General features: G+C 44.0%; 2 protein-coding genes, 1 long non-coding RNA gene, 2 other non-coding genes and 2 pseudogenes across 5 annotated transcripts; 5 read left to right on the top strand and 2 right to left on the bottom strand.

The window, feature by feature from the left end:
- Positions 1-165,195: 165,195 nt before the first annotated feature.
- Positions 165,196-165,717, top strand: LOC121491990 (annotated as a pseudogene).
- A 47,864-nt stretch (positions 165,718-213,581) lies between these two features.
- On the top strand, positions 213,582-213,687 carry LOC121492252. Its single transcript, XR_005988162.1, has one exon. It is a non-coding gene; the product is annotated as a U6 spliceosomal RNA (small nuclear RNA).
- Positions 213,688-356,785: 143,098 nt separating this feature from the next.
- On the bottom strand, positions 356,786-357,271 carry LOC121491900 (vegetative cell wall protein gp1-like). Its single transcript, XM_041757026.1, has one exon. It carries the CDS (start codon positions 357,269-357,271, stop codon positions 356,786-356,788), a length of 486 nt encoding a protein of 161 aa, XP_041612960.1.
- A 49,521-nt stretch (positions 357,272-406,792) lies between these two features.
- SOX11 (SRY-box transcription factor 11) lies at positions 406,793-408,509 on the top strand. Its single transcript, XM_041757078.1, has 2 exons — positions 406,793-407,982; positions 408,031-408,509. The coding sequence occupies exons 1-2, from the start codon at positions 406,847-406,849 to the stop codon at positions 408,320-408,322; spliced, it is 1,428 nt and encodes a 475-aa protein (XP_041613012.1). The 5' UTR covers positions 406,793-406,846; the 3' UTR covers positions 408,323-408,509.
- Positions 408,510-740,594: 332,085 nt separating this feature from the next.
- LOC121491899 lies at positions 740,595-741,099 on the top strand (annotated as a pseudogene).
- Positions 741,100-823,234: 82,135 nt separating this feature from the next.
- On the top strand, positions 823,235-823,307 carry TRNAK-CUU. The gene has a single exon. It is a non-coding gene; the product is annotated as a tRNA-Lys (tRNA).
- Positions 823,308-1,044,855: 221,548 nt separating this feature from the next.
- On the bottom strand, positions 1,044,856-1,046,741 carry LOC121490453. The gene is made up of 3 exons (XR_005987684.1): positions 1,046,694-1,046,741; positions 1,045,232-1,045,366; positions 1,044,856-1,044,959 (listed from the first exon to the last, which is right to left on the bottom strand). It is a non-coding gene; the product is annotated as an uncharacterized LOC121490453 (long non-coding RNA).
- Between the last annotated feature and the right edge of the window lie 106,692 nt (positions 1,046,742-1,153,433).

Genomic DNA, 1,153,433 nt, shown 5'->3' with positions numbered 1-1,153,433 from the left:
ATTACTCTGGCCCAAAGAATTTGGCAGAAGTGATGCTATGTGAGTCCTAAGACAAAGTTATAAAAAACAACACAGTTTCTGCCTGGCCCCCTTTTCTCCTAAGTCTTGTGCAATGACAGCCCTCAGTGAAGATGGAGAAAACCGATTCTATAACCCTCAACGCCGGAAAGATGGTGTGAAGAGCGGGTACCACATGGAGATACAAAGAGACACCATTGAGCTCCATGTGTTCCAATGCGAGTCTGGCCAAGTCACCTGATATATGAATGTAGAAGTTTTAAGATGACCTCTTCCCTAGCTTCCTTCTAATTGCAGGACCATGAGATGTTGCCCCTGAAGTCATGACTCACAGGACTTTGGAATGACACTGCATGATATTTGTTGTCTCAGGTCACCAAGTTTGGAAGTGATTTATTATGCAGTAATAGGAAACCAGAACAGATTCTAAGACCAGCTATGGGGTTTTGCCATAACACAAATCCAAAAATGTGGTTATTTCTTGAGGACCAAATGGTAGTCAGAAGTGAGAGGGCTTTGCAGAGACCATCAGGGCAAGGGTGCTATTCCTCAGCAGTGCTGTTGGTGATGGTTTAAAAGAAAATGAAAGAACTTACTGGGAGCTGGAAGAGAGGCATCCTTGTTACATAGTAGTGGAAAGTGGAGTAGCAGTATCACCTGTGTTTATAGGAAAAGTAGAAAATATGCAGAGCGTATTCTTACATGTCAGTGTATGTGTATATGCTTTCCTAAATGTTACCTCAATTAATTCTAATAATAACTATAAAAGTAAATTTTGCTGCCATTTAGAAAGGATTATACAAAACAAACACTAGTATAAAAATGAGTGCCTGCCACTATACAAGGATGAGGAGTTCGTCCCACAGTGTAGTGGAGCCAAGCTGTCAACACAGATACTTCAGACTTCAATGATTCTCTGTTGAACATTATGATAGTGATTCCATAGGAGTCTGAAATAGTTCTACAAACTTAAAACATTGAAAACATAAAAGATGAACTAAATACTAATGCTTCGTAAGCATATGAACACACACATTTCTTAAGATCTCTTGGAGACACTGGCCATGCTCTGCATTCAGCAAATACATACATTCTACAAGATAGGCAAAGGAATCTCTCATCCTACCAGACTCAGAATCCAAAGCAAGTAAGAGCCTACCTAATAAACGTCTAGAAAACAGCCCAGTGCTCTGAGGCACTGCATGGCCTGAGGCAAAGAAAAAATAGTGAAATTAAATTGCTCTGAAACATTGGTGTCAAGAAAATCATGCATAAATAAAATGCATTAAGAAAACCAGCAGTTTCTACAAGGCTCATTCGTGCCTTCCAAAAGGACTCACTAGTTTTTCTCTCATTATGTTTCATTTCTGTTTACATTTCCTCAAATGTTTTTATCACCAAACCTGTTCAACAAAGAGAAATGAAATAGATATAATTTTTTCTCTCTCTCTCTTTTTTTTCCCTTTTTCTTTCTCCAGGCTCTGCACCTTGGTGTTTTAGTAGACCCTCCTTCCAGACCCTCCTTGCCAAACATCAGAATATTGCTGTATTCTCACAGCAAGACTACTTTAAATCAGGACATGGCAGGAGGTTTGGGGAATAAAGTGGCATGAAGAGGAAGTAGCCGTGGAGAAAATGGGGCAGATGCATCATTGGTCTGAGTTCGTGGTCTGGGGGAGCTTGGCTGCCTGGCTTTAGAGAAATGAAATGCAGCTCAACACTCCTGTTGACCCAGTGGGACTGAGGGCCCTGTGAGGCATGAGGCACCTGTTCTCCACTCGCCACTGTCTCCTTTTCCTTTCCTTTCCATTTGTCTGTTCCCCGCAAATGAGAGATGTCAACATACTGCTGCAGTTTATTATCAGCAGATCTGAGAAAAGCAACTGTTTAGCGAGCAATGAAAATAGCTTTCAAATATCTCACGGGTTGGCAAAACTCTTCAAGCATTGTGTAAAACCACTGTTCTCTCGATTTAAAAAACCATCTGTATTTTAAGGAAAATGTAATGTTTCTGATTGATTTACCTTTAAAACATTAAATAGTATTTTGTAAGGGCTACTTGATCTATTGAACCTTTTATTTCCTATAAGACTTTTTTTTTTTTTTTAAATCTTTCAGCATTGTTTACTGCCTGGAATGAAAAGGAAGCAATACTGTGAATTTTAGCAGATATGCCAACACTGAAGAGTAGGAATCAGCTATAAGCTAGGCAGTGTCTGCTTTAAACCTTGATAGATTTATTTAGGCAGTAGGAGAAGGCAAGATGTAGAGCATAATAACTTTAAAAAAATGAAGAATATTTTAATCCCAAATAGTTTCTACTATTTAAAAGTATACATTAGCAGAAAGCTGTCTATACCAGTCACACTCTTTAATTAGCCACGGTTACAACCGGGAGGATTTAAAAAGCTGCTTCTGAATTCAGTTAAGCACCATGAAGCACTCATCCTCTCCACACCCACCCACAGAATTCACCACCAGTCTGATAGAAGAGGCTTGTTGCACTAAACAGGGAAGCGGACACACATGTTCTCTCATGTCTTGTCCCCAGCCAGTCGAGGATAGTTTCAAAGTTGAACACAATTTTTTTCATTATTATTTTCTAAGATGAGCAGAGAATATTCCATCTCAGGTAGAAGTCTAAGAGGAGGTCCCAAAATTCCAAAAGAGCACTTCCAGCCAGCAAAGCAGAGTATACTCCATCTCAGGCAAGTCGCACCCACTTGGGAGCCCAGCACATATCAAACCCGTGAGTAGATTCTCATATTGACCTTGACTCAAACATCTATACACATCATAAAACCTATTCTAAAATACAAACCTTACTCTTCTAAGTAATAGTGAAAAAAATAAATATAAAGAGGATCGTATTGACACTGCAAATCAAAAGGCAGGAGATGGAGGTTGTCATATCTGTTCAGACAAGTGGAAGAAGTGTAGGTGGAGTGACCTTGAGACCATGTGATACACTGTGCCCAGAATGAGGGGGACACACCTGGCCCATAGTCCTGGCCCCTTGAATCCTCCCACCTGTGGTCAAATGTAACGTGGTTCAATATTAGTAAGGTTTTTTCAGAACCCAACTTTTCTGGCTTCTAATACAGTGTATCATCCACCACTTCATTCCAATCCTTCATAAGGGACACCCTAATGTTGAAAAATAATGTAAGCTTGTTGGAGAGTAAGCCTTTAGCTAATTCTTGAGCAAAGTTTTATAGACTCTAAATAGGATGTTTTACAGACATAAGTAGCAGGTGAAAGACTTTGGAGGGAGAGAAAAGCTTAGTTCAAAAAGCGTTGTCTCAATAATATTTCTGAAAGACTTCCTGTGTCACCAGAAATTTAATTTTTTCATCCATATAATCTGGACTGCCTAAACCAATAGCACTGAATTAAGAAAGTGATGTTTTACCTATCAGCATCATTTTCTTTAATTGCTATGTCTCTTTATATATGACCTCACTCTGGATATCACAACTTTCTCCTGTAAATTTTATATATAATATTATATATGCTATATTTAATTGTGAATGTGTTACATTTTGAATCTTGAAGAATTTTCTTTGGCAAACTTTATATGGGGAGAAAAAGGAGGGTACACTAAAAATGCAGTGAACTTTCAGCTCCCCACCAAAACAAAGAAAACAAAGCAAACACTGCATATATTTTATAATATATTTTATTTTATAATTATTGTATTATATTTATGGTTATTATATTATTTTATTTATCTTGTAATTACAGATTTATAAGATAACTACCCAAATAAAACATAAGTATAACATATTAATTAAGAAGACATCAGTGATATTTAGACAATTTCTGGTATATGGGGGATCAGATCCATCGATTTCCATGTACAATCTCCAATTCATCCACAGCATTTAGGGCTCTTGTTTGTTTATCAACAATGGAGTGTTTATGGCATTTGTAAGCATATACACTTGATTAGGATTACAGGCTCTGGATCAGACCAAGTTTGAGATCCACAGATCTGTCATTTACTACATAGAAAACTGAGGGCAACTCTAAGCCTTAGTTTTATCATCATGTGGTTTGGGGAGAAATGGATTATGGGTACCATGGAGGGAGGGAGCCCAGGTTGTGGAGAAGGGGGAGAGAGACACAGAGAGAGGAGTGCACAGGGGATCTTGCACAAGGAAAACACTTCCCCAAAGCTATTGGCTGGAAAAACAAGAGGGGCTGATTTCCATGAGTATTTGCAACCAGCAAGATTTAAAGACTAGAGTTTCAGTGTTCTGTGGCATGACTGGTATAGAGCCCTGAGGGTGCTGCCTTAGTGCTGTAGAGAAGGCAAGTGGGTCACCCAGAGGGCACAGTCTGTGGATCACCACCAGAGATGCACTGAGAAAAATGACTCCCCCTTCTTGGAGTGCATCTGAAAGAGGTGGCATTGCCCCTGTGGGGACAAAGGAGCTGGAGTGGGCCATTTCCTTCCCCTGCCCCTCAGCATAGACACAGAGATGTCCACTGAGGGCAGTTAACCTAGACACTGGCTCTTTAGTGTGCTTTGCTCCAAACCCCTCATTCCTGCACTCTGGTGTGACTGCCCTTTTGGGTGAAACCTGCATCAGTTCCAGTGTGGTGAGACACTTCCCCAGAGGATCAATCACAGGTCCCTGCCACACCAGGTACCTAAAGTTTGGAGTTTTAAAACTCAGACAACCCTGCTGGGATAGAGCCCAAAGTGCACCGTGCTGCTCCAGGTAGGCAAGCCACACAGACATAGACAGTGTGAAAACAACGATCTGAGTAACACATATGATGCACAAGGGGAAATCATTTGCTCTTCTGGGAGGGTTTCCTCAACAGTAGCAGGCAAGACCTCCTATCTCTGGGAATAAAGGATCTGGCTGGTGCCATTTTCTCCCCCATCCATCAGCATAAACTAATTAGTGAGCCCAAAATAAAAAAAATAAAAAAATTCAATAACCAAGTTTCAAACCAACTTTATGTAATGACCACAAGGATGGAAGAAGTAGAGAAACAAATAAAATGATATAGAATTATGTAAAATGATGTAGAATTATGTAAAATGATGAAGCTGATAAGAGAAAAAGAAAAATCTTGGATCATGCAAGTAGACGAAGAGAACTCAGTGACTCAATCAGACATAATAACATTTGTGTGATAAGAGTCCCATAAACAGAAGAAAGGAGAGGCAGAAGCTTTATTTGAGGAAATTATGAACAGAAACCTTTCTAATTTGGAGAAGGAAACAGACAACCAAATCCAGGAAGCACATAGAACTCCCATCAAAATCAACAGAAACAGGCCAATACCAAGACATGTTGTACCTAATTTGCAAACTATAGAGATAAAGTTTCTAAAAGCAGCAAGACAAAAGAAGTCCCTAACTCACAAGGGAAGACAAAGAAGTTTCACAGCAAATCTTTCCAAAGAAACTTAGCAGGTCAGAAGACAGTGGCATGATATATTCAAAGTGCTGAATGGGAAAAAAACAAAAAACAAAAAACAAAAAAACAAACAAACAAACAAAAAAACACTTTATCCAGCAAAGCTACCATTCAGAATAGAAGGGAAAATAAAGAGTTTCCCAGACAAAGAAAAACTAAAGAGTTCATGTCCACTAAACCAGCCCTGGAAGAAATATTAAAAGAGGACTCTGAGTGAGAAAAAGACTAGAAAGGAGCAGAGAAAAACTACAGAAACACTGACAAAACAAGCAATAAAATAGCATTAAATACATATCTATCAATAATTACCCTGAATGTAAATAGACTAAATGCTCCAATCAAAAGACATAGGGTGTCAGAATGGATTAAAAAAACAAAACAAAACAAAACAAAAAACAAGACCCATCTGTGTGCTGCCTCTAAGAGACTCATTTTAGACCTAAAGACACCTGCAGATTGAAAATGAGGGGATGGAGAAATATTTTTCATTCAAATGGATGTCAACAGAAAGTCATAATAGCAATACTTAGATCAGACAAGCCAGATTTTAAACCAAAGATGGTAACAAGAGATGAAGAAGGTTACTACATTGTAAAAAAGGGGTCTATCTAACAAGAAGACCTAACAGCTGTAAATATTTATGCCCCCAACTTTGGAGCACTCAAATATATTAAAAACAAACATAAAAGGCCTCATTTATAAAAATACAATAATAGCAGGGGATTTTAACACCCCACATACAGCAATGAACAGATGATCCAAGCAGAAGATCAACAAGGAAACAATGGCTTTGAATGGCACACTGGACTAGATGGACATAACAAATATATTCAGAATATTTCATCTAAAGCAGCAGAATATACATTCTATTCAAGTGCACATTGAACGTTCTCCAGAATAGATCAGTATTAGGTCGCAAATGAAAAAGTTCAAAAAGTCTAAGATCATACCATGCATATGTTCCAGCCACACTCTATGAAACTTGAAATCAACCACAAGTAAAAATTCCGAAAGATCAAAAATACATGGAAGCTAAAGAACATTCTACTAAAGAATGAATGGGTCAACCAGGAAAGTAAAGAAGAAACAGAAACTGCATGGAAACAAATGAAAGAGGGAAGTATATAGCTATACAGGCCCACCTCAAGAAGCAAGAAAAATCTCAAATACACAACCTAACCTTACACCTAAAAGAGCTGGAACAAGAACAACAAATGAAGCCTAAAGCTAGATGAAGAGAAGTCATAAATAGTAGAACAGAAATAAATGACATGTAGAACAGGGAGGCCTGGGTGGCTCAGCAGTTGAGCGTCTGCCTTTGGCTCAGGGTAAGATCCTAGAGTCCCAGGATTGAGTCCCACATTGGGCTCCCTATATGAAGCCTGCTTCTTCCTCTGCCTGTGTCTCTGCCTCTCTCTCTCCCTGTGTCTCTCATGAATAAATAAATAAAAGCTTAAAAACAAAACAAAACAAAACAAAAAATAGAACAGATCAATGAAACCAGGAGCTGATTCTTCGAAAAGATTAATAAAATTGATAACCCCTAACCAGACTTGCCAAAAAAAAAAAAAAGGACCCAAATAAATAAAATCATGAATGAGGGAGAAGGAATAACAACCAACAGCCCAGAAATATAATTATTTTTTTTTTAAATTTTTTTTTTATTTATTATAGTCACAGAGAGAGAGAGAGAGAGGCAGAGACACAGGCAGAGGGAGAAGCAGGCTCCATGCACCGGGAGCCCGACGTGGGATTCGATCCGGGGTCTCCGGGATCGCGCCCTGGGCCAAAGGCAGGCGCCAAACCGCTGCGCCACCCAGGGATCCCCAGAAATATAATTATAAGATAATATTATGAAAAATTATATGCCTACAAATTGAGCAATTTGGAAAAAATAGATAAATTCTTAGAAACATATAGACTACCAAAACTGAAACAGGAAGAAATAGAAAACTTGAACAGGCTGATAACCAGCAAATAAGTTAAACCAGTAGTCAAAAACCTCCCAATAAATAAAAATCCAGGCCAGTTGGCTTTCCAGGGGAATTATACCAAATGTTTGACTAAGAATTAATACCTATTCTTCTCAAATTATTCCAAAAAATAGAAATAAAAGGGAAACTTCCAAACTCATTCTATGAGGCCAGCATTACCCTTATTCCAAGACCAGACAAAAACTCCACTAAAAAGGAGAACTATAGGCCAATATCCCTGATGACTATGGATGCAAAAATCCTCCAAAAAATACTAGCAAATTGAATCCAACAGTACATTAAAAGAATCATTCACCACCATGACCAACTGGGATTTATTACTGAGCTGTAAAGGTGGTTCAATATTTGCAAATCAATCAATGTGATACACTACATTAATAACAGAAAGGATAAGGACCATATGATCCTCTCAATCGATGAAGAAAAAAGAATTTGAAGAAGTACAACATTCATTCTTGATAAAAACCCTAAATAAAGTAGGGATAGATGGAACATATCTCAACATCATAAAGGCCATTTACAAAAAACCCACAGCTAATATCATCCTCAATGGGGAAAAACTGAGAGCTTTTCCTCTGTGGTCAGGAATAAGACAGGGGTGTCCACTATCAGTACTGTTATTTGATCTCATTTACAATTGCACCCAAGACCATAAAATACCTAGGAATAAACCTAACCAAAGAGGTAGAAGATCTTTACTCTGAAAACCATAAAATACACATGAAAGAAATTGAAGATGACACAAAGAAATGGGAAAACATTCCACGCTCCTGGGTTGGAAAAACAAATATTGTTAAAGTGTCTATACCGCCCAAAGCAATCTACAGATTTAATGTAATCCCCATCATAATACCAATAGCATTTTTTCCAGTGCTAGAAAAAACAATCCTAAAATTTGTATGGAACCACAAAAGATTTTGACCAGCCAAAGCAATCTTGAAAAAGAACATCGAAACTGGACATCACAATTCCGAACTTCAAGTTATATTATAGATCAAGACAGTATGGTATTGGGGCATCTGGATGGCTCAGTCGATTGAGCAACAAACTCCTGATTTTGGTTCAGATCATGATCTCCAGGTCCTGGGATTGAGCGTTATGCCAGGCTCTGTGTTCAGCAGGGAGTCTGGTCTGCTTGAGGATCCTTCTTTCCCTCTCACTCTGCTGCTCCCCCTGCTTGTGTGCATGCTCTCTCTCACTCTAAAATAAATAAATAAATAAATAAATAAATAAATAAATAAATAAATAAATAAATCTTTAAAAAAAGTATGGTACTGGCACAAAAAGCAAATAATTTTTGACAAAGGAGGGAAGAATATTCAATGGAAAAAAGACAGTCTCTTCAACAAATGTTATTGGGAGAATTGGACAGCCACATGGAAAATAATGAAACTGAACCATTTTCTTACAGCATACACAAAAAAAACTCAAAATGTATGAAAAATCTAATTGTAAGACAGAAAATCATCAAAATCGTAGAGAGGAATACAGATGGTAAACTCCTTACCATTGGCCATAGTGACTTCTTACTAGATATGTCTCTTGAGGCAAGGGAAACAAAAATAAAAATGAACCATTAAGATTTCATCAAGATGAAAATCTTCTGCAGAGGGAAGGAAGAAATCAGCAAGACTAAATGGCAACCTACTAATGACATAACTGATAATTAGTTAGTATCCAAAACATTTAAAGAAATTATCGAACTCAATACCCCCAAAAAACTAATCCAGTTAAAGAATGGACAAAAGACATGAATTGACAGGTTTTCAAAGGAATCACATAGATGGCCAAAAGGCACATGAAAAGATGCTTAACATCACTCATTCATCAGGGAAATGCAAATCAAAACTACAATGAGATATCACCTCACACCTGTCAGAACGGCTAAAATCAACACCATAAGAAACAGTTGTTGGTGAGGATGCAGAGAAACGGGAACCTCTTATGCTGTTGATGAGAATGCAAACTGGTGCAGCCACTCTGGAAAACAGTATGGAGCTTCCTCAAAAAGTTAAAAACAGAGCTACCCTATGACCCAGCAATTGCACCACTAAGTATTTATCCAAACGATACAAAAATAGTCATTCAAAGGGGCACATACACCCCAATATTTATCGCTTTATCAACACTAGCCAAATTATGGAAAGATCCCAAGTGTCCATTGACTGATGAATGAATAAAGAAGATGTGGCATATACATGGGAATATTACTCATCCATAAAAAAGGAATGAACTCTTGCCATTTGCAACCATGTGAATGGAGCTCGAGGGTATTATGCTAAGCAAAATAAGTCAGAGAAAGACAAATACCATATGATTTCACTCACATGTGGAATTTAAGAAACAAAATAAATGAACAGAGGGGAAGAAACAGAAAGAGACAAACCATAAAAAAAGACTCTTAACCATAGAGAACAAACAGGGTTTTTTTAAAAATTTTTATTTATTTATGATAGTCACACAGAGAGAGAGAGAGGCAGAGACACAGGCAGAGAGAGAAGCAGGCTCCATGCACCGGGAGCCCGACGTGGGACTCCATCCCGGGTCTCCAGGATCGCGCCCTGGGCCAAAGGCAGGAGCCAAACTGCTCGCCAACCCAGGGATCCCCTAGAACAAACAGGGTTGATGGAGGAGAGGTGGGCAGGGAGTGGGCTAGATGGATGATGGGTATTAAGAAGAACACTTGTTTTGATGAGCATTGGGTATTGTAGGTAAGCAATGAGTTACTAAATTCTACTCCTGAAACTAATATTACACTATATGTTAACTAATGGGAATTTTACTAAAAATTTGAAACTTAAAAAAGGGGGGGAAAGCATAGCAATTACAATCCCATAATAACAGAGTTTGTAACTAGAAGTGATTCACAATTTACAAATACTAATGTATTATATTACAAGTTCTGTGAGAGAAGTGACAGTGTCTGTTGTGTTCACTGAATACCTTTTTTTTAGAGTAGATACTCAAAAAATATTTTTAAATAAATTACTGGACCCACACTTGAATCAAGGGTGCTCTCAATAGAAAGATGTTAGGTTTGATTAGGGTTTACTTAGTTATGACACCAATCTAGTAACCAATTACTAGTGTTTATAGTCTGTCTTCTTTTGTGTAGGCACAGATTAAATATGATGATATATGAAGATTGAAGGCAAGAAGAATTAAAGCTTATATCATGCAAACTTTAATCAAAAGAAAGCTGATATAGCTAGAGTAATAGATTTGACTTTAAGGTAAGAAATGCTTCATAGTGATAAAAATATATAGTTAGTATTAAATCTACAGGTATAATACATCTGAATTATAGGTGACTAATCAACAGCTTCAGAATGTATAAGCAAAAATTTAAACAGCTAAAATCGGGATCCCTGGGCGGCGCAGCGGTTTGGCGCCTGCCTTTGGCCCAGGGCGCAATCCTGAGACCCAGGATCGAATCCCATATCGGGCTCCAGTGCATGGAACCTGCTTCTCCCTCTGCTTGTGTCTCTGCCCTTCCCTCTCTCTCTCTGTGTGACTATCATAAATAAATAAATTTAAAAAAAAAATAAAATAAAATAAACAGCTAAAATCGATTCAGACAAATCCACAAAATGTTATGGAGAGATTATACCATGCTCCCTCAAGAAATGATTGAATAATTATTCAAAATAATTATTAAGGTTGTGAAAGATTTAAATACTATGATTCATAAACTTGGTCTGGTTTACATATAGAGGACATTGCACACAGCAACAGTATTGGTAATTAACATTATTAATATTAATAATTTAATAATTATTAACTTGCAAAACTATTAGAACTCAAAGTGGTGAATCTTCATGGCCTTGGATTTGACACTTGAGTCTTAGATGTAATACCAAAAGTATGAGCAACAACAACAAAAATAGATGAATTTGGCTTAATAAAAATTTAAGGCTTGTGCTCAAAGGACACTATCAATCTGGTGAAAGACATCCCACAGAATAGGAGAAAATATCTTAAAATCGCATGTCTGATAAGGGAATTGTATGTAGAAGATATTAAAGAAGCAAAGAATGCATAGAACTCAATGATAAAGACAATCCAATTTTAAAAAGGACAAAATATTTTAATAAGTGTTTTTCCAAAGACAAGTGAAGGGCTAATAAGCACATGAAAGGATACTCAACATAGCCCAACACTGTCAGTCATCAGGACAGTGCAAATCAAGACCACAATGAGGTGCCATGTCATGTAATCTAAATTTGCTGTAAGCAAAAATAGGTGGTAGTGAGGATGTGGGGAAGTTAAAACCCTCACATACTGTTCCATGGTGCAGAGACTTGGGAAATCAGTGTGGTGCTTCTTCAAAATGCTAAACAGAGGCTCGAGTGAGCCAGCAATTCCACTGCCCAGAGAAACATAAACATATGTTCACCAACAAGTATGTACACAATTGATCATGGTGTTATTACTCAGAAGCCCCCAAATGAAAACAATCCAAATATCTGTCACTTGATGAGTGAGTAAAGGAAATGTGACGTAGCTGTACAATAACTATTACTTGACAATATAAAAGGATGAGTTACCGTGCATCCTACTACAGGGATGAACCTTGAAAATGTTATAGTATGTATAGAAGCCAGTCATAAAAGCCCACATATTGTATTATTCTTTATGTGAAGTATCAGGAGTAGGCAAATCTCTGGGGTAAGTAATAGGTTAATAGCTATCTAGGGCTTGGGGGGTGGGAATGGGAAGTGAGTTGATGGAATTGTTCTAAAATTAGATTATCAGGATTAGATTTAAATTTATAAATAAATGTTATAAAATAACAAAGTGTAAAAAGTTTTGTAGAATATACTTTATAGAAATTAACTTTATAAATACACCAAACCCATCGAATTATAAACTTTAAATGGGTGAACTTTATGATATGCAAATTATATCTTTGTAAAATCACTTTTTAGAAAAAGGAATGCAAAAGTATGCAAAAATACACCTTCAAAATTTACGAAGCAAAAAAAGACAGATGAACAAAGAGAAATTGGAAAATCCATCCTACTGGAGGTTTTCACACATTCTCCACGTGAGAGAATCTATTATGGAGAATATTAAGAGACGGAAGATTTGAAACAACACAATACACCATTCTCCTGTCATAATTGTGACATTCACACATCCAGTGATGGCGGAGGACACATTCTTTAGAAGCACCCGAGTAGCATTTATGAAAAGGAACTAAAGCAATATGCCAGTTAGGCACAAAGCAACTTGAAAACATCACTATCCTTCAGAATATATCTTCTGCCTTCAAACAACTACTTTTAAAATAAATAATATGATTGTTTTATGAACATCAGATCCTTAAGGGGGATTTTATTTTATTTTTTGTTTTGTTAATCGTTTACTGTTTTTATTTTGTTTTATTTTCTTCAGCTATAGTGTTCAATAATTTATCAGTCAGGGAGGACTTTTTAAAACTCACGTTTCTGGGACCTCTGCTCTAGTTTCTGATTCAGTCAGTGGAGAGAGAGGGGCCCACGGCTTGCATTCTTAGCAAGTTCCCGGGTGATACTTATGTTGCTGGTCAGGGAAGCATATTTTGAGAATCACAGCTTTAAAATATATATTTAGAAACTTCACAGCATACTCCTAAACAACATAGATCAGATGTAAAGTAATAATTGAAATTATAAGATACTTTTAATAAATAAAAATAGAAGTCCTACATACCATACCAAAAACAGCAGGGCAGAGCGAGGGATAGAGCTCAAGAGGGTCTTGAAAGGCTATTTAAAGCACACATACTTGTGCTGGGAAGTAAGACAGGCTGGGAATGAATGGGTCAAGCATTCAGGACAGGAAGTAAGGAAAATAGCAATAGAATAACTCAAAGATGTAGGAAAAAGGAAGTAATAACTATAAAAGCAGATATTCATAAAACAGAAAACAAAGATGCCATTCAGAGGATTCACAATGCCAGATTTGTTGTTTTGAAAGTGTAATAAAATTGACAAACCTCTGGCAGTGCTGGCCAAGAAAAAAAAAAAAAGGGAAAATGTGCAAATAACCAATGTTACCAATGGACATTGACAATTATTCCCACATGTAATAAAGACCGAAAAAAATTAGAGAATATTATGAAGAACATATGCCCATGCATTTTAATACCTGGGCTATGTGGACAATTTCCTTGAAAAGCATAAATTTCCAAATTCAAGTAATGGAAAACAACACATAATAAAATCTCATGGCAAAACCAGGAGCAGAAAAGTACCCTTGTAACCTGATTAAGGAATTATAGGAAACATACAATATGATACGACCAAACACAAAAACACAAAATGTTTAATACGGCCAGAAACAGTACAAATGTTCCCATTCCCCATTTATTGTTAAACAAATATGGGTATTCTAGCAAGCAAAAAGTTTATATATATATATATATATATATATATATATATATATATTTAAATTTTCTCTCTCAGCTCAACAATTATTAATGTGTGAGCTGAGAGAGAAAATTTAAAAATTGCCATTATTTACAGATTATCATTGTCCTTTTAGAGGTCCCCCAAAATGCTGTATACAGATCTCCAGAATGAATATGGGAGTTGTGCTAGGTTATTCAATACAAGGTGATTATTAAAAGGTAATTGGATTTTTATGTCCAAGTAGCAAATAGATTGAAAGTTTTATACTTACTCTAGAAAAACATATTTGTGACAAAGTATTTTAAAAATACATGTATATGTCAAATTTGGAAAAGCATGAAGTTTATAGTTAAAATGTTAAGGAAAGCTTGTACAAATTAAAAAGATAAAACATGTCCATGCAGGAGACAACATGGTGGCAATGCTGGTTTTCCCCAAATTGATCTATGTACTCAATAGCATTCCACAAATACTCGGATTATTTTTTTTTTTTCATGGTATCAGGTAACCTGATTCTACAATAAACCAACAAAAAGAGAGACTAAGCAAGACATTTTTTCACTCTGGGTTTCTAGCTCTTGAGTCTGAATTTCAAGTGTTTGCCTCTTCTAAACCCAACCCCCATCTCCTGGGGGTATTTTCCTGGGGGTGGGGGAAGCTTCTGGTCCCAACTGATTCCACCTTCTCTGTATTGACAATGACCTTCACAATATTCACTATGCAGTACTTTGTAGGGTAACTGCCTGCTTTCTACCATTCCCATTTAATCATAAATGCTTTGCAAGAACATAATTAAATCATTTAATTTAATCATAAATTGCTTTGCAATTGTCTCTGAATCTTGTATGGATTCCTTGCACCCACTCATTCTTGAGTCAGGAAAAGCCAACTGTGTTTCTGGTCTTCTTCTGAGTCCCTTGGACACAGAAGTTCATAAATTTGCAAGGTTTCTCTAATGTGCTTATATTCTAGAGGTGCTTACAAGGAGAATTTAATTAATGAAAAGATACAGGTAGTTAGTCTCTAAGTGGTGATGATCATTTTGTTCCAGAAGACATTAGATTAGTATATTTCTATAGTATGAAAACTATATTTCCTAGAAAATATTAATACAAAATATAGCTAGAATTATATGATCTTATAGCTGGAGGTTAACTTACATATTATCTAATAAAATAACTTCCATTTTCAGATGAGGAAACGAGTAAAGCACCCAGAGATCAGAAGATTTTCTTCTAGGTTTTGGAGTATTTGACTCTGGATATTTCCTATTCTGGCTAAGTCTATTTGTGTGTGTGTGTGTGTGTGTGTGTGTGTGTGTGTGTGTGTGTATGAACTAAAGAATCAATTTAGTTAGATAGCCAAATCTTTCACAGATGTGACCAAAGGATGGATTTAATTATTGATGAACTTGGAACACTCGATCTATTTCTGTGTGAGGCTATGGTGTCCATGTGGTTCTTGACTGAGAGAATATTATTAATGTGCTCATAAGGAGGAGCTAACATTGTGCTATAGTAGCAACCTCAGAAAAACAAGAACGCTATAACTTCTTTGGAACAAATCAAGAGACAGCAAAAATGAGGATTTTCAATGAAACAAATCTCTCGAGAGAGGGTGTAAGAAGAAAGGGGCTTAAAATGATCTAATTCAAATGGAATCTGCAAGCTCTTCTCAGATTCTAAGCAGGCAGTGACAGGCTAGGTGTGAGCTGGTAGCTAGAGTGGAACCTAAGGCACTTACAGATGGATGCGTCGTTCCAACTTCGTGGATATTTAGACAACTACATGTTCACTGTGAGAGTGAAAACAGTTCTGACTGCTTTAGAGAATTTATCCTCAACTGCATGCATTTATTTTCTTGAAAAATCCTGAAGTTTGTGCTCAGGTTCCTAATGCAAATGGAAAACACACACACACACACACACACACACGCACACACACACATCAGGGATGGTTGGATGGCTCAGTTGGTTAAGTATTCTACTCTTGGTTTTGGCTCAGATCATAATCTCAGGGTTGTGAGTCCTCCCTCCTTTGTGAACTCTGCACTCAGCAGGAATTCTGTTTGAGATTCTCTCTCTCCCTGGCCCCTCTTGCTCCTGCTTTCTTCCTCTCTCTCTCTCAAGTAAATAAATAAATCTTTAAAAGAAGAAGAAAAAAAAAACACATGAAATCTTCATCTGGACAGAAAAAAAACCTTGCAGTTTCTCAAATCAGGTATAATAGTAGTCAGTGCTTAACCAAATTGCTACTAAAAAAGCTTAGCTAAAAGTTTCCCACAATGAGCCCAATCGTTTTTACGACCATCATTTATCTCTGAGCATCATATATTAAAACACGATCCTCAGCACCAAATGCGACTAGGCTTAATTTAAAAATATCTCATTAATTTGCAGTAATGAGGTGTAATGAATATTTATGGAAGGTTTTATCTGTACCTATTAATTTGCTGTGATGTGTCACTGATAAACCACCCCTCTAAACTGAAACCAAGAGACGACAGTGAAAAGCGTATAAAATGATGTTCTTCTAACCACCGCTTGAGATCCCAACACTTGGTGTAAAAGATAATATGTTTCCTGCAAATGAAAGTTTACTGTATAATTCACTGAATACACCACAGGGAGCTAAGTCATTTTCTCTGCACACACAGTTTATTACTTTTAAATATCAACTCTCCCTTCACCAATAAGGCAGAAAAACAATGTTTTTCTACAGCAGAAGCCAATTGTCTTCCCTTCTGGATATTGGCATAAAGATCACTTGGATTGAAGAAAATGGCATGTGTACAAATCATCGGAATGTTTTGCTGAAGGGTCTGAGAAGTGTTTTAGGTCTATGGCATGGTGGTTGCTCATTTTGTCTGCAAGTATCCTGTGGAAGTGGCCACGGTGACACCACTCATGGTCACTGGGCAGTCTTCTGGTGTCTTCACTGTCTTCGGAGAAGCACCTTATCAGGATTATTTACTCCCACTACTTTACTACCAAGGAGTAAATTTTAAAATGCTGGACATCTGCAAATGTTCCTGATTGATGAGCCATGAAGACCATTCCTTCTCCAATGCTGGGGTCTTAAACCCATCTTCAATATAAAAGGCTGTGATTTCAGCTCTCGTCAACGTCATCACACCTATAAATGCAGTTTTTATGCTCAAAACAATAATCAAGGTCAAGGTCAGAACACTCCAAAATTTACAAGACAGAGCTGTAAAATTGTGGTCTTTGAGACACAGTTTTTGTTATAATGGGGACATTTTCACATATGTCACAAAGACCTGGACTACTGATTGTGAAATAGGTGTATTTTTAAATCATCAATTTTGAAAATTAAAGGATCTATATGCTAATTTATTTTTATTTAGGATCAGAAAAGTTAAATGTTCAGTGTTACAATCAATACAAATGGACTATTTCCTACTGTTAGAAGTTTGGGAGGCATCCATACATATAAAGAAAAGGAAAAGCTAGATGGGAGTTGCAAACCATAAGACAACTGACAAAACCCCAAGTGAAATAGCTCTTTTGTTAACTTTTTATTTTTATTAATTCCAATGTAGCTAACAGACAGTGTTGTATTAGTTTCAGGTGTACAACATAGTGATTCAACAATTCTGTACCTCACTCAGTGCTCATATGATGAGTATCCTCTCAATCCCCTTCACTTGTTTCTCACATACCCCCACCGACCTCCCCCCTGGTGACCACTAATGTGTTCTCTTAGTTAGCCTGTTTCTTGGTTTCTCTCTCTCTTTTTTCCTTTTTGTTTGTTTCATTTCTTGAATTCCACTTCAGAATGAAATCATATGGTATTTGTCTTTCTCTGACTGACTTATTTCACTTAGCATAATACTCTCTAGCTCTATCCATGTCCTTGCAAAAGGCAAGAGTTCATCCTTTTTGATGGCTGAGTAATATTCCATTGTACGTACACCACATCTTCTTTTTTTTTTTTTTTACACCACATCTTCTTTATTCATTCATCAGTCAATGGACACTTGGGCTGTTTCTGTAATTTGGCTGTTGTCAATAATGCTGCGATGAACATGGTGTGCAGGTACCCCTTCAAATTAGTCTTTTCATATTCTTTGGGTAAATACCCAGTAGTACAATTCCTGGATTGCAAGGCAGTTTGATTTTTACCCTTTGAGGTTAGAAGGTTATTGTCTTCCACAGTGGCTGCACCAGTTTGCACTTCAACCCATTTTCTTACACCATGCACATAAATAAACTCAAAATACATTAAGGGCCTAAAGCTGAGACCTGAAACCATGAAATGGCTCTTTAACAGCAAGGACATTGGACTTGGCCATGGAAAAACAGAGTGCAGATAAATAGGAACGTTTCCTAAGGATAAATGTTTCAATAAAACTGGAAGATACACCAATAACAAGCTTGTGGACACTCTTAAAATATATCTTCTTATGACATGGTGGGAAATACAAGACACCATTTATAACAGCCATAAAACAAGGTTAAAAAAATAAGAATAAACTTAAATATTCAAAGGGTTTGTGATGGAAATATCAAAATACGTCTGAAGGAATAGCAAAAATAAGCTAGAACAAATGGCAGCTTATCTCATAGAATATATAAGAATCTTTATTCAAGTTCTGAGGAGCTGAAATTTCCAGCGTCAGAGAGAAAAATTGATATAGATAGAACAACAAAGGGCAGAAAATATCCTGACCTGTTAAGCTGGAATAGGAAATAGGACTGTGAGCTCAGGATCTTTTGTGAAAGGAAACTTTACCAGCTCTCTCAACCAAAAGTTTCTAAAAGAAAAGATCCTTAGAAGCTGTGGGAGGGACCCAGTGGGATCAAAATTCTTGTTTCTAGGGAACTAAGCTGGGGAAAATCTAGGACAGGGAATGACTTACTTACCTTTATTTTGCCAGAAAGTGACCAGGTCTTCAAGGCCAAGCGAGGTACATAAGGAGGGCAGACAAGCCAGGTTGAAGTTGCTCCTGCTGGCCACAGACAGGACAATTATTGTGACAAAAGTGGGTGCTCACAGTCCCTTCCCACACCCCGCTGCACCAATGGCCCTTGTGTACCAGAGGCGTGAAGGCAGGAGTGGGAGAGCATAACACTTGGCATCATTATTGGCGACACCTAAATGTTTCTCCTGCTCTTTTAGGCAGAACCACAGTAGCTCATTCTCAGTTCATAAGGGAGAGTTTATCCTTCCAGAAACCACAATTCAATGAATGTGGGAGGGATAAGAAAACACCTTGTTTCAACCCCAGAGAAAATAATTGATTCAGTTAAGGATCATCAATCATTAACGGACACTAAAGTCATACATCGAAGATTTGCTGGGAAGGATATTTCCGAAGGGCCAAAGGTTAGTCCCCGTAATCACTTGTTAATTGGAAAGGAAAAACGAAAAAGAAGAAAGAAAGAAAGAAAGAAAGAAAGAAAGAAAGAAAGAAAGAAAGAAAGAAAGAAAGAAAGAAAGAAAGAAAGAAAGAAAGAAGAAGAAGAAGAAGAAGAAGAAGAAGAAGAAGAAGAAGAAGAAGAAGAAGAAGAAAGGAAGGAAGGAAGGAAGGAAGGAAGGAAGGAAGGAAGGAAGGAAAGAAAGAAAGAAAGAAAGAAAGAAAGAAAGAAAGAAAGAAAAAGAAAGAGTGAGTCCTTACAATGGAGCAGTGCAACCCTAACCAATTTATCAAACATAGCATCATAAGTAGTGAGACATCTGAAACCTTACGCCCGGAATGTGGAGCAGTTTTACATAGGCAGCACAATCTATAGTGTTGGTTTCCTAGGCCTGTCCTAAGAAAGGACCATAAATGAGGCAGTTTAAATGTCTGGAACCAAGGTGTCAGCAGGGCCAAGCTCTCTCTGAAACCTATAGGATAATCCTTCCTGCCTCTCCCATGCTCTTGCCGCTGGCAGCCCTCACATTCCCTGGTTTGCAGCTGCACACTCCAATCTCTGCCTTGTCATCACATGGCCTCCCCCTGTGTGGCTTTGTCTTCACATGGCTGTCTTTCTAGAAGGACACCCGTCCTGTTGGATTAGGGCCCACCCTCCTCCAGGATGACCTCATCTTAACGAAAGACATCTGCAAGGACCCAATTTCCATATAAGGTCACACTGTGATGTCCTGAAGTTTAGGATTTCAACATATCTTTTTCCTGGGGGAAGACAGTTCAACCTCCACCACCAACGTGGCTCATCCCCACGGGACCACAGGCAGTAGAGGCCTGAGGAATGTCTCCTGAAGACCTCACAGGCAGACTCTCCTGCCCCAGGCCCAGCACAAAAATAGCCCCTTGAAGAGTGGGCTTTTCAGACTTTATGTGACAGAGACTCAATTCCTAGTTTTACAGCATTGGTCTGATGGACAGGAACCTGCTGGCGCTCTCCAGGAATGCAGGCGGGCAGATACCATCTTCTGGCTCTCCCTCTGCCCTGCAAAATCTGGTGGGAACAACCCCCCTACCCTTATTTTTTCTTTGTTTTTCTATTTCTTGGTTTTCCTTTTATCCTGTTCTCACAGGTGCCATCTTTGTGCTCCTCCCCCCCAAACTCCCCAAGCACCAGTGTCTCCCACAGGGGAGCATCTACACACATCTGGAGCTCTGACCTGGTTTTCATGGCTGCCACCCTGGGGATCCCCCTTGATTGCCCAGCTCTGGAGGCCAGGGGGGCTTGTGTGCCTGGGTCCCACAGGCTGTAACAATATGAGAGGCAGTTCATGGAAGACCCCTCTTCCCAGGGCATGGTTGCCCAATAGACATACACCCCAGTCTTTCTGAGGAAAATGACTATTTGCTTGTTCAGGAGCTTTGGCCTAGGAGGCAGGCTTCCAATCTGGCATACTTATTGAAGTTTACAGAGGGGCTTTCACGTGACATCGGCCAGTGGACTCAGTCTTTGTGCTTTCTGGTGGTCTCACTACTGCCCACTATTGTCTTCTAAAAAGGATCTTATTCCCTTGTCCAGTGTCTTGGCTTTTGTGGCTGCTATTCAGGGAATAGTACTATATTACCTGGTTCTAATGGCCAGCATGGCCTCACAGGATGTGACCAATGGAGAAATTATTCTTAAACAGCTACCACCCTCAGGACAAGCAAGAGACAACAGTCCTAGTTGCTCCATCTTTCTGGAAAGAGGCCTGTTGGCTTATTCTCATAGCTATAGCCTGAGGGGCAAGCTTATAATTAAATGCAATTAAATTAAATAATTGTAATGAAATCTAAAGGCTGACTGTAAACCTTTCCTGAGACCTCAGAGGGTGAGCACTGTCTGTGTGCTTTCACTCTGCCATGCTCCAGAATGCCAGCATCTCTTAAGGGAGTGCTCCAGGTCTCACATCTGGTGCCCTGGTTTCTGTGGCTGCTGCCAGAAGGGAACAGCATTGGGATTGATTCTAGGGATACAAGGACGATCCAATATCCACAAATCAATCAACATGATACAGCACATTAGTTAAAATGAAAAATAAAGGTCACGTGATTATTTCAATAGATGCAGAAAAACATTTGACTAAATTAAAAATCCATTTATTACATAGAGGCATAGAGGGAATGTACCTCAACATCGTAAAGGCTGGATATGACAAGACCACGGCTAACATCATGCTCTTAGAGGAAAAGCTTTCAGGGTGCCTATTTTTGCCACTTTTATTCAGCACAGAATTGGAAGTCCTAGCCAGAACAATGAGAAAAAGAAAGAAGAATAAAGGACACCCAAATTAGAAAGAAGGAAGTAAAACTTACTATTTGCAGAGACATAATTCTATTTATGTATCTATCCATCCATCTATCTCCTTAAAGCCTAAAGAATCCACCAAAAAGCTGTTACAGTTAATAAATGAATTTAGTAATATTGCAAGATACAAAATCTATATACAGAAATATGTTATATTTCCAAACACTAATAATACACTACCTGAAAGAGAAATTAAGAAAAAAATCCCATTTATAATTTCACCAAAAAGAATACAATAACTAGGAATACATTTAGCCAAGGAGGTAAAAGATCTGTACACTGAAAAACCATAAAACATTGATGAGAGAAATTGAAGACATGAATAAATGAAAAGATATTTCATGTTCATGGATTGGAGAAAATAATATTGTTAAAATGTCCATAATACCCAAAGCAATCTACAGATTCAATGCATGGCAAAATTGCATTGACATTTTTCTAATATCCAAATTCGAATAGTATTTGCTGGAACAACCCTGATCCCGGCTTCTAGTCTCAGGCTGCGGGTCATATTCCCTGCAGCAAGTGTCCACCTACAGCATCACGGCTTCCCTGTGAGCGCTCACCTCTGCCCATCACCAACCCCGTAAGTCATGTGCTGACCCAGTGGCCACATAAGCCCCAGGTTGCAGGTGCATAGAAACCCCGAGAACACATGTTTGTTGTAGCAGGTGGCCAGCACGCCTCTGTCCGCAGGACTGGTGCTGATGTGCCAGATCTCACCCACCTGATGGAGGAGAACATTTTTGTTGATAATGTTATTTTCATCATCAAAGTCTATGATGAGGATCCACAAATTCAATGAAAGAACATATCAGGACTTCACTTCCCGTGTGCCTGAGTTGAACAGTGTAATTACAAAGAAAAAAAAAAATTCTAATAGCATTTTTCACAGAACCAGAATAAACTATTCTAAAACTTGTAGAGACCCACAAAGCACCCTGAATAGCCAAAGCAATCTTGAAAGAAAAGAACAGAGCTAGAGGTATCACACTCTGCTCTCAAGCTTTATTACAAAACTATCCTAGTCAAAATGGTATGGTATTGGCATAAAAACAGACACAGAGATCAATGGAACATAATAAAAAGCCCGGAAATAAACCCATGCATATATGGTCAGCTAATTTATAATCAGGAAGCCAAGAATAAACAACCAGGAAAGGACAGTGTCTTTAATAAACAGTGTTAGGAAAACTGGAAAGAAATTGAAGCACTACCTTACTTACACCATGTACAAAAATCAACTGGAATGGGTGAAAGACTTGAATGGAAGACCAGAAGCCATAAAACTCCTAGAAGAAAACATAGGAGGTAAACGTCTTGACATTCTTTTTGGTAATTTTTTTTGGACTTGACACCAACAGTGAAAGCAACAAAAGCAAAGAATAAACAAATAGAACTACATGAAACTAAAAAGCTTTTGAACAACAAAGGAACCCATCAACAAATGAAAAGACAAAGTACTGAATTGTAGAAAATATTCACAAATCATATCTTTGGTAAGGGATTAATATCTAAAATACATAAAGAACTCCTACAACTTAATAGCTAAAACACAAATAATCCAATTACAATATGGGCAGGGCATCTGCATAGATATTTTCCTAAAGAAGATGCACAGATGGCCTACAGATACGTGATAATGCTGCACTTTGCTCAACATTGGGGAGATGCAGATCAGAACCACAATTAGATACCACCTCACACCTGTCAGAATGGACCCAGAGGTCTTTATTCTAAGTGAAATGAGTCAAACAGTGAAAGACAAATATCATATAATCTCACATGTAATAGAGAATAAAAAAAAAAAAAAGCTCATAGATACAGAGAAGAGATTGGTGATTGCCAGAGACAAGGGTAGGAGTGGACAAAATGGTGAAAAGGATCCAAGGCACAAAATTCTGGTCACAAAATAAGTCAATCCTGGGGCCATGATGTACACCATCGTGACTATTGTTAATAATACTGTACTGCATATTTGAAAGTTGCTAAGAGAGTAAATTTTAAAAGTTATCATTCCAAGGGGAAAAAAAAACCCTCTGTACCTATGTGTGGTGACAGGTGTTAACAAGACTCATCTCATAATACATGCAAATATCAAATCATTATGTTCTCCCACTGAAATTGATATGATGTGTGCCAATTATACCTCAATAGAGAAAGAAAAGAACAGGAATAACAGTATTACTTATGTCATACAGTTGTCAGGAAGATAACATGACATACTGCATGTAGAGCATGTGGCAAGATGCCCGGCTCACCATGAGCATTCAGCTGATAGCTCAGGAGACAGCAGGGAAGAAATGGTGATGATTATGGGAGTAGTAGGAGGAGAGGTGAAAATGAGAACAGAGTCTAGACAGTGTTCCCTTCAATGAGGGTCTCGTAGTACAATGACAACAGTGATAGACAAGTACGGCAGGTTTGCTGAGACAGAAGGAAGAAGAGGCTACTATGGGACCAAATTCAAAATGGTGCCCGAATCCAATGTAGTCAGGAAAGGCTTCCCAGAGGAAGTGACACTCGAGCTAAATTTTCAAGAAGGGGTATAAAACAGTGGAGGTGAGCCTAGGTCCAGGAAAGGTGCTTGGGCTGAAGGCTTGTGTCCTTGAAAAGCTTATACGTGGAAGCCCTAAACCCCAGTGTGGAGGTATTTGGGGTTGGAGCCTTGAGGATGGTTTTGGTGGCATGTTAGACACGGGATTAGTGGCCTCGTAAGTCAAAACAAAAGACAGCTCGCTTCCTCTGCCAGGCGACGCAGCTAACACTGTTGTGAAATCTGACAGTAAAGGGAATACACATGTCAAGAATGAAAAGTCACAGAAAGCTTATTTTTTATTTATTTTTGTGTCTTCCCCTCATCTCGGATAATTTGCGTCAGATACATTATCGCTCCTGTACTTGAGCTAGTCTGTGAGCTTGACGCATCTTATCATTGTCTTATCCCTGTCTATTTTCATGGACATGAAGCTCTATAGTCGTGGGACCCTCTGAACATCCCATCGGAATAGATGGCAACGCTGACTGTAGAAATGGAAGTAACCTCACTTCCGTAGCTCCACGTACCTGGGCGATGGGAACAACGAGTGATGGGATAAGGGACTGTAAACCAAGGGACTTCTCCAAAAGGCAGCACCCGGTGCTTGGGCAGAGAGTGGCTAATGTAAAGGGTGCAGAGGATGGTCCTGGTTGACCAGTCCTATGACAAAAGACGCTTGTTGGCTTTTCAATTCATTTTGTAATCAAGAATCTTAAGGTGAGTCACGTCTTTGGTTTCAAAATACCAAGGTCTTCTTTGGCTTACAAGCCACCTGCACTGTCGTAATAAGGTAAGAGACCCTCTCAGGGTGGACAGTCGCTGAAAGGTGAAGTGAATGCTATTGGTGACAAGGGAAGCTCATCACCTCCAATTAAGTCTGAGCCACCAACAGCTCTAGGAATTCCATTAAGATCTCGCGTGAAAACCACTTCCCGAAGTAAAAAGGAAGGCTGCTTCTTTGCAAACGTGGCAAAGGTTGAAATAATGGGTTGACACCTAAAGTGTCACACCGCGAACAACGTCACGGGATATTGTTAGTAAGATGCTCAGGGGTGTGGATCCTTTGATTTGGTTGCATTTCCATCCTCCTATTTTCTGTGTACTGACGTCTCATTTGAAGTCACAGTATTTGCTCGGCTAAAAAACGAAAATGAAACAAAATTACAGGGGTGAGTGAATTTATTTTTTACCAAGAAGAAACATTTTAAGAAGTGCGTGTGTTATGATTAACCCTGTTTTACCTGTGAACCACCTGGTCTGTTTGAGGAAGTTGGCTCATGTTCCATCCAAGATGCATTTATGTGCACACACATTCTCAGAAGCTGCGTAAGGCTTATTGTGCTCGGGGGAGTGACGATGGTTTTCTTCCTTCATGAAGGTAAGAGGTTGGAAGAAAAGGATCACAGCTCAATGGCTTCTGCAACTTTAGGAGACAATCAGAGTCCTCACTTAAATACAGATGAAACCACACACAGTGGGTGATTTTTGTGTCAATTTGACTGGGCCATTGTACTCAGATATTTGGCCAAATATTATTTTGGATGTTTCTTTGAAAGTGTTTTTTAGATGGGATTAACATTTAAACCAGTAGATGTTGAATAAACCAGATTACTTTCCCAGTGCAGGTGGGCCTCAATCAATCAGGTGAAGGCCTCCAACAGAACTACGACTCTTCTCCCCCACAGAAGAGGGAATTATACTGCCTTTGGACTCAAAACTGTCACACTAACTCTTCTCCAGGTCTCCAGGCCCCACAATCATGTGAGCTGATATATCTATCCTTCTCTATCTATCCATCTATAGATCTCTTTCGATAGATGATAGATAGATAGATGATAGATAGATAGATGATAGATAGATAGATAGATAGATAGATAGATAGATAGATGATAGATAGATACATATGTATCCAATTGATTTTATTTCTCTGGAGAACTCTACTACATCACACATCATATTTGCTAAAGGAGTGGAAAGGGAAGGATTTTGACAAATAGATTTAGATGGAGGTCTCTCCTGCTGGAGCTAATGGCCAGAGCTTGTTCTGTGTCACTCCTTGACTCCTTGAGCATGAGAAATGCTCCCTGGAGCTGGATGCTGTTAGGGGTATCCTTCTCTGCAGCACCCACATTTCCATCTGCAGGCAACCGCCTTGTCTGGTGCCCCCTTCCCCAGTGTCCTCAGGCAGGTGAACTATTTGGGCTTAAGCTTTAGGGGAAATAGGAAGAAAGCAAGACCAGCAGCTGGAGATGCTCGGCATCCTTTGGGGGAGCCCTTTGAAGTAGGTGCTGCCTGTTGGAAGCAAATCTCTGTAGCCTGAAGTCAGCAAGGATTTCTTTTTAAACCCAAAGCTCCTGAACCACCTCATAGCCCCCGGGGAAGCTGGCCCTGGGGACAAAACCAAGAGTTTTGTTTTCAAAACATCAGCCTCTCGCCAGTCAGCCCCACAGCCACCTCCTTGAAAGGGTCCCCACCTGAGGCAAGCGTGCTGGAGGCAGATTGCTAATTCCACAAATTCCTGCAAAATTCTACAGACCTGCAGTCTCCAACCTCTGAGACGAGGAGACCAGCTCATTCATTTCAAGAGACTAAACAAGGAAATCTATGTTTTTTTGGTATATTTTTTTATTGGCATTTGATTTGCCAACATACAGTATTAGTATAACACCCAGTGGAAATCTACATTTTAAAGCGTGCTTAAAAACAGCCAGGAAGCTCCGTATTCTCATTTCTTAGGAGTTTTTAGTGAAGGGCACATTGGCATTTCGAAAGATGGCTCCAGATTGGGCTGGACAAGGAGGGTGTGGGTCAGCGTCCGAATGGGGCCGCACCGTCTCGGCCACTTCACGTCGGCCTGAGTCTGTCCTGCCTTGGAAGCAGCATGGCTTGGAGGAGGGCACATCTGCTTGTGGTCCGGTGGCCCTGGGTTCCGTTCCTTAACTGCCATCACAGCTATATGACTATGTATAATTTTTTTTTCTTTACCCATTCATCTTTTATTTCATTTTATTTTACATTTTATTTAAATTCAATTAATTAACATATAAGGTATGCTTGGTTTCAGAGGTAGGAGTCAGGGGTTCATCAGCTGCACGCGACACCCAGTGCTCATCCCATCATGTGGGCTCCTTCATGCCCATGGCCCGGTGACCCTGACCCCCACCCCTTTCCCCTCCAGAGACCCTCAATTTGTTTCCTATAATTAAGAGTCTCTTCTGGTTTGTCTCCCTCTCTGATTTCATCTTGTTTTATTAGCTGGGTGACCAATTAAAACGAGGCATCTGGAACCCTAGAGCCACAGACTTCTCCTTGGTAAATCGAGGATGGTCATCCCCACGTCTGCGGGCGGTGTGTAAGAACTAAATGACAATGTGTGCTTGTGACATAAAAGAAGTTGTCAGGGGGTACTCAGGAATCTTTCCAGTTTATTACCTGGATAATAATAATTGTCCTTAATAATGGACACAGCCCGATCAATAGTAACTTCCTGTTTATCAGGAAAACTGTATTTACACAATGATCTGGGGAAGGAGGTAAGACAGATGCATCACCACTGGCGGAGGCAGACGGGTGTCCTGAGCCAGGGAGGTCAGGAAGCTGCTTAGCTACAAGGAGCCACGTGATCCCGATTCTCTTGGGCCCTCAACACCCAGTAGGGGATAAATGAGCACACCTGATTCCTCACACTTCTGGAGGCTGGAGGTCCCAGCTCGGAGTGCATCTGGTCACTTCAGGGGCCTCTTGCACATCTCAGACTTGGGTCCTCACCTGCTGGGAGGGGTTAGCAGTGCTCCGTAGGTCCCTTCTCTGAGGGCACTAACCCCAATCCTCAGGGTTCCCCCCCATGACCTAATCACCTCCCAAAGGCCTCACCTCTGTCACATTAGGGGTTAAGTTTCAACTTAGGAATGGTCGGGGGCGGGGCATAGAAGACTATTCTCTGTGTTCAAATACAATTTAATACATTCCAGGGGACTCCATCTGTTAATAAGTCATAATTACAGATCTCGCTACCATTTCAGGGCTTTGCACTGTGACTCAAGAGAAATAGATGACAGATTTTTTTTTTCCTTTTCGTAATTCACATTTCTCCTTTTTTTCTTATAAAATCCATCTGTAATTTAATTATGCAAAGTAGCGAAATAAGTTCACATGTCTCATTAAAGTCACTTGCTCATTTCATGCCAATTCATCTATTAATTCTCATTGCTATTACCAACTATGAACCTAAAAGCTCAGCCAACATGTTTAAATAAACCTCATCTGAGCACCTACCTCCATGCGTGTGCCCCTCGGGTGTCACTGTGCACACTGCGTGTTCCCAGGTGTTACCCTCAAGCGCCCACGGGCAGCGTCTTCACGGGCAGATGGTGTTCTTAGAGGTCCAGGTAGTACTTCCTACGTTTTCAGACACCCGATAGTGCCTGGCCCAGTGTCTATAGTGAAAATGGTTTACGTTAACATTTGCTGGAAGATTCTAAAGTGATAACTTACTATTGATCTTTAGGGGACCTACTATAATTCAGAGTTTCATTAAGAGAATTAAATGGGACCTTTTCAGGAACAGTGAGGAGGGGTAGGAATCCCCCTCTCAGGCCGGTCTGGTTGCACAGCACTTGTCACGTCTGAGTATCGGGACTTCGGACAGGTTTCTGAGCAGACACTTTTCTATCTTTTTGTTATTTCTTCATTTAGCATTGACTCAGATTAATGCTCAAGTGCCTTAAGTATATTCTAACTCTGCCCATGCCGTGCCCTTCATATCCCCAGTTCAGGTGGTGATGCCCTTCTTGGGTGGGAGGGAGAGATGGGCATCGGGAGAGTCTGGCCCAACGCACCCTCCAACCTGTGATGGGAGGAAGGAAGGATTTGGGAATTAGAATGCATTGTGATTCTGTTACTGTGTCCGTGTTCTAAATTATTGAAAAGGACATCTAACACTTTGGTAAATTATATTTAAATAAATAAATGGATTTAACAAAAGGAGCGATTAAACATGTTTGACGTATGAAGCAGGCAACACAGAACCACCTCCGGAGCCTCTGAGTTTGTGTCCTTCCTCCTGTGGCCCCAGGGCTGCTACCTGTGCTGGTACAACCGTGGGGAGTCCTCCCTCATGCTGGCCTACCTGCAATGCCACCCTTCTGGACAGATGTTTCTGGGCCGGCCGGCAGGAGGAATGGCCCTCTTACCTGGGCTCCCTTAGACCCTTGCCTACATGTCCAAGAAGGCATGTACCACATTGCAGTGTTCTCTGTATTTGCTCACCATCGTGCCCACTCTCCAGTGAATGACCCCAAAGACCGGAGCCCTGGCACCCACACCACGCCTGGAACCATCCTGTGTGTCAGCAGGTGCTTAGAGGGTAAGCACACAGGTTACTTCCTTGAGGAAGCTCCTGAAGGCTCACTTCTATTTCTACCCTGAAGTTCCTCCCTTCTCGGAAGCTGTAAAGTGTTTTTAGGGAGATGGAGGCTTGATGTTTAAGTACTTTAACAGTTCAGGATACACGTTTCACCAGAGGATGGGGGGCGGGGTCCACAAATCAAACCACATTCACGTCTGTTCTTCATCCACAACACACCTTATGCAAACCCAGTCAGCTCCCACACTATTTTGCCTACACTCAGAAAAGCCACAAACGTGTTTCTGGAAGCTTTCCCAGGTAACCACGGGTGCAGAACATCCTAGCATCCTCTTTAAATGTGATGTCCGTAGACACAAAGAAGACAATTCATAATTCTCTCTTTACATGTCATTGAGGATGAGGTTTTTCAGCTTTATAAGATGACCAAAGCAGAGTGTCACTTCCATAATTAAGCATTGAAAACTCAAGAAGTCCTTAAGTGAAATTCAACAATCCTTTTGTATAAATTTAAGGAGGAAATGAGGTATGTTAGAAAGAATACAGCAGGACTGGAAATCAGGAATGTGGATCCTTGGTGTAATTATTTTCATAACTCTGAGATCTTGGTCAAAGCTTTCGAAGTTAAGTGAATTTTGACATTTTCATCTACATAGCCGACTTGTTGTGGAGTCTGTGTCATATATACTTTCTGAATGTCCTTTCTTCACCAGGCACATGGCCTTGTGCCCCAGCGGATTTGGTGTGAATCAACCAGAGATCCCCAAGACTGACAGGTGGATGGGTGTGTAGGTAAACCTGTAGGTCAGTTAGTATGTTAACTGCTCTGAAAGTCACTCCCTGCACGGTGGTGGTAGTAAGTGCCATGGACCCTTGCCCATAACATGTCGGATGGGTTCAGAGAGGACCTCCTCCTTCTTATAACAGAGGGGGACAGACTGTGCACATGGGCATTTGAGAAGTGAGAATGTTAGACTAGGTCATCTCAAAAGTTCATCCCAACTCAAAGATCCGTTTCTGCAGACTCCCGGGATTCTTAAACCCAGGTTACCCAGTGGGCAGATCTGAGGGGATGTGTCTACACTGCGACGGTTGGTCTTTGAAAAATGACACCCATTCCTCAATGGTCAACACCTCTCACTTTGGGAAAGCATCTTGTCTGTCCACAGCAGGAACCATCGTCACCAGAACAGAGTCGCCTGTTTACAGTCCTCGAGCATAAAGGCAGAGAAGTACGTTTCTGTCTTTGCAGATGGCACAATAGAACCCACAAGCAAGACTGAAGAAGCATCCTCTACCCTGGTCGCACAACGCTCCCATGTCACTGCGTTCATGCAGATGGAATTAGCAACTAATTTGCGAGAGCATATGGGAAATACCTCCCCGCAGTCTTACTCTTCAGGAGAGCCTTACTCAAGCCTTATTTCAGGGGAGCTCATGCACAAATTCCTGCCTTTCCACATGAAACTGCACGCTCTACTTTTGCCCATGCCTAACGAAGATTATCTTCCACATTAGCAACGTGGATTTGGTGTTCTGGGTAATCTTCCACGTCATACTCACACCTAAAGGGTCATAAGTACTTAAAATAAGTTAAAAAGTGAGGGGATGGAAAAAGAAGTCCGAAAGGTTGGTGGTGAACTAACAGGCTACAGAAGTCTGGAGAGACCTGAGCGGAGCAGGATTTGTTGCACGCGGCAAGGGGATGTTGCGCAACAAGTGATCATAAGAATCTGGTCAAGGCACAGGTCGAAAATTAAAACTACATTTTATTAAAGGCTAATGAATTATTAATAATAAAACACAAATATAAGCTTTAGCATTGAACTATGAGGTTTTTTTCTCCCTTAAAGTTGTTTTAATTGTTAACTGTTATACCTAACAAAGACTTTACAAAAAGGACACGAGGAAACAGACACACAGGAATAAAATCTGATTTGTCAACTCACGGGGTTAAGGCAGCTTAAGCTAGAAATTGAAAAGCAGCTACTCCCCCCACCCCCGAGCGCTGTTTATTTTAGCAACGTGGTATTTAGATGTGCTGCACATGTGCAAAAACCTGTTTTTCTATGAGAAGTCTTTCTCATTCTTAAGGAAGAGTGAGTTTTTATTCTATTGATTCCTCACCACCAGCACCACCATTCTGTTCTTGCAGACTAATCTCTCTGGGGAAAAGTTGATGTCTGGGGCTGCAGACTCCTGATCCTGTTCCACACGGCGTCGCCCTACCCTTGGGTGCACTGGGGAGAGGGTCCCCATGCACTCTGCCCAACGCCATGCCTTCTGTAAGCCCCTCAGGCTCTTCAGCCTGTGGGCGCCTTGAGACCTTGACTCTGTTCCTCCCCGGGTAATGCTCTCCACCTTCTCCGTGCTTGCCAGGGGGTCTCCTGGCTTCCTCCACTGAGAAGACTCACCTGCTAGACCCTTTCCCACCGCTTCCACCTTCCCGTCATAAAGGGTTTCACAAGAGTCTATCTTGTTCTTCCTTCTCTTTTCTCACGTTCGTCTTCATTCTCTTCCTAGCTCTCAGCCAGGAGCCTCAGTATTGTTCTTCTGAACTATTATTGCAATAGCTTCCTTGTGGGAAAAAAAATGCAGAGACATAGAAAAACCACATGTGGACCACAAACACTCCCCCCTGGGCAAGGAGCCGAGGATAACTGAAAGACCTGTTTATCTCCATTCTCTCATTCAGCCATTCATTGCACGGGCTTGTAGTAAGTGTGCCTACCAAGTGGAATGAGGAAAGCCAGCTCGCTTTCACCCTGTCATCCAAACGAATATGGGTGACGGAGGAAGCTGGACGGTCCTCAGCCACAGCCACGTCCAGCTGTTCACACCCAGGACAGGATGATGCAGATCTGTGGAGGGAGAGGAGAGAGAGGTGCTTCCTCAGCCTCGGACTCTTTCTCTTCAACATTGTTTGGTTTTGTTTGGTTTCTAATTCCAAACTGCCATTACATTTTCAAAAAGAGAGAGAGAGAGAATGTTGAAACAAGCCAGAGGGAAATAATATCTTTTTTTTTTTTTTAATCTAAAAGGTAACTGTTTAAAGTCACAAGAGTGACAGTGTACTGGGTGATTACCGTATATGTAAAAGAGAAATAAATGACAGCAGTGTTATAAGGTGTAGGAGGGAGTAATTGGGGAATAATCTGTTTTGAAATAGATGTACCACCTATGAAGCAAATGGTGTTACTTGAAGATAAATCTACATTGTAAGATATAAGTTGCAAACTCTAGAGCAGTCATTAAAATATTTTTAAAAGTAGTGCAGTTGACCTGCTAAGAGAGAAGACAAAAGAGCATCTCATAAAATGTTCAATCAAAACCAGAGAAGGCAGGGACGTCTGGGTGACTCAGCGGTTGAGCATCTGCCTTTGGCTCAGGTCATGATCCCCGGGGTCCCAGGATCGAGTCCCACGTCAGGCTCCCTGCGTGGAGCCTGCTTCTCCCTCTGCCTGTGTCTCTGCCTCTCTCTCTGTGTCTCCCATGAATAAATAAGTAAAATCTTTTTTAAAAAATTAGAGAAGGCAGAAAATGAGGGATATGGAAAAACTAAGCAGATCACATAGAAAACGGTGCAAACAAATATGCCAATAATCACTTTAAATATGAATGGTCTAAATAAATTGATGATAAGACAGAGGTTTTTCAGAGTGGACAAAAACAACAAGCCCCAGCTACATGTTGTCTATAACAAATCTCCTATAAATATGAAAACGGATACTTTAGAACTAAAGGAAAAGAAAAATCCATAGCACACTAGCACTACTTCTACTGGAGAATTATATTAATCTTTGGCAAAACAGACTTCAGATGAGGGGGATTATCAGAGATAAACAGGACATTATGTAAGGTGTTTGAAGAGATGGGAAGATCCCAGGAGAGAAGAATCAGTTCCAGGGAAGATGGAGAGGCAACTGAGCCAGGCCTGCAGGGCTAAGGAAGCTTGCTCCAGCTCAGGAAGCCCCAGGACCACACCCAGTGATGGTTAGATTTGGAAAAGGTGCTGCTGGCTGTGTGGGGAAGGGGCCTCGATCCACGTGGAGCTGGGGTCTGGTAGCCATGTGACAATGAGGGGACAGGAAGGGGACACATACCCTCTGGCATGTGCATCCTCAGCTCAGAGGGTATGTTAACGGCAGTTCTCAAAGGGTACATGATTTATGCAGACTCATTACACTAGTTCATGGGAAATTGTCAAAATACGATTTTAAAATTATGGCTGCTTAAAATGCTCAGTTAAAAAAGTCTGAAATCCCTACTAGAAATTCAAAAACACTTGCAGGAGCCTGGAAGCACTCTTCATTTCATCTGCTTTCTGATAAAATGAGGAAGAGAGATTTCCAGAACTACAGCCTTCTCTCCAGCCCGATGGCGCCAGGGTGATGACTTCATTTTCTGTCCCCATAAGCTCATTGCATCTCTACAGTTTCTTGATGCTTGTGGGAACATAGCTTTAAGGCATTTGTAAATAAGCCCTATTCTAAAAAGCTCGGTAGTTTAGAAAGTAGCTGATTTTATTTTTCTTGTATTACAAAGTGATGCTAATGCTATTTAATGTTTCGATGTACTTTCATAGTAAAGTAATAAAAATATTACCAATTATCTGTGCTTTCAGAAACAAAGGAAGTCTGAAGACTTTTAAAATCTGTGATTCCAGTGTGCCTGTAAAGTCTTCAAGCATGGATCACACATTAAAAAGCTATTTTTATGTAAAGGACTAAGGTAAAAAAAATATATATATGGATTATAATTCTAGGAAAATGAGAATTATGACCAGAAGCAATTAGAAATTTAAAACAAACCTTGTTAGTTTCAGCACATAAAGATTCTACATTATGTATTTTGATCAAATAATGCTTATTCATTTTATTAAATAATGAATTGTGATTTTGAGAAAGTAATTCTGTATAACAGATCATGGTTTCTTTTGAAGGATATTAAGAAAAATACAGATACATTTTTTACTGATGTCATTCTGCAGTCCTGTGTGTGTTACCTTAAATACTGCATGAAGCTGGCAATTTAAGCGTTAAGTATAGATTTTTTTTTTTTCTCTTGATTTTTCCTTGGCTTCATGGCGTTAGAGCAGATGATTTAGTTAGCATCACAATACTGACTGAAGAAACATCTCACCACACCGGCTACAGAAAGCCAGTCACGAAGCATATTACTTTTGGTGGCGCCCATTTTGATCAGGAGAAATCATAAACAGAACCTAGATAATCATGAAAGATTAAACAGGGGCCTCCTATAACTTACATCTGCTTTATTCTTAGGTGAAGTTGAAGTAAAATAATATGGTAGCTTTTCTCTACAGCAGAGTAAAGGCTATAAAGCTGACCATGAAAGAAGAAACTTATCCTTGTATAAAACAAGGTTATACACAAAGGGGGCAATGGTCCATTAATCATCAATTTCTTTATTTAATTTGATTTGTCTGGACTCTGCAAAACATCAGTGGATATGAAATATCTATGTATACACACATACACATGCATATATAGACACCCAGGTGCATACACACACATTTACATATGCACATGCACACATTCCTATATCACAAATTTGCATACACATGTATATATGCACTTGTGCACACATGCATATGCATGTATATACATGTCATACACACATACATGCACATGTATACACAAATACACATGTACATATGCACATGCACATATACACACCTGTACACATCATACAGACACACTTGTATATATGTGCCAGGAAGATGGCCCAGGGTGGGTTGGGGAGAAAGCAAAGCAGAGCATGGTTTGTCACAAGGCTGCCAGGTTAAGGGTAAGGGAGGCCAGACGGCCCCACTGAGTTCATGTGAAGGGTTGGAACTTTCTCCTAGGCTCCAGTGGGTGCATTTAAACAATGCTTACAGACATCAGCATGGTTGTCTGATGGTTCAGACCAAGATTTGCCTTTGGAGCTGCTCCAGAGCCACCCCACAGCTGCTCGAGAGCCCCGGCACCAAAAGGCAGAGCGATGCTCAAAGTGCATGAAAGCGAACGCTCACTCCTTTGTTTTCTTTACTATTTTTCATATTCTGCTGAAGTTGCTCTTCTCTGTATCTGCTTTGCTAAGGTAAAAGATGGAACTAATTCATCATAAAATAAATTTGTAAACCATATGGAAATCATTCTCTTCTCTTTAGTAATCAAGGAAAAGATGTTATAATAATATCAGCCACAGGTTAATGAGACATTTTCCTTTAGAATAAAGCATAAAGCATGTAAGTGCAGCAGATTTTATGTGAACTCTGTTTTCAAACATGCACAAAGTCCTAAAAATTAAACTTGAGAAGCAATTGCTCCTTGTTGGACTCTGTTTCCTCACTGACACCTTAAAATACATAATTCTGTTTATGATGGAGAAGTGTGACCTCAGGAGGTAACTCAGTCATGTTTCATAAGGTTGGTGAAGGGAGTGGAAACACTGTCACTTAGGTCCCCAGAGAGTCGAATGTGGTCAGTCAGCGGCACTGAGAGGCCTCAGTGCAAAGTGTCCCTACCTCATGAGAGGTCAGTTGCCCTGTTTCCTACCTGGTTATATTGGCCCTGTGTCCATGTTTGGGCCATGGACAGTCTCTGGACTGCCCCTATGAGCACCTTGCCCTGGATGTCGCTGCTCAGTCCTGATCTGAGCCTCTCAGCAGACAGTCTGAACACTTCAGGGGACTGAGCCTCCTCATGCAGAGAGGGGGTGGGAAGAAGATATCAGGAGGTTGTTGGAGCCAAGCACAGCACACAGGCAGTAGACAGGAGCTGCAGAAGCAGAGCTAGAGGCAGTCATGAGAAGTGATTCATATGGGAGTGCCCAGAGATCCCCAGTGTGTTCACAAAGAGTGATGGACATCACTCACATGGCAAAATCAGCAGCCAGCATAGCTTGGACAGCAAACACATGTTCATGAGGCCGGGCCACCTCACCCCTGTGTGCTTTTACTTGCCTTTGTAAACCCAATCTCCGTTATTTGTGATAGACAGAGTATGTCTTTGTATTTCCAAATAAACCAGACAAAACAACTCAAATCTAACACTCAAAATAGCAAAAAGGTGACATCAAAGAAAGAAAAAAATAATGGGTTTTAAGTTTGATTCAGTATCTAGAAGGGTCTTATAAGAAAATAGCCATTACAAAATAATAGAGTAGATGCATCAGAACAAGGCCTCAGCCTGGAAGGAAGGGAGAACCACACGCATAGTGAAGCCCTGGGGGAGAGCACACCAGTAAATCAAAGGGATGGCCATAAAGTGTGTGTGGGCACGATGAGGTGGGATGTCAGAGCAGCGCCGGAGGCTGTGTCATGTAGCTTCTGAAACTGACCCTGGTAGCCACCGAGGAGACGCTCCAGAATACATAGGGGAATGTATGCACTGGGACGCATACCCTGATGCTATTAACAGCGTTTCCAGACTGGAAAAAAGTATCTATATTAAAAAGAGCTAGCATCCACTAGCTGTGAGGTCAGCCAGATAATTTTTGAGCACACTGAAGTATGACATATTTTGTGCTCATATCAATCTTTTGGGGTAAGTACTATTGTTATTTCTATTTTGTAGATGGGAAAACAGAGGCAAAAAACAGTTGACTAACTTACTCAAAATGGACAGCTATATTATTCAGGGCTCCCCAGAGAAATAGGAGAAAGAGAACATAGATAAGTAGATCATTGACAGATAGATGATAGATGATGATGATGATAGATAGATAGATAGATAGATAGATAGATAGATAGATTATTTTAAGAAATGGGTTTGTGAGATTGTGAGTGTTGGCAAGTCCAAAATGTACATAGCAGGCCAGCAGGCTGGGACCCCGGAGGAAGAACCTCCTCTTCCTCCCGGGCCCTACATGCTTCTCTCTTCAGGCCTCCAGTTGGTTGTAAAAGGCCCACCCACACTACGAAGGCATATCTATTTACTCAGTCCATTGATTAGTAAGTATTCATCACATCTTAAAAATTCTTCATAGTAGCATCTAGATTGGCATTTGATCCCCAAAATGCCACCCTAATCTAGCCAAGTTAATGCTTAAAGTTAACCATTGCAAGAATAAACCACAACAAGTCAAGAATTGACTTCAAAGTACAAGCAGACTCCTGCAGTCTGTGAGCCGGTTACTATGTCACTCGGCCTCCCAAATACGCAGTAGCAGGACCTGCTTTCTGAACAAAGCAATCCCAAATATGCAACGTGTCGCCTTATAGAATGGTGCGTAATATTTAGTCATGTGGAAAGGACTTAAGGAAAATGTGAAATGAAAAAATCAGGGTGTGCAATTACAAAAAAAAATGACAAAATCTACCCTACATTATATGATAATCTACAAATTGTAAAGATTTTAGAAGAAATTATTCAAAATACTGATAATGGCTGGTGAGCTTTAAAATGTTATTATAGATGTGTTCCCCCAAGTTTTTGTACGTGCAAAAATGACTTGTTTTCAAACTATACCCACGCAATGTGCATGCATGGACACATGTAAACACATACTTACGTGCAAAGACAGCTTCTCTTTGTTATTTGGGGCTCGAACCTTTGGAAATAATTGTGTACTTATGGAAAAGTTGCAAGAATAGAAGAACACAGAAACAGCCCTTCTGAGAACTCATATACACATACATACATACACATCACATGCTTACACACGTGTACGTGCAAGTGCACTTACATGATTTTTCTGAGCTAGTTGAGAGTAGTTTTAAGCCAAGTGATCCCTCATACTGTAGTGTGTTTGCTCTAACAAGGGCCCTGTCATCCATAACCCCAAAAATAGCTTATTACCAAACCCAGCAATTGAATATTGATACAATAACATCACATAATCTGCAGTCTATTTTTAAATCCCACCAGTTGTCTCTGTGATGTCCCTTTTCATCTCTTTCTCCTGGTCCAGGATCCAGTGGTCATGCCTATTTGTTTTTCTCAAACCAGGAGCTCCAGCTCATAGAAGCAGCTTCTAGATAAACATGGACACACATGTGGGTTTATGTGAATTTTCTTTTTCCGAGTAATCAACCGGAGAAATGATACCCCTTTCCAATGATGTTGCCTTTTCTTTAGAAGTTCTGGAATTTCTCTTAGAAAACCTCTGCTGCAGTCAGCTTATTAGCTACACAAGACAACCAGGCACCACTGCTCTTAAAACCCAAAGCCATTCCTTCAGCTGTCATCGTACACCTGTCCAGCAGATTTCACTCAGTGACTTTTGCTGTTCTCAGAAATTATACTCATCCCTAATAACAAAAATAATTTTAAAATGTGATTTCCTTCAAACGCAGAAGTCATGCATTCTGATTGGAATCCCAGAAGGGGTGAGAACTGTCCCCCCAAATCAGAGCAGACACATCGTGCTAAGAAGCTATTCCCTATATTTTTAAAACTAACATATGAATCTCTATAGAACAGATTGTGAGAGACATAACAACCAAGCTATGAAACTTAAGATGATAAGAAAAAGGGGCCCCTGGGTGGCTCAGTTGGTTAAGCATCTGCCTTTGGCTCAGGTCATGATCTCGGGATCCTAGGATGGAGCCCCATGTCGGGCTCCCTGCTTAAGGAGGAGTCTGCTCCTCCCTCTCCCTCTTCCCCCTGTATCCCCCACCTGCTTATGCTCTCTCTCTCTCTCTCATATAAATAAGTAAAATCTTAAAAAAAAATAGATGGTAAGAAAAAAATGCCAAGGAAACATTTCTCAGAATTTCAAATAACATTCAAAATGGTAACTTTCATTTTATTAATATTCTCCAGTAATTCATAAATTACACTTCCACATAATATTTTAGTTTTTAGAGATTATTTTCCTATCTTCTCCTTTTGCCTTATCTTCTTATTTATTGTTAATTAATTTTCTCTTTCATGTAGTGTATGATGCTTTGCCAATTAAAATGTTTTTGGATAAAATATCATATAACTAAATGATTACCTTGCAGTAAAAGACGTGTCTTTTTTCTAGATTGCGCACTGAATGCATTCAATATTAATTTAATTTCCACATCTGCAATGTGTATTGTTGATCAGTTGCAGGCATCGTTCTGAGGAGATCTCCTTCAATACTCTATCTGGAAGCTGTCACATTATAACGAGGCTTTGCTAAATATCTAGGCACATCTATCGTCTGTTATACAAATAAATTATATAATGTTGGAGCGATTTTACCGGGAAATATCTACCCTTATATTTTTTATGCTCTCTGTAGGTTAGAAATCTACTAATTTTCCAGACACAGAAAAAAATAATTTAAACCATATGTTCAACAAATGTTTTCCGGTCTCATAATCCTTGAGTTGAGACTGAGTTTTATTGTTACTGAAAACTGTCCAGGGGCTATGACAGGTGATGCCAAAATATTTGAAAAATATGACGAGTGCATGGCTAATCTAAGAGCGTCCAAGAAGGTAGAGAAACACGATGTTGGGTGTGGCTGAGCTGCAGATAATTTTCCCTTGGTCAGGTTCGTGGTTCTGGAAGTCATTTCAGAACAATAAAAGGCTTTGGCAGGTTCTAAATAAGTTTGCTTTTATCCCCTGCTCTGGCCACTCACGATCTATTCTTTCTTTCACTGAATAGTCTTACCATCCTTTCTAGAGTGGACCAGTCTAGCATTTCTGGTGTTCCTTCTCTCTCAGATGTACCCCTCAGAGTCCAGGCAGCAGAGGGCAATGCCTTCACTGTCGCAAAGGAAAGGAAGGCAGTCCCTCCACGCTCTGTCCCCACTTTCCCTTCTGGCCCATGTCAGGTGCTTATTTGAGATCTGTGACTATAAATTTCAGGAAGAAGCACTAAAATGTCTGTGAGAGTCTTGTCCAGTGATGTTCAGCTATTTGGTGTAAGAAGATAATGAAGCAGATTCTGTATTGGCAGGAAAATACAATAATCAAGGGAATGTGCAAGGAAGTTAAAGATGTTTGCAAGGAATTGGATTATGTTTAAACCCTGTGGCCTCCGTGGGGCCAGGCAAGGTGCAAGGATTGTGACAAAGTGGAGGACCACAGCCCTGGGGACTGACTGGCGAGCGGCAGGAGCATAACCCAGTGAGAAGGACGGGGCACGAGGATTAGGATGCCAGTTTCCCCAAGTGGACATTTCAGAAAGGGTCCAGCTGTTGGTAACTGCCAAGTTTGTCAGACCTGAGACCAGGGGCTGAGCCTGAAAAGGAAGAACGATGGAGCAGAGAAGATGCAGAGACACGATGCCTGGTGTGGGGTGCTTCCGGGTGCAATGCTGGGGTCCCTGGGTGAATGGGGTGTAGCCTTTGTCCCATGCTGCTGTAGCTGGTGCACGATACAGGGATGCAGGCCTGGCTCCACTCCCCACTAGTGCATAGGCGGTGCTTTCTGCCCAGAGGGAGAAAGCCTCTCAGGAGGAGAGGACGCTCTCAGCCATCTGGCCCAGAGGTGCATTTTCTACCTTGCACGAAGGATATTGGTTGTACTTTGGTTTGCTTATTTCATCTCGTTTACATTTTATCTTGTTTCCTGAGAAATATAATGCACAAAAGTGCAAGATGACCTAAATTCAAGGACAGCCTTCACTCTCATAGAGCCGTTGCACATCTCACATGAGACCACGACATCTGTGATCACAATTTTGGTTTTAGCCAGTTTAAATACATCTTGCTATTCCTTATTATTATTGTTATTGTTGCTATTGTGGTTAGTAGACTTAATTTTGAAAGCAGTGCTAAGCTCACAGCAAAATTGAGCAGAAAGTACATGGTGTTTCCACGTACATGCATAGCCTTGGACTTTATCAACATCTTGCAAGAGTGATACATCTGTTATAATCAATGAGCCAATATTGGTTAGTTATTATTAACCAAGGCTCACGGCTTACATTAGAGTTTGCTCTTGGCGTTGTCCATCCTGTGGGTTTGGACAAATGTACAATGACATGTGTTCACCATTACGGTGTTATACAGAGAAGTTCACTGCCCTAAAAGTCCTTTGTATTCTGCCTATTTATCAGGCAAAGAACTTTCATGTTACCTCATTCTTATGATGGAGGAACAAGAGATGTGCCTCCCCGATCGCCTTCAAAGGTGGGCTCACCGTTCAGCTATAGGCTCCTTCAGCACTTCCTCTGCCAACAGGTGTCTCACCCAAGGGCACAGGTTCATGAGTAGCTGCTTGCAGAGGGCGATGAGCACCCACACCTTCCAACCACAACCATACTCAGTCATTCGGCTCCAGCACTCCCTGGCAGGGTGGCTAAGCATCTGTCTTGCCAATAAAGAGGTTCAACTTCCAACTTCTCTGTCTGCCCAATCCTGCTTCCCCCCCACATCCTCCCAAGAGGTTCACTTGATCAGTAGTATTGGAAGCATCAGTGGACACAAGAATCAATGCTCCCTGAATATACTCCCAGGACCCTCACTGGAGATCTCAGAGCTGAACAGCAACAGCAATAGGCTGACCTCTCTTACCCCTTTCTTATCTCCATTAGGAATAAGAGAGCTTGAGAACACCACAAGATCGGGAGGGGGAGAGAAAAGGAACAATGAAGGAGGTTGAAGACTTTGCATCTTGGTGACGCTGAGTCCCAAAGACTAAAAAGCTGGTCTGTGCTCACCTTTCTTTTACGTCCCATGATTTGTGCGCTCTTGACTTTTCAAGACAACCCAAGAGAAAAACAAACAAACAAACATCTATCAGAACTTCTGCTGTTTCTCATACTGATAACTAATCCCCCAAAGAAGTTCTTTTCCAACTTAAATAAATATTGTGTCCAACCAGGCTTGGGAATACAATGTTTTATAGCTGGCACCGCCCACCTTGGACATTGGGTGTACGTCTAGTTACAAAACTGAATCAGCGGCCTCACTAAACCACTCTCACATTCCGCCATGAGGCTTACCGAAGGTGCCGTGGGGTAGACAGAAAGGTGAACGGGCCCCATGTGCACGGATCACAGGTGGCCACGGGGATCCGATGATGTTTCACAAGCAGGATGGTGCACACCATCTCCTCCTCGGGTGACTATGGCTCCAAGGCTCTTCCTCAGGACAAAGAAACCCTGGTTTCCAGAAAAACAACATTAAGCAAGTGCTGTCTCACTTGAAACAAGTAGCACAAATCTACAAAGAGTTATGGTCACAAAATAATGATAACTATATGAAATAAAGTCTCCTGTGCACAGAAGGCATTACAGTTTGTGAAGCAGTTGCAGTAATCACAAGTCTGGCCGGGAGGAAGGCCCTGTGAAAACAGACTTGGCATAGGCCAAGGCAGATAGGTAGGCACATGCCCAAGGTAGGTGACTGATAGGGCACAACCAGGGTAGCCTGCCTGAAAACCCAAATTCTGGCATTACCAGACTGTGTAGGCTTACAGGCTCTCAGTTTTCTGGGAATCCTTATTGAGATGCCAATACAAGCTCACAGTCACTAATTATATTAGCACATGCGGAGAGCATATCACGGCACAATAGACTGAAGCCACACACACACACACACATGCACACACACATTTGGTAGAAAGACCAAAAAAAAAAAAAAAGTCTAGATGAGGGAAAAGTCTAACATCAATTCAGCAGTGCTGTCAAGAATCTAGATAGGAAGATTTGGCATCAAAAACTTTGGCTTCCAGATCAGGAATGCGGCCAGCTCAAACCTGAGTCTCAAGACACAAAAGTATTCAAGAAGGTAAGAGCGGAAGAACGAAAAAGGCGACGCAAGGCGTGGGTAAGAGCACCAGTCCCCAACGGTTTATGGAAACATTGTTATTTTCTCAGACATGGAAAAAACAGCCAGTCTGTAAACATGTTTAATGAAAATTATAAAAACCGTGTTCATGAGGCTATTGTGCAGGCGGGTGAGCCAGTGGCACAGCCAGCAGGGCGGGAAGGCAGGCTACGCCTCGGGTCCCCGCTTCCTTAGTTCCGCTCTTGCAAACAGCGGAACAGCAGAGGTGGAAATCATCCCCGGCCCCCTGGTTAAGTTGAAAAGAACTCTGATATTTTTTTTTTCCCTTTCTAGTCTCAGGCAGTTATCATTTCTAAGTCTTACACAACATGAAAGAAGGAAAAAAAAAAAAGAGCCTAACCTTATTTTTACATGTGTAAACACTTCAGTGGTGATGTTCTCTCAATGTCTACTAAGGGTGATAAGCATCACGATGATGGCCGTGATGATACTAGAAGATGAGCCATGCCCGCTGGTGATGCTTCTTCAGGTTTTAACTTGCAATGTGCCCCTCCCCTTGCAGTGGGGACGTGTTATCCGAGGGATCTGTAGGGACACGCTTCACCATCGCTGAGCATCTGGGCAGCTCTCACGACAAGAGCCGCGTAAACTCTTTTTCATAACAGGCGCTTGTACATCTATCACATCACTCTTCTGGGCGTGCTCCGTGGGCATGATGGAAGGGTGAAGGACAATCGATCCATATGCTTTCAAAGGATGCTTTTCTTCGGATGCCTGCACTTTTCAAAACATTGTGTCTGCAGGAAGCAAAGTTTCATGTGTACGGGAGAACATTAGCTGCCATGCAGAGGGAGCTCAGAAGCCTGGAGCAAAGTCTTCCGTATCCGCGAGAATTGATGGCTTTATTTTAACTTCCACTGATCCCAAACCAGACATAAAAGAGCCGTCAGGATTCATACGCCAGAGCCTGGACCTGCGCCCACGGGGTTGGCCAAAGTGGCTGCAGGTGTGACTCTGGAGTCTGGAGACTCCCCGTTGCCACCTGCTGCCCCCACGCACTCTGGTTTCAAACAGCATGTCCAGCAGTGCTTGTGTGCCCGCCTCTTTCTTACCTGCATGAGGTGAGAGGAAGGATAAGCTGCTTTCCAGAAGCTCTACAGAAGCCGGTTAGGGAGTCTTTTTTTCGTCCCCCTTCCCAGAAGCGGTGATTTGCTCACCTGGCCAGAAGCAAAGTAGAGTTTCAGCCACACCTATTCACATGTGTGGCAGGTGGCGCACAGGTGATAAACGTACCCAGATGCCATCGTGCTGGAGAGGGAGAGCTTCTTCTCTGGGGCCCACAGGTTACTGGTGGCTGTGTTTCCAGAACCTGATTCTCTCTTCACTCCCTGGCCCTCTTCTTGGGAGGAAACAAAATCACTGGGTGAAGAAGATCTGGGGAGCAGGGAAATTAAAACTAACAGAAAAATGAACTCTTGGCATCGTGATGTCGAAGGGGGTGAACTAGGTTATACCTTAACAGCCTTTTGGTAGAAGCAAAAGAAACGACACATTTTAAGATGAAAATCAAGCCAAACTTTAGCAACATCATAGACATAAAAGAGTGACAGACGGATTGGTAAATTTGGAGGAAGGCTGCGTAGTTCACAGGCTCCTTCCACCCCGGGAGCTTGAGTGGTCCTCTCATCAGTACGTACAGTGTTGACTGATCCTTCCAGGGGGTGATTTGTCCCCAGGTCACTGGTGAGGCCGGTTCTACACCGTGTTCTTAGGAAAGTAAGCTTAAGTATTCTCCAATACAACCCAATTTCAGGCATCGTGTGTTCGAATGTCTCAGGGTTAGGAGCCCCCTGTGCAATATTAAACTAGCTGGGTCTCCTTTGCAGCATCAACTATTAGAAAGGTCTTCTCCAGGGTACCTTCCACCAGAGCCAGAGTCAGCTGTGGGGCTAGAACAAGCTTCAGAGGTAGAGCCAGTTCCTGGACCAGCTCTAGCATCAGCTGCAGGGCCACATCCAGCTGTAGCTCCAGCTCCAGCACCGGTTACAAAGGTAGAGCCAGTGCCAGCTCCACAGCTAGGAGCAGCTGCAGCACCAAATCCAGCACTAAAGTTCATCTTTGGATGTCACACTGCCAAGAGGAGTCAGAGAAAGGTCCAAGGTAAAATGGCATTTCGATGCCTTGGCGTTTTCATGGCCCACTATTCCCTATGGAGTAAGATACTTTTAGGCGTGAAATAGGCCTTGGGCATCTATCTCCTCCATAGGGTCCTCCTACAGTCTTGGAAACTCGAGCTCGAGCACACGAAGTGGCGTTCTCAAGCACGTGCAGTGTGTGCGGCGGGGGCGGGGGGGGGGGAACAGTCCCATCTGGAATTTCCTACAGCAACTGTGTCCTCCCTGCATGGTTTCGGAAGGTCATTTGATGGGGCCCTCCCAGCAGAAAGAGCAACCCCATGATCCTCTTCCCCATTATGTAACTCACCCTCTACACAGAGGATAGAAAGCATTCTCTAAGCATCTAAGGTAGCTGATGGTATAAATCTTCAGTCAAAATTTAATATGCATTTTTTTAAGATTTTATTTATTCATTCATGAGAGATACACAGAGAGAGAAAGGCAGAGACACAGGCAGAGGGAGAAGCAGACTCCTTGCAGGGTGCCCCATGTGGGACTCGATCCCGGGTCTCCAGGATCACGCCCTGGGTTGAAGGCAGGCACTAAACTGCTGAGCCACCCAGGGATCCCCTAATATGCATTTTGATTTTAGTAATTAAACATATTAATGAGTGACTGAAGGAAGGAAAGATTTTTTTAATGACAATGTTAGTTTAAGATCCTAAATATATTTTAAAATAAGTTTTAAAAAAACCCTTAACTCTAGGAGCACCATAAGTGTATTTTTATGAGAAAAGAATGACAAATTTAAGCCAAGTCTATGTGTTACCTGATGAGACAACAGTATCACGAAAGCGATCGATATGAACAAGAAGAAGCAGAGACAGCAGGTACGCTGGCAACGATTGTGCCAAATCTTGCCATACTGGCAAACATATCCAAAAACAGAGAAAATTCATGTATCCCAAAGGGGAAAATGTGTGAAAGTGTAAAAAAAAAAGACATAAAAATAAATGATACATTTAATAAAAGCATTACGGGTCATTTACGATACTATTTTAGATGGGTATCACATATGCTGACTTGTGATCATTATTGATTAGACAATGCACTAATGAATGCATGAAATATGGTGCTCTCACCTGCCACCAATGCCCCCCTGTGTGTTTTCTAAAACCAAAACCCGTTTGGAGGCCATAATAAATGAATTTATTTACTCAGTAATTTATAACCCTTGAGTTGTCACTTTCAAGCACTATTTTTGCCTCTAAAAAAAAAAGGATCAGGATCTAAAGTCTTGGAAACACAGTTATTATAATGTGTTCCCAGGTCTCTGTGGTAGGTCATGGAGAAAATTTGGGAGGAGGATTATCTAATAGGAATAATACGGATTCCTTCCAGAAGCAAAGTTCTAGTCTGCTTATTTCTAAGACGCTCTTCTGGCTCTGAGGTCCTGTGCTCACACTTGCGTAAACAGAGAAGACAAAGTATTTCACATACGTGGATGTTGTTGCATCACTGATTCACGCATCTCCACATCACCACGTCCTGGACGTGCCGGTAGGTGCTGGCTGCCGTCAGAGACATGCTCCCCTATGATCTTCCAGTCCACGTCCACTGTTAGAGCGAATCGGCTGCTCACCCAAGGTCCCATGGACGGGATGTTTTCTTGTGAGATTTGCTCATCTTTTCTGACTCTGTCCGATGGGCCCAGATGTAGTTTGTGTGTGTGCTCTTCCTGCTTCACTTCCTGAGCTTCGTGGATATCTGCACGGATGCCTTTAATTAGAAAATACATAAAATCATTATTTAGAGACACCCTTGTTGTTTATTTAGAAAATTCAATAAATCTAGACTCAACGGATAGAATTAATAAATGAATTGACTATGGATCCAGGATACAATGCCAAATACTGGCAGTAACTTTATTTCTATAAGCAGCAACAAAAGATTGGAAATAATTCTTTTTAAATATAAAAAAAAAATCAAAGAATATGAAATGCCTGCTCCCTCTTCTTTCTCTTTTTAAAATCTCATCAACCATTTGATGAGCATTACATAGGCCTACTTATTTAATAGATTTACAAAGTGGTGATATTTTACTTCTACTTAGGTGTTTATTAGCTGCAAGCTTTCCATAAAGACACATTTCCCCTCATCAGCTATTTGCTTACCCTGAGCTAGTGTTTATATAGGAAAAGCAGCATAAATGCTTACTCTACTTATTCTTTTGCTCTATTTTTTAAATTATTAGTTATAAACAATAAGTTGATTCCGTAGCATCTGCTAGAGGTTTATAAGTGAGTTTAGGTAATTATTATTTATGCATTCATTGATATAACACTATAACTTATAATGACTTAAAGTGTTTTTTGTTGTTGTTGTTTATTTTATTTATTTATTTTAAGACAGTAAATGTGTCTTTGGCAAGTCATGGGAGGACATTTTGTGGAGATTGATCTAAAATTCGATAGGTCCCTGGGGTGGCTCAGTTGGTTAAGCATCTGACTCTTGATTTCAGTTCTGGTCATAATCTCAGGTGGTGAGATCAATCCCTCGATGGGCTCTATGCTGGGCGTGGAGTTTACTTGAGATTCCTCTCTTTCCTTTTCCCCTCCCTCTCTGATTCACTTGTATGCTCCTTCTCCCTAAAAAATAAATAAATAAAATAAAATAAAACAAATAAATAAAATAAATAAAATAAAATAAAATAAAATAATTAGCATAAAATTTGAGGATAACACTTAAAAATCCTGTCTGAAAGATGGACTTTAGAACACACCCATCCTATACATTTGCACTTTGGCTTCTGGTTCCTGCCACTGCCTCTTTGCAGTGCATCTTGTCTACTCTATACTAACCCTCCTCACCTCTCGCCCTGTCTCCAAGGTGTCTGTCACTGCAGTCAGAGCCTAGAGGAGGGCACACTGGGTGGATTGTGTTTAGATCTATTGGAAAAGAGCATATGTAATCCTAAGTAAAGGTGAAAATCAAAGCTAACAAGAGAGCCTACACCAGCACCCAGAAGGTACAGAGGGCACTACCTGAGAGGTAACACACTGGACCCTGCGTCTCAGTCGGGGGCCACCATCCCCCAAGGGGTGCATGCAGTCTTAGAGATGTTGTGGTTGTCACAGATGGGGGTGGGTGACACTGACGCCCAGTTAGGGGGCCGAGGGACCCTGCTAATGACCCTGCAATGCACAGAACAGCCCACATGGCACAGAAGAGCCTGCACCACACAGAACTGCCCAGCCCAAAAGTCAGGAGCTGAGAATCCTTCATGAGGATAGATGCTAACTGTGAGCTGAAGAGCCGTGCTGAGTGGCATCTACTGAAAGATGGAAAGTGCCTGCAGACAGAACAAGTGGGCTAAGACCCCATTCCTGTGTGAGGTGGGTTTGCAGGTGGACAGAGACAGAGTGGCGGGTCATACACTTGTTCCCCCACCTGGCATTTTACCCTCCCTTCCCTGTCCCCAGACATCTGGGATTAATGCTTCCTGTAAGAAATGAGAGGAAAGTGGAGACGACCCTGTATTATTCAGAGTTCTGTGGCTAAGGATCCTCCAAAGCCTGGGATAGTCTCAGGCCCTCCATACGCAATGGCACAGAGCGCTGGGTTCACCGCCTTCTGGTATGTTGTGGTTCACAGTTTTTTGTAAAAGCCAAAAGAAATTGGTTCTTTTGAATTGATTAATGGCAATGGCATTGATTTTAATGGTAATATATTTTATGAAATAAATACAAATCATAAGACAGAGACAAACAGATGTGTTTCTTTTTGCTGGAGAGAAATAAGGCATCAATAACGGAATCTATCCTTATGATTTTTCACAATGAGCAAGAATTACATTTAATGTTTGTTGCTACTATTTTACAGCTAATTGACATATTGTGTCAATTTGATGCTGTCCTCATATAAGGGGTTTAGGCATTTTTGAAGAAAAGCCAAGAAAAAAAGTACATATGATTTATTATGTGTCTGAAATATATTTTATTATATTCATCCTTTCATTTTTTACAAAAATGAATTTATCCTGACCTTATCAAAAGTTCCAAGTTAGATTTCTAATATGTCTAATGTTCATGTATAATAGAATTTTCACCTCTACTTTTTAGACTATATTGTAGAGATCATAGCTGCTCATGTACTTCATGAGGAGTTTCAGAGGGAAAATGAAAGAAAACAAAACAAAACACCTTTGTAAGAAACAGTGGAGCTCCCTGGGTACAATTTGATTGGTTAGGTCAGATATTTCTCTGTGTTTGATTTACGTGTTAGTGGTGTCCCATAAGTAGGATTAAGTAGCATATGAATTTAATTTAATTTAAAGTAGTATATGAACATGCTGCTTAATTTTAGTCGTATGGAATGATACATAGTAGAAAAACCTATTTATCACCTCAAACTTATGATTTTTATGATGATATAAAAATTTCCTTTCACAGTGAAGACTTTAAAGTACAAAAAGCAAGTTCTAATTAAAAAGACATACTAAACAGGTGACGTTGCTCTGTGCCCTGTAACATGGCACCACTAGTCACATGTGCTTAATGAACCACTGAAATGTGGACAGTGGAATCTGTTGAAATGGAACGTTTGCTATACTGGATAATGGAAAGTTCCTAATGAAAATGAATCATGTTTTTGTTTGACATTTTTAATGTGTCTATGAGAAAATTTAAAATTGCATGTGCCACTTGTATTACATCTCTTTTTTTGAGATATTACTCATTTATTTCAGAGAGAGAAAGAGAGAACACAAGCAGCGGAGGAGCAGAGGGAGAGAGAGAAATAGACTCTCTGCTGATGTGGGAACTCAATCCCAGGACCCCAGGGTCACGACCTGAGATGAAGGCAGACGCTTCACCAACTGAGCCTCCCAGGCCTCCCTTGGGTTATATTTCTAAGGAACAGCCCTGCTCTTGATCTCAACAAAGCACAAACCATGGAGGCAGCAAACCAGACCTAATGCTGGGGAGATAATGGTCTAAGTTAAAGAATGTTCCAATTTACAGACTTAGAAAAATCCATACTCAAGGATAGGCCAAGGGACATCAGTGGTGCCCATCAACTCACCCATTAATCCAGAGTCACATGGGTTGCATCTGGATCCTGTCTGGAAATAAATCACTGCAGATGATATGATACTTGTTCCTGGATTACTTCATAATTCTGCTCCTTACCCTCCTGGAGCTTTCCTGTCACTGCAGCTTGAGAGGTTCGCCTCCAACCCATCACGCACCATGGATTTTCCTGCCACCACCCAAGAACCTCACCAGGACACAGCCGGTGCCATCTAAACTCTAGCTCAGGAACACTACAGAAAACACCTTCAAATTGCCTCAAACATTTGCTTTTATTGGCCCTTTCTGCCCCTTGAGAGGATGGCATCACGTCTTTGTCTCTAGCTATTTGGGATTTGGAGGGTTTTCCCTTTAGCCACGTGGTGATGTAGCCATCTTGCGGTTTGTGGCTGGCTCCCTCCCTGGCCCTGTTCCCTCAGACTCTTGGTTCCCTGACATGTAGCAATGAGTGGGACTAGGTGGTAGCTCGTCTTTAACTCTAAGAGGGATAGTAGATGTCATGGTGAGCAGTGCCATGGTGGGACAATGGGGAACACATTGGAAAAGTCCAGTAAACATCTGCCAAAGCATCAGATTGAGAAGGGTTTTTTCCATGCACACAATGGATGGTCACGCCTTTTCTTGGTTTCCTTTCTGAAAAAAAAAAAAATCTATGATGTTAAAAAAAAAATATGTCCATAGAACCATTCACTGAAATAAGGAACTTCTAAAGGTTTTCCTCTGCATGGTGGTGATAAAATAGCTTCGTTGCTTTAAAAGGAATTTGAAGAGTTGGAGAGTGAAGGATCATTACGAATGGGATCTGTTTGTTTTGTAACAAAACCCAACCAACATGACAGCTGGCACTCCTATTACTTAGAATTCATCAAATCCTTTGTGGACCTACCCCATGTCCCCTCTCCAAACACTCAAATGTCAGGTTCCAAACTCGATGCCAAGTTTGGAGTCTCCAAAAAAAAACTTTCAAGGGGTTATCTGGTCCAAGTGACTGATTTCTTGCATGCCTCACAGACACGATGGAGCTCGAGCTGTATACATTATGGAAAGGAGCACGTTAAAGAACAACCAGATAAGAAGCTTCTCAGGAAATCTAGAAATGTGCTGCTCAAAGATGAGCATCAATAAAACAAATAATTATTTACATGGAAAGAATTACGAACTGAGCACGAAAGAGAAATGAACCTTTCCCCATGTATAGTAACCACGCAGTGTGTGCTCGGGACGGCACTTCTATGTTTACCCCAAATGCCCCATCCCGGTCCCATCTTCACCCACTACTAGATGCGCTTTTTAGAAATTTAATGTTTCTATCCCCAACATGCCTGGTCTGGATTTAGGGAAGGAGAATTGCCAAATACTCAGGGTGTCGCTTGTTACTACTCTGCGATGTGTGCATCCTCGATGCCTCATGTTGCAACAAGACGTTGATTTTGCCTCCAGCGTCACCTAGCCCTGCCACACAGGTGTAAATAAATATTTCATGTAACGTTTAGTGTGGAAGAGAGTGGGGTCCTTACTAGCTACCTACCTACCTAAAAAGCTAAATAACTACCCTCTTTTAAGGCTAATTAATTCAAGAGTCCCCCGTAAATCTTACCAAATGCTTTGAGTGACCCTGAAGAACACTCTTTCACTGTGAAAGGCGAGACTCTAACGATGGTTACTTTTATACCTGGAAACGTTTTTCTCTCCTTTTCTCAGGGGAAGTGTGTTCAAATAAAGACTATTAGTATTTATTTTAGTTTAGAAGTTGTTGGATGTTTTTCCCAGATAAATATTTTCCGTAATAATTTTAGACTCCTATTTACACAGCTGTAGTTTCCCATGTCTACTCCCTTTGGCCTCTGAGGGCGCCCCCACCCCCACCCCCGGCTCATGGTTTGCATCACCAGTGCGCCCGCAGACCTGTCAGCACCCGGTGGGACCAGCGCCCCGCACCCCTGCTTTCCCCACGGTCGTGCACAGAAAGCCAGCTTCAGAGATCCTGTATGGCAGCCGTAGTTCATTCAGCTTTTCATTGTGTTTCTTCCTTTGGGGAAGGACCTGCTTCTGTTTCATTCTGTGGATATTATCGGCCTCAACAAATAATTGCACTGAAAATGCACAGTAAACACACAGTCCACCACGGACGACCACACCTGAAAGCCAAAGGAAGCCTTAGGATGCATTTCAGCGCCAACGGATCAACAGACGCCCCATCTTCCCATAGTTTGATGAATCCGCTCTGTTCTCCTGCACCCCGTCTTTGCACTTCGCATGGCCAGGAGCCGAGCGCGTCTCCCCAGTGCACCCCTCTCTGTTACCCAGAGAGCTTGCCTGGGGCAGCCCCGTGTTTCTGATCCAAGCATAATGAGGCATGAAGCTGCCAATCGCAGGAGCCTCCAGTGTGTCAGGGACTGATGGGCATTTCATTTGCTAGCTCCCAGGGGCCCCCCCTGCATCTCTGGGTTCATGTAGTATTTATTTTAGGCGCTCGTGTTTCTCATCTGTGATCTTCACACCATATGTACAATGGGAAACACAATCCCTGCAAGCAAAAGCTCTCCAGGTCGTCTCAACGTGAGTCGGGGAGGAGAGCTTAGGCTGGGCGGGCAGTGGGCAGGCCTCTCACGAGATGCATGACTCTGGGAATCAGGAGAGAATGCATGTCGCCAGGGCAGCTGCTCCAGCCTCCCTCTATTCAAGATGAGAGCTGCCTTCTTTTTGCCTCAGAAAGGCCTGGCTTTTGCTTAACGTCCTTCTTCTCTGCCTGTCTTCTCACCACGGGCTTGGATGCTGCCATAAGTGCGCACCCTCGGAAAACAGGCGCTCAAGAGGCTTCCGCAGGGTGCAGGCCAGCCGGGGAAACCAAATGGTGTAACAGGTTGAAAACTCAAGAGTGTGAGTCTTTAAATTACTGAAGGGCATATGTCAACGAGTTTAATGATTTTCAAAATCTGCCTCGTGACAGTAGGACAATGCACCTTTATTCACATGCATTCAAGGTCGAAACCCGCCATGTCCGATGCTCAATAGACAATTTTCCTAATTCTTCCTTCTAATGTTTCTAATTATTGAAAATGCACACACACACACACACACACACACACACACACACACACATACAAAACGTATCTTATAATCCAAGGGAGACGAGGGAATCAGTTCATTATCAGGAGTGCACACAGGCCTTTGAGAGTGTTTCTTTCCTCTGATACCTTTGACAATAAAACAGGGGAGTGGATAAAGCAATGTTCCAGTTTGGCTTTAGGTGCTTCCCATAATTATAGCGATGAAGCATAAACATGCATTTCTGGGTGGAACCAACTCCAAAATCCTTCCAGGAAAGTCACAGAACACCAAGTAGAATTGGATAACACAATGAAAGCAGGCCCTAGGCTGTCACATTGCGGTTATGCACTCAGTGCATACATATGCGTGTGCAGGTATGTATGAACGCACACACCCAGAGCATCTTAAAGCATTTAGACATCACCTTCTGTAAATTGCAGCCATCGGTATTGCACATTGGCTGCAGGGAAAAATACTAAAGGCCAAAGTTCTCTTTGGATTCAGATACCAGGTGCAGTGCATCTGCCTGGGAGGCAGTGTCTTGATGTTTTCAGGCCTGTATGCAACACGGGACCACCTGCTCATGGGTGGGGGTGGGGTAAGGAACACAACCTTTTGGAGTCTTGGCCTCATTTAAACACTGACTTTTCACTCTGCCTTTCCCATCAAGGACCACAACTGGCCATTTCACCTGAAGCCCAGCTTTGCCATTCAGCGTGCTGACTGCGGAAAGCCATCTCCTAGTATCTGGGGCAAAACTCAAAGTTGAAAGCAGTGCCAAAGCTTTATGTGAGCCGAGGTTTACCCTATGCTCAAAATAACAGCTTTCCTTTTTTCCCTGATGTGAATCACTGGAACACAAGCCCAGGATCTTTTATGAATATTTCAACAACGAAAGCGTTGCTGGCAGCAAAACATGCAATTCATAACCAGAAGATCGAGTCTCTCTTGAAGAGAAGGAAGGAAACATTTCATCTCAGTCCAAAAAAGAGAAGAAATACAATCTCTTACTCCAGAAAGTTGACTTGAATATCATAAGAATGTTGTGAATAGAAGTAGCTCTTAATCTGAGAGATGGTTCTCCTTGGGATGAGTCACTCCCCAAGATAAAGGAGAGAATTTTTTCTTTACAATAGAAATCACTTTAATGCATTCTCGATTAATCCTTAGTCAAAAATGACACTGCCTTGTATCTCAAGCACTAGAGAAATGGTAGAGATCATCCCTCAAATGCAAGCTTGGAATTTGTGTTATAGAAAATGTATGTATGGCCGAAGCTGGGCTCCCTAATTTCCTCAGTAATTAGATGTAGAGACATGTAATCATTTATCCAGTCAATAGATAGCAATTCCATTACTCAGAGACAACGTGGACATCAGTAAAACCCAAGCCTTCATGACTTACCTCATGAATTTAACTCATTTTCCCCTCAATTTGTTGGTTTATGATGAATTAGCCTACTGAAAAAGTATTTAAGCAAACTGGCTGGGTATTTCTAAATTGCTACAAATTCTATTAAAGGTGATTTGTTTCCACAGTTTTAAGAAATGAAGGAAAGGAAATGAAAGGAAATATGGTCACCTTCTTAAGTATTTATTAAGTGAGAGGATATTAAGAAAAACTGTCCAAGTATCAAGTTCCTACTATGTGCCAGATTCCATATAACGTTCTCTCGGGTACATTTACATTTAGACCTTCTTTAATCTTTACAACAGACCGAGCTAAGATTCACATTTAAGTATGCCTCTAAATGTGAGATCCTGGGGAGAATTACTCCTTGGCTTTCCACGAATATATTTATTAAGTGCCTCTACTAGACACTCCTTGGTAATGTGGAAACAATGTTGAATAAGATGAAAAGTTTCTTAACCGTTACACAAAAAACTCAAGAACCTTACTACGGAGCCTGTTAAAATTCCTAAATCTTTATCCATGTATAGCAGATTTTAGAAAAATGCCAGAAATGCCCAAGAGCATAACATAATTTTAAAAAGTCAAGAGGAGTGTACTCTGTGTTTATGGTGGATGCTGGGGTCAGGGACAAGCTCCCACAGACTTCAAAATATATATTATAAAAACATTCTTTGAATACTCATTTGGTACTAGAATATAAACAGCAAAACACATTAATGATCTAAGATAGAATGTTCAGAGAGGATTTCACAGACAAAGTGGGACTTTGTAGATGTTTCAATGGAAAGATGAAAATACATATTATTTACTAAGTGGTATTGGATTCCAGAGAATCCTACATGAATAGTAACAAGTCTTAATCACTGTCTCAGCTGCTGGCCTCAAAACAAGTGTTAGCTAGACCAATGGTTTTATTGTATTTATTTATTTTTTAAAATATTTATTTATGATAGACAGAGAGAGAGAGAGAGAGAGAGAGACAGGAGGAGGGAGAAGCAGGCTCCTGGCCAGGAGCCTGACATGGGACTCAATCCCGGGACTCCAGGATCGTGCCCTGGGCCAAAGGCAGGCGCTAAACCGCTGAGCCACCCAGGGATCCCTGACCGATGGTTTTAACTGTAAAATGTAAAACCTTAACAGTATCCCAGAAAAAGATGTATGTAAATCTGTACATCATCTTAGGGTAGGGAATGTCTTTCTAAATAAGACCAAAGGACCAAGGCACAAAAATTAATGACAAGCCTGATGATATAAAAATAATGTCAACAGAACCACAAACAAGTAACATCATGAAGAGATGACCTAATTTTCACAACGTAGAAGGGAGTACAGAAATTAGGAAACCGATCCCTCTTCTGTAGCTGAGTAGGAGTGGCTACTGTGGGTGGGGTCCCTTGCTGGGAAGCAGGGCCCCTGATGGAAGGATGATAGCACTTTTCCCAAACTGTGAGCTTATTGAGCTGTAGATCTGTGCGTGACCAGCCTACTATGAGCTCCAGAAGAATGTGTGGCCGGGGAGTTGTCAGGAAATCTTAAGTGTTTTCCAGGGTGTGCAGGGGCATGTGTGATCTCAGAAACTGGTACCTTGCTCTTGCTTGAGCATTTCTAAAAGCGTGATCTGTGATGAAGAGACACAAGCCAGTAGTGTGAGTAGAAACTGTGGTTAGTGTAGGCTAGGAATGAGGGAGTCTACATTCCTGTTCTCCCTGGATCTTGGAGAACATGGGAAAACTTGGGGACCCCATGGCCCCATACAGTACCTCATGGTGGAGAAAGGCAGCGGGAGAAGTGGTAGGGCTTCCTCAAGGGGATTTGGGTGCCTAGACTCCTGGCAAAACTCAAGGGAGTATGGATCCCTTTTAAAGGAGTCCTTGATAATAAAAGCCAAAGGGTAAATTGAACACATTCCCCCAGACCCACATGCACCATTAATGCAAAGCATCGTTTCCACAGAGGCCAGCTGTGGCAACAGCAGTGAGAAGCGGCCCAAGGACCATGACTGGCTTCTGCAAAGATGGTGCGTGTTGCACCCTCAGGACATTCACCGGGGAGTATTATCTGGCCACAAGGGAGAACTGTGTCCTCTCTTCTCTTCCATCCTCTGAGCCCCAGCTCTTGAAGGCTGGAATCAGAAGAGGAAGGCAAAAAGATCACATATATAAAGGAGTTGCTCTTTCTTTTGGCTGAGATGAGAGAAGCATGAGAGGACCCTGTGGCTTTTCCTGTATGGACCCCTGACCCAAAAGTTAGTCATGACCTAAGAGGTTGAGAGAAGACAAGCTGGAGACTAATTTGGCTCATGACGGGACATTTTAATGCTGGGAAGGTCATAGGCTTTGCCCAAGGGAGAGGGAAATTTGACAACCGGTGTAAGTGGATGAGAAAAATCCTGATTGTACACTGCCAGGTTCCAACTGTTAAATTAACAAGAGTCTCTCTGTGTGAACATGCAGATCCCTTCTTGTTTAAATACAAATCCTTCTAAAAATTATAAAAATAGAATTACCGTATGATCTAACAATTCCTCTATTGGGTATTTATCCAAGGAATACAAAAATGCTAATTTGAAAAGATACAGGCACTCCTATGTTAATTGTCGCATCATTTACAGTAGCCAGGATATGGAAGCAGCCCAAGTGTCCATCCATAGATGAATGGATAAGTAGATGTGGTGTATATATACTATTGAATATTACCAGACAAAAAAAAAAAAAGAAAAATAAATCTTTCTATTTGCCACATCATAAATGGATCCAGAAAGTATAATTATACTAAGTGAAATAAGTCAGTCAAGAGAAAGACAAATATACTACACAATTTCACTCATATGTGGAATTTAAGAAACAAGACAAATGAACAAAGGAAAAAAAAGAGACAAACAACAGCAAAATTGTTGACTCTTTATGACAGAGAGCACACTGAGGTCACCAGAGGGGAGGTGGGTGTGGGGGGGAGGGTGAGTGAAATAGAGGATTAAGAGTACGTGTATCACGATGAGCACTGAATAATGTACAGAATGGCCAAATGATCATATTGTACATATGAAATTAATATAACATTGCATGTCAGTTATACTAAAATGTTTAAAAAATCAGAAATAAAATAAAATAATTAAAAAGAAGTAAACATAAAGACTCCTAACTCTGGGAAACGAACTAGGGGTGGTGGAAGGGGAGGAGGGCAGAGGGTGGGAGGGAATGGGTGACGGGCACTGAGGGGGACACTTGACGGGATGAGCACTGGGTGTTTTTCTGTATGTTGGTAAATTGAACACCAATAAAAATTAATGTATTTAAAAAAAAATAAAAAGAAATAAAAAGAAATGAATCAGGAACAAGCAAACGCAAGTGGACATTAACACCTTAAGCTATGAGTCAGGAAGTGTTTCCTCTAAAGGCCCAGTTAGTAAATATTCTGGTTCTGCAGGCCACTTAAGGTCTCTGTCACACATTTTTCTTTGCATCTTTCCAAGCAATCTTCTAAAATCATGATAGTCACATTTAGTTCAAGGGTCAAGCAGAAGCAGGCTTCAGGCTAAATTTGGCAGGTGGGAAGTCTGCTAGAGGGGGATTCCGAGACACAAGAGCAGTGTTTGGGAAAAATTTCAACTCCATAATATTGAATGTAGCCTTTTTAAATATGTGTCCTTTAAAAAAAAAGTAATAAGTAAATGCTGACATGTCAAGGGAGAGAGAGCTCTCTGATGCTGACGCCCAGTGATAGTACAGCCTGGAGTGAGAATCTGCAAGGTTTGAGCAGACTTTTAAAGATGTTTTTAACAGTTTTGTCGAGGTATAATTGATACACAAAACAAACAGACAACTCTACACATTAAATATTGTAAAAATTCCACATACCCAAAGCAATCCACCAGTTCAGTGCAATTCCTATCAAAACCGCAAAGGCATTTTTTCAACAGAAATAGAAAAAGCGATTCTAAAATGCTCATGGAACTACAAAAAACGCCAACCCTGAATAGCCAAAGTCATCTTTAGAAAGGAAACTAACCCTGTAGGCACCACATGTCCTGATTTCAAAATACATCAGAGAGCTACAGGAATCGAACAGTATGGTACCGCCCTGAAGGCCAACTTAGAGACGCAGGGAGGGAACAGAAGCACTTTCTGGGTCTTACTCTAGTGGTTTGGAATATGCAAGCGGCTGTGGTGAGACAAAGGGGAGCATCCCCCCAGTTTGGGGGGCCTTTTACAAACTACTTCTCAAATGTTCCTTGTGCTACAAAACTGGCACCAAATAAAATCTACAATCTTGCAAATAAAACTTCTCTCTGTCACTACTTTTTTTTTGCCTTCAGTAAACAAGCAAACACCATCCACCATGCCCAAGGAAAGCAGAATATATCATTAGCACGAACGCCGTGTTCTGGTGGCCACCCCCCCCGCCCGGCCCACCTCCCGGGGCCCCGAGGGACGCCCGCTTCCAGCAGCCGTAGCCATCCCTGCTTCCTGCGCTGCCTGCTGCTGCTGGGCCGCAGGCACACTTGTCCTGGGGTGGAGGCAGAGACACTATCCGCCCAAGACCTGCTGTACCACCTGTGCCCGTAGCCGGTGACCCTCAGAGGAGACGCACCAAGCAGAAAAGCAGCTGCCTCCAAGTTGTCCGTGTTTCTGGAAGGCTGACTCGGATCCGACCACGGGCTCGCAGGCCAGTGTCCATGTGTGTCTCGGGATTGTCCTGCTCGGCCAGGCTGCTCCTCCCACAACACAGCAGGTCTTTGAGAAATAAGAAGAACCACCTGTGAATGCCCAGGGACATTCTGGGGACTTTCATATGGGCAGGACAGAGATACGTGTCAGAGTCTCAGGATGTGATGTTTTAATTGGACTCCTTGTTGAAGCTTTGCATCGGGGCTTCTATATATTTCTAGTTTGTGAAGCACTTTGGTTCAAGTAGCAGGCTCTGGAAGGCTTTCTGGAGGCCACCTCCCCTTGGACATCCTCATTCCTCCCTAGCAGATTCGACTTCCCACGATAGACCCCCAACAAGACCATACACGTGTTCTCAGCCTTCCTTGGGCAAAAAAGTCTGAAAGGTGGAAACTGGAAGGATGCTGGTGAGAGGAGTTTGGCCTTTGGGCATGCTTTGAAAGGAGAGAGAGAGAGAAAGAGCGAGAAAGAGAGAAGGCCCTGTCTGCTTTGGGGAACAGTTGCATAGGGTGGAGGGTCTGGAGAATGTGGTCACGTTGCAGTCTGAGAACCATCGCAGAAGAAGGTGAGGGTGAAAGTCATCCTGCTGGGAAAGACAGAGGAAACATTAGGAAATCAGGGGTCATTGCAGAAACCTGTAAGCAGTGCACTCATTATCACCTCAACACCCCTGCCTCTAGATGGCTTCGGAGTTTGCAGTTTTTTTAGGGTTAAGCCACTTGTATTCACATATTCTGTTCCGTACGACTCTATTAAAGAAAAAGTTAAAACTTGTGTGTCAAAACCCTCAATCCCATTCCCCTAAAGAAACTGACATTTTACCTTACTCCGTACAATTCAATAGTCAGACAACTCTATTCCTTCAAACACATTCATTCATAAGTACGTGAATATGTGGATTGATCTTTCATTTATTTTTACAAAAACAGTTTCTTACTATACACAACATTTCATAATTTGCTTTCTAAGTTTATAACAGCTGTGCCTAGAGATCAATAGATACAGAGATGATCCATTTTATGGTATTTCTGGAAAAAAAAAGATGTTAAAAGAAACAATAGAAAGATCATTTTATCCCAAGTGGTTATCCATACCTGCAATGAGAGATTATAGAAAGTGCCTGCAAATTGAATCTTGAAATAGTCTTTCTTATCTTATTCATTTTTTTAAATTTTAAATCTCATTTAAATTCAGTTAATTAACATATAGTGTATTATTAGCTTCAGAGGCAGAGGTCAGTGATTCACCAGTTGCAGAGAACACCCAGTGCACATCCCATCACGTGTCCTCCTTCATGTGCATCACCCAATGACCCCATCCCCCTGCCCACCTCCCCTCCAGTGACTCTCAGTTTATTTCTTATGGTTAAGAATCTTTTATGGCTTGTTTCCCTCTCTGATTTTGTCTGGTTTTATTTTTTTCCCCTCTCTTACCCTATGGTCCTCTGTTTGGTTTCTTAAATTCCACATACGAATGAGATCATATGATTGTCTTTCTCTGATTGACTTATTTCACTTAGCATCATATCTTCTAGTTCCACTTTAATTCCCCACATACACTTTTACAGTATGAATTTAATAAGGATGAACATGTGTCTGTTCAACCCTTTCCCTACTGACAGGTAGTAGTACTTCAACAAACATCCTTGCACGCACATTCTCACACCCTGTTACACTAATGTCTGTGAGTGAGTCTCCCAGAATGGCATTGCAGGGTTCAAAAATATGTGTATTTTCCACTTCAAAATAATTACTGACTTTAAGGACATCATGCTCAGAAAATAAAGAGGAACCTCATGATCTTCCTGGATTTTTGTTTTGTTTCTCCATATATTTATGAGAATCACGGGCAGTATCAATCTTTTCTTAATATTGTTTTCACTGTCGCCTTGCAAACACCAGCGTGCAGGAACTATTAGAAATGCAATCCAATGCCTACTACACTACCGTCGACCTCATCATCATTATCCTCTCTAGGTCAACCACTGAAATAAGCATACTTTCAACATTTGCAATCATCCTGTTGATATTTCCAAATTTTCAAATGTCAAGTGTTACACAGCTCACCCCAATATCAAAACCCATTCTTCCTTGAGGATCTATGGCCGCTCATGTACAAATGGATCCTCATGGAAATGAGCCATCATGTTGTCCATCCCTTGAAAAAAGCTCGGCACACACCAAATATATAATTTGGGAAATGTAGGTAAGTATACTTTCCTGACTCCATCATGAGGTTGATAGGAGGAAAAACTGAGACGCTATGTTTAAAAGCATATTGTAAATCACAAGCCCAAATTGAAAAAGGATGGACTGTTTTTAATATTTTCTCCTAAATCAATATATTGTTATATTGAGTACATGGAAATAGCCCCTTAACAAATTAGAAATATTTTAAGTCTGAGATACTAATACTGATATGATACTACTAGGCTATCATCTTACTATGTTATTACATATGTGCTGAGTTTTAATCAATCATAAGCCTCTTTCTCAGATTTCTCTCAAAAAGTTTGTTCCACTGAACTTGATAGAGGACTTGAGGGGTATGTTTGACTTTGTCTTCCCAATGCTATTTCAGAGAATGCAAGAGTGAGGGACGCCTGGGTGGCTCAGCGATTGAGTGTCTGCCTTTGGCTCAGGTTGTTACCCTGGGGTCCTGGGATCAAGTCCCACATCGGGCTCCCCACAGGGAGTCTGCTTCTCCCTCTGCCTGTGTCTCTGCCTCTCTCTGTGTCTCTCATGAATAAACACAAATCTTAAAAGAAAAAAGAAAAAAGAACGCAAGAGAAGGGAATGTCAAATGGCCGACGCTCAAAACAATCTTCCAAAACAGAATTCAGCAAAGGCACTTTCTGAAGGAGGAAGCTAATGGTAGCAAAGTGTGTAACATCCTGGTGGGTGGGTCTGATGCAAGAGTATCCCAGACACTTGGAAAGGTAGAGGGGAGCTGCCTCCAGAAATACCATTAATACTTTCAGAAACCACGTGTCTACAGTGTGACAGAGTCAGGGGTTTTCAAGGAGCCGCTTGTCTCAGGCAGGTATCTGATACAGGGTAAACGGTAAGGCAAGGTTGTAATCCCCCTAAATATCAATGTTCTCTGAACTCTGCTATAAAAGAGCTATCTCAGGCCTAGTGGGGAGGACAGACAGGAGATGACTTATTTTTGTTATTACTGTTTCAGCTGCTGTCAGAGGAGGTACTCAGTAACACCATCCCCATCTCCTTAGCTTCTCTGCATGATGCACGATTCATAAACCATTGTTTATTGCTTGCTGTCAGCATGACACGTTTTCAATCCACAACCTAGGAAAACTTTATAAGAACTGAACACCGTGTTTCTGGTTGGGGACTGAAGTTTGAACAAATGGTCTAGTTAATCTTTTTTTTTTTTTTTTTTAATTTCTGATTTAGTCAAATAATTAGCTTCATTTTAAGATTAAATTTAAGAAAAAATCCACAACGGGGAAGTCTGGCCAATTTGGACTTAGGTAATAGAAAAAACAAAAAACAAAAAACCCAGGAAATCTGACACTCAACTCCAATGTTCTTACATTGGAAAAAATATATATTGCAAGGTTTGAGAAAGAAATTCAGATACTAACTGATGTAAACCTTTTGAATAAGCTGACAAGAAGCTGGATGTTTTGATTTTGCTTATTGGCCTTTTCCAAAAGGTTTCAGTGGTTTGTTCCTATTTATCAGGTTAAGTATATTGTTTTCTCATGGAACCGCTATCAAATGAATTGATCTGCATACATTTAAAATGACCTAGAGTTCGCCAACACGACTTTAACTGACTCGTAGTCAAAATTGTTCATGTGAAATAAAAATATCTCCTAAAAATGAAACACAAGAAAGAACTCAAAGCCAAAGCAGTTAGTTGGCCTCAGTGTGAGGAAAAATTTCACCTCCGATGTTCCTTCATTGTGTCCACTCCCATGATTCTTATTCCATTCCTTTATTCCTCACTGCTCTTTTCCTTTTTTCACTCAAATGCTAAAAATTGATGAAAGAATTTTATCAAAAATAATTAGCACATTTTTGCAAACTTGGCTCAGGCAGCGACCAAATTAACTCAAATGTAGCCGGTCACGTGAATGATTCTATGAGGGGAAGAATCAAATTAAAATTTTTTTCAGTGAAATCATTTTTCGAAGAAGTTTATGCAAAATATCAAAAACTTGGATGCGGTAAACAGGCATGGGAACACGATTCGACAGTTAGCTTGAGAATGAGCAGCCGGGTCCTATTTCTCTATGACTTTCCATATGACTTTCCAAATGCTCTGAAGGCTTGGTTCCTCGATATCACAATGATTATTACCTACTGAAGAAAAAGCACTTGGAATTTAATGGAGCTGATATTGTCATTTCTGGTGTTAAGCATGGAAGCCAACCACTGAGAAGCCTCAGACTGAAAATTATCCTCGATTTAAAAAAAACAAAAACAAAACCAAAACCCCAAAATAAAAGCAAACAAAAAAAACTTTCTTCTGGAGTCCAAGACCCTGGTCAAAAAACCACTTTGAAATAGAATAATTTGGGCACCGGTGTTTATTTTGGAAGCCTGCTGGCCTCTTGGTTGAATTCTTTTACTTGGATAGAACAATTCTAAATTTCATTGTTCTTCTAGCTACGTAACAGTCAGTTAAAATGTGCCATTAATATATTTAATCAAATTACTGGAGTATCACAATTTAGTAAACATCTCGTGATTTCAGATTCCTATTTGGCTTTCCTCCTGCTTCCTTCACTCTACCCTTCCTTCTTTTCTCCTCTATCTGCCTCCAAGTCGCCGAAGCTACAGCAGTGACCCACGTACACATCCTGCCCCATGAACAAGCATGTTATGATTCAAACTACACTGGTGTTAAGGGCCCTGGGCACAGGGAGGAGATGTAAGCTAGACTGGGGCACCTGAGAAGAGTTCAAGTTCCCCAGAATGATGAGTGACACCTGAGCATCCTGGGCTGAAGAAAGCAGATGTGAGAAGCCCTGAGCCTGGTGGGGGGCAGGCTGGTCCTTCCCAGGCAGAGGCAGAAGGTCTCTACAGTGTGACCATAGGGCATGAGGGTGAGCAGGAGTCAAGAGAGAGAAGGTAAACTGGGATCAGACTGGATTCTGTAGATGCTGGTGAGATTTTAAAAATTCATCATGGAGGAAATAGAAGACATTGATAGCCATTGGGCCATGCTGTGGTGTGAGGGAAACTGAATTTCAAGACTAGGTTGTTGTCTGGAGAGGGAGGCAGGGAAGACCAGGGTCTGAAGACCAGAGTGCATCGCGGAGGTTTCAGGGTCACACCAGAGGTCCTGTGATGATCCTGGGGACAGATCCAGGGGACCTCTGGATGTGGGGCTGGTGTCCAGAAGAGATATCTGGCTCCATCAGCACCTACTTCCCGACTGAGACCTTTGCAGAGATGTAGTCATGAAGAACAGGACCAGGGAGCAGGAGGGAGGACTGAGTTCTGAAGCAGAAGTTGACAGTGTTATCAGGAAGGGAGGGAAGAGGATTGAGACAAAAGCCAACACAGACATGAAATTTGGGAAAGAGTCACACTCCTGAGCTGGCCTCTCTGGTCCATGGGAAGGGAATATGTTTCTCCCTCCCTTCCCAGCAAACTCTCACTCTTCCAGGGAGTCCTGCAAATCAGTTCTGTGGAAGGCTCCCTGATCCCACTCAAAGCAAGTCACACCCCTACTGGGATCATGCCCCGCCGGGCACTGCATCTCCTTGGGATGGGTCTGTTTCTACTGCTGACTGTGAGTTCCCTGAGGCCAGGCTAGATTGTCCTCCTCATCCCTTGGATCCAGTACCTAAGTCAGTCGATAACTTTGTAATGATGTGACACTTATTCAATTTCACATCCATGCCATATCTCCTTGCCTGATACATTTTTCCCGAAACCTGAGTTCCATGATTTCCTACCTTCTCATGATGAATGGCTTGCAGCATGAAATCATAATACAGCGTGCTGCACAGGCTCACTTCTGTCTGAACCTTATGTCCTTGTACTTGACTTCTCTCAGGTAAATTTAGCCATGTTCTTGCCTTTTTTCCCCTCTAAGCCTGTGTGAAGCTCAGTGTAGATTTTGTCCTCTATATACAGTGAGACACATCCAAGAATTTCTCAGGAGGCAATAGGAGTTGAAAGAATTTCCATGGATCGTTTTCAAGAAATGAGCCAAACAACTGTCCATTAGCTTTAATGGGCAATATAAAGCCAGAAAAATTATAAAGCTAAAATGGCTTTGTAAAAATATATATAAAAATAAATCAGAATCAGGGAGAAATTTCCAAAGAGTAAAAACTGTTTAACTATGAAAACACTTCCCTAATAGCAGGTGAAAGATACCATTTTTGAAAAAAAAAAAATTAGGTACTTTAAAATGTGCTTGTGAAAACCTGGGCTGGTGAACCACCCCACCCATTCATGTGCAAGGGAGGGAACAGAGGCCACCGTGTGTCTCCTTCAGCATCTGCTTGGTTGGCTGGCTCCCTGTGCACGCTCTCATCAAAGCAGATAGATGGTAAGGGTGATATTGGCTTCCTCTGTGTTCATTATGTGAGCAGAAGGAAGGGTGCAGTGTGTGAGCGGGGCAAGGTGGTCATTACAGGGAGTGAGAAAAGAAGCCCATGTGACCATCAGGACAATCCATGGAGTGAAAGTTACTCTCAATTCTCCAACAGAATTTCTGACTTAAAAACCAAAAAAAAAAAAAAAAAACTGCAAAACCTCAATTCCTTGGTTTTAGGGTAGCAACTGTAAAGGGTATGAGTGGACAGATTGCAAAATACCATCAGAACTTATAACTTGACAGATGTCCACTATTTGACAAAGCTATGGTGCCCAAATTATATTCAGATTACCCAGCACATCACAAGTAATAAAACAGAGTAATGACTCAAGCTCTGTTATTTATTCATCTTACACTGAGTCTAAAAAGCCATAAACCTTGCACTGATGGATGTAAATCGTCTCAGACAATTAGTTCCAATTGTACGATAGCAAATTTCAACTCTCTGCAGTTTAATAATCAGAAAGCCTTGGAACTCGGGTGGAAGTGAAGTCAGGGGAAGAAACGATGGTGCTGCTTGAGAGGCAGATGTATAATGACCAGACCATGCCAGGAGAAATCTCACCACAAACAAATGTGACAATTCAAAGAGAAGCATCCAGCTCTTATGTGCACCATTGGGTGATAATAGAATCATTGCTTTAAGTAAGCATAAATGTTATTTATTCCTCGAATACCTCACCCAAGTTTCCTCCAAGAAGTAGAGGATGCTGCTTGGAGAATAAGCAGCTCCCGCTTCTCTTAAGGGTCTGTAAAATGTATTCAATCAAAGGGTCCATGTCTACCTGTGACAATCCTTTGGGTGTGATGTTGCATCATGATCCTTAGTGCTGATGTTTCTCTGCAGTGCTTTTGCACTGGCCAAAGCTAATGAATATATAAAATGGCTCATTTTATATAGGCTCATTTATGAGTAGCATATATAGTCGTAGCCTTTAGATAAGAAAGAATTATAGATCTGGGTTGTCCTAAGATTGTATTTTATAAATGCAGATAATAATGGCCTAAAGAAGTTTTAGAGTTGCCAGAGGTCGCACCTCTAAACTCCAGACTGGCCTCTTTCCACCCCTATGCACTCACTGGTTGTTAAATAAATATAAATAAATAAATAAATAAATAAATAAATAAATAAATAAATCCATAGATGCTCTGGATTGGATGTACCAGATAAATTAAAAAGGAGGAAGTGGAGAAATAATCTGCCTGTGACAATTATTATAGCCACCTAAGCTCACAAGGACCCTAAGAGGTCATCCACTCCGACCCTCATTTTCTGTACAACCCACACCCATAAACACACACATATATATTCTCAAACAGACATGTGATACTCAACCCTCCACCTTGTATCTCTCTGTCATATGTGAATCAGCTTATTCTGAGCATCTGAAATGAAAGGAGATTTATCTTCTCCTGAGAGACTGGTCCCATTTGAGAAGCTCTTACTACTGAAAAACTCATTCCATGGAGACAAAATCCTCCTGCCACTGGTCAGGGTACCAACTTCCAGGATCTGTGAAAACATAGCCACTCCCATGCCTGCATCAGCCTTCATCAATCTGAAGACAGCTCTTGTGGATCTTTGAATCTTCCATTCTTCAAGGTAAACTTCTAGCTCTTCTTCTTAGAGCACGTTAGCTCTTCTGTGGACCTATGCCAGTTCCCTGTGCAGCCGGGAAGGAGGACAAAACTCCAGGGGAGCATGACCACTAGAAGGATGATTCCCTCCATCCAGTTGGCCTCTAGATTGTCAGAGTTTGCTTGCTTCAATGTGACTGCCTCAAATAGATATCTAGTTATATAGAATTATTTAAAAAATCTTTCTTGATTATGCAGGGATGATATATTGATTATATATTTTATTATATTACATAGCCATATATTATAAAATATTATGTAATTTGATTATACTTCATATTATATAAATATACATAATGGAAATATGCAAAGGTGTATGTGTATTACATGTATGTAGGTAGATAGATAGAGTTATGGACTTTTCCTTCCTTATTAAATTCTCCAAATCACGTTGTCCCTATAAGTTTCTCTGTAAAGTTTTATTCTAAGTTCATATTGATTCATTGAAAGCCTAACTTAAGCATTTAAAAATTGGGGTGGCTCAGTCCGTTAAGCATCCAACTCTTGATTTCAGAGTTCTCTCAGTTGTGAGATTGAACTCCAAGTCAGATTCTGTGCTTAGTGGGGAGTCTGCTTGAGGATACTCTCTCCCTCTCCCTCTGCCCCTTCCCCACTGCCCCTGCTCATGCACCCACTCTCTCTCTTTCAAAAAAAAAAAGTTAAAAAAAGCAGGCATTTTTCTTCTATGTGTATTATATTTAATAATGAATTGTTGTAAAGTCTCATTTTTCTTTTGCTTTGGCAACTGACACACAGTGAAGGTTGCAAATGATGAGCTGTTTCTCTGTACCTTTCCAGGAGAAATGGGTGACCATAAACTTAATTTTGATTGCAGGGCTTCCCTTTGACTGAGAAGAACTTGCCAGGAGAATTTTTGAGTTGAATAGTAGAATCCAGCACAGGAGGCTCCTTTGAGATCCCATCTATCTTTCCTTTGACGTGTTTGTCTTTCTTACCCCAACAATCATGCGGAGTCAGAGCAGACAGTCTCTGGGGAGCTGTCCATCAGACTCAAGTCAAGCGAAGGCCGGGTGGTTGCGGAGCAGTTGGGATGATATAAGGAAGATATGGTCAGCAAGAACTTTCACTCTGTGACTAGTGTTACAGATTAAGAAGAAACTCCAAGATCATCATCAGAAGAAAAAGAGCCCTGGAAATAATGATTGCTGAGCTCATGGGCTGGGCGCCTGAACAACAGAGCAACAAAAGAGAAATGAGTGAACAGAATCCAGTAAGAACAGCCATAGCAGAAGAGGCTGAGTCAACTGCTGTTAGTAATGTACATGGTGAGGTCAACGTGTGAGTGTGCACGGATGTGTATGTGCAACTGCATGTGTGTGTGTGTGTGTGTGTGTGTGTGTGTGTGTGTGTGTGTGTGTGTGTGTGTGTGTGTGTGTGAAGGAAGAGAGCAAGCCACCATGTGCCAGATCAGGAGCACGACATGAATATATGAGATCTGGACACCTGTGTCTACCGAGATAGCTGGAATTAGTGAAAATGCCTAAAGTAAACTACTTAGTGAAATGTAAAGTTGCTTCACTCATGCTGTGATTTAATTATTCTTTGATAATTGCTTTGTCTCTGAAATGCCAATCTGGGAACTCTACTTAGTAATTATCTAAAGTAATAATACCTGAACCCAGGCGAGTCTCACTGGCCATTCCATCACGCCGGCAAATGCCAATCAGAGGCTGGCGCAGCGCGGGCACTCTGGGCATGCCTAAGGAAGTGCCAGTTCACATTGTGAATTTTCTGAACAAGCCACAAAACAGGGAAGTGAGTGTACACATTATACCTCAACAGATAGCTGGCTGTCTATCATGCTATTGGCATTGCAACACATCAATGACAGAATTAGCCAACAGTAGATCTCACTTTCAAAACAACATTGTATGCTGTAACTGTGAAATAGATACCAGTTGTATGAACGCACAGAACATCAACACGCCCAAAAAAGTACCAACCAAATACTTCTGAAATTATTCATCATCATGTGATTGTTTTAACTTTCCTCTCTGTCCAGATGCCAATATCAAAAAAGTATTTTTCATGTGAAGAAGACAAGAGCCAATGAAATAATCCAATTTTGTCCTATAGGCTTGACCTTTTATTTAATATTTAAAAAAATCATTCTTGTTCATATCTAATTAAATTTCCTCACCTATTTCAAGTATGATAGTTAATATATTCTCTCTGTCAAATGAACTAGCTGCTGAATGAATAAATCACATTCCAATGTTTCTGGAAATGATTATTCTTTACTGATCACGATGACTTTTATAAAACAAAAACAAAAGCAAAAGCAAAAAAGCCCAGAAGGTATCAATATACCACACATTTAGACTATTAGTTTCTTGAAGGAGGGGTTGCACTTTTTCAATTCTGTTGTCTCAGTAACTGGTACATAATAGAATCAATAAGTACTTTTGAATGGATGGATGGATGGATGGATGGATGGATGGATGGGAAAACTGGAAAGACTTGCATTCAGTGTATCTTGTCTAGACTTAGCCATTGTAAACTACAAGTGCCATTCAAATATTTTATTAACCAAAAAGATAAATGTCATAATGTTCATAAGATAATGTGAAGGAATTTAAAAGTTAAGTAATGTACAAGAAACAACAAGTGTTGGTGAAAATGTGGAGAAAAAACCCTTGTGCACTGTTGGTGGGAAGGCAAACCAGTGCAGCCACCGTGAAAGTCAGTATGGAGGCCCCTCAAAAAGTTAAAAATAGAACTACTTGACAATCCAGGAATTGCACTGTTGGGTCTTTACCTAAAGAATGCAAAACTAGTAATTTGAAAGGATACACGCAGCATTATGTACCGTAGCTGAACTATGGAAACAGCCCCAGTATCCATCCATAGATGAACGGTTAAAGGAGATGTGGTAGGTATATACTATTGAATATCACTCCGTCATAGAAAAGAATGAAATCTTACCATTTACAACAACACGGATGGAACTAGAGGGTATTATGCTAAGTAAAATAAGTCAGAGAAAGACAAATATCATATAATTTCACTCATTATATGAGGAATTTAAGAAACAAATGAACAAAAGAAATAGACACACACACACACACACACACACACACACACACACACACACACACACACACCAAGAAACAGACTCTCAACTAACACTGGTGATCATCATCACCACAAAGGAGGTGGCAGGGGTGGGCTGATGGAATAGGTGAAGGGGATTGAGAGTACACTTCTCTGGATGAGCATGGAGTGATGTTACAAGTGTTGAATCACTACAGGGTACAACGGAAACTAATACAACACTGTATGTTACCTATCCTGGAATTGAAATTAAAAAAACTTAATAAATAAAATAAAAAGTTGAAGAATGATTATAACTTGCCCATCTGTGTGTAGTTGTAGATAAACTTGTAAATATAGGGACACTTGAGAATGTGTAGATTACAGATTATTTATTTTGAAAAAGGGTTTGAGGCATCTTATGTTCATATCAATGAGAACAAAGAGGCCCAGATCTGCTATGTTCTCCATCCCCTAAGCCGTTTGGTGACAAATACAGGACCAGACGCATAACTGATTTGGTTTCCTCAATATTTTCTAAGGAATTAGAAGTTTCCTCTAATTCATTTTCCTCCAGAAGTTTAACCAAGACCATTTTCTTGCCTTTATTTCCTCATTTGTCTGAAAAAAAAAAAAAAAAGTAGAGTATCTATTTACAAATCCTGGCAGCACAGTGACGATAGATGAGCAAATGACTCTAGGCTTCCAAAGCCACCTCCTTTCTACGCTGCTGGAAACACTCTGGGATGCAGCCCAATGATACCTGAGCTTCGGCTCAGGCTTTCAGAACAAAATGTGCGTGATGTCAGACCCGTAACTACAGCCACGCTCATCTATAAAATAGGCACAGTGCACCTTGCTTCGAAGAGTTTTGAGGAATGATCAAACGACATGACGATCGTAAAAGTATTTCGTACATAGTTAAGGTATGGATGAGGATTAAGTGCTGTTTTTATATCCCACCAAGGACTGAATGTAGGCACCTAAGTTTAATTTCAAGCATCTACCCCGACCTTCTTCGGGAACGTCCCCGACCTTGAAGAGAGCAGTTTATAAAGACTCTATTTCCCACAGTGTTTCCAAAGCAGGTCCCGCTATGTGTCACAAATGCGGATAACATTCCCTAGTGTCCTGTCTAGAGAATTCAGAGTGAACACTATGTGGTGTCAGAGTAGTAATTAAATACAGCAAAAAAGCAAATTTGTCCTCTGAATGTTAATCTCATTACCGCCTTCCCAGAGCTACTTGCCAAAAAGTTAACAGCCGTTAAAGCTCTACTGCTTGTCCAATCCGAATATTAAATTAATTGGTGTGGCTCTGACACAAATATTACCAGTGGAATTAATCCTTTGCTCTGTACATGTCTAAAAGGATACACGAAGGCTTTGGGGAAACTCGTGATGCATTTTTTCGCCATTTAATATTGCGTATCTTTTTAGAAGGTATGTAACGTGATGCTGCTCTAGCCCCTCACTCACCCTATTTCTTTACTCAAGAATCATGGATAGATTCCATTTTTTTAAACCGACCTTTTCCCTCACAGATGGAGATGTCGTTTCACAGATTTTGATGCAAAGTTGAGAACAGTGAAGGTTACAGTGTTACCCCGAAGCAACAAGTGCCCATTCAGGAAATGGCTCCTTCTTGCAAAAAAAATTTTTAAATAAATAAATAAATAAATAAATAAATAAATAAATAAATAAATACCATGTTGGATGAATGTGGCCTTTGAAACAAAATGAATGTCATCCAAAATGTGTCTGTTTTTCCCTGCGTCTGCCTGTTGCAGCCATCGCGATGAGGAGGTACATCTCTGCTGGAGGAAGTAATTATCCTGTCTTCTATCTTTTTGCTAATGAAACACATTGTATTCCTAGAAAGAAGGAAATGCCCAAGTGAACACATACCCTCTGACAGAGCCCTTGCCCCGGCTCAGTTATTACAGTGGCAGTGATGTCAGGATCCTGCCACTACCGATTAGCCTGAAGGATGGGATGTGGGCGCTCCCACCCTGGGCGGTGGCCTGCGCACTTAGCTCCATTTCCTTATCTGGCACAATCCCCGTGCACTTACTGTCAATTAGAGTAGAATGTGCAGCAGTTTAGCAAGCTGTGGGACCTTAAAATGAATGAATATCTTCCTTTCACAAATACTTGCTTTCCTGGGAGTCTTGTACCTCACTGTCCATGAACTAACAATTTAAGACCAGATGGACAAATTGCTGTTGCTTCCAATCCGTCATAGGGTCTGGAAAAAAAAAAAAAAAAGCATAAAATAAAATCAGATTCACAACTCTTCTAGTTTCACTCTTTCTCATTGGCTAAATGTGCATATTTTCTGTTAATTGTGATTCTGAAGATAGGGCTTCTTTGAGGTGACAGACAAACAGCAGGATATCATGAATATGTATGGTGTGTCTGAGAAAATAAATTAACAGGGGCCAGCCACTCCGGTGACCCACTTATGTTGTCAGCGATGAGTGTGACAGTGAGGGTCTGTATTGCATGAATTTGCATGACAGAATTTTCTCCTGATCAACTAATTTACTTTGTGCATTTGGATTATTTTAAGCACTACACAGCAGTCAGATAATTAATCACTAAATCACCAATACTGACATTAGGGAACAAGCAATACATTATTGCTGATTACCGCTTAAAACCAGAGTCTATACGGCTACATCTCACGGGGTGGGGGAGAGGGAACGTGTTTAACACGTGAATTTCTTGGCGCGCATTGATCGGGGTGCTGTCGAGAGGATGACAGGTTGGCAAAATTCCTCGCACCCTGAGCTGTCTGACTTCAGATCTGAACCTCATCGGATTTTTTTCGATGTAATCCGTAAACGGGACACATTAACTAAGTCTGAGGCAAAAAAAGGCAAGTTGGTCCCAGTAACCGAGTTAAAGATGCCATTAGCAAATACCTAGTTGTTTATGATGAACACACTTCCTGGCCTGAATCATCTGGATAATTTGTATAAATGCTACCAAGGGTAATATTTCAAGGGTTGAATGGCACAAACTCTTTTGTCACCAAATTTCTAAAATAACAAAATTGACAGACTATTTATGACACACATTTTTGGTGTATGACTTTGTCTTTATTAGTCGATGCTGGGGAACATGTGAGCTGCTGAGGGCAGAAAAGGGTCCTCACGTGTCTGCCTGTAGCACCCGATGCGGCTCCCGGCACATCGTAAGCATTTAGCAAATATCACTTCTATCAACTTTTTAGAACCAAGAGAAATGGGGATGAAGCATCGTATCCAAACCAAATGCAAAGTACTTGACTATTTGACCACAAAAAGTGTAGAGACAGAACCAAAAGCCCATGTAGACTTTGAGGTCCATCAGCTTTACAAATCACAACCCCCCCGCCCCCAAACACGTTATATAACATCTCGTAGCCTGAGTTTTCTCATCCTCCAGATCTCTGAGACTGCCTTCTCCTCTGCAGCGTATAGAAATCAATACTTGCCTCAGAAGGCAAAGATGGTGTGACAAGCCAAGGGCTGGCCTGGTGATTGGCTTGTAGAAAGTAACACACGGTAGCTGCTATTAGCAGAGCCCTGGGTACAGGAGAGGATTTGGGAGAAAAGTATTGGGCAGATAAAGCCGTAGAGACTCGGTGATTGATGGGATGCAGGGCAATAAGGTAGCGCAGGGCCAGCAGGGACTGCGCGAGCTTCAGGCGGAGACCATATAAATGGCCAGGATAAAGACTTAAGGACGAAAGGAGTGTCTATGGAGAGATGATGACATTTAGTTTGGGGCAGACTCTGAAGTGCCTGGAAGGAATTCAGCCTGCAATGCCTCGTGGGATGCAGGCCGGGGAGAAGCCGTAGCTGAGAGATGCAGGTTAGAGACGCAGCAGCTGGGAGAGCAGGGCAGGAGACCCGGCCACCGATCACAGAAGGACGGATGGGGCGCAGACCAGTGGGCTCTGCTCCGAGGCTCTGATGGACACACAGTCTCAGAAAGAACTCTGGAGGGGGGGGGGTGTCCAGCAAAGGAGACAGAGTAGGGGGCTGCCAGCGGACAGGGGGACCAGGGGATGCGGCTTTCCGCCAGAAGTGAGCTGAGCATTTCCAAGCCGAGGGGATGCTTAATATATCAGCTAAATCTTAGCCATTTCACAACATAAAGCTGGAGAACCACGTGCTGGAGCCAATGATAGAAAAAAACCTTTGATGTTGGTGACCTGAATGAGAACAGTTTCAGTAAGGGCGTCCAGGAGGAGGGAGAAAGTCAGACCATAGTGGATGGAGTGAGGGACAGTGAATGGACGGGGTGAGACGAGCCAGTTAAAATATTTGGACGAGTTGAGTGAGATGCATGGGTCAAAACCCCGGGGGGGGGTGGGTCAGAAAGTACATTAGGCACCGCCTTTGTGACCAGTTGTGTTGGAGTTTATTTGACCTCAGAGGAAATCAGAGCAGAGGGAAGAAACGCAGGGAACCAGAAAACTTGCTTTATAACCCTGATGACTTCTTAGCAAAAGTGCAATGAACAGTGACGTAGAATCGATTCCGTAGCGACCAATATATGATAATCAGAGACTGTGTCACACATGGATTAATAAATGTGGTTGTAACGGGAGGGGGTTTGTAACCGTAGCAAAGAAAAGTCCGGGGACGTTTGTACAGGCTCCGTTTTTGGTTGACTGGATTAATGCGCTTAGGAAATCTCGCTGCTGTGTCACCTTGACCACGCTGCATCGGCAGAGCATGTTCTCTCCACCCTGACGCTGGGCTGTGACTCACGCAGTCTTAGCAGATTTTTTTTTTTTTTTGAATGGAAGCTTCAAACATGCACCTGTGCTCTGCCATTAAAGGGAGGTGCCCCTTACATCAGCCAGATCAAGGGAAACGTGGCGATGTACAGCAGACCTGAGCACCATCCAGAGCCGGGAACCAAGACCAGTTCATCCCAGGGCGGACCAGGAGACGTTCTGGGGACCTCCAGAGCCTAGAGCAGATGCGGAATATTTGTCATGATCAACCATAAAGGTCTGGAGGTTTGACGCTATGCCATAAAAAAACTTGCCAGTATTAATGAACATAAAGTAGGCAACGTACTGATGACTAAGTACTATGGGAAGGAGGCACATCTAAATGGCACTTACGTAAACTTCTTGGCAAAGCAGGTTGTGATGACAAAATCATTGATGAGAAAGGCAGATCATGCTGCTCAATTTTTAAATGTAGGATATAACTCACATTTCATCTTAAAGGAGAGAGGAGGGAATAACTCACATGCACAAATATTCTCCCCTTCCTGGAATCTTTGATTTATATATCATTTCTTTTTTGACATAAAAATTAAATATCACAAAGAGTTTCAGTCGGAGATATCAGTTGTGCGATTGTCACAGTCTATTTTCGTTTTCTTTGTTGTTTTTCCTCAAACTTTCCAAAGAGTTTCTTTTTTTAGTGTCGTTACTTGACTTATCAGAAGTTCTATAAATTCCCTATTGAGCATAAAAATGCTCATTTAGGGCTAAAATGGAGATGAAGGGAGAGATTTATTTATTTATTTATTTATTTATTTATTTATTTATTTTTTTAGAGCTTTTATTTATTTATTCATGAGAGACAGAGAGAGAGAGAGGCAGAGACAAAGGCAGAAGGAGAAGCAGGCTCCATGCAGGGAACCCGACGTGGGACTCGATCCCAGGACCCCGGGGTCATGACGTGAGCCAAAGGCAGACGTTGACCCATGGAGCCACCCAGGTGCCCTGAGAGTTTTAGTTCTTTAATAGACTTTATTTCTTAGAGCAGCTAAGTTCACAGCAACGTCAAGGAGAAGGTACAGAGTTCCAATGCACCCCCTGCCCCACAGACGCAGCCTCTTCTGCGAGCAGCATCTCACTCCAGAGCACACGCTTGTCACAACTGGTGAACCCATGTTGACACATCATCACCACGTAAAAACCACTGCTTATGTAAGGGTTTCGTTTGGGTGTTGTACATCTTATGGATTTGAACAAATGTTAAATGACACGTATCCACCATTATAATATCATATGGAGTATTTTCACCGACTAAAAATTCTCTGGACTCTGCCTATTTCACCACTCCCAACCAACCCCTGGCAAACACCAATCTTTTACTGAGCCAGTAGTTTTGACTCTTCTAGAATATCATATAGTTGAAAGGACACAGCATATAGCCTTTTCCAATTGGGTTATCTCACTTAGGAATATTCACGTAATTTTCCTCCATCTCTTTTCATGGCTTGTAGTTCATTGCTCTTTAGTGCCGAATAATATTCCATTGTCTGGATGTTTCAGTTTATTTATTTATTCTACTATTGAAGAACCTCTTGGCTGCTTTGAGTTGTCAACTATGAATAAAGCTGCCGTATGCATCATGTGTAGGTTTTGCATGGATGTAAGTTTTTACTTCCTTTGAGTAAATACCAAAGAGCATGACTGCTGACTTATGTGACAAGAATATGGTTAGTTTTATAAGCAATTACCAAATTTTTCTCCAAAATGATTGTACAGAGCTTTTAATTGTTATTATTAATTAGTTTTAGAGGAGTTTCCTGTGTGAGCTTCCTTCTTCTCCAAAGGTTGCTTGTCATTCTGATTGTATTGTGCAGTGACATTTATTTAAGCCTTGTCAGATGGATCAGATTTCTTCCCTGTCATTCATCTTCCACTATAATAATCAAAGAAAAAAATTCCAGGCAAATGTAAAGCAATATTTTAAGAGAGAGAGAGAGAGAGAGAGAGAGAGAGAGAGAAACATTATTTTTTAGCTCTGAAGATTAATTCAATTTAAATTTAAAATAACTTATTTTTAAGTGGATTTTCTTTTTCTTTTATTTTTTAATATTTTTATTTATTCAATCATGAGAGACACAGGCAGAGGGAGAAGCAGGCTCCATGCAGGAAGCCCAAAGTGAGATTTGATCCCGGGACTCCAGGATCACGCTCTAGGCTAAAGTCTGCACTAAACCGCTGAGCCACCCGGCTGCCCAATAACTTATTTTTATAGCAGTTTACTTGACAATGCCCTTGAGTCCTTGGCCAGGAACATCCCTACCTCTCCCCTCTCCCACTCACCACATATACCCCATGAGTCACCCATGGGCTGTCGGCAAGGAGTCCTCACTGTCAGGAGGACTTCCCTGTACACTTCCAGCCCTCACCACTGCTGAATTGTGTCCTTCCTAGTCCTTCCATAGGAACCAACATGTACCCCTTTCTTGTGCTAAATATAACATGTTGAAACAACCTATTCATATATTTCTGTTTGATTAAGCAGTATGTAAAGTGAGGTAAAAGTTTTGAGGTTATTCATTTTCAGGATGTAGAGGCCACCTTTCTCAGCTGTGAGATGCCCTGTTCCTACAGTACATTCTGGGAGTGGATAATCTAACAAGGAAAAAAGTCATCTTGTTTGTAGGTAAAAAATAAAACAACAACAGAAAAACACCTTCTTCTAAGGAAAATATTGGATACAACCCCAATATAAAAACCGATTAAAACAAAGAAGCTTAAAGGAAAAAAGCAGGGCAGGCCTGGAAGAGAGCATGAGTGCAAATCCAGCCCCTGTCTTCCAGGCCACATTGGTACGAAATGTGCACTTGAGTTGCTTTGATGGAATCCAAGAAGCAACAGCAACCATATGGCCTCAAATACAGCCTCATGGTTAAGTAGACCAATTTCTCAAGAAATGAAGAGTGTACTGTAGACCTGTTCCACCAATTTGTGCGGCCAAGACGGGGAAGTTATTTTTTAACTCTTCAGGAATTTCACAAGCCAGTTCTTAAACAGTTGGTGGGTTGAAATCCATGGTGGGAGTCTTTCCACCACAGATCATGGCAGATGCAACCACTCAGGGCTTTTTTTTCTCCCGTAGAGAATCAGTTTGCTAACCTACTAGCTGTTGAATACAGCTTTCAAAAATTATAAACATCACCTCTCTCCACTAAAGAATCCAGCCTAGTGCCCCAGGCGTCCTCTGTGGTAATGAACTGATTTATCTCCCATGCACTAGAATGTTACTACGTACACACCATCTTTGGAAGAACAGAGAAGATAATCAATCAAATCACTTTCTGTAGGGCTTAATTCTTTCGTAGAACCATGTTGAGAAAAGCTGACGGAGGCATCGGAGACTGTAAGCCAGGGGTTCTTAACATTGATGTGCATTAGAGTCTCCTGGAAAACCCAAACAGAACAAAACAAAACAAAACAAAAAACAGTTGTCCAGGCCATGCCTCAGACAAAAAAAAAAAAAAAGAAAGAAAAAAGAATCTCTGGTTTGAGCATCAAAATCTCACAGTAGTTTTGAGAACCACTGCTGAAAACGCTTTGAAAGGGATGGCAAACCTGGATATTTCCACAGAAGATATATTGGTCCAGGTGGATGGTGACCAAACGCACGCTGAGTAAGCACTGACCTGGTGACAAGCTCCACGCAATGAGTGTCTGCCATAGGTGTCTGACGTCAAGATTTCACCCTTCTGGTCACCCAGCTGGCCTCAGATTAAGAGTGTTGATAGAACTTGTCTTTTCATTGTCAGCAAGGGCAGTGGCAGGGGGCCACCTCCACCTCCCTGCAGACATCTCCCGGTTACCCCATCAGCCCCCCTGTGGAGCATGGGGAGCCTTGGGACACATTAATCCCTCTTAATTTCCCCTGATTCGGGTCACCCTCCAGTGTCACCTTCCAAGGAGCTGCATGGTTGGTCTCTTGTCTTCTGACTCAGGAAAATGTCACATGGCTCTCAGAGAACCCTGTGAATACCTCTCTCCTAGATGGCTCTGTGTGGCCTTATTAACATTTTTGAGGGTCAGAACTACATCGCAACTGTAGATCTTCAGAACAGCACCTGGGTGGGCCCAGAGCATGGGCTCAGGGCTGATGCAGACTAAGCATTTGTACAGGATAAATACATGCACACACATACTTACATACATTTTGTGTATATGTGAAACCCATGCACCAAAATGTATAACTCTAAAGGATTTGCTACAAGCTCTTACTACAGCAACATTTGAAGGATGAAAAATAAAAATTGATCCTGCAAGGGACTCAGTGACGTGAGAAAAAAATATGAGCAAAAAACCTGGTAAACGTGTGTGAACATAAGCAAGCTCTAACTTTACAACATTAGAATAATAATAAGTAGTAAATTTATGGATAAAGATGATGGAGTTAAAATGCTAGACAACAGGAACATTTAAGATAGGCACATCAATGCCATATGAATAAATCACCTGAAAAAAGAAGTAATTAAATTAAAAACCAGTAATAGAAAGTGAACTCTGAAAAACATACCATTGCAAATCAGAAAACACATTTCTTAATAATTCATAGGTCAAAGAAGAAACAACGGGAAAAGGTAAAATATCGCAAACGTGATGATGACAATCCTGCGTACCAGACTTCTGGGATGTAGCTGAAGAGGCTCATGGTAGGAGGTTTGTAATTATGAATGTTTTCATTATAAATGGCCTGATGATTGATGAGCAGAGGCTATAATTTGAGAGGTTGGAATAAGAACAGGAGGTTAAACCCAAATGTAATTCTTAAATAAAGAAAGAAAGAAATAACAAACACGGGCACCGTATTTGAAGATCCATATTCATCAACCTCACGCCACGCACATAACAAGCGGAATCCTTCCCACAGGTCCTTCTGCATTTTTATCCGGCCGGTCCTTCCCACCTGACGTCAGTTTGGATCTATATCATCTGTAGGTATATCTGCATCTGCATCTATATCTGTGTCTACCTCAACTACATCTGAAAGTGTGTCTATACCTGATGTTGAAAATAAATATTATTTTAGAGCGATGTCAAATATGCATATACCTAGGAGTGTATGTGCGCATAAGGGAGCCTCATTCTGTAGCACTTAAGATGCTTGGAGAGAATTAAAGCCCAGGAGCCCCTTACAGACGAGGCTTCTGGAATCAGTTGGATAGAAGGAACAGTGTTCGCTCATCGCGGGACACGGCTTTCCCGCCGGCCTCCCCACTCCGACCTCAGCTGGAACAGGGAAACCTCCCGTGAGAGGAAGGTCTTGATGAGAGGAAGCTTTGAGAAGAGGAAATTGAGACGGGGTGAAGGATTGACTGTCTTGCCGTCAGCTGGGAGACGATGCTCCTGGAGTTAGCGAGGAAGGCACAGCCTTCAGGTGAAGCTCAGAGCTGCCCTAGACATGCAGAAGTTGGAGGAAGGTTAGAGATTCTGTACGGCTTCTGAGTCACAACTGGAGCTAATGACAAAGGTGACAGCGGTATTATTGCAAAAAGTGAAGAGAATGGACTCGCTTGGAGGTACACTCAGTAATTGGAAAAATTACTTAAACGAAGCCTTTGCTGGGAGGATTGCATGAGATTGTATGTGAAGTGCTGAGCGCAGACCCGGGCACAGAACAATGTTGCACACATCTTCCCTGAGTCTCAATAAAAACAACTGTATAAATCTAGTTTCCACCTGTCCAGCCATGTGGAATGAGCCCTGAAAGCTAGTACAGTCCCTACAGCTAACCAGGCTCAAGATGCCTCCATGTCCAGCCTGTTTTGGAAGAAACTTATAACCTTATAAAAACACAAACAAAACAAAGCAAACCCTAAATGCCCAGGTTTTACAGCAAAACTTTTGGGGCAGGGGCACCTGGGTGGCTCAGTTGGTGAAGTGTCTGTCTTGGGCTCAGGTCGTGAGCCCAGTGTCCGGGGATCGATTCTCGCGTTGGGCTCCCTGCTCAGCAAGGAGCCTGCTTCTCCCTCTGCCTCTGCCCCTCCCCCTGCTGGTGCACGCTCTCTCTCTCTCTCTCTCTCTCTCTCAAATAAATTAATAAAATATATATTTTTAAAAAACCCAGAGGAATATATTCACACGACAAAGGTTTGTATTCTTACATCTTGGAATTCACTTTCCTCTTCGGTGACTCCTGAGTGCTGTTAACCCAACTGAGCTACTTTCGCCAACCTCGCCTTCCAGGTAACGCTCCAGGCCCAGCTTCTCCGTCCTGGTGCTCTTGGTGTGGCGGGCTGGGTACATTTCTGTTGTGAGGGCTTGTCCTAGTGGTCACCCCACCCTCTACCCGCTAGATGCCAGTTGCCTCCTTGTTCCCTGAGTGAGAAGAAAACGATGACTCCCGACATTGTCTGCGGCCCCTCTTCCCCACGTGAGGGCCGTGGCCCTCCACCAGCAGGAGCTCATACCTTTTCCCTTTCTGCCCACAAGGTCCTGGGTTGGGGAATACTGCACTTTTACTATAGGTTTGGAGACAACGGATGCCAGCTGATATCAACAGTGACACAAAACTGCGTCAAGACGTGAACATGTGTGTGGTTTACTCAACTGTACCTTGGATTTCCCTGCAAGTCCAGGGAGAGAGATTTCCTCGGAAATTCCCAGGCTGATCTTTGGAGAAAAGGCCACATGGCCCCAGAGGAGCAACCTCAAAAACACCTAGACTGCTCCCCAAGCACTTGATCAGGAACCAGCACGAGAGAGTGTTTCCTACCCACGAAGGTCCATTTCAGATTGTCATTTTTGGTAAAGAACTTTCATATTCACCATTGATCGATGCCAGGAAATGTTACCTTTCTAGGAGAAACGTCACCTTCCTCGGGCTTTTTCTCTGGGACTCCACTGGGACCAGTACAATGGATATGATGGGACAAGACCCTGACTCCTCCAAAAAACAGTGACCGGATGAGGAGGGAGATTCTCTCCCTAGAAGCCCTGCCACCCTGTGCTGCGTCCTGGCAAAAGACGTTGTAAATGCTGGGTCACCTTCTTGGACCTTCCAGAAGAAACCGGGGAGCCAGTCCCCGGTAGGCAGAGCACTGCCGCTACACGAATGGAGCAGAGCCTTGTTTCCAAATGTCTTCTGGTTTGCATCAAAGTTTTGTTCACTGTCCAGATGCAAGTGTTTACCGCCGTTACATACGCCAGCAGAGTGGGTTAGCACTTGAATTATCACCAAATACCCCAAATCCTATGAAGATAAAGTTTATGAAGATAGGACTGTCCCGATCCGGAGTATCTTGAGTCTCTGGCATTACGAGGCCTCCAATTATTTCCATTTATCATTACACTGATACATAGAAAACGACCTGCTAACTTTAGAAAACATAAATTCCAAATTCTCCCTCTTTTTTTTTTTTTTTTTGCTTCCAAATAGGGTTAATCGCTTTCAGACACACAGTCCTGCTGCCTTGATGCTTGTGTTCTTTGATTTGGTTCCTTAGCTGATGCAGGAAATGGGCATTGTTTAACGGAAAGACCGATATGGACATTATTTTTCCCTTTCTTTCATTTTTAAAATAATATATTTCATGTTTGAAATAGCCAACATGCTGAAGCCATTAGGAGCTAAATTACTCAAATGCTTTTCAAATAAACTGCTCAAGGGGCTTTGATCCTGTTAGCGAACAGCTCAAAGACAGGGAGGGCGCTTAGCCGCCTCTGACCTCCCCGAGGCAGCTTGTGCCAGAGCGTCACATGTACGGTTGCCTTGAGCCAGGCTGGGAGCACAAGACAATTAAGAAGCTCAGGAAGAAATCCTCAGGCTGCTTCATAAGCCTGACGTTGAGGGAGGAAGACAAGGCTGCCCAGCTCCCATTTTGGATGCTGCTGCTGATTTAGTTTGCTTGCTTAACAAAGTTCTATTCATCAAGGTGAAATAATCTCATTTTTGAAGTGCACTCGGAGCAACCTCGAAACCTGGGTCCAACAGCAGTCTCGAGAAGCAGAGCCCAACGCACCTGCTGCCCTCCGTCCTCAGGTCCCTCTGCTCCGTGTCCCCTCTGCCCTCCGTCCTCGGGTCCCTCTGCTCCGTGTCCCCTCTGCCCTCCGTCCTCGGGTCCCTCTGCTCCGTGTCCCCTCTGCCCTCCGTCCTCGGGTCCCTCTGCTCCGTGTCCCTTCTGCCCTCCGTCCTCGGGTCCCTCTGCTCCGTGTCCCCTCTGCCCTCCGTCCCCGGGTCCCTCTGCTCCGTGTCCCTTCTGCCCTCCGTCCTCAGGTCCCTCTGCTCCGTGTCCCCTCTGCCCTCCGTCCTCGGGTCCCTCTGCTCCGTGTCCCCTCTGCCCTCCGTCCTCGGGTCCCTCTGCTCCGTGTCCCCTCTGCCCTCCGTCCCCGGGTCCCTCTGCTCCGTGTCCCTTCTGCCCTCCGTCCTCGGGTCCCTCTGCTCCGTGTCCCCTCTGCCCTCCGTCCTCGGGTCCCTCTGCTCCGTGTCCCCTCTGCCCTCCGTCCTCGGGTCCCTCTGCTCCGTGTCCCTTCTGCCCTCCGTCCCCGGGTCCCTCTGCTCCGTGTCCCTTCTGCCCTCCGTCCTCGGGTCCCTCTGCTCCGTGTCCCCTCTGCCCTCATGCTGCCCAGCGCCCCTGCATACTGCCTTTGTCCTGAACCCCATCCTGGGCAGCACCCTGATCCTTCACGCCCTCTGCATCCCCTTGCTCTCATCCACATCGAGGAGCAGTGGGCCCATTTCTGAGGCTCTCCAAGTATTTTACCCTATACACAGTCTCTGAAAATCCTCAATTAAAGTTGAGAGCACTCCCCGTCCCCATGCAAGGGAGCCTCAAACCAACACAGCAGTGGGGTGAACGGGTTGTGGTCACAGGTGCTGTCATCTGCGTCCTCTACCTTGGCATGAAATGCTCGGTGCCGTCCCGGAGAGGGGACAGCGCCGTCCTCACATGGTGCCCCTCCCCACAGGCACTGTGTCCCCCTGAGGGTATTTGGTCACCTGTCTCTTATGAAGCGAACGTGAAACTGTGTTGGGGGAGAGTGACAGGGACCGTGTAACTCAGCCATCTGCTGTTTTATCTCAGCTCCCAGCAGCTCTGTAATGAATATTTCTGTATGCATGTTTCTGACTGATAATCAAACTCAGAACAAGTCCTAATTGGGTTTTCCAGTGCATAGAGAAGTGTCTATATTAGCTTGGCAGATGTCCCACTAATGTTAAATTAAAAGTACAAATATAGCAAGCTTTAAAAACAAAAGCCTACTTTGGTTGGGTCTTAAACGTATACAGAGAACGGAATTCATGGGTGCTCACATGTTCAGAGGGTATTTAAATGTGGTCTGTCCAAAAAAAAAAAAAAAAAAAAAGGAAAAGTCAGCAAAATGCCTGCAAGGTGGTATCATATCTGATGACTAAAGGAAGATGTTAACTGGGGTATTTTAACTTGTACCCAGAGAGCTGGGAAGATGAAAAGTAATCAGAAATTCGAGGGGAAAAAAAAAATCACTGGTTACCTGGAACCGAACTATTTCCTCACTGTGTCTGTCACTGTTCTTTAATCATTAATGTGATTCATCAACCTCTTGCTTTGTCTTCCACGGCAAGAAGGTTTTCTTAGGGAACACTGTTTCAGGAGTCTAGGGTCATCACAAGAAAAGGACATAAAAATCACCGTTCCCCTTTTGCAGAACCTCACTATAACACCTGTGATGCTCGACTACGTCAAGCTGTCGGCACCCTCGTCTCCGACACCAGAAAAGCAAGAAATACTGTAAATTGTGTTACGTGCCGTGCCTAGCGCACTGCCTGGCTGGTGGTGGTATGTCCTCGAAACAGGTTTGCTGAAAATCAAGTGATTAGGTGGGGCCCAGAGCATTTTTAGGGCAGCGAAACCGCTCTGTATATTACAATGGTAAATGCATGTGTTAGACGTTTGTCCAAACCCACAGAATGAGCAGCACCGGGAGGCAGGGCTGAAGCAAACCACTAACTCTGGGGTGTTTACAGGGCGTGGATGCAGGTCTATCGCCTATGACGGGTGTTGACCCTGGGGGAGGCTGCACACGTGGTGGGGGGGGGGCAGCGGGCGCATGAGAAATCTGTGCCTTCCCTCCCTTTGCTGTGAGCCGAGATATCCTCTGAAAAAAATCTTCATAAAAAATACAGCGCTGAAAACATTTGAATTAACAAATTAAAACAGATAAATTCATTTCCATAATTTATTAAATTTTGAAAAGTCTGAAACAGCAGGTGTTTTTTTTTTTTAATGTATTTATTTATTCATGAGAGACACACAGACAGAGGCAGAGACACAGGCAGAGGGAGAAGCAGGCTCCATGCAGGGAGCCCGATGTGGGACTCGATCCCGGGTCTCCAGGATCATGCCCTGGGCCAAAGGCAGACGCTCAACCTCTGAGCCCCCCAGGTGCCCCAGCAAGTCTGGTTTTTTTAATGAACAAGGTGAATTATCAGGCCTCATGGAATCTTCGATGGCACATAGATGGTCTATTGTTCTCCTTTTGGGAGCGTGGACGTGGAGGCCCCAGAGCATCGGAGGTCAGTCCCCGGTCTCCCAGCGCGGCACAAAACCCCTCTGCTTGACCCCCAGCCCAGGGCTGCTTCTCACATCTGTGTCTTCCCTGGGCTACATCGGGCTGCACAGGGACATGTCCCTAGATGCCTGCCAGTCTTGCCCCCCAGCTTCCCTCTCCAGGGCAGGTCAGTCCTAAAGAGAAGAGAGTCGTCCTTTGTCTTTTCTGCATCTTGAGCTCAAAATACTTCTGTGTCATCAGCTCCCTGAATCTTCTACCAACAAGAACCATTGTCTCATTTTCACCCCAAATGGTCAGAAAACAGAAACAGATGCCCGTCAGCAAGGCGCCCAGGCCATAGTGCCTCTGCCCCACTGGCCCCCGCAACCCCCTCGCACACCCCAAGATGGGCCTGGGCTCAGCACCTCGAGGGGAGGGGGCACCTGGCTCTTTGGTGCCTTAATAAGTCCTTCGCTGATAAACCTAAACTTATTGATCTTCAGGTGGGCCCGAGGAAAGTAATGACAGAGGAATGAAGGAGAAGGAGGTTATAAGGGGGTCAGCACGGGATTGGGGGACAGCCCCCGGCATAGGGCAGCTCACTGAGCGCTGCTGCGGCCGGTTTGGGTCACACGGACTAGACTTTGGTTTTCGGTTTCTATAACTGCAAATGGACGTATCTAGACGCTCTCCTTGAAAGCCTTCTTTCTGATGACAGATTTAATGTGATGAGATGATTTTCATCATTGCTTCCACCGGAAACCGACCGATGCCTTGTCTTTATTCTGCAGACTTTTAGGACACTTTAAGAGCACGTGTACGATTCTCCCGCCTTTTATGAAGTCTCTGTATGTGATTGCTGAGCAAACGTTCTAGAATCTAATAGTATCGATATGAAAATGAGCTTAAACCTCTTTTTTATCACAAAGGACAGACGACTTCCTGGGGGTTGTTATAAAAGAATCCCAAATGGCGTCCCAAACCACCCCCACGAGGAACAGGAGTCGTTAGGAAGAGCTCACAGAACTGCTCAAATTAACGGCGTGTACAGGGCCCGGCTACAGCCCGCATGGGGGGGCGCAGACTGAAGACCCGGGCAGCTCTGCAGCGATGCCTTCTCCGTCCTCAGAGGGTGCACGGAAGCCCCTCTGTCACCGTCCTCTCCCTCGGGACCAACGATTCATTCCCAGTGCGGGCCTCCAACGCCCGTCGTTGGATCCCCCGCACGGCTGCACTCCTGGACTCAGAGGCCTTGGCGGGGAGCAGAGGCGGTGCTGACGCAGAGCTGCTGCTGGAGGCCACTTAGCACCCCGGCTCCCCCGCTGGGAGCTTTTCCTTATCAGCGTCTCCCACCCACATCTAACTCAGACCCATCCTTTTCAGAAGATAAACCTTGCCCAGATCAGCTCTGTGAATGGGATTCCTAGATGAAAGCTCACTGGAATTTTCTGACATTTAGAGGCAAAGGAGGTCGACCTGCGGAGAAGTTGGCTCAAGGAGGCCCGGAAGCCTCTCAACCGGCAGAGATAAATGACATATTGTTGGAGAAACCGCGGAGGACAGGGATCATTTTGTGACAGGCTGGTCCATGGGGGAAGCGCCAGCTATTGGGCGGCGGCAAAGGCGACGAGCCCGTCTCTGTGTCCCGTGGCCGCAGCCGGGGCCCAGCGAGGCCTGCGTCCCCCAAGCTGCTCTGCTGGCCTCAAACCCTCCACATCCCGGGACCCGCGGGGAAATCACCGGCTTCGCCTGGAGCGCCGGGTGGCCGGGGACCCGCTGCCCTGAGGATGGAGGGAGCATGAGCCCAGGTCTCCCGCGCCCCAAGCCGCGACCGCAAGGAGCCCGCCCTGTGTGTTCGGGACAAGCCAGTGCACCCCTGCGAAGCGCCAGGCCAGCGAAGCCCTTGGGGGCTGGGCCCGTGAGGTTTTGTCTACGTCGGGGCTGGTGTTTGTGCAGCCTGAGCCTGTGGACAGCCGTCCACCCCCGGGCTGTGCCGATGGACAAGCTCGGCATCTGGGGACCTCCACCCCTGCCCTCGGCATCTCCCCGGTCCCTGATCCCCGCCCGATGCTACTCCAGGGCTTCGTCCTTACGGCTGCCACACTTGCGGCACATGGCACATACGTGAACTTCAAAGCTGCTGTGGCCTTTCCACCCCCAGAACACCCAAGTAGGGACAGCTCCCTGGCACAGACATGCAGGTGCCACCTGGACACACTCATGGGGTCAGCTCCCTGGCATGGGGACGCAGGTGCCACCTGGACACACTCAGGCTTAGGGGGTGGACGTCGGGAGGACGCAGAGCCTCAGCCCTCTTTCTGCTCCCAACCCGCGACGCTGATGCGCCTTCTTCCACTGTCTCACTGGGGCCCCTGCCTAGACCGGTCTCGCCGCCTACCTGCCTGCGTCATCACTGTCCCACAAACCAGCATCCTCTTCTGAGCCACGCAGGTGGGGGGGTGAGGTGAGCAAGGTCAGGGCAGAGAGCGCCCTACTTGGTCCTTGGAGAAATTCCGCAGGATTCCCCGGGGCTCAGCGCAGCGAGGAGAGGGCTGGCCAGCGGGACCCCGCTGTTGACTGGGTTGGAGAAAGACGCCCAGTCATACCAGAAATAGGGAAACGTCGCCATTGCTGATCTTCCAAGAATTAGTGTGCAATTGTTCAAGAACCATTCAACGGGGATCCTATGTCACCAACAATGTGCTCTCAAAAATGTGCTCATTCAGAAACCATTCAACAGGGAACCTACGTCATCAACAATTACTCATTGACTCCTGACTATCACCCTAAAAAACAAAGTACTGTGCCTCGGTTCGCTCTCAGAAGTTCGTGCTGTCAGGCTGATGAGGTCCGTCCGTCCGGGTGGAGACGGGTACAGAGCATGGCATATGCCTGAGGTGGACAGACCAGTTGGAAGGCCAGGGGACCTTCTACGAGTACTTTTTAAAAATTGCATTGGCCTCAAAGACCTCACATAACAAGCACGTATCACATCCACCCACAGAGATTCTAGGGAGTGTCCATAAATACCCCAAATCCCAGTATTTCTCAATCTTACTTTTCACTGGATTCTTTAAAAGCTTCTCAGTATAAGTGCACATTCTCATAAGAAAAGGACAGAACATTGAGACCCAAAGCCTTATCGTTTCCCCGAAAGAAAGTGCTCCCTTCCAGAAAGTGCTGGGACAGTGAGCATTAACTGGGGTCGTAGGCCGTGGAGGGAGCCCTGAGCATAGGCAAGGGAGAGAGAGAGGGAGGGGTGGCCGAGCATCCCATCTCCTTGGACATTTGCTCCCCACTGGGTGCCAGGCTGAGGTCGACCCCCGGGGACCCCCACTTTCAGGTTGTCCTGACCACAGCGAGCACACTTGATGGCAAACGCTTACAGCCTGTCAAAGGTGACCTTCAGAACCCTGGGCCTGGCTCCGGACCCCTGGCACCGCCTGTGAAGGTGTGCAAGTGCCCCTGCTGTTTCACTCCCTGGTTTCGTCCTGGTTTCAGGGCACTCAGGGTCTCCAGGTCTCTGTTCAGTCCCGAGTCTCTGGCACTTCGGCAGATGCCCCTCATGACTTACATGGGATAAACCAAACTTTTTTTTTTCTCTCTCTCTCTTCCAAAGCACTGGTTCAAAACCCACGTGCATTTCCATGTAGTCAGAGTCCATATTTAGAAATTATTTTACATATGGAGTTCTGGAGTGGCGTTGTTCGGGGGTTAGAAGGAGATGCCAAAAACCAGGGCTCAGATTCAAGTGTGTGCTTCAGAAAATCCCCGCCCCACGGGTCCTGGCGGGCCGCATGCAAAGGTGCTCGCTGCCCGTTACCAACACGAGACGATTCCCACTCAGGATGTGCTTCCTGGAGCCGTTTCTGGTCGGTGGTCACATTCAGCGTCCGTCCTGTCCCCAGCCGGGGTAAACCCCAGCAGCGGACAGCCCTCCAGCCCCAGGCCTTCAGACACAGAGACCACAAACTCAAGTCCATGCTTGCGAAAGGAAATCCCCTCGCCTTCCCCAATGTGGCAGTTTTTTATATTTTCACTACAATCTGTGAAGTGTTATTTGAGCAAGGAAATATGCTCCTTGCCTAGTCTTCCATGCTTCTTGAAGCTTGGTTTCAGGCCACACTGTCGTGAAGCTGAGGGTCCTTCCACGTGAGACAAAGTGAGCTTAGCTCCAGCCTGACTGGGCTCATCTCTGCAGCAGCAGATGGGAGGCCCATATTGCCCGGACGCCAGCATTGGGCTTTTGTTTTTGTTTTTTTTTTTTTGCTTTTTTTTTTTTTTTTTTTCATTTTAAAGAATGAATCACTTAATTAAAGACAGATCTTACTTTATTGTGGGTATTTTGCTTAATGTATCTTATTTTGTTAATTTAAATTCAATTAGCCAACATATAGTGTATCCTTAGTTTCACAGATGGAGCTCAGCGATTCACCAGTTCGGTATAACACCCAGTGCTCATCCCGTCACGCACCCTCCTTCACGTCCATCACCCAGTGACCCCGTCCCCCACCCCTCTCCTCAGCGACCCTCAGTTTGTTTCCTAGAGCTAACAGTCTCTTATGGTTTGTCTCCCTCTCTGATTTTTTCCCAGTTTTCCCTCTCTTCTGCTATGATCCTCTGTTCTGTTTCTTATGTTCCACATATGAGTGAAACCATATAATTGTTTTTCTCTCATCAACTTATTTCTCTCGGCATAATACCCTCCAGTTCCTTGCATGTTGATATCTTAAAATGTATTTCAAGGTTATCTCGTGTCTGTCATTTAATTAGCAAATTCTATAACATCGCACAGCTCCTGACTTGAATCCCAGAGGATAGGACAGTGAAGGAAATCTGTATTTATTGAAAATGAGATAACACACCCATCCTTGACCTGTTTTTGACCAGAGTCATGGAGTTTTAGGATTTCAGAACCAGATGGGATGTCCGAGATGGCACTGTCCTCAACTCTGAGATTCTCTGCTGCTCCCCAGTATCTAGAATCCCGTGGTGAGGGATCCCTGGGTGGTGCAGCGGCTTGGCGCCTGCCTTTGGCCCAGGGCGCGATCCTGGAGACCCGGGATCGAATCCCACGTCGGGCTCCCGGTGCATGGAGCCTGCTTCTCCCTCTGCCTGTCTCTCTCTCTCTTTCTCTCTCTGTGTGACTATCATAAAAAAAAAAAGAAAATAGAATCCTGTGGTGGCACGATAGCATTGATCTACTAAGTAAGCAAATATTTGTTTGGCTTTACAATTTTTGTAAGAAGAAAACATGGGCAGTCAAAGCCCTTTGTGGTCCAGAGACAACTGTGGTGGGTGCAGGGGTAGAGGCTCAGGAGGCCGGGCCTCGCTGAGTGAGTGCTGGCCCAGAGTCCTCACCCTGTACCCTGCTCACCTGTAGGGTCAGGCACTGTGCTAGGCGGCGACCCAAGTGCTTTCCTTTGCCTTTCTAGGCCTAACCTCCCTCTCTGTAAAATGGTGACTCCCATGAGAATTCAATTCAATTTTTGTAAAAAAAAAAAAAGAAAAGAAAGAAAAGAAAAGAAGAGAAGAGAAGAGAAGAAAAGAAAGAAAAGAAAAAGAAAAGAAAAGAAAAAAGAAAAGAACAGAAAAGAAAAGAAAAAAGAAAATAAAAGAAAGAAAAGAAAAGAAAGAAAAGAAAAGAAAAGAAAAGAAAAGAAAAGAAAAGAAAAGAAAAGAAAAGAAAAAATAAAAGTGCCTGAAAGATAGCAGACACCTGAAACGTTGGGTCCTCATCACACTGGGCGAAGACAATTCCAGGCAAAACCAAACACGAGCTAGTTGACTTCTCTTTGCCATCTTATTCCATGTGGGATCTTTCTTAGGCCTGAAATGCCTTGCACAGTGTGAGGACATCAGAGTCCCAGGTTGGGACCAGGCCTGTTCTAACCTGGGTTTGTCCATGAGGCCCAGGCAGCACAGAGAAGCTCAGAGAAGTCAGATGGGTCCCCTGGACCGTGCAGCACCCAGATACAGCAAACAGGAGCAGCGCCCGGGTGTCCTGGCCCCCAGGCGACAACCCGCCTATACCAGGACAGCAGCAAGTACTCTCATTTTCATTTTCAAATTAGGAATCATACACCCTTAATGCTCTTAAAGGTAACAGGGAAGAGTAAGATGGACACGTTCACTATGGAAGCACGTATTAAGCACATTTAGCATTTAACTGGGGTATAGCACCTTAGATCTGTTTTTTTTTTTAAGATTTTATTTATTTATTCATGAGAGACACACACAGAGAGAGAGGCAGAGACATGGACAGAGAAGCAGGCTTCATGCAGGGAGCCTGACATGGGACTCGATCCTGGGACTCTGGGATCACGCCCTGGACTGAAGGCAGACACTTAACCACTGAGCCACCCTGGCAGCCCTGGAACATTAGATCTTAAGACAGGAGTAGCCCACGGCCCTGGAAGTAGCAGGCATTCCTGCGAGACTGTTTCAGGCTTATTTTCCTTCTCTGCTGTTGTCCTACTTCTGAAGCCCGCTGTGGTCGGAGGGTGCTTTCCCCCAGGTGGGGGGTCTCTCCCCAGCCCATTGAAAGATTCCGCCCCAGCCATCACTCTGTCCTCAGGCCCAGAAACACGGGCAGCTGACTCCCAGCGGTCCCACAGGTGGACGTTTCTCCCTGGCCCTCCTCTGATTCATCGGCCTAGGCCTGCCTCCTTGCCCTGCTGTTTCTTACGCAGTATTGAATATTTAGGGCTCACATCAGTGTTTGGGTTGAGTTTTTGTTTCTGTGTGTGTGTAGCTTGCTTTCTCTTCAGTTGGTCTTCTCCATGATGTTGTAGGATCAATGGTGAGGGTGGAAGTTACTCGTGAGAAGCCAGAATTTGATAGAACTTATTGGACGTAAGCACAGAGTGTCATAAGCTGGAGGGTTTCTTGGCTGCTAGTTAGTTTCCTGAGAGACAAGAGGCAGCGAGAGGTACCAGCCACCACCCCATGCAAGATCCATCGCTGAGGTAAAATGTAATTGAGAGCTTCTACCTCAGAAGACGTGTTTCATTCTTTCTTTACTACCTCATTCCAGAAACGGAGTTGGCATAATGATATATACATTGGCTCAAAAAACAACAAAATCCACAAACAGGCCAAGAGTCAGAGCTACTGACGTTAAAGGAATGACATTTGACAATCTAGGGAAAAGGTGTCAAGCTCTAGTCCCCTTCGTAAAAATTAATTGCAGCCAACATTAGCTGGAGAATGAGCCACCCTTCTGGTCGGCACCCGGAGACAGCAGAGGCCATAGGCTGCAGATGCCTGGACGTGGCATGGTGGCCACAGGGATGGATGGACAAGTGGTTGGGTCTTCCCAGCAGGTGATGACTCCCAGGCTGAGCTCCGCCATGACCCCCGCAAGGTCCCTAAGGGGCTTGTCCAATGGAGAAACAGGATCTTCAGAGGCCAGTGGAAACCATTCCCATAAATGCACTGATCAATAGAAGTGCCAAAAATCTGGAATCTAGAGTCAAATGTTGAGAATGACCTGGAACGTTGTCCCTCATCCTCACATGGGCTACATTGGAGGAATTGTGATGAAAGGAATCAGATTATGATCCAACCGTCCTGGGAGACCTAGACTGATAGAAAAATAAAAATCACAAAGCAGACACTCCATTAAAAAGCTGCATTTGCAGAGCACATTACAAATCCAATGGCAGTTGGTTTACCTCGAGCTGTGCAGTTGGTTGGACAGGTAGTGTCCAGCCGCTGAGAACCATGGTGCAGAGGGTGAACTGCAAGCCCCACACCTGGTGGCTCCGAGGCCACACGGCTCTGTGTAGTGCACTCAGACCCCAGCACCGGGCATTCGCATGGGCTCCCAGGGCTCCCAGGGCTCTCATGCGACTGCATGACTGCCACCCGCCACCCGGGGTTTCAGAGATTCAGTTCTCTCAGGGCAATATAATATCTACACTGTGATGTCATCTTGAGAATGAAGACAACGTACATAAAGCACCTTTCACACTATTTGCATTTGATAAAGTGATGTTGCTGTCATCATGTTTATTTATGCCCCCCCGGAACTATATCTGAACCTCCAGACTCCCAGCTTCACAGTTTTCCTAATTACTCTGCCTCTACCTGTTAAACCGTACTGTGTCTCGGTCACACATCCTGAGCAGACCCATATCTGGATCCTGGCACTTTGCACACAAAAGGCTGCTCAGTCCTCACACCATCTCCCACTCCCGACGTGGACATTGTGCCTATAATCACTGATCTGCTGGAAGAGGTGCCACGGTTTTGCCAGTAAGAATCTAAGTCCATAAGTCGAGGACCATGCTGCCCTGTTCAGACCCCATCTTCAGAGTCCCTCCCACGCATACCTGTCGTTTGTGCAAGAAATGATGAGCTGAGCCTGGGATCCTCATCTGGAGGACTCATCCCACTGCCATTATGACTTGCTGCCTCTCCCAGTAAATGCCGGCTTTGGGTCTCAGCCTGGGGGCGAGTCCTCATCCCTTGTGAGGCTTTCCTACAGGGCTGTGGGGTCCCGCCCAGACCCACTGCATGTGGAGTGAGGCATGTGCACGTTTCCCCACCAGAGAGATGATGCACGGCTGTGGGGACACCCACCAGGCGGCCACAAAGACACAACTTCCTCCATAACCGTATCCAAGAGGACCCACACAAGATTCAGGGCCTCCCACCAAGTAGTCCACCTTCTGGGGTGTCATTGCCCTTTTATTTTCAATCATGAGAACTGGGTTTTTTCAGTGTCATTTGGATCCTGATCAAACAACTTTCTTAGAGAGCCTTCCTAAGAAGTAGCATTTCTCCTTAAGTTTCTAAAAATTTATTATTTGTCTTATGGGATGGCGATGGAGCTGCCCCTGTCTGGTTCCTGAGTTTCATTCCTCATTATTTTCTCCCCTTTAGAATCTCTGAAAAAATAATAAGCAAAACAAGAATGTACCTGTCTGTGATTTATTCAAGGCAGTAAGACTTCTCCACATCCAGAATGAGGCCTCCTTTGCCCCAGGGAAGCGGGCCACATCCAAGTGCACGGACCAGTTCAAGGACAAATGCTCTGAAAAGATGTCTCTGCGGGTTTTCGAGATGGCAGCCTAGCGCAGGTCCCCGAATTCGGGTATAAAACCTCTGCCCTGGTGTTCTCACCTCTAAGCAGCTGTCTGGACCCCAGGATCTCCTGAGGAAAGAGGCACCACCTGTCCTGAAATTTGAGGACGCTTCTAAAGTCATCCAAGACTTCACCTAGACAGGGGACAAAGGCAACAAGGGCAAGGTTTTTAGCCCCAACTTTTTTGTTGTTTTCAAAAGCGTGAGGCTTTTTTGAAAATAGATCTTAAAAACTACACTAAGAAACCAGAAACTCTGACGTGTGATAAAAGCAATCCTTTTTTTTTTTTTTTTTTTTTTTTTTTTGCAAATCCTACGATCTGTTATTACCAGTTTGAGTATTTTTCCACCACTGGAATCCCCTTGTGTGTCCAGAGTGAAATGGAGACAGAGAGAACACCACGGGAGCCTCATCTAAGTCACGTGGCCCAGCATTAAAATGCAGACTGTCGTTCTGGTTCTAAGAAGTTAGTGCATCATGTGACCTTGGGTAAGTCACGATTTCTTATAAATCAAGGATGAAATCCCTCTACACCATCAGTGACCTACCACTTGTAAACTATAGTAGTGTCATCGTGTAAGCAGAAGAAATCACAAATGCTACGGGAATTTAAATAACAGAAAATTTAAAAAAAAAACATATATACACACACACACATATTAAAAGTGAGGCAACCTAGCTCAAAATGAGAGTGAAAGTCAAATCTCAATTGGACTTCTTTCCCAGAAATTCTTTAACTTGAGAGATACCGCAGGTTTCTTGTGAATACAGCATTCACAAGATACGTAGTTTAAGGATGAATTTTTTTCTTCCCCTAGGCAGTCTATTGTAAAAGGCATTTTATTATTTCAAATGCACATTTTGTCATTGCAATAGCTTTTTTAGAAAAATCAGAGATTTTCAGTAGGCAGTGTGGGAAGCATGTAGCTCCCTTCCTCCGGTGGAGTAAAGAATATTCCAAAATTGGCTTCTCTATAGATGCAATACGAAAAGTGGCAAAAATTGTCAATATCGACTCTCTCAGATCTCGGGGCGTTAACAGGAGGCTTGTAACAATCCAAGGGAGTTTTATTGAAGAAAAATGATGTATGTGCTTCTTCAAACATCCTTCCTGCCTCATTCACTCGCCTCTTTCCGGGACTCCTGTTGTGTGTGTTCGTTGAGTTTAGAGCCGTTTTGGTTGAGAGTATTTTACTTCCCGTACTTTAAAGATTTGGCTCCACCGTATCCCCTTCATTATTTCTAACAAGAAATTTGCCATCATCTGTACTTTCTTCTCTGCTTGAATGGAATGCATATGTATTTTTTTTTTCCCTCTGACTGCTTTTTAAGATACTGCTTTTCTCACTGGTCTTTGAGCAATTTGATCATAACCTCTCTCAGCTTGGTTTTCTTTATGTATCTTGTCCTGGGGTTCATTGGATTTCTTGGATCTACACATATATAGTTTTCACCAATTCCAGAAAGTTCGGTCTTTAATTATTCATATAGTTTTGTCTGTCCTCCCCCTCTTGCCTCTCCTTTGGTGTCACCAACCCTTCGCCCATTGGGCCATTTAGCATTTGCCCTCTGCTCCCTGGAGCTAATCCCATGTTTTCAACTTTCCTTTTTTTCTTTTGTTGCTTAACTTTGAATAGTGGCTTTGCTATGTCTTCAAGGTCAATATTTATTTTGCCTGATTTGCTGGTAATCCCATCTGGTGTATTTTTGTCTCAAACATCATGGTTTTCTGTCTCAAGGATCAATATGGTTCTCCTTCATACCTACCATGTCTCCACTGAAAAGGCACTGAAGCTCAGACCCTAGAGTTGGGAGCACTTGGCGAAGACGGTCGTTCAGGGCTTATTTTGTACCGTGTATACGGATACAGACATCCATACCCAACGGGCTTTCAACAGTGGTGGTCTGAGGACTCGACACTCCTGCTGAGGGGTTGGGCAGGATCGGGCTGCAGACACACATGAGGAGCTCAGATGGCTGCCGCCGCAGCTCATGCCCTCGTTTCCAGGGAAGGATTGGATGGCCGTGACTTCTGGGCAAACCCAGGTCCTGTCTCCTGGCTGCCCACTCTCTCATTCTTCCTTGCTGAGCCAAGTCCTTGGGCCCGGGTGGTGGTTAGACGTGACTTTCAGCACAGGTAGGCATGGAGGGGTCTGGAGGAATGAGTGACACATGGTGACTGTGCTGAAATCATGCCTTGAAATTACTGGGTGTCTGTGGCCTTGTCTCTCCCTGTATGCTCTCCTTCTTTTTTTTTTTTTTTTTTTTTTCTTCCCAGAAATCCAGCATCTAATTATTAAAGTAAGGCCATAAAAAGCTTCAGTGGTCCTTGGCATTGGTTTCAAAGTATGGGATATTGTGTTCGGTTGCCATTTCTTTTTTTGCTTATTCCTTGGTGATTTTCCTTAGTCCATCCGATGGAATTTTCTGTGTTGGCACCAGAATCATTAAGAATGAGTTGTTGCCTCTGACACGCAGGGTGAGTTGAGTTGGTGGGAGTGGTCCATGTGCTCAAAGCTGGCCTTGTCAGTGATGCAACAGGTAGCGAGAGGGCTGTCAGCCCTGCTGCCGTGTTCTCCACCCGTGTGGCACAGAGGTCCCCCTGCCGGGCTGTGTCCAGGACTGGAGCAGAAGCTGCTGGAGCCTCCAACTGCTAGGAACACTCAAATCACTGTCACCACCAAATCGTCAGACTGGGAAGGGGCCAGCAAGACAGTGAGTATCCCCTGGGGTCCCCGCGTGGGGGCACAACACCCTGGTGGGCCACATCCTCAGGAACCCCTCCAGGCTCTCATAGCACAGAGCTCAGAGGGGTCTACATATTTGGTTTTAAATAAAAAATGTCATTTCCTTCCAATATGTGTGTGGAGACTTCTTTTGTCCTTAAATTTTGCTGTGCTCTTTAAACCTTCCATGGGATCCCTGGGTGGCGCAACGGTTTAGCGCCTGCCTTGGGCCCAGGGCGCGATCCTGGAGACCCGGGATCAAATCCCACATCGGGCTCCCGGTGCATGGAGCCTGATTCTCCCTCTGCCTGTGTCTCTGCCTCTCTCTCTCTCTCTCTCTGTGACTATCATGAATAAATAAAAATTTAAAAAATAAAAAATTAAATTAAATTAAATTTAAAAAATAAATAAATAAACCTTCCGTAATGTTATATGTGAATTTAGCAATGGGAAAAGTGAAACTATGTTATATATAATATCTGTTTTCTTAACTCAGATTCCACAGATTGATTACGCCTTCCTTAAATAGAAAGAAAATAGTTTTGCCCCCAAATTGCTTTATTTGGAAATGAAACCACTAATTTATTTGGATTTCTTGCCTTTTGACTAATTATTTTGTCTTTGTCTCCAACTCTTATCCTGGATATGCCTTTTTAAGATTATTTATTTATTTATTTATTTATTTATTTGAGAGGGAGAGAGCGAGTGTGCACATGTGCCTGGAGGGGAGGGGCAGAGGGGAAAAAAGTCCCAAGCAGACTCCCTGCTGAGTGTGGAGCCTGATGCAGGGCTTGATCCCATGACCCTGGAATCATGACCTGAGCCAAAACCATGAGTCAGAAGTTTAACCAACTAAACCACCCAGGTGTCCCTGTCCCAGACATTTTTTAGAAAATCTTATTTATTTATTCATGAGAAACACACACAGAGAGAAGCAGAGACACAGGCAGAGGGAGAAGCAGGCTCCATGCAGGAAGCCCAATGTGGGACTCGATCCCGGATCCCAGAATCACGACCCTAGCTGAAGGCAGGTGCCAACCGCTGAGCCACCCAGGCGTCCCAAATCCCAGACATTTTTAAGGATTCTTGTTGGTACAAGTCAAATGGGACCATACCCTAGAAATGCGTGTCCTGGTACACTGGTGTCATGGAGAAATGGTGGGGGGAGACCATGAGAACAGGCAGTCTCCTTGCTCACCCGCTGCCAGAGCCACAGGACTCCCCACCTGCACATCCAAAGCCAAGGGTCATGAGCAGGTTAACATTAGAGAAAACGAAAACTCCATGGCCTTGCCTTCCGAGAGTTCTGCTTCTGTAGGGAAAACAGCCACTGGTCCACTATGAACACGCCAGTTTGTCATGACATTGTGACACGGCTACATCCCTGCCACGGCGAGAGGAGGACCCCTACCCGGCCCCCGACCCAGCAGGCCAACCCGCGTCGGACTTGCGCGCACCCTCCTTAGACCTTGCGGTTTGCTTCTGTTCAATGGCTCTTTTTATGGATGCGTATTAGCCAGATTCCCTGGGCTGGATTTTATTTGGGGTGAGCCCCTCCATGCAGATGCAGCCCTTTCGTGTTTTGATCCCACGCGCTATGTAAATAGAAGAATGGCCTCCGAATTCCAGCCAGAAAAAGGAGTTGGCCAATTAAAATGCTAACCACTTGATTGAAATGGTGCCATTATGGGAAGACCATATTGCGAGTTCACACGGAACAAAGATTCGGCACAAAATGTCTTCTAGGTTGAACATTCCACTAAAACATGTTTGAAGTAAGCAATAAATAAACAAAATCTCTCCTTCAAAAAGCTAGAAGCGGGGATTAGAAGGAAACAGATAAATGACCCCTTTGTAGGAACGATGCTTTCTCCCCTTTTACATTGACTAATTGACAACTATGTGGGTCTTTTTTTTTTTTTTTTCCTTTCCAGAGGGAAGAAAAGATGTGAGTTGGCTCTGATCCCATTAGCACAACTAGCTGGAGACAAGCCATCTGTCACAGCTGCTGCTTGCTTTAACTGCCACTCTAATTGACAATGAACTCAGAGACCTGTAATAATTGTGGCTGCTCAGTGACTCCGGCAGGTAATGCTTCCTTTTAGGATCCATCAAGCCCCATCTGTGCCTGCGCAGCGCCTTTCTCCCGGGACTCTGCCCTCGGCGAGGCTGCACAGCTCCGCTCAGACCGAGGGTTCGCCTCATTAGGGAGGCTCCGTGGGGCCGGGGGGACAGCCGGCCCGGGATGAAATTGAAAACCTCCTCCAACTTGTCCTAAGATTTTAATCCCATCGCCAGGCATTCGCAACATCTGCCATTCCGCCTAAGCTGTTTTGGGGAGGTTTGCACCAACTGCTTTTGCTCCTACTTGTTCTGCGAGAAATGCTCATTTCCTTTCACCAGTTTTCTTTGACTACAGGATGTTTTGGTAAATCTTCCTTACCTTCCCCCTTTTGCTGTCTGTCGTGCTCTGAGGCGGGGAGTAGCGCGCAGGCCCGAGAGCGGCGCAGATGTCGCGGCAAGGTCAGCAAGGTCGGGGTGGCCTGCCGCGTGCTCCCGCAGCTGGGGTCCCCGCCGACTCGCAGCGTGGGCAGTGTCCCGGGACACGATCTGAGCCCCGTGTGCTGGCCTGGATTTCCATAGACATTGCCCTCACAGTCCATTTCGGAGATGCTCATTTTCTTGCCAACCATCCCCGCTGTCCCTTGGGCTCACAGACTGTGGTCCTGCTGAGGTTACTTCCCTGGCTTCTCGGTGGAGCTGCAGTGACCCGGGTGACGGCCCCAGCCGATGCCACCCTCGACCCTCCTGGTCTGTGGCCAAAGGAAGACATCCGTGCCTACCGAAAGGCTGGCCATGCTGGACGTCTCTGCTTCCCGATCCAGGCTGAGGAGAACACAGCGATGTCTTCCATCAGCTCAGCTGATAACTGCTACCTGCTTCTGAAAAAAAAAACACACACAAAAAAAACAAGAAACCGATTACCTGTAATATCCCTTCAAACTCTGCTTTGCTCTGGGTGCCGGAAGCTCTTATTAAACAAGCATCCAGAGTGCAGGTTCTCTGCTTGTCTCACTGGGGAAAGAAATGCAAGGCAGGGATGTCTCCGGGGCCCCCCAGGCTGGCAGGCCCTATGAGATACGTGCATGAAAACAGCAAAACCAGCCCTGGCTGTGAGGCCATGGTTCTCCCCTACTGCCCTGACACACACCTGGAAAGCCAGGTGAAAAGCAAAGTCTCAGCTTCCCTGGTCCTGCTCATCACGCCTCCAGGAGGCAGCAGCAAGGATCAAGCTATCCTTCACCAGCTCTTCGGATGAGCCCCATGCAGCCACCCGGCTTGCTTCTGCCAGGGAATGTTCCGGAATCACAACCAGAAGGCTCCAGAGAAGACGCAAGCCACCCAGAGCCTATGGGCAGGACATGTCAGGCCTGGCAGCAGGGTCGCACACCCTGAATGTATGAAGGGCGTTGAGCTTTCCAGCACGGTTTTAATTGATTGAAATTGGGGTTAAGATGGCATTCTAGGGACAGGACCTTCTGAGCAGGTGACTTTATAGGGATGAGCCTTGTGGATGGAGGGGACTCAGGAAAGGCATGTGGCTGGAGCTGCAGGAACAGGTGGAAGAAAAGTAGGGTTTGAGCCCTTAGTCAGGCCTGGACCCTATAAGGTGTTGTGGACCCTGGAAAGATTTTGTCATCTTGCTGGATTCTATCTGCATATAGTAGATTCCTCTGTTATTACAAAGAGTCCCTTGGGGAAGTGTCTGCCTTTGGCTGCGTTGTGATATCAGGGTCCTGGGATCGAGTCCTGCATCGGGCTCCCTGCTCAGCGGGGAGTCTGCTTCCCCCTCTCCTTCTGCCCCTCCCACTCTTCGTGTTCTCTCTCAAATAAATAGTCTTTTTTAAAAGTCCCTCTTCTTCAAGATCTCAAAATTTAGCAAAACCGTACAAATAAAGAAAAAAAAAAAGCTCATGTATAAGCTGGAGAGAACTATTAGAGCAAATGTCATATGAACATGAGAAAAGTACGGCTCACTTCTGATTAAAGGGGAGTGTGGGGGATCCCTGGGTGGCGCAGCGGTTTGGCGCCTGCCTTTGGCCCAGGGCGCGATCCTGGAGACCCGGGATCGAGTCCCACATCGGGCTCCTGGTGCATGGAGCCTGCTTCTCCCTCTGCCTGTGTCTCTGCCTCTCTCTCTCTCTGTGACTATCATAAGTAAATAAAAATTAAAAAAAATAAAAAATAAAAAATAAAGGGGAGTGTGGGCTTTAGCTGTTTTTTATTTTATTTTTCAGACAGTATAAGCAGGAGAAGTAAAATTTTTAGACCTAGGAAGGCTCTTTGAGACTATAGGGTAGAGTTCTTAGAAAATGTCCTTGTTCTGGGATCAGAAAAGGAATGTGAGACGCCTGAGTGGCTGAGCAGTTGAGAGTCTGCCTTTGGCCCAGGGTGTGATCCCAGGGTCCTGGGATCGAATCCCACATCGGGGTCCCTGCATGGAGCCTGCTTCTGCCTCTGCTTGGGTCTCTGCCTCTCTCTGTGTGTCTCTCATGAATAAATAAATAAATCTTCAAAAAACAAAAAACAAAAAAAAAGGAAAAGGGATGTGAGGTAGCCAAGATCATGAGCACGGTTGAGCTTGTCCTGAATCCACCCTGCCAGGCGGGGAGGCCTCTTTCCAGCCAAGCCCACTCTTCTGGCTCTTCTAGCCCAAACCACTTGAAGACTAAATTCACAACCGCAGTCTTTGTGTGAACAAAAGCCCCGGATCTAGTGTCATCCAGTCCTTTTGGAGCATGAAGCTCAGACGCCCATCTTCTGGCCTCAAGGGTGGGCTTCTGGCATCAAGAAGCGAAGGACAATCCCGAGGACTCCCTCTGTCCACCTGACCACCTTTCTCCAAACTCAGGATTTCTCGGTCTTTGGTGAGTCTGCCAATACGGTAGAGCTGTCGGCACCCTTTCTGAGCATTTTGGGGTATTTTCCTCCTTATTCCAAGAGTTTTAGGTTATCCCCTTCTATTTCATGCTGATGAGCTCTTCTCACACCAGGGAATTCCCAGCCCCGCTCTATGTTGTGTCAGAGGCGACCTCTCCCTCCCTCCGCGGGACCCGAGCCACCTTAGCCACAGGTTGTCCTGTCCCCCGGCCCCCACCCCGGTCCCTCCACCTCCTTGACCAGTATCCTTACCATTTGCATCCCTTCTAATCCGTCTACACCTTCGGGAGCTGAGAAGAAACCCCTCATGCTCGAAAAACAAACAGGGTTTTGTGTCCCTTGGGCTTCGTGACCATGGGCATGACTCAGAATTGGTCGCTCTGCAGCTCAGTCTTCTGTTCCGTCCGCCGCCTGCCCTTCCTTGGACCTCCTGCCTCTTCACTAACAGGCAGACATAATTTTAAATGTGTCTGTGCCTAGAACAGAAAACCTTGAGAGAGGAGACCGAAGAGACTGCTTCTCAGGACAGTGCGTCAGGAGGGGAAAGAGCGCAGATTTCCCCACTGGCTGCGGCCTGGCGTGGGTGCCAAGGCCAGGCAGGACATGCGGCACCTGAGCCCAGCACCGGGGAGCCGGGCCAGCCCATGGGGCTCAGGTGCAGTAGGAGCCTCTGACGCAGGCCCACGGTGGCCTCACGGGGGGACAGGAAGGTCTAGTGCCCATGCTGAGTTCCTAGGTGCGGAGGCTCCAAGACGGCTCGGGAAACCCAAAGGGACACCAAGTTCAGTCTCGAGGACTCGAGGACTCGTCCCCAGCTAGGGCGACACCTGCATGCACGAGCCTGTGTGTGTGACACCTACGTGCACGAGCCTGTGCCTGTGACACCTACGTGCATGAGCCTGCATGTGTGACACCTACATGCATGAGCCTGTGCCTGTGACACCTACGTGCACGAGCCTGTGCGTGTGACACCTACGTGCACGAGCCTGTGCATGTGACACCTACATGTACCAGCTTGCGCGTGTGACAGGGAGACAACCAAAGAGAACTTTGCAGCCTGCCTGGGAGGGAGCAGCGAGCGCGGGGCCCGAGGGCGAGAGACCCGGGCACGCTCGGGGAGCTTTTGCACACTTTGCAGATCTTCACAGTATTAATAACAGAAAAAGCAGATGGGTCAAGTCAATTGTCTTTTTTTCTGGTGCTCGAGTCTCACTCTACCTCATTTCGGATGCCAGCTCTTATTAAACTGGCGAGTATCACGGGAGTGAACATTTTTCTTAATATATTTAGACCCTGAGCACAAAAGTATAATTAATGGCTCTTCCTTGCGCTTCCGTCTCCTCAGTGAGAACACGAAGAATCGCCCATTTGTGAGAGGCGGGGCTGCTTGCAGGCCGAGAAGCTCAGCTCGGTCTGCCTCTCCGTCCCGCAGGGGCCCTCATCCATCAGGCAGGCTCGGCCTCCAGGAGGAAGGGGAGGGAGCACCTGGCGGCGCCCCCAACCCCCTTTACTGAGTTTGCTCCTGCTTCCCTGAAGCATTTGCCCCTGTGCCCCCACTTCGTGTAACCGCCTTTGGTCAGATCAGGTTATTAGCCATTAAACCGTATGGTGAAGGCATTCAAACTCACATTTCTTTCTTTTAGCAACAATTTTGGGCACCAGTAAAAAGCCGGAGGGGTCTCTGTCCCTCCCGTTCATCCCGGGTGACTGCCTAGAGCACCACACTTGGGGCCAACAGCATGGAAACATGAAAACAGGGTGTGATGTTGGGATCCATGATTGACATGAAAAAGTTCTACATTTGTCTTCTTAATTTAGGGTTTTTTGTTTTGTTTTGTTTTCTACATTTATTCATTTGCAAAGACCTCTTCTAAATCAAGCACTCGACCGATAACCTTTATTTCTCAGCACTGGTTGACTTAGTACACTGACATCTTGAGATGCAGTGAAGTCAAGGATGAGTGTGTTGCTTTGGGCACAGCCACCGGGTTGTTTCCTCTCCGGGAGCAATTTGCCTTTCACTCCAAATGAATTGTGAGTTACCTCACTGGACACTTTAAATTTGTACGTAAATGTACAAATTTGGCCTCATGTTGCGTTTACTGTACTACGACTCTCTCAAGTTAAAAATTAATCATAAAGATGTCCCCATGTTTTCCAAACCCTTTCTCATGATCTTAATGACTGCGTGATAGTCCATACCCCATCCTGTGCCTACGTCGTCATTTCTTCAAACAATTTCCTATTGTGCTTCGTCCCACGTAGTTGGTCTCCCGTGCTTCATTGGTGCCCTGGACATCTGAGCGCGTAGATCTCCCCCTCTGAGTCTGAATATTTCGTTATACAAACAGTTTGATTTAGAATTAGTGTCAAGGATTACTGTTTGATACATAGTTCCTAGAGTGAGTCATCCGTAAAACTGTTCAGAGGGATTTTCACTAACATGGGATTTATTGCACATCTGTGATTTGCAGAGCCCTGCACTGAGAAACAAACAAAATGTGAGACACAAACTTTCCTTCCATAATTTATGACCTAATCAGGGAAACGTACACATCTCTCTATATGCTACAAATACCTACCTATATATGATGGTATTTTCTCCTTCATGTCATATATATTCATATGCATATATATATACATATATATACATATATGCTTTTTCTTTAAGCTAAAAAAAAATTAGATCAGTGATGACCAAAAAAACACATCACTGATGACAGGAAAAAACACATCACTGATGACTCATATTCTTATTTGGGCTTCCGTCCCTTATTTATTTCTAACTATCACTAATAAGGGCCTCCATCCCTTACTTAGCACCTCATTTCTTTTGTAAGTCATATGTCAACAATGCACTGTCACACGAATGTGCTCGACTGACCCTGTTCTTTCAGCTGTGTCGAATGACCTGCACTCCTCTGTCCACCGGGGCGGCTATTACTCATCTCCGTCCGTGGACTCTGGCTGAAGATGCTGTTCACCTGGTGGTTCCCAGGTGGAGGGTTTTTAATCTTAGGAAGTCCTTGTACACACTTCAGGAGGGATCTATAAATTTAAATAGAAAATAGTGCTTTTTTATGTACATTGGCCTCCGGCGGAAATTTACATCCAGTGAATACAGTCAACAGAACACAGGCATTTACAAGTTCTTGTGACTCTGTCTACAGGTTGGAAAATAAATATTTTCATACCATATTACAACTGTTGCAGATCTTAAAATATTACCTCCGTCTTCAAACCTATGGTAGTTATTAGAGACAATGCCACATCTTATTAGTTAATTATTTAACGCATTAAGGAAGAAGTCTATAGATTTATTTGTTATCACAAATTTCTGAAAATATTTTTATACCTGTATTTTAATATAACATATTTGGTTTCTTTTGAAATTCTATTATATGTATGTATTTGTGTGTGTGTTTGTGTGTGTATATTCTAAAAAGGGATACTTGAGTTAAAACAAATAATCCAAGCAGATCTAAGACACACAAAAATGCAAGAACTGTGTGCTGCTCCTTCCACAGACATTCTTCCAGCATGGCCCATGGCATGCGAATGCCTTCCTGCCGGTGGGGCTGTCTTCCTGCTGGACTAGCCTCCATCTCACATCTCTGGCCCACAGTTCAGACTTAAACATGAATTAAGCATATAATAAATGTTTATTGAACTAAACCACATGGAAACAAATCTTCAGGAAAGTATTTAAAGTGAGATAGAATTTATCATGGAATAGAACAGAAAGGATTTAGGGTAACAAGGAGCACAGGAAGGAAGATGCAAATGGAAAATATTATGTAAAGACAATTGTTATAGTTTACATGCAAGGTCGAGGAGGGTATAGGCTAGGGAAACAATAGCATCCCCTGATCCTGCAATTGTGACTGAAGGTGACAAAAGGAAATTAGCCCATTGTGAATTTGCATTAATATAATATATTTATATATATATGACAATGGTCCACAGTTTTCACCTCTAAGAGCATTATTTTTTGAGCAGAGAGCCTGGTGCAGAGGTCGCTCCGGGGACTCCAGGACCAAGACCTCAGGCAAAGGCTGAAACTTAACTGACTGAGCCACCCAGGCATCCCTAAAACCATTATTTAAAAGATGCTCCATGGAAGAGCCATTGTGATGAAAATTGTTCATCTTAAGCAATTATTGGGGAGATGTTGGGTTAAGATAGCGAAACAGGATTCTTTGGATTGCAAGCCGTTAAGCCTTCTTCACACTAAAGTTTACCGTAAGTCTCTAAGAGAAGGATAATACACACAGCCTTACTCAAATTCACATGGGTCGGGAAGATTTTATCCCCAGGCATCTCTCCAGGCTAGAGTTTCTTAGAATATATTTTGGGTAATGCCTGCCTATACTTACCTTCTTCCTATTTCAACACGCTAAATACAGAAGTGTGTATTTATTTATAGGAAGGTGATGTTTGTTGAGGCTTGGAAAATGCGAACAGCTTACAGGGACTTCTCAGCTGTCTCTACTCAACTTAAATTGTGCAAGTGTAGTTCTTGCTCGCTTCTCCCATCAATTTTTCCTGAGGTGTCTGGTGGAAATTTTCAAATCAAATCTTACTAATCAAATCTTAAACGGCTCATAATGGGGAAATCGCAGTACCCGCGTCATTCAGAAGAGCGCGTGAGTTTGGTTATCAGCGGGTCACTGAGAGAAGACTGCTCCTCAAATCACCAGAGGTAGCAGCTGGGTTTTCTATGGAAACCTCCCATCAGGGTTACTTGATCTTTAGAGAGACGCCAATGGGAAGGAAAACGCGAGCACCCAGCACCAGGAACAGGGATCTGATTACTGGTTATGGAGAACAGTATCTTCTAATTCCATTTTTCCTGCAATATAATTACAGGCTAGTTACCAAGTCTTTGTCATCCTTGTTGTTGTTATTTTAATCTGGAGGTGATGTTGTAAGAACTCTTTGAAAGAGCATGCTTTGATTTCTGTGAGAATACGTTGTCCCACCATGACACTGTGCTTGCTGGTGAGAAATGACTTACCCTCTTACTTAGAAGGAAACATCAGAAGCAGAAGCACATCCGAATATAATTATATGTAACCTCCATCCAAACCTTTATCAATGAAGATATATATAGATATAGATATAGACATAGATGATATAGATATAGATATACACAGTAACACCCAATAAAATAAAAAACTTAGTTTATAAGCTCTTAGCTAGGAACAGTCCAGCAGGCAATAATCAGAATGGCTATCTAACACAATCACAGTAACCCAACTATTTATGGAAAAGTGACAGTAAGCTTGGATCAAGAGATCTCAAGAGAGAAGGAAATTCAGAAGATTTTAGTAGCCTTAATTTATTTTTTAAAAATCCAGATTTTCCTACAAATCAGTAACATTTTTCCCCCTTGGGCCTGTATTTCTTTCTATTAAGAAAAACAAAAACAAGTAAGAGAAACAGACGTAGAGCTCAGATGTTACCTGTGTGGTTTAGCCTTGATTCCTCTGGGAATCTCTCACACCCACATGAGGATATATAAAGGCCCAGGATTCACACAGTTAATCTTAAATTTGTTAGACATACTCTGCACCTCCCTCTCTTCTACTTCCTCTGTTCCCTTTTCACCTTCTATACTTTCACACAAATCCTTCTAAGCAAATGCGTGACTACATCTCCCCCAGGCCTGCGCTCTGTTCTGACCTGAGCCTCGGCACTGGGTGTCTGGGTCTGGATTCTCCAATAGGGAGCCACGTGACAGTGAGCAGTCGCCAATTTCATGACCCCTAGAATTGGGACAGTAATTACATCAGAGACTGTTGTGGAATTGAGTTAGATAATACTTAAATGACTGGTGAATGGTACCTATTACATCATTTCTCTCCTGCCCTGCCCATGGCTGTGCTTTGTTATCTTCTGCACAGAATATGTCCATTGCCTTCATGCCGTTGACCACTTTCCCCTGCCTGGACATCCTTCACACCCCTGACATCTTCATGTATTTACATCCTACTCTTCATCAGACCTCGGCCTACTCAATGCCCAGGAAGCCTTCTCCAGCTTCCCAACAATTTATATCCTGCCTTGCTCTCTCAGATGCCCATGTGCTTCTTGCAGGCCTGCTTACAGTTGTACTTTAATCCCATGAGGCTACAGGCTCTGTGACAGGAAATTCTGTGTTCCCTTGTCCCCTCTGGCTAGCGCAGGGCCTGCTAGACAGTAAGCACAGATCATTGGGAGTGACAGATTCAGAATCTTCAGCTTGATGAAGGTCATTACAGAAACAAAGTTATTGAGAAAAGTGGCACAAATCACAAACAATTTTATTTTATTATTTTATTTTATTTTATTAATTTTAATTTAATTTTATTTTATTTAGCAGCTCTGAGGTCACACTGTGCTTTTGATGATGGTGGATCAGGAGAAGCCATCTAAAAACCAGGGGAGCTCAACCTGAGGATAGATCAAAGGCTGACATGTTGAGGGAGTCATCGGACAAAATAGATTCAGAAATCAAAATTGGCTTTGAATCAACAGAAGCCAAAGCAGTTAGAGATCAAAGAAAAATTAGGCCAGCGTCCACAGTCATGGTGTACTAGGAGAAAAGAAATTCTGTGAAACTTAGACAAAGGTATTTTGTCAAGACTTCTTATTCTCTTGCAAACCCACATGTATCCTTTCCCAGAATGGTCCTCCTCAAGCCTGGAGACAGTAGGTGGGTGCTGGGGTTGCAACTGCCTACTGAAATAAGTTTCAGATGCTATGGCCAAATACCAGCCATTTCTGTAATTTCTCAAATTACTACATTTATATTTGTTTGGCCTCAACACTTCTCACAGGTGAGAAACCTGAGGCTCAGAGAGGGAATCTGGTTTGCCTTAGTCATTCATTAATATCTCCAGCAAAGATGGTCTTTATTGAGTGCAGGCTATATGTCGGAGACTCTCCAGTCTACGAGATGCAGTGATACACAAGGCAAATTCAAGCACGGACCTCAGTTATTTGGGCTACTCCTCAGAGCTAATCAGCAGTAGGGTCAACTTCAGCCGCAGCGTTTTTGGTGCCAACACTTAGGGGCACTTCCTATGCATGCTATCACCCCAACCACTGCATTTTATATTCTTTTGTATTCATTAAACAAATAATGCTTTTAATATTAGTTTTCATGAATCTTGATTTTCCTGCAGGTATTTTAGAGGACTCAAATGGTAAAAAATATTTATTTTCTCCACATGAAATTGTCAAGATTATTGTTGGAATGGTTTATACATTTTGGATCTCCTTCCCCTTCCCTGTCCCCGTGGCACATTTTGCTCTGTATATTTGAAATACACATTAGCAGTAATCTGAGACAAATGGGATTGCCCAGAGAAAAGGGCCTCCATGGCTGTGTCCAGATGTTATAATAGCAAGAGTCTATCTCAGTATTTTCAGAATGTCTTATGCATGTAAAATAATAGTTTGCGTGATGGATATTCAAGATAGCTGAAATTTATATTAAGGAGACTCTCAGTTCTGCTGGAAGAAAAAAGTCCATTTGATTCTTTTCAATATTAAAAAAAAAACTTGAAGCAAAGATTAATTTTTCAAATTGCAAACCAATTACAACTATCAGTTGTTTCTATCACTCAAATGCTGACTCAAAAGTGAGATCATTATCTTGTTGAGATTAGCTGCACATTTAAATGATTATTGATTGAGCATTTGAACCAGGCCTTAGGTAAAAATGGGCCTTTGAAAATGCAGCTTGAAAATTGAATCCATGCCATTGATTAAAGAACCCACTAGAAATAAAATTAAGGTTTCGCTTGGTCTACTGATTTTTGACCTTAGCTCTGTGAGCCACTGATACTTCTGTCCTGAAGTTTTAGCAGGGAAATGGATACTCTCCTGCATGCTATCCCTTGTTTACACAAGAACTTACAATAAAATGTACTCTTTTCCCATAGTAGGACTGGAAACGATTTTCATGTGTTTATGCCAAAACATTATAGATATTGATATGTAAAACTAGGCAAAATTCGTCAAAACCAGGTGATTTAAAAGAGTAAATCTAACTTCAGGCTGTTGCTTAATAAAAGTTATTATAGACAGCTGGCAAGATTAATATTGTGTCTGAAATGACCCTAAAGTTGAAATTGGAATAAAAAAATACGTAGCACTTTCATAACTTAAGTGACCTTGACTGTTGCCTGATGGTAAAGAGAAGTCAGCTTACATTCTGGAACTCCAACAGCATGTCCTTTAGTACAGACCTGAGGGTCGGTTATTTGGGCATCAGTGTAAAGAAGCAACTGAAACTGGGAAAGTGCTTTTTTATGTCTCAAGATTTCTTTAATCCTAGGACATAAATTATTTAACACAGTTTTGAACCCATGGAAGCTTAGATTTATTCATTTGCGAGCCTGAGAAACAAGGGTTATCATTGAATACATTCATTGTGTAACATATTGAGGTCTTTTTAACATTAAAAAAAAAAAGGTAAAAAAAAAAAAAAAAGGTAAAGATTTGTAGCTCAGAGTCGAGTTGGACCCTAATTTGATCTATTTTTATATAACTGCTTCATAGTAGAGTGAAGTTATTTTTTTCCCCAGACTATCGTAGCTCATGATAGAACTAGATTTGGAACCCAGGAATGTAAGACAGAAATGACAGCACAGGATAAGATGATCCAGGCAACTTTCTGATAGGATGTTTTCCATATATTCTGTGGCACTCTGCTAGCTGGGAGCGAGCTGGGGGCGCAGAGAAGTCAGAGGATGCCAGAGCAGGATGGCGACCCACTCTCCCCTCGGCGGCTCCAGGGACGAGCCTGGATGCCTGAAATTCAAGGTCAGGGAGCAGCCCTGCAGGTGCTCTCCAGAGGAAAAGACCTGAAATCACTCAATCTGGAAGCTGAAGACAGCATTTAATTTTTGTCACAGGCCATTGATCTCAGTCAGGAAGAGGGATGGATTTGGCAACTAAGAATGAATGGTCAGCAGCAGATGGACTGGAGAATACCTCTTGCTGTGTTCACTTCAGAAACCAGGTTGGTTCTCCCTCAAAAAAAATGGCCTGAAAGTGGCCAGAATTACCCACTTCCTCAGACTGGTTATGGAGTGTGTATGCGTGTGCAGGCATGTGGATGTGTTTGCATTCGTGTGAGGAGCTTTACGAAAAGAGGTAGGGGAAAGTTCATTTCTTTTAGAGAAAGGATTTTTTTCCCCATAAGTTTTAAACATGTATTCCCTATTGCCTTCTGTTTTGAATGAATATTTTCTGTGAATTTATTAGACTCAATAATGTGATACATTGCTAAGAGCGTATCTCTGGGTGAATGTGTTTTCTTATGCATAGCAAAGAAAAAAAAACTTTTTTATCTTTTTATCAGGTTTGGTGGTTGTGACATTTGTTCCTCAAATGATACCATATGTGAGTACATGCTTTAAATCTAGAATGGGTTCCAGTGTTCCCAGACACCAACGTGTGTCTGTTGAGTACAAAATAAAAGCAAAGCAACTCCCTTCTAAGATGAACCAGTATACTAACTATCATATATTTCGATGCATATGCATTTCCAAAGACATGGCAATGATATTTAGAGAATGCTCCTAAATGAGTGATCTATCCTTAGAAACGTCTACTGACTGTATCAATTAATTCATTCACTCAATGATTCATTCATTCTACTCCGCACCAGCATTGGTGGACAGAGACAAGTAGAAAAGTTCTTGCCTGTAGAAGGAAGTTCTACTGGGTCAGACGTGTACATAAATACTTAGGAATAACATGGAAGGACAACAGAAGAAGCGCATGTTCTAGGAGACCTGGGGAGAGAAAAGACTTTCTAGAAGAAGCGAGATCCAAGCCAACTTCTCGTGCTGCCTGTGAGTTGACTGTTTTTAAGAGAGAGAATGGGAGTGCATTCCTGGCAGGGACTTGGAGATGAGAAATCCCAGAGTGTGTGAAAAGAAATCAAACGTACTCCGTGTTCCTGGATCATAAAAAGTGAGGGGGAGGAGCACACCACGACTCGGGGGGAGCCAAACAGAGACCAGATAACCCAAAGTTGGACAGAGCACTCTGACAACAAAGTGCTACTGAGGCCCTGTTTCCAGACTTTCTTCTCTATTTTGCTAAAGTCACCGGGTGTTGAGGGCACCGTGCAAGCCCAGACCCCGAGGGGGCCTGTACCCTGCCTGTGAAATGCAGACTCTGATTTGGTCTGACCACCACCAGGAACTGTGTCCAGTCTGCAGATTTCTGGCCAAAGAAAATGTTGCTGTCATGGGAATAACTTCCAGATTTCCAAAACCTCCTTCAGCATGTGGGAGCCAATTCCGCCTGGAGAAGCTGACTCTGGGAGGCGTATTATTACAGTGCAAGCCAGAGATGAATATTTAACCTTTCTGATGCTGAATGATTTAACAGGTGCCTCCGCACTGTCTGAGAAAATGTGTTCCTTCAGGGTCTAATGAAAATAAGCATTGTTTCCACATTCGTATGCAATAATAGCAGAAATAAGGACTTCTATTCATACTGCCTCGTGTCTCCTGCATCCTGCATAGGTCCCGGCAGGATCTGGAGGTGGATGGGAAATTACTACCACACACACCCAGCCAGTTAGCACCCCGAGTGTTAAGGCTTGAGCTGAGGCAGCTAATGCACCTCCTACCTTCTGGTTCACGGCCCAGATGTTCCTGAGGGCCAATTACAGGGTTTCCTTTAGTGCATGGCATACTGGCATCCCACTGTAACGAATTCCATAAATAAAAGATGATGAAATGTCCCTGTTTTGCAAACTGTTTAAGATCGGTTTTATCTCACAATCTGGCTATAAGATTTCGGTTGCCGTTATTGCTTTTGTTTTGTTTTGTTTTCCCCTTCCTTGGCTTTAATTTTCTGAGATGATGTTCTTGTGTTTATTCATATAAGGCCAGAGTGTCCCTTTCAGTATGTAAGAAAAAAAAGTTAGTTCAGAATCCATTCTTTCACATGGCCTAAGTTCCACCTGTCACCCTGGAGAAAATGATCTGCTGAGGTAATGAGAAGTTGCCTGGTGTCTGTAGCTTGTAATACCGTTTCCTTCGTATATTTAGTTGTTCTCTAGGTAACTAATCCTAGAAAACTGCCTACGCAAAGATCAACTCTAGGGACAAACAAAAAACAAAACAAAAAATTTTATTTATAGCTTTCTGGGGAAGCATTCAATTAAGTGATTTTTATTATAGATAGATACTTGGTCATGTTAATTTGCATATTCAAAATTCCTTAGAAATAGAAATTCAATTATGCAAATAACTGGTTATTCCTACCTCTAGGAATTTCATAAACCTGCCGCATGAATCATTTGTCCAGCAGAAGAGCCCTAGCTTTATTTTATTTTTTTTTTAAGATTTTATTTATTTATTCATCAGAGACACACAGAGATAGGCAGAGACACAGGCAGAGGGAGAAGCAGGCTCCATGCAGGGAACCCGATGTGGGACTCGATCCTGGGCCTCCAGGATCACACCCTGGGCTGAAGGCAGTGCTAAACCACTGAGCCACTGGGGCTGCTGGAACCCTAGCTTTAAACTGCCTCCAATAGGTGGGATTTTGTGGCAGGGCAGCTGCTGAAAGTACCTGAAGATCTTCACTGCCGGGGCTCACATCTCTCCTCGAGTGTGATCGCCAGTGACCAGATGATGGCAAGAGTGGCAAGAAGCCCTTGCTTAGCCAAGTGAGACTTGTGTCTTGTCTCTCCCACTGCATGAGAACTGAGGCCAGTTCTCAAGGAGAGGGAGCTGCTCCCTGGAGAAGCCCACATGGCAAGGTGTTGAAGCCTCTGTCCAGTGATCCTCCAGGGCCTGAATCCTGCCAACAACAACTGGTGAAGCTTAGAAGCTGAGCCCACCCTCGTGAATGCTGAGACTCTTATTGGAGACCCTGAGGCCTGAAATCCAACCAAGACTGGCTGCATTTCCTCACCATAGAAGCTGTAAGATAATAAATGTGCATTGTTTTGAGTCTCTGTTTTGTTGCAGATAATAGAAGATAAAGTTATTAACAAATCGCTCTAATGAACTTCCAATATACCATGTAAAGATCATCCTAAAAAGAAATAGTTCATTAGTAATACACAGAACTGGGGTGGAAATAGCTTAGCATTAGCTAGATGAAAGTGGAAAAGCTCACTGTAATATCCACGACCCTAAGTCAGAGGTATGCAAACTGGTCAAATGCAGCCCATATCCTGTTTTTGTAAATGAAACTTTATTGGAACACAGCCATGATCAATTATTTACATGTTGTGTATGGCTGCTTTTGCACAAAACCTGCAAAGGTGAGTAGTTGCACAGAGATTTATGCATTGCAAAACCTAGAGCTTTCCTTCAAATATTTACTGTCTGGCATCTCTCTCACTCTCTAGCTCTCTCTCTCTTTCTCTTTTACACACACACACACACACACACACACACACACACACACAAATAGCCAACTCCTCCCCTAACGTAAACTTGCTTGTTTGAAAGAAACTACATGCATTCCAAATGAAGAATGTCATCCTATGTGCAAGAATAAAAGAAGGCAAGCTATGGGAACATATAGAAACTGAAACATGAGACTACAAAATGCTGTTCGCATGTACAAGTCACCATTGTGATGTGGTTGTAGGAGCCAGAGGGCTCTTATGTTTATAATAAATGGTGCCCCACCAGCTGGTGAAACCAGTTCTGTTCTGATCATATCTTCATTTAGGAATTCTAAACGTCTTAACAGAGTATTGCTTTCTTTCATCTTACATTTCCAGTTGAAATGCCAGCTCCTAGAAAGGAGGATTTTAAAGTGAAAATGGACCCTACAACCCATTAAATCCAATATCATCTCTTTACTGATGAGAAAATGGAATGCCCAAAGCATCATGTGGCCCACCTAACAAGCCCACTGCTTAATGGCAGAGACTGAGACATAAGGTCTACCTTCTTCTCTTTAAAGTTGTATCTTGCTCCCACTAGAATCTAGTATTATCTATCCCAGCCTACAATACACATGCTTAATAATTTCTTCCTAAAGGAATCCACAACGCCTTAGTGTGGTGTTACTGTTGGTGCTCACTAAAGCCATGTGCTCTTGGCTCTCTGGGACCCTGTCATTTAGGCTGGATCCATGGAACGAGAGGCAGGCCAATGGGAAGTTAGCAAAACCTATTAGTCACTCACAGATTTGGCCTGGGCTTTTATCCTCTGGAGCCAAGTGTTCCAGTGGTTTTGCTGCAAACAGAATCACCTTCGGATCCTTATGCTCAGAGGACTCACAGGAGAGTCACTGATCTTCCTCAGACCGTGATGTGAACGAGAAATAAAACTTTTCTGTGTCGAGGTACTGATGTCACGGACTTCATTTGCTATCGTAACAAGCCCGCGATCCCTGTGATTATGTGGAGATCAGCAAGTCGACAACCTTTGCCAACCAGGATAAAAAAGAGAATGAAGAAATAAGCCGAACGAGAACTCTGAGCAGGAAAAATAAATATTACAAGGTCACTCAAGGTCATTGACTTTGCCCATAAAGCATTTTGCTCCTTCTCCAAAGCCAAGTCAAACATTCTCAATCCACAAACCTCTGACGTCCTGTAAGCACCAGGAAGGAATGCCTCGTAATATTTTTTGTTCGCACATTTATCCTCAATAGTATAAATAGACACCGAAGAAATATTTGTAATAATTGAAAATGAACTTGATAGTCTGACCTCCTAGCCACTACATGAAAAGATAAAAAGTGATAAAAGATGGGAGAATAATACCAGGAAGCAGGGAATGCAATTATATAAGAGGGCTCCAGGGACACAGCCGGTGGGGTCCGTTCCTCATGCCTCCCCTACCCTGCCTATAGGATTTTGTTCTACACTCGTGCAGCAACACATCTGTGGAAATCACTGTGGATTGTTCATTCGTCAGCTCTCTCAGTGTTCTGTGTATGTTTTTGCATGACGTCTGCTCAGTTCAGGAGAGAAAAAAAAAGAAAAAAAAAATTGTCCTCACCATCCAGGAGCTCACCACGTAAGTAAGAGAGAGTAGTGTTTGCCAGGTAGATTTTGAGGTGAGGAAAGGCAAGGAGGGCACAGAGAAAAGAGAACCCGAGTCTTACCTCGCAGGATATGTGTGTTTTCATCTGGAAGCTGAAGAACAAACAGAGCTGCCTGGTCTGAACTGAGAGCAAAGGCCCCATGAAGGAAGGGCCAGCCGTGGGGGACACATGGACAGATGGAACCAGGGGAGTGGTCCTTACACCATGCTGAAGACCTCAGATCTTCATGGGGTGGCTGAGAACAAATGGAGAGTCTGCAAACGTGAGAGAGGATAGAACTTGAATTTTGGAGTCTTGAACTGTGAGAGCAGCTCTACTGGATCTGGGGTGGTCACACCGAAGGTTGGAAATAACTCAAGAGGCTGGCAACATAACACAGGTTGGTGACACCTGAGAGCGTTCTCTAGAGGCTGGGCAGTAGAGGACATGGATAGGGAAAGACTGGGTAAGCCAGTGGCACAGAGGAGTGTCCCACATGGTGGCGGACAGACAAGGTCACTTGCTGGGCATTGAGTTTCACTTACACCGAGAAAGGAAGGCTGCTCTGTTCAAATCCTCGCATTGACATGTGGGCAAGGGGTGTCATCACCAGCAGTCAGACACTGGACCCGAGACCAAAATAAGGCACAGGGTGTGAAGTGGTCACAAGGAGTAGAGCCTGAAGCCGTCCAACCCCAAGCATACAGAGCTCTGAAAAGCCACCCACCTCTAAGGAGTCATTCTTCAAAGGCTTTGCATCCAAGTCCAGACACTCCCCAAAAGTCTGTTTAAAACAAAGGTGGGAAATCCTGCTTTAAAAATGGTAATAAAGTTGTTACCAAATGCAGTGGTTCTAAACGGTTTCCATTCCATTATCATCCTCTGCTTACATCTGAAATACTCTCAGGTGATGGTTCCTTCCCCCAGCGGAGAATAACTAGTCTGTGGTTATAGGGCAGCCATCCATCCTGATTTGCTCATGATGGCCTGGTGCATCCTGAAGTTCATATAAATATGACTATTGTCTCTGTGATCCTGTAAGTGTCCCAATATGGGTGACAAATCAGTCGCCACAAATCCCCAACTCACAACTCGCTAAGCTACAGCTTTGCCCCTCTACCGTAACTGCTTTGAGGGCCCCCATGGCCAGTGAGCCCTAGAACGTTTTTGATTCTCAAGAAACTCACAATAAAATTAGAAAAAAAAAACAAAACAAAAACAAAACAAAACAAAAACATGCAGCAACATGAGCGACAACATGAGCTCTTGCAGGGGAAGTAACAGCTGTCTCCAGAGGTCAGGCCCCAGAACCAGACAGTGTGCTCTATCAGCCACCCCATCACTCCGTCCACATCTGCTCTGAGAGCTGATGCAGAAACATCTCGAGTTCCAGCGGATGGAAATACAGGGCAGTGGACAATAATGAGCGTCCTCTATCAATTGCAAGAGAGGTATGGCTAATGGTCCTATGCTGGAGGATCTCCTGTTGGTCTCATTAGAACCTGAATTTTCACATCTACATTTGTAGAAATAGACTCCCGTGTAATAGAGGACGTGGCCAAAGTGCTCGGAAAGCTAATATGAGGAGGAACTTTTTTCCTTAATATAAAGAAGCAGCAGTCACACGTCCAATCTGTGGTTTGGCTCAGGCTCTGGCTGTGCCTCTCTGCCTCTGCTCAGCCCCCTGTGCTGCTAGCATGCTTGTGTCAACACAGACTTTTACACAACTTTTTTATTTTTACTGTTCTGCCTTCTTCCTAATGTATAAAAATAAAAATCTCTTTCCCAAACAGAGAAGTGATGCCATATGAGCCGATGAGGCCTAAGATTGTCCAAGGTGAGGTTGTTCTTGTGGTTGGTCAAAGCTGCTGGAGCCTGGCTCCCTTTTCTAGCAACCCCCACACCTGTCAGCAGGCAGGGGTCACTGCAGGGATCAGAGGACAGTCTGGGCCTATGATGAGCAACCAGGGAGAAGCTGATCAACCCCTCAGCTCCTTCCAGGATAAGGTCTGAGGAAAGCGCAGGTTGAAACATCTCCTGTGAGTCTCAGATCTTAGGATGTGGCTTGGAGCACAAATTGCAAATTAATGGAGAATAATGCTGCTGATCTAGTATATATAAGGTCTTGAACTCAGAGGCCAAGGAAGTGAGGAGGCATGAGTGTCAGGCATTTAATTTCAAAGGCAGATACCAAGGGACATCTGGGAGATTCTCTCTAGGCCCCAAGACCCTGCAAGCGAAGGCATCCCAAACCCTACCCCAGTCTTGAATTCATGTAGTCATAACAAATATTTATCAGGTACCTACTCTGTACCAGGTGCTACTGTGGACATTAGCCAGAAGCAGCGCACTCAGGGCAGGGATGAAGCATCCAGGAAATAAGTGAACAAGAGAGTTTCAGCTGAGCCCTCATGAGAAAACACGTCCTGAGGTGGAGTGGTGGGTTGGTGGCAACAAGCTTATTTAAGTGGTTAGGGAGAGAGAAGAAACTGCAGAGACGGAGAGGGGCCGGGTCCTGCAGACCCTCTGAGGCCATAAGAAGAGGTGAAGACTCTGGTCTCAGTCAATGGGAGCCACTCTGAGCAGCAGAGGGAAGAAGCTGGAAAGGAGTAATGGGAGCACTTGCTATGTTAAGATCACCCTGCGTGGCAGAGGGCACATGAGAAATAGGGCGAGCAGTTGGGACGTGTGTATAATGGAACACCCTAGGTGGCGCTGCGGCTTATCAGCCACGGAAATGTATTCTCAGCACTCTGGAGGCTGCCCCTCCAAAAATTGAAAATAACTAATTGGTATTTTTTTCCCTCCAGAGTACATCTGGCGTGATAACGAGATGACATTCTAAGGAGACACTGGAGTCAGAACGATATGGAGATGAGGCTGAGCAAAGAGTGAGTCAAAACAAAACTTTGTTCAGGGAACAGATCCTTCACTGATTATTGAAAGATTTCTCAACAAGGTGCTGCTACTGTCTTCTCCCTGTCAAGCTCCAGCCTGCATAACTCTGGGAAAGGAAAGCCAAAGCCTCGTCATTAATCAGATCCCAAAGGATTCTTGAATCCTTAGCATGCACTTCCGAATAATTTGGGGGAAGCTGCTCAGCTGACACTTTTTCTGGTGAATAAGCAGAGCTTTGGTGACAATGTCAGGCATCCATGGAAACAGTCTTTGGAAGGGTCTATGGAGCACTCAGAGGGTGGAGGAAAGACACTGCTCACAGGTATCTCAAGAGATGGGTGGCCTTAGGACAGTACTGATCCCTCATCGGCAGGTCCTGAGTCCTCCAGAAGACCAGGAGGTAAGAAGGCTCAGAATACATTGGGTTTCATAAATAAACAAGGGTAGATATGCATGATTTGATTCTCCAAGTAAATCATGTCCAACACCTCTCAGAAAGTGGTTTCTGACTTATTTATTTTATTCCATATGAGGAAGAAAAAGCCCCAAATATTCCATCTTCTCAGTAGGGTCATGAAAGTAGACTGAATGTCTACCCAGTGGCAGTCCCCTCATTAAAATGAGCAGTCTGGAGCTATTATCTTCACAGCAATGTATTAATACAACCCCATTAAATAAACTGGGTGTTCTTTGTAAATGGTTGATGAGGCTCATTTCAGATTGTGAATATCATATTTATTGCTGTTTTATGTATAATACTCAAATTGATGGCTAATTCTTCCTGCAGCAACTCATAGTGAGAGCCATTAAAAAGGGTTTTCTTTTCTCTTTTCCTCTAAAATAGGTGATATGTGACCTAATTTTTATGGGCATTACAAATAAAATACTTATCTTTTTAATAAATACTGAAAAGTTAGTGGGTATCTAGCACAATTTGCCGTGTCTGACATTGTATTCAGAGTTGTTGCGATTAAAACCCTAATATTACTTCCATATGTGTCATGTTTGGGACTTTTAGTACCGATGTAGCTGTCAGATTAAATAGCAGGGCTGGTGGGTGTGCAGGAGGTTTATTCAAAGCACGAAAAGTGGCTGCTCTTATCAACTGACAGGTCCAGAGATACCCCGCATGAGAGGGAGGAAGAATATACCAGGAGGGTCCTGGAAAATCAAGACAGGAGCCTGTGAACCAAAAGGTGGTCAAGCTGGACAGGTTGAACAGAGAGGAGAAGTGAGGAATCAGTCAAGCCTGAGAGACAAAACAGAGACAAGTGAGGAGAACAAGGCCAGGACCAATGTCCTGGAGATTGGAGGAGTCCTTAAAAATTCATGAAAATTAGGGCAGCCCGGGTGGCTCAGCTGTTTAGCGCTGCCTTCAGCCCAGGGCCTGATCCTGGAGACCTGGGATCGAGTCCCGCGTCGGGCTCCCGGTGCATGGAGCCTGCTTCTCCCTCTGCCTGTGTCTCTGCCTCTCTCTCTCTTTCATGAATAAATAAATAAAACCTGTAAGAAAAAAAAAAAGAAAATCAGGGCACCTGGTGGCTCAGTCAGGTACTCAAGCATCTGACTCTTGATTTTAGCTCAAGATCTTGGGGTGAGCTCAAGCCCCACATCAGGCTCTGCACTGGGCATGGGGTCTGCCCTTCCCACTTCTGACTGAGTGCTCTCTCTCTCTCTCTAAAAAAAAAAAGATTCATGAAAAATCAAAAGTAAGATGAGTTATCATTTCACACCCATTGTGATGAATGTTATCAAAGCCAACAAACCAAAAAATGATGTGAAGGGATTGGAAGGCTTATGCGTTCCTGGTAGGAATATGACATGATACAGCTACTGCAGGAAACAATATGGCAGTTCCTCCAAAATTCAACCACAGAACTATCTTATGATCTAGCAATTCGACTTTAGGATAGATGCCCAAAAGCACTAAAAGCAGGGACCTGAACAGGTATCCGTACACCCACGCTCACAGTAGCCAGACATGATAGCAACAGTGGCAGATGAATGGATAAACAAAATGTGGTAGATCCATGCAATGAAATCTTGCTCAGCCTTAAGAAGGAAGGGCAGTCTTGGGCGCCTGGGCGGCTCAGTTGGTGGAGTGTCTGACTCATGACTTCAGCTCAGGTCATGATCTCAGGGTGGTGAGAGGAAGCCCCAAATTGGACTCCACGCTCAGTAGGGCGTCTGCTTTGGATTCTCTCTTTCTCTCTGCCCCTCCCCTTGCTTACTCTTTCTCTCCCTCTAAAATAAATACATAATTTAAAAGAAGAAGAAGAAGAAGAAGAAGAAGAAGAAGAAGAGAAGGAGAAGGAGGAGGAGGAGGAGGAGGAGGAGGAGGAGGAGGAGGAGGAGGAGGAAGGGCGTTCTGACACAGGCTACCACACGGATGTACCTTGACATATGCTGAGTGAAGCAAGTCATTTGCAAAAAAGGACAAAGACTGTGAGTCCATATTAGGAGCTCACCAGAGGAATCAGATACACTGAGATGCAGACAAGGAGACTGGCGATTGCCAAGGGCTGGGCAAAGAGTGGGGGGCAGGGAGATGTTTAGGGGGACAGTTTGAGTTCTGCAAGATGAAGCTCTGGAGAAGGGCGGGTGAGGGTACTTTCCACCACAGAACCACACCCTCTTGAATGGTCATGAGGGTAAACGTTATGTCTATTTTACCACAGTGAGAAAAACACTCTTGGAAAAAGGAAACCAAACTTCCTTGCAGGGCAATGGGAAGCTGATAAGGACAGACAAATGATCAAATTCTTGAAACACATCCCTCCAAACCCGGATCTACTAGCATTTACGAACCCCTTTGTGTAACCCTTCTTATTCTCGTGACCTCACCAAACCTCAGTGTATTTGTCGGTGAGGTGGTGAAGCAATGCTTTGTCCCAGCAGGGTCACCAGGAGGCGGGGCGATGAAGCAGAGACCGGCGTTCCCTCCTGCTCCCCGCAGAGCCAGGTCCACAGAGGCTTTGGCTTCTTCCTCTCTCGGCTCCTGAGCCTATTTCTGCTCCCAGCCTCCCCTCCCGGTGCCCTGCCTCCTTTCCCCCACTTCCTGCCTGCTCTGGCTGCACTGTCCTTTACCTCCTTCGATGCGCTCCTTGGTGAGCACCCCTGCTCACATCTGCAAGGATGCCCGGGGCTCACAGAGTCCGTGCGCTCACACAAGCGTCCTTGTGGGTTTGGTGCTTGGTTATGGGCGCCCTAAGTCAGGAAGGAGGCCGAGAGGGTGTAAGGGACCTATTGGGAGAGTGGACAGGGAAGTAGGAGAAGGTGGTGGGGTGAGCTAGGGGACAGGGGAAGGCTCCCCATCTCCTCTGAGCCTAGAAATCCAGGGAGCCACCCACATATCCAAACTTACAGAACCAGTCGATGGGAGGTTAAGCAAAACTTACAAGGAATATATATCCCTAAAAAATTAGTTTTTTTTAATACCCTTTAGCTTAATTTTGGCTTCTTTAACATTTATATATATATATATATATATATATATATATATATATATATATAAAGAAAAAAACATTTATATATATATAAACATTTATATATAAATGAAAAAGAAAAAAACATTTATATATATAAATGAAAAGAAAAAGAAAAATATATATATATATATATTTTTTAACTGAGGAGAGACTTGATGGGTGAGAGAAACTTAAAAAGAGAACATTGCAGGGCAGCCTCAGTGGCTCAGCGGTTTAGCGCTGCCTTTAGCCCGGGGTATGATCCTAGAGACCCAGGATCGAGTCCCATGTCGGGCTCCCGGCATGGAGCCTGCTTCTCCCTCTGCCTGTGTCCCTGCCTCTTTCTCCCTGTGTCTGTCATAAATAAATAAAATCTTAAAAAAAAAAAAAAAGAGAGAGAGAACCTTGCGAATTATGTCAGAGCCATTCCCACCAAGTGCTCAGACATAAACCAATAGAAGCCGTGACACGAGAGATTCCTGAACGTGGTTTAACTTACTGAGTATGAACTGATGTAAGCAGAGTAAAAACCATCTCTGCGACTTGGGTTCAAAGAATGACACACCGACCGGCCCGTGTTTCAGCCCCTTAGCCGTGCCCACCACCAAGACCAGGGCGCCAACGCAGAGACGGGCCTTGGGAGGCGCTTCCCGCCGCCGCAGAGCATGATGCCGGGGAGGAGGCTGCCGCTGCGGTCCGACTCCCTCAGACCAGTGGCTTTGGGGACAGCGCAGTGGACCCCAAAGGTCCCTACTAAGGGAAGCAGATAAGACACTGTACAGGGAACGCCTCTTAAACGCCGAATGTTTGTATGAATAAACGCTCTTTGACCAGTGGTCTGAGCTTCTCGCCGGAGCCTCAGGAACAGTCGAGTTCCCGTAAGCGACCCCAAGCCAGAGCCACGTTGCAGGACAAGCTTGTGCGTGATCACATTCCGGATGACCACGGATAAGGCTGTTTGCAATTGAGACTGTGTGAATGATTTGAACCGGCGAGTTGCAGCCTTTATCTCCGATGTCCTTCGACATCAACGCCGTGAAGGCAAACGACTTTCCGTAAAAATGCGTTAAGGCTCAGAGCCACAGACCACTCGGAAGGAAGAAGAGATCGTATCAGCGAAGTCGTTTGAAGAAGAGAACGCTGCGTTAGGTGCTGCCGAGGTGGAGAAAACCAGGGACTCCCCGTCCTCAGGGGAAGCAGCGGCGGGGCTGTTCCCACATGGGGCTGCCAGCAAGGCGACACAACGGCGACCCTAGGACGTGCGGCAGCGATGGGCATGTTCTCTCTCCCTGCCGGCGACCCGGAGACCCCAGGCTGTGAGCACCTGAAATTCCACTCGTGGGCCCAAGGGACTGAAGTATTATTTTTATGTCCACTTGATTAAAATTTTAAAAGCCCTCAGCGGCTCGGGCAAACCGTACCGGCCAGCACGGGACCAGGGTCACAAAGGCATCAAGAGACAGAGAGTAACCCCGTTGAGCTGGAGAGCCATCCATTCACTAACTCAACAAAGTAAAATTCACGGCACACGCCAGCCACTCGGTGAGGTCCCGGGATGCAGAGATAAAAGACAGAGAAGCTACTGGTCTTTGATGTTTGAAGTCTAGTGGGGAAGAAATCAAATATGACACCTTGTATCCAGAGGAAATGTAGAGAAGGGATTAAAGGTCTGCACAGGTCTCTGGAGGCAAAGAGGTGAGTGGGTGGCAGGTGTCACAGCAGGTTTGCAGACGAAGTGCCGGTTGTCCGAGCCTTGAGGACCGGGTAGGGGTTTGGCAAACGAAGAAGGTGAGATGGAGCAATCCAGGTGAAGGAAATGCCTGAAGACAAGGGGCAGAAAGTGCATCCTGGGAACCCCAGGTGCCATGCAAGCCGTGACGTGAACTGCCTTCAAGCGATGCGCCAGTGGACTAGGATCCCAGCACCTGTGCCAGATGGTCCTGACGCCCCTAGCACGCGGCCCGGCGACTCTCGAGCACCCACCTGCGTTTCTGCCCTCACCGCTTCAGTGACCGGCTTACCCAAAGGCAGTTCTTGGTAACCCCACGCCTGCCTGCATGAGGGGTTCCTGCTATCCTGTAATGCAATCGAATATCAAGAAAACTAGCCAAAGATGACGATGACACGAGGCTTGTAAGTTAAAAGTGAGCCAAACGCCTGTAAAAGCTTAGGCGAAGTCAATGAACCTGAAAGAATTACGCGCTCAGATTGCTCTGCGTTCCGTTTTAAAGAATCAAATCTGGAGATGATGCAGAAGGCGTTCCTGGTAGCGGTTTATGTAAGAAAGGCGGTGCCCAGCTTCAGCCAGCAGGTCCAAGTGCAAAGACAATTTCTTGGCCCTACATCAGAATTTTGGTAAATAAGCATAAATGTATACCTTTTATGTAATAATAAAATACCGAAGACATACCGTATCAGTTTTCTGGCTCCCTGTTTATTTCAATTTTTCAGGTAACTAGTGGCCGCGCTGGCCTGCGTCCTGTTGCGTCCCCAGCATGGTAAGGGTCTACGCTGGGGGGAGTCAGGAACGGAGAGGCACTGAGAGTCTTCACGAGGGCCCGACACGCTCAGCTGAGACCAAAGGTGGGAGAGACTTGCGGGAGGAGGTGACAAAGGGCAGGGTCTCTAAGCAATGACTACACGGTCTTGTAAGGAGGTGAGATCACAGCCGAGTGAACGAAATACACGGTTTAAGGATATCGTAGAAAGGTGGGCCTCAAGTAATATCCTGGTAAGAATGGGAAAGAGTGGAATGATTTTGTTATTCAGAGATGCAGGCCAGGTGGTGGCATGTTCTAGAAGGATGTACAGGGACGCCTGGGTGGCTCAGTGGTTTGGCGCCTGCCTTTGGCCCAGGGCATGATCCTGGAGTCCTGGGATCGAGTCCCACGTCCCACGTCGGGCTCCCTGCATGGAGCCTGCTTCTCCCTCTGCCTGTGCCTCTGCCTCTCTTTCTGGGTCTCTCATGAATAAATAAATAAAATCTTTTTTAAAAAAACATAGAAGGATGTACAGAAGGATGGACTTCACAGCCTTTCATGGGGACAGGATTTCTGTCTCTCAGTCCCGTGGGGTCTAGAGATGACACGCAGCAGAGGCCCTGGCTGAGCTGGTAAGAAGCCTGGACGATCCGGGCTCACAGCCATCTCGCCCAGGAGTCAGGGAAAGGTGGGAGGATGGGAGAGTGGCAGGTGGCTGACCTGCTAACTGTAGGGTGTGCCTTTCTATATCATGAACGTGTCACCTTCGTATCCTATGGTGTCATGGGATCTGAGCATGGGAGTGGGACATTTAAACGTGATAGTACACATTTGGTATTTAAATAGGGTGGACTCCTGTGGGCAAAGGACCTTCCCAGGACAGCGGGGCTCTCCCGTGGACTAGAGGCATCAGCAGGACCCCCAGTGCTCAGGAGTGGAGTCCAGCGTGGGTCAGGGAGGCAGGGCTGGGCCTGGAGGGGTGGCTGTTTCTGACACCTTTCAAGGGGGGTGACCCTCAGAACTGTTGGGAAATAACCAGCCGTTTGGAAGCTCGATTTCCATTTACCAGGCCCCTGAGTTTTAAGTTGTGATGATTCGATCCTTAACTCGAGCGCTGCCATGTTTTGTAATCCAGGCTGGTGAGACGTGCGACGTCTCGGGCACGCCGGGCCTGGCTCTGGCTTAGCAGAGGAAGACTCTCCGCATACTGACGGGCCCCACCTGAATGCCAAGACAGGGAAGGGTCCAGCCTGTCTGCGCACTGTCTCTAAAGTCTGAACGCAAGTCCAAAACATGCCCATCAAGAAAACCAGCCTACTGCCTCTGTCCCGAAGTTGGTGCCTGGGCAATTAAATCATCAAAGACAGAATTTCCTGTTAGCATGCTGAGCGCATTTGAGGTAAGCCTCGTGCCTCCGGGTCAGAAGTTAATGACAGTTAATCTATTTTTATACAAATACAGACATGGCTAAATTTTTCCAACATCTATGTGCAATATTTACAAAAAGAGCCAAAAAATGAACCCGCACAGCATCTCTAAGCACGATGTGTATTTTTTCCAATAATATTTTATACAGAGCAAAAGCATATATATTATGACGGGGGATAAAATAAAGTCATGGCTACGGTTGTATGTAAAGGATGCAAAGGAGGGAGCTGGGGAGGGACTGATTGGAGAATGGACGCGTAAGTCAGAATGCCCTTTCTCCATTCATAAAACACCATCAAGATACCTGACATCGTAGTTGGCCAGGGATGTAAACGATGAGTGCATACATCCAGAGTTCTTGTATATTATTTCCTATAATGATCGTGATAATTTGCAGAGCTATAATTTTGCATGTTAGGAAATGCTTTGTTATATGACAAAATAAGGGGGGAAAAAAAGATTATTTTCATTCGCATCAAGTCCCTCGTTGGCTATCAGTGATGAGTTCGGTGTGATGCCCAGGACCTTGGCATCACAAGGCAGATGCTTCACCGACGGAACCTCCAAGGTGCCCAGCATTATTGTTATATTGAATCAAATATGTCTAAGATAAAAAAAACACAAATTAGGAGCACCTGGGTGGCTCTGTCGGTGAAGCATCTGCCTTCAGCTTCGGATTGTGATCCCGGGGTCCTGGGATCCAGCCCCAGGTCAGGCTTCCTATTCAGCAGGAGCCTGCTTCTCCCTCTCCTCCGTCTGCTCCTCCCCTTGCTCATGCTCTGTCTCTGTCAAATAAGTAAAGCATTTTATAAAGCACAACGCACACATTAAAGATAACAGTGAAGGCCAGATCTGAGTCCTCGCTTCCAAACATTTGATATGTCAGAGCAGAACATGAGGTTTTGATTTGCATAATGTGGAGAACCACATTACTCATGTGAACAGCAACAATTTTTTACATGTTTTTATTATGTAAACTTCAGAATATGGTCAGTTGAGCTCTCGAGTTACTCATGCATTAAGCAATGAGCTTTCCAATCACCCAGCCATTAGTAAAGCGTGTTCTGGAAAGGGTTACCATTGCAAAGAGAACATGAGCCACACAGGACCTCACCCTGAAACGGTGGGCGGCTGTGAGAGAGGCATTCGCCGTAGCCGTAGATGGAGTCACGCAAACCTTCTCGGTCTCCGTGCTTGAGAACTGGACAGCCGTCCCTTCCATAACAGGGGACGCACATTTGCAAGAAAAAGCTCATCTCTTGCACCCCTTCCACGAGCTACGGTCGCTAAGAGCAGGCTCTCTGAGATTGGCTTCAGGGATCCCGACCACTTGGCGGCAGGGCCGGGTGGGGACGGGGCAGCAGCGGGTCATGGGCAGCAGCGGAGAGTGACAGCTGCTGCTGGTGGGCAGATGGCAGCTGTGAGGGCCAGGCCCGGGCCCAGGGCAGCCAGGGAACGGAGAGGGAGAGGCGAGCCCTAATAACCACCGTGGACGGCGCCTGTGTGTCATCACGTCAGGAAAAAGTACAGGGAAATAAAAGGCATGTCCATCTACATTAAAACATCGGTGGAACATAAGAAAGCCACTCACCTGGGACCCAAGAAATGATCTGGACACGGGAGAAAATGAGGAATCTCATTGAAGATTTCTTTCGTGTTCTAAAACATATCTCGCTGCCCGCGGACCACATACCGTGGAGGTACAGGTACGGCCACCCTGTAAGTGACTTTACAATAGAGTTGCACGGTGTTGGCAATATTGATATTTTAGGTTCCCAGATGATTATTTGTTATGGGGGCTGGGCGGGCCCCTGTAGGATATTTGACAGCATCCCCAGCCCCTAATTAGGAGCGTCCCAACCCCATCCAGATATGACAAACAAAAATGTCTCCAGACATTGCAAGATGTCCCCGGGTGCACGGCAGTGGGGAGGGGTTGCAGAGTAACCCCAGCTCAGAGCCACTGCTGCTCAGAGGCAATAGTCCACCTTTGGTGGGGGGATTTGTTAAGGCAGCCCAGGGACTCTGGCAAAACTGCTGAGGACCTGTGATTAACTCTCACTCTGAGAAATCCCTCTTCCAGATATTGAGGAACCAGGCGAAGGCAGCTTTTCATATCCCAACAGCAGCAACGCACACTTTAAAAGTTATTAATTTACTTGCCATTCCCCTCAAACGCTACATCGCTACCTGAAACCCGCTGCACGGTGATTATTGGCCTGAGTGTCTTTCTTCACCAGCTGGTGGGTTCCACAAAGGCAGGACTGTCGTATTCATATTACATCCCCGCAGCCCAGCGGAGCGCCCGGCGAAGTCTATTTTCTCAATAAGTATTTATTTGTTGATCGACTAAAATAACAAGTGAGGGAGGGAAGTGGGCCTGAAAGTACGCATATTCTCTACCCAATATGAGAGAATTCACGCAACTGGCAGGGGTGCATGAAGAATGCTACCACAGGGCTGCCTCGGTGCCTCAGTCGGTTATGTGTCCGCCTCTTGGGTTTGGCTCAGGCCGTGGTCCCAGGTCCCGGGATGGAGCTCCTCACCATCGGGCTCTGTGCTCAGCGTGGAGTCTGCTTGAGGTTCCCTCTACCTTCTCCCTCTGCCCCTGTTGCCTTGCACGTGCTTGCACATGCTCTCTCTCCCTCTCAAATAAGTAAATAAGTCCCAAAACAAAAAAACAAAAAACAAAAAACAAAAAACAAAAAACAAAAAAAAAACAAACCCTCAGAGTGAATTCAGCTGAAAGCCACAAGTTTAGAACAATAAAACAATGCAGCCAACACCTACTGAAGCTGAAGGTAGTAGGAAGGGCAGAGAGGCCGAAAGACTTTTGTCCAAAATATGAGTCGATGCCCCACTCCGTGAGCCATGGGCGTGCAAGCTCAGGAGCTCACCTTCGGTACTTGTACGCACTGACCTGCACGTCTCCTGTCCTTGCCGTAGCCAGGACGGCGCATCCCTGCGCTCTGGTGCCATGCGGTACGCTGCTCTGCAGTGGATGTCATCCTGATGGATGCTGCCTCTGTGCAGCTGGATCGCGCTGGAGCCAAAAGGTTGCCTTCCCCTTGAAAAATGAACAGGGCCTTCTCGGGTATTGTTGTAGATTATCAGATCAGTCTCCGTGTGCTGTGAAAATACACCGAATTCCAGGGAGAGCATGGGCCGCCCAGACCAACATGCGATCATTCTCCAGAAGCCACCAAACACGGCAAGAATGGCTTCGAAAGTGCTCCGGAAAAATTCAGCCAAGGGGGGCAAAATCGAACCTGTCTCAATTGACCGTCAGACAGATACACACGGGCCACGTAAAACGAGGTTATTTGTGTCGTTCCTCGGAGGAGGGGCAGCAGGTTATCACCCCACTTTGAGTCATGGGCCTGGATCCTCGTTTTATGAATAAATGCGGGCGTGCCCTCGAATTCTGCAGTAAATGTCAGCGGGGTTATTTTAAAACGCACTTTAATTCAGCTGACATTTGTGGATTTTATCTTATTTTTACACAGCACAAACATGAAAATGCAGTGATGTCACCCCTTGCCTCGAGTTCCTTAGCGGTTTGCTCCGCAGTGAAATCCACAATCCGGCTTGCTGCTGGCAGTTTTAGACACTGGCTCAGAGGTCAGCATCCTTAGTGCCCTGGCTCTGGAATCCAACCGAACGGTCCCACAGGCCGTCCTCTGGCCTGTCACTTTGCCCTTGCCTCTGGGACCTTCTGCCTCAGTTATCCCTTCTTGGGTGTCCTGCTGAGAAATCCCCATCATCCCCTCCAACTTAGTCCAAACTTCCTTTCTGATGCTCCTAAGTCTCCCGTCTCCCCCGCCCCGGGCCCTCCCCTTCCCTGTATGATCTCCACTGTGGCTGATAGCAGAGTATCACGACTATCTGATCCCACCTGTTCCCCAGTTTTTAGGAAGCCCTTTGAGAGTCGGAGACATGAACTGCAGAACAGGTGCATCTGGCACTTGACTCTGCACCTGACAAAGTAGAGACCCTCAGGCAGGTGAGGAAGAAATAAAGATTTATCACATCCCGTTTTAAAAAAATCATATATAATAAATCAATACAATTTAGGCAAACAGGAATGGAAAGTAAAGTCACAGAAGAGGGATCCCTGGGTGGCGCAGCGGTTTGGCGCCTGCCTTTGGCCCAGGGCGCGATCCTGGAGACCCGGGATTGAATCCCATATCAGGCTCCCGGTGCATGGAGCTTGCTTCTCCCTCTGCCTGTGTCTCTGCCTCTCTCTCTCTCTCTATTTATTATAAATAAATAAATAAATAAATAAATAAATAAATAAATAAATAATTAAATAAATAAATAAATAAATAAAAAAAGTCACAGAAGAGAACGAGTCAGGAGACGCCTGGGTGGCTCAGCAGTTGAACGTCTGCTTCTGGCTCAGGCCGTGACCCCAGGGTCCTGGGATCGAGTCTCGCATCGGGCTCCCTGCAGGGAGCCTGCTTCTCCCTCTGCCTGTGTCTCTGCCTCTCTCTCTGTGTCTCTCATGAATAAATAAATAAAATATTTTTTTAAAAAACAACAGAAATGCAGCCCTGGAGGGACACTGCATTTGGTGTAGTGGAGCTCGTCACTTGATAATAACCTGCTTGTGGCCAATATTCAGCTTCTCACTCATAATTCTTACTTGTCAGAGAGAAGGGAAAAGATCTCTTTCTGGGAAGAAGCTGGACCTTTTACAGAATCAAGGACCAAAGGAAATTTCTCCTAGATGGCTTCCTGGGGGAGGGACGTAACCTGCAGCAGAGAGCTCCTTCAGGCCAAACCGGTCCTACTACAAGTCACACACCACCAATTCCATCACACCGAAGTGCCCGCCTCCTGAGAGGAGGGGCACCAAACAATTGCAGGGGCAAAACCCTTGTCTTGGAGCCCAGGGAGCTTTGGCCAGCAGCCCCAGTGCAAGCTGGTCCCTGCGAAAGCCCTGCACGTCCATTCAGGGAGGTCCAGAAACCATGACGCTAAAGCACGTGGGCTCCCACCTGCCTATGTATCTGTAGGGTTGTGCGTGAAGCCGTGGTGAGTGAACAAAGCCCTGAAAGGTCTTTAAGTAACGGAGACCATCCCACAAAACAAGCCTATTTTACCCACCTACCTACCCACCTACCTACCTACCTATCAGAGTCTATTTGGAATTTACATGAGAGACGCCTGGGTGGCTCAGGGGATGAGCATCTGCCTTTGGCTCAGGGCACGACCCCGGAGACCTGGGATCGAGTCCTGCATCAGGCTCCCTGCAAGGAGCCTGCTTTCCTCTCTGCCTGTGTCTCTGCCTCCCTCTCTGTGTCTATCATGAATAAATAAATAAAATCTTTAAAAAATAATAATAATTGATATCACGAAAGCCCCTAGCTTACCCACAATGCAAAATCCAGCTTAATTTCTGCCACGTAATCTCATTTTTTTCTGGTACTCAATCTCTGTATTGAATTATTTTATCTCATCTTTTAAAGTCCCCCCTGCTCAACCAGACAGTTGTTTTAAGTTTAGGTATTGATAGCAGAGGTATTGATGGTCCACCCAGGAGTCCACACTTCTTGATACATCTTTCACTCGCATGGAGGACAAGGCCATCCATCCAGGCCCACAAAAAAGAGCAAGGGGAAGAGGAAGAAGAGGGGACAGGGTAAACAGAAAATATGGAAAATAAGAGGCAGTAGAAGAAAACAGGAGGAAGAACCTAGAAAAAGCAGTCACTGGACAATGATTGTTTTAAATTGTTCTATTCAAAGGCTGAAAAGTCATCTGAGAAGCCTTATCTCTGGTGAGTCCTCAAGCTGCCCTCAGAACGAGAGCCAGATTGGCATATGACTTTTCAACTCTGCACTTATTTGCAATGAAGCGGCTCCCTTGTCAAGCGGACTGCGATTACGATTGCAAATGCGGAAGAAGTGTGTAGACAGGTAGCAGAGCGTGATTTCATTGTCCCCGTGATATATTAAGGAAGGTACCTTGCAAGATAAGATGAAAAGGAAAACCATGCATAATAACCCAGCGCATGCAGAGTGTTCATTACAGCAGCAGAGGAATAGATTTGTTAGATTGTAATTGTTTTTATATTTACAATTTCTCCAATAAATTAAGGTTTAGTACACTAATTAGATTGTATATTACAGTACCTGCACATGCTACTTTCCCTCACTCCACAGCTGGCAGATGGTGTGGAGCAGATGATTCCGCGATTAGGCACCCCCGAATGTTAAAGGGACGAGAATAATTGTCTCCACTGCTTTTGGGTTGCTCCCCTGGCCCTCTTTGTGATCCTGGTCCACTTACAGACCACATGGCTCCAATATTACCACCGTGCTTTCATTCTGAAAACTACTCATGTGGTTTTTTTTTTTTCCATAAAAATCTACGTTATTCCTCATTTCAAATTTTTAGAAGAAATTTTATTGTATAGACAGACACAGTCACGTTGCCATAAACCATTTAAAGATGTTTCCCATGAAACGATGAAGGCTGACTTTCTTCTGGACCTACTAAAGGCTCTGTATGTTCCAACTTAGTGGAGACACAGTTTCCAAATTAACAAACATTTCCTGAATGACTGAATGAATGACCGACCGAACAGAACACAGTGAACAGATCCTGTGGAAGGACAGGTGGATTACGCGACTGTAGCTAATAAAGAGTGTGGAGGTCATTAAAACCTGAGAGGAGAAGGGTGGATTGAGGTAGCGAACACTGGTGCACCCCGGGTGTTTTCAAAGTCTATCGCAAACTCGAATCCTCCTGGGCGAAAATTCATCCTCCTTAGATGGAATTTTTTGCCAACATCTGCCCAGACGTGTGAAACTCTCCCAAGGGCAAAGAAGCCTGAAGGTAAAAAGCCCTGCTCGGCCCTCACATCCCCCAGTGGCCCCAGATGGTTGAGAGTCTTTTAAAATTGTAGGATTAGTGATTTCAGGCGAATCATGATTCCCAAGGCTTTCAATTTCATCCTTGACCAAATCGACGCACTCCGTCATATTTTTCACCAGCACCAAACAATCCAGCAATGCTAACAGACCTGTGTGTCTCCCTGCCTGACCCTCGCCGAAGTTCGCACGGCCACTGCGCTTTTGCTCATGAGTGGAAACCCACTGGACAAGATATCAAGGGGTCCAGCTGGCATAGCTTTGCCTTCCCGGCAGCCTTTCCTGATCTCTCTGTGCTGTGACTAGCAATTCCATTTTGAAAAAAAAAATAATAATAATTAAAATTATCAGTGATATATAGCAAAACTTTTTAAAAAACAGTCTGGTGAAAACAGGACTCTTTGAAATAATGTTCTCCTCTAGAGAATCTTTTATAAAGGTTAATATGCTGTAGCTAAAAATCATTCTCTCGAAAGTTTCAATTCACACATGCCTAAATCATGATCTCTATCAATAGTCAATGTTGGGTAGAGTGTCTTTTTAACAAGTGAATAAATAAATCTAAAAAAGTCACAAAAAATAAATGTATATGAATGCATATTTATTTATATTTTCTATTGTGTTTATTTTCTTTTTATTTAAAGATTTTACTTATTTATTTATTTTTATTTCATTTATTTATTTATTTATTCATTTATTTATAGAGAGAGTGAGCATAAACAGAGGGAGAGGGAGAAGCAGATTCCCCGCTGAGCAGGGAGCTGGATGCGGGGCTCAATCCCAGGATTCCAGGATCATGAGCTGAGCCGAAGGCAGACACTTAACTTACTGAGTCACCCAGGAGCCCCTACTATATGTGTTTTCTTACGTACGTATATTTTTCTATTGTAAAATATCTCATTTACTACGTTTTCCATTATAGACTAAAACTTATTAGTTATCTGAGAATATTAGCAATGCCGCCCCAATGGCAATCTAAATGAGGGAGCTCAGCAGAAGCATAAAATACATCTCCATTATACCTCTAAGAAGCTTCGAGAAGAGGCGCCCTATATATAAATCCAAAATAAGTGGCAAGTGGTGTCTACCTTTTTGACAAAAGTTGAGACCTATGTGAATCTAAATGTTTCTCTCTGAATGACATTGCAAGCCTTTTATACCATGAATAGAGTCAAAGTTTACATAATTTTTACATGTGGGCAGAATGGTGGGCCAAACTTTTTTTTTTTAAAGGACATGTTTTTAAAAACAGTTAAATATAACAATCTAAACTCTGGGTATGGTTCACTGAAAAAAAAAAAAAGATTGTGGTTAAGTTTGTGTGTCCTTACACACAAAGGATGGTGACATTTTTAACAAGACCATCTAGGAGCATGGACCTTTGTCTTACTAGGAGCTGAGTCTCAAAGACCTCTGAACAAAGCTGTGACCTGCCCCAAAGGGTGAGGAAGTACACACTGTGAGGGCAGAGAGAGTGTGTCCAGTGAGAGGAGGCTGATTTATGTCCTGCCCCTGACTCCATCCCCTCCTTTTAGAAAGAACATAAATTGGGCATGGACTGAGAAGGTCAAAATTCGACCTTCAGCTCCACAGTTTACTGCATACACCTCACCAAGACCATTAGCCTCCTACTTTATCCACCTGAAGTGAAAATAGTATCAGTGGCCTCATCATGTTATCTGAAGACTCAAGACCACCTTCAGGAAACGGGCTCTGCGTTTGTTAACGTTTCAGGCAAATGCTAGCGATTGTAGTTCTTTACATCGTTATCCTTCTTATCTATCCTGGATAAGATGCCAAGAATTAACTTCACTTAAACTAATTTCCAGTAAGTGCTAATCTAATTAAAGCCACTGCCATAAAGTTGGAGAATGATTTGTATTCTTCGAGAAAGCTCGTTAACTCAAATAATGTCAGTTGGTAGGTGAGCAAGGGAAGTTATTTTTGCGGCAAACTCTCAGGGTTCCCACCGTGTGGTAGGAAACCCTCATGAAGGCCCATTCCTCTCTCACACTCTCACTCTCTTATTCCCAAGCATTGGCACCGCTTCTAAAAATAACCAACAGAAAATCAGCCCCCAAGTCAAGGTAAAATGCAGAAATCTCCATGCAAACAGGGCCACTGTCCCATTCTGTCCATATGTCTCTATGTTTACACTTAGCTGCCTGAGGGAGTTTTTACTGGTGAAATCAGTAGGTTCGGTGAGAGTTGAATAGATTACCTGACATGCCAATTATTTAACATTCTTAATTCTTGCTATTCTAATGTGTGTGTGTGTGTGTGTGTGTGTGTGTGTGTGCGCGCGCGTGTACTCACTCAATGGTAGAGCAACAGCTTGCCGTGGTTCTTAGGGTTATGGTTTCTTTCTCCTCTAGCTGGTCAGATTAAATAGTACATTTCTTGGCAGCAAGAGACATATTTTATTATTTTTCCTCTTAATATTAATTTAATTAGCTAACAAATGGTTATATTTACTTTTAACGTAAGAGGAGGAAAGAATCCCAGTATAGGAGGAAAGGGATTTGTCAACTATCACAAATGCTTGTAGGATTACGAGCAAAACCTCAGCTTCCCCAAGCAGATCCCCTTGAAATCACATACACTACCTGTAGTATGTAACACCCTAGTTGAAAACATGGCAAGAATCGTGAGCAGAACAGCTAAGGGGTACAGACCGTGGGCTTCATGTAATAAGTGCCTCATGAAAAAGCTACCCTGCACCCCAAAACTAAAGGAACAAGACTGTTTTGAAAAAGAACAGTTAACTACACCCCACCCCCTTCCTCCGCGAGAGTCAAGTGAACTGAAGCCTGAGCGTGAACTATGGGACTTAGTAACGTGGAGGTCCCCGGTGACCTTGTCAAGATCTGTTTGATGGAGCCGTGGAGAAGAAAGCCTGCCTCCAGTGGGTTCAAAGGAGAAGGAGCAGAAGCTTGGAGACAGCGCATGAGAATAAATGTTGAAGGGATTTGTGATACAGGGAGGCAGCAAAACGGGGCAGCTTCCAGAGGCAAACGTGAGATGAAGGAACGCTGATTTGATTAAGGCAGATGCTACTCTATTGATTTTATTCCGATAGGAATTAATCAGTACACAACGTATGACAGACAGTTCAGGACAAGGGGAGGCAAGAGCTGCAGGGATATGCTAGAGTGGGCAAGGACGGAGGCCCAAAGGAGGGACAGGTCTTAGGCAGGAAGCTAGACAATCTATCCACTGGGAAAGCACATGGAGTCAGTGCAGGTAGGCTAGGAAACGTGGTGGGCCCGGGGTACAGGTGGGGGGTGTTTGCAGATTGCTTCTGAACTTACAGTGGAACCAAATTACCAGACAAGGATGAGGAGAGAGGAGGTATGTGAGGCTTACGGAGAGTCAAGAAGGTGTAAAATAGTTTCTAAGAGCCCAGAAGGTGAAGGACCCAGCCAGCAGTTCTTTGGTCGTTGGACCCTGGGGTGCCTGAGATATCTGCAGGATATCAGAGAGCTCAAAACTGGTGTTTTTTTTTTTTTTTAAATGGAACTACGATATGATTTGCTTTTTTTCGCCTTGCTGATGTTCTCACTGAAGTTGTAAGCACTGATGGGTAAAATGTCTGGTCCAAGCAGAAGTCGAGGCAGCAGCACCAAAATGGACTACTGGCTGTTGGGGTCTTTAGGCTCCACCCTTGCAGTTCAAGTGCCTGCATGAGTGTGTGCACGTGTGTGAGCGAGTTTCACTGAAGAGTCCCCTTGATGAAGCTGTATCTATTATTAATGTCACTAAACTTCAAATCTTACGTAACGTGGCCTTGCTCTTCTGTGCCTACAGCACTGCGGTTGCCTCTAGTTGTACGATTCTTGCCATACTCACGTCAAGGAAAGAACCTGTCAAGCATCTGAGCTGCTCGCTGAATCAGCTGCTTTTTCGCAGGACACCTTTTTACAAAAAAGAGAGACGGAGGGACAAACTGGTTACTCAGACTCGGGTGTTTGGCAGATATTTTCTGGAAAAGGAACAAAGTAAGCCTGTCACCACAAGAAAAACAACTGACTGTATTTGTCGCCAGTGATAACATTGGAATTCTCAAGTGGAAACCAGAAATAGGGAAAACTTGTATCCATTATGCTAACTTGACAGCTTCTCAATACTTAGAGGTATTTCTAATAGGATGGGTGGTGATAATAACAGATGTGATTTTTTTTCGCTATTATATAGTGAAATGTGTTGACATGTAGAAAATCTGGGTAGCTCTGTGAACCAGTATTTTCCCAACAAGCGGTACATGGTGTTGCAAAACCGTGCATGAGCGAAAAGTTCCTTCGAAGTACAGGTAGATCAATGCAGTGGAATTCACGGGTGTCTGCCCAGAATTCACACTGTCATTAACCTCTAAGAAACAAACACCGTTCGGGGCACCTGGGTGACTCAGTGGTTGGACATCTGCCTTCGGCTCAAGACGTGACCCCAGAGTCCTGGGGTCGAATCCCACATCGGGCTCCCGGCAGGGAGCCTGCTTCTCTTTCTGCCTGTGTCTCTGCCTCTCTTTCTGTGTCTCTTATGAATACATAAATAAAATAAATTAAAATAAAGAAACACTGTTCAAGTTTCAATGTCTTATCATAGGAGAACATGCACAATTTTATGAAAAGGCTGTTAGAATATTCTTCATGTGCGTTCGAACCTATGTTAACCTCCCAACTTATTGCAACAAGTTGGTGCAGAGGAGAAGTGGGGATCCAGCTCTCTTCTATCTGGCCTGACACTGAAGAGATTTGGAGAAACAACTTACACTACACTCACTGATTTTTTAGGAACATATGCTAGTTGTGCTAACGTGCCATGAAATTGTATCGTTATTTGTAAGCAAGTGAACATATATACTCTAATTTCTCAGTTTTAATTACTAATAAGTTTAAATAAGTACAAGCCACATAAGAAAGCATTTTTTGCTGTCCTGAATAATATCGAAGGGCATAGAGGGGTTTTGGAATGAAATAGTTGTGAAGTGATGGATTACGGAAATGTCCAGTTGGGGGTCGGGGACTGGTGCTCTGTTCCCAAACATGCTCTTCTGGTGTAGGCAGGATGTAAGCAGAATCTGCTTCTCTGAGGGACCCCATCATTAACATCTGTCTTCATCATGGCATTTAGTCACGAGCCACACAATTAACATTAGCTAACTTGAGTCTGAAAGGAATTTGGTCAGGTCACAGAATGACCTGGAGTTACTGTAGAGCCAGGCATGGGTCCTGAGAGCACAAGGGATGGGAAGTAAGGCATCCAGGAGCACAGGCAGGAGCCCGGGCCCGGAATGAGCAGAGGAGGGCATCACTACCCCTGCCATGGGCTGTTGCTGCTGATGTCTTTGCCAACCTCCCCTGGTCATTCCTGCATCTCACTTGCTCTGCATTAGAAATCCTAGATCGGAGCATGAGATCCCCTAAGCAGACGTCATATACCCGATACCTGTTGACAGGAGAGTCACAAAAATGGTTATTCTGCTTTTTTTTCTACTATCGTAAGAAATGGGCTCCTCTTCCTACCAAAGAAGGGACGCCTGAGTGTAGTAAGGGATGCCCGGGTGGCTCAATGATTGAGTGTCTGCCTTCCGCTCTGGGTGTGATCCTGGGGTCCTGGGATCAAGTCCCACATCGGGCTCCTTGCAGAGAGCCTGCTTCTTCTCTGTGTGTATGTGTCATGAACAAATACATAAAATCTTTAAAAAAAAAAAAAAAGAAAGAAAGAAAGAAAAGAAAAAGACTCATGTAGAAAGACCTCTTCAGAGATCCCTGGGTGGCGCAGCGGTTTGGCGCCTGCCTTTGGCCCAGGGCGCGATCCTGGAGACCCGGGATCGAATCCCACATCAGGCTCCCAGTGCATGGAGCCTGCTTCTCCCTCTGCCTGTGTCTCTGCCTCTCTCTCTCTCTCTCTCTGTGACTATCATAAATAAATAAAAATTAAAAAAAAAAAAGAAAGACCTCTTCAACACAGGGAAGGGTTTCAGACTTTATATGAAATAATATCTCCCCAGGTACCCACAAATCCCTTTCTCCGTTGTTCACCTCTTTTCCCAAACTCTCTACTTCATCTCTCTAAGTCTCGGGACTTGGGAATAACCACCCAAAAAGTCTCCCAGTATCTGCACTGTTTATTCTGATGTCATAACATTCAGAATCAACTTCCTGGTTAAATGATGGAAGAAAATCTAAAGTAGAGAGAAAATAAAGGGCGGTATTCAAGAAGAAAAAATTGATGCGCTAAGCTGGCCTTTATTATTCCTTTAGGACTCTTTCTGTTCTTGTGGCCCCTGTCACTGACACAGCCTTGTGATCATTGGCTCAGACCCTCGCCCTTGGATCTAATATATGTGGAGTAGGTCATTGGCTTTCTTGAATTTCCAAGTTCTGAAAGAATCAGGATAATCTGTTTTCTTTCTTTTTTTGTTCCTATGTAATAACCTGTAAGCACAAGGGAGACCAATGAACGTTGCTTATGAGGCTGGCTTCTGTTGAGTTTTCAGTGTTCCTGTACAGAAAGATAACAATATGGCACACTGTGGGGTTTTCAATGGCCAAATTTATGGGAAGTGTCTTCTTTTCCCTCCTCACCTACTTCCCCTTCCCCTTCTTCCTCTCCTCCTCCTCCTCCTCCTCCTCCTCCTCCTCCTCCTCCTCCTCCTCCTCTCTTCTTCTTCTTCTTCTTCTTCTTCTTCTTCTTCTTCTTCTTCTTCTTCTTCTTCTTGTTAAGGGCAAGACTACATCTGAATGAGTTTTAAAACATATTAATGTATGGTGTGTGTCCTGTGGCTTGAGTTATTTAAATGCTATTCCAAAGAATGACAAAATTAGTAAGTTATTTAATTTAACAAATTTAACAAAATTTAAATTTAACAAATTTAAGTTAACATTTGGCATCTGATGTTTATATAATCTTTCTACTGCAGGAGAGTCTCTGCACAGCACAGATATAATCGGAAAATAATCTATTCATCTTTAGGCCCATATTTGATCTGTTTTTTAAAAGAATGTTTTGAAAATACATTCCTTTTAAGGAAATAATGGTGCTGTTTTAGCACCAAATCTCTCCCGAAGGACTGACTCTGTCTTGGTCAGTATTATCGTTGAGGGAGGAGTAGGACCATTACTATATTGTTTGGGAGATTTGAGGCCTCCGGAGACTCATGAAGGTTCACACAATAAGTCATATCAGTTTTTCTCCAGCATCTTCCAGATTCTAAATCAAGCATTGTATTCATTGACCTGTGCTGCTTTCTGTCAATATCCTATCAGACCAAACACTTGATTTTAACATACATATAAGGTGTTGGGGGAACTTATGCTGGAGGAAAGCAAGAATTATCAAAATTTAAGCTCTCCCACGGAACAGATGAATCAAGAGGAAAATACTTGTTATTTTCTTGAGGGTGATGATGATGGTGGTGGTGGTGGTGATGGAGAAGTAGAAGAGGAAGAGGGAGAAGAAAGATGATAGACATAGTTTGGGTACATAGATGGATAGACACATAGATGCTGAATGGTAAATAGATAACACTCAGATAAATAGATCACTAGATGATAGATAGGTAGACACGTAGATACATAGAAGATGATAGAAAACTTACTAGGCAGCGTCTATGCACTGGAAGCTAGACTAGCACTGCTGCGTCACCCTACAATACCTCCAAGGGAACGGAAAGGAAGTCATGCAATTATGCAACAACATTGACTTTCACAGATCCAAAGGGTTTGGGCTTTGGAAGAAATACTACAAAATATCTGGCCCTATTTTCTATTGAGAATATAAAGATTAAAAAATTTTTAAGTCAGAACCAACAATAAATGCAGCTCTTCTTTTTTTATTTTTTTGCCATGTGATCTGTTCCTGTGTCTCAACCCCTCACTCCAGACACACACACCCTGCGGCCTCACACACTAAGTGCATAGGCAGCTAAAAAGGCAAAAGCAAAGGTATCTCAGGCAATTGTCTGTCAGGGTAAGATGTCTGAATCACAGAAATTGGAGAACAAAACAATGAAAGGAAACCAACTTAAAAGTTTCATCGTGTTTGTTTGTTTTTTTATCACTTTCAGAAGTGGTGTCTTCATTTCCTATCAATTGGACACTAAAACTAAAAAAAATAAAAATAAAAAATAGAAAATTAATTGCCACGCATCCAAATCTAAACTTTCTGGAGTAAGTTCTGTGTAGTTTCCTGATAAACCAAAGTTTAGGTTTTCTATCAAATTCTTTTAACCACGAACCATGCTTAAGACTTTCCATCAAGGGCAGGGATACAGAGTGCAGATAATTGCTGGAAAAACTAACATTTTAAAGTAACAAACTGGATCTTCTCCTGAGAGTGATGAGGTGTTTATCTGAACTGTGTATAGTATTTACTGAGAGGGAAACCATGTATATATTCTTTAACTCAGGACAATTTTTGTAAGTAAGGGATATATTGCTCATTTATACGCTTTCAAAAGTTGTCTCCTGTCTCAGCCATTTCACATCAAAACGTGCTGATTATCGCAGCCCACAAGCCATGTAGATTATTCATTTTTATTTGCATCATAGAAATCTTTTATCATAAATGAAAATTATGGAAAAATCACAGTTTTTTATGATTCCAAATTTAGAATCTGCAGACTTGGGAGTGACATCAGGTTTGCCTATGCGCTCTCATATCACCCTGACCAAATGTTATCATTAAAAAGATTTAAAAGGCCGGGATCATTATGTACTGTCCACCAGCATGTGTTAACCTGATGGACTTCCCTAGAAAAATAGCTGACAAGAAATATTCAAGATCAACATCTTTTTTCTTTTTCTTTTTTTTTTTAATTTTTTAGCCATGGTTCTCTTCTCCACTTTCCAGACTTGGTACCATTGATGAAGCTTAATATAAGCACATCTGAAATGATATTATGGGGAATCCGGCTCTACTGCTATTTTTATAGCTATGAAAAATCATGCATGGATAAGTTACCATGTTTAAATCAAAATGTTGTGTTTGCAAAGTGTATTTGTGTTCTTCAAAAAATGTCATTCTCCTGACGCAAGCAGAACAATGACACGTTAGAAAGACCGGTGTGGGTTAAGGCAGACGTCTTCCATTGGGCTGCTCTCAGTCAAGTGGTTCAGAGCCTGCCGCCCTGCGTTCAGTGGGGCTGAGCACCCCCTGGTGGACGCGGGGACGCAGGCTTGACCAGTCTGGTTTTAAGGACCACAAAGGCAAGAAGGCAGCTCTCTCCCACCCTGCATCTGGTGGACGTCTCTAAGTAGCCTCCGTCTTTACACTTAGGTTGGCAGATGTGAGTCGTAGGACAGAACCAAATAGAAATTCTCATAAATCTGAAACCACTAGTCTCCAACATGAAAACTACAGACTGTTAATTGGGATTCAATTCGATCTATGTTGTTGGCTCACAGGTGTGAAAATATTCATCTCCTTGGGTGGGAGAAAGCCTCCGCCTTCCTCCTTGAAACCTTTGGACTCTCCCTTTTCATCCTTTCTCAAATGGCCCAAGTCACAAAGCCTCCCCCGTGTGCCAAAGAGCAACCTCAAGGGGGAAGCCAGCTGTGGGCTTGGAGACACAGTTTGGAGGAAAGATGAGGAGAGGCCATCCTGACCTCCCACGGTGCAGAGGTGCATCCCTGATGCCCACGTGGGTCCCACCTGGAAAGCGTGTGCCACCTTCGCACGAGGGTGTGCAGAATGGCCTGTCACTGCTGGTCTCCATCACAGCAGAGAGCTTAATATTTTTTCAAAGAACAGTTTTTTCCACCTGCAGACTGTGAAATTATTTAGGAGCTTATATTTTACCTCATCTAGTCTATTTTATAGGTGAGAAAAATCAAGGCCCAGAGAGGATATATTTCTGGTTTAGACAATAAAACAGAGCATGGAAAAAGTACCCATCGCCCCAGAAGTGACAACATGATTATGGGTTTCCTGTTGGATCTATGCTGATTTCATTTCCTTTAAAAAAAAAAAAAAATCCACAGAGTTTCTTTGTGAATCTATAACCCACATTTTTCGCTTCTCTCCAGAGAAGGATGTTGATGAGTCCGTGTCCTCTGCGGTAGAGAGAAAAAGTCTGCTTGGCTTTGCCATTTGGAGAAGAGTAAATGAAACATTTAAATAAGCTTATTGAAACGGTGTAGTTCTCCCCAAAAGACTGTATCTCAAAAACATAAAATCAGGACACACGGCTCACCGAGAGAGCACTGCTCTTGGAATCAAAGTGTCCTTTGGAATCGAAGGTCATTCCACCCCTGGTCCTCAGAGCCGGGGACCCCTGTCCGGGGGAGGCACTTCCTGTGGCGGGGGGGGGGGTGCTCCCTCCTGGGCAGACCCGGGGAGGCTTTGTGACTTGTGCCATTTGAGAACGGATTAAAAGGGAGAGTCCAAAAGCTTCAGGAGGAATGTGCAGGGCTCCTCCTCTCCAAGGAAACAATCAACCGAATTCTAAGAAAGCCTGAGGCCAGGATTTGAGAGAGGGCAAGGGCCCCAGTCTGCCATTTCGCATGGAATGTGTTTCCAAGTTAGCTTGCTTTGCTTCTGCTTCTCTTTGGACAGGTTTCATTTTACCCCCTGCTCCCCCCCCCCATCCCCCAAAGCAAAGAAGTCTGTGTTGAGCAAAGACATAGACTCCGCTATCAGAGCCTGTATCCCAAATCATCAGGCCCGAAAGGAAGTTGTGCATCTGAAAATACAGTGTCCCTCCCGTTCCCTCTCAAAAGGGATTGAACGGCTGATAGAGCGGCCTGGGAGCAGCGCTGAATCCCCAGGAGACCGAGGCACTGGAAGAAATCCGTAATTTCATTCTATCCCTTGGACCTAGTCTTGGAGAAATTAAGCACACGGCTCATTGCAAAATGCTGCTTAGGTGGACTTCCCGAGGGAATCGGGTGAGGGCGGGAGACCGCGTGGGAGACAGGAGGACAGGAGGCTGGCAGGCTTCGCAGCGTGTCAGCTGTGCCGCCCGCGCACAAGGGCCCCAAAAGCCACCCACTGGGCCACCTGCTGCCCTTGACTGCACAGTCAGCCGGAGCCACGGGGCACCTGGGCGTCCGGCGGGGGCTCCTCCCATTGGCCCAGCGCTCCCTGGCCCGTTTGCTCTCTACCGAGTTCCCCTCACAGACACTTTGGAGACTTCTGGAAAACCTGCTGCTGGCCTCCTCCTCAGGTCCCGAGGCTTCTGTTTCCCCAGGGAGCCGCACGCCTCTGCCCGGAAAGCATTCCAATTTGCATTCCTCCATCCTCAGCCAGGACCGGTGACTTGTCCCCACCTGCTCAGGTAGCCTTTCAGGGGAGGGGAAGACGCGTCTTCGCGCACCTGAAGGGGCAGCCTGGAGAAGGATCTGTCATAAAGCAGTGCAAAGCCCTCTCTCACTTGCCAGTCAAGGCCCGAAGTCTCGGCTGAAGTAGTGACCGGAGGGCAAGCAGCGTGGAATTGGGCGTCGCATCTCAAGAGCAAAGCCGCAGCCTGCACAGGTTTTGGGGAGATCCTCTCTCTTGCCCGCCTGGTCTTGCAGCCCGGACAGCCAAGCCCATTTCCAGTCGCTCTTCACAAAGGACGTCAGGTCCAGGGTGAATGAGGCCTTGGTTAGTAGATCTCTCTTCTCTGTGTCTCTCTGTCTCTCTGTATCTCTCTTATTCTTTGTCTCTCTGTTGGTCTGTCTCTCTCACCGGCAGCGCCTTGGGATGTGACACAGTAGGGACAGTCTGATGAGCGTGACGGGCCCGTGAGGCTCTGGCTGTTGGATGAGGGAGGCTCATACAGTTCACAGCGTTAACCCATGAGAATCATAAGAATCAGAGGAATCATTCTGGAAAGCATTTCCCTGCTCAGCCTAAGACACAGAGGCTCTGCTGAAAGTGGATCCTCTCAGGGTCCTGACAGGCTGGACACGCTGGCATCCAGGAATGTGTGGGGCCCGAGGCAGGGCCAGATGGGCGTCTGCAGGGATGGGAGAGAGCGGGAGAGAGCGTGCAGATGCAGGTGCGGGGCGCAGGGGCAGGGCTGCACCCACAGGGCGAGCAGCACCGAGAGGGCACCCTGATGCACACGGAGCCCAGGCTGATGGTGGTGCTGTATCCCGGTGTGTCACGGTGTGTGACTAAGGATGATAGCCAATGTCCCACCCAGTGGGGCCCGTGGCAGTGAGGAGGGTGTCCACGTGGGCAACGGTGGGGAGGTGTGAAACTTCTGTACCTTCCTCCTCATTCTTCTGGAGCCTAAAACATGAAATTTAAGACGTGAAATCTTAGAGAAGAAAGCAAGAATGACAGAAGAAAGAAAAAGAGAAAGAAAAGAAAGAAAGAAAGAAAGAAAGAAAGACAAGAAAGAAAGAGAAAAGGGAAGACCAGATATAAAGAGGCAAAGGGAGAAGGCCAAGAGAGAAACAGCAGAAAGAAAATCCAAAAAGGATGTAAATGAAGGTGGCGAGGATACAGGTGTCTTAGCTCCAAAACAACCCCTGAGTAGAAGCCGGTGGTCCTCCCTCATCCTTCCTCCGTTACTGATGAAGACATGAAGCAGCGCCCACTTGACCTTGGGTGGGTGACGTGCTCTGCAAACAAGACCTCAGGCCCCAGCAGCCCGGCTCCTCGGAACGTCACTCCTGAGCCCCGTGCTCTCCTGCACACCCCGCAGCCCCCCCCGCCCACGGTCCTGCTCCAGGCAGGTCACAGGTCCGTACTGGCCAGGGAGTGGACACGCACGTGCTCCGGGTGGGAAGGAGTGGTCGACTGTCGTGGGCTACCGCGCCCTCCAGAGCTCCAGCACGGACACCCGCTGGCTTATTTTCATGGCATGTCCCCCTTCTTTGGCGGGGGGCAGAGATCCAATGGTGGAATAGCTTAATATGTCATACTGGAATAGAACAGGCATTAATATAAAATACAGTCTGCATAGCATCTAATCATATTACAATAAAAACATAATATGTGGCAAGGAGACAGGGAGAGAGGCAGGGAGCACAAGGCGCGCTCTCAGGACACATGGATCTGGTCAAGTCACCAACCATAGGGGCCCCTGGCAAGGGGGTGCCTCCGACCCCCGCAGTCCCGGCTTGCCCGCTGCACAGCCGCAGTTCGGGGCTGGGATGGGGATGCTCGGTGGGCACGGCGGGGAGAGTGACGGTGTGCATTCGCGTGACTGTCGGGGGTGTTACAACCAAAACGGCGTGGTGCCAAGCTCAGTGGGGAGAAATCGAAGCCTCTGGGGTGTCAAAGGTCTGTCCATGCAGGAACCTGAATCCTCCTGATGCGCAGAGGCAAATTTGGAGCCATCCCAATTCTCATTCTGTCCACAGAAGGTTGGAACTCATCCTGTGTGTCAGACATGCCCCTTTTGATCTGTTGCCATACAGTGTGTCACCCTGGAGCTGGAAGGAATGTTGATGAGCTGGACTTCTCTGCTTGCTCGTTAGCACAGCTCCAGCGAGGATATGCAAACCACAGTGGGTCCTCCTCCCTGTCCCCGGCCCCCTCAGGTGTGCCGCCTCTGCCCAGGGCATGGGGTCCCGTCTGCTGTATTTGGACAGGGAGCAGCTTCACTCGTAGGCCAAGAAGGCACACGGGTCGCCGTCGTCAGGTGGGACATCCCATCCAGTGCAGAAAGCTCTCCGACGGCATCCCCGAACCCAACGCTTTCTTGTTTTTCAAACCTCAAACATGCCAAATCTTTGGCTTCACCAGGAAGCTCACTTGACTTTCATAAAATTTCGTAAAATCCAAGAAAAGCCTTCTTTGTATTAAGCTGAAATTTGCCTCTCCATACCTGTGCCCAGCGCTGGAGGCTGTGTGAGGTAAGGTTTCTAAATCATTCTCCCTCAAAATTTTAGAAATGTTCTAACTCTTGTGTTTGCTAGAGTTCGAGTTTAGTCGGCACGCTCGGTCTCGCAAGAGTTTATAGACGTTACAGAGACACACGATGATCCAGCTCCACCAGGCCAGCCCAGAACCGAATCGGGTCTCCGAGCCTCCTGCTGGACACCATTCTTGTTCTAGCCCATGAAATGGGGATTGATGATCCCTACGAGGCAGTAATTGTCATAAATTCCTACTGTAGAGAGCAGCTCTGGTGCTGCACACTCGCACACACTCACGCACACACACACTTCCACAACCGCATTGGAAACCCAGCACTATCACGTCTTAGAGAAGAACCACAGAGCTGTAGGGTATTGTCCTCCTGAAGACTAGTTGGACTGTGCGTGTTATCAGAATGACAAGGGGCTCTTTTTTAGAAAAAAAAAAAAATCTCCCTTTTTCATTTAGCCCTCTACCATCTTATTGCGGTTTACATTCTAGAATCTCGGGGAAACATTCATGAAATCAAAAGATTTCTATGGACAGAAATCCCCAGAGGAAAAATATACATTAGACATAGTACTGATTAGGACAAAGTCCTGATTAATAGAAAGACGTGTAATGGGGAAAGCACTGGCTTTGCCAATCATTTACTTCGTGAACCTCAAAGTCCGTTCATTTCTCAGGGTCCCCGTTTCCTCTTCACGAAATCCGAAAGTTGGACCCATGAACTCTGCATTTTTCCTCCAAGTTCTTAAATACTCCATGCTTATAATGTTGGCCAACATTTCAGTGGGAAAGATAAGGAGTCACAGAAGAAAAAAATAGCATGCATAAATGCTCAACAAATGTGCTGGCTGAGGGATCCAGAACCCAATATGCTGCAAGTTCCTTTAGTTACAGGCCCTGAAGTAATCCAATCCCTCATAGGAAGAATTCTGTGCATTCCTAAAATGTCCTTCCTTTAATACTAATTACCCATTGCTTAATCACTTTTGAAATTTCCTTTTATGTCTTACTCATAGTTTTATAAATACCCTCTCTGATAGCAGCCTGTTATCCTACTCGGATTCGACTGGGCTGCGAAGAGAATCTATTTAGAATGAGATTAAGGATATAAATTTCTCTTTTCTTGACTCCCAATTCTTTAATCACGTCTAAATAAATTTTTTAAAATTGTTTCAAGTATGGCAGGAGAGTAGAAACGAGCGGTCCGCTCCTTGATGACAGGGCCCACATCCAAAGCTGCACCTCCCTGAGCATCTCAGGAGCCTTCACACACGGCGTAGGGGCTCAGGGCATGTTTCCAAAGTTGGACTCAATCTCTTAGGCATTTCAATTAATGCCAATTTGTGAAGAAGTCGATTATATTAAAGAAAGCAATTGATAATACAGATTGTGACAACATTCCCTTAACTAAAAGTTAGGAACACCTCGACAATCACAAGCGAGAGCATTCACATGGAAAATTTGAACCTGGGGCACTTGGGTGGCTCAGCAGCTGAGTGTCTGCCTTGGGCTCAGCACGTGACCCCGGGGTCCTGGGATCAAGTCCTGCATCGGGGTCTTCACAGGAAGCCTGCTTCTCCCTCTGCCTGTGTCTCTGCCTCTCTCTCTCTCTCTGTCTCTCATGAATAAATAAATAAAATCTTAAAAAAAAAAAAAAAGAAAAAAATTTGAACCTGAGCTCTCTGGAATATAGGATCATTGTAACTGGGAGATTATTAGAATCTCATATACTGAGGATTATGGATGCATCTGAAGTTTCTGCTAATGATTTTATAAACTATGTGAGAAGGGGCAAGTATTAGGGAGAGAATTTGAGGCCAGAGTTGGCAGATTTTGTATCTTATGACCCTTTCTGTAACCGGTTAATATGTATGCAATGAACGGCAACTTTGTACATCGGATCAACAGTTAACAAGTATATGAGACTATTTTAAATACAACAATGTACATAGTCAATAAAATTTAAGATGATTTTTTTTAAGATTTTATTTATTTATTCATGAGAGACCCAGAGAGAGAGAGGCAGAGACACAGGCAGAGGGAGAAGCAGGCTCCATGCAGGGAGCCGGATGTGGGACTCGATCCCGGGACTCCAGGATCACGCCCTGGGCTGAAGGCAGTGCCTTCAGAGCCATCGGGCTGCCCTAAGGTGATATTTTCTGCATAAAATTGTGAAATAGTTATTCAGATAAAATCAAAAGAAAAAGAAAAAGCTCCCCCCACCCAATAAAAGAAAGGAAACCCCACAAGTTAAATCTCAAATCTCTAGGAATCTCAAATCTCCGTGCAATGGAGTCTGCCGTGGGGGAATCAGCAGATGCTGCAAAGCAAAGACATTAAAATTCCAACATCAAAAACAAAAACTCTTGTCTAGGATAGAGAGCCCTTTGAGAGGGCTGTTTGTGTGCCTGTGTTTGTCGGGAGAAAAGAGGCTCTGGAAACACCACATTTCCCCTCCCTCCAAAGGCCATCGCAGCATGAGGCTCCTGAATGGGACACACATTACAAGCCTCTAATGATTATTTTTGAAAAATTCACTTTACACATTCTCCCAACATCCTCAGGCTGGGCTAAAAAGATGCCCCCTTTGCCAGCCAGCGACAGGTATGGGACTCTGCTCCCCTCCCAGAGCGGAGGAGAGAACCACTGCTCAGCTCCTCCCCACACCTTGCTGGGGACCCCAGCCCCAGCCTCCAGCCTCCCAGGGACAAACCTCCTTCTGGGTGGGCCCGGTGCCCGCCAAATCCCGGCGTGGATTCCATGTGGCAAGATTGGAGCTCACTCTGAAGGTTAGTTTCGGAAACTTTACCTACTATTTCCAAGCACTGGCCCAAAAGGCTGCCCTGCCATTCTGTAGGTAGCCCAAGTTACAGAAAGACATGCTAACCTCAGACAAGAAACAGAAATTCATCAAACAGAATTCAAATTCATGGGACTCAATTGTGGGAAGGACATCCCATATACTTATGGGATGCATGAAAGGGAGGGCCTGGGGTGCTTCTTTTAGTTGAGGCAAAAATAAAGTAATTAGTGAAAAAACAAATGCTACTGAGACCCCCTTGTTTTCAACATATTTTAAAGAAGATAGTACTTCCATAGTTTCATAAAAATTACACCAGGGATTTTAAAGATCAGGACAGTTCTATATTACTCCCTAAATATGGGAAAACTTGCATGAGATTCAGACTTCCAAATCCTATCGTACCAAAAAGAATTATTACATTGCAGCAGAAAGATAAGTGCGCATTAAAGAAAAAGGTTAGACGAGTTCTCATTTAGTGATTTTTAAAAATATGTATAATCATGTATACTTTCTTTGAAATCATTACAAGATCCCTAACTTTCTAAGGTAATATTCTTCTTCAGCTATCTGTTCTGCAAATATTCTTTCAAAAAAAAAAAATTGGCTCAGCCTTTTAAAATAATAGGATACCCTTTCATCTCAAGGTCTGCTAAGATTTAGTGCAAGGGCCACCACATATCTTAAATCAGTAAAGATTAAAAATTAGCGACCTCAGATATCACCAACTTCAGAGAATAATGGGGACTGAAATGGCAACACTCGTTACCTTCTAAAAATCCTTTCTGGAAAAAAGTCTGACTTTCCAAGTGTTTCTCATGAGAAAGTTGTGGGTCATAAGCCTGTTCTTAAGGAATTAGAGGAACATCCTGGGGGACGAACACGTGACCTTCTAACAGGTGTTGGGCCCGGGCTGGTGCTGCCTCTGCTCATTGCTCCAGCGCACACCTGCTGGGAAGACACCGGACGAGGGGTCAGTCCCCCCACATCACACGTCGCCAAATATAAGGGGCAGAAATACACACAGGGAAGCACACCCCGAGTCAGAGGTCATAGAGCGTTGTTTTTAAACGATGCATAAACATTTTAGAGCCTGTGGTCTTAGAGAACCCCTCCCCAGCCCGCTGCGCAGGGCTCCCTGGAGGAAGGAGCAAGAAGGGCACACACTTCAAAATGCGCACAGATGGGGACACTGAGGCAGGGCCACGGTCCGCCTGCAGCCGCAGAAGAAACTCGCTGCACGTGGGGTGCAGACTCGGCCTCAGTTACGTGCTCCTTCCACAGCACGGGCTGCCTTCCAGAAGCCGAGGGGAAGGCGCCCGGCGTCCCAAGGCGAGGTGGCCCTTTCCTCTGCGGGGTCCTGCCCCCCTCCCCGCCGAGCCCGCCGCCCCAGCACCCTGGACAGCTCCAGCCCCCGCAGGTCAGGCCAACCTGCCCTGGCCGCCTGCTCCCGCCCCAGGCCCCGCGGAGCACCCGTGGGCTCCCGTGCTCCGCCCGCCCTGCGCCCTTCCCCGCTGCCCTGGCACACCTGCGTGTGCACGAGTGTGACGGTGGCGGCGCGTGGGCACGCGTGTGTGTAGACATGTGTGGGCGGTGGCGCGTGGGCACGCATATGGGGGGTGGGGCGTGGCCACGTCTATGTGGGTGGTGGCATGTGTGCACGTGTGGGGGGGTGGCACGTGGGCACGTGTGTATGGGTGGTGGCGAGTGTGCATGTGTGGGTGGTAGCGCGTGTGCACGCATGTGTAGGTGTGTGTGAGTACACCTGTGTGGGTGGTGGCAGGTGTGCATATGTGTGGGGGTGGGCCGAGCATGTGTGCACGCGTGTGGGGGGTGGCGCGTGGGCATGAGTGCAGGGGTGGTGGCGCGTGTGCACGCGTGTGTGGTTGGTGGTGCCCGTGCCTGTGTCTGGGGGTGGCGCGTGCGCACACACAGGTGTGTGACCGCCCCCGCGCCCTCCAGGCCCCTCCTTCCCCTCCCCTCGTGGGAGGGGGATTCCGGCACCAGCAGGAAGCCCCCCGCAGCCGCGCCGCCCGGACAGCGCCTTGTCATCTCCCCCAGCTGTGCTGGAGCCCGGAGCCTGTGAGCCACCGCCACTTCCAGAATAGACAGTGTCCCTCAGGCCCCGGAATGAAAGGCGGGGCAGCCAAAAGGTGGGATTATCCGAGTAACAAAGTGCAAAAGTCTCGGATTCAGATGTGTGTGCGCACCTGTGTGTAATGTTTATATATATGATATATAAGTTGTGCATAATAAAACGTCTATCAAGGATACTGCATTATATTATATTGTCCTATTATCAAAATATAATAATAAATAATATATAAATGTATTATTTTAATACAGATAATACATAAATGCATATAATATATAATGTAGGTACATAATACATGGCATATATAATTACATATAATGTATATTATAGTTATAGCTATATAATATACAATATTATGTATGTTACATATACAGACATTTTGTTTGTTTGTTTATTTATTTATTTATTTAGTTTAAAGATTTCATTTATTTATTCATGAGAGACACAGAGAGAGAGGCAGAGACACAGACAGGGGGAGAAGCAGGCTCCATGCAGGGAGCCGGATGTGGGACTGGATCCCAGGACCCCGGGGTCACGCCCCGGGCCGAAGGCAGGAGCTCCACCGCTGAGCCATCCAGGCGTCCCCACATGTACAGACACTTTACATAGATGTAAAGATGAGACGTCAGTTGCACAGGAGAAGGGCCCCATCTCTAGGGTTTCCACAGCTCACTGGGTGATCAAGATGGTGCTTGGTCATTCTTGGCCACTTTCCGAGGAATGAATTGAAAATAACTGAATCATGAGAAATTGCCTGGTTTAAAAAAAAAAAGAAAATCATGTATCAGGTACACTGGGAAGAAATCAACCTGTTTAAGGGATTGTACACAATTTGGGAATACCTGCCTCTCCGCCCGGTACCTGCGTGCGAGACGGTCTACCCATCAGGTTTAGTTGATTCGATGATCTGTTGTTATTCCTTCAGCAGATGCTTAGTGGCCGCCTGCTGTATCTCATCGATTTTGCCACTTGCTGGAGATACCAGGGTGGCACTCAGCACCTGCCTCCAGCCGCTCACCATCCAGGAGCAAGGCAAAAAAAACAGATTATTTTAACACAGTGAAAAAGTGCTAAAATAGCTCCATCAATGTTGTACTATAAGATGTTACATTAAAGGGGCACCTGAGTGCTCAGTGGTTGAGCATCTGCCTTTAGCTCAGGTCATGATCTCGGGGTCCCAGGATCAAGTCCCACATTGGGCTCCCCACACGGAGCCTGCTTCCCCCTCTGCCTGTGTCTTTGCCTTTCTCTCTGTGAGTCTCATGAATAAATAGATAAAATCTTTTTAAAAAATCAATCATCTTGGTGATTGAACATATTTAAATATAAATGCACTTAAAAATCAGAAATCTTCAGTTAAGATAGCGCGTGTTTCAGATTATCTTGCAGAGCGTTTTGCAAAGAGTCTCTTCCCATGTACCCAGCTAATAACATCAGTGCCTTACCTGTAACATTGAACTGTGACTACACTAAATAGGTGTGGCTTCAACACAATCTTCTGAGAGCTGATAAAGTCCACCCCACCCACCAGATCAGTTGCTAAGTGGTAAGAAACCAGGACAAGGCCCAGCCTCTGCTGGAACCTAGACGGGGATGACACAACAAATCATTAAATAAACAATTATAATAAAGTATTCTAAATGCTCTCATGCCAGGATCCTGGGCCCGTGAGAGAAAAGAAGGCCTAGATGGCAGGCACTTGCAACTGTCCCCCCTTTCTTTTTGATATTTTCCCTTTTAGAAGAATGAACTCCCTTGTTTCCACTGGCAGGTGCTGCCCAACTACTGACTGCATTGCTAGGGCTCCCTAAAGGCAGGTGAAGTCAAGGGGTGGTGTTTTGGTCCACTGGGGGAAGGCATGTGTGCAGTTTCCATATCAGCTCCTTGAGGTAATTTCCCCGACTGTCACCCCCCTTTTGCGCAGGAGCCAGCAAAGCAGAAGCTCCTGCCAAAGCCCACTCCCAGGATGTTACCCTACAGCTCTGAACCTAAGCTTCTGGATCTTTGGATTTCTTTGTTACAATAGCCCAGCCTGTATCCTGACAAACACGAAGGATACTTCCCCAACAAACAGGAAACTGAGATACGTGGCACCGGTTTACTAGTTGGAAGGTAGGCAGCCCAGGAATCACAGGTGCCCTGTGATGCTGTGGCAAACTATTTACCGAATATCAAAGTATTCAATTTATCCAGTATCAAAAAACTATCAAACTTCCATCTGAAGTCACTCAGAAGACTGAGAAGTTTGCTCTCAGAGAAAGTTGGCAAAACTCAGACTGTTGGTCGATGTTCACCATTATTCACCCTTTTGTGTAACATAGTAAAAGAGAGAGATGTGTTTGGGTTAAAATCAGGCAATGTTCAAGCAGTCATGAAAGGAAATAGAGCTCTCTTTGCTGATATTTCTTTGCCTGTGTCCAGCAGCCTAAATTGATCGAGATTTCAGAAATCGAGGTTCTCAGACAGTGTAAAAACAGCACATTTACAATAGTCTAACACCAATTAATGTCTCGGATGCTGTTTGAGGCTGTGTAAATACACATTTAACCTTACAATTCATCTTCTTTCCCATTTGCTCCCCCTTGGTGATCAGGACAGTGATGTTTTATTACAGAATTATTATTAAGTTTAATAGCATGCAAACCCTTGCATGGTCCTTGGAAGGTAGGCAAGGAGGAGGAGGAGGAGGAGGAGGAGGAGGAGAAGGAGAAGGAGAAGGAGAAGGAAGAAGAAGAGGAAGAGGAAGAAGAAGAAGAAAGAAGAAGAAGAAGAAGAAGAAGAAGAAGAAGAAGAAGAAGAAGAAGAAGAAGAAGAAGAAGAAGAAGAAGAAGAAGAAGAAGAAGAAGAAGAAGAAGAAGAAGGAGAAGGAGGAGGAGGAGGAGGAGGGAGGATGAAGGGGATGGAGGAGGAGGAAGGGGAGGAGGAGGGAGGGAGGAAGAGGAGAAGAAGAAGAGAAAGAGAAGAAGAAAGAAGAAAGAAAAAAGAAAAGAGTTTCCTTTGTCCCCTGGCTTGGAGTCCAGGCTGTTCCTTGTTTTTGTCACTTCCAGTGAACATGGGTCCCAACCCTGAAACCAGATGTCATAGCTGAGTTCCTACTTCTGCTTCTAGAAATATTTAACGCAAACCACAGGCCTCTGTGCATTGACAGCATGGCATGTATGTGCACTTCCCTGTGACATCCTCAAATCCCTGTGCTCGTCCCCTGTCCTTGGGATGGACCAATATTCTACTACTGTTTTCAACCCCCAGCCCTTGTGATCCGTCCCACGTGGCCACATTCTCTATATTATGCGTGTGGCTGTGTGCTGTGAGCAACTTTGATCATTTATGGAAAGAAGCACCTGTTCCTCCCTTTGGGATCAGCCTGATTTCAGTGTCCTGGACTCCCCTGGCCAGGCTGACCCCATTTCTGCAGAGTGCCTTTCTGAGACATAAGCCTCAGCTCCTTATAAGGTTGCTTTTTTTTTTTTCTTTTTTCTGCATAAAGGATATTGGGTCAGGTCCATCTGGTAACATTGCATATTCAAGGTTCTGTGTTATTTGGATGAAAAATGAAACAGAATAAATTCATTCCCTGCCTAAAAACATCTGGTCCCTCTTAATAAAAACCTACCACTTGGCTGTCTGGAAACAAGTCTATTTGTATCCAACATATATCCCGAGAGTTCTTTTAATTTTTTTTTTCCTCTCCAGCTGCAAAGCCACATGAGAAGTAAACATGCTCTTTCATGTAATTCTCCATTAAAAACGATCTGAAACTATTTCCCAGCTTGTCTGAATAGATTCTGAGTGTTCAAGGGACATTTCACAGACTTGTACCAAAACCCTATAGTACATGAAATTTGTGACTGCCTTTGACAAGTGTCAAGGAGAGCACACTCAGCGCAGACTGAGCCCTTGACTTATCTCTACACTTTTCCAGCTCACTGCCTGGTGCCCTCAGCACCCACATTGCATCTTCTTAGGTAAGAGGCTGTTACCACCCCTCGCATGTGACATTTCCAGCCTTCAGTGATGGATACAAGTCAACACAGAGGACTTCCAATGCAACTTCTTAACATTTTTTCATAAATGCTACAGTTTTCAAAGCATGTTTGGATACCTCCTCCCATATGACAGTCTTGACAAACTCCTGAGCTAAGCAGGGGCCGGGTGTTATCATTTCTGCTCCCGAGAACAGTGAAGGGACAAAGGTGGAGTCCCTGTGCCTTCTAGGGGAGGTGGCTTAGGGGTTCACCTCCCGACCAGCTGCTCTGCTTCTGGCATGTTGACAGGTGAAATATTTTCAGACAGTAACAGCAAGGCGAGCTTTAAAACAGGGTCTTACTTTTTTTTTTTTTTTTTTTTTTTTTTTTTTTTTTGTGAGCCCGATTTAACATTCCAAAAAGGCAAATGGGGCTGGAGCTTGACATCCACGAGGTTTGTGGAGCAGCCCCAAAGTGGTGTAAAAGGAAATAGAGCATTTCCTTGAGGCTTGCCCCTCAGTGCCAGATGCTAGATAAAGTATTTGCTTATCTTAAAAGGGACCTGAAAACCAAAAGCAGTTGTTAATTTCACCTTCCCCAATGGCTTTAAAAAAAAAAAAAAAGATATATTTATTTCAGGGAGAGAGAGAGAAAAGAAGAGAGAGTGTGAGAGCAGGGGAGGTCAGAGGAAGAGAATCGCAGGCAGACACCTCCCTTAGCGGAGCCTGATGCCGGGCTGGATCTCAGGACCCTGAGATTACGACCTCAGCTGAAATCAGGAGGTGGGTGCTTCACCGACTGAGCCACCCAGGCGCTGCCCAATGGCTTATTGAAATTGTGTCTAGAGAAGGAGGGGACATAGGACAGCCCTTAGACATGGGGCTGAGCCAAAATTCCCACAGGCTTATTATAAGTGGATCCGTGACATCCCCAAACGGCACTGAGACCAAGCCCCCAACTGACGGTCCTAAGGTGAGATTCTGCACCGGGCAGCACAGAGGGCAGGTGGAAGCAATGCAAGCTCCAGAGACAGGAAAGGATAGTCACCAATGGACAGAGAAGGAGAGAAGAATTAAAATATACTCTAAATGACGACAAACCAAATAACCCAAACATATTAACAGTAATTTAATGTTGAGAAACACAAAGGAAACGACCAGAAGAGGACTTCTCTCTAGATGGAGTTAATTCTGTAGAAGACTATGACCTAGAGGTAAATATGGGGGGGGGGGGTAATTCAAAGGACAGAAACTCAACTTTTGATAGAAAAACTTTTGTCTTTATATCACTATCAAAAGAGTGTTTCAACAAACCTCTTAAGTGAAACAGGTCTAAATTACCACCAGTCTGAGTGTTGCTGGTACTAGTACCCAATTACTACTAAAAGAGTCCATTACAAATTTGAGGAAGGAGAATATAGACATTGATTTTTTTATTTTTATTTTTATTTTTAGTGTAGGAGATGAAGTACCAGTTTTTCCACTACTGTGTTAATAAATTACTACAAATTTAGATGCTTAAAGAACACCTCTTTAATCTCATGTGAGAGGCCCGGCGGGCTCTCCTGGCTATCCACCGAAGCTATCACAAGGAGAAATCACTGCACCTGGGAAAGACTCCATTTTCAATGTATTGGGGTTGTTGGCAGAGTCCAGCTCCCTGTCACCAGCAGTTGGAGGTCCCACAGGTCTAGGTTTACTCGCTGGTCGACAGGGGCAGCTCTGTCCTGGTCTCGGCCGCCAGCATTCCTTCCCACAGGGCAGCCTCCCTCTTGTGAGCCAGTGACGGTGCACCAGCTTCCTCTGTGCTCTGAATCTCTCAGACTTCTTCGGCTAATAACCAGAAGAACCTCTCTGCGTTTAAGGGACAGAAGTGATTGGATTGTGCCCATTCAGAGACTCTCCCCTTAGCCGTATAAGCCCTCATTTACAATCCAGGTGAGCCGTGCCGTTGCATCCACGGTCTCTACCTGCACTCAACGCGGGAAGGCTTTCACAGCTGTGGGCCACTCTTGGGATTCTGCTTACCACGCACAGGGCATTGTGAAGGCTGGAGAGCTTACGAGAATTTGTGAAATGGAAAGAAGACTAACAGCCCGTTCAAGACACTCACACAGAGAAACACAGAGTTTATTATTCCTTTGATGAGCACTGCCGTGGGAAACAGAAGAATAGGTTTCCTTCCCAACTATTTCTCTAACCACTGAAGGATGTCTCCAACATCCCTTTATTTTTAATATTTTTTTACATTTTTTATTTAAATTCAATTTGCCAACATCTAGTATAACACCCAGTGCTCATCCCATCATATGCCCTCCTCAGTGCCCATCCCCAATCCCCCATCTCCCCACCCATCTCCCCTTCCACAACTCTTTGTTCATTTCCCAGAGTGAGGAGTCTCTCATGATTTGTCTCCCTCTCTAATTTTTCCCACTCAGTTCCCCTCCTTTCCCTTATAATCCCTTTCACTATTTCTTATATTCCACTATGAGTGAAACCCAACATTTGCTTCAACATGGATGGAACTGGAGCGTATTATGCTGAATGAAATAAGTCAATCGGAGAAGAACAATCATCATAGGGCTCCAACATTCCTTTAATAAAAATCCCACCAGAGGGTAAAGTGGGTACCAGAGAAAGAATAAGAAATAATTACTAATTTGTTAAAATATTCAAGATAGATCTAATTTTTATTTAGAAAGGGCACCCAAGCACAATAAATAAAAATAAACTACCTCCAACTAACTTCAATTAGACGAATAGCATACCTCTCACTAGAAATAGTGGATCCCAGTTAAGTAAGAAATGGGGACGTGTCCTCACGCAGCTGAAGACCCATCAGCCTAGAGCTGTGTGTACAGTTACGGGCATGCAAGAGGAAGGGCATCTGGAAGTGTCTAATGAAGGTGAAAGCCAAGGAACCAAGAAAGGAATACAAATAACACAAAGGAGGGGAAACTATCATCAAAGAGTTGCTGCTGAGGAGACATGAAGCTATTTAAACATAGAACCCAAACTATGCATGTTCACATCACAGACACTTCGACATTATAAACTTGGAACATTTCAAAGTAATATCACTAATACCAATCTTAGGGAAGGCGGTTACACATCAAGCAAGATTTTTAACTATTTGAATTTTCCATTAACATCTAAAATTCAAGCATGGAGTTTTTTTTTTATAAAAGTGGTAGTGCGAAATAAAGATATTTTTGAGCAGACCCTAATGATGGTAGTTTGCTCCCCACACACACCCACACCAGAGAAACTAGGACAGAGTCTATGTTAGTGTGTGGGAGGGCCAGCAAAAGAAGAAGGTGCAGTTTAAAGAATAATCATAAGCCCACAAATTGAATATGCTTGGGATCATTCATTGTTCACAGAAAACAATTTCTTACTATAAAGAACTGAAAATAAACCTCTAAGCAGCAATAGCATGGTAGGAAGGAATAGTCAATGAGTAGTTAGAGTCAGGAGGAAGGTAGAAATACCAAATAACCATAATCAGAAGTCAAACAATATAGTTATGTCTGTCAATAATATACAAGTCCCTCTAAAAGAATAGAAGCAAAACCCTCCAAGGGGATAAAGTATTATAGAAAACTATCCATCCAGAAGAACGCAGTGACAAAGAAAAAGGTAAAAATAGAAAAACACTTAAGACAGTAGAAATAATTCCAAATATATCAATCAGTTGTAACAGTAAACGTAACCATCTTACACTAAGTAATTAGAAAACTATCTGATTCGGTGTGTAAACAACTAGCTTAAGATAAAATTAAAACACGTAAAACACTGAATGATAAGTTATGCCTTATAAATATTAAGCAAATGTAAAGTGGTGTAAAATGATAATGTCGGGGAGATTAGAATAAAAATGAATCTTATGCAATACTAAAATGAACATTTCGCTGCCAAGAAGTTGTGAAATCAGGTTTTTTATGCCCCTGACCATCGAATGTCAAAATAAATGAAGTCTAAAAAAAAAATGATAAAATTATAAGGAATTAAATTCTAGTCATAGGAGATTTTAACGTGTCTACATCTGAAAGTATAAAGCAGGCTAGCCAAACAAAATTTGTCAGGCCTAAAACCTTCACTCTTGTGTTCGTTTCTAACAGACAAAGAGACACGTGGGGCAGCCGATAGACCGTTAATTGGTGGCCATAAAGATGGCAACACAAACACACAGAGGATATTACTGAAAGGAAAGGGGGCACAGAGATGTGCGGGATGACCAGCCCATGTGCAGTGCTCTACAGAGTGGACCCGATCTTCCTGGGGCGCAGGTGCGGCACCTTGTTTGGTAGAGAAGCCACATGGAGCGAGGGTCGGGCCGAGTACAAGAAGCCATGCCTCTTCTCTCCAATCTTAACATCTGCTCTATTTAACTTTTAAGTTTTCATATATTCTTTTCCCCGTTGCAGATATTTGATATCCAATGACTCTCTGTGTCCCTCCTCAAGGCATTTGGTGGTGACAAAACATACGAAGAGGGACCAGAGACTAGGCCTTCTTGATGAATCTTGAATAATCCAGACCACACAATGGACCACAAGACAATCTTATCAGAAACAAGGATAAAAGAGCTGACGGTGACACCACCATTGGTGAGTACAAACACCCAGCACATGCGGTGTGCGTGGCGCTCAAGCCGTGCTATGGGACAGGTGTCATTATGTTGCTGCTTCACTGAGAACTAAACCCAAGGGAAAGAGGTCAGCTCACTAGTGACTCACAGCCCAGAAGTGTAGCCTGGCAGCCGGACTCAACAGGCCTGCTCACACCCCTCATGTACCCCCTGCTCCCTAGAGATGGGCCCTGAAGAGTGGGATGAGGCCTAGAGCCCAGAAGGCACCAGCGCTGGGGGTTTCAGGGTCTGCTGGTGGTGTCTTGAGATTCTTAATAATTATACACATGAAGTTGTGTTTTTGAAGTGCTATTGGATGGTGCAATGGAGCACACACAGAGGGTTTGGGCCTTGACTCAGGGGTATCCCACAACTAGCCACTTCATTGGGAGGGGTGGTTGGCTGCGTGATCCCTACCTCCTGACTCACTGGGCCCCACCCAACCTTCTCCCAGCCCCTGTGTGGCCTGCATTGCTACACTCAACCCTGGCAGAGGCCTGGACCAAGCCTAGTGGTGGCTGTCCCCCGCCCTGGGTTGGCATCCACAGAGCCCTTGGAAGACAGCTTGGCAGGTCAGCCTCTCACCCACCCCGACCTAGTACAGAGTGTGTCCCAGCACAGGGCTTACAGTTTCTTGAGGGACACTCACCTGGGTGGGGACGGGGATCCACGGGAAGGCAGATACCTGGCTCAGCTTCCCCAACCCCGACATGGGCACAGCGTCAGTCCACAGACAGCGGGAGGGAACATGAGGAGGACCTATGGCCATGCAGGCACACCAAGTGGCAGAGCTGGGGGCGCCTAGGGCACCCCTAGGGGTCTGTACTTGCCCCACTGGATTCCTATTCCCAAGGAGTATGCCATTAAATAAGAAATGGAACCTTCAGGACAGGGCAACAGAGAAGGGGGGGGGCGGAGTAGAAAAAAATGAAATAAAATTATATTTTAGCATCTTTGATTACATTTTTTCTTATTTTAAGCAGCACCTCCATTTTCACATTGCACTGGGATTTGCAAATCCCATACCCCGTATTATAAGAGACCTTAAAAGTCGCTGAGTTTATCCCTTCTTCCAGATTTTGAACACAGTTCTGTGATCCAGAGCCACACTGCATGAGTCCAGTTATGCTCTCATACACCAGTAAGCATTTGTAACCTGAGCGCTCTCTTCTCTAGATAAAACATCTTCGCTTCCTAAAGCTGTATCATCTTTACGCTGCAAGACTGCCCATGATCAACTCCCTGTAGATGCGGTTTCTCAACCAGTTTGGGTCACACCAAATTATTTTAAGATCTATCAACAAAAGAGCTCAAGGTGAAAAAAAAAAAAGTTTGCAGATGATGAGGAAGCGTACAGGTAACTCTTCTTAGGAGTGGAAGTCACCGACACCAGGATTTTAGGAGCTGTCTTCATGTCGCATTCTGCCCCTGGGGAGGACCAGGCTGCGTGCAGAGGTGAAGAGCTGGGGGCAGTCCTGGAGACTAGCCTGTCATTGGATGTGAACTCGGGGGTCGTGAGCATCTCTTGTGGTTCTGAGATCAGGAGATGTAAGAAATTACGGTTAAGCTACATCTGAGTGAGTGGAAACCTTAAACTAGACTGAAGTGCATCAACCTGCCTTGTAATCACTCACATGCTCAATACTTGGGAAGTGCTGTGTCTATAACCCCTACTTGTTCAAGGACATCTGTGAAAGATGGGAAAAGGCACTCTTTAAGACCTCTTCAGATCTGAGGGAGGGAGGGAGAAGGGCGTGTGGGTAGTTATGAGCAGGAGCCGAGGAAAGATCACCAAGAAAAGTTGGAGGCATAACCCTTTGTCGCCATGAAGTACTTGGTCAATTCTACTAAAATGTCGACATCCGTATCGTATTCCCTGGTTGGTACATTTTGGAAATAACAACTTGTCCTCTGCCCTCTCCCCTGGCAACAGAAATATCCATCTTATTCTCAAACTTAGAGTTTCTTAGCAAGAAGCCAAGACTGAATGATCCAAGAGCGACGGTTTTTCTGGCAATGTGTGTTTGCAATAAAGTTAGAAGTCTGCATCCTTAACATTGCTAAAAATATGGTTAATGTTGATTAATGCAGAGAAATTATCCAAGATCAGTTCACTAGGGACCATGTGTCATAGAGCCAAGGGAAGTGAGATTATTCAGGACCTACTGGATGCCAAGTACAGTAGTTATCCCTTATCTGCATTTTTGTTGTTTATGGGTTTTGTTTCCCAAGGTCAACCATGGCCCAGAAGCAGATGACCTTCCTTCTGAATTATAGGCAGTAGGTCAACAGTAGCCTAACACTAGGTCACAATGCTTATGTCAGTCACCTCGCTTCATCTTATCATGTGGGGATTTTGTCATCGTACATCATCCCAAGAAGGGTGAGCGCAGGGCGATGAGATATTTGGAGAGAGAGACCACATTCATATGACTTTTTCTACAGTATTTTGTTCTAATTGTTTTCATTTTATTATGAGTTATTGTTAACCTCTTACTGCACCTACTTTAGAAATTAGCCCTTGTCATAGGTATGTGTGTTCAGGAAAAACGCATAGTGCATATAGGGTATATAGGTTTTGTACCATCCATGGTTTGGGCATCTACTGGAAGGCGTAGAGTGGGTAAGAGGAGGCTACCATACACAAAATAAAAATGTTAGAGGATTCAATGATGCCAGAAATATTTTCCTCTTTAATTCTTCAAAAAGTTGCTTTGGGAAAAAAATATATAAAATTTTGATAACAGGGGCTCTTCCTTCTGGAGTCACATCGTTTGCCATTTCATAACCTCAATGTCTCCCCAGGTAGGTCCCAAGTTTTGATCCAATAATGACTGTGTGTCAACCATCATACAATCCCACGAGCTGAAATGCTCGCAGCAGCAGCAGCAGCAAGAGCCACGCGAAGCTCTCTGTGCCAAAAGGTTTGAATAAAATGCTCAGTATCATTAGCACAGTCTCTCCCTCTTCCCCATCAATTCCCAGAACCTTGATTTCTTTTAAATCTTCCTTTTAAAATGATCTCATCCTGGCCTAATGATGCTGAATCACAGACACGGTGAGGCAATGCACTTAAGATAATGCATCATCTCGATGGCTCACACAAGTGTAAATATTAAGCAGGATTTCAGTACAGCATTAACTTTTACTGTAACAAGAACCTGCAAAGTAATACTCAGTGCAGCCCACAGCACTGCCACGCTCATTAGATGGCATGAGGAAAATACAAGATAGGATGCGTTCTCCTCTCTGCTATAGGATTCCAGCCAGTTTTGCAGTTTTCTCATCAAGGAGAAGGGGAAAAGCAACATTTTTAGGTAGTGATTTAAACTTTATATATATATAAAGCCATGTGTAAATCTCATGACCCACGGGCAAACATTTTTTTTCCCCTTGCTAGTCCATCATTCTTATGAGCACAGAGTTTGAGCTTGTGAATAAATATATATTAAAAATAATTTTGAAACATGTGACTATAGAATTAAATCTGTCCTGACCCTGGTAATTGAAGCCAGATGCTCAGACAAGGATTCACACTTCACACTTGTGTCCAGATTTTGTGTGTGTTTGTCTAGCAAATCACTATTTCAATTCCAGTTTTGTATGTGTGATCATTATTCACCATGTGCTTTCTCAAAATGCATGGACATGGATTAGGATGGGAAGAACGGAGAGTCTGGGAAAAGATGAGATCATGAAACTTTAGGCATCAGGGCTGGAATGGGTCTTTGGGGGTCTTCTTCCCCAGGAGCCTCGTCTCACAGGCGGTCAAGCCGAGGCCAGTGATAACTGGAGGGCAGAGCCATTCCTGTGTTCAGTGCCCCCACAGACACTAATGGTTGGGGTACAACTGGTGACAGGATGGATGGCCCTGACAAACATGCTTCAGTCTCGTCCTCAAGTGGCTTCCAGCCCCCACGCAGCCTGAGGTGACCTCCAAAAATGGTTCACTAGTTGCTGGACCCAGTTGAAACCCTACAGAATCATGCAAATCGAGAGGTTCAAATCTTCATGTTCACTTTAAGAGCACGCGTGATACTCCCCAGGCCATCAAGGGTATGCATATCCAATAAGCCACCAAGTATCTGAAAGATGTCACTTTGCAGAAGCAGTGTGTGTCATTCTATCGCTACAATGGTGGAGTTGGTAGGTGTGCGCAGGCCAAACAGTGGGGCTGGACATAGGGTAGGTGGCCCAAGGAGAGTGCTGAATTTTTACTGCACATGCTTAAAAATGCACAGAGCAATGCTGAACGTAAGGGTCTAGATGTAGATTCTCAGATTGTTGAGCACATCCAGGTGAACAAAGCTCCCAAGATGCGACGTAGAACTTACAGGGCTCATGGCTGGAATAATCCATACATGAGCTCTCCCTGCCACATCAAGATGATTCTTACTGAAAAAGAGCAGATCGTTCCTAAGCCAGAAGAGGAGGTTGCACGAAAGAAAAAGATAACCCAGAAGAAATTGAAGAAACAAAAACTTATGGCCTGGGAGTAAATTCTGCATAGAATAAATGCAAATATATATATATATTTTTAAAAGTGGCTTCCGGTATAGTAGCAAACACAAATATGTGAACAATCAACTGGAAGAAAGATATATAGTAAGTAAAGTGTGAAGAAAAGAGCAATTCACTCCAAGTGGGGAAAGACAGAAAGTAGAGGCCAGGCTGTGACTTGGGTCCTGGGTGGAATGGCGACACAGGAAGGAAGCATGAGCTGGGGTGATGACATAAGCTAGGCGCAGGAAGATGCTGGGTTGGGCACACATGGGTGTTTAGGTGGAGGGGCTATGGAGGGCAGGTGAAGGGGCTACTTTTGACGGGCGGGAAGACACCAACCAGACCACAGAAGTCTTGCCAACCTGTCCAATGAGGAGAAATTTTAGGAATGGAGCAATGCAGTCTTCGATGTATTTGGAAACCACTCACTGGTCAAGTGAGAATGAAAACAGAGATCTTCTGACCCTGAACCTTCCTTCACCATGTCACAGCCTCCCATGAATTTCTGCACGATAAGATGGTTTTGTTGTCAGTAAAACAAAAGAAGCAACATGCGCTGAGCCCAGCCCAGTATCAGAGAAAGACCTAGTGACGAGGATAGTTGGTAGCTCACAGCACTTCCCAGCTGCAAAGAAGTTTCACTTGGCTCCTGTTTCCTCTAGGAGCACAACAAGCATCACCTTAATTTTACAGGTGGTCATGGAGCTGGGCTCACACCCGGGTCTTCTAGACCATCCAACGGTCTTTACAATATATTGTATTGCTTCTCAAAATTGGTCTTGGTTTTCTTTTCTTCCTTCTCCTTCTCCTCTCCTCTCCTCTCCTCTCCTCTCCTCTCCTCTCCTCTCCTCTCCTCTCCTCTCCTCTCCTCTCCTCTCCTCTTCTCTCCTTCTCCTTTCTCCCCCCTCCTCCTCTTTCTTCTCCTTCTCCTTCTTTCTCCTTCTTCTTTCTTCTTTCTTCTTCTTCTTCTTCTTCTTCTTCTTCTTCTTCTTCTTCTTCTTCTTCTTCTTCTTCTTCTTCTTCTTCTTCTTCTTCTTCTTCTTCTTCTTCTTCTTCTTCTCTTCTCCTTCTCCTCCTCCTCCTTCTCCTCCTCCATCTTCATCTTTGTCTTCCATAAAGATGCATCTAAAAGAGTGCATTATACTTTGAACTCAAGCCTGGAATCCTTTCCTGTGGACAAGACCTGCCCTCTGTGACGGGCTCCCAATCCCCAGCCTATTGATAGTGCTCCACTAATCAGATCCAGGGGCCCTTTTCCTGTTTCCTTTGATCTCTCTAGCTTTCAAATCTGTTCTCCACTTGCCCTTTCTTGAACCTCACTCAGTCCCTTTGGTCTCCTTGTTGGCAACACCAGCCTTTGCTGGTGCTCTCCTAGGTGTTGCACCCTCCCAAGGATGAGAACTTAGTTCTCTCTTATTTGAAACTTCTCTCTGGTGAACTCATCATTTCATTCATTCACTCATTAGTTCATTTAGTACCAGCTCATTCCCATGCAAATAGTTTCTCTGTGAATTTCTGGATTGCATAGGAATAAAGGGGGGACGTAGCACCATTTTTGTTCAAGAATGAGCTTCCCTCTGTAACCACTAAAAATAAACATGGAAATAAACACAAAAACCCCTCCATGCGAAACTTTCCAAATATATTAAAATCTCGTGTAAAAATATTTATAAAATTTTAATTTATACATATATGCTTTCAGACATCCTATTCAACACTGCCATCCTGCCCCACACCCCACATTCCCTGACTGTCTTCTCTGCTCTAGTTTCCTCCATTGAGCTGACATTGAGCACTTGATATACTCCTTCTTCTTGCTCTTTGTCATTTGTCTCTCTGCCTTGGGATATAAACTTCCCCAGGGCAGGGGCTTGGTCTGTTTTGTGCACTGTTCTATATCTAATACCTTGAGTGATAAGTAGCATAATTTGGAACCTCAAGAAGTATCAGTGGGATAAGAGGACATATAGACACTAGGAGTACCCATCCCATAGAATGTTCCACTGTCGTGGGAAGGATCAGTTTCAGGAAGTAATCTGTGCTGAGCTCACCTGTCCTGCAGTGAGTCTGATGTAATGGAAGTTTGTGGAAATAGATCTCAGGGCAGACAGTAGGCAATTGCTGTGGTTACACTTCTCTGTAATGTTGAGGTAGAAAAGGCACAATGAAATCTGGGAATCTCTGACATGTTCAATATCATTCTCTGAAATGATAAAAGCCGAGCCAACCAAATTGTGATTGGTTTTCCCCTAATTCTAATTCTCGTCTGGGCACATTGTGATGATTTCTTGGAAGAGTGCTTCATTAGGTATCCAAGGTACATAAATGTCAAGGAGCGTTTGCTTCACTCAGTTTCTGCCCCTGGGTTGGGTCTTCAGATAACCATGGAAGGACAATAGTCACGTGCAGTTTTTTTCTGTGGGGAAGGATCCCCATGCTTGTGTGTGTAGACAAAAGAACTTAAGAATGCACAAAACTGCCTGTCAGAGTCACTGAGTTGTAGAAAACAAAAATTCCTCCCAACTCTACAGGGAACTAGCCTGCAGAATGAAGCAGAGTGGCGTCTCTGTAGAGATAAAATATCTGTGTAAGAGATTTCTGAATGATGCCCATTTGGCATTGGGGTACATAGAAAGAAATGTCTGGCTCAATCATAGAGTTGCACATAAATGCAATTCTTGATAAGCTATTGCCTTTTTAAAAAAATCAGGTTTCAAATCAGATACGATAGCACCTTTATCATAAAAGCTCTCAGTGTAAAACAGCTGGTCTTCTGTTCCTGTCCTGGTGCCAGTGAACTGTCAGAGCAAGGACTGAATGGTGGCCAAGGTTCCCTGGGTCAGGAAGAAGAAGAAGATACATGAGGGATACTGGCAGCCAGCCAGATGTCATTTTCCCTCGCTCGTCAGATGAAGGATTCTGCGTGTTTTATAAGGCTGCTCCTGATGCAACTAACCCTAAGACCGAAGGACACGGCTGCTATGTCCTCCACATCAACTCTGAACGTTCGTTGAAGGAAACAACCCTCCACAGGATGCTAAACCCTCCCTATGAGATTTCATACACGTGATGTCTGGTTCACCCACAAGTTCCAGTACATTCTTGATGTCACTGGAAGATGAAAACAAATGACCACAGCATGGCAGGCAGAGGCTAGGGACCACGGCACTGCAGGCGGGGTTAGGGAGACGCGAGGGAGCACATCTCCATGCACGTGCAGAAGAGAATCATGGCAACCATGTTTCCAAGAAAAAGCCAAAAAGATGATTGTAGCTTAGTTAAAAACCAAATTATACTCAATAATTTTCAAATGGATGAATATGTGCATTTTTCTTAAGCTTTATTTCAGAGAAACTATGACTTAAATCACAGACATAGATAATAGCAAAAAAAAAAAAAAAAGAAAAAAAGATGACAAAGAACCAATTCCTGTATTTGCTTCTTTGTGGACTTGCTGACATAGAATATTACAGATCCTTGAATTCTGGTTGGAAAGACCTGTCCTGGTAGTCACTCCATCCACCTGAAGAAAGAACAAAACGGAAGCTTCTCTAAGGCACTGACAAGGACCAGGTCCAGGACCACTGTCTTCCTTCTCCTATCTATTTATTTGTGTAGAAAGATGAAAAGTTCTGCCAGAGAAGTAGTGAGGGGTGTAAGAAGGGTGAGTGAGGGGGACACAGTGTACAGTTCATGCCTTCCCATCAGACACCAGGGATAAAGTTTCGTTCTACAGGGGGAGTGGTAGGGTCAAGACCCACAAGTGACTGAATCCAGTCCTCCCTCTCACCAAGACTCTCAAGTGACACGGAAGAAATTAGAACCTCTTTCCCTGGTGCTGGATGCATGTGATTGGTCTGGACCAAGAGTCACAGAAGACAACTTTGCTTCTCTAACCAAGCATCAGAGAAGGGGAAGGAAGCAGCACCATCCTAGTCCATCCTAGGGGCATGTTTGCAGAAAGGGATGGGCAGGGAGGGGGAACAGCTTCGACCCAACTCCCCTCACATGCTATATTCAGTTCTCCACTACATGTGCATCAGAGGGGATCGCAAAGGATGCCCCAAGGCTGGCCGCATAGGCAAGAAGGGGGAGTGCTAGAAGAGGTCAGAAAGTGGGAGTAGAGCTCGATGAGAGCAGGAGCTCCTGCTCTTTGCTTGGAGCGAGGGAGCCTTTGGAGGAAGCAGAGGGGCATGTCCCCACTTACGTTTCCAAAGAGTCCCTTTAGCTACTGTGTTGAGACTCAATGTGAGGTTTATAAGGACAGAAGTAGGGGGTCCATTTAGGAGGCTAGTCAGTGATCCAGGTGAGGGCAGCTGTGGCTTGGAACCAGAGTTCCATTTCCATTCTTTTCCAGCTCATCTATGGCGATGTTGGTGGCTTCCTACATTTGGAATGTAGGAATGTAAAATGTAAAATGCAAAAAAAAATTACATTTTTACAATGTAAAAACATTTTACATAGTGTTTGCCCCTCACTCAATCCTTTTTCCCAATATCTGCTGTTTTAATTTATTCCCTTGGTCACTGCCACCAATCCACATCTATGGTAAAACTTTCCTCTTGCCCTTCTTAACTAGATATTTTCTAGGTGTGTGTGTGTGGGGGGGGTGTGATCACTTTCTAGAGAAGAGGCTGCCCCTATGAGGAGAAACACAGTTCAAAAAGACACAAATTCTGCTTTTATATATAAATATCCACATGCATGTGACAAGATGAGCCTTTAATAATATTATTTTTTTTATCAGTGGAAGAGTTAAAAAGCCTTGCCAATCTGAAAACTGCATTTCTTGTGTTTACATAAATTACTTCTCAGCTATACCTCCAAGCCACTCAGCTTATGCTGAATCTGTCTTTCTTAGTTCATTCTTTCATCCTCTTATTTAATGAGCACATTTAGCATGGATTGTGATGAAGATATTATGCTAAATTTGAGGGGAAAATATGAACAGATTCATCCTATGGCCTCAAGCAGCTCACAGATAAATGGGGGAAGAAGACACTTAAAAATTGCAAACCTTTGTAGAAGTGTGGAAACGTAGGAAGAAACACACACATGGTGTGTTTGAACAGGTGTGGTCAGGCAACTTCTCCACCAAAAATAAATGGCCAAGATTACCTATAGATCCCCAAACTAGGCAGTCTATAGAATGCATCTAGACGGGGCAGGTTAAAGTTGAAGTTACCAAATTACATATATCACGGTCCTAACAAAATAAACCCACAATGGTTCACTGAGGTCTTCAGATTACTTTCTTCCTATGCATAGAATTTCTGAACCTCTAGAAGCTGAACGTGGCCTGGCTTACATTACTGACTATGCAACGTAGGTTAGTGGAAATGATGTTTTTCATCAAGCAATAAATTACTTACTTCTTTTACCTCATCTTGATGTTATTTCCAAGCCTACAGAGTTCCTGCCAAAAGGGAAGAGGATACCAATTCATTTGCATCCCAAACAAGCGCATGGGTTACTCTCAGAGTGTCAGCTTGGCTCCTTTTAAGCCCTATCCCTTCTATCGAGGAAACAAACAAAGATCCTTCTTCATATTTTAAAAGACTGTAAAAGTAAAATGTGAGAAGGGGTAAAGTTAGTCCAGGTTGTGAATATAGCTTCATGACTGAGGTTTTGGCTTATAATTCCCTAAAGCTTGGGATTCAAACATCACAAGGATGCTCTGTTGGAAAGTGAGAGAGGGGGCAGGTTGGCTCCAGTGTCAGAATTATAGCAACGGAGCCACCACTGTGGGAATGGTCTTCCTGACTCCTCACACCACTCCTTCATGACTCCCTCACTCCGTTCTCTGAGAAGAAGACCTGCCAAGGAGCACTAGCCCCATTTTCAGAAGCCTTAAGGTCGGAGGGGTGGGGGGTGTCCAGGCTTCACTATTTACCCACCTCTTGTTTATTATCTGCCCCAGCCTTCCTCAAGCCTTGTGAGTTCATGGATCCTAAGCAAGGTCAGTTTACCGGCTTACCTCTGTCTCCCCTGGAGAGAACCTTCATCTGCCCAGTGGCAGGTTATTAATCCTGCCCCCATCTGCCAGTCTCTGACACCCCAGGCTCATGATGGCAGGGAGGACTCACTTACAGTTTGAGTCAATGCTGTCTTTTCTGCTCTCTCCTGCTCTGGTTGCAGAACCAGACTGTTCTCTTCTGGGTAACAAGTTGTTCATTGTTCCACTTTGGGTGTCTAGTCCAGAGTACCATCAACCATCAGCATCTTTACCCTCCCAGGCCCCTAGTCCGCTGCATTCAGGGTCATCAGTACTGCAGATCCTATACTGGTCACATAGAAGATGTCCCTAGAGCTCCCTTGATCAAGGTTGTCTCTGGAGCCCTACCATCACCTGAGTAGAAGTGTCTGTGGTGGAATCAAGGGTAGAGGCTGAGGGTGGACACTGTCAAGTAATTTCTATCCCTGAGCTCTACAGTTCCTATACCAGTGACCTTCGCACAGATTCTTTGGGTGAAGAGTGAGACAGGGACTCTTTTGCAGATGGTTTATTGAGGACACCCTCTCAGGAAAGGGCGAGTGAGGAAAGCATCAAAGGAAAATAAAGAATGACGCCATCTCTGATAAGTCAAGAGAGCCTGGATCTGTGCTTCCTTTTCAACCAATGATGGTCCTTTTCAATCAACCTGGGCATGGTAGAAGTCTCCAGGGATCCCTGGGCTAGGTTGACAATACTCTTACCTGCTGAGAGATGTGTAAGGCAGTTGGTAGAAGACAAATGGGCAGAGCACCAATGATTCCTACAACATTGCTTCCTACCACCACCGGTGCCCCGAGGGGAATATATGGGGCACAGCTCTCACTCTACTACGCAGAAATACCATTTAATTTCCACTCTAATGTGGCTGTTAAGTTAGGATCTCTCTCATTAAAGATTTTTTTCTTAGAAGATTCATTTTATATTTGTGCAATGACATTCTTTATTCCTCTGCCAGTCCATTGGACTTGTCTTTTTTTGATTAACTAGCATTTTCAGATTGATTTCAATGTCTGTCCTGTGGGAGACCCATAGCCTTGTACAAATTAGGTTTAGATTTAAAGTGAGGAGATCATGAAATGCAAAGAAGGAATTGAAAAACGTATTCAGATATCCCATCCTCTTTGCTCAGGTAGAAAGACCTGACTTCTAATATGATTTCTATTCCAGCACAAAATGGGCAAATTATGTGGTGAGAACTGGAGGTAGCTTCTGGATACCAGAGGTTTTACCTGATTTTATGCACCCTGAGATAGCAGAGGCTCACCTGATTTGGGTCCCTACCCCTGACTTACTAATAGGGATCAGCCAAAAGTGACCCTTTGCTCCCAATTCAGGGTCAGTGTCTATGGCAGAAACCGCTGGCTTCTCACCGACCTCTACTTCCTCTCTTTCCTGTGCACATGGCTAGGTAACGTTTCCCACCCCACTCGACACAGTTCGCCAAATTGAGAGAAGCCATATGACCAAGTCCTAGGCAGGGAATATGAGTATGAGGCGTACCATTTCCAGATGCGGCTCACAGAGGGCACCCATATGCACTTCTTTATATTTTATTTCCCCTTCCCCACTGAAGGCCGCACCCTAGGGCACACTTGTGTTGAAGATAAACAGCCCACGTCCAGGCTTCTGAAATGGCAAGTGCACCCACCTTGAACTCTTCTGTGAGTGAAAAATAGAGTCTGACTGTGCTTGAGCCAGTATCCACTTGTCACTCAGCATGCTGACAGAAATCAGGGAGCACACTCAAATTAGGATAATTTGAGGAACGCTTATTTGCAAAGGGACCAATTATACAGGTATGGGCAGGTCGTAGGGGACCCACAGGAGACATGCAGTGACCTAGGTGTACCAGCCGCCTGAAGGGACAAGGGGACAAAGGGTTACTGGGAGCCAAAAAGAGGGGCATTGAGCAGGTTCTCATCAAGGAGAAGTATGTTTTGTCAAGGACACAGCCACCCCAAGATGACCTCCCAAGAGGGAACCGGACTATAATACCTGGTCCTCATTCTACTGCTCCCCTCCAATCTCAGCAGGATCTCCCTGTTGGAGAAATCCAAAGGGAAGCCACAAGGGCATGAGGTTGATAGAACCCACACAGGGCAACCTCCTGGGGCAAAAAGTAGGGCTGAGTCAGGGGGACCCCGTGGGCAAATAGAATATGTCACCAAATGCACTCTGGGCTCTATTTGTTATGTCAATCCGAGTGCCCTGATACAGTGTCTAAGGAATGGGGTGAGGAAGCAGTCCAACACATCCCAGGTGCTAAAAGGGGTCAGCTCACATGAATATTCCATGAGAGGAAGCTAATGATCTCATGGAAGACATTTTTTATTGGTAGAAATTCTATCTAATGCTGTGTCAGATCTAATTTCCCACATCTTCCATCTACTGGGCATCTATCTTCCTCGTGAGGTTACATAAAATAAATCTAAACGCTCTGGCATATTAGAGTCCTGCAAATATTTGAGGACAACGATCAAATTCCTCCCTCACGCTGTTTTTATTTTTTTATTTTTTTCTCCTCTGCAGGAACTCGAGACCCCTCAGCACCTTGTCCTCGGTGGTTTCTCATTCCTCCTGCGTGTTGGCCGTCTTCCCCTGTGTGATCGCAAACTGGAGGTTGTCCCTCATCTCATGAACTGCCAAGGAAATACTTCTGAGGATGATCCACTTATTTTATGAAGAACCTATTTGTAGAACTGTCCTTTAAATACATAAAGTAGAACTTAACTTCCATGTTTAAAGTTATGTCATAGAGCAAAGCATCTTGACTTTGATTATCTTCTCTGGTCAGAGGTCAGCAATCTTTCTCTGTAAAGAGCCAGATTGTAAATATTTTGGGCTTTGGGGCCTGGCACTCTCTGAGATGACTACTCAGCATTGTGTTCTAGCAGGAAAGTGGACACAGACAATGTGTAATAAAGTGGGTGAGACTGACTTCCAACAGCAATTTATTCATAAGAACCAGCCGGCCCATTGCACAGATTTGACTCACAGACCACTGTCTGCTGACACCTGTTCTAGGTCAGTGGTTCCCAAACTTTGCCTCATGCTACAATCTCTGGGGGAGATTTAAAATCCCGATCCCCAGGTCACACTTAATGACAATCAACCCACAGTATCTGGGCGGGTGAGGGCAGGCTGGGGACTGAGGTGCAGCCTTCCAAGGGGTCTCCACTACCACAGTGGGGGTGATACCCTGGTTCCCCACCCTACCCTTTCTGACACCCCAGCAGCACAGCTGGGCCTCCTTGTCCAGACCTGGCCGTCGGGGTTTGCTGGCACTGTGAGTAGGGCTGCACTGGTTCCCACTGTGCTGTCCAGAGTAGAGCAGATGTTCTAAAGGTTCTCCACCTTGTGAGGCTGCTCCTTTTCAGGGAGGGCTAGAGAGGAAGGCTAGAGAGAGAAGGCTTTTGCTGGGATGTTTACACCTTGCCCCTAGGGTATTTCCAGGTGGCCTACCTCTTCTGCTGGGATACATGAGGCCATACATCTTCCCCGGGGCACCCACCATTGTGTCATTCCTCAGTTCCTAGTTCCCTCACTGGCCTGCCTTCCCCATTCAGTGCAGTCTGTCTTTCCTGCTCAAAAGGAAACATGTCTCAGAATTTCTTACTGTTGCTTTTTAGAACCTCCAGAGTTTTAGACGTGCCTGGTGGGAGGAACAGGGAAACCTCCTCCATCATCTCGGTAGTGAGATCCCCTAGGTCTTTCCTAACCTTCAATGCCCGTTGGCTGGTTTCCTTCTGTCTTCCACCTGAGCCATTTAATTTCTCCATTTAATTTCTTCCACCTGAGCCATTTAATTTCTGACTCTTAGGTCAGGCAGCGTGCCTCCCAGCTAGGCAAATTTCCCTAGGAAGCAGTCAGGAACCATGTTATTTTGGTTGTCTCCACAGGAGACTTGGAGAAGAGTTGGTTGGACTGGCAAGGTCCATCCTGGAGACCAGAGGTTCGGTGGAGCTGGGGACTGAAGTTCTAAGCTCATCTTATGTATGGAGACCTATGAAGACCAGGAAGCTGGCCACATGTGTGCCAGCGCAGTGTCTTCACAGCGGCCCCTTCTCAAATCCCAGAGGTCTCTGAATGTGGCCTCTAGACTAGCAGCTCCTGAAAGTGGGTCAGAAATGCAGTTCTTCAGCACCATCAACATGTACAGACTCAGAAACCCTGCTTGAGGACCATTCTGTCATCCATCCAAACCTGTTCACGTAATTTTGGTTCATCATGATTTCTGGGTATCTCTATTCAGAGATTCTCAGTTTTCTTATTTGAAATCACAGTTTTCCTGTCCATTGGAATCACAAGGTTCAGAGCAAGTAGAGCTATCTCCCTCCCTCCTTCCTTCCTCCTTTCATCCTCCCTCCCTCACTCTCTCTTTCCATTATCCTTGCTCTCTCTCTCTCTCTTTCTTTTTTTCCTATAAACTCGGGTTGACATTTGACAGTGAATTAATTGTATGACACTGGGCTATCAACAAGCTAAGATGTGTCACCAAAATAATAACCTAGTGTGGCTTTATTTAAACAAGAATGGCTTACTTTCATACTGTAACGCAGTCAGGATGCAACTGTACTTTGAAAACATGCTATTCCCTTCAAGTTTGTGCAGCCACACCAGTGCTCCTACTGTTCTTGCTCTTTCTCTCTACTTTTGGACTATCACTCCCAGCATCAAGATTTCTACTCCAGGAATAAGAAGAGAGAGAGAGAGAGAGAGAGAGAGAGAGAGAGAGAGAGAGAGAGAAGGCATGCCTGGTGCCAAGATTTCAGAGAATACAAGGCAAGTAGAAGTCAGGCCATGGTAGGAGGACAGCTGAGCATGGTGGGGTCAGAGCTTCATGCTCCTGCTGCGCCGAGGCCAGCCCTGCAGACAGAGCTCACTGCTGTGTGGCCCCGAAGGCTTGTCATCGCTAAAGTTGTAGAAAACAGAAGGTTATTTCTACCTCATTGGAAAAGTGTTGGGAGACCCATGCTGTCTCCATGAGCCCTGGAAACGAATACTAGAGTTAAGTTAGGCAGTAATAAATGATCATTTAAATTCGATTACTGAAGCTGTCATATAATAGCTACTGATAGAGTTATTTGCACATTTGCTCAATTTTGTATCTTGACTTATGATAGCAATATAGAGTAGACATCATATGTGCTAGTGGCTATGAGTCAGTTGACCATATTTGTTATCTGATCCAATGTCCTTTGAGGGCGAAAGAAGGTCCTCCTCGTAGTTACGGCGGGGCCACAGAAATAAACCAGGGCTATCTTGGGAGAAAGGTAACTTATGGCCACCTTTTTGGTAAAGAGTATGATTGTTAAAGAAAGCCCAATTGGCTGAGTTGTGTTCTAACTGCCCCAAGACTGGCATGGCCATGGCTGAGGAAAATCCTAAAACTTTCCCTTACTTGGTAATTAACCTCTGTTCTTTCAATCCTACTGCATCAAGGAGAAGAGATGGGCACTGATCCACACCGCTATGGGGCAATCATGAGGAGCACGGCTGGAGAGCTAGAGTCAGCCTTCTGGAGGGTCTGGTTTCTTCCATCCAGTTCCCAGTGGGGAGATGTGGTTTAACAAAACCTGCTTCCAGTTAGCTGGACTCTTTCTCCACAGATGCTGAACGGTGTCCTCAGCAAATCCCAACCCATCGGGCAGAGAGAAATTCAAAATCACAGACAAAAAAATGAGGCAAGCATTCATCATTTTGACCATAAGCCAGTTTTGAACTCAAACGAATTACTCTTCTTCACTGAGCCTCTGTGGCTTCATTTATAAATTAAAGGAGATGTGTGGGATTCGAAGGAGATAATCAATGTGTTCTTGACACATAGCCCATGTTTAATACATGCAAGTAACACACTATTGTAAATAATAATACTTTTCTTAAGGCGAAGATAATGTATTGATTTAATCATAAACATTTATTTGTGAGATAGAAGCAGAAGTCACTCTGGCTCAGTGTGTTATGTCTATTCCTCTTTCCCATGAATGACTGCATCTCTTCTGGATTCACTATTTCTTCCATAGTGAATATCGTATTGTCAGAGCAAAGACTTTTTAGAAACCCAACAATGACTCTTATGCAGTTCTTTTTCTTTTTCTTTTCTTTTCTTTCTTTCTTTTTTTTTAAGATTTTATTTATTTCGAGGACATGGAAGCAGAGGGAAGGACAGAGGTAGAGAGACAATCCCAAGTAGATTCCATGGTCAGCATTGAGTCTGACTAAGGGCTCAATCCACAACCCTAAGACCATGACCTAAACCAAAACCAAGAGCTGGATGCCGAACCAACTGAGCCACCCAGGATCCCTTCTTATCCAGCTATTGCAATTGTGAACATCGGGCTGTCATTTTTCTGTTACTTAATTGTCAAAAATTAAACCATCATTCTATTAGCATGATCCACAGTATACTCACTAGAATTAAAAATGATAAGATGAAAAAAAAATACATGTTTCTAAGCACTAACTTGCCTTGATAGAGTTGAAAAATGGAAGCCCCCAGAGTTAAATTCAGAAATAAAGGACCACGAGACTCCACAAACCATGTTAGAAGACCAGAACCATGAAAGGATGTTAAGGGGAATGAAAAAACAAGATCAATTTCCTATTTCAAATCACTCTACAGGTTGTATTTTGTCTAGTTGACAATAATTGTCAATCAGGCTGATTGATAGGGACCAAATGAGATTCATAAATAAGGGAATGAAGGCATACATTATGGTTTTAATCTCTTCTCTGATGCAAAATAGTGACTTCGGAAAATTTCCAAATATATTTTTCATCTGACTTTCAGATATCTCTGTTGGTGTGTGAGGCAGATTATCGGTGGAGATTATGTTTCATAAATATAGGTTATATAAAATAAGGAGCTGTTATTATTTATTTTTTATTTCTAAAATCTCCCAGAGAGCATCTCTGATCTTTCAACATATTAACTGCACACTTACTTTTCCTAAGCAGATTCCCAGAAGTCAGGCAAGGTTGTGGGTCTGTTTTCATCTTTTGGTCCACACTCTGTGGGTGTCCTGGGAAGAGGGGGTTTTCTTTTGCTCAAGGAGGATGGGAGAGCAGGGACATTATTCCCCCAGGCTGCAGATTCGGAGGCAGGCATGCAGAGACACCTGCCTGAGATGCCACAGGATTTGGTGGCACGCCTTTCTTTATGACCTACTCTCACCTCACACCCCCCACGCATTCTGCTAAACCAGTGATTTTTCACACTGTGTTCCTCATTGTCGGGATTCTTCACATTAGGACAGGAGCTCAGGGAACGTGTGGGAGGCCGGCCTGCTGGGGGGTGAAGCCGGTACCCTACTTCTACCAAGCTTCCTATTCTAAAATCTGATCTATAGATTGCATTTCTTAGAATAGTAGGTGATAAAATGCTCTGCTGCTTAAGAACTATTTGAAAACTAGCATCTCCAGCCCAGCTGTCTCCACATCCTGCCTGCGGACATACGGGGGTGCGCACTGTCCCCTGTACAGAGCGTGTAGGAAGGCGGGCAGGGGGTATAGCAGGAGTAACACCAGCTCCGTCTCTCTGAAGTAGAACAGGTGTCAGCAGACTGTGATCCGTGAGTCAAAAGTTGAGCTGCCTGGACCACCTGTGCTGTCCAGCTCGTGGGCAGGGGAGGGCATTTCCACGGAAGAGGAAAGATCGGTGTGTCTCGCTGAATGCACTGAGCTCAGGTCAACACCTCACAACCCACGGCGCACACTCAGGCTCTCAGCAAGTGGAGGTGTGTCAGGTGGAGGTGTTTTGCAGAAAACAGCCCCTGCTGTGTGGAGGCCAGCCCTCTCTCCCTCAGAAAAGAGCTCAACTTTTCCTTGGCGACTGCAGGGGACTGAGCAGATTTGCTCAGGAGGGAGCCCAGGGTCCTGGAGTGGAGGCTGCAACATGGCAGGAAGGAGGGAGGGAGGTGTAGGAGCCCAGGCTGGTCTGCTCTGACCACGGGAGGCTGTGGACCGTCTCGGCCGTTCCCGGTCTGGCCTCCTGACCTGTCGGATCCTGGAAGGGTGTTGGCTCCTGTCCTGAGAGGCCAGGCCACGTCAGAAGCAGCTTTGTGGCATCTGCAGGCTGAGGGTAACGTTTCAGGCTGCATAAGGAGGGAGCCCCCTGCTCTGAGTGGGGGGCTCCACTTGACCTTTGTTGTCCATAAGGCACCACGGCCTCATCAGCTGGCAGGCGCCCCATGGTGTTCATTCTAATCTTTCACAAAGAACCAGTATACAAAAACCCCCAAACTAACATGACTGTGGAACGACGTTGTCTCCTTTATGACAGAAAGAGAATATCACAACTTTGGGACTTAGGCCAGTGTTCCAAAAATGGCATGAATAGGTACCATGAGCCACATAGAGGGCGTGTGGTGAAGAGAGGGGCACTGCAGCGATGCTTCTAAACTGGGAGATTCGGGGTCGCGAGTCTTGTGTGTGGCCGTCGTACCTGTTGATACGTGGTGTACTGGTCAACCTTCTGACACGTGGGCCAGTAGGGATCGGTGGTTAAGTGTTGGGTGCCTCTCCCAGCAGACACATGGGTCGGCAGGGAGGACAAGCCTGGGGGGTCATGCAGGGCTGGTGACAGAGACCGTGTCCCTGTTCCCCAGCTTCAGCAGCAGATAGCAAGACACTGCTCTCACACTCCCCAGCACCCATTCCAAATCCTATGTCACCAGGGACTCTCTCCTAGGAGGTCTTCCTGTTTTCACTGGAACACTCCCAATTTGTGCATTTTTAATGCATGTCTAATAAATATAAACAAACAAAACCTAAGCTCACTTATCACACATGCTCAGCTTCTGTTAATCCGTGTCACAGCAGAGATGGTCAAAAAGCCCTAGTATGGGCAGAAATGATGAAGTCACACAAAAGAGGAATTAGACAAGTATGTAAATATATACATGTGCATGTCTATTTATCTGCAGATCTGCTTATCACAAATGTTTTCTATTGATGACTCTTTTGAAAATTATTTTATTTTTAAGGATTTTATTTATGTATTTGACAGAAAGAGAGAAAGCACACAAGCAGCGGAAGGGGTAGAGAGAGAGGGAGAAGCAGACTCCCCACTGAGCAGGGAACCTGACAGTGTGGGGCTCCATCCCAGGACGCTGGGGTCATGACCTGAGCCAAAACCAGATGTTTTACCACCTGAGCCACTCAAGTCCCCCACCAAAAGTTATTTTAAATAAGCTACAGAAAATTCACGTAGGTAATTCTTATTAGACCATTTAGGAGAATTGGTTGAAAGATGTGGCCTCACGAGCATTACTGCACTCAGTGAAGGGGCTCTTTGGAACTAATTGATTGTCAAACTTCCACAGTTTAATCTTCACAGTTGACAATATGCTTTTGACTTTAAGTGTCGGGGTGCTGTATAAGACCTAGTCAGTGAATTAGGGCTCTGCTAGAAATCCATCCTTTCAAATTACTTTTACAATCATTAATTATACATTTAAATTATTATTCTGCAAGTATTTAGCGTGTATTTGGAAACTTACAAAAAAAAAACCCTTTGAAGATATTAAAAATATATATATAAGTAGCAGTTTTGTTTAGAAAAACTTTCTTATGGCCAAGATTACACATTCACGATCTTTTCTAGAGGCAATAAATAATGTTACCTTTAATTATGACATTTTAAGTGTAATATATATCTGCCTAGGGCATATTTATACATGAATAGTTTTAAAGAATTAATTTAAAGAATTAATGGGAAAAATGCACCATTTTTCCTTCATTTTGTCAAAAAATTAAAATACATATTTAGAGCTTGCAGTATCATTTGCATGGATGTTCTCAGCCTGCTTATTTGTGACATTTTTACGGAAAAAAATAAAACTACTCATTAAGTGCCATCTCTCAGGAAAATAAAAGAGAACTCGTGTAAAATAGTTGTGATGATAATATATTAAAGCTGCTGCTTATGCATGAGCACAGAGACACGGAATTCAAATGGATATTGCTTTTCATCCATTTGAAACAAACAACTCCCCCACCCTAGTACAAGACATTCATATAAAACGGATATATATATATATAATCAATCAGATGCTCCAGATTACCGTGCCTGTACTTTTTATTCAGGTGTTCAATTTTTTATGACAGTATCATGCTTTAGTTTCAATATAATGTCAGTGTTCTGGTGACAATTTCCACATTCTTAAATACAAATTCATATTTTAAGTCCTTTACCTATTTATGGATAGCCTATAATAGGCCTTGGAAAATAACAAACAGGTATCTATCAATTGTTAATATTTTTCTGTGCATCTGATTCCCCGAATGTCAATAATAGATCCCAGGAAGCTTTTAAATGTGCAATATTGACCCAATTTCAAGACTTCTAAAAAGCAACCTTCTTCTGGGCCGCAGATATGGATAGTGCTGGCTTTGGAGACTCCCCTGTCTCGCAGACCTTACTAAAATACTTCATAGTCTGCTAAGCATTAACATGAGAAAGGGTAATGGGTTTTTTGGAGCCGTGATAATGTATTGGGTCAACGCATGTTTCATTGATAAGACAATTTTGCTCATCCTGCAGTCGTGGAAGCCTGCCAAACCAGGCGAGACACCCAGAGCCTTATGAAATATTTAAAAAGGGCCTTCCTCCGTGCACACGTAAACAAGTCTTCCAAACCAAAGGGCTCAGGCAGTTTTAAGTGTCGAGGTTGGGAAGGTAAAGAAAAAGAATAAAAGGGATAACAAAAATCGAGCAGAGAGAGGATTTCAGAGGGAAGAAAGAGACGGGTCGAATGTCTGTCGACGGAGAATGCTCCAGGAAATGCATAGCGTTTCCAGGGGTATTAATAGGTCAGCCTCATGGATGGTCATGGGACGTGGTGGCCTGAGAGGGACGGGAGCGTGTCATTCAAGCCCGATCACGAGCCTTCGTGCTTTGGTTGTGAAGCATTCGTATGGACCCTGAGACCTCGGGAGCTGGATATTCTGTTCAAAAACATGCCTTTCTGAAGCATCACGTTAGCACAGTGGTTTCTAAAAAAGAGAGAGAGAGAGAGAGAGAGGAAGAAAAAAAAAGATCATTTAACAAGTCCGTTTTTGTGAAAATCACACCAAAGCAGGAGCTGCTGGGATGGTTTCTCGCTAATTCATACTCACCGCGCTTTGTGAAGAGAGAGAAGCCAGCCAAGGCGGGGACCGTCTCTCTCTGGTCACTGCTGCCCCGACACTCACCCTGCCGCTCTGACCTGGCGGGGCTGGAATTGTCTCAGTGACAGGCACAGAGATAACCGAGACACCCCTCACCTAGGGGACAGAGGCAGCGCGAGCTCTCTACAAGGACGAGGGGGTCCTGCTTAGGAGTCCTGGGCTTTGAAAAAGCAGCCCCCCCGGATTTCTCCAAGGCACAGATCACCACACTACTGGGTCTCTTTCTTCTTGGAAAATGGGGATGGGAGATAGTCCAGTTCCAGGGTCTGGTTTTCAAAAGGGCGCTCTTGGCCACCCTCCCCTCCCCCGAGCCCCCACCCCCGGCCCCGCACCCACCTCCTCTACCCTCACCCGGCATTCATTCTAGGCCAGCCGTCTTATGATAAAAGAAAGATGCCATGCAGTGTAAATTCAGTCAGATTGTCAATGTATCCACACACAGTCTCAGTCTCTGTTCAATGTTCCATGACAACAAGGTGAGACGGCAGAGGTTATCCGAACAGCTGCTGCCTAAGCTGGAAATTCCAGGCATTGAGCACCATCTGTCTATACATTCACAAATGTATATAAGGGCCATCTATCAGACTGTAGGACTGCAGCTGCCTCCCCATCAGGCCCGCTTCCTTCCTCGGTGTGGAACAATGAGAGCTAGTTCTTCACTTTGTGTCACACAGAATGGCTGATTTGATTAAGTCCCCAACTCTCATTATGCTAGGTAGGGGTGTAGAATTTCAATGATAATCCATAATGCATGACCAGTTTGTCACCATGGCAACATAAATTCAAGGTTACTAGCTCAGACGCATAATTGGGTGTGCATTGAGCGCTGAAGACGGGCTGTTAAAATTCTTGTCATAGAAAAGTAGCATCCATCATACTGTCTGAAATTGCAAAGTACTCATAATCAGACAGAAAAATCCTTGGAGAAAAATGTTAATAAAATAACTATTACCGTCTAATAAAATTATTAAGTTTCACCACTTTGGTTTTTAGAGCATCTCAGTTAGGAAGGATGAAACAGACACCTCATTAAACACTGGAGATTTAGACTGAACTCCCCCACCAGTATTTGCAGTGAAATATGGACCTAAAGAATCTGTGGTCTCAGTATGATTGATTGATCAAAATAAGCCCCACGTAATAAAATATACCACCGCGCACACGTTGGTTTCACTTTTGTATTTCATATTGGATTTTTCTTTGCTGTGAGAATATTTCCTTAATAAAACGCTCTGGGGAAAACTAAATCCACTCCTTTGCCTTAAAATGCTGAAAATTAAATTATGCATGTTATTTGTTGTATCTCCCAAAGTAGAGACATAAAAACTAAAGTGGTGACAAGAAAATGAAAAAGAGTCAAAAAGAGATAAGAATATGTTAAATTACCAGCCCACCCGCCCATGAAGTCACTGTGCTGTTTGTAAATGCTTCCGGAGAGAAATTTCACTCAAACGTATATGGCTAAGAACAATCCCATACAAAACAAAACGTGTACTCTGCGAAAGGATTTCATCTTGGACCAAAATAATTATGGTAATTACTCGTTTTGGTGTCTGGCTTTGCCAATGAAGTAGAACCAGGCACAGAGTTATAAATGAGCCCCACACAAATGGGCGAAAATTAAGCTCAGGGTGTTCTTAGGGGGGGCCACATCACGGCTCATTGAAGATTCCCTGCCCCTTCCCCACCCCACACCCCACACCCCACACCCAGTTTCTCTGATTGAGTATAACCAGGGTTTCTCCATGGCTCTGCTTCTTTGGATTTTTAAATATGTGATGCTCTGCTCCTGATATTATTTATTATGGTTTTTCCTACAATCAAAACGACAACCCTTAAACATATATATATATTTTTTAACCACATAGCACAGGGAGGCACGTTCTTGAAAAGCCTGGTCTGCCCTTTGTTACCGAGATTCAGCTTTTATTTCATTCCGTTGAAAAAAAACTTAGGATTCACTGACTTAAACGATAAGAGAATTCTTGCCAGATGAAAGCAGACGCAGCCACATGACCATGGAAACAGCGCTGTGCTTTCGCACGGACCTTGCAGGAAGTGAGGTTTAATTGCTTCTGCGTTTCTTTTTACAGTGGGCTCTCTCAGACTGTCTCGGTCCTGTTTTTTTCTCCGTCCACCCTCCGGGATATGCACAAAAGCGGTTATTTCCTTGGTATCATATCTGCCGTCATTAGAAAATAACCAAAATATTAGGTAAGGGCACAAATAAAACTCATTTTCAGGCAGCTGACATCATTTTAAATGCATCGTTTACCTTATAGGATTTCTAGTACTGCCCTCAATTTTCCACAAAGCCAAGTGGGATCAGATGAATTTTTTTTTAAAAGGGAATAACAGAGATTTATTATTTTTTTTAAAACATCACATCCCCAGGACCTTTGCAAATTCCAAAGTAGAAAATAAGAAAAAAAGCAAGAATCAAAATCAGATGACCTAATTCGGAATATAGATGTAATTTTACATTTTTTTTTTAACATTGTGTTTAATCATACTAATGGCTGTGTCCTTTGGAACTTTTTTTTTTTTTTTTTTTTTTTTTTATAAATGAAGGTACTTTGTGTGGTGCATGCAGTTTCATTTGAAATATGAAGGGGTTTCTGTCTGAAAGGCCTTGCTTACAAAAGTCACATCTGGAAGTACATTCAGATCCAACTGCACACATGTAACTCCAATTAACATTACGAATGCTAAGGAAAATATACCGCCAGCCGGCGGAGGGGGAAGGGCGAGAAACCAAAGAAAGAGGTTTGTGTCTCTGATTTAAATACAAGTGACTTTATGGAGAACACCAGCATGTGGTCAAATGGACTCCTATTGTGGAAATGCATTGGCTCTCAAGATAGAATAACATTTCTGATTTGATGTTTAGTGAAGCGCATCCATAATCAGGAGCAAATACTGAGAACATACTAGAATGAAATCCCTACAAGCTATGAAGGTGTGAGTCTGATTTAGTTAGGAGAGTCTTTATGATCATTTAAAATTGTGAAGTTTGAGGTGTTAGGCTTTTGTATATTTAAACATACGTATCTGTATTGATTAGCACTAATATATATGGACTCAGAACACGCTGTTGACTATTATTAAAAACTCTTTATATTCTATATAGTTGTAAGAATGACAAGAGCAAAAATCCCTCCCCAGTTTTAATTAGCACAAGAGCTTAAGCATCAGTAACATGGGTTTCATTAAAACCCCAAATTGCAATATTTTCCAGTATTCTTTAAGAAAGTCGACGGCAATCATGTTTTCTGTCTATAGAACCAGAGACAATGAACATATTACAAGATGTACGTTTTCTGTCCCTTGTGCCTCAATATCTTCATTAAAATCCCAAATCTGTGATTTGAAAATATGTTCCAGTTACTTTTCATCTTCAACAAACAATTTGATAGTAGTCGATCATTCCACGTCTGAAATGATTGTGAAATGAGTACATGATAAATGTCTACGAATAATAATGTATCAGACCTCTAAATTAATTGTGAGACAGCGAGATAAAAATTCTCCCCGTGCAGAAATGAGGGGAGGCTTCTAGCCATCTCCACACCGGTTACGCAAAAGGCACATGTCAGCTGAAAGAGTGAGCAAGTGAATGCACTGCTCCCCTGATCAATTTTATCTACACGCCAGTTGGGTCTTCTTCCCATCATTTTTCTCTGCAAATTGATTTTTATTTGTAATCACTTCATATTCTGATGCCTTTCCCTTCATTAGCTAGCTTTAGAAACTTCAGGAAAAAAATAACACCCATTATAGTGGATGTATTTGGTTTTGAAAACCTGTGTAATGTGTGTTTTATATTTTTATACATGTGATAAACACTGGTACCTATCTGATTTCTGTGAAGTGTATTTTAGTGATATGATTTTTTAAAAACTTTCTGAAGTCCAGTCATGGTGTACAGCAATTCCAGACAATGTGTTCTATTCAAATTAACAAGAAATGTGGATCTCAATGATATATGCGTATGTAATATGTATGTGTAATGTACGCATGTTTGGCAAATTTAAGAACATAGTTATTTTTTCGTTCTTGCTGTGATGTGCATTTATAATTGCGTCTGCCTTTTATTAATTCTCTGGTAATTTGTTTTTTTTTATTTTTTTTTATTTTTTTTTATTTATTTATGATAGTCACACACAGAGAGAGAGAGAGAGAGAGAGGTAAAGACATAGGCAGAGGAAGAAGCAGGCCCCATGCACCGGGAGCCCGACGTGGGATTCGATCCCGGGTCTCCAGGATCGCGCCCTGGGCCAAAGGCAGGGGCCGAACCACTGCGCCACCCAGGGATCCCAATTCTCTGGTAATTTGGTACAAGGTTAAATGCAACAATCTGAGGGCTAGTTTTGATTCATAGGTATCCCCACTTCTTTCCAGTTATGATTGAACACAGGTGTGACTAGTCCCTGATCTTTCATTTCTCGTGGACTTTCAGAATGATCTCTCCTGCATGGGAGCTGGCCATGCTGCACGGGACAAGAATCCCCATCACCATCCACAGGGCAGCCGTGGTGATAAACCCTGGGTGAATACACCCTAGTAACTAAAAAACGTGCCTGTTTGACTCTGAAAAAACTATGATGGACACACACAAAGATGATCATCAACTGTACCTCTGATTTTGTACTTGAGCTTTTAGAAGTCATCAAAAGACTATAAATATATGTGATAATCTTGCCAGACCTAATATGGAAATATATTGAAATTGATAATTAATATATATCCCACAAGAGCCAATTAGATCTGTGAGTGCCATAAACTTGTGATCGAAAGGAAATGGCCAACCAGGACAAAGATCTAACTCTGTGTTTTCAGAGCATTACTGTACAATAAAATTAACATTTAAAACCATTCTGAAAATAGTTGAATCAACAAAGTGGAAAGATACCAAGAAAATCTGGCTCACAGAACTTTTGGTCAAGAATGGACTCTAAAAGGTCATCCGCACGAGGTGCCTGGGCGGCTCAGTGTGTTTAACATCCTATTCTTGGTTTCAGCTCATGTCATGATCTCAGCGTTGTGAGATTGAGTCCTGTGTCAGGCTCTGTGCTGGGCGTGGAGCCTGCTTGGGGTTCTGTCTCTCCCTCTCCCTCTTCCATCATCCTTCTGCTCATTCTATTCTTTCTAAAAAACAAAAACAAAACAAAAGTCTTCTATACATGGCACATGTCAATTATTTGAACCTATCATTTAAGACCTTCCAAAAACTGACTCTCTAATTTGTATATGAACATGTCTAGTGTTGAAGAACTTATTATTTCTTAAAAAAAATCCATAATTGTCTTCATACTAAGCTGAAATCTGGAATCTGTCTCCCGAACCTTCTGTTAATCAATCCAACTTCTCCCTCTTACCACCATACAAAATAAAACTAACATATGTCATATTCCACTATCATTCTCACATTTGAGGAAAACACTATTCTCTCTTACTGAAATGAAAAAATTCAATGTGTTCAAACGTTCCTGTTTGACGTGGAAGTCCTATGGAAACATTCTTAGGATCACCACATTAAAAACAGCAATGGAACACCACTGTATGTGGAGATGCATAATGTCAGATTCGATCTGTTTTGATTTTTTTCACCAACCAAATTGGTTCTACTACAAAATAAATACGTCCTATTAGACTGTTTACTTCTTAACAACATAGGAATATGAGTTTTAGACCAAATAATGAGGATTTCTGATGAACATAATAACATCAGCTACATCGTGTAAATATATTTTTCAATTCTTCCACCTACCATCTCCACTCTCGGCTTCTTACCTGCTGTCCCACAGCTCCCCCCCCCACCCCAGGGATTCTGGGGCCTCGAATGCAACCACAGACATTCTTCCTGTTTGAAAAGAAGAAAGGGTGTGTCCAAAAATTGATGGCATTAGGAGTATTTTTTTATGAATTTATCTTATGGCCTGTCCTTCACAAAATTATTTGCCAGTGGCTGAGCCTTTGGGAGAAATATTCAAAGCATGGTGGACAACATGTGGAACAGTGTAGACTCTTTATAAGATGTGATCTCTGTGTTTACAAGAAAGTTAAGTGTTTGGTTAGGTCTATGACATCCTCCAGAAAGCCTTAATATTGTTTCCTTCAACATTCAATATATCATATATAGGCACTGTACAACCTGCCCCCAAATTTTGAGTCTATTATAAATACAATTTCTGTCATGACTGCTCAGCAAAGTCTTACACTTAAATTCACAGGCATGTGACCTTTTCTATGACCTTAAACACCAAATCTTCTACACCTTACTCCCATCAAGTTCCCATAACACTATAGGGAATTCAGTTCCTCTCTCCTACCTTGCTCACTCGGGGAGGATGAAGATGGTCTTTGGATCACCATGGGATACTTGGCACAGATCACAGTGCCTACAATATACCAGCATTTGGTAGATGTTAGTAAATAAAGGAAAAGTGATTGAAATTATGCGGGTTCTTCTAGCATCACAATTCCACAACTGAAAATGTCTACAAACTATGAGTCTTCCATTGTTTCTCGTGTGTGTGTGTGTGTGTGTGTGTGTGTGTTTCTTCCCTGTCTCTCTGTAGGGTCTTCCCACAACACCGTCTGAACAAGTTGCCACGGACACTCCTACAGTAATGCCATGTGCCATGGCCCGCCTCCCACCACCACTCACTCTGGTGCAAAAGTGAAGCTAGAATATGCACCTGAGTGGAACAATGTGAATGGTCAGCATTTCCAAAGAAAGAGGCAGAGAGCAGGAGAGAAGGTTTCCAGCACGATGAGAGGAGGTGGCTTGCCTACGAAGGTGTTCTGCAGTTGGTGGAATGTGAACAATTGCTGTTCAGACCAAGCCCTGTGGGGTAGCCCGGTGCACCGGGCTCAGGTGCTCTACCTGAAGTAGCCTCTTTCTGCTGGGTTGCATCCAGCAGAACGATGAGGTAACTGAAGGCCAAGGTTTACCTTCCACATCCTCCCCTGAACCCCATCCCGTGTCAACTGGGGCTCTGATTCCAGCTAGGTTATGAGAGAATCAGCGGTGAATCAGGGATTGAAGGTGTAAATGGGCGATTAGTGGGTAAGTGCTGCCGTGCGGTAAGTACCAGGCGCCGTAGCAGAATCACCCTGGATATGGGAGAAGGGCGCAGTGGGAGCACCCGAGCCACGGGTGGAGGAGCAGGGGGCGAGCACGTGAGGTGCAGAGATCGCCCTGCCCTTGGAAATGACTAACCGTGAGCCCATTCCAACTGGAGAGCAGGATGGACAGGAGAGCATGTGTCAGTGGGGAGGACTGGCCTGGGGTCAGAATGGGAGATGTCTCGGGGCCGCAGGCCCAGCAGGGAGGACCTGGGGATGCCGTTAGGATGCCGTTTGCTAGCCATCGAGGCAGGATCCAGAGGTCCTCTGCTGCATTTCCAGCAGGGCTGCTGAGCTGCGCAGGTGGAGCAACCAACACTGGCTGTTCACACCGGAGGAAGAGCGACAGTCGTGTTCCCTGGTGAGGCAGCAGCTAGCTCCAAGATCCTCTCACTTCAGACACACTTATGCAAATGTTTTCACCAGGGAAATCTTGGAGGGTTTGAAGCCTTGAAAAAAGATGGTGTTGACCAAATGACCTCTAAATTCCCTTCCAGTTTCAACAAAATCCAAGTCCTACTGACCAGCCCGTAAATAGAACAGCAGGGACTTCCCAGCATGCTGGCTGCCTCACCGTCCTGTCTACACATTGTTCATTCTGCTGTACGTTTGAATCTGGACGCCTTATTCTCAGAACTACTAAAGGCTGCAGCCTTCAAAAATGTTCACTGTGATTGAGGAACTGAATCTTCATAATGAAATAGTTCCCTCCTTTTATTTTGCTTATGAAAGCATGTGCAGCTAACCTTTGGTAGTAATAGAAAAATATGCATACTCCCAGAATTCGACATTTGGGTTGCTCTCGTTTACCTGTGAATTAATGGGTTTTGGTCTACCAAATATCTGGTTGGAATGATTTTCTATTCAGTGAAATCCCTAGAAGCATGTGGTGTCCTGCAAACAATTTTGCTACAGGGATTAAGAAAATAACATTCTTTTTATTCTGACGCACGGTTGTTTTCAGCTCGTGGTCCAGTGAATTGGCATGAAGTTAAATTCAGGTTTTCTTTATGGGTTATTAATAATAGCCTACAAAATTAATAACCGTACCTTGTACTAATCTGGCACCTCTCAAAGCATATGATCTCGGCTTTATTATCTCATTTTCCCTCCTGGCATCCCTGTGCGAAATGGCTATCACAGATCGGGAAGCTAGAGGAAGAGAGTCACGAGACCCGGTTGGTCAGCACCAAAGATGTGCTTACCTTAATGCCCAGGTCCTAGCAAATGATTCCTTTCCCTGAAGAGCATGCCACACAGGAAAGATATAGTCTTTGTTTGCACATTTCTTTTTCTTTTTAAATTTTATTTATTTATTCATGAGAGACACAGAGAGAAGCAGAGACATAGACAAAGGGAGAAGTAGGCTCCTCGCAGGGAGCCCGATGTGGGACTCCATCCCCAGACTGAGATCACACCCTGAACCAAAGGCCGGCACTTAACCACTGAGCAACCCAGGTGGCCCTGTTCACACATTTCTTGACACATTTTGGCCTCTGTGAGCAATTTTCCAGTTCTAAGGTGACTTATCCTGAGACCACCTAATTGATGTCACGTATGAACCTCACATGAACTGCTTACAGAAGAAATCACAATGTTTACATGGCTATGTCCCAATTAAGCAATCTTTGCTCCCTGTCTTCTACAGGACAACTGTCATTTCCTATAGAAGGCTCAAGGACTAAATACTATAATTAGAGATCAATTACTCAGTCAATAGTCACTGAGTGCCCATGAGCTTGTGGAGGGTGCTTCAGTACAGCTTCTTAGTACTGAAGGAGGGCTCCTCTTCTAGTGTAGGTACCCGGGGCATCAGAATCCTGGCCACAGTGGTCAGCTAGTTATTTCTCTCTGTAACTATTCTTGAAGTGATTCCATTTTTTTACTAAGGTATAAAATGTATATAAAAAGTCTCAGTTGAGAAGTGAAATTCTACAATGTCCTAAATAACTAAAGCATAAAAACATAAACAACGATTAAAAAATATGAATCTAGGGGCTCCTGGGTGGCTCTGTTGGTTGAGTGTCTAGCTCTTGGTTTCGGCTCAGGTTATGATCTCAGGGTCTTGGGATTGAGCTCTGCGTGGGGCTCCACGCTCAGCAGGGAGTCTGCTTGGGATTCTTTCTTCCTCTCCCTTTGCCCCTCCTCTCTTCTCTCTCTCTCTCTCTCAAAAATAATAAATAAGTAAATCTTTAAAAAATATGCATCTAGAAACTTGAGCATGACTCTAGCATTAGTGTAACCTGAAGTATTGGTATTGCTGTTAACCATGGGGCCCAAAATAAATATTTCAGCCTGTTCCTGGCTGAGTCTTACTGTTCTTCTATTAAACTATTCTGAGCAGTTTAGTGATTTTCTCCACTATAATCTGGTCCCTATTCACTGGCAATATCTTTATGTGAGGGCAAGTACAAATTGCACAATCTTTGTATGCAATTGCTACAAGTAGATTTTAGAGTGCAAAATCTTTATTGTGTTTTGACAGAATTACCTGTATGTCATTTCTTGAGTGAGGGCTGCTGTGGAGGATTGAGGAGTGGGATTCTCCTTAGGTCCGGAGATTTACTAATCATAGAAACCACCGAGGCTCCAAGAATTCTAGTCTCTTTTTATAAACCAGAAGGATGTATTTTATATGTTTTTTGAGGAAATAAAAGAAAAAAATTCCAGGTTGACTTTTTGGTGAAAATCTAGAAAGTGAATCAGATAAAGGTTTGAATATCATCCTGTGAGAAGGTGGGCTATAATTATTGAGAAGGGAGAAACTTCTTAAATAAGTAACAAAATCCTTGACTAATAAAGAAATTGACCCAGTTGACTAAAATTAAAATAAAAAGTGACAGGTTGGGAGATAATATTTAAAGCATATAGAACAGATGGCACTTAATATCCGATGCATTTAAAGCCATTTATGTACAAAGACCAACAAAGAATAATTGTGCAAATGATAAACACAGGAAGTTTAGAGCAAAAAAGCATAGAAGAAAAAGTATAAGCATATAAAATCATACTCTCTCATCAGTAGTTAGGGAAATTGCCAATTAAAAGAAATAATAGGACACAATTTATTTTCCCACCATTTTTATAAAAATTAGCATCTTTGGCAATAAACTGTATTGGGAAGAGTGAGGAAAAATCAGTGCTGTTAGGGAAGCTAATTTAGTGCTGCCTTTCTAGAAGCCAGTTTGGGATCATTGATTAAAAAACATAAACATCCTCATTTTTGAACAATAATTGTTCTTTTTAGTACCTATTCTACAAAAATATTTGCAATTACGTACATACGAGAACTTTTGCAAGGATATTTAGCATAACATTTTTTTTTGTAAAAGCAGAAAGCAGTAAACAACAAAACTCATTAAAAGAGAAGGTACTCAAAAAAAAAGGAATATTTCTGTTATGAAATACCATAAGACACTTAAAAAGCTTGAAATATACTAAAAACAAAGTTTTTCTGAGCTATACCTTTATGGAAATAAAAACAAACACGTTGCAGAATATTTTATAGAGTATTATCCACTTGATATTGTATACAATAGAATCATGGAAAAAAAGGAAGAAAGTGTGTGTCTACATTAATACATAAAAGTTAAAGGGAATATTGCTAAGCTCTACCCACAATTGTTAAAACTAAACTTTTTAGAGAAGGTGGGTAGGAACAGCAATGGAAGGGTTAGGAGGAGTTGGAAGAAAGACCATCAATTCTTCTTCTATACACTCCTGTACCGATTGCATTACTTTACAACTAAAAGACAGTGGTAGCATTTTCTGTGAGGGTTGTGCTGTTTTTACTTTCGTGACCCAATGGTTCGGAATATTTGTAAGTCAGATGGGAAAGCATCAGGCCGGGAGCAAGAGGCTCCCAGACTCTAGAAAGCAGTTAACAGCTTCTGAAGCATTTGGGGCAGAGTCAAACACCACCCTTGTCCACCGAGCATGGGCCAAATTCAATCTGTACAATCTTCTGATAGCTGTTGTGTTTGGGTGTATCTGTTTCTGTCCATGAATAAAGACATAGGAGGAGGAGGGAGTAAACATGAATCAAAGTTCTCAACAGCAATGATTTAAAATTGGAGTGACCACAAACCTCAGAAAAACTCAGAAGAATCTACTTTAGAGGAGGAAGATTATTCACCATGAGAGTTTTCAACAACCCTGTTTTCCATGGTGCAGAACAAGAAGTTAGTGGTAGATGTTTGAAAAGCATATAAAGCCCTAAGAATTAAATGAGAACAAAAAGGTAAGGAGGAAATGAGTGTCATAAAGGAAAACTGCACAGGACAGAAGATGTGGCAGGACGAGTGAGTGGTACACTTCACACAAATTCATGTTGAAAGCAGCAAAGAGACAAACTGATACTCATAAAAATTGGTGATGGAGAAGCTAAATTTGATGAGCCATCATAGAGTCCAGAAAGGACACACATTCACAAATCTTTTAAAGAAAAAGAACAAGGTACACATGAAAAACAGAACACAGACTTAATATCTAGATGATTGGCTCTCACAAAGAAAAATGTCTGGACAAATGAAATGGAAAGGTTAACAGAAAATATAACAGAAGAAAAGTATTGAAGATGAAAGCATCATTAGCCCTACATGCACTAAAACTTCTATTTCAAAATAATTTAGCAGAATTTTATCTCGATTTTGCCACATCCTATAAAACACTCTTAATATCCCCAGTAATAGCCGCCTTAGCAGAAAGATTCTTCTCAAAATTAAATATCATTAAAATTTATTTAAGATCTTTCAGTAGATTGATCTCTCTTTCAGTTATCAGCTGAAAGTGAAGTGGCTAACATATAAATTTTGATAGTCCAATAAATAAATTTGTAAGAAAGTCAACCAGAAAAATCTTTGTGATCAAGTTCTCACATTAATGAGAACTATAATTATACATTAATTAACATTAACATATAATTAACATATAATTATAATTAATTAACATTAATTATACTATATTATATGTATATGCTCAAAGCAGTAAAAAAAATCATTTCTGCAGTTTATAAATTTTGTTACTCATGCATTACCACCACATCTATCATGTTTATAGGTAATAATGTTTTTCAACCATTTTTCAAAGGAAAAAGCTTTGGGGTACCTGGGTGGTGCAGTCCGTAAAACAATGGACTCTTGGTTTGGCCTCAGGTCAAAGGCCTGAGGGATCTCAAGGCCCTGAGATGAAGCCCCACTTTCAGCTCCACAGTCAGCTGAGAGTCTGCTTGAGATTCTCTCTCTCTCCCTCTGCTTTTGCCCCTCCCCCTCTAAAATCAGTTTTAAAAAATTGAAAAAAAAAAGAGTAGAAAGCTTTATATCACAGTACCTGTCATGTCTCTTCCTTCTGGTTTTTGAACAATGGCCCTACATTTTTATTTTGTACTGGGACCCACAAATTATGTAGCTAGCCTTGGGGAAATGGTTTTATAAGACTCAAAGCACATCAATATCTTTACGAATTAGATACAAACACCAGAGTAGATCATAAAAATGTCATATACTCTACAGTGTAAAGACACACACACACACACACACACACACACACACACAAGGAGCTTAAAATGCATTTATTACTAAGTAAAATCTCCACAATTGAACTCATCTCTATTCTCACAATCTAATGAAACACACAAAAAACTGAGTGGTAACAATTTTTATCAAAAGGTTAGTGACCAAAGTACAAGAGTGATAGCCCCGGTTCCCCCCAGCGGGAGTGGTGCCTGAGTGAGATCATCTGTCACCCTGTTTGAGGTATAGATGCCTCTTGCCATTAGACATTCAGATACATTTTCCCACTCAATCCTCAAGATAATTCCATCTTAATTCTTTCGAATTTAGAGAAGACAAATGGTTTCCTTGAGGTCAAACAGCCAGTCAATCAGAGAGTGGGGGCTCAAGCCAGGTTTTGTGACCTTAAATCTAGAGCACAGGCTGTGGTGCCTGACAGCAAAATGAGGGCTGACATGCCGACCACCTCTCTCAACATTCCACCAGGGTTGGTGTCATGCCTGAGGCATAAAACCATTTCAGAATATTCTCTCAAAATATTTTCAGGTGAGGTGGGACCAAATTCTTACACATTCGCAAATTACCATGCACGTCTCTTTAGGTAGAGGGTCGGCTTGGAGGCAAAAGGGTGATGTTCAACTTGGGGCAGGTTTAGGAGTGATCGCTCCAGTACCGGTCCTGTCTGGCAAAAGGACTAACCAGACAAAATTGAAAAAGGAGTGCAGACTGACTGGCATTGTTGACATTTTCCATTGTGAAGCAGGCTGAATTTGCAAGCTACACACCCTGGAGGTAAATATTCTCTCCCAAAAGCAGGAAGTAGCTCAGACCCAAGTGGTAGACACAGTCCAGGTGAGCTTTATTATTGGCAGAGAACCTTTGCTTCTCCATAACCCGTTAAGATGTTTCTACCAAAATGTGGAGCTCTTTAGTCAAATCAGATGCTCGTTATTGAGTAAACTTACAATTACTTTCACTCACATTCTGAGTGCAATTTTCTTAGTGGTAAAAGTGCAGCTTTAGCAGCTTTCTGAATGTAAACACTTTCCATTCTTCTCATAATATCAGATGCTGATCAATATGGCCAGGAACTCTGCATTAAAGGGCAGGCTTTACTTTTCACTTTCTTGCTTTATTTTTTTTTTATTTTTTATTTTTTATTATTTTTTTAAAAAGTTTTATTTATTTATTATTTATGATTGTTACAGAGAGAGAGAGAGAGGCAGAGAAACAGGCAGAGGGAGAAGCAGGCTCCATGCACCGGGAGCCTGACGTGGGATTCGATCCCGGGTCTCCAGGATCGCGCCCTGGGCCAAAGACAGGCGCTAAACCGCTGCGCCACCCAGGGATCCCCACTTTCTTGCTTTAAATGAGCTCTCCCACACCAACTAATGATTGATAATCTCAAAAAGAATAGAGTCTCATGCATACGATATTAAAAGAACAAACGTCTCCTCCATTAATTTAATAGCCTTTACCACTGCGCAGTGCAAAACAACACAACTAAGCGGGCTTGCTCCATTTTGCCAGGAGGCCAAGTCCTCAGAAGTCAAGGCAAATTGGCAGACTCCATCGTCCATGCAGTGGATCGCACCCTAAGGCCACGGGCTCGTAACCAGAAGACACTGCTAAGTCTGAATATCCTAGGCTCTTAGATTCACCCCTGCATGATCTAGTGGAACGCAGTCTTCCATTTCCATGAGAAAGACACCTTTTGTTTCAAAATAAAACTGAACTTGAGTGCTTCAAAAATGCTCTCTCTTAGTCAGTAGTAAAGCAGCACAAAGAAAGGAGCCTATAAACTTCTTGAACATTTGTCTGAGGCTGACGCACTTACCTACCTCATCCATATCCAGTTCCATATTCCAAGAACCTTGGCAGAGTTGAAAACAAGGTGTCCAAACATCAGAATGATGTTAAGTGTGCTATTTCCACATGCAGCTCAATGACAACTAATCTTCAGACATTCAAATGAGCATGGTGAAAATTCACATTTATTAATTTTATGGGATGGCTGGAAAATGTAGAGTGAATCACTGGGTTCACAAGGAATGAGGATTTAGCAACTCAGTGCTATAAGTCCCCTCACACTGCTTCCATCTCCCTCCCCTACGTTGGTAACCACACAGAGGCTTGACCAAGGACAGTAGTGTGGAACACGCTGCCTATAAGCGACAAGTAAAATTGGCATTTTAAGGTCATGAAATGTAGATCTGGGCTCATAATTCTTGCCATTAGTACCAGGTTCAATTAGAATGTAAAATACAGGTTTTTGAAAAAGGTTTGTATTAGGTACTTTTTACACTTTCTAATATTTTTTTTTATTTTTTAATAAATTAATTTTTATTGGTGTTCAATTTACCAACATACAGAAAAACACCCAGTGCTCATCCCGTCAAGTGTCCCCCTCAGTGCCCGTCCCCCATTCCCCCCCACCCCCCACCCTCCTCCCTTTCTACCACCCCTTGTTCGTTTCCCAGAGTTAGGAGTCTCATGTTCTGTCTCCCTTTCTGGTATTTCCCACTAATTTTTTCTCCTTTCCCCTTTATTCCCTTTCACTATTTTTATATTCCCCAAATAAATGAGGCCATATAATGTTTGTCCTTCTCTGATTGACTTACTTCACTCAGCATAATACCCTCCAGTTCCATCCACGTCGAAGCAAATGGTGGGTATTTGTCGTTTCTAATGGCTGAGGAATATTCCATTGTATACATAAGCCACAGCTTCTTTATCCATCATCTTTTGATGGACACCAAGGCTCCTTCCACAGTTTGGCTATTGTGGACATTGCTGCTAGAGACATCGGGGCGCAGGTGTCCCGGCGTTCCATTGCATCTGAATCTTTGGGGTAAATCCCCAACAGTGCAATTGCTGGGTCGTAGGGCAGGTCTATTTTTAACTCTTTGAGGAACCTCCACAGTTTTCCAGAGTGGCTGCACCAGTTCACATTCCCACCAACAGTGCAAGAGGGTTCCCTTTTCTCCGCATCCTCTCCAACATTTGTGGTTTCCTGCCTTGTTAATTTTCCCCATTCTCACTGGTGTGAGGTGGGATCTCATTGTGGTTTTGATTTGTATTTCCCTGATGGCAAGTGATGCAGAGCATTTTCTCATGTGCATGTTGGCCATGTCTATGTCTTCCTCTGTGAGATTTCTGTTCATGTCTTTTGCCCATTTCATGATTGGATTGTTTGTTTCTTTGGTGTTGAATTTCGTAAGTTCTTTACAGATCTCGGAAACTAGCCCTTTATCTGATGCATCATTTGCAAATATCTTCTCCCATTCTGTAGGTTGTCTTTTAGTTTTGTTGACTATTTCTTTTGCTGTGCAAAAGCTTCTTATTTTGATGAAGTCCCAATAGTTCATTTTTGCTTTTGTTTCTTTTGCCTTTGTGGATATATCTTGCAAGAAGTTACTGTGGCCAAGTTCAAAAAGGGTGTTGCCTGTGTTCTCCTCTAGGATTTGGATGGAATCTTCTCTCCCATTTAGATCTCTCATCCATTTTGAGTTTATCTTTGTGTATGGTGAAAGAGTGGTCCAGTTTCATTCTTCTGCATGTGGATGTCCAATTTTCCCAACACCATTTATTGAAGAGACTGTCTTTCTTCCAATGGATAGTCTTTCCTCCTTTATCAAATATTAAAATGAGCACATCACTTTTTGGTTTTCAAGATTGAAGGAAATAACAGATTTTTTTTAATAGGACATATACAAGCACATTTTACTTGACCTGGCATTATTTTATACACATTCAGAAAACACAAGTTGTAGCATTTTATAAGAGGATTTCCCCCTACCTTAATAGACATCAATATCCTTTAGTTTAACAATATATTTATTTGAGTTTATAATGAATAAATTTAAGATGATAACTGTGCAGTGAATACTAATTTTTGTTAACACAGTGGTTGTTGAAAATATAGTGAGAAGGATTTACCCCGAAGACTATAGTGAGAGATGAAGAGGGACACTATCTCATACTCAAAGGATCTATCCAACAAGAGGACTTAACAATCCTCAATATATATGCCCCGAATGTAGGAGCTGCCAAATATTTAAACCAATTAATAACCAAACTGAAGAAATACTTTGATAATAATACACTTATACTTGGTGACTTCAATCTAGCTCTTTCTACCCTGGATAGGTCTTCTAAGCACAACATCTCCAAAGAAACGAGAGCTTTAAATGATACACTGGACCAGATGGATTTCACAGATATCTACAGAACTTTACATCTAAACTCAACTGAATACATATTCTTCTCAAGTGCACATGGAACTTTCTCCAGAATAGACCACATACTGGGTCACAAATCGGGTCTGAACCGATACCAAAAGATCGGGATAGTCCCCTGTATATTCTCAGACCATAATGCCTTGAAATTAGAACTAAACCACAACAAGAAGTTTGGAAGGACCTCAAACACATGGAGGTTAAGGACCATCCTGCTAAAAGATGAAAAGGTCAACCAGGAAATTAAGGAAGAATTAAAAAGATTCATGGAAACTAATGAGAATGAAGATACAACCGTTCAAAATCTTTGGGATGCAGCAAAAGCAGTCCTGAGGGGGAAATACATCGCAATACAAGCATCCATTCAAAAACTGGAAAGAACTCAAATACAAAAGCTCACCTTACACATAAAGGAACTAGAGAAAAAGCAACAAATAGCAGACCCCCACCCCCAGCAGAAAAAGACAGTTAATTAAAATTCAAGCAGAACTAAATGAAATCGAGACCAAAAGAACTGTGGAACAGATCAACAGAACCAGGAGTTGGTTCTTTGAAAGAATTAATAAGATAGATAAACCATTAGCCAACCTTATTAAAAAGAAGAGAGAGAAGACTCAAATTAATAAAATCATGAATGAGAAAGGAGAGATCACTACCAACACCAAGGAAATACAAACGATTTTAAAAACATATTATGAACAGCTCTACGCCAATAAATTAGGCAATCTAGAAGAATGGACGCATTCCTGGAAAGCCACAAAGTACCAAAACTGGAGCAGGAAGAAATAGAAAACCTGAACAGGCCAATAATCAGGGAGGAAATTGAAGCAGTCATCAAAAACCTCCCAAGACACAAGAGTCCAGGGCCAGATGGCTTCCCAGGGGAATTCTATCAAACGTTTAAAGAAGAAATCATACCTATTCTACTAAAGCTGTTTGGAAAGATAGAAAGAGATGGAGTACTTCCAAATTCGTTCTATGAGGCCAGCATCACCTTAATTCCGAAACCAGACAAAGACCCCACCAAAAAGGAGAATTACAGACCAATATCCCTGATGAACATGGATGTAAAAATTCTCAACAAGATACTAGCCAATAGGATCCAACAACACATTAAGAAAATTATTCACCATGACCAAGTAGGATTTATCCCCAGGGACACAAGGCTGGTTCAACACTCGTAAAACCATCAATGTGATTCATCATATCAGCAAGAGAAAAACCAAGAACCATATGATCCTCTCATTAGATGCAGAGAAAGCATTTGACAAAATACAGCATCCATTCCTGATCAAAACACTTCAGAGTGTTGGGATAGAGGGAACTTTCCTCGACATCTTAAAAGCTGTCTACAAAAAGCCCACAGCAAATATCATTCTCCATGGGGAAGCACTGGGAGCCTTTCTCCTAAGATCAGGAACAAGACAGGGATGTCCACTCTCACCACTGCTATTCAACATAGTTCTGGAAGTCCTCGTCTCATCAATCAGACAACAAAAAGACATCAAAGGCATTCAAATTGGCAAAGAAGAAGTCAAACTCTCCCTCTTCGCCAATGACATGATACTCTACATAGAAAACCCAAAAGCCTCCACCCCAAGATTGCTAGAACCCATACAGCAATTTGGCCGTGTGGCAGGATACAAAATCAATGCCCAGAAGTCAGTGGCATTTCTATACACTAACAATGAGACTGAAGAAAGAGAAATTAAGGAGTTAATCCCATTTACAATTGCACCCAAAAGCATAAGATACCTAGGAATAAACCTAACCAAAGAGGTAAAGGATCTGTACCCTAAAAACTATAGAACACTTCTGAAAGAAATCGAGGAAGACACAAAGAGATGGAAAAATATTCCATGCTCATGGATTGGCAGAATTAATATTGTGAAAATGTCAATGTTACCCAGGGCAATGTACACGTTTAATGCAATCCCTATCAAAATACCATGGACTTTCTTCAGAGAGTTGGAACAAATTATTTTAAGATTTGTGTGGAATCAGAAAAGACCCCGAATAGCCAGGGGAATTTTAAAAAAGAAAACCTTAGCTGGGGGCATCACAATGCCAGATTTCAGGTTGTACTACAAAGCTGTGGTCATCAAGACAGTGTGGTACTGGCACAAAAACAGACACGTAGGTCAATGGAACAGAATAGAGAATCTAGAAGTGGACCCTGAACTGTATGGTCAACTAATTTTTTTAAAAAAATTATGATAGTCACACAGAGAGAGAGAGAGAGGCAGAGACACAGGCAGAGGGAGAAGCAGGCTCCATGCACCGGGAGCCCGATGTGGGACTCGATCCCAGGTCCCCAGGATCGCGCCCTGGGCCAAAGGCAGGCACTAAACTACTGCGCCACCCAGGGATCCCCTTTTTACACTTTTTATTGTGAGTTAATACGCATTCAGGAAAATCCACAAAGTATAAGTACACAGTTTAACAAATCACTGGGAACACCCATGTAACCGTTACCACAGCAAAAATCGGGGCATTGCCAGACCCCAGGGGTCTCCCCAACTCCTGACCTCACTTCTGCTTCATAGGCTTTCCAGCAATACAGCCACGACTGGACTCATAAAATAATCCTTTCTTTTCTTCGTTTATAGTCTCATGACCACATGCATGTCCTGAGATATTCCAGTTTTGCATATTTTTGAACTGTACAGAAACGGAATTGTATAGCATGTGTTGTTTTGCTCCTTGCCTCTTTTAGTCAACAATAGATTTTTTAAAAATTAATTGTAAGGGTTGTAGTCTTTGCATTCCTGTGTAGTATGCCATTGTCTGAAAATTTCTCTCTCTTTTTTTTTTCTCTCTCTCTTTTTAAAAAATATTTTATTCATTTATTTGACAGAGAGATAGAGTCAGAGAGCACAATCAGGGGTGGGGAATGGCAGAGGGAAAGAGAGAAGCTGAGCAGGGAGCCCGATGTGGGGGGCAGGGGGATCCCAGGACCCTGAGATTATGCTCTGAGCCCAAAGCAGATGCTTCACCGTCGGAGCCTGCCAGGTGCCCCCCTTGTCTGAATATTTCACCAGGCATTTGCCCATTTGACCAACGATGCTTATTTGGATTATTTCCAGTCGTTAGGTCTTTGTGGACGGTGCTGCAGTGAACTTCCCTGTACCTTTATCTGGTTGCACCCATATCTGCTGCCTACATGTATTTTCAGAAATGGAATTGCTGGTTCACGTGTGTGTTTAACTCTACAGGGACAAGGGTTCAGGCACCTGCAGAGCAGGAATTCCTGTCGCTCTAAGTACTCCACAGCACTGGGTTTTGGGACTCACTTTATATTTTCAGGGCTGCGGGTGTGTACCATTTCGCGAGGATTTCAATTTCCACTTTCTCAATTTCTATTAACAGTGAACACCTTTTCACATATTCTTCAGACATGTATCTGCTCCTCTGTGAGGTATCTGTTTATATGTTTTGCTCATTTTTCTGGGTTACTTGTCTTCTAATAATGATTATGATAATAATAAATTGTGGGAGCTCATTAGCTATAAGTCATCTGCAGATCAATGGGTCACAGGTGTAATCATCCCGTCAGTGGCTGCCCTGATGTCACTCTCTTTTTAGTGCTTCCAACAGGGGCGCCTGAGTGACTCAGGGGTTGAGCATCTGCCTTTGGCTCAGGTCGTGATCCTGGGGTCCTGGGATCAAGTCCTGGTATTCAGTCCCACATTGGGCTCCCCACAGGGAACCTGCTTCTCCCTCTGCCTCTCTCTCTGTGTCTTTCATGATAAACAAATAAAATCTTTAAAAAACATACTTCCAGTAAATATAGTTGTTTACTTTTACCTTAGTCCAATATTTCAGTCTTTTATAAACTTTTGTGCTCTTGTATCTTTTCAAAAATATCTTACTCTATCTGAGGTAACGAAATTGTCCTATGCTAACGTTTCTAATTTTATATCACTTTGTAGCTCACTTTTTTATTTTATTTTATTTTATTTTATTTTATTTTATTTTATTTTATCTTATCTTATCTTATTATTTTATTTTATTTTATTTTATTTTATTTTATTTTATTTTTATTTATTTTGTTTTTCCCTTTACATTTAGGCTAACAACTCATCTAGAGTAAAATTGTATTTGTGATAGAAGCTCAAGCTCATTTTGCTTTGTGCATGGATCCCTTATTGACTGAGTCCCACGTATCTAAATGACCCACTTCCAGTTGATTAATAAAGTGTCTCTCATCATGAGTCCTGATCAGATGTCTGAGAGTCTATTCCTGAGTTCTTTCTTCTTGCTCATTGGTCTCTCTCTGGGCCAGATACCACATTGTACTCATCACGACACCTTTATAAAAAGCCTTGATAGCAGACATATAAAGATCTCCCAGATTATTCTTCTTTTGAGTGTCAAAACTATTTTGATTATATGAATTTTCATAATTGTTTTAGAATAATTTCCTCAAGCTACCCTATATATTTGTTTTAAATTCTTTTGGGGTTTTGTTTAGGATTGCACTGAATACATGCATTTCAATATGGAAAGAAATGACATCTTTATAACATCACACTGTGAAGTTTTCCAGTGCAGAAACACGATGTATCTCTCCATTAGTCCTTTAATATCACTCAAAAAGGCTTATATTTTTTCACTAAGAGATCTTGTACTATTGTTCTTCTTGTTATAATTATATCTCATCTTACACATGAGAGGATCTTATACAGAGTATATTTTCCTCAAATTTATTTGTTACTGGTATAGAGAAATACAGTGTTGTTGTTGTTTTTAATTGATTTTATCTCCCCCAATTCTGGTAAACTCTCATGAGTGCTTTCAGCTTTTCTACAGATACTTTTGGAGTCTTTCCATCAGAGCACCTACCCACAATTACAGTTTTGTTTCTTCCTTCAGAATTATTTCTTCTCTTCCAATTCGTAGACCTTTCATTTTATTATTTCTTTAAAATACTGGATAGTATTAATTTATCATGCTTAATACACTGGATAAGAACTGCATAGTAAACCAAAAAAGACGTGGTGACCGAGGAAGTATCCCCCTTCTGATAGAACCTAAGGGAAACCATCCAGCACTTCAATGTTAAGCAAAGTATATGCTGCTGCTTTGATAAACACCTTTTATCAGTATAGGGAGTTCCTTTCTATTTTTAAATTACTGAGTGACTTTATTGGGAATGGAGTTTTAACCTCATTTAATGCGGATAGAATCTCCTGAAATGACTATATTATGACAATCCTTTAGGAACTGATTTTGAGTTGAAATACTTTGATTGGTTTTCTAATAATAAACCAATCTTGCATTTGGCTATAAACTCAGTGAAATCATGATTTATAGTTAGTCAGAAAATATTTTGTTTAAGATTTTTTTATTTCTATTCACTAGAAAGGTGACCTATGATTTGCTCTTCTTTATCTTCTTTAAAGATCAATCAGTTTGTGAAATGAATTCTGGAAGAGATCCTGTACAATTAGAATTATATCTTTATTAAATATTTGGGAAAAATGTGGAAGGTAAAACCATCTGAACCTAGGGTTCTCTTAGTGGAAAGGGTTTTTGTTTTAGAAATCAATGTTTTATAGAAGAACTACTCACATATTCTATGCTGTGGGGAGGGTAGTTTGGGTGAGTTATATTTTTCTATGATACTTTGTCCATTTAATAAATTGTTCTATTGGCTTAAGGTTGTCTGTTAATATCATTTTATTATCTTTTTTATATCTGCCTATCTCCAGAGACTGATCCTTTTCATCCATGAAATTAGTCCTTTGGGCCTTCTCTCTTCTTTTCTGGACCAGTCTCAACAGAGTTTACCAGTTTGAGTTATTCTGAAGAACCACTATTTGGATTTATCTTCTCTGTATTGGTTTTCTACTGTAATAACTTCTGACTGTTATCATTATTATTAGTATTATTATTATCATTATTATTATTTTGCTTCTCCTTTCTTACTTCCTTGGGTTTATTTTGTTAATTTCTTTTTCTCTTAAGCTTTTGAGATAGATTCTTGGTTCATTAATTTGTATATCTTTATACATGTATATATTTAATTGTATTCTTTAAGTACTCCTGCAGTGATATCACACAAGTTCAGATATATCGTAGTTTTGTTGTAGTTCAGTTCAAAATATTTTATTTCCATTATACTTTCTGCTTTGATTGACAGGTTGCTTAGAAATATATTTCTTAATTTCCAATCATTAGTGTATTTTGTTGTATCTTTTTTGTTTGTTTGTTTGTTATTTCCAACTTAATGGCACAGTTGTCAGAAAATATGCTCTGTGTAACTGGAACCTTTAGAAATGTGTTGAGAGTTGCTTTCTGGACCAGGATATGTTCAATTTTGGAAAAATATGAAAGTATGCTAGCAAAAAATCCATTCTGCCGTGGATTTCTTTTTCTTCCTCTCTTTTTGTTTCTCTTTCCTTTGTTCCTTCTTCTCTCCCTCTCTCCCTCCCTCTCTTATCCTTCCTTCCTTCCTTCCTTCCTTCCTTCCTTCCTTCCTTCCTTCCTTCCTTCCCTCCCTCCCTCCCTCCCTCCTTCTTCCTTCCTTCCTTCCTTCCTTCCTTCCTTCCTTCCTTCCTTCCTTCCTTCCTTCCTTCCCTTCTCCCCCACCTCTCTCTCTCCTTTTCTCTTTGCACTAGGTTACATTTGTTAATCTCTTTGTTTAAAGCTTCATACCATTAACAATTTATCTGTTTGTGTTTTTCTTTATTATAGAGGATGACATTGCAAAATTTCCACAATGATTGTGAGTTATTTTACATTTCCTCCTGTAATTGTATAAGTTTCTTCTTTTCGTGTTTTGAGGTCATAAAATTATATGAGATTCATAAATTGTTGTATCTTCCCAATAAATTGAACTTTTTATCTTTTGGACCTCTCATTACTCACTCTTTATGTCTAGTAACCCCCTCTGCCCAAAAGTCAGTATCGCCAATGATAATATAGTTACCTAGGTTGCTTTTGATTGATAATTCCTTGCTATACCTTTTTATCATTACTTTTATTTTAACCTTGTGTTTGGGATATGCCTTATGTTTTAGATGTGTTTCTCATAAGTTACAGACATTTGGAATCTTGTAGTCAGTCCCTGTGCTTTTTTTTTTTATTTTTATTTATTTATGATAGGCACACAGTGAGAGAAAGAGAGAGAGAGAGAGAGGCAGAGACACAGGCAGAGGGAGAAGCAGGCTCCATGCACCGGGAGCCCGACGTGGGATTCGATCCCGGATCTCCAGGACCACGCTCTGGGCCAAAGGCAGGTGCCAAACCGCTGCGCCACCCAGGGATCCCCAGTCCCTGTGCTTTTAACTGGAGCTTCTACCTTTTGATTCTTGCTTTAACTGATTCTTGCTTTTAACTGGAGCTTCTACCTTTTGATTCTTGCTTTAACTGGAACATTTAGTTTGTAACTATATTAATGAACTTATTAGATATGGTTCATTTCATGGAAGAACTCTAGTGATGAGAAATTCTGAATTCCACATTAAAAATTAATTATAAAAAATAATTAATATAAAAAATTATAATTCTGTATAGGATTTTCCCAATATTCACTCACTATTTGATCTCTATTTGAAAACCTGGAAAAATAAACTGAGATGGGTGAAGAAAATAGAGTCTGTAGTGGAAAACCACTATTAACCTTAGTTGACCCAGGCTAAGTGTCACTGCTGACAGAAACCACTTTCATGCTATGGATACTATGAGCATTTCACTTCCTCAGCCATTTACATATATGAGGTAATAGAGGAATGAAATTGAATATATGCATTGTGGAATTTGGAAACTAAATTATGTCGAAAACAATAAATATTGTAATCCAAACACCAACAATTGTAGAAAGGGCAAGATTAGCACTTTCTACTCATGTAGAGAAGTAAACCCCCAAAATAAATAAAATATGTATTTATAACTATTCCTAATAAATGTTTCATTGCTATATCGCTAAGTGGGAGAGTTTTGAGAGTGGAAAATAATGTAGCACAGGTTCCATCTTTCCAAGCAAGTTCACAAATACACAACTGACTATTGGCCTGAAAGCTTCCAAGTTGTTGTATACCTGGGCATTCGGAATCATTAGCATGCTCACATTAATTTCCACTCCAGCTGCAAAAAATAAAAATAAAAATGAGATTGTCTGTGTTTTGTAAATTAAATGATAGAAGCTGATAGAGATTGAATTTCACCCAATATGTGATCAATTTTAATACTGGGAATATTTTAGGATGCAATGATGATCTAAACTATGCAGTATTCACTAGAATTTTTATAAACATTGTTCAAGCCTTGGTGGGGGAGTAAGTGTGGCATAGTCTGAGAATAGAAGTAGGTAAGAGTAAGGCAGATGGTTTGCTCCCTTCTTCTTCATGCTGTTATGACATTCCTTTTCTTCACAGAAGCAGTTGTCCTGTGTTCACGTAATTACTTTCCTGCTGGCATTACCGTGGAAGTCTTATAAACAGTTTCATTATTTCATAGGAGATGCTAAATGGACATGATATTAGATATTCCTCAATTGGTAATACTACTGATAATCCAATACACAATCTTCTTTTACAGGCCAGTACTTCAGGATCTATATAAATGCTCTCTTCATGCCTAAAGCCTAACCAGACCACAAAAGGAAATTTAAAAAATTGGAAAGCCCAAGTTATATCTCTTTGGAAAAGTGAACTAAGCTTAACTGTTCCACACTCAATATTCAATTTATTTTTTGAGCGTATTCTCAATATGTATACTTAGTTGTATTTCCTAATTATTAAAAAGACTAATATAACACATTTGTCTAAGTGACAGACATTCATTTGAATCTTTTAAGGCTAAAAATGTTCATAGATATCCTTCCAGACAGGAAATGATGACATATTGAGTTTATAATTTAAAAATTCTAATAACATGATTGCAACTTTTTTTTTTTTTTTAGGAAAATAACCATAGTTCAACTTAGGAGAGAATAGTAAAATCTAGTGAACCCAAGCTATGTCAAAAAGATGTTAGATTGACTTTATGCTGCCATCAGTTGAATTTTGCAGGTGTTATCAATATGCAGTTTGATTTTGGTCAGTATCTGTATGAAGAGAATTTTTTTTCTTTTTTTTCCCCAAAGATTTATTTAGAGAGAAAGAGCAAACAGGGGGAGAAGAAGGAGGAAGGAACCTTCAAGGAGACTCGACACTGGGCAAGAAGCCAATGCAGGGGCTCAATCTCACCATGAGATCACAACCTGAGCCAAAACCAAGACTTGGTCTCTTAACCAACTGAGCCTCTCTGGTGTGCTAAGAGGAGAACTTCTAAAGGCACATTCCCACTGGGGAAAATTCTTAAGATGCCACTTTCAAATATAAAAATTATACTTCTTGGTAAGCTTTTGTAGGCATGTGTGTGTTTTTTGTGTTGTGTATGCTCACAAACACTCATATATGTTTAAGATTCTCTCAACCCCCTGAAGGGTTGGAAACACTCACAATAGTACAAATGCCAGATTCACATCTAAAGATATACTTTTAATTTAAAGATAATAAATAAAAGCTCCAAAAAGAATTCATGCCAGATTTGTTTAACTTTATGTCCTACAAATATTGAAAGTAAAGTAATACTCCCATCTTCCTATTCTAGTATAATATAATCTGGCCTAGTTCTTTCAAATTCTTATTTCTAGAAATGTTATCAGTTTCCTATACTATACATCAAGCATTATGAAAAGCACTTATTGTGTTTTGTAGATTTTCCAGTAGTGACCATACATCTCTCATTTTGCCAAGAATGTTGCCAATTGGTTGGATGAGATGATTTCTGTTGCTTTCAATAGGAAATACAACTCACCTGAGTTTAAGGACAAGCCAAAAAGAGTCCTGGGGAGACCTCTGACCCTAGTCTCAAACAGTGTTAACCGAGCAAAGTTCCCCTCGCATCTCAGCTCTGCTGCCTCGGGGTTGAACCTGTTTGCAGCACTCTTTCTTCCTGAGGTAGCTACAGCCATTCTAATATATCCACATTTTGTGTGCTTCAGAGAGGGCAAGAGTTCATTTTCCATGGAACAGAAACAACATTTTGGAATTGAGTCTCACCGGCCCTGATCAGCTTGATCTGGGTCATTTGTTTCTGTCTGAACTCTGCTTGATTGGGAAACTGAAATAAGTCACTTAAGCAGTGTAGAGCAAATCCTCTGCCTTTGTAACTTTACATTTTCATTGATTAGACACAGGAGAGGAGACATATTTCCTCCAGACTTTGGGACATTGTTATTTGAAGGAGGATGGACTGATGCTAGGAGGCAAAAGTAACAGCCACTGATTACAGCCCCCCACGTTTTGCAACCGCCTCTTCCCAAGGACACACATCTACAAAAATGTCCTTTCTCTCAGTTCTAGGTTAGGATTAAGAATTCTTGGTTGACATCCAGTTCTTTGATCGGTCTTCCTCTACTCCCTCGTGGTGTGGTGGTCTATAGCCAAATGACAAATTAAACAATTGCTAATGCACCCAGTATACACAAATAGAGAACCAGACTCATTAGGGTGGGAGTGATGGGGACGACCTCTCTTTGAAGAATGGAAAACAATGCTCAGTGGTCAGCATTCCACAGCACATTTCACATCCTGCCAGGAGTAGTTGTGAGGATCCCGTAGCTGGTTGTACAGGTTCTTAATCATTAGTCTGGTTGCTCGGATTTTTGTTCTCTGGGAAAACTGCCTTTGTCTGTCTTCCAGGGGGATACTGGAGATGGCTTTGGGAAGATGTCCTTTCTGGGACTGGTCATCTTTGACATCATATCTTATTTTTCCATAGGATCAGAGGTTTATGGATTATCTCAAAGTTGAACAATCCCAGACCATATTTAGCCACCCTAGGAATTATTCCAATTATACAATTCTTTAAAACACAGGTATTTTTATTCACTTATATTCATTAAACTCTATGGTTCATACCAAAGCACGGATCATATTGAGATAGCAGGTATGTTGATGTTGAATATGTAAATTAAGATTGGAACCCGGGAGAACCTTAATCTCACAGGCCACTCACAGCCACATTATGTCATATTCTTTCTCCCTCAGAAAAGAATTGTTTCCATTTAAAATAGCCATTCTCTGAGATGTAGCATGAGGGCAAAGATCATGTGGGCGGCATCTCCTCAATGCAGATCACTGGGTGAAACACTCCAAGATAAAGGTCACGATGGAAGCTCTCAGCCTGAGTACTAGAGTGGAGAGCAGGGCATCTGGTCATAGCCAGCTTCTGAAAACCATATTCAGCATCTTCCCACAGACTAGACTACATGCAGTGTGGACTTGCTACATCCCAGAGACTCAGATTTCTCTGACAGTGGCCAGTTCAAGTCTCCCTCCCATCACTTTCAACCAGTATCTGGGAAACCCTTTGTGTTGAGTATTTTTCTCTTCCATTCCAGGATTTCTTGTAGGATTTTAGCTCCACCACTTACTAAGCATGTGGCATTAGGCAAGTTATTTATGTTCTCTTACTCTTTGTTTTCCAACCTGTAAAATAATAAAATAATGCTCACCTTGTATTACAAGGTCCTCAGAATAAGAGATTGGGTGTAGAAAGTATCAACACAGAGCTTAGCCTAGAGTAGGTGCTCAGTATTGTTATCAGTGATAGCATTAATCATTGGAGTAGGGGTCATAGGAATAGAAGATCGAAAGAATTAGAAATGTTTATGGGAAACTTTTTAAGGATATAATCTCTGAATGAAAAGCAATCCATATGCAATTCAAAGCTTAAAAAATGACTGGAGGAGGAAAAGAGCTACAGAAGTGCAGAATAATGTCAATGAGGTCATGCAATGAAACAAAAACAAAAACAGGACATTGCTACGTGGTATCAAACCATATATGAAAATGTTGAGAGATTAGTGATCTGGGCTTATAAAGAATTTGGAAGTAAATACAAAATAAAAATCCAAAACAACACCGTGCAGAAAATGACAAACCTATTATTGCTTCCTCTCCAACCAGATGCTGGCACCACCTTGCCCTCCTCCCCTACTAAGTCCCTAGGTCCCCTCATTCAGAGGTGTCTATGATATCACCATCCCATGAGGGATTGCTTGTCATTTGTTTACTCACTGTGCTGCAGCTTGTCACAACACAGCATGATGTCACAACAGGTCAGATAAACACACTCTGGCCCCTTTCTTTCAAAAGGCACAATGGTTGTGAAAAAAAATAACATCTTTCCTCTGTTTGTTGCTTAAAAAGCTGCTCTGAAATCTGACATGTCCACACATTGTAGGAACTACCTTTGAGCTCCGGTAGAGCATCTTCCCAGGCAAAAGTGCTTCAAGGAGCCTGGATTTTTGCTCACAGGCACTGTGTTCTCACTTGTCAGGCTGCCAGCTGGTTTTCTAAATACTAGTTGCAGCTATAATTTCCCAAGTTAGATTAAGGTAACCACTCTAAGCAGGTGGATTTTTTTTTTTTACATGAAATGATGAAAAGCCTAAGCTAAGCAGTTGAATTGAGGCTGAAAGCCCTTGATGAGGGCTCGTGGTCTTAGCACCAGGTAGGGCCTGTTTCACACAGATGCATCTCAGCTCTGTTACCTTTAGTGAAGTCAGGGACAGTCAGGTGTGTCTGGTTGGCAACAGGCAATCTGGGTCGCCTCCCTCTGCCTCCCTCTCTCTCCCACTTGTCTTCTCACCCTTATTTATTTATTTATTTATTTATTTATTTATTTATTTATGAGAAAGAACATGGGGGAAGGGGCAGAGGGAAATGGAGACAATCTCAAGCAGACCCCCCACTGGGTGTGGAGCATGGCCTGAGGCAAAATCAAGGGTTGGACTCAACCAACTCAGCCACTTGGATTCCCCCATCATCCTCTCTCATTTTCTTATAGTATCTTCAATAACTTCCTTCCCACTATCCTTCCTCCCCACTCCCACCTCAAGATTTGCAGGTAATAGATGTAAAGTTTACACAATCTCATTGAAATGTCTCAGTGTGGCATGTCATTGCACTGTGCACGAAGCCCGACATCCATCATGACAAGGGGTATTCTCATGGGTTGCCTGTAGGTTACTGTTTCTGCTGTCCCTTTTTTTTTGTGGGCCACAGTCTGTGAGTGAGGTGGACGGCTGAAAAGGCTCTTCATACAGGTGCTGAATTTCATTATCATTCACAGTGAAAATGGGCTACTTGGGAGTCCTTCCCTGTGGACATACAGACATGCGTTGGTTTGATCGTCCTTTGGATTTTTCTAACCCAAGGTTCTGGAGTTTGTATGAGCAATAAGGAAGATGACACACAATTTTAAACAGCATTTTTAAATTTAGCAGTTTGGAACACAGAGTCCCTTTTTATAAGGAAAAAAATTTTTGAGATGTATCGTGACATTCTGGTTGATGTTTTTCTCCGTCGCTTGCCATGACTGTCAAAGTAAGAAGGAATAACAGCACAGACGCAAAACAAAGAAGTGTGTGCCCACAGTAGAAAAGATTGCATGACATGAATCTAATTGATCTGCAGCTGGATTGGCTGTGGGAAGATCAAACATGTTGGAATCAGAAATATTGCACATTTTTGGCAAATTACGCAGATTATCATGATGTGAGATCTGTAAAATGGAGACAATGTGTCCTATCTTGCAGGATTGTAAAAACCAGCAATCAAGTCATCTAGATTTCCTAAGAACTGGTCCGGTTTGCACAACTTTTTGGTAGAACCGATGACTGTGAGTAGCACACAGGTAAACTGTAAAAAAAAGTCCTGCATCTATTTAGTGATGCCTGCATTTCTTCAAATTGCACTTACGACAAATGAGACCAGTTTCCTCATTTTTTGTTTTGGAGTTAAAGATTTCCTTTTTAAGGCTCGCTTCGGTAGGCCATATCCTAGAATTGGAACGATACAGAGGGAATTAGCATGGTCCTCACACAAGGATGACATGCAAATTCATGAAATGTTCGTATTAAAAAAAAAAAAAAAAAGAAAGAAAGAAAGAAAGAAAAGTGAAAGATTTCCTTTTTAAATCCCACATTTTAATGAAACAGTGAGGCTATCACACCCCGATACAAGGGTATGAAGAGAAAGCACACCCCCTTATCGAGGTCCTGTGGGCAATGCCGGAGTTTGGAAAACACTTGACACTGTGGCACTATAACCCTGATGTTTGGCATATGATGACCGGCTTTACCATCATGATGATAATTAGAGTCGAAATACCGCGGGTCTGTCTTTGACTGTGAGGTACTGAAGGTCCTATCCCCTTTGCAAGGGCCAGGGGGGCGCAGAGGGCAAAGTGCGTCCAAGGTGCCCCTACCCACGCCCCCCCTCACAGCCTGGGTTCAGGGGTCACACTGGCATCTACCCAGAGCTGCGGCAGGGGTCACACTGGCATCTACCCAGAGCTGCGGCAGCAGGTACGAGTTTCTGGGCTCAAATCCTGGCTTGGGTCACACTGTTCCTGAGAGTCAGAGATGATCAGAGTTTAGAAGTGAGTTGACCACACTGAAGAAGCAGAATATTTCTCACAATGGGAGATTTTAGGGATCTCAGATGAGATCCACATGCAGGTGGGATTTTAGGAGGAGGTGTGCCACAATGGCTAAGACCCTGAGTTTTGACGGACTGGGGTTGTTTTCATCTTCCCTCTGTGGGGCAAGGCTTCTCATCTGGGAGGCTCAGTTTTCTCTTCTGAAGCATCGGGTGGAAGGGACCCATCCATCATACGGGACATTGAAAGAATTCAATGGAAAGATGCCTGAGAGGTGTCTAGCAAGGCATCTGATAGAGTTACTCAGTAACAGGTTCTCTAGCATGTTAATGAATAATGCTCATGGACAATTCACACCATGCCCCAAACTGTAGATTTCAGCTCTGAAAAAGAGGAGTCACTGTGTAAGGATGGACTTGACCTCTTTTGACACGTTGCTCAGCTTGTTTGCACACACAGCATGAACATGCAACACGAGTGCACGGTCAAGGAACTTCTGAGTGCCACGACCTCCAAGACCTGAGGGGCCACGACTTCTAAGACCCTAGATTCTAAGGGATCATCTTGTCCAAGCCCCTCACATCACACACAGGGAGCCAAGACGTGGAACTAAAGGGACTTCCCAGGGTCCTATTACTAACCAGTGTTTGACTATTTTCTAACATCACCTACCTACTCCAGGCTTGTGGAAATTATACCCTAAGTTTTGAAAATGTTAGCTGTATATTTATTAAACTCATGAAATTCATTGTTTGCATCTATTCTCTCACAGATGCTCTTTTCTGGAGCACCAAAGGCTGAAGAGAGAGAGCTCAGACACCGCCCTGGAGAGCTGGGCAGCCTCAGGTCATGGGTGACTATGTAAGCCATATGAAGGAAGCTGACTTTATCTTGGGGACTTTGGGGTGGCACCAAAGGGTTTGAAACAGGAGATGATCATGTTTATTTTTGTTTTGAGAAGGCAGGCCTGGCTGAGGAAGGGACATTCTATTAGAATGAAGCAAGCCTGAGGCGAGAGGCCAGACGGGTTGGTTTCCATATTTCAGATGACAAGTGATGGTGAATTAGAGAAGTTTCTATGGAGCAGAACAGAAGAGGACACACTGGAAGGACCCTTCCAAGAAGAATCACTGAGGCCTGGTGTTGATTCATTGGGGGAAGAGGGAGGAAAACAGGAGAGTGGATCATGGTGTTGAAGCCTCATGAGAGCTCTTTGTAAGATCCCACTGAATCCTCTCAATCACCCTGTAGGGTTGATGACCCCATTTTAGTGGATGGTTTGGATTCTGTATGGTTTCAAGGAACCATTTAAAGGACCCAGCTTCCATAGTCTAGGTGTACAAACTCTACACACTAATTTAATCCCATTCAGAATGAACACAAACCAGAGAGAGAAATACTGAGACAAGAAAGCATTTTTTTCCCCATAGAGTCAGTGATCTGATAAACACAACACGGCCTGTGGGACTCTGAGAAGCTTAGCTAGTCTTAGACCCACTATAAATTTCTCAGAACATTCTTCAACTCTTTGTAAGAATAAATTCAGATCTATAAGTGACAATGTGCTTCTAAAAACTGGTGTGAAATCACAGTAATAATAAGAAAATCTAAGTAAATTCCTCAGAATGTGAATCCAGATGCTGGAGATTTCTGTTTTCCCTCCATCCACAAACACACATGCAAAATAGACATGAACTTTTTACCTACCCTTTTCAAAAATAACATATCATGCTATGTTCAATAAGAAACCTCAACATAGTTATCTCTATGAGCTCCAAGTCCTAAAACAATGACTTTTTCATTGCTTTGAAGTGACCTAATGGATTAAATATCACTTATAGTGCAAGTGAGAGCCACCAACAAACCAATAGCTAAACGAATTATTACATGAATGCCTAGTAAGCTGAACTACCGGAACTTTTTTTTTTTCTTTTTCAAGTGGAAGATAAAACCTTTATCATAAACAGGAACATCCTCAGGAATTTTTATTCTTTCTGTATTGTAGAATACTTTCATATTTATTCACCCATAAGTCACTATTACTCTGTTTCATAATCTCCATTATGAGCAATAGGGACAGTTGGGTATTTGCAGATTTTTATTGATCTTGTTTTATATATATATTGTACATTTGAGTCTAGATAGGTCTTATTGGCACTTCAAGCTCATTTAGATGAGACCAAAGTCACTAGTACGGTCTGTATTTGCTACAGCACTTTTTAATTCAAAGAAGAGGGGATCCTGTATTCTGATCATAACTCTAAACAACAGAATGAGGCACAGAGGCTTAGTATTGAAATGAAGTTAAGGCATCACATCCACTGTGCTTCAACAATAGGAGATATTATTGATCTTTTCCAGGTGTTAGATAAATCGTAGCACCTGCTTACAGTATCAGCAGAGAGATTGCTCTCCAGATTCACACTTCACATGTGATGCCCTTTTACCTGAAGCATGGATGCCCTGGCTTAAATCTGGAATCATTCAAGCCTTCCATTTGAATGTGGAAGTGGACAAATATGAATGAGGGGCAACATAGAGCCGACATCAGGCTTTTCCAAATGGACCTTAGCTCTGTCCTTGTTATATTGACTTCATCGCGAATTGCCTCCTGCCGATGGGTCTGAGGCCACAGATACAAATGCAAACCTAACAGGCCGGTTTAGAAATATCTCAGTACCCATACATGGTCTGTGTAATTCTGGCTCAATAATGTTGAAAGTCCCTCTGCACTCTACTTTCAATCGCAACTCCCAGTAAAACCCTCTGATGAGTTCCTTGGCTGATTTCCTTTCCTTTTGTCTTACTTTGATTTCAAACTCAGAAAGATAGACTTTGTCGGCTTGCAAGGACTTTGCTCCAGCTTTTCTACATTTGTGTTTAGTGTTGGACTACCAGCCGTCCCGTGTCGGAGGCCGTGAAATCTTACAGGACCTGCAGGATGCTGTGTTAGGTCACACACGTATTTCATTTGCCTTCTTTTCTGCCCTTCTTGCTTGACTCAAAATAAGATCATCATTACTTACCCATGATTCGACACTCTTCAGAAGCTAAAAGGACAAGATAATGTGTGCAAATCATCTGAACCCTTCTGAAGGAAATCACTGTCTGAACTGTACTTAACACTATATTTAGTACTTCCTGGCATGAGAAGTAATTTTTCTGAAAATAATCTTTATAGATTTTATATCAAGTCTTTAATGAAAGAGATTTTTTTTCTCTTATGTCCCATCAGTACCCATAGGTATTAAGCTATCCAAGTGTATTTTATATTGACATTTTCCCTTAGTTTCAGCATCATAGTTGTTAATTTGTTCCAAAATTTAAAAACCTGAAAAATCACAGAGATAGTACCATGCATAATGGCTCGAAATCAAGATGACTATTAAGTAGCAGTGAAATTTGTATTTAAGTGGTGTATATATATATATAGTTATAAAGGTGGAAAGAGAGATAGACGAAAGTAGAGAGAATACAGGTGTGCGTACGGATGTGTGTATTGTGCGGCTAAGAGAATATGCATAGCGTATATGTAAGTTCACAGCGAAACACAGAGCTTACTGAAGCATTCATGTAGAATTAATACTCAGAAAGCAATTGGTCTTGAATTCTTAAAATTATTAGAAGATAATGAAAATAAATGGGCAAGCTAAATTATAGTGTGTAGTGGAGCACACTGGAGAGATGAAGGTAGAAGGGAAAATAAGAAGGTGACTTCCATGAAAGAGGGGGCTGATATGTCACTCGCACTCAGGGGCCCACAGTTCCATCCCCTAACCTGGGTGGTCATGACAAGGGTGTCGGCCTCACTCAATTCTTTATGTTATATACGTTAATATTTTATGTGCCTTTCTGCGTCTGTGCTATATCTAACATAAAATCATGTTTTTCCAAAACCCTTTGTTGCAAGAAAAATCCCGCAATATGTAGGGAGTGAGGAACCCCATGAAAATGTCCCAAGTACGCATTAGGTGTGATTTTACTGCCTTGGGCTGCTCTCTTGTTTAAGGCAGCAGCACAGCAGTGCAGGAGTGTGAACCACTTAAGCAGAGGCAGGGAGCTTGCACGTCTGGCTTGCAGAAGCCAATGACATCTTTGCCAAAAGGAGAAGCTAACGTGGTGACAATTGCAGGCTGACCGGGACCAGGAGGGTATTGGGAATGACCTCAGGGCCATAAAGACCGTTGTAATTAGGTAACCAGGCAATGAAAAACACAACAAAATGTGGTTCTGGGAGAGATGGCTAATTAAAAGTCTTTACGAGGCATCCATTGTGCACCAACTAAATTGCTAGATGGCGTGAGGTAGGTCGAAGAATCACAGAAGCTCTTGAGGGAAGTTATAGTTTATTGGGAGGAAAACATTCACCCAGAAGAGTAATTTGTGAAATAGCAGGCTGGTGGCAAATGCAAAATATATGTCAGAATAAAGAACACATAAGAATTGAAGGGACATAGTAAAAGAAGGATTGGCAGGGGATGCTTTGAGAATAGTGGTGTGTGTGTATGTGTGTGTGCGTGCATGTGGATGCATGTATGTGTCTCTGTGCATGTGTGCATGTGTGTGGTGTGTGTTCTGAGGGAGGAGGAACACCGATTAGCAGGAAGGATGGTTATGAGCTTCAGGGCCAGCAGGAGGGTCGGGAAGGGACAGCTGAAGCCATGAGCGCAGGCCTGCGGGAGGGACAGAGGACTCAGCCACTGCAACCAGAATTTTCAGTATTTTCATCCAAAAGAAAGTCCCCTGTCAACACGGAGGCCTGACCTTGGCTGTAAAGCCACATTGTGGTCATGGTGAAAAATAACTGGAATCGAAGACACTTTAGAAAAACAATTTAAGTCACTTATTTACGCCAACCAGTGATAGTGAATGGCGATGCTTGGAGTTGATTTTCTCAAGAATATCTGAGAAAATAAACAGGGCACCTTCAAAATCACTTATTCTCCTCACAAAGCAAAAACACCTGAAGAGCATAGCATTTAGGCAGCTGCTAATAAGCGATTCTGTTAATTATTACTGGCTTAGTAACAGCCTTAATAATTCAATTTTTATTTAATGACTAGATAAGAGTTTACCCAACCGTATGACTGTTTAATACTTCAAGCTCTGTTTTATTATCAAATTTGCATAGATATCTGTAAAAAAAATAATAAAACAAGGAATAGGAGCTAGAACATTTCTATGTGCCTTCCTGGAATAAATTGCAATTTCTGTGTTTGCGACATGAGGAAATACGCTGGAATCACTTCGAAATTAGCCAAAGCCGTAATCGTGAAAATCCTCAAACGTAAGAGGAATTAAAAACAACAGCCCAGCCCTTCTTGTTTATATATGCAGGTTCCCAGCTGTGTCCATTGTGAAGGGAAAAAAGGAACATGAAAGGATATTGGGTTTCTGCCAGAGAAGTAAATGGGATCTCCATATTCCATTTATTGCCATGGCCAGCTTGACTTCTTTTCATAATATATTTAGTTAATGCAAATAGAATGACTTAGTCCTGGTTGGAATGAATAATCGTATTAATGATCAGACTCGGGATGTCAAAATTGTCAGCCTCGCCAGCTAGATGGCAGATGCTTAGCTTTTTCAGGACGACTTCTGTGAGATATTCTTCAATTTGGGGCATACCAAGTCCCACCTCTCTCCTGGTTCAGTATGTGGCTTGTTTCTCAATGATCCCTATAAAGGAAATACCCAGGGACACATTTTCCCCACTTCCTACTCCTGCTTTCCAGCTGGAATCCTGAATCCAATTATAAATCCATTAAAATGTATATAAATGACTGAAACCGTAGCAGGCCTCTTCAGAGCTTTCCCTTGCTTCTAGAAGAGGGCCCTCGCAGTGGGTTGTGTGGCCTGAATGCTGAGACAAACCATCATTTTAGAATCTGGTTTCTATGTAATTGATGATACTTTTTAATGGCGACCTACCTTCCCTTCCAGTTTTATTTAAAATAGAGGTTCTTAAATTTCAAACTCATATATTTTCAGCCACATGGGAGACCAGTCAAGCTGCTCTCATTTTTAAAGCAAGCATGATGTAATGACAAGTTTGTCAGAGCAGATCAGGGCATTGATATAATGGTGCGTTTGAAGAGATAGTTAGTTATGCAGGCAGACATGCCAATTTACAGAAACTCCTCCAAGGCTTTCAGGCCAAGGGAAATAGAGCTGTTTACAAAATGCTTTGCCCAAGATGAATTGTTTCTCAAATATCTTCTCTAGACACTTCATTAATGCCAATTTTCTTCTATCTGTTCAAAATCATATCTTCTTTTCCAGTTTCAGACTGTCTAGACAAATATTTTTCCAGTTCTTAATTAAGGAAGACGATTACCTCCTTCTTCAAATTTAAAGGCATATTTTTTTTTCTTTCATAACTGGCTCTGCTCCAAATGAGAGACCATTTGATAAGTTTCAGCTTACAGGTGCATGCCTAGGCAGAGAGGGACTGTTCATTCGGGAGACCCAGGGCAGCCCACTCACCTGGGATGACGTGCTAAGCCTCGGTGATGTAATTAGCCGTGTCAAACAGAAACATTTAAAGCACTCCACAAACACGTGCGGTCGGTGAAATAGCAGGATTGAATGGGGCACGCCAGAAAATTATAGTTTCTGTACAAAGAATCATTTTGTTCTAAACCATCAGAGATTTACTGGTGTCTGGAGGGTATATTCCAAATTCCTCAGCCTGTTGTTTCAAGCTCTCTGAAGCTCCCTTCAAGCTCTGCGTAGCCAACCTTTCCTACATTCTCCTCCCAAACCTCTTTTTGGACATCACTCCATTCGGATCATCCTCTGCGAGTGCTGCATGCATCTCCATAAACACAGCAGAGCTCTGCTTGCCCACGCCCCTTCCGATTACTGGTTCCTACTCATTTTTACAGATGCATTCCAGCTCCTGTCCACCAGGAAGTCTTCTCTGACCATCCTATTTGAGGAAAATGTTTATCTTTTCTAAGAGCCATAAGACGCCACGTATAACTATTGTGTGATACCATTAATCCCCGGAACTTATACTATAGATATTAATACAGATGTCTTATTTTACCAGTTAATTAAAACTATTAAAATCATAGACTATAATTTGGTCTTCAGTTCACACTCGATGCATAGACTCTGGCACATAGTAGACGCTAAGTAGATATTTCTTTTTTTTATTTATTTTTATTTTTATTTTTTTATTTATTTATGATAGTCACAGAGAGAGAGAGAGAGAGAGAGAGAGGCAGAGACATAGGCAGAGGAAGAAGCAGGCTCCATGCACCGGGAGCGCGACATGGGATTCGATCCCGGGTCTCCAGGATCACGCTCTGGGCCAACGGCAGGCGCCAAACCGCTGCGCCACCCAGGGATCCCTAAGTAGATATTTCTTTATACGAATGCTTCATCTTAAAGTGCCTTTCCACCCTCACTGTCCCTCTGCAATGGAAATCTAATGCATTCTTCAATATCATCTCCTCCAGGGGCCCCTTTCTTGAGTGTCCAAAATGAGAAGTAAACTTAAAAATATGATCCAAGACATTGAGAATAATCCTATCTCAGAAATATTATGTTTATGATTAGAAATCCACAGGTCAACAGAAGAGTGAAGTAGAAGCAAAATTTCGAGGAAAATTGAGTAGGAGATGAAAACATGAAGTGCAGGCTGATTCATAAAAGAGAAAGAAGAAAGACAAGACTGGATGTTGAGGTGGATTGATGAGGCAGGGAACCGCTGTGTTAGAGTATATTTACGCAGGACGTGACAAGGTGTACCAAAGAGGCAGGCAAGAGAGACCGATCAGTCCAAGATACCCAGGACATCCAAATGAGCTTTGCGTTTCAAATCCTTTGTGATGGTTGGCAACATGTAAAGAATGAATAACTGGTCTAGAAGAGGTGGGTGCATGGTTGCAAGAACCATGATCAGGGTCGTGTAGTGTTGCGTGAAATATCCCGACGTAACATGCACTCCTTGTACTTCAGCTGAAAATTTTGCAGAATTCAGGACTCTTCCATGCAGAAGGTACAGCACTGCGGAAGCTCATAGCAAGCTCGTTTGAAGCAGGGAGCTTGAGTCCTACATTCTAGAGTCCATGTTTCCAGGTCCTTTGGAGGCCTCTGATGCAGCCAAGAAGAAGAACGTGTTCTCAGTCTTGCAAGTCTGGGGCACGCTGATGGTGGAAACCATTCCTAGTGCTGCGATAGTCATCTTAGAAGAAATCCATGGGCTGGACAGCACTCTTACTACCATCTAGCTTCCAAGCTGATACCAAAGTATTTAAATCAGGAAGTCTGAAAATAAAACTTGGATAAGAGTTTTCCAAACTGTGGTGTACTGCTCTATTGTGTTTTTGGAAAATGCTCTGGCATGAGTAAGTGGGTGAGTGAATGACCAACCAACAAACTTCAGTGAGTAACGCTGTGGTCCATTAGCTACTTCCTCAGAACCTTTCGCCAGACTCTGAGAACCATACTGGCCTATCGAGAGAACAAGAATGAGCAATGCTGTCTTTTTTTTTTTGTCAATGATGTGGTTTCAAAGTGCGACTCTGATGAAGGGCTTTCAGCGTTTGGTCATTTCTACTTTCCCCTCGGTCTTGCCAAGTTCTCACTTGTACCCGAAGCAACAGTGACAAGCAGGACTATCTGGGCCGTGACAGTGGAGAAGGTGGCCTCCAATGCCTCATAAATTAAAACTATATATATTTATAAAAATTCTATGAAATTTAAATCTTGGGACTCATCGAACACAAGCATTCAGAGGATACTTTTTACTTTCATTCAACATTTCAGATGTTATTAATATCTCTGAACAAAATAGAGACCTTTTAAGGTAGAGCCCGTTGACCTGAAAGTAGGGTATTTCCATTAGATGTCCACTGTATTTCAGTCCTGAACGACCACAGTGACTTCACTCCAGGGAAGACTTGCAGGGGAGGTTGGAGGCTGGAGACACGGTGGGGGGGGGCGGGCCTTCCTCCGCAGCCCTGCCCCCCCTTCCTCTGACACTCGCCCTTCTATGGGAGGGGGCATCGTCAAAACTATTTTTAGAAAATTCTATCTGATGTGGAACAGCATGCATCCTGTTACTTACTCTTCAACAAGCTCTCCCCTCTGGTTTTTAAATATATACATTTGTTAGTGTAGGCAAATATTTACACTGACCTCTAACACATTTACTCCTCCCCCTTTCTCTGGCTCACTTAAAGCATCTATATAAACCTTTCTGTGCCCACAAACATAATGGATTGATTGATTCAGTGGAGCACTTTGTTAGGTTGGTATCTTAAATGTCTTATTTACATTCTGTGTGGGGGGCTGATTTGTAGCAGGGGATTATGGTGTTTGACACAGGAATGCACCGGAGCGAGCTCTGGGGCTTGGTTTTGTTTGGGGGCTTCTCTGGGGTTTGGGGTAGGAGGACCTGCCTTTTGCTCTTCCCACATCTGCCCCCCGGGCAATCGGTGGTGTTTTTATGTGGCTGAGAAGGCCAGGCTTGCAAACTCAGGGCCTTTAGCTTTGCCTGTCCAGACCTCTCCCTGACACCCTGTGCCTCACACTGCCCGGGCTGAGCTGTGCAAACACTAGTCTCTCGGAACGGCAGCTACCACTGGTGCAAGGCAAGCTGCTTTTTGTCTCTGGTTTTATCTCTTTTGCTGGGGAGTTCTGCTATTCATAGTCATGTCTAACGGTCACAGTGATTTTCTTTTCCTGCCTTTCCTCCGACCTGGCAATTATTAGCTACATCCTGTCCTTGGGGAACAGGCTGCTGCTGCTGCTACTGGCAGTGAATTAGAAAAGCATCCCTCAGCCTCTGGGGGTCACTCAATTTTACAAAACCAGACTCTTCAGGAAGGGTTCTTCGTGGCAAGAAAGCAGTAGAACTACCCCTCCTCTGCTTATGATGTTTCCCCTCCTGACATAAGTCAGAACCTAGCAGCCTTTCACTAGCAGGCTGCAGTGTGCTTCCAACAGCAAACGTGGCCTAGCGTCGACCTGAAGGAGCTTCTGAAATTCAGTTTTGCATCCCGACATTTCTGGCTTCCCCAAGTGTATGGCCGTCACAGAGGGCCAGCGTGGACCAGGAACGCCCAGAGTCACGGGCAAAGCCACAGGCTGCCCACAAAGCCTCTTCCTGATGAGAAAGAAAGGAGAGAGGAGGCTTTCACCTGCACCAGCAGTGAACTTCCTAGGGCTGGCCGGGCTTTGAGCAGGATGCTGTTCAATCTCAGGAAGAAGCAGATTTACCCAAGCACACATGGCTGGGCCTCGCCTCGTTCCTGCGGGCTTGGGTGTGCGTGTGTGCAGCACACATCCTGCTGAGCTGATGGGAGTTCCTCATTCAGCCACAGTGATGCTGGACCCGACCGCCTCCCACCAGAGTGGTGGTCATTTGGGTCACCTCCAGGAAGCCGCTCTGCTCTCTGCCACAAACCCCCCTCCCCCACCTTGAAAAACTAGAGTTACTTGAGGGTTTCTACGAGAAAGATAAAGGTCTCAATATTACATTATAATATTATCAGGCTCAGAACATAGAAGTGTGTTGTTTTCGTTTTTGTTTTTTCTCCTACTTCCAAGCACATTCAGGAAAGTAATTTGGAACTTTGAAGTCTTCTGGATTAACTCTTAACCAGGTCACACCCTTTATGCAGAGTTAATTTGAATAACGATGCTGGATCCTAAAATTCTATTTTTAAAATGATCCATTGAAGATCAGAGCTCACAATGAAGTCAAGAGGCTATTTCAGCCTCTCCAATTGGCCAACATTCTCTAAAGTGTCCACGCTGGTGTCGATAGGATAGAACAGGAACTCGCACCCATTCCTGGTGATGGAAGTTGTCACTCATTTCTTTCTGAGATCGTACTGAAAATCTGTGTTGGGACGCCTGGGTGGCCCAGGTGTTGAGCGTCTGCTTTGGCTCAGGGCGTGATCCTGGGGTCCTGGATAGAGTCCCACATCAGGTTCCCCACATGGAGCCTGCTACTCCCTCTGCCTGTGTCTCTGCCTCTTTCTCTCTCTGTGTCTCTCATGAATAAATAAATAAATAAATAAAATATTAAAAAAAGAAAAGAAAATATGTGTCAAGAGCCTTTAAAGTATTGATATGGGGTTAATTTAAAGAATTAATCTTGAAAGAAATAACATGAAAGGTATCAAGGAGGAAATAAGCCAAGTGCATTATTGTACATCCACATGATGAAATCCCATGCAATCATGTAAAGCAGGGCTCAAAATTGTGCATTTGGTGTGCAAGTGGGTCAATGGAAACATCACAGGCTGATACAGATATATATGGAAATTTAGTGTGTGACAAACGTAGAATTTTATATCAGGAATGAAGATGAACAATGTTACTATAATTTGTTATGTGAATGGAAATCATAAATTCTCTTACATCATACTTTTCCCAGATGGATTATATACACACACTCACACACATATATTTCTGTGTTTATTTAAACTGTGTGTATATATATATATATACACACATACACATCAACTCCTGATTCTAAATACACCACAAATATATTTATCCAAATAATATATTTACATACATAAATGTATATGCATGCATATATATTTATATCTTTGCATTAATTACAAGAAAATATAAACTTTTCTTGTAATATCGTGGCTTTACAAAGAAGACAGTAATACTTATTTGTCATAAAATAACAGAACAGGGCAGCCTAGGTGGCTCAGTGGTTTAGCGCTGCATTCAGCCCAGGGCCTGATCCTGGAGAACTGGGATCGAGTCCCGCACTGGGCTCCCTGCCTGGAGCCTGCTTCTCCCTCTGCCTGTGTCTCTGCCTCTCTCTCATGAATAAATAAATAAAATATTTAATAAAAAAATAAAATAATAGAACAATATGTCCATATAAATTTAAAATATAGTTGCCTTGTATGACAAAATGTATTATGAGTAAGATTAAGCCAAGAGACAATATTTTCAAGATAACCAAGAGACAAAAGCACAATATTCCTAATATGTAAAGTTTCTTCACTAGAAAAAAAATTAAAAATTAACAATCCACTGAAACAAATCTTACAGAAAACACATGAAAAACTAATACACATAAGAAAATATAAACAGCTTTTAAGGATATGTGAAAGGAAAAGAAACCTAGTGTCACCTGTAGCAAATAAGTAAAACAAAAAAAGAAGAAAAAAAAAAGTTAGTTTGTTTCCTGTCATGATGACAAACAGTGAAATGATTGCTGATATACATGATTGAAAAAAGTATCAAAAAGATGCTTGCATGTATTATCTGGAGAAGTCTAAGGTGGCACACATTTCCTAAGGGCGATCTGTTAGCTCCCATCCAATTAAGCTGACATTTAAAATCCTCAATACACTTGGACTACAAATCTCCACTTACAAAAATATATGTATTCCCGTAACTATTTCTTCAAGTAGGCAAAGATATTTCTTCAAGGATATTTATTATAGTATTGTCTCTAATAAGTAAATGTCAACGAAGCAAAATGTCTAAATGTAAGGAGGTGGTTAAATAAGTTGCGATTATGACTGTATATGTTATAGACAGATACTTGAGAGATGCGTTTTTTAAGATAATTCTAGCTACGTAACAAACACGCTGGAATCACAGTGGTTCTACACATGGAACTCTCTCTCTCTCTGTGTCTCTCTTTCTCTCTCTCTCTCGACCTTCTAGGGTGGCATGTGTTTCTGGTAGGCAGGAGATTCTCCTCTATTTGCTGACTGAGAAGGAGGCCCCTCTTGCTTTGTGGGTCTGTCTTCCATTTAGGGTCTCAGAGCCGGGGCACCCAGCCAATGGAAGGGAGCACGGGCCAGCCCAGGAGGGGCCCTCCTCACCTCTGCTCACATCCTCTGGTCTCCGTCACGCGCCCACACCCGCAAGGGCAGGTGGGAGCTCCTGTCTCACTGCATGTCCAGGGTGGCTGAGCAATTTCTAGCACAAGATGTCAATCCCTGCCGTGTTCTGGGTCCTCTATGAGGGGGAGGAGGAGGGAAGGGACAGGTGCTCCTCCCGCAGTCTCCGGTAAATATTACCCTACTTCTGGGCCCTGGGCTTCCTCACACCAGGGAATCAACTGTTTCTTTGGGTTTCAAGAGGCTTCCGGAAGCACACGGCCAGAGGTATTAGATTGCATAAGCCGAGGATTTTCGTGTGAGCTCAAGGGAACAGATGGAAAACCCCAAACTGAGATTCGACTTTCAGCCAAGCCAGGTAGGTGGCAGCCAAATCAAGTTTAACTTAAAAACAATGCCCAATATAAAGAAATTGTTGTTTCTCAATTTTAGGAAACATGTTATCAGAATTTAATGTCTCAATAAGGAGTGACAAGATAAGCTTATATCAGCTTTGGATGGAAATCTAAAAGAACTGGCCAGGGGAGGCCAGGCAGGCACCCATGCATATGCACCCCGCTGGTGGGCTAACGAAACACGGGAAGGAGGCAGACAGGAACAGAATTGCCTCCAAAGCTGATTTTATATATATAATATGTATATTATATATATTCCAAATCAAATGTACCATCTTTGATAAAAATATTTTGTTGGACTTTCTTTCTTTTAGAATTTTGTTTCCTTCCATCCACCTGAGGGTGTAGGGTGATCCTGAGCACACCTTACATGTTGCTTTGTGTTGAGCTTCTATACGGCTTAGAGGGCAACAGATGATCTTCGAAAGACACATGCAGACGGCTCTGCGGCAGGAAGGGCCGCTCTGTGTACACGTTGGGGAAGGGAGGACATTCATTGCTTTTACATGGAGATTCCCAGAGAGACCTGGGAGGTGGGTAATGCAGGCAGCATGCAGCCATGTAGGGCAGAGCTCAATTTATTGCCCCGCGGATGCTTCACAGAGTCATGTCCTTGAGACTGGATACATTGGGGTCATGCAGGATCTGTGTTTACTTGTCTTTGATTCTCATATCTAACCCTTATCGTTTTTAAAATGCAATGCATCTAAAAAATAAAATGTGATGCAATCTTACAAACCATGTAAACGTTGAATAAGGTGGTGCCTATGTCCTTTCCAATTCCTTTTCCCCCCGAAATCCCTCTTGTAATAACGCATCTTATAATCTATGCAATCTTAGAGCTAAGGAAATATGATGTTAAACATCTTAAAAGAAAGACTGGAAAATAATGGATGAAAATATGAATCTTGGTTATCTGTAGGTGATGGGATTGTGAGTGATTTCATCTTTCTTTACACTGTCTCAATTTTATAAATTTCAATAGAGCAAAGAAAAAGTAATAAATGTTATTAAAAGTCTGCAGAGTGTTCAAAACAACGGATCTGGCCAGAAATTAAACAAGATTGCAGATTACAAACAGCTGACAGTCACTAAATTCAATTCACGTCATGGCCACGCTCTGGCTAGACATTTCCCCGGGGAAGTGACAGAAAGAGCCACACTAATTGTGCCACCGAGGAGCAGGCCTCTAATGCCCTGCCCGAATTATGCTCCAGCTCATCTTAGCTGTGTCTACGTCTCTGAGTGGGGCAAGGTGCCCAGAGCCGTGAAAAGTAACAGCTACGTGCGTTAGCTGGAGAAAAGACGCATCATGCAGCAAGAAGACGGAAACCTATCAGCCCATTGGACACTCAGCGCTGCTAGGCTGCTGGGTCAGGCACGTCTTCTGCTTCATTAATTTCAAAGAACACAAGTGATCTCATGGGGTTTCCAGAAGTTTAAAAAAAAAAATCCAGAAGGGAGGCACCTGGGTGCCTCAGTCAGTTAAACATCCGACTCTTGATTTCAGCTCAGGTGATGATCTCAGGGTCATGAGATTGAACCCTGTGTTGGGCTCTGAGCTGGACCTGGAGTCTGCTTAAGATTCTTTCTCTCCCTCTCCTTCTGTCCCTCCCTCCACCAACTTCCCTCTCTCTGAAAAATTAAAAATAAATTAATAAATAAAAGTAAAACAAAAACTACAAAAGAAATTATAAAATGGAAAAAAAAAACACAAAGTAATATGGAGCATCATATAGTCTCCTAGGTATGCCACATGCTTATCTGCTTAATCCTACCAATAGCTCTATGCATTGACATTTTTTTTTTAGATTTGTTTATTTATTTTAGAGGGAGAGTGTGGGGGCCGGGACAGAGGGAAAACATCTCAAGCACACTCCCTGCTGAGCACAGAGCCCCCACGCAGGGCTCGATCCCAGGACCCTGAGATCATGACCTGAGCCAAAATCAAGAGTCAGACGCTTCACCGACTGAGCCACCCAGGTGCCCCTTAGCATTATTATCCTCATTACAAATGAGTAAATTTCCACAAAGATTTTGTTAAGATGATACAGTTGGGGAGTAGAAGACCTAGCATTAGTCAAAGAGTCTGACTCTAACTCCCAAGCACTTCCTATCACACGTTGCTGTTTCCTGGGGCACGGCTGGTCCTCACGCTCCCCGCCGCACTCCCATCGTAGGGGCCGCAGGTCCTGCTCACTCTGGGCTCATGTCCGTGCAGTGAGCTGACTTAGACTTCAGAGAAGTCCATCTGAGTAAGTTCAGTTTCCTTCCCCCAACGTTGCCTCAGGCCCCATGTGCAATTCTCACTGAAGTCCGCGAGAGCTCTGTCTGGAGACCAAGCCACACAACACACAATGCCCACCCACACAACACATGAAAGAACTCTCTAGAGGGAGATGGTACAGGAAGCCCAGAGAAACAATGGTGGGCCCAGTTCAAAACCAAAGAGAAAAGACCAACAGCAGGAAAGAAGTCAGAGCTTGTACTCAGAGAACACAGGGAAGCAAAAACAATGAGACTCTCCGGTAGACCAGATAACTGGGGAATGGTTTCCACCCTCCTAGCACTGGGAATTGACCTAGATGGGACTTTGGGGGATGGAGAGAAGGAATTTTCTTCAAAAAAACAAACAAATGAAATTAAAAGGCTGCTAATAGGTTTGTATGTTAAGAAAATCAGATTTTTTTAAATAGACTAAGAATGACTTTTCATAATGATCCTTTAACTTTAAACCCATCCCTTCTGCAATCATAAAGTTCTTTCTAACAATATTGTCTACAAGGTACAACATCAAAACATTACAGGAGCCCTTGAAACGGTCTTCTCATTGGTTAGAAACTTCTTTCACCTGTGGCATAAAACACAGTAGAGTTATTATAAAAAAAAAAAAAAGTTTTCCGTAGGAAGATGACTGGACAGAAGAAAAGAAATAGGATAGGAAATGTGGGTAAATGATTGAAGGAGAGTAAAGCAAAGACATGTCTGTTTTGAACAAGGTTTGGAGAGGGCGGGGCACATCCCAGATCCTGGGAGACAGTGATTGCCTGGCCCTTGGGAGAGAGAGAGAACACACAACCCTTGCGAGGGAATGGTTTAGGGAAAGGCAGCAAATACAATTTATCTAACACCCCAGCTCCTATTGAGTATTTGCAGCTCTTAATGCTGCGTCCAGGAGGACGGAGGCTGCTGTTGGCTCCGAAGGATGAGAAATGGTGCAGGGATGGCACCAGGGCAGGGGAGACGGCGGGAGGCCACCGTACAGTGCATCTGGAGCAGATTCTGGGAACATCTAGGAAAGGTGTACACGGTGTCGGGCTCCAAGGGTATCTGTCCACCGTGCATGTGATGCACAGAATGAGACCAAACAGGCTGTTCCCGGGGACATCCGAGGTTCACTTGGAGGGAACACCTGCTTAGCTGTCCCCCTGTCCAGGAGACAAGCAGAAAAGTGGTTGTCGGGAGCTCGGAGAGCATCACACCCAAGACTCAGTGGAAGGTGCCTGACAGACTGTTGCCGTGTCACCCTACTGTGGACCCCAAGAGCCCGAACCAGGATATAGCGGTGGATGCCATGCGAGCCTCACTCTTGAGGGGCCCCGGGGGAGGGCTCTGAGGGAGATGCACATGCAGGGAAAGGTTGACGTTGAAGAGGTGGTTTCAGGCTCAAGGGTAAAGCAAGGGGCCCAGAGTGAGCAGAAGATGGGCAAGAGGGAGTTGCAGGGTTGTGAAGGATCGGTGTATGGTCCAGAGCTGTGAGCACCCTGGAGGGGCGGACACAGGCCCTCTTCCTTGCATACATGTCCCTGGGCCATGAGCAGAGGCCGGGCAGTCACAGGAGGGGTTCACTGCTGCTAGGGTGACAGCAGATGATGCTTTGATGCTTTTGCCCTGCAAAGAGCTCAAGAATGCAGTCCGTAAACTGGGACGTGTTCCCAGCTGAAGGCTTTGGTAGAAGGGGTGGGTCTGTGGGGTCCTCTGGGGACTCACCTCTCCTCTGTTCTGCACTGTCCAAAGCTTGCTCCACGCTGAGTGTTCACTCCCCACCACTGGACCTAGAATTGTCTTCTCTTGGACCGTTTTGCCTTTGGTACCCCCTTCCTGGGCTGCAGAACCAGCTCATCTCATCAAACTTTACCTCCTCTTACTGATAACTCCCATCTAATCCCAGAACCAATCTGTCCTCGTGGGGCACCCACTGGTTACCTTTCCCCTGTAACACATCTGTGATTTAACAGAAAGAAGAGACCACCACCCCCCAAGACAGAAACCACAGCTTTGGGAGCGTTTGCTGGAAAAGACACAGAAGGGGGGATTTTTTGGGTCTCCTGCTCCCCCTGTGGTCCCCAAACTACCCTGAGCAGTCAGCTCCTCACAATGAGGTCAAAGGCACGGGGGCAAACCTGTGGACGGGTGATTTTAGCACTGAAAGCCTGATTTGCTCTCACAATAAAATTTTGAAGTGTGACCTAAGGAAGCTTTTAGGTATTTCTTCTCTGTATATACAAGTGTTAGCTTCTGAAATAATTTTCTAGATAATTATGTATTATTTTTTATACTCCCTTTGCATCACATATATCCTTCTAAGAAAAACTACAAAAAATAAGAACATATGTAAAATGTCAATTCCCACCACGAATAATCAAACTGATACTCGTATGCTTTGGAGTGTTCAGAGCTCAGAGCTGTGATGTGTTTGTTTTTCTTCTGATTTTTGTGGGGTTTTTTTGTTTTGTTTTGTTTTTGTGGTCCACCTCAACACTGGATGTTCAGTCAATCCTTTTTTTTTTTTTTTTTTTTTTTTTTGATTTTTGAACAAATTGATTGGAAGCCAGGATTCCTGTCTTAAGATGACGATTTAGTTGAGGAGATGGGAATTGTGCATGAAAAGCAAGCTAGCCATCGAAGTAGCACACAATCAACGCCAGACACTGGACACCAAAGAGGAAGTAAGGGCCCAGAGGGAGGTGGTGAAAACCTGGTAGGTGGTCTGACGAGGGTCCAGGGAGCAGAGGGACCAGAGAGGGGTACGGAAGTTTGGAAAGGGTATAGAACGACACGGAGAAAGGTACCACTGGTTCTGCTTGAAATAATCAGAAGACAAGGAAATGTGACATCGGGAAGGAAAAAAAGTGCCAAGTTATTTAGCGAGTATAGGCCAGAGAGTTCTTTTTCAATGATACTTACTAATTGTACTAGAAACTGGCACATCTGAGGACCTCATCACCAAGGCAATATGAAGTTCTTAGGTTTTAAGAATTAAGGAATAGGGATAAACCATTGTTGTGGCTTCAGAGTAATAGATGAGTCCAGAAGAAGGGAGAGAATCAAGATGCTCTGTGGCAATCTTGGCCTAAGGGGATGAAGGCCTGGTGATCATGAGGAAGGAAGAAAGAACAGTTACTGACACATCCAGGAAAAAAAAAAATTTGACAAGACTTCCAGGCACCTGCAAGAGTAGAAACCAAGCTCTCGTATCTCCTTCACTCCCGCCCTTTATGAGGCTGAAGAGTTTCACAGATCTCTCCTCACTCACCCCTGGGTGAGCATCTCCAGGGCTTCAGTGCTTCTAGCAGGGGCTACAACATTTAGGGTGTTCGGGGTCTCAGCTGGGCGAGGAAGACCAGACAGGGTGAGCATCCACAGACAGGAGTCTGCAATTATATATGGATGTATGATACGGGAAAGGTTAATAGGGAATCGAGATCTTTCCTTAAATTTTGCATGACTCGATGAGTTAGCATGGCCTCCAAGTGAGCGCAGTACCAAAGAAGCAAGGATTTTAAAGCCCTTTTGACCACGTTGTGCAACGGGCTCAAGCAATCATCCAGAAGAATCTCTTTGGTTCCATCTTAGCTGAGAAGAAGGACTTTAGTGATGCCACAACCTCGTCTTTTCCTTACATGGCATTTGGTACAGGGAAGGCGGCTTCCATTTTTTTATTATTCCTTGCATAGTTGTAGGCTGCTATCTATGAAATGATCATCTTGAAATATTCTCGACTTGTGCATCTTTACATTTTCAAGTCTCATTCTTTCCCAGTGAATATGTTGCTAGTTAACTCCAAGCACAAAAATGCTGGAAGCACTTGCTTCTGTGGCAAAGAGAAGTCGGTAATGATGTCGTGCTCAGTCTTACTGCGGAAACGCGAGCTTCCCACTGAAAGCCAAGATCTTCACTCCGGAACGTGGAACACGATAGGACTTTTAAAAGAATGTCCATTACTTCCATTTTAGGAACTGCGAGATGCCCGATTTAGAAAATCATCTGGGCTAGTACTAGCTTGTTTAAACCCTCACTATTCAAAATTTACCCTGTCTTGAGGGTGGGGGCCTGTGATCAAAGGGATGCTTAGGGAAGACCACTGCCTTCACCACCTGTTGGCAGCTGAGAACTCTCCTGGGATCATGAACAAAATCCGTGCACTCTGTTCCCCCTGCACTAAGGTGAGTGGTTCTCATAGCCTCGGAGCCCTCTCTTCTCAAAAGTGAAGATTTCCTTCCTTTTATCCAGTTGTGTGTCTTCATTTTGCCTAGAATCGCTCTGTCCCCAGGGTTCCCTGGCATGCATAGTATCGGGCGATTCCTGTTACCTCTTCTTGTGATATTGGGTTGTGGGCAATGCTCTTATATTGGGAAGCCAACAATCGTTATGTTAAGAAATGGCTGCAGCCTGGCCTCTCACTAGGTCAGAGCATTTTACTTGGGGAGAGAACTGCTTCTTTAATTGTCTAAAGCACTGTGAGGAGCCAGGAAGGGAGCCATACCGTTCTGCGTGCTAACAGAACTGGCTTTGGGAGCCATCCTCAGGCCTTTCAAGAGGGTGATTTGGGGGGTCCCTGAGACACCTGTGGGGGGTAGACACCTGTGGAAGGTCTGGAGAGAGAGAGTGCCACACCGATGGAAGGTCATATGTATAAGACCAGACCTGTGTCAGGGATGAGAAATGTAGGCCTCAAGGCTATCTAGTGGAACCAGTATAATTCACGGTCTGGATTCGGCGTGGGACGAAAGGAAATTGCTTTATTTTTCTCCAAACCCTGCCTTCACATCTCTCCATAATATCTACTATTTCCTACCACTTGACAACCTCTTGGAAGGTCCCACAGCTTTCCAATCACTTTCCATTAGAACTACGGTCTCGTGTTGGGAGCTGAGACTTCTTTCAGTTCTCAAAAAGCTCACTTCAGGATGACTTAAACCCGGTGTCCTGTCCAAGTCCCTGGCCGGCTCCAGCCCTTTGCTGAGACGGTGGGTGGGCCCTGAGTTCCTTCGCTCATTCTGTTTCCACCCCTCCCCTCTCCCAGGTCTCCCAGACAGGGGCTGGGGAAAGTGGTTTGTTTTGAAACGTGCAAAATCCCTTTTCCTTAACTGCCCTGCTCCCAGTTCTCCAGCAGCTAGCCCTGCTGGGTCTGGACTTTCCTTCACGAATGAAGAATGAGGTGGGGGGAGGACACTGGGGGGGGCGGGTTCAGGGCAGCAGGAGGGGCTGGAGGAGACATCACCTAAAAAGGTACTGCACCTGCCAGCCAAGTGCTCCTGATGTTCCCAGTTCCTGCTTCTGACCGCCCGTCCTAGGTTACTTCTAGAATCTTCTCACACTAGTACCTCTTACTTATAGGACCCCTCTTCCCTGCCCAGGTCCTGGAAAAATGGAAAAGTTGACCAAGAAATAAGAGGCAGGCACAAAGCGACCAAGATGAAGAACAGGACCAGGCGGGAGCCCACAGGTCCTAGCAGCTGTGACTGGTGACAGGCCTCCCACAGGGCAGATGGTTGAGAACTGGTGGGGAGGAGTAGAGCCTGCACCCCGTGCACCCCTGCTTCCCCATGAAGGTGGAGGGCGGGTACAGCACAACCGTTTATTCTTCTGCATTCACTTATCGGGAAAGTCACTCCATTTGCTGTAGGAAGACAAAGATAAAGGATCTGAGAAAAGCCAGGAGCATGGCCCCCACAGAACACGGGATGTGGAAGTGTTCCCAGTCCCCTCCACTGAGCCCAAAACAAATCCTGCATCCGCGCCCTGACAAACGACAAACGGTGTGAGTGTATACTGTCCAGCACACCCCTGAGCAGCCTCCTGTAAACGTTCCCCAGCTCAGAAGCGTCTACCAGTGTCCATGCTCCAGTGAGCCAGCAAATTCCAAGGAAGCACGGCCTTGCCTTCCAAGGGCCCTCTTTTAGTTATCAGCTCTGCAGTCCTGCTGTTAACAAGCCATCCCCATCTCAGTGGCTAAAAAAAAAAAAAAAAAAAAAAAAGACATTTATTAAAGGCATTAGTTTAAGAGTCATGAACTGTTGGGGCTGGGTTGGGAGGGTCCTCTGCTCTCGGCTGGGCCCAAGTGTCCGTCTGCTAAGGCCGTGGGGACACTGTGCTTCCTGTCCCTCACCCTCTCATGAGTGTGTCCCATGGTGGAGGCAGAGATACAAGCACTTCTGCTTACTTTCACGCCTGCCGTTGCCCTGGCCAGAGCAAGTCACACGGCCCCACTCAGAGTGCAAAAAGAGACAGAGAAGTTCAAGGAGATGGAACTCAAGGGTCCTTAATAAATGAATAGAATTTTCCTGCATGAAGGAGGAAGAGAAACATCAGTATGAACAAGGGGAAAAGGGTAGGAGAGAAGCTTGCTGTGCTTAAGAAATGACGGGTACCACCGTGAGTGTAGACAGTACTCCGGGAGCCAGGGGTTGCATGACAGTGCGTAGCACATGGATCTAGAAAGGTAGATGGGACCCAAAGTCAGAATCATTTTTAATGCCACACTGGAGTTTGCATGTCCCCAGTGGGAGGTGATGAAAATCTAAACTTACCATTGCTTATATCGGACTTGGCTTGTTCAACTTTTTTGGATTAGTGCTTTAATAGTCGCAATTGTTTTTCTTTATAATTTTGGGGTTTTGCATCATGATTAGAAAATTATTTCCTATACCAAGATTTTATAAATATTTGCTTTTTTGTTGTTGTTCCACTACTTTGTTATTTCTATTATTTAAAGCTGAACCCTATTCCATCTTTAATAAGTTGTAATGTATGATTATGTTGAGAACACTACTTTCTTGCCACAAATGGTTCTTCATTCATCACCTTTTATTGTTTGAACCAGCAGTTTGGAAGGTGCCTTTCTTCCCCTGAGCCAGTTTATGGACCTACAACCGCTTCAGTTAGGAGCAGGCTGGGTCCCCTTGAGGACACAGCTACCATGCCCCAAATTTATACTGTTAATCTTACTCTCAGCCTCCACCAAAGGGATCTCTGGCCTTTACTGGGGTGGCTGTATGTTGGAGAAAAGGAAACACTCGTATTTGGGAGGATTCCTGACAATGGTACTGAACTGACATTAGTTTCAGGAAACCCAGTTGTCCCTGGGGCTCATTAGTTAGAGTTGGGGCCGACAGGGGCCAGCTCAGGTCCACGCTTCAGACTGGGTCCAGTGGGTCTCCAGCCCACCTGCAGTTATTTCCACAGTCCACAATACACAATCAGAACGGACACTCTCAGCAACTGCCAGCATCAGCATATGTATGGACTATACCGTAAATATAATTATAGATTTACATAATATATAATCACTTCATAGAATCATAGTGTGTACTATAATCCACTTATATGAATATGTATCTAAAACATATGCTCATATATAATTATTTATATACACATATGTATAATTTTATATTATATATAACCACGTGTAATTATGTGATTCTGAAAGTTCTATTCTATTTCCAGAATAGGTAAATACATATAGTCAAAAGGTAAATAAGGAGTTGCCAAAGGCTAGGGCAAGACCAAGATAGGAGGACTATTGAATGGGGCTGGATTTTCTTTTGGGCAATGAAAATATTTTGGAATTGTACAGTGATGATGATTGTACAACGTTGTGAATGCACTAAAACCACTGAATTGCACACTTCTAAATAGTTTTGTGTTATATAAATATCAGCTCAATAGCAAAAAAAAATGCACTCTTCTAAAAAAAAAAAACTTACACGAGTATGGTACAAATTAAATACGTAAGTCGAGGGAAAGGAATCAATTAGGTTGTTGAAGATAAAGGAGACACGGATGAAGCAGGGGGAGAGACAGAGATTGAGCAGGATTTTTCCAGGAGATAATATTTTTTTGGTTATTAGAACACTTATCTTTCAAATAATTGGTACAGGAAGTCATGGATGGATTTGGGGTAAAAATATTTGTCTTCTTTAACAGTTGCTATGGTGAAAATGAAGTTGAAATCTTTCTGGGAGAGATCATAAAATAACTTATTTTTTGCTCAAATTCACACTAAGTACTTCAGGGTTATTTTCAAAAGTGACGTGTGTTTATGAATCTGGAGATAAGATCTGGTACGCAGATATTAGGACTGAAGACCTACGAAAGAATTATTAACTGCCATCTAAAAATTCCCAAGCAGACATCATCGTGAGGAAAGGAAGTACATCAAAACGAAGTGATTATTTGATCACCTAAAAGAGACATCTCCTTATTCGGGGTTTGGGTTAAGTCAGAAGAATCTAAGGTGGCTAAGGTGGCGCTGTCCCGTAGAAAGACCACGAGCCATCCACATATCTGAGTTTTCTAGTAACCACACTGAAGAAAGTAAAGAGGTCTCATTCATTATAGCATTACCTTTTACGTAGCCAAATGTACCTAAAATATCATCCTTTCTATGTATAACTAATATAAAAACATCGATGGTGTATTGTACTTCTCTGTGATAAGTATTTAAAATTTAGTGCGCATTTCCCCCAAACTGCACCTTGCAATTCAGACCAGCCACGTTTCGAGGGCTCTATAGTCGGGTGTGGGGAATGGCTGGCTGCCTAGTGGGCGGTGTGGATAAGGTTTCCCATAAAATCATGGCTGTATTTCAAAATGGCCAGACTGGGGCTACTTTTTGCTAAGTGCAGGCTTGGTGAAAATGAAGGCTGATTGATTCTGTGGGGAAGAGGAGGGAGTCCACAGGCCCAGTTACTCTCCACAGTCAATCTGGCCTTTCACAAAAGACCATTCGATTCTCAGCCCTCCCAGAACATGCTGGTTTTTTTTTTTTTTCCAGGTGTCTCTTGTATCTATATCTTCCTTGTTAATAAACCTGCAAACCAGAGAAAAACCCCACCACTGGACTCGAATTCATTATCTTCAACTCACACATTTGACAAGCTGTTAAAGTCTGCGCACACCCTCTCTTGTTATGAATTCACACCTTGGCGCGGGTCAGAAAGCCCTTCCATGCACCCCAGCACAGTGCCTACGGGACACACTACCCGCTGTGGCACATGCACGTCTCATCCGTCAGCTGATGGCAACTGGCAGGTCCGCTCGAGGTCCTACAAACGTGTGAGGAGGAGACCCCATTTGAATAGAGCCACTTTGGTGGCACTGGGGATCAAGGAGCATATTTTCAGCTGAGAGAGCAGGATTTAGAATAGAACCGTGATTGCTAGGGAGCAGTGTGTGCTGGAGGGTGGAAGCTTTGGTGTGTGGAGACTATGCCCAGCTACTCCCTGGAGCTGTTCACCTGCAAGTCCAGTGGCGGGCTGTGGGCCTGGTGCAGCCCAGGTCCGTGAGACCTGGGCACACGGGACCTGTGCCTTTACTCAGCGCTGTTAAATTAAGTTAGGTTTTAAGAGCTCCTTGGAATGGCAGGAAATGGGCTCTGTGGCTTGATCTGTTAATGGAAATGTCTGAACAGAAGAATGGAAGAGACCAGAAGACGCGAAGTACGCCACATTAGGCTGTTGGGCCACAGATTGTTTGGTCCATCGGCCCAGCGAGGCTATAGTGCTGCACCAGCCCTGGCATCGACCTCTTCACAATGCTTCCTTTGAGGACTTTTAAGGCTTCATTACTTATTGCAGGGCCTGAGGGAGAGAAGGAGGATTTCTACAAAAGCAATCGCAACACTTCAGTTGGGTTGTTTTTATAGGCACTGAGGTTGCAGAGCTTTGACACCAAGGATTTGTCTGAAGCAGGAAAATGTGATGAATTTTCACATCAGATTTATAGGGCTGGAAGCAAATTCTTCCAGTCGAAAGCAGTCTTTCCAAATCACGCATTATAGACTAGATGGGAGATTCCTATAGGACCACAGAGAGGAAAATGCAGTCCGTAAGGTAATAACGTCTTGGCTAAAATAACATGGAGCATCTATATGATAATTTGAGTATGCGAGTGTGCTTTCTTCTAGATTTTTATATAATTTGCCTTCAAATTATGTGCATTCTGAAAGTGGAAAATCTAAGTCAGGCGAAATTTCACCTGGTGAACTACTTTTCAACTATGTCATAGAGCTGTATACCATAAGATCATGTAATTTCTTTTCAAGATGTGAAAGTTCAGTTTCAGAAACAGGACTCTTAACTCATAGATGGTTTCCTACTGATTAGTATCTCTGGGGGACCATTTACTGCTAAACACACCCTTCCCATTGCCCTCTTGCTTACCTATAAAAATGTCATGGTGGGAATTGAAAAGTCAAAATCAGTGAATTAAAATACAATTACACATATCTGCCTAAGAATATAAAAGTTTTGTAGCCATTGACCAAGGTTGATGTCATTGAGTGCTTTGGAATGTCCTGTGAGGAAAGGTTCTTAAATGTAATCTTATGTAATCCTTTCCCTCTTTCTTGCCAGATGACCAAACTGAGACCCCCAAAAGGTGATTTCTCCAAGGTTCTGTAGTGCTAGAGACGGGCAGAGGATGAGCGTGACAGTTCTCCTGACCACGAAGCTACTGCCCTTTCTAGTTCAACCTGAAAAGTGCAAACAGACATGTACAGTTTTGAGCCTAGGTTAATGAGGACTTTTTCATCCCAGGCAGCTAAATCAGCATGCTCCTACTCTGGCTTTGATCTGAGCCAATTTTCTCTAGACATTTGTTCTCAATCTTGGCAGTGAATGAAAATTATCCAGAGAGCTTGCTGGAAATGCAGATCCCTAAGCTTTCCTCTTAAAGATTATTAATTATTTGATCTACAGTAGGGCCAGGGAATCTGTCCTTTCAACAAGCACGCTGGTTATTCTGATGTAACTGGCGTGCAGATGGAGTTTGGGCAAGTGCCATGTAAGATATTACTTTACAAACTTTGAAATTGGTAGCATATCTACGAACTTGCCCTGGAAACATCAGGATAAAATTCACCCTTTCATTCAGCTACTGCCACTCAAAATATATCAAGAGAAGTGAGAAGAGGCCCAGGACCCAAAAATGTAAATGACACTTTCACAACACACTACAGTAGAACTAATGTGGTCAGATAGCTTGGATATTTTTCTGTTGCATTCACTGCCATTCACCAGCCTAATCTCCTACTCAAAACCAGCTTTTAAAAAATAAGGAGATATATTGACTCATGTAAGACGATGCCTTACAAGTTGGGTTCAGGGAAAGGTTGATTTAATGGACCTATAATGTCATTATTAACCCAATTTCTTTCCATGGGCTTCTTCTTCCATGGCTGAACTAACTACATCCATGATCTGAATGCACTGGCCAACATCAAGAAGTGATGATGAATCTTCTAACACCACTTCTTGGGACCAGAGAGCCACTTGGTCACAGGTTGACTACATATGACTCTGCCTTAGACCAGCAGAAGTGATTTTATGGGCAAACAATGTGAGTCTGTAGAGATGTGACCACAGGTTTTACCATGAACCCTGTCACACAGAAGAAACATCTGGCTTGATAGAATGGGACAGTGGCTGGTTATAGGCTGAGTTTGGTGGTGGACTTTAGGTGGCATTGGGAACTCAATATGATGCCAAACCAATAGCTGAGCTACAGGTTATGTGTCCTTCAAAGCTAGAATATGTGAGCATGTGGTCCAGAAGATGGAGGTATAATTGGCAGCTCTCACCATTATCTCATTGACCTACTGATGGGGGGTATGCTTCTTGATCCTATCACCTCTAGTTCAGCTTGTCAGCCCTACTATCCAAATGGGGATCATTTTTATTGGGATCACCCACTGAACTTGAAGTTCTGTCTACCTTCTCTACCTTCACTTTAGTCTCTTTGGGACAAGAGATCAAAACACCAGAAAGCATTATCAGTGTCCCTGAGCCTGAATGAGTGTCTAAGATAACTATCGAGGTGTTTCCATGCCCAGTGAAAAGCAGGTGAGCTGGTATGATGTGTATCAAGGGCAGGACAACTAAGGGATCATATCCTTCCTTCCATTCAAACCAAGGAAGCAAACCAAATCCCTCAAGAAAACTAAACCCTATCCATCTAGATAAATCCAGAACTGTAAGGGAATTCTTAACAGATCTAAGATCTAATAAGTGGTGAAGAGGATTGCATCTTTACCAGTTGTTGTCTTGAGATCAGTTGTGACAGTAGAAGATTCTCTTCTTCTTGATCTCATCTTGTCAGAAATATGGCCAGCCATCACCTTGAACAGAATTCCATGGACTGTTGGACTTTTGCCTCCTCCCTCAAGGAAGAAATGAGGGAATTTCTTATGACAAAAACCCTGTGGGACCTGGATACAATAGGAGGCCCTGAGTTCAGAGTAGTACAAGTATGGGTTCCTTCATAGGTACCTCCTAGCCCTTGGCCCTTTGCTTCCTCAATGGAGTGGCATCAAGCACAACCCCACAACCTCTTGCTCTGTGCCCATCTATGCATCTGTCCCATCAGAGGAGAGGTTCCTTGCTGCAGTGGAGTATAAACCCATGGGACCCACTCAGGACCCATACATGTGCAGTCTGGATGGACAGGGATTTGCTGCCCCATAGAGTGAGCTTTAGTCAGTGGAAGATAGGACCTGGTGGGCATGTCCTCCCCTGCTCCTCCGCAGATGGAGCTCCCAAGAATCAGTGATCTATCTATGTCTGGAGATGGTTCCTTGAGAAGAGCAGGTGGTTTTTCAAATACTCACCAGCTCAGCGATGCACCCCCTATCTTTCATTTCCTTCTTCCCTGTCTCATCCTCTTTATCCTCAGGCTTGCTGCCATGCAATTGTTCCAGGATTATACAGATTTGCTCTGAAACTGAGGGAAACAGAGACAGTCTGTGTTATAAAAGTTAAAGAAAGTTCTGTGCCTGAACAGTGAACATCAGGAAATCACAGGAAGATGAGTATCAGGAATTGATAGAGATGTTGCAGGGCACAGAAATGATCCATCCGACTCAGGCCTGTGTGGTTCCCGGTTGGCAGAGGACCCCACAGACCAGGGCCCAACACAGGACCACAGGTCACATCTGGTCTGCCACCTGCTTTTGTAAACATAGTATTATCGGAAGGAGCCATGCTCATTGGTTTGTGCTTTGTCTGTGGCTGCATTCAGCTCCGCCAGCAGAGCTGAGAAGTTACAACACAGAGTGTATGACCGGAACAGCCTCATCTATTTACTATGTGACCATTTCTGTAGAGTTTGCCAAGAGCTGCAGTGGGAATCGGGCATCAGACCAGATGGAAAAGGAAAATCATTTGAGCAGGATCAGGACACAAATGTTTCCCTCATACGTGTTGAGTGAGGGTTTCAGCAAGACCTTAGCTGAAGGATTGTAAGTAATGATACAAGCACTCTGTCGATCACCTGTTGGTGGTGATGTATGCACGCAGCTGTTTGGTCTTGCACAGATACAGGCTCCGGTTAGTTCTAAGCGTTCAGCACCTAACCCGAGGCGTTACTGTCTCCATTCTTGAAATTGTCTTTCTCATCTTTGCATCCCTGATACCTGGCATTCGTTAGCCAGAGGCCTAGAAGATAAGTATAATGTTGTGAGCCATTTAAAACCTCCTCAGAGAAGGCAGGCAGGTGACTTTCGCTCTTCTCAAAGGAGCATTTGAGAAAGGTTTCATCTGTCTTCTGAAGATTCCTGGACCAGCTATGCTAGAGGACCAGATTGAGGGGAATATTCGTTCACAATTTTGTTTTAAAAAGTTAACAATGACTTTGTTTTCCTCCCAGAAGTGTGCTGAATCCTGACATTGATGACAAAGGGGTGCAGGAGGAAAGCACCCAGAACACGAAGCCTTATAACAAGGGACACAGGCTGACATTCAAGTAGTGAGCCACGAGACCTGGGACAGAGACATCTGCTGCTTCCAGGATGCCTAAAATAGACTGACTTGTACACCTATCAGAATGCTCCAAGGTGGCTCCTAAAAAGAGAGCTGCCAGGAGGGGGACAGATAAATACCAGGTGCCACAATGGGAGGGGAAGTCCTAGAGTGGCAGCCGGCTGCAGATGCAGAAGGAAGACCAGAAAATCTTCCCACCCAGAGCAGACACTGATTTGTTATATCTTAGTTTTGCATTTTGAAATGAAAACGTGTGTGTGCAGGTGTGTGTGTGTGTGTGTGTGTGTGTGTGAGAGATATGTGTATTATGTGTGTACATATACGTCTGAGTTTGGGGTAGGCATATGCCTGCGTGTACATGTATGCCCATGTGTACACGTGTGATGTAAATGTACTGTACATGTGTGTGCAATGCAAATGCAAAGTGCAAATCCCAAAGGTGGGCTGGCCTGGGAATCAGTGTTTGTTTGAGTAGAGGTCACAGATTTAGATTCTCCGTGTGTTCAGTAACCACGGATTGAGCCTCTTCCATGACTGAATGGCTTGAGATGAGACTCCTCTTGGGAACAAAAGCTCCAGTTAAAATATATTTACATCATTTTCTGGTGAAAAGTGAGAATAAGCAGTTCATAAAAGAAACTTCCAATGTATTCAGCAAGATCATCAGTTTAATTTCCTGGGGGGAAATACCAACTTTGAAACAAGGCAGAGCTCAGGTCTAACCCGTGGCAGAGTCTGTTTTGTCACTGTGGTTAATCATCCGGGACACAAAAAGGTGTCACACGGATTAGCAAAGTGTCTTGCAGGGCATCTCAGCTGCTGTCGCCTTGGTAGAAACCAAGCTACAGAGATGCAACTGGACTCCTGTTAGGAATCCAATCATTTGAAAATGGCATCACCTTGAAAGGATCTCAGGATGGACCTGGCTTAACAGCATGCTGCAGGGTGCTGCTTTTCTTTGTGCCAAGACTCTATAGCTGGGCATCAAGAACGGGGTGCTGTGTTTATTCAAACACCAGAGAGAGGACACAGAGGGTGGCTGGAGACATGAGGCCTGGATCCCAGCAGGAGGGCAGACTTTCTCACTTTCAGGGAGCTCCTACCATCTGCAAGAAGCAGACTCAAACTCCATATGGGGTATCACTGGGGCACGGGAGCTGATACCAATGGATTGACTCAATGTTTGACTTGGGGAGAGGGATTTCTCCAAGCAGCATCAGAAAAGTCAACTCAAGCAGAATAGTATTCGTATTCTATGGGTAATATGCATAACAGGCCCAACCGTGCAGCCCCATCAATGCATTCTGAGCAGGGCTCTACAGCTTGTTAGTTACAATAGTTATTGCTCTACTCTATATTGCTCAAAAGAAAATGGACTTAAATTTCACCAGAAATATAATTATGACTATTTTATATTGAAACCTTATTTCCTGCTGATAGGATAGATAGTGTAGGTTCTAGGAAAAAATACAGGATTGGGTGCCAGGAGACATGAATCAAATTCTGGCCCAACCGTTAACCATTTGCTCCTGTACAAGTTACTAAGACTCTCTGGGCGATCGACTACACTTGTAAAATATATTCATGTCATCTGCCCAGAAGGTTGTAATGATCAAATGAGCTACGTTACAAAATCTGTACAAATGAAGGACTTTAGGTGTGTCAAAAGTGAATCTTACATTTATTTATTTATTTATTTATTTATTTATTTATTTATTTATTTTTATTTTTACGAAAAATAAAGTTATCCTCATCCCTGTCCACCATCATTGAAATGGATTTCCAGCTTGGAAATCACATATTTGGGGCTACGCTCACCACCTTCTGTTATCCTGAATAAGTCATATTTGACTTCTCTAAACACAGACTTCTCATGTACAATCAGGATAATTTCACACACCCCACGTTAAAAAGTGTGCAATTCCATGAAGCACCTAGTAAAAACTCACGAATGTGAGCTTCATTTCTGATCCAAGTGTGGTCATGGCATCATCTGTGGGGAGAAGAGTTGAAGCATGTTCTGTCGGAGGCTCTTTTGGGTAGAATTGTCAGCTTTTGAACGAATGAAATTATAGTCAGGGATGGGTAGCTATGATTGACTTTTGGTTTACTCGCCCCAGAAGCCCCATGTGGTTCATATCAATGGGTTCCTCACTTGCTGTGTCCAGTCACAATCCATGTGTATTTCTGCTTGGCAAGGGCGGTTACCTGCAGCATTTCGTCTGAGCCCTCGATGTGTATCTCCTCCAAGCATCTAGTTCCTCCCAGACCAGTGGAATGCTTTAAGTACATCAAGCAAATAAATCAAATAATCCTCACAGGGCATCTCAAGGACTGAGTGACGATATGCCTGATTCACTGCGAATTCAGAAAGATTTGTTGGATTTGTGAAAAAGCATGGAACTCCTCTTGTCTTGTCCCTACAGAGCAGGGGTGGAGAGCTTTCTGCAGTCACTTCCACCCTCACGACAATTTTTTCCATGGTATTTACCTGGATTCTGTTTTTCTTTCTAAATTTTGTTTCCCGGAATGGGAAAGCTCAAAACGATGCTCATCCAGAGATTTTTAGAAGCACTCATGGAAGAGCGGGACCTAAGTGTCCTATGAGATGCTGGAGGTTACTTGGTACAACCTTGCTGTTTCTCCATAGAAGATGGAGTTGGAAGAGGTGGGCTTTTCTCGGGTCACAAAGCCAGCTGGCAGCAGTGGTTTGGCTGGTTCTTCTGATGCTCACCTACTGTTCTTTTAGTAACTCTACACAGGTGTTTCAGATGCTGCTCTCGCTTTATAGACAGATACATACATTGGATTTTCCTCCCTGTGTTTTATCTTAGGAGAGAATCGCTATTGAATGACCAGTTTACATCTAGTTTGGTTTTATTTTTACCGTGTTGGTTCCAACCCAGCTCCACCCCATGAGCCCTTTCATGCAGTTCACACCTGCTTTCCAAACCCAGATGCAGGAGGGCAACCACTGTCCTCAGCTGAGCTGTCTCGGTGCTTATTCGCTTTGGTCTTGGCCCCTAAAATACCTCTGAGGTCTGCTGGCTTCATCTCTGTCTTTTGTCTTTTTGTTTGCTTGTTTGTTTGTTTGTTTTGGTTGGTTGGTTGTTAATTGTTTTGTTTTGAGAGAGAGGCAGAGGGAAGGGCATACAGAGAACCCAAGCAGGCTCTGCACAGACCCGGGGCCCGATGCTGGGCTCCATCCCAGGACCCTGAGATCATGACCTGAGCCCAAACCAACAGTCAGATGCTTAATCTACTGAGCCACCCAGGTGCCCCTATCTTTGCTCCTAATTTGACTCAGTCCCAACCTATAGTCTTCTCTCTTACTCAAGATCTAATTTATAAATTCTACATAGTCATCCAACTTCTAAAACCTTTGACATAAACTCTCCAGACTGCAGTGAGACTTCTTTCTCTTGAGATGTCATCAGAGGCCAGTGGAAGGAGCATGGGCTCAGGGGTCTGGCCAGTGTGTGTTGTCTTGGGGAGTCCACTTAGTCTCTGAAACCTTTTTGAGAATCATCACCCACTCCCACATAGGTGGTCTTGGCAATCTATCACTAGCTGACCCTAGTGATCCCACCCTTCAGCCCAGATGGGGCCTTAGAGTTGGACTCTGTACCCAATTCATGACAAAGAGATCCTATCTCCTGGAAACTCAGAATGGGGATTCACCGATGTCAGCTGGCCTCTGCTTTCTGCTTAAACACTGGAGGTGTGGGAATGTGGTGAGCACCCTGGGAGGGAAAGCAGGTGAGGGGAGGAAAGAGAAAGAGAAGAGAGAGAGAGAGAGAGAGAGAGAGAGAGAGAGAAGGGTGGAGGGAGGGAGGGAAAGGGAGAGAAAGAGAGAAGAGAGGTGGGAAGGCCATAGTTCCTTCAGTTTGTGGCTTTTATAACTTGCCCTTGCTTCTCTGGGATTCCCCCTAATAAACTCTAGAATAAATCTTTTAAAAAATTACTTAATCATGTTTGAGTGAACCATAATAATTCTGAGTAAGATACCCAGCCTTCTGGCTCCCTCCCTCCCTCCCTCCCTCCCTCCCTCCCTCCCTCCCTCTTCCTCCCTCCCTCCCTTCTTCCCCCATCCCAGCAGTGGATGATTCTTCTTTCCCCCACACACACCTTATATCCTCACCTCCACCTGTCCCAGCAGGTAGTCCTCCAACGTGAGTGAGGACCAGGATCCTGGGGGCTTGTGGCAAACACAGACTGTGGGATCAGGCGCTCAGAGCAGATTCAGCATGTCAGGGGTGGAGTTAAGATAACTTTTACTTCTTTTTTTTTTTTAAGATTTTATTTATTTGTTTGACAGAGAGAGAGAAATAGAGAACACACACAAGCAGAGGGAGTGGGAGAGAGAGAAGTAAACTCCCCAATGAGCAGGGACCATAACACGGGGCTCAGTCCCAGGACCCCCGGATCATGACCTGAGCTGAAGCCAGACGCTTAACCAACTGAGCCACTCAGATGCCCTCAACTTTCACTTCTAACAAGATGCTTGGTGTTTTTGGTTGGATGGTGTCCCACAAAAGATCATCGGTATCCTGAGCCCTGGAACCTGTGGATAAGCTTCTACTGGAAATAGGGTCTTTGCAGATAGAATCAAGCTCAGACAACATCCTCCTGGACTAGAGTGGGCCCAATCTAATGACTGGCATCCTTATACGAAGAGGAAAATTTGAACACAGAGACACTCAGGGAGAGTTCCATGTGACGACAGATTGAAGTGGTGTGTCTACCAGCCAAGGAACACCAGAGATTGCCAGCAAAGCACCAGGAGCTGAGAAGAACAAGGAGCAGATTCTCCCACTGAGCCTTGGAAGGAACCAACATTGAGACCCCTAGACTTTGGATGGAGTCTCCAGGACTGTGAGAGAATACATTTCTGTTGTTTTAAGCCACCCAGGTTGGGACACTTTATGGCAGGTCGAGGGCATTGATCATCTAGGGAGGCAGCTGCTCACCAGGTACCTCACTTTGAGAACTCGCTGACCTACACTTGGTCTCCAGGTGGGCTCTTCCCTGCATTAGACCTTCCCTGTCTCTTCCCACTCCTGCAGACACAAGCCACTTGAAATCTAGATCAGTAGTGTCATTGTCTTGGCCAGAAATAGAGTCCCTTAGCAAAGCATGGAAAATTTTCTGTGATGTAGTCACATTTTAGATGCGGTGTGCACATCCCCTTGGCCTTTGGGCTGCCATCCACATACAGGCTCGCCACCTGGGAGCTGACCAAGCTCCACGCACAACCGTCTGAACTTTAGCATCCCTAAGAGTGGCCGTTCAGCCTCGATCATCTGTCTTCTGGTCCTCTAGAAACCGTTATTCTTCTTCTTCCTCCTCCGCTGCTGCTTCTCTTAAGCTGGGCTAAAGGTTGACTTTCTCTAGGGATCCGTGGGTGTAGGTACATTACCCGAATTTGTATATTTTCTACACAATGTTTTGACAGCTTTGATCATTCCATCTTTATGCCATTCCTGTGAAGGATAGCACAAATATCATTTCATTTCTGGGAAGAAAATTCAGTTTACTTAGTTCATACAGGAAGTGGGCAGCAGAGATGAGATTTGAACCCAGAACTTCTGATTCCAAATTCTGTGCAATGCTACCCTTTGTTTTATACCATCACGCTAAAAATGTTTGTGCATCTATGCAGGCATCCACTTCAAGCTCTTTGTACTATCGTCAGTTGTTTACACTATAGACTCCATGAGAACAGTTGTTTTTGATCTCCTGATATATACCTGGCTCTGTGTCTGGCACGTATTAGATAATTGGTGTTGGAAGGAGGGAGGGAGCAAGGGAGGAAGGAAGGAAAAAAGGAAGATGGAAGGAAGGAAGATGGAAAGAAGGAATCTCAACATTCTATCAGATTGTATAGGGACATCTTAGTTGGCACAATTACCCACTTTAGGAAGTAAAATGCGAATATATCTGTGTGCATATATGCGAAACTTCATATGCACATGGTGGCATCTATGGGCTTATCCGCCACATAAGTTTACACTGTGCCTGTTGAATTCTTAGCTTATCCACGAAGGTACTGGTTTGGGATACTGTCCTCATATCAGTATTTTTTAATAAAAAAATAAATTTCACAGCCCTAGGCCTTTGTAATATATACACTATTATTCATGTGTTTTTACATTACTATTTAATCTAGTTTTTAATATCTTGCAGCCATATGCTGCTCTTGATCTGCATAAGAAACTCTCCCAATGGGACTTAGACAAATCCAGAATAGTAATCAGCATTCATTCCATATTTTGTTTTTTGTTTTTGGGGGTTTTGTTTTGTTTTGGTTTGTTTGTTTGTCTGTTGAGAAACTGGCACTTTAATGATAAAGAAAGAAACAAGAAACTGGTAAATGCACGTATTACAATCCTCTACTGAAAATGGAAGATTTTATTTTCCCAAATCCTGACTCTTTAGAGCACCAGTGGATAGACCCCCTTCTATAGTAGACCTTGGGAGTTGTTTTGATTCTTATCGGATGGAATCCTGGAGGAGGGACTAGGTGCGTCTTGCGTGAGCCACGTGATAGAGACTCAGCTTCTTCAGGACTGATACCTGATGTCCTCTGAAATTTTGCCAGGTCCCTTCCTGCTTTCTGGTTCAGAGAATGCTTTTTCTGAGACAGTTTAACATGCTTCATAAATCCTACGGTCAGGGCTTACCAATAGTTGGTGGACCAGCAGCTGTAGAGAGTCAGGGTCCCGCTTGGTTTCCTGCATGGGTCTGGCTGGGTGACTGCCCTGAGCAGCCAGCACAGCCCAGGGATCCAGCGGGTGCCGTAGGCGGTGCTGGTTTCTGCCCCTGAGTCCCAAACCACAAAATCCCAATGTCCTGCTGGGCTCTTTCACCTCCAAGGGGAAGGAAGATTTTCATGCATATTGTCCGTGACCATCTCCCCCACCCAGAACTAGGCAGACAATTAAGGACAGTTATTAAAAATCCAAGCAAGGCCTGCCTTGACGGGTGCCATTTGCAGAAGCTTGTGGGCACATTTCCCTTTAAGACCTGACTTGGGGGACGGTGTTGTCTGAGATTTGAAACTCCCTCCCCTGAGGGCTGGATGTCGACATCATTGTTCTCTCCACACCAGCAGCTCAGCTTAATTAGTGGTGTGTCATTGGGGTGGGCCAAATTTTATATCCTGCCATTGGGGGAGGTGTAAAGTTGCAGCCACAATTGTCTGGAGATGCCGATCAGGTCCAGATTACGTGAGCCTGGCGCTCACTGGGGGGTGGATTTCAGTGACAAACGTAGGTTCATAAATAAGTAAATAAGACAGGAGATGTTCTCATGGATATGTGTTTATAGGATTCCCTCGGTTCTTGTTTTGTTTTGTTTTAGTGAAACTAGATCATTTGTGATTTTTTTTTAGGCTTGAGTCTGCAGAGTGATTTTTTTTCTTTCCTCTCTATTTGCATATTTCCTAGGAGACGGGCTCCTATCTAATCAGGGATTAGGATTTGGAAGATCACTGACTGTTATGCTTGCAGAATATCATTTTCTCCCTGAAAATTGAAGCGCTAGTAGCTAGCTACTCCTTGTTGTAACCGCCATGCTTTCCGTTCCCAGTGTAAACCACAGCATATTAAGTACTACATGAGAGAGATATATTTATTAGATTCTAAAATGTAGAGTACTTTCTTTAAATGTTGAAATACACAGCTTGTGATACATTTTTCTTGCAATATCTGCATCAAAATTCCTCGAAGCAGGAGAGACTATACATGTGTATATAAGCGTTCATATATGACAGAGCATATATAGTCAACATAAAATAACCTGTTCTTTATCTTATCTGTGTTAAGCAATTCCAATCATATTGTATTTTAGATGTAATTTAAATGTACTTATATATTTAATATATAATAGATCATGTGTAAGTATCTTATGCATGTACATATATGTGTGTGTGTGTGTGTGTGTGTGTGTGTGTGTGTGTGTGTGTGTGTATGCAGAGGTGTGTGTAAATGCATTTTTGGTAGAAAAGAGGTTTCTAAGTGCCCAGAAAGGGATATCTCATGCAGAAAATGACAGGACAGGCCCCGCTGTCACGGGCTGTCAGTGGGCCCCACCCTGCCTGCAAGAAGTACATCCAGAACTTGCAGGACAGCCAGTACTTGCATGACATCAGGCAAACACTGTTCATCCTCTGCAGACAGATGGGGCCGGCCGGACTGTCCCTTGGCAAGCCCTTCCAGCCCTGTTCCGGGATGCCAGTCCTCGGATGGACCATTTGCTGATGCCATGCCTTTAAATGCTACCATCAAATTAGAAATGCTGGACACAGAAAAAAAAAAAAAAGGCGAGGTCCCTGATGTGCCAGGTGGTTTTTAGAGCATCTATTTAGCCCAGCACCACACCCAAAGCCACCCACAAACTGCTTCTTCCTTCTTGCAATTTGAGATGGGGATCCCTGGCCACCAGTTAATTTGTTCGTAAATCGGGAATGCACAAGATCTAGATCTTATTGTGCTTTAATTGGGCCTTAATTAACCTGGGTGCTCTGCAGCGAAAAGAATAACAAATATTGGGAAAACATACACACAGTCCCAGCTCCCGGGGGATCTCTGGGGTTTGCACGGGTGTCTGAGGCCAGGCGGTCGCTTCTGACAGCCAGCAACACCTCCCTCACTGAGGCACCTGCCTGTCGGCAGGGAGGAACTGGGGACATCTGGTCCTGTGTCAGTTTGGGAGGTCGGGGCCTGGGCCGGCAGGGGTGCTCGGCCTTCCTCTGAGGCAGGAGCAGGAGAGGCTGGATGAAAGTCACCGCTCAGCTGCAGCTGTGCCAGGAGGCTGTGTGCTGGCCTTGGGGACACGGCACGGGCACCCTTCCTACGGCCTTGCTTGGGCAGCTGCTTGCTCGCTGTGGGGCCGAGACCCTTGGGCTTGCTCGCCGGGGTGTCGTCTGGCCCCTCTTGCGGTGTGGAACATTGACGCTGCAGCCCCGGCTCTACCACGACCCCCTTTGGTGAGCCTGCTGTGTCCCCAGCACACAGGTTGGGGGGCAGCCGCTGAGGGCATCTTGCCCAGCAAGAGGTATCCGCGTTTCGACTGTGATGCAATCCTTGCAGGAACCCACAGCTTACCAAGCAGGACGAGGTTGCAGTGCGAGGACAGTGGGGGACATGGGAGCGCAGTGGAAATTCAGAGCATCACTTGGGATGCGGCGGGGCAGCGGGTTTGCGGGTTTGTAGGTCACAGTGGAGAGATGCGGCCAGGAGAAAACACAGGAGAATCTTTCCAAAGATTCTGGTTTGGCCAGTTTAAAAAACTCGGGCTTTGACTTGACATTTTTAGACATTTCTAGAGATGTTTTCTCATTAAGAAAAGAATTTTTTTCCTTGCAGGACAGCGAGCTGGCTCTGTTTCCCAGAGCACATCACTATAGGACCGGTCTGCCCCCAATTTTCTCATTATCCCTTCTCCTTCACCTCCTTCCTCTGGGAGCCCTGCCTTGGCCCAGCACCACCTGCCTGGAACAGCCCAGCCTCACAGTGGTGCCTGTGACCGCCAGTGTCAGCTCCCTGAGGACAGGGCAGCCTGTGCTCGGTGGGGGAGACACATCTTGGACAGACCTGCAGCCTGGCAGGGGGGTGGCTCGAGAATCTAGGCCTCAAAACTGTCTCTGGGGAAGTAAGAGGGGTGAGCACAGTCATTCTGGTCTCTCGGCCTCTGGCTGCCTGGACACATCAGAGATCCAGACAGACCTCTCGGGCCCTGCTCTCCCAGGTCATGAGAGCAGTCGTGTGAGCAAGAAGGTGACACATGTCTAAAATACCAGCGCAGGCCGGGCAAGGTTCGACGGACTCCACATGGCCCAGGCGTGTAGAAATGCCAGCAGCTGAGGAGCCTGCCGGACACCCAGTAGGTGTTGAACATGAGCCACCTGCCCTGCACCAACACACCTGAGGACACCTGTGCAACTAGATCCCCACACCTGCCAGCGTCGAAGCCCATCCTGTCTGCAGAGAAAACTGTGTGTCACTGCCTACAGCAGCACCTCCACAGAGGCCCCGGCTCAGACTCCCCCAGCCAGGGAGGCAGGGGTGCAGCTGAGCAGCAAGGACATTTTAATCTGCAAGTGTGAAATCTGACCCCGAGGGGAAGCACGGGCAAGGGGGGGGTGGTGGGGTGGTGGGAGGGGAGATGCAAAGTTGCTTTACTTGGAAGCTTTAGCCACAGTATTGTCCCTGTTGCTAGAAAATGATTTTTCAATCACTTTATTCCAGCACACTGCAGGCTCCATTCCACTGGCCAGACGAGCGTCTGTGGTAACTCTTGGGAAATAAAAACTTTGCAGCTCGCAGCCAAAGTCACTGTGCATTTCCTGTGGGGCAGACAGAGAGCGAGGGAGCATGGAGATGAGAAGACCATTTGTTTCTGCTTCCTCAGAGATGAAAGGCATCTACTTAGGGACCCTCTTCAGGTCTGCGCCCCCATTCATCACTCCACCCTGCCTAGGTCAGCGCGGAGGGCCCAAAACACAGCAGGAAATGGAGTAACATGACCGCAGCATGAAAATCACAGCATCGAAACCTGAATATGGCATTCAAGAGTGCTCAGTGTTACGGGATGATGTATCTTGGGAAATCATTCTCACTTCCTGCCTGACAGTATAGGGGGGGTGCGTGTGTGCGCGAGCACCGTGGGTAAGTTGTTCAAGTATTTAAGAAGCGCTTCCTGAATCACCAAAGGAATACTGCTTCCCAATGTGAGTATGAATGCCAGGTGCTAAAAACTGCAATAAAACTCTTGGTTGAGATATAGCATTGGGTGATAGGTAGGTAGATAAAAGATAGAGGGAGAGAGAATAGATAGATTTAAGGAGCTTTAGAAATTCCAATGTCACTGGTGGCTTATAACAAGGAAGTTGGAGATTAGGTGTCTATCAGATACTCCAAGGTCAGTGTTAGGAAATGTGAACTCACTGGATTATTTTCCCCCTTGGTTGCGTGCATCCTTCTCTTAGAAACTTGGCTTTCCATCTGTCAGTAACAGTGGCAGATTACATAGCCGCTAATCTTTCCTGCTTTAAAGTTCTGTTGAGATTTTGAAATTATTAAGAAGTAAGATGGAAAAAAAAAAAGGAGTTTAGAGAAACAGAAGGTCGGAGTGTTTTCATTGACACACATTAGATTCTCAAAGGAAGGTAGCATGGCCGGCTGGAACAGGATCAAAGGTTGATTACATATATATATTTAAAAAAAAAAGAAACATTTTTTCCATGTGGAAGGAAAATACAAATAATATGAAAATCACCAAGAAAAAGTGATAATGTGTTTGACTTGTGTCTAAGTGTGAATTAAGCTGAAAGCAAGGTTGTGTAGCTGGTCTATTTACTTGAACTTCAGGTGTGGGATAGACTGCATTTCCCTGAAAGACCTACAAAGGTGTTTCCAGCCCCCTGTCCTTCCAGAGCCTTGAGATGCCCCAACAAGAGTTGGTTGAAGTCCATGTCCTTTCTCATTGAAATTGGCAGGCCTGGGACGCACGGGTGGCTCAGTGGTTGAGCATCTGCCTTCAGCTCAGGGTGTGATCCCAGGGTCCTGGGATCGAGTCCCCCATCATGTTCCCCACAGGGAGCCTGCTTCTCCCTCTGCCTGTGTCATTGCCTCTGTGTGTGTCTCATGAATGAATAAATAAAATATCATAAAAGAAAAAAGAAATTGGCAGGCCTCTGTGACCCACCAATCATTTATACAAATAAATAAAACGCCAGGCCTCTGGACTGCTGAAGCTAGGTTATGGAAGGCGATGGGCCCCTGCCATGCTCTCTCTCTCCCAGCACGTTCACCCCAGGAGCCTGGCCGCCATGCTGGGAGGAGGCATGCAGAGAGGTCACATGAAGGTGACCTGGCCTACAGCCCCACTAATGTGTCAGCCACAGTCAGCATCACCCCTGGCATGAGAATGAGGGGTCTTCAGACCTCCCTGCTGACACCACGGTGAGCTGTCCCACCTGAGTCCCAGCCACACTGCAGATTTGTATTTACCAGCAAAGTGAGGCTGTGAACTCTTGGGGAGGTTTGTCACACAGCCATGGGGGCTGGGACAAGGACCTAATTCCTGAACCTACAGAGGAGAAGAGGTTTTCTCCTCTTGGGCTGAAACCACCAAATCCATAAATGTTTCACTATTATGTCAAAACTAAGTTAAAACTGGGTCCAACGGATAATTCGTATCTCTGTGACTTTCGCCAGGCGTGGGGTTGACCCAGCAATGTTTCCTCATCCAGCAAAGGAGGTGCTTAGAATCGTGTCTGCCTAGTGCACTAGATGTATTCCACACATAAGATGAAAATAAATGTGTTCTTTATGCTTAATTAAGGGAAATGAGAACATGTCCCAAAGTCAAGGAAATGTTGTGAAAGTTGCTATCGGTAAGTTCTTGCTAGGATGGTCATAAATGTCATTGTCAAGGATTCTACTCCAAGGCTCTGGAATTGCAAAGCCGAGGCCCCTGACCTGACAGCGTCCACTTCAAATCGGTTCCAAATCCTCTGGTTTGGATTGTATTGCTCTAACGACACGTTAAGATTTCATAGGTGTATTGAAAGACGAAGCTCTTGGTTGAGCCCCCGGATCCAAGGCTCTTAAGGAAACAAAGGTCACCCTGTTAATATCCAGAATGAAGATAAGATAGTCCTAACTGGCACGAATGCCAAAAATATCATATAGTTCTCCACCTCTATCTTTTAGGCCTAATGGTGCCAAGGAAGCAGCAGCTCTGTTAGGTATGTACGAGCCAGCCTCAGCCCCCAAGTGAGAGTACGAATACCTAGGGAACTCTGAGGGGCCTACTAAAAAGTTCCCATCCCACCAAAATGTTTGCAGTGAGGCATAATAACTGGGGACAAATTGTGTGGCAGTGTCTTTGATGTTTTTTTAAGTTACTTTTAAGCACATCGGCATTGGGCTCCACGCTCATGGTGGGCACCATGAAATTGGCCAGTTCTAAACTCTTTATTTATCGAGCACCCAGCATATAGCAAGCTTGGTAGAAAGTGCTAATGCACAAAACCAAGGAAGGAGCAATTTTCCCCTTCAGGAGATGACAGAGAGAGATAGACAGGTCAATGATAAGGGCAATAAGGGATTAAGAAAGAGAGGCTAGGCCATTAGTCCCATGCTCGTTTCAGGCAATTTTGAGCAAATCCTAATTTTTTATATTCTCTGCGTAGTACCGAAAGCAAGTGAGACTCCATGCATCTTAGTTTCCCTCTACCCGAAATTAGACATTCCTGAAGTTTGTCTATATTGAACTTATATCTGGTATCTGTGGGTCTGAGTCTTATAAGCATATCTTGTTGTTACAGGCTAAGCTATGTTCTCCAAAAGGTGATATGTTGTGGTCCTGACCACCATTCAGAACGTGAGACTATTTAGAAATAGAGTTGTTGCAGGTGTAATTAGTTAAGATTATATCATGTTAGAGTTGGGGGGGGATACTCCCATGGGCCTGGTGTCCTTGCCAGAAAGTGACCAGATGAAGTCAGAGATGCAGAGAGAAGCCCATGTGAGAATGAAGGTGCAGATTGTAGCTATGAGCCAAGGAAGGCCAAGGGCGGCCGGAGCCAACCACCAGAAACTCGGAAAAGTCTAGAAAAGATCATCTCTACAGGGTTCAGAGGGAGCATGGCCCTGAAGACTCTTCAGTTTTATGGCCTCCAGATCGTGAGACAATACGTTTGGTTGTTTGAGGCCACCCAGTCATGGCCGTTTGTCCCAGGAGTGCCAAGTGTGAAAGAACCTAATGTGGCATCTGGCATCACGACAGCCCTGCTTAATTAAGCATCTCTTGACCTACCACAAGGTGGGTCTCTGGCAACAACTGATTCATCCCTGCACCCAAGTGAATCCCCTTCTCTGTAGCCCACAGTGGGGGTAACAAGGGTCGGCAGCCACTAGTAGTCTTCCGAGCATGAAAGTGCTGTGTACGGAGAGCACTTGGCGCAGAGCCTGGAGGATAGGAAGCCAGTGGGAGGCTCTTGGTCTCCTTTTGGAGACGTTGGCTTTTCCACCATCCCTCAGATCCTTCTCTGCCACCGTGAGAACACTGCCAGGCGCAGTGCCCACACCCAACCCTGCATTCTGTGTGCAAGAACACATTGCGGTTTAATACAAGAGCGGAGTAATATTTTCCTGTCTCCTTGCGATACAAAAGGTCATGCAAATCCTTTGCTTCTTATCACTGTTTAAAATAAGTCCTGCCACTCAACGCCTGTTTGATAAGGCATCATGTTGCAAACCATGCGCTTCTCAGTGAGACACAGCTGGGGTCCAGCCCTAGGGCCTAATGACGGCGTGTGTTGTACAACCGGGTGGCTGTTTTCTCTCTACAGTTGCATTTTTCTTGAAGTTGACTCCAAGAAATGAGTGGTGTAGAGAAGGTGCCTAACGCTAGGCCACATGGACAGGTCACCCCTGCATGTTTTGTATCTGGTACGTTCAGTGATGAGACCCATGCTTTGTCCTTCTAATATGTTAAGTTGACAGTGATTTCACGACGGCTCATTTGTCCCTGGAAGAGAGCAGGGTTGGCAAAGCCCCCCCACCCCAGCTGATAGGAACAAAAAGGGAGGTTCTGGAGGGCAGACCCCGAGTCCTAGGAGGTACCTGGGGCAGTCACAGCGCCAACATCAGCCTGCAGAGGCCACGTCCCCACTGCCCCTCATGGAGGCATTTCGCATCCCTTGTTCTGTGTTTTTGAGCTGCTATGCAAAAGCTAGATTAATATGTTAGGATAATTGTATAAACTGACAGAAATCCAATTACCTACCTTCAAATTAAGCCACCCCCTGGGCTGTGTTTGTTTGCTCTGTATGTGTGTGTGTGTGTGTGTCCGAGTGTGAGCGAGGGCATGTCTGTGTGTGTGTGTGAGTGCGTGTGTGCCATTTAAAATCAGGCAGATGATAGTCAATCTTGAGTATAGGTGGTGGTTCCGGATTGTTTGGGTGCCAAAACCTGCAAATTCAAACCCTATGACTCCATGAGGATGAAAATTTAATTTTAAAAAATTGTAAATATTCTCTCTTTTTTTTAAAGATTTTATTTATTTATTCATCAGAGACACAGAGAGAGAAGCAGAGACACAGGCAGAGGGAGAAGCAGCCTCCCTGGGGGGATCCTGATGGGGGACTCGATCCCAGGACCCTGGGGTCATGCACTGAGCCAACCAGGGGCTCCTAAAAATCATGAATACTCTTTAAAAAAAGATTGTTATTCATCGATTGGGGGATAAAAAGGTACATTCAACTTACTAGGGCCTCTGTTCTCCAAACATTTCCTGCTGCCCTTCATTTGTTTATGTTTCTGCTTCCTTAAAACACTGCTGCTCACACGCAGGTTGGCTTGGCAGGATCCCACGCGGCCGTCGGAGCACGTCCCCAGGCCATGCTCTGTGGCCTTGTCGGGATTTGTGGCCCTCAGCGCCCAGCCCGGCGGAGCTTGCCTGTGTCCGCCTCCCCCCAGGGGTGGCCTGGGCCACACTCTGCCCCTGACCCGGGGGGCCTGCCAGCCAGGCCACGGCGGAGCAAAGACGGGCGACCAAGTAACGTCAGCGTTCACATTCACCGAGTGCTTCCAAGTTAGTGACCTCCGAGTTTGTCGGGTCCCTCCCTGGAGGCCGCCAGTTGCTCAAAGAACAGGCCTCAGGTTCCCTCGTGGAGCCTCCGGGGTGGAGGGCCCAGCGGCCAGCGCCATCGGGGCACCGGGAGCACCAGGCCTGGCTCCCAGCAGATGGTGCAGAGGTGGCGTCCCGGGGCCCAGGATGTCAGGAGCCCTCAAATGCCGGGGCGCCCAGGACTGAAAGACCCGGAGAGGGCGGAGGAGGCCAGGGGGGAGCACCGGCGGGCAGGGCCAGGCGACCCCGTCAGATGAACTTCTCCCGTCCTTGGGGCGTGCAATTCGTGTTTTAAAAATCCCTCTGACTTCAACTTTTTCTTCCCGCCACCAGAAATGACATGTAGCTCAGAGACACTCGGACGTTCAACGGGTGGACACGCTGTGAGGCCTCGCCCGGGACACACAGGCAGCTCTGCGGAGGAGCCGGAGCTCACCCTGGGCCCGGGCTGCGCTCCCAGCACCCCCAGCTCTGGCCTTGCCTTTGTCCTTCTCTGAAAATAATTGTTCCTCTCCAGTCTCTTCAGACGCGGCCCAGGGGGTGGCTGCAGGCCGCTCACATCAGCACTTAAAACTGGATGGAAGGGACACCCGGGGGCTCAGCGGTTGAGCGTCTGCCTTTGGCTCAGGATGTGACCCCCGAGGTCCTGGAATCGAGTCCCCATCGGGGTCCCTGCAGGGAGACTGCTCCTCCCTCTGCCTGTGTCTCTGCCTCTCTCTGTGTCTCAGGGATAAATAAATAAAATCTTTAAAAATAAAAATAAAAATAAATAAAATAAATAAAAATAAAAATAAAAATAAAAATAAAAATAAAAATAAAAATAAAAATAAAAAAAAACCTGAAGGGAGGGACCCAAGGGTGGCTGGCCGCGCCAGACAGAAAACAAGCGAGGCCGAGGGGACTCCCGAGGGGGGCATCTGAAGCTCTCCGGGACCCAAGCCCCGGGCTCCGACTGCTGTTCTCGGAGCCCTGCCCCAGGTGGGGGATCACTGAGCCGCTGGGGCCCATGTGCCCAGTCCTGCCACAGGCGCTGGCCCAGCCGTCCGTGGTCCCCGCAGCGGAGGGCCCGGGTGGCCCAGACGTGAGGCCACCAGTGACCCTGCTCACTGGGCCTTCCCACCTGCCAGGGCCCCGGCTCCTCCGGCTTCTGGCCTGTCCCGTCCCGGGCGGGGAGACGGTGCCCACATTCCATTCTGTGGCAGCTGCCCGCAGCGTCCCCTCAGCCGGGCTCCAACCCCTCCACCCAACACCGCCTTAGCTTTTGAGGGCACCTCTCAGCCGTCCCCTTCGCTGCAGCATCAACAGCCCGGCTCGCAGGCCAGGAAAGCGAGAGGCCGTGGCGGGGCCCCCAGAGGGGGACAGTCTCAGGTTCAGACTGGGAGCTCGAGGGGGCACCAATAGGCCCAGCTCTTTCCCAGCGACTCTGGGCAATGGCAAAGGGGGGCACCAGCGGAGGTGAAGGAGGCAGGCTGGAGGCAGACGGGCCCGCGTGGGACCCGCTGGCTGGGGGCGCAGGTGTGCGGCACCCACTCGCCTGGAGAGGGCCAGGGTGGCAGGACACCACCCCCGGGCACCCCCTTCCCTCCGCCTCTTCTGCAAACCCGTTCACGGAGCCAAACCAGCTAACACAAGCGCGGCCTGGGCTCCGTGGAGATCCTAATGCCCTGATAATCACAGGCCCATCCTCCCTACACTTGTCTCTCATTTCACATCTTCCTGTTTCCCCCTCAACACCCGCTGCTCCCACGAATTTCTCTCCTCCATCTCTTCAGACGCCCGCGCCTCGTTGACTCGATGATAAGATAGGCCTGGACCGCCTTCGAGGAAAAATGCACAGATATTATTTGCAAAGGCTAAAAAGCAGGTGTTCTCCAGCTTATCTGAATATTTTGAGTAAATCCCTGTTTTGAAATGTAAATGCTTCTGCAGTCTGTTTAGTTTGAGATAAAGCAGCGAACAATGAGTTAATCCTTGTTTTATGCAGTTCATTATCAGAAGCCTGTGACCAGGCCAGCCACCTTTTCAAGCATAATAGAGGTCACGCGCAGGTAGGTAACTCCCTGCCCCCCGTAAATCACATTTATCAGATAGATTATGTTGGATATAAACAGACCAGGGTATAAATGTTTTATATGTGCTTACATATGCAATACAGAAAGATGATTGCTTTAAATATTTATTCAATATTAAACATCTCGGTAGTTTATAAAATTGTTTCGTTATTGTTCATGCAAAAAGCTGATTTTTTTTTTCTTCCCAGGGTGAAATTGAATGTATTCATCTCTGAGAAACATGATTTAATCTTGCAGAGTAGCAGTGGGAAGGAGTGTGGAATCTCTTTGATTTTTTTTTTTTTTTTACTATTATCTTTCAATAGTTGCAAAGGGGAAAAAAAAATTGAAAACGCAATAATCTACCCAGGCCCGTTAAATTAAATCCTCTCAACATTCTCCTTTCTTCTCTCATGTCTGTCCAAAAACAAACAAGAACGCAAGCAGACCACTGTCCCCCCCACCGAATGCCAGCGCTACCTCGGAGAGCAGAGGTAGGCCAGGAACCTTGGGAAAAACGCACGGCTTGATTTTAGAGAGCATTCCCACTGTTGCTGCCAGAGCACGTCGTTTAGCACCGAAGCAATTATTAAAAATTTTCTAATCCGGAATTCTTTCTTTGCACGAGTGCGCCAGGATAAGATCTCCACAAACGCTCCTTCATCATCGATTCGCACTCGTTTCTTTTCTGTCCTCGTGGCTTGTTTGAAAGCTTCCTTTCTCTTCATTCTTGCCCTTCCTTTTCTTCTCTCTCCCCCCAGCTTCCTATTTCTGTCTTTATTTTCCCCGTTTTATGAACACTTCAGCCCCTGTCTGCTGTTCTCTGGCTTTCTATGTCAATGACACCCTTGGGCCTGGAGCTTTCCCTTCGCCGGTGCAGAACTGGCCGTCTCCCTGCTCTATTTATTATGCTTCTGGATTCCAGCGGATTCTCCTGGCACCGCCTGGACCTCCAGCATTCCGCCCTTCTGCAAGCTGGAGCTTCAGCTAGAGAGCCTTCGCCTGTTCCGTATCCTCCGTGGGGAAGGAACACTTCAAAGAGAGAGAGACTTGGCAGACACGCACCTAGTCGTGACCTTGTAAGGTTGGCCTTGAAGGCAATTTTTGGTGGGATCCAAAGACTACCCTCTTCCCCTGTGTCCCTCAGGGGCCCGGACAGCAGCACCTCCCTGCGTTGTCGGCTGAAGCCTGGGGCCAGCCAGGAGGACGGAGCTGCTGACGTGTGTGCATCTAGAATGTTCACGCCGGCGTACATGTTTGCTTAGCTTATTACCGGGGCGTCACGTTGGCTCTCAGACACGGCTTAAGAGATATGTCAATTTGTTTTTTTATTGATTCTATTTTTAATCAGGAGTAATGCAATAGTGGCATTCTGCTTCAGCTTCTATTGACTCTTTTCTGATGGCTTTAAAATGTGCAAATCCATATTTTATTTATAACCAGAGCAGTGCCATTAAACTTAAGCTAGGACCCCGGGGCTACGTCTCTCAGACACATGCCCATCACAAGTGGATGTCAACATGAATGCGGGGTCCTGATACCGCCTCATTCTCAGCTCTCAGAGTAAATCCACCTGCAGATATCCGATGGCAGTCAAGGTCACGGCAGTGGGGGAAAACAAATGAAGACATCAAGGACGCATTCTCTAAGACCGATGGCACCTACACGCCACCCAGCTCACTCCCCGGGACTGGGTGGGCTGCTTTCAGGGCAACAAGGCCGGATTTTTAGGTTATATTGACTGCTTTGATTTATTAGGTCACTTTCCTCTGACTAGTTAAACTGTTTTCGTCCATGAGACCTTAAGAATTCTGGCGGAAAGGCTACCTATTTAGTGGGTATTCCTAAGGGAAGAGAGCGCAGAACAAATTGTAGCCCCTCGGATGTCATCCGGAGCAAAGAGTTTGCTTGATGTGAAGGCAAGTCAACAGAAACGGATTCTTATCGAGCAGTTGCTATGTTCTGATCCTGGGCCCTTTACACAAAAATGGGTTTATGGTGAAGCCCGTAGAGCCTGAGCCTGTGGCAGTGGCTGTCTCCCTGACCTGGGGGAGAAGCGAGCAGTTCCAATGTATTCACGGTGTTGTACCCGTTTCCTTAAATAAGCCCCATCCCCCAAATTTTATTAGCTTCAGGCCTTACAAAAGCTGGATCCACCCTGATTTATATATTTCACAACAATCTCACAGTTGTGTGGATATGACAATGACTTAAATAGACCCCATCACTCCAGAAATTAAAAGAATAAATTAAACGACAAGAGAATTATCAAAACGTACTATTTCTATGAAACCCCAGGGTGGTACTTTTATTTCAGCAAAACATGACTTTTGATTGGGTTTGCTGATCTGAGCTGCATTGGCTTTATTCCTTTCTTGTATTTAACATGTAAATGTTCCGTAGTTTGATAATACTACAGCGGTAGAGCTACCTAGATGAGCGCAGGTGTGTTACTAGATAGACTATATGCTAAGAGATTTGTTGGAGTTAGCGAGAAGCCCATGAGAATTTCTCCCCCTAAAAAGAAAGTTAGAAAATCCGGAGGATTGAAATAAGCCACGGTAGCCTCAGTCCGTGCTCAAGGAGAGGAACTGGAACCAGATGGACAGCCTTGGCTTTGTCATGAACTAAGATGTGGGCCCAACGATGAAGGACTCCTCCTGGTCACAGGGCATAGGTGGGTGATCACATGGGCATAGGTCACATGGGTGATCATTCCCTCCTGGCTCTTATCTTATTGATTAATCCATTAATTGATCGCCTGTGGTTGATCCCTGGAGGGTGCCTGTGGTCTGTGTCTGAGCTGCTTGGCAGTGACAGCATGAAGCCTTGACAAAGATAGGACTTGCTCAAGATCTGTAGCTCTTTGTACCTTTGATGGCTCCTGACCCCCCGCAGACAGAAGTCCAGGTTCCTTGGCAGGACGCACAGCCATCCATGACTCCCTTTCTGTCTCCTCTTGTGTCCAGTCTAACTGGCTGCTATCATCCCACGGCAGGTGTCCCCTGCTCCACCCGCTTTCCAGTGCTCTGGACAAACCCACCTCTTGTGTGTTGTCTGCCTACATGGGACCTCCACAGTCTCCGCTCTGCTCCCGCTAACCCCCTGCAGCCCGCCACCAGGGGAGAGTGAGCCACTCTTCTTCCAGACACCCGCTCCAGAATCATATCCCCGAGGACACCTTTTCTGTTCACACTGTCCCTTGTTGCATGACACAAATCTCCTTTGAGAGCAGCTCAAATGGCTCCCTCCCCAACATCTGTAGTTTCTAGAATATTCATTGCACTACTACTTGAATAAAGGACCATCTTCCCCTCTTTAATTATCCATTCCTCTAGTTGCTCATCAATGGCGTTCACTAGTCAAAGTGTTCCTGGAACATATTTCTACATCCTGCAACTTCTGCTTGAGAAGCTGATTGTGTAAACGCCTTTAACTTCTGACTTGTTCTGAAACGTGAATCCATAGTGTTGCAGGTTGTCAAGAGAGGTACTTGCCATGAGGTAGGACTTCAAAAGGTTTCCATTGAATAAATGAGACCATGAACTTCCCCGTATTTCTCATGGACACACAGGCCACAACACAACATTTAAAAAAAGAAGAAGAAGAAGAAGAAGAAGAAGAAGAAGAAGAAGAAGAAGAAGAAGAAGAAGAAGAAGAAGAAGGTGGGATCAATCTTGTTTAATACAATTGCTTTTCTATAAGCCAATGCAAATGCAACCATATATTTTTCTCTTCCCAGAAAGAAATTTCTAGAGTGTGATTTTAGTGGGAGGCCATTTTCATTTCAAACCAAGTGTTTGCAAAAGTAAAAATTTCCTTCTTTTCCTTCTTCCCTTTTTCTGAGTTAAGTGGCTGTGCCTTGTCTAGGGAGGAACGCGACTCAGTTGTTGGTGCTACTGCTGCTTTCGTTTCACAGATGTTTCCCTGCAGGATTCCCATGGCCATAGAATGAGTGGCCAATCTGTAGTATTTTATAACTAGAGCCAGGGACAAACATAAAGAGAAGTACCCTGAGGAGTTTTTAACTAATTCAAGGAATTATTAATTCATTCTGCTAACAATCTTCTCTTTTGTTCAATCTTCACCAGGGAGAGGGTAGAGGACAATGATGATAAGCCAGATGCCTGACTCTGAACTAAAACTCTCGTGGGTGCTGACTGGTCCTCATCATCCTCATCGGTAAAGTTGAGATAAAAATAGAACTGCATCATAGAGCTGTTGAGAGCATCCAGTGAGAGCTCACTAAGTGTTAGGAGTGATTTAGACCTGGCTACACCCAGACACTCTTCCCATTTGATTGTTCGTGAATGTAGAGTACAGAAAAATCACCTGGGAAGCTTATTAAAAAGTACAATTCCTGGGGGCACCTCAGTGGCTCAGTCGCTTAAGTGTCTTGACTCTTGGTTTAGGCTCCAGTCATGATCTCAGGGCCCTGAGATCAAGCACCACGTTGGGCTCCTCATTCGGCAGGGAGTCTGCTTGAGATTCTCTCCCCCTTCCTCTCCCTCTTCCTCTGCTCCTCCCTTCCCCACTCTCACTCTCTTATGCTATCTAAAATAAATAGGGATCCCTGGATGGCGCAGCAGTTTGGTGCCTGCCTTTGGCCCAGGGTGCGATCCTGGAGACCCGGGATCGAATCCCACGTCGGGCTCCCGGTGCATGGAGCCCGCTTCTCCCTCTGCCTGTGTCTCTGCCCGTCTCTCTCTCTCTCTCCGTGTGTGACTATCATAAATAAACAAAAATTTAAAAAAACACCCAAAAATAAATTAAAATAAAATAAATAAATAAAATAAAAAAATAAATAAAATAATGCACAATTCCTGGATGTTCTCTGGATTTGGTCCACTGGGTCCAGTGTGGGTCCCAGAATCAGCGTCTGGGACAGGTCTTCACACCACTTCTGACGAACAGTCTGTGAGACCTGAACCTGCATTGTGAGCAATGCAGAGCCACCATGTAACTTTCAAAGCCACTTTGAAAGCCAAATGCAATAATCTTTCTTCCTACTCCCAGATTATGTGCTATCAAATGCTGTAAGCTGGTGCACAGAGTTTCTGCTCTCTGGAGCCCACGACATTGTTGGAGGTTACAGGGCATGGGCAGGACTTCTTAGACTTGCCCATTGTCATCAGCATTCATCCTGAATCTTTAAACTTCCGCCAGACTTGGGCACTCATGTCACAACCTCAGAAAGATGCCCTGTAGACACACGACGGACAGTGAAGGAAAGCCCTCGGGCTGGGAAGGTGGACAGATGAAGGTTTGGGCCTGCTTCCGTCATTCATTTTCTCTGTGTGGGAAGGGAGTGAGGAAGGCAGGGGCTGGGGAGAGAGGAAGAGCAGAGCCTTCCATAAAAAAATATGAGTAGCAACTTGTGCCTCAAATGTTTTTTTGTTTTGCTTTTTGTTTTGTTTGTTTTTTTGTTCTGCGAGGTTTAAACGAGATGTGTAAAACATGCAGTGGACACTCCTTCCTGTGGCTGCTCCCAGCCGTGACCTGCCCATCTTCAGCTAAGCACCACGGCGGGTTCTTCACCACCCACTTAACACTTGATGATGTATGTGGTTATTTATTGCCATTTAATTGTTGTACATGCCACAGTTTTGTCTTTGCACTAGATTATAAGCATCCTGAGATCAAGGACTGTGAGCCAAGCCTGTTCTGTCTTCCACTACTCATTCTTCCCCTTCCCCCCCGGCCGCTGAGCTCCCACCTCCGTTCTCTGTCCCTGCAAATTCTCAGCCGTCCCAAGTGATAAAAGAGGAAGCAATAAACAGACCACAGATCTAGTTCCTGACCTAAAAGGCGGGATTATTGAGCAAACCAGAGCCCAGTAATTCAGGTTCACTGGGAAATATCATGCAGTGACTGCTTGGTTGCCAGGAAAAGCAGACAAAGCACCTTCTAGAAGTGATCGGGGCTGCAGGGAGTTACAAGCATTGCTTGGCATTTTCTGGATTTGGTACGTGGACCTCACTTTACTTACACAATGTGTCCATCAAGGCCTTGGTCACCTCCTTCTGTTAACTAGATCACATCACAGCTGGGCAGGCCGTCTGCAGCCCCGAAGTGAGACTCAATTTGGGCGTCTCTGTCTTGGAAGAACGAGATGATAATACACACCATCCTAGACATCGAAGACACTCAGCCATGTGTTGAGCGAAGAACAAGTAGCCTAATGGTTCAAGGCTCTACCTTAAAAAGAAGAGATGACACATAGGAAGAACCAGAGCATTTCTGTACAAACAAATCATGCATATGTTGCAGCAAGGCTTGCAAAATATTCTTTGGTAATTTAAGAGCTGTGATCCTGAAGGGAAGAGGTCTGACGCCTCACTTTATGGGTTTTGCTTTGTTGGAACCTTCTCAAGCTGTCTGGGGACACAGGCCATGGTCCTTCCAAGCCCTGAGCTCTGGAGCACCACTGCAGCCCTTCCCCATCAGGACTCACCACGCGGTGGGATTCTCCTGCGCCTCGCCCTCCTGTCTCTCAGAACTTCCACCCCTGCCTGTTAGCTGACATCTTAGAGGAAATATGGGCCCATAAACTAGAGGAAGGCCTTCTCCCCGGGCAGGCAGGGAGCTCCCTCTGACCGCTGAACGCGGAGTGCCATTTGCGTCCTCCACCCCCGAACATTTGATTTATATTAAGTGAAACAGACTATCTTTACAAAAACATATGAAAGGCTTTTTTTCATAATCAAAACTCCATGCGGGTGAAATGTAGCTCGTTTCTTTAAAGTTTCCCACATAGATCACAATCGCAGGCGTGCCCAGCCTTAGCGGCCCGTCCCCTTTCCCTGCCGGTCCGGCCCTGGACTTGTCTCACGCAGGGTGCGGCGGCTTTAGTTTGCGTTGGAAGCTAACCCTCCACCAAAGACAAGAAGGCAATATTGTGTGCTGTCCCGTGACCCGAGGTGAGGTCTCCAGGCTCTTTTTAGGGTCCAACTAAAACGACCCTTTCTCAAGCCCCCAGACAGAGGCGGTTCCCTCGTATTGTAATTGATAACAACAGTACCGATGACAACAGCCTATATATCACGTTTGGAGCAGCCCCGCAGGGTCTCATTAACTTCATCTCCATTGCCCTCCTTGGTCAGTTTGATGTGGGAAACAAAGCAGAAGAAAAATTATTAAATTTCCTTACTACCTACACCCCATTGACCAGTGCTTGAAACAAAAAGAGCGACCTTCCTCTGGGGACGCAGCTGCCTCAATGTTACATGTTACGTTGCTCAGGCCAAGAGGCACTCTTAGTCCAACCCCCTGGGATCCTGCAATTCTACTTTAACATATAAAAATCCCTTTAGAAATTCCCTTTATCTCTAAATTCCCCAAGATACATGTTGGCAATCATCCCCCGAGCATATGACCCACCGATGTGCATCTGAAGAGTCTCAGGACTCAGGTTTTATTAGATGGTAATGAATGACCTTCTCCCAACAACAGGCAGCCCCCCTCAAGGTCCTGGAAACCTTGCTTTCAAATTCCTTAGAGACTTAGGGTCTCCCTGACCCCCTCCCAACTTGAAAGGATATAATGGGCCACTCCTCATGACCCCAGGGCAGCTCTTTCTGCCCAAGAGTCCTGTCCTCCTGGTTTAATAAAAACCACCTAAAAAAAGAAAAAGAAAAAAAATAATAAACATCACCTTTTTGCACCAAAGACGTCTCAAGAACTCTTTCTTGGCCGTTGGCTTTGAACCCTAACGTCTTTTCCTACATCGAGTTGAGTACAGACAACACAGATTGTAAAACTTTCTTCTAAGTCAGAAACCCCTCTTTTCCTTACACTGGCTTACATCACTTACCTAGTCTTCCCTATGGCAGAAATGCTTATTGTTTTATTTGTATTGTGCTACCCTTCTCGCCTAACGAGATCTGCCCAGACAGCGCATCTGGGTTGGGACGTGATGGATACCCTGGTCCGACCCTCTCCTCACCAGGCCCTTCTCCTCCCTACCTTATAGGGCAGTAGCTGGGCTCCTGAGGCAGACTTGCCCCTAAACCTTATATGTCTAAATAAATAAATAAATAAATAAACCTTATATCTCTCTCCAAATATCTAATATCCACTTTCTTATCCCAGATCTTTTTGACTCCTAACTGGAAGAAGCTTCTTTTTATCAGACCCACCTTTTCCCCCTAGACCATGTAATAAAGAAAAGCTTATACTGGATAGACCAAACGCTAAAGACGAACCGGAGGCCTCAGGCTTCAGGACCCGAGTCCACGCACTGGAATCATTAGAGAAGCACCGTCCACGGTTACCATTGTTAACAGTGCAAGCTAATGGAAACCAGACCTGATCCGAAGCCAGAGTCTATTCAAAGGGATCTGTTTGCAAGAGGCAGCTAAGTGGCAGCAGGTCACAGTTTAGGCGATTTTGCTCTGTCCTGGTATCACTGGCTACTCACTTGACCTATCTTTAGCTTCTACAGAAAAAGAGAGAGAGAGAGAGAGAGAGAGAGAGAGAGACAGAGAATGTCCAGGCTGCTTTTCAAATCTAAGAATCTATGAAATCCCCTCAATATAAGCACAGAGGAGGATTAACCCCAAATACAAAGTTATTGCTGCTTTTGCCATGACACGTGTTATTTCTCCTGCTTTTAAAAGCAACGTTTTCGTGGAGGGCTCCACTGGGCAGCTCTCTGCTGAGCCCAGAACGTGTTCAGGCGCAGGAGCTAAGAGACTGGGAGGGCAGAGGTCTCTGGAATATGAAAGCCACGTAAACAGGTATAAATTAGATAGATTTCCTCCACAAAGAGTTGTTCTACTGAATTTAAAGTTTAAAAGCAGAAGATAAAAGAGACCCGAGCTCCCTCCCGAAGCAAGGCTTTCTAAATAGTTTTCCTTCTCATTCTTATGCGCTGACCCAGAGCCTCTTTTATATGCCTGAGCCTGGGGAGCGGCCCTGGCGGGAAGGGGGGGCTTTCATCGCGGCAAATAGGGAGAGGAAAGCTTTATTGTCGGTGAGCTCAAAAGATGCTGCCCACAGGATGAGCAGAGCTTCTGGGATATTTTCAAAATATTTTGGTTTTCTCTGGAATTTCAAATGCTAATGTCACCCTGAGTGAGGGGTCTTCGTTTACTGATGTCTCAGGGCTGATTTTGTAAGGCTTCACGTGGAAATTCAAATAAATGTAGTTGGAGATCTTGGCCACCACAGACTTAGCAATATTTTAATTGAGCCACTGTCTTCTCTTCAGGCTCGGTAACGACCGTGGCTTGTACTCTCAGCCCCCAATTTATGAAAGCGCAGCTGCCACCTTCCTTAGGAGCCAATTTTCTTTTTTTAAATTGACATGCATTTTTTTAGGGTATGGGCTGTAACTTTGCATAAAACCTCAAGTTAAAGGTACGAAACGTCTATTAAGAATGACGGTTTCACTTGGAAGAGAGAGACATCTATAATTTATGTATTTTATATATATAGTTTTGAATTATATGGCTATGTGATAGATATTATTTACATATTGTATTATTTACTATGTTATATAAATTATGCCTGTTAAGTAGCAGCATATATCCGATTCACTTTTATTTATATAGTTATGTAAATGTTCACGTAACATTCAATAAATTGAATCGTGATATACTATATACCCCCAGCTAGATTTGACTCAGTGGCATAAAAATACACTTCACTTAAAAGAAAATTTCCTTAGGGATCCTTGCGAGCACCTCCCGTGGAGCAAACAGCTTGAAGGAGCGCCCTGAGTGGGTAGCAAGCAACACCTCCTCGCATTTTCCTAGGCTTCTAGACTTTTCACACACACATCACGCTGCCACGGTAAGTCATCCCTTCACTTTTTTTTCTACTCTGCTGAGATTTTTCCACAGGGAAGGAGGAAGGGCAGAAAATAGCCTCTCGGTTAAGAAACACAAAGAGGCTTTATCAATTCGGTGAGAAGTTGTTAATCCAATCTAAGGCTTTGGAATATTTTAATGTCCACTTATGATGTTAATGGAGGTTAATTGGCATCTGTCCCCCAGACTTTCTTCCTTTCATCACTTTTTAGTTCAGGTGGGGGAGGCGCGCTCTGCATTTGCTATTCAGGTTAGGATCTTGGGATCCTTCAGCTCCCCTTCCCTGGAAGGCCTCATTGTCATTCTAATGGCAAAGCTTACCTGGAAACAAAAGTGCAGGCTTCTCCACCTGGAGTTCCTTCTTAGCAGCCCCGAGTCCTAATTCGGAATGGTATCTTAAGCTCTAAACCAAATCTTCTGCTTCAGGCTCCGAGGCAATCTCTCCGCCCCTTTGTCCCTAGAGAGTCAGAGCAAGAAGCCTACGGTAGTAAACCGTACCCAGGCCCAGCATCACAGTAGCATACACAGGGCCAAACACTGAAGAAAAAATATGCGTATGCAGACCACTCGCCACCCAGAAAATCACTGCCGAAATCTTAGCTGATATCCAGACAGTATTAGCTAAATACAGACGGTATTTCTGTCTTTATTCTTTTCTTCTGCCTCTTTCTAGAAATACACTTAGTGGCGTGGCCTACGTCCTGACCCACAAGCCAACACATGGAAAACTTACTTGGACGGAGGCAGGATATTTGGAAGTACTATTCAGCAGAGGGAAAGGACATGAACATTACGGGCCGCCCCCACCCCTGCCCCCCAGCCGGCCTTCCTTTTGGGGCTTCTCTATGTACCCCATATGTCCGCGTACTGCTTTTGCCCATGGTTCTCCTATAAAGTGTTGAGCTAAATGAGGTCATACTACATGCAGAATTTTGTCGCTTGCCTTTTTTCACTTAGTGGTACCAGAAGCTCCTAAGAGGTGGCTGGTCCAGAACACAAGGCTGAGTTACCATCATGGTTTGGGGCCTCCTGGAGCAGCTGCGCTTTGGAGAAGGGGTTTCTGAATGGCCGTTAAAATTCAGGCCAACGCCCCCCCCCCAAAAAAAAAAATTCAGGCCAACCATGCCACCTCCAGGCTCTGGCCCCCGCCTTCCCTGTGGCAGGAGGGCTGAGGAAAACCATCTGAAGCTGAGGAAAACCATCATTTTACCATCTCAGAAGGAAAAACAAGACAGTAGGTTCGCACTGCTTGGGCTCCAAACCCCGCTAGATATTAGGGGGGCACCTTAGATCCTAGCAGGAGCAGGACATGGCAGAGGGAACAGGGAGAGAAAGGGAGCAGGGGGAGAGGGAAAGAGGAGGGAGAGGGGCGAGAGAGGTGCAGAAACCCCAACAACCTGGGTTTGCTCAAGCACAGAAGCTTTCTTTCAAAGTGGTTCCAGAGGCCGGGCCTACTGTGGGAGCTGCTAGGCCTCAGCCCCCAGGCCTCTCTGAAGGCCCAGGCGTCCTGGGGGTCCTGGGAGTCCTGGGGGTGTGTGCTAGCTTTCCCTGTCCCACACTGAAATCCTGAAATGTGACCCCTCTGAGGCCACAGGCCCTGGTCTCCCAGAGACGGGCTCCTGGGCTGCGCACCCAAGGAGGGGCACACAGGAACACTCCTCAGCAGGAAGGCTCCAGAAAATCCCTGGGTTTCTGCTGTTCCTGGGGTGGGGGGGGGGTGTGCCCCGACCTCGGGGCTCTCCTGGTGCTCTCCTGGCGCGCCTGGCGGGACCTCTGAACATCTGCTCTGGGATGCTGTGGGGTCCCTGCCCCCAGCATTGCCCGCGTCCTTTGGAGCAGCGTCCCCGACTTTCCGTGGACACACAGGCACCTTTAATGATACAGAATATTGTCCTGCGCCACTATAATGCCGAACTTGGGGCCGTGTTCTTTCTTCTAACATTAAGAGCACCGCCAGTCAACGTCTCTAAGATGTGTGATTGAAAAGAGCAAAAACAAAAGAGTGGTTTCTGTACCCTTAAACGTGGAACACAGTTTGGGTCACTTGAGGCTCACTTATGCTGATGCCAACATTACTAAGGTAAGATGTAGTTTTAAGAATTTTTTTCTAGTAACATCGAATATTTTAATGCACAAAACAACATAAGAACTATTATAATATCCAAAACACAATAAATTAGTTGAATAAAGATCTACTTTCAAAGGAAACATTGACCTCAGTTTTATTGTTGTTTTTATTTTCACTTTGCTAGTTTCAAGATAGTTTCTTTGACTTCTGCGGGGAAAAAGTACAATTTAATATGATGAACTGTTCATATTTAACTAAATCAATGTCTCTTTTCCATTTTTGTTATTCTATCTTTTATTTAACTTGTTTTTAAATCCCCCTAGGAGGACTTCCAGTGTGAAAAGGAAATGTAATTTCCATACCAGCGGATCAAAAAGTTCTGGTACTTTCTTAGAAATAGTCTTAACATAACTTGCATTTATTTGTTCAGGAACATGACACCACTACATATATGTGCTTGTGTGATGTAACGTGTGTGTGCATTGCTGTGTGTGGTGCAGTATGTGTGTGTGATACTGTGTGTGATACAGCGTGTATGTGTGGTGCCGTGTGTGTGTTGCTGTGTGTGTGTGTGTTGCGGTGCATGCCCATTGCACATGTGTGGTGCTGCGCATGCCCTGGGGACAGACCCTCCCCCTAGCTCATCTGCAGCCCCCACCCTGGGACAGGCTGCTGTGGGGATGGAGCTGCACCCACGTTCAGGTGCACCTGCCAGCGCGCCCCATCTCCTGGGCCTCCAGGTCCAGACGCCCCCGTGCACCACCCGCACCGAGGCCACGTTCCCGCCACAAAGGAAGCTGCCCCGTCCGCCCCCCAGAAGGCTGGAGCCCTGCAGCACCAAGGCCCATCTGGTCCAGGCCAAGGCCCCCTGGGAAGGTGACTGCTGGTGCGTAGGGGTGGCATGTCCAGGGGCTCATCATGCCGCCACACTCGTTTTCCTAACTTGTCACCACCTGTGTCACTCCCAGCACACTGAGAGGCTCCCTATGAGCTGCACCCGGGCCGCACCTTCTCCACACCTGCCCTGGGGGCCTCTGCTGCCGGGGGAAAGGCCCTGCCTGTTGCCTCCACGGAACGGAGTCCAGACCTCTCAGCCAGCAGCTTGAGTCCTTTCAACTGTTCTCAGTAAAGGACTTTTACTGCTTCCTAAAGGTGACCCCTCATCCCCTGCTCCAGCCAGCCTGGCAGGGCAAGAGGAAACCTTAAAATAACGCCCCCTTCGTTTTCCCTCTACCCTGTGCCCCGACCGTATGCCACCCTCCCACCGGGTGCCCCCAGCACAGCCTGAGCAGGCTCCCCACCGTGTTTCCTTTTCTCTGAAAGTTCCACTGGACCCTCCCCACCCCAACCTTCTCCTGGGCCTGGGCCAGCCCTGAGCAGGTCCTACTGCCTCAACCAGAGCACCCATTCTGCGTCTCCCCAGCCAAGCCCGGTGCTCCCTGAGGGCACGAGACTGTGGCCTCCTGTAGTCCGCGGGTCACCAGGATGACCGCTAAGGACAACGAGCATGGTCTTGTGCAAGGCACATAAAGTTGCATCACAAGCAGACATACGGGGGAAGAAAGTGCTTCAGATGGGACTGAAGAGTGGACCACACCAAAAGCTGCTGATTCACCAAATAAGAAAAAGATGGGGGATTGATCACGGATTTTAACGATAAAGAGAACATCGATGACCTCAAGAAGAGCAATTTCCTTTGTTTGATGCATGCAGGCAAGAGCCTGGTTTCAGTGACAGGAGGTAGAACAAATGAGGGGCACGGGACGCAAAGGGTATAGACAATAGCTGAGGGTTTCGCACATAAAGAGCGGAGAAAGGAATGGAGTGGCAGCTGGAAGGGATGTGGAGTCTGAAGAGACTCTTTTTCTAAGATGAGAGAAATTACAGCATGTTTGCATACGGGCGGGGCGATAGGGGGAGAGAAAGACCCCATGAGTTAGTCAAAATACAATGACAAGCACACAAAGGAGTATGGGATCTAATTCCTACAGGGCTTGCCTAAGACAGGAGCACGGAAAGGCCATCAGGGATGGAACGAAGGCAAGTATGTGGTTCCCTAGAAGTGTGTGGTAAGAACATGGAAATTCTCCTGATTGCTACACTTTGCCTCGGGATGTAGCCGGCAAAGGCTCGGGCTGAGAATGAGGATGGGGAGGGGCATGTCTTGCGGATTTAGGGAAGGAGGATTGAGTTACTCATCTAGGAAGAACACAAACTAAGGAATCAGGAGCAGCATGGGTTGTTGGACACCATGGAGATCTCTCAGTCAAGAAGATGGTCATGAATTTAAGGAGGGATCTGTCAGTGAGGGTAAGGGGTTCCCCTCATCCATGCCCCTCGTCCTGGGTACACACCCGATGGGCAGATAATTCAGTATTACCGGGGTTTTCATGAGCAAGTCAAACACTGAGAGAGAAGCAAGAGTGGGCTTGTGTAGACGGCTCACGGGACCTCAGCTGGGCGGGGAAAGGAACAGGGTGGCTGAGGGTAGCGAGGGATCGGGGCGGTCAGGTCAGCTGCTCCTGTGTTCCCTGTGACCTGGGCACCTCCCAAAGGCCCCACTTCCCACTACTATCATCTCTAAGGGTAAGGATTTCAACCTTCGGTTTTACGGGGATGATCTTGTTCCCGTATTTTCTGATTGAAAAATTTAAAAAAGGATCAGAAGACACTCTGCACGCCACCACCCAACATCAGCCAAACCTTGGTCAGCACCACATCCTGACACCCCTCCATGGGGATGACAGGCCCGTCCCTGCTGCCGCGTGCGACCAGCAACTTCTTCTGGGCACTTGTCACCTGCTTTTTTTAAACACAAAGATGTGCTATAGCACGTGTGTGCTCTTCGCCCCTCTGTGTCTCCTCTACCACCACGTTCTCTCTATTTTTCCATCCCCATCAAAATAGAAACATGCTGGAATCTTCCCTATTGCAAAACAAACAAAACAAACAAATAAAAACAATAAAAAACAAACCTTGCACCTGTTTCTCCAAGTATCACTGTTCCATCCATTTCTTTTTTTTTTTTCCATCCATTTCTTTTTTTTTTTTCCATCCATTTCCCTTCACAGCAAACCCTACAAAAAATGTTCGTACCCACTGTTTGTCCTCACTGTCTCCAGCCCTCTCGTCTGTTCTGTCTTGATTCACTCCAATTAACCTTTCACCCCGACTGCCCCACTGAAACCGCACACTGATCGTGGAGACACCTGCTGCTGGTGTCACCTGCAGTTGGCGGGAGTTGGCAGCAGCTGATGATCCTGGTGGACCAAGCCTCCCCTTGTTCCAGGGTCACACTCTTCTGGGTTGTCTCTTTCCTTAGCATCCAGGGTTTGGAGGTCCCTCCCCCGCTTCCTTGGAGAGCTGGCTCGGGGACCCTGATGTGGTGACACATGTTGCAGGTGCGCCCTCCCGCCCCTCCGTCCCTCGCCCTGCGTTTCTGGTGGTGTCCTTATCACAGGCGCCACCCCCAGATGCACGCCAGCCTCCTGTCCGTTGTGCCCTGCCTGTGTTCCCCGCTGGAACCAAAGCTCCAGGGAGGAAAGGTCATCGCCTGGCTTCACAGAGAACAAGGCCGGGCAGGGAGCTGCGCTCTCCGAGTTCCTGTGCAGTGAACGTAGGAACATTCAGGGACTTCTCAAACCCGTTTCCTCCGGCTCGCTTCGGGGTTCGTAGGCTAAGCATTAATCATCCCCACCCAGGCCCTAGCCGAGGAGCACACCGGCCGCTTCAAACTGCGGTCACTGTAAGCCCCCATCGGCACGACTTCTGGGGGTCTCAGAGGAGAAGTCGAAGAGTGACTAGTCTCGGAATCAGGCTCTCCCGTGATTGTTTCCAGCACACAGACTCAGCCCCCTGGAGAGCTGGTGTTCGAAGCTCGGAGCCGCCAGCCTGAGAGCAACTGCGACATACATTTAAACTAAAGATGGTTTATGTGCTGGAAAGGCAGCTTGTAAGAAGATGATCTATTATAGATCATTAACTACGCCGTAACATTCTTCATGTTAAAAGTCAGCAGAATTTTCAAAGCAATTTCCTTAATTATTTTCTCATGTTCGTTGGAGCCCAAATTGCAAAATTCGGAATTCTGAGATGATCCCAGCCATATTTATATTTCCTCATGTCTCCAAAAGGACGGATGGCCAAGAGAAGAACGTTTTGGATTCTGAACGTTCTAGAGTGATTTTTTTTTATTTTATTTTTTTTCATTTATTTATTTTTTTTCTAGAGTGATTTTTAAAGGCAATTGTATCATAACCCATCCTAGCAGCGCATCCTGTGTAATGGTTTTTCAAAGCACTTCCTTTCCTCTGTTTATTTATTTATTTTTAGATTCCCCTCAACATTTGATAATGCTCGAACAGATAATACCATACAGATGTTTGCATTTTTTCCCCCCTTGAAGGGTAGTGAGACTGTTTGTGCTCAAAATAACTGTGATTTTGGTCTTGTTGTCATTTCAATGTTGTGTATGAATGAAAACAGGCTTAGCCTTACCATTCCCGGGAAGGGGACACAGAGGGGAATATGGTGAGGACGGCACTGGGATTCCCGTCACAGGCTTCGTGAGCCACCATCATTGCGTAACTGTGGCAATTTCTATCTCCTTGGCTTCTCTCCGGGAGCCAGCTCATTACTGCCCACCCAGAGCAGCCGCTGGCCCATTCGGGCAGTGAGGGATTGTGGCAGATGTTCTTGAGTGTTAGAGGTGACCCATGGGCCCAGCAACACAGAATCTAATTGAAAACGCATTGCCTCCTGGACAGGCCCGCTTCATTACTGCTTCTTAACTAACCAGGAAGGGTGAAGCCCCCAAATCTGTTGTTTTATGGCTAGAGTGGCTCCCTGGGTCCCCAGCTTCCCACAGTTTTATTAATTTGCATCTTTTCCCAAAAATAAATGATTTTGGAGCCAGGCTCGTTATTCACATTTAAAAGAGCATAAGGAATCAGACTGTAATGTCATCAAGGCAAAGGATAAAGGCTACAAAAGGGGCTCATATTTGTTATCTTTATTTTTACGTCATCGGCATGTCATTAACGGTCATTTATAATTAAGGCGAATTTGTCATCACTGATACCTTTATTTTTTTTTTTTTCACTGATACCTTTATTTTTTTTTTTTTCACTGATACCTTTATAACAACAGGAGCAGGAGCTGGAGTTAATGCAGGACATAAATATTTATTCAACTTACTTCTGGTCAAGAATGTGGAAGATAAGGTTCTGATTAAATCCAGTAAGTCACATGGATGGTACCGAAGTGCACATACCATATCATCAAAATTATTACTTCTTAAAATACGCAGGCGGCTATCTCATCTTCTGACTTCTGGCAAGATAGTTGCTAGTATCCCAATCTAATTCCTTGCAAATATTTCTTTGGACCCCTTTAAAATGCCAGTCAATTCGCATTGAAAGTGGACATGAAGTTTTGATTTATGGCACGTGGGTTCCCATATGTGAAGCGTGGTACCAGCAAGCACTGGGTGTACCCTGAGTTCTCAAATCCACGGGCACAGATTGCTGATGAAACTACTGTCGAATTTCCTCCAGCTTTGACCAAAGTCATGTCGTAGATTTACTCAGGGTTTATTCCAGAGGAAAGATTTTCTGTTCCAGGAGAAGAAACATTCCCTATGCCACTTTTCACTTGGTTTATCTGGTGAAAACCGAAACCTCACTTGATCTACCTGACGTGGTCGGTCTATGGCAAAAGCTCAAGAGCTTCTGGCGTGAGCTTCCAAGAACAAAGGTTGAGTATGACGAAAAATGTACACCGATAATTACACTGTCTCCACAATTTTCACAAAACAGGAGGATCTCCCACCTATGAAAATCCCGAGATGTCACTAATCTCTCCAGAGATACAGTTATAAATTTGCATATCACATGAGACAAAGAGGAAACGTAGGTGCTGAAGGGGAAAGAAAGAGCAGGTGATGATGGACCTTCTCATTCACACTAAGTGGACAGTGTCTCTTCCAGAAGGGACCCGAAGGCTTCCATCCATCAACTAATCAGAATGTGTTTGAGTGGGACCATGATTAATTTAATGCTCTGTGGGATCAGGAGATTAATCGAAACTTTACTGATGTAAAATCTCTCGCTAAAAGTTCACTTGTAGGGCAGCCCGGGTGGTTCAGCGGTTGAGCACCTGCCTTCAGCCCATGGACCGAGACCCACGTCAGGCTCCTTACATGGAGCCTGCTTCTCCCTCTGCCTGTGACTCTGACTCCTCTGTCATTCTCTCTCTCTCTCTCTCTCTCTGTGTGTCTCTCATGAATAAATAAATAAAATCTAAAAAAAAATAAAAAAATAAAAGTTCACTTGTAAAGTGCACTTCACGTCTCAACTAAGAGAAGCTTCCATTCTGAACACCACTGCATCTTTCTCCAAAGACCAAAGACTATTCAGATCGTCAGGTTTCTCGTTCTGAAACTCAGATGTTGTTACTCAGGACTGGATATTTCACTGTCGAAAGGATAAAACAGTGCTATAAAAATATGACTTCGACTTTTCTCCCTTTTTTTCTTTTCTTTTCTTCTTCAAATGAGATGATTTTATTGTTGGTTTTAATCATGAAAAGAAATCCCCTTCCTCTCCTCCTCCTTCTTCTTCCTCCCAGTCAAGCAGAAAAGTTTGATTGGTAAAAACTATCTCTCAATTTCCTCACCTGAGTTAACCAATGTTGAAAATGTTGTGTATATTTGAATACCTCCCATGATGCCCCCAGTAAATCAGTGGTCGTGCATGGTCTCAATTTCCAAATTACGTCCTTATGTTTTCTTGAGTTTACCCTTGTTTGTTTTGTCTATATTACCACCACCTTTAATCATCTGCTATATGGTCTTGTGTTTTGTCTTCTGTTTCTTGCTCCCATTTAATTTGAGGGAATAATCTTTTTCTTTTAATTTTTACTATTGACAAACCAATATTAAACAAAGGATGATTTATTCTTTCCACAAAAGAGAATAGCATCAGGGCATCTATCTACACTCTTGCCTACTTCACATTCCAGGCCTGGCAAAGAAGTTTTCAGATCTTTTCTTTAGTCTATTATAGCTGAATAATTTTTTGCAGAATCATGTCTTCTGTGGGATTTACTCTTCCTTGCAGCTATTCCAAATCTCATGGATGAGCCAAAAAATCATGTCTCATCAAAATTAGCTTTGAAAATTCCCCAGGAGTGTGCATTATTGGAAGCTGATAAAGACTTTCACTATGTTGAGCTAATTCAGTCTCTCCTTCAAAATGTTGAAAATCACAGTTTTGTTTTGTTTTGTTTTGTTAGTCAAGCATCAGGTAAAGTGGCTTGGTTTCAGGGGCCCCAGTGTACCAAGTAGCTATCTCAAATGCTGGAACCAAAGTGCAGGAAGGTGCTGATGGTCTGGGAATCACAGGAGACCTGGGGCTTCCTAAGGAGACCTCAGAAATGTCCCTCGTTTCGCCTCCCCGGGGCCCACGCCTGGAGCTGTATGGCAGGCAAAATTAATGCCACTAGTTAAGTTCCCCAGGCCCCAGTCCTCTTATGGGGGGTTGGACGTCAAGCACATACAGCTGCATTCACTCAACGCACCCCTGTTGCAATACTCACATTACTGAAGCTTTCTTCATGAAGGATGATAGTGACATATTTTAAGAAACCATAATCTCTAATTCATCAGACTTAGTTTCATGTATAAATGGCTTGAACCTCATTGCCAGATCTTCCCATCATGGGCTCCCATTTGTGGATTATATATTCCTATTATGCCTTCACGTAGACACCTAGGGAAGGAAGGAAGGAAGAGAAAACAAATGCCACCTATCCCCACAGATTTGGGGATATTTTTTCATTCACTTCACTTGCAATAACAACTTGGGTGTTTTAAATTTTCACTTAATGCTGTAATAATATTTCCTGTCTCCCGAGTTTAATTTTTTAGCTACAAAAACCTCTCTTTATGTCTCAGGATGTTGTCATCAAATAATGTTTTATTTCAGAGAATCTTTTTTTTTAATTTTGTTGAACATATGCTATAATTCATAAAGCATTTGTTTCCTGATGTAAATCTCCCAAAATATACATACCTTTAATGCGTTCTGCTTATTATGTGTATTCTTCTCTACTTCTGTCCCGAGCTCTTTGTTTGCAGAAGGAGGCAATTCTTCTTTGCCCCCACCCCATTCCAAAATCATGTGGGTCAATGTGTGCCCCTCCTCTCCTGCCCCGCCACCTGACACCACCTGTACTAACCCTTTGCCAGGAGGTCAGGGCGCTGAGTGACGGGGTTCATGTTATCTGTTCAGTAACTCAGGGCTTCAGGGAGGTTCAGGAGCTGCTGGGACCCTCCTGATTCAGGCCACAATCCCTGAACTACAAGAGCATAACCTAATCTCTCATGTGCATTGTCTTTGGCTGTGGCCTATTTCTTCCATTCTGGCTTAGAAGCCACTTGATAAATACAGGTCCTGTGTCTTGAGGGCTCTTTGTCTGGTTGACAGCATGAATTTTCCATTTGGTTTTTAGTTTTGAAAACGTTCTTCAGAAAATATATTGTATTTTCCCTGTCTAAAGTGCTGCCTTCCATCCTCAACATCCCTCTTCCCAGGTTCCCCGGACGTCAGGATACACTCTCTACTTCAAATGGTCAACCATGGCTTTCTTTTTAAATTTTCATTAACTGCAGGTGGAATGCGATGTCCTACTGGCTTCATGGTATCTCCAGGCTCTTCTCTGGCCCCTCAGAGCCCCCGCTTCCCCCATCAAAAGTGAGCTTTATAGAATGTCATTCATTTCTTTCCTATTTCACAACACCACCCTCTTGGGAAGCAGGATTGTGTCTACATTTCTCATGACATCTATATTTTATAGCTTTTGGTGAATACTCCTCAAAACGAGTGGTGTGATACCAGAGAGATCCCCTAGAGTTGCCTTAGCAATCTTTCTTAACCATTTCTATGTTTTGTCTGTTTGTTCATTTGATTTTTAGTTGAGTGTGGTTTGGTGAGAGGTATATTAGAAATCCATGTTGAAAACCCCAACATTCCTGGAATTTTATTGCTTCTTCTTCATAGTCTGATCATGCTTTCAGGCTCTAGAGTACTTGTTCTGAATCCACTTGGCCCTTGTGAAATGTTATACATCCTTGTTCTCTCAGACTCTGGGAGTACAAGCCCCCGCCCCTGCTGCTCCCCCAAGGGAGCCCCACCAGACACTCACCTTCACCTTCTCCAGCTGGGACTCGGGCAGCCATCCCTCTGTCCCCAGATTCCAACTGTCCTATCCTCTTGAGAACCCTCTCATGCTCAACTCTGAGTGGTTTATGAGTTTCTGCACCCCAGAAACCACTGAGGTGGGGATGGGTTTCCCTTCGGGCTGACAACTCCAATCTTCATTGGTGGATGTCCCAGAGTTTCCTCACCTCTCATGAGGAGAAGCAACCAGATACAAAATAGTCACTCCACTCATACAAATTATTTTAAAATATTGTGTCCTTGGTCATTTTTAAGGGTTTTCTTAAATGGGCTAGAGGTAGGGACTATGGGGACAGATGGTTTTGAACACCCACTCAGAGGCCTGTACATACGAATCTAGCTTTTCTGCATAGGCACAATTACCGGGGTTATAACTCGGTTGAAATTCCAGAACAGCAGGACGAGTGCCCTTTCATACCCTGACACCCCGGGCTTCCCCTTATCTGGGCTTTGCCTAGACTGTCACTGATTGTTCCTCACCATTTTTCCAGGCACCAAGTTCTGCCCACCTGGAAGGCCACCGTGTAGCGCCAGAGCAATGTAACTCACAGTCCTATCATGAGGCATTTAAGAGAATATGGATGTTCAACGTAAAAGACTGTACGGTATGCGGTGTTGCTGAGCTTGTTCACCTGATCCCAGCTCCCATGTCCATAGGCATGAATTTACACTCCATCACCGAAGGACGGACAGACAAGATGGGCAGGAAGCCAGTCCTCTTCCCCTCCCCGTGCTGGCCTAGAAGCTGTCTGGAGGAGGAATGAATGAGCAAAGGGGGCATTGTGAACACCCGTCTGGAAGGAAGGGTGAGAGGTGGGGAAAAATGGGCGTGGGTAGCCAGAGGTAAGCTTGACAGCACTGTCAACAAAGTGTGTAGCTTCTAGGACACCTACCATCCAGCATGCATGCTCTGAAAGATCCTGAGCATTTTTACTTTCTTTTAAATATACTTGTGTCCATTTAACAGAACCTCTCCCTAGTTCTAGTATATTCCTTCCCCGCCCCACCCCAATCCAGTCACAGGGCTTCCCCCCTCACTCTCCCTGGGAAGGCTTTCCAAAACTGGCAACAGCTCATGAGACTTTGCCCGGATGCTTCTGCAATGAACCAACCCAGGAAAACCCACCGTGTGTTCCAAAATATCCCCCAGTGAGAATCTCTTATGGATCTAAACTTGGAACAAAATGCTCACTGATAGAATTCAAGAGCCAATTACGATTTGGAGCAGAACTACGAAAGATCCCTGCAACTCCAGCGTTTCAAGGCTTTGATCAGAGAAACCAATCAATTTAAAGGTTTGGAAGCATTCCGGGGCCTGGCCAGAGAGGCCCTGCTGGGTGAGAAGGCCCAGGAGCCCAGCCCGGCCTGCAGTTCTGAGGTATCCGACCTTGGGCCTCGTAAATTCCCGGAGCCACGCTTCCTGCCGCGACCTCTCCCAGCAGCCGGGTCTTCCCACTAATGCCTTTTCAATGTGGGCCAGGCGGAAATCACCCTCCGTGGGGGGAGAAATCCATCTATCAGCTCATTTTCAACTGCATATCTGGGTGATCACGGAGTGTCTTACACATACCTACCTTCCTAAAAACGTTCAGACTGCAGCGGAACCTGGTAGACATGGCTTTACATTGGTTGTGTGTGTGTGTGTGTGTGTGTGTGTGAGAGAGAGAGAGAGAGAGAGAGAGAGATGACACTGGAAAATTGACTGCATCTCAGAAGTTCACTTCCATGACAGGCGCCCTTGGCTTCTTTCCAGGACATGGCTCAATAACTCATGCCAAGCACCGGTCAGAAGAAAAAAAAAAAAAATGCCAGCTCTGCTCTTTACATCAGAACATGGGAACAATGCTTTTTATTTTTTTTATTTTTTTTTAATTTTTTTTTTAAAGTGTTCAGTTTATTTTTATTTTTTTGTTAACTTTTTTTTTATTTATTTATGATAGTCACAGAGAGAGAGAGAGAGGCAGAGACACAGGCAGAGGGAGAAGCAGGCTCCATGCACCGGGAGCCCGACGTGGGATTCGATCCCGGGTCTCCAGGATAGCGCCCTGGGCCAAAGGCAGGCGCCAAACCGCTGCGCCACCCAGGGATCCCGGAACAATGCTTTTTAATAAAAAATATTTTGTTTGTAAGCTAGTGACCTACGCCCATTTTGCAAAATCATTTATTCTGGGTACTGAAAGCCGGTGTCAGAGCATCAGCAGGGCTGCGCAGGCTTCCAGGTCAGTTTTAGTCAATGGGCCTCTGGGGTTAGGCTGGCTGTGTCCTTCTATGATCAACGGTAGAGAAGTCATGTTGCTGCAGGGACCCGGGCCACCTCCAGAGCATGGCACTTACTCGAAGGCTCCCACTAGGACGCTTTGAGATCTGAGGACTGTTTCTGAGAAGTCCCATGTTTGGTGATTTCTCTTCACCCAACCACTGTTATACTTAAGGAGGTTAAATTGGATGTTTCAGATGTGTACTTGAGGTGTGCTATTGGAGAACGAATTTTCCATATAATATTGAAATAAAAATGGGCTGAAGTTTTGTGTGACACCACAGTACTGCACCACGAGCTAACATGGGTTTAAGAATTAACAAGCTATGTACTCCCTCGTGGGCACATAGTGGAGGCTTTTAAAAATATACATGTAAATGTAGATAATCCTCCCACCCGTGGCCAGCTTTCTAAATGAGACCTTTCCCCAGAATCCCAGGCTCAGAGGCAGCTACTGTAGACTTTGGACTTCACATTTTCTAATATGTGATACCAGCTGTCTGGCTCAGGTTCATCAGACCAAACTGTCCATGCAGCTGCTACCAGATGGCAGGCGATGCCACAGCCATCTGGGGTCACAGCATTTCTCCCTCAGAATCTGGGACACCATGTGATGCTGCGGCTCCCTGACCCCACGCCCGGGCCTCCTTCGGACACAGGCTCATTGGCTCCAGCCTGAGTCCCTAGTGGACTTCATTTCTTGTCCCCTTTACCCGAAGCAAGACATGGACGCACACATTTCCCTCTTATGAAAATCAGTTTTGGGATCCAATGTCGAGGAACGGTATATGGAACGGCACAGTGACTGTGTCTAGCTCACTCAGCACAGTGAGGTTCATGCCATCCAGAAAGGGCCATTGCACTTCTCCGCTGTGTGTAGCGCTGGGCCACAGCCTAGAGTTAGGGCAGGTGCTGCTGACAAGTTCACTGATCCTGGTCTCTGTTCAGTTGACTATCTTCTCTCTCTCTCTCTTTTTTTTTTTTAAGTATTTTTTTTAGATTTTATTTATTTACTCACAAGAGACACAGAGAGAGAGGCAGAGACACAGGCAGAGGAAGAAGCAGGCCCCCCGCCCCTGCAGGAAGCCCAATTTGGGACTTGATCTTAGGATCCTGGGATCACGACCTGAGCCGAAGGCAGACGCTCAAGCACCGAGCCACCCAGGTGCCCCAGTTGACTACCTTCCCAAATGGCTTGCGTAGAAAAGGCAAGGATAGGTGATACCTGATTAAGTGAGATTCTGAATTACCTAAATTGCACTGGCCAATACAGCAGCCACTAGCCACATGGGAGTATTCAAGTTTAAACTTAAATTAAATTTAAAATTCAGTTCCTTAGTGGCACCAGAGGCATTTCAAGTGGCCTGTCAGACTGCGCGTTCAGAGCACTTCTGTCGTCCCAGGGAGCTGTACTGGGAAATGCTCGTCTAATAGCAGTTACTTCAAATTGTCCAATGTGACTCATTAGAAAAAATGGCTGATAAACGCACCGAATGGATTTCACCAAGAAGATAAGCAGTAGAACAGATGTATGCAAAAGAAAATTTCATTTTATTTCAAAATTTAGCATGCAAGTGTCCTGGTGAGCTCTGGCCAGAGTGGGGAAGAACCTTGTGGACGGGCAGTTGCTTCTAAGTCAACAACTCAGTAGAATCTGAGAAGAGGAGTAGGTTCTCTGGGCAGAGATTTCTAGGGTCAGACGTAAAGGGGGAACATAAAACAAGAAGCCTACTATTTATTGTGTGTCCGCTCTTGGCGGTCCCTGCCCTGGGTGCTGTTCATTGAGGGGCGCCGTGATGTGTGCACTCCTGCTCATCTTGTTGAAATGAAAGGATCATCCCATTTCACTCTCAGAACAACCTCATGAACAGGATCCACCTACTTTATGAAGAAGGAAACCGAGGATCAGTGGGCCCACGGTCACGTGACCAGAAGCAGAACTTGAGGGGTGAGCTCTTCCTGCCCTGATACACACCCAATAAGCTCCTGAGGATGTGAACCTGGTCTGTTCAGTTTTGGTTTCCCAGAGCCTAGGATGTCGTCAGTGCTCAAAAATGTTGCTCAAAGAATATAGGCATGAAGGAAATCCTTTTCTTTCTTTCTTTCTTTCTTTCTTTCTTTCTTTCTTTCTTTCTTTCTTTCTTTCTTTCTTCTTTCTTTTTTTTTTTTTTTTTTTTTTTTGACAAAGGGAGTGAGAGAGCACAAGTAGAAGGAGCAGCAGAGACAGAGGCAGAGGGAGAAGCAGACTCCCTGCTGAACAGAAAGTGCAATGAAGGGCTTGATCCCAGTACCTTGGGATCAAGACCCAAACCTACAGCAGATGATTAATCAGCTGAGCCACCCGGGGAACCCCAAATCCTAAAATATTTAAACCATAAAACAAAGTCAGGTGGAAACTTCAAAATGACTGACATGGTAGTGCCGTGGCCACTAATGTGACATCCTACAAAACTTAGCGACTGCAGGGCAGCAACCGATGCTCTCACTGCCATCCTCCTAGCAGAGTCTAACAAAGGCAAGTTGTGTATCTTGAACCAATTCCCTGAGCATCCAGCTCCAGCTCAGACCCCACTGGCCATACGGGGTGCTTTCTGGGTAGAGGTTCTCCTCTCAGCCGCCTGCTCCATGCAATCGTGGACCCAAACCACATCCTGCACTTCAGGGAAGGGAGGCAGCTCCATCCCAGCGCTGCTCGTGCCCCATTCTACTCTGCTCCTGAAAATGACCAGATCCCAAATCCCAAATGCCTTCCTTCAGTCCCTTTATATGATCAGTGAAAGAATTTGGGGGCATGTGGAGTTTGTCTTGCGGCAAGATCCTATGGCAAGATCACTGGGTTTGGACCCACAGGAGCTAAGTGAGAATTGGAAGAAGCCCCAGTAAACCCTAGGCCTGCAAGCCGGTCACAAAGTTCTGGAATATTACGTTCTCCTCCATAAACCAATGATGCTGTTTACCTCAGAGTATTGATTCAAAAAAATTAATGAAATCAATCATGAAAAATTGCTCAAGAGATATTAATTAGATATAGTAATGGATACACACATCTATTGGTTTACTCTTATTTATTATTTATTTGTATACTTTTATTCCCCCCACCAAACAAGCCCTAAAACAGGGCTATTTTATAATTTGTCTTCTCAATACTTTAACACGGTGCCTAAAACACAGTTGGTATGAAAGGTTTGTGTACTTGTATTTGTATTGTGTAATAACAGCCCACATTCATTCATCACTGTATTTTGCTTGCCGTGGTGTCAGAGAAGCTAATCACAACCCATCATCCCACACTCCCCTCGCATAACATCTGCTTTTCCCATAGTTCCTGCTGCCTCCAAAAGTAATTTTTTTTTAAATAAGAAATATCTCTGTTTAACCCAGATCACAACTGACTAGACTAGTGGGGAAGGCAAGACCCCGAGACCTGGCCTTGCCCCACAGTCACACATAAAAGGAAAAACAGGCAGATCAGCTCTCAGGAACTTGATGTAAAGAAAAGAACAAAGCTATCCATTACCGTTTGGGTGTTGCAGCCGAAGGGCACGTGAAGTCCGGGATGGGGAGCGATGGCTTCCATATGCTCCCCAAAGTTATGGAGAAGAAGAAACGAGGAGAAAGGAAAGAGGATGAAAGAGCAGATGTACAGTAAATCTGGGATGCTGTGAAGGGAGTCTTCGCTCCTCCCTTCATTCGGGTTTCACTTCTAAATCTTAAGAAGCTCAGGTACTGTGGTTGCATCTTTTTGATACCTGTGCCATCGTTTTGATGGCCTTGGGCTATCTTGAGTGCTTCTCCACAACTTGGATCCATGGGGCCCTAACCAGAGCAGGTGAGGCGGTAGCAGGTGGCACGAATCCAAGGCACAAGAGAACAGCTGCGCATCTTGGCTCCAGCTAACTGTTTTGGTCATTGAGTTAATTCCTGAAAGATAAAAGACAAAGTACTAGCAAGTGGATGCTCTATAATTTGTAAAGACTTTGGTTCAGAACCTCCCTGGAAAACACTGTACCATGGAGCTGGCCTGGACTACACGTGAGACCAGGGGCTTATTTTTCTCCCTCTAGTTTAAGACAAAGACTAGAAACTAGCTTGGGTTAGTTAACATATAGACCCAAAAATGTATCTAGGGGCTAAAATAAATATTTCTCTCTCTCCCATGTAGTTGTCCGATGTGGATGCTCCTGGGTAGATGGGTATTTTCCTTGAAAGGACTCAGGGACCCAGGCCTCTGTCAGGTTAACAATGTCATTGTCACCTGTACCCAGCTGGAGAAAAAGTCCAGAGGACGCTCTGGAAGCCTTGGCCTGGAGGTGTCACTTCTCGCATCGGCTACATCCTGTTGGAGGACACTACTCTCAAGGGCCAGCTGTAAGGGAGGCTGGAAAAGGAGTTCCTAGCTGTGTGTCCATTAAGGAAAGGGATCGTGGATGTTGGGGGTCAGCCATCTCCGTCAGAGCCCTGCTTCCAGCCCTCTCTCCCCTGAGCCCAGCCCCAGGGCCACACTCTGCTTTTCTAGAGTCGTGAGCCTCTTCCAAACAAGAGAAACCCCAAAAGGGAGAAGAAAGAAGACACTGTTCACAAGAGAGAAGAGCAATCTGCGATGGGGGTTTATAGCGCAAGAATAACTTGAAACATCTTTCACACTACAGACTCCATCGTTAGCGCCACGAACACACTGCGTTCCCCTTGGCCTGAAATACATCTCAGAGAGCCCCTTTTTACAGGGAAGGGTGGAGAAAATGAGATCCTAAACTCCTTGTCCAGATTTGAGGACCCCACAGACACGTATCACATACAGAGAACTTCCACACCATTGACAGATCCTCACGAACATATCACGAGGTAGGTATGATCATCACCGTTTACCAGAGCACTGAACTACATTTGAAAGAGATGAATGGAGCGGCCACATTTCCCATCCCTGGCGAAGTGGGGATCTACACCTGGGTCTTCTTACTCTCCATCGAGTGCTTTCCAGTAATTTGGGCTAATAATAGTTTAATAACTATCATGCTTGAGCCTTAGGTCTTTCATGTTTTCCAGAAAACTGCACAGACCCAGCCTGGCAGGTCTAGGGGAGTAGAAAGCCAGAGGTAAAGGTGTCCCAAGTAGCAGAACATCAAACAACTGGTTTCCCCAGCCCCTCATGTCTGCTGCCTGCTGGCTGCGGGGACACTGGCTGCTGGCTGCAGGGGCAGTTGGGAAGTTCCTGGTAGATAGCACCTGGAGAGGTTTCATCATCTGATAATCATCACAGATCCTATCTCTGAGATTCTGTTTGTTGTTTTAGCCTAGTGGATGCATCATCATCAATTATTCTGAATGAGCCATGCACTCAGTTAAATTTTCAAAGTCCTTGCTTTGTGTCCAGCTACAGATTCTGTGGGCTTCACAAAAGCAGTCTTTTCACCATTCTCTGCCTTCAAAAACTTGCAACTTATTTGGAACAACAGGCCAACACACATCTTCTGGAGAAGAGAGGAGGAAGGCCTTCCTTCATTTCACAGACAGGATCCGCAGGCCTACTGTGTTCTCAGAGTTACCCGCATTCTGGGTGGTCTCTACCTCGGGGACTGACCGTCTTATGTCATCACTGTCTAGGTCTTGTTAAGGTGATCAAAATTCCTGAGTTGTTTCAATTTGGAAGTAGCTAAGATTCACCAAGTGTGAGGATTCAAGTCGCTTACTCAGAGCCAGGTAAACATCGAACCACAAGTCCATCGGGTGGTGTCCAAACAGCATCCTAGTTATTTGGATCATGGTAGGATGCGGCTGCCGCTGGTCGGCCGCTCCTGTGGGCCATGGTTCTGTCCGAGATTCTCCCCTCTGTTGCATCTTCACCTTTTCCCTCCTTGCTGGCTGGTTCTTGAACACACTCTGCCCTGGCTTTTTTGACTCTGTGCAGTCTTGATTCCCATACTGCATTTGGCTATCCCATCTCTTCTCCACCTCCCTGCCCCTGCCCCTGCCACCAACACAATACTTATTCTGGAGTAGATTCTGGGACTTGATTTCATTCCTCTTCTTTCCGTAAACATGCTCTCCCAGAGTCGTGGCCATCCACTCCATGACTCTAATCACCATCCATGGGCTTAGGGCCACCTACCCAATCTCTTCTTGATCTTTGTCTCTTATATGAGACTCTGGGATCAGGAAGGTCCATGCTGACATCTTGAAGACACATTAAATCCCATAGAGTCCAAACAGAGTGCTGGTCTCCCTGTCATGGACCTTGTTCCTCTTCCTGTGCTTCTGTCTCAAGAAAGAGATGGGGCACCAAGGCCCCGCTCTTACTCCATCATGGGGGAATCATTGTGCTGATCCAGATGCACACAGCAGTGAAGGTGGGACCTTCTCTTCACAGAATGAGGAAGCTGGACTGGAAACTCTCCTGCCAAATTCCAGATTTTCCTGAGGTATCGAAACCGGATCATTTCCTCTTTTAACTCTTCCATGTCCGTAGTAAAATTGGTTTTAAAACCATTAAAAACCACTAGGCTATGCGATTTTCAATCCCTTATCCTATTTTGAGAATGAAAATGTGGGGAAAATTATAATGACAATGATAAGACTAGAAAATATAAGCTCAACACTGATCACTTAAACACGAAAACATTCTATCTGTGCTTCTCCTTTGTCTTTGCATATTCTGCGAATTAAGGGCACTGTTCTCGAACTTTTTTAATTTTTTAATTTTTTGCTTTCAAGAAGTAGATGCTGTAGAAATTGATTCATGCTGAGACATGAAGAAGAAGAGGAGGAGAAGGAGAAGAAGGAGGAGGAAGGAGGGAGGAGGGGGAAGAGGAGGGGAAGGAGGAGGAGAAGGGGCAAGAAGGGGGAGGAGGAAGGGGAGAAGAAAAAGAAACAGGCCATCAGACACAGGAGTCCCTTTGAAATGGTTTTCTTGAATGAGGTAATCAGCTGCAGAGAAGTGCAAGATGGACCAGGAAGGGAGATCTATGGGAAGAAGATGCTTCCCGCCGGCTGGAGACACCTGATCTGGAAGCATTTGCATCCTGGTGGCCGGCTACAGGTGGGTCACCTCCTCTGCACACAGCCTGCGCCTGAGGGCTCCCTGCCGGCGCCCTTCCTGGAGGAACTTTGAATGCGCAGTGTACTGCCCAGGAAGCACATTCCATTCCGTTTGACTCCATTCCGTTCCTTCCAAAGCTCCACTGCAATTCACTTGATTTTTTTTTTTTTTCTAGTGCTTTGAAAATAAGGTATCACATGAGTAGTTTTCAGGAAATGATCGGACCAAATAGGGCATTAAACAAAATGCATTATTGAAGGTTAGTCTACTGCTTCACGTGTATCCTCTCTCAAATGTGCATTCACGTAGAAAGCTGGAGGGAAAGAAAACACAAGCCACAAAAGCCTGTCCAGATGCATTCTGCTTTTTGAAGCTGGGAGATGTACAGACAAAGTTCAGCTTTGAATATTTCAAAATAGAGGACAGCCAGTCCGGGGTGACTTTCTTATGTGGCTTTTTATCTGAGCAGCATATGCCTTCGAGGAGTAATTCCACCTCCTTAGATATGTATATATTTCTCCAAGACAAAAATACTAGTTGAGGTTAGGACCTAATTCCAGTAGATTCCATTAATGTGTGTGTGTATTTTAATTGCAATTATCCACAACCCCGCCGTCACCAAAAATGCCTTCACATTTACAAGAGGGAATTTTCTTGACTTGCTACTTTTCTTTTGATTTAGGGGGACAATGAGGCCTGAGCTGCTTCCAGTCGTCATTAAAATTTAACAGAACTTCAAATAAAAACGATGTTCCCTGGCCTCTGTGTGTGTGTGTGTGAGTGTTTTCTCATTTGTTTAAAAAAAGTAAAGAGCTTTCCTAGATCTGGATTCAATATCCACCCAGCATTTTTTTTTTTTTTTTCCCTGCTTGGTACAGGACTAATTAGTTTATTCTCCCCCGAAACATGAATCCTTTCAGAACCCCCAGCACCCTGGCTTACATGCGCTGGCTCACCAAGGGTGTGGGAAAAGCAGGTGCCTGGGTGATGGATTGGGGTTCCCAGAAAGGTCTTGAGACATGATCATCCTTTATGGGAAATGGGATTAAAATTTGACACTTCTACAATCTTCCCTCTTTGTAGTGAAAATTTCATTTTTCATCAGTTGGCCAAATAATTCCACGTGCGGCCATCCTTAAATTAATCTTGAATTAATTTTCAAATCTTCTGCCTCCCGACATATAATTTGCCATAAGAAAACGCAGGCCAGTCAGTCTTCCATTAGACACGGGTGAGTGGGGTCAGCAGACACCCCTCCCAGGCTTGACGGAAGGCCCCACGTCGTCGGTGGCACTCACCAGGCCTGCGGAACAGAGGGCTTCCCAGGGGCTGCAGGCTGAAATCTGAACCGGGGCCTGGGAGCCAGGGGCAGGCTGTGTGTGTGCGTGTGTGTGTGTGTGTGTGTGTGTGTGTGTGTGTGTGTGTAGCCCGTCTATGAACCAACGTGCGGGACTGAAGCCACAAGACCACAAGACATTCCTTCAAATTGATCTGTGGCCCATGTAACAAGCTGTGTGTCACGGAGTCCATCCGATGCAGAAAGAGGGAGAAGCATTCCCTCCGGAACGGGAGAGACCCAATACTGGGAGCAAGGGCACGCTCTGGGTGTGAGGACGTGCATTAGGCGCTGCGGGCTCTCTGACGTCAGACAGAAAAGCACCCACGTCTGTTACCTGTGACTCTGAGCTCTGCTGGGGGGACAAGCTTCCCGCTTTGTGCTCCCTTCTTCCTCCACGTCTAGGCAGCGCCCTGCCCACGTCCTTCTCCAGGCTCTGCCTCACACTGAAAATTCAGTGCAAACCCCAAGGTTACCCACATGATGACAGAAGAGGGTGTAGGTCTGAACTCGGGGTGCACGGGGGGCGGGCTCCAGTGCTCCACCACCTTTGCACCTGTCGGGCCCGGCGGGTTCTGCGCTGGGCAGCTCAAGTGAGGAAGGTCCAGTGCTAATGGAGGTCAGGGCGGGGGGTACTCACACGTTCGGTCTCTGGGGGAGCCAGTTCCCCTACAACCGAGAAAATCGACTCAAAACCCAGGGACATCTCCTGACCCCAGGCCCAAGACAAAAACCATCACAGAAGCAAGCTCAGTGGGCTCCCCCGGGGACAGCAGTGAGAGCCACCGCTGCTTTGGGTGAAAGGGGTAACAAAAACAATTTTCACAAAGCCCCTTGGCCAATGTTTGGGTTTCCAAGACCGGTTGCGTGGCCCAGGCGATGCTGGGTCCCATCTGCCTGGGGAACGAGCCCCTTTGGTCTTTGCAGGCCAGGCTCCAGGTCTTGCCGCTGCAAAGAGATTGAAGCTCCTAGTGGCAGAGGCTGGGGGAAGGCGGGGGCGGTGGGCCCCACAACCTGGCCGCTCTGCAGGTCTGAAGGAGAGAGAGAGAGAATGTGGAACTTCCCAGACTTCCGGAAAAACAGGCAGGAGGGGGCCAGGCGGGGGGAGGAGGGGACAGCGTGTTTATCCAAGCGCCAGGCTGGAGAGGGCCCCTGCCTGTGTTTATGTTTTCCGAGGGACCCGCAAAGGTTGTGGCTACCCGAGAAGGCTACTCATCTAGTGTCCGAGGGGTTTGTTTCTGAGTCCGGTTTGATATCTAAAGACATCCCCCGAGTGACAGAGCCTTGCTCACAAACTCTCAAACTAGCCAAAGAAAACAAGCCCCCAGCGCAGCAGTGGAGGGCAGCCATCCACAGGAAGTCTGAATGAGGGGTTTGTGGATCCTTAGTTTGCTCAGGGAGCTCAGAGAAGGAAGCTGCCCAGATACGGAGCCCCCCCACGGACTCGACACTTGACATATTTTCTCACTTCCTCCTCAAAATAAACTCGCGAGAGAGAGCCCATAGCATTGCCATACTGCAGGTGACGACAACACAGAGGGCCACTCTCTACGGCAGAGAAGGATTCCGACTTCTTCCTGCTAACGGACCCAAGGTTCTGGGGGCAGTGCAAATGGGAAGTTTTTTTTCAGCTTTATTTGTGTTGCCAAAATAAATAAAGTGATACTGATATACAGTGTTAGCCCCCTCTTCCCCCTTCATTATTATAGAGATCAGCAAACGCATCATCATAAAGCTCTGGGAAAATCAAACATTGCCATAGAAGAGCACAGTCTTTGTTGTTTTTAAATTACAAAACAAAATAATTATGGGTTTTGTGTATGTCTTTAACAGAACAGGTGAGGGGGGGGGGCTGGCTGTTCAGGGAGGCCGCAGGATGGTCTGTGTAGGTGCATCCTTGCAAACATGTATGAGCACTAATCCGAGAAAATAGGAAACAAAAATGTCTTCGTGAAGAGTGATGTGTCAGCTGAAATGAATGCGACGCCAAAGGATCCATCCCTATATCCAGCAAGGGGATGCTTCCCCCAGACCCATGTTGTATTTTATACACTCGTGGCTTGATAGTGGGGGAGCTGGCTGGGCCTCTGGGTGCACGGTTCACCCCAGCCCGCGGGCCGAGCTAATGAACCCCAGGCCCATGAGGCCAAACACCTGACATACAAAACCCAGCCTTGATTATTTCATGTATGTATTTATTTTTCATTTTCAAAGGTCACTAGGAAGCCCCTTCCAGCTCAGATCCAGGATACACAAGACATTGCAAAGATTGAAAAAAGCAGGTGAGGTCTAGAGGTGACTGGATCTTAGAGCTAAGAGTGTAGGGACGTGAGCCCAGCACACAATGCTGATCATACTCATTATTCACAAAAATCAGAAGAGGAGGCCTGCGGAGAGCCTCCCCATGACATCTGCTCTTCTCCCCGCATGAAGAATGTGTGGAATCCCCATCCTGTCAGACTGGCTGTCTGCTGGGGTGTGTGTCTCTTTTCCCCAGGTTATAGTTAAAACAAAAACAAAAACAAAAAACACCTTGGGTTTCAGGCAAAAAGAGGCAATAAAAGAAAAGAGGTAGAAGGGCGAGCAAGGAAAGACAACAGGGAACCAAAAAAGGACGGGAACCCACCCACCCTGCTTCACACCCTTCCTCAGTCTCCGAAGTAGGGGAGGCCGTGGTGAGCCCACTGTGGTCCACGTCCCCGTCCCTGGTGCCCTCCACTCGCAGTCCAGAACTGCAAAAGGAATAGGGCTTCGGCATGAGAAAACCCTCGGTTCAAATTTAGGCTTGTTCCGGATAGAGAAGGAGATTCCCACAGCTTCCAGGATGGTTGTGGGGATTTTCTTTAAGAGATTTTATTTATTTATTCATGAGAGACAAAAAGAGAGAGAAAGAAGCAGAGACACAGGCAGAGGGAGACGCAGGCTCCATGCAGGGAGCCCGACGTGGGACTCGATCCCGGGGACCCTGGATCATGACCTGAGCCCAAGACAGACATTCAACCCTGAGCCACCCAGGTGTCCCTGCGGGGACTGATAGGAGCTTGAAAATGTAAAATCGTAGGTGGTGTTGTGCACAGAACAGGCTCTTCACACACGATAGCTATCAATTTTTTTTCAGCGTGTGTCTCTAGATCCCAATTTAAAATCATGAAAGTACCAGACCAATTTACACGAATAAATTCAATCGTGTGTTAAGTTTCTCTCCCGTAGATAACTAGTTTCCTCAAAACCATCGCGTAAAGGAAGAACAGCCAACCCCACGGCCCCTGGGACCTACGAAAGTCATCCCAGGGATGTGCAGTGAAGAGTCCACCCTCAGTTCCAAGAGGTTTGCTGCTCCTCCTGCACTTGGTGGATTGTCCCCACGAGGGAGGCAGGAGTGGGGCTCTGTGTTGTGTGATTAACTTTTAAGAGAAGGCCACAGTCTGGACATTTATATAAAACGTGCCCACTTAAAGAATGTCGATAAATGATTAATCAAAATAATCTTCTGCGGGCACCTGCTGTGGCCCGGGAGTGGTTCGCTGCCATGTGCAGGTCCTGCTGTCTGGTCTCCAGCTGTCCGAGCGAAGCTCAGGGGTGGCACCTGCCGGGCCTGTGGAGTCCACTCCGCACCCCGAGTTAAGCAGCCGCAAGGTACCAGTGTCCTTGTTCACTCAGCGCTTTAAGGTTTGTAACAGTTTCTTGATCCTATAAGGATCCTATAAAGGAGATCCTATAAAGATGTTGATTCGTGGGTCACACGGATTGTTGGAAGAGTCCGGATTTCTTAGAAAGGGACCCAGGACCTACACATCTGGTGACTTCCATGTGCACCAACATTCAGAGCTCGCACCTGCAACAGCCTCTTCCACCCGCACCAAAGCGGGGAGTCAGCAGTTCCATGAGGGACTTCATCAGTCAGTGATTCCAGTGGTTCTGGCTTCAAACCGGGGAGTGAACAAGGCTAGTGAGGAATGGACTCTACTAGAGACACTGCACAGCCGGACGCAGAAGGCCACCCAAGACCTACTAAGGTGGTGGGCCTCTCCTGAGACTCCATGTGGTGTCCAGAAGGTGGATCGTTTCCGTGGCCCTGACCACGGAATTGCCTGGCGCTGAGGACGGGACGTGCGGGAGTGAGGCCTGCTCTGCAGCCAGGCCCCAGAGGACGGGGCCTGCACACAAGAACACCTTCCTCCAGCGGGCACATTTTTAAAAGTCAGCTTCGACGTGGATGGACCTGGAGGGTATGATGCTGAGTGAAATAAGTCAATCGGAGAAGGACAAACATTATATGGTCTCATTCATTTGGGGAATATAAAAAATAGTGAAAGGGAATAAAGGGGAAGGAGAGAAAATGAGTGGGAAATATCAGAAAGGGAGACAGACCATGAGAGACTCCTAACTCTGGGAAACAAACTAGGGGTGGTGGAAGGGGAGTTGGGTGGGGGGTGGGAGTGACTGGGTGATGGGCACTGAGGGTGGCACTTGATGGGATGAGCACTGGGTGTTATTCTGTATGTTGACAAATTGAACACCAATGAAAAATAAATTTATAAAAAAAAGAGAAGGGAAAAGAGGTCAGGTCTAAAAGTGGTATTTAACAATGACTGCTAAACTTGAGATTTTTGGAAAATATTCTTCCATTAATACCTTATAACATGAGGGCACCTGGGTGGCTCCACGGTTGAGCATCTGCCTTTGGCTCAGGTCATGATCCTGGAGTCCTGGGATGGAGTCCCACGTCGGGCTCCCTGCATGGAGCCTGCTTCTCCCTCTGCCTGTGTCTCTGCCTCTCTCTCTCTGTGTCTTTCATGAATAAATAAATAAAATCTTAAAAAAAAACCTTATAACATGAGAAACAGACTCATTAATTCATAATTCATTAATTCAATAAATATCTGAATACCATGGTTTATGGACTGAATATTTGTGCCTCTCCCCAAATCCGATGTTGAAGCCCTAAGGAAAGCCTAACTCTCAATGTAGTGAGATCTTTGTGAGCTGAATAAGTGTAGATGAGGCCATGGGAGTGGGGTCTTCATGATTGGGATCAGTGTCCTATAAGAAGAGACACCGGAGGGATCCCTGGGTGGCGCAGCAGTTTAGCACCTGCCTTTGGCCCAGGGCGTGATCCTGGAGACCCGGGATCAAATCCCACGTCGGGTTCCCTGCATGGAGCCTGCTTCTCCCTCTGCCTGTGTCTCTGCCTCTCTCTCTCTCTGTGTGTGACTATCATAAAATAAATAAAAAATAAAATAAAATAAAAAAAGAAGAGACACCGGAGAGCTCTCCCTGTCTCTCTCGCTGTCTCTCTCTCCCCCATGGAAGGCAGCAATCTGCAAACTAGTAAGAGAGCCCCCACCAGGAACTGAATCTGCCGGCACCTTGATCCTGGACTTCCTGCCTTCAGAATGTGCGGGATCAGGTCTGCTGTTTAAGTGGAGTTTTGTTACGACGCCGACATGACCAAGACAACCGGGTACCTACACTGAGTAGGACATCGTGTAGGATCCGGTAAGATACACTTGCCTCTTCATCTCAAGCAGGTTAGACTCTGGCAAGAAAGTATGTTCCAAGAACTCTACGGTATAAAATAATGAGTTTTACAAAACAGCCACATTCAAAGCACTAAAACATCAAAACTCAGAGGTAGGAGGGAGATTTTCTCAGCTAAGATGACCCCAGAACATCCTAAGAAAAAGATGATATTTTGGGAAAACCTAGAAGGTGGGGAGGAGGTATTTTGACTTTCAACAGAGAGGGATGGAGTAGAGAGGTTGAGAGGGAGAGTGAGAAGGGAAAAGAACTTGACGGGATGAGCACTGGGTGTTATTCTGTATGTTGACAAATTGAACACCAATAAAAAATAAATTTATAAAAAAAAGAGAAGGGAAAAGAGGTCAGGTCTAAAAGTGGTATTTAACAATGACTGCTAAACTTGAGATTTTTGGAAAAAATTAGAGATTGTAAAACACATTAAAATCGGCTTCAGGGATCCCTGGGTGGTGCAGTGGTTTAGCGCCTGCCTTTGGCCCAGGGCGCGATCCTGGAGACCCGGGATCGAATCCCACGTCGGGCTCCCGGTGCATGGAGCCTGCTTCTCCCTCTGCCTGTGTCTCTGTCTCTGTCTCTCTCTCTGTGTGACTATCATAAATAAATAAAAAATTTTAAAAAAATCGGCTTCAGTCTTAACCATATAACTTTGAACTCCCTTAATTCATAATGAGGGGTATTTTTTTTAATTGCCCTACCTTATACCCCAAGACAAACATATATATTGAAGAAATAAACATAACTAGTTTTTATGCAGCAGGGAAAGCTACATTTATGGATGACTTAATAAAATTCATCGTAAAGCAAACCGTAAAAATTGGTTGGCTATTACTCACCGACTTGCTCATCGGGATGACTCAAAACTTCGACTAAACGCTGCAGGAAAGCCACCTCTCCCTCCCTGCTTACCACAGCCTGAAGAGGCCAGAGACAAATGTGGATCCTGGAATCCACCTTCTGATTTCATCCAAATGATTGATTTGAAGCTGGCCAGGGACTGGTTTTGTACAATAATCAGAGCACTGGAGTGCAAAAAGCAAAGCCGAGTTCCAATTCTGGAGGTCATTAAATCTCCTAAGATTCAGGGTCTTTGGGGATTAAAAAAAAATCAGGGTGGGGGAGGAGAGATGCAATAGATTTCCATTTGCAAAGGGTATTTCTAAAAACACGGAGGGATGAGGTGGGGAGAAAGGCGTTCCTGCAGCACACCCCACAGGCATCGGGGGATTGGGGAGAGCCACAAAGCTGTAGAGAAGACGCCTACTCCCTCTCTTACCAAGTGTATTCGGTCATGGGACCGAACTTATGGTATTTGCGTTAATACCCATGAAGATCTCAAGTAAGTTAACTTGGAAAAAACAATCCTGGATCGGATCATCCTGAAGGTTATTTTGAACTTAACAGCGTGTGTCTCTAGATCCCAATTTAAAATCATGAAAGTACCCAGACCAATTTACACGAATAAATTCAATCGTGTGTTAAGTTTCTCTCCCGGTAGATAACTAGTTCCTCAAAACCATCGCGTAAAGGAAGAACAGCCAACCCCACGGCCCCTGGGACCTACGAAAGTCATCCCAGGGATGTGCAGTGAAGAGTCCACCCTCAGTTCCAAGAGGTTTGCTGCTCCTCCTGCACTTGGTGGATTGTCCCCACGAGGGAGGCAGGAGTGGGGGCTCTGTGTTGTGTGATTAACTTTTAAGAGAAGGCCGCAGTCTGGACATTTATATAAAACGTGCCCACTTAAAGAATGTCGATAAATGATTAATCAAAATAATCTTCTGCGGGCACCTGCTGTGGCCCGGGAGTGGTTCGCTGCCATGTGCAGGTCCTGCTGTCTGGTCTCCAGCTGTCCGAGCCGAAGCTCAGGGGTGGCACCTGCCGGGCCTGTGGAGTCCACTCCGCACCCCGAGTTAAGCAGCCGCAAGGTACCAGTGTCCTTGTTCACTCAGCGCTTTAAGGTTTGTAACAGTTTCTTGATCCTATAAGGATCCTATAAAGGAGATCCTATAAAGATGTTGATTCGTGGGTCCCACCACGGATTGTTGGAAGAGTCCGGATTTCTTAGAAAGGGACCCAGGACCTACACATCTGGTGACTTCCATGTGCACCAACATTCAGAGCTCGCACCTGCAACAGCCTCTTCCACCCGCACCAAAGCGGGGAGTCAGCAGTTCCATGAGGGACTTCACCAGTCAGTGATTCCAGTGGTTCTGGCTTCAAACCGGGGGTGAACAAGGCGTGAGGAATGGACTCTACTAGAGACACTGCACAGCCGGACGGCAGAAGACCACCCAAGACCTACCAAGGTGGTGGGCCTCTCCTGAGACTCCATGTGGTGTCCCAAGCAGGTGGATCGTTTCCGTGGCCCTGACCACGGAATTGCCTGGCGCTGAGGACGGGGACGTGCGGGAGTGAGGCCTGCTCTGCAGCCAGGCCCCAGAGGACGGGGCCTCCACACAAGAACACCTTCCTCCAGCGGGCACATTTTTAAAAGTCAGCTTCGACGTGGATGGACCTGGAGGGTATGATGCTGAGTGAAATAAGTCAATCGGAGAAGGACAAACATTATATGGTCTCATTCATTTGGGGAATATAAAAAATAGTGAAAGGGAATAAAGGGGGAAGGAGAGAAAATGAGTGGGAAATATCAGAAAGGGAGACAGACCATGAGAGACTCCTAACTCTGGGAAACAAACTAGGGGTGGTGGAAGGGGAGTTGGGTGGGGGGTGGGAGTGACTGGGTGATGGGCACTGAGGGTGGCACTTGATGGGATGAGCACTGGGTGTTATGCTATATGTTGGCAAATTGAACACCAATGAAAAATAAATTTATAAAAAAAAAAAGTCCCTGGAAGCATAGGGGGTAAATAATTCCAGGATGGGCCTGTGCTCATGACCACCCCCCCCCCCCCGCCCCACCTCGGCTCACTTCCAGTCAAAGTGCCATCCGGGCCCGGGAGCTCGTCTTTTGGGAGAAATCAGACATGACCCTCTCCTCCTCAGCACCTCGAGCATCTCCCACTCAGGAGGAGGCAGCGGGTCCCCTGCTCCTCCCTCAGACGGTGGCTCCAGTGTAAAGTAAAGGTGGAGTGTGAGTTTCCGCAGGTCCAGAAGGTTCTGGTTAATTTTCAGGTGACCCGAGACCCAGGTGCCACCTTATTCCACGTGGTCAGGGAGCTTGGATCAGCCTCCAAATGGTGGCACTCACTGACCGAATCCAGAAAAAGCCAATGTCAGGCTGGCGTGGAGGGTCATGCCTTTACGTGATGGAAGCTTCCACCACACGGTTCCCCGATCATCTTCTACGACGGACATTCTCTTTTCAAAAGGAGGAAGCGGGTGTTGGAGGCTGAGGGACCCGTCCACGGCCACCTGTCTGGTAGTGGGTGTATCAGCCTCCGAATAGCAGGCCGGGCCCCGCAGGGAGGTTCACGAAAAGCTAAAAAGATGCCCAGTGAGTTCTCCGACTAGCTTTTTTTTTTTTTTTTTCTTTTTCGATTAAGAACAACAGAAAATGATAAAATGAAAATCACATCTTTTCTCCGAGTGGAATGCTCTGTGACTCAGAACTCTTCAAGAATAGGAAGAAATAAAAGGTGAAAAAAGAAAAAAAAAAAAACTTAAATAAACCAGAGAGGACATGGGTCTTCACTGAGTGATTCATTTGAAACCAGGCAACCCTCAGACGCAGCACAGATTTCAGCTTCTTTGTAAATCACAAAATCCTGGGCCACACTCAGAAATGACCTCAGCCATTTGAAAACTCCCATCGCCCTCCCTCCCCCAGCAATCAATCCAGAAGCTCCCAAGGGAAAATGGATTGCAAATTGAAAATATTCAGGGGAAAAAAAAAAAAAAAAAAAAAAGGTCTGTGTTTCTTGCCAGAAAAGAAAGCTCTCGGCTTACAAATGACATTTACGAAAGTGCTTGTTCAGAGCCGGGGCCGCGCGCATGATGTTTTTGGTTGCGATTGCTAAAGTGCATTTTCTCAATATTTGAGTGTAAATCACTGCAGTTATTATCCGTGGTTACCAGCCGAGTCGCCCCCACCCGCCGCTGCCGGCCTGGCCACGCGCTGTGGCCTCGGGACCACACCGGGAGGGCCCGGCCCGCCACCTCCAGCCCCGCTCTCAGGTCGCTTCCCTTTACCCGGACAGCCCTTCCCATCCCTTGCTTTCCCACCTTCTTCAATGGAGACCTTTAAGAAAACCCATTCTTAATTGCTTTGCTTTAAAAGATGTCCTTGACAGCTGTGGGGACAAAAGGGAGGTGACCCTTGGCCTGCTGGACAGTGTGCAGCTCACGGGACGCACCCGCGCACACAGCAGGGGAGAAGAGGAGCCCGCGTTGACCTGGATTTCGTCTTCTCTCCATCAATTGGGTGCAGCTGAAGGCATGGCCAAGGCCGGTGGGTACCAAGCACCAGGGCTGGAGTGGGGCTGGGGGTGGGGTGCTGGGGTGCTGGGGTTTGCCCTCGGAAGCCTCACAGAGCAGCAGCAAGAGCCCGCCTCCGTCACTCCAGGGCAAGACCCACCACCGCGCGCCCGGCCCGCACCCCGAGACTCTGCTCGGACTTAGACCTTCCCCCGCGACCGCGTGGCCTGCGAATAGATCTGTGATGGTTTCCTAGTTCTTTTAACCCGCTCTACTGCGTGAATCAATGGGAACCTAACCTTCATCCAGTGTGTATAAAAAAAGTGACTATTTTTGTTATTTGTTTGCATGACCGTAGTTGAGAACTGAAGGGTCATTAGATATCACCTACTCCAAGGGCACCTGTCTACAGACTTCTGGAAGGAAGGGCGGATTCTAGGGCTCCTGTCCACCTGCCCCTTACCCGGTGATCTTGCCTCCAGGGAGCAGAATCTTCGGTGCAGGCTGGAATCTTCCGGGGGCAGGGGAAGGAAGGGCTCTGCCTCGGTTTCCAGCTCTGGATCCCTCCGTAGAGATTCTTATTCGGTCACGGATGCAGATCCAGGAACCAGCATTTTTACAGGCGCAGGTTCTGACTCAGGTGGTCTTTGAAACACAGCAAAGCCTGGACACACATTACTTTTCAATTACCTATGGCTTTTTCTCCCCACCCCCCAAAATAATTTCTTGTTCTTATGATTAACCCAGGAAACAATATGAATTTCCCAAGCACTTCCTTTTACAAAAATTATTTTTCACTGTGGTAAAGTAGCTATAGATTATAAACCCTCCCATTTTAGCCATTTTCAGGTGTGCGACACATTGGGGTTCGGCACATTCCCATTGTCGCACGACCAGCACCACTGTCCGCCTCCAGCGCCTTTTCCTTCCCAGAGACAGAAACTGCCCACGGTAACCAGTTACCCCGGCCCTGCCACCTCTCATCCACCTCCTGTCGCTATGCCTTTGTGTATCCTAGATATTTCCTACGATCATACAAGATGTGTCCTTTTGTGTCTACGTTATTTCAGTCAGTACAGTTTTTTTCTTTTTTTTTTTTTAAGATTTTATTTATTTATTAATGAGAGACCCAGAGAGAGAAGCAGAGGCATAGGCAGAGGGAGAAACAGGCTCCCTGCCGGGAGCCCAATGCGGGACTCGATCCCAGGACCCCGGGATCACGACCTGACCCCAAGGTAGACGCTCAACCACTGAGCCACTCAGGTGTCTCTACAATGCTTTTCTTATGTTGCAGGATGTACCAGAATTTCATTCCTTTGTGTGACCGAATAGGACTCCACTGTGCGGACACGCCGTACCTTGTTCATCCTACTCTGCGGATGGTCACTCGCTTGGTTCCCACCTTTTGGCTCTTGTGGACAGTGACGCTATGAACATCTGTGTTCAGGAGTCTAATGAGTCCCTATTTTCAAGCTTTCATGTACGTGCCTAGGAGCAAAATTTTGGGTCATATGCTAATTCCATGTTCCACTTCTTGAGAAACTGCTAAAGTGCTTTCGCCTAAGCATTTCCTTTTATAGATTCAAGGGGGCACATGACATGAAGTGCTGATGATACTACCTATATTTATTTAATGAGTAGACATGTGATCATTACTCTTGCATTTTATTTGCTAACATCCAGACACATTCTACAAAGACCTGAGCTGACTTTCAAGAATATATAAAATAAAATAGAAAATACAAATAGATATACATGGTATGATGATATAAATGCGATGGAGAGAAAAATAATGCTTATATGTGCAGCCCATAGGAGCCTACACAATTTGATTCTGAGTTTCCTGGCAACCCAGTATAAGAAGTAAATACCATCACTATCTCCACCATCCCCACCAGTCCCACCACCCTCCTCATCACCACCTGTACCATTCCTACTGTCCCCATCCCTACCACCTTTACTATCTCCACGATCCCCACCATCTCCATCCCCACCATCCCCATCATTCTCACCATGCCTACTATCATCATCTTCATCATCTTTACCACCTCCACCATGTCCCCTGTCCCCACCACCTCCCCCATTCCCACCATCTCCATCCCCACCATCCCCACTATCTCCATCTCCACCATCCCCACCATCCTCACCATGCCTACTATCATCATTTTCACCATCTTTACCACCTCCACCATGTCCCCGGTCCCCACCACCTCCACCATCCCCACCACCTCCACCATCTCCTTGAACTTCATCACCACTGCCACCATCTCCAATTGGTGCCTCTCTGCCTGTTTCTTATCCTCAAAGAATCCTGTGGTTCTCTGCAATGAAGAGGGATGTCTAAAGAAAAAAAAAATTTTTTTCTCTAAGTGAAGGGCATTTCAAATTTGTATTTGTCCAAGCACTCTTCCAACTCAAGTGGAGACAAAGAACATAGGCCTCTGGGCCCCTCATCCAAGCCTTTGTGCATGAACCTGGCAACTGGCCACCCTCAGGTCAAGGCATCTCCCTGACCACCTGGCCAAGGCTTCAACCCTTGGAGGTGAGGGGGAAGCAGATGGGGCAGTTGCGGGGGGGGGGCAGCAAGGAGACTCAAAATCAGCCACTTATGCACATGACAGAGGTTGGGAGGCCCAGGGTCAATGAATTCCTGTGTCACAAGATGTGTCTGATGCAGCTTCTCAAGCTGAAACAGAGAGGGAGATACCAGAGGCACCACAGCCCAGAACCTGCCTGTAACTCACTCGTAACTGTGGCGCCTGTGTGGGGCGTCCGTGAGCACACACACACACACACACACACACGCACACACACACAGGTCACGGTGCTGAGAAGGAAAATATGTACCTGGGACTCACAGGTGGACCATCAGCGTGATGAAGGTGGACACAGTAGGCCACATTCCCAAACCCCAGCCCAGAATGTGGCCTGCTAAGTGCAAGTGGATCTGAACTGAATCACAGCTGTGGTCAACACTCCTTCGATTCAGTACGAGTGTGAAGATCCTGTTAGAGTCAAAGAGAAAAACCCAGTGGGTAGGGGATTCTGAGAATTCCCAGGAGCGCCAGATAATAACGCGGCCGGCTGAAACTCAGAAATATCACGCAGCTTTCCGCATCTCGCTGGTACTGGTGTAGACAGACCTGGAACCCAGGTCAATGTGACTACAAGTTCATGTTTCTAACCCTATAGTAAATGGCTCCTTTGTGTGTGTGTGTGTGTGTGTGTGTGTGTGTGTTTTTCTTTGCAAGAATGACTCTGTAATAAAACGCCGCCGTTTTTCCGACAGTTACTAAGGCCAAAACTTGAATTTCCACCAGCTAAGTGGGGTGACCAGGAAAATTAAGGGTAAAATTAATAGGCTGTCAAAACAAAAACATGACACCGGGAGCTATATGAAGGCAGAGCACATTTACTCAGCAGATTAATGCACATGCCCTGGTGAAGGGCGGGCCGAGGGAGCTGTGTGGGCGTCCTCACAGGTTGGTCAACGTCTAGGCAAACATCTGGTCAGGCACTGGCTGCTAAAATCTACCAAAATCTTATGGAAAGATAGAGTCCTAAAGACTCCCCTATTAATTATTGAGATTTTGCTGGATTTGACTTATTTTCATATGTAATGAAATGTGTTAGGTCTTTATCTTTCAAATAATGTTTATCCTTTTCTAAAACCTCAGCAGTATTATTAATTTTTAACATCTGGGAGACAGGATCTCGGGAAAACCACCGGGTCCATCACGGTGCCTATTGTGTGACATGCATGCTGCCCTTTCTCTGGAGCCGGGTGGGAGGGAGCGGGGGTGGAGGGTGGGGGTGGGGGGCGCTCAGCCACCCTGGCCGCTGTCACTCCTCCCCATGACTCAGCTGTGCTGAGATGCTCACAGAAATGAAGTCATGCCGGGGCAGCTTCAACCAGAATTAATGTACCTGTGCCTTCTGAGAAGCAGAAGGAGGCGGAGGGGGAGCAAGGGGGGAGGGGAGGGGGGAGGGAGGCCCTGGCAAGCCCCTGCTCAGACACCAAGCAGTATCTCAGGTGCCTCAGGAGAAGGGAGGCCATGAGGAGCCTGCAGGCGGCAGAGCCCGGGCTGGAGTGGCCGTGGCGACCTCAGGGGGGCCTGGCCCCTGACAGAGCAGTAGGGCAACGTGGGGCCCCGGCACCCATCCCCCGGGGGCTCTGTCTCCGGCCTTGATCGGCTCACACAGCGCTCACAGGCCCTCAGTTCCAGAAAGACGTGAAAGGCAGAGGAGGCAGGTTACATAGAGGTGTCTTTGCTCCAGGTAGGCCTGGGGAAGGGCCAGAGAATGGTGGAGCTCGGAGGTGGCCTGATTAGGAGAGGACCGTGTAGGCCTGGCCGGGTGGTGGGCCAGAGGGCACCCAGGCCCCAGGACGCACCCTGCTTGTCTGGGCATATGAGGCGAAGTCAGTGACGGTCGTAGGCCATAGGCACATCCTGCAGAGCTCTGGACCTCTGGGCTCACCGTCTGGGGAATCCTCACTTTAGAAACGCTCCATCTCTTGGGTGTCCCCATCCATTCAAAAGACACAGGATTCCAGCAGGCACACAGTTAGCACATAATCAGTGCACTAAGCCTGGGCCTTGGGCCACTAGGGCTGCCCACCTTCCCCATGGCCAGCTGGGAAGGACAGCCTGCAGATGGGTGTCATGGACTGGAGGGGGGTGTGGACGCTAAGGGGCGAGGTGGAGGTTGTGGGGGCACTAGGAGGGGAGGTGGGTGGTGTGCAGGGGATGCTAAGAAGGGAGGTGGTGTGTAGGGGATGCTAGGGGAGGAGGTGGGGTGGTGGGGATGCTAGGAGGGGGGGGGTGGGGGTGCTAGGAGGGGGATGGGGGTGCTAGGAGGGGGGTGGGGTGTGGGGGTGCTAGGAGGGGAGGTGAGGGTGTGGGGGTGCTAGTAGGGGAGGTGAGGGTGTGTGGGGGACGCTAGGGGAGGAGATGGGAGCTAAAGCCGGTGCAGGGTGGAGCCGGGGTGAGAGCTGCTCCCAAATCCACCTCCCCACTGCCTCCCTGGAGAAGGGCTGAAGCGAGGAGGGCCAGGCGTGCACCTCATCCAGGGACGAACACAGCAAAGGTAAAGGGGCCGCACTTTCCATAATCTTATTTTGGGACTGAGGGCGCTTTTGCTGAATGTTCCAACGGCGCACCGTTGTTCCCCTGCAATTGTTGAAAACATCCCTCCTTCCCACCTGGCACCTACTGCAGAAACAGGGTCCTAAAGAACAAAGTGAAACAAAGGGAAGGAATCCGGAACATTAATTTGCATGTGTGCAAATGCACATGCGATTCTCTTTACTCCTTATCTCAGACCAACAGACTGGCCCACTAGAGTGTTTCATACACTCTGGGGCCCAGCTCCGTGTATGCGTGTGTGCGTGCGCGTGTGTGTGTGCACATATACACATATTTTTTTAACCGAAGAAACCAAAAGAAAAATTCTTTCTAAATGCAGAGCTGTGTTTTGGCACATCCGTTCCGTTCTGCACGCCGATCACCGATCCGTCCCCCTCACCCACCCCTTGGATCAAGGCGATGTGCTTAACCGCGGCTGCCGAATCCCTCCCTACCAGTGTCACTGGCTGCAATGGGTTGAGCTCAGTGATTTAAGATCTTTTTGGCATTGTGGCAACAGACCTCGGCATTTTGTCTACAAGTTAATTAAAATGGGCTATAAGTAAGGCTTTACCTTGAGGTCTTAAGTTTGGAACCGGGGAGAAACACATGTTTGCAATGAAAAATAAAATCATTGAATTTGCCAAACTAAAAAAAAAAAAAAATGATGTGTGTGTGTGTGTGTGTGTGTGTGTGTGTGTGTGTGTGTGTGTGTGTGTGTGTGTGTAGGGAGCCTGATTCGAATGTAATTGATCTTTTCTGTCTTGCCCTATAGGCATACATTGAGTTAAGTAAAGGAAAATGTATTAAATTTAAAGGCTTCATGATTTCAACAATAAATACAGTGTGTAGCGAAGGTGTCCAGCAAACACTACTTTCTTCAAGGAAGAAAGAAAAAGTTAAAACAAACAAAAGCAACAAAAGTCTAATCGGGTCCCAATCCCTGATAGATGTTGCCCCCAAACCTCGTATGTCAACGACAGGTCAACTAAATTCGCCCCACCGGGAAACTTTTGGCATCACAGTAGCCAAGGAGTGTTGTGGTTTACCATGTTCACTTGTGCTAAAGACAGAGCTCAGGAACCCCAGCAGGCCGCTGATGAGATGGCGGGCATGCGGCTGAAGACGAAGGGATGAAGGATCCACCCAGAGGGCAAGACCAATGGACTTTTCTTATGCGTTAAACCACTCGGGTTCTGAGTGCCCAGAGTAGTTGGTAAGGAGCCCTGGTCGTCTCCAAGCACATTGTCACATCTTTGTTTCATTAGAGACGGGTCTTTCAAAGTAAAGGCTATTTCTGGAAACTGTGGCAGCATGTTTAAACTTCCACTTTCCATCTTATAAAATTTTCCCTTCCAGTAAGTGGTAGCAAAAATTCAAGGAAATTGTGAAAATAAGCAGGTTTTGATTTATCTGCGACCCATCTCAAACCTCAAAATAGAGTACCCTGGGTGACATAGAAATAGAAGGTTCATGCAACAAAGAAAAACAACAGAAAATGCATTGAGAAGGCCTTCCCTCAAAAAAAAAAAAAAAAAAAGAAGGCCCTCCTTCAAACAGGCACTTTTTAAAAACTGTATATTGAATCGAAGTTCAAAAAGTGAACTCACAGCACCTAATATGTGAATTGCTTTAAAAAGCCACTTTGCTTTATTTCTGGATGTCTCACACAATGACGTGGCTTCTGTACCAATTCTTGGCTATCTGTTATTCAGCAGTGACAAAAGTGTTGTGAATCTGTACTTGTAGCTTTATTTTGGGGCTTCATTGCTACTTGCAGATTGAAAGTCCAGGTGGATGGACGCGCACAGCATGGACAGCCTCTGGCTGTGTGAACTACAGCTGGGCCGACTGTTGTCACACGCAGGGCTCGTGCGCACCTCACTTCTCCAGCGCTACACTTTCTCAGTATGATGGTTCCATCTCCAGGAAGAGAATCAAGCACCATGACTCAAGCTCTGCTGTCACCGTTGACACAGTCACTTCACCAACTCGGTGTTGGAAGAGTCACGGCTGGGACTGCCCCTCCCGAGCTGCCGGAGGCTGGCCATCAGCACACTCACCCTTGGTCAACCGTTGCAAGAGGCAGCGGTTTCTGGTCTGTGCACTTGCAGACTTCCAGAAGCTTCCAGCCAGCCATCATCCCTTCACACGGACTTGCTCTGCAGCTTCAATTCAACAGCTACCTTTCTCCGTCTTTGCCAAGCAGACAGCAGCATGTCTAAGTGTGCTTGCTCAGTTAGACTTTGTAGTGGCCCTATGGTGTTACCACTGGGTGGTTCCCCCAAATACTCCACACGGCCTGGCGGATGGGATGCAGGCTGTGAAGACAGAACCCGTTGGACATGCTCTAAAAATCATGACTCATGTCCTCCTACAGAATGAATGATTAATAATAAATAAGAAATCCGTAAGTACATAAATAAGTGGAGGAGAAAAGATAGGCAAACAGTGGGTGAGGGCCTACAGGGGGAGATGGAGAATTTTCAGTGTCTCCAGCTGCAGATACTCAATATGTTGGAGCAAAGTGTCCACTCAGTTCTGCTTTGCTGTCACCACTGTTGGAAGAGGGCTCATCAGTGGCATCTAACATTGTTTCATATATGTATGTGTAAATATATATGTATGCCTATGTATACTACAGTAACCCATTTTAAATACATTTATGTGTGTGTGTGTGTATTTCAGAAGGGCATCTTATTTGACTCTGATACTCATTTTTTTTATGAAGTACAGCAGACATAAATACCTAGTAAAAATCTCACTTTTTATATTAATAACAGGAAGAACCAACCATCTGGCAAATTTTGCTGCCCAGCAAATTGAGGAGATTAAGATAAAACCACATGGAGATTTCATTACCAAGTGCAATTTCTTTATTGCCCTTGGACAAGTGAAATTTCATTTTAATTATTTATGACACTTACCACGCATCTCTCCGCAAGAATGATGAACTTCAGAAATGGAGGAATGCTCTTGCGTCGTTCACCATGAACATAATCTCTTATTGTAAACCTGGGGTCATAGGGCAGCTTCCCTGACTCCACAAACATGTACATCCCATTGCCCTGTTTGGAATAATCTTCTAGTTATTATGATTTGGGCCAACTCGGGGAATTGTTCACACTGTGAGATTTCAAAGGAATCATTCCATAGTGAAACACAGTCACAAACATGGAAGACAGGTTGCGGAGGATCGCCGCCCATGGGGCAGGACCTGAGTCCTTAAGACCATCATTCGGGGGCAGTTCTCCAGAGCATGTCTCTTTCCCAGAGCTCAGTCCAGCGTCTCAGAGGTGTTCACACACAGATGGTCTACGTCTGGAACCAGAGAACATGGGCTGCCCCAGGGCTGTGCATGAGGGATGAAGGCAGCGTCTTCCCTTTAGTCTGTTTTCAAGGATGAAATGAGAAGCTGGGCTGGAAGGGAAAAGTGAGGCAAGTCAGAAACAAATTTCCACAACGGGTGGTGGGGAGGAGTGGGCAGGCAGCATGCAGACCCGTGTGTATGCAGCTGAGATTGGGAATCAGTGAAGGGCGCCATGACTCCGGCAGCAGGGTGCGCGACATTTCATTTCTGTAAGTCCCCTGCTCCACGAGATGTGCTGTCCAGAGGAGACCCTAATTCTTCCCAGCTGGCAGGGCCAGAGCTTCTCCAGCAAACCTGTGTGTGGTGTGTGCATGTGAGTGTGTGAGCACGAATGGGGTGTGTGTGTGTGTGTGTGTGTGTCTGTGTAGATCATGAACGCAACCCAACACAAGACCCTACTGGACAAGGGTGCTTCTCAGGGAGAGATGGACACACTTTTGCCAACCTTGGGAAATGAAGGGAGAAGGAAGTTCAAATTCCCCTCTAAGTGGAGATAAGAATTCTGGGAGTAGCATCAGGGGATGGAGTACCCGTCCAAGCAGGCAGTAAAGGCTGAGGGTCGGGTGCTCAGGCTCTAGGGGGCGGGGGTGGTGGATGGTTTGAAGTGAGGAGTAGAAGTGTAGACTGTGCAAGGAAACCAGCCTCCTCACAGACATATCACACTTTGTGTCCCGGTGCCCAGGGACCATAGGGGGGCCACCCGCACAGTGGTTCTCAAGACTCTTGCTGGAGCCATCCATTAGCTGGCCCCAGGTGACTCCCAGTGATGTTATATAATGGCAGTCTTTTCTAGATTTTCAGGAAATTTAAGCTTTGAAACCCTGAAAAGCTCTTTATCGAAAAGCTTAACTTTTCCTGAAAATTGAGATAAAAAGAGCGTTGTTTACCTTTCACGTTAATTGTCCTTACAGTTTTGTAAACTGCTGCCACGTGTGTAAAAGATCTTCTACTTATACATTAGTTGTATCTGATTTCCCATGGAAAATACATCTAGCCGTGGTGTATCAAGCTTGCTGGTACTGACAGGGGACAGCCTCAGCGAGTGGACACCAGTGGGGCCCCCGGCGGCCACAGCGGCCTATGTCTTGACCTGTATGATACATGACCTTTGTGAAGATTCAATGGTACGTGGGTCAGTTCATGAACTTTTCTGGAATGTATGCTACGCTTCAATTAAAAGTTTAAAAGAGCAATTATGATGTTACGTGAGTTGCACACTGACATCTCTCCAGATAGCGCACCACTGGACCCGTGTCAGCCCAACTGCTCGACTGTGATCAGCTTCTCAGGAAAATTCTTACTGAGCGAGCCAGGCACGCCCCTCAGGAAAATTCTGTAACAAAAGTATATCTGTTCATAAGCCAAAAACATGGTCTAATACATTTTTAATATGCTTTCACTAAGTATCAAAACTGGGTTTTGCTTAAGTCTGAATCCATTATCAATTTTCGATTTTCAAAAAAACCTTTATTACCAAAACCTTCAATTAATTGAAGTTTTAGTGAATATACAATATGTTCACAGCGAGTGAAAGATCTTAGCTACAGAGAGACACTATTTTTAAAAATTTATTATTCATGGTTTTGCAAGTATAGGATTATTCTAATACTGATATTATAGGGGTTGATTTCTTTTGAGCAAAGCCAAACTTCGGCCATAAAAAAATAGAGTAATTATATTTTATTACAAGATTATATTTTATAACAATGTTCCTCAAACTCTTGGCATTGATAATCGTACATATATATATATTTTTAAATGGCATCTCTGGTGTACAGAAAGGAAATATCTTGTGGTTAATTTCTCCTCTTTTCTACCTTCTATTTATTTATTTGTTTGTATGTTAGAGAAACGTCCCATCTAGTTTTTTATCAAAATATGTTCATGAGGAGCACCTGGGTGGCTCAGTCGGTGAAGCGTCTGCGTTAGTCTTGGGTCAGGATCTTAGGGTCCTGGGATCAAGCCCCACGTCGGGCTCTCTGCTCTGCAGAGAGTCTACTTCTCCCTTTACCCCTCCCCCTGCTCCTGCTCTTTGGCTCTCTCTCTATCAAATGAATGAATAAAATCTTTTTTAAAAAAATACATTCATGAGATCTAATTTCATCTGCCCAGAAGATCCTGACAATATTGAAAACAAAACACTCCAAAAGTATCCCTCAAGATTCATAGATAGATTTATTTCAGGAGCACTTGCCCCTCAAAATATTTGGGGTCAACAGTCTCCTAAACCTAGAGAATTGAGTCCAAGAATCTTGCTGCTTCTACTTCTTCCTCAACACATTCAATCATGAAAAAAGATGCTTATTGAATGGAACTGAGAGAAAAGATTCAGCAGGGAGAGAAAGGTTTAAAGTATGCTTGTTGCCAAGGTTGCAAAGTGTAGACAAATTGCCATGTGCACAAAATGCTCTGTGAAATGCCCTGATTAGCTCAGTAAGTACAATTCAGGTCTTGGCATCAGTCGAGAGGGGATCTGGTTATTCACAAAGCAAATTCTATCACTTCAACATTTATCACTTGCTCTTGAAGGGTCTTCATGGGCTGAGAGTCAAGATCCAATCCTGAACCTGCTACCCACCAGCAGAGTGCCTCTGACCACCTGACCGTCTGACTATCTTTTTAATTGCTTTATTCCAGAAGATGACTGGGCCAGACAAACAGAGTAAAGTTTCTCTCGTAACTTATTTTCTGAAAGAAAAGTATTCACATGGCCACTATTTTCAATTTAAAAGAAAATAGTTCAACCAAAAATAAAATAATCTTTAAACAATAGTGAAATGAGAGGACAGTGAGATAGATGCTGACTTCATTTCTGAAATATGATACAGCCGTAGTCAAGTTTATCAAAAGCTTCATTTTTTTCAAAGAAGGTGAGATCCATGTGTGTCTGAGATAAACTACGGAAAATTGGGAAATGGGGCAAAATTGTGGGGGGGGAAATGTGGTATTCATTAATTTCTTTGTAACATAAATCCATGTGTTTTTTTAAAAGGAAAATTAAAAAGAGTGAAAGAGAAAGAGGTTCTAACTATCCCTTCTGAATATCCAACTACAATTTGAATAGCAGAAGTTACATAAGCATAAGCTAAACATGAGTCATAATATGTAAAGCCCCAGGCTTCTTAAAGTTCTGGAAGAAAGGGCTACGGAAACCATAAAAGTCATTATCAGGGAACCTTTTGTCATGACCCCTGGAGAATGGAAACCTAATTTAAACCAATCAGTAAAAAACTGGAAATTAACCTAAAATTAAATTTTAAAAACTCTTGGCTGAAATGGGAATGTCATTATCCATGTGGTTTAGGAGTTCATGTCTTCTGTTACTATATCAAAGAAGAAAGAGGAGGAGGAGGAGAAGGAGAAGGAGGAAGGGTAGGGAGAGGAGGAGGAGGCAGGGGGAGGAAGAGGACAATTGTGGGAGACCGAAGCATAGGAGACGGTGCATTCCCACATGGGCTCATCACATGATAAGGAAGACCAATGAAACTACGCATTATACTCCAACAAGCCAAATGTCTCCAACAGCCCACCCTGTGAGGACTCTTGGTAACGTCATTTGGAAGGTTCACATCGGGGAACATGGGATCCATAGACCTTCATCCCTCACTGACCAGATTGTAGGACCTCAGATCTCCTTCCCCCTTTCTTGTGAGGCTATGGGGGCACCCACCGATCGTGTTAGCCTGTGTCCAGGTCACGTTCTATCAGCACCTCTGCAGCGGTGACGGTTCTTGTCCGTCTGCATCACGTCTCATGTAGATGAGACCAGCCTGTATCTGATGAGTCACCTGTGCTCTGCCACACGCACTCACGAGGTGGCATTTAGCCACCGTTGACTTCCAGCTAGTCCACTCCATATCCTGTAGGGGACGACTTTCCTGTCTCAGCTCCTGGCATATGAAGAGGAGAAGGAGGAGGAAGGGAAGCTCCCAAAGAGGCCTTGCCTGGGCCCTGATCTGGCATTTCCTCCAGTTTCCAACATGTCTGTCCCCTGCCTGGTGTTCAGGTACCCCCAGTGAGGTGACGATGGAGTGAGATCACGTATCAGGCATCGCTCTATATAAGAGCTCGATTTCCACTCTTCCCAGGGCCCACTGCTTAGTATCAGCACTGGCCACACTCCATCTATACCGGGGGCGGGGAGTAAATGTAATGTATTTTCCCCTCTTAGGAATCCTACTGTTCCTTTCAAGGTCTGATTTCCATTGCCAACTCCCTCCCACAGTCCCAGCCCTTGCAGCACATCCGACGCTGAGGATGTAGTTCAACCTCTTGTCCAAGGACCCTGGGTGCCACTTTGAAATGATGAGAGGGGGCTCATCAACTGTACCTAACTCCACAAGTCATGCTGCTGAGCCCCATCACAGCTCAGCCAGAGAGGCCAATATTTCCATAACAAGAACTGTCTGCTTCTTTTGGTTTAATTCTCTCTGGAAAGATTGTTCTCTGCCACTGAGATTTAGTCAGTTCACTTGAAGAACAGTAACAGGCTGTCCTTAAGCAAGCAGATCTGTGAAATTATTTCTGGTTATCAGTGGGCCAGCCCGTATCCTCCACCATCCAAACAAGCACAAATTCAATAAGTCCTATTTTAGAGGTACAAGCCAAAGGAAAGACATGATGTCTTCTGGCTACAGGGAACAAAATAGTAGTTATGGTAGAGATGTCACTCACCCTGAAGCTTGAAACAGAGAAATTTATGACAGGCAGAAAATGATATTGTATTCTGTGCTGAGAACAACAGCTTCAAAAAAAAAAAAAAAAAGGAAAGAAAAAAGAAAGTGCAGAGGCCTGAAAGCAACTGCTGTGCTTGGAAAATTGGCAAGTAGTGCACTGTGGCTAAAATATCATGTGTTTGACTGGAGACACTGGAAATGCTGGCAGGAGCAGATTCTAGAAGCTTTTCGATGCTGCGATAGGGAGTTTGAAGCTTCTTTCAGAAAGCAAACTGGCAACGTGATATAACCGGTCTCAGACCAGAGTGATGTGTTTTGTGATATATTGACTTGGAGATGGGTCCTCACACACGGAGGGAGCCTTCCCCCACCAGTCCCTCGGAGGCTGACCTGCAGATGTGACAGGAGCCTTGGGCTGATGAGCATGAGTGATTTGGCTTGCAGAGTCCTGGGAGCCTGAGATCTCTGCTGTGCCACCCTGACGCAAGAGTGTGCTGTCATGGCGAAATGCCTCCCTTTTGGGCATTTCTTTTGGATTCGAGAACAAACTCCCCATGGCTGATTGAGATTGTCGCCATAGTACTGCTGGAGCTGTTGCAAAGAAGCTGTAGAGGGATCTTGTGTTGGTTGTTAATATGAGCATTCAAGAAAAGGTCAAGCTGTCTTCAAGAAAATAATCAAATTAAAAGAAGCTGGAGAGCACTAGGGACCATATATGAGCATATGGGACCATATGAGAATTATTTACCCCGTAAAAGGCTTCACCAAGGACTCTGCATACTGTCCATGCTTAAACATGAAGCACTTTTCACCCCAGCCAGCCAGTCATATTCTTTGCTGGATGAAATGTTTGTGTTCCTTCAAAATTCATATATTGACTCCTAAACCCCCAGTGTGTTAGTATTAGGAGATGGAGACTTAGGGAGATGATTAGGCCATGGGGGTGGGGCTTTCATGAATGAGATCTGTGCCCTCATTAGAAAAATGCCCAGAGAATTTGCTTCCTCTCTCTCCCCACATGAGGAAACAAGAGAAGATGACTGTCTCTAAACCAGGATGCAGGTCCTCATCAGACAATCTGCCATCACCTTGATCTTGGACTTCCAGCCTCCAGAACTATGAGAAATCAATGTTTGCCACATAAGCCACATAGTCTACGGTAGCCTGTTTTAGCAGCTTGAACTGCCTGAAATATCCTGCAAACCAGCAGCAGCAATTTGGGGCACGTGCCCATCAATTCGACGTCACTTGGCATGGCTGTCATTAGAGCTGCTCATCACATAGTGTCAGAATGGCTCCTTCCTGGCATAAAAAGAGTGTAGTTCTCTTTCTCTCTGACATTAAGTGGGAATAAGAGTTGCTTTGACCAGTAAAATGAAAGCAAAAGCAAAATGTGTCACGTCCAAAGAGAAGAATTAGGAGCCAGTGTGCATCAGCCTGATTCGCAACCCATGGATGGACTGATCGCAAAAGCACACATCAGGACGGAGCATCCGTTAGCCTGGGACCCGGAGGGACCAAGAGGAGTGGAGTTCAGATGCTGACCCACACGGGACGTGCTGTGGGAGCAAACAGTGCGTCTGTGTGATAGGAAGCAACCGAAAAGTCCAGATTGCTTGTTACTGCGCTGTAGCTAACCGCGTGCCGACAAATACAAACGGCCGTCTTCCCTTCCGCTGAGTACTACGTGGCAAGACTCTCCAAGTCCAGAAATGTGAGGATGAAACTAATTTGTCAAGCCATCAGATTGTTTTGAAAGACCTTAGACATCTGTCACTAAAGGTACAAAATAAATAAATGACTATGCAGAAACTCGGTCAAATAGATAGAAATTGAACATTTCTTACTGGGGAACAATGAAAGACGACACATGGCAGGTGACATGCTGAACAGACAGCGATGCTGGAGGGAGGTGGATGCTTGTCTTTTATTTTATTTATTTTATTATTTTTTTGTTGTCTTTTATTTTAAAGTGAAAGCTTCTTAAGAGACATATGGACAAGGTTACAGACGAGCCCGTCGGGGGCAGCAGTATAAATGCGCTCAAGAAGACGCCCGTCTTCTTCTGGAAGAGGAAGGGATGAAAGCAGAATGGAAGTGCAGGCAGGCAGGGCTGGGGTGAAATGGAGAGTCGGGAATGACGGCCCAGATGGCCTCTGGCTCGTCCCAGAACTGCTTACGGAGTCTTTGTGACATGCCCACCGCATCAGCCCCAGCGCCCCTATTCCGTTCCTGAACCCGAACATCTCACAAGTAAATCATTCTCAGATGTTTCCAAATTAGGAACATCTATCGGGGAAGCGAAGGGTTGCTTTGCTCTCTGAGATGTGTTTGATCTCTTCCATTTTATCAGTTAACTGTCCGTGTTTCTCGGTTTCCTCGTTGCTCAGTGAGATGATCTCTACAAGGAAAATGACCTCACGTCTGCGCGGAGACCACGTTCTGCTCCCCGTGATCTCTGACAGCCACTCTCCCCGCGCAGACCTGCTGGCGCTTGCTCGCTGAAGAGGAGGCCAGGAGTGGTAACCAGACAGGCCCAGGTCGGGACAGGACAGCGAGCGACTGTGAAGGCGGAATTTTGCCCATGCTCTGAGGGGTGTAAATATGACTTGCAAAATGAAAGAAACCATTTTAACGAGTAAAACATGGCTCGCTCAGTCTCCTCCTCCTTCTCTTCCTCCTTCTCTTCCTCCTACTGCTTCTCCTCCTTCTCCTCCTCCTCCTCCTCTTCCTATCCTCCTTCTCCTCCTCTTTATCCTTCTCCTCCTTCTGCTCCTTCTTCTTCTTCTCCTCTTCCTTCTCTTCCTTTCTCCTCCTTCTCTTCTTCCTACTCTTCCTTCTCTTTCTCCTTATTCTCCTCCTTCTCTTCTTCCTTCTTCTTCTCCTACTCCTCCTTCTCCTTCTCCTGTTCCTTCTTCTCCTCCTCCTGCTCCTCCTCCTGTTCCTCCTTCTCCTTCTCTTCCTTCTTCTCCTCCTCCTGCTCCTCCTCCTGTTCCTCCTTCTCCTTCTCTTCTTCCTCCTCCTACTCCCCCTTCTCCTCCTTTTCTTCCTCGTTCTCCTTCCCTTCTTTCTCCTTCCCCTTCTCCTCCTTCTTCTTGTTAGCATGTTTTTTTCCCCCTTGCAGGATATCCCAGCACATAGATAAAGGAAAGGAAGTGATATTTGTTGTGTGTACCTAAATGTGTTTACCTACACTTAACATTTTTTAAAAATCTTTAACTCTTGCAACAATCCTATGGACCAGACAGACATATATGGAACATTCCATCTAAAAACAGTAGAATGTAAATTCTCAGGTGCACATGGGACATTCACCACGATAGACCACACACTAGGCCAGAAAAGACTCCAGACAAGTTCAGAAAGACTGAAACTGTACAAAGTATTTGTTCCAATCACAATGGAATGTAACTAAAAATCAATAGCACAAAAAAAAAAAAAAGCTGGAAAATCTACAATTTGTAGAAATAAAATAAATAATAAATAGATAAAAAGAATGTGTTGTTTAGCATACAATTGCTTACACGGCAATTGAGTGAGGGGTGGCACAAGAGAAATTACAAAATAACTTAAGACAAATGAAAACAGCATATTGAAACTTATAAGAAGCAGCAAAAGCAGGGCTGAGAAACAAGTCTATAGTCAATACATGCGTTAGTAAGAAAAGATCTCAAATTAACTACCTAGCTTGACACCTCAAGAAACTAGGAAAAAAAGCAATCCCGAGGCTACATTAATAAAAATAAGGGCAGAGATAAAGAAAATAGATAATGGAAAGACAATAGAAAAAAACACAACAAAACTAAAAGATGTTTTTTTGAAAAGATGAATTAAACTGACAAACCCTTAATGATGATCGAAGACCCAAATAACTAAAACCAGAAAGGAAAGAAGGAATGTTTACAACTGATGCTGCAGAAATGAAAAGATGTATGAGAGAATACTCCTGAATAATTTGGGAAATGTAGCAGAAATGGATAAATTTCTAGAAAGAAAATATCAAGACTGAATCGTGAAGAAATAGATAATCTAGAGACCAATAACAAATTCTTAGACTTTTGATAAGATTAGTATTATTTATTCTCTGTGTACTTAATAAAAATCTACCAGCAAAGACATCTGAGTCTGGGTTACTCTTTGTGGGAAAGTTTTTAATTACGAATTCAACTTTTCCCATACATATAGCTTGTTACAATTTTCTATTTCTTCTGTGTCGGGAATTATGTTCTTCAAGGAATTCATCCACTGCAAATTTATTGGCATCCAGTTGTTCGTGATATCACTTTATTACAGTTTTATACTGGTGGGACCTGCAGAAGCCCACAGCTCATCCCTAGCATTGGTTATTGTGCTTTTTCTCTTTTACTCCTAACCAGTTTACCTGGAGTGTACTCAAATTATTAATTTTCTCAAAGAACCAAATTTTAGCTTCAGTAATTTTCTGTATTGTTTGCTTACTATTTCATGGATTTTGGCCTTTCTCTTATTATTTTTCCCCTACTTATTTTAGATTTCCTTCACACTTCTTTTTTTTCCCACTCCTTACTGTATAATCTTAGGTCTTTGTTCTTAATTTTTTTTTATTCCATATAAATATTTAGAGATTAAATTTCCCTCCAAACTCTGCTTATAGGAGCATCCTCCACACTTTTCATGTTTTGTTTTCATTTTCACTTAGTTTGAAATATTTTCTAATTTCTCTTCTCGTTTTCTTTTTTTTCTTTGACCCAGGGGTTATTATGAAGTGGGGTGTTTATTTTCAAACTATTTGTGGTTTTTTTCATGTATACCAACTGTTGGTTTGTAATTTAAATGTTGCGATAAGAGAACACAGTTTGTAAGATTTCAAACTTCCTCAAATTTAATAATGCTTATTTTATGGCCCAGTGTATGTTCCATCTAGTGAATGATCCATGAGCACTTGAAAGGAAGCTATTCTATTATTTTTAGTGGTAGTGTTCTATGATGTTAACTAGATCAATTCAGTTAACAGTGTCATTCCAATGCTCGGGCTTTGTTTATGGTGAGCCTCTTGTTTTGTGAAATACTGAGAAAGATGAAGAGTACTGCTTGCAAGTGTGCATGCCATCCATTTGTCCCTTAACTTCTGTGAGCTTTTCTATTCATATGCTGTGAAGTCTGCGATGAAGTGCACACACACTTTTGGGATTGTTATACCTTTCTGATAATCAATGCTTTTATTGATATAAAAGACAACCATTGGTTGGGAGTGTGAAAGATGCAGTCTGAGGACAAGCAAACCCTGTGTTAGTGAAGATCCTTAGTTCCCATGACAAGCTCTGAACATCCATGTGGGGTGAGCTATTGTCAGTGTATTGTTCTGTTGTTCTGTCTAGGTGGGACAGAGGGAAACATGAGGTGAAAAGCTGCCACCGCTTTAACACAGGAACATTGCATTACAGCCTAAGAAGTCAATCCTAGAGGGGCACCTGGGTGGCTCAGTTGGTTAAGCACCTGACTTGATTTCCACTAGGTCACAATCTCATGGTCACGAAATTGAGCCCCATGTAGGGCTCTGTGCTCAGTGGGGAATTTGCTTGAGATTCCCCCTCTCCCTCTCCTTCTACCCCTTTCCCCTTAATGGAAACGAAGAAGAAGAAGAAGAAGAAGAAGAAGAAGAAGAAGAAGAAGAAGAAGAAGAAGAAGAAGAAGAAGAAGAAGAAGACATCAAGACTGGAGTACAGCATTCTCAGATGCAGTGATGAGGGATCTTTTGAGTTTGTTTTTCCTGTTCTAACCAAAAAGCCAGGTCTTTGGAGGGACCTTGAGACCTACAGCATAGTTCTCAACCATGATATCTGTGCTAAGGTGAATATGAAATAACTTGTTACTGATAACAAATTGTTCACATTTCAAGAGAATTTATAAATAATGGCAGCAGCATTGCGGTATCCTATCACACCAGTGTCCTCAGACCTTTGTGTTTCAGCCTGCTTTCTTCAGCTAGAATGAGTGGAATGGAGCTAGGATGAAGGCTCAACCTGACTCATCTCTGCCCAAGCCCAGGGTGGGTCCCCAGGAGGTGGGGAGGAGATGAAAAAGGGGGAGGTAGTGACATCAGCGGACATGGAAACATTTTTTAAGAATTTGAGAAAAGATGAGAAAATATAACATTTAACACCAGTTCTTTCCTTAATTTAACCAACAACACACCACTTCCCCTGGGCTTTAGTTTGTACATCAGTAGGTTGTTATAGTGATCATCTTTCAGATTAAACCTACCTCTGATATTCTATCACTTTATGGCTCCTTTTTAGTCTTGGAATAATGCCTGATATACATATTCAAAGGCTGATCATTTTTTGGCTTTTTTTTTTCATTTCTTGAATTCTAACGCTGTTCAGATAACTAAAGAAATTCTATTTTTTGTAAAGAGGTCCACATATAATTTTATGGTTTTGATCATATTATATACATATATATGCATATATATATAACTTTGCATCATGCATTTATCATTCAAAATTCTATCAGAAAGAACCAATAAATTCTTTATAATCCCTGCTTTAATGATTGTATAATATTCTGTTGTGTGATTAAATAATAACATATTCAAATATTCCATTACTATTGGACATTAGCACAATTTCCACTTTTCCTCCATGATAAATAACACCAAAATGAACCCTTTATGCAAAAAGCACTGTATGCCTTCCAGCTCTTGCTGGCCGTTCTTTCAGAGGAAATGCCCAGAAGTCCTGACTCAGGATCTGGACAACTTTTCATATTAAGGTGGTTTGCAATTAACCTATTTCCCTCTCAAGTCTATGGACAAGAGTGCCCATTCTACATTGGCTCCAGCTCCCTGGACAGCTAGAGTTCTTACATTTTGGTTATTCCTTCTTCTCAGATTCACGATGCATGCTTCTCCTTAAAGTTGGCACTTCTGAGGATTTGCCATCCTGGAACTTCCAAACAATTGTCACATGAAAACACTTGTTCATTAAGCTAAAGTACACATAAGTGCCTGGTCTATCATTAATGTCTCTGTCCCTTACATTGCCCTCAAGGACTATTTGTCAGTCTCCCAGGAGTTAAGGCTATGGAGATTCTTGATACCATCAAAGGCATTGTCCCCCCTCCAAGATGTTATGGTTCAACCAGCTACTAGCAGAAGCCCTGACACTCTTCTCCCCCTCAAATTTTCTATTATCTCTATTGCTCTAAGTTCAGATCAAGGAGACCATACATTGAGTTAGTATTAACCCTACATGTCAAAGAGCCTTCCATATTACTGGTAGACATCATCTTTTTCCCAATAAAGCCAGGAGAGCTTATACAGTTGCAATCCTGACCCTGTAGAACTGTGTAATAATCACCCATCCTTTGATATATGTTACCGTCATCCATCCCATGAATTCCAATCAGACTTCAGTGGCCAATTCACCTTGCATCTTTCCTAAGTAGGATATAGACTCAGGCATTCAGGTCAACACTTGCTCTTCAAGATAAATGCCCTTGCAGAACATTTTTTTCTTTTCCTTGACTTAATTGATTATGAATCAAAGCAAAAAATAAGTATTATTATTTACTGAGCACCTCATTTGAAAAAGAAATAGTTATAAAATATGTTCTGGCATAAATTTGGAATGAAAAATGACATAGAAAAATGAGATAGGTAGGTTTCCCAGAATTTCCCAGTAGAATGATTAAAAATAAGAACTTCCCAGTCAAACTTGTTGGTCATATCTCAACTCTTCCATATAGAAAATGTGACCTTTGGCAATTTGCATATCTGCTTTAAAGCCTCATTGTCCTCATTTGGAAAGAGAGATTATAATCATAGTATTATTCCACGAGGAGCAATATGGACTAAATAAAAAATATGTGTAAAACATATATGTAAAAAATATATATGTACAATATATGCAAAATATTTAGCAAACTATCTGACATATAGTAACCACTCAATAATTTCTATAAATTATTATCATTTATTTTCTTATATATATTTCTAATATATAATATTTCATATATATAAATATAAAAATTGACTAATCCAACAGGGACACATCTAGACTGAATGCAAATAGGGTTTCAACTCCTTATTTTGTATATGTCAAAAACGAAAAAATTAAAGAATAAGGAAAATGACATTATTACTATTAGCCAAGTATGGTGGCAGTTCCTTTTTCATTTTGTAGAAATGCTATCTTTGCCATATGACTCTGGAAATTGAAAAAGAACCAATTATTAAGTACACTGAACATCATTCCTCTACTTTTATAATAAAACAGGAAATCTGCCTGAGATAGTCAATTAAAGCAGAAGTTAGTCTAGATATGGTTTCTTTATATTTTCAAGTCCAGTGTGCCTCAACATCTGCAAGACCACTGCTATTACAGAGTGCCCTGAGTTTATGAAGGATTGGGGAAATTATTTTAATGTGTTTCCACAATAAGGCTTCCCACTCCTCCCTCAGAAGAGATGCTCTCTATGGAGATCAGTTCCAAAAGGGGAGAGAGAAGTCTTGGCTCCTTTGAGTTGGTATCCAGGTAGTCAACAGTGGCAGAGCTGAAGAGAAGGTATTACAACTCATTTATAAAATGAGAAAGGAATAGTCTTTCAACCAGTGGTGCTGGGAAATCGGAGTACTTGTACAAAGAAGGAGGTTGAATTCTGACCTCACATACTTTGCACTGAAAACAAAAGTAGTGCAACATTAATAATAGGCCTAAATGTAAGGACTAAACCTATAAAACTTTTAGGAGGAAACATAGGAATACATTTTTGTACTATTGGGTGAGACAATGGCTTCTTAGATATGATAGCAAACACACAAGCAATGAAAGAAAAAAGAGACATGTTGAACTTCATAAAAATCAGACACAATTAAGCCTCAAAGGACAGGAAAATGAAAATACCATCCGCAGAATGGCGGAAAATATTTACAAATCATATAGTCAATGAGGTACTTATATTAAAAACACATACTTTTTAAAAGGCAAAGGATCTTAAGATATTTTTCCATGAAAGACATACAAATGGCCAATAAGCACATAGAATGATGCTCAACATTGCTCATCATTAGGGAAATACAAACCAAAACCACTGGGAGTTACTGCTTCACACATATTAGGATGGCTATCATCATACAAACAGACAACAGCAGAATCTGGAAAAATCGGAACCCTCATTCATCGGTGGCATGCAGGTAAAACGGTGTAACCACTTGGAAAGTAGTTTGGCAGTTCTTCAAAATGTTAAACATATAGTTACCATATGTCCCAGAAAGTCCATCTCTAGATATAGACCCAAGGGAAATGAAGAGAGAGTCCACATAGGACCCCGTATATACACCTTTATAGTAGCATTATTCACAATAGCCAAAATATGGAGACAACACAAATGTCCATCAACTGATGAATGGATGAACAAAATGTGGTACATCCTCTCAACATATATTATTTGTTTATAAAAAGAAATATCATAGTGATGCATACTATGACACCTGAAAACATTATGCTAAGTGAAAGAACCCAGTCACAAAAAATTCAAAGTAGGCAAATACATACAGAGAGTAGAATAGTGATTTCTATGGATTGGAGAGAGGAATAAAGGGAATAAGTGTTAATGGGCATAAGGTGTTTTGGGGGCAATGAACATTTTTTTTAAGATTTATTTATTTTACAAAGAGAGAGACAAAGAGCATAAGCAGGAGGGACAGAGGGAGAGGAAAAGAAAATCTCAAGCAGAGTCTATGCCAAGCTTGAAGCCCGACGCGGGACTCGATCTTTTAACTCTAAGATCAGGACCTAAGCCGAAACCAGGAGTCGGATGCTTCATCAGCTATGCCACCAGGAACTGTGAACACGTTCTTGAAATAGATAGTGGTAATGGTCACAAAACTCCGTGGTGATAGTAAAATCACTGAATTGCACACTTTTACAAAGGGAATATTATGATCTTTAAATATATAAATTGTAACTCAGTAAAGCCATTAAAAACTCCATCTACAAGGCTGAGTATCAACATTGGAGAAATCAAACTTTATTCAGTTATAAGAACAGAGTCAAGAATGGCACTTGGAACCGAGCAGTGATGAGCTAGGGATATAGGGAGGCGGATAGAGGGAAGATTAGCAAGTGTGGAAATACGATAGGAGGACCCATGGCCTATGCCTTCTAAGCAGCTAAATTAAGGGACGGTCCAGTCATATTAGGGTCAGCCCTGGGAGTCATGGAAGTGTTAATCCAAATCAGTGGCTCACAGGGTATGGTCCAAGAACTTCTGAGACTCTCCAAGACACTTTTCGTTGACCCTTGAAGATAAAATGATCATCATAATAAAACTAAGATGTCATTTGCTCTTTTCAGTCTCATTCTCTAATAAGCATAGAGAGGAATTTTTCAGAAGCTTTCTAATGTGTGATGACATCATTGCTCTGGCAGTGAATGGAATGTGTGCTTCCTTGTTCTTGTGTTTTAAATATTTCTCAGTTTTAATTTCTAAAACATTTAATTTTGATAGGGCATGCACAAAGTAAAGATCTTTGAGATCTTCAAAAATCTTTAAGAGTCAATGGAGTTCTGAGATGAGCAGGTCTGAGAACCTCTGGTCTACCTCTGAACAGTGGGTTGACATGGGTACTAGATGCTTTTACAAAGAGTGGTGGCCCCATGGGGATCCTGTGCGTGGATGTCAATGGGCTGTGTGCGGGCTGTCTGGATTCCTGAACTCTATGGCACCACTTGGCCTCCACTCTTAATTCAATGTTGCCAACACTGAAGCCCTGTGAACAATAAGGCTAACGCATACTGGTGCTAAATGCCAGAGATGCAGAGGGAAAAATCAAGCAGGCACAATCAGCCTCTATCTGTCTAGAGCTTAGACTCACACTCTCATCTTCTCTTCCTAGACTTCTTGTTCTTCCCCCCGGGAAAAGTCTGCAGATTTTCATGGTCATGGCCAATTAACATGTGCTGTGTCTCACAGAAGCGTTTCTGTGACGTCTCCTTCCACATGGGAACACTGAAGTACACCTTAGCCATGAACGTGGGGGGTCATGTTCTCACCTGCATCCTTGCACTAGTGAAACTGTATGTTCCTGGGGGTTGCATCACTCATTACCCAAAACTGTCAAAGGCAGAGATCATTTCCTACTCAGAGCTGTATCCTCGATGCCTACCTAGCACCATACTTTGTGTTTCATGAACGTTCAATAAAGCTTTTGATCGAATAAATGAAACAGCTAATTTTCCTCCTACAGAACATAATTATGGGGCTCTCAGACTATAAACGAGTGCGGAAATGCTCTGGATTCTGCTGCTAAATGGCCAGAGTCTGAATCATGAACCAGCAGCCCTCAATCCAGACCCACCCGCCAAGGAGATCTAGTGTCGAAGATGACAACACCCCAAGAGCTCAATGAAAGGTTGGTTTCGTGCAAAGCTTCCGTACTAAGCCAACATAATGGACTGTGTTCACCAAAATCTCCTGCAGCTACTGCCCTTTGGCCACTTCCTGCAGGCTCTATGGTGTTGTTCTTTCAAATGCAAAAGCGAGGACAGACTCTGTGACAAGAGCACCAGTGCTTTGGGCATGACCACAGGGATTTTATGTTTGACTCACAAAGAGTATCAGGAAATAATGCTCTGGTCCTGGACGATGCCACCTACTTAATAAAAATAAAATGTCAGGCTGTATCCCAAAATGAAAGATGCTAGAAGCATCTAGTCTTTGTGCTCATCTCTGGACATAACGTCTTCTATTTGAAGAATAGTCAGAAAGAAGTAATAGTTATGTTCTTATTCAAGAAACATTTTTTTTGAAGATGTATTTATTCACTTTGGGGGGGGGGCATACCGTTTCTCCTCAGACAAACCTATAAGGTCCATACTGTGGACCCCATTCTAGAGATGGGGCAACTGAACGACAGCCCGCAGAGGATCCAAGTGACCATTCGGTGCCAGAGCAAGGCTTTGAAGCTTCTTTCTGTACTTTCATGCTGTCTGCCAGCGAATGTGGACAGGAACCCTGGGACAGTGTTTTGTTTGTTTGTTTAAGATTTTATTTATTTATTCATGAGAGACACACAGAGAGAGGCAGAGACACAGGCAGAGGGAGAAGCAGGCTCCATGCAGGGAGCCCGATGCGGGACTCGATCCCGGGTCTCCAGGATCACTACCTGGGCCAAAGGCAGATGCTCAACCGCTGAGCCACCCAGGCGTCCCTCTCCCTGAATTTTTAAATTTCACTCCAGTGATAAATTGATCCACCAACCTGATTTTTTTTTTATTAAATTAATGCCATAGATGAAAAGAAACAGCGTGTTTTACCCACACCAGGCAACCTGGGCGCCCACCTCCCAAGAGCATTTCTGAGAAGTCAGGGTCCCCCCGAGGCCAGCCGTCCAGGAGCCCGCGGCCAGAAGCAGCCTGGCAGTCAGGCGTCAGGTGCACGGAGATGAGGACTTCAAGGCCCATGTGAATCCATGGCGACAGATAGCAGAGGTCTGCCGCCCCCAACACCACCCAACCCGCTAGCCACGCATGTGTCGGAGAAGGAGGAAATCAGGTGCGGGGTGCACCAGGCGCTGCCGCTGTTCCCAGACTTCTGGGGACCCTGAGGGGCCCCATTCTTTATCTGCAGAAATTCTCAGACAGATGGAAGAAACGGAGCTTGGCTCGGGGACGTTCCAAAGGCCACCCAGAAGTTTCCACAGAAAGCAAGGCAACATCTGGTATGGTCCCGGGAACAGTCGCTGAACGCAGACATGAGGTGGGCGAGTCACCTAAGCCCTCTGAGTATCAGCTTCCCCCGGCCTAAGACACGGAGGTTGTCATATGTCAGTGGATTTCAAACTGGGTTCCACGGGGCCGAAGTGTTCCTCTGGGGGCCAAGCAGCAGGGGAGGCAGGAGGCGGGGAGGCCACCTACAGCCTCCCTTCCAGCCCCTCCAGCAGAGGAGCAACACCTCGCCATTGTGCAAGCTGCGATGCTTTGTAGTTTTTCCTTCCCCCTTGTAGGGGGAATAAATAGTTTAACTGCAAAGAAATATGTGGAAACACTAGTGTAAGGGGTACTAGCGCCCTTCCAACCGTCTGTGATTTTGAGATTTCTTTCTTTTTTATCTCGCTCTTCCCTCTGCCAACTGCAGCTTTTTGTATTTAGATTAGACATGAAAGGGGAAACGGGAACAGAGAGGTCATTTGGGGGGTACACTACCGAAGGCCATCAATTGGAAATCCCTGCCGTTGTGGGGGTGATGACGACTGCAAGGTGCGGAGGCACTTGAGCTGTCCAGTGAGTTTTACACACTGAATATTGAGTGTGAGCTCGAGGCAGCTGGATCTGTGCCTGCAGCAGAGGTTGGGAGGAGGGGGAGGTCCTGGGGGAATGATCCGACCGACAGGGGCGCACAGGAAGCGGGCTAAGGGCGAGGCATGGGGCATTTCCCAAGACAGGAAGGTGGTGGCGTGGGACGCACTGGACACTGAAGGGCGAGTTCCAAGTCAGTGATGCCAACCTAGCAACAGCGACAGGTGCCTTGGGGGCTCAGGTGCAGAAAGGCTCTCAGGGCCATAAGCTCACGAGCGTCCCAACAAGGCCCAGAGGTGGAAACGCAGGGGAGGGTAATCTGTGCCCATGGGCGGGGTTGTTCCCAAACCATGTGGGTTCCTTCCCCCACCACGTAGGAGACACACTCTGCGCTGTGCAGGACGGGCACCGAGAGAGCGCACAGCTCTGAGTCAGATGCGGTCTCGCCCATCTGTCCCTTGCTAACATTTTTCACTGTGGCCACAATAGACTTGACTTCTCCATGTGTCCATTTCCTCATATAAAATGGGGACACTGGATGATGACACAGGAATTACTAGCATCATTGGTTTTTAGTCAAATAGCAAATGGACAAGAATGTGCTATGAAAAGTGATTGAAGGAGAAGGAGAAGGAAAAGGAGAAGACGAAGACGAAGAAGGAAGAAGAAGAAGAAGAAGAAGAAGAAGAAGAAGAAGAAGAAGAAGAAGAAGAAGAAGAAGAAGAATCACCAAGGTGGCTCAGTCAGTTACGTGTCCAACTCTTGATCTCAGCTCAGGTCTTGATCTCAGGGTCGTGAGATCAAGCCCTGTGTTGGGCTCCTTGCTGAGCGTGAAGTCCACTTGGGATTTTCTCCTCCCTCTCCCCCACCCCTCCCAGCTTCCCTCTCTGAAAAAAGAAATTATTGGAATCCCAACCCATGTTGGCCACAATGTAAATACTGCAGTATTCAGCGCCTCTGGACGGATGAGACGTACTGCGGTACCTGCGGAAACGCTAAACAGGCAGGACCGCTCAGCTCTCAGATTTTTCTGGGAGAAACCAAAATATGTGTCACATTTATAAAGAAGCTTTACTTGGGAGCTCGAGGCCTGCTCTGTCTCAGGCAGCAGGCAACCAAGGAGGTTGCTGAAAATTTTACATGAAATAATTCTGTGTGCTTTCAAACCAAAATGTTTCTGTTTTCATTTTAACTAATGACTTTTAAATGAATGACACAAGCCTAGGGACTAATAAAGAGCAACCACAGAAGGGGAGAGAAGAAGCAGTTCAAACCTTACATTCTGCTGGAATTCATTTAAGCACACAACGAGGAATGTCCGTGGGCAAGCCACCCAGTAAAACAAACAAAGGCTCTCCTGAAAATTAAAACACAACGAAAAGCAAAAGCATACTATTAAAAAAAAAATCCCTTCGGGTGAGACAAGTATTCTAAGCATCTGTTTCATTAAGAACAAAATGATTTAATATACTATCAAGAGATTCCTTTCCCCAAACTCATAATGGGAATCCATTGCTTTCTCAGGCGTCCGTCTTGCTATGTCTTACGGAGAGCAGACCTAGAAACATATCCCCAAACAACACATTTCCACCCTGGCTGACGCGTTTCCGTGTTTGCACAACTGAGCTCCTGCTCCGAATCGTAGCTGCGATGAACCAAATGGGTCCTTCAAGAACGTCTGCGGGACGAAAGGACGAACCAAGAGAGATCCAGAAGGACTCTTTCCCTCACTGGCAGCCCTCCGTGTTGGTATTTCCATAGGAGAGAAGACATTTCTCCCAAGTGAACTGCCTCTGCTTTGCGTACCTAGGATGGAACCGTTGTTATTGGAATAGCAACATTACACACTTTCGTAGTCCCGGTGTTTTTCTACTGTTCAAAGGAAATTAGGACGTTTCCACTCCAGACACAGCTCCAAGTTTCCTGGAGCCTGTGTGCACACCCAGGAGTGTGGATACAGGATGGGTGACGTGAGAGAGAGATCCTGGAGCGTGGCCACTCCACGCGATCATTTCCCGTGCACGCATGCATCTTGGAGATACTGGGTCCCCTTAGGATCTGCATGTTGTCTTCCCCTTAGGGAAACCCCATGAGCTCAACTTCAGCTCACCCATAGTCACGGTCAGGCCCAGCTGGGGGGTCTCCTGCTCTGCAACAAGTCTGAATCCCCTTGATTCCATCTCACACACACCCACACACACACACATACACGTGTCTGCACCCAAGAATAGACACACATCGTCTTAGTCCATTCAGGCTGCCAAGATGGAAATACTACAGACGAGGCAGCTCAAACAGCAATCAGTTATTTCTCATAGTTCTGGAGACCAGGGAGTCCAAGATCAAGGTGCCAACAGTGGCCAAGTTCCTCTTCTCTTCTTGCTGTGTCCTCACATGGCAGAAAGAGGACTAGGGGGCTTTTGGGGGTCTCTTTTGTAAGACTCTAATCCCATTCAGGAGCGCTCCACGCTCACGACCTAATCAACTCCCAGAGGTCCACCTCCTCATACAATCCTTCCGGGGATTAGGTTTCCACATATGAATGTTGAGTAGACACATTCAGTCCATACCCCGTAGTCTGAAGAAATCAATTAAGTTACATTGCCTTCACTTTTTAAAAACCCGAGGAAACATCAGAAAATGTAAGTTTATTAATACAGATACTTGTGAAAACCGAATAGAAAATGGGGAAATGCTCAGAGGAAATGCAGTTTTGCCAGGATTCCTCTTATTGCCCCAAAGAAGCTCTTCTCACCAAAATAATGCCTAAGACACCCTTTTAACAACCTCAGCCTCAAATCGTCATGTTTCGGGCTTTGAAAGTAAGTTTGCTCAAGACAGGAAAAGACTAAGAATATGGAGTCTTCGTCATAGATTAGCCTATAAGGTAATGTATTTGGTTTACACCACCACGAGTAGTTGCTTTTTAACTATCCACGTTTCACGTTGTGTACAACAGATGGTTCTGTGAACTCATCCCAGTGCCTTCATACCGCCACTGCGAAGTCAAGCTCCTTCAGTCTACAGTAAGGGCTCTCAAGCTCACTCGGGTAGTAGAGCACTCAAAAGTCATAGCACATTTTGTAAGACATCAGTGTTCATGCGTACTTCATCTTATTATACAAATGTGGAGAGGGTTCCCACAGAAAACGTGACTATCTCAAATGCATGCAATGTGGTATTTCTGTCCTGGTGATATGCATCAAAACACCCCAGGTAAACCGAGTCTAATCATCTGGTCTTGAGTGTCTTAATTACTATTTGTTAGCTCTTCAAATTTGTGCTGTGTATTGGATTCATTAGCAAGGAAGCCTAAAAAATTATTGGAGTAAACCTTAAAATAAAGAAAAAAAGGGATCCTTGGGTGGCTCAGTGGTTTAGTGCCTGCCTTCGGCCCAGGCCATGATACCCTTGGATCGAGTCCCGCATCAGGGTCCCTGCATGGAGCCTGCTTCTCCCTCTGCCTGTGTCTCTGCCACTCTGTCTCTCTGTGTCTCTCATGAATAAATAAATAAAATCTTTTTAAAAAATTAAGAAATAAAGAAAAAGCTCCTCATAAACTAACCATATGAGTGTGGTGTGAGTGTGAATGTGGGAGTGCATGCTGAGGGCGACAACAAGGACGGTGTACTGGGAAAATGTAATTTCTCCTGGCGCATCTCTAGAGACAGCTGATAGAACTACTGGTCGGTCCCCAAAGTGTGAGAAACATTGCTTAAAAAGAAAGAAAAAGCTTGTATGATCGCAAGTGAGATAATCCCTTGCTTGGGCCACACGGTACACCCGTGAGCAAACACACTCTGCCTGGCCTCTCTGGGTTGGAGCCCCGACCCTCACTCACCCAAAGGCCACACGCAGGTCAGGCTCTGCAGGAGCTTGTGATGGGCCCAGGGAGCCCAGACACTCGCAGGGGGTCACAGTCTGGGAGGGATGAATACGGAACAGAAGTTTTAGTAACTCAGAGAAACCTGGACTTAATGCACTATCTAGAGATCCCACTCTACCAAACTGATAAGAAGAAGCAGTGACCATAAACTGTAAAGTGTTGGCTGCTTTGGGAGGGGAGGGGAGTCATGGCAGGTGGGACAACAGCACCCGGCAAAGGCTGACCTCAAAGCTGGACATGGTCCACCTGCTACTGATTCCAGGAGTGACCCTTTCTGACCAAGGAGTGCAGCCCGATCAGCAAGAGAGTGGCTGCCTTCTTGCACACAAGACCCCACGTGCAAGCGGACCTGAAGAGGGCATCCAAAGGTCACACAGCTTTTAATCCGATGGTGTGTAGGTGGGTGTTGAATACCCTCATACACCGATACCACACACTTTCACGGAGGGATTGTTTTCATTGTGACAGGAAACAAATCATCGGCTGGGGCGCAACAGAGTCTATACCTCGAGGTACGTTTGATCCAGGAGCTAGGGGGCATTGCCGGGGCCCGGGTGTCCTCACCTCCGAGCTGGCCTCCCTCTGTTGGGTTCCCTCTCAGTTTCTATGCAAAAACTCCATCCTCCAATGCTCCAAGGCTTAGGAGGAGTAGAGGAAAAACCTCTTTCTAGTGGCCTCCACTCAAGTGTTGGCATCCAGGAGGTTAGGAGCCTCTTGTGTCACGTTCCCGTTCTGTACTGATCATTGTTGCCCATGAGGGGATTTCTGCCCCAACTGCTGCCCGACTCTGCTCCGCCACTGGCACCTGCTGCTCCAAGTCCACTCGCTGTAAATCCCTGCTCGCTTCACGGAGTTTCATCAGTCCTGAAAATAACACTGAACATCAGGTGCAGGCCTTTGACCTTTCTCTGGGAGGGGGTGGAGGCCCACTGCTCAGTGGGTAAACGTGATGCTCTAGAGCCATTACTGGATGCAGTTACTCTAGAACGGCGTGGAGGTGGAGGTGAGTGGGGGCAGGTATCCCTCAGCGACATGTGCTGGGTGACTTTGCAGCTCCCTGAATGGGAAGGGCTGAAAAGAAAGCAACAAAAGCAAAATTCACTCCGAAGGGAAGAAGGGAAAAAATGTGAAAAACAAGTATGCGGAAAAGAAAAATCAGAAGAGAAATCTCTTAAAACAGAGAGGGAGAGAGAAATCTGTTTGGGAAGAAGCACATACACTTGATATTTGACATGTTGAGTTTAAAGTGATAATGGGCCATCTAACCAGGCATGTCTGAAAGGCACAGAAGCGTCTGTAAGCTATTGAGTGGAGTCTTTGTGCCAACAGTTTTACAAGACTTATTTCTAAGCCTCCCAATAATCCTGTAAAGTAGGTGATTTTGCTCTCGTTTTATATAAAAAATGGAGACAGAGAGATACATTATCACGCTCAGCTTGTGAGGGGCAGAGCTGGAATCTGCGCGAAAGGTCTGCCTCACTTCAAAGTCTGGACTAGATCCAAAGATCAAATTGCTTGGAAGTTGCAAAAAGCTAAATCTGCCCGGATCAAACCAAATAAACTCCAAGTCTAACCCCCTTTCCGCCAGGACTCACTGTTCCTGCTGGTAACCCACTGTGTCTGTGACCTTTGCATAATTCGTGCCCCAGAGATGGGTGTGGATGGTGCTGTGGGCTGCTCCAGAGGTGCAGATCACCTGCCACTGGGATTCTCTTTGGGGAAGGGCGGGCCATTTGACCCACTTCCTCATCACCGTCTTCCATCCTACCCCCAACCATTTCCACTCCCCATCTGGGGACTAAGGGCTCAATTCTGACTGAATTCAAGCCCGGTGACTGCCTAAATCAAGCCCACCAAGACCTTTTCTCTCTCTGTTTGTTATATACATTTCAGGTCAGTTCTGAGAAAGCACAAAATATTCTTGAAACACAATTAGCCCCAAACAAAAGCCAGATGCAAGAGTTTTATAAAGACCCAGTTGCTTAGGGGAAACACAATTTATGTCAGGAAGAAACTTCAAAACAGAAACCAAAACCAAACAAGAACAAGATACCTTACCATCTCCCTGCCTATCCGGGGTGGGCAAATACTTTCCAAATGGCAACTGCTAACAACTTCAAACATAAGACAGCTCTGTAGGATGTAGGATTCTTGCTCACAGACCCCAGGAATAGAATTCAGGCAGAGGGAAAAATTCTGTAACAAAGCATGGCCCCAGTGGGATAAAATGTGTTACTTTACATACATAGAGCATCTCTGATACGGAACAACTGCAATAATTAAACTCTGCTATCAAGAGCGAAATTCCACTGCTTTAAAGTTTTATTGGTAAAATGAAGGCTTGTATTTGTTAAAGACTTGCCCAGGGCCACATAACACCACAGTGTGGATTCAAAACCAGGGTCAGTACCCAGTGTATATGCCGGATCCCGGAGCGTTTCAGGGCAAGGTGGCCAAATTCTAATTGGCAGAGTCCACACTGGTTTTGTCTGAGGGCTCTCTCTGGCTGTCAAAGCCCACTCTGTCTGCCCACAAGTGGGGCAGAAGCAGAGGGTGAACATCTCCTGAGCCAAGGCTCATGTGACATCTGACTATATGATGCCCCGATGCCCTTCATCCTCTGGTACGTGAACACTGAGGCTTGTGGTCTACACTGCACGGGCTCTCAAACATCCCCAGAAGGATCAAAATGAGTTAACTGTGGTTGTGACTTGTTTGGTAACAAACCCTTTATTGTCTGTCCTCCCATCCCTGTCTCATACCTAGAGTCACTTCCCAAATAAACCTTACAGTCAAAACTCTGTTTCAAGGCTGGTTCCTCAGGGAACCTAAAAGAACACAGCCGAGCCTATCTGATTCCAAAGCCCAAACTAACTTTCTCCAACATGCTGTTGAAGTAGGTAAAGGCTGTGCACGATGCCCATTTCCCTAAGTGGGAAGGGCAAGACGGGGAAGATAGGGAAGGAGGGGACACCCATGGGGGCAAACACCCAGAATATCACGACAAAGTCAGGTTAAGTTTGTAAAGAAACATCTTATTGTAAGACATTTATGAAAAATGGTAATTCATTGTGAAAACTTTGGGGAAATAACCAAGGGTTTCAACCAGAGCACCAAATTGGCCTCTCTAATCAGCAGCTGACATGGGGACAGAGTGGCAGGAGGGTGGGCAGCCTGAGCACACACAGAACCCTAGAAAAATGGGGTCTAGACTTGTAGGGTTGGAAACCAAGTCCCGGCGGGACTGCTGTGCTAGGGCTTGGGCGGGTCCATATGAAATTGCTGCTTTTGTCAAATAAGGTGAACTGTCAGAAATTCGTCTGGTCAACCTCATAGACCAGGCCTGAACGTCTTAGTTTTGGACTTTATAGGATTCTCCAAACAGAGTCTCTCATAAAGCATTTTGCATTGCAGAAAATGAGAAGATGGGTTCAACCCTTGACGGGCTGTGTGGTGGCCAGCGAGTCACCCATCGCTGAGCCTGGTCCTCTCCTCCCTGGAAGCGGTGATGGCAGAGCCATCCAGAGGGTTGTTGGAGGAATCAAGTGGATAATCAGAGGGAAGCCTGGGTCACCGTCTCCAGCACAAAGCTGGTGCTCAAGAACCAGGACCCGTCCCGCCGTGCCGCTTCCTGCTGGTTCCAGTCTGCGCCTGGAAGAGAGCAACCCTTCCTGTCAGGGATTGGAGCCCCACAACAGCAGAACTGACAACGAGAAGGCTGTGTTGATGGTCTGTGGCTTGTGTACGGTGAGCTACCCACATTCAGACAAAAGTAAATTATCTGACCTGATCTGGAAGCTCCCTAGGAACATTTTTGGTACAACATGGCGGGGGAGGGTCTGTGAATGGCCGAGGCCAAAGTTTTAAACTGCAATTGTAAGAGTTCTGGCATTCGTAAATAGTCAAGGGAATTGTTTGGGGTAGAGACAGGAGTTTCATTTCAGCACTTTGGAAATCAAAATGCCAAAAGAGACTAAATATTTGGGACGAAAAGTTCTCCAAATTTTTCGGATCCCTTTGAACTAAGCTTTGTACACAAAACTTAGATGGAAGGTTCTAGAAGGTACAATATAATTTGTGGACAGCAAGATTTACATTCATAGGACATGGGTCCACGTCCTCCCTCTCCCACCTCCTTGTGTATGATTTTGGACAACTTTTCAAAATATCAATTTCTGACATAGTAACATGGGAAGACTAATCTATCATCTATGCTTAATATGCTAGAATATATTACACAGTCCAGGGGTGATTAAATAAGAGAATGTCCAAAAATATTAGTTTAGAAACTGAATGCAATTCCTCATTTGATAAAGCGATGATCCGCACACCTAAAACAGGCTGCTGCTTCCTTCGTAGTGCGTTATCCAAAGCCACAGAAGACACAGTTTAGAAGAGGAATGGAAGTCGCCATTCCCAAGAGGGCTAAGCACAGCTCAGTTGCATGAGCAGGGGGGACATGTGATAAAATCGAAAGGGCAAGTTACTTATCTTCCTATCTATAAAGCAAATTGCGTTACTTTACCCTCACAAAAACACTGAGTTTTTTTTAACTGTCATGTGGTAGATGTCATACACTTCTTATATATCTGAGTAGCAGGTGTGAGGACTTTCCTTTTGCAGACAAGACACCTACAGAGCACGGGAATGGACAACTTGACTCCTGCTCCATTCAACGCATAGCTCTCACGTGTTTAACTTGGTTTGGACTTACCCCAAACCAAACTCATGATCTTCCCCCCCCAAAACCTGAACTTTTCCAGACGCCACTCCCTCTGCCTGTACAAGACACTTCTAGTTACATAGGGGCCCAAACTGGAGGGTCCTGCTGCACACTTTCTTAGGCCTTGCTGCATACATAAGATCAACTTTCATGTTTCCTTAACTCTGTCTCTAAAATGCACATCACGTGTCTGCTGCTCTTCATCTCCACGAGTGCTGACTCGTCGGAGTCAGTGTTATTCCCATCACCTGGGTCATAAGAGGGCATTCTTTTCATCTCCTCCTATCTCAGACTGGGTTTCCCCTCAGCAATGTCCTAGGCAAGAACTTGGTTATGGGTAACTTATGTGGGAGTGGATCCCAGAAGCAGACAGGAGGGAGCAGTCAGAGAGAATGGGCACCAGAAGAAAGACAATAAGGCAGGCATCCTTGAGCTGATTCAATCACAGCCAGCCGCAGTCTGGTGCCCTGGGGATGCTCCACAGAACCAGAGACACTGAATCTCCGACTTGTCCCTACATGATGGAAGACAGGGGCATTTATCTGCTAATTTCTGGCCCCATCAGTAGACAGTTGCCCCCTGCAGGATGTAGCACCCCTGCACCTCCACCTAGCCTAGACCCCCTCCCCCACCAAGGCTTTGCATTGATCCCCAAGTCAGCCTTGCAAGAGTTGCTAGAAATGGGAAGTCGTCAGTGCCCAAGATCACTTTGCTACACCGTGAGACTACATGAGACTATGCCTCCCAAGAGACTACTGCCATTGCCAGAAGCTTCTAGGAAGCATAAGCCAATTTTCAGGATAGAAAACTTCAGAATGACTGACACTTCATGGAAAAGGGATAATTTTTGCTGATGATGCACAAGAAAACTGTCTTCCTGCTCATATTAACCTTGGGAAGATTAAAAATAAAACTTTAGAAGCTGGACTCCATCAAAAATGTCTGAACGTATTGTTCATCCTTCAATACAGTCAACATTAGCCAATGTAGCCATTGAAATTTAAATTCATTATAATTAAATACAATTAAAATTCACATTCATAGTTAAATTCAACATTTTTCACGCACTCAGTAGCCACATGTGGCTGGAGCTACAGTGTTGGATGGCACTTCCATCATTGCAGAATGTTCTGCTGGACAATGCTGGTCTTCATCATCCATGCTTGATTGCAAAAATAGCCATGAGCTCTTGCCTTCCCTCTCTTGAGGCCTTTTTATTACGTAATTCTGCAGGAACTCTACAGAGAGATGATGCCTATTTCTTCACCACTCAATTCCAAGCTTACTATGTGCCTTGCTTCAGCCAATGGGAATTCAGCAAGATGGGTGCCTGTGCAGGGCTGACACGCACTTGTGCATGGAGCTTGCTCTCCCGCGGCTTGTGGTTCCCATCAGTTCCTGGCACATGTGTCCCCATGCTTTCTAAGTCTCTGAGCTTTCCCCTCATCTCAAGATTTCTTGGGCCTGAGCTCACACCATTCCCTCTGCCAGAAAAGCATGTTGCCCCTGGTCTGGTCTACCACAGGATGTTTGCATGTGGAGCCCACCCTTAAATCTCTGTCTCTCTCTGTGAAGCTTTTCTGGATTCCCTACTCCAATGACCCCTCAGTGAGAGGGCCTCTTGTCCGGGCCTTGTCTTGTCCGGGCCTCTACGCTCGGCACTGAGTAAGCACCTCCTAAATCCCCAGGATATACTGGGATATATTTCACAAATTTATTCTGTAACTTATGTAACTCCTTGCAAATTTCTCAAATGGATGCAGTTCACACACTGAGCACATCTGCTGCCCATCCTCCGCCCCAATTCCTAAATGTCGCTCTGCTCACCAGGAGCTAACTGAAGTTCTGTGCATTGCTTTATGTACTGACGTTTAGCCAGGTTCCCTCAGTGTGACGTCCCGATAATTTCAGACCACGAAGGTAAAAACTGTGGCCTAGCAGGCTGAGCCTCAAACTCAGGACATCCCAAACACTGCTCGTGTATTAGTGCTGGCTCTGAGATGTCCCCATGCACTCTTACCGTCCTCCTTCAAAGTCATGATGGGAGAGACTTGTGGAGTGTTCCACCACAGAGAGGACTCCTAGCATGGATGAACGAGGTTTGAAATAGCCTGCTTTCTAATCCTGTGCCCAGAGAACAACTGTAAAAACAACCTTAAATCTTCTGTTAACCTCAGGTTTCCTACTTGCCAATTTTGATCTTGAGCAAGACACTTACCCTCTTAGTATCTTGGTTTGTACATCTTCAGCTGGATATAATGGCCTCCCTGAAGAGCTACTTGGGAGATACGGCCTATGTTTGCCATGTGTGTAGCAATGTAGCTAACCCCGTGTCTGGCATTTTGGCACAACTCAACAAGTAGCAACTTGGAGAGAAAAATCTAGATTTCAGAATCCATTATTTGTTAGGAACTCCTGAAGTGTGGGATCCCTTCCTTAGGAAGCATCCTAAGGACAAGGAAAATATGTCTTCCTGTCTTAGAAGTTCAAGCCATTCCACCAGTGATCAAAACTGACATAGATGAGCCTTTTTACATTTTGCTTGACAGGTGCTTCTCAGAAATTTCTCTGGATATTCGAGCTGAGGTCACGCCAGGCCCCCTCCCCCCTACAGGGATGAGAGTCAAGTCCTAATATAAGGGCTATTAAAGTGAGGCCAGAGGGAGAAGTCTAGGAAACTATAAAGAAATGCAAATCCAAATCTGCCAATTCCAGCCAATATTCTGGATAGGGAGACCTTCCAATCAAATGTCTAGTACCTCAGAACAAAACATGTATGAAATTTTGGCCAAATATTCAAAAGTCTGGTAACAGGTAAGTGTAGGGAAAATTAAAATCCCCTTTTCTGTGTACCTGTAGTAAGAACAACCATAATAAAAACATAACAATCACAGTGCAGTTATGCAGATGGAATAAGATGAGGGAATTAGACCAGTTTGCCGAGAAAGAAAAGGAAATATTGAGAAGCCATTGACCTTCGCTGCAGGGCTGATCTTTGTATTCCTGGCAGCTGTGGTTCCAGCTGGAAGATACCTGGAAAGGTCTCTTCTCCACCTGCACCCAATAGCTAGTCTTGCCATCCCGCTTGGTGAAAGATTTTTCCCTGCCCTATGCAAAACCACTTTCTAGACTTTGAGTTAACTTGACTTTTAATAAGGCTTTTCCCCGCATTAGGATCTACTTGGTAAAATTCAGTGAATGATTATGAGCAATCAGTGATGTTGGGGTTTACTGCAGTTAGTACATGTACTTGCTCACTGATATTTAAGGCTCCATCAACACGTGTAATGCGTTTGGGCAATGGTGATGTATCTGTGGGGGGAAGGGGAAAGTCAAGAAACTCAGGCTGTGCTCTTGGCTCTGTCAATGGGGAGCCATGTGGTCAAGCCACTTTCCCTGTCTTGAGTCAGTGTCCCCAGCCATTATAAATTGAAGGCCTTGGATAAAATATCTCATATCTCCTTCCGCTAAACATTTCTTGAATGTAGAGATTCCTGGTGACAGCCCAAGAGAAGGAAATACTGGTTCTTTGAATTCTGAAGAGATAGAAGACAGAGGACAGAGAGAACGAAAGTTGGGGAGGACGGGCGTTGGGGAGGAGGCCATGGTGAGCAAGGCGGAGGCCAGCCTCGTGAGCTGATGCTCTTGGGTGGAAGACCCAGCACACAGGCAGTGGGAGAGCACCCATCATGGGACATGTGGGAAGAAGGGAAATGGAAGTGACCCCGAGACAGTCTCTATCTCCTTCTGAGGCCATCCTTGTGGCTCTATTCCAGAAGGATCTCACCGGCATTACAGGAAGTCGTATGTGTGGGGAGGAGTTGACGTCCCAATATGTTTGTTTAAAGGACTTAAAAGTAACAGTCGAGACCATGGTTATTTGAGTGAAATCATAGATATCACACTGGGAGGGTCGTCAGAACTCTTCTCTAGCCTTCACATTGGGTAGCAGAAACACTCAAACCCAGAGAGGTAGATCGACTTGCTTAGGGACACACAGCTAGTCGGCAAACAACACAGTCTGCAAATAAAATTTTAATTAGGGGAAAAAAAATCACCAGGGATTTAATTCTCAGGTTCAAAATGGTGAGCCAGAATGTACTTTTCGTTTACATCTCTTAACCGGAATCCTATGTATTAAGACAACATACGAGGAAAGTAGAGCACGTGGAATCAGCTTAGCCCTACTCGGCTGGCCGGTCTGATGTGCATAAGCTTTGACCCTGACGACAGCACTCCCTCTTCTAGTGTCGAACGTTATCATCACAACAAATAAATGTCTTCCACTGGGGGCGAGAGGCCAAGGCCATGGCTTTCTTAATTCCAGATGCAAAATAAGCAAACAGCTCCACATTTTGACCTTGATCATATGGAAGACGTTTCCCTTAAAACCAGAAATAATAGCGATTTAGATAATAAGACAGAGCATAGTAAAAGAAGAAGAAGAGGGAGGAGGAGAAGCTGAGGACGGGGGGAGGAGAGAGGGACGGAGAGCAGAAGGACGGCAACAGTCCACAGAAGAAGGAAAGCCTGGGGTACTTGAGGTTGCCATGACATTCCCAAGCATAATTAGAAAAAAATGTCATTTCCCAAAAGAATAACAAATATTTTCTCAAGGCAGGGACTCCTGCCTGCAAAGATATAGATCTTACGTTTTCATGACACACACAGATCGAGTGCCGCCTCATTTGGGGAATTTGAGGTTCCTTGATTCTGAAGATGAATTGTTTCAATTTGGCATTTCCAAGGTAAAAACATCAGAGACTCTCTCAAATTTCAGATCGCGGTGCTAGCACCGCAGACGGTCAGGGGACCATTCAGAGCAAACCATCCTGTCTCCTGCTGGCACATGTTGGACCTGGAGCCTTCCCCAGCAGCTCGCAGTCCCAGGACCATGACCTCAGGTGCCTCCCAGCCATGATTCCCCAGGGCCTGCCGCCTCCTTAACCTCACCTCACCTGCTTCCCTTGATTGGGGCTCTGACCTGTTACTTCTCATTGGCTTCCCAAAAATAAAAATAAAAATGTTCTGGTCCTAGAATGCCTGGTTGGCTCAGGGGTTGAGCATCTGCCTTTGGTTCAGGTCATGATCCAAGGGACCTGTGATCAAGACCTGCATTAGGCTCCCTGTGGATCTCCTTCTGCCTGTGTCTCTGTCTCTCTCTGTGTGTCTTTCCTGAATAAATAATAAAATCTTTAAAAAATGCTCTGGTCTTTGAAGGGCTACTGGTCAAGCAAAGCCCCTTTTCCTTCTGCAATGTGACAAAGAGACAGACTGCACTGGGGACCTGGACCTGTAGGCAGGGGAGGTGGAGGAGGAGCCCGGTGAAGGAGTAGGGGTGGAGTGGGGAGGGCAGAAGCAGAGCCTGGGCCTGATCTTAGACAGACGTGAGCAAGGTTCTTCACACAGGACCTTAAACTACATCCTGGATTTTTCGAGGGTTCATCCTACTTATCAAAAAGCATCCTGTAAGGGAAATACTATTCAGAAACCACCAATATTTGTGGAGCTCTTCTCTGGCAGGTTCTGGATTGAGTGAGTGTTGTATGCATTGGGTCGCTAACACATTCCCCTTCTAGACTTTACACTACTGCTAAGATTCAGTGCTGGGGTCATGTCACCTCTAAGGACAGTGATTGCAGTGTGACATGGCAGGTAGGTCGGTGGGTTGAGCCACCACCTGTATTCAAATCTGGACTAATTCTCCAGTGACATGGGAATCTGTATGGAATGGGGATGGTGCTAGCTAGCTTCCGGGCACCCTGTCCCTCCAGCTGGCCTCCAGGTGGGCAGTGTGTCCATCCCAGCAATGTGCAATTGCTCTTCTGAAAACCACATTAGTCCACAGATCCAAGTTTTAGGTGTGGAACATGGAACATGCTACCTCCCCGGACCTCAGTTTATTGTGCCGTAAAATGAAGGTGATCACATCCACCTTGTAGGATTACGTAATGACTAAATTACCTGGCACAACACACACACCACCAACAAACATCTGGGGTCTTCCCCACGCACGTCTTTCATATCATTCTTCTTGCAAAAATGTGAATATTCCCAACATAGCACATTTTGAATCTGCTCAACAGATAGACAAGAAAGGGGAGCTCCTAAAAACCTGCAAGACTCATCATGATGATTGCAATTGAGAAAAGCAAATTGAGTGATAGGTTATTTTTAAATCTTTCCATTTCGAAGAAAAGGGGAATACTATTCATTAATTGGACTAATCCCCTGACCAAAAACAAAACAAAACAAAACAAAAAAACTTATTTTTTTTTTACAAACAAACAGAAAAAAATCCAATATGCTCAGGCTCACTTCACTGTTCATCTGGGGACTAGACTCCGCCTGTGAGCCGTGCATTCAGGCCTCGCCCTCCTCCACCCCATCCCTCCCCACCCCACTCCAGGCTCCAGGTTGCTGGGTCTGTTCTCAGTTAAGGGGCAGGAAAGTCTGGAGCTATCACTACTTGCTGAGGATGTCAATTCTATGGAAGACTGCAGGCAGCATGTCTACGTTTTCACAATGCGGTTCTGTATCCTCAGTTTCCATCTCTGGTAGTTTCTGTTTCAAACTTCCCACTTGCAGACCCTGCTCCACATAAGGAAACCTGTCTCACACCCTGCCTTTCCATGAGGAACCTGAGGACTCTCCTGGAGGCCCTTTCTTCATTCAAAATAATCATGATTTAGACGTGCTTCTATAACTTACAAAATAAGAAGAGGATCTGGTGTCTATCAACATAAACTTTTAGTGAAATATAAGCTCCTGTATCTCAAAAACTTCAATCAGCTTTAAATTTTAAGAAGCAGAAATTAGTCATGAACTCCCCCCCCCCCCGCCTCCCCCAAAGCCATGGTCAAAACAAAGTATAAACTGTTTCTAAGTCCTTGTCAGGAGAGCAGAGATAGGAGAAAGACTTGCTGTCTCCAAAGACTTTGGGTACTTCCTTTTATTTTTTCATTCTAAGCTGATGAATGTGTCTCAAATGTGTCTTTGGTACAGTTGTTTGGACAACTGCTTGTTAGGGCTTCTCATTTTGAAGCACTAAGGAATTGCTAAAATTACAACATCATAAGTCCCCAAGGAAAGTTGGAACAGATGAGTTGTATTTCAAGAATCTCCACCTCTACTTTCCAGGCTGCTGCATTCCCCCTGCCCTGCTATAGGTGATGGCATTGAGAGGGTTTGGGGGCTGGTGGGGCTAGAGGTAGGAAGGAGAGTAAGAGTACCAAGTCAGGACCCACTTTCCAGTTTTTACCTCAAAATTTAAAAACAGGGTAGTGACATTGTCTAAGCTTCTAGATTGAAAGAAGAGGAGACCTGGGGGATCTTGCGTTTATTTCCCGCACACTGACTCTGAGGTACCTGTGGGGCATGTGGTTGAGGATGTTGAAGGAATAGTCAGATATTCAGGTCAGAGCTGAGAAGACTGTTGCTCAGAGGCATTCACTGAAGGTCATCAGAATAGAGGTCACTAAAGTAATTTGTGCAGATAGAAATACTTAGGGAACCAACTTATCATAAATATTAAAGGTGCTCATGAGGGTTTCTTTGTTTTAATGGAAGCCAAGAAAGGCCAGTGTCGCAAGAGAAGCCATCTCAGTGCTGGATGATGACAGGATCATCTATCAAATAAAATTTATTGAAGGATCCTATAGGATGATGGGGTCAAAGTGTTCATGATCCTCAGCAACATAGAAATTGCTGGCAACCCAAGAGTAAACAGTGTTGGTGGAAGGCACGCTGAGGACATTGCAGAGTGTATAGAAAGAAAGGGATGGGAATGGCAGACCAATGGAACTGCTCAGTGGCTGGACTGAGAAACAGAGGAGAGATGGGCTAGTTGCTGAAGGGGAAACTAGGCTTGGGGTCATAATATGCTTTTTAAGATAAGGTAGATCTGAGCATAGTTAGGTGCTGACCTAGAGGCTAGGGGAGGGACTCTCAAGGAAGAGAAAGAAAGACACCAACGAAGAGAATAGGACTTATGAAGGGTGGGAGAGGAGAACCTCACCTGGGCAGGAAGCAAGTCCAAGATGGCAGGGGACGTGCCAGGTAATGGGGTGGGAAGAGGTCAGAGCGGCACAGCTCAGATGTACATGGCTTAAGTCCCAGCTCTGGCACTTTCTAACTGAAGGGGTGAAACTGAGTCCCTCAAAAAAGTTGTTGAATGCTATCTTCCCATACCTCAGAATGTGACCCTTTTTGGAAATAGAGTCTTTGCAGGTGATCAAGCTAAGATGAGGTCATTAGGGTCAGCCTGAATCCAGCATCCTTATAAAGAGGGGAAATTTGGACACAGAAACAGCCACAGAGGGAACACCATGTGAAGACACAGGGAGAAGATGGCATCCACTGTCACTGAAAGCCAGGAGAAAGGCCTGGGTTGGGTCTTTCCTCCTTAGTCCCCTGGAGAAACCCATCCTGCCTACACCGTGCCCTCAAACTTCCGACATCTCAAACCTCCAGCCTCCAGGATTGTGAGACAGGGAGTTTCTGCTGTTTGAGCCACCCAATCTGTGGTTCTTCATTACAGTAAACCCAGGACACTGCAGCCAATCCTGGTTCTTAAATTTTAAATTAAATTGTTCCTCATTTTGGTATCTACCTTTGAAAGATTATTGTAAGGGTTCAATAAGAGGCTACATGTAAAGTACTTAGTAAGCACTCAATAAAAGTTTCCTATGTATCTTGATGAGGTTTGGGTGATAATTATAAATGCCTCTCATTAAACATCCATAATTAAGGCCTTTATTGTTAATTATATTAATTATCCTAATAGGAACAGCTGGAGAAACAATCACAACACTCATCCTGAGAAACAGTTCTGGGTCACACTTCAGTTGGCAAGCTCAGGGGTATTTCGGCGCTGCCTGATTACTGTAATTCTCACCACCATGAAGCTCGCTGAATCTCGGCCTGAGGGAGAGCAAGGGGGATGTGGGGGGCAGGCCGTCGCAGCGGTTTCCAGGGGGAAAATCACTTCCTGTAAGGATTTCCATGAGATGGGATGCACGTTGGGACAGTATTTTCAGGGGACTCAATTATTCCAGAAGATGAACCTCCAAGTATTATGTAGCCTTGTCTTTATCAGAAAGGAGTGTTGATGTCCTGTCAAAGTGGTGGGCCTTGCCAACCCAAGGACCGTATTACCTACGTTTGGCTTGTAAATTGTTCTCGTTCCATTTTGGTGACGGCTGAAGAACGGCTTACTCGGGAAACATAGAAAAAATGAACTGTATTAGCTAACACTTGTATAGTGCTGGCAATGTGCCCGAAGGGTAACACAACACACACACACACACACACACACACACACACACAGTTTATATACTTTGTGAACCCTCCACCAGGATGAAAGTACTGCTATTATCCTCATTTCATAGATGAGAAAAAATGGGGAACAGAGTTATTTAGGGAATTGGCTCACAGTTGACTGTCACACGGATAATAACCTTCATTGTTTGTCTTTTTTCCTCTCTACCTTTTTCCTGGAAAATCACAACTGAGAGAAGAAACTCCAGAAGAAACATCGTTTTTCATGTGTTGGGATCCTAATGACAACAGCTAGTGGGAGGTTGATATAATTCTTAAGTCTGTCCTTGTGGAGAGATACCAAGAAACATGCCTGGAGCCATAGTTCTGTTAAGCCATCAGGATGGTGGAGAACCCTCTGAAAAGACAGAAAGAATATGAATTAAAACTGTCTGGAACCTTTAAGAGCATCCTTAAGGTCTGAGAGAGGAAGCGCTGCACAGGGCAAATGAGAATATATTAATTAAAGCTCCCGAAGGAAGCTGAGCTACTGGGATAGTCATTTTGCCATATATAAAATAATAACGTCTAAATGTCTGAATTTTAAAGTTCAAAACCAAAACTTTAAAATGTTTTTTGTTTGTTTACTTGTTCTTAAATCAAGAAGAATATGTTTCCGGAGATATAGGAGTCTTTTTTTTCTATCTTTCACTTTTTTCTTCTTCTTTTTTTTTTTTTTTGAGGTAAATTGAGATGCAACATTATATTAGTCTCAACATAATTATTTGATATATATTTGGAAGTCTTTCCTAAATGAGACTTTACAAATGCAACTAATAAGTGAAAAAGGAGGTTAAGCTTGGCTTATACGTAAAAATTGAAATAAACATCGTAAACAAAATTTTAAGACAAATCATAAACAGAGCAAAGGTATTTCCGACTTAAAGCATGAAAGAAATTAGCAGCCAGCATATATCAAGAGCTACTACAAACCAGTCAGACAAGCAACCAAAACAGGAAAACACAAACAGAAGGAGAACGTCGAATATTGAAAAGATTATGTAGAAATTCTCCACCTTTTGAGGAGTCACAGAAACATGAAGTAAAGCAATGAGATGTCACTTCAAAACTACCAAATTGACAGAAGTTTCAAAGGTCTGATGGTTTCAATAATGGAAAATATGCAGCAATAAGAACTCTCACATGTTACTATTAGGAAGGTAAACTGGTACAACTAATTTGGAAAATAATTCTAGTAAAACAAAATATATGCAGTCCCATAACCTAAAAATGTCATTGCTGTCTGTATACAACCTAGAAAAGACCACGCACATCCACATCAGGATGGTCAAACCTGGAGACACTGTTTACCCATCATCGTCTGAAATAGTGGCAACAATTCTTTGGTTGACCAGATTTTAGTCAGACTCCTGAGCCTTCTCTTCGGTGCATCTGTGCTCTACATTGTAAAATCCAGTTTTAGCAAAAATTCTGGCTAAGTTAGAATTTAGCAAGAGGCCTCCACCCTTCCTATCTGATCACCCTTGGTATCGGATCAGGTTCTTATCCCTTCCCCACCCCCAGGTGATGTCTGACCACCCTGCCTGCCTCCAGGAATAATCTTGCTGAGTCAGGCTAGTCAGAACCCTGCTCACACCTGTTTCCTTTTACTAGTCTTTCCTCCACTGACCCCCACCATGCTCCTTGGTCATAAATGCCCACTTGCCCATGTTGTATTTGGAGGTGAACCCAATGTTTCTCACACTGTAAAATTCTGTTGTAGTGATGCCTCTACCTATCATGATGGTCGGGAATGAGGTCTACTTTACCAATTTTAACAAGTTCCATAAATAGTATTTTCTTTGTAATAGAAAAAAAACATTGGAAAAAACCTAAATGTCCATCCAAATGACAATGTAAAAGCAAAACATGTGTTCTTCATACAATGGTGCCATCTGTACTGGGTCACAGCGCTACCCTACCTCAGACCTCCACACCCAAGATAAGGAACTATTGACCAATCACGCTGAGGCCAAGAACTTCCTTTCTTCACAGAGATGCAAACAGAATCATGTCCTCTATCCCATTTGGGGGGAATGAAAGGAAGAAAAGTATTGTTAAACTCTGGAAATAGCGTTGAGGGAAACCGGAGAAACGGAAGGGTGGCATCTCAGAATCTACAGGAGTAGACAGGATCAAAAACATGGCCAAAGTCAAACAAGATACAGCAAAAAAAAGGAATTCATTTTTTTAAAAAATATAAATGGCCATAGATTGGAGAAGAAAAGAAAAAAGAAAACTTAGTCCTTCCAAGATGGAGGATCAGCACCTCTTCTACCCAATATAGAGACTCTGTACATGATTGAAACCGTAACTGCTCCCCCAAGAAATGTTATTGCCTCTTGCCAGAAAACTGCCAGGTATCTGTCCAAGTGTGTGTTTCCAAAGGGATTTGCACCATATGGGAGTGTGGGGCATATTTCTGGGATAAGGAGAGAGTGAGGAGAAAGAACCTGAATATCCAACTTAGAAATTGTCCAACTGGATGTTTCATGGAGGAAGATCTCAAAGGGGAAGGAGGAAATAAATGGGGTCAAACAACACATAGGCACAGCACTGTTGTCCACTAGGAACCTATATTCCTATGGTTTGTAGGAACACTATGACCCCTGAGATAAGGGAGAAGGAATCACAGAGGCGGGAGTTATTACTACATAGGATAGAGGAAAACAAGTGGAGATGTGGACGGGGGTTTACCTTTGTGACTTCTAATATCCATGGAACAGGGAAAAGATAGTATTGAGGGTGTGAAGATCAGGGATTAAGTTAATGTCATGAGAATGTAACATTTCAGTGTCTTGAAACATTGGCACAGCTACGCTAGGGAGTGGGAACCCACCAAGACATCAGTTTACGGATTACTGGAACCAGCACAGCCAAACTGAGTTTGGAAGTTTAAAAATCTGTCATGGATCTCATCAGCACATCTGTGTGGCTTTAGTCATCAGGGTTTGGCAGCTGGGGAGCAGGGCTGGTTTGATCCAAGGATAGAGTTTGGCAACACCGTGAGGATGGGTATGGAGGAGAGGGGATAATCACGTGTCCAGTCTTTTGATTTGATCATCCTGCTTTGTTGTGAACATCCAGATGTATTGGCTGATAATGAAATTGTTCAGTCCTTTCTCAGAATTTAGTGTAGGTTCAATGATCTTGTATGGCAGCTGATGGAAAAGACTGGCTAGGTGGTCTCCTGAAAGAAATCTCCTGTTTATCCTTTGAAATACTGGCCTCTTTTTTTTTTTTTTTTTTTTTTTAAAGCTGGTCTAGTTTTGTCATTGTATTGGATTCTTCACTGGAAGATTGGGTCTGCTGTGGGAACACTGCTCACAGCTCTGCATGTCTTGGCCAATATCCTTCCTTGTACCACTTCTCGGTTAGTCCCAGAAGAGTATTTTGCTTAGAATTGCTCAGAGTTAAGAGCACAAATGAAGGAAGCTATGAAAGGAAGCATAGCTCATTTTCACAGACTTGGAAACCTGAATGTCAGCATCAGTAACAGCTACAAGCTTCAATTTCCAGGCAAAAGTTCCAGGATAAAGAGGAACAAGACAGACTCTGAGGGAGAGAGAGAGAGAGAGAGAGAGAGAGAGAGAGAGAGAGAGAGAAGGACAGTATAGAGAAGATAAACTGAAGGAAACAAAGAATTCTGAAGGGTCATCAAAGCTCATGTCTATTCATCCTTTCTAAGTTTACAGATCCCTGCAACTCTGTTTTGATTTGAAACACAGATAACCCCATGGATTATTATCATGGCAGTTATCCTTTTACCAAGCCTGAGTCAGGTAGTTCACTGTGAGACCCAAAGAGGTCCTACATCTTGAGGAATGTGTGTTTTATTAAGGGACAGAGACAGATCTTTGAACTCAAGTTCAGATTCTTCTGGACTTACCCCCCACACACCTACCCCCCCTTTGCTTCATGGCTACAGACACTTATTGAGCTCCTTCTCCGCATGAGGCATGGTTGGCCTTAACTGTATTGGTTCTTCAGCCTAGTAGGTTTCCTCTAGCATTGCTAGGATAGCCCATTCTGGAACAGGCCCGCAATTGTACACGCTTTCCAAAATGTTCTCAGACCAGTGATCTGCATTGGGAAACAAGACTTGCTAAAACATAAAGTTAAAATCTCATATGGCTTTACTGAAATTCTGAAAATAATAACTGATTAGTCCCAAATAAGTTCTTCTGCCTCTATCAATGATGGGCATCTGATTCAATCACTTTGCTGAAAAACAATATAGCTCTTTTTCATAGACTATTTCCAAAAGCTCGTAACATTAAAAAACTCATTTGCTATTTTATCAAGACCCCTATGGAGTCAATTTGTACAAAGCACTTGAATAGTCTCACATTTCATGAGAAATGTTAAGCTGAATTTTTAATAAATATCTTTTATTATCACAATAGATATTTATACTACATTTGTGGTGGTGTATTTATGCTTGTAAAATGTGAATCTGATCGGTGAAGTTGAAACAGAACCATTATTTTCAATGGATTATAATTATTTTCTCATAAGCCCAGTTCTATAAAAGCATGGATTTGAACATTATTGAACTGATAAATTGGCAGTTCTTTCCAAATTTGGGCTCAACTTACTCAGAATCGTATGAGTCTCATCAATTTCTGTACTTGGCTTTCTAAAATTGAATGTTGTAACATATTCTTGGCCTTCCTCTCATCTCATTTTAAGCCTTACATATACTTTATTGTCTCAGTGTACTCAGTGACTATTCACGTAAGGTGTATACCTCATTTCTCACTCCATAAAATTGAAGATGTCATAATCTTTTAAGAGGCGTACAACATGTCGGATCTAAAAAGAGAACTTGATCACTAATCCTCATGGTAGAAACAGATCCACGTATCTAGGAAAGTTTCTCAAAGCCAAAGTATTAAATAGTAACTTAGTTAATAGTTAATGTTAGACCCTGAGACACTAATCTCCCAGACTAGTGGTCTTTCCGTTATAATCATAAAGAACTGTTTATATTTTAAAAACATTCTCCCTTTGTATACAAATTATCTCTTCCATATTTGGCGATTGTTAGAGATTGAATGTTTATGTCCCCTCAATTCATATGTTGAAATCCTAACTCCCACTGTGAAAGTAGAAGGAGGTGGAGCCTTTGGGGATCAGTCAGGTCATGAGAATGGAGCCCTCATGAATGGGATTAGTTCCTTCATAGAGAGACTCCAGCCAAGTCTCTTGCCCCTTCTGCCATGTGAGATCATTGGGAAAAGATGGCCATCTGTGAACCAAGAAGTGGGCTCTCACCAGACACCCAATCTGTTGATGCCTTGATCTTAGGCTTCCAACATCCAGGACTGTGAGAAATAAATGTCTGTTGTTTATAAGCCACCCATCCTGTAGCCTTCTGTTATAACAGAAGAGACTAGGACAGGGATGGATTCAGCTTTTCTTTTTGAATCATTCTAAGTTAGATATTCAAAGGTCTATCTCTCTCACTCCTCTTTCCTCATTTTCATCCTTTTCTTTCTGTCTCTTTTTTCCTCATGTTCTATCAGAGTCCTTTCAACCTGTCTCCACATCATCCCATGGAGCTCACCTTGGCTGCACGTGGCATCACAGGGATGATGGGGGTGGAACAAGTGGAGTGGTAACTGGCATCGTCACGAGACTGACTATTTACTTATTCTTTGCATCCCCTCGAATGTACCTTCCAGAGAGATCTAACCTGTGGTTACCCCCCATTACATATTCAGTGACCAACAGAGTGTAACTATGAATATTTGCAGAATGATGTATTAAGCGTTTGTTAGGTACAATGCATGTTGTACAGTCATCTTGTAAAATTTGAAAAGTGGTATACTTTATCCGCTCAAACCTGGGTGCTAAGAGGTTAAGTAATTTGCCCAATGCTATGTGGAAAAGCTGGTATATCATACAAAGTCTGTGTTCTCTTCAATATCCCAAAGAACCTCCTAAGATAACATGCGATTTAATGAGGCTTTTCCAAAGCCCATTTAAGGTCTTACTTCATTACTATTCCTTGGCAAGGTCTGTCTTTGTATTTACTGGGCAGAAAAACAATTCGTCTTTTGTCTCAGGGCATTGCCTTTATAGAAATGCCAACAAAAAGAACAAGAAAGAGTGACTATAAAACCTATCCGTTTGGGAATCAGCTTCTTAAAAAGACTAATCAGGCAGCTCCAGTTCAGGATAGAGGAATAAACATACACATTTGTTCTTCACCTTCCAAAGACCTCCACTGAAATAAAAGATTAAAAGTTCAAAAGAAGGAAAGAAAAAAAAAGAGTAGATTAAGGGTCGGTAATAATCAACAACAGTTAAGAGATTTCCACCAATTTCTGAAGGGAGGTGGGAGAGGATGGAAAGATGAAACAAACAAAGATAAATGACTCAGATGCTTTAAAAAGGAGAGAATCTAGCTGTTGGAATTCAGAGAGGGTGTGGGTTCGGAATTAGTAAATGGCACAGAGGTTGGTATTTAGACGTTGGACTAAAAGCAGGAGTGTTAGTTGACAATGTACAAATGACAACCACACCACTGGACACTCATCCTACTTCAATGTCCCCAGCCCATTGAGGTTGTTGGCAGGATTTAGTTTCCTGTATTGTAGGACTGACAGCCCCATTTTCTCATTGGCTATCATGGAGGAGCAGGTCTCTGTTTCTGGAGGCAGCCCACAGAAGATAGGATGCTGAGGGTGGGGAAAGGCATGTGGACTAAAAATTCAGCTGCTCCCAGAGACTCAGCATATGACTACTGATACATATTTAATCTGCAATAAAATAATTTAAAAATATAGTTTTAAGAACCTCCCAGACCTTAGAAAGAGATAAAAAATATCAAAGAAAACACAGGAAAGATCCATGCAAGAGGACAAACATCAAATTGGCAAAAATTCTAGGAAAAAAGTAGAGAAAATGAAATAGATGAAAGAGATGTAAATCTCTCAGGCCTGAAGAAGGCCATGAGTCTTCAAATAAAACTCCCCATCAACAGCTCAAGGGCAAAAGATAGAAGCAACACTATAGAGAATTGATATAACTTCTTCCTTAAATGTACAATAGAATCACCAGTGAACCCATCTGGGCCTGGTGCTTTCTATTTCAGAAGATATCAAATATTGATTCAATTCATATAACAGATGTAGACTGTTTACTTCTTGTGTTTTAGCAGACTGTGTCTTCAAGGAACTGGCCCATTTCATCTAGGTTATCAAATTTGTGGCATTACAGGTGTTCATAATACTCATTTATTACCCTTTAGCTGTCTATAGGATCTATGGTGATGCCTGCCTTTCATTCCTGATGCTTTTAATTTGTGTTTTCTCTCATTTTTCTCAGTTACCTTAGCTAGAGACTTGTCAATTTTATTGATCTTTCCAAAGAAACAGATGTTGATTTTGTTGATTTTCATTATTGATCTCCTTTTTCAATTTCACTGATTTCTGCTCCAATTTTTTTTTTTTTTTTGGTATTAGCTTTCTTCTGCTTACTTTGGATGTAATTTGCTGTTCTTCATATTTTTATTTATTTTTAAGATGTTATTTATTCATGAGAGACACAGAGAGAAAGGCAGAGGGAGAAGCAAGCTCCCTGCCAGGAGCCTGATGAAAGCCTCCATCCTGGACCCCAGGATCACACCCTGAGTTGAAGGCAAATGCTCAACTGCTGAGCCACCCACCCAGACATCCCTTCATATTTTTATTTTAAACATCTTCCCTATTTTATTAACTTTTTATTAAACAACAAATACTGTGCACAAAATACTAGATGTAGAGCCCTGAGTTATGTTCTTGGCATCCTGGAGTTCTTTGTGCAAAGGTAAAATCCACATGCAAATCCAGTAGGAAATAAAAGAAGACTTAAGAAAGTGATAACTGCCTTACTCTGTGTAGGGCGACATCTGGGATTTGGCTTCAAATACATTTGGTCTAGATCTTGACCCTGACACAGATAAATGTTTGGCACCAGATAGTCGCATAAACCCTCTGTGCCTCAGTTTCTTCATCTGTGAAATAGGAACGGGAATATCCATATTTTAAGAGGCTTTAGATTTAAATGTAAGGAAATTATTTAGCATTGTACCTGAGGATGTTACATGGTTAGGATCCACGAATTAGTGAAAGAAATACAGAAGTAGGCAGGATGAGGAGAAGGGGGAGAGGCAGAGGCAGGCTATGTTGAGGACAAGAGTAGCACGGGTAGAGATTGCTGAACTGGCCACAATTACCTATAACCCACAGCACAGAGAAACTTCTTGAATTTCAAATATAAAATATAAATCACTTTAAAATGTATAGCTCTACGTGACAAAAGTGCCATGCTCTCACCCCAAACTAAATCTGTCCTTGTCCTGAATAGGGAAAGACAAGGAGATACAAAAAGGAGTATGGAAGTAACATGTATGTGCATACATGTTTACGTATTTGTATGTTTATAGCATAGGAAAAAAAAATTGTAAAACTGGCCTTGGCACAGTGGAATAGTAATTATTTTGCAAAGATCCCATTGTCACGTATCTCATCTCACAAACCTGCTCGTGTTGCACACTCTCACTGATGACCTATGATTCATTTTCTCTTGTACTCTTAGAAGCTGGGCGCCTGGGTGGCTCAGTCAGTTCAGTGTCTGTCTTCAGCTGGGATCAGGATCCCAGGGTCTCTGCTTATCAAGGAGTCTGTTTATCCTTCTCCCTCTGTTCCCTTCCCCCGCTCATGCTCTCTCTCTCAATTAAATAAATAAAATCTTTAAAAAAAAAAAAAAGAATAGAAGTTTAAACATACAATGGCTGGTGATAAACAAAATGTGGTATGAACATCCAGGGGCCCATGACTCAGCCTCAGTCATGAGGTCATTCCGACACAGGGCTATACCTTGAGGACTACATACGAAGTGAAATAAGTTAGTTACGAAAAGGACCTGTACTATGATGCCACTTATATAAGGTACCTAGAGTTGTCCCATTCACAGAGACGCAAAGTAGAAAAGGGTGGTTATCAGGAGCCGGTGGGGGGAGGGATGGGAAATTACGGTTTAATGCATATAGGGTTTCAGTTTTGCAAGATGAGAAGATTTCTGAGAACAGACAGAGATGATGGTTGCACAACAGTGTGAATATACTTAATGCCACTGAGCTGTATATCTAAAAATGATTAACATGGTAAATTGTACATGATGTGTATTTTATCTGAATTTTTTTTAATAGAAAAAAAAACCCACCCTTCTCATTGGTATTTGAAGAAATGGAAAAATTTTAAAAAGGGAAATCTTTAAAAAAGTAAACTGGCTGGGTGTGTGCTCATGAAAGTCAGCCTGTGTTAAAAGTGAGCTTCCTCCAGGACTGCGGCCTACACACAGATTGGGGTAATGGTCTAAAATTTGACTTAAATGTGCTAAGCTTCACAAAACACCCCCCTTCCCTCCACTCACTAAATGGACCAGGAGTAGCTCCCACGCGGTGGAGGAGGAGATGCCCCATCCTAGCCCTTGGGGAGCGGGCGCTGCTGCAGATCCTGGCCGTCCCCGCAGGACCTGAGGCTCTTGTCACTCTGTCCCCTCTTCGGATGAGCAGCCTGAGGCTCACCGGGGGCCCTGCTGGGAGGGAGGGGGACCTGACCCCAGGTCCCTGCCTGCCCCGCTCGGCAGCCGTGGTCCAGGCAGGCCCGGGGAGGCTGGGGCTGCGGGAGCCACAGTGACACAGTGACAGACAGTGGTGGCCGGCTGCTCCCCCAGTGGAACCTCTGCTTCTCTTCTGCACCGGGGGCCGCCTGCCGGGGGACGCAAGGACACGGGGATGCGGAAGGGGGGGACGCAGGATGGGACTGGGGGCGGGTGTCTGCGGGGTCTGCGAGAGGCTGTGGGGGTGCAGGGTCCTGCTGGGGCTCCTAGGGGGGTTCCTAGAGGGCGTGGGGGGCACAGGGGGCTGTGGAGGGCTGGGGGTCTGGGAGGCTGCTGGGGGGCGCAGGGGTGCTGGAGGTCCGCGGGGGTGCAGGGGGCTCCTAAGGGGCTGCTGGGGGGCTCGGGGGACTGGGGGTCTGCAAGGGTGCGGGGGGCTGCTAGGGGCATGGGGGGCTGCGGAGGGCTGGAGGTCTGCAGGGATGCGGGTCCTAGGGGGCTGCTGGGGGCGAGGGGGGCTGGAGGTCTGCGAGGGCATGGGGGGCTGCTAGGGGGTGTGGGGGGCTGTGGAGATCTGGAGATCTGCTTGAGGGGGCGGCGGGCTGGAGATCAACGAGGGCACAGGGGGCTCCTAAGGGGTTGCTGGTGGGGCGCAAGGGGCTGGAGGTCCGCGGGGCTCAGGGGGTTGTTGGGGGGTGCAGGGGGTTGCTGGGGGGCGCGGGGAGCTAGAGGTCCGCGGGGCGCAGGGGGTTGTTGGGGGTGCGGGGGGCCGCGGGGGGTGTGGGGGGCTGGAGGTCCGCGGGGCGCAGGGGTTGTTGGGGGTGCAGGGGGTTGCTGGGGGACACGGAGGGCTGGAGGTCCGCGGGGCTCAGGGGGCTCCTAAGGGGCTGCTGGGGGGCTGCTGCGGGGCTCTGGAGGTCTGTGGGGCGCAGGGCGTTGTTGGGGTGCGGGGGGGGCCGCGGGAGTGTGGGGGGCTGGAGGTCCGAGGGGGTGCAGGGAGCTCCTAAGGGGCTGTTGGGGGTCCCGGGGGGCTGCAGGTCCGCGGGCCGCAGGGGGTTGTTGGGGGTGCGGGGGGCCGCGGGGGGCACGGGGCCCTGGAGGTCTGCGGGGTGCAGGGGATTGTTGGGGGTGCAGAGGGCCGCGGATGGTGTGAGGGGCTGGAGGTCCGCGGGGGCGCAGGGGGCTCCTAAAGGGCTGCTGGGGGGGCGCGAGGGGGCCGGAGGTCCGTGGGGGTGCAGGGAGCTCCTAAGGGGCTGTTGGGGGTCCTGGGGGGCTGGAGGTCCGCGGGGCGCAGGGGGTTGTTGGGGGTGCAGGGGGCCGCGGAGGGTGTGGGGGGCTGGAGGTCCGTGGGGGTGCAGGGAGCTCCTAAGGGGCTGTTGGGGGTCCTGGGGGGCTGGAAGTCCACGGGGCACAGGGGGTTGTTGGGGGTGCGGGGGGCTGCGGGGGGCTGCGGGGGGCTGGAGGTCCGCGGGGCGCAGGGCGTTGTTGGGGGTGCAGGGGCCGCGGGGGACGCGGGTGCTGGCGGTCCGCGGGGCGCAGGGGGGGCTGCGGGCCGCGCTGCCCACGCCCGGCAGTTGCCGCGGGTGGGGAGGCGGCGAGGCGGGGAGGCGGCGAGGCACGCCCGGAATGCGCGGGGACAGCTGCAGGGTCGCGGCGGCCGAGGGGATTCTTTGGCAGTGACCACACGGCCGGCGGGGCCAGCTGTCCCACTCAGCGCGCCAGGGGTTCCAGGGTCGCCGGGCGGGTGTGGCTGCTGTCACCGGCCGTCACCCCGCAGGGGTTAAGCGAATGTCGCCGATTATGGCAGCAGAGGAAATGACACTTGGAGGAGTGTCCCCTCGCAGGCTGACTCAGGCTTCGCACACCATCCGGGGCCCAGTCCCTCCGGGGACACTTGTAAAAATAGCACCGAGCTCGCCGGGCAGGCCGCAGCCCCCACCCGGGAGGAGAGGTGTGGGGCGGGAGCCAGAGGCCAGAGCTCGGCCTTGGGGACCCGGTGTCAGGCCCGCACCTGGGCCCCCTGGGCTGGGGCTGCAGAGCCCGCACACCCCGCAGGATGCTCCGACCTGAGCCTCCCGGCCTTTTGGTGATAAACCCCGCAAAGGGCTGTCACTTTTCATGGAGGCCAGACACCTCCTGGCCAAGCCCGGGTCTGTGGGCCTTTCGCCTTCATCATGCTGCGCCCGACTGGGCCAGGCGGGTATTATCTTTCCACTTGGTGAAGGGCCTCGACTTCCAGTGACAGGGGCTGGAGGGAGGAGCAGGGTGAGAGGGGGCTTTGCGACCCCCTCCAGGCCCGCGTCCACTCCACGGGCCGCCCTACTCTCTGTCCCTAAATCAGAGTTAGGCACAGAGCCCCCAGATGAAAGAGCCCCGCGCAGACCACACTGTGCATGATTTCCTGCTCCAGTCTGAAGGCAAAAACCACATTTGTATTTTAACAGCTGCTACTCCCTAAGCAAACATATTCATGTAGAAGATTCGGAATCTCTCCCCACCCCCCCCACACACACACACAAATTCCCTGGAAACATAATTTTCTTAAGTAGCCGCAATTGTCTAACTTTGGTTATCTGTGCGCATTTATGAATCGGCCAGTTAAGAACAAGAAAGTGAAAGGCAAGAAGGAAGGTGGGCAGAGAAGTGAAGGGGCAGGGCCGAAGGCGGGCAGGAGGAAGGGGGCCCTGTGGTTGCAGCAAGATGCGCCTCAGGACAGACCACAGACCTGACCGCAGATCCACATAGTGGGAGAGGCTGCCGGCGTGTTCTCCTCCCCGCGGGCACGTTCCCTGCTATTTGAGTGACCTGAGACCAAGTTTGGACCCCCTGTCTACAGGCCAGTCAGGGAAGGCTTCCTGGAGGAGGTGATACCTGAGGCCAGGACTTCTCCAGGCCAAGGAGCCAGAAGCCTGGGAGCGGCAGTGGGATGTAAGCGGCGCGGAGGTGCGGATGCGCAGGGGGAGTGGGGCCGGGCGGCCAGCAAGGTGGCCTGTAGACCGTGCCCTGCGCAGGGCCGCTCTCAACAAAGTCCTGGAGCTCGGGCCTGCAGGCTGAGGGGGCAGGAAGTGGGGGGGATCCTTCCCACTTCCCGAGCACATTGTTCTGGGGAAGGCAGAGTGGAAAGGGGATTGACCCCAGGCAGAAAGGCGCTTAGGGCAGGAAGTAGGAAAGCTGGGGGGGGGCGGGCAGAAATCAGAGGTGGCCACTTCAAAAGCCATCCAGGCGGGGGTGTGCACAAGTGCAGGGCGGAAAGGCCCCCACCCCCGGGGGCCCACACATGACTGGGAGGTTCCCCGCCTCGCAAGGAGAACGAAGCGGGTAGCAGGCGTGGCTTCAGGGTGGCTGGCACCTGGGTATGTGCTGGAGGTGGCGGGGGACGACCTCCTGATCCCATGACCTTCTGGACTCAGCCCTGTGAGGCCTGTTACCCTTTTACAGAAGCAGGAGCTGAGAATCAGAAGGGTCGAGGAACTGAAGAGGTGTCCACACAACTAAGAGGTGGAGGCCGGCTGTCCTGAAGGCTCCCCGCCCAGGTGACTGTCACATCCGTGGTGAGCCGGTGAGATCCAAAGGGCCATGAGAAGTCCCGGTCCGGGGACCTGGGAGCTAGATGAGTGTGGAAGCAAGAGGTTCCGGGTGGAGATTTGGTTGTGGCGGCTGGGTTAGGGACGGGTGGGAGTTCCTGGGTTAGGGATGGGTGGGAGTTACTGAGCCGTGCAGGCTGAGGTCGAGATCTGGGACACCTGGCGCTGGGGAGGTGGCCCCCGAATGGCTTTAGTGCAGAGTGGGAGCGTGGGACAGAATGGGCCTGGCTCTGCCTGGCCTGATGGAAGCTCAGCTTCTCTGCATTGGTTGTTTTTTTGTTTTTTTTTTTAAGATTTTATTTATTTATTCTTGAGAGACACACAGAGAGAGGCAGAGACACAGGCAGAGGGAGAAGCAGGCTCCCTGCAGGGACCCCGATGTGGGACTTGATCCCGGGACCCCAGGATCACACCCTGAGCCAAAGGCAGACGCTCAGCCGCGGAGCCACCCAGGCGCCCTCTCCATTGCTTTTATGACCTCAGTTACTAGCCATGTTGCTGCTGGCCTATTTTATTTTGCAATTCTCCTAAAAATAATGATCCCTTGTTTTGTTTTGTTTCAGCAGGGTTCATTTTAAAAGGTTTAGCATCTTATTTACTAAGACTCTTTGGGGAATAAAGTGCTATCCAATATGATTTTTTCCCCTAATAAATGAAGCTTATCTCTATAAATTCCAGAACTTAGTATCAATCATGCCTGTGTGTTTGTTTTATTTTTTTTTTTCTATGTGGTATTATATGGTTTGCTTCTTTTCTAAATATAGCATAATTGTGGTATTCCCATTATGGATATATGTCATTAAATGGAGTATTTTTTACAGTGTTGTCTCTACAAGTGAGGCCTAGATGATTACTCACTACCATTCTGAATGATTCCAGAATGCTCTGCATTTATTTCGTTCATTGATGACTTGATTTATTTAGTCATTGAACCAATGTTTGTTATTTCTATTACCAGTGAACAAAAGAAACGAAATCCCCTGCTCTTGTATTGTAGAGTTTCCATAGCCTTCTGGTTCCTTCACCCTGCACTACAGGGTTCCCCTCACACTGGTCTGATATGACATTGGGGAACTCCGTGGCTTTACCTTTATAATTACCAACAAAATGGTTTCCAGCAGATGGGAAAATAGTGGCCTAGTGTAAAGGGATGAACAAGAGAAAAGTCATTTCTACAGGTTTCTACATACCTACAGAAAGGATTTATCCCATAAAATGGGAGTGATTAGACAAAAGGTCACAATGTCTAAAATGCCATTGTGTTTATGCGTTAATGTAAAAAAAATGATGACACAAAATTATGTCTATTAACTACATGGTATATCACTTTATATTCTTTTCTTTGAACATGTATCTTTAGAGTCAGCCGCTTATGGACAACTGATGGATGGATTTTGCTTGTTTCCAATCTGCCAATTCTACTTCTAATCTGCAGGTTCAGATGATTTAATTTTCATGCAATTATCATGTGACTGTCATCTTTCTATTCATTCTCTACTCATGTCCTTTTTTCCCCCTTTTCCCCACCTTTTCTGCCTCTCTTTGGATTCAGTATTTTTTATGATTCTATCTCTTAAGATCTCTGCTATTTGCTTATTATCAATGCCTCTTTGTTTGATTTTTAGCAGTTGTCCTAGTGTTTACAATATACATTTTTAACTTGCAGGTTTATGTAGAGTGAAGAGCACACATCCAAAGAACTTTGCTTTTTCCTCCTGTTCTTTGCACTATTTTCATACGTTTTACTTCAAATACATTTATGTGTGCTACACATCCCGCAGTATATTGTGATTGGCGTTGCTTTAAACAATTATCTTTTAAAGAGATGACACAATTTTTCAAGTCTTTTATATTTTTCACGTATTTCCGGTGCTGTTAATTTCCCTTTTTTGTAGAACAAAGTTTCCTTCTGGTATCACTTTACTTTTACTAGCCTGATTTCCTTTACTATTTCTGTAGTCCCAGTATATCCATGAAGAATTTACTCAACGTTCCTGTATCCAGAAAAGGCTTTAATTTCCCTTCATTTTGCTCGGTGGAGGACTCTAGGTTAGAAAATATGTTTGTCATTACTTTAGATTGTCTTTTCTCCATTGTTTGTCTTGGTTCCATACGTTCTGAAAGAATTCTGCGGCATTCTGTGCTTCTCTAATAGGCTTTTTTCCTCTTGTGACATTTTCCTCTCTCTGTGTCCTGTCCTGGTTTTCCAATTACACGTATGTAACTGCTGGACATGGTCCTGAGTGCAGAGCTGGGGAGCGAAGGAGTAGTCACAGCCGGCTCAGAATATGAGGAATGGCAAACAGCACTGGATCCGAGCAGACAGTGAATCGTCGTTGCAGGTGCTTGTTGAACAGTTATAATACGGCAGCTTCTACTCTACTGTTTATCCACCTGACTCTGATTTAGGTTCGAATTTGTGTGTCCCAGCAAGCCATCCTGTAGCTTCCTTTCTTACCATAATTCTCTGCCTCCCTTCTCTTACTAGGACAGGTGGCCCTCGTTTTTAATTGCATTCAGGGTTTCCCTGAGTCTCTAAATGTATTACTCTTTATTCAGCTCTAACTCTTTATTGCTCTATCGTCCATAGCTGCTATGTCATTAAGAACAAAAACAATGACTTTTGTTTTTACCTCAAATAGCTTGCCTTTTACCCAGAGCGTGTTACATTCTCAGTAAATGTTCCATGGGTGAATGAACGGTGCCTTCCACTGGGCTGTGAGCTCCAAAGGTAGGGTTGTATTTCCTCCAATTTTTGTTGTAACTTCATTGCCAGATATAATCATTGGCATAAAATAAGGTGTTAGTGGTTGTGTTCTGAACACTGAAGGTCCGGATGAATGGGAAAGTCGGCCACCGCTCTTGCTAATTGACTCTGATGTTGACAGAATGATAGCAGAGCTGAGGAGAAGAGGGAAGTGGGTCTCCGCGACTATTCTTGCTCTTCCTCTGTAACATTTCTAGCTGGGAATCTGATCTCTACCTCCAGTTTTTGAACTGTCCCTTTGGCTTATGGTCTTTGAGTGCAATGACAAATATACTTTACATGGTAGCCATAAAAATGGCCATGAAGGGATTGTACTTCCTTCCTGCCTTGCGTTGTATTGCTAGTCTTGTCAACATCCATTCTGTCCCCCTCCAAATAACAATTCAAAACTAATAATAATAATAACATTTATTGAGTACTAATTGTGCCAGACACCTGGCAAGATATTTTACAAGGATCATCATGATCATTTCACAGATTAGGAAACAAGGTTCAGAGAAGTGATTTGATTTGCCCAAGGAAATATATCGGCAGAAAGAAGCACAGCTGAATTTGAGCCCTGGTTGGCGTGCCAGCAAAGTTCACATTTTTAGCACTAGATAAACGCTATTCTGTCAAGGTTTCTTTAAAGTACAAAATATAGTTTTACAGTTACTAACCAATGATATATTAAATGCACAAACCCTAAAGTCAGACCAGGGATAAGTTCTTTATTGCTCTAATCTTCAGTGTGTTCATCTGGAAAACTGAGATTCTGATAGCATAGACCTTTTTGGAAGACGGAATGAGATTACGTGGATGAAAGGTGTTTCTCACATTGCAAAGCACTAGATGCATGTTAGTCATTTTTCAAAACATTATATAGTTTGAGAAGCACCAAGAAAAGAACTCCTCCTACCTTAAAATACACTAATGACAAAGCTATGATTTGGGGCCAGTAAATAACTCAGTAAATAACTCCTTGAAAATGTGACTACCTTATTTTAAACCCATTTACTAGGCAACTAGCCATCGTTCCTTACCTATAATGAATTATTTCCATCAGACTGACATCTTGACTGCTAGATAAGGTTAGTTTCATATAATGGTTGGGAAATTTTAAAGTGAAGAGAAAGATAGCTATCGAGCCGAGCATACTGCATCGAAAAAGTCTTGTAAGCACAAAAGGCAGCTGAAACGACACCTAATGCTCTGGGGCCAAAAACAACGAGGCACAAAACACGTGGAAGGGAGGAAGAGGACAGGGATCAGAAGTGTGGAGAAGAGGGATAACTTCACAACTCCGCTCAGGGCTATTAGAAATATGAACTGGGGGGCAGAAATCCTCGTTCATATCCGATGATCTGTGGATTTTGCCAAGCACAGAATTGTCAGAGCGATTGCCCAAAGTCCAGGTGAAAAGCAGCAGTTGGTCTCATAGGCCTGAGATGTCAGGCATGGCTCCAGACATGGGCTTTGTGTCACCACGGCCCTGAGCAACCTCCGTCCCCTTTGCCCGCGTGAGCCTGAGGTGGGCTTACTGAAATCCTTCAGTGAATTCTGCTTATGTGAAATGTTAGTAAGCATGGTCTTAATTCCATAGGGATCTTTTTTCCAGTGTTCTCAACTTACACATGTTGGATATAATCAGAAAAAGAAAGAACTGGGTTAGAAAGAGGAAAGAAGAGGAAGTGAAAGACAAGAAAACCAACAATGAGGCAGACAGCGCTGGGCAGAGGTCTTGCAATGCGGCTTCAAGAGAGACGGGTCTGGGTCCCCCGCCTGCCCCTCAGGAGGGGGTGACACAGGCATCACTGGGGCCAAGGGCAGATCCCCAGGAGGCTACCTCTGTCCCTGTGGCCTCGCTCGCTGGCCATCAGAGCTGTCGGGCGGGGCTCCAAACCACCAGCTCAACAAAAAGCCAGGCCCAGGAGAAACAAAGCAAAGGAAATACGTCTCTCAGTGTGTGTATTATCTGCAAAGAAGCAAAATGAGCGGATAAACATCTGGTTGCAATGGTGGGAGAAGGAGATCTGGAGAAGATTTTTCCAGTAAAACATGTTCGTTGGTCATAAGCGTCAAGGAACTCAGTGAACTGGGCTGTGCAGGGTGCCGTGCCTTGTAGGGTCTCTTACATTCCTCCTTCTCCTGCGTCTTCAGTTTCTTGACTGCGAATGTCCCAGCCCGAGACGTTCAGAAACCCCATTCCTGCATCAGGGAAGTCTCCTGTCGTTTAATGGGGTGCTTGTATCTACACAAGAAAAGAGCCTGTCACTAGAAAGGTAATGTAAAGGGAAGCAATACATCCAACTTGTGTATATGAATGTTGTCAGTTTTACTTTCATGCATCTATTTGTTTATAGAAAATTGCGCAGAGCACTAACCCTATAAAAAGGCAGGCCTATTGTCAAGAACCTTCAAGTGCCCAAAGGAAGACAAAGGGAAACCCATAATATGCTCATTACTGCTTACACTTTTAACTCCAGCTAATCATATCCTCATGTTCCCTGCATGTACACATTAAAGAAAATGTCAGTAATTAGTGGAAAATTTAACATAATGAATCCATGTAAAAACAAGGTTTTAATTACAGCATTTACACAGGTTACAAATTCCAACTTGCTTTTGTGTAAGAGACAATCAGATCCATACTTTATTTTTTTTAAAGCTATTTTAGGGAAGAAAAAAAAATGAGGCTTTGATATTTGAGTCATGATCATACACTTGGGTTCCAGGATGGTGTTCTGGCATTTTTCAAACAGATCTCATTCCTTGTTGGGGAGGGAGGGTTATTCTTATAGTTCATTGTGTATAACCATCATCATGGAAAAATATGCATATGACTCCATACCCGAGAACTTCTTCCTACATGATCCCAGTCCCCAAAGATCCCTTCTCAGTCTGGTCCACGACAAGCCAGGGTGGGCTCTGCCCTTCCATTTCCAACTAGGTCATCAGTTGGTGGGTGATACAGCTTATGTCATTCCAGAATCCTAAGAGAACCAAATCCCTAGGATAGACCCAAGAAGCCACTGGACTCACATGTAGAATGTGAGTAGATCTAAAAATGAGTCAGTTTAGCTCTGGAAAGAAAATGTCAGAATCTTTATTAAAATAGGAAAAATACGTAAGTGTTAGTGATATTGAACATGCAGAGCGACTCCACAATCCTCAGTCACTCCGCCCATCAGAGGTTTGCACACCAAGTGATCGCCCCGGGCTCCCACAGAGAAGTGGGCATCGCACAGGCCAGGGAGTGGACCCCGCGTGGACCTCACTCATTCCTTCACAGCCAATCGTTACGGAGCGCAGTTCATTGGGCCCCCTTAAGTGAATTTCAGGTTTAACTCATCGACTTTTAACTAAACCCACCTTACCAAAGGGTTAAGCAGCTTCAAAAGTTTCCTGCAAAGAAATAGCAAATCAAGCATGACAATTAATGTAAGCTGAAGTGAATGGGAAATATCAGACCTTTACTTCTTCAATTAGTCCTACATGCCCTTCCTGCCCCCAGAATGGTTTAAAATAATGACAAGAAGCCAGACCAAAAAAAAAAAAAAAAATCTAAATTATCAGGAAAGCACCTTGAAATATAGGTGTATCTACAGTCTTCAATACTGACCCTTGTCATAAGGGGATATTCTAACTTGAGGCTTAAAGGTGATGATCGTATTTGGAAAATGTGTAGGATCTAATTACACAGGCTTAAGAACACTTAGACATCGACTTCCAAAATTTAATTAAACCTAATGACAACATTTAAAAGTCTTTTTTGAGAGATATTAACAATAGAAGACAAAAATCTGCCTCCTTTTGGTTGAAAACTTTATGTAATAACTGAAAAGCTTGTTTTTCCTATTATTTTGATAAAAACAGCAGAAATAATATATGGGAGGGGTGTCTGGGTGGCTCAGTTGGTTAAAGGTCTGTCTGGCTCAGGCCATGGTCCCGGGGTCCTGGGACAGGGTCCCTTGTCAGGCTCCCTGCTCAGCTGGGAGGAGTCTGCTTCTCCCTTTGCCCCTCCCCCTGCTCATGCTCTTTCTCTCCCTCTCTCTCTCAATCTCTCTAATAAATAAATAAAATCTTAAAAAAAAGGAAAAAAAAAGAAATATGGAAAAATATAATGAACTAAATAAATAAAACGAGACAATATACTAACAAAATGAAATAGAGTTTTTTGTAGTCTCGTACTGTCACACGATCTATAGAAAATATTATGAACCACGTAAAGAAGTTAATATTAAAACAGATTACACAATGAAAAGTGTTGAAAAGTGTGAAGTGTCCTTCAGGTCTCAGCTTGTGGAAATTTCTACACTCTGCTTCAGTAATGGATCAATACACAAATAATTGTTTCTCATCATTACTCATTACGTGTAAAGAGAAACACGTTAATGAGTAATAATGGAATACTTTTTAATAAAAAATAATGTGTATTGGGAGACAGAGAATGGCTATGAAAATCATGTTTTTCAGACAACTGTTGGTTTTCTCTTAACAAATTAAACAAAGTCGTAAACTTAAAAATGAATACTGTGTTTTTCTCTTACAAAAAGAAGAGTGTACAAGAGTTGCTGAGTTGTTTGTGATGACACGTGGCTCACAGTGGCACATTACATAACACACATTTACACATACGCAGCACACACTCACCGCTGATCTAAACTTTGAAGTACAGTGAGTAAGAAAGTAAGTATAACTCAACATATGCTATGAAGGGAGCATTGTGTAAAACATTTGGAAATGTTCCTCTTATCTGATTTCTTAATCTAAAAGTGATGTCAGTTTATCAGCTTCAAAAGACTTCTATCTACCTTGGAAAACGGACCTGATTGACATGTTTACAACTGTAGGAAGAAAGTTCTCGATAAGGCAAAATGCCCATATTTCCAGTTGACTATATGACATTTCTACCTGGATATCTAATAGGCATCTTAAATGTGATATGCCTAAGACCAAATTCCTAATAACCTCCTGCACCCTTGTTCCGTATTCCCCTCTCCCATCCTAGTTAGTGGAGATCACATTGTTTAGGCTACTCAAGCCAAAACACTTGCACAAAACCTTAAATCTTTTCCCCTCCTCCTCCCCCCATACCAAATGCATCCCACACCAAATGTATCAAGAAATCCTCTCAACCCCACCCTCAAAACATATTGAGGTTGGACCCCCTGTCACCTTATGCTGATGGCAGGGCCCCCACCTCTCTTACTCTGCCCCTTTTTCTCCTGATTGGCCTATTTCCCCTTTGTCCTCGTTCTCTCTCTTTGTGTATTCTCTTCACAACATGCAAGGCTTTCCTGTAAAAACGTGAATCATGTGCATCACGTCCTTTCCACTCCTCTGCTCAAGGCCCTCCCATGACTCCCCATCTACACTCTATGGTCACCACTCAGTCTCCACCCTCAGGGCACCACCCCCTTGCCTCTGCGCTCCCACCCCATGCAGACACTCTACGCAATTGCTGGAGCAAAAGCTCTTTCCCCAGCTGCTTGGTGGCAACCTCCCTCAACTGACTTAGCTTGCTGACATCTCAATGGCATCTACCTTGACATCCTCCTTTAGAAGGACATCCCTGTCTCCATTTCCTTCTTTATTTGTTCCACACTTGCGACCTCCAAGTATCCCACATCCCCTCATCATTTATCTCCTGAATCTGTCTTCCCCCACCAGGGCATACTTCCTACAGTCGGGGATGCTTGCCTGTTTTCTCCCCGCAGCGTCCTGGCATCTAGCCCAGGTGTGAATGGGGAGCCAGACTGGACAGTTCCACCTGCCAGAGAGAGAAGACAGACTTGAGAGGCATGATGGCCATATAATCAACAGTACTTGGTGTTCAATGGATGTCAGAGGGCAGAGAACACTTGATCAGGGCTCCGTGTTTTGCAGGCTGATGGGCCAGGGAGCCAGTGATGCCATTACCAGAGAGGGAATGTGCTGGAGAAGCAGGCATGCCACTGGGGAAAGGATAGGCTCCAAGTTTATATCAGTATAAACCAACGGACTGAGAGCCAACACCACTGTATTGAGCAACTAATTCACCAAATTATAGAGAACGGTGTGAAAGTTTTAGTTTTGTACTCCAGGCCTGTTTCCTTTCCTCCTACCAAACTATTACCGAAAGAAAAAAAAAAAAAAAAAAAAAAAGGAATGGCGTTTGAAGCTCACAAATTAGATGCACAGGATCCAACAAATTGGGGCCTAGGGTAAAAGCCGAGAAATGTGCTCTTTAATTCCTTGTAATATTCTAGTTTCTCTTACCATGTTCCAAGTCCCTCCTACTGAGGATCTAGCTTATTACTGAACTTGATACCTCAGTGCTCTCTTCTGGTCATTCACTCCTTACCCATTTCTCTGGCAAAGTATTCATCATGAGTTTGCAATATTTTATTTAGATATTTGAAAGAATCTCATAAGAATCTAATGAGATTAAAAAGTGCTTTTTGTTTGGTTGATTTTGCTTTTTTCTCTCTCTCTCTTTTGTTCAGGTTTTAAAAAACGTAGCTAGACATTTGATACTTATTTTAACAGGAGTGGCTATATGTTTATAACCTTCACAAACAAACAAACAAACTCTGGTTCTTGTGATGTGTCACACATTCTTTAGAAAGCATGTTCCTTACAGGCCACAGACGCTTAACCAATCAGGTAAGTGCTGCTTCTCATATTCGTGGAATACATCCTGAAGTGAATGCTTTCTCCCTGAGACTGATGGATTTAGCTTCTTAGAAATTCTTCTGTAATATTTGTTTTGTTTGCAAAATGGAAAGACCCTGAATTATATATAAACGGCACCAGGAACTTGGTCTAACAACCAGATTCTCTTTTCTTCCCTTTATTGTTGTTCTAGCTGCATAGAAACTTAATTTTAACAGTTGCTTTCCAGATGGGCCAATTTCAAATGGGCCTTTGACCACCACTCCCTGGGTGATGGGATGGACTCGGAAGGCATCTGTGCATTGGAGGAGACTGAGGCAAGCGCCCACACTCTCTCTGCAGGCTGATGGCTGTGCAACCAGGAGAGTGGTAGTATGACTTGAGTCCAGGGGTCCATTCCTTCCTGACCTGGACATCATTTACCTTTTTGATGGTACATCTGTGAGCTTCTGTCTCCTAGTCTTGTGAGAGGGAAGCATGTGAACACAGTGCTTGCAGCCCCCACAGGGAAAGGAGGATAAGAAAACATAGTCTTTGGAAACTCTCAGGCCTATGAGAAGGGCTAACACTCACTGCATATAACCTGGCACACATATTCCAGAGGTGGAGATGTGCAAACCCTTCCAGTCCAGCTCCCCTGCTAAGACCTCTCCAGAAACCCCTGGCAGCCCAGCAACCTCAGGAAAGACCCTGCAGCCTGCAGACCCTGTTCTAGCAACTGCTCTCTGTCCTGACCCGCCAGGGTCTCTCTCACATGAGTTAGTCAATACTGTGGTTATCACACCTGCTGCTTCTTAAAGGTTCCATCACGGAAGGAGACAGGCTTGCCGGCCTTATTCATACACTATGATATCCCACTTAGATTTAACAAATTCTCTTTCATAAATTTATATATATATATATATATATATATATATATATATATATATATATTTCACATATTTATATAAATAATTTCATCTACATAAATTTCATATATTTATATATATACTTGCTTAAATCACATAGATAGTAAATAGTTTAGGACAAGCTAAAACAGATAGATATAATGAATGCATTTGAAATTTTGAACTTTGCTTTACAATTTATAAAGGAATATCAAATAAAATGCTCTATTTGCTTCTCCCTCAAATCCTATTAAGAGAACACGTTTTCCCTTCCTGTTTTTCAGTGAGGAAAATCAGTTCTAAAATGTGCAGTCACTTGCCCAGTGTCCCGCCCTTAGAAATGGAAAAGTCTGGGGCATCAGGACACAGGTATCTGTGCCCAGGTCTGTGTCATCACGTGACCTAGTCAAGGTAACTGCAGGAACCAAAGCAAGCCTGCTGCCTCAAGGGGCAGCTAAGACCCTCCTGGGGTTTTCTCCCAGAAGAACAAAGCCTGCAAGCTAGATCCTAAATGCATAAGCATTGGTATCAGGGACTCACAGTTCAAAGAATAAAACGAAATCTCTTCAACAGAGTCATGCCAACATCACTCAAAAGAATTTTTGGAGAAACACAAAGTGTATATTGAAATCACAGGCTAAGCAATGAAACGAAAGGTGGCTTTGGGTGCCTGAGCCTTCTCTTTGCAAATAATTCTTTTCGTATAAAATAGTAATAAACCCAGCCAATGGCATTCTATTGAGTGGCTTCAGAGAGACTCCTATAAAGTTTAATTTTCCTGGAATCCATGAAAGAGAAACTTAAAAATGGGATTTTACTCCCCTTGTTCATTCTGTCCCTTACTGGTTCTTAGAACATATTTATTCACGTATGGAAACGGTTTACAAACGCATGTGTGGTCTATCTTCTCTGACACTCCCCCAACTGCTTTGAGAGACCCAGTCAAGTACAATTTGCTCTAAGCTACGAATGAGAAGACTAACATGCAGAGGGATCGGGTTCATATCCAATCAACTGGCTGTGGAATAATGGAGCATCCACTTAGAGCCCAGCTTCCACTGAACTAGAGCACCTGAAGTAAGCCACAGCACTTTATAAACACAGTTAGGGCGCATCAAAGATTCAAGCTGTTCATTTAAAGCACCCTGATTTATTAAGTTCATTAGTGATCACAGGCCTATTGGAGGATCAGGGCCTATTGGAGGACCAGGGGTGATTGCAAGGTCCTAATCACACTGGAGGATATTCGGTTTCCTGAATATCCTGAATAAATATTCAAATTTATGCATTTAATCTCTTTTAACATTGGATAGTTTTATAAAAAAAAAAAAATATTTTTTGGAATAGATTTGAGCCTTAGGCTAAAGAGAAATCAGTCATGTCCAGATCCTTCAGGTAATTAGGAGGGGGCAGAAAGTGAATAATTGTACTTTCCAATAAAAAGTAAGTCAGTCATGCTGACACTGCTGAAAACAACTGAGAAATTCTGGATAAGACAGGAAAAAAAAAATATATATATATATAGTAACAGCATCAGAAGCTTACAACATAGTAAGGGATTTCCAGACCAAAATCTAAGTGAAATCAGGATCCTAACAAAGCAAGCAGAATGCTGAGGCTCCTTTGCCCTTAGAGAATTTGTCAAGGCTGAGAATGTGAGCTGCACTTTTTAAGGTTTTGTGAAGTAACAGAAGAAGGAGCTAAAGCTCAGGACCCAACCAATATGTGTCCACTAGTATAAGACCTCCCCCCTGTGAAACGCAACCCTGGGGGAGCTGTAACTCCAGGGTAAGGACGTACTAAAAGTTGATCCCCACTCCCCACACCTCCACATGTCAACAGGAGATTTCACGGGGCCCAGCAGGGCCTGGAGGAAACGCGGCTCTTGCATAAACTCACAACCTGAAACACTCAAGCCACAAATTCTGTTTCAGACGATCCAGTCCATAGTGCCTGAAAAAAAAAAAAAAAAAAGAAAAGAAAAAAAAGAAAAAAAAAATCCCAGCTCCTCCTATTTCTGAAAGAATTCTCGCAACACTATTCCAAGGAAAATAACCACTCGCGGTAAAAACAATCGGCCAAATTGAGGAAGAAAGCATCATTAAAGACGGCCAGCAGAAACAACAGAGAAGGCGATGGTTCTACGAAGGCTCCAGATGTAAGAGTAATCAGGAAAAGGTTTGTAAAACAACCCGTCTCACAGCGCACGGTTGTCACAGGCTTGGAAATACGTCGGGAAAGAGCCTGTGTGCAAAAAGGAAACAATGAAACGCCTCACACTGAACGACACCAGTAACCGATGTAAAATTCACGGCTCTTGAACTTGGCCCTGAAACAGCTCGAGTCCCGGGTGGCGGCCAGGAGGTTGGCCTAAGAAGTGACGCTGCGGGCATCACAGGTGCGCAAAGATGTGGAGATCAGTAAGGAACTTAGCAACTTGGACAACACGGGGGAAGCGTCCACACGTGCCCCCCTGGGTCCCCGCAGGGGAGGAGAAAGAGCATGGAGCAAGGGTGACCCTGCCGGGAAATAGGTTAAGGTCATGGCTGAGGATGTCTCCAGCCAGCACACAAGGAGCTCTCCAAATGTGTAGCAGGACCCACAAAAAAAAAAAAAAAAAAAAAAAAAAAAAGAAGAAGAAAAAGAAAAAAAACGCAGTACTTGAGCATGGCATCGAGTACTGTAAAAATCGGAGACGGGACATCTAAACACACCACGTGCACACACACGTGCACCCAGGACCCTGAGCGAAACAGCTTTCCTTCAAGGCGCAGAGTGATGCTGACCACTGACTTGTCAGCAGTAGCACTAGGGGACGGACACCAGTGGAATCTCAGCTCCCAGGTGCTAAAGTAGAATAAATACCTTCCTGGAACCTCCAAGGAAATGCCTCCCAAGAACAGGGCCAGAAAAGACGTTTTTAGACAAACCAAACGAAGAGAGTGTATCAAGAGCGGATTCTCATTAAGGGATGCAATTAAGGCAGAGGAAGGCGAAGATTAAGAAAGTGGTAAATAAAAAAAAAATTAAAAAGAAGAAAGTGGTAAATATGTAGACATAAGAGAAATAATCCGAGAGGTGAAGAGAAAGAAGCCAAGTGCCAAATACAAGTCATGAGTAGCGTAGGAATTGGAAGAAGGTAGAAACGGAGTTAGAATCTTCAAAGGTACTAATTTTCCAGGAGATGGATAAAATTTCGGATGAAATGTATACTTTGAAAAGCTAAATATGTATTTATTGATTTTCAAAGGACCTACCAAAAAAAATAATAAAAAAAAAGAATAGCCACAAAGTGTTTAGATAGTAGGGATTCAGAAAAGATTGCAATGAGAAGACAACCTCTCTCTCCAAAAAAAAAGCCACATTCAAGTCATACCTATTTTCATTGTTTCTAAACCCATGTACTTTCTAGAACATGTCTCTTTACTCTTTGCAACAAGGCTCATGGAATTCTGAGATTCTGATGTGCGGGGTAACTTGCTTAATACGTTAAATCCATTATTTGCGTGTTCTGTTCTGTTCTGTGTTTTATCATGCAGCCATCCTCATCACCATCTGGGAAACCCACGCTCTGCTCCCTACGCTTGACGCTGGGGTCCTGACTCGGTGGGTGGGGTGGAACCATAGGGGAAATCAGCCTCAACAGGGGATGGTGGTTTCACTGCCAGCGGGTCAGAAGAGGGCCACCCTGCACCCTGAGGCCGGGTCAGCGCCCGCTGAGCAGCCTCACACCCCAGGGCGCTTGGGCCAGCCACCTGCTGTCCTGGAGGAGTCGGCTCGGCTCCAGCTGCCACGCTCTCTGGTCCAGTCGCCAGAAGGTGAAGTTGGCGCGACCAGTGAAGTTCCGAGGAGAGCCGCCCCGTGGGCCTGCCTTAGCCCGCAGCGACGGCGCTCGGCCGTCCTCGATGGCCCTGCCCGGGCGCTCCTGTGCCAGTGTCCCTCCCAGCAGCGGCCCTCGGCGGCTCACCCCGGGCGCCCGGCCGTCCGCACCGGTACTGGGCCCGCCTGTCTCGGAGCCTGCGGTGGCCTCTCTCCCTCCCTTGGTGACTTCACACAGACGCCAGGCTCCCGACCCACGGCCCACGGCGGCCTCCTTCGTCCTCCAAGGGCTCTTCGCAGACCCCGAGGCCCGGGCTTTCTGTCCCCGCACCCGGCCGGTGGCTGACGGCTCCAGGCCAGCCCGCGAGCCTCGGGTGGAGATGGGACCCGCGAGGGACAAACGCCCATTGCCTCTCAGACTGAAGGCAAGACGCAGGCAGAGCCGCGCTGCCTGGAAGAAGCCGAGCGCCCCGTGGCCGGGCCGCGAGCCCTGGACGCCCCGCTCAGCGCCGGGCCAAAGCAGGACCGACGTGCGGGCCCCGCCGCCTTCTCCAGCACATGCAGGCCCGGAGACGCGCTCCGGGGCTCTTCTAGGGGAGGCAAAGGCCCGCCCCGCGGCCATCAGTGGGGCCCCGCGTGTGGACACGGCCTGAAGGCGGTGCCCCCTCCCACCCCGAGACGCATAGCTCGGGAGGGCCGGGCCCCATTCAACACATGCACTAAATACTTTAATGTATTTTTTTTTTAGCAAGTGGATAAAAAAGTCTCCCTCAAGGCACTAAGCTCCCTTTCCAGCTCCCTAGAAATGTCCCCCTCGGAGCAGGAAGGAGGCATCTGCGCTTGGGTAGGAGCCGCCCGCCCCGTCCGGTGGGCTCGGGGCAGCCCAGGCCGGAGCACCGCCTCGTTCACCTCGGGACGGAGGAGCTACGGAGCCGCCTGCGGGAAGGCGCCCGTGGGGCCCGGGGGGCTCGGGGAGGCACCTCCTTCCCCGCCCGGCCCGGGGCTGCCCTGCGCCCCCAGGCAGCACCCAGGCCCGCAGGCCCCCCTGCTCTTCACACAACCACGGAAGTGGGGGGTCGAGGCATCTTAACACCACCCCGGGGATGGTCACCCGACAGCTGGGCTGCAGGACGCGGGCTCCCCGGCCAGCTGTGGAAGCCTTGCTTCACCAAAGACTTGGGGCCCCAAGGCGAGGGGCCTTCCTGCTTCCTGCCCGGGTCTGCCTCTCCCCACCCCATTCCATCCTGCTCTTGAGCCCCCAACCCCAGGCCTTGTGGGCTGCTGCCTGCACCTGGGCCGCCTGAGCCCCTCAGGCCTGCACACCTCCCCCGGACCTGGAGCCCCCTCCTCACTCAGCCCCTCCATCCCTTGCCCCCCACCCTTTGCTGACACTGCCCATATTTCAAGAATGTCCTTGGCTGGGAAATCTTCCCACATCTCTCCACTCACACCCACTGCAGGCCCCCACGTCATGTTAGGCATCCTGGGCCTCGCCCTGGCCTCCTGACATGGGGTTCCCGAAGCCCGGGACCCCGGGGTCTGTGTGTTGTTCATTCCTAGAGCTTCACGCTGCTCCTGGGACACAGGGAAATTCAGCCTCGAACACCGAGTCTGTCAGCAAATGAGCTGGAGTCCAGAGCTCTCCGCGGGTTCCCACCTGTTCACACCTGCATCCGCTGCCCCTGCCCACCGACCTGCACGGTAGAGGGTGGTCGGAGAACCGCTGAGCCCCGGCCAGGAGCAGCTCTCTGTAAAATCGGTGACGTGTTCTGAAGGAACCACAGTGTTTCCAGAGCCCGTGGCTCAAGTGTTTGGGGTGCTCAGAAGTCAGGGGCAGCCCGTGAGGAACTGCAGCAGGTGGAACCGCCAGCTGCTCCACACCTGCCCGCTGGAATACTATGCACACACAAACATGACCTTGTGGCCCAGGAATAACATGCAGGGCACCCTGGCTATGCCCTGTGGCTCTAATTTTCTTTGGTTTTTAAGGATTTGTATGCACCTCCTCCCCCCAAAAAAGAAAAGATCCAGGAAAGCCAGAATGTGAACGGTGCGACACTGGGGGATTTTTATTATTGTACTTCTGTGTTTAGTTTTTAATCTAAATGTTGATGTTTTTCTGTCTGAATTCCACCGCTTGTTTAATCGGAAAAAAATAAACATCTATATTTAAAAAATAAGTACATATATTTTTCAAATAATAAACTCATATATTTTGAAATGAGCATCATAGAAGGAAAAACTAAAATATCAATTAAGCACTATTACCATGACCATGGACCTTTCTACCCACAACTGTTGTTTCTAAATATCATGAAGGAATTTAGACCCTGGAGCTATTTCTGGCCAGGGCACCGCTGGGCTATATCCACTCCCCGTGGGAGGATGGGTGTGAGCTCCGTGGTATTTAGGAACCCAGAAATCATTCACTTGTAACCTCCTCACCAGCACAGAGGCCACATTGCATTGCGATAGGAATTTCAAATATGAGTACTTTTTTATTGCTTGCGTATTGGGTTTCAGAAATGCCCAAGCGCCACCCCGCATGTAATCAAGGAGCCTCTTCCAAGACATCTTACCCTCAAAGAGTCAGGAGCTGAGGGTCACACGAAGAAGAGGGACCGTCGTATCTCCGGAAACAGGCTTAGAGTACGGTCCGCATAAACTCAAAGACAAAATTCAAAACTAAGCTCTGTTCACGGTGAAACCAGTAACGGTGTCCACACGCGGAACCTGTCAGGGCGCTCAGGAGACGCGTGGAGAAACCCCGGCTTTGCGCAGCCCCCCCGCGCGGCTCCCTGGCCTGGACACCAGCTTTAGGAGCCCAACATCCGCTTCCCTAATTCACCGATGAGGAATCTAAGCCCCCGAGTGAGTCCAAGGTCACATGAAGGTGGAATAGGGATTATGTCTCTCCAACTCCAAAACCACGTGCGTGCTAAGAATAGAAAAAAAAAAATTAGGGCGTTTATAAGAAAAATTAAATATCCTTAAGCATGAAATATTACCAGCCATCATTACAGGCTTCCTTTGCTCCACGAAGCCATCTCTCGTCCATATACCAAATCCGAGCCATTGGAGGAAACCTTTTCAAACCAGGTTAAGCTACAGGAAGATTTTTGTGGACATGCGACAGAGTCCCTCTGTCCTCCCGAGCAGATTCCAGCGCGGGGAGCTGCGGTTCTCTAACCTGGGCTGCTCTGCAGAGCCCCCCCACCTGCTCCCGCAGGCTTTTTATTACCTCCAGCCCCGAGTCCCGGTCCAGCACACAGGGCTTCTCTTCTCTGCCGGCCTCCCTGGGCCCTGCACCTGGCAGACTGAATCACTCCTTTCTGCCCTTCCTCCCTCTGAAGGCTCCGTGTGGCCACGCCTTACTACAGTCCTGGATATTTATAGCACCATTTCCCGGCGGTCGCTCATGTGGCATCATTAAATATGTCAAATAAATTGAAAAAAAAAAAAAAAAAGATAGGACTAAAGTCACAATAGCCTCTAAGCACCCCTAAAACTGTCATGAAATCAATGCATCCAACCTCATCTTTTGTTCTTTGGGAAAATGGCCCAAACCCTCCTGCCCATCTCACCAACTGCCCACCTCCCGTGTATAACGCCCCTATCCTGGGCAGCAGGAACTATCCCGTAGCTACATGGATCAGGAACCATTTCTTCCTCAGAAAAAAAAAAAAATAACACAAAAATCTTCCAGGTGACCATCTTCCAGGTGGCCATATATTTATATAATTATATGAATTTATATACATTCATATAAATACATGAAAAATGTATATAAATATAAATAGTTGGGCAGCCCAGGTGGCTCAGTGGTTCAGCACCTGCCTTCAGCCCAGGGCGTGATCCTGGAGACCCGGGATTGTGTCCTACATCGGGCTCCCTGCATCGAGCCTGCTTCTCCCTCTGCCTGGGTCTCTGCCTCTCTCTCTCAATTTGTGTCTCTCATGAGTAAAAAAAATAATAAAAATAAATAAATAAATAAATAAATAAATAAATAAATAAATAAATAAATAATATAACTATATTTGCTGTAATCTGGGGAAGATCTGAGAAGATGTCATCCTTCTATACCCACGACCCCCTCCAGATGCTCTCCAGCCCCATCTTTCTGGAACAGGGACACGTCTTGCATGCGAGCAGCTGTCCCAGGGAGAAGGTCTGTAGGAGAGGACACAGCAGCAGAGCAAAAGCCCGGGATATTCAGGAAAAGGGGGAGAAGGATCCAGCTGTCCTGACTTCGAGGCAGCCACATTAACCCTTCAGGGGCCCCCAAAAGTTCTTAATACATAGGACCTTCCCTCATCCCTTCCTATTTTCATTTCGCAAGGAAACATGCAACCGGTAGGCTGCTGGGATTAAAACGGGGCAGTTTATCCTAACTTGCTTTTCCAGGGCAGAGGAAAGGCTTCCAAGCCAGCACTTCTATAACCACAAAACGTCTTTCCGCCTTACAGTCCGCCGGCCGGCTCTCCTGAGCGCGGCTTAGAAGCTACTCCTGTTCCTCGCACGAGTCCCGACTCCTGATTTCATTACCGACCACCGACGGACCCTGTCGCTTGTTTGCCACAAAACAAAAACAGGTGTTTTTTGCACCCGAAACAACACCTTCCTTGATGAATATGCTCCGCAATGTAAAGCACCGAGTACGCTGAGGGCTCGTGGTATCGCGGGCCGGGCAGGCTCTCCTCGCTGTGATGAGAGTCAGGCCAAGGATGTACAGCGGAGGCTTCCTGAAGATTAAAAAAAAAATCATGTAAATACCCAGTTGTCTGCCTCCCCCCCTTCCCCACCCCCCACCCCCTCTGTAGAGCACCCGGCACTTTCTCAGGGCCTGGTGTTCAGAACCTCATTGCCTTTCCTCCTTCCTTCCCTGCACCTTCCTGCCCCCACCTCTCTTGTCCTCCCCGCAGGGCCCTCATCACCTCCCTCCTGGAAGGGCTTGGTGGCCTCCCACCGCTTTAAGCACCTCGTTCCGTCCTGCTTCACCCACTCGGGGTACGGCTTCCACTGCATCACGCAGCTCTCCGAAAGCCTCTCTAGCCGGGAGAATCGAATCCCGTCCCCTGCGGAGACCGTGCAGCTGGCCATGGGGTCAGGGGTACCTTCACCGTGGAGAACCAGCAAGAGAATGACAGAGGTGGGGACCTTCATGCCTGGGGAGAGGCTGCTGCGGGGGAGCTTATGCTTCACGGAGACATGGGGGTCATGCCAGCCTATGTCCACACACAGACGTGCAGATGCACAGTCAGGCAGCTTTTCCCTCTGGGCACCCAAATGACGCAGAGCCTGTGTGCTGTCAGACCTCAGCAACGCCCCTCGGTGGGCGAGACCCGGAGATGCCAGGGAGGGGAGTTTCTATAGGAGTCGGCGTCTGGGCTTCTGTGAGGCGCTGCTTCGTAACCATTTGTACATTTCTTCCGTCGCCAATTGTACGTCGATTAATTCTCCTGCTATTGTTTCACTTAGTAGCACATACCTATCCAAATATGTTGTTTTGCTATTTTTTTGCCTTTTTCTTTTGTGTTTAAATGATCATTTTTATTGCTGTAACTATTATGTTGTGTAATTTTTTATGTCATTATACGTTTATATTTCAGCGTTCAGAATTGTCTAATATATGATTATTTGATTCTGCTCTTTTATTGTCATTATATTTTATTATTTTATAGCAATTTATTGCTATTTCTCTCTGATATATTATTAGCTAATTTCATCTATTTATTTCATGACATTTGAATAGATAAGAAGTACTTGTGTCACAAAATAACATATAGTAAATGTAAACCTGGCTTTTATCTCTGTACCCTATCACCCAGGTTGTCAGATTCACGCATATCTTTCCACAGATATTTTATGCATGTAGAAACACACACACACATATATAGTCAAAAGTACAAATTGCAGATTATAGAATTATATAGAAGTGCTATAAAATTATAGTATTTTGTCTCATATACACTGTTCTACATATTGATTTCTCATCTAACAAAATATTTTTGCAAACTTCCAGAACAGTACATTTATGGTATTTTACACTATTTTTTTAAATAGACTTTATTTTTGGAGCCATTTTAAGTTTATAAAAAGAATTTCACAGAAAGTTCTTGTATCTTTTTTCTTCTGCACAGTTTCTCGATTACTAACATTTTGCGTTAGTGTGGTATATTTGTTACGATCAATGAACCAATATTAATACATTATTATTAATTAAAATTCACAGTTAGCATTAGGAGACAGTTCTGGTGTCGTCCATTCTGTGGGTTTGGACAAATGCGTAAAGGCCCGTGCCCAGCTCTATGGGGTCCTACAGAACAGTCTCATGGCCCTAAACTGTTCACGCCTCCGGCCCTCCTAAACCCTGGCAACCACTACCCTTTCCACAAGGTCGTTTAGTTGGACTTATCCAGTATGTAGCTTTTCCAGATTGGCTTTCATTTGGTTATATGCCTTTACATTTCTGCTGTGTTTTCTTCCAGGCTCAACGTTTGGTTGCTTTTTATCAGGGAACGATAGTTCACTCTGTGGTATGCCACAGCCTATTTGTCCATTCCCTTGCTGAACACCATCTTAGTGACTTCCAAGTCTTGACAGTTATGAATAAAGCTGCTATAAACAATTGTGTGCTGGCTTTTGTGTGGCCATAAGGATTCAACCCATTTGGGTCAATATCTAAGGATGAAGAGGTGGATCACTGAAGACTTTTAGGGCAGTGAAACTTCTGACATGACATGTTGTCAAAACCCATAGGATGGGGACGCCTGGGTGGATCAGCGGTCTAGGGCCTGCCTTCCACTCAGGCATGACCCTGGGGTCCTGGGATCGAGTCCCACATTGGGCTTCTTGCATGGAGCCTGCTTCTCCCTCTGCCTATGTCTCTGCCTCTCTCTGTGTGTCTCTCGTGAATAAATAAATAAATAAATATTTTTTTAAAAACCCCATAGGATGTACAACAGAAAGAATGAATCCTAATGTAGCCCATGGTCTGTGGTTAATGCTAATGTATGGTTATCAGCTTCTCAGTCATGAGGAATGTCCACACTAATACAAGATGTAAATAGTAGAGAAACTATGTCTTGAGGACAGAGGCTGGGAACTCTCTGTACTACTTGCTTGATTTTTCTATGAACTTTAAACTGCTCTAAAAAATGTCATTAAATTGAAAAGGGATATTTGGAGTTAGTATTCCAAGAGACTCAAATATCTACTTTTTTTTTTTTTTTTTTTCAGCTAGATGCCAGGAATAGTCTCTCTTCCTTATCGTGAATGATTCCCAGGCTTTCCACCTGCCAGGACATTTGGGACCAGGTGAAACTGTGGAAAAGGTGCTCTGAGGAATTCCCTTCCTTTTAAAAACCTCAAGATCCTGCTTACTTCACTACAATTCGGTCTCACTGCCAATAATGAAACTATGCAACAATTGTAGAAAATCTTCCCCAGGACGAAGACTCTGCATTGTGATTTATTTGTGTTTTCTCTAATCTTTACCACAAACACATCGCATTAGTAACCTTACTCCCAATATGTAGAGCTGAGCAGAGGCCACAGGGACCATGTTGAGTTTATAACGCTAACAGAGGCTAAGAGAGGACGGCCCCAGAAATCAAGCTCAACTCTTCCTGTTGACAAAACCCAGACTCTTTCCAGTATCTTCCACAAAACCCTAAAGGCTGGATGCCTTTCCATGTTGATATTCCTCATTATATACTTTTATTCCCAGCTAAGTAGCCATTAAGTCAATAAATATGAAAAAAAAAAAAGCCCATGACATAGCACATTTTAGTCATAAGGCCGCGGAAACTAGAGATAAAACCTCTCACTTCATACTCATGGAAAAATAAGTTCAGTGGATCGTCCAATATCCTAGAAGAGTCCAGGGGCAGGGGCAGGACTGGAACCCCATTTTCTTGACACCAAAGCCATTGTTTTCTCCCTCCGAGTAACAGGGCCCCCAGAGACGCGTCTTCTTTCTTCTTTACCGTGGGCTACCAGGTCAAGTTTGACTTCCATTGGCTTCCACACTTAGAACGATATTTCACATCCATCCACAGCCACCACCTCTCCTGAAATAAAGGGAAAAAATAAAAAGGAATTGGAGACTACTCTTCAGAGACTGTAAATTTCCATGGAAGCATTAACACAATCTATTAGGTCACATTATCCTCAATTGTGCAGAGGGAGGAGGCCTACTCCACAACGTGATTTCACGGCGTTTTGATGTGCGATTTGCCCGACACGATGATGAACGCGAGGACTGAGTGATGGGGGGCATGTGAAGCCTACAGCTCTCCTGCGAGGTTTACTTCCCAGGCTTAAATGAGCTCAGCGCTCACGAACGATTTGCCTTGACACTGGAATCCAATTGGAGTCTGGAATTACTGTAACTGTTTTCGGCTTGGGTGATTTAATCAGCAAATCTTCAATAGTGTAATATGCATGTACCGAACGGATTCCAGACTGAACAGTCTGATTTACACACGCTCCTTGCAGACAGCCATTTGTGGCAGGCGTGCTAGCATCTGTTTGCCTGCATCTTTGTGACGCAGATGCCCGTGGTAATGTGTCAGAACAACTGAAGTCTGTGCTTTATATCAGTAAGCCCAAACAAAGAGACATACGCAGGGGACAATTCAGCAGAGAGGGGTTTTTTGCCTTATGATTTTTTTTTTCTTTTCCTAAGGACTCTCAAAATCATTCACTCACTTGCTTAACAAATAATCATGCGTGTGTGCAGCGTATCAGGCATTGTCCTGGGTCCAGAGAAGCAAAGGCAGGAGGTAAGGAAACAGAGAGAGATAAATAAGATGTGTCTCTTAACGCATGGGATAAAACTGTCATGTTATATTAACAGTTGAACACAATTTTTTTTAAAGGCTGCCTTAAGATATTAGGATGCCCAAACGCCATTGGAATGTAGGTTTCTCACGGCTGTGTGGTGGGATAGGCACTAACATAGTCACTGAATTTCATTTTTCTCCATATTTTACACTTTCTTCACCCACCCCCACCTCTCACTGCCTGCTGATGGAATGCCCTGAGCTCTTGGCCACCTAGAAGAGAGGTATCAGGTATCAGGGTCAGGATGAGGAACCAACCTGTCCGGCTCCTCCTGGCATGGAGATCTAAAACCCTAAACCCTCAGGACAACACAAGAGGTTCCAGACAAAATGTTTAAGGAAATGGAGGCATAAGGAGAGCTTCTGTGGGCCTCAGGACCATCCCCATACCGCATCATCATGAAGACTCTCCAAGCTTCCAGACAGGAAAGAAAAAGGGTGGAGGTGGCACTGTGGGTGGCAGAGGGTCCTGCTCCCTGATTCCCAGCAGGAACCCCAACAAGGCAGCAACCCCAAGACAGGTGATAATTCACATGTGGATCTGGGAAGAGAGGGCTGGCAAGATGCTGGTCGGTCAGGGAGACACACAGAGGTGGGAAGACCCCATCCTCAGGGCATCCCTAACTATCAGAGACCTGTACCAGCCTCGTTGATGGGAGCCTGCAAACAAAAATTATTACATTACAGAAAAACAACAAGAAAACTGTTCTTTCTTGCAACCTCTGAGTTCTGGGCTGAGATATATAGCTATTACACCTGATTGGTAAATGCTAAGGAATTCAAAACCTATAAAGTTCTAAGCCCTTTCTCCATCGCAAAATTTTAAAAATGGCATCCAAAATTCCTATAAACACTCCCATAAAAGATGCTACGTGTCCTATCTGTCCCTTTAAGCAGCTACCAAAAAAACAAAGAAACAACAGAAGCATCTTTGAATAGAATTACAGTCTTTGAAGGGGACGTCACCCTGAAAACCATTTTGTAGGTACAGCTGATGCGAATGAAGGTCATATTATATGTATATATAAAATTTATTTTCGGGAATCGGCTAGGACGTTTGTAAAGGGCTGGCAAGTCTGAAATCTGCAGGGCTGAAATCTGAAGAACTGACCCTGTGGCTCCAGTCCAAGGGCCTTCTGGAGGCTGAATTCCCTCTTTCTCAGGGGACTTCCCTGTTATTTTTCTCTCGGGCCTTCACCTGATTGGATGAGGCCCACCACAACAGGGAGGATGATCTTGCTTTACTCAAGATTCTGATTACAGATGTTCATCTCATCTAGAGTAGACCTTCCAAGTTGCATCTACACTGGTTTTTTTTATTATTATTTTTTTTAATTTTAAATTTATTTATTTATGATAGTCACAGAGAGAGAGAGAGAGAGAGAGAGGCAGAGACACAGGCAGAGGGAGAAGCAGGCTCCATGCACCAGGAGCCCGATGTGGGATTTGATCCCAGGTCTCCAGGATCACGCCCTGGGCCAAAGGCAGGCGCCAAACCGCTGCGCCACCCAGGGATCCCTACACTGGTTTTTAGTTCCACATCCGGTCACCACAGTCCAACCAAGCTGACACGTAGAATACATTGTCCCAATGTGGAGAATGGGAGCCAGGCCCCTGCTGCTGCCCGGTCCAGCAGCCACGGCCGGTGCTTGCTCTGCCCTGGCCTCTGGATGGACCCTGGGTGCCCCTCTCTCGCTGCACTTCTCCCGGACTCAGTGACTCCCCCAGTGGGGGAACCCCAATCTTCCTCCCTGAGCCCCACGCACACCAGTCCCTGACCCCAGGTGAGCCCTGAGAGGTGTGCAGGTCCCAGGCCCCCATGAAGCAGCTGCAGGAAGGCCCGCCTTCCACGGGGACGTGCCCCAAACACCTGGGCCTGCTCGTGCTCCTACTTGGCCAGTGACATCCCCCAGGTCTTCCCGTGGATGGTAATCACCTGCACCTACCTGCCACCAGCCGGGCACATGCTTGTGAAATTTAATTTTAATGAGAACGATGATGACGACAGTGAGGTAGAATAAAGACAGATTTAGTTCCCATTCAGCTCTATTTGTTTCTAAGTTTCAAGAACTAACTAGAATAAACACACCGAGGCCTGGGCATAGATGGTCACCCTTTCACCCAGGAGGTAAATAGATTATGTGCAGTAAATCTAATTTACCTAATAAACTTAGGTATGTAACCTTGAGCTCCAGCGTACCAACCGAAAGAGGAAAATCAATTCATCACAATAGAAACGACCAAAATGACTATGACCAATGTCTGGAAAGTCTCATTCTAACTTGTAGAGAATTTTAATTGATGATTTAAACATCTTTAAAAATAAAAGAAAAACTATTTCTTTATTTAAAAAAAAAATCCCGACAAACGCTAACTGCACGGTGAAAGCAGTCCTAAGGGTAGCTGCATATCGGCATGATTTACTTATTGGTGTTGTCATGAAACCCAAGACAAATTTTACTAGTGATTACGAGAGATCGTTCCACATTTTCTACCCTCATGTGATGACTAGTATTAAAGGGTTTCTTGGGTTGGCAGGTTTTCTGTTGTAGATTTAATTTACAGATGTTTTCCTGAAACGAAAAGTAGACATAAATTGAAAATCTATAAATGCATCCACTTGTAATGCATTGGGGCTGCTTCTAATTAGTAAAGGGAAAAAAGTTGCAGGGACATTTTGGGCCTTGGACAAAACCATCTGAATTCCTTTTTTTTTTTCTTTCTTTCTTTCACTTTAAATAGGCACATATCGTGCTTCTAGAGCTCCATGCAGGGAATGGTATCAGAGGTACCAGCTGGAGGTGCTGGGCTCCGTGGTGGGACACGCACTCACACCCCTGACAGCCACCAGAAAGTCTTCACGATCTTGGGAATCCCATGAAAGAGAAATGCAGACATTTGTGCTACTAGAAACACCGCTTACATTAGAAATCTACCAAGAAAATCTTTTTTTTTGTTTCTTCCTGTGTCCCTTTTTACAAAGAGGCAAATGATTAAATTTGCTTCACCAAATTAAACTCCTTCCTCCCCCCCGGCTACCTGCTGGGCACTGGGCAGTGTTTCTGGGGTGCCACCTGCAGGGCAGCTGCTCAGGTCCCCCTGGCCTGAATATCATCACATGACATCAGCCTCCCGACACGCTGTGGAAATCCTGGTTGGCCACAGGGCTCCTCTCTGGGTTGGGTTGTGCAGGACTGAGGGAAGCCCCAGGATCACGGTCCAGGCAGAGCAAACCCAGTGATGTGGGAGAAAGGCTGTTGATGAATAGGACACACAACCACCCACGAGGAAGGAGATTGCAAGAGGAGAGAGAGAGAGAGAGAGAGAGAGAGAGAGAGAGCCAGGGCAGAGAAGAGGAGGCGGAAAGAGGGAAGGAGGAGCTGGAGAAGACAAAGAAGAGAGTCTTTCCTTTCTTGCTCTGAAGGTCACGTCCCCTGGCCCACTGGCCCACCTTTATCCGTGAACTTAGCTGCTTCTCTCCCAGGCACTGCGCACCCACCGGGAGCTGGGCTCATGCTGGCAGATCTTCGGCTTGCGTTTACCTTTGTCAGCAGCCAGCTCCCTGCACATCCGCCCGCAGGCCCTCGCTGCTCCTCCATGCATGTCCCTACATGGCAACAGGCTCCCTGTGGCTGCACGTCCAGCGTGGACGGCCTCCTGCAGCCGCAGGCACCAGCATCCCAGCCTGCAGAGCATCACAAGGTTATTTAAGCAAGACTCCGACCTGCTCACCTTTAGGGATAGAGGTGTAGTGAAGAAAATGCACGTGTAGATCCCATAACGTGTAACGGGGAGTGCCATTCCCATCACCTCCATGAACGAAGGCCCTCGCTCCCAGCATATTCAGTGTCTGAAGAGAAAGAATGCCGCACCTCACTTGATGCAGAAGGGAGGAAAGACCACGAAATGGGTGCCTGCTGGGACCTGGTGAGGAAAGGAACATAACACAGGGATCTTAAAAAAAGGCAACCACCGAGGCTCATTGGACCTTGTCCTCAGGGCAATAGCACAATTGCGTCCGCACTAAAATCCTGGAGGTGCCAAGGTGGTGGGGGGCGGCGTGTGTGTCAGGATTCCCTACATTTGGGATTCTCAGCTGCCCTCAATCACTAGCAACAAAAAGAATGTACACTTGCCTTCACTTGCTACAATTAGCATCACAGAAAACGACACAGGTCACTCTTAGCTACAGTGTGTGTAATAAGAAGACCGTTCAGGTCTGTCTAAATTTTAGGTGTGCCGGAACCCACATTTCATTCATTGCTGCAGTTGCAAAACTACATTCCATAAATGCAAGCTGATCAGGGACCCACCAGGCATTGCTGAGGCAGGACTGAACAGGACGGTCCCTACCCTCCAAGAATTCGTTCTCGACGACGTCGAAGTCGATTTCCCCCGGTATTTGGCAACATGGCTCCTGTGGTTTGTAAAAATTGAACTTGGACGCTCCCTCCCTACTTCTAAATAAACAAGGCCCCAGGAACTCCCACAAGTTTAAAGCAATAACCCTTCCCACCTTCTCCATCTGTGAAGTCCTCCTCGTCCTTCAGGGCCGTGATCAAATACTTGCCTTTTGAACTGTTCCTTGATCCCTCCCCTGGGTCTCCCCCCATGCACGCTGTTCACGGTCCATGGACGTGGCACCTGCTACAAACCTGCTCAGCTAAATAGCTGAGCATCCCTGAGTCTCTCCCTGCATCCCTGAGTCTCTCCCCCACCCTCCACCCCCCCGGGATTGTGAAATCTTTGAGGATATAAACCAAGCCTTTAAATGACACTGAGTCTCTGGTATATGAGACAATATCACAGACACCACAGATACTCCATCAACTCTTGTTAGAATGGATTTTGATATGGGATCCGGAGTCGAGTAAATCTGAGTCAGCATTAGGCTCTACCAGCTATTGGCCGTGGTCCCTTAGCTTCCCTGACTCTCTGCTTCCTTGTGTTTAAAATCAACCTCCTAGGGATCCCTGGGTGGTGCAGCGGTTTGGCACCTGCCTTTGGCCCAGAGCGCGATCCTGGAGACCCGGGATTGAGTCCCACGTCGGGCTCCCTGTGCATGGAGCCTGCTTCTCCCTCTGCCTGTGTCTCTGCCTATCTCTCTCTCTCTCTGTGTGTGTGACTATCATAAATAAATAAAAATTAAAAAAAAAAGTTAAAAAATATCAACCTCCTAGTTGTGTATCAGTTTGCCATGAGGATTAAAGGAGGTAAATAAAAAGAGCCTCCTAGGTAGTAGGCGCAAGCGTCTTTTTTTTTTTTAACTTCATGTTTTGGGGGACACAATTAACAAAAAATTATGTGATCTGAAAAGTGGACACATCGTGATGTGTGATGATGTGATCTAAGCATACGTTGTAAAAGGAGTCTGGCGTCCAGCTAACATACCTACCGCTTCACGTATTTATATCCTTGTGTGTCGGGGGAACATTTACATTCTGGGCTCTTAGCAAAATTTAAATGATACACTACAGTGTGATTTGCTAGAGTCGCCTCGGATGGGTAGGCATGGGCTCCTCGGATCTTCTTTGTCCTACAGTTGAACGTGTGCTCTTCTCGTTCACCAAGCATTCCCCGTTCCCCCAGCCCCAGCCCTTGCAATCACGTTTCTGCTCTCTGTTGTGATGAGTCTGACTTTCTATTTAGATTCCACATGCAAATGATCCCGTGCACGTCTGTCTTTCTCTGCTGGCTTATTTGACTTAGTCTAATTCCACCAAAGTCCATTCAATGGTTGCACGTGGCAGGGTTTCCTTCTTTCCCGTGGCCAAATAATATTCCATTTCTTAAATGTGCCACATCATTCACCTGTGGAAGGGCTGTTATTTCCATGTTTTTCCAGAAAATTCCTATTTCTCTTTCTGCTTTTATTCTCATTCCCATACTGTACAGTTTAGGAAGGTCTGAATATCCATTGACACCCTAAAGAAATCAAGGTGTCAGTCTTTTGAAGGGGCTGTGTTTTGGTGTCTTGCTATTTTTGTCCATCAAGTCCAGAAAATTTCAACGAGAAGATCGGATGGGCAAGCGTGGTTTGAAATTCGGGACATGCTCACAGTGATTTGGGCCATCTGCCCTTGGCCACCAATACTCAGTGCCTGCGCTTCTGGCCTTTTCTGGGGAGCTCTGCGGAAACTCAGGTGGCATCAGAGTCGTGAGAGAAGCGACTTCCAAAGAGGACACCCGGCTGTGCTGCTCAGACGGTCTGTGCTCCTTCTAGCTGGGGACAAGTCCCCTGGTTCCCCCAGTTCTGACCTCTCAGATTTGTCTAACTCTTCTGCACGAGTTAAACGGTGAGCCCACACCTGGCACTGACGGGCACTGGAGGAAGACACTGGCTTTGCTAAAACTACCCTGGAAGCCGCTCTGCACAAAACTGTCCTCCCTGATGCGATCTCGGGAGAAGAACAATTCTCCCCGTGCCTCAGTCCCCAGAAGAGCACATTCTGGAAAAGCATCTGGTTCGTTTTTATGCTCTGGACCCCAGGAATCCTGTGACGGATCGCGTTCCCTTTCTGGCTTTGGCTACTCACTAACTCAAAGCCAAATGCCTGCCCTTCCTCTAACGTGCGGGCCTCATGGAATGCAGCGCAGGGACCAGCTTCTCTACGGCCCCATTGGCGGTTTCTACCCTTATTTCCTCTTTGTCCAGAATTTCTCCCGTTTGTATTTTAATCTCTTATTTTATGTCCATTTCTAAGTTGATAAGGATTTGAAAAGATCATTTCTTTCCCTCTGGAGCCATTCCTGGGTGGCGGGTCCACCTGCAGGGCTGGCCGTAAAGCCTCAGCCAGAAGAGGCAGGTCAAGGCCTCAATCCAGAGGCCCTGGTCAGACAGGAAGGATTTTGTCCTCGATTCAGGGGACAGTGGGGGCCTCGGAGAGGTCTCAGACAAGGCCACAACCACAAACCTCCTGAGTCTGGGAGGCACGGGAGCTTGTCCGGGTGCCGCTTCCAGGTCCAGGGCTCTGAGATGAGGCCTGAAGCCACCTGTCCACGAAGCTGCCAGAAGCGGTGCCGATGCTGTCAGGGACCAGACTGTAATAGCAAGAGCACAGCCCAGAGAGACAGAGACGCTGTAAACCGCGAGTGGGGAGGCAGGGTCAGCGGCGTGGGGTCAGGCCCAGGGCACACCCGCCCTCCATAACCACCCGCCGTGGCCAGGCACCCAGGGCTGCCCTGTGTGGGTGTCAGGGGCTGCGGGAGCCCTGGCCACAGGCCAGCTCTGCCATTCAGCGTCCCTCCCCACCGGCTCCTCCTGCATCCAGAGGCACCAAGGCTCACGAAGCACCTGGCTCCCTGCCACCGGTGCCACCGATGCCCGCGGCGCCCGTAGCCGAGCACCTGCCCGCGCCAGGGCGGCTGCCAGGGAGGCGCGGGGCTGCGAGACTCCAGGGCGGGAGCGCGGCCCCTTGGTGGCCTGGGCTGTGGCACAGGAGGTCCCTCGGGGAGTCTGGCAGGCGGCAGCTGGCTCTTTCAGAAAGGAGGCGTCTCCGGAGGGCTGCGGCTCGGGCAGGTGGCTGGGGAGGGCCGGGGAGATGCAGGATGCGGCATCTCGGGGGGACGACGGCTGCCCGGGCTGGAGCCCAACACGCAGCGTGGGGCCGGGCAGGGCAAGAGCCGAGGCTGGCACAGGGTGACCCCGCACATGTGTCGTTCACGAAGGTGCGCCTGCCGCCCTCGAAACAAGCACGACTAACTGTGCAGCTGCCGTGGAATCTGTGGGTCTTTCAGAAGATAGAGAACACGGTTGTGTTTTAGGGGGTTTGTTAAGGGCTGAAGCTTCCCTGTTTTGGGGAGAGTCTCACCCAGATGCTTCTTTTCAGTGAGGCCACCGGGACTGGGGGGATTTTTAAAACCTTCACTGCAAAATGCGTCATCCTGAATGACATGCGGGATTCTTCGCACCAAGATCTCTATGCTGGAGTCGTAACGCGCAGGGTGGATGACTTAGAGACCTACACGGGCTCACTGCCCGCTTCATCACGGGCAGGTCACCATCTTCCCACCCAGCCCTGGTCTACGACTCTGGAACACACATACGTCCACGCTCCGAAGTTGTCCAAACAGGAAATATCCGTTGTGTATCCTGTGGAGAGGACACTTGAGTTCGAAGCCCGACAGCTACCTCCCCCCCACCTTGTTCCCTCGGAGCCCATGGGTCATCCACCCCTCGTCGAGGAACCTGCGGTTGTTCAGTTCTCAGGAAAGACATGCCTGAGATTTAAAGTCACACGAACACGCAAATGCTGGCAAGGGTAATTCTTGAAGGTAATGTCCACATTCACAGAAAAAAATTCTCAAAAGCCAGGAAAAGCTATTTTGCTTAATTTTCTTAGTTAGGGAGCCAGTCGACATCCTGAGATGTGTGAGTGATGGGTTTCAGGGTGAACCTGCAGGTGGGTGTGGTGTCCCTCTGCGGGTTGAGGCCAGACGGATGACACGGCAGGTGATGGATGATGTGGACACTCACACGTCCAGGGAGTGGGGTGACACAGCAGCATCCTGTCCCTGCCTGACTCCCGCCAGCCTTCTCCGCTCTATCCTGTCTCAGGGGGGTCCTCTGGACAACTCTGCTGGGCCCTGCTTGGATGTTTCTGTTAAAAACGCCTGGAGAGTGCAAAAGTCCTCAGCGTCATGTGTGCACCTTCCCACACAGATCCTCACTCTCTTGAAACCCATTTAAAAATATACAAACCGGGGTGCCTGGGCGGCTCAGTCACTTACGCCTCTGACTCTTGGTTTTGACCTGGGTCGTGATCTCAGGGTCCTGGGATCCAGTCCCATGTTGGGCTTTGCACTCAGTGCAAAGTCTGTTGGAGACTCTCTCCTTCTGTTGTTCCTCCCTTGCTCTCTCTCTCTAAAATAAAATAAAATCTTTTAAAAAGCAAAACCTACACATACATGCTTGCTAATTACATGCTATAGGATAAGTAAGAGTCCTTTGGAAATTAAGAGACACTTTCCCTGTTGTCGTATAACTCTACCATACTGCCGTGGGCCTATTAACAATTCTGGAGGTGGACAAGGAAGACTTCTTCGCTTCCACGTGTGGACAAGGAAACAGTCTCCATGCAAATATGTCACCTTCCCAGCCCCCCCCCCCCCAGGTAGATTCAAGAGTGCTTTGCTTCTCTTTTTTATTTATTTATTCATTCATTCATTCATTCATTCATTCATAGAGATGCAGAGAGAGAGAAAGGCAGAGACACAGGCAGAGGGAGAAGCAGGCTCCACGCAGAGAGCCTGACATGGGACTCGATCCAGGGTCTCCAGGATCACGCCCGGGGCTGCAGGCGGCGCTAAACCGCTGCACCACCGGGGCTGCCCTGCTTTGCTTCTCATACACGTGTGTCACTCCTTGCGAGTCCTTGGTCACAGGCTGTCGGGACAGATGGGGAGGACAAGTAGGCCCTGGAAGGGGACGTGGTCTCCTGGACTCCGAGGCCTGGGTTCCTTCAGACAGACTGCGCTGCCCACCCTCCTTAACAACCTCCACATTTCCAGAAGGGAACCGATGCCAAGCACGTTTCCTTTAAAAATGAGTGTGTGTCTCTACCTCACTGCAGGGGAAAATATTCAAACATGGTTCTTAGAAGAAAGTTATTAAAAAAAGACTTGACTGTATTTCCATGAGGCATCTCCTTGTTTGACACGTGGTACTGGGGCCTGCACGTGTCTGTCTCTCCCCACGGGACAGGCGTTCTGCGAGGACGAGCATCTCCACCTCCCCTCTTCATCCCTAGCGCTGGAATATGGGGCATGTTATATGTGCTCGTTAAATACACGCCAGGAGAAGAGAAGACAGGCCCTTCGTGAATGGCCTGATCACAGTAGCCGGGACACGGTTGTGCTCAATAAATACCTATTAAACATATAAACATGTACATGAATGATTGAAGGCTATGGATACCCCCTCACAGAAAATGCAGGGGCATGAAGTGATGGGAGATGAGCTATTTGTGATATATTAAACACAAAGATTGTTCTCTTTACTTGTTTGGCGTGAAATACGTTTTCTGCAGCGAAATAACCAGGACTCTCGAACAAATACCCCCTGCTTTGCTCAGAGTGCCATCAGCAAGGATCGAGTCATCCCAAACGGGACTGGCGCCTAGTGGAATGACACAAATTGGTAGGCACCGCATCCGTTAAGCACAAATTGTGATTCCATCATAGCAGCACAGCCTTGAGCACCCAGGCTATAAAATATACAGCGGTTAATCCGAGACCAGACTGAGTGTCTGATCTAAAGTCATGAGCTTTAGTTGGGTGTTGTCAAGCTCGGTTTTATGGACAGACACAGAATTTCCATCATATACCCTGGTGGAGCCCCCTACAAATGTCACTCATGGTAGAACTCTCTCAGCCCACATGAGGGTGGAGAAGAGAGAAGCGTATTTTTTTTTCTGAGATTGAGGTGCCATGCCGTTTGGTATCGTTCCTTTTCAGACCCCAAGTTCAGTTGAAGGGAGAATAAGGTATCACAGAGCCTGAGTAACAGAATTAAAAATCGACGAGCTATCCTAGCATGCACTGTATCACTTACTGATGACCCCCTATGCGCAGGCAACTCCCAATATAGCTGACATTGCAAAATTTTATAAATAGCAAGAGCGATCGGAAGAGCAAAGTTGGCATGGTCAAGTAGCACGCATTGCCATGGAACTAACAGCCTGCTTAGCCTTGCCAATACCGTTCCCTGCTGCTCCCGGCCTCATCAGGACCCTGAAACGTGCAATTATGTCCACTGGATGGCCGTGCTCTGGAAATTTTATGTCTAATTTCAGCGAGGTCTCTAACCTATGAAGAAAACTCAGAGCAATGCTGGCAAGCGGGATTTAAATTTTGCTCGCTCTCCTTTCCATCTCCGATCCAGAGGATATTCAGACAAAGACTTCCTAGACTCTGAAGGCAAAATAACCACGTCTCTGGAAAGAGATGGCTAAAATACCTTCTTTCCTGCAGTGTCTTGGCCCATTTTTGTGCACGTGCTTCACAATCATACGGGAGCTTCATAAAGGGCTGCTCCTCCTCCCAGGAACTTCAGGGACAGGTGGGACGTACTGAGCCATTTTCCCAAGGACAGACCATGGCTCTTACAGGGCAAGTACATGAGTCTGATCTAAGTTTATAAATTTAGTAAATGGGGATTCCAAGCCTTAAAGTCAGAACTTCTCAATCTAAATTGCGTGTGCGGAGTATTCTCAGCGCACACTCCGCGTCCACCAGGGTGTAATGTGCACAGAGATGTGCTCATAATGCTGTTTCTGCAGCCCCCAGAAAGCAGTGTGTGGACACCCTCGAAGTACACTGCAAAATATTTAGCACTCAAAATTTTGAATCCATAGTTCCAACTGGGTACTGAAGAATATCCTTGTAGAGAGAATATGTCCCCTGTTTTTTCTTAAGTAGGCAATCTGGACACCATACATTGTCTTTGGATTTGAGGCGGATCGCTTGGGGGGAGGGGCAGTTGCATGTTTCTCATATTTCGCTTCTGGAAAATAAAAGTAACTTTAGATGTGATTTATGTCAGTGGAGTAGGAGTTTTTACATCTACCATATACTGGAATATGTACTACGGAATAGCTAACCATTTTCGTACCGGGCATAATAGTGTTGCCGTAATTAACTTTAACACGATACACAAGCCACAGCTGAGGTAGCTATGCTAGTGAATGCACGACCAGAAAATACTATAAATATCTTTCCTTTTATGCCTCAGATCCTATTCTTCAACTGTTGGAACCAAAAATACACACACCAACATTTCACCCATGCTGTCACTTATTCACACAGAATACCATTAGATCTCTCGTTGCTCTCTGCCTATAGGAGGGTAAATAGAGGCACAGCACCCAGTATGAGGAACGACAGAGTTACGTCCTGGGAAAAGTGCTAACTACACGTGGACTAGTTGTCATTGCTCCCAGAAAAAGCTTGAGGGAGCTGAAGGAAAAAAACACATGCATCTAGCTGTGGGGGTATAGAAAGCTATTTTAAACCTGTGGAATTATCACTATGGCCTCTCTAAGATAGGAATTCCACCCTGAATCAGATCAAGGGTGGACCTGTTCCCTGGATCCATGGAGCACCGTGTGGGGAGGGTGACGGGCCCCTGCATTTCCCTACTGAGGTGACCCACTTCTTTATAGACTCACCTTGGAGATGCACACCTGTTGCATGCGGTGACGGACGCTTCCTTTGAAAGGTCCTCAAGTTCCCCACTCCTGAGGTCTAAGAAACCTTCAGATTCTATAATGACAAGTGGCAGTGGACAAGCTCGTGTAGATCTTCACAGATTTCAAGGCCTCCAGGAATTTTGTTTCATAGGAGAAGGAGAAAGGGAAAAGGAACCAAAGTGCTAGAGTTCTGTTGCGAGAAAATGCGTGAGTAATGGAGAGCAAGAATGTGTCTGAAGACGATACACTTGTCCTACACTGGCTTTACCTCAAGGGCAATCCCTGTAGACATAGGCAAGAGAAAAAAAAATACACACAAAAAAAGTGGTTTAAGAGTGAATTCACTAACATATTGGTACGATATTGAAAGCACCAAACTGCATTGCATGAGAATGTAAAAGACAAGATCCACGTAAAGAATATTGTTGAAATATGAAGGACAGTGGCCTGGGCTGTGAGCAGGTCGCCATGTGAGGCAGAAAACCAACCACGAGCTGGCCAAGGACAAGTGCTTCCTTTCCTTGAATTTCCTCTTTCCTCCGCTGGCCACTCTCTCAAAGTAACTCTGACCTCTGAGTCCTCTTCCTCATTTCTTCATTTGCTCGACCATCTGAATGCCTCCTAGGGGCCGGGCGGCCTGCTGGCTGGGGGGGCTCAGGCAGTGTTGGAACCAAACACCCTCTGCCTTTGAGAGAACGCACGGTCAAGGAGGAGAGTCTTCTTTCTTTTAATTTAATTTTTAATTTTTTTTTATTGGAGTTCAATTTGCCAACATATAGCCTAACACCCAGTGCTCATCCCATCCAGTGTCCCCCTCAGTGCCCATCACCCAGTCACCACCCCTTGTTCATCTCCCAGAGTTAGGAGCCGGAGGAGAGTCTTCTCCTTCAGGCGCGATACTACTTTTATCATTGGATCTATACCACCCACCGTGATGGTGAGGACATTTGTAAGCTAGAATTCGCATGAATTTTCTCGTACATGTCAGCTGTTCCTGTCTCTAAAATACGCCAGGGAAACCTGCTAGAGTAACTCCATTGTATCCTAGAGGATTAGCACTGAAACCAGTTTTTATAAATAGCTCAGAGGACCTTCCTCTCTGTTAGACTCCGTCCCCCCAAGTGTCTTCCATAGGCCAGCGAAGCATGCAGATTCATCCTGCTTTACAGAACTCGCTGTCCCTGGGGAGACATGTCCCCCCTGGAGATTAGGGGGGAACATGCTAGAAGTCTTGCCCTAGGGGTGAGCAGAAAGTGCCAGGGGGGTGCGGTGAAAGACAGCTCTGCTGGCCATGGGCAGCGGGGTCAAGAAACATGATTAAAAACCGTTGTGTCCCGGGCAGCCCAGTTGGGCAGCCCGGGTGGCTCAGCGGTTTAGCGCCGCCTTCAGGGCCTGATCCTGGAGACCTGGGATCGAGTCCCATGTCAGGCTCCCTGCGTGGATCCTGCACCTTCCTCTGCCTGTGTCTCTGCCTCTCTCTGTGTGTCTCTCTCATGAATAGATAAATAAAATCTTAAAAAAAAATTAAGGGATGCCCTTTGGCCTGAGTACAAATTTAAATGGTTCTTCTCCTGTTCTCATAATTTTGCTGAGACCCCAAAGCTGAAAAGGGATAAGATGTCCAAGCTGTGACAACCAGAGCAATGAAGTCCAGCTACACGGTGGCCAATGAGACCTTTCCTTATCCGCTACTACTGCCGAAGTGCAATAAAAGTCCAGAAACCAACGGATGGGGGAAATTCTTCAGAAGCTGTGTAAGAGAAGCAGGCTTTATGGTTTTTGGTCCCCCTCTGTGTTAAGTTTCTGGGGCTCAGGTGTCAGAGTCGCACACAACTGGCTAATGTAAACAATGATTTCAGTCTGGAGACCAGAAGCCAGAAGTTAAAATGTCCCAGGGTCTGGTCCAGAAATCCAAGTGTCACAAGGTCGGGTCCCTCTGAGGACTGGGAGGCACAGTCCTTTCCAAGTCTCTCTACCTGGCTTGTCCATTTCCACCTGCACCCTGAGCCTCCCCCACTTCACCTTTTCTACTGTGTGTCTGTCTCTGTTCCAAACTTCCCTTTCTTATAAGAGCATCACATCAGTCAACTCAGATTAGAACCCACCGGAGCAACCGTCCCCCTTCTCAAAGCCCTCATCCCTCATCTCCAAATACAGACTCGTCTTGAAGCCCTCGGGATGAGGACGCAAATGTGTGTATTGGGGGCAAACCCAATTCAAGTCTCAACACTCCAGTTTTCTGGCTCCTAAAAATTCATGTCCTTTATGTAAAACACACGCATCCTGTCCCAGCATCTCCAAAGTCCTAGCCTGCCCCAGCATCATCGGTAAATCCAAACCCTATCTAAATATCATCTAGATCAGGAAAGGGTGACATTCGAGGCAAACTCCTTTCCAGTTGCAAACCCGTGAAACCAGACAAGTTATCTGCTTCCACAGTACGATGGTGGGACAGGCAAGGACAGAGCTTCTCCCACTCTGGAGGGGAGAAATCCGAAGGGGAGAAGGGGTCAGGCTTGGAAACATAGGGCCAATTCTGTTCAGTTTAAGGCTGGACAACAGTCCTCTCGGGCTTGATGCTCTGCCCTTGGGCCAACTGAGGCAGCACCTTCATCTTCCCTTCACCAGACTTCACCCCGTCTAGGAGCAAAGGCTCCCAACCCTGAGCTGCGGGGTCTCAGCCTGGGTGGGAGCCCAGCAGAGGCTGAGGCACCTGGCTCCCACCTGGAGAAGCCACGCCCGGCCTTCCTGGGCTGCCCAGCAGAGTGAGTGGGCCGGGTGCTCCCAGAACCTCCTCCGGCAGGAGCTCCAGAAGTTTCTAGGAATCAGAGGACTTGGAGGGAGAAGGTTGGAAGTGCGCTCACTCCTGAGCAGAACGGGCACTCAGGACTGGAGAGGACGGCTGAAGCCCTCTCCAGGGAGGGGGGCTGTGGCCTTGCCCCTATGCACATTTGCTTCTGCTCAGGCTATTTCTTGTCCCCGCCTAGTTATTTAGAATTTAGGAACTGCTGGTGCTGCACACAGCTCTGCCTGTACTGAAGGGGCGGCCCGGCTAATAAAACTGTCTTGGCAAAAAACAGTGAAGATCTGTACTACTTTGACCATAAGAAGATGCAACAGAGACAGAGAGAGGGAAATAGTGAGATTGGGGGGGGGGGGGAGAAGGAGAGAGGAGGAGAGAGAGTGGAGAGAAGGAGGGAGCTGGGGGGTGGGGAGAGGGAAAACAAAGGGGGGCTGGGTCCAGCATGGGCCCCAGAAGAAAAGAGCAACAGGTTCCGAAGCTCAGGCGTCAGTGGAGGAAAGCCTTGGGGGAGCGTGGGGCTCATGTGGGGAAGGTAGAGAAGCAGCCGAGGCCACAGCTCATGGCTGAGTCAGAAGGAGTCCTTGCTAGGACGTTGCCTCATCGCAGGCCGAGGGGAAGGGGCGCTACATCTGACGTCTCTGGGGACCACTTTCTCGGCCAGGCTCATCCACAGGCACCTTCCCCCTGCAGTTGCACCAACCTCGCCCCCCAAATCTACAGGACACCCACTGGCAAGATAGTCACACGCTCCTGGGTGCCTCACCTTGGGTTATATCACCAAAAGTAATGATGCTGTCATAGCCCTGGGTGAACATGTTTTCTCTAAGAAGAAATTAAGATGGGGAGCTGGGGTGGCTCCATCTGTCAAGGGACAACGCCAGTTTCAGCTCAGGGCCCTGGGATTGATCCCTGCATCAGGCTCTGCAGTCAGCGGGGAGTTTGCTTGCCCTCTCTTCCTCCCCCTACCCCATCCATGCTGTGTCTCTCTTTCTCTCTCAAATAAATAAGTCTTTTTAAAAAGGAAGAGATTAAGATACATCAGTAGCTATGTGTAGAGAAGTCAGATTTGGTGGATTTTTACATTGTACTTCCAAAACTGGCTATCAGTTCCTTTCTACTTCACATTCTTATAAGCGTGCTTACACATATGCTCACAATCACACGTCCTCTTCTTGACTGTGTGAGATGAAGGTACTGATAGAAAACAGAAGCAGAGCCTCCAGGGGAAGTGGCCTCCTCAGCCCCGAGGAGGGAGGACAGGTGTCATCCCCCGCCCTCCCTACACACTGCCAGCCGAGGAAGTGCACACAGCATTTTTTGGAGCGTGTCTGTCTCTCATTCATTCAGATGGCAAAGGGTTGGAGTGTAACAGGCAGGAACCGTCTCTCCAGCCCACCTCGCTGGCTGCCCCTCCGCTGGGGCACAAGGCAGGGGGCCGCAGGTGGCACTGTGCAGAAAGTCAGCGGGCTGCTTAGGAGGATGGCCAACCGGGGCTTTAGGAAACGGTTATTTGCCTTTTTAATAAATAATAATGAGGATAATGATAATCATAAATCCCTGGGTGTCCGGTCACCAAACAAAAGCCTTTTCTAGAGCAGCTTCTCACCAAAAAGAGAAGGGTGGGGGAGATTGAAGCTGATTAATGTAAGTGTAACAAAAATAAATTTTGTTTCAATTGCAAAAGCAATTGCCTTCTAACAAACGCAGGGCTAATGGGACCAGTATGAGCATGTGAAACAGCTTTATCTGGAGCCACAAATATCCCTCCTGTAACTAGCTGGGCTTCACTTGTGTGTAGTGTGCGCGCCCAGGGTCATGATGTAAAAATGTATTTCATATGGCAGGTCACGGTCATAAGTTTGAAAGCCACTGCTCTGTGCTGCGCAGCCCTCGTGCCCCTTTGTGTTTTTATTAATTGTGAGAGAGATAAAGCTGGAGAGGCAGAAAGCGTAGAAGCATGCTTTGCCTACATTGCAGAGGGCAGCGGATTTTGCTCCAGGATGAAGGGCTCCCTTGAACATGAACCCATAGAGTCCGAAGAGCCAGGCTGCACGCTGGGGCGAAGAGTCTGATGGGGCTACAGGACCTGGGAGACCAGCTCAGGGTCTGTGGCGAAAATTCTGATAGTCTTTTTTTTTTTTTAAAGAATTTTATTTTATTTTATTTATGATAGTCACAGAAAGAGAGAGAGAGAGGCAGAGACACAGGCAGAGGGAGGAGAAGCAGGCTCCATGCACCGGGAGCCCGACGTGGGATTCGATTCCAGGTCTCCAGGATCGCGCCCTGGGCCAAAGGCAGGCGCTAAACCGCTGCGCCACCCAGGGATCCCAAATTCTGATAGTCTTGAGAAGAGCCTAAGTACCTGCAGCGATAGTAGAAACCAGCAGGGAATCCTGGGGTGACTCAGGTGGGGGACTTGCTGGAGCTCCCCGGGGTGTGTGAACAAATAGGCATATTCACTCACTGGACATTTACGGAGCCGCTCCCTACCACGTGCCAGGAACTGCTAGAGGCGTTGGAGAAAGAAAGGTTAAAATAATAGCAACAGCAATCCCATGTGTGGGCATCTCATGATGCACAGGTGGCATTCTGAGCACTGGAGGACGAGGGCGCAGGTGCTGGCCAGGCCGCCGAGCGCCGGCAGCTCTCGGGCATCGCTGCTGGAATGCAAAACGGGGTGCCGCCACATGGGAAGGGAGTTCCCTGGTTTCTTACAAAATTAAATATACTCGTACCATGGGATCCAGCAATTGTGCTCCTTGGTATTTACCCAAGGAATTGAACACCTAGGTTCGCAGGAGAAAAATTCATATGGACATTTATCGCCGCTTTATTCATAATTGCCAAAGTTTGGAGGCAACCAAGATGCCCTCTGGTAGGTGAGCGGATAAATACGCTGTGGTCCGCCCAGACAAAGGGATGTTAGCACACGCACAGAAGTGAGCTGTCAAGCCATGAAAAGACCTCGAGGAACCTTCAGTACATATTTCTAAGTGAACGAAGCTAATCTGAAAAGGCTACACACTGCGTGGCTCAAACTATAAGGCAGCCTGGACAAGACAACAACAGCTATGTAGACAATAGAAAGATCAGGGGTTGTCAGAGGTGGGGGCAGTAGGGAGGGGTGATTTTTAGGGGGAGCACAAATGATATTTAGAGCAGTGCAACTCTTCTGCATTTTGTGATAATGGTAAATACGTATCATTATCCCTTTGTCAAAACCCATGGAGTGTACAACACCGAGAGTGAGCCCCAGTGTAGACTACAAGCTGTGGGTGATTATGATGAGTCAACATAGGGTCACAAATTTTCACTAATTTAGCATTCTGGTAGGTTGTGTCCACAGTGGGGCAGGCCATACGTGCATGGGGAGTAGGGATTTATGGGACTTCTCTGTACTTTCCACCCAATTTTGCTGTGTACCTGAAACTACTGTAAAAAACAAAGTCTTTAAAAAAAATACATAGCTCATGTGAATAATAAAAGAGACAAAACATGAATTTTGGAGGCAGTAGGTTTGAGTGATTCTTTTGTTTTTATTAAAGGTCAAGGGCTATGTGATAAGATCTACTAAAAAAGAAATGAGGGAGGGAGGAAAGAAATATGGGAAGGAAGGAAGGAAAAGAACAAACAAATGAACAGATGGATGGATGGATGAATGGATGGACACCGGAATTGGCATTTTCAGTCCAAGGTAAAATATTTCAGAGTCTTAGAACACCCAAGCCTCTGCTATTCAAACTTCAATAATGTCTCATTAATAGATGAAATTAGTGGGGTTTAACCAACATTGTTTAAGAAATGGAATAGAAAGTAGTCTAAATTACACTTAATACGAAGAGATATTCACTTGTGACCTTTGGCTTCTGCTTCATATGTGTATTGCTTGTGTGCTCATCATGATGTAAAATCATGTTTTAAAAGTTTCAGGGTCGGGGCAGCCCTGGTAGCCAGCAGTTTAGCACCTGCCTTCAGCCCGGGGTGTGATCCTGGAGACCCGGGATCAAGTCCCACATCAGGCTCCCTGTATGGAGCCTGCTTCTCCCTCTGCCTGTGTCTCTGCGCCTCTTTTTCTCTCTATCTCAAATAAATACATACATACATACATACAAGTTTCAGGGACCCTGCCCTGTGCCCTCAGCTGTGCATTAATGCAGCATACCCTCTGGCCGGGCAATTGAGAGAATAAACGAGTGACAACATCAACAAGACTATTTTAGCAACTTTAAAGCGCGCGCTGATGAACCCAACAGGTAGTGACAGTCGTTGGCAGCCTGTGTGTGGAGGGGAGGCGCAGCAGCAGGTGCTTAGTAAGCCCTCTCAGTATTGCACTGGTGTTTAAATGCAATGCAGGAGGTCAACATGCAAAGACCAGGAGGATAGAAAGTTCTAGGTGGCTAGAATAAAACACCAAGGCCCTAAAGCACTGCGGGAACAACAGGGTAAAGTGGGATCTGGAGAGTCAGGTGCGTTCCGTTTAAGCCCGTTACCACGTGGGAAGATACAGAGAAGGAGGAGCCCAGGTAGACAGGAGATCTACAGATCAAACCCCAGGTCCAGGTCTGAGGCGGAGGTAGGCAGAGAGGGGCGGCCGGACTGCGAGTGGAGGCGCTCATTTCGGGAGAGCCGACCAAGAGAGAAGACCAGAAAGAACCGTCCTGCGGGCCAGCGTCTCAGGCGCGGAGCAGTGCGTGCGGTCAGAGCTCATCCGAGACCGGTAAGTTCAATTTAATGAGTCAAGTATTTACCCCGTGATATTGTTAGTGCATTATTGGCTTAGCAAAAAACGTTTCCTGCTCAGAGGGGAAAGGAACATTTCATATGTATTCTGATGGTGTTTTCCTAATTTTGAGAGACTTCTAGAATACCTTACCCTCCTTCCATAATAGTTCTTTAAGCAAAGGGTCTTCTTTGTAAAGATCATTGGTAAGAGACAATAATAACCATAGAGATAGTCACCTGGGGCTCCGCTGCTCAAAGGTAAATCTTAAGACTCTGAGCATGAATTGCATCTGCAACAAAGTTTACGATTAGGCATCTCGCTTACAAACACAGAAGTATTCACCCATATATGAAATGTACACTGGCTACAAAAAAAGATGACCCCTAGGCCTAGCCCTGATACACATTCAGTGGTTTTAAAAATAGCAGATGAGTTTCCGTTTTACTAAATTAGACTTTCAGGAGGCATGTGTATCCTTGCGGAGGGCCACATTTTCCATTTGTTAGCCTAAAACTTCTTTAAATACTTGGTTACTAATGATGTTGCAAACATGTTATTATTATTATTTTTAATACTGTTCCCATGAGAAGCCTGCAGGTCTCAAACACTCCCCCCCTCCCGCTTCCTTATTTTAAAACTTTTCCTTAGAAAGGGAAAGAAAGACACACAGAAAAAGTATACAGATGAGTTATTTAGTTGTCTTTTCCCTCCACCCCCCCCCCCAATCCTCAGTAAATTCTGGAACAGGGAATAGGTATGGTTAAGATCATGTTACAAAATAGCAATCTAGGTAATCCTCTCTGAAAATTCTTACCTTGTCTATGGAATAGAAGGAGGAATCTGCTCCAGGACATTCCTTACAAGCCTCCATGCCTGCTTGACCTCCTCCCATCCCTGCCCTGCGTTGACTGAAAGACCCCTGGAGTCGCCACACTGACCTCCCATCATCCCCGCCTGCCCACTCACAACTAATAAACAACCCGGATTCGCTGGCTTTCTCTTCTCCAAAGATGACCCATCTTTCTCAGAACAGAAGTTGCGCTTCTTATCTGAAAGGGTAAATATTAACTTCTATTTCCTCCCAGAAGATCATAGCACTGGAGGAAGAAACTCATTCTTTTCCAGCTTTATATTGCACTCCCCTAATTCTCATTCTAAAGTCCCACGTGACTTTTTTGCTTACGGAGTGAAAAAGGCAAATAAATATTGAATTGGCTGTAGATTTTTTTCAAAAACGCACTCTCTCTCTCTCTCTGAGTCTGAAATACGAGATGCCCTCATAGTTTGCATGAAAATAATGCAACCGAGCTAAATTCTCTCAAGCCTTCTGGCTAGAGTATGCATCTGTCCCTGGGTGTTGGGGGAAGAGCAGCGTGGAGCCACCCATTCCACCCACCCACCCACTCCCCTGCGGGGGTGCCCAGTGGCCGGAATGGCCGGGAAATGTGTGAGCTGAGCCAGGAATGCGATTCAGGGCTTGCCTTGTGGGAGCCAATATGAATTGTCACACACCGCCTCTGGTTTCATACCTCTCCAGACTTCAGGTCACCGGGTATGCGTGGCTGCAGATTCCTCTGGTTCCGAGGGCTCTAAAATAAATAAAATAAAATAAAATAAAATAAAATAAAATAAAATAAATAATAATAATAATAATTAATAAATTGCCAGCACGACCGACCTGAACATCCCAGGTGCAGGATGCAGTGTTTCTCTTTAGGATGCTTAGGGAGGGGGAGGGGGCCGCGATGGTGGAGTATGGACCACACAGACGACGGTCTGCGAAACATGTGAAAACGTGGTACCATTTCACGTTATTGAAGACATCAGACAACTGCAAGGCTCGGGCGCTGCAGTATTATTTGCAGGGAGGGCACCTGAAAGGAGGAGGGCTCGGGCCCCGTAACTGGTCCTAAGCGGCTGACTCCTCTGGTGGAACACTCTGGGCTGTTATCTTGGGAATCGCTCAAAGTTGCCAGCTCCCCAGCGCTGCAGGGTGTGAAGCCAGTGACCGCGGACAATGCCCAGGAAGCGGCGAGTTGCTTTTTCATCCCCCCCTCCCCATAATATCCGCGGATGGGGGGAGAGCGACTAAATAAGGAAACACAAAGAAAAAAAAAAAAAACAAAAACAAAAACAAAACGGGTTTCCAAGTAGCCCAGCAGGACCGGCCGGGGTTTGGGGGCCCGACCTCGGGGTCGCCGTCCCCGGAGCGCCCGCCCCACCCCTGCACGGACGCGGGCCGCCCCTCGGCTCCCAAGTTGGGATGCGCCTCGGTTTCTCTTCCGTCCGGGTCGTTTTGCTTAAAACAGCGCGCGCCCCGGGAGGCGTGCGGGCTCCTCGCTAGAGGGTCGGGAGGGAGGACGCCGGGGACCGAGAGAGGGGGAGGGGACAAAGAGGGGGACGCGGGGCGCGCGGGGAGGGGAGGGGCGGGGAGGGAGGGGCGGGGAGGGGAGGGGGCGGGGCCGCGCCGGAGCTCGCGGGGCCCGGGACCCGGTTTAGAACCTGCCTCCGGAGTGGCCAGATTGAACGCGAGGCCCCGGCCCCAGCCAAACCCCCAGACCGTTACTCCGGCCTCCGCCTGGGGCGGGACGCGCGCGGCCCCGGCGCCTCCGAGGATGCAAAACCTACGGAGCAAAGGGGACGACCCAGAAAATGCAGACGGGGGGAGGGGCGGGGCGGGGCGGGGCGGGGCGCGGTGGGGGGAGAAGGAAGCCGCGCGGGCTTTACCCGGCTTTCTCTGCCTTAGAAAAAGAGGGAGAAAGGGACGAGGAGGAGAGGCCGGGAGGGAGAGCGAGGGCGAGCCCACGTGCCGGGAGGCCTTGTGTTAAAGCGCCACCTTCCGTCGACCCGGGCGCGGCGGGCTCCCCGGGCGGGCTCGGGCGCGCGCGGCTCCGGGAAGCAGCTGCACCCACCGGGGGCGCGCCGGGCCGCACCCGCCCGCCCCGCCCCGCCCGCCCCGCCGCGCGCCCGAGCCCGAGCCCGAGCCCGAGCCTGTGCACCCGGACAGCGAGCGCGCCAGGTCGGCGGCTCCGGGGGACCCCGGCACAAAGGCGGTGCAGGCCCCGGCCCGGACTGGCCCGGTTCTCCGCGGCTCGCGAGCATCCCGGGGAGAGGCGCATCTGTGCACGCACGCGGGTGTTTTTTTTTTTTTTTTTTTTTTAAACAACATATCTCCAGACGTGCCTCCCCCTTCTCCCCCACCCCCCATCTTTGCAAAGCAGCCCCGAGGGCGGGGGGGGAGGAGGGGGCGTGGCCGAGGAGTTAATAAAGGGAGATGGGCGGAGCCGGCCCGCAGCCATTGGCTGGCCCGGGGAGTGATGTCACCCATATGACACCCTGATAACTAGTTGGGAGAGAGCCCTCAACTTTTTGCAGAAGGAGCGCGCGCGCCTGGGAGTGCTCGGGGTCCGGCGCTTGCGGCGGGAGCCACGAGCCGAGCAGAGAGGGAGAGAGAGAGAGAGAAAGAGAGAGAGAGAGAGACACACACGGAGGGGTCCCGGGCTGCTCCGGCCGCCGCCGCCGCCGCCGCCGCCGCCGCCGCCTCTGCCTCTCCGGTCGCGGCCGCAGCCGCAGCTTCCCGCGCGCGGGCGGCCGCCGCCGCAGCCGCTGTGTGCAGCCTGGAAGGGGGGGCGGGGGGGAGGGGGGGAGCCGCGGACGCGGGGTACCGAGGACTTTGCAACTTGCCCGGGAAGGTGGAGGGGCGAGAGGGGGAGGGGGACCTCCGCACGAGACCGAGCGGCCCGGGTTGGAGCGCCCAGCCCCGCGGCGGATCATGGTGCAGCAGGCGGAGAGCTTGGAAGCGGAGAGCAACCTGCCCCGGGAGGCGCTGGACACGGAGGAGGGCGAATTCATGGCTTGCAGCCCGGTGGCCCTGGACGAGAGCGACCCGGACTGGTGCAAGACGGCGTCGGGCCACATCAAGCGGCCGATGAACGCGTTCATGGTGTGGTCCAAGATCGAGCGCAGGAAGATCATGGAGCAGTCGCCGGACATGCACAACGCCGAGATCTCCAAGCGGCTGGGCAAGCGGTGGAAAATGCTCAAGGACAGCGAGAAGATCCCGTTCATCCGCGAGGCGGAGCGGCTGCGGCTCAAGCACATGGCCGACTACCCCGACTACAAGTACCGGCCCCGGAAAAAGCCCAAGATGGACCCGGCGGCGAAGCCCAGCGCCGGCCAGAGCCCCGAGAAGAGCGCGGCGGGCGGCGGCGGCGGCGGCGGCGGCGGCGGCGGCGGCGGCGGCGCGGGCGGCGCGGGCGCGGGCGCGGGCGCGGGCGGCGGCGGCGGCGCGGGCGGCGCCAAGACCTCCAAGGGCTCCGGCAAGAAGTGCGGCAAGCCCCGGGCCCCCGCCGCCCCCGCCGCGCCCGCCGCGCCCGCGCCCCCGCCCGGCGGCGCCAAGGCGGGCGCGGGCAAGGCGGCGCAGCCCGGGGAGCCGGGCGGCGCGGCCGACGAGTACGTGCTGGGCGCCCTGCGCGTGGGCGGCGCGGGCGGCGCGGGCGCGGGCAAGACGGTCAAGTGCGTGTTCCTGGACGAGGACGACGAGGACGACGAGGACGACGACGAGCTGCAGCTGCGCCTCAAGCAGGAGGCGGACGAGGACGACGACGAGCCGCCGCACCAGCAGCTCCTGCAGCCTCCGGGCCAGCAGGCGCCGCCGCTGCTCCGACGCTACAACGTGGCCAAGGTGCCGGCGAGCCCCACGCTGAGCAGCGCCGCCGAGTCCCCCGAGGGCGCGAGCCTGTACGACGAGGTGCGGGCGGGCGCGGCGGGGGGCGCGGGCGCGGGCGCGGGGGGCGGCAGCCGCCTCTACTACAGCTTCAAGAACATCACCAAGCAGCACCCGCCGCCGCTCGCGCAGCCCGCGCTGTCGCCCGCGTCCTCGCGCTCCGCGTCCAGCTCGTCGTCGTCGTCCTCGTCCGGCGGCGGCGGCGGCACCGGCGGCGGCGGCGGCGGCAGCAGCAGCAGCAGCAGCAGCAGCAGCGGCGGCGAGGACGCCGACGACCTCATGTTCGACCTGAGCTTGAATTTCTCCCAGGGCGCGCACGGCGCGGGCGAGCAGCAGCTGGGGGGCGGCGCGGCGGCCGGGAACCTGTCCCTGTCGCTGGTGGATAAGGATTTGGATTCGTTCAGCGAGGGCAGCCTGGGCTCCCACTTCGAGTTCCCCGACTACTGCACGCCCGAGCTCAGCGAGATGATCGCGGGGGACTGGCTGGAGGCGAACTTCTCCGACCTGGTGTTCACGTATTGAGCGGGGCCGCCCCCGGCTTCTCGCTCCTTCTCTCCGCGGGGTGCAGAGCGGGGCTCCTCGGGAGGGAGCCGCGGTGGTGATGATGATGATGATGATGATGATGATGATGATGATGATGGTGGTGTCGATGATGGTGGTGGTGGTGGTAGGGTGGAGGGGAGACCAGAAGATGCTGATCTTGATAATGATGTCGTGACACAAAGAAATTGGAAAACGATGATGGGGATTTCGGTGCAGTTAAAAGTGAAATGAGTAGTTTTAAAACATTTTTCCTGTCCTTTTTTTTTTTTTTTCTTTTTTTTTTTTTTTTTTTTGCTCCCCTCCCTTCCTTTACCGTGTCTCAAGGTAGTTGCATACCTAGTCTGGAGTTGTGATTCCCCATCCCCCCACCCCCACCCCCCTCCCCTCCCCAAATGTGTTTTTTTGTAATTACTATTTCTTTTTCCTGAAATTCGTGATTGCAACAAAGGCGGAGGGGACGGGGCGGGGGAGGGGAGGGAGGACCCGCTCCGGAAGGCGCTGTTTGAAGCCTGTCGGTCTTTGAAGTCTGGAAGACGTCTGCAGAGGACCTTTTGGCAGCACAACCGTTACGCTAGGGAGTTGGTTGGAGATTCCTTTTTTTTTTTTTTTTTTTTTTTTCCTTAAGAGATCTTAAAGAACTGGTGATTTTTTTAAGAAAAAAAAAACAAACACAAAAACAAAAAAGGGACCATTGCAACTTTTTTTATTTTATTTTATTTTTTTGGAGGGAGAAAACTGATGTCTTCTATGCATCCGATTCTTAACAAAACTGCAGGGAGCTTGAAAAAATGCAGACTGTACAAACGCTCACAAAAAAAAAAAAAAACTGTGAACTGACTTAAGATCAGAGTTTACTTTTCAGATCAAATTGTTTATGGTTTTACAAATGTGATTTCTACTTGCCAACTTTTTTTTTGTAACTTGTTCCCTTATACCTCCTTGATTGAATACCAGACAGCCTAGACCTCAGTACAAAAGGTATTGAAACATTTTTGATACATAACAGACCTCAGTCTTTTTTAAAAATTAATATATTTTCAGGCGTATTTTTGTACAGTGAAAAGGGAACATTCTTGCTGTGTTTTTTCAGTAAGACTTTCAGGCACTTCTTCCCTTTTGATTTCTTTTTTTCCTCTGTTTTTTTTAGCATGCAAGTATGTTGGTACGTGATGTCCTGGTTTAAAAAGGATTAAAATTTTTAAATAATCCTTGCATCTAAAGGCCTTGTGGTTTAAAAAAAAAAAGCAAACTTTTTTTTGTACAGCTATAGTAGAGATTTGTTCAATATTTGTAGGTAAAGATTTATTGAAAATGGTGATATAGACCTCAGAGCTGTTATCTTAGTTTAAAGATTGTATATGTACTGTACTATACTAGGACTTTATGTATCTCATACGCTGTGATATGTGGATGGGGCCCCAGATGGAAGGTTTGAAACTGGATTCTCGATTTTTAGCAAAAAAAAAAGAAAAAAAAAAAGAAAAAAAAAGGCACATAGTTTAAAAAGTTTCTCATTTTGTGCAATATAATCTAAATAAAGTACAGACCATCTGCATATTTTGTAGCAAATGGTGGCAAAGCAGACTCAATGCACTGTCGACATCATTGCCTGTTTTTTTTTTTTTTTTTTTTTTTTTTTTGTGCTGGAAGTCTGTATCTTGACAATTTTAATAAATCAGCTGGAACTGATAGAAACTCGCATCGCCCATAGTCTCTATAGAAGTCAAACTGGAGGTGCTGGGGTCGCAGCGCAGTGGCGAGGCTCTTGTGTGCGCGGGCGGGAGGCGGGGGTCCGGCTGCGCGGCGGCGCAGGGGCAGGCCCGGGGCTTCTCCTCCGCCTTCCGCGGCTGCTGCTGGACAAGGCGGGAGGAGGGTCCTTCGCTGTCCGCCCTCCCTCGCTCCCCCGTGTCCTCTCACCTCCTCCGCCAGCCCCGTCCCTCCCCACCCTCCGGGCGAGGGGCCGGGGTCCGCGGGCGGTGCGCGTCGCGGTGGCCGCCCTGGGCAGCCCGTGCTGGGGCGCGCAGACCCCGCCGCTCGCCCTGGGGGCCGGCTCCGGGCGCAGCGCTCCCCGGACCCCGGACCCCGGACCCCGCTTCTCCGCTTCTCCGCGCGCGCCGAGGTGGACGCGGGGGCGGCGCGGCGAGGGGATCCGGGCGGGGGCCGGGGCGACCGAGGGGCGCCGGGGGGCGCCGGGGGGCGCCGGGGGGCGCCGGGGGGCTCCGGGGCGCGGGGAGGGGGGCCTCGCGCGCCGGCGCCCGGTTGGCCCGGAACTCGGCCCCGGGAAGGCGGTTCGGCCTCCGGCTCTGCGCCTTGCCCCGCCGCCTCCCCGGGGCGCTCCCGGCCTCCGGCTGGGCCCCCCGATCTCCCCGGGCCCCCCCGCCCCGCGCGCCCGACCCCTCCTGCCCCGGGGCCGCGCCCGCCCTGCGGCCCCACCTCCGGGCTGCGGCTGCGGCTGCGGCTGCGGCTGCGGCGCCCCGGGGGCGGGGGGCGGGGGCGGCTTTCCGCGGCTCCTTGAAACTCCGAGCAGAGTCTCCACCGCCCCTGCCCCTCTTCTGACCTACTGACTCGGTTTACCGAGGTCCGGCCTCACGTTTCCCGAGGTTTGGCGAGACCCGGTGCGGGCGGCCGCAGCCCTCCGGGAACGGCCAGGCCACGGGGCCCGCACCCTCCCGGCCTCCCCTCCCGCCTCCCGGGGCTCGGCCTCCCGGGCGCTGGAGCTGCGGCCTCCCCGGACCTCCCCCGGCCTCCCCCTGCCCTCCCCGGCCTCCCCGGACCTCCCCCGACCTCCCCCTGCCCTCCCCGGCCTCCCCGGACCTCCCCCCGGCCTCCCCCGGCCTCCCTCCTACCTCCCCCGGCCTCCCCGGACCTCCCCCCGGGCCTCTCCCCGGCCTCCCCTGCCCCCCTCTGCCTCCCCGGACCTCCCCTGCCTCCCCGACCTCCCCCGGCCTCCCTCCTGCCTCCCCCGGCCTCCCCGGACCTCCCCCCGACCTCCCCCGGCCTCCCTCCTACCTCCCCCTGCCCTCCCCGGCCTCCCTCCTACCTCCCCGGACCTCCCCCCGGGCCTCTCCCCGGCCTCCCCTGCCCCCCTCTGCCTCCTCGGACCTCCCCTGCCTCCCCGACCTCCCCCGGCCTCCCTCCTGCCTCCCCCGGCCTCCCCGGACCTCCCCCCGACCTCTCCCCGGCCTCCCTCCTACCTCCCCCGGCCTCCACCCCAGCCCCCAGCCCTGGGATGCGAAGCCAACCAGCTTTTGCTGCAGAGGGACAGATTTCTGTGGCTTTCTCCTTTCGGTGAACCCTCCGATTTCAGTAGTACACTTGGGAAAAGAAAGGGCTGATGGTGTTAACAAGGTTCTCAGTTTGGAACTGGATTTCTGAAGTTGTTTACCTTCTTTTTTTGTTCTGTTTTTGTTTTTTTCGTTTTTTGTTTTTTTTTGTTTTTTTCCTTTCAAAATGATAGACTAATGTAGTCATTGGTCGGACATTTATTTGAGCCACGAATAATTGAACCAGCGGTTTACAATTGACAATTCTCTGTGCTGGTGGTTTTACGTGGCGGCCCTCTGCTGCAGTTCTGAAACTTGTTGAAAACACAAACCCATTTTTAAGACTGAGTCTATGTATTTTGAAAATCTGAAAACTTTGCATGTATTTTATGTTTTGATCATAGATGAATCTTGGACTCTTTTTTTTTTTTTGTGGTGGTGAGGTAGAAACTTTAGGTGAATTAGTAACATAATTGGCCTCGGAATGGAAACAAATAGTCTTGATTTCATAATAATAATGATGATGATGAAGAAGATGATGATTTTAAAAAGGCTCTGTAGCTAAGTTCTTGAGAGTAAAGTACAGGAAAAATAGGTGGTCAGCGATCTAAATTAAAAACCTGTTAGAACTCAGGACGGCGCTTGGATGCGCTTTTAACCATATTTAAGGCTGTTTTGATGAATGCATTGTGAAAATCATTCTTAATGAATCCTTTATTGAATGTCTAAAACATAATATAATACACAGGTATTCTTGCCACTGGATAGTCTTCAATAAAAGTTTAATTGCATTTTTTTTTTTTTTTGGTCTCTTAAGTAAGTCTTATTTTTAACTAAACATGGACAGAATATCTTAAAATGGTAACATGGGGGTGGGGGGTGGGCGCTGAGAGCGCCGCAGCCTAGCCAGTGGGTATCCTGCTGTTTATAACTAGTTCACAGACTTTGATGATGGCATTTTGGTAAGATTTCCAACTTTAAGACCTAAACCAGCATTCTCTTATTAATTCTTTAAACTGTGGAAATAATCTTCCAGTTCTTACACTCCGATATGCATCCCTTTTATTAAGAAAAAAAAATAACGCTAATAAAAGGCAGTGTATTTAAACTGTGCTTTGCAAATATTACATATGTTATGAATGACTACAGTCACAGGGCAAATTATTTGTAGAATGATTATCCTTTAGCTAGAAGAAGATCATTACAACCCTTTTGGGCAGAGATGTTTCTTTGTGATGTTAATCGAGGGGAAGTGATTTAAATATGCATGCATATAGCAGTCAGGAGGATTTAGTTGTTTTTATGTTATTTTATTTTTAATTTTTGAAAAAGAGAAAGACTCGAAAGGCAAAACTTTTAACCTTTCTCTTCTCTGGGGGTTGAAACCATCCTCATTTGCTATCGGTCCAGTAAAACAAATTCACATTTCTTTTTCACTTCAGAACTTAAGTGACTTTTGCCTAAGGAATCTGAGAAATAAAGCAAATAAGTTGCTCTATTTTAAAGTAGTCATTCAATATAAATATATTATATCAATCTTAACTTTTTTATTCTCTGGATGATTAATAATATGTATATTCTTACTTTTTCTTCCAATGGGCATATGTATCCTTGTGGACACTTTGGAGAGAGGTTTTCTTGGACTCTCCCCATTTATAGAATCTTTATACTCTTTTACCGCGTGGTCCCCTGCTTTTAACAGATTTCTGAGGCAAATATATTTGTGCTTTTTTTTTTTTTTTAAATGTAGGATGACCAGCAAAAAATAGTTTACTGAGTTGTCGATTTTATCAGTAGATAAGAAACCTTCTTTATTACAGTTTCAGGGAAGATTTTTTCAGGATATTTCTCAGTTATTCTAAGGGCCAAATTTTATAAAATTTCCATTAGGAATGTCAGTTTCAAATACCCTTTGTATAGCCTAGGCCTGTGAGGGTACCGAGTCTGAGCCTTATGTAACCCAACACAGGAGTTCATGAGTTCCCAAAGTAACTGTCTCCATGCAATGACTCTTGCACATGCTTCTCAGAGATTGGGCTTCTTTTAATTATTGCTTCTTTCTCACTGTTCATTTATTTCACTCTTTCTGCCATATCCCCTTTTATTTGATGATCCGTCCGGCAAATTCTGCTCTTTGATAAGAACTCAGTTGTTTTTCCGCTTGGTTTGGGTTTTTTGGTCTGTCGGTTTTGGCTTTTGGTTTTTGCCCCCTTGGGCCGAGCCCACGGTTTTTGTTTTTGTTTTTTTCTTTCATTCACAATAAAGATTAAACAAAATTTTCTAAACTCCACTCTTTTTGCATTTTACTTTGCTGCTGGCTTTTCTTTTTTCTTGAATCTTAACATACCTTTTTTTTTTTTTTTCCCATTAAAGCTTTATCTTTATTTTTCCATTGAGGCTTTGCTTTTCTTTTCTTTTCTTTTTTTTTTTTTTAACACTACCTATATCCATTAGCTGCCTAATTAGTTTTATCTATTCCATGTGGATGCAGTGAGTTTATAAGAGAATTTCACAAACAAGTAGTTTTTTAGTGAACTTAAACAGAATTTTAAAGGAGACCTATTTTTATACTCAATAAAAGCACAAAAGTGCAGAAAGTATAAAATGGCTTACAAAGGGAAACATAAGTTCATACTGTTCCATGTATAAAAGTAATAATTTTATTGGGTAGAGATACTCTTAAAAGATTCAATACCTCTGCCAGTGCACAGATAGGACTGTTCTAAATGACTTGGAAACTTCTGGTTGCCTGTGGTTGCAAACAGAGAATCTCTCCGTCGAGAAAACAAACCGCTGAAAGCAATAGGACGGAGTTGACCACGTGGTTTCACATGAGCAGTTGAGGAATTGAAACACCCTGGATGTGCGTACGTGGAGGCTTCCTTGTCATGGTTTGATCAAACTTCTTTTATGTAGTCACATAGACGTGGGTTTTCTCTGCTGTGAAAAATGACAAATAAAGCAATATGACGAAAAGTCTGAAAATGCGTAGGAAATATTTACTCTAGGGTCCTTGAAGGGACGTTGATGTTTATGTTATTTTATTAGACGGATTATATTCCCTCTTTGAGAAAAGAAACAGCGACTGGAAATAATAAAGATGATACCATAGAAAGAATTTTGATCAAATAGATATTGACAAAGGGCCCTCTAACACATTTTTCTTCATCCAGCTTATGTTCAAGAACACAATGCCCCATCCCTTGAATCACATAGGGAGAAACGTTATATACCATTACCATTAATTTCCCATTTTGTCTACTTTTTACTCTTGTACATATGTTGTGGGTTTAAGAGTCTTTTGCATTTGTTTGTGACACCTTTTTTTGAATGGACTGTTTCAAAACTGGAGGCCTACTTTTCCGGTCTGGGGCTCCTAGTGGTCACGGCATCCTGCAATGCTTCATGGTGGCCACCAGGACAGGGCCACCTGATGAGTGAGAGCAGTTTTCAGCATGACACTGTTGCCAAGTCTGTATTTTCCAAGGCCACATGAAACTTAACTTTCATAGCCACTCCAGGTTTGGGAGCAGAAAAGCTGAAAACCCTTTTGTTTAGGAGTCTGAGTGGTTTGTTGGGGGGGAACCTTTTTTAGAGTTTGCATGCCAGCGCACGCCCTGATGCTGTGAAACAGAGAGAGGGTGAAGCTCCCCGAGGCGGTGCGCTGGAGGATGAAGTGTTTGGTAGCACTAGGGGGAAAAGAAAATGCATGGCAAAGTTTCGTCTTCTTGTAGACTATCTAGCATGCAGAGTTTAGTGTGTTAGAACAGTGTATGACATTGCTGTATCAAAGTTGTAAAATTAAGCATTATTTATTGAAAACTATGTATTTTTTTGTAAAAACCTGATCACATAGAGAATATCAGTGGCTTGTGCTCGTGCTCCAATGGAACCAGCTTCGTGACCCACCCTCCTTGGTATGCAGTGTTATTGCTCAGGGTTGAAAATAGTATACCCCAATGTCTCTTTGCAAGAGTTTTTCACAGAGGAATACATTTGTTCAAAAGACTCTAATAAAATTGTGTGATCGATCTGCACTTGTGGTTTTTATGTGACTCTTTTACGGTTTTGCATTTGATAACTACCGTATGATTCCTGATCGTCCCAGACAGGCTTGCAGAGTCCTGGATGTCAGCCTGGACAGGAGTAGACCCCACAGGAATGCTCTGGGCAGGTTTGAGAGCTGCTGATAATGGGAATGAGCATGATAATAAGGTCTCGAGATTTTTAACTGGCCAATCGAGTGGGTAAAAGCATAAGCAAAGTATAGCAAGGCAGATGAACACGCTCGGTCAGAAGTGCTTGAGGTAGAAAATGAAGGGAACTTATTCAGGGCCAGTTGATGCTGTTAAATTCAGTGCCAGCAAACTCCCATTTCTCTGTGTCCTTTTGTTTTTTGTTTTGTTTTGTTTTTGTTTTTGTTTTTTCCTACCAACAATTTACAGTGTAAATGTATTTTGACATAGAAATCATTCTGTATTGAGATTCTGGATATAAAATGCTTTTATGGATGCCTGTAAGTGATCCTTGGAATTATTATCAGATTTTTTTAAAGATGTGTTTACATGGTGAGTGTTTGTTGTATATTAAATTTGGTTTTGTAGAAACATTTGTGTTGTATTGTAACAAATCTCCAAGTGCACAATTAACACACCCACTCTTGGGTTTTTAGTTAGACTGATTTTCTCTTACAGACCATAGAACGAGTACCAGAGCTATCCATGGCAGCACTGTCGAATCATTACGTAATCAATGTTTTAACTTTATTCCTGAATATTTTAGGGATGCCTTTCATCTTGGTAGGGTTTTATTTTTTAATTTTGAAGGACACAAAGAATACACCCTGTATAAGTTTTATCTAGTAAAAAACTCCTAGCAATTAGCAGTAAAGGATCCTGGACATGTTTCCAGATTCCTCATCGGGACTCCTTATACTATTTATTGATTACACTCCTTTCCTTTCAATGCGGTGGGTTTTTTAAAAGTAGAAATTATTCTTTTATTCAATAGTTAAGTTTATGGAAGGGACAACTTCAGCTAAAGTGTCCCCGGCAGGACATATAAAACGGGAAAAGTTTGACTTTACTTTTCTCCCAGGAAACCTGGGAGTGAAAGGAGGTAACGTACACTTACTCCAGCGACTGCTTATCTATAAGGCACCACAAGAATCGTATGCCTGGACCGAATGTCTTGACCCAAATGTGCATGATAATCTTGTCACAAGGTACATCGGTTCTACTTGAAAGTAAATATCGTTAGGACATCTATAGCTTGGCGAATGCAAAATCATGAATTCCCGATTTGGGCATTGGCGGAAGTACATGGGACTTCATTAAAATGGGGAGCATTTTGATGTTTTGAGCATGATGAAGGTGGAGAGAGGCCCCAGCAGAAGACTCGCTCCCTCTTTATATTGTATCATCACTTAAGACTGAATTACAGAGATGTAAATTTTGTCATCTTGATCAAAACGAAAACTGGACCTAACTGCAATAGACAGCATGTATGTAGACCTAGAAAAATTCAGAGAAATGGGAGTCACCCTTCAGATTTGACTTTCCATGAAATACTCACCAATGCACATCTAGCTTGAGCTTCTGTATCACAGGTGCCCATCCCATCGTTTGCTGACCTTCCTGTCTCACAGTCCCCTTTCCAGCTGGACAGACTGACCCCCTTCCCCCTCGACACCCTTTGCCCCGAGCGGGGCCAATGGCTGGGTGGTGACCACCAACCAAAAGGTAGCATGTGGACGATAGGCTCGCTCATAAGCTGAAACTCATTTGTCTCTCAAGAGTGAAACTGAACTAGTAATCAGACTCCTTCCCCAGTTTGGGGTTGAAAATGCAGATTGACCTAGTTCTCTGCAAGATATGAGTTGAGAGGTCATGAGGGGACCTGCGGACAGGAGAAGCCATTCCCATCTGAAATGAGGTCAAAGCCAAAAGGAAAACTGGAAGACAGAAATGGGGGAGCAGAGAAATCATGAGGGAGAATCATGTGTCTCCTGGAGGAAGTGCTCCTGTGTGTCTAGGGAGGGGACCAGGTTCCTGGTGGCTTATTGGTCCCGGTGCAATGGTTTCATATGATAAATCATGGCTGCTGATGACCAACCCAAGAGTTATTTGGCCATTTTTATTTACTAATACAAAATTTTTTCGGTTTGAGTGCCAATACGACCAACCAAAACACGACCTTCCTTGCAGGGAGAGGTGACCTGTGACACGGTTGTGATCAAGGTGATGCTGGTGAGAATTGTTCAGTGAGACCTCCAGGAAAACACCTCTGCAGGAAGGCCTACATAGTGGGCACGTACCATTCTGCTATTGCTTCTTCCAGCAGAGTATATTCGCGTCAGCTGGAGCTACAAGAAGTGTGAGCATGAGCAGAGGGGGGAGGGATCCCCGAATCCTTGACCAGCCGCCAAACCATCGCCAACTACTGCCTGTGTGTAAGTCACAGTTACTCAGATTTTCTCGTAAATGTGGCCAAACCCAAACCCTAATGCACTCCTATTTCCTTGGGATTATTTGCACTGATCTGTGTTTCTTTTAACCCAATGAGCAAAACTAAAAACAGTTTGAATAGCCAAAGAGTTGGGATGATGGGCTCAATGTTGAGAAGTAGCTAGAGTTTAGGAAAGCTAAACTTGAAAGAAACTTTAAGAAAAAAAGAGTAAAGAGAAAGAAATAGCAAGAGTTTTCAGAGTCACAAGCAGGGTATCAGATTTAACCACAGAAGTTTTTGGATGATTTTTAGGAAATATTTATATTTATATCAAGGACGCGAGAGTGGCTTTACACCTGTGGAGCTTCTCAGCTCTTCAGGGTGATACCATGTCTACCTCATTTGTCTTTATATCTCTAGTGTGTCATGACTCCTTTGCCAAGAAGTGGCTTCCCTGGGAGCATTGTCCCTCCACACGCGACCTTTCTCACTGCCAGATTGGGTCAGACGTCTCTTCTGACTCAGTATATGGCATCTCAGAAGGAAGAGGTTCTCAAACACCATGGATTCTTATTTGTGCCTCATGGTCAGAATGTTGACTTTCTAGCTCATAGAATGTCACAAGCAACAAATGTATTGCAGCAACATATTACAGGAATCAATGTTTGTAATGCTGATGCGAGGCCATCCAGAAAAGCTTCGGTCATGTTTATTTTGGACACTTTAGCAAGGCAAGGAGGTAAGAAGTTTTCAATATTTCTACTCCATGTAATTACAAATGAAACCAGCAAGTTCCAGAAGAGTCACTTTTGCCTAAACTCTCTTAACTTCTAGTGCTTTACAAATAAAAAAAAAAGTATTTTTGGTCCAAGAGCTACTGGGAGATAGTACAAGTGAAACTTCTGTTTAGGGAGGCCCACAAGCCAAAGAGGCAAAATAGAACATTGCAGCTAGGTGGACGGGAGGCCCTTGGCAAGAGAGCCACCAGCACACGGGACTCAGATCCCTCGACTCAGGCCCAGTCTGGGTAACAAGGAGCTGAATAGAGGCAGGTGAGATCAGTTACAGAAGCTTTTTGAGAACAGAGACAAGAGTCATGCAGGAGCGGAGGGCTTGGGCGGCAGAGAGAGAGAGCAAGTGCAGCCAGAAGCCAATGGGAGAGACGTGGGGGTGAAGCCTGCCGCCCGACGAGCTGGACAGTCATTGCGACAAAGCAGGGGGCCACCTGGCACGCCCTGGCCAGCGACCTCGAGCTGTGTGGGAGCAGCTAGCCAAGCACAGGTGTCCTAGGAACCAGGAGCGGGAGGACCGATACAGATTGGGATGGGGAGACAGAAGTTTGTCCTGCTCAGAATAAGGGAAAGAAAAGACAGGAAAAAAGAGCGGTAAAATCTGTAAATCTGAGTTTTCACTTCATCGATGTGACCTTAATGGGAACAGAGGAAGAGGGCAAGGGGCTGCTTGAGCGAGATCATAAGAACTCTTTTTATGACCTTTGATAGTTTAGTCGTCAGCAAAAGCATCTGTGGAGAAATGTCCTTGGAGCAGAGTCAGCTGGGGTGACCCCATTTACACTTGTGGGCTGGCCCTGGAGCTCGGACCCCTCCTGCCCTGCACTGGGTCCATCTGGATGGTGGGTTCCACGCTACCCCTTCTCTGAGCAGGGCCGAGGGGAAGGGGTCGGCTCCCCCTCTCTGAGCGAGGCCGAGGGGAAGGGGTCAGCACCCCCTCTCTGAGCAGGACCAAGGGGATGGGGTCGGCACCCCCTCTCTGAGTGGGGCCGAGCCAAGGGGTCAGCATGACCGGGCAGCCTAGGCTCAGCAGCATGAGTGACCTGGCTTCCAGGCCTGGGTCTCCTCCTTTCTGCCAAGTGTCCCTCGAGAAGTAGTTCAACCGCACTGTGCTCCCGGGTCCTCTGGGTGTTACACGAGAGCCTAAGCGTACGTTGGTGTGGGGAGTACATGAGATCCTGGGGTCACAAAAAGAACCCAGTAAATAAAAAATATTGCCTGAGGGCTGCCATCCTGTGAAGGCGGGGACCTTCTGCCTCGTTGGGCCCCAGGTCCCCAGAACCTGCCACAGAAGCCCGGTGGCAGCTTCCTAGAAAGCTCACTGAACGACTGACCAGTCGTGAAATGTGAGTTGGAAAGCTCTTGTGCGGGGTCCCGGACGAGCCTCTAGAGGGGACGTCGAGGGCCAAGCCTTGTGAGTGAAGAAGGCTCCCCCACCCATCGGTGAAGACGCCGGGTTTCAGAGCAGAAGCTTGTTTAGTTCTTGCAAAGAAGCGGTGGGCAGAGAAGACATTGGCACCCATGCCTTTCTCCCCAGGATCCTCGTCTCCCTAGGACAAGACGAGGTGTAGCCCTTCATTGATGTGCCGGGAGATGCCTTCGGGAGCAGGCGTGTCGACCGTACTGTCCTGCTCTGACGCACTCGGCGGACGTCACTCCCGCGGATGATAGGAGGGACCTCTTAAGGACGTAGTGGGGAACAACTTACATAGCGGGACGAGCTGTCGCAATTACTACCGTCCTTCGTAATGACCCCAACTAGCAAGGCCACATGGGGAACGGCACATCCTTGGCTTGCTCTGGATGTAGGGCAGGCCGCAGCTCTGCATCCCTCAAGGGAACACACGGGAAGGCAAAGATTTTTTGGAGACATTGTGACTTTTAAAGATAAATCAGCAGACTCCAAACTGTGGTATGCCTGCGAGTGTTAGTTAGCAATCACTCGCGCGAGCTCTCAGGGCTGACTGCACGACCCAGTCCACACGGAGAAATTGTGCGCTAGTGCAACAGTCTCCAGGAGAGAGGCCGCTCAGCAGGCCTGGAATCGTGCAGGATCCTCTGAGCGATGGGGCAACAGGGAAGTAATAGGGCTTTATTCCTATTTATTTTCTAGCGTACAAAAATTAAGGGTTTTTTTCCCTACTAACATTTAATAATTGGATTAACCATAGCACATGGATATAATTTTGAAAATCATATCCATCTTGGAGATGGCTGCTCAAAAAGGGTAGCGGCTAGAATTGCATGATGGGACAAGTCAGAGGCCTCTCTTCTGGAAAAGAGAAGAGGTGGCGTGTTAGCATGCAGGGCTGGCGACGGAGAATTGAGAGTGACTTCTGATGCCGCTGGGTGGTCAGTCCAGCTGCTCGCAGGGGGTACCTGCCTACCTGTCAGCCTCTCTGGTTCTGTTTTTTTCACACATAAAGTGGTGGCCTAACTACATCGTACCTGAGGTTTCTTTCAGGTCTAACAAATAATACAGTTAGTTCCTACTTATCGACGCTCACCTGCTTGGAGGCATCGCTGCAAACTCATGCTTGCCGAGCTGGCAGGTGGTGGCGTGAGGGGCTAGGGCCAGGCGGCCTGATGCTCTGCGATAGGTGAGGGCTGGGAAAGGCCCGTGCAAACCCACCTTGTCCACGTTGAGAACGTTTCAAACACCCAGGGGGCCAAACTAAATAGCCGTTGGCCCCCGCATCTTGTTTTATTGTTTGGGGGATAGTCTGAAGGCCCTGGTTACTCCGTTCCAAGAGAGAACTTCTGTGTTTGAACTTTATCATTACTTTTACAGTTTTTACAAGAATTTAGAATTATTTTCCAGTCCAGCAAATACTTAAAATCAGGTTCGATGTAATTCTTCAGAAGAAAAAAGAAAAGAACAGAAAACTTACATTGCTATCTCAATTGACAAAGTTCTTTAACTGAGAGGATATACACGGAATATTAATGCAGATGACACAACGCTGCATGAAGGGCACATCTGGTTTCTGAACGTAGCAAACAAACCTCAAAATCACATCCTCAAAAATACAGACCCCTGGGCCCACTTCCCGAAGTACTGATTTGGAATTCGGGACGTGTGTTTGGAATGAGACGGAGAATCTCTACTTTTAACCGCTGTAGCCAGATGATTCTGAGGCTCTTGGGCCGCAGACCAGCTTCTGAGACCCATGGCCCTGAAATCAGTGAGAGGAATGCAAGAAATGAAAATTGTTTTGTCAAGAAACAGCATCTCGGGTCAAGTAATGAGGTTTCTATTCATAAACACCCCTTTCTCATACCACCTTTCTTGCACAGCCGCGCTTCCTTCTGTGAAGTTCCGTTGCGTGTTGAGCATTGGGCTTACACAGATGCATGGTTGTGCTTTCCTTTTAGGGCCTTTGTGGGTCCTGACTGGAGGAGACAGGGAAGCTAAGGGGTGAGACCTGCCTGGGAACTGTCTGGAACAAGAGCAGAGGTGGGCTTTCTGGGCAGGGCGTACGCAGGGAGCTGGAGAGCGTGCCCATGGCCCCGGAACTGCAAGCCAAGCCCTGTCTCTGGAGATACCATGTGCAGGAGTAGTGGGGAGTAGCCCTGGGGAGTGGGAAATACATGCTGGTTAAATCTTTGCTTTTGTTCTGGGATGGGGCACTTGGGTTTGGGGTTGATTTCCTGATTTTTAAACCTCTTTATGCCTCCTCACTCATTCTGTGCTTCTTGCCCACTTTGGAGACCTGAGATCCATATTTCAAACATGTGGCCTGAGAGTTGGTATACACACCACCGTACAAAATCGACACCTGGATTTTTCCATTGCTTCCTCATTGAGTGACATTGCCATGGGAGGAGTGGGAGGAGGGTTGGTGGAATTAGGAAAATAAAAGAGGGAAAACCTAGAGGCCTGTAAATATGCAGCCTTGTGAATATTTACCAAAGTCCTGATGCTGACCTCACCTCTTGTGGATCTTCTCGTCTGAAAAGTAAGGCAGGAGCACTGACATGAGCATCAGAAGGCATGGCGATAAAAGTGATGACAGTTTTTAAACAATGGCCAAAAAATAATATCACTCAAACTGTGTGTTTGGATTTCTATCTGCCTGGAAAATAAATATCATGGTCTTTGCTTCCTAAGGGTGTTCTATTGTTTAATTAACTTTGCAAAGCTCTCTGAGACGTACTGGCTTAAATGACTTGGCATCCAAACTAGCCTCTGATGGTAGGAAGCTCAGGAACTGGGTACTAGGTCAGAGAGAAGAAAAGGAGAAATCTGGTCTGGGGCAGACAGTTTGTTATATGCCTTAACATATGAAATAAAACAGAAGATGGGGATGTTTTGCAAGACATAATAAAGAATCAAATGGGGACATTTCTTGCATAATTTCAGGGAACAGATTAAAAAAAAAAAAGAAAAACTAGCCCCTATGTGATGGAGGGGAATTGTACCTCCTGAACACAACGAATGGTTGATGGAAGAAGTCTCAGAAGCGGGATATCTGTGCAGGACGTACAGGGGCTGGGAAGGACAAGAGGCGATGGTTGTGTACATCAGAGGGATTTATCACACCAGGGAAATAGAATTTGACAGTGTCAAGTGGTGTTGACATAGTCCAGAGAGAGAGAGAGGAATGGAAAGCACAATGCAGGTACAATGGGAGGCTGGTTCCCCTTGATGAGACCAGACCTGAGCAAGAGCTCATGGGGGCTTAAGGAGAATGAAAGGGCAGGTCGCTCATGCTAGGGTCGGAGGGTGGTGGGAAATCATGTAGAGCAGAAAGCACGTGAGAAATTGGCCAGGCACAGGAAGACAGTTAGCCCTTGCCTCACACAAACCCACCAGTGGCAAGACCCTTCCAGTGTTGGCCGCCCACTTGGTAAAAGTGGTTCCTGCATGGAGCCTATGCTGGCAGGTGTTGCACAGTTGAGAGAAAGCGATCTGGGAGGATGACAAACCAGACACCTGGAAAAATTACATGAAGGCCATGGAAGCACCTTAGTATGAGTAGGGGCCCCCATTCCCCCAGTCAAATATCGCCTAGGACATTACTCTTTCAAGGCAGCTCGATTAAAGTGTGTGAGCCAGGATTCTCCAGGGAAGCGGAACCATGGGTTGTATACATACAAAGAAAAAGATTTATTATAAGGAATTGCTTCAGGTGATTATGATGGTTTAGAAAGTCCAAACCAAACCAACCAACCAACTAACCAACCAACCAACCACACAAACAAACAAAAAAAACCTAACAGGGTAGACCAGCTGGCCGGAGACTCAGGAGGAGGTTTAGTTCCACTCTGAAGGTTCAGGAAGGCTGATGTAGCAGGAAGTCTGAAGACAGCATAATAATGAATCCCCACCCCCCACCCCTTGCTCAAAAGATGTCAGTCTTTTTGTTTAGTTAATGTCTTCACCTGAGTAGACTAGGCCCACATACCACTGTGGCGAGTAATCTCCTTTACACGAAGTCCATCAACGTAAATGTTAGTCTCATCCAAAAAACAAGCTCTCAGAAGTATGCAAGATGCTATTTGGATAAGAATAAGAAGGTGAAGGGTCTTTGCCTTTTCCCAGTGTGGAAGTCAGCCTCTCCCAGGTAGTCAGTGCTATGGAAATACCCCCAGGTATTTTTTGGACAGGCTGTAACAACCTGAGCGACGCTATGGATGATTAGTTAAGCCTTTCATAAAGCATAGACCGCCCAACCTGACGTTCGAGGACTCTGTTACCTGGTCACAAACCAGATGGCTACAGCCATCCCATGAAGCAGGTGGCCCTCACTGTTCCCATCCTTCAGATGATGACTCAGTCATTTGCTGCTGCTCTCACCGCCAGTAAATGACAAAGCTGGGTGGGGTTGGACCCATACAGTCTGGCTTCTGCTGAAGGGGTATCTGTCTCCGTCTCAACCTTCCCGTCAATTTGGACAAGAAGTCACCCTTCACATTGATAATGCGGAGAGTTGGATTATCCAAGATTCCGAGGGCTGTCTTTTGCATGAAGCTCTCCATGATGGGCTTCGTTACGTTCTCAATATCCCCTCCCCCTCTGCCAGGTAATTCTGACCGCTGGACCCTCACCCCTTCCCTCCACACATTGTAGGGCTGGGATTTGGCTCTTAGCAGTATTATCAACATAACACCATCTGCTTGCTATAGTACTGGTCACACATGGGCAGATGGTCCTACTCAGCCCAAAGAAAGAGGCTTGCTGGCCCCTTCTGGACGGTAATGTAAAGAGTTTTGGAGGTTAGAGTGGCTGTACCCATCTGGCTGTCAGAGGGAAAGCCAGACTGAAGCTAAACATGATGTCATAAGCAGCGAAGCAGAAAATCTCAAGTATATGTTGATGTTCTTAGGACTCAAGGACAAACGGACCTGAAGGCCTGTTGACATCTGGAAGTCTAGCTCATGGTTCAGCCAACTGAAGCTGGGTTTGCATTCCATTAGAACATTCCAGGAGGTTCTCTTGTGATGTCCCTTTTCTCTTAGAGCACTGTGAACTATGCAACTCATTGCTAACTTGACATAGTCATATGTCTGGCACTTACCATTCATGGTAAGATATTAGATGTTTCCTTTCAGATTCATGCCTCATTTCTTCATCCAGATTATAAGCTAGGGTCTCTGATATCTTCCAGGAATCTATACGAGTAGTGCTTTCCTAAGGGTTCTAAGAATGCTTTTGGGGATCACATAACATAATCACACTGTCTTTACTGAAACATATCTGGGGTAGCAATGAAAGAGGAACAGGGTAGCAAGGGCCTTGATATGCAGTTTTGGAATTTAGGTAATCCCAGGTGTCCTAAAATCCTCGTTTGTCTGCAGCTGAGGAGTTTCCTGGGACATAGGACTTATGAGTTTAAACCCCAGAAAGCCCCAGGCAAGCCAGAATAATCTGATCCCCATTGGCAGTACAGAACCTTATTCATTCAATCCAACCACAAGGATTTGGGGGTGACGGGGAGGGGGGTAAGATAAACACGTCAACTGTTGTTCTAGCAGAATCTTAGAAATGCAGTCTCCAACCATCCAGAACTGTCTTGGGTCAGGTTTGCCACCACCCATAATAGCTACAATATATTAACTATATTCTATGTGCCAAATATTATGTATACTATCCCTCCCCCCTTTAAAAAAAATCTCCCCACCTTTGCAAAACTGGTATTACTTAATTTTATAGAAGAAGCTTCATCACCTGCCTTGCCCAAGGCAGCTCAGATCATCAGGTGGCAGCTCCAGGACCCAAGGCCATAGCCTCTCCATGGAGAGTGTGTACCTGTCTCCTATGCCCTAATCAATAACCTAGCTGCTGTAATTAGGTTGCTTTCTTCTTTAAAACTTTCTGTGGCTATTGTACTTTTCTGCCCTTGTGACTTAAGGTATTGGCAAGCATTTGTAGACTATGTGGATGAGTTGAGAAATGCTGGATCCCCCCACCCCTTATTTGCACAGAAGTAAATCCCCAGGATAAAGAGGGTTTGGAGTTTATTTGGTGTCAGAGAGGAACTGCTATTGAGTGGCCTGTCAGACTGCTAAATCATGTATGCTTTTGGGGGTGTGATTATTAATTACGCTGACAACTGTCAACCATGGCACTTTATTTTATAGGAGAGGTCAGTTGAGCACCTTCAGGCAATATTGGGGACCCTGGGAGGGTTAATTTTATGTCCACTTGACTTCATAAACAGATGCCCAGATGGCCAGTAAAAGTTTTCTTGGTATGTGTGGAAGGATGTTTCTGGAAGAGATTAGCATTTGAATCAGGAGACCTAGTAGGGAAGATCACCAGCACCAAGGCTTTGAGGGTCCCTCTAGAATGAAGGGGTGGGGAAAAGATGGATTCCTCTCTGCCTGACCCCTTGAGCCAGGATATCCATCGTCTCTTGCCCTAGGCCATTGGAGCTCCTGGTTCTTGGGTCTTTGAATGGGGTGGGGGTTGGGAGCTGACACCAGTGACTTCCAGGTTCTCAAGTCTTCTACTTTGGAATGAATGAAGCCACCAGCTTTCCTGGTGCTCCAGCTTGTAGATGGCAGATCATGGCATTCTGAGCCGCCATAACTACCTAAGCCAATTCCCCTATTAACTCTCCTCCTATGTATCTCTATAGATCCTGTTGGCTTTGCTTCTCAGCCCTAATGAAGCCCTAATGAAGACCCCCATTCCTATTTCTAAACCTTCAATATCCTGAACGACTTTTCTCTTACTTCCAAATAATTCAATTCTTGAAAATGCCAAACTATGTAAAATACATTACTTGGAAGAGAATCAGCAAATCATATTAATTATTAAGAAAAAATTTGATTTTTTTTTAGTAGTTTAATCTTGATTTTTTTTTTTCTGAGAAATAAGACTTCAAACAGGCTGAGAAAAGAAAACAATTACGGCTCTATTTCAGTGATGGATGGAGGTTCTATTAGCTTTGGGGTTTTTTCTTTTTCTTTTTTTGTTGGTTATTTTTCTTTGGGTTTGCAAAGGCCTCTAATAATCTTCAGGATGAAAGATACCACGTAATGAGTCTTATTATTATAACATCTAATACGTTTTTGTAGTTAATATTTTAAAAACAAAACATGTAAAAATCATTTATTTCATTTGCTAGATGGAGAAATATTCACATATTAACATAGCCATAAATTTACCATGCCATAGATAGAAAATTAGTATTGAATACGTAATGTAGGTAAATAAATGAGGTAAGAAAATATGAGGGTCTACAACAGAAAAATAAAAATGTTCATGGTAGCCCACATAATTCCATCAGAACTTCCCTAATTATTCCACAAAAAAGTCATAAGAAATAGCAGATACTAAGCATTGAGTAATGGCCTGACGCCAAATGTGATTCTTACTACTTTTGAAATAGTTGGTTTTCCCATTAGCAAGATTCAAAAAATGCTAATAAAATATTTACTAGCTATTACTTTTCTTGACCTATTAGTGGAGTTCACTAATGGACTCAGGCTTCCTAAACGGATATATATGTGTGTGTGTGTGTATATATATATATATATATTTCTTTAGCATCTAAACCGGTAGCCCTCCTGTATGACGTCTCTGTAATATTTTCTGAGCTATAAGCTCATGTGCTTTTCAAGGTCACATTAGGTACTAAACCATATGCACTGTCATGTGCCAAACATCCCAGGCAGCTGGGGCTCTTAGGTGCAAGCAGTAAGAATCAGCCCTAGTTAACAAATAGAAAACAAGGGATTGAAAGTAGAATCTTCTGGAAGGCTGCAGAACCTGGCCTGGAAATAGAAACAAGGAAGGCTAAGTGCCAGTCAGCACCTTGCCCCAAAGCCACTCCACAGAAGCCACTGCATGGGGCCTTCGGGGCTGCTTCAGGGAAACATGAGTTTTCACAGCCCCATCGTCTCTGTCAGCACTCCATAGGGGACACTAATACACTGTCCCCACGGCTGTGACTCCCCCAGAAATGCTACGTCGCTGCCACCATGGGGATTTCTCCACATTTCTGATTCCAAGTTCAGAGGAGGTGCATCGAGGTGGCTGGGAGCATGTGTCCTGGTCTTTTTTAGCTTCGGCAGTGAGAGGCAGTGACACGTATCCAGTGGGGAACTTGGTAGGATGGGAAGAGGATCTTGATGCAGGAAGAAATAGAAAGGACGGTTAGAGAAATGTCACATCCGTACGTTTGTGTGTGTGTACCCACAGGCTGTCACTTGCCAGGCTATTGTGCCAGTTTTATTCTGATTCTGTAAAAAGAACTTGGGAGCTCTTCTTTCTGTGGCGTCTAGAAAAGTTTGAACTGGCACCAGAAACCTCCCATGAAACCCTTGCATTACTTGAGGTGGCTCGAAAGGAGGGAAATAGAATTAAAATACATTTGGTATCTTTGGTGTGCATATGTTATAGAGATTTTGAAATACAGGAACTCATAAAATAGAAAACAGAGGACTCTCAGTATCAGCCCCTGCTAAATACGGGTAGAGTCCCATGTTCCGTATGCACGCAAATGCACCCCCACGCGCGCGGACGTTGTATTTTACAAAACTCACAGCATGCTAAATACCAGCTGGTATCTATTGCTTCTTCTCACCTAATATTGTAGTGTAGGCTTTTGGTGATATTAGTTTTTTTCAAGAATGATTTCAAAAGATTAACATGTTTATACTATGATTTCATTAACCTTTTCCCTGTTGCTAGACATGTTCACTTAGAGAGAAGTATTTTTTGTTTATTTACTTTAAAAAGATGTATTTATTTGAGAGAGAGAGAGAGAGAGAGAGAGAGAGAGAGAGAGAGAACACATGCACGAGAGAGAGCATGCACGGTGTGGGTAAGGGTGAAGAGAGAGGGAGAGAGAATCTCAAGCAGATGCCAGGTTGAGCATGGAGCCCATGCAGGGCTCGATCCCAGGACCCTGAGATCATGACCCGAGCCAAAACCACGAATCAGATGCTTAACCAACTGTGCCATCCAGGCACCCCCAGAGAGGTCTCTTAAAATGTTTCTCCTCTGTGAGATTCTCTCAGAATGGTTTTCTGATGTTCAGGAGTCTGCATCCACCGGCCCTGGGAGGCACCTGTGCTCCGCGTCACCGGCAGTGGGGCTCGCTCCAGCTTGCTCCTGTGCTTCGTACTTGCCCCGTGTGCATTCTGTTTCACGTATAACTGATCAAATCATCGATTTAGTTCTTAACCACATCAGGAGGAAAAGAGCAATAAAAAAGGATAAATTAAAAAAAAAGTGCAGTTTATATGAGGCTCCAAAAATAATCTGTGGGTTACCTCTAGGTGAGAAAGTTTGAGGTGGGGCACACGAGTGTAACTCGAGTGAGCACCAGGGGGGTTCACTGCATCTAGGAGCCCGTTAGCACTCCTCCGGGGTGGGATCAGACCCAAGTGTGCCAGAGTTTTATATCTCAGTTCTTTTTTTTCCTTTTAAGATTTAGTTTATTTATTCATGAGAATACACAGAGAGGAGAGAGGCAGAGACACAGGGAGACACAGGGAGGAGCAGGCTCCATGCAGGGAGCCCGACATGGGACTCGATCCGGGGTCTCCAGGATCAGGCCCTGGACCGTAGGTGGCGCTAAACCGCTGAGCCACCAGGGCTGCCCCTATATCTCAGTTCTGCCCCCTGACAACCCCCTGATAAGACCCTGTGTGTCTCTGGGTTGTTGACATCTTCTCTGTAGAAGAGCAGGTGCTGAAAAAGGCCCTGTTTGTGACCCTACGAGAACAGCCTACCAGGGGTGAGGGCTGCGTGCACCCATCCTGGGGTGCTGGCCCCGATCGCCTTCCCCGGGGTACAGTCCCTCAGGCTGTGCTGTCAGGGTACAACCCCTGGGGACCCCGCCGGTCCGTGAAGAGTCTGGAATCACAAAGGTGACCTCTGCAGACACCTGCATAATAATTGGCTGCATGTCCATTAGTCAAAACACGTGTTTTTCAACATCTCGAGGGACTGAAGTGCCTCTAAACCACTGAACAGACTCAGACTAAAAGGTGGGTTTCTTCTGATAACTGCACCCGCTCGCGCTCCTCTTCCCGGAAAGTTCTTTCTCTACCCAGAGCTGTGGGAGCGCAGCCGGGACGGAGGGAGGACCCGGGGCCCTGGCCCCTGCTTGCCCACGCCTGGCAGGGCCGACGCCCTGTGCTGTCCCTCGTCCTCCGACTCCCAGAAGGCTTCCTCGGGCCTGGCTAGTGTTCACGGGCATCTGGGGAAGGGTGTCCGAATCTGACCGCGTCCCCCCACCGACACAGTGTTCCCCGGGGCAGCCAGGCAGCCAGGCCCAGACCGGGTTCTGGAAAACAGCAGTTTCCCGTGGACCCAGCAGACTCGAAACTCAGGGCAACAAAGGAATGTCTATGAACCAGGAGGGACGTTTAAGTTGGGGGCAGGGAGGGTCGGGTCAGAGGGAGGAGCAGGTCTGTGGAGGATGGAGGATGCGGGTGGCCAGGCCGGGGAGGCACTGGGGTGGGGAGTCCGTGAGGGGGAGAGGGGACAACCCCGAAAGGCTCCCTTGATGGCACCCCCGAGATGCATCGGCGGTGTCTGCTGTTGAAGCTGAGATGCTAATAGGAGTTTATCCTCAGGCCTCCATCCGCTTCAATCCCCGAAGCATGGACTCACCTTCACTATGCGTCAGATGCGACCCTGGGCGTCGGGGGACACACAGGAGAACCCCCCCCCCCCCCCCCCCCCCCCCCCCCCCCCCCCCCGCGCACAGAGCCTGCGGGCTGGCTGGAGAGGGGCACGCGGAGCTCGGTGGGCGGGGGCCACGGGAACCCGGGAAGTTTTGGGGTCAGAGAACCCTCTCCATCCCAAACGGTTCCCCTTCTTTCTAAACTCCTTAAGGCAAGCACGGTAATCTTAAATTTCTGGAAGATTCACTGAAATGAATGATTATTCCCAACCAGGCCGCCTCAAGAGGTGCATTTGTACATGCATACGGATAAGTATGCACATAAACCAATGACGACGTAGCATTTTAATGATTTTTTAAAAGATTTTTTAAACTTATTTATTCATGAGAGACACACAGAGAGAGAGGCAGAGACACAGGCAGAGGGAGAAGCAGGCTCCCTGCAGGAAACCCAATGTGGGACTCGATCCCAGGACCCCCGGGGTCACGCCCTGAGCCCAAGGCAGATATCTGCTCAACAGCAGAGCCACCCAGGCGCCCCTCAAAGCCTCAAGTTTTAATTGATTTTTTACCAAGTTATTTTTGCACCTCTGATTTTTTTCTTTATGTACTTCTCTGCTCTGTTTACTGCGTATAAGATTAAAGATTTATAAGCCCCTTAATAAGAGGACTTCATTAGTAATTTAATGATTTCTGAGCAGTGTCCGCAAACTGATAAAACGCACGCTAAATAGTCAACAATGTGATTACATTTCTGCCCTTTACGGAGCTCCAGATCAGTTGGCCTTTGGAACTTGCCTGGGTCCCCTCCCAGGGTCAGGCAACTCCACCCTGCCCCTGCGCCCAGGGTCCCTTTGTTTCCTGGAGAGAAGGAGGCCGGCAGTTCAAGTGCAGTGAGTTGGAGGGAGGGGTTGAGGGTGGAGCCAAGGACCTGGCCAGTGCCTGGGGGAATGACTTGCCCTCTTTGATGGAGGCTTTTTGTGTGCAACTTGGCAGCTCCTCCCTCCAAGAGATGGAGGCTATTTTCTCCCACCCCATTACCAGGGCTGATCGATGCCTTGCTTTGGGAGATGGAATGCAGTGGAGACACTACTGTGCCTGGAGCCTGGCCTCCAGGGCTCCGTGTGGCTGCCTGAGCAAGGCCAGAACTCACGGGGCTGTTACTGCACGTGCACCAGCCCGATTGTCCCGTCTGAGGCCCCACCCAGGCCAGAGCCCAGCCAGGATCCCCGGAGTTGACTCACTGCTGACCCGGGACCCTTGCAGATCTGTGAAGGAGCCCAGCAGAGATAAGAAAAAACATCCAGCTGAGCCCGGGCTGAACTGCTGACCTGCTCAGTCAACGGTGGTTGGTCAAGGCCATCGAGCTTTAGAGTGGCCTCCATTCAGAAAGCTGCCTGCATCTATAATCGCATCTATACCCAAGTATGCACCAAAGGAGGTGGTGAAGGCTAAGGGGGGTAACTTCCAATATACCCCCAGCTACAGATTGCGGGAGATAGAAGTTGTCCTAGGTAATGACGCCAATAGAATTGTCTTAACAATTTCTCCAAAAGCATTCATTCATTTGTTATGTTCACCATCTGAACACCTGCATGAGTGCAAAATGCAGGGGACAGAGTCAGTGTTTCCTGGTCCTTGTTCGAGGTTGGATGTGACCCCAACCCTGTCATGTGTGAGGACTTAAGTAGCACTTTCCTAAGTTATTTTATTTTATTTTATTTTATTTTATTATTTTATTTTATTTTATTTTATTTTATTTTATTTTATTTTATTTTATTTTATTTTATTTAAAGGATTTTATTTATTTATTCGTGAGAGACACACACACACGGAGAGGCAGAGACACAGGCAGAGGGAGAAGTAGACTCCATGCAGGGACCCGGACGTGGGACTCGATCCCGGGACCCCAGGGTCACGCCCTGAGCCCAAGGCAGATGCTCAACCACTGAGCCACCCAGGCGTCCCTGTATGTTACTTTATTTTATTTTCAATAAAACACACCTATGAGGTCAACCCGAGATAGAATCAGCATCCCACTTTGTCAGACTCGGTGGGTCCTGCACTTCCCCAGCGAGCCTCAAGTGTACACATCACACCCGAAGCGTCTCTAGCGCACCCTGGGCACATCCCGCTTCCTGCAGGCAAGTGTGCAAGGATGTGTGTGCTTCATATTAGATTTTGCTCTGTCCCTGGTGTTGTCATTACCCCACTCTTCCCTCGATCCCATTTCCTCCCCCTCCGGATTCATGTCATTCCCTGTTTCCAGGAGGTCTGCCCGTGGACAACCTACTCCATAATCACTAGCCCAGGGCCGCCCCTCTGGGTTGGGTTAAGATTTAGTCTGTAATCAAACCATAACATCAAGTGATGAAAAGAAAAAAAAAATATTGGAAAAGAATAAAGTTTATCATTTTCCTACTAAGTGACGTACGGTGATGACATACAGATGTATGAGACCCCTAACAGCATTACCTAAATCATAATTTCTGGCATAAGCAACTGGTATGTATTACAGGTTGAACTGTGTCCCGCCCCCCTGACTAATACGTTGAAATCCTAACCTGTAGGATTAACTTGTAGGAAGTACCTCAGCACACGGCCTCATTTTGAAATAGGGTCGTTGCAGATGTAATTAGTTACGATGGGGTTATACCGGCGTAGGCCGAACCCCTAATCCAATCTGACTGATGTCTTCATAAAAAGGGGAGATTTGGACACAGACCCAGGCACAGACTGAGGGCCCTGAGAAGAAAAGACAAGGACTGCCAGCAAGCCGCCCAAAGCCATGAGAAAGGCTGGAACAGACTCTCCACCCCCATCCCGGAAGGAGCCAACCCTGCCAACAACCTTGACCTTGCACTTCTGGCCTCCAGAACCAAAGATGATGAACTTTCATTGTGTAGCACACACCCGCCCCGCCACCACCGGTGCGTGCACAAGGGTGTGTGTCATTGGTATTGGACACGGCACGCTTCCAGCTCGCTGTGTCCAACGCTGCACCTCCTCTTCCTCCCGAGTCCCATGTAGTCACCCCTAACGTGCACGTAGGGAAGACGTCCATGGTCATGCTAGCAACGTTGCGAGAAGATGCATTCGTGGGCCGGAGACTTTTTTTTTTTTTTTTTTTTTTTTAGAAAACCACAGTTTTAGTAACCCACAAAGGATCCATTTTGTGACTCAGCAGTAGGGGGGGAGGCTGCACCCCAGGGCACACCTACGAGTCCCCCGTAGGAGGGCCTCCTCGCCAGCCCCAGACCTGGTGTTTTCCTGCGAGTCGTTTCCAGCCTCAGAAAAGCTGGAAGATCTGCCATGTAGAGATGAGCCGTGTGTGCACGACGTCAAATAGCTTTGCCTGTCCTATGCAGGAAGTGGTGTAGGACCCAGAGGCTGGTGACGGCGTGAGCCAGGGTTGGAAAGGGGCCCTTTCTGCCACCTGCACCTGTGAGCCCTGGCTGCACCCCGGACCAAGGGGGGGAGGTGGCTCTCAGCGGCCGCTGGGGTGTCTGCAGGCACCATCTGTACACACTCCGGCTGGAAAATGCACCCCTGTGGGGTGGTGGTGACTCGGTGGGGACCCTGTCCTCCCATTAACTGCCTCCACCCCAAGCTTGGCATCATCCAGGGAGAGCAGGGTCTTCACCACAAACACACCTTCTCACAAAGTGGAGCCGCATCCCCGATGGTACAGTACCCGCCGTACTCCCCGAACCAGCAGGGCCAGAGGTGCTTGTCTTTCCTGTGGAGATGACAGCGGCAGGTCCTACAGCACACGATTCTGTTTAAGGTCCTGTCAAATGTTTCTACCTTTTTCTACAACATTAGATGGAGTGAATGAAAGAAGCAGCTCTCCGTTTCCTTTGGATATGCATTTTCAAATCCCAAATCTGTAGCACAGAATGTTCGGGAGATAGCCACCCCAGGAAGGGCTTTGTTTCCCTTCCTAAGGATAATCACCAAGATGGTCAGGATAACCTAAGTCCTGGTGTGATGACAAAACAGAAAACAGGAGAAACAAGCAAAACAAAACAAGCAAAAGGCCCAGATTCTCAGCAACCGAAAACAGCAAAGGTTCATTGGGGATTGTTCTGTGGGGGCTCAATGGGGACAGTCACATCAGCCAGGACCACTGCCGCACGCCCCACTCGGGGACCCAGGCATCGCTGGTTGGTAGGAAGAGGGAAAGAGCTCCTGAAAGTCTGGAGCAGCAACAGTCCCACGCTCTGGCCTGGGGACTGGGAGGTCACATCTCCCTGCACATCACTGGCTGACACTGGTCACGTGGTCCCAGGTGCCCACGGAGCCTCGGCAGGTGCGAGTCTCTCCCCGGGAGGTCCCAAGCTGCACAGATCTGCTATGAAACATACACAATTAATACATTGTTTAGGTAATTTCTACTTCATAAAATGAAAAGTGGTGATTAAAACCTACATCACGTAACACTAATAAGCAGGTAAGATTATATAGGTCATTTGTTTCCACGCAAGCGTGATCATTTTCTCTCTCTCTTTTTTCCTTCCCCCCAAACTGAACGCACCTCCTCTAGCAGGCCTCTACTCGGCCCAGCGGCAGAAACTTGCTATTAGACAATTGGGCCCATTTAGTCAAGCAGATGTTTCAGGGTTTTGCGTAGACGACAGCGGGGAATTGGCTTCCATGGCCAAGGGACACGATTTCCTCAGGAAGCTATACCTGACCAGGTGGTTATTTCCTGACATGTGCACTGTCCTCACTGGCCGGAGGTCTTGGGTCTACACTGGAGGCCACTGCTGGAATGTAGGAGCCCTCCTGGTCAGTCAGGCATCGTTCTCGGCCCCGTGCAAAGGGAAGCCCGTTGCCTTCTCACTTGGACCGACTGGGAGCTTAGCTCCAGGATGCTGGCGGTGATGTCACAGGTCTGCCCGGCACTGCTTCTCTGTGGCCCTCACGCCTCACTGGGTTTTTTTGCAAGGCCTGCTGTGCTTGCTGACTCTCAGCCTGGTTGATGGGCCGAGGGGTCTGGGAAATGAGCAGGGAGGGAGGGAGTGGCTTAGGTCGGCTGGCAGTGGTGCACAGTAACTCAGCACGCATCCCACAGATCTAGGCTTTACGCCGAAAAGCCAAGAAGCGGCTGCTTATGCTCTTTTTCACATTTCTTTTTCGTAGCAACTCTACTCTGGGCAGTGAAGGCCAATATCTACTTTGAATGGCACGTGGGGCGAGGCCCGAGGGCGTTGTATCCGTGCACTGATGAGCCTCTGAAAAGTATTGCCAGGACACGCGTGTGGAATTGTTCAGGTAAAAGCGTCATCTCAATAGATGTTTTTTCCAAAGTGACAATGGCAAACTCTTGAATTTCTACAGACCTAAGATCAAATCTCTACCTCGCTACTTACCAGTAGCTTCAGATTGGGCAAAAGAGTTCACCTGTGTAAGCCTTATCTTCCTCAAAGGTATTTGGTGTAGACCAGTGTTGGCATAGAAGAGATACTCAATAAATCGTAGTCCTCATCACTACTATTAATAAGTTCATTATTGATTAATGGAGGCTCTACTGGTGATCCAAATCCACGGAAGGTTGGGAAATTGAGCTTTATCTAATCTGTGCTTTACCAATGAAATGTAACATGGATCAATTCAGGAAAAATCACTGGCTACAAAAGTTTTCTGTATTAGCATAGTCATATATACAGAAAATTATTGGCCTTGGATTTGCTTAAAAAAAAAAAGAAGCCAGTACATGAGTTATTAACAAAACACAATGGCCATGAATTACTGATTATCAAAATGGGATAAAGGAAACATGGGTTCATTGTGTTCTATTTTTATGTATGTATGAAATTTTCTATTATATATATTTTTTAAAATTATTTTTTTATTTTTTTATTTATGATAGTCACAGAGAGAGAGAGAGAGAGAGAGAGAGAGACAGAGACACAGGCAGAGGGAGAAGCAGGCTCCATGCACTAGGAGCCCGACGTGGGATTCGATCCCGGGTCTCCAGGATCGCGCCCCGGGCCAAAGGCAGGTGCTAAACCGCTGCGCCACCCAGGGATCCCTATTATATATTTTTTAATCACGGGGTACACAGAACCTATTTGAAACCAGACGGAGAAGGTGATTTTACATTTAGGGCAATACCGAGCCAAATCGCTTTTATAAAACATTACAACATAATTGTCCAACGCCCCGCATGGTGACATCTCATAAAATTCCCATAGAATTTGAAGGTCCCCAAAGGGAAAAAAAAATATATTAAAGGTGACTTCACTAGTTAAGAGATGGACAATTATCACTTTAAAATAAATTGGTCTTTAAACTCTAATGAATTTTAGACTTAACTATGTCATTATATTTGTAGTGAGAAAAATATATATTTTATTTATTAGGTATATTAACTAGAAGATGTCTATTATATTATATTGGAATGTGTCTCAAATAGGCTAGTCATTCCATGAAATTCTTTATGTAGATTATCTCATATGACTCCAGGATGGGGGTGTGATGGGGGACGCGTCCCATCTTACTGGTAAGTAAACCAAGGCACAGACAGGTTAAGTAACCAGCTGGGGGCAGTTCAGCTGGTCAGCGACATCCGCGTGACAGGTGTCGCTGGCCCAAAGCCCTCGGTCCTCCCACAGAGCATTCTCACTTGGCCCACACAGCTGTTGGTGAAGCACCTAGAAGGCATCCTTAAATACAAACCCATGAGTGACATCGTCCAGTTAGGTCAACACTGAGAATAATGCCTTAAAATCAGATTCTGTGTGTTGCAGGGGAAGTATGGTGTCTGGCTGGTGCCAGGCTGGGGGTGGCACTGCCTGGGGTCATTGGAACTCCCCGCTCCTGCTCTGTCCTGAGGGCAGCTGTGTCTAGGCACAAAAGGCTCTTGGCCCTCAAAGCTCTCCACGCTGGGCTTTTGCACAAGCCCCCTCCCGGGTGCTCTGGGAGTCCTGTAGTGACAGCTCAACCCCAGAGGGTTTCCTGCTGACCTCCGTGACCAACCTGTTTGCCCTTTGGAGGGAGTGTTAACTCTTGGACTTTGCCCCTCTGCATTTATCACTCGTGTTTATGTGTTTATACAACTGCTTACACTGATTGCTGGGTTCGTGGCCCTTCTGTTTATGCAGCTTTTGGGAGGCCCCCAGCCCCACCGCCCCGTCCCATCAAGCTCTGTGTTCCTTGCACCTCACCCCAGGCCTATCAGAGGGTTGGCGCTCAGTAAATGTTTATGACATTGGATCCATGTGTCTTTCCCTCTGGGTTAAGCCCCTCGGCTTGGCTATCTAAGCTTCTTCGTCCTTTTGGTTGTAGCTAAGGGTCATTAAGAAATGGCACAAACTTTTTTTTTTTTTTTTAATGTGGTGCTATTTACCCAGTTGGTCCAGTGAAGAAATGGATCTGGTGCTATGTGCAATGTATTATCCTGACGTTTGGGAGGCATGGGTTCTGCTCCTACTCAGCCAGGAGCTCACGCTGCAGTCCCGCTAATCACAGAGCTGCCCTGGGCCCCTACCCCCTTATCTGTGGTTATTCCCGTGCAGTGATTAGGAGCTCAGGCTCTGAGCCCAGAAGGATGAATCTGAATCTGCATTCTGGCTACACTACTTAGATCTTGGACAGGTCCCTTAGCCACCCTCTGCCTCAGTTTCCTTATTTGTGAAAAGGGAATGATAGTTTCCATCTCGACAGGTTCTCCGGAGGATTAAACAAGGGGATGAACCCATAGCGCTGACTTAGCTGAACCCCTGGCCCATTGCCACTGTCTTCACTACTCGGACCCAGACCCAGGACTTGTGGAAGCACTGGCACCAGGTAATGTAGGTGTACATGGTTCCTAAGAGGGAAGGGTGTTCGTGCACATGGAAAGAATCTCCCAGCTGGTCTCCGTGTTTGCTCCATGCCGGCGGGCCCGTGGTCCCTCAGTGATGGGGACGGCGGGTTTCCCACCCTGGAAGACCAGCGTGGCGGGACTGACTCACCAGCCCCCAGAGAGGACCACAGAGAGTATTCCAGTAATGAGATTCCAAGATCGGTCATCTTTTCGCACACACCCCCCCATTGCAAAGTCTTTTGTGCTGATATTTTTTTAAGTCTCACAACTCATGTCCCGCCACCCCAAGATTTTCAGTCCTAGCATATGTTATAGCATTTTTCCTTCATAAGCATCCAGAGGATTTCGCTGCTCATGACATGGATGGGTCAGGTCAGGCACAGAAGGCAGAAAGTAAAGCAACAACAGGGAGATGTGGGGGTGGGGGCAGTAAGGATGATCAAATCAGTAAAAAGTCAAAGGGAAACGGAGGGCAACAGAGTGGCCCTGCAAGGAGTGGGGAGGTGACTGGGGCCCTGAGCAAAGCTGTGCTTCGTTATCACCATCAGCGGAGGTGAGGTGACGGCTCCAGTTTCCCCGGCCCTGGGTGTCAGGGCCCCTGATGGATCAGCTTCCAATCATTAACCAGGTCCTTTCCTGACTGCTCTCCTAAAGGACCGGGGCGGATGGGAGAGCAGTGATCTCAGAACAATAAGAAGGCTTTAGAGGCGGACAAGGTGTCAGGGAAGCCAGAAACCCCGTCGCAGCTCCCGGGGGCGGGGCGGGGACCTCAGGTCCACGCTCAGAGCCTTCGCCACCAAGTAGCCGTGGGCACTTTCTCCGCATCTTGCAGGCATTCTGAAATTGAAAACTGGCTCAGAGGCATTTGAATCGGCTCGGCTCGAGGACCCCTGGCCTGCCAAGGCCCTCCTGCTTTGTCATGGTTTTCAGACTCAGCAAGCAGGCATACATAAGAAAGCAGGAGGGTATGGGGCAGGGCATCGAGGCTGACTTCCTCCAAAACACTAATCTCCAGAAGGCTTAAGAATTCCAGGGGTTCCTGGACGTTTTAGCATATTGGCAGGTACCTGAAAGAGGCTTTGAAATATCACTCCAAGTGTCCGCAAATGGCATTTCTGTGTTTTTTTCACTGCAAATAAGACATATAGGGAGATCTTGGGCCAAACAGGTCAACCTCCATACCGACCCTGAGATCTTGGGATAGCAATGCTCCTCATCAGACCCTTTGCTCATCACCTCCTCTGTCCTCATGGGGATAAGGACAGGGTGTCTTGAGGTCCAAATAAAGCGATATATGCCAAATGTTTCCTAAGACTTTGAACTCTATATAAACAAGGAATACACGTTCCTTGCAGCCAATGACCTAGTATGATTGGCGTTGCTTTGTCCTCCTTGCAGAGGTCCCACTTGGGTAGTGCAGCAAACTGAGAAAACATAAATAAGCATTAAAGCAAGTTAAACTAGTGTGTAACTCCTCAGTCCGGAGTCAGCCACCATCACTGCATCGTTCATCCTCCCAGTATTTAAGTGAACTTGACATCGAGCTTGTGTTTTTAAGTCCAAGGCATTTACAAATTGCCTTAGTATTTACTACGTGCCAGGGACCGTGCGGAGCTTCACACAAAGCCAGACATTTCATACAACAACCCGATGACATAAGTTCTGCTCTCCTCACCTGCATTTTCACAGGAGTAAACTGAGGCACAAAGTTCAGTAGCTCATCCAAGGTGGCTTAGCCAGCGAATAGCAGAGGAGAGATCCCAAACCAGGCCTCCTGAATCCAGGGCATGTGCATGATCCATCAGGCTACGCGGCCCCTTTTCTCTCTGGAGAAGGGATTTGGTTGATGGGGATCAATGGGTTTGGTGGTGAATTAGTGTCAGCGTTTTCCACTGCTCTTCTTGGCTGGCCCTTTACCAAGTGTCTTCCGCAAATGCGATTCGGGGCTCAGGTGGCCTCAGTGGAGCTCCATTCAAGTGAACCTTGGCCTCATCCAGAAAAGGCCCCCCTTGCGGCACTGAGTTCTACTCGCCCTTCCAGGCCCAGCGTGAGCCTCGACCGTTCGGGCTCCCCCATCACCTTCCCTAGGGTCACCTCGCTTTCCGGATACCCACACTGTGGAGGTCCCATTTTTTTTAGATACATTCTTCACGTTCATGAAATGCACACCCACAGTTTTCCAAGGAAGAACAACTGACCTCTTGTTGCCAAGGTCTCATGTTTTGTCTCCACAAAGTTCTTCAGGGTTTGTGCAAAGTAGCATCCCGGAGCGGAAGCCGCTTGCCCCCACGTCTCCTTGCACGAGCAGCAGTTGCTGGTGGCAGAGGACTGGGCAGCCGTCCTGCAGGATGTCCGGGGTGGGCGCCGCTTCTCTGCGGCTAACCGAAGGCTTGAGTCGACTCAAGTGAGACATTTGGGAGAAGAACACACCGTAGGTAGGTGGTCATTTTGTCTCATAAATCGTGTTCTTTTAGGTCTTTTAACCTTGGTAATTATGTATAATGCCCCATAAGACTGTCTGTGGCTCAGACAAGAAATCATGAGGGCCCTTCTTTTTTTTTTTTAAAGATTTTAATAATTTATTCATGAGAGACACACACACACACAGAGAGAGAGAGAGAGAGAGAGAGAGAGAGAGAGAGGCAGAGACCCAGGCAGAGGGAGAAGCAGGCTCCATGCAGGAAGCCCGATGTAGGACTCGATCCTGGGACCCCGGGGTCACGACCTGGGCCTAAGGTGGCACTAAACTGCTGAGCCCCCCGGGCTGCCTGAGGGCATCCAACCCACGTGAGCATCAGAGCCTCAGCTTTGTTTCTGACGTCAGCGAATGGGCTGATGCTGGACGCCTGGGCGCAGGTCGCTGCGGTCCCCCCCAGCGCACTGGTCCCGGCTCGGGCGCCTCCAGCTCCTTGGAAGCGGCGTTCCAGCGTCGGGCCTTTGGGAAGATGTCTCCAGAACCGGCTTGCCTGTCCCCATGTGCCACTCCGCAGGCTCTCACTTGTCCACGATTCACAACCACCCTGTTTGGGGAGGTTCTCAGGTAAGCCTTCGCTTGCCTTCGCTCGACTTTGCAAGAATGGTTTTCTGTTCTGAGGCCCTCACAGTGTCCGGTGCCCCCCACATCCCCCCACCCTGGCGGGAGGAGAGGACCTCAGCCTTTGCCAGGGTTCCCTCCGCCCCGGCGCCCTGACCCCGCTCACAGCCCTGAAGCGCAGAGGGGCCAGTTAGCTCTTCCAAAGCTGCAGGACTCAGGCCGGGCCTGGACAGATCAAAGCTCCTGTCCCCTGTGCACGCGGTGCGGGCACCAAGGATGCTGAGCACAATGTTGGGGTAGTTTAAAGTGCTGCGATCTACTAATTTCTATTTCTTCTTTGGAAATGACTCGAGCTGGCTGCAACAATCAGCAGCCCAGCTACCCCCAGCGAGTGGTCTCTCCCTCCTGGAGGAGCCTTTCACAGCTTTCCTCCACGCTTCCACCCTCCCACCCGGGGGCACTTCTCCCCTTTCCCCGGAGCCTGGGGGCCTGGGGCCCTGGGACCAGGGAGGCAGCCGTTCCACTCCCTGTGGCCCGGGGTGTGGAGAGGTGCTGGGCCTGGGCCGGGTGCACCCACCCTGGGGGAGGACTAGATCCTGCCTCTGCTGGTCCCCCCTGCTGGGCCACGCTGGGCCCTGAAAGCCTTTCAAGTCCAGGAATCCTGCAAAGCCCTCTGATAAATGAGAATTGTTCACAGTTTCTGCAGCTTCAGGAGGCATAGTGGGAGCTGAGCACAGAGGCTTTCATGGGGCCCAGTGGAGCCGGGGTTCTGGGTCAGCCACAGGATGGGCCCCCCTCCTAGCACCAACCCCCCACACCCTCCAGGCTCCCTCCCCTCCAGTTCCTCCCCTGGGCAAGTGCTGCTTGCATGACAGCTGCCCCCGTGCCCCTTGCTGAGCCAGTCAGCGGGCAGCTCGCCCTCCTGGATGAAACCCAGGCTCAAAATCAAGACTCTCCTTTTCCTGGTTACACCGCATTTAACATTTCTCATCGTCCTTGGGGGTGAAAGGGGATAATGGTATTCCTGCATTTGGGGTTATTGCAAGGCGTTAGGGAAATACAGACACGAAGCTAGGATCGGGCATCTGAGGATGGTGAGAGGGCCGGAGGCTCTCTGTGCTGTGGGCTCCCGGACCTTCGCGGAGCCCGACTCAGCCTGGCTGACTCTGTGCCTACTGTCTTCTCCGCAGGCCGCAGGGCCTAGACCCGTCACCCTGCACTTCTGACACTGCAGTCGCTGAAGGTGTGCCTCGACTTGCCCCCTTCCACCTGCTTTCAAAGTGAGAAAGTGAGTGTGAGCTCCGGAGGACGAGGACGGTGTCCAGATCTGCCGGGGACTGTCTTTCCCAGGGTGGGCTCAATATATGCCCAGTAAACGAATGGCTGTGTGAGCGTCTGTACATCTCCCCAAACCACTTTGAATTCGGATTTTTTTAAAGATTTTATTTATCTCTTCATGAGAGACAGAGAGAGAAGGAGGGGTGCAGAGACAGGCAGGAGGAGAAGCAGGCTCCATGCAGGGAGCCCGATGCAGGGCTCGATCCCAGATCCCAGGATCTGGCCCTGGGCTGAAGGCAGCCCTAAGCTGCTGAGCCACCCGGGAATTAGGAGTTTTTTTTTATATGCCAATGTTATCATCAGAAAGTATTTATTCAGTTACTGATCTAATTCAGCACAGAGCGAGGGCCCCAAGAAAGGAGAACTTGGGGTCCTGCCCTGCAGCTCACCGGGAGGGCTGGCCCACCCAAACGCTGCTACCCCCAGGAAATGAACCTCTCGGAAGGTTTGGTGGAGGAACGAGCCCTGTGCACCCGGAGCCCCACAGACCTGTCGGGGCTCAGGGAGGCCACATCACACCCAGGGAGTGGGAGGAGGGGGTGTCGACGTCTCGTGATACCTCGTTCCCCCGGGGTCTGTCCCTCAGGAGTGGGAATTAGATAAATCCATCAGTCCTAAAGAAAAGTCACCATTTTCCTTTCAGTGGCATAGAATGAGTCCCCTGGAAAATTAAACTGTTGAGTCTTTGTATTTTGTGCTTGTTTACTGAGCAAAGCATTAAATATACAAGCCGATCCCTCGAGCTAATCTTCCTCTTTATCCACAGAAACAGAAAGTAGATTAGTGGTTGCCAGGGACGGGGATGGGGGGTGACTGCTAATGGGGACGGGGTTTCTTTGGGGGATGAAAACACTCTAACATCAGACAGGGCTGGTGTTTGCACAACTCCGTGAAAACCACCCAATTGTAGATTTCAAAAGCGTGAGTGTTACGATATGTTAATTATTCCACCAAAAAAAAAAAAGCTGTTATTTAAAAGGCACGACAACAATGCCGTGAAGCCCGTCACTTTTCCACCTCCCTGGGGCCTGTTCTGTCCTCCTCCAGGAGGCTTGTGCGGGAGGAAGGCTTGAACACGGTAGATGGGGACGCCAGGCTGCTGGGACCAGGGGGGAAGATCCCTCACCTGCAATTAAGCTTGCACACGGAGGGAAGGACACATCTCCCTTGGCCTGATAACGAAGGCATTTGCCTCCTTTGTGCTGAGTCTACATCAATTAGAAGGTGTAGCCTTAGGATAAAGCACAGGATGTTTGCCCTTTAAAGCTCCTGAGCACACCTGGAAACTTGAGACCAGAGCTCCTTGGAAACAGACCACTCGCCCCATAAGCCAGGAAACTCTTTTTTTCCCCCCAAAAAACTCCAGGCTTTACAACACGGGGTTGGCCTGAAATGAGTGACACGCACTACTTTTGTTTAAATGCTGGGAATCTGGGCCCCCTGGGCTGCTCAATGGTTGAACGTCTGCCTTAGGCCCAGGGCATGACCCTGGGGTCCCGGGATCGAGTCCCACATCAAGCTCCCTGCGTGGAGCCTGCTTCTCCCTCTGCCTCTGCCTCTCTCTCATGAATAAATAAATAAAATCTTTAAAAAAAAATAAATGCTAGAAATCTTTGCTCAGAGAGTCACATCAAGGGTCAAGAGATGAGCAAGCCACATATGTCTAGAAAAAGCCCAAGTGGGTGCTCTCAGACGCCGAGTGCTTTAATAGAACTTCCAGAAGGGGAAATTCTTTTCTCTGAAATGAATGGACTTTGGGAGAAATCCAGCCTCTGTCTCTGCACGAAAGACGCAGTCCTGGTCCTGAGACGGGACAGTCCACCCTGTTCCCCGTGCGGGGTCTTCCGTGCACGCTGGCAGGTGGGACCGGCAGGCTCGCGGGCCCGGCGACGGGACAGATGGGGTCCTTTCTGCCTTCCTGAGGTGCCTGTGGCTTCGCCAGCGCCCTAGGAAACAGGGAAGAAGCAAAGGACGGGACCGTCCCAGAGGACTTTACGGACCCCCGAGGGAGGTAACTAACCAGCTTGAAGATGAGGAGGACTCAAAGCTCCTTGCCAGTTGGACAGTCATTTGTCTTCGCGTCGCCCCTGCTCTGAGGCCCTGTGTTGCGGGGACCCCACATAAAGAATCCCTCCCTGGCCCTAGCTCAGGTGCACGGGCAGCAGGTGCAGGAAACAGAAGGAGGGATACGGCCTCCTGGGAGCCCCTGGAGGGTGGGCCAGGCTGCGCTGGCTGGGATGGGGCAGGGCAAGAAGCAGGAAAGGGGGCTCTATGGACTGTGTCCCCCCAAAAAGATATATTCACGTCCTCACACTCCACAACCTGTGACCGTATTTGGAAACAGGGTCTCTGTAGATATCAGGCTAGGATGAACGAGATCTTTGTGGGGGGGAGTCTAATCCACTATGACTGGTGTCCCTATAAAAATAGGGAAATTTGGGTGCAGACACACGCGGGGGGAGAATGCAAACACGGAGGCAGAGATGGGCGCGACGCTTCCACAAGACAGAGAACAGCGAAGATTTCCAGCAAATCCCGGAAGCTGGGAGACAGACGCGGGAGAGCACCCCGCTCCGAGCCGCAGCGAAGCGCTCTGACCCACCGCCCCCTACATCACAACATATTTCTGCCCTTCTCGTCCTCCGTCTGGGGTGCTTTGTTCCTGCAGCAACTTGACACAGGGACGTCGGGTCCTGTCCTCGAAGGAGGGGTCCTCCAGGGAAAGGAAGGGCGGAGGACCTGTGTGCGGCTCGGGCACGGGAGGGGGGTGCAGCAGCGGATGAGCCTGGAAACGTGGGCCAGAACTGTGGTGCATTCAGGAACGGCTTGATCTGGGAGACATCAGGGGAAAGACATCTGCTCCTGTAAGAATAGGGAAGCCCCTGCAAGCCTTCCCCCGAGCCCAAGAACACGAGAGGGGCTGGGAAGGGGTTCCGGGAAGCCCAAGAGGCAAGCTGATCCACAAACAGCCTGAATATTGGCGCTTCCGTAATAATGAGAGAGGCTTAGTTTTCTGTGGAGCTGCCCCGTTCCCACAGGATACCTGGCCTGTACCCGGGGGCTTCTCAAAACCCGGCTGTGGGCTTGGGGCCCCGCAGGTCTGCTCTTCCTGCCGGCTCCGGAGGAGGAGGGTCCCCGGCTGCAATTGGTCTCCTCCCTCCCTCTTTTTCTTCTTTCTTTCTTTCTTTCTTTCTTTCTTTCTTTCTTTCTTTCTTTCTTTCTTTCTTCTTTCTTCTTCTTTCCTTTATCTCTTTCTTTCTCTTTCTTTCTCTCTTTCCTCTCTCTTTCTCTCTCTTTCTTTCTTCTTTCTTCTTTCTTTTCTTCTCTTTCTTTTCTTCTTCTCTTTCTTTTCTTTTTCTTTTTTCTTCCTTCTTTTCTTCTTTCTCTTCCTTTCTTTTTCTTTTTCCTTCTTCCTTCCTTTTTCTTTCTTTCTCTTTTTTTTCCTTCCTTCATTCCTTCCTTCTTTCCTTCTTTTTTCTTTTTTCTTCCTTTCTTCCTTCCTTCATTCTTTTTCTTTCTTTCTCTTTCTTTTTCTTTCTTTCTTTCTTCTTTCTTTCTTTCTTTCTTTCTTTCTTTCTTTCTTCTTTCTTCTCTTTCTTTTCTTTTCTTTTCTTTCTTTCTTTTTCTCTTTTCTTCCTTCTTTTCTTCTTTCTCTTCTTTTCCTTTTCTTTTTCCTTCTTCCTTCCTTTTCTCTTTCTTTATTTCTTTCTTTCTTTTTCTTTCTTTCTCCTTTTTTCTTCCTTCATTCCTTCCTTCTTTCCTTCCTTCCTTCTTTTTCTTTTTTCTTCCTTTCTTCCTTTCTTCCTTCCTTCATTCTTTTTCTTTCTTTCTCTTTTTCTTTCTTTCTTTCTTTCTTTCTTTCTTTCTTTCTTTCTTCTTTCTTTTTTTCCTTCCTTCCTTCTTTTTCTTTTTTTCTTCCTTTCTTCCTTCCTTCATTCTTTTTCTTTCTTTTTCCTTCTTTCTTTCTTTCTTTCTTTCTTTCTTTCTTTCTTTCTTCCTTCCTTCCTTCCTTCCCTCTTTCTTTCTTTCTTTCTTTCTTTCTTTCTTTCTTTCTTTCTTTCTTTCCTTTCTTTCTCTTTCTTCTTTCTCCTTTTTAAGATTTATTTATCTATTTTAGAGAGAGAGTGAGCACAACTGGGAAGGGCAGAGAACAGGGAGAGGAGGAATCCTGAGAAGACTCCCCTCTGAGAACTGAGTCCAGAGCAGCCTGATCCCACGACCCTGACACCATGACCTGAACAGAAACCAGGAGCTGGATGCTCAACACGATGGAACCCAGGCGCCGCTGCCACTGGGCTCTTACAAAGGTGAGCGGGACACGGTGCCTGTGGCATGCAGGGTCCTGGCTCTGGGACTAGCAGTTCCCTGTGAGTCCTGGGTCTGCTGCAGGTGGGCCGGCCCCGGTCACTCGGGGAATCAGTGATACAGCGAGGGTGCGGTGATTTCCACCCCAATCGCGAGACTAGGCATCCACCTGTCGTCACAGCCCACCTCGCCAGCACGCGTGTGGCCCTTGTCTGCTGACCGCGTGGCCTTTCCTGACAAGCGATCCCCCATGTAGGCTGATGCTGAGGCTTGCATCAGTGGCTGGGGAGTCCGGCCCTTAGTGCATTCACTTCACCGCAGTCCCCTGGACTCATCCAGCTGTCCCCAGGGCAGGGGAGCTGCGGGGGCCAGCGGGAAGGCCTGGAGTTCCCCACATGTGAGGAGCCCTCCGTGTTCCCACAGGGGGGGACCCCATAAAGGAAGTCTTCGGCTGCCCCCAGCCTGGTCCCCCACGGCCTTTGTCTGGGGGGGCAGCGGATTATCTTCCCTGCACCATCCTGTGCCCGTTCACTTGCTTTCACCCGGTTTTCATTTGTTTGTTCCTTTCTTGAGGAACCAAAGTGTGACTTTCTCATACACATTTTATTTTATTTTATTATTATTTTTTCAAAAGATTTTATTTATTTATTCATGAGAGACACACAGAGAGAAAGAGGCAGAGACACAGGCAGAGGGAGAAGCAGGCTCCCTGCAGGGAGCCCGATGTGGGACTCGACCCTGGGACTCCGGAGTCAAGCCCTGAGCCAAAGGCAGGTGCTCAGCCCCTGAGCCCCCCAGGTTCCGTCTTGTACACATTTTAGACAAAAAATACCTACGGCTCAGCGCACATACTTTTTACTTCTTTTGTGCGTGCACACGCGGGCACACGGGGTCCTAACTGGCCTACTTCAAAAGCTTTCCTCCTTACCTTCCTGCATTGCTGGGGCTCCGGCCAAGGTCCAGGGAACGTCCAGTGAATTCACTGACTTCCTTTTTTCCTTTTGCGCATATTAAAGTGGCTACTTTGCAAACACCGTGGAGGCCTCCCTTGCTTTTTTGTGGAAACTGTGACACATCATTGCAATAAAAAAAAAACAAGGTTTCCGTGCTGCATCTCCCGCCCCCCGCCTCTCCCCAGACGCAGGCTTGCTAACCGAGTCCCCACCTGCTCCCTGGGGGGCGACTAGTCCATGTGGCAGAAATGGGGTCTGTGGGGTACCGTGTTGCCCTGGTGGCCGATTTCGAGATAAGAAGGAAGGGGCAGCCTTTAAATCTCGTCTTTTAAAAGCAGATATGCCATTGTTGCCCTCTTGAGCTATTTTCAGGGGGAGGGTTTGAGGCTTATTCAGGCTGATGACCCACATTCGCGGAGAGCACCCCCTTGGCATTGCGCAATCGGCCGACGGCCGTAGACAGCAGGGCCTGTGGACTTCCAGCAAGAAGAGGAAGCCGAAGCTGCACAACATGACCAGCACGATTCGGGGCTTAGAAGGAGGCTCGTCGCTTCCTCGATTTCACTTTATAACACCAGCCGGACCTCTAAGGCCACCGCTGCAGGTGACTGGGAGCTCGAGGCTTGTGGCCGAAGCGCACGGAGTCCCGGCTGGCTCACTAGGACACACTGAGTGGGTCCCCACGGCGCTTGTCAGCCGCGGTCAGGAGAGCCACCGCCGCTCACCCCTTCTCTGTAAAGCGCGCTTATCGAATCCTTACTCTTACTGAATTTTGTGTACTTGATTTCAAAAACTTCGTTCCTCTCTCCCTCCCTTCCTCCCTCCTCCCCTCCTTCCCTCCTTCCTTCCTGTATCCAGGCCTGGGCTCTAAGTGGGCGAGTGTCCACGGAAGCAGCGAAGCTACGGTGGGAGACCGAGCGGCCCAAGAGCCCGTCCCCGCGCAGTGTGGGTGAAGCAAAGGGTGAGGCAGGCCGAGGAGGCCTGGGAGGGCCGGGTCCAGCCTGGCCCGGGGGCAGCCGCTCCCCAGCTGGGCCACCCGGCGCCCCGCTCGGTGTTTGCAAGCAGCTTTCCTCACACGCGTGCCCGGGCCGGCTCCTCGCCCAGCCTGCTCTGCGTGCACCTCTCCTCCCGCCTCACGTCTCCGGGTTCCGGCACAAACCTCGAGCTGCCTCTCCTCTTGGGTTTCCGGAGGCATCCTCAGGGCCCTCTGGTCGACCTCGAGCTCACCATTGAGCTCTCTGTGCTCTGATTAAGTCACCGCGTCTCACAGCTCCTGGCCCCCTCCAGCGCCCCCACCTCTCGCTGCTCCACCACCCCTCCCAGCTCGGGCCCAAGGCAGAAGCCTGAGCCCCAGAGGGTCCCCGGGAGCAAGCTTCCCACCCTGGTCTCCCTTCAAGAGAACCTGCTCCTGGGGGGCTTCACGGGGCCCACCGGCCTCCACACCTCCAGGTCTGCTGGGGGGCTCACACGGACACCACTCCTGCCCTGTCCGCCCCGAGGCCTCAGGTGGGCTCCCCTTGTTCCAGGACGCCCCAGTGGCCCGGCCAGGGCTCCCAGCGGGGCAGGGCGGTTGGAAGCCCTTCATCGCCAGCCTCCTCGCCAGCCTCCTCTCTCCTGTGTCCTGTCGCTGGGGCGGCCTCTCCATGCACACTCGCTCCCTTTGCTTCTCTTTCCCACTGAGCCCTCCTGTGTGCAGGTTACAGGTGCCTCCCGTCTGCTGGACAACACCCGCCTGCCCCCCATTCCCTGGCCTGCAGGGTGAGCGTCAGACGCAAACATCCACTCCCCTTGGCCCACACGCCTGCACGAGGTCTGCGGGAGTCTTCCCGCCTTTGCAGCGGGTGCCCTGGCTCCGGCTCCATCTCCGTGACGCAGTCTGGCTCCCACCCGGCCAACCTCTTCAGTCACTCAAAAGCCAAGGATGAGAATTTGCTCTTTGTCGACGAGCTGGCTAACACCCAGCGCGTCCTTGTCGCTCGAGGCTTGGGTTATTTGTCTGTTTCTTTAGAAACTCTCCCATCTGCTCCCACCCGCCTTGTCCCCCCAACCCTCCGCCCATCCCATGGGCTGGTGCTCCTGTGCTGACTTCCCGTAGCACCCTGCTCTTGTCTTTTATTCTTACGTGGGCCTTCCCCCGGCACACTGTTGACACGGGGTTGGCCACCTCCTGGAATCCTGGAATCAAGCGAGAGCTTGGAGAAGCAGGTCTCGGCCACGGTTTGTGACAAGTGCCCTGCACCGGGCGTCCGGCCTGGCCCAGGAACCATGTCTCAGTCTCACATCAGCCATCCAGGGAACCGCTGAACGTCCACTGAAATGAACAGCAGGGGCGCAAGACCCTCACTTCTAGGAACCGGGAAGGCCCTGACCCCATAAGAGAGCCAGGAGGCCAAAGTCAGGAACACCACTCCTTGGTCCCCCATAGGGTCCTGCGGCCAGGTCCTGACACCGTGGGCCCGTAGGACCGGGAGAGGGGGGTGCAGAGACGTCCTCAGGTCCCCACAACACGATTCCCTTCCTGAGATGGCGAGTGACGAGTGGTCATCACCTGGAGCACAGTTACCGTCCAGGCAGCCCTTCCTCGCGGGCACCTTCCAGCTTCACTGCATCCGAGGGCCACCCTGCGGCCCAGCTGTGGTTGGTGGGCTCCCCCCACGGAGCACCGTGAACCCCGCATCCTCAACGCTTCTGAAGCCTCGGTGGCTCCTTCCCCACTCGCTCCCCGTGAGAGCAGTTGAGGTCGCACTTGGAAGGCGTCTGACAGGTCGTGCTTTCTAGTCCTTGCAAAGCAGGAGAGGCGAGGTGGGGAGCCCGGGAGACAGGCCCCCCCGTTCAGGCTGCCTTGTCATGGGCAGTAAATCAACCGAAGGTTGTGCATAAATACAGGCTTTCTTTCCAAAATCCAACCCTCCCGGTCGCACAAGCCAAAACAAGATGAGGGATTTTTCTTCCTCTCTGACAGGGCAACGCTCCTTCGGCGGTTAGACCCTCGGTATGTGAACACACCCAGGGAAGCCCATTCTTCATGTGACGTTGTGCCCCTGGCCTGGCTGCTCAGTATACGAGGATTTTGGCAACACGCTGCCTTTCATTTCCATCATTGTCAATATAACACAAAGCTTTGTTTCTTTCCTCTAACAGACGTTCCCATTTTATTTCTCAAAGAGAGACACACTTACGCTTGGACGTCGCATCGCATTATTAGCAAAAATAAATAAAGAAATAACCGTTCAGAGTTTTAAACTTGAGCCACAACAGTACCCACTGCGGAGCACCAGATGCCTCCCAGGCTTTGGATGTTGGGGCGTGAGGGCGCCTCCAGGCCAGGCTGCTCACGGGAGCGGGGGTCTTTGCAAACACCCTCACCTCACGCCGGACTTGAGGACAGGGCGCTGTTGAACACACTGGGGATAAGGAAACTAGGCCCTGGTGGTGTGTCTCCCGATCCCGGGCTCCTCCGAAACCAGCTCTCTCTTATGAAGCCTGCCTGAGGACCACCTGCTGCGGATACCTGTTCAACTTTCGGTCCTTCCGATCTGTCTGCAACACTCTTGGGGGGTCTGTGATGTGTCCACTGCCTGCTTGGGCTTCCCTGGCCTGCTTGGTGCAAACCGGCTTCCTGGCTCCAGGGCCCTCGGTGAGGACAGGAGGGAGCCACAGGATGCTGAGATCCTGCCCTGCGGCCCAGCCCCTGGCCTAACACCCCAGCAGATGCACCCCACACCCATCCCTCAACTGCTCCCCATGCAGATGAGTAAGGCTACAGGGGGTGCGTCTTCAGCTTCAATGGGGACAAATCTCTCTCTAGATCTCTCGGTGCCCCTGCCATCTTTCTCTGTCCCTTGAGCCAGCTCCCCTGTGCCCTTGGGAGATCTCATAAGAAATGCTTATCACCGTGGCAAGAGCCAAGATGAAGCTTCTGGAAGGAATCCCATCAGGGAAGAGGAGGCTGCAGGAGAGGCCGACAGGGCCTCTGAGAGGTGGGAAGAAGGTTGGGCTGGAGTGGTGCAGAAGCCACAGCCAAGGGATGAAGTCAGGAAGGAGGGGGAGCAGAGAAGGCAGTGGGGAGGGACACCCATGCTTCAGGACGTGGGTTTGGGGTGACAGACCTGGGGTGGCCACAGGCTGGGCCTGCCCCGGAGCAAGGCCGCCAGAGCACCCGAGAATGAGAAGCCTGTCAGGCGAGCAGCCCAGTGGTCGGTTGCCCTGGGCTCTGGGGACGGGAGGTCCAGGCTGGAAGCCACTGGGTACTTCTGCCAACTTTTCTGTGCCTTGGTTTCCTTGTCTGTAAAATGTGCCACATAGTTTTTGTCTTCGCTCAGGCTTAGAGCAAGGGCTACCCCAGGTGATGCCTGGAATAGCATGAGGCACAGAGCTGGTGGAGGCAGTCGGCCTCTGTGGGCTGGTGGTGTGGGAACGAGGGTCTTCGTGGGTGAGGAGGTCGAGCTGGGCCAACAGCTGCCTCCGGGACATGACGGGCTCAGGAGCCAGAGCATAGCTGGAGGTGGGCGGACACAAGGGTAAAGGAAACAGGGAGACAGAGCCTTGACCCCTTCTTTAGGATCTATCTAAGTTTGCTTGTCATGACGTAGGACCCCGCCCCGGGGGGCTTCTCACCAGGAGAGTCCCCGCCCCGTGGACAGTGTTCTCCAGTAACTGGCTGTGAGGCCTATAAACTAACTTAGCCTGAACCTCCCCGAAGCCCTTTCTTTGGAGACCTCACACCTGGGCAGGTCACGGGGTCTGGAGCCAGCACGTGGTGAAGGCCGGGAGGGTGGGAAACCCCTCCTGGGGTTCTGGACCCCCTGAAACCCAAGGGAGTCTTCAGGGAGGAAAGGTATCACCTGCAGAGCATGTGGCACCCCATTCACTTGGAGAGCGAAACAAATGGGTGAAACACCCTGAAATGCCTGGGAAACAGGAAGGCCGTTGCATGGATGCTTCGGGTCACTGGGAAGCACCCACCCCCCACACACCTGCCCCTGTAAGTTTTATTTCACTGGGGTCAAATCTCAGCTGGTTACTAGTGTTGGGACCTTGAGCCAGTTACTTAAACTTTCCAACCTTCTCTACAGTGAGACTAAAGATCCCTCGCTTACTCGTCCAACCCCAAAATCAAGTGGAAGATTGAGTATAAACTGGTCCCCAGTAAACCTTCTAGAGTTTGGGGATTTTCTTTGGCTTTTCTCTTGTCCCTGAAGGTGGGTGAGGAGAGAGGACTTTGTTTTCCCAGGAGGGAGGGTTCCAGTGGGATTCTGAGTGCTCCTCACCTTAGGCCAACCTGAGAGTTATTTCAATGCAGGAAATTAAGCTATTTTTGATTAACTTAACAAACTTCTAACCTACCTGAGGGGGAAAAAAAAAGCAACCAACAACAGCCCTCAAAAACAAAAACCGAAAGGCAAAGTACAAATGGCCAGCTCTGAAGGCGTCCTCTTCAGGCCAGTGACTGTGCTCTTGTGGGATTTGAGTGGAAAGAGAATTTCAAAGAAACAGGTATTTTCATGGAAGTAGCCTGACCCTGGCCACGTGCATCAGGAAGACGCTGGGGAGGTCAAGGGCCGGCCAGGGGAAGCTGGGAAGGGAGGCTGAGCTGTGTGGAGCAGGTGGAGGTCTGCAGGGCTTCCCTCCTTCGGGATCTCACAGAAAAGGGCCGTCTCCAAACGAGGAGGGGACACTGAAATGTGGGCGACAACTCCTCCTTTTGCCAAACAGGGAATTAAGAAACTATCACTTCTTCACAAAAGAAAGGATGATTTCATCCTGAAAAGTGGAAGGACATAATCTTTGAGCAGAGGACTGTCCTGTAATCGGACACATGGGGGCTTTAGGGTAAAGTCACCCTGTTGCTTTCCAGATTTCTCTAATGCCCCAGAGCTGCACCGTCCACCCTCCACCGTCCACCAGGAGCAGAGGAGGTGCTGGGCCTGCAGCGAGGCCAGGAAGCTCCTGGGAGTCTCCTCGGGTGCTCTGGGAGGACCCGTGCCAGAGAGCGGGGTCTGGCACACGGTAACCGGGTCACAGCCACAGCGAGGACGTCTGAGGTTGTGGGTCTCTACCCTCCTCCAGACCTTTCTCTGCTGTTCTTCAGAAGCGTGACCAGCTGAAGGGTTTCCTGGGACTTCGAGAGCTAAACCCAAGACAGTCCTGGGTGGACAGAGACGCTAATCACCTTCGATTAGCATTCTCAGCTGCCAGATAAACTCAGAGACGCCAGGTAGACTGAGGCAGCACAGCCCTGGAGGGCCAGATGTGGGATGAAACCAGTCTCTTGCTCTTGGCTGGATGCTTTGTCCGCCAGTTCCATTCTAGCAACTGTACACTCGAGAGAGATTTTCAACGTCTGTTATGAGCTGAGTGTTACGGGGACGCCACAGGTATCAACAAAGTGGCCAAGAGTGTAAACGAGCTCACTCTCGAGTGTGTGTGAAGATCAGAAGCTCTGCCCTTCTTCACTCTTTGGAGCCCATTCTAATTTTTGATGAACCTCAGAGATGTCAGGCTTTGTTCCTTTGCCACCAGGCTATTTTGAGATTTTTGACTCCTTGGGGGTTTTAAATATTATATTTATAATTTATTATAGTTCACGTTAGCATTTTATAAACATTGCAGGAAACCAGTTTTAAAATATCTGCCGTTTTCATGAAATAAGAGCCTAAAATTAATTATTTTTCATATTATTAACTTAATGAAGTGATTCTTTCCATGTCGCCCTACCCCACCCCCCACGCCCCACCAAAGGAGATGCCAGTACAACTTGCACAAGATGTGCTTATCACCTTGGAGTTGAATATACTGGAACACGCTCCACGTGTTCCTCCGCCCTAGCCTGACCTCGTATTCCAAAGACAGCAGTGGAGGTGAGGCTGACGCCAACCGTATGGCCAACAGTAGACGTCGTGTCATGGGTGATGTGCCTAAAGCAGGACAGACAGACGAGAGAGTGGTTACTCGTGTACACAGGCGTCCCATTCATCTGATTCAGATCCTAGCTCTGAATCCATCCAAAGTGCCAAGGCCTTGTACTTGGCCTTTGGATGAGACCCGTGATGCCCACGGGGATAGCAGTGATGCTTCACGAAGCAGGTATGATGCAGCAAGCAAGTGGAACATGCCAAGGGCCCTTCTGGAAACGGCTGCTCCGTGAGCGGTTGGTTCTGACTTTCGGATCTGGCTTCTGCATCGCGATTGCCACCACCTCGGGTCTTGGTCCTCCTGTGGAGAGTCTCTTCTGAACTGTGCACTTCCTGTTGGCACTTGAAAAGTCTTAATGCTGGGGATCCCTGGGTGGCGCAGTGGTTTAGCGCCTGCCTTTGGCCCAGGGCGCAATCCTGGAGACCTGGGATCGAATCCCACGTCGGGCTCCCGGTGCATGGAGCCTGCTTCTCCCTCTGCCTATGTCTCTGCCTCTCTCTCTCACTGTGTGCCTATCATAAATAAAAAAAAAATAAAGTTGTTTAAAAGAAAAAAAAGAAAAGAAAAGTCTTAATGCGTCAAGAAGATGCGGGGAAGCATGACATGTGCTCATGCATTCGCTCACCGTCAGCCTCCAGCACCTTCTACGGGGGAGCTTCCGTGCTCGTGGCTGGAGGCCAACTGTAGCTCACTTGGAGTTCACCCACAGGGAGGTGACATTAGAAACTGAGGGCCACAGCGGTGTAGCAGGTCTGGGAAGATGCCACCTGAATAACTCGAGTTAGAAAGAGACGGCACTTTCTAGGGGTTCGGAAAGAGTTGGGGAGGCTGTCACACGTCTGCTGGCTGTGAGCCTGGGCCCGCGGGGGCAGAGCGGGGCCTCCCGGCAGCAGGGACAGCGTGAACACGCCCAGGGAGCAGACAAGCTGGTCTGAGTCGCTCTAAGAGTTGAACCCACTTTTCCCCGTGGCAAATGCACGACATGCACGCGGCCAGTCCTCCCATTTCCACGTGCAGCTCAGTCAGGGGACACGGTCGGCTCCCACGGTCGTGCAACCGTCCTGCCAGCCACGGCCTGCGCTCGGCTCGCCTCGCAAAACTGAGACCCCGTGCTCCGTAGACCGAATCCCGCAGGCCCTGGCCCAGCCCCGGTGCCCCGCTGGCTGTCCTCCAGGATCCACGGCCCCAGGGAGCTCCGGGGAGCCCAGTCCCAGCGCCTGGACTTGTGTCTGACTTAATTCTCTGAGCAAGACGTCCTGCACGGGCCTGTGGCCGCTGTGCTCCCCGCTGGCCTCCAGAGTCCCCTGGAGTCGCCCTGGGCACCCCGCGCTGGAACCCCAGCATCTCTCCTTTGCTAGCTCCGTGCCTCTCAGCAAGTGGCCTGACTGCTCTGAGCTTCAGCGGTCTACGGGGTCTAAAACCCGCTTTCTACAATGTTTCTGAGAAGAACACGGATGTAAATAACGTGTCCGGTTGGTCGTAGGCGCTTCCAGGGTAGTGACTATCACCATTATAACGCATTTTCAGAAAGTGATTTTCCTTAAATGGGGAAGACAATTATTTTCATTTCGGCAGGGTGTAATTTTTAGAAAATCGGAACCTATTAGACTTCCTTTTCCTGCCAGCTATTCCATTAGCATGTGTCACCTAAACAAGCCACCTGCTTCTCGGGGCCTCGGATTTCTCTGCTCTGAAACGGAGACACTTTCCCCCTGCCTGACTCACGGGGTCATTGTGGGAATTCAGTGGGAGAGTAGAGGTGAGCGTGTCCTGTGAGCTGCTATGCTCTGAATGAAGATGCAGGGCGATCATTCTTCGTCTATTAACAGAAACGCAATTTATTTGCTAGACCTTCAGGAACAAATATTCTGGGAAAGAAGACGCTTCTGTTTCACCCTGTTACTGGTTTTCCTGAAGTCTGGCTGCCGGGTAGCTGGAATGAGAGCCCGGAGGGTAAGAAAAAGCCATCAAGTTATCAAGTACCTTTCAAGTCGAGGCAGCTCCGGTGCAGCCAAAACAAGCCCATTTGGGAAAGGAACACCAGGGCATCCTTGAGGGCAAAAATCCCCCCATCAATCCCCCCTGCACTCGGTCCTCTTTATTAGAGCTGTCAAAAGACAAAGCCACCCTTGCCTGAGCACCAGCAACAATAGAGCAATGCGGTGGGGTGGGAGGGTGTCAGGGATGGTAATGGAGCAAGTGCTCTATTTGGCCAGAGGGCAGGAAGGACGTAGCATCCATCCTGCACTTCCTCTCTGCCTCCCCAGTAGCCCAGCGCCCAGCATCCAGTGTGGAGACAGAGGCTCAGAAGGATCCGGGAATCAGATTCCAGAACGCGGGACCCCATCCACGGCACCAGGAGGGGAGACATTTCCAACCCCCAAATCTCACCACTGTGAAAGTTAAATGTTCAGAACTGGCTGTTTGCAGTAACCAAAGGAAAAGAGTCATCTTTTAGCTGCATCACGAGGCCAGGGGTGTGATTTTTGTCACGGAAAAACCATGTACGAAGGGAGCAGACCCGGCTCTTGCTCCAGTCAGTCCTGGGCGCGAGGTATCCGGGAAGCTTGGCTCCCTGCAGACATGAGGGTAGTCCTCTCTGGTGCTCCCTGGCTTTTTTGTTTGTTGTGCAACCTGGGCAACCTCTGGATCTTTCCTTTTGCTCTGACAGCCAATAACTTTGGAGGTAAGTCTAGGGGAAGGAACTTTCTATGGGGAGAGATTCCAGAAGATGGGGGACATTGGATATGGGCTTTGAAGGATGAACAGGAGGTGGCTACTGTGGTTGGAAAAGGGGAGGCATCACTGGTATGATGGTGCAGGTCCTTGATGTTCAGGAAAGGCAGGTGGGTGGTGGGGTGGGCACTGGGGGGGGTGGGTGACCCACCCTGCAGGGGGGCGGCAGGGGCCCAAGCAAGATGTTTCTACAGGACCAGAGTTGATGGAGATACCACTTTGTATTTTGTTGTCCTTGCCGTAGAAGAATCTGAGATGAGTGAACTTCTTCTTTGCCTCCCATTTGGTACCAGAGTTTCTCAAAGGACAACTTGGTCTTTGAGTCAAAAAGGTGTTGGGCAACATCGGGTCCTAACTCCAGGGCAAGGGGCAGAGGCAGAGGGGTGAGGCCTGTCCCTGGAGAAGGTGAACATCGAGCTGGAGAAGAGCACAAGGCATCTTCACATTTGTAATAGTCACAAAAACTTAATTCAGAGCGTTCGAAACAGAGGAAAGAGAAAAGGGAGTGATGATGATGGAGGAGATTCACCTGTTCAAGGTATGGATGCTCCAGAGGTTGGTTTATTCCAATTACAAGTTAATACACTTCAGAGATACAAAAGACACTTCAACCTATCAACCAGACCAGGTCTTAAAAAAAGCACAACTTGTTGAGATAGTTGGTTGCCACTTTAGGTCTATTCCAGCAGAGTCAGGTAAGGCAAATTCTAGAACTGAGGACTGATTTAGGAGATTTAAAAAGACACCTTAACACATTTCATCTACTCCGTGAAGAATGACAGGAACAGATCAGATCTCAAGGTTGATCGTGGTCTTCACTAGGAGAGGTGGAACTAGACTTAGACTTGGATGTTCAGGTGTTAAGACTACTGTTTTTTTCTTTTCTTTCTTTTTCTTTTCTTTTCTTTTCTTTTCTTTTTTTTTAGATTTTATTTATTTATTCATGAGAGACACACACAGAGAGGCAGAGACCCAGGCAGAGGGAGAAGCGGACTCCATGCGGGGAGCCCGATGCGGGACTCGATCCCAGGACTCCGGGGTCACGCCCTGAGTTGAAGGTAGACGCTCAACCACTGAGCCACCCAGGCATCTCAGACTACTGTTTTTTCACCTATAGAAATGTTCCTTTTTTTTTTTTTTTTTTTTTTTACAGGGGATTTTCTCTGGTTTTATTTTCTTTGTTTCTGACTCTAATAATTAGTTGGAAACTCGTGTAAAATGAGCTTTCCTAAATTAAAAAAAAATTTTAAATAAAGTGATTACTATTAAAAAAAAAAAAAAGCCTCCCAGGGAGGAAGCTAAGCCTCAGCGTGGGCTGAGTGGTGGGATGGTGTGGAAGGGTGACCAAGGGAGAGAAGCTGCTGGGGGGACAGTCGGGGAGGATCCTGGCCAGGTCGAGGGCCCCGGGCGCAGGCAGGCAGCCAGGCAGCCAGGTCTCTGGGCACATGGACGCCTCCCTGCAGCCCTGAGCCCGGGAGCCCATCCCTCCCTTAGGTGCCCACCCCAGCATCTCCAGGAAACGCGGGGCTGCGGCAGGGAGCTCCAGCAACACCCGGGGGCTCCTTTCTGTGTGCCCGGCAGACGGGACTTTCTCTGCCATGAGGACTGCGGCGGCTCCGGCGTGAACACTACCCTGGAGCTGGGCCTGTGCCCTCTGAAGCCCTTGGGCCGCCCTGACCCACTTCATCCTCCCCGTGCCCGACGGCGTACGTGTGCTTAGTACCCCTTCTCCAGGTGAGGGCACATGACCTGCCCAAGGCCACGAGGCTCGTAAGCCACAGAACCAAGACTCGGCACCAGGACGTCTGGCTGCACGGTCTGTACGTTCATCTGAGATGTATCACGTCTGGTGTAAAACCACACAAAACAGAAAAGCAACCTGGGGCATTTCTTGCAATTCACGCTCCCTGCCCATGTCCCGAAGTGTCCGTGTGCTTCTATAGGTGAGGGCAGAAGGGTTCTCCGTAGGAGCGAGACAGGATCACCGAGTGTTCTAGGAGGGCCATTCTGGAAGCCGGGGTGAAGATGCATGGGGCAGAGAAACTTGGGTTACGAGCCGCACCTTGCGCTCTAGGAGGGGGGGCCAGCCCGATGCAGGCACAGGCAGCGACAAGGACAGGAGCGGAGGGCCTCGAGGGCGCTTCCAAAGCGCAAGCTCAAGGCCCAGGTCGGCAACCCGGCTCATTCACCGCACGGCTCAATTGCCCTTAACAGGTGCCCGGTGGGGGTGGGGGGCTGCACCTGCAGTCATTCAGGGCGCCCCAAGCTCCTGTTGCTCCCATCGAGGCACACGTGTCCTGCGGAGGCGCCTGCCACCACGTCCTTCATGGACTGGGGAACTGGGGAGTCTTTATTGTGGTGCCCTTCCTGTTTGGGGCGCGCGGTGGGGGGACGGAAGGGAGGTCCTCTGGCCCAGGTGTTCTTTTACCTAAGAAATGTTTTTGCTGAATTATAAGCCTCCAGGTTTTAAGACCGCGTATCACTTACAGTGACAGTGAGTCCTCATTTACCCCTGCATCCTTCTGCTCATCCGTATTCATTATTTATTCACTGAGCATTTATTGAGCACCTGCTGTGTGCAGGCTCCGGTGTGTGGTGCAGACAAAGACATCTAAGAAATCATTCACTGTGACGCAAGGGAGGCTGCCACCTTCTAGAAGCAGTGGAGTGCACAGGAGAGCTCTGAGCTGGGAGGCAGGTGTCTGTGGTCGGCTGTCGCGTCCCCCATTGAGCAGCTGCGCCATCTCAGACCATCCGGCCTCAGAGTCCATTTCTTTATCCAGGAAATGAGAAGGATGTCGTCAGGTTCACTAAGAACTTGTTAAAGGCGGGGACCCCTGGGGGGCTGAGCGGTTGAGCGTCTGCCTTGGGCTCAGGGGGTGACCCCGGGGTCCCGGGATCGAGTCCCGCATCGGGCTCCCTGCAGGGAGCCTGCTTCTCCCTCTGCCTGTGTCTTTGACTCTGCCTGTGTCTCATGAATAAATAAATAAAATATTAAAAAAAAAGAAAGAAGAACTTGTCAAAGGTCTCTGACCCTGCATACACATGGCGACAGGGAATCACAACACCCAGTTCTTGCAATGGCCCTGCTCAGATGTCACCGCTGCGCTCTTCTCTCCACACGGTCCGCACGGCGTGGCGCGTCTCCTCCGTGCCCGTCTGTGAAGGGGGCAGGTCGTGGACTCACGCAGCGCTGATCAGAGAGCAGCCCGACGGCCACAGCGTGCGTCCCCCTGGGCCAGCCCTGGGATCCAGAGACCCTCGCCCGGGCCACCTGGAAGCTGGTCGCGCTCGCCAGGTAGAGCGTTACAGGTAGATCATGTGGCACCATTTCCGAGGGAGGCCGGAGCTCCCATCCCCACGCCCCCCGAATGGCTTCTCTGGGGTCCCCTCCTCGCAGAGCTCCCTCGGAGCCCAGCAGACAGGACAGGGCCGGGGGACTGTCCCTGTCGCCGGCAGCATCTTCTCCATGGCTGCTTGTCCGTCCGTGCCATCTGTGCACCTGCTGGACAGATGGGCAGAGCAGCCTGGAGCAGCCTCACGAGCTCAGCCCTGCTCTTCCCTCGGGGCTCCTCCCCGCCCCCCCCCCCAGAGCCCGAGGGACACAGGCAAGGCTCCCCGAGAAAGCTGGCGACGTTTCCATGCTCGGGATGAAAGGGCCCCATAAAAGCGCGAGCGGCCGGGAGCTGCAGCGTCCTTATTCCGCGGGGCTGTAAACCGCGGGGACAGGAGAACGGCTCTGTCCCACTTAAGCGGGACATCGTTCCTATACGCAGTGCCATAGCTCTCCTTCCCTTTCATCCTCGACTTAACTGTGTTTTCCTTCGGCTCTTAAAAGTCACTTTTAAACCCCAAAATTAGAAATGGAAAGACAAAGATTGAAGAGGCAACTAAAATCGTTTACAGCAAACTATAAAGAGACCATACAAGCCTATATAACACGACTTTAAAAAAAAATTATTAACGGGTTTTAGGAGGAGAATCCGATTGAGATGGAACAACTTGTATCCGAGCTCGTCGCAGCATGAGGCAAGCCCAGGCAGGAAGCCGCATCCTTCCATCGCCATCACTCACCCCGTAAATTAAAATGCAAAATCATCTACGGTAAGTGCTGTCATCTTAGCCAGCGCCAGAGACGTACCCTCCTTCTCCCAAAGGACGGAGGCGATTGATGTGAAGTCAGCAAAGGGAAACTAATGGTGTTAAGGTCTTTAAAAAAAAAAAAAAAACTTGCCACCCACATTCGCTTGGATGGAGAGCCGGGTGTGAAAGGTATTTTGGCAAGAACCGGTCGGGGAAGCTGCCCCAGGTCAGGAGCAGAGTCAGGCAAGCCAAATTCTAGAACTGAGGACTGATTTAGGAGATTTAAAAAAAAACAAACAAACTGCAGTACGTCTTAGCAGTCTCCCTGCGCTACCAGCTTCCTCGCTGCCAGATTTTGATGTTACCGATTAGCAATAAATGATATTTTAGATGATGACACAGACAACTGGGATGCTATTACAACAGTTCTTTATTTCAAATACTGCCTCCTTTTAGCTCATGTTTCTTGAGTGTTTGGGTAGGGTTTTTTTTTTTTTTTTTTTTTCTGGAATATTCGACGTATTTCCAATGGTTTTGAGTCACGGTGTACTGAGTCCTCTTGGGAAGCAGTCTGGGCTGATGGAGCCCTTCACGCCGGCCTGCAGGCAGGGCATCAGCGTTAACCACTGATTGAATTAGCTCTGTGAACTTTGCAAAGTCATTCAGGGCAGGACTGTTGGAAGCGAGTGAATCCTGGACAGGAGCCAGAAGACCTGAACTCGAGTCGTGGGTCTGCCAAGTATCCTCCAGAACCGTGCCCCTGGGGTAGGCCCGTGAACCTTTCTAACTGTCTTGATCCTCATGGGGTGAAGAGAGCCTGACTACCCACCAGGGTTCTCATGGGGTCAAGAAGACCATGCACTGGAAGGTCCACCGCGAGCTCTGAAATGCTCTCTATGAATTTCAGGTATTTGTCACCGAGGGCTCAGCACCATCATTGCCTGTGCGTTTGTGCCATAAACCGACAAACGCTTATCGAGCGCCTGCTATTTGCAGCACTCTAGTGGGTTCTGAACAAAACACGCAAAAAACCGAGCCTGCGTGGAGCTTGCACCCCAACAAGAGAAGGCATTCCACAAACAGAGCTTTACATGTACAAAAAATGTGAGGAGGTGCTGCCAGAAACAGGGAAACAGAGTCTGGAAAAAACTAGAGACCAGCCAGGAGTGAGGAGGGAGGCTTCCAGGCTTCCGAGGTGCTCAGTGAGCCCACACCTGCAGCAGTCCCACGGTCCTCAGTCGGTGGAAAATTCAGGAAGGTAAGAGAACGAGGGTGGTGGTGGGCAGCTGCCTGGCTGTCTGGCTGCTTGAAGACCAAGGACACACACGGGAAAGGGCTTGCTCTAAGTGAAGGGGAGGCAGGCACGTCATGTGACTTAAGCCAAAGGTCAGCTCATAGTCCTCGTGAACCTGGCTGAGTGGGGTTGGGCGTGCACGGGAAGCAGGCAGGATGGCTCCTCTGTCAAATATCGGTGACCCCTGGCTGTGGTTCTCTGGGCCTCAACAGGCAGACAGTGAGCCTGTGATGCAGGAGCTCCCGGGGGATACCTGGGTGGCCTGGCACCGGGGGCAGGCTCAGCCCCCTGGAAGCAGCTTCCTAGGACCGTGGCAGCTGTCCAGGCTGGCTGAGGCTGGCGGAAGCTCTGGCCAGGAGCCAGGGGAGCCAGGGGAGGAGAGGATGGCCACTGCCATGGGGAACAGGTGTGCTTGGGAGCTACACGGGACACTGTGTTGGGGACCTCATCAGATTTGGAGTCTAGAGGTCCTTAGAGGGCTGGGGGAGTGGCAAGAGGGCCCTTCTGTACCCCTCCCAATCATGGGACCCACAGCTCCTGGGGTGGGACTGATGGGAACTTTGATGGGGCTTCCACGAGTCATCACACAGGTCTATCATACAGCTCACAGATAACCAGTTCACAGTAAAACACGTGATATTACAGCACACGGGCCTGGAAAGAACTTGGGATTCTGGGTTAGGACTTCTCTCATCCAATTATGACCTTTGCTTAGGTTACTCTGTAAGCTAGGTGGGATAGCATCCCTCTGCAGTGAGGCTAGGCCCTTACAGGAGACACTCAGGAAAATGTTTTATTTAACTTAATAGTTATGGAAATTAATTATTAATCTTGCTGCTGTTGGTAATGACGTAACCATTCCCTACATAAATGAACAGAACCTTTTACACGACACAACTTCTTACATGCATCGCATGCAATCATGAATGTTGCCCTGTAGCTTGATTTAATCACTAACAGCCTTTCTCTTGACTCCAAATCTACGGTTTTGTCATCTCAGCTGATGACACGCACATCCAGCCAATGACTGAGGTGAGAGCGACAGCCGAGCTTCTTGGGTCCTCCATGTCCCGTCCAAGCCACCACGTTCCTCTTTGTTGACATCTCCTCCTTCCTCTCCCTGTCCAGGGCTGCTGCTCTGGCTCATGGTCTGGTCATGTCTTGTTTGAACTTCTCCAGTGTCCTCTTGTGCCAGCCTCCTCTCGCTGGCAGAGTGATCGTGTGGAGGTGGAAAGTCTTCTGTGTCCCCAGAACCCTCTGTGGCTCCTCATCTCCTCACCGTCCGCAGGAGGCTCCCTGGTTGCTCATGGTCTTTGTCTCTCCGAGTTTCTGAAAGCTTGTATCCCTTTGCTTTTCATTCTTCCTCTGGAAGAAACACACAGGCCCCAGTTCCCTCCTTCATGTTCTTGACTCGTGGAGAGGGGCTGCTTTTGACCGTAAAGTGCTTCTGGAACTCTCCATCATGTGACCCTACACAACGCCTCTTCTGGGGTGATGTATAACAGAAACATCATCTTCCAGTCTCTCTCTGTCCAATCAGACTGCAGACACCCCCTCGCCCAGGGCAGTGGCTGGGTTCACTTCACCTCCCCCTCGTAGGTGCCCCGGGAAGGTTTGGATCGGGTCTGAACTGAAGCACCAGCATAAAGAGCTCCACGCCTGAGGCGTGTCCCCATCACTGCAGCACTCCGGCGACACTATCGCTCATGTCCTATGTTTTTGGCTCCGTGTTCTGTTTCTCTGGCTACAATGTGGGTTGAGAATGGTCTATTCACCCTCATCTGTTGTCAACAAACTGAAGGGCTGTGCTTGTGGAATAAATTCATACATGAATGAATGAAATAATTCCACATCTCATTACTTCTTCAGTTTGGTTCCCCAATTTTAAGTTGCCTTTTTTTTTTCCTAATTGTTGAACTAGCTTAGTATTATGTTAGTATTATGATATTATACTGTGGTGGCTTTATAAGTATAATTATGCTCATAACTGAAATGCTTTTTTCTTAAACAAATCTAACTACATTTTGATTATATATATTGAACATATATAGAAAACAACTGTGAAATAAAATACAGGCAGATTTCGTTCTTCTTCAATAAAATGGAGTAATACCCACACACAGGATGCAGGGCATCTGGGTTCTCTCCACTCTGGCTCTGTCTAATTTTGTGGCAAGTTAGTTAACCTCCTCATGCCTCAGTTTGCTCAACTGTAAAATGAGGGGATTAAACTAAATTGTTAGTGTTATTTCCTACTTTAAAATGCTATTTTTCTCTCTGTGTGTTTTTTTTTTTTCAATTTTAACTTGATTTTCAAGTTTACTTGACAGTTGTGGATGTTCTCGATACCACATGGGAATGCTTTCAAACCCATTGCACTATGAAAAATCATGTGGAACTTTTACTCAATGCCAAAAACATCTTAATTACCTGCTGTCTTTTAGAATATTCTTCCCAGTGGACACATATTGGCAGGGGGCTGATGGAGGTAAGAAGCCAAAGAGAAGGATGAGCAGACAATTTTCCTAAAACCCCACATCTGAGATGCAATTATTTTCTGTTGGTTCATGCAATTTTATTCCCCAAACCTGTTTCCCTAATTAAGCAAAGAAGCCTTTTGGCAAATACAGAGCACGTAGAAATGAAAAATAATCAGCATAAAACAGTGTAGGAAGCACCATTCCAAATGTAGAGTCCACATTGGCAATATGGCTGCCCCAGAAGGACTCTTGAAACATGCACAGCTATGTCTTTCTGGTAAAGCTGGGAGGATGCCCACTCTAGCTAGAAAGAGAGGTTTTCGGAATTTTAGTTCAAGTAAAAACACACAGCATAACAGATAGGCATTTATTTTTCAGCAAACAAGAGTCTAATTGACTTTATTGCTTTCCTTGGAAGGCCCAGTAAATCACAGAAAGTCAGCCACGAGTAAAAATCCAACATCAAATGGAAGGCATATAATAACGTTTTTGGTTGCCCAAAGTAATACCTAACTATTGAAGTCATATCCTTATTTTTTTTTTAAGTAGAATAATATCTACATTTTAAAAAAAATCTCATAAAAGCTTATTTGGTCTCCCTACTGTGGTTTTCCCTTCCATTTCATACTCTCTCCCACTTTTGGTTTAATTCTTATTCTTTTTATTTTTTTTAATTGTGGAAAAATACACCTAATCAAAAACTTAACCATTTTTAACTGTTTTCAAGTGTATAATTTGGTGCATTTAAGCACATTCACTTTGCTGTGCAATGGCCAACACCACCCATCAGTTCATCTCTTCATACCTTGTCCTTATTTGGAAGGATCTGCAGTGATCTCACGCTGCCCTGTCACCTGCTGGATGAGAAAGTCTGATGAGTCAAACACTCAGTCAAACACTCAGGGTGTGGTTGTGTCCTCTATATTCCACTCTGTGTCCTCATATGTGCCTGCAGGGGTCCTATGGGGCAAAGTACACAGGCTTTGGAGTTAGAGGCCCCAGGCTTCTAACTTGTACCCCATACACACCCTGATGCCTGGGGCATGTCCCATCACTTCCTCCAGTGTGAGAGCCCAAATGTATCAAGAGGCTTGGCATCTTACAGAAGATCGAGAATGACTAGGTATAAATTGTGTACCAACACTTTTCCTCTTTGTGTTTTGTGGAGGTCTAGAAAAATAAGACCAAAAATGATGATGATGATGATGATGATGATGATGATGATGATGATGAACTATAACAACAGCCTTAATAACCACAGCAATAATAATAGAGCTGAGTTGGGAGTGAGAAAGTATAACAGTTGTCAGCCTAGGCTGGAGCCTTGAGGTGCTGCTCTTGGCTTTGTCCATACATGTGGACTGAGCTCAGCTCCATGCTTCCACTTGCAGAGGTTTGGAAGCAGGCAGGCTCACTCCAGGTGCACTGCTGTCCCCCACACTGGAGTGCTATATATTCCTGTTATAACAGTAGCCTTAGACTAAATTTTGGATTCATTACAGTGATTAGAAAGAAGAAGTAGAATTTAAATTATCTCAATTTTGTCCTTCAACATAAGTATCTGGGGTTCTTACTAGTGTATAACATTTAAAACAACCAGATGATGTACCAACTGCGAGCTAGAATAGTTTTGCTGATAAATACAGATTATAATCCGTAACAAAATTGTTTACTGAGTTTTTTACATCCTAAAAAATTAAAATGTATTCTTTTACTTAAATCATTGTTCTATTAATTTTTTTTTAGTAGGTTCTACACCTGACATGGGGCTTGAAACCATGACCCCAAGATCAAGAGTCATATGCTCTACGGACTAAGCCAGCCAGTCACCCCTCACTGTTCCATTTAAAAGCAAAGAATGAATCAAGAAAATACTGATTGTTACTGATTATTAACATGATTAACGCAGAGAATATTTTTGCCACGTCGAGGAGAGAGGTGTTAAAAATGATCCTTCCCGGGTGTTGAGTGTGCTGGGCCACCCACCGTTGGGCAAAACAAGAAGGTCAAGGTGACTTTCCTGCCAACTCTGGCTTGAAATTTTTATTCCAGGAAGGGCCCACAGGTATGGACTTCTCAGACCACCTGCTGAGGATTCAGTAGATTCTCTTCACTCCCCAGGCCCCCTCAGACTAAATGCCTTTGCTGACTCTTTACCTGTTGGAGGCAGCTTCTTTCCCTGCTATTTAAATCTCCCCCATTCTCCAACAGGCTAAAGAGTGAAGAACAAAAGCGCTGAAGAAAGAGAATATTTGAATTTATGTGGAGCTGGGTTTACTTCCAGTTGTGGGACACTGTGTTAGATTTTCTTTTTAAACTTGCTTCCCCTCTTGCAAAATGAAGTGAATGAGACCAAGGATTTTTGTGCAGATAAAGGACAGAGCATGGTGTGAGGCACATGATAAACAGTTTTGGGAGTCATCATCTTCCTTGATCCCTTCTAACTCCAGATGTGCCTCAGACCAGGTCTCAATGCCAGATTTTCATCCACTAGCAATCTCCCTCTGCCTGTCTCATCTTGACACACACAAACACACACCCAGCCACACACACATTTATACCCCTATCTGTGTCTGCAGACACACACGCATGGGTGCGCGGTCAAGCACACGCGTTCACATACAAAGATGTGATTATATGCAATTGTATGACCTAATCCTATAATTTTCTAAAATCAGGCCGCATTATTCTTTAAGTAAACATTGCAATATAGGGGCTTAATTTATAATACAGATCAAGATAAATGATTAGTCCCCCAGCCCAGAGTGAAAGCATGTACTCTCACTATGTTTTTGTTTTCTTTCGACACATGCTTTTTATCAGGAGAGTCCTTCTTGCCAAGCATTTTTATTTTAAACTTGGCTTTTCATGACGCCAAACAATTTAAACATTTGGGCAATGGGATCAGTGCATATTTTCCACCATGTAATAAAATAATAGTTTGGTTGAAAACTTTATTAATTCCAAATTGAGTAGAGTCTGGCTAGTGAACGTTTGGCCCATGGTGGCCTTTGGTCTCTGGCTGGCTAGAGGGAAGAGAAGATGGCAGAAACAGCTGCTTTTATTTTCACATGTGAAAAAAGGTAGTGGTGTTTCAGAGATGGTTTGTCAGAAAAGGATGAGATCTAAGACAGAACACCCCTCATCTGAAAAGGAAAAAGGACTTTTGTTTGGTTCTTTGGCTGCATGTGAAGAGGACCGCTTCTCTCCCGTGTGCATGGTTAGAAACCCAGGCGGGCGATCCTAAATTTCCCACACGGAAGCGTGGGCAGCATTTATCTCTGGATGCAGGTGTTATGGTGATTTTTGTTATTTTTATACGTTTTAATTTTTAAACATTTTCAAATGTCCAGCTATAAACAAGTTTTATTTGGGGAAGCAGAAACAATAAATCAACAACCCCTTTTTGAAAGAATGGCTCATTGTGGGCAGAGCTTGAACTGGAAATTCAGAGTTCTGTGTCCTACTCTCCAGTGCTGTTAACCGGTGTGTTCTCTGGAACAATTCCACGAAGTCTCTGAGGAAGTCTAAGTACAATGTGGAACGAGCAGTGATGGGATGGGCACATTCTCACATCACTTCCAGGGCTGTGATTTCTGACTTCAAATGAAAAGAACAACGAACATCATTTCATTAAAAATGGAAAAAGACAAACAGATAAACATTGTTGAACACGTCGTATGTCTCTGGTTCTGAGCTCTGTGTTGTCACTGGTTCACTTTTAAAAAATAACCCAATGCTATGTCAATTCATCCTTACAACCCCGCAACGTGTGCGTTACCACCCCTCTCCACAGAGGGCAGGAGACCCATCTCATGCAGAAGAGATGATGGGATAAGAATTCGAATTCAAACCTGTCCGGCCCCACAGCCCGTACATTCTCATTATCGTTTTCAAGAATTCTCTACGCTTGATGTGAAACACTTTGCAGAAAAGGCCAGAACGTTGTCCTAGAAAACAACACTAGGGTTGGGGATCTATGAAGATGTTTCCAATGTCATCACCCAGTCATCAGCACATCTGGCTTCTCCCTAACTTGCTAGGAATGTTCCCGGTTGCTGAGCCTTCACCGGGGCTCCAGAGGGAATGTTTACTTTGTTGAGTAATCCATTTCGTCCTTCTCTATCCAAACCACTAAATAAACTTGCTCCATTTTTGTCCTTTTAGGAAAAGTAATTGAGAGGAATCCAAGACAAATGAACTTACAACTGGCTCTCTGATGGCTTTGCTTCCTGGTTGTCTTCCTGTCCAGGAGTAGCTAGCTCTCAGCCTCCTCTCCCAAAGGGAAGGCACATTCCTCCAGACGCTTCCACGCTGACCTGTGCCCACAGGCACCCAGGGGACAAAACTCATTTAATTTGACTGCAGCCACACAAATTCGCACGTCCATAGAAACTCGGGTTTTATGTTATTCTCCCCATGGCTTAGAACTGTGGTTTATTGTTAACCACTTTCCTCTCCCTCCCTCTCTTCAAGGTAGATTTATTAGTACAAATACGTAGTGCAAATGATGATTTATGGGGGCACTGGAGTCCCCGAGAAAACATATTGATTGAGGGGAACTTGCATTCCCTGCTGCAAAGGCCCTGTTAAGGGATGTCTGGACGATGGGACTGGAGTGAAGTTGAATTCATCAACCCGCCCAAAACTGGATTTCCTGAGGTCTTCTGTTGCACGGGCCGCACCTCTGGAATCTGAGCTTTTCTACGTCACCGCCACCCATCCTGATGTCTTGCGTTCTCTAATGAGCTCCGAGAATTATGACAGTTGCCTCGGGAGCCCTTCACGTGAGCCAATCGATCGGGAGACAGATACGTGCTGCTCAGTGAGGAAGGAACGTGGAGAAGCACACGAAGTTCTCTCCCGGGTCTTGATTCAGTTCTGATGCCCAGGAGAGATGACTTACTTCCACTCCATCGATCCTAATGGGACTAATCTATATTCCCGGCCACACACCCAGTGTGAGGTGAGGGGGTACGGGAGCACCCTCCCAGGTGCCCTTGGCTCTGTGACGGGGGCACATGCGTCTCCTGCCCCATGAGATCCGCACAAAGCACTTAGTGTGGGGAGCGTCGTGAAGGGGTGCGGCCCGCGCTCGGTCAAGGGGAGCCAGGAATGAGAGCATCAGGCAGGAAGCAAACAAGAATCGCGCAATTATATTTAATTGCAGAAGGCATCCAGGCCATGCACTTTAGAACATCAATAAAAGGAGCTTTGTTTTTTTCTGGGCTCCGTCGTGGTGATTAGGGACAGGAATATGATGAGCGGCATTGATCACTTTCTTCATTCTCATAATGTCTGCCCATGTTTCTCTGATAATTTCACTTTCAAAGTGGGAAAAATGGAGTTATGTGACCCTCTGGGCCCAAGCCCACCACCCTATTGACAACCTCCATTAATCTTTGAGAGTCTTACCCCATTTACTAAATAGCAGGGCTCACCTGGAGTCACACACCAATCAGTGGCAAAGTTAATTGCAATCAATATCTGCTAACATTTTTCCTTCCCACCCCCACCCTGACAGTAAATCTTATCTCCTTGGGAAGATAGGCAGCTACGGGCAGCATCGCTCCTTTGTGGGAGGGAGAGCTAGGGCTTGGGGCCAGAGGAAGTTTCCATACATCATATTTAAAGGCTATTTTCTATTGAAAAGATTTTGGCTTCGAAGTTTCAGATTTGAATATCAGCATTCTCATTTTTGTCTTTTCATCAGTTTTCTGCTTATTTATAAAAATTTAAAATGCATTTTCCCAGGTTGTAAAGTACTATGCAGCTCATTAAGGAAAACTGTTAAAAAATACGATGAATAAAGAGAAAAATGATCTCACTACCCATAGAGAACCCAGGTTAACCTTTTGGTATCCTGGTGTTGCTTTATTTTATTTTTTTTTCTTCTTTTCTTTTTCTCTAACCAAACATCCATGTGAAGTCCATCATGCCAGCGGGTATTAAATGTACTAAGATGCAATATACCTCCACAGCATCTTCTAGCTTTTGACTTTGGTTGTAGTTTCTGAGTGAACATAAAAAAAGAAAAGAAAAAAAAAAGTGTGTACTATTGATGTGTGCGTTATTGTTCAAAGTGTCAGCTGCTTAAAAATAGCATGAATGTTCAATAAAGAAATGGCTAAAAGTTTTCCTCCTTGGTTCAAATGTCTGACTCAGAAAGCAAAATTTGAAGGATGGATGAAGCATTTTCCTGATTTTTTTAGAAAGGTAGGAAGGATCTGTTTGACAAGACATAAGGGAAACCTCTCTGTCTCTGTCTCTGTCTCTGTCTCTGTCTCTGTCTCTGTCTTTCTCATAAGTCCTATTGGTCTTAAAGTTGGAAGAAATGTCATTCAAATTATAGATATCTTTGCCTAATGATTGTCATTTATCTTCCTTGTTATTGGAAGTCTTTGGCCCCTCTTGTCCCCTGCGTTTTCACATGGAGATCGTAACAAGAATTTGGCAGGAGCTTTAACAAAAGCTGCTCGCTGAACCCTCTGATGTGCAAGTTTGTAATTCCTCTAACTTCTTTTTGAAATATTTTTCAGACCCAAATTGCCAAGCAATGTGCTGGCTCCTATGGTCCTTGACATGTGTCTCCTGCCCTCCAGGAGCTCATCTCTCAGACGTGACAGGTAGCCAAAGGGATTAACAAATGGGACAGAAGTACCTGTGAGATGTCTCGAGTGCCTCGGGAGTGTGTAGTGTGGAAGCTTTGATTGGGAAGAGACACAAAGTTGAACCACAGGAAGGAAGTCAGAACTTGCGTGGTCAAGGGGAGGTGGAAAGAAGGTCTTTGTATGAGAGCTTGTATGAGATGGGGAGTTTAAATGATAACCAGTGGGGTTGAGATTGGGGTGTCTAAGGGGCATACTGCTGGAGAAGATGAGTAGGCTCGTGGGGCTCAGCTGAGTGAGGGCAGTGGGACTGGCAAACTACAAACATTTAAATGTTGTTGATGTAAAGAATGTATGAAAAGAGAGGGATATGGATGGAAACCGTCAAATACTCCTATGTACATACCAGAGGAAGAGAAGAACCCACAAAATGCTACAGGAAAAGCCAAAGGAAGGAGATCTGGAAGGAGGGGATACTCAACAGTGTCAAGGGCAGAAAGACCCAGGAAGGGTCCTAGGGACTGAGAAGTCGGGGTTGTTGGTGACGTTGGTGAGTTTGTATGAATGAAGTATGGTTGCAGGGGAGACAATGAGGGCAAAGGAGAGAGAAGCGAAGGGATGGCTGCTCAGGGAGCCTCAGAGCAGCTGATCTGGACAGAGTGAGAATTTTTGGTAGCCAAGGTCTGGGGGGCGTGAAGGAAGGTGGGGATTTAGAGGTTTAGGAATCAAGGCAGGGTGGTGAGCATTGAGGAGACCCGAAGCCACCAGCTCTCCTGCTAGGGCTCCCAAGTCATCTTCTATTTATCTTGGGGATTGCAACGCAGGTCCACCATAGAGAAGCCTCTACTAGACTCAGTTTACTTCAAAAGGCAATTAAAAAAAATCATGTAGGTGGGAAATGGGACAAAAGTGTAAACGTTTTTCAGGAAACCTCTCTCTTTTGAAAATAGGCAAATGACTATAAATGAGTAAATGGCTGAGGTGATGAAAACAAGAAAGCCCTGTTTCCTTCTCACTGTTTCACTTCAGTTTCATTTGGACCAACAGAATGGCTTTTGCATTTTCCCAGAGAAAGCAACGTGGGTGCTTATCCTCCACCAGAAACCAGAGAGGGGATGCAAGGTCAAAGACTCTTTGCACAATCGCACACCTGAGCTACATTCAGCTCTCCTCGGAAGGCCAGGGAGCTGGAGCTGCTATGTCCATAATTATCATTAACTTAAATAATAATTATTATTTAAAAACGTCAACCACAATAATGACAACAATGGTAAAAATCACATCAATGCAAATTCTTACTTTTTATGATAATATCTTTGGAGATAATAAATGCCATATGCAGTTACGGAAAATAATTGTAGAAAGTGGATCTTCTCACTGGCTTTAGGAATCTCTTCTGCAGCATCGTTCACCGGAAGTCATCCATTGCACAGACTCTGCGTGTAGGGATCACATTACTTCTTGCAGCTGTACGGCTCACTGATTCCAGCGGTCTCTCTGAATTACTTGGCAGGAAAAGGAAGCGTCTCCTTCCAGGCTTTCCCAGCATGTACCACACTCCTACTGGGCATCACTGTCTTTGTGTGATATGTTCCCGATTTCTCCTGAGCAGCCTCTGCTGATCCAAGTAGAGGTGACCCAGGACCTCAGCATCAGCTCTGAAGAATCGCACCTGGATTCCATCACTCTTTGGACACTATGTGATGAGATCCATGACAGCAGTGAGGACTGGGATCTATTGCTCCCTTTTATCTCCACCAACATGTGTGTCTCTCTTGCTCTATCAGCCAAGGAAGCGAGCCTCTAGGCACCTCAAAGACCTCATCCTTGGATGGGCAGCTTCCAAATGCTTCTAAACTGTGGGAATGTGGGTTTCATTTCTTAAGACTCTGGGAAAGAATTCTCAATAAATCCAATTAGGTGATAGAAAAAAAAAAAGTGTCTGACAGACACTTTTATCTGATTGTCTTTTCGTCAGGCTAAAATACGCCGATATATATAAATTTTGACCCCTAGCCTACTGTCTATTCTCTGGAGCCACCCAAAACACATCTAAAATCCCTTTTCCACGAGGGTAACAATTCAACTACTAGTTGATGATAATTATGATACAAGAATAAGCCCTTCTTGCTGTTACAGATATATTTCATGAAACCTAATAGTAGCATTTTTCTTCTCAGATCATTTTTGAGGAGAAGTAGGCTTGAGTCCCACCTTTTAGGGTGCTTCCATAGTGGGGATTCCTCCATGGAATGTTTTCTCTTGGATAATCCTTCCCCTACAAAGGTCAGAGGGTGTCTTGAGGGGCTTGTCAGTTGACTCAAATGGCATTAATTTTAATTTATTTTATTTCATCTGAGAGTGGTGTAATCTGAGTGGAGACCCCATCTCTGCATGTCACAGCTCTTTGGAAATCTCACTGGCCCCAGTGCCTGGGCCGTGCTGGGTCATGCACTCTTGACTTCCCTTCAAAGGGGAGCTAGATCAGGAGATGTCCACAAAACATGGGGACTCAGTGAGGGAGTATAAAGCTGGCACTTGAGCAGTGCTTACCCACACCCAGCACTTCCGCCATATACATATAGATAAAAACTAATACGATCGGCTATTTTTTTAATCCTCATTTCATGTTTTGGGAAAGCCAAGACTTAGAGATGTGAGGTTCCTTGGGAACTAGGATCTAATTCTAGATTTTCCTGAATCCAATTCTTGTGACTTACCCACCCTGTTTCCTTGGTCATGGAGAAGCTGGGTGTGCCGGACATGGTGAAATGTAGGTGTGGGAAGAGGGTGGCTTGGACAATGGTCCTGGAATTAGGAGACAGAGCTCCATTCTTCTGGAGGCTGTGATCCAGTTTCAGGGAAGATGAGTGCCTGAGAAGACTGGGAGACAAGAGCAAACAATGTGTGTTTGGTAATATTTATCTGTAATATTGTAGAAAGATGCAAATGTGTGGATTGATATTTAAGCCCTAATTTAACAGTAGAACAAATTATTTAGTCTCTCCTTGGATCATAGAAAATCTTCCTTTTAGAAACAATGGTAGCTGACAAGCAAATTGAGATGTTGGAATATGATGCAAAGGTAAGATGGTCACTTTTAATACTTTCATTATCAATTACTTCCAAGGGAGGTCAGTAGTCCTTCAAATGTAGAAATTTGTCATTTTTACTTTTCCCAGGATACAGTAGGTGCTTGATACTGATTTCTTCAATGAATTAATATTGATCTTTCCCTCCTACATAAATCTGAATCTTTCTCTAGAAATCTAGCTCCAGAAAAACGTCACTTAGCTGGTGAGTGAGCCTGGCCATCTGCTGAGCATCTGGGCTTGAACGTGTCCAAAAAAACTCTCATCAAGTGATCAAAACAGTGTTTCTTTATGAAAGGTACTGCACAGGAGAAAAAGGCTTGTCTTGACAAAAGAAATGAAGCGACAGTGGAGAGGTGATCTGAGAAATGAAAGTTCTTAATTTCAGAAACAGAAAGTTTATGGGCATATTAAGTGTGGAACGTCAAACTTGACAACTCTACCAGGCTCGTGACATATGCTCAACAGGAAATAAGAAAAAGCCATTTTCAAATCTTTTCAAACTTGCTCCCATCAGTGTAACTGCTTCTCTATGGGAGGTAAACCTGAAGTTGAGTGATTAACTCTCGGTGAGAAGGAATTCTCTGATGTGGACCACTGTGGACAGAAAGGAGATTCAGGAGAGACCTGGGGCCACACGCTTCCATCCACCATACGCTTGGGTGGGCGTGTGCGGCCCTGAGACAGGCTGCTTGGACACTTGTGTGGTTTTGCTTTTGAAAATGTGAATTTGGGAACATGGCAGGAGCTGCAGTCATTGCCATGAAGGAGCTTCCTCCCAGGCTGAGCTGCGGGCTATTTCCAGCCCTTTATTGGAAGAAGAAACTTCTACTAAAAACACATATCAAGGGAGGAAGGAAATGAATGTCAGAGATGGTGGACAAAGTAGGCTGGTGCTTCCACTTCATGGTCATGGGCGGAGCCCAGGGCATTAAACAGCGTGAATCGGAAATCTGAATATTTACAGCGCCTACAAAACCTTGGGTTCTCCTGCAATTTTTTTTTAAATTTTTTTCTTTTTTTAAGCTAAACTGTGGTCAATTGTTCTAAGATACCAGTGTACAGTGTAAACACTGTGACATATACGTAGACATAGGACATGACTTACTGAAACACCTTTACAAATTTTCATCATCCTGCAAAGAGAGTAATTGGAGGTATCAGGAAGTAACAATTCTCTTTCCTCATTGCTCATTGTATTTTATGGGAGAAAGGATATTCTAAAGCGATGTGCACATGTTTAGAAATTTGTGAGACTCTCTGCTTGTAGAGCCTACTGGAGTACGTGATCATTACGATACTGCAATAACTTGCATTTTCCTTTTCTTGTTTAACCACAATATGTACACAACTGACTTCCCAAATTGCCACAGTTTTGAAGGTAATAAGGACTCTTGAAGTGTCATGCATATTCAGACATTAAGGTCTGACAGTCAACATCTTACAGAGCCTGCCATGGAGATTCACAGAGTTGAGAGGGATTGCCACAGCTCCTCGGAGTTGATAGACAAGATGAGAGTCTGTTCTGTCAGGAATTTCCAGCTGATTGCTGGGAGTGCTCCGATGGTTTGTGCATCCTCTGAAATCGTGGGCTATGATGTTGTATCCTCATTCATTTTTTTCTGGGGAGAGACCCATAGTGTTCTTGTAGTTCTCAAAGAATAGAAGAATCACTGTACAGGGTCCCTCCACGTCCCCAAGCTGATTTATCATCCACTGCAGGACCTCATGAGAGCACGCGGAAAGGGGTTAAGAGAGAGAAGTTGTGTCTGTGATGCTCTCAGATCACCTCCTGCTCCTCCTCTGAGGTCCGGGTGGGCAGCACCCAGGGTGGACCTCCTGGCGTGACCCAGCCAGGGAGAGCAGGGCTGGCTGCCCCCACCTCCCCCAACTCCTCCCTGAGTTTCTGGATGAGAAATGCATCCCACTGGCTGCCTCACTAACCCCTGGGTTAATTAGATTCAAACTAGCCTTGGCCTCCATTAGCACTTCATTCTCGAACTAACAACCATGTTTTATTTAGCATTTGATTGGCTTAATGATAAGCTTCTCGGTCTTCCCATTGTGATCCCATCTAATTGTTTACTTTTCCTAACAGGCGAGGTCTTCTGTGGTGTGAAAGTCATACCCCTTCTTTTCCTGTTCCCTTCCTTATGCATTTTATAAAACTGTTAACAACAGAGCAACAGCTGGACTCTGAAAGTCGATTCATGGTTTGCTAAACTCTTCTTATGTTTATGTGTTTTCATTTAATCTCATGTAATCTCACGTACCTGGTTGTGTTCTCTGAAAGAAGCAGAGGATGAAGTATGCTTTTGTGGAAGAAGAGAAACTGAGGCTCAGGGAGCAGGTGTGATGGGCAGGAAGAGCACGTTCATGGAGCCAGGACTCTGGTCTGGCTCTGCTGATTCAGCACTGTCTTTTCAAGATAACACTCTGCTTGTATAAAAAACACATTTACATGGCATGCTCTAGAGTGGTCACCTACCTTAGTTTCTGCGATCTGGGTGCTGCCAAGGCCACCCCCCCTCAGATAGGGGAGAGGCAGCTCAGGCGGTTAAGAGGCTGAGCCCTTGGCTGCTGGTGGAAGATCCTGAATCCAGAGTCTATCCTGCAACATTAACGCCTTTCCCTGGGGCCCTCCGTGACAGGTAGTTTTTTGGAGCTGATCTTGAGGAGGTCCAGTGTAGTAGAAAGTATCCAGAAGTGGGAATTGGAAAGTCTGGGTCCTCTTCTTGACTCTGCTGTTGAGTAGGCGCATGACTTAGGACAGTTCTATAATTTTCTGGATGCCTTGCTCTCTTATCCCCGTGCTTGGAGCTTCTGTTAGTGAGGGATCCCTTTGTTCCAGAGAAAGTAGAGCTGTTCTTCCTGAAGAAGACATCAAGGGGGCTGCCCCCAGAGCCCACCATGACCGCTCACATTTCCAGGCCCAGCAGCCTGTCCCGGCTCTACTCAGAAACCCTGTAATTTCACTGATCAGTGTTTCTCTAACTTGAGTGAAGAAACCTGCCCAGGCGCCCGCTACTTTCTGGCCCCCACCAGAGAGATCAGGAATCAGCAGATCTGTGGGACGACTGGCCATCCTGCCTTCCCAAGGAGCTCCTGGCCACTGCCCGCTGCTGGTGTGCTGAGCCCGTTGTGAACTGCAGTGCCATGGTGCACAGTTAAGGCCACTCGACATGGCATCTGTGTCTTAATCCCTTCCTACATCCACATCATTGGATCCATATCATTCATCATTGCAGATTGGGTCACAGTCCTCCAAGCTATGTGTCTGCCCTGGGGCATTCTGGGTGTTCTTGCCTGACCCTGGCAATGCAAACAACCTCTTTCTGAGTGTGAATGATGCTCGACTCCGAGCCACTTAGCCACAGCGCCTTGTTATACCAATGTAGATTATTTGCCCTCATTTTTATTACAAAGACCCTAACATTTAAGAAAGTCTAGTATGCTTCTAATAATGATGATTTTCAATATCTATGTGGCACTTCTCTATTTGTAGTAAATGAACGCTTGTACAGAGCAATTTTGATTCAAATTGTTCTCTGACATAGGATAGGTGTCATTTTCCCTATATTACTAGTCAGCAAATTGAGGCCCATAGATTTTCCTTTGTCTCTTGGTTAGTTGATTAGGCTGCTCTAAGAGTAGCACAGACTGGGTGCCTTATAAACAACAGACATTATTTCTCACAGATCTGGAGACTGGAAGTTCAAGATCAGAGGGCCAGCAAAGTTGGATTTTGGTGTGAGCTCAAGATCTGGTTCATATGGTGGAAGGGACCAGGGAACTTTTTGGGGTCACTCTTGTAAGGCCCCCAATCCCATTCATGAGGACCTCATTCTCATGACCTAATCACATTCCAACAGCCCCACATCCAGTCCAAATACCATCACATTGGGGGCTAGATCTCAATATATGAATTTGGGGGAACACAAACAGTCTACAGAAAATCCCCATTTGAAATTTCAGTAGGAATCCACAGTTCATATGCATTTTCTCACTTAATCCTGGCATCAAACATCAACCGTTTTATTTTATTTATTTTGTTTTATTTTATTTTATTTTGGTAAGAACACTTAGCACAAGATCTACTCCCTTAATAAAATGTACAGTACCGTTAATGACACGTTGTGCTATACCATAGCACTCTAGCTCTAGAGATGAGTCTTCTTGCTTGCCTGAAACTTCGGGCTGGTTGACTAGCGACTCCCCATTTCCTCTCCCACCCTGCCCCTGGCAACTGATATTCCATTCTTTGTTCCCATACATTTGACTATTTTAGATACCTCAAATAAGTGGAGTCAAGGTAAAATGTGTTTATCTTTCTGTGACCGGCTTATGTCACTTAGCAGAATGTCCTCTATGCTCATTGGGTTGCTGTGTATGGTAGAGGTTCCTTATATTCTAAGGCTGAATAATATTCCATCGTACGTATGCATCATGTTTTCCTCACCTGTTCATCTGTCGGTGGACATGTAGTTTGTTTCCTCATTTGACTATTGTGAATAGTGAGTGCTGCAGTGAACATAGGAATGCTAGTGCCTCTTGGAGATCTAGCTTTCAGTCCTTTTGGATAAATATGGAAAGTGGGTTTGCTGGATCACAAGATAGTTCTATTTTTAATGTTTTGAGGAACTTCCATCCTGTTTCCCATAGTGGCTGCAGCATTTTACGTAAATCCCCACCAACCATGCACAAGGGTTCCAATTTCTCTAGGCCCTCCAACACCTGTTGTCTTTCCTTCTTTGGTCACAGCCATCTTGACAGGTGGGAGGTGACAGCTCATTGTGGTTTGCATTTACATTTCCCTGATTAGTGACATTGAGTGTTTTTTTTTTTTTTTTCATATACCTGCTGGCCATTTGTATGTCTTCTTTAGAGAAATGTCTTTTTAAGTCTGTAGCCCATTTTAAAATTGGATTATTGTTTTTCACTGTTGTTGTTATTTTCTTACTACTGAGCTGTAGGAATTCCAAACATCAATTTTTAATACAAGAACTGGGTCACATATATCTTCATAATTAACACATCATTTGCTTACCACTAATGTCATTGTTTTTGTCTTTATTTCCTTCTACTTTCAGTATACATCTGGGGTTAAAATTAAAGTGCTTGGGAAAAGAAGAGGATCCTGGGGCACGTGATTTTCTGATTAATTAAGGATTTGCCAGAAAGAATTATATGCTTTGACCCTAGAAGAAAGATTCTCTACATAGTCTATATTCCTCACTGGATATGTTGGATCTAAAAATCACAGCTAAATCTTTGGACCAGACACAGAGGATCTTAAAAGGTCTCAGAACATCTTTATAAAGAACAGTATCAGGACAGAGCCCTGTGCATATGAAAGGGGCAGGAAATGGGCTTCTGCTCTACAGAGCTGACCCATAATATATATATCGCTTTTTTTCTTATGAGTCACTTCCTTTTCTAAAATAGCGAACTATCCCCTAATAGCTTATCTGGGGTTTCCAATTAGCTACATTTCTGGTTAAGCAAGATTTTCCTGTTTTATAGCTTATCTTCCAGGCAAAATGACATTCACACCCATGAGGTTCCAACCTGAGCATCATAAAACTGCTACAGCTACAGTGGATCCATTCCAGTGTTTGGATAATTTTTCTTTGTAGGGGCAACCTGAGCTTTCTTTGGCTGTTCTTTATCCTCATACGTGATTTCATTTTCCCTGTTTACTCTTTCCAGTCATTAAAAAAAAATCTGAAATTCAAGTAGTTAAGCATCTTTCCTGTAGTATGTTTGCCCCTAAGAGGCTTATTATATTCTGTAAGGTAACAATTAAGTGTGTTAGGCAGAGCACAAAAGAGAGCCCTGTAAATACTTCAACAGAAAATTAATAACCTTCCCAAATCGTGCCTGGAAGCCAGCAAATGGATTGCATGACCTCAAAAGGACCCTTCACTGGGTGTGTCTAAAAATCATCAGGAGTTTGTCCCTTCAATGTGAGAATCACCATGTTGTAAATACAGTCAGATCTACTTCTGAAGGGGTCCTCGAGGGTTGAGTTACTCACCAAGCTTGTGCTAATTCTACACCTAGACACTTTGACGGTTATTTTTGTGATATTCTATTGATATGCTTAGGTCCAATGGTGGTTTCAATTTCATCTGTAGTTTTTATTAATGTTTATGAAGGGAACAGAGTAAATAATCCTGAAGTTTGTTCTTGCTATTTTTCTGGCAGCCGTTCTCTCACTGTCAGATATTAGAAGAAACCTTTGGGGAGAAGAAAGATTTCTAATTTTATCCAAAACGTGGGGGGGATATGATCTTTAATATTGCTTGTGATAGCTAGAAGGGACTTTAGAGACCATCTTATCTAAGCTCCTGAATTTACTTTTTACTTAAGCTCCAGAATATAAACTTTGCTAGGTTGGTAGACGATCTGGTTCCAGGACCCCGGTTTATGACTCCAGCCATCTTTATGCTTCTGCTTCCCCAATTTCACTCTTCAGTGTATTGAAATCTCATACTAAAATTTTCTGGGATCTAGAGAGGAAAAAAGGCACTCATAATACTGCTATTTCATTTCCAAACTTTTGGTTAATATGTGTATTTGCACTGTGTTAATGATACTATCCATTCATTCCAGAGCTATCTGACAAGCTTCTGTGATATATCAGGTGCTGTATGGGGTACTGGAGGCACAAAAATGAATTCAGGCTCCAGTAAGGTGATAGAACAACAAAAAAAGACGAACAAATAGGCAACAACCATATGGGTTTTTGTTGTTGTTATTACTTGTTTGTTTAGGAAGAGCTATGAAAGTGAAAAATGGGCTATTTTGGAAACTTTAGAAGAGATAGTGAGCCCAGTCTTCAGTGATCAGGAAAGTGAAATGAAAATCTCCACATTCACACCCCAAGATGTTTTCTCTTTCTCTGCTGCAAAGAAATTAAGCATGTTGACCTTCTGTGCAAAGGTTGACTGACCTCCCATATGGAGAAAAGAAAAAAAAATTGTAGTCAGGTATCTTTTTTAAAAAATATGTATTCATTTTGAGAGAGAGATAGAAAGCCAATGAGTATTCAAGTGTGAGCAGGGGGAGGGACATAGAAAAAGGGAGAGAAGCCGATGCCCTGATGAGTGTGGAGCCCAACGCAGGGCTTGATCCCATGAATCTGAGATCATGACCTGAGTCAAAATCAAGAGTCAGATACTTAACTGACTATGCCTCCCAAGTGCCCATGTAGTCAGATATCTTTATTTCAAATTCTGTTGCCCTCATTGTGACCTTGACCAAACTAATTAACCTGTTTGTGCTTCAGTATCCACATCTGTAAATTTGGGATGGCGCCACATTTTTTTTGATGCGAAAAAAGCCACTAATTATAAGAGATGTTATAAATTTAATAATAGTTTGTCAGAATAAAGGAATATGTTATAACACCCACACACTTTCAGCAAACAGTAATATATCTATAACATTCCATATCATTTCCTCCAACAGCATCAGAATCAAAATATGAATCTTATCTTTCTTTATATTCAGTGATAGGACTATCAGGATTATTTTTATTATAGGAAGTTGCACATCATATCATGATGGATTTTTATAATTCATACTCATGATATTCTTTTCTTTAACACTTTTGTGTTGATAATTTATTTTTGAGGTAGGTTGAATACCAGGATTTTCCCTACATTTCTTTTACACGTACACTTTAACTAAATTTTCCTCTTAATGAGATTATGGATTATGAACAAATAGCTTCTCCTAAAAGACAGCTAGAAGAGACTTCCAGACTCAACATGGTAAAATGAGCAGGAGTTGCAATTTCCCTCTTGTGTCCCAGATCCACAGAAGCAGTATGAGGAAAGCCAATACCATTAAAGGGAGAAAGTCCTCCATACATGAAAGAATTCAAACAAAAGATAAATCTAAAAGTTACATAAGAGGAAGTAAAGTTCAGATCATGACAGAAATAAAGAGATCTGCAAGAAAGAAGAATTGGAAGAAATAAAACAAAAATAGACACTTATAAGAAAAAAATCCCACTAGGGAACTATTAGAGGGGAATAAATCATTCTAGGTTTTTATAAGTTGGTGCTGGCATGCTTGTAGTAGTGGTAAGGTGGGGATCATGGCCACTAAATTGATTTTTAAAATATCAGGTACAGTGTTTGTGGCAAACATTTATGTGTAACAACTAGAAAAATAAGAAGAAATGGAGGACATTGCATTCAAATCCATAAAGGAGGAGAAAAGGGAGAAAAAGAAAACTTGAGCAGACCAAAGGATGTAGAAAAAATAAACAATCATAGTAAATAGAAAGCACAACTCATAAATGAGTCCTAATAAATCAGAACCATGCTAACTCTGAAAAGATTAAAGTCAAAGAGAAATGTTTGCAACAAAATTTCAAGAAGGTTGAAAATTAGGGAATAGAGAAAAATACATACTATTTATGGGCTAATAAAAATACACCCAGTCTAGGCAGCAGCACCAAAAGAAAATTCAATGCAAAAATCATTGAATGGAACAAAGAAGACAATTTATTTGGAAAGTTAAAATAGATATCAACTTTATATTATGAAAAACGTAGCTTCAAAATACAGATAGCAAATCACTGTACATATAATATAGCTCAGAAATGCACAAAATAGATAATGACTCATTGCAGCTGCAGGAGATTTAATTAACACAATTAATGATCTTGAGTTTTTAATCCATGTTAAATATTCAATACACATTTGAATATATATGGAAGGTGAGTTTATATGGATGTAAATCTGACATGAATGTGGATAAAGAGATTAAAAAGTAGAGAAATGAATACTCTATAAACAGCGTATGCTTATTTGTTCTAAACACTAAGGGGCATGTACAAAAATTTATCATTAATTAGTCCACTGGAAATTCTAAAACATATTGATCAATAACTTCAATGAGAAACATTGAAAATTTTCAAGACAACTATGTCCACACCCCTTCCAATGCAGAAAGCAAATAGTTATAGGGACCGTTATCAAAGAGGGTTATCTAGTGCTTGAGTGCCACATCAAGTTCCCCTGCCTTCGAAAATTCTATGACTTATTCTGAACCACTGGGCCATTTCTACCACCTATGATTGCATGTGACACGCGATATTCCATGGGTACAACGCCTTTCTATAACCACCACAAGAACAAGGTATGATATTTTAATGATATTTCAAGTGACATTTAAAGTTTCAAATTTAAGTTAAAATTGGTCTGTTTCTATCAGTGGAAATACCAGAATGGAAATAATAATTGGTTGAATAATTTACTTTTTAAGTTGGCAAAATTTATATGTGATGGCAACAAGGACTAAGTGTATCTTAGAATCAGGGAATACATTTATCTCTACTTTTCTGGGTGGTGCTGCGGGGCATACTGTACGGAAAGCATCTAGTATTCTTGACACAAAACCTCATGCAGCACATGCCTAAAATGGGGAGCCGTTGTTCAACACTTGAGAGAGCTATGAATACCTTTTCTCCCACTGGAAAAACCAGCTTCACATGGGCAGTACAGCCATTTCAAGATGCCATTATGAAGTTTACCAGGAGGAGAAAACATAGCCAGAGATTGGGGGAAGATGCTGAAAATATAGCAGTGAGAGGGGATAATAAGTTGACTTTTTTGGCAAGACTTCTCTCGGGTGATTCGCTGACTGTGGCCGTCAAGGTTAAGGTGGGTGTCAAGCAGGAGCAGCCTTGTCCAGGCCCACAGGTGGGCGGTTCTCAGAACCCAGATGAGAGCTTTACGAAGGACCACCCAACTGGTGGGTTGGGACCCAGAGGGAGAAGGCAGAGAAGGTACACTGACTTCTCACTCCCAGACCCCTGGACTTTCTGCATCTCATATTGGCTGAGCCCCCCTGAAACCTGAGGGCAGGGGGCCCTGGCGGATCAGGACACAGACTGCAGGGTCCTGAGCAGGCTGGGGACAGGCCCAGAGCACTGCTGGTAGGTCTTCTGTCAACTGTACTGCTTTTGTTTGGTTGACATCATTGGCCAGGGTTGTCATAACATCTGTCCTAATGCAATCATCCTCTCCTGTCTTAAGGGGGAAGTGTGGTCATTCAGTCACTTGAATGTAAATACTAGAGGACATGATTGGGGAACACAACGGACACTTTTAGGAGCTTTCATGTGTCCTTTCTGGCAAACACACTCACTATTTCCCTCATGTAATACCCTGTGAGGCCAGTATTGGAGGTCCCATTTCATAATCGAAGATGCCCTCAGGTTACACAGGAATCAGTGAGGTGGGAAGGGAGCCAAGCTGGGAACCCAGTGCTCTCTGACTGCTACGCTTGTGGGCTGCTCTATCGCCCTCAGAAAACTCAAACATGAGGTGGCAAGTGCCAGTGAATTAGGTTTGTTTGCTTTTGTTTTCTGGACTCTTTATGAGATAATTGTACACTTAGAGATGTCGTGAAAAAATCATATGGAGAGTCTCCCTATGCCCTTCCCCCGGCTTCTCCTAAAGGCGGCCTGTCCATCACCAGAACACAGCCATCACGCCGAGGGAGAACATTGGTGCAGAAGCTTTTGCTGAACTTCGGGCTTTATTTGTGTATCCCACTAATGTCAGGTTCGTGTTCCAACAGCCGTTCCAGGATTCCACATCTCCCTGAGTTGTGATGCGTCCTTAGTCTCTGCTACTCTGTGACAGTCCCTCGTCTATCCTTGTCTCTCATGACCTTCATTAACACTTTCAAAGAGTTCCAGACAGATATGTTATAGGATGTCTCTCATTTAGGTTTGCTTGCTATTTTCTAGTAATTAGATTGTGTTTTATCAGAGAATATACCCCAGAGATGATGCATCATGTCAGGGGTCCGTGATGCCAGTATGACCCACTACTGGTGTCACTAACCATGATCACTTGATTAAGGTGGTGTCTGCTAGTTTCCTCCACTGTAAAGTTAAAATGTTCCTCTTTAACTAATAAATATTTAATTTGAGGGTATTGATGCAAATGTTGTGCTTTTAATTAAACATCCACATGCTAAAATCTGAAAGTAAGATAATACCTAGTTGGTGAATTGCATTAGTTTGCTGGGGCTACCATAGCAAGACACCACAGGCTGGGGGCTTTCAACAACAGAAATGCATTTTCTCAGGGTTCTGGGAGCTAGAAATCTGTTATCAAGGTGTGTGCAGGGTTGGTTTCTGGAGACCTCTCTCCTTGGCTTGCAGATGCCCGCCTTCTCCCGTGTCCTCAGCAGCCTTCCCTCTGCACGCACGCTCCTGGAGTCTCTTCCTCTTCTTAATAAGACACCAGTCATATTGGATGAGGCCATCCTAATGGCCTCATTCTAACTTAACCATCTCTTTGAAGGCCCTGTCTCTAAATAGTCATATTCTGATGTGCTGGGGATCGGGGCTTCAACATTGAATTTTGGGGAGGGCAAAATCAATTCATAAAATATGTGTGTGTGTGTGTGTGTGTCAAGAAAAAATAAATAAGAAGATAAGTAGGCTGGTAGTGGTGTGTGTGTATGTGCATGTGTGTTAACAGGCATATACGTAATTCAAATACACTGAAATGCATGGCAAAGGTCAGCATCCAATTCAGCACACCAGCAGCCCATGGCAGGAAACTGGGGAGAGACACAGAATCAGGAACAGTCAGGCAGGAGCCACCAACACTATTTACAACACCGTATTTCTTAGTTGGAATATAAGATGCACAGGTTTTCATGATATTAAGTTGTTTACTTTTTAAAAAAGGTTTTATTTTATTTGAGACCGAGCACAAAGGAGAGCACAAGTGGTGGGAGGAGCAGAGGGAAGGAGAAGCAGACTTCCCGCCGAGCAGGGAGGCGGATGTGGGCTCCATCCCAGGACCCCGGGATCATGACCTGAGCTGAAGGCAGACACATGACCCCCTGAGCCACCCAGCACCTCTTAAATTGTGTACTTTTAAAAATATCTGAGGTGGTAGTGAATGCCTGGCCAGCAGTCTTCTTAACAAAAGATGAGAAAAGGGGGGGGGGGATAATAACCAAGAAGTTTTCTCCAAAACATAATTTTTGAAAGAAGCACTCATATTTTGGAAGGAAAATCAAAGTTGAAATGCTTCTAAAAGCCTGCCTATGAAAAATAGAAGAAGATCTGTTGGTAAGTACGCAGCCAGCCAGGCTGCTGGAGTTCAAGGCCACGGTTCAGACCCTCCTCGGGGAGTGTGGCCAGTTTCCTTGCTTAAATATTTGCTATAACCCTCCTTGTGTGACAGCAGCACAGCAGGGCCTCAGGGGTCATTAGGCTCTAACAGGTCCTCCAGCTCCTGCGTCTGGGGAGAGCTGGCTCTTTGCCGACATTCGAGGTGCAGGCAGGGCATTGGATGGAAGTGGGGTTCATCAGGCAGTTCCCGGGCGGCAGAGCCTAGTTAAATAACACGTCTGGCTTCCCAACTGCCAGCTCTTGTCCCAATTATTTCTGTGACATCCCTTGGACACACTTTGCCACCTCATCTACTACTTACTCTGTAAAAAATCCCATAAAGCGCCTTGTGGATAATGAGCTGTGGGCTGGGTTTGCGGGGTGCATGTGTGCATTTCTCCGTGTGTATTTACCTCCATCAAGTATATCTGCTCTCTGCTCAGATGCCACCAGCTGATATCTAAAATGACAGAAATGACAGGTAAGAGTAGGTGCAAATTTGCTTCCTACTTTGGGGGATGAGAATGAGGAAGGGTGTCTCATCTGGGAGCCATGCCAAACAGGTGTCAGGGTGTAACGCTCCGCTTGGATTAGACCTTTGGCTCTCTAGCCCAAATCCACACGTTTGGCTGCCTCTTTCATGCCATACTAAGCATTTCAAATGCATGTCTTTGCATTCTCACGAACGGTCTAGCCAGGGTGCAAGCCTACACACCACACCAGAGCTTTTATGTCTTTACATTCCTCTCCTCCAGCTCCACCATTTGCATTGTTCTTTTTCTTCCCAGTCCAAAATGAAGTCTGCTTTCTCTGACAGGCTTCCTGGACCATCCACTTACCAGTTACTAGTTTTCTGTGAACTCCCATTAATTACTCTTTTCTGACATTTATAATGCTCCTGTCCTTCTGCCTTGAATTGGTTAACTGTATGCATCTTTAGTTAATTCAACAACTCTTTGTCATGGGCCCACACTCCACTTGCTGGGCCCTGGGAGTGCAGGCTGAACAAGATGCTTACCGCCAAGGAGCTTACAGTCTAATAAGGAAAGTAGTGACAACAAATAGAAATAATTAAAAATGCCAAGTGCTCTGAAGGAATCTAGTGGGTCTCTGAGAAAAATAATAAAGGAGGGACCTATTTGTGGGAAGTATTGGGCAAATTTTATTAAGAAAGTGGCAAGGAAGAATTTAAGCTGAGGGATTAAAGAAATTGACAGATTATTTGCTGGGTTGGGGAGCGTTTTGGTAGGGAACAGGATGTGCAGTGGTCTTACAGCAAAAGCAACCAAGGTATCTTGCAGTAGTTAAAAGGTTTAAGATATGAGAAAGTACAGGAATTATAAATAATGATGTTCAAAAGTCAGGCAGACATCACCCCACAGATTTAGGATTTAGAAGCCAAGGCATGGTGTATGGATTATTTTCTAAGTCTGATAGGTGATGGAATTTGTTCATAATTGAGAACTGAACAAATGTGAACTATACACCAACTGACCTCCTGTACAAAACCACTTCAATCCATAGAAATACAAGATGAACAACACACTGTATAAATTTTAATAAATACTTAGAGGAAAAAGGGAAAATAGTGGAAACTCAAAGCCACAGCAGTGATAGGTGGTCAAGCCCTGGTGTCTCAGTCATCTATTATTGTATAAGACAATATCCTAAAGCTGAGTTGCTTAAAATAATAATGATTTTTTATTTATCACAGATCTGTGGGTTGACTGGGCTCAGCTGGGTGGTTTTTGCTCCCCCTGATATGGCTGAAGTGTTGCATGAGAATGCATTCGTCTGAGGATCAATAGGGACTGGATGCCCAGATGGTCTCTAATCTTTCAGGACCATTTTCTCCCTGTTCCTCTGAAGCGAGATCATTCAGTCCAGTGAGAGCATATATAAAGCAAGGAAGCTTTAAAGCAAAGTTAAAGGCAGCTTTGAAGAAAAGTTATAACTGCCAGGACTCTTTAAGGTAGGTCTGAAACTGGTCCATTATCAATTCTGACACATTTCTTTAGTCAAATCAAGTCAGGAAGCAATTTGGATTCAGGGAAGAGGGATTAGATCCCATCTCTGAGTGATAGGATTCAAAATACATTTTTGGCTGCCTTTATTGCACTGCCATAGGGTTCCCCAGAAAGGATAAATAGAAAAAAAATAAACTATAAATAAATAACATGATCTAATTTTTTAAAGGTGTGTTAAAAAAGTTAGCAGGTAAAGGAAGCAAAAGAATTCATAAAAAAAAGGAGAAGAGGATATTATAAAAATGCACATTTGCAAGACACCTAAGCAGAAATTTCATAAATGAAAAACATAGTTATTGACATGAATTTAAAATAAAAATGTTCAAAGGATGGAGTAAACAGCTGACCAAACCCAGCTGAAGAAAGACTTACTGGATCGAGTGAATGAAAGCGTGAAATCTTGACATTTGGTGTTGCTGTTCCAAATGAGTGGAATTAGAGGATGTTATGCTAAGTGTAATAAGTCAGACAGAGAAAGATAAATAAATACCTGTCATTTCACTTCTATGTGGAATCTAAAAACCAAACCCAAACAAACCAACAAACAGAAAACCAGACTCTTCAATACAGACAACAAACTGGTGGTTGTCAAAGGAGAGGTGGGCCATTAACAGCAGGAAAAATGGAGTCTTTGCTAGAGAGATAACATTAATAAACACAATGGCTAAGAATTTTCCTGAATTGGAGGAAAGTCCTTCAGGCTGCAACGACTACCACTGGTCCCAAATAGGCTAAATAAAAAAATAAGTCACATGTCTAGTTCACCATGGTAAACATAAAACCATCATAGTTAAGAGAGAGATATTAAAAAAAAAACATGAAAGAGGTAAAACAGATTATCCTCAAAGCAGCAACAGAATTTCCATCAGGGACAAGAGATGCAAGAAGAAAATTGCATCATAGTTTCAAGATTGGAACAGCAAAAGAAAAAAAAAAAAAAACAAAGCCAAGTCAAAATTCTATATCTAGCCAAACTGTCAGCTAATAGTGGGTGAAAGCAGCTTAAAACAACCCAAGCCTAAGACAGTTTACTGTCCATTCACAAAAGCCTGGTGAAGTTACTACTGAAGGATCCGCTTCAGGGAGCAATAACTGAGCGCAGAGTGTGAATGCAAAGCAATGGCAAGAATCACAGCACTACATGTGCACATGTTGGAAGGTGTAAATAAGTTTTGGCTTAACCAACTTATTTGGAGGTGTGATTTCTAAGATTAAATAAAAAGGTTAGATCATAGCCACATGGAAGGTAGATGGTTAATCAAGCTTTCTAAGACCTTTGTTTTGTTTTTCAGAGGGATGGGGACTTTGAGTCACTCACTGGGTACCTACTGAGAAAAATATTGAATTTGCATTTTATAAATGCAACAGTAATCATTGGGAGAATAAAATATAATGCAAGCACATACATGAGTCTCCATTAACATTTAGTGGGCACCTGGAATAGAACAATATCATATATGTGATCTCATAAAATAGTGTTAGTTGCCTTCCTTAACTGTTGTTCATTCTTTTCATTCAAATGACAGCTACTTCTGGGTCACTAGAGTGGATTAGTCAGTTGAGAACCTGGCTCTTGGTTTCAGCTCAGGTGATGACCTCAGGGTCATGAGATCCAGTCCCACATCAGACTCCATGCTCAGCAGACTCCCCTCTCCCTTTTCCTCTGCCCCTCCCTCATCTCAGGTCTTTCTGTCTGTCCCTCTTTCTTTAAAGTAAATTTAAAAAATCTCTTTAAAAATACGACTATTTCTCTGAATTTCATCAAATACTGCCTCAGACGTACATTCTATTGTATAACATACTCTGCATTTACTGTTTCCATTATTTACAAAGCAAATTAGATGTTTTAATACATCACCTCTATCACAACAGTTCTGAAAATGCATAGTTATTACATGACAAAAACTAAGACTTCGTAGGGTTATGCTCCATCATGAAGTTTATAAGGACACGACTGGTGTCCTGGTTCAAGCTGGCCAGTTTTACTCCAGAGCCCATCTTGTCTCCAGTAAACGAAGCCGACTCTAAAATCAGGCAGCACCTTACGGATTAAGGATGTGATCTCTTGCCCAGAGTAAGGGTCTTGAATGCATGGAGCCAAGGCAAGAAGGTGGTTTCATGGACACACTATTGTTCTCAGACAAAATGGAACCTACATACAACATGACAAAACTCATACTTCTGAACCTGAGATCCATAACCTGAACCTCTCACCAAATATTCACCAACTCGCCCTTTTATTCATTCATTCATCCACTCGACCCTCTGGATATCTTGGCTGTCATTATGGGGAGGGGATCAAAGAAGGTGAACCCTCATGAATAGGATCTTGTGGTTTCATAGACTCTGAGTTGAAAGTCTTCCTGAGATAATCAAATACAATTTTCTAGTTTAACACAAAAAAGAAACCTGGACCCTGAGAGAGGAGGACTATTTTACCAGGACACATGTCAGTTAGTGACCAGAGAGAATGAAGTTCTATGGGTGTGCACGTCTTACTCAGTCAAGCATGGACCCCAGTGCCTGAAACCCTGCTCTTGGAGAAACATTTCTTTGTGCTTAAAGCACAGGGAATCCAGGAGGCCTCCTGCCATGTCAATCCCTCTGCGAGTGACCCAATAAACCATGCACTTGTTATCGTTCTAATGTGAATTGGTCTGTTAGGAATTAACACACTGGTAGCCTAGTAAATCTCTGGTGTAATTACGAGTCCATGGATTTCAGACCAATAACATAGAGGCTTTGGGGTCAGATAACCACGAAGTGCTTGTTTTCTTGCTTCCCTGCTGTGTTCTTGGCCACATCACTAAACCTCTCTCCATCTCCCCGGTTTTTCCCTATAAAATGAAGAAGAAAACATTTACTGTATATTATAACTCTGAATATTTAGATTAGGTCATATGTTTAAATTCTTAGCTTAGCACATACGCAGGAATGACATGCATTTTTTCTTTTTTTGCAACAATAAATGTTCATAAATGGAAAAAGGGGGCTTTGACAGGTGGCGAGCTTCTTGTTGCTGGAGGTGTTCAAGCAGAGGATAGATAATTCCTTCTTAGGACATACCCAGCACACAGCTGATCATATGTTAGGTTCTCAGGAAATACTTGCATGATGCAAACTTCACAGGCTCTTGCCTCCTACCTGTTCACCAGCACCCTCATCTATACAGTTTATCCCTAATTGCTCATTCCTATATGAAATGTTTGGGGACACACATCACATACTCAGGAACCAGTCTTCTCCTGTGAATTTGTACCACCTCCTGACTGCTGTCACCTCAGAACATCCATACGGTGCAGCTCTTCCTACGGTGGTGGATCCTACCCCAGGGGTGACAGATCTTGGCATTTCCCAGGGCCACATAGGTCAGATAAATGGTGATGTGGTCCAACTACAAGGTGACAGAGAGGAGCAGAGATCGAGAACAACCAAGGATCACAAGTTCCTTCTAAAGGGACAGCCAGTTGCTACAAAGGAGGGATATCAGAACAGTGCGGCCACAGCGTTTTAGGTTTCAAGCTGAGCCTGATTTCCAGTGTTGGCAACTGATTCAAATACAAAGCAATAATGCCAATAACTATGAGCTCAACATGACGTATTTGCAAGTGAGTTTGTAACCTCACACTTAAACATTTGGCTGCTCCCCTGGAAGCATTGTCTGTTGAGATATCTAAACATGAGGCTGTTTTTCCAATACTGACATGAATTCACCGTTTTGAATATGCTAAGGTAAGATTTTGTCCACAGAGATCAGAGTAATTTGCCAAATGCTATTTCACTGCCCTAAACCAGAATGCTTAGTCCCAGGAAATACATCGTATGTTATCATGTCAAGTAAGGAATTATAGATTTTCAAGCCTTGTGTGAAATTTATTTATTTATTTATTTATTTATTTGAGAACATTTTAAATTAATATTAATGATGCTGGTCATTTCTGCAGGAAACTTTTGAAGTGAACGAGCATTAAATAGCATGTTTTCTCTTTGGCCAAGTCAGGATTAGCATTTAGTAGGTGTCTCTTTTTCCTGCAGAAGAGCAAATTATGAACAAAGTAAAGACAATGTGCAAAGGGAGACATACTAGCCAAACATTCTCACTGCCACAGGGAGGTCACCTAATCTTCAGACTCCAGCTGCTCAAATGTGGTAAAACCCGATTTTCCTATTAAAATTCCCTTTTGTATCCTGTGGTCTGTTTCATTGATTTCAAGTACTCGACTTTCAATGACTTCAAGTAGGTTTCCAGATTTGCGTTTATGAATTAGTATAGTATTTTCTCGCAGGATAACTGAGAACAAGTATTTTTAATCATTATTTTCATCATTTTTTAATTTCAGAGTTAAAAAATTAATATTACAAAAGAACAAAACCCCCCAGTGACCACTAAGGGGACAGAATGCTTTTGAAAATTCTTAGGGCCAGTAACATTTCAAAGACCGATGTACTAGTTGCACGGTCTTAGTGGGAAAAATAATTAATTAAAAACCATAAGATTTAGCACCATGAAATCATGGATTTGTGTTCTGTCTCTGTCACCACATGTGTGTGTGACATTGGAATTTTTACCTAATGACCCCGAGTGTCCATTTCCTCACTGGAAGGATGGGGTAGGAGCACGTCCCAAGAGGGACGGTTCAATGTGGTGGAGCATGTGTGCTCTGGGGCTGTGGAGGCTGGCCCAGGAGGCTGTGGGGCCGGGGTAGAGGGCTTGCACAGCTCAGTCCCTGGGCAGTCACTCTCCATGGGCTTGCCTTCCACTTGGGCGATGCTTTCAACAAGCTGTGTGCATTTCTTTCAGTTAAGTAGAAATGGAAACTGCTCCGTTGGGAGAGCAGGACACGGACTCGTTGCATTCCTGACTTTCCTAGGGAAGAGCATCTATGCCCACTTGCCAACCTTTCTTACCATGCTTTGAACGTTTCCTTGCTTTTCTTCCACCATTTGATCCCCAACACCACGATGAGCACTCACTGATGACCCTACTATCTGTTCTCATTCTCTACACTGTCTCAGTCAGGGCTTGGAAGGGTGCTCAGCATCTCTGTTAATATGAATGACGCTCCTTCATGGTGCTTTATCTGACCAGACCCCCTGATCCTGATTCCTGTCAGCCTTATGTTCCCGTGTCCTCAGCCTAGTTCATCCCTCTACTTAGCAGTCATCACTGGCTGTTTTGGTTTTCCAGAGTGCCACACCCTTCCCTAGGCTGGTGCTCTGGGGGATCCAGAGACACTCTTACCAGAATCAGTGTCCTTTCCTTCCAGAAGTTTCCTTCTTCATAGCTGACATCTCAAGTATTTGTTGAATTTAGGTAGACCAGAAGTCTCGAGGCTTTAGCTTAAATAGATGATCTTTCAGAGTTAGAATTAGACTCCCCATCTCCTTGAAAACCTTTCCATCTTCAGCCTCTTTTCTTTCTGGGTTTTCCAGGTCTTGGAAGAGAGACTTGGCCTCAACCATATTCCTATTGCAGCCCACCTGAGCCAGACCTAGGCCCTGAGCAGATTAACTGCTCATACTGGGAAGGATGAGAGAAACTGTGGGGTGCTGGGGGCTAAGCTCATGCTCACCAATCATTAGCACCTCCCTCCTGTCACCAGTCTGGTAGAGAGGTGTGGCTGGTGGGGAACCAGTCCAGGAACAGGCCCCAGAGGAATTCCTGCTGAAGGAGATCGTCCACTGCACAGCAACCTGGATTTCATTGTGAGATATCTATCCAAGGATCTAGGGTCACTACAGCTTCCTGAGGCATTGTCTCATTCTTGCATTAATCTGTGAAACCTGGGATTTAATGAGGCCAGTTTGATGCAATTTTCTGTTTTATTTCTGAAGATTGTTGAGTAGGTGTGCCAGGGAACTTTGGAGCTATTAGATGAGTCCTTCATCCTCCTGGATCTGGGCAAGCCATGTGTGCCTTTGAAATAGTCATGATAATTAAGTAAATGGCAAAACCAGCACATGTACAGGGAAGGTCAAGAAAGTCACCTCAGGGGATGTGATTTTACTGTTTTCACCAAATGTTTTAATTCACCCTAAGCCCAGAAGGATTTCAGCAGTGCAGACAGATATGATGGCAATCTCATGCAGCTGACGATGTGCATGATGATCTCCTGCATGAGGAGAAGGAATTAGGCTTTTAATTCATTGGAAACAATATTTGGAGGCTTGTAAAGTTTGTTGTCCCATGAATTATCTATTGCGATTGTCTCTTTTTTTTAATTTTTAAATATTTTTTAAAATTAATTAATTAATTAATTTCAGAGAGAGAGAAAGAGAGAGCATATCGAGAAAGACAGAGTATGAGCAGGGGAAGAAGCAGAGAGAGAGGGAGAAGTAGATTTCTCACTGAGCAGGGGCCTGATATGGGACTTGATCCCAGGACCCTGAGATCATGACCTGAGCTGAGGGCAGACACTTAACCAACTGAGCCACCCAGGCACCCCTGGGATTGTCTTCTAAATTCTATGTGGTTGAAATCCTTAACTCGTAATCCTAATAATTAGGTTCAAAATCCTGAGGCTTGAAAAGGTACATTTTCACAAGACAGAAGAAACACACATAGTCACTCTTAGGCATCTGTCCACTCACCAAACAGATATTTATCAAGCATCAAACTTTCATGCCTGGCACCGAGCAAGCCTTGGAGTTATATACAGGGGGTAATAAAAACAGACCCGATTCTTGCCCTCATGCAGCTTTCTATTCAGTATGAAAGAAAGATGTTAAATAGATAAACACAAATTATATAGAAACTAAGTTTCTGCTAAGTGCAATGAAGGGATAGTGTTTGTACTTAGAATGGCAGACACTAAACATGAATGTGCCAGTCTCCAGTTGCAGATTTCAAACAAACAGGAATTGACTAGACAAGATGAGCATCTCCTTCCCCCTTTTTGCTCCCTTATCTCCATGCTGTCGATCTTTAGGTATACATGAGGTCGTTTCCTCATCCCTAGCACAGTGCCCATCACACTGTACTGAAGTGACCCGTCTGTCCTTCATTCCACACCCTGAACTCCCTGGGCCACCATAAGGACTGAGTCGTACTTAACTTTGAATTCAGAAAGCCCATCCATAGAACAGGTGTGGCTCCAATTACACCAGTTTACCAGTTTGGGTCAAGATTTGCCTATTTAGCCATGCTTTCTCCAGGAAGAATGGGGTTGCTTAAAGTGAAAACCAGTGCTGTCATCATATCCTAATTTGAGGAAAAATCACTGGGGAGTGGCACAGCGGACTGGGAAGGCATTTAAGATCCCGTTTCACCACTCATGGTTAATCTTGGGAAGCCACTGAAGGGACCAACCAATGGGCACAGCTAATAGCAATCAAGGGAGCTGTGTCACAGTCATTAAACAGCTAGACTCAGTTTCCCTTGCCAATTGTGGGACAAGCTATAGCTATCCTGTGTTGTGTTGACTGAGGAAGGTGGGTGAGTCATTTCCAAAGGCAGCGTCGTGTCATTTAAAGACTCCCGGACCTGGCCTCAGAGAAGATGGGTTCAAAGCCAGATATTTGTCCTATGTGATCTCTGTGAACTTAACAGTTACTTTATCTCCCTGAAACTTGGATCTCATATCTGTTAAAGGAGAGTAGCAAATATATATGATATAGGTTGGGTATTTTTGGTGAGAATCAGATGAAATAGTCAATGTAAAAGCCTTTTGTTACATTATAAATTTCAAGATATTTCTCCCATTCAAATAGAGAACCATTTCCCACTGCCCACCCCCCCCCACCCAGGTCACTCCCTCCCCCAAAGCCCCCTTTTCTCTGCAACCAAATCATTTCTCCTTTTGAAACTCCCAACCCATAGGAAAAGTGCCTGAAAAGTAGCAGGTGCTAAATAACTACTTGTTGCATGAGAGAATTAATAAAGAACTCATGATACATTTGCAAGGCAGCTGTTTGGGATTAGTGGGAATTTCTGAGGCCCCATGGAGCTGCAGGGCTCAATCCATAGGTGAAAAACATGACCCTGTGTCCTTGCTAACCATTCCAAAACCCACACTGAATATGCCCGCTCTCAGGCCTGGCCCTGTGCTAGTCATTCATTTCCATCAACTCCGTGTTATAACAACATGCAGGAGACCCTACCTGTGCTGTGGAGACTGAGGGGATTCTGGGACCAATTTCATTGTTTACTTTGCTCTGAGATGATCAGTAAATTAAAAAACAAACAAACAAACAAACTTGACAACTAACTCAGCGTCTGTAGCCTACACAATATTTCTAGACTGAAATTTTGATTCATTACACTATGTCGTATGTGCCTTTGAACTACAGAGCTGGGATCCGTGAGACTTTTTAAAAAGTTTTATGATTAAATAACATTTTACTGAATATTAATAAAGGTTTTATGATAAGATACAACTGTTCCTTATTCTACTGTTCCTAATTTTACCTCATTTTCTCCCCAGGAGCAAAAGTTTCAATTTTTTTTAGATTTTTCTGAGTCTTTAAAAATATTTTTATGCCTTCTATCCTTTGACTAATCAATTTTAGATATTATCTATCTAATTTCTATTATAGTGGATGAGAATTTAGTTCTCCTATACCATCATTCTCTTCTTTTAACTCCCCAGGCCATCCAAATTGTAATTTCGAAAATTTTGGTTAGATCAATATTTAATGTTTTTATTATTCGGCTATGCAAATATTCATAGCTGAGCATTGTAGTGTATTATGATTATATTTCCTTTATGTTTTTCTTGAAGTTAATCCTTGCTTTTTATTTCTTTGGATTTTTGTACTCCTCACTCATTCTTGCAATGTCTTCCTCATTATACCATTTTCTGCAAAGTTAGTCACATCAAGTAATTTGTCAGGTCATATTTTTTTTCTTGGAGACACTCTGGGAGACCTTGTTCTCTTCCTTCAGGACTGGATGCTCTCTAGGATACCTGCATAGCTCTGATTCTGGATTCCTGCATTCTGCATCTAATGTCCTTGTCGTCTTCTTCTTCTTCTTCTTCTTCTTCTTCTTCTTCTTCTTCTTCCTCTTCTTCTTCTTTTCCTGTCTCCTATCATTTGTTGTGTTAATGTAAAAGGCATAGTGACAACATCCTCACTTAGGCTGTCTCTTCCACTGGCCAGTTGTTATCTGGGGTCTTCCTTTACCATCATCCTAGAAAACCATTTTTCTTCTTTTATGTTGGATCTCCTCTTTTTTTGTATCCTGTGTCTTCCTTCTTATTGTTTTATTCCCTTGTTTTGCTTTTATCATCAATTTTATGAGGACGTGAATGTGAAAAGTAAATTTTTTGAGACTTAGCATGTCTGAAAATGTCTTTCATTGTATAAAATCTAGGCTGGAAATGAATCTCCTTCAGAAATTTGAAGATATTATTCTATTTTTTTAAAGCCCTAGCTTCCTTTCAAGAAATGTGAACTCATTCTGTTTTTTAAATTATTTATAAACGAATTGTTTTTTCTCTGTGAATTCTTTTAGAGTTTTTGTTTTTGTTTTTGTTTTTGTTTTTGTTTTTGTTTTTTTTTTTTTTTTTTTGTTGTTCGTACTGCTCCTGATAATGCCTCTTGGTAGGTATTTTAGATTATTTTTGTTGCAATAATGTTGCATTACAAATAGCTCCTCATATCAAGGACTTTGTCTCACTCATGGGTCTGCAAGTCAACTATCTGTGGTACTGTGTTTATGGTAAAATTCAGGTACTGTGTTTTTCACTTGGGACCCAGGCTGAAGGAATATCAGCTTGCTGATGCATAATCTCCTTAGGGCCCAAAGTAGGAGTAAAAGGAGTCAAGTCAAATGACACATGCATGTGTAAAGTCCTTGCTCAGATATGGAATTTGTTAAATTCAGTTATATTTCATTGCCCAATGAAAGTCACATGAGCAAACTCAAAGTCAATAGAGCAAGGAAGTTTCTCTGCCTACAGTGATGCAAGGCTGGGTGAGAAAGGGAAGAAGAATGGATACTACTACTATCACTCACCGTGGGGATATAGCTTCATCCAGTGAATGGGTAATGACAGGCTGTTTCAGTGGAGAAACTCATGTCTTTCACTTTTGAGAAGTTTTTTGAATAATTTTATTCATAATTTCCTCCCCTTGATATTATTTATTCTTGATTTCTAGAATCCTTATTTTCCCAGCACGTTACCTCTTGATCTTGCGTTCTCTTCCTTCCTATTGTTACAACTCTTCACTTCTTTTTCTACTTTTCTAATCACTTTTATCTTCCAGCTCTTCCATCAAAAGCCTTTTCCATTTCTTTAATCATGTACATATGCACACACATATGTTATTTTGTGTCCATAAGTATGTATATACATATACATTTTATACATCTGTTATTCTTCAAGAGCTCTACTTTTGTTCTTGAATGCTTCTCTTACTTTTTTGGAAGATATAATATAGTTTTGTTTGTTGTTTTAATTTTTCTTTCTGCATAGTATCTCTTTCTTCTACGTTGTGCTTTCTATGTGTTTTGGTCTCTTTCACGCTAGAGGATTCTTTCAAGAATCCTTGGTCATCTGCACATAACTGTAGTATATGTGCTGCCGAAGTGGGCACTATCTGCATTTAATTTAAAACAGAGTATTCAGAAGCTGAGTGGAGATACTGGGTGCTTGGGCAAGGTTTGTCAACAGGGTGGGCCTGAGTGGGCCATTTCTTGGAAACCTCCTGATGTCAGTATTTCTAGGTTTTTCTTCTTAGTCTGACTGAGGTTTTAAAGAAGACTTAGAATGTTCTGCCTGGAGAGGGAAGAGAGGCTGTTATAGGACCACAGAGATGAGAGAGCTGGGACTCTGAGACGGCAGTCCTCCATAGGCTGATGTCCACTCATTACTCTTGTTGGAAGGGTGCCTCTGGCACCCCAAATCCTCTGGTACCCTCTTCAGAGAGTAAAATCCCCCAGTCTTCCACAGGAGAAGAAGCACAGCAGTTTAGGGTGTGGGGAGGGGGAGTGCCTGGTGCTGTGAGTTATAAAGCCTTCTGAGGATTCTTGCAGTCGATGAAGTTAGTTTTTCTCTTTTTCCACTACAGTTTTAAGATTCACTTTGTTGGATTTGCTATGTCAGTTATTCCTCATCTATTTGCCTTCCAGCTACCAAAATGTGGAGTTGTCTCCTCTCCTATTCCCCCCATTTTGGGGATCTATGTCTTTTTAGAAAATACTTTCAATGTCATTTTAGAAGAGGAAAAGGAAGAAGCAAAAATTGATAGGCATGTGGTCAATCCACCATTTTTACTTCCAAGTAATAATCATTTTTTTTTGCCTTTTATCCAGATTCCTATTACAAGGGCAATGATAACATTTGCTTGAAACATCTTCAGCTATAGAGGTCCTGGAGGAGAAAAATGACATTCTCTAGGGTAGCAATTTCTCAGAAGCCTGATCCTTGAGAGGCATAGTAAAAACAGCTATCAGTTATTGAATTACCATAGTAGGTCAAATGCTGCCGTGGCTGACCTATATATATTATATCTAGTCCTCTGCAAGCTCATTTTGTTTGTTGTTTGTTTGTTTTATTGCATGTAGAAGATCAGAGGTAAAGGGAATTTAAAAGAATGTATCCAGAATGCTCAGTCAGTAAGAAGCGAGTTGGATTGAAATCCAAACCTGATTCAGAGACTTTTCCTTGTATCCCATCTGACTTTCTACTTTTTTAAAAAAATATTTTATTTATTTATTCATGAGAGACACAAAGAGAGAAAGGTAGAGACATAGACAGAAGGAGAAGCAGGCTCCATGCAGGAAGCTCAATATGGGACTTGATCCTGGGAGTCCAGGATTATGTCCTGAGCCAAAGACAGATGTTCAACTGCTGAGCCACCCAGGAGTCCCTGACTTCCTACTTGTTAATTAATGCAACTTGTAGATAACTAAGTACAGAGTGCATTAGTAGCAGTGATGAGAGAGAGATGGAACAAATCAGCAAATTTTTTTAAGAAACATTTATTTGAGAGGAAGAAAGAGAGAGAGAGAGAGAGAGAGAGAGAGAGCATGAGAGTGGGGGCAGAGGCAGAGGGAAAGGAGAAAAAGATAATCCATCCCAGGGCTCCATCCCATGACCCTGAGTTCACGATCTGAGCTGAAATCAAGAGTCAGATGCTTAACCTACTGAGCTGCCCAGGAGCCTCTCAAATCAACAATTACTCGATGACTCATGTGGAGCAAACTCATGATTAGAATGAGGAAAAGAGGTGATGATCCCTTCCAGCAGCACCCTCTTTCTCTCTCTATTTCTGTTATATTAAACCAATCCTAAAACCAATACTGAATTACTGTTCTTTAGTGACAGATGAACTTTAAAGAAAAAAAAAAAAACTAGTTGTTTTTAAGGATCCATGGAACTGGTTGGTTTTCCCTGAAGCTCTTCAAGATGAAACCAGCACTTGCTGATTACTTCAATGGGAATAAATGAACTTTATTTTTAATAGACCGTGGACTTCCTAACCACTATGTGGCTTGATTCAATATGAACTGAATTAAACCTCCACTTCCTTTGCTGAGTGTTAACAAAAGTCAACACTTGGATATCTCAAGGACATCTCAAACTCAACACATCTGATATTGTCATTGAAATCTTTTGTAAACCTGCTCTCCTCTGTCTCCCCGTCTTCATGGCAAAGGCAGTATCCCCCAGCTGCATAAACCGGGAGACTAGTAATGATCTTTGAAATACTCCCATTTGTTATTCTTTCATATCAGATCCATAAACAAATGTTCCAAATTTGACCATTCACTAAGTATCCTTCTCTACTGCCAACCTCCCAGTGTAAGCTCTCCTCCTTTCTCACCTACATTCAATTGTAACTAGTTTACCAGCATCTTATGGTTCCCTCTGGTTCACTTTTTTTTTCTCCTGTAGCAAGAAAACTTTGATGTCTTTCTACCACTTTTAAGATAAAAAATCAGATTCCTTAAAAGTCAACCTGGATCTGCTGACTGTCACCTGCTTCCCTTTCCGGATCTCATGCTTTCCAGTTTCTTTGCTTTTGGTCTGGTCATCCTGAGCTTCTTTCAGGTACGGAAATGTGCTAGTTCCTTCTCACCACAGGACCTTTGAACATGCTGTCCCCACATTTTAGGAGACTCTTATTCAACTACTTTGTCTAGTTAACCCTGCTTTTCGAAAACTTCAGACAACAGCTCAAAGGTTGTCTTCTCAGAGAGAACTTCCTTGACTTCTGAGTTTACTAGTAATAAGATCTCACAGAAAATTTATTTTTCTTTAGAGTATCTATCTATATGAGAAATCATCACATATCTCTTGTCAGCAGTTAATGAAAGCAGAATGTTTATTGACCATTATTTCTCTATAGGTGAGGACAATGTCTGACACTTAGTAAGCGCTTAATAAATATGCACTGTGGAATGCATGAGAGGTAGGACTGAACATATTTTTTAATTGCACTGACAGTCCAGCATCGCTGGGTGCTCAATGAATATATGCTAAAATGGATGAGTGAGTGAAAGATTAAGTGAACGAATAAAATGTTTTATAAAGATATGGTGAGGGCACGTATGGAAGCATCAGTTCAGTGGAAGGAAGAGGAGAAGACAGTCATGATGTCTTCCTGGGAGCCAGGATAACCAAGCAAAAGAGAGCTTGAATTACGAGCCTGGTGCATAGGGTACACGAACAAAGAGAAAGGAGGCCTGGTCTTTGGAGGAAATCCTAAACATTTCAGCCTGGTTAGGAAGTTAGATATGAGAAAGGAAGGTATTTATTAGCCTGCTCCAAAGAAAACCCAGAAGAAATGCGAAATAATCCCCCATGAGTAGATCTGACAACAGTGAGGATGAGTCAGAGAGAAAACAGACAACAGGAACTTCCTCTTTGTAGAAGGCATAGATCACATGCATTTGAGCTTCACCAGCTCCTGGGTGTTTTATCAACACTGAGCTTCAGCTCGGCTGAGAAAGGAGCCAAGAGTGGCGCTCAGATGATGGGGGCACTGTAACTGAGCTAAAGCGATTAGTCTCAATGGATAAAATATGAATGGGCTGCCTGAACAACAGGCCTCAGGCTTACAAAATCATGACACAAAAACCGGGTGCCAAAATAGCATAGGGATTTAATACCCATTTCTGCCCGGACAGTCAAAACAAGAGCTGGAAAACATATTTCTCTTGCACCCCTGAGAATTGTTGGAACTCCAATTACCATTAGAATTGCCCTCCACAGAGCCTGAGAGGCCCAGCATGGACCTCCTGTGCACACAGACCCAGGCAGCCTGGCCTTGTCCAGGCATCCATCCCTCTCCTTCTCCCCACTCCTGCCTCCTGGGTGGGGGGCCACCAACCACATGGCCAGAGGCACCAACATGTCACTACTGCAGCAGTTTCCTTATATTTGGTCAGATCTACTTAGCATAATTCTTTCCAATTCCATGTGTTTCTGTCTTACTCATTATTTATGTATGCTAGCACTTCCTTAATTTCTACAAGAACCAGCTTTGGCCGCCAGCAGCTCATGTTCTTCCCGTTTCCTGTCATTGCTCACCTGTTACTCTTTCTAATCAATGTCGTCTCCTGATTTAATCCTATTTTGCCTCCACCTGCTCCCCCGACCTCATATGTGCCACCAGCATCCTGGTCCCAAGGGCACCTCTGCTCCAGTTGGTCCCAAAGAACCTCAGTCTGTCTTTCTCACTCTGCTTTGCCTTCAGGCCATAAACACTGAGTACTCAGGCTTTCCTTGCAATTGTTTGCAGCCATGTGCAATGTCTGTCATTAAAGGCCAAATGTCTGGAATCTAGCATGACTGAGATTTTAGGTGGAGCCTTCTGAATGCAGAGGTTCCACAGATGCCTTAGGAGTCTATGTCAGTGACAGAGATAATCGAAGGATATTGTCAGTTCCAGTTGAGATCCGGAATATTTCTTTCAATAGAGACTCATCCCTGGAACCACTAAAACACTTCGACTTTCAAAGCTTAAGGTGGATTCAAAGAAAATTGCCTACATTTATTGCCAAGTTTCAGGGTATGTGTGTGTGTTCAGGCTGCTATAACAAACACCACAGACTGGGTGTAGCCTAAATCAACAACATATCCCTGTCACAAGTTTGAAGACTAGAAGTCCGAGGTCAGAATGTCATCCCGGTGGGGTTCTGGTGGAGACAGATAGCCATCTTCTCGCTTTATCCTCACATGGGGGGTGGGGGAAAAGACTCTCTCTTACGCCTCTCCTTATAAAGGTCCAAATCCCATTCATGGGGCTCCACTCCATGACTCCATCATCATCTCCAAACACTATCACACTGGGGTTGGGCAGAGAGTAGACACATGAATCTGGGCAGAGGCACATTCAGTCCATAGAAGTGTGTGCATATGCCTGAGTGAGGTTTATTTTTCTGAGGATGGGGTTGTGTTCCTTCTTTGCCAACTCAACCATCAAAGCATGTGATAAATACAAAGAGCCCTAGACACAGATCCATTTCTCCACCTCTTACAATATCCTCAAATGCAAGAAAGCTGAATAACCTCCTCACGCTGAAGCTCGGAGGCTTCTCCACAAAATGGCAGGACAGTATCTGCTCCTCCTGAAATAGGTGGAGCATCGTGTCCTACATCCATGCACCTGGATGCTGAGGTGGTTGAGGTCTAGAAGTGAGCTACTTGTGGGGACCCAGCTGTGAGTGAGTGATGGGACTGAATGTTGACAAGTATTTTGATTGCGGCCTATATCATTAGGAGAAAAATTCTCTTCTTTTCCTACCTTATTGAAAACAATTAGGTGATCTTCACATTTCACCCAGACTCTACAATCAAACAAACTCGTAAATGGAGCCATCTATGTCTTGGTTTTACTGATTTCCTGATTTTAGAATAACCCTGAATAATTCTGGTTGAACATAGAAAACATCCACTTCAATGATTCCTTATGTCAGAACAAGCACAACTTCTGAGTCTGTTTTTAATTTTACATTTGCAAAGAATTTGAACAAACAAAAAAACAAAGCAAAACTTTGTGAAAACCATCATTTCACAAAGAAGAGTCAGGGCCACAGCACGTTAAATTAGTGAAATGATACAGAAAAGAAATGGTGGATTCAGGATAAAAACATTTGATCCTCGGCACCAGGCCAATGCTCCCTTCTTCTTCCCTCTGCTTCCCAGTGTTTAGCCATATATGTTTACAATTATAGAAGATTGGATGAAAACATATAAACATTAGTAATCCTAGTTCCCTCAACTTAAAGGTACAACAATAAACCAATGGCTCAGTAACAACATCACACAATCGCATTCATAAGACCTTCTGTGACCTACCTGAAATGTTAGCATAGTTTCTCCACAGGTTTCCATCACACCTCAGGCTGCCACCCGGAATCCCTTGTACAACTACCTCAGCCTTTCAAAGGGTCTCCCTGGACTTTAGCAGACACATCGGCCACAGTATGAGACTTCTCAACTTCAAAATCCCCCGTGCTTTTCCGTCTCCTTGGAACAAAGCCCGGCCTTTTGTACTTGCCCACAGGGTGCAGTGCAATGTGGCTTTAGCTTCCTCTCGGTCTTCTCGAACATTAGGTTCCCGTTTGCTGTCTTGTCTCTATTCAAACTTGATTGCTTTCAGTTCTCTTATCATGCCTACTGTCCATGGGCTGCTTCCTGGAACGTTCCTTGATATGTGGCTTCCTCCTGTCCATCCTTACAAGGGGCTACACTATTTGGAACACTTCTCTTCAACACTCTTCTAGAATCCTCTAGTGTCTTCTGACCACTTTATGTGGCTAGGCATCTACGCTCTACTCTCTGCTGTTGTTTGGTTGGCTTTTGATTTTTACTTCCCTAAGTCCTAGAAAGTAGGATCGAGAGTGTTTTCATATTCTCAGGCCCTAGAAAGACACTTGACACACAGTTGGGATTTGAAGACTATTTCCTGGCTGACTCCCTGTCCTGCCCCTGGTCAACCTCTGCTGACTGTGACTGGCAATTTCCATGGTGTCAGACTCTTGAGCCTGTCCCATGACAGATTTGCCGTCTCTGTTGTATTGACTTCACATCTGACCCCTGCCCACCTCTGCCTTCATTTTAGTTTAATTTACTAGGTTTTGACATTCATCCACACCTGCCATGATGCTTGGTCTTGCCCACTCCTGTCTTCACCTTTGCTTTTCTTGCATCAGGACCTACTGTGAGGGGGACCTCGCTTGTGTCTCCAGAAGACAAGGTCCTGGGTACCATTCCGCCTCCTGAGTTACTAGCCCTTCCCTTCTTTCCATGAATCTCTGCTCTGTACCCTGACAGTTAGGTGAGACACTGGCAGCTACTTAAGATTCCCTTGGCCAAGAAAGGTTAGTTAACTCATGGCAAGTTCCAAGCTTGAGGCTGAGCTACCCAAGCTCTAAATGGGGAAATTTTGGTAGATGTTAAAACATTTTAACATCTGTCCTGGACATCCAAGCACCGTCCATCAGAGAAGATTGCTCCTGAATTAGGGGAGTGGCATAAAAGGTGAGGGACATACAAAATATTGTGACACCTAGAAACAGCAATTATCACATGCTCTACACACAGCATTTCATTTTGTCCTCACAACAATCTCACAGGGTAGGGATTATTATTCTCATTTTCTAGCTTCTCATGCTTAGGAAGAAGATGGGGCTGTGCCAAGATTGCATTTCTAGTGAGAGCCAGAGCTGGCAAACTCATGTCCACCTCATTCAAACACACATCTCCTCATCTATAAAAAGTCAGTGGGAAAAGGACACCTAGTTCCTCAGGCCCGTGGCCATCGACATGTCTGGGGTCCATTCCTGTTCTACGACCTGACAGTGGGTTGGACTCATCCGCTGGTGGTACAGTGAGTGAAAATTAAAACCATGGTGGAAATAAAGCAGCTCTAACAAAACCGAGTATCAGGGAGGCTATGAATCAGTGGCATCTCCATCAGCTGGTGGGATATGCACTGATATAATCATGCTAGAAGGCTTTCTAGAACTGTCTAGAAAGTTAAACGAGGCAACTCCTAGTCTAGGGATCTGCCCCAGAAATACTTGTTCATGAGCCAAAAAAACATGAACAGAGATGTTTACACAAGCACTGATAGAATATTGCATAAATGCGTTGTGAGATAGTGACAAAATAGAAATACCATGTACATCAGTCAATCTGACCAGAACTCCGCTACGTACATCAACATGAATGAAGCTCAAAAACAATATCTAGTGAAAGAGGTAAGTTGCAGAGTAACATAAACAGTATAATCAACTTACGAAAATGTAAATCTAAACAATATATCAGCTAGGCAGATAGATGATAGATAACAAATTTATGAAGGAAAGCAGGGGATTTAAAATATAATCCATTGGGAAGATGGTGTTTGTCACTGGGAAGTGGCAACTGGATGCTTCAAAATTATTGGTCACATTTCTTTTCTCAGATTTCATGTTGGCTATTTCTCAAGTGTTTGCATTTCCTGTTGTACCTAAGTAATATGTAATATATGTATTTTTGTGCATGTGATAGTGTATATTAAAAAGTACAAAAATGCAAATGTTTTGAAATTTCAGAAGTGTGCATTATAGACAATATTATATAATTTATGTCACTGGGGAACAAATTGCTGGCCTTGTGTTTCCATAATTTATAACGTTGTGACCAACTCAGTAAGCTAATAAAGTCTAGAGAGTCTTCGGTTCTTTTAAAAATGGTGAGAAACCCAATTCCATCACATTAAATAACTGGGAAGGTTAGTCTCTCTCTCTGCTGGAAGTCAGAGAGCCACAGATTCAGAAGAAATTTTAGAGTTTATCTAGGTCAAGATGACACACAATATTGGGAAAAGCAGTTCTGTTTCTCTTTGCTTCCAGTGCACCTCTAATGATTTGATTTTCTTTGAGTTGTGTATTAAATATGCTCACAGATGGAAGAACACAGATTCATTTCCTCGACAAGCATTTATTCACTGCCTACTATGTGCTTGGCACAGCAGTCGGGCAGTAGGGAACTAGGGAACGGGATGTGGGCGCGTCCTCGGGGAGATCACCGTGCACTGGGGAAGGCCGGCCACACCACAGAAACAGAGCCCCGAGAGCAAATGACCGGATGGAGAGAGGTGTCTCTTCCAGCACAAAGGATGAGCACCCGGTCCATGGGGAGGAAGAAGGCAGACTTCCTAGGGACGAGAAGTAGTGGCCCGGGTCCAGAGGAGGAGAGAAGAGGAGCAGCCCTCCAGGACAAGGTGGGTGAAAGGAGCCTTTTAGGAAAGGGGTTGATCATGAAAAGGAAATAGGACAAGAGCACAGCATAACATGTCTAGGAAATGCCAACTTCTCTGATTTTCTGGAGACCCTATTATTTTGCCAATGATGACAACAAAAGAGAGAACCCCAAAAGGATTTGCTACCTTAATTTTTGTCTGGGTCTCTAAGAGCTTCACCTGGGAAGCCCTGGCTAGACATCAGGAAGCGATTCACATCCTGCTCTGACACCTACATACTGTGTGTCCTTGGGCAAGTCCCTTGAGAGTGGGACCATCCTTTCCTTGTGTCTCCCACCTCCCCCCAACCTGTCCCTCTTGGGCTTCCGGCCCCGGGGAAGATGGGCAGTGATATTGCAGTGGGGTAACCGACACAAGCCCCTTGTCTGGTACCAGGTGCAGTGTGAGGACTCTCATAGCCTCTCATAGCCTGGGATGCTGGGGCCAGCCCCGGTCCAGTGACAGTAACCGCGGCATGAGATGCCATTGCCTGAATGTGAGCTAAATACTTCCTGCTGTGAAGCCCAAGTAACAAGAAGTAACAGGAAAAGGACTTACCTCTGCACAGAACATCCACAGTGGGCTGGCGTGGGGCCTGCGCCTCTCCTCCTGACATCACAGCTGTTCGGACGTGGTGGTGACGACTCTGCCAGTCATCCCGGGCAGTTTTGCCTGCTGGACTTGACTTGTTCAAATCAATTAACTCCAGCTGAGGGTTCTCTGTGCCCTGTCACCTTCATGTTGAATAGTATTGAGGATCTTTGTCCTGAACAGTTGGTGTCCTGGCTCCCTTTTATCTCAAATCTGAGTTTTTGCAAGACTCCAACTATTACTATTTTGGTAAGAAAATGTACCCGAAATAACTCCATGGAGACTTAAATTAGTATGCCCACGCTTTGCCAGACACCGTATCAAGAGATTTGTAGACGTTATCTTTTAAAATCTTCATAAAGATCTTAGGAGCTAGTTATCATTAACCACAGCACAAGATGAAATGATTGGGGCCCGGAGAGCTTGAGCACTGAGTACTTTGCTCAAAGCCATACGAGCTCCAGAGAGGGGAGCAGAGTTTCAGACCAGGTTAAGTAATTAGTACTCGGGGTGTTCTCCAGTGTTCTCAGGGCCTCCAACCTGCAGGGAGCATTGGTGGTTAACAAGGTGACGGATGCCATCCCTCTGGGCATCAGAATCCATCCCTCTTCGCTTTGTAGCTTGACTCTAGCAGAAAAACCCTAAGGCCATTCTGATAGACAAGCTTTGTCCCAACTGCGTTGTCCCAGTGACAAAGAGCTCTTCCCAGGGTGAGGGACGCCCGCAAGGCCAGCCTCGAGGGGCCTCCGGGGTGAAGTGGTGCCCTGTGCGCCCAGCCACACCACACTGTTCCACACCAGGGAACAGGCCCTGGAGAAACCAAAAAAGGGTGAGGACCTTCTACACAGCTCCAGTGGGATCACTCATTTGCCCACCAGTTCTGAGGCTTGGGCAACGGGTCTCATGGAGACTGAGTGCCTTTTGGATGCTCTGTTTGCCTCCTTGCAATTTTTTAAGTTTGCGATCCGCAACATAAACTCATTTTGTTGGGGACCCAGAGTAAGAAAACTGTGACAGGCTAACCCATTGTACACAGATGCAAACCAGGCTTTCCCACGTATGCACACAAACCTCGGCCCACTCTGATATCTTCTGCTTCTCGTATTTCTTCCTGTTGTACTCTATTTTATTTTATTTTGCAAGAATGCTGGCGATAACTCAGTAAGCCGATTTCGTGGCCCACTGAATCAAGGCCTGAGGTTTCGAAAAGACTGCCCTAGAATAACTCAGAAGCCTCCGAGTCCTTATGGTAGCCGAGAGACATCTCCATCCACCCTGAAGATGAGCAGAACTTGCAGACGTTGTCAGGGGCTCCTCCTCTTACCCCTTGTCCCCAGTACAGATCTCCGCAGCGAGCATGGTGCACCATCTGGTCCATGTGCATGTCTTTCCTCTCAAGAGACTGACTTCCTTCAGAGCAAAGCCTGGACTTTATTCTTTTTACTATATCCCATGCCTGGCCCAGTTGTGCAACATGACGGGGACTCAACACATCTTCGCTGAGTGAGTGAATGTGGAGCCTCCTCTCTGGGCTGTGAGAAGGGTGGCGGTCTTCCACAGAATACAACGCGGAAGGTGCATCGGTCGCCTACTCCATTCAAATCTCCCTCCTTAACACAGTAACCTCACCCTTCCTGAAACCCTTGTCTGCTTTACTCTATAGAAATGATCAACATCTAATATTATGTACACTTTACTCTTGTTTATTGACTGTCTTCTCCCATAGAATATAAGCTTTGAGAAGTCAGAGATTTTAATGTTTTTTTTTTTTTCTCCTTACTGGTGCTTAGAATATACTAGGGGCTCAGTTAATATTTGCTGGGTAAATGAAGGAAGAAGATAATCAATGTTTTTTTTTTTTTTTTTTTTTTCTGGGATACTGACTGTTGACTCTTAGGCATTCATCCATACACTGAGCATTTGAGATTCAACCCAAGAATTTCCAGACACTATAGAGGCAGCTTGGGATTTAAGATTCGTCCTGCTGGAGGAACTCTGAGAGTTACAGGGAAGAGGCCTCCATGGGTCTCAACCAACTCTGCCTTCCAAGTAGCAATACTATTCGACAGGCATTAGTAATGGCCATTTTAGATTCCAGCAAATTCTTGACCCACATTCTTTTGAGAAACTGGAGCCAGGACTAGAATGAGATGTGTGCTAATAATAGGAATCCTCTTTAACAAATATTCTCTTAATATTTGTCCAGTATTTTCTAGGGGAGTGCTATGTGGAAGAAGGGCACGGTAGCATTAATGAAAGCATTAAAATCAAAGGGTAAGAGCTCACATTTAAATAGCATTTAAGAGCTCTCCCATGCTCTTAGATGTGACTGATCAGTATAGATGCCATGTATTTCTTATGATAAATTCCTTCCTCTCCCCATACTTCCTTCCCCCATTATTCTTCCTCTCCTCTTTATACACCACTCACTCCACACACCATACATTGAACATCTTAAAGAGCTCGCGATGGCATGGGATAGAAGAGCCAAGTGCAGAGCACAGCGTGATAGGAGCTGTACAGGCAGATAAAAGGTTAAAGATTGAGCCTGTTACTTAGAAAATGAAAGGCTCTGTGTAAATAGCAAACTATTTTCATTTGGTTTTCAGGCTGGTTGGGTCTCAGAGCCCTGGAGACAGCCAAGAGAAGAGACAGGAATGCTTTCATAAGGTTTATCGATGTGCATATCCAATGCGGCATTTAAGGTTGTAATCATTTAGAGAATAAAAACAAACATCTGCATTCTTTTCCTTCAAACAGAAGTGCCCAAGTGTGGAATATGCCAGATGATGCTGTTACTTTATTCAATTGATCAAATGGTTTGATCAATAGGTGGGAGATTGAAAAAACTAAATCAATATACACAGGGAGAATTTAAAACTCTGTTTATATAATCAATTGATTAGAGAGATTGATTGGAAAGGTACCAGCACAAGGAAAGGGAGAAGTAAAGCAGGAGAAAAGCATTTAATGCCTTTCCTTGGAGACAGATAAATATGGACTTGGATTCTTGGAGTAAAATAAACACGGAAAATGCAAAATTCAGAGTAGAGTTTAGGTTTTTAAAAAGACATGCTTTCAACAGACATGTAGGATATACTATATTGGAAATGCATACATATTTTCATTGTTGTTTCTAGTTTGTCTTGCCAGGCAGCACCAGACGAGGGAAACGCGGGGAGTTTTATTTAGAAGATTACATCAGTCGCAGTCCCTAGCTAAAAGCAGCAGAGAACAGCCCTACCTGACAGAAGCAGAAAAGGAGTCCACGGAAAGAATGCTGGATCGATAGTCTGAATCAAACATTCAGCCAACATAGCGCCAGCGGATTGGGGCTGCTTCATCCGGCATTACAAGGAGGCCTAAGTGACCTGGCGAAAAATTCATTCCAGCTATCACTGTTGCTCCTTGTGGAAACATCCCTCCTTTGGGTACTAAAATCCTGAACTCAGCAGAACCTAGAGTCGCAGAGTGAGGAATCAAACACTATTGAGTTGACCACTGAGCTTGTGAATGAAGGGCCGCCCCTCCCAGGTTTCTAGAACCATATGCACTGGGAGAAGAGGCTATGTTGCTTGTGTCGGGGCCTCTCTCCAACCTCACACTTTTGCAACTTCAACAACTCATTCTGGTTTGATAGAGCAACCGCTCCTGGGAATGGGGGATGCGGTAATAATGCTGGTGAACCTGATGAGCATCAACCCATTGCTTTGTCTCTCACTAGGGAGTACTTTTAATTTTAATGATTTTTATTTATTTGAGAGAGAGAGAGAGAGAATGAGAACATGAGCGAAGGGTAATGGGCAGAAGGAGAAGCAAACTCCTTGCTGAATAGGGAGCCCAATGTGGGGCTGGATCCCAGGACCCTGGGATGATGACCTGAGCCAAAGGCAGAAGCTTAACCCACTGACCAACCCAGGTGCCCCTGGAGTATATATATTTTTTGGTTAAAGATAGGTCATGTAGCCTACCGGGATGGTGTGAAACACTTTATACACCAGGAAAAATAGTCATTAACATTTGCCATCTGAGCCCAATGGAATTTTTTTTTTTTTTAATTTGGGTGTGGAAGCTGACATGGGGCCTGAATGCATGACTCTGAGATCCAGACCCAAGCTGATATCAAGAGTCCCACACCCAACCAACTGAGCCACCCAGGTGCCCCTCAACAGAACTTTAAATAAATATATATTATCTTTAAGTCAGAAAGAAGAGTTCACAGAAGTAAGAATACAGAGATGGGGAAAAACCAATCTTACTAGAAATTTTAATAAGAATTTAAACATGACCTGCCTTTCTTTTTCCAGATAAATTTTGACACACAAATATCATAATCAAGAAAGAATACTGTCCCATGTCTGTTTGATAAAGGGAGGTGGCCTAGGCTCTTGGCCCACAATCTAGAGTGAGGAAAGCCCTCCTGTTGGCAAATAATTTGGTAACGATATCATCTTTCCCTTTAAAACCCCCTACTATGAGATTTCACTTCTATAATCTACTTCATAATCAACATTAGAATCTAAAGATGTGGCCCCTACTGATACATGGCTCTTCAAATTTAAATTATGTAAAAGTAAGTGCAATACAAAGTCATTTCCTTGGTCACATTCGCTAAATGTGAAGTGTCCCAGCTCTGGGTGGCTGATGGCTACTCCAGGGGCGGGGCTGGTAGGCGACATTTCCTGCCGACAGCTACGATGAGGGGTGCTTCTGTCTGTGTGTTGCACTCATTTGCTGCTTTGCTTAAAGATTTTGAAATGTCTTCTTCACCAATTGTTTTTCTTTGCCATCGATGGAAGAAAATGCCATGGATCTGTCAGATTTCTTTAAGGCTTGTGAGCAAAGACACTGCCTGTCTTCCCCTCGGTCTAATTTTTTCAAGGAGATGTTTATAGTGAATGACCTTGAAAGACAGAGATATCTTTTTCTCTCTCAAAAAAAAAAAAAAAAAAAAAGGGCAGGTTTCTTTGCTGTCCCAGATGAGAAAGGTAATGTTTCACTCTGGGGCCAAAGGTGGGTTTGCTTGTAGAGCCTGTTATAAAAGATTTGGTTTCCCAAAGCTTGGGCTTCCTAAATCCTGATGCAAATGCCCTGCTGGAGCAGTGTCCAGCTGGGTGAGGTCTTCTACATCTTTCCTGTGAGACGCGAGGAGCTAGAGGAACCAACGCAAGCATGAAGCTTGTGCTGAGTAGACTTTGAAGTTTCACACCTTCTGCCAGCAGCCATGCAATGCTGGTAAGTCAACTTGGTAGCTCAAAAATGTAGTAAAGTCTTGGACCCTTTATATTTTGACATTCATTGGTGGCAAAATGAGCAATTCTGGGTTATCGACTATGTTCAATAAAAGTTATAAATGGACTATAAAGTTGGTGTCGGGATCCCTGGGTGGCACGGCGGTTTGGCGCCTGCCTTTGGCCCAGGGCGCAATCCTGGAGACCCGGGATCGAATCCCACGTCGGGCTCCCAGTGCATGGAGCTTGCTTCTCCCTCTGCCTGTGTCTCTGCCTCTCTCTATCTCTCTGTGACTATCATAAATAAATAAAATTTAAAAAATAAAAAATAAATAAAGTTGGTGTCTCCAGTGTATTTTATTTCTTCTTGGAAGAGGGTGCAATTCTTTAAAAAATTAAAAACTAAATAAAAATGAAAGATGACAATTTGTTTCACCATTGTATCATCCTTCTAGGTGATTCTTTCTACTGATTTATTATATTAGTTTTTCTTTTTTTCTTTCTTTTTTTCTTTTTTTCTTTTTTTGGCCTAGTTGGGAATAATTTATGAGAAAAAATATAAAATGATTCCTAGGATGATAAAAGAATAACATGTTTCATAATGTAAGAAAAATCAAATGACTATATTCCCATACTGTATTTTAAATTTATAAAAGGATCCAGAGGACCCATATGGTAATTGTAGGGTAGAATGAGTTTTAGTCTATCTTTTCTTTTTTAAGATTTATTTATTAGAGAGAGAGACCATGAAAGAAGAGGGGCAGAGGGAGAGAATCTTTAAGCAGACTCACCACTGAGTGTGGAGTCTGACATGGGGCTTAGTCTCAAGACCCTGAGATCATGACCTGAACAGAAACCGAGGCTCAGCTGCTCATCTAGCTCATCTATCCAGGTGCCCCTTCTATCTTTCAAAATAAATAAAACTTCTCTTTGTTCTTTGGAAGCTCTTAAGAAAAAAAAAATAATAAAGCCATGAAATAATGGTTGGAACTACTCAAGGAAGAAACTCCAATGGACCCTGATGATACACAGAAGGTCCCAGATATCTACGGACAGTGATAAAAAGGCGAGCACAGGCTTATCCAGATGAAGTATTTATTCAACTGAAGACGTGTCTCCACTCTTTGCACAAGAAAGAATTCAGTGTGATCAGCCTATCACTGACCGCTCCCCCAGAATGTGAGAGGTCACAAGCTCACAGGTTATCTTTACTGCTGGCAGATTACACACTCTAAAGTGGGGATTTTCAAATCAGCTTTAGTGGCGGGTGCTCACATTGCTGGGTCCACGCACCCCCTCTGCCATGGCCCTGGTCATCACCTTTCCCTTCTGCCTATTGAGCCATCACTCACTGGCCGGAAAAGTGAAACTGCCTGATATTCTACAGAGGAGATCCTATCATTTCCAAGATTACTAAAAGTGTCATTTGTAGTGAAAGATTTTGGTGACCATCTAGGTGACACACAATCTGGTCTCTTTTCTAAGAGTATTGCGCACTAAGGAGGCCAGCCCCTAAGGGAATTTGCAGAGCTGCTGGTAATTTCATAATGCATGGCTTCCACAAAGCCTTAGCGGGGTAAATGGTTTTAGGTTTTCCTAGAGACATGGTTTGGTGGTGGATGGACAGATTGCATATGACATACCCTTGTCGGCAATCCTGCCAGCCTAGATCTTTGATTTCTTCTGCATTTTCCTAAGGAAATCCTGACTTCTCAGCTTTATTTTGGGTGGGCTCTAATTATGCCCCAGACTTATAAAACAACTGGTTAACCCATTAGAGCGACCTCTACTTGCTCCACATAGTACACTGGAACTAGACTCTTACTACTGCGCCCTTGTGATAAACACAATTACACTCTTCTCTCCATGGTTGAATCAAAGCCCTTTCTGTAAAGGGCTGGACAGGAAATATTTTAGGTCCTGCGGGCCATGTGATCTCTGTCACAACTACCTGACTCCGTCTTTTTAGTATGAAAGTGGACAGACTATAAGAAAACAAAAAGTCACACTGTGTTCCAGTAAAACTTTATTTACATAACCAGGCAACAGGTCAGTCTTGGCCAGCAGACAGTATTTGCTGGCTTATAGTCTAAGCCTCTCAGAGGATAAACTGGCAAATTATCATCACCAAAATAAATTAGCCAGGACTTGCAATTACGTTAGTTTTGAGGATTTTCTTCCAGAATTTGTGTTTATAGCCATCCTGCCCTGGAGCTGATTGGGATCTGACCCTTGTTACAGATTTGTAGACAAACAGTGCCGGCGATGCTGGGATGTGAGACACAGTGTCATCCCACTGCAAAGAACCTCTTTCTTCTGAGGTGTTTCCAGTGTTTTCAACTTAGGCAGGAATGGTCCCCCTAAATGATTAGGAGGACACAACTTGGCTGGCAGGGGAGGCCCAGGGGAGGGGAAGGGCTGAAGGTACTCTGAGTGGTCCGCATCCTCTTGGATGCTTTCATTCCAATTCTCCAAGTCTCGTAGCTTCCCAGTTCATGCCTTGCCACTGACATGAAGGACCCGACATCAACATCAATGCAGCATCTGGCCCACTGGCACCTGCTGGATTGAAGTGTGCTGGGTGGTAGCCAACACGTCCCTGCGGCTGCACTGGGCCAATGATTCTGTCAGATTAGTGGTTTAAAGGCCTTGGTGCTCTGCCCATGTCTTGACCAAAATATTTACGCATGTGGACTTTTCTTTCTCTTTTAGCGAATGAGACTAACCAACACTATTATGAGCAGCCAGACAGCCTCTGATGAACTCCTTGTGCTATCAGATACACCTGCACAGTGACCTCTGTTTCTCCTACAGCCTGGGCCATGACACACATTTCGTTCTAGGTGACTACAATCCATCATTTCTCTAGGTGCTCTATAATGTGCTGTCACAGTCCTCTTGCAATACCAACAGACTATTTGGGTTAAAAAAAAATTTTTTTAATCATTTATTTATTCTAGAGAGAGAGAAAAAGCAGAAGCAAGACGGAGAGAGAGAATCGCAAGCAGCCCTGCTAACGTGGATGCCAATGAAGGGCTTGATCTCATGACCTGAGCTGGAATCAAAGAATCGGATGCCCGACCGGCTGTGCCATGCAGGCCCCCCACCAGCAGACTGTTTATTAGCTAACCACGACAGGCCCAAATACCAACTCCTAATTTTTGTCATTTCTCTAGTCTATTGTCTAGAAACTCCCTTGGTACCAATTTTTGTATCTGGCAAAGTACTTGGTGGCATCCAAGGGAAACTGGTGACATGAAATGTAGCCAGACAGGAGCTGTAGTGAATAGGTACCTAACGGCTCACAGAAAAGCCCAGGAAGCCGGGAAAGCCAGGTTCAGAAGGTGGGCACAGATGAGGGACTCAGGCAGGAGCTGGAACCACGGTCCAGACCAGACCTCTGCCCTGAGACAGAAAGGACGCAGACAGCTACAGCATCCACGAGACACAACTGTCAGAGCATACTTCCAGATACATCTCTGAGGCCATAAAAATCCTTTTCCCGGCAAACCAGTCTGGCACAGACAGGTAGGTTGGAGAGGTAAGCAGCTGCCTTGACTAGAGAGACCTTGAACTCTTGGTCCTATGGAGAGAAAAAAAGAATGATGAACTTTCCTGACAAAAGTTTTGTTCTTAGGTAAGTTTGAGTGGCATTTATCCATGGTATTGAAAACTTACCAAAATTTAAAGAAATCACATTGTATTCCTTATAAATAGGATATACCCTAACCTACAGTAAATATTCCCTAAAAACATCAAGCCATGTTCATATATCATTCATTCAAGATAGAACGTTTCCGACAGGTGTGTTTGACCCATTTCTTCTCGCGTAGAGATTGGAAGCTGGGGGCTGGGGGGAGAGAAGGACGTGATCCCAGAGACAAGTGTGGTCATGACATTTCCAGATATGGTCATCAGAGAGAGTAGGTCTTTGTTTAATTCGGTTGCTTTTAGAAGCACCTGCGGTCTTCCCCATCTGACCATCTTGCTCTTTTCCATGGCCGTATAGATACCTAATTCTACTTTTTAGCCTTTTAACCTATCTGTTGAACAGCTTCTGCTCAAGAACTCTTTACAGCTGCCAGATTGGGACTCTGAGAGTCAGGACTCCCTTCCTCCACTGGCCCGTGCTGTGTCCTTGGTAAGTGACCCCAGCCTGCTGGGCTGGTCTTCTCGCTCGTAGGAGGGAGGGAGCCCCTCTGGAATTACGATTCTATAAATAGCCTTTTACGAGGGCTCTCACCATGCCTGGCAGGCTATTTCCATCACTTGGTTACCTTGCATTTTAGTTCTTTAAACAAAATTCCAACCAGTGCTCCTGTGAGTTGTTCTGTTCTCTGGCCTCTAGGAACTCCTGTTGACTTCACGCTGAAGAGTCTACTGTGGGTGCTTCTGTGGGGTCATGAGGGGCTCTGAATGGGGGTAGGTCAGGGAAGGGTGGCAGGTGGGGCCTCTGACCCCACAGAGCTCATTTCAAGGCAACACCAGACAGGAAGCATGAATGAACGTTCTCATCTGCTCGTCTGCCCACCTCCTTCCTCCTGCACTACGGATGTAGGATCGGAACTCAATCCAGAAATCCCTGGATGCTTTTCCTTCCTGGTTTGTAATTAATGAATGAATTAATTTTGGGGGAGGGGCAAGTGGTTGATTTTTACTTTCTCAAAATCATGCACGGGTACCTAAAAGATGCTTCATGATGTGACAAGCAGGAAATCCCAAACCATCAGAGCCTGCTATGTCTACAGAGAACTCAGAGCCAATCTGTCAGGTTTCAAGCCACAGGGACCTACGACATCAAACAACACGGGCAGAGTGTGTGAGGGGCTGTCAGTGTAAAAGATGACTCGTGAGTTTTTGGTTGTGCTTTTTAAAGACCAGTCACAGAAGTCCGTGCTGCAAGGATGCAAACCCTACTTGGGGATGGCCGGATGGGGGTGCAGGCATTGCCAGGCTGGGCCGGACAAAAGTAACCCCACGTTATGCTGTAGCCTGAACTCCAGAGACATACAAGTGCAGATAAAGATCATTAACGGTACAGATGAGGCTTGGTGCTTCCCTCTAAGGGAGTAAGAAGCACGTAGAATTTTGCACGGACAGCTCGGTGTGGCCTTGCTCGGTGCGACCCGCTGCTTGTAGGAAGCCGGCCTGTGGAACGGTGACTCGGGACAGGCCTGGGGTCACATGCTGTCCTGCCTGAATGATTGCATCCCCCACCACACACAAACTCGTATGTTGAAACTCTAACCCCCAGCAGGTGGGGGTTTGGAGGTGGGGTCCCCGTGATGGGACGAACATCCTTCTAAAGAGAAGTACCAGGTCTGGCTCTGTCTGACTGTCTGTCTCTCCCACATGAGGACACAGCGAGGAGGCTGCTGTCTGCAAGCAGGAGGGGAGCTCTCCTCAGGAGCCAAATCCGACAGCTCCCCGGTCTGGGGTTTCCAGCCTCCAGACCTGTGAGAAGTAGGTTAGGTGTCTTGCTTACAGACCTGTCTGTGCTGTTCCGTTAGGGAGGCCAGGCTGAGGGAACAGAGTCACACGTGAGACCCCGGATGCGGGAGAGGAGCCAACCCCCAAGGCCTACCCTGGGTTGTAGCTCCCAAAGGAGAAAACATTGAGCCCAAATTGTGGGTAAAATAATATACACAGATGGTGACCCAATCAGGCTCCAGGCAGATACGTAGGATGTTCGGCCTAAGGTGACCAGACTGTTAAAAACAAAATACCTATGATTTTCACATAGGTTACTTTCCTCTTTTCTTTATGGAAAAAAAAAAAATTCTCTGTGCTTCCTTTCCCTGTTTTCTGGTGAAATTCAGCAGAAGGTCAGGCCTTAACCCGAGATGGTCGTGGATTTAATTCATCAACTCCAGCACGTGGCTGGCCGCTTCCAAGCTACTGTTCCCACACTTCCCTTCCTCTCAAGGATTGGAAATGTTGTTTTCTAGGGATTATAGCTCATCCTTTAAAATGTTTAATATTTTACTCTTTAGGAGATTGGCTTCTAGCCAAAGAGCAATGTTAAAAATGGTTAAACTGCATAGAGCAAGAGGCGTTTACCTGAAGGACGTCCAACGGCGTGCATGTTCTGTTCAGTCGTGTGGCAGGCCTCACACGTGGAGGGTGAGGAGACGGGGTGCACGCGGAGCCCCCGAGGGCATTGTGGGGACCCTGTCCCCCTTGGGGACAGGGGCCACAGACAGGCAGAGCAAGCGGTGAGCCGGCGGGCAGGTGCACCTGAGCTCCAGGCCTGGGTCTCCCACCCCAGCACTAGAGTAAGAAGTAGGAGCATGATGCCCTGGGCCCTCAGCATCCTGGGGAGGATGTGGAGGGGACAGCAGGGACCGGCCTCCATCACAGCCTTTCCTCTGCCCCTCCTGCAGAACACGCTGAGCCCTCCCCAGGGGAGAGACCCGACTTTGCATGCTCCCCTTCTGTCAGGCCCGCATACGGTCCTTTTGCTTTGGCAACAGAAACTAAAACTCCAACTTGTGTGCCTCGTCCTGCACGCCCCAGGCCGGGAGAGAGACATGATAACCGGAGGGGCTGGGGTGAGGGACACCAGCCACCAGTGCATCAGGACATGCTGAGACCCCACTGACAGGCCACCCAGCCTGGGGCCGAGGTGTCTGCCTCCCGGGAGCCCCTTCCTCGTCACCACTCTGCTGGCCACACCCGGACTGTCCTCGAGGTCTCTACAGGCTCCAAGTCCAGCCTAGTGACAGGAGAAAGATCAGAGGTCCAAGGGCTTGTTCTCAAGTCTTGCACAGTAAAAGACATTTTTTTTTTAATGGGCTTATGGATTTTTTTTCACAATAAATGACCCCAAAGATTCAGTTGGCTTTTCTGATTTGCCTCCCGTCAGTTAACTTGTCTATCACTATGCCCACATTCTCCCAAGGTATGTACCTCAAATCTGCTTCATTTCTTTCCTTTATCCTTTTTAAAAAAGTTTTATTTATTTATTCATGAGAGACACAGGCAGAGGGAGGAGCGGGCTCCCTGCTGGGAGCCCGATGCAGGACTCGATCCCAGGTCCCCGAGGTCACACCCTGAGCCGAAGGCAGATGCTCAATCACTGAGCCACCCGGGTGTCCCTCTTTCCTTTATCCTTCTTTCTCTTCCGACTCCCGATCTCCACTCCAAGGCTCCTTATAATCACAGATTAAGATACATTATTAATCTGACCTTCCACCAAGTATTCAATTTAGAAGTTTTCCTGAGATTGTGTTACTCAGAGCTTTTAGGTTCCAGCCCTCACGTGTTGGCGCCTGGAGCCTGTTAGCTTCCCAACCCGCAATCTTTGAATTTCTGGATTCTCCCTCACCCTTTTCATTTCTTCTGCAACATGGCTAAGTTTTCCCTCCTTCTCTTTAATGATAAGTTTGGTTTGAAATGTTACCAACATGTGGAAAAGCTGGAAGACTTTTACAGTGAAAGCCCACATCCTGGGCACCTAGATCCAGCGTTAACAGTTTACTGTCTCCGATACATCACGTGTCTACCCCTCTGGACCAATGCTGTCCTGAGCCCGCCTCCCTCACGCCATGTGCGGTGAACACGCCAGGAACAGGCAGCTCACACGAAGGCTCCGGGCTTTCCCACCGCCTGTCCTGGAGCTGCAGGCCGAGGCATGCACACCTGCCTCCCACGCTGCGGGTGAGCGTTCACCAGGGAACCTGCCATCGCACAGCTTATCCTCATCTTTTGGTCTCTGGTACCCACTTTCTGCTACTTGAATAGTTAACTAAGGGCACGTATGTCACATTTTAAATGATGGCAGCACTGCCTTGCGATATATGGTAAGCTCTGGCAGCTAAACGATGCTGCAGGGAAAGATAAAGAGATGAAAGGAGGCGTCGTGGCCATCACCAGACCTCAGCAGAAGTTTCTTGCTGGCTCACGTCATGGCTCCGTGCACGTCAGATGCCTTTCTTGGCTGAGCTTTTGAAGCAGTTGCATCAAGGATGGTGTCTTCTTCCGTTCGAGGCGCTGCTGCCTTCAGAGAGAGCGAGCACCGGGACGGCAGTGCTGCATAGCGTTGACAGGCATGGACGGGGCGTATCCTTCTGGCCAACATCCCGCCTCTGCTATCAGAGGGGCTGGGAAAGAGTCTCCTCGTTTCCCTGTGCCCAAGAAGAGGAAATCGGTTTGGTGAGTATCACAGGGTCTCCAGAGCCACCAGAAGAAAGTCTCACAAACTTGGGGACACGAAACAACCAAAGTTTATTCTCTCATAGTCCTGGAGACCAGATGTCTGAAATCAAGGAGTTGTGGGGTGTGCTCCCTCCAGAAGCTCTAGAGGAGAACCTGTTGTGTGGTCTCCTGTTAGCTTCTCCTGATGACCAGCAACCCTCGATGTGCCTCGACTCACAGATGCATCATCCCCATCTCTGCCTCCTTGGTCACAGGGCCACCTTCTCCCTGTCGGTGTCTCTTCTCTTCTTATAAGGACATCAGTCGTATAAGATAAGACTAATGACTTGGTTCGATTACACCTTCCTAGATCCTATTTCTAAATAAGGCCACACTGGTGGGATTTCAGTGTATGTTTGTTTGTTTTTTTTTTTGGGGGGGGGTCACATTTCAACCCACAACAATTAGTACCTCACTAGTCTCATCACAGATTCCAAGGAGAATTTCTTCTCCACCCAAAGGAGTTTGCCCTTGAAGCCATGCTGGGAATAGGACATGAACATTACCGGCGACAGGTGGTTCCACGCACCTTCTCAGGAAGGAAACTAAGAAAAGCTGGAATTTATAGCTCCCTGTGGAGCACTATTTCCTGTCATTTCTACTAAATTGTCACTCATAGGTGGTTTTAGGGCAGAAGGAAAGTCTCTGTCCAAAGCACACGCGTCTACCTTATCTGTAAGGTAGGTAGGGAGTGAGACCGCTCTGAGCAGGATGGTGGGGTAACCCCGTGGGGCAATATAGAACTTTCACAGGTTTCTAGCATCTCTGAGCTTTGGGGGATGGACATCCGAGCGAGGAAGGGCACCATTGTTCTTTTATCCCATAACTCAAAAAAAAACAAAAACAAAAACAAAAACCCAGAAAACCAACCCTAAACGTCCATAGCTTCCCCCTCCAGCCTGTCTGTGATGCGACAGCCCTAACTGAGCGTCCCATCTCTGTTAACCATAGTGAGGCAGGGCCCCACGTCACACGCTGAGCGTCGGTGTGCGGTGATTACTTCATTCACAAACATCTACGGAGCGGCCAGCATGGAGCCACGGGGACTGCTATCTCCATCGTGTCAACAGCCCCTGCAGACTGAAGAGTGGGGCCATACCTTGTTCTTCACGGCACCTGCTGTGGGGTCTTAGCACCCTGACACCACTAGTGTTTGCTGGACAAATGAATAGATGAATCAGTGAATCAATAAATAGATAATTTTAGAAAGATTTTATTTATTTATTTATTTATTTATTTATTTATTTATTTGAGACACAGAGAGAGGCAGAGACACAGGCAGAGGGAGAAGCAGGCTCCCTGCGGGGAGCCCGATGAGGGACTCAATCCCAGGACCCCGGGGTCACCCCCTGAGCCAAAGGCAGAAGCTCAACCGCTAAGCCTCCCAGGGGTCCTGATAAATAGATAATTTTCAAGAAGTGAAATGTTTTCTTTGATAGGATCCACTAGAGATAATTAGGTCAGATGCTCAGTTATGCTTCAACAAAACCAATAAAACCCAAGAACATAGTCTCCTAATAAGAGCATTTCTGCCTTAACTAATGTTTTTTTTTTCTTTAGAAAAACCATAAGGTAGGCAGGTTCAATCAATGAAGTAGACATAGTGATGATATTTTCCAAAACTGTTATCAGGATACAGATTTGACACAAGAGATAGATTCCAAATTATAAATGCAGAAATTCTACTAATGCATACAAATTGTATCGTGCAATCTTGGTGGAGGGCAATTTGGCTATCTGTACCAAAATCTATGGAAAATGTCAAACACTTTGACCTAATAATCGTACTGCTGGGAATCGACCCAAAGAAATAATCCAAAGTATTGAACATGCTTTGTGAGCCAGTATTTATGGTAACATTGTGTTTGACAGCTAAAAATTTGAAACAGTCTCACTGTCCAACAATAGGGGAATAACTAAGAAAATTATGGGATATGATTATACAGTCTTTAAAATAATGTTTTTAATGAGTTTAGAATAATAATATGAAAGAATTTATATTACAATAAAAGAACAGGAGGCAAAATCATAGCATGATGGTGTCTGTATTAAATATCAATAAATCCGCGCATAAAACTCTGAGTGGCAGTACACAAAAACGTCAATAGTTATTGTTTCTGGAGTGTGGAACTTGAGTGGTTTAAAATTTTCTTCTTCCTGCTTTTCTTTATTTTTCAAATTTATGGCACTGAGTATTTTGCAACGGGAAACATAATAAGCGCTTGGAAATAAAGGCACAAATGAGGTGAAAAATTAAATTACATTAAATGTTACATTTATGGAAAAGAATATCATAAAATTATCACTGCCTTGGAAAACTCGAAGAATGAGTTTACTGTGCATACGGGGGCTAAATTGAAATAATAAAACAGTTGGAGGCCACGATTTCTGAACGTTCGCAGGCTTTGACTAATTTGCAGAGGCAGACAGGGAGCCCTGGGCCTGACAGGCCACCTCCGGGGCCAGGCTGGTCAGCGCCCGACCATCTCCGGGCCTCCATCCCCTGTCCCCACTCCCCGCCCGTGTCCAATCTGCCAACTGCCATGAGCTCCGACACCATAGATGCTGGTGGGAAAGAACGACGCGGACACACAGCCACTGCATTCAAACAGGTCACTTAGCAAGGAAGGGAGTCTGACGACATTCACATCGGAGCAGCCAGTCCAGGAGCCCGTCTCCCTCCTCGAGGGATGGGAGACGCCTTCTCCGGTGTGGTATCGGGCGCTGAGTCCCGCCCCGGCCAACGTCGCCCAGGGAGGCCGCGCACACGCCTCACACTGGGGGTGTTTAAGAAAGAAGTCCGTTTTCTGCTGGGGGGTCACGATCAAAGAGAAGTCCCCTCCTGTTCTCATCTGCTTTTTGTTAGAAGAGTCCAGCTACCGAATAGCAACAGGAGATCACTAAATACGACTGTTAAAAAAAAGACAGAAAACCCCCAGGGCCTTCATTTGTCATGTTTGCACCCACCCCCTCCATGAGCTGGTAACATGTATTTTATTATATTTTTTAATCAAAGGTCATTTGCTTTTCTGGGAAACTGAACACACACACACACACACACACACACACACACGTGAACGATCGGCCGGGCATTGTTCTGAGGATGGAAACAGCAACCACACACGAGCTCACCCTGCTGCAGGACACTTCAGAGCATATTGGGGGGCCTTCACCAGGGGGGAGGCGAGGAAGCACAGGTAGAGAAAGGTCGCGCGTCTGGTGGCTTAGGAGAGAGAGCCTGCGGTGACGTCTGACTTCTGGAGGGACGTACAGGTTAGGAATAAGAGTTTGGAAATGCTCGGGGCCTGAGTGCTCCCTTCGCCCGCCGGTGCTCCCTCCTCCCGCTGCTGGGCACTGTGCAGTGGAAGCGGCCACGCAGCCCCGGGGAGCAATTTGCTTCCAACTTGTCTGCAGTTGTCCTGGAGTCACCTAGACAGAGGCGGTTTCCCCCTGCACCTGTGACTCTTATCTTTGTCTGCACCGAGGGGGGCACCTGACGGGACGAGCACTGGGTGCTACACTATATGCCGGCAAATCAAACTCCAATAATAAAAAAATACATAAAAAAAAAAAACCTTGAGAATTCTTTGAATGTCAAGCCCTTGATTATCTTCCCGCATAATGAAGGCGGTTTTCTGTTTTGAATGGTTAAACCTCTACTTGCGTTTGAACAGGTTGTAACTTTTGGGGAAAAAAAAAAAATCTCTGCGTTAAGAGACGGTCAACAAGAAAGACACAGGCGGTATTTGGGTTGAGATTTTGCAAAATCGTGGCGGGTTACGTGACCTTTTAATGAGCCAGCCGAGCTTTGCACGGATCATGGGCTCTCTGTCCACTTCTGCGAGTCTCCTCTGAGCCTCCTGGCTTCCTGGCGGGGCTCCTGCAGAAGGGGGTGGAGGGGCTGCAATGAGAAGTCGGGGCCCCACGTGTATGAGGGCTCCAAGACTTTTTCTCCAAAGCTGGCTTCCTGCTGATTGATACCAAGGTCATTCATTATGCAGAATCATTAGTCACATCACATTACTTCTGCAATCAGGCTTTTGATGATCAGTCTTAAACTTAAAAAAAAAAAAAAATCACAATTCTCAAAAGGCACAAAAGAGACGATACATTTGTCCGGCCCATTATACTTCCGTGGTGCTGCTCACTTGCCTGATCCTTTCTGTACCTAAAGCACTGCTCTGTTTTATGTCCTTGGCCTTTTTTTTCTTGGCCACTTAATTGGCCATCCTGCCTGTAGGCCCCGTGTTTTCTGGAAGTATCTGGAGTCCTGACCGTGAGAACCGGGCACTTGCTCCACAGAACAGGCTGCTCAGACCCCATACCCTTCCGTGTGGCAGTCGGTTCTCCCTCTGATTGTTTCCAGGAATGTTGTCTTCTCCCAGGAAGCCAGCTTCTCACGGGCGTGGGCTCCCTAGTGTCACGGGCTGCCTCCTCGGAGCGCCCACAGGGACCTAGGATGAGACTCCGAGCTCCCGCAGCCCCGCTGCCCAGGGGGGGCTGGAAGCAACGGTTTGCAATGTCATCTGCAAATGTTTGGGTTTGTCAGTGGGGTTGCATCAGCTGTGAGAGGAGATGCCCTCTGTACCCTAAAGGCCAAAGCCATTCGGCATCGTGGCTTTGGGGAGCGTGCGGCTCTGCACAGCCCGTCGGGGCGGGGGCCATCTGGGCTGCGGGGCAGGGTCCCTCCTGCATGGTGCGGCCACCGTGCATGGGCACAGAGCGACACCACCCTCGCTCTTTCCTCCCCCTCCGCGCAGGAGGGACCGGGCATGGGGAACAGAGAGAGGGGCCTGGCCTCGCCGTTGCCTTGGAGACGGGCTGGTGGGGCGCCTCTTCCCCCTCATTAACAGGCCCGTCCATTTGCAGCGGATTTTCTCCTCCATCCCTCCTGCTATTTGTGCCTCTTAAGCAGACCCTAAAAACCTTCCCTTATTTGTAAGGACTAATAAAAAATGACATTTTGCGAGGCGTTCGGCGCTTAAAATCCGAACAGATAATGTGCAGTTTCGTTTGTGATGCCAATTCGCAAGGGCCCCCCAGCTGCCCGTTCTTGGGGTCCCCGCGGAGGGCGAGGCTTTGTGATGACATGCAGGCTGCTCTCCCGTCCCCATACTTCCCCCTTTCCTCAAAGCTTTCCTGCCACTCGGCTTCTGTACCATCTCGGTGCTATGATCGGGTACCCCGATCCCTTCTGCGCGTGGAAGACCTCACCAGCACCCAGACTGGGGTTCGCAGAGCCATCCCCCAGCACGATACACAAGGAGAAAACGGGGCACCGAGGACGGTGCTTTATACACGGTGAAGCGCAAGTTATACTCGGGCAAGTGTTACAAGAAGAAAAACCTCCCGGTATTTCCCATACCTGAGACCCTTATGTTTCACAGCAGAATATTGAACGCTTCGTTTATTTCTGAATATTTATTTATTTGAGAGAGAACGAGCAAGCGCGCAGGGCGAGGGGCGGCAGAGGAGAGCCTCCATCAGACTCCCCGCTGAGCCCCGCTCCTGCCCGAGGCAGGTCTCGATCCCCGGACGCTGAGATCATGACTCCGAGGCAAAATCAAGAGTCAGGCACGTGGCCAGCTGAGCCACCCGTGAGCCCCAAATATTGAACATCTTAAACGTGAGTTCCATGTCACCGAGCATGTTCCAGGCATTTATTTTATTTAGCCTCCTTCAACCCTCCCGCTTCTGGGGTGTTGAGACTCTTCCTTCCCGCATCCCTGGTGGCTGCTGTGACCACGGTGAGCGAGCAGATGTCCAAAAGGGTTCTAAGGGGACGGGGTGTCTGCCTCCCGCAGACCAGGACCCTGACCAAGCCGGGCCCACCACATGTGTCTCCCCCGCCGTTGGCTTCCCCGTGGGGACGGCGAGGCCCCAACCACGGTGAAATCCCACGGTAGAAGGACACTCCACCCCCTTCTCAGGTGGGTGACAGGGCTCTGTCTGCTTCAGAAAGATGCTTGGCCCGGTGTCTGCTTCTCTGGCTCCGGACACAGGCCCGAGTCGAGGAGACACAGGTGGTAGGAGACAACGCCCTTCCTCTTGCAGGGAAGCGCTCCTGCTTGTATGTTGGTTGGCTTTGTTCTCAGTCACCATTCCCCCTAATTCAGCTGCACTTTTTCCCCTAGGCCAGCCAGTCCCCAACTGCTCACGGTAATTTTTTTCTTTTCTTTTTCTTTTTCTTTTTTTTTCTGAAATGGCAAATCCTTAGTGTGTTGCTACCTTTCTACAGAGATAGGAGAGGCCAGAGAGGGGCGGATGAATGAGGCCTACGAGGCTGACTTGCCACCCCACCGCCCAGGAGAGCTGTAACCACTGTCTTCCTTTCTACAAACCCACTGGACAGGTGTATGTTTGAGCCAACTTTGGTCGTTTGAGCCAGTTTTGGTAAAATGAGGTCCCTGGGGCTGGAGGTGCCTCCTGCAGTTGGACAAAGAGTGTGGTCCAGCCCGTCGGCCCTGCCATTCCATCATCCTGGAGACAGAAGGGGCAACAGCAGGACCAGGTCCCCGGAGCAGGGGGGGTGGCGGGAAGGAGCTCAGGAAAGGAGGGAGGCGCAGAGGTGGCAAGCCTGAGCTGGACCTCACACTCCCCACGGGCTCACCATGCCCGGCGGCCGCAGAGGGTTGTGGGTCCGAACCAGGGGCAGGTGCGCGGGAGGGAAGCGGGGGAGCAAAGCCTCGCAGGCACCAACAGCGGGAGAGGAAGGGCCTGGACGGTGTCGGGGAAGGATGCTTGGCGATCGTCACCGGGCCGGGACTGTGCTGCCTTCACCTGAGCTGTCTTACGGCTTCACTGAGGAGCGAAGGAGCCCCCCAGCCCCACCATGGCTGCAGGAGGCTTTGAGCCACCAGCTGTCATGGGCCTCAAAAGACTGGAAGTTTCCGTTTGTTACACCTGTCGTTTGGACGTGTTCCTCTAAGAGAAACACTTAACCGGGGCTGAATTAAGGCCAAGGAATGATGACATTACACCGGCCTGAAGAAGCTGTCACTCAAGATGCAGGCCTGGGCAGCTGGGAGACGAGGCTCCGTTCCCCAGAGCAGAGGGGTGCCCGGGCAGAAAAGGTGGGTGCCGCCCCCACCCATCCCCTGCCTCAGCCTCAGCCCCAGGCTGGGCCCTGCTGACCAGCCACGAGGGGCCACCAGGGAAAAACCCTCTGGGGAGGGTGAGGAGATGGGGATGGCCAGGCAGATGGGTCATCTATCTACTTTGGAAGTAGAAGAAGCCCTTAGAGAACCTCAGATCTGACCCCAACTATTGCTTTCTGTAGGCAAGGAACCACCTGAGGCCCACGCCCAGCTTTATGGACCTTGGCCAAGCCTTTCCAGCCCTCAGCCTGCCAGTGTGGTGCCTGTTACAGGGTTCACAGCGCACGGCACAGTTGCAGGTGGTGCTGTGCTGTCAGAGAAGGGTGACGGGTCCCCTCCAGGGGCTCTGGGACTCCTTTGGCCTGAGGGGAGGGCAGAGGAGAGGCTCCAGGTGAAAGAAACAGGGCAACAGAGCCTTCCTGGGTGGCCGCTGGCCTCTGAAGACAAGGCAAGGATCCTTGCTCCTTCTCCAACATCCCCGTGCTCTGGAGGATCTCTTGAGTTTAAAAAATGGAAGATTTCCAAAAAAAAAAAAAAAAAGGAAGCCTTCCCATCTCTTCCATTTGTAAATAGAAGCTGAAAGCTGAATTACAATTAATCTTCTTGCCTGTTTCATTCTGGAACTACAGCTCTGTTTATGGGCGCGACCCTGAGGATCTCCAGCAGGTAGATCTAGGACAGCCACGGGCTTGCACGTCAGGCCCAGCAAGGTGCAAGTCCGAACTGCACCATTGCAGAGACTTAGGGAAATCATTTTTTTTTTTTTCTCTCATGAGTTTGGGTTTTTGTGAGCTGTAAATGGGGACAGTATTACAGATCATATAGATGCTTTAATGGCTGATAGAATTAGTGCTTGTGGAATTGGTCCTCACTGATTCTGGGACATATTAGACACTCCCCAACTGTCAATGATATGTGGATCGTTGCACAGTTACAGTTTTTATTTTTTCCTTCTAATGCTCACTGCCTTGTTTGAAAACAGGAATTCTATTTCCTGTCATTTCCTGCAACATTCTGATCTATGTCTCCCGAGCCTAGCACAGTAGGTGCTCAGAACACATGGTTGACGATGTATTTTGAGATGATAGCACTGAGAGCACCCCAGAAACTTTTCCTAACATGATTAATGCAGATGCAGATGTATAGCAGGGGAGTCATCTGGAAACAGCCCAAGGAGAGATGGAGCATCACCATGAGGGGCCCAAGCTGAGGGGACGGAGCTCATCTCACCACCTCATACGGCTGCTCCGGCATCATGTGATTTACAAACGAAATACACACCTGCTATATGTTGGCAAATTGAACACCAATAAAAAATAATTTTTTTAAAAGATGAAGAAATACTGATCTGTGGGGTAAACGGATAACCCAAACAAACACAGAATGAGTCACTGCTCTATTGGGATCCCAAACCTCATTTACAAGACAATGACTTCCCTTTAAAATTAGTAAGTACTTAGATAGAGTGTTCAATGTGTGATGATACAAGCATCACGTTTTCTAGAAAAAAAAAAAAATCAGCGAGAAGGAAAAATAACAATTATTGTTGGTTCCAGATAGGAACAGAGAAACAATTTGTGATACTTTATCAGAAATTAATAACAAGGATTGGTTTGGCATGTATGTGATTTATGTGCATTTTGAAAAGAATAATTCCTCCAAAGATGATTTAAAAACAAATATATTCAATTCACTAATAGTCACTGATCGCCTATTATATTTCGGGTAATATGTTATATTCTATAAAAGACAAGATTTTTTTTTTTTTTCTCCAAGTGCTCCCAGTCTAGAGGAAGAAGCTAGAAGAAGTAACTCATCTTTCCAGTTTACAGAAACAGAAACCGCCTTCATAGGCCTGATGCCTCCCTGTGGGACCAGAAACCTGATATTGCAGGACTAGGGAGGGTCAGGACATGAGGAGGAAAGGGTGGTTTGAGGCGAAATCCAGATGGGCTTCAAGTCCTCACTAAGGAGTTCTAGCTGTCGGCAAATATTTGGTTTCAGGTTCTGTCTTTTGATTCATGCAATTTTTTTTTTTCCAAGAAGAAGCAGCTCTGTCATAGTCAGATGATGTATGAAGAACACCGGGAAAGAGTGAAGAATTGACTTGCCCGTGGGGACCAGGGTACTGGGCAAGCACCTCCCCAGGAAGCAGGGCTCGGGAGCCTACCTGGGTGCCTCCGGGCCTGCTCGTGCTCTTTCTGCCTTTCCCTCTCCGCGAGGTTCCCCGCCGAGGGATAGCGCTGCCTTGGTGATGGAGTTCCCTGGAAGGGGTCTGGCGTGGGGCTGCGGGAGCGCACGAGGGAGCGAGCCCTCTCCAGCGGGGCAGGTGAGAGGAATCTGTGCTGTGCTGGAGGTGTAGACGGGGTGGGAGTTTGGGATCGATCGGGACCTTGACTTCCCACAGCCGTGTTTACCCGGGGGCAAAGAGCTGCCTGCTTTTCAGATGTTGGGGTTGATGCCAAGGGTGGCAAAAATGCAGGCCAACTTATAAAGGGGGCAGAAGGGGCTCGTGCCGGGTGCTGCAGTGCCTTCCGTGGGAAACAGTCCCTGCCCACACCCTCCTCCCTGCTTTCCGCGTCAGTTCTGCAGCAGGCCCCTGGTCTCCGCACGGGTCTCCAGGGCAGCTTCCTAACTGGACATCCCGAGGAAGTCACTCCCCAGTTGAAGACATCTCAGTGTCTTGCTATGGCTCCAGAATAAGTGTGCAGGCGGTCCACAAGTACCGGGCCCCAGGGTTTGAGCCCTTCTCTGTCTCATGTCCCATTTTCTTCCATCCACCAGGAATTCGCCCTGATGCTCCCCGTCCCTGACTGATACATGTGGTCCCGTTAGCAGTGGCTTCGGGCACCGTGACCCAGGTCTGGAGGTCAGTGTCAGTGCAGAGCCACCTCCAGGTCACTGCATTCCAGCCCCCAGGGGCCCGGCGTGTGGCCACCCTGGCCCTGTCTGAGCACTGCCATCCTGGTCACGAGAGGGCAGCCAACGTCCAGGAGACCCCACACTGGCCTGGTGCTGGGGTGGGCTCGCTTCTGAAGGTTCCGGCCCTGGATGCCAGCATCGGATGGGTGGGGACTCCTTGCTCATCCCACATGTCTAAATAACCTAAACCTGAGGTCTCCCAATGTCATAGCTGAGCGTTAACACACCGCCGACTGTTTGCACCCCCTGGAAATGGAGCTGGTTTGGAGACATGTTGGGGATTTCCTAGGAAGGAAATGAGAAACATTCTTAGAAGGCTCAGTGACTATGAAATCATCACAGAGTTCTCCGCCTGCCTGTTGGGAGACCCAGGGAAGTTGTAAGGAATTGAGGCTGAGAGGGCCGTGGGCTGGTGGATGGGCACCCGTGGGGCTGATGGGAAGAGGTGGCACTGAGGTGTGACTCGGCCACCTGGAGAGCGGTCACTGCTAACTCTGGGAGCCTCCAAGGCCATCGATGCCCTGCCTGGTGCCAGAGATCCCGGAATGTGACAGGGCTTCCATGTCCCCCAGTCACATATAGACTCAGGTGATTGTGACATGCACCCCCCGCCAGATAACAAGCACTGTGAGAGGCAAGGCTGTCCACGCACAGAGCAGCACAACCAGAACGTTGTCAGTTCTCCACACCTTGCTCAGATGCTCAGTAAAATAAAACAAATAAGACACAATAGGAAGTCCTTGAAGGATGGCGTTTGTCTGGACCTTGTCCTGTTGTACTAATTCATCAGATGGGGCGTCAAGCATTTTAATGATTAATAATGTGAAAAACATTAAGACTCAGGTCCAGGTGAGGAATGCACCCGTTACCTTATTCCAGAGCAGCGAGTGTGCCTCATAGCCTGGATTCTGGAACCCCCTCGTGTAATGCAACACATCGGAGCTTGGTTTCACAGGCAAGAACACCACTGCGGGCAAATTCTGAGAGTAGGTGTCTGAACGGTGCTTCGAGGACCGGTTAGTGTACCACGATGCTCCGTAAATCCGCCACTTGAAGACAATGAGCACAACCTGTAAATTAACTGAGAATCAGATGGAAACAGGGTTTACAGAGGAGGGCGGTGAGGACAGGTGTGTGCTGCAGGGGTGGCGGCTTTCGTGACACTCCGTCTTGCAGCCTAAGATTCATAAAGCGCCAGCAGGTGCCCGGAGAGCCCTTCCAGGGGCTGCTTTATCCTGACTGGTGCAGATCATTTCACGAGAGGTCAGCCATGACACAGAAGCATTCGATGAATCCTCTGGCTGCTTCTGAAGGTGCTGGCGTGTCTCACCTGCAAAGAGATCTGCTTCCTGGGAAAGGCTGCTCATGGAAACGTCCTCAGAGAAGCCCAGGCAAATAGGCAGCGCTCTCTGAATCCGTGGGATAGTTCCTTCTTTCTTTCAAAATTCCCAAGGATTTAGATTATGTTTCTTGAAGAAGCCAGCTTTTATCAATATCTTTTATCCAGTTTGGCTTTCATAACACTGAGAACATGCTAAATGCCCCTTTTTTTTTTTTTTCTGTTTTTAATTCAAAGGGTCAGAACTAATCAGGTCAGAAGTGTCAGAAGTGTGTCTGTGCGTCTGTGTGTGTTTGTGTGTATCTCTCTGCCGGTGTATGAGTCCCCGCGTGCATCTGCGTGTGTGCGTGCACGAGTGTGTGTGTGTGGGGCGGTACTCAGGAGAGGATGGGCAATACTTTGGTCTTGCCATATGGCTTGTATACAAATATAGATTGTAGAAACTTCCCCACACTAAATTAGGCATCTGTGCTTGACAATATTGCCTGAAGTTAGGCTTTCAAAATAAAGATAATCATATTAATGATTTTACGTTAAGGCGTTCTGCTGACTTTTTGTTTGGCAAGTGGAATTTCTGAATTCTGTTCCTTGGGCTGGGACTGTGACTTCCCCTGCATTTGCCCAAAAGTCCATAGGACCAGGGGCATGTTGGTCTTCTGCTCCACAGAGGTCAGATGGGTCATCTCTCTTTTCTGGACACTGCTAGATTGCCTATATGACCCCATTTTCCATGCCATTCCAAACTTCTGCCCCGGGAAGGGCTGGTGGAGCCCTTTCCCCAAACCTTTCATGCCCCAGAGATGCGAGATGCTAATTGCCATTGAACTCAGAATCCATTCACACTTGTGTCTGGGGACGAAAACCCCTGCCTCTCATCCTCTGTTTGCAGAGTGCAGATTCTTAGCCAGGTGGGCCTGGGGGGCGGGGGTGGGGGTTTTTAATTTCCCTTTTATTTGTGGCCGCAGCTCATACAGCGTCTCTAGGATGGAAATGAAACAAGGACCATAATCACAGAGCACAACTAGGCCTTTTGTTGATTTGTTTGATCGGAGTCACTACTCCGTTCTGCTCAGATCACCTGCAAGCAGCCACGCTGTCCTCCGGAGCTGAGGCAGCTAGAAGTGCTTGCTCCCTCAAAGTCTCTCCTTTGTCATGTGTCTACACTTGCCTTTGGAAGATCAGGATTATCTATGTTTTCCGGTAGTGTTTCCTTGGGGAATTCTAGGGCGCAGTTGTACCTTAATAATAGTGCACTGTACATCCCCAGCGTCTGAAGGCACATGCCAGACATACCAGGGAAATAAATCATGCGTCTCTCTTCACTCTCAAAAAAGCCTGCTGCTCCATCACCAGGGCCTAGCAGATACCCAGACGAGCTTTATGAGAGACCCACAGGCAGAAAGTCCCCAGCAGACCGGAACGGAATTACCCCCGGCCCTCTGCATATGCTGGTTACAGATGGAAAGAAAGTGACCAGCAACTGGCTTTGCTTTGAAAAGCCGAGGAGTTCAGGCAAGCGGCTGGTTAGCCTGGTCAACCGAATCCGAGCCCTCACATCTGGTAGGAGTGTGGACGTCACTTCAGAATATATATGGGATTTAACATGCACAGAGGTGCTTCAGAGACCACAAGCATTTGCCCTCAATACCATTTCACGGTGATCTTGAGCCTGACAGCAATCCTGTGAAGCTTTTTTTTTTTTTTCTAAAATTCCCCTACTTTGGAAGAAACGGGAGCTCAGCTCAGAAAAGTGACGTGGCCTGTGGCACACGGAGAGAAAGTGGCAGAGAAAGTGTGTAAATACATGAGTCTTGACATTTTCCTTAGAACCAGTCGTGTTGTCCCATGTTTCCCAAGCAGAAGGCTCCGTCCAGCACCAGGCCCCGAAGCTGGTCTTGGCAGGGACTGGGGTCCTGCCGCCTCAGGGCCATTAGCCTCCAACATGCAGCAGGAACTTAGTCACCCTGCCCGGGACAGTCGCTCTGGTCTAACGAGGCTCGCGGGTTGAGTCTGGCCATGGCAACCCAGAAGCGCTGCGATCCCATACTCCGCGCCTAAAACTGGAACAGGTGTGGACGGGACAGCAGCTGGATCAGCCTGTAAGGAACAGCGGGCGAGACAGAGGACCGTGGCGATGGAAGCTTTTTGAATCGTGGCAACCATGTGCTTTGGGCTGTGGAATCCATATTGAGTGAAATTAATTGGAAGAAAACCAGGTAATCTTTTGTTAATCGCCTGTGGTGTAGACAGGCCTGGCAAGGGGGAAGGACGCCCTTGTCTTTGCCCGCAGACATCTCCCACTTGGAGTATTTTCTGTCCCCAGCAACTCCGACACTCTGGATTTCTCCACCAACTCAGTCCACACGGACACTTTCTATCTCGGAAAAACTGTTCTCATGTTACTATTGAAAGTGGAATTTAATTTGTCACGAGAGCTTATGCGCTGCCTCCCCAACCACCTTGCGAGTTAGTTCCACAAGGCTAGGCATTTGGCATCTGTACGCGTGTATGTTTACATTCGATTTCTTTTCGTTTCGGGTATCTTCCATATGCAAAAGGCAGTCCTGTGGAGGGTCGAATTCGCAGTAAATGTGCAGTAGATGTGAGTAGTTGGGTAGTGTGCTCCGTCCCCCCACCGGTTTGTCCCAGAACTACCTGATGATAACATCAGATCAGCAGATTTTTATGGGACAAACCATTTTTCAGACTTAATTAACACTTGAGTTTTGGGGTGAAGGTGACATATTCAAGAATAAAAACTGATATGTAATCTTGGAGTGTCCAAACAATCCAAACTAAGGAGTTGTAATGTTCTCCACAAGAAAGTTCAATTAAGTAGTCATTTTGATGTGACACCTAGTCAACCTGCTCCCAGGTGATTTTCCCCCCAACTTTATTTATCTACCCACGCATCTGTGTATCCATCTATCATCCATCCAGCAATTCACTCTTTAACAAATATCTATTTCTTTTTTTACACCAGACAGCATCCTACACAATTAGGTTGAAATATTGAAAAAGACACACAAAGCGGGCTAAAGAAATGACAAGAAATCAGAAAGCAGAAGGAAGGTAAAGAAAATATCCCGTAACAGTAACTATCATGCAAAAATCGAATAAGGTCCCAGGCAGAGCAAAAGCCAATGCCAGTGTCCGAGGAGGGGGTGAGCTTAGTAACGTTGTCAAGTGCCTGGAGGAGCCAGCGTGCCTGGAGCGGGAAGTGAGAGGGCCGGAGCAGGAGGGCGCTCTGCGGAGCTCAGAAGGCTTGTAAGGAACCCATGAGGAGGGCTTTATGCACCAGGCTGAAGAATTTGCATTTTATTCCACATGGGGCAGGAAACAAAGGAAGGTTGAAGGTTCTAAGTCGGGGTGTGTGTGTCAGGATGTGGGTTGCTATCATATGTTCTGCGTCTTTATTTATTTTTTTTTTTTAATTTTTTTAAAAATTTTTTATTTATTTATGATAGTCACAGAGAGAGAGAGAGAGGCAGAGACACAGGCGGAGGGAGAAGCAGGCTCCATGCCCCGGGACCCCGATGTGGGATTCGATCCCGGGTCTCCAGGATCGCGCCCTGGGCCAAAGGCAGGCGCCAAACAGCTGCGCCACCCAGGGATCCCTGTTCTGCGTCCTTAAAAGATCACTCAGACGTGTGCCAACCAATTGATGATCTGGAAAGAAAGGAAACAAGAATGTGCATTGGGATTTTTTTTTTAGCTTGACTTAGGGATGAAGGGATATGGAGGTGACCTGCACAGTTGCAGCTGATATAGAAATAAGTGAACATGCTTTGTGGGTCTAATAACCCGGACTTGTTGGTGAGTTAGATGTGACGCGGTGGCAAGGAGGGGAAAGACAATAATTTCTATTAGAACAGGGAAGAAAACTCACAAGCATCCCAAAAACAAAGACTGACAGTGACCTCCTGTGCCGTCGTGGCGGGACTTTCCAAGACCAGAAGGCAGGTGGAAGAGGGCAGAGAAATGTGTCTATTGACCAGTATACACGCAGGGTCTGGAGACAAAAAATCTGTATTTGCATTTAAGAAATTTTTCAACCGGCTCCATCTCCTTTCTGAGGCAGAGCACCCAGCTCTGTGCCCACCTGAAAACCCAACCAGCGGAAAGGGCTTGAGCAGAGTGCCCTTTCCTCCCACACCCCTCAGTTTCCCCATTGTGCTTCCACAGAAGGACTACAATCCTGAGGACTCACGGACAGAAGGCAGACGGTGACTGTGTATTTGCAGGTATGTGCCCGACGGGGCGGGAGGTGGGAACAAGAAGAACGTGGGCCAGCAGGGTTGCAGATAGATCTTCTTTAAAACCCCCCTCCCCCCAGGTCATACAATGGTGAGCGTTCAGCCCTCGCTCCCTCTGCCCGAAGCAGAGCTGCTAACTGCTCGTTGCACGTCCACCGGCTCGGCCTGGCCCTGGCTCACTGCCCCCTTTTCTCCTCAGCATGCTTTCCGGCAACGATGACGAACCGGCTGAGTCATCCAGAGAGGCTGAATTTCATTTGCCATCCTGGATGTGGAGCGAGGCAGTGAGACTCACAGCTCGAGCCTCAGTGGAACAGAAGCGACCAGGGGAAATCTTACCAGACACTTGAAATTGGGCCAGATATTGTCTGCAACTTGCCCTGTGGCTCTCTCTCTGAGAAAGGATTGGGTCATCAACCAAGGAGAGATTAGTGGGAGCCTAAGCGACAGCTAATCTCTTGGAGTCAGCAAAGGGAAAGAGCAACATCGTGGTTTTGATTAAAAAAAAAAAAATCCAGGGATCAAGGATGTGACTTTAGAACTTAAAGGAAGAAAATATGGGTAGAATATGAAAAATGTGCTTAGCATCCCCAGTAGCCCACAAGAAACTATAGACCTCATAAAGAACAAAAGGACAAATGGATAAATCAGAGAGGGAGACACAGTGCTGAGCCATCTCGTCCTCATCCATGGGGCACAGCAGCGGCACTATGAACAGTCTCACTTCTTTGGCTTCTGGACATGGCAGGCAGAGGGCATTTCTTGCTCATGGCTCACCCCGTCTCAGGCTTTGGTGGTACGTCCTCACTTCCCTGACTTTTGAACACTGGGATTCCCAAGGATTCAATGTTTGGACCTCTTCCCTCTTGGTGATCCCCTTCGTTAAATGTTACCTCCATACCGATCTCACCCAAACCCCTTTCTCCAGTCCTGGCCCCATTCTAGAACCCCAGACTCATATATTCATCTGCTCATACCTCCATCTACGTGCTCACAGTATCCACTAGATGTCTCCTGGATGTGGAAACCTTCGCTGCCACCCACTGAGCTCCGGATAAAGCCCCTTCCCACTGTTCCATCTGCTTCCCAATCTCTGGCAGTAAGGAAGTCCAGTCTTCCCAACGCTGAAGCCAAAAATTGTGGATTCATTTTTTACTCCTCTCGTGGCTCACTTCACAACCAATCCAGCAACAAATCCCACTGTCTATACCTTCAAGACATATTCAGAATTGCTCATTGTCTTGACTGTTTCTCCATGGTCTAAGCCACCCTCGTGTTTTACAGGGATCACTGCTCGGATTCCTCAACTTCTGCTCTTCCGCACCTGCACTCTGTTTGCAGGCCCCAGCTGATCTTCCCTAACCCCTAAGCCTGTGGTGTCTTCTTCCATGGTTTTCTTTCTTCTATAACAGCATTGGCCTTGCTGCTCCTCAAGTGAGCCAGATGTGGGCTGTGCCAAGACTTTTGCTTTTCCAGATCTCTCTGCCTACCATTCATGGCTCACTCATTACTCCCTTCTCAGTGATGTCTTTCTCCAAGGTAATTATCACTGTCTGATGATGAAGTCCTACCTGATGATACATTTGTTGGATGGGTTGGTTAAATATCTGTCCTCTACACGAGGGCACCAGCTCCAGGAAGACGGGGATCTCTGTCTTATCGATCGCTGAATTCCCTGTGCCTAGAACACAGGGCACATAGCAGGCACAGGGTAAATGTTTGCTGGATGAATTAATAGATTAGTGAATATAAAGACCCTATGGAGATATGAAAAGGAAATTGAATGCATAAGGTAAAAGGAAAGGAAGAGAAAAAAATACCAACAGTGGAACCAAAGGCTGCATGGCATGCACCAAAAAGGAGTTGATATATAAAAATAGAATTTATGATTTGATGATTCATTTTAAACCCCTTCCAGAATGAATCAGAAAAACCAAAGAAAAGTAACTGAAGATGAAGAAGACACTATTCAAGGTGAAAAGAGACTAGCCATCTCATCTTAAAATTATGATGTTATTCAAATTGATCTAGAAAAATCAGTGTAGCGCAAATAATCCAAGGTATCACTGGAGAAAATACTCATATATAAGAATAAAATACAAATAAATTAATATGTGAATTAATTAGGTTTATTATATTTTAGATAAGATCCATAAAATAATGCCTTGGCAGAGTCTGAATTGTTTGTTTGTTTGTTTGTTTTTCATTTATTTGCTAGGTTTTGTTTTTTTGTCATGTTCGTTTTTGTTGCGGTGGTAACATCCTCTGGGTTTTACACACACACACACACACACACACACACACACAATAGATTGATACCAGTCCTTATCATTGCAACAGTTAATGGTCAAGACAATAGAGCATTTCAGTTCCAAGACCAAATTAATTACAACACAACTTCTGAACAGGACAGACAGGGTTGGGACATTGCAGATGTCACTTCCTCGGTGGGCACGGAAAGTGATGGACATCTCCATGTCCCAGACAGGCAGTGCTACAGAAGGACTTCAAATGAGGCTTCTGAGCCTCCACTCCCCAGGTTCTGACGGCAGCTCCTGCACTCCCTCGCTGAGCAGTGTCCCATCATGTCTCTGCTGCATCCGTGTCTTGTCTTCTGATTCCATAATCTTGGTCATTTCTGGGTGTCTTCCTACAGTTGCTGTTTCTCCTGGTTATGAGTAATAGTTCCCTGCTTCTTTTACACTTCTGATCATTTCTTATCGGATTCTGGACAGAGTCAGTCTTATTGGTTCTTAGATTTTGTTGTATCCTTCAGAGTATTGGGGTTTGTTTTGTGACACAGGGAAGTTACTTTACGTCAGTTGGACCATTTCAAGGCTTGCTTTTACAATATGTCAGAGCGGGTCTGGTAAAGCTTTAGATGAGTCCTAATTACCCTCTGGGATTCTCCTGGATGCCCCTCATGATTTCTACTCTGGTTTGTGGGACACCAACTCTTGTGGGAGCTGCCCACTTTTTGGTGGTTCTTCCCAGTCCCCGAGGGTTTCCTGTCATGCACACACAGGTCTGGACTCAACCAGAGACTCCAAGGGACTGTGTAGGCCTCTGGGTCTCTTTTTTTGTGTAGCTATCGCCTCTCCAACACTTTTGCTCCATCAGCGTTAGCTGCAGTAGCCTCCGCAGCACCCGATCTCTGCTTCCTCAGCTAAGTGGAGATTCTGAGCTCTGCGTGCTCCCGGTTGCACCAGTATGAATGCACTTAGCACAAGTTTCCTTCCGTCACATTGTCCTCATGTGTGTCATCACTTTTGGATCACATCGCCTCAACCATCCAAACCATGGCTCATCAGATCTTTATCTCCACTTCCATAATTCCTATACATAGTATGTGACACATAGATGTTGGTCAGATGAATAGTTCCCTCTAGATACAATAAAATTTCTTCCTTAAAGAAAGCCATACTGGATAAATTTAAATAGTTCTGAAGCCACCACATTTAAGCACAGATCATATTCTTATTTTGGGTGGAGGCTAGAACCCATTATTGACAAGGAGTCTGGGGAAAAAAATTGACAATCCTGATATCATTCCACTCATTATCTCATGCTACATTCTTTTTCTCACCAAAACCATTGTGTTTCCATAGCAGCAGTAGGAAGAAATCAAATTGATTTCAGAAATAAAATTCTGTTGTACCTAGGAAAATACATACTTCAGTGAACTTTAAAGAATGCAGGTTCCTTTCTATTATGGGCAAGTGAAACAGACACACATAGTGGCTCTGGCACACGTGCCAAGGGGTGTGTTTTGTGCAGATAGGAGCCTATAGATATGCAGGCTTGGGTTTTCCTCTAGAGAATATCATTCTTAAAGGTAAAAAAAAATGTGAGCAAATAATTAGCACATAGAATAGTCTATGGGACTAAATGTAGGCAAGTGGGAAAGTGTTTTGCTAAGACAGACAAATCAGTGGTTACTTACAGAATCTGGGGCAGTCTCTGGAGAAGGTGGCCTTTGAATTGAATCTTGAAGAGTGATAGGGATGTGACCAACTTTCCCCAGTGGGAAAGGGACAGAGCATATGTACTCAAAGTCAGGATGATGTGGCTCAGTGCCCTCCTTCCCCAATGTCTAGGACCTCAATACACTTGCTGCCCTTCCTGAGGCTGGGCTTCCTCTGGCGTACAGTGGTGACAGTGATGCACAACCCACAGGGTTGGGGGAACATTTTTGGAATCTGTGTGACCAATAATGTCCGGAATTGAGTTCTGTCCCCTTAGAAGGATATGTTGAAGTCCTAACCCCAAGTATCTCAGAATGTGACATTTATTTGGAAACAGGGAGTCCTTAAAATGAGTTCCCTCGGTGGCCCTCACCTGATAGGACTAGTGCTCTTATCAAACAGGGACATTTAGACACTGAGGTGACATGCATAGAGGGAAGGGGCAGGGAGAAAATGCCATGGGAGTGCAGGGACACGGCCACAGTCAGCCAGCCCTGAGGAGTGCCGAGAGCTGTCAGAGGAAGCAGCGCCCTGCTCACAACTTGATTTTGGACGTTTGCTTCCAAAACCGTGAGACAGTAACATTCAGCTGTTTTTTGGCACCTGCTGTGTGGTGCTTTGTCGTGGTGGCCATAGGGAACTCACGCAGCTGGTTCAGGTGGGGAAGTGGGCCCATGAGGGAGACACAGTGAGGCCTGGAGGGGCCCTGGTCTCCGGAGACTATGGAGAGACTTGTGTAGACGAGCAGGAGGCCATCTGTGGGGAGAGGGGAAGGAGGACAGGGCCACAGTGAGGCCCGTGCCTGCTGTCCAAGCTCAGGATTTCAAGTCACTGGACAAGTCAAACTGCTTTGACCAGTTCAAGAAGTAGACATTGGGTAGGAAAGTGTTGGGCTCCATGGTCCTCCCCATCCACTTTCCATTGCCGAGTTCTCCTTCATCACCAGTGTCTTCTAGGGTGGCCCCACATGGCAACCCTGCGCTGGGTAAGGATCCATAGACTCAGATGGCAGTTCACATTTGTGGGTTGGAGCCCACCACCGGTCCCCAGGCACCACGGAGGGCCAGAGCCCTGGTGCGGCCTGTCACGTGTGCCCAGGGCAGCAGGATGCCGGCCCACAATGTGCTCTTCATCCTCCCCCTGCAAAGCTCAGGCTCATGACAAGAGACCCCCAGTGACGATGAGTGGGACCCCTTGGCTTGGTGGGTGGCGGGGAGGGTGTTCCCCTCCAGGCTCTGGCCGGGTGGCACCGCAGGCCACTGTCTGCAGGCGCCCCGGCGACAGCTGCAGAGGTGTCCCTGGGTGCCCTGCCAAGGCTGTGTGGGTGGCATCAGGGCATGGAAATAGCTGGAATCCAACGGGCATGTGTTCTTCCGGCAGCTGGCCTGTGGCTCTGTCTATCGTTGGGGTTGGAGGGGATGGCACCTCGGAAAAGCCAGTCTGGCTTCGAAAGAGCCAGCGCAGGGACGAGTGGGCAGTGGCAGGCTGAGGTGGATGAGGGCTTTCGTGCGGGCCCCAGCCGCCCCCTCCTGCGCACAGAGAGACGAGGGCCCCAACGGAGGAGCCGGCACCCCGCGGTCAGGAGAATGGGGGGTGGAGGTGGATGCCGAGCTCACTGGGCACAGGTCTTTCTGGATAAACTGCCATTTGTGTTAAAGCAAACCACACAGCCAGTCTCCCCAGTGCTCCGCTTCCCTTCTGCTCCTCAGCATCAGGCTTCACAAAGATCTCCTTTCCTTCCCCCCGTTCTTTGCTGTGCGATGCTTCCTGGAATCACACACAAACCGTGTGCATCTGCACAAAGTCCTGAAACTGAAGTCACCATCGGCCCAACGCATCCGTTTAGCTTGCGGAGGACAGAGGTGTGCAGCGTGTGCTCGGTCTGTGGAGGGCGGGTGAGGAGCGGCCCCGGGGCTGTCTGTGAAGGCCGGGGCTCGCCTCCTTCTGCAATGCACCAGTGAGCTGCGGTTCCATCCTCTGCCGTGGTTTGGAGGGGGGACCTGGTGCCACTGTCTCTCAGCACCAGGGATGTTGACTCTGGAGGAGCCAATGTTGCTCATTCTGAGAAACTGAGGCAGCCTGGCTCCTCATGTATGTGAGGGCGCTGCTCTGGTTGATCAGTGTGTGTGGACACAAGTTGGGGACACACCCTGAGAACCATTTGTCCTGAAGGCCTCCCTGCCCAGCAGGGATGTATGGGTGTGGGCAGGGCCAGCCCCCCTGAGGCCAGGGAGCCCTCTCCTCCTCTCCCTGCCCAGGCGGGGAAGGCCTGTGGAGAGTCCATGCGCGGTGACAGCAGGGGAGTGTGACATGCAGAGCTCTCCAGCCAGGCCTGCCCCGGGCTCAGGCGATGTGCCAGGACACCAGAAGTGGCCCCTGAGGCTGCCTGTCGAGCCCAAGGGGGAAGAAGGGGATTGTGGGGCGGTGATCGGTGCGGCGGGACATGCATTCTGGAACCCTGCGGCCGGGTGGCAGTCGGAGCTGCCAGGCCCCAAGACTCTCTGGGGGCCCCCAGGGTGGGCCCGGGAGCAGCTGCTGCCGCAGCCCGGCCACTTCCCTCCAGGAGGGCACAGCTGCGTTCTTGAGTGGGTCCCCGGCCCTCGGCATCCCCAGCTCCTGCTGCAGGGCCGAGGTCTGGATCCCCCAACTGCTTGCCCCCCTCCCCGGAAAACCTCCAGGCGTGGCCTCCCCTGGGGACCGCGTGCCCCAGACACCCTTGCCTCGGGACGCCTCCCGGCACTCAGAGCAGGAGGGCCATGTGACCTCTGGCAGCTGCTGGGGACAGGAGTCCTGGACTTGTCTCCCCTCTGCGCCCCCCCAATCCTGTGTTCTTCTGTATTCCCTTTCCTCCCGCTGGAGAGGCTGCAGAGCCACTGCAGGGATATTAGGGACCGTCGCAGTGACTCCCTTTGCTTCCTTCCATCCTAAGCAGAGAAATGAGCCCCGGAGTGCAGGGGTGCGGGGAATGCAGGGGTGCAGGGCAGCAGGTGTCCAGGTCACCGAAAGGGAAGCCTGGAGCCTTGGCCCTGCTCAGGGCAGCGCGGAGTGCCTCACTGCATTGTCAAACAGCACAAAGCGACTCTGGGTTTGCAGTTCTGGGCTGTGGAACCGTCTCTGCTCCTGGGGACGCCTCTCAGGTCTGTGAGCCCTCACTCTGGGCCTTTCTGCTCATCCGGACCGAGACATCTCATCATCTTTCCGATGAGGTCTGCTGCATCCGATGGCTTGGAGGATGGGGCAGGGGGAGCAGGGTGCATCAGAGCGCCCCTCTGCCCAGCCCACAGAGTGAGGACACGTACCCAGCATCCTGAGAGTTGCCTCTTCTCGGATCTGCTACAGAGTGAGGCCCGTGACACACTACTGCCCACCGTGTCCCCCCCCGCCCCCGGGTCACACTCGTGTCTGCTGGCCCCTGAACCGCTGTCAGAGCGGGAAGCCAAGGCTGGTTGTCTCTGCGGCCACCTGCTGCGCTGCTCTCGCTCACCTCCAGGCGCAGTCCCCTGAAGGCCAAGCCGCTCACCCACATCTTACAGGCAAAGGATTCTCTCTCATATATGACACTTCTAGGCCTTGGGTCAGTTTTCATTTCTGCCTCCCCCCCCCCCTTTTACCCCGCTAGTCTCGCATTTACAAAATCTAATAAAGGTAAGGGCTTTGCCATGGGAGCACGCAGCCAGCCGGAGCCTGATGGGAGGGCCTCGGACCCCGCCAACTGTGTCACTCAAATGCCCTTGCTGCTTAATCATGGGTGATGCCGGGGAAGCCAGAGACTTTCTGGTTTCTGCTCAAGATCCTGACCGTGTCAGGCGGCCTTCTGGGGGAGGGTCCACCATGCCAGCACTGAAGGCCAGGATGCCAGTCGGGGTTGGCTGCAGGTCTCTGAGGGTCTCTGGCCCCCAGAAAAGCCAGTCACATTTTTTCCAGCCTCACCCCCACCTTTGGCCTGAACTCTCTGCTTAGTCGGTCACATATCTGTTCTATTCTGTTTCTGTCTTATAGGAAGACCGTCATCTGCAGAACCTGATGCACCTGAATTCGAATCTTTCTCAGCCACTTGGCACAGGCCTGTGGCCGTGGCACGTCAGACATGCTCGCTTACGCTCCCACTCCCAGACCTTAAAACAGAGCTGCCCGTCCCCGTGCGTGGTCATCCTGCTGGTCAGACGGGGCTTGTGACAGTGGACGGTGGTGGAAAGGACCCGACATGGAACATCGGCCTCTACCGCCTTGGAACCCTTGTGACTCCGAATGAGCCACCCAATGTCATCATTAGAAAAGTGGCTATATTCACACTGTGGGGGTCGCTGGGTCGTTACGCTTAAGTGATCCGAGTTGATACTGCAAATAATTATAACACCTGATGTTTCATTGACTATTTTATCCGTATTTCATATTTGCGAGTACGTCATGTGTGCCCAATGTTCAGCACATTTCCTCCTCGGTTAGCTCGTAGAGCCTCGGTGTTTTACACGAGCAGCCCGAGGCACGGAGAAGTGAGGCAAGCCCCCAGGGTCATAGAGCACACGGCAGGCAGTCCACAGACTGCGTGTGCACTGCCCTGAAACACCTGCCGTGTTACAAACCCCCCTAAATGTGCCACCGGGGCTGGAATGCACGGAGCTGCAGGATGTTTCACCAACACGCCCGTTGTAGACGGTGCCCTCGCACCTCCACCCGGAAGCCCCAGCCTCTCCGAGCGCAAATTCCGTTGCTCTCTTTGGTTTTCTAATCTCCCAGGTGTCTAGGCAACCAGTGATAAATGATTTACAGATTTACCAGGCCAGTTGTTTCCACTTCTGCTCCTTGAGGTCTCTCGGGATTGAGACTAACATGCATGTGGTTCCAACTCTGCTACAGTGAACAGAGAGCAGCCTAGGAGATAGGTCTTCAGGCCTGGGGCTGGGCCAGGCCTTTCTGTCCCAACTTGTGTCCTCCTCAGGCCCAAGGCCCCTTGATGGAACTGCCTCTGCCAAGCCGCGATAGCTCTGGAATGGTGAGAGCGAGCATTCTCCAAGCTTAGAGGACTCTAAGACAGTTATTTCCAGAAATGTACCAAACTCATGAATGTAGATTCAGGTCTTTATAATAAGAATCCGTTAGCACAACAAATTCTCTTGGAGGTGGTGCCCTTACATCTGAGCAAGTTTTACGAATCCTTCCAAGCAAGGAGCCACATGATATAGTCTTGGTTGGCCTGTGTCCGCTTCACCTGCAGTCCTGATCAGTTATGACATAGAACCAGCGCTTCATGCGTAAAGTTATATGGAGATGAGTAATTAGCAAAATTACCATGTGCAAAAATCCACACAACATTACTTATGACAATGAGCCCACCCACTCTGGGTGACTTGGGGCTACATCCCTTCTGCACCTGCCACCACTGACCCTGGCTATCTTTGTACAGATACAACTGCTCCTAGCCCATCCTCCCAGCCTTGCCTGGAATCTACTTTTGGGGCTGAATCTTAGAAGTGGCTTAGACTTCTCCTTGCTGGGCTGCATCACAGCAGAACTTTAACTTCTACCTTTGGCTGGCACAGGTCTAGCTTTCTTGTTACCGTGACCTATGATCAGGGGACTGACAAGAAGTCAGAAGTGGTTGACCCCTCTATCCTCACCCAAAGGAAATACAGTACACACTAAAGTCAAAGGATTTGGTCTGTTTTGTTGAAGTGGGAACTTAAAAAAAAATTTTTCCCCCTCTTTTCTCTAGTGCCCTTGAGACCTTAGATTCAGTCCGTCACTGTAAACTAGAGCAGGGATTCCCAAATTCTGCTCTCTCAGCTGGCATTGGTCCATAATCCTACATTCTTGTCCGTGCATATGTTCCTCAGTTGGAAGAACTGCTATTTACTTTTAAAATGATTTTCCCGGGACACCTGGGTAGCTCAGTGGTTGAGCGTCTGCCTTTGGCTCAGGGTGTGATGCCAGGATCTGGGATCAAGTCCCACATCAGGCTCCCTGCATGGAGCCTGCTTTTCCCTCTGCCTGTGTCTTTACTTCTCTCTCTGTGTATCTCTCATGAATAAATAAATAAAATCTTAAAAAAAAATAAATGATTTTCCCCAGTTTGTAATGCTAAAATTTCCATGTGAACTGGTGGTATTGAAATGTTTTGCTTTGTTTTTGATTTGTGGGCCTATATAAATCTCAAATCTGGAAAGCACTCACATTAGACTGCTGTATGTCATTGATTAAAAAGTACATTCTTCCTGCCCCATCTTACTATTTCTGAAAGTAGGGTACAACTTACGCTCTGTGATATCTTAGATTCAGCGTAAGAGAGCTATGGAGCTATGGCTTATAGGGTACTTTCCCATTAATTTTTTTCATTGCCCACAAACATACTCTCTGAATGACATTAAAATATTTTGAGTGGTTGTCATGGACTAAATTTTGTCCTCATCCAAGTAGAAGTCCTACTGTATTTGGAGGTGACTGTATTTGGAGATAGAGCCTTTAAGAAGGCGAACTAGGTTAAGTGAGGTCAAAAGAGTGGGTCCTAATCCCATAGGCCTGGTATTTTTATGAGAAGAGGGAGAGACCCAGGGTGTGCACACACAGAGGGAAGACCGCAGGAGGACATAGTGAGAGGCAGATGTCTGAAAGCTAAAGAGAGAGAATCCAACCCTTTGAACAGTTTGATCTTGGGCTTCCAGCCCCCAGAATTATGAGAAAAGAAATTTCTGTTGTTTCAGCTGCCCAGTCCATGGTACTTTGTTTGCAGCTCCTGCTGACGAATATGAGGTGAAAGATGAGACCAGTGTTGTCATCATAATATTTCGGAGTAGTTTTGTGAATGAACTGCAAGTTTAGCTGAACAGACCATGGTATATAAACAAAAGATTATTAGATCTGAGCTCATTTAAATGTCTTCCATAGGTGTATGTATGTTCAGCACTAAAATTATAGAGACTAGTAGAAAACAAAGGAAAATCTGCAGCTTGGAGGTAGGCAGAGAATTCTTAGGACAAAACTACATAGAAAGGATTAAAGTGTATAAATTTATCTTCCTCAAAGTTAAAAACTTCTACTCTTTAAATGACACAGCTAAGAAAATTAGAAGACAAGCCATTGACTGGGAGGAAGCATTCTCAGTGTACGTATCTAGTAAGCATACCTCTTAACTTCAAGGATCTTGACACTATCATCTTGACACTATCACCGTTAATAACCTCACCTTTAGATAGAAAGGAGTTTCTATCTAAATCACGTAAAGAATTCGTACAACTCAATATTAACGGGGGAAAAAAGTTCAACATATACAGGCATAAGACTTAAATAGACTCTGCGTAAAAGAAGATGCACCAACATCCAAAAGCCTCTGGAAGACTGTTCTACATCATTAGTTGTAAGGGGAATGTAAATTAGACCCACCATGTGGTACAAAGACACACTCACTTGAATGGATAGAAAGAGAGAATGTACCTACCAAGTGTTTAAGGATTCACATTGGCTCTCCCAAAGACAAAGACAAACCCTTGCTTTTTTTTCCCCCATAATTCTGTAATACAAGGTGAAAATTACATTTAGCCCATAATTTATTTTTGAATGCTTAATTTTTAAAAGTGGTTGGAGTGAATAAGATCCATGTGTCTGTTTTTCACCAAATTGCGGAGTATAGAGTTCAGTGTTGATGAGGTAGGGCTATACTGTAGCTTCCAGAGAACTGCATTGCGAGCATCTACGAGGTATTCTAACTTGTAGACTTAAGCTTATGTTGTCCTTGTGGAAACAGAAGACCATACTGTGAATACTAAGTAGTTTTGTGTTGCTTAAAAAGCCTTTGGATACGATTCAAGGTATTGACTTCACAAGTATTAAGAAGGAGACTTTTTTAGTATGCATTCTTATTAAGGCTGTTTAATACTAATGAACATGAACCACAGGGGGTAATCACTTATTTCCCCTTCTTTGCTCCTTTTTTTAATTGAAAGGAGGCAAACCTTAACCACCATTTCTAAACTAGCTCATCCTTTTAGGTCCATGACAATATTTATTCAAAACTTAAAAAAGAATCAATGCAAAATGTCTCTCTAATGAATCACTTGCCTCTTAATTATTGAGAGTAAGAGTAAATTTTATCTATAAGATTTTGGGAGATCAAAAGCTATATTTGTTGTCCTCGCTTTCCTAGTACTCGAAGAAGGGTTTAGAGGACTGCAGCAAACCTACAATAATGAAACATTATTATCTCATGTCTTACTCAAGAACTATTGGTGTTGACCCCAATAGAAATCTTGTTACTTTAAAACACAATTCCAAATAGTTGTAATTTCTGCTTTCATTAAGAACTAATTATGACTGTCTCCACGGTACCTTACAAACAGATTGTCAAATTTAGGGCTTCAGTTGTTGAGAGTCTTCTTCATCGACCAAGTTTCAGTCTTCTTTATTGCCCAGCACCCAGCTAGTCCAAGACACCTTCCAAATACCTCCTGTTCTCTTTCAAGAACCTGTGGACAATGTTTTGGGATATTTGCTTAGCTTTAGGATCTGTAGAATTGCCTTTCACTGTTAGTTCTAATGAAATAAGTGTGTATTAGGAACCTCACCGTTAAGAGGAGCCTTACTGTGTGTTTATTTCCAACACCCCAAACCATTATTCCTTTGCAATGTGACCACCCTCTGATGATTCTCAGTGAGAGAGAACAAAGTCATTCAAAAAGTCATTGCTGGATAATCTAAGCTATTAAACTTTTCCTTAAAATATGAAAGTATCAACACTGTGGATCAAACAAATCAAAATTGTTAATACCTGTTGTCACAGCGTGCCTTAGACTCTTCTGTATTGATTGAATTTATTCCAATGGGTGTTTATTAGATCTATAACTCAACTAACCATAATACGGACAATAAATTCTCCTTATGTTATTTGGAAGATAATATGATAAGCCAAAGATTCACTGCATGTGGTCACAGAGAACAAGCTTCACATGTTTGTCTTTCCTGCTTGTCCAATTCCTCAAGATGCTTGTCAGCTAGTCAGGCCTGTCTTCATCCTTCTCTCAAGACTTCTCCACATTAAATATTTCAGGTCCTTTGATGATAGTGTCAAGATCCTTGAAGTTAAGAGGTATGCTTACTTATATTTATGCCTCAACAATTTAGACAATATTTGATGTGAATTTGGTCTGGGCTCAACTAATATTAGTGGAATATGTGAATGACATGAATTTATTTGCTCTCACCAAAATGGTTACTTTTCTCTGAAAAAAACATGACTTTGACTCTTTCTCCCAGAGCAGCACCAAATTGGCTTCTGACCAATGTCCAGCATGATATGCTTTTTTTTTCTTTCCTTCTTCTTCTTCTTCTTCTTCTTCTTCTTCTTCTTCTTCTTCTTCTTCTTCTTCTTTCTTCTTCTTCTTCTAATGGAACTTGAAGTTGCTTGTGTGTCTAGGCAGCCACATGATTCCTGTGGAGTCATTTACTAATAGAATATTAAGTTCTTTACATTGTTTTACTCTGACATTCTCTACATCTCAAACAGTGTTGATGTCACTCACTTAGGTCATGGTATCTAGTTCATCATAATGTCAGTAATATGTGTGTGGAATAGTTCTAAGACATTTCCTTTTTTTTATATATTAACTGAATTCTCATAGAAGCTCTGTGAGAACTCACTTTTACTATAGGCATTTCAGCTGCTTAAATGATAAAATTTAAATCAGAAAGTACTGCCACAAAAATAAGGATTAAGAGATTCTTAAATTTCTGGAAAATGTGAATTAACAATGTACAGAGCACGTTGCTACCCAAAGTACAGCTTAAGACCAGTAGTATTCCTGGGAGCTCGGTAGATACACAAATTCTCACATCTTGCTCCAGATACGCATTGGAATCTGTGATTTGGCAAGATTCTCAGTTCATTCCTAGGCACATACAGGCATGAGAAGCAGGGGTTCAGTGGAAGGTGGTGTCCGAGGTGTCCGAGGTGGAAGTGCTGCCTGAAGCCCTAGCATCACCCATGTTCCTTGTCACAAACTCTCCATAAATAAATAAATAAATAAATAAATAAATAAATGTATATACCATCTGCCTCAGAGTTGTAGTTTAAAATAAACTAGATTAAATATATGCATGGGATCAACCCAGCACCCAGAATGTCACTTATATCTTTAACATATTTACTGAATCCAAATATGATACTTTAAAACAAGGCTTTCTCTTTTTCTGACTTAAAAAATCAATACATGTTCATTGTGGAAAATTGGTAAAATGCATTCTTAATGTGCAGTTTTATTTCAGTTTAAATCTGGATAAAAGCTAGGATGTCTATGAGTATTACCTCAAATTAAGTGGAGGTTATAAAAAAATACTTGCACTGCACTTTAGGAAATCAGGTTCTATTTTCTTAGAGTCTATGATAACAAGAACATAATGTAAAGAAATGCATCTCTCAAAGCCAAAAACCCCACAAAATACAACTTTCATAAGAGGTAGAGCTCAGGAGAAAGAGGCCAGGCTTTTGAATGGGGCAGACAAGTCTGGATCCAGGACGCTCCATTGAATAGAGGAATACCAATAGAATATACTCAGGCAAGACCTTTAAGTCATGTGAACCTCAGCATCTTTGTTAATAAGTTTGTTATGAGACTTTCACTGAGGGGAGAGACCTGACTCAGGGGCTGCCATGGAGCATCCTTAGGCGCTAGATAAACGGTGGTCATCTTGGAGACCAGGTTTCAAGGGGCCCCTTTTTTGACAGCCCCTTTGAATAGAGACTTGGTACAGGGTTTAACCTCAGTGTGGAACCCAAACTAGCTTCCAGGCAGGTGAGAGTGGGGTGGAGAGCCGCTCCCTCCAATGGAGGGTAAAGGCTAACATGGCCAAGGGGGCAGGTTTCTCATCAAGACAGCTGAAGCCACAGCTCTGTGCCAGTGGTGATGTCACAAGGTCTCCTGATCATCTGCATGATGCTAATGCTCTTTCAGAGGGGGAGCAAAGGGGCTGAAGACAACAGGCTGAGAACTGAGGTTCTGCTGCTCCAGTGGATTTTGCCCAGAAGGGTAGGCAGCTGCACATGTTTCCAATTTGCCTTCAAATTTCTTTCCCTGTTCTCTGGTCTTTCAGAATCAGTGAGAGTGAAGCCATTGGAAGAATAATCAGTTCATCATCAAAGGACAAAGATGACGGTGGAGAAGCAGGATACATAGTTTAGCTTACAAAATCTGTTTTAAAATCTTCTGTTGTAAATACTGTGAGGTAGCAGGCCAGGTGAAGTTGACAAGCTCATTTTGTCACAGGGAGGGTGTCTGAACTGAGTTGCCAGGGAATCACTGCCAAGGAGCTACATAATATATGTCACTTCTTCCCCTGCCCTGCAATGTTTAGTTGCAAAATGCAGCCTGGGTATGGCTGGGAGGATGTGGGCTGTGCCAAGTGAGAGGATTCTGCTTAATGAAGCAAGTTTTCAGAATTCCGCATCAGTGTCCAACCTGTCTGCCAAGTTATTGGGCTTGTGGGGGGCTCCATACACAGTCCAATGAGTGTTTGTGGACCTTCTAGCTATTTCCAGCATGAAAGGTTGTGGCCTGTCCACTTGGTTGTTTTCCCTTCACTCACCTGAGAAATGTCTACTTTCACACGGTTCTTGGACTTTTAATGGAAGCTGAACAACAAAGGAGCAGTGAAGAAAAATGATGCACAGAGCAAAGGCAAGAATATTTCCTGCGTGCATTTTCGAGAAAAATGTATGTTGGCGGACCCCTTCCTAATTGTGCTCATTCACCTGGAATACAGCCCTTGACCTTGCCATCTTTGAATTGACCAACGTGGGTATGACTTCCTAGTTGGCAAAAGTTTGTTGAAATGTTCTTTGGTAGAAGTCACTGTTGGGTCATCTCATGAAATGGAATGCAGAGCTGTAAAGGCCAATCGTTGGCCAGGAAAAGCGAACACCCAGGAGGGAACCCAAGGCAAACACGGGTGCAAGGAAACAAAACCAACAGGACAAGTGATGTCACAAGGTAGCATGTGACTGAGGGATACATGAAGGACTTGGGAGAAGGCTGGCTTCCAGCTGAGGGATACGATGTGTTCCCAGAGGAGAGTAGAAGTGTGCAGAGGACAAATCCTCAGAGTCTTTTTCTGAAAGGTGGGAAGATTCCAGATACGAAGAGAAGAGGGCAAGGGCATGGCAGGAAATAAGCTATAGCTGTAGAAGGGGCTAGATTTTGTCCTAGAAATTTTGACTTTTTGTTCCCTGTTCTCTTTCTTTCCTTCTCTCTCTCTTTCTTTTTTTTAAATTTATTTTTCTTTTTTTCTTTTTCTTTCTCCATATATACATATATATGGATAGATATACACATGTATATTACATAATTACATATATATGTTACAAAATTGTGTTAAAACTTGTTTAGAATCTATTTACCAAATAACTTTCTATACTAATTTTGAATTGGAAACATACCCCCCAATGCTCAAGAATTTCTTTTGTTTTGTTTTGTTTTTAATGGCCAAAATAAATATCAGCTGATCAGAGAAGACATTTGAAAAATCCTTGGGCCATCTTAACTCTCTAAAATCAAATATTTACCTCCCTGCAGTTCACAAAGAAAAGCTTCTGCTTGAAAGTGCTTGCCAGCAAAACTAATGTTTGCTGCAGAATTGCTACAGTTGGACTGTTGAGGCATTACTAAATAAATTGCTTGATCGCCAAATCATACTTTTTGCTTGGAAAATCACGAAGGCCGGTCATATGCCCTAAAAGTTAAGGTTAGCTTTTTATAGATGAGTAATAGTGTGGGATGCCTTGAAACAAGGAACGATGGTAGAGAAAGTAATGTTCACTTTATGGATAATACGCATTTCGAAAGGGCTGTGAAGCTCACACACAAAGGCAGCTAACTATTTGCCCCTGAAGTAAATGCTGGTTAAAAGACTCACACTTCACGTCAGTGTGCCTAATAGGGGGCCGGTCCATCTATGATCTCAGACTTTTGTAAGTGTTTACAAAGAGATTTTGTTGTAGACAGCAACCTCCATCAAGTGAACTTCACTCATTTGGAATTTATAATATTGCTTGTAAAAATTGTTTGAAGTTCTTCTTTTAAGATAAAAGAGTAAATGCAATTGGAGGGCATTTTTTTAAAAGCAGTTCAGCAGATCAAACTATTTTGAAGCACCTTGGGAAGCATTCATTTGCACGTGAATATTGTATGAGCTTTTCTGCAAATCGCTGCAACCAATGTCTCTAAGCAAGTTTCATCCAGATCTTCTTAGGCACATGAACTTTTAGCCACTCTGAGAGTTTTATTGTTAGTGTTCTCTTTCATCTATATATCCTTAAAAATGCTAAAGCTGCAGGCATTTGATATCGTTCCAATTTTATCTTTTCTACTCAATTTCTATGAATTGGTGAGGTTTGTTTTGAATAACTTCTTTGCCACCTAGCTAGGAAATCAGGTAGTGTTTCTTCTTACATCCGTGTTAGCTGTAAGACACAGGTACATCTGGGACATGGAAGCCCACAACTCTTAAAATTTGGGGGGCTTCTACAAAATTCAGAATTCTCCAGCATACCATTGCATATGGTATTAACACCTGATGTTAATAATGGATGTCTATTGGCTCACTTACTGCATTTTGACAATAGAAAGAGTATCCACTGCCCCAGAAACTTAAAATAAATTATCCAACATAATTGATAAAATAAGCAAACAAAAATAACAGATGCATAGAAGAGTGAATAAAAAGCCAGTCTACTATGCATGGCTTTGTAAGTATATTAGCTAATGTTGAACATGGCATCTGAATTGAATAGAGCTCCCATCATGGAAAGATCATAAGCTTTACGTTACACAATCTGGAGGGGACATTCACTTTGTTACATGTTAGAACTTGTGAAAAATGGACATGCCAAGTCTCAATCTTAGAGATTTTGACAGAGTGGAGCTGGGCTGGGGTCTGACCAGGAGTTTTTTAAAAGCTTTACAGATGAGGGGCACCTCGGTGGTGCAATCAGTTAGATGTTTGACTCTTGGTTGCGGCTCAGGTCATGATCTCGGAGTCATGAGACTGAGCCCCTTGTAGGGCTCTGCACTCAGCATGGAGTCTGATTGGGATTCTCTCTCTTCTTCTCCCTCTGCCCCTCCCACTCATGCTATCTCTCTCTAGAATAAATAAATAACATCTTTTCAACAAAGAAAAGTAAAGCTTTACAGATGATTCTGATGCTCTCGGACAGAACACAAAAGCAATATTAACTAGAAGTTTGGGAATCTGAGTGCTAGTTTTGACACTATCACTCACCAGGCACAGAAGTTATGAACTTACTGGTGGTCAGTGAGATCTGGCTTATTTATACAATGCAATGCTCTTAACAACAGCCTAGAGAGTAGGTAAGGAAGGATGTAGGAAACGGGAATCCTTTGTAAAAATGTATAAGCTGGTTATTTTGAGACACTAGTTGTTTAGATAAATGAAGTTTTTTTTATGTGGAGAATATTTTGGCACGTTTTATCAAGCTGGTTTGCTCCAAATAATACCTCCTGAAGCCCTAATTAGAGCTCTACATTAAACCATGTATTTAGTTCATGGATTGACCAAGTGGTTCCTTGTGGCTTGATGAAACTGGACAACCCAGGAAATAGACATGCTCCCAAATAGCAGCGTGTGTCACTTGCCTGGCTGTGTCACTGAAAGAAGGCCACCAGTGGGTTTGAGTACTGAGGTGTTTGTAAGCTCAAAAAGGTAGAGGAAAGATGGTGCATTTTAAGAAGAGACATGGAAGGTATAAACATGGTCCAAGGTGACCTTCTATGGATGAAAACCATATCTCCTGAGATTAAAAAAATATATCAGGGAGAATTAATGCAAATTAGATATTGTCAAATAAGTGATTAGTATCATGAGGACATAGCAATGGAAGCTAACCAAAACAGAAAGAGAATTGGCTGAAAAAAAGCAATAATGCTCAGGGAGATTTGGAACAACATAAAACAGCCTAATATACCTGTAATCGGCATTCTGAAGGCTGAGGGAAGACCAAGCAGAGATAAACTTTCAAAGATATAAATAACGGCTTTGACTTCTCCGAACTTCATGAAAACTTTAGACTCAGAGATCCAAGAAACTCAAAACCAGGAAACTCTACATGCAGCAAAAATGAGAACTATATCATAATCAAATTGCTTAAAAAACAGTGATAAATAGAAAATATTCAAAGTTTCCAGACTGCCAAAAAAATCATGTAAATAGGAATAAAGATAAAAATAACAGCACATATCTGGTCAGAAATAATGGAAAGCAGAAGATAGGAGAGTAGCATCTTTAAAATACTGAAGGAGAAAAGATTTGTCAACCTCGAATTCTAGAATTCTATGCTCAGTACTTGATGTCAAGACTTTTTATATAGATAAAACAATAACATATAAATGATAGGAATAGGCATACAGATCAATGGAAATGATCTGAGAAGATAAAAATAGGTATATACAAAAGATCAATTGATCTTTAACACATGTGCTCCAGTAATTCAATGGGAAAGAATTCTTTTCAATAAATGGTAGCAGACCTGGGAAACATTCATATGCAAAACAGTAAACTTCAACTCTCACTTTGCACCATACACAAAAATATAAGTCAATAAGGACTGAATATAAAAGATAAAACTATAAAACTTATGGAAGAAAAGAGAAAATTTTATAACAATGGATTAGATAAATATTTCTTCACAATTACATCAAAAGGATGAATGATTTAAAAAAAATGTTGATCAACTGGAATTCATCAAAATTGAAGAGTTTTTTTTTTTCTGTTCAAAGGACTTTGATAATTTTCATTAAAAGACAAGCCACACACTGAGAGTAAACACTTGCAAAACACACACTAAAGAACCTGTATCCAGATTATATCTTACAATTAAGTAATATGAAGATAATTACATAAGCAAAAGGAAGAAAATATGTGAATGGATACTCCATCAAAGAAAATATGAAGATGGTAAATAAACATATGAAGGACGCTCACAATCAGTAGTCATTGGGGGGAAAATTAAAAACACTATGGGATACCATGACCACAGCTAGAAGGGATAAACTTTAAGAGATTGATAATGCCAAGTGTTTATAAGGATGAAAGCCACTGTCACACTCACGTTGCTATACGAGCAGGAATTCAATGGTACACACACTTACACACTTTGGCAACCAGTTTGATAGTTTCTTATAATGTTAAAATAGATGCACCATATGTAGTAGTTTCCTAGGGCTGCCATAACAAAGTCACCCAAACTGGGTGGCTTAAACAACAGAAGTGTATTGTCTTACAGTTCTGGAAGCTGGAAGTCTGAAATGAAGGTGTCAGCTGTGAGGGAGAATCTGTTGTGGCCTTTCTTCCCTGGGTCCTGACGGTTCCTTGGCAATCTTTGTCTCTCCTCCACTTGTAGATGCATCGCCCCATCTCTGCCTTCACCTTCACGTGGTGATCTCCCTGTGAGCACCTGTGTCCACCTGGGTCCTTCGGTTAAGGACCCCGTCCTATTTCATTAGGGCCTACCCTTAACTGGATCAATTGTAAGAACTCAACTTGAAAATAAGGCCTTTTTCACAGATTGGGGTTAGAACCTCAACAATTTTTTTATGGGACACAATTCAACCCACAGTATCCTATGGCCTAGTGATCCCACACATAGGTGTTTTCCCTTGAAGGTGTTTTACGTTTTTCTTTTTTTTTTAATATTTATTTATTTATTTGAGAGAGAGAGAGAGAGAGAAAAAAAAACATGCTTGAAGAGAGGGCAGAGGGATGAGCGGGGAGGGAGAGGGAAGAGGGAAAGGTAGAGAATCTCAAGCAGACTCCGCATCAGTTGCAAGGCCTGACTTGGAGCTCAGACTCAGGACCCTGAGATCATGAGCTGAGACAAAACCAAGAATTGGAGGCTTACCCAACTGAGCCACTCAGGCATCCTTCTTCAAAGGGTTTTATGAATATTATATGAAATTTAAATATAAGCTAGTCTGATAGTTTTAATGTAAGTTTTACTATATTGAATCCAGTCCTCTATTTCCTGCATGCAGGTTGGGTGTGAAGGGAAAATTGATTTATTCTGCCCTTCAGCACATGTACACAACACAAAATGCATTAATTGTGCAAAATGCTGCTCTTGAGGAACTTACACCCCAGTGGAAGACAGAAAATGGGACTTTCCAAACTTGTAAGGGTGGGTGGTCCTGCCTTATACTGGGAAAATTGCAGAAAAGTATTCTCATAAACTTAGGAGGGCCAGCAACTTCTTTCATTTGGAGAAGGTCAGAGATGGTGTCATTGGGAAAGTGGGAATTGACCTCATCCTCAAAGTGCTGGACAAGTGGGTGGAAGGAAAGACAGTCCAGGCAGGGAAGACACCAAAGCCAGGTGATGGGGCTGGGAGTGGGCACACACAAGCAAGGAGCAGGAGGTCACTGACACGTAGGTGAAGTGGGCCTCATAGCAGTGGGTGGGCGTCAGCCTCAAGAGCCCAAGAGCCCAGTGCAGAGGGCAGTCTGTGTTCTGGAGGCCACAGAGATGCAATGACACGTTTGAACACAAAAATGACAGGACTGCTGCTTTTTCAGCAGGTTGTATCTTGCGTTGGGTGCCGAGTGGTCAGAAAGGGAAGCATCACATGGGGCCCACATGGTGTGCAGATAGTGGAGGAGAAGCCTTCCAAACGGGCTGTCTTTCCTCCATTTGGGGAGGTTTCCTGTTCATCTACCTTGCCGATGTCTATCACGTAGCTTTCTATGAAAACCAGTCCAGAGGAGATGCAAGTAAATAGTGGAGGAGCTGCCGCTCTTTTGGCTGAAAGAGCCGTGACTTATAGGATGTTGTTGCTGTCCCTCCTCCTATGAGGGGAAAAGCCCTCAATGACATAATCCTACCACAAGGTTGCAACACTTGGCTTGATTTGTGTGGAAAGAGCGGGATAATTTTCCTCATTATCAGATCTCCGAATCATCAGCATTAAAGACAAATCCAATGCCGCGCTTTTTAACAGGTTACTTTTTAAGTTACTAGAGGAGGAAGTCCTGAGCATTCAGGGATAGAGCTCACATGTGCGGATTTCCAAATGCCCCCATGTAGCATGATATTTCAAGGTCAATGGCCAGAGACACAGTCCCCATGAGAGAGCTGAGAATGGCCCAACCTCACTGTGAACACACACGATGGCTATCTGGGGGAGCAAAGGCAAAGTTCTCTACCCATCATTGCGTGTCCTTGGAGAGGTGGACCTTGGCATCCTCATCTCACAGAATGCATCAGGAGACTCATCGCTCACCTGAACGTCTCATCTTCCCCCTCCGCCCCCCCAAGTGAGGTACGACTGCAGGTCCCTGCAGCTGGAGCAGAGCTGTATCCCTTAGAGCAAGCTCAGTGACAGTGAGGTGGAACTCAACCTTGGGGAGGGGGCTTCAGGTCTCCTCAGACGGCTTGGAGATGGCGGGTGTGCTCAGCCAGACTTTGCACATATGCAACTCTGCAGGAAAGTGCAGGCTCCCCCAGGAAGGCAAGTCCGGATGCCAATCTGTCACTGGAGCACAACAGAATGAGTTTAGGAACAATTGAGTTGAATGCACACATGTACTATCTCCATGAGTTCCCCAGAGGGCATTTTAAGCAGGAAGCAAGATGTTTATTACTATGTAAAGCTCCGAGTTTCCTGGATAAGAAATCTGTTCTTGTATTTCTTTATTTATGCCTGTACTTCATATATATCCACAGCGAAGAGGAAAATATTTTAGGCAGGAGCATCCCTGGATGGCAGGCTTGCACGTATAAGGAAGAATGTCTGGAAGTTAGTGGGTGATCTGAGGGCCAAAGGAGTCTGTGGCTCAGTGCAAAATGTGGCTGGGAGTCAAAGCAACTCAATAATTTTCCAAGATCCCGCACTGTTATTGACTGAATTGAAAAGTGAGTCCTTATCTCTTGATTCCTTGTTCCCACTACCTACTCCTATATAACAAATCACCCCAAAATTCCGTGGCTTAAAAAGGCAGCAATGATTTCTATTTTTAACTAATGAGTTTGGGCCAGTTATGGACAGCACGCCTGTTTTGTGCAAGGGTCAGAGTGTTGGCTCTCTGGAACAGGGGTGGCGGGGTGCCTCTGCCTCCAGGAAGGCTCCCCTGTCACACAGGCCGGTGGGCCATGGCTATTTATGGGGACTGTATTCAGAAACCTCATTACCTCTTAATGGGGGTGTCAACATCTCTGTCTTCCTTATAGCATGGGGGTACACAGGGTTTGTTTATTGTTTATTTGTTTTATTTTGTGTTTTTTAGAGACTTTATTTATTCATTTGAGAGAGAGAGAGAAAGAGAGAGATCATGAGCATGGAGGACGGGCACAAGAAAAGGGAAAAACAGACTCCTCGCCAGGGAGGAACCTGACCCGGGGCTCGATCCCAGGACTCAGGATCATGACCAGAGCTGAAGGCAGATAATTAAGCAATTGATCCACCCAGGCACCCTGTTTATTTGTTTTATAGCCTTTATTTTTTAGAGCAGGTTAAGATTCACAGCAAAATTGTAGAACAGGTACAGAGATTTCCCAGATACACCCGACCTGTGTGTACACACAGACTTTCCCTTATCACATCCCCCACCGAGCGATCCATACATCTGTTACGAGTGGTGAACCTACACGGACACATTAGAATCAGCCAGAGCCCATAATTTACCTTATTGTCCCCTCCTGGTGCTGTATATGCTCCGGGTTTGGAGAAATGTATCATGACATGTATTGTCCAAAATGGATCATGCAGAGTAGTTTCACGGCCCTAAAACCCCTCTGCGTTCTGTTTATGCATCCCTCCCTCTACCCTTGGCGACCACGGGTCTTTGTCCTGTCTCACTCGTTTTGCCTTTTACAGACTGTCCTCCAGTTGAATTTTACATGACGTAGCCTTGGCAGGTCGGCTTCCTTCGCTTGGGAATATGCACTTGAGTGTCTCGTCTTTTCACGCCTTGATGGTTCATCACTATTTAGTGCTGAATAATACTCCACTGTCTGGATGGACCCCAGTTAACTCATCCACTTACCTCCACCTTGGTTGCTTCCAACTTCTGATGAGATGTCTGTGTGTGTGTTGTGTGTGTGTGTGTGTGTGTGTGTGTGTGTGTATGTGCACGTGCGCTACTGCTCTAGACACCTACATGCAGATTTTGTGTGGACATAGCTTTTCACCTCCTTTGGGTAACTACAGTTTACCCAATTTTACCCAAAGAAGGACAATTGTTGGTTTGTGATTGCAGGATCATGCGATGGGCTTTGTAAGAAGTCAGTAGACTGTCTTCCAAAGTGGCCATAACATTTTGCCTTTCCCCCCAGCAATGAGTGAGAATGCCTATTGCTTCACACCCTTGCCAGCATTTGGTGTCGTCAGTGGTCCGGATTTTGGCCATTCTCATAGGTGGCACCGTGTTTTAATCCGTATTTCCTCGAGGATATGTAATGTGAAGCGTCTTTTCCTGTGCTTATAAGCCATCTGTGTATCTTCTTTGGTGAGTGTCTGTTTTTTTGTTTTTAAAGATTTTATTAATTTATTCATGAGAGACACAGAGGAGAGATATACAGAGACACAGGCAGAGGGAGAAGCAGGCTCCATGCAGGGAGCCCGATCCGGAACTCGATCCCGGGACCCCAGGATCATGCCCTGGGCCAAAGGCAGGCGCCAAACCACTGAGCCACCCAGGGATCCTGATGGTGAGTGTCTGTTGAGGTTTTTGACCTAGTTTTGAATTGGATTGTCTGTTTTCTGATTGAGTTTTAAGGGTATTTTGTATATTTTAGATAACGGTCCTTTATCAGATGTGTCTTTTGCAAATATTTCCTCCCACTCTGCGGCTTGTCTTCTAATTATGTTGACACTGTCTTTTACAGAACAGAAGCTTTTAATGTCAATGAAGTCCAGCGTATCAATGATTTCTTTCATGGCTTGTGCCTTTGGTGTTGGATCTGAGAAGGCATCGCCATACCCAAGGTCACATAGGTTTTCTGCTATGTTCTCTTCTAAGAGTTTCATAGTTCTGCATTTTACATTTAGGCCTGTGATCTATTTTCAATTAGTCTTTGTGGTGAGTGTGAGATCTGTGTCTAGATTCATTTTGGGGGCACGTGGATGCCCAGGTGTCCCAGCACCATTTGCTGAGAGGCCTAACTTTGCTCCATTGTATTTCCTTTATCCCTTTGTCAAAGATCAATTAATTATATTTATGTGGGTGTATTTCTGGGCTCTCTGTTCTGTTCCATTGATCTATTTTACCAATACCACACTGCCCTGATTACTAGAACTTTGTAGTAAGTCTCAAGCTCAGGTAGTGGCCGTCTCCACCTCTGTTCCGCTTCAATACTGTGTTGGATATTCTGGGTCATACTTTTCTCGAGGCATGAAAGAATTTTGCCTCCGGAAGCTCATGGAATCTTTCCCATTCCCTTAGTATCTGAGTTTTAAAGCCTTTTTGGATCCTCACAAGTGAAAATTGCACAAGTCAGGTTTTGTTCCCAGCTGTGCTGTTGTTTTGATATGCAGCCCCGTAACGAGCTCTGTGTTATAGTTGCTAATATACGCCTGTGATTGTGCCATTGTTTATGTTGCTGTGGTCGCTTTATTTACATGTTTGGGCCCGTGGCATTATAAGGCCTGCAATATGATATTCTTGTGTCATCTCGAGATGTAGAAATGTTGTTTTCATTAGTGTGGTTTGAGAAACAACCCCAGTGTATAGAACACTTTCAAAGAACGCCTACTCCCGATCAACTTTAAGTAAGAATAACACATCTGTATTCATGGCGATTTTTGAAATGTGATTCTCTGGGTTAAATGTCCTATCCATACATTATCTACTTTTAGGATAAACACAGCATTTAACTTTGATTAAATAGGGAGTAGATGCGAATTTAAACGAGTGGAACTCAATTATTGGACTGATTACACAAGAAATATATGTTGTCTATTTTAATCTGCTTAATTACTGAAACAAGCTTTTCTTTTAAAATTACTCCATTAGTCCAAGGAACAAAATCAATGCATATTCAATTAATATTAATTATACAACAAATGCAAAGTTGAGTCAGGTTTAGCACAGCCCGATACTGTGATTTTCTTATTGGTAAATTGAAAATTCATTTACTGAAAGAGAGAAGCAAGAGTGCTTCTGACTACATTTAGAATCAGCATGAGTGCCAAATTCTAAATGTCAAGCCGATCTCAGACCTGTAGGGGTTTGTGTAAGTGAAGGCAGGGCCGGGGTGGCGGGGGCACACCATGGTCCTGCTTCCTCTGTTTCTGGTGCAGAAACTTGGAAAGGCCTGGAAAATGAACTTGTAAGGTTTCTGGACATGAAATTACTTGTGCAAAACAATGTTTTTTAATGGTTGTAGAGTAACGGATCAGATGATGGCAAATGAATTTTCCTGAATCTGTATACAAATTAACAAACAAAGGAGCAAAGCTCTGGCGAGAAGGGTCTGTGCTGCTGGTGCACAACTCTCCGGGGGTTGGGCGGGGGGGCTGCCCAGGACAACTCACTATTCCAGAAAGAAAGAAAATCACCCACAGCTAACTCCTTTTGCAAGCAAAATCCACTGGTCATTGAGGAAGGAAGGGGGAGATGAGAGGACCCTGGAGGGTTGTTCTTCCCAAGTTTGATCGGAACTCTCCTGGTTATGTTTGCACTACACTACGTATCTATCAAGAGCAGATGTGGTTTAGGAGGAACACCTTGTGTATAAATACCTCTTTCCCTTTTACAAAGCTTTTTAAAATCAAAAAAATTTTTTTTTACTTTTGTGACACCTCTACTAAGCATACATACATATATATATGTATATACGGATATATATGAAGTATATATATATACACACACACACACACATATGGAGTTAAATGTTAACAAGTCATTGTAGTATACAATTAACATATGTAAATTAAATGTACAATTTTAAATATATGCACACATGTGCAATTATTATTATTCTCTACCTGTAAACTAGTAATCAGAGTCAGACAGGTGGGATACCGGCATCGAATACCTTATGAACAACACAGCTGGAATTTGAGTGCATTCTCAAAGCCTACTTCTCTTGCCGCTGTGCCAGAGCTTCCATTCAATAAACTGAGTTGTTTGTTGATGAAAACAGAGGAAGACAAAATGACACCCAAATATACTTCGGTGGTCACGGAGATGTTTTTGCCTATGCTGGTCAAGTTAACTTCAAACCACGGGTCCGCTTCTCAGCATGTTGTTAATCTGTAGCCTAGATCACTAAGCACGGGACTTAGGTGTTCGATTAACTCACTCACTCATTTGTTCACTGACTGGACAGGTACTTGTGATTGCTCGTGATGCACGAGGCTCTGTGCTGGTCCCTGGAAATATAGTAGTATAAATACAGCAGTGTAAGACGCTGATCTAGCTCCCCCTTTTATGGAGTTGGGAGAGAACTGGACTAGTGTCCAGGAATTGGACTCCCATAAAGGGGATGCTAGAGGGACCACCAGGGACCTATGGCACCCAGTGAAAGGAGGGCCAGCCCAAAGAGTCAGAGAAAACCCAGGTGGCATTTCTAAGACTAGCCTTATAAGTACAAATTAACATGGCAAAGTTGAAGCTGGAAGGATTGGGGAGAAAAAAATAATGTTCTTGACAGAATGAATAGCAAATGTCAAGGACCCAGGGCCTAATCTAGTTCGATTCTTTCAACAATCCCGTGAGGACACTATGTTGCCAGAAATACACATACTTCTCAGTGGGCACCCCAGTCTGATCAGGGTGGATGCCAGGGCTCAGGAAGGCAAAATAATGTGTCCTTTCCTGGAAAATAAGAGAGTTAGACTTACTTTTTCTTTTCATAATTCTACATTGTAATTACCGTGGTTTGTATCAAAATTCCCAAGGCACACTTGGCCCTTAAATACGGAGAAGATAAGAGCTCTTGCTGTGGCCAATGAGATTAGATATTAGCATTACAAAAATGAGTCAAGGTAATTTATCCGTGGGTCCTGACCATAGCGATGGCCACGCAATCACGCTATTTCCATGGTTTCCATGTCATTGAGTCTGGAAGTGGAATAGAGCTTATGCGGTCAAGAGACAAGTTTCCATTCTGGGTGTCATCACGCTCAACTTACACCAGTTTCGCCCTTTCTAATTCTCTGTGCTCTTACCTAATGCTGAGTGGCCAGAAAGAAAGATGATGAGTCTACCATGACTTTCGGGTGTTTTGGGAGCTCCACACCTCTATGTGGAAACAGATAGAGGGCTTCTGACCTACTTCCTATTTTCTTCCCTCTCTCTCCGGCTTTCCTGTGCACAGGTGAGCAAGAATGCGTCCCTTCTACCCAAATCACCAAATTGTGTAAGAGTTAACATGTACACTCTAAAAATCAGCCCTTAGAAATAAGCAATTAAGATAGAAGGACAGCAATATGGCTGGTGTGGCACTTGGGTCACGTTCCATGCCTCCCACACAAACGTCTACCGAGTGATCCCCGCTTCGGGAAACCCCTCGTGTGTGCTTCCCTCTTTGTGAGCCGCCTGCTTGGCAACCTGACGGACAGGCCTACCTTCGTTTTCTGTCTCCGTGCTTCTAGATCCAGCTCGTGCATCATTTATCTTTGGCTGCCCAATATCTATTCAAACTTCTTCTAGTAAAACAAGAGTGTGGGTTTGGGTGGGAGTGGGGGGGTGGAAGGTGGGGGAGGGGGTGCTTTTCCAGGGCCCCTAAGCCATTGTGGGCCGGATGGAGTTGGCTTGCCCTGCAGGCCCTGTGGTGGGCGGCCGCTGGCTGGCCTGCTCGGAAGAAGGGATTCCTCTGAGCTGGTTCAGAACCAGTAGGATACAAAATGACTTCTGCCTTCTGCTGGGTCTTCACAAAACGTGCAGGTGTTACGCATGCCAGTCTCGACCTTGGAAGAGGGGCTGCCGTCAATCCCCAACACATGGTCCGAAAATGAAGCCACCCCTCACACCTGGAAAACTCACCCAAGAGAGAATGGGGCAAAGTAGAGTCTGGTGAAATCAGCTGAGTCCCTGAACTCCATCATACCCCTGCCAGGGGACTAGTGTCCCTGCTTCAACGATACACCCTTATTCTCTAAGCAAGTTTGGGTTGTGTTTTGGCCATTTTCCACTGAAAGAACGTTAAGTGATATGCTTTGCCAACCCTGCCATGCAGAAGAGATTGCGCCCTCCCCTGCATTCTCAAAACGCTTTGTTTATAGCCCTATTACATCCCTTATCAAATGGTTTATAGTTGGTTCTATGTGTCTGTCAGCCTCTGGAGGGCATTAACCATGGCTAATTCCTCTTTACATCTCCCCAGATTTAAGCACAGTGCCTGGCACATGGTAGGTGCTCAATGAGGGTTTGTTCAATTAACTAACAAGTTTACTGCTCTTCTGCTGGCTTCAAATTGCTTTCCCTCTCTGTGTTTACAGGCTTCAGCTCCCACAGAATGCGAATGTGGCAGTGCAATGTTTTAATGATTAAAATAATTAAAAGGCAATAGAGTTACATTATCTTGACAACCTCCTCAAAGGTGAACCAAGTTAAACACAGTTAACTAATTACCATCAGAGGGAAACCAAATGTAGGAAATTGTCAATTGTTTGCAGAGAAATGTCACCACTGTTTCGAAAGCATATTTTTCCAGGCTTATGTTATTTTAGTCCTTCTAGGGGCACCGGAGACCTTTGAAAAAGAAAGTGTGGTGTTGTATGGGTGAAAAGATAACCTTTCAGGGATTTTAGAAGAGAAGAAATAGCTGTCCCCGAGAGTGTCTTCCAAAGCCTTATAAAAATGCTACCAGCTGAATTATGACGGTATTTCTACTTTGTTTCAGAAAATCCACCCTGCCAGGATTGAAAAATACCAGCCAATTAGCCATCCAGACAGCATGAGTGCTTTCATTAGCCTTCAGATGTTTGCTGAATCTCTTTCTTGTACCCATACTGAGCAAAAAGCTCACTCATGGATCCCAAGTGAATGTAATCAATAGACCAGATCCATCACATTTTTACTCTGGTTGCCTGGCAAATCTGTGCATGGTGAGTTCACTGCCACTGCCCTAATATTGTTTTCGTGCAGTTTTCACAATAATCCTTTCCCCTCCTTAAATGGAAGGGAAGACTGTGTTAGACTCTTATCGATCATTTCTTGCCTGAAATAGAGTTCCAGGTAGCTAAAGCCTACGCATGCTGCTTCTGGCTTTCCATAAATTACTCGCACATCTGTCATTACTTGGCTTTAGCAGTGCTTTTTACCAGTAGGTAACAATGCTCTTGAATTTCCCCTGAAAAGTGTCGTTCTGGAAACAGGAACGTAGCAGCAGGGTGGATGTTAGGACAACAGACTACTTCTACCTCTGGGCTCACGGTTCTTTGTGACTTGTGAAAAAATAAATAAATAAATAAATAAATCACTTCTCTTCTCCTGACCTCACAGGCTCACAAAAGAAAAGAAATTGGTATCGGCACTCTGTAAGGATCATGAAGATCTTAAAATTTTCTGATTATATGTTACTTTCTTTGAGAGGGTAGCATGCCAGTTAATGTACATGAAGTGTAACCACCACTTGGAGAATGCCCTCAGAAATTCTTGTTTCTCTTTTGCAATACTTATTGTTTCTCCCTTCAAGTTTCTTTGCTCGGTTGTTAACAGGCAAGCATATGCTCTTGGAGAGGTCTCTTTCTTGTTGTGGAAAGCAAGAAATGTAATCATCTGCGAGAACAAGAAATAAGAGCTCCAATTATCTTTTACATCACAAAGAATTGTGCAAAGAATGGCCTCTCTGAATATTGATGAATTTGGAAAGTGTTCCTACATCAGGGGCTCTTCTCTCTCTATTTGCTGATACTTTCACTCAAATATCCTGATCCTGAGAATTTCCAATGCTGTGTAAATCCCACTCAGGCCCTGTCTGCTCCAGGAAGCCTTGGTTAGACACACCTTCTCATGCTCTCCTGCACACATACTGGTCACTCCACACTGTCTTTGCAGTGCTTTAAGTTAGAAAAGTGTTCTGCACTTGGAATCCCTTGACGGCCACAACCCCCTGGTATGCCCAGGACCCAGCCTAACTGGCAGTGCATTACAGAAATCACAGTCAACGTATGAAAAGAAAGTTGAGATAAAATTCATTAACGAGAGCTATAAGCAATAAGGACAAACTTAAATAGCAATGCAAGAGAATTCTCAGAAATGTGTATGATAGATAGGAAATGGATTGACCGGGCCTGGAAAGACATAGAGGAGATGAAATGTCATGTCCGCATCAGAAAAAGAATAGCATGAATAAATATGAAAAGGAGGTAATGTACTTTTTGTGTTTCAGAACCGTAATTAGTCCAATATGGCTAAGGAATGTTAGAAAGTTAGGTTGAGAGGAAATTGCAAAAAGCTATGAAGGTCAGGCTAAGACTTTGTGAAAATAGTCTGTGGACCAGGCTAAGATTTTCATGAATATATTCTGTAGGCAATCCCACCAGGCATATGCATTATCAAGACAGAAGTTATGCCCCTGGGCTTCAGTTTCTTCACATGAAATTCAAGGGGTTAGATTCACAGGCGATCTCTAGGGTTCATAATAATCTATAACCTATGTTGTAGAGCCTGGCTCACTCACCCTACATAGGCAGTGCTCTGCGAAGGGTTCTCCTCATTTGGTCTGCTCACATGAGCCCAGGATAATAAATAACTGCAGTGGTCGGTCTGGCCTACTCATTTTGGCTTCCTTCCCTAACCATCTTGAAGACAATTCTTTAACTCAAGGCTTTATAAACACAAGATAGGTAGTGAAAAAGAAGCAAATCCATTTTTTTATTCAAGAGAGACAGCTTATCACCCTGGGGAGTGCTCTTCTGCAGAGGAAGGATAGAGCTGAATCAGAAACCACCCAGAACCAGAGCGGAGTTGACTTCATATTGAGAAAAGCTGAAGGATTCAGAAAAGGAACCAGAAGCGGAAGCCAGAACACCCAGGCAGGTCGCTTAGGCATGGGCTGGCCAGAGCAGGGAAAGTCTCGAATGCTGAAATCACCGTGCCTGGGCTGAGAGGTCCAAAGTGCCTCACGAGGACCCAATGGAACCGGTGTGGCTACCTTGCTATGGAAACATAAGCTTGTGTTTCTATCCAATATTCATGGAAGTTTCCACCTATGCCCTCCACCCCTTCAGAGAAAATAAAGATTTCAAGTTACACAGTTTGAAAGCAAACTGAGTGACTCATTAGAAGCTTGGATTAATTATAATACCTTGTACAGTAATAAATTATAACTACACTTATCATGATGATCACTTTATAATGTGTATCAATGTTGAAACATTATTTTACATTCCTGAAACTAATATCAAATAAACTAATATTGGATGTTAACTACTCTTGAAAGAAGCTCGGATTGGCCAAAATGAAGGCTCTTTGGCAAATAATTCAGAAAATACACTGAGTATCAACAATTAGAACCAATTTGCATGGCTTTGTGGCAAAAGAAAAAAAAAGTATTTTGGATGTTTGTTGTAAAACTATGTTGCCTACTATAATTTGGATTTCAAAAAACAAACAAACAAACAAACCAAACCAAACCAAACCTTATATGTGGTGCATTCCCTTGACTGCTTCCTCTTATAAGATGTCTTGGTTCAGTCTTTTATTCACATATGTGGGATAAAATGCTACCCAAGTGTATGAGGTTAAGGTTTTTGAGCTCATGACATTTTACAGGAACAATGAGAATAATAAAACCATATATATATATATATATATATGCTACTTGGGTAGCATTTTATCCACACATATGTGTTCTTGTCCAGAACTTTATATAAGCCCATATATATATATATATATATATATATATATAGAGAGAGAGAGAGAGAGAGAGAGAGTCACCTTCATAAGCTTGCAATCTGTGCAATCGCACACAGGCTACAGCTTGAAATTCTTGATAAATTTTGTAAAAAGATCAGTATTTGTATCTTGTACGGGGTCCTACAAATTATGTAGTCAGTCCTGTATGTAGATAGATGGTCGACGGGTAGATAGATAGAAAGATAGATAGAAAGATAGATGGAAAGATAGATAGATAGATAGATAGATAGATAGATAGATAGATAGATGATAGAAGCAGATGAGGAGAGAGGCAGAGAGGAAGAACTTAACCTTGGGATGGGGAACACTCTCTCCCATATGTTGACTGCCCAAACTATTATTTTTTTTGCAAACTCATTCTCTCTGTCTTATTCACATCCTATCTAGAGAGATTTTCATTTGATTATTAATAGACAATTTAAATGCTCTAAGTACCTATTTTTTTATGAGTTTCACTAAGATTAGCTTGCACGCTTCATTAAATGGAGTTAATGTTATTTACGCAGCTACCTTAAAAGACATTAGAAAGCCACTCTTTCCACAAAAGGCAGTGAATTTGTCAACAACTTTCCCCTTCTCTGTGTCACAGCTTCATGCCTACGGACCAGCTAATCCTCACTGAAAAATACACCTCATATGCCGTCACCTTGAACATCACCTAGCATCAAGTTGATTCAAAACATGTAGTCGGGAGATTTTCGGGCTGAATTACATGGTGACTAAGTCTCATGCTGGTGTAATTGCAAACAGGCCTGGTGTGAAAGCCTCCCTTGCGGGACAGCTGGATGTCATCTTGAAGACACCATAGATAAGTGGACTGACCTAGGGAATTCTAATGCTTTCTAATTCCACTCAAAGGGGAGACATGCTCACAGTGACAAGATGGAACTCTTCTGAGACATAAATTGCTACAAACCCTCTGAAGCTCAGTGTTAATCCCCATTGCGTTATTATTTTGATTATTACATATTAGTGGTTTCCTGCCTTTCCATCATTCCATTATTCTATATTTGGGCTTGTTTTTAAATTATACATTTTCTTTCTGGGTTAGGAAAATCACTGATTTCTGGACTATGGGAGCCAGAAGAACCATTTGGGATTATCTACTTCACTGTTTTACAATTTCCAAGTATTTGGGCATTAGCTTCAATTTTTAATTTTTTTTTTTGCCATGACCTCGTTCCCCATATATAGTACCACTACTTGTAAACACTACTTAAAATCAGCTCACTTTTTATGTTTAATAAAAAAAAATAAATTTAAAAAATGATGAAATAAAAAAGTCTCACATTAAGCAATAATATCCATTAAACTCTATATTTATTAAGCTAGTTTCATGCTTTCAAAACATACATAAACATGTGTGTAACTACTCTTTCCTAAAGTTTGTCTATGACCCCCTAAAATGGTTTATGTATCTCTAATACTCATACCGCAATTTGAGGTATGGACATATGATCCAAACTTCTCTTGGTACAGATGAGCCAATGAAAGCAGAGCGAGCTTATTAAAATAAAGAAAAGATTATCCCGTGGTCCAGTGGAAAACCACAGGGTTAAAAAAAAATAAATCTTAGAATCCTTACAGTTTCTTACATCTACCTTTTTTTGGATAAGTTCCTTAAAAGCCCTGAAGCTCAGTTTTCTCCTACGTAGAACTGGATTCACCCAGCAACACAGCTCCTAGGATGTTCCTGAGCACTAACTGAGCCCAAGGAGCAGGGTTTGCAGTGGGGGAGGCGAGTCGCGGTGACAGGTGACGTGTGACCTGGTTGAGACTGCGGGTATTATTCAGAAGCCACCACCAGGGTCACAGAGGTAGTTACCAACAGACCCCGAAAAAACCGAGCTTTTGTAACTCAGCGCAATAACTTTGGTGCAGAATGAAATAAGCTGAGTAGATGCTGAATAAACTTCACAAGCATCCTCCCTCCCTCCAAAGCATTAGGTTTTTACAAGGCTGTGTCTTGCCAATGATGTCCATGGAGCACTGGTAACTTTTCTTCCGATGAAATTCTATGAATACAGTATTGCATAAGGATCACTCTTTCCCTAATTTTTTTTTTTTTTTTTTTGGTCTGACATGGTTGCTTCCTTGCAATTTATCTCTTTAGCAAAAGGTAGAACTATTGGTTTGTTTCTGATTTTTCCTTTCAATCGAACATATGGTTCTGTTTAAATGTGTCCATGTTTGCAACTTACAGTTGACGTTTTTGGCACTCGGAATAGTATCTTGCAATTATACTTCGTTTAGAAAGAAGGGTTTGCTTTAACAGCAGAATGCATGAAATAAAAAAGTTCAAGTCAAATTTATTGGCTGCTGAGAACCTTCGAGAATGCAGACGTCTGGTCTGGGGGAACTCAATGGATTTCTGTTCTTGGTACATGCACCCACTTATGTGTTCATGTCCCGCCCCCATCCTCATGGCCATTACATGAAAGCATCTGAGTGTTGTACAAGGCTAAGGCTTTTTGTGTTAATCTATCCCATATGGAGTAGGTATTAAACAGACAGCGAATTCACTCAAGGCCTGGGGGCAAGCATGTATTTGCAACATGGGGACTCTGTCGAGGCATTCGCGTAGCAAAGAATGGAGAAAAGAAAACAGAAAAGGGTACAAGAAACATTAAAAAAAAAAGAAAAAAGTGTGCTTTCCTGGCTAAGCTCAGCCTGAACGTAATCGTTTGTGAAGACTACAAACCTCCCTCTCAGCGGTGGACCTTCACCAGCACTCGAAGGAACCAGGGGAGGGAGGGCGCTCCGCCGGCATCGCCGTGCCTGCCCCGGAGACACGCATTTACCCTATCTGCGGGTCTCACGGCAGAAATTAGACCCAGAAATAGCAGAGATTCGGTGAAACTCAATAGCGTCTCAGCACCACATCTGAGACACATGGAAATTAATGAATCACAGGAGTTCAGCACAAGTGATAGAAACGCACATGTAGAACCCCTTGAAATTTCAGCAAGATTTTCTGGGTCGGATATTGAATTTTTAGCAAATGAGAGAGATAGTGGGATGCTCGGAGGCTGGGATAGCTCTCCTGAGAACAGGAAAGAATCGGGCCAGGTCACCACGTGTCAACAGACAGTAGAAATCCGAGGTGGATCCAGGGAGGCAGAATGTCCGAAGCAAACCAGGGGAGAGACACCGTGCAGCGTCCCCTGCCTGATGGACAGATTGATTCCCTGGCAGGGGGCAGTCGGAAGGTAATACAAAAACACCGATTAGACTGGTTTATTTCTGGAATTTTGTACGTACGTTTCCCATTGCTTATTTGATTTAAAATAGCTTATTCTGAAATGTGGATATATTTCTTCCGGGCGATTTTATCCTTCATTTGTCCTACAGACTCTTTGGGGGTGATGTAAGCTTTATCGACTATTAATGCAGATCTCTTGCACAGAATGAGCCCAAGCGAAGCCTGGAGGACCATTTACCAAGTGGAGTGCATGCCCTAGTAGGTTTGCAAAGAGAGGGAGTTTTCAGTTCAACGGTGTCTAAAATCTCTTTTAGCTCTGAGACTACTATTCTCTGAAAGGTCCCTGGCTTCCAAAGCCCAGCAAACACTCCTACCCTGCTGCCCGGGTGGGAACAGCCACCTGAGTCATTCAGATCAATACTCTGCTAGTTAGCAAATTCCTGGTCCACAAATAACGGCGGGACCTACTATGAGCCAGGCCCACCTTCATACACACTAAGGATCCAGGAGTGAGGAAAACCGACATAACCTCTGCTCCCAGGGGCTTGACAGCTGAGGTGACCAGAGGAAACATGTAAGTCTAAGAAGCCGGGAGGAAAAGAACATGATCCTGTGCAGAGCACGGTACAGGGCTGGACAGTCAGCGAAAGGTTCCTGGGAATGATATTTGAGCCGAAGTCTAAAAAAAAAGAAAAAAAAAAAAAAAAACACCCAGGGGAGTTAATGAGAATACGTGGGGGAGGACACAGCTCTGCCCAGGGAAGGAGTGAGACATTAAAACAAAACAAAAGAAGGCCGTGCTCAGAGGAGAAAGAAGGAGGGCTCTCCTCTCCGAGGGACGCGTCTTGGGCACCCAGCGGCGGGGCTGAGGATTGTGCCCTTGATCCTAAACGATCATGGGACACACAGAGAGTTTAAGCTAAAGGTTGGCATGATTGGATTTGAATTGGAAAGCACCAATTTGGCATCTGCTTACCTGGAAACAACCAAACAAAAGCAGTTTTTGAATCAATACAGACTTAGACCCCCTCAGTAGAAAATTCTCCAAAACAAAAACGCTTCCTTGCTCAGGTGCTGACGGTGCACGTCAGTGACTCGGTTGCTTGCGCACTGTGTGTAGATAAGACCCGGTGGGCACTACCAGCCGGGGATTCCTGGCCATTCTGGGTGATGAGCCCCTTTAGTTCCCTTGTGAAGTTTGGGTGTGGGTGGGCGCCGGGGGTGGATCCAGGAGTGGTGATGCACCTGCTCCCAGAGTCGGATTCGTCCATTCGTGCAAAACGCGTGGCCTTTCTTTTATTTTTTTACATTTTCTTATTTAAATTCAACTTGCCACCACATAGTATAATGCCCAGTGCTTATCCCATCACGTGCCCTCCTCAGTGCCCATCCCCCAGGTGCCCCATCCCACCCACCTCCCCTTCTGCAGCCCTTTGTGTGTTTCCCAGAGTCAGGAGTCTCCCACGGTTTGTCTCCCTCTCTAATTTTCCCCACTCAGTGCCCCTCCATGTGGCCCTTCCTGTTTTATTTACTTATTTTCATTTTTAATTAATTAATTAATTTTTTGCCCTTCCTGTTTTATTTTTTTTTCTTTTTCTTTTTTTTTTTAATTTTTTTTTTTTTTTTTTATGATAGTCACAGAGAGAGAGAGAGAGAGAGGCAGAGACACAGGCAGAGGGAGAAGCAGGCTCCATGCACCGGGAGCCCGACGTGGGATTCGATCCCGGGTCTCTAGGATCGCGCCCTGGGCCAAAGGCAGGCGCCAAACCGCTGCGCCACCCAGGGATCCCTACCCTTCCTGTTTTAAAAGACACACCCCTGCACCACACCTTGAGCTAAGCTCCGGGCGCACAGGAAAGACATGTGGGGCCAGCCTTCAGGTCACCAGCGCTGTCCCCGCAGAGGGGGGACCCCAGTGTGCAGGGGGTCCTGGCGGAGGGCTAGACACCGAGGCTGGCGCTCTGCCTTCCGGGACTCACTCCTCATCCCCACCGGCTGAGGTCACCAGCCTAAAAGCCCCTGTTTAGGGACGAGGGAAATAGGACTCACAGAAACACCCAACCCAAGCCGGGCTGTTGGTCCGTGGGAGAGCCCACGGACGGCTGGGAGCCCTCGTCCTCCCCACTGGGAGGCCCTGGGGGCCAGGACGCACAGAGCTGGGCGACCGGTGTCCCGGGAGGCGGGCGGGAGGACTCGGGCGCAGAGGGTGCAGGGCCCTCGGCACAGCTCCCGCGGCTTCCAGGCATCGCCCAAGGATCGGGGCCGCCAGGGCCCACGGTGTCTGGGATCTAGAAAGTGCTACATAAATCTAACGGGTTCCTGTCACCCGCACGATCTGTCGACTGTGCCAGGTGCTGTCAGGGCGAGGAGGACAGGCAGGGACGACGGCTACTCTGCAGGTATCTCCAGGACATTCTTGGCATCGGCTAAGCCACGTGGTGAGCCAGTCACCACCTCTCCCCGCTGCACGGCCGCGCAGGGCTGTCACCCGCCTGCTGGCAGGGTGCTGGGGTCTCTCTCGGGGTGGAGAGGGGGAGCCGGGCTGGGCCCAGAGAGCCTGGGAGCTCGTCCCTTCCCAGGGCCCCGGCCAGGAGGTCCTCAGCGGCTCCAGCTCCCCGTGGAGGCTTGCACCCTGGAGGGGGGGCCTGGGGATGGGTCCTGAGGTGACAGGGCGCCCTGGCCTCCTGGGCAGGGTCCTGCCCCGTAGAGGTGGATGGTGGGAGTGACCAGCGGCTGGGAGCCCGAGCTCCAAGTCCTCAGGGACTGTGAGGCCGCCCTGGTCACCCCGGGGGAGGGCCTGCGGGGGCACGTCAGCCTGGGCAGCGGCAGCGAAAGGCCTCTGGGCCCCCTGCAGACCCAGCCACCAACTCCTGACACCAGGGAGCCTTTTTTCTGCTTTGTGTTTGAGCTTTTGTGGCAAAAAGCAAAAACAAACAAACAAACAAACAAACAAACCATGGAGAGAGGCAGGCAGCTGGAAAAGAGGATGAGGCTGGAGGTGAAGATCTGCAGAACGTGCTGAGGGAGGAGGGGGAGGATGGAGAGGAGATGAGGAGGGGGAGGAGAGAGGGAGGGAAGATCTACAAAGAGTGCTGAGGGAGGAAGGGAAAGGAGAAGAGGGGTGCTGGGGGGAGGGAGAGGGGGAGGAGGCCAGGAAGGAGGGAGATGAATGCGAGGAGGAGGGGAAAGAGGAGGATGAGATGGGAAGGGAGGGAGAGGGGGAGGGGAAGGGGAAGGAGGCCAGGAAGGAGGGAGAAGAAGGGGGGAGGTGAGGAAGGAGGAGGAGGAGAGGAGGAGGGGAGGTGGGGGAGGGGAGGGGGAGGAGGCTAGGAAGGAAGGAGAGGAAGGAGAGGAGGGGAAAGAGGAGGAGGTGATGAAGAGCATTTGCAGAGTGCTGAGGCAGGAGGGGGAGGCGGAGGAGGAGGGAAGGGGAGGAGGGGGACCGGGAGGGGGACAGGACTTTGGGACCGAGGGAGCTGCCTCCGGAGGTACAGGACATAAGGGTTTCAAGGAGGCTTGGAGGCTCAGAATGGCTCTGCGGGTTAAAGAAACACTGAAGCGGGGCCAAGAGGGACGTATCGGGACTGCCCCTGGGGACGTGTTTGCTCCTTGAGGGGTTCAGGCAGGGATGGCCCTCTGCTGTCACACCCGGTTGCTCAGCTGTCGTCCTGGGACGTGGCGCAGCCCGCCGGGCAGCCCCTGGGCCTGAGGGCTCAGAGTGTGCATGGGCTTGGCATGGTTGGGGCGAAGAACTCCGCGTGCTGGTGAGCAATTGCTGCCGTGAAAATAAACCAAGACAGTGGGAACAAAAAAATCCCATCGTTGATCCAAGTATTTCAGCAAAACGGCGGCGCGTGTTTCAATTTATCAAAGGCCTTGCGGGTGGCAGGATGCCCCCGGCCTGGAAGGGACCCGTCCCACCGACGGCGTCCGGGCAGAGAAGACATTCGAACCCAGCACGCCGGGGTTCTCTGGGAGGAGGCTGCAGAGTGTCACCTCCCAGGGGATGGCGGCCACCGCAAGCCGCTGATCTGAGGAGTGTCCGCACCCGCACAGCTCACGTCTGCAAGAGCTGCGACCTTGGGCTAATTTACGAAAGTCACCAGAGATCTTTCCTTTGTACACTTGCAAGGACCGCGGGGTCGCGGACAAAGGGTTATTTTCACGTCTGTCTTCAGCATTATTATTATAAGAAATTAATATCATCCACCTTATCTAGGAATGTTTGAGGGTCGCGACCTGACCTGAACCGTGAACCCAAAACTGAACTGAACCACGTTAATTTGCAAAATCATCCGCTGAAACTGAAACCGCGTAGTGATTTTAGCTGAAATGTATCCTGAAACCGTGTCTTCCAAAAACTTGGCTTGATGTATTTTGAGAGCAAACGAAGGTACGTTGAAAACGTCTCTGAATGACGGGCCATCAGAGTTTCATTTGTAACCGGAGTCAAAGCACATGCGGTGTGACCAAAATAATTAAAGGAGAGAAGACCCACGCCAGGCCTGAGCGGGCTTGAGCTATCGGCTTTCCAGACTCTTCCTGGCGGGAGAGGCAGGGGCGGAGCTGGAGCGGGTGAGGATGCAACGGGCCCAGGAGTCTGGCCTGGGGGGGATCCGCCCGCCCGAGGAGGAGCCAGGACTGGAGCAGCTGTGGGGTCAGGCTCCTCCTGTGGGGTCAAGGAGAGACGACTCGTGAGGGTTCAGCAAACTTTGAACATTTTCCACAACCGGTGGCAAGAAACCTGCGGATCCCAAGTGACCCCTTTGCACTGATTGAAAATGAGTTAGAAGCCTCCTTGGGTTCACTCCACTTTGGGACGCTGCTGGCAGTTCAGCATTTAAATAAATTTGCCCAGTCTTCCAGATTGGGGCTGGGGGACGACAAGGAGGGAAAGGAAAGAAGGTAAAATGCCTGTTTCCCGTTAGCGGTGCAGGTGCAAACAGCCCGGGGCGCAGCCTGCGGGCCTGGCCTCTCTGAGGACGGGAGCTCTCGCCCCGGGCAGCCCACCTGCAGACTCGCGGTCCTTCCAGTAGCAGCTTCTCCCACCGGGTCGGTACCCACAGGTGGCGGGGGGTGGGGTGGGGGGCGAGTGCAGAAAGGGAACCCAGAGGCCACCTCTCCATCCGCATCCGACGAGCCCCCACCGTGTGTGCGCGACCCTCCGTCGCCCGCAGCGCGGCCAGGTGCCCGCCGCATCCTGCTTCTCCGCCGTCAAATAACCCTTCCTTCAGAACATCCCTCTTCTTCATGCTCTCATTTTAGTTTTCCTCTTATTTTAGCAGCTGTATTAGTTCCCTAGGGCTGCCATAACAAACGGTTACCCCTACGGGCCTAAAACAACAGAAATTTATTTTCTCACAGTTTGGGAAGCTGGAGGGCCGCGATCGAGGTGTCGGCGGGGGTCACGCCCCGCCTCCGAACCCTTGGGACACGTGGCGGTGTGTGTTGAATCGCATCCGCTCAAGTTTGTGTGTTGAGGTCCTAACGCCGGGTCCCGCCGAATGTGACTTTATCTGGAAATAAGGTCACAGCAGGTGCAGTTGCATGAAGGGGAGGTCATGCTGGCGGGGATGGGCCCGCCGTGGTGGCCTGTGTCCTCCTATAGGGGACATTGGATATGGAGAGCACCACATGAAGACGAAGGCAGAGGCTCCCCTAAGCCTCCTGAGGGAGCATGTCCCCCGAGACAGCACACCTGCCAGCCCGCAGAACTGAGACCCCATCATTTCCGGGCTTGGAACGGCTCCATTTGCGGTGCTTCATTAGGGCCGCACTAGTGGAGCGACACGGGGACAATCTTCACGGCATCTCCCGAGGAGGAGTCTGGTGGCTGCTGGCAATCCTCGGCATTCCCTGGTCTGCAGCTGCACGCTCCCACCCCGGCCTCCAGCTCGCGTGCCTTGTCCCTGTGCATCTGTGCCCAGGGATCCTTCCCATGAGGTCTCACCCTAATGGCTTCCTCCTAAGTGCATTATGTCTGCAAAAACCCCATTTCCAAATAAGATTCCATTCACAGGTCCCGGGGATGTGAACTTCGGTATCTTTCTTGGGGACACAATTCAATGCAAACTCCTTGAATGCGCGAAGCCTGCTCATGGTGCCTTCCTCCCATCGATCCCAGCCACTGCCCATCTGCTCCCTCGCCTCCTGCTTCAGATGGCCCTGGGCACCAGCTTTTCCCTTGCCACCCTGCTATCCAGGGTTCTCGTCTGTGCCCTAACATCAATAAGGTTGCCCGTGGCCTCCCAACCACCCGCACTAAAGGCCTGCTCTGTCCATCTTCGTGGGCGGTGACACGTAGATTCTTGGACACACTCTCCTCTCTCACCTTCCAGAAAGCTTCTCAGGTTCCCAACTCTTTCCCAGGATCCCCTGTTCCTTTGATGCTGGCGCTGCTGGGCCTTCCGGGCAGGTGCGCCCTGTGGTCACTTCCTGTACCTGGCTCACTGCACACCCAAGGGGCCAGCCACCCTGTGCTCTGCGCTCCTGTGAGCACCATGACCGCGGAAGTTATGCGTCACTAGGTCTGGCACAGAATAAGCAGCCGGCCCTTGAATGACTGAATGAGTGAGTGAATGCCTGCATGTTTGGGACCTTGTGGCTTTTCAGAAGTGGATAGTGAAGGTGGGCATGGGTAGTCTTTTTATCTCTTCTCGGGAGCTGGGCCCAGAGAGACATGCACCAAGCCCTGCCTCAGCTATACCATCAGTAAAAAGAAAATTAGGGGGCCCAGTGGAGGCAGGAAGCGGTGGCCAGTGGCACAAGCTGATCCCCAGCTCCCCGCTGACCCTGACGATATGGGGTTGGTGCTGCAGGGAGGCTGGACCCCAGCGGTCAGCACACTGTGCTGCTCTCACTGAGCCCCCTCCACCTGTAAAATGATAATACAACCCAGGACGACCGTCTTCCTTCAAGGGGATGTGATGGGAACCAATAGAAGGCTTTTATGTTTTTATTTTTTTATTTTTTTTTAAGATTTTATTTCTTTATTCATGACAGACACACAGAGAGAGGCAGAGACACAGGCAGGGGGAGAAGCAGGCTCCACGCAGGGAGCCCCGTGCGGGACTCGATCCCGGGACTCGGGGGTCATGTCCTGAGCCCAAGGCAAATGCTCAACCACTGAGCCCCCAGGCGTCCCGGCAATTCCATTTAAAAATAAGTTAATGGGGATCCCTGGGTGGCGCAGCGGTTTGGCGCCTGCCTTTGGCCCAGGGCACGATCCTGGAGACCCGGGATCGAATCCCACATCTGGCTCCCGGTGCATGGAGCCTGCTTCTCCCTCTGCCTGTGTCTCTGCCTCTCTCTCTCTCTCACTGTGTGCCTATCATAAATAAATAAAAATTAAAAAAAAATAAGTTATGCTCAGAATGTGCAACCCCCCGTGGGTCCGTACACATCCGGGGCGGGGGCCACAGCGGATCAGCTGGGCTTGGATGCCACCTCTTGCACTTTTCAGCTGCGTGACACTGGGCACCTTGCTTAACCCCTCTGGATCTTAGTTTACTGGTGTGTAACATGCATGTGGTGACAAATACCTCACAGGCTCTTGCTACGAGGCTTCCGGGCAGCCTGCGGCACCACACTTGGCGCAGTGCTGGCCAGATGATCCGTGTTCAGCATTTTTAATCTGCATATGACTTCAGACGGGGGTGGGTGGGCGGGGAGGAGCCAGAAAGAGAAATATCTCACTGAAAATTAAAATCAGCTGGCCGGGACCTCACCCCCAAATTCTAGGAATTCCACGCTTTGCCACATTAATTTCATTAAATATTCATGGACATTGTGCATCTCTTCTGAATCGGCCTGGGAAGCCCGGGAGGAAAAACAGCATATCCTGTGTCCTTTACAGGGTTACGCTGAGTGAGCCGACGTGCTCGGGTGCCGCTGGTGGGCCATCGAGGGGCAGGCGATGTCTGAGTGAAAAATGAGGAAGGCCGGGGGAAAAGCAGGTCACTTCGAGGGCAGAACCCGGCTCCTGCGCCATGGCAGCCAGGGGCACGTCCTGGGCCTGCCAAGCCCAGTCTGCGTGGTCTGCTCTCTTGTAAGTGGGGGGGGGGGGACACCTGGGAGCCCCGATCCCTGGGATCACGGGCAGGCACTGCAGCACCTTTCCTGCAGCCCGCCCCCAGGTGCACTACGTGGGGAGAGAGCCACACGTAGCACTTGCAGCATCCGCAGGCTGCCGACCATCCTAGGTCAAGGTATCCAGGCTTCCAAAGACAGTCTCAGCCACACGGAAACCACAAATATCTGAACAACGTAGAGTTACCAGGGGCGCATAGTTTTGCTGCCTTTTGAGGTTCCTTCATGAATCCTTGTACTCAAGGGCTCAAGTGGGACCTGCTGCTGGGAGGGGAAACCGAGCCGAGAGCCCGTGGCCACACCGGTCTGCGGGGGTCCCTGCTGGGCTGAAGATCTCTGCTGATTTCTGCTGCGCGGAGATTTACGCTTTGCAAACCTAACTTAGCAGGGCTAGCTCATTCTGTACAAATTAGGGTATCATTTTGCCTTCGCGAGAGGATTGGGAAAATACAGAGTTGAAATAATATTTGCAAGACGTTTATTTTTCATTTCTCAGGGAGGACACTGATTCAGAGGAGGCAGTGGGGGGGGCAAAGCACCCCCGGGGTGCCCCTGCACCTGTTGTCTGCTGGACACTGGGGCAGGTGCACTGCGTACGGGTTCTCATCTAATACTTTTTTTTTAAAAGATTTTTTAAATTTATTTTTGATAGACACACAGAGAGAGAGGCAGAGACACTGGCCGAGGGAGAGGCAGGCTCCATGCTGGGAGCCGGACGCAGGACTCGATCCCGGGACTCCAGGACCGCGCCCCGGGCCAAAGGCAGGCGCCAAACCGCTGAGCCACCGAGGGATCCCCCTCATCTAATGCTTTTAGCAGCCGTGCGTGTGTGCACATGTGTGTGTGTGCGCGGTGGGGGTATTATTTTTCATTCCATAGATGAGGAAATGGAGGTTTATGTGGTTTAAGTGATACACCAAAGACTATACGGTTAGTTTACAGTGGAGCGGAGATCTAAACTTAAATTCTCTTTCTTTTTTTTTTTTTTAAGATTTTATTTATGTATTGGACACAGAGAGAGCAACGATGAGCCCTTTGCTGGACTTGACTGTGTGGCTTTGAGACGAGGACCCCGGGCTGGACAAGGAGGAAGGCTGGGGCCGTTTGGAATTGTCTCCCGGTTCCCAGAGCCTCGGCCCAGCCCTCAGGGGCAGCACCGTTCAGCTCAGCACTGAGGGGACTGGGGGCACTTCAGGCTGTCCCCTGGCCTCAGGGAGTTTACATCCTCCATCCACCCGAATGGGAACACGCGCGGTTCAGCGAGGTGGCTTTACTCCTTCTCATCTTTGCTGCTGTACTTGATGCAATGTGATAAGATCTTTGAAATAGAATGTGAACTAATACTTACTACATTGATGTTAAAATGAAATAGGGCCCCCAAGCAGGATATGCCTAAATGGTGTCCAGTTATGCACAGTATTTCATACACGTGTCTCAGGTCACCAATCCAATCCGGATGTCCGTGAAACGTTCATTTCCTTATTGTCCACAGCATGACTGATTGCGAGTTGTGTCCCCAGGGTCGTAGAACACAGCCTCTAGCCTTCAGGAGCCTGCTCCTCTTTGCACTTTGCAACAGTTTCAGCATCTCGCCGAGGTTTTGGGGGTGATGCAGAGCACAGGTCAGGGTCATTGCCCCACAAAGCTGTCGCTGAGATGTGAACGCAACACCAGGACTTTCACACCAGTGGGGCCCTCTGACACTTGGGGTCTCGTGCAAGACAGAAGTGCCCGGGTGCACAGGTTGGACACATCATGGGGTCGCCTTTCCCTGAGGACTTTGAGTGTGCTCGGGTTGTTACATTAGGGGCCAAGGCACGGAGCCCATAGATCTCTTCTCTTCTCACTTCTTTCTTTCTTTTTCATTGTTTGGGGGAAATTGTCCTCCATCCATGCTCCCGGCCGAGGCACTTTGTATGAACATTGTATATCCCATTCCTTCTAACGTGACTTGGGCATTTGGAAAGACCACCCAGGGAAGAGCTCTGTAGGGGCTACTCAGAGCCCTCTAGTGCTGTCATCGCACAACCAAACCCCCTAATGAACAAGGAAACTAGAAAATAAGGAAATACAGAAATCATATAGGTTAATACCTACAGCTCTGTGTTTAAAAGTCTGTAGAGCTGCATTTCCATGCACCTCTGGCTTGCTCTCTGCATTTATCTTTTTTTTTTAAATTGTATTTTTTATGTTTTTTTTTAATTTTTATTTATTTATGATAGTCACAGAGAGAGAGAGAGAGGCAGAGACATAGGCAGAGGAAGAAGCAGGCTCCATGCACCGGGAGCCCGACGTGGGATTCGATCCTGGGTCTCCAGAATCGCGCCCTGGGCCAAAGGCAGGCGCCAAACCGCTGCGCCACCCAGGGATCCCTCTCTGTATTTATCTTGAAGAAAATACACCAACATGCTAGCAGTGGTTATGGCAGGTAGAGGCTGGTAGGATTGTCGATGTTTTTTATGTATAAAAACTCCTTTCTAGACATTTTTTATTAATGGTTAGAATACATAATGCTACTTTGTAAAAGGAGGCACATAGACATGTTTTAAGTTGATATAAGGGTCTCAAAAATTAAGATATTAGTAATATATAGGAAATTTGTGATCTTCAGCACAGGGCAAGGACCAAATTCTGTTTTTCCTGAAGAATGGCAAATTAATTCCGCCAAGCTAACTTTCCAGAGTTAGTAACGGGGAGTGTAAACACGCAATATGAGGAAGCATCTCTGTCATGGTTTCATACAATCGGTACATGGAATGTGTTTCTCCAAGTAGATTATGTGACATTTAATTTTCAATGTGACATTTTTATTCACCCTAAGCTGTGTAACTTCACATATTATCTGGGCAGAAAAATGGAAAATGAGGCTCAGCTCTGACTGTTGAGGGGGAACCCCCTGCAGGTAGGAACCTAAACGGTGGGAGGTCCTTCCTCTTGAGGCTTCCAGAATTCCTCCGATGACCTTCCCTGAAACTGCCACACGAGACAGGTCACCACCATAGTCGTAGAAATATGTGAATCAGGAAGAAATTGGAACACACAACACAACCGTCAGCAGCCTAAGGACCCAGCTCCTCACTCCTCCTGGAAACTTGGCTTCGATTACTGCTCAGATCTTCCCAGGGGCTCCCTTCTGTTCTAACGTCCACACGAGCGGTGCCCCGGCCTGGAGCGTCGTTGGTTTCTCTGAACTTTAAATCTGATCTGGAAGCTCCCGTGGTGAACGGCTCTCTACTGCTCGCAAGATGAAGCCCAAACACGAGGCATGCTGCAGAAGGTTTTCCCATTGGAAGCTCCTCCAAAGACGATATACATATGGTTGATGTAACCGAGCAACAAGTCCATCAAAAGACGCCCAGCAACATCAGCTATTAGGAAGATGCAAATCAAAGCCGCATGAGATTCCACTTCCCAGCCAGTGGCATGGCCGTAATAATAATAATAACAGTGACAGCAGCAACGGGGAGTACAAGTGTTGATGGGATATGGGGAACTGGGGGCCCTCCTACATCCTGGTGGGGATGTGCAATAACCTAATATTGCCTCAAAAGAACCGAAGACAGGTGTTGGAATGAAAGCTTGCCTCGGAACACTCACGGCGGCCCCCTCTGTGGCCAACGGTGGAAACACCGCCGATGACCATCGACGGGCAAACAGGTGAACAAAGTGTGCGGTTTCCTGACGATGGAATAATATTCAGCTGTAAAAACAGATCGAGCGCTGCCTACACTCCGGCGTGGATGAGGCTTGGAAAGAGTTCTACCAAGTGAAAGGAGCCGGGCACGAAGGGCCACCTATAGCCTGATTGCACTGAAATGGAACATCCAGAAAAAGGCAAATCATACAGAGACAGAAAAGAGACGAGCGGTTGCCAGGGCTGTGGGTGGGGAAATGAGGGGGAAGTGTGGGTGGTTGCCTGATGCGTGCAAGGCATTTGGGGATGAAGTCTGTTTGGGAAATCGCGGCGAGGGTCGTGCAACCCGAGGGGCTGCCGAATGCCACAGAAGTGCACGCTACACGATGATTAAAACGGTAACTTGAACGTCACATGGATATTTCCATAAGAACAAAAAAGGCTTTTGAGGCTTCCCGATGTGAATCCAGCGTCATTTCTTCCCACTCCTCTGTCCGGCCCTGTCCTCGGCGGGCAGGCCAGGCCGCGGGCGAGCACCGCAGAGTGGACATGCTGGCTCACATCCTCCTTCCTGTGTTCCTGGGCCTCCCTGTGCTTAAAAGCATGGGTCCTGCCACTTCTCTCCCTGCCCGGCTAATCTTCCCGGAGAAAGCAGTCGAGTTCCAAGGCAGAACTCATAGCACCACGTCACGAAACCTTGTGCAAACCACTCAGAGTACCCTTGCGCACCCGCTACCCCTGTGGGACTATCTTTCCAATCTAGATGATATTGTCAGGGCTACTGTGGCTTGTAACAAACCACCCCAAAGCACGACAACATTTATTTTGCTTGCAAATCTGCAACGTGGCAGGACTTGGTAGGAATAATCCTCCTCTGTTCCACCGAGCCACAGTCGGGGTGACTCGAAGGCTGGACTCCTTGCAAAGCTCATGCACACTCACAGGTCTGGTGACTAATGTGGCCCCTGGCCACGAACTCGGCTGGGCTGTCCGCTGGGCCTCGCCGTATCTCCTGAACGTCCATTCAATACGGCGGCTGGCTGCATGACTGGGCCTCAACCTGGCGAGAAGCAAGCAGAGTGTCCTTGTCTTGAGGCCCTTGTCCCATGAGTCACACGGTGCCTCTTCTGCTACCTTCCCTTAGAAACGCGTCGCTAACTCCAACTCATACCAACAGGAGGTGAATCAGACTCCACGTTTTATGAGCCGAGTATCAAAGAACTTATGAGCATGTGCTGAAATCACCATGAATATCCCCCTAATCTGTGTGCACCCACCCAAGAGCCCTGTGGCCTGCCTTACTTCCATGATAATACTCTTCCTCATTTCTCATTTTGTGTCTTAGCTCTTCTAGATTGTTAGCTACATGAGATGGTACCAATTTTGCCCGGTATCATATTACCAGCGTGCAGCAGCACTCTGCCTAAATATTTATTGCAAGAATAAATAACGCTTTATTGGCCCCATTTGTTTGCTGGGATTTTCTCCCACTCCTACTGCCTAAAGGCAGCGATTGGGTCTTCTACAGCTTCATAATCCATGCACTGGGCACGGCAGTGTCCAACCCAGAGCAGAAACAATAGTTATTTGCAAAAGGAATCAATCAATATGTGAACGGACGATAGATAATGTTTGTTGGCTGGGAATACGTGTGTATTTGCCCATGCAGGTGTTTTCGAAAGACTTTTTCATTTGCTAACCTTGGTGACAACAGACAATTATTTTCTTGTGGCTTTATATTCAGGGCTAGGAAAGTACTAAAAAAAAAAAAAAAAAAGTGTCCAGGATATTCATTAAATTTCCTAACAAGTAAATGAAGGAATGAATTTGTAGTTTGCTCTTTTACATAGAAATACATGGAAGAATATCCAGTTGTTATGCTATGTCGAATGCATTCTATCATAATGTGATTATTTCTCTAACAACTTTTTTTTTTTTTTTTTTTTTTTTAACATTAGCTCTAACCCAGTAATCAGAGCAGGGCAGCGTTTTTTCAAGCGAGGTTGATTTTGCCCCCAGGAGGCGTTTGGCAATGTCTGGAGATAGCTCTGGTTGTCTCAACGGGGAGGATGCTACTGGAATCTAATGAGTGGAAGCCGGGCGCTATGGGCGCTCAGGACGGCCCTCGCCCACCCAGAGGAGAGATCCTCGGTCACCCGTCTCGACAGGGCAGAGGTCAGATGAGGAAGACACAGCTTTGTCCCTCAGGGAACCATGGAAAAGCAGGTGTGTGAAGGAGCGATCACATCAGGTGGCTTGGTCATGATGCCAGAGGTGTGTGGACCAAACAGAAATGGGGCAGGTTGGGATGTAGCCTAATGAGCCTAATGAGCAGCCTAATGAGTCTTAGCTGACCTGGACTCACTGTTACACAAGAAGGAGCCTGTGTAGAGTCCTAGGAGGACACTTAGCAATACCCAGAACCCCAGGATGGACTGGAAGGAGGTGAAGGTCCTGGCGCACAGGACCTTCTGGGGGCTGGAGAAGATGCTCGGCATGTTCCCCTGCGTGTGGGATGCACCTCACCAGGTATTTGATGTAACGAACAACTGGGGGTGGGAAGCGGGGGCTTTCGTTGTTACTGTCTTTTTTTTCCCTTCTTTTCTGTCCTTCAGCACAAACCTCCGAGGCTGGCAGTGGACTGTGTCTGTCCTGGGGAGCTGGGCACACCCTCCTCTCTGCTCACCTGCATCTCCTTTCTCCTCCTGTGCTCCCGTGGCATGGAAGGTGGGCTGTCTGGTGACTGTCCCTTGGCTCCAAGCCCACCCTTCCACCCTGCTCTGTGTTACTGGTGCTGCACCTGGACCTGGGCTGCTGGGCGTGAGGCCTCATCCACAGGGGCCACGGCGGGGACCCCCCAGAGTGCTGGCGGCAGGAGGATACTTGCCTCCTAGGTTGGTCCTCATCTGCTGTTGTTGCTGTCATTTATCATCCATCGGTGTAGGACATCCATCATCTATCTATCTATCTATCTATCATCTATCTATCTATCATCTATCTATCTATCTATCATCTATCTAATTCATACGGCAATAAATGTTTTGAGGTCCTTACTCACAAGCTGTTGATGAAGTTCATGTACCAATACCCTCCTGGAGATCCCAGTTACACAAGAAAACAGAATGTCTGGGGAGCAAAAGGCAGACCTCCTCCTCCTCCCACGTCAAGCCTCACCCCAGCTCTCAGTCCTGTTGGAAAGCCTCCTTTTCCTCTGTGATCTGTGTGATGAATGACTCCCGCTCTTCACGTGGGCTTGCAGCAGGAATTCCGGGGTTCCCGTCCGTCCTGGACTCGCCACTGATTACATCTATTGCTTCGGGCAAGTTGAATAAGCTTTCTACGTTAGTGTTGGCCTGTTTGATGATTGGGGCCGTTTTAAATGGTTATTTAATGGAAAGCACTTTTCCGTGGTATCCTGAAACACAGCAGTTAACAGAGGAAAAGGACTTTACAGAAGCCCCCGTGTACGGTAAATGCTCAGGAAAATGGTTTTGTTTTTGTCTTGCGAAGGCCAGCCCCCGCCTCCTAAACACAGACGTGTGGCTGTATCTTCACAAGCGTCAGCAGAGCCCCCTCTGGGTGAGACTCGGGCTCTCGAGCTTGTGCGAGAGACGTGCACACAACTCAGAGAGCTGTGGCCCCCGACCCGTAGGCCCAGCACCACTCTAGGTGGTTTTGCAAGCAACGACCCATTTGGTCCTTAGAGGAGCCGCATCAGCCCAGGGACAGGCTCCGTTGTCCCATCTTGTAGATGAAGAGGCCGAGGCATCGTCTTCTCTGACTTTTGTCCGAATCACGGAGCTAGAAGGGGCAGGGCTGGGAGTCCAAGCCCGGGAATCCTCAGTGAATCCAAAGACCACCCCATCCAAAAACTGCTAGTAGAGAGCTTTTCTCTTCCCGGCTCTAGAAATGAAGGACTAGCGGGTGGTGACGCCAGAAGTGACGCCGGCGCTCAGGGAGCCTAAGTGCTTGCAAGCCTGGCAGGGGCGTGACGCCCGGGAACCAGGCACTTGCACAAATCCGCACAGCTCGGCGAGTGTCAGGTTTGGGACTGGAACCGGGGTCTCTCTGGCGTCAATCCTGTGCTCTTTCCTCCGTCCCTTCCATTCCCCTCACGACATAATCCATAGCCTAACCTGCATTATTAATTTCCTATGCGATTACATTTTTTTTTTTTAAATATCCATGTCTCCCCAGTCAACCATATCCTTTCCATATGGAGTTGCGAGTCCTATAAATTAAATGAGAACAACATGTCACACAGGAACGAAGGAGTGCTTGTTGGATTTTTTTTTTTTTTAAGAACACGATGACTTCGACCTGTAGGTATTTATGGAAAAACACTAGAATATTTACAAATGTCTTAATGCTGAAACTGCATTTTAATTGGCCTCACAAAAGAAAAGGACTTCAGCAGAAGCCCTGGGATTAATAATTACTCTGCTGAAAATGATGAATCCTTGGGCAGCATCTTTTGCAAGGGTTGGGTTTGTGAGCCCCTGCAAGGCTGGGGCCCTGGCAGACAGAAGCCCGGGGCGGCGGAGCAGTGGCATCGCAGGAGGAGCATCGCAGAGAGACACGAGGGCTCTGAGCTTGGGGACGAGACAGTTAAAGCCTCCCCGTGCGAGCCAGTTATATCACACAACGCCGGTGCCAGGTCAGCAGTCTGGCTGGAGCTCGGACGTGGCTGGCTGTGCCAGGCGGTGCCAGGCGCCCCGGGGAGCCCTGAAGAGGGTTCCCCAAAGGGGATTCGTTCTGCAGCCCGGAGGATGCTTTGACGACTGCCTCCCGCGAGGAAACAGGGGCTGCATGGCTGCTTCGCAGACAAGCCTGTTGGAGCACGGACCTCCCCGGCTGGGAGCCCACTGCTGCTGTGACAAAGGCAGCCCGGCTGGCTGAGAACCTGCGCAGGTGAGGGGAGCCGGGGCCGCTGCTGCCCGGGGTCCGGCCTCGGCGGTGGGCGAGGGGCAGCCTGTCTGCCCGGCGAGGTGCTGCTCCCAGACAGATTGATTGCTGCATGCTTTTCGCCGCTTCCCTAATTTCTTTCCAAGGAGCACGAGTGGGCTGATCGCGCACTTTGTTCAGGAAGCCACCTCTAAAATCCGGGAGACGCTTTCCAAGAGCATCGAGCGGGTGGGGGATTCGAGCTCGGAGGCTCCTGGGTGACAGCAGCAGAGGGGCCTGATTAGCAAGTCCCCAGAGGTGGTTTCTCGCAGCTTCTCCGCATCCACACGGGGCTGGTGAGCACAGAGCGCGTCAGGGCACCTGGCTGGCTGAGTTCAAATTCAGAGGCTGCCCTGCAGTGAGCAGGAAGCCGTGTGGTGTTGGGGGAGCCGCGTGACCCTGGGGCGGGTCGGCCCCTTTTCGGAAAAGCTGGTTAAATACTTGCTGCGACAGGTTTGAGCTGCTCCGGGCACAGATCTGTGTCCTGTTTACCTTTGTTGGCTGAGTCCTCGGCGCGGGGTCTGGTGCTCAGCATGTCTACACACGGTCTACCCACTGACCGTGGTTTGGGACAGAAAAAAAAATGACAGAAAAATATGGGTGCAAACTTGGAAGAGCCATGAAATCTAAGCTCTAGCCTCAGGGGAGCTGTTAGCCTCTCAGAGCATTTTAGAAAGGGCAGGGCACAGTCTTGTGCGGTGATAGGTACGGGAGTGAGTTAGGTCCCAACCACCATTAGGTTAATGTGGGTGCTGGAGCAGGTGCTGTGGCCCCGGAGGCCTGAGGGAGCTTTGGGTGAAGCGAGACCCCACTGGCAGGTCTGAGGCACCGACAGCAGATGGGAGGGAGCCCGGGGCTGTGGGATGAGGGCATTTCGGGAACAGTCTGGCCGAATGGGTCTCAGGGGCTGACTGGCTGTGAAGACCGTGACCTACACCCGGGTTGGGGTCCACCTCTGCATGTCCGATCCACTGGGTAGGCTCTGGCTCTAGGTCCTGGTCATGATGAGGCAAATATTCTGGTGTCCGAAACCAGAAGATTCATCCAAATTGTGCCTCCAACCGAACTCTCGGAAAAGCAAAGAGGACTCACTTTCCTGATAAAATCATTTTAACGCCTCCTCTGTGCCTTCACGGTTACATTCAGGATTCTTCCGAGGACCGTCTGGGCTGATTCCAGCCCCGTCGTGTCTGTTCTCTTGCCCTGTGTGCGCCCCCAACCCCCCCAACCCCCCAACCCCCCAACCCCAGCTTCCTTTCCAGAGACTTCCAGCTTCATGCTTCACACAGCAGGTGCTCACTGCTCGGATTTTCGTCCTGGCTCCCTAATGTCATCCTCCCGTCTCTGGGCTGAACCTTCGGCCTGTAGCACCCACTCCGGCCAAATGAATATACGACCTCTACTCATTGCGTTAGACTCAGTTTAGCTGTAGTTTCTTCCCCAAAGCATCCTGGGGCGCCCAGCCTTACCCTGAAAGCTGCCTGTTTTATTTATATTACAGAGAATTGTATTATCATGGCCCGCACCCTCCCCCCACCCCAACCTGGGAGGCGGGAGCTGTGCCTCCCCAAGTCCGGGACACGGTAGGAGAGCCCTGGCCTGCTGCAGCAGAGCAAGGGAGCATCTGTGCTCTGGAGGAGGCTCCCGGGCCCCCGAGAGCTGTGTGGTCCTTCACGGGCCTGGCCCACAGCCTCTGAGACTAAGTGCAACAGGTACAGGGGGCGGGTGAGGGGGTAGCTACCCTGCAGCCCCGAGCAGACCCCTGTCCCCAGAGGGCTCCAGGCCGAGGCTCAGGGTGGCACTCACCCCGACCCGCACATACTCTGCAACATAGTCACATCCTCTCTAGTTTCCTTTGCAACTTTGCTTTGCTCTCATGTGATCGCGCGCTGCAAGGACGCTCCGAGAGTTTGCAGACAGGCCTAAGGCTTTCCCTTGGCCCCAGAACCCAAGTCCCTCGGTGCAGAGACAGTCCCCGGGGGACCTGTACGCTCAGCACCCAGCCTGACCCTCCCTGCTGCATGCACGCCGCTGCCCTGGCACCCACACCTGCTGGGTGCACCCTGCGACCCGTTGTGTGGGGTGGGGGTGCCCTGGGAAGACAAGGCTGGGGTGCAGACAAGCTGCACGTGTGTCTGAATCTTTGCACCAGGACCAATGCGTCTCAGACTGCTTCAGACAAGGAAGGGAATTTGTTGGGTCAGGAGACCAAAAGGGTCAAAATGTGGTTTTGCTTCTGTGCCAGCTGGACACTGGGGTTCAGTGAGGTCCACAGAAGTCAGTGGGCGTTTATGTTGGCTTGTTTTTTTTTAATATTTTCTGTTTCTCAAGCCCACTTGCTCTTTTCTGGGTTGATTTTATCCACGAAGAAGCATTCCCTGTGAGGGGCACAGATGATACTTCAGATAGTTCTTCTTCTTCTTCTTTTTCTTCTTCTTCTTCTTCTCCTTCTCCTTCTCCTCCTCCTCCTCCTCCTCCTCCTCCTCCTCCTCCTCCTCCTCCTCCTTCTTCTTCTTCTTCTTCTTCTTCTTCTTCTTCTTCTTCTTCTTCTTCTTCTTCTTCTTCTTCTTTTCTTCTTTTTTAATGTGTTTATCTGAGAGACAGAGATAGTGTGAGAGAGCGACCAGGGCAGGGGGAGGGTCAGGGGCAGAGGGAGAAGCAGGTTCTCCGCAAAGCAGAGAGCCTGACTCTGGGCTGGATCCCAGGACCCCGGGATCACGACCTGAGCCAAAGGCAGATGCCCAACCGACTGAGCCACCCCGGCACCCCGATTCCTCCAACAGTTCTGATGGGTAAACTCCGTGATGAGAGTCCTCCTTCCCCAGAGTCCAAGAAAAATCCTAGTGTCTTTTTTTGGGGGGGGGCATGTGGCTCTCATGGCCATTCCTCGGTGTGGCCGGGGTGGAGGGAGTGCGGTGTTTGAGGGGCCGCCCCCAGTCCGGTCTGTCCCCACATGGGCCGTGCTGAGAAGCGCTTCCACACCGACTCCGGAGGTGGCCGTCACAGGCTGTCAGGGCAAGAAGGGAGCTTAGCAGTTACCTGCTTAGCTTCCTTCAGTTCAATTTCTTAGGGGCGAAGGGGCTGTGAAAGTGTGACGCACCTGATGATCACGGCTTCGAGAACAAAGGAAAAGATGAACCTGAAAGCCATGCGTCGTCCCCAGTGTACAGATAGGACGTCTCATTTATGATTTCCCCAATCGAAAAGTTTTGTACACAGTTTCAAGCGTATGTATATTATATTTTAAAGTCTTAACTTCTTACCATCATCCTTGTCTCGTGTCACTCAAATTTTTTACGAACTGTACTTAAACGGCAGCACGACCTTCCCAGACACGAGCGTTCACCTTCATCTAGAATGCTTTGGCCTAGAATCAATCACTTTTTATAGGTGAGGAAATTAAGACCACAAGAAGGGAGTAATTTTTCCAGATTTGTAGCGGCCCTGAGACGAGCTGCTGGGTCCTCTGATCCTGGTCCTCGAGGTTTCATCTGCCTGTGGTGTTTACCTTCACGTCTGCTAGGGGAATGAAGGGTTTGTTTGTGTATTTATTTATTATTTTGTTTTGCGACTTTGGGAACGGGTGGGGAGACATTGCAACGTTGCAGAGACACATCTTCACTGAGGAAAAGGACTCCCCACCCCCACCCCCCCGCCGGATCTGCAGAGACTGATGGGCTCCGAGCAAGGCGGCGTCCTGCAGGGGCCCGACTGGGGTGGCAGGTAGAAGACAGCATCTAATGGGGGCGGCGAGCCTGGAGTTTTCTCAATTTTGTAAAGGCGGGGGCTCTCTTGCAAACGCGTGCTCTTCCTAGGGCAGCGTGTGTGCGGGAAGGCTCTAAGTCTCGCTTCTGCCTCCATCGTTTCATTCATCTACCAGACGTTTGTTGTACACCTGCTCCAGGTCAGGCACTATTCTAAGCACGGAGAACAAAACCGTGGAAAATAAGTAAGGGCTGTGCTCTTGGGGAGCTCGTATGCCACCACGGCGGGGGCGTGGGACGGAAAATTAGACAAAGAATCAAAGGAAAATGAAGAGTATCAGATGCTGATGAACAGGGAGCAGGAAATCAAAATGGGGGGCTCTGATAAGGACCAGGGGGTTGATTTCGGACCAAGCTGTCAGGAAAGGCTACTTAGGATGTGAACGCTGGGTCGAGGAGAGACGGGAGTCAGTGCCAAGGTCCTGGGGTGGCCTCTGTAGGTCTGGATGGAGGTGTAGAAGGAAGGCAAAGCCAGCCTGGCCTAAGGAGGGGACAGTGGATCAGGAGTTTGGTTTTGGTAAAATTGAGGGGCTGCCAGGAAGTTTTGGAGCCAGGCTGGGCCGTGATGATCTGATTCATGTTTGGAAGATCACACGGGCTTCTGAGGGAGAAGGGATCTTGCGGGTCAGGAATGGAAGCAGGGATTCTGGTGGACGGTCAGACGTGAAAGGGTGGCCCCCTGAATTGAGGGAGGAGAAGCATCTGGGACTGACCTGTTGTGGAGGCCACAGGAGTGGGTGAATGGAGCCGAGCATGGGACGGGGAGCGGTGGTGTGTTTAGGGTACAAGGAGTCTCAAAGGCCATCCCTACAATGTTTAACACTCATGAAAACCTAAGACCTTATTTATCGCAGTCCCCCACCTTTCTACTTTACTCTGGAAGAAAAATGTGGCCACGTGGAAGAAATTCAGATTCCAATAGTCCCACGTTCTTCAGGTCGCCTGCAACCCCAGAAATGCTCCCTGTGGGTTGCTCCTCGGCCACAGTGAGGGAGTTGGCTCTGCTTCTCTACAAATGAGGCAGGGGGCCCAGATACTCCATCCCTGGTGCACAAGGGCTCGGGAGAGGTTACATGGGCTCTCAACCATCTGTGGCGTTTGCGTGCAGGGGGCATGAGACCTGCTGCCAGAATAATCCGTGAGCCATTGCCCTCATGTGCAGAGTGGACGTATCCTGTCACTGTGTGGACCAGGCACTTTGTGATCTGACTGGTCCTGGGCATGAGCCTGCACATATCCCCCCCAACCTTCAGGCCTAGGTCCTCTGACCCCCACCCGTCGGCCACGGGATGACCTATAAACAAGCAGCTAGATGCATGAGGGGCTCAGGTCAAGGAAGGCCAGGAGGTGACCTAGGAGCCCCCACGTGGGCTGAGTCAGTGAGAAGTCCATTTTAGCAAACCTCCTCCAGGGTTGCTCCCAGCACCGGGTAGGGGAGGGTGCCAACCTGTGAGACCAGGTCGTGTGTTAGACACAGTTTGAGGGGGACCCTAACATTACAGTGCTGAGACTGGCGGCCTTCGGCCTGAGTCACTGCCCGCCCCTGCCCCCGACTCGGACCTAGCCTCCCTTCCCAGATCCCCAATGTCCAGCCTCCACCTGGACGTCCTCCCTCCTCCTCCGGGCTCTGGACCCATGCCCTGGTGCTCGGGGAGCTGACGTTGTCCTGCTCCCTGCTGCGGAGAGTCTCTTCCTCCTCTGAATTCTGCAGCATTGTTTATTTATCCTCTCTGTTGCACACATTTCTACCATCTAAGGTTGGAGGACACTTGCTGGTATACAAAGCAAACATTTGCGCGCACAACAAAGAGAAAGCACAGCGTGTCGTCTTTACAGCCAGGGGCTCCGTGTCAGGCACGAGGCCGCAGTGGGGGAATTTGAAGATGAGCCCGGGGGTCTCTGCGGCTCATGGTTTTTGGTGCGTGGGCATCCACCACACAGGCTCTAGTTCTTTGTCGGTATTTTACAACAAGAGATTCAAAGAGGCGGCCTAAATGCTTTTGTGGAATGTTCCGTCATAGAATTAGAAACCCATTAAACATAGACTGTGCCACGGCAATATTGATTTCAACACCAATGCCAAACCCAGGATGAGCGGACGCAGTGTGTTAGGGACTGGAACAGGATGTGAGCTTAGAGAGAGAGATGCTGTGGTCATGTCTAAGGTGAAGATGCTCTCGGGTCATCCCACCTCAGTTCAAACAACATCAGCACTAAGTGAAAGACATTTTTCTATGTCTGGAACATTTGTCATGTAACTAAGATCAAGCTTATGGAGTAGGGCAATTCATACTTGGCTTGTTTTAAAGTTTTATTCTAAGAATGATAATTTCAAATATTAAATATTCATGACGGCGTCTTTCATTTTTAAAGTGATTTTTATTGGGCATTTATGTTGTGTTCCTGTATCTTTGTTTTGCGTTTTTTATTATCAAATATTTATATTAGGTGGAGATCATTTTTTTCTTGTTATTGGAATATCTGCTCTTTCCCATCATATGAGTTCATCGTAATAAATCATGTGTTTACTGTAATACATATTTAACAGAAAGTCTCTCTTAATATAACCCCCAATCACAGAAAACGGATTCGCTATGTATTATTTTGGACGTTCATTGAAAACCACATGAATACAGTGTTGCAAAAAAAGAAAAATACAGAATAAATTATGGTTTCAGGAATACTTTAGTTTTCCTAGAAATTACATACCTCTTTCCTGAATCCATAGGATTTACGTCCCATGGGAATTTGGAAGCACTAAAATGTACTCGTGCCACAGAGCGAGGGATCTGTTACAAACCCAAGAGCTGACAGCTGCGGGAGCGTGGGGGCGAGACCCAGTGGTGTCGCCTGAGGTCCGCGGTGAGGGGATACTAGAGACGATGTGTAATTTAAGACGGGTTTTGAAGGACCAGTAGTTGCTCATTAGGCGGAAAAGAAGAGAAGGATGTTCCATCCTGTGCACCCTGCACAAGCACAAAAGCCTGAATGACAACAACAAAAAAAGAAAATGTGCAGCACAAAACAGTAGAAATGAGAAGTAAAAACAGAACCGTCCGTGCAGTGTTTCACGACTCTCAGGCCTAGAGGGAGGGTCACACTGATAAGCGTGGAGGAGACAAGGAGGGTGGGCAAAGCCATCAGAATAGCGTTTGAGGCCTCGCTCCGCTCTGTTGTCTCCCACGCAGGCTCTCCTCCTCTTCCCAGGCCCAACCCCGCCCTCCTGCTCACACCTCCTCCAGGAAGCCCCCTGGCTCTCCAGCTCCCAGGGGTCCATTCTTCTCAAACATCTTAGCACGTCCTCCTCATCTGAGTGCTGCGCTGTCTCCTGAAGCCCAAAACTGCCACTGGAAGTGTGGTCCTCAGACCAGCAGATAGGCATCGCCTAGGAGCTGGATGGAAATGCAGATTCTCAGGCTCTGAGACTTAACGGAATCACAGCGCACCGTCTCGTAAGATTCTTGGGTGACTTGAAAGCACGTGGAAGTTGGGGAAGCTCTGGGCCAGCCCCCACCCCACCCCACCCCTCTCCTTTCCTGGGTAAAGCGGATCCAGGCACAGGCAGGGCGGGGGGGCTGCCAGGGACTCCGGGACATGGATGGGCTGCTATCCGGTGTAGACGGTGACACAGGAATTGCCTGGGGGCTACTGATGCTGCACCTCTTTCTCAGAGATCTGATGGGGACGGTCTACACAAACATGAACTTTTAGTTTCCAGATGACTCTAATGTGCAGTCAGGGTGGACCTACCTCCTTGTTGCCATAGCACAGAATGTTCTCATTCCCAAGTGGATCAAAGGATGAGGAGCCCATCCCGGATGGCCTGGTCCTGCAGCAGCGGGGTGGAGGGTATCAAAGGCCCCAGAGCCCGTGGGTCTCTGGGGTCCCTCTGGTGGAAGCCAGGCCCAGCAAATAGCTTCTAAGGGGATTCACCTCTCCAGGGACAGCCCTCAGGCATGGCAGGAATGACCCTTTTCCCTCTGTGTAAGGACCCCAGCCCTGTGGGTGCAGGAAGCCCACCCGAGGACTCAGGCAGTTGGCTGGGAGCTGCGGCCTGGGGGGCAAGCGGGAGGCCCCCAGATCAATTACTGGGGAGGGCTCTGCTTCCCAGAGTCACACCTGCTTTCCTTGGGAGATCAGGTCCCTGTGGCCTGGCCTTGCCTCTTGCGCCTTGGCTTCACCATTCTCTGTCTCACGCACATGTGGCGGTTTTCTTCCTTGGGCTGTTTTCATGCACCTCTGCTGGCTTAGGCGGCTGACCCTTATCATCCCACTGCAGTTGGAGGCCCAAACGCATGAAATGCCTTCACTGTCTGTCAGGATGTCTCTCTCCACCCAGTCTGGGCTCACCATTCTTCCTCTGTGCCACCAAATCTCCCAGTTGCACCCTGGATGAGGCTTTCAGTGCGCTCCTCGAAACTGCCTGTCGCCATGCTTCCCTCCCCTAACCTATGTGCTCCTCACCATCTTGGTGGTGTCTTCACCAGCTCTGCAGCATCTGCACCAGCTCTGCAGCATCTGCAGTGCCCCTAAGAGTACCTGCACCACCTCTGCAGCATCTGCACCAGCTCTGCAGCATCTGCATCACCTCTGCAGCATCTGCACCAGCTTTGCAGCATCTGCAGTGCCCCTAAGAGTACCTGCACCACCTCTTCAGCATCTGCACCACCTCTGCAGCATCTGCAGTGCCCCTAAGTGTACCTGCACCACCTCTGCAGCATCTGCACCAGCTCTGCAGCATCTGCATCACCTCTGCAGCATCTGCACCAGCTTTGCAGCATCTGCAGTGCCCCTAAGAGTACCTGCACCACCTCTGCAGCATCTGCACCACCTCTGCAGCATCTGCACCAGCTCTGCAGCATCTGCACCACTTCTGCAGTATGTGCACCATCTGTACAGCATCCACACCGCCTATGCAGCATCTACACGAGTTCTGCAGTATCTGCACCACCTCCGAGCATCTGCAGTTGTCCCTACAGCACCACCTCCGCAGCATCTGCACCATCTGTACAGTAGCCTCATCGTCTCTGTCCTACTGCGTGTGGTTTCTGGGACCCGGTATCCTCCTGGCAACTTGTCCAACCTTTAGGAAGGAAATGCTGCACACCCTGGAAACCTACGTAGGACTTTTGCTGACGTCCAGCTAGTCCCCTCTGAGCTGTATCCAATGACTTCGTCTTGGTCCATGCTCCAATTCGGAAAGTTCCTCGTTATGGAAAAGCAAACCCTAAAGCAGAGTCGGCCACCTGCAGCCCACGGGCCCACTCTACTCCCTGCTTATCTCTGTAACTCCAGTCTCCCCGGAATACACCCACACCCATCTATTTAGTGCCATCCCTTGTGCAGATGCAACAAGTGTGTGTATGCCGCTGTCACTATTATTTTTAAAGAGATATGCTCTGTATCCTGCCCGATGCTTCACTCAGCTTTTGCTCCTGGATGGCAGGGTAGACGCTGTTAGAAATAATGGAGCGGGACATGGGAGGATGGAGGGTTAAAGCAGATGGTGTAAGTGGCTGGGGGACGCTGGGCACAGAGACCGCCTCTGTACGCCCAGTGCAGGGCTGCGAGCTGCGGAGGCTGGCTGCCGTGCCTCACCGTGCTCACACAATTGTCAGATTTATAGGAAAATGTTCAAAGGGCAAAACTAGAACTGTGTCAGGAGTCTGAGACTCAAGAACGAGTAAGTCAGCGTGGGGCTGCGAACTGCCCCAAAAGCTGAGCGTCTGTGTTGTACACTTTTAACAAATTTGTATGGAAATCCTTTTCATTTTATTATATCACTTTCTTCCTTCTTCAGAAGAGCAAACATCATAAATTGTCATATAGCTCGGGGGTATTTTCAGGGTTCTGCAGGGAGGTTTTCTGCTATTCCAAATAGCCCAAGGCGACCACATCTTTTGAATTTACGTATTAATTTCAGTGTTTCTCAATGTTTTATCCTTTCTCCCCCTCAGTCAGTTGTCAGTTTCTTTTTTTCCCCCCGTTATCAGTGCATTTCCCTATAACAGCTGTGTTTCTCAGTGCAGATATTCTTCACCCAATCTGGAGAACGTTAGGACTCTGATACTAAAGCTGGTTATACCCACCTATAAGCTAAGAACACCGGTGAGGATTTCGAGCTGTCCCCAGGGAGCTGAAGTGGCTTTTGTAGCTTCCCCTTCAACTGATACAAAGAGGTTTTGTGGGCTGATTTCCCTTTTTGTACCTTACTGTCATTCATTTTCTTACATTGTGGCCAGTGTCCATTTTGCTAAGAGGGGACTTTGCTAAAAGGCTACGCTCTGACCATGTGAAGCATTTCGGCTGCAACACGGAGTATTCCAGTCTATAAAATGGCACAGAATGTCCAGATTCAATTTAATTGTCCAAATACTTGATTAATCAAGTAACATGCATTAAGCCCCTCGATGTCCAAGCCATCGTGTGGGCCACTAACAGGGACCCAGGAAGAGTGGGAGTTCATAGCCCTCCGTCCTAGACAAAGGCTTGATTCTCTCGACTGAGAGGCCATCCAGGCTTTTTTGATGAGACCCTTCTGGGTAGCTGGACAAGTTCTGTAAGAACACACTTCTCTTTTTCTTTCTTTTTGTGAGATTTTATTTATTTATCTGAGAGAGAGAAAGAGAGAGAGAGAGCACAAGCAGGGGGAGGAGGAGAGGAAGACACAGACTCCTCACAGAGCAGAGGAGACTCGATCCCAGGACTCTGGGATCATGACCTGAGCCCAAGGCAGATGCTTTACCAACTGAGTCACCCAGATGCCCCTCTCTTTTTCATTTAAAAATAAGGCAAAAGGCAATCTCTATGTAGGCCCATTAGTTACAATCCTGTGTGATATTTTAGGTATAAAACATCTGTGCTCATTAGGGCAAACAGAACATCATGACTAGACTCTTCTCTGAAGCCCTATAGCTGGATGCTTTATGGATTTGCTTGTCTGTTTGTTTTTTGCATTGAATTTGTAAAATGGGTGTTTGGATGCCCTTGAGCACCGTGCCCCTCTTACTGAATTAAAGACTCCGCCTCCTTCAGTTTGTGAACTCGGTGTGCATATTATTTCTGTGCCAAAAGGCGAAGGCGATGGGCTCCTGTAACCCTGCACCTGAGGAGAGAAAAGTGGTCCCTGAGAGACGTGGTCCCTTTGGCACAGAGGTAGCAGAGTCAAGTAGCCTCGGGCCAGGCAGCTGGCACAAAGAAGAGAAGCCGGCCAGGGACCGCGCCGCAGGGAGCACCTGCCCTGTTCAGAGCACCTGTTGAGGACTCGTGGTGTAGGGTTCCACAGGAAGCCGGAGGCGTGGAACCGAGCATGGACTCCCCGGCTTTGAAAGCCCTGTGCACACCACGGAAGACCTTGTGTCTGTGAGCTGGAGGTGTCAGGGGCCCCCCAGGTTTGGCACATCTGCCTCGTACCATTAGCAGAGCGCAGCTGTCTCTCACTGGGAACCCCCCTGCCCCAAATCCAAACCTGGCACTATTCTCTGGGGTTGGCTTAGCGGTCTGAAAATAAATACATAAAATCCGTTTGACCGGGATGTCTTTGGGAGCTGGGCCACACCGGTTTTCCTCAGATCTCCCCACTCCCCGTGGCCTTGCACTAGTCCACACATGCCCGTGGACAGTCCCCGCCGGCCCCTTGGAGACGGTCACATTTTTAACCATGTCTACAGACAGACCCACATGCTAATCTCGTGTCTTTGGGGGTTTTCCTCCTATTTCACTGGAGACCTAAAACAGAAGATCGGATGACTAAGCTGAACCAAAAAATGTCCTCAGTGACATCTCGGGGCCCAGCGGCACAGCGGGGCCGTGTGGCCTGGCTCCGCTTCCCTCCCGCGGGGTCTCTGGCTCTGGTCTGTGACCCACAGTTAGCTGTGACGTGAGGGACACAGTACACAGGGGACCCGCCAGAGTGGCCGACGTCTAACAGGAGCGGGAGACGTGGAAGCCAAGTATTGCTGCGGCTCATTTTATGACGATTCGTGTTATCAGAGCAACTTGCACGGGCAGGTGCACGTACGCAGCTAACGCACCTTGGATTCACCCAGTGCAGAAAGGCCTATATTCATAAACGTACTCGGCCCCTTAGCAGTGTTTCTTATATACAAACACAATAGAGGTGGAATTCTAAAGCCCCAATTAAGTGGAAAAGGTCGCTTTCCGAGGTAACAATAGGCCAGAGCTAAAGCAACAACAAAAAAAAAGCTACTTAGTTTGGCAACCTTTGTTCAGAAGAATCCTCTGAAAAAGCCCCCCTCGGGACCTTCTGAATGGGGCCTGAACCAACCTTCTTAATCCTCTGCCCGTCTCACATAGGGTTAATTCAATGCTTGGGAGGAGGTGGGTCCCCCTTTTGTGGCGAGAGCTGGTCACAAAACAAAAACCAATTGCTAGGTTCCAAAGGGGTTTCTCGCTCACACTCTGGGCTAAAATAAGCACCGCGATTGTTCTTCCTTCTTGGCCTGGAAGGGGTGGAGAGAAAGTTAAACCTCTGGAACACACAGAATTTGCTGAAAAAGGTGAAAGTTCCATTTCAAGTTCCAAATTGAATGCAGACTCCAGGCTTCGCAGGCCCCCCAGCCCCGCCCCCGGCCTGGTCCCTCGTGGGGTATGTGTGCGCTTGTGGGGAGGGTCTGTCTATCAGGCTGCCACCCCCGAAACAGCAGGTAATTAAACCTCGGGGGCCTGGAGGATTTGGACTCCGGTTTGGAGAAATACTACACGGGAGGCTCCCCGCCCCCGGCCTCCTCTCACTTGCTGTGGGGATTTTCTGTAGTTACACATGGATTCCCAGGTAAACAAGCCTGAAAGGAAGTCACAGGCGGGGGACCGAATTAGCACCTTGGTGTTGCTGGTAATGAACCGGTTTGCTTAATTAGACGATCGTGAAATTATAACACTGAAAAAGCATAAAACCGTGGCTCAAAATCGAGGGTTCGCCCAGCTGCCAGAGGTCCTTTGCGGAAGATGCTTACTCAATAGGATGTTTCCTGAGATGGGAAACGTGACTCTTTTTTGCAGGGTCACGCAAGGTATGACCGCTTAGTCCCATGCCACGTGTCCTTCGGCAGGTCGTTCCGCGTCTCTGGACCTCAGGTCCCTTTCTGGAAACATTTGTAGGATTTTATCTGCCTGGGAATTTAAGTCAGGGAATGGAATGAAACCCTCAGGACCACCATCTGAGCGCTCAGGGTGTGTAAGGCCTTGTACTGACCCCTCTGCACCTGCGATCCTCATACCCGTGGGGTGCTGGGGCCGGACACTGACATTATCCACGGACTGAAAGATCAGGCAGGTGAGTTTAAGTGACTCACCCAAGACCACAGACTTAGAACACGTCGGTGCCCTGGTGCAGCGGGAGCCCCTCGGACCACGGAGCATCTGCTTTGAAGCAAAATCCGCCCCCTGGACTTGAAGTGCAATATTTTGTGCAGAGGTCACTCGACTTCAGGGACCTTTTCTTGTTTCTTCAAGAAGAAAGGGAGCCCCCTCTTGCCCGGGCTCTGCTTGACGTCTACCTGCGGACCGTGGAATGTCACCCCGTGGAGTCACTCGGTCGCCAGCAGATTAACAAACCAGGGCTTTCTGTCTGAAATGATGATGGGCCGTTGTCGTTGGTGTGGGAAAGAGGAAAAGATGGATGCGTCACGGGCGTGTGTTCAGACTCGCACCCGGGACCATCACGTAGGCAGCTTCCCGGAGAACACGGGGGTGTCTGGGCCTCTTTCTTGCATGGGTGGGCCTGAGGTGCCCACGCTGTTTGCCCCTGTCGTTCCTGACAGCGTGGACGCAGAGGGGAAGGAGGTGGCCTTCTGTAACCTGGATTCCCACGTTCCTCCCACAGACTGAGCATCGCCCGCAGACGCGGAAAGGCAGGAAGGCGGGATTCTGGGTGTGGGGCCCGGCCCGGCGTCCTCCCAGCCGCGAGAGCGAGGGCAGGTCGTGGAGTCAGCCTTGGTTTCCTCAACCACCTGTGAGCCCGCTTCCGGTTTGACAAACCCAACTGGTGTCCGAAGGATCGTGATAATATTCACACGGACATCAGGGAGCTGGGAAGACCCCAGTGGAACGTGCAGCCGAGAAGTTTCCCGAAAGCCTGAATCTCCACGTAGGGAGGTCACGCTCACCATGGTGATGAGGGGAACCTGTCCGTGTGTCTCCGGCCCGTCACCCAGAGTCCTCCTCCCGCCCCGGTCGTCCCGACGGCAGAGGTAGGCCAGGACCGGAGCGCTCAAGGGAGGAGCGTGTTCTTGGCCAGGCGTAGGGAGCTCTCGGGGAAGAGGAATGACTCTGTCTTCCTTTTCTTCCCCACTCAGGGCCATTCTGATGAGATGTGCAAGGTGGAGGGGGGGGCTGCCGGGAGCCACGCAGAGACAGGCTGGGGCAAAGGGGAAGAGGGGAGTTTGGATGCCAGCTCCTTGGCTTGTGGTGGCCAGGAGTGGTCATCGTGACAGGAGTGGGGAGGTGGTGGTCGTGGTACCGGTAACACCAGTCATACCAGTAGCAACAGAAGCAGCTAGTGGTCACTGAGCTCTCGCCCTCCCTCCAGACGCTCCTTACGCCCAGTGGGTATTCTGGTTTGCACAAAAGCTTTGGGAGGCAGGCCCGTGTATTTTCCCTACTGGCACCCGTGGGGCCTGATGCTCAGAGCAGGAGTCACTTTCCCAAGGCCTGGAGGTGCCACGGTGCCGTTCAGCCCAGGCTCTGCAGGGCCCACGTCTCACAGGAGCTAGAGTTCGTCCTCACCCCCCAGCAGAGCCTGACCTGCCGCCCCTGGCACCCGGCACCAAGCCCGGGCAGCAGACGGAGGGCCCGGTGAGCTCTCCTCACCCCCTGGCCCACTCGCTCCTGCCTTCCTCACACCGAAGAGACAGGGCGGGTACCTCTTTTGCTCATTTTCTCAGAAGCAGGGTTAGCGGAGAAACCGCTGGTGCACGGGCAAGAGGGTGGTGGGGACTGCGGTGCTGTCCAGGGTGGTTTCCCAGGCCTCCTTGTTCCTGGGCTCCTAGCCCTGTCCTCCAGGCCCTGTCGTCCCAGCCCCTGTCCTCCCGGCCCCATCCTCCCAGCCCCATCTTCTCAGCCCCATCCTCCTGGCCTCTGTCCTCCTGGATCCGTCCTCCTGGACTTGTTCTCTTGGCCCTGTCCTCCCGGGTCCTGTCCTCCTGGCCCCATGCTCCTGGCACCGTCCTCCCAGGTCCTGTCCTCCTGGCCCCGTCCTCCTGGCCCCTGTCCTCCTGGATCTGTCCTCCTGGACCTGTTCTCTTGGCCCTGTCCTCCGGGGTCCTGTCCTCCTGGCCCCGTGCTCCCAGGTCCTGTCCTCCTGGCCCCTGTCCTCCCAGGTCCTGTCCTCCTGGCCCCGTGTTCCTGGCCCCGTGCTCCTGGGTCCTGTCCTCCTGCCCCCATCCTCTTGGCCCCTTCCTCCCAGCCCCTGTCCTCTTGACCCCGTCCTCCCAGCCCTGTCCTCCCAGCACCATCCTCCTGGCCCCATCTTCTCAACCCTTGTCCTCCTGGACCCGTCCTCCGGGCCCTCTCTTCTTGGCCTCATCCTCTCGGCCCCCGTCCTCCTGCCCCCGTCCTCTTGGCCCCTTCCTCCCAGCCCCTGTCCTCTTGACCCCATCCTCTCAGCCTTGTCCTCCCGGCTCCATCTTCCCAGCCCCATCCTCATGGCCCTGTCCTCCCGGCCCTGTCCCCTTGCTCTCACCCTCTGCTCTAAAGGCCTTTCAGGTCTGACGTCATTCCAGCCAGGGCTCTGTCCACCAGAGATTAGCATGGTGACATTCTGCAAATGTGGGTCACGAAGGGGGTGCAATAGACCCGTGCCCATGGCCAGAGCCCGGACACCGGAGATGAGTTATAGAACAGAGAAAGAAATGCATCCTACGCAGGAGAGCCGGGCCGGGAGAGGGTCCAGGAAGGGGCAGCACTTAGTCGTGACCTGAAGAGAGAGCACACCCCCGCGAGCAGGTGTCTGGCAGTGGGGGTGGTGCCTCCCGTGGCCAGAGGACGCCCCGGATGCTCGGCGGCTTTGACCTGCGGCGCTCGTGGATGGGACCGCGCACCTGCGGATGCTCTTTGCTCTCTGCGTGTGTGGGATTGTCTCTAAGACACTGGGCAACGACTGGGTACTTCGTCGCCTTCAAGGGCTTCAAAACGTTAAAAACACAAAAAAGTTAAACAGGAGTAAGAAGTAGGATCCACAGACTAAGGCTAACAATTCTCTTTGCCAAAGTTTCCAAGTTACCATTTTGCAAAGTCTTCTAAGGAAGACGGGCCGCTGCCCAACGCACGGCTGCGAGTTCGAGGCCTGCAGGGCGCTCTGCTGGCAAGGGGGTCACTTGAAGGGCTCGTGTGCACGTCCTGCAGCGGCTTTTCCTAGGAGATCATCGTGCACAGGCGCCCCCGCCCCGTGGGATCCACTTGGTCACCAGGATCCCGCCCGGCGCGCACAGCACAGTGGACGTGCGCATCCCCCGGTCCCGGGCCCGAGGGCCGCTCCTCACCTGTGTGCCGTGTGTCCTCCCGGCGGAGCTGCCGTGGCCTCCTCCGTGGGAGAGGCAGATCCCCTGGTCTCCGCCTCGCCCTCTCCCCCGTCACCGTATATTAGCGTCCCCGGGCCACCCTGTTTACAGTAGGAGCTCCCGCTTCCCTCCAAACACTCCACCCTGCCCTGCTCTTAATTTTTAACCGGAGCCGCTCCCATCACCTGACCTCTGCTTGGCCCTTTATGTTTTTTTTATGAAGCCCATATAGACCGTATGCTCCCAAGGGCAGGCACGCCCGTCCCTTCTGCACCCTGTACGCCCTGGGGTGCCTACCCCAGCTTGTGGCACCTCATAAGCACCGAGTAAGCTGTGGATCAAAAGCTCAAGCAGGAGGTTGTCTTGTTGGTGACACACGGTGCTCACAGGGCTGGTTGCACGGAGACCTCTGCTGCCCAGCCCAGGTCCACCCCCGTGACCAGGGCGGGCTGGCTCCTTGGGGACTGGCCTCTTCCCAGGGGACGGGAGTGGCTGGGGTGGCCGGTGCTGCAACGGGGATGAAGTCTGGTGGAGGCCGCGGTGGAGGCTGCAACGTGGCGGGAGGACCACGGGGGTCTACGGGTCAGAGGAACACGCCTTCTCCTCCGGGCTCGCCCACCCCTGGTCTGACAATCTCTTGACTTTCTGAACTTTTGGTTTTCCCATCTGAGAAATTGAAACAAGGACGCCTACCTTGCTGGGTTGCTATCAGCGGTTATAGACCGGCTCATAAGAAATTAGAAAACTATTTCTCCCGGCCCCTCGTAGGTGTTACGGGCACTGAAAGCCCTGTGGGTGTGGGGGGAGGAAAGTTCTCGTCTCCTCAAAAAGCACCTGGAGGTCTCCTACACCTGCTGTCTCCAGACCCGTCCCGAGCAAGGCAGAGTGTCCTGGGGACAGTCCGACCCCGTCCCTGGCAGGCCGCGCCCCACCCTCCTTGTGCTGACCCCCCCCCCACCCCGGCAGATGCACACCTGATGGAGCAGAGTCCTGGCCCCGAGACCCCCGCCTGGTGACCTGGGCGCGGCTCGGCTCCATTCGTGGGTCTGCAGTAAACATACTGCCAGTCCCTACCACGCCGCCCCACAGGTCTCCCGGCCTCCAGCCCTCTGGCCTGTCCTTTCTCATTTATTTAGCTGTTAAAAAAAACAAAAAAACAAAAAAACACCTATCTGGGAAGCATCTAGTTTTGCAGGGTATTTTCCTTGGCTTTCATGCTGAAGGCGGGAAGCTCTGGGCTCAAATGTTTCCAAGGGGAAACACGCAGACGGTGACCAGCTCAGGCCTCTCAGCACCAGAGAGGGCTCCGCATGCCCGCGGTGCAGGCGAGGAAGGACAGTCATTTCTCCCCGCGGTGGGAAGAGGAAGCTTGGGAGGCACCCGGCTTCCCGCGAAAAGGCATGGGGGGACGTTGGATGCGCTTCAGATGCACTTTACTGAGAGAAGGCAGCGCATCTGAAAGGCTGCTTCCCGTCCGTCCATCACCTTCTGGAAAGTACAGAGCTGCGGAGCCAGGGAAGAGGCCGGGGGTTGCCATGGGCCCACCGGGAACGTGGGGCATTTTGAGGGCAACGGGACTATTTATTGTGTGTGATACTATCACGCGGGATACATCGCTCACGTCTGTGCCACCCCATAGAATGATGTCAACCCCGTAGTTTAGCTAATCACGATGTTCAGATGTTGGCTCATCAGGTGTAACCAAGGTGGCACACGGATGCAAGATGTCCCTAGTACAGAAAACTCGGGGGGCAGCGAGGGAAAGTGTGTGTGGGAACGCTCCAGGATATCTGCTCTATTTTTCTGGAAGCCTAAAACCTAAAGTCTGTTAATTCACGCGCACACACACACACACACACACACACACACAGAGGTTCAGGAAAGCAGGTTCACTAGCACAGGTGAGCTAGAAGCAGGTGGAGCTCAGAGGCCACACCAGGACGGGGTCCGTAAGGGGCAGAGCTTGGACCCACCTCCCAGCGGATCCCAGGGGACCATGTCGTCTCGGTTTATTTCCCTCCCGGGAATGAGCAGGCCATAGGCTCAGAGCATCCTGTCATCAGACCAGAATCCACGAGAAGCCCGAGCAGCAGTGCCGGTGCCTTTGGGGGGAGAGAAAGTTTCCAGAGCAACCTTGTGGGAGTCCCGGGTTTGCTGCCTACTAGCCATGGTCCTTGCACGAGTCACACAGTGTCTCTGGGCCTATGTCATCAATTTGCCTTTTTTACCCAAAGGAAGTCACTGGGGAAAATGCAATAACATCTAGTCGTCAGAGGGAGAAATCTGTAGATCCTCATGGGGAAATCTGTGTGTCCCCAGAACCGTGCTTGGCACCAGCAGCTGCTCAACACCTGCCCCCCCCTTCTTCTTTCCCTCCCCTGTGAAGGGAGCAAGTGGGGCATCTCTCCCGCGTCAGGCTCGGGAGGACACTCAAGGATGAGCCTGTGGACCTGGACGCTGTCCCTGTGCCACCGGGGGTGCCCGGCCACCGTGCTCCCATCTGTCTTCCATCTGGGTCAACGGTGTGGCTGTGGACCGGTCCCGTCCTGAGGTCACAGTTGCAACCAACGCGGTCCTGGCTTGCAGGTGCCCGCTTGCCCTTGGACCCTCAGCCCAGCCATTTCCCTTGGTGCCTTGTCCCGGTGAGGCTGTGGAGGGCCCAGGACACCTGGGCTGCTGAGGTCACCGTCCAGGTGGCCTCTGGGGTTAGGGCTCCCGGCCATGGCTCCCAGGACCGAGGTCGCTGCTCTTCCAGCCGCCAGGTCGTGGGTTGGCGCTTGGGGGCCCAGGCTTCCCGGGGGAGGGGGTGTTGGAGGCCCACGGAGCCCCAGTGCATCCCCCCCCATCCCGCAGCACCCCCTGAGGCTCGGCCAGGACCCCGGGTGGCTGCCAAGGAAGCCGGGCCAAGTGGAGGTGGATGGTGGATGCCGGGGACGCTGCCCTCGCACCAGCCTGACGCGTCCCCCACTCTCCGAGGCTCCTGTTTGCGAGGGGACGAGGGAAGTGCTGCCCTGATCCTAGGGAAGCCGGCGCCCTCCCAGCGGGCCTGGGATGACCAAGGCAGGGCCGGGCGATGGGGGTGGGCGGGGGGCCCGGTGGGGGTGCCTCCTCCTGGTGGGGGCTGCCCTGGGTGGCCATGGGTGGAGATGGGGTGGGGGTGGGGGTGGGAGTGGGAGTGGGGGGCTGCCCCGGGTGGCCGCAAGTGGGGCGGGGTGGGGGTGGAGGTGGGGGGTTTCCCCGGGTGGCCACGGATGGGGCGGGGGCAGGGTGGCGGGCTGCCCTGGGTGGCCCACGGCGAGGTGGAGTGAGGGTGGGGGAAGGGGTATCCCTGGGTGGCCGTAGGTGGGATAGGGATGGGGTGGGGATGGGGGTTTCCCTGGGTGGCAGCGGATGGGGGTGGGGGTAGGGGTAGCGGTGGGGGTGGGGGGCTTCCCTGGGTGGCCGCGGATGGGGATGGGGTGGGGTGGGGGTGGGGATGGAGGGCTTCCCTGGGTGGCTGGGGTGGGGGGGTGCAGGCCGGGGCAGAGTGAGCCGACAGACTGGGGGTTGTCGGGAGAGGCGCCCACGGAGGCCGGGGCGCATGGCTGGACCCCGAGGTCCTCGCTGGCGGCTTCCCTGGGCGCGGCCCTGGGGTCAGGGGTCTGCGCCCCCCGACCTGTGAGGTCTGGGAGCAGGTGTGCGCAGTCGGGGAAGCCCGATGGATGGGGACCCTTGTGCACCTGTTGGCAGGCGAGGGCAGGGCGCGCCTAGTGTCTCCTACCAGATCCCGGGGCCTCCACCTGCAGGTGCGGGTGACCCCGGCGCCACCTTCATTGCAGCCCTCGCCTAAGCTGAGCCCTGGGCCACCTGCTGCACGCGCTCGGCCGCTGGCCCCCCAGAAGCAACTTTTAGGGTTAAGGAGGAGCTCTGTGCCGCCCTGGAGGTCCCGAAGTCTGTCCCGTTGGGCATCATGGTCCAAGGAGCCGCCCCAGCGCCCCCCATCCCCACACCTGCCACTAGCGGGTTGGGAGGCAGAGGCGGCGTCTCCCTGCTTGACCAGACCCGGCGACCGGCTCAAGCCCCGGGGCCCCATCTTGACCTCCACTCAGCGCGGGCCCTTTCCCTCTCCAACCCCGATTCCTGATACTATCAGTTTTACACACAGCACGTTTTAAAGATCAGTGGTTTAAAAATGGTTAGTATTTTTTGTGTTTTGTTAAAAGGATTATTTTAGAGCAGTTCTGGGTTCACAGCAAGATTGAGGGGAAGGTACAGAGGCATCCCATACGTTCCCCTGCCCCCCCAGCACAGTCTCCCCCATCATCAACACCCCCCCCCGGGGGACACTTGTTAGAACCTGTGACCATATCCAGGAGGCGTCATTTTCTTTCTTTCTTTCTTTTTTTAATAAGATTTTATTTATTTATTTATTTGTTTGTTTTTCTATTTAAATATTTATCTATTTATTTATGAGAGACACAGAAAGAGAGGGAGAGAGGCAGAGACACAGGCAGAGGGAGAAGCAGGCTCCTTGCGGGACTCGATCCCAGGACCCCGGGATCAGGACCTGAGCCAAAGGCAAACACTCAACCACGAGACACCCGGGCGTCCCAATGACGCATCTTTTTCATGCAGAGTCCACAATTCACATCATGGTTCACTCCTGGTGTTTGGGCAAACTCTATGGGTTTGGGCAAATGTATAACATAATGACACGTCTCCACCTTGACGGTGTCACACGGGGTAGTCTCACTGCTCTGTGAGCTCATCCCTCCTCCACCCAAGCCGTGTGACCACAGATCCTCTACCGTCCCCAGAGTCGTCCTTTATTTAATATTTCTGAGGTTAAATTGTTGCCCCCAGAGGTCATACGAGTAAAGAGCTAACCATCAAAGCCAAGGAGATGAGGTCTAGCTGGGGGTCAACTTTCAGGACAGCCTTGGCCACAGCTTTCCTATGAGTAACCGGCTGGTGTTTGTCTCCGTGGATGTGGCCCAGCCACTCCTGCCCTTGTGGGCATCGTTCAGAGTCTTCTTCTCTGACGTCCACTCCCTTCTCACTTTGGCACAAGCCCCCACCTGGGGCACCAGGTACCCCTAACTTATGCCTGGCTTTCTTGGGGCTCCATATGTGTGTGGGTCCCTGCCCAGGGGCAGACCCTGGCTGTCCTGTTGTCCAGGGTTCCCAGCACAGAGCACAGGGGCGTGCTCACCACATAATCCTTCAGGGAAAGAACAGATGTCATAGCCAGGTCAGTCTTATGTGTTACATTTCTTTTTCTTTTCTTTTTTTCCTTTTTTAAATTTTTTATGTGTTACATTTCTAACCCGCGGAGCCCTGAGGTCTCATCTCGGTGTTTCTCAAACTCTGGGGTACACGGTCAGCACCTGCGGAGCTGGAGTCCCCAGCCTCGTCCCCAGGGGCTCTGTCTGTACATCTGGGGTGAGCCCAGAGCCCCTGCAGGATGCCTCGTAGGAGGGCCTGAGAAGAATCAGTGCTTCAGGGGCAGGGACGCCATCCCCGCTCATCTGTGCTCCGTGACTTCGGGGTGTGGCCCGGCCACCCAGGGACGGTTAATTGTCTCATGGGATGACGCACCACAGAACTCGAGCCCTCCGACATCAAGCTCAACCACGGATCCTCCACCGTCCCCAAGCTTGTCCTTTATTTCATATTTCCAAGGTTAGATTGCTGCCCCCAGAGGTCATATGAGTAAAGAGTTAACCATGAAAGCCGAGGAGATGCGGTCGGGCTGGGGGTCCACTCTGGCTCTGCCCTTCGTGGGCTGATTGAACTTGAGCAGATGGACTCCCCACGCGGAACCTCTTTCCCCATCCCAGAATTGGGACTTTGAAATTTTTGAAGGTGCTTTTCAATCCTTAGTGGCCCGTGAGGAGCTGCGAGGTGGTGGCTGCGTTATGCGCCTGCACCCTTGGACCCTGGACCGTCAGGCAGGAGTGGTATAAAATTGGCATTTTATACCGATTAATAGGTACAGATTTTTGAGCATTTCTGTGTGCCAAATATTCATATAAGTGCTTTCCTGCTTGCCTCATAATCACACTTTGAAATAATGTTTATCACCATCATTGACATATAAGGGAAATAAAGACCAAAGTATCTGAGTGTACTTTGCAGAAGGTATTATTTTGGCCAGTGGACGGGCTGATACAGTCGTTTATTAGAATTCAAAAAAAGAAACAAAAAAATTTTAAAATGGAAAATATGGTCACCTGACTCATGCAACCTGTATGTTTGCTTGGAAGGAACCACAGCTTTCCTTAACGTAGCCGTAGAACGGGGGCTCTCACTTAGGCGCCTCCGTGCCGTGAGCTCTGCTGTGCGTCGGGCCTCACAGGCCCTCGGAGGTCAGCCTCCGTGCCCCTCTGAGGGTGGCAGCAGGGGACGCTGGGAGGTCAGGCTCTCGCCAAGACTGCCGCTGAGCAGCGCACCTGATGCGGGAAGCCCTGGCAGTCTGATCGCAACACGCACGCGGTGCCTTCCGAGCCCTTCAGAAGCTTGAGCGAGTTCTCAGCCACCTCAGGAGGGCAGAGGTCCCCAATGGCCAGCAGGTGCCCGGGAGGGCAGGGGGCCCGCGCTCTCCTCTCCAGGCCGCACACATGCGCCTTCTGTTTCCCGAAGCGACCAGGCCAGAGGCTCAGCTACTCAGTTTCAGGCAGACGCGGTGCACCAGCCAAAAGGACCACGCCAGCCACCGGCCCCACGAGGGGGAAGCTCAGCCATCGTTTGTGGCAAGCGTTCTGGTGGCCGTAGCCAGCCGTGACATGTCCGGGACCGCTTCCCATGATGGTTGAACCTTCCGCCTTCTCCACGGCTGAGATCCGTGTGTCCCTTGGTGGAGACGGAGGCGCAGGAGGAGGCGGCCACAGCGGGGGTGATAGAGCCGGGTCTGCAACCAGTTTCCAACCCCACTCAGGGCTCACTGTGCCCTCCGGGCTCTCAGGGTCACTGCGGGCCACTCTGCTCTGGTATCAGGACAGAAAATGCTTCTGTTGGCTCCTTGTGGTTACGTGGGGGCAAACTCTTAGGGAGAAGGTGGAGTGGGCAATGTGCAGCCCACTCCCTCTCGCCCAGATTCCTGCTCCAGGATTACAGACTACTATCAAGCACATTTCTGTAAATGCCATAGATGTACTTAAAAAGCACACACACACACACACACACACACACACACACACACAGAGATGCCACAGAAGGAGACCTTAAAGGCTGGAGCATCAGCAGAGCTGAAGCTGAGAACCGTGAGCAACTTTGGGGACAACAGGTAATACTCTTAGGGGACAAGAAGTCAACACCTGCCCAGGGATGTCTATGTTGCTGGCAGATGCCATGTGCCATGAGCTTGACAACCAAACAGCTTTACGAAGCCAGGGACAGGGACGGAGGTGGGTCGTCTCTGAACACAAACTAGCAGCGCACGGCCTTCTGCATGGGGAACGCAGCACACAAGCCCATGCTGGCTCTGCACCCCAAGAGTGCTACTCCTGGGGCCTCAATTCAACTGTCTGCCTGGTTGGGAATTTTGAGCAGGGATTAGCTACAGAAGCTTCTGTGGAGCTGACTGGCCCCCCAAAGGCCCCCGCCCAGGAGAAAACAGGATGACACCAGGAGAGGTGCCTGCACCCCTGGGCATGTCTGAGGCTCCGGGGCAGGACAGCTCCTACACCAGATGAGCTCGTGGCACCTGTGGAAACTCACCGCCGTGAAGGTCGACAGACTCAGTAGGAGGAGGCACCGTGTCCAAGGAGCTGCACATAATGGCCAAGTCAAAATGGGGTTTTGATCGTTCGAGACACAATTTAAAGGGAAAAAGAAAGGAATAAGGAGCATACGTAAGATTTCAACAAGAAGACTTTAAAAAAGATGCCCACAAGATTAAAAATAGAGTCACTGAAATAAAGCCAGTGGGTTGGACTGGGATGTCTTCTGGTCTGTTAGTCTTGGCCCAGCTGGAACGTCCTAGGAGTGGGGACAGGTCTCAGCCGACCTGGAGGCTCCCCAGGCTCACACCCCCAGGGCACCTGCCATTGCCAAGCAGCTGGATTGTGGATGCAAGTGTCCGTGGTGACCTGCTACTTCGTCTCCAGAGGTGGGCTGTGGTCACCCCCAATGTCCCGCATTCAGCAGGGCACCACGGACACCTGTTCAGCCTGGGGGAAGCATGTGCAATGCTGGGGGACATCGTGGAGGGTTTCTCTTGTCCTCCGTTCTGCATCAGCAAGAGCCCCGTGTGCGCCCCTGGGATCCCCCAGGTGCAGTTGGGGACAGAGAAGCTCTGTCCCTCGGAGCCGCCGACTCGGGTGAGCTCCCTCGCAGCTCCCCTCCATCCTTTCCCCTGTCGCTCCATCTATGGTGCTCCCCGGGCCGGGCCGCTAACAAGGATCCTTGAAGGATGGCTGGGATGGTAATGATGCAGGGAGCCTACGCAGGAGCAATTAAATACGGCCAACGGCCGGGATCCGCCGGCGCACTAAAGGGCCTGCAGGCTGCGATTTATGGAGGTGGCTCTGCTGCCTCATTTATATCCGAGGCATTTCTCTGGCCTCTGGGGAGGAGGTGTGCTCTCCGAGGGGCAGAGATTTCCGGGTCTCCCCAAGCCTCAGCCGGGTCCCCAGGCCTCCCAAAACTGTCGGAGCGCAGCCTTCGTGTCCTCACCGTGTCTCACCAGGTCCTCAGTGGGGGGTGGGGGGGGCAGCCTGCTGGCCTCTCTGTGGCCCGAGGTCCAGGTCAGCATTCCTGTGCGGAAAAGCCACGTGTCATCAGGAGACATTTCACACACGACACTGGGGATGATTCTCATATGTGGTGATAAGAATGGAGATTGAGTGCTGGGATCTGGTGTCCCAAACTGTGTTGACTGTGGGCTATAATGGACGTTCTGGTCTAGGGCCCCGGGGGGGGGGCGCTCTGTCTCCTGTGTCTAGCCACCTTAGCCGTCGTGACACGCCAGAGGAAGGGAACGAGCTTCTGAGAAGCCCAAACACCAACTAAGACCAGGCAACCTACCCACAAGTTAACAAGTAGATGAGCAATGACCAGCCCATCCCCATCCCCAGGCCCCCACCCCTGCCGGCCGCCCCCCCTCACCCCTGGCTGTCAGGATTGGAGAGAAAAGAGGTGTTCTCCATTCTGGACTTTCACCCTAGGACTGAACATCACCATAGTAGTAATCCTGTAATTTTGTACAGAAGTTCCCAGAGTATCTTTGCATGTTTCTCCTTCCTGGACACTTTTTCTTTATTTTTCTCTCTCTGTTTTTAAAGATTTTATTCATTTATTCATGATAGACACACACACACACAGAGGCAGAGACACAGGCAGAGGGAGAAGCAGGCTCCATGCAGGGAGCTCGATGTGGGACTCGATCCCAGGACCCCAGGATCACACCCTGGGCCAAAGGCAGATGCTCAACTGCTGAACCACCCAGGCATCCCCCTTGGACCCTTTTTCATCCCTACTCTGATAAAATTGCCAAGACTGTGTGTTCTCTTCCCTCCCAGATGGCTAATGGTTTCATGTCCTAAGACCCAACACAGGAGTGTCCAGGCAGCGAGAAGTTGATTCCAGCCCGAGTTTTTGGAATCCTGGGTTTGCTGGGGGGGAACCACGCTGGAGCAGTCAGTGGGGGAAAGAGCAGAGGGATGGGCTTTCAACAAAGGGAGATTGGGGGCTGGCAGACCAGGCGAGCGCTGGGGACATCTGGGCACAAGGAGGGAGCTGACTTCTCAATGCTGCTGCCCAGTGAGGCCCAGAGACCACTCCCCCAACACACACACACACACACACACACACATCAAAGATGCTGGGAAGTCAGAGGCCACTGAACACAGAGCAATGACCTTGAGAAAAGCCACAAAGTATCCCGGTGACCAAACTCAGCTCAGACACAGACTACCTCAAAGGGATGACGTGGGGCAGGGTTTATCTGTGGGACACCTGGTGCTGAAGACAATGCTTCCTTGAACATCTGGACTGCATGGAACCTTACAGAATTTTGTACAAGTCCAGGAAGTGAGGCTCAGAACAGGACGGAGATTCCACCAGCAAGGTAAAGAGTTATTCGGATCAGATTTTGGTTAAGTTGGAGGAATAACAACATGTGAAAGTTCTGCTGTGGTCTGAAGGTCTTTGGAGTTTACCGGCAATGTGGATTCCCACAAAGAGAGAAGGACCTGGAAGGTGACAAGTTGGCCCCCATCTCCCTGTGGGACTTTCTAGGAGAACCAAAGCTGTCTCGTGGAGTGGGAATGACACCCAGGTCTATGCTGCTGAGGCAAGGGCAAAGGCCGTCTCTCCTGAGACACAGGGGCCACACGGAGGAGTGCCTCCCGGTGCTCCTACCGTCAGTACGGAAGCAATCAGTCCACTGAAACCCAAGGTTTGTTTTCATTTTGTTTTGTTTACAGCTTTATGAAGGCATAATTCACAAATAAAACATTGCACATGTACAAGATGTACGACTTGATGTCTTCATATACATCTGCATTGTGCAATAATCCACATAATCGAGGCAATCGACATAGCCATCGTGTCAAATAGTTGCCTCTTTTGTGCATGGGGGGTGGGTGAGAGCACTTAATCATCTACCCTTTTAGCAAATTTCAAGAATACAATACCATATATATATTTTAAAATAGACTCCACGCCATCGTGGGGCTTGGACTCACAACCCTGATATCAAGACCTGAGCTGAAATCCAGAGTTGGATGCTTAACCGACTGAACTCCTACAATACTGTATTATTTATAGTCACCAGTCTGGACATTAGATCCCCAGAACTTATTTCTCTTATAACTGAAAGTTTGGGGCAGCCTGGGTGGCTCAGCGGTTTAGGGCCTGCTTCAGCCCAGGGCGTGATCCTGGAGACCCGGGATTGAGTCCCACGTCGGGGCCCCTGCATGGAGCCTGCTTCTCCTTCTGCCTGTGTCTCTGCCTCTTTCTCTCTGTGTGTGTCTCTCATGAATAAATAAATAAAATCTTAAAAAAAAGTAGTATAACTGAAAGTTTGTGTCTCTTGACCAACATCTCCCTGTATCCTTCTCCCTCCAAGCGGTTGGCAACCACCATTCTAGCCTTAGCTGCGATGAATCTGTAAGATTTTAGACCCCACATAAAAGTGAGATCATGTAGTATTTCTCTTCCTGAATCCGGATGATTTCTCTTAGCGTAATGTCCTCCAGGTTCATTCATGTTGGCACAAATAGTAAGTTTTCCTTCTTTTTCAAGGCTAAATAATATTTCATTCCCTATCCATTTAGTCACTGATGGATATGTAGGTTATTTCCCTATCTTGGCTATTGTGAATGATGCTGCAATGAACACGAGAGCTCAGGTATCTTTGTGAGATCTGATTTAATTTTGTTTGAATAAATACCCAGGAGAGATTGCTGGATTATAAGGTAGCTCTAATTTTAATTTCGTAAGGAACTTCCTTACTGTTTTCCATAATGACTGTACCAATGAACATTCTCACCAACACTGTACATGGGCTCCTTTTCCTCTACATCCTCACCGACATTTATCTTTTGCCTTTTTGATAATCACCATCCTGACGGGTATGAGGATATCTTGTGGTTCTGATTTGGACTTCCTTGATGATTCATGATGTTGAACAACTTTCCAAATATCTGTTGGCCATTTCTGTGTCTTCTTTTGAGAAATGTTTGTTCACACCCTTTGTCCATTTCTATTTTCCCCTATTGATATGCAATAGTTTCTTAATGTATTTTGGATGTTAACCGCTTATCAAATATATAGTTTCTCCCATTCCATAGATTGCCTCTTCGCTCTGTTGATTATTTCCCGTGTTGTGCAGAAACTCAAAGATGTTTCCTAAGGCTGAGACTTCTGAGCTAAGAATAGAAATATTTGAGTTTTAACTGACTTCCTACTGAAAAGTTGAATCAATGGTCAGTATCTGAGGCCTGGAAAAGTGTCAGCTGCTGGAATATCATAGGGCTTTGCCTTTCAGGTATTTGCGTATCCAAAGAGATTTTATCTTTAATGACCAGGTTGCAAAGAATGCGTGAGTAACTTAAGGCAGGCTTTGGGTATGCTGACAATCAGAAAACATGCAGGTCACCTACCTCTGTACTTATGGGGTGGGGTTCTGTGTTGTTCTGAGAGTGGAGACAGGACATGGAGGCTCTGAGCAAGGAGATGTGAAATCAAGAGGCATGGTTCAGGCCTGGGTAGAAGAGATGTGATCCAAACAAAGCTGAGGGATGGTCCTCGACCCTAAGCTCAGAATGACTGGATTTGAACTCTCTGTAAATATCAGCAACCAATGGAGATATTAACAGAATGGGAGGAGGGGAAAATGAAGCAAGACAGGAGGTTTTGACTCAGTTTTACTTGCTTGTGACTAATCATGGGAGCAAAAAGCATCCAGCCAGAGAAGCAAGCGTGGTCCTCCTCAGCCCTGTGAGTCAGGTACAGCAGTGAGGCCACCTGTTTCTGAAAGCTGGTTTGCACACCCATGCTCTGCACTCATTGTATAAGGCACACCCAAGAGGTTGTCGTGGGAGAGGAGGCTTGAAGTTAAGGCAAATATAGAAGTAAATCCACTGGCCAGGATATTGAGTGGAGAAAGCTACTCCAAGACACGATCTCGGAGCTTTGGGAAGAACACCCTTCATCTGACATGGTTTACAGAGGCTGGTAGCAGGTGATTTGGAGTGATGGCACCACCAGGAAAGCAGAGATGGGTATTTCACGGCAGTCTAGCCCAACAAAGATGATTGGTAACCAGTAATCTAAGCACTAAGGAACACTTGGGCAATTTCAAGAAACTATACAAATATTCCAGAGTGGAGCACCTAGGCGCTTGTACGAGGTTAGATTTGCCCACCTGGCCCCAAGGCCCAGGAAGCAATTGAGAGGAGACTCCAATGCTCCCTGGACACTAGATGTGGCCCTTAGTGACAGCTGCTATGGTGAGTCCACCAGCCCGGGGACCTACAGGGCTTCAGTGGTGGGTGTGCTTTGAACAACACCTACCCACACTTGAATTTCAGAGGTGAAGGAAAGGTCTTTTGGACAGGCTTCTTCTGATACCGTGTGTGCAACAGTCCCACACACCACTCTGGCTCACATGCTCCGTCCAGGACGTCGTGGGGACACACATCACAAGAGAGTCTGGGAAATGTCATCTTATTCCCCTCCCCACAACCACAAGGCCTGCTGATTACTGGGGCTCTGCTATTGTGAGGGAACAGGGGGGTCCAAATATTACTGGGGACCACCTAGGGGTCTATACCACAGGTACTCTTAAGGTCCAGAGGGGTCGAATTATAACTTGGAAAGTACAAACTGTGAAGATAGAAAACCCACTGGGGATGATGTTCCCTGAGTGGAACCTTTAAGTGCTTTGCTAATTTTTATGGAAGCTGGCAAATAGCAGATAGACCAGAGTGTTCAGATTGCTGCCTTGAAGTTAATACTTTCTGATCATAGAAACAATACCACTTCGTTTGTACTTCGTTCAGGAAAAAAAAAAAAAAAAAAGCAAAATTGAGAGTGCAGAAAACCAAATAGAATAATGATTACACCATTGAAAGGTTAGTACCTCTGTGATGTTTGTACACATTCTTCCTGTGTGTTCTGTAGACCCGCGTCTTATATATGCTCGTGCGTGTAAGAGGATCACCGTCTATACTCTATCTTATAACAGAATTTTTTCCTTAATTTCAAATTTTATCAGTGTCTTTACTCTGGGCTGTCCATATCCTCAGATTTCATTCTTCCTCGGATAGAATCTAATCAAGGGGAGAGAGAGAGAAGCAGGCAGTTTACTGTGCACGCTCTGCTCAGTGCCTTTGAGAAGCAGAGAAGTTCTCGGAAAAGCCTGGAGAAGGAAAGGACGGCCACCCCTCCAGGTGCCTCCCGGGTGTGGGCCGGGGCAGCAACCCCGACCTGCCCCCAGGCACTCAGGCTGTTCTTCCAATGCTGGTGACAATGGCTGCAGGAGGAAAGGCGACAACTGAGAGCACGTCGCCACTCCCCAGAGTTCTGTGTTTATAGATACAAGTACGAGTGGAAACGGGGCCACGGCATCCTCATGGTTATCAAAACCCTGGTAGGCCGTGACACATGCCCCACGGCTTCCTCTGGGCCAGCCCCCTCCCCGGAGCTGCTGTCTGTAAGGCACCTCATCCAGGTCTGAGTGGAGTGAGGTGGTGAGGGGGGTGTCTGCAGGGGAGTCCACGGGACAGGCACAGCCTCCTGGTTTGATCTTTACCTTGTATCAGAAATTACATTTTCAAGATCAGCTTTTTCTTGGGCCCTAGATTAGTTTTGGTATGTAGGTGTGTGTGTGCGTGTGCATGTGCCTGTGTGTGTGCGTGTGTGTGCATGTATGTGTGCATGGGTGTCTGCGACTGTTGTGTGCATGTACGTGCGTGCACGTATCTATGTCTCAGAGGGTAGACCCACCCATATAAACATTTTATGGATTCCCAAATCTGCCCAAATTAGGAATATACCCTTTATGGCTGTAAATGTTCCTTGGGATTTCCCTGTGAATTCATATTCTTTAAACACACACACACACACACACACACACACACACACACACTACCTCCTCCTCCTCCCTGACATGATAGATCGCAGGCTTGACCCAATGCTCGGAAGGTCAGAGCATTTTGAGAAATCAATCTTGAGCTACTCTTCCACCGAGTTCCCCAGGAGAGCCAGAAGCAGCCCGAACCCTTGCTCATCACTTCTCAGGGTCTTCCGGACCCACGCCTCCGGGTCCTGCCGGCGCTGAGGGAAGCAGGTGTCTTTGTTGCGGACGCAGGGTGCAGAGTGCAGGGTGCAGGGTGCAGGCCGGGGCTGCACGGGCCGTGGAGGGAGAAGCCGGGTCCCCTGGGTCCCTGCACGGTGGCCCGCCCGCTGCAGGCTCCCGGGCACCCGGCACTTGTGCAGACCCCGTCAGGAGTGCCCTGCATTTGTACAGAGAGGGAGAGAGGCAGCGGGCCTGGGAATTCATCAGCCCCACAGGGCAGGGGATACATTAAAACACACACACACACACACACACACACACACAACAATACCACTGATAGCAAATAGGGCGCTGAAACCCACACTGTGACGCTTTAAAGAGGAGGTGCCTTTGGTGCAAACCAGCTCCGTCTGTCACCCAAGCTTCGTTGTGGGACTTCCCGCACCCTCAGCGGAAGGCAGGTGCAGAGCGCGTCACCCAGGGACAGGAGCCCGGGCCGCAGCCCTGCCCTCCTCTCTGTCGCCCCATCCTACCCGGGGCCGAGGTGGTGGCTGCAGGGACAGGGGCTGGGCTGGCCGAGGGGAGAGGCACGTCCCAGCTGGTGTTGGTGGGCCTGGGGCCTGCAGCCTACGGTCCTCCCTGGGGCCGGGCGCTAACTGGCGGTGCCTTAGGTTTCAATCAAGTCGACTGTACAGCTTCACCCCTAAAGGTCCCGGGCGAAACCCTTTCTGGCTGCCTCTTTAAAGGAATTGCTCGCCTGTGCCTCCCAGACTCAGTTAGATGTAAAAATGGTGGTGTGTGTCTCTCTGCTTCAAAAACGTACAGAAACATGTGGAAACGTTCCATTTTTCAGATCGAAAACCATGTGCACCGAATTTTCACAGACCTGATCTTAATGGAGATAAAAGTGAGAAACCCGGAGGGGGTGCACGCTATAGAAACCCCGCATTGTCTGCTATAATTCAATCATCCTGGGCCACAGAATTTCTTTGCATAAATTACAACCACAATGATAGCATCACTTTCACAAAAGGTGGCCTCCGATCGATTCAGGCTTCAAGCCTCCTGGAGGCGGCTGGGGTTTCGCAGCAGAGAAAGGACGTCCTGCGGTCCTACAGAGTAGGCGTCCTACCTGGGGTTCCCCCGGGACTTGGGCTGCACCTTGGGCTGTTTGCTGATTCAGCTCATCTGCCTTTTCTTCCTGGCATTTGCTAACCACTTGGTTTTTATTTTTCTGGGAATAAAGGGAGACTGGGAATGGGTGCCACCCTCCCGCCTGAAGGAGGTACATTTGTAGGGTGAACCCCAGAGTGGGGAGACATGGTGGAGGGAACCTTTTCCTACAGTGCCTTCCCTAACCCCATTTTCCTCTTCTTCTCCTATCCCTCATCCCTTGGATGACGATGATGTTTAAATTTTCTACATTTTTAATGCTCTTGGGTCTTCTCACATCTGGAAAAGCACAGAACTTGTCTGCCCTGGGCAGTTCCGAGACCGTGACCTCCTTTCCCCGGGCCCAAGCCCCCAGGAAGACGATCCTCAGAACCGGGAGCAGGTTTTGTAAGCCTCTCTATTGAAGTGAGGCCGCTAGGCAGCCGTGCGTGTCTGTATTGTGGTGGTCCCAGAGTGCTCTGGACAATCCCTTTGAAAGAATAGGGTCGGGGAGATTCTCAGGACAGAGGCAGCTAATTTCCATCCTTGAGGCTTTATCTCACAAAGGACCCTCGATTGTAAAGAAAAAAAAAAAGTAAGTCTGTGGAAAACTTGCTCCCATTTCCAAATGGGTGGACTCCGGGAGAATATTTTCACATTTTCTCAGTAGAGTAATGCTTTTCGTGCCGAAATCCTCTAAAGAGAGTGGACGTCACACATCACACCTAGGGGCAGGACGGCAGGGTGATATGGCACAATTCAGTGGCTATAGGCATACAGCTGGTGTTTAATAAAGGTTGAATGAGTATGTGAAAAATCAGGTTGTCATTGCTGCTTCAGAAAGTAGTGATGATTAACAGATGCAAATTTACGATCCCTTTCATGATCTCAGCATATAAAAAGCCTTATCTGCTCCTGCATCATCACGGGAAACTTTGATGTGTCCCTGGGGGCCAAACAGCAGGCTGGCCCAGCTGTGTGTGTGCACGTGCGACATGCATCCCGGGCAGCCTGGGTTTGCGAGGCTCTGCCCGCACTGGGTGCATTCAGGGCAGTCACCAGCCAACATGCTCCCCTGGCATGATAGAGGACGGACGTGTTAGATAACGCAGCCCTAGGTCAGAGAAGTTTTCCTCTGACTCTGTTCTTAGGTGTAAATAGGAAGGGCCTGGGTGGGAAAGCATAGTGACAAGACAGGCAGTTAAGAAAGACAAGAAGACAGCAGACGATTTTTTTTTCTTCAAATCAGATTATCCTGTTGCTCATCCTCTAACTGGTCTGGGACGTCAAATTCTGGATGGTTGAACTGAAGGCCGGATAAAGACCCCTGTGCACGAGTGTGTGTGTGTGTGTGTGTGTGTGTGTGCGTGTGTGTGCACAGCTGTCCAGAGTGTGTGAGTGTGTCTGTGCCCAGGAAACTCAAAGAGTCTGGCCCTGGGGCTGTGAACAATTACCCAGGAAGTAGCCCCTCTTACCATTTGAATAGAAAAACCTTCCGAAGGAGACCCCAGCCTCAGGCCCCCGTCTGGGCAGAAAGAAAGGCTTGACCACTCTCAGAAGGTGGTTTGGCTTAATGACACGGGCCAGTTCTGATAGTGCGTTTGTTTCCATGTTTCATACCTTCCCCCTCCGTTCCTTAGATTAAGAAAGGGAAAAATCTATTGAAAGGCTTCTGTGGGGTTTCTCTTTTGTTAAAAATAAATCTCATCACTCACAGCCCTTGGGCATTAGGGAAGTGATTACGTCTGGCTGTGGGGCCACGCAGATCTGGGTGCCCATCCTGATTCCCCTGACCGCTGTGTTTGGTCTTTACGACCTGTCCGCTTCTTCAGCCTTCCTGGTGAGGATTTCTTTATCTGCAGAACAGAGGCATCAGTGCCCACCTTGCCGGGTCGCGCTGCAGAGTGTTGTTTATGGAGGAAAACCACATGGCCCGCAATACCAGCTGAATAAAGAAATAGGGATTATTACTGATCTTGTGTGTGTGTACCAGAGTATATCATGTCCTTAATACTGATTCACAGCAAGTGCATTCTTCTGGATTAAAGATCAAAGGTCATAAAATCCCACAGACATACTTCCTTGAAACAATTGCAAAGCTTTAAATAAGGAGATAATATAACAGGGTCTTAGCTCTGCCACTAATTACTCATGTAAACCTAACGAGTTCTATCACCTTCCTGGCTTTCCGTTGTAAACGGAGCTGTGTTCTAGATAATGCCAAACAGGGGGTGCAAGTGGCGGCGACCTCTGATAGGGGCCTCGGGGATGATGGCCTGTCCACCTCCCTCCCAGCCGGCTCTCTCTGCAGGCAGTGGCCCTTCCCTTCTTTTCTCTTGTCTCCAGGCCTTGAGGGCAGGTGTTGTCCTGGTCCTTGGGCCTCCCCCAAAGCAGCTCTGGCTCCAGCATACCCACCCACCCCAGCACTGGGCATGCCGCACCCCTTGACCTGGAGCCCCGGGGGCTCTACTCTCCTGGTCAGGAGTTCAGGATGGGAGGAATGCACACCTCCCAGAAATGGCTCCACACTCCCCCAGTCTATGCCCTGGGAATCACCATTCCTCTGCCGGCATTCTGGTTTCACCCCCAATTCACTCCCCTATCGGATCTTCCAGGTCCACAGCCCTAACGGGGGACAGCAGACCCCAGGGTCCTTCCAGCACCATGTTTCCAAAATACTTCGAATCGGAGCCAAGAAAGACATCCAACCTGGCAGCAGAGAAGTGGGAGACTGGTCACTCGGGTTAGTGTGCCTTGGTGCCAGAGGGACGGTCTCCTCCATCTGTAGGGACACAGAAGTTGGATCCTGCATAGAACAAAAGGAAGTCCTGGCAGTGGGAGCCAGGGAGGCAAGGCGGTCAGCATAGATGGCAGCCCTGACGGTGACCAGCAGGCTGGGTCCCAGTGATAATTAGAGGCAGCCCGGCGGGCAGCAGCTGAGGCCTCATCCCCGAGAGCCATTTCAATTGCAGAGTCGGCGCAGAAGGGCCTATTGGCCTGATAGTCATCTCTGCCTGGCCATTTGATCACAGGCAAATAATAGCCCCAGCCGCACTGTGTTCGGCTGCAGTGAGGACAATGACCCGCCGTGAAAGGAGTTAAAAAGATTCTGGGGAAGGGAGAGGCAGGCCCACACGGTGGCAATTCAAGATCTTTTGGACGCCGTTAGCTCCTTCTTTAATTAAGCTCCTCTTCTTCAGCTCATCCTGCAGAAATGCACCTGCCTCCCATCTGCCATCCAAAACGGGGAGCGGGAGAGTGACTTCACACTGTTACTTTCAGAGTTGTGCTGTGGCCCACGGTGATTTTTTTCAAGGGAGGCAGCCACAGACTCGCTCGCTCTTTCTCTTTCTTCCTTGCTCTGGATGATTCTATGAAAACCACATTAGAAAGTGTGTGGGCCAAGCCATCCCGTTCATCAAAGGGAGAAGGTCATAAATAGTATTCATCCCGAGAATATCAGGGGCACTACGGGCGTTCGGGGAGGGGGGCATGAGCACCAGGGTCCCCTTAATTTACGTGATCTCCATTTCATCCCCCAAACTGCATCTGTGCCTGACAACTGGGACACAAAACCGTTTCCTCTAGCAGAAGATCCTTACTTTCTGCAGCAGTGTGCAATACACGATCGGGGCCCATGGCATGGGATTGTGTCATTTTCTGAACAACCCAGTTTTGTTTGGCGGCAAGTGGGGGGGGGGGGCGGTACCTATTTTAGGCTGCTTGGTGCTTACTCCATTCTGCAAATCGTTCCCATTCCCATGGGCCCGCGATGGGTATGAGCCCGAGCCCTGTCCGACCTGCCTGCCCTCCTGGAAACCTTTCCTTGCCAGAGCCCTGTGAGCCTGGCTCCTGTGCCTGCACACGCTCGTGCATTTTCAGGGAGATCCCTTGAATGTGCTCCTCCCACACTCAGGCCTGCCGTCCCCAAAACCAAGGGAGGCTGGTGCAACCCCAGCCCAGCCCCGGATGCCACCCCGCCCCTCCCCGCCATGCCTGCCGCAGCTCAAAGGGATAAACCGCTGTGGCGGCCGGTTGCTGAGGCCTTTCTCGCCTGCAGTGCCCTGCGGAGAACTGCTGCCCCGTGCTACGGAATAGGGATGCTGAGGTCCTCATCGATTTGGGCAGGATACAAAGAAAGTGCAAGTCAGAGATCCCCGTCCGGGCTTGAAACATTCACTGCGCCCCGAGAAGCTATAAATGGAGCAGCGGGAAGTGGTTCTCCATCTACCTGGGAACCGGCCCCCTGATGGGCTCACCCATTAGACACCTGCTCCTTCGGGCCGGTCCTCTGGGCACGCCCCCTGCGCTCGGCCCCGCCCCCTGCGCTCGGCCCCGCCCCCGCGCCCGGCCACGCCCCCTCCAGGTGCCCTGGCCACACCCCCTGTGTCACGTCCTCCCTGACGTCACCTCGGCTCTGCACCGCCGTGCCCGCCCCGACCCCTGGTCGCTGGATGCTCCCGCAGCTCGCACAGCGCGCGGGGCCTGGCGGCCGAGCCGGGCGTCCTTATCACACGCGTTTTAGGTGGCGAGGCCCAGACTGATTCCCGCCGCCGAGGACGGCCGGAGGGTCAGGTGCACGCCGCTTTGGGAGCCTCAGCCTCTGCAGAGCGAGCTGGGGTGGGACGGGGGGTATTCGGGAAAGTGCAGACTGGAGGAGCTTGGGGATGTTTAGCGTTTCGAAGGGACGGCGAGCCCTGTCGTCACGAGGGTGACAATGTTGGGGAGACTACGGGCGCCCCTCCTCGGGGACAAGGCAGGTGCCACCGTCTCGCAGGGCGGCCTGATTTGGAGGGGATGGGGCGGGGGGCGGGGGAGAGACGGGGCGCGCCGACGCGGGGCCGCAGGGTCTCCAGCTGTCCCTCCTGCCTCCTCCGGTCGCCGTCCAGCCCTGCCCCCTGTCTGTCCACTTGCTGGCTTGTCTTCCACCGTCCCTTCTCCGCCCCCTCACCTAGTGCTGGACCTCCTCCGTCGACACCCCTACTGACACCCAGGGACTTTATTTCCAACTCTACAATCATGACCCTGAAACCTTTGTACCTCGCTCACACGTCTCTGTTGGACCCTGGCCCTGCAGCTGGAGAGCGTGCAGGGGGCTCGGCCTGCGCGGCCAGGCGCCTCCACCTCCACCTCCACGGCCCCAACCAGCGAAGCCTCCACATCCTCGCTCCGCAGCCCGCTGCTTCCCCGTGCCCCCACCCTTATTTGGCAGCACCCTCCTAATGAGCCCAACTAGAAACCTGGCGCCCTGGCTACGCGCACCCCTTGGGTTTGTTGGGCGCTCTCCCTGTCCTGACGGCCTCTGTTGCTGGGGTTGAGGACTGCATCATTCCTGCCACCTGACTGCGAAACAACCTCCTGGGCTTCCTACCTCTGGGTTGCTCCTCGCCCTCCAATCTGACTTCCGTCTGCCTCCAAAATGATTTTTCGAAAACGAAGCTTGTGTTTTCCAGGCTCCTCCTGTGTGCAGGTTCTTGCTCACCCAGGCCCTCTTTTAGGACCTGCACCCCATGCCCGAGAGACAGTGCTCAGGCTTTGCAAGTCGGAATGCCTTTCCTCTCTGCTTGGTAAAATACACTTCAAAGACTTCTTTTAATATCTGTGCTATGGGGGATCCCGGGATGGGCCCAGCGGTTTAGTAGCTGCCTTTGGCCGGGGGCATGGTCCTGGAGTCCCGGGATCAAGTCCCACATTGGGCTGCCTGCATGGAGCCTGCTTTTCTCTCTGCCTCTCTCTCTCTCTCCCTCTCTCTCTCTCTCTTTCTCTCTCTGTGTGTCTCTTATGAATAAATAAATAAAATCTTAAAAAATAAATCTATGCTATGGTCTATGTGGTATGTGCCGTGCGGTATACGTCACACGGCGTGCTATATAGTCTGCACTACGTGGCATACGTTACACTATGTGGCAGGTGCCTTACGCTGTATGCAATACGGAATATGAAACTGGAGCTTGTGAATCAGAGTAAAAGGCTCATTGCAAGTCATCACTTCTGTGTCCAACTCTGGATGCTCTGCCTTTTCCTGGGTGCAGCAGAGTGTGGCTCAAGGGGCATGGGGTGGGTGCTGAACCCTGGGATTCGACTGAGTGACCGAAGCCGCAAACGAGATGCCGGTGGCCGTGGGGGATGGTTTGGGGAGCCTCCGTGTGACTGGGATATAGCCCCTGTCCAGACCCTTCCTCTTGCCAGGGAGATGGCATGCTCAGGGTCACCGTCATCGAGAGCAGCCTGTGTGCTTATTAGCTATAATGCTACACTTAGTATTATTACTTTGTTATTTTCAAAGCACTTCTTCATTTTCTTATTGGGGGCAGTGGACCTTATCCCCATCACATGAGTGAGGAGACAGAGATTTGGTGGGGAGGGCTTCTTGGAGGGAGCAGCTAAATGCCTCATTCCTTCTGCCTGGGGCCATCTGCAGGGAGACCTGCGTCCCCTCTTCCTGCCTCTCCTCCTTGATGCTCCTTCCTCTGGTGCTCCTTGCTCCTTTCCCATTCTCTGGCTGCTCTGAGGCCTTTCCTTTTGCCTCTCCCACACTATCCCTCCTCTGAAGAGCACCAGGTGCCAGGTGGTGAGGATGGACAAGCCAACAAAGGTGGGTGGGCTGGTAGGAGGGACCCCACCCCAGGAGCTCCTCTGGGCATTAGTGACTTGTCCACCTACATGCACGGGACCAGCCTCACCCCAACTCATCATGTCTCCTATGGAATGCTGATTTTAGGTGTGTTTTCTGCATCTTGACCAAAATACTGGGTAAGGGGAGGGAGGAAGAAGGGGAAGAAGAGAGGGGGGAGAGGGGTGGGAGAGAAGGAAGAGAGAGACAGGGAGGAGTGGAGTGGGGAGAGGGAGGGAGAGAGTGGGGAGGGGGAGAGGAGATGGGAGGAAGGTGTGTCAGGCTGCCCAGTCACCCTGGAGAAGCTGCAGCCCCAGGGGAGGGAAGGGGAGGCAGGGGAGGGAGACCAGGGCAGGACGGGTGAGGGGCAGGTGGAGGGACGTTGGGCAGACCCATGTCACACAGCTCTTTGCTCAGCTGTGAGCCTTGCCTCATCGTGCCTTTTCTTCAATATCCCCTCCTCAGACGAACCTCCTGCACTTTCTCACATCATACAGCCCCACCCTCCTCATTCCTTGTTTTATGAAACTTCTCTGGTCTTGAAGCACTCTCTGCCACCGTGTGCCTGTTGACATGGTCATTCCAGGCTCTCCCAGGTGAACGCCGTGTCTGCCACTGCCTCCCGGGGCCCGGGCACGGAGTCTCCTGATGTTGATGCAGTCACGCAGTGGGCAGAGCTCCCATCTGGGGGTGCTGTGCGGGGCGTGTGCAGTAGAGCCCTGAGCGCAGTGCCTCAGGCCCCAGCACCGGGGAGGCCGCATCCCACCTGGATCCCCCTGAAGGGCGGTGGCTGCGTGAAGGTCAAAAAGGACAAGAAATAAAGGGAAAGTCCAGCGTGGACCAGGTCCAGTGAGGAGTAGCCGTGCACTCTCAAGGCCGTGGGAATCTGGGCTGGCATCCGTGGGTCTTCAATTCTTCTGTTACATCACAAGCACCATTACAATTAGAAATATAATTATGTGGAAAGGAATCCCCTGGGGTTCCTAAACAACCTTCTTTTTCACCAAATAAAGACATGCATTTTGCATTAATATTAAGGAATAAATAATAAATTATAAACAGACCAGAAATTGTAACACGGTGGTGTGATGTCTGTAGATTTTTACGGTCTCTGGAGTCTGCCCCTCTAGAAAGAATACATTCTTTCTGGTGGTTAAAAATATTCACAATCCTTTGTTAATCCAGTTCACCGTGCCCGTATAGGAGGAACGTTGGAACAGAAAGTGTATTTAGAATTCTATGGGCCCCATTCTTCCAGTGCATTTCAATTAGAGACACCATTTGTCTTGTGTGTTTTATCTCCTGGAACATTCTCCCGTGTGCTGTTGGAAGATAACACCATTTTCAGGTCTCTCAAGTTGCTGGGTTTTACTCTGCGTCTGCTAACACCCGTAGGTGTATGTAATCTCACTGTAGCAGGATGTTGTCATGTCTTGTTGACTAATTAGCCCCTCACTCCAAATCCCAGCAGCTAAGAGTTCAAGTGTTAAATGGGGGGACAGTGAATCCAAATGGGAGGGGACAGGGACAGTGTTCAGGAACAGGCTGGGAACTCTGTGGCTGTATTTTCCCCTCGGTCATGCCAGGTGCTGCCTGGTTACAGACCCTAATGGGCTCCACCCTGAGCCACAGACATTGTCCAAATACAAGATTAGCAACTAGAGCCTGTGTGATAAAGGGCAGCAAAGTCTTTTAGGTTGGTGCTCCAGGAGGGGAGTCCAGGATGCTGTAACATAACATAACATAGATGTCTTTGTTTATTCACACAGGAAATGTTGATCAACTACAATGTGCCAGATTCTGGGAAGATCACTGGGGCCATGACGATTCATGAGACAGTCTTCTTGCCCTGAAAGTACACAATCTGGAGACAGAGAAAAAGACAAGTAGACAATTATAGGATGCAATGGTGAGGACTGGGAGAGAGGCCTTCTCAGGAGCCCTGAGGACTGAGAAGGGTTGGAGTCAGGGAGAATGACCTTGAGCTGTGTGAAGGTCAGCTGGAAGACTGAAGAGAATTGAAGTAGGACATTCTAGACGATCATAGAGAGCCACACGGTCCACGGGGCAAGCGTGGGCTTCCATCGAAGGATGTGAGAAACTATTGGAAAGATTCCAGCTGGGAAGCTCCAAGCAGAACCTTGAGGTTGAATTCATACCTTGATGGCTGTGTTCAAGGGTGGACTCAATGGGGGAGAAAAGTGAGATCCAACAAATTGAGGGAACTCTTCCAAAGGAGAAGAGACAATGAAGGTCTGTGATGGTCGATTCTACAGTTATTTAAGGATCACATTAGTGGGCTCAGCTGCAGTGAGGAGGGTTTGGAGTCTCGCTGGGATACCTTGAGCTGATGCTGCTGTTGAACCAGGGAATGTAGAGAAAAGACAGTGTTTGGAGCTGATGCTATGATTTCAATGTGGGTCAATTTTAGATGAGGTACGAGTGCCTGGAGCTCCAGACCTGGGCTGGGATGTAGGCACCGGAATCAGAAACTTTCCAAGCACTCACAAACCAGGTGGTCAAACCATGAGAATAAAAGCAGCGAGAAGATAACTGGAAAACCCTAGGAATCCTAAATTTAAATCATAAAATTAATACAATAGGAAGAAAGAGATCAGGGAGGCAGACTGGGAGCAAGTGGTCAGAAAGGGAGGAGGAGATGCAAACAAGAGAAATGTCTCGAAAGCTAGCAGGAGAGATTGCCAAGGAGAGAAGTCATTGAAAGCGTCCATCAGACAGGGAGGACCCCATCACTGGGCTTGCAAACCTGAAGTCTCTGGGGAACTTTGGGTGAGTAATGTCTGTGGATTCAAGAGTAGATTGAGGAGCACCCAGGTAGCAGTTGGTTATGCTTCTGCCTCTTGATTTTCACTCAGGTCATGATCTTGGGGTTGTGGGATTGAGCCCCTGCCTCGGGCTTCATGCTCAGCAGAGTCTGCTTGAGATTCTCTCCCTCTCTCTCTGCCTCTCCCCCTGCTTGGGTGCTCCCTCCCTCTCTCCCTCCCTCTCCAATCAATCAATCTTAAAAAAAAAAAAGAGTAGATCTAAATCTAAACACAGAGGGTAAAATGGAGGTAAAGGGGAGCCTGGAGTTAATCTGGCTCATTTGTAGATGGAGAGACAGAGGTCCAATGAATTTGTTTACCCAACAACACCTGTAGACCAGAAAATCAGGTTTCTGTGTGGGATTAGAGGAAATATGCATAGAGAGAAAGAGGCAGGGTCCTGTGGGGGGTCTTGAATCTCAGTCTAGAAATACAGGAATGCAACATAGAGCCACAGAAGGTTCTCGGGCTGAGTGCTGCCATGTTCACAAGAACATTTTGAGAAGATCAATCTGACATAAGTGAATGGAAGGAAGACAAAGGATGGGGAAGCCGGATGTGGGCATTGGGCTGTCCCACACTCTGGGGATGAGTCAGGAGGGAGGACCAGGTAAGGATCATGAGGATGGTGTTCATGACCGATCAGAGGGGAAACGAAATAGAGAAGAAGCCTAGCTACGTGCTCTGCCTTCTTGGCTTGGGCGAAGAGAGATTCATTGGAAGAAATGGGAAGATCTAGAAGGAGTATTGCCTCTTGGCATATAAACTGCCTTTACACAAATGATGATTCTGATTTCTTAGCAAAGAATCCATTTTAGATGGTTCCAGAAGAAGACTGCTATCCACATGTCGCCTGATACATCCCTTTATTTATTTTTTTATTTTTTTCTTATTTATTTATGATAGTCACAGAGAGAGAGAGAGAGAGAGGCAGAGACATAGGCAGAGGGAGAAGCAGGCTCCATGCATCGGGATGCCCGATGTGGGATTCGATCCTGGGTCTCCAGGATCGCGCCCTGGGCCAAAGGCAGGCGCCAAACCGCTGCGCCACCCAGGGATCCCATGATACATCCCTTTAAATTTGTGTGTACTCACCTTTCAGTGAACACGGCTGTGCCTTCACTGTAGTCCCTCGGGAAGCCCGGATCCCGTTCTCACTGCTATTCCCCGTGTCCACGCACCCTGGCCGTGGAGCACAACCTCCGGGGGTCTCACCCCCTGTCAGGACCAACAGAGAGCGGCACTGAAGTCTCCTAATCCTAACATTTCATTACTTTTACCAGAGAGACGAGAGCTCGCTCATTAGCACACTATGAAATATTACCCTAAATAAGTAAAATTAAATTATCCTTGCCACAATAGATGAACCTTGCACATGCCACGATTCGCTGTTAATTCTTTTAATTACATATATATATATTTTTTTCTTACTTGCTGATTTGTGAAATTCACTAACTCACAATGGGCTTCCCCGTCCTTAGGGAGACGGGTCTGCTTCTGCTCTAAAACACACGGTTTGCACACCCTGCTTCCCTTGGCTCCTGGCACACTCTACCTGGGGCACCACGGGGGCTGACTGATGGGCTCTTTTTCTCTCTTCAAGCCTGTAGCAAGCTACCTATTAATTTTCTCCCTTTGAAATTTGTGACTAGGTGATGAGTATTCTCTGGGAAGATGGAAAAAATACCATTTTGCTCTGAAATTGGAAATTCTGGCCCAGTCTAGAATGACTGTAACGTTGCCTTACCTTTCAGTGCTGTGGTGTGTGTGTGTGTGTGTCCTTAGGAATGCAAATAGCAGGCATTGTGCTGGCTTCCACCTGCTGGACAGTGGAGCCCTCTTGACCGACCACCCACCTGGAGGGACACAACGGCAGTCCCGACCTCGGGGTGCTCTGGGAGGGAGTCAAGGCCAGACTGTGCCACCGAGTGCCCTGGAGGGTGTGCTGCATTCTGCGAGCATTTTGTAAGCATCGCCTGAAGGATCCTCACAGCATCCCCATGACACAGGCATTGTGAGTTCCCCTTAAGGAGCTGGAACCGCAGAGCGGTTGGATGGACTTCCCAAGTCCATGTCCCTAGCAAAGGACAGGATGTGAACCCGTATTTGCAAGTGCTCCCGAATCCTCCGTGGCTCTCATCAGACTGGCCTGGACTGTAGGTTATTATTGAGAAACAAGTGTGCTCAGCAGCCCCAGAAGTAGGATGTGAGAAGAGAGCCATCGAAGAGAAGGCGGGGGGCAGGTTATCAGCAGCGGCATCGGAGAAAGGCTTGCACAGTTAGCTCATTCCTAACTTTAACCTTTTTCTTTCTTTTTTTAAAGCAGGGGTTGACTGAAGAATATTGAGAAAGAACAACGACCATAGAAATGTCTTTCAATACTGCGTTTGTGTATTTTGTCTGTTAATATTTTCTTGCAGGCACCGGCGGCCTTCGAGGCTGTGGCTGTCACCACGGGGCCCTCCCCGCCACCCTGCGCTGGGCTTCGGGCTCACTTCTGAGGAGAGCACGCAGGACGCCTCCTGGCTTCCTCCCGGGCCGGGGTCCCTCTCTCCCTGGGGTGTGTGGTCTGGGAGCCCTGACCTGCCTACAGGGTGTCGGCCGCCCGATGCTCCCTGGCTGGAGGTGCACCTGCAGGTGGAGAAGCCTGAGGAGCTCAGCGAGGGCCCAGCGCCGGCCACCAGCTCTGCAGCAGGTGCGGCTCCCAGCCTTCCGAGGGAAGCAGAGAGGCTGGCCTCATGGGGACGCACCTGGAGGCCAGCTGGGGAGGGGACAAATGAATGTTGATCTCGCCTTAAGCCACTAAGTTTGGGTGGATGGGGACATTCATAGTCACTGGTGATCACATTCTGTCCGAGATCTTTATTCAGTGGATGTTTTATCCAGAAGAAAGTCTCTTTCAGATCAATCTCTTTGGCTTAGTTATGAGAATAAGGGGAAGCAATTTATGCGGAGACAACTTTTAAATGTCTAATGTGATCATGAAGCAGACCTGATTGATAGAGGCTTCACTGTGCCCGACTCAGAAGCGCAGGCTTCACGGAGATGTTCTTACGTTTTCCTGAGGAACGATTTGGGGGCACCGAGCCTGTTGTTAACCCTCTGGTTAACCAACTATCTTTTTAAAAAATCATACCTAGCATCCCCCTGATATTCAGGAAGGAATTTTGATGTTTTTTCCCCAGTCCCTCCTCATCATCCCAGGGCACACTATTATCTCCCCAAAAGATAGAAGGCGGATATGTTTTCGAAGTGCTTATACACCTGCTGACAACATCAGGCAGTTTGGCTGAGCACGGTGCTCACATCTGCGGCTTTCTCCACCGAAACCCCAGAGCTGCACGTGCAACCCTTCAGCACCTGTTGCAGGGGCACGTTCTCAGATCAGCCCCCACCTGCTGGTCTCTGGGGAGCTCTGCTCTGAACAGAGGGATGGGTGCTCGTAAGACTTTGCTTCACTCTTCCTTCTAATTAAAAGATTGTCAGAACCTGCCTAGATGTGGAGCTGATAAGAATTTTAAAGGCTCCTCTTTGTATATATATTCAGGTCTTCCCCAAATCCCAGACGTCGTGATGACACACAACATCCCTCACGGCTCCCCGCTTTCCTTGCCCAGGACCTCTGGGCACATTTTGCCCTTTCTGAGAACACTTCTACCATCAGTTTCCCTCTTTCTTGACCTTCAGGACTCTGCCCCCCGTGCAGAGATGCCGCTTCGACCATGTGATCCAGAGAGTTTCCCCCAGTGTGTCTTTTATGCTTCATTTAACCCGCTTCATTTTTTAAAAGCATTTATCGTTATCTGAAAATATTCTATCTCCCTCCGGGTTGGCTTATTTATTATGACCTTTCTTCTTTTGCTAGAACGAAAGCTCCTCGAGAACAGGACGCTTCTGTGTTATCCACTGAGTTGTTCCCCACAGCCTGACACGTGCCTGGAACACAGCGATTGCCCCATAAATATTTATCAAAGAAACGAATGAAGAAATGAGTGATGAATAATCAAGTTCCTTCACAGAAACTACTAACATTTTTTGACTGTTTTTTTTTTTAATTTTTTTTTTTTATTTTTATCCCTGATGACCACATCCATCCCCTCTTCTCGGGTTTGGCTCTGGATGCTTTTCCTCCCTGTTGCAGATCCCGCCTGCACTCCCTCCCTTCACAGTACACCTGCCACAGTTGGCCTTCCACGTGTGTTTGAAATCTCTCCTGCTACATGGTGAAAGTTTTCCTTCCATCCTTCTCCACCCTCTTTCCTTTATTTACCCTGGGGCAGCAAATGACCCCTGGTGGGGGGACGTCACACTGCCAGGCTTAGGAAGTAGCACCCGGGAAGACAGGTGCCCTGCCTCCTGAAGGTTACCTGGGATTTCCCTACAGGGGACAATCTGGGACACGTTTCCGGCAGGCATCCCTCAAAGGCACGAGGACAGTGCCCGGTCTGTTCCGCGGTACACAGTTGTCCCCTGTGTACCCTGGGTTCCTAACTGTGGCTTACACTGTGCAATCAGCTCAGCGGTTGCAGCCAGGGCTCTGATTTCGGAGGCTACCAGCCAGACACATGCTTTGACGTAAGTTCATATTCATTTATCTTCAGTAAAACGATATTGTACACCTATATCTGTGTCATAGATCAGTGTTGGAAAATAATTTAAAATGGGTTCCTTCTTGTTCTGTCTTCCAATAGGTAATACATTTCAAAATTGAGGCATAACTTACGTGGAGTACCAGGCCGCACCTTAGAAACTCAGAGACCTGACTCTGGGATCGGAAGGTGGGCTTAGCAGACGGGTTCAGGGTCCTCAAATCTGTATTCGGTGGTGAGATAACACATTTTGGTCACTTTGTATTTGAATCAGAACTTACCACTTTTATTTAGTACAGAGAAGCTGTGAGCTACTCTCCGTCTGCTTTTTCAATGTATCCAGGGAACTGGGCTTGATGCTTTGCCAGGGGGTGGGCATGTGGCCTTGGCCTTGGCCTTGGCATCCACGCCTTCCCTCCAGCAGGCCGAAAGCCTTTAGCTGTCCTCCAGAGGAGCCCGCTTCCCATCTTGCCTGGGGGAGAGGGTCGGGAGGGGCCAGAGACAGGCAGACACCAGTGAAGGGAGACGAGGCGAAGAAGAAGGGACCCCTGCCACCCCCGCCTCCAGTGCCAGTATGTGTGAGGCGCTACTGCGCATTTCCAACGTGGGACCTCTTTTTATTTGTTCGATCAATAATCAGCACATAGAAATTCAGCAGATACTCCACACCATTTCTTTCTGTCGTTTTGGATGGAATTTCCCTTGTATTTGTAATACTTTGAAAATTACTTAATCTCTCATTAAATCGCTGGAGTGTGCCTTTTTAAATGATGTTTGCATAGGCCATTAATCAGGATGAATAAAAGAGAAGCCCTACGATCTAGGACGTTGCTTTTAGAATTGATGCCTACGCGGCGCCTTACCCTGAATTTACGCAGAATCCTGGAAGGACTTACATAGGCACGAACCCTTGAGGATTGCTTATGGTGGGTTTTAGTTTAAAGAACTCCATAACTAGAGTCGGTTTAAAAAAAAGGCAAAAGCAGGATGTCCCTCAACACCTTTGCACTCTGATTTAGTCTCGAGGCTAACTCATATATTCATCTACCTGCTTATATAATGTTTATATATTTATACCTGGTGCATAATATTAGGCTCCCATCTGTTGTGGTGTGGGAGAGTTTTCGGGCAGAGCAAGAGTCACCATAAATAAAGTTTATAAATATTTACCGTTCTGATTAATGCTGCCTACCAGAAGTATATGCTAAGGTGGGCTGGTGCAGAAAGGCCTCCTCCCTACCCCCCGCTGTGTGTGAGGCAAATTTCAGTGTCACATACCTGAACCGGACTTGGTCGCTAAGCTGCCATTTACCCCACTGGGGCCACCAGGAAGGGCGCTAACACCCTGAGCAGTCAAATTTACCTGGTGTTGGCAGGGTTTTTTTGTTTTGTTTTGTTTTGTTTTGTTTTGTTTTGTTTTTCCCCTTTTTCCTTGACAAAGTGATCATTTTTTATAAGACGACTCATTCAGCTAGCTGGTCATTTCTGCACCCTAGCTTCCATTTGTGGCCTTTGGAGAGAGCACACTCATGTGCCTTAGAATCTAAACACAGAATCGCAAAATTCGACATTGAGCACAACCTGGAGCCTCGGCCGTTTCCTGTGGCCCCGCTCTGTGGCCTGGAGGACTGTCTCTTCCTCCAGGTGTGTTCGTGTTCTCGGGCGGCTGTAACGAAGCCCTGTTGCTCTAACAACAGAAATGCATTCTCTCGCAGGTCTGGAGGCTGGAAGCCCGAGATCAAGGGGTTGGTAGGGTTGGATCCTTCTCGGGGTGTGAGGGACAATCTCTTCCAGCCCTTCTGCCCTGGATTCTGATGGCTTGTTGGTGATCTCTGGTGTTGCTTGGTGTTTAGATGCATCATCCTAACTGCCTTCATCTTCATGTGGTGTCCTCGTGTGCACATCTGTGTCCATATTTCACCCCCCCCCTTTTTAAATAAGAATTAGAGCACCACTCTATGACGTCATTTTAACTAATTACATCTGCCACAACCCTATCTTCAGATAAGTTCCCACACCCAGATACTGGGCGTTAGGAAGTCAACATGTGAATTTTTAGAGAGATTCAATTCAACCCGTAACACCGTCTACTGCCAAAAGCAGCACGTGTGCTCACAATGGTGGGGAAGGTACTGCTACCAACAGCCCACACCAAAACCATTACCACCACTGTTGAGGATGTCCACCAATGCCTGTGCCAAAGCTGCCATGTTGGGCATTGCCTCCAAGGGTGGCGTTCTTTTTGCATCAAACCACTGGCACAATGCTATCAGATCTCAGGCATTCAGCCATCCCAAGAGGCTATAGTGAAGCACCTTCCACTTGTGCTTACATGTTAACGCATCCATCTTGCCAAGGAGTCAGGCATGACCCACGGGTCTGGAGTAGGAACAATCACGAAGGCATCCTTTGCCCCTATGTCCCCCATTCCTGCTTTATGTGGAGAGAACACATAGAAGAAAAGGCACACATGGTGTTGGGCCATCAGAGGTCCTTGGAAATTTGGTTAAATTCCTCTCCTTCTTGCCCAAAGTCTTCTATACTCTGAAGCAATAGCACTAAAGTATGTAGAGAGTTGTGGCCTCACACTTCATCTAGGACCGCTGTGCTCCTTGCAAACTTCTCCTTGATCCATCACAGCCCATTATCCAAACGATCTAATTCTGTGGGTTCATCCTTTTCTTCCTTTAGGGGAGTTCACTTCTAGTAACTTTCCTGCAAAGAATTGTACCATCTTGCGGGTGTAGACAGACATGCCCATGTTATATCATAAGGTCACTTTCAAGCCCAAAGTTTATTTTTCATTCCATAGATATTTTTGGCAGATTATGCCAAACAATCAAGTGACTTCATCAGTGTTCAATAACAATATGTAGTGTTCACCTATTATAACATAAACTCATCATATTTGATAATTAATAGAATATGCCCCAGCATGGTGCCTTGCACAGAATGGTTATAAAATGTTTGCCAAATAAAGGAAGAGATATATGATAAGATGTACGATATATTACAACCCTATCTCCACTCCGCAGCCGAGGACATGGAAGCTCAGAGAGACAAAAGAGCTCTCCCTAGATCACCCAGCAAGGAAATGCCATCTCCGAGAGGTAGGCCGTGTCTGACCCCGAGAGAAACTGCTCTTTTCTACATCACTTTACTATCCAAGGTCATAACGGGGACGTTTTTAAACCATAGCCTTTTTGTTATCTTTCCTGGAATCACAAAGCTTGTGGTGTTTTATAAAAACGGAATGAAGTGAGGAGGTGACCACATTGAATAATAAGTCATATTTACATTTTAAGAAAAAGTACCAAAAATCTTACAGTTCTACTTAAAGCTTCTGAATTGTCTGCCATCTGAGAACCAGCTGCACGTAAAGCAGTGGATTTGGCTCTGGACGCTGTGTGTTAAGAATATGTGATCAAATTTAAAGTGATTCCGTGGAGGGTGACATGGATTTAGTAAGAGTAGTGAGTTCCCTGCCAGTGAATGTGGTCAAGGCCTGGCTGGTTGGTTGTGCAGACAGCTACGTAGTACCTAACTCATCATAAATGTCCAATTTCCCGGGGGGTGGATGGATGAATGAATGGAGCATCTAATAGGTCACCAGAATTCATTGCCTTTAAAGTATCTCTAAACCCTGGGACTCCATTAGTCTATGCTGCTCTGGTGCCATATCTAGCCCTGTACAAAAACACCCTGATTCTTCCTACAGTTTGCGCGCTATGCGAAATATTCGGCTGCTCGCTATGCCATAGATCCATATTCTGACATTCTGAGAGAGGAAATTCTCTCTGAATGCTCAATGCCGATAAGTGTATTGGCTGTCTGGCATGCCATCATTCATGCCATCTGTTCGGGTGGCATCATGCCTAATTGCAAGGTGGCCTGACAGTTTTAAGGGGCCCTGCATGCCAATCACATCTGAGCCTAGCTAGCTAACCTGCAGAACTCGGAACGTAACAAGCTGAGAAAAGTTACCCTGCTGGTCAATCACAATTTCAAATGAAAAGATCATGCTTCATTAAAAATTGCCATCTTTTTTGACCATGGTAGGTGTCCTTCACGTAGCCCCTCCTGAGTTCATTCTCCCATCCGTGACCGCTGCCGTGGGATCTCATGCCGTGGAGAGATCACGGACAAAGACCACGTCTTGTCCAGCCAGAGCCACCGAAGCCTTACAAATGTTCAGAGTGTCTTAAACTCTCATGCTTGGAAACAAATGCTCTGAGCTGCTAGAATTTTACAGCATTGTCTTCCTATAATAAGCAAACATCTGTTACCCTAAAATTCAGTTTATCTTTTGGAAAAGATGCAGTAGGAGGCTGGATACGAGTGAATTTGCTTACCTCCTGGAATTGTTATGGAAAAGACCCAACGTAAGCATTAAAATATGTAGATTGTTCAACTGCTTTCTTGACACTGGAAATCTGGGAATGTGTGTTTAGGTTTAGAGCTGCTGGTTAGAGAGAGAGAGAGTAGGCTCAGAGATGTTAAAAGACTTATTCAAGATCAAATAGGTAGTTAATGCAGAGCTGGGATCATAACGCTTGACATATTCTCATTTCTCCCCAAACACAGCTGCTATAATGGTAATTGCTATTCTAGTGAAATGGCAATCAGGGTTTTCAAGAAGTCTGGATTGACCATGTTTTTCCTGTTAGTTCACTGTCCCTTTATTGACCTTTCCTTTTTTTTTTCTTCTTTTGCATAATCAACCCAACTAGTCATGCACTTAAACATATTTCTTCAATATAATGAGTGCATAAAATTTTTGAAGATTTGAAGTTCATTGTCTTTTAGACATTTAATATGGCCACCCCATTTCTTATTTTCATGAAGTAATGTCTATTGTGAGCCCTGCTCCCCCTGGGTCTGCAGCAGACAGATGCTCTTGCGTCCCTGCGTGTTCCGTAACCTAGTACTGGATGCATTGCGGGAGCACCATAGGTAGGTGTGGAAGGCAAAAAGGCGGCATACCGTCAATGAATTAGATATGAATGGTGTTGGCTCTTAAGACAGAGTCCAAACTTTTGAAAGCAGTATCCCTCACATATCATTTCTACCCCAGCAGCCGCTATTCGAATAAGTTTGCACGGGCTAAACTTGACAGACATAAGAAACTGTGTGTTGCGATCCTCAAACCCACCTAGCTGGCCTTTTCCCTACCCCTGAATGGGCAGCAATCACAGCCTTCTGGATCATGCTCAGGCATTACAATAAACTCATTTTCAGTTATTAAAACTCCAGGCTGGTCTAGGGCAGCATTTGTATCTCACACCCTAGCCCGTGGTTCAGGTGTGCTCAGGCTCTGCAGCCTTCACTGGGGAAGCAAGGCGCCATGTGCTCTTACTTGTTCACCTCACATTACACCATCTACACCCTCATTACCTTTGCTTTCTGTAAAGGGGGATACAAGGGCAAGGTCCTATGTGCCTAGGGACCTCTGTACAGATTCCTAACTGCTGGCTTGGTCACATTGGGCCACTGTGGGTTTACAGGAGATATAACTGGTTTTCTGTCTTCCTCCCCTCCTAGCCCCATATATCACACAATACATTGTTTCTTGGTATAGATGATCACCCACCTTTGGCCCAGCTGATTTCCTGAGGGTCTCCTCTTGCTAATAGGAAACACCAGCCATTCTTACTCTTGAGAATCTATGTATGTCCTTGCCTCCCAATGGTAAATATAGACTTCTCCCAAGAAAAATGCAGGTATCTACCCACGGAAGTACATCTGCCTGGAATCAAACTGTGGATCTTTCCAATGTAGTGCATTCGCCTCTGGTGCAAATGCAGACACACGCCTATAGTAATGCAGACCCTCCCAGCAGAAGCGTAGACAGCTAACCAGTAGAGCCACATCGACTCCAAAAGTGATGCAGGCACTGCCCCCACCCCTGCATGAAATCCTGGCGCCTCCTGTCAGCCCAACCTATTCTGCTTTGGGAGAAGACAGGTGTCCCCCTGAGTTTGTTCTCAACTGTGTGGGCAGCTTGGTTATTTCCAAACTGGGCTGGGGAACAGGTTAGCCTTCAGGTTTTTCTCTTGGCAGACATCCCCACTTGCTTTCTGTGGTTCTGAGAAAGGACTTCCTCACTCCCACTGATAAGATGGTGATTCTGGGGGAAATGACCCTGATTTCCTTTCTCTCTCCAGCTCTGACCAGTTTCCAGTCTCCGGTTTTAAGTCCAAAGACAGGCAATAGATGGAGTGTCTGAGAAGAAGGTTGATGACTTCTTAGCAATCATCCTTAGTGAGGATGAGTCTGGCTGCCATTTTTCGAAAATGAGGGATTGTCACCTTACTTCTCAGTTTAATGGCTCTGACAATACTCAAAAAATGGGAATAATCTTGAATATCTGTTACATTTATTTACATCCAACCTTGATCTGAAAATATTCTGAGGTGGTTCTTTATCAAAAAAATGTACAACTTTTCATGCACGGTACACAGTCGGATAACTTTGTGAAATACATAATTCACGTGTTTAGGATTCTCCATGACCAAACGATCCAACGTGCCTTTGGTTATACACGACTTCTGTAGACAAAAGATGTGCAATGATAAAAATTTGTAAAGTTCCTCTGGAAAAAAAATGCAGCATTATCTTGTTGAGATGTATGGGAAAAGAGTGAGTCATGTTCTCAAGGGGCAGCAGAGACCTATCGTCCTCCAGAAAGAAAAAAATGAAGTCAGTGCAGTAGAAGACCTTGTGGGTCTCTCTAACATTCAGCTCCCATAAGTAGCAATGCCATTTTGATAGCTTCCGTTTTCTGATCTGCAAAGAATGGGAATTAAATGTTTCTCAAAGAGTTATTTGAGGTTTGGGCAATGTGTCTTAAATACAATCTCCCGACGGGTGCATAGGAACATTTTTTTAATCTGTGGAAAAGTTATTTATTGAAATCAGATTCTTATCTAAATGAACACACATTTTAAACAATAGACATTTCTTAACATTTAACTCCTGAAAACCCGGGTACATATCATGTCCCCATATTAGGTGGCTGTGAAAACTGGACTCCAAGACATTTTTGCTAAATAAGTAAGAGCCTTTCTTTAAAGACAAACCATAGCATCATACTCTTCATCTTACATCACAACTGGTGAATACAATCCCTCTGCAAAGCTAAAATGTTCCGCGATTGCTGTCTGGGTCAATTACCATCATTTGGCCAGTCCCTCTACTTCTTGCAGGGAGGCCTTGTCAATAAGCCAATCCCTCCCAGGCTTCATGTGGCTGCAATTAAGCTTCACCCCTCCCCTTGGGTTTTCAGAATCTGGGCATATTGTGGATAAATCCACACCATCTGAAAAGGTGGGGAGGAGAAAGAAAAGCACAGGACCAGCATTCCATGAAACCTGCTTGTCTTTCTGCAGACTTCTTACTTCAGTGATGACTTTTATTATGTTCTATTGATTTTGATGTGATTTCCTATTTTTAAGCAGAATGGTTTGAAGCAGTAACAGCAGTAAAGCCATGGCTCTGCCAGCCATCTCTGTCTTTCTCACCCACACACATGTTCTCTCCATCACATACACACAAACACACATAATTTCTGTGAGTGTTGAGTTTCCAAATATAGAAAATAAGACTGCGATTTCTGGAACAATCATAGGACCATCCCTAAAAGCTTTAGAATTTAGCACCGTTCCTAGAATGCACATGAGAAGGGATGCCACGCACACGGACCTCCATGTTGTCCAGAGTCCCCTGCCGCTGAGGACATGCAAGGTGCACCCATTATGCATGACAGTCATCCTGAAAGTACTTTTTTTGTGTGTGCTCTGTGCTAGGCCACTTGGTACTCAAGGGAATCTACAGAATAATCCTGAGGAGCATGACAGGCAGGTCAGCATAAGGCCACGGAGATTTAAAGCCAGGGAGCATGGTAAGCAGACTTCCTGAACTCCCACCTAGATTATAACCCACTGGTGCACACACCCAGTATAACCATGAATTTGATGAATATCATTCCCTTGGTGAAGGTAGGTTACATAGCACAGGTGGCTCTAGAAAAGGAAGATGACTCTGGGCAGCACTGATCTAATTCAGATGAGCACATGAAGAGACAGCTTCCATCCCAATGAAGAGATTTGAAGCATGAGCTAGGATTTTACCCAAGGAAGATCACCCATTGCTGGCTTTGAGATGTAGGGGGCCACGTGGTGAGAAATGTGGAGACCCCCATGGATAGCAAGCCCAGAAACAGAGTCTGTAGCCCTATTCCTCTCCAAGAAACTGGATTCTGCTAAGGGCAAGAGTGAGCTGGGAAGAGGGCGCTAAGATCCAGAAGAAAGCCCAGGCACCAACGCTTTGATTTTGCCTTGTATGTGATTTGCTAGCAGAAAACTCAGTCATGTCACGTCTGGACTCAGGGCAGAGAGCTAATAAATGAGGGGGACTTTTCTATACCAACTTTATTGAGATACGAATTACACACCATAAAATCTCCTCTTTTAAAGTTTACAATTTAGTGATTTTTTTCCCTTATATTCACAGAGCTGTTCACTATCTAATTTCAGAACATTTTTATCATCCCGAAAAGAAAGGTCATCCTGTTAGCAATCAACCCCCACTCCCCTTCCTGACCTCCTGGCACCCACTCATCCACCTTCTGTCTCACAGATTTGGCCTATTCTTGACATTTCATGTAAATGACATCATACAACATGTGCCCATCTGTGTCTGATTCCTTTCACTGAGCATGTTTTGGAGGCTCATCCATGTTGTAGTGGGTGTGAGTACTCCATTCCTTTTTATAGTTGAATAAATGTCCACTGTACGGATAGATCACATTTTATTTATGCATTCATTGGTTGTTGAACATTTGGGTTGTTTCTCTTTTTTGCCTATTAACAATAATATAGCTGGGACATTTGTGTCCAGGTTTTTGTGTGGACGTATATTTTCAGTCCTCATGAGTGCGCATCTAGGGGGTGGAATACTGAGTGATATGGTAAGTCTATGCTTAACATTTTGAGGACCTGCCAACTTGTTTTCCCAAGTGACTGTACCATTTTGCTTCCCACTAGCAACGATCAAGGGTTCCAATTTTTCCACAGGCTCACCAACATTTGTGATTGTCTGTTACCTTCCTCATGGGATTATTGGCCATTTGTATGTCTTCTTTGAAAATATGTCTATTCAAAAAAAAAAAAATTAAAAAAAAAAAAAATAAAAATAAAAAAAAAAAAAAAAAAAAAAAAAAGAAAATATGTCTATTCAAATTATTTTCCCATTTAAAAAAATTGGATTGTCTTTTTATTGTTGAGTTGTAAGAATTCTTTATAGATTCTGGATATGAGTCTCATATCACATAAATGATTTATAAACACTTTTCCCCGGTCTGTGAATTGTCTTTTCACCTTTTTTTTTTTTTTTTTTTTTTTTTTTTTTTTTTTTTTTTGATCTTGTGTTTATTTATTTTTTTTTTAATTAACTTTTATTGGTGTTTAATTTACCAACATACAGAAAAACACCCAGTGCTCATCCCGTCAAGTGTCCACCTCAGTGCCCGTCACCCATTCCCCTCCAACACCCGCCCTCCTCCCCTTCCACCACCCCTAGTTCGTTTCCCCGAGTTAGGAGTCTTTATGTTCTGTCTCCCTTCCTGATATTTCCCAACATTTCTTTTCCCTTCCTTTATATTCCCTTTCACTATTATTCATATTCCCCAAATGAATGAGAACATACACTGTTTGTCCTTCTCCGATTGACTTATTTCACTCAGCATAATACCCTCCAGTTCCATCCACGTTGAAGCAAATGGTGGGTATTTGTCATTTCTAATTGCTGAGTAATATTCCATTGTATACATAAACCACATCTTCTTTATCCATTCATCTTTCGATGGACACCGAGGCTCCTTCCACAGTTTGGCTATTGTGGCCATTGCTGATAGAAACATCGGGGTGCAGGTGTCCCGACGTTTCATTGCATCTGAATCTTTGGGGTAAATCCCCAACAGTGCAATTGCTGGGTCGTAGGGCAGGTCTATTTTTAACTCTTTGAGGAACCTCCACACAGTTTTCCAGAGTGGCTGCACCAGTTCACATTCCCACCAACAGTGTAAGAGGGTTCCCTTTTCTCCGCATCCTCTCCAACATTTGTTGTTTCCTGCCTTGTTAATTTTCCCCATTCTCACTGGTGTGAGGTGGTATCTCATTGTGGTTTTGATTTGTATTTCCCTGATGGCAAGTGATGCAGAGCATTTTCTCATGTGCATGTTGGCCATGTCCATGTCTTCCTCTGTGAGATTTCTCTTCATGTCTTTTGCCCATTTCATGATTGGATTGTTTGTTTCTTTGGTGTTGAGTTTAATAAGTTCTTTATAGATTTTGGAAACTAGCCCTTTATCTGATATGTCATTTGCAAATATCTTCTCCCATTCTGTAGGTTGTCTTTTAGTTTTGTTGACTGTATCCTTTGCTGTGCAAAAGCTTCTTATCTTGATGAAGTCCCAATAGTTCATTTTTGCTTTTGTTTCTTTTGCCTTCGTGGATGTATCTTGCAAGAAGTTACTGTGGCCAAGTTCAAAAAGGGTGTTGCCTGTGTTCTCCTCTAGGATTTTGATGGAATCTTGTCTCACATTTAGATCTCTCATCCATTTTGAGTTTATCTTTGTGTATGGTGAAAGAGAGTGGTCCAGTTTCATTCTTCTGCATGTGGATGTCCAATTTTCCCAGCACCATTTATTGAAGAGACTGTCTTTCTTCCAATGGATAGTCTTTCCTCCTTTATCGAATATTAGATGGCCGTACATTTCAGGGTCCACTTCTGGGTTCTCTATTCTGTTCCATTGATCTATGTGTCTGTTTTTGTGCCAGTACCACACTGTCTTGATGACCACAGCTTTGTAATACAACCTGAAATCTGGCATTGTGATGCCCCCAGCTAAGGTTTTCTTTTTTAAAATTCCCCTGGCTATTCGGGGTCTTTTCTGATTCCACACAAATCTTAAAATAATTTGTTCTAACTCTCTGAAGAAAGTCCATGGTATTTTGATAGGGATTGCATTAAACGTATAAATTGCCCTGGGTAACATTGACATTTTTACAATATTAATTCTGCCAATCCATGAGCATGGAATATTTTTCCATCTCTTTGTGTCTTCCTCAATTTCTTTCAGAAGTGTTCTATAGTTTTTAGGGTATAGATCTTTTACCTCTTTGGTTAGGTTTATTCCTAGGTATCTTATGCTTTTGGGTGCAATTGTAAATGGGATTGACTCCTTAATTTCTCTTTCTTCAGTCTCATTGTTAGTGTATAGAAATGCCATTGATTTCTGGGCATTGATTTTGTATCCTGCCACGCTACCAAATTGCTGTATGAGTTCTAGCAATCTGGGGGTGGAGGCTTTTGGGTTTTCTATGTAGAGTATCATGTCATCGGCGAAGAGGGAGAGTTTGACTTCTTCTTTGCCAATTTGAATGCCTTTAATGTCTTTTTGTTGTCTGATTGCTGAGGCGAGGACTTCCAGAACTATGTTGAACAGCAGTGGTGAGAGTGGACATCCCTGTCTTGTTCCTGATCTTAGGGGAAAGGCTCCCAGTGCTTCCCCATTGAGAATGATATTTGCTGTGGGCTTTTCGTAGATGGCTTTTAAGATGTCGAGGAAAGTTCCCTCTATCCCAACACTCTGAAGGGTTTTGATCAGGAATGGATGCTGTATTTTGTCAAATGCTTTCTCTGCATCTAATGAGAGTATCATATGGTTCTTGGTTTTTCTCTTGCTGATATGATGAATCACATTGATGGTTTTACGAGTGTTGAACCAGCCTTGTGTCCCAGGGATAAATCCTACTTGGTCATGGTGAATAATTTTCTTAATGTGTTGTTGGATCCTATTGGCTAGTATCTTGTTGAGAATTTTTGCATCCATGTTCATCAGGGATATTGGTCTGTAATTCTCCTTTTTGGTGGGGTCTTTGTCCGGTTTCGGAATTAAGGTGATGCTGGCCTCATAGAACGAATTTGGAAGTACTCCATCTCTTTCTATCTTTCCAAACAGCTTTAGTAGAATAGGTATGATTTCTTCTTTAAACGTTTGATAGAATTCCCCTGGGAAGCCATCTGGCCCTGGACTCTTGTGTCTTGGGAGGTTTTTGATGACTGCTTCAATTTCCTCCCTGGTTATTGGCCTGTTCAGGTTTTCTATTTCTTCCTGCTCCAGTTTTGGTAGTTTGTGGCTTTCCAGGAATGCGTCCATTTCTTCTAGATTTCCTAATTTATTGGCATACAGCTGTTCATAATATGTTTTTAAAATAGTTTGTATTTCCTTGGTGTTGGTAGTGATGTCCCCTTTCTCATTCATGATTTTATTAATTTGAGTCTTCTCTCTCTTCTTTTTAATAAGGTTGGCTAATGGTTTATCTATCTTATTAATTCTTTCAAAGAACCAACTCCTGGTTCTGTTGATCTGTTCCACAGTTCTTTTGGTCTCGATATCATTGAGTTCTGCTCGAATTTTAATTAACTCTCTTCTTCTGCTGGGGGTGGGGTCTATTTGTTGCTTTTTCTCTAGTTCCTTTATGTGTAAGGTGAGCTTTTGAATTTGAGATCTTTCCAGTTTTTGAATGTATGCTTGTATTGCGATGTATTTCCCCCTCAGGACTGCTTTTGCTGCATCCCAAAGATTTTGAACGGTTGTATCTTCATTTTCATTAGTTTCCATGAATCTTTTTAATTCTTCCTTAATTTCCTGGTTGACCTTTTCATCTTTTAGCAGGATGGTCCTTAACCTCCACGTGTTTGTGGTCCTTCCATATTTCTTGTTGTGATTAAGTTCTAATTTCAAGGCATTATGGTCTGAGAATATACAGGGGACTATCCCGATCTTTTGGTATCGGTTCAGACCCGATTTGTGACCCAGTATGTGGTCTATTCTGGAGAAAGTTCCATGTGCACTTGAGAAGAATGTGTATTCAGTTGAGTTTGGATGTAAAGTTCTGTAGATATCTGTGAAATCCATCTGGTCCAGTGTATCATTTAAAGCTCTCGTTTCTTTGGAGATATTGTGCTTAGAAGACCTATCCAGGGTAGAAAGAGCTAGATTGAAGTCACCAAGTATAAGTGTATTATTATCAAGGTATTTCTTGAGTTTGGTTATTAATTGGTTTAAATATTTGGCAGCTCCCACATTCGGGGCATATATATTGAGGATTGTTAAGTCCTCTTGTTGGATAGATCCTTTGAGTATGAGATAGTGTCCCTCTTCATCTCTCACTATAGTCTTCGGGGTAAATTTTAATTTATCTGATATAAGGATGGCAACCCCTGCTTTCTTTTGAGGACCATTTGAATGGTAAATGGCTCTCCAACCTTTTATTTTCAGGTTGTAGGTGTCCTTCTGTCTAAAATGAGTCTCTTGTAGACAGCAAATAGATGGGTCCTGCTTTTTTATCCAGTCTGAAACCCTGCGCCTTTTGATGGGGTCATTAAGCCCGTTCACATTCAGAGTTACTATTGATAGATATGAGTTTAGTGTCATCATATCTATTCAGTCCTTGTTTCTGTGGATTGTTCCACTGAACTTCTTCTTAAAGGGGAATTTTAAGAGTCCCCCTTAAAATTTCTTGCAGAGCTGGTTTGGAGGTTACATATTCTTTCAGTTCCTGCCTGTCTTGGAAGCTCTTTATCTCTCCTTCCATTTTGAATGAAAGCCTTGCGGGGTAAAGTATTCTTGGTTGCATGTTCTTTTCATTTAGGACCCTGAATATATCCTGCCAGCCCTTTCTGGCCTGCCAGGTCTCTGTGGAGAGGTCTGCTGTTACCCTAATATTCCTCCCCATAAAAGTCAGGGACTTTTTTTCTCTTGCTGCTTTAAGGATCTTCTCCTTATCTTTGGAATTTGCAAGCTTCACTATTAAATGTCGAGGTGTTGAACGGTTTTTGTTGATTTTAGGGGGGGATCTCTCTATTTCCTGGATCTGAATGCCTGTTTCCCTTCCCAGATTCGGAAAGTTTTCAGCTAGGATTTGTTCAAATACATATTCTGGCCCTCTGTCCCTTTCCGCGCCCTCGGGAACCCCAATTAAACGTAGGTTTTTCTTCCTCAGGCTATCATTTATTTCCCTTAATCTATCCTCATGGTCTTTTAATTGCCTGTCTCTTTTTTCCTCAGTTTCCCTCTTTGCCATCAACTTGTCTTCTATGTCACTCACTCGTTCTTCCACCTCGTCAAGCCTCGTCGTTAGGACTTCTAGCTTGGATTGCATCTCATTTAATTGATTTTTAATTTCTGCCTGATTAGATCTAAATTCTGCAGTCATGAAGTCTCTTGAGTCCTTTATGGTTTTTTCTAGAGCCACCAGTAGCTGTAAAATAGTGCTTCTGAATTGGCTTTCTGACATTGAATTGTAATCCATATTTTGTAACTCTGTGGGAGAGTGGGCTGTTTCTGATTCTTTTTTTTGAGGGGTTTTCCTTCTAGTCATTTTGCTCAGTGCAGAGTGGCCAAAAACAAGTTGTATTGGGAAAAGGAGAAAAAGAGAGAGAAGGAAAGAAAAGAGAAAAAGAAAAAAGAGAAAGAAGAAAAAAAATAGGGGAAAAAGAGAAGAAAAAGAAAGAAAAAGAAAGGAGAAAAAAGAAAAAAGGGGGGGTGGGGGAAGCAATCAGAAATCAAGAAGAAAGAGAGAAAAAAAAGCACAAAACAAAACAAAACAAAACAAAAAAAAAACAAAAAACGAAAACAAAAAAACAAAAAACAAAAAAAACCACGGGGGAGTATCTTCCGATTCTGTGTAGTTTAAGTCCCTTGACTTCCCTTGGAACTGGTCCGTCTCGCTGGTCTTCTGGGGGAGGGGCCTGCTGTGCTGATTCTCAGGTGTTGGCACTTGGGGGAGCTGCTCTGCCCCTGCCTGGTGCAGGGCTTGGTGGGGGTTGTTGACCCCGTGAGGCCCCGGGAGGAAGCCACAGTGGCGGGGGCAGCTCTGGGACCCTGGATCCAGCCCCCGCAGTAGCTCCGGGGCTCTCCTTCTGCAGGGCCTGGGGGCTCCGGGGCGGGGCCGCTGATCTGCTCAGTTCCAGGCAGGAGCGTCCTTGCTGTCCTGGGCCCTCCCGGCCTCTGCCTGTCCCGGGGGAGGCCGGATCCTGGGCTGTGTCCCGGCGCCCTGTGCTCCGGGGCCTGCGCTGTTGGATTCGCGCTCCCGGCGGTGCAGCCCCCTCCGCGGAGCCGCCACCCGAGCCCCTCCGAGCTGTTCCCGGAGCCGCGCAGCCCCCTCCGCGCGGAGCTTCTTCCTCTGCGCGAGCCGCCGCCGCCGAGCTGTTCCCGGAGCCCCGCAGCCCCCTCCGCGGAGCCGCTGCCCGAGCCCCTCCGAGCTGTTCCCGGAGCCGCGCAGCCCCCTCCGCGGAGCTTCTTCCTCCGCCCGAGCCGCCGCCGCCGAGCTGCTCCCGGAGCCGCGCAGCCCCCTCCGCGGAGCCGCCGCCCGAGCCCCTCCGAGCTGCTCCGGGTCCCGCCGAGCGCTGCAGCCCTTAGGGAGCTCGGCGCACTCTCCGGGGCGCAGTTCCTCTGTTACTGTCCCAGGGAGCCCGAGGGCATCCCCGCCCTCCTGGGTCCTGCTCCAATTCCCGGGGAGCCCCTTTCCACCCGGGAAGGTCGGTGCAGCTCCTGCTCCTCCGGGACGGGGCTCTCCTGTCCTGGGGACACTCGCCCCGGCCTCAGCCCGGCTCCTCGCGGGGCCCCTCCCCCTTGGAGGCCTTTTGTTCCTTTATTTCTTTTTCCCCGTCTTCCTACCTGGATAGAAGCGCGAACTCTTCTCACTGTAGCGTTCCAGCTGGTCTCTCTTTAAATCTCAGGCCGAATTCGTAGGTTTTCAGGATGATTGGATGGTTTTCTAGGTAATTTGCTGAGGACAGGTGACCTGGAGACCCTACTCCTCCGCCATCTTGCCCCTCCCCTCTCTCTTTTCACCTTTTGATGATGTATTTTGAAACACAGAAGTTTTAAATTTTGATCAGGTCAAACTTATTTATATTTTATTTTGTCACTCATGCTTTTGGGGTTCAATCTAGGAGACTGCCACCTCCACCAGGGTCACGAAGTTTTATTCCTATTTCCTTCTAAGACTTTTACAGTTTTAGCTCTTAGGGTTCAATGGATCATTAATTTTGAGTTAATTGTTGTATCTTATGTGAAATAGGGGTCTGACTTCATCTTTTATGTGTGGGTATTTAGTTTTCTAGCATCATTTGTGTAAAGGATTACTCTTTCTTCATTGAGTTTGCCTGATACCTCGTCAAAAATCCATTGATTGTAAATTTGAGTTTACAACTGGGTTCTCATCTTATTCTGCTGACCTTTTAAGTGCATCCTTATACCAGTACCACATTGCCTTAAGCTTTTGGGAAGTGTGAGTCCTTCAAATTTGTTCTTTATCAAGGCTGTCTGGCTATCCTGGATCCCCTGCATCTCCGTAGTAATCTTAGGAATCATTCAGAATAGTTGTTTTGCTATAGAAAGTCTTCCCAGGAACTGGCAGGATGTGAGGATCCACATTGCTCCCTTTCGCCAAGAAGCTGTTAGCGCTGGAATATTCAGTCTGGTATCTTAATGTCAATCATTTTATATCATCTCCTTACTTCCTTAGGAGGACAGTGGGCTGACTGGAAATATCTGGCTTGGGATAAGCACCCAGATTGTAACTGAGAAGGGAAACAAAGACCGAGGGCTGGAGCTATGGAACAAGATAGAACTATAGGCCTGAGTGAAGCCACAGACAGGAAGGTATGGAGGCCAACGTTACCTGGTGCACATCACATACTTTATAATCATTTACTGAATTAATTAATGAATAAAGGTCAAGAAGCTGAGGGATGCTGCGTGATTTGTATGGAGACCCTGAATGGTGTGAACGATCCAAAGCCCATTTTCGTGTGGTTCTGGTCGCAGGCTGGGTCCATGGGCACTGAATATAAATAAGGAAGAGTATTTTGTGGGACTTCGACGAATGCATCCTATGTGAAAATACCTATTTCTGGTGTTAGCATATGAGCTCAGATTAGCTAACTGCATTTTCTTGCTAAAAGGAAGACCCAAGACGTGATTTAATTAGTCAATCTCTTGCAAATGGATGGTTCAGAAGAGAATGGCTGTAGTAAGATATCCTTGTAGCAATCCCTCATTGATTCTGCTCTAGTAAGCACATGCAATTCAACATCAAGAAAAAGAAGAATATGCTGAAGACGCATCATTTTATAATGCTGGAAAGCAGATTTATAGAGACTCCCGCAGACTTGGAATGCCAGCCGATTTTTCAAAGGCTTAGCTTTCTCCCAAGTTATTAGCTATTTGGGGGAACTTGACCCATACAACGGTGAGAAATTTATTATGGAGGTTGATATGGCATTGGAACCATGAGATACATTGATTATTGTCTGATCAAATACTGCATGTTGTAGAAATAGAACTCTCGAGTCAGACATTCCAGCCTGAATGGATGGGTTATTAGCCAAGGAATAAACCGGCTGATCCCATGAAAGCATTTATAGTGAGGGCGGTGCAGTTGTAAAATAAAGGGCGTCATAAATTTTGTGCCCGGTAGCTCTTCAAACAGGCCTTCGCGTTGTGTGTGGATGGCAGTGCATTTCAATTGCATAAGCAACCCCTTATCGCCACCTCGCTTTGTGTACGTTACCGTGGCAAGCAAAGCCCAAGGCTATTGGCAGAGCTGATAATTTTTTTCAACATGATTACCACTGCTTTTGGATTAGGTAAACTGCGAGGGACCAGAAGCAGGGCTTTCCGGCTTGAGAGCTTGTATATTTGCCAAATGAGTGGTTTTGAAAATTGGCCTTCCTTTGCTGAAACACGTTTTTCTACACTCTTAGAAACCTCTCTCATAAAAAAAAAAAATTAAAATTAAAATTGAAAAAAAACGTGTCAGAACATGGGAACCACATTGGATACTGTGCATCCTATTTTTTTCCTTCTTTTGTTTTTAATTTTTCTTTTGTGGAATGAAGACTGGTCAAATATGAACTGCACTTATACCCCATCACTCTCTAGAGTGGCTTTGTGGTGTGGGTCCCAGGGGACCGCACAATCTGGCGATGCTGGGGATACTGAACTGGAAGGCAGTGGACCCTATTTGCAGGAACATCTACTCAGCCTCATAGAATTCTGGGAGGCACAGGTTGATTGGAAGCCAGGTAAGCAGAGAAGCCTCCTGGAGGTGTTTGAGATGGCGGGGTGGGGGTGGGGGTGGGGATTGCAGGTGCCTCCCTGAGGTGCATGCAGTGGACTCAAGGCAGAAGCACATTTAAGCACAGCACAGGGGTGGTTGCTCACATGCCCTCCTTCCAATCTTGGGTGTCTTGTCAGACAATATTGCAAACTAAGAGTCAGGTTAATACATGGGAACCAAAAATAAACAAATTAAATAATAATAAAATTAATTCAGCCCTGGAGGTCAGAGTAGGGAAAAAGCCCTCCCTACCTTGCTGACAGAGGCAAAAATAGCAAACTGCAATATAGGACGAGGACCTGAGGGCCAGAAGTTGCTAGAACATTGGTAACCACTAGTCAGAGCCTGCGACCTGCAGCCCAGAGTGGAACACACATTTCAGGATCCCCAGGATCTCCCTTCCTGGATGTGCCAGTGACGTGGTCGCAAAGCCCGTCCCTCAGACCAGGGCTTGGATTGAGGTCTAGGGCTTCCTCTACAGCATCGTCCTGCCTTTTCTGTCTCCCAACCACTGGAAATGGAGCCAATGGATCTCAGATGTTTCAGCTGTAGATACTCTGCAATTGTTATTGACTCTGTCTTTCTTTTTTTTTTTAGCTTCACAGGGAGGGGTGACAATAAGATTGTGCTGTCTTGGCTCAGCATCCAAATCAGAGAGGTTTAAATGAGCTGTGGGATCCTCTGGGGAGCCCGGAGATTGCACGAGGTTATTTATCAATCACCCTACAGTGTACTTGGCATGGCCATCATCGTTCCTGGCCTGGAGGATGAGCAGATGCAGCCGGGCAGCCCCTGAAAGGGGCAGGTCTGGTGGAGGAGCACCCGGGGGATGAGTGCGGCCGGCCCTCGGAGACAGTTGTGCCTCCAGGACCCACTTTGTGGCCCCGTCTGCATTGACCTCGGCCTATTTAAAGTTTTGAGCGACAAGCTCCGAAACCATTCCCCGAGGATCTGATGACAGACTTTGAGTCTGGAACAAGTGGGGAAGAGAACACGAGAATTCAGACAACTGAAATTTCACCTAATCTCAAAGGCAGGTGAGCCCTTGGCTGTTGGGCCCCAGGCCTGGGAAGGCGCTGGGTGCAAACCCCTGTGGACTGGACTCCTGCCTTCCCTCCCTCGGTGTGCAGGGCGTCTTCGCCTGCCCCCCATCTGCTCAAGCTTCCCGACACATTTATTTGCAGCCCAGTTCACTCTCTGCAGTGGTTTTAAAAACATATCCATGCTCTTTGATAGTCTTCCCTTCCCGGGGTGGAGATCATCTCCTCCCCCTAGAGTGTGAGCTGGCCTTCCTTTGCACACATAGGACAAGGAGTGATGGTGTCTGAGCCCAAGAGCAGGTCACAAAGCCACGGTGGCTTCTTGTGCATCTTCTCTCTCTCTGTCTCTCTCTCTCTCTCTCCTCCCTCCCTCCCTTTCTGTTGCTCTCTCCAGTTTTCTTTCTCTGCTGTCTTTCTGTCTCTGTTTTTGTCTCTCCCTCTGTCTCTCATCACCAGCTTCGAGGGAAGCCAGTTGGCCGAGGAGAGGCTCCCAGGCCTGCAGACCTCTGCCTCCAGCCTCCAGCCCTGTGCGTTGGCTCCTTAGAAGCTGACACTCGAGCCTTCCGAGGATGGCAACCCCAGCCAACAGCCCGACCACAGCTTTGCAGGATACCCTGAGCCAGATCATCCGGCTAAGTAAGCTGCTCCTTGATCTCTGAACCCAGACACGGTGCGTTGTGCTAAGCCGCTAAGTTTGGAGGCGTTATATTACAAGGCCATAGACGACTACTATAACCGGGCCTCGTCCTTTGACATAACATGTCACTGGCCCCTGGCAGGACGGCTCATTGTGAGTCGTTAATGGGTCCCTGAGCCCCTAAACCAGCATAGAGCCTCCTGGGCCCAGAATCCTGTGCTCTTGTTGGCATCTGAGGGATTTGCTCAAACACCTGCTTCCTGCATTTGCTGTTCTTCCTGGAAATAGCTTCCCTACCTCATTGTGCGTCTGGTTTAGGGGAAATCTGGGCATCTGTGATGAGTCTGGGGAGAGGATGAAAGGGCCTGACATGCCCAGACCTGCTCTGCAATGTCATCTGGTCATTCAATGCCCCTTCTCTTCCCCATCCCGAAATCACACCCCCCCACCCCCCCCACCCCCGCCAGCTTGTCAGTTCTACCTCCACGGACCCCCCTTCCTCCTCGTTTGGACACTCCTATGTCTTTAGGATTTCTTCCACGACTCTTAGCCCAAACTTCACAACACCCTCACTGGTCTCACCTCCCCCCCACCTCACTTCAGGTTCTCACACCTGCAGCTGCTTCACCCCACCCAAAATAATACCACTGATCCCATCACTTGCCACATACACATCTATCTTACACATATTCCAAATTTCCCACAGATGACACCTGGCTTTTTTCTGAAGTGTTCTCATGTCAACACAAACAGCCTCTGAGCTTCACCACCTCTCCACTTTGCCCCTTCCCTGAGAAATTCCCAATTTCTCCATCTCTGCCCCCCAACCCCTTTTTCAGGCCAAATGCATGTGGTTTGAAGCTGCTAAATTTTGTGGCAGTTCGTTACATGCTACAGATAAATCATGCTCGTGCAGACACAGCTTCACCGACCCTCTGGTAATATTTCACGTTTATGTTAATACAATTTCACAAACAATTTTAAATCACATCCCGTTGTTCTTGAAACAACAAACGCCACAATTCTCCGTTATCATATATCAGGTACATGACCATACAGAATTCATTCAAATATACCGATCTCAGTTTTCCCATCTGGAAACTCACTGTGATTACTGAGATCCTTCATCTTTTCTAACTCGCTTACTCCAAACCTATGTGTTTCTCACAGTGTCAAGTGCAAAGGAAACCAATAAAAAGAAAGTCAAAAAATTTTAAATATCTTAGTCAGTCAATGAGTATTTATTGAGTGACTACTGTGTGCTCAGAATTTTGCCAGGAGCAATGAATCTCAAAACTCCCTTATGTGTCATAGATCATTTTGTTGAGCCTATTTTTTTTTTTAAATTGCCCCATATATCTTCCATTTCTATAGCTATTTTTATGCTGATAATACTTTAAATAAAAACTGTTTAGAGAAAAAGAAAGCATTCATCCAAACTCTGTACATCTGTGTTACTAGTTAGTTGTTTGTAGTTGTGGAAGGGTTGCTGGATATGGGAAATTTGAATGAGATTATCCAGCGGAGCTGACATCAGGGTGCTCAACTTTTGAGTCTCAGTTGAATGGTCTGCTGTTGCTGACCCTGAGACTCAGTACTTTTTACAGAGACCCGCATCTTCATTTTGTAGTGAGCCCTATAAACTACGTAGCCAGCCCCGCTCTCTCTCCCTTCCCTGTGGACAATTAGGAGAAAGGAAGAGATTGTTCTAGATCGGCTCCCCAGAGGAAGACCCTAGGTCAAGAGTTTGTGTGTAAGGGATTTATTAAGGAAGTGTTCCAAGGAGAAACAGGTATAGGATTGGGGGACCCAGGATAATAAAGGGGAAGAAGCAAAGCAAGAATGTACTTTGGAAAAGACCCCAGAGCTTTGCTCCGGGTTGAGAGGCTGTGGGGTATGAGCTATGCTCACACTGTCTGGATCCCTGTGAGTAGCTGAGTTTCCAATCCTTCATTCTTTGGGGCAAGATTAGCAAGTGGGGAGGACCTCACAAGAGCATCCAGCTGTCTGCACACAAGGCTGAGGAGACTCTAGTAGATGAGCGTCATCCCCAACAACAGTCCCAGGGACAGACCTTTGGAGACAGAGGTACTTGAGCTGGGGATGGCGAGTACTGAGCAGTAAAAGTTGCTCACGGGGGTGTAGGTGGAGGCCTGACGACATTCACTATGGTGGCCAGGAACCAGAGAGCAGTCTTCTCTCTTCTGGAAAGCACTTAACTAAGACTCCAAGTGCAGCATTCCCCCAAAGCTTCCTATGATGATAAAGAAGCCACAAATACGGTGTGTTGGCTCACAGTATATTCTTTGCCAGATGTGCTACGTGTGTTTTCTGTGGATAATACACAGAAAGATGAGGCATGGCTTATGTTGTCCTCAAAAAAGAAAAGCTAAAAGTACACGATAGAGATGTTCTTCAAAAAATTAAAAAAATATATAAAACATTTCCTGGGAACTGAGCATGAGCACTAAACATTGAGATGACCCAGGTAATGCCGTTTGGTCTTTGCTCTCAGAAATGGGTGGTGTTGAAGGAGAGCGTCTGATTGCCACCTGAACGACTCAACATGTTGAGATCTTAGGGAGGCACACAAGGGGAAGATTCAAATCAGTGCAGATGATCTAAGTCTCTCTTTCTGGAGGCATTTTAGGGGGTTAGACTGAATTTCTAAGAATGAATAAAATGAAGGGGATAAGGGAATTCCAGGCTAGCCAAGCTATTTGCTAAAGTGTAAAGACTTTGGGCCATTTTCCCACTGTCCTTACCGAATAAGGTGCTGGGCACAAAATGATGAGTTAAGGAGTTTTGTCCTCCAATTGTTTGTCCTCTTGGAACTCACATCTAGTGGCGGGGAGCAGACACGGATGGCAAGAGACTTCAAAATATGGCATTTAGAGACAGATGTCTGCCAAGAAGGTAGGCATGAAGGAGCACAACACATTCAAATGTCTGTTGTCTGAGGCAACGGGGTCAGAGGACAGGATGGTGAGAGAGCCCTGGCCACGTGTGAGCCCTGGCCACGTACTCCTCCGTGTTCTCTCTCCCGTGACAGGGAGCTGGTGGAGGGTTTGGAACACAAGAGTGACATGCTTGGGACACCCAAGGGGCTCAGTCAGGTAAGTGTCTGACTCTTGATTTTGGCTCAGGTCATGATGTCAGGGTCATGAGATTGAGGCCTGCATCAGGCCCAGTGCTGGTCATGGAATGTATTTAAAATTTTCTCTCTCTCTTCCCTGTGCACGACCCCTCCTCCCCACAAAAGAATGACATACTCATGTTTACATTCTAGAAACTTTACTCTTCTACTGTCTCACTCTGGGCTTCTCTTAATATGCAGTTGCCACCGCCCCCCCCCTCCTCGCCCACCAACCCATGTGTCCTTTCTGCTCTGCTAGTATCATAGTCTCTGTCATCTGCTCCAAGGGAGCGTAGCCAGAAGAGTCTCTGTATTTGTCAGTGGAAACTGGGGAGATCTCTCCTTTCCAAGTGGAGGATTTGGAAATGTCTGGAGACATTTTTGATAGTTGTGACTTGGAGATTGCTACTGGCATCTAGCAGATAGAGGCCGGGGATGCTGCTGAATGTCCCAGAGGACACAGAACTGCCCAGACCACCAAGAATTATCTGATCCAGACGTCGGTGGTGCCAATGTTGAGAGCCTCTGTTAGGGATGGATAAAAGCGGAAGTAAAGTAAGTTTCTGAAGCCTGGAGAGTGTCTAGTGACTGGAAGGGAGTGAGTGAGGTTTGAGACAATCTCCGTGGGGAATTTGGTAAGCACTGTCTTGGGGCAATAGTTCTCAAGTATAGAGTTGCCGAACCAAGTGAGCAGAAAGTTGAGGTGTGTTTTAAGTACTTTATCACTAAAATGAAATGCTAGGTTTGCAAATTTAATGATTTTTCTTTTTATAATATTATTCTAATTTACTTGGATTCATCTATGTTTTTCTTTCCTGGGAGTGAAAAGGTGGAGTTGGCTTTGATGGGGCAGTTGTTGGGCATGGGAGCACGGCAACTGTGGGGTGTCATCCATTGTTCTATCTGACAACCATTGTTTTATGGCATTAAATTACATCTCATTCCCCATCCCTATTACGATGTTTTTTTTTTTCTATTATTCAAAATCAAATGTAACCAACAAATATTGAGTAATTCTATGCATAAGCTCTGGGATTATAAATATGAATAAAACATAGAAATTCAAATCTATGAGGGAGACAGACATCTCTACATCCCTAAGTAACGGAATGAAAGCTATCATGAATGTATATAGAATGTGTTAAATGGAATGCTTTCTGAGAGAGAGACACACATGGAGATGTGAACATTTTATGGAAGGAGGGAAGCAAAATTGAAATATGAAGGAGAGGTGGGGAGGAAGATATTCTAGATGAAGGAAATGCTCTGGTCAAATGCTCTGCACATAAACCTGGGTTCATCCCCGGGGCTAATGCTGGACTAGGGATAGCGGCCCTGCTCTTTCCGAAATTTTAGAAATTATTCCCGTCAAATATTGTGACTTTGTTAACACCTTCATTGTGGCATTCCATGGTCTTGGGAACTGGCAAAACCTTTGAGCTTCATTAGCTCATTGAGCTTTACCCCAAATGAATCAGATTTAGCGAATGGTTACCATCTCTTCCAGGGGCAGCAGGAGTGGAGTTACAAAATCAGAAACACAGGAGGGACTCACAAGGCATTAATCACAGTATTTCTTGGCACTGGTGCTTGTCACATCAAGAGGTATTGGCAAAAGCCCAGGAGACAATGAATATGCAACATTTAACTTTTTTTCATTTAAATGACATGTACTCCTTTAGAAGTGTCATTTGACACTGAGTATAACAGAGAACCCAGAAAGCATCTCTCTCTCTCCCCAATCCCAAAATTTGAAGTCAAATGAATATGTTGAGGGTGTCATAGAAGTGTTCATATCTGATATCCTGGATATGCTTAAAAATTCAAAAAAAAAATAGTTAATTATCTAAGTAGTCCAGCTCTTTCCCTGATCTGGTCTGCCTTTCTTTTTCTTCTTTCTTTCTTTCTTTCTTTCTTTCTTTCTTTCTTTCTTTCTTTCTTTCTTTCTTTCCTTTTCTTTTCTTTCTTTCCTTCTTTTCTTGGCTTTCCTATTTATGTTTTCTGGATTTGGCTGGGTTTGATGCTAATTCATTTAAGTGAATAACCTTAATGGGATATTTAATTTTTCTTGAGGAATTACCAAACTACAAATTTTGTATTTGGATAATTACTAAAAACAATTAAAATAAAACAAACAAATAAGCAAAAAACTCCTTTTAGAGGTCCGCAGTTAAGCCAAATAGCACAAATTCAGAGACTCTCTATGGTCATATTTTGAAATAAACACAAAATATGTAGCTTGTCATGACATTCCATAAATAGCCAATAAGGGCATTTCCAGGGGAGAAAACAATATTGAGAAACATTTAGTACAAAAATAGATCAGAAGGGCAAGAGAAATTTCATATCTCAAAGCTGTTTTTCATTAAAAGAAGCCTTTGTCTATAAATAATATTTGCTGTATTTTAGAGTTTGAAAAGGAAACTCATACTCTTTTTCCACATGATTCTTTCAATGTCCTCTCAGTTATCATCAACTTTATTTATTTATTTATTTTTATTTTTTTAAAGATTTTATTTATTTATTCATGAGAGACACAGAGAAAGAGGCAGAGGCACACAGGCAGAGAGAGAAGCAGGCTCCATGCAGGGAGCCTGATGTGGGACTCAGTCCTGGGACTCCAGGATCACGCCCTGGGCCAAAGGTAGGTGCCCAACTGCTGAGCCACCCAGGCATCCCTATCATCAACTTTATTATTCTAATGGAAAAACTAAGGATTAGAGAAGTTAAATAAAATAGATCCCTGAATCATATTTCCCCTTAACATCTCTGAAATAAGGATTCATCTTGCAATTAATGCATCAACAATCGTGCCTCCATGTAATGGCAACATTTTATTTCATTTTAGTGGCACATATATATTTTATAACTAATGGCACCTTAGAGCCAATAAAATATTATAAATTCCCTGAGTTCATGTAGCCTAAGAGATGTGTTTACATTCAACTCTGACTCCAAATAGTTTACTCTTTCTATGAAGCCATTGCCTTTCTCAAGATCATCTGTAAGAAATAAACCAACCAACCAAAAAAGGTTTGAACATTGTGGGCTTTCAGCTAAAATTACAAGGCTATACTCAAAATACACAAAATTACGTGCTGAGCTTGTGCTTTTTATAACAAAGAATAGTGTTGTGTTCCTAGCCTATTTGCATTATCTATCTATTTATACTTCAGTTTAATTCTGTAAGCATTTACCAAGAGCATATTTTGTGTAGAACACATTGCTCATCATTATGGGAGCTATACTGCTATGCAAAATTCAAATTATGCTCTGGCGGGGAAAGATGATGGGAAATAGAAATTTATAAACTTTCTACTATCTATGAGATATTGTGTTAAAAACTTTTACACATGGGAGCACCTGAATGGTTCAGTGGTTGGGCATCTGCCTTCAGCTCAGGTCATGATCCCAGGGCCCTGGGATCGAGTCCCACATCAGACTCCCCACAGGGAAACTTCTTCTCCCTCTGCCTGTGTCTCTGCCTCTCTCTCTCTCTGTGTGTTTGTCTCTCATGAATAAATAAATAAAATCTTTTAAAAAAAGAACTTTTACACATTTGCCTCACTTGATCCCTATTTTGTAGATGATTGGACTGAGGCTCATAAAATCACCATGGTGGTCCCATGGCATCAGGAATAAAAATTGTTGACCTAAAGTTATGGCCAGGTCTTTCAACTCCCAAATCTATTGCTTCCATTAGCTCATGCATGTAGGTGGCTCTTATGTAAGATATGAAAAGAGATACACCACGACATTGAGGGTTAGGAAGAAGGAGAGAGAATTTGGCTTCTACCAGGAAACTAGTACGAACACTCTCTCCTTTCATCAGTTAGGCAGTCTTTACTTTGTAAGAAAGCAAACATTCTCCTGGACGCTTAGCATCCTGCAAATGGAGTGTGAAATCAAGAAAACAATCAAAGTATGGGCAAAGGAGAAGAGACAAGGACCAGCAATTTTATTTGTCAATAGTAACACTTGGTAACTATGAACTTTAAAATTTCCCATGATTTCCTTCCATTTCATAAAAATAATTTTATCCAAAGGAAGAAGAAAACAGAATTTTTTATGTCTAACCCTGAGCTAAGCACTGTATGTATATCATCACCCTTTATTCCCACAGCAGTCCTGAGAATTATTATAATCCTCATTTGGTAAGTATGAATATCCACGGATATATTGAAATGTCCCTTAGGTTGTCCAAGGTCGAACACATGACCTTTCTCCTACATCACTTGCTAGGCAGGATTATTTCTGGGCGGTGCAGGTGGGGAACACAGCATGGATCCATGGACCAATAACTGAGCACACAGTCGAGAGACTGCCATCCCTCCTGCTGGGTTACCTACTTGGTTAGACCACTGGTGTTTCTGTCTGGGTTCCAATAATGTAGAACAAATAAATCTGTAGAAACATTGACCATACATTTAACCAATCATTATTATTCTTAAAAACTGTTTGCCAGGCTCTGACGTATCTTCATCTGAATCCATTGACAAGTATTACTATTGTTGTACTTGTTCCTATTATCATTATTTTCCAGGTGATGGACAGTAAATGCATAGAATTGCCATGAACTACTCAAAGTCACACAGAAATGAAGTGGTAACATTTAGATGTTCAGATTTCAGCTTGTGAGTCCTTTTCCAACATTCTTCTGACGTTCACAATTTAAAGAATTATTTATTTGGGGGGATCCAGGCCTGGACAGATGGTGGGCTTATTTCCTTGGTATATTAAACAAGGTTGAGGATACAAGAATTTGATCAGAGATGCTGGTACTGTGAAAGCCAGAGAATGGTGGATGGATCTGTTTTCTCTGCAGGATGAGCAGGACAAGCCCAGCGAGTGATCTAGAAAGGCAGACCTGTGTGAGTGAAGGGGGCGTTAGTGTCACTTCTCAAAGAATGAGAAGCCGAGGTGTAAGAGACAGAGACATCCTCAACATCATAGAACTAGTCGTTCACCAGAGGAGGGTGGGTTGGGGCTGGCCAGCTCCGCATCCTCGGCCTGTCGTTAAAGAAGGAAGTAGAGTGAAGTCAATAAGGATTTGAGCGCTAAAGCCAGTTGTTCTCAAATCTCTGCTCGTTCCTTTCACCGCTCTGTGTTGGGCCCTTTACGTGGCATCTCTGTGTTTCAGGTCATCATTCTAAATCCAGAGATCATAATTTCACCATCTCATAGATTTGCCCTGAGCATGAAGGTGGGCAGGGTATGCCAAGTGCTTTCAACAGTCCCCGACACAGAGTCGGGTGGAGGGGTGTTAGCTACTACTGTTCAGTAGACCACAGCCCCGACCACGGCCCCCGTTCCCTTATCTGTAAAATGGGAATTAATGTAATATTCTGAGAGCACCTTAAAATGATTTACCTGAGAAACAGTGTGAAAGAACATCAATAAAGGGGCACTTCATAGTGTTTGCAGTGGGTACAGTCACTACGAATTTATAAATGCTGCCAAAGGAGGGGAAGGGTCAGTGCTAGCATTTTTTTGGGAAGTATTAGCCAGATCCTCTTCACACATAGGCACTGCTTGGACAGAAGACCCTGAGGCAAAGAAGGTACAGATTCTGGTCCCCAGGGGCTCTCAAGAGAGTAAGGGGCACAGACATAGGGAGGGACAGTTCTCAAACACAGGAACCACTTTCCAGGAGACTTTAAGAAAAGGCAAGATACTGTGTTTGCAAACCTTCCAGCACCAATTGGCATTGTGAACTTATTTTAACTTTTTTTATTTATTTTATTTTATTTATTTATTTATGATAGTCAGAGAGAGAGAGAGAGAGAGAGAGAGAGGCAGAGACACAGGCAGAGGGAGAAGCAGGGTCCATGCACCAGGAGCCTGATGTGGGATTCAATCCTGGGTCTCCAGATCGTGCCCTGGGCCAAAGGCAGGCGCCAAACTGCAGTGCCACCCAGGGATCCCTGAACTTATTTTAACTTAATAAAAGGGAAGATTTGCTTTATTCCATCTAGCTTCGTCTTACCCAGTTTTACGCCAGCATGGGATGATGAAGATGAAGTGCCACACTGGAAACAGGTGACCTGGCCATGACCTGGGCTTGCTGTGTCATCTGGGATATCGCTTCCCTTACCTACATTTCAGACCCTTCCTGGGAAACCAAAACTGGCTGTGGCTTAGCACACCCTGGCTGGAGCCACCTCGGGCTCTGCAAGGATTTGGAAGAGAGAGGGAAGCCTTATGAGATGCTGGCCACACGAGGACCCATTCATGGCCAGGGTCAGGAAGTGTGTCATTGGACACCGGTCGGTGTAGGTCAGCATGTCCCTTTCTGAAGGAGCTCACAGTCCAGAAGCCAAGTCGGGGACCAAATGATTCCAGGTTTCTAGGAAGACGGTTCTAGGAAATCCTCCACTAGACATGAACTTGAACCCTGAGCATCTGATTCAAAGACAGTCATAATCTCCCTTTTCCTCAACACTGAATACGTTTTATCTGCTGTGGATTTTGCCACTTTCCAAAGTGAATTCCAGTTATTTGTGGGGATATTTTATTCCCTTTGTAGCCTGGAAATCCTCTAAAGGCACGCCTCATCTCAGTTTTCTCTGTTGTTCCAGCACAAGGTGAGTTCATGGATGTTCATAGCTTGGGGAGAAACAGGATTGAAGGCTGGAAGTGAGAACAGATGCTAAGAGCTGAGACCCGGCTGCCAGAGGAGACTGGGACTTGGTCTGGGGGCTGCATCAGTAGGACTCTGTGCCCTTTGGGCTCCAGATGGGGTTGGATTGGCTGGATTTGTTGAAGCTTAATCATTTGGTCCCTGACTTGGCTTCTGGACTGTGAGCTCCTTCAGAAAGGGACATGCTGACCCATTCCCCAAAACCACTTGGGGAGGGAGGTTTTGTCTCCAGCTAGGAGCTAAGGGTTCCCTTGGACTACTATTCCCTGGCAGGAAGGTTGGAGATCCTCCCACAACATCATGTTGGGGAGGTAACAGCTCAGCTAAGGCAGCCCCTGGCCCCCTCCACCTCACCTACACCTTTGATATAACTTTCCAAGTTCTCCTATTTGAGGCATGTTTCCCATTGGAGCCCTCACTGATGCCGACAGATGGATAGACCTGATTGCTCCTGTTCTCAGTAAGTTCAGAAGCATCTTCTCTCCTGTGTGACACTGACATGTATTCACTCTACCTAAAGCCCTGATTTCCTCATCCCCAAAGTGGAATTAATAGTCTGGGTTGTCACAGGCATCGAACAAGCTGACACATGTGGGACATTTGGCCTAGAGCTTGGGAGGTGGGACACATTGGACACATTTCAGCTTTAAAAAGGTACGATCTTGAAGTGCTTCTTTTCACTCTAGAAATAAATGAAAATATACATCACTTTATGCCCTGAGTAGGGTTTTACAGCAAAACAGTAAAAGTCCTCAATGAGGAAAGTTGTTTTTTTTTAAATTATTATTTTGTATTTTCTTAAAACAATCCATTTTAGCATCATTGGATAGGAATGATATGAGCCTCTCAAACTTTGCTCCCCAACCCCATAACCTCCACTCCTGATGGATTCTGGAAACAACAGACAACCAGCTCTGTTCAAAGGCTTCTCTGAACTGTACCATTCAGGCAGGTTTTATGAGAGATTATATAGCTCTGTAAGGAACTTGATCAAACATGACAACAGGCCCACAGATAACATCATTGTCAGTTTATTCAATTGAATTATCTGAAAAAAAAAATATGGGATTTAATTAGTCTAGTCTCTGTTCTTTCTAAATGTGAGCAGAGAAAGATGTGTGCCAGCCAACCCAGAACAAAGGGGCTCTGCTCTCCCTCCCATTCTGCGGAAGGCCAAGTGGTTCCAAGTTGTTAGGACAGTAATGTCTGAGACAAAGAAGAGAAAGGAAGAATGCTCTAAAAAATGTGAGCTATCTTCTTGCCTGAAAGGAGCACAGGCAGGAATTGGGCACATGTGTCTCTGAAATGCAAGACTGAGTGGTAAGATTTCTCCAAAATTATTCTGAAACCAAAGAGATTAGTGGTTTTGAAAACATGAGTCCCGGGAGGTGTCTGTGTGAGCAATAAAGTATGAAGTATGTTCTTCTGAAAGGAAGCTATTTATAGAAATGAGAATTTTGATCGTCATGTCTCTTTTTTTTGCCTGAGTCTGGGGTGATTGAGCATGGAGCCTAGATCGGGTGACACAGGTCCCCCCTCCTTAGTGCAGAGCAAATGATGCTGCTGGGCCCCAGTCAGCTTTAATGAAAAATGAATGAAAACTCTTTGTTTTTAAAAATTTGTTCTGAATAAGAGTCAGAATGGTAAAATTTTATGTGCTAAAATTACTCCTTGGCAAGCTTACTGCCAGCGTCGGTCCATGCAGTAGGACCTGGATATTTTGATGGAATATTGAAATTCAGTTCTCTCATGAGATGTCTTCTTAGAGCCCTTCATCAATAACCATTCCAGTTTTTTCAGACTTATTTAATCTTGCTAAGAAAATAAAGCAATAGCAACTTGCAATGGTGGGAGGTGGTCGTGGGAGGGAGTTGGGGGGATTAGAAACTGTGGCTTTTTATATATAACTTCACTTAAAAACGCCATGGCCACCTTGTCATGTGCTTTGTCCCTTCACCTGGTCTAGTGTTCCATGTGTGACAAACTCTCAGGACCTTGTTTTCATCCCTGTGCATACATAGCAGAGATCCTCCGTGTGGGCATTGGGGTTTTCTAGATGAGCATCTGATCTGTCTTCTGATGGCATAAGCTGGCGTTAGGTCAGAAAAGGAGCATTCTGTGCATCAGGAGCAGGGCAGGAATTACATTAAAATGTAATTTTAATTGACCTGATTTGCACTATATTCCACATGACTCCTTAGACATTTGGTCTTCTCCTCTTTGTTGAAGCTTAAGACTTTATGACTGTCATGTTGACCCAGTTGATCATCAGACACTTCTTCTGAACAACAAAAAAGCCATTCATCCCAAAATGTCTGTCTTTGAAAGCAATACCCTGGCATTCATGGGGGACACTTGCAGGCTGTGGAGTTGCACCTGAGGGTGTGGGGAGCATATTGTTTATGCCCACGTGTCATGCTTTTTCATGTCCCTCATCCTGTTTTCCTGACAGAGTTTCTGTTTCTACTTTGCAGTTCCTTCACAGACAGCAATGGGAAAAAGCTATCCTTGAAGAAGGTGAGAGGCAACAAGGCACCTGGCGATGGCAGAGTTGGAATGCTAAGTGGTGTCCGTAGCTGTGGGGCCCAGTAGGCGATGGAATGCACCATGCAACAAAGGATATTATTCCAGGGCCATCTATAAAAAGTAGCTTCCTCTAACATGAAAATCTCGGGTACAGAATCCATTTCTTAGAGCATCACTTAGAGTTTTTTGAGAATAAGAGGGGGTGGTTATAGAAGAGTCTGACATTCCCTGAGGGGTTACTGCACACTGAACCATGCATTAGATGTCCAACCATCCACATGGCTGGAGTCATAACTTGGAAGAAATTCAAGACAGACTGAGGTAGATTCTAAGGATGGACATACCAGAAATCCAGAAGCTCTATAATGGACTGAAATATGTCCCCCAGAATTCCTGGGGTGAAGCCCTAATGCCCAACATGACTATATTTGAAGACAGAGCCTTTACGAGGATAACTCAGGTTAAATAGCATCGCAGCAGAGGGGCCTAATCTTGTAGGATTACTGTCCTTATAAGAAGAGGAAGATACTCTCAAGCTTTCTCTCTCTCCACACACACCCAAAGAAGAGGCCATGCAAGGACACAGTGAGAAGGAAGACTTTTGCAACCCAACAAGAGAGGTCTCATCAGAAACCAACCTTACTGGCACTCTGACCTTGACCTTGGACTTTCAGTCTTCAGATTGTGAGAAAATATGTTTCAATTTTTCAGGCTGTCCATGCTATGATGTCTCATTCCAGCCACCCAAGCTGCTGCCCAGAGGAGAAATGGGTGGTAGTTTAGGACCGGGGGTCTATCACATTCAAGAGTATAGGATAAATCAATGAGAGGAGTCTAAGACAGATTGTTGCTTATGATAAAGTAAGTGCCATGTCTGAAAACAGGAATATGCAGAGAAGTGAAAAGCAGCTTTCTCGATGGTGTTTGATAAGAAAGAGGGATGAAGCTCATCAGATGCCTCCTCCAACAAAGCCTTAGTCATCAAGGAGAGGAACAATGCTAGGTTAAGGCCACAGTGACCAGCTTCTGAGAGCCATGGTCCACGAGCAGTGTCACTCAGGCTTCACGGCTCAGGGAGGAGGGGTGGCTATCACCCCAACTAGACACAAGAAGATGCTCTTGTAAAGAGAATTCCTCAAGCTCACTGTGTTAGCAAACTGGGAGCCAGGTGTTCAATGGGGGCACCTGTTTTAATGACTTGAGGGATGTCTCCAGAGACTATTATTCTGACCCTATCTGCAACCACGGACTGGTGAGAGCCTAGAGAATCCTGCTATTTTTGCTTCCTTTCTTTTAATTTTCAGATACCATTTATTTTATAGATAGGTAACACGAAGGGCAAAGAGATAAGTAAGGTCCACTGTCCCAAGATCACTCTGGCCGTTGAGTCTTGCAATTGGAATACAAAGTTTGTGTTGACTTCCTTCAAAAGCCTTTCCCTTTCTACTATCTCTCTGCCAAATGCCTTATGAAAATTCTCCAAAATGCTGGGAACACTGTAAAAGTAAGAAGTAAAAAAGAGGCTTGTTTCTGAGGGGGGAATCATGAGCAAGTTATTCATGGACTTCAAAACCTGAGACAAGTAACAAAGAAAAGAAACCAACAAAAAGCATGAGGACCAGGGAATATCCATCAATGTATCACTCCACATTTTGAGCGAATGATACATAAATTCCCTTCTCTAGAGCCTTATGAACTCACAGGTCATCCCCTTTTGTTACTGACTACATTTTAGAACAAATTTGTATCAAGCAAACTCTTCTCGAGATGCCACAAGATATGGGTGACGTATTTCTCAATCAAGCCCTGTTCATGTTGCCCAGAATTGTGATTCTCACCACCAGTAGTGGAAGATCCTAATCACACAGAAAAGGAAAGTTTCTTTCTATATTCCAATGGAAACCAAATCTCTTGGGCCTTTGCTAATAGTGCACAATACACAGTCTAGTTGGAACATTTTACACCTTTTCTATTAAGAAAATTGTATTTAAAGCTGGGCTTTTCGCTCAGCTTTACCTCAACGGATGAGCAAACTTTTTATTTAAGTATGCAAACCTAGCTCTCTGTATATCCTAATCCGTATTACTTGGACCCTGGAAAACACCCCTAATTTTATAAAGTTCAGTAGTATTTGGCCTACTACCAAGACCCAGGAAAACCCCTGGCTCACTTTTCTGGGTAAAGATATAGAAAGTGTCTGTTTAAATAATAGCAAAGGCTTGGTGATTGGGGGAAGAACATAGGATGTGCCACTTGCCACTTTGTCATGGGAATCAAAAAGGAGAAATGATGAAAGAAAATCTATCACCATCACCAAGAAAGAACTCAGTTACTACCTAGCATGTGGTTCAATGCATTTTTGTTGATGACACAATTTCCTAACATGAGCGAGAGAGACCACAAATGTTTAGGGCAGAAAGAATTTAAAATGATCTTGAGCTCCCACTCCTTGCTTTCCAGCCTCTCTTGTTACTCCCGTGTCATCATGGAGAGATAGATTCTAGCAGGTGTCCATTGCTTAGAAGCAGGGGCTGGCGAACGTTTTCTACAAAGTGCGAGGGTGTAAATAGTTTTCATTTTGTAAGTCAAGAGGACTTTGTTGAAACCACACCCAACACTCAAGCCAGTGACCATGGTTGTGTAAAGCTCCAGTTATGTGCTGGGTTGGCTTTGGCCTCCAGTCTACAGGATGATGAGCTCTGACCTTGAAGACAAAGTGTATCTTCTGCTTTACTTCCCAGAGTGCCTAACCTCCAAATGACTGCCTCTCCCCGAAGCATGAATATCCTTGCTTCTTTCGCTCCCCCTTATTCTATCTCCTGCACCTCCCATTGAGAAGCGACAGTCACAGTCAGAAATGATGCCACTTTCAAGTTATACTTCCACTGATTTTGCACAAGTGGCCTTCAAAGTGAAAGTCTGAGGTGGGGGGAGTTTGCCTCAAACTGCTCAGTCCAGGCCTTATTTCCATAGGCTGCCCTTTAAACTGTCTTTGGCTTCAGCAGAAGCATTTATGGGGGGAAAAAGTGGTAAAGGATGGCTTGTGAAAATCAGTAGACAGCCCTGCGAATTCCCTGACATCAAAAATGTGATTTTGCAGAAACAAAGAAGGCTTGTTTGTTTTAAGTCAGTAAATATCTTCCTCTGCAGCGTTAATCTAGTGTTTTCCTTTTGAATGTCTCACAACTCGCCTTACTTGTATAAAATTGTTCCCCGAAACATACCCAGTTTGTATGGGATCACGCTGTGGAAGTGGCCTACTTGCATCGTGTGCCTGGATACAGCCTTCGACGGAAGGAAAATCCAGCTCATTCTCACCTGAACATCAACTTGAACCTCCCTTTGCAGTTACTTTAAACAAAATTAAACACACTGGTTCCATGACAGAAAGCCAACGTGGAGCCCCATGGTAGATCACGTCCTCTACAGCAATGTGCCGAAGAGCATGATTTCTGTTTTTTCAAGGACGTTGGTGGACTCTTCCAGCTGTTGTCAGAAGCTCTGAACAGCTCATCTCTGCCAGTGGAGACCAAGTCTGGGGTTGGGGCAGGCGCTGTCTGGAAGAGAGGACCTAACTTGACACTAGGGTGTTTCTGGACGATCTCCAGTGGCCTCAGGCATGTCTGGTGTTGATTCCTGTGTTTACCTGGTTTCTGTGTGATTCGAAGGTGTCTGAAAAACCACCAGAGCTCAGATGCCTTGTCTTCCTGGTTGCAACACCTGCTCTTCATACTCTGAGGCTTGCTGTCTTGGTCAGGCCAACCCACAGTCTACATAAACTGTAGGGCAAAGAACAAAGAAAGGCCATGTGAGGTGGGTTTGCAGGCCCACTCCTGGTATTTCTCCGAGAGTAAGGGTGGTGTGTGGCAGACAAGGAACCACAAATTCAATGTCAAATTTTGTAATTCCTTGAATGTGCCCAGAGCTGATTCTAGCACACTTCAGCCCTGAATTAAACTTTCTCCACACCAAGTATTGTACCTACTTCACAATTATTGTCAACCCATGCTTTAGACACGTCACAGATATGGTATCTGGAATGGCCAGATACACGATATCTGATAAAGAGAGAGTTGTTTTCTAAACCACATACAGACCAAGAAGGTCATAGGCCAATTTTGTTAGAAAGTTCCCCCCAAAGCCTGTATTTTTCTCAGAGCCCCGCTTTGTTTTTAAACTTGAAACACCTGCTTTTTGCCATTGGCCGGTTTCCACACCCTCACCTGTGCCCCTGCATGATGGTTGGAGCCACAGGATTCTCTGCTATTCGCCAGGAAAAATCTAACGCGTGTGTTCCCGACCTTGCTGCAGCTGCAAACAAGGTTCTAGATGTAAAGCCTGGTGGACAGAATTACGCTTTATAGCACACACGGTGAGCACATCCGTAATAAATTGTGACCTTGATTTACTGTCAGTTTTCACCCCACAAAGGCAATAGTCCACTGTAGAGGCTCTCTATGTACGTGTGTGGGTATGTACTTATATATTTATGTATTGATTTATTATTTATTTATTTATTTGTAAATAATATTTATGATATTATAATATTATTTTTAGTAATATTTATATATTTATTATTCATTTGTTATTTATTTGTTTTTCACTGAAGCATAGTTGACTCACATCACTGTGTTAGTTCTGTCCCGGACGTCTTTACGGAACTCGGGTAACAGTGCACTTGTTACCACTTGCCTCAGCGGACATCTAAAAACGCCTCTGCCCTTGATTTAAAATCCAGCCTTTTGTTAGGCAAGATTCGAATGGATCCCACAAGCCCACTAGGACCCGTTGATGCGATGCCAGACTCTTATCTCTCACAGATGATCCCAGGACCAAATATTCAACCTCTCAGTAGGTTTCTTTCTTTGTCTGCTTGCTGTTTCATTAATATTCCATCTCTAAGACCAGACCTCCAGAAGCCAGAGTCAAGCCATGGTGTAATTTTGATAAAACGGATCCTCAGTGTTTAACTCACTTCAAAGGCCAGGCTTGGTGGAAGCGGGAAGAAGGTACCAGCAGCTCCAACCTGAGAAGCAGATTTCAGACCAGCTCTGAACAAGGAATGCCTCCAGCTGTGAGATTTTTTTTTTTTTTTGTCCTTGGCTAATCCTTTTGCGAGTTTTTGTTCTCTTCCATTTTTTTTTTTTTTTTGAAACGACCGGTTTTTAAAAACGCATGTACAGTGGGATGGGTAGCCTAGTGAATGAACGGAAAACAAATTCTTAATTCTTATCCTGCCCTCTTCCCCACCGTCTTGTTTCCATCTGCTCTTTCCAATCTGGCTGCTTGGATGTGAGGTGCTGTATGATCACACCACTTTCCTACATAATAGGACCGCGTTTTACACCGTGGCCACTGCCTGGCAGGTGGCAATTAGGTCATGTTTGAAGAGTGGGCAAGGTGAACAACTTGCAAATAATGTGAGAAATGGCTCTGTTGTCACTGTGTTCTAAAGAGATGCAGTGGTTTGAGACGCTGGCACCTTTGAAGCTCGCTCCATGGAGGCTGAGGGGAGACTTTAACATTATTAAGGCACATGTTCCACAATACCACTGGGGGCACCGCCATCTGATTTGTGCCTCGTGTGCGAGGAGCAATTCTTTTCATTGCTTTTGTACGACTCTGCGTGTTGTGGCATCAGTCAGCGAACGCATGTCTGTATAAATTATGCATGTATGAGTTCACGCTGCTCACGTGCTAGTCAGGAGGCTCCTGGATGGATCTGTGTGCTTTTGTGGGGCCGAGGGAGGAGGAGGGAAGTGGGATCTCTAGGCTTCTGTGAACAATGTGCAAAGGTAACGTGTGCGATGAGAATAAATACAGAGGTGGGGAGCTCCGGGGTGGGGGGCAGGAATCTCATCAGGTTAGAAGGCTGCCCTGAGCTAAGAGGGTGGTATTTTCGTCTGTCCCCTCCATCCTGCCTCTGCTCCCATCCCCAGGTCCCGCCAGCTGTGCTCGTCTTGCCCACCCCTGCCCTGCCCCGCAGCCCCTCACCCTCACTGCCGCCGGCACCCACCTGGGGACAGAGAAGCTGGCAGATACCCAGCTCCCTCCTTAGAGCGTGCATCTCACAGGATGTTTGCCAATTTTGTTAAGGAAGCTTTAAATTTAAGTTTTGGTGGGTGATAGGGAAAAAGCGTAAGACAGGGTAACAGATGCTGTGGTGGCCGATGATGAATCCCCCAGTGCACATTAATTCCATGCTGACATTCTGTCTGGAGACAGAATGGGGACTCAGAATCCAGTGTGGGAGGGAGGCATTAGCAAATGTGTATAAGAATACGGGTCCCCTCCCCCCAAAATCACTGTTCAGAGGAAGCTCAAGATGATGGTTGACCACAAGTTTGGCATCCTGGATGTCTATTAAAAGTCCCAAACTGTGTGTAATAAATAAATGCTAGGTAACTATGGCAACTCCCTAGACTTGATGGGATGCCCCCTCCCCCAACTGGAATAACACAGTGGAAGGGTGCAAATTATTCAGGATGAATGATCCTTCTAGAAGATGAGGCTCTGCAGTGTGTGCCAGGGAAAGGGCAGTTCCACAAGGCAAAGTCGGTGTGTTTTTTACCCAAAGACGATGGGCACGCAAGAGGAACTACTTACTGCCCGGCACGGTGACCTGGGTCTTCCAATTTAGGAACCGCAGAGGGGCTTGCGTACCGGGTGTCAACGCCTCTTCTATCCACCTGCAGCTACGGTGATATCATGGTACCAGCTATGCTCTTACGTTGCAAAGGGAGGGGTGGAGGATAGATTCATCCATTTCACATTAATCTACGGCCAAAATAAAATCAGGGTTGGTAATTAAGTAGATGATGGAAATGAAACAGAGAAAAGAAAGAAAGGATTACTCTTCCAGGGGAGAACAGCCTTTTAAAGAACACGTATAGGCTGACGTCACTTTTCATGGACCAGGAGCGACACTAGTGAGTGGAAGAAACGTGGGGACTGCCTCGGGCCTAGATAGGCAGGTGAGTGTGCAGCACCTGGAGTCAGCAAGACCTTCGAACACCCTTTCTTTCATGCTGTAGAGAAATTGGGAAAACATGAACTGAAAGGACAGTGGTTTGAGTTTGCACGATGATGCCCGGGACTGTGGCCGCAGGATGATGGAGCTCCCTGGCCTAGCATCTGCTTTGCAGGGTTCAAACATTTATCACGGAAGTTGGTGATGCCATGATTTAGGTTTATTTCTGGAGGTGGGGAGCCACATAGGTCCTGGTGCCTTTGAAGCTTGTCATGGTCACATGAGAACACTCATGCCCCTCCTCCCACCACCTCCACCACACCACCACCTCCACCACCACCACCACCTCCACCACCACCTCCACCACCACCACCACCACCACCAGGTGTTGGTATCTCTGTTTTCCCAACTGCCAGGAGTTTGGTGTCCGTTCTGTTGCTGAGATGTGGTGATTGCTTACCTAGCCCGGAGGCTCCACTTGATCTGCTCCTCTTGCGTGAGCCCTGTTCTGTGTATTCCTCATAAAACATTTAGCCGGCACATCTAAGTTCTTTGCCACAATGGCAGCTCAACCACCCATGTTTTTCAGCTTTTACTATAGTGTGGTTCTACCTCCATGAAGCAGGGAGCCATTCAGCTCATTAAAGATCCAGGTATCCTCATGAGACGTCCAGGATGGCCTAGAAAGACCCAACGTGGGTGGAGCTAACCCTGGCTCACCCTGAGCCCAGCACAACATCCTTCGTGTTGACCCCCGTCCCTCCCTCCTGGTACCTCACCTCCTGCAAGTGAGCCTGCGCTCCCCCCTCCTCTACTTGGGTCTGGGGTCCACGCTTTGCTCTGTCCCTGCTCCTCTTTTCATATTTCTCAGCTACTTTTTGGATGATTCTACAAATCTTTTTCTGAGTCACTGACAAGAGTTCCTCCTCCCAGGACCCACTACAACCAGTGGACTCTAGCTTCTTAGAATGGGGGGAAACCAGAGGATTTTCCTCTCCTCTTCCCACACTGACAGTGGTTCTGCTCCCATCTGGAAAGCAAGCATTTGGCAACAAGGACAATTTTTTTTTTTTAATACTGTGAGTTGATTTTTAACAGACAGCTCTATCAGATCCAAGTTAATGTATATACAGACACATTTTTAACAGGCAAATCCATCTGTCCAGGTTGTAAGAGTTAAGGACACATCCTTTTAGAGCCAGATTGCCAGTGTTCGAATCCTTCATCTCCTCCCCTTGCTAGTTTTATATTCTTCAGCAAGTTAGCTAACATTTCTCTGCCTCCGTTTTATCATCTGTAAAATGGGGATAATAATGATGTCTTCTCAAGCTCTTATTATCGAATTTAAATCGACTTAGTTCGCGTGAAGCACTTAGAACAGTAATGGAAATATAATGAGCCCTTAGTATTTATCCCTAACTACTACACCATCTTCATAGTGGCCTTTAAAAGAGAGTAAACTTGGAAATTAATAGGGATATAAATACCTTGGTTAATCTTAACTGAGTACTTGCAGTGTTTTGGACACTGTACTGAGCACTTTACGTGGATTAGATTATCCAAGTTTAAATTATATTTCCATGACCTACTGGCTGTGCAACATTAGGGAAATTAGGCAGCTTGTATTCACAGTTTTCTCATCTACAGAATGGACGTAAAATATCTTCTTGGAATTGCTGTAACAATTTAAGTGAGATTATGTATAGTGTGAGGCAAAAGCCTTTACTACACAGGATTTGTAGTGGTGGTCACTGCTGGTATTACCATCATTGTTATTATTATTAATAGCAATTTATTGTTTTGAGAGTGAAAGACTTCACCAGCCTCGCCAAACATAACCCCTCTGAACTACTGATGCATATGTGATTATTCTTCTCATGGCCCACAGGCCGCAGAGGCCATTTGCTCCTCACCGTGGCAACCACCATCAGTTGCCTCTGCATAAAACCAGAGCAAGAATAAGAGGACGTAGCCTTTGTTTTAAGACAACAGCACTATTTTAGTATGTGGGATGGTCTTAATTTTCCCAAGCATTGGGGAGCCTCAGATTTTATGAGTGCACAGCTGAAGAAATTAGGTTTAAGTACAGTTAGTTCGAAGGGATGATAAGAAGAGGGGGGAAAAAGGAATACAAGCAAAGAGGATCCTGCCCACCTTCCTCCTCCTGAAAAACTAAGGTTGCTTTTGCACGGAGGCAGCCTAAGGCAGACCAGTGACTCCTCCGCTCCCCTCCCCTCCCAGCTTTGGGGACCCAGGACCATGAAAGAATGCATTTGAAGAGTAGCCCCTGGTTCTTTTGTTGTTGGTGTTGTTATTTATTTATTTATTTCTTCCAGGAACAATATAAGGGCCTCCAATTAGTTGCAGGTGCAAATATTATGCATGCAATTAATTGTCTTCAAATGGTTAATTATGGGCAGAATTGGCTAATTCGGGGTGCAATTAACTACTTGCCACTTATTCTGAGAATGCCCGTAGACAATTGTGTCTGCAATTAATTTACAAGAGCCATTACAGTGAAAACCTTGTACTATAAATCCAAGAATAGAGTGGGAGAATTTTTTCGAAGCAGGACTTCACTCTGGGTTAATTGCATTGACTCTTTCCTTTGGCTTTTCTATGCAGGTTGACTGTCAATGGGGTTTCCACGGGTTGCTTACGTGATGTGAGCAGACCTGCTAGCAGTGAGGACGGAGAAAGGGGCAGAGAAGCCAGTGCACCCTCAGGGAAGAGGCAGGGCCTTGAGTGGCCGGGCCCCAGATGTGGTTCAGCGAGCAATGTTTTACACGCTCTGTGTTTATTTGTTTTGTCTGTTTGTTTCTTCCTATACATTTCCTGGAACAGTAATGCAGGGGCATTTGCACAAATAGAGATCCACACATCTTTACCGGACAACCACTTCTTAAAGCCATCTTATTTCTAAATTCATTAATGGTGATCAACAGTTAAGCAGATCCTACAAGCAATCCTAAGTATAGTTGTAAAATTTAAATTCCTTCTGGAGGCCGACCACTGAGCAAAGTACTTTGATTAAATTATGGTATTCAAACCTTCAAAATAATTCTATGTATTTGGCACTCTTATTATCCTGGTTTTTGCTAACCAACTCAAAAAAAAAAAAGTTTAATGACTTGCAGGTCACTGGTGGCGCTGAGACTAACCCTCGTCTGGTGTGCATCTCGAGCCCTGGATGTTGGCTACTGTGTAATGTTGGGGATTTCAGACCTGGAGGGGCCCTGAGCTGCCAACCTCTCCAGCTTCTTCCTAGGACAGATGGAGGAACACAGCCAGCTCACGATAAACTAGAAGCCAGATTTCCTGCCACCCAGTCCAGTGCCCTTCTAACCACAACATGTTGCCAAAGGAAAATTCCGTGGAGCCAGGTCTGCCATTCTCGGGCCATTCCTAATAAAGGATGGTTTTCCTGTGGCATCTGAAATGCGTGCGTGTCTGCGTGTCGGCCATTGATTGGAAATGACATTCCATTGAAAATGCCTCTGAGGACCAGACATGGATCTCCAGCAGGGAAGGGTTAAAGTTGCAGTGATTTTGCAGGCTGGATCAAATGTTCTTGAGAGGCCATTCTTCACATCTTGTTTCTTTAGCACTGGGATAGGGCGAGTAATCAAAGGTGACAAGCTTTCTCTGCTCGTCTGGTCCCATTCTTGGTGCAGGGCAGCCCACAGGCACATTGATCTGCAGTGGCAGCTGCTGCTGGTCTCTGAGGCCACATGGGGCCCCATCGTGTTACAGGAAGGAAGGAAGGAGGGAAGGAAGGAAGGAAGGAAGGAAGGAAGGAAGGAAGGAAGGAAGGAATGGACGACTATCAGAGAATTAAGATAAAATGCTTTCTCTGCAAACATGATATTTGGTCACCTGGAGTTCATGTGCAGGGAGATTTAGATACAATCTCTGTTCAGGACTTAGAGATGGCAAAGCCAGTTCACTGAATGATTGCTAGTCTACCTGGGAGTGTTGGTTCACTGTGGTCTGCAGAGTCTATGAGAAGCTAGACGTGTTCGAGCCGGAGCACGCACCCCCTACGAGCTGTTACATAGGTCTCTGCCTGGAGGTGGAGGAGGATGCCACAGAATAACAAATGCCGGGTATCCCTGGGTGGCTCAGCAGTTTAGTGCCTGTCTTCAGCCCAGGACGTGATCCTGAAGTCCTGGGATCGAGTCCCTCATCGGGCTCCCTGCGTGGAGCCTGCTTCTCCCTCTGCCTTTGTCTCTGCCTCTCTCTCTCTCTGTGTCTCTCATGAATAAATAAATAAAATCTTAAAAAAAAGAATAACAAATGCCTTTTTGTCCCATTTTCTCATGGATTCTAAGCTATCCTTTGGGATAGAAGTTGACAATGGGGTAGAGGAAGAAAAATAAATCCATCAAAATTTATAAATCTGTTGTCCATGAGGCCCTTGACACACATTATTATCCTTACTTTCCAGCTGCCTTGCATGAGAGAAGATGTTAATCACCATTTAAATAAGGAAAAAAGTTGGGGGAGGGCATTGAACCGACTTGACAAAATCATACCCCACATCTGCAGAAAGAACTGGAAAGAAGATGCCTTGCAGTGGAGGATGATGACAGTCAAGGCCATTTGTTTCCTTATGGGATATGTCATATTCCCTGAGACTTCCTGCAAGATGGCTTTGAGTAAGGCTGGGTTCTCACAATTTTCAGTATGGTTTGTAAATCCAAGCCTTTTTTCTCCCATAAAAGTGATTTTGCTTTACTACTGACCAGATATGACCTGGGGAGACATCTCACATCTATATCAGGTATTGCATGATCATGTGATGAACCTTCGGGTATTACGATGCCCTGTGGATAGAGTCACTCTGATCTGGCTAGCCCTGCAAAGACTGACCTGACCCACTCAGTGAGCCTCGGTGGTAAAATGTATGGAACCCATTGTGTCTGATCTCCTATTCTTCATTTTGTACCTGGTTTCTTCTTTGTATCTTAGGTCTTGGCCAACTCTCTTGAATTTTTGGTTTCTGACTCACACCTTGAAAAGCAATTAGGGTGTTCAGAATTATGTCTGTCACTGTCTTCAAAATCTCAGTCCTGGTGTTAAAAGCTCACAATAACCTCTTGTTCTGAACCAAACTCTCTACCCCTATGAACTCCTTCTCTGCAAAGTCTTGCCACCAACCCCCTGGTGTGACAAATACCATGTCTGTCTTGATCAAAGTGTGAATTCCATAGTATGCATCCATAGTAAATTAACATTGGTCATTCCTTATTGTAGAAGGTATAAAAGATGCCAGAAGGAAATTGGTTTTAGAAAGAAACAAGAAAAAAAATTGATTCCTGGAAGAAAAGACTTGTCAAGGCAATTTCTTGCAAGAGCAAACCCTTCATTAGAAATCAAGTTAGATCTAATTTTGAAGGAGTGGATAGATGTCTCCTGGTATTTCCTATTGTCATATCATATATGACACATATAGATGAGAGCGATTGTTTTCAATCCCACCTATATTAAAAGAGAGCTAACCAAATGAGTAAAATCAAACGTAATTAGTTTTACCTAAATTGTAGGTTTTCAGAGCAATTAATAAAACTGAAAGTTGAAAGCTGCTTGTTAAGCAAATCAAAGATCAAGGAATGTATTTCTTTTATTGAATGTCACTCCTATGTAAACCAACCTACACAAATCATTTTCATGTTTGAAATATAGCAAGTGTGTAATTGGAATACTCAGCAGCAGCAGCAGCAACTTAGGCAATTTGTGCTTTGCCTGGATTCCTGATGATAACAGCAGCCACATGCAAGGATTTGGAATCAAGATAGACCCATATTTGAATCTGGACTCAGCACTTCACTGGCTCTAGGAGCATGAAGACTTCTCTCACCACCAAAGCCTCATTTTTCCAGGCATATTTCTCCCTTGAAAAATTCAAACTGCTTAGGGGGCACCTGGGTAGCAGAGTTGGTTAAGCATCTGACTCTTGGCTTCAACTCAGGTTGTGATCTCAGGGTCATGAGATTGAGCCCCGGGTTTGGCTCTGTACTGAGTGCAGAGTCTGCTTGAGTTTCTCTCTCCTTCTCTCCTTTGCTCCTCCACTTCATACTTCCTCTCTCTCTCTCTCTCTGTATGTAAAAATAAATAAATCTTTAAGAAAAAATCAAACTGTTTAGAATCCCAGGATGACTTTCCAGGGGTGCATCTTTATATAATCACAAGCCCAGGGGATGGTAAGAATCCTGAGGCAGCCAATTTCACATGCACATAATGCTCTCAGCTCCTGAGAACATTTGTGTTACCTGAGTTGATCTCATAGCACTTTTGCAAGGAAAACAAGGTACATGAGAAATTGTAATTCATAATAAGAAATATATGTTTGCTGTTGTTCTGGCACAGACCTCCTAAAACCCTTGGAAGTTTCTAAATGATGAGAGCGATTTAAATGTCTTTTGTTATGTTAATGAGGCGAGTTTTGAACCACTGGTTGCCAGGAGAATCAAGCTTGTGATTAGAGGGTCGAGACTTTGGGGAGATTTGGGTGGGGGAGGATGAATCCATGGCCAATGGCCAAAGATTTAATCAACTGTGTTTATGAAATGAGGCCTCAGTGAAAGAACCCAAGGGGATGAGATGAGATTTGAAGAACTTTTAGGTTGGGAAACACATGAATGTTTAAGAGACCAGTGTACCTGGATGAGATATATAAGCTCCTCACCCTTTCCCCATACTCTGTCCTAAGCATCTCTTCCATGATGTTGTTCCTGAGTTATATCTGTTTTATAATAAACTAGTGATTTAGCAAGTAAAATTTTTCCCTGAATTCTGTGAGCTGCTGTAGCAAATTAATTGAACCTAAGGAGGGGATTGTCGGAACCTCCAATCTGTAGTTGGTAGGTCAGAAGCACAATCGACAACCTGGACTTGCATCTAAGATAGTCAGGATCTGACTATTGTAAGACTATTGTAAGACTGAGTCCTTAACCCACAGGATCTGAGGCTATTCTGAGGTAAATAGTGTCAGGATCGGTTGAATTATAGGACACTTGATGCCCAGCTCATGTTTCAGAATTGACTGACAGTATGGACCCTCCCATCACACACACACACACACACACACACACACACACACACACACTGAAATTGGTGACCAGAACCATTCACACCTATTATTAGGCCTATTTAGCAGATAATGATAGTGGGACATGGAGACACAAAGCCTGTTATGTCCAGAGCATGGGGTAAAGTGCAAACTGTGCCCTCTCATTATTTCTGTATCAATTACTGTAGTGACCACTTACTTTAGCATCTCTTTAAGAGCACCCATGGCTTCAATTTAGTTGGTTTTTTAATGGATATCAAAATTTACAGCAAAGAAAGGAACCTAATTTATATGTCTGGTTTCCTGCAGTTCCATGGGACCTGCAGGATTCCAGCGATCCATTGATCCAGGTATCAAATGATGGGCATTTGAGAAACTGAGGCACACCAGAAACAAAGAATGGAGATATTGGAGCTGACTTTCCATCAAGGGTATCAAAATATGTAACTCTCCAGAGAGGAACAACCATCTTCCATGAAATCTTCCCAAAGGGAGAATGTGACACATTTTATTTGGACTCTGCGTAAACATAGATTCATATAATGCTTGCCTTACTTCCAAATTAACTAGAGTACCAGGCAGTGGAATATAACGGGTAGAGAATGGGCTATGGGAAGCAGAGTGCTCTAAATTGTGAGACATCATGTAAAGAATCTAACCTCTCAGGTATGCTCTCTTTTCTGTGGGTCCACTTGCAAATTGCATGTGCTATCTCTTTACAGGGTCTGTGGGAGGAGTAAATGAGATACAGTACATCAACCACCCAGTTCCTGGCTTAGCATCACGAGTCCACCATAAATGTCATCCCTACTTAGGATGTGGAGGAAGAAGTGTTCAAATCCATTAATATATAACTATTTTCTGTAATGCCTAAGTAAGCCTTTTTTTTCCTTGCAGGAAACAAACAAAAATATAAGCATACAAATCTTAATATGAACCTAAAGAAAAATCTTGAATAACAAACAGAACAACATATAGATGAATCAAGAGACCAGAAATGAGGACCATATGGATGAGAATTTGCTTAAAATACACATGGGCTTAGGGAAAGAAAAAAAAATGAGAGAAAATTGCTGGGGAAAAAAAAAGTGCTTTGGAATTGTGCCAAATTTGAAAACATTTGAATAAATAATTTAAGCTTAGAAAAAGTATAGAAAGATTTCTCTCATTCTCCTGGATAAATGGGAGAAGAGAAATGTAGCCTGTGGGTCAGTCATTCTTGCAGGGAACATGTAGACATTTTGGCAAGACCCAATCAAAAGACACTTCCCTATGCAGCTGGTTGGCTTACCGTTCAAGGAAGACGCGTGCCGACCCCAGTGCTGTGTAGGACGCACACGCCCTGCCTGCCTGTGCATAGCGTGCACCTTGTTTTAATTCCAGCTTGAATGTTACCAGGGGGCCAGCAGGGAGGAGTGGACACAGAACCCAGAACGTGCTGTCCCAGTGTGAAAGAAGCCTGCGTTGCTCTGTTCTACCAGAAGACTGTGGAGAGGCTCCCAGGGTGAGAGGGTGAGGAATCACATCCACTTCTTACGCAGTCCACCGTCCTGGGTTTTATTGTCACCTTCTTTGCTCTTGCGCCTGAACACAGGAACGCGCATTCCTTTCACTTGTTTTCACCAGAACAATGACACTGTTCGAATAAATGCAGTTCTCCCAAATACTTTGGTCCTGGGCTCAAAGATCTATTTCAAAGAAAGCACAAATCTATATTTTGTATGTTAAATAGGCACAGACATCCAGATTAGAACCGATTTGAAACCATTCTCTGGGAGTCTGTGGTCAATGATAAGATTTGGGGTTTAAAAGGGGTAAACTACATTCTCACTCTCTGAGCAGTGCTGACCCTACATTTCTTCACCTCTGCACTCTTTCCTTAGAGCATTGTGACCTGAGATTTCTGAAACCAGAGGAAACGTGTCCCTGTTGTGTAGCTCTCTCTGCTTCTGCTCCGATTTCCTTAAAGCCTTGATGAACAGATCTGTATTGAGCACCAGCTGTATAACATGGTGTGCCCTGTGATAGGTCTGGAGTTCACAGAGCAGAGTCATCGCCTCTGCTTTGAGAGGCTACCACTGCCCCTGAAGACGCACCTTACATTCTCAGGGGGCTTTCAGAGAAACCCCAACGTGGCAGAGGCAAAGGACACACCAGATGTGACTCAGTTTAGAACAGAGCCCCTGGCACCGCACTTGAGATCCAATCCAATCAAAAGTACAACGAATGTAACAACAAATGAAACACTATTTGACACACCTTCCCATCCCTGCTTTTCTCAGGTACAAATCTATACATAAAGCACAGGGCCTGACTCCTTGAGAAATACACATTTTTGTTAATGGTGCATGTTCCAATGCACTCTCTCCATGCAGCTAGCTGTATGTCCAGAAGATTCTAATCACTCACCAGCATTTAAAGAATAAACTGTGCCCTGGTAGTTGGGTCCTCCACAATCTATGGCTAACTGCTCTCTGCATTCTTTTTATGATTCAGAATTTTATAACTCCAGGGGCACATGGAGGTCTCAGTGGGTTAAGCATCCAACTCTTGATTTCGGCTCGGGTCGTGATCTCAGAGTCCTGGGAGGGAGCCCCACGTCGGGTCCGTGCTGAGCTGGGAGTTTGCTTGGGATTCTCAGTCTTTCTCTGCCTCTCCCCCCACTGCTCACTCTTGCTATCTTGCTCTTTCAATATATATGTATATCTCAATATTTATCAATATATATCTCATATATATATGATTCCAAATTGATTCAGTCAATACCCTCCACATACTCGGCTTTTTCCAACCTCAATCTTTGTTCACTCATTTTCTTCTCACACAGAATGCTCTGTTCCCTTCTCTTCATCTACCTGGGCAGCAGTCCTTGAGCAGCTGAATAATCAAATTGGGCAACCTCTTCTCTCCGTCTGCACACCTGGTGCCTGGACCAAACAGAGTGGAATGTGGAAGTAGGGAGGTGGGTTGTAGGTGTGAACTATGCCTCCTTCAGTTTCATCAATGACTTTGGGTGAATGACTTCATCCTGCTGACTTTCTTCACCTGTAGAGTGGGTAAAGGTGTGCTTCCTTTCTGAGAGTTACTGTGAGGCTAAATAAGACACTAGTAAGGTCTCTGCCACACAGTCATTATGGCCTAGCTCTTTCCCTACCCAGCTCTCCTTAGTTGTGTTTATTTGTTTAATTCATGTCAAAGGGCAGCTCTTTGAGATCCAAGACCTTTCTGTCATACCATGATCCTAAAATGATGCTGTAAAAGCAGTGTAAACATAGTACCTACACCATGGATACTTATTATTAATACTGTTTTTAGGTGGCTTTGGGGCATTTAAAATCATCTTTGCTAAAAAACAATAAATAAATAAAAAATAAAATCATCTCTGCTATGGTAAGAATCCTATTAAACCTTAACTACTTTTTTAGAGGTCTCCTCTCCAAATTTAGCCACACTAGGACTTTGAGCTTCAACACACGAGTTGGAGCATGGGCAGGAGCATTCAGTCAGTAACAAAGGGGGATGATCAGCATCTGAAATCAGGCTCACATGCTCTCAATTTGTGTGAGGGTCCGAGCAACTCTTTCTCTACTTCTGGGGTTGATGGACAAAAGGACTATCCACAGGACTTTAATCTTCGTTCGCCATTCTTACCAAGCTTCCACCTTTTTGTTTGGTTGTTTGCTATAAGGTAAGACCCCACACTATGGTTTTCACCAGCAGCATCTATGATTCTGAGGCAAGGGTCTCTCCGAAGGTAAGAAGGAGATTAAATTATCTCGGACACTAGTGTGTGGAGCCGAGGCTGCCTATGTGCCCTATATCCCTAGTCAGCAGAATAAGCATGTGCTTGTGACTTATTCACATTTAATTTTAAAGCGTGAACTCATAGGCACTTAAAATAGATACATTTATAAGCAACTGAAAAGGAAAAAGTTGATTTGTGACAACGCAGTGCATGTTTTTATGCCAAAGCCAAATATTTATTTTGCCTCTGTATCTGTGTCTCTCTATATCTATACCTAACACACACACACACACACACACAATCTCCAGTGTACGTGGGAATACACATGCAGTCTTTGTATTTGACACACGTGCAACATACACACAAACCAGTCCAAACCAGCTATTGGGATTCAACTCCAGGGCTAGAGTGTGAGATCCTCCAGATATGTGAAGGTAAGTGGAGAGCAGAAAATCTGCAAACACTCCCTGTAATAACACCCCTGCTCCACAGGGCTGCTTTCCACACCACCACCACCCCCCTCCCCCACCTCATCCCTGGCCCCACTGTGTATAATCCTTTATCTCTAATATTTTTACATGTTTTACACTAGTGGATCTTGATGAATTTAAGCGTGGGCATTGTACAGATTCCAGATTTCAAATGAATAACTCTTTCATTTAGTTAATAGCTGCAGCAGAGCCATAAAACTGTAATAGTTTATGACTTTCAGGATATAACCTGCAACCACAGACAATATAAATTATATTACATTGCACTTTACAGCCGTATGAAGCACACGCAGGATCTCACTGCTGGTGTGAAGTCTGGGGAGTGGGGGCGGGGTGTAATGAAGGGTTTATTTATTTATTTATTTATTTATTTATTTATTTATTTTAATGCACTGGATAAAAAAACGCCTTCATCCTATGACCCAGCAAGCCATAATTCTGATTGGCGGCATCCACACCACTGTGCTGAATGCGATTGTGACCACAAAAGAGAGCTATTAATAAAGAATGGCAGTGAATATTTTCATTTCATCCTTAACTTACATTGTTGCTTCCAGTACAAATGGAAAAGCAAACTCTGGGTCTGATGCAGGCATCAATAATTATTTTGAAGGAGACATATGTCCCTGGAGATGTGAGGTATGGGGCAGGGTACAGAATGGCGCCGTGGCCGGACTTGCCAGTGTTTTTGTTTTGTTCCACTGTCTATTAAGAAGAGTCGGGATGATTGTTATCCTTCCTCAATTGCTCGTGTGGCTTCTAAATCCGGCCTCACGTCTAGGCTTAAGGTTAGGCCTCTGAACCAAGAGCAGAGGATGAGCCCTGATTCTGTAAATGGACCGTCTAAATAAAAAATGAAGATAATAGAGCTTCAGGAATTGTTAAGGGCCAGAGGCAGAGAGGAAGGCAGCCCAGCTTTTGAAATGACGACAGGCCACTCACTTCTTCGCTGCACCTGCTGCCTGCGGAGTGCTGGGTTATTGAAGAGGCCTGTGGTCCGATCTGCATATCAAATAGCTGATTTGTAGATGAGGTCATTCATTTTGTGGTCTGTCTGCTGGAGGGCGCTGGGGATGGGCTGTTGCCTAGCAGTGGGCCACAGGGTCCCCCAGGCTCCTCGGGTCGGTCAGCAGCCCCTCACCCATTCTGAATTCAAATCCAGGATTGCTTTCATGAATAAATCTCTGAAATAGCTAATGCATTGCTAAGTTCAAAGCATGGGTGATATATGACCAGCAAGGCTTTTCTTTAATGACTTCGGTTCATCAGCTTAGGTATTGTATAAGTAAAAGATTCATCTAGTTGCATTTCTGGGTCCTCACTATCACACGATGGGCGATGCCTTAGCACATAAATATGGTACCTGCTTTCCTCCTGCCTAGGAAGAGCTTCTTGTTTGATCACACGGTGGAAGGATAAATTAAAACATGGTGCTCTGTGGAATATGCAAATATGGAAAAATCAGATTTGGATAACTGATTCCAACTTTCAGGAAAGCTTTGTTCCTCTAGGATTCTGTTAATCTGCTGGCTCTTACTATGCGTGTGTGCGTGTACACATGCATGTGTGCATATTTATGTACACACACACACACACACACAGACACACATTGCAACCTCAGGCTTTTTCCAATAGAAACCTGCAAAAGAACTAAAGACTGAATTGCATCAGCCAAGACCTTTATAATTGAGTTTTTGTGTGTTTCTCAACAGAGAACAGTCATTTTACCTGGCCTCAATCTTTAAACTGTATTTTTCCATGGCTGCATGGTTTTGACTAGTAGAAATATTTCTGAAGCATAATTCTCTCTTGAGAATTAGGAATAGAAACGGAGAACAAGATTTAGTTCAAATGCATTTAGGATGAGGCCCATAGGGATCCCTGGGTGGTGCAGCGGTTTAGCGCCTGCCTTTGGCCCAGGGCACAATTCTGGAGACCCGGAAACGAATCCCACGTCCGGTTCCCGGTGCATGGAGCCTGCTTCTCCCTCTGCCTATGTCTCTGCCTCTCTCTCTCTCTGTGTGTGTGTGACTATCATAAATAAATAAAAATTAAAAAAAAAAAAGGATGAAGCCCATAGGTGAGAGGCGTGCATCTTGTCATAAATGCTTTCTTGGGATAAACATCTCCTTTTGTTATATTTCCCTGATTCACCATAGCTTTTGAATTTCCAGCTGCTGATTTTGGCTACAGCAATAGCTTTTCTGATTGGGAACATCCTATCGTGTTAAGGAAAATTTGTCAACAAAACCATGAATAACTATAACAAGGCAAGGATGACCGTGAGAAGGAGAAAGGCTAGTGCTTATGAGTTAGCAGGTGAAATACAAAAAGTGTAGCTGGGCCTAAAGATATCGTTTCACGAATTACCTTAGCTACCTCCCTTGGATGAGGAAACTCAAGCAACATACAAGACACTAACATTTGTACCTCTAGAAATTTATTTCAATTAAGTATAGTCAGTAAGGGATGCTTCTCTGATTGCAGGAGGGCAATGTAGGGGTTAGCAGGAGCCTGTAAGGATTGCGTTTCATCGTTTTTAAGATTAGCAATTCTGTTGGATGATACTGATATTTTTTAAGGCCTTGCAAAACTGACATGAAAGTATAGAAATATTGACCTATATTTGCCCAAGAGTCTAAATTGCATCTTTTCTTTCAAATACTTCACATCACTTGAGCCTCCCTTTCTTTATATGCAGAAATGGAGGCTCTAGGAACTGTGACTTACTCAAGGTCATTTTAGCAAACACAGAGCCAGGGAAGAATTTGGTCTCACTTGTGCATTGATGCTCTACTGTGCTATTATCTTTTCCCAACAGCTAGCTCTGGATGGACATCTATTGAGGACTATTGACCGAGCATGTAAAGAAATATTATTTTTAAATAATTATATATTATATATAATTATTTATATGTACATATATAATATGTATATATGTACTGGTATACATATACAGACATTGTATGTGTAATGAATTAAAAGCAATTTATTTTTTCAAAGTGGCATTTTTTAAAATACAATATTCATATAAATGATATACTGTAGCCCTTAAACCTAGTTCTAGAAATTCAGTCTTGTCTTCCATGTCATGGAAGTCAGGAGACATCCGGTCCTTCAATAAGTCTGTATACTAAAGAGCCAGCAAATCCTGACCATCATTAATTAACGATGTATTCTTGTATCTGCAACATCAAATACTAAAAAACTTAGTAAGGCAAGGTACTCCCTCAAACCCCGGGAGGAGTCAAATTTGCATCTAGATATAGCCTGATCTTTGACCCTTTTTACAGACCAAAAGCTCTTTGATATTGAGGCTCTTGGCCACAGATTAATGAGCCGTAGGCGGGCCTGAGGGCCTCATGATGATGCTCAGAGAATTTATTCAACTCATACAGCAGTGATGAGGTTAACTTCAGCCATCTCCTAGGGAACCAACGGTGACAGTCCACCACACAATCCTGGGGAAATTACTGGTCTGCTGTTTTATAAAGTAAATTTTGATTGCTCTTGTTGGGTTTTTGTTTTTGTTTTAGATTTGAGTAATTTTTTTTCTTTCTTTCTTTTTCTTTTTCTTTTTTTTACTGCATTCAAGTTAGTGCCAACTAGCATGTTACAAAAGGAGGGATATTCTCCATGCTAGAGAGAACTTGAGATTTTAAAGCATTGTTTTTACAACGGCAGCATTTGTAAAAATGCTCTAACAGCACATATACTTACTGTGGCTTAGATTTGAGTATCTTTGACACGGAATTACCACAAGGAAAATAACCTAAGGTATGTCCGCCTCGAGAAACCATTTATAAAACCGCATCCACCTTCTTCTCGAATGAGAAGGGGTTCATTTCTCCTAGTCCCCCATAACTTGATTTTGGGTCTTCTGTGATATATCTGCTAGATTTTCTTAAAGCTGGAATCTTAATTTTTAAAAGACACCAAGGCAGACTTGTATATGCATCCCATTCACAGATATAGGCACAAAAAAAGATTCACTCAGAGTTCCCCAAGCCTCTCCCCTCTTTCTAAAAAGCTTTTCCTGTGTACCCTGGACAAGCGGCAACACAAAAACAAGTGCATCTGAGCTTAATGAGCAATTCATCTGCACGCTGGGAGGGTCAAGATAAATCCACCGCGAAGCAGTTCAGGTTGGAGGGGGAGCATTCTTATTTATCATGCTGCATACTAAAGAACCAATCTCCCCGTCCATAAACCTACAGCAGCCACCGTGACAGCTATTTGCACCCTTGTGGTCTAAGACCCACTTGCACAGAATGTGTTTTGTTTTCCCACCGAAGACTCATCAGTCAGCCAGCTTGGGGTGGATTTTGTTTGTTTCTTGGCCATCCGATCATTGTCCCCCAAATACCTGCGAAGGATTTAAATACAAAATAAAAAGGAAAAGAAAAAAAAAGGTAATTATTTCAATGAAAATTGCAGGGCATGTGTGGGTGTGGATATGGAATTTCGGTGAGGATGGCTTCGGAAGCGATACCTGCGTCCCACCAGCAGAAGCAGGGGTGACCCCTCTCCCCCCCAGAAGTGACCGCGAGGTGAGGCTTGAGGAGCCTTCTGAACACACGGCCGGTGCCCGGCGTCTGCACTACTAACCCAGGAGGCTGTTATCCTACAAAAGAGCTTTGTTAAGCCAAATCTTTAATTCCAAGAGCAATGCCTAATTTATACCCCGCAGCAGGCTGGGTATTTTGCCCAAGCTATTTTTACAACATTTCTGAGGTATCCCTTTGTTACGGTGGATACCAGGAGAGAATCAAAGGCTGGCTTTTCCCCACCCCCTGGTCATCACCCAGTATTTTGTCATCCTCACTCTGCTTGAGATTAGAAAAATCAACAACACGATTCCCAAATCTAATGAATAGACGACTCCAAGGAATGTATGTGATTTTTTTTTTTTTGCACCAAGTGTATATTCTAGTAGTAAATTCTGTGATGTTTCCTACATCAATGGTGCATAACCATGTGCTTTTCTTAATAGGATTTATGCTTGTCGGCTCTCTATATGCCCTGCCATGCTAGATAAAGGGGAGGCAGGGTTCCCGTGGTAACCATAGCCACTCCACTCCCAACTGTTGGCAAATTCCTCCTAAGCATAAAACAGGCAATGCGAGGGAAGAGTATGTCCGCTTATACATAAACATGACAGCCTCCTATCTGGAAGCCAAGGGTAGCCAGCCTCCAGATTGAATTTAGATTTTCTGATCGTGGGGCCAGATACTTCTATTAAATCTTCCCTTCGAAACCATCTGCAACTGGAAAACAGGATCTTAATTCCTTCCAGATCCAAACCCCTTCCCAGTCAAATGTCACCCAGGCTCCACGGAGGAGGACGGAGGGAAGGAGAATTCTTTATGCATCTGCTCCAATTGAAAAGGGTATTTCACTGTCTTCAAGATGACTCTTGAGCCGCCAGCAGCCCCGAGGAGGACACCCTGAATGCAGGGGTTGCTAGGAGATAAGTCTAGCTTTCAGACGGCATTGCTTGGAGTTATCTCTAATTGACAGCTCCTTACCCTAAGGGTCTAATTCTAACCTTGAGACCAGGACTATAATGAGAGGGCAGCTTGCCATCACCCCCGTTTCTGGCGAAGGCAAGGAGATTACTGGCGGCCTGTTTTTCTGGGGTTTTGTTAGGCTTCTTTAGGACCCAGGCTGGAGCAGGGATGCAGGGGCTGCACTGCAAGGGAGGCTTTGCATCCCTGGCGGCTGGTTGATTCATGCCACCTGAATAAACTCTCCCTCTTTGCGTTAAGATGGTCTCCCCCAGAACGAAGGGCGCGCAGGGAGGCGAAGCCTTGGCTGAACTTTGAAATGATCTGGAATGTGAGCAGGGAAGGTGGATTTCTTTAAAAAGACAGGGAGGGAGGGCGAGCAGAGCGAAGGCAACAGGCGATCTCCAGGTTCCAAGGAGGGCTCCTCCCCCCAGGGTCCTGAATAGCTCCCCCACCCCCCGCCCCTGCTGCTTCTAGGATATTATTTAGGACTTGGGGACCCACCATAAAGCAAGATGCCATAAAGGGATGAGATTAGGCGGTCTGGAGAAGGAGGCATTTCCATGTGGCCCATCCCGCTTGTGTGCCCGACTGGTTTTTGCTGAACCAAAGCAGCACAGATCAGTGCGATTGATGTCCAGCCTGAAGCTAGGACACCCCACGGGCTGATGGATCCTCCGCATTTGTGGGGCATCTATTCAGGGACACAGTGGGAGGGGAGAGCGGATTCCAGGGAGGGAGGCGGCTGCCAGGGCAGGGAGGAGAGCCGGTCTGATTGCAGCAGAAAGCACTGCAGCCTGAGGGGTGGAGGGTTGGGCTCCTCCTCCCCCAGGACCTCAGCCCCCCCCCCCCCCCCCCCGGACCTCAGCCCCCCAGGACTTCAGCCCCTGCCCTGCACAGCCGGCCAGGGAAACACGCGGCCACTTCTGCACCCTGTATCCCAATGCTGTGATTTCAGGGACAGCACACCCTGATTGCCGTGTTTCCTGCAAGCTGAAGATGGGGACACCGGAGCGTTTTCCTGCTTCATGAACATATTTCAGACAGGGAACACACCATTTTATTAGGGGTTGTAATAATGGGAACAAGGTAATATTTCCTTTTCACAAGGGGGTTGCTGAAAGTTCATTTATTGGGAATGGGGCTGAAATAGGAAAATACCTGCAAGAGGCAAGACACCCTGCTTGTCCTTTGTGATTCTCAATCCCGCTGACACCAAAGTCAGGAGTTTTCAACCCAGTAGAGGGAAAGTGGGGTGGAAGCCAAAACACCAACACCAAAGAATATTTCTGAGCAAAATATTATGCTATTTCCCCTTGATTTTCTAAATATTTTTATTGAAATTCCTGCAAAGCAGGGCTGTTTCTAAAGGGGATATTATTTTTAAGTGCAACCTCTGAGAGAGAAAAATAAAAAAAAAATTACAAAATACAAAAATACAAAGGCACCATCTTTATGGAGTTTTAGCAACATTTTCACTTTTTTTTTTTTTAAAGGTCATCTCCAGGGGGATCCCTGGGTGGCGCAGCGGTTTGGCGCCTGCCTTTGGCCCAGGGCGCGATCCTGGAGACCCGGGATCGAGTCCCACGTCGGGCTCCCGGTGCATGGAGCCTGCTTCTCCCTCTGCCTGTGTCTCTGCCTCTCTCTCTCTCTCTCTGACTATCATGAATAAATAAATAAAATCTTTAAAAAAAAAAAAAAAAAAAAAAAAAAAAAAAGGTCATCTCCAGGCAAATAATGAAAAATGTTAATGATCAACATAGCCAATAAATAGTGACTTTCTTCTTAAATATTTGTTTAGGTAAATTCCAAGGTTTATTTAAATATAATTATAATCTACAGAAGAGTTGCAAGAATAGTCCAAAAATTTCATACCCTTTCCTCAGACCCACCATTTGTTTACATTTTGCCCACTGCATTCTTAACTTTTTTCTCTGTGGTGTATGTCTTTATAGTTATTATTATTATTATTATTATTATTATTTATTTTTCTTGAAACTTTTGGTAATAAGTTGAAGACAACATGTCTCTTTACCTCTAAATATTACATTGTGTTTTTCCTAAGAACAAGAATGTTCTCTTACATAATCACTGTATAATTATCCAAATCTGGATATTTAACAACATTGCAAAACTACCCTCTAATTTGAAATCTATGATCAAAGTTGATCGGTGGTCTCAATAATGTCCTTTATGGCTATGTCCTCCCAGTCCTGGATCAATTCCGAATCTCACATTATATTTAGTTGTCCACAGGAGATTTGTAATAATTTCACCAAGAAAGGCCTAGGAAGTTTACAGCACTATACTTCAGGACATTTTCAATCTTCATTTGTTTCTAATATTAAACACTTGGGGAAGAAGACGCCTCAAGACGAGTCAGGGTGCTGGTGCAGGGGTGTTCCATTATGCATGAGATAAATCCTAACTTCTCTAAAGAGAAATAGGGCCCCTATTTCCATGTACCACCTAAAGCAAAACCCAATAATGCCAACTTAAAGTATATGTTTTGTAAATAAATCTTGATCTTATACAAAACCGGAAGTGCCATACTTCTATAAGTCGTAGAAATCAGCATGCATATTTCTGAAAGATATTATACATGGGCTTTTATTAGTGTAGAGACTCCTCCATCCTGGGTTGAGGAAGTGAGAATAGGTAGGAAGAGAGATAGTGGGTGAAAACAACAGCAAGGAAGTTATAAACAGAATAAATAATTAGCTCAGGATGCAAAGAAATAAAGCAATGTATAGAGAAGCAAGGGAGCGTTTGATGTTAAAAATGAAGTTTTTGCATTATCTTATTATCATGAATGTTATCAATAGAAAAGACTCCTCTTGTCATTGCTAATATTGTCTTGTTCCCTGGTCATGTGGACCTGTTTGGGGTCCAGAAGTCCTCTGCCCCTCTTGTGCCCCTACTACCCAGAAGGAGGGAATGATTACCCTTCTCCATGAGGTACTGGCTTTGTAACTGAACCAACGTGGGTTCCCTCCACGGTGAGTCACAGAGAGAAACCACATTAGGTGAGCTGTCGTACAGAAGAAAAATTTAAGTGTAGCAAATAGGAAGATCCCAGGGAACAGCTTCCAAAGCCATGACTCCCTGAGCAAAGACGAATGGGTTCTTTTTATTTAGGGTTAGGATGAATATTTAGAGGGGGAAGCCTTGTCATCACATGTAGAACTGGGCATCAGGTCCTGCACTAGCTTCAAGGAAATATGCCTGTACCCACATTGTATGTTATGTAAAGGAAGCTTACGGTCCTCCTTGGGCAAAGATTTTGGTATTTTAATGAAGTGAAGGTAACCCTCGGTCACTTCATAATCCATCTGCATAGACATAAGCTGAGAGTTTACCTCAGATGGGCCTGAGCGGTCTTATTGCCTGAGGGGTAGTTTCAGCTTTCCATCATGGGGTGTTAGGGCCCCTTGCTTGAGTTAAGAGAGAAACTAGAAAGAAGAGCTTAAGGGAAAATGTGGGACAAAGGCTGGTGGGTACAAGCAGGTGACAGTAAGGGTCAGGTCTTGGGGTTCAAATGGTGATACACTGTGTTGATGTGCTGTGTGAGTTCCGAGAGTACACACAGTCCCATATAGATGGTGGTCCTAATTTAGTTTCTGTCCTCTTCCTAATTCTATAGGACCGAGTTCAACTCAAAGGGCCATCACGGATGGGTATGAAATCCCTGGAACAAATCTCTCCTGTGTTTCTCACTGACCTTGATTGGAGCATTCCGTGTTTCTTGACAATGCAGATCTTGATGTGTGTGCACACATACCTACTACCTCTGCATAGCTATAAAACTAGCCTTTCCGTAGTTGCCAACAACAGTACCTGTCACTCTCTGTGTATATTTGCCAGCTCGCACAATTTTCTATGCAATTAAAAATGACACCTGTTATTTTTTTCACAGGCAGTGATTTTTTTACAAGCCAGTTTTAAATTATTATTTTTCTTTTTTGGGACGCCTGGGTGGCTCAGCGGTTAAGCACCTGCCTTCAGCCCAGGGCGTGATCCTGAGGTCTCAGGATCGAGTCCCACATCAGGCTCCCTGCATGGAGCCTGCTTCTCTCTCTGCCTGTGTCTGCCTCTCTCTGTGTCTCTCATGAAGAGATAAAATAAAAAAAAATATCTTAAACTTTGTGTTTTTGTTTCAAAGCAAGCAACTGACTCTAGGTCTTGGCCTATTAGAGGTGGTGCATGTATGCAGCTGGTGTCAATTCAGAAGGCGGACTCTTCTAGAAAAGAAGTTCTGCAGAATGAGAGGAAGGTAGATCTGGAATTGTCCCTGGGCAGCTGCATGTAAGTAAGAGCTTATAGTATATGTGGTGTACAATATCCTATTAATTTCAGGTATACATTCTAGTGATTTGATATTTGTATACATTATAAAATGGTCCCCAGGATAAGCCTAGTTACTGTCTGTCATCTTACAAAATTATAATTGTATTATTGACTATATTTCCTCTGTAATATATTGCACCTTGTGTCTTTTTTATTTTAGATTGGAAATTTGTGACCTCTTAATCCCCTTCACCTATTTTGCAGTAAAAGGAGACTAGTAAAATTAGACTCAGATGACTGGGTAAGAGAAGGAAATATGTTTCAAGGCACATCTATATGGGAGGGGCTCCAAACAAAGACCATGCTACAGAAAGGGCCCACAGAACAAATCTGTGTTCTTGGATAGGATAGTTGCTTTAAGTTAATAGCACATCTGGAGGTTTTCTGCACACACTGGAGTCAATTATATCTTATCTCTAAATGTAGTCATTCAACAAGCATGCTGTCTTCTCAATCATGCTTATGACTCCTCCCTTAGTCCACATGGTGGTCTATGTAAACCAGCATTTCTGAACATCCATCCAAGCCACCAGCATGAATGGAGTTGACCCTAGAACTACCTCTCCATCATTGACACAGAGGATCTCAGGACAACATGCAAAGGAACACAAGTGCTCAATAAATACATATCATTATTTGTAATCTACTTTGTATCCTCTCTGATTTCTTTCAGTGTTTTCATCTTTGGAAGCGTTGGGGTAACCGACCATGAGCATATGTATATTCCTGAGTTTGTAGAGGCTGAATTCATAGTATTCCTTGAGGTTTCTTTTTCTTTATTATTTTTAAGGCAGCTCACCTTTCCTCCAGAATGTCCTCTTATTGGGGTTTTGTTTTGAGGTCATGGAAGTCAGTCCCCTGCCAAAAGCCAAATACATATGCTATTTGATCTATTAGCACATTAGCTTAAAATAAATATGAACTGATTCTCAGGGGCCATTCTTGAAATTTTGAGCCCTCAAATGAGGAATTCAGAATTTCCTGTTTAGTAGAACAGATATGGTGAGAGCAAAGCAAGGTGGTGGGGGTGGGGGGTGGCTTTCATCCTATCAAACGCTGAAAGTAGACAGTTGGTGTGGCTGCTGTGAAAAACACACAAAATCTGGACGGGCTTCTTGCTGATTATCTAGGTGGAAGCTTTCTTTTGGAAAAAAAAAATAGAGAGAGAGATAGAAAAAAAAAAAAAGAAAAGAAAAAAATGACCCTTTACTGTATTTTGCCCAGAGTTGACCTTCAGGAACTCAGAAGGCATCTAGCTGTTCAACGGTGTGTTGTGTGCCACACGTGTCTGTAATTACGGATAAACTGTTCCGGGATTACAGATGAAGGAAAATTAATTCTCCCTTGTGGAGTTAGGGATGACTTCACAGAGGACGTGACATTTGCAGTGTAACTTGAAAAGTGAGTGGGGCTTTGCCAAGCAGTTCAATGAGAAATATCACTCTAGGCAGCTGAATAACCTCAAACTCAGGGGTGGCGTGGAATTTCATGTCATGTTCTCAGGATGAGTGTAAACCTACGCTGGTAGGGTTTGGGGTGCCGAGAGGAAGGGGAACACAGCCTGGATGTGTGATCTTCTGGGCTGGGTGGCCACGCTGTTCACTCCAGACTGACATATGAAGCGCCTGGTGAAAATGATGCCTCGTGTTGGGTACTCTGGGTGGAAGAGTTAGCCGGACACCGTGACCCCAGCACATGATGAACAAATGGAGAATTCCAGATAGTGACGAGCACTCCAAATAGATGAAGTATACTACCACCGTGGATAACATCTGTGTGATGCGAATGGAAGTCCCAGCTCCAGTGGGCTTTCAAGGAATGTTCTCTGAGGACATGGGTTTGTGCTGCAGCTTCCCGCTGTCAGCTGGGCTCTAGGTCTGATGCTCACAAGCAAAAGGAATCCAGACTGGAGTTCTCATCACTGTTGACAATGATGGCTCTGTCGCCAGGATGTGCCCCTGACAGCCTGGGCCCGGAAGAACTCCACATCATTTGGGGTGGACTCCTGCCAAAACCCGAATATTCAGAGTGGTTGTAAGAAAGCATTCAGCAGACCCACATTAAGACACGTTCCACTGAATAACTTTCCTGCGCTCTTCGATTGCTGAAATCCGAATAAGGTTATGATCACTTAAGAGAATTTATCGTGAATCTCTTGATGCTGATCATGGTGCAGGGTCGATGAGAAATAATTATTTTTAAAAACTCACACTACTGTAGTAGGGGTAAAGGACATCTTCTCTGTAACTTATTTTTAAATGATTCATAAAAATATGTAAGTGGGTGTGTGTGTGTGAAGGAGAGACAGACCGTGAAGGAGAGGGAGGCCTGGTACAATCAGAACTGCCCTATGGCTCAGCCCCCTTCCTCATAGGACGCATGTGTCACTCCAAGGGGCACCTGGGACCCCTTTAGCACCCACGGCTCGACTGGCCTCCTGCTGCGATGCTCCCCAGAAGTGCGCTGCTCCTCCTCTGCTCCCTGACTCTGTCCCTCTGCCCTCTTGCCCACTTGGCCAGTGCACATCCCTCGTTTCATCTCTATAGAAGCTGCTTCTGTCCCCTACTGTTGTCAACGTGCCTCTAATGCCAGATCCGAGAAGTGCGTTTCCATTTCCTGGCTTCCATCCAGGGTCTCGGAGCTGGGAACGTGCCTCGCCGCTCAGGAGCTGCTCCGAGGACACTGAGTGGGACACACACGTGATGACGATGGCTAGTCGTGGCCTCCCAAGCAGTCAGCAGAAGTTTATCATTCCCCGGAGAATGGAGGCACGTCAATATCAACGAGGCCTGTTCAACTCTCCGGGGCTGGGCTGATGATCCATATTTCTCTGTCTAGCCGTGCATCATCTCACAGCGGAGGTTTAAGACAGCAAGTTCTGGCAACAGCTTGAAGTTCCATCTGGCTAATGGAGAACTCGCTCTCCGGGTACATATTGGGGCCTCACCCCAGTCTTCTTGAGGGATGACAGCTGGGCCATGATGCTGTGCGCAGCCTGCTGAGCACTGTGCAATCTGACTCATCCTCTCCCGACCTGAGAAAGCTCAATTCCCCATTGAGAGGGGCTGAAATGCCCCATTGTGAAGGCAGCTACGCTTCCACCAACAATGAATGGGCGCCAATTGGGGGCTATTTAAATTGGAAGTCAAAGGTCCTCTGGATCTATCCCATCAAAGATTAAATCCCCCGTTCCAGGAAAAGAGAACGTGAAACTCCTATTATCAGGAAACTATAGGAGGAACCATAAACCAATGACACCAGTGATCTTTTCCAATTAGGCTCCTGTAACTTATAGTGGGAAACACTTAGCTGATGGCTTAAATAGTTTTATTTCCTCTCAATTATATACAGAAGCAATCCGTCCTGCTGACTCAACTAAGTCTGATCACTTTGGTTGGGTCAGTTTATCATTTTCCTGGATTAAGAACTTCCAGTTTTCTAATGTTTATAACATCCCAGCTGATTTTTCTTTTTTTCACTGTGGAGCCCTAGACCTCCTCTCCTTCCCACGGAAACTCTTTCTAGTCCCATTTTCAACATGATTCAAACCCAGTCATTATTACAGCTTCTTCCCTTGTTGATTAAAGAAAAATCAAGCTCCTCCAGCCTCCTTACATATGAGGTCCTATTTTTCAATCCAATGACTCTTTAGTCAGTGAATTGACAATAATCATCAAATGGAAAATAGGTCTACATTCGAATCTTAGTTCTGTTCCTTACTAGCTAAATCATGATAGAAAAGGTATTTAAAACTCTCTGCCCCTCATTTTTATTTCCTGTAAAAAAATAGAATATTCATCTCAAGAGACAATCTCAATTTTTAGTTTAAATATGCAATTAACCAATCGTACATGAGCTGTCCACCATAATCCTTGGCACACAGTAGGAGCACAACACAAGTTAGCACAGGGGTGCATGGGTGGCTCAGTTGGTTGAGTGTCAGACTCTTGACTTCAGCTCAGGTCCTGATCTTGAGGTCGTGGGATCCAGATGCTCATCAGGTTCTGTGGTCAGCTGGGGGTCTGCTTAAGATTCTCTCTCTCTCTCTCTCTCTATCCTTCCCCCATCTCCTTGCTCTCCCTCTCTCTCTCTGCCAAATATATAAATAAATCTTTGAAAAGTAAGTGAACACAATTTCTCCCCTCCTCCATGAATCAGTTGGATGACTCACTGCCGGTGGAAGCCTTTGTCATTCTTCAAAGAGTGACAGCATGTATCTGTGCCAAACAACTCAGAACGTCCACTAGGTATGTCATATTGTCATATTTTCTCCAGTTTTTTCGAGGAAATTCACCTCCTAGGCCTATTGAGGCAGAACATTTTCTTGTTCTTTCACATTCTGTTCCCACACAGAATATTTATTGAGTAAATACAAATTGACTTCCCATAGTCAGGGTTTGAAGTAGTGGCTCTGTGAGGCCGTGAATTAAATAATTCATCTGACTAACAGAAAAGGGCATGGTACTCTCAATTTGTGATAAATATGTAAATGAATCAATTTCCCGCAGCTAATAGTGTACTCCTCACACAGCAGGCCTTCAGTAAGTGTTCCTCACTTACTGATGGGCAGAGATCACAAAATTCTTAGATTCCAATCCATGTGACAAATAGAAATAATCCCCACATTCTGCTAACCGTCGGTTTTGTGATTATGATATACAACCAACAATGCGTAGATTTCAATAGGAGGAAATGCCACTGTTTCTTATACCCAACCCCAATCCTCAACATCCTACACTGCTGAGCATATACGTTAGTCCTGAAAATACGGAAACCAAAGTCTCGGTGATTAATTCTTCTCAATTAAAGCCCATATTTTCTCCTCTATTCTCTCTTTTTATGTAAATGGTATCGTATCTAAGCCATAATCACCCACTCAGTTGAGCCTACACAAATATTAGACTTGTCTGTATCTTTAAAGTTCTTCTGGAATGGAATTCTGCTATTTGAATACTTAATAATTCATCCATTCAGCATGTATTGAGCACTTACTGTGAACAGTCCTTGTACAAGATGCTTTGGATACAGAAATGAACCATAAGTAAGATGATAGCTGTTGGGAAAGACAGATTGGAAGCAATAATGCAACAAAGGGCAGGTCCAGGGGCTTGAATGGGGCTCAGCGGGGGCCCCAGTGAGCAGTGACCTAATGAGCGAAGTTCTTGAATTTCTCCTTAAGAGATTTCTAAGAAATATAAATGCATATTTCAGTGCATATGGTAATACTTTGTAAATCCCTATGCAACAGTAGCTGTACTGTTTTCCTCTTTTTCAGCAATTATTTTTGTGGTATTATTTACCTACAAAGAAAATACACGGTTTTCCCATATGTATAATTTGATGAGTTTTGGCAAAGGTAAACACCTCGTTTTTTATAGTTAATGTGCTTGTTTTCTGTCTATAAAATCTTTGCATACCTTTTTTTAAATCATTTTATATATATATATTTTTTCATCATGAGCAGTGTCCTCTTTAATCCTCATCACCAACTTCCCCTCTCCTCCGATCCACTTCCCTTTTGGTAACCACCAGTTTATTATTCGTGAAGAGTCTGTTTCTTGGTTTGTCTGTCTTTTTTTTCCCCCCTTTGCTCATTTGTTTTGTTTCTTAATATCAACATCTGAATAAAATCATATGGTATTTGCTTTTCTCTGATTTATTTCACTTAGTATAATATACTCTAGCTCCATCCACATCACTGCAAATGGCAAGATTTCATTATTTTTTCTGGCTGAGTAATATTCTGTTATATATATAAAATACCACATCTTCTTTTTCCATTCATCAATCAGTGGACACAGGTTATTTCCATAGTCTGGCTAGTGTAGCTAATGCTGCTATAAATATTGGAGGGCATGTGTTTCTTTGAATTAGTGCTTTTGTATTTTTTGGGTAAATGCCCAGTAATGTGATTCCTGGATCAAAGGATAGTTCTATTTTTAATTTTTTAGGGAACCTCTACACTCTTCCACAATGACTATATCAATTTACATTCCCACCAATAGTGCACAAGGGTTTCCCTTTGTCTACATCCTCGCCAACACCTGTTGTTCCTTGTGTTGTTGATGTTAGCCATTCTGACAGGTGTGAGGTGATATCTCATTGTAGTTTTGATTTGCATTTCCCTGATGATCAGTGAGGTTGAGCATCATTTTCTGTGTCTGTGGGCCATCTGCAGGTCTTTGGAGAAATGTTTGCTCATGCCTTCTGCCCATTTTTAATTGGATTACTTATTTTGGGGGTATTGAGTTGTATCAGTTCTTTATATATTTTGGATACTAACCCTTTATTGGATATGTCATTTGCAAATATCTTCTCCCATTCAGCTGGTTGCCTTTTGGTTTTGTTTATTGTTTCCTTTGCTGTGCAGAAGCTTTTTATTTTGATGTAGTCCCAGTAGTTTATTTATGCTTTTTTCTCTCTTCCTCAGGAGACATATCTAGAAAAATGTTGCTATGGCTGATGTCATAGATATACTGCCTATACTGTCTTCTAGGATTTTTATGAAATCTCTGTTTACCTTAAGACTGTGAAGACTTTCTCTTATGCGTTCTTCTAAAAATTTAATAATTGAAAATTTTACATTTAGATCCATGAACTGTTTGGAGTTGAAATAAGGGGTCAGAAGCATGCAAAGATAAGAATAAGGGGTAGCAGTTAAAACAACTAATCTGTATTGTAATAAGACATCTTCCACACTGCTCTCCCTAGGACACCCAGGAAATCCATCATTAGAGGTTCATTTCTTTGGCTAAAACACAGCTATCTTCGGATGGGTACCAAGCTACAATGTTTGCAGACACTAACATTTAAATATAAATTAGTTTATCTGTTCCTTGGCAGGATTTCCAACCTAAAAACCCTTATATAGGTGAGGCGTCCTGAATAAACACAAAATGCTGCCGTTTTGTGTGAAGAAACTTCCAGAAGAAAAATATATAAGTTAGATACATGGAGAGAAAAGGAGCACAGGAAGCAGGGAGGAAAACGAGTTCCATAACCAGTCTCTGACTCCAGCATCCTGAGTTTTACTCACTCCAAAATGTTCCCATTTTAAGTTCTGCTACTATCAGGGATCATCTATCAGGGTTGTTCTCATCTAGGTTTTGAGATTGGTCCTGCTGGATTTCCCATGCTAGGCATTCATGATAATGTGGAGCAATTGGGGGAAACAGATGCAACCCACTGGAATGGTGCATGGGGTGGGGTGAGGCACTGCAGGCATAAGTTGCCAACCCATCAGCCCATCATAGCATCTGGAGAGTCAGAGTCAGCTCTGGTCCAGGAGCGAGGTGGAGGCAGTTTTGGGAGGTGACAGGATGAAGGAAGTTGGTACCTGAGATACTCCAACTCATGGTCTGAGGATCAAGATTAACACTAAAGAAAGTTAGGGGCTGAATGTTTTGTGTAGACTTCTCAATAGAAAACCTTACAGTGTATGATGCAAAGTGGTTAGTCAATAAGTATTTTGTGAGTGAGCTAGTGAGTTATGGTTAGAATGAAAGGATTCTAGGCTGCATTTCTGATCGGGCACGCACGGCAGATACCGTGTAACCATGGTGGCGATGGTGTGGTCTTCACCAAGGAGCCAGAGGGTGACTCCTTTTGGTCCTCTTAAGAACAGTCGCTACCTGCTGCCATTTTCCAAAAGATTATTTAAGAGATAAAATTGAGAAAGAGAATCACCAAAGCTGGAGCCTAAGTGTCCTCCTACATGGTTCTCCGCCTTCATTGTCACCAAGCCCTGTGTCTTCCATCTCCTTCACATCACTCCCAGCTGGCCCACTGTCATCTTCCCATGGCTGCGTATCCTCCGATCTTCTTTCCATGTTGTTGGCAGAAACCCTCAATCTTAAACTCGAATACAAATGTGTCTCTGCACTGCTTCAGCCTCTCCAGAGTTGAGTGAGGACACTGCTGGCAAGTTCTCAGTGTACGTTTTCAAGTTTCTCTAGAAATAAGAGGAAGGCACACAGACAATGGGGATAAAGACATTTCTCAGACTCTCTTGTGTCTGAACAGGGTCTATCGAGTATATTTTAGCAACAGAACCAAAAAAGAAAAGTTGATAGCAGCTTCGGAAACATCCTAATGCCACTGGTCTTTTTCTTTCTTATATCTTCCTCTTTACCCCAAGACAGTAAAGGGGGCCCAGGAATTAGAATTAGGGATTGCAATACTCCAACATATGCCAGCTTCAGTGCCCCTATTCTAGGCTTCATTCCTTGATGAGTCACAAGAATGCAAAGAGCCCAGACTGGGTACCACAAGAGGTTAGGTGTGGCTGCAGTCTGAGTGGTGTGTGCTAGAGAGGGCAGTGAGGGAGGGTAAGCCTGAAGGCTCAGCCAACCCCGGGAAGTTTGGAGTCCCTTACTAAAGAGATTAAGAAGTTTGAATCCTCAGTGCATTGGTATTAGAAAGTGACCAACACATCTTGCAATCTAAGGAATACTGGTAATTGTGTAAACTACAGTATAAATAGACTGTGCTTAAAAACACAAAGGCCACTCCTACATAATTAACACCTCAGAAACAGAAGTCTATCTCTTATTATTAGATCAAATTCTTTGAGAGGCTCTTGGGACAATATGGTGTAAGACAGTATCCAGTTTTCTGGATTCTAAAACTGGCTTTTTTTTTTTTTTCTTTTTTAGCGTGTCATTAAAAGAACTATGAGTTAAGGCTCGCAAAGTCATGGTCTACCTGTAGTACATCCTTAAGCAGCCATAATTTGGGAGAAGTCATGCAACACTTCTGAGCCCTTGTCAATATGGGGAAATAATAGGATGGCACCTCCTTCACTGGATTGTGTCAGGAGATGGATGTTTTCATGCACACGAGTGAAATCTATGTATAAACGACACTACTAATATTTGTTATTATTATTTTAGAGATAGAAACAAGTGGCTAAAATAATCAAAGGTTTGAATAAAAAGAATTGTCATTGCAGAGATCAGTTGGACAACACCCAGAATATATATATATATCAGTCTCAGGAAAGGCATTAAGCAAGCTCTCTGCATGCATGCATCATTTGAAAGCACCCGTGACTGCCCTCTGTCTGATTATGAGTTAGAGATGTAATTCAGCAAATCTTTTCTGCTTTCTTCCAAGAAATCTAATAAAACCAGTTCTAGGAAAAGCCTATATGGTTAGGGTCTACTAGAGAAGAATATATATTCAGAATATTGCCTCCAGGTCCAAATAAATGGTTTTCCTTATTATTGCTACAGTCTAATCTCCAATGTATAAAGTGTGGATAAAATAATAAAAGTAAATGACATAAAGGAGTAGAAAACAGCAGAACCAAAACACAAAATTTTTCAAAGAAATAACCCAAATGATATGAAATACTTTGGTGAAACTTTGTGTAATCATCATCATCATCATCATCATCATCATCATCATCATCATAAAAGGGGTTTGGATGTTTACACATGTTCAGCATCCTGCTCTGCTCCCCCCAGGGAAGGAAGCCTCACTCTCCTTGGATTAGCCTCCACCTTCTGCATGGGTTGACAGGCAACCACCTGCAGAGGGATCTGAGCTGAAGGGAAGCTTTGAAAGGAGTTCAGGTGGGTAAGAATTGCTCTGCCCCAAATGCCCTTTATTCCCAGGTGAAGTTCACTTTTAAACTGTGTTCTGGCAGCTGGGCAAGTAAACAAAAACTGCAACAAAAATAAATAAAACTACACTCTCAGCTTCTATCTCTCTTGTTCATTTGTCATCCAGCAGCATTCTTTGAGTGCCTCCTGCATACGGGCTTGATCTTACATACGGGCTTGATGTGGAAATGAGCAGGCCTGAGATCTCGGCTTCCCATGTCTTGGTATCCCAATGTCAAGACAGATGTTTAAATTCATATAAGATGTGAACAGCAAGTCCCACTAAATTCATTACCCTATTCATGAGAGAGATTACACTTGAGTAGTTTTTTTAGGGGGTTGGATGCAGGGAATCTGGAGAGGCAGCATGGGAAGATAGCTGTTAAGTTAGGCCATGAAGAAAAGGTCAGATGTGAACTTTGAAGGTTTGGGAATTAGTAGACACAGTGGCTTCAGCTGCAAAGGGGTGGACCACACCTGTTGGGATTGCAGTGTAGCGGCGTTCTGTGCCTGGAGTAAAGGGGATGGAGAGGGCCATGGTGAAAATAACTGGCATGCCCCAAGGACCGATGACTTCATGCATATTCAATGGGTGACATAAAAGCAAGGGAGGTTTTTAAGTAGAGGAGTGACATTCACAGAGGTGTTTTCATAAGAAGAAAAAGTGAGGAGACAAGACATGCATGCTGATTAGGTGCCTGCCATTTGTCACTCGTACAGGTACCTAGTCTTAGTAAAGATAATTTTGCAGTGAGGAACCAGCATTGGAAATGGTATAGGTTACATTTTCAAGGCCTGTAACCTATAATCGGTAAGATGAATTAGTTCTTTCTGGAACTAGTGCTCTCTTTTTTCCTCTGTGTGTGTGTGTGTGTATTTACACTATGCCATGAATAGTACAGAGTGATCTGATAATACTAAAATATTAACAGTAAATATGATTTTTAATGTGCTTCCAGGAGAGTTATAACATAAAAGTAGGCAGGCTGGCTATAAGATTTGTAATAAGTTTTAATCACAGAAAATGATGACAAAATAATAACTAATCTGTACTGTCAAAGATTACAAGCCAGTGATTTACATATATCACTTCTTTATGTAAGAGTTATGTAAAAGCTGCTACTGGTGGGAAGAAGGTTGTTCCAGAAGAAGATCCAGTCTAGGTGGGAGGCACGGCCATGTGAAAATAAGGTGTGTGCCATGTAGAAATGGTTACCACATCTCTACAGCCAGAGTGGAATTGGAAAGCAGAGTAGCCCAAGATGAGGCTCTGGTGGCTGAGGCAAGCCAAGCAGGTGGGCCTCGCATGCCATGCACAGCAGCTTTGTCTTAACTCTCAAGCCCTCTTAACCTCCATCCAAGTAAATAGATGCTTGCCCATGATCAGTAGTTACTATTTGGTAATGCATATTCTAAGAAGGAAGTCATAAGACTAATTAAAAAATTAATCAGTGCTCTGCCCAACATGAGAGCAAAGCCCTGCAGAGCTAAGCGATAAGCCACTTTATGGTTGTATTCCTGAGGGGCTAATTAATATCTTGAGAGAAAAAGAACAAAGCGGCAACCGTGTGTTCCTTTGGAATACATCGAGTTCTCTGTCTAGAGCAAAGCTCCAGAGTTGTGACATCTTTTTGCTGACTAGGAATCATGGATATTTGTGCTGCATAATAGCATATGCCAAAAAGTTTGGAAATAGTTCCGATGAGTCAGGGTAAGTCATGTCAGCTGCTATGACAAAGATCTCAGCAGTTTCACAAACAACCTGTGTTATCTGATACCACTCACCCACAGCACCAGAGTTCGGCATAGTCATCCCAGCTGGGCGGGGATCCGGGCACTCTGCTGGCTCCTTGCTAACGTGCACTGAATAGACAGGGCTTACAGGGCCACAGGCAGCCACCGTGGTCACTTTGCTCATGTGCCCATTTCCCCCTCTGGCACAGAAGATGATGCAGGCTGCCGAATGCCAGGTGGCATTCTGTTGACCTGGTCTCTTCTGGTGAAGGATCAATGTGAGACTTATTTTTAACAGAGACAGATTGCTCTAACTCAGCTGTCTTGATAGGACTGGGTATTAATATCACAAAGTAATTTTAAGTGTCTTTTACTATGTTGGGGCTTTATATAAGTAATTGGATTTTCCAAACTGCAAGGCTTTTATTTCAGTACTTCCTTTATTTTCTGTTATTTCTGCTTATGAACTAGTTATATATATTTTTTTCCTTGAGCTTATCTGCCTCTTACTATACCTTGCTAAATTCAGCTAATAGCAAAGGATGCAATCAATATACTAATTCCTTCCAAAAACTTTTTACTGGAGCCATAGGGTTTAAAAAAGTGCAAAGACAAGTTATAGAATGGAGGAAGATATTTTCAACTCATATAAGTGACAAAAACTACTACAAAAGTCACATAAATACTTCAGCAAATCAATAAGAAAAGCATCAAATTCACCAGAACAGTGAGAAAATATGAACAGATCTTCTCCAGAGGAGGAAATGCAAATAGCAAGGGATAATCTATCTTTTATCTGTCTACCATCTATCATCTTTCTATCTGTCTGTCTATGTATCTATCACCTACTTGTCAATCATTCAAAGAGATACTGTCACAACTCATAGTGGACAAGGCGATACAATTTGAGACCAGCATGAAAGAACTTTACACTTATTTTGTTGGAGAAAAAAATAAATCTGAAGATTCCACAAATGCAAAAATCTGGAAACAATCTGAAAATATATCAGAAGAAAGGAGCTGAATATAAGATACACTACAGCACTGAAAACAAATTAATAACAGTGACACATGATGATGTAATGAATTTTAGCAATATAATTATAAACAAGCCATCTTTTAAAATATTACATACACCATAAAACATTTTTTTAACATTGAACTAACTGAGATAAAAATATACAAAAATATGTATGCAATAAAGCCCTATAAGAAGGCACACAAGATGATGAGAGATGTACAGTGCACAGAGGACTGCATCCCATAGGTTATCCGGTGATGGGATGGAGACAAGCACATGGCAAAATGTAGTTTATATTCAAGGTCCTGGCTTTTCTTTTTCACATCAGACTCATGGTACTTACTAAAAAATACCAAATAAATAATTTGCTAAATAAATCATTGTGATCCATATGTGGACTAATGTGTTTTTCATGAAACTAAATGATTAAATCCATAGTCTAATTATATGCACTTGACATCCAGAAACTGAGAAGGAAGAGAGGAAGGGAGACATGCAGGGAAGGGAAGAAGAAGGAAAAGTTTTATAAACCAGTAGAAAAATTAATCTCCCTAAAGTGGTAAAATTAGTCTTGTCTCAGACTTTTCAGCACCAATAGTCAATAACAGAAATCTGGCAGTGGAGTAATATCTACTAATTTCTTAGGGAAAGAAAATGTGAGCCAAGAATATTACATGCCCAGTTAACTTCTTCTTTTTTTTTTTTTTAACTGTAAAAAAGGAAATAGGAAGACATCCTCAAACATGAAAAAAAAAAATCTCAAGAAATGTAACTCCCATATGTTCTTCTGAAAACGTCTACCTAATGAAATAACTAATCTTTCAATATATTAAAGAATGTATGCTGTACTCAATGCCAGAAAATAGAGCACTTTTTATGAAATTCGGAGATCCGGGTGCATGATCCGATGTTTCTACATCTACTAAGATGTCATTCAAACAGAATATGAAGAGAACTGTTTGCTCTAAGTGAAGGTGAAACTCAATCAAACAAGAAATCAACAGAGAAATCAGTGGAATGAAGATTTTTTTTTGGGGAAAATTCATCATGATTGAGAATCTATTTAAACACAGGACTTGAGGTCATGAGAGTTACGTTTATGGGACTGAATGTAACTCTGATACAATGCAAACAAAATGCAATCTTAAAAACCAGGAGATGAGGAAGGAGAAAAGGAAGAGTGATTTTTTTTTTCATTTACGAAAATGAAACCCAATACTGTATAAAATTGAAACAAAGATTGAATTGAAGTTTAACTGTGGAAATTTGGAATGTTTTACGTAATCGGTTTTCTATATTTAGAGTCATTTTTTTGGGGGGGGGGTCAAATGTTTAGAAAAGATGGGAGTCAGTAATTCCTTCAGCTAAACAGTTTTAAAGACTTTATTTTCTAGAGCAGTTAAGGTTTATTACAAAATTGAGAGAAAAGTGCAGAGATTTCCTATATAAGTTCTGAGCACAAATGTGCGTGGCCTCCCCCAACATATTCACCAGAATGGCATACTTTTGACCAAAGGTGAACCACCACTGACACTTCATAATCCCACGAGGCCCAAGGTTTACATTAGAGTCCATTCCTGAAATTGTGTACTCCGTGGGCTTGGACAAACATGTAAGGACATAATCCATCATCGTAATATCACACAGAGTATTTTCATCTTCCTAAAAATGCTCTGTGCTTTGCTTATTCATTTTCTCCATTCCCACCTCTGACAACTATTGATCTTTTTGCTGCCTTTGCAGTGGTGCTTTCTCCAGAATGCCATATAGTTGAATCACACAGGATGCATTCTTTTTAGATTGGCTTCCTTCACTTCGTGGTACGCATTGAAGTTTCTCCCCTGTCTTTTCACAGCTTCACGATTCATTTCTTTTTAGACCTGAATAATATTCCACTGTCTGAAGGTTTCAAGTTTGTTTATGCACCTGCTGAAGAGCATCTAGGCTGCTTCCAAGTCTTGGCAATTATGAATCAATTGGTTTATGCCCACAGGTTGGCATAGACATAAGTTTTCAGTGCCTTTGGGTAAATACCAAAAAGTATGATTGCTGATCCTATGGTAAGAATATGTTTAGTTTTGTAAGAAACCACCAAACAGTCCTCCAAAATGGCTGTACCATTTTGCATTCCCACCAGCAGTGAATGGGAGTCCCTGCTGCTCCACAGCCTCACCAGCATTGGGTGTTGTCAGTGTTCTGGATTTTGTCCATTCTGATAGGTGTGTAGTGGCATCTCAGGGTTGTTTTAATTTGTATTTCCCTAATGACACACAACATGGAACATTTTTCACATGCATATTTGCTGTCTGTATACCTTCTTTGGTGAGATATCTATTAGGGTCTTTCACTAGCCTTGTAACCCAATTGTTTGTTTTCTTATTGTTTGATTTTAAGTGTTCTTTGTATGTTTTGGATAACAGCCCTCTATCAGATATGCCTTTCACAAATATTTCCTCCCAGTCTGTGGCTTATCTTGTAATTTTCTTGATATTGTCTTTCGCAGAGCAGTGTTTGTAGTTCTCCTGAAGGCCAGCATATCAATTCTTTCTTTTGTGGATCTTGTCTCTGGTGTTTTTTCAAAGAAGTCATTGCCATGCCCAAGGTCATCTAGGTTTTCTCCTGTGCTGTCTTCTCATTTTATAGCTTTATTTTTTTTAAAGATTTTATTTATTTATTCATGAGAGACAGAGAGAGAGGCAGAGACACAGGCAGAGGGAGAAGCAGGCTCCCTGCGGGGAGCCCAATGTGGGACTCCATCCCGGGACCCCGTGATCATGCCCTGAGCCGAAGGCAGGGGCCCTCAACCACTGAGCTACCCAGGCACCCATCATTTTGTACCTTTATATTTTACATTAGGTCCATGATCCATTTTGAGTTAATTTTTGTGAAATTTAAAATTGTTTATTCTTCAGTTTAAAGTGAAACTAATAATTGTCATAGAATGGCAGCACAATCTTATTTTTATGGAATTAGTGTGTCCATGTATTTGTTTATCTGTTTGACTGTTTATCTAATCCCTTAGCCATATAAATACACAGACTTGAGCAGGAGTTGTAAGCTCACTGTCCTTGACCAAATTTACCTACAGATGAAAATTGTTTGGCTCATACAAGCTTCTGTTGTTTTAACTTAAATCTCAGAGTACTTTACAAGGGTCTGATATTTCTGTTGCTGTTCAGGCACCCATCCCTGTATGCCTTTCCCTTCGTTAACTCAGTATTCATTTCACCATATTGGGCCCCTAAGTAATATGATCCTACGACCACTGTGGGGACAGTTCTTATAATCTCAGTAATGAGATGTGTGGTATTTCTACTTTCCCCCCCTATTTTTCCTTGTTAGATATTTTTTTTCCTGTAGTGCTGGAGATTTGTATAATAAGCTGGTACAATTTATTTTGAAACTGTAAAGTCAATGTAAAAATATTAAATGTATGCAATCAATTAGAGAAAAATGCTTATAACATTTTTATTTACATGTGACTTATATGCAAAATAGCTGATAATAATGTGTAGTTTGATGACAGTTTTGATGCCATGTTCTCTTAAGCAGATTCTGTAACCAATATGTCAGATGTCAATATTTATAAAATAAGCATGGCAATGCATGTACCTAATTATGTCTCAAAAACATTAGAGAAAATGCAATGATATATGTGAAGTGATTTGAGTAACTTGTAAGAAAAAAAATGATATATAAACTCAAGATGGTATTTGAAAGGAAGATAATTTACTATGGGATTTTTTTTTTTTTTCACCGATGGATCTCAGCCCCACTTAAATCTGCTGTCTGGAAGCTGTTCAATAAATTCCCAGAAATGTGTAGATCAATCTAGATCAGCATACATGATCAGATTCTACAAATCAAAGCAAACCCTTCTCATGAGAATTGACCTCAAAATAAAATTAGTCTTGTTAGAAATCCTCTACTTGCCCTTCAACCATCACCTACATGCCAGAATTGACCCTTTCCAGTGGTTACTCTGATCTGCAGCATGGGTTTCTTCTTGCTTTTCTGCTTCCCCCTGCTTCCCCTCCTATTTGGTGCCCCAGGAACCTTGGTCAAGGGCACAGAGACCTGCTCTCTCCTGAAGGAGCCATGAATTTGCACACCCTGATCCTATGCACACTATTTTCTCTGCTGGAATTAATTGCCCTCCTCCCTGTCTTTCCTATGCCCACAGTTTTATGCTCATCCTTCAACACCTGATGCAGTGTCATCTCCGACTGGAAAATCTGACTCATTTGGGGATCACAGAACAAACCCTCTTCTGGTTTTCAGCAACAGATTACTGAGACCTCCATGCATCTACATGACTGTGGGCTGGGCTTAGGTATTCTCTCAGCTTCCTGTCAAATCTATTAAGTCTTGCTGCTGTTGACAGTGAACACACATCTGGTGTGCGTATTTGTGTGTGTGTGTGTATGTGTGTGTGTGTGTGAAAAGAACTGAGTTACAGTGTGATAATAACCAGGTTTAGTATTTAATGTAATGCACTTTAGGTAGGTGGTCTGAGAACTATAGCTCCCAATTATGTTCCTAGCAAGATATGGGGACCCAGGCAGGCACATCTCCTGGAGAGTGGGCTGAGGAATGACTTCAAGCCCCGATTCTATTTGTAAGGGTCTTTTGCTTTATTGGGCTATCCCTGTGTAAAGAAGAAATGATTTAACCAAGGGAATATATTTTATAAGATCACCTAGTTCTATCTTTTGTTTTATATTTGCTTTACATTTGAATTGCACTATAATAGCCCCAAAGCCTCTAGAACATAAACTTTGCACAACAGAAATTGCCTCTGATGATTGCAAAGGACCAAAGTGAGGTAAAAGCCAGCCCCAATAATGACTTCTCTGATACACTTTTGGAGCTGATAATATTATTGGTATCAGAAACATGTGGCTTGAGCCCTACTGCCTGCATGCTGATGTGGAATGAGACCTGTTGGTAGGATATCCAGGAGCCGGTAAGAGGCAGGTATAGCACACCTCCTCAATACAGCAAAGAGCCCCTGTGGCAGCAGGTGTTGGTTTGGTTGGAAGGGGATGACGGCCTCCGGAGGACTCCCTCAAGATCTCCCAGAGAGGCAGAAGCACATGAGACTGCCTTTGAAACAGTAACAGGAAATAAAAATGATGAAAACAACCGCCTCTTCTTTAGTCCCTACTTGGTGCCACATGTCATCCGTGTGCTATTTCATACATCCTTCCTATCCTAGAGGGTTGGTGTCACTGACGATGCTTTATAGCCATAAATGGTAAAGCTCAGAGGGGCTGAAGAAAGTGGACAAGGCCCAAGATTTATAGGAAAGAGTCAGTGGTTATTCTGCTTTACTATCATGTTATGAGAAATCCCTGGGTTTCTGCATAAATAGGGTACCAACCATAATACAAAGATCTTATTTTAGACATTTTTTGTATGTTATCACTTCAAAGACATTTTGAGATGTTACTTGTACAACAGCATCTAATGCAGGACATGCTGAGAAACCCCGAAAGAGCTGAAGTCCCAACCTTTCTTGGCTGGCAATATTCAAACTGACCCTGCCTCCCAAAAGCAACATATATTCTTCCAGAGAACACAAACTTCTGGGTTTTGAGTAGATGGCAGTCCAGGGAAGGGTTGGGGACGGGCCTATCTGCTTTTCTAGCCTGCATCACCTGTGTATTGCTTTGCTCCATATTCTCAGCATTGAAATCAGTGTAACTTAGCAGATTGTTGCTATGAGCCCACGGCCTGCCATGTTGCCTCCCTCTGAAGTTTAACTGCCCTCACCTGCTCTTAGCTCAGCCTCTGAGATATATCTAGAATGTGCCTTCCACACCTATTTCAATAACTGTCATCATGGCAAGGATGGCACCTTAACAATGGCAACAGATCATGACCTACCTCGCACGGATTGCATTCATGTACCTTATCTCATTTGTTTCATAAAAAGTCTTGAGAAGAAACTAGGCCAATTACATGCATCTCTGTTTTATAGATGGAGAGACTTAATCAAACTTAAGTAAGTTGTTTAAAATCACAAAATTAGTAACTGCTAAGCCGGGTTTTTTGATTATGTGGCATTAGCAAGTCATTGCTTCTGCTTCTCCTTTGGGACACGGACTTTGCCTTGTACTTCTTCATCTAATCACATCATCATGATTAATTTTTTGATAGTTCTTATTATTTTCCAGAAAGTTTTTTAAAAAATCTTTTGTCTCACTCTTACCTAGAATGTTCTGTTATGAAAGATGGTGGCATACAGTAGACATTCTAGAACTAGTTGCTGAGTAAGTGCATGACTTAATCACCATGATCTTTAGGGGGACTTCCTAATGTGACATTATGGCTGTAGCCCTTACCCCCAGGGGAGTGAAGTCCCTGCCCTTTCTGGCTCTTTGCAGGCCCCCCAGCTGGCTCCTTCCGTCCTCCCTCTTCTCACTCCTCTTCTACATAATGACAGCGTGTCTTTCCTCATATGCCTCTGGAGGGCCTAGAGATAATGAACACAGAAGTGGCCGGAAACACAGGTGAGGGGTGCCTGGGTGGCTTCGTTGGTTGGGTGTCAGACTTTTGGTTTCAGCTCAGGTCATGATCTCAGGGTTTTGACATTGAGCCCTGCATCGGGCTCTGTGCTCAGTGGAGAGTTGGCTTGAGACTCTCTGCCCCTCTTGCTCATGCTCTCTCTGTCTCTCTCAAATAAAATAAAATAAAATAAAATAAAATAAAATAAAATAAAATAAAATAATCTTTTTTGTTCTAAAGAAACACTTATGGGTGATACAGGTATCATGGAGCATAGAGTGATGGTGCCTCTCCTGAAATAAATACTGTGTAGGCACAGAAACACACGTACACAGTTTCTTTTAACAAACTAACCAGTCAAGCTAGAGGCATGCAAAAATATGAAAAAACTCTAATATGAATACTGAAGGAAACAAATTCCTTTGTTCTCCCAGTGAGTCTGGCTTCTTGCAATTCCTTCGCTGCATATTAATCTGCTCCAGAATATCCACTATTGGACTCTATTTGTTTTTTTTCTTCAATCTCTCATTATTTTCTGCATTCCTTGTCTTTACAAGGTCAGGTTCCACATGTGATGTTTCTTTGTACATCCCGCATTGCCCTGCCTTTGGTTGACCACAAGAAAAATGCTCAACAGCTGCTTTCAACTAGTCCTGGGGAATCAGGGATATGAGCAAGTGTGGTGGAGTATTTGCAAACATGGCCACATCACTGTCTACCCCTTGATTCTGGGCTTGGCCTGAGACTCACGATGGCCAGTAGAACATTAGTAAATGGCATACTTGAGGATACTTGCCAATAGGTCTCTCCTTCTCTTGCTGCATTTGGATTGCTGAGAGCACTTTGTAAAGCAGGTCAGGCTAGATTCCGGGGGATGAGTGACCCATTGACCACAGCTGTTCCTCAGAAATCTCCGGACCAAAAAGCCTAAAAACACCAAGTATGTGAGCAGTCTCAGGCTGCACCAGGTAGCCCAGCCCAGCTTCCAGCTGCCCACAGAGATCACTGAAGTGGCCAAGATGTGAGGAATCACCCAGCAGACCACAGGAGTATGAGACATGATGGTTTGTTGTTTTAGCTGTTGAGAGTTGGGGTGGTTTGCTAGTCAGCACAAACTCACTGGTACAGAAATCAAGTAACTCTTACCATGAAATGCAGGAGACACTTGCAAATTAAGGCTCCTATCAACCCAGTCTATCAGGAAAAAACATCTTATTTATATACATTGGCATGAAAAAATTATTTCCAAGCAAATTTTAATAAAAGTGATTATATTTCCATTTTTTCCAATGAAATATTTGTATTGGTAAAATATATAATTTTTTTTTTATAAACAATGGAAGTTTCCATATTGAAGCAGTATTGAAAAGTGTAGGGTGGTTATAATATTCCTAAGACAGCAACTATTTCTATCCCTACTACATCAATCAATAACAGTTTCACATACATGAATAAGGACATACAATTTACAAAGCATTATCATGTATATTAGCTCATTTGATATCATCACAGCAAATCTGTAGGCAGGACAGGTATTGTCTGTTTTATAAATAAGTGAAGTCTTCACAGAGTAACCAATGTTTTGAAAGCTCAACATATTTCTATGACACCTTGAAAGGCCTGCAGATTGGAATCAGATTGTAAGTGATTCAGCACCAAATTTGCCTACGGTTGCCTGAGGTTGGCACACTAATGAGTCAGCATCCTTAAACCTTCACCTCCTCATCAGCAAAATAAGGAAATATATTAGAAAATACTGTCTTCTAATACCATCTTCTTATCATTCTGGGTTTTTTTTTTAAAGATTTTATTTATTTATTCATGACACACAGACACACACACACACACACACACACACACAGAGAGAGAGAGAGAGAGAGAGAGGCAGAGACACAGGCAGAGGGAGAAGCAGGCTCCATCCAAGGAGACTGATGCAGGACTCGATCCCAGGACTCCAGGATCATGCCCCGGGCTGAAGGCAGACGCTAAACTGCTTAGTCACCCAAGGATCCCCTTATCATTCTGTTTTATCAGCTATGAAGAATCTCTCTGAGACAGGACCGAGATCCTCAGTATGTCCTTCACTGTGGACTCAAGTGCTGACTCTGGGGCTCCATTCCTGGGATGTGATGCCTCACTCTCTGGCTTTGAGAACCAAGTAAAATACGTGGCAATCACTTTGCAAGAAGAGGAACCTGTGTGTGACTGAACTGAACCAAAAATAATAGAAATGCCATTTGGGGAAGAGATGTGAAATTCTGCTCCCCGAAGGAGTGAAAAATGGACAGGCAAGTGCCAGACACTTCATGGTAATAATTCTGGGTAAGTAGTAGTTTTGTGAAAGCCTCCAAAAAAGAGCTCCTAAGGTCCATGCTGGTCATGCAAACCTTGTGTGCTGTATGATTCTTTTTTTCAAGGAGTGATTAACTGATGTAGCCATGTGGGTCACGTTTCTGGGGGCAGAGGTGAACCTTTGTGGGGCCAGGTGGAAAGATCCATCTCCAAGTGTCTAGGACCCTAAGAATCCAAGGAGAAGGAAGAGGCAACATCTAAAGATAGAGGCCAATGTCAGAGCTCTGGGGAAACCCCCTCCCCCACACAGGGGGGCCCGAGGAAGACTTGGATCAGCTTTTCAGAAACAAGAGTGAGGAGCCCAGTGGTAAGGCGAAGCAGAGCTGAGTGAGGAGACAGGAGTGGGGCCCTGGGTGCCCTCACTGGCTCGCAGCCCCATGGCCCATCCAACCTCATGGCCGCTCTAAGGGCTGCAGGTGGGGTAGCTTCAGCCGGAGCCCAGATCAAGGCAGGTGGTGTGTGCAGAAACTGCACTGCTCACAGCATGTCGCTTCCATCACTGTCAAGGCTGGAAACTACACACTCTTGATAGTGACAGAAAGCTTTTAGCCAGACCCCTGTGCAATGATGGATGTTGTTCATCATTTTTTACCTGCTGCTTTTACACTTCCCTCGTCACAATGAGTCATGCATGGCTAAGGAAAGGGGGCCCCACTGCAGATGCTGTGATTCGTCTAATTGCAACAGCTTCATCAAGAGGCAGCAGCCAGAGCAAGCAGCAGCAACGGGCAAGCTTGTTCGGGACTGAAGATCGTTCTCATTGCCAAGTCTGTCAGGGACACACATGGATCCACAAGAAGGCACGTGATCGGCCATGTGAACCATACCTGGCTGCGCTGACAGAGTGGGTGCTTCAGGGTAACTCCCACTATCTGGTGGATTGATAATGAAGATTAATTTACTTATCTCTCAGCTACCTAAATTAGGGTACAGGAAAGACATCTTGCTGCTGCCCAGAACCTGTCTCTAAAGATGCCTCATGTAGTCTTCCCTTATGGGCATCACACTGTGTGGAGACGCACAGAAGCATGATTGCCACCTGCCTGCCGTCCTCTCTCCTCCTTGACTCTCAAAACGTGTTAGAGCCCTGGACAGATGATAAGCACACACACATGTGAGCTTGGTGACTGTGATGTATGTGTCTGTGTCGTTTCTTGTTCCGGTTGTAGCCTTTGTCCCATGGATCTCTGATGTCAAAGCATGCCCCAAAGATACAAGAACTGGGAGGTCCGGTTCTGATGTGGCAACAGCACAAGCTCTTGTCACCCCAGCCTTGACATGTAATATCCCTGAGGTCCACTGGAATACCGACCCTCACAGGTTCCAGCGGGGCATGGAGCAGAAGCCCACCAAGATCCTGAAGGCATGCTTGTCATTGTCCTCAAGGTCCTTCCTCAAAGACTTGGGTCTGTTAATACTTCTCAGCCTCAGCCTCCACACATGCCGAAAAGTGTAGCTGAAATCCTAGGAGGTCGTGGAGAGTGAACGAACCAAAATTTGTGTAAAAATACTTGGTCCTGGGCAGCCCAGGTGGCCCAGCAGTTTAGCACCACCTTCAGCCCAGGGCGTGATCCTGGAGACCCAGGATTGAGTCCCATGTCAGGCTCCCTGCATGGAGCCTGTTTCTCCCTCTGCCTGTGTCTCTGCCTCTCTCTTTGTATCTCTCAAGAATAAATAAATAAAATCTTAAAAAATAAACAAACAAAAAACAAAAAACAAAAACAAAAAACAAAAAAAAACCTTGGTCCAGAGCTTAGTACATGGTGATTCTTTTTTTTTTTTTAAGATATATTTATTTAGAGAGACTCCTAACTCTGGGAAATGAATTAGGGGTGGTGGAAGGGGAGGTGGGCGGGGGGTGGGGGTGACTGAATGACGGGCACTGAGGGGGGCACTAGATGGGATGAGCACTGGGTGTTATTCTATATGTCGGCAAGTTGAACACCAATAAAAAAAATTTATATATATAAGAAAAGATATATTTATTTATTTTGGGGGGAACAGGAAGGGCAGAGGGTGAGAGAGTAAGAGTCTTAAGCAGACTCCCCACTGAGCTCAGAGTAGACACAGGGCTCAATATCACAAGACTGAGATCATAACCTGAGCTGAAATCTAGAGTCTGATGCTTAACTGACTCTGCCATCAGTTGCTCTGATGCAGTGATTCTTAATAAATGTAAGCTACTACAGTTTCTGTTATTATGCATGAGTCCTTGTGATGTATTTTAAGTTGTAAGTACTTTTCAGGGAGAATCAAAGGAAAACAGGAGGTGGAAATATACTTTCTGAACCTGGACTACTATGGGAAGGCACGGGGAAGGGTTGGGATTGGATACAGAGTGAAGAATGACTATAAAAATGGCAAGTGTGAGGGTGCGCATGTGTGAGGGTGCTCACGGAATCTCATTAGCCCACATGGAGCATGACGATGGTAAAAGGACAAACAAGTTGAGTTGAATCAAGTTGAGTTGAGTCTAGATGCAGGGTGTACAGAAAGGTCACATTATAGCTAATTTCAGTCTGGCTTGAGTGTCAGGAAGGATGGCGAGTTTTGCTGTGACGAATTCCACATCCCTTCCTGAGCACACTGCCGGGAAGAATGATGCCACGTGACCGTCCTGGCCTCTTCCCCACGCCACACCTATTCTTCCCTATCAAGGAGAAGTGAGTCAGTCTTGACTGATTGGCTCTAACAGATTGGATCCTCTTTTCTTAAATGGATAGGGTCACTCTACTAAAACATTTAGCACCGAAGAGTTTGGAGTCTTCCTTTTCTTTCTGAGATAGACAGTCTTCCTCTATGGGGTCTGCTCTGTGGACTGATCTTCCTACTGAGTTCATCCAGTTGCTTGTTTTAATATTTAGATTTGACTCAGCGGAGAGGCATCAGGCAGGGAATGTTGGCAAACCCATCTGGCCATATGTTCGCCAGATCCCTCCACCTTGATTTCACCTGTAAACAAACAAACAAACAAACAAACAAACAATCTCCTGGCTATCTGATTCTTGCATCTATCCTTCATTTGGTTCTAAACTAGGCTGTGACCTGAGACTGGTAAACCTTCATGATGTCATATAGAATTTGGGACAAAGGAGGACAATGGAGCAATGTCACTCATGCGTCCCAGACGATCCAGTAGACTTCACATAGAGCAACTCACTTTATACTCACCATAGACCTATCTATTCATAGAAGAACCTGACTCTGTAAGCAGTAGAGCAAGGGTCAAGTCCAGAGATCCATGAGTAAAGCTTGTGCTTTTCTGCTGCACCCTACTGCTAATTTTCAGTTGAATGTGGTAAATTTCATGTTTCTTGCTACTCAGTATGAGGAAGAGGAAGAAAACCATCTACTCTTTTCTTTGTAAAGCATAGCATCGTTCATATTTTTGAACCTGTACAAATACTCTTTCTGGATTTTATTTATAGATCATGAGTGATTACTTTACATGTATTTTGGGGATTTCATGAAATCATGCTTTAAGAACCCCAGCATTAGTAGGTGTCAGGCATGAATGTGAAGGCCCAACTAGAAATTCCAGAGTTGAATTTGTGCCAGGAACATGAAGGGTCTTAGACAGATCACTCAAGATTTTCTGCAACCTCAACTTCCTACAATCCACCCATCACCGGGGAGATGTCGAGAAGATCAAAACCTTGTCAAATATAGTGAGTGCTGAGTAAGGGAAGCAGGCGTTAACATTTAATAATAATGCCGGTCCCCTGTGAGCCTAACTTGCAAGGCTATTTTGAAAATTACTTTTATTATGAGTTAGTTTTTTCTTTCTTTAGTTTGTCTCCAGCTCTACGGAGTGTCATTGGAGATGAGCATAAGTATGAATCATCAATGCCTATCGTAATCACTGTGATATGTGGTGAAATTTAGTGACTACGTTAAGTTGAACCATGCTCTTCCTCTTTGAGATCATCTTCCCAGAGTTTGTAGACTGGTTGCCTGTGTGTTTTCAAGGTAGAGTCAAGTAGCCCAGCGATGCACTGAGAGCTTCCTTTGTCCTCCTATACGGGTTCCCTAGCTTCCCACGTTTCCTGCATTCATTTCTTTCTGGTATATGCACAGATGCCTATGTGTTCGCTACGTCAGAACCCTCAGAATGATAGCTCAGGACTTCTAATATTTGATGTGTTCACCACTGTGTATGAGTGCACATAGTGTTACCATGCTCTGTTCCCTCCTTCTTATTAGTGAGTAAATGCTCCTGTCACATGTGGTTTACTACCACTGTTTACTACTGCTGTATCTGGTTTTCCCACTGGCTTCCTATTTACCTTCTTTTTTCCGTGTGATTGCATTTCATGGCACCCACACTAAGTAGATTAAAGAGTACAGAGCTAGAACTAGTTATATATGCCATGGAGTTAATTCTCTCCGTGACCACACTCAGGCTTGGGACTCACCCTGTGTGAGCAGGGCTGACTGTATGAAGTTGCCTTGACCCAGTAGACAGTGCCTATTAGGTGAATCTGACAAGGACTGACAGGCACCCACCAGGGAGATCGACTCCTTGGTTAGGTTGTATATGACCACAACCACAAAAACAGCAAAAAAAAAAAAAAAAACGATGCCACTTCCCAGCAAAGAGTAAATGGTAAAATGCAGAAAATAGTTCTAAGTGCAGAGTGAGTATTTTGCTTCCAGCCCAAGTCAGCTATGTTTCAACGTTTCTTTCCACATTGTGGTAAAAGGGCTTCATGGCATGGAGGGTGCAGGAGCATGGTGGTCAGAGGGTGGCTACATTATTTCGATTTTTCACTCTGTTTCTTGATTACCTGGAACTGCTTGCTACCACTTATAAATTTGGCCATAGAGGTTACTCAAGAATCTTCTACACTTTGTTAAGTTTTCACAAAAATATAATTTTATTTGAGCAAAAACTTCTTTATGTCTTCTACTCACGCCTTCCCTTCTTTCTTCTTCGCTCTGCAACAGTTAGTTCCCCTTCTTTCTGCCATAACCACAGATTTTAAGTTATTGTTTTATGATCATTTTATTACCAGTTATCAAGCTAATTAGTGGAGAATCCCACTTACATACAGTCTTTTCAAAAAAGTTTCAGTGTAAGATAAGAAGCAAAGTTGCATTTAGCCATCTTCTCCATCTTCTCCATGGATCCAAAATGTAAAAGGGCCCTTCAATGGGTTTCCAATCACTTTTTTTTTCCTATGGTATTTGCCCCATTTGGAAACTTAAAAGTTGCTTTTTTAGATAATATAAGTGTATTCCTTCATCAAACATCAACTTGAGGAAGATACTATACTATCCTGATATAATATATATTGCTGATTATGTGTGAAAATAAACTTTAAAACAGATTTCCCTATATAGTAAGTCCCAGGAAGTGAAAAAAAAAATCAGTTCATTTGCCGGTGGGAATTAACCTGAACTAGACCCAAGAATATGAAAATATGATATATGATGGATGTGATATTGCAGATTAGTGGGGAAAGCATAATTTATTCAATAAATTTATGGTAAGACAGATGGTTATCGAAAAAATAATACTAACATTGAACCTTTGTTTCACACCATAATCAAAAATAAGTTCCACATGGACCAAAAACAAATTTTAGGAAAAAAAACTGCAAGAACAGTCTATGTATAACCTTGGGGCAGAGAAAATTTTCTTGAGCAAGAACTATGAAGGCAAAATCATAAAAGAAGAAAGTTGAAAAATTAGCACATTAAAATTTAAGAATTTTCATATCAAAAAATTATGAAAGTATAAACTCTGGCTGCGAGCAGATATTTACAAAGGATATAACTAATGAAGTATCAGTGTGTAGTTTATACATGAACAACATCCTGAAGTTGTGTTTTTTTGGTTTTGGTTTTCTTTTGTTTGGTTTTGATGACAGGGCAGCTCAATAGAAAAAAAGTTAACCAAAAGAACAGACAAGTATCTCATACATAAGAAAGCACAAGTGACGCATAAAGTTATAAAAATGTTCTGCGTCAGTACTAATCAATGCCATGCTAATTAAAGCCAGGATGATACACTTGCATGCTGGCCAATGTCATGAAAATTGTGCAAACTGACAGCCTCATGCAAAAGACAAAACTGCAGCACTAGTTTACATTCCACTCAAAAAGTAATTCAAATGGGTTAAAGACTTGAATGTAAGACCTGAAACCATGAAAACCCCTAGAAGAAAAGATCATGGGAAGCTCTCTGACATTGGTATTCACCGTGATTGTTTTGGGTATGACACCTAAAGCACAAACAACAAAGTGAAAAGGAAGTGGAACCACCTCAAATTAAGAAGCTTTTGGTGGGAATGTGAAATGGTGCAGCCACTCTGGAAAACTGTGTGGAGGTTCCCCAAAGAGTTAAAAATAGACCTGCCCTACGACCCAGCAATTGCACTGTTGGGGATTCACCTAAAGATTCAGACGCAATGAAACGCCAGGACACCTGCACCCCGATGTTTCTAGCAGCAATGTCCACAATAGCCAAAATGTAGAAGGAGCCTCGGTGTCCATCGAAAGATGATGGATAAAGAAGATGTGGTTTGTGTATACAATGGAATATTCCTCAGCCATTAGAAATGAAAAATACCCACCATGTGTTTCAACGTGGATGGAACTGGAGGGTATTATGCTGAGTGAAATAAGTCAATCGGAGAAGGACAAACATTATATGGTCTCCTTCATTTAGGGAATATAAATAATAGTGAAAGGGACTAGAAGGGAAGGGAGAAGAAATGTGTGGGAAATATCAGAAAGGGAGACAGAACATAAAGACTCCTAACTCTGGGAAACGAACTAGGGGTGGTGGAAGGGGAGGAGGGCAGGGGGTGGGAGTGAATAGGTGACGGGCACTGAGGGGGGCACTTGACGGGATGAGCACTGGGTGTTATTCTGTATGTTGGCAAATTGAACACCAATAAAAATAAATTTATTATAAAAAAAGAAGCTTTTGCACAACAAAGGAAACCATCAACAAAGTGAAAAGGCAGCCTCCAGAGTGGAAGAAAATATTAGGAAATTATAGTTGTTAAGGGATTCAGATCCAAATATATAAAGAGTTCATGTAACTCAATAGCAAAAAAATTGACTAAAAGTGTGCAGAGGGGCAGCCCACGTGGCTCAGCGGTTTAGCACCTGCCTTCGGCCCATGGCCTGATCCTGGAGACCCGGGATCGAGTCCCACATTGGGCTCCCTGCTTCTTCCTCTGCCTGTGTCTCTGCCTCTCTCTCTCTCTGTGTGTCTCTCATGAATAAATAAATCTTTAAAGAAAAAAGTTGGCAGAGGATCTGAATAGATAGTTTTCCAAAGAAGGCATAAAGATGGCCAACAAGTATATGAAATGGTGCTCGACATCACTCAGCATCAGAAAAATGCAAATCAAAAGCACAGTCAGATACCACGTCACACCTGTCAGAATGTCTATCATCAAAGAGACAATAAATAAGTGTTGGCGAGGATGTGGCTAAAAGAAGCCCTCATGCAAGGTTGGTGGGAATGTAGGCTAGCGTGGGCACTGTGGAAAACAGTATGGAGGGTCCTTAAAAAATAAGAATAGAGCTGCCATGTGACCCAGCAACTCTCCTTCTGGGTGTTTATTTATCCAAAGAAAATGAAAACACTAACTGGAAAAGATATCTGCACCCCTGTGTCCATTGTAGCACTATTGGCAATGGCCGAGACATAGAAACAACCTACGTGTCCGTGGGTGGATGGATCTATAAAGAAATTGTGGTACATATACACCCAAGGAAATACTATTCAGTCATTTAAAAAAAAAAAAAGTGAGAGAGAAAGAAAGAAATCTTGCCATTTGTGACAACATTGTTGGACCCTGAAGACATTTTGCTTAGTAAACTAAGTGAGATGGAGAAAGACCTATGCTGTGCATTCATACATACAGACCAGCTGAGCCTGGGGGGACTTAAATGATACATATAATATGATACCTTGCCCATGACCCCAGGGCGGCAGAAAAAGGGTATTAAGGGAAAGTTAAGGAAATCTGAATAAGTATGGGCCTTAGTTAATGATACTGCATTGTTATCGCTTCATTCATTGCAACACCCTGTATTGTTTGCTAACATAAGATGCTGGTAATAGGGATACTGGGTATGAAGTCTATGGGAACTCCCTGTGTTATCTTTGAAATGTTTCCGTGAATAAAAAATTCTTCTAAACAATAAAATGTATTGTAAAAATAATTAAGAGAAAAAAGGACAGCTGAGTATAACTGATGAAGATAAGAAATTTGTACCCATGCTACTCTGGTGGCTGATTAAAGTACCCTCCTTGCCTAAATGACATTTTAATAAAAAACGTTTTCTATGGAATATTCATAATAGCAATCAGCATCTTTCCTGAGAAATTCAACAGATGTGTCTTACTGGGAAGCGTCTGAGGCCTTCTGGAGCTTGCAGAAATTCTCGTGTGTATTGACGGCAAAGGGAATTAAAATGAACAGAGTATAAAGTAACAGACGTGTCAGGGTGGATTTGATCAGACTCCGACTTCTGGAAGACATTCTAACTGACAACCTGCTGTACTGTGCAAGCTTTGTGCCCGGTGCCTCCTTCCAAAAGTTATAGGACGGCGTCGGGCAATAAACAAAAGCAATGGGAACTGCTGCTAAAAGGGGCCTTCTTTCCATCCTTTTACCTTGCCGTGTCCTAGACTGTGGAGCCCGTCTGCCTGCCTTGTCTCCTTCTCTCTGTCATTAAAACCACTGAGATCTGCACCACGCAGGATCAAGGTAACCTGGGCCAGATGATTGTCATCCACTTAGACCGGGAATGCGGAGAAGCAGCCACACAATCAGATTACAGAGGAAGTCTGGACTCAGGAATCCTTAGCTACTTCCCTCTCACTCTCCAGGGGCAGGGCTGTGCCCAGATCCATGTGGCAAACACAAAGCTCCTGGTCATGACTAATACTTTCCAATTACAGCTCTCCACTTCTAAGAAAATCCCCTCATTTGATAACGACGTCAGTACTAACATCTTGAAAAGCCCCAACAAGTTAAAGATAGAAGACTTTTAAGGTGCTTTTTGAAATTGAAGTTTCTGATACTAAATGAATCTGAATACCACCCAGGCATAGGCTGCTTCCCTTCAGAGTCACATTTACAGAATTTTCAAGTATGGATGCATGTGATCCTCACCAGCGGGCCAAGCACACATGCCTGACCTCAGCATGATCCTTCCCTAGGTTGAGTTGTGGGTGCCAGAGATCCTGGAACTTCTTGCTCCTGTTGGCCCCGAGTCTCCATGAGGCCCTGGAGGGGTGCCAGGTCCACTTCGATGGTTCCAGAGATACGCTGTGTGGTCATTGTGTAGTCCCAGAGTCTGGGAAGCAGTTGGGGGAGTGGAGTGCCTGGAAAGGGCCACAGGGCATCCCATGAAGGCTCTGGATGGTAGCAAGACACACGGCTAGACAGTGGACGTGCAGCCCCCATTTGCACTATCAGGGAAGGGCCACATTCTCAGGGAAGACCTGACTTTCAATTATGATAAAATCAAAAGGTAAGTCCTGAGTAGACATTGAGGCCTTGGACTCAGATAATGATCAAGCAGGTGTCCCAGAAGGCCATGGTTTCTGAAACAGGAAACAAAGTCAGATCTGGCATCCTAGAGTGGGAGCTGCAGGCTCCTGGAATTGGGACTAGCTGATTACAGGGGTGAGAGTCAGTTGCAGGCTTCCAGGACTCTCCCCGCTGCAGGCATCCTGGACACTCCGGCACCTTAGTAGCTGAGTGCCCTTAGACCAGAAACCTTTCCTCTGAGGGTTCAGCTTCCTCAATGGTCTTCCAGGGATAATAGACAGACAAGGCCACAGGAGTCAGAAGAAGAACTACCGGCAACCTAGTCGGGGTTTTGCCAGAAGCTTCATGATTTGGGAAAGTTTTAGGCAACCTAGATGAGCCCCAGTTTCCATGTTTATAAAATGAGATGCTAATAGGAACATTATCCACCTCACAGCACCACTGTATGAGCTAAGGATGAGTCTGTGTAGCAAGTGCCTTTCTTTCTTTTTCTTTCTTTCTTTTTTTTGTAGTAAGTTCCTTTCAAAATGATTAACCCATAGCAGACACTCAGTAAATGTATTGACCCAACTCAGATTCTACAGCATGAATCTTAGACAAAATCAATCTCTCTTTTTTCTACACCACACAGATCCCATTTTCCCCTGATTTGCCTGATTTATGCCACCCCCAAAATAAAATATTTCCCCTTTCTTGTTTTTTTTTTTTTCAAACTACTAAAATTTCATGTGCGCTGTTATGCATCTTGGCTTTCGGGCAATTGTGTCTTCACACGATTGCAATGGATTTATGCATTCATTTGACACAAACAAAGTATCAGTCTAGCAGCCAATAATTAAACTTTTAAAAAATATCATTATTTTCAATGAAACCTACGACTTTCCTCAAAAAACAAACAAACAAACAAAAAGAATTGGGGGCCTTTCCCTTGACCTTTTACTTAAAAAAATTTTCCTTCTTCCTTCATAATAGTTAAAGGAAAAAGCTTCTTAATATCACTATGAATTATTTAACTGAGGAATTACCATCAGAGGCACAGCAGGAAAAATTGTCCATAAACCTCACAAAGATGCGAGTGCCCTACCATCCTGCTCACCTCGGCATGAATTTTAATGAGTTCAGGGAGCAAGCGGTGCGGGGAGGGAAGAGTGTGCCTGTGTCTCCGACCCGTAAGGAAGGCATGGGGATTTTTACTCACGCCCCTAATCCATACTGGAGGCTCAATCAATAGCAGTGGACCCCTCATCACCATTAATTGATCCAAAGGAAAGTCTTCCTGCTTCCAGTTGTGCAACAAAACAGGACCTATACGGTGGAGAGTTTAGCAATGTTATAACTTCTTGGATGAGGGATGTTGAGACCTGTAACTACAAATAACTGTCCTTTGGAGGCCCACGGTGACTTAAGAGCATGACCTTGAAGACGATCGCCCTCCATGACTGCTGTGTAGCTTCTCTTCTCAGCACCATGGGTGTAAACGAAGCATTAGCATGGGGGCCGCAGCAGGTGGAGAGCAGTGTGGTGCATGGTGGGTCCCGGGGACCAGAGAGCAGAAGTTGGCTCCCCCTACCTGCATCAGGAGATGTCAGGCCCAGAACAGAGCATGCCCTGCTTCCTGCAGAGTTCATCTGTGAAAATTAAAGCAGCAATGCCCTCCAGAACCGTTGAGAGGGTAGATATACAGGAAACGAATGAGTGATTCACAAAATGTAATGCTCCACAGTACAAGGCAGAGGGGGATTTACAGAGGATTGTGGACAAGCTCCCGGGTCAGGATTTCAATAAGATGCAGGTTCTCCCCCTGGCTCCATGACCACCACCCACCTGACAGCCTTCTTCCCGGCGTGAGGCTGTGTCCTTGGCCCATGTCACAGCACCAACTGCATCCACAGGAGGAGACCAGGCCTGGTGGGAAGGGACATGTGCTGGGGTCTCCTGTGGGCTGAATGCTTGCTGAGTCATTCAACTCTCACAACAAATGTTTGAGTTGTTCTATCATCATCATCATCATCATCATCATCATCATCAATTCATATTTAAGGCTAAAAATAGAAAAGCCAAAAAAGGTCAAGTATCTTATTACAACACAGTAAATGAAGCAGCTGAGATTCAAAACCAGGCCTGTCTAGATCCAACTCAAGCTGCTTCCATGGCCCTGTGACCCATGCACTGTGTGGTCTGAAAACACAAGTGAACGGCTGCAATGATAAGACCTAAGTCAATGTTTCATTAACAGAATTAGCATCGACACAATGCTCCTGAGATCAACAACCCCCATTCCGCTGGGTATTTTACGCCACTGGGCAGATAAAGCTCCAGGATACCCTTCAGAAAGGGTTCTATTTCTGGATTCTATTTTTCTAAGAAAGTTGGTTAACCTCTCTGGGCCTCACTCTTCTAAGGTGTGAAAACAAACAAACAAAAATCTGTAGGCGGTCTAGGGGGCTTACCATGTGGCCGAGCTGTTCTTAGCACTTTCTCCCTATAGCCTATTGAATCCCCGCCCAGCGACCCCACACGTAATTCACGTTACAAATAAAAGACAGGGGAGGCGCACAAATTTACAATAATTTTCTTGCAACCACAAATAACTGTGTGGTGATAATGGCAGGTGTCATATTAAAAGTCCCTATTGCTCTAAATCTACACACTTTTATTTTTCCCCAAAAGAAAATTAAACATTTAAAATGAAAAAAAAAAGTTTACTGTATAAGTTTATGATACATATCTGTACGTATCTATATAAATAACATTTACCTCCAAGGATTTCTAGAAGATCGACGGAAGCATAAATTATATCATTTACCTATAATATTTAGGTTCAAATGACTTTTCCTAAGTGTTCACGTTTGAGTGTATTCGTGAATATGGTGAACATAGCATCCTGCTGCTGGAAATTGGAAAACGTGTTCTGGAAATAATTCAGTATTAAATGCTTAAAGCCTTAAAATGTTCACATTTTTCACATCTTGAGACATAGATATCATTATAGTCATTAGAAAAATAATAATAATAAAAGAGAAAACGATTTAAAAGCCCAAAGGGTTGATTAAAAAAATTAGCCTAATGGTGGAATGATATATAGCCTCTGAAAATGATGCTCATTACAAATTTGTAAACTAGGAATTATTTATAATGCAATGTTGTGTATAAAGAGAAAACCACAAAGTTGTATGTTTAGTATGATACAAATTATAATAAGATATATATTAATATGAGCAGAGGAACAAAAGACTATGGAACTCTACCGGAGTGTTAATAGTCTTTTTTTTTTCCTGAGAAGTGGAATTATGCAATTTAAAATTTTTCTTTCCCAGTTTATGTTTTTAGTCTCCAAAATTTCTGTCATGTACTTTTATAATAAGAAAAAGTCGTTATTTTAAAATAAGAATAAAATGTGTCTAGTAAGAATATAATCATTTTAACATTTATCAGATTAGAATGTGCTCATAGGCCTTAACTGAATTCCTCAGTTTTGAATCTGCACCTCGGATGGACTGAGGCTGAAGGTCCAGGTCTGGCAACATCCAAGGGTGGAGGGAACACCCAGCAGCGCCAGCGGTTCTCTTGAACCCCACGACTAATAACTCTGCCCAGGGCACTGGGGTAGCTCAGAGGTTGAGCATCGGCCCAGGGCGTGATCCTGGGGTCCAGGGATCGAGTCCCGCTTCGGGCTCCCTGCATGGACCTGCTTCTCCCTCTGCCTGTGTCTCTGCCTCTCTCTCTCTCTCTCTCTCTCTGTCTGTCTCTCAGGAATAAATAAATAAGATCTTAAAAAAAAAAAAAAAAAGAAATACCTGTGCCCATAAACGTGGACGATTATATGGCTCCTTGATTCTGTCACCCGCTGCTCCGATTCTGGCTTATTTACCACCGGGGATCACCGTGGATAAACGACCCTGATTCGCATTTTCCAAGCATTCGTGTGAACATTCTGTGAACTTGACTGTCCGGCTGCCCCAAGTGCCACAGGCACCCAGGCAGAGGGAAGTCCTCCGTGGGGCCCTGTTTTGATCAGGGGTGGGTGTGGGGAGTCCAGGGCAGAGGGGAGGACAGCCCAGGGAGGTGAGTCAGGGGAGTGAGCCTGGCTCCCTGGCCCACGGGCCATCCCCAGGGAAGGAGGGAGCCCTCCCCAGCCCTGTAGCTGTCGATGGCCATTGGCCCTGGTGAGGCACCTCTTTCAAGGTCTGTCTGTGTTGACCCGAACAACCACAAGAACTGCCCTTCTTGCTCTGAGTGGCTGGGGTGATGTCGAGCAGTCCCACTTCCCACCTTTCGTATGTGTGTAAGGACACACCCCTATGTCCATCCCAACAGCTTGAATACAGGACATGAGGCCAAAATACCTTCAGATGTCCACACGGGTACGTGGCCCTGGGTACGGAACGTGGCCGATTTAAGTCAATCACATTGCTTCGGTGCTAGTGGCAGGAAAAAGGAAGAAAAGATAGATCCAGGGAAAATTCTTACCCTTACGATTTCTTTACAGTTGTAAATATCCAAGGATAAACAGAGGATGGAGACCTCTGCATGGCGGAGGAGTTTTATCTGACTTTCAATATGCTTAATGGACCATTCAGGTAACAGGCGGAAAGATGTCACTGCCACTGAGCATGTGGTCAGGGACAGGGCCTTGGTCTTTTTGTGCCATTGTGATGAGAGGCGAAATCCACCACAGCTCGGCATTATTGCCGGCTTCCCACCCACCGGGCCGCCCTGATCCCTTGCAGCTCCCGGTCCCACTAAATACACGCAGCATAAACCCTCTGCCCTCTGCAACAAGGACATTCCTGAAGACCAAGGGGTGGTATCACAAATCCCTCTCATTCCTAACGCTGTTAATAAAACGTACCCAGCAGGCAGACCAATCAATAAATTTGAACGTTATCAAAAATAGCAGAGCATAAGGAGAACAAATTTCTGTATTCGGGATCTGGGGGCAAAGTGTAGAATTTTGTGTGAACGTCGGTGATCCAGATTCTTCTGCAGAAGGTTCCTTTTGTGTGCATTTCTATGTTGCATTTAGAAATACTAGGGCTTGCGGACAATGCATGTCAGCTTCGTATCTGTATTGATTTTTTATTCTTTCTGAATTGAATGTGAATATAAATAAAACCCTGACCTTCATATTAAGAGCCCGACCACACGCTTCCTTTGTTTGCAAAGGATATATCACTAGGTTCCCCTATATGAAGCTCCAGCATGAGTGGAACATAAAAAAAGCCCACCATTTTCTGTTAGAAATTCAGAAAACCCTTTCATTTTTCTTTCTTTAAATATAAACTCTATATAACTTCTGTCAAAAGCAAAGAAAAGCCCAGTAGGTACCTGAGCCATGGCAATGTTTCTCCAGCCAAGAATATGAATGTGCATTCATGAGCATTACGCCCTGTGACAGGTGGGGGAGGGAGGGTCTGGGGGGAAGATGAGAGCCTCCTTCTGATCACATCAGTAGCAACGCCACAACCTCGATATTGATTTTTTTATGATTACTTTTTTTTTTTTTTGCATACAATCATCTAATTGGACACTTAGCTGGAGAATGAGATTGGCAGGACAGGTTGAAAGCAAGGGAGGTAAAGAGAAAAGATAGAGAAGGAGGAAAGAAGGGAAGAGCAGATTGAGAAGTGGGTGCAGTGAAATGTTTCAACTAGTATTTCACAGTCTCTCACTCATCTTCAGCCACAAATACACAAATTTGCGTTCATGCAACTGGACTTAAAGAGAATTACAGGTGGACGTTCAAAATAGCGTCATTGTTTGGGAATAACTTTCTGTTTGTATTTGAAGCTTTCGGGAACCTCTGAATTACATCTGAAACTAGAAACAGAGCCCGAGAGGGCCTGTAATCGACGAGTGGCCATGGAAACGGTGCCGAAGCCCAGAGCCTGGCTTGGCACTTCCAGCCGGGCACAGGCCTGCGGTGGCGACGGGGCCTCCGGCCTCTCAGCAGACAGCAGGCTCCTCGCTCAGATGCGATGAGTTTGCACAAAGAAGGCTCCCTGACTCGATGTCTATGCTTGGTGAATATTAGCTCTTATTATCACTGTTTAATTATCAAGAAATAGTCAGACATTCAGCAAAACCTCCCTGAATCACTGGAATATGGAGGGAAGAAGCCTGGGAAAGTGAGAATGCTGATCTATAAAGGGTTGTGGTTGCATAGCATTATATGTCTACATATATATTATATATTTGTTGGGATATTATCTATAATCATATTTATACGATCCCTTTATATTAATTCATGTTCCTAATGCATATTTACATGCATATATTTATATAATTGGATTTACATGTATATTATTAATATGTGGACTTAAATATCCACATGTACTTAATGACCTAGATTGACGGTTTACATATTACTGAATGAAGCTAATCCGGGAGCATTTATTTTTTTGTTTATTTTTGTTTATTTTTATTTTTTTAAAGATTTTATTTATTTATTCATGAAAGACACAGGGAGAGAGGCAGAGACACAGGCAGAGGGAGAAGCAGGCTCCCTGCAGGGAGCTCGATGTGGGACTCAATCCCAGGACCCTAGGATTACGCCCTGAACCAAAGGCAGGTGCTGAACTGCTGAGCCACCCAGGTGCCCTATTTATTTATTTTTAAATTTAAATTCAATGAGTTAACATATAGCATATTATTACTTTCAGAGGAAGAGGTCAGGGATCCATCAGTCTTTTAAAAAATATTTTATTTATTTATTTATGAGAGACACACAGAGAGAGGCAGAGACATAAGCAGAGGGAAAAGGAGGCTCCCTGCGGGGAGCCCGATGAGGGACTTGATCCCAGGACCCTGGGATCACGACCTGAGCCGAAGGCAGATGCTCAACCGCTTAGCCACCCAGGCATCCCAGTGATTCATCAGTCTTATTCAACACCCAGTGCTCATCACATCACGTGACCTCCTTAATATTTTAGGGAGCACAGAAAAAATATAGATGCAGATGGATGTTCTAAAAATTCTTTAAAATGATTTTTCAAATAATTGATTATCTCTTAATAGTTTTCACTTTGACGATAAATTCACCCGAGTAGGCTTTGGGAATAGTTTAAACAGCTAATGTAAACACAGTCTCAGGTTCCAAATGACTGGAGACTTCACAAATTCAACCTTTTTTCCACATTAGCTGCTGGTTCAAGGAAGTGAAATTCTAGCGGAGGGTTATAAGCTGGAGGTAAGAGTTGACAGCAGGACAAGGAGAGCCTCTCGAGAGACTGCAGATTGGGCTGAGCCAATGCTAATTGCTTAGAAAGAGAACCTAGAGTTTGGATATTTGATTTCCAGGCTTTCCCCTCCTTCTGTCTCTCCTTTGGCTTCTCTCTGTCTTTTTTTTTCCCCTTCTCTCCTTCCCTCCCTCCACTCTTTCCAAAATATAAATGAGTTGTTACATACTTTGGGGTAACCAGGGAAAAGAGAGAAGTCTTCACAGAGGAGGTCACATCTGACCTGAGCTTATAATACTATAATATATTACAATTTAAAAGAAATCCTACCATTGTAAGCACCACAGTTATGGGAGGCCAGTAAGAAAAAGAAATCTTTTCAGTTAAATTCTAACACACTGTCAATTTTACCACAAAATCCACGGTCAGGACTCCTGGAATGCAAACAAATAGAAAACATTAACATCCACGAGTTTCTGTAAGAGAACTTCATCTGTCAGGGTAAGGAAGCAAGGGTAGCCCCATGTCTTTCCCCCTTCGCTGGTGCCAGGACTGGCCCAAGCTAGGACAGATTTACCGGAGTAGTTCTACGCGGAAAGTGACCATATTAGCATCACCTCTTTACACACCTGTGTCCTGGGAGCCGTCTACAGTGGGTTGTAGTATAGTTTTGCTTTATTATAGGTTCCTGGCATAGAGAAAGAACATTTACATAGAACCAAAAACATTGTCAATTGTTCATTTGGATAGATTGAAAAGTATGTCTATCATCTATTGACTGCTGAAACAACATGAAAAACTTAAGAAGTATATGAAAATTTGTGACTTTGGACTTGCACTCATGGCCAAGATGCAATAGCAGGAATCAGACTCACTTTCTGATAAACAGAATAACCAGAAATGGAGACTCTTTCAGAAACAAGGTTTTCCAGGACATCAGGCAATGGGTAATGGGCAGTGATCCCTGAGGGGTGAGAAACAGACTCTGTGAGCCCTCAGATCACCTAGCTCACAGCCTGGAGAGACTTTCAGGGCTGAGTTCAGGGAGGGGATGCCACACAGAGTACCACAGCCTCCCCCAAAGTGAAGGGACAGATCTGAGGGTCCAGGACACTAAGCTACTCAGAGTGTCAGGGATGAGTGCTGGATGGTGACATGCGACAGCGAAGGAACCCCAGAATCTGCCCCAGAAGGTCCTTCATTATGACGAGTACAAAGCAGCACATGTACCTGAGCTAACTTCTTGAAGCAGAAAAACAAAGCCCCAAAACATTGAAGGTAACAATTTCCTGTGTTCACACAGGGCCGGAATAAATAGTGCCTGTCCCCCCAGCCAGACAGGAAGCCCTCAAGATTTGAGTTGCATTGGATAATGCACACAGAGCATCTTGCCTCAAGCAGGGGATGCTTTTTCTAGTCAGGGCATTAGACCTTTCTCACAATGCAGTCATAGAAGCAACTCACCCAAAAATTTACATTAAAAATAAGAGAAACCAAAATTTTGGAAGAAAAGGTCAAATTTGGTAAACTCATATTAGCAGATTCAAAGCTTACTGGAGTAATGAAGGCAGCTTTGTATTGAAAAAAAAGAACATGAAAAAGATGACATGTAGATCAATGGAAAATAATAGAGTCCAGAGATTGATCCAAACATACATGGACAATTTATTTTTGACAAAGGCACAATGCTAATTCAATGGAGGATGGTCTTTTCAACAAATAGTGCAGAACAATTGGACTTCACGTGCCAAAATACAAAAAAAAAAAAAAAAAAAGCAAACCATCTCTATATCTGTATCACTCCATGAATTAAAATGGACTCAAAATAGATCATAGACTTAAAAGTAAAACATAAAACCACGGAACTTCTCCAAAAACACACAGACTTTGGGTTGGACAGAAGTTTCATAGACATGCCATGAAAACCAGAAAACATACAAAATACATTAGTTAAAAAGATGTGCTTTAGAAAGACACTGTTAAGAGAGTAAAAAAATAAGACAGTCTGGGAGGAAACATTGCAAAACATGTATCTAAAAAGATTTGTATCTGCACTATGTAAGGTCTCTCAAAAGTCATAAATAAGATCAAAAACCCAATTTAAAAATAGTCAAAAGCATTTGTACAGAAACTTCACCAGAGAAGATGCACTAATGGCAAAGAAGCTCATGAAATGACACTCAGTGTCTGTATCCTGAGAGAAATACACATTAAAATCCATGAGGCCCATGACATTTATTCGTTCTGTTTATGTGCTTTCCAGTAACTCGCAATGATGTTTTGTTGAATCTGTCAACAATGTTCATTATATTTATCCCCAAGTATTTCATAATTTTTATTAATTTTATTTCACATTGTTTGCTGCTAGTGTAGAGAATAAGTTCTAGAAATCTTGCAATGATATAGATTCATCTCCCTCATTATTTGAACATGAATCATCTTATCTTGTATACACAGATGCACTAAACCTACATCACAGTGAATGTAAGTTTTTAAGTACGCATGTCTTTTATACAAATTTATTTAAGTCTGATATTTAAAACCTGCAACTCGATGAGTTTTGTCATCTGCATACAGTAAAACCATCACCACAATTCAGATATTGAATATTTCCGTCAACCCCAAATACTCCTTTTGCCTCTTTCCAGCACACATCCTCTGACCCAGAGTCAGGGAACCACTGCCTCTATTTGCTGTCACTATAGATTAGTTTGCGTATTTCTAGAATATCAAAAAAGTGTAATCATTTCTTTTAACCTTTTTTTTCACTTACCATAATGATTTTAAGATTTATCCTTGTCCATAGATGCATCATTTTTTTTCCTGAATAGCATTCTATGTAATATGTATACCACTTTGTTTATCCATTTGCCTGTTTATAGACATTGGGGTTATTCCAGTGTGACTATTTCAAACAAAGCTGCTTTGCGCATTTGTGTATAGTCCTTGTGAAGACATATGTTTCTAATCCTGTTGAGGGAATGGCTAGAATTTACTAGGCGTTGTGTTCAGCTTTTTAAGGAAATAATAAACTCTTCTCCTAGCTGGCTCTAGAAGCTTTCAGGCTATAATTTTTGCGACTGAGAGGTCAGTCCTCAGTATAACTGAAATATTATGTATGAATTCAATATAATGTAATTCCTTTGCAGATAACCTATATTTCAAGTTCCAGCTTACTGTAATGAATCCTTTTTGGCCCAGATGCCCAGTATAATTTTTGGAAATGTGAACTCTGTTTAGTTTTTTGGGGGAATATGATAGGTATCTTAACTCTGAAGATTAGTGTCTTTCATCCGTCCTTAAAATAACAAGTCATCATCTCAATATTTCCTTTCTCGTATTCTAGACATTATCTCCTTCTGGTGCTCTTAGAAGATGTATTGTAGGTTTTTGGGTGGTTTTTTTTTTTTTCCACTTTAATCTCAATCTCATTTGCGCTGTTTTGTTTTTTTTTTTGTTGTTGTTGTTGTTTTGTTTTCTTTATTTTTTTCTTGCTTTAATTCTCGATTTAGCATTTTCTATGATTTCTTTTGATCTATAATTTCTTCAAATCTATCCTTCTGTTTATAAATTCTCTTTTCAGTTGAGTCTAATCTCACGTTTAAACTTCTCATTGTATATCTAATGCCAGTTATTACATATTATATTTTCAGGTTCTATTTGGTCCTTTTTTGAAATCTTTTGAGTAATCCTTGATAGCTCCTTATGCTTGTATCAATTTTTAAAACATTATTTTCTTCAAAATTACATATACTTATTTTACATTCTACATATGATGATTTGTATAGCTAGCACTATTTGTAGCACTAAGTGTGTTACTTCTCCTTTCTGATGATGTTCCCTTTCTGCATATATTTAGAGATTCTTGTTATAAAGCCCATGTTTTCTGAAATGTGATCTGTAAGGAGCAAGTAAGTGCTGTAGTAAGTGCTTCTTCCGGAGAGTATGTTTGGTGTGCTCTGTAAGGCAATTAGGACCTCTGCATCTCACTTTTCCCCTCATTTCCTCTTACTGTCCATCAAAACGACAGCAACATGTCATCCAGGATGGGCAGAAACCTCTGAGACCAATGTCAGATCCAGGACTGGCTACCTGCCCAGAGAAAAACTCTTTGGCATTTCTGTGTCTCCATTCCAATTACTTCCCTTTCCAGCCAGCATGCTCATGTGTAAAAATAATTATAAATAATTTTCCAGCAGTGTTTCTCTGACCATATTGCAGAAGAAGAAAATCCTTATTTATTAAGTTAATAAAATATTAAATTAGAAATTTATTGGTCTAGGCCCCAGACTACAATAAGCTTTCTTGTGCTTTGGGCCTCTCGATAATACCTTTTCACTATGGCAATAGAGATCACTTGGCCAGTGGAAAATAAAGTAGGGGAGTATACACCTATGCACATATACTGTCGCTTATCTTTGATTATTTCTCTCCAGTAGAGCCATTTAAGACAAACAGTATGAAGAGATTATAGGTAGTCATAGTGTAAACAAGTTGTTATGGATGGAATGTTTGTGTCCCCTGAAATTCATACACTGAAGCTCTGACCTCATTATGATGGTACTAGAGGCAGAACCTTGAGAAGAAGCTAGCATTAGACAGGCTGCTAAAGGAGGGACCGACATGGTAGGATGAGTGTCTTCATAGGAAGAAGAAGAGACACCAGAGCTCTCCTTCTCTGCCATGTGAGGACACAGAGAGAAAGATGTTATCTGCAAGGTAGGAAGAGCATCCCTAGACCAGAACCCACCCAACTGCGACAGCTCTTGATCTCTGACTTCCAGCCTCCAGGATATGAGAAAATAAATTTCTTCTGTTTAAGCTCTCTGGTTTGTGGTGTTTATTACAGAAGCTGAAGCAGATTCATTCATGAGTGAAAGATCACAGATACCTAACCAAGAAATCTTAATGGAGCCTTTCATGAAGATAGCTCCAAAGATGAAGAAGGAAGCTCCTGTTCCACCAAAGATGAAGCCAAAGCAAAGGCTTTGAGTTAAAAAAACAAAAACAAAAACAAAAACAGTGTAAAAAGGCATGCACAATCACACAAAAAAAGAAGATTCACATGTCACCTACATTCCAATGACCCAAGCCCCTGTGTCTCTAAAGGCAGCCCAAATATCCTCGAAAGAGCACCCCCAGGAGAGATAAGATTGATCACTATGCCATCATCAAGTTTCCCCTGACTACCGAGTCAACCTTGAAGAATATAGAAGACAACAACACACTTGTGTTCATTGTGGATGTCAAGGCCAATAAGTACCAGATCAAGCAGACTGTGAAGAAGTTCTACAACATTGATGTGGCCAAGGTCAACACCTTGATCAGGCCCGATGGAGAGATGAAGGCATATGGTCAACTGGCTTCTGACTATGATGCCTTGGATGTTGCCAACAGAATTGGGATCATGTAAAGTGAGTCCCGCTGGTTATGAATCTAAATATAAATTTTTTCACCATAAAAAAAAAAGAAATCTTAGTGGAGGGTAAGAAGGTGCCATAGTGTAGAGAAAGAAACTGACATCAGAGCCAGATGAGCTGTGGCTTACACTTCCCAGTGTCCCCCTGGCCCTGTTAACTGGGGGTGTCCTTTCCCTTTATGGCTCCCAGATTCTCCACCCCAGAAGTTGTTGAACAGGCTTGTCTCCCAGTTCCCTTCCCTCTTGGATATTTCTTGATACCAAGGAAAAAATATCCTATGTATTAGACTTGTATTTGACACTATTTTGATTCATTATGTATTATGAGAACCCTGAACACTCTTTTCCAGAAAGGTAGTTGATATCATATCAGAAAGATAGGATTCAGGTTAAAAGACTGGCCTATGACTGCAGAAAAAAATCACACTCAGAGAGAAGGCAACCTACTCCTGCCCAAATTCTGTCCGGCTCAGCCCAAGATTGAAGCAGAAAGGGCCACACCAGGCAAATGTGAGGCAGCGGAAAGCCTATAAAAGCATCAAACAGCTTGTTACCGATAAGAAGAACAAAACACCTTGTGGTCTTCTGTCCATTGTCACAGATGGAGATGAGACACTTGCTGCAGATGTGTGCAAATCTAGCAATGAACTTAGGGGATGAAGTGCTCTGGTCTCTTGTGGACGTGCTCAGAAAGCAGGTGGCACAGGGTGTTGACACATTGTTCTAAAGGAGAGATCATGATCTCCTGTAATATGAAAGAATCTGACGACTTTGGATAATTCTAAGTCACATCTATGTCTTAATACAGTGTTCACACTAGGTTGATACAAGATCCAGGTGAATTTACTGTTTAGGCTGGCCCAGTTCTCTGGCAGGGCGACCCAGATTCCGGCCAAGGTCTGTTAAGACTCAGTGCAGTGTACATGTGGAATATCTGGTTTACTTTTAATTATGGGTCCACACTGCTGGGTAGGTAGTGATCAACTGGAGTTTAAGATTGACAGCACACAAGTAGGCCACAAAGACTGTGACTACTAGCTGTCCAACTCTCTACATTTTATTTCACTTATACTAAGTTACTGATGATATGATTTTTCAGGTCACTGAGGAGCCTATGTTCAGTCCTAAGATATACACACACCATCAACATTTTAGCTGTGTTTGCTTTCAGATGATTATTGTCTCATTTTATGGAGTAGAAAAAGTAAATACAGTAGAATACAAACAGGTAAGAAAAACATAAGCCATGCATTTGTAGTCAGACTTACCTGGGATTGGAACCCTATTTTAATCACTGGCTAAGTGATTTAGAAAAACATTACTTATTTTTATGAGGTTATGCAATTATATAATGGGGATAACGATATTGATATTTTAAGTTAATGTTAGTGTAAATGCCAAGCAGGCACCAGACACAACCTGAGATATACACACAATTAGTTCCTTCATTAATTATACCCCTGCTGCCATAATTCTTCATCACAAACAATCACAACAACACCTACTGAGTTGACACAATACATATTTGTTTAGCTCAGGAGTCCTTGGATCAGAAATGTTGACTAGGCTCTTCTTGGGGGATCCTCCGGCCTTGACTAGGCTCAGCTACATGTCTGGTAGTCAGCTGAGTGTTGATTAGTCTAGGATATCCCCAGTTGGGATGACTGTGAAATCTGACTCTGTCCCATGTGTCTCCCTCCCTCCCTGGTGAGCCCAAGCTTCTGCCACAAGAGCAAGCATGAGCAAAGGCAGAGGTGATGCATGGTCACTTCCATTGCATTAGATTGGTAAAGCTAGTCACATAACCACTAAGAGTCACATAATTTGGAAAAGGACCCAACTCTTCAGTGAGAAGAACCACAAAGATAAACAGCCCAGAGAATGGAGAAAGGGAACAGAGATGTATTGGGGCCATTAATGCAATGGCTTTACCTCTACCTTCACTCCCAGCTTCCTTGTGACTTAGGCTTGAAAATGCTGTGTCTCTGAATCATCCAGTTGTAGCATCCAACTATTTGGTTTGTCTGTTATACCAGCTATCGGCAAGTGGGCATGCCCTTTAGGGAAAGTAATTTATCTTAAAATAACATTTTAAGAATTAGAGTTTTCCAATAATTTTGGTATGGTAAGAAAGGAGGGAAGATAATGCAAGGGCCAGAATTTACAAAGCCTCTAGATTGTATATGCTTATTTATTGTTATTTATTTATTTTGGAATATCCAGATGTTCCTTCAGTCTTTGATGGTCTTGTGACCTTTTTGACGTTCCTTTAAAAGCAAGATGTTCCCTGACTCCTAGGCATATTGTAATGATGGCAGCCAGAAGTTCCCATCAGCCAAATGAATTTTGGCTGTCTTTATCTCTCTCCTCACTCCTTTCTAGCACCTTCCCTGGCCTAATAGCAGCTACCCCTCCCTGGACTGAAGTAGAGTCTGCACTAGCCTCCCCTCATAGGAACTCTCTTCAATAATACATGACAGTGTTGTCTTGCCTTTTTTAGCTTGTGAATTCTTCCCAGATCCATATTTGCAAGTCATATCCCAATTCCATTCCCATATTCCATCCTTTAGTATGATCTCTTCATTTTGTCCCCACTACCCCCCCATCCTACTCTGGAAGATCATCTTCCACCACCGCTTACTAAACATGAGGGCTTGTACTGTATGTGCCACAGTATTCCTCAACTTCCTTTGTTTTTACTACACCCACTTCTGTGTGCCCATGTGGTTTAAATATTTATTTGAGGCCTCTTTATTTCTTCTTTCCTACTTACCTTCTTCTTACTTCCCCTATAGCATATGTGCCTTGTACAAAAGTAGAAACAAGGAGTCTTGGGGGACCTGGACTCAGGTCATTTTTGTTCCTAGAGACTTTGTTTATCTTTAGATGAGAGATGGTTCATAAATTTCCAATCAACAAAGAAGTGAGATCCATTCTTACTCCTGTGCTGTTGAAGAAATGATTTACTATGAAAAAAAATGATTTACTATGTCTTTCTTTCTTAGTTGTCATAATTGTATTGTCATATTTTTAACTACCCTACTGTCTTGTCCATGGCTTACAGACCACAGTTGAACAGTTGGCTCCATCTTTCTGTATTAAAGTGCCACTTAATTTAATTATGGGGGTAAGGTTTTTTTTTTTTTTTTAGAGCTTTACTGAGATATAGTTAATACACCATACAATTCAAATACTTATATAATTCATTTGTTTCTAGCATATCTATAGATATGTGCAACCTTCACCAGGCAATTTAAAAACATTGTCATCACCTCAGAAAGAACCTTCACATCCTCTAGTTTTCCCTTTCTATCCTCCCACCCAGCTAAACCTTATGGAAAACCACTAATCTATTTTCTCACCATGTATATTTCAAAGGGAATAAGCTTTAAAGACCACTTACAGGGAAAAGCATAGTATAAGATATCCTTGAAACTCCCTTGAATTGTACTTAAAATATAATTCAAATAGACACATCGGTAAGCCAAGCTGGACAACAGCGTAGCATTTCTCAATAAATTCAACATAGCCAAATTTGGCTCCAAGATCAGAAAAGACGGCTTCTTATTCACGTGACTTTGAAATGAACTACTTGGTTTGTGTTTAGGGATCGTGATCTTAAAAATAAGTGATGTTATATGATAGAAACTAAACTTGGAAAGATACACAGATCCTGAGAGGAACTGGAGAGAGAAGACTCAGGGCTCTTGCATGCTCCCTCCGGTGTGTCCTGTGTTGACGTCAATGAGATTCCAGGGACACTGGCGTTAGTGTCTCTTCTATTCTCTCTCTCCTGTCTTCTTCACCCTCACCTAGCATGACAGAAAGATCTTACGTTAATTGCATATGTAAGGTGGTTCCATAAAAGTTGATTCATCTAAGAACAGTCTCAACCCAAACCAATCACATCAGACCCTTTCTCTGACCTTTCTGGAATTGAGGAAAATGAGGTGGGAGAAACACACTTGGCTGGTGACAGAGCTTTGAGATATGAGGTGTGAGACCTCCTCACACTGACCTTTCCAATAAGGTAATGGTGCTATTCCGAGGAATGAGGCTCACCTGGGAAAAAAGAACTATGAATGAGGAATGGAGAAAAGGGTCTGTTGATATTAGAGTCCTCATTTCATTTATCCCTGGTCCTGTGCAGCACATTGTTCTTCCCTCAGTGTGGTTGATGCAGTACAATACATTTCTACTATTTTCCTGGAGCTCAGTTTTGGTGTCTGAATCTTGTAAACCACCTAAACATCTTCACTAATACAACTGTGATTTATGTATTGTTAATAACTCCTTTTTCAAGCAGATGGAAAACATCGAACCAAGATATAATGAGATTTTTCAAAAGGTCTGAGATTCATTGTCCAAAGTCAAGATTACACTTTAAAGACAAATCTAACGTTAATTTTATGGTGATAGACTACTTCACACTGAAGAGAGTTCTTAATATTTTGTAGAGTGAGGTAAATATATATATTATGTTTATGGTTTCACTCCAGAGAGGAAGGTACTAGGGACATAAAAATGAGTATAATCAAATTTTTGTCCTCAAGGAGCTCACAGTTAAGTAGTGATAATACACATACAAACAGAATTTATAAAGCAACATGATAAACGAAATACTTCACATAATTTGAAACTCTACATCCTACGACCACATGATATTTTGGCAAAATTTACTTCTTTGCTTGGCATTGAAAAACAAAAGGTATTTATTTTGTTTTGTCATGCAAATATGTGATTTTATTATAATTTTGAGTATATTTCGCAGACTATATCTCTGTCTCACACACTTACTCTTTTACCAAGAGTCTCTTGTTCTCTTAGGTCCAGATGCTCCCCAGGCTTTGCACAGCTGAGGAATCATGGCTGGTTAACACTTACATTCGACAGGCCTATGTTTAAATTCTGCTCCTCCCAGTAACTAGCAGAAAGACCTTGGACAAGATATTTCCTTAGTATTCTTATTTTATTTAAAAATCAGGGATACTAAGCTAATAATGTCTATCACCTGGAATAGCTGAGAAGATTGGCTGAGATACCATGTGGTGTCTAAGGATTAGCTTCTCAGAGCTCCCAGATTTCTCAGGGTTTCAGAGTTCCTCTCATTTTTAATAATGAAATAATAGTGGCCTGCATGCCTAACCCATGAATAGTGAGAATTAAGTAATTTATTTAGCATTGTCTTAGCTCTTCACCTTCTAGACCATCCCTATGAACTGAGTTTCATACCCCAAATGGACTCTGGAAGTATTTTGGTAGATGTGAGTGAGCAAGTGGTAGATGTCTGCATGTTTCCCCCTCCATCTCTATGTGAGTAGAAGATAGAAGTATGGTAGTTTGGTCTTGCCCAGAGGACAACAATGTCCTCCCACGCTCATTCTGCTTCCAGGTCCCTGCCTCTGCCACATCTGCCACAGACACACAACAAAGAGAAAATACCCTGTTTGCTTTAAATACTGGTTTCCTTCCTTATCTCCATTCTCCTTTTGGTTAAGCATCCGTAGTGACTCCTAGAAAACACCATCCAGGTTCTCTCCTGGAAGGGATATGTGGAAAAATAAATGACTTCTTTCCTTGAGAGCTTCAGGAATTTTTCAGTCCGTGTTCAAGAAGCAGTGGTTCTCAGTGGCATTATTGTCAACTTTATCTTTGAATCATGGATTTCTATTCTCCCTAAGACGGAAACCATCCTCACAGCAGAATACACATGATAATTTTTTTAAATGTAATTCCTTTATTTCTGAAAAAAAATGGATGAGGTAAGTATATAAAAATGTAGTAGAAGTTTGATCTTCATCATCCTTCAATTAAGGTGTCTGTTTCTAAGTAAGCCTGGAATGCTTTAATTGCCCAAACTGTTGCAAATCCCCATGTACAGTTGGGTAAATACATATTTTACTGTGTTGAGGCATTGTTGGAACAATCAGGTGACATAAGTTCCATCAAGGAACCAGTAAAGGGAATAGGAGGACAGAATGCATTTAATTTTTAGTTTATAAACTTGCAACAGAAAGCCTCATAAACAAAAATGAAGATTACCCTGAAGCCACCATGACTTGTGGTTGAGGTAAGCTCATAAGGAGGAAATGTGGAAGGCATGATCTGCAGAGAATGGCCTGCTTCTAGGTCTGGGCATTGGTAACGTCAGTGGGTATCTTCCCCTGAAGGAGGGAACTGGTTTTGTACCAAAACTGTAGAAGCAGAAGCGGTGTCGATTAAATTTAACCAGCATCAGCTTCTTCCTCATGATGCCTGAATAGAAAGGGAGGATTACTTACTACATGATCCAACCTTCTAGGTCTCTCTTTTCAGACATGTGTTTACTGTGGGGTCCCTTCCTCCACAAACTCACTGTTTAGTGAAGGTGACCTAGTGAAAGCTCTAGTTTATACGTGGTATGGAAATTACTGAAATCAGCCTGCATAATGGAAAATCAGCCTGGTGGGATGGTGGAGGTCTTATCAGGGAGAGACAGATCTTTGGGTTGAGAACTGGCAATGTAGAGGGTTAGGTGGGCTAGAGGCTCCTGGAAGGTGTCCAGAAATGGAGTAGGCATTTGTAAAACAACAGCGAGTAAGAACGTATATGTATGTTCTGTGTTTTTTGGTGCTGCTGAAAAGAACGTGTATGGGGACATGACAAGGGAAGGGGCTGTGCAAGCACGTCAGTACTGTGAGGACCGGTTCATTCCATCGTCTCCATGAAGGGTCTGGGGTCATAAGCGAAAGAAACCGAGTCTGGGAAATTTATAGAAAAAGTCAAATTGTTGGAAAGTTGTGTATGAAGTAAAGTAAAGAAATGCAACACAAAAAGCATGTGAGTCCAGAAATCCAGAGAGAAATATCCTTAGAAAGTAGCCTCTTTCTATTCAAAGCTGAGGAGTTCTGATGGGCCACTTTGATTCTCATGCCCTTTTCTAAAGGGAGCTTTTGTAGATACTTGGGGAAACCCGATTGTCAGAGAACAGTGATGGCAATGTGGCAATGTGAGATGCTGCATTCAGAGGATCCACAAAGAGGTACACTGGTGTTCCAGAGGAAAGTAGTGAAATGGCTAATTATATCATCTATCTATCATCTGTCTATCATCTATCTATCTATCTATCTATCTATCTATCATCTATCATCTATCATATATCCATTTTATATATCTATTCCTATCCTCATTCTTCCACCTGTCAGAGGATCACATACCATGTACTACCTGAGACTTATGTCATATACTCCAGGAAGGATTTAGGGGGACTCCTTTTATGTGCAAGGGGTTAGAGCTGGACTTTCACTCATTTGCTCAATATTGCAAATTCAGATTTATTGACCTCTATTTATTTGTTTATGGATTGACAGACGATATTGTCTAATGTCATTTCAGCATCCTTATCAACAGGACAATTATTTTGGAAGATTATTGCAGAGAGCTAGTAGATTTAGGATTACCCCAGTAGTGTAAGCACACATGCACTTCAAGAAAATGGTGGAGTTAAAACCTTTGCTCCTAACCCGAGCCCTTCATGAGCCATATCACAGAGGGAGCCAGTGACTCCCAGATGTATGCTTCCCAGTAGATACTGTCATGAAAGCAAATATGCTTCCTTCCTTCAAGTTAACATGACAGTGTAATGGTGAGTGCAGGAGTAACATTTTCTTTAAAGAAATCATTTTTAGTTGGTAAGAACATTTTATAAACAGGTGTTGAGAAATATTTCCATCTTTACGTGATTTCATTGTCAAAAATAGTATAAGTAATTCATCTGTTTAAACAAGAAAAAAAATGAAACCTTCATTCATATATTTTTTAAAATCTTGGAAACATAATTTCTCATTTTTAATAAAAATTCAAATAAAGAGTTTCAGTGGGATTATAACCCATCTGTTAATAACACAAAAATGGAATACCTTCCAATTAGGAGAACAACTAATTGACATTATAAAAGATGAAAAATTGTGGGACAAATTCTAGCACAAATTTTTACTTAATTGGCAGATGGGATTTAATACTGAATATTATAATTTAGAAAGCACAGACATGGGTTCTCCCTGCATATCCCTGCGAGGAGTCTCTTTCAGCCATGGTAATCATTACAAAAACAATAAAATAAGCTGATCTTAGACTGACACACTCCAAGTGTTGGAACACAAAGCGTTGAGCCAGATTTTCAAATTTAATAGACGGCATTTAATCATATTTCCCACATGCAAGTACTGTACCATTAAGTGCTTATGTTGGATTATTATTTAATCTGTACCTTAGCTTCTTAATTCTTATTTAGTATATTTATAGTATATGTGAAGTGATCAATAAATTACTGCTGAAAATTAATGAAAATGCATATACTACTTATCAATGCCCAAAAATATTTCATAGAAAAGAATATTGAAGACAAATGCCTGAGACTCTTACCTAGGAAATGGTTTATCAGGTGTCAGAAAAACTTCAGATTTGCCCTGACCATTTAATTATGGTCCATGGCTGCTCCCAAAGGCATAATTGTGTAATTGGGACAGACACCTCTTGTCTTAAGAAGTCAAAATTACTTACTTTCAGTACCTTTATGTAAAATATTACCTTCTCTGGCTTAAAGAGTTGAAAATCAATATAGTCAGTTTATACATATTTTTTCCTGATGTCCACGTATAAGGGCTTGGGGGAAAATAATTGTTTTTATTTCTGATGTAGCAGTTCACAGGGAGGCCCTTACGTCTTCAAGAGGCAGCTGAATGCATCTGAGAAACAACAGGCAATTCTATGGGTTTCCTTTTAGAATTTGCTTCCCTGATACAATTTTCAACCCGAGCAAATGTTCCTCTAAGAGATTGCACATGCCCTTTATTAGACAGGGTTAACATTTCTGATGTTTACTTGTACAGAGCTTGTGCGCTGAACTATTTTTGAAAAGATTAATTTTCACTGAGTATGCAGATCTCCTTCAAATGCTACAAACCCAAGCATCCCCAGGGAGCTGACCACGGGTGCCGAGCTGATGTGCTGGGTTTTTAAACAGCAACACCACTGCCCAGAAGTAAAGAACACTCATGAGGGATGGAATCTTAACCGATTACCCAACAGAATGAAAAACAATGAGAATGTTCATGGACATTTGGAAACATCAAATTAATGGGTGATTAGATTTACCCGGAAATTTCAAGGTAGACAGAAATTGATTTCCTTATGGAACAGGCCCACATCTCAAGAAAGAGCAGATTAAGGAATATTCTAATTCAATTGAAGTTCTGTAAGTAAATTTCTTATTCCTGATGTTTCATCTCCACTCCTCCCCCATCAGAGAGTTGTATCCTCTTCAGACTTGGCTCAGGTGAGGAGCCACAATCAGGGGACCCCTACCTTCCTGGGCTCAGCTTTCTACCCTCAGTCCATTTGTGCGTCCACTGGTCTGAGGTCTACACATTTCAATCTTACTCCCAAGGAAGAAGTAATCATCGTCCCCCTTCTGAAGGCTGTTCTTGCAAATCTTTATCTTTCCACTTAGTGTGACTTTATTAGACAATCCAAAATATTGAGATCTAGAAAGAATGCAATTGTTCTGCTTTTCATGAACCAGCTTACATTTCATAAACACAATTGTTTTGTAAATAAGTCCAGAAGACTATACGTTAGGTTCTAATCAAAAGTATGAGAAAGAAGGAGGACGAAAACCAGTATTTTTGAATCTATACTGTTCACCCGGCATTCCATTCTTTATACAAATACGCTTTGGACATTCCTGAGCTCACTTAGCCCTTGCATTGCACCGTGAAGGGGGTATTACTGTCTGAACTTCACTCATGAGGGGATGAAGACACAGATAGGGAAAGGCTCACCTGACATCCCCTAACTATAAATGACCAAGGTGGGATTCAAGTTCAACTTGTGTCTTTCAAACACTCATTCTCCTAATTAGCTTCTGTTCTATATTCTGATCTGGTATTTTCAACACCTCAGATTATATATTTTTTTTATTTCATCCAAATTCCAGTTGATCTGAAGATGTATTTTCCTCCAATGTTTCAGCTAGAGATTTTCCGAGGGGCTGGCATCTCATTTCTTTCTTCCCCTACCCTTTCCTCCTCTCAGCTTGTATTTCCATTTCACTATTTCTGATGTCTCCTCTGTATCTATGATCCATCCATTCCCTGTGCCCCAAAGGTGTGAATTCATAAACCTCCACAGAGCAGCTGCCCCTCCCGACTCTTGTTACATCATCCTCTTAGGATGCCAGATCCAATCTCTCTTAGTGAGAAGGAGTTTAACCTTTGCCAGAACTGTAAACCCAACATTTGGCCATATTGCTGAGTCTGCTCTGGGCCAAGTGCCATGTCTAGAGGAAGAATCTTGGCCCAGATCCTGCTAAGTGTCCGATCTTCCTCAGACTCTTCAAGCCTGTGGTTTCTTCGATGGGCTGCAGAGGCCTCTACCTCCTGGCAGCCTTTCCTGATGCCCACAACTTGCCTCTCTCACTATAGCTTGGGTCTTCCCAAGAAAAAAAAAAGGAGAATTTGGAAACAGAGACTCACAGGGAGAATACCATGTATACCAGGAGATGTTTTCAAAAGCCAAGGAACACCAAAGATTGCCAGTGGATCTCCAGAAGCTGGGCCAGGGGCCTGGGACAAATGGTCTCTCCCAGGCCTCAGAAGGAATCAATTCTGTTGACATCGAGATCTTGGACTTTGAGTCCCCAGACAGTGGGACAACAAATTTCAGTTTTTCTAAGACAGTCTGCGGTGCTTTGTTACAGCAGCCGTAGCAAGCCAGCCCAGGAGATGAGACATTCACCTATGACTCAGGTGAAGAATCATGGAATCCAGCAAGCAAATGCAAGCAGAGTGCTACAGTGTGAAATATGGATCATCCAATTAAGGGCTACTTACTCTTCAGGAAATTAGTTATTCTTTCTGAGCATCCATTTTTCAGCAGCAAAAGTTGATATTTAGCACTTTCCTTGAGGGTTGATATGAAAGGATAGCACACAGAGTCATGTGAGAGTTTATTAGCCACTAAATTGAAGGTTTTATATATCAAACAAAGTATTAGGGAAATCCAATCCCTTCAGAGGTCAGAGAACACAGGACTATCTGTAAGATAGAATGTGCACTTCTGAAAATTTTGCATGATTTCAATTTATATTTATGAAGAGATTTCACATAGTGTGGAATTTCATTTTTTTTTTTTAGAAAAAGTATAATAATAAAGTCATACATACTTGTGAAGCTCTTCTGAATTTCTAAATCATCTCCTGTTTTGGTATGGATGTCACAATTACTCACTTTAATTATCTTTTCTTCAACCACTTTGATCACAAACATCCTTCCATTGAGCGCTCTGTGCCCTGGAGGACAGAAGTAAGAAGGAATAATAGGAGCTGGCGTATGCTAAACAGAAGTTCACCTTGATTATTGGAATGATTTTGGCTCCATGATGTTACTCGATATTTTACGATGAGTTTTGTTCCCAGGCTGTCCTAGGAAATTCAGCAGAGGAGTTATAAACGATGGACAGATAGTTCTCTGTTCTCTGTCTTGTTCACAATCCATCAGAAGCCAGCTCACCCTCATCCTCCCCAGCTCCTTTCCTACAGCCTCAAACCAGATATGTTCTCTCCTGTCTTCTGGTCAACCTGGGCTGAATGAATATTGCACATGAGTTAATGCCTCTGTCCTCTGGTAAATTTATTCCTTAGGTCTGGACTCAGTCCCTCTCTCTCGTCTGCCTGGGAAACTAGTACTTGTCCTTCAAAGCCAGCATCTATGACTACATTCCCTGTAAAGCTTTTCTTCTTTTATCTGTTCTCCCTGATTCATTCTTGCACAGCATGATACTCTTACAACATGTTCATTTTCCACACTGAATATGGGCCGAGTGTGGAGCAGTGTCCTTTGGCAGATGGTAAGCAACTTGAGGCTTGGGGCCATGAGGTCATTTCTGAATCTCAAGTTTCGAAAACAATATCTGGCACTTTTGGTAGATGCTAAAAATTGCCTTTAGAGTAAAGGAAAGAGAGTCGAATTTCTGTTAACCAGAATGTTGGAAAATCTGCTAGACTCTTGCAAAGAGAACAGACACTTTTCTTGGCTGACTAGGGGTCAGGTACTGCCCCAATCCCTTTATGAATATGAACACCTTATGCTCACAAACACCATCTGAGGTAGGTAGCATGTCTAGCATCCTCGATTTACAGATGGAGAAACTGAGGCCCAGAGTGTTTGCTCAAGATCACCCGCCTGAAAAGTGGGAGGGCCAGGATGTAAACCAAAGCCTCTGGATCTAGCACTTGTGAGTTTCACCATTAAGTCATAGAGACTCTTGAAGGTTAGGGGTCTGATTCAAGAAATAAGGCATGCCTGATGAAAGAGGCCTAAGGGAGAAACAAGACATCAACAGCTCCTGACCTTATCCTGCATCTTCCACCTGGACTCTTCCTCCCTTTGTGTGTGCTCCAGTCCTAGCCACAGTGGGCCCAATACGCCTCTTTCGGGAAGCCTTCTGTGGTTCTATCTATTAGTGGGAGGTTTCCTTTTCTCTGTGCCCACACTTCCGGCACTACTCCTACTCCCTTTGCCTGGCCTCACTCTATTTATATGGACAAATTTTTCCCAGGACTGCCCAATTTCTTGAAGACAGAGCCAATTTGCTGTGAGTGTGGTTTGTACAAACCGCAGAAAGCGTGTTCTCTCCCTTCTGCTGAGTATTCGACAAAGATTCGTTGAAAAGATGAATGAATGATCACGCTGCAACAAGAAGGCATTTAAAGCATTTAAGGTAAAAACAGTTGCAGTGATTTAGAGTGCTCAACAAGTAAACACGGCGGACGCCATGAGAACACAGGATAATGAAATGCAGGTTAGTGTATGCACAAAAGGGCAAATTACATTCCACGGAAGGTAACCACACAGAGCGAATCCATGAGGCGATAGACTAAGTCTAAAACCTCTTCCGAACACCAGAATCATAAAGGTCATGCTGCATATTGGAGATGAATCCAATCAGTTATACTGTCAAACAGGCTATAAGGCGCGAAAATTTACTATTCACTTTGAAAATTCCACCCATAAATAAAGCGCATGGCTCTCGTCTTATTGTTGGGATGCATGATTTACTTGTGTGTGTGTATAGGTTTCTAAAAATGAGGAGAGTGTATGTGTGTGTGTGTACACACTTTATGTGTGTATGAATTATGTATGTATGTATGAAAGAGGATTTACAAGACAGCTCCAGGGTGGTGGAAAGAAAGCCCCTGAAGAAGGACTCCGTGGGAGCCTGGTTCTGCGCATGCTGTCGGAGGAACCAGCCGCGTCTGCAGATGTTTAGATCAGTGCTGCCAGGGACATGTGTCTGTCTGTGACTTCATTCCTTCTGCAGAGAACAGGAGAGAGCAGGAGTCATGTCTGTGCATCCTTCAGTGATGTTTTATTTCTCACGTCATATCACGTAGCACCAAAAGTCGTGACCCAGGCTTTAAGGGACGGCATAATTATCTAAACCATCCATGTGTTTCTTACTATTACATGCCATTTGGAGACGCTTCCTTCCCCCTGGCCAGTGTTGGGGCGGTCTTTGAAATCATTGTTTCATGTGCTTGGGGTGCCCTGCTAGTAGATAATTGATTTCAAAAGCCAGAAGGTTTGGTTTTAGGGGTGTTTGTTTGTTTGAAGTTTTTCAGGCAACTCTAAGCACATGCAGAAAACTCATTTTTAGACTTACGTTGAGCTTATCTGTACTGCAAAAAGTAAAATCTTTCATTTATGGAAGAGATCCTCCCTGGGGTTAACACCCAGACAGGTAAGAATTAGGAGGAGGTCTCTCAGGGCACCCATGCCAGGAACTGAGGCCCTGGCTATCTTGCCCATTGCATGGTCCACGGTAGACATTTAGAGTGGCTTGTGGTGATCAAAACCATTTGGAAAACATGGTTGAAATTAAAAATAAATCTATGCCCCAAGTGAAATGTTTGAAAGTGTGTTTATTATTTTTTTTAATTTTTTAAAAATATTTTATTTATTTAATCATGAAATTCAGAGAGAGAGGAAGAGACATAGAAGGAGAGACAGGCTCCTTGCAGGAAGCCCAGTGTGGGACTCAATCCCTGGACCAGGATCACATCCTGAGCCAAAGGCTCAACCGCTGAACCATCCAGGGGTCCCTCGTGTTTATTCAAAATTCTTTGTTGGCTATGATGCTGGCTCCATCAGGAGCCCACCAGTGATTTCATCTTTGCAAACCGAGGGATGGACCCCATGCAGTGCCATGGGTGAGCCGCACCCAGATCGGGCATCGGCCCTGCCCAAGGAGGCAGTGTCTGTGTCCTCTCTCTGGGCCGCCCGCAAGGCCTGTTCTTCTACAGGACGCCCCACTCCTTATTATGCTCTGGCTTCCCATCTGTGAAAATCTGACGGCACGGAATTTCATCAGCCCTGACCCCGAGGTGTGAAAGTAAGTGACCTCCACACCTCTCCTGTGAATGCATTTTTCCAGTTGTGCATTTTCCTCTGCAGCAACGCCAGGCCTGGGCCAGAGAGCCATCGATCAGGGGAGAGAAGATATTTTTTTATTGGCATTCTTTCACATTCCTTATACCTCACATCATCTATTCATTCAACAGATACTTGATTGACAACTCTTGTTAATGTATTGGTGGGGGCTCTGGATTTCCTCTTCACGTGCCAAACTCCTTTGTGTGTGCCATTTTGTGAGAGTTTCTCTCTTAGCATGAGACATTAGTGAATGTTACCGTTATCTGAGAAAGCTGTAAAAATGCAGATTCTAGGTCTACAGGTCTTGTGTAAGTCCTGATATTGTGCATTTCTAATAAGCTTCTGAGAGATGCTTATCTCCCAGATGTTCATCTGTGTACACCACTTTATTTTTATTTTATATTTTAAAGGTTTTATTTATTTATTCATGAGAGACACAGAGAGAGAGAGAGAGAGAGAGAGAGAGAGAGAGGAAGAAGCAGGCTCCCTGCAGGGAGCCCGATGCAGGACTCGATCCCAGGACCCTGGGATCACACCCTAAGCCCAAGGCAGATGCTCAACCACCAAGCCACCTGGGGCCCTGTGGCTTTAAGTAGGAAAGCTGATAACCAGTGCCTCTCATACTTGGGCCACGTGTCAGTGAGTTGGGGAGCTTTATAAAACGCTAATTCCTCCATCTATACCTCAACACATTCTGATTCAGTTGGTCAGAGAAGAAACCAGGTATCTGTATTTTTTTTTTTTTTAAGTATTCCAGCTGATTCACACTGAGCCTCAGTTTGAAAATCACTACTCAGGATCATCCCTTAAATTATCTGAAGCTACTAAAGTCTACGTTAAAAGTGGACTAAATGCACCCTGCTTTTAATGCAGCCATTTGACCATCAACTGAAGTGAAAAGCGAAGAGTGAAGTGCTGGGGAGTAAGAACAGAAATGGCTTTAGCAGTATAGCCTCGAAGAGCGTCTTGGTTACTTACGCATGAGGGGACGCCCAGCCTCTGCACACTTAGGGCCTTTCACTAACAGCCATGATTCTAGCCAGTCAGGTCCCAAAGAAAGAGTCCTGTCCCTCTGTCTCCGGGGGTCTTCAGGCTACAGGAAGGTCTCTCGTCTGTGCTGCTAGGCTCTGGTGGCAGAGTCACTCCTTCTCTGGACATGGCAACCCCAGATGCGCAGATGTCAGAAATAATGCTTCTCTCCCCACTGCTGAAATCTGCACTAAACCTTATCAGAAGGGGTAAGAATTTGCAGCATTTCCCCACATTGAGCCAGAGATCTACTTTCTTCTTCTAGTGAGTCTGATGAGGACCCAAAAAGGTGCATTAAAAATGGGGCCTTTGTCCTCTTCATACCTAGTGAGTGTATGCTCTCTGAGCTAAAGACTCATACATTAGAGAGGTGCAAACACACAATTATTCCCCCTTTCGTTACTAGAATATCCATCTAATTACATGCCGATACTGGAAATAAAGCAAGAGAGACAAGGATCCCCCCACCCTGACCTGGAACTCATAATCCAATATTCATTTATGGGTTGAAAAGCACTAAGCGTCGGATGCCTGAGTGGCTCAGTCAGTTAAGCATCAGACTTTTGGTTTCTGCTGGGGTTGTGATCTCAGGGTCATGAGCTCGAATCCTGAGTGGGCTCCGTGCTCAGTCGAGTCCACTTGAGATTCTCCCTCTTCCTTTGCTCCCTCCCCCTGCGCATATGTGCTCATTCTTTCTCTCTCTCTTTTTCTCTCTCAAATAAATAAATCAATTCTTACAAAAGGCACTAAGTGTCAATGTTCCATCCAGCCATTCACTCATTCATTCACTCCTTTATTCATTTGCTCACTCATTTCAGTTTGTGTTTACCAAGTTCTCCCAAGGTCAAGAACGAGAGTTTTCACATCTTGTTTGCATCCTCTGCAAATGGGGCTTTGCGTAAAATAGGCCCTGACATATCATAGTTCATTAAACACCTGTTGTGATGTCTTCAAGGGAAGGTGGGTGTGGGTGTTAAGCTTGGCCTGGAACCCTACCCTGCATGGAAGCCTCAGTCGAAGAGTGTGTCCAGTCACACTCTGCTGACTGTCGGGAGTGCAGCTGCCTCTGCTGTGACCTGTCGCCCCAGCGCTGCCCTGGAGTCCAGCACTGAAGTGGGCTGCAGTAGGTACTGTCACGGGTGAGGGACCCACCTCACCTCTAAAGGCAGCAGCACCAACAGGATGGCCCAGTAGCTGCATCACCGATCCCAGTGGAAGAGCAAACGAAGAGCTCGGCATTTGTCTCCTTCCTCCTGATTCTCCTGCTCTGTTTCCTTCCTCACCCAGCATCTACCCCTCACCCCCATCTAAGCCTCTCCCTTCCCCTCTCTCTCCCTCTGGCCTGTAGATCTCCATTTCCAATGACTTTAATCTCATCTTGAATTTGAAGGCTTTTCACCTCACAGGTCACACTAGGAGAAAATCCTGACATTATGATGGAAATGTGTTTTATTTTCCTCTGTCACCTTACACTCTTTCGGCAGGGAGCATTTGCTTTAGCAAGTGGCCAGAGTATACACTGAAATCTCAGGGGTCTGGGCTTGTCTTTGCTTGTCGCCTCCGTGAGGTACAGGGAGCCTGCTTGCATGCATAGCAAGATCTGTGAACAAGGGGAAGGAAAAGGAGCTCACGCTTGTTCGCTTGTTCATAGAGGGCTACTTCTGGACGGAGGGGGCACATCTGAGAGAAATCTGAGAGGTAGAGGAGAATCTTCTGGGGGCAGCAGCAGGCAATGCTTGTCATTCTTTCTTTTTAAATTAAATTAATTTTTTAAAATTCAATTTGCTAAAAAAAAAAAAAATAAAAAAAAAAAAAATAAAATTCAATTTGCCAACATACAATATAATACCCAGTGTTCATCCATCCCATGCCCTCCTGGGTGCCCATCCCCCAGCTACCCTATCCCCCCACCCACCTCCCCTTCTGCAACCCTTTGTGTGTTTCCCAGAGTGAGGAGCCTCTCATGGCTTGTCTCCCTCTCTAATTTTTCTCAACTCAGTTTCCCTCCTCCCCTTACAGTCTCTTGTACTCTTATATTTCACATATGGGTGAGATCATATGATAATTATCTTTCTCTGATTGACTTATTTCACTCGGTGTAATACCCCCCAGTTCCATCCACATGTCATTCTTTCTTAACAGTGGACGCTTCTCTCTGTGGAATGAGAAACGGAACGCATAATTCTCCTGTGTCCCATCAGAGAGACTGAGAGTGGGACGTAATCCACTCTTAAAGGCATGTTCCCCATTCAACAGAACCCTGAACCCACCCACAGGTCGGGAGCCTGCAACAGGAAACCCTCACTTTATTATTGCTACTGAGATGAGGAAGATGGCTGACATCAGAATTACAATACATAATATAAAAAAAAGCTTTACAGCTTTTACTATTAATAATACTAATTAAATATTGGAGGTGGAAAAATAAAAAATAACAGGAATTGTAAGTATTCACATGAAAACACCCTGATATAACTTTTACAGTGTTCAGTTGAGCTTCCTTTAGCAAAAAGCAAGATTCTGAACATCCTTTTCAACTATTTCAGTCTAGATCCTTCCAGAATTTTCTGGCTTCCCCCCAGCTTTGGCGGTTATCCCACCACTACTACTTAATTCAATATATTTTTTTGGACAATCGTGCTCAGTGTGATTAATGCTAAATTCATAGTTACAAAAGCTCTCTTCTCAGGCTTATAGATCATGAATGTGCACAATATTTAACTCTACTGTATGAGATCGAAAATTTTGCTGTGCAAAGCATGGACAAGAACAGAAAGGCAAGCTGCAAACCAGAATATATTCACAAAACTTGAATTTGAAAAGGACTCATAACTAGAATATATGTACAAAATTCTGAGAGCCCAACAGGGGTGTGATATGTTGAAGAAGAAGGATAGTGCCTGAGGTCGGCATGGGTGTGTGCTTAACAGAAACTCTAAAATGCCAGTAAAGATTTTATTGGTACAAGCCTTCTTCAGGACAATCTGAAAACATATTAGAAAGCCTTAAAAATGCATGTTATCTCTCATTCATCAATTTCCCTTCTGAGAATGTGTCTTAAAAGAAATTAATCTGACAAGTATAAAACAACATGTGTAACTGGAAATACATCATAGTGATACATTTGAAAGGGCAATAGAGAAATAAATTAACTGCCTGATAGAAATAATTGGATAAAATCCCTTATTCTCACACATGCTTATAACATTACATCATGAAATAATTAAAAATAGAACGTCATGAGAAAACTTCATAAAGTATATCTTAGACATATTTAATGATAATGTATTAGCAGCATAAAAACCGTAAGATTCAGCAAGATTTATAGAGAATGATCCCTTATTTGTGATATAAAATACATATACATCTGTCCATACATGTGTGAATGTGCATATTTACGTAAGTTAAAAGACTGGCAACAAATGTGATGGTTAATAATGGCAATTTCTGAGTGATAAAATTTTGGGGTTTTAAGGTTTTTATCCAAGATATTCTTTGTGATATTTTCTACAACATAGTTATGCCGTTTAGTTTTTTTAAGGATTTGTTTATTAGAGAGAGAGAGAGAGAGAAAGAGAGAGAACAAGCAGGAGAGGGAGAGGGAAAGAGAGAATCCCAAGCAGACTCCCTGCTGATGAAGGATCCCAACAAGGGTTTCGATCTCACAACCCTGAGATCATGACTCTAGGCTGAAATCAAGAGTCAGATACTTAACTGACTGAACCACCCAGGCACCCCCACACTGTTTTTAAATTAGAGAAAAATGTGAAAGCAGTATATATTTTTAAAGGACTCTATTGCATAAAACTTAGAAATCCCCACACTGTAGTCCAATAGGAAGGGACCAGCACTTCACCAACACCCAGCAATAACCATGGGTATGATTTCATAATTTTTCTCTAATTGTTTTGGGCACACATGGATTTCTACAGGTGTGATCATGCTTTCTTCAGGACAGTGTCTCTGCTGTTCCACTCACCATCAAGACCCAACAAGGATTTTCTCAGCATTTATAACTTGTGGACTGGCCAGCGATATGTTAACAGGGAGCATAGGCCATGACCGTCAGTCTTCCTCAACCTGAAGCCCACTCCCTTTAGGGACATGGATCTCCGAAGACCTCAAACTCCATCCTTACACCATCCTTAAAGTAGAGCCCCCACACAGCAGCAGTTGTTCACTAGCCCCCAGAAGTCCCTCCTTTCACTGTGTATGTTTTGTGTATTTACATGCGTTATAATGATGGATGCCCAAGAGGATTTATCATAGATACAAAACCAATTTCCTTGGTATTTCTTAACTCCAGGTAAGTTATGGTTTGAGTCCCATTGCACCACAGAGGCAGACGCAGTAAAGCTTACATCATGTGTGCAGGCACTCTTGGGGTCCTCAGGTCTTTTCTCCATGTGGGATGCTGCTCAGATGCCCAGCATCCGGAGATCTTCACACCCCACAGGACAGTGCACCGAGAAGTCCCTGATTCCAACCTGGCAGGATAGGGCAGGTACGAGGATCCCCATTGCTGCGTGGCATGTCCGACTCATAGACTTCATTTGGCTGCTTTCAAGCTATACAAAGACATGCAGATCTTTACAAGGATCTCTTAATGTCTCTGCCCAGGCCAGCTGTCCCGGGAGGGTCTCTGGGATGAGTACTTTATAAGCTCCCCTCCCCACCGTGGGTGCCCTGGTGAACCCATTGGCAGACAGGTTTAAGACCCCTGCCTTAGACTTCCTATTCAGCCATTGCCTCTCTGGGTGCCAACACCCCACAGCCTCCCTCAAGGACACAGGTCCCTTCCGATCTACAAGCTTTCTGGGTTCAGCTAAGACTCACTCCCCTTCTCATTGCCAGAGAGCCAAGTTTTCTGCCTTCTGCCAAATTTTCATTTCTAAATGCACACATTCACACACCCAGCTGTGGCCAAGTTCTCCGGTCCAGTTACATAACCCCACTGAAGCTTCGTTTCTTCACTGAGAAGCTGGGGACAAGAATCAGACCCCTGAGGATTGATACAGGGCTTAAATAGAGAAAGTTTCCATTTCGTAGCTGACTCTTGATAAATGGTAAATATTTATCAAGTGTCTACGATGTGCTAAGCATTATCCTATGCATGGGGGGATAATGGAAAGCAAAGTCTTTGTTCTCATAAAAATGACCTTTTAATTATAGAAGGCAGACAAGTGAGTAAATATATAAACTATTAAGGTCTTTGGTGACAATGAGTGCCAAGAAGAGGAAGTAATCACAAGCCTACATCTGGTGACAGGGGGGTGGTGGGTTATGGGGGGTGCAGGTAAACAATTCAAGTTGCGCTGTTACGGGCTCGGTGAAGCACAGTGGTAACTCACAGACACTCTTCTGATCCAAATCTTCCAGAAGAATTCTTATCTTAGAATTTAATCCAAAACCCTCTTTCTATTACTCTCCAAGTGAGAATCATCTTTTCTCTACATCCAGGTAGTGCTTTTTCCAGACCTCACCAGTGTCCCTTAGATTTTCGGCCTTTGTAATATTTTACAACATCACATGCTTCTTCCTTTTCCTTATAACTACATGACTTTGAGTTCCTTCTGTCTACTTCATGAGACAATATTCCTTTTCTTGTCATTATTTTGTTCTATTTTGTTTTATGTGGCATTCCAGAAACTGTATTAACACAAGGGTTTTCAGGAAATAGGTGCCCAATTAAAGGATGTTAAATATCAGTGATTCATTAACAAAAGCAAGGTAGAAATCAATCACGTAAAGATGCTTCTGTTGTATTCTTGTTCTGCAGGAGTGGTTTCTGTAACATTTTTCACTTTAGTCATAGCCATTTGTGTCTTTTGCATCCGATGACACGCAGAGAAACTGGATTATGGTGCTTGCATATTGGTTGCCCTAACAGAGAAAATTAAGAGAGCTACAGAGCCTCACTGCACTTGAACCATTATGATTCAAACTAAAGTAATGGGAGGAGAATGAGATGGCAGAAGCAGAAGTGTGGTTTGATATTTATTTAATTCCAGCACAGCATATTTACACTAATTGGAACTGTGCCTTGCAAGCAGATGTTCAAATCAGCTGAGAACACAGGAAGTGAACAACGATTCCTGGAGTTGTGAGTGGCACTGGCTGGAGTGGCAGGGTCCTAGGCACGGACAGGTTTCCTGTGTAGGCAGAGAGGTGCCCTTCCTTCCACACCTGCATTTCAGGCTGGATTCTGAGCACCTGCTCTTTGCACTCCTTGGATTCTAGATTTCCCACCATCGTCTTAGTTTTAGTCTCATTCCAAAATCTGCTCTGCTCTCTACCTCTTCCCTGGGACCACTCGGTATTGTTTTTTGGCCTGAGATCTCCCCTCCTGTTGAACCTTGGACTCCCTGTCCTCATAAAACTATCCATACGAATGAGTGTGGTGTAGGAAAAATAGAGTCCACGTTGTGTGGAAGTTGTGGTTGTCCGGCGTTCGAAACTACGAGCTCGGTGAAACTCTTTTCTATTTTTCCTAACTGGAGTTTATTCATCTATGAATAGTTTATCTTATTATAGGTTTTTTTTTTAATGTATGATAGTCACAGAGAGAGAGAGAGGCAGAGACACAGGCAGAGGGAGAAGCAGGCTCCATGCACCGGGAGCCCGACGTGGGATTCGATCCCATGTCTCCAGGATCGCGCCCTGGGCCAAAGGCAGGCGCTAAACCGCTGCGCCACCCAGGGATCCCCTATTATAGGGTTTTGAATTAAACAATGTGGATAAAATTTCCAGCACAAAGTAAATGCTTGATGCAGGTGACTCCTGGATCTTAGCCATCATCCTAGCAGCTAACACACCCCCAGCTGGAAACTAATAATCCATTGTCTATTTCATTATTCTTTGTAAGTGTCTGTCTTGAGAGGATGGGACATATGTAGAGGCTAAGGTGCATTATAATATCTATCATCTATCTATCTATCTATCATCTATCTATTATCTATCTATCTATCTATCTATCTATCATCTATCTTTCTAGGCATCTAATTTATTTAAAACAGTTTCTTGGGCAGCCCAGGTGGCTCAGTGGTTTAGTGCTGCCTTCAGCCCAGGGTCTGATCCTGGAGACCTGGGATCCAGTCCCACGTCAGGCTCCCTGCAAGGAGCCTGCTTCTCCCTCTGCCTGTGTCTCTGCCTCTCTCTCTCTCTCTCTCTCTCTCTCTCTGTCCCTCATGAGTAAATAAATAAAATCTTAAAAAAAAAAAAAAAACAATTTCTTCCCTGAAGGAATATACCTCCTTTCCATAAAAATCTCTGTACCTACTCTCTCCTAGTAGACTCTAAAGCCTGTGTGGTTTAGAGATGCCATGGTCATCAACATGGCAGCTATCTGGCCCAGGCCACCTGGATGGTCATAAAATCCAGCCTCCATAGGAATTGAAGGGTTCAAATTCCCAGTTGATACCAGTAGGGAATCCCATTATGGTTCAGCAGCAGAGCCAAAGACAAGCCTCAGTCCTGAGTGTGAGGACCCAGAGTGTTAGGTCTTCAATCTGTGTGAGATGGTCTTTTATGAGTCTTCACTTCTCAGGTACCCCTTTCTCTTTAGATTGATTTTCCTTCTTTTTTCCAGTCTTTTTTCCAGTCTTTTTTCTTTCTTTCTTTCTTTTTCTTTCTTTCTTTCTTTCTTTCTTTCTTTCTTTCTTTCTTTCTTTCTTTCTCTTCACACATTTTCTTTGGCTCTTTTATCAGATCTGGTTCCTACCTAAGAAGTTGGGGTTTCATTGTACTCGAAGGCTCTTCCCCCCCCATAAGTTCAATACAAACTAGAATGAAACACCATCTTTAGGGTCTTTAGGCCAGAGAAAGTTTTAGTCTAGACAAGCCTCACCTTAGTTCCCAGAACCAAGCCTCCACAAAAGTGTTATCACATTATACACACAACTGACAAATTTCTTAGGTACACCACTGACTTCTCTCTTCTTTCTGATTCCAGTTACCTCCTTCTAGCACCATATAGTATAGGTATGTCCTTAATTTCTCGTAACATATAAACTCTTGTAGATTATATCAAAGGAGAAAGAAAATGAGTATCTGTTGGCCACTTTTTGTATTTGAGGTAATGAGATAAATGCTGTATGTATTTTAAGATTAATTTGTCTTTATAAAGTCTTCTGGTAAAATTATTATGCTCACTTTTCTACTAAAGAAATGTTTCAGAAAGGTTATTCAAAATCCAGTAGAAACACTGAGATACAAACTCAATTTTCTTGATTAATATACATTCTCTTGTTTTGTCACTTCTTATGTTTTTAACAGGTCTTTATCATATTGAGAGTTTTTTGTTAGTGCAATTAGATTCCAATTTCAGGATTTCATTTCCTTAAATTATTTCTTATAGAAGGAGTAGTAGAAATTTAGGTATATATTTAAAAATAATGCAGAAATTTTTTTCAAAGCAATTTTTTGGCAAAAATCATAAACATGGTACCAAACACTTTAGGTTTTTTGTGTCACATAAATATAGGTTCATATCCTGGCTGTACTATGTTGCTTTTGAGGCCTTGGGAAAGTTGTTTAACCTGTTAAACTCTCACATTCCTCATCTGCATGTGGAGTAATAATAGATGTTGTCTTGCTTGGGCTTTCTTGGAAAGCAGAACTGAGAGACGGCTTGGATCCAGATGGTTACTTGTGAGGAGTGATTTCAGGGAAAAGGAATGAAGCCGTAGGGAGAGGGAAAGCATTTCTTGATGGTCCCTTCTCCCATTGGTCATTGTTGCTCCATGTGCTATTAACTCCCTCCACTTCCAGGCTGTGCACTCCTAGCTATAGGCATCTTCCCTCTGAAAGCTCAGACAGCAGAAGATAGTGGTGGAGTTGAGACCAAGTGCCATCCTGTGACACCTGCGCAGAGCTGGTCATGGCAGCAGAGACTACATGAAAAATGGAGACAAAATGGAGCCGAAGTGGGGAGACACGAGGGGGGGAGGTTCACCAACAATATATTATATGTTCTCCTCCCTTGCTCCTCCCCTGCATTAAATCCAATCTGATAGAGAGGCTCAGAGTGGTGCCAGGTAGATCTACAAAATACAAAATGAGGGGACTAATATAGAATGCCACAGACCCTGTTCTCATTATTGTATTTGACATGTGTCCTCTCTGGTAAGGATGAACCACTTCCCTCATCGGATGAATGAAGCCTCCCAACAAGTGGATTGCCCATAGATGCATCCATTTCATTCAATTCTCTGGTCTTTTTGATTTTTTTTTTATTTTTAAGATTCTATTTTTAAGTTATCTTTATATCTAAACATGGAGCTGGAACTCATAACCCTGAAATCAAGAGTCACACACTCCACCAACTGAGCCAGTCAGTTGCCTCTGGTCTTTCTGTTTTTGATCAATCACTCAAACCACTCTTCATTGGCAAGGAATCCATATGCATCTGGACCTGATGCCTTTCTTCCTGTACATAAAGTAATTCAGCAATATGCTATTGGAAGTTCTGCTCACAGGGAAGATGTCCCTTCATTACGACTTTCAAGTCCAGTATGCATGGGACTATTTTGTGGCAGCATTTCATTTTCAGATGATTCATATGCAAGCTGAACCCAATTTTTCTTCCTCTGCAGTTAGTTGAGGGAGAGACGTCTGTTCAGAGGTCACCTGAGAAGTACAAGGGACACAGTTAGGCATCCTGCCTATACAACCTACTCATGGCTACTGGAATTGCTCAGGCCCACTCCTGGTTGTTCCACTTCTATCCTATGATGGACTCATGTTTTATCTGTCTAGCAGATCCAATAATATCCATCTCATGTAGAATAGTTGTGGTCAAGTTAGCATGAGGTCATCAATATAGTATAGTATATAGCCCTCCATCTGGCTAGTTCTTCCCCATATTGTGTCTAGCTGGCTGCTTCTTCTGATTCAGGTCTTAATCTAAGTCACTCACTGAGCTACTAATGCGGTCTCTGACCCCATCATCTAAAGTGGATAACCTTCACCACTAATGTTCCGGGCATTCCTTCATATTGCCCTGTTTCTCCACCTTCACGTTGTGAAATAATTGTGTTTACTGTTTGTCTTCTGTATCTATATTTAAGCTCTGTATCACCAGGAGCCTTATTTGTTTTATTCATATCATACTCACTCTACTGAGAGTTCTGTCTGGGCAGATTGTAGATGCTCAAAATGTTTTTGAAAGAGTAGATAGATCATCTTTGAACATCCAATACATTAAAGCATTATGCTTCATAGTGTGATCTTTGTGTATACACACATATGCACACATATAAATGTTATATATTTGGTGTGGAAAATCAATTTCACTCTTATCAACAAAGAGTTAAAGATGTAACTTTTTTTTAAAAAAAGTTACCATTGTCAGACAATGAGACTCCTTTTTCAAAATTTGAAACAAAAACAAAGGTGAATGTATTGCTTCTTAAGGAAAGTGGAAATATACTGGACAGGCATAGTCTTTCTTACATAGGGTTTTGGTAAAGGTTCTGTTTGAGTTATGTTAGTTACAGAGGCAACAGCATGTTGATGTCAGTTTTAAAAAAGGTGATTTTAGTAAAAGAATCAAGAATAGGTTGACTCCAGCCTTAGCATGATATTTTGTGTTGGTTACAGATGCAAGAGTAGGTTGACATTACTGGGTGGAGTCAGCCATCTGTTAGCTGACTATCGGGGTGCCACAAGCTGGTTGGCTTTCAGAGATATCTTCAGTAAAGCAAGTTGCCATCGAATAGTTACATAGGCTTAAAAGCTATTCTGATATTGCTCGTTACAGTGTTATGGAATGCTAATCGGTTATTAAGACCAGTTTAAAAGCAGGTCTGGTAGTTATTCATTTACCACCACTATAGAATAGTTCTAGGAAGCTAAGGACTTTTTTCTTTTTAATTCATTATGCCACCTTTTTTATCCACCCCCAGCAAAGCTACAGAAGAATCCATCAATCATTAAAAAATGTCGGGATCTTCACTAGTGCTTTGAATCTCCTTAAAAATGAGTTTTTTTCCCCCTGTAGAGGTCTGATTTCAATTCTAGTGTCAATCAGAAAAATATGGTTACAGGTGTTTTTTTTTTTTTTTTTTTTTTTTTTGGTTACAGGTTTTTTTGAGTCAAATGTTGCGTTGTCTGTGGAATTGGTAGCTGAACAGAAGAATTTAAGACTATGGACAACAGAAATTGAACAAGATTTTTCCTAGAACTTAAAAATGATATTCTATGGGAAGTCTGAGTGGCTCAGTGGTTGAACATCAGCCTTTGGCTCAGGTCATGATCCCGGGGTCCTGGGATGGAGTCCTGCATCAACCCCACAGGGAGCCTGCTTCTCTCTCTGCCTATGTCTCTGCCTCTCATGAATAAACAAATAAAATATTTTTTAAACCCTATATTCTAAACTGTATAAAGAAAAAAAAAGATAAGAATCACAAAGGCTCTGAGGAAGAAAATCTAAATGGAGAAAATTGTCATACTGAAGAGTAACTTACTAAATAACTCTAATAATGAAAACAGTACAGATAACAAAGGAAAAGTATAGATAGTATGGAATAGGAGAAGAACAAAGAGCCCAGAATCAAATTTGGGAAATTAAGGACATTTGCTGCAAAATAAAACTAATATTGAGAGGTGCTAAGAATGAGTAGGTTATTCAGGAAATGCTACTGAGAAAATTGATGGCCAAAATAAAAATTAAATGGAACCCCTCTCCTCCAGCATACAGAACTAAAGTCCACATGGCTTAAAGTCTTAAATGTGAAGGGCAAACTTAAAGAACAAAATTGGAATAAAAGTTAGAAAAATATCTTTGTAACCTTGGAGAAACAGATTCCTATAAAACATATAAAAGAACAATGTATAAATAAAACTGTCCTAAACTGATTACACTAAAAATATGAATTTTAATCCCCAAATGACCTAAAGTTTAGAAAGTAAAACTTAAAAAAAGTATTTGTGGCACATATAAATGACAAGTGATTAGTGTCTAAAATATATAAAAAACACTTGGGATCCCTGGGTGGCGCAGCGGTTTGACCCCTGCCTTTGGCCCAGGGTGCGATCCTGGAGACCCGGGATTGAATCCCGCATCAGGCTCCTGGTGCATGGAGCCTGCTTCTCCCTCTGCCTGTGTCTCTGCCTCTGTGTGTGTGTGTGTGTGTGTGTGTGTGTGTTACTATCATAAATAAATAAAAATTAAAAAAAAAATAAACCTGTATAAAAAACACTTGCAGATCAATTAATAAACACAAATAGCCCAGTAGAATGACTAAGATGCCAGTGAATAGATATTTCAAAGGAAAAGAAGACCAAGTAGCCAATGACTACATGAAGAGTTGTTCAGCCTCTTTTGTAGGCAGGGATATGCATCTGGCAATTAAAGGCACAGTGAGATGAATTCAGACAAAGAACATAAATAGAGATTCACATTGTTAGTTGAGTCATCGATGCTAAAGTAATACCACCCCAATTATTTTCTGGTGCAAAGAAAAAAATCCATATCTATACATTCAAAAAATCTATTTTCATCTCAACACAATGATCAGTTGCAACAACGCTAATTGTGGCTCAAGCACAAATCTTGCTCTCTGACCTCCTGTAATAGGAAATACACCTGTAGGGTATGCCAGCCAAGAGACTGCTAAACTTGACCCATTAAGCTTTCAAGGGACTTTAATTTACAGAGACTAGATGAACAGACAACATGGCACCGTGAGGAAGCAACTGTATAAATCTACAAAGAATGATATCTTGCAGATGTCTTATGTAAGTTAATGTTCTAAAACAGAGACTGCACAAGAATAAAAGTTATGAATGTAAACACTGGGTATATTGCATAGTCTCAGATTGGAAACAGTTCCAACAGGCCAACTGTATAGTATGTATAAGCCTATTTGAGAATCTGCAAAAGTTTTAGGGCTTGGAAAAGGGGGTAAATACACTGAAATCAAAATTTCAAGATGCTTATTTTAGAAAAACAGCTTACAAAACAGCACAAAGGTTACAATCACATTTAGTTTAAAAAGTTCTGGAAGTACAGGCACCGAAATATTAGTAGTGTGACTCTCTGGATGGTGTGACTATGATTCATCTTAATGTTATGGAAAATGCTTTTCCCTATTGTCTAATCTATACCTTATATATAGACATTAAAAAATTATCTGAAAGGGCACCTGGGTAGCTCAGTCGGTTGAGCATCTCCCTCCTGTTCAGGTCATGATCCCAGGGTCCTGGGATTGGGCCCCATGTCAGGCTCCCTGCTCAGTGGGGGAGCCTGCTTCTTTCTCTGCCCTTCCAGGGGCCTGCCCATGCTCTCTCTCTCTCTCTCTCGTCTCATAAATAAATAAATAAATAAATAAATAAATATTCTTTGGAAAAAAAAGAAACACCACCATACGCTATGTTATACCATCCTACTGGTAAACACTTTTAAGTTCATTGAAATCAAAGTGTTCTCAAGTATGTGGAAGAGCTCACAGTCCTTAACAGAGACCTGGGGGTACGTTTGTCTGTGTGCTTCTGGGCACGTGTGCATAGGACTCTCACATCCTGTTAAAGAACTAGGGGCCATCCCAGGTCATCAAATATTAATTAGATTAACATGCTGGGGTATATGTATACAATTTCACTATAAAAATGAGTAAGGAAGGAATCAATGACAGCTATACACATAAACATTAGTGATTCTCAACACAATGACATTGAGAGAAAAATGAAGGTCATGGGAGATCACATACAATCTGATTTTACTTACAGGAAATCAAAGCAGGGATTGTCCCATGTAGATACATTCAAAACAGTGAGACATACATGTACATACAATATGGAAATACAAAATAAACAATGAAATAACACGTTTTTAGTTGCTTCTGTTGGGAAAAAAGTAAGATAACTGGAAAAGAGCACACTGGAAGCTTCAGAGGAAAATATAGTGTTCTAAATACTCTAAATTTAAGTCTTGGATACAGATACTTGGTTTTGTTGTTATTTTTGAAGCCATTCATATATGTATGCACATATAATGAAATAGTATATGTAGATATTTTTATATATTTATATATAAATATATATATGTATATATATATTTTATGCATGATGTATTTATGGTAGAATTAAAATTAATAATTACAAAGATGCCGATGACTTCTATTCATAGATCTGTGTTGACTTTACCCAGAAGACCTAGACTTATTGTCAACAGCAACAAGGTGTAGCCAGCACTCAAAGCTCTTTGTACCTTCAAATTTGTACTCGGGATGAAAGTATGAGGGTATCGCTTGTCAATGTCCCCAGAGAGACTAGAATTGATCTGGGAGTCAAAGAGTTGAGTCTTCTATAGAAACTGCACATCAAGTGCAAACCTCTCAAGAAATTCTTAATTTATACGATCTTTTCTTATATTTACCTGCACAGGTGATCAGAGTCAAGTGCACCCAAGCCAGCACTCTACTTTGGGGATTTAATTCTCCATTACGTGTCTGCAATGCAAACAAACGAATCAGAAATACATACAGGCACACATCTCTTTTAATGTTTGGATCCCAGTCAGCCTTTGCTATCCCATAGAAGAGGAGGGCAGTCATCAGGGATGAAGCAGAGGTGCGTGTCTGAACGCCGTGGTTTGACATGTCAGGTGTTGTGTGGTTGTGGAGAGTCTTAACACTCAGGCATACTTAAAGCCCCATGAGGATCTGTGTAGTCATACTTGGATCTGAGTGGAAGGATTGTGGTAGGGACATCGGGGTTGGACACCTGAGATCTAGCAGGAAAGGCCAGGAGATGTGAGACACAGGAAATGACATCAGTGCAAATGGACAGTCGTGGGACATTTCTGCCGTCTGGGGATTTTGTTCAGGAGCGTGTGGCAGGCCCTGCAGCAAGAGGTGCCAGTTAACATCCTGTTGCCTCCTTCCCTGCAGAACGAGCTGCAGAGCGGAGAGAAACCCATCCTTCTGGGGTCCAGTAGCAACGAGTGGATCTGGCCTTACGTTTGCATATTAAATACCACTCCAAACAGTCCTCTTCCTTTTTTTTTTTTTTAAAAATTTAATTTCCACAACATTTCCCAAAGCAGTGAAACCTAAATCTCTACTGGAAAAGAGTCTTCCTCTTTTAAGATCAACCTGGCGCGAACAGACAGTCCTGTTCGGAGACCGTGCTGCCGTCTGTGATGTAGGTTGGAGAGAGGTCTCACATGACGGTGATTCCTGCTGTGTTCACCCCCTCCGGCTCATTCCCCTCACTGCCAAGCTGCTCACTCAGCACAATGTCTAGAAATTAAAATGTAGCCTTCTCTCCCCCTTATTCATTCCAGAAGCATTAGTATTAATTTTTATTGATTTTCAAAAATACATAGTAAGGCGAAATGCAATCACAAAGAGCTTTAACCGTGGGAAAGCTTTTACTGGGTCATGACCTCGTTAATTTATGTTCAATCCTAATTCCTCCTTACTTAACACAGCCTTACGCTGTGACCCGAGCCTGCAGCCCATCTTTACTGCCTGCGTGTAAGTTACTCCCCAGGAGTAAGCACATATGCTAGGAAGGGAGGCTCTGTGAACACTTCCAGCTCCGGAGGACGTCAGGAGTTGGCTCAGAGGGGACCTCAGGAAGGGAAAGGTTGTGTGCACACAGCTCTCCAACACCCTGTCTCCTGGTGTCACTCCCAGAGCCACCCCATGCTCAGATTCAGAACAGATCCCCCCCGCCCCCGCCCTGCACACAACATGACTATAATGAGGGTGTGGCTTATTGGTTCTCTGGGAGAAAAAATTCTGCGTGCTCTCTGCTGTTTTTTTCATCTAAAAGGGCTTCGTAGAGACCAAAAGTGCAAATGCTTATGAGGTACTTACCACTCAGGGTGCAGGATCAGGGATACCAGACGGAAACACCGTGGGAAACCAAGTTGAGCCAGTTGCAGAATGTGGGATAGAGCTCGTAGTCAAGGTGAACATCATGTGCAGTGGGAGAGTGTGTGTGTGTGTGTGTGTATGTGTGCATGTGTGTGAGACTGCGTCAGTGTGTGTATGTGGATGTGTGTGAGTGTGTGTGAAGGGGGAGGGCATGAAAGAGAGTGGTGGGGAGGAAGGTAGAGGGTAGACTGGAGCTACATGAAGAACCAGGCTGAAGAGGAGCAGAGGGACCCTAAGCAGAAGAACGATATGCTCTGTGTTCCCTCCTTATCTAAACATTTTCATCCAAGAATCACAGTGGTCTGCATTTATACAAAATTGCCTAGAAAACAGGCATAGAGACTTAAGCCCATAAGTACATCAGCCCCCAAATCAATGAATCTGCTCATTTCTCTCTTCTCTATGACCATTTGTCTACATTAACTCCACTTAGGTGCAGAAGGGAGAAAATAGGCTATAACATCACCACTTAAAATCACACACTGGAACTTCTCAAAGTAGTAAGATCTTTATTTAGCAGGTGTTTAAGTCAGCTTCCTAATGGCATCTCTGTGGAAATTCCAAGTGATTCCAAGAAACAGGAAGGCGTTTCAAAAAATGTGGCTTTTAAAAAATATTTTTTAATTTATTTATTCATGAGAGATACAGAGAGAGGCAGCGACATAGGCAGAAGGAGAAGTAGGCTCCCTGTGGGGAGCCTGATGGGGGACTCTATACTGGACCCCAGGATCATGCCCTGAGCCAAAGGCAGGATCATACCGCTGAGCCACCCAGGCATCCCAAGAAATGTGGCTTTGAATAAAGGACCTATATCTCCTTGATTAAGATTTTATTATTTCAAAGGAATAAAGACACCTTAGGAAATAGTGAAGATTTACATAGAGAGTTTTATTTATTTATTTATTTATTTATTTATTTATTTATTTATTTATTTTACATAGAGAGTTTTAAATGCAAAATTGCAAATGCAAAGCTAAAAATCAAATAAGATGTTAATATTTAGCTATTTGTTTTCTTTGTTTTGTGGAACAAAGACCTGGCTGTCTTTTTTCTTTCAGAAAAAAGAAACTCTACTGGATTTTAAGGGTGATTCAAGCATACACATATATACTGACCAAAATTTTAGAGAAAAGAGACATTAAAATCTATCTACTAAATGAATATGACCTGGAGATGTAACAGGCAGCATGGTGACCATAGTTAAACATATTGTACATGATACTCGGGAGTTGCTTAGGGAGTAGACCCTGAATCCTGTTTATACACACAAAAATGATGGGGCATCGGGGTGGCTCAGTTAGTTGAGTTTCCAACTTTTGGTTTCAGCTCAGCTTCTGATCTCAGGGTCATGAGATGAAGCCCTGAGTGGGGCTCTGTGCTCAAAGGGGAGTCTGCTTGAGATTCTCTCCCTCTCTAAAAAAAAATAGTAATAACCATGTGAGGTGATCGATGTATCAACTAACCTTACTGCAGTAGTCATTTTGTCCTATATACATATACCTCAAGCCACTCTGTTGTAAACTAAACTCACCCTACATGCCACTTATATCTCAATAAAACTGGGGGAAATTAGCCTACTCCAGTTCTTGTCTGTGTGCTGATAAAGAAATTTAGATCCAGAGGCTGAACCTGATAATTTTAAGTTACCAGAAAGTAAGAGCAAGACCCAACTGGACAGGGAAGAGCCTCTGTGTCCTGGGATGGCACCCCTGCACCTTCACAAACTTTCACATTTCCTCCATCCTCTCCCTCTCCTTCTTCCCACCCTACTCCTTCCCTCCTTCCTTCCTTAGGTATCATGACCCTCCTTTAGACCGACTTTATGGGGACGTTGCAGAAAGCTCTCCTCCCATCCCCGCATGTATTGTCATGAGGATCCATCTATCTCTACTCATGGTCATAGCAATTCTTAGAAAGGGAAACCAAACATGCTTCCTAATCAGCTTATTCTGGTTATTGCAGCGAAGTTTCCAGCTGCTCTGTGAGGCATTAAGATAGGAATTTGCCAAGGGTGATGCTTTCATCATCACATCATTAAGTAAAACAAACAGAATATGACGGCAGCATCCTCCACCGCGGGATCTCTGCAAGGAAACCAGACCCAGCCAGGCGTCTCCTTCCATTTCCTCTGTCCCTCCTCACTGGGCCACCTCGGCCACCGCCCCCGCAACACCCATCGCTGCCCCCTTCCCTCCAGCTGCGGGGGCAGCCACCGCCCCCATGGCCAGGGCGGCTCACGGGAGCTCCCTGAGACCTGATTTGTGGTGAGACTTTGGAAAAGCCTTCCATTTGCCTCTCATTTGGACTTAGGCCATGGGATTAACCTCAAAGTGCTTCCCTCGGGCGGATTCAAAATAAGCTTTACAGACCATGTGAAGTTGGTCTTTGAACTTTTGAGAAGAGGCCTCTGAATTCCGGAGGGTTGGCAGGCAGACAAGTTGGGTGGACAGTTTACAGCTCCTGGGCCTTTAGGCAGTTAGATAAAAATCAGGTTGGCCAAGGTCCTGAATATGTTTTTTCAGGAAGGGAATAAAAATATGCTTTTGCCAAAAGCCTCCTCTTGTGACCGGTGTGATTTTAATTACATTTTTTTGGCATTGTCAGAAGCCCTGAACCAGAAAATTCACTTAATTAGAAACAAAAACAAACAAACAATTCCTCAAAAAACGAGTCTAAATGCTACAGAGAGAGAGAGAGAGAGAGGGAGAGAGAGAAACTAAGAGCATGAACAAGGAAAGTTTCTAAAGAAATTATTCTAAAGAAAATATGACAGGGCTGTGCAGAAGTCATCAAGCTTCAAAACAGTCTTTATCAGGTTGAACCTACAACAAACATGTAAAAACGGAAGGGCAAGAGAACGAACGGTACAAGGAACGTTGTCTAGATTTCTCTGATCTCGGTGTTAATCAGTGTGCACGAAGTGTGTTAAACTTGCTTTGAGTACAAACACGTCCTTTATCCGGGAGTGCATGTTAGTGGATGCTACGTGGAACTGTCTGCATTTTCTGGTCATTATAATGCAGAGCCTGTGAATTTTACAGTGATTTAAGGAGCCATTCATAGCACACATCTTTATGTATTTGGGTTCACCTTTAGGATATAATGGCCGTGCACACCATGTAACTGTGTTAAGGAGGCATTAATCGGAACACCTGTCAGGTGAAGTTCAACCCCGAGCCACACCCCCAGGCCGTGGTGGCCGGCTCCTTCCCACCTGCAGCCCACCCGCAGCACGGACTGACCTCAGCTCCCTTCCACCTGTTGTGCACATCCGTGCTGTCCCACACGAGTTCTTCTGCTTAGAATGGTTTCCCCATTTCCTCTTTCATGGTTCCCCTTATACTTTAGGACTCAGGGGGTCAGCCAGGTTTTCTGAGGTCCCCCAGGGTCTCTCAAGTACACCCCAGCTTCTGAGCTGGTGTCCTGGAATGGCCTCTCCACATTCAGAATTGTGTACTTGACTGTGGTTTTTCTGACTCAGTAACACCGAGTATCCAGCTTTCCTTCTGCAGCTCCGACTCCCAGGGCTGCATGGGACGCGTTCTGGGTGTGCAGTAAGAACTTGTGGTTGGATCAATGAAAAAAAAAAAAAAGCAAAGGAGGAAAAGAAAAGAAAGAAGAAAAGAAAGAAAGAAAGAAAGAAAGAAAGAAAGAAAGAAAGAAAGAAAGAAAGAGAAAAAGAAAGAGGCTCAAATTTGGGGGGTCTTTGCCATTAGGAACTTCAGCAGCATTAGCCAAAGTCACATGGATGAGGAGTCAAGAGGTTGGTGTCAGAACAGTGGGTCCAGGGTAACAAAAGAGAAGCTGCAAGATGTCTCTAGGCCTCACAGGCCGATGTGAATGTGATGGCAAAAGCAGAATGCTGGCCCTCAGCATGGTTTTGAAAAAGAGCAGCTCTTTTGATCAAATCTTTAGGAATCTGATTATTTAGCTCTGGTGCTTTGTACCAGACTCCAGTAGACCAACTTCCCTTGTAAAAAACCTCTTTTAAGAAATGTATGCTATTAAAAATAAAGGGAGGGAGAGTTAAGTTTAAAACATTTTCAAAGGTTAAAAATTACATTAGGACAAATGAGATCCCTTCATGGAGCCAGTAACCAAATCTGAGAAGTGTGTGTTATCTCCATGGAGAAAATTTGAGCTTAAGTGAAACCAGAGGAGGTGGGTCATTCTGTGCCTGACCCCAAATGCCTCTCACTCATGTCTGAGTCTGATTCAAAATCGGCCGGCAGCCCTGCAGCTCTGCACAGAAGGGCTTTGTGGCCATCTTGGGGTATTTATTTCAGGCTAATTTTTCTTCTGAGTCAGAGGAAACATTTAAAACCCAGTGAAGTAAACTGCAGAAAGGAAGCAAAGCTCCGAAGGAAGGTGTGCCTGGAGAGACTGCTCATGTGCAAAGCTATCTGAAGAAAAGTAAAGAATTCTGCAGAAAACACGGCTGAGAGAAGCGCCCCTTGGGGTGGACATAGGGTCTGGGGGCTAATCGACCCTACTGGGCCCAGCACTTGGGATGGCCACTGTTTGTTGGGAGCACTCCGGTGTTAATATCAAACCCAGTAGCATCTTAGGAGGAAATCTGCCTTTGGACCATTAAACAGATAAATTGATGAGCCCGTTTTGTTTAATCTCTGGCTTTTAGGACGCGAAGAGTGTTCTTCTTTACAACTACAGGCTGCTGTATTTGCACATGTACAAATAATTGTCTTATTAATCCAGAGCTTCTCAAGGAAGATTCTGTAGATCACTAGCATCTGCAATGGTAGCAGCTGTTACATTTGGGAAATGTGAACGAGACAAATTGCAATTAATCAAAGACTTCTTAAAGCCTCAAAGGTACAAGCATGTGATGTCAGGCTTCAAGAGAAGAACTGTTCCCGATCTCTCATTCGGCTTCTCAGCCTGGATTATAAACTCATCCCTCCTGGGAGCAAACTTTGGGAAATGCTGATGTGCCCTCGGAGAACACGGAAAGGCCAGTGAGGCTCTCGGGGGACCTCACAGGGTGGTTTCCTAGCTCGCCACCCATCAGAACCGCACAGGACCCCAGGAGAGAAATCCCTGGCGTCATTGCCCGGGTTGTTATTCGAAAGTTCTAGGATGAAACACGGAAATCTGGACTTTGAAAACCTCCTCTGGCGATCCAGACAGCGATGGCACTGTTTGGGAAGCACCACGTAAGCCTCTACCTTTTATTTCATATACAAGGAAAATGCATTCTAACTACGAAGCTGAGTCATTGCCCCCACCCCCCTTCTCATGCTCCCCGAGTCTCCCCACCTCTTTGTCTTACAAGACATGGCCCATGCAGCCTGAGCGATGCCCATCGAGCTGGTGCAGGGAAGTCTGACCGGTGGGTGCCCACGCGGAGCACTCGTGAAGACCGCGCAGCCTGGGCTCCAGTCTCGTTCTGCTGCTATATGATTTAGGAAAGTGTCTCACTCCTTCCCGGCCTTCCCCTCATGTTCCAAATAAAAAGTGTGAAGGAAATGGCATCTCAAATCCGTAGCACCTAAGTCCATTCTGCTCTGATGAAGTGGAAGCTGTGGCAGGCCGTGATTGTCTTTGCTCAGGACCCCCGCTTCACTGGCCTACCCACTGCTGGTGAATCTGCCCACAGGACCCGCCAGAGAGGGAGAGAGGGGCATGCCCTGGGGACGTATGCCTGGCATCGCAAGGGGACGGTCCCTCAGATGTGTGACCACGCTCCAGGCGCGATCCCGCCAGGGTGAGTCATGCATACCATGTGCTCCAATGTGCCGGCCTGAGTGATCACAGGAGATCAAAAGTCAGACTCAGAGCAGGAAGTGCTTCTAAAATTATAGCCCCCTCCCTGAACTTGACCTTCCTGCTATCTGTTCTTTGTGATGGGGCATAATTGAGCCAGCTCTGGTTACAGGGACAGAGGCCTGGGACAGCCAAATGGTCAGACAGAAGGTGACCTTGCTGCAGCATCGGCCTCAGAACAGGGCCTCTTTGTGCAGGCAAGGTAGGGGCCAGGCTCCGTTCCCAGGTTTGTGGCTGCAGATCACGCTCGGCTTCAGTGCCCAGCACGCACACGTTTCTCAGGATGGATTTTCTGTTCAAAGGTGAGTGCCTTTCCATTCATCTTGTCCTTCTCACTGAACTTTTAAACTTTCTCTTGAGAATAACTTTGATGAACTCTGGTCAACTTACTTTTGGGTCTGGGGCAACCTCTGGCCGCAGGGCAGGGTTAGGAGCAGCAGTGGGGACGGGGGTGGAGGGTGGGGGGCTGGGGGCTGGAGGGTTGGGAACATTATCCCATCTTCAGGTACTCCCAACAGTGCTGGTGTTTGTAGCAGAAAAGGCTTCAGAAATAATTTTGTGCCTAATTTCTATATGCAGTGGATTCTCAGAAAGCCACGTTTAAATCGATCTCAAAAAAAGTCTAATATAAAAAATTCCAATATGTAAAAGATTATAGAAGCACTCTATCTTAAAATTGTATATATATTATATAAAATTATACAAAGATGTATGTATTTATATATCAGCTTATATGTAAATATATATGAATTTATATATAAATGTATAATATATATTAAATATGTATTTAAATAGAAACAAATGATGATGTAAATTGGGAAAGAAAAAAGGTTTTTTAAAGTGAGAAGTTACTCACTGGGATGCCTGGGTGGCTCAGTGGTTGAGCATCTGCCTTTGGTCGTTATCCTGGGGTTCCAGGATCGAGTTCCAAGTCAGGCTCCCTGCAAGGAGCCTGCTTCTCCCTCTGCCTGTGTCTCTGCTTTTCTCTCTCTGTGTCTCTCATGAATAAATAAACAAAATCTTAAAAAAAAAAAAAAAAAAGAGAAGTCACCTACTGGTCTAACACTGTGGCATCTGTTTCTAAAACTTCAGGCCCCAGGAGCACATTAAGGACTCATGCACACAGCTCACTTCCCTGTCTACACCCGGACATATGCATCCTTCTCCTCAGGCAGGGGGACTTCCACTCCTCCCTCACTTCCTGGTTGAATCCTATCTCTGTCCATCCAAGGAAGAGGTGCCCGTAGCAGGGGCCACAGAGTGCTCTTGTCTAGATGTCACGACTTCTTGTATTTTCATGTGGATCCCCAATTCCAAATACAGCCCTAGACCCCTACCATATGAAATAAATAATTATATATGGAATTTGATTTCTTATGCCAAGCTGTGTTCTCATTTATGTATTCAGTAAACATTTATTGAATGTCTTCTATGGGCCTGGCCATCCTACATGCTGGGTGGGGTTTTACTGGTGAATATGAAAACATGCTTGCTCTCATGGGACTTCCAGTTGAAGAAAAAATGACAACATGCACTTACCTGAATAAAGAAATAATGTAAGAGAGTGCCAAATGCCACGGAGAAAATACAATAAGCAATGGGTCTGAGAGTCAACTGAACAGTGGATGGTGGCTGACATCAGAGTTAGTGTATTTGAGAAAGAAATGACTGACATGACATCTAAATATTGAGGAATCAGTCCTGTAAACATCTAAGTGTATTCAGGGCAGAGTTTACAAAAAATGAAACAAATGAGCAAAAGGGAATGATAAGAAGACGGTTAAAAAAAAAAAAAAAAAGACGGTTAGATGCTTTGAAGAAGCATGAAGAAGTCCAATATGGCTAGACTGTGGTGAATAAGAGCAAGGAACATTGATAGTGGCCAATTCATACAAGCTTGGAAACATGGTGAGAGTAAATTTTATTATAATTCTAATGGTGAAATATTGGTAGGTTTTAAGCAGGAGAATCATATGGCACTTTTTACTTTTTTTTAATTTTTTTATTTATTTATGATAGTCACACACACACACACACACACACACACACAGAGGCAGAGACACAGGCAGAGGGAGAAGCAGGCTCCATGCTGGGAGCCCAACCTGGGATTCGATCCTGGGTCTCCAGGATCGCGCCCTGGGCCAAAGGCAGGTGCTAAACCGCTGTGCCGCCAGGGATCCCCCACTTTTTACTTTTAAATGAATACTATGAATGTTATGTTTAGATAGGGTCAGGTCCATAGAATGTCTATGGAAGAAAAACTTCGAACTAATTATTAGATGGCAGATATCTGAGCTGATAAGAGTGTCCCTGGCTGAAAAGATAAGTTTGGGAGACAATAGAATATAAAATGAGAGTAGATAAGATTGCCTAAGGAAGATAGTCATGATAGAAAAAATATGGAGAAGAGGGAAGGAAATGTAGGCCACTTGCATATTCAGAGTTCTGGCAGACATGAGAAACCATGAGAAGAAAGAACTGACATGGAGTGGTCTCTAGAAAAGTCAGTGCCTGAGAGTGACTGGTCACTGTGTCGAGTACTATTGAATGGTGAGGTGAGGCAAGGAACAGGTGACTTACTGGTAAAACTTGACAAGAAAAAGGTCATTGCAGATCTGGATAAGGAATATTTCATTCAAATGTTGGCAACAAAGATGCACATGAACTCGGTCGAGAAAAACACATGTGAGGAATTCCTAATAGACTCTGTGTTTGTTGTGAAGGGTTCTGTTTAGAAATGGAGGATCTGTTTGAGAGAGATGTGGGGCCAAAAGACATCTCATTAGAAAGATAATATCAAACATGCCTGAGACCAGTAAAGCTAGTGGAAATTGCCTCACAAAAAGTGAGGCACTACTAGCAAAGTAGAGATGAGTGATGCCCAGAGTAAATGGAGTCTGAATGGGAGGATAACATGCAGGACACAGGAAAAGATGGACTGCTGGTAGAAGCCAGTATACTTCTGCCTTTGAAATGGGCAGAAAATCATAGTACATGGACAAAAATTTAGAGACTGATGCATTTTTTTGTTGGGTATAAAGGAAGACCATTAGTTGGGAACTGATGCATGAGAGGGCTAGAAGCTTAGAGAGCCAAGAGAGGTGAACTCGTCAAGTCTGAGAATGGCATGTTAGACTTCCTGGGGGAATATAACATGAGTGTCTGTCAATTTATATTTATATAAATATATTTATATTTAGTATATAGTTGAAGGCCACCATCCTGGAAATCGCTTTGGCAAAGTCCATGTATGACCGTGACAACAGGTGGCTGAGCTAGGTATGGAAGAGTGGTTCTTAGAGACAAGCTGGTAAAAAGCTGAGACTCTAAAGGATGAAATACATCCTCTATGTTAATATTCAAGTCACTTGGAAAGATGCCAGGAGTCGTGATGGGGAGGGGAATGGCAAGCAAGAGCTAACGGATGATCAGGACAGGAGGGGTGTATTTTGGTAGATGACGGGGAGACAAGGGAAAGATGGATTATTTCTGTTCAAAGGAAATTGGATTTTAAAGGGAATAAAGAGGAATAGTTTATTAAAACATTAGATTTTCTTAATGCAGTGTCCATCGATATTTGCTAATATGTGAGAGGAAGAAAAAAAGAGAAGAAGAAAGAAAGAAAGAAAGAAGAAGAAAGAAAGAAAGAAAGAAAGAAAGAAAGAAAGAAAGAAAGAGAAAGAAAGAAAGAAAGAAAGAAAGAAAGAAAGAAAGAAAGAAGAAAGAAAGAAAGAAAAGAAAGAAAGAAAGAAAGAAAGAAAGAAAGAAAGAAAGAAAGAAAGAAAGAAAAGAAAGAAGCATTGTCCAGTCCCACTTCCTTTTGTGTCATAAAGAGAGGTTGATAAAGGATACTAGGATTTTACTAAACGTTGAACAATTCTCTAGATGGGCTCAAATGCCAGGGCCATCTCCAAAAGCCAAAGCTTCTCAAATCTTTCATTGTCAGAGTCTTCTTGCAAGAACAGGGAACATTATACACAACCATGTACTCATGTCTTCGACAACTATTTCATTCAGTGTCTACTGAAGAGAATAAAATAAGATTTCAGTCCATTGTACATTAAGAACATATACAGGTGTGCTAACTGCCATACCTGAGGTCCTTGGCTGCATTGCAAAAGTATGCAAAGAAGAGTCATTGGGATCCTTTAGAAGAATTCAAGCATCATCTGTGTCTTAAAGGGAAATATACATTTCCTGGGTGAAAAGCATAAGGAAGAACATTCCAGGCACAGAGCACAACATATTCAAATGCAGAGATATGATTTGGGATGGCAGAAGTTTGATGTGACTGGAGCCCAGTGTGCCCACGTGTGTGGTGCAGCCAGGGTTAGGATGGGTGCAGGTGAGAAGGTTAGGTTAGGAGCAGAAGCTATGACAGGCTTACCTCTGGCCAAGAGAAAGTTCTGTGTCCAGTTAGCTGGTTTCTAGTTCATTCTGTAGTCCTTAAAACTCACAGTATGTGTGTGTGTGTGTGTGAAGTGATAATCAACTGAAACTTGAGAAATAAGCTTACAGCTAGTGAGTTCACTTGGCTAATGGGGGAAATGCTCAGGGATCTTGTCTGTATCACAAAAGAAGGGGGTGTGGCTATTTCTTCTATAGGTAAAACCAAACAGATGTGCACTAGTGGGAACAATAATCACCTCCTTACATCCTCTGCTGACTCCTGAGTCCTCCGGGACAGAATTGCCAGGAATGGTATTCCTCATACTTACAATTAGTTCTGACGTAGCTTGTAGGTCCTCGGTTGGGCTGTAGGATGAGGGCATTTTGTTCTGAGTTCTCCAGTGTGGCAACACTCGTATGGCAACACCAAAGCTTTCAGCCCTTCATAACTTGTGTAACGCACTCATGAGCATCACCACGTTCATTCTAAGAGAAGATGCAGATGAGTCATTAGCATCAGCTTAGAAGTGCACTCAGAAGCTCAGAGAGGTCATGTAACCACAAATGTTCAAAAACATTGCTATTGATTTTTACCTTAGTGATCTTGAGCCCCTAATTTTTAAATTCAAAATTTAAAAGGAAAATCCTAAACTTAAAATCATAAAACAGTTTTCTGTTCTTGAGTACATAGATTGTAATAGCTTCATTCAGAGGAATAGTCCTTTTACCAGATAGTTAGGCTTTTTTTTTTTTTCAAGAGTAATAATGATCGACTCATTAACTGTGGCTGCCTTAAAGCATTTTGATAAGATTCATATACAGATTACTATTATTTAATGGATATTTATTTTAAAGAGCTAGTCACTCATGTATTCAGACTAAAGTAACCCCTCTGCTCAATCTTCCTTAAATGGATATTGAATTATTTTCAAATGTATTCAAGCAATAAAGTAACACAAAGGCAATTTCATGGATTCACAAAGCAAAGTTGGATGTTAACAACTAAGTCTTTTATGTACTGATTTAAGATCGAATAACTCCAAACTTTACAGTCTCAACCAAATTGGGTTTTCCAGAGCTGGGTACAGTAAGTGATTATAGCTTTGTAGTGCTATGAGTCACCTATATCCATAAGAATTTGGTCCTGTTTAGGGGCACCTGGGTGACTCAGTCAGTTATACATCTGATTCTTGATTTCGGCTCAGGTCATGATCTCAGGGTCAAGAGATCAAGTACCGAGTAGGGCTTCACACTCAGCCCAGAGTCTGCTTAAGATTCTCTCTCTCCCTCTGCCACTCCTCTCTCTCTCTCTCTCTCTCTCTCTCTCTCTCTCTCAAATGCACACATACATCTATCTTAAAAAGAGGAAAATTTGGTCCTGTTTACCTTCCCAGATGTTTTATTATTGATTTCTTTCTTGAGTAGAATCACTGTGTCCCTCGGTTGAGAATTTGGCAACATTCCAGTTCTTGAACTAATTGGGCTCAAGGTTTTTGGGAGATAATCTGGGTCTTCCTTCAGCAAGGATTTAATGAGTGCCCATTATGATCCAGGCCATGGGAAAGTTTCCAAAGATGATATAATACTTGTCATGTTTTCAAGGATTCAGAGCTCATGAGGGCTCTAAGAAATCTAAGACTCTGACAGAGGTGACAAGTACAGTCATGGAAGAGGGTGAGCTAATGTGGAGTGAAGCACTGGGCACTTCACATGACCCATGATACTAGAGTGAGGAGGGGAATCTTCACTGCACATAGAAAAAGTATGAGAGTATGAAAATTAAAGGTAAGAGGTAAGCACAGTATGTCTGCTTAATTACAAGTAAGACAGGATTGTAAAGAGTCTGGAACACCAGAGGGATTGCATTTATGTCCCTCCCACCCCACACCTCTGATCCACTGAAAATTAGGCTGCTATATCCATCTGCCATGACTGAGTCATTTTCTTTGCAAGCAACTCAATGTTCAACCTGCCCACTCTACTTCAGCTTATGTTTCCTCTCCTGAAATTCCTGCCCCGGACCCCCATCTATATGGTTAATTTGGCCTTGGGCATTAGGAAGGGCTGGTCCTCTATGCCCCTCTGCCTGGCCCACCCTCCATATTTGCCCCTGTTGATATCCTCCACACCATACATTACTCATTTGTTTTGGATTGGCAGACTCCTGAGTATAACCACCATTTAGGGAAAAAAAAAGTCCCTAGATAAATCCCCCACTTGTCTAAAACAATCATGATAATTCCATTCTTCCTACCAGTGTTCAATTTATACTATTGGTTCTCTGATGCAGCTCTGATGGGTAAGAGAGGAAGACGGGTCAATCGGGGGCTTCTGAGGAATGGTTTCCCCTTACTTAAAGTAAAGCAAACACATAGGAAGAGGCTGTCCCTTCTGTTGCTGGACATGGCTGTGCCTGAATATAGGTTCCAGCATTGCAGCAGCCATCCTGAAACTGTGAATGGAGCTGACCTGGGGAGAGCTGAGTAGAAAGACAGAAGCTCCAAGACACTGATACTTATTTTACCCTAAGTCATCCTGCTTCATGATGACCTATTAATTGAGATAGTAACAGTCTTCCCTTTCTTTAATATCAGAAGAATCAAAGTTGCAGCTACTTATAGCAAATGCACTCTAAGTCTCCTTGCTTCCATTTACAAACTTCTGAATAGGATTCCAAATAACTGATTGCCTTACCTTCAGGTTGGGTGTTCCACCTCTCAGGACAGATGCCACTCAGCACCTGCCACTAGGATCCCCTGCCCCTGTGACCATCACCGTGGCGGTGATGACCGTTCCTGAACCTTCAACCTCATTGCCAGGAATGACTAAGCACACCTGAGCACTGGAGACAAACAGATGGAAAGGATGTTCTCCTCAAGGTGCTTGGGACTGCCCACCAAGAAGAAAGAGTTACATGTGTCTTTTTTTTAACCCCCATATTTCAGGATTACATCACTTAGGGGGAAAAATGTCTTCTGTAATAACAGCAGTTGTAAAATTGAATCTATGACTCAGCCCCTAAAAAAAAAACAACAAAAAAAAAAACCTCTGAGACATCCCAAATTCCTTTGTTCTTATTCAAAAGTGTATTGGAAGTATGTCATGTATGTTCACAAACATCATGGCCACATTTCACCCCTTAGATCACTCTTGTTAATGTTTTTGGATACTTCATTTGCTCTTAGCCATGACCTCTTACCAGGTTCCCACATCGCCTACTGCTGCCCCATTCCCCAGGCTCCTAGGTCAGTTTGGGCCACCATAATTAGACACCACAGTCTGAGGACTTACACAACACCTTTATTTCTCACAGATCTGGAGGCTAGAAGTCCAGCAGATAGCATTCCTCATGAGGGCCCTGCTCCTGGCTTGCAGACAGGTGATTGCATTCTCACCTGGTTTTGTGTCCATAATGAGAAAGAAAATGCACTTTGCTGCCTCTTCCCAAACTGATAAGGGCCCTAATCTCATCATGAGAGAGACCTCCACTCTCATGGCCTCATCTAAACCTAATCACTTCCCAAATGTCCTGTCTCATAACACTATCCCATTGGGGGTTGAAGTTCTGATGTCTGAATCTTGGGTGACACCAACATTCAGTCCATAAAAATGATTCATCAGGCCCTATTTGGCTTCTTAAATCTGCAAGCAGATTTAAGCCCCATGCAAAATGGGTGCCTATCTCCCAATTTCTCTTCTGCTGTGAATCCCAAGACCCAGACCCAGACACATTCTGATCTGCTCCTATCACCTTGGGGTTTGCCCTGTTATTTTTTTTATTTTTTATTTTTGGCTTTTTTCCTACCCTAAGACCTAACATTGGGCACTGCTTCCCCATCACACGCTGGATGATAATAACACATCACAGGACAGCGCACATCACAGCCTGCTTTGCTTCTCCTTAAGAGGGGCCCCAAAGCCACCTGCCAGTACAGTCCCACCACCAAGCTCCAGGAGCCAGCCACCAGCACTTGCAGAGTTGCAGTAAAATAGTCACCAGTTTATGGAAGAAGATCTGGAATTTTAAGAGTTCTAGACTCTAGGTGTGAACTGGTTAACCATCAGTATGATTTCAGTAGTTTTATAAGCAATTCTGTTTATGGCTGTGTCCTGTTACTACGTCTTAGGAAGAACTTCATTTGGGGGAAGCTCTAGATGGAGGTGGAAAGACATATAAAGGAGAAAAGCAGCCATTCTCCAGCATGGCTAAGAATGGAATCCATTGAGATGTCTTCTGGACTGCAAAGTCAGGTGTTCTGGGCAGAAAATGCAAGTAGGTGTTCAACAACATAAGCTCTAAACGGACAGCAGGAGGACAGATTCTCAGGTATACAGAGGATTTTCAGTCAAGCTGGTTTCACAGGGAGGCTCTAGACATGCTTCAGGGTTACTTGTAGCAAGCTTTTATTTACGTAAGAGTGGTTTAAGATGATATCAAGGAATTAGCAGCTAGCACGCTGAAGAAATTTAGGGCATTATATGTATCAGCAACTGAGAATGACAACCCCAGACACTTATCAAAGGGAATAATCTTGGAATCAAGGTTCCATTTCATATTCGTCAAAAGCATATTTGAGAGCAAAACTAGGGAGAATTAAAAAAAAAAAGACACAATTCTGATCCGTTAATCTACATACTCTGTTCATCGTTCATTCATTCAACTCTCCTTTACTCAACATTTATTTATTCCGCACCATATGCAAAGCACCATTCTAAAATATCAGGACCCAGGAGTAAAAGATAGGCAACATTTCCATCTTTAGAAAATGTAAACACCTATAGGGAAATATAAACATTGCCTAGGTAAAAGAATATAATGACTTCAAATATCAAGACATGCAATGAAGAAAATTACACAGGCATGAAGATATGGTGGGGAAATTGGCAGCAACGGAGGCATTCATTACCTGGGAAGGGTTTGGGAGAGATGATCTTTATGCGAGACTTAAATGTGGGAAAGGAAGTAGACAAGTGAAGATCTGAAGACAGATGATGGCCAGCAGGACATAGCCAATGTGGCCAAGGAATGTCAGGGAGCCTATCGTGGGGTCAGTGTGACCAAAGCACAGTGACAGAGGGGCCGGTATCAGGAAAAGATGTTAGCAAGTTGGCAGGCATGGATGGTAAAGGGTCTGGCAGGCTTCGGGGGAGCAGGGTTAGGACTCCCATTTGGTCTGCTTGTGGGGAAAATAGCTGTGTTGGTAGAAGACATGAGCAGTGAGACACAGAGCGGGCCACGACATGCCAGGAACAAGACGCCTTACATATCTGGAGGAGCATAGAACAGCATTTTGGAAGTCCTTTTTTCTTCGATTTTTAACAATTAAGAAAGACAACCTACAGAATGGGAGAAGATATTTGCAAATGACGTATCAGATAAAGGGCTAGTATCCAAGATCTATAAAGAACTTATTAAACTCAACACCCAAGAAACAAACAATCCAATCATAAAATGGGCAAAAGACATGAAGAGAAATCTCACAGAGGAAGACATAGACATGGCCAATACGCACATGAGAAAATGCTCTGCATCACTTGCCATCAGGGAAATACAAATCCAAACCACAATGAGATCCCACCTCAAGCCAGTTGGAATGGGGAAAATTAACAAGACAGGAAACCACAAATGTTGGAGAGGACGTGGAGAAAGGAGAACCCTCCTGCACTGTTGGTGGGAATGTGAACTGGTGCAGCCACTCTGGAAAACTGTCTGGAGGTTCCTCAAAGAGTTAAAAATAGACCTGCCCTACGACCCAGTAATTCCACTGCTGGGGATTTACCCCAAAGATTCAGATGCAGTGAAACGCCGGGAAACCTGCACCCCCTATGTTTCTAGCAGCAATGTCCACAATAGCCCAACTGTGGAAGGAGCCTCGGTGTCCTTCGAAAGATGATGGATAAAGAAGCTGTGGTCTATGTGTACAATGGAATATTCCTCAGCCATTAGAAACGACAAATACCCACCATTTGCTTCGACATGGAGGGACCTGGAGGGTATGATGCTGAGTGAAGTAAGTCAATCGGAGAAGGACAAACATTATATGGTCTCACTCATTTGGGGAATATAAAAAATAGTGAAAGGGAATAAAGGGGAAAGGAGAGAAAATGAGTAGGAAATATCAGAGAAGGTGATGGAGCATGAGAGACTCCTAACTCTGGGAGACGAACAAGGGGTGGTAGAAAGGGAGGTGGGCCGGGGGATGGGGTGACTGGGTGATGGGCACTGAGGGGGGCACCTGATGGATAAGCACTGGGAGTTATGCTATATGTTGGCAAATTGAATTCCAATAAAAGAAAAAAATAGACTGTCATGACCCCCCAGTTATCACTGAGTAACATGAAGAGACATTCCTATGAAATACATTGTCGCAATTATTTTAAACAAGTAGGGACAGGAGGTGGATTTGATGGGCCTTATTCATCGTATCTTATAGTGTCTCCCTTAAAATAATTCCTTGGGAAAAGTTATTGAAGTGATCGACGATTTGTCTCCTCCTAATATTTGAAAACATGCACTTCATCAAATACCACCTTGGCTTATTTGCCAACTCGTACTCAATGCGAATCCTTTCCACTGACTCGGAAACCTACTGAGGGAGAATATACAGAGACAAAATGTCCCATAACAGAGTTCGGTAGTTTGGTGAAATTTTCACAAACTGCACACCTGTGTGACCAGTACCCAGACCAAGAAACAGAATATTTCCAAACCCTGAAAGCGCTCTTTGTACTCATTCCAACTGGCCCGTGTTTATCTCACTGTGAAGAGAGAACTATAGAATTAGATTTATGCATCGAGTCATATTTCCTTTCATTTGCTGGTTACTAGAAAAATCCAGAATCGTATTTTGGGTTGACTGTTTATGCAAATGCCAGAGCCTCGGAGTAGATTTTTTACGTCATAATTTCCAACTACAGTGGTTTCATCTCTATCTTTCCTCATAACCTTTGTCCTTCATTGAATTTTTGGACTCCAATTCCTCTTACTTGTCTTAATGTCATTAGATCTAATTCTGTAAAACAAAGAAAACCTGGGAGGATGATGTGAGGTGTGAACACATGGAGATCAATTATGTAAATACTGTGTCAGTCTGGATTCTCCTCCACGAACCAGAATTTGGTTACGAGTGAAATAAGACAGTAAAAGTGGCTGTAGAATGATTAGGGGTGAAAAAAACCCAGAGCATAGAACACCTGCCTAAAATCCCACCTGGATGACCCGGGGCAGGTGCCGTGGGCTCTGGGTCGCTCCACACAGGGGATGTCGCACAAACATCATCTCTCCCTCTGCTCCAGCTCAGGTGGCTCACTTATAACAGGGGCTCCGTGGCACCACTTTGGCTTTTGCCAGAGTCCAGGCAGAGAGGTGGGAGAGGAAGCCTCACGCTGTGGCCAGCAGTGAGTCCGGACAGGAGGGTGTTTACTGACCAGGAGTGACCAGACTGTGAGGTCCCTGCGTCCCTCCAAAGTAACCCCTCCAATGTGGCCTCCACCTGGTCCCCTGTGTACGTCATTTAAAAAGTGCAGTGAGATAAAAATCTGTAAAAGGGGGGCTCAGTGGTTGAGCATCTGCCTTCAGCTTAGGTCGTGACCCTGGGGTCCTGGGATCGAGTTCCACATCGGGCTCCCCAAAGGGAGCCTGTATCTCCCTCTGCCTCTGTCTCTGTCTCTGTGTATCTCTCATGAATAAATAAAATCTTTAAAAAAAAAAAGAAAAAGAGAAGTGAGGTGATATTCAGTTGAAAATGTATTTAATCATGCAATCTATCGGGAGTTTCAAAGTGCTCATTGATTTTTATAATAAACTGTGTGCGTTACAACAGTTTTAGATTTGGGGAAAAGGTACAAAGGTCGGATGGAGCTCCTGGCCCCCTGATGCCGGGTTTCCGCACCGTAACAGCACCCCCAGCACCCAGCACTGGACCAGCACCAGTGTGTCGCTGTGAGGAAGGCTTCAGGGTGTTCCGATTTCCTCAGTTTTTACCGGATGTCCCTGTTCTGTTACAGGACACCCATTAGATCAGCTGCCGGGCCCTTCGGGGGCCCTCCCATCCGGGACAGGTTATCGATCTCCCTTGGGTTTTGATTACCTGGACGATTGTAGGGACCATCGGTCAGATACTTGACAGGGCGCCCCTCAGTCTCAGGGGAGAAGACCAGGGCAAGGCACCGTTCCCATCGCGCGGGGAGAGGGAGGCCTGCCCACAGGTGACATGAGCACCGTGATGCTGACCGTGCTCACCTGGCTGAGGTAGGGAGGTCAGGCTCCTGTTCGGTGAAGGGACTCTTTCCTCCTCCCCATTACTTGACCCCTTGAGAGCAAACCACGGCAGCCTACACATAGGGGGTGTTGAATTGTGCTCCATCTCCCCAAGGGCACGCTATCTAAGTGTGTTATTTGGAATCCTTCTGCATAGGGTATGGTCTATCCTCCCCTGCTTATTTATTTAAGCATCTATTTATGCAGTCACACACCCCCACACACATCCACAGCTTTATTTTCTGTGGTCTCAGGGACCCACCACCAACCTTGGTCTGGAAGCAGCACGTCTTCCTCCTGACACCGTAACAGAAGGTCAAGGGCAGCTGCACTACGCCACATGCGCACATCATTGGCCTCACTCTATTTCATCACGTGGACATTTTATGGTCTCTCACTGTCCCAGGAAAAAAGGTGAGCACAGGACCGTGTTAGATTTTGAGAGAGAGAGAGTGAGACCATGCGTGCATATCTGCGGGACAGCCTAGTGGTATTATCACCGTTCTTCATCTGCCACTGTGCCCAATTTATCATTTTTAAACTCTGTCATAAGTGTTCAGGTAGGGGAAAGCACACTGTGTACACAGGGTCAGGCACCATCCATGGTTTGGGGCATCCACTGGGGGTCTTGGAATGGATCGCTGACCAGTAAAGGGGGGTGCCCGTACCAGTTTAGGTTTCTGTGTTCCTAGTTCCTAATTTAAGTCATAATCCAGTACTACTGTATTTATTTTGCTACTTCATTTTTCTAGTTTTGACCGTCAGACTCTCCCAGTTGACTCCTATGTCCCATCATTGTGGTGTGTTTTTGTATTTAACACTATTTTATATGGTGGAGAGAGGGGGACCTGCAAGATACTCCTAGATCATCTTGTAAGGTTTCTGCCCTAGGCTTAAAATAAGCCATCGCCCCAAGGAGCCCTGGGCCTCTTATTGGAGAATGATACTGGAATCCACGTTCTGGGCAGTAAGTGCTACTGGGGAGTGATTGTTTCTGTGCCTTCTCAGCCAACAGAGGAAAGAAGAAAATATATGTGTTCCCGTGTCTATGCTAACTTGTGCGTATGAGTATTTCTACGCGTGATCTTGTGAGTCCATATGACGCTAGTGGAGTATTTGCTGTCTTTGAGGCTAACCCATTACCACTTGAATGACTCTCGCCCTCTCTCCTTATTAGCCGGGCCCTGACAATTCAGTGCCATCCATGTATTTCATTGTTAAACTTTAGCAAACATACATGGTGGTAGCAGAGTTTTACTGTAGCCTCATGAGAAGCTACTTCATCGAATAGAGTGCTTACGGACAATTTCTTTTGCCTTAATCTTATAGATTCCACTCGTTTCCAAATGGTTGTGTTTATTAATTTTTTTAAAAGATTGTATTTAGTTATTCATGAGAGAGAGGCAGAGACACAAGCAGAGGGAAAAGCAGGCTCCCTGTGGGGAACTTGATGTGGGACTCGATCCTAGGACTCCAGGATCACACCCTGAGCTAAAGGCAGACGCTCAACCACTGAGGCCACCCGGGTGTCCCATATTAATTTTTAAGACGAATAATAATGTGGGGGCGCATGGATGACTCAATAGGTTAAGCATCTGCCTTAGGCTCAGGTCATGATCTCTAGGTCCTGGGGTGAAGCCCCACGGCGGGCTCCCTGCTCAGCAGGGAGTCTGCTTTTCCCTCTCCCTCTGCCCCCTCCCCACCCCACACTCATGCACACCCCCCTCTTTCAAATACATAAAATCTTAAAAAAAGAAAAGCAATGCCATAAAACATTTTCTTTATATGCGTACCAAATGTAAACAGACATAAATATCTTTGTCTTGTTTTTTAATGTGCATTAATTTTTTCAAAGGAACCTTTACTTTGTGTGACTGATCCACTTACCAGCCTAAATAGCAAAGAAACACCATCACGAAGGGTTAAATATTCTCACGTGCTATTGTATAAAATGATAGGGGAGCATGACTTTGGAGTCAGCTCTCTTATTTTCTGGGAATATGACCCTGGGTGTGTAACGTGATCCATCGGAGCTCAATTTCCTCATCTATGAAAGAGGGCTTACTGAGAGGATTACATAAATATACATCTGTGATCCTTAGCAGGGAAACTAATTTGAAGTAGACTCTCGATAAATGCTAATTTCAAGGGTTTTTTTTTTTTTTCTCTCTATTTTTAATTCTTTCTTTGTTGTCTCTAGTTCCTTAATGGAGGTCAACTCATTGCCACGACAAACAGCTCAACCGACAAATTTCAGTCTGCGGTGACATCTTACTCTTGAGTAATCTTGGATTGGGTTCTTTCATTAGCATCCTCCCTAAGTACTAGCAATCTATTTTCCACAAAAGAAAGGTTTGATTTTCGACTGTCACAGGAATCCAAGCTGAAATCCTCACTGCACACATGAGGGATATTGCCTATGGAGAGCTCATGCTTTCAATCGGTGCACTGCAAACCAACACCCCATTTAATAAACAGAGCAGAAAAGCTGCTCTGTGCTACAGAGCCAGTGGCTGCCTGAATTCCAGGCAAGCTGGAGCAGTCCCGGGATAGATAAGTTCAGTTAGAGACATCGAGAATACCAACGCCCTACGTGTCCGCAAATAGAGTTGCTTATCGAAGTCATCCACCACTCAAAGACTTAATTTATTTTTCTGACTCAGTAAAACAACGGCTCTTTTATGCAGTATCTGAATAACGTAAACTTAATACAGGCGAGGGAAATCCTATCATCAGATGTGACAGGGGACACGGGCTTTAAGTGTTGAGTAGAAATGATCCCTTTCACAGTATCACAGGACAGTGGGTAGAAAGATGAATGTCAGTCCTGCACCTGGAGTGGAGTTGGGTAATCCTAGCCCCTAGTGTGGAGGGGCTAGCATGGGAAAAAAAAAGAAAAAAAGAAAAAAAAAAGATTGTTGTGGCTGCACTGGCATTCCTGACCATGTCAGGGGATTGTTCACTTAATAACTTTGGGTACACAGGCCCAGTTCTTGTCTGGACACCCAAACAGGGAGAAGACCCAACCCCGATTTCCTTGAAATGTGGAAGCCAACGTTCCAATGGTGCTTGGTATTGTCTCTTTATAGATGAAATCAGATTCTTTGGTCAAACGGGATATATGTTGTGTGTCAAGTGGGACTGGGGCTCTTTTTTTTTTTAATTTTTTTTTATTAGAGTTCAATTTGCCAACATATAGCATAACACCCAGTGCTCATCCTGCCAAGTGCCCCCCTCAGTGCCCATCACCCAGTCACCCCTCTGATGACACTTTTGGGACATTGAGCATCCAGTCCGCAGAATGGGATTCCATCAAAACTGAATGGGTAAGGCAGCGAGTGCAGCCAGCGCTGGGCCATCTTTGCAGAAGGCATCCTGAAACCTGCCCTATGGCTCAGACTTCCACCCTGAAGTCTGGTCAGTTCTCATGTTGGGATCATCTACTTGGAATCTACCTTGTGCTCTGACTCTGGTTTCTCCAGAGCTCTGTCCTCTTACATCATCCTGGCAACTCTCAGAGAGTTACCAAGTTCCACTTCATAGTCTCTGTCTTTCTTTCTTTTTTTTTCTTTCATTTTTTCTTTTCTACTATGATTCACCAGAATCATGATGATTTTCCTGGTCTGATTCATAGTCTTTCTTCAGGGACCTCTAATCTCATGTGGCTCAAACAGGAAAAGTGTTAATTTTATAACTTTGTTGATCAGAAATGTGAATGGTACCTTAATGAATCACTAAAATAGTACAATGAAGGAAATGCTACCAGTCTTGTTTTTACAGCTACAGAAAACAAGGTTTGGGGAAGTCAGGCAGTGGAGGACTTGCCCAAAGTCATAAGGTTAAGAAGCCACAAGACCTCTTAATGTCAAGCCCCTCCCCAGTTCTACAAAACTCCACATTTCTACCAATAATCACTTCTGAAGGTGGAATAAGCTCCCTGTTCTTAGATGTTACAAATTCTTACTGATTTTTTTTTCTTTTAAACCTGGAAATTAACCCATAGACATCTGGTATTTATTCTGTTTTTTAGTAAATGGAGAGAATCAACTGATCACAACAGATACTTAAAGACCTTGAAAGAAATGCCTACACAAGTAGTCTCACTTTCTTTTGGAGAATATTCATTTTAACATAATACAATCAAATAACAGCTGCCAGCTATTGACTACCACTGTATGCACGCCCTGTGCTGCCACTTCACATGATTCCACCTCACTTAAACTCGATAACAACTTGGTGCCCTGGAGACTGTTACCCCAGACGCATAGGAGAAAACTGAAGGTCAGAGAAGGTAAATACCGTATTTCAGAGTCACACAGTGGCAGAGCCAAAATCTAAAGTAAGATTTGCCTCTCTTGCAAGTTCATGTTCCTAATATACTATCTGCCTCATTAGCATTCTTAGGATGAGTGACATGATTTTAATTTAATAATTTGAAAGGGTCTTTGCAGGCTGAGTACCAGAAAATAATCACCAGTGGTCATCTTAACTGTTTAATGAAAATGGCAGGTAAGTTGATTCCCTAAGAGGTCAGAGGCACTAAGTCGAAGTTTTGAAGGGTTTTGGAACAGTCCACAGGTAAAAAGAAAAAAAGCAAAACAACCAAAAAGCCTTCCTCATCTCTATCTTCATCCGGAAGGCTCTCTCTTCTCTGACATTTCCTCCTTAATTGATTTAACCTGCTCCCGAAGCATTTCTTACATCTTTGGAGACATACGTCAGGAAAGTCCTCCTCCAGAGATGTACTGCTCTCATGTGTCATCAGCTGGGCGACAGCTCAGTGCTGCTGTCACCATAAATAAAGCTGTGATTTTATTACCATCAGAAGTCAGATGGGGGCATGCTGACTTACCGGAAACGCATCCAGCATTGAAGGCGAGATTTCTGATGGACTTCCTAAACCATGCTCCCTGTCCTCCAGAGAAGGGTAAGACTTAAACCACAGGCACTCAGAAGAGAACTCAGGAGGTGGAGGTTTGAATTACTGAGATGTGAAGCCCTGGTCACATTCACAACATAAGTAAACAGGCAGCTTTATAGGAAGAGCTTTCCAGGGAGGACACGGAAAGTTTGAGGGCTGGCCAAGGGGAAGGTGAGTCTGCAGATGCAGCATCAGCCCTCAAGGGACCTGGTTCCTCTAAGGGGCTTCGAGTCTCAGCAGAATGTAATTTCTGTTCCCAGTTCCCTTACGGGCATGTTTCGGCCACCCCGCCAGCTCTAGAGCTCCCTGCACACAGTCACTGGGTCACTCAGCACATGTCAGTGGTTGTGCATCTCTGGCCTTCACCAGACAGAAAGGCAGGGCTGTGTTGTATTTACGTTTGCATTCTAGGAGTTTAATACCGTGCCTGGAACAAGGAGCAAAATGAGTGAATGGCCCTTGAAAAAGTCATCATCTCCCAATGAGAAATAAATCAATGGCAATGGTAGTAGATAACCATAGACATATAGCCAGACCCAACAACCATTACACTGAGACACGGGAACTGTTATGGGTAAGATTGTCTTACAAATTCACAGTGCAAATTTACAAGTTAGAAGGTTTTTTTTTTTTTTAAGATTTTATTTATTTACTCGTGAGAGCAGAGAGAGAGAGGTAGAGGCATGGGCAGAGGGAGAAGCAGGCTCCATGCAGGGAGCCTGATGTGGGGCTTGATCCCAAGACCCTGGGGTCACAACCTGAGCCAAAGGCAGACGCTCAACCACTGAGCCACCCAGGGGTCCCAAAATTAGAAGGTCTAATTAGCTAATTATGCTGAATGGTTCGGTCAAGGTTATCAAGGCAGAGCAGGACGCTTACTAGGGCCCCTTCTTTCTTTTGCACACAAAGCTTCACATTCCTGACTCATGCATTTGCCTTCTATCCCACATACTCAATCAACTATCATAAGTCACCGACATTGAACCCATGGTCCTGACACACAGAACTTTGCTCAGCACATCCATTCCTTCTTGGGTAAATGAATCATTGAAATAAAACATACCAGCAAGTTTCATGAGTATGCTTCTTCTTTTTTTTTTTTTTTTTTTTTTTTGAGTATGCTTCTTCTTATATCAGCCTCCTCCCAGATACTTGTCATGAAATAACACTTGCAGCTCCACCCTCCCTGGGCTCTGAATATGGTGACGCCTTTCCCCTTGGGAAACATACAGTTGTCCTTGAGATAGGGTCCTGGATTTCCAGGAGATCCATATTTACTTAAGCATTCCATGTGATGGATAGGTAATGCCTTCATACGTTAACCATAGTTTATATTTAAAATAATTTACATGTATCTACTTTAAATATAGTTTCTGGTCTACATTCATGTGGAGTTTGACAATATAGTTAGGATCTCCACTTTACATGAAACAGTGTCAAAAACAATAAACAGCTCATGCATGCGAATATGTTGGCAAGACGTTAACAAAAGTCTAAGCGACTTCAAAATGCATGTTCTTCCCACCACACCAACTGCCTTCCAAATTATATAATCAGGAGGGTTTTGTTCCTAGAGAGACATGTTGACTTGCTCATTTTTGGTCTTTTTCTTCCACTGAATATGGGCCAAACACCTACCGCATGCCAGCCACTGCTCTAGGTACCGAGAGCTCCATGTTACAAACAGCAGACATGGTTTCTGCATCCAGATGTCAGATAGTGGAGCAGTGGGATTAATTGTCCTCCCTCACATGCAGTGTGCATAATAATCACACGTGGTATATGCATTGTTACACCCGTCCTTAGATGCTTTGGGAATATTCCATCAAAAAAATTCAACCCTGCCCCTTGAAAATACATCACATCAGCCAATTCTGGAGTAGTTTATAGATCATGTTCCTTTCACAAAGACTTACAGTAATGACTACAAGAAATTTCCTTTTAAAAAAAAGATTTGTTTATTTATTTGAGAGAGAGAGAAAGAGAGTGCGTGGGAGCTTGAGTATGAAGGGGAGGGGGGAAGGGGCAGAGGGAGAGGGAGAGAGAATCTGAAGCAGACTCCCTGCCAAGCACAGAGGCCATGCAATGTGAGGCTCAATCCCAAGACCCGGAGATAGTGGCCTGAGCTAAAATCAAGAGGGAGATGTTCAACCAACTGAGCCACCCAGGCACCCCATGATTACTCTAAATTGTCTTCATCAGCAACCATCAAGCCTTTGCAAATAACATTACCATATACAGAGAGATAACGTAAGAACCAATTCTATATTTTTCAATTAAATTGTCTTAAAGCCCAAACTTCATTTTCAAAATGGTGAATATGGCAATGCATCTCTCTAAAAACAGTAACAAGCCAAAGGCAGGCTCCTGATACCAGGCACAACAAAGGGAATGTGGCACTCAAGCTGGAGGCCAGAGCTCTTCCAGGGTCTTATTTGGCACCAAAGAGAATCAAGGAAGGGGATCTCAACAAACAACCACACAGATGAGCTGCGATGCAAGGTCCCATCTGCAGGTGAGGCACAGGGGTCCTGCAGGCACTGGTGGTAGGGAGTCCTGTAAGCAGATAGTGGTGAGTACAAGCTCGCAGCCCTGTCCATACAATCAGAAACCATCATGTCTGTGTCACAGGCATGCACACATACTCGCTTTTACCTGGTGGAAGCATTTTTTCCACTTTTTGTGTGTTGTTTAAAAGAATTGCACATTTTATTTTAATCTTAAAATACATATGCCGTATATATTCATATAATATATATATGATAAAATATTCTAGATCCTAAAATATTCTAAAATATTGTCATTGGTATTTTTTTCCTTTTCCCCAAACATACATAAATAAATATAAACCTCATTTAATGTACTTATATCCAGGGAGGAAGTGTTAGTAAACTGGCTCTCCAGGGGAACAGAGGAAACCCTGACTGGTAGCATTTGGCAATTTCTGCATTGTAAATACTCCCACCACGGCCAATTTCAAGCCACCGATGTTTCAATCCCTGGCTAGCAAAAATCCCTAAAGATTTGACTTTGGCTTTTAGGAGCCCTTGCAAACCAGCTGTACGGAGCACACCACATACCCCCCCACACACACAACACTCTGTATAATAACAAACTTGTGTCATATGCTGTAAAATCATGCAGATTATCTTTTTCTTTCAGACAATCATTCTGCAAGGCAGTGAGACAGGATATTTTTTCATCTTTATCTTACAGATTAGGAGGGAAAAGTCGAGAAAAGTCAAAGAAGATCGAAGGAAGTCAAGAGTCCTGGCTGGCTCTTCCCGCACCAGGGCTGAGCCCTCCTGGCAGGGCACAGAGTTGGGGGCCCCGGACATGCTGGAGGTCCCTGGGTTGGGCCTTGGGCCACAGGCTTCACGCTCAGATGCAAACACAGGGTGCCCTGCCTCTGGGGAGGCTCACAGCCTGCCCGGGGCCAGCCCGCGGAAGGTGCCAAAGCCCATGGAACTCAGCTTTTCCAGCTCAGGAGCCTTCCTTTCACCTGCTGTAACTCAAGGACATCCATGAAGACACCCCTCAGCTTTTCTCTCTCTCCAGGCTAAATAATCCATTTCCCAGAAGTCCCCCTGGGGTCCTATTTCCCCACCCCTTTATCATTTCTGTGACTCCTGTTTGAGTTCTGTTTGAGTGAAACGAGAATGAGCTTCTGGGGGAAAATCTCACCCCTGACCCCGTGCTGAAAGGCAAAGGAACGTGAGCACAGAGTGAAGGATGGTCACAGGGCCATTTCTTGCTGGAAATCTCCATCTCCAGCCCCAACGCTGCCTCCTGCAGCTGCCCTGATGCGTCAGCACATCAGAGGCACCCTGCTCTCTGAACCCTTGCACCTGCACCTGCACCCCGCTCTCCGAGCCCCTGCACCTGCACCTGCACCCGCAGAGTGCCCAGGTGTGTCTGCCCAGGACAGACCACCGACCCACCTCACAACTCTCATTTTAGACTCGTGGAGACTGGGGTCCAGGGGGCGTAGAATGTCGTGTGAACAGAGAGTTTATTGAAGACAGAAATTAGAACCAAGATACCCCAGGGCATTCACGGCCTCGGGCTAAGTTTCCTCTACACCTGAGCCAGTCACAAATAGTGAATCCCTTACAGGAGGCCACGGTGCAAACATAATATTCATGCTATCCCCTACATTTCCCTCCTTCCCACTGAAACATGTCAGCAGGAAGCATTTCTGCCTTGCTGGCCCTTATGTCCCCAGCTCCTAGGAGAGAGGCCGGCATGTGGCTTTCCCTCCCCGTGCAGTAGCTCTTACAGGAGGGAGGTCAATGATCTAGCTTACTTGGCTGCAGCACTCCCTGGGAACGGGTCTTACTGACGGGAGAACTGGGATGTTTTTCACTGTATTCTCTTTCCACCCAATGTTTATGATAGAAATCATGAACTTCCGAATGGCAGAAACCCCCTAGAATTACTTTAATTACAGAAAACGTATTCTAGGAGGTGAGCCGTATCTGGACTTTAAAGACGTCCAGTGTGGCCCAGCGTCACACGACTCGGGCCGGGACAGAAGGGCCTTTGTTCTTTCTCTCTCTGGCCCGGGCTGTGGAAGGCTGTTCACGCGCTCCAGTGGAGCTGTCGTAGGAACGGTGCAGGGAAGAGCCATGTTTCAGTTACAGTTCCCCCAATAGCAATAGCTGTGTGGCCTCAGGAAAGCCGCCTAACCTCTCTGGGCACACTACCCCTCCTTTATAATGTGGGACCACGGGGATCTGTTCTTCCTACCACACCAAATAAGCAAGTTGTCTAAAATACTTTGAAAAGTTTAAAATAAGATACAACACAAGACTAGAATAGTTTATTGTAATCGAGGATGGCTTTCTCTTCCGGCTGGAAAAGGCACATCAGATGGACAGTAATTGCCATCAACCAAAGAAATGTCACTGGATTTTCACAAGCTACATCAAGATAACCTAGAGTGAAACAAAACCTATTTAAAACCTAGTTAAGGATATACAACTTAAAAAAAAAAAAAAAAAAGTCGGTGAGGAGGGAGCGCCTGGGTGGCTTGGTCAGTTGAACATCCAAGTCTTGATTTTGGCTCAGATCATGATCTCAGGGTCATGAGATGAAGCCGCGCGTCGGGCCCCCACACTTGGTGCGAAGTCTGCTTGAGTTTCTCTCCCTTTCTCCCTTTCCCTGCTCCCCACTCATGCTCTCTTTCTCTCTTTCTCTCAAGAAGTCTTAGAAAAAAAAAAAACCTTAAAAAAAGTAAAGTAAATGAAATAACACATTCTTTTTAAAATTAATGACTTTCCAGGGTTTTCTGTTTCACCAATCAGAGCAAAGTGAAAAGGCATACGACGTCTTTCTTGAGCTACTCGAAAGCAGTTCAAACAGGCAGAGAGCAGACGTAGAGCTCCGACAGGCAGATTGCTCAACTGTGGATGCTTCTCACCCTGACAAAAATAGGGACCCTTTGAAAGAATCTATGTCATCAGATGGCATTATGTTTACTTAGACCCGATCCTGAATCTTAAAAATAAAGAGGCCTTAAATCTTGACCTTCACATGTCAGAAAGAGTGGAACTATTTTAGAGAAAACCAGCATGCTTCAGATACAACCCAGGGGCAATATATGAACAGGAATTCTTGAGTGTTTTGTGTTCCGTATGTAAGAAAAGGAATAAGCAAGAGTAATAGTGAATAACTTTCGTAGATAACTTCTTTCAATGTATCTCCATTCTATCTTGAATAATAATTTTAAAAGTTGAAATATAAACACTGCCATAAATCCTATTAGTTTAATTGCCTACAGTGACTCTGAAAAATAGGAAGAGCATAAATTAACACAAATTCTCTCTTCCTTTGACATTTATCTACGTGTTCATTCAATGAACAAATGATGAGAAGCTCTAGAACTGGGGCAGATTATGCAAAAAGACTTTTGCGATATCTCACTTTCAGGCTTTATGGTCCAATCAGACAAAGTTGGCTCAATAGTTACAAACTAGATAAATAGATGATCAATCAATGAAGATCAAAGTCGCTGAATTACAACCAGAATGTGAAGTAAATCAGAAAAAAAAAATGCAAACAAAATAGGAAGCATAGAGTTTGAACGTTTGGCCGATCGGAATTAGTGCAATTTCCCTTCAGAGAAGTTAACTTCTTAACTAAGTAGAAACGTATTTGTGAATCGTTCACTTGCTTCAGTTATAAAGCGATGCTGGAGGATTTCCTTTTCTACTGAAACAGGGTTGTTTGAACTACTTGAAATGGAAAACAGCTAAACTATTGGAAGAGGACTTTGTAGACGTGCCGTCTGTTAACAAAAGCTATTTTCTTCCTTGCAATGTGTTGGGATATCTGCAAAGTATTATCCTGCTTTCTGTACGTGGATAATACATTTTGAAAGAAGACTTCATGAGCATACTTCATTCGTTCAGTCACTAAGTAGGCAGACTTTACCAAGTACCAGCATTGTGAGAGAATGCCCCTGAGCTTGGGGAAGCCAGGGCTGGTGCCAAATATTTACGGACACGTGTGTGCATGCAGACCTCAAAAGCACTTCGGTCTACACAATCTCATTTGTTTGACAAGAGCCTTGTAGGGTAGATTGAGATTATTCGAATCCCTGTTTTGTGTTTTAGGAAAATGACATTTAACAAGGTTAGGCAGTTGCTAGAAACCACTCACTTGAAACGGAGAGGCTCTGACGCCAAATGGAGTTCTTGGATTAGAAACAAAGTCCTACTTGGTTGAGGGATAATCACGGATGTTTTCTGGATTAGATGGGTTTCATGTGGAGTGGGAACGGAAAGGAGAGTCTGAAAACGTATCTTGAGGGTTTCTTCTCCTTGAAATCGTCCCTCCCTTGGCGACTAGGACTCCTTGCTTCCTCCTCTGGCCCTGGGAGTCTCTCCTCCGACCTGAGTGTTCCAAAGGGAAGCGTAGGGGTGTGCATTCTCTTCCCATCCTGCACCCCAGGCATCCTCCCCCCGTGCCGGAGCCTGCAGTCCGGGTGCACAGAGCACTCCGCTGAGCTACCTCCCAACTACACTTGAGCGTTTCCAGAGCAGCTCAAGAAAGGCGACCACTCGGTCTCCCTGTGAGTTTGGTCCTGCTCTGCTGATCCTTCTCTGGGTCACTCAGCTGTGCAAGCCAGGAGAGCTTCAGGCCCTCCTGGACACAAGCTCTCCCTCCCAGACATCACAGAGCTAAGTGCTTCCAATAGTTTGGCTGCATCAACAGTGGTCATGACTGGTAGTCACAGAGCCTGTCCCAGTGCCCGGCACACAACTTACAAGTATTCCTTTATTTAATCCTTGTGGCAAATAGACAACTCATGTGCCCCACTCACAGAGGAGAAAATGGGAGCCCAGAGAAGTCCAGTAACTTTCCCAAGCTCGTTGCAATTAACGCCCAACAGAACCAGTTCATAAACCGGGCATCTGGACTCCACAGCCCTGATTTGGAGCCAAGATGCTGTGCATCTCTCAGGGCAGAGGCCTGATCACCAGTAGCAACTGTGAAACAAACAAACAAACAAACAAACACAAACAAACCTCATCTAGCAGCCAACCCTTCATGACCTTAGTTTTCCCATTTTGCAAGGACAGGTAGTCTTCCAGTTTATGAATTCCGGGCTACAGATGGTTCTGGCAACTCCCAGAGAGGGGTTCTTGTGTCTTGTTGTCATCAAGCTCAAGGGGCGTAAAAGTCACCATGCTAGGAAATACAGATGAAATGCAATAAGTAGATTCCAGAAATATATGGAATCTTTCCCACGAAGATACAGACCAGAGATGAGTGAAGACAGGCTGAGCTTTGTCTGGAAGGACTCACGATATTGTTTGGTAATTCTTGGGAATGGAAGTATTTCGTGAGTTTCTTCCTTTTTTTTTTAATATTTTATTTATTCATGAGAGACACAGAGACAGAGGCAGAGACAGAGGCAGAGGGAGAAGCAGGCTCCATGCAGGGAGCCCAATGTGGGACTCGATCCCAGGACCCCGGGATCACTCCCTGGGCCAGAAGCAGATAGATGCTCAACCATGGTGCCGCTCAGGTGCCCCATTTCAGTGAGTTTCTGATCCCCAGGCTCAGGGCTCCTTGAAGTGTCTTTCACATACCAGCAAAGTTTAAACACAACTTCTTGAGATTCTCTCTCTCTCCTGCACAATCCCACACACATCTGAGAAGGAAGGGAGTGTGGAGGGGAAGAGATGGGCATAGGGGATCCCGGAGCCAGGGCTGGTGGAGGAACCCCCACCTCCGCAGGGGTGGGAGGAGATGAACAGGGGACAATGCAAACATCCTCTGGGTGGAAGTGACAGGGCCAGGCAAGGCTCACCTGCAGAGAGGAAGCGGGAGATGGAGGTTCCTGGTGTGACCGTTCTGGTCGAAATTCCCAACCTAAACACTGAGCAATGTTTCACACTACTCTACCACATATGTGGGCCTTTTTGCCTGGATAAATAATCGATATTAATAAAAATAAGAGCCGCTACCACTTATTGACGATCCACTCCATGCAATATCTGACACATTTCGTGCACCACCTTCTTTTCTTCACAGCAGAACGGCCAGACAGGAATTAGCATTTCCATTTTTACACATGAAGCTCAGAGAGATGAGGGAATTTCTTCAAAGTCCAGCAGCTAATAAGACCTAAGTCCCTGAGGGTGGGGCTCTGTGTTACAGCCAAAGTCGGTGTCTTGAAACATCTTCCCATCACCCTTGGTGTGTGATGCAAGGCTCAGCTTAGGATCACAGCAGATGAGGACATGGTGGAAACGGGTATTCTCGGAACACCTGGTTCAACAAGGCACCGTGAAGGAGAGGACGGGTCCTTCTCACTTAGGAGGGATGGGACCGCAGGGTCTGCTGCTAAGAGAGTGTCCTTGGGGCGGGTCATATGGTGAAAGCAGGTGGGGATTGAGGCCACCTGACACACAGTGGGTGTGAGGAGCGGAGCTCAGGGCTCCTGGAGACCAGCACACCTGAGAGCACCTGCAAGGTGCATTGTTAGAGTTCTGGGGACCAGAGGTCTGCTTGCTGACCTGCCCCCAGGCCATGCTGTTGTCCTTCCTTCATTTGCTCCCTCCCTCCCTCTTTCCTCCCTCCCTCCCCACCCTCCAGGGGGTGTTCACCAAGCAACCAGTTGAGGACAGAAGAGGAGTTTTTGGAACACCGCATCAGTTCAAACCCCTGATCTGCTTTTTAACCTCTGTGTAAAGTACAACAAACTAACTCCTGCACCCAGACATGGGGAAGATGAAATTAACCAGTTTTATAAACTGTCCCATGTAATTCTTGGCACAAAGGAGTTGACCAGAAAGCTCCTCTTTCCATCACTTTTTATCTTAGGATAACAGGTCCTGTGCCAATCAGGGGTCATGGTAAGCAACCTGTCCATCTCCCAAAGTCCCTTCATATAAAGGTGCTTCCCGGACAAGGATATTTTTATCCATCGGCTAGCTGAGTCACGAAGTCTCCAAGGAAAAATGACTCACAGAGACTTGCATCATGGAGCTGCTGGCCATGACGTCTGTCACTTTCCTGCACACTTCTGTGACCCTGGGAGAGACCACAACCCCCTGGCCATTCTGTCCAGGTCGTGTGTGCACTGAGGGGCTGAACTGTGTGTGGATAACGTGACTCTTTATCCACCTCTTTCACTTCTTCTCCTTTTCCCAAGACAGCGTGAGACAACCGGATGGACTTTAAGTATAAATTCCAGTCGGGGGGAGACTCCCCAGAGCACCCACAGTGACAGAAGGAAGGTCACAGAAGGTTCACTGAGCAGAACTGCCTAGAAAATGTGCCAGCCTGGCCCAAGCACTGTCTGGTGGAGCAGCTGGGAAACGAAGGAGAACAGGTCTGGGTGCTCACCCTCCCCAGAGGCCATTGTGATAAGAAAATTCAAGCTCCCCTTTTCAGATGATGATATATTGGTAGATGCTCTGAAGCTCCTGCAGGCAGTAGAGGGAGTGACATCAGGCATGGCAAGGAACTCAGCCTGTCCCCTGGGATAGCGACTGTAAATCAACCTATAATGGACCAAGCAGGGCCACAGTCACCCGGAGACAAAGGTCAAAACTTGGTTTCAACCAGACTGAAGTATTTGCATATCTAAAGAAATACTGTTGTTGCTGTACAGGGTCGGGCTCAGTGAGAAGCCTGGACAACGGAGTGGAATACGGGCTGAGCCTCATTCCCATGGTCCAGAGACCCCGGAGCTCTGGTTGCTGAGATGAAGTGACTCTGCCTTGGAGAGATACATATCGAGTTACGAGGCATTTGGGCCATCCCACTAACTCTTCTTGCTCCTAATTATAATCTGGCTTCCCCAGTGGGGGAGGCCCACCTGAGCGGAAGTGCTGATGCTAACACTCTGATCCCCACCATAATTATATTTTTGTGACAATGGTAGCAGATTAAGGAAGCTGTGGAGCACTGAGCGCAGATGAACGCAAAGAGGAATGTGGGGTCCTTCCAAGTCTGGTGGTTGACCAGGCTCATGAAGCCCCAACGTGGTGCAGAGAAGACTTGAGTTGTGTCAGAGAGAAGGCACACGACTGTGCTTTGACCCTAGAGCTGCCCAGGCTGTCCTGCTGTGTGTATGTTTGTCACCCTGTGTACCTGTATACTTCCTGGTGTGCCTCAGTTTCCGGTTCCTTCTCTGGCTAGCGGGTTGGGGTCTAGGATCCCACAGCCATCCCACCTCCAGAAGGGCTGGAGGTTGGCTGTCGCCTACATGCCAGGCTTACTCTAGAGCAGAGCCCCAGGCACAATCACTTAAAAAAAATTAAAAAATAAAGAAAGAACAGCAATGACTAATAAATATAAATCCCCAGGAGTCAGAAGAGGGTATCTGCGTCCTCCGAAGCCCAGACACAGCGTGGCCCAGCACCCCTGCAATTAGATGCCAAAGTTCTTGTCAGATTCTTTGAGGCAAAATAGCAGGGCCCTTTTCTGAGGTTTGTGCGAGAAGACATGATATACTTACAAGCGTTGAATATATTCAGGGCAAAAAAAAAAAAAAATACTACTTTTAACTGATACTTTGCTACCTTAGAATTAGATGGGGCTGTTAATGGGCATCCCAGGGCTGAGAGTTGTCATACATTTACTGTGAGATTCTTTTATCCTGAAGCTCTCTACATATGATTATTATTTTGTCAAAGGAACTATTGATTATTTAAAATAGTGCAGCATTATTTTCCTTTAAAAAAAAATCTCAATACAAAAGGAGCTTTCTAAAAAGCTGCCGAAACACCTTATCTCTGTCATTAATCCCCAGGAAGCATGAATTTGATGTTCAATCCTTGGAAATCCCTTCCTACTGCAGCCTGCCATCAAGGGCCCATCGTTGCCGGCTCCCACAGTACCGTGGAAAGAAGCCATCTGAGTGGATTCCTTGCAAACAGGAGAGAGACTGAGCTTGTCCCTTTTCCGGGGATTAATTTGTTGGCCAAGAAAACAGGAGAGATTCCACACTCCTTTTCCTTTTCTCCCTGCCCACGCCCCACAGAATTCTTCAATTCTGCTTTCATACAAATAAGAAACAAGCCCATTTCAAACACCGATTTAGCCTACATCCTGATGAAGTAAAATAGAAATTAAAAAGCCAAAGAGAGGCATGTTATATTTTGTGCCTGTTGACGTGTTGGATCATTTTAGAGCAGATGTGCCCAGTGCTGAGAAGTTGTGCTGGAACTGGCACACCTGTCCCCTGCGGTGGCCTTGACATTTGACACAATTAAGAAAGTAGCATGGCAACAAAAACAAAAACCCACTCACAGGAAGATGCTCCGGGAGGCATCCTCAATAAACTTTCTACTGGAAATGACTTTGAGATTCAAACACAAAAGAACAACTAAATATATCCTATCCAGTCGCATTCTGGTAGGAAAAGAGGCAGTCATTACAAATTATATGCACACCAGTTATAGTAAGAAGAGAAGAGGGAAGGGGGGATCCCATCAGTGAGAAACACCTATGGGCATGGCTACTACTGATAATTTACCTCCATAGATATATTGCATTATAATTTCATGGATAAGGGGGGAAAATCAAAAAACTTAAGAACCCAGTAAAGTTCCCATAATTAGATGTTGACTGGAGATGAATGCCAGGCTTGGGTGTTTCCAGATCTGGGTTCATCTGGGTTCATTCAGAGCTCTTGTTCACTTTTGAGCAGATATTATATTATGTTGGAATGCATGTGGTTGATAGTTTCCTTTTCAGAAAACCCCTTATATATTCTTTTTCTATTATTATTATTATTAAAAATTATTATTATTTCTATCACAGTATGGTAGTTATTTCATTCAGATCTTCAGTGATCTCTGGATGAAGGATGGTTTGTCAGTGAGGATACTGCTCGTGACAGGTGCCACAGAGGGAGACAGTAAGTACCGCCGTATGGTAGCATGATGCTCCTCTTTCACACCATCATGCCTATTCTCTTATAAAAAAAAAAAAGCCAGGGAGATAAATTTTCCAAAGCTGGAGGGGATTATAAAGAGATTGGGCAGTAATTTCTAGTTTCTTCATAGGAAAAGCAGAGGAAGAGAGAAAAGTGACTTGCTCTGGTCCCATAACCAATGCCACAGCTCATTCCCTCCTTGGGCCTGAACCTGTCCTGACACTGTCCTCATGAGGCACGCTGCCATCCTTTTCAGGTCTGTGCATGGTGCACTGTGTCTGTGGAGACAGGACTCCCTCCTCTGTGCTCCTGTTTGAGCCCACCTCCCAGGAGGGACTGCATTGGTGGGGGAGGGGGGAGTCTGTCCCCAGCCAGCTGGTCTACCCACCCTCTGCTGTTGTTCTGCAAGCCAACAGCTGAGGGGCCCTCTCCCTCTCCCTGAGGGAAGGAAGGCCACAGCTCATCTCTCCTTTCTCCTGAGTCCACAGGCAGAAGGGGAGGCGGGGATGCGGCTTATTAGTAGCAGCTGCCCCATATATCAGACTCTTATTTCCCAGCACGCATTGAGTGCTGCCTAGCGATATTTATATCTCCCGGACACACTCAAATACTTAAGCAATGGGCTTTAGCCATACAAATTATCTGCACATTGAAAGTGTCTTTGTTTCCAGTGGTGATGGAACCGAACGGCTGAAATTCTTTAAAATGCCATGTGAGCTGTTTTGAGGATAGCTCCTAGATATGTATTATGGATGTAAAGTTAAAGAGGGAAGAAACAAATGATGCACCTGGAATCTTAACTGCAACATCACCACACATTCCTGTCTGCTTGCACCGACTCTCCGTGACCAAAGCACACCAGACATATCTGTATGATGGAAGGTCCGCCACACATATTCTTTGAATATCCATTATAAATGAAGGTTAGGCAGCGAGGTTTGATTGCCTAATTTTATCCTGGGAACTTTGTACATTTAATTCACAGAATTCTTGGAAAACAACTTTTTTCATGTAAAAAAGAAGAGGAAGAAGAGGAAGAAGAAGAAGAAGAAGAAGAAGAAGAAGAAGAAGAAGAAGAAGAAGAAGAAGAAGAAGAAGAAGGAGAAAGAGAGAAAGAAAGAAGAAAGAAAGAAAGAAAGAAAGAAAGAAGAAAGAAAGAAAGAAGAAAGAAAGAAAGAAAGAAAGAAAGAAAGAAAGAAAGAAAGAAAGAAAGAAAGAGAGTCATCCAGTGCGTTCTTACTTTGGCTTCTTTTCCAGGCATTCTAAGAGTTTATGCACGTTCTCTCATCTTTGCACCTGTTCTGCCTTCCTCGAAACACTCTTCCATGGTGTGACCGTACAGTCATGCTACTCTGGTCTCTGCCGAATGCCACCCCAGTGTCCCCATCCGAAGGCCTTCCTCACCACATCTCTACCCTCCCCCCACTACTCCGGGCTACTCCTTGTCCACTTACTCTGTGTGATTTCCTTCAGGGCCTTCCTCACTTGTCTAGCGCATTCACGCACCCATATCTATTTAATCTCTCTTGCCTCCCCGCCCCCAAACACTAAAAGGCAAGCTCCATTAGGACGGGAACTACATGTGTGTGTGTGTTTCGTTCACTGCTCTATTTCTAGCACTTATAACAATTTTGGCACAATGTTAGAACTCATTTATCGTACCCACTTTGAGGAAGCAGCAGCGTAGGCTCGGTGAAGCTAACTAAGCAGGTTGTCCACTATCATCAGGGCATTAGAAAAAGTAAGTGATCTCTCCAAGACCACATGCATCAGGCTCTGTCACTCCCTACAGCCTGAATGGTGGGGCTATATATTTTTTTAAGATTTTACTTATTTATTCATGAGAGACACACAGGAAGAGGCAGAGACAGAGGCAGAGGGATAAGCAGGCTCCCTGTGGGGAGCCCGATGGGGGGCTCAATCCCAGGACCCCAGGATCACACCCTGAGCCCAATGCAGATGCTCAACCCCTGAGCCACCCAGGTGTCCCTGGGAGTTACTTTTTAAACACTAGGGGTTATAATCCTTGCTTGGTCCACATTTCTACGTACCATGACCTCTTCTCTCTGTTCATTCAATGAATATTTGTTAGATGTGTATGACATGGGAAGCACTACTGTGTGAGGGAACAGAAAGAGAGTCTCTGCCCTCCATAAGTTTTAACAGAAGAGCAGGAGATGTGTACAGAGAGAAGGAATTGCGTTACTCTGGCCAACAGAACAGGGAATGAAGCTCATAGAAGTGGGAAAGGGTGAGGAATGTTCTAGACGTGTTAGGTATGCTCTCTGATGAAGCCCTTAGAGCCCCAAGCTCAATCCTTGGACATGGAGACCCCCCCCCAAGTATGACATCATAATCAAGTGGTGCTTTAGGATAAAATATAGGGCCTTACGTAGAGGGGAGTAAGAGGAGGCTGAACACGTAGGCAAGAACTAGATCCTAAAATGATCTTTTGTGATCCTCTAGTTACAGCCTAATTCTGAGAGTCCCAGGCCACACAGACTAAATAAAGACTTATAAATATGAAAAATAATATTATCAGGCTTTGCAATTGACAAGGATGTTTCTCATTTTTTAAAAATGCATATTTTCAAGCAAAAACATACACCAACAAGTAGATAAAAATTTATGTACTAATAACAGGATGAACAGTATTACATAATGAGCTGCGCAAGTCACTCGGGATCCCGCGATGAAAACCCAAGGTTCGCATCCTTACAGAGCTCCTCAGTGCTCTCCACATCCTCAGAAACAAGGAGGTTTCCCATCTCTCAGATTCTAGCAAGTTCCACCTGTGGATCCGAAGTCCCCAGTCCCCAATGAGGCAGGATCCGGCACCTGCTCTCGCAGCCTCTCCCTCCCACACCGACAACACAACCCAAGACCACCGAGAGCACAGGCTTGGGCAGGAAGCCACGTTTCTCACCCAGAACTTTGCTTGTTGACTGGAGCCCTCTTTTGAACTAAGATGTTCAAGTTTTTGGTTTTGGTTTTGGCTTTTGTCACTCAAGACGATTTGAAGTACGTCTTTCTCTTTGTGGAGTCTGGAAGTGCTTGTCTCTTCTGACCCTTCAAAGCTCCACATTTTGGCTTTCTAGTCGTTCCCACGTGTTCTCTAAGCGGCTGATTCATATCCCAATCCCCTGTGTTACAGTATTTTGCTGATCTCTGCAAGTAGAGGCTAGTTCGCAGGAGCACCCGGGTCCTTCTGAGCCATTGTCCTTGGAGCAGTGTGGGTTCGTGGGGACCTCTGGCTTTCCCAGCACAGCACAGACACTTCAAGCCTGGGCTGCAGAGTCTCTGTGCCCGGGGCTTCCTGGCACACACAGGGCACCGTTGCCCTTGCGGCTTAGCCGGCCGGCTCCTCCTCCATCAAGGCCAGACAGGGAGAGAGGCCTTCTGAGAAGGGAGCCGTAGCTCACATGAGGCCACACGATGGCTCCTCAAGAGGAACACGATAAGAAGGGGTGAGGGCCCGGGTGGCAGGTGCTCCCTCCAGAGGGGGATCTCCTCCACACCTGGGGCCTAGCTTAATCGCTCCTAGGTCCTAACATAGAGCCCATCAAGAAGACCCGAGATGGAGAAGAGAATGAGAGTTTGTGACGCGGACACAAAGGAGACACAGAGGAGGGTCGGGGAGGAAGAGCTGGGGGAGGGGGCTGGGACACCCATGCCAGGGCGATGCCAGCTCCTCAACCCCAGCTCACCTTGGTCCCCAGGAAGCAGAACCCAGCTGGCCCAGCCATGGGTGCAGGGGGCAGGCACTGAGTCCTTCACCCCGGGCCCGAGTTTCTTCCTCTGGAGGCCTCTCGCCCCCTGGGGAGCACTCGGGAGCATCTCTTCCGGGCAGTTTTACACTTGCTTCTGCCAGGAACCCCAGGGCAAGAGCAGCTTGAGAACATTTATGGTAACGTGTCAGCTTCAGGACTCAGGACAATATGGACATTATGAATTCCAGCCCAAAGCTCAGTGCTATGAAAGTTGGAGTTTTGAATTCTCGGGGAATACTGGTCCCCTCTCTTGTTTACCCTCAGGGCCCAGAAAGCAATAGGTTCACTTTTCTGTGATCCTCTGATCCCACTTAGGAGTGGATTTTCTTCTCCGGCATCCTTTCCCGTGGAGTAAAGTCCTTCAGAAGTTCTGGCTTTTCCTGGGCTCTCACTTCCACCTCTAAACCTCCCAGGGGCCCAAGTGTCCCGTCCACCTGCCGGGCAGCGCAGCCCCGAGGTTCTCACCCCAGCCCTCCCCTCTCCCCTCCTGAGAAGGACAGTGACACCTGTGCTCCCCGACCTCTGCCTTCTGAGCTTCGCTCGTTTCTGACACGTGGAAATGTGTCTTTCTTACAAGCAAACAGGCATTTGAAAGAACGCTCATCCTCTCTGGGGTTTCGAGGAATGGATAGCAGGGGTTCGTTCACTTTCCACCGATTCGACTTACCGGCTTCATTTTCTTCCCTGAACCTCCATTTCCTCCTGTGCAGAATGGTGCTGATCACGTCTACTTTGCAGATTTTTAAAAGTGAGACTCAAGATACGTCAGCATACGTGCAGGATAAGCATTACTGCAGAAAAAAATATGTAGGTTATACGTGTGTATCTAAATACATATTTATTTCAAACACATATTTTACACACACACACACACACACACACACACACACATACAACTACAGGTAAGTCATTCTTCTTCTTCGAGAGTGCTGTTGAATAGCTAGTATCAGAGCAGAGAACTGGGGAACCAGGATCAAAGGGCATGCTCACAGGGTGTGTGTGGGGGGTGGGTATTGAAAGTTCTCATGGGAGGGCTGGAAACCAGGGGTTCTGCTCCCCCCCACCCCATCCGGCCACTTCCATTTTCACACCCGAGTATTGGGTTCAGAGCCAACCCCAAAACAGCAGAGCAAGTTCAAGTAAGACTTCTTGCACAGCCATAGGCTTCCCCGAGTGATTTCCTCCAGGAGACCAACAAGGAAAAGGAAAACCACTCCCAAAGCCTTGGGTGTGGAATTCAGAAGCCTTCACCCCTCCAGGAGAACGCCTTTCCCAGCGCCCTGCCAGGCCTCAGGTGCACTCGGGGCTGGGTGGCGCTCTGCTGGGGCCCTCGAAGCCTGGCTCTGGTGCTGCATTGTCAAGCGCGGGCTCTCTGTGGTTTTCCAATATCCCGGTGCCCAGAAGTCAACGCTTCATGAAAGGATGTCCCTGTCAGTGGCAGGCACATCATCTGGCCCCGAGCTGTCAAAGAACAGATTGCGGAATTACCATTAGAATACAGGAGCCCGGAGCTGCAGGCAGTAAGCGCTGAGCCGGCCAGCATATGTCCCCAGCATGGTCCTGGAGCCGCCTGTGCAGCCCAGGAGTGGACGCGAGCCAGAGCTACGCCCGGCCGGCCCGGGTTTCCACGCCGTGCCATATGTCTGGGGGGATCCTCGGCGAAGGGGCATTACCCTCCTTCAGCTGACTGATAGCATTTCCCCGAAGGGCTCGAAGAGTGGAGAAAGGCCCGCAGCCAGGGCTGCACCTGCTTTAATTGTCCGGCCCGCCTCACGGAGCCTTCGGTTCTGGAACTCTGGTAGGAAAACAGAACATCTCTCGCTGTGGATTAATTATGGGGAAGAAGGAAAAGCTTCGTAGAGAGGGGGAAAAAATGATCTTAAGGCTTTTGGATTCACTCCAGACAGCTAATATTGGTGTCAAGGTTTGAATAGAATTTCAAAAAAGAGAAGCAGTGGGTCTTTCTATTATCCCTAGAGTGTAATCGATTTAAAAAAAAAGATTAAAAAAAAGAAAGATGGAATATTTAAGTAACACTAGGCTGATGAGCTTCCCCAAATAAGGCCCCTGCATGATGGTGGAAGAGACAAAGCCTCGTGCTGTGGGCTCAGATCAGGAGTGATGAAGTGCAGCTGGAAGCGGTGTGACCTTCACACTCCTGCAACAGCAGGTAATACACCCCGGGGTGTTGTGAGCATCATCCAAGGGAGCGTGTGAGAAGTGCCTGTCATGAGACTCACCTAACTGGGGACTAGGAAGGGGCAGTTACTGTCCCAATCAGCTTTTATGAGATCCTAATATTTAATCCACATTTTAAAAGATAAAGACAATATCACTACAATGTAAGTGAATAAACTGAATTCCAAAGAGATCAGTGAAATTTCCCAATGTCAGAGGGGAAAAGTGAAGATGCAAACCCACTGTTCTTGAACTCCAGACCCCATGCTAATTCCACGACACCGTGATGCCTCGTGGAAATGACAAGGCAAAGTTATCCGCATGGCCATTCCTATGTGAACTCACTTTTCCAGCGTTGAAAATTCCATACTTAATATCACATATTTTGAACCTATATTTATTTTTATCACATATTTTGAACCTATATTTATTTTTGACAGTGCTGCAAATGCATAAGTATAGTATATTATTTCTATAATTTTCCCAATGAAATATTAGCCTAGAATTATCATGGCTAAAGATGTCTCTATAAATTAGACAGATAAGGCTGATGGGCTTTTCTTCAACTCGTAAAATATTAGACATTAATAGCTAAATAAAGCATGCCTTTGATTTGGACCAACTCCCCTGTCCAGCAAATGACTGAATACTAGCTTAATGGTCTGTACACATAACAGTATCTCACAATGAGCCCACATTTAAAAATAAAACCATCCTATGAAACAATATAGAAAATCATAACGCAGTTAACATCTTTGAGAATTATCTAAATGTCTTTCTTAAACAAATGCATTATTAGCCTGTGTGAATCTCGGTTTTTTTCATCCATTAGAAGCCAAACACAATTCCTGCTGCTGTGTTCTTCCCTATTCACCAGGCACCCACATGCTTCCTGCAAGCCCACACCCATCAAGGTGTCTACAGCTAGCTAATGGGCTGTGGATAGAAGGAAGGTGTGGAGGTGATTGATAATAATAATAACAACAGAAACAAAGATGTATGCTAATTTCTAGTGAGAGACCACGATTGATTCCCCTTCCTAACATCTGACTGGTTAAGAGAGACTTGCAATAAATATCCATTTAGTATTTCCTGTGTTCCATTTTCTCCATCATTCCTTACATGTCTAAAAAAAAATATTTTGCCTAAAAACATATCTGATTTTGTGTTTATACATCATGATGTGACCTCACGCCACCTCTCCAGGATCATGGGATTTCTGGGTTCTAGAGCTCATCAACCCAACCTTCTGTACCTTCCCTTCCATCATATACAGAAGCCAAACTGGATTCCTCATCTCTTGGGAACAGCAGTGAATTTTCACAATGTTCTGGCTTTGCAAATTCTGTTTCCACCACTGAAATGTCTCAAAGTTGCTCTCACAGTCTCTAGATCTGGGAGACCCTGATTCTGGAGGTTTTGGGGGGTCCGGGGTTAGTTCTGCTGGATGATGGTGATACCATGGGGCTCCATCTGAGACAAAAGCTGACAGTAAATTCTTGCAGAATACATGCACTCTGTTACAGGAAAAGTAAACACAATTAAAGCAGTTCAAGAGGGGCTCTAATTCAGTTACACAAACTTTTAAGTGCTGTGAATATCTATTTACCAATCTTGTCTCCACCCAGAGAAGATAAAAGAATAAGGCAGGAATTGTCGAGAAAGGAGAAAAATACGTTCACATCGCAAACCCTGGGAGACATTTTTCAGGCACAGAAGCATGAATGCATGAAATGACCTCCCAACAAGGCATGGGAGAGATATAAAAGTCAAATGAGCTGGCGCCGGGCCCTGATGGGAGGGACGTGTGTCAGGGAGAGAGCAGGTCGGGTGTCTCCTTCCTTTACCGGCCTCTGACTTAACACATCAAGACTGGAGGAGAGCTGTGTCTGCAAGCTTGCCCTTCAATCTGTGCATTTATTTTGAGTATAAAGAAGTTGACATTTCTCCATTACCTCCTTGTCTTTCACAATGAGCTCTTCCACTTACATGTCTTTGGATTGATATCGTGGGATTTCAGCATTTTCTCATTAGGCAAGACTCGTCTCCAATCCTGCTTTGCACTTCCTAGCTTGTGATCTTGGAAGAATTACTTTGTCTCTCAATCCCCCGAAGCTTGGAGATTGGAATCCTTATCATGAAATGCTGCTTACTTAATTATTCAATCATTTATTCATGCAAATACGTGAGTGCAAATTCTCTGATAAGCATCTGGATCATTGCTAGGATTTAGACAGTGGGCAAAGTAGTCAGGGCCCTTCTCATGTGGACTTCAGAGTTCAACGACCCATTAAATAAAATCATGTGTGTGAAGCACCCACCGTGGTGCCTGGAATACAGTGAGAGCTCAGGAAATGTCAACAACTCCTGCCCTCCTTCTCTTTTATGGCTCTGAGCGCACTCCAGGGCTCCTGTCCTCCATGCGACCTCCATGGGAACCTCACAGCAAAGGTTCATAATTTCTTTCCCAGCCTGGAGCATTGAGATGAGATTTGGAAAAACAGCCAAATGGAGAATTTTCTCTTGGGAAACTTCAGTGACTTGATGCAGCTGCTGAGAAGAGACCTGTCTTACCAGGACCCCATTTCAGTCAAAGGCACTACGTCAGCCATGATTCAGAGCCTGACTGAAAAGTGGTGGCTGGATGAAGGAAAAGCAAAAATTCTCCAAAATCAAATGATAACAAAATTCCAAAAGAAAAAAAAAAGGAAAATTAAATGAAACCAAAGACCCTCCCTTCCATTAACATAGCAACATAGCCCCTTACATGGAATGACTTCTCTTGATCCCTACAACGAAGATGCTAGTAGTATGATCCCACTTTATAAGATGTGGCTCAGCCAAGATGAGGATTTACCCACAGGAATCAGTCAAGGGTTTTTTGTTGCTATTTTTTTAGTTTCCCTGCAACAGAAGCTGACTGTGAATGATGGAAGCAAAAAACATGTTTATTCAAAGGATATCAGTAGGTCACGGGATTGCCAGGTGACCTGAAGCAGCAATCTTAAAACTATGTGAGTAAAGATCATACTCCAAACCAGCCCCAGAACAGATATGTGGAGGGAGGGGTGCACAATGCTCAGCTGCATTTCTTGTGTCTGGTGTGCCTGTGTCAGGACAGTGACCTTCATGCACTGGTACCTGCACGATCTCCCGCAATCTGCTCTTGGAAATCCTCATGCAGTTACAGCCAGTGGAGTCTGGGAACCCAGCATGGGGGTCTCAGGGCACGTGGGACAAGGGAGACTCTGTGAACCTATTAATAACAGGAAGGGACTCTTCCTCTTGTTAAGACCCATGTCAAAGGGAATCCCCCAGACATGAGGAGGAGGTTCCAATGCTGCATATCAAAGCATGGCCAGTGTCTCTTCGCCAAGGTCACTCAGCCTAGTGGACAGTTGGGCCTGAAAATGCAGTTCCAGTGTCTGTTCTAGGGCTCCCTCCACCAGGCCCCATTGCGCATAAGCAACAGCGCTGGACTGTGGTCCGCTGAATCGTATTACTGCTGTCATCATAGAACAAATACCTCACACCCCCTTTTTTTAAAATCATTTTTACATTTTGTATTATTTTAAACTTTTTAATCCTTTTTTGTCATCTTAAAAATCATTTCTGTCTTTTATCATTTACAAAGAAATTTTTCATGACTATTGATAACTATCCTGAGAAGTAGGAGAACAAGTAAATGCATGTTTGTTTGTTTGTTTGTTTGTTTTTTCAGGTAAGAGAAAGTCTGATGAAGCACCTGGTACCAAATGCAAATTTCCTTAAAAGTGTCTGATTGATTACTCCACTGGTGTGGGAATTTCACTCGTGTTGGGAGAGCCAATCCCTGGTATATCCATAAACACTTCTTTTGACCTTGGAGAAAGTGATTGGAGGGAAAAGGCATACAGTTTTGCTCTCCCAATGTCTGCTCTTTAAAAAAAAAAATGATTTTATGTATTTATTCATGAGAGACACACAGAGAGAGGCAGAAACACAGGCAAAGGGAGAAGCAGGCTCCCTGCAAGGAGCCCGATGTGGGACTCGATCCCAGGACCCTGGAATCACGACCTGAGCTGAAGGCAGAGGTTCAACCACTGAGCCACCCGGGTGCCATAATGTCTGCTCTTTTTGAAGAGATAGTTTGGAAAGGAAAAGCTGGGGACCTGAAAACATTCACTGTAACTCAGAGGGGTCCAGAGTAGGAATATAAGGACGTGAGTTGGATCAGAGATGGATAGTGTATAAGTATTGACTGTGTGACCTTGAGTGAATCACTTAACTGCCTCAGTATTAGCTTCTCCATCTATTAAATATAGCTAGAGAATCTATATTACACTCTATTATAGGAGAGTTGGAAATATACCTAGAACGCATTACACCCATCTACAGGGGGTTCTTTATAAATGGTGGTCACGATTAATACAATGAGGACAGCATTTAACTGCTCAAGGAGAAACACAAAATTCAGCTCCATATTCGGAAGAGTATCCATCTCCCTGCTACGCTGGAGGATAGTCTGGGTTATAAAAACCTGCACTGAGATTATTATTTCTCCGCGAGGGTGATTCAAATGCTCCGATTATTCCCCAGAAACACGAGGCAACATGCTGTCTGTCTCCAGGAAATCGTGGTAACTCCTTGAAATTAAGTCCCAAATCTTTAAGAAGTTAAGAGGTTTGTAAGAATAACTTGTTTGATACATAAACTCTATCACATAAAAGAGAGAAGATACTACATATTTTTTAAGTATGGCAGGTAGGTTTTAACAAGGTAGGAAAGGTTTCCAGAACAGCTGTGCCAAAAGCGAAGGCAAGCAAAAAGAAGATTGCATATACTTTCTAAACTTCCAAAGATCAAACTTTGTGGTCACTGATGTGGTGAGCACTCTTTTTCTGCAGCCTGATCGAAAATGTAAGAAGAACCTTAAGGAATGAATCCCCAGGGTCGTTGTTATTTTCCTCTAAGGGACCATGAATTCTTCAAGCACAGAGAGGCCTTCATTCATCTTTTTTTTTTCCTCTACCCAGCACTTGACTCACTTGACTCACCTAATAAGTATATGCCGAATAAAGCTTGCTTTGATGAATTCTTTTTTTTTTTTTTGCAACTGTTGAGTGAAAACTCAGATTATATGGTATTACTAGAATTCCTCCTCTAAGCATTCTGTTTTATTACTGAGGCTTTTACATGTTTGAGGTTACATAAATAGTGAAGGGGTATATCGGCCTCTATGAGTAATATTTATCTTGTTCCCCACTCCCTCATTTGTTCGATGATTGAAGTAATTTCATTTCCCATGAGCCAGGGCTCCCAGAGAAATAGAATATATATAAAGAGAGAGAATTGGCTCACACACAATTATGGAGACTGGGAAGACCTGGGACCAGCATATATCTGCAAGCTGGAGACCCAGAGGAGGCAGTGCTATCATTGGAAAGCCTAAGCGCAGGAGGCTGAGGATACAGATTTCAATCCCTGTCTGCAGGCCTAAGGAGCAGAAGCACCAAGGGCAGGACAATATGCCTCAGATCAAGCTGTCAGTCCGAGGAAATAATTCATCCTTTCTCAGATATTTTTGCTCTGTTCAAACCCTCAAGAGATTGGATGAGCACCCCCCCCCCACATCTCACACACACACACACACACACACACACACACACACACACACATTGGGGAGGGCATCTGCTTTATTCAGTCTGCCAATTCGAATGCTAATCTTCTCTGGAAATACCTTCACAGACACGTGTAAAAAAATGATGCTTAATCAGGTGTCTGGGCATCCTGTGAACTAGTCAGGTTGACATATAAAATTAACTATCACAGCAGACAGAGACGAGATTTAGAATTAAAATGCTCTGTGCTCATTCACACTAAGATGTTAATGACTGCAGGAAAATTCCAACCTGATACCAAGGGGAAATAAGAAAGGGGCGAAAGGTCCAGGGAGGCACAAAAACTGTGTGTGATGTAAAGAAAAATAGGCAGAAAAGAGCTGAGGACTGCCCAGACAAATAGACATCACTTCACGGTTTCCTCTGAGACAACCTTGGTCACAGCAGTCCAGAGAAGACAAGAGTCCTAATGGTAAAAGCAAGATGTCAGACCTGACATCCTTTTTCTTCCAACACACCCTCAAGGAAGGTATTTCTCTGCAACCACTTTGAACTTTGCATTCTCATTCTCGGAAAAAACAAAAACAAAAACCATAAGATGACAGAAAAACCCACTACTTTGTTTTTGATTTCAAAATTTCAAGTATCCAGTTCACTCTGGAAACACAATAACGGAGAAGCAGAGATGTGAAGCAATAACCCTCTTAAGGGTTATTAGTGCTATGCCTCAGAACTTGCTGGGATGACAGGGATGTACTACAGCTCCACCGCCCACCAGAGCATCCTGTCTGTAGCTGCCTTTTATTCAAGAAGTGAATCGTTGAATTGAAGAAGTAAACTCTTAATTTCAGTTAATTTAAGATTTAGGTACCTGTATGTGGCTAGTTACTACTGTATGCGGGCACCACAGGACCTGAAAGAAAATGGAAATTTTAAAAGACAAGATATGCACAGTTCAAATCCCTGAAGCAGAAAGGAAGTAGTTAAGCAACTTCCCTGAAATCAAAGAAAAAGAAAGCAACAGTCAATGCTATGTATTGCAAAGACACACTATCTTCAAGAACATTGGGAAAAAAGAAAAAAAGAAAGAAAAAAAAAAACAGTCTACACCAAGATATAAGCTAATAAAATTGCTAGAAACCAAAATCCAAACAGCTTCAGGTGCTCTGGAAAAATAGCAAATCACCACTGTGACCTTCAATGTTGGAAGACAGTGTAGGAGCAGAAAAATATTACACAAGGAAATAATGTGTGGTCCAAGCAATTTTACTCACATTTTCATGCAATACAAGGCAGCAATCTACTTTAAGCATGCAAGGACTTAGAGATATTGTTCCCAGCACTAGAAAACAAATTCAATTAACAAGTTAATTAGGAAAAAAAAAAAAAAAAAACTACCAGACTAGCCTCTGAGTAGTGAGCATGTAACTATGGAAATGAGAATAAAACAAGTTGTAGAAATTATGGCTTCATACTAGAAAGAACATTTTTATATTCCTTGACAGTGTTAAAAATAAGAAAATATTAATCAAATCTTTAAAGATAGAAAATATAATACAGAATTACAGCAGAATTAAAACCATTTATGTCAGCTGTAACAATAAATATTAACAAGCTAAGCTCACATTTTAATAACAAACAGAAAAACTGACTTCAAATTGGATCAACTGAGTTAAGAAAAACTCAACTTTAGTCTTTATTAAATACACCAAAGCAAGTAATTATGAATATTTAAAAATATAAAAATAAGGAAAGTATATAAAAGAAAATTCAAATAAAAATGGATCTTCATGTTAATATCACATAGCTGAATACAGAGCAAAGTCATGTACCATATAAATCTTACTATAAGAATATATAACTTCTAAATTAAGTGAAGATTACAGTTCAAGATAAAGGTATAACATTATGGGTATTTGTGCATCAATAAAAGTAGCACTAATATTCATTCTGTAAAAATACGAGTGATTAAAAAGAGAAATAAGACCGTGCAAGACTGGGGCTTTTATTCATATTTTTGTCGAATAAGAAATATAATAAACATGAAAGATCTAAATAAAAGGTGAATCTAACGGATATATCAAAACCTACAGTGTAAAACAAGAGAAAATGTTTATTTCAAGTAACATAGACCATTCACAAAAATCGACACAAATATAGCCACACAGAGACACATAATCTAACTCACTCAACCCATACATTCAAAAGAATAGAAATGTATTTCAGTCTCTATTACTCTGAATACAATGCAATAAAACCAATAATTGAATACAGAGCCGAAAGCCAACAATGTGCCTAACTCTTGGTGTGGGAAAATAATCTTATATCAGAAAGAAAAATCTCATTGAATTTGTAAAACATCTGGAGTCTAACAATTTTTTTAAAGATTTTATTTATTTGTTCATGAGAGACACACAGAGAGAGAGAGAGAGGCAGAGACACAGGCAGAGGGAGAAGCAGGCCCCATGCAGGGAGCCCGATATGGGACTCGATTCTGGGTCTCCAGGATCACAGCCCAGGCTGAAGGCAGTGCTAAACCGCTGAGCCACCCGGGCCGCCCTGGAGTATAACAATCTTAAACACCATGTATTTTAATATCTCTGAGCTATAGATAGAGCAATGTCCAAAAGAAAATATGTAATCTTAAGGCAAACATTCATAAAAATTACAGGAAATGTTAATTAATGGATTACATTTCCAATTCAAGAAGAAAGAGAATACTCATCTGTTCTCATAAAATAAGGAATGCAAGAGAGAGTAATAAAGATTAAAGTAATGATGAGTAAAAAACAAACCAGAAAATAATAAACCTATTAAAAAACATATTGAGGGATCCTTGGGTGGCTCAGCGTTTTGGTGCCTGCCTTTAGCCCCAGGCGTGATCCTGTAGCCCTGGGATCGAGTCCCACATCAGGCTCCTTGCATGGAACCTGCTTCTCCCTCTGCTTGTGTGTCTGCTTCTCTTTCTCTGTGTCTCTCATGAATAAATAAATAAAATCTTAAAAAAATATATTGAAACTAATGTGTCATAGACTGAATGTATTTCCTCCACATTCTTATTTTGAAGCCCTAATGCCCAACATGGTGGTATTTGAAAAAGGCCTTTGTGATGGTTAAGTGTAGATGAGGCCCTGAGGGTGGAGCCCTCGTGATTGCATCAGTGTCCTTGTAGGAAGAGGAAGAGACTGGAGCTCTCCATCTCCCCACACCACAGGAAGACACAGTCAGAAGACCGCCACCTGCAAACAACCAGGAAGAGTCCTAACCAGAATTAAAACTCACCAGGACTGATCTCAAACAACCAGGAAGAGTCCTAACCAGAATTAAAACTCACCAGGACTTTGATCTCAGACTTCCAGCCTCTAGAACTGTGAGAAATAAGTGTCTATTGTTTGAGCCACACAATCTGTGGCATTTCATTATAGCAGCCTCAGTCCTGGGGTGCTCGGGTGGCTCAGTTGGTAGAGCATGGGACTCTTGATCTCAGGGTCCTGAGTTCAAGCCTCAGGTTGGACATGGAGCTTACTTAAAAAAAAAAAAAAAGATAATAGTCTTATCAGATATCAAAAAATGTCACGTGATGATAAATAAGACATTATTTTAGTGGCATTTGAGTAGGTAAAATCAATGTAAAGAATAGAGGGCACCTGGGTGGCTCAGTGGTTGAGTGTCTGCCTTTGGCTCAGGTCATGATCCCAGGGTCCTGAGATCGAGTCCTGCATCGAGTTCCCCAAAGGGAACCTGCTTCCCCCTCTGCCTATGTCTCTGCCTCCTTCTCTCTGTGTCTCTCATGAGTAAATAAAAATAAAATCTTCAAAAGAAGAGTAGAAACTTCAGAAGTAGATCCAAACAAATAAAAGTATTTAGTATATGACAAAAATGTCATATCAGGGCAGCCCGGGTGGCTCAGCGGTTTAGGGTCGACTTCGGCCTAGGGCGTGATCTTGGGGTCCAGAGATCGAGTCCCACGTCGGGCTCCCTGCTTGGAGTCTGCTTCTCCCTCTGCCTGTGTCTCTGCCTCTCTCTCTCTTTGTGTCTCTCATGAATAAATAAAATCTTTTAAAAAAGTGTCATATCAAATTATTAGGGAAAGATATAATTTTAAATATTTTTAATATATTATTTAAGAAAAAACTTTTTAAGTCAGTAAGATGGCAATCTAAGAAAAAAACTTCCTACCCACAACTTACAACAGAATAAATTCCACAGGGATCCAAAACTTAAACACAGAAATTCAAACCATAAATCTATGTAGAAGAAATCATTTCAGAATTCTTTTATGAAAGCTTAGTGGAATGATCCCTTCCATATATGTTACAAACCCCAGAAATCATGAAAGACTGATAATAACATAAAATCAAAGTTTCTAAATGAAAAAAAATTAAAAACAATGTCAAAACAAAAAAAAATAGCAAAAGAAGGGGAAAATGTAAAGAATAGTGAAATAAAGATGAAGGTCCATTATGTACATTCATCAGAACTTGTACAAAAACAAGTAAGAAAAATGTCAACACATGGATAGAAATCTGGTCAAACAACACAACTAGGTGATTCAAAGCAAAGAAAAACAAGTAGCTTTTAACATACAAAGAGATGTTTCCAGGACCATAATGAAAGAAATCAAATTGACGCCGCTTAAACATCAAGTTTATATCATAGACTGACAATTTAGGGTTTAACGCGATGCGTTCCTAAGGTAAGGGAAAGACACTGCGATCCCACGCTCAGTGAATGGGGAGATAGTTGGCATAACCTTTCTGGAGTGTAATTTAATGATTTTTATCCACATTAAAATACAACCTACCCCAGCAATTGCATTATTGAAAATATATTCTAAGGATATATCTGTATGTATATGAAATGGTACATGTTTATAGCAGCAATGTCCACAATAGCCAAACTGTGGAAGGAGCCTCGGTGTCCATCGAAAGATGATGGATAGAGAAGCTGTGGTCTATGTATACAATGGAATATTCCTCAGTCATTAGAAACGACAAATACCCACCATGTGCTTCAACGTGGATGGACCTGGAGGGTATGATGCTTAGTGAAATAAGTTAATCGGAGAAGGACAAACATATGGTCTCACTCATTTGGGGAATATAAAAATTAGTGAAAGGGAATAAAGGGGAAAGGAGAAAAAATAAGTGGGAAATATCAGAAAGGGATACAGAACATAAAGACTCCTAACTCTGGGAAATGAACTAGGGCTGATGGAAGGGGAGGAGGGCAGGGGGGAGGCGGTGACAGGGTGGCAGGCACTGAGGGGGGCACTTGACGGGATGAGCACTGGGTGTTATTATATATGCTGGCAAATTGAACAACAATAAAAAATAAATTTATAAAAAAAGCACAAATAAAAAAATGTGGGAGGTTATTTGTTACCTCGTTTTTCTGATAGCAAGAGATAGTAAACCAGGTAAACAGCATCACCATGTACTTGTTGGGTCAATTATGGTAAATCTAGAAACAGAGGCTATGAAGCCATAAAAGAAGGACCAAGGAAAATATATATGTCCTAATACCGAATGAGCTCCCAGACTCATTGTTAAGTGAAATAAGAATATTTCCAAACAAGGTGTCTATCATTTTACTGTTTGCATAAAACTGGGCAAATATATGTGGTGTTTTTTTGTTTTGTTTTGTTTTGTACACAAACAAGCACCAGAGTGCAGGGGGCACACCAGACGGGATGAAGTAGATGATTTGTAGGGATGGATTCTAGGATTCTAGGTGGTTGCAAAACGATAGGGAGCAAAAAGGGAGGATTTTTATTACCAGCAATTCTGTACTTTTGGAATTTTAAACCATGTAAACCGGTGACTCATTCTATAAATAAACACATAAATTAATAAGCATCATAAGGTTAAAAAAAAGATGCATTGGACGATGGCGCTTATAAAACTAATCAAGTTTGTCATCCCTGAGAGTGGTGAATTCTCCCATTTATATGGATAACAATAGGAAAGGATCAACATATAAAAGCAAATCTGTCACAGAAAACCCACACAACAGGAAACATGTACTGTTTCGCGTCAGAAAGCCCCACTCCTAACCGGTATATGATTTTTCATAAATTCTTTAGCCTTCCTTCAGTGTAGCTTGGTGGTTGTTTCCATGGCTTCTGAGCTCAGGGTTCTGAGTTCAAATGCACATCTGCTATCAGCTATCGGCTATTAGCCAAGCCTGCTTCGTCATCAGGACGGCGGACGCGGTAAGAACAGTGCCTGTCACGAGAGCTCGTTACCTTAAACAGATGAGCTAATGACGTCACATCATCAACCTGGGCCCAGGAACATATTTCCTCTTAGGCATCACATGATGCATCGTGCATCACACCTGTCCCTCCTGCCACCTGCCTCCCCTCTGAGCCCCCAAAACATCACTCTGTTTTTCAGAGACACTGCAGGGCTCATGGATTTGAAATCAAATAAAGAATTATTGGATAAAAGGCTATTATGACTAGAGTAAAACAAGGACGATATCTAGAAAGCCACCAGCAAAAATCCTAATGATCTAGAACCTCCAACCAAGAAGACCCCATGAGACAGGTGCCCTCCTACCTCCTCCCGGGACAATGCATTCTTGTGTTAATGGTCGTCCTGAATGACAGGATTCGGTCCTCCTGATTAGAATGGCATTCTCGATTAGTGACTGTACGGCACACATAGGTGGAGGCACAGACAGGCTTCTGAGTGGCCTAAATGCACACTACAAGGCACTAAAATTGGAGCAATTTGCTGTAATTTAGAAGGAAGAATGAGTGAATGAACGCACGCACTGCAGAAAATTATATATTTTATTCGAAGGTAAGATTGCACATCTCTAATCAAGGCTTAAAATCTGAATTAGGATAAATTGTGCCATAATTATTTTCTTAGAAGAGAACAAAGAAGTTTTTAAAGCACCTAATATTCCCCTTTGAAGCTTTCAAAATGAAGACGCTCACTTTGTGGCAAATGCGTGGCTTTATTTGCCTCCGTCTCACAAAGGCGCACGTTCATTTAGCCGGATCCTGGGCTTCTGACATTAAAAGCACTGAGGAGCATTTCCTCTTCCAGGGACATTTGTGCCATTTGATTTTGGCCCTCCTGACCTTCGAGCCTTTAATTAGGAAGAAGAAGAAGAAGAAAAAAAGAACAATTAGCCTACTGGTGATAATTATTTGCTTGAATCTAAAGTTCTTTATCATTTGTGTGCCTGTGAGGTTTGCTGACACACACGCATGTGCATGCGTGTGCGTGTGTCGGGCGGACGGGTAGGCCAAGGAAAACGAAACTGGGTAAGAGTGGCTTATTTTATACTTTGATATTCAAGGTTTTGCTTTGACCATTTTGATCTTTATTGTGAGAAAAAAAAAAAAGAACAGCCTCGTTGCATAACTAGGGGAATTTTTTTCAAAATATTTCCTCCCGCCATCAATAGAAGGTATTATTCCCTTCCAGCCCTTTATTCAAGATCTTTCTGAAATTGTGTGTCGAGCTTTCTTCAGCACCGTGCTATTGTGCTTGTGAGCTGTAGCCCCCCACTATGAAACATGCCTGAGTGTGCCTCCTGCAGCACAGCCCCCATCCCCTTGCAGCAGACCAGGTGCTCCTGACCCAAACCGTCACCTCCCACTCTTCAAACCACCAGAGAAAAGCCCAGAAATTCGTAGCATCCCGTTGTGTAAAGAGCCACGGCTTCTCAGAAAGCTCATCTCCATACTTGATCTCATTCTTCTCCTTATCAGTTCACCTCCCCTCTCTTTCTTTCGTCCAGTCCTTAGGAAACAGAAAGCAGGTGGTTTCCACCTCTTCCTTCCTATCTTCCCTCATATCTGAGCCAGAGCGACAGAGACAGCACAGGCTTTGGATGAGGTGGGGGTTCAAATCCTGACACACCGGAGCTGAGTGAAGTTCAACACACACTTGACCTCCCGCCTGGAGCTGACTACAAGCCCCCATGGTGAGGGCCAATGCTTCCACAGTGCTGAGCAGAACAGCCACGCTACCTGCACCTTAACCCCTGGACCCTCACGGCCACCTCCAGACAGGCAGGATCATGACCCTCGTGTCGCAGATGAAGACAGTGTGAACCAAGATGGGGACTTGCCCGCCGTCCCTCAGCTGCGGGCTGGTAGTGTCCAGGTGTTTAAATATCACACTGCCCTGACGCCATCATCACAAAATGAGGCCACCAATACCTACCACCTAGCAGAATACAAAAGACCAAATGTAAAGCACCAGGAAAATTTATGATACCGAGGAAAGGTTCAATGAGTAAAGTTCCCATTGTGATTCTGTTCTCCCAACTATATTATTTCTGCTTGTAGAATTTATTATTTTTTTTAATTCAGAGAACTCTGAGATCATCTAACGTGATGCCAGGAGAGCTGACTCCTCCCTGATCACAAACCAAGCGGTAGCAATAAATGCATCATCCGCACATTATAGTACATACTGTTAGCTGAAGCTCAGAGGCAACATAGCTGACCCAAGTTATATCAGTTCTAGGGAATATGATGCAGTAGGACTCATCTTTTTAAAAATGCAAAACTGTTCATATTTCACTCCTTAACATTTCAACAGTCCCTATTCCCTAAAGGAAAATGTTTAAAGCCATCGGGATGGTGTTCAAGGCCCTTCAGGAATCTGCTCTCAATCTCCCCGCCCTCCACCACCCAGAAGCCACCTCCCTCAACATCCCCCTCCTCAATCATGGCAGTAAGACAGAGGACGTGCCACCTAAGAATTTCAGATGCACTAACCCGGCTAATGCTTGCAGCACCCCTGCGAACAGGGAACCCTGATTATAACTGTTACTATTAATAGGTGGACTCTAGTCCATGGACAGTTGGGGAAATCTGGGGCCCACAGCAGAGGAGCTAAGCCACCTCCTTGCAGCCCGGTCCCAGAGTCCTCATGCAGGATCTGCAGTCTAGGCCCTTCCCCACTCCACGCCATCCAACCATGTACTTCCCTGACGGACGCCTTCCCTTTGCAGGGCTGCCCCTCCCCCAGAAATACCTTTTCCTCCTTGGGGATCCCCAGTTACGTGAATATTGAATTTAGTTTATTTCCCATGAGACACCATTTTTAATAAGTTTCACTGAAACATCACCACTTTTCTTTTCTTTTCTTTTCTTTTCTTTTCTTTTCTTTTCTTTTCTTTTCTTTTCTTTTCTTTTCTTTTTTCTTTTGTTTTCTTTTCTTTTCTTTCTTTTCTTTTCTTACTTATTTTGTGTGTGCGCATTGTTGTTGTCCTTCACTGTACTCAGAGGCCATGGGGAGTGCAGATTTACACACTCCATCTGCTAGTAGACTCTAACTTTCCAAGGAGCCAGGGCTTTGCCTTAGCCTGTGGTTCTCTAGCAGCTAAACTGTGACTACTACAGGGAGGTTGCTCAGTGATTTGTGGAATAAACGGATGAATGAATGACGCACACCTACAACAGGACATACTTAGGATTTACGATAAATACTGGATTAGCAAGAACTGAGCAACGGGAGTTTCTGGTTAGGTAAGGACAAACTTCAGGCTTATCTTTGTTGTACCTTTTTCCCATAGTTTCTCATTTCCATCCCTTTTTATCATGGTTTTACTTTCTTATTGGTTATTATTTTCCTCATTAGATCCTAAATCGCTATCTTCATAGAGATATTCATTCTATTTATTGACATGAGTGTTCAAAAATAAATGTAAACCTCCCTCAATAGACTTATTTTCACTCACATTTTAATATAAACTTGCAATGAAAATGGTAAAATATTTCTAAATAAGAACGTTCTGTTTCCTCTATCCTACAGAAGAGAAGTAGTTCAGGCATTCTGAGAGGTGTCCCCAAATTCCCTAGAGAGGAGAGAACACTCATCCTACTGCATATGGAAAGAATCTGACTCTACTTTGTCAGCCTCCTCCTTCCCCAGTGCGTGGGCGCTGCCTCTGATGCTTCCTGGCACTGGACACGAGGTGGTCAGGGAGCAGCATGCATGCAAGAAACACCTGCGGGCCACTTTCTTTGTTAATGGCACCGTTTACAGTTAATGGTCTTCACGAATAAATTGGGACCAGATCAGGGGGCCAGTCTGGATGGACTTCAATGCCTATGCTCAAATCCATCCTCTTACATGCATTTTGAAAGAGTTAAAGCCATTACATTTTATTCACGAAATAATCAAGTTTTGGTTGTGGAGAATACCACACACAGTCATACGTACGTGTATATAATTTGTGCATGCATACCTAGATATGTGGGTATTTCAGATTCCCAACTTCACTCTTTCTTGAATAGGGCTAGTACTCAAAAACTGATAAACTTTGAGTCACCCGAGTGGCTCAATCGGCTAAGTGTCCAACTCTTGATTTCTACTTAGGTCATGATCTCATGAGATTGGGCTCTACATGGGTGTGGCACCTGCTTGAGATTCTCTCTCTCCCTCTCCATCTGCCCCTCCCACTTTGCTCTTTCTCTCTCTCTTTCAAAAAAAATAATAATAATAAGTTGGATTTCTCTTATGGTATAAAATTATGCCTACTTATATTTTTATCTTTCTGAAAACTTCATTGGGAAGTGACTCATTTATCTCTGTGCCCCAGTAACAGCAGAGAGCTTAAAGATAATAGTTCCCAAATAAATTCTTGTTGAATTCAAATATTTTCACTTATTTTAGTACATATTGCATTTACTTATTTAAATTCACAAAAAATGAGGTCCTAACTCCAAGAGCTGGATACAAACACTGTTAATATTATGCTTTCAATCATTTCCTTCTGCAAGCTCATCCCTCATCTGCAGCAAACAGTTCTGAGTTTTAGCATCTTAAAATTTAACACTTCATTATTATTTGCATCTCTATATCAGTAAAAATTTCATGTCATAGATTTTAATTTTCCAAATGGACAGATCATGATTTATGGAACCCTTTCAAAATTTTCACTATGATAAATAAGTCTGTTACAAAGTTCTTTGTGTGGTGTCCAATTAAGCACATAAGGAAAATTATCTGAGAGGATGAGAGCCAGGGGTCAAATGTTAATGGTGGTTTAGTTTGGGGGTGTTAAGGGGCGTGCATGAGTAAAGTGGGATCACTGGAGAAGAGGAGCTTGGGGGGACTGGGGCATTGACTGGATCATCCAGGTAGTTTATAAAGCCACCCAGAAATGTGGCAAGAGTCAGGGTGGAAAGCCACACAGCTGGCTCATCAGTGGGATCTCCAGTGAGTGAACAGCCGCCCAATGGGAGCATTGCCTTTACAGAAGATAGGACTTCTGAAGTAGGAAGGGAGAGTGATTGTGAGACATAATGGGAAGGAAACAGGACTTTCCCTTCTCTTCCAGATATTAAGAAATGTGGGATGCAAGAGAAAAAATAACCCACTCTTTAAAGAAGGGTGCAGAGAAAGCCATAAAAGACTCAATGGGTACCAGGAGCTCCATGCACATCTCCTTTCTCACAGCCCTGAGAGCACACCTCAGCCTCCTCATACTGTTACTTGATGCCTACTTAGTGAATAAGTCTTCATATCAACCTGCGTCACTCAGTAAGGCCCTTGCTTAACTAATTTTTCACTGTTGCCTCTTAAAGGTGAAACAACTCCCTAACTGAGACTTAAGGCTTCCTACATGTTCACACCATCTCTACACTGGTGCACGTAATGCAGGGCTTTCTACTCTCCTGTTGGTCATATCCTCTTTGTACAGCTATTTCTCCTGATTTTTCCAGATAAGATGATATAGGAGAGAACACATATTGCATGTTCAAATGTGGCTTCCATAAAAATACACTTGGTAATTGCAGCTGCACTTTACGAGGCTATGATGAAAAAGAAAATGTAGCTGTGAAAAATTGTGTTCGCAAACCTGAGAAAATTTGGCTGTGAATATCCACTCTGTGAATTACAGCGACAGATTATGACATAAACTACAACACTGGAATCAGAAACATCCTTGGACGTTGAAAAGAAAACACACACACACATACACAACTTGGTGTGAAGTAGCCTGAGGATGAAGAGCCCTAATCCTTAGAAACATTGTCATTTCAATTCTATTTGCTTTCCACTGTCCACTTAAAATATTTGTCTATTTGAACTAATTTTTAAAAAGATTTTATTTATTTATTTATTTATTTATTTATTTATTTATTTATTTACGAGAGACACACCGAGAGAGGCAGAGACACAGGCAGAGGGAGAAGCAGGTTCCCTGGGCAGGGAGCCCAATGCAGGACTAGATTCCAGGACCCCGGGATCATGATCTGAGCCGAAGACAGATGCTCAACCACTAAGCCACCCAGGTGTTCCTGAACTAATTATTCCACCTTGCTTTTAATAATGAGATTTAATGCTTGGACCAGGCTTGCGTTCACACCAAAATTCACAACCCCCCAGAACCTCAGAATGTGACCTTATTTGGACAGAAGGTCTTTGCACATGTAAGCAGTGATGGTGAACTCACATGGGATTAAGATGGTCCTTAAGCCCAGTTGACTGGTGTTCCTCTCAGAAGACTATACAGACACCCAGACACACAAGGAGGGAAGAAGCCCATGTGATGATAGAAGCCGAGAATGGATTGGTGCATCTGCAAACCAAGGAATACCAAGATTTTTGGCAACCACCAGAAACTAGAAAAAGTCAAGGAAGCATTCTTCCTCCAGTCTTCAGTGAGAATGTGGCCCTCTTGACACCCCGACTCCACACCCCCAGCCCACAGACCTGTGGAGGAATAAATTCCTGTTGTTCTAAGCCAACTGCTTTGTGATCATTTGTCATGGCAGCCCAAGGAACTTCCATACAAATAATGTATTTATTATTTTTTTAAAAGATCATTCCCTAGCATAGGGAATTGAAAAACAATTATGTGTTTGATTTTCATGTATTTTGTTTTCGAATCCAAGAAGCCAAGTGAGTCAATGTTTTCAAGTGGAAAATACCTCAGTTTATAGAACTAAGATTCACTAGGATTTTACCCATAATACTGGAGAAGCCTCCAGTTTATGCATTTAGACCATCTTTCACAAATAAAAGGGAACTAATCTTCAAAAACATAAGTCAGGGCCCTTCACTGACTCTATTGAATTCACGATGAGATTCATACAGTTGGCATCAAAAATAAGCCTAGTCAGTGGTCCTGAGCAACCCACACTTCCAGAGCAGGCTGTGAACGCACATGCATCATGCCTCCCTCCCCAGACACTCAGCCTGGACCCTGTCTCCCTTTCAACAAGACCTACTCCTCCATGTCCTCCAGGCTTGGGTCTATGTCACCTCTGTGGAAGGCTTTCCCCACCCATGTAGCCTCCGGGCCTGGAGGATACACACCCTTCCCTGTGACGAGAGGTCTCTGCAAGGATAAACTCCCATCAGAGACAGGCCAGAGCAGAGGATGTGGGATCACTGGGTGATTGAAAATCAGTTTGATCATTTGCTAGCCTTTAAAAAAGAACAAAAAATTATCAAATTGCCTTCTCTTTCTGCAAATGGGAATATAATCACTCAGTAATAACGGGGTTATAAGCATTAATTCAGATAATTCATTGATTCAGATTCATTAAGTGAATGTTCATTTTATTTATTACATTGTACTATAAGTTAGCATATTAAATACATTTTACTAAATATATGTTTTATTATATTATATTGAATATAATAGTCTATTATTATTTATTCAGTATTGTCTGTAATGGGTATATTGAGTTGACACTGGTTAAAAAAAAAAATGCACGGTCTTAGGGTCCCTCGGTGACTCAGTTGGTTTAAGCGTCTGCCTTCAGCTCAGGTCATGATTCCAGGGTCCGGAGATCGAGTCCTACATCGGGCTCCCTGCTGGGCTTCTCCTTCTCCCTCTGCCCCTCCCCACCACTCATGCTTTCTCTCTCTCTCTCTCTCTCTCTCTCTCTTTCTCTCTGCTCTCTTTCCTGCTGTGCTCTCTCAAATAAATTGTTTTTTAAAATGCAGTTATTACTAAATATGAATTATAAATAATATTTAATATTTAAGTGCAGCAAACTCTGTGCCTAAGCAATAATACAGTTGTTATCAAGAAAGGTCTTGGTGCTTACAATGTTTTCTTAGGTTAAACTTCTGATTTCTGTCTTGGGGAAGATCAGTTTTCCTTGTGTCCTTAATTCTAAACTTTCTGTTAAAGCAGAATTCTTGTGAGATAGTCTACACTCTTACCTCACCTAATGGAGTCTCATGAATTGAAAAGGTTAAACCATCCCTTGCCCTCCAGCATGGTAGATGCCAAGGCCCGAGCCCTGAGAGCACCTGGAACAGCAGCATGTGATACGTGCACAGGATGAGCAGTGGTGATGCGTGTGACCCTGCCCTGCAGTCACACGGCTGTCTTAGCCCTCAATATACCCAGTGGGATGCACTGGTCTATACCCTCCTCCACTAGACCATAAGCTCCTGGAGGGCAAGATGCGGCTTTCAACTCAGAATCCTGAATATCTAACATGCAAATAATGCACTCTGAATAAATGTATAAATAAATATAGAGAAAAGCATCACTCCTGTATATCATTTAATCACAAATCCTGTTTGAATCCACATGGTGGAAGTGACGATGAGAGTTTGTTTTCCAATTTCCTCCCAACAGTCACCTGAGAGTGATACACTGGGATCACAACAAGAGGCTAAGTGCTACTTTCTAGACATTGTGAACTGGAACATAATAGTTCCATTTGTTGAATGTTAACTGGATTTCAAGCACAATTTTGAATTTGTATGTAACCACTTACTGAATCCACACAACAACCCTAGGAGATAGGTCTTATTATCATCTCGATTTTTACATCTGAGAAAAATGAAACAGAGAGGTTAAGTAATTTATTTTAGGTCATTTGTATAGTGAGTGGCAAAACAATATTCAAGGTTAGGTAGTCTGCTTTAGGACCTGTGCTCTAATCGCACACATTTCTCTCAATGCCTGTAGAATACCGCTTTAGGTGCTTTTTAGATGCATAAAGCATATACTTAAATAACTGCAATGCCTTGCAGGAGATGCTGAGCTTTAATACAGAAGTGCAAAATCCTATGTGAATCTCAGGGAGGGAACACTCAATTTCAGTTCCAGGATTCACACAAAAGAAAATGGAAGAGGTAGCACCTGACATAAGCTTTTAAAAATGTGGATAATTTGACAGAAATGGAAACCTGGGGAGGAGAAGAATAAAATCAAATTCCAGTTCCAATGACTGTGTGTTTGGCACCATCACTTAGGTTTTGTTGCCCAGGGAGCTAGGTTAGTGTCCCTGCTCCCACATTCAGAGGGCATGAACTTGCCTTAAGTGTCCTTAGGTGCCTACACTCCAGTGAGTATCCAATACAGGCTTGCCCTGTTACAAAGATTATTAGAAGGAACTGGATCCAGATCTGGATTTAATTCAGTTCATGTTAGAAAGATGTTGAGTAGAAGTGCAGCCGAGTAGGGCTTTAGGAGATTCACACTGGGAACTTAGGAGAATGGTTGGTGCAGAAGAATTGGAGGAGGGAAGCAAAAAGAGCCAGTTGGGAAATATCAAGGGCAATGCGCGACAGATTAGCAAGATATTTGCAGCAGGTGTAGCCAAACTATAACTGAGTAGGTGGAGGGAACAGAAATGAGGAATAAGTCATAACACAGAGCTCTCACACCCAGGTGGCTGATGGGGGAAGCCACGCTTCTGCTTGGCAGGAAGGCAAAATGGCCCCGGACCAACAACAGAAAAGGGGTTCACAGGGCCCAGGGGATACATGAAGTGCATACATCCTTTCTTTACAATCATACTTTTTTGGGTGCCTACTCCCTTCTCTCTACAAGTATTTGGATAGAGGTAGAAACCTCTGCTGTCTTATTCTTCACTTAGCAATTATTTGTTATGTATATACCACATGCTAAGGGATAAAAAGGAAACCCAAATCCCTAAAGTTATATCATCTGGTGTCTTCAAGTTGAGTCTGCCTTATACCTGGACCCTGTCAACTTGAACTGCATTCACACCCAACCACTCACTCCATTCACTTTGCACATGGTGGTCCAACCTCATGGGTGGCTCCGTGTACCCCCTGCCAGCAAAGGCCCTGTCTCTTTGAATCCAGTTCTGTGCAGCATCTGCTGTGAAGTCTTCTCTAATTTCTTCAGATGACTGTCTATGCTTCAACAGCATTTTCTTCAGCCTACCCCTATTCTATGTATCATAAAGAGTTATAAATATTCATATTTACATGTTTGCCTATTTTCTTAGACAATGACCTCCTAAAGCAAGTGATACTTTACATCTTTGTACATGATTTCTCCCACATTCAGAATAGTGCCACAAAACCAGTGTGAGAACATCCTCAAAAGTGATTTCTGGAAATATGGCTAAAGAGGGTTCTAAGACTGGCCAATTAGGTTAATAAACACAATATACAACCAAGAAAGTAGTGTTTTTGCATTTCAGCTGAGTCTACTTAAAATAGTCAACACTATTTTATTATGTCTTTGAAGATTAATCAGGTAATTTTGAACATTAAAATGTGAAAACTATTATCCCTTTGAAAGATAATTTAATTACTAGTTCCAAAAACTGGACACATGCTCAACATCTCTACAACATGTATTTCGGTAGGTTATTCAATCATAGGCTTATCAAGATTACAACACAAGCCATATATTTAAATTTGAAATGAAACCTGTACACTAATCTAACAACTTCCGTGTTTGTTTATCTTAGTGGCATCTCTGCTAAGTACCGGGCACTCTTCAAGATAGGGGAACACATGAATGAAACAGATCAAAGGCCTGACTTTGTAGGGCTTGAATACTGCTGCAGGGGAGATGGACAAGACACAGGTGAATCTGCAGAACACAGAAAGGGAATATTGGGGTGGAAGTGAGCACTTATTTTTAAAGAGGAGGGTCAGGGAAGGGCTCTCAAATCATGTGATATTTAAAAATGATCTTAAAGGAAGCAAGGCATGTGTATGGGGGGCAGGAAGGCATTTGCTGGTATAATGCATGTGGGCATGCCAAGCATAAATGAGCCAACCCTGACTCCATCATTAGCCCAAGCAACTGCAAGATAGTGTTGCTACTTACTGAGCCGTGGGAGAATATTGGAGAAACAGGGGTTTTGTTCGGTTGTTTTGGTTTTGTTTGTTATTTGTTTTGGGAGAGAGAGGATGTTGTTGCTGTTGCTTGTTAGTAGCAAGGGAAATGATGTAGCACAAACTAAATTCTGTAATTTACAATATATATTGGATATCCAGGTAGAATGTTAAAAAAGCAGTCAGATGGAGGAGGCTGGAATTCAGGGAGATGTCTGGGCTGAAGATACACTTGTATATTTCATCAGCTAACGAGTGATATTCAAGGAGGCTGACCAAGATCTCCTGGAGACTCGGTGTACATAAAAACAAGGTCAAAACCTAAGCAGTGGGACGTTCTAGCACTCAGAGGTTGGAGATATGAGACATTCCATCAAAGAAAATGAAGAAGGAAAAACTAGGAAGTTAAAAGAAACATGAAGACATGTTTTCTTTGTTAAGTAGACCTCAATAATACTGGGGAAAAAATAAAGAAAATAAAAACAAAGAAAGAATCATCTTGGAAGCCATAAGGAGAATATATTTCAAGGAAAATGTACTCAACCATATCAGAAGTCATTTAAGGTGAGAATTGAGAATTACTCTTTGATTTGGCATCATGATGTTATTGGAGGGCTCAATGGACCAGGTGAGATAAAAACCCTTATTGGAATCCATTCAAGCAAAGGACGGATGAGGACAGAAGACTGATCATAGGTGAGTCAATCATGGAATTTACGGGAAAGCATAGAAAGGAGTACATAGGAGGCTACTTTTGTTGTTTTGTTCCTATTTTATTTTATTTAGACCTGACCTATAAATGCATGCTTATATGGTTCAGAAAGAGAGGTTGATAATACAGGAAAGAGAGGAGAGGTGTTGAGTTGTTAATACCATATAGGGGAGAAAACATAGGATCCAAGCACTGGCTTGGACATCCACAGTGATAGGTGGGAAGGAAAGTGTGGACCTGGGCACAGTGGGCCAGTGGTGCATTGCAGGAGGGGTCCTTGGGAGTTCTGTCTTGCTGACTGGTATTTTCTAAGTGAGATAGGAAATCACATTATCATCTGAGCATGAGGACAAAATGCTAAAGGTTTGAGAAGGGAAAGGTTTGTCCCAGACATCTAGGAGAGTAGAGAAGGGAGTGAGTCAGAAGGTGTAGGAATGATCATGGTGGCTTTATGGAGCCATGGAGCTTTACTTAAATTAGGGACATTAAAGTGAGACACCCCCCCTTCTATTGTCCTCTCAATCTCACAGCTGCACAGAGGTGAGCTCAGCAGGTGTGGTTAAACCAAGATTTAGATTTTTCCTGTAAAAGCTGAATCAAGAGAAAAGAGGTACAAAGAAGAGGTTGTAATGGACTGTAGAGTGAACTGGGTAACCAGGACATAAGATGGGAGGAAGGAAAAGAATGGGATCCTGGCAGGCTCAGTGGGTGTGAAGCTCCTGAGACATTGAAGAATTGTTGGATTGTGAGTCTTCAGGGAGAAGACTGTGGCTTGAGAGTAAAATGCTTTATCAAAAACAACAGTTAAAGACTGAACATTTTAGACGGATTGAGCTATTTGGGGTATTTTAAATTTCAATATGTGGGATTCTACATAATAATTCTCATTTTCTCAATGTCATTTCCACAACAGTCACAGAATGAAAGAAGACAAGATAGCATTGCTGCTACAAGCTGATAACAGAAATAATCAAGTGCCCATCCTCAGTGAGGTATCGTTCAACAGCTGCTCACTTCTGGGGGACAGTATAGTTTTGTCAGGGTTTTGTGTTCAATCACAGAATCAAATAATGTATAACACTGTGTTAAATACACTTGAAAAAGAAGCCACCACTTATGAAGTATTCAAGTATAGTAGACACACTGGGGGATTCTGCAGACAATTCATAAAGATCATTTGGTTTGGAAAGGATTCTTACTCTGTATTACTGTGCTTAGCAAGTTCATCTCTTAGGAGGAACAAGTATTTTGCATTGATAGCTCATTAATGTTTTGTGATAATCTACATCAAAGGTTGTTAATTTTAAATAAGTTTGTGAACAGAATCCCAAATGGAAACACTATAGAGCATGTTGTTTCACTTTTCAGTCTCAAAATCCTAAATATTAAACATCAGAAAAAAGTACTTACAGGCCCATTTTGAACACATTTAATTTATAAACCTCTCCTATTCTACTTCTATGCCAACTTTGAGGCTTTTAAAAGACGTTGAAAATCATGTCTAGAAAAAATCTGGAGATGCACGGGATGGGAACAAACAAAACATCTTGCCCCCTGCAACCAGGCAGGATGATGTCTTGGACGGAAGGTACAAGAAGTCTCTAGAGGAGGCGTAAGGCAGGACCCCTGAGCTGAGTCCACAGCTCCTGCCTAAGACTGAAGCTGAAATGGGAAGCCAACAAGATCCCCTGCCAACTACACTAGCCAGGATGGAGCAGTACGTCCCAGCCAGCTACAGCTCCTGCTGGCAGAGCTTGGGAGCTTGCGAAGCAACCTCTGAGTGCAGGTGTGGAGAGAAGACCGAAGGCCAAGGGTGGAGCCGACATCGAGAAAATCCTCTGGCAGGATGGCTTCTACCTAAACACTAGGTAATCTTAGAGGACAAGTTTTTAGGAGCCCAAGAGAACCACAGAAAAACTACAAGTGAAAGCTCCTCAAGTCTTGATGAGACTGAGTCCCCTACTCCACCTGAAAGACCTGGAATGACATCGGATGCCAATGTCTGGGCACAGAGACCACTTGTCTCAAACTCTACTGGCCTACACAAGGTATTTCTTCAACAAAATTTATGAGGCACACACAAAAAAGCAAGTAAAGGTAATATACTGTCAAAGAAGAAAGCAATCCTGTGGCCATGGCAGACATCATTAATTAATTACTGAGCCGTGTATCCTCTAAACAAGTGTTTCAAAATAAGTTTCGTGTGTCTGCAGTGAGTCAGGCAATACCAAGACCCGGTTTTAAACATGTTTGTCATTTTTAATCACAATCATATTTGGACTATCTCCCTAAAATTATTTATAATTTGTAAGCAATTATTCAAATAAAACTCTCAGGTTATGAACTGTTCTGAATTTTGTGTTAGCTAGCCTACCATCTCTCATTAACTTCAGTTACAAGACTAAAACAAATGTCTCATACCCTTCTCATCCAACTGGGTTGTATTTGTAAGATTATCGTCATAGCAACAGCTCGATGACTAAAGACTCTTTGATGATCAGGAGCCCTGGGTGTTCATATAAGGAAGGCTAACACTGAGCAAGGTGTATTCGTTTTCCACTCACACGCAGAAACCTATGAAAACACATGGAGGCCCAGCATATCTGTCTGCAGCATCCTTATCCAAAAGCCTCCTGTGACATCAAAAGAGCAAGGACAGAATCAAACCAGAATGATTCCAGAGCAGGGAAAATAGATGTCACAGAAATGAAAGAAGGAAAAATGAAAGAATGGAAAAAATCCATTTCCACAGCAAAAAAACACTTATTCATACGATATTCTCTGAGATCTTACTTGTGACCTGTTTACTGGTGTTAGATTATTTTAATTGGTTTCCAATCCATAAAAAAAAAAAAAAAAATGAGAAGCGTAAAAAAGGTGGAACAGGAAAGAACTATTGTATTCCTATATATTGATGGTGACAGCCTTCCTTTCACATTATCATGAACCAATAGAGAAAGCCACAGGGGGGGAAAAAAAAAAATCCCAGTTTGGGATAGTGGGATTATCATGTTTCTACTCCATTTTCCTGTTTGCAATCCATTAAAATTGACCAAAAGGTTAAAAAACATTAGGAAAACAAAACAGAACACTATCTTTGATGAGAAAGGAAGCCAGCCTTTATCCACACATGCTAACCACAGACTATAAAGAATGTTGGCTCATGTATGGTGAAAATTATAATTTGATATACAAAATTTCCTAAAAGTAGGTAGCGCAGCTCTGAGGCACTGAACCAGCACATTCTTGGGCAGAACAGCAAATCCTGAAGCTTTCAAATTTTTCTGCTGATTCTTTTGCATTCACTTCTATATTTCTAAATAATATGCTTTTATTGTTATTTCTTAATTTTTCAGTTTTTGACACTATCATTTAGTATCCCAAATTAAAATGAAGTATTAGCAGGATGCCTAGGTGGTTCAATAGGTTAAGCATCTGACTCTTGATTTAGGCTCAGGTCATGATCTCAGGGTCACAAGATCAAGCCCAGTGTCAAGCTATGTGCTCAGCACAGAGTCTGCTTGAGATTCTTTCTCCCTCTCCTTCTGTCCCTCCCCCTCTGCTCACACACATACTCCCTCTCTCTCTCTCTCTCCCCCCAAAAATATTTTTAGGAAATATTTTAAAATGAGGATTTATTCCTCACACTGACCTGCTCACCTCCCCCTCAGCAGGAGCTGAGGTGTTCCCATCCCACCCCTATCACGCCACCTAACACCGTCCCATCAGCATTCAGTGCTCCCATTCCCAGAGCAGTGTGGTGCTCCTCACATGGAGCCATGTGGTGCCTTCTGTTCACTTTCATTTGCCTTTAGTTTCCCTGGTAATTCTTGTCTTGCTTCTTCGTTTGCTTAATTTTGTATGCACTTACTATAAATTCAAAGGCAAACTCTCAACAGTTTATACCTACTGCCAGTAACCATACTCAATCCTCTATTATCTTTGCTCATTTAAAAGTAATCATCGTAATTCCTTCAGAATTTTTAGAACATGCTCTAAGTGCCTTCTAACCTTCAGCTTTCCTAATTTCTGAAGAGATGGTAAATCCCATCTGGGTCTGTAAATGTGTCATTTTTCCCCTTTAGCAATGTATATGATTTTCTTTTTGGGTTCAGGGTTGACAAATTTCTCAAGGATATAATTTAAGTATATCTTCATTTATTTCATTGTGCCTACAATGGGACCTTCCAGATCTAGAAACACTTTCATTCTAGCCATATTTTATTATTTATTATTGTCACTGAGGATTTAGTGATGATTTCCTCGTCTATTTTCTCCACTTTCTCTTTCAGAACTCTGTTATCTGGATGTTACATCTCCTGACTGTCTCCTGTCATTCTTGCATCTTTTCTTGCTTTTCATCTCTTTGTGCTTCTCATTCTGGGACAGTTTTTTAACTTTACCTTGTAACCTTTCTATTGAGCTTTAAATTTTCTAGGGACCTCTTTTATATTTTGTGCAAGCAGGCTAAATCCATCATTCCACAGCCCTCTCCCCTCAACTTGCAAAATGTGGTACTCGTCTCCTTTCTTAAACTTTTAGTCTTTATCGACTTGTGTCGTTAAAATGATGTCTTTTATTTTAGCTTAAATAAATGGAATAAAATTACTTTAAAAAACCAAAATAATGTATTTAGTCCCATTTTAATGGGGTTTTAAAAGTAGTGGGACTACTTAATGTATTTTTTATCTATTATCTTTTACCTGAAATTCTCCCAAGTAAAATTTAAACCTTTAAATTTACTATATAGCACATGTGTCTTTTAACATGAATTGCCCCAAATTATTTTTTGGATGTAGGAAATTTCAAAGATGATGATGGTGATAGATAGATAGATAGATGATAGATAGATAGATAGATAGATAGATGATAGATAGATGACAGCTTTGTCTTTAATAAGAAAAATAGCTTATTTAACAAGGAGAAATATCTAGAACCTTTGCTTAAGAAAACAATTCCAATATCAATGGAAAAAATTATCTAAATGAGTTATAATCTGAAAAACTTTATCTCAAGAAGACTTGAAAATATCTTTTACTCACAAATACAACAAAACATTTACTAAAATATGGGTTACCTATTAGGATAAACATGCATTTATTTTCATTATTCACCACAGATCTACATTAAAAGAAAGTTCTTACATGAAAACAGTAACTATGCATATCACTAGTGGAAGAGACTGCTAGCTATCTATTTCAATAATAAATCTCTAAACACAACCAGGCACATATATGTTAATACATACCTGAAGATTTGTATTTGGACTTGCCTTTTAAAGAAATGTCTAGGTTTTTTATAGACCATTTGACCAAATAATCTTCTCTGTATGAATGGAAATCTCATTATGGTAGAAACGTACATGGTATAAATAATTATGTTCTAAAGCACTGTTAAGTTTTGGTTGTATTCCAATGGAAACTTACACAAATGAGGAATTATGTGAAATCTTTCCCCTGGAGTACTCTGCAGGATCTTAGGTGGATTTCCTCTAGGGTAAAACCAATTTGTAGAGATTTTTTTCCCCCTGGCTTGAGAATAGTACAGTGTGAGTGCTATCTGTATTTGCCTTCTATCAGGTCCCATCCTAAGGAAGAAAACCAAAGAATGTTTGAGTAAATTAGTGGCAATTTTTTCTATCTAATACTCAGAAGCTTTGTTATTGATTAAAATACATATATAACTCTTAATGTTGGTTTGCTTCTGGGGGAAGTTTGTTTTCATTTTGGTAATCAAAGGATGATATCTACTTATATACATTAATCTTAAAAGCAAAGTATCCTTATTAAAAATTCAGCCTTCAGGCTACCTGTTGGTAATCATGGATTCTAGTATAAATCCTCATTTTGTAGTTGAAGAAATGGGCCAGGAAAATTAAGTGACTTCCTATTCAAAAAGCAAATCAATAACAGTGGTCAGGACTAAAAGACCAGTGCCCAGAATGAAGGTATGTCCACCAGTACTTCAATACACTGACTTGATGGCAGACTCATTTGCTGTCAGCACTACTTATACCTCACATTGCTACTCTATGATCGCTGATAAACAAAATATTTTTAAAATTGAATTTTATTCTTGGTATCCACACTCTTTACCTAGTAGATACTTGTTGCTCAAATACTAATGCAAATAGTCCTGTGGTCCAATAGGACCTTTTTTTAATTTTCAAGCTTTAAAAACAATATCGTGAGGCAATTTATAAATAATTTACAGAAGTAAGAACAGAGGGATAATAGTAAAAGTCAACCTTATTAGAAACATTGGAAGAAAGACAATCTCTTCAATAAATGGTGCTGGGAAAATTGGACATCCACATGCAGAAGAATGAACCTAGACCACTCTCTTGCACCATACACAAAGATAAACTCAAAATGGATGAAAGATCTAAATGTGAGACAAGATTCCATCCAAATCCTAGAGGAGAACACAGGGAACACCCTTTTTGAACTCAGCCACAGTAACTTCTTGCAAGATACATCCACGAAGGCAAAAGAAACAAAAGCAAAAATGAACTATTGGGACTTCATCAAGATAAGAATCTTTTGCACAGCAAAGGATACAGTCAACAAAACTAAAAGACAACCTACAGAATGGGAGAAGATATTTGCAAATGATGTATCAGATAAAGGGCTAGTTTCCAAGATCTATAAAGAACTTATTAAACTCAACACCCAAGAAACAAACAATCTAATCATGAAATGGGCAAAAGACATGAACAGAAATCTCACAGAGGAAGATATAGACATGGCCAACATGCACATGAGAAAATGCTCTGCATCACTTGCCATCAGGGAAATACAAATCCAAACCACAATGAGATCCCACCTCACACCAGTGAGAATGGGGAAAATTAACAAGACAGGAAACCACAAATGTTGGAGAGGATGCGGAGAAAAGGGAACCCTCTTGCACTGTTGGTGGGAATGTGAACTGGTGCAGCCACTCTGGAAAACTGTGTGGAGGTCCCTCAAAGAGTTAAAAATAGACCTGCCCTACGACCCAGCAATTCCACTGTTGGGGATTTACCCCAAAGATACAGATGCAGTGAAACGCCGGGACACCGCACCCCGATGTTTCTAGCAGCAATGTCCACAATAGCCAAACTGTGGAAGGAGCCTCGGTGTCCATCGAAAGATGATGGATAAAGAAGATGTGGTCTATGTAAACAATGGAATATTCTTCAGCCATTAGAAATGACAAATACCCACCATTTGCTTCAACGTGGATGGACCTGGAGGGTATGATGCTGAGTGAAGTAAGTCAATCGGAGAAGGACAAACATTATATGTTCTCATTCATTTGGAGAATATAAATAATAGTGAAAGGGAATATAAGGGAAGGGAGAAGAAATGTGTGGGAAATATCAGAAAGGGAGACAGAACATAAAGACTCCTAACTCTGGGAAACGAACTAGGGGTGGTGGAAGGGGAGGAGGGCGGGGGATAGGGGTGAATGGGTGATGGGCACTGAGGGGGGCACTTGACAGGATGAGCGCTGGGTGTTATTCTGTATGTTGGTAAATTGACCACCAATAAAAAATAAATTTATTAAAAAAAAGAAATATTATTTACTAAGAATTTTAAAATAGCCCAGATTTTTATTCCAGTTTTTGCTGAAGACAGATGATTGATAGATAGGTGATAGGTAGATAAATAGATGGATGGATAGATGACAGATAGATAGTAGATATGTAAATATCTATATATACACATCTGTATGCATACACACATACGTAGGTATATACATATCTATACACAGATGTATATACATATAGACCTGTTTATATATAGGATTTTTTTTAACAGCCAATAATTTGGATGAAGTAGAAAAGAATATTAGGAAAATAACTTTTCCTAAGCTGGTAAGTGTTTCCTTTGTACAGAAAATACATACAAAGAGAGAAAAAATACAAAAGTTTCCTATTTATCACAATCCACTCTTTATTATTTAAAACTGATTCATTTTATTTATTTGCATTGCCTACCTGGCCTTTTAAGATATCTTTGGTTTTTGTTGCTGTTGTTGTTCAATCTCCTCTATTGCTAATATTTTAGGATTCAGTGGACAATTTGCATCCTACCATCAAAGAATTTGTAACTTGGTTTAGAACGACAACCCAATGGCTCTTGGAAAATGAATAATTAAAAGTACAAATAAATAATTGGAAGACATAAATTATTGTTAGAAACATGGAAATCCAGAATTATTATTTATTTTACCAATATTCTACTCATTATATAATTCCACTCCAACCAATTAAGAAGAAAATATGGTCCACAGTCTCCAGGGGTAGCCCAGAAAGAAAAAGCAAAATAAGCTACTCTTTAAAATTTGCCTATGGAAAAATGAAATTTCACACAAGTAAAGACACAAGAAGTTCATCTCTCTCACATGGAAGAATAATCGTGTATTAGTATAATATTTAGATGCAGTTATTGTAAATGCAACAAGTTAAAATATTAAATTAAAATAAAATCAATTCCCAGTGAATCAAATGCTTTTCATATGGAATCTCAGGTGAATTATGTGACAGATGGACATGTCTTATTACACAGAATAGAAATATTCTTTAAAAGTTGAACATGGATTGGCTTTTCATAATTTGTATTTTTCCTCTACCTCTAGTTTGTGCTGGCAAATTACCCATGGATTGGTGATGTCCTCTTATCAACAGTTTTAAGAGTTAGGGTCTCTCGGCTCTTAAGTGGTGTGTCTCTGTCCCATTCCGTGCCATCGGAGAGGGACTCTGCGACCAGTTTCATCCTCGTCGGCTTCCCATTGGGCCCTGCCTCCCTGGGGTATTAGAGATGAGAGAGGAGCCTGCTCCTGGATCACGTCTGCTTGTTCTTCCCACTACTATTGTCCCCACAAAACCTTGTCCCTCTTGAAGCAGCCGTGTGTTCCAATAGCACCGGGTTCCAGTTTCCAGAACTTTCATACAATTGCACAAACTCCAGGGAAGTGCCCACTCCTCGAAAGTCTGAACCCCCTGCTTCCAAGTTCCTGACATCCTCCACTTGCCCTTTTCACCGCCAAACTCACAGCCAGAGCTGCTTCCAGCAGGTTCTCTTCCATATTGCTCACTGCTCGCATTTGCATTCATTGCCCTCTGTCCTCCACTATTGCAAGTGGGCTCTGACTGAAGCGGAGCCAGGTCCTCGGCCTCCGGCTCCTCTCTGTCTGATCATCTGCCACTTTCTGAATTGAATTGGTGCTGACTCCTCCCTAGGCTTCCCAAGGGACGATTGCTGTTGGAGGTTGGCTGCTGTGCACTGAGATGTTGGGGGAGACATCAGAGCAAGGCCATGACAGCTTCTCGCTAAAGGGCTACCACCCCCATTTCGTTAAGCTTATTTTCTCTGGTTCTGGATCTAAGCATCACCAACTGCATTATTTGGCATCCTTATAAATTTATATAGTACGTACAAGCGGCCAGTGTATCAACTTACCTAGTAAGTGTTTACTTATAAGAATCATCACTACATTTCCCAACACAGAATATAATTTTCTTGCTATAACCTTTCTTAAGCATAACTCATTTATTAAGAAAAAAAAGTCCAAAGCCATATTTTTTAATCATAGTGACATTTTCAACCATCTTTTGAGTCATTGAATGAAATGTTGTTTATATGTTTTCAAGATAGAACGTACATTTTTGGGGTGGAGAGGAGGACATCTTACATTAATTCCAAGCTCTTCTGTTTTCCTTTGATATGAATACTTGATTTTTCTTTACATACACAAGACACGAATCACAATCAAAGCAATGAGTCACTCAGCACCACTGTCCACATTCCAGCCTAGAAACCCACAGAACAACCACATGAGATCTCTTTGAAGTCTGCTTGAATACCACATGAGAGGAGGGTAGCAAAGCATGAGCAATACACAACCTCTGATCTTGCATGCATTCTCTGACAAGTAAGTACTTTATTCATTAAAAGATCATATTCAGGGCATTTCTACATTAGCACAGTAGATACTACAGTGGCCATTAAGGCAGCCTCTCTATCAAAACATAGATAACACAGGAAAGACAGGTTTTGCCATTGTTTCTTAACAAACTCACTATGGTGGTCAGCCAAAGGGCGAGCTGGATGAGAATGTGTGGGTGCATGTGTATGTGTGTGTGTAGGGACAAACGGAGAAAGGTATGATTTTTTTTAAAGATTTTATTTATTTACTCACGAGAGACACATAGAGACGCAGAGACACAGGCAGGGGGAGAAGCAGGTTCTATGAAAGGAGCCTGATGCGGGACTTGATCCTGGGACTCTAGGATCATGCCCTGGGCTGAAGGCAGACGCTCAACTGCTAAGCCACCCAGGCATCCCAGAAAGGTATGATTATTAAATGGTTAGCTGTTGGCTAACCCTTGCTCAAGAAAGGTCCCACCCCACTCATGTAATAATCCCCAAGAATCTCTCTCAAGAAAGCTGCATTCTACAGAGCCAGGCCACTAAGAAATTGTCTCCCCCAGGTGGGTAGTACCATGTCCTGGTAGCAAGAGCCAGAACCAAAATATTTTAAGGATTTTTCCTTGAAATATTAAAACTTCAAAGGCAGAAAAAAAACATTCTATTTAAAGGTTAATTGAAAGATAAATACAGATTTAGTAGGTGGCAGGGAAAAAAAAATTCCTAAAACAATGATGTCATTTTAAAAATTTAGCATCAAAAAAAAAATAAAAAATAAAACAAATAAAAATTTAGCATCCATGCTGATTCCATTATGTTTATCTTTCAGATTGACAAAAAGAATCTGCTTTAGGAATGGTCACTGCAGTGGTGATGACCAAGCTGAACTTCCTACTACCACCCGCATCGAAGGAAAGACTGTGTCATTGAGTAATAAATAATGAATTACAATATATACAAATAATACATAATAATGATATGGAAATATAGTTAAGTATAAAGACATATAAATATTTTTTATAGGGTGGACTATTTCCTTAGGCTTTTTTTTTAACTTAGAAACATCTTGAAAATAAAAATACATCGTGACAAAGTCATTCATAGAGACTGCATGATAAAGAATAATAAAAATAGTTACAATAATAATATTTTCGAACAATTGTGATGGCTAGTTTTATGTGGGAGGTTGACTGGGCAAAGGGATGCTCAGAGATCAGCATTTGAATCAGCAGACTAAGTAAAAATCATCCTCCCCAATACGATGGTCATTAACTATTTTGCTGATGGTACGGATAGAATAATAAGGGAATAGAAGGGCAAATTTGCTCTCTTTGCTTGCGTTGGAACATCTAATTTTTCCTACCCTCAGATATTGGTGCTCCTGATTCTTGGGCCTATGAACTCAGAGTGAATTACACCACTGGATTTCCTGGTTCTCTAGCTGGCAGATGGCGGATTCTGGGGCTTATCAGCCTCCATTACCAGGTGTGCCTTTTCTTATAATATATTATCTATCTATCTATCTATCTATCTATCTATCATCTATCTACCTATCATCCATCCATCCATCCATCTATCCATCCATCTATCTATTCTTCTATCATCTACCTATCATGCGTCCATCCAACCATCCATCTATCTATCCAGTCTATCATCTATCTCTCTCTATATGTCTATCTATCATCTATCCATCCATCCATCTACCTACCTACCTACCTACCTACCTATCTATCACCTATCCTATCAGTTCTGTTTCTCTGGAGACTCTTGACTACTACATGTGTGATATAGTGGAGTGCAACTCAAATATTTTACTGCAAATAAGTGTTAAGACATTTAATACTGAAGTTGGTAATAGTATATTCCTCATTTTACACATGAAGACACCAAGGGAGAGAAATGGAAACTCACCCAGGACTACTGGGGTTTGATCAAACTCCAGAGCTCACCCTGTGAGGCCCAGTAAGATGCAGGGACCTAAGAAAACCATGGAGAGTGTATATAGTGTGTATTCCTTTTTTTTTTTTTTTAAATTTATTTATGATAGTCACACAGAGAGAGAGAGAGAGAGAGAGGCAGAGACACAAGCAGAGGGAGAAGCAGGCTCCATGCACCGGGAGCCTGACGTGGGATTCGATCCCGGGTCTCCAGGATCGCGTCCTGGGCCAAAGGTAGACGCTAAACCGCTGCGCCACCCAGGGAACCCTATAGTGTGTATTCCTATAGTTTAGCAATGATCCTTATTTTTAGCCAGGTAGGTTGTTTCCAGTTTTCAGCATCATAAACATTTTTATGCACACACCTCCGTGTTGTTACCTCTTTATTTCAGTAAATTTATACCAATGGAATTGGTTGAATAAATGAATATTCCTTCAGGTTTTTCATATGTCTCCATACTGACCTTCAGAGAAGCAGATGAAAGTTCCCTTCCCACAAACAAGGTTGAAGAATGTCTGTTTTCTGCTCAGCTTCCCTCACATGGGTGATTATAATTCGCTTTTACTTTTTTTAAATTCGCAAGTGGCAAATGGTCCTTAACCTGTATGCAGATTTACATTTTCTTGAGAACGATAAACATTTTTAATCATTTGGTGGCCATTTCCAATCTTTTGTTATTTGACACTCAAAAAAGCCAAACACACTTTCTTCTGGTGCTCACACCCCTCATATTGATTTGTAGAAGCTCATTATGTGACAGCCATCGACCCTTTGCCAGCTGTGTGTGGCTGATGATGGAGGGGCCGAGGGTACGTTCCTCACCTTTTAGCCTTGAATGATAAACTGTGAGAAGTTTATTATCTGTAGGTGAAATGCAAACACCTCACGTACCATCCGCTGTGGATCAGGTCCCAACTTAGACACTGACCGTGTCCTTGCCCTCAGTTTCTCACCCAGAGAAAGAAGGAGTGCACTTCCAGCATCGTGACCTCCTGTCACGTACAGGAAAGTACAGGGGACTGGCAGCCGTGCAGAGCCGGGCATCCCACGCTCATCGAGCCCTCACCATGACCAGCCTCCCTCCAGTGTCTGATTCCTCTCTGCTGGACTACTGCTTTCTTGTTAGTACTGAAATTTTAACTCTAAAAATTTTATTGGAGTATAATTAATATACAGTGTTATATCAGTTTCCAGTATACAGTACAAGGATTCAAAATTTCTAGATGTTACTCAGTGCGCATCACAGTAAGTGTACTACTGGTCCTCTCCATTTATGTCACCCATCCTCCCACCTCCCTTCTGGCGACCACCAGTTTCTTCTCTGTTTTCAAGTCTGTTTTTTTTTTTTTTTGTCTCATTTTTCCTTTGTTGTTCATTTGTTTTGTTCCTAAATTCCACATATGAATAAAATCATGTGGTATTTGTCTTTAAACAAAATGGATGGACCTCGAGAGGCTAATGCTAAGTGAAGTGGGTCTGACAAAGGAAGACAAATACCACATGATCTCACTCATATGTGGCCTACTGGCTTCAAGGGGAGAACCATGTCTTGATATTCCCGTCACCCTCCCGCTCTTTGCTTTAACGCATAACATATACATCTGAGTGGGAACCTTAGCCTGTTTCCCACACCCCCCCCCAAAAAAATGACCAGGTAGCTTCTTCTGCAAATAAAGAAAAATATGTAAATAAATAAATAAATAAATACTAAAGCAATTTAACAAATTGCTGTAACAAATGGATTGATTTTCTTCCTCCCGTTTTCTTTTTTATTATTAAATTTTGATTTCTGCAATCTGCATCATTTTTCCCCCTGGGTATTTTAATTAGATAGTAGAATTTAAAAATAGGGTCTCCAGTATATTAAGAAAGTTGCAGTGGTGTTTATGTGGGACAGCTGGTAGGGTTCTGATTTGAGAGGAATTTTTTTTTTTTTATTCTATCATCTGAACTTTGCTTTGGTAATGCTGCAAATTAGCCGCTATTCATTCTTTAATGAACAAGAGTTCATGTAAATTTCAACTATGAATAGGCAATCAGGATTTCTTTGGGTATAATGGGTTATTTACCAGGCTTCCATTTCAATTTTGAACCCTTTGCTTCTTTAAACACCATCCTATATAATTTGCAGCCATCTAATTACGAATGTATATATTTACCATATAGATGTTGCCTTTGTGCCTATATCTGCTCCAAATTGCTTTATTAAAATAGTGGCAAAAGCTCACTCTACCTGAAGTGGATGTTTCATAGTGAGGCTAGTGAAGATGACTTCCGTGAAGCTTGGAGGGAGGAGTGGGTGATGTTGGGAGCAGGACCTTGGGATGGCTTTCGAAAGAGACCTGGTGCCACGGCTACAATGAAAAATGGTGGACAATTTTAGACATTTCATGATTCCTACCCGCCCCCCCACCCCATTGGTTTAAAAGCCTTATTTCAAGAACAGTCTTCAGCTGTGGGAAACATGGTCTAGCTCTGCTTTTTCCCCTACTTGCCGATACCCAACCAAACATTGAGATTTAGTGAAGACCCAAGGCTACTGGCCTCAGCTTGGTTTCAATTTTGGTGACCCCAAATTATTTAGGCCTCTTTACGTCGTTTCCCAGGTGACACAAAGTACCCAAAGGACTCCAGTTTTCAGCAGGATCAAAAAAGCACGGCGGCGATGTTGGCTCATTTATGTAAATCTATTTCTTTGCAGTCAAATATGTAAAAGACGATGCTGTGGAAGCGTTGTTAATGCCATTCCACTCTCCTGTTCCTCCACGAAACACTCCCTCTGGATTCACGACGTTGGCAGAGATTCCCACAGCCGCATGAGGAGAGAGGGAAGCCCTTCACCATCCTGGCGGCCCTCCTCACCGGCCGGTCGGCTGCGGGCTCCCTGTGGCTCTTCCAAGTGACTGCACCGGCTTCAGTGTATCCTGTTGCCCGGTTTCTGTTCTCGGGCCTTTGGAGACATAGGAACCCGGCCACTTTGGGGGCGGATCTCTGGGCCTGTCCCCCAACGTCCTGAGCATCTCTGCCCAGTGCAGAAGGGCAGAGGCCCAGCTGGCTCCACCTGCCTCCCTGCGGGCCGTGGAAGGGTCCAGGTGGTAGCTGCACCCCACCTAGCTACCTCCCCTTCTCTTCCTGAAATGCAAATCCACCTCCATCACCTTCTTACCCTAAAGGGAAGATACTTCCTTAGAGCCCTAGGAAGGACCACAGGCCTCAAGGCCCTCAGAGACTCAGGCCTGCGCTGCCAGCCATCTGTGCTAGGCGCCCCTGCCCTGGTCACCGCCGGCTGGGCCTCTCTGCCCGGGAGGGTGCTTCCCTCTGCACTGGACCAGCTTCCCTGGGTGGACAATGCCCGTTCTCGTCATTCTGGAAGCATGAGAAGCCCCCTCCTCCAGAGGTGCCATCTCAGGCTCCTGACGGGCCCCTGTGCGGGCCGTGGCCGCGGGCTGGCAGGGATGAGCTGAGGGTGCCCAGGCCCCCTGCCCCCGCCCGGCCTGAGATGGCTGCGGTGGGCCCTGCCCCTGCGGGAGCCTCTCACTGCTGTGCACCAGCCCTCGTTCCCCTCGGAGGGCTCCTGGGCCGCTCGCCCTGGCGTCCCTGCGGCGTCCAGGGCCGTGTCCTCGGGATCTGGGCTCGCTGGCTCAGTCACTCTGAGGTAATGTCTCCGCGCTCGGGGCGCCTGCTGGCCTGGCAGCCCAGCCAGGGAGAGAGGAAGGGAGGAGGCCGTGACCCGAGGCCGACCCCCCAGAGGCCAGCCAGGGGGGTGCTGCAGGCCTTTGAGGCTCCAGGAGGGCCTCCCGCTTGCTTGGATTAGTCAATTAGGTAAATATTACTCCTGGGCCCGTCTGGAAAGAAATAACAAACAAGGCGTTCTGCAAATGGAAAAGCTGATCTGGGCCCAGTGACTGACAATCCAGGTGGCATCTCCGCCCCACACTAAATCAGGGTAGGTCATTAATATGCTAAAAACGCCGCAGCCAATCGGCTCCCATGGCGACAGCTCGGAAGCCTTCATGAATAATCCATCCAGCACCTGGAGGCATGAAATTTTCATAGGCAGCCACTGTCGCTGGTCGTCGGAGGGCGGGTGTGGGGAAGCCGGTGTCCCCGCCTGGTCTCCTAGAGGGCCGGGGAGGGGGCCCGGAGGCCAGGGCGGCCTTCTGACCCTTGGTGGGGCGCAGGGAGCCACAGAGTCACATGTGCCTCCGTCTCTGCATTAAAAACCAAAGGAAAAAAACCCTGAAATTTTATTTCCTAAGCACAGCTGGGAACCTGCCTTCTGTAGCGGGGCGGGTGCATCCCCTCTGCGTCCCTGGCCCAGCCCTGCTCAAGGTCACTGCTCTGCTCAGGGTCACTGTTCTGTAGGCAGGCCCAATTCAGAACGGCTCCTCTGGGAAGTCGGAGACCCTCGCTTGCAGGCCTGGCCCTTCGGCCCTTGATCCTTGTTTGACTTCTCAGAACCTCCATTTCACTCTTTGTAAAACAGGCCGAGACCACCTGCTCTGGGGGGCAGGGATGGGATGATGGACTCAGAAGCCTCCGCAGGCACATGTTTCAAACATGAGGTCTCCTTTTGCTCCATCATCTGTTACCCAGGAAGTCTGTCCTGCTGCCAGTTAGGCCCGCCTCTCTCCCCTCCAGGAGGAAAGTCTTGTAAATCAGAATTTGACTCCGGACTCAGTCTGCTTGCTGGGCAGTGGGGTCTGAAAGGGTTTTAAGTGATTGAAAAGTAGAAGGGGGCTGTTTCCAAGAGAGTTAAAACAGGAGTTGGAGTCTATCACATTAATGAGTATTTGTATTTAAGTGTGTTGAGCTTTTATGTTCAGGTGCTGATTTAAATCACTGCTAGTCTCTCTAATTTGCTCCATTATCCCATTAATTCTCCTTTGGTTTAATGATTCGTTTGTTTTCTCCGTTGTTCATTTTGACTTGATGTATTTTGATATTTCAGGGGCTTGCATCCTTTGTTTACCCACTTCAAATTTTATAAACACAAGTCACTCAGTAGATGGGGAGTGCCTTCTATTTCCAAATGAGAGACTGTTCTGGAATGGGAGCTCCCACCACCACCACTCTTATGTCTCTAGGGAATAGGATGCTGCTTGGGAAATATGAAACTGAGGCACAAAATCATTTAAAACACATTAGTTTTATAAAAAATGTTATCTGTTTACCAAATACAACTACTGAAAGAACACTAACTGCTTTGGGTAGAAGCCTAAGCAGGGGTTTGTCAGGGAGAGACAAGTGCGGGCCACTCGAGCTTGGGGATGACCATGTTTCTATTTTCTCATATTTTTCAGCAGCTCCCTCCAAGATTTAGGAAGAAACCATTGTCTTATATGCACCATCTAGACAGCTTCTCCCATCCCTTATTGTGGGACTCTCCTTGGCTTTGCCTGGCATCAGGTCAACCTCCTGGACAGGGTCCCAGAGTTTAGCCCCTGAGGGTCCACCTCCCAGGTTACAGCTCCACTATCCACTCAGTTGCCCGGATCAAATATGTGGGCATCATCCTGGCCTTTCCTGCATTACTGGCAGATGGTAAGTCTTTGGGACTTCACTCCCTGAATATTTGACATAATCTCTCCTGTTCTCACTTGGCATGCTTCCTCCCCTTTACTTTCTCAGGGACTACCAACTGTTGTTTGCACAAGACATATATTTATCGTCCTCTTTACTCACCCCTGTGAAATCCATTTTCTCTTTGGTTGACAGTCATATTTCTAAAACTCAAACTCAATCCTGTCACTTGCTTGTTGAGAGTCTTGCAAAGGTTACCTTTTATCTTCAAGAGAATCCAAAAACCCTGTCCTTACCTTGGCCTCTGTCACACTCTGTGCCCTCAGCATAATCTTCCTACTGCTTTGGGTATCCCACCCACCCACCCCCAACTGCTGGCTGGCAAACGTCTACTTAAGATCGACCTCAGGAATCAGCCCCCTCCCCAGGTCCTCACTGACACCCTGCCACCTGTTTCACACAGTCCTTTGGTACCCTCTCTGCTTTCCTTTTTGTTGTACATAGTGTATTTTTTGTTTTAATTTACTGAACATCTCACTAGAAACTGAACTCCTTAAGGGGGTGACTATCATAGTGTTTCCCCTTTATTCCTGTAACAGCCCGTTCCTGTGGGAGGTTTTCCATAAATATTTGTACAAAAGAATAAGGCAACATGCTGAACATCATTAATGTGAAGGACATTGCTTATTTTGGGTTTCTTGTTTTGTTTTGTTTTCAAATACTTGATCACACTTAACCTCTCAGTGGCTTCACAAGACCTCTTCCTCATTCTAGTTTGAGAACTGGGACAGCTGAGGCTGAGACGTCATGTAAGTTGGCTACTGCCATCCAGGTAGTAGTACAAAGACCCTAGCCCACACTTTTTACACGGTATCAAAATATGATACAGAGTATCTCATATTTTCATTAGTATTTGAAATACTTTAAGTTGGGATCAAATAAAAAAGTCTAATTTGGGGAAAAGGTGAAAATTCAACTTCGTTGGAAGAAGAGAAAGCATGAATTTATGTTTAACTAATAATTATATATTGCCCCATAATTAAATTCAATACTCCAAGCCTTAGTGGCTTAAACCTACAACAAACACTTATATACGTGCAAGTTTCTATGGATTGAGAATTTGAGAGTTGCCTTTTTGGGTAGTTGTGACTCAATCTTTCATAAAATTGAAGTCACAATGTTGGCCATAGCAACAGTCACTTGACAGGGACTGGAGATGCTGTTTGCTGGAGTGCTTATTCACATGACGGCAAGCTGGGGCTAACTATTGGCAGGAATCTTGGTTCTTCACCGCATGGACCTCTCCATAGGGCTAGCTGAGCATCCTTATGATGTGATAAGGTACGGCAACTGACTTCTCCCAGAAAGAGTGATGGAGAGAGAACAAGGTGGGAGCCACAATTTCCTTTGTGATCTCACCTTGTAAATCTTATTCCATCATTTCCACAATGTTCTTGTAGTTTCACAGGTTGGGTCTGTTCAATGTGGGATAAGAATATATAAGGGCGTAAATACCAAGAACCAAGAATCCTCTGGTGCCATCTTGGAAACTAACTACCCCTCTACGAGAAGACTGGAGAAATCATGAGAGACAATGACAGCAGCCAGTGCTGCAGGTCCCTCAGATGCTATAGATTTTCATTCATGTGTACACAGGTATTCAATGGTGAACACTTCCCACCTAAAGCATCATTATGTTAGAGCTGCTCTGAGTTCATGTACCATGTGGTGACCAACAGATTCAGTGAGCATTCAGTCCAAACAAACGGAGGTGTGGGCACATAGTAGTCATTAGAATGAATGGCTCAAATTAGATTTGGAGACTTATTTACGGTATCGCTTTCTGGTTCATCTTCCTCAATGAACAGAAAGCAAGGATGACATGTGGAATTTGGTCACTAAACATATGTACTGATTTTTTTTTGAAATTCTTATTACTTACCAGATACTGTGTCCACAACTTCTTGGTAATAAGTTTATTTAGCAGGACACTTTTCCTTCTCTTTTTCTTTTCTTTTTATGTGGGACACATACAAAATGAGATATCTAACATGTATATTTTATAATAAATTGAGCCCTCTAAATCCCATCACACAAATTAAATCTAAGAAAATTTTAATACATGTGCCTTTACTTGCACATTCCTCCAGTTCATGACTTCTTCCACAGGGGGCTTATGTCATGACTTTTGTATCTGTTTCTCTTGGAGTTTTAAAATATCTTTATGGATGTATTTATGTTTATGCCCTAAATTTCTTTCATGCATTTAGTTTGAGATGTAAAGTTTTGTATATGCTCATTCAATCCAGTTTGATAACTGGATTATTCATATCTTCCATAATATTACTAATATTTTATCTGCTTGACTTATAAATCAAACTTAGCCTGAAAATTTCTAAATATGGTCCAGTCAAATAATTATTATAACTTTATCAATGAAAGAATATATTTGATGGTGCTGGGGTGGCTCAGTGGTTGAGCCACCTTTGGCTTAGGTTGTAATCCTGGGGTCCTGGGATTGAGTCACATCAGGTACCTCACAAGGAGCCTGTTTCTCCCTTTGCCTATGTCTCTGCCTCTCTCTGTGTCTCTCATGAATAAATTAACAAAAATCTTTAAAAAAATATATTTGAGACTTTTCTGAAGTACATTCAAGTTTAGCATTATTATATCTTAATTTAAAAAATCTTCTATTACTATATATTCACTTGTTATACCCATAATTATAGTTATAATATATATATGCATACACTAAGACTTACTTGGTTTGACTTTAATAAAATTATCCTGAAATTATTTTGTTTTTATTTTCTGTTATAAACATTTGGCAATTTATATTTATCAATAAAATTATAAGTAATAACATTATAAATGTTTCTTCTTCATTTTTGCTTTCTACCTCTGTTTTTAATTATTGCTTCTTGCTTATTTTCCAAATTATTGTTTTTATTTTCTTTTGTTATTTTATCTTTCTTATTTCCTTATTCCATATTCCCTCATGATGATTGGATATTTATGTACTCCACATCTATTTTTCTAGTGGCTACTCAAATTTTTACTCTTAATGTTTTAGTTAAAAGTATCGAAATTTATGTATACCCTAAAAAAGAAACTTAGTCTATCTCCCTCTTCGTGACTAACATCTATTATTGTCATGTATTTTATTAGGTTTGCAACTGCAAGTGCATAATAGTATTGTCATATTATACCCACTTTTTTGTTTTGTTTTATACATTGCCCCCATTTCTTTGTAACCCACCTCTTCTACCTCAGACCTTATTCTGAGTGCTTCCTCTTCTTTTTGACAGGTCCAGGCAGCTTCCAGTTTGATTCTTGGACCTGCTGCATCAACACTATAAGGGAGCTTGCTGGGGACATGATTTATCAGTCCCTAAATCTAGTGAAACAGATTCTCACAAGTGGACCCAGAAATCTATGCTATTATAGTTTCACAAGCAGGCTACATAATTTGTGGAACCCAATACAAATGAAAATGAGGAGCTTCCCTTTGTTCAAAATTAAGAATTTTGAGACCGTGGCAGAGGAGCATTAAACCAAGTGTGGGGTGCTTGTAAGTGTAAGGACCAGTTCTCATCTCCACATGATATCTACAATTATTCAATTAGGAAGATTTGTCTCTTCTCCTTTCAGGAAAGTAATTGTTTATTTATGTCACTATGGACTCTTTATTTATTTTGCAATTTCATCTATATTACATTTCTGTTATTATTTTGTGCCCAAAGTTGTTCTAGCTTGAGTCATTGGGAGCTTTTCTCTGTTATTCTTCCATAGTCTTTTAAGGTGAAATTAGTGGAGTACGTTGGAATCCTTTGGAGGGTCTTCCAAACCCTCCAGCATTCCTCTTCATATAGTCAAGGTCACCGGACACACATAAGAGAGAAGGCTGAGATTCAGGAGTTTTCTGTCACATTTGCAGGCAAGATGAGGCCTCCAAGCCCTCACATGAGAAGTTTATCCATAATAGGGGTTATTGCACCTGTCCTTCCCCAACATTCCCTTGGGTCAGCACGAGTTGCCAGGAACTGCTTTGGTGTTAGGTGGAATGCTCACCTATGTTGTCTAGCATCTGTTGTCCTTGACAGAGTCCTAGTAACTTGAGGTGACACAGTATTGGAGGATCTGCTGGCTTCCATGATGCTCTGTGTTGCACCTTTTCAGGAGCTGCTGGACTAAGTAGGTGACAGTGTGGCCAAGGAATATTATATCAGGTCCATATCCCCATGGATCTTTATGGGATGTGGGGGTGGTGACAGTCATACTCATGTTTTTAATTATTAAGACACTATTTTACTCAAGAAGAGGCAAACTAGCTATAGAAATTCCACCTTCCTGGAAAAAAAATATTTTTTAGAAGTTCAATGTTTACTGAAAACATATTAGGTATCCAAAGGAGTTGAAAACAGATGTGCACACAAAACCCTGCACACAAATATTTATAGCAGCTTTATTCATAATTCTCAAAACTTGGAAACAATCAAGATGTCTTTTAATAGATGAGTGGAGGGACCTGGGTAGTGCAGTCAGTTAAGCATCCAAACCTTGGTTTCAGTTCAGGACATGATCTCAGGGTCAGGATCTTGGGATCAAGCACTGCATTAGTCTCTGGACTCAGTGTGGAGTCTGCTTAAGATTCTCTTTCTCCCTCTCCCTCTACTCCTCCACCTGTGCGCTCTCTATATATAAGATAAATAAATAAATCTTAAAAATAAATGAATGAATAATTAAACTACTGCGTAGCCAGATAATGGTATATTATTCAATGGTAAAAAGAAATGAGCTAATTAAGGCAAGAAAAGACATGGAGAAAACTTAAATACATATTGCAAGTGAGAGAAGCCAATCAGAAAAGACTAAACACTGTGTGATTCCAATGACATGACATTCTGGAAAAGGCAAACATATGGAGACTGTAAAAAGATCAGTGGTTGCTAGAGTTTATAGATGGGGGAGGAAAAGGGAGGAATGAAGAAATGGAACCCAGGGGATTTTCAGGGTAGTGACACTCTTCTATATGATGCTATAATGGTGGATGCATGACATTATGTATTTGGCAAAACCTAAAGAATGTACAATGCAAAGAGCAAACTCCAATTTAACTATAAACTTACTTAATAATAATTTATCAATTTTGATGTTCATCAGTTGTAACAAATGCACCATACTGATGTAAGACAATAATCTGGGAGAGTGTGTGCATGTGGTAGAAAGGGAGGAGGGACAGGGAGTGGATGGGAATTGTCTCTACTTTCTGGTTAATTCTCCTATAAAACTAAAGCTGTTCTAAGAAATAAGTTTACTAATTTTAAAGGAAAAAAAAAACATACTTGGAAACTTCGAGTCAACTTCAGTGTAAACTAAACCAGAGAACAACTCATTAGAAACAACTAAAACGTCAATAAGGAGCTAGAAATCTCCCTTTACTTGGGTTTAGCATAGACACCCTTTGAAAAGGCTAGAAGGAGACAAATCTCAACACTTTGAACACATTGAGTAGATGACTGACATTACAGGGAAGTTTTAGCCTTTACAAGATGTATCAGAACACATCCGTTTCAAATAGCTGCGATGAAAATATCCTCCCAAATCCATCAGATCAATGAGGAACAGTTTCCCACAGCACTGAAAGAGGCTTTGGAGGAAAATCCCAATGTTCTGGGAGTCTAAAGCTGCTTTCACTAGAAGCTGAAGGATGGAAAAAGAAGAGTGAATGAAGTTATTATACTGAAAAAAAAGTTCTAAAACTCTGAGGAAAGTCAAATTGAGCCTTTGGATGGATACTTGCAAAAAATTAGAGTTTGGGCTGCTGTTCTTGGAAAAGACAACATGGAGAGTGGGAACCTGAAAATAGATGTAATCAAGGCTCCAGAAAAGAGAGCCCTCCGAGAAGATGAATCAAAGAAATTTCAAAGAAACTGATTGATGCAGCTGAATTAAATATTTATTTTAAAACTTTTGAAGAAGAAACCAAATGTATACCAAGTTAACTAAAGAAGAGGAAATCACCAATGCACTTAAAGATCCCAAGAAGTCTCCAAACTGAGAAAGCACCACTGTAGTTAGAAAAAGAAAAAGAAAAAAAAAAAAAAAAAAAAAGGAAAGTAGAAGCAACCACTCCACTGGAAACTTCAAATCTTCTCAGAAATGCATCAAGAAGACAACGTGAATTTTCACCACAAATCCAATTTAGGAGAATTTGCTGTATAAAGATAAAGGAAAAGATGTCCAAAGTCAGTGAAATAGCAGTGCATGCAAAACTCTGGATATCCATAAAACACAAGCCATTTTTTTTTTACAAGCCAAAATTAACTCAGAAATACTTGAAAGCATCCCTGACTTGTACCAAAGGCAGCTTACTTCTCATGGGAGAAAAGATGATGATAATGTGTTGAGAATTCTGTTAGCTGAGAGATATCTCAGTTATCTTAAGTTAATTAAAGAGGGACTCCTGAGTAGCTCAATCTGGTAAGCATCCAACTCTGAATTTCAGCTCAGGTCATGATCATGTGGTTGTGAGATCCAACCCTGCATCAGGCTTTGCTCTCAGTGGGGAGTCTGCTTCTCGCTTTCTTTTTCTCCCCCCTTCAGCTGCCCCTCCCCCCACTCAAGCATGGTCTCTCTCTAAAATAAATAAAGCTTTTAAAAATTTAAAAATATTATTAAAAATGCATCAAACAAGGTAATATTGAAAAAGAGTGAAAAAATTTCAAGTAGTATCCATAAAGTTGATATTACAAGTCAGGTATTTGGCAGCAAGGTAACCCTTAGTTTGATGAGATCCCCAGGAAAGAGGAGACCCAAGCTGTGATGGTTTCTGAATCCAGGGTCCTTCTTCCCATGTGGATCAGGCACTACCTTCCCAGAACCTCTGTCAGGTCAACCCCATCCTGATGGATCAACTCTCCCACAAGAGCAAAAAAAGAATTTGTTCCAGTGCACCTGCCAATGGCAGGGACTTGGGTCTTCCTTTCATTTCAACCTTCCCACTTGAACAGGGTGCTCCCAGCCCAGGCTCAGGTCCTCCCCTTCATCCCCTTGTCAGATATGTCAGAGAGCTCCCAGGGATCAGCACCTGAAAGTAAGACCTCTCCATCCCCCTATTCCAGAAAGTGAGACATAATGTGTCCAGGTATGCCCTCCACGGAGGGGCTTGCTTGGCTCGCACATCTTCCACTGGTCACATGAAATGACTACACTGAGCAGTGTTCACACGTCCTGAAAACAGAAATTAGCCATCTTCACGTTGATCCCATCTCTGAAAGAATCTACTTCTAAAAATCCAGAACCATAGCAAAGTGTTTTTTCCTCTCACTATTAAAAACAATTAGATTTTTTTCTTTTAGTTTTGTTGCTTTTACTTGATTATAATGGATCAAATGGAAATATGATAAGATTATAGTTATTAGATAATTAATGTTTTAAACTACAGTTTTTAAATGTGACTCTTATAAGTTGTTTTCATTTATTTATTCTTCATTTAGGTAAATATACATAGTATTTTTATTGTGGTCAACAAGTCCACTAATAATCTGAACACAGCAAGATTTCAACATTGTATTTCTTATAAAATAATTTTGATTTTTTTCTGTTTCAGTTTTATTGCTGCTATTTAAAAATGGCACAATATCTCAAGTGGAGACATATTAGAGCAGTTTTTGTAAATGTTCGTTCTGTAAATGTGCATCTTATTAGTAAAATGGGTTGGTTTTGTCTCTAAAGAATATAAATATTGAATTTTTGACATTGATATTTAATAATATTTCTACTGACCTAGAAACATAAAGATATATTTTTTTAAGATTTTATTTATTTAAGGATGCCTGGGTGGCTCAGCAGCCGAGCGTCTCTGCCTTTGGCTCAGAGCGTGATCCTGGAGTCAGTCTCTCTCTCTCTTTTAATTGATCTAAAAGAATTTTTTAAAAGATTTTATTTATTTATGTATTTATGAAAGACACAGAGAGAGAAACAGAGACATAGGCAGAGGGAGAAGCAGGCTCCATACAGCGAGCTCAATGCAGGACTTGATCCCGGGACTCCAGGATCACATCCTGTGCCAAAGGCAGACACTAAACCACTGAGCCACCCAGGCATCCCAACCTAAAGATAATTTTTGTCTCCAAAAGTAGTTTCAAATTTTCTCTCATTTAATTTCATGATAGATAGTAATTTCATAATTACTCAAGTGAAAACTCTATTGAATTTTAATTCTTAGGTTAGTGTTTTATATTTTATCTTCCTTAAATGTGAATTTCATGAGTAAATTACATCTTTTTCAAATTTTGCCAAATGTTTTTTTTTCCAGCTGTTGATATAATTATATATTTTTTCTCCTTTTAGAGAAATGCATTCATTGATTTATAGATATTTGACTAGCCTTGATTCCTATAATATGTAAATTAGGCTAAGATGTATTATCCTTTTATTATATTACAGGGTTTAATAGGCTAATTTTTAAAGTTTTTTTTTTGTTGTATTTTCATAAAGAACATTGATCTCTAGTTTTCCTTTAATATTTTTGACAAACTTTGGACCTGGGTTACAAAGCTTTTTAAACACATTAAAAAAATTCTGTATCTACCTGTATTATCTGAGTTTGTGTCCAAAGTTTAATATTTCTTCCCTAAATGTTTGAAATAATTTATAAAGATTCCATCCATGCCTTAATTTTTTGAGTCCCTTGAATGCTTTTGATTTAGAGTTACATTTCTATTAACAGACAAGGAAATATTCAGGCTTTTAGTTTCTTCTTTTGTCAGTTTTAATAAGTCAGGTTTTTTAAGGAATTTATTTTCTCTGCAATTTTTTTTTTTTGTATTTATTTATGATAGTCACAGAGAGAGAGAGAGAGGCAGAGACACAGGCAGAGGGAGAAGCAGGCTCCATGCACCGGGAGCCCGACGTGGGATTCGATCCCGGGTCTCCAGGATCGCGCCCTGGGCCAAAGGCAGGTGCCAAACCGCTGCGCCACCCAGGGATCCCTGCAATTTTTATATTAATGTTACATATTTACTTATATTTTTTACCCTTTAAACTTTGTAGAATCTCTAGTGCCATCTTCTATTTTATGCCTCATGTTAATTTTCTCTTTTTTTTAATCCATCAATCTCAATTAGACTCTACTATTTTATTAATCCTTTTATGAAACAAACCCTTGGCTATCTGAAACCTCTCCATTTACCTCCTTTATCCAGAGAAATCCCATAAATTCTCCTGCTCCACCTTCCTCTCCATGCTCTAGCTCCAGACTCTGCCTCGTTAGCTGAGACCGCTCTATTCTGCTTGGGGCCCTTCCTCCACATGATCGGACAAGTGCTTCCAAGCAGAAATCCTGATTATTGGCCTCACTTTCTGTATTTCTTCACCCTCAGAGATCAGAGTCCTATGCTGCCTGTCACCCAAAGTCTAAAACAGTTGCTCCATATTTTTTCCCCAATTGCATGGTTGTTTACAGTGGAAGTAACAGTTAACTTCATGGTAGCTAGAGCTAGAAGGTTCTTCCTAGTACTTGTGGGTAGTCTCTTGTTTGCTTGCTTTTATGACTAGGCTTTTATTATTTTTAAACATTGTATACATAAATACAGATACTCTATATCTTATAATTTTAACACCTATATTATCCATGATCTAAAACTATGAGTTCACATTTGATTGACTAGAATGTCTAAAAATCCCAAGGTCTTAAACTGAGAGTGCCTTCTTCCGAAAAGAAAATTTTTGTATCAGAGATTCTGCTCACCTAGGATCACATTAGCCTACTTCTAGGGTCTCAGGCTCAATGTAAGAATCCTAAATTAAACACATCTATCTATGGCCCAATATTCTGGTCACAATCAGAGTTCTGACACTGGCATTTGCCTTCAGTATAATCTGTTCCCCATTTGGCTCAATGCTTCTCCTTGGAGAAGGTCTACATTTGCCCTAGGTTCACTTTAACCCACGGGTAAGGGAGATCCTTAAAATCATTTCTTACTTCCTGAAAGCCCAGTGGTCTGTCTAAAAGCATGTTTGATCAAATGTCTAGTTGTTTTATACTTGGAGAACTCCTCCCAGTCTCAAATAGACCATATAAAGGCCAGAGACAGGAAAACCTTGTAGCCTCAGCCTCAGTCAATGTAGGTACAATTACCATGAAACAGGAACATTAGATAACTTGCTCATATTTGTCTGCTCGAAAGTTCCGCGGTTGCATTAAGTTAGTCTGATTCCAGATCCTATGATTTAATGACTACATTGGAATGCTTTGTGTGGAAGGCATGCTCTATTAATGTCTATTGAGTTAAAAAACAGAATGATGGATGAGTAGATAAATGTTTCCATATATAAATCCTCTCATTGAAATAACATAGGTACATGAAGAAAGAAATTGGTTCTTTTTAATAAATTCTTCCACAAGTTGATAAAACACCATTATACATTTCACCTGGAGGCATGCCTAACTACTAAATACAGTTTGTGGATCAGGAGAGTTAGAGGCAAAATAAGCACACAGTTGATACCAAGCAGACACTACAGTCAATCTGTGATGGAGATGCAGGAGTGTGCTATCATTACACAATTTATGCTATAAATAAACCACCAATTACACTTCCCTTGTATTTCCTACTCCATTTATTTTCCCTACATTCTCCACCCTTGTTCATAAATGTCCCTCTGCATTCCTCAGTGTCCAGGCACACAAGAGGACACTCCCTCCATCTTGGTATACACTTTCTATTTTGTCTTATCTTGATGCTCCGATGAGGGCCAAGGCAAAGTTAGCAGGGTTACAAGTCATATAAAATCACAGCTGTGTGTATGAGACAGTTTAGGGTGTCCCATCAGCAAATATGGTGGAAAGGAACAGTCATCCATGAAAGATTCAGCATGACCACCGCCCCTGACACTGAGTTGGGCACAAGAGGAAGAGGGAATAGGGAGCAGTGGTAGCTTGGACTCAGGAAAGGTCTGGATTTGTGGCTTGCCTTGGGTGTTCATTGAATCTGAGTGTGATTTGGGCAAAGACCTTCCCTGTCTCTGGTGACGGTTTAAAAATTACAGGGGTAGCAAGTCCCAAAGTTCCATAAACATGAATCCTTTCTTTCTTCTCCACACAGAAATTGTATTGTGAAATATGTTTTTTTTCTACAAAACAAATACCACAATTATTTTGTTTGTGTTGTTTTTTGTGTTTCTGTGAGTTAGCATTGCTACATTAAATTTGTATGACTTATGTCAAAGGCAAAAATGTCTAATGTCTTTCATCATTGTTCCATAACAACTCAAGAATAGATGTTATGTAAAGTAAATTTCAGCATTAAATACTCCATTTTTGTGACCAGGTGTAACCCAGACTCCACGCGACTATTGTATCTCTATCCATTGTGTAATTCATAAAGGCCCTTTATGAGATTAGCTAAAGTTTTATCTACAATCATGAATTTAAGTGAGCTATGCATTACCACTCAACATTAGTCTTTTTAGTAGTTAAGTGACTTACTGAAAGTATCATTCCTAACTCAATGGCAAACCTGAAGCTAGAAACCATGGGTCTCATTGAGAATTAGAAGTAATGTTTCAAAATCATTGCTTATTGAGTCTCTACTAGATACCAGGCACTGTACTAAGGATTTTCAAGGTTTATTTAATTTATTCCTAGAAATTGCAAGGTGAATGGCATCATCGCAGTATTACAGGTGAAGAAATTGAAGTTTAGAAAGGTTAACTAGCTTGCCCAATGGCAGGGTAAGGATTTGAAGTCAAATGGATCTGACTATAAAACTTATTCTCTTTGCATTTTGTCAAGCTGTCTCTAATCCAACAGTACTTTCATTGATTAAATATCTTCTCTTGCATCAAGGCACTTTCACATACAAATAAGAATTTCACTGAACCCCAAGGAAATACTGTGAAAATAGCATTACCTCACAATTTCCAGATAGGAAAACTGCAGCTCCATGAGGGAGGACTAGGTTCTGAAAGTCTCGTGACTATGAGGTAGTGAAGCCAAAATTCAGACACCACCATCCTATAATGCACTATACACTGCATCACATGACATTTTCTGTTGTTTTCTACTCATTAGTGCAGGTCTGTTAGTATATTGTCAGAGATCTTTGCATGTAGAAAATGTCATCCAGCTTAATGGTGAATTCATCATCGATGTTCAGTAAGCAAACGGGAAACTATGGGGCTGAGAAACCCTTTTCCAAAAATGTCCAGGAAAGGGATCATGTGCAAGATATCTTGCTCCCTGCAGTCTCTCTCTGTCCATGTCCACACTGCTCTCCATCCCAGGAGGCCGACCACATGGACACCATAAATCAGCCCTCTGGCAGGACCCCATCTTTGCTTTGTTCAGCCCATGCCCAACCAGCCCTTTCCCTTTGGCACTGCCACAAGCAGTGGAAAGAACATTAGTTTTGAGTTAGACACACCTAATTCTCTTGTCAGAGATCGATGCTCATGGGCCAACCATGGACCAGGCAGTGTGCTGGTTCCATTGCTGTGAAATCAATAACTCATCATCCCTGCTTTCTGTAAGCTGGAGGTCTGCCCAGCACTGTCCAGTAGAACTGGAAAGCAAACCACGCATGTAATGTTAAGTGTACTAGGACCTACAGTAAAAGAGTAAAAAGCAAGCCCAATCATTTTAATGATGTATCTTATTTAACCCAATAGATCCTAAATATCACTTCTGTGATATCAATATAAAATTATCGATGAGATGTTTTAATCATATTTTCATGCCAAGTCTTTAAAAGGTGGTTTGTATTTTACACTCACAATCTGAGTTATCCACATCGAAGGGCTCTGCGTGGCCAGTGGCTACTCTATAGGACAACACGGTTCAGTTGGGAGAAGAAAAACACATAAACACGTAAGTGTAACATATGCATGCTGAGACAACTCATATCTTTGTGTTGTGTTGTGTTGTACATTAGCTCATGTACATTGGTTTGTCCATTGGTTCATATTATTATATTAATAATACAATATTATGAATTATATTGAATATGAATGATATAATTCATATTATACATTGTGAATTATATTTTATATTAATATGAACAATATATTCGTAATATTAATATTAATATTTGATTAATATTGTATATACTATTCATGTAAATTATATTCACATAATATAATTTGAATATTAATATTCATAATATTCCTTTGGTTCATATATAACTAGTGTTTGTGGTGATACAGAATGAGAGGGGGCAAACTTACAATTAGAGATGCTTAACAAACATGGAGACTAAGAAATATGCTCAAAATCCTCTAGAATTGTCTCCCTTTGGTACAAGCAGCATGTGGCTGACTGGCTCCAAGCACTGCTCTGTTTTCCATGTTGTTATGTTTTCTAGTAAAGCTGAGAAGACATTTCGCACATTGTTTAAAAAAGTAATACATTCCCAGTGGAGACATAATTGTGTGTGTGAGTGTGTATGTGTGTATATATGTGTGTTTACTAAGATTGCTGGAGTTTCTTTTTTTTTTAATAATTTTTTTAGCTCTTTGGTTTGAAGCCGCATTGGTGCTGGGTGTTGGGAACACCCACACTGACATAATCCCTGTTGTTTTTACTGTACAGTTTTGTGGGACAAGAGATTTTTCAGTAAGGCAAACTGTATTATAGTATAAACACCCGTGTTTCAAGCAGGATGGTAGAAACACGTTGGGTTTTATCTGTAGGTTCAGGAAATATTTCAGACAGGAGGACACTGTTCAGCTAAACTTGACATGGGATCAAATCTTAGCTCTACCGATTTCTACCTAAGAGGTGAGGGCTCATTTCCTCACCTTCCTGGGCTGTTTTCCCATTTGTAAATATTTTCCTGGCAAGGTTTGCCTCCTGTACAGGATAGCTGTGAATTAAATGAAAGTCTGTGAGTCTCTCGACCTGGTGTAAATACTTTAAAAACGTGAGTTCTCCTTTCCCAGTCCCCACGGGAGCCCAGGGCATGTCACACCTCTGCCGCTCACCCACCTCCCTCGAGGGCAGAGGCCAGCCTTACACAACTTCTTCCTGAGCCATTAGATTAGGGAAGTCTGCTCTATTCCATAGCATGGTAGAGACAGAGGTCACCTCCCTCTGATAGCCAGCACCAAGCAAACTCTTAGTTTGATTCTGCGTGATTGCACCAGAACACAAACACACAAGAAGACAAACAAATTTAAAACACGCACATGCACACGCACACACAGCTTCTTTAGATATTTTGTATATTTGTGACCTTCCAAAAGTGTGGACAAAGAAGGAAAGTGCAGATCTAGGAATATGTGCCACTGCTCTTGAGCAAATAGCTGGAACTGAGTACATGGTAGGCACCAGGGGAAATACCATTTTTTAAAAAAATTCTCATGAGTTGTGTTTCATTATAGTTAACTTCTGTCCCTAATTCACCCCTAGCAGCAGATCAGGCTGCTTGAAATTCAAAACAATGGTGCATGGTGGCCAACAACAGAACCATCAGTGCTTCCCGCCCTTGCGTGAGATGGAGAAGCTCAGATGGCATCAGTGAACACAGTTCTGTCAGCTAGAGGACAGGGCACTTTCAGAAGAGGACTCTGAGGCAGAGAGCCCTGGAAAACACAGCTGGCTGCAGGCTGAGGAGGCTTGTTCTCCTCCCTGTGGATGCTACTCCCCAAAAGGATCCAGTGTTGTGCCGTCTCTTCCTTCAGCCAAGCGTCCCAGCCTAGCGGGGACGGGCCCAGACACTACAATGCAAACACAGCATGATTGGGAAGACCATGGTGTCTCCTCAGTCATCCCCCAAGAAACACTTTCCAGAGTTTCTTATCTGGACAGTTGTTTTAATGATTTTGCCCCCCTGAGTTCATACTTAGTAATCAATTCAGAGGCTTCATTAACTATTGTAATTATCTGTGCTTTGGTTGGGGCTGAGTGGGGGTGTATTCAAGAATTTTCCTTCTCTCTAATGAAAGCTCTAGGAGGCTCCTGGGGGTGGTTTGTGCCTGGCCTGTGAGAAGAGCCTTCTCTTGTGCCCGGGGTGTGCTGGCTCTGAGCTTCATAGGCTCCAGTAGTTGGCAGGTTAGCTGCTCAAGGTGCCAGGAGCCGGGAACCAAAATGGTCTGAGTCCTGCCCTTGCTTGTGCGCGAAGCCGACCCTGTCAGAACCTCCTAGCTCTTGGCTCACTCATGACAGAAGACTACAAAATGTCATCTTGACCTTTGCTGTCACCAGGAGGCACTCCTTGACTAATGTGCAAAGGTAAGAGGGCTCCTCTGCCGTCTGACAGATGCTGCACAGTGGCCCCTCTGCTGTCATCCACATGAGTGTCTTGCTCTGGAAGCCCCACAAGGCCCTGCTAGGACCCCAACAGGCCACTCCAATGGGGGCGCTGTCTCTGGAGACAGCCTCCCTGTGATTCTTTAAGCATTTTTGGAGGTTCAGGCTTGCCTTTGGTCCTTAAGCCTCTCATTTAATTAGTTTATTTAAATCTTGAACTTCTCTAGTTATCAAGAGTAGTAGTAATGACAGTGGGAAATTAATCCAGCCGAAGAAGAAAATGTAGAGAAAAGTTGAGCTTCACTTTCAGGGCATTAACGTTCACAGAGCTCTGCATTCCAATTATCCATAATATGATTTTAATTTTTTTTTTAAAGTTTATATCTGACTTAGTATTCAAGGCAGACAATGGTTCCGTGGAAGGAAAAACAAAACAAAACAGAAAAAAAAAAAGAAAGTAAGAAAGTAATGTAGGACAACTATAGAAATTAGTACAGGCCCTCAGGCCCAGAGTCTTTCTAAGAAATTAGGCCAGGCTCAAACAAACTCAGGCTCTGGAAAGGTAAGAGATAAACAGGACTATGAAAATGCATCTCTGCTCAAGCACAGTAGAAATCCCAGCTCAGAATCACTGCCAGGAGAAGCCACCTTGCTTTTTCTTGATTGTTTAGTTTGTTTCCTCTTATTTCCCCGTTGTAGTTACCAACCCTTAAAATTGCATCATGTAGCATTTGTCTTATAGCATTTTTGTTTTTAAGTTTTCAGAAAATTGGTTGAAAAGGAAGCCCTCTGGAAATTGGGGTGAGCAAGGAAGGCATCTTGCACAGGTCTCCCCAGAACTGTTGTTCTCGGGCCTCTTAGGCACCTCCTCGAGGGTTTCACGCAGGATCCCAGGCACACAGGCATGTCTCTCCATGCGCCTATGCTGCTGTGGCCTGCCTTGGCCACCCCCCAACCCAGCGATGTCCTCTCCTCTGAACCAGAACTAGTGACTGACTCTCAAATCACATTCACAACTCCTGTGCACAGTCTCCATGTTGCAAGCACCTGTCTGGCTCTCGCGATGTTGGCACTAATGCCTGTGAAGTGGGGCTTCCACCATTTACGAACGTCTTTTCATGTCATCTCAACTCCAAGAGTTGAGGAAGGTCAGAGACCTCCCACAAAGTGTAGCGGTGTACATAGCGGCCACGCTTCTCTGGCTCGCACATCTATGATGTGGACAGGGCTGAGCAAGGCAGCTGGTCTCTGCTCCAGTCATTCCAGTGGGGGGGGGGAGGGGGCCTGAAGGGGACTGGAGGTCTCCATTCACTCCATGTCATTGAGTGTATGGTCCAGGCTAGAGTGCAGACCCCATGGTGTAGAAGAGCAGGAGTAAGGTAGGCAGCCATCCTGCACAAAGCCAGTGCCCTTAGCAGGTATTCATATATACCCATTTCACTGATAAGGAGATCAAGACATAGTGCAGGTAAGGGGCTGTTCAAGTTCCCTCGGAGATAAGCAAACATTCAAACTCAGATCAATTTGCTTCAAAGAGGTCCCCCCTTTCCTTTCACTTCCTTTGTTGGTTTTTGTTGGGTTTTGGACTATTTTTTGTTTGTTTGTTTTATTGGTTTGTTATTGTTTCTTTGCATCATGACACTGGCAAGTAGCCCTACCAGGATGTAAACTATCATTATTCTGACACTGAATCCAAATGGACACTTGAGATCTAGACCATCTTCCTTATTTTGCAACTGAAGGTAGAGACATTTATCAGAAGCCAAAGAGCCTACCTTTTGCCATGTCCACTTTGTCTCATGGCCCTTCCTGCTTAGGGGCAAAGGCTGTGTCTTCAATGGCAGAGCACAGATCTAGGGTCCGGACTTGGCTCCACAGGTCCTGGCTCTTTGACTCAACAGCCTTAGGTAAGTTATGTAACTTCTCAGCAAGATGGATGGGCAACCACAACACCTACCTCCTCCCTCTGTGGGGAGATGGAGGACTTCACGGGGGAGCCCAGGTAGTGCCCTCTGGGAGGCTGCATTCCATCTAGCACAGCGGCTTTCACAGCTGCTTCCACAGCAGCACATACCTGCACCTTGACCTGTCAGAGAAGAACCAGCTGCCTTCAAGGGGCTTGTCAAGCCAAGACGAGGAAGATGCCAGCAGTGATTCGGATGGGGGAGACAGGACACCTGCCAGCATCCTCAGGGCCATGCAAGTTGCCTGCACACTTATTTGATTCTCTTTGTAAGACAGAGGAACTTGCAGAACGATGGAGGTTGACTATCTGCATGCCAGGTAGGAGTGGGTTCATAGGCAGGTTCAATTTAATTTAAAGGAAATATAGTCATGAGACTTTTCTTTTTTGTAACCACATTTTACGATAAGAATCATGCAGTGGAGTCCTCCATACTTCTCCATTAACATCACAAAATATCAGGTCTCCTTGAAAAGCAACTTTTGAAGTCAGTGACAGAATCATAACTCTGACCCCTGTACATAGGTTGCTCCTTGAGTTTACTGTACCTCATTTACATCCAGATTCATTCTATCCTTCAAGATACGTACCAGCCGATCTCGATCTCTCAATATATATTGAATCTCTTGGTGGCAGGCAAAGTGCCAGATATGTTACTTATACTGTCTCATTTTGTCTTTGTGGCAGCTCTGCAAAGGAGATATAATGCTCGTAATATAGACACTAGACAAGGAAATCAAGCTAATTTCAGCTGAATGGCTTGCCCAAAGTAATGGGTGTAGAAAGAAAAGATTTAGACCCCTTGGGCCCACAATTCATGGTCTTTTTAAAAAAGTATCTCTATTACTTACTTCCTTTATTTGAGAGATTTTCCCACCAAATTGTTATAGACCATCTTGAGTCAAATAATATTTAGGAGGTTCAGCAGCCGCAAAGAGGTGCTTATACATGTGCCTGGTGGAGTGAGGGTGGATGATTCTGGGGGTGTAGGCAAGGCAGGAAGATGTGGATTCCATACGCAGGTTATAGGTTACTCACTCAAGAACCTGGACTCCACGAAATTTAAATTCTTTGCATACAAATTCTAATTCTGTGACAAGTATTCATCTCTACTTAGACCTCACCTGGGCCTCATCTGAGCTTGAAGAATGAAGCCATCACCCTTGGTGGGCCCTCTCAAGACCTGGGCAGATATCTTCAGGTGAAGCCACCAATAGAAGACCCCAGTATAACTCTCACTGAGAGGACTATAGCTCCTGTTTCTTTCTTTTCCTTTTTTTTTTTTAAATTATTTTATTTTATTTTATTTTATTCATGAGAGACAGAGACAGAGAGAGAGGCAGAGACACAGGCAGAGGGAGAAGCAGGCTCCATGCAGGGAGCCCGATGTGGGACTCGATCCTCAGACCCCGGGATCACGATGTGGGCCAAAGGCAGGTGCCAAACTGCTGAGCCACCCAGGTGTCCCATAGCTCCTGTGTCCAACCCTGTCTGGGACTATTTTCTCAAATCCCTGTGTGATCCTGTCCCCTTGCTGCACCCACCCCTCATCCCACTCCTCAGTCAGGAGTCCCATAGATTGTGCAAAGCCAACTCGTGTTAGGACCGCAGCTTCCCCAAGCCCTGCTTCCACCTTCACCGGTGTGTTCTGCCCCAGCCTGCAGAAGAGGAGGGAAGCACACTGTCTGCCATGTTTTTTGGGACTTCCTCCTTGTAAGTCCTTACAACATCCCTTCCACATAAGCAGACTGAGTATCTCATTTCAGACGTAGGAAACAGTCTCCACACGGTGAACTGAGTCTCTCAGCATAACCCAGAGCAAGGGGCAGAGGTGAGGTTCAGAACCGCCTGTGTCTGGCACCAAGCAGCTCCTCTGTGCTTGGCTAAGACCGCCGAAGGGCCGCGCCAGTGGGTCCCTGCAGTGATTACTGTCCGCGCACTGATTTTAAAGCTTGATTAAGGACCTGCTCTCTAATTACTACACATATTTAAGTCTTTTCTCCTCAATGAGATAAGGAGTTGAAGCAGATATTCCCACAATTGCAGATTTTTCTTGAATTCTGTTCTTGGACTCTTTGCTGGCCATAGTGCAGTACTCAATAATTATTCATTATAGGGCCACTCAGGTTTTTAAATGGCTTTCTTTTAGATGTGAAGAGGATTTTTGCTATCCTCCAGGCACTGCATTTAAAAAGTCAAGTGTCTGTGAAAGATAAAATAAAAAGAAGTGTTATTATGTCTGCTTCCCAGTGTGCTCGGCCAAAGCACCGAGAGGTCAGGTGGCATGCCACGTTGACCCAACAGCAAACAGATGTTGCTTTCTTGTCCACTTCATCACAGAAAGCCAAATAGCTAAGTTTATGAGGCCAATTATAACTCAGAGTACTTGCAGAAATTATTGACAAAGTATTCATCCTTGGCCCTTTGTGTTAGTTAGAGAGAGTTCATTTGTCATTAGTCCATGTTTTGCCATCTTCAACATTATTTATCCAGAACAATTCCTTCCTCTAACTTCGTTGAAGATGTGATAGAGATATATTTAACCTTTCTCTGCCTTAGTTTTCTCATCTGTAAAGTGGGGGTCCTTACACCTGCCACCCGGGCAACAGAACCTACTTTGCGCAGTTGTGAAACTATATGCATAACCATATGAACACAATTTAGCACAGCACCCAGAGTACTGTGAACATGTAGGAAATAGATGCTCTAAGGTCTCGTTCTATGTTTGCCTTAAAGCACTGAGTAAGCATTAGCTCTGCAATAATTTGTTTTTGAGATGAAGACGTTACTTTTTTTTTCCCCCTCCTTATATTATATTCATTTATTTCTTTTTTCTCCTGTTAGCATCTAAGCTTAGGTTTTTTTGTAGTTGTTAAACACGAAGAAGTAACCTTTTCTATCACACTGAGAGATGAAAAGGAGCAGAAGACAACACAAATCAGGTTGAGATATGCATGCTATCAAGCCAGGTGGGTTTCTTCGCTACTCAAGTGGATTTTGAAATAAAATGCGTGAGATCGCCTAGTGTACTGCTGGAAGGAAATAACAGGAGCGCTATGCATACTTACTTCCATCCAACGGCTGAAAACACATTGAGCTTACTGAGAGCTCATGTATAGATTGATAAAAATATAGGTAGAAAAAGATTGAAGGAATAAATTTATGTATTAGGAATGTATGCTTGTTCTGTCTTCACTCCTTGAGCTGCATGACTTGTCTGAAGATTGCAGACCAGAGGGATGGGCACTCACCCTATGGGTGGGATTCACACTCACGCTTTGGTAAAATGGCACAGATGCAGCTGAGTGCCTAGGTCACTGGTGGACATGGTGAGTCCTGAATGCTGCTTTGCAGAGGTGCTATTTTCATTACGATCAGCAAGGCCATATGTTAAGTGCCCTGTGGTTATTTTTATGTCAGCTTCACAACATTTATCCAATGTTAGGCAACATTATCCTATTTCAGGAGAGGACATTAAGGTCCAGGAAGATCATGGGATTTCCTCAACTTCCTACAACTCCTACTGCTCTAGAACTGCAGCTGAAACCTGTGTGTCATCTCCACAGGCCAGGTTCTCCCAGCTTCACCCTTCACACAAGTAGAGCCCGAGCAGGGAAGGGGCTGCTGTACGGTAGACTTGGATATGCGGTGAGAAGGCCCTGAGTAGTCCCATCTACTCACTGGGCTACTTGGAAAAGTTCAAAATCTCCCTGACCTTCATAGGACTGATTTGCGGATTAAATTTAAAACAAGAAGGATGTATGATTGCATTTGGTAAGTTACCCCCTGAGCCCTTCTTAGCTCCAGCCATCCCGGCTTGAAACCGAGAGAATGTAGGCTTCAGAGCACAGACCCAGGTGCACCTGGATCGCTGCCCTCCACTCACTTGGAAACCTGAGTCTTTCTTGCTTTCTCAGCCTCTGAATGATGATAATATCTAGCCCATAGGTACTTCAAGACAATTCAAAATAATACAAGCTCCTTATATATAGCAGATCTCTGAAAAATTAAATAAATACTATCCCATTTCATCTTTTTTTTTAAAGGCAAAATATGTTCTCACTCCAGCTATGATTATTACTTCTTGAATCATGGAAGACGAGTGAGTTATCTTACAAAAGCCAGAAATCCTATCCCAAGTGGAAAGGCTCATGACTCTTACTCTATGTCCCGTTCTTAATGCCTCTAAATAAATTATAGACCCAAAGGGGACGGTGGGGACCCTAGCCCTTCCTCATTTCTCATCTTCAGGAATTGAGTTCACAGGGTCTATGTCTCCTGGCCAGAAACCCCGATGCTGGGACTCTTCCTTCAGATGGTTCTCCTCTGTCCCCTCCTGCTCCCACTCATCTGCCTCATTCCTGACTCTAGGCTTACTCACCTGATGCTTGTTCCCTGTCCACCTGTCCTGAGACTCTAAACTTTCAATGAACCATCGCAGAAAGTGACATGCATGGCACCCCATTAATCCTCTGCTAGTGTCCCCTGTGGGCATCTCTTGACCATTGTCTTTATGCTTCCTTCCACAGCCTCTGCTTTATGATCCAGGACCTCTTGGGTCCAAACAGTTCCCGATGGTGTGTGCAAACCACTCGGAAACGTTTTAGGACTTGAGTGGACATCGAGCATGCATACACAAAAGCACACACAACTCACACACATGCACTTACACACACATGTACACGCACATCCTCACACACACACAGCTCATATAGGGCACACAGCATTCACACAGCACAGACTCACAGGTACGTTCACATACACAGCTCACACAGCACCCCCCCCCACACAGGTGTGCATACACACATGTGCATGCACATACATACACACACACACACATGCATGCATGCACACTGCTTCCAAGCTCTACATTGCAACCTAGCGGGAGTGATGGATTAGATGAAATAAAAATCATGTGGGGGCTCTGTCTCGTCTGAACACTACCTATGAGACACAATTTCCCTGAGATTTTGAAACTGTCTGCCATCTGCAGACTTTGAAACCACTTATAGATATTATAAAACCAGCTCTGATTGTGTCATGATGATTGCTGACATTTAGTGTCTGTCAGCCACGGGGGAAAAAAAAGGATAAGAAAAGAAAAGAAAAGAAAGACTTTGCCCCCCGCTAGGATTTCTCCAGCTGGCGGGGCTGAGGCCCTGGCTGTCAGGGAAGGGCTCTCCATCTTGTCCGCCTTGACGCTCCACTGAACCCCTCCGGGCCGCTGGCTTCTCATTCCCCCTTCCCACCCCGGTTCCTGCGTCCCTCACACCTGACCCTTCTGACTGACGAGCTGCAAGAGTACCTGGGAACAAAGACAGTTACATAAAATCCAAGGCAGCATATTAATATTTCATTAGCATTTCTTTTCTCTCTGAGGCTGACTGGCAGCTCAGTCAAGATAGTGGCAAAGCTGATTTTAATTATTTTTTTTTCAACCTGCATAGCTCCTCACTGCCTCTTCCTGCTGTAAATCAGTCAGAATGTTTTCCTTCATTATTACCATAAGCGCTCAGCAGTCTCTAATTACTCTAAAGAATTTCTTATCTTTTATTGCTAAAGCTGAAATTTTAAAGAGAGAGGGAGAAAGAGGGAGAGAGCCATAATTAACCGTGCAGCTGTTGGTAGTCTGCCCGGGTCTAGAAATACGGCGGGCCCCCCTCCCGGTTTGTGCGGCTGCTTGGGGAGACAGGGTACAATAATGACATGACTGTCCTCGAAGCAGGAGAGCAATGCATGCGACTCAGAATACTCGGGGATGCTCCCCAGAATCCATTTTTGATACTAAGATGATTTAGGAGAAGATTGAGAAGGCGTGGTGCACTGGTGCCCACATGTATAGCACCCATGGCCCTGGTCCCTGGTCCCTGGTCCTCTGCTACCTAGCAGTCTCCAGCTGCAGGTATGAGGCTATGTGCACCCTTGAAGTCACTCCCCATCACCTGAGGTCACAGCCTGGAAACCCGGCTGAGGGCGTCCCATGCCATGAGACCTTTAGGAACACCCATCATGGGTGTTTCTGCTGGGCAGACCCCAAGCAGTTTGCCTCCCCAGGAAACGTTGGTCTTCCCTCCTTGTGAGAGTACCAAGCAGAGAAGGAGCATGAACATTTCAGATGAGTGATGAAAAATAGATAATCTCACCACCCTGGAGGCATATAGCCTTGTCATTAGATATAAAGAGCTTCTTTCATGGGGACTGCATTAGCTTCCTGGTATTATGACTTACAAGGAGAGCAAAATGCAAATTGAGGGTTTTCATGATAACTGGTCTTTTCTATATTTCCCCAGAATTAAATCTGCCTCTGGCTGGCTCTTTGAGTTTTATTGTGTTGAGGAGTCTCAAAATGATTATTCCTTGGAAACAAGGAAATAAATAGAAGTGAAGATAGAACACAGAGTATACAACTAATAGAAATATTACTTATACCCAGAATCCAGAGAATGTTTAGTTTCGTGTTCTCTTTTGGGTGACACTCCCATCTGGGCAGCTGGGGTCCGTGTAAATGGAAGAGATGAGAAAAGCTCTGAAATTAAGCCACGGGTCCCTTCCAGACCAGCTGTGCTATAAAGCAGTTCAACACCAGCAGCCCTCGTACAGGCTGAATAGGAGCCTCACTTCTGATGTGGGGAGGCCACCTGCACTAATGAGCCAGTGATTATTCAGCCCCTTGAATGGCTCACATGGGCATCCCTTCTGGAGAGCAGCGCTGGGTTTTAATGAAGGATGTGCTGAGGATTTATGATGTGGAAAGCACCCCCTCAGGGACTAGCCAAATCCCTGCAACTCATTCAAATCTTGATGACCAAGGGTTCAAAATGCAGTTTGAAAAGGAGAGGCCACCCTCACCTCTCTGATTTCCTGGCCAGCACATGGAAAGGCACACCTAATGGATCTGGGCTCCCATTGATGCTATAAGCCAGAGCGCCATGTCAGTTATATATACCCCCTGGTTCAGGAACCCTTCTGGGTCCTCATTTGGGAGCTGATCAGGGTTCAAGCTGCAGAGTCTGTGGGAAAACCAAAAGCATGGTGGTAGGGAATACAGGATGTCTCACTCTGGCACTAACTAGGCACATGGCATTGAGGAAAGCCCCTCACCACCCTGCTCTTCTCTTTCGTTCCTCAAATAAACTAGGTGCTGCCACACCTGCCCCACAATGTACATGTAAACACCATGGGACCAGCAGAAAAGACAGTGCAAATAAACATCGTGGATTTTTTACAAATAGAAAGTTATATAGACTTGCCTCCATGCAATGTTTGGTTTGAATCTACACATAGGTAAAGGCAAGCTTGATCTTGGTAAGATGATCTTATTCTCGGAATCAATCACCTTGCTATTTAAAGAATATGTTCTTATCTATTCCCTAGTCCACTGAATTCTTGTTTAATGAGATCCTGTGCCTTTACTAGGATCTGGGGTACCATTCCTCCGAAAACCAGTTTTGATTTGATATATGACATAGAAATGTAATTTCTCACTCCTTCATGAATTAAGCATCGTGTCTGCAGAACTTTCATGAGCACACAGTTCCATAGTGGTTGTAAAAAATAGCATGATCGGTTAGGGACTCCCTGGCTCTCCCTCTGTGATTTAAAGGCAGAGGCACTGACCCAGGCATTAATAAGCTGATGAGTCAGCACAGCCACGTAGAAAGGCGAAGCTCTGGTTTCTCCATCTGTAAAATGAGATTGATAACCTCTTGCAACCATTATTCCTGAAAAGGATGTGTGAGCATGACAGAGATGATATCTGCTGAGAGCTTTGCCTACTGGGAGAAGATATGTAACAATGTCCAATGGGTCCAGCAAACTACTAATTAACATTAAATATCCATAATAATTAGAATCAGAATAGTATAGCTTTCACCTGCCTAACACTTCAGTGGTTTCCAGAGCAACTATGCCTGTATCTGTATTTATAGGGAGGAAGTGGAGGTGGAAGGAGTCTAAGTCATTTCTAAGGTGATGGAGCTGGTAAATGGCAGTCCACAGCTGGTGTCTAGGAAGTCTACTCCCCCCACTTGGTTTTCCACCCTGTTCCATATTATGTCCTTGTTCAGGCTTGACTCTGCCAACCTGAAACATTTTCTTGTCCTCCTGGGAGCCTGGAGATTGAATCATGAGCCAGGAGACCTGGAGTCTATTCCAGGACTTTCTTGGGAAATCTCTTCATATCTAAAGATGTGAGGCTGTTCATCTATAGGAGTTCGATTCTATCTGAAATTCAAGGAGGCTCTTCTAGTTCTAAAAATGCATTCCATGCCATCAGATAAGAATTTTTTAAAGGGGGGGGTAGAATGAGATGCCATTTTTTTGAAACTATTGTATATGAAAATTTTGCTATATATTATTTTCTTCTATCAATTAGATAGTATGTAATATTTACTACATTTTAAAATATTGTATATGTAGAGCAAGATTTATTTCTGAGGAGAATTATTTCTAAAACCAAATAACAAAACAACAGAAAAACATGACCTGATTTATAAGTGTGATTTAGACTCTTTCAAGACTATTATTTTTATTAAGGGACACAATACTACACTATGGATAAGGAAGGCTCTCAGGCTAAAAGAAGGCTAAAAGAGTGATGGACAGCTTTTTTTTTTTAAAGCTAAACTTAATTTTTAAATGTTGACAAGCTTCCATTTTTAAAAACAGGTGTTAAGATATTCTAATTCCAGGTAAGAACAAGCAGATTGGTATAAAATATGCACCAAAAACATAACTATCTGAAAATGTCTTTCTTACTTTCCAGAAAGGTGTCCCTTTTTTTACACTGTTAATTTGCTAAAAGCCTTCTGTCTTTCAAGCTTCCTATCAAAATTCAAATCTATTATGTGAGAAGACTATACTATCTCACTAGATTTTCCTATCATTAATTTATCATATTCCCTGACCATTCACTGAGTTCTGGGAAAACATGTTCACATGTTTTAAGCTAAACTTAATTTTCACTTCACCAAGTGATTGGTGAAGAAGAAGTTAGAGAGAGAAGGAAATATTGGGGAGGGTAGAGCATACTGGAGTCCAGGTGTTCTCAGCGGGCAAAATGAAAGCCTGAGAGAATTGCTGAGGGAGGGAACTCACCAAAATTCCTTCCCATTTTCATCTGGAGCTGAGCTTGAGCTACAAGGTGGCAAAGCACTCACAACACTGAGAATCATAAACAACAAGACTTATGTAAAAGAGCTGATTTTCTAATGGGAAAACCAAGATGTTTACAGCTATTATCCAATCTTTTAAAGGAAAGGGTTAAATTAGAGTCAACTCAAGACTGTGTGCTGTGCACATGTTCATGACTAGAGTTGATGACAAAGGCCATGCTAGAAACAAAAATACAAAGACACAGGTGCTTTCTCACCTTCAGGCTTCAGTTCACAAAGGAGATTGAAAGGCATGCTCCTGTCCCACTGAACACAGTGTAATCAGCTCTTTGCTCTTTAATTGCTTGTTTATACTTGCAAGCTCCTGGAAAACAAGGATCATGTTTTAATTTTTGAAGCCCCTGTCTGCTGATTTTGCTGTTCCATATACTAAAATACAGTTAATCAATATTGGTTTCTTCAATGTTGGAAGTACTAAAGATTTTTATGAATCACTAAACATTGAGTGTTGCCTCTTCCTTTTCCCAATAAACAATTTTTAAAGCTTCAATGTGTCTAATCTAGAAGAAACCACTACTCCTACACTTCAGTTAGCCGAGCTACCAAGAATGCTTGCCTGGAGGTCAAGATGGAAAACTCTTCCCCCAACTTTGTGCTTCCCACATCTTCAGTGGTGGTCACCCAGGAAAGTAAGAGGATAATGTAGGTGGCAGATCTGTTAGTTCTGGTGCAGCTGGGCACTGGTATCTAACAGGGAGGAAAGATGTCAACAATTTGTGAAGCATAGCACCTGGAATAGGGATCCAGCTGCCCGTACTTAAAGTCTCAACAGGAATTAAATGCATGAAACAAATATAATAACACAAATTTCAACTGGTATAAACCCTTTTCAACACTGAATCTCACACTGCTTGAATGCTCTCCAGCTTTGAAAGACAGAGAAATAGAAGCATAGAGAATGATTTGAGAAACGGAATGCAAAGCAAGCCAAGTGTTCACAGAGCTGTGAAGCATCATGGCTGAAAATAATTCTATGGATCAGTGTTTCTCAAAAAATGGATTATAGACCCACATCATTCTCACCGGTTTGGATCCTCCCTACCCAGATTTTCTGGCTCTCTCTAAAAGGTGTAACAAACCTGGGGTAAGTCCCAGAAATCTGCATTTTTAACAAGCCCCGGTTTTTTTTTTTCCACTGATTCACCTCTCTCATATGGTAGAGCTCTGTGAAATTTGATGCCCAGCGGGGAAGTCCATTCACAGTGAGGGAAATGGGCTTTGGAAAAGCTCGCCATATGAAATTGATTATGGACTAGGGCAGTTGTATTGTACTAAGAGGTTTCCCAAAGAGTCATCAACATTTACCTCGACGATGAGTGGCTTTAATGGGAACAACTTACTGGATTTTCAAGCTTCGTCAGCATTCAGAACAGAGGGTGGGTAGCAGCATAAACTAGAATACACTTTTCATCATACAGGCAAAACCTACGCCATAGAAATGGTGTGAGTGTTTTAGAACACGTAAGGTGTTGGGGAAGCAGCTGCTCTGGAATATAGGATATTAGCCTGGTCTTTCTATTAAGGTGTGGCTGCTAATTCGTAAACAAACACCTGACAAATAAAGAAGTTAGGAGGTGATTTTTTTATCTTTACAAAGGTTCAGATAGTGAATCTTTTAGATGTTGAGTCCATGTCACAACTGCTCAATTGTAGCTTGAAAGCAGTCATACATAATACATAAACTGACAAGTGTGCCTCTGTCTCAATAAAACACTATTTACAAAAACAGACAATGGGCCAACTTGACCCATGGGCTGGAGTTTGACAATCCCGAATTTGTAGCTTTCATACTATAAGCTTTTATAGTCTGTTGTTCTTCACTTGTCTGTTTAGCAAAAAAAAAATATGAGGTTCATGGTTTTACAGTATACCCCCACCTTTTCTTAGAAAGAAAGGCATGATGTGTTAATAATAATAATATCATGAATGGGGACACCCAGGTAGCTCAGCAGTTAAGCTCCTGCCTTCAGCTCAGGGTGTGATCCTGGAGTCCCAGGATTGAGCCCTATATCAGGCTCCCTTCATGGAGCCTGCTTCTCCCTCTGCTTCTGTGTCTGCCTCTCTCCCTCTGTCTCTCATGAATAAATAAAATCTTAAAAAAAAAATAACATCATGAATGGAGTCAAGCCTTCTTACCTGATATTCTCCATTCTTTTCTTAGTATCTTAGACTATGGGAACATCTTTATGAATAGATTTTGTTCAAAAATAACTAGCTAAGCCTTTTAGTTTAAATCAATATATATAAATTTGTTCTGCATGTGTTATTCCATCAATTTTACTAGCTTTCCTCAAACTTTTCATGCAAGAACATGTCCACTTCCATAGCCCTCCCATCCTAGACTTTTCTGACTGACTACCTCTCATATGCTTATGTGTACATTCATTCTACAACTAAATGGCATCTGGCAACTCCCTCTGCCTCTTCTGCTCTGGTATTCACCCACAGGGTACTTCATGTTGACCACTGCAAATGTGTCTTTATCCCTTTGCTACACATGGACATGACCTATGTCTGAGCACCAAGTCCACTTCTGCTGGGAATCCCTACTTTGGTTTGATAACTGCACTTCACTGAGCATATCTTTTCCTTTCACTTTAACTGAGTACCTCCATTGCCATCTGGGTTGGCTGAGTTTGAGGGGCTACAAAATGGTCTGAGGTAAAGTGAGGAGGTTGTCTTTCCGTTTTTGTGTTACAATCTGTCCTAAAGGTTTTGATAGAGCCTTACATCATGTCTGGATATTTTCCACAGTTTTTAAAGAAGCACCTTCTTAGCTTTTACCAATAGCACTCCCTTTCTCTGTGGAATCCAAACCTTGACAAACATAATTTGGCACCAAGGCAAAAACTATTTAGAGACATTTTGATACCCTCCCCTTTTCTGACTACATCTTTGCAAATGGTGGTCAAGCTCGCATACTCTATAGTTGTTTCTCTGAGGAAGAATTTGCATCTACAAGTCTACTCAGCTCCTCTACAAACAGGTGTATAGTGCCTGTTCCAGACAAGGACAGACCCTAAGATTCAGCTTCGCTGACCATTCTTCTATTCAGAAGCATTTCCTTATCCACAGTCTGGCTCTTTTGTGTCAGCCTTTTTTTTTTTTTTTTTTTTTTTTTTACTTTAGGCTTTCTCAGGCTAAAGCACCTTTCTCAACCTCATTTACCTGGAAGTTTCTACTCACTCTTACTACTCAAGATTAGTTCAAATATTTGCTTAGTTGAAAAAAATAGATTAAAAACTACATATTTCATTATTGTTACTGCTGTAGTTAAAAAGTAACACACGGGGTAAAGTATGCAAGCACACACAACAAAACTGAGTGGAATTTTTCAAATGACTTTTTATTTTATTATATTGTTTTCTATAGTAAGTGTAATAGTTATAGGACATATTTTTATAGGACATATTTTATAGGACTTTTTATTTTATTATATTGTTTTCTATAGTAAGTGTAAAAGTTATAGGACATATTTTTAGGGTTCAACTTAGGAATTTGAATCCTGTGGAGGCAATTTCCTCTGAATCTTGATTTAACCCATCCCCAATTTTTATTTTGCATACTTCCTCAAAACTCCTCAAAGCCAAAGCATTCTGAGCTCATCCTACTGTAACAGTTCATTATTACTCTGTGATGGTTTCTCCAAAAGTCTATTTTGGTAGTCAGACCATGTGCCCAGTTAGGGACGGGTACTTGCTTTTCTCCTGTGCCAGAGTTCTGGCACCTACCATGGTGCCTGGTACAGTACTCAGAAACTGGTGAATAGAAGAATGACATGCAATATGAAAACCTACCAGAAGCAGGGCCAGTTTATACAAGAGTGTCTTTTCCTATCCTTACCTGGATGGGTGGGCAGAGGGTAGTTTCTACCCAGACGAGAAATCATTACCATCACTATCCCCAGCACAAACATCCTGGCACTCTCAGCATGAAAGCTGTCTAGGAAAATCTAAGTAATAGTGGAGTGTGGATAGATCTTATGAATATTCATGAATCAAGGGTCTTAGCAGCCAAGCTAAGCACAGAATTACAGCAATTATCTGAATGATTTACGCACACACAAAGCCAGCCCTTAGCAAAATTGTCAAGGAGGCTGGAAGTCGGCTGTCCCTCCTGCCTGGCATGCCCTGCTTCCTTTCAGTGTGCCCGGCAGGGGCTCATGCTCTCTGCCTGCCTGGGAGTCCCTTGTGCCAACCTTCTCCAACCAACCCTCCTCCCATAACCACCCCTACTGACAGTTCTCATGTGACTCAAGCCTTTCCCTCCAAACTCAACTGGCTCTATTCCCTCAGAGCTTAAGTAGTTAACCAGCCAACTGGCTAACAAATCTGACATTCCAGTTCATGTTAAGGTATAAATCTGTTTTGCTTTTCCATCTCACTATCTGTTATTGACATTTAGCCTTATTTAAAGGCCTTTGGTTATAAGTTTCCTTAACTCAATTTCAGGTGTAGAAGACTGTAAATAGATTTAGTAAATAATTAAATAGATGTTGAAGAGTGGCAAGAGCCTGATGATGTACCTCAATATCACAGAGCAGGGAGGAACTATATTTAATTCAATGTTCCCCACATTAAGTTTCATGTGACATTAGTAGATGATTGAGTAATAAAGTATCTATGACCAAAGCAAAAGGGCATCTGATAGGTTAAAAGTTATTTACAGAAAGATTATCAAAATCATTATTGTGAATCTCTAAAATGTAGGTACATCTACATTTCCTAAATTTGAGTTAATGATGTACACAATAAACTTGTGTTAATCATTTCCTAAATTTGAGTATAAAAATTCTTCATCACAATATAGCTATTACTTTAAAAAAATATCTTCTATAGAACTCTATTTGGAAAATGCTATTTTAATCCAACTCTTTATTATCCAGGTGAGGAAACACACTAGAAAGGGAAAATATCTGACCAAAGGAACACACTTGGGAATAGAGTACAGATTACCTGCCAAGTAGATGCCCCATCGCCCCATCCAGCCACCGTTCTCTTTAATTTGCTTTATTTTAACAAGAGATTTAAAGGCCTTAATTTATAGTGTACATTTGTGAAAAAGGCTGCTAGTTGTACTCCCAAGTCCATTCTCTCTTACTTAAATGGTACAATAACATTTTTCTGGGCACACAGTCACCTTGACTACACTTCTTAAGCATCTTATTACCAGATGGGATCTTGTGACTAAGCTGTAACAATCAGATGAGAATGGAAATAACCTGCCTGACATTGGAGTTATTTCATCAAAAGGAAAGAGCACATCTTCTCATTCTCTCTTCCTCCTGAATGCTTCCTGGAATGAAGATCTATTGGTAAAAGCTGGACAAAAAAAAAAAAAAAAAAGGAAAAAAATATGTAGGGAATACAGAGAACAACAACAACAAAAAGGAATCTTGCCTAACAGTTCATTTGGTTAATCCTGGCTGATTTTAGCAAAATCGTGTAAAAGAAAGATAAATTCATGTGAAATCTAGGTGATCTGTATGCAGAGAGTAAGTGCAATGAAAAAAAAAATATGGAAATGTTTTCCTTTTGCTTCAGATGGTTCCAAGTTAACCATAATTTAGTGATGAGACGTTGGGTAGACAGAATTCAGAGACCAGTAAATACAATGAGCCAAAACTACAGCTCTATCTACCAATGGGTCTTGACAATAATTACTGCATGTGGAAATTACCAGAAGAAAACAGTCCAGAAGATGCCATTATGGGTTGAAATATGTCTCCCTACAAAAATTCATACATCTATGTCTCATCCCCCAGTACCTCAGAGTGTGACCTTTTTTGAAAATAGGGTTCTTGCACAGACAATTTGTTAAAGAGTTATTTATTTGAGAGAGAGAGAAAAATAGAGCAAGTTATGGGGGGAGGAAGAGAGAAAGAGAGAGAGAGAGGACCTCAAGCAGACTCCCCACTGAGTGTGGAGCCTGATGTAGGGCTTGACATGGGTCTTGACATAGGGCTATATCCCACAACCCTGAGGTTACTGGCCTAAGACAAAAACAAATAACATATGCTTAACCAACTGAGCCCCCCAGGAGCCTCTGCAAGGATAATTGGTTAAGATGAAGTCATGCTGAATTACAGTTGGACCCTAGTCCAATACGATTGGTGTCCTTATAGAAAATGGGAATTTGGACATATGCATGCATTGGGTTAAAGTTGAGTTGCCACAAGCTAAAGAACTAGCAGAAGCTAGAAGAGAAGCCAATCACCAAGCCTTCCCTAGAGTTCTGAGAGTGAGCATGGATGGCTCTGAAGACACTTGATTTCAGAATTCTGGTCCCCAGGTTCGTGAGACAATAAATGATGTTGTTTAAAATCACTCAGTTTGTGGTACATCAATATGGCACCTTGAGAAAGCTCCTACACCTACCAAGTTTTTGAGGAAATAATATTTTAAAAGATGAAGCCTTCACAAGTGTGTAGTTGGTGACAATGCACCTCTCAGCTGCCGTGCAACAGCAGTCAGCTTGGCAGATGGGGCAGCCCTTCAGAATTGCATATTCCCCAATGAGAGAAGGAACTGGACAATGAGGAACTTCCCTGGGGGCAAAGTTAGGACATCAAAGGATGACTCATACATTTGTTCTTTTCAGTGAAGTACCAGCATCTTTCAGATGGGTTTCCCAAAGAGCTTTCTTTGCTGCCAGGCCAGGGAGTCATTTACAAGAGTGGCCCAATACAACCTGATTATAGTGATAGACAGTGACCACTATGGGTGTGTCTCAATGTTTTTTTTTTTAATTTTTTAAAGATTTTATTTATTCATTCATGAGAGACACAGAGAGAGAGAGACAGAGACACAGGCAAAGAGAGAAGTATATTCCCTGTGGGGAGCCCAGGACCCGGGGATCATGACCTGAGCCAAAGGCAGGTGTTTAAGCACTGAACCATCCAGGTGTCCCTTAAAGTTTTCTTTTCTGAATAGGATTTTATATCATGAGTATTTATTTCCTCATATGCCATGGACTACTGGATATAAATAGTAGATCATTGATAATTTGGTTTACAGCTGGCTAAATGTGAGAAGCCACATTCAAGCCATATTCAAGCTTGGGTAATGGACAATCCTGTGAGGATAGTCCATCACTCAGAGACCATGGGATTTGATCTAGATGAAGTAGTGGGGTACTTAGGTGTTCTTTAGGGGAGAGAATGAGTGTGTCCTATGTGGAAAGGGGCAAGCATAGATAGTTGGATGGCTAAAGGGATAGACTATGGTAAATACTTCCAATTGTCTCCTAATAATCCACACAGCTAAATCCGCACAGCTAACTAATCCACACAGCTTCTATTAAGAACTATATATGGCCTGTGACTTACTTACACTCCATGGGGCGTGTGCAGAAGATACACATGCAACTACAAGATCCTGCCCTCATCTTTGCCTTGTATGAGCCCATTCTCTGCAATGTGGGCATGCTGGGGAATGCTGGAGCAGTCACCATGGGCCACAGGATAGAAATCAAGCACTGGGGGCACCTGGGTGGCTCACTGGTTGAGTGTCTGCCTTTGGCTCAGGTCACAATCCTGGGGTCCTGAGATCGAGTCCTGTATTGGGCTCCCTGCAGGGAGCTACTTCTCCCTCTGTCTGTGTCTCTGCCTCTCTCTCTGTGTCTCCCATAAATAAATAGATAAAATCTTTAAAAAATCATGTGTTGAATCTGGGAGCCAACATCAGAGGATCCTATTCCAAAACAATATTCAGAGGAGAAAAGATTAGGTCAGATGTCTCAACAAGGTTAATAAATTGTCCATGCCAATTAGAAGTGTCAGACCTGGGTTGGACTCTGGTTCTTTTTCTTATTGATTCTCTCTACACCATATAAAGCAATGGTTCTTCTAAAAATAACTACATCGTGAAAATGAATTTAAATGTGGATTCCAACATTTAAGAACAATGGTCTTTGAAAAAAAATATAGTCTTATATATAACCAATCAATGGTTATTTGTTATATACATGGAATTGGTGCGTATGGAAAGTGCTAATTTTCAAGTAAGTAAGTGAAAATAAAAATATCTGAATAAGTAATTAACAACAGAAGCACAAATGGCCAATAAGCCTATGAAATATACAAAAATCTATAAACACAAAAATATCAATGTCATTGCTACTTATATTGACAGATAAATCGGAAATCATCGAAATGTCACAAAAATAATGCAATGATTAACTAATTTGTGATTCACAGATGAATGCAACAGTATTTGTTTATTAAAAATATGGTTATAAAGACAAATCAATAATACAAAGAATCATCTTACGGTTTTAAATGAAGAAATTGAAAAATAATATACATTACGTCTTGTATGGAGTTGTTTTTACACCACTGTGGAATAAAAGACCTGAAGGGAAATTTCCCAAATATTTTGCATCCCCTAATGGTCTTACAAGGGGTTTTTATTTACCTCTGTCCCTGTTTTTCCACATTTGCTGTAATAGCACATAATCAATTCATGTCAGAAAAACAATATTTAAACTCACCAATGCTTCCAAATTCAGAGCAAAGAGAATGTCACCCTGACATTTGGAGCTTTCACAGTCTGACTCCTACACGTTTCCCTCAGACCTGCACCAATCTCTTCCAGAACTTCCACTCCCCTGGCAATTATGCGATATTTGATCTCTACTCAGTCTGAACTGTCCATATGCTCTTGGCTGCCTCAGCCATCTTCTCTCCCCTCCTCTGAGGAAACTGCTCGAAGGGTAATGGTCGCCAGGAAGGAAGAAGGAAGTAAGTGTTAAATATGGGAGGCAGGTGCCGTGGATCACTCTGGCAGCGCTCACTGTTCGAGTCCTTGTCTGCAAACCCAGCCTCAATGCTCCAAACCTAAGTATGCAAGCGGGATTGACAGGTTAGTTTGACTCTAAACTCCAGTAATGATGATGGCGGGGATGGTGATACAGTTAGTGCTCTGCCATTGTATTCAAATTTGAATTTTCAATATAATTCATTGGGATTGTACTTTATAAGCGTTATCTGTCCACACAGACTGAAATTTAAAAATAAATAACAAAAGACTAAGGCACACACATACCTCAATGCAGATACTCAGAGGCACAGCGATGAGAGCACCAACTTTGTCAGGCCAGAAGGAGGGAACCCTTCTGATCAGACGGTCCTGGGCCTAGAAGATGCTGCAGAGGACAACCCAGGCCACGGAGGGCTGGGAGGGAACCAGAAGAATGTGGCTTTCTCGGGAGGCTTTTCCCAGTGGGCAAGTGGGGTCTGACCAGCCATTCTGTTCAAAATAGAAATCCACTAGCAACCAAGGAATCTTTCTTTCCTTGACTCTTTCAACCACGTCTTTCTAAAAGCACTCTTTACCCTTGTTAAGAGTGAAGTGAGTGCCCAGATGTGCAGAGAGATCGGGTTACCCTCACAGCCCCCAGCACACACCCTGTCCCCTGGAAAAGTGATACCGGATGCCGTTCAGGGGGAAACACAGGAATGATTTCATGTTTGTGTCCCTGGGGCGCCGGCAGAGTAGGTGCTTCCTACGTGTTTGTTAAAAAGAATCTTCTATTTTAGCAAAAACAAGAAACACCAGCACTCTCTGTGTGAGCTCCCCATTTCCCTTGCACTGCACAATGGTTCAGTTAGAACACAAGTAAGATTGTGTTGCCAAATCAAACTGGGAGAATGTGTAAGATTTTATCTTAAAGAAGAATAGTCAGAGCGTTATGACTTAACGATGGAGGTTTTCCGGACCCCCGAGATTGGAGTAATCCCTGTATTTTGTCATGGGATTAAGTGTGAATCCATATTCTTTGCTTCCTTTGGAGTTTTGAGGTATCACAGTTTTTGTTTTTTAGTGCCTACTTTTATCAGCTAGGAAGTATTCTAATGCCTTCTCTGCTTTCCTGTCATGCTGTCACTTTATTTAAATCAGTGAATTTTGTGTACCCCCTGAAAACTGTCCGGCAAGGGGAAGGTACTTGAGATTACACACACAAGTTGGGCACCAGTGGCCCTGACCCCCAGAAATACAAAGAAAAGTGTGCTAACAAAGGGCGCCTTATAGCTGGTCTGTCCCTTTCACCAGAGGATCAAGTTAATGAGTCCAAGGTCAGGGGATCAATCACCATATGAGCCACTTAAGCTGAGGCTGGAGCAGGGCTCTGTCCCCCAGCAAGAGCTGCGCCCTGTCATAGCCATCTTGTAAATGTCAGCCACCAGCCACAAATGGAACCAGGAAAGAAAACAAGGGTAGTTTCAAACAGTTTCTAGCCAACAACTATGAGATAATTATAAAATAATAACTGTCACGATCATACTTCCTCCCAGCTACGAGATGTCCCGTTTTGTTAAATATACGTGTACACGTTTCTTCATTTTCTTCAGATACCGGCTATCATGTTAGCCCCCCAAGGAGGTAAGTGAGGCATTATTATTTAATTTAAGAAATGAAGAGACTGAAACAAAAGAAAAAAAAAAAAAAAAGGTTACTCAAGGGATAAGTGTAAAATCCAGGACTCCGGTCACACACACGTGGATAAATATGGCCCAGAAATTAATGTTTCAGCAAAAGGAAAAGGAGGAATGTATTTTGTGCATTAAAGATGAATGTCTCTGGTTGGTACAGCTTTATCACAAGGCAGGTGGAGATCATCACAGAAGGTGAGGGGAATGTATGTCTGGGGGAGACCCTGTGGGCTACACGAGGGTGGTCTCAGTCACTTGACTGTGAGGGCCATGGATGGGCTGATGGGGACAAGAATTTGCTGCTTTGGCATAGATGGACAGGGGCACCCCGTAACTCCCCTTGGACATCACTTCAGCACTCGAGGCAGGGGGATCTGAGAAGGTGTTCTTTCTAGTACTTGTCCCTGAGAAATAGCTATAGTCCTATTTCTAATGTTCAAATAAGAGCACGCAGGCCTGGCTTGGATAAAAAATTAGTATTAGGAGAACATTAATCACAGACTGGGTTCTCTGGAAGCCAACTCAGCATTTGGACAAGGTTTCAACTAGAGGTCACCTTTGTAAAGAAGGGGGAGGAGCAGAACTTGGCCAAGGAAAAAGTAACGCTCTGGGGCAAACATCACACAGCTTTGGCCAGCCCTTCAGGGAGCCCTGAACAATAATGCTCATTGTACTGAAATGCCTGGGCCTCTACACCCTACCAGTTTCAACCACCAACTGAGGACTACCCTGGGACACATGACCCAGATGAGGAAATTCTCCTTAGCTGAGGCCAATCCTGAAGGAGGAAAGAGCTAGGGACTGTCGGCTGACCACAGTCACGTCAGGTGGCAACACGGTGGGATCCAAGCTAGTATGTCTCAGTGGATTCATCCCAACTGGTGGGGCAGACCTGAAGGAACCAGGAAGAACAAAATATTTAAACTCATATAAGTGGCAGAGAAATTTGAAAGTAAATCCAGACACAGCAAGATAAAATCTAGATATACAAATCCAGGAGAGACAAAAGAAAGCAAAACCAAGATTTAGTGGCCCCAGACAAAAGTTTTGGAAGTTAAGCCCAAAGCCAAGCCCATGAACCATTGTAGCAAGACAGAGGGTCCACAGGGATGCACAAGGCTCTTCCTCAATACAAAAATACCAAGATGTTTATGAACACAAGCCTAATTTCTTAACCCAACCCCAATATACTCCCATCCTCATTGAGACTGGCTAAATAACACAGGCTCTAGAGCCTGAAAGAGGAGACCCACATGACAGAACTCAGGAAACCGGTGAACAATGGGATCTTCTATTTTTTTTAAGACTAATGTAGAATATCCATTGCCATATTCTTCTGTATAGGAATAGAGAAGACAAGATCCATACATCTTTACGATATTTCCTTCCTTTCAAGAAGTTAATAAGTTATGATTTTTCTACTTAAGAAACTTACTCTAGGGATCCCTGGGTGGCACAGCAGTTTGGCACCTGCCTTTGGCCCAGGGAGACCTGGGATCGAATCCCATGTCGGGCTCCTGGTGCATGGAGCCTGCTTCTCCCTCTGCCTGTGTCTCTGCTTCTCTCTCTCTCTCTCTCTCTCTCTCTCTCTCTCTCATCTCTGTGTGTGTGTGTGTGACTATTATAAATAAATAAAAATTTATGAAAAAAAAAGAAAAGAAAAAAAAGAAACTTACTCTAAGATCTGGCTCACGTTTCCTAGAAGGATCTGTCCACAGCCTGCAACAAGTAGAATATGTACAATTGTGAAATTTCTGTGAAACATTTCTGCCCTACATTGTGTCCACCAGCTATGTAATGTCCATTGTCATGAAACAGAGTAGAATCATGGTAAGCGATAAAATGAGGCCATCAAACTGGAGTTTACCAGAATCCAATTGGACCTCATCACAAACTAACAACTTCGTCTTCAGAGAAATTGCACATGGGTTAGAAATCTCCCCCTTTTCTTCACGAAAATCACCCAATGCTGGAGAGAATCCTGTGTCCGTTATTCTTCCCTTTGATGAAGGAAGTGGAACACACAGATCGTCTAGATTTTGAGAGAATTTGCTTCACTAGCAGACAGAGGGCTGACATCACGCGGCCAAAAGCTAAAATCCATGGGGAGAAGCTGAAGGCACCTCTATTTGATTTCCAGGCAAAAGTTAATGGTCAATGGAGCAGCCCTTTGACAGATCTCTACATGTCTCTGAGTCTTAGAATTTCAATTCTTTGGTAATTTTTTAAAAATTGAATTTAGTCTCATCTCTACAAGTGGGTAGCCCTTCTATTTGTAATCAAAGAAGACTTAGAGGTCATTACAAGAAGAAAATGTGCTACCACTGAATGAGTGCTTAGCAGATGCCCTTCAGAGTGCATAAATTCATTTGATAGATGTCCTTGAGAAAGGACTCAGCTCCATGGCTTCAATTCTCTATTGATCAAGCAAGCTTCCCATTCCTGCTTGTTTTTTAAGAAGTATTTTCCTGAGTGAATTGACAGCTTCACATGAGCATACTGTTCATTCATATTATTTGTTTTTAGCTAACATATACAGAATGCTCCCATGTGCTAGGTACTAGGATAAGTGCTTTTACAGTGATCAACATCAGGACCCACCTTTGAGGCCCTAAAGCACTCAGTGCTCTGCACCCAGGAAAAAACAGTGAAGAGTAACATGCCTCACAAAATTTGGGTGGATCCAGACACCTGCTGATTCACATAAGTGATCATACAGACACATTCTGGTCTAAGTTTTTACAAGTCACACAAATACTTCCTCCTATTGCAGTACTTCACTGTCCTCTATCTTTGCCATAACAACTCACATCACATGTGGTTGCCATGACAAGCAGAGGGGGCATTATTAGCGAAGGTAAGAGCGGAGACCTTCACATCTAATTCAACCTTGGTAGTTTATTTTTTTTTCTCTTGAGTTCTTAGTGTTTTATGACCTGCTTCATTTGCCCATGAACTCCAAATGGTTTCCAGATGGATCTGGACTTTATCAGATATCTGGGCAACAAAGGTACTCCTCATTTTCCTGCATATCCCACAGCAATAGATAAAACCAGTACCGACACCACAGAATCTGTGGACCAATTATGAAAATGTGGTGCAAAATTATTAAGAGACAAAAGAAGAACAGATTTAAGCACCATTGGCTTCATAAAGGTTTGTAAGGGGGTTTAATAATGGAAAAACAAGTAAGAAAAAATAACAAATGTTAATCAATAAAGATTTGGCTCTAGATTTAAGTAGGGAATTCCAAATAGCTCTTCTCAATTCCAATTAAAAGCACTTGGCAAATATGAATATGTCAGCTACTTTAATAGAGTAAAATTGCAACCCCGCAGCAAGGCTGGTACTGTCACACCCACCTTTAAGTAAAATAGCTGTAGTTCGGGATAAGTAAGCATACTTGCTCAGGATTGTTCCAGGTGACAAACAATAGACTCAGCTCTCCAGGCCCTGAGTCTGGCACACTGCACAGCATTTCCTGCTGTCTCGGCAATATTTTTCTTCATAGATTAATAATTTCCATTTGGTGCAAGGTGGTCTTTTGCCAGTTTGAATGGCATGAGCAAGATTTGCTGTTGCAAAACCATCCCTGGGGATGTCTCTGCCATGCAGAGCTGTGATATAACACTCCTTATCCAAGCTTCTGTAAGTGCAGCCAGAAAGGACCCTTTGCCTTGCACATTTTATCCCAAGTCTACTTGCTGCACATTGGAAGCACCTGCTAGGATCTAAAAATAGTGACTCCTTGGTCCTGACCTCTTAGATTCAGATTTAATTGGTATAGAGTATAGTTTGGGCACCAGGCTTTCTGAAAATTCCCCAGACAATTCTAATATGAAGCAAAGTTATAGAAGCATAGCTCCAAAAGTTTTAAGACAGGTTAGGTTCTATAATAGAAACTCAGAAGTGCATTGGAATCTCTGGGATACCCAGGAAAAATACACATTTCCAGGACTATCCTGCTGATATCAATTCAGTGGGCTTGGGATGGAAACCTGATGACTCTGATATAGCTACCCAATAGTTGGTATTTGGGAAACTAGTGATCTTTGGCTCCTAAAATGTGGACAGATTAGACACATGGATTATCTCAGATCCCTATAATCAATGGACCCTCATAATCACAAGGACTTCTAAGCAGGTTTATTTCTGAAACTTAATAGCAATCACACATACTCTCCTCATCATAACTTGGCAGATCTCTCAGAGAAGTAGTGTATCATGTACCCACCAACCAGCATGAAGAGAAACACCCTGTGCCAGCAGCTGTCAGTCCATGGTTCCTAGTCCATCCAACCCTGGAAAACTGTATAAAATCCACATCACTGCCCAGAAATTGCTTTTTCTCCAAAATGCTTGCTAATTTCCTTTTTTCTCTCTCAACTGCTTCTTTATTCTAATTATTTTGACAGGAGCTACTAGTGACATTAAATTGAGGCAAAAATTGTGGCCAAGCTCATTATCCCTAAACAAAGACTTCTAGAACAAGAATCAGTGTCTGGATTGCTACTAAAATGTCAATTGAATCCTGTCAAAACTTGGGCAATTAAAAAGGTCTATCATCACTTCTGCTTTCTTTGCCTCTTTTATTTTTAATGTTGGAACCAACACGTGCTCCCCTTTCCATCCAGTGCCCAAGGCTGGATTAACTGATTTCCCTCATCAAATTAAAATCTATTCTAAAGAAAAGAGCTAAAACTTGATCTGTGATATGAGATCTTGAGAATAGCTTGAAATATGGCCTCTCTTGGTGAAGTTCACATCTATACTTAATTTGCAAAAAGATGTACAAGAAAGTTGAACACAAATTAAATATTTACTATGTACCAATATATACTGTATGAGAGACTAGAAAGAAAAGAATATGGCAAAGTTCTGTTTTCAAGAAGCTTACAACTTGCAGAAGATAAGTATTAAAGGAATGCATTCCATATGGTGAACTCGCACAGGAAAAGTTTTAAGGGCCGTGGTGTTTGGTCAGCCATGTCGCTGCTTTCTCACCTTGGAAACCCTTGACTTCACACTGCCTCTGATCCTATAAGATAGATGAACAAGTTTTTCTCCATGTAGTGTTGAGCACTTGATGAGTCAAGCTGCGGTAGGCCAAAAGCTCTTTAGGGTCTTGAGCCTGTTCTCATTCCGACTTTGTCCCTACTCACCCAGATCTTTTGATTGTATTAATCAAAAGACCATCTCATCCCTTGTTCCTTTGGACTTGATGTCAGTATTTGGTATCCCAGCTTCTTGCACCTTGACTCCAATTACTTCCTCATGGACTTTGCTGGCAATCTTCCTGTACCCCTCTTCTTCCAGCCTTCCTAGCTCTTCCTGCAAGGTCCCCATAGGTTCCAGCCATGGTCAGATTCAAACAGCTCCTATTGGAGGATTGCTTAAAGGGTCTAGATCAGCACTTGTTACGGAAGTTGAAATAGGTTGTCCTCCCTCGCCAACTCAATTTGCAATAGAGGATTCCACTGAGTGACCCTAAAGAACTCATTCCAATATGGAGAACCTGGGTTCTAGGGCAGATTTAGTGACCAAGGAAAGAACTTTTATCAATTAATTCAAATGATTTCTGCCCAAAACACACAGATGTTCCTTACAAATCTAGATGAAGGGGATCCCTGGGTGCCTCAGTGGTTTAGCGCCTGACTTTGGCCCAGGGCACGATCCTGGAGTCCTGGGATCAAGTCCCACGTCGGGCTCCTGGCATGGAGCCTGCTTCTCCCTCCTCCTGTGTCTCTGCCTCTCTCTCTCTCTCTCTCTCTCTCTCTGTCTATCATAAATAAATAAATAAATAGATCTTTTAAAAAAATCTAGATGAATTGCCATCTTAATGTTTTTTTTTTAATTCAGGAAATTCATGCTATATTATTATATCCTATTACTCAGAAATGTGACAATAATAGAGTAAATTACATCTAAAGCTAAAATAGTTCCTGAGAAATGAGATATCCTATAGGATGAATTGAGCCCCCCCCCCTAAAATTCACATAATGAAGTCCTAACCCCCAATGTGATGATGTTTGGAAATGGAGACTTGGGGAAATAATTAGGTTCAGATAAGATCACGAGAGTAGGATCCTCATGAGATTAGCGTCCTTATAGTAGGAGACACCAAAGAGCTTGCTTTCTTTCTCCCTTTCCCCCATGTATGTGTGTATGCGTGTGTGTGTGTGTAAGCCCAGAGACAGAGCCACATGAGGACATGGTGAAAAAGTGGGCACATGCAAGCTAGAAATTGGATCAGGAATTGAATCAGCTGCCACTTTGCTCTTGGTCTTTCCAGCCTTCAGAACTATGAGAAATACATTTCCACTTTTAAGCCACTCCATCTATGCTCTTTTGTTATGGTAGGCTGAACTGACTACTACAAACAGTAAACAAAAGTCAAATCTTCTGTGACAAGTCTGACTCAATTTCCAATATTCCCATTTATTAGAATTTGGTGAAAATAGAACCTTTGGCTGTTCTTTTGCTTTAGAATATTTCATTTAGGAACCAATGTACCTGTGCTCAGTCATATTGTACTGCACTCATTCATCACCTGTCTTTAATGAAAAAGAAATTTAAGTAAGTGAATGGTAAGATGGATCAAATTATTCTCTAGAGCTGTAGAGGGTGTTTCATGCTCCCTAGATGGTATATAAATGCCTGAACATTTGTATACAAATTGAGCAAACATGCAAATCAGTAATCTGAGACGAAAAAGACACAGAAATGATCTTGGAAATTGCATTTAAGAAAAAAAATGACAGTATCAAGTTGATAGACACAAAAGAATTTGATGAAAGCAGCTGTTAAATTGTTAATTTAACATAAAGATGGAGCTGATGATTCAAAAATGATCAACTAGGTTGCAGATATTCTGCACTCTGAATAGCATACACTATGCAGCATTCAGCCCCAGCCACTGCTATAATTTGGGGTTGCATTCTATCTGCATTAGCAGAACTGTTAATAAATCACAGAAGCAAGAAATGAGGAATTGAAAATCTCCAGGTGTTTGATAATGCCTCAAATATCCTCACCACATGTTCTGTAGGAGTCATGTGAGTTCATAGACATGACTTGGTGATTACTCTCTATATTGCTCTGGCTATTGCCTAGTTCTTTTCTATAAGATAAATTAAAATGCAGGTTAGGATGATTACGGTGATTTCTTTTGTGCAACTCTCAGGACATTCTTAAATCCTTTGTATACACTACATATCTGGGCCCACTGATCAATTCACTATTCCTTCCTTGATATTTTTCTTTCAATAGCAAATTCACACACACACACACACACACACACACACACACACACACACACTTCACAGAGAGGGAGATTTTAGCTGTAAGTAGAATGGTGAAGGAGCTGGTTATTAGAGATGTGTTTGATGGAGAAGCTATTATTCAAAGGACCATACTTTGTGTTGTAATTGAGAAAGTAGGAGGTGAAACCTGTTATTAGAATGTAAACTCAAGCCTTGGCGCATGGTAGTAACTGATTAATTGGGCATCAGAAGTGAAAAGATTCCTCAGAACCAATCTTACAAAGTAGGTATGGTTTTCTATGAGATCTGAAAGACAAGGGACATGGGGACATTTAAAATGTAAGTCTTGAAATATTGGGGTTTAGGTATGGTGTCTGATGAGTCTCAATATTCTAGGAGCAAAACATGGGAAGGGCAGAGATGACTGACCATTACACGAAAGTGGTCTAACCATTAGGATGATGTTCTTATTCTTATCCAACAATCATGTTAATGGTAAATCCTCCTTTTCTTTCTCTAACCAGTTTCTGAATAGAGATAATCCATCCCTGTTCTATATTTCCCAATGATCTTTATTTAATACTTTTTAAATGACCAGGGAACAGGAGCATCCTTAATAGTTCTCAAAAAATGTAAAGAAATATAAATCAACATTTTTGACAAGCTACTATACATAGTGCTTTCCACCAAGAAAGGGAACATCATGTAATGTTAGCACAGGGTTCATCCTGCCTTTAGACAGAGAGGGCAACTGCCAAATGCCTAGTTTTGAAAAAAGACTGGGGGTCCCACCTGTCCACAGCTGTGCCTACCAACATGTAGGTCTCAGCTTAGCCTTTTTCTCTTAAAAATTCCAAGACTTATAATAGATTCAAGAAGTGATGATATTACCACCGAAGGACCCTCTAAATTAATTGGAAGTGGAAGAAGGAGTCATCCTACTGACAATAGTTTTTGGTGTAGAAGACACTCAAACACTTCTGTAAGCACTCCCCAACGTAGCTGATGCAACTACCATTTTCCTGGTGGTATGACATATATGGAACAATGAGTGAAAGGTAAACATATTTTGACCCTAAGAATATCTCATCGAGTGAAGAGATGACTATGAAGAAGTCAGGGGCCCAGGATTCTGAGGCAAACTGCTGATCTTATCTCCCAAAACCTCAGTATTCTCATTTTCTCATTATAGAATGGGAACAATAACTGGTTTTGTATTATAAAGTGGTTGTGGGGATCATATAATGCACGTAAAGTACACACTGCAAAAAAAGTACACCCAAACTATTATTGGTGTTCTCTCTCTCTCTCTCTCTCTCAATTTCATATATCCTTTTGCTCTATCATCTATTTATTAGGGACAGATGTAAAATTCTATATTTAGTTGTGCTCCCCCAAATTACAAGAATACTGTCAAGATGACCATGTTAAGAAAAGCTAGGATTCTATTTAAAAGAAATCATTTTGATGTAACACAGAGATATGATTTTAGAAGTAGCCAAATATGTGTGAATAGTATTACTAGCATTAGTAGAAAAATTGTATGAGAGCAATAGAAATGATAGTTCTCTTTACTTTAGCTAAACATATTACCTCAGAGTACTACATCCAATTTTGATTTCTACTTATTAAGATATATTTAAGAGATATCTGCAAGAGCATGTTCAAGAAGAACGATGAGGATAATTAAATTTAAAAGCAAGATATGAAGAAACTGGTGGTGAGAATAAGGGTATAGAAAAATATTAGGAAGCACAATATAATTATTGAATTGAATGGGAGAATGGGTAGACACACTTTAAATGGTTTTATGCAGTAAATGATCTGGTGGAAGATGAAAGAAGCAGAAATGATCTTAAAATAGGGAGAATATTTCTAATATTTGAAAATATCCAAGATAATACAAGACACCTTAATGATACAAAAATCTGCTCATTGTCAGCCTAGGCAACAATAATTTGTTGGATGCCTATTCTTCTCAAGGCACCAATTTAGCCACTGTAAGGATTCCAAGAAATCTGTAAGATATTGTTTTTGTCCTGAAGAAGTTGAGTCTTGCACTGACATGGGCACTGTATCATTCTGTGATAAGGTAGGAGATGCTAACTGATGTACGCAAGGTAGACAGACAGTGTTGAAGGAGTAGAAAGAAGATGCTTCTTCGTGTAGTTATTAAAATGGCATCTTTCTCTCCCTAGTCCCCAAAAGAAAAGTCTCTGAATTTTAGGTGAGAAAAAAAAATCATTTTATTTGGGATAGAAAAAGATAAATGCTGAAGTCAGACATAAGAATAAGACTCAACAATTAACAAGAATAGAAGAAAGATAAGTATCTTCTATTCTACATTGTTCACTATGCATTTTCAAAGAATGCCTTTCAAAGGCTGTAATTAGGGGTAATGAGGTGCAAAATTTCATGTACAAAAATGATCTTGTTAAGGGCAGTTTAGGCAGACAGTGCAACTAAAAATGAATTTTAACTCTCTGTTAACTCAATACCAATACTATGTACTCTTGACTTTTCCAGGTCCAGTGGGGTTTTAAGAAAATCAGGACTTTAAGTAAATCTGCCATACAAATTTTCATCTAATCACAATTATTTGTCTGCTTTTCTTTTCTTTTTTTCTTATTTAAGAAGTGGCCAAATCTTACTACAATCTTGAATAATCACAATCTTGAATTATACAATGCCTATTGTTCAACATGTATTGGCCATCCACTTTCTTATACACATTTATCAAGTTCAAAAGCTTGGACAAAGTAAGTGCTCATCACAGAAATTCTTCCTCCCCAACAGCCATTATGGAGGAAGTCAGCCTGGGGAAATCCCTGGAGGTGAGCTCAGCAATTTAACTCTCCATATCAAAAGACAGAATAACAAATGAGCTGACTCCACACAGGGATGATTCCAGAACTTTTAGTTTCTAAGACATGTATCTGGACTCTAACCTTGTAGCTTCTGCCAATGGAAAGCTAAATATTGCAACACATAAAGTCAAATTCGAATGCAAATAGTTTTAAGCATTTTAGGGAAGCAGGCAAGGTAGTAATGCAAGATTATAGAGGTAGGAACATGGAAAATGTTTTCAAAATATCTTTAGAATTCTCATATTAAGTTTAGTCTCTATCATAATAAATCTAATGAAACCCAAAATGGTCCTTATTTTAACATTCATTTCAATAAAGATTTTATGGAATGTTTACAATGTGCAAGGATTTGCGAGGTGCCAGATAAATTCTCACAAATGCTTTTAGGCTAAGGAGAAACAAACAAGGAGACCAATGGCTCCTCTGCAGTATGGTTTGTTGTTCATCAGAGATTTCATACAGTGTTGAGGCAACAGAAGGGAATCTAACTCCCTTGGGACTTGTATGACAGACTCTCCTGAAAGTGGTTTACACACACTAGCTTTCGGGGTGGTGAGGAGGAATGACCAGAACTTAAAAAGATAAAAAAAAAAAAAAAGACAAAGATGAGGGACTCTTATTCCTTCATGGACTATAGCCATTTCTGACTCAGAATATTCACTTGGAAAAATCACTATTTACTCAAATCAGATGGGACCCTGTCCTCTGTTTGTTAGAATGCACTACAAGGCGGGGGGGGGGGGGGGGGGGGGCGGGGAGGGGGTACTCATTCCAAAGATGGAGTCTGATTTTCATTTTATGATTTTGTTCATGGGATGACACACAAAACAATTGAGATGTAAGACTGTTACATTATATTTCTAATTATTTCATGTTTAGAATTACCTTATGTTTTAAATTATCTTGTATTTAGAATTATTTTGCATTCAGGATTTCTTATGTTCAGAATTATTTTACATTTACATTTATTTTATTTAGGATTACTTTGTTCTGGATCATTTTCTGTTTAGAATTACTCTATGTTTAGAATCACTTTTGGGATCACTGGGTGGCGCAGCGGTTTAGGGCCTGCTTTTGGCCCAGGGCGCAATCCTGGAGATCCGGGATCGAATCCCACGTCGGGCTCCTGGTGCATGGAGCCTGCTTCTCCCTCTTCCTGTGTCTCTGCCTCTCTCTCTCTCACTGTGTGCCTATCATAAATAAATAAAAATTTAAAAAAAAGAATCACTTTGTATCTAGAATGCCTCTTCATGGCCAGAGTACAGTGTGTGCAGGACTGCTGAGAGAAGAGACTGGACAGGCAGTGCCAGGTGAGGTTGTGAAGCATTGTGGACTAAAGGTTTGGACTTTATCTAAAAGCTATGAGGAGGTAATGAGAGGAGCTCCAAAGCTGAAGAGCACTGTACGGCAAGTAAAAGTAACTTCAAACTAAGACCAAATTGTGGAGATAGTGAAAAGATCAGTGGTTGCCAGGAGTTGGGGGAGGGGATGAGCAGATGAACCACAGAGGAGTTTTAGGGCATTGAAAAGACTCTGTGTGATGCCATAAAGGTGGATGCGTGTCATTATCCATTTGTCCAAACCTACAGAATGTACAACACCAGGAATGAACCATTAAGTAAACTACGGACTTGAGGTAATTATAATGGGTCAATTTAAGTTCCTCAGTTGTAACAAATGTGATAATCTGGCAGCAGATGTTGAAAATGGGGAACCCTGTGGATGGGTAGGGCAGAGGGAATGTGGAAAATCGTAGTATCTGCCTCTCAATTTCGCCATGAGCACAAAGCTACTCTTAAAAAAATGTCTTTAAAAAGCAACACTAAGGGACCCAGGGTGGCTTAGTTGATGACGCATCTGCCTTTGGCTCAGGTCATGATCCTGGGGTCATGGGACCAAGCTCCACATTGGGCTCCCTGTTCAGTGGGGAGTCTGCTTCTCCCTCTGCTCCACCCCTCCCCTTCTCTCTCTCTCTCTTTCTTTAATAAATAAATAGCAACACTAAATAATTTCAAGCTTACTAGAAAATGTGCTCTCACTTTTGATTTGGAAAGCATGAGCTGCATGGCTGTTCTCCCTGACTCGTAGTCATATGTGCCCTGCTGCCTCCTTCACTTGCCCTGCTCCCTGCCCTCACCTGGGAGGTGAGTGCCATTCCCACCTACAAGTCTACCAGTGGTGTATGGCTAGGATCATTTTCCCTTCATGAAATTCTTTCCCTTGACTAGGTTCAGCTGATCATCTCCTTCACAAGGATACCTAGATGTGGTATTTTATGATTTTTGTTAACAATGGAAAACTTAGAGGGTAAAAATGTGGTTTTCTCTTCTCAACTGATCTGTAAGTACAGGTTGGAGGCTCAGTCTTTGGGGGGAAGAGAGATGCTCATGTTAAGTAGGAAGTAAGATAGAAAAAAGGCATCAACAATGTCATTTCAATAATATGAAGGTCGCCATCTCTAATTTTCTCCACTGCTGTCCCTTCCATGCAACTTGAGAAGAGGAGGAGGGAACATCTGAGCTGTTAAGAGAGCTCACCTGCCATGAGTGTCAGCTTTTTACAAATTGAAGCCGTAATGACACATACAGGTTTACAGTAAAATATGTCCATCTTGGAAAGGAAAGAAGTTGACAGCCAACCTTCCGGCTGTGCTCACTGGTATGGACATTTTCTGAGAATCTATAGAGTTTGGGTAAAATATGAAATGATGATGATTTCAAATCCTAGGAGATGATAGTCATGTGACCTGTGGATCCGTAGAGATAGAAGCCACACACCCAGTATGGAGAGGCTTGGAACGCACCAATATTTAACACAAGCAGAGACTCAAAGTGAGGCCCTTATCTGTCTTGTTCTGCCCTTCTCCCTTTTCAAGTTCAGTAAAGAGAAACAAACAAACAAACAAAAAACCCAACAGGGTGACCTTGAGTTACAGACCTGGGTTCAAATAAAAGATCTGCTATATTCAATGCTATTGTGGCATTGTGCAAGTTTTTTTTTTTTTTTTTTTTTTTAAGATTTATTTATTTATTTGGAGGGAAAGAGAGGGTGAGAGAGAGCATGAGTGGGAGGGGCAGAGGGAGAGAGAGTCCTCAAGCAGATTTCCCACTGAGTGTGGAGCCCACTGTGGGGCTCAATTCCAGGACACTGAGATCATGATCTGAGCCAAAATCAAGGCTTAACCGACTGAGCCACCCAGAAGCCCCAACATTGTGCAAATTATCTAACCTCTCTGAGACTTGCCCCCCTGATCTGAGAGACAGAGATAATAAAACTTCTGTCAAAGAGTTGGTATAAAATAAAATAATGAGCATAAGGAACTTAAAACTTAGAATCTAGAACATTTCAAGCACACAATAATTTTTAGTTTTCTGTCCATTTCTCTATACCTTTCTCATTTGCTATAATTGAGAACGAAGAAAGTGAAGGTTTTAACCTTGGGATATATAATTTTTTACAAGGTCTTTGCCCATTTGTTTGTTCTCAGAGGTATATAGAAAACAAAACAAAAAAGAAAGGAAGAAAAATAATTCTACTGTTTGCTTTCCTAGAAAAAAAAAATAAAAATCAAAACAAATTCATGGCTTTCTCTTCATGGGTAACCAAGTAGGAAGGATCCAGCTAGTTCTCATCTCTGGAGAATAATAGGTAGATCCACAATACCCCGTAGTGACCTGGGTAACAATGGGCTCTTTGAGTGAGTACCCACTGACCCAACACAAGCAGTCATTGACCTTCAAAATGCTGCAACCCGTGAAGAATGACTAAACTGTTGGGGTTTCAAGTAAAAATTAAACAAAAATAATTGTGGATATATTGCATTATTCTGAGGAAAGCTATACATTTTTTTTTTTTTAGTTGAGGCATTGTTTAAAATGGACTGTTAATTATATTTTCAGTTAATCAATTGGAATATATTCTATATTGACCTAAACTTTGGGCCCCATTCCCTGGTACCATCTCTTTGTATAAATTATATAAATTTGGCATGGATTTAATACCACATGCTCTATAAATTCTATAAAATCCTCTTTTGCTAGCAGGATGAATGTATATTAAAACATGTATCCTCTATATTTATAGCTGAATTAAGTGGAGTCTCATGCATTACCTTTTCTCTCTGGATATCTCCAGGAGGAAAATATAACTTATTTTTATAAACACACACAATGTTTTACTCATCACTACAAACAATGTTAAGAATAAATACCTGTTTTTAAATATTGTTTGTTCAATTAAAAGATGCAATAAGATGAGAAGCCAAGTATCTGTAGAACCCAACAGTGCTACAAAATTCATTTTGTACACAAACCACAGGCCTCATTAAGGTGCCAACGCTTCTAGATGCACATGCTGTGCATACCTGCCAAGACCCTCAGTGCCACTGCTTACTTGCCATCCACTTCTTTTATGAATTTTACTTGCAAACATCAGACCTGTTTCAGTGTGAACTTTGGGTAGGGCTAAAGGTCTTTGCTATTACATTCTCTGGTTTTCTCACACACAAATTTCCAGAAATACAAAAATGCTCATGCTGAACTCTATGAATATCAAGTGCTTCTGTTAGTAGCATTCTTGGCTATCCATTAAAACTGTCAAGGGGATTCCAATAGACAGTCAGCTTTGAGGACCACTGATTTAGAAGAAGGAAGACAGACACCAGCTGGAAGACACCTTGGTACTGGTCACTCCTTCAGTCAAGTGGATCCCAAATATGAAGACCGAACTATTTCTTTCAAAGAATGTTCACTGGTTTCATTTTTTATTTGCTTGGCTTTTAGTTTTCTAAAGGATCCCATTTTAAACCTAACCTTAAGAATCTATTTTGGTTACAAAGCTAAATTCACATTTTCCAAAGGGACTATCATGAAAGTATATTGATAGTGGTAGGCCTAAAACTAGAGATTAGAAAGAAAACTAGAGATTAGATGTGCCCTTGGACTGACCTTCCTGGGTAGACCAAAGTGAACCTAGACACTGAGGCCTTCTAAAAGGTCAGAAGATTACCGGAGACACTGCCTCACTGATGACGAATAAGATAAAATAAAATAGAATAGAACAAACGAATTAAAATGTAAAATATATACATTAAAATCAAGTCAAACCCCTGGGGCTGCCTGCAGGCCCCAGGATGCCAGGATAGAGAAGTTCCCAAGCCAGCCACAAGGTGGCAGGTGGGCCTTGCAGGCAGCCCTCCTACTGGTCCCCGGGGAGCATCCCAGCTAAAGAAGCCAGAAGTGCAGGGAAAATTGAAGGACGCCCTTGGCCAGTCCCAGAGCATTGGTAACCAAAGAAGGAAACAGAAACCCTACCATTCTGCAAAGCAGGAACGAGAGTTAGAAGCCCAGGTCTGAGCATGCTACACTGGGGGCTGCGTGCTTTGGAAAAAACAATTTCAGTGGAACCCTGGGGATGGCATAGACAGGAGATGGGCTCAGTCCCAGATTCATCGTGTTTTTAAAGAGACAAAGCCCAAATGGATTAGTTCTAACTTTACTTCAAAACATACTAATAATATTAGGTAGATCTAAGTTTTTTAAACCTTTAAAGGGAATAAGAGTTTGAATCTTGATTCAAACACCATATTTTTCCAAGTATTACCTAATAATCAGCACATAACAGAAGTTTGATTAGTATCTGTGCTTAAATGAAACTAGTTCCCAAAATACTACCATAACGTAAACAATGACAAAGGTATGATTTGAGTTGTCTTGGGCCAGCCTGAGATACAATTTAAAAACACGTAAATTATAAGCCAAGGTAGATTTAGGTTCTAATCCCTACTTTGTCACTTATCTAATCCCTATCTTTGCCCACTTATCTTGGGCAAGATACCTAATGACCCTAAGATTGTTTATTTAGCTTTAGAAGGTGGGCTAGTATGTGTAATAATGCTGTATCTCAGACTTGTTGCAAAAATTAAAGAAAACAGGAGGCAAAACACAATAGTGTGTAGTAAGTGCTCAAAAACCTTGAGATACCTCCTCTCCATAATTTCTACCTGAGAAATTCACTCTATCATGCTAAACAACCATCTTTGACTTTGAGGCCAGAGACATTCAAAATTGTTCTTTGACCTGAAAACACATTTCCAGATTGTGAGAATCACTGGAACATATGCTATGGTCATCTGGCAAATTCTCATTATACCGCATTTGCAAGTGAGTACCCCTTTCAGTACCTCAAAGAAGCCCTGGAAGTTGGAATCACACAGGTTTCCAACCAAACATTCTATGAATACAGTGGGGTCAGGACATCCTGTGGAAAATCATGGTGTCCCCAGCAATTTTCAAAGAGTTAACCAAAATCTATGCAACACAAGGCTCCTGTAATCACTAAGTCGGACTGAGATGATTGGTTCTGTCAAAAGTATAAATGCTGAGACTCTTCTATGAATAAAATATACCTTCAGTAGTTTCCATCTAATAAAATATTACATTCAAGAATTTAGAGGCTCCTGCATAATTTATCATTTTGCAAGTATAAGTGATCACTAATAATATTGCATTGTTATTTATTAACATTTATGCCCACCACAATTCTATTATGTAAATAATATAACAGATTGTTCAACTACATATTTAATACTTGGGGTATTTATTACTAATAACTGAGCATATATGACATGATGTTCAGTGAGGAATGAAGATGAATGAGGATTTCAGCCTAGTGAATGTTTTATAGATGCAACGTGCATTAGGTATTTTGGGAGAGATGTCTAGGTAATATCAGTGGTGGATTTTGTTTTTCCAGGAGAGAAGTAAAAGACAAAGTATGATTTGTTTAAGAGTCATAATAAGTTCTACAAATACACAGGGGCATTATGGAAATAAAATATGGACTTTAGGTCATCAGTGTTATATATTTGTCATTCGTTCATTCATCCCAGGAAGTTTTACTTGTTATGGGCTAGGCACTAAGAATATAATAATTATTAAAACAGACAGAGTCACCAGGAAACACCAAATAAAATACTGAAGCAATGACAATAAGGAAAGTGAAGAAGATATGCAGAGGAACTATGGAAGGTCTGTGTAAGGAAGCGGCTGACATTTGAAGCATAGCTAGAGATGAAATAATGAAAGGAATAAGGGAGGTATGTTTCAGACCTGAGATGGAGCACAATGTCCTTTATTATTAGGAAGATCCAGACACACTTGGTTAAATATTATGTCCACTACGTACTGGCTTTGTCACCTAAAAACATACACAGTCTCTTAGCCTCATCTTCCAAATCTGTGAAACAGGACTGATCATAGCAATCTTGAAGGACATTGGGGATAATTCAAGAAAATAAGATGTACTAATTTGTCTAGTAAAATGTCTGGCACATAGTATGTATCCAGTGATGATCACTCCAAGTTTTCCTCCTTCCTAACTTCTTCAACCCATCCCTCATCCCCCACTACACAGCACCCTCCTTTTCTCCAGTTATTCACATGAATAGTACATTTGGGCAAGTATGGAATGTGGATATTTCTCCTGTCTACACTTTCTATTGAGTTTCAGGTTGACCTTAAAAAGGCTTGATTATGCATAAAAGGCTTGTGATGAAGAGAATTTGCTGATGTGAATTGCAGTATCTTGTGGAAGCCCACTTCCCCAGATGTGAATAAGCCATCCCTGTGATGAAGTCTGACTGCAGTGCTTCATTTGGGGGCAGTGGAGATTCACGCCAAGCCAGAGGGAGGTTTCCTCTCAGCCTCAGTCTCTTGGCTGTTTCATCACCTACAGGTCCTCATGAAGCTTCCAAGGGGCTGGTGGAGCCTGAAAGAAGACACATCTAAGTAGGTGAGCCTCCATTCAGTAGGGGGGAGTGGCCCTGGGCCACCTGCCTCTGTCTGACTGCGTGGTTGAACACTAGGTCCTCAGCTGGCTCAAGCAAAATAATTCTCAATGATAGAGTCTCAATGATTCCAAATGATCGGACTCACACTCACTGGAATCCTGGTGGTAGATAAGAAGGCCATCTTCCTCCAGCCCCTCTCCTGGGCTTGAAGACAGAAAACTGGTGATCCCTCTTCTTGGGCACTCTCTCATTCCTTCTTAGCATCAAGTAGACACTATTAAGCCCATGAGCGAGACTTCATCAGCACCAGGCCAAGGAAAAGGTGACTTGGCGGCTCCCTTAACAATAAATCAGATCCCCACACGCTGCAAAGTCCCTGAAAGAACCAAGTCTCTGCAAATGGAAACATAAAAACAAGTGAGCGTAGGTTCTCTAACCTTTGGTGTGATGGAGAAAGACATCTGCTGGCAGGATATCAAATTCCTTTTTTTTTTTTTTAATATTATTTATTTGTCAGAGAGAAAGAGCATGTGAGCAGGGAGGAGGGGCAGAGGGGGAAGCAGACTCCCCACTGAGCAGGGAGCCCCACATGGGGCTCGATCCCAGGATGCCAGGATCATGACCTGAGCTGAAAGCAGATGCTTCACTGACTGAGCCACCCAAGTGCCCCAGGAAATCAAATTCTGTATTAAAGATTTCTCTTTGGGAGATTTTAAAGGCATCAATCCAAGGCCTTTGACACAGTTAAATGGACTTATTTTGCTTGGGAGGGAAAACAGAGGGCACTTTGGGTGACACAGCATTCCTTTGGGGCTCCATGTGCCCCACCACACGGGACAGGGATCTTGGTGAAGGAGATTTCTGTGTGTCTACAGGGGCATACATTTGGTACTGTGCCCTCAAATGCTTCAATATGTTACGAGTTGAATTAGGACTTTTCAAGTCCTTTTAGCTATACTTTTCCACTACTTGATATCGTATAAACTTTAAGTGATATGGTTGCTTCCCCCCATCACTTTTGTCCCATCCAGACTGGTGCTATTTCATTGTTCTTTGTATTCCTTCTGAGCTCTGGTCCTACTCCTAAGGGTGTCACAGTTGCTGTGGCCATCCTGTTCTGTGCTTTTATTCATCATGACTCATTTAAGGGAGTGGCAGGAACATGCATGGCACCCTGAACCAGGTCTGAGTGGGAAACGTGAGGGAGATGATGCATTTATTTTCACAAACTCAATCACTTTGCAAGGAGAATAAGGGGGCTGTGTGGCCTCCTGCTTTTCCACTAGCCTCTGCCCTCACCTTGGGATCTTCCAGAGGACCCTCACTGCCCCTCATAGTTTCTTTTGAGCTAAGCCATGTGCTTCCACCAGCACCAGTTCAACGTGGCTTCCCTGGGCCATCCCCTCATTTGTTAGCCTTTACTCCATTGATGAAGTTGTGTGAGTGGAGCAACATTTTCTCCTCTTGCTGCTCTCAGATATTTACAGTTGTCTGCCCCCTTCTTTAGCTTTTTACTGGTTCTTTCCCCTCCTCTGTTTTTCTCACCCTTTACCAAAACTCCTGCAAATTCTCACTGCCTCATCAATTATTTGAGATTTCTGAAAAGCTGAGCAAGGTAAAGCAGTGATTTGGGTGTGGGAGGGAGGGCAGGGCCACCCAGGAAGGGGCAGCACTCTGAAATGCTAGCAAGTTGGGGGGGGCCCTGCAAGATGTAGAGCTGCTTTGTGTAAGATTATAGGCTCTGGTAATCCTGTGGTTTTTGAAATATAATTCATTAAAATGAATAAAATTTAAAATTGGGTTCTCTAGTCACACTGGTCACATGTGGCTAGGGGTTAAAATTTTAGATAGTGTAGATCTAAAACATTTCCATCATCCCAGAGCATCTTATTGGACAGCCCCTGTCTGAAGGACCTGCCCAGGTAACATCATTCAGGGGCATAAGGATTCAGTGGCTGGGGCAGGAGGCTGCTGTGGCACCTGTGCTCTGACACCCCCAGCCACAGAGGCACAGGGATGCTGAAGGAATGAGGGGCAGGATGGATGCAGGAAGTCCTGGGGAAATGCTGGAGTAAGAAGAGCAGCTTTTCTGTGTGGGTTTGGTGCCCAAGGCATTGCCCTATGGTGTACACATTTGGGTGCAAGGGGAAAGCACACCTCTTGGAATTTGTTTCAGAATTATATCTGGCACAGAGTGGGTACTCAAAAAATATCCATTAAACACAGAAGTGAATCAAATGAATAGATTAAATGCCTATAATACATACAGAAATGCTGAGGCCCTAGGGAATTTAAGTGTAAAAATCAGTTCTCAGGGTCTCTAGGATCCAGTCAGCTTATGTGCTTGTGCGCTGAGTCATCAGTGTTGACGGATGGCTGAAGTAGACGTAGACTGCCTGGCCAACAGGGACAGCCTCAGGGACTGGGTGCTACTTTTGCTCCTCTTTTGCTGGTCTCGACTTTGACCTGTTTCAACTACTTGATCCTTCCTTCCTTCCTTCCTTCCTTCCTTCCTTCCTTCCTTCCTTCCTTCTATTCATCTCATAAATATTTAAGTACTGCACTTCCATTTATACCAGATAAAGTGCAAGGAGGAGCATTCTCAGTTCATCTGGGCTCACTTGGTTTCTGTTTCCTGTTTGCAGCTTCTCTGTCTGAACATCACTACCAGATCTGGATTGCTCCCCAGCTTCTCCGGCAGTGGCCCCGCTAGGATTCCCTAGAAAGCAGAATCTGGGGGAGAGGTAGCATGGTCTTAGGGAGCAAGAATGAAGAAAGAGAAAGATGCAGCCAAGGAAGAAAAATTGGAATAAAGGCACATTATTACCTGGTAGCCACTTTAGGTTGTTGTTGGGCACCCAAGCAGCATGAGCTGCTTCTCAAGATCACCCATCTGAGAGCATGGCACTTAGCAATACACAACCCAGAAGTGGGAGGGATAGAGACACCAGATGGATAAACTCTTCCTTCCTTCTGCCCTCTGATGGGTGGTGCTTGCTGTTCCGCCAGGATGGAAGCCACAGGAAGGAAGTGGTAGGCAGCATGTGTCCAGGAGGAAGGATGCTGTTGGGACACACATGAAGTGCATGGTGGACCTAGACCAGTGACCGGTGCAAGGTCCTCACCTACTGAGACCTGAGACATGAACACACCCCTCAGGGCTACTCTAGTAGATGATACACAACTAAATCCAGGTCTGGACTGAAAGGAGAATACCTACTACTCCCCTACCCTGAATTCCACATCAGCTGGGCCCTCTCCTTCTGCTCTGAGGAGCACTTCATTCTTTGTTTCTGCCTTTAGGAAGTTTTGCAGCATGTCACTCATGGAGGCAGTGCATAAGCCAACAAAGATGGCAGGACAGTCCATCATAGTGGTGCTGACTGACTGGTGCAGAAGTCAGAGTGGAAGCCAGCATCTGGCAGGAGACCATCAGAAGGAGGAAGGGATCAGCTGGGTGATCTCTGTTTCCTCCTTGACCTGCCCCTCATCCCAGAGGGCAAAGAGCAAGCTGTGTTCTTTGTGGGCACTTCTCCATTTGCATTTTATCACAATCTATATATTTTTTTATTTTTTAATATCTAAAAATAATGACTTGTTTTGCAGTGTGTCTAGGCAACTTCAGAAATGTCTAGGCAACCTTTACTTTTTAAAAATAACTTTATTCTCCATAGTTAGTTAAATGAGAATTTCAGGAATGCTAATTAAAAAAAAAAAAAAAAAACATAGTAAACTTCTTGGGCCTCATTGAAGAAATGGCTAGATCAGTGCCCTTCTGTGTGACCGCACAGCTTTGTCGGGCACACCAGGCTCCTGCTTTGTGGTTCTGCTGCCAACGGTTCTGGGATGTGTTCTGTCCCCTGAGCCACCTACCAGAAGACCCCAGGCCACTCAGAGTTGGCTCAAACTCTGAGATTTTGGGGTAAACTGAGCATGGGAAATCATAGCGACCAGAGTGAGACGCATCAACGGAAAAGGAAAACTCTTGGCCTCTGGGCCAAGGAATCAGGGAGAAATGTTTTTAAATGATTGGATCAGAAATCTTGCAGATCACTGGTGCCACTGCTGTCAAGGGTTTATTTGAATCGATAAGCCAGTTTTGTTTCTATTCCTCTAAAATTCATTAAGAACATGTAGCAAATGCTTATGAGGTGTTAGCAAGGGGTGGGGCAGGGGTACTGGAGCCTCCAGCACCCTCATGGTACAGTCAGCGAATCTGAGAGTCAGCACAACAAATTTTCCAAATTTTCATTACGGCTCTTCAAAGTATCCTTCCAACATCAGAAGTAAGAGATTTTCAGCCTGATGAATGGTGGAAATAGATAACACTCAGTGGGTTGAGTAAATGCTTCTTAGTCAGGTTTTCCAAAAATACCACTATTCATTGTTTTTTTCTCTCAAATTAATAAAATACTATAAATCCATTATTAAAAGTTCTGGAAAATATAGACAATTATTCTTAAAACATAAAAAAGACCTATAATTCCACCACCACCAGGTAAGTGTCCATTTTTTGTTTCTATTCCTCTAAATATGTGGGCATAAAACCACACTATATGTACAATTTTATATCTTGTCCTTTTCACTTAAAATTATATCACTAGCATTTTCCCAGTCAACTAAAAATTGAAAACCTCATTTGAATGTCATTTATGTTTTAATTATTTTATTTAGCAAGGATGTATTGATCTTCACGCATGTGTGTCTGTGTGATTTTCCTATGAGCATAAAGTTCTTGGACAATGAGTCTGGTCAAGATACCACTTCTTTTTTGGAGGAAAATGTGACCCAATAGGAAAAGGCAGCAGGACTCCCATTAGGCTAACAGAGCAGGGTGTTTCTTCATCTCACAATGAGCCTGGACAAACCATCAAAATTTGGGAGTGGCACCAGGGAGAAATGCGTCCATTAGCACTGGGCAGGCTCAGGGCATGGGTGCAGGCCTGCAGAGGGCACAAGCCTGCAGAGCCGTGGTGGGGGCAGACCCCTTCCAGGAGCCCAGCAGGGAGGGGTGGGCGGGGGGCGACCTTCCGGGGGACTATGATGGGCTCTGAAAATACTAAGAAAAACAAAGAACCACGCGGCCCTGACTCGGCGCCAGGGACTGTTCCAAGTAGCTTTGCAGACATGAACTCAGTTAATCCTCACCACAGTCCGCTGAAGTGAGTGTTGTCATGTCCAAACCTCAGCTGCAGAAACCAAGACAGGGAGCAGGAGGCGCACAGAGCGGGGAGGGGAGGGATGGACCATGCCGGGGCGTGGTCCTCCCCCGGGGTTCTCCAGGGGTTCTCCTGGCCGGCACCACGCGGTCCTCTCCCGGGGCTCACCCGGCCCCCATCATGCGATCCTCCTCCCGGGGCCCACCTGGTCCCCACCTCGCGGTCCTCCCCCGGGGCCCACCTGGTCCCCACCCCGCGGTCCTCCCCCGGGGCTCCCTGATCCCCACCCCGCAGTCCTCCCCCGGGGCCCACCTGGTCCCCACCCCGCGGTCCTCCTCCCAGGGCTCCCTGCTCCCCACCCCGTGGTCCTCCTCCCGGGGCTCCCTGGTCCCCACCCCGCGGTCCTCCCCCGGGGCTCCCTGGTCCCCACCACGCGGCCCTCCTCCAGGGGTCACCCAGCCCCCATCACGCGGTCCTCCCCCGGGGCCCACCTGGTCCCCACCCCGCGGTCCTCCTCCCGGGGCTCCCTGGTCCCCACCCCGCGGTCCTCCCCCGGGGCTCCCTGGTCCCCACCACGCGGCCCTCCTCCAGGGGTCACCCAGCCCCCATCACGCGGTCCTCCCCCGGGGCCCACCTGATCCCCACCCCGCGGTCCTCCTCCCGGGGCTCCCTGGTCCCCACCACGCGGTCCTCCCCCGGGGCTCCCTGGTCCCCACCACGCGGCCCTCCTCCAGGGGTCACCCAGCCCCCATCACGCGGTCCTCCCCCGGGGCCCACCTGGTCCCCACCCCGCGGTCCTCCTCCCGGGGCTCCCTGGTCCCCACCACGCGGTCCTCCCCCGGGGCTCCCTGGTCCCCACCACGCGGCCCTCCTCCAGGGGTCACCCAGCCCCCATCACGCGGTCCTCCCCCGGAGCCCACCTGGTCCCCACCCCGCGGTCCTCCCCCGGGGCTCCCTGCTCCCCACCCCGTGGTCCTCCTCCCGGGGTTCTCTGGTCCCCACCCGGCGGTCCTCCCCCGGGGCCCACCTGGTCCCCACTATGCAGCCCTCCTCCCAGGGCTCACCCGGCCCCCTTCATGCGGTCCTCGACCTCTATCCCCTTGCACAGACTTGAGGCTGGAGAAGCTGCAGGAAACAGGCAAAGGTAGACGAGATGGTCTGAAGCAGACAAGGGAGAAAGAACACCTTTCACAAAAGATCTAAAAATATCACCCCAATAATAAGGTTTAAAAATACCTTCACTTCCCAGTGGGTTCCTGTAAGTGTGCCTGTGGGGGAGGAAGGGGGTCCACGTCCCTGGGGCCAGGCTCTGTGCACAGGAAGAACATTCTCAGCGCTCTCCAGTGCTGACCGTCCTTCTGGGTCAGTGGCTCTCCCTGGGGCCGTGGGTGCTCCCTCTTGGTGCTCACAAACCCTGCTTGCTCCCTCATCTGCACACAGGGAAGAACAGAATAAAAGCAGAGCTCCCTGGCCCTCAGTCTCCCTCCACTCGCTCTTGTCCAGGGCTCCGTGCAAGAACTGATGCTCCCCCACCCTCCGGTGGGCTGCAGAGATGCCTGCATCTCCTGAGCAGAGCGCAGCTGCCACAGAGTCTTGGTCTTTCAGCATGTCAGTGTCACGGCCTTAGTTATATGTGCTCTTTCGAAATTCAGCAAAAAATATTGTCACAGTCTACTCCCAGGGCACAGATAATTCTCAGTGACAGCTAATGGAGAGGCACTTTTCTTAAGGGATTTTCTGCATGGAGGTATAAAATGATTATACCCCATTCGAATCCAGCTCCCCACCTGCATCTCTGCCAGAGCATGAGAACAGCCGTCTGCTTTTGGAGTTTTTATTTTTATATATTACTAATTACATCATCAGCACATCTCCAAATTAACAGTGCCTGGAAGCATCTAGAGATTTACGATCAGCTTCCATTTAGCTTTCAAGAACAGAGATTCCTAACCACTGAAGGCTGAGTTTAATCTCCTAAAGCTCATCCCATGGAAAAAAAAAAAAAATACAAGAATGCACCGGCAACTTTTTCCATTAGCAGCATTTATGTTGTCAAACCTGATTTCGACAGAAACTAACAGTATTGGAAAAATCAGCAAACTAATCCAGGTAGACTTCATTTTTACTGAATTATGGAAGGATAAATAAAACACAAATCCCCAAATCCTTTCTGATGGTGATGTAGTCCTGATGGTGGTGATGACATAAATGGTAGTGATTATCTCTTTGCTCCAGCTGGAAGAAGCTGCCGAGGCCATCAGGAAAGTGTGTCCCCAGACTTCGAGACAAGAACACAGGTGAGGAATCAAAGATGGACCCTTGAACCCGGGCGTGTCCAGACCACAGGCAGTATAGGAAACAGTGGGACTGAGGCAATTGCTGGGAAGGTCTGGGTCAAACAGAGTTGTTCTCCAATTGTCTTTCCATCTCATTCCCACTGCTCTTTCAGGGGCTTTATAATGCAAGACATATTCTACAAGTTAATATGCAATTTATTCAGCAAACATGCCTACCAAACCCATGGCATTCACATATTTGATACCCCGTTCAGTCTCCATGAACATCCTGGAGGTGTATAATGTGTAGGCACCTGTTATTTTGACAAGGCCCCGGTAAGAATCTTGTCTGCAAGATCAGTGTGTGGGAACAGGTCACTCGGCAGCCGTGTAAGCCTTGGTCACCCATGCCCTTGGTAATTCCCTTCCGCTGTGGACACTTGTACACCTTGGTGGCACTGGTTAGATCAGTGTGGATGAGTCTGCACACTCCTGAGCTTTCAGGAGGCTCCCCATGAATACAAGCATTCCCCATAATCTACTCCATTCTGTGACAGAATGAGCTGGAGCCATGCTCCAGGTTTCCTTTCTGTTAGAAATGAAGTCTTGGCATCCATTCCCAAGGCCCATCCCAAGGCTCACAGGAAGGGAGCTGGACTATGTGTCTTGTGAACTGCAAGGATAAACACACCATTTAGTTTGTCCCCCCGGAAACTCACAAATGAGTAGAAATACAACAGAAACAAATTTCTGCAACACAAAGTAAAGAATGGGTGAGGCTCTCAATAGACACAGTAGTAAGTGCAATGGATGGGCCATCCAGGTGCCCTCGACTGGGCTGCAGTGAGTGACAGCCACTTCTGGCTAGATGCCATCTCATCCTCTGAAGAATATCAGTCGAATATGCTGAAGGCTTGCTGTCTTTCCCAACAAGTGATGCAGAACCCACAACCAATAACTGAGTGACTTCAGCATCCGAAGGCTGATACTCTTGCCTCAAGGCTGGATCAACAACGCAGTGATACAGTTAATGTTCCAGAACATCTTGTGTGACCAGGCCAGAGCCAGAGTCTTGCTGAAACCACACCTGTCATTAGCTCCTCCCCGGCTGGATCCCACCTCCCCAAGCCCTCCTTCTCCTGCTGACATTCCCTCAGTGAATCATGCTCACCTGAATCTCCATTTCAAACTTTGCTCCTGAGCAACCTGATCAAAGACAGGTACAGATCAAACAAGAGTAGTTCTTGCAAAATGTTTCTGACAGTGAGATGAATCAGGGACAGTAGTTATCACGGAGGTGGGGGCTTTCTAAGATAAGAAGGATGTGGGTAGGGAGAAGGAGTGGAGAGGTCTTCCTACATTAGTCAAGAGGCAGAAACACACTGAAATCCCTGTAGAGAATGAGGACTATGTGGATTTTATGCTAGTAGAGTGAGGATCTACATAACTCAGTCTTGGAACAGTGTTGAATTCGAAAGGACACATTCTAGGAACCGAAAATGCTTTCATAATAGTTTGCCTTTTAATTGTTTTTCATAAACACCATGAAAAATATGAGTAGACCGGCAACCATGCTGCCTCATTTCTATTTCATTTCTTTCTTCTCTCCCCCTCCTCTGCTCATCTCCTTCCCTCTTTCATGCCTTCCCTGTACCCAAATACCCCACACCCCTTTCCATCCCAAGCCCTCCCTCTCATTCTTATCCTCTTCCTGTTTTCAGGCTATGCTGCACCTGACCAAAGGGACCATGCCTGGTGAGACAGAGGTCACCATCAAAAACAAAAGAGGGAAACAGATCCAGGAGGTCAAGCTGGCATGCTCCTTACTGGGCAGAACCAGGGAAAAGCCTAAGGGACACTAGGTATGAGGCACGGTTGCTTCCTCATCCTTACTCAGCTGCTGCTAGATGCCAGGCACAAAGCTAGGTAATCTATATATATCTGTGCTTCATTACCTCCATTTGACAGACAACAAAACAGGCTCAAGAAAATCATTTGACGTTTCTAGGCCTTTCTGACTCACACCACTCTTCCTCTACACCATTCTACTGAATGTTTCTTTTTTTGTCTTAAACTTCCCCCAAAAAAGTAATACCAATTTCACTGCTAGAGCTTTGGGCTGATTTTTTTCTTCAGTTGGAAAAAGAAAACAACAACAACAGCAAAAATCTATGTTAACATTTTTTATTTTTTTATTTTAATTTTTTTAAATTTTTTATTTATTTATGATAGTCACAGAGAGAGAGAGAGGCAGAGACACAGGCAGAGGGAGAAGCAGGCTCCATGCACCGGGAGCCTGACGTGGGATTCGATCCCGGGTCTCCAGGATCGCGCCCTGGGCCAAAGGCAGGCGCCAAACCGCTGCGCCACCCAGGGATCCCTATGTTAACATTTTTTAGATTAATCTGAATAATTTCCATGTCTTAATATTTCCAAGTTTTTCATCATCAAAAGCTTCAACTGAGTGCCTGGGTACACATGGCAATTTAGTGAACAACAAAGTAATTTAACCCTTTCCCTGTGGAATTTAGAAATAACGGAACAATGCTCATTACGGTTAACTACATAATTCAGTTTTACCCCATGACATCAAAAAAAAAAAAAAAAAAGATCATTAACTGTGATATTTTAGTAGACCCAGCATATACAAAGCAATTGTCTTTGTGTAAAATCAGGAAAACAGGTATAGTGTTTAATATTTTAAGTGGAGAATTTGTGTTTATTATTCTGTATTTGGTTGATCTTTCGTTACTGCTTCTATTTTTTGATGCCTACCTTGTCTCTTTTATTATATATTTCTACAAAATAAATATATATTTCGCAGTATTCGCAGTTCTTATCATAGAAATGAAACAATAAAGAAAGTACAAGTAAAGCATTTTAGTCTTTATTCCAATGTGGCATTTTACCAACATTTTCCAATACATTTACATTTATTTTATAATGAACATTTGCTTGTTCATCATTATTTTTACTTGGTCCAGTTTTGTTTATATGTCACAGGAACATTTAAAAATTATTTTGGAAATTTTTATATCACCTATTAGAATTTTTAGGTTCTTTTCTGAGCAATGGGTATGTTGTCATTGCATATAGAAAAGTCAATGTGAAGCAGAAAACAAATAGTTTGTTGTTTGGGTTTTTTTTTTTTTTTTCACTTTATGGAAATCTGTGAAACAGATTGTTAGTTCCATTAGTTAAAGAATTAAAGAGTTAGGATACTTGGTTAATGAGAAGTACTAATTAAGCTCTACTTTTTTATCTAAATATGTCATGTTTAAATGTAGAAATCATTTTATGATTAACTTAATTTTGTTCAGAGTGAGCCACTGACAGTGGATGATGATGGATCTCATCACATAAGTAGAAAAAACAAAGATGTGTGTGCCTCTGATGCAGAGTATTTGGGTTAATAAGACATTCAAAACAACCAGGTCCCAGCCAGCTATAGAATAACCCTAGGATATCAGGGGGGGCGGGCGGGGAGTTCACATTCATTTCTAATCAACTTAGATCTAATCAAAGGAATTATAAATTCTTGAAATGCACTGAGAAGTCTAAAAAATAATATACTTCTAAATCCAACCTGAAAAAAATCTAATTTTGTCACCATTATAAGCTCACCTTATAACATTGTCTGCTTTGCCCACACCCAAGTGAGGACTTCTTTCTCCCCAGGACCCAGCGTGGCAACCACCCTGCTCTGGGGTGGGAGTTTCCTGGGTCTTGCATCCAAGGCAGGAACATCTATGGAAGGGGTCAGTGAAAGGCAAGCAGCCGACTGGTGTGACACGGACATCTGGCAAATAGTAACTGCATTTAGGAAGCTCATAAACAGCACATTTTGAATGACTCCTGAAATTGATTCTAATATGAGCAGTTGGGAGAGAAATAAGCTTTTAGGAAGGTCATTTAATGTCATATAGAGTCTTTCTCTATAACCCAGTTAAACTGGTTAGCAATTGACAAAACAAATCCCAGCCTGATTTTGATCTGCTAATTAATTGAGCCTCTAGTCAAGCAAAGTCTGTGCACAGGAACTGAATATGGCCATACTTCTTTGACCTTAATAATTCAGGATTTGAAAAGCAGACATTGCGCCACACATGCACGGGCTGGTTAGGCTTCTCAGGAGTGACACAGAAGCTTAGTGCCTGTAGCTATACCCCCTGCAAGTGTAGACAATTGAAATTCTCGTGTTAATTTTGCAGACATATTCTTAAGATTTGGGAAAGACTGAGGACATAAAGGAGGTCACAAGATATGATGAGCACTGGGTGTTATATAAGACTGATGAATCATGGACTTCTATGTCTGAAACTAATACATTATATGTTGATTGGACTTAAATAAAAAAAGAAAAAAATTAATAGATTTTTATTTTATTTATTCATGAGAGAGAGAGAAAGAGAGACAGAGAGAGGCAGAGACAGGCAGAGGAAGAAGAAGGCTTTATTCAGGGAGCCGGATGTGGGACTCGATCCTGGGGCTCCAGGATCATGCCCTGAGCAGAAATCAGCTGCTTAACTACTTAGCCACTCAGGCGGCCCAAAAACTTCTTTTTTTATTTTTTAAGATTTTATTTATTTATTCAATAGAGACAGAGAGAGAGAGAGAGAGATATGCAGAGACACAGGCAGAGGGGGAAGCAGGCTCTCCTGTAAGGAGCCTGATGTGGGACTCGATCCTGGATCCTGGGATCAGGCCCTGAGCCGAAGGCAGACGCTCAACGACTGAGGCACCCAGGCATCCCTTAAAAAAAGAATATTTTAAAAAGAGCATAATTAAAATGGACTTCCGTGTGGTTTCCAGGTCTCACTTTCAGGAGAAAATCAGATCTTTTACAGAAGTTTAATGCAAGCAACTCCCTATCTATCTATATATGGACTGAGTGAAGGAGGATGTCCCAGGCAGCAGGAGGATCTAGCAAACTCTATCTCCAGCAACCAGGAAAAAAGCAAGGCCTGGAGATGCCAGCAAACACGAGGAGCTCAGGAGTGAGATGTCACCATGCCGATGGGGATACCAGTGATAGGCAATGGTATTAACAATATGTTCATGTTTATTAAAATACTTCAATCTGGATTATTGCTTTAGTGTTTGGGTTTAGGGAGCTCTTTGTTTTGGTTGTCCTCTCTGACTTGTCTTGCTAATTAATCAGTAAGAAGTTTTGGGGCTTTTTAAAAAAAGCTTCATATGTGAAAATTGTTTATCTTCTTAGGGGATAGACGACAAAGTAAAATTTGAGAAAAACATTCTCTTCCATAGCAAGTCCTGGAAGGAGATGCAGGATTTTACGTAAAAAACATGAATTTTGGAGTGAGATAGATTTATATTTAACATTGGCTCTTCTATTTGTTAGTTGTGTGACTTTAGACAAGTTACTTTTCTTCACTCAGACTTGGGTTGCTCCTTTGAAAACTGGGAATTTTACTATATACCTAATTGGATGTTGTAAGTACTAAAATGGGAAAATTTTTAGCACATGGCATGTGTTAGTTAAGGAGTTCATAATCTCTTTAACAGACAAATGTAAATTTTTTAAACTCCTGGGTCTGAAGCAATGGAGAAATGGAAAGCATTGAATTAAAGTTAATATAAAGAATGTGTGAAGTTGCACTTTTAGTATCTATATTGCAATACCATTCTAACACTGAATACATTCATTATTGAAAATAGGTCAAAATGACATAGAGACATATAATGAACTCTCAGGTGCAAAATATTTCAAAGAAAGTGTAGATGAAGGATTTAAGACATTAAGTGCTAAGCACAGGAAGCACAGGGTGCTAAGGTCAGTTTTACATTTTCAAGGCTGACATACAGTTGGTGTTTTGTTATGTGCATTTGGACTGAGACAATGAAGAAAAAAAAAGAAGTCTCACAATTTAAAAAAGCCTCAGTATGAAGACAGAGCCAAACCCAGGCTGGGAGACAGCGCTGTTAGAATGACCACCGCCTGGACCAGGCTCAGGGGAGGCCGAGGACATGCAGCAGCCCTGCTCGAAACAAAGCCCAGCTCAGTGTTCCCTCGTCAATCTTTTACGGCTCCAGAGAGAACGACCTTGCTTAATACCTTATTTCGCCATAAAAAGGGGTCATCCTAAGGTCGGATCATAGAAATCCCACGGCCCACTGACACAGAGGCAGCAGCCTCTGACGAGAAATGGTGGGACCCTCTCTATGATTCATCAGCTAGCCTAAAGCCCTCGGCTTCCTGAAACTGCTGATCAAAATTCTAAATCCTTGGCAATATTTTGAGTGTGTAATACTGTTTAATGTAAAGTATTCAGTGGAACAGTCATTACCATTCTGTCTGTAGTACATGTGGTAGTCACTTGTGATTTAATCTAAAAATAATTTGTTATAAAAATAAAGAACAGTTTATGAATGGTAAATAGTAAATTAGAAAATATTTAAATTTATTCCTATAACAGCATCCATTACTTACATTGTCATGTGCTTTCTTGAGTGGGAGAAAAATGGATGGGGTTTTAGATAGCACTGCGGGAAATGCACATATTCCAGAATCATTCTAAATGGAGCAAGTTGTGAAAGTAGAAGTGTTTTCACATATATGATTTGGCGGCGGGGAGGAGATGAAGGACACAATCAGGGCCTGTGGCATTTGTTATGGTTATTAGGCCTGCATCATATTTTTTTTAAATAATGTCTTAATATCACTGATGATTTACAGGACTAGATCAGAAATCATGATGGTTTTGGTTCATTCCTTGGAAATGATGCCTAAACTACTTCTGATAAAACACTGACAAGGATTTTACATTTTTAGAGCATTCAAAGAAGTAATAAAATTTAAAAGGCCAGAATTAAATGAGGCAAATGGGGCATCCAGGACACAGATGAGAAGGAGGAGCTCATTGTTAGATTCCTGCACGTATAGACCTTGAGCTTACAGGACCTCAAGAGAGAGCACCTTTTAAAATTTTGTATCCTGGGTACCTCTCTGGCCTTACCCTCATCTTCTCTCTTCTTGTCCTATCATAATGTAGAAGGAAGAAAGGGAATTCTGAATCAGGTCAGTATCAAAGCAGAGAAGAAAATACCAGCCTGGGGGATCATGAAACCTATTGGATTTAAATGTGCCTATTTGCTTGGGGCTTTTGGGTTAGTGGTTTAGACACTACAGTATAGACTGCTTTTCCGGAAGATAAATGGCCTCAGGGAAAAAAGTTTTTCTCCCTGTAAAAAGTGAGATGCTATCAGATGATAATCAGTCCCATCTCTCCTGATGGGAAGACATCATTCATGTAGGGCAGTAAGGTGATGGAAGGGAGGGTGAGGAGGGCCACTAGTATTCACAGCTTTTAGAGTAAAGCTGGAAAGTGACATTTATAAAAATGGAAAAATTCCTTGGAGGACACAAATGACCAAAGATAAGTCAAAAACCATTAGATAATGTAATTCTTTTAAACGTTTTATTTATTTATTCATGAGAGACACAGAGAAGCAGAGACATAAGCAGGGGGAGAAGCAGGTTCCCAGCAGTGAGCCTGATATGGAACTTAATCCCAGGACCCTGGGATCACAACCTGAGCTAAAGGCAGATTCTCCACAACTGAGCCACCCAGGCAGCCCAATAATGTGAGTAATCTTAACTCCACTAAATCAATTTAATTTGGAGTTAAAAACATTCCTTAAAAGAAAACCCAAGACCCAAGATATGGATGAATACACTGATGAATGCTACCAAACTCTTCAGGTAAAAATTACAGCACTTCTACACAAATTCTTCCAGAATATGGAAGAGGATGGAATACTTCCCAACTTGTTTTTTGAGGACCTCATTCTGCTGACGCCAAAACCAAATATATTTCAAGAAAGCAAAACTATAGGACAAAATCACTTATGACTTTATTGGATGCAAAAATGCTCAACAAAATGCTAACAAATTTTATCCCACAAAATACAAAATAAAGGAAATAAATTTTTAAAAGAGACTATAACATGACCAAGTGGGGTTTACCTCAGGAATGCAAGGTTGGTTCAAGATTCAAAAATCAATCAATACAGTTCACCATATTAAAAAAAAATAAAGAAAAAAAACTAGAAATACATGATTATCATGATACATGCAGAAATAGCCTTTGATAAAACTCAAAATCCATGTACTAAAAAGTCAGTAAGTCAGACATAGAAGGAAACTTCCCCAAGCAGAGAGAAGTCATCTCCAAAACAAACAAATTGAAACAACAACAAAAGTTGAAGAACAGCACTTTTCCCCCAGAAGATCAGGCAAGTACGCCCCCTCTCACTACTCCTGGTAAACATGGGATAAACGCTTTACTCTCTGAACTCTACCACGGTTGGGAAACTCAGCTCCAGTGCTATCTTCCCATGTTTACTCTGTCATTTATTTTAGTTATCAGTAATGAAAATTATAGTAATTAGAATCACAGAATACAAGAATTAGTAGGAATCTTGGAGTTATAGGACAACTCCAGTATTTTTTTTAATAGATATGGAAACAGGGACCCGGTGGAGGAAGTGAAGCCTATGTTTTATTTGTTTAGATGTCTTTGATCTTCTTGCTACACCCACAAATGAAAGAAATTCAAAATCACAATAATTTTGTTTGCTACATAATTACTTGAATATCTCTGAGACAAAGTCATTGCTGGACCAGCGGTTGGTTCAGTTTACTTTTCTTTGGGCAAGTAAGGAGAACATGTGGAGGGAAATCAGTCAATGATCATAGAGTCTATATCCTAGAGGCAAAGTGGATTAAATGTTACTAAATCCAAGCTTTTCTCTCCAGCTATTATCCTTATAGAAGTTAACTGATATTATGACTAAACAATTGAACCCATTGATATTTACCTTTAGGAATGTGGGGTTTTTTTAATTATTAGAAATAAAATATAAACTGTATTTTAGGAAAATATGAAAAAACAATCTTGACGTACCCCCACCAGGCAAGTTGAATTATTTTTATCTTATGCATTTCCATGTATAATGGGATTTCTCTTTTTATCCTTCATTTTCAAGAAACTGTATGCCACAAATATGTCTCTTATTTTTATAGCCATTATACTTTTGGATAGGCATGTATTATTTTTTTCAAGATTTATTTATTTAGTTTAAAGAGAAAGAGGGGACCTCTGGGTGGCTCAGTGGTTTGGTGCCTGCCTTTGGCCCAGGGCATGATCCTGGAGTCCCGGAATCGAGTCCCACATCGGGATCCTTGCTTGGAGCCTGCTTCTCCCTCTGCCTGTGTCTCTGCCTCTCTCTCTGTGTGTGTCTCTCATGAATAAATGGATAAAATCTTTAAAAGAGAGAGAGAGAGAGGAAGAGAGAGAGAGGGAGAACATGAGCTGGAGGGGCAGAGGGAGAGGGAGAGAGAGTCTCAAGCAGACTCCTTGCTGAGCACAAACCTCTGATGCAAGGCTCCATCCTGGGACCCTGAGATCATGACCTCAGCTGAAACCAAGAGTCAGATGCTTAATGAACAGTGCCACTCAGGTGTCCCTAGGTATCAATTATCTATTTGTATTAAAATTATATAATGTACAGAAACATTCCTGTAATGTAGGACTGGAATTTATTGCTAACAGTTTCTCGGCATTTTAAATAGTGCTACACTGAATATTCTCATTCCTCAGATGCCTGGGTGGCTCACAGGTTGAACATCTGCCTTCAGCTCAGGGTGTGATCCTGTCCGGGGATTGAGTCCTACTTGGGCTCCTTGTGAGGAGCCTGCTTCTCCCTCTGCCTGTGTCTCTGCTTCTCTCTGTGTTTCTCATGGATAAATAAAGAAAATCTTTAAAAAATTCTCATTCCTATAAAATATGTAATTTTTAAAGATCACATTTGTTAAATAATAATCAGGAAAAAAAGGAACATTATCCTGAAGGCTCAGAGGAAGTTCATATATATGAAAATAATTTGATGCTGGAATCATCCTCTCTCTCTCTCTTTAAGAACATATTGCATTGCTCAGTATGAGGCAAAACAAAAAGAGCTTCTCTTTGAAATTGGGATCTAAAGTCCTAAGGAAAGGAAAAATAGTAGGGACATAATGGAAAGCATAAAGAAAAGCATGAGAATTGAAACCTTCAGTGGAGACACCCAACAGTGGAATTGCAAAAAAAAAAAAAAAAATGAATCATTGATGTAGAGGAGAAACATGCTACTCTCCCTTCAAATATGAAGAAAGAAGGACAAAATATGGGGGATCCTCAGATAAAATGTGATAGATTTAGAGATTGCAAATGAAGATCCAATCTAAAAATTGAAGTTTTTGAATTAAAAGCCAGAACACAAAGAAATGAGAGTCAAAGGCATAACTTAGAACTTTCATAAGGAAATAAAAATGAGAGCTTTGAAAGTGGTGAGTGGTTAGAAAGCACTTAGGGCATTCTAGGGAAATTAAATAAACTCACTTGATTAGACTTCCCTCTCCAAAGTCTTGCACAATATCCCTCAGGTCCCACTGAAGTCAGGCACAGGTGGGGTGGACAGTTCTGTGAAAAGCCAGCATTGGGGGGTCTTTCTGCTCTTCCCTTCTCTGACCTGCAAGCCTGCAGGGCCTGAAGAGGAGGGGGTGCTGACAGCTTCCTGGGGGCAACCTCAACAATGCGGGACCAAGACGGTGGTGCTGACTCCTCTGCATAATCCCCTGGCACAGGGTATTGAAAGGCCTCCAGGACTCATTCTGCAGAGGGAAAGCAGTCTGCCAAGTCGATGTTCAACTTGGGAATCGTATAGTAATGGGTCTCAGGACAACGTCAGCTGAGCAAAGCTGCCCAGAGCCAGGAGCTGGTCTTTAGACATGGAATTGGCAATTCCTGAGGACTGGCCTTTGATCTGGAGTCATCTTCCCACTGATGAGGTTGGGGGTTAAGTGGCAGCTAGGATTTGCTGATTATCCCGACTTTATCCCAGAATGCAGGTGGCTTCATCCAGCCTACCCACAGGACCAAAGTCACTGAGCTGTTCTTTTTGTGTGCTCTCACAAGCCGGATGGAAGAAGACTCGCTGAAATCGTAAAATACTAAGAGGTGGTAGATAGTGCAAGCAGAAGATATAAACCAAGAAGATCAAGAGGGCTTTCTCTGCCCTGCGAGTGCTGAAAGCGTGACAGGCTCTGTTCTCAAACAAAAACACAAATCACACCTGACCCCTCTGAGCCCCTCTACCCACCGAGGAATCATCAGAGTTGTTTTACTGTATACCTTTAGATTGGAGTTGGGATTTATAATTGTTTGAACAAAGAAAATGATATATGAATACACATAATAAAAATTGAAATTCTCAAATATTGAAGTAAGCATCTCACAAATTGCTCTGAGGTCATGAGGTTGCTCTGGCCTCATGAAGGTTGTTGAATTTGGCATTATTCTGAAAATCAAAGAGAATGATCTCTTTCAGGAGAATTTGAGTTTCTAATTTGTTTAACAGTTTCTAAACTATTTTTAATCACCCATATTTTCTTTGGCATCAGGCATATGGAGCATCCTTTGTTTCCCCAGTTTTTCAAGGAGCTCGGGAGCCCCTGCTGGTTCTCCTGATGTTGAGGTGCATGACCCCCAGATACCTGTGGCCCTCACCTCTCACCCCACCTTCCAGGTGGAACATTGAGAGGGCGAGAAAGATGCAGAGCTTTGCATATGCTGGTCTCCTGCAATCCATCGCAGCCTGGAGTCTTTTCACAGTTTGGTCTGTCTGTAGATTTTGCCAAAGACACATAGCTATTATTCCCACGTTCCCAACAGCGGCCGGCAAAACTACCTGGACAAAAATATATGTTTCGGGCAGCCCGGGTGGCTCAGCAGTTTAGGGCTGCCTTCGGCCCAGGGTGTGATTCTGGGGACCTGGGATCGAGTCCTGCATTGGGTTCCCTGCATGGAGCCTGCTTCTCCCTCTGCCTGTGTCTCTACCTCTCTCAATCTCTCTCTCAATCTCTCTCTCAATCTCTCTCTCAATCTCTCTCTCTCTCTCTCTCTGTGTGTGTGTGTGTCCTTCATGAGTAAGTGAATAAAATCTTAAAAAAAAAAAAAGATATGTTTCCTGCTTTCACCTCTGTTAACATGATTGTGAGCAAATCCCTATGTACAGGATGCTTTGTATTTTTCTTGCTTCTGCCTATGTAGCCTTCTAGATCATAACCCCTCCTCTCCTAGGCTCTCCCCTTAGATGCTCTCTCACTTCCTCCTTCCATCCCATCCCTTTGCTGGGCAAGGACTGCCTGGTACCCCAGCCCCCAGCTATGCCCTCCCACACTGAGAGGGGTGTGCAGCGCTACAGAGCCCAGAGGGTCTTCCACAAGGGCAGCACTTAACCTCTGTGTGCCACACCCAGCATCAGCCAACACTTCCTGCCCTTCCTTGGTGGAGCCAACTTTGATTTGGTGCCCACAGATCTGTCCAATTCACCTGCATTCAGCCCTCCCCAGCTGTCTCATTACCCATCAGAATCTTCCCATCAGACATCCTCACCAATGCCCTCAGGTAAGCAACGTTTGACTTCTTATGTTGGGGACTCATCCTCCCAAGTTTGGGAGTCCTTCAGGTGTCCTGGCCACACAACTTCAACCAGAGATTTCCTACCATGAGACCATGCTGCCTCCTCATGTATATCTCTGCTCTTCTCATCATTTGGAAATAAGCAGTAAATAATTCTTCTGAACCCTCCTTTCCCAAGCATGAAGGTTAATGTCGGCCTCAAGTCTACATGATGATCATCCTCTTGCTTGAAGTTCTTTCTGTCTTAGCCTCCCCCAAAGGACTCCTGCTCATGTCTTCTCTTACCTCCCACCCATATTTCTTCTTCCTCTTCCTTCACTTATCCCTGAAATGTGGGGAGTCCCACAACTGTTTCTCAAGCTTCTCTCAGACATCACAAAGGAATCCAGACATACTTTCATTGGGGTGAAAATATAATCTGATAACGTTAAGGCAATTTTTCCCCAATCCATTGCTTGCATTTTTATTTTCCCAATAATATTGTATTAAATGCCATTTTAAGTTTGATGAGATCTAATTTATTTTTTTTTTCCCATGGGCCCTGTTTTGGTGTTGCCTGTAAGAACTTTGCTGAACTCAATGTCTTGAAGATTCTATCCTGTTTTTTTGCAGAAGTGGGGTCATTTTAGCTCTTTCGTATAGTCATGTGATTAAATTAATTTTTGTGATTAATATAAAGGTCGAAGTTCATCTTTTTCCTTGTGAGGATCCAATTGTCCTAGTACCATTGGTTGAGCAGACTATCTTTTTCAAAATGAATTGCCTTGGCACCTTTGTCAAAAATCAATTGGTCATCAATATATGGATTTATTTGAGGACTCTCAATTCTCTTCTATTAATGTCTAAAAATTCTGTTCTATTGATTTATATGTCTGCCCTTACTCTAGTACCACGCTATCTTAAAGACTGTAGCTCAATAATAAGCTTGACATTATGACATGAAAGTACTCTAATTTTGTTCTTTTTCAAAATTGTTGAGACTATCCCAGGAACTATGTATTTTTTTCAAGCAGGAACTATATATATTCTATATGTTTCAATACAAATAATATATATACACTACATATATTATAATATAAATAATACATTATATATATCCCTAGAAAAAACCTCTATACTTCCTTTTAGAGGTGTTAGAGAATAGAATTAAGGAATATTTAGTCAAAATCCCCACATTTTATTCAAGAAATAATAAAAAAAACAAATGCCTGCCCTATCCAATGTACCTGAAGCCTCAAGTCAATAGACATCACTCTCTCCCTTAACCTTGAGCTTCCAACACATGCATGGGCTCAGGAAGACTGTCCTCCCTCCTCCCAGACCCTGGAAGGAAAGAGACTCTTAGAGGAAGTCCACTGGACCAAAAGAGAAAAATAAATAAGCATCATTAAACTAATATGTGCATTAGAGATTATTTGATGGCCTTGTGGTCAGGGAGACATGAGTATACAAAACTGAGCACCCAATAAATTCATGTCAGTGTTGTAATCGGAAGGAGTACACCAACTTCTGAAGTCATTCTTCTCTTCAGAACTGGGGCCTAAATATTTTTTGATCTGGGAAACTCCTAGGTCCATGGAGATAATCTTTTCTGGTGTGTGTGGCCAGATTAGAGTGTGTAGCTCCTTAGGCATGCACTTTTTCCCTAGCCAATAAAGCCCTGTCACCCTAAATTTTCTGTTCTCCAGATAACTAGAGAATCAACTCTTGATAGCAGCAGATGTCCTGCATCAAGGATGTCTATGTCTTTCCAGTAAGAAAAGTAAAAAAAAAAAACAAAAAAACAAAACAAAACAAAACAAAACAAAAAACAATTTATTCCTGAAGGCTGCTAGAGCAAAGGTAATGACTAGTATGGTATGGCAAAAGGAACAGTAGGATTTCTTTGTCTGTGGAGATTGATTGTTCTAGGAGCTGATTTTAGGAAGTGCTCATTGGCTAGAGATCCCACAGCACAGCCAGAAAGAGGAAGCTCATTCATCTAACCAAAGGAGCATATGGGTAGGAAAAGGAAGCATATGGGTAGGAAAAGGAAGCGGACACACATTTCATTTCTAGCTACGTGAAGGTTACCAACATCGGTAGACGTCCTTTCTGCTTCCAATCCATGTTTGGTCCATTCTACCTGAGAGGCATAGCTCTGTGAAATATTAGTCTGTTAACCTCTGCACCCCTGAATTTCACACCACATGTCCTAACACTCTGCTGCTAGTGTTGTTATAGACTATGTTATGGACTGTGTCCTCCCAAAATTCACAGGTTGAAGCCTTAACCCCTAGACTGGATTTATTTGGAGATGGAACCTCTAAGAAAGTAATTAAGACTAAACTGATATCATAAGGGCTAGTGTCCTTATAAGAAGAGGAAAAGACCAGAGGTTTCTTTCTCTATCCACGCAAGTACAAAGAAGAGGTCATGTGAGCACATAGAAAGATGGCAGCTGTCTACAAGCTAAGACAAGAAGCCTCAAAATAAAACCTATCCTGCCAGCAACCCCAGCCTTCAGAACTATACAAAATTAATGTTTGTTGTTTAAACCCCCTAGTCTGTAGTATTTTGTTATGATAGCCCTAGCAGAGCAATGTGAATGTTGAGTTGAAAAAATGTAATTGTCCGAATTCTGATGTCTGAACTTTTTCCATACCTGAAAATGTCTTTCACAATCAATACCCAAATGCAAGATTATATGCAATGAGCAAATAATTAATATTGATCTTGTATACAATTTTAATCATTTTGTGGTATTTTGTCATTGGTGTGAATTTGGATCTCACAGTTATGTTTTGTTTTTTGTTTGTTTTTTAGTATCTTTTGTCATGAAGCAGTGTTAGCACTTGTCAAGCCTGGAATTTATTTTTGAATGATAAAATGAAGTATTTGCTACTGTCCTATTAAAAAGAATAAGAGACCAGAATCAAGTAAACAAGATTGAAAACACAAGTTTTAAATGGGTGTTTACATAGACTTTAAACAAGTATACATGCAAGAGATGTAAAAATAAAAAAAAGGAAGAAAAAATACTTCAAAATTTCAAGTTTGAGCAACTGGCAGGAGGATAGCACCAGTGGCAGAGAGCTGTAGCTATGCAGTGTGATATGCATCTGTCAGTAGGTAGGGGAAGGTTGGGGAGGAAAGGTATGTGCAATGAAGTTGCCAGTAAATGGGTAGAGATGTGACATTGACGCACACCCCAAATTATTAAGGATAGAGTTGGACTTTGCCATTAGTAGATCTTAAAATTAGCTGTTGTTAAAAAAGAAAAAAAAAAGTCTAAGGAAAAGAAGAATCAGCACTGGAGGATTCTGATATCTGACCTCTAGCAAGAATGGGAACACAATACAAAGGAGTAAATCATCCACCAAAACTAAAAACAGTTGCTTAAGGGAAGGGGTGGGGGAGCACGAGCCAATGATAGTAAGAACTAAGAAAAGCTCTTTGACTTGGCAGTTCATTCATCATTAGTGCCCTGGAGTATGCAGACATGGCCAATGTGGGCATCTCCAAACAACTCTACACAAAATGCAATGTTGTCCTCTTGAGTCACCAGGGAGGTCATCCCGACGATGGTGGTGGAAGTCATTGCAAAGAATTTATTATGAAACCATGTGTAATTTATGTGTGGGCTATGGTCTCAAGACATTTGGTAACTTTTTTTTTTTTAATAAAAAATGGTGAGTAGTTGGAAGCAAGAAGAGGGGAAAGATGTCTCACAGGATAGAAAGTATAAAATGCTCTTAAGCTATGTGCAGAGAAATGAAGAGTCAGATATTTAAAACTTAAGAAGAGCAAAAAAATATGTAGAAATCTTACCACAAGTTCTAATTTAAGGTGTAAAGGAATTTACATCTATATGTATTTAGAGCCTATTTTTCAACATTACGATTTTCCTCTAAAAGGTCTTTCTCTTTTAGGGAGGATTTCAGGATCCCTCAGTTTTAATATTTTAAATTCAAGACTTTGCCGATGCTGCGATACAAGGACTTTGAAAAATCTCTACGAAACATCACAGAGAGAAACTATACTGGCAAAGAATTACTCTTGAACTCAAAGGTTGCGGCTATTTAGGGATCCAGTCTATAATTGATAATCAGCTCAAAAATTAAACCACTTAGAAGTACAACACAGCTCACATTTTCCAAATAATCAGAAAGTCTGTGAAGTAAAAATATGTGAATGCAGAACTAGGACCTTTGTGAGCTTCAAATGAATCTAGTCCGAACAGAACCTGGCCAACATGTATGCACTTTAACAAGGACTACTTTATTAGATGTTCTGAGTCTTCTTAATTTGATCATGCCTTTATGTCAATGACTATAAGACACTAGTGTATTGTGTCTTTGATCACAGCGTCAGGGGCTCAAAGATCTACGTGGCCTTTACTTTTAGAAAAGGCTGAAAGCTCTTCCCGGGAAAAGGTATCCCTGTAAACCAGCTGCCTTTCAAGTCAAAACAGAAGGGATTGTTTTCAGGCTGCACAGATAACAAGCCTCCATTTTTCCCTTTCTTATGGCCGTCCTGCCAGATAGCACTTAAGTGGTACAAAGAGTTTCTCCCGGGCTATATTACCTTGAAATGAATAAAACTCAATGCATTATTGTAAACATGGAGATGTTCTGATTTTGGTAGCACGAGGGCTCAGTGCAGAAGAATAAGAAAGAAATAATGGTAAAATGAGAGGGCTGGCCATAGTGAATGAAGAGTCTAGCAAATTATTGTGTGAGAGAGGGACACTTTAGTGAGACAAAAGAAGAATTGTATTGGCTGAGTCACTTCAGATCTCGAGAGTAAATCATTACAATCAGGCCTCTGTCAGTGGGTAATGTACCCAGCTGCCTCAGGTCCAGGCAAGCCAGGAAACACCGCGTCTGTAAAACCTGTTTACTGTGGGTTTATACATCCCTAAGGCTAATTAGCTCAGTCCACTTGGTTGTCCCGTACAAGGTGGCTCTTTGGCCACTACTGGTAGTCTCCACCTCTTGCCCTTCACTACCTCTTGCTAGTGTAGGTCTGACATGCCCACCCACCATTATGTTCCAGGGAGACTCTAAAAAGCAAGACACTCATGTTACGCAAAGCTACCTCATTCTTGGCTTCATCCTGTGCAGACCTGGTTTGCTCTATTTTCCTGGTAGCACTCTTGACTCGGTTCACTATCTTCAACCCCGCATTAGCCACTCATCTTGACTTTTTTGCTTGTTTTCTTTTCTTTTTTTCCTTCCAGCTTTAGTGAGATAGTATTGACAGACAATACTGGATAAGTTTAAGGTGTACCCCATAACCTGACATACATATTGCAAAGTGATGATAGCATTAGCTTACTTAACATCCATCGTCTTACATAGTTGCAAAATAAAGTGTTGGTTGCTTTTTGCTTATGATGAGGATTTTTAGGATCTACTCTCCTAGCAACTTTCAAGTACACCATGCAAAGATGTGAACAATAGCATCCATGTGGTACCTTAAATCCCCATGCTTGCTAACCTTATAATTGGCAATCTTGCACCTTTTGACACCTTCACCCAAACCCACTGCCTCTGGCAATCACCAATCTATTCTCTGTTTCTTTGAGTTCTGTTGTTTTTGATTCCACATTTAAGTGAGGTCTTGAGTATCCGTCTGACTTATTTCACTGTCATGGCGCTTTTCTTGCATTCTGAGCTTTAGTGGGCTTCTAACTTCCCGCTTTGTTTCTCCCTCTGGCTGGGAGGTGTAAGCAGCCAAAATGAATTTCCTCACAGTTTTGGAGGCTGGAAGTCCAAGATCAAGGTGTCAGCAGCTTTGATTTCTCCTGAGGCCTTTCTCCTGGCCTTGCAGACAGCTGCCTCTGTGTCTTCAAATGGTCTTTTTTGTGTGTGTATGTGCCCCTGGTGTCTCTCCCTCTTTTCATAAAAACACCAGTCATATTGGATCAAGACCCATCCTAATAGCCTCATTCTGACTTAATTATCATTTTCAAGACCCCTTCTCCAAATACAGTCACATTCTGTGGTTCTGGGAGTAAGGGCTTCAGTGTATGATTTGCAGGGATACAATTCAGCCCATAACAGCGCCCAAGGTAAAATTCAAATTTTATCTGTATCTAACACCCACATGTTCTACCCATGATGCTTGGCTCCAGTGGCTAGAGACAGGTTTCTTCCTTTAGAGTTTAAGACAAGCAGATCTAGGGACGTCTGGGTGGCTCAGGGGTTGAACATCTGCCTTTGGCTCAGGTCGTGATCCTGGGGTCCTGGGATCTAGTCCCATGTCAAGTTCCTTGCAGGGAGCATGCTTCTCCCTCTGCCTGTGTCTTTGCCTCTTTCTGTGTGTCTCTCATGAATAAATAAATAAAATCTAAAAAGAAAAAGAGAAAAGACAAGCAAGTCTATAGATTATCCTCTCTATTCCCTAAAAGCTTCCCAATTAGTAGAGGAGGGAAACAAGCTGACATGTTATTCTAATGCAAAAGAAAATAAAATCATAATTAAATAGGAGTACTCAGAATATAGTGCAGCATATAGATCAAAATCCTACATCTGAAGTCAGAATACTTGAGTTCTGCAATTCATGACAGTGAGTAAAGTGAGAATCAGATCAATTTATTCAAAAACTATGCACTGAGAGCCTCCCATGTGCTATGTGTTGTTCTAGGCTCCTGGGACACATTATATCATTTTGAGTGATCATTCAGAGCAGTGTTTGGAGAAAAAATGAGGCAATTTATACAAATGGTCCATGTTCCTATCATCCTTGTACACAATCTTTGTGGATAATCACAATTAGCTGATTTTTTTTATTTATTTTATTTTATTTTATTTTATTTTTTATACTGAAGTTAGCTGTTTATGGGTTTAGAGTATTTATTGAGTATTTATTGTTTAGAGTATTTATTGTTAATTTTAAATCCTTTCAAAGCAAAAACAAGATATCCGCAATTATACAATTAGAGCAGGTGGGACTAACCAAAGCATTTGTAGGAAAGTTTTCTGGTCAACCAGATTTTAAACGTGTATAAAGACTGACTTAATATTGGTTCCAACTATGAAGAATTTGAACAAAAGGAAACAAAGAGATCTTTGAGATAAGTAATCTGATATGGCCAAGAAAATCCCGATCTGGTTCTCCATTCAGATCTGTGGCTCTCTCTCTCTCTCTCCCCGTGAAAACTACAGCTCCTGGGACAGTCCTGGGGCCTTTGAGCACCAAGAACATTGTCAAAACATCCTATAAAATGGGAGGCTTCATTTGATCAACACAGTAGCACAGTACACGAGTGAGTGGCAGTCCACAGGCCTCTCTATGTGTTGAATGTTTATCAGTTTTGAAACAGATGCCAGGATTAAGATGTTTCACTAGGTCACTCTTTGGGGATCACTGTAGCCACCTTTTGTATGATTATAAGGGTATGAGACACCAAGCAGGTTTCCAGAATTTCAGATAAGAACACAGAGCCCAGGAGCTCTGCACAGCATTCAATTCAGCCATCTAATAAAACACTCTTCATAGTTGTCATGACAACATCCTCATTTTTTCCCATGTGAAGTGTGCTTCTTTCTTCTAGATGGAAGTGTTTACTTGATGTCTACTGGGAGGCTGTAATTTTTTTATTGGAAGATATCGTTAGAAGAGCACGGAATTGGAATTCACCGAGCTTTCTTTGCGATGACAGTATATGAACCACGCTCAGACAGCACACTGCATCTTATGGAGGTCCTCACATTGTGTCCTGTCACCTCTCATCTGAAGGCTTTGTTTATTCTCTTAAGAGTATTTTAAAAGGCCTAATTCAAAGCCCCAAGGATTAGTTAGCCTTGTTTTCAGTACTTTCAGGACCAGGTAATTCAGTTCTGGTTAATTAGTCTTCTACAGCTTTTTTTTTTTTTTTTAAGATTTTTATTTATCCATTCATGAGAGACACACAGAGAGAGGCAGAGACACAGGCAGAGGGAGAAGCAGGCTCCATGCAGAACCCAATACAGGACTCAATCTGGGGACCCCGGGATCATGCCCTGAGCTGAAGGCAGATGCTCAACCACTGAGTCACTCACGTGTTCCAGGCTTCTACAGTTTTATGAAGAATGAGTCTTTGTGATTGATGCTGGCAAAGGGATCCCTAATTTATTTATCTGGAAATAAGCACCTGTTCTTACTCTTTACACTTCCATCGAGGACTAGATTCCTGCCCTGACAGAAAGCTGGTTTGTGCGGGTAAAAGTAGTTGGTGCTTAACACCACGCACACCGCCATGGGGCTCTCAGGTGCTGCCTGTTGGTCTATCCACCCTCCTTCAACTTGCTCACTCAGGAAACTTGCTCACCTAGGAAAACTTGCTCACCCAGGAAAAACTCAATGTATTCAAAAGCAAATGCTAATCATGGAGGATCTTGCCCTGATTCCTTTTTAATTGTTGCACGTATACTTAAATAAAAATAGTAAAATGATATAAGAACAAACATAATTAAAAAGAAAAGAAAAAAAAATAACAAAGGAAAATTTCCATGTAGCAAATAAAGGTCTCAGGCCTTATAACTCAAATAACTAAATGAAATATCCACCTTCACAAAGTCAGCATGGAAACCAAAGACACAGCATTACAAATGATATTTGCCCTAGGACTTTTGTATAAAATAATCAGACTTTTATGTATAGTTATTCTTCATTCAAATCTTCTGAGGTTTATTTTAAAGGCTGAATTTTATAAATGCTTTCTCCTGCCTCTCTTGAGATCTTTTATCTTTTACTCCACTAATCTACTAATATATTGACAGAACTTTCTGGTACTAAAATGTTTTATTTGAGGGCTAAACTGTATTGGATAATTTATGTCCTTATGCACAATTTATTTAGCTAGATAATATTTTATCATACATATTTTTTTGCTTCCAGGTATATTTAGACTATGTTTAAATGTTCATACTTGACCTTATTTTGAGCTCATTTGAAAAATAGCTTGTCATGTATTTATGTTCAACGTTTCTGCATCTCTGGAGAGTTTTGGTAGAAAATACATTACCTACATGAATGCATTTTTCTCTGTTTCCTTTTCCTTTACATATGTGTTAATTTTACTAAGGTATCATTACATGTCATAATATGAATACTTTTTAAGTGAAGTTTAGTGAATTTGAAAATCTATCCCTTCTTGTGACCACCACAAAAATCAAGATACATTCCCTCACCCCAAAAATTTCCTTCATGCACCCTTGTGATGAAACTCTCTTCCCCCCGCCCCCCAGTCCTGGGCCACCACTAATCTTTCCATCACTATTAATTAGTTCCTTTCTTATAGAATTTCATTTCAATGAGATAGTATGGTATGCACTTTTTATGTCTTGCCTCTTTTTTTAGCATAATGATTTTGGAATACATCCATGTGACTTTTATCATGCTCATTGCTAAATAACATTCCATTGCATGGATGTATCACATTTTGTTTATCGGTTTACATATTAATGGACACTAGGAGTTTTCTAGTTTTTTGGCTGTTGTGAATAAGTCAGATATGAACATTCTTTGTGTGGTGTGGGGGCGAAGGTTCCATTTCTCATAGGTAATAACCTTGGAAAGGTTTTATGCTCTAAGTGTTTGTTTCACTCTAAGAAACTGATGTATTGTTTCTGTGATTCTTCTAGAGCATCCTTTGAATAGGTTTTGGGCATTATTGCTCTCTCCTGCACATATTTTAACTTTTTATGTTTGTATTTTTGTTGTTTTATTTTACTCTTTCTCTTTCTCCATGCCCTTGGGAAATATTGTAGCTAGTATTACAACTTGCTGATTTGTTCTTTGACTCTTTAATAAACTCATCTATAGATACCTTTGTTTAACTACTATATTTTCTATACGTACTGTATTCTTCCTACTTTATAACTACTTGTTCTTGCTTCAAATATAAGATATTCTCCTTAAGAACATTTACTGTGAATTCCTAGTCTCCCTGCTTTCATAATTATGCTATCTTTGGAATAGGGCATTCAGTTAATTGTCCTTAAAATGCCTCATTATTTGTCTTCGAAGTTTATATTCACCTGAGATTTTTAGTTATTTGGCTGAGCATCTATGACAGGGAAAAAGAGAAATGCTAGCATGTGTCCTTCCTCATCTAGGTCAGGAAGAGTGTAGGCAAACACCTGGTGTGAAAAAGCCTCTGGAATGAGCACCTGCTCCTGAGACTTCACTACTATGTTCTAGAGTCATTTATCTTACCTGTAATCAAGTCTTACCTGCAGGCTTGATGCTCTTGGTGCTGAGGAGCAAATGCTCGGAGGCTGCAGGTTACAAACAAAATTTCTTTTTTTTTTTAAAGTCTTGAAAGAATAATAAGATTGTCAGTGGCATCTCCAAATAACATCATAAGGGAAAGGGACCCACCCACAAAGTGTTCTCTCACCTACTTCCCCCACTGTGACCTGCTAGCCAATTATTCTCCCCTAATACCTCCCAGCCCTCTACACACACACATGCACGCACACGCACACACACACACACACACACACACACACACATTCACACTCACTCACACTCACTCACACCAGAACCAGAGGCTTTTTTCTGACTTCTATTTAGTTTGTTGTACCTTAACTGATTGGCACTCATCTTTCCTTTGGAATTTCCAGAACTGAATGAGGGAGGTGAGGGGGAGGCACTGAGATTTGACCTTGAAATGCACAAGCAAACTGATTTAATACCTTCTTCACTGTTGGACTCATGTTTATCACAGATGTGACATTATGCTAGGACAAGTTTCAAATCTCTTCAGTTTTCTGGAACAGTTTTTTTTTTACCTTCCTCCTTTTCTTTTTTCCTAACTTGTCCATGAAATTACCTATTTTTTTTTTTTATTCAAAACCTGGTTTCAAGAGCTGCCCCTGTCACCACATAGCTGTGTTACCTGAGTGTGAAATAATGGCCTCATCTATATTCCATAGGTCCAGAATCCCTCCTTTACAGCACGAGATTGATAATGTCAACCTCATTGCTTTGGTAAAATAATGCACTGGGCAAGACGTTGTGGCATGCTATTCAGACCTCCAAGATGAAGGTACGTATTTCCTCAGGCGCTGGAAGAACTGGCCCATTGCTAACAGGTAAGCACCAATTCAGGAATCGCTGGGTCCCTGGGGGTACAAACCTCTGGTCTCTTGCCTTGATTCAGGACAACCGCGTGGGCCACACCAGCTCCTGAGCTCCCTACATTTTTAGCTGAGGTCTCTCTCTGTGGCACTACATTGTAGCTCAATAGCGCTTTCTGTCCAGTATGCTCCCCTAATTCCCTGAATGATGCTGTTTCTGAATGCACTTTCCCAAAATCTCTTGCACAGAAATCTCTCCTCCCAAGTTCATTTTCTGGAGAATGCTCATTGCTAAGCAATGATACTTCATTGTAAGAAGTCTATACATATCAAAGTGCCATCTTGTATAAAGACAGTGCCACCTCCTGCATACCAACTGGCAAGCATCAGAAACTAGACATAGGAGAATCTATGGAAATATTTCCATGAAAGAATGGCCACTGAGAGTTTATGAATCCAGGCAGAGTTCACTAGGGACGTGAATCATGAGTCACAACTTTGAAAAAAGGTGAAAATCTAGATGAAGAGTGGAAAGAACAAACCCATGTTGCATCTACCTTTGAAGCTGTAGTTCTAGCTACTTTTTTTTTTCTAGCTTCTTGTTTCAATTACTTTGAGTATCTGGCTCCTTTAAGCAAGATTGTGATCACTGGATTCATGACTTTAAGTCTGAACACCCCCTTTAGTTGAGAGCCAGCAAGGCTTAGACAGGATCCTGTGAATATGACCTTTTTGTCAAAGCCTCAGATCTCAGCTAAATCTTGGCTACCATAATTTTTTATTTTAATTATCCAACAAGCTGAACAGTATCTATCACAGCCCCACCAGAGCTCCCTTAAGCTGCTGCGTTGGTACCAAATCTGTAGGAGGTGGTGTCAAGTAGAAAGACTAACAAACAGTCTGAGCATCTGGGACTAATGAGCGATCAGCAAACACTTGGCTTACACATGACCAATCTGTTTTTGAATACTGCGAGTGTTGACTGTATCAATAAAGAGAGGCCATGATGGGAAACATTTGCTATTATTCAACAACATGCTTGAGTACTTAGGTCAGAAGGAAGGGGACCACAAAAAGGAGGGCAACAGTGGAGTGTAAAAGGGGGCAGGATTAATGAAGGACGGCAATGTGGGAGGACAGGTGTGCGAGAGCTCAGACACGTTCATTCTTTCCTTCCATCATCTCTCTGTTCTTCCATTCTTATTTTCTTTCAACATTCAAAGAACATTGACAAGGCACATATGCTCTCCCTCAAGGAGTTTAGAGTATAGTAACATGATTAATTCTATATGATTTAGTTTATTTTACATAGTTGCTTTACATAAGCATTCAAATCCTTTAATAGGTGATATTCAGACATAGTTGTATGGTGCTAACGAGGCAAGAGACTAAAAGAATCATAACAATGACTTCAGAACAAATACCATTTAGGAGCGCCTGGGTGGCTCAGTCCATGAAGCATCTGCCTTCAGCTCAGGTCATGATACCAGGGTCCTGGGATTGAGCCCCAAGCAAGGATCCCTGCTCAGCGGGGTGTCTGCTTCTCCCTCTCCTCCCTGCTTATGCTCTCTGTCTCGCTATTTTTCTCTCTCTTTCAAATAAATAAGTAAATAAATAAATATAATCTTAAAAATATCACTTATGTTTATTCAAAATACACACTCTTATTATGAAAGAGCACATACAAACAAAGTGACAGGCAAGAACCACATTTGAGTGGTTAAAAAAAGTGGGAGAGATGAGAATAGATCATGAGTATCAGAAAGGATAAAAATAGAATTTTAAAAAAAGGACTTTTGCACAAATCGATAACAATAGAGAACCATGAACTGAAGGTATTATGAGCTCAACCTCTAGACCTGAAGAATACACACACACACACACACACACACACAGAGGAGGATTCTGCAGAGTTAAACCCAGATCCTCCCTCCTCCATGAAGCCAAATGCTATTGTTCTGTGTTGTCAATCCATTTCCAAGGAGGAAATTTTGTCAGAGGGATCAAGAAAAAAAACAGAAAATAAGGAAACAATAAAGTCACTGGGATAGGGGAAGGAGCTTCTCCAAAGAACACAGATATTATAAGACAACTAGAAAATATACCTTAGCTCTCTTGCTTTTTCCTTGACCAGTCATTTATACTATTTTTTTTTTCTTCCATTTGTGTTGATGCAACCTCTGGCCACCTCCTACCCAAGGTCTCCCAACAAGGAAGGGTCCGAATTCAGATCACAGAGTGGTGAGTCCAGGAAGGTATCTCAAGCCAGATCCCGCTCTAGGGTGACTCTTCTGCCATTCCACTCAGGAAACTGTGCTAGCTAGTAGGGCTGGAGAAGACCCTCATCCTAGAGTTACTCATCTTTTCTGTTGTTGTGTTGGACTTTCTTTAAGTTTTGTTGTGGTATAACTCATATGACATAAAATGCATCCATTTAAAGTGTGCAGTTTAGTGGCTTTGAGTATATTCACAGAGCCATGCAACTAACTAGCACCACAAAATAATTCTAGGATATGTCCATCACTCAGAAATAAGCCCCTATGCATGATCAGCTGTTCTTTCCACCTCTTCCTACTCTTTCTACCCACCCCAGGCAACCGCTAATACATTGTCTGCATCTGTATAGGTTTTCCTGGTACCTTCCATACATGCAAAATAATGCGAGATATGGCCTTTGTGATTGATTTCTTCCATTTGGCTTGATGTTTTCAAGATTCTTTATTATCATATCTGCTTAATGAGTAGCCAAATGACAGGACCAGCAGGTCAAGCACAGACTGTGTTTCTGTAATTGCTTACCTACTTTGTCTTTGTAACTTTGTTCTCCTTTTCCAATGATTTTGGTTATTTGTGCCTCCACCCAGTCACTCTGAAAGAAGGAGAATACTTATGCTTACCAGCAACCCCAGAATCAACCGACTTACCCTGGCTCATATAATCCCTTTGAGTCTGTTAATAGCATGGCACATAACCACTTGGTAGAGGGGAGAAAGAAGAGGGAATTTAAAATCTGTTTTAAGTCATGGTTCATATATTGGAGATGCTCCCCTAGTCTCTCCATTCATGAGTAAATCAATGCTTCTATTTCCTCTGTTCCTTAGGCTAGGTTATATACAAAACACAGGGTTATTTTGTCCATCATGAAAAGGAACCTCTCGGTTTAATTTTCCTCCTAATGTGTTTTTTTTTTTAAGACATGCTATAAATAAAGCCAATAGAAGAATCAAGTGTGTGAGGATATGGAGTTCTAGTTATGTTCAAATGCTGAAATTATTTGCTACATACCTTTGATTTCACCCTTTATCTGCCAAACACACTCTTTTATCATAAACTAACATTGAAACTAACCAAAAAGCATGTGTTTCATTTTTACTCTGAATTCAAGTGACTGTGACCAATCTGTTGTCCCAGGGCCTAAACATTGTCCTGTATTAAGCCTGGCACGTAGTAGATTTTCAACAAGTGTGGAATGAAAGATGAGGGGAAGGAGGAGAAGCGAGGGCAGGGGAGTAGATGAAAATAAAGCCTCAAACCAGTCAGCAACCTGAGACTGGAAGAACTCTTAAAGTGGCTTACATATGAACATACACAAATCTCATCTCAATGTTTTAGTTGTATTTATCTAGATGCTCTTAAGTGAGATATTTTCTCTTTCTTCCTGAGAAGTGTGAGGCAAATTAAACACTGAATATAAAGCAATTTGGTAAAGTGAATGCATGCAAACTACAAAACATGCATTTTTATGGAGTTGATTCATCCATGGCCTCTAGCTTTTCCTTGGCTACAAAAGCACTCAGAGAATCTACACTTCCTAAAGGGTCCCTAGGTGCTAACTTCAAGTTACCTTGCCTGCTCACCATTCCACTATGATATTCAGCTGACTCCAAGAGGTCTCATAATTAGCATCTTTACGTGGATGGAATTTGTTTCAATACTGAATTGTAAGCACTACAGGTTTAGAGTTTGTGTTCTCAAATCTCTAGGGCTGCTAGTCTAATTGATTTTGCATGGAAGGTACTGAAAGGTTATTTTTAACAGCTAATATATACACACCATCAACATTGTGCCCATTTTAATAATAACCTGAAGGGTTAACTAGAACAATTAGAAGCAAAACTGTTAATTTCATTTTAAGATCATCTGACAGCATTCATATCAGTATGAGAGTAATTATTAAGATATTATCTTAAATAATAAATATACCCGGACCTCTAATAAATGTGGTGGAACCCTCAACTCCAGTGTTGATGAGAAGTGGACATTAATCTCAGCTCTCATGTCACGTACTACCTCCATAACTTTGAAGTGATATCAATGTTTAACCATTTAGTTCCCAGATATGTTAAGAGACCTAAGAAGAAGAAAGAAAATGTTTTAAAGATAAACTAAATGATACTATTTCTAGACATAGTGGGTTTGAAAATTTAACCTTATTTTTATCATCAGTCTGCAATTAGGAAAACTGTTTTGATCTGACAATTGGTTCAAATACTTTAAAAAAAATCAATGAATATCGTTAAGAGAAAAAGAGGCTGAAAAGTATATATAACGTGCTCCCATTTACTAAAAAAATAAACAAAAAAAGGTGAATGATAACCTTTTCTCACAAATCTTAAAATAAGAATAGCTGAAAAAATACTGTGTAGAGTTACGTATGATAAAAGTATTAAAAAGGAAAACAAGGTATATAAATATAAAATCTGAAACAATGATTACCTTTGGTGGGAACACAAAAGTGTGAGCTCCAAGAGGGATAGAAAGAGTGTTGGTAGGATTTTTCATAAAGGAATGCACAAGCACACATATTTTGGAAGGCATATAAGTAATTGCTGACAGTGATTGCCTCAGAGGGAAGAAGTTTGGAGGGTAGAGTAGAAAACTTAAGGTTTGGTGTATATTCTCAGTATTGTTCAAATACTCACATTTAAATATACATGTTTTCAAACATTAAACAAAGAATATTAACCCATCAATCAAGGGAAGTAAGAATCAGCCAATAATTATATTGAGTCAGGAATATAAATTTGTGCTAGTGGCCATGAGATCATAGGCATGGCAATGATACAACAAAACAAGATAGAATATCTAAAAATTGTTGAGAATTTATTCTGTCTCAGACATTATTCTAAACACATACTACAGATTAATTTTAAAAATCACTAAAATCTTTTTAGGTAAACAGTACTTTTTTTCTCATTTTACAAATAAAGAAACTGATATGGATACAATCATATAATTTGCCCAGGACCATACAACTGGGAAATGAAAACACTGAGATGCTGAACTTGCCTGACAGTAACCATTATGCCAACACTCCCTTTAGACAAGGAACTGAGTTTCTGGAAAGTCATTTTTGTTGTTTAGATGCTCTGATAGTGCTGTTGATTTTTCCACTTGAAGAAATGGCAAGGACCATTCCTCTCCACATTGTGCTCATGGTCCCCTCCCCAGTAGTGGAGAATCCAATAATTAAAAACAAGACAAAGGTAGAGAAAATCACCACAACGTTGGCAAGTCTTGTCAGTCAACTCTGTAAACTTCCAGTGGAGAGCGAGCTCTACATCCTGCAAGGAATTTGTCAATGAAATGCTGTGGTTTGGCTGAATAAGAAAAAAAAAAATGCCGCTGGGTAGTGGGTGATTTCCACCATTTTGGGGAAAAGAATATGAACAGAAGTGTGGTGTGAATACAATGAATACATCACCATAGAAATTCATCAGCACAATCTTTGCCCTCCTAGAGTGTGTTTGGTGGAGAGGTAAAAAAGCATCATTGAATTTGTCAAACTCCAGAAAATATCAACGATGTCTTTCAAAGATGTAACATTCTGGAGGCTTTACTATTACTCTATTACTGTCAGCTTTGCTTTAGCTTATTTACTTTTTTAGCTTCATGCTGCTAAGAATTTCCAGGACAGAAATGAAAAGCCAGGAGAGAAAAAAGAGGTAAAGGAAGGAAAGATGTTGAGTTGAATGGTGACGGTTGGCCATGGTCCATGGCATTGCCGACTTCTCGCCAACTCAGCCCCTCTGCCAGCTGGTAGCATAATTTGTGGGGAGGGCTAGAAGGTAACCCATGTGTCAGAGCACTTCCCAGACCAGATGGAGGGAGGGCAAAAGAAAAGAAAAGAGTCATGCATGGCTGGTGTCACAGCCCCTGTTCCATTTGGCGTGGGGCAGACATGGATGGATGGGAGGCGGACAAGGGTGGAGGGCCCCACACACATCTCAGCGACTCTCCGTTTCCCCGACCGGCCATCTGGGCAACCATGAAAAATCTGCCCTCTGTTCTCTAAGAACTGAGATACGAGGGGTGATTATTTCTCCGTTAGCACCTCTTTGCATTGCTCATACTCTAATTTCTTTAGCAGCCATGTACAGAAGAGACTATTAACATGTGCACTTCCTCAATTCTTAAGAAAGTCATATTTGAATAATTGACTGCAGTGTTACTTTTTGTCACATAAACAGTTTTGAAAAGTATATACTGTTTAATCACTACCCCTTGACTGCTTCCTTGAAGCTGATTTAGTCTATTGAATTCTAAATACGTATGCAAGAACTAATTTAAAGAAATGGGTCCTTGACACAATGGAGCTTTGACGGATTTTCAAGTCTCCAGGGCCGATCTGCATATTGAAACATCTATGACAAACATTCCTGAGCATTCTTAACTGGCAATTCTCAATCCCTGTAGAAAGTGGCTTGGGTGGGGGTCACATGGATTGCCTGAAGAGGAGTCTGAACTGGTAATTACCTCCCAACAAATGTGCGCACTGGGGACGGCGGCGCCTTCTTGTGCACCGAATCGTGATAATACTCCACAAAATAGGCAATTCTGAAGAGCCCTGTCTGTTGTGGAGCTGTTCATGGAAATCCCTTCTTGGCTTCGTCACACATAACCTCCCTCCTTGCCTCCTGCCCCACGCGAGTCCTTGTCCCAGGGACAGTGGTGTGGCCCTGGTGCTTCACTCACTCCACCTGTTCCCTGGAACAAAGTCCCAGAAGATACAAGGAAGATTGAGGTGGCTGGAACTGCCCTGCACCCAGGGCCACCGTGTGGGTCTCAGGCTTCTGTTCTCCTCTTAGCCTGTATCTATTTTGTCTCTGGGGGGGGGGGGGGGGGCAAAAATGCTGGCAAACAGAGATCAAGATTATTGAATTCAGGGTAAAATAACTGGGGCACTTCATCCTAAAAGAATTGAGTAATTTTCTACTGTTGGGCCTTAGCATAGAGGTGGCACAGAAAAAAAAAAAAAAAAAAAAAAGAAAAGAAAAGAAAAAGAAAGAAAAGAAAAAAACTGCAAATACACGCCCCATGGTGGCCTGTCCTCTGTCCCCGTGATCACGGGTAGCTGCTCAGTTCTACGAAGGCTGTGGTCACCGGTGTTGTCCTGTGTTGCTGTCACTGGACCTGGGTCCCTGCTAAGGAAAGGATGTGGCACTTGAAGACATGAAGCAGATTTCTAGTTGCTAAAAGCACCGATAAATTTGAGGAGAGAGGTTTTGTGACTCAAAATGCCTTAATAGACATCAGATTCACGATTTAGTCCGTTGCAACTTTGGGATAAAACAGGAGCCTCGGCCCAGTGTCCCGGGGCCACCTCGATGGTCTGCATCTGGACACCTGGCCTGCAACAAGCCAGGGGTGAGTGGTGGCGGTTTTCTTGACAGATCTGCATTCAGATGGGCTGTCTCTGTGTCACCACCTGCCTCCTCTCTCCTTCTCCATCGCTACCTCCTCCCTCCTCTCCCCTTCTCAGTCCCTCCCTCCTCCCTCCTCTCCCCTTCTCAGTCCCTACCTCCTCCCTCCTCTCCCCTTCTCAGTCCCTACCTCCTCCCTCCTCTCCCCTTCTCAGTCCCTACCTCCTTCCTCCCAGCCTGGGCACCTCCACCCGGCTGCCTGGCCCTCCCTCCCCAGGGCCACCCTGGCACCTCCGTCCTACCCTGTCCCTGCACTTGTGCTGCCGCCCCGCCGGCTCCTTCCTCCTCCTTCCTCCCCTCCCCCTAGTTCCTTAGTAATCGTGCTGCTTGGCGAATGTCTGCCATTCCTTTCCTGGAGGCCCTGACCTTCAAATGATTGGGGCACTTTTCCTCCCGATTCATCTGGATTCCCTCTGATCTATTCAAGATGCTCAGAAATCCCCAGCCTCTTTGTAGTTGCTGCTTAGGAAAGTCTGTGGGAAGGGGAGCTGAAATAAGGCCCCAGCCCTCACTGAAGAAAGGCTGTGTGTGTGATGTCTCAAACCCTAATAACCCCGGCTTCCTTTTCTCCTGACGCCTCCCTTCTCCCAGCACCCTCGTCTTCTGTTTTCTGACACTTTGGAGGGTTTCTTTCTTTCTTTCTTTTTTTTTTTTTTAACTGTAACACATGTTCTAAATAATCTTGATGAAGGCTGGACTGGGAATCAGGGAGCTTCTCTGCCCGTGTCTTCACTAGGTGGGGTGGTGTCTTAAAAATAACGTGCCATCTCTGAAAAGGAAAATCACAATGATTTTGGAGAGCAAAAGATGCTCCGGATGCCAACTTTTTTGTTCATTAAATGCCTGGGCCCAGCCTGGAGCAGCTGAGTGGCTCTTGGTTTTTGGAGAATATGGGACTTCCTCACCCCTATGAGCCTATTCATCTGTGTCTAAATTTCTCTTTAATATGTGGTGAAATTTGAATTTTTTTGATGGTGCTACTTATAGCGGTATTGGTACAGCATCTGCTCTTGTAGGAGACAGCTAAGAATGTGTTTCACAGTACTGGCTACCCTGCCCCATTCCGCTCAGGGCTGTCTTCCAGCATGTTTCTGGGTGCAATTACAGGATTTTTGTCAACAAAACTCTATGTATTTAGATATCCAGTTACCTTCTTCTTTTTATTATTAAGATTTTATTTATTTATTTGACAGAGAGAGAGAGCACAAGCAGGGGGAGCACCAGAGGGAGAGGGAGAAGCAGACTCCCCGCTGAGCAAGGAGCATGATGTGGGACTTGATCCCAGGACCCTGAGATCATGACCTGAGCTGAAGGCAGACACTTCACTGATTAAGCCCCCCAGGAGCCCCGTAGTTACTTTCTCAAGCACTTGGTCCACTCACGTGGCCAGAGACCCACCAGAGACCACCTCTTCAGCTCTGCCAAAAGGGGTCATGAAGAAGGAATAGGTGCTCTTAATTTTTAAAAAGCTGCTATTTCTTAGAGTTTGAAGATATTCGCACCCATATATGAATGTGTGTGGTACCTCCACACATATAACTCTAATATGCAATAAATACAGACACATTTTCATCCTTTGGTTTAATTCAGAAGAAATCATCACTTCTCAAAACAGTTGAAGCCAACTCTTGGTTATCCTAGTTTTCAAATAAGTTAACATTTGAGGGAAATGTTTTTGCCTGGAATTTTGAGAATTTGTTGATTTCTCAGTTGGCAAAGATGTTAGTGACCACACTTATTTAATATTAGTAATAGAAAAAAAAAATATTAGTAATAGGCACACTATCAAAGGACACATAAGCATGAAGGTTATAGAATGCTAGATCTTGAAGAAATATCGAGAGCAAAAAAAATATTTCAAAGTCAATATTTTAATGTAATTTCCATATAATAATAATATGATGAGTAAGTATCCAATTATAACAAGATATAATAAATTTCTGGGTATTTTAAAGTGTTTTTTTGCAGCTTACATATACATTTTAAAACATCGCTATATAAACATGTATGACATGTTCACTCCAATTCACAAAAAAACCCTTGATTCAAAAATGCATTTAAAAAGCCCATTGCAGGAATGCCTAGGTGGCTCAGTGGTTGAGCATCTGCCTTCGGCTCCGGGTGTGATCCTGGAGACCTGGGATCGAGTCCCACATCAGGCTCCCTGCATGGAGCCTGCTTCTCCCTCTGCCTGTGTCTCTGCCTTTTACTCCATGTCTCTCATGAATAAATAAATAAAATCTTAAAAAAAAAAAAAAAAAGCCCATTGCAGGGGTGCCTGGGTGGCTCAGTCAGTGAAGCATCTGCCTTTGACTCAGATCATGACCCCAAGGTCCTGGGATAGAGCCCCACACCAGGCTCCCTGCTCAGGGAGGAGTCTGCTTCTCCCTTTCTCTTGTTCTCTCTCTCTCTCTCTCTCTCTCTCTCTCTCTCTCAAATAAGTAAATAAATAAATAAATAAATAAATAAATAAATAAATAAATCCCATTGCAGGGGTACCTGGGTGGCTCAGTCAGTTAAGTGTGGAACTCTTGATTCTGGCTCAGGTTGTGATCTCAGGGACCCTGGGATCAGGGATATGGGATCTCAGGGTCATTGGTCTCCATGCTGAGTGTGGAGTCTGCTTCTCCCTCTCCCTCTGTGCCCCACCCCCTGTGCACACACACGAATGAACTCTCTATAAATAAATAAATAAAATCCATTGCAATAACTCCAGATTCCACACTGTACTAGGACTTTGCCCACTGAGGAGTAAACAGTCCCATACAAAAGCCGACTTTGCTCCAGTTTACTCAGAGGAATAGAGGAGGGACCCTAAGCCGCCCCCAGCCGGGTCCCAGCAGAGGTACAGGTCTCAGGAGAGGGCTCCACATCAAGCAGATGCAGGAGTTGCCCTGTTTTAAAACCTTCTGGGTTTAAGCCTCAGGCCTTCGAAGAAGTCAGTACCTTTCACAATTCATAATTTCACAGGCATGAGGACAGATCAGTTACAAGAACTGACATGGGAAAGCCCAAAGCATGGTATCCTTCAGGTATTTAGGGTTGATTTGTTGTTTCTTCCCATTCAGCTGCAAGGTCCAGTCAGTAGCCATTTTATCCTAAGGAGGTTGCTTAGGAACATAAAGGACAATTGTACTCCTGCCAAGTTACCAGGGGAACTGAGCCAGACAACGTAACCAAAGGTCAGCCTGGAATCCTATCAGTGAAGATCCCACGGGGCTGAGGAAGGAGCTAAGCCCAAGCTTCCTGCAGTGGGGTCGCCCTGCCAGCTAGTGACAGGCAGGGACTGGCTCGGCTCTGCAACTCTGGACTCCTTATTCTGAACTTCCGTTAATGCATAACATTCATATGAAATATTATATCAAGAGTTACTACCCAAACAGCACCCACACCAAAGCACAGCTACCTGAGTGTGACTACATTTTTCAAGTTTATTGATGAGCACATCTGCAGAGATAGAATCCAAGGCTTTGCTCACTTTGAGCTAGATTACATTTCTCACTTCCCTCTGATTTATCAGAGTTGTCACCTGGTTGTATAAAATTAGATCTGAATTTATTAAATCTCTTACTTATATTAAGACATTCTGAATTTTAACAGGAATTCGCCAGCCTATGCCACGCTTGGTGTGCACATTCCAAAGTGGTTTTCAGCCCATTAAGAAATGAAGATTTATTTAGCTATTACTATGAGCAAAACATGGTCCTAGGCAGTTTGTAAAGGAAGGTAGATATTAGATTAAAAATCCGTGTCTACACAGAGCTTTCGAGTTTCAGTTTAGGTGAGAAATTAAAACATTATGGGGGGATTGACTGAATAAAAGAGAATATATACTGAGAACTAACAACAAACCTTCTATGATAAGATACTATACCTATAGCAAGGATCAACTACAGGAGAGCACCAATGACAAGTACTATAAGAATCCCTAAGAGACAGAGATTTTGATCAACATGCAACAGAGAGCCCTTCGGTGGGGAGGGGGCATGAGAATTGAGGTAAGGTTTAAATAACGCATACGAGTCCAACTCAGAACCATATAGATTTTCTCTAGGCAGTAGGAAGATGTTGTTTTTCTAGATTCAACATGTAAATGAAAGTGAAGCTTCAGGCTTGAAATCCAGAGTGTTTCCTTTCTTCCTACTAAATAACAGAGAATTGATCACCTGTCTCCAGGAAAAGTGAGGAAATACTGGGGGATACTAGCCTCCACTCTGTCCAAATACACCATAGGGACAAGAGAGCATGCCTTCCCTTCCATTCTGAAATCTCAGGCTTCATGACAATCCTCCATGCCTTATGAAATATCTCTGTTGAGCTTACCACACTACCCTGCCAGGTCCTCCTTCCTAGCACCTGTCACAGTGCTTATCACACAGCAGGCATTAATGCACATAGACATACCAGAAACAGCAAAGTCAGGATTCAATGCACAGCACCTCCCCCAATACCAACCTAAGAGTCAGGTTCTGCTCATGACCAGGGGTTCTCGAAATGCTAAGGATACAGTGGATGACCATATTTACTGGTTTTCTAGGGAGAGTTCCAGCTAATGCCCATTTCCCTGCAAAACTAATAATAATGCCCCTCTTCACTCTTAAGGCTGTTAGAATTTAGAAACTAAAATATGTGATCACCTTAATTAAAGTTAGTTCTAAGATGAAACGTGCCATACATCTAGAAATAACTGTTCTAAATATTTTAATGTGATATTTCCCATTAAACACATATATATGAAAAAAAATCTAGGGTGATACCTTGTGTATAGTCATGTGTAATCTTATGTTCTCATTTTCTCTTGCTGTAAAATATCCTCCTGTTTGTGAAAGAAACAGGTGCGCCAGTGGTATGCTAGAGGCAAATAGGGGTGTCTCTTCCTAGTGATCCATTCATTGATGTCATGTTGATAACAAAATAAGCCATAGTTGGAATATTTACACCATGGAAATTGGTAAACACTAAAAATCTGAGTTTATCTGTTTAGAGAGTCGGTGGTTAAACACTTACCAGCATAGTACTAACAAACAATTAAAAAAAAATTGCTAGCTTATAAGCACAAAAAATAAAATAAAAATCACCCATAATCCTACCATTTGGGGAAGCCCCTTGTCAATGTTTTGATGTTTTCCCTCTTATCTTTTCTATGCTAACACATAAACACACACATCAAAACACATAACCATTATAAAGCAATGGGATTTGTTTTGAACAGATGTCATAAAATATACCCATGTAAATGGGTATCATCCTTTGAAATAATCATCTGATGAGTCTGAATGTTTTTTTCTAAGAATGATTCCATTGCTCTAAATACTTTTTGGATCTCCTCTGTTTTGACTGTCGGAGAACCAGTTTAAGAGACCCACAATGAAATCACATCTGATTTTCTTAAGCCTAAATTAGAATTCCCAGATTTATCACTTAATTTATACATGAGACTTGACTCTAAATGAAATTTGATTTTTCCAAATATAGCCATAAAATGAAGACTGAAGCTATTCAAAATAATATTTCCAAACCCTGAAGACAACTTCTAAACAAAGAAGGCATGCTGTTTTGTGGTGGTGCTGGTGGTGGGAGGCAGAGTCATGCAAGATCTTTCTTTGTAAGTTGTCCATTTTGAAAGGAATATCCTTTGGGATGTAAATTTCTATCCTGAATCTTGAAAATCTACCACATTATTTTATAAGTTCATCTTCTGTATGAGTATATTCTTGTGTATAAACAGTTATATATTTTAAGAGATAATTTTAGCCATGATTTATATATTTAATGCAACTCAAGTTATGTTTTACACATTTTAAGTTAAGTTTGATAAAAACTCAAATGTATTTTCCTAAAGCCCTTTTCTCCATAATTCTTAATCCCATGTGCATTTTAAAGGAAATGAATTCCGTGTGTTTCTTATTCCATACACTTAACTCGTCAAACAATGTTTTGTAAGGACCCTTTGATATCCAAGAAGCCCTTTGAGTCTTTTTATGAGACTTTTTAAGCCTTTCTCCTCAGAAACAGGAAGTCATGTTTGGCCAGGACCAAAAGAACTTGCATACCAAATGGTTTAAGTTCAATTTGAAAAGGCCACACCACTGGGCTTGGATGGGCTCTCAACGTGGCCACACGTGTTCTCCAGGCCCAGAGAAAAGGGCCGGTCGGGGTTTGATCTACTCAGAACCGTGCACTGAAGAGCATCTATGCACCATGTTGGAGTCGCTTAGAAATTTTAAGAGATGGCAGGATCATTTTCAAACAGAAAAAAAAAGAATCTTTCTAAATTCTATTAGCTTGAATAATTTTTATTTACTTATTTTTGTGCGTTTTGCGGAAGGTGATGCTGGTGAGCATTGAGACGTCCCCTGCGTCTGGTTATCTACTGCCATCTGATTACATTTAGGCAGATTGCATCATCTAGTATTTCTGATTCTTTTTCTTCCCACACACTGCTTTCAACTTTCTGTTTTTCTGCTGCAATCACAATCCAACACCCGATAGGGGTAAATTCTTCAGGGAATTGTGTTCCTTAATCCATGGATTCCTATAGCTCATTTAACAGAGACATCTGTGCCCAGACGTCAAATGTCCCTATTAGTCTGTGGTTCCATAAGAATGCTATAGGATGTTGGGAAATCTTACAGGGATATGCACATAAACTAAGGAAAGGTACTTTCTCGAAGCCTAAACCACACTGAAAAATAAAGTAGGTTTCTCTTCATATTAGGTGTCGAAATAAAGCATATGCTCACATCCTCAAAGGGTGAGGGATACATAAATAAACATATGTTCAGTTTAATACCAAATAATACAACAGATTTAAAAGGGAAGATTTATGCAATTTTATCATAAAAGTTGTATAGCAAAAGAAGAGAAAAAACTACATGACATAACAGGCAGAAAACTTCATTTGAAGTTGGGAGGAAAAAATCCATGAGGTTCCTGTTTTATACCCATGTTGACAAACAGGAAGAAAACCCTGTTTTTAATATAATAACATCACTGCAATTACTGCCATCCCTGGAGTAGAGCAACAACCAGTCTGCTTCTCCCCAGCGCCCCCTCTCTGGTGTAGTTACAATGGCTGTCATTAATCTTGGCAGCTTACATTTGGATATTTTCCAAATGCTTTCAAGTGTATTATCTCATTTGACCCTTATAAAAACCTCTAAGTGTAGATAAAACAAGTATTAATATTGCTACTTGACAAGAAGAAAGCCAGTCACAGAGAAGTTAAGAAACTGCCCTAAAGGTCATAAAGCTAATTAATGGCCAAAGGAAAAGGCTTTAGGGAGTATGAGCATGGGGCTAGGCCTTCTACATGGTTCCTTCCAAATGATCCCACACGACAGATGCTGTAGGCCTCAGGTCAGGAGGCTGGCACTCTGAGAGCCCAAACGACTTGGTCAAGTCTAAGTCACTACAGACGGCACCATCACCCACGCCGACCTCACATCAAAGCTCGTCACCACATTCTCTACCTACATCTGGAAATAAGAACCTGTGCTCTTAATCTAGGAAGGTCTAGCTGACTTTTTACACACAATCGGCCAGTTCTCCTTCCCACTCATGCCATGAAGGACCCAATACAAGCTGGTCAGATGGAGTTTAAACTGAACCCAGCCATGTACCCAGATAATGACATCAATTCCTTCTATCAGCTCTTAATAAAACCAAGAGCAAACCAAGAGCATTTTTATCCTTTAAGTGTGAACTGATACAAAACTATGTAAAATATATCATTAGATAAGCAATTTAGAGGAGAACTAAAGTTATATAAAATCATGAGGAACAAAACAGGTCCATCAGCTTAAGCTGGGGTGTGGAGCTGTGGCCAGGTCTGAGCCTGGGTGACTCTGACCAGCTTTGGAGTCCCTGCACTGCCCTCCCCAGCCTCATGTTACAGGACAAATCACCCACCTTATTTTGCTCTGAAAAATAAGAATTAAAAACATATATATATATTTTTTTATTTTTTTTAATTTTTTTATTTATTTATTTATGATAGTCACACACAGAGAGAGAGAGAGAGAGAGACAGAGATACAGGCAGAGGGAGAAGCAGGCTCCATGCACCGGGAGCCTGACGTGGCATTCAATCCCGGGTCTCCAGGATCGCGCCCTGGGCCAAAGGCAGGCGCCAAACCGCTGCGCCACCCAGGGATCCCCATATATATATTTTTAATAATGAAGTTTTTTCTTTCTTTTTTGAAAAATATTTTATTTTTTTATTCACGAGAGACACAGAGAGAACAAGAGAGGCAGAGACACAGGCAGAGGGAGAAGCAGGCTCCATGCAGGGAGCCCGACATGGGACTCAATCCCAGGTCTCCAGGATCAGGTCCTGGGCTGAAAAACCACTGAGCTGCCCTAAAACATATTTTAATAACACATGGTAGGGTTATTGACACCTTTAAGAGAGAATTTAACTGTCTGATACAAAGAGAGTTCTAAAATGATTGTTACCAAAAGTTTTTTTTTCAAGTGAACCTGAAATGATTGGATATCATAATATTTTATCCTTATTCAAAATAAGATAAAAGAAAAGGAACAGGAGGGTGGGAAGGAGCCAATCATGCATCTTACACAATTAATGCAAGTGATGGTCATCTGAATATGATGCGATCAGCCTGCATAACTAAGTAGCCAATAAATATATCTTTAGGGAAACCTAAAATTAGGGTCTATCAAAGGATTTTTCCACCAATTATATATAAGATGTCATCTCTCATGAAATAGAAATTAAAAAAAAAGAAAGAATAGTCACAAAGGTGAGAAAGGATATCCTGTGGATCTGCCAATTAGGGTCCAGAGTAAATAGATAACTTATGTTTGGAATGTGCAATTAGGGGCCTTCTTATCCCAAAGTAGAATACAAAGGCACACATTCCAAAATATTAAAAAGGGGAAAAAAACAAAACAATTTGAGACATTTAGAGAGGTCAGTATACATTGGTGAGAAGTCTTAAATATGGATTATTCTTTTTAAGAAAAAAAAAAAAAACACTTAAAAAACAGGAACTAAAAGTTTCCCAGTGAAAATCTCATGGAATTACTATAAAGAGAAGGGGAGTGTGATTGCTTTGAACGGAAGCTCTGTGTCGTGAAGCTCTGCGTCGTGCTGCATCCGTTCCAGCCATGAGCATCCAGAATCCCTACGGGAAGCCAAGTCCTGGACCCAGCCTCACTGGGTACAGAGGAAAAGGGTGCAACAGGCCTTATGAGGAGCAGAACCCCTTTCAAGGAGCCCATGGGAAATAGGACAGACAGACGAAGGAACTCAGGTGGCAGGTAATAAGTAGCCTAGTAAGGGTAAATTCTAAGTACTCGAGGACTCAATGGAAGTAACATCTGGTGTGAACCTTAAATACAAGCAAAGGTTTCCTGGGTTAGAAGGAAGGAAGGAGCATTTCAAAGGGAACGGTGCATAAAAAGGTACAGAAACAGGGAAAGGCATGGTGAGGCTCCTTCACAAAATGAAAAATATCTTGGTATTGTTAAAAACAGGGTATCTGACAAGGAAAGAAGATAAAGAAAAAGTTATTCTGACCCTTATGAAGATAATAAAGAAGAGTTTGGTCAATACAATGCAACAGGTGGAGGGACTGCGCTGAGCTCCTCTTGGGGCAAAGAGCCCCAAGGACTTGGGACTGAGCCAAGGAACAGTGGGAGGGGGCCTGCCCACGCAGAATTGCTAACGGAGGACATCAGGGTGGAGGGTTCTTGCTAAGGCAGGCCAAGGACCTAGACATGGTGCAAGAAAGAGCAGAGCCTTCGCTGGGCTGCAGAACAAAGACGGGACAGAAGAACGCTCAGAGGAGCCTCATGGAAGTTTCCTCAAGGTTGGCCAAACAGCAAGACTTAAATATTGATGGAGAAAGTGTGCAAGGTCAGCGTCAGAAAGGCTGGGTGTGTTAAGGTTTGGATTTAATCATTAGGGGGAAAAGTGAAGCCATTGCAACATTATGGGTTTTAGAAATATTTTTGGAAATTAATTTTTAGAAATGCTTTTCATACATTTAAAATGATTTTTTTCCCAGTGATAATTGAGAAAAAGAATAATTTACTAAACACAGGTCAGAATCCATCACATACCATTGGAAACCTTTGATTTCATAAGGGAGAATCAAGCCTTTCCCATGTGTGCACTGGGAATTTCCCCCAAAATAAGCTGAGAAACTTTTCTGCAAATAAGTAAAAGTCTAGTCACAGCTCTAAAATCCCAATGACAACTGAGTCTCCGCTGGCACCCTTGTGGGAACAGTTTGTTGCAGGCACAGAGTCATCTTGGAAGGTTGTCGAAAATTCATCTGGGAAGTGCCCCCTGTAAAGGCTCAGCCAACTGTGTGCAGAGGGGCTGTTAACTTGCCTGGATCATTCTGCTCCTGCCACCTTCTCTTTTAAAAGAAAAATGGAGGGTCTTCCCTGATCCTCTCAGTCCTTCCCTGAAGGTTATCCTTCTCACATGTTGACTTTGACACCCCAGGTTCCTGGACAGTGGGAAAGGAGATGCCCACCAGTCTAGGAGGGCCAGTCCAGAAGCCCATGTTAGTGGAAACAGCTCACTGGATTAGTGCAAAAATGTGGCCACCGAGGACACATACTGAACCCAAATGCATGAAGATGGACCTTTGCTGGCCACACTAAGGCTTATTCAGTTATCAGAAACGGAATATGTAGGGCAGCATTGGATACCTCTATCTATCTATCATCTATCTATCATCTATTTACATAGTATTTCTGATCCCTTATGCCATCTTCCAGCTCCACACCAATCCCAGCTGTGTGAATTACAGGTCATCAGCAGCTCTGAAATTTAGTTTCTTGATCTGTAAATGACAATAACTACCCCCAATTTGTGGTGTGTTGTGATTAAATTAGATAAGCCTTCTAAAACCCCTACCACCTTGCTCATGATAGGCATTCAATGAGCATCTCTTATACGTGGAGCTGAGCCAGATTTGAGTCTATTAATCCTTTTGTTTGTCTCTTTTCTTTCAAGGATTGCATTAAGAGACTGGAAAAAAAAATCTCTTTACTTTTTTCTGCAGGAGCCCGGTTTTCTTGTGTTCAAAGCCCATAGGACCCTGACTGAATCCTGGGGGAAGCAACTACTCCATTGCAAAACAATCTTCCCTCCTGGCTCTCACCCAGGGTGTACTCATCCTAGAAAACAGACAAAGGGATGCACCTGGGTGTCTCAGTGGTTGAGCATCTGCCTTTGGCTCAGGTCATGATCCCAGGGTCCTAGAATCGAGTCCTACATTGGGCTTCCCACAGGGAGCCTGCTTCTCCCTCTGCCTGTGTCTATTCCTCTCTCTCTCTGTCTGTCATGAATAAATAAAATCTTAGAAAAAGAAAAGAAAAAAGAAAGAAAGACAAAGCTCTCACAACATTTGAAAACTACTTTTAAAAAAGAAAATCAACCAACCAACCAACCCACCAACAAACAAATAAATAAATATGAGTGCAAAGAGAAAGAGTCTGAACAATGCAAGTGTGTAAACTGTAACAAGCAAATGCAGCATTAACTGTATGGATAGTAAAAGTATGAGCCATGCTCTCCATACATTTTATTTGTGAGATCTCCCTGAAAAGGCCTATAAAAAGCTGGGAGCTTGGGCCACTTTCTCTAGGGCATCTGTAAGCTGTGGCAGCTGACACTGGTAAAATAGGTTATATGGAACTTTAGAAATTACAGCTTGATTTGGCTGGTATTTATTGCCTGGGTAATGCACAGAAACACTAAAACAGAAAAGCACACGTTTCCATCTGTGCCACATTATAGCACCATGCGTGAGAAGAGACATTTTTCACTTAAAATGGCGGCAGTGGCCCCTCCTCCTCTGATATCCTACCCTACCACATATGACACAGCAAAAACAGACTGACTATAAATGTGAGTCTACCGTCCTGAAAGCGGAAATATTGCAGCACTCACGTCTCCCCCCCCCCCCCCCCCCAGTACACCTTCCAAAAAAGGAGTTGGATCAGGTGTTCCCATTCTCTCTCCTTCTGAAGCTGATTCCTTGTTGCTTGCTTGCTTCTCTTCTTTCTTTTTCTTAGGGACAAGACAGCTACAACAACCATGTCTCCAAAGAAACCTCTGCAGTGCATACTTCCCTGTGATACTTAAGGTGGAAGATAAATCGTTCTTCACAACGAGGCAGGGGAATAGAGATGTGGTTCCTGGCCATGTAAGAGTTAAGTCTTCATTTCACATTCTAAAGCTCTGCTGAGTCCCTGACTTCTCGGATTCCCTCTAAGCCTCAGCCCGAGAGATAGGAAAGGAGCCCTATCCTGCCTTATCAACAGCCATTTGAAAGGTGATCGAGCTGGTTAAAGCAGATGGCCATCCCTTCTCAACAGGGATTTTAACAGCTTTTTTTTCTTGGGGTTGTTTTAGCGAGCCTGGAGGCTAGGCGGAGATTGTGAGCTTTGTTATTCCATCTGGGATTTCTCAAGGAATCGAGTGAAAATGAGAGTCAGGTTAAAACAAACAAACAAACAAACAAGTTAAAGAAAAAGAAAAATCCAATCAATTAAGTTGCTGGGAGTGAAAGAGCTGGGTGGGGGCCTCCTCTGCTTACCTCTCCTTTTACCTCCGTCCTTCCGGAGAAGAGCTTCTTTCTTTTGCAAAAATGTGCTTTGTCTTTGGAGGAGAAAATCCTTTAATGTGTTTGAGACCTAAGATTTCCATTTTCATTCAGTTGAGTTCATGATGGCCCCTGAAGGGAGTTATTAGACCCAGGCTGTAAACGTCCCTGGAGATGGCCCCTGGAACGGAGGCAGAAAGAGGTCACAGTTGGGAGTAGCAGAGCTACTGAGTTTTACAGCGACATGGAAGAGGGGCAGAGGCTCTGGGATCAGTTGGAATCATAGGGTTAGCACCCACTGGCTGTGTGATCTGGGGGAAATGATTGAAATTCTCTGAGCTCTCCTTTCCTGATGCACAGCAGTGGGAGGTCCCTGCACTTGAGCGTTTGTTCTGTGTTGACAGGTCTTGGGACTATCTTAAGGCTGCAGAAACAGCTTTTAAAAATATTCCGGGTCATTCTAGTCTTCTAGGTTGCATCTTCTAGGTTATTATAATGACATCTGCGCCTTTGTTCTGGGAGAAGGAAGCACGTTGATGGGCTGTAGCCGAATCACTCTTCTTTGGAACACTCTTTTTCTTGGGTTTTCGTGACAATCCCCATCCTGTGCAAAGCTGTCTTAGAACTAAGAACAAGGAAAATGGAAGCCGAGTTTAGCTTGTGAGTCCTAAAATCGGGAAATCTGGAAGCGGCTAGATGGACTGTCTCCAGTTTCAATGAATATGGCTAAGAGTGAAACTGTACCCGCAACAGCTGCAATGGGAGTGAGGGTCCCAGGCGTGAGAGAAAACAAGGCAGCCATACTCCGCAGGTGAGGACCCAGTGAGGACAGCCATAGGAAGATTTGGTATAGAAGGAATGGGACCACCAACCACTTGAAGGACACCAGGATAGAGATGCCAAGAACCGAGGAGCTGAAAAGCAGAAGTCAACCTGCCAGGAAAATAGAAATGTGCCCTAGGGATTCCCATAGGGGTCTGGAAAGAGAGTTTGGTAATCTCACCAGGAGATGGGAAGAAGTAAGAAAAATTGTAGTGGTTTCTAGGTTCCACTTTATTTATAGCATGCAGTATCCTGACACCCACAAAGTTTAGAGGGCAAGGTTTTCCTTAGTTTATTAGACTTTAATTACTTATTCTATATGAATAAGGTATAACATATGGCAGCATAGGAAAAACCTTCACGTATTTGAAGATGACCAGGCACAAAGGAAGTCCCTGGCAAGAATCAGCAGGGAATATACAGAAGAGCAAATCCATATCTCAGTCTTACGCCACCTGAAATCAGTGTATCCGAATGTGAGGGCTCCCATCCTGGTTCATTAATATATTGTCACTTTTGGACTGAATGCTATTTGGTGAATTTCGCAGGTTTATTGCATCGCAGTCTCCTTGACTGTAACACAGAGATTAATGGGAATATTTATCTCATAAATCTTAAGGATTAGATAATTAAGGCATATAAACACATGTTAGGTCAGAGCATGCACTTGGTAAGTACAAATGCCCATAAAACCAGTTGTTTATTAAAATATATTTCAGAATCATTACTGGCATCAAGGGATAATTCCTTTCAGCAGCAATGGAAACAGTAAGCTGAGGTCTCAGGTGGCAAAAAACCTTCTGCCTCAGGTCCTTTGCAAGAGGCACATAGTATGACTTGCTGACTCCCCTTGGACACTACTTTTTGCCCCTCGAGAATGAGCTGAGCTATTTCCTCCCAGGACACAGAAAAGGTCTTCTCCAGACACCTCTGGCACTGCTGGTCTCGCCCACTAGCCTCAGTAGGCTCTTGACTCATTGCCCCATTAGACTGTGATTTTTTTTAAATATTTTATTTATATACTCATGAGAGACAGAGAAAGGGGCAGAGACACAGGCAGAGAGAGAAGCAGACTCCCTGTGGGTAGCCCGATGTGGGACTCGGTCCCGGGACCCTGGGATCATGACCTGAGTCAAAGGCGGACGCTCAACCACTGAGCCACCCAGGTGCCCCTAGACTGTAATGTTGAAAATAAAAGTTGAATCTCCTTTGCATTTATTCCTAGCACATATTCCAAGGCTGACCAGATGAAATGCTCAATAATATCTATTACATTAGTGACCAGCAGTATCCAAGAGCTGAATACAGAAGATGGTGATTTTGTGTATGTGTGTGTTTGGGAGATGTTGTATTCATGCACTTCTATGCAAGTTGTTTCACTTTTCTTTTTGGTTTTTGTTTTCCACAAGATGTTAGCAGAGACAGGGTTTGTTGTCATTTATTTTGTTTTGTATAATCTGTATATCTTTTACTGATTCTGGTATAGTACTTTTCTTTTTTAAAAAGATTTTATTTATTCATGATAGACACAGAGAGAGAGGCAGAGACATAGGCAAAGGGAGAAGCAGTCTCCATGCAGGGAATCCGATGTGGGGCTCGATCTTGGTACTCTAGGATCACACCCTGAGCTGAAGGCAGACGCACTTAACCTCTGAGCCACCCAGGCATCGCTGGTATAGTACTTTTCTTATGCTTACTGGCATTCAAAAAGTGTGGAGTGCCTTCATAAGGTATATTTACATGTATTCCTGACATGTTCATATCAAATAAGCAATTAAACTGTAATTAATCTTTTCCTCCAAAATCTGTGCATGTTGTAGAGTCATTTGCATATCCATGGATTAACTTGGTTAAAATAGCATTTTGTCCACTCATCACAATTTATCGGTCTCTTACGCACTATGGTAAGATAGGAAAGAGGCAAAAGGATGAGTTGATAACCACCATTCCAAATGAAAGGTTGATTCTTAAGAAGCGTAGACTAACAGATACATTACATGCACACACATCATTGTGTTTAAAGAAGAAGCACTAGTACCTCCGGCCTTGTGGTGGGTGTTGTGGGAAAGAATCACAGGGATTATGATGATTAGGATTTTTTAAAGGGCTAAGATTCTGTTAGGTGGACAAGTAAAGGAGGCATGGTGTGTCAGGAGCACTGCCAACATGTGAGCGACGTCAGGATGCATGGTGAGTGGGATGAAGGGCTAGGTGTGAGCACAGAGGTGAGACCTCACATGGCCCTGTGCACCATGCTGAGGGCTTGAACTTAACTTTCTATGGCAAGATGAGTGATGCGCAAGTTCTACATGATGAAATTATGTAATCAGGTTTGTGTTTTAGAGATATCCCTACTTTGTGGAAGGTTGTGTGGTGGGAAACAAACTGAAGTTAGGAGACCACCCAGGAGAGCTCTGGGATGCTACTGATGCCAAAAATTAACACCTCAACTGAGGTAGATGGAAGCTCAGAACCTTAATGTCTGGATAAATATTTCATGATAGCAGTAAAGAATCTTTTCTCTGGACCCTAAATAATGCTAGATAGTCTAATACCCAACAATTGCACATGGACCCTGGCACTAGGACTATGAACACTCCATCCAAAAAATTCTGCAAGTGACCTCTGATTTGAACGATATAAAATTTACTTAAATTTTGGTTTACATGTGGAACACATCATATCATGGTCTAAGTATAGAAATAGAGTAATTTTGTGATTCCCTATAGACAAAGCTTATTTTGTTTTGGTTCTACTTTGATACTATTTTGAAGAATTGTATGGACAGTTCTGAGGTGAGATCCGCAAACATGTTCTAGAATAAATAATATTTATGTTGGCCCCAAGCTTTCTTTTGTTAACATTATTGGCAGGATCTGTCCCATGTATGCCACATGTCTAACAGGTATTTTAATAAAAATGTGTGTATCATGGCCTCAGTTTAATCCAAAGCCTAGTTCCTCTCCTGGTCCTCACATCTCCTTGACCCACTTGGAACAAAATGCTTCCTCATCCGTGTGCAATGGGAAAGACACGAGGAGATCTTCCTTCTTCCTCACATTGGACTATGTAGGCAATTGCTCTTACATTGACCAGAAATAGTTAAGAGGAATCTGCTGACTGGTTTGAATGTGTCAAGATCACCTTCTGGCCCAGGAAGAGACAGGATACTAGAACAAATTGGAGTTCTGTTTGGAAGGAAGGAAGAGATGTTGAATAGATATCACCTTGGACCACAACCAAGTATAGAGCATCCTGGACTACATTTAAGAAGGTCAGTAGGATAAGGACAATTCAAGAAGAGAGATCTAGCTAGACAAGCAGGCACAACCCTGTCCTAGGTCCCCAGCCTTTAGAGAGGAGGCTCTGTGGCGCCCATGGGGGCTCTACTTTGGACACGATGGAGCTCCATTGTAAAATGTGCCTCTCACTGTACAGGGTGGATTCATTGTTTTTACATTTTGTAAAATCTAGATTTATGAGCCCCGTAAATATTAATTTAGGCAGGTACATGGAATTGATGTGCTCTACCTAAATCCTAGGGTCAAAATACTGGCAGTCAGCAGGCAAAAAATCAGAGAAATATAATTCTTTATAGAACTTGTAAAATTCTGTAGGCACTGCATTCCATAACACACGCAGAAATGCACTGAATGACATAAGATACAAATAGTCTTACCACCTTACAATTCATTGCCTCTGTTTTATAGTGTCACCTAATAAACATTAGGTGTTTACATAACTCACTTCTGTCTACACTGAATCCACTGTTCCCTGGTTTCAAACAATGGCATTTAGAAAGAATATTCAGTATATCACCAGCTACAGCAGAAGTCTCCAAGAGCATAGCACCAACTCAGTTAAATTTTGCCTTAGGAAAACCGATTTTTCATTAAGTCGCCAAGATCACACACATTCCGACATAGAAAAAGTCTCTAATTTTGGACTTTGGAAACATTAGGATATAGTACTTTGGCTGCTATCAGATCTATTTATATACCTTTCCTGCTTGCAATGACACAAGTTTTATGGCAACACACTCAGGGAGCATATTGAGGTTTCCCATCCTTTATTCCCCATCAGCTGAATGCTAACAAATATTCAGATAGTGCCTGGGCTACTCTTGCTCTCTGCTCTAAGATGGGAATCCAATGATGCAAATGGTACAGGGCCCATGCCCTTATCCAATCACGTGGTCTCTGGAGTCAGATGACATGGAGAAACGTGAAACTTTAGAGCTGAGCAATCAAAGAGCAAGGACCAGCTCTCTGCAAGCATGGCTGTGAACTCTTCAGTCGTCATTCTCAGAGCAGAAACTATAAGCCACCAAGGACTCTGGTCATATCCTCATTTCTCACAACTGAACGGCACACATTCTTTCTTGTTCTTTCTCCTCATCCAATTCTGCTAAAGCTAGCCAACATTTTTTTTTTTTTAACAACAACGCAAAGAACTTTACACAGGGAATTAGCGATTCTCTTTCTCTGTGAAGGACATAGCCTAGCTTCTGAGAGGAGTTGAACTTTGTCATAACACCTAGATGAAGAATAATAGACCCAGGTTCAGCTTTCTGTGGGAAGAAAGTCTCATTACAGGATGATGTCAGAGGGCCTTGGTTCTTACACAGAATTTTCCCTTGATGATTGCATCATATTCCCCTTACTCATTTATTAATTAATTAGCTTTTCTGTCAAGCAGGGGACCAAGCAGAGGAGATATTCTGAGAAATAACACTGCATCAGACCTGGTCATTCAAAGTAAAATGAAAATAGATCCCGGTTTTTATTCTCCTTGCTTAAATTATGATAGTAAATTTAGGATACACCAGCCAATGAGCAAAAGAAACTATCAGGAGCAAGAGAAGAATTTCTCCCCAGCAAATTGAAAGACATGACCCACAGTCTCAGATTGGTTCCCCTTTTGACCAATATAGTATTTAATAATTGTTGTTGATAAATTTTCAGGGGTTTTTGTGGCCTTTAATTCTTTACTTTGTTACAGAAACAACTCTTGCACTGAGGTAGGCTGCATATTATTTTGACTTGTATCCTGGTCACAAGTTTTTACCAATTTTTAAAAATTCTTTCTGAAGTGTCCTAAGAGTGTACATCAGATACCATCATGATTTCAACTTCTTTATTAAAAGTTTTATGATTAATCATTTGTATTAAACATTTTACACCTAGTTATATCACCAAATATTTAAAGAAATGGTTCCATGAAATAAAATACAATAATTTTTAAGGAGATAGCTTGTTCCTTATTAATTTTGTAATTAATTTATAGCCATACGGCATCAAATGTGAAAAATATTTCTGCAAAAAAAGTATTATTCTTTTATTTTATAGGTTAAATAAATAAGGTTAGGTAGTCTAAGTGATAGGCTAGTAAATTCTAGAAATTGCATTTGATCCCAAGTCTATCTGACTCAATGATTCAAAACCTCCCTGTCTTTCTATGAAAATCAATGTTTCTGTTTATAACTAAGTACAGGAAAATCAAGTGTTTTATTTTGCTTTTTAATTCTTAAAAAGTGCTGTCTTTGAATACACTTTTTAGTGAAATATTCAAAATTTTTTCTCAAGTTTAAATGGTGATAAAATGTTGATATACCTCAAAGGGATATAATTGCCCAGTTTTCTTCTTAAGAATCTTCAAGTTTATACGTCATGGTTAAAGAAGTATGAATACATCATTGCTGCTTTTCCAGAAGAGGTTGAAGGATTTGGCAGCCACCAAAGGAATGTATGGATCTTTACTGTGAAATCTCCCAGTGATCCAATTATATTCAATAATCACTTATAAATTTGAGCCATTTCAAAGTGAGTAATAACACTAAAACTATGGTAGAAAAACTCATGCAATTTGTCTGACTTCAACACACACACACACACACACACACACACACACACACACAAATCACTGCCTGGATACAGAATCGGCTAAATAATTAGCAGGACCCAGCGAAAAATGAAAACGGAATCCCTTTGTCTGAAAATCATTAGGAATTTCAAGCGAGTGAGAGCAAAGCATTATGCAGTCCTCAGGGATGTCTGACCATGGGGTTTTGCGTGACTGCAGGTCAAGTATCTTGAGGCAGACCCTGCCATGGACTTGAGGTCCATGACTAGTTCTGGCTCCAGCGTGACCTCCCCCTGGCTCAATGGCTCTATCAGGTCACCAATCCCCTCCAACCCTCGGTTTCCTTGTGCACATTCTGAAAATAGAAATGTGTCCCTCTGAAAGTCAGTGTTAGGACTAAAATAAGGTAATGATGCAATGTTTGCTCATCAACACTGATGCTACACCTACCATAACTTTTGTCCTTCACACATTTTGTATATGTTTTTTTTTCATAATTTTAACACTAACCAAAGGAAAAGGCCAAAAGACAAGTCAGTGTTGTGTTATTCTTCTTTTCATCCACTGTCGGACTTACACAGTAGTCAGCAATAAGTCAGCTTGACAGAGTATTTGCTGACTTTTCACATGGCTTTTAGAATCTACTTGGTATCTCCATTTTTATAAAAATAAATATAGACCTAAAAGTTGAAATCCTACTCTAGCAATCAATTTTTTTTTACTCCATCGCTGACCTTTATAAAGTCACATTTTCTCTTCTACCCTCAGCACGCCTTTGGCTATCTTTCCAACTCTATTTTCTACCAATAAGTACAGTTATTTGAAAAGAAAGATCAGCGGACATACACAATCTCTCTGAGTGCAAAACCAACTACATTTCCTTTAAACCAAGCTTTTATTGAGAAATAACAGCTTCTGTAGATATGTGCACCCTGCTTTGTAAGAGGCAGTCCTTGTTTCTTTCTCTAACTACACTGAGAAATGCTGAGCTTTCATGAAGTCCCCCCTAGAGACAGCCTACACACCAAGAAGATAGACAGCAGTGGAGACCAAGGTGGCATATTTTAGGGTTTCCCACTCTAGCTTCAACTCACTTCATAGGGAAAATACCTTGAAATGTGAGCTGGAATCTTCCAGTCATTCAGTTTCCTTGGCCCTATATACCTCATATCCCAGGCAGATACATGGATTCATCTGTTAGCGATGCCATGGCAAAGCACCAAGGGCTATTGGGCTTACACAACAAGAACATGTTTCTCACTGGTTTAGAGGCTGGAAATCCAAGACCGAGGTATCTCAGGGCTGGTTCCTTCTGAGGACCAGGAGGAGGACTCTGTTCCAGGCCCCTCTCCTTGCTTGTGAATGCCCATCCTTTCCCAGAGTCTCCACATCATTGTCCTCTCATCTATGTCTGCCTCCATATTTCCTGTTCTTCTAAGGACACCAGTCATATAGGACTGGGGCCATCCTCATGACCTCATTTTAACTTGATCAGATACAAAGATCTTTTCTCCAGATGAGGTCATGTTCTGTGGTACTAAGGATAAGGATTTCAACTCATAAATTTGGGGACACAATCCAGCCAATAATATGTCACAACAGAATCTCCAAAATTGGAAGGAATCAACATTGCTGTAAAATTTCAAAAGTCTAGTCTTGGATTAGAAGGAAGTGTAGGAGGGAAGGAAATTGGGACACAGGGTAAAAATTAAAATAAAAGGCATGGCTGGGAGAAACAGAAATCATTGCAAAGCTGAGATTTGAAACTGGCAGGGTGCACAGGTGGTCTGCAGGGTCTGGGAAATCAGCACACTCAGGCCTGAGCAGAGCCCCCATGGATGTGGCACTCTGTCAGCATAGAAATGGTTATGTGAGAGGATCTTTAGGAGTCTCTTGGAATTTCCCTCAATTCATCATGACTCAGTGGCTGTCAAAAGCACCCCAGAAAGAAATATGTTCATCTCTTGCCCTTAATTTCTTCCTCTATTAGGTGAAACAGTCACTTCCTAAAGTGCTGTGATTCCAAATGTGCACTGTGTCCTATGAAGAAAAGTCATGCTATGTGTCACCTGAGCAATCAAGTGTCTCTTCCCTTCTAAAGTTAAATGCCAGTGGAATCATCTTTCTATAACCTAAGCTCTCTCTGATGTCAGTCTAAGGAATGGGAACTGCAGGTAGAAAAATATATCTATTAAAGGAAGTATTTAATGAACAGATTTAAGGATTCTGGGAAGATGCAAAGAGAATGGCAGATGGCAGGATGGAGAAGTAACACCTAAAAATAAAACAAGACAGGCAGAGGGAGAGAGAGAGTAGTCAAGAAAAAAACAATGAAAAAATTCAATGGAGAAAATCCTTTTCCATGAGAGGTAGAAACTCTCTCTTGACCAAACTTTATCCCATTTTCACGGAGCCGTCTTCTCCAGGAGGCCTCAATCTTGACCTGTAAAGACCTAAATAAACAGGAACAGTTTCTAACAGCTCAAGGGCATGTCCCTAGGGCCACCCCAGGCTCCCTTAAAGTGCCCGAGAAAACTCAAGGCAGACAGAAAACTCTACTATGTGCTGCAGCTGACACCTGAAGACAAGGTCCCATTGCCCCATCTCTGTGGAGGGCAGGAGCCTACTTCAGTGAGCACCAGTTGGCACACCCAAACCACCCCCCTTCCGGCTCTTAATATTTTTTTCTTTCCTTGGCTCCATGGAGCCCCTGTTCACTTCATCCCCTCTATTCCCAATTTTCTCTTTAAAACACCCAGTCATCTCTGCACCAATGGAAGTTGAGTTCAGCTCACAATGGACTCTTTCCCTATTGCATTAGTGTGCTATTGATTAAAATCTATCACTCAAGGTGCCTGGGTGGTGCAGTCGGTAAGCATCGAACTCTTGGTTTCAGCTCAGGTCATGATCTCAGGGTCATGAGATGGAGCCCAGTGTAGGCCTTGAGCTCAGTGGGGAGTTGGATTCAGATTCTCTCTTCCTCTCTCTCTGCTCCTTGTTCTATGCTGTCTCTATCAAATAAATAAATACTTAAAAAAAAAAATTGTTCTGTCCACTTTAACAACTGTCCAGGTTTGTCTTCAGCAGTGGCCATAGAAAATCAGAGGATATTATTCTGATGGAGATGATCAGCCTCATAGCATCCAGATCTCTTCTTTATTTCTGTTCATCATCCGAGAGAGCAGATAGTGGGAAGTGGGAATTCCAGCCCTCTCTTGGCTATGACCACAGAAGGCTTTGCCTTTCATGCTAGTGACTCAGGGTGCTGGTTTCTCTGTGGTCAGCAGCTCAAGACTTGAGTTATATTGAGAAATTAATACTAAGAGTTGGAAATAAATCTTACAACTTCTGGTGTTTTCATTTTTCAATATCTTGATCTAACTTCATCTTAAATAAAGTGAGACATAAAACTGATTCAAGGTCATGTTTACATCATGCTTACATTGATTTAATACAAGTCAATGTCTTACATTCAAAAAGCACAATATATTTGGAGAGAAGATAGAGAAATATTTTTCCTCTAGTCTTTCACGCCTAAGAAAAACATGGGTTCAACCCAAAGATATCAGCCACACACCGTTACCACACAGCCCTGCTTACAAGAGGCCTTGTGTCCCCCAGGCAGTAGAGGCTTTGTAGGTGGGGAGTCATGCCCACCCTGGCCAGCTTCATAGGAGGAGTCACAATGGCTAGGTGACAGCCAGCTTCAGAATACTGGTCTCCAGATCTTCATCAGAATGCAAAGCCTCACAATTGCAAATGTCTCATTTCTCTTAAAGAGGTTATTTTTCAATAGTATTTTGTAAAAAAAAAAAAAAAATAGTAGGATAGTCACACCTAGAAGCATGTTAAAAAAATAGATTATTTAGTCAGATAGGAGAACTATCACACACACACTTGACTGCCTAAAGAGATGAAACCCAGGGACAGATCTATAGTCTCCGGTGGATGGAGACATTAGACTAAGCCTAGAATATCAGAGAGTGCGGGATGTTTCGAATTCCCACCTCCTTGAGGATAAGAGTTCCAAAACAACCTTTTAGAACAGGTTCTAATGACCTAAATTCTCTTAACCTTGTTTTCTGTGGTGGTGGTGGTGATGTTACCAAAGCAGCAGAGTATCTCTGTGTCAGTGCATTTATATGGTGGTTTTAATTAATTCCATGTGTGGCTAATCTGATGATTCTTGCACATCCCACTCTCTCTCCTAGCACAGAAATATCTAAGAGTAACCGTCCAAGTCGCTGCACTGTCATCATTCACCTCTGATGTATAAAGATGAGGTGGTGAAAACACATTGGACCCACAGAGGCACCACCTCAATGATATTGCTGACCATGAATGGTCTGCATCTAACCTCAGTGGATTCTGCAACCCAACCCACAATCCATCCTGCTACTTCCAGCACCTTCTTGTCTCTTATCATTAGTTTCAGAGGTAGAGTTTAGTGATTCATCAGTTGCATATAACACCCAGTGCTCATTCCATCACGTGCCCTCCTTAATGCCCATCCCCCAGTTACCCCATCTCCCACCCTCACCCCTCCAGCAACCCTCTGTTTGTTTCCTATGATTAAGAGTCTCTTATGGTTTGCCTCACTCTCAATTTCCATCTTATTTTATTTCCCTTCCCCTATGTTCATTTGTTTTGTTTCTTAAATTCCACACATGACTGAAACTATATGATAATTATATTTCTGTCACTGACATATTTCATTTGGCATAATACCCTCTAGTTCCATCCACATTGTTGCAAATGGCAAGATTTCATTCTTTTTGAAGGCTGAGTAATACTACATTGTGTGTGTATATATATATGTGTGTGTGTGTATGTGTGTGTATATATATATATATACACACACATCTGTGATATATGTAACACATCTTCTTTACCCATTCATCTGTCCATGGACATCTGGGCTCTTCCCCATAGTTTGGCTGTTGTGGATATTGCTGCTACAAACATTGGGATGCAAATGCCCTTTCGAATCACTATGTTTGTATCCTTTGGATAAATACCTAGTAGTGCAATTGCTGGGTCATAGGGCGGCTCTATTTTTAATTTTCTGAGGAAACTCCATACTGTCTTCCAGAATGCTTTGCATTCCCAGCAGTAGTGTATGTAGTTTCCCCTTTCTCTGCATCCTTGCCAACATCTGTTGTTTCCTAACTTGTTCATTTTAGCCACTCTGACCAGTGCGAGGTGGTATCTCATTGTGGTTTTGATTTGTATTTCCCTGGTGCCAAGTGATGTTGGACATTTTTTCATATCCAGTGCTTTCTTTTAATATGAGGTTTTCTGCAGATCTATTCCTAGGCATCCAAGCCAGGGCAATAGTCCAGGGCTATATTCTGGAATCCTTAAGTCATTGCCAAAACCAAGTGTTTAGAAGAAAAAAAAAAGGAAAAAAGTCTAAGATAACACAGTTTCATAGAATCCAAGCATTGTGAAGGATCTCAGAAACCACCTATTCCGTAGCCCTCTGATTCCACCTGAGGCTAGAACCTACCACACAGCAGTGTGCCTAAGGGACCACCTGCTTCTGCTGCAATGGACCCCCTCCAAGGAGGCGACAGCCCTGGCCCCAGAGAAAACAGATGTGGTCAAGAGTTAATTACTTCCAGATGATTCTTTCCATATCATCTTCAGAAAGAAGCTTCCTACATCCCAATGGCTCATTGTCTTAGAAAGAGAGGCTTGCCTTTTGGTGTATTGGGGTACCTCAAAATTAAATGTGAATGAAGCTGGCGTAGGTGTACTATAATGTAGCCCCATAGGGTTAGTGCACTGATTGGGTGAACACAGAGCCAGGGCAAAGGTCAGAGGCATGCCACAGCTGAAGATTTAAAAGTGAAACATTCCTGAAGTCCACCTGAAGTACAGCCCTGCAAAGGTGGCTCCTGTGGTCTTATGAAGGCTGCTGCTTTTCGGTTCTCCCTGAGATCTGTGGTGTGCAATCTGGCCCTGACTCAAATAGTATTGATGTGGAGCTAAACTTTGGTATATTTTGGACTAGAGCTCTATGTTGCATCAATTCCTAACTGCATGACATGAGACTACTCCATCAAGCTTACTTCTAGTGGTGGTAACGATGACCACAGGGCCACAGAGTTGATTAGCACACTGGCTGCTAATGCCTCCATTCCATCTGTGCTCATTTTACTCCTAATGGTCAGCGCAGCTTCCTGTGCCTTCAAGATGAGTGTGCTATCTATTGCTGGTGCACCACCCTCCACCTCTCTCTCTCTCTTTCCTGTTGAACAATTGTTTTTAATGTATAGTCCTGGAGGACTGGAGACAAAAGTCCACTTGCAAGTAAACAATGCAATTATTCTGGGTTCATCCTACTTTGCATTTGGAGTGTGATACACTAATGCACAATCTGTAGGTTCACCTGCCCCAGCTTTTTGTCCTATGTTGGTCACTATCATCTATGGGTCTGGTTGGCAATCAGACCTTCTAGGGGGCCACACTTGAGCACAGGAATGTGACATTATCAGTTCCACAGAGTCACTCAGCATCCTGACTACAGAGCTGCATAGGAGCCATTCCCTTTGTCTCTAGGCAGCTTAGAGGACTGAGCCCAAATGACCTCTCTTCACACTGGGAGGTTTGGAGGGACAGGGAAATAATTTTCTAGATGAAGCTCAGCCCTTGGGAGACAGCCTTTCTCTGTTGCCTTGTCCTATTTCCTAGGAGAGCCTTTCCTTCCCTGATAATTTCATCTGAAGGATTCTGTAACTCCTCTTCCAGAAGAAAATAATAAATGTCACTCATTCATTCATTTTATAAACATTTATTTTTTTTCAGACTTTCTTTAATGCTTCCTAAAATCTCTGATTTTTGCCCACTTCCTTCTAGTTAATCTTCTTCAATGGGTTTGTCTCGATCCTGACACTAGCTTGCCTCACCTTCTTTATACTGCTGAACAAGACTGGCAACACCACTCTGCAGGATGAGCGATGCTGTCTGCGATCATGACATGGTGTGTCCCATGTGGCACAGGAAGGCACATCCAGACAATGAGTCTAATGTTTTCCTTTATAATGGCAACTTTGGAATCAACTATTAAAAAATAAGAATGGGATATACAAATACTACAAGCAATCATTATTTCTAGCTTTTTCCTTTTGTCCTTTCTGTAGCAATATCCTACCTAATGAGGCCCAATGTGCTACAGAACTTTCACTGTCACAAACAAAGCAACAGTTCAGTACCACCCCTTCTTCTTTTTCTGGCCTCAAACTCAAGTCATGCACCATATTAACTGCAAACAGCAGGGTCTTAATCATTCTTAGTTGCCAAATAGCCTAGCAAATTACATATTGCACTGGCTCTGGGTACTGCTAGAGGAAACAAATGCCTATGTTTATGTGGAAAATATGACCATATAACATAATTGGGGGTATTTAAATTTTTTTCATGAATATATAATTTCAACGAGTACGATGGGTGTTGCTTGAGAATTCTTCAGATAAAATGAATAACAGATTTACCAAAATTGTTAGAAACTGATCACTGATTAGTGGCAGTTGCTTTTATTAACACAGAAACGGAGCAAAATAATCAAGGTATTCATTTGTTTTCACTCATTGAGTACCCATATGCTATTTCCATTAGAGCAGCCTAGAGTTACTTAGTATTTGATTCTGCATTGTGGGGCGAGCCATGATCCTGGGTAGGCACAGCCCAATGGTAAGGCATATGGGAGAGTCACTCCTTTTCTCTGAGCAGATGGAGACTAAGCATGTCATAGAAATAATGTGTTTTGTCTCTAGAGGGAGGATGCTGGCTGCTTCGTTCTTACAGGACATTGCTTGCCAAGCCTTCTGCTCAGGTTAGAACTTGTACATTTTGGGTTTCCACTGACTTTGCTTCTTTTGAAAAGAGTTTCCACAATAGAGATCCAGAAACACAAAACACTTGCTTCACAAAGTTCCAAGAGTCTGAAGTCCATGAACAAGCTTCGAACATTCCAAAGAGTGCAGTGTTTTCCCAAGGAAGGCCAATTTCATCTCATATACCCTCCAGAGGTTGGTGTGGGGGAAGGGAACAAAGGGGCATCTTGGGGATGCAGAAGCAACTCGCCTGTCTTAGTCCCTTCTGGCAGCTATCACAAAATAGCACAGACTGGGTGGCTAATAAACAGCAGACATTTATTTCTCAAGGTTCTGGAGCCTGGAAATCCAAGCACATGACATCAGCAAATCTGGTGTCTGGCAGGAGCCCACTGAAGCTACTTTCTCACTGTAACTCACATGGGTGAGGAGGTGAGGAGTGTCCTTTACAAGAGGGCTAATCTCATCATGGGCCCTGCCCTCAAGACCTGATCACCTCCCAAAGGCCCTACATCCTACCACTCTCACCACGGGGATTAGGATTTCAACATAAGAATTTGAGGGGGGCGGGCAGCAAACATTTTAGGTCACAGCATGACCCAAGGTCATGTAGCTGATGTGATCTAAAAACTGAGATTTCATGACTCTACTTACAATGTGATAAGATAAATTGAAGGATCCAGTTTAGGAAAGAATGAACAACCTGCAAGTTGTGATCTCTTGGTGTAGGATGAGTGTGTGCAGACTGGGGCCCCAGTGGCTTTGGGATGTCTTCTGCATGAAGCCAATGCACCTGCTACCAGTGCTCAGCTTTTGGACTGCGTCAGATCATATATACACCAGGCGTCATGTTCGCAGTGGCCTCAGTGCTTAGACTTCTGTGGTTAATTTCAGTTACAAACAGAATCACAGAGATGCATGGCATGATTCAAAGCAGAAATCACTCATGCAACTTTAAATGATGTCACATTCCCTTTGGTGAACACTTATTTGGGTTTCCTGGGGCTGCAGTAACAAAGTAATACAGAGGGAGAGGTTTCAACAACAGGAATGTGTGGCCTTACAGTGCTGGAGGGTGGGGTCTCTCTCCTTGTCTTGCAGATGACCGTCCTCTCCTGTTGTCTTCACATCAAACTCCCTCTTTGTATCTGTATGTCCAAATTTCTCTTTTTCATAAGGACATCAGTCAGATTGGGTCAGATCCCACCTTCATGCCCTCATTTCAGCTTGATTCCCTCTGTAAAGACCCTTTCTCCAAATATAGCCACATTCTGAGATACTGGGGGTTGGGGCTCCAACATATGACCTTGGCAGGGGGCACACTATTCAACCTAAAACAATTGACTCTGTTTTTTAAATTATTTGCTATATGAATAGTTTTGTGATAGATACTCCGAGTGGATTAAAGGATCAATTTATGAAATACAAGCAAAAAATATCATAATTTGGTATCTCTGGGCCCAAAGAATATTGCTTTATCACAGTTCAAAATTCTGATGGTGTGCTTCACTTAGGAGATATATATATATATATATATATATATATATATATATATATTGGTGTTTCCAAGAGCCTTAATATCTTCTGCCCCTGGTTGACAAAATCTCCCAGAGAAGCTACATGGCACAGAGATGATGGTGGGGTCCAGACCTAAGGTCATCCCCTGTCTTAGGCACCCTATAACACAGATTGGCTTTAGGTGCATTTCTTACCCTTTGAGGAACGCAGTTTCTCATCTGTGAAAGGAGGTCCCAATGACAGCTGCAAGAGCTAACCTGTCAATGCCAGGTACAGAGCACACGTTTGACAAGAATGGATTCCTATCCCCATGCCTCAGTAAGTGGAATAATCGCAGCTACCTTTCATTGTGCCTGCCAGTTGCCAAGTGCTTTATATGCATTATCTTATGTAATCTTTGCAATCATCCAGCAAGATATACATTATTACATTATTATACATGAAGAAATTCAGGCTCAAAGAGATAATACATAATAGCTTATTTTCACAGATGGAGCTGGAAGAGGAACCTTGGTTTATAAAGCTGATGGTCTTCCCAAGAAGACCATCAAACCGAGGTTTGTTTTCTTTTTGATTGTTTGCAAATTTTTGTTTGCTCCCTAGACCATGGTTTTCTAATGACCAATGACGTCTTTAGATAGTACCATTTTAAGGGAGTGCTATCCATTACAGGAGATTATACAGGCAAATTACACTACTAGGCATTTTAGGATAAGTACACTTTAAATGCACACACGTGCACCTGCCTGCACATATAGACAGACAGACAGACAGACACATATACACACACATGGACATTTAAACAAGCTTACAATACAGGGAGTTGATTTCCGGATGTGATCAGGAAAGCTACACACAGGGAAGGAATTTGGGAATGGGGAGTGGGTATAGGAGGTTTCAAGCAAGAGAAATGATGGGCATAATAATATCATTATTTAAATCTGCCTGTGGTCTGCAGATAAAACATAAATTTGGGTCAATTGGTGCAATCTTGAACACTAGAAACATTATAGCACATTTTCTAAGTGTGGGGAGCCACCAGCAGGTCCTACAGCTGCTCTGACCAATGGACAACGTTGCCCTTTCCTTTGAGACATCCACACACACTCCTCAACAGCTACTTCTGTTTAGTTCTGTAAACCAGAAAGTGAGGAAGCCCCTGTGTTTACAATTGTGGAGGTAAAATACGAGCCTCCGTCAGCTATATCATGCCTGGCACATACTGTGCCTTGTTTTAATCTTAACAATGATCTGGGAGGTACATTTTATTTATTTATTTTCTATTAGATTGTAAATTGCGCTTGGATATGCTATTTAATGATATAAATAGCGCGACAAAGGCTCACACAAATCCTTAACTTCCTTCAAGGGGGCATATGTTGGAAGCATGAAAGCAAGCGTACCAAAACATTCTCATGCCACTACCTATGAAGTGACCAGACAACCAACTCTGGCAGCATGTTAGTACGTTACAGAAAAATGATGTAGAAAGAAGATGCTACATATATACATGTAGACATGTCTTGAGGGCCCAGGAATGTCCAAAATGCATACATGTACCATGAGGTTGTATTTATGATACTCAATTCTGAACAAAGTCTTCCTGCTTTTTTTTGAGAAGAAAACAGTCCAGAAAGAAGCATTGTTTCCTAGTTTTAACTGGTTCTATGACTACAATGGGAATATAGTCAACGGTGGCTGAGACAGATGGAAAATGAGGCCATAATGAAGCCTCCTCATTATTCCTTGTCACTGCTGAGTTCCATTAGGAAAATTAATATATTGACTATTTCTCTTGAGATGAATCCCAAGAAAATGATCCATGCAGAGGGAGGTTTCAGAATGTCAAATATTTATGATATATTCAGTGGTAGTTTTGGCATATTTCGTGTCCAGCAATCCTGGAGTCCTGGTAACCTTGACTACCCACCTGCGACGTGCTGGTGCTACCACCAGCTCTCCTCCTCAGAATGCCCCTAACAAGCAGGGGTGGAATTTGATCACAAGAGAATACGTTATAGTTGCTTAACTGCCACCAAAACCTCATTTATCATTTTAATAAACTTTCCAAGGGAGAGGAAGGATTTCCCCAGATCCTCTTTATCTTTGGCATGGAAGCGTAATGGGTAATCAAGTGTGGATCAGCATGGACCTATGTTAATTCCTCTAAATCCCCGTGTGGATATTTTATTTTTATTAATAATCACGCTAAAACCACCGAGCATTTTTTTCTTTAATGATGTGTTTGTTTGGGGGAGGAAGGGCTGGCCAAAAAATCCCCAAAATTTAAACCCAAAGTTCAGTTCAAATAAACAGAGGAGAACATGAAAAAAAACAAAAACAAAAACAAAGATTACCCCCATACACGCACTCTGAAAAATCTAATAAAAATGTGGAGGAGGAAGAAAAGCTTGTGTCCTTCCCAAGCATCGGCAATGGATCAGGTGCCTTACCATGTGACTTTATACCACAGTATCGTGGGGTGTGTATTAGTATCCAAATGTGAAGGTAAAGAGGTTCAGCTCGTTGAGCTGTGGAATTGATGTGTCACATTTGGACAAAGGTGTAATACTTCAGTCTATGCTCGTTCCGTTGTGTCTTGCTGACTTTTCAAGGGATGATTAAAAATATAGTTTTATTTCATAGCTATGATACCTTTTCCTTTCCATAATTTCCGTACCCTGCCCCACCTTCCCACCCCCTCCATCCTGCTTTAAATGAATCATACCTCTATTCCTGTGAAACCATATCTGCTAGACTTTCTGGGTTTCATACTAATATATAGATCCACAAAAATTGTTAAATGTTTCAGAAAACTAGGCTGAAAAATGCAAAGCATGGTCCCTGAAAATTCAGAGCTAGTCCTATAGAAAGAACACAGGCTGAAAGGGTCTGGTACCCAAAGGGACTTCCTTGGAAAATTAAAGGACTGGGTTTTCTGGGAAGTAAGCTGCCCCCCCAGCCTCAGTAGCTTAGGGTGGCCCATGAACTGGCTGTGCCTCCTTCCATTCTGGTTTCTGATGGCCAGGACTATTCTTGGGTGAGCCCCTGGCGGTGGATATTCTCCATCTCTGCATCAAGCAAGTGTAAGGAGAAAGTCAGAGTCAAATCTAGGAAACTGAGAGTCAGTGGTCAGGGCCAGAAAAAAAAAAAAAAAAAAAAGCTTAGAAGAAATTAGAGGAATTGGGATCCCTGGGTGGCGCAGCGGTTTGGCGCCTGCCTTTGGCCCAGGGCGCGATCCTGGAGACCCGGGATCGAATCCCACGTCGGGCTCCTGGTGCATGGAGCCTGCTTCTCCCTCTGCCTGTGTCTCTGCCTCTCTCTATCTCTCTGTGACTATCATAAATAAATTAAAAAAAATTAAAAAAAAAAAAGAAATTAGAGGAATAAAAGAAGTAGCAACAATGGAACAGAGTGACATGGAGGAAGCAAGCCGTTGACATGACCAAGAGGGGCCGGGCCTCCCTGCAATGCTGGCTGGCGCACGCCAAGGAGCTAGCACAGGCCTGAGCTCTTCGAGGCCCCCAAAGAGGAGTGGGTCAGGAGGGGTTCAGACAGTGAGGCAGAAAAACCAAGAAGACAGGGAAGATAACAGTGAAGAGAATAAAGTGGTAGACCCCAGGTGTACTTTAGATGGCTGAGCCTCTCCCTCGAAATGCTCCATGCTGGGCATTGACTCCTGCTCCCCTGGGGAGCCTGGGTCCTGGCTGTGAAGTGCTCTCCAAACAGGTGCCTCACTAGGTCCACGTGTGCTCTGTGAAGAAAATTCTCAGACTGTTTCAATGCTCTCTATAATACCAGCACCTTAGCAGCTGACAAATGAGGCCAGCTCTACTCTGTTACAATGAAACCCTACATGCTGTGACCTCCCATTTCCCAGCCCCCAAATAAGAAGAGGTTGGTCCTTTGCCTGTGAACTACTCTGGGCAGATGGCTCCCTGCCACCGGTGCCGTCACCAGGCATCATGGAGGCAGGTCCTCTACCCTCCGGCGGCCTCTGGGTCTCCATGGAGCTCTGCGTGCTTGTCCTTGGCATCGGACGGCCTCCTTTCATACATGATAAGTTCGACTGTGTCTTTGGCCCCTGCCATTGAGAGCCGCATTTCATGGGGCTAGAAAAATAAATTGACAAAAGGAAGAGTCACATATCCCTTGCTGGCAATGAATCTTGCAAAACCAAGAGAAGAAGAAGAAAGAAAAAAAAAATGACCCCATTGTCCTGCCAATCAAGAAAAAAATTGCCAGTTTCCAAGCAACATTTGTTATCATTTAATTAATAAACATTTCTCATTGAATTTGCAATCCTTCCCCAGTTATTCTTCATAACAACACTGATATAAGTCACCACGATCACTGCGCTCTGCGGCGAGGGAGGTAGTTCCTCCCTGCCTCATCCTAATGAAAGCAGACAAAGGGTCTTCCTCTCAGGCTTGCCATTCTCTTCCCTGATGCTGCTCAGACCTCATCTCAGCAAATGGGAATCAAGGCTTAGCTGAATGACAAGGATTCAAAGACAAAAGGAGGCCAAGGTCATCCCGACTACGTGTCCCGTCACTGCTTTCTGAGGGAGCCCCTCGTGTACACACAAGGGGGAGAACGTGACCTAAGCACAATCCCGAAAGCCTTCCTGAGACAAAGCCTCACCGTGGGCACTATTGTCAATTGTGTGCCTGGGAAGGTGTCCTTCCTCTTCGGCACCTGTAAAGCAGTAGCACAAAGGGGAAAGCACAGACAGCTGACGGAAGAGCCCACCAGCATAAATAATATTTGCCCGGTACATGTCTTGCTCACTGTCAGAAGAGAACTCTCACTCCATGGGACCTAACTAATTCTGAATTTGGACTTTTCTGGTAGTTAGCCTTTTGTTGCCGCTATTTTAATGAAGCTCTGAATGCATATCACAATGTAACACATTGGGGTGTTTAAGTATGCGTTAGCACATTTTAAATATACACATATGTCCATCATAAAAAGCTGTGAGAAAGTCATGTAACAAAAAAGTGGAAGTAAGATAAACAGAGAAAAGAAATCTGTACAGATGTACCCAAAAAAGAGGTCTTTTCTGTACAGACTTCCTCAGGCAGCTAGAAGCGATTTGCTTTGGATAAGGCTGCCCCCCTTCATCTTTATTCTCCAGTGTAGGTTGATGAGATGCTTGCCAGACTAATTCTCTACTTAAATCATGCTGATGTCTGGGCCCAAACTGCAAAGGTTGACACAGGGCCTCCGCAAAATCTGTAAAACCGATACTTGGTGAGTCTATAACCAAGGATGAACTCAAAACAGAAACAGGCCACAGAGATGAAATACAAGAAGGTGTTTTAAGACCCTAAAAGAAGGGTTCTTTCTCTTTTTCATCTATTTCTCTGGTTTGTTTTGGTGATTTATAGCTTTTCTCTCCAGCCAGGAGGATTTGGTATTTATAGAGAGAGAGGCCAATTTAATGTTCATAAAAAGTTCGGAATAGACTTGTGTAGATAGCGGAGCTCTTTGCTCTGGCAAGAAGAGTATATGCCATTGCATGTGTGGTTGCTAACTTACTCTCTGGTCTTTGCAGTGACTTGAACTAGCTGTGAGGGCCCTTGGTCTTTAAGGAGTATCGCACTTCTCATTCCAGAGACGCATGCCGTACCCCTTCCATCGTTGGTCGTTGGCAGCTCTGCTGAGGTGGAGATAGGAAGTCGAAGTCAGATACCCTTGGAAACCTAACCCACCGCCACCCCTGAGACCAAGAACTGAGCTTGATATTTAGCTACCAAGTCAAGCCTACATGATTTGGCTTTATTACTAATTCTACCATCGGCTTATTAAAAACAATTCTTCAGGATCCTTTTACGTTAAGAATCCGGTGTCAAGCAGTAGTATGAAAAGTGGATTGACGTTGGTGTTCAGTAGATGCTTCATGCACGACTAGCCCAATGAATAATAATATGTCACCGTGTAAACATTTGGTTGGCACTTACTGTGGGTAAAATGTTAGGTAGACACTGAGGTAATACTGAGATAAATCATTTACACCTTCTGACCTTGAGTTGCTTACAGTTTAGTCTTGGAGGCAGACCCAGGTGAAACAGGGAATTAATGAACGTTCAGGGAAATGTGGTGTGCGTGGTCTGAAAGCCATCGTGAGTTGCAGCCCGGGGGACTGGACAGAGAATGCCAGGTTTTAATCACAAGGTGACATGGAAACCTGGAGGGTGTGCTTTGAAAGAAGTTGAATGAGCAGCAGGAGTGGCTGAAGGAGAGCCAGAGGACCCCGCCAATCCGTGATCACCTCCAGAACAAACCTGTGAACTCTGCCCGTATGATCTTATTAACAACTTTTTAAATGAAAGTCAGCCCTTTTCTTCCCTCTTTCACAGATGAGGAAACTGTCAAAGGTAAACAACTTGCCACAGTACTAAGTAGTAAGCCTGCAAGCGAATCTAAGTCTCTCCGGAAGCCTGAAACGCCCCACAGGGGAGGGAGAAGCTCTCCTGTAGACTGGCACATGCTGGGAGAGGGCTGAAAGGGAATCCCTGGGCTCAAGAAGCTTCTGGTACAACTGAAGAACATGCACACGATGGATGACTAACTGCCAGGGGCAGGAATGATGAGTGCCAAGCAGACAGGTGTGCCGCATTACACCTCGCCAGCGCTCTGTGTCCAGAGGGCGGGAACCACAGCAGAGCAGGGGGTCTCCCCGTCCTTCCAGTCCTTCTCCTGGTCTAAAATGAGGAAATCTGACTAATCGATTTATATGGGTCTTTCCAGTTCCAGATTTCCAGATTCTGAGTCTAAAAAATTTCACTTTGGGTTGGAAGCAAGAAAGAAGGGTATGAAGGAAAGATGAGGCACAAGACACCATTCAGGGATAAGCGGGGAAAAGAAAAGAATATCAAACACCAAGAAGTCAGAGTATGTGCAAAACCTCACTTTTCTCTTCCTTCTCCCTTCAAAGCAAGTTTCCTTCAACTGATTCTTCGACAATAATATACTTGAGTCGCTGATTGTCAGGTTCCCCAACGAGGCTGGAAGCATCCAGAGTGATGATCACATCCTTCCTGCTCCCCTTCCTAGTTAGAGAGCCTAGAACGAATTTGGCCAGATATGGATCAATAATTCAACAAATTGTCATTTGAATACGGAAAGCAATAGTAATCATGGTAGTTTTGACTAAATGTAAGTGGACAGAAGATTAGCCACCTGATTCTTCAGCCAAACAGGGACACTATTGGACAGACACGAAGTTCATTCGGTGAGAGGAATTCTGGAAAAGACCAGGCTATGTTTGCGGGGTGATAGCTGACATAGGTCGGAGAACTGGGGAAACAGCAAAGCTTTTTATCAGACATGCAAGAGACGACTTGAGCGAAAGTTTTTGCAATTTGGGGGGGTGGGTTGCAGAATTCCATCTACCCAAATGGATCAAAGTCGAAAAACAAATTCTGAATGAATTAATTAGATTACGATTTCAACCTAGAGATAATGTTCGAAAGAAAGGAAAAGAGAAGAAAAAAAACTTAAGAGAAAGGAGGTGGGGAGGCTGGGTGGAAGGGAGAAAGGAAGAAGGAAGGTGGAATGTGATCCTGAGCTATTGCTGCTAATTTCTCTTTTCTATGGTGGAAGGACAGCACTTCACCTCCCCATGTAAGGCCTGGAGAGAAATAACAGAAGAATATTCCCTGTGCTTGTCACTGAGCTCTTAGGTGGCTGTGATGTGTCCCCACATGTGCCCCAGGAAGAGCCTCTCTCTGGTTAGTTTCTCAGACGTTATTATTTTAGAGACCAGATCCCTTGCAGATTGTGCTGATGATTCACCTTCAGAACCAGACTCTGCAGCCTCCTTAGCAGGCACTTAAACGCTTGGGAGAGGGGGAAAACCTTTCCAAAGTACAAAAGAGAGATTGCTACTCTCAAACTATTAGAAGGTCTTTTACATTTTCTCAGAATCTATATGACAAAATCAGAGAGTTTCATTTAAATATGTTTCAGTCACTGTATTGAAAGCTGAAAACTTTCCAAATTTCCATTCAGTTCTTTAAATCTTCCGTTTTCTTTTTTTATCTGCTGAGACTCTCTGTTTCTGGCTAAGCTTCTGTTTATTTTATTTTATTTTCATTTTATTTGTGTGTGTGTGTGTGTATGTGTGTGTGTTTTCTTGTCCCCAGCATATTTGTAATTGGCTATTGACGTATTTTAACAATGGTTGCTTCGAAATCTTTGTCGGATAATCCTGACATTATTTCTGTCTTTTCCCTCATCTATTGATTGTCTTTTGTTTGAGATCTTTCAGGCAGGTGGTATGACCTGTGATTTTCAATTAAAGCCTAGACCTTGTAGGAATTGTGCTGTGAGACTCTGGATCTTATTAAAGCTTCTGTTTTAGTAAAACAGAAAATATACCAGTGACAAATAGAGGCATTATATATTGGTTAAAGAGGGAGAGAGAGAGAGAGAGAGAGAGAGAGAGAGAGAGAGAGAAGTTATAACTGCTAAGAACTTACATGCCTTTAACAATACAGATTTAAACCCTATAAAGTGACAACAGAAATTCATAGAGAAATAAATATGTCCCTATTTTTATCTGAAAATTTAATATATGCTTCTCACAAGTTAATTAAAAAAATACAAATATATATTATGCTAAGCAAAATAAGTCAATCAGAGAAAGACAATTATCATATGATTTCACTCATATGTGGAATTTAAGAAACAAAACAGAGGATCCGAGAGAAAGTGAAGGGAAAATAAAATAAGATGAAATCAGAGAGGGAGACAAACCATAAGAGACCCTTGACTCTAGGAAACAAACTGAGAGCTGCTGGAGGGGAGGGGATGGAGGGCTGGGGTAACTCAGTGATGGGCATTAAGGGGGGCACATGATGTGATGAGCACTGGATGTTTACATAGCTGATGAATTACTGAACTCTACCTCTGAAACTAATAATACACTATCTCTTAATTAATGGGATTTAAATAAAATTAAATTAAAAAGACAAATATAAGAAGGAGAGATAAAATTATCTAAATGATGTATAAATTATGAAATTTCAAGTTTCAAACCATCGGAGCCTTTATAAACTCAAAACCAGTATCACACAGGCAATGTGTCAGGGCATAGTATAATAAAACTATAAAACAAGAGCAAAGAATAGCCTTTCATGAAGGTACAGCTACCTGTCCACCAAAAATCATTTTCCCTGCCTTCCTGTGTTCATGATTTATATTTCATATTCCTGTCTCCTCTGTAGGGCATGATTAAATCTCTAATGAGATAGAACCAGATATGGAGCATGCCACCATGACACTTAGGGCCTAACCTTGCAGACCTCAGTCTACTGTATATCCTTCACTTTCACCTTCTTAAGTGGCCACAGCTCAGATGTGGGGGCTCCTGGGTAAAGGGACACCTCAAGTTCAGTCATGCCACTGGTAGCCCTGCTACAGTGGATGGAAGACCTGAAACATATGTGGGTCTTGAAAGACTCCTGGGAACACATGAAAACCAGATTTGCTTGCCAGCCTAAAATGTTCACTTTGCTACTATGTGAGAGAAAAGTAAGCTCATCAATTCTTAAGGCTACTGTATCTTTCAGACTTTTTTAAAATGAAAAATAGCTTTATCCTAACTAATAGCTATAACTAAAAAATCTAATATATGTCCAGCAATTAAAAAATCAATAATGTACCATGACCTAGTAGAGTTTGTCTCTGTAACACAAGATTCAATCAATCATTCAATGTAATGCACAATCTCAACAGAATAGAGAAGGAAGGAAAAAATATAGTTATAACAATCAATATAAAAATGGTGTTTGGCCAAACCCAACACTCTTTTATATAAATCTCTCAAAGAACAAGGAATAGAAGAGAAAAGTCCTCAAATTGAGACATGGCATTGGTGAAGAACTTAGAAGTAGCAACATACTTAATGTTGGTAGACTAAACACTGACTTCCAAAAATCAGCAACAGGACAATGATATCTGCTGTTACTATGTTTATTCAACACAATACTGGAAATTCTAGCAAACATGATGCAATAAGAAAAATAAATTTAAAAAAATAAAAGGCAAACATATATTTTCCAATATCTCAGCAAAAGACATGATTGTGAATATAAAAAAGTCCCTAAAGAATATATCTATAAAACCTACTAAAACAAACAAGGGGTTTTAGCAAGGTCACAGGATATAAACTCAATATGAAAAAAAAAATCATGTATACACTAGGAAGTAACAGTTGGAAAATATAACTTAAAATATGTTTATGATGGCTTTGAAAATATGAAACATCAGATCTTTTTTAGATATATAAGCTATCAAACTACAGAAAACTGTGGAGAAAAATTAAAGATCTAAGTAAATAGGTGGGAAGTAGATTAGTGTGTCCTGGGGTTAAATGTGGGAGGTACAATAGCAATTGTTTTTATGTTGTTTGTGGTAGTATTTACATGAGCATATTATTTTATCAAAGATCATCGAATTGAGGAGCTCCTGACGGGCTCAGTCAGTAGAGCCTGTGACTCTTGATCTTGGGGTTATGAGATCAAGTGCCATATTGGGCCTGTAGAGCTTACTTAAAAAAATTAAAGGTCATCATATTTTATACTTGAAATACGTGCCCTTTACTTATAAAAATTTTACTTCAGTATCATTGAAAATCAGTGCAGCAGGAAATCAAACACTTGAATAAAAAGGAAGTATTAAAGAAATAGAAATAATTAAGAAATATATCTACTTCGTAAAAGTCCCAGACTTGTAAGAGATTGCTACCAAACCTTGAACCGAAATTTAACACTTGTCTTATAGAAAAAGTTTAAGAAAATAGTAGAAGAGTAAAAACTAGATAAGCTTGAATCCAAAACCATGGATACAATGAAACAGATATATATCTACTTCAATTATGAACGAGATATACAAATCCATAATAAACTATCAGTTAATCAAATCCAGCAATAATATGTTTAAGACACAACAAAATGTTAGTAGGATTCATCACAAGAATAGATATGCTTTAACATAACATAAACCTATTGGTATAATTCACTGCACTTATAGACTAAAGGGGAAAAATGTTATGATTATTTTACTAGATGCTTCCTGTGTATTTAATAAATTCAACAGTTGTAATAAAAATATACATGTGAAATAAGAAATAGAAGATTCACTTGAGGGGATTGTATTCAGCTGAATGTAAAATCAAGGAAAATAAATAAATAAGCCATGATATAAACTCCATAGAGCCCTCCTCCCTCCCCTAAAAGGGATCAGGCATCAAAGAAATGGCAGCTCATGATGCCAGGGACCCAGCACTCCTATTTTGTTACTCTGATGTTGTTCTATTCCAACGCAGCACTTAAAAATAGACTCGGAAGGATGAATAGCAGTGGCTCCAATCCACCTCTTCTGCTCCCCAAATAACCATCCTTCCTCTTGTTTTCACACAGAGTATGTATATACCCTCCCTAAGGGAGACAACCACAATTTCCCATCCAGGTACTTGGTAAAATCATCTGCATTTGCAAGTAAAATGCTAACAAGAAGAACTTAAAAGTCCTATCTTTTAGATGTTCAAAGTAAAACATCTGTTTCCATGGAACCGCCATATTATTGTGATAATGTGTTCCATCTTATTTGAGCTAACTGTGTCTTTCTTTATGACATTATTTAAAATGAAAGGAAATTAACAACTCAGTGGTTGAAAATAATTTTGACTATAAAAACAAGGTAAGTATATGTATAGTTATATAACTTCCATTTATGTAAATTTTAGACTGAAAAGACCTTGGAAACCATGTAAAGTCTGCTCTATATTTATAGATTAGGGAACTGAAGAATGAGAAAATTACATTCCAAAATTCTACACAAGTTAATGGCATATCCAGCACTTGGGATTCAATGTTCTTAATCTTCGTTCATTGCTCTTTCTCTTAAAATCAAAATAACACTTTATAACAGGATTAACAACCCATTCCTGGACTTTCTAGCCAGCAACATGAAGTACAGTGAGCAGATTCATTAGTTTGCACTACCATTTCTAGTACTTAGGAGTGGCATTCAGAAAGTTAGGTCAATTATCACTTGTGCAATTTGCACTAAGTACAATTCTCCTTATAATTCCATATCCATATCACACAAACAATTCTGCTTGGGAGTATTTATTTTTCTTTTACAGCAGTAGAGGATTCTTTTTTTTTTTTTTAAGATTCTATTTATTTATTCATGAGAGACACAGAGAGAGAGAGGCAGACACACAGGTGGAGGGAGAAACATGCTCCATGCAGGGAGCCCAATGTGGGACTCAATCCCAGGATTCCAGGATGATGCCCTGGGCCTCAGGCAGGAGCTAAACCGCTGAGCCACTCAGGGATCCCCGACAGAAGAGAATTCTTGAACATCTTTACAGACTGATCTGATCCTATGTGAAAGCCCTCAGTAATGATTTGACAAGTAATTATTGCTAATTTAAGAATAGACATTAATGGCTTAAATGGTTATAATGATGAGAGGAGTTGAGGTAGAAGACACAAAACCTTCTTTCACAGGTGCTGCAAAACACAAAACATTTTCTGTAGAAATAAAGAGAGTGTTGTAAATTCCATGGTGATGATCATAATCGTTTGGAGAGGTTTCCAAATCAGTTGAACTCTGAGCTGTTGACTTTTCTAATAAAGAGAAAGGAAGATCTTAGTACATAGAGAACATGTATTTCTAATCAGACAGATCCTTGAAATCTTGGCTCTGCCACCAATTAGCTATGTGATTTTGGAAGCATGTCTGAACCTTGATGTCCTCATCCTGGATTTGATATATCACCACCTATTCAAGCTTGTGATGAGGATTAGAAGAATGTAAAGCACTTACTGGAGTGCCTGTCACCATTTGTGTCTGATAAATTATATTAATTGAATTCACAGTAGAGAAGTGATCCACACACCATCAATACAGAAATACTCCTCGGAGAGGAATCAAGACTTGAGTTCAAGAACCTGATTTAATAAGAAAGAAAAGAAGCATAGATTGTCTGAAATCACATTTCTTAATCTCCTCACACCCAATATATACTCTTTTCCTCAGAGGGCATGGGGCTAAGAGGTTCATACACATGTAGAATAGCCAAAGGCAAGAAGTTCTGAAGAGCAACTGACTTTCTGTTTCTAGTCCACAATGACTTTTGGGAAAAAAAAACAAAAACAAAAACTTTCCAGGCCTTTGCCCCACCATCTTCCTGTCCACATTAGAAGGGCAAGATGACCTTCCTTAGGCCCATTCTCTCCCTAGGCTCTGATGCCCATTCATCCTCTACATGCCCATAAAGGGGTAGGGGACCTCCAGCCGAGTATCTGAGTATTCAGTCCCAAGCCTAATCAGGCTTGAATGTAGCAAATCAACTTTAGCACCTGGGGCATGTTGCTGAAACTAAATCTCAGGTTTGTAACCTGATCTCCAGATTTTACTTGATTGCTGCTCTAAGTCCAGGTTTTGGTAATGATAACATTTACGGTAACTGTCCTAGTCCACATGGGCAGCTGTAACAAAATATCACAGATTGAGTGGCTTATAAACAATAGAACTTTATTCCTCACAGTTCAGAGGCTGGAAGCCCGAGATCCAGGGTGCCAAGTGGTTGGGTGAAGACCTTCTGGGTCAGACTTCCTACCATGTCCTCACCTGGTAAAAGAGGCAGGAAGCTCTCTGGGATGGCTTTTATAAGGTCATGAATCCCATTCGTGAGGGTTCCTCTCTTATCACCTAATCACCTCCCAGAGGCCTCACTTCCTAATACCAACACATTGGAGTTAGGATTTCAAAGTATGGATTTGAGGGGGATACAAACATTCAGACCATAGCAATGATCACTCTTATTCTAGAACTAGGGATCTGATGCTGAATCCAACCATGAGCTTTGGAATCGAACTTATATGAATTTTTATATTTGCTTTACAGCCTTACAGGTTCCTGGTTCTAAGCTAATTTACTACAATGGGCTTCTGCTGGATAATTTCTAAGATGGAATAAAAATAACTACCTCAAAATGTTTTGGAGGGGATTGTGATATTCCATGTAAACCATCTGGCATATCGCAGGTACTTAATAAATATAAATAGCCAACTCTCCTAAAGCTGTCACACACCTCTTCATGTACCTGTGCGATGCCACCCCCACCTGCTGGAAAGACCAGGACCCTTTTTGATATTCCTGATGTCATCATCAGCTACTGGGTTTTGCTTTTTTTGTTGTTGTTGTTTTTGTTGTTGTTGTTGTTGTTTCTCTTTAAATTCTCTGCGTCTGCATCAAAAACTTGCATCCTGTTTGTGTTGGCACACTTGCCAACAACTTCTCTGTGGCTGAGATAACTTGCAGTGTGGTTTTCCAAAGTGTTAGGAGATATTTCCTTATTTGGACGATCTGTTTATTATTGGTGTTCTTTTTTTGATGATCAAGTATAATTTGGGGGCATAAGAATATTCTAGGCATCCTTACTAACACTACTTTAACTTCTCACCCTTTACAGTATCTATGCCCTTTGACGTGTAACTTGGAGTTCCTCCTCTATAAGCAGAATATATTTCCCTGCCCTTCAGCTGGGGCTTTGTTCTGTGTCTTGCTCCCTAGAAAGGGGGAAGTGACAGTGTGTCAGTTCCACACTGAGACTCTAAGAAGCCTTGTGTTTTTCTATGTGCCCTCTTACACGGCTGCCATCACCATGGGATGCATCCACTTGGGCTACTCTGTGAGTCTGAAGAGGATGATTAAAGACTCCAGGGCAAAGGTACTCTACTAAGCCCATTGAGATCAGCCACCTTCTGGTCAACCTACCAAATCTTAAGCAATAATAATATTATAAAATGTGATTTTAAGACACTTACTTTTAGGAAGGCTTGTTTAATAGCAAAAGTTAGCTGACAAAACCAATATAGATAAAGTACAGTGCAGATTAAACATAATGTGCCAATTATACAGGAACTCTATATACTTTGCTTCTATTATTGTTCCCACTAGTTTGGAAGGTAAATATAAATTTTGCAAGTATGATTGGGTTTGGTAGGCCAGAACAAAAACAAATTGGATTCTAATGGTCCTTTTTAACAGGAAGGATTTTCCTAAATAGTCAAGTCTTTCCTGTCTTTTCATTTCACTTGTATCTCCTGTCATGTTTCCTTCAGGAACACATTGAATGAACATAAGCTGGGGATGCATCTTTAAGAATAGAGGGGTTCTCCAAGGGCTCCCTAGAAAACTGAAGTTTTCCAAAGTGCCAAGCCAAGCTGATTGAATTGCTGAAAAGAGAAATGGGCTAGCCTGGCACTGGCTGCCGGTCTCCACCGAGTACAGACATGATTGTGAAACAATGAGGAACAAGGGGACATCTTCGATTTTATTCTGTGCACAATTTGTCTTGAGGTTACAGTGATCACCCGAGTTCCAGCATTTTACGAGGACTTGCAGGAGGATACGTTCAAAGTGAATTCTAAATGACCAAAAGCCACTTGATCAGAAAAATTCAATTTATAACAAGATTCACCACTTCAAAGTCAATTCTATCCCTTTTATTATCCAGAGGCTACGGAATGAATCATTTTCTCTGGATTGCAGCAAGTTCATATGCTGGACACTTACAGGGTTACAATTATTAAGATCCATGGTCTGAAACAATTACCCTTAGAAACACATTTGGTTTCTCTCCGTGGCACTGTTGTGGTCTCAAAGCTGAGGTTTGCTTTAATTTTAAGTTTACGCACACAAATTACTAGCCACTCCCTTGCTCATTACAATTCAACTCTCATACACACCCTTTCAGATATAGTCTATTTGCTTTACAGCCAATCCCCCTAAAATTTCTGACATTATACCAGATTTGTTCTTGCTATGTAAATCTTGGCATGCATGACTGTATGCTTCAGTGGAACCTAAATGAAAATCCCTAAGGGTCACAACACCTCCCCACCAATTCCGTACCACACCTGACCCAAAGTCTTTGTTGTAAATCAGAGGACACACAGGGAAGGCAGAAGATTTAGACTAACAAGAGAACGGCAAATTGATTGAAATTGCTTGACTTTATACCTTTCTCAAGTCCTAGGTAATTGGGTAAAATATCTGTTGCGATTAAATTAAATCCAGTTACAGATACATAAAGTTAATATTTTTGCACATCGGCCTTGGTGTTTGAGAACTCTGCATCCACTAAACACATGATTCCAATGAGAATATCCTGGGATCACAGTTATTAATAGGAACGTAAACGTCATTAATGCAGCATAGAGGAGAGGTCAGAAGTAGAGTGGTCAGGGAGGGCTTAACTTTGGAAAAATGAAAATTCTTCAAGTGGAAATGTGGCCCGGGAAGATTCCAAGCAGAGCAAGCAGCAGGAACATATATACAGAAGAATGGGATCATATATTCTGGAAATAACTAGTAATTTGGTATATCTGGAGAGTGATTCTCTCCTTTCAATTTCTTCCTATCTCATTCCTTCCTCCATGCCTTAAAAGGAGCTGGAGCCAGAGCATCCCTCACAACTTACTGCTAATGAGTTGTTAAGGTTGGTGAAAAAATGCTATTCTGGGAAATCTAAGGCTTATGCTTTCACAGCAATATCCAGCATGCCTATACCTACGAAATTAGTTTTACTCTATCTTAGAAAGGCACAGGAGTATGCTCCCTCAAGGTTGGAAAAAGGAAAAAAAAAAGGAGAGATCAGAAAGCTTCATATGATGGTTCTCAAGTATTTTCTTCTCAAGTACACTTTATATTCTTAAAATGTTTTTGGGGTCCCCAAGGAGATTGTGTTTATATGACTGATACCTATCGATATCAATCATATTCCAAACTGAAACATATGGCATAATATGGCTTTTAAATGCTTATTTATTAAGCAATTTAAAATAATGACATATCCATTACTGATATAAATAGCATATTTTAATAAAAAATATTTTTCAAATATAAAAACAATGGTGGAAATATTGACATTGTTTTACATTTTTGCAAATGTCTTTAATGCCTGGCTTTATAGAAGACTGTTGGATTTGTATGTATGCACTCATCATCTTGTGATAGGCTGTTTTGGTTCCAAGGTAAAAGAAACCCAGGCTCATGTAATATGTAGAGGGGAAGGAATATTTTAGTGGTCTTTTCAGAGAATGGTGGATGTTCTTCTCGAAAACCACGCCTAAATTTGACAGCTGGTAGTTTCTCAAAGGTCAATTCCAGTGTGGAATCTGAAACCATATCAATATATTTTTTGCAATAAAAAACTTTGTCACAATGAAATTCATTGGTCTGTCTTGCACTTTGAATCGATCTTTGCCCTTGTTTGTGGGGTCATGCACTAGTTATTTGAAAATTTTCAGCTTATACAGAGTTTTAAGTCACATTAAAAGCATGTGGATTAATAACATTATTAATCTCATGAGAAAAGACTTCCCAATACTTATGGGAAGCAGAATTAAGCATTATTTAAAAATCCTTATTTTCACTGTAGGGCTCAAATTTTCTTACCTGAAATAAATACCATAATTTGTTTTCCTTGAAATAATAAGTTCCTTCTACTTATTTGTAAGGAAACGTCCCCCAAACGCTCTAATTTTAACAATTCACATTTTTTCTACTGTCAATTTCTACCCTCAAATAAAAATTGAATTTCATGTAAAACATGAAACATTTCACATTTCACATGAAAACAATTCACATTTTTTCTACTGTCAATTTCTACCCTCAAATAAAAATTGAATTTCATGTAAAAGATAGTTTGGCTTGCAATCCCGATTGTCCACATGCTTTTCCTTGAAAGCACTATCATATTTCAGTATGTAGCAAAGCGCTTTAGGTATACCTTCCATTTCATCACAAGAATATTAAAAAGACATGCCCACTGGGTCAAGATTTAATAAAATTCATCATTGTAACTTCTTAAATCAAGAATATTTTTGATGAAACATTTCTCTTTTCTTTGTATCTGTCATGAAAAATACAACTGTGATTGCAGTTCGCTGCTACTGATTGGTTTGTGCCAAGACACCAACGGAGCGCCCGTGCATGCATTTTGCATCATGACTGCAAATGTCAACATAGTGAAAAGGGACAGTAGGTACTTAGTGGTGTCAGGAGAATCACTGTGGCCTCAGGTGTCCCCTGGAGGTGTGGTCTATGATCTGTGGACCACACTTTGGGAATTCTCTTTGGTGTAGAGAATCTAAAGATCAAGGATTTTGGTGTAAGCACTGTGATGTACTGATGGGTAGAACATGGATCTGCTTCTCACCAGGACAAGCATGTTTGGCAGTGTTTTTTAGAGGTTAGAACTAATCATTTTTGCCTTATCCAGTGGATCTCAAATTGAGCTGTGCATCAGCCTCATCTCAGGAACTGCAGAGGAAAAAAAAAAAATAGGGAGTGGTCTTCTCCAGTGGATTTAAATTTAAAGTCCAGCATGTGTTCTTATTGTGTCTTTGGTGATGCCGTTCAGTCAGATTATGAGATATATTTGGACCCCCTGGATCACGTGGCTATGGAAAGTCTACTGGGTGTTACAGATTATGTGTTGTTGTAAGAGTACTCATAGGTACATCCAAGATGCCAGCTTGACTTTTCTATTGTTTCTAGTGGTCTTGGAAACTACAGTTACCAGGGAATCAACCACAGGCTTAAACTGCAGTTTTTAGAAAATGTGAAGAGGTTAACAAGAAGGGAATTTCTATTTATTTTCTAGCCCTAGCATCATGTGAGTTTCCAATAAGACCTTGTAGACAAGACAAGATTATGTAGACATCTTTTAAAGTCTTTTGGACAACATGGTTTTGGATTTTTAAAAATATCTTCCTAAAGTTTTGTGACCCTCTTGTAGGTGTTAATTGGGATAAAAACAATGTTTCAATATAATAAGGGGAATGGCTACGTCAAATACTGGAAAACAAGTGACAGATAACCATAAGGTTAAGATCATTAAGGAAGAAATTATATGAGTGACAGAAAGGGGGCAGCTCTGAACAAAAGCTTATTTTTTGTTTTTGTTTTTGCTTTTTAAGATTTTATTTATTGATTCATGACAGACATAGAGAGGCAGAGACACAGGCAGAGGGAGAAGCAGACTCCGTGCAGGGAGCCCGATGATGGACTCAATCCCAGGATCCTGTGATCACACCCTGAGCTGAAGGCAGATTCTCAACCACTGCCACCCAGGTGCCCCAAAAGCTTATTTTTAAAGAGGTAAAAGTGGGAAAAGGAAGAGCTGAACCTCAGAGAAACATGACCACTCCCTTAAACACTGAAGCTGCCAAGAGATCCTGTGGTATCAGCAGGGGAAGCCACTTGTGTGTATCAGGGGAGGGCTGGTGGTCAGTTCCCAGCTGTACCCGTGTGCCTCTGTTTTCGCTCATGGCCACTAAAGATAAGAAGAGTCACAGAATTGCTGTAAAGTTTAAAGGAAATAATGTATAAAAAAAGCTTAAGACCTTTCCTAGCCTGCTGTAAACTTTGAGTATTTTTTTAGCTGTGATTATTTTTCATAAACTTTCCATGTTGAGATACTTGTCTCAATCATCCTTTTAATACCTAGTGGCTATCAAGTAAAAGATCCTTAGTAAATTCATCTTACACTTATTGGGTAAATTAGAGCTGGTGGGCCAAGGAGGTACTGTAGGAAGTAGATCATTGCTTAAATGCCAGAGATTTTCCCTGTTCTCATTGGGGCTTGGTAGATTTTATTGAATAAATGTTTCTTTATGTGCTGCATGCCCTCTGGACAATTTCCCATGACTTTAAAGTCCTTTTTTAAAAAAATAATTTTTATATATTATGGCTGTTCCGTTGGGCATCACATCAATGAGAGGAGCTCCTCATGCCAGTGTACTATGTATCATCCTCCTGACACGTATCTTTAATGATTTAATGTGTCAAACATTCATCCTGTTTCTTCCTCCTCTCCCTTTTCATTAGGAATCAGTGGGAGAGACAGGGTGAATAAACTGATACTAATATTATTATTCTTAGGAATGAGTAATATATTGAGTAATGTTACTAGGCAGGAATTGTGCTGATGACTATCCTGGACTCTCGTGATTTCCCGTTGCTCTGCAGTGACTTATTCTAGCTTTATGACATCAGCTCTTTACTGTGGATACTAGTCCCTCCACTGTCATTTTCAGGATCTTCGACAATCTTATTTTAAAGCTGTCTTTAGATTGCTTTGTTATTTTAAGAGAGTGAATTCTCCTCTTCTGCTGGTAGATTTTTTCTTCTCTCATTAGGGCTCTATGCACACTCTAGGCACCTGGAGGAGGGTCCCTGTCTTTCTCACTCTCATTCAAGGTTTCCCACTGAAATCTCAAATCTTGTGGTTGTCTTCCCGGTTTAGATTTAAATCTCTCTTATTGCAATGTGGGGCTCCCATCCCTGAAAATGCTTTAATTCGAGTAGCTGAGGGGAAGCAGCTGGGCCTGGTGGCAACCAGGACAGCTTCACACTCACCCTTTACCCCAAGTAGGCAGCTCACTTACAGCCATGGGGCTGGTCACAACTTCCTCCAGCCTTGATTCAGGAATGGAAAAACCCCACTCACCACCCATTCAACCAGTGAGGGGGTTGCACGAGTAATTTGTCTCAGGGACCCATAAAGCTCTGTGAGTTGAATCCCGTCTACCACTGACTGGTTCCAATTTCCACATTCAGGGCAAGATAAACCTCAGGGCTCCAGACCAAGCTTATCAGTGGATTTGCACTTTTTTTCCTGGTTGGGAAGATGTGCATCACTTTGTTTTTCTTGTGTGTGTGTGTGTGAGTGTGTGTGTACATGCACACATACATACACATGTATGCATGTGGATTAAAGTGTATTGATAATGGTTTGACATGCGGTAGTGGGATACCTTCTATATGAATTTGGCTGCCTCATTTTGACTAGAATTTTCATGACTACTGTATATTTATCATTTTCTTTAATGTTTGTTAAAAAAGAAAACAACAATTTGAAATGGGTGATGACCCGCCTCTTTTACAATTGGATAAAATGAGCTGAGAATAAGTTGTGTAACTTTCCTGCAGTTATAATGCCAGTTTTTGCTAAAGCTACTATTTAAAGCCAAGTAGGTTTTAATCAAATACCCATGTTCTTTCCATTTCACTATGCTGGGGGGAAGTCTAAAAATAATCTTTTGAATTAACACATATTTGGCATTTAAGTATTTTGCATTTTTTTCATTCAACGATACATATAATAAATATTTTCAAGCCAGTTTTGCAAAAGTCACTTTCTCCAATATAGGCAAAAAATATGCTATTCCAGAGCTGATCTTTCATGAATTGCTTCACTCATAATTTATTTACTTTTATTAGACATTCTTTATAGCTGTCTCTGGACAAGGAGGGGAAAAGTCTACTGTTGTCTTCTTAACACGTTCTGAAGAAAACTAATAAAATTCAGGAGTTGTCAATAGTCCAGGAAGGTTAGTTTTAACGACTGGAGAAAAGAAGAATATTGCAAAGAAAAGGCACCAGTATTTATAACTGTCAAAGCCACAGAAGCAGTAATTTGAACAGCAGGAGCTACAGCTCAGTCACACAGTTTGTGCACCTCTCTATCCTGGCAACTCTGTGATCCACATGGTCTCAGCATTAAACTCAAATGGAGATGGGGAGGAATTTTAATGCAGAACTGAAGTCATTCTTCAATGAATTAGGCCTGTTGTTTAATCAAGAAATTAAACTCAAGGAGAGTGCCAAGAGCCTACGCCTCGTGCATTTAAAATTCCCTTCTGAGGTGAAGTGGCCAGGTGTGGACTCACTGGCTGCTCGTTGGGATTCAGGGTCATAGGAAAGGGACACTCAGCATAATGGTACTCAGGGAGGCAATTATTGCCACTCACAGGCTTCGATGCTGAGAAACCACAGTTTTAAATCCAGACTCTATAGCTAGTAGCTGCAAACATGAGACAAGCCAGTGACATTTGCTGAACCTCTATGTCCTGACCTAGGAGAGAGGACAGCAGCCTGTCGTGTGCTTATGCAGAAGCTCAAGGGCCATTACTCTATGGTCTAGCAAGGGTGGCACTCGGAAGTACTCAATGCATGGTAGATGCGACACAATCACCGCGTTCACTTACAGGAAGAGGATTTATCCTTCTGCACACCCTTGACCTTGGAAATTTTGTGGAAAAAGAGTGAGATGTTTATTTATCTGTCAAATAATAATCTCAAAGATGAGCTGCTTGTTATTTTTATGACTCCTTTATAACATAAATGGATATAAGCAAAAGAAATGCCATCTCATCGCTATGATTAAAATGATTAGAATATTCCAGAAAGAGGAAGAAAATATCAAACTATCCAAAAGACACACACACACACACACACACACACACACACACACACACACTGACGAACACAATTTTAGAGGCTTCTTGGATAAGGGTTAGCCAGTTGCTAATTCATTGGTTACCAAGGGCCATGTATGTGTTTTTTTTAAAGGTGGCTCATTTTATTTTATGTTCTTTTTATTTTATTATTTTATTTTATTTTTTTATGTTCCTTTTAAATGAACACTGGTGTTCCTTGCATTTGAGATGATTGGAATGTGTTGGTTATGTAGGCATCTCTGGAGTGACAATCGCTTTCAGGTAAGCAAAGGAAAACAGCCAAGAAAGCAGACATATAGTGACAAGAAGCACGCTTGACCCCAGCTATGAGTTCCGAGCCCACCAATCTGATGAAAACAACCCACACCTGCAGAAACGTGACCCGAACCAGAGCCAGGTCATGGACTCCTGCTTGGATAGAATCACCAAAGGCACAGTCAGAGGGGGGTCGGGGATGAGGAGCTGTCCTTGGAGAAATCCCCTAGGACATAAAACGTTTTGCCTAAATCTTCTAAAAGAAAAGAAATATGCTGCTGAAATTGTTGCCACTTGCCTGTCTTCATCCCAGGAATTCCCCTTTAGAGGATTTCAAGCTTCTAGAAATCATGAAAGACAATGAGAAAATGCAAGCAATATGCAACCTCTCCCCTCCCCCCAACCGGTTCCAGTGACAAGCCAGGCCCTGCATTTCAGTGTTTTAACATCAAAACAAAAGAAACATGCTGTTTGGAGAATGGTGGGGATATCCATAACCTTCCCCGCCCCAGATGGACAAAATTCAACGTTGTAGATTTTTTGCTAAACGAATGGAAATTAATTTGGAGCTCCAGAGAAAAAGGGAATCAGCACAAGCTACTTTGAAAGGAGGAATTTGGCCGGGACACAGGCTGTTTCTCCCTCTTCATGTGCTGCTTTCTCGGTTTCTAGAGTGCAATGAGCAAAGAGGGTCTTAAATATCATCTAAATAACAACATTCCACACTGAACCCCCCATTCTCAACAGATACCAGCTTTTGCACAAGCCCTTATTGTCAATCAAATGCTACCATGAAATTAGTCTGAGTAACAGCAGTTTTATATACCACGTTTTCACAAGGCACCATTTTATGATTACATATCAAAGACATTCACGATGCCAACCAATCTGTCAGCATTTAAATGAGGCATTTTGGAAAAAAAAAAAAAAGTCAGACACAGCGTAAATGTGAGTAATGCCGCAGCATTATAAACCGTGCTCGGGTAGGAATTTAATGTACCTGCGCTCCCCATCGGTCCCATGCTATTTCTTTTGATGAAGCAAGATTAATTCCTCAACGTTACCTGTGTGGGAGAGATTGCATGTCCTTTCAAGAATATACACTAGAAGTATGTCTTAAACCTAGCCCATCCCCCCCTTCTCTTTAAACACCTACATCCAGAGCTTGATTCAGGCAAAACCGTAAAGGGGACAAATTTGGCTTTCAGGACCATGTTTTGAAAGCAAGTGGCAAAATGTTTAGGAAAGGGGTTTGGGGCCAGACAGACCTGGGCCTGCCCATCATGTACTGTCCTGTAGTAGGTGCAGCGTATGCTGAACAGACGGCTCAGGCAGCCCGCTGGAGCCCTCGGGGCCCCAGCCTCCTCTGCTGCAGAGTGGAAACAATTATGTTGACTCCATGTGGACAAGTCCAAGTTCCTGCATCCTGTGGCTGGGTTGTTGCCTATGATCCTTAAAATTAAATTTAAAATCTGCATCCTCCTTTTAGGAAACAACCTTCTTCATTCTGGTGAGTCTTTCTTCCATCATCAATTTCCACATGTTTAATGCATTTATTTTACCGTGTTACCAAGTGTCATCGTCATTCTCTCACATCCACGTGCAAAGGGAGAATGTGTAAATAAAGGGGAATGACATGCCCACAGGTTCTCAATCCGCAGATCGGTGTAACCCCGTGTGGCGTGATTTACCCGTGGGGTGTGCATTTTCACCAATCATTACACCTAAGGGTTAAGTTCTCCCTAACGTTCTTAGGGAGAAACTTTCAGCAAACTTGGAAAACACGAAAATTGTAATAATGGACATGTGGGTAAAGGGTGAGCAAGGAGAGGCATCTGGGTGTCTCCACCGCCTCTGAAATGAGACCATATGGGAGGAGGTTTGCTCACCCTCGAGTCAGGCCAGCCCTGCCAGTACATGACACGGAGCCCACTGAGATTTCATCTGCCCAGCTGGATCAAAACGGAAAGGATCCGTTCAAAGCAGATGGACCTGGAAGCTGCAGCCATTGCCTGGGGGGTCTCTGTTTGAATTTAAAGAGCCCGGTACCAGCAGGGCATGAGGGGGCAGAGCAATCCCTCCTACTGCCCTCTAGTTGACCAGCGGCCCCCAAGACCAAGCCTCCTCTTGGGCAAAGGCCTGTCTGCCACCCTGCTGCCTCCCGAGGCCAAGTTCACAGCTTCCAGAGCCCGGCTTCTGGTGCGTTTCGGAGCCTGAGCAAGAACAGGATGGTGCACGGCATGGGGAAGCCCTGGCAGCAGCCAAAGCAACGACTTTCGGGGCTCAAATATTGAAGAGATTAAAGACGAATACTGAGCTCGCTGGCCAGGGACAGGAGACGGGCACTGAACTCAGAAGCTGAGAGAGGATCAGAGTCGATGCAGGACGTGGGTCCCAGACACCGCAGATGCCACGACCATGCGAGGGCTGCAAAGTCACTCTGAAATGTGCTGGAATCATCAGGAAAATACATATGCTCCATATGGCCAAAAAGAGTGTCCGTGAGTGAAAATACAGTTAACGAGCTTCATTGACCCATGTCTTCTTTCTCAATGTTGCAGACTGTGATCATTATCCCTTTATATGGATCAGACGGTGTAAGAAATCGGGGTTCAGAAAGGTTGAGACACAGGCCCAAGTAGTCACCACTCAGCCTGGAACACAGGAAGCTGCTCTGTGGTCCTTACCAAGCTCCTTGAATTGGGGTTTGTTTACTCTAGCATGCTAAAAGTTTACCATTAAATTAGTTTTTTGTCAGAAAATATAAAACCATCGTTCTCTGAGTTCTCTATTTGATGAAAGCACCAAAACAGAGATATAACTTCAAAATGTAATGGAAAGAAAAGTAAATAAATATGTTTAGGGGCACCTGGTGGCTCAGCAAGTTAAGTATCTGACTCTTGATTTCCACTCAGGTCATGATCTCAGGTCCTTGGATGGAGCCTCGAGTCAGGCTCCGTGCTCAGTGGGGAGTCTGCTTCTCCTTCTCCCTCTGCTCCTCCCCCTGCTCTTGTCTCTCTCTCTCTCAAATAAACAAATACATAATTTTTAAAAAATAAAATAAAACTAAATTAAATAAATATATTTGTGGTCAGTGTCTATACACAAATTATTTTCACAGTATTTGCATCCATTCAGTTTTTGTCGTAGATCTTTTTATATATTTCATTACTACATCAATTTCTAAATCTTTTACTTGTTTTCAACAAACAAAGGAGTCTTGTGAAAATGAGCTTTTGGTAAGTTACTTAATTCTAAACTTCTAGGTTCTTCCTTAATATAGCCTATTAATAGTATATGAATTCAGGAGGTTTTTTTTTTTTTTTTAATTAAGTGAAATATTGTAGAAATCAGTAAGACCCTGAGTGGTAAAGAATAATGGAATGCACTTGCTATAAATCATGTTACCCAAATCACCTATCTGGTTTCATATATTAAACCACACACCCATAATCATAAATTTAAGAGTGATACATTTTATTACCTGATTTTAGAGATATCAGCTAAAACTTACCCTTGTTCCTGTGACCACATTCCCCTTTATTAAGTCAGTCTCTTAATATTTACTATGGAGGGTATGTGGCTTTTCAAAAGTGGTATTGTGGGTTGCCTGAGTGGCTGAGCCAGTTGGTTAAGCCTCGGATTCTTGGTTTCGGTTCAGATCATGATCTCAGGGTTGTGAGATCCAGCCCTACATCAAGCTCTGCGCTGGGCGTGGAGCCTGCTTAAGATTCTCTCTCTCCCTTTCCATCTGCCCCTCCCCACATGCTCTCTCTCTCTCTCTCTCTCTCTCTCAAAAAAAAAAAAAGTGGTATTGTGTTATTCTGGTTATCACTCAAAGCTGGTCTTTTCAATGGCTTTACTAAGTCAAATAAGTTAGATGATAGTAATATACTAGATATAGGTCATTTGTGATTTTGTGTGATTTGATTCTGATCTCACACATTATGGTGTATGCAGAATTCCCTCAAAGCTTTGGGGAGGGCACCTCTCCCCCACCCAGCCCCAAGTATCCTGCCATGGGCCTCTGTGGCTCATTGCTGGCTCTTCTACATGTGCTAGAGCTTTGAGAGACAGACTTCAAAGTTCAGGGACAGGAAGTAGAGGAAAGTAGATTGAGGCAAATTGCCCCAAACTGAAGCCATAACAAGATAAAAGGAAATGAGACTGTGGCCAGATCTCGAAAATGACAAATGTCTCGCTTCCCTGGCACCATCATAGCTTGCTCAATGCACCTGCTTCCACTTTGTGTCTATGCGCCAAGACGTCAGTCCATGTATCTTGTTTCTTGTTTGGAAATATTAATCATCATTTTAGCCATACCAGCTGCTTTCAGCTTCTTCACACAATTTCACCCAGTGACAGAGAAGAGAGAAAGAGTCCTCCTTATAAAAGACAAAATCTTGCTCAAATGCCCCTGTCATCTTTCCTCCTTTGCCATTGGCCAGCACCGGATCCCAAGGATGCCCTTCGCTGCAGAGCGGCTGGGCAAGGTGAGCATCTAGCTTTGACACCTTGGCCCCAGGTAGAAGTTCCATCAGTAGGAAAGGAAGCCGAGGGAAGGGCTCCCAGAGTGTTGCACACCCTAGAGAAGGTCTTATGGAAATGGATGAAACCCCCTTCACCGGCGGGGCAGAAGAAAGACCGTGGATGGGTACAGACACGAAAACCACTGCTCCGAGTAAAGGGGCAGAGCTAGGGACGTGCCCACTTCCCCTGTGGATGCCACAGCATGTCACCTCCCCACGTACCTGTGGAGATATTACAAATCTAATCAACCATCTTCACGTGCTGGGGAAACGTCATGGTTCATATCCCTGTAATGCACCTGGACTTCTTGCAGGAATAAGACCCTACAAAGTTTAGGCCGGTCCTGATTTAAATCTCGGTATGCCTTATTTGCATAATTTGACCTTAGGTTGTAGATTCAGGTGAAGGTTCTGACTGTTAGATCACTCTCTTCATTCTACGCTTTTCTCCAGGAAGGTGTCAGATGCCCATGGAATGTGTTGCTGCCTCCCTTGGCACCAATTCCTGGTGAATATTTCTGGTTACGGCTTCCTCTCACCACTGATTGGACTGCCCTCTACCCCTCTAACCCCCTGGGTCTCCCTGTTTGGCTACAGTGACGATCTGCATCCCTAAGAAGTGCTAAGACCTATGAGGTTGCGCAACAGGAGCTTTGTTGAGGGAACCAGTGGTGAAGGATAAAGCTGGGAGGAACGGGCAGGGCAGCTTCAGCCTCCATGCAGGTCTCCCCCTGTGAAAGGAGACAGAGAAGGAAGGAATAGGTTAGAAGAGCCTCAGGGCACAGGGGAGCTCTGAGAAATTCTCAGCCAAGCCAGCCTGGGTCCCTGCACAGGATCTGCCCATTAGGGGGGTTCCTGGTCAGTATCCTGCCCCCACCGTGCTCGGTCCAGGAGCAGCCTAGGAGAAGCAGGGATTCGGCCTCCGTGGGTGCAGTGGGCACAGATTCTAAGCTCTGGTCCCTGCAGCAGCTTTTCCTGAAGATCTGAGCGGCCAACTTTTACACTTACCACACAGTCTGTATCAAACTAGTACTAATCCCAAAGTCTGAACACTTCAGTGTTTAGTGTCCCACGTGGGCTCTCAAGGGCCACTCTAGGGTTCCCAGGCCAACCTCAGGCCACACACCCCTTTCTGCCTCTCTTCACAGAGTGTATGCATCAGTCAGGTTAAGGAAACAAGCCAGTAAGAAAACAAGCCAGACAACCTCAGTCGCTTACCTGAATCAGTTTTATTTCTGGTTTATAAAAAAGTGCTGGGGAGGGGCACCTGGGTGGCTCAGTAGTTGAGCATCTGCCTTTGGCTCAGTCATGATCCCAGGGTCCTAGGATCGAGCCCCACTTTGGGCTCCCTGCAGGGAGCCTGCTTCTCCCTCTGCCTGTGTCTCTGTGTCTCCCTGCATCTCTCATGAATAAATAAATAAAATATTTTTTAAAAGTCCTGGGGCAATTATCCTCTAGTCAGGGGGTTCAGTGGATCAGTCTGTTTCACTTGTGACATGTCACATGGATCCACACCTTGGGGATCACCACGACAGGGGCAAGTGTACAGAATGGTCTTCAGCTCAGAAGTGGCACATCCCATTTTTACTCATATTCTATTTTCCAGAGCTAGACCCATAACTAGCATGGAAATATGGGAGCAAGATGCATCTCTGCCTAGTGAAACAGGTGAGAACTGAGCTCAGAAGTCCCCACCACTAGATTCAAACAACCGCGGGACTCAGTTTGTCCCCCAGGACAGCCCTATAGATCTTAAATGGGACTCATGAGTATATCACACCCCCCAGGGCTCTTCTAGAAAAGGTCTAGAAATTTCTAGAAACACCTGGCTTGCCATGGCTAGAAGGGAGACATGGAGGTGCTTCGGGGCAACAGCATGCACAGACCATCAGTGGGGAGTATTGCACAAAATATATATTATTGGAGGGCTGAGAGGAACAAAAATTTCCATGCTAAATGCCTACTATATAAAACTATTTTCGTAAGTTTGTCCTGCTTTTAATTTTGAGAAAGCTAATTGGTATTTATATAGTCAAAACACTTTTCAAAAGATCCCCACTAATAATGGTGATGTAAAGAGGAGAAAAGTGCTCTGTGTTAGGAATACCAGCCACATGTTCCATATTAAAAAATAATAGTAATAATAATCCTAAATGTATCTCTTTCCATTCACATTTCCATTCCAGTACTCAGTGAAGAGAGGTGAGAAAAGTAATAGCGTAGCCGGAGAAGGGCCCGGTGTGCTCTCTGCGCTGCAGGCTCTGTGTGCCTGGCTCCCCCCGGGCCGCACCCTGGTCAGGCGAGGCTCACCAGGCCGCCTCCTCCCTCCCGGTGCCCCGACACGGCCAGCACCCCACAGCACCGCCTTCCTGACTGCTTTACAAGCTGTTGTCAGGAATTTAGTACCTTAAGGCTGACTTCAACACCTTTCTTTCAAGTTTTATGTTTTTTTTCCAGGTTTATAGTCATTACACAGCTGCAGAAAATGTGTACAAATCAGACGAATGACTTCACGCGCCGCAGGGAGGGGAGACAGCTTCCATGCCCTTCCACGGGGCGCTCTCAAAAACTGGTAAATGTTTATTAAAACAATAAGTAACATTCTAGCCTGGGGTGGGATGCATATTCTGTTTTCTGCTGACCATTTGCTGTAAGTGCAATGAATGTCTTTCCCCGCCGCCGCCTCCGTGTTGCTGGAGGGGAGGTGACAACACCGGCTCCCTGGGGCCGGCTGTGGCTGGGGAAGGCCTCCTCCATCTCCAGGGGCAGGTGGCTCACTGCAGAGCAAGAGCACTGATTCCAACGCCTTCCACACTATTGGTGGGAACCCTACCCTTCAAAAATGTAATGTCCTCGGCTCGGTGTCTTACCTGCTGTGTGTCTAAAATCCTTTGTTTTCCCAGAAAGTGGGATCTGGACATGACCATGCACCCCTGGGAACCTGGTGCAGCTGGCTCAGGCTGGCTTCTTGGCCTGAGGATTTAGGGGCTCCTAGGGGGGGAAAGGCTGAAGGAAGGAGCCAGGCATAAGCTATTCCAAGGGAGAGGACAAATCTGAGTGCAGCTCAGTGTCTGCCACTTGAATTTATCACTTGGCCAGAGCCTGGTGCAAAGGCGCTGACTGTGGGAAAGTGCAGAGCTGTATCCCATCCACGGAAGGGGAGTTGGAGCAGGGGACACAGCGCCAGTCTGGGGCCCTATGTACACGTGCACAGGTGTGAGCAGACAGGGCTGGGCAGGCCTCGGTGTCCAGCAGGGCCGTGCGGGCACCAGGGGGACATAGGTGAATGCAGAGAGCATCTGCACTGCCGGAGCTGTGGCCCCTTCGGGACCCTGTGCAGCCAGCACACAGCAATACAGGCACCACTGCAGATGGTGACTCCTCTGGAAGAGAAAACTCAGGATGTGAGAAGAGGAGCCTTCTGCTGGTGTTCAGGGCATGGGGAGTCGGGAACTGCTTCTGGAGATGCGGCATTGATGACTGATGGCAACACCTAGCAGGTGAGAAGTTTGGGGCAGGAGAGGAGCCTTTTGGGCAGAGAGGGTATACTTGGCTAAGTCCCCAGGTCAGGAAATGCCTTTCATGTGGTTCAGCAGTGCTTTCTACCTTGACTCCTGCTTCTCTTCCTTTTCTTCTTTCTCCCCCCAAAAGGAATCCAGTAAGGAGCTTGAAGCAGGAAAGCCATGATCCCAACTGCTTGCTTCCCATCCAAACAGGCACCCAGTGAAGTGTGGGAGGCTGAGGCCATCGATGAGCATTATTTTCCTACTCCTGCCGGAATAGAGTGTCACAGGTTTAGTGGCAAAAGCAGCACAAATTCATCCTTGGAGTTCTGGAAATCAGAAGTTCAAAATCAATGTGTCAGCCGAGCTGTGTTCCTTCTGGAGGCTTCAAAGAAACCTTAAAATGTTTCAGAAAAAACATTCGTATCACACAAAATTGTAGAGAAGAATATATCTAACATGGCAATGATAAAAGCAATACCTATGTGCCCATCATTGGTCTCAAGAAATAGAAAATTGCCAATAGATTTGAAATCCCTTCTTTGCACTTTCCTTCATTTCTCCCTCCTTCATAATCTGGAATCACTGCTATCCTGTTTTGTGTTAACTCCCTCTTCTTTTTCCTTATAGGTTTATTACACAAATAATGATATAAGAATAATGCTGTTAATTTCCAAGGTTTTGACCTTCGTGTACATGAAACCATACTCTATGCATACTTCTTTTCCTGATTATTTTACCCAACACTACATTTTCTCAATTTGTCTATACCCATGCACCTAGAAGTAGCTGATTATATTCCATAATGCAAACAGTCCACCATGTATTTATCGATTCTAAATTGGATAGGGAGTTGAGTGGTTGTGTTCTGGTTCTTTGCTGTTAAAAGCAATGCCTTGAGCATTCCTTTACAGACCTTCATTCTCGTGAACTACAACTTCTCCTGGGTATATACGTGAGAGCGTCATCTCCAGGGCTTGAGTCTGTGCACCTTCAGCCATGTAACTGTTGAGAGAACTGATTTATACTTCCCTAGGACGTGTACAAGAGTCCCCACTGTTCTGTATCTCACCAGCACTTAATACTGTCACACCAGAATGTCCCTGAATCTCTTGGGTGTTAAATAGTAACACGTTTAGGATTTTCGTTAGCATTTTCATGACTATTAATGAGGTTGAACACCTTTTCATGCATTTATTCATAATTTGTGTTTACTTTTCTATGAAATGAAATCGTATGTTTTTGCCAATTTTTTCTGATGCGTTTGGTCTTTTTCTCATCGATTCATAGAAATTTCAAATATACATTTTGATAATAATTCTTTTTGGGGGCTGCCCAGGTTGAGCGTTTGAGCATCTGCCTTTGGCTTAGGGTGTGATCCCAGGCTCCAGGATCGAGTCCCACACTGGGATCCTGCATGGATCCTGATTCTCCCTCTGCCTATGTCTCTGCCTCTCTCTTTGTGTCTCTCATGAATAAATAAAATCTTTTTTTAAAAAGTATTTTTGGTTATATATGTCAAAATCATGTTCTCCCAAGTTATAGTTTGTCTTCCATGTGTTTTGATGAACAAAAGTCCCTCATTTTAATGTCATAAAATAGTTTTCATTCTGTTTATGGCTTGATATTATAAAGATATTCTAAAAGTTTCAACATTTTTGTCTTTTACATGGAAGGTTTTCTCCATCTGAAAGTGATTAGTATGTGTGGTATGAGGTAGGGATACAACTATTTTTTAAAGTTTTATTTATTTAAGTAATCTCTACATCCAGTGTGGGACTTGAACTCATGATCCCGATATCCAGAGTTGCACACTCTTCTGACTGAGCCAGTCAGACTTCCCAACAATTTAATCTATTTTTCATATAATTAACCAATTTTTCCAGCACTATTTGTTGAATATTTCATACTTTCCCCAATCTCCATTAATGCCAATTCTATAAAATGTGGCTTCAAGTATGAAAGACGATTTTGGGTGGGGAGTTAGATCTTCACCTTGTTTCATTAAACTTTGTGTCATTAGTAATATTAATTAATGAAATGATATCAGTTTATAATAGATCTCAACACTGAGGGAAAAAGCAGGACATCTCTTTTCTTCTAGCTGCTTATTTTTTAGAAGGGCCAAAAGTGTAGGTTACATCACTGAGAATTCTTTTGATAGCAAGATATAATGGAAAGAGCCATAGAATCAAAAAGAGAGGCTTGAAGTCTAGTTTTCCACTACATAATCTTGAAAGGTTGAATTAAATTCTTGGATTTTAGGGACATCTGGGTGGCTCAGCGGTTGAGCAGAGTCTGCCTTCAGCTCAGGGCATGACCTGGGTCCTGGGATCGAGTTCTACATTGGGCTTCCTGTGAGGAGCCTGCTTCTCCCTCTGCCCGTGTCTCTGCCTTTCTCTCTGTGTCTCATGAATAAATAAATAAAAACTTAAAAATCAATCAATCAATCAATCAATCCTTGGATTTTAGTGCTTCCTCCATTGTGAAATGAAGAAATTATAGTTTCCCATCTAGGTTTTAAAATGCACATCTTCTAGAGTGATATCTTTCATACAGACAGGACTCTGGATATGACCATTCCCTTTTGTCTCCATATTAAATATAGTATTTTTCTGCCCACAGGGTCACATAATGTCACCATGCACACAATAAACTAACTAAATAAGAGTTTCTTTAAGCCATTTCCTGGAATAAGCCAGGTCCTTGTTGGAATTACTCCCAAGAAACTGCCTTCTATCCTTTTCTGTAGCCTCTGCCAACATGATTACATTAATGCTATCATTAAAATATTTTTTAAGTCAACATGGAATTGACCTAATAGGAAAGATTTAGTTAATAAACAGATACATGTGCTATCTCTTTCAGGAAGACAAAGTCTTCTTGTAATTACTTTATGCATTTTTGAGAAAAGCCCAATTATTTCAGGTCAAAATATGACAAAGAAAACTGAAGACATTCTTGCCATGAATGTTTCAGTTACAAACACTACTGGGAAACACACAGCACATGCGGATTCCAGAATGGAGAGGATATTTACTACCATGTCCTTGTTTGTAAAAATAGAGGCAGTTGCTGTTTTTCCTATTATCCTCACAGATGGTGAGTGGGCTGCTGTAAACCCATGAAGGGAACTTCTACCCACACATGGGAATAGAGACGCTCTCTGCGCGGCCTCCCCACTCCCATAGTCTGTAGGTTGAGAGAGAGAGAACTAACACTCATTGAGTCAGACTCTATGTGTTAAGAATAGCGTGAGATATTTTACATATTATATTTCATTAATCTTTACAGCAGCAATGCATTTGTATTCCCATTTGAAAGATGATCTAAGTAGGTTTGGACAGATTACCTTGTCCAAGCCCCATAGTTAGTTTATTCATTTTCTAGGGCCGCCATAGCAAACTACCATCAACGTGGTGACTTAAAACAGTAGAAATGTATTCTTTCACAGTTGTGGAGGCCAGACCTGATGTCAAGGTGTCAGCAGGGCCATGTTCCCTCTGAAACCTGTAGCAGAGGGTCCTTCTCTGCTTCTTCCCAGTTTCTGGCCTTGCTGGCAATCAAGATTATTCCTTGGGTTGGAGACACATCACTCCAGTCCCTTCCACCCTGTTGGCATTCTCTCTGTGTGTCTGTGAGTCAAATTTTCCCTCTTAAGGAAGCCATTGGGTTGGTGTCTACACTGATCAGGGAATGGCTTCATCTTAACTTAACTTGATTACTTCTGTAAAGACTGTATTTCCAAGAAGGGTCACATTCACAGGTATTGGGGCTTAGGACATATCTTTTGGGGGACTACAATTAAAACCACAACAGTTAGTGAACAGCATCATTTTTCTCTGTGTGTATGAATCAGATAGTTCTATAGCTATTTTTGCAGTGAACTATGAGATAATGTGCATTTGTGTTCCTGTTTCTTTGAAAAGCAGGAAAGAGAGAGTAACTAAACCCTTCCAAATAGCCAGCCATTCTAAAAATGACTAATGTGAGAATTATCTCATGCCAATTTGCAGAAGTCCAAAAATCTAAGACTATAATACTATAGTGGAGAAGATTTTATATAGTAACTTTTGACAGGCAGGCTTATGGATTTTAGTCAACAACAAGCTTAGTAGAGATCAACAGTGTGATTTAACTGCCTCCACAAAGTTTAGATGATGTTGACATTAATAGAATAGCTTCTGCTGTTCTAACTCAGTAGGGAATCATCCTATTCTGCGCTACACGGAGTTAACCATATCAGAAGTAATATGCTCATTTTGGAGCATGTACTATGTAGAAAAAAGGCCAAGCTGTTAAAATAAATAGATGCAAACACATTATCCCAAGTCAATAAAAATTTATCCTCTATCATATAACAAGTCACAATGTTAATGACTGAATATGTCTCCCCTAAATTCATATGCTGAAGCCCTAACCCTCAATATATAGTATTTTGAGGTGGGGCCTCTGGGAGGTAATTAAATTCCAATTAGGTCATGAGGGGGGGCCTCCATGATGGGATTGGTATCCTTACAGCTCTCTCTTTCTCTCTGTCACTTGAGGACACAGTGAGAAGGCAACCATCTGCAAGCCAGAAAGAAAATTCTCGCCAGAAACCAAATCCTACTGAACTTTGATCTTGGACTTTCCAGCCTCCAGCACCATGAGAAAATAAATCTCTGTTGCGTAAGCTACCTGAGCCCGAGCGAACTAAGACAGAGGTAAGATCATGCTACAGAGCCAATAAGCAACGGTACTCCACATGGGTGTACAGAGACCCAGAGCCTTTTTCCTGTGTTGCTTTATTATTTCCAAGAGTGTTGACATCTTTCTGATGGTCAGAGCACAGATCTTTCATTGTTCTTCAGGATCTATTCTTCTCTTTTTCTTTTAGTAATATGATCCCACTCATTTCAGCAAAGGCAATGAATATCCAGTTACAGACTTCATCTCCAAGCCCCGAGACAAATGATTAAATGTGTACCGATGGGATATGAGGAGAAGTGATGTGAGAAACATCTGTGTGTCTCTCTGAAAAATAAATAAATAAATAAATAAATAAATAAATAAATAAATATCCTCATCCCTTCTCTGCTGAAGCATGAATGTGGCAGTGAGTCAGTTTTGATCAGCAAAGTGCAACACTAGATACATTACTTATGGTTGGGGCAGAAGGGTGTCATCTTTCAGAAAGAAGAACAATAGAAAATTGGCCACCATATGCTTTCAAAAAGGAATGTTTATTTATTTTTTTAAAGATTTTATTTATTTATTCATGAGAGACACAGAGAGAGAAAGGGGGAAGCAGAGACATAGGCAGAGGGAGAAGCAAACTCCATTCAGGGAACCCGTTGTGGGACTCGATCCCGGGACTCCAGAATCACGCTCTGGGCTAAAGGCAGACGCTCAACCACTGAGCCACCCAGGCATCCCAGGAATGTTTATTTTTGAAACATTTCAAAGATAGGCACAAACCGGATTCCCTTTATCTGCTCCCTTTAGGCTATCATTATACTATGGGTAGACTTTCTCTTCCAATGAATTGGGAAAAAACTAATAAATTAATGTATGGTTGAATAATGTGGATTTTATGACTTTCCCTACCCTCCTTTCCACGAAGCAATCTTAAAAATCAGATATTTAATACAAAAGTCAAATAAACAATGATGGTTTATTGAAAAGGAAAAGAAGATCTCCTCCTTTCCTAAAACATTATGAAAAATAATCCATGTGTATGGAAGATTTAAAAAGAGAAAGAGAAAGAGACAGAGATAAAGAGAAACAAATATCAGTTGAATATATAGAAATACTACATGTGACCAGGCAAGGAGCTGGTAGTAAATATTCTGCTTATACATGTCTTTCCAGATATTCTGGAAAGGCTATACTTCCATATTTTCCATCCAGGGCAGACTAGTCACTACATCAGTTTTTCAGTAATTGTTATTCATATTCACGAAGACAGTATGCTGTCCAGCATGGAACATGAGTCTTCTGATCTCTCCTTAGCCACACAACTAGGAAAGGCTGATGTCCTCATCTAATGTTGTTTCTGCAACAGCTAGCCCATGAGGTTTGCTATGACGTTCAGCAATGAGACTCAACTTGACCATCCTGGATGGAGAACAGAGAAAGTGACCACCTAATGCCAAGAGAGACTCAGCCAACCTCATTCTCTCTACTTCTTGCCCCAATTTTTCATACCCAGACAAAGCAAAGTACTGGACATATAGTCCGATTGGAGCAGAAATATCTGTTCTCTTCTATTTAATGATGCTTTCTCCTTCCTAGATAAACTATGAAAAGAATTTCACTGAAAAACAAGCAGAAGTAATAGGAGAAGAAGCATCCAAATGTAACTAATGAAATGATGCATTCCAATTTTCCCTTTAAAGAGTTATTCTTTAAACATTTGTGTTCACAAACAAGTGAGTTAAAACTCTTGTTTTACAGGTAGGTCTAATATGATACCTAAGAAATGATGGTCACCATTTGAGTTATTGTTGTCTCATACTAAACTCTCCATAAAACCTAATGACTTAAACTAGCCATTTTATTTGACTCTCATTTTTGGCAATGACTGCAAGGGCTGCTCTTATGTGGGATCTATATATAGTGGCAGTAAGATCAAGGGGAAGGCATATCAACACCACTTCTTCACAGGAGCAATGTCAAGAGATTTGTAGCTGTCTTTTAAAAACCATTCATCACTTTCCTTGAAGACCTTCCCAAGAAATAGAACTTCCATCTTTGCTCACATTTGATCAAATTTTTAAGTCATTTGGCCCCAGCCCAAGGGGGGAAAATGATGTTAACTCATTTATCAGAAACATATATGTCTCACAAAAATTTCACTCTTCTTCCTGGATGAACATAGATATTTTATAGCAATCCTTACATAAGGCTAGAAGTAGGAAAAGTAAAAACAAAAACAAAGCAAAACAAAAACAAGAAACCAGTAAATAAAATAAAAACTCACAAAAATCTTCCTATTCCTTTGTGTTTGATAGAGACAATTATAATACAAGTTTCCCGGGTTAAACTACATCCCAAGCAAGACTTCTGATTTGCATCTTCACAGAGTCTATTCTAAGGGAAGCTAGAGGAGACATCACACTTGAAAAGCTGGTGTGTTTTGTTTGCCAGATTATATCTGGAACAGCAGCTCACAACTTAAGGCATGCTGTGTCTCCCTCTGAGTCATTTTCACATCTATGAGGTGGAGATCTGAAGAAGGGTCTCAGCGGATACACAAGACACTTAGAAGAATGCAACAGACAAATTGGAGCCTTTGCCGAGCAGCCATTACTGTCCACCAATGAAGATTCACTTATTTCCTCATTAGTGAAAATCAACATACACATACTTTGATTTCTGACCAGATTCTCATTTTACCAAATAGCAGAACAAAAAATTATCCGGGGTAAATGCGTCAGTTCTGAAATCTTGGGAAGTCTGGCCCAGAATGCATTCCTGTGATTTTTATCTTTCTTCCCTTTTAAAAGAAGATAAAGAACAGGGAAGTGATACTTATTGGACGCCAATGGTTTTTGAGGGTTCTTCATGTTGTTCTCATACGGTCACAGCTCCGTGAGGCAGATGGAGAGTCAAGACAGGAACTCTTCCAGTGTGACTCACCCCCTGTCATTACGTGGCAGGATCAGGCAAGCATTATGCTGCTACCCAGTTTCAAACCCAAACCTTCTTTTAGCACTATTCAAATTAGCACTTCAAGGAGAAGGTGATACTCATTATCCTCTGAGACATTAGGAAGATGAAAATACTTTTTGGAGTAAGTTTGGTCTAAGAGGGAAAACGTGTATCTGTCTCCTCATCTATATGAATTAAGCAGCATGAAGATAATAGTATCATGAAACACATTGGCCTTCTTGCCCTCTTCCTCAGAGACGCATCAGGGAACAAGAGTAGCTTTCTACCATGGCCCCGTTCCCTCACACAAGGGCAGATCACACATCACCCTCAGAGCTCACTCTCACTGCGCCAATGTGCATTTCCATCCGTGTGTTTTGCATCATGGATGGGCAGTTCTGTCGGTTAGAATTTCTCCATGCCAGGCACTGTGAGAGCACTCAGCCAAGAGAAGGGAAAGTGGGCTTTGTTTTCCAAGAATGGGAGTACGAAAGACAATGTGAACACTTCTGTGAGAGAAGCTTGTGCTATGTCATCTGGAAACATATTCAGTCACACTTGGGGTAGTCAGGGCCACTGCCAGGACACAAAGCATGAGCTGGGTCTTGACACATAAACAGGAGCTGGCCAGGTACACAATGTACCCGCTGTGACATGGTGTGACGTGGAGCGGTGTGATGTTGTATGGCATGGCATGGTGTGGTAAGCAGTGTGATACACCATGGTGGTATGCAGTGTGGCGTGGTGCAGCAGGTGGCATGATGGGGCGTGGCGTGGTGTAGAGTGGTTGGCAGGAGAGCTGGCAAATGTGAGAAGAGTCCCAATGGAGCAGCATTTTTCAAAATGTTTGCTCCCATGCTCTGAAAAGTGCCTTAAAAATCTACATAATTTGTTATATATTTTCAGTTATATTTAAATTTTCATCATAAATTATGTAATTGCAAAGGACACAGTTTCCAGTATATTGAAATATGGGTACTTTAAAATAAAAAGAGTACCTCATGCTAAAAAGGATCCAACCGTATCTAAGACTCATAGACATTTGGTCCTCAGCAAGCTCTTCTTTGGCAGTCTGATATTTGATCACTCCTGTTGCCCCTGGAGCTTGTATCTTCCTTTCACTTTGATGAAAGTATGATACACTTTTGTGTATTTGCATTATAATTGTCTCTATCAAACACAAAGGAATAGGAAGATTTTTGTGAGTTTTTATTTTATTTACTGGTTGCTTTTGTTTTGCTTTGTTTTTGTTTTTACTTTTCCTACAGATTTTTATTGACACTTTTTTCATAAATGTGTGTGTGTGTGTGTGTGTATAAGAATACACATATATATGTAAGTCTATCTCCTATTGGTTTTATTTCCCTTAGTACGGGAGTCTTGATTTAGGATGCCTTATTTCACACTTTCTGCAACATGCTAATGGCATATCCTTGGGCAAGTCACTGACTTTTTCTGAGTCTCACTGTCTTCATCTCAAAATTGTAATAATTCTGATGCCCACCTCATTGTATTATTGTAACAGACAACTGAGGTCATACAAATATCGGGAAAAATAGGGAGTGGTTGGTAAATGCTAGAATTTCCTACCTTATTTCTTCCTTCTAAAAAGAATTAACAGGTTTCCTATCACCATCCACAGGGTTCCTCAGATCAGCTCGTGGTGCATTTTGTGGAATACTGTGACATTTGTGTGCTTAATTCCATCCTCTCAACTAGGACAATGTTAGTGTGCATTAAAAAAAAGGCACATGGTCCCACAAAACAAAACAATAATGATGACAAAAAAACCTGTCTAAATAAGTATGATGCATTATTTATGGTTTTTCATTAATATTCATTTGCAACGTGTTCATTCATTTGTCATCTGCTAGCACAGAGAAGTAGTAGCAGGTGCCATGATTAAAAATATATTATGGAAGGAAAAACTAGAAGTGAGAAAATCCTCTCCATTCATTAAATTTGTTTCTGCCAGTTGGGGAAAAAAAAATCAAACTACTCCATTTAGGAGAACATGTCTGGTTTATGTAGCTCATGCTGCAAAGCACTTTAAAAACCATTACCCATTCCATAAGATACCACTTCCTTCCAGAAGCCTTTCTCCATACTCCAGACAAGACTTTTCTGATCTGTGCAATTCTATCTTCATACCTGTAATGACATAATCGTTTCTCTGTTGTCTCTTTTCCTCACCAGAATATGAAATCCTTATTTGTGCTCACTCTTTTTTCAGGGAATCCCACATTATGCCCCAGCATTCCATAAATACTTATAAATACATGAACCAAGTGTAAACCTCTTTGCTTGACTTCCAAACTACTTCTAATTTTATTAATCCCACGTGGTCCTGGGGGCACATCACACTTGCTCCACCTCCATACATTTCCTTAGAAATCCTTTGTGCCCTAATTTCCCTCCAAAATATCCAGTCATCCTTCTATGCCCAGTGGGGCTGTCAGTATGATACAGTCCTCTCCTGCTTATAGAAAGAGAAGCTCCAGAGATACCTGGGTGGCTCAAGTGGTTAAGCATTTGACTCTTGGTTTCAGCTCAGGGGATGATCTCTTTGGGCTCTGCCCTCAATTGGGGGGGTGTATTTGGAATTCTCTGTCTATCCCTACTCTCTCTCTCTCTCTCTCTCTCTCGGTCTCTCTCTAAAATAAATAAATAAATAAATAAATAAATAAATAAATAAATAAATAAATATTTTTAAAAACAGAAAATAGCTTAGTTAGTAGAGCACGCAACTCTTGATATGGGCCCAGGTTGTGAGTTTGAGCCCAGATTGGGTATAGTGATCACTTAAAATCTTTAAAAAAGAGAGAGAAAAAGAAAGTAGATTCTCCCTTCAGATCAGGTGCTCTTACCTGGTTCTTGCTTCTGACAGATAGCACTCTCGGATGCCAACAGCTAGACTACTTGGCTAACTCCCAATAGATTATAGCCAGACTGCTCTGGCATCCCAACTCTAGGAGAGAGCTGGATGTGAAGTCCTCATTTGAATATTGATTCCACTTTGTGATCTTGGGAAAGTCATATCACCAATCTGATCCTTGGTTTCCTTACGTGTAAAACAGGAATCATAACAGATAACTGTATTAAATCAGGGTTCTCCAGGGAAACAAAACCAAGAAGAGATACATATGTATAGATAGATAAATAGATATAGATATGGATATACAGAGAGGGAAAACATTGGACAAACTGAAATATATATATATTATACATACATATATATTTATCAGTTTATCATATATGTCATATAATATATATTTGATTATAAACATGTCATTTATGTTATGTGTGTACTTAGTATATGTATACTGTAAATATAATAGACCAAATCAATCAAAGTATAAAGACACAACTCAAGTTAAAGAATGTTGTTTGGAAAGGATGTATAGTGACTTGCCTTTAGAATTTTCTAGATTTTTTAGATGTTTCTAGAATATCTAGATTATGCTCACCAAAGACAGTACTGATACACCTGTAGAGGTACCCTGATTTGTGTTCTCTGCAATCCACTTCCTCATCCAGAATGTCCCTCATACTTCTGCTAAAAACTGTGATAAACTTCTGTCTTGAGTAAGAAATAAAAGCAACAATGGTGATCCCCTTTTTCTCCACACATAAAAATTGATTATTTCAATTAATAAAGTAGTCCTGCTATAATTCTCCTGGATCTGCAAATTAGTGGCTGCTAAAACCTAGCAACAATTTTAGGAAAATGGACTTTAATTTTGTCAAGTGTCACTTGGCTGTCATTAGCCATGCTTATGCTCTGCTGTGTGCAAAACCATGCACTATGGTCGATTTTTCTGAAAGAGCAAAAGTGTTAGTAATAAGAGCTCTTAGCAGTGTGCTTAGCTATTCAACCTTTTCTGGGTTTTGGCTATTTGGCTTTCAGAAGAATTATAGGGTTTTTATGTCAATGAAAGGAAATTTCTCTTGCTTCCACTGTAAAATACGCTAGAATTATATATGATGGCGCCTCTTCATGTACTTAGCAATTCTATCAGCCATTATAAATTCACTGACGTTGAACTCACTCTGAGTGCCCTGAAAGTACCATTGTTAAATTAGGATAAAATTGGTTGGCCATTTAAATATGGATGTAGTCGAATAAGAGAATGGGGAAGTAATCAAATTAACCCAGGAAGGAACATGTGATATTAACATGGAAGGAAGTTAAAGCTTGCAGTTTAAATTTTTTTCTATTATGGTTCACTCTATTGATATCTTGACGGTGGGACTCCTGGGTGTCTCACTGAAAATGCAGACATATAGATAGAGCTTCATGTCCCAGGCAAGTTTCAAGCTGTATCAACTAAAAACAAACAACAACAAAAATAATTTCCAGAAATATTTGACATTAGATTCACTGAATCTAAAGGTAGATATTATTTGTCGGTTTAAAAATCACACCTTAAACTTACACAGTGGTCTATGTCAATTGTATCTCAATAAAGCCGGAAGGGGATAGATTTTAAAATGCTGTTAAAAACCTCAGCGTCTATGTTTTTGACTGTCAGCAGAAATACGTTGAATACATTCTTTTTTTTCAAAATCACATAGCACAAGTGCGTTTACAAAGAGGATATCACAGGAAATGAATTCTGCTCAAATGGGCTCCCCTCCTCTGCCTCAGTCTTCCTCATGCATGGGGTAGCAGCCTCTGGGGCTCCGCAGGGCTGAAGCCCGAAACCATAAACCCATACTTGATAGAGTGGAAGGACACATCTTTGGATACGCTCTTTGCAATCTTGCCCTGTGTGCCTCTATTCACAGCAGTGTGGGGAGCTCTTGGTCCTCTACGAAGACTTCCAAAATGTCCCATTTCATGTTCAGAAAAAGTGTGCTTCCTCTCGTAAACTTTAGCACTTCTTTTCAGACATAGTTTCCTAAGATGCAGGGAGTCATAGACAGCCAAGCCCTGAAGACTGAGATTACCCTTTAGGCCTCTTGTATTTATCAACTGCCTAAAAGGAAAACAGACAAATCCTGAAAGTAAAGGCTCAGTTTTTTTAGCCACTTGGGGGAGATTTCTGTGAAGGCTGCTCACTACCAGGAGCCCTGTACAGTCAGCATGCTGTGGGGGACACAAGGGCACAGGGCAGACCAGGATGAGCTTGTTCTCTTGCCCAGGGAGGCGGTGCTTGAATGACACATCCCCTTGCCCCAAGCCAGAGCACAGAGACCTGACAACAGGCTCCATTACTTACTGATTTACCAACATTTTGATATTACATAAACTCTCAAACTCAGATGCTCCTTTTAGGCAAAATGGTGCAGGAATAAATACCTACTTAATTGAAATGTTATGAAAGTCAAATCACATAGGGAAAGGTGCTCTAATTGGGAACTCCCTTTGGATAAGTAGGGTTTTATAATTGTTATGATCATCATATTGGTAATCTGTGGACACAGGGACAGAACCATGCCTAGGAAATACGCATTTACTTATCTTATAGGTCTGAGGTGGTAGGAGTCATTGTGCCCTCAGTGGGGTCCTCCATGGGTCTGCAGTCAACCATGTGCTACCAGACAGTTCCATGGACAGGGCTGGGCTGGCTGGCCAGGATTTCCTGGTCTGGTCTGAGTGATCAGTCTCTACTCCATGTCATTTCCCAAGCCTGAGCTTGCCTTCATGCCAATGGTGGTTTTTCAAGACAGTGAGCAGAAGTAGGCAAGACTCCTGAGACTGAGAGCTGACACACTGTCACCTCTGTTGCACTCTCTGGCTAGAACAAGTCTCAAGGCTGGCCCAGATTCAAGGAGTGAGAGAGAGAGAGAGAGAGAAGCCACCTCTTGAGGACACAACCTGCAAAGGAGGTGGAGGGGTGACATGGGCTTGAAGAACTGTGGCTACTTTTCAATTAACCTACCACACTGCGATGGACAGGGACACTGTATTCTCCCCCAAATTCGTATACTGAAGCCCTAGTGCCCCCCTCCCAGTATCACAGAATGTGACTGTATTTGCAGATAGATTCTTTAAAGAGGTCATTAAGTTAAAATGAAGACTTTAGGGTGGGCCCTACACCATTATGGCTGGTAACCTTGTAAGAAGAGGAGAGGAAAACACATGGGGACACTTGGGGCAGGCATCCATAGCAGGACGACCATGAGAGGACATCGTGGGAAGGCGGCCGTCTGCAAGCCAAAGAGCGAGGCTTCAGAGAAATTAACTCTGCTGACACTCTGATCTCGGACCTGCAGAAGCCAGTTCTGTGAGGTAGTAATCTTTCATCGTAGAAGCCTCCAGCCTGTGGTACCCTGCTCTGGCATACTAACACATGCACTTGTAAGTATGATTTGTACCTGGAGCACTAATAGAATAATATGAATTCCAGTTGCGTGGCTAAGGTCAAGCTTTCTTTCTGGTTGTACAATGGATAAATTGAGAACAAATACACTAGCAAGAAGGAAAATAACATTTTAGAGGTGGTAGGGGATCCTGCATCTGACACACCCAATGACAGAACCCAGGAGATGTAAGGAATGAGCACAGAAGTGAAGGCCCAGAACACATCACAGTTTTATCACTTTATCTGGCACTGGAAAATCCTCTGGTTTCCACATCGAGCATATAGATGGGCAGTGACTATTTAATGCTCTATATTTCTGGGTGTCTTAAAGTCCAAATAAATAATATTTTTAATACCTTCCTTCCTCATATGGGGCTGCAACTATATTTCACGGAGCAGAAACAGATTCCTCTTTACTATCATGTATTAGTCAGAATTGTTTAGTCTATGCTTCAGTAACAAATAAACCCAAATCTTACTGTGGGGTAGTAATAAAAGTTTATTACTGCTCGTATGAGTCCAGAGCAGGCCAGATGACTGTCTTCTGTCTTGGAGCTATGCCACCCAGCCCCTTGTGGAGGGAAGAATTGGAAAATAGTGTAAGATGAAGGGAAATAAAAATAAATGGGATAGCAGTTCGTGACCTCCAATTTTTCTACTGTTATCACAAAAAGTTTTGTTATTTTTTCATGTCTGTATTCTTGAAAGACAAGGAATGTAGAGGCAACCCGTTTAGGTTTCCTCTGCCATATGGGAAGCAGATTTTAAAGAGAAGAGGGAGGACCCTTGGCTGTAGCTCTACAGTACATGGCAAGACTCCAGCCAGTGGCTAGCATACAAGGGAGACAGGGCACCAGGGGAAAAGGCCAGCCTGAGTTTCTAATTAGAAAATGATCGTTGTTTCCACTGACTGCCCCTGCCTCCTCTGGCTGACCCGAGCAGGGGCCTCTTGATTCCAGGCTCATGGGGCTTTGGTGGAGTGTAAGGATGGACACTGCCAAGTGTCTGAGATGTTTCTGCATTCAAGAAAACATATTTTGGTTCCAGTGTCATCACATTAGTTCACATTCAGCTGCTTCCAATCTCTATTGTCACTACAACCCCATCTGTGCTAAGTGTGAACGACAGGAAGGACCAGGCAAAAGGGCATATACTGCCCAACCTCCTCTCACCTGCGCCTTCCTTTCCACCTCACTGTGATAATGGCAGATGCCACACGAGGGTAGAGCAAGTCACTTATCCATTGGACCAAATGAGTTTCTATATTTGTGAACTTGAAGTCGTGCAACAAACATCCCAGACCCTGGGTTCAAAGCTTCATCCTTGAGATAACACTACAAATCAGGTTCCCTAACTGTTTTTGTAAGTGCACTGACTGAGCCCTAGCAATGAGCCAGTGCTAGGGTGCTAAGGCATATCTGCCTACTGTGTCCTTTCTGTTAGAATATTTATGACATGACTGCCATATAGTCATGATGGGGCAAGTGATGAAGTCTCAAACACTGCAAAAACAATGAAAAGAGCCTCTTTAAATCAATTCCCTCCCCCTTCCTCCTTCACATACCCTTGTGCACTTTGAACATGGCATAACCTTTGAGCCACAGAAACAAGCGAGTTCATTAGTACATTAGCAAGAGGGCAGGCAGATGGGGGTCCACTGAGTTCACCACCATTTCCCTGAATCGGTAATTCACCATTTAGCCCAGAAGACACCAATTTGCTAGAGCACAATCTCCTCCAAGACATCTTCCCTACTCAATTACTGCTACTCAGTGACTGGGTCCAGAATTAGTGCACAGGCCAAGTGACTCATGCCTGCAGTACTCATGACAATAAGGATTGATGTGTTCAAGGCAAGGACAAGATTTATGGATCTCCTTACTGATATGATTTACTGAAAGCCAGCTTTTATTACCTAAGAGCCAGCCATGGACATGTGCTGGGTGCACTCCAGATAAATGCCTGGGGGTAGGGGGAGCTCTGTGAGCTGCTGCCAGGAACAAGGAAGAGGAAAGGGGGAAAAATAGAGAAATGACTTAACAGACAAGACACTTGTCAAAAATGCAGGGGTCCAATACTCCAGGAATAGCTGGCTATGATGAGAAAAAAAAGGGGGGGGGCACCATTTGCAGGCAATGGACAGTCAGATGCCTTGTCACACTAACTACTGAGTGAGCAAGACTGATTTACGGATGGGTTGATAATGGTAAAGAAATAAAGATTGATTTGTTCTAGAGCTCATTTGGAGAAAAGTGAAGATAAAAAGGGGGAGAGAGACTGTGTTCTGGGAAAAGCCTCGTCTTGAAGGTACACACACAGGGCTGATTTGAAAATAAGGGGATGCTGGGGAAATTCATTACTGTGTGGGTGTGGCCAGTGTGCCAGGGACATTGTGATGCCTGCATTGCAAGCAGCCACACGTATGACTGTGCCAGTCCTGTGTGCATCTGTGCCCAGGCCTCAACTAGTACCATGTGGGAGACAGAAGCTTCAGACTCAGGCCACTTCTTCAGAAGACAGGAAAGTTGAGAGTAAGTCTGGACAAATAACACATGCAAGGCTCACAAGCAGTAGAACAACCCTAAGGTTCAATACTTCTTCTGGGAGAGATCTCAGCCCCTCTCCCCTCAGTAGTCAGTGTCTGTTTATCCTTGGTCTTAGCACAGTCAATGCTTCCCTTGGAAAATTCACAACAGATTATGGAAAATAATCATTTCCTACTTGGCATCATGGCTGCTCCCAGACCCCTTCTGAAGCCCAAGATCATTATCAAGAGAACCAAGAAGTTCAGCTGGTACCCATCATACCCATGTGTCAGAATTGAGTGTAACTGGCAGAAATCCAAAGGCATTGACCGTAGGGTACACAGAAGATTCAAGAGCCAAATCTCCATGCCCAACATCAGTTCCAGGAGGAGCAAAAAAGCAAAGCATGCACTGCCAGGTGGCTTCCAGAGCTCCTGGTCCACAATATCAAGGAGCTCTAAGTGCTGCTTATGTGCAACAAGTCTTACTGTGCTAAGATTACTCATGGTGTCTCCTCCAAGAACCGTAGAGCCCTCGTGGAAAGAGCAGCCTGGCCAGCCAGCCATCACAACCCCAATATCAGGTTGCACAGGGAAAAGAATAGACAGATAGCTTGTGAGCATGTTGTATTTTGTTAATAAAACCATACAGCTACAAAAAATACCTGGAGAAAGTCATCCCACCTAACACACTTTTCTAACAATGTGTGCCACTCCTTTTTTTTTTTTTTTTTAATTAACTTTTATTGGTGTTTAATTTACCAACATACAGAAAAACACCCAGTGCTCATCCCGTCAAGTGTCCACCTCAGTGCCCGTCACCCATTCCCCTCCAACACCCGCCCTCCTCCCCTTCCACCACCCCTAGTTCGTTTCCCCGAGTTAGGAGTCTTTATGTTCTGTCTCCCTTCCTGATATTTCCCAACATTTCTTTTCCCTTCCTTTATATTCCCTTTCACTATTATTCATATTCCCCAAATGAATGAGAACATAATGTGTGCCACTCCTTAACAAATGCAATTAACACAAATAACATAATTGTTATTTCACACTGATTGCATTTTGCTTGTTTATTGTCTTCCCACATATACATTATACTCTAAGGTCACTGACAGCAAAGACTTTATCAATAGTTCCTCACACACAGTAGATGCTTAATATATATCTGTTGAAGGAATTATCTGGGCTATTCATGTGTCTATTCATTCAAAAATATTTATTAAGTGGCTCTCATGTGCTAGGTGCAAAAATAAAAATACATGCAGTGGTTATATATGCACTGTAGAGAAGTAACACGACAGATAGAAAGAGGAAGGTGAGTGGCTACTTTACTTTGAGGAACTGGGGAAGGCCTGTGATGTTTGGGCTGAGGCTGTATAAGGAGTAGGAACCTTTCTGGGAAATAGCAAAACATCCTAACATAGAAGCAATCTTCATCTGTTTGAGGAACAGAAACAAAACTGTACAGCTAGACCCAAGTTCATTCACTCATTCGTTTCTTCATTTACTCACCCACTCACTCTTTCATGAGAGGCTTCTGGGCAAGGTTCTCAAACTCAGACATACCTAACAATAATCCTGCGGATGGGTTACTGGCAGCACACAGCTCACAGGAGCTCAAGAGAACAGAGACACTGGTTTCTAAGGTGAGGTCTACAGACTCTGGTCATCTCTGAGATGCTTTCAAGGAGGCTAGGAAGCCACAACCATTTCCATAATATGCTCCTATGTTAACCACCTTTTTCATAGTGTTAACATTTGCACTGGTGGTTTCAAAGTAACAGTGACAAAAACTTTAGTATGCAACACACTGTATATCTGTGGTCATGGAAAAATACCAGTAGGAAAAAAAATGTTTTTTTTTTTTTAAGATTGTTCTTAATCAGTAAAATTACTAATTTTACGAAGTGTTATTTTTGATCTCATATCTTCTAAATAGCCTTTATAAAAGATTCTCTTTATTTATTTTAGAGAGAGAAAGGGAAACAGTTCCCATGCATACATAGGCAAGCAAGGAGGGGAAAATGGAGAGAATCCCAAGCAGACTCCACACTGGGCCAGTCCAGGGGCTTGATTCCACTATCCTGAGATTATGCCCTGAGCCAAAAACAAGAATGGGACACCTAATGGACTAAGCCACCCAGGTGCCCCTCTTTTAAATATTCCTTTTGAAGAAAAGGGAAGTATCCATAAAGCACTTCTGCTACATGTGGAGGTACAAAGTTTATCTCAAAGAAATCATCTGTGTGACTATTTGAGTTGCAAGCTGAACTAGCCAGTTTTTTCATGGAACACCATATTTACAGGAAAGAGTCTTTGGCAGCAAACTGATCATGCAGACTTGAGAAGCAGACATATTCCTAAAAATGTGCAGCATCAGCCTGTCAATTTGAGGAAATCAATTGGCAATTTCTGTTGCCAACTATAAAGTTCAATCTCAAAAGAGAAAATTTGAATTTTGGAAAACTCAGATCTGTCCCTGTAATCCTGACAGCTTCCCAATCAGTAAAGACTTTTCTGATGAAATTGGTGGTGAAAATGGTAAATGTGATTTTTGTTCATGTAAAATAAAATGTGTTAACATTTGCAAGAACTGTGTAACTCAAGTGAGCCCATAATTTATAAAATGACCAATGCATAATGTTACAAAATCATGCACAGAGAAAAGATGCAAAGTGCAAGAAAGACCAGAGAATTCTAATATACAAGAATATGGATATTTGTACACAACAAAGCCTTCTGCATTTACTTGAACAGATTACTAAAATACTCTTCTCCTTTCCAACTATATATCTGCATCCAAATATGGAAATCTTACTGTATATATGTTATATATTATTAGATATAGATAAGATTTATATATATATTATATATATGCAATACACTAAAAATGTCACTCTTCTTACTAATTTTGTGTCTTGAAAAAGTTATTTTTCCTCAAGAAATGTCATTTATATTAGCATGTAATAGATTTATTATAGATAGATAAATCTATAAATAATTTTTAAATCTTCATTTTAATTTCAAATATGGTATACATTGATTGATGCAATAGATTCACTATTGATACTTGTAAGTAAATTCTTATTTTTGTGAATTTCTGTTTTAATTTCTAATATGGTGTACATTGGTAGATTTAATTGACATAAATAAAATAAAAAATATATAATTTCTAATTACTTGGATTTGTAGGCCCATCTAATAATGACAGTCACTCCCTGTGATATCTATATTGATATTAAAATAATATTTACTCTAAAAATAACAAAACATTCTCACAAATAATTCCTAATAGAAATGTTTTACTGTCATGTATATTATTCATTATTTCACTAGAAAACCTATCTAGCACAAATGAAACGATCTGAATGGGTATATGCATCCCAATGTTCCAAAATAACCAACCTATGGAAAAAGCTGAGATGTCCATTGACAAATGAGTGGATAAAGAAGATGTGGTCTATATACAAGGGAATATTACTCAACAATCAGAAAGGATGATACTTACCGTTTACATAGACGTGGATGGAACTGGAGGGTGTTATGCTGAGTGAAATAAGTCAATCAAAGAAAGACAATTCTCATATGGTTTCACTCCTGTGTGGATTAAAGAAACAGCACAGAGCATTAAAAGGAAAGGGAGGGGAAACAGAATGGGAAGTCATCAGACAGGAAGACAAACGATGAAACATTCTTAACTCTAGGAAACAAACTGAGGGTTGCTGGAAAGGAGGTGGGTGGGAGGATGGGGTAACTGCATGATGGGTAAGAAGAAGGGCCTGTGATATGGTGAACAGGGAGTGTTACATGCAACTGATGAATTATTGAACTCTATATCTGACACTAATAATGTACTATATGTTGGCTAATTGAATTTAAATTAAAAAACTAAAAATAACATAACACTAAAGTAATAGCAAAATAAGATAAATTCCAGTTGGTTAACATACAATGTAATACAATATAGTTAGTACATACAACACCTAGTGCTCATCACAAGTGCCCTCTTTAATCCCCAAGCAACAGATTCTTAACTCTAGAGAACACACTCTGGGTTATCAAAATGGAAGTGGGTAGGGGGATGGGCTATATAGGTGATGGGTATTGAGGAGTGCACTTGTGATAACCCAATACTATTTCAACAAGGGAGGAAGTATGAATAGCACATTAAAAGAAGCAACAAAGTAAAAGGGAAAGGAAAGGAAAGGAAAGGAAAGGAAAGGAAAGGAAAGGAAAGGAAAGGAAAGGGGAAAGGAAGGGAAGGAAAGGAAAGGAAGAGGAGAGGAGAGGAGAGGAGAGGAGAGGAGAGGAGAGGAGAGGAGAGGAGAGAGAGAGAAGAGAAGAGAAGAGAAGAGAAGAGAAGAGAAGAGAAGAGAAGAGAAAGAAGAGAAGAGAAAGAAGAGAGAAAAAAAGAAAAGAAAAGAAAGAAAAGAAAAGAAAAGAAAAGAAAAGAAAGAAAAGAAAAGAAAAGAAAAGAAAAGAAAAGAAAAGAAGAAAAGAAGAAAAGAAGAAAAGAAAAGAGAAAAGAAAACCTATATAGCATTGGTAGATGGCTTTGAAGGTACAAAGCTCTATCCTAAGTGATTTCTATCACTCGATTTGTTTAATTCTCAAATCAATCTTGTGAGCAATGTATTATGTTTGCATGTTTTAGATGAGCAATTTGAAGTCAGAACGAAGTTAGGTTGTTTTCTGCATATTTTCTAATAGTGATAGGCACACCAATGCCATAGACTCCACTACCTGTACCACACAGAGCTAATCCACAGAATATAGTGAACATAAATGTGAATTTTTTTTAATTAAAATTAAAAATTAAAATTTTTGCAGGCACATTGAAATTTTGAGTTATAGGCAAAGCGGCCCCTCTGTTCATACAGAAAGTCTGAACTGTTGTTGATCACTGGGAACTTCTCACTTGGTGCTCACCTGCAGGTGACCATATCCATGCCACAGCTCACCCGCACTGGCCTGTGCCAGAAGGAGAGGACTCTCCTCTTTTTCTTTGAAGCATTAGACTCATGCATTTGTTATGTATGACCTATTAGATATTTCACTATAAATGAACATAATTCTCTTGTCTAAGTAATGTCAGAATTTTCATTTTAATTTCATTATGCTTTAGTCTTCTGGCTAATGAGCAACTAAAGTATTTAACAGTAATAAAGTCAGTAATGGCATCTGCAGACAGGGGAAGAGATACACTAGCAAGGCCTTTCAGATCTGGCTGTCTACCTCCTAGAATTACTCTAGTGTTTGAACTCTTGGCCAATTACCCGTGCTCCTTCTGCCCTCTCAGCCCAAGCACCACCCAGATGGCTTTGATTTGGAGGCACTCAATTTATCAAAACAGTTTGTTATGTTAAAAAACTATTTGATGTCAGAGAAGCCATATGACCCTTTTTATGTGTACTTTTCCTGGAATAAGAAATCAATTTGCCCATTTTAAACAAAGTTGAGGTCTAGAGAGACTTGAACTAGAGTTACATTCATAAACCAATAAGAAAAATATACTAAGAAAGACATAGTCTCCCATTCCTGGACTCACTGGTGTTTGGAATGGAGGGATATGTCTTCCAAGGGCTCTCCTGGAGGATAGACCTTGCTCAGCCTGCCTCAGGTTCACCCTGGGGGTCCAGTTAAAAAAAAAAAAAAACGGTGGTTGTGCTCCAATTTCCCTGGGTTTGACTCAGCAATATTCTGACTTGGGAATCCAGGAATCTGAACTTTTACAAGTAATACCTAGTGATTCTAATGAAATTCTTTAGGCATGATTTGAGAACCAATGTTTTTACTCTTGGCATTCTCTTCTGCAAATAATGTTCACTTGAATTCCCAACCATCCCTCTCCTCACATCCCACCCTTAATTGAATTCTCATGGGTTTCTGTTCTCATAGCTCCTCTTCTATATTGCATACCAAACGTGTACTAAGGACTCCCAAATATGGAGATCCAGCTGTGAGTTCCTTCTCAGCTCCAGACTTGGTTGCTAGGGTGGCTGATTTTCTCATGGGCTCTTTGAGATGAACTTTTGGGAGTTTGTTCTCCCTAAGATATAGCAGTGTGTGGTCTAAGGAATGACTCCAACTCCACCAGAGAGCTATAATTGAGTAAAGGTAATCCTGGTCATCTCACCCTTCCTTGCCAGAGAGTGACTCAGGAACTAGGTAAAGTTGTGCATGGATGGCATTCTGCAGGCCATCAGGATCCATTCTATAATAAGCACATGAACCAATCATGACAAATCCACTAATAAGAAACGAGCCATGGGAAGAGGTCACCGATGTCTCTTTAAATGGATCTTCTATTAGTCGTCTGATACCCAGAACTGCTGCATCCACTCCAAGAGAGTGCACCTCCCTACTCTGAAGAGTAAGTCAAGAGATTGGCAGAGAAATGGAACCAGAGCCACTGGGTTGAGCCAACCACTGGAGTTTATCTTACCTAAGAACTTCCAGTTATTGGGATAATCAATTTGCTTACTGCTGAAGCTGGGAAACTAGATTTCTGGTTAGGGTTCAGTATTCTGTTAATGTTGGAGGCATCTGACTGAAACAGAGAATGTCATGGTCTGAATGTTTATATCCTCCCCAAATTCCATGTTGAAATCCTAAATCCAGTATGATGCTATTAAGAGGTGGGACCTTTGAGAAGTGACCAGGTCATGATTGGGATCCATGTCCTTATAAAGAGAACCCAGAATGCTCCCTTGCCCCTTCCATATGTGAGGATACCAGAAGTCTGCAGTCCAGAAGATGCCCCTCAGCCAAACAAGGTGGAACTCTCATCTTCCACCTTCTAGAAGTAGAAGAAAAAAAATATCTGCTGTTAACGAGGCACTCAGTCTGTGATATTTTATTATAGCAGCCCAAACAGACTGAGATAGATAACAAAAGCTATTCAAACAGAACTTACCATGTTGCTTCTCATGTGGGCGCTTCTTCATAGACATAGCATCTACCATGTGTGGTGAACACATTCTCCACATAACAAAAAAATCCTTCTGAAGTTTGTGCTTTTTTTTCCTTCTTGGTAAGTCCTTAACACATCAAGTACACACGTGAATTGTTCTTGCACCTTACTTCATACAACAATACCATGGGCCTTGCAAGAATCTGCTTTCTTTTTTTTCTTCTTTTATTATTATTAATGTTCATCTTCATTTTCAAACTAGTAAAAGGAAATTTTGTTTTATTTTGCATTTTTATTATTTTTAGTGACCTTGAGCAGATCTTTACATCCTTCTCAGCTGTGTGTTTCTCCTCAGTGAATTATTTATTCATATAATTTCCTCATATTTTCATTAGGTTTCTGGCATCTGCTTGTTGATTTGAAGGAGTCCCTTTGATACTCTAGATACAGTTCCTTGTTTGTTTGGTACTAAAGATGTATTCTTTCCTGGTCATTTAACTTTGTCTTATTTTTTGTTGAGGAAAAATCACTATTCTTTTTATGTATTCTTTATATATTCATACTTCTACCTCACTCAAAAGTTAATACACTTCAAGTCGAGCTTAAGAAATTCCTTTTACTTGGGCACATGAGTGGCTTAGTTGGTTGAGTGAGCAACCCTTGGTTTTGACTGGGGTCATGCTCTTGGATTCATGGGGTCTCAGGTTCATGGTTTTGGCTGGGGTCATGATCTTGGGTTCATGGGATCCCCATGTTGGGCTCCACACTCAAGGGGGAGCTTTTGTATGCACGTGTCTGTATCTCTCTTCTCTCTCTCTCTCTCTCTTCCCAGTCCTTCCTCCACTCACTCAAATGCTCTCCCTCTCTACAAATAATTGTTATTAAAAAAATAAGAAATTCCTTTTATCCTGAGATCATAAAAAAATCTACTTGATTTTCTTTTGTTTTATAATTTTACTTTTCAATTTAAGTATTTAATCTAGTTGAAAGTTTAATGGAAGATGTAAAGAAGGAATTCAACTTTTTTATCAACATATGGTGAGCCAGTTTTTTAAACATCATTTCACTAAATAATCTTTTTGCTAGTTATTTGCTAACATTAATATCATATTTACATTAGTTTTATTTGTCTGATTTGTTCTATTAGCCTGTTCTTATACAAAATCATACTATTGATTATTTATTTGTGTTGAACTGAAACTTTGTAGTATTTCTTAATAATTAGTCGAGTGACTTCTCTTTGATTTTCTTTTTCAAGCTACTTTTTTTCCAATTACACTTTAGCATCAGTTTATCAGATTCCTTTCTGGCTTGCTGGGATTTTTGAAAGTAATTGCATTTAATTTAGATATTAATTTGGGAATAATTTATTTTTTATAATGTCATATAATCTTACATTTGAAAATAGTATTTTTCTAGTTGTTTATCCTATAATTTTTAAATATTCTCTTAAGATCTTGTGCATCATTTTTTAGTCTTTATATATTTTATGTATTTTCTTATTGCGCTTGAGCCACTGTTTGATATTATATTTTCTGGTTTATTATTACCAATAAAGAAGAATGCAATGAATTTTGTATGCTGATCCAATATGAGGAAAACTTGCTAAACACACTTACAGGTTCTAATAATACTTCCATTTATTTTCTTGGGTTTTCTTTTTCTTTTCTTTTTTTTAAATATTTTATTTATTTATTCATGAGAGACACAGAGAGACAGAGAGGCAGAGACACAGGCAGAAGGAGAAGCAGGCTCCACGCAGGGAGCCCGACATGGGACTCGACCCTGGGTCTCCAGGATCACGCCCTGGGCTAAAGGTGGCGCTAAACCACTAAGCCACCGGGACTGCCCTGTCTTGGGTTTTCTATTCGAAATATGGTATCATATGCAAATAAGTGTTTTTCTGTTCCTTTTCAATTGTTTTCATTTACATCTATCTTTCTTATTATTTGTCTAGAGTTTCCAATACTTTGTTGAACAGTAGCAAACTTTATTTGTTTCTAAAGTAAAAGAAATGTCCAAATCCACCCCACCCCCCAAAAAATAAGATCTTGATTGAACAGTTTTGGTAGAATCTCTTTTTATATATTTCAAAATCCCACATTCCAGGGGAACTCTGGGCGGAGTGGATTATATGATTAGTCAGCACCACATTCTGTCCCCCTGCAGACAAGATTGGTCAGAACCCTGGGCCCATGGGAGGAGAGTATCCAGAGGGACAATAAAGAATTTAATGTCGTAGGGTAGCTGCCAAGAGACCCTACTGCCTTCCTTTTCCCCTCTCCACATAAAGTCTTGATTGTAGGGTGGAAGATTAGGTTTGTCTAATCAATAGTAAAATGGACCCAAGTCCTGGCCCTTGATAAAACAAAGCAGAAGCAAAACCCACAAATCCCATACCCCTAGGATTGTAAGAGTAGAATCAATGATCCACATTGTGTTTAGTTTAAGCAGATGATCCTGAGAACCCAGAAAGCAGTGAAATCAACTCAGTGAACTATCAGTGCACAAAGAGAATCATTTTCCCACAGCCTGTAAATCTCTAGGAAATAAAAAGTATTTCCCTTTTTCGTAAACAGCATGGATAAAGCAAAGAAAGTTGATCATATTTAAGTAAACCCTTGTAAGGAATGAGAAAGAACACAACCAAACCCAAAAGACTAGATGGAAAAATTATCTTAGCTCATACAGAGGATGTCCATATAGCAAATGGTGGCTGGAACCAAAGGTTTCACAAGCCTGCATCTATGGGCTCCCCAGAATCAGTGGAAATTAGATGCCACTCTAGTAAGACTAAGTTTTCAACACCTTTTTGAATGCAAGCACAAAATTAAACTGAATTAGGGAAAAATAAATTTACATTCCTACTCCATTTTGTAGACCAAGAACTCAATTTGCATTTGTATTCCTGTGTCAAAGCAGCCCTGTGATAGGTTCAACCACTATCATCACCACTTTACAGAGAAAACAGAAGTTTAGAGTGATTGGTTGATTTTCCTATGATTATAAAGGTATGTTATAGAGTCAAGATTTGAACCTGTACCGTCTGACTCTAGGGCCACCTCCTGTTAGCCATTCCTCAGCTAGGGGGTGAGGTCAGCTGTTCCCCGTGACTTTGCTCCCTAAACATATATTTAGGAGTATTCTCTCCTTCCCTACGACCACACTCTTAGGCTTTCACAATCTCCTTTTATTTTTTCAGATTTCTTTGCATTTATTAAATGTCATGATTGAAAATTGATCTGTATTACCCTTTGTAGTTCCAATTTGTGCATTTTTACTGCCATGCCATATCCATCACATACATATGCTACAGATATTCACTCTTTGTGGTTGTGATTTCTGGGGTTTGTTTCTAAAATGATCAGCATCCCTATCAATATTCTCACTAGTATATCCTTACTCATAGACACACATTGTGATCTGGAGTTCATAGCTGTGGGTCCCAGCTGCCTGTCTCTCCCTTTTACCTGATGATTGTTTTCTACTCCCCAAATTGGCTGAAGCCATTTGTAGGACTCCCAGAAATGTAGTGGGACTCTGACTACACAATAAGAACACCTGCAGCTGATTTTTTTTGCCATTAATTTTCTCTTTGTCTTCACAGTAGATGTACTAGATTGGGGCATCACAGATTCCCTGACACTATAGCATAGCACTGAGGTAGAAGTGACCAGTATTGAGATCAACACTCTTGTACTTCTTTCCTCTGGATTATCATTTTCTAATGGCTTGCTCTTCTTTTGCTATCTGCTACTGAAAAGAAGATACCATGAATGCAACATTATAATTTCATATTAATCATTCACTCAGGGAAATAAAATTTTGATTGTTTAATTATACTTTAAGTTCTAATTATTATTTTTTCTTACTTTTTATTATTGTTATTATTACTATCAAGTTTCTAATATAGAAAAGCAGCAATTTAGCTGTTGATCAGGGCACTGCTGTGTTCTAGGTGAATTGAACTTGTTTCTAGTCTCAATTGTCTGCATTTTAGTTGGTTCTATTTGCCCTAAACTAGTATCTAAATGTGTGCATTTTAATGACTTCTCCAAATAAACATGTTCCCTAAAAGTGCTGGAAGTTCTCAATAAAGATATAGTTTCTACTAAAGACTCTTAATGTATAAACAAAGCTTGTAAGTCTCCATACTATGATTTATTGAGCTCAGTGTATTCATCTTAGCCAACATTCGGGTTTGTTGTGTATGGAGAACATTGCCATTAGCTTCAGAGGTGCACATCGGAAACAGCTATGTGTTTTTATTTTTTTAACTACACATTCCAAAGTCCATTCCCCAGGATTTCTGGCTAAGTCATTTTAGAGTTCTGTCTAGGCATAGGTACTGGAGAAAAGCTGATCCCAATGTCCACTTCTGGTTCTGGAATCACTCTCTCAGACATTGCTGAGACCACCCCATGGCACAGCCTGCCTCTGCTTCAGAGATATTCCGAGGCATGATGGATAGATCCTGTCATAAGCATATTGATACATTTTTTTAATCAGTGGTCCTGACTTCAAAAGTCCGAAAACTTTACCTAAAAAATGTATTGTAATTCATTTCGCAGCCATCCTTGACCTTAACTAACCTGAGACTCTGTATAATCCTTGTTTATCTTGCTAAGTATAAATACTCATTTGTGTTGATCCAGAAATAAGATTAAAAGTTAAAAATTCTAAAAACAAAATAAAATATTTGAATAGAGAGTGCCACATCAGAGCCCACTGAAGGATGTTTCAAAATACAGGATGTAATATCTGGATATCTGAGCAGAATCCCTAGTAGATAATATAGACTGGCACATGCTAATAAAACAGAGCGCTATTCTCTAGGTTACTGATAATCCATTCTGTGAAAATTTATGAATAATCTAGAAAATACTGATTAAAAGACCATTTTCAGGATACTATTTTTCTCTGAGAGGATCTTAATAGATATTTGGAATTTTTGGAATCAGGTTTTGTTTTCCTTTATTTTGTTAGTTTTTTTTTTTTTTTGAAGTGCAGAACAAAAAGAATTCTATAACCAGATGCCTTATATAAATAGGTTTATTCTAAATGAAGGTTTTAGCAATGAAAGGTTTGACTAATTTTGTATTTTGAGATTCAGAGTAAAGAGGTATGCAAACCCAAATGAGAAAGAAGAAAGAAAGAAAGAGAGAAAGAAAGAAGAAAGAAAGAAAGAAAGAAAGAAAGAAAGAAAGAAAGAAAGAAAGAAGAAAGAAAGACCTTCCACACTAATACTAATAGGTTAAGAGCTACAAAACAGATAGAAAACAGAAAAAGATTCCTATATGGTTTTTTGGTTTAGGCAAGTCGTGGGATTTATTTTCTTCCATGGTGTCTTGAGTAAAATGTGTACATTTATGATTTGGAAACTAATTAAGTCATGTAAACAATACAGATCTGCCATGATCATCTATTAGAAGTGCTGATAGCCTTCAATGAAGTTCAATTTTCAAAATGATCTTTTAAAAAATTCAAATGCAAATCCACATTGCATAATACAGTGAAATTGCTGCCCCTACCCCTTGCCACTATCTATGAGTTGAATTACCCATGGTCAAGCAAGGTCCAAAGCAAATGATCCTCTTTGTGACTTATCATCAGAAGGCCAACAGCAGCCTAACGCTATGGTACCTGCCTATGCCATTCACCTCACTCTAGCCCATCACATGGAAATCTATCATTTCACATCACCATCGTGAGTGTGAAGACAATACCACAAGATATGGGGGCGAGGGGTATGTTTACATGACTTTTATCACAAAATACTGTTATAATTGTTCTCTTAAGTCATTGTTGTTAATCTCCTTCTGTGCCTAATCTATGAGTTAAACTTTATCATAGGTATGTATGTGTAGGAAAAACATAGTACATAAAGAGTTTGGTACTATCCATGATTTCAGGCATCGTCTAGGGGTCTTGGAATGGATACGCCGTGGATAAGAGCCTTTTAAACATTCCCCTTTGCTCAGTTAAGGGTGAAAATAAAAAGAAGCCCCAAGGAAGGCATTGGAAAAGATGCTGATGTAGGTTTTATGATTTGAAAACATGAATAAACAGCAATTTACTCAAGTTCCCTGGGGATAGTATTTTATATATATTTATACATATATGTATATATACAGTATATCTATATATGTATAATATATACATACATGTATATATATCAAATATCATATATATCATATCATATCATTATATATGATACTATACTTGAGCTTGAGCTGTAATTTTAATTCAACGCAGGGAATTAATGATAGAGTGCCCGGTAAAATGTAAAATCTGCTTTGCTTATATACTTTCAATTGATAAATAATATGGCTCAGTTTTAAGACATGCATAAGAGTTGACCAAGAGTGTGACAAGTAAAATTGGAACATTCTACACCTGAAATTCAAATATTCTCTAAGGGCATTGGAAAATGTTTATTAAGGAGCCCGTGATTCACATGACTAGGCTTCATTCTTCCTTGGGAAACTGTTCAATGAATGGGCTCTGCTCCACCTTAGCTGTCAGAGGGCAGTGCCCTCTGCATTTAGGTGAAATACGAAAGGGCTTTAGATACTCCTGATCCCAGGAAGTGTTGACATAGCCACCTTCTCCTAGAGAAATGCGGATTATCATAGAAGATATCGCTGACACCAGGCATGTGAAGCGTGCTTAAGTGGAAGAGATCAAACAAACAAAAGCCTATCATTTTCAATACCACACTGTTAAGTTGATATCTTTTTAGCTTTCATTTACTCTTTCTTGTTTTTCCTACCTGCCTATATCTTATCAGCTAACACGGATTTTCCTGACCCCAGCCACATAATAAAACCATCTAGGGAGGTTTTGAAATACCACTGCAGGGCCCCAGTGCAGAGCAAACTCAGCACACTCTGCAGTAGAACCCGGGCATCAGCATTCACAGGCTCCCCCAGTGGTCCCAACGTGCAGTCCAAGGGCAACCTCGGGAAGAGCTGACTTGGTTGTCTCCAGTGCCTTCAGAACACCTGGCTGGTGAGACCACAAGGCACAAGCCTCAGTAAGGAAAGCATTCTGATAAGGAAAACAAATTGATGGAGAAGGAAACCTTCCCTTGGCTTATGTGTTTGCTGATGCCTCAACCCGGTAAGAACAGTGAAAACAGCCAATTCTATAAAGTGCTGCCTATAAAAACACACCACACCTAGCAGAATTGTTAGTTCACTCTTGTTCATCTGCTTGTGATCATTTCATCTTATATTTATAATTACAATCTTACAATTATAATAACATAATTTAGAGACACATTAAGGATTTCATGGCTTTTTAAAGAATATTTCATGACTTTTAGAAGAATTGTGTGCTAAGGTTAAAAACCACACTTTTTTTTTTCTAATATGAAGTTTTTGGAGTACAAAGAAGGAAACACACTTTCTCCTCAACATGAAACCAAGAGGGCTTTAAATATAAGCACTTTGGATTTTGAGTAAAAAATATATTATCTGGCAATAGTTAGCATTTATTGAACTGAGATGAGAAAATGAGGTCCTTTTTTTTTTTTTTTTGGTCTGTCTTAATGATTTTGTAATTTTATGCTAATTCATTCTGTCATTAAACTCCTATCCTGGATAGTAATGTGTCCAGACAGAAAAATGTTGTTAAGTGTATTCATTTCTATAATATACGTATACATGTGCTATTTTATATAAGTTATTGATGTTATATTACATTGGATTTTAACCCATTTGCCCATCTCTGTTCATGGGTATACCATTTGTGACAGATTCCTTTATAGATTTGGAAGATTTCCTCATCTGACTCTAGAAGGAGCACCAGAGAGAAGTGAAATAAACTAACATTTATCAAACACCTAATATGTTCTAGACATTTAAAATAAAATACCCGATTTAACATTCATTCAATATAGCCACATAAGGTATTACTATTCCCATTCTTGGATGAAGACAGTGACTCTCAGAAGAAACAGATGACCTTTCCAAAGCCACATGTCCAGTGAATGTTTGAGACAGGACCAAACCAAATTGGAAGATGTTACAGGGAGGTAGATCCTCAGCTGAGAAAGAACTTTCTCATAATTGGAGCTATCTGTCACCAGGATGACAGCAGCTGGTGAGGTCTGATCACATTAGAGATATTTCAGCAGAGATTTAACATATGTGTTTATTCTTGAGAAGCATTTTCTTTCCTTCCTGGTCTGATAAACATCCTCTCCATCCTTCAAAGCCTGGCTCAAAGTCACCTCTTCTGAAAAAGCATTCTTGACTTCTCTGCCCCCCTTTGTTCTTGCATTAAATAGGATTTTGTCCTCCTGTTCTCTACCATTCACATCATATTACACTACATGTGTTGACACCGTTGACATTCCTACTAAAATGCACACCATCTTTCTCTTCCAATTCTTAACACATTATTTTGCACATGGCAAGGACTTAAAAAACGTTAATGGGATGAATATTCAAAAATCAGTGTATTAGTAGACTTCTCCAGAGAAACAGAACCAACAGGATATGCAAGAGAATATATATAAAGAGAGATTTATTTTAAGGATTGTTCTGTGTGATTGTGTGGGCTGGCAAGTTTGAAATCTGCAGGGGAGACAGGCAGGCTGGAAATTATGGTAGGAATTGATGTTGCAGTCTTGGGTAGGAAGGCCATCTAGAGGCAGAAGTCCTTCTCTTAGGGTGACCTCTAAGGCCTTCGACGATTGAATGAAGCCCACCCACATTATGGAAGATGATCTGCGCTATTAAATGCCTACTGATTTAAATGTTAATCATATCTACAAAATACCTCTAAAACAACACCTAGGATGGTTTAAGCAAACAACCGGGCACCACAGCCTAGCCAAGTTGTCACATATAATTAACCACTGCAATTAGGTCCTGTGTTTCCCATACCATGATATTTTAAATAATAGGAGATTTGGGGATAGCTAATGTGATGTTAAACTTTTTATTTTTTGAAATTAATAAATTAAATGTTAAACTTTTCTATCATTCGATAAAAGAATACACATCTTTAATACCAAAAAAACCCAGAAAAGATATGAATAGAATAAAAGATATTTGAAACATATGTTTTTCAAAAAACATACCACAGTGCTTATTTTAAATCAGTGCCAGTTTACAGATCACATTTTAGAAGCTTTTCATGCTGAGATTCTGTTATTCTAAAATCCTGATACTTTGCACAAGGACTAATGCTAAGTGGGCAGACTGCATACCCCTCCCCCATCTTGCCTTCTTCTGTCCTCCGGGTGCTCTTCCCTCATTCTTTCTACTGGTTGTCCATGGCTTCTACGGAGACAGTTCTTCCACCAAAGCATACTGCCTGCAATGCTCTTGTCTCCAAATAACAGTAAAATCAACTCTAATTGGCTTTTCCTATAAGAAACTACATACTATGAAAATATGAGGCAAGGTGGGTTTCAATACTAATTTGATCCAATAATTGGGTCAAGATTCTCTTGACCACTGCAATGGAAGCCAGCTTTCTCCCAGGCTGCTAGCAAGACAGCTGAAGTAGTCAGCATTTCTATAGCACACCACCATGAGAAGCTGAGGAGAGGTCACTTGCAGGAATTCTTTACGAGATGAGAAAAAACACCCCAGAAGCATCCATAAAAACTAATTGTCATCACTGGTCCAAACTGGGTCCAGTGCCTATTCCTTTTACTGATTAAGGAAGTGGAAGTACTCTTACATCAATCAAATTCATTCCTGGGATGAGTGAGTTGACCCATCTTGCTTTGCAACATATGGGATCTTTGAAAAATGAGTGAATACTAAAAACAAATCAAGATTCTGGTTGGGTGGAAGAAAAAGGAAATAGTTGCTGCATTAGTAGCTACCAATATCCATAAAGTCCATCCCATAATTTATTCAGCATTCACACACATTTTAATTTGCATGCATTCTTTATATAAAAAAAAAAAAGTTCTCACTTCTTTCCAAAAATTAGGCAGTGCAGTCTTCCTTACTGTTCAGTACTGAGTCTAGGCCTACTCAGTAATGTGCTGTCTCCTATTTCAGGTCCACATGCCTGGAAACCCCAAAGTCCATCATAATGAATTAGGGTCCACTGAGACATTCCACATATTTGGTATGGAAAGAACAAGATAATGCCAAAAACAACCCAAAGCCTCCAATTTGGAAAGTGGCAGAGAGGGAATCATCCCACTGTGGTCACTGAACCATCACACTCAGCATATACCATCAGGTGATTCTTGGGGGGACTTCCATGTCTGGTTGGTGAGCCCTTGGTCAGCATCCAGAGATAATCTCCCTTTTCCGTGGTGGCCAAATTTTTTATGGCAATGGAAGGTGTCTTGGCGGGAACTTTCCCCATCACTGCAGTTTTTTCAGGCCTTGTGGTTATCTTAAACAATCATAGGACCTTTATAGCCATGATTCTGGTTGCTATGGCAGCAGATGTCCTTTAAAGACTTGGTGGATCTCTAGCTCACTGTGCTCTCTGTCAATTCCATGTCCTAGCACCATAACCTAAGATATTGTCTGATCACATTTTTTTAGGGCATTGCATAGGCTCTTATTAATGAGTGCAAGAGGCAACTAGTCCAAAACCCAGATTTTTTTCCATCCTTGTGCCTTAATATTTAAGTATCAGTGGTCATCACAGATCATAGTTTAGCCAGTAGTATTGTTCTGGCAAAGCAGAGATTGCCAACAGTGCAGGCCAGGAAACAGTTTCCTCGTTGCCCCTGCCCCACCTCCCTCCTACAGAATCTGCCCCCATTTTAGGGCCTGTTGCCTGCAGGACCTCATTTCTCGGCATCAAATTCTTTGGGTTGCAAGCAACAGAAAAAATGATATGGATACTCTCTTTACCCAACGCCTAGTGAGAGCTATGCTCTAGAAATGTATTTTGGAAACACTGTTTTAAACACAAAGGAATAATCAGTGCAGAGGTTTCTATAGAAGGAGTGATTTGAAGTTACAGCATATTGCTCTGCATATTTTGAAGGAAGGCAGCTATGTTCCCATACTGGTCATTATACAAAGGATTCTGTTTATAATGAGCTAAGTGGATAAGCGATTAACATAAGGGAAATTGTCAGTTTCTACCACAAACATCTATAGTTAAAAGGGACAGAAATTCAAAATTAAGACTGTGTAAACAAGAGAATCTTGCAGTGCTTTTTATTATGATTATTTTAAAAGAACTGTCTCTCATTTGTCAACATAATACCTTCCCTTTTTTTGTCACCAGATGCTAGAATCTCAGTTTATACATTTGTTCTAAAATCAACCTTATGGCATATTTTCTATTTGGTTTGTTTTAAAGAGATTACTATAACTAATTCACTGGTTTGACTTTAAAATCCTGTATATATTAGCCCTTTTCTATGATTTACTGGCTACCTGAGCACTCTTTCATTTAAAAAAAAAAAAAGATGTATTGCATTTAAAATAAGCACTTTCTTATCTCCCCTCATCAATTTTTATAGGCCCTCTAGTGCAGCATGCATCCAATACTCCTCGATTATTTAAAATCCCTTAATATCCCCTCTGATATGGGAACCCGAGATTGTTCTTGGGTGAATTCATGAATTTTCTCTGGAAATTTATCTCACAGATGCAGTTTTGAGACTTTTTATCGCTTCAGTTTGACTTTTCCTTGAGCCCTACCATGAGCTCCAAGTGATTGTATTTATCTTAGTTTGTCTGAAAAGGCACTCTGGGATCTGCAGTTTGAACTTGATGATGGATTGATAATTGAGGTTGGCTTTTTAAAGTGACGTTTTGGTTAAAAGTCATTTCAACAAAGAAAAACAGCTTTTAGAAAGTGTATATTCAATAAAATTCAAGAGGAGGGCCCTGGCTGGCTGTCAGGAAATCTCCTACCAGCATTGTCTTTGAAATTCTCCAGCCTGGTGGCGAACTAAGGGTCTTCTAGGAGAACAGACACAGCTTTCCTCATGGGCTCCTTTCCTGAAGACAAGGGAAAAGCATATCACATAACCAAATACCCAGTTTCCATTTGGAATACAGACAGTTCTCTCTTTTGACCCATAACCTTCCTGTGTGAGATGTGGAAACACACTCCATGCAGCATCCCAAGGATAAACATGCCCGTGATGGATCACCAATGGGTTAATTTTGATTAAATAAAGTCCAGAAGGAAGCAGAACTACAGAAGAGAGCCACCCTTCATTCTGTTCCTGCAGAACAATGCCCTCAAGGGCACAGTCTGCCCTCTGTGGGATGGCTTTAGGTCGTTGAGAGATTCCCTCGAATTCCATTCCACAAATGGTGGTTGCACTAACTTTGGGAAGGACCTCACACGTAATCAGAAGGCACTGCTGATTTCCAGGAGGGCTTCCATGAGCCACCTCTGTGGTGAGACAGCCACTGAGACAGGGGCATGCACACTCAAATCCCAGTACCCATGAACCATTGGGTGGATCTGGGGAAGGAGAAAGGTGAGGTGGTGACAGGAACAGGATTGAAAGGACACAAAGGAGACAGACACGTGTGACAGGAAGAAGAGGAGGTGGAGAGTAGGGGAAGCAGAAGGCAAAGCCCATTACCCCCAGCTGAGCACCTGATGCCAGGAGAATGAACCACCTGAAGAACACCGCCCAGGACCCTTCCATGGCTCTCTCTGCCTCTCACGTTTGGAGACCTCAATGACTAGAAGAACCAGAGTGACCCATGGGAAGAAAACTGTTAGCTGTATCATAACATGGGTGATCAGAAGTATGACCACCTAGAGACCAGGCCAAAGGAAGGCCGGCTCCTGGGTCAGAAGTTCATGGCCTCTCCCGCCCAGCCTCACCTGTCCAGGCGTGAGGCACATGCAAGCACCAGGACCACCAGCTACCACACGCACGGAAACAGTCCCCAGAATGACTCCCTATCTAAAAAAAGAGGCATGGCTTTTCTCCAGTGCATTTGTTTTTAATGTTTAACAAGCTGACAGGAGCGATTACTCAAAGGCTAACGGCCCACTTACTGGTTGCTCCAACACAAACAAATCGTCACCAGGCTGTCAGGACCTCGACAGGATCCATTCTACTCAAGACGCCTTAATGCATCGCCCGCATCTGCAACCACGCGTGCAGAGTGAGCCGTCCTCTCCAATACCTCAGCCCCCCAAAACAATTATTTGCTATGTTTTTATTAAAAGGTGGGAGGAAAGATCTTTCCTAAAAAATGGGCTGTGGGAAACAAATGAACACACAAGCTCAGGGTGAGTTTAGAGTGCTCATAACCAGGTCACCATCTGCTTTTGCTTCTTAATCAGATAAAGGGTCTCCTCTGAACCATTTGTGCTCTCAGCCAAGTTGTCTGTAAAGATGTCCGTGCCTTCGAGCACTAGGCAATAGAAAAAGTAAATCCAATTGGAGCCCATGTTAGGAAACATTCTGGAACACATCACAGGACCAAACCACAGCCCCTCTGGAAGGAACACGTTTGTTCAAGTGTTTGCAGAAGTACAAAGCCAGCTCAAGTTTTCAGAGACTTACTGTTGATCTTCCTTGAAACTCTGGGGTGGGTCTGGCAGCAGGTTTGATACTGAGACAAGACTGGCCTGTTGCGGTTATCCTACTCATGAAAGTCTCCAAAGGGGACATGTGTACCTTGTCATCTCTGACCTGAGTGGGAGCTTGCCTTGCTCTGCTTTCTCATGCTCTTGCTTTCTGGCATCCATGGCCCTCTTGAGACACTAAACAGAGTCACCAAGCCCCTCCGAGTGGGATGCAGCATCTGACTTCACAGCTGTCACTGTATGCTCAGAGTGTCACAACAGCTTAGGACAGATCAGGGAAAGTCACTTTTGACGAACATATTAGGAGAGTCAGTCATCATTAACATGCCAAAGCTAGGTGGCCTCCACCTGCTTGTCCCCAGTGAGCCAAGCCTGGCTTTCCAGCCTTTGATTAATGGATGGTATCGGCAGTCAGGAGCCTCTCACATGATGGAACGGCTGTACCCTTCCAAGGCAATTGTGTCTTTTGCTGAAAGGTAATGAAGAGTAAACATGGAGTTGAGATAAACTCAGCCAGACAAGAATCAAATGCCCCCTGTATCACCACGATTACTCATTTCTACAATTCTGAGAATTCAGCCCATGAAGGGGCCAAACAGCTCGTTTGTTTGCGAGACTTGATTAATAATTCTGCACTTTTGACTCAGCTCAATGCTTTCTTTGCATTTGTCCAGGTATTTGGAGAAGATAAGAATTAAATGGGAACTGAAAGGTATGATACAGACATATTCACACACATACCCTGTAGTGTCTCCCTTTGACGCCCTTCAGATTGGCAGATGTCACACTGATCAAGGCAACAGATGATCTGGTTTACGTTTCAAAAAATGTCCTGCAGTCACTGAGGTCTGTTAAATTATTTCATCAAATTAGTGCCTGTGATTCAGAGGGGGGAGGAAAAAATGTAAATGTTAACCTAGGCTAGCAAGCCAGGTGGGCATGCTTTGTCTTCAATTTGTTTTTCAGGAGATGAGATTCTATCTCTCCCAGTAAAGGTCAGATACCTCCCCCTTGTGGTTCAAGGTAACTGGTTCAATCCGGTTACAACCTGTGCTCAGGTGTTCCACTTGCTTCACAGGTAGGTCACGTGACAAGCGAGAAGCTGAATTTATCACAAATCCCATTGTCCTCAAGTTAGAATGAACCACAGCAAATATAAGACCTTGACACCACAGAGGAGAATTAATGAACAATGGGAAGAGGAGTAAACAAATCACTAATTTCCCCTGGAAAATTCAGTGTTGCTGTACTGGTTATATTATTATAATGTTTTATTTGAATTATTAAGAACTGTGCAATGTCTAGAAGTAAAGGAAACAATAAAAGGATTTATTCGGGAATATATAAAGAGTGTCTACAAATCAATAAAATAAAATACTCACAAATTAGTAGAAAAGAAGCAAATTAACAGGCAGTACCTAGAGAAGAAATCTTATAGCCAATTACCTACCTCATAAAAAACTTAATGTCATTGGCAGCCAAGCAAAAACTAATTAAAACCATAATTAAATATTATTTTTCAGCCAATAGATTGGAAAGTTTTTAAAGTATTGCAAAAATGTGGAAAACTGGTAGTATGATATAGTTTTGATGGAAGTATCCCTTGTAAAACATTTATTGAGTGCTACTTGTTGGTGTCCATCAAAAATTTAAATTCCCTTTGATCTATTAATTGGACTTATAGAAACTCTCGTTAAAGAATATTAACTCAAAAGTTAAAGTTCTAAGTATAAGTATATATTGGTTGCCACGTTTGATATGGTAATAAATAGTAGATATAAATGTCTGTCACTAGGACAGCGGTGAAGTAGATCGTGACACAACCCTACCGTGGAAAGAGTTATTGAAGAATGAGTTAATGGTGCATATGCTGTCCTGAAAATGTACACTCACATCATTAGGTGAAAAAGCAAATTTTAAGGAAAAAGTATGTTTAATATGATCCTAAGAGTATTATAAAATTTGTATGCACATATTTATATGCATGTGTAGGTAAATACAGAGAAATGGGGTAAAATGTGCATGAAACGAGACTATCGGTGGAAAGAGAGGGAGAATTTCCTGGTTTACATGATATACACGTACAGTGATCGACCCGAGTCAGACTGCGTCCCAAATTCAAAATTACTTGTGTAATAAAAGCAAAAGTCTGACAGGGAAAAAGAAAAAAACCCAGCATGGGCAATGGGATGGGTAGCCTTACCAAATGAGGCTGAGCACAGCGTCCTCCCGTGAGATCTTGTCGCCCGGATGTCACATTTAGACCCCTGATCAGAAAAGGGACACACTGGTGAGTAGAGCTGCTGCGTGTTTTCTGTCTCCTTCTTTCTCTCTCTCCAACGTTCTGTGAGTGGTCACAGTATATCAGGCACTAGGCATCCATTAAGGAATTACTCAACGTGACGCCTGCTTCCATGCTCTTGATAAGATAACACTGGGAAAGGGGCACCTGGGTGGCTTATTCAGTTAAGTGTCTGCTTGGGCTCAGGTCATGATCTCAGGGTCCTGGGATCAGGCCCTATGCCTGGCTCCCTGCTCAGTGGGGAGTGTCCTCTCGCTCTCTCTTTCTCAAATAAAAAAATAAATAAAATATTTCTTTTAAAAAAAGATAACATTCGGAAGGATTTTTTTTAATTAGAAAATACCAGATATTATTTATTTTTTAAAAAATATATTTATTTATGATAGAGAGAAAGGCAGAGACACAGGCAGAGGGAGAAGCAGGCTCCATGCTGGGAGCCCAACTCGGGACTTGATCCTGGGACTCCAGGATCGCACCCTGAGCCAAAGGCAGGTGCCAAACCACTGAACCACCCAGGGATCCCCAGACATTCTTTAAAGGAGCCGAAGATGCTCCAGTAATAGAAATGTTGGGAGGGCTTTGCTGGTACTGCGCATGTCTGTAAATGCATCTCTGAGACGATGTGTATTAGTTTCATAGGTGGCTTAAAACAACAGAAATGTATTCCTTCAGGGTTCTGGAGCCATAAGCTTGAAATAAAGGGTTGGTAGGGCCCCCTCCCTCCAAAGGCTCAAGAGGACCATCCATTCTTTGCCTCTTCCAGTTCCTCGTGGCCCTGGGTGTCCCTCCTGGGTACCACGCTCTAGTCTCGGCCTGTGCCCTTACATGTGTGTCCTCTCCGCCACGTCCCGTAAAGAGCCTTGTAATTGCACTTAAGGCCCTCATCTGGAGATCCTTAACATCTGTAAAGACTTTATTTTTCCTTTTTTTTTAAGTTTTTATTTTTTATTTAAGCTCAATTTGCCAACATATACAAATGAGGTGGCATTCACACGTTCTGGAGGCCACCACTTAACCCACCACAGATGGCACTTAAGGGAAGAACTAAAAGGCGTGTAGAAGACAGACTCTGTGAGGAGTACATGTGTGTGCATCAGCGTGTGTGCGTGCATGCCTGTGCTGGGGGGGGAGACCTATGCATTCCAAGCAGATGCAGAGGTGTCTGGATGTGCACTCTGTGAGGACCCTGTAGGCAGAAAAAGGGAGGAAGGGGGGGGACTGGGAAAGACGCGCAGCCCGAGTGAAAGACGGTGATGCCACGGGCAGGGGGTGCAGGGAATACAGTTCAGAGAGCCATGTGAGACATAGTATTGGCCTCCAGACTTGTGCTTGAAGACAGGGAGGAAGAGAGAAGATGAAACCAGCAATGATACCCCATCTTTCGCCTGGTGCAGAATATAAGGGAGACTCAGGTTTTGTGGGAGCGGGGAGGGGGTTGGCAGCAAAAGTTTACTCGGCATGAAAGCGTAGCCTTTGCTAACTAACCAACTGGAGGAAATGTGATTGCGACAAACACAGAAGATGAAGAAAATAATCAAGGTACATTTTTTAAAACCCTCCCATGATTAATGGATGAAAACTCACTAATAGATAATTAATTCACAAAAGGAGAAATACGAGTGACAGATAGTTAACGGAAACATATTCAGCATCATTCCTAAGTTTAAAAATTGTAAATTAAAATATTTAGTATTATCGTACTACATGAACCAAGGTTTGTAAAACAAACACCGTGACGATCGGAATGTAACAAATGAACCCCTGCTTGCGCTGCACTGACTGTGAAATTTGGGACAAATTTTCCAAAGGCAATTGGGCCCAGTGATTCTGATTTTTGAGACCTACCCTGAGTCACTCAGAAATGCAGTTAAGCATTTGTGAACAAAAATTATGCCTCCACATCACGAAGACTCAGAAAGGCCTTTACACCAACATCGGAGACATAGTTAAATAAATTATCAAGTGGCATAATATGAAATATTGTTCTGCATTAAACTACACTTTATAAGAATTTTATTAACTTTATTTATTTATTTATTTATTTATTTATTTATTTATTTTAGATTTTAGGATTTCTTTCTTTTTTTTTTTTTTTAAATTGAAGTTCTATTTGCCAGCTTCTAGTGTAACACCCAGTGCTCATCCCAACACGTGCCCTCCTCAGTGCCCGTCACCCAGGTGCCCCATCTCCGCCCCCGCCTCCCCTTGCACAACCCTTTGTTCGTTTCCCAGAGTTAAGAGTCTCTCATGGTTTGTCTCCCTCTCTAAGTTTTCCCACTTAGTTTCCAACAATTTTAAATAACATGGAAACACTGTATAAGGTTTAGCAGAACAAGACAGGATATAAAATTTTATATGTGAAAAAGCGCACCATTTAAGAAGTATCCCAGAAAGAGGTAGGAAGAAAACAGGCCAATATGAAAACAACGATCACTTCTTTTATTTTTCTGTTCTTCACCAATTTTCCTTCAGTGAGAGGGACCAGGCAAAAGCTGAGAAGGCGAGGTGTGTTCCGTAGAAGCAGGGCTTCGTGGAATGATCTTTCCTGGGAGTGATTCTTTACGACTGACAATGGTCTGGTCTGGAAGTGAATCTCTCTCCCTCTTTGGGGGTCTGCTCCCCCCCAGCCCAGGGTTCTCTGGCACTAAAATGCTTCACGGGACCAAGCTTCTGAGCCAAGCTCAGCCTTCCCTCACCACCTCTTTCTCGTCTCCGTACCAACCACCCACCCTCTTCAGAACTCTATGGGGGAAAAAATAAATAAATTTGATTCATAGCGGAATAAAGCAAACTCTGAAAACTGAAGAACCATTCTTGGGTTGGAAGTGGTCTTGTCTTCCTAATGCTTCTTGCAACTATTTGACTGGGTTCTAAGAGCAGCTCTGATGGCAGAAAACCTTAAGAGTTGCTTAACCCGCAGTCCAGATGGAGAGGAGGATGTGCCACCTCTGTGGCTGGGGATGAATCGCCAGGCAAGTACAATATATGCATCTTTCTAATATGGTCCCTTCTCAATCTGGGATGGGCCAAGACTCCACAACCAGATTCTTAGGTCAGTGTGAGCGCTGGCTGAGCGCAGTGCTCATCGACTTCTGTTTGACATGGAATTGCAATCCTTGGTTTTTCCATTGGTTTGGTTTCTATGTATCTCTTGACTAACTCATCTCCAAATCTCTACACGATGTACAAAACTGCTCAATACAGTCAAAGAACGTGGGTGCTCTGTGGCTTTTAGTTTTCCACCTTGCTGGTTGGTGTCAATGGCCCTCTACTCTCACTTGGTCACCCTGGCACAGGTGTGGTCCAGCCTCTCCCGCGCCATCATCACCGGGCGGTCCCCTCCTCCTTGCATCTGTGTGAGACTTCCGGTCCTTGCAACTCACATATTTATTCCCTTTCATTGTCCTCATGCTCGTCTCGTGCAGCATATCCTGTAGTAGTAAAGTGCTGACACTTTGCATGTCTGCAAATGTCTGTATTCTACTCTCTTTCTTGATTGATGGTTTCTCTGGGTGCCGGATATAAATCGAAGAACAACTTTTCTCAGAATTGCAAAGGCATTATTCCATTTTCCTGTAGCTTCTAGTGCTGCTGTCCATGGCATTCTCAATCCATGTGCTTTGTAAGTGATTTCTTTTTTTCCTCCCGAGGAACTTTTAGGGTATTTGTCTCTAGTGTGTGCAATGCCATGATAATATCACTCAGTGTGGGGCCTTTTTCCTTCCATTGTGATGGACACTAGGCGAATCCTTTTAGTTTTAAAACGTATATGCCTTGTTTCGGAGAAATTTTCTGCAAGTGTTTCATTGAAGATTTTCTTCTCTCCTCTTCCTTTGGTGTCTCTGTCTGCAAGCCCTCTTACTTAGATGTTGTATCTTCTGGGCTGAGCCTTTCATTTAAAGAACTTTTCTATTATTGGTCCCTTGGTCTTTTTGTTCAACCTTCTGGGAAATGTCCTCAAATCTGTCTTCCATTCCTTCTACTGAATTACTAAGTTTTTATTCCAAAGAGCTGTTCTCAATTTTTCTCTTCATGTCTCTGGTTTATGGGGACGTAAAGCAAGCAGTCATCTTGGGAATAGTTACACCCCTTTTCTCTTCCCCAAATAGTTTTGGTCCAGGAGTACTCTGCAATGTGAATGATGCACCAAGAGCTATTTTCTGTTACTTGTCGTGTCAAACGACACAGCAGGTTTGAGAACTGGCATTACTACATCAGCCTCCTTTCTATGTATTTGCTTGCAGGTGGATATACTCAGCCAAACCCCACTCCCAAAGCCCAAACAAGTGACAGAGAGATCAGCGCATGTCTCACGTTGTTGGAACACATGCACAGGCTGGAAGAGTCACTCACCACAGTCTTATCTAGTTTCTTCAATGAGATTCCTGCCAGATGCCTTGGCTAAATGCATTGTCTCTACACACTGTGGGCAGAGGGAAACAGGTCATCTTCCAGAAAAACAGAGCCCCGTAGCAACGGAGAGCAGCCAGTGGATTCATGGCCGGAACAGGAAAGGAACATCATACGGGCCCGGTCCCTCCTGACTCCTAACTCACCACTCTCAGATGCTGTGGCCCCAGGCAGAGAAGCTGACCTGACTGATTACGGAAGATAAATTAAACCTCACTCCTCCAGCCGTGGGGCTCTGTTCCCCAGGCCGCTGTGGCCCTTCCTTCTTCTCTGCCTCTGTCTGGGTTTGGATCCTTGTCAGGGTTCCTTATCCCCTAATAGTGTAGATAATAGTAATGATAGTAAAATATATCAATTTGAGCATTTGCAGCTATGAGGTACTAACTACACTTGAAGAATTCCAGAGAATTCCTAAAATAACCTCTTTGATGGGATGCTGGGGTGGCTCAGTGGATGAGCATCTGCCTTCGGCTCAGGGCGTGATCCTAGGGTCCTGGAATCGAGTCCTGCATAGGGCTCCCTGCAAGGAGCCTGTGTCTGTGCCTCTCTCTGTGTGTCTCTCTCATGAATAAATAAATAAAATCTTAAAAAAAATAAAATAATCTGTTTGAGGTAGGTGACATTATACATATTTTATCCATTATAATTGGAAGCTCAGAGAGTTTAAATGACTTGCCCAGAGTCATTCACTCATATGTGTGGTTCATCTATTCTGACTTGCTTTATTTCTGTTTCCAAAACCCCAACTTTGGGATCCCTGGGTGGCGCAGCGGCTTAGCGCCTGCCTTTGGCCCAGGGCGCGATCCTGGAGACCTGGGATCGAATCCCACGTCGGGCTCCCAGTGCATGGAGCCTGCTTCTCCCTCTGCCTGTGTCTCTGCCTCTCTCTCTCTCTCTCTCTGTGTGGCTATCATAAAATAAATAAAAATTAAAAAAAGATGGAGTTTTATAAATAAAAATTAAAAAAAAAAAAACAAACAAACAAACAAAAAAAACAAAACCCCAACTTTGTGTAAAGTGGCCAGGTAACAGAGCAGAAGGACACTAAATGGGAAACAATGTATCCAATATGGCTAAGAAATAATAATAATTACAAAAAGCACAGCAGCACATTTTTAAAAGCTCACAATTTACCTATTTCCATTCTTCAGACTGGATTTCAGTGGGGGAGAGCCTCATTTCACATGCCTTGTGCTGGAGTAAAACGAGAGAATTGGCATTGCAGATTACTCAAGATGATAGCTCCCTATGGACATGAAAGACTCCTTTATTGGAAGAAATAAAAAGAAAATGACCCAAAATCACAACCCTAGAATTATAACCTTATTCAAAAGCTATAAAGCAGTACCAGTTATCTGTTAAATTCACGCATACTTAAAAATTCAATAATGACCGTGTTGTGAATACTAACTTCAAAAAATGATCAGATGTGTCTAATGAATGCGTTTTTGTGTGAAAGGGAAAGATAAATGGCACTTTATTGCAATAGATTAGAATTGATTCCTATCAGGATTTTCCAGAATATTCCTGATTTAAAACAGCTCATCTCAATGCCAGAATATATCCTAATTTTTTATTAAAAAAAAAAAAAAAGGTTACTATGACTTTAAAATCTGAAGGTCTTTTTATCTGTGATCACAACGCATCCCTATCAAGAAAGGAGACCACTATTATCACCTTCATTTTGATGAAACAGAGAGAAAGAAGGTAATCGCTCACTTAGGCCCCTTGCCAGGAGCAATAGAAGAAATGGACCTACACTTTCTGCTGGCTTGCCAGTGTTTTTCCACCAGAGTACTGCATGCAATGGCTGCAATCATAAAAAACATTATTGATTTGGGGTTGTAGAATTGATATTCATGCCTCATCCTCACACTGAGCATAAAAATGATCAAAAACATACTTGAAGATACTCCCTTCCCTCTGTTTTTCCTTTCTACTTTGTACCCTCTGGGGTAACATAATTAGACACCAGAGTCAAAAGGAGGATGAGGGTGTAAGCAGAGGTTGCAACTGGGGAAAAGCAGGAAAAACCTAATATGCTAAAATACTTGAACTCCCTTTTTCATGCAATAAATAATATGATTATAAGAAAGCATACAATGTCGAATTGAAAGGACTTGATATTAGAGGTTTTTGTTTTCATTCCTGGGTCAGCATATGACAAGGGAAGTGCTAATCCACAGGATCCTAGAGCACACAAAGGCCAAACCAGTCGTGGTCTTGGGGTGGGGGTGGGGTGGAGGGTGGGGGGATGCTCCCGGAGAGCCCTGCATGCATCCCCCTCCCCCAGGGCTGGCCTCAGCTGAGGAGGGTTGCACTAGGAAGGCTGGAGGGGCCTTTTCTTTTCGCTCCAGCCATCTCACAACCCCAAATCTGGGTAGTGGGGGTACCCAGGGCCCACATGCAGAGCCTACCAGTTCACAACGAATGAATTTGTCACTGGAGAATATTGACAGCTGACAAATTATATAAATAGCTTTCCTGTTGCAGTTGGGAAAAGTGAACAAGTAGTTAACCCTGCTTCTAATATCATTACAGGTTTTTAAAAATGAGTTTTTGTTTTTTTTGTGGTTTGTTTTTGATTACAGGAACCCGAGAAATTATTCTGGGAAACTTCTCCCCAGCCGGAGCCAAAAGGTGAGGGTCACCTCAACCGAAATCACAGTGTTCTCCGGGCGCGTGAGAGAGTGACAGGGCCTTCGTGGAACCAAACGTTGGAAATCGGGATCATCTGTGCAGGGAAACTGAGGCCTCCCGCAGGACATCACCGGTTGGGGGTCTCTTTCACTCTTGGCATCACATATGCTTCCTTACACGGAAATGCAAAGCAGAGGCTGTTTCTACGCCTCTGTCCACACCCGAAGTGTGACACGTCAGAATTACAGGCAGTTGGAACCATGGGCTTTCTGTGCATGAGATGGGAGAACTCAGAAACATGCAAATTTCCTCTCTGATTCTTCAGCTCCTCCCTCCTCGCCAGAGAAAATATAGGGCTAGACCAGGACTGATTTTCCTAAACAGCGTGTGATTAAATACTCACGTGGTGTTTGCCTTAGCGGCATGTTCCTCCGTATCAAAACACACATAGGAAAAAAAAAAAAAAACACACATAGGTTCTCTTGTCGTGTTATTTCTTCCCTCCTCCCTTCCTCCCTCCCTTCCTCCCTTCCTCCCTCCCTCCCTTCCCTCTTTCCCTCCTTCCTTCCTTCCCATCTTGCTTCCTCCTATCCCTCCTTCTTTCCTTCCCTGTTTCCTTTTCCTTCCTTCCTCCCTTCCTTCCCTCCTTCTTTCCTTCCCTGTTTCCTTTTCCTTCCTTCCTTCCTTCCTTCCTTCCTTCCTTCCTTCCTTCCTTCCTCCCTTCCTTCCCTCCTTCTTTCCTTCCCTGTTTCCTTTTCCTTCCTTCCTTCCTTCCTTCCTTCCTTCCTTCCTTCCTTCTTTTCTTCTTTTTCTTTCATTTTCTAATGGAAAGCAGACGCAGCTTTCCATCCAAGCCAGGGCCTGCCATCTAGGATGTTCTGCACCAGGGAGCACTGCTGGTTGTGCTGTGTGAGTCGCTACCAAGCCCAGCAAGACCCAGAGGTCTCGGGCACAAGACCAGGGGCGGGTATGCATGCCCGCTACCGCACAGAGAGAGCAGGGGGGAGTCAACAAGGTCACCAGGGTGCCCGCAAGCACACGCCTGGCCCATCCTGCCCTGTCAGCCAGGCAGCAGCCCTGGGGCCCAGCACCCTGGGCAGTGCAGACCGCCCAAGGCCACACCCGGGCAGGGTTCAAGCAGCTTCCTCCCGCTGCCCCAACAGTCTTGGGGCTTCTTGAATGGGGGGATTGCTTTCCAGCCCATTGTTCTGTGCAGACACTTATTAACCCGACTGCACTGAGAGCAGGGGATCTCATCCATATCTATCGACCAGCAGTCGGTCGTGCAGTAACCGCCCCGCTCGGATCAATGCAGCCTGTAAAGCAGGCCTCCCCACCAGCAGTGCCCTTTTCTCTGGCCATTGATGTGCTTGTCTGTGCTTGTCGGGATGTGGGAGAGGCTGGAGGGAAGGTGAGCTGTCGTGTCCAGGGTTTACGGTTCCCCGAAAGGCCCGGTGAGAGCAGAGCTGCTTTCATGACAACCCTCTGCCGTTGCAGGAAATGTTAAGCAACTTTCAACAAATAAACACACTGTGTGGAACAAAAATAGAAGACTCTGGCCATGGTTCCCGGATCGTGAATCACAATAATCCTCTGGCCAGGCAAGAACTGACATAGGCAGCTCCTGAGATCTTGAACCTTTCCCATGTCTGTGACATCAAAACCCATTCCACAAATCTGGCTTTATTCTTGAACCGGATTTTATACATGCCTATCTGTAAGCGTAGAGTGGTTGGTTACCTTTGACTTCTTTGTATCCTGGGGGCATTTTTCTTGAACAAAAACATTACTGGGAAGTAACCAATGCCTGTATTTTACTTATGTCGATCAATTCTTTTTTTTAATTTTAATTGTCCCTAAAACAATTAAATTTTTTTGATGCATTTAAGGAATCCATCTGGGAACTCGTGATTTTTAAAGTAATCCTAAATAAGCCAGGTCCAAATCTAGTCAATTTTGTCCTCCCATGATTGGTTGAAAGGAAGGGAGGGAGGAAGGGAGGAAGGGAGTCAAAATGATTTTATTTTATTATTATTTTTTTCTTTTAAAGAAAGCCAAAGCTAAGAGAGGCGGGATGCCCCCCTGGGCTTGCTGAGGATTCACTGCTGGGGAGGCCTGGCGGCTGGGAGGCAGAGATCTGCTTTTCCCCTGCTTGCAGGGGTTGCTGACAACCTTCCAATGAGAAAGGGTCCTTCTCTGTGCACATGGGAATACTTAGCATTGAAGCTTTCAAAAGAGAAAAGGGAGCGACCCTGACTCTCATACTCAGGTGGCCCTGCAGGGGCAGCTGGGCTGTCCGCCCCTCCCCCTTGGCACTCAGAAGCCCCGCCCCCAGCTCCCCACCCCCACCAAGCATGCGCACACCCCTCTATGACCTTCCAGCATCTGAAAGTGTGCCTTCTGTGCCTCCCCTCCTAAGATCTCAGCTACATGCGATGATTTGAGCTGAATGCTGAGGAGGGAGCAGTGCACGGGGAGTGGCACCGCAATTACAGAGATTTGTCCACCTTAAATGCATGTGGCCAGACCATGGTTCACACCTCTGTACCACACACCTGCCCAGGTCAGATCACTCCCTTTAAGAGAATGTGAGCTTTGTTTCCAAATATCTTTCCACATAGATGTGAAATTTTACTGTGTGTGTGTATTCTTCTAATGGTATCATCAGACATATTTATAATTAAAAGGAAGCTCTGAACAGAGGCATTGGGTGGATTTTCCACAAAGAGCCTAAGGAGCCTGTCTTTCTGGTAAATTATGCAAGTATACACACTACAAAATTAAAAGGGGATCCAAAAGGGGAGGGAGATTGGTTTAGTTCTATTTAAAAGTAAACATTTTAGGGGCTCCTGAGTGGCTGGGTGGGTCAAGCATCCAACTCTTGATTTCGGCTCATGTCATGATCTCAGGGTTATGAGACTGAGCCCCACCTTGGGCTCTGCATGGAGCGTGGAGTCTTCTTAAGATTATCTCTCTCTCCCTCTGCCACTCCCCCTCTAAAAATATTTTTTAATAAATAAATAAAAATAAACATTTTATTTAATAGTAAAATATATGTTCTATATGTGCATGTACAACATAGGTAAATTAATTTCTATAAGAGCAGATGTTTTAAATGCTTAGATAATTTTCACAGTGAATTGCTAGTATTTTTTTAAAGTTAGGGAATGCATCTTTCCCAAAAAATACAATAAAATAAAATTTGGTACAAACTTGAAACATCCTTGCTTAATTACTGACATGATTTGTCAGTTCTAGGTTGGTCCAAACCAGGGTCTTCAAATTTTCTTGAAGGGTCAGAAACCAACCTGATTTTTCCAGGACCCAGATAGTAATATGATAGCTGTAAGTGGTATCTCACAGCTGTTGGTGTTGGAACAGAAACCATTCCTTGCTGGGCTCCTTTTTTCCCTCCTCTCTTCTTTCCTTCCCTACCTTCCTTCCTGGTCTGTCCTATTCAGGTGTATGTACAGAACAGAGAGTAATTCCTAGTGAACAGAGGTGCTTCCTATGTTAACCAAATGAATAAGTCATGCCTCTCATTTATGCCTTCAGATAGATAACACATAGATCCTGGGCTATGTCCTAGGGATGCACAGATCATCCCATCATAGCCCCTGCTTTGAAGAAACCTGCAGCCTGGAAAGGACAGAGGCAATCATGGCCCGTGTACACAACTTTATACCCAGTAGAACGTCTCACCCTCTTCCTCTCTACAATGAAGTTGTTTTTCAGGAATAAACAGTTGCAATCATCATGTTCTTGATTTATTTGCTAGTTTTAAAACAAGTAAAAGTTTTTTTTTAAGATTTTATTTATTCATGAGAGACAGAGAGAGAGACAGAGAGACACACACAGAGAGAGGCAGAGACACAGGCAGAGGGAGAAGCAGGCTCCATGCAGGGAGCTCGATGTGGGACTCGATCTCGGGACTCTGGGATCACGCCCTGAGCCAAAGGCAGACATTCAACTGCTGAGCCACTCAGGCATCCCTAAAACAATTAAAAGTTAAGTCAAAATTCAGATTTTGAATGATATCACTCAGACTTAATTAAATATTTCTTGAATGACCAAAAAAAAAGTGAATTTACAAACAAAACCGTCATGTCTTTGGTTGGTAGTGTTTCACTTGTAAACTTTAGAAACAAACCTAAAATTCCAAGTGGAGTTTGAAGCAACTCAATTTCTGTTTCTTTATCTTTCAAACCACTCAGCTCCACTGTCTACTGGAATGTTCCACTGAACCATAGGAAGATATAGAGATGCAAAGTGGGGGATGATTGTTGTTCCTAAAGTGAGTGCCCACAATCTGAGTCACTCTTATGTAACAGAGTCCAAGCGTGACAGGGTAACCATATAGCTGGGTGTTCTCATATGGAATACAATGTTTATCAAGAGTTAAAGATTAGGTTTAAAAAAAAAAAAAAAAAAAAGAGTTAAGTCATAAAAATATGTTAACTTGAAGTTTACAGATATGTTATTAAAACTCAACAATAACCAGAGTTGTCATTTACAAATGAGACTAACAAAATATAATTTGCCAGAGAGCCTATTTTACCACTGGCATTGCTTAGAATTTCCAGCATATCTTGATAATGAAAAGAAGGAAAGTCCATTCTATGACTATTTTGAATGCTCAGTTGACAATGCCTGTGCTGGTCTAATGCCTATTCTCACTACCCCAGACTTGATGTGCCACCTCAATCAAGCTAGCATAGAATCACAAGATAATATTATTTGATGTTGATTTGATGCTGATATGCTAACTACCCCCTTAGAGTCACTGCCACCTTCAAATATGGGTCTAGGAGTCAGAACGCAAGATACTTCCAGGGTATGTCCCCATGGGAAACAAGAACACGTGATACCATCTTCTTCCTAACCAAGTGTTCCCATCCTGTGTGGGTCTTCTTGGGATCTGAATTCACCCAGAGTGACAGAGAGTGCCGTGCACACAGATGCACCATGTTGATGAGTCCAGGTATTATGAAGAACTGTGCCATTCAATTTCTTAGGACTCAATGAAGCTACTGAATGGTCCAGATTGATTTCATTGTTGGGGGTTTTCTGAAAACTCTCACAGGGGCTTCATTCTGTTCTGTACACTTCAAAAGCCTCTAAAACTCTTAGTGATGAGACGGAGAGTTTCCCGCCATCTACAAGCTGGACGGGTGCTTATAGGACTATAATGTTGCCAGGCACTGTTCTAGTCGTTGTATGTCAACAATGTATATCCCAATAAGCCTGTAAAGTAGCCACTACCTATATTCCTGTTTACAGAGAAACACAGAGAGGCCAAATAACGTGTGCAAGCTCCCACAGTGAAGAAATGACTGAGCTGGAACTCAACCCAAGAAGTCTGGCTCCAAAGTCTGTGTTATCACCAGATATGACTGTGAAGTATCATGTGGAGAAACACAAAAGCAAAGCAGCTAATCTTGAGAGATGAAAAGTGTGTTTGGAGTTCCATTACTTAAGTATGTTACTTATTTATTTCTACTGTCTGTCTGTTATAGGATCCCCTTTGGCTGTATAAATGAGTTCTCCTGGTGAAATTTTTATCTAGAGAGAGAAAATCGTATTTTTGACTACCTACCATGTGTCAGGTACCAAGCCAGGAGACTGATACATGTCATTGCATTTAATTATCCAAACAAACCTGTAAACCAGGTACAGTAAATCCCTGGTTTTGTTTTGTTTCATCCTGTTTTGTTTTCCATTAGGAAAATCAAAATTCAAAAAAAGTCAGTGATTTGCACAAGGTTTCGCTTTCTATAGCTGGTTGAGAAATGGAAACTACTCTGGAACTTGGGCACACCTGGTTGGCTCAGTCAGTGGAGTATGTGACTTTTAATCTTGAGGTCAAAGTTCGATCCTCAGATTGGGCATAGAGCTTACTTGTGGTTTATGTATACAATGGAATATTACTCAGCCATTAGAAACGACAAATACCCACCATTTGCTTCAACGTGGATGGAACTGGAGGGTATTATGCTGAGTGCAGTAAGTCAATCGGAGAAGGACAAACAGTGTATGTTCTCATTCATTTGGGGAATATAAATAATAGTGAAAGGGAATATAAGGGAAGGGAGAAGAAATGTGTGGGAAACATCAGAAAGGGAGACAGAACATAAAGACTCCTAACTCTGGGAAACTAACTACGGGTGGTGGAAGGGGAGGAGGGCGGGGGGTGGGGGTGAATGGGTGACGGGCACTGAGGGGGGCACTTGACGGGATGAGCACTGGGTGTTATTCTATATGTTGGTAAATTGAACACTAATAAAAAATTAATTTATTAAAATAAATAAATAATAAATAAATAAATAAATAAATAAATAAATAAATAACAAAAGAAAAGAAGGAAAGGAAAGGAAAAAGAAAAGGAAAGAAGTTACTCAGGAAATTAAACTCATGTTTCTCCAGGCAAAAGACAAAAAAAAAACCTCTGAGTTGTAAGATCATTTCATGGCTTTGGAGTCAGAAGGCGTAGATTAGAGCATAGGATGGTCACAATCACCTTTTCTCTACAAACCCTGGATGCTGGCACCGCTCTGCCCACAGCCTCCTCCTTAAATCAACACTGCTGACAGGACCACACTTGAAGGGTCACTGCAGTGTCGCAGGTGAGCCAGGAGATATCCCAACATGAAGGGCTTTGCCCCATGGGTCCTATAGTAACGAGTTTTAAGTTGATCAGATGGGAACTTTCTGGAATATGTACTGCAAATACATATTTGTACTTGGGGGGCGGGGGCGGGGGTGGATTCACCAAATCATGGTGCGAGGCAAATGATGTACCTAGTGTGAGGGTAAGTGCAATGGAAATGAGAGCCAGAGGGTTTAGGAGAAACCCAGAGGCAGCAGCAAGTTCCCTGGAGGCTGAACCTGCAAGACTCTCAGGTTCCTGATCCCACCCATAACAACCCATGCAATTTTTCTTTGTCCTGTGTACTCATGGTGATTTTAAAAATTAAGAAAATAACCCATTTATGGAAACTCACTTAGGGTTCTTACATATCTTGCACAAAGTGTTTACTTACTAATAGTTGCTATTAGTTTTTATATCACAAGGCATTCCTAAAACAGTTGTCATTCTTGTGAGCTTAATAATAGGATAATTTCTCAAAGTTACTGCAAGTTTAAGGCTGCTGTGTTAAAAATCTAAAAGCAACGCATTTGACATAGGAAAACCCCAAATGCAAGTACCATCTCTGCAGTTTCTATCTGCACAGGTTATTAAGAAGTACCTTCTGGATGTGGTACATACAGAGAACATAAAAAAATAGTGAAAGGGATTATAGGGGACAGGAGAGAAAATGGATGACAAAAATCAGAGAGGGTGACGGAACATGAGAGACTCCTAACTCTGGGAAATGAACAACAGGTAGTGAAAGGGGAAGTGGGGGTGGGGTGGGATGACTGGGTAATGGGCATTGAGGTGGGCACTTGATGGAATGAGCACTGGGTGTTATACTACATGTAAGCAAATTGAAATCCAATAAAAAATATACAAAAAAAAAAGTATCTTCTGAAGTTCTGCTTCTCCTTTCAAAAGAGAAGATAGTATATATCTCCTATCTAACATGTAGATTGAAGAACAAATGTCAAAGCAGACTTAAGGTTCTTTAGAAAAGTTAAAGTCTATCAAAATGAAAGTTTATTTTGTTATCTGCTATAGTGCAGTTATAATCATAAGGAACGAGATGGGGCAAAGAAGATACAGTCCAGAGCATCAGAGAAGTCCTCTCTGACTAAGTAAACTACACGTGAAACATGAAGGATAGATATGTAGGTGAGAAGAATTCCAGACGTATGGAGTTGGCATACAAATGGGAGCAGTGGTAGGCTGGCGTGAGATGAGACTGGCTTGAGAACCGATTATGAAGTCTTCAGGAATTTTGCAAGCCAGTTGTTGAATGTAGCCATTGTTATAAAATACATTATATAAGGAAAGAAAATGAGTGAAAATATCAGTGATGGTGACAAAACATGAGAGACACCTAACTCTGGGAAACGAACAAGGGGTAGTGGAAGGGGAGGTGGGCAGGGGTTGAGGTGACTGGGTGATGGGCACTGAGGGGGGCATTTGGCAGGATGAGCACTGGGTGTTATGCTATATGTTGGCAAATTGAACTCCAATAAAAAAATTTTTAAAAAAATAAAGTTTTTAAAATAAAAAAAAAACGAACTTAGTAAACTCAACAGCAAAGAAACAAACAATCCAATCATAAAATGGGCAAAAGACAGGAAGAGAAATCTCACAGAGGAAGACACAGACATGGCCAACAAGCACATGAGAAAATGCTCCGCATCACTTGCCATCAGGGAAATACAAATCAAACCCACAATGAGATACCACCTCACACCAGTGAGAATGGGGAAAATTAACAAGGCAGGAAACAACAAATGTTGGAGAGGATGCGGAGAAAGGGGAACACTCTTGCATGTTGGTGGGAATGTGAACCGGTGCAGCCACTCTGGAAAACTGTGTGGAGGTTCCTCAAAGGGTTAAAAATAGACCTGCCCTACGACCCAGCAATAGCACTGTTGGGGATTTACCCCAAAGATACAGATGCAGTGAAACGCCAGGACACCTGCACCCTGATGTCTCTAGCAGCAATGTCCACAATAGCCAAACTGTGGAAGGAGCCTCGGTGTCCATCGAAAGATGATGGATAGAGAAGATGTGGTCTATGTGTACAATGGAATATTCCTCAGCCATTAGAAACGACAAATATTTGTTGTTTGCTTCGATGTGGATGGAACTGGAGGGTATGATGCTGAGTGAAATAAGTCAATCAGAAAAGAACAAACATTATATGGTCTCATTCATTTGGGGAATATAAAAATTAGTGAAAGGGAATAAAGGGGAAAGGAGAGAAAATGAGTGAAAATATCAGTGAGGGAGACAAAACATGAGATGAGGTGGGCAGGGGGTGGGGGTGACTGGGTGACGGGCACTGAGTGGGGCACTTGGTGGGATGAGCTCTGTGTTATGCTATATATTGGCAAATTGATCTCCAATAAAAAACAAATCTAAAAAAATTTACAATTAAATAAATTGTATTTTTAAAATGTGTTAAATACTCAAAACTCTGCAATTATTTTCAATATGTTTCTGTTACCTATTTTCTTTGGATTAATAATAATTGATAGTTCATAATTATTTTATGGTGGAAGTACAATGGGATGGGTGGCTTTGTATCTCTCCCCAATTCAGCATTCAGTGGGGTCACACTGCAGGTTGAAATCAGTCATGACAGGAGTATTTATACCATAAAATAGACAAACTACAAATCAAGGCTTAATTTATAGTCTAGATTTTTTTAAAAGATTTTATTGTCTTATTCACAAAAGACACAGAGAGAAAGGCAGAGTCATAGGCAGAGGGAGAAGCAGGCTCCCTGCAGGGAGCCGGATGCGGGACTCCATCTCATGACCCCAGGATCACGACCTGAGCCAAAGGCAGATGCTCAACCACTGAGCCACCCAGGTGCCCCATTTATAGTCTAGATTTAAGATTATGTTGATTATTTCGATTTTAAAAAAGTGTGCCTGTCAATAACTGTCACATTGTGAGTAGCACAAAAGATTAAGGTAATATTCTTTCAATAATTGAAAACTGATCTAGTTCAGCAAAGAAGTCACTCATGCTTGACAAATGAGTGGAGTTCCAATAGACATTTTTGTTGTATATTCATGTTGCCACTATATTCATTTATCAATGTTGTGAGCAACTTCTTTGCTGCATCAGATAGTAATCAAACATTTATTCATGGATCGATTTAGTCAATTATGATTTGATAGTAACCATCGGCTGGTGATGAGTACCAGAGATTGGCAAATATCAGTGAACATAGTCTGGGAGAATCAACTAGCAAAATGGAATTTATGATAAATATTATTGCATATTTTATTATTTGCAAATTGTGAATTTTAAAATAAATTCATATGCACCCATACACACATACATATACATTTTTTTCCCCTAGGGAGCTAATCATAAGACCTTTCCCAGGATACTGGGTGGAAGATAGACTTCTATCACAGTATGGAAGGAAAAACCATAGGACAGGCATTGTGAAATAAATATAGAGAAAGGAGATGATAAGGAGAGGTGACACTGGTAGGAACCAAATCCTACAAGGAAGGTCTATCATAGGGACTATGGAAAGCCCTGAGAAGATTTTATGCAATGATGTGCAGTTGTCACATTTTTGCTGGAGAAAATTTTCCTGGATGCTATTGGAGACTAATTGGAGGAGACCAGGAGAGCATGAGAAAGGGTTGTTATTGGGTATTTCAGTATTCCAAATGAGACCTTATGGCAGCAAGTATTAGATGGTGGCAGGAAAATATACTCTGTATTAGGCAGAGGATGTAAGGCTCAGACGCTGTAACAAATAATTCCCAAATAGTTATTGGCTCACTAAAATAAAGGCTTATGCCTACTCACGACCCTGCAGTGAAAGATTTGGCAGGCAGTTTCCATGTGATGATTCAGGCATGAGACCTTCCATTTAGGGTCTCCAACGATGTGTACACTCTCCTGGTACTCTCATAATCTGAGAGAGTAAACTGAATAAAGGGAAATGAGAGAGCAAGGATGAAATAAGTGGCCAGAAATGGCTCGTGTCCCACTGCCCCCAGCTAATCACATTGTCCCACAGAACTGCACGGGGCCTACGAAGCTCAGCTTTCTTCTGTGCCCAGGAGGAAAATAAAGTGACTCCTCTCTGCTCAAGTTCGCTTTGTCAATGTCTTATTTCCTGATGGTTAAGAGACACTCAGATATCTGTTGATCTAATACACAAACGTGAGTCTCACAGCTCCCACATTGAAGAATTCACTAGAGAAACAGGAAGATGAGTCCTGGGAAGTTCACAGTAGAAGCAAAACCCTCAGATTTGGGTTTTATTTCATTCTTGCTCTTCTTTTTAACCTCTCTGTGACCTTCAGCAAACTGATTTTTCTTGTCTGAGGCTCGCTTTTGAAGCCATAAAATGGAGAAAATAATAGTGCATCTACTTGGAAGGTCTAAGGAAACCCAATAAGCAGAGGTAAGTACACATTGTAAGGTGTCAGCACTCATACAGGGGCCCGAAATGCACTGGCGGGGATACGGCACAGACTCCTAGGAACATGAACAACTGTAACTTTTGATTGGAAATATCCCTCTTGCTCTGCTGAAGCAGCAAGAAAAAAAAAAGCTGCTATTTGGCTTGTTTGGAGGGAGCATAACACAGAGAGGGGCCGTCTGCACAGTCCACACTCTCCCCAGCTCTGTGGCTCTTGCACGCACCGTCAACTACAGGGTGCCTATCACTGATAGGACTTCTGCAATTTCACTGAAATCAGAAAATACATTAATACATATTTCCTAGATGCTGCAGCTTCCTGGCTGACGGGTAGAGTTGGATCCTGTTTAAACAAACAAACAATTAACGTTTTATTTTTAAATTGCTTTTAAGTAACATAAAATTTAGTTGGCAACTGGTCTTTATCCAATTGGAAGAAAAGGCAAACTCTTTTTTTTTTAAATCAACAATGAATATATCAATAGAAACATGCTACCGTGTGCTTATTGCATATAATGTTTAGCACGAAGATAGCAAAGTTTAGAATCTTCATGACCCTCGCCCCCCCCACCAAAAACAAAGGATGCACTTCCTCTTCTCCTCCTTGTGTCTTCTACAAACCTACCTTTCTTGTCCACCTCGACCGTTTCCATCCCATCTACTTGTATGCCTGATAAATGACAAATTCCTATTCTCCTTTCAAGCCTCAGTTCTTAGTACCGATGACCTGGCGGATCTCTCCAGGCTGATTCCTAAAGCCCCTCCCCATGTATGGCACTCACACAAACCTTCATTAGAACAAGCACTACTGAGTAGCTCAGTGTTTGAATGCATATGTGACTCTCCTGGACTGTTAACCACCCAGAAGTAGGAGCTGTATGGTTTTCATCCCCTGATCTCTAGTTTCTACCGCATGCCCAGCATGCAGTAGATGCTTCGTGAATGTTCAGCAGCAGGAAGGAGGATTTCTATGATTGAGGGCATGTGGACCACCTGCCCCGTAGGCATCTCTGCAGTGTTGCACAGTGGATGGGCGGCTCACCTGTAACCCGGTGTCAGGCACCCCCATGTCCTTGGGCACCCACATTAGAGGCAGGGCCAGCACTCTGCTTCCACACAGCATCAACATGTGCACAGAACTCAGCTTCTTTGAATTCAGCGAAAAGAATCAACACCCCAATTCAGCAAGAAGTAAATACTTTATAAACTATTCCAGGGGCGCCTGGGTGGCTCGGTTGGGTAAGCATCTGCCTTCAGCTCAGGTCATGATCCAAGGGTACTGGGATCGAGTCCCATGTTGGGATCCCTGCTCAGCCGGAGCCTACTCCTCTCTCTGCCTCTATCCCTCCACCCTTGCTCTATCTCTCCTTTAAATAAATAAATAAATAAATAAATAACCTTTACGAAAAAGAAGATTCTGTACAGGTGCCAAAGTAAAAGTCTATGCTAAAAATTTCTTTTAAAAAAAAAAAAAAAAGCCTAAACTCCCTTTCAACCAATTTCTATTAACCAGAGCCTTTTCTACTCCTACAGGGGTGCACTCCAAAGCTGCTTGCCTCTTATTCTCCAGAATCACCCTCCCAAAAGATGTGTGGGGGGGTGCCCTCTGCTTGGGGTCAACCTGGACCTGGGGTGACCAACCATACTGATTTGTAGGGGATGGAGTCTCCTGAGATGTGGGGGCTTTCAGTACGAAACCTGGACTGTCCAGGGCAAACTGAGACAGTTGGTCACCCATCTTATTTCCTGAGAATCAGTTGCCAGGATAGGAATAAATATGCAGGGAATGTATTAGGGGAAACACCTGTGGAAGGAAGAAGGAAAGGAGGTAGGAGCTGGAGAAGTGGGAGTCTGGGACAGCAATGAGAGCCTGACCCTAAGAGAAGATGGGAAGGGCTGTGGCCACCTGAACTGCTGAGGAGCCCAGGACGTTCTGTGGCCTCTAGCCAAACCAGCCAAAGCAAGTGCCCCAGGAAGAGCCCTGCCTGCCATTGGTAGGGAGTCACCCTGGGAAGGGAGTGGCCCTGGGAAGGGAGTAGCCCTAGGAAGCTTGGCCTTATATAAACGCTAGGATGGATTTCAGGCAGGGCTCTGATTGTCTTTGCTCTGATGACAAGATACACACTCCTGAGAGCCAAGTTTTAGAAGGAAGAGCTCTCTGGAGGTCTCTAGTCTTGCTGTTTATGGATGGTGTTCCCAGGAGTGTGGTGCAGGGAGGCCCCAGAGAGCCTTAGCACAGCTCAGGTGTAGCCCCAGCCCTGTCCAAGGGGGCTCTGTGACTGACAGCAGCAGGGATGTCCTTCCTGGTGGTTGGGCTCCTTCCTTCTCTTCCTCCCTCTCTGCCTCCCTGCCCACCTCCCTCCCTCTTTCCTTCCTTCTTTCTTATCTTTCTTCCAAACACTTACTTTATATCACTGACTTCACTTTTTGATCTTTATTACAACTGATAATTGTACCCATTGGCAATTCTTATTTTTTAATCATTGGTATATTATTATTGTTTCTGGGGAGAAAAACCAATCTTCAGAAAATGAAATGAAGCTACAGAGAGCCTAAAGCCTAGATTGTTCCCTGAGAAAAGAAAACATCTCCAGCACATCTGCAGATCCACACAGGGAATGGGAGCTCCAGAGCTCAGAGCTGCCTAGGAAGGGATTTGAGGGAAAGAGAAATAAAACAAGAGGAATGATTAACCAAACCTCTGCCCTTTCTACCATACGCTGCCTCCTACCTCCTGACTGTCCATCAGATAAAGCAAGACAACACGGAGACTCTCAGAGCAAGCCATGCTCCCACTACTCTGAGAGAAGCTCCAGATTGGAGCCAACATCAGGGCAGGATACTAACCAGGTTATTACCCCTTACGTACCCCTTAAGTACCCCCTTACACAGGTCCTGCGTAACCAGTGTAACTAGAAAACACAGTATCGGAGGGAAGAGAAGCTCTTTTCTAGACAATGTCCAAGCGGAGTTTTCTTCAGGGTCCTTTCCAGGTTCTGGAATGGCAATAGAGATCAACTGTGATTTCTGGAGTCCAAGAAAATCTAATTATCACCACCGTGGTAAGGAGTATATTCATTTAAAAGTGAATTAAATCTATACCCAAGGGATTTCTTGCGCCCTGTGATAGTGAGTTGTATGTGCCCACTGAGTCCTGCGGGGAAGTGCTGACCTCTGCACAGCTGTGCGGGTGCCTTATGGATGTGGCTAATGTCTTCCATTGGTTGACCTTAAGGAAAGAAGATTTTCCTCTGTGAGGTGAGTGGGCTTCATTCAGCCCCCTGCAGGGACCAAAGAGCAAAAGCTGAGGTTTCCCACAGAAGGAGAAATGCTGCCTTAGGACTGCAGCCTCCGCACTCCCCTGAACTTCCAGCTGGCAGGCTTGCCCTATAGATTTAAGACTTGCCAACCCCCACAATCACAGGAGCCAACTCCTTGAGATAAATCTCTTAGTGTGTGTGTGTGTGTGTGTGTGTGGCCTACATTAATAGTAGATTACATAGTTGGCTAAAAAATTATATTTAAAAAATATTTAAAAAATAGACTTAAACCCTTCCCAGAAAGTTACTAAAATCAACATTCAGGAAATTTTTATTTACTTATTTATTTATTTGTTTCTTTACTTATTTGGAGCACAAGCTAAAGGAAGCGCAGAAAGGGAGACAATCCTAAGCAGACTCCCCACCAAGCCTGGACCCCAGTGTGGAGCTCAATCTCATAACCCTGAAACCATAACCTAAGCCAAAACCAAGATGCTCAACAGACTAAGCCACCAGGTGCCTCAAGATTCAGGAAAATGTAGATACTAAAGCAAGAGAGAGGGATTCCTCGGTAGCTCAGTTGGTTAAGTGTCTGCCTTCAACTCAGGTTATGATCTCAGGGTCCTGGGATCGAGCCCAGTCTGCTTCTCCCTCTGCCTTTCCCCCTGCCCATGCTCTTTCTATTCTAAATAAATAAATAAACAAATAAACAAACAAACAAATAAATAAATAAAATCTTGAAATCAATCAATCAATCAATCAATCAATCAATCAATCAATCTAGAAAGACCCTGAGAAGCCATCAGATCCAGCCCATCACCCCATGCAGGGGAACTCACACAGCCATTGCTACACCTCTGACCCACACCTGTCTAGTCGGACAGTCTCAGGCTGATACTGTGGCCCTGAGGAACCAGACTCTGAAGTGCAGCACCCTTGTTCTGTTGGAAAGGTACACAGCAGCCCCATATCTCTGCCAGTAACAGAACCCACTGGGCCTCAGTTCGTCAGAAAGACTGGTTCCCAGAAACAATTCTGTCCAGCAGAACAGAGTCCAGGGGGACCTTCTGGGCTCTAGTCACAAACACACTTTTCCTTTTCAATCAAACCTATTTAATAGCAGCAGATAATATTGATGTGGAAAATTCCTCTGCCCGGATAATAAGTGTGCTTCACATTAAGGGTTTTTTTCCCCCCTTCTATCTGAAAAACTCTTAGACTATTTTATTCTGTTCAAGCTACTATAACAAAGTACCATCGACATGGTTTATAAACAACAGAAATTGATTTCTCACAGTTCTGGAAGCTGGAAGGTCCAAGGTCGAGGTGCTGGCAGCCCTAAGTGTCTAGGGAGGGCTCACCTCTTGGTTCATGGACTGCTGTCCTTGCAGAGTGGAAGGCACAAGGGGGCTTCTGTAAGGGAACCGATCCAATTCCTGGGACGAATCACCTCCAAAGGCCCCATCTCCTAATACCATCACGTGAGAGACTACCTTCTCAACATATCCATGTGGGGAGGACTCAAGCATTCAGTCTGTAGTAGAGACCATCAAATACTCAAACCTGCGAATACACAAGTATAGCAATGAGCTGAGATACAAACCCATCTTGTCTATGCAGCTAGCCACCTTACATGATTTTGTTGTGCTGCCTCCAAAGCAGCCCTTGGACAGAGCAACACCTAGGCCAGCTGAAGAATCCTCCTCAGGAGCTGACCTCCCATCTCCCTAATATTTCTGGCTGCACAAGGCACCTGTGATTTCATGACAGTTGCTCCAAACGGGCCCTATGTAGCTTCGCAGAGGAGCATGAGTCCCCACAACAGTCACAAGAAAATGAGAATTGCCTTCAAAATGACAAAAATCTTTTTCACTTGGCAAAAGACTCACTCCACACGGGTAGGGTTGTCCTTGGTGCTCCATTATCCACAGTGAACTTTGAGAAAGCTTGGAAGACAACTCTGTCTGGGAGCATGCCGTATCATCTTCTGATTCTATAATTATATCCTGAAGTTCCCACATCCTCTGCCATTAAAGAAACATGACACCCTCTAACTGTGTCTGTTGGCCTCTTTCCACCAAGCATATTACCATCCGAATGTGACAACCACACAGTTGATGCTGTGGGGGACTGTTAGCAAATATTTCTAAGGAGCTGTAGTTGAGTGCTTCTGATGAAATTCTAACAGGCAGATGTTTTGCTTCACTGTCATTGGTTTGTTTCACCTGTAAGTCAAGCCTGTCAGCAGTTGACATTTGCACCTTCAGACTCAGGTCGTTTATTTCTTCCTTTAGCGGCTCCAAGTTCTTTTAAGTTTCTTAACTCTCTGCAGATATAATCTCTGCTTTTCTGAGAAGTGTTCAATCCAGTGGTTACTGGTGCATAAAGATACGCTGAGGAGGCAGAAGCAAGTTGATTGCAAATGAGGCCGCGGTCCAGCCGGGGTAAGTGCCACCCATCCACAACAGAACCCGACGGAGACGGAGAAGGCGAGACGCCGGCCAACTGTGTCTATCTCATCTTGTGCGTGACCCTGACATATTGAAAGCAGGCTTGGTGCAGTGGGAAGAGCACTAGACTTACAATCGTGAAATCTGACCAGAAAGTTTTGAAATACACAAAGTGAATCTCAGTTTTCTCATCAATAAAATGGAAATGATACCAACTTTATAGGAATGGTTGTGGGAATATAAAGCTTTTGTGCAATGTCAACTTTATATATACAGCGACACCTTAGTATTATTTTTATTATTAATAAAAGCATATTTTCAATAACTTCAAAGCTGGGATTTGATCCTGGGTCTCTTTGGAAAAAGCATTCATATCTCCAGATCCTCTTTTCTTGAGCAGTAAAATAACATGGAGTGGAAGGGAGAGATGTTTAATAACATTTCCAGTCAACTATTCTATGATACTGTGATATTAACAAACCCCATTAAACATGGAAATTCTAGGGAGATACTACAAAAATATGTAAATTATGCAAAAACCCAAAGAGTAGAAAAATAGAAAAGCTACGATATTAATAGTTGTAATTCTTATAATAAACATTAATACATACTAGTAATAAACTGCCAGCAATGGTAAATACCATAAGATCTGTCACTCTTGTACAAAATAATTCATTTTTTCCCCACAAAGCATAGATTATTCTCATAGAAAATAATGTGAATCAATGAGGATTCGGGTGTAATATGGCTTTGTGGAAATCAAAGCAAAAGTTTGCATTGTGATAATTGCACAAATATCAATATGCATTCAGTTAATATTAATCTATTTTGTTTTATTTTGAAAATAAATAGTGAATACTGGTATCACAGTAAAGTTGAGCACACATTTATTGAATGCCTGCTAGATGCCAAGAATCTGTCTAAGTCCTGGGGCTGCAGAGATGAACAGACACAGCTTCTGACTTCTTTCAATCTTGCAGCATGTTAACTGTTTTGTCTTCTTTATCCTGTGGAACCAATGAATGGACCACCAAGTATTTGGAGGTATCTACCACATATAAAATTCTATGTTGGAAAGTCAAGAAATATATAAAGTATCTCAGCTTGTTCAGGCTACTGTAATAGACTCCCATGACTGGGTGGCTTAGAAACAACAGAAATTCATTTCTCACAGTTCTGGAGACTGGAAGTTCAAGCCCAAAGGGCCAGCAGCTTCAAGATCAGCTGAGGCCTAATTCCTGATTCACAGATGACCATCTTGCTGTGTCCTCAAATGTAAGAAGGAGAGAGAAAGTTCTCTAAAGTTTCTTTTATAACGCACTAGTCTCATGATGAGGACTTCTTCCTGGTGACCTAAACACTTCCCAAAGACACTACCTCCTCAAACCATAACATCAGGGGTTTAGTATCTCAACATATGATTTTTTGGGGGGAGATTCAAACATTCAGTCCATGATAGTAGGTATCAAATAGTTCCAATGATCAAGAAACTTACAATAAAGTTGGTTACATCAAAAGTTAAGAAACAACAAAAACATTGTTTCATGATATTATAATGTCAAAGTAGACTAAATAAAATTAATTAGTAAGTAAGAATTTTAAGTAACAGGCACAAACCATTTAATTTACATTGGAGTTGATCCATAATGGCTGGCTCCTTCAATATTTGCCTATAAAATTCTCCAAAATATAATTTTTCTTGTTCCCTTGTCACAGTGGCCATTCTTAAGGTATGTTATATATCCAAGAATATGAGCGTACATCCATCATACAGCACAAATATATAGAGTTCTAATACTGTAAAGAACATTTCACCTTTTTTTTTTTTTTTGCATTTCACAAATTAATTAAAAGTCTGGAATTGTTTTCAATCAAGAGAAAACATACTTCTACATTGGGAGAGCTTTTCTAAATTATCAATCAGAAAATAGATTCATGGTAATTTATGGTTAGTATTCAAATGAAAGATATAATCAGCATAAGGCTAATTCAATGTCAATATGTATTAATTATCCTTCAAACCGTGTGTAAAAGAGCACTTTTATTTGATATCTATGAAAATTATATTCTTAATTATGTCTGTGATGACTAATTTTATATTGAATTTGGTAGGTGTAATCAGCAAATTTTATTTTTTATTTTTAATGAAGAAAACTTAGGTAAAGAATAATCTTCAAGGCCATCAATGAATCCACAAGATTGTAGAGATAATATATCTCCAAATTTGTTTTATAAATTGGATTATGGGCTTCTCATGAAATATAGCTTTTTTGAATGTTTAGAAATCCCCAAATTTTTCCATCAAACAATGAATTGAAAGACATGAACAGAAATTTCACTAAAGAAAACATACACATGGCCAACAAGCACATGAGAAAATGCTCTGCATCACTGGCCACCAGGGAAATACAAATCAAAACCACAATGAGATATCACCTCACACCAGAGAATGGGGAAAATTAACAAGACAGGAAATAACACATGTTGGAGAAGATTTGGAGAACGGGGAACCCTCTTGCACTGTTGGTGGGAATATGAACTGGTGCAGCCCCTCTGGAAAACTGTGTGGAGGTTCCTCAAAGAGTTAAAAATAGAGCTACCCTATGACCCAGCAATTGCACTACTGGGGATTTACCCCAAAGATACAGATGCAGTGAAACGCCGGGACACCTGCACCCCAGTGTTTATAGCAGCAATGTCCACAGTAGCCAAACTGTAGAAGGAGCCTCAGTGTCCATTGAAAGATGATGGATAGAGAAGCTGTGGTCTATGTATACAATGGAGTATTCCTCAGCCATTAGAAATGACAAATACCCACCATTTGCTTCGACATGGATGAAACTGGAGGGCATTATGCTGAGTGAAGTAAGTCAATCGAAGAAGGACAATCATTATATGGTTTCACTCATACGGGGAATATAAAAATAGTGAAAGGGACTATAGGGGAAAGGAGAGAAAATGAGAAGGAAAAATTAGAGAGGGTGACAAAACATAAGAGATTCCTAACTCTGGGAAATGAACAAGGGGTAGTGGAAGGGGAGGCAGGCGGGGGGATGGGGTGATTGGGTGATGGGCACTGAAGGGGGCACTTGATGGGATGAGCACTGGGTGTTATGCTATATGTTGGCAAATTGAACATATATATCACATATGATATATATGTTATAACCTTAACAGAAATTATTTAACAGTAAGAGAAATATATATATATAATATAATATATATATTATATATGATATAATATATATAATAAAAGTAAGATTTTCCCCCCCAAAAAAGAAAAAGGGACTATTAATGTTTACAACTAGTATTTATTTAGTAGCTACTATATGCAAGGAATTATTCTAGGTACTAGGGATAAAAAAGAAAAATATATTTTTTTCAGAAATATAGATTTGAATGAGGAGAGATAGATAGGAAATAAATACATACATATGTCAGCTGTGCTAGGTGTTATAAGAAAAATAAATCTACATAAGGGAAATGGAGAGGTACTGCGATGGATTTGCTTTTGTTTAGGGCATTCTGCATTGGTACTTTTCTTCAAGTGGAATTTGAGCACAAAGCTTTTGAAGAAGTAAACCACAAAGATAGCCCAGGGGAAAGTGTTTCTTGAGCAATTGCAAGGAAACCAGCACAGGTGATTCCGGGGAGCAGAGTGGAGGCTGGGATTAAAAAGATGGGGAGAGCTGTAGGCCAGGCAGCTGAGAGGGACCATGTAGGGCTCTGAGCACTGGATCTGGGAAAGGCAGGGCCATTGTAGTGTTTGGGGGATTAAAAAGGGCTGCAGCTGACCATTTTCCTTGGATGAGGAAAATGATCCTGAGGATCTCCTACAGGAAGGCACAGATGGAGGCTGGAGCCCAGTTGAGAGGTTAACAGTCAAACAGGAGACAATGATTGGGTGAAGATTTAGTGGGAAAGGGCTTGAGATAGGAGCAGAATCTCAATATATTTTGGAAGTAAATATATGGCCAGGTTCTGCTGATGCCCTGCACAAGGACTGTGGGTAGCCCCAGGCTTGGATATTGACTGCTGCTTGCAGAGATACAGAGGATGGAGGGACATGAAGCATGGGTTGACAGAGGGCTTGAACCAAACACCCACATGTGTTCAGTTCCAGAGACCAAGGAAGAGCCAAATGGGACTGTCAAGTAGGCAAAATCTGGAGCTTTGGGAGTGAAATAAGTCAGGAGATATAAATTTGTGCATTTTCAGCATATCTGATGATACCTAATGTCATGAGACAAGGTATTCAGACACTGCATGACATTTCCTTCACTTCTGAATGCATTTTTCACAATTCCACATTATAATGTACATTACTTTATGAGTAATGTTGGTCATATCAGCCTTAAAACAAGCATTTATCTTAATTCATAATACTATATTTTAAATTCCTTTGCAATATTCTGTTATACAAATAACACTGATAACCTTAACAGAAATTATTTAAAGGTAAAAGAGAAAATCTAGTGCCAAAAAACTCCCAAATTACTCCTACTGATCTGTGTTTCATTCTAGATGACCTTGTACATATATTTTTTTCAGTTTTAAATCATTCTTTTGATAAAATTATTTATTTTGCTGTTGTTGACATTTATATCTTAAGCATTATCCATAATTATATAAGACTGCTTCGTATTGACCACATTTTGACTTCATGCATCATGGAGGAAATATGTAATAATCCACTTGATCTTTAGTCAAATGCCACCTTATGAATTGCTTAGAAGAATGCCAACAGATACATTTGGGGGCCATTCCAGTGGACAGCATGCAAATATCAGCAGTATGGCTCTGTGATATTTTATTTGGTGTGTCAACTTGACGGGGCCTTGGGATGCCCAGATATTTGGCTAATCATTATTTCTAGGTAAGTCTGCGAGGGTGCTTCTGAGTGAGATTAGAATTTTAGTTGGTGGGCTCAGTGAGGCAGATTGCACTTCCTAATGTGGGAGGCATGAGGGTCCCACCAGAACAAAGGACAGAAGAGGGAGATTTTGCCCCTTCTGAAGACTATTTGAACTGGGACATGCATCAGTCTTCTCTTGCCCTCAGACTGTGATTTACACCGTTGGTTCCCCTGATTCTCCAGGCTTTGGACTCAAACTGAGGTAAACCACTGGCTTCCCTGAGTTTCTTGCTTATAGACAGCAGAACATTGGATTTTAACAACCTTTACAACTGTGTGAACCAATTTCTCATAATAAATCTATTCATATCTATAAAATTGGTCCTGTTTCTCTGGAAAATCCAAACACCAGCTCTCACTGAATAGAGATACAAGAGGTGAAGATGTCTGTATATCTATATGTTTCTTTACCAGTAGAAATCACACTAATGAGATGTGACCAGTAGTCATCAATCCTGTCGTGTTCAGCCAGTTGATGAACTGGCTCTGTGACCCCCCAGCAAATCACTGTATTCTCTTACCTTCCTCATTTAAGAAAGGAAGGACTGAACGTTGCTAGTCTCAATACTTCTTTACAAAAATAAATATGGGAATACCAGATGTAAAAGGAAAAAAAAAAAGAAAAGAAAAGCAGATCCTGAAACAATTTAGTTTATTCATTCTTGGTGGAATTTGGTAGAAAAATTTGTCATTGTTTAAGAAATCCGTGAAGAACTACATGTCCCACCCCAGAAAGAATGATTTGAAAACTGCTAAAGTCTACAGTCATTAGGACAATGTTTCTTTCTCAAACAGAGAACATTATGATTTTAAGATGCTGTGTAGTAAATCCCAGTAATTAAGGACATAGACTTTGTATCAAAGGATCAGGGTTGAGGTCCATTGTCCACAAGAAGGCCTGATGCATCCTGACCTCCACGTGGGCCAGCAGAAGGGTGAGTACTGTCCAGAAATTTAGCACCTTCTTCTTCATGAATGAAGAAGAAATGATGGGCAAAGTGAGTGCTAATTCTCTACATAATACACTTTTTCATTCCAAATAGACAAATGTATCTCAAGTCATAATAGTACAGCAGATACCGCCAAGCTTGGAGGAATTTTGCAAACTAGAATTTCTCTAGCTTTTCAGCTAGAATTTCTCACAGACACCTCTCCTCATTAATCTGACAGTGCCCAAATATTTCTAATTGAAGATTTATTTCCTTTAAAAAAAGCAGAAAGTTATTAAATCTTCTCTGGGCCTGAGGAGGAAGATGAGTAAGAGTCTGGAGCACAAGGAGGGAGCCTTTTCTGCTCCATCATTCCCAAAAACCTTTCCACTGACACTGTCAAGACAAGACTTCACTCTCTCGGAAACCAACTTTTACAGTTTTCCTGCCAATGACTTTTTTTTTTAATCTGAGGAGATTTTATAAAATTCTCCTCTCATAGATGATACAGTGTAGTAGAAAATAGTTCCTTCCACAGCATCATTGTCAACATCACAATGGAGAAACAGGCCCGGCATGTTTTAGATCAGCATTCTGACTTCTTATCTGGTTCATACATCAGTATTCTTTCCCTTTGAAAATTCCTTCTTTATTACAGTGTTTTGTTTCGTTTGTAATAGGACATAACCTTTGAATTTCTTTTCGAGTTGATTCAAACACATTCATATTCATGCTTCCTTGGCAACACAGAAACATAAACTTCATATACCTTAAAATGGAGTCAAGTAAATTATAAGACAGTTTATTTCTCGATGAATCCCAAACAGAACAGAGTTATTTGTTTCATTAAAATAGCCTATACAACATCAATCATAAGTTTTTTAAATCATCTGGTCAGAAAATTATCAGAAAGGGCCACTTATCCAACTGTCCCTTCCAAGGGAGTGCATTTCTAGACTGGCTCCATTTCAAGTGCTTTCAGTTCCTTTGATTTTTATGTCTTGTGGTCTTTTAATTGATACGCTGAATTGAGCCTTTTTGAATGGCGGTAGAATGAAAATCTTTAGTAAATCCAAACTCAATCCAATTCTCCCCGCCTTCTGCTTCCAGAAGTTAATTCTCATGCTCTCGATAGCTGCCTCTTAATCAGCATCAGGAAATCTGTCAGTACTGTTGTCAGGAGGATTCAACTTCAAGGGAATATTTGAGAAGGAGGGGATGGAAGAAGGAGAGTCCAAAATAAATGTACAATAAGTCATAATTACAGGCAAAAAATATATGTATATATATTTCGAAACCTGTATGTACTTGCAAAATTTCATTTTGGAAAGAAAAGCCTATCAAAGCATATCATTTTAATTATACTTCTATTACCAGGGGACTCTGAAAGTGTATATTAAATTAATGGAATGGATTGCCTTGGTTCCACAGTGGTTATTAGCAGGAAGAGCTCCCAGTTTTCTTATTATGTACATCACTAACTTTAATTGCATTAGGCTGAGCTGGGAGAGCTATTTTTAGGAAATATTTCATCCACAAAACAATTTCTGTTGGCTGTCTGCCTACTACAGCTCCAGGACTGAGGTCTCTCATAAATGTTAACTTCTTATTTCTGCCAGTCAGGCTTTAGCACGTACCAACTTATGAAAACTACCCAACATGACTCGGGTCCTCAAGTTCCTGGGAGAATCTAGTGAAGCAGGAGAGGGGGATTTGCTCTGTGGGCAGATGACGACAGGTGTGTGGTCACAGTGCCTGGATGCTCGCGTTCCATGAATGACATCAGCATATGGAATGGGGAACGACACACCTGGGGTTTCTGCAGGTGTGTGTGGGGGGGTCACTGCCTGCTGACTCCAGAATGTGAAGATATAAATAAATAAATAAATAAATAAATAAATAAATAAATAAATAAATACAGTAAATTAACTTTTAGCAATTTGTGTCCAGTAATGCACTAAATCTGGGGTCAAATCACCACTGAACTCCATGATGGAAAATACAGGATCATTCATTAATGTCATGACACTTCTGGTGCAAAGGTCTTGATCAGACCTTAAGACTTATAAAATTGGGAGATAACTAAGAAATTATTACTTCAACTTCTCCACTTGATATAGTAAGTTTACTGAGAGCAACTGGCATAATAGCTAAAAAGTAAAATTTGTCAGTCTCTCAAAGTACAAGACGTACATAGCTTCAACCTAGCAAATCATCCACCATAAACATGTCTACATACATGAGTATAATATGGACCCAGATATGGGTAACACTTATAATTAGGAAAAAAATGGGAATAATATGGATATTTCTAATAAGGAATACTTTAATAAACTAAGGCCTATTCAAATTGTAAAACATCATGGAGCCTAAAAAAATATGTTATAGGCATGTATATTATAAAAAACTCATATATATATATTTATATGTGTGTGTGTATATATATATCAAAAAAAGAAATTCATAGTGTATAGATTATATTCCTATTTATATTAAATAAACTATGCAATGTAATTTATAAATTTTGTAACATATAGACATACTTAGATTTCATGCATGTGAAATTCATATCATGTTTCTGTACATACTTTACATATATGAAATCTACTTTGTATATATATATATATTACTACATATGCACACACATATATAACATTAAGAAAGTTAAACAATGAATCTTAAAAGACATAGAAAATGAATTTGAAGAGAGGGTGATGGGCACAGACACTATTTATTCTATATTCTTTTATGTTTTTTTATTTTACCCATAATAAACTATGTATTCATAATTTAATTGTGTAACTAAAAATCACATCCAAATTAGAAAGAAACTAGAACCAATAGAAGTTTGTTGCATTGCTCAAGTCACTCCACTAATTTGTGGTAGAGCCAAAACAAGATAAAGAGAGGATGAGATTTCTGGAATAAAATCCTTAATGTTATAGACCTTAGCACTGAGAGGGACCCCAAGGGTTGATAACAATGGCAGAGCCTTATTTAGAATTACTGTATTCAAGGCGCTGCTTTAAATGCTTTATGCATAATGATGTATTTAATCCTCAAAACAACCACATTATGAAATAGCTGTCATTATCTTTTTGATAAAATATTTTCCATATGGTCACCATAATCCCCTCCCTCTACAAATGCCCTACAATTGCCCCCTCCCACAGACTCTGAGTTTGGCTTTGGTGAGCAGGACAAAGATAAACGTTACCTGCACAGAAGCTCGAAGAGTGGTTAAAGGGAGGTTAAAGCCTGTGCACTGTGGCTGCTGGGATCCTGCCACAACCATGCCCTTGAGCCTCAACTAGCATCCTGGAGGAAGACAGAGCACATGGAGAGAGCTCCTCGCTGACCTGGCATAGCAGCCAGTATCCCAGCTGAGACCTCAGCGGCGGGAAGGAGGTCCTCCAGATCCCAGGCTCAGACCTGCCTGAGAATACAGCCTTTATTTCAGAGACAAAAAAACTGAGGTCACATAATTGGTAAATAGTAGAGCTAGGTACCAAATCCAAGCAGCTGTTTCCAGAGTCTATATATATATCTATATATATCTAAATCTATAAAATTATTTTTTGCATATATATTTTATTCGAGTTCCATTTGCCAACATATAACTTAACACCCAGTGCTCATCCCGCCAAGTGCCCCCTTCAGTGCCTGTCACCCAGTCACCCCATCCCCCCGCCTGTCTCCCTTTCCACTACCCCTCGTTCATTTCCTAGAATTAGGAGTCTCTCATGCTTTTTCACCATCTCTAATTTTTCCCTCTCATTTTATCTCCTTTCCCCTATAGTCCCTTTCACTATTTTTTATATTTCCTGTATGAGTGAAACCATATAATGTTTGTCCTTCTCCAATTGACTTACTTCACTCAGCATCATACCCTCCAGTTCTATCCACATTGAAGCAAATGGTGGGTATTTATCCTTTCTGATGGCTGAGGAATATTCCATTGTATACATAAACCACATCTTCTCTATCCATCATCTGTCGATGGACACTGAGTCTCCTTGAACAGTGTGGCTATTGTGGACATTGCTGCTATAAACATCGGGGCGCAGGTGTCCCGGCGTTTCACTGCATCTGTATCTTTGGGGTAAATCCCCAGTAGTGCAATTGCTGGGTCATAGGGTAGCTCCATTTTTACCTCTTTGAGGAACCTCCACACAGTTTTCCAGAGTGGCCGTACCAGCTCACATTCCCACCAACAGTGCAGGAGGGTTCCCCTTTCTCCGCATCCTCTCCAACATTTGTTATTTCCTGTCTTATTAATTTTCTCCTTCTCACTGGTGTGAGGTCGTATCTCATTTGTGGTTTTGATTTGTATTTACCTGATGGCAAGTGTTGCGGAGCATTTTCTCATGTGCTTGTTGGCCATGTGTATATCTTCTTTAGTGAAATTTCTGTTCATGTCTTTTGCCCATTTTATGGGCATTTTATGCCCATTTTATGGGCATTTTATGGATTGTTTGTTTCTTGGGTGTTGAGTTTAATAAGTTCTTTATAGATCTTGGATACTAGCCCTTTATCTGATAGGTCATTTGCAAATATCTTCTCCCATTCTGTAGGTTGTCTTTTAGTTTTGTTGACTGTTTCTTTTGCTGTGCAGAAGCTTTTAACCTTGAGTAAGTCCCAATAGTTCGTTTTTGCTTCTGTTTCCCTTGCCTTTGTAGATGTATCTTGCAAGAAGTTGCTGTGGCCAAGTTGAAATGCCAAATGCCTTTGATTTCGATGGATTCTTGTCTCACATTTAGATCTTTCATCCATTTTGAGTTTACCTTTGTGTATGGTGTAAGAGAGTGGTCTAGTTTCATTCTTCTGCATGTGGCTGTCCAATTTTCCCAGCACCATTTTTTAAGAGACTGACCTTTTTCCAGTGGATAGTCTTCCTGTTTTGTCGAATATTGGTTGACCATAGAGTTGAGGGGCTATTTCCAGGTTCTCTATTCTGTTCCATTGATCTATGTGTCTGTTTTTGTGCCAGTACCACACTGTCTTGATGACCACAGCTTTGTAGTCCAACTTGAAATCCGGCATTGTGATGCCCCTGGCCCTGGCTTTCTTTTTTAATATTCCCCTGGGTATTCAGGGTCTATTCTGATTCCACACAAATCTTAAGATTATTTGTTCCAACTCTCTGATGAAAGTCCATGTATTTTGATAAGGATTTCAATGAATATGTAAATTGCCCTGGGTAGCATAGATGCTTTCACAATATTAATTCTTCCAATCCATGAGCATGGAATATTTTTCCATCTCTTTGTGTCTTCCTCAGTTTCTTTCAGAAGTGTTCAGTAGCTTTTAGGGTATAGATCCTAAAAACTACACCTCTTTGGTTAAGTTTATTCCTAGGTATCTTGTGCTTTTGGGTGCAATTGTAAATGGGAATAACGCCTTATTTCTGTTTCTTCAGTTTCATTTTTAGTGTATAGAAATGCCACTGATTTCTGGGCATTGATTTTGTATCCTGTCACATTACTGAATTGCTGTATGAGTTCTAACAATTTTGGGGTGGAATCTTTTGTTTTTGTTTTATTTTTTTTTTGAGCAGTTGGATTTTTATTTTATTTCATTTTTTTAAAGATTTATTTATTTATGATAGACATAGAGAGAGAGAGAGGCAGAGACACAGGAGGCGGGAGAAGCAGGCTCCTTGCCGGGAGCCTGCCATGGGACTTGATCCCGGGACTCCAGGATCAAGGAGAAATATTAGATTAACAGCAGATTTCTCCACAGAAACCTGGCAGGCCAGAAGGGGCTGGAAGTATACATTTAGGGCACTAAATGAGAAGAACATGCAGCCAAGATACTATATCCAATGAGGATCTCATTCAGAATAGAAGGAGAGATAAAGAGCTTCCAAGATAGGCAAAAACTGAAAGAATATGTGACCACCAAACCAGCTTTGCAAGAAATATTAAGGAGGACCCTGTAAAAGAAAGAGGAATCCCAAAGAAATCATCCACAAAAACAGGGACTGAATAAGTATTACAATGACATTAAATTCATATCTTTCAATAGTTACTCTGAACATGAATGGGCTAAATGATCCCATCAAAAGATGCAGGGTTTTGGACTGGCTAAAAAAGCAAGACCTATCTATTTGCTGTCTACAAGAGATTCATTTTAGACCTAAGCACACCCCTAGCCTGAAAATGAAAGTGTGGAGAACCATTTACCATTCAAATTGGTCCTCAAAAGAAAGGTGGGGTAGCAATCATCATACCAGATAAATTAAAGTTTATCCCAAAGACTGTAGTAAGAGATTATGAGGGACACTATATCATACTTAAAGGATCTATCCAACAAGAGGACCTAACAATCATGAATATTTATGCCCCTAATGTGGGAGCTGCCAAGTATATCAATAAATTAATAACCAAAGTAAAGAGATACTTAGATATTAATACACTGATACTGGAAGACTTCAATATAGCACTTTTTTTGCAAATGACAGATCTTCTAAGCACAACATCACCAAAGAAACAAGAGCTTTAAATGATACACTGGACCAGATGGATTTTACAGATATATATAGAACTTTCCATCCGGATACAACTGAATACACATTCTTCTCAAGTGCACATGGAACTTTCTCCAGAATAGACCACATACTGGGTCACAAATCAGGTCTCAACTGATACCAAAAAATTGGGATTGTCCCCTACACATTTTTAGACAACAATGCTTTGAAACTAGAACTCAATCACAGGAAGAAATTTGGAAGAAACTCAAACATGTGAAGGTTAAAGAGCATCCAACTAGGAGATGAAAGGGCCAACCAGGAAATTAAAGAAGAATTAAAAAGGTTCATGGAAACTAATGAAAATGAAGATACAACCATTCAAAATCTTTGGGATACATCAAAAGCAGTCCTAAGAGGAAAATACATCACAATACAAGTCTACCTCAAAAAATTGGAAAAAACTCAAATACATAAGCTAACCTTGCACCCAAAGGAACTGGAGAAAGAACAGCAAGTAAAACCTACATCAAGCAGAAGAAGAGAGATAATAAAGATTCAAGCAGAACTCAGTGAAATAGAGACCAGAAGAACTGTAGAACAGATCAACAAAACCAGAGTCTAGATTCTTAATCAGTGAGTTATTTGTCTGAGCAGCACTGATAAGGTAGGAAAGACATCCTTGTGCAATAAAAAGCGAGTTTGTCCCCAAGAAGGAGCAGCAGCATCACAGATGGGAGAGAGGCCGTTGAAGAGTAAGAAGTGGGAACATACATGTGCTCAGGTTTAACTGTAACAAGTGTCAGCACACCAGAGGCAGAGCGCCAAATCTGGCTGACTGCCTGTTTTTGTAAATAAAGTTTTATCAAAGCACACCATGCCCATTGGACTGTCTGTGGTTGATTTCACACCACAATGCAGAGTTGAGGAGTTATAGCAGAGACCATATGGCCCAGAAAGCTGAAAATATTTATTACCAGACCCTCTCCAGACAAAATTTGCAACCCATGAGCTGGAGGGGAAGGATGTTAATGGAGTCCAGAGATAAAGCTGGAGACCTGATATTCTCATTAGTCAGAGGACTTGATTTGAGGCTGAGGAACTTAGGTGGATATAGCAGGCCATGGGGAGCTGCTGCCTCTGCCCCTGTTCCAGGCTGGACCTAGAAGGGGGAAGAGGAGCCAGAGCAAAGGCCCACTTGCAGAAGATGAGCAGAAATAAATGTGTTTGAAGACCAGGCAAGAAGTTGTATAAAAAATGCTGTCATAGGATAGGAAGAGGGTCTAGAATGGGGTTGACAGATGCCCAGGGGTGAGGAGAATGAAGCAAGATTACTGAGTTGGAGAAGATTCTGAGGATCCTAGAGAGCTAATTTTTCCAAAGACTTACCCTCACCACCAAATTCAGGGAAGGGATGGAAGAAGCCTGGCGCATAGTGGTGAACTCGCCACCTCCCACCTGCCTGGACGTTGTGGTCTGCTCCTTTCCTGGGAGCTCACTCCTGCCCCCTCACCCACCTGCTCCCACTCCCAAGTCTGGAAGAATTGCAGGCCTCTGCCCTGAGAACACGGAGCCAAGCCCCCACTGCATCATATGTGAAGTCGAATTTTGCTGGGATTACAGCCTTTTATTATACTGAGAAACCCTCTTTCAAATCAGGGTACTGAGTGTTTGAAAGTTTGTTCATGAAATATTTCATGAAAAAAAAAAGCAGAAGAAAAAATCCAGATGAATATAATCCCACAGCCCTTTTCAGCAAAAGTATGAGCATTTTAGAATATTTTTTTTCTCAAAATTCAGTTTCCAATTTAACTTACCTTTATGCCCATCCTGTGATACAAAGTCTGCATTTACCAGCACCAGCCTCTACCCAGGGCAGGAATTGTGAATCTGTTGCTTCACAGCACATCCTTCTTCTGTGTCCATTTGTTTGTGGGGTTTTATTTTTTGTTTTGTTTTGTTTTGTTTTCTTCTGGCTTCTTACTTCCTCTCTGCTGTGGACTGAATGCTTGTGTCCCTCCAAAATTTGTATGTTGAAATCTTAATCCCCAGTATGATGGTGGCAGGACAAGGTGCTTTCAGGACATGATGAGGTGCTGAGGGTGGAGCCCTCATGAATGAGATTAGAGCCCTTTTAAACAATCCCAGGGGCACCTGGAGAGCACAGTTGGTTGAGCATATGACTCTTGATTTTGGCTAAGATCCTGATCTTGGAGTGATGAGATTGAGCCCGGAGCAGGAAGTCTGTTTGAGGTTTTCTCTCTCCATCTTCCTTTGCCCCTCCCCTCTGCTCTCTCTCTGTCTAAAATAATAAATAAACAAATCTTTTAAAAAATAAAAATAAAACAAATAAAAGGACCCCTGAGAACTTGCTTATTCTTCCTACCATGTGAGGACAAAGCCAGAAAGCAGCCTTCTACAACCCCACCGTGCTCTCACCACAACCTTACCCTGCTGGCACCACCATCTTGACTTCCTGCCTCCAGAGTTGTGAGGAATAAATATATGGTGTCATGGGATACCCCTCTGCCTCTGCCTTCAGTGATCAGCGAGGAAAAGACCAGCGAGCTGAGGCCGGAGGGCACAAATCCTGATTCTTGGTCCAGTGAGGCTGGCTTTCTCCCCCATCCACATCAGATGATAATGCTTTATTATGAGATAAGTGGCTTAAATGCAAGTCCTGGATTTCCTAGATAAAGATCTTCTTTAGCTCCATCTCCCTTTCCTCCCTCACCTCCACTTCCTCTTTCTTCTCTTCCTCTTCTAACAGATCTGGAAGGTTCCTCAAATGCCATCTCTTCTAGCTCTCAGAGTTTGTTAGCCCACAATAGGTTTTGGAATGATCTCTCCTAGTGTCTTGCTAAACAAAGGGATGGGATTCTGGTGGCGGGACTTTGGGTGTTAGGCCAAGTTGAGGAAATGCCCTTTATGGAGCAAAAGCATTACACTGTGCTTGTCCACCCTGTGGGTGCTTCAGGCCTTCTGTCAAGGATCAGCTGGTCTGAATAACAAATGGTGCCGTGAGGCAGCCCCTCTGATGCTCAGGCATATGAAGACTATCTCTGAGCATACAACTAACACAGACCCAGGACAGATGAGAGGAGAAGGTTCAGACCATCCTCACTTCCCTGAGGGAGTGTAGGAAACCAAATGAGTTCCAAAAACAAAACAAAACAAAACAAAACCCTCAAGCCTTGGCATTGAACTATGCTTAGCATTTGGAAACGACATTGTCTCCCATGAGAAATTGTATTGAAAACAAGATTAATGATAATGACTCATCAACACCTACCATGTACCAGACACTGGACTTGATGCTTTAATAATAAGCACAGAAATGAGAATAATCGTGTATACTTACAGATACAGGGAGCTAATGTGGTTATTGCTTTACTCACATTCACATTAGAAGTGTGGAATTGTGTCTATGACAGATCTGGCATCCCTCCTGAGCCCCCCCACACCAGATAGAAGTGCATGCATGCATATGTGTGTGTGTGTGCACGCATGTGTATGTGTATTTGGAGCCCAAGCCAGTTTAATGACTTAAGCAATCTTTATTACAGATAGTACTCAGTGATTGGACCCAGGGTCTCCTTGTCCCCCTCCTGCCACATCTTCTCTGCATTGCCATCCACAGTAATCAGAACAGAAATTACATGACATCAGGTTCCAGGATTGGCCCTCGGTGTGCCTATACTTATGGTCATGGAAGTGCATCCTGAATATACAGCTGAAATTTTCATGATGTTTTCCAGACATTAGGTAGCTACTTTGACAAAGTCTTAAAGGAAATTAAAACTTACACATAGTTCTGAGTTGTTGGCTTAATTATCAGCTGAAATGAAAGGTAAGTATTTCCCAAATCCAGGAGTTTTGTCCCCATCCCACCCAGATGAACCTAGAAGGCCATTGATTTTTCTATGACACATAGAGCCTTGGCTTTTCTTCCTGCTTCTCTAAGAGAGGCTAAATTCTTCACCCATTTCTTCACGGAATGGCTTGAATTCTTTCACCACACTGCCTATTCTTTGAACGCAGCTAGCGGGCACGGAGTGACATCCTCTCGGGGAGCCTGACATTTAGTTGTTCAGCAGCCCCTGCATAGTCTCCTTCACACACTGCAAATATTGTAATTCAGCTTTGGGTCTTACTGTTTTTTTGTTTTGTTTTGTTTTGTTTTTTTGCAAACCACAGTGCAGTGTTTGAACTTATTCATTTTTATGTGAATATCTAAAACTCCTAAAATCTGTTCACATGGTCTCCTATCAAACCAAATCTTTTTCTTGCTCTGTATTTCTGTAATTTTGGAGAGGGGGTGGCAAGGGATGGTTTAAAATGCAGATCCTAATATCTAGTCCAGGTTAATTGAATCTTATTTGGTGTGTCCATTGCTTTGGCCAACTAATAACTTTCTTGATCCTGATACTTCTGTATATCCTTAGATCACAACTCAAGGAACTGGTTAAAAACCATATAAAGTTTTGTTCAATTTAAGATAACAAGTAAATAAAATATATCATCAACTTCTTTGATTCCCTTGTGAAAATACTGTCAGTAGATGGACAGCTCCTGTGACACTAATTTCCCATTTCTGCATACTTAGAAGCATGGCAGGTTTATCACTTCACGCCCACTGGAGAATATTGCTGTGTTCTCACTGTATACATTTTGCACTTTTTTTCCTAGAGATAAAAATTGACAGAGATGTCAAATTGTGTTTTGTAATGAAAAAAATCTGTCAATGCCACAGATCAATGATATGCTATGTAAAGAAAATATAATTAGACAAATCCAACAAAAATCATAGTAAATGTATACTGATTGTTTTACTCCAAATTAGCAACATAATAACTAATATTTATCACACACTTTACACTACATTCATTCCCTAACTTGATAAGCATATCAGTATTTGATGATTTGTAGGAAGGTCTCACTGTAAGGATAAGAAAACTAAGAATTGCGTATATTTGCAGAATGACATCACATAGGCTTGTTAATTGTCACGTAAAAATTTTAGTGGAGGAACATCTAGTTTATGAAACCGAGCTTAAAACTCTTTCTCCAAATAAAAATTGATGAAGATTTCAAGTTTTAAAAAGTTATTAAATTTAATAAAAACATAATAAATATTCCAATTAAAATTATTTTTGATTAGTATTCCTTAAATATATATATATTTACATATAAAGAGAGTTAAATATAAAAACGAAAGGAAAAAGATAACACAAATAAATCCAGTACATGTTCCCTGATTTAAGACCATGTAGACTTGTAAAAAAAAATTAAAAATTAAAAAATGTTAAAAAACACTATGAGAAAATAGGTGGACATTCCAAAATAATAAGAGTCAAAACAATAGGAAGTCACAAACGTCTTTAAATGTGTATGTGCTTAATAACACAGCTTCAAAATACATAAGGCAATAGTTGATAGTAAATCTAGAGTCATAACTAGAGATTTTGACAAACTTCCCTAGCCATGAAATGATGAACTACTGCCATATGCAACAACATAGAAGACACTCAGAAATATATTGTCAATGTAGGTAATTACAAATATGATTTCTTTTATGTAAAGTTAAAAAATAAGCAAGGCTACTCTATTTTGATTGAAGTTAAGATTGTGGTTTCCTTTGGGGAAGAGGTAAATATTGATTAGGAGGTACTCCAATTAGAGATCTGTGGTCCTCTCACCTTTTTTTTTTTTTTTTTTGTATTTCTAGATCTATTATTTGTATCATGAAAATCTATTGAGCTGCAGTCTTTTTTTTTTTTAAGATTTTAGTTATTTATTCATGAGAGACACAGAGAGAGAGGCAGAAACACAGGCAGAGGGAGAAGCAGGCTCCATATGGGGAGCCCGATGTAGGACTCGATCCCAAGACCCTGAGATCACAACCCGAGCCAAAGGCAGACACCACTTAGGCACCCAGGGGCCTCTAGAGCTGCAGTCTTATGATATCTGTACTGCTCTGCACATTTGTCATGGTTCTGATATTTAGGCAAAGCATTTTACTCTTCTACTCTAAACCCAAGTTGCCTCACAAACTTAGAATAAATTTGAAAATGTAGTGGGATGCCTGGGTGGCTCAGCGATTGAGTATCTGCCTTGTGCTCAGAACCTGATCCCAGGGTCTGGGGATGGAGTCCTGCAACAGGCTCCCTTCGAGGAGCCCGCTTCTCCCTGTGCCTATGTCTCTGCCTCTCTCTCTGTGTGTCTCTGTGGAATAAATAAAAAATCTTTTAAAAAAAAGAAAATGTATCCATGCCTATAATCTCACCCCTGAACTGGCCCCTGCGTGCTTAGAGTTCCCTGAACCTGCTAGGCTATGGACAAACTACTCCCCTACCCTGCTTGTTCTTGGACATGCCAAAGCAACTCCCTTGTGCAATTTTGGATTTTCTTTTTCCTCTTTCAAGAAGACTCTTCTCCCAAATATTTTAATTGCTTGCTCTCCCATTCAGGCTGCTGATGCTACCTTATGAGAAAGGTCATCCCTGACCATCTTATCTAAAATAGAAACCCTCTTTTTTTTTTTTTTTGCCCTACTTTATTGTTATCCACAGATCTGAACACTGTGTAGACTTACATTTTGTGTGTCTATTTGTTTATTTTATACTTCCTCTCCTAGAAAGGCAATCTTTTTCATTGTTATATTCTCAAAGTTAGAATACAGAGGTATCAGTGTTGAATAATTGAACGAATAAATAAAGTAAGCTTCAGGCTCATTTTTCATAGCTAGAAGTAAATAGTCAACATCTGAATTAATACTATGAGCATATTATTTAGATATAAGTGTGAATACCACAACTAAAATAAAATGTGGTGAAATGTGGTGACTTTGGAGGAGGGATGGCTGGTGTGGGTGAGCAGAGAACAGTTGCTCATCATCACAAGAACTTTTGTACTGTTTTCTATTGAACCAGATGCATTTAAAATGTTTATAATATTAAAATAAGGAAAAAATATGGTATATCAGGGCCTCTGGCTCTTGATTGTATTATTTTGCAGTAAACATACTCTTTTTAGCAGTCTGCCATCCTTGGCTGAAAAACTGTTTCTACCAGATGCTGCTGACATTAATGTAATTATGATATTGAGCCATTGTTAGGTCCACAGTAAAACTACTCCAGTGTGATTGTTCTGAACACCAGGCAAAGTCTCTTCCCTGGCTACGGTGGAATTAACAATGGGGTCTACCTGGGAATGTCCTTGGATCACTGGTTGTGTATAATAAGTAACTTTTGCTTGTTGAAAAGGCTTGTTGAAAAGGAGTGAAAAGTGAACCAAAGTCCTCTCCCTCCCTACATCTGCATCCTGCTATTCGCCCTCAACTCAAACATCAAGGGATAAAACAGCATCATTTCAACATACAGGAATGCAAAAAAGAGTTATCTAAATAGTTTCATGCAAGGAAGGGAGGAATGTGAAGGGAGATAAGATATCACTTATTTTTTAAGCCGAAGAGAAGTTTTATTCCAGAATTTTTAGATGTCTAGATTCTCTTCTCAAAAGATTTTTAATTTAAATATAACTCTCAATATCAGTATGAGTGGAAAATGGTGTGACCATGTATATATTTTGTCGGATCTTATATTAAAGGTATCATTTATAAAGACTTAAAAGAAGTTCTAATTTTCTTTATTTCCCACGTATCTTCGATGGACCATTCTAAAATGTGTGACAAGGCTTTGAAAATCATTAGGTCCAAGTTCAACAGGGAAGAAAACCCAAAAAATAATAACCATTGCAGACTTGCATTTTCTTAAAGGCACATGTGTGGGGATTTTTTTTTTTTTTTGCACTTTCCTCTACAACCCCAATCTTCTCCAAGAAAGAACAAGCTAATTATTCTGTCAAGAAAATCGAACTGATTACAGCCACATGGTGTATCTTCTAAGATTGAAAACCACAGAGCTGTTGTGTGCTGGGGTTTGGTCTTATGATCTGGGAGGAGCAGGGAAATGGGTTTTGTGATCTATCACATTGTCCTCATGAAGCAGACCACAAGCAGGCGTCCACCCACCCTTCCATATGGGGGTCCCCATATGGAGCTCCCTTCACTTACTTGGCAATCTCTTCTCTCAGCTCTGACCAGGGCTGGGTCCATCTTTTCACTGGGTTATCTGCTTAAGAATCAAATCTTGCCTCACACAGGCTTTTCCTGACCTCCCCATCCAAAAGGCACATGTGTAACCCTTTCTATATATGCCTCTACCTCATTTCCTTTTCTTCTTAGGACTTAACACTCTTTATAATTATTTTACCAATGTATTTTATTTTATGTTTATTCTCCTTGCTGAACTCTGAGCTCCAAAAGGTAGGGACTCCTGTCCTTTTATTCACTGCAGTATCTCATGGCTAACGCAGCATCTGGTACATGAATGGGAGACAACAAAACTTGCTGAGTGAGTTGATAAAGAGGTGGATTTCAATGGAAGAAGTATAACAATTAGATGTATCAAAAGAAGCACAGATAGCCAAAAACTGTTGAAAACGGAATGATATTATATATTTTTAAATAGTATCCCAGTTTACAGAGCACTTTAGTGTTGATTATCTCATTTGATTCTCTTAAAAAAATTATTTAAGTTCAGTTTAGTTATCATCCTGCTTATTATTAATTTCAGGGGTAGAATTTAGTGATTCATCAGTTGCATACAACACCCAGTGCTCATTCCATCGTGTGCCCTCCTTCATGCCCAACGCCCAGTGACCCCACTTCCCCTCCAGCAACCCTCAATTTATTCCCTGGAGTTAAGAGTCTCTTATGGTTTGCCTCCCTCTCTGTTTTAATCTTAGTTTATTTTTCCTTCCCTTCCTCTATGTTCATCTGTTTTGTTTCCTAAATTCCACATATGAGTGAGATCATATGGTATTTGTCTTTCTCTGACTGTCTTATTTTTGTTTAGCATAACACCCTCTAGTTTCACCCACATTGGTGCAAATGGCAAGATTTCATTCTTTTTGATGACTGAATAATATTCAGCAACCTCACTTGATTCTATCAACAACCCTGGGTGAAAGCAAAAGAGAAAGGTTCCTAAGTCTTAAGCAACTTGCCCTAAATTATCCAGGTGGGCAGAGATAAAGCCCAGAACCCACTATCCATGGCCCAGACCAGTATCCATTCTCCTGCAGCTACCTTCTCAAAGGGTGATTTGGCTCTGTGTCTGTAGCAAAATTTTTCATAAGCTCTAGCAGTTTGTTTCATTACAGTATTACCAATATTTGCACAAAACAAAACTATGTGATGAATCTCCCAGAGCCCTGGTTTCAGAAGAACATTTCTTCTCCGTTTTCTCAGAACTGTTGCTACTTGCTGTGCCATTTTGCCAACAAATGTTAAATGGAACTAGCACTTATCCTAGACCAATGAAACATCTAGTTATACCTGCACAAAAAAAAGTCGTTTGCACTTGAATCAATTAATGTAGAGATAATTCTTTTAATGGATGTGTTATTTCTCAGAACTTTAGAAATTCAGACATTCATTACTGACCAGATTGGTGATGCTTGCATAAGTCTGCAAAATGAATAGAATGACTTATCCTAATAGTGCTTTCCTTGAGATTTAAAACAAAACAAAACAAAAAAAGCCCTCACCTAACTCAATGTGCCCTGCTTGTCCCAGTCCAGGGCACATCTTGGGCTGCTGGGCCTATAGATGTGATGGCAAGATGAAGGGATCCAGGAGTTGCATTTGTAATGTAACCCCACATTGTGTTGGATTCCAACAAAACTACTACATAACTGAAGAAGGAAATTGCTTTTAGGATCAGCTAATATAAACTGGGACTTGATATTTATTTACTTGAAAAAACACAAACATGCACACACACATGCTACCGTGATCTTTCATCTGACCACAGAAGGAGTAGGACAAGAGTGTCCCCTCCCCTGGTGACAGAGCATGTTTTTCTAAATCTCCGTTTCCTTTCCAGAACTGTGAAGCTGACAGCAAGTCACTTAACTCCGTCCAGCAACAGCTGTGTGGGTTTTGCATAATTAATTATTTATACCAAGGCAGACACAGTAATTAACATCCAGATGAATATGATATTCTGATCAGAAATACTTTGCATTTCAGCCACCCCTCAAGCAAGTAACTGTCAAACTGGACTGTTTGACAGAGCGGGGCCTGCCAAAAACCTCCCAGACATCTGTTCGGTAACAAAAAGAACAGATTCTCAAAGCAGTGTGTACATATATTCACTGGTTTCAGTAGGCAAGGAATAGTTGATTACCTTTTCACAATTTCCGGTCAATTTTGTCTGGTTCCAAGAACATCACTCAGCATCTCACAGAAGGGCTGAATTTTAAATGAAATCTATGTTTCTGGGAGTGCCAGCCCTGCACATGCAGATAGACCCTGCTCAGTTACTCTTCAGATCTGTGAATGGAAGTGTCATGAAGTTACTTTCATCTTTCCACAGCTAGAAAACCAATAGTGCCTGTGAATTATTCTTAACAACCAAGTAGTTACTTGACACCAAATTATATTGCCACTTGTACGGAAAATGAGAATACATAACATATATATCTATTACATATATGTAATACATATGTTATACATATGTGATACATATGTTAATATATTATTATATTATATTATATTATTATATTATATACATATATATAATATTACAGACTTCTCTAGAAATTGTGGGGAAATGTCACCAACCAGCAGATCATGCTGTGCATGTTAATGCAGGGCCTCCAATATGGCTCACATTGCTTCCTGGGCACAGTTGGACTGAGATGCTTGCCTGGCCATTTTTCAATTCAAAGTGGAGTAGTTATTGCCAAGAAATATAATTACTGCCCAGGGCTGGTGATTGTGACTAATATGACTACATGGATTGGATTATTTATAATCCAATTAATTATTTTGAAGTCAACCAGGAAATATAGATTAGGAATCAAAAGACCCAGATACTAGTTTGGTTCCATCTCTTAGGACCATTTTGACTTTGAGCCAGTCTGAACATCCATTTCCTTATCTATAAAATGGGAACATCTTACAAAATAAAAAATAAGTTTATTTCATTTATAGGTACTGTCCATGAAAGCTTTATGGGAATTCCTGAAATCTACATTATGATGTCAAATGATGGCAATCATTTCAGAGAACTCTAACACTTGTTTTACTTTCTGGTATCGACTGACTCATTTTTGGGGTTGCTAGGTTTAGCAAATAAAAATACGGGATGGCCAGTCAAATTTGAATTTCAGATAAACAATAAATGAATAATTGGCATAAGTACATCCTGTGTCATATTTGGAAAACATTTACACATAATTTATTTTCTTACTATATGAAATTCAAATTTAATTTGCCATCTATATTTAACCCATATTCATCTTATATTCAACACTGCTTTTTGGTTTGAATAACATGTTACTTGACAAGGCATGGAAAATCCACACATTTCCTCTCTCTACCCAAAAGGTAAGTGTGCCATGTTTTTGAACAACCATGTAATTAGAGGTAGTGAGCCTTACATTTCCTTTCACTTGTTTCTACAACACACCTCAATCCACTTGTGTTGTTTCAGTTAATACACAGGTGGTATAGATTACAATGGTATTAAAGCAAATGTTTTAATATTTATCAAAAAGAGATACCCCTTTTCCTTTAAGTATGCTACTAATTGAGTAGTACTAATTAGTACTAATGCCTGATAGAGACATTTCTATGGGTTAGGCTACATGTGATGCCCTAGATCATTCTTAATCTTAGGGATGGTAAAGTCTATCCCTGTTGGCCTCTCCTCTTATCCAGAGATCAATTAAGAGCAAAAAGCCTGAACACAAAAGATGCACCAAGAATACCAATTTTGCAAATACTCTATTAACAGCTAAAATATAAACTCTACCATGAGGCATCTTTCTTTTTAAAAAAGGAAGGAGGAAGGACTAAACATTTTTTTTTAAGTTATGCAGGAGAATGTTTGTAGATTTGTGTCTGAAAGGCAAAAAAAAACAATGAAAGTCTTGCTTATCTGTATAGAAAATATGGATATTTTACAAGCTTCATTAGTGTTGTCACCAGATGAAAAAGAAGAAGAGATAGAGATGAGGTATACATCGTGAGGATATAAGAGAGACTCAAAGAGGTTTGGGAGAGGATCATCCCACTTAAAGAGAAGATAGTTCCATTAATTTGAATCTTGTGTTTGGTGGGTTTGCAAGTAGAATTGTCTCAAGTCATATTCCAGAGGAGGGAACAGCATGAAGCCCAGCATGAGGAATAAGCAAGATATCACAGGCAACCATGTTAGGTACACTTGAGTGGGGGATGGAAACAGGCTGACTGAGAATGTCTTCTCAGGAAGACATTAATTAGAATTTAGTCTCATACACTGAAAAGATACAACAGCAAGTCTGTATGATTCTTAAGACTTAATGTTTACCTCTGCTGATCTTGGTAGCATGTGGTGGTAGAAAGAAGTCAGGAAGTTAGACACTCTTAATTATAACCTCAGACTTTATATAAAATCATGCACATCATTTCATCTTTTTGAATCTCCATTTCTCTCTTTTGTAAAATAAAGCTATTTGGGAAGAATTTCCTGGTTCATTGCCATTCCATAGCTCCAAGCTTCTTATTCAGGCTATGTAATCCCCACTTACAGTGATCATCCTATCTCTGAGTCCAGATCCCATTCCCAACCTCAGAGAATGGGAGCAAGGATGCCTGATACAGAACACTACACCCTACCCAGTGTGAAGGAGGCAATTTATAACCACAAAATGGGCCAGGAGAAGGTGGGCTACCTGGTGGAATGTTCAGCAGGTTCCTCATAGCGTTTCGGCTGACTGCTTGTTGGTGATGCTACAGAGGTTTGTGCATTTGGTAGAGCAGTTGGACCAGACCAAAGGACCAAAGCCTTAAGTTTTGAGACTCTGTCAAATCTCTGATGGTTGCTTCTACTCTCTAAAATATGTTTTGTTTAGATTTGGTGTTTTTATGCTCTCCTTGACTAAGTCTTTGCCATAAATTCTAACCCTAACCTCTACTTTACCAATTATCGCTCTGTTATCTCAGATTCCTTGTAAATCAGTTTCTTATTGTGGAGCTCCCTGATGGTGGGAGCTGGCCTGTCATAGAGAGGCTTCATGGACTTGCAGCAATCACCTGGCTTGCTTCTGCTGATTGGACACTTTAATGTAATATATGCTGTTGACATGCCCTGCGTATCCTGTGGTGGGGAAGGGGGGCTGGTGAGCAGACTTTGGAACCATTGAGAACTGGCCTTCCAACTCTGCTCCATCACCTGTGTGAAAGAATATCATGTTTTTTCTCTGATAAGATTCATTCTCTCTGGTTTTACTCAGAGGGTTAGTGCAAGTATTAACAAAGCCAAGCCTACCACAAAGAAGGCACTGGGTTGATTTTCTTTTCAACTCTTGTGGCCATTACCTTCTATTCCTTCACATTAGACCTGGGCCTTGAATTATGGATTATCATCTATATTTCATCCAGCCTACAAACCCACATTAATTCTTTGTCCATCTTTCCATGTTTGGTCTGTGTCAAGATCACTAAAACTCACCCAACATAACCAAAGGATAAATTGTTTGGATATATAAACTTAAGTCTTATGACCTTTCCATAGCTCTGATCCTGTGTTTTATTTTTGTGTAAATAATGTTATTCCAGTATTGAGCATCCAGTTCTTTGGTCCCAGGTGCAAATATATCCTTTAACTCCGTACCACTGCCTCATTCTCATGAACCTGAGCCCTGCAACAGCAGGTGAATCCAGGAGCAAACCAAATCTGTCCTGCTGAGTTAGCAATTTTTTGCCTTACGTTACTTTATCCTCAATGTAACCATTTGATTGTTGAAATCGTAAATTTTATACCTCTCTTTTTTAGTGACTTTATATTTCTGGACTAGAGAAATCCTGTTTACTCTTTCACAGTCAATCAAGTATAAAACAATGACTTTCAACAATTAAAATAATGGTTATTATTAATTTTTAGGTGTTTTTCTTGATAGGCATAGCATTCTGATAAGTTATTTTAAGAAATCCCTGACAAGGTGAATAGCCATCCATGAGGCATGCACAGCACATAGAAACTAAAGAGATAATTGAGTGGTAATGAAAGAGTTATGAATTTCTGAATCGCTCATCTGGTGTGTTCACAGAGCATCGCTTTCCATATTAATTTAGGGATATAATCTACGAAGCACACTTCTGAGACTAAAACCTGTGATTTGGGAAACATGTGACTAATCCTCTCACATGCAAATAAACACATGTGCAGTGATTGGAAATAGTGTCTCGCAGCAGTGGAGACCAGCCTGTGGAGTCCTCAGAGCACGAAGCATTATTATGCCATGCTGGTGGGAGAGCATCTCTGTTTGCTGAGTCTGAGATTTGTTTAGTGCAGAACTGTGGGTCAAACATTCGGCTCTGACCTTTACTAAAGGGACACTTTTGGCCTTCCTAGCAAATTGTTTAGTTTTGCCATTTCCACCCCCAAGCGATGCAGGAAAGCACAGATGACCTAAGCATTGTAATTTGTTAGTTGGTTTGGACAAGATAACTACGTAACTAAAACATAAATCCAGGAGCTGACAAAACTGTTCTTGATGCTGACCTTCTTAGTCAGTAGTTCACAAACTACTAGCTGTTACGTATTTGGGCATTTTGCTCCCTTCTTCACTTTAGGATCTTGAGAGACAACTTTCTTCTGTTCTAGTTCTGCCTGCACACGATGCAGAGAATGATGTTTGGCAAAGAGTAAGCCCTTAGGAAATGCAACATCGATAGGGATGAAAGGTCTTATTTGTATAATGCTGTCCAACCTGGGCTACATGACATTTTCCCTACACTCAAAATTGTATATTTCAAACATATTAGTGTATTGATTTATTCAGAATATGTAATAATTGATTTGGAATAAACTATTTAAATTGTAATATCTAAACTGAAATTGAGATAGAACATAAGCTTTGTCAACCTGATGAAAGACAAAGGCTTGATTTCAATAATAATAATAAGTATTAATTCATGATGATCAGGAGGATCAAGGGGAAAATTATGTATATTGATTATTTGCCATTTTCAATAGGCAGATATAGTGATACAAAGTTAATGGTTTTACATATGCTACCTCTTTTCATTTCCTCCAACCAGTTAGAAGGAGAAAGTGAGGCTCACAGAAGTTGAGTAGCTTGCCCAAAGTTGAAAAGTTAATAAGCAGATCCAAGATTTGAATCATTAAAAAAGTGGCTCCACAGTCCATTTGCTTTCTAGGTAATTAAAGTGAATTTGGGTCTATTGACTGGTCCAGATTGTGAAACATTATACAAGCAAGACAGTTCATCATTTATTGACAAATGAGTTTTGTCTCAAGGCTTACTATTTGCCAAGAAACATCCTGTGCACAATGGATATGCAGAGCTTGGAGGGTCAAAAATTATCCCTCAAGATCCTAAATTCATAAAGGGAATAATGTACATAGGTATTTACTGGTTTGTGAACTACTGACTTCACTTGGTGTACTTGAATAAAATATCAATTTCAAAAATGTATCAGATATTTTTATTTTATATTTTAAACAGTATATCAGATCACAAATTCATCTAAAATTTATCTTTCTACCCCAATCATCTAAATTAGCCAAGAGTTTTATGAAAGTAACAAAGAAACATACAAGGAACTTAGAGGAACTAAAGGACAACAAATTTTTGGTCTACCAGAACATACTGCAAGCAGAGTAGAGCTACAAGTGCACACACACCTGCCACACAAAGCCTCATACCTGGGCCACTTTCAATATCACCAATAATAAGTGTCTTTGCATTTGTGTTCCACTAACTTGAAGTCAGGGACTGTTTTTGAAGATGTGAAATATATAAGCTAACTTAAACCTCACAGTAATCCCATTATTATCATACGATAGATTAAAAGCGGAGGCCCAGAGCTAGCAATTGACAAATTGAAGAATTAAACCCTTCAGTCTGGCTGTGGGGTTCACACTGCCGACTTTTGAGTGAACAGCTGAAGTAAATGAGCAAGGGAATGGTGGAAGGAGACCACTCATGTCCTATGGAGCATCCACGTGCCTGTGTCCCATAAGCATCAGAGGGTGCTTATCACTAGAACATCTATGAATGTAATTCACCCTACCTGATTAAAAGAAACATGGTTTCAATAGTTTCAGTAGAATAATTTGATAAAATTTATCATCCATTTATATTTGCTTTAAATCTTAACAAATAAGAATATAGATGATATCTTTAATCTGGCAAAATTTACCTACTAAAACTCTATAGTAAACATTACCATTCATACTGAAATTAGAAAAATCCACTTTCAAGGCAGGAACAAGGCAAGAATGTCTACTATCGTGTTACTATTTAGCACTGTACTGGTGGTTCTCACCAGTGCAGTAGGTCAAGAAAACAGTAGAAGTCAAAATATTAGAAAGATGATGTTATTCTTTAAAGAGAAAGCTGAAAAGATACCATAGACAAATTATTAAATTTGATTTTAAAATAGTAAGTTAGTATGTCAATACACATCAATCATTATTCAATCAGGGAATGAGAAATTGCTCTGTGTATTTCAAACAGAAAATGGCTTAATGCAGGGGCTAGAGGCTATCTTCATTTCTAGTGCCTTCCATAACAAATTACCTCTAACTAAGTGGCTTAAAATTATTAATTTTATTATTTTTATTTTGCACTTCTGGCGGCTGTACATCCAAAATCGAGTTGTCAGGAGCACCCTGTTCTCTCTGAAGACTCTAGAATGAGTCCATCCTTGCCTCTTCTGACTTCTGGTGGTTGTTGGCAATCCAAGGCATTCTTTGCCTTCTAGATGCATCACTCTGGTCTCTGCCTCTGTCTTCACATGGTCTTTTCCCTGTACCTCTCTCTGTCTCTGCATTTCTTCGCCTCTTCTTATGAAGATGCTAATCATATTGGATTTAGGCCTGCTTCACTCCCTACGACCTCATCTTAATTACACCTGCAAAGACTCTATTTCCAAATAAAGAACCATCCACAGGTACGAGAGATTCAGATATGAATATGTCTTTTCTCAGGACATAGTTTAACTGACTACAGAGGCTCATAAAGATATTGAAAGGGTTGTGGAACACCGATCAGGGAAGCCACTCCTGGTTTATGGAACCCAGAAATGGATGTGGACAATTTAGCCACATGAAGCACCAAAGCAAGAGAATTTCTGATGGTTGCCCAGATGCTCACATCTGCTAAAAAGGCCACATGATAGCCTCTGTATTTTATGGAAGCAAGTGATGCATTTGCTTCTCTTATATTCAGATGACTCACTCCCATGAACAGAATCTCACCCAATAAACTTCTGACAAGGCATTCTGGGGTATATGGCTTCTAGATTTTCCAACTCTGTATTAACTTAGAATGTTGGAGATGATGATAAGTATCTGTAGACAATATTAAGTATAATTTACAAAATCAATTGAATTTCTATTTATGAGAACATAATAATCAATTTAAAATTTTTAAAATTTATATTACATATAAAACCTAAAAATATTTTTTAAATCTATGTAGTACATTTATGGAGAAAATATAAAAATTTATTAAAATTCAATAATTTGTTGAATCTTAAAAAGATAAGTACATTCTTAGGAGATATATATTGATTCATATGAATGTTAATGAAAGCAACACTTCTAATAAAAAAACTGTACACAACCCCAATATCTTATAACAAGACAAGAAATAAATAGATTATGGTATGAGTATTATACAGTGGTGAAAATAATAAATTACAGCCACATGTAACAAAAATATTGAATATTAGAATCTTAGCAATGAGTGAAAAAACATGTTATGTAGTAGTACATATAGAATGGTGCCATTTTATAACATTCAAAAACAAGTAATATGAAACCAAAATATATTTAAATAAAATATAAATATGTGGCCAAACTTGTTTTAAAAGACAATAAATGACTTACACAGAATTGAAGCTATTCATTATTTCTAGGACAAATGGAAGGCTGGGATCTGGGTGACTTCTCAGTGCTACTGGCTGACATCTGGGTCTTAGATTGGTTGGTGAGATCAGGAGTGTTTATCTTATTAATGTGTTTTATAAATTATAATGCTGCATGTATTGAAGCCATAAACTATTAAATAGTACATATTTTTATGAAATGAAAGAATAAGTGAATTAGGGAATAAAAATAAAACTTATATTTTCCTTCGCATGACAATGGTTGTAGTAAATACTCAACTTAAGACTCCGTTTGTCTAGGAGCTTAGATTTTAGTCAACGAAAAAAGAGTGCAAAATAACTAGATTTAATCTAGTTCAAGAGCTACATGCACAGGACAAATATCAGAAGTTATGCTGAGATATGCAAAAAAGGTGAGGAGGACCGAGGAGGAGAAGATGGATAATGTGACTTATCTACTTATGTTTATCCAGCATAATAATAATTAAATGCATGCTTGTTCTTAAAGGCAGAGTCTTTCTCCACTTACATATTCAGTAACATGAAGCAGAGCCTAAAAGTTTTTAATGAAACATGCAAATAGTAATAAAAGCCCCATTTTAATTACTATCTAATTAAATGTATAAGTATATAAGTTAACAGCAAATATATTTGCTAACACAACACTGACTCATGTATTTTTTTTAATCTTATCAACCTTTATTGGACAGGTTACCTGGCCACTGTGCTAGGTACCTGGTTAGTAATGAGGTCACATAAGAGAGATAGCCTCACCTTTTGGAGGCTTCTTAGTCAAGAGGGAATTTAGATAAATATAAATACTTAAGAACCTGGTGTGCTGTAAGAGGGGTATTATCTGAAAAGGGCCATAGGTACAACAAAGATGGAACCACTCTCCACACTGGGGGAAGGAGACAAAAGCTCCTAAGTAAAGGTAATGTTGAGGCAGTTTGAAAGAAGCGCAGGACTTTTTCAAATAGAAGAGGGAAGAGAATGGTGAGCTGTGTGAATTCAAAGAAGTGTAGATGACTATGGTATATTTTCAAAATTCTAAGAAATGTTGAACGTACAGAAAATGTGGAACACATGAAGATGTGCCCTAGGTTGATCCTGGAAAGGCAAAATTGGGTTAAGCCAGATGGTGATGCTCTTTATATTCTTCACATTGGTGGAATTTTATCAAGCAAAGTTCTAAGAACCACGAGGCCATTCTAAGCAGAGAAGCAACAGTACCATACGTGTTTCCCCAGAAGGATGACTCCCCATAATAGGGAGATAGACCATAAAGGGAAGGAACTAAGATAAGGAAGGTATTTATTACAACAGTAAATGGAGATGAAGATTTCAGTAGGAGAAATGAGCAGCAAAAAGCAATCTGACAGAGAGAAACAAACATACTAGATTGTAGGACTCAGCCAGGGTATGGGGAATGGGAAGCATCACACTTGACTTCACCATTTGCAGCTGGGTAGTGATGCCATTTACCAGCATCACAGGTCAGTCCCCAGGGGAGCAGACTCCAGGATGGCCTTATGCATACAAGAAGTTTATTGTGCAAAGCACCTAGGATCAATCCCAGTGGGGAAGGGAGTGAAGGATGCAGGACGGAGTTAAGAGGATTCTGCCTCCCAGCAAAGTCCTACAGGAAGTGATAGCTTAGGATGTTCTGCAGAGTTTGTCCTACATTAGGGCATTGCCTTCCAAAAATATGAGAAATCATTATTTGTAACCTCTATGTTTATACCCAGCCAGAATATGGATTAATCATGGAAATTACAGTAAAGATTTTTTTCAGGTTCACAGCTTCTCAAGAAATTTAAGCATCGTGCTGAAAGAAGATAGGGTCCACCAAATGAGAAAATTAACTCAAAGTGAAATGAAATGTAGAGAATATAGATATAGCCTAGAAAAGACAATGGAAACCCTAGAAAGACAGCAAAGGGAAACCCTGCACCACAGCTGCATAGCAGGCCCACAGAAGCATGGGCTGTAAGGCTGACATGAGATTTAAGGAAAGGCATTTATGAAATGAGATTCATTTGATGCATCATAACATAGAGAAAATTTACATTTCTAGGACTGAATTGTGGGTAAATGAAATAATGGCTGGCAGAAAGAAAAAAAAAACTATAAAAAACCTAAGTAAATAAATAATTATTGACTTCCAGGAAAGCAAAACACATGGTACAAGAAAGGAAATGATGTTTTCATACACTAGATGTCTAAAGCGGCATAAGCATTATTAATTCAACAAAGCATTGTGATATATTAGGTTAAGGCTCAGGGAAGCTGGGAGGACATAAAATCTCCCATGCCTGCAGTAGGAAGTCAACAAATAAGAGTTGAAATTCATCCTACTGAGAAACAAGTGTGGGCAAAGCTTGGCCAGTATCACTTTTTCACACTACAAGCCTGTGTGCCCTGCATGATTGTGTGTATGCATATGAAAAAGAATTGTGACAAGGCCAGAGGAGTTCTGCTAAAGTTACAAACTTGATAATTTTCAAGATGTAGGAACTAACTAGGCTATGGCTTTTGGTGAAATAAGCAGAGTGGTCAAAAGAGCAGGAGGAAAGTGTGATTAAGGACAGAGCCAAGTGTGATGGGTCAAATGGTGCCCCTGTCCCAAGTTATGTCCTCATCCCTACTACCTGTGGAAGTGATTTGTATTGCTAACAATGTAATTTAGTTCAGAACTTCGACAGTTTATCCCTAAATACAATCATAGATGTCCTTATAAGAGAGTAGCATATGGAGTCTTGAGACAGATGTCCAGAGAAAGCTACATGAAGACGGAGCATAGGGATGCACCACAAGCCAAGGAATGCTTCCCCCCACCCCACCAGCTCGCCTGCCAGAAGCTAGAAGAGGCTGGGAACACATACCTCTGCAAAGCCTCTAGAGGGAATGTGGCCCTGCCAACACCTTGATTTTGGACTTCTGACCTCCAAAATTCTGAGAGAATACATTTTTCTTGTTTTAAATTGCCAAGTTTGTGGAAATTTGTTATAGCAGCTATAGGAACTCATCCACCAGGGAACACTCCTATTGCTGAGGTTGAGCCAAGTGATGGTAAAATAGGAATGGAAAAAGTGTTTTGATGGAGGCTTCAAGGACATCATTGAAGATCTTTGTAGAATAGGTTCATTGGGTTGTTGACCACACTGGACATCCAGAGTGAGTTGACCTTGGATGTAAGGTAAAAATAGGGGACACCTGGCTGGCTCAGTTGGTAAAGCGTGGGATTTTTGATCTCAGGGTTGTATATTAGAGCCCTACGTCGAGTGTAGAGATACTTTAAAAAATAAAATCTTTAGGACGGCCCAGGTGGCTCATCGGTTTAGTGCCGCCTTCAGCCCAGGGCGTGATCCTGGAGATCCAGGATCGAGTCCCACATCGGGCTCCCTGCGTGGAGCCTGCTTCTCCCTCTGCCTGTGTCTCTGCCTCTCCCTCTCTCTCTCTCTCTCTCTCTCTCTCTCTCTCTGTGTGTCTCATAAATAAATAAAATATTTTTTTTTAAATAAAATATTTTAAAAATAAATAAAATCTTTTAAAAAAGAAAATAGAAATCAATGATTTCAAATTTCTGTTAATAGTAAATATACTTATATAGAGGCTGTAATGAGGATAGAAGTGAGAAAATGGAGGACTTACAACCTCATATGCTAAAGTCAACATCAAACAATTGAGCCCTATTTATGATCTCACGTTAGGGACAACGCGGGAGCCAGGGAGGGCTCCGAGGACTGAAGAACAGGGATTGGAGCCCACCTGGCCTCTCCACTCTTCAGCTCATGAGCCATCTTTGCTCATTTATCTCAGCTCTGTGACCTCCACGTCCTCATCTGCATACTGAAAGTAATATTAGCTGTCCATGGATCATTACATTTATTAAATAAAACAATGTGTATAACATGCTTGGCATATTGCCCACTACACAGGGACAGTCCTTGAACACATAAAAGTGATTATTCTCATCTTGTTGTGAGTGTTGTCCTTGTTAGTAGTTTTATATCTGACTAGGAATGCAGAGATGCTCTATAAAAAGTCACATTAACTGCCAAAGACGCAGACCAAAGGCACTATGTATTATAGATGACCCATTTCCCTAAGTTGGTAAAGCTTTTGAGAACCCAGTGCAGGTAAGTGAGAGACAAATGGAGGATTTATTATAATACAGCACTAGTGATCCACAAACCCTCTCAGGTAGAAATCTCAAAATAAAATGCAACCTGTGCTTTCTCCTTGAGGAAGCAGGGAATAAAATGTGTTCTGTGTGTTGTGCCCAGATGTCTCTACTTCATAATGAGCACATGTGCTGAAGAGCTGACCCTGCGCCACAGCCCAGCTTTCTAACTAGCTAGCTTCTCTAAGTTCTACACATTTTGTCTCAGGCAAGGAGAAGAACATTTGCCAAGGGGTGGGATTGAAATACCTAAATATCCACAAGGGGTGAATAGAAGATCGGTTTTTCTTAGTAGATAACTCAAAAATGCTGGCTACATTCAGAGATAGATTTCAGCATTACACATGTATTACTGTTCCTTTGTGAACTCCTGACAGTTTTTAGCCTGGAAAAGAGCAGACTTAGAGAAAACATGACAAGGTGTTCACACACCTAATGGGCTGTCACATAGGAGATGGATTATACACGCATTGCATAGCTGTAGGTGGAAGAAACTCGAAGAATTGAAGGGACGTTTTCTAAATGAGAGAAGAAAAGAATTTCTACACTATTGCAGATTTCTGGGTGAACATAGGACATAATTTGGCTCCCCGTACTCCCCAGTACGTTTGGTCTTGGAACAGCCCATTCTTTCAGCTGCCATTGATAGACATCTAACTCAACCTAACTAAGCAAGAAAGGACATGTGTTTATTCACAGAACCAGAAAAAGTCCAAGGGTGTTCAGGCTTCAAATACAGCTGGATCTAGAGGCTCAAATATGCCCACTTGAAGAAGAATGGCCACCCCCAGACAATCTATGTGGACAAAGAAAGCTACGGAACCCCAACGGCTGCTGTGAAGACCACAAGAAGATCAGACAGCGCTCTGAAGATAAAGAGTGGCACTGGGTTTCCAACTCAACGGCCATAATCATCGTCTGGAATGAGGCAGAAGACACACATATGCGGATCCTGGCCTTGAGCTGATAATTCACTGCTCTTGGGATCCCACCAGGGAATCTGCCTTTTGGATAAAGGTCCTTCGCTGTGAGCGTTAAATGTCATGGAAACATTAACAATCATTTATCTATGCCACAGTGATTTTGCCAAGATCATGGAAAGAATTAGTGGCAGAGCCAAGAAGCAGATCTCCTGAACTCCAAGCCAGAATCCTTTCCAGTACTGTATACTGTGGTCTCACACAGCATGTGTGTGTAGGCAAGTGTGTATGTGCATTTACACATATGTGCATGTTTGTGTGTATATGCATGTCCCTGTATATATGTGTGTTTCTTTTACCCAGTTTATGCTATAAAGCTCATGGCCATACACTAGTTATCCAGGACTGTACAATAACCATACACCTCCTACTGATTTGCTGTTTGACGCAGCTTATAAATGCCTCCCTGTAATGCAAATCATTACTGCAGAAACACCTAGAAGGAAACTTCCAAGCACCAAAACATTGTCAGTAACCAGACAGAGTGATTTTGGTAGAAAATAACATAAAAACCCAATTTGACCTGGCTTAAATGAGGAATAGTCTACTAAGCTTTGTGTCCGAAGACACAGCTGATTTCAGTCAAAGGTCAAAAGATCAAATCAAATAATTAGAACCTGATTATCCTTCATAGTTTTAGATCCGCTCTGTCCACTCTGATCTCTCGTCTTGTTGCCCCAAGATGATGGTAATGGCTCCCAAGGCTACATGGCCATCTCTAAACCAGTCAGCATGACTGAGGATGCTGTTTATGAGCTATTTGGCCCTTTCTCCACCACTCATTCCCATTAGCATCTATGAGGACACATGGTTGTATGGAGGAGGAATGTGAATCAGCGTGTTTTGTCCAAGAGAAGCTTTAGGTTTTCAAAAAGAGTGAAAACTCATCACTTACATTGAAGAGTTATGAGTATCTTGAAGACCAACCTCTGAACAACCTTCCCTTAGACGCACCCTACTCTCCTAGCCTGGGTTACGTGCTTTAGTGCCAGATCCTTGCAGCAAACAACAGAAGGCCATTCTGGATGATTTCAGCAAAGGGTATATTTGAAGGGCCATCTGGGGAGTGAGAGAACCTGGCCCAAAGCTAAACCAACAGTCCCAATATCAAAACTCTGATACAGAAACTAGTCAGCAGAGGACAGCAGAGTCCCCACCACTGAGCTAGAAAGTCTATTTTGTGCTGCTCCATAGTAGCATCTGGAATACAATTTTGCTAAAATGAACATAAATAGAACCCTCCATGGTGCCCCCATCTGGGACCCCAGGCACTGAAGTAAAGGCCCTGTGCCCTGTGTTGGAGCCTAACTGGCATCTGTGCCCTGGGTGGCTGGGGGCTGAGATCAGAGCTCAGTGACAGGGTCCCTTTACCCTTTATTCCCACCCTTGTAAGGTGGTCTCTGCTCATCATCATGCATGGGTGGAAATTCACAAACATAGGAAGGAGTTCAGATACAAGTGACAAATGGAATGATAAATGTCCATCCCAGGCCCTTTTATTTTAATCTTTAAGATGGATTATTCCCCCCTTGGAGGCTTTCAGTTCTCCATGGAAATAGACTCCTGTGGCTGCCTGATTGGGTGATGGTCTGAGTCCAGGGATGGACCACAGCCTGAATAATTGCAAAGATAAGACTGATTTCCACAACTTCTGAAAGCTATTTGGAAATAACTCAAAAGCTGCATGCGTAAAGCAAATAAGTGCTCAGCTGTTGGTGTGTTTTCTTCTGTGCTTTTCACTAGAAGGACATTGATTTGATGTGGTTTGTAGCAGATCCTATCCAGAGGCTGACTTGTACATAGATATGTTTGATTCAAAGAGAGAGATCGAGAAATAGAGACTTTGATTTGTTACCTAACATGAGATTGGTTAATAGGCAAACTGCCTGGACTCCCATGGCAAAATGGCAAGCCCACTGCAAATTATTCACAATATATATTGTATAATGAGGGGAAATGAAAAGGCTGTGCATGGTGGGAAAGGTGAGGGATCTCTCCTCACTGATGGACAGACCACTGCATGTTCTTCCTGGAGGAACCCACCCTAATGCCCTGGACTTTGGGATTCTCCATTTCACTTCTAGTAATTACGGTGGTTATATAAGAGATGAGCCACTATGTCTCTTCCTCTCCTCACCAAGCACACCAACAGTCCGATGAGGAGGTTCCAAGCAATGTCCTAACTTTGCTTTCCTACAGAATCTGAGACAAGGAAGTCTCTCCAAGTCTCCTGTACACTTGCTTTCCTTGGGGCAGGTGGGGTGGCACGGAGACAACCTGCCCAGGCGGGCCCCAAGTTAGTGAGGCCAATATCACCACACTGTTTTCACTTCCTTCGGGTCAAGGGAAAAATAAATTGTTTCCCCTTTGCCCTATAGGAAGAAAGCCAAGCATGGAGTCTGGTGGCAACAGCCGTAGAAGGGGAGCCTGAGGTGGGACAGGGAGAGAATTTGTCTCTGCTCTCCTTGTCACCGATTAAGTCAACATGAATTTTAAGTGGTAAGGTTTCAGAGCAGGACTGTACTGATGTGCTTCTTCACTACCTCAAAGCACCTTGAGATATTGTCAAAAGTGTAATATTTAGTTTTGTGGTTTCCCCAAACAAAAATTTAATCCACTTTAAAAAGATACATACCTAAATGACTATTTCTAGGGCCAAGTGTCCCAGTACAGTGCAGTGACAGCAGTTGACATAACTCTTTGCTACCAAGAGAAGCATTGAAGACTGAGTCACAGGGATAGGCTTCTCTCTGAGGAGAGGGAAGACAGAGGCAGGAAGAGGAAGAAACAGCATTTGCAAGGCTCCTACTGAGGCCACAGGCCAGACCAACAATTGTTCCTCTTTGCCTACACAGCACCCCCCAGAGATGAGTATCGTCTTAGGGGCAAGTGGAGAGGGATTCTGGCCAAAAATGCACATGAAAACTGCTAAGGCGTGCATTTTTCTGTCAAAGAAGTATTTCGGCAATACCTAAAAAAATTCCTGCGTTGAATAGGAGACTCCATGAGAGACGTTGGAAAGGTGTTCACGGTCATCAGTACGCAGCCTGGGCATCAGTGGAGAGGCCACCATAAGTTCCATTTCTTCCTGCCAGTAATTTGTAACCACATACTGAGTCTGGCCAATGAACTTTGGTAGAAAATAGCATGCACTCATGCACACAGGGTCCCTGGACTCCTCCCACAATCCTTTCAGCTTTCCTAAACTACAGCAGAAGAAAAAAGATTCAGAGAACATAAAAGATGGGGAGCCACAGGATGAAATACCCTAATGACTGGATAGGGCAGCTTCTCCACTGACCCAATTTCAAGTTTTACATAATCAAAAAGGCTCATCTGTTTGTTGTATGAGGCCACTGACATGTCACATCTGCTAGTCTCCATGCCCAGTGTGACATTAGCTCCTTGAAGTGGCATTCTGACATACTTACTGCTTAGGATTTGGGTAGAAAGTAGTGAGGAGACTAATCCCAAAGGATGGGAAACTAGAGAAGTAAAGAGGGAAAGACCTCTTTCACTCAAGGCAAAGACCATATGCTTATTGGCTTGTAGCTCCAGGACAGTAACAATCTACAGACATTAGTTATCAGCAATTCCATGTAGCCAAGTGTCAAAAGAGGGAGAGAGAGATAGGAATGTGTGTGTGCTAGAATTGCCCATTTCCAAGAAAAAGGGAAAGGGAAAAGAGAACATCCATAAAATGGGTTTGCAAAACCTGAGCACTCCCAGATCTCAAAATACAAGAAAAAGATACTAATGAATATAAATAACTTAGAGCTAACAAAAGCCCATTAAGACTCACCCATGCTGAATGATTCAGGCACTGACTTCCCACCCAATCCACTTGTTTCAGGTTAGCTAAAAGCAGCAACCTCAAGGGTAGAGGACACAGTTAAGTAGCAAAATAATAATAGTAATAATAATAATAATAATTAGTTTTAGGTCCATAGTCATGATTATTTGTACATGAAATCAATAGGTAACAAATAGATCAGAGGCTTACTAGGTTTTGAAGGACTTTTTAGGAGCCCTAAACCTCTGGGAAGGCAGCAGTCTACAAAAGCTGTGTAGGAATTAAAAATGCAACCCAACCCCACCCAGACGCCACTGTGGAAGATAATGGGCAAACTAGGACGCACCCCAAAGGCAGGTCCAAGGTCTCCAGGAGCCAGCAAACTGGGGAGCTCCCCTTACAGAACAGAGTCAGGGCTTATCACAGAGCTCCCAGCACCCCCCAAGGGAGTTTATATTTCCACAGAATCCTCAAACAGCCACAGTTCTGTGACCCCTGGACACCCTTCCTTCTTCTCTTTTCCATGTGGAAATGTTATTGTGATTATCTTATTCCACCATTGTAACTGGGGAGAGTGGGATAGATAGTATGTCCTTTTAGCATATAGTTTGGTGGTCTCTAAGGAGTCCTGCCTGGGCATGATTAGATTAAGTGGGCATCACCTGGAGATCCTGGACCTTGAGCTGAAGGCAGCAACTGATGAGGATGCTTTGTGTTCATTGAGGATGAGTGAATGAGTTCAATTTGTGAGAGAACCTTAACCCACGGTCTCTAGAACACATAGCCTAGGGCAGAGTTTATATGCTAATAATGGAGGAGGGGTGGCATCTCCAGAAAGCAAGCATGAGGGAAGGAGATAGAAGAGTGAGGAAGGATGAGAAGGAACGCAAATACAACGTGGTACTTTACTGAGCTGATTCCAGGTTTAAAAGAAGACATTGCTCAGTCTCAGAGAGGTCCCGAGGAAATGCTCTTTCTCAGGACAACTGTGGGAGGAAGGACAGGCATCTCTGTCTCCATTGACTCAGGTAGTTTAACTTTCCATACTTCCTTGTTGTAACACCTGACCTCCCCAACCAGCTAATGGGAATGTCAGCGCACCACAGGTCTCCGGTAGAAGTGGGGCCAGGGTGGCTGTCGGGGTCCTCAGATACAGTGGACGTCCCACCAGAGCTAGCCTCCCTCCTGTGGGGAGAACTAAGATAACTGGCTGGAGCAGATGAGGACGTGGTGGGAGCCCAGGCCTTATGGCCCCTGGAACAGTGCCGTCTTTGCGGGAGAAGCAGGGACTGCCTCTGTGTCCTGGGGCAGGCAGGGTGGGGTGCCAACTGAGCACCATTCAGGGAAGCTAAAGAAAAAGGATATGACAGGGACCCTGGTGGCCCTGTGCTCGAGATGCATCTCCTCTTCCTGCTGATCACCCGGCCCGGCTCGGTTTCCTAAGCTTCCCTACGGTCAGCTGTGGCTACATGATCCAGTTCTGGTGAGTGGAATGTTGTCACTTTCCTTACTGAAGTGTGGCCTCGGGGGCCTAGGAGAGGCACAGCCACCCGGAGAAGGAGCTGGGCATCTTATGACACTGCAGAGCATCATTCTCCTGCCACTTGCTACTTGCTACTGCAACGTGAGAAATAAATCTCATTTTCTTAAACTCCTGAAATGTTGAGGGTCTTGGTTAAAGCCAAGTGGTCAACTGCTGTGAATAAGAAAATCACCCCGGGCAGCCCTGCGCCTCTACTCGACAAAGGACACTTTGTCCGTAAGGAACTCGATGGCCTCAACACCAACTGACAGTTTCCATCAGGCAAGCGCCTTCAGTTTCCATCTTCATTATCGTGATCTGCTTGTTCACCCTACCACTAATTCCCGATTAAAACCTTTGCAGGACTCTGGCACAGAAGGCCAGTGAGGAGCTAATTCTAGGAGGTGATGCAGGCAAGCCAGCGACAAGCATCCACCCCATTGTGCCCCCCGCCTAAGGTTCCAGGAGAGGGGCTCCCACTGTCTCCGAAGGCCTTGTGCTCCAGCAATACACTCTCCACCCGCTAGGCCCTCCCGGTGCCTGTGTTCTGCTCTCCTGATGCATTTCTCCTAAACAGCATGCCTTCTTTGTTTTCTTCCTTATCGATCCTCCCATTCCACTTTACTTCCAACTCTTTGCTGCCCATCAAGGTTGTTGAACCAAAGGCGCTGACAGGACTAATAATTATACCTTCAAGTATTGCTCAGAAAGCATAGCACCTGACCAGCATGAGAGTTGGAAAAAAAAATTGTGGCAGGTCAAATGCTCTCCGTGGACATTCTGGTTCCCTGGGGGCAGCAGCTGGAGTTTCCAGCCAGCCAACGCTGGGGTGCTGGGGAGCAGAGACAGAAGCCCAGGGGTGACCAAGCATCCCTCGTGCATCCTGAGAGGAGTCTCCAGGGAGTCTCTGGGCTTGCTCATGGCCTCCGCTCCTGCTCTTTTGAAACCTGGCCAGCTTCCATCAGAGGCTTCTTCTCAGGATGGAATGCTTGGAAATTGGGATTAGTGTCAGGCCCTGCAGACGTGTCACAGACCGACGTCTCAAGGAGACAATGCTTTTTAAAAAAAAAAAAAAAAAAACTCAGTTCTTCAAAGTAGAAATCAAGTTTAATTAGCAGGAGTATTGTAACAATTATAAGTGAAACGGTCTTGACAAGGTGTGTATTTTAAAGTGCACACCGAATCCAAAACTCTGTGGTTTGAATTTAATTTGCCTTTCCCACCTCCCCTGCTAAAACTTCCTGTCTTACCAAAGAAAAACTAGACTTTTACATCCATCCTCAGAGTCATACGGCCACAGGGTGGGCCTGGGCATGGGTGTGAGGACCTAATGGTCACAGTGGACACAACGGGGCTTCTCCAACTGGGATGTGGGAGGCACCTTGTTCCAGACGATCCTGCAGCGAGTCCAAGGGGACACAGTGACTATTTTAATCTATTATCACTGAAAACACATCTTATAGTAAAACCAAATGCAAGAATATTGTGGAAGGAAACACACATTTTTAGTGAACTACGATAAAGTATGATTCCTCAGAAGTTTGGAAGCTGACAATCACTACTGCATCCTCTGCTTTTCGACAGCATCCGTCTCCTTGGCCAGGCTTAATAACTCATTTCCTCCTGTAGCAGTTCTTCTGTGGAAAGTTAAGAAGTCCAGCAATACGATGTTGGTGAATGAGGGGGGAGAAGCATTTCTCTGAGGCTAATTGTGCCAGAGCCCTTCTCTACATCACTAGGGAGACAAAGTAGAAATCAAGCCCACGCTGGAAATTAGCTGAAAGAGCTTATTAAATATCAAAAGAACCTCATTGTGAGGATATTGAGTTGTCGGTATTTCTACCGAGTGAATCGAAAAGAGGGAGCGTTCTATGCACTATATTTGGTATAAAGATGTCCTATCGAGGGAGTCTTTCTTCCTAGATATCCTCCTTCCTTATTCCTTGGATCACAAAATCCTGCCCACACATCCTGGGCCAGTTCAAACCCATCTCCCCGGTGAAACTTCTCACCAATTTCATGCGCACCTGCAGCCCCTGCCCGGTGTGTAGGGGATCCCTCTTCTGCCCGTGACAGTCCCGTTGTGTGTTGTCACGTCCCACTGTGAACACAGAGCTCACTGGCCTCACAAAGTTTGACGTCCTGTCCATGTTCTTTCTTGAGATCCTTTGAGGCATCATTTAATTTTTAGGTCTTAGAGGCTTCATAGCAAAAAAAAAAGAGGCTATTGGATGGCAGATCTGTGATCGGTGCCCTATGGAAATACAAGTGGCCAATTGTTTCTTAAACCCCCGGGGGGTGTGGCAGGGTATGCAGGAGAGTGCCTCATGAGACCTGTGAGCTGTCCCTTCAGAGACCCTCGTTTGGCTTCCAGCTTTAGTTTTAGCCACTTCTAACTGCATATATTTGGAGGAATCATTTAATCTTTATTCAGTTTTTACAAGTTCCCATTTCTCATTTGAAGAACAGGATTTGTGTGACCCTGGAATAAGGTGATGAATGTATATAAAGCACTTTACAGAGGGCCTGGCATACAATGGGGGTCTTCACTGACTATTCAACACTAAATCAATAATAATGGTAATTCCTAATTCAACACTGTAAATACATATACCACGATGCACTTTATCATATGTTTCTTGGTGTCCATAAATGGTATGTATTTATCTGCTGCAAGAACCCCGACCTCCCCCACTCCAGGGTTAATTCAGGTTTTCTCACCACTGACTTCCAGTGTCTGGACCACAGTGTCACCAGTTCTGGAATGAATGAATTGGCTAAGAGGTTCTCTAGATGGCGTGGGCAGCACCTCACACCTGGAAGAAAGTTAATCCCATGTGCTTTCATGGGTACTCTGTCCTCACAGCCCACAGCATCCTGGGTGCAGCCCCGTGTGGCCCCCGATGCGATTTTCTAAGCAGCACTCTTTGGGCCATCTGCTTCATGACTGCTAGATGGTATTGTGCGGATGAGCTGCTCTACTTGCTTACAGAGTTGATTCTAAGGGTGACTCTCCCCTTCCATATGGATATTATCCTATTTAGAAGAGTCTACATAGCACAGCACTTCCCACCCTGGCATCTCAGCACCCTTGGTAACAATCTTGCAAGGTCAACATATCCCCACTAACATTTTAGACCTAAGTAAGTGAGAGAGAGGGAGAAAGAGAGAGAGGTGGACAGGGAGAGAGAGAGAGAGAGAGAGAGAGAGAGACTAAGTAGCCAACAACATAAAGCTAGGGACTGAGATTCAAGCCCAGGCTGTAAACCACGGACCAGTCACCTCTCACCTTGCTGCCGTATGACCTTCTGCTGATGGCATGAGACATCTCATGTTCATCCGAAGCCTTGACTGGCAGTTACATGGTTTTTGATGACTAAAACAGGAGATAATATAAGTGTCATTATTTTTAAATGCTGTTGAATAGAAAAAATATTTCAAGTATGAAGCATTTGAGGAAAATATGAGGAGACCTCACTGGTGGAAGTTCAGAGTCTTCTTGTTAAGGCAGCATTGGCCTTAAGAGGACCCACCAAATGATCAAGGGAGGAAAGCAAGGAATCAATACCAGAAAAAGTTGGGTTTAAAAGTGGTGGCTGAAACTCAGAACACTGAGCATCGTAGTAACAGGATCGCCAACCATACTTAGACCCTTTCCCTGCAGCCTGTTCACTTCTGCTCTGGCACAATCTACACGGTGGGTCCGTCTGGTTCTCTGTCACAAACTGTTGACGAATCTAGGGAATGTGGATGTTGGTTATTTCCCTATTCTAGGTACATACTTCATTCCAATTCTTCAACCATTTACAGAGGAACTCAACAAAAAATTTTAATCTATTTTAGCCTAACTATATCAAAAAAGTTTAATTATTAGGTAATATCACAGCTACAGTCCTTTGGTGTTTTCTGAGAATATTTAGGTCAAAATAAACCAACTTTTAAAATTACTATTGTCTTGTTTTCTAATAGATTTTAATAGTCTCTGCTATCCCTAGGAATCCATCGATTCTCCTACCTCTCAGTGTGAATTATTTCTGGCTTAAATATGGACAGAACAGGTCTTTCACAGTTTTGGAAGGAAGGATTACAAATTGCACTATTTCCGGACAAAGGTATGCATTTGGATTATAGCTTATGACAAAAATCCTCCTTGTGAAACATTGCTGTGATTTGTCATAAGTGAGATCTTGTACACCGAGATAATAGGGGAGAGTCTCCACAATTCTGGAAATGGAAAAGAGACTCAGTCAAAAAAAAAAAAAAAAAAAAGGAGAAAGAGAGAGAAAGAGAGAGAGAGAGAGAGAGAGAGAGAGAGAGAGAGAGCTGTTTCCCAATGAGGTGTGTGACATTATTTTACTGTTCAGTTTTGAAACCTTCAAGATTTGCAGATATTTCTTTGTCATTAATTCCATGCCATAAATGGTGTCAAAATACTGGCGCCCTGCCACTTCAGGGCCACCTGGTGATCGCATCAGTTCTCAAGGACAAGACAAGGAGAACATGTTTCCTGACCACCCAGCCCCGGGACAGAAAGAGACATCTGACGGTGGTCATGCTGGGACCAGAAGCTGCAGGGCCATGTGCAAGCAGGTTACTTGCTGCACGCCCCTTGCAGTAAACAGCCCACAGCAGAAACCCCACCTGTGGCTAATTATAACCTCGGCAGTGACATGCAGGCACGAGATATTTATTTACTCATCTGTGCTTCACAAAATGCTAACCAAATGCAGTATTTTTATGTCCTGGTGTCTCTCTGATACATAAAAAAAAAAAAAAAAAAAGCTGCAAGAAGGAAAGAAAAACATGTATGGGGGAAGAGACACCGAACCTGTTCCTTTGTTCATGTGCATATTTGGGAGTGTGTGTTTCAGGAAAGAGACATTTCTTGGGTGGCTTTCTGTGTCTTCAAGACCTGTCTCCTATCAAGTCAACCTGAGACAATCTCTTTACACCTGCCGTACCCTATTTGCCTCTCTGCCTGCCTTGCTTTCATGCGTGATGCCACACTGCTGTGAGAGAGGGAACTAGGGGCCAGGACAAGAGCTTGCACCGTGGGATGGCAGCTCCTCCCTTAGCAAGAAGATAGCCTCGATTATGTTACTTATTTCCTCTGAGCCTCAGGTTTCTTATCTCTAGAATGGGCCTGGAGTGTGGGGTTCCCCCAGGAGGCCACTGTCTGGTGGCGCATGACACCCCACCCTGGTATGCAGAGCTCAGCTCCATCCCTGCAGCCGGGTTCCTTGAGGTCCATGCTGTGTTCCCAGTCGGGGTCCCGAGACCACAAGTCTGTGCAACAGTCCAGCACCTGCGTGAACAATCCACGTTCCCCTTGTCACTGTCACATTTGCGAGCATACGCAGAGCACAGGCCTCCAGATAGCAGCTAGGAGCGTTGTCATGTCAAACTGAAAATGCTTCTGGGGTCCTTTCTCTGAATCCAACTTCTTTTGAGCAGCAATGACAAAGCCTCCATACCTTAAATCATAAAAGAAGCTCCAGGGAGTGGGAACAAAAATAATGCTTTAATACATCGTCCTTTGCAAGAGCTTGCAGCTTGGGTATTCTCAGAACAGCAGGGGAAAGAATACATGAATATAAAGGAATGTGGCTGGGGCGCTCAGAAATGTCGCTATAAGAGTTAATGAGCTGGTGTCTGCCTGCCAGGGGCCCGGCATGTTAATTACCCCGAGTCCTCCCCAAGTCACTGATGCTGTGGTTAGAGGCAGGGGCCCAGCCCCACACTCACCTTCGGGTGTTGTCACCCCGTCCAGGAAACAATCTGCCCGAGTCCAGAGCAGGACAGCTTGAAAGGTCCCTTTGTTACTGGGGACCGTCTTTCTGGGACAAAGTAGCTGGTGATGCTGTGAAGAAAAGGCCTTAGGTAGTCTCCATGGCAGCCCAGGTCTGCGTGCTTCGGCACGCCCGGGGAGGAATGTCGTGTGCAGCTAGGTGTGGGGGCAGATCACCTCCCGCGTATCTTTACACCAGGACTTGTCTGTGCCTGTGAGGTGTGTGCCGCTCAGCAGGGCCTCCACTGCTCCTAGAAGCTGTGGATTAAAAATTCTGCTGAGTGAAAACACAGGCTGCAACTCCAGGTCCCAAGGCACCCTCCAACGATATAACGATTCTGCTCCCCTCATCAAACTGAATTGGTAAATGCAAGCCGAGTGCAGGATAGCAGAGGAGGACAGGATTAGGTCTTCCCATGGATCTATTTCCCCCAAGTGTTTCATCAAGCCAGGCTCCCCAATCCGGGTCAGTGCAGACCTACCGTAAAGCTCCAGCTGAACACTGCATGCATATTTCAGCTTCCTTTTGAACAAAATGATCTGGTTCTGCCTCTCAGGGGGGTGTTCGTCTCCACTTCCAGCCCAGTCAGTCATGAATGCATTCATTCCACAAAACAGTATCAGGAGCCCAATCTGTGCCAGACGGTTCCAGGCTCTTGGGATGAGTCACCGAACCAAACTATCAAAGCCGGTTCCCTGACCCCGTGGAAAGTATATCCTAATAGTGGGAGACAGGCAAGGAGGAAAACACATAATTTTTTTTTTAAGTCATTTGTAGGATGTGTTAAAAACATCATGAGTGCTATGGTTTGGAGAGAGAGAGAGAGGATGACAAAGTGTGAGGAGGGCCAGGTGAGTGGAGGTGGGAGCTCCTGTGTGTGATTAAGGGGTGCAGCAGCTTTGACTCATGTCCAGTGATGCTGTAAACTCAATACAAGGCCCAGGATGAGCCTTTGAGGGAGAAGGGGATAATACACAGTGTGAGATCAAGCTTCTTCCTGTAATGGTAAAATGAAAACACAAACCAGTCAAAGCAGACCATCAAACAAACATGTCACGTAGGACAAAGACAAGGTTATTTCTTCAATTCCAAACAGGATACCTTAGACTGTTTATTTTCTGCACTGCACTGGCTAGTATTCAGTAAAATGTTAAATCAAAGTGTTGACAACGGCCATCCTTGCCTTGGCCTGGGTACCAGAGGACATGCATTTAGCATTCCACCATTAGTGTGATGTTAGGTACAGATTTTTGGCAAATACCCTTTATCAGGGTGAAGGAGTTCCCAATATTCTTGGTTGAGTGCAAGGTTTTATCTTAAATAACAGTAGAATTATTTTCATATGCATTTTTTATATTCATGGAAATAATCATGGTTGTGGTTATTTTGTTTTTTGTTTTTTTTTTTTTTTTTTTACATTTTTTTGTTCTATCAATTGGTGAAGTACAATCGTCAATTTTGCTAATGTAATACCTACCTTGCATTCATGGGATAAACCCTTGTCTATTTGCTAGTGTTAAATTAAGGATTTTGGTATGCACACCTATTGGCGATATTAGTCATTAAATGTCTTTACTCTAAAAATGTTTTGTTTTGTTTTGTTTTTTAAAGATTTTGGTGTTGGGTATAAGCTGGCTCCATAAAATGAAGTAGAGCAAGATTTTCCTTCCTCTGGATTTCCTGAAAGAATTCGTGAAAGGTTGTTACCTTGACCTTAAATGTTTGATAAATTTGATCAGTGGAATTTTTATGCCTAAACTTTTGTTGTGAGAAAGTTATTTTTTTTCCTAACACGTATTTGATAATTTAATGAGCACAGAAGTATTTCAATTCTATTTCTTCTTGTGTCAGTTTTGGTAGATTGTTTTTTTTTTTTCAATATATTCATTCATTAGGCATAAAATTGTTAAATTTATTGATATGCAGTTATTTATGATACTGATAATTATCTTAGAAACTACTGTAGGATATGTCATATATCCTTTTCCACTCCTGATATTGGTCATTGATGTTTCCTGTATTATTTCATTGAGTGTGTTTGCTTGATCATATTTAATAGTTAACTTTTGAATTTGTTAATTTTCTCCTTTTTATTGTTTTAACCATATTCTGCTTTATTGACCTCTTCTTATCTTTATTATATTCTTTCTTCTACTTCTTTTGTGTTGAAATTGCCTTTTCAGAGAAATCTCTGAACTTCCCTCCAAGCACTTCTTCAGCTGCCTTCCACAAATTCTGATAAATTATATTTGCGTTATAATTAGGTGAAATTATATTCTCACTCTCCTTGTGATTTTCTTTTTGATCCATATTATGGATTGCTGAATGTTCCAACACTTGAAGACTTTCTAGGCTTCTTGCTCTAGTTGAATTCCGATTTTATTCCACTGTGGAATGTGGTTTTTCAGATCTATGTACTTACTCATTTTTTATCTTGTTCTGTAAACTGCAGAAGGTGGAAAGTGAGATCTCTGACCACCACGTGGACTTCTCTATTTCTGTTTCAGTTGTATCATTTCAGCTTTGTGTATCTTAGAGACTTTAAAGCACTATTATGGAGTGCATGCACATCCTTTACTGCAGTTACCTGGTTGAACTGACCCATATCATTATGTATCATTATCACTTATCTGTCTCTGGTAATTCTTCTTGCCTTGAAGTCTTCCTTATCTTCTATTTATCTAGCCACACTAGATTTCTTATGCTTAGCATTTGCCAACCCCTTTTCTAAGACATGATCCCTATATCTAGTACAAAACTTGCTGGGGTCTTAACTGGACACCTAAGGTGCCCCATGAGATCTCTCCACTGGGCGAATATTCTTGATCTCAGTATCTCTGTTCAGTTCTCAGCCCTGGAGAGGAAAACCAGCTTAGCCTTGGGGAATCTTTCCCGAGTATGCGCTGGCCAGCCTTCATCCAGTGGCCCATGCGCAGGCTCCACACAGATCTCCAGGACCTCCACTCTGCCCACCTCTTCTCCAGGCCACTGCCTCATCAATTCCTGACTTCCCATCACTGCAGCACCCCAGGACTCTGATTCCTGCCTTCTTAGTTGCATTGCTTAGGATCTACTTCTTTCCACTCCAGGAGAAAAGTGTCCCCAGAAGAAAGCTAGGGTGGTTGTTTTACTTGGTGTTCATTCCTTTTTCTAAGAACCATAATCCTGCAGTGCCTGGATGCCTGGAAATATTTACATGATATCTACCTCCCAAGTGTATCATTGTTTATAATGGGAGGTTGTGTTCAATTGCATTGTGATGAGAAGCAGAGATCGAGAACTTACTTTGAATCTAGACCTGTCCTGTGCTCTGAGACTAAAAATGGTGAGAAGAGTACATTCCATTCTCTTTCTCATGAAGGATGTCATATAACAGGGCAGAAAGACATTAAATCAGTACTTGAGATAATAAAATGTCAATTACACACTAAGGAATATGGTGTCAACAGAACATAGTAGAGCTTGAAATAAATTTGGGGCTGGAAGAGGGAATTAGGAAGACTTCTTTGAATAAATGATTTTTGAATTGAGATCCAAAGGAGAGTGTGAATTAACAATAATAAGGATGGGAAAAATGCCTTCTGGACTGTAAGGCGGTCCTGTGGTAGGAAAGTACACAAAGACACAGTATACTTGGAGAGCACATGGGTGTGAGATAGAGACATGCTAGGTGAGGCAGGGCATCTAGACTGAGCTGACACCAGGCAAGATCTGAGGGCTATACTGGGGATACTGATTTCACAATAAATCTTTTTTTTAATCCTTTTTTATTTTTATTTATTTATTTACTTATTTATTTGACAGAGAGAAAGAGCACAATTAGAGCAACAGGGAGAGGTAGGAGGATAATCAGGCTCCACACTGAGTGGAGAGCTCCATGCGGGGCCTGATCCCAGAACCCTGGGATCATGACCTGAGCTGAAGGCAGACACTTAACTGAATGAGCCACCCAGGCACCCCTGATTTCACAATAAGAAAGCAATTATCTTTAATAAACAGGGAAGGAGTGGAAGGGAGAGGAACATATTCATTTTTTTAAATTTTGTTTTGCCTCTATTTTTGAGAACATATGGGAGAAGATCAAATTGGATGAGCTTATACTAGATAAGATATTATTGCACTAATCCACATAAATAATTGTGAACGACTTTTTGAATATTTTATACGTTTATGCACCAAAAGCCTGGAGCTGGCTAAACTTTTGTGAAGCTAAAAGTTAAGCATGCTTATTGTCTGAAATTTCTGTTGATAAAGTAGAACTAATAAAAGACAATTAAAAATGGAAACAGATCTCAGATTCTTAGGCAAGGATTCACACATATCAAAGTGCCTCAGTCTGTCTAATTGTCTTTAAGGTTTCTGCATCCAATGGTTTAAAAATAAAACAAGTGTGTGTCATCAGTGAATCAAAGGTTTTCTGTTGTACTGTATCAGTTAGCTTTTGCTATGTAAGAAACCACCACAAACACAGTGACTTAAGATAGTAAGTCTTTTTTGGTTCAAACAATGCTGTGGGTCCAGAAACAAACAGGTTTTTGTTTGTTTATTTATTTGTTTGTTTGTTTTTGTCCAGGGGACATTTCTTTTGAAGATGGTCTCCTGTTTCCCTGGGGTCCTTCTTCTCTAAGCTAACTCTGGGCTCCTTTCTGCGGTGACCTCAGCTCTACAGTCCACAGGATAGAACAAGACCTAAGTGCAAAGGCCCTTTGAGGCCCTGCCTGAGTTGTGAGTGCTGATGCCCAAACGGCCTGGCCCAAGTAGAGGCTGGAAAGAACCTGCACTATTTTGGGATCTGCCGTACAGACTCTCAGAGAAAGTATCTGCTTCATTTTAGACCCTTGTCATCAGGCATCCCACATGAGCCTCACCACAATCCTGAAAGATAGATATTGTTGTCACTCACTTTACATGGAAAGTTGTGAAGCTTATGGAAATTGTGTTGTGCTAAAAGACCAAAGCAGAATTCAACCCCAGGCACTCTGAACTTCAAAATCCAACATATTCAGAGAAGGCAAACCTTTTCTAAACCTAGAAATGAGGTTGGAGTGCTCAGAAAAGGACAACAGAAAGCCACGTACATGCAGGCATTTGACTCTAGCAAGGTCGGGGTTGTTTTGTTCTAAAAGATAGTAAAACAGGAAATTATATATAGACAGAAGCAAAGGAGTAGCACATGCTTTAAAGCCTTTAGGAAATCAGAGAAGGGCAAGTTTATACAAGGTCAGGAAAGGTTTCATTGAATGACTAAGCCATTACCTGGGCTAGAAAGGTGAATGTAATCTCAATAAGAACATTCCTACTATATAGAAAGACCCAAGACACATGGAAGTGCAAGTATAAGTCACATACAGAAAAGAACTGAAGTGATAAGCACCCCATGTGCATGGGCTTGGAGTGCATTCTCCAGGGAAAAGGTATATAAATGTGGACCTTCCCCCAGAACAATGCACAGGGTCAAATTCCCCCCAGTTTCTACCTCTTTGGAGTTGCACTTCAAAGCCCTCAAATAATTTGACATTTTTGTCCAGGGTTTCTAATTTTTACTAGCAAGATCTTAGCTCAATACAGTGCCCCACCCTAACTCACTTTCTTTAAAAAGGGGCCTGATCAGTTGTGGTTTAGAATGAATTTTCTGACACTGTCACAAGGCTGTGTTGCACTCATTCTGTCAGCAAAAATTTGTCTAGGGAGGCTTCAAAATAACTTTCCTCACCTGGAAATTCAGAAAGTGGAGTACAATACCAGATAATCAAGATCAGGCCTTTCCCAAGACTGATGAATAAGTAATGAAAAGTTCCTAAAGCGTCTAAAGTCTACATGATCGAGCATGTATAAATGTGATATGCTTATTCAATTTTCAAGTCAACTTGTACAACCAAGTTTTTAAATTAGGTTTTTTTTGATGATTTTTCCTTGAAGTCCATATAGACCATGGTGGGAGGGGAACATCCCTCTAACATAAATGTCTCTTAATCCTTTCTAGATAATCTTTGGGTAAGAGATATAATCTCTCACTTTAACTCCCAGGGAACTTAAACATATAGTATTTAAAATAATGGAATTTTCAAATTGGAAATAAAAATAAGCCCATTTATCCCCATTTAATTTTTTTATAAAGAGAGAAAGAGAGAGAGAGATTTATTGAACCATTCAAGGCTTCACAGAAAGTGAATATTGAGCCAGAATTATATTCCCTTTAACTTATTTCAAAGTTCTTTCCTTAAATCAAAACATCCATTTTAAAAAGCTACCCAATAATGCAATGGTGAATTTTTCCCTACATTTGTACTTGCTTCTTTAATGCATATGCATGATAATTATTATACCAGCAGAAATGATTGACTTAACATAATTTTCCTGTGAGGCTTTTTCTATGTCAAACACATGAACAGAAATCAAAAAGTCAACGTAAAAAATGGAACGCAATATGATTCTATAAATAAGTGGATGATCATCGTAACTACACTTCAGACAAACGCTCTACAGTTTTCAACCTGTCATGTACTTATGGCAGTGTTTCCAAAGGAACTGTGACCCTTTATGGAAGATCTGACCCTTTGTGTCCTTCCTCATTGCTGAAGAGCTTCTTGTCTGCACTAGACTCACCAGTGGTCCCAAGGTCCAGAGATGATGTTAACCAAATATGTTGAGGTGGACACGGGCTGGATCCTGGGAGTCAGGGTACATTAGGTGAGTTTCGTGGGATTCTACATAGTGGTTGGAGCCAGATGAAGTCAAAAAACACTACATTCAAGAGATAATGTTGAGGCAAAATTGGGAGAAACAAAATCTCTTATCAGGCCCAAGCAATGAGGGCACATGTGAGAATGTGAGGTGAGATAAGAAAATGCAAAACATTAGAAAGAGAATAGTTTTTAAGAGCAAAAGTGGAGAGGCAAGGATTTTTCAGCAAAGTCAGAAGACCAAATCCCTTTTTTCTTGGATACCAGATGTATGTGTGCAAATGAGTATATATGGTTTAAAGGGAAGTTTGCCTACCCCAGAGAATAATCTTCCTCATCTTTGGTACCCCATGCCTTTTTTCATCTCAATTTCCTGGTCTCATGCCCAATAAATCAGAGATTCTGAGATTTTGAATTAATTAGTAAGTATTTAATAGATAATCTTTGTATTCTAAAATATTACAAAGTTTGTATTCATTAAAAATAGTGTCATCCTTTGTTATCATTCCCCAGAATTTGTACATAGACTTAGCACATGGAAGTATAAAATTATCCTATTATTAAGGAAGGATCTTTATAGGTTACTGTCTAAATTCAAATTGTTTGTGGTCTGAGGAGAAAGGGATCCACATAGATCCAATAGTTTCCCTAAACCTCATCTCAGTCAAACATTATTGTGAATTTCCTGTGATTACTGGATTTCCTGTGATTACTGAATTTTTTCCTACTTCGTGAATGATCACATAGCAGGCATCCCCTCACTGACTCAACTTAGTGTGATATTTATTACAAATAAACTTGAGTAACACAAATCCTTTGATATGAAAGGAACTCAAATATATCTCATAATTCAAATGTCAATGCTTCTGTGAATTTTGAGGTTATTCCTGTTTATATATCACCTAGAATTCCTGGTATATTGTAGACGATTAGTAAATTCTTTTTTTTTTTAATTCAGTCTTTTATGATGAAAGGTATAATTATGTGATGAGATACCAATGATTAAAAAAGATTTGTCCATATTCATAACATCTGTTTTGGAGAATTATGTCTCTGTTTATTTCTTTGCTAAATTACTCTATATATACAAAAAAATTCTTAGAATGAAACATAAGTAGCAGTAATAAAATTGGATCTCTTTTCTATAAGTATATTGGATTTTACCCAGCTAATTCAATTGTTACTTCATTCCAGGAAAATTAATTTGAGACAATCTTATTAAAGGCTACTTATGCCAGTCTTTACTGAACTACCAAACAAGTTTGTTTGTAAAAAGTAGAGTACTAAAACCAATAGTATCTTTTCAACAAATGATGCTGAGACGACTGGGCATTCACATGCAAAAAGTATCAATCCAGACACAGACCTTCCATTTTTCATGGATTTTAAGTCAAAATTAGTTACAGACCTGAATGTAAAAGAAAAATCTATAAAACTCCTAGAAAATAATATAGCAGAAAATCTAGGTGAGCTTGGGCATGGCAATGACTTTTTAAATATGACACCAAGGCACAAACCACAAGAGGAAGAATTGATAAACTATACTTCATTAAAATTTTTAAAAATTCTGATCTGTAAAAACCACTGTCAAGAGAATGAAATATCAATGCACAAACTAGAAGAAAATATTTGCAAATACATATCTAATAAAGAACTCTTAGTCAAAATACAAAGAGCTTTTAAAACTTAACAGTCAGAAAACATACATCCAATTTCAAAATGAGCCAAAGACTTTGACACATACCTCACCAAAGAAAATACAGAAAAGGGGAATAAATGCATGCAGTGTTATTCAAAATCAAATATCATTAAGCGATTTCAATTTTTTTTAAGGTTTTTAAAGATTCATTTACTTATTTTAGAGTGAGAGCACTAGTAGGGGAAGGGCAAAGAGCAAGGGAGAGAGAATCCTCAAGCTGACTCCGCACTGAGAGCGGAGCCCAGAGCAGGACCCCAAAATCACGACCTGAGTCAAAATCAAAAGTTGGACACTTAAGCAACTGCACCACCCAGGTGCTCCAAGAGATTGCAAATAAGAAAAAAAAAAAACAATAAGATATGACTACACACCTATTACAATGGTCCAAATCTGGAATACTGACACCATTAAATACTGGTAAGGATGTGAAGCCACAGGAACTCTCAGGCGTCACTGAAAGAGTTTGGTGGCTTCTTGCAAAACTAAATGTACTCTTACCACATGATCCAGGAACCCGACTCCTCAGAATTTACCCAAATGAGTTAGAAATTTATGTCCGCACAAAATCCTGCACATGAATGTTTATAGTAACTTCATTTGTACCTGCCAAAAGTTGGAAGCAACCAAGGTGTTCTTCAATAAGTGAATAGGTAAATCAGCTGTGGTCCATCCAGACAATGGAGCCATGAGAACATATGGCCTTAGATGCCTGTAACTTAGTGAGAGAAGCCAATCTAAAAAGGCAACATACTGTATGATTCTAACTATATTACATAGTTTTTCTCACCTAACTCATAAAATCATCATGTTTATAGAGAAATGATAGCATCTTCTTTTTAGCAAAGCAGAACCTGTATCCTTGATGTCTCATACAGAGCTGATCTAGTGTAGTGGGTCAGTAAATGTTAGTGAAATGCATCTTTGATACAAATACATGTGTAAATCCACGATGAGACATTAGAGTTTTATATACTTGAATTACTCAAGGAAATTCTGGTTCAAAGGGAAGGAGAGGAAGGGAACTGAGTTAATGACAGAAAAACTAGTTTTCAAAGGAATGAGTTTTCTGCAAGAGAAAGAAAGTTTAATGGCAAAAATGCCAGGTTGCTGAGCTCGGAGAGAGCAGCCCCTTTCACAGGTGACAACACCTCTGGCTTCTCAGTGGTTTCAGGGGCTTGCTGGCTGATGGCTTGCCACAAAGGTAACATCTATCAAGTTACCTAAGTTAAGCTCATCATTAAATTTTCCATGTTCTTTCTCCCAGTGTCTCCTGGGTTTTGTTTAATGTTACAGACAGATGGTGCTGAGGAATTTCAGGTGTTAGTTGATGACATTTTTGGTTTTCTTCATATGGCTCTGAGATTTTTTTCAAGTAGATTAAATCCAATAGTAAATCACGCGTGTCTCAGTATCATAGTCTTGTTGGCTCCCTAATGCCTGCACCAAATATTTGATCCTTCGGCCATAATCATACTTCCTGCTCTGCCTCCAAGTTCTGCCCTTAGAACACCAGGCGCCATCTGTTCCATCGATGTGAGGAGGAAATGAGAAACAGTTTTATGAATGTTGCAACTGATTAGTTATCAAGTGGTATCTAATTAGTTCATCTCTGATTATCATATAATTAAAGATATCTATCATATCCCTAGCTGCACACTAGCAGCAGATATTTCTTTTTGTCAGAAGTCAGGAAGGATAATATTTCATCACGCGCAGCCTGAGAAGGCCCATCATGTCCCCAGCTAAGCAGCTCTGCCCTCGTCTCTCTGTAACAGTGACTGTTTGAGGCGCCTCCTCTTTAAAGCATTGCTGAAAATCATGTCTCACATCTGCAGTGAGGCAGGGTGGAAGCAAGTGAGGAGGACTCTGCATTCTTTGTTGCTTTTACTTCATCCTGACCTTACCTTTCAGTGTCCCTCTGAGTAAAGAATAATGTGAGCAGAGTTCCCCACTCTTTAGCTCTAGGGATTAGACCTTAAACTTTGTCTGTACAAGCAGGGTCTCCAGAGGACACTCCAGACAATGGTGCAAAAAAGGGAGTCTCCCTTCTTGCTCTCTCCCTGTGTTCTGGTCAGAACCACCAGTAGGCAGATGCTGGGGAGACGAGCATGCATGCCAGCTCACAGTGGGGATGGCAGCATTCACAATGAGAATTGCGATTTTGTCGTTCTGCTCAGTCATTTTTTCTTGGAAACTAGATAGATAATATATTGTTGTAGCACCTCTGGATTGTTATTTTGTTCTGAGATTTTTTTTTTTTTAACAATATGTCTCTCTTACAGTATGCATTGCTGGGGTCTCTGCTATTTCTTAGATCTTGTTTTCATTTGTCCTGCTACCTAGGGGCCATTCCTGTGTCTGAATTCCCTGGTGGTGGGCAGTACCTGGAGAGATGCTGTGCACACATCTGAAGTCCAACAAATGTCCAACTGCCAACGGAGGTACCTACCTGTCTGTTTTCAAGAGAAGATCATTACAATTTCAGGCAGTCTTCCAGTCTTGTCTGACTTTTTTCTTTCTACCAAGGCTTCTTATATACCCCATATACCTTTCTTTACTTTTGCAGTCCACCAACAATGTGTCAAGACCTCATTGATGCTTCTATGTCATACATATCTTGAGAACCTTCCCATGATCTCCTGACTGGCCCACCAACCTTGCAGCTTCAGACCAACAGAGCTGCAGACTTTGCCCACCAACTGTGCTGCTGTTACTGACAATATTCCTGAGCATAGTTTTTCACCCTCTGCTCTGAAGAAAGCCTGACTTCTCTGACAATGAATTTAGTAATGGTTTTCTGGACCAACTTCCTTCCTCCCTGCTGCTGCACCCCCACCCACTTAAATAAAATAAAATAAAATAAAATAAAATAAAATAAAATAATAAAATAGTAAAGTAAAATAAAATAAAATAAAATAAAATAAAATAAAATAAAATAAAATAAAATAAATCACCAAATACATCAACCTACCTGGTGGTGGCAGGAATAGGAATAACCCCAGTCATAAAGGCCTAGGCTCCAGTGATTTTTACCCAACGTTGTATCAGTTCTTCATGAAATAAATATTTATTGTTCATTTCGTTGCTTTTCTTTAGAAAATTTCTAGAGCCCTGAAATGTTTGATTTTTAAAAATTTATTCAGTTTTAATTGTCTTGAAGGGAGATTTGCCATTATTTTTGCTCACAAGAGCCAGAAGTCCTGCCTCGGTTACATTATGCAATTTTATATGGCCCCACCTTCCCACTTTTGTCTTTCTTGTCTTTGTTCTAATTTCTCAGTAGATGGCCCATTAGATATGTATCCAATTCTTGTTTTTTTGTTTTTTTTTTTTTTTAACACCTACTATTCTCAATAACCTCAACAGACTGGCTTTCAAAACCACAATATTTTCATTAGAAATAGAGGCAATGACCCGATTAACTCAATCATTCTTTTAAAAATTTCACTGCAATTCTTTCTTTTATTGATCAAAAAAATGTAACTTCACAATTTTAGCATGCATCGATGACAGTCACACCTACATAAAAATTTGTCAAAAATACATGCCTTACTCAAAGAAAATCAACGTCCCTAAAACTGCCCCCACGAGGATCAGCATAACCATTTTAGGGCATATCAAAGTTCACAGGACCTTACCAGTTTCTACTGGGAGCACCAGAACAACAAGGCATCAGATTTGATAGGACCACTTTCAAAGCTGGAATACTACTTTTTACAATATATATTCTAGGACCTGGATAACGTCAAGTACACAGCCTAGTAGGCTTATTTCCAAGTCATGGTGGGACTTGGGGACTTTTTCTCAGGAGGACTGTGTAATCGTTTATTTTTACATGTGAGTCTGGGTTCTCTCTGCAGATGTTTATAAGACACACCCTGCTTCTTTCTACAAAGGCTATTTATAAAAACTTCCCTCCACATTTCCTATCTAATCTCCAGCAAGATATGTGCTGGATTCTTTAGTTCTTTTTATCTTTTCATAAATAATCATTCATCACATTCTACTTTGGTTTTCAGTACAGAAATAATTCAATATAACTTGTATACAAATCATGTAGAGTAAAGTTTTTAGAGGAGATTGCCTTTTATTTTTTTGGTAAAAAATAAACGATGTAAAATAAAGTGAAATCAAACCCAATAAATAAATAAACAAACAAACAAATAAATAAACAAGTAAATTCTTAACAGCACTTGAAAAAGTCTGTCACGTGGTAGATTTACTGGTTTCATTGGTAGTGACCATCCTTTAGGAACATAGAATAGAATTAGTCTGGCCTCAGTCTGGCCAAAATCCCGTAGTTAAAGAATTTACAAATCTTATCATTAAAATAGTGTTGAAGAAGGTATGAGAAAGCCTATATAAATTCATGTATTTTAGTATATTTATAGAAACAACGTTACAATACTGAATTAACATAAAACAATAAGTTGTATTACTTCCAGCATCATAATGAGTAGCATATTATTAATTTCCATTTATGGTCCCTTGCTTATTAAAGATTATTTAAAATCATTTTCTCCCCAGTTGAATTTCACTCTTCTACATTTGTCTTAATTGCCTTAAATAATACTCCAACTCAGTCTTTGATGTTTCTGACTGGTTCTCTAGCTAATACTTTTTAAAAGTATCTCTCTGATTTTGTGAATACACGTGCTGGTTATCACCATAATCCCACATTAAGAACTATAAGAGGTGAGAAAGGTTTTACAAAGCTGTTACCTAATCTGTTGGCATAGCTTGAGAAGTGTTTCTCAAACCTCCATGTCATGCTTGAGATATATGGCCTCAGTCAGCCTTTGACAACTTCATGCCAAACATCTCAAAAGCCAGAAAGTAGTTCTCAGACTCTGGTTTTCTTTCTCATGGCTTTATTTCTCTCAAACCTATTTGGGTCTTTCTGCTTCTCCTTTACACAGGTTATTCCCACAGCTAGAATGTCCCTTCTTCCCTTTCATGCAGCATCTCATGCTTACTCTTATTTCAAATATAAGCACATGCCACCTCTTTGAAAGCTTTCCTCTACCCACTGGTTCATTTAAATGGTTATGGGCTTACACAATACCCAAGTGGATACAGTTATTATAAACTTCTCTAACTACTTTGCATTCCTTAATTTATTTGTCTGGCTTTCCACTTAGTAGCATGAAAAAAAACCTATACATGATTTTATATTTTTCCCCAAAATATATGTCCCTCTTTCTTTTTAAAAACTTGTAGTAGAGAAGGAATTATTGCTTAAAACCAACAAAAAATGGGCTTAAAAATGAACAGTGCAATTCTAGCCCGATAATTCCACCCTTTCTAGAAAGCTGAGCAAATGTAAGTATTCATTGTTTGGAAGAACATGCTCTTCCTTATCCTGTCTCCAGTGGCTCATTTTTCTGAAGGAGGGCGATGGACCACATGGGGCCATTCAAAGCGAGCCAAGGTCGCATTGAAGGAATATATTGGCTTCATCTCAGAGGAAATCCAGTTGAGTCGAATAAATGTTGCAACTTTATACATTTGGCTCATGAAAAGCCTTTTAAAAATAAGACCCTTCAATCTGAATTCCAAGACTCATGAGTATAGGCCTGTCCCATGCCCCAAGGACTTTTATTTCTAGCTGAGCTCCAACATCACCAGTTCTCAGAGGCTGAATAAAATAAATGATCTTTCTAGTTCACACTTTGAATTTCACAAAATCAGACACTTTTCCTTTCTCCTAGGAAGATGCTAATCTGGTCTATCCAATTCTCAGAAACAGGTCCAGTTAAGCATGTTGTATTTTGTTACACGTCATTCCAATTCCTACCGGTATTTCTCTAAGTTTCCAATGAGCCAAATCTTCATAATAACTTTATTAATATCTTACTAGATCGAATTGTGTTCATATTACTAAGCCATAATAAAACTGCAATGTAATTGGTTGAAACTCAGAGTGAAATCAGGCATGCATGATAGTGAGGCATTGATGTCCTGTCTGTAGTTTCTTGCTTGCTTATCCTTTAGGGAAACATTCCAGTCACAGAATATTCAGTTTAAATAATGTGAAAGTGGAAAACTTTAGCCAGAAAGGATGAAGAAAGCATCTTATGCAATGAATTTGCTTCATAAATTAAAGAAACAAAACAGAAAAGTCATTTGTCCGTGTTCATACAGCCAAGCCATGGCAGAGCTTGAGACAGGATTCTGGCTCCCAATCTCACTAAATATCACTAATTCAAGAGGTTCAGGAAGATATTAACATCCTCAGGAAAAATAAATAAATAAAATAAATAAACAATAACAACATAAAACACCAGAAAATGCATGGCCCATTAGAAGATGCTAATTATGAAGTTATACAGGTGTATTCAGAGATCTTTTAAGCTAGAGCCATCTTTAACACCACGAAATGTTGTTTGTGACTGTGTTATTTCCAATAAAAGTACAAAATAATGAAAATAAAACTTCTGTTTAGTTTTTATTTTATCAACAAATCATGTTAAAATTGAATTTTCTGCTTCCTTAGAATTTCTAGATAAACTTTGTACAACAAAATATTTCAAGAGCTATTAATAAGCTCTTTTGATATTATTGAGTCATAATTATTTTTTTATTTCCATATCCTTTAGTAAAATACAAAGTTATACTCTGGGATCCCTGGGTGGCTCAGCGGTTTGGCGCCTGCCTTTGGCCTGGGGCGCGATCCTGGAGACCCGGGATCAAATCCCACATCGGGCTCCCAGTGCATGGAGCCTGCTTCTCCCTCTGCCTGTGTCTCTGCCTCTCTCTCTCTCTCTCTCTCTCTGTGTGTGATTATCATGAATAAATAAATAAAAATAAAAAAAAAAACAAAGTTATACTCAAATCTTTATAACCATCAAATTTCACCAGATTACAAATTTCTTTCTAGTAATAACTCTATGCATTGCTCAGAATGATAAGACATCCACCATGTACCAATATGGATAGACTCAACATCGTAGACAGAAAAGGCCTCAAGCTCCATGCAGTGATGACCTCCCTTTCCACAGGGGGCAGCAGAGGACCCACAGGGCAGTGACTTGGGAACAGGTCACTGTAGCTGGTGGCCAGGTGCTCCTTCAACATCCAGAAAACATCTTTTAAGCACCAAGTGAGGTATTAGGCATAGCACTAGGAATACAGAGATGAATAGCACTGTTTCACCTCCTGGGATTCATAGAAGGGGGGAGGGAAATAAACAGGCTTCCCCAAGAAGGTCTGTTGACATATCAAGTGTTATCCCAATGAATAAGACTTCTATTAAAATCCAGCTAACTCAGATTTGGTTGATACTCTGAGACCATACTAAAGGTGATGAGGATGGTTGAGCATATATTATTGGCAACAAGAAACAATATTTTTACTCACTGAAGCCACTGAACTGATTTCACTGTTTTTATTTTTATGGTTCAAAAGTGCTTTCATCCAGAGGAAACAATGACTTGGTATTGTAGAAAAAGGGAAAGATGACATTTGGTTTGCTTTATTAAGGATTTGCTGTATTAATTATAAATGAGCTTTTGTACATGGTCACTGAGAGGGAAAGTAAACTGTGACTTTTATATTCAAAAAAGCATAAAAACATCAGCATGACTGCCAGTCCTCTGAGATTCCCTCCAGAGCCTCTGGCATGCCAAGTACTCTGCCAGCACCTGGGAAATCAAAGATGAATGAAACTTGATGCATGTCGTCAAAGTACACAGTATCCAGGACAGAGAGGATCCCAATCAGAGGAGGGGGGTGGTCCTACCTGAGAGGATTTTAGGAAACTCCACGTATGAATTTGTGTTTGCAAGGATATAGAAAAAATCCCCATGGCTCAGTCAGTCTTCACATGTGCCTGGCATATCTAGATGACACTGAAGAAAATTACAAAATAATAATTTTTGAAACATGCATATTCAGTTTTGTGCTGGATCAGATACCGTTTCACATTTCATACTAGAATGAACAAGCATCTTGCAGAGCCCTGGTTTTAGATGGAATGTCGTATCCACCAGTAACTTTCCCAGTGCCCCAACTATGGAAAGATTTCCACTGTCTAATGTTTCAGAAGATGGATCATAAACAAATCCCAGGATAGCAGGTTTCAGTGGGAGTGTGCTGAAGGGAGTCATGTAGGCTGTGGCTGTAATCAGAAGCCAGGCCCTACACAGCCAGATGGTGAAATCTCATCAAAACAGGAACTGGATTTAGAAAGCCATGACCTTCCACTAAGGGGCCTCCACCTGGAAAAGGAGTGATCAATCCAATCTTACAAGCTTCAGAGGTCAGCACACAGTGATCTTGTTTTCAGCTGGTGCTCTACCTATCAGTCAACCGGCCGCTGAATGCCCTGCATACTCTACATTCTGACATGTGCTGAGAACAAATGAATCCTGCCCAGCATGAAAGAAAAGACCTGTCTCAAGATTCTGCAATCCAGTGTAGATACCAGTCTAGGGCAAAACCAATCTCTCCCATATGTCTTTCTTCCTTCTCTGACTTCCCTTATGTTTCTTTCTTTTTCTTTCTTTCCTCCTATTCTAGTGAATTCTTCTCATTTCTACTCCCAGAAATAATCATTATAATAGCTATAGTGATAAAAGATAACACTTACTGAGTGCTTATTTCACGTTAAACTCTGTCTTAAAAGCTTTGGGTATATTGGCTCATTTAATCCTCACGAAGAAGTTAGGAGCTATTTTAGGATATTTTATTATTTCAGTGTATCATATATTTTGATTCTAGTATGAGTCATGGAAAAGTATAATGACTTGCCCAAAATCACACAACAAGTAAGCAGAGGTCAGCTTCACATTCAATAATCTGACTCCAGAGTTGGATCTTGTAAAAACAGTTGTTCCCTTGACCATTGCCGTATGATCCCAAACCAAGCATGCCACACATATGCAAGGGCAGGATACAATGGAAATCCAACTTGTCTTTGGCCCACAGAGGTTTTTAAATATACCTTGAGGGGCTCCTGGGTGGCTCAGTTGGTTAAGCCTCCAACTCTAGATTTCAGCTCAGATTATGTTCTCAGGGTGGTGAGATGGAGACTTGGCTCCACCTTGGCTTTGCACTGGGTGTGGTGCTGACTTGGAATTCTCTTTCCCTCTTCCTTTGCCCTTCCCCCTTTCAAAAAAAATTTTTAATTTAAAAAACAAAATAAAATACAAAGAAAATGAGCTCTTGCCTTTCCTCTTACCTCTTGCTTATCTCTGCCATTTTGGTTGTGTGTGTGTATGTGTTTTCTTTTGGTTGTTTTTAAGAAGAGCAAAAATGGCATTCACACTTGCTTCTTCTTTCAAGGTTGACTTTCCATGACTCAGGATTGAGTCACCAGTAATGCCTTTGTGAACTGTCCATAAAAAGTAGGAGAATTTTTAGACAGATTTGGCTTCTGGCAGTTTTTCAGAATAGCGAGATTCAAAACAGACCTCAATTGTTGTTCACACTACAATTTAAATTTTGAGGAAATGTGGCAAGAACTTCACATTTTAATCTAAACTAATTCTCTCTAATGAAAAGAGATAACTTCTTGGAATCCCAAACAGTTAATTTCATGTTCTACAGGGATTCTTTGGCTTCCCTTTATCAATGGAAATACAGTCCTGACCTTGATACTGAAAACCTTAGATCCATGTTAGCTTCAAATCCAGGGCCAACTGAAATGAGAGAAAAACTTTTCTAGATCCACCTACCTAAGGAAGTAGGCGCATGGGTGTAAAAATCATTTCAAAAAACAGTTACAACTCAACGTAAGGAGCAATATTTAAGTGCTTTGCACCAACAAACCAGATCCTTAGAATGGAGAATACTTAATGCTGGAGAGGTCACCCAGCCCAACCTTCCCAAAATCCCCTCACTCATTATAGGAATTCCACCTTGGGTCTCAGCATCTTGTCATCCAATCTCAGCTTGGATAGCAACTTTTACTAACTCATATGCTCACCTACTCCATTTCTGACAACTTTAGTTGCAGAAATAACTGTCTAGCAATAAGCACTTACTTCTAAGTGATATGTGGCTGAAATTATACTCTGTGAGAATTCTATCAGCTGGTCTTTCTGTACACATTTGAAGAAAGAACAACACCACCATAATATTTTCTGAAGGATGACTATCCACTGTGTCAAGTTGTCTGTAAGGGCCTTACCAGCTGGACACTCTAGTATTTAATTTCATCAGACTTCTGTCATATATCCCCACTAGTTTGTAAGGCCTCTGGACACAAATACAGGCCCTGAAGTGAGCAACAGGTTATTTGGTTTAATAGATTTGCCTTAAAACCAGCAGAGCAGAGTAGGAAGTAGCCTGCCACAGGGCCTGGGCACTAATCCTGGCTCCAGCCCTGGGAAGACAAGTATGGGTCAGTCTCCTGCTCGTCTAGTCTTAGTACATCAAATTTTAGATAGTAGAGAAGGAGATGCAGGGTGAAGGAGGAGAATATGTTGGGTGCTGTATATAGGACCAACTTCATGGACATTGCTGTCGGTAGACCTAGAGGTCTGAGTTTGAGTGGCTGTCAACTTACTGAACTCAAAAAATGGCTTAGTCTCTCTGAACTTCATTTTTCCCAGTTTTAAAATTGGAATATTTATAACATTTATGTCACAAATTTTTTGAGGATTATATGAGATAACATATATAAAATGGGCTCAGCACAATGCCTGGCACACAGTAAAATGTTCAATAAACATTAGCTATTTTAAGAAGACCTTTAAGATCTAAGAGCCAAGATGCCTTCTCTTGAGCAATTTTTGCCAGATGGCTTCCTAGCTCTGGGTTTGGCTCCTTCTTGGGAATGTGTTCAGTGGAAAAACATTCCAACAAATCAATTAATAAACATCAACCAACACTTTCTACATGCAGCACAATGCTTCAGGCTCTGTGGATGATCCAACAAGAATAAGACATGGCCCTCCCCCTCAAGGAGATAATTTAATTAAGAAGATAAGGCAGCACATGAAAACAGAACGAAAAATTCAGAGTAGTAATGGATTCTCAATGGGTAATATATGCTCTATTTCCTAAAGGAGCACAGAAGGAGATTACTACCCAGCTCAGACTGTTAAGGAAAGCCCCTAGGGAAGGAGAGGTTTAAACTGATGTCATTTCCACCATACTTCACAGTAGTACAGTCTTCTCCCCACTTCCACGAAAGTCAAATCAGAATGAAAACAAGGCAAATTCCTTCTTATGGGTGTCCTTTCTGAAAAGAGCATCATCACCTACCTGGAATTCCAGAGAGGAGCCCTTCATAAAATCTTTCTTTCCTTCGTCTGCCACATCCATTTGTCCTAAATATCTTCAACACCCAGACTTGAAACTACACAAATCCTAAAACCCTCTGTATCAGCTGAGGCCCCTGGTCTCCGAATGGTTCCCACTATATAACTTCACATCACCTCACTCCATTGTTATTTGTCACCAAAGAGTAAATCTGGAGACCTTTAGGCCACAGAAAAGTGATTGTAACTTCGACGATCATTGCATCCTGCCTTCGAGCATCCAGTGCACAGACACCATTTTTTCCAGTCTCGTGCAGCTGCTTACTCTCCCCTAACTGTATTGCTTTTCCCAACCTCCCTAGTTTCCAGTATTGAGAATGCCTGATTCCACTCTATTTCTCCACCAGGAATGCTGACCCTCCTGTCTCTTCAAGAATAAATGAGGATATCTCATTCTTTGGGATTCCCTTCAGCATCACTTCTTCCAGGAACCTTTGGCTGATAACATCCCAGTCTGATTTAAATACCCTTTCTCTGGGCTACTCTAGTTTTCTGACAAATTCAATTATTCTTAGCTGTGTTCAAATTACGTATAGTCATCTGACTTGGCCCTAGATACTGAGCACATTTTTTGTTTGTTTTGTTTGCTGCTTTTTTTTTTTTAATGGCAAATGAGTATTTTTTCCTATATTTTCTGTGCATACCACAACACAGGGTCTCAATGAATGTTTGTTTAAAGTGAATGAGTATATATACATGACCATTGAAAGATGAATAAAACTTGACCAGGTTGCCAAATCTGAGAAGGAGTCTCAGCAAGGAAAAGGCATAGACAGTGGGCATGGTAAAGCAATCATCCTTTAAAGATAGCTACATGTCTTTGGTGATATTAAGCAATGACCAATCCTAAAAGAGACTCTTATCATCTGAATGGCTTATTTCCAAAATTGTAGCTGTCTAAGAAACATTAAACCTAGTTCTCGCTAGGTTGCCTTTGAATAAAGTTGCTTATCTTCTTCATTATTAATCCATGTGGAATGCTTTCTTCTTCCACCTCACCACCTCCTTGCTCATCTGAAAGCCTTAGTCTTAGTGTGGAGTCTCACGCATACACAGCAACCCTTTGCACTGATAATATTTTAATGGAGTCGTGGAGGCCCAGGGAACGAGTGCAGCAGAATGCAGCAATGGTTTGAACAGTCCTCTATCCCTTTCCATCCCATAAAGAATATTATCTATAAACAAATAGTATAAAACCATGGAGCAAAACAGGAGCATTTTCAACATTGCCTAAATTAAGCAAGGATATGCTTTGAAAGAAATCTGTTCTTCAGGGTGAAAGTAAACCAACAGCCAGGAAAAAAAAAAAACTGCCTAGAGAAAAATTATATTTGTAGTATTTTTTAATATCAGTTTGATGAGATCTAGGTTATAAACAGGTCTGGTGCCATGTAATTTGCAACATAATTTCACTGTCTGTTTATCTATCCATCCGTCCACCCATTCATATGTATATAACATAGGCAGGAAATCTGGTGTCTGTTGCTAGTTCATAAATCAGTGTCTGCTCTCAACAACATCTGAATACAAATGTGATTAAATTTGATACCATGCCCATTTTTCATTTATCAGATTTCAGAATGTGATGCCTTGGCAGCTGTCCTATGGTAATGTGTTTTGCATTTAACCCCCTGAGTCCCAATTCTTCTCGACATATGAAGCCCCTTGTGGAGAAATTGGAAATTCACTCATCAGAGCATACTCTATATATCACAGAGAAATTTTTCCTCAGCATATCAGGGAGAGAAGAATGGGGAATACACTGAAAATCGAATTGGAATATGGAAGCAAAATTCAGAATTATTATGTTTTTGAGATGGAAGAGACCTTAGAGATGGTGTAGCCCCATGCTTCTCAAAATGTCATACCTATGAATCACCTGGAGGTTTGTTAAAGTGCAGATTCTGGCTCAGGAGGTCTGGATGTGGCCTGAGGCTCTGCATTTCTAATAAGTTCCCAGGGGAAGCCAGCACCACACATTATGCGGTAGTCTACTTGGGCTACTATTTCCTAAATTTGATAATCATCTGATTGACTAGTGTACTTAAGCATCCTCCTCAGAATGACAAATCAGATTTTCCTAGGAGAGGGTCTTACAACTGTATTTTGAACGGTCAACTCACATGACTGTGTAGATTTGGGAAACATTAAAAACTGGAGCCCAAAAAGAAAAGTAAATTGCTGAAATCAAGACTTGGAACATAGATTGCCAAGCAAGTGTTTTTGCCACTAAACTTATCACGATAGAAATGAAATAAGCAGAATGGAGGTTGAAGAATAACCCAGAATATTAAAAATTGATTCTGGAAAATTCATTCTAATGGAAGCAGACTATTATGAATTGGTGCTGAAGAACCTTCCAGGAAAACCAAAACAGATCCCAGAAAAGAGAGAAAGTATCCAGCTGTTCTGTGAGGAAAAGAAATCAAAACAAAACAAAGCACTAGTAATAAGATAACTTTACTAACAAACAAACTGATGTTGAGAAAGCTCATTTTCCCTTTCTCTTCCTTCATATTTGCTTTTTGAGAACATGTCTATAAAAACATCAACTACTCTATTTTCCATCTTCTATGGAAAGGGAGATGCATCATGGCTCTCCAATCTGTCCAGCTTCCCCAGTCCACCATGGCTTCTGCAGATCCACTGTGGCTTCCCAAGATCTGCCATGGCTTTCCACAGTCCACAATAGCTTCCCCAGATTCATAATTGAAGATCCATCATGGCTTCTCCAGACCCACTATGGCTTCCCAAGATCAACCACAGCTTCCTAAGAACAGTCATGCCTTTTCAAGTTCCACATGGCATCCCAAGAATCTTCACAAACATACACAAGTATATCTTCACTCTACCACTGGTGTCTAGATAGCCACAATCTGTCAAAATATCCATGTTCCTACTTGGAACATTCAACAATGAAGACAGATTTGAAAACCTATCTGTTATTCTTCTTGTCATAGGTGAACCATTAGTTAGATTTCTTTTCCTCAGAAAATAAAATAATGATCATACAATGGAATGTGGATCACTGGGGCTTGTGGGAAAATTGTAAACTCCTAACCATTCATGCCTTCCTTTAGGGTGTGACAGTGTGTAAATCAAATAAGCATTCTGCATGCTTCCATTTCCTTTTGGGGGGGATGAAAAAATACATTCACCACTCATCTTAAAATGCATAAAAATTTTAAAGTTATGGGGATCCCTGGGTGGCACAGTGGTTTGGCACCTGCCTTTGGCCCAGGGCACAATCCTGGAGACCCGGGATCGAATCCCACGTTGGGCTCCCGGTGCATGGAGCCTGCTTCTCCCTCTGCCTATGTCTCTGCCTCTCTCTCTCTGTGTGTGTGACTATCATAAATAAATAAAAATTAAAAAAAAATTTTAAAGTTACAATACTTAAAACATGTAAAACTATGGAAACAACATACTCAGCTTGAAAAGCGCTTACTAGGAAATAATAACCAGTTAAGGATCATTGTTTTTAGAGTTAGTGAAAGATGTTTCATGCATATTTATATCTTACTGTGTTAGAGAAGATATAATGTTTGCAAGAAGCTTTGGCATTCAAGGGTAACCTGAGCCAAAGGCTTTTTTGTTCAGTGTGGTAAGGTTGCTCCTGGCCTGTGGTTTCATCCAAAGCCAGCGGAGGTAAGCTACTATGATATTTCTTCAAAACAACTTGACACATGTATCAAGAGCTTCAAGGGACACTTGGGTAACTCCGTTGGTTGGATGTCCAACTCTTGGTCATGTTATGGTCTCGGGGTTCTCAGATCAAGCCCCACAAGGGAGTCCTCAGTTAGAGTGAAATCTATTTGAGATTCTCTCTTTCTGCCCCACCCCTAATCATGCTCACATGCTTGCTTTCTCTCATAAATAAATAAATAAATAAATAAATAAATAAATAAATAAAATTTTTTAAAGGCCTTCAAAAGTGCTCAGTGATTGAGAAACTTCTGGCAATTTAGCCTCAGGGAATAATTAACTTTCTTCATGAAAGATACTCAGAATTCTATCTTATTTGCAAGAGAAAACATTTGCAAACACATAAATATCTAAAAATAGAGAAATGGAAAACTGTATCATAATGCATGCATGCATGGTTATAGAGTCATTTTAAAATGTGGTTTGTATAAATAAGGAGCTTCTCACATCATTCAGTGGGAAAAGGAGAATATAAGACTGCATAAACATCACCTCAGTATACCTAAATATCCACACACCCACAGGATAGGAAGACTTGAAATGAATAAATAAAATGTCTCCTCATCAGCCCAATGAAGAAAATAATACCTATGTTTTAAGGCAGTTGTAGGAAGTATAGGTTAGCTCTATCAAGTACCTAGCACAGTGCTCACTAAATTATCCATTTACTAAGTATAATCAATAATACTTATATTAACAAACATAGTTAACAATTAACAATGGATACTGGATTTATAGGGTTTTATTTCCACCTATGTTTTTCTGTATTTTTTTTTTTACTTTGAGTCTTACATGGTGATCATATCTTGATTTTAGAAACAAAATGAAATTAATTTCACTTTTAAAAATAATTCTGGATAGAATGTGTCTATTCCTCCATAGTCCCCTCCCACCTTTAGCTGGATTCTAAGAGTATTGTGTCTCCCAATCTATGTAACTGCTGTTCTCTGGCATTTACAGAGTTAACAGCCAGTGCCCCAGCTCTCCCACCATACCAGTTGCGATTATCTCACTGGCAAGTCTATCCCTATCAACCCTTAGACACAAAGCCCAGAATTAAAGGAGTGGGGGGGGGGGGCATGTGCGTGTGGCTTTTCCCTGCTTTTCAACATCAAAATGAGACAAGAAAGCAAAATCTCCCATTGCAAAAATAAATGCTAAGTACTAGGCTTTTTCCCCCTGAAGTAGCTGGCCTTATTAAGTAGGGATTCATTAATGTTTTTTGTTGTCTCAAGTAGGATACTGTTTATTGGGTGCACAAAAGCAGATAAAGCCACAGATGAGTTTCCTGGTCACTGCTGCAGATGGGAAGATGCAGGATAACATGCAGGAGGCACCCTTCTGTACTGCTCACTGGACCCTGTTCAAAGGGTCTTCAATCCCTATGTAACAATTATTGGTTTGCAGTTAAGCTGGGTGTACAGCACAAAATTACTGGTGGAGGACTATGTGGCAGGCTGATTTCTCTCCCACCTCCCTCTCTCTATTCCCTCTCTTTTGCCTTCCCTTCTCATTGTCTCTCCCACAAATCTCTGTCCTGGTTAGGGTTTCTAGGAGCCCTGATCCACCATGCACCAGTCTGTGCATGTGAATCTCATCAGATTTGTTTATATTTTCAGTCTTATGAAAGAAATGTAGGATCTGGAAGAGCTACCTCACCTTCAAGCTTCTATAGAATGAAGGATTTAAATTCCTATTCAAAACAGAAGCTGTTATAATTGGGAAAAGATTCTCCTCCCTCAGGCACTTTGAGTCAATTAATTGGGTTTTTTGAAGTGTTAATAGGGGAAAAAATTTTTTTGACCTTTATGGGGCTTTTTCATGGAGCTATTCAAGAAAAATTACTGAGCTATTAACCAAACCAATTCTGGGGACACAGAGCCCCCAAGAGCTGAGTGGGGTTAGGAATGGCTGAAATACAAAACATGGATTATTCATTAGTCATATCTGGAAAAAGCACCCATTTTATTAAGAGACTACTTCTGTACTGGTCCACAAACCTGTATGTGAGTAAGTGTGTGTGAGAGACTGTGTGTGTTGGGGAGAGAGAGAGAGACTGAGAGACAGAGACAGAGAGAAAGGGACACAGAGAAAGGGAAGGAGGAGATGAGCATGGTATTGTTATATTGCCATTTGGAAATGAGAGGCATATTAACAATAATTTTGTAAATCTGGACAACAACAAAATAATATCCTTAAAAACTTCAACATTTGTGCAATGGAAGCGAAACATAACAAAAATATATTCAGAGAAACTGGCTCATTTACTTTATGAATTTTTTTTTTAAGAAAACTATTGAGAAATTAAAGACCAGAAAAGATAGTTCAGGAACTGAAGTCTGGGTGATGTAACTCTGGTTTCAGGCTTTTCCAGACCCTCAACATGTGTAAAGGTAAAGTGGGAAGGGATGGTGAATTAATGTCAGTACATGCATGCTGATTTTAGCATCAACTATGAGACAGTTGATAAAATTATTTTCAAATTCTCTTTATGTTCTCATTCTTAGGTACCCATGAATATCTAACATCATTCCTCCTTTTTGGTGATAAATACACACACACACACACACACACATGCACACGCATACACACACACACTACACACCCCAACAATTACAGAAGGAGCCAACTACACATTTCACTACTCATTTTTTTCTTCCTATAGCTCAGGCTTCTGTTCCTGGTACTTTGAAAGCAAATAACCAGAGCTGAATGAACCAGTGCCAAAGTTGTGCAGGCTTCACAGGGCACTCTCTTACTGGAACAGATGGCTATATAAATAAAGCACTTGGTTCAACTACAAGGAAACCCTCCATTCATCTCCCAGAGATTGGAAATGGGGTGATTGGATTAATTAAATATTCTGGTAAGCAGTGAGGCTCCATTTATCCACGATGGATTTCCATTTGTAAAAAAAATAAATAATAAATAAAAAAATAAAGTTCATCATGAGTAAATACACTATGTGTGGACTCAAAGAAATGCAACCTTGTCCCTCACAGTGTGCCCAGAACAGACCTGAGGCTCATCAGCCCAGTGACAGCTCTGCCAGCAGGCCTAAATGATGGACAGCTCGATTTGGTGAATGCTGGAGTTTTATTGTATTGATGTAGTGAAAGCTCCAGAGAAAATTCAAGCTGAGTGGGTTCTAGAGGAAAGTCTGAGAAGGAAGAAACACATAGAGGTATTTCTGGGAAGAGACAAGATTGATAAGAGGAAGGCATGGAAGAGGTAAAAAATGAATTCTAACATCTGCAAAAATCCTGCAGCCACCATCATACTTAATGGTGAAAAACTGGAAGATCAGGAACTGGGAAAGGGTGCACACTCACAGTTCCTTTTCAATATCATATTGGAATTCATTAAGACAAGAAAAAAAAAAACAAAAGGCATACAGATTGGGCAGGATGAAATTAAAATATCTTTATCCATAGGTAATGTGATCATCTATGCAGAGAATAAATGGAAAAATTACTGTAACTAATGTCATAAGGTTATGGGATGCAAGGTTAACATACAAAAGTTAATCATTTTCCTAAATACCAACAGTGAACAAGTGGAATTTGACATTTAAAATGCAATACCATTTATATTAGCAACCCCAAAACTAAATATTTAGATATATATCTAAGTAAATAAATGTGATATCTATATGAGGAAAACTACAAAACTAATAAAAGAAGTAAAAAAAAAAAAAAAAACTAAAGAAATTGAAAGATAGTCCATGTTCATGGATAGGAAGATTCAATATTCATAAGATGTTGTTTCTTCTCAAATTGATTTACAGATTCAGTGTGATCCATTAATAATCCCAGCAAGTTACTTTATGGATCTCAATAAACTGATTCTAAAATTTACATGGAGAAGCAAAAGATCCAGAATAGCCAATAGAGTATTGTATGAGAACAGTCAGAGTATGGATGCTATCCAAATTCACGACGTACTATAAAGCTACAGTAATCAAAACTGTGTTCGAGTAAAGGAATAGACACATAGATTAACGGAACAGAATAAAGAACCCAGAAATAGAGCCATATAAATATGATCAACTGATCTGTGACAAAGGGGCAAAAAGCATTACAATAAACAGTCTACTCAATAAATGATACTGTAATGACTGAGTATCCACATTGTAAAAAAGAAAAAAAGAATCTAGACATAGACTTTATACCCTTCACAAAGAAATTCATTTCAAATGGATAATGGGCCTAAAGGTAAAACACATAATGATAAAACTCCTAGAAGATAACATAGGGGTAAACCTAGATGTCTTTGAGTGTGGTGATGCCTTCTTAGATCCAACACCAAAATCATAATCCATGAAAGAAATAATTGATGAGCTAGACTTAATTAAAATTAAAAACTTCCATTCTGCTCAGGTTTGCTAAAGGCAATGTCAAGAAACTGAGAGGGCAAGCCACAGACTGGCTTGTAAATCCAAGACTGGGAGAAAATTTGGGGGGAAAAATAACATATAAAAAAACTGTTATTCAGAGTACACAAAGCTTTCTTTAAAGAGTAAAAAAGTAACACCCCACATAAGAAATGGGCAAAAGAGATGGATAGACACCTCATCAAAGAAGATACACAGATGGATGGGGATCCCTGGGTTGTTCAGCAGTTTAGTGCCTGCCTTATGCTCAGGGCATGATCCTGGAGTCTCAGGATCGAGTCCTACATCAGGCTAAAATGGAAAATAATAGGAAATAATAAATGGAAAAATTACTGTAACTGCATGGAGCCTGCTTCTCCCTCTGCCTGTGTCTCTGCCTCTCTCTCTCTCTCTCTCAGAAATAAATAAAATCTTAAAAAAAAAAGAAGATAAACAGATGGCAAATAAGCATGGGAAAAAAATGTTCTACATCCTATGTCATCAGGGAAAGGCAAAATACAACAATACTGAGATGCCACTATATACCTTTTAGAATGGCCACAGTCTAGAACAATGACAGTGCCAAATGCACCTGAGGGTGTGGAAATCTCACTCTTTGATGGTGGTACAACCACTTTGGAAGACAATGTGGTGTTTCTTACAAAACTAGACATACTCCCACCCTATTATCTAACTATCACTCTTGGTATTTATCCAAGTCAGTTGAAAAATAATATTCACAAAAAAACCAGCATACAGAAGTTTATAGCAGCTATATTCAGAATTAAAAAACTTGAAAGAGCCAAGATGTCCTTCAGTACATGGAAGCATAAATAAATAGGTACATTCAGACAATGGAATATTATTCTGTGATAAAAAAGAAAGGAGCTATCAAGCCGTGAAAAGGTTACATGTTATATGATTCCAACTATACGACACCCTGAAAAAGGCAAAAATATGGAGACGATAAAAGATTCAATGGTTGTTAGGGTTTGGGAGTGAAGGAGCAGAAGGATGAACAGGTTGAGCCCAGAGGATCTTTAGGACAGTGAAAATGCTCTGTAAGCTACTACAATAGTGGCTACATGTCATCATTCATTTGTCCAAACTTGAAGAATATGCAACACCAAGAGCAAAGTCTAATGTAAACTGTGGGCTTTGGATGATTGTGAGGTGCCAGTGTAGGTTCATCAATCATAATCAATGTAGGGGGTGTATGGGGAAATCTCAGTACTCTCTGCTCAATTTCATTGTGAAGCTTATTTTCTCCAAAATATACAGTATATTTTTTAAAATATTGAATTCTCATCTGATCCAGTAGTACACCAGGAATATAGAGAGAACTATAAAATTATGGTAGGTCCATGGCATTGATATGTCTGACCAGCCCCTACAGTTAGCAACCCTGGAAAGGATGTCGCTGCAGAGTGAGGGACATAAAAACACTGGTTCCAGGTTCCGAGTGAAAGTGAGGACATCTCAACATATTTCCTCAGCAACTAAACCTGAGGGCTGTTAAAACAGACTTCCCTAGGGCACTGTGAGATACAGGTGGGGGTCAGTGCCGCGGGATGATCACCAGCATGACCTGTCTGCCCACCTGCGTCTCAATTCCTGCAAGATTGAGTGAGTGGTCTATCCTCTCCAAACCTTAGTTTTCTCATGTATAAAATGAGGCAACATTACAGATGTTTCCCTGGATTGTTCAGTTCAGGTGGAGTGCTTGGCACAGAGTCTGTCTGGACTGAGAGCTTGAAGATGGCAGCCTTTGTTATTACTGTCGATTTGTACAGTCAGTGGAAGGGGTTGGGATGCACACAATCCCCAGGGTAGGCCATTCGCTTAGGCATCGAGAGTCTTTGGCACAGAGTCTTCCCTATACGTGCTGCATGGGCATTGCCTGCCTGTCCCATGATGAAGCCCTCATGACCTGTCATGACCAGTGCCAATTGTGTCCAGTGTTACTCTACTCCAGGCTCCTGTTCCTTGCCCGCCCTCCTTTCCTGGGACCCCAACTCCTATCATCAGGCTTCTCGAACACAACTCCTGACAAGTTCCCCCTCCTCTTTACTGGCTGTTCAGCTGCTGGCAGCTGGCTCTGCTATGCCCGGTGACAGGGACTGCAGTTGATGTGCAGACACATCCCCCCATCGTGCTTCACAGGGATCAACACAGTTTGGTTTTCAATTCTTTGGCCCCTGCCTTATGCTCTGTGCCATACCCTACAACACACACCCTCTGGTTTAATCTTTTCAACAACTCTGGAGACATACAGTGTTGTGATGACAGACAGGTAAGAATTGAAAGTTTGGGAAAGTATAAGCATCATCAGGACCACAGATTCCATAAGGATCAGAGACAGAAGCTGAACAAACACATCTGCCACCAAACCCCTGTTCAGCCTGTGGTGGTAAGACGCAATATACACAGGTTGCCCTCCAGTACGGCTTCATTGGGTGGGCCCTTGCTGGCCTCTGACTCCCAGGGGGCAGCTCTGTGACTCTCACCTGCGGAAGACACACAGCAGATGCCCCTCTGCACGCTGGCTTGAGCCAGCTCTCTCAGGTGGCCTGTATCGAGTTCAAATAAAAGAAAAAGGGAAAGATGAGAAATGGCTACCATGAGATATCTCCCTTTGGTTTCTAATGACATGTCTATTAGCAGTTTATCCTGGTAGTAATTGATCATAAAACCCAATTGTTGGCTGGCCCCACATCCCACATAATGGCAATGCCGGGAATGTGACCAACATCGCGCTGTTGCCAGCCCCATAAACCCACTCTGTGTGCCAGAGTAAGAATGTCCCGCAGGAGGTGGGGACTGTACACACTCTCAAGGAGGAAATAAACGTGTCGCTCTGACACTGCCGAGCATCTGTGCTGGGAAGCAGCAGCTCAGGGGCGGCAGAGTGGTGGGCACTCAGGTAGCTTCTGAAACAATCACATGTTGGGCACCTTAAACTCCCATAACCGCCTGATCCAGGTCTGGGAGGGAGGGCATCGCTTATCTTTCTGGAGGCTTTGAAATGCAGCAGTACAGGCCATGTGGTGTATTGCACAAACTCTGTGGCCTTTGGAGACTAGTCATAAGTCAGCACATGTGTCCCTGAACAAGTCACTGAAACGTCCTGGTCTCAGTTTACTGGTCAGTAAACTGGCCATGATTCTTATTTAGGTGATGCCTCACTGGGCTCACTGTCCATGTGGTTCATGGCTTGTCCCTCAACGGTCACCCACATTGTGTCCTCACCATCTCACGGACACTGCCTAGTGAGGGAAGGAAAGGAAGAAAGACGCTGAGAAGAGCGAGAACCATGACCACCAGGCACACAGAGCCAACTCGGGGGCACGGAGGGAGAATGAGAATATGCGGCTCTGCTCCCCTTCCCTTTCATCCAGCCTCAGGAAAGTGGGTGTGTGTGTGTGTGTGTGTGTGTGCGCGTGCACTGGCATGTGTATACAAGGGAAGGGAAAGGAAGGGCACGAGGCCCATCAGGTGCAGTGAAAGCCACAATCACAGGCCACATGTGAGGATGGAGGCCCCAAAAGGAGAGGGCTGTGCATGGATCAGCACTGATAAGTCATCCTTTCTCCGAGGGCCCCCCCCTAGAACAGAATCATGCTTCCCGAGATCATCTAGTTCGCCTTGGTGTTTTTTGTTTTTTGTTTTTGTTTTTGTTTAACAAGAGAAAAACCTGGGACCCAGAGAGCAAGAGTGGTTTGTGTGAGGAGCTTGTGCAGCTGCTGTGCGTACCCCCTTCCCCATTTCAGGCTCGTCCTGCCCGCACTTGTGTACCACACTCCCCTGTGAGCTGAGGACCACAGACAGAGTGGGAACTGGAGCCCCATCATCATGCACCACCCCTCCACCCTCTGCTCAAAGCTGCTGCACAAACACGCCAACTCCCAGCTCTGCCCAGAGGGACAGAAGCCGAGCTTGACGAGCCACAGTGATTACTTACGACAAGAGAATGGGTGCGGAGAGGGGATTGAGGGGGAGCACAGGCCAGCGGTGGTGGCCATGGCTAGCCTCTGGGGGAAGGAAGTGCTTCAGCCTGTACGTAGGGACCATGGTCAAGGGCAGGCTACCAGATTGGGAAGGAAGGTCGCCAAACGGCCGACAGGACTACCTGCACCTCTGAGGCAGCTCTACCACCTGTCCCTGCAGCCAGTCTGTCACTTTAATAGAAAAGTATCCATGTATTTCTATAAAATAACCAGCAGAAGAGGTTTGTAGTAAGATGTGTGGGGGGGGAGGGCTTGTTCATTGAGTAAGATGTTAGATAAGACTTTCCTGGACACAGGGACTGGGCACAGAATCAGTCCAGTGTGGGGAACAAAGGCGTCTTTGCCAAGGCCAGGGTTTGTGCAGCGCTCCAGCAGGGTTGTGCAAAACCCAGTTAGAACATAAAGAACGGTCTGTTTGGTGTGAAGCGATACGGCCTCACCAGCGGGGTGCGCGAAAGTCACATTTCCATCCCTGGGAGACCATTAGGAGAAATTCAATTAAAACCCATGACTTTTATCAAATCTCTATGGCCAGTTTGAAAAGACTAATTCTTAGGAAGAGCTGACTCCAGCATTATGTGGCTTTCGCTGAGCTGTTATGAAAAGAATATAACACTAAAGAGAAAAACTGTCATGAGCTTTTATTAAAACAAAAAATAACAACAACATCAAGCCGCTTGGGGAGCGAGGAGGCACTGCAGGTGTGGGTGATTCCTGCCCCGGTCTCGCTCCTCCTGCTCCTCTTGTTTTTCTTTCTTCCTCCTCATTATTCTCTCTTCCTTGCCCTGAGCCAAGAAGTCCACAGAATTCAAGCTTTATCCATAAGGGTGTCCTGAGTGGGCTTTCATGCCCTTCTTCAGTAGGACATTAGCAAGGACACTGAGCCTTGGTTTTTACTGATCCTGGAATTTGCATAAAGCATAAAGACATGGTACTGCAGCAAGAAGAGCAGGTTAGGGACGGTTATACTTAAGGATAAAGGAGTTAGAGAGAACTACAGGCATAATTGATCTCTTCTGGCATCTACACGATGCCAAATGATATTTCAGAACAGGAAACATTAGAATTGGGGAAAAAAAAAAAAACTTAGAAATCATCTAGTCAAGGGATGCCAGAACCAGTGTCAGTATCAAATCTAAGTTATGGGCTTTGACAGCCCCTTCTCTCTGAGCTTTGTGTTGAGTAGGATTCTGAGGGCCAAGCTGAACGCTCCAGGACAGCCTGTTATCTATGATCAGAGAGCAACGCCTGGCACAGGAGAAGAAGTGGCGCCTGTATCTGGTATTGGCAGTCTTCATCTGGTCCAATATTCTCATTATACAAAAGTGAAGCCCGGGACCCAGAAAGGTAAACCACCTGCCCACAGTAATATAGAAACACTGCTTTACATCTCCATTCAAATATTGGCCCATGTAAAGGTATGCACGTGGATTTAGAAATGCAAACATTATATGGTCTCATTCATTTGGGGAATATAAATAATAGTGAAAGGGAATAGAAGGGAAGGGAGAAGAAATGGGTAGGAAATATCAGAAAGGGAGACAGAACATGAAGACTCCTAACTCTGGGAAATGAACTAGGGGTGGTGGAAGGGGAGGAGGACGGGGAGTGGGGGTGAATGGGTGACGGGCACTGAGGGGGGCACTTGATGGGATGAGCACTGGATGTTATTCTGTATGTTGGCAAATTGAACACCAATAAAAAAATAAATTTATTATTTAAAAAAATAAATGCAGTTGCATAAGGACAGAGCTGGAATAGGTTGGCTAGGGAGTGTCTTTAAACACAACCAGGAGGGAAGGTTACAGCTACTTGTATATATAGTCCATATGAGCCATGGAAGGAATTGTGGGTTGGAAGGTTGACACCCCTGTGAGGCCTAGTAAGGAATTTGGGATGTTCTGAGGGAAGGAAGGAGCCTGTGTCCTCTTCATTGCTCCCCATTGACCGTTGGGTACAGTAGAGCTTTTGACTGGCCGACAAGTACAGATGAAAGTCCTGAGAACCGAGCTGCGTTTGAAGAATGAACAGAGGAGCTGTTGATATCCAGCCCAAAGAAGAAAAGCACAATGCACAGGACTGAATAGATGTTTTCAGATACAGGAAGGGTATTTGACAGCTTTCAAATGCAGGTGGCTGGCAGATGAAGGCTCCGCAGGACCAAGTTATAGATACAAAATGAGGAGGACCCCAAGGTGGGCATATGAGCCAAGTGACTCAGGAGTCCCGAGCGCACAGGGAAGGGGAAACAACAACCTATCAGTCCCTTTCCACTCCTACCTTCAACATCAGAATTCATGGCTCTCCGAAGACTGCCTGTTAAAACAGATCTCATGGAAGCAATTAAAGCAGGTAATTAGGTTTTGAAAGTTTTTAAAAGCTAAGGACAACCACCAAACACCGCTGATTAAAATGAGGTGAGCACATGCACGTTTTTTCAACCCAGAAAAGCAATTCTACTTTAAATACCTCACTACCTCTATTCTGGTAAAATGACACTCCTGACACCCCCATGATTCTGCAGGTGACTACACTCTGCATTCCCTGCACAGAAGAGATTTTCATACTGACTAGACAGGGGTTATGAGCTGTGTGTCAACTCCTTACCTTTGGAGTGGTCTCTGCGTTTCTGTGGAGCACACTCTAAAATTCATGAGACTGGAAATGCTCTCTGCACGGGCGCATGGAGGCAATGACAGACACCCTTAATTTGTAAGCATTAGCAGAATGAAATGCAGTTGCAGAAAGTGTAATTGGATCATCTTTGTACTTTATGTCGGTGTGTCTAAGTGCTGTTAAAGGGTGCACCACATACACGGCACCCCCTGACAGCAACATGGGTGCTATAGTAGGCATGATAAATAACAGCAGAATTAACTTTTTACTATTGCATTTGGACTCTTTGTGTGTGCATATGTGTGTATGTGTGTGTGTGTGTGTGTGTGTGTATGTGAAAGAGAGAGAGAGAGAGAGAGAAAGAGAGAGAGAGAGAGAGAGAGAGAATGCACACCCACTTTACTAAGGCACTAGTCATTAGGCAGGAAAGCTTTAAGATCTGCCGAGAAGCATAATGGCTCTCAAAGCTTTCTGACATTAAAATGTTCTATAATCACCTTCCATTAGTAAAAACCAGAAAAAGCCTGGCTTTGGTGTAAAGCACAAAATTCACTTACCTTCGTCTCCCCAACCCCCTGGCTCCCCACAGTGTCCCTGTGCGTAAAATATTCCAGATCATTGATCTCCCAAGGAAAGAAATCAGCGTGTGTGTGTGTGTGTATGTGTGTGTGTGTAAAAATATATATGTATGTGTGCATGTGTGTGTGCATATATATATTTGAAAATAGGTCCAGATTTCACAGCTGACATTGATGAAAACAGCTAAGTTTTCCATAAATACATTATATAATTAAGACTCAAGAAAAGGAAAATCAGTCCTGTCTACCCACCCGACTTTATATGTAAGGGGAAAACAATTGGCCCATTTTTCTCTGTCCGTGCCAAAAGGCACCGAGGATTCTAATTCAATGCTGACCACCAGATGGAAAAAGGAATGTAAACAGGCAAACACATGACAGGCAGCATGTAGGTCTGGAGACATTTAGCATGGACAGAAAAAGCTGAGGCAGGAAGCAAGACACATCTTCATGGATCCAAAGGATTGTCCGTCTGGTAGAGAGCAAACTGGTTTTCTGAGCTGGAAAATCCGAGGGATAGCTGAAAGGCAGGTTTTGCATAAAAGCATATCTCTGCCTAACAGGTTACGCTCCAGCTCAAAGTTCTTAGAAGTCTTTCTGTTAAACAAAAGTGATCCTACCTTGCTAGTTGTGGAATACACTCTCTGGGAAAAAAAAGGCAGTAAGCAAATATGTTTGGGAAGCTTGAGATCGCAAAACCTATTAAGAACTTTAGGAAGGTAAGAAACCATGCAGGATACCAAACATCAGGTATGTTTGGTTAATCTAGTATTCTCCAACTGACCCTATAATCCTCCTAACACTATTCCAGGAGTATTTCTTTGACCTAGTGTTGCAAGAAACACGCTTTAGGAAACTTTGAATTATAAAAAAGGTCCAAGTGCCTTATCCTGGTATTCAAAATTCGGAAAGATCTGGACCCTGCCTTCTAACCTTGATTTCTTATTTCTTATAGTGTTCTATTATTCCCAATTTCAATAGCTTTGCTGTTTTTTTTTTGGGGGGGGTTATATTTTATCTATTTATTCATGAGACAGAGACAGAGACAGAGACAGAGACTCAGGCAGAGGGAGAAGCAGGCTCCATGCAGGAAGCCTGATTCAGAACTTGATCCCAGGACTCCAGGATCACTCCCTGAGCCAAAGGCAGACGCTCAACTGTTGAGCCACCCAGGCATCCCTCAATAGCTTTATTGTTCACAAAACTTCTGCCTGGAATCCTAGAACATCACTGTATCCTAATACTTCCATGTGCATAGATCTTGTTCCATTTCTTTTTCGGAAAACACTTTTTTTTAATTTTTTTAAATTTTTATTTAT

This window comes from Vulpes lagopus, chromosome 5 (assembly GCF_018345385.1).
Source record: "Vulpes lagopus strain Blue_001 chromosome 5, ASM1834538v1, whole genome shotgun sequence".
Taxonomy (NCBI): domain Eukaryota; kingdom Metazoa; phylum Chordata; class Mammalia; order Carnivora; family Canidae; genus Vulpes; species Vulpes lagopus.
The sequence above is the reverse complement of the archived record's forward strand: the minus strand, read 5'-3'. Positions and strand labels throughout refer to the sequence as shown.

Coding starts and splice junctions, on each gene's coding strand:
- SOX11 (XM_041757078.1), top strand. CDS start 406,847: ATGGTGCAGCAGGCGGAGAGCTTGGAAGCGGAGAGCAACCTGCCCCGG. Junction 407,983..408,030: donor GCGTCCAGCTCGTCGTCGTC/GTCCTCGTCCGG, acceptor CGGCGGCGGCAG/CAGCAGCAGCAGCAGCAGCA.
- LOC121491900 (XM_041757026.1), bottom strand. CDS start 357,271: ATGCCCCTAGCAGCCCCCCGCACCCTTGCAGACCCCCAGTCCCCCGAG.